Below are 1153433 nucleotides of genomic sequence, written 5' to 3' on the forward strand. Positions count from 1 at the left end.
AGCCTCCACCTCTCAGGCTCAAGCCATCCTTCCACCTCAACCTCCTGAGTAGCTGAGACCACAGATGTGTGCCACCATGCCTGACTAATTTTTGTATTTTTTGTAGAGACAGGGTTTCACCATGTCGCCCAGGCTGGTCTCAAACTCCTGAGTTCAAGTGATCTGCCCACCTCAGCCTCCCAAAGTGCTGGGATTGCAGACATGAGCCATTTCATTTGGCCCTAACATCACTAATCATCAGGAAGATGCAAATCAAAACTACAATGAGATATCATTTTGCCCTAGTTAGAGTGGCTATTATCAAAAAGACAAAAAAATAACAAGTGCTGGTGTTGATGTGGAGAAAGGGGAAGTCTTACACACTGTTGGTGGGAACGTACATTTGTATTGCCACTATGGGAAACAGTATGGCGGTTCCTCAAAAAATAAAAAAATAGCTTGTAATCCAAGCACTTTGAGAGGCTGAGATGGGAGGATTGCTTGAGCCCAGGAGTTCAAGGTTGTGATGAGCTATGATTACACCACTGCACTCTAGCCTGGACAACAGAGAGAGACCCTATCTCAAAAGAGAAAGAAAAGAACAGAAAGACAGGAAGGAAAGTGGGAGGGAGGGGGAAGGAAGGAAGGAAGGAAGGAAGGAAGGAAAGAAGGAAGGAAGGGAAGGAAGGAAATGAAAAAGGAAAAAGGAAAGGAAAGTACTATGATCCAGGAAGGAATAGAACTACTACGATCCAGTAATCCCACTACTGGGTATATATCCAAAGGCAATGAAATCAGTATGTCAAAGAGACATCTGCAGTCCTATGTTTATTGCAGGGCTATTCACAATAATCAAGATATGGAATCAGCCTAAGTGTCCATGGTGAATGAGTGAAAAAATGTGGTACATAGAAACAATGGAATCCTATTAATCCATGAAAATACGAAATCCTGTCATTTGTGGCAACATGGATGGACTTGGAGGACATTATGTTATGTGAAATAAGCAAGGCACAGAAATTCAAATACTGCGTGATCTTATTCTTATGTAAAATCTAAGAAAATTGTTCTCGCAGAAGTAGAGAGTAAAATAGTGGTTACCAGAAGTAGGGAGCTGGGGGTGAGGAGTTGGGATAGGGAGAGATTAGTTAACAGATACAAAGTTATGGTTAGATAGGAGGTGTTCTATTGCACAGTAGGAGGGCTGTAATTAATAGTATTGTGCCAGGCACAGTGACTCATGCCTGTAATCCCAGCACTTCGGGAGGCTGAGGCAGGAGGATGGTTTGAGCCCAGGAGTTCAAGACCAACCTAAGCAACATAGGGAGACCCTGTCTCTACAAAAAATTAAAAGTTAGCTGAGGTGGAGCATGCCTGTAGTCGCAGCTACCTCCCACCTCAGCCTCCTACAATGCTGGGATTACAGGCTTGAGCCGCTGCTCCCGGCCTCGCTTTGGGCTTTTCTTTCTTTCTTTTCTTCACTCTGTTGCCCAGGCTGGAGTGCAATGGCTCTATCTTGGCTCACTGCAACCTCCGCCTCCCAGGTTCAAGTGATTCTCCTGCCTCAGCTTCCTAAGTAGGTGGGATTACAGGCGCCTGCCACCAAGCCCGGCTAAGTTTTGTATTTTTAGTAGAGATAGGGTTCCACCATGCTGGCCAGGCTGGTCTCAAACTCCCGACCTCAGGTGATCCACATGCCTCAGCCTCCCAAAGTTCTGGGATTACAGGTGTGAGCCACCGTGTCTGGCTCGTGCTGGCTTTTCTAGGCTCTCTCCATTAGTCCTTACAACAACCTTGTGAATTAGGACTCAATACCCCAATTCTGCAAAGGAGGAAACGAAGAAGTTGCGGGGGTTGGCTTCCTTGGGCTGGGCCAGGGATTCTGCAGAAGTGGCAGAGGTATCCCCGTGTGCCGTCCAGCTTGGAGAACGGGGCAGGGTAGGGGCACACTCTTGGTGAGGGTGAGAGATCGCTTACAAGGAACTGAAACATTCAAACTTATTTAAGGGGAAAGGAAAGAGGGAAGAGAGAGAGGGAAGGAGGAAGAAGGGATAAAAGAAAGACGATATGGGGGGATTTATGGGAGGATTCAGGGATCTCTGCCACCGAGAGTCCACTCAGGCCCCCCAGTCCCCATGCCGTCCCAGTCAGCTGCAGATGCTAAATTCTCCTCAGCAGCCTGATCTGGGGGAGGGCACTCTAGGAACACGAGATTGGGCCTGTGATGTTGGGCACGTGACCAGGCAGTGCCCAGAGCTCTGCTGACCGCAGGGGTGACCTCAGTGAGGAGCTGCCCCACTTAGGTCCTCATGCCTGTCTTCTGCCAAGTGAGGGCTCTGGCTCTCGGCTGAGAAGATCTGTGATTCATCCGCTCTCTCTAATTAATAATGACAGCAGCACCGCTTCCGGAGCACTGCACTGTGGCCCTGAGATCAGCGCAGAGCCGGCTGCCTGGGCTCCAATCCCCACGCCACCACTTTCTAGCTCTGTGGCCTGAATGAGTTTCTTAATGTCTCCAAACCTTCATTTCCCATCTGTGAAATCGGGATATTCTAGCTCTCACATAGACTTTCGAGGATCAGCCGAGCTCATGCGTCAGTGGAGAGCTGGGGACACAGTAAGCCCTCTTTCTACAGACAGTTTTTGCCATCCTCAGCATCATGGTTCTGTTCATTATTCTTATTCCTACAACACTAGCAACACTGAGGACATATCAAGCACAGTACTAAATGCCTTCTTAACTCGTTAGTCCTCATGGCCCCAGAGAGGAGGAGACTGAGGCTCCGAGAAAGCACTCGGCTGCCCACATCAGACCCCTGGTCCAAGGCAGAGCCCTGCCCACCCGCCGAGCTGTGCGACTCCCAGACCTCACTAAGCCAGAGCCCAGCAGTATTCCATGACAACAGAATCTTTCCACGTTCAGTGGGAGGAAGGAGGAAGTATTTATTGGGCACCTACTGTGTTCTCATGATGAACTTTAAGCTTTACACCTGACATAGGTGGTTGGTCTAATTATTTTCAAGGTGGAGATGAGGAAACTGAGGCAGAGAGGTTCTGTAGCTTACCTACTGCTGCATGGTAGCACCACGCTGCCCACACTGGGCGTCTGGCATCTGACACCAGAGCCAGGAGCTTCCCAGACTGGAGCGCTGTGGTGTGACTGTGTGCGGGTGGGAGCGTATCAGTAGGGGGTCAATGTTTGTCTCCTCCTTCCTCCCACTGAACTGACCGCAGGGTGTGGGCACACATGTGTGAGAGTGTGTCCTGGTGTGTGTATGTGTGTGTAAGAGAGTGTGTGCTGGTGCGTGTGTAAGAAAGTGTGTGCTGGGGTGTGTGCGTGTAAGAGTGTGTGCTGGTGTGTATGTGTGTGTTAAGAGTGTGTGCTGGTGTGTGTGTATGTGTGTAAGAGAGGGTGTGCTGGGGTGTGTGTAAGAGAGGGTGTGCTGGGGAGTATGTAAGTGTGTGTGCTGGGGTGTGTGTGTGTAAGAGAGTATGTGCTGAGTATGTAAGAAAGTGTGTGCTGGTGTGTGTAAGAGTGTGTGCTGGTGTGTGTATGTGAGAGAGATAGTGTGTGTGTATGTGAGAGGAAGAGCGTGTGTGAGAGAATGTGTGCTTGCGGGTGTGTGAGAGGGAGGGAGAGACGGGAGAGAATGTGTGTGCCTGTGAGAAAGGTATACTGTGTATGTGTGTGTGAGTGTGTATGTGTGAGTATGAGAATGTGTAGTGTGTGTGCATGAGTGTGTGTTCGTGTGTGTGTGTGCATTTGTGGGAGAGTCGTGTGTGTGTGGTGTGTGAGTGTGTGCTGGGTGTGTGTGTGTGAGAGAGACCGGGAGCGTTAGTGTGTGTGTGTGAGAGAGAGGAAGAGTGTGTGAGAGAATGTGAGAGACTGTGTGCTTGCGGTTGTGTATGTGAGAGAGAGGGAGAGAGACGGGGGAGAGTGTGAGTGTGTGAGCCTGTGAGAGAGAAAGGTACACTTCTGTGTGTGTATGTGTTGAGTGTGTGTGTGAGACAGAGTGTGAGCGTGTATGTGTATGTGTGAGAGGAAGAGAGTTTGAGAGAGAGAATGTGTGTGTGGTGTATGTGAGTGTGTGGCCACGGATGGGGGTCCCTGTCTCCTGGGTTCCTTATATCAGGGACAGTGTCTGTGGGGTGTGGGTGGGAGTCACGGGGAGGCCTGGGAGCTGGGAGCAGGCACCAGCCTATTAATGCCGCCCTCCTGAGGTGGGTGCAGATAAGTGGCCCCAGGGGGACGGGCTGAGGCCCCTCTAACTGGTTTGTTGCCATGGGGATGCTAGCTGTGAATAGAGGCCTAGAAGTCCAGCTCAAGCCTCCCCTTCCTGGCAGGAGAAGACCCCCAGCTGGGATGTGTTTGTCTGGAAAGGGAACTGAAAGGCCATCCCGTCCACGCCCCCCCGCCATTATTTAAAGCAAAGGCCTCCGTTCCTTCCATTTTCCCTCAGGAGGGCTGTCCTGGGTCAAGGGAGAAAATGGCTGTCTTGATGGTCCCGACATTGGGGAACGGTGGGTCCCCTTGCGGTTGGGTGACCAGAGCAGGCAGGGAAACACATGTGGTTACGCAGCCACACCTGTGTTCTAGACCATACAGCCAACCCCATCCAGAGACCAGACCCCTGCTGGCATCGGGGACGCTGAGAGGTTCGGGTGGGTTCCCCAGCAGGGGCCAGTTTATATGAAAACCACCAGCTCTCCCGAGGTGGGCGCCCTGGAGTCAGGACACCCGAGGGTTTTCGTTCATGTTTTCTTGTGAAAATTTTCAAACATGAAAAGCCGGAGAGAGCATTTAATGAACCCCGAGTACCCACCACTCAGTTGCAACAATTATTAGCTTTGTCCATCTCGTTTCATCTGTCGCCTCTTTTTTCTTGTTCTTTTTTTTGCCAGGGAAGTTGAAAGCAAATCCCAGGTATCAGATGATTTCATGTGGAATGACTTCAGTAAGTACCTCTCAGTAACTGGCCGTGCCAGGATCATACCTGAGGAAAGGGACAGTAATCCCATGGTGAGTGTCAGCTGATGCTCAGTCCCTCTTTACCTGCACCCGCCTCCCCCCGTAAATATGTAAACCCACACTGCAAGAGTCGATGTAGGGCCATGTGGTGGAGCAGCTTCTGTGTTTTAGCTTTGGAGCCTTAAGAGGGTGAGGGTTGAACACCTGTGGCTTTGGGTGGGTGGTTTGCTTTACGGGGCCTCCCTTTCCTTCTATGCCAAAGGTACTGACCTCTCCCAAGGCCGTCGGGAGGATTGAATGAAATCGTATGGTACAGTACTGGGTACATGGTAGGGACTCAATGAGTGGTGGCAGTGCTTAACGATGTTTTCTACTTTGCATATAAGGAAACTGAAGTTCAGAGCAGGAGAGTGACTTGCTCAAGCTCACACAGCTCAGAGTGGTCAAGCTAGGATGGAAGTGTAGGTCTTCTAAGTGCTCTGGGATGTGCATTCAACACAGCCCCCTTACCCCCTCTAATACTGGCCTTGTCTGCCACAATGGAAATGACACAGAGGGTGACATCAACAGGTCCCTTTTTCTCCATAGCCACTGGATCGTGGTGCTGTGGGCTGAGCAGATGATTGATAGAACATCACTGGGCCTGGCTCCAGGAGACTTGGAACAAGATCTTGCCCCTCTCTGGGCCTCAGTTTCCTTATCTGTACCACAAGGGCGTTGACCTCCACGTGGTCTCTGAGACCTCTTCCAGTTCTGCTTTGTTCTGCTTTGTTTGCACCAGGGTTAGTAACCCTGGGAATGGGAGAGAGGGAGATACTTGAGGCTGATGGGGAGTTTCACAGCAGCCCGAGACCTCAGGCTGCAGGACAGTATGGCGGTGAGGGCGATCCTCCCGTACTGGAAATCAGGGATGGGGTGGCCCAGCTGGGTAGACATGAAGCTCCCCCACCCCCACTGGATTGTGAACCTCCTGAAATTAGGGCTGTGACTTGTACATTATAAGTATCACATCCCACTGATGTAATGGATAGAACATTAGCTAGGAGATCAGGAAGGAAACAGAAGACTTGAAAACACTGTAAACCAGCTAGACCTAACAGACACTGCTTTCTAACGGCGATCTAAGAGCACATTCCACCCAACAACAGCAGAACACACGTTCTTCTCAAGTGCACATGGACCATTCTCTAGCATAGATTGCATCTTAGGCCATGAATCAAATCTCAATAAACTGAGAACAATTGAAATTACACAAAATACATTTTCTGACAACAGAGGAATGAAATTAGAAGGTCAAAAACAGAAGGAAATTTGAAAATTCACAAATATGTAAAAATGAAACAGCACATTCCTAACTAACCAAAGGGCCAAAAAATAACAAGGGAAATTAGAAAATACTCTGAGATGAATGAAAACAAAAACACAACATACCAAAACTTATGGGATGCAGTCAAAGCAGTGCTCAGAGGGAAATTTATAGCTGTAAACACTTACATTAAAATAGAGGATCTCAAATCAATAACCTAACCTTCCACCTTACTAAAAATACAAGGGCAAACTAAATCCAAAGCAAGCAAATTAAAAAATTAGAGCAGAGATAAATGAAAGAGAATAGAAAAATGATAGAGAAAAATCAGCAAAACCAAAAGTTGGTTTTCTGAAATGATCGACAGAATTGACAAACCTTTAGTTAAATTGACCGAGAGGAAAAAAAAAAAAGAGAGAGAAAACGGAAATTACTAAAGTCAGGAATGGAAGTGGAGACCTTACTACTGACCTTACAGAAATAAAAAGGATTTTACAATTTCACTGACATAGAGATTTGAAAGAAACTCCACAACATTTCTAGAGATTAGAGAGAACATCCGGAAATGGTTACCAGTAGTTACCTTCAGAGAAACAGGGCTGGGGAGGGTGGAGCTGGGGCGCCTACTTTTTATTGTAAGTCCTTAAGGGCTATTTTTGTAAATGCTTTGATTGTAAAATATAAGACACATACAGAAAAGTGGATTTTTTTTTTAAAAGTACTGCTCAGTAATTTATCACCAAGTGAATATCCATGAAACCACCACTTGTTCAAGAAGAATATTACCATCTCCCCAGAAGCCCCTCCTGTACTCTGTCCAATCCTCCTCCCCAGAGAGAACCACCATTCTGACTTTTATGGCAAATACTCTTGCTTTCCTTGATAGTTTTGCCATCTCTACACACAATAGTTGGGTTCAGTTCATGCTCTGGACTTGATAAATCCAGTCATGTAGCAGGTCCTCTTTTGGGTCTGGCTTCTTGCATTTTACATTCTGTTTGTGAGATTCCCCTTGTTGTAGGAAGCAATCGTTGGCTCAGATTTTCTTTGCTGTATCATATTCCATTTTATGAATACACCATCATTTATGTGTCCATTCAACTATTGATGGAATGGGCTTTTTAAAAAGCTGTGTACCTAAAGGTAGGTTGATTAAAATATTTTCAGTAAAATGCACCTTTAAAATGCAGTTCAACACATAAAGTTCATCCCTCGGACCCTCATTCCCTTTTCTGCTCCAATAAGTCATGAAGACAGCTTGGGTCTCAGAAGAAAATAGGCCGTTTAAGCAGGAGCCCAGAAGGAACATATCTGAGAGATGCCCACACCCCCATCAGCCCTTCTCCCCAAATTTTCAGCCTCAAATGGGGGAGGTCACACAGATGGAGAGAAACCACTCTCTCCCTTCCACCTGAGGTCTGCAGATTCCTCACACACATACGAGTGCACACTCAGGCAGACAGGCAAGAGAATGCCCCCCACACATGAACACACGCACGCACCTACACATATCCCAGAAGTGGCAGTGCCTGCTGGCACCTGACCAGCAGGCGAGGTCTGTGCACGGAGAAGTTGGTGAAAGAAGAGGAGGGGAAGGAGTGGGGGAAAAATCCCCTCATTTCTGAAGAAATGTCCCAGATTAGATTTGTAAATCAAAAACCAATATATAACATGCAAGAATTGATCTGTTTTATATTCCTCAGTTACATTTTTGTGAAGCACATTTAGAAGATTTAGAACGTATTTGCGCCTGCTGGTTGGGCCATTATATGCTTGAGTTCATACATCTATTTGTGAGGCTATAAAACAGGCATCGACTACCATGTAAATTGTGTTCTCCACAATAAATTATATGCATACTTGCAAAAATACATAACTGCCGTGCCTGGGCCAACGCGGCCAGAATACTAATGAGGGCGAAAGTTGCTTTGTCCCTCTTCTCTGGCCTAATTTAGCCTCTACATCAAAAATTATGTAGGAAAAATCACTTTATCCTCTCACTGAGAAATAAAATAGCACTCATGGGCACCCTCATCTCTTCCCACCCCCCTTCCTTTTAACCGAACACTACCATTTTCATACTAATTTTAGCTGCTCCAGGTTTACAGGGAAGAAGCCTGGCTGAGCTGAAGCTGGGGCGCCAGTGGGCTGCCCGCATGTATGAGAAGGCTGCGGGAGCGGGCACGTGCACGCACACACACACACACATGCATACACACGTATGCACAGTCCCACCATGTGGTTTGAATTTGCTTGTGCCAGGGCACGTTCACAGCATGCACACAGACCTGCATGTAAATGTGAAGACTCACCCCAGACACGCATGCACAGACACTCCACGAGCATTTGCCCACGTGGCACAGAGTCATTCCCTCTCCCCAGTACAGACTCCTATGCACAGAGACAAACTGGGGAAATTCAGTTCAGTTCGGTTCAATTCAATTCAATCCAGGTCAGTCCAGCAAACACTGACTGAGCACCTACTCTATGCCATGGGCTGCACTTGGCATTAGGACTACTGAGATTTTTTTTAAAAAAGACAGAATCTCAGCTTATAGCTCAGGGGAAGAGGCAGCTTTAGGAACAAATGCAGACAAGTCAGTGTGCTGAGGGCTATGGCAGAGGCAGAGAGCATACAGGTACACACACTCACACCCTGCTCACTGTCAGTGTGCATATTTTCCAGTACTCATATGTGCACACAGAGTCTCTGCACTTACACAGGCACACACCTCACACCACGCAGACTCACGTGTGCATGCACAACACACACATACACACACTGGTACACTCAAGCATCAGCATAGCCACCCTCCCCCTGGCACCACACCGCATGCTGGTGCCTGCCTCACTCTGTCTTTCCTGCAAGCCCAAGTTAACCTCACACCCTGTCTGGCTTGCCCTGCCTTGGGTTCTGTTGCTCTCTGTCTATCCTGGAAGCAGAGCCACTTCCAACACCAGGCTAGTTAGTGTTGCTCCCATTTCTCCAGGGACCTGTCCAAGGTTCCATCTTTCTGGGAGCTTCCGCGGGCTCACAAAAGGAAGGAGAAGTAGACACAGGAAGATCTCGTTTCCATGACCTCAGGCCAGTCTCTGCCCTCTCCCGGGCCTCAGTTTACCCTTTTTTTTTTTGAGATAGAGTCTCACTCTGTCACCCAGGCTGGAGTGCAGTGGCATGATCTCGGCTCACTGCAACCTCCGCCTCCCAGGTTCAAGCGATTCTCGTGCCTCAGCCTCCCAAGTAGCTGGAACTACAGGTGTGCACCACTACACCTAGCTACTTTTTCATATTTTTAGTAGAGATGGGGGTTTCCCCATGTTCACCAGGCTGGTCTCGAACTCCTGACCTCAGGTGATCTGCCGGCATTGGCCTCCCAAAGTGCTGGGATTACAGGCGTGAGCCACTGTGCGCCCAGCCTACCCATTTTTTAAAATGTGGGAATTGGACAGTCTCTGAGGCCATCAGGCTCCAGAGGTCCACAGTTTGTGCTGAAGAAGGTGGCGCCTCTGTCCAAGTCAGAGAGTGTGAGACAACTACGCAGACGGCCCCAACCTGGATTCATCTCGGCCCCACTCTGAGCTCCCAGCCTAAGAGGAGCGTTTGACCTCAGGGGCAGGCCTCACGAGGGCAGGAGAAGCCATGTCCTGGAGAAAAGGAGTGGCAAGATGTGGTGGGGGAGAGAAGTCACTGTGAGAGGGCCAGCTCGGATATTTATAGGTACCAGCCACAGTTCTAGGGGAATTTCATTCTATCTTCAAACACCTGAAGGGCTGCCATGGGGCAGAGGGAAAGGACTTCTCTGCATGACCCAGTTGGTGGAACTAGGACAGTGGGAAAGTGGGAAGCTGCAAGGAGACAGACAGCCTTTGGTTGAATATAGAGATCAGTGTGATTTCTCCGTGCGTATGCCCACCCACCAGCATGCGTGGTGTACATTCTGCTATTGCGTCTTCCGTCTCCTTGCAGCCCTTTCTTTCCTCTATTTCCGATAGCTCATCCTATGGCTTTTTCACACCATACTATTTTCTCTTTATCTCAGCTTGTTCTTGGAGTAGAAAATATGTTCTTTTTAAAAACGAAAATCGGATTTTTATTGAGGAAAAAATATTAAGTGCACATGATGAAAAATTCAAATTGGTCAAAGGGTGTACCATGAAAAGTAGGTCTCTCTCTCTCTGGCTGCCCAGGCTCCTCCGGTTCGTCGTCATCCAGCTTCCTTCTCCAGAAATAACCACTGTTACCAATTGTTATGTGTTTCTTCAGAAATATACTGTGCATGCAAGCAGCTCTGTCTGTTGGTCTGTCCTTTATTTAAGACAAATGTGAGCATAACATGTGCCCTGATCCTTATTTCCCCTCCCCTCCCCCAGTCCCAACCTCACTACATAGTTTGGAAGCTGTTTCTGAGGAAAAGTTCTCCACTGGGCAATATCTGACAATGAAATGGGCTAACGAGCTCTCAACACTGGGGACGTGGAGGCACAGGCTAGATTACCCCACTTGGGGAAAGAAAAATGGGAGACTTGGGCCCTTCCTTTGGGGAGGAAGGTTAGACTCATGCCGTCTAAGGCCCTTTCCATGAACCAGTTTCTTGGATACAAAGAGAACAGCTCTTTATCCCGCATTCTTCCCATTTCTCCCCACTCCCTCCCAGCGCCCCACAAGCTGGGCCAGGGTCACCAGTGCTTAAAGCCCCCCAGCCCTGGCTTCCAGCCCTTGTGTAATTGACAAGAATTCCCCTCCCTCAAGAGATGGCCTCTCTCTGTGCCAGCCACATGCCACTAAACTCCAAATTAAGAGGCCCAGCTGAGATTTCTGTCTTATTCCACCCATACTCCTGGGGCCAATCCTCTCTCATTTCAGGAGGGGAATGGAACTAGGAGTTTGGATTTGGGAAGGGGGGTAGAGGGGGCTCGCGACCAAAGCTGGTGCCTCTATGCTCCAGAGAGATGTGCGTGTCCTACCATGCGGCTTAAGACTTCTCCAAAACACCGTCCCCCCAAATCCAATAAAATTGCAAATTTCACTGTATTTCACAATATCCTAAATAAACATGAACAGCATGCGTTTCTCTTCCTTGCATCAAATATTAATCTGCCCGTGGCCAGCGCCCGCTCCCCCGCGTGTGTGCGCACGCTGGGTAAACACCGGGGAGATTGTGATGCCAGACCTTCCCTTCTCTTCCCCGAGTCGAGAGCATGACAAATTTTTCTCCTAATTACACCTGCCACTGTTTGCTTTCTAATACTGTAAATCCTCCATCACATAGTTTTTCAGATTTGGGATTAGGTTCTCTTCCTGTCGTACAAATGATTGGAGGGGGCAGGGATGGGGGAGGAGGCTGGGATGGCGTGGGCTGCATGGCCTTGCTTTACACGATTTCGCTGTGAGGAACCCTGAGCTGGGCTCCGGCAGTATGTCCAGGCACCTCGTCCTTCAGGGTGGGAAGGAGATGTCAAGAGGCAGAGGGGAGGAGAGAATGGAGAAAAGATACCTGCACAGGTGTACAGAACCTGCTCACCCCAGCTTCATCAGGAACCCTGGAGATAATAAAGGTTCTGAGATCCAAGGGAGAAGGTGAATGTGCAGCTTCTGGTGCAGTGCCCAGCACGGAGTTTGTGGACAGTGAACCGGAGCTCCCTTCCCCCTTGCTCTGTCTCCTGGCTGAAGCCATCCTCATCTCTCTCCTGGACTGTGAAACCTGGCTTCCCACTGGTTTCCACCTCGCCTCACCCCTCTCCAAAGAACCCATTGTCCCTAGCTGCCATAGGCTCTTTCTAAGCCCAGAGCCCTGCATCCAGACAGGCCCTGTCTCAGAACTCCTGCTGACTTCCCACCATGTTTGAGTAATGTCCGGCCCCATCCTCTACGGCGCTCCATCACCGGCCACCTCGATTCTCCTGCCTCATGCCCCGTCCTCAGGCTTCCTGTCCACCCACCATAGACTGAGCTCACCTTGCCCACCGCCTCACCCTTCCCCACATGAGCTGTGCAGATTGCTACCCCTCTTCTTTGCTCCCACTGCCTAGAATGGATGCCTGTTGAAATTTCAGCTTTCTTTCCAGGTGTTCACCCCCGATGACACCACCTCCTTGAAGCCCTCCTTTGTGATCCCATGGAGCTTCACATCTACCACGTTTGGGACTCAGACCTTTGCCTTATCTCTTCCAGTTCCCAAGTCTTCACACTGCAGAAGGGTGACACCTGGTGCGTGGTCGGGGGGAATGTCCTGCTGTTTCTAAATCTCATGACCAAGTCAACTGCCTACTCCAGCTGTGGGTGAGAATGGGTAGCTGCCCAGCCCAGCCAGCGCAAGAGGATCAACCCCTCCAGGCTATGGTGGCAGAGGGAGGAAGGGAGACACTGAAAAGACTAGAGCTCCCCTTCCCGCTGCAGCCTGTGCTGGTCTGATAGGGTCCCCTCCCAGTTACCTGTGTGTCTGGAGCATCCAAGCTGTGCAGAGGACACCCAAATCATTCTCCAGGGGTTTTGGCATATGCAGTATTATTGGCTATTTTAATTTGGTGAGGGAATGCAGGTAACAGCTTTGGTTTCTTATCACCCTGGGTTCCTAGGGGCCCTTCTGCCTCCAGGGCTGCCCCAGCCCATTGGCGCAGGAGGATCCCATCCCACTGTGTCTGAAACCTCGAGCTGCACTAAGGTGGGCAGTCTTGGGTGGGCTCCAGGCTACCCTGGTGAGGTCTCCATCCTTTCAAAGCTCTCCTGGAGTTGTTCTCGAAGCCTCCCAGAGTCAGCTTGTTCAGCTTGAATAATAACTGTCCCTGGCCCTGTCCCCTCCCCACACATTTCACCTTCAAAGGGCCGGGAGAAATTTCCCTAATTAATTAACTCCTCTGCAGCCTGCCCTCCATGTCATTGGGTGATTAATTGTCACTGTGACTTTAAATCCAGGGGCGGAGGGAAGTTGGCAGTGGTGGAGGCCAGAAGCAGGGATGCTGGGGGTTGGGGGAGGCAGCCTGAGGGCCTTTCCTGGGGTTGGAAGACCCCCACCTCATCCCCATTCTTGTCCTTGCCCAGGGCCTGGCCAAGAGGCCCCAGAGCCAGACCACAAATACATCCATCAATAATCAATCAATGAGTCTCAAATAGAGATGGTGAGAATTAGGCCATTCTGGGAAAGGCGGGGTGCTCCTGCCTATTCTAAAGTCTGCAAAATAGAGTAGCAGTTAAGAACATGGGCTTTGGAGTCAGAAGGAACTGAATTCTAATCCTGACTCTTTCTCTTTCCAGCCGTGTGGTCGAGGGCAGGTCACTTTGCCTTCCGGGGCCTCAGTGTTCTCACCTATACAATGGGGATGAGCAAATAGGACCTACCTCCCGGGACAGCTGAGAGGATGAAATGAGATCATGTGTGTGAAGCTCTTAGCATGGCGCGGGGGACACAGCAAGTGCAGGGGACGCAGCAATGGTGCAGCTGATGTTGCTACATCACGGAGGCTGTAAGACCAGACTCCTCGTCCCCAGTGCCCAGCTAGGTCCCCTCCCCCGCCCCCCCAGCTCTGTTGTCCTTAGTGGCTCTTCTTCCTCACCCACTGCTCTGTGCAGAGTCACACAGCCCAACCCAGCTGCTGCACTCACCTGCTGCATGACCCTGGGCAGCGTGCTTCCTTTCCTCATGTCTGCATTTCCTGATTTAGAAAATGGGGTAAAGCTGCCCTGACTGCATGCTTCCAAGGCTCTGGCACACACACAAGGATGTGGTGCAGCCCTTCCTCCAACGAGTTCCATGACAGGAAAGACAGAAGGGGAAAGAAATACTTGGAAATCTGGTGTGAGCTATGCCAGAGGTGCATGGACATTCAGCAGGAGGCGGGCAGCGGCATCGTGGGCTTAGAGTGCAGTGAGGTGAAAGAAGATGTAAACATCTTCTCCCCTCTCCAGCCTTGCTCTCTCCACATAGCCTAACTTTTTAGACTCAGCTGCTTTCCCCTCAGAATCCCAATTTCTGTCCTTTCTGCTGAGCTTGCAAAATCTGGAAGGAGGAATAGAAGACGGGCACCGTTGGGGAGCCCCTCCTATCATCACCAACCCTAGCTAACATTTGCCGTTTACGGGTTCCAGGCACTGGGCAGGTGTCGTGCATGGATTAATCCAATTGAATCCTCACAACCGCTCCATGGAACGTTTGTTAAGGCTGACCCAGAACCTAAGGGAGCCAGACCAGAGGGATAAACCCAGGTAGGCTTCCACTGGAGCTGCAGAGACTTAGGGTTTGAAAAGTGGGTGCGGCCAGAGAGGGGCGGTCTCATCCGAAAAAGCAAATGACCGGCCCTCAGACTCCTGGCAAGACTCCAGGAGGCCTGTGGTGCTCAGGTTTATTCACCTCATTCACTAGTTTAAGGAAGCCTCATTGACCTTGTGCCCTGTAGTGGGGAGTTCAGTAAGTCCAGGCCCATCTCATCTCAGCAGCTCTCCGCTGGAGTTCAGCCACCCCAGGCACTCTGCGAGACAGATACACTGGTGGGAGCCTGGGTGGAGGATAGGGCTTTGTCCTGCCTATAGAAGGTGTCTGGGACTTAAAGCAGGCTCAGAGGAATCTCTGGGATCTTCCAGTGCAGCTCCATGCTCCCAGTGAGTGTGTGGTGTGGAGTGGGCATAGGGCAGTGAGGTGTGAAGGCGTGTGGAGGGAGGGGGACCAGCCTTGCTCAAGGTCATAGGGGTTCTTAGTAATAGAACCCAGACCACTGGGCACCAGGGTTTTCCGGAACAGGATTCCCAGTGGGTGTGGTGTGGGTGGGGAAAGGGAGGGCTGTGATTGTTGCCACATGGAGGTAGGGGGAGAGCTGTCAGAAACAGCATTTGGGGGAACAATCAGGGTGGAAACAGTATCCAGCAGGTCAGGGTGCCAAAATTTTGTAGGCAGCGCAGGGTAAATTAAACAGGTTTTGAAGCAAACACACACATCTTACTGCCCCGCCCCTTCTCAAGCTGTGCAACCACGGGCAAGTTACTTCACCTCTCTGGGCATCAGTCTGCTGAATGTGAAGTGCTTAGTTCACAGAAAGGCTAAGACAAATGTCAATTTTCTTTTTCCTTTCGCCACTTGCCGCCTCCCTAGGAGCTTCACCCTCACTGTAGTTCCTGGTGGACTCATTCATTCATTCATTCAACAGAGGACCGATTTAGTACCAGGTACGGTTCTAAGCACTGGAGATAAGGAGTGAACAGACAAAAACATCTACCCTCGGGGGTTTACACTCTAGTGGAGGGAGACAGACAGCAAATTACATCAGTTATTTAAGTGACTGAGTGCTTGTATAAGTGCTATACAGAAGGAAGCAGAAAGGGGACGTAGAGGGTGTTGTGGGAATGGGTTCAATTTTAAAGAGAATAGTCAAGGAGGGCCTCATTGAGAAGGTGACATTTGAGCAAAGACCTGATTGAGGTGAACCCTGCTGATTTTGGGGGAAGGGACTCCTGGGCAGAGGAAACAGCCAGCAGAAAGGCCCTGAGGAAGGACTGGCTTGGCCGGTTCAGGGAGAGGCGAGGAGGCCAGAGAGGCCAGTGAAAGGAGGGAGGCTGGCGAGGTAGGAGGTGAGGTCACAGGGAGGAGGCCAAGGGAGTCAGGAGGGGCGGTGCTCACAGACCGCTGCAAGGGCTTCGACTCTGAAGGAAGCTGAGAGCCAGGCAGGGTTTGAACAGAGCAGGGAAACGGTATGACTTAGAATGAGGTTCCTCTGCTACTGGTCAAGAGCAGGCTGTGGGGGAACAAGGGTAGAAGCCTATTTGGAGGCTGCTGCAGTCACCCAGGTGAGAGGCAGTGGTGGAGAGCAGTGGTCAGATTCCGGAGGAATTTTGCAGGCAGAGCTACCTAGGTTAGCTGTTGGATTGGCTGCCGGGTTGAGTGAGAAAGAAAGGAGTCAAGGGCGATGAGGCCCAGAGGGTTTAGGGTGGGCTGCTTCTGAGTGTGCTGTGAGCCGGTGCCTTTCGCTTGTACAGAACATATCCAGACTGCTGTTTCCAATGGCCTACACCCTCCAGTTCCCTTCTCTCCTGCTCCACAGGGCTCTGTGGCAGCCATTTCTACTATAGTGTGGGCCTCTCATGGGAGCTGTTAGGGAGGCATGTGCACACACACGTGCACACCATGGGCTGCCTCCAAGAGCTTCGATCCTATTTTATGTGATTGTATGCAGGCCTCCCTCCTCTGATGAAGAATTGTTAAGGAAGCCAGGTGTGGTGGCTCATGCCTGTAATCTCAGTACTTTGGGAGGCCGAGGTGGGCGGATCACTTGAGGTTGGGAGTTCGAGACCAGCCTGACCAACACGGTGAAACCCCGTCTCTACTAAAAATACAAAAATTAGCCGGGCATGGTGGTGTGTGCCTGTAATCCCAGCTACTCTGGAGGCTGAGGCAGGAGAATCGCTTGAATCTGGGAGGCAGAGGTTGCAGTGAGCCGAGATCACACCACTGCACTCTAACCTGGATGACAGAGCAAAACTCCATCTCAAAAGAAAAGAAAAGAAAAGAAAAAAAAGAAGCATTAAGAAGCTGAAGCCCTTCCATATGTCTGAGACTCAGTGTATTCATCTGAGAAGTGGGAATGAAGATTGTGGAACTACCCTGGGCTGGGCTGAGGGCTGGGCAGGTAGGAGCTAGAAGGCCTGGATGTTGTTGCCATGAAGCTTGGAGAGGGCTGGAGGTTCAAGAAGGCTTCTGGAATCCTGGGTTGGGGGAGGGAGTGCAGAGGGAGCGGGGTCAAGGTATGGGGCATGTGTCAAGGGTGTGGGGTTGGAGGGTGGGGTGTGAGAGGTGGGCCCTGGGAAGAGCTGAGGGATGGGTCTGGGAAGGGTGAGGTGCTTGGTAGGTACTTGATAGCGGGTGCAGCAGGTACTCCAGCGAGGCGCTGGTTACTGCAGCATCTATGCTGGGTGCATGATGAGCCCTCTAGGTGTTCAGGGCCCTCTGGTGAACGCGCATCATCTTGTTTACCTCCTCTCCTATTCCTATCCCCTTCGCCAGCGCCACAGTGCCCCCTGGCAGTGCCTCGCGTGCACCAGAAGCGTGTCCTCCCTGGGATCTTGGCATTCTAGCCTGTGCAACACTCTAGGACTGCGCAATCCAGGATTGCTTATCCTGGATGTCCACATGCTATCTTGTCCACGGCTCTGCTCCACAGGTCCTCCCCAGCCAGGCCTTCCCTGACCGTATCCAATCTGCAGCCCCACCCAGCACTCCCTCTTCTCTTCTCTGACTTCATTTCTTCCATAGCGTGTGTCACCATCTTTCATCTATTTCACTGATTTTGCTTATTGTATCCTTCCTCTAGAAGCTAAGCTCCATGTGGGTAGGGACTTCTGCTTTTTTTGTTTGTTTTGTTTTGTTTTTGAGACAGAGTGATGCTCTGTCGCTAGGCTGGAGTGCAGTGGCATGATCTCAGCTCACTGCAACCTCTGCCTCCCAGGTTCAAGCGATTCTCGTGCCTCAGCCTCCTGAGTGGCTGGGGTTACAGGTGTACAACACCATGCCCAGCTAGTTTTTTGTATTTTTAGTATAGAGGGGGTTTCACCATGGTGGCCAGGTTGGTCTCTAACTCCTGACCTCAAGTGATCTGCCCACCTTGGCCCCCCAAAGTGCTTGGATTACAGGTATGAGTCACTGCACCTGGCCTGTTGTTGGTTTTTAACGGTGGTAAAATATACATACAGTACTTATTATTTCAATCATTTGTAAGTGTACAATTCAGTGGCATTAAATGCATTCTACTGTTGTGTAAGCATCCCAGTCTATACCCTATACTTTTTCATCATTTCCAAAATAAACTTCGAGCCCATTAAACAATAACTTCCCCATCCCTCCTCCCCCCAGCTCCTGGTAACCTCTATTCTATTTTCTGTCTCTAAATTTGCCTATATAGATGGAATCCTACAATATTTGTCCTTCCATGTTTGGCTAACTGTACTTAGCATAGTATTTTCAAGTTTGATCTATGTTGTACTATATATCAAAATTCCAGTTTTTATGACCGAATACTATTCCATCACCTGTAGACACAATATTTTGGTTACAACTGCATGCTCTGTGCCTGGCATAGTGCCTGACTCATGGTCAGTGCTCAATAAATATTTGTTGAATGAGTGAGTGAATGAATGACTGAGTGAATGAATGAATGAGTGGAAGGGGTGACGAGTCTTTACGGTTTTGCTTTTGTTTTAGAGCCATTGCATTTGAGATCCTAGAGAAGTGTTTGCATAGAGATGACAATGAGTGCCCCTGGGTGTTGAGGAGGAAGAGGGGTAAACGGTGTGTGAGCAAGGGTATGAAGAGGCGGTACAGCTGGTCTCCACCAAAGGGGTTCCTTCCGGCCCTGGGCAGAGCACCTCCACCTTCCCTTCCTCACTCCAGAGGAGGCTGGGGTGGGAAGTCTTTTGCAGGAATCCAGTCTCAGGCTCCCTGCCCCTGGCCTGCTTTGGCTTCTCCTCTCCCTTTGGGGTGCCTGGAGTGTATATGGGGTGCTCAGAGTGTATGTGCGGTGCTCTGTGCCTCGGGAGGGGGCCCCAGGTCTGGCAGGCTGGAGACGATGTCCCTGCCGGGCAGCTGTCCTCAACCTGAGATTGCTGAGGGTCTGAACTCACCCATGAGAGGGTCCAGATGTCCAGCCTCATCCCTGCTAATTAGTGCAATTAATTAGCAAGTGGCTTCATGGCTCTGGGAGTCCTGAGCTCCTTTGGCACTCTGGAACAGTACTGCAAACAGGTGTTGGGGGAGTTATGGGGGTCAGTGAAGGAGACAGACTGTAGCCTGACCCTTCCCTGGACAGAGGGCCCCCTGCCCAAGAGTGATTGCAGTGGCTTTTCTCTCTTCTGTCTGGCTGGGCCCAGGAAAGCCATGCCCGGGAAATGGTGGGATGAAGGGAGGAGGCCCAAGTCCCATGGCCAGAGCTGCAGAAGGAATGGCGTCACCTATTCCAGGTTGTTTCAGAAAACCTGGGCTCTGCCGGAAGAACCCCTGGGTCCTGGAGGAGATACAACTCCTGTCCTGGGAGATGTCCCCAGTCTGATTTTGCAGACACAATCACTGCCCTGGGGGAGCTCCTGGTCACATGGGGGAATTAAGTAGAAGACACAAATTTGAGGCTGAGTGCAGCAGCTCACACTTGTAATCCCAGCACTTTGGGAGGCCAAGGTGGGTGGATCACTTGAGGTCGGGAGTTTGAGACCAGCCTGGCCAACATGGTGAAACCTGTCTCTGCTAAAAATACAGAAACCATTAGTTGGGTGTTGTGGCGCACACCTGTAATCCCAGCTACTCAGGAGGCTGAGACAGGAGAATCGCTTGAACCCAGGAGGTGGAGGTTGCAGTGAGCCAAGGTCGTGCCACTGCACTCTAGCCTGGGTGACAGACTGACTCTGTCTATGAAAAAACAAAAAAAAAAGGGACACAAATTTGAGAAAACAGTAACACAGAGATAAGTGCCAAAGGAGGAGGTCCAGAGAAGGGAAGGCGGAGCCTAGGGGGAGGAGCTGTCCTGCTGACCTTGAAGGAGTAGAGGGCAGATCTTAGCAGGATACACTTGAACTTCTTGGAAACAGTGAGCTGCAGCACTGAGCTGGGACTCATTTGAGGGAGAGGTTGGCCAAGACACAGTACAGACAAGGCAGGCAAGAGCCTTCGGACTTCAAGCTAGAGATGAGGGGCACCCACTCAAGGTTGGGGAGGAAAACTGCCATTGACCTCAATGAATAGGGGCTGGAGGGGTATGGGCCCAGCTTGGGGGATAGAACTAGAGAAGCAGCAAGCTCCCACCACCTAGGGAAGATGTTCCTGGTGAACGTCATTGCTACCAACTGGGCATGGGCAAGAGAAAGAGGATGGCTGGGGAGAATCACTGTCTGGAGAGAGGTGTTTGGGATGAAGGGATGAGTATTTTCCATTTTGCCTTAGCTTTTTGAAAAGTCCCAGAGGGGCATTCACATAGAGATGACAAGCTATCAGGAGGGGGTCTGGGGCTGAGGAAGGCGGTCAGGCCAGAGGTGAAAGACTCAAGGCAGCCTCAACACCTTTACCTAGGACTCATGAGATGTTAATAAAGATGCCCCTATTCTTCTATGTGTGGTCTATGGAACAGCGACATCAACACCACTTGGGAGTTTGTCAGAAATGTAAAATCTTGGGTCCCGTCCTGAACTGGCCGCTGTGGTTTCAATGTCTGTGTCTCCTCAAAATTCGTGTTGAAACTGAATCCCCAGTGCAACAGTATTAGGAGGTGGGGCCTGTAGGAGATGATTAAGTCATGAGGCCTCCACCCTCATGATTAGTACCCTTATAAAAGGGCTTGAAGGAACTAACCAGGCCCTTTTTGCCCCTCTGCTTTCTGCCATGTGTGGACACAGTAGCAATGTGCTGTGCTGGAAGCAGAGAGCAGCCCTCCCAGACACAGAATCTACCAGTGCCTTGATCTTGGACTTCCCAGCCTCTAGAACTGCAAAAAATAAATTTGTTTTTTGCAATATATACTTATGCAAAAATATATTTATGCAAAAAATAAATATATACTATTTATATATTACCCAGTCTGTGATATTTTCCTTATAGCAGCACAAGTGGACTAAGACGCGGACTAATCAGAATCTGCATCTTAACAGGATCCTCCAGTGATTCATGTGCACACTGAAGTTCAAGAGGCTCTGCTCCAGATGCTATCATTATTCTCCTAATTTTATGGTTGAGGAAGCTGAGGCTCCGATGGGGAAGAAGATGGCAAGGCATTGGCTGGAGGAGAGAGTTCAGGTACTTAAGGTAACCTGGGTTTAAAGTTCAAGGGGCATATGTTTCCCAGTGGGGAGCAGGGAACATGTTGCGCAGTGCTGTGCTAGTAAATGTTTAACAATTGATTTGAGGAATGGGAGGAGTCCTGATTTGAAGTGTTTGCCAATTTCCATGGTATAACTACTCCCACCATGGTGAATTTCAGATTACTAACCTGAACATGGCCTTTGAAAGAGACAACCATGATTGGCTCCAACACACCATTGATCTATATGTGTACATGTATTTTCTTAGCTTAAGAGAAAAATCAGAAGAAACAGACCCAACCCCTCCCTGACCAGCTTTAACCTCTGTTCACTCCCTCTGCACCCCTAAATGTGGACAGGCAGACAGAAAGATAGATAGATGGTGCTGTGCTAGTACCTCTGCATATGGTTAGCCTACGGTGTTGCATGTGTCTGTCCCCTTTTTTGGGGACAAGATCAGTGACATGTTGGCCTCTGTCCCCTATCCTAACTAAATGTCACCTTCAGCCAGACTGTTCCAGCAGGTTCGCCTCAGAGAGTGAGCGCTGGGAGTTTGGAGCCCAGGCCTGGGTAGATACCAGTGGTCAGACAGGCCTAGTTTACTCTTTTCACCTGGAAACTTGATTTCTCCTAAGCCTGAGACCACTGTGTGGGTGGGGCCTGAGTAAGCAGCCCCGCGCCATGACCAGCCCCAGCTATAGCCTGTTCTTCCCGTATTACTTAGAACCTTCCGGGTCTGGGCTGCTGCCCCGTCTTTCTTTTGAAAAGTTGACCATGGGATGCCTGGGCAGAGCCCAAAGCTCTAGGTTCTAGTCTTCCATTGCTGCTTATTTACAGGTGGTCCTGGGAACCCATTTATGACATTTACACATTTGTGTAGGGTGCTTTCGCATTCATAAAATGCTTGGAGGTACATTGTCTCATTTCATCCTGGTAAGAATCTTGCAGGACAGGTGCTATTATACTTTTTTTTTCTTTTTAAATTCATTAAAATATTGAACTTTTTTTGTTAGCAGAGGAAGCAGGGCCTTCGTGGCCTTAAGAACACTGTGTGACGTCACCAGGCTGGGAAGGGCCGGGCTGCACTGCAGCTGAGGTTGTCTACCTACCGGTAAGTGAGATGGGCAGACTCGGTTCTCTTTAAAGTCTCTTCCAGCTCTGACATTCTGGACATTCAAAAGGTCAGGGGAAAAAATGCCAGGAGCGCTTTTATTTTTTTAAACAAACAGGGACATTCTGCAGAGTGGACTGGGTGTCCGCGAGTGCATGGATATGTGTGTGCATGTGTGTGGATGGGTAGACACAGAGTGGGAATGCAGCTGTATTGAGGGTACATGAGTGTGGACGTGTGTGTAGGTGCCAAGGTGTGCCTCTGGGTGTTGGTATTGTGAGTGTGTACAAGTGTTGCATCTGTGTGTGCACAGTATGTAGGTGCATAGACGCTGTGGATGCAGGGTGCTGTATGACAGTGAGTGTGCCAGTGTGTGATGGAGTGTGAGTGTGGATGTGTGGATAGGTGTGTATAGTGAGTGTGCTGGTGTGTGACGGAGTGTGAGTGTGGATGTGTGAATAGGGGTGTATAGTGACTGTGCTGGTGTGTGACAGAGTGTGAGTGTAGATATGTGAATAGGTGTGTATAGTGAGTGTGCTGGTGACAGAGTGTGAGTGTGGATATGTGGATAGGTGTGTATAGTGAGTGTGCTGGTGACAGAGTGTGAGTGTGGATATGTGGATAGGTGTGTATATGTGAGTATGCCAGTCTGTGACGGATGTGTGGATTTGTGAATAGGTGTGATAGTGTGCCAATGTGTGATGGAGTGTGAGTGTGCATGTGTGAATAGGTGTGTATAGTGACTGTGCCAGTGTGTGATGGAGTGTGAGTGTGCATGTGTGAATAGGTGTGTATAGTGACTGAGCTGGTGTGTGATGGAGTGTGAATGTGGATGTGTGAATAGGTATGTATAGTGAGTGTGCCAGTGTGTGATGGAGTGTGAGTGTGCATGTGTGAATAGGTATGTATGTATAGTGACTGTGCTGGTGTGTGATAGAGTGTGAACATGGATGTATGAATAGATGTGTATATGTGAGTGTGCATGTGTGAATAGGTGTATGTAGTGTGCTGGTGTGTGACAGAGTGTGAGTGTGGATATGTGAATAGGTGAGTATAGTGAGCATGGTGGTGTGTGACAGAGTGTGAGTGTGGATATGTGAATAGGTGTGTATAGTGAGTGTGGCAGTGTGTGATGGAGCATGAGCATGCATGTGTGAATATGTGTGCATAGTGAGTGTGCCAGTGTGTGATGGAGTGTGGGTGTGTGAATATGTGTGTATAATGACTGTGATGGAGTGTGAACGTGGATGTATGAAAAGGTGTGTATATGTGAGTGTGGATGTGTGAATAGGTGTATGTAGTGTGCCGATGTGTGATGGAGTGTAAGCATGCATGTGTTAATAGGTGTGTATAGTGAGTGTGCTGGTGTGTGATGGAGTGTGAGTGTGCATGTGTGAATAGGTGTGTATAGTGACTGACTCTGCTGGTGTGTGATGGAGTGTGAATGTGGATGTATGAATAGGTGTGTATATGTGAGTGTGGATGTGTGAATAGGTGTATATAGTGTGCTGGTGTGTGACAGTGTGTGTGGATGAATGAATAGGTGTGTATAGTGAGTGTGCTGGTGTGTGACGGAATGTGTGTGGATGTGTGACTAGGTGTGTATAGGTGTATATGTGAGCGTGATGGTGTATGATGGAGTGTGTGTATGTGTGAATAGGTGTGAATAGTGAGTGTGGCGATGTGTGATGGAGCACACGCATGCATGTGTGAATAGGTGTGTATAGTGACTGTGCCAGTGTGTGACAGAGTGTGGATATGTGAATAGGTGTGTATAGTGAGTGTGGCAGTGTGTGATGGAGCACGAGCATGCATGTGTGAATAGGTGTGTATAGTGACTGTGCTGGTGTGTGATGGAGTGTGAGTGTGCATGTGTGAATAGGTGTATATAGTGAGTGTGCCGGTAGGTGATGGAGTGTGAGTGTGCATGTGTGAATAGGTGTGTATAGTGCCTGTGCTGGTGTGTGATGGAGTGTGAACGTGGATGTATGAATAGGTGTGTATATTTGAGTGTGGATGTGTGAATAGGTGTATATGGTGTGCTGATGTGTGACAGAGTGTGAGTGTGCATGTGTGAATAGGTGTGTATAGTGAGTGTGCCAGTGTGTGATGGAGTGTGAGTGTGCTTGTGTGAATAGGTATGTATAGTGACTGTGCTGGTGTGTGATGGAGTGTGAACATGGATGTATGAATAGGTGTGTATATGTGAGTGTGGATGTGTGAATAGGTGTGTATATGTGTATATGTGAGCATGCTGGTGTGTGATGGAGTGTGTGTGGATGTGTGAGTAGGTATGTATAGTGAGTGTGGCGATGTGTGATGGAGCATGCACATGCATGTGTGAATGGTGTGTACAGTGACTGTGCCGGTGTGTGACAGAGTGTGAGTGTGGATGTGTGAAGAGATGTGTATAGTGAGTGTGCTGGTGTGTGACGGAGTGTGAGTGTGGATGTGTGAATAGATGTGTATAGTGAGTGTATACTGTGAGAGAAAACGCGCACAGCACGGATTGACGTCTGTCTGTCCTTCCACCTCTCCCAAGACCCTCGCCCCCTCCTCCCCACTCTGTGGTCCCTTCATCCTGATCCTCAAAGGCTCTGTGGGGGTTCTGGGGCTGAACGCCTGCCTGCCTCCTCCTGCTCGCCTACTGAGGGCCAGGACACACTCCCAGGCCAGAGCGGGTGGCCACAGCCCCTTTCCCCTGGGCCAGTGCCTGCGACGGGTGCTGGATTAGCCGAGGAGTGATACAATGGCACATATGGTCCTGAGTGCCGGGTGCGGCCCTGGGCCCCCTTACTCAGTGCCATCGGGATTAGAGCTAATGAGTTGGAAGGAGTTAACAATGCTTCGGGCCAGCAGAGGCCCAGGAGGCCTCTCAGGCCCCGCGCTGCGGCCGCCTTTCACCACTGAGGTGTAATCCGCTTTGAAATCAAAGGTGGTACAAAGTATGAATTTAAATTTGACATTTACGGCTCCGGTGAGATGACGTATTCTGGAAAGGTCTCTTCTTCTTTAAGGGGGCTGGGGGTGGGGGAGAAAGCGGGGGAGGGGAGTAGAGTGAAGCCATCTGCTCTGAGAGGAAGGCCCAGGCTTGTCCAGGCCTGGCCAACTTTCCCCCCATGGCTTAGGCTGGGGGAAAGGGGTGGGGTAGGAGTTTTGGGGGCAGACGGGGTGGCATCATTCTTCCTCCCAGCCTCAATTCAGAGGGTCCCCCTAGTATAGGGCTCCTTGATCCCTAGGAAGGAGTCCCTAAGAAGACAATTAAAGCAGAATTCTTGCCAAAAAGATCTTTAGCACCATTTTTTCCTGTTGGATTTTCAAAGTTTTTTTAAACGTTGTGGTAAAACATATATAACTTATACCATTTTAACCATTTTTAAGGCTACAATTCAGTGGCATTAATTACATTTCACAGTGTTGTACAACCACGACCACTCTGTTTCTGAAACTTTTCACGTCCCCAAACAGAAACCCTGCACCCATTAAGCAATAACTTCAATTCTCTTCTTCCCACAGCCCCTGGTAACATCTACTTTCTGTCTCTATGAATTTGCCTTTTCTAGATATTTCTTGTAAGTGAAATTATACAATATGTGTCCTTTTGTGCCTGGCTTATTTCACTTAGCATTGTGTCCTCAAGGTTTATCCATGTTGTAGCTTGTGTCATAACTTAATTCTTCTTAATGGTGCATAGTATTCCATCCTATGTCTGTGTCACATTTTGTTTCACATTTTGTGTTTCCATTCATTGGTTGATGTACACTTCAGTTTGGCCGTCGTGAACAATGCTGCAATGAACATGGGTATATACAAGTATCTGTTTGAGTCCCTGTTTTCAGTTCCTTTGGCTCTATACCTAGGAACAGACTTGCTATCATATGGTAATTTTAGGTTTCACTTTCTGAGGAATCTCCAAATTGTTTTCCACAGTGGCTGCACCATGTTACAGTCCCACCAGCAATACAAGGTTTCCAGTATTGCCACATCCTCTCCAATGCTTATTTTCTGTGTGTTTCTGTTTTAATTATAGCCATTTCAGTATGATGGAGTGATAGCTTCCTGTGGTTGGTTGGTTTGTTTTGAGACAGAGTCTCCCTCTATCGCCCAGGCTGGAGTGCAGTGACGTGATCCCGGCTCACGGCAACCTCTGCCTCCTGAGTTCAAGCGATTCTCCTGCCTCAGTCTTCCGAGTAGCTAGGATCACATGCCTGTTTGCTAATTTTTGTGTTTTTAGTAGAGATGGGGTTTTGCCATGTTGGCCAGGCTGGTCTCCAATTCCTGATCTCAAGTGATCCGCCTGCCTCAGCCTCCCAAAGTGCTGGGATTACAGGCGTGAACCACCGGGCCCGTCCCACCTTCCTGTGGTTTTGATTTGCATTTGCCTGTGCTTAGGGAGGCGGAGCTTCGTTTCCTGTGCTTGTTTGCCATGTGTGCCTCTTCTTTGGAACCTGGCCCCATTTGATACACCCAGAAGCTGAGGCTCTCACTCCCCAGCGTACTGTGGTATCCTGGGCCCTTCTCCATTTGGCTCCAGCCCCTCTAGGCTTTTATCCTGCCCGCCCCCACCCTCACACTCCCAGCAGCCTCTGAGACTCCCATGTTTCCCAGGTGTCTTCTGGACTCTGCTGACTCTGGAGTGGGTGGAAGAAGGGGAGGCATCAGTCTTGGGGCACCAGGACTCCCTCAGCCTATCTTGCTGAGTCCCTTTCCTCATATCCCACCACCATGTCTCCTACTCACTCTTCCAAGCCAGACAGCGCCCCCTCTGGGCTCCCTGAGAACCCAGTCCGTGTCCCAGCATTGAGCTCCTCATAGCGGATGGTAACTGTGAGCTCCATTTTCAGGGTCTTCTCCAAGAGCAGGAGCTGTGCTCCCCCCATCCCCAGGGGCCCTCAGCAAGGAGCCCTGGGTCAGGCAGGTGCTCCATGCATTTTATTTGATCCTTACTCTGACACATCTCTGTAAACATTGATTTGGGAGAGGGAGAAGGGATGGGAGAACACTGACCCTTGCTGACATGTATTGGACACTTACTATGTCCCAGGCCATGCTAAGTCCTTTGCTGGCATTGTCTGTCTCAACTTCACAGTAACTTCCACAAAGTAGGCACCTTTGTTATCTTCTTTTTTTTTGAGATGGAGTCTCGCTCTTTTGCCCAGGCTGGAGTGCAGTGGTGTGATCTCCGCTCACTGCAACTTCCACCTGCCAGGTTCAAGCAGTTCTCCTGCCTCAGTCTTCCAAGTAGCTGGAATTACAAACACCTGCCATCATGCCTGGCTAATTTTTGTATTTTTGTGGAGACAGGGGTTTCACCATGTTGGCCAGGCTGGTTTCGAACTCCTGACCTCAGGTGATCCACTCACCTCAGCCTCCCAACGTGCTGGGATTACAGGTGTGAACCACCGTGCCAGGCCTGTTATGTCCGTTTTTTACGGAAAGACTGGACTCACAGGTGGGCCCAAGGAGGCTGTTTTCCAGCCCCACCCTCCCATCTGTTTTGTTTGTTTGTTTTTTGAGATGGAGTCTCACTCTGTTGCCCAGTCTGGAGTGCAGTGGTGCAATCTTGGCTTACTGCAACCTCTGCCTCCCAGGTTCAAGCAATTCTCCTGCCTCAGCCTCCCGAGTAGCTGGGATTACAGGTGCGTACTACCATGCCTAGCTAATTTTTGTATTTTTAGTAGAGATGGGGGCGTTTCACCATGTTGGCCAGGCTGGTCTGGAACTCCTGATCTCAAGTGATCTGCCTGCCTTGGCCTCCCAAAGTGCTGGGATTATAGGTGTGAGCCACCACCCCTGGCCCCTGCCCTTCTATCTTTGATGGACACTCTTGGGCCCTCCCAAGCCTTCCCTTCTGGATTTTCATACCATTTCATCCCATATCTTGCCCCAAAGTTGGGTACGGGTGATGAGCAGAAAATAACATCTGACCCCTTACCCAAGCGTAGGCCTTAGGGAGCCCAAGCTCCTCCACAAGAGTGTGTGACTCCTGTATGTGGTAAGGAAAGGGTGAGGGATTCTTCTCCCTCTGCTACAGATGAGGGAACAGAGCCTCGGAGACATTAAGTAACTTGTCTGATGTTACACAGACAGTGGGGATGGAGACAGGGCTTAGTCTCAGATCTTCTGCTCTCAAATCCAGAGCTCTTTGCTTTAATCAAGTTGCCTCCTTAGAAGCAGAGCTGGTTTCATCAACCTGTAGCAGGCATTTAAAAACACAACCCCAACCTTAGTCAACCTTGGGTTGACTTTCCTCCACCCCTGAATTTTCTCATCCCTAAAATGGGAATCAGGAAGCCTACCTCCCCTGGTTGCTGTGAGAGGTTATAAGGAATGAGAAGCACCTAGCTCAGTGCCCGGCACATGGAAGGTGCTCCATAAATTACTTTCCCTTTGCTCTTTTAGTACAATCCCTCCCCACTTTTCTTGGGGGTCTGCCATGGTGGGAAATGAGAATTTCTGGTTTGGGAGGTAGTTGACCGCGTTTGAAGTGACAGAGACAGATGGGAGGGTGGCTCTCCCAGGCACCCAGCCAGCCCCACGGTGCGCGTCCACCAGTCCCTGGACATTCCCTCCCTCTTCCTGGCCCACGATAAGGTGTCATTTGCCGCCTGTCCCTTCTCGTCATCGATTTCTAAGTCGTTAATTAACGGGGCTTGTCAGCTGGGAAGATGAATTTTGTCCTCGGCTCTCGGGGTCTTTTGTTTTGGGATTGTAAACGTTATAGATCTCCCATGATGGAAGGCCATGAGGTCAGGGGGTGCTGGGCTGCCCAGTGGGGGTGGAAGGCAGTGAGAGGAGCTTGTGGGCCTGGCTGGACCTCACTAGTCTGGGACAGGCCCCCAGGAGCCTTCACAGCAGCCTCTATTGGTTTGGCTTCCTGGGGATGGGGTGGGAGGGAGAGGGGAGTTTTCCTGCCATCTGAAGCTTTCTTCTGTGAGAAGCTGCCCTGTGCCAAATGGTATAGATTCAGCCATGCCCAGGGTGGGGACTGACTGGAGGGGATATAGACACTACTCGGTCTGATGGGGGAGATACCATTATCCTCAGGTGTTAGCTAATCTGATGGGGGAGACAGTGTTATCCTTGGGGAATAACCAGTTTAATGAAGGAGTCACACCTCTGGCCTGGGAGAGCCCTCAGTCTCATAGGGGAGATCGAATTCCTGTTTTAGGAGAACCCATAATCAGATGGGAGAGGTACAAGTCTGCCTTGGGAACCCCCTAGTCTGATGGAAAATAAACAGACTCTGTCCTTGTGCGCTTATAGGCATTGAGAAAATAAGATATTTGCAGGCAAAAGTTCACTCATAACTTGACTTAAGTGGATTTGGATCCTCTATGTTCCGGTACCTGAGGCAAACCACTTCCTGAGTCAGCGGGTCCCCTACCCTCAGGGGATCCAGGCCATCCGCCTGCCTCTCATGCAAGATAAGATCTCAGGGAAGGGAAGTGATTTCACCATCAGCTGAGCTGAATTCCAGGAGGGTAAAACTGATGCCTAAGAACACAGATTGATATAAAAATGAAAAATTATATGCTTGGCTTTTGATGACTTGAACCGCGAATGTGTGTGTGTTACAGGAAGAGCTTACAGACCACTGACAAACAGCCATGGAGTGGCCACATACATGAAGGAGACCTGGCTTCTCTATGCAAAGGCAAGCTGGGGGTGGGGAGGGGAGGACACGCTGTTGGTTTTCTGGGTGCTGGGAGCCACTCTATCCTAAGGCTGAGTAGGGTCTGGCTGCACGCGGACTAGAATCCAGGATAGGCCCTCAGGAAACTGGGTTTGGGCATCAAGATTGCTTCTATCTTGCTGTGCACACTTGGGCATTTTTTTCCCTGTCTCTGGGCCTCTGTATTGCAAAAGGAGTAGATCGAAGGTGTGGGCCCCCAACCTGCAACTCTCAGAAGCAGCATGGGTGGAGCTCGGGCTTCCACGGCAGACCTAGGATTTGAATTTGGTTGTGATCTATTGCTTTGGCCAAGTAGCTCAACCTATTTGAACTTCATTTCCTTATCTGTACATTGGAGATGACAGCAGCACACCATTTTTAAGGTTGTTGTGATATTGTGGGTAAAGTGCATACAGCAGGGCTGGGCTCAGTAGGTGTGGCTGTCATTATTATTATTTAGGAGAACCCACAATCTGATGGCAGAGATAAGCTCTGCCTTGGGAACTCCTCAGTCTGATGGAAAAAGACAGACTGTCCTGGGGAGTTTGGGCATTGAAAGAATAAGATATTTGCCAGCAAAAATCCATTCATAACTTGGCTGAAGTACATTTGGATCCTCTGTGTCCTGGTACTGATGACATTACTAGTAAACAAGGGCCTTTGAGAACCCTCGGCTCACAGGGACCAGCAGGCCCAGTGTGCTGCCCTGAGCCCTGTGGCCAGAAGAACTGCTTTCAGTTCATTGAACGTTTACAGGAACTTCAGGGCTTGTCCCCCTACCTTGGTCATTTTATCACCCAGTCCTCTTTTTGATCCCTGGGACCCTGATCTAGGGAGTAACCTTGATGCCTACCTGCTGCTGGGGGTGGGCAGAGGAGATGTGCCCCCAGCCCAGACCTCTCAGAAGTTGCCTGGCTCCCAGGTTCCTGCCGGAGCTGGAGGAAACCTAGCCTGGTTTGGGCAGTGGTTCGTGGGGAGGGGGGTGGCTTCAGCCTTGGGGTAGATTTGGGAGGGAACAAGGAGGCAGAGGCAAAGTCTTGCTGCTGGTGGTGGTAGGAGGCCTTCCAGGAGCCTGTGCTTTCAGGCTGAGGTGGGGAGGGGACCTTTGCTGTGAGACAGCCCCAGGAGTGACAGGGACACCGTGTCAGCCACCACCCATGCCCTTTACCTTATGAATGAATGGGTCTAGGACAGCAGGCCCCGTTCTTGGCCTCCTCCAGAAGTGGGGAGTAGGACAGGGGAATATAACATGACTCGAATGCAGAGTGCTACTTGTGGAGCCAGACAATGAGTGTCAGCCCCAGATATGAGGCCGAGTCCAGGGGGCACAGGTGTGGAGAGGTGTCCCCTTAGGTTCATCCTAAACCCTCAGGTGCCACCTGACCCAAGCCCCCATTTTACAGATGGAGGAACTGACACCTGGAAAGGGCCAGACATTTACCCAGAGCTGGGACCAGAATCCAGACTTCTGGGCTTTTGCCCAGTGCTCTTTCCCCATCACCACGTGGTGGGATAAGGCCAGGACTTCACAGCCCCCTTTCTGTGCAATCTGTGTCCCCATGGCTGTGAGTGAGTAAGTGAGTGAGTGAGTGAGTAAATGAATGAATGAATGAATGGAAAAGAAAGAACAAATTCTGTGTTTCTCTCCTGTCCTCCAGCAGGGCCCCTGGCTGGAGTCACCCCCGTTTTAGTCATCCCCTAATGTCCCATTGGACAGATGGAAAACTGGAGGTCAAGGCGAGTGGCTGTGAAATGAGCTGCTGTGGGAGGTGCAGCTTCCTAGCTTCCCCTTCCGGAGGTCTCAGGGTTCAGGAAAGCCACGGTGTGGTGGGCAGGGTGATGGGGACTGCAGCAGAGGATGCCAGCTGAGAGGCAGAAGAGCTGTGCCCTGGGGGCAGGGGATGAGGGGTGTTGGTGAACGTCTGGGGTCCCCACCCCAGGCCTGGGGTGAGATGACTCCTCCGTGCAGGCTGCAGGTGCCTGCTTTCCTCCTGCAGAGGAGGCCACCGAGGCTCCTGCTATAAATCATGAGCTAAGGGGCTGGAATCAGGGAGGAGGAACTGGGCGGGGCGCTGTTGGGGAAATTTACAGCGGTGATTTTCTCCTCCACACTGGGAGCTGAGGGAGCTGTAGTAACTCTGCCATGGCTCCTGGTCCATATTAACCAATGCCTCCCTCCAGAGGTTCCATTGACCTCAGAGGAGCAGGGGTGAGGCTACCACAGGGAGGATGCAGGAGAGACTTCAGCCAGAAGGTCCCAGACACTGGGATGGTCTGAGTATACAGAAATGGGTGAGTGCTGGAGGCAGTAGTGTGCGGAGGCCACGGTGAATGGGAAAGCCTATAGGGTACCAGTTAGCCATTTGACAAATAGTGGCGCCTTGCATGTACCAGCTGTGCCTATGCCAGGTGCTGCCAAGCATGACAGATGTGAGCCAAACCCTCTGGAGCCCAGGGGCAAGATGAACTTTAATGGAATAAACTGCAAACACATCCTCCCTGGGGATGGAGAGCCTCCTTGCTGATTGCTTACAGCCAGAGGGAATCTGGAGGAATCACTGCCCTCCAGTGTCTGGGCCAGGTCTGAGGTCCGGGAGCTGCCTTCCTGGCCCACGCTGACCTCCATCGAGGTCTTAATTACAGCTGCCTTTCCTGTTCTGGCCTCTCATGGTGACATCTTCATACGGCTCTGGGACCATCGAGTTTCCTGATCTCTTCTCCTGGTCTCTTCCAACCAAGTCTCAGGGGCTTCAGCTTTCTCTGGGGTAAAGCCTGGCCCTAGTCTGGACTATGGAGAAAGCCGTATCGCCCTCTCTTCCCTGACTTCTCAGAATACCCAGGTTTCCAGGGCAAGGGCTCAGAAAAGACGCTACTGGAGTAACAGAGGTGAGGGGAGAAGCGTAAGGGGCAGAGGCACCTCTGTGGCACTCAGAATAATTTAAGATGCCAAACAAAGATTCCAGACCCAGAGGTAGCTTGGGGAGGAAGAAAGAGTGCCACAGACATCTGGAGGCCTGATTCTTGGCTTGGCAACCTATCAGCTGGGTAACCTTGGGCAAGCCACGGAGCCTCAGTTTCTTATCTATAAAATGGGGTTAAAAACACCCAACATTGTGGCCAGATGCAGTGACTCAGGCCTGTAATCCCAGCACTTTGGGAAGCCAAGGCAGGAGGATTGCTTGAGCTCAGGAGTTTGAGACATCATGAGACCACCGTCTCTATAAAAAATTTAAAAAACAATGAGCTGGGAGTGGTGGTGCACGCCTACAGTCTCAGCTGCTAGGGAAGCTGAGGTGGGAGGATCACTTGATCCAGGGGTGTGGAGGCTGCAGATTGTGCCATTGCACTCCAGCCTGCGTGACAGAGTGAGACCTTGTCTCCCTAAAAAAGAAAGATAAAAAAGGCCAGGTGTGGTGGCTCATGCCTGTAATCTCAGCACTTTGGGAGGGCGAGGTGGGCAGATCACCTGAAGTCAGGAGTTTGAGACCAGCCTGGCCAACATGGCGAAACCCCTTCTCTACTGAAAATACAAAAATTTCCCAGTAATGGTAAAGCACGCCTGCAATCTCAGCTACTCTGGAGGCTGAATTGCTTGAACCTGGGAGTACAGAGGTTATAGCCAGCCAAGATTGTGCCACTGCACTAGAGTGCGGTCTGAGTGACAGAGCAAGACTGTGTCTCAAAAAAATTAAAAAGAAAAATAGAAATATTAGCTGGGCATGGTGGCACATGCCTATAGTCCCAGCTACTTGGAAGGCTGAGGCGGGAGGATCGCTTGAACCCAGGAGTTTTGAGGCTGCAGTGAGCTGTGATTTTGCCACTACTCCAGCTGGGTGACAGAGTGAGACCCTGTCTAAGAAAAAACAAACAAACAAAAAAACCCCCAACACTGCCCTTCATGAGAGTTAAATAGAATAGTTTGTAAATCAAAAGGTATACCTATGCAAGCAAAATAAGGAGACAAGATTAAATAACAATAATTAAACTTTATTACACAACTACGTATTCTGAGCCAGACATTACCTTACTGAAAACTCACAGTAACCCAGCAGGCAGACATTGTTAGTCTCACATCTTATAAGCAAAGAAACCTTGCTGCAGAGAAGATATGCAATTTGCAACTGTCTCACAAGTACTGACAGAGGGGGATGGAGGCTCAAACATCTGTCTTCAAAGCCTTATTCTCACCCAAGTCAAGCGGGTGGTCTGGTGGTTGAGGTATGGCCAAGGAGGGTAAGAACTAGAACTTTTGCCTGCCTGCCTGCCTGCCTTCCTTCCTTCCTTCCTTCCTTCCTTCCTTCCTTCCTCCCTCCCTCCCTCCTTCCCTTCCCTTCCCTTCCCTTCCCTTCCCTTCCCTTCCCTCCCTCCTTCCTTCTCTCCCTCCCTCCCTTCCTCTCTCCCTCCTCTCTCTTTCTTTCCTTTTTGGCAGGATCTTGCTCTGTCACCCAGGTTGGAGTGCAGTGGCACAATCACAGCTCACTGTAACCTTGAATTCCTGGGCTCAAGTGAGCATCTTGCTTCAGCCTCCCAAACTGCTGGAACTACAGGTGTGAGCCACCATGCCTGGCCAGAGCTTTTTTTCAGACATCTTCTGTCTACTTTCACTAGGTAATGTTCTCACATAATACAAAATTCAAAAGGTGCAAATGGGTCAGAGTGGAGAGTACATCTTGCTTCTTTTATTGTATAGCCTTCCAGAGAGAACTTATCTATGCATAGTAGGCATATATGTATTTATATATTTATATACATATTTATATATTTAGATCGATTGGTAGATGGTAGATCATTTAATTTTTTTTTTTTGCAAAAATGGGTCCATACTAGCTGCCCTTATTTCTAGGAAGCACTTTCCATCAGCCAGAGGTGAGCGCCCTGTGACAGCAGGTGTTTAGACAGAGGTTGAGTAACTGCCTGGGGTGTTGCAGAAGGGAACCCACTATTGGAAGGGCTGGTCTGTGCTTCTAGCCGAGTGGTTCCTGAATCCTCTCTGTTCCTACACTTTGCAGAGATAGAAATGAGGTGTGGGGAGGTAAAAGGAAGTGACCTGTTCCACACTGAATCTGCAGAAGAGCCAGTGAAGACCAGGTGGATGAAAATGAGGCTGGGGCCAAGCCCATGGGGAGATGTTAGATGACGCTTGACTGCAAGATGGCAGCAGGCCAGGAGAGGCCCAGGAGGAAACTCACCACGCTGTGGGGGTGAGCAGTGGGGGAGACAGCAGCATGTGCATCCCCAAAGGCCTCCAGTTTGTTTGTAAAGGCTCAGGCAGGAATCTGCCCTCGTGATCCTGAGGCCTCATGTTTCAGGGCTCAAAGCTGGCCCTGGGGACGGGGTGGCAACTGGTGTCTGACCCCCTAAACCTGGTGCCTCCACTGATCAACAGGCCAGATAAGGAACAGGTCACCCCCTGACCTTAGGGCCTTGAGGCCCAGGGTGGGGAGTGGGTGGTGGTGCTGCAGTTAGAGGATCTCATTCTCAGGACAGTAAACCCTTGAAAGAACTTCTCACCCACTGTTTTCCAAGCTTTAGTCATTTACATTCTGCTCTCACAATGTTGGCCATTTCTAAGTTCCCTTGTATTTTTAAACTTAAAATAAAGTACATATTTCTTAAGCGTACAGCTTCATCAATTTTCACTTGTGTATTCACCCGTGCAGTCTGCCCCATCACAATATGAAATATTTTCAGCACCCAGAAGCCTCCCTCATAGCCCCTCCCACTCAGTGCCACACAAAAGTAACCATAGATTAGTTTCATGTGTTCGAACTTCCCATACACTGACTCATCCAGAAGGTCCTCTTCTTTGTCTTGCTTCCCTCACTCAACATCATATCTGTGAGCTGCACCCATGTTGTTGGGCAAGGCAGTAGTTTTTCCTCATTCATGCTGCCTAGTACTCAGTGGTATGAGTACACCACAATGTGTTTATCCATTCTCCTGTTGGTAGACATTTGAATTATTTCTGGTTTGAGGCTATTAACAGTGCCACTGTGGACAGTCCTGTTTGTGTATTTTGGTGGACACATGACCACATTTCTGTTGGGCATACATTTTAATAAATGTATAATTTCATGGGTCCACCATTATAATATCACATAGAATAGTTTCACTGCCTTAAAAATATGCTGTTCATCCCTCTCCCCACCCCTCCAAACCCCTAGCCGCTACTGATCTTTTTACTATCTCGACAGTTTTGCTTTTTGCAAAATGCCATATAATTGGAATATAGCATGTGGTCTTTTAGACTAGCTTCTTTCACTTAACAATATCATCTTAGTTTGCCTACCATGTCCTCTCTACCGTATCCTACATGTCCTCTCATAGCTTGGTAGCTCCTTTCTTTTTAACACCAAAAAATACTCCATTGTGTGGATTTACAACAGTTTGTTTATCCATTCGCCTATTGAAGGACATCTTGGCTGGCTCCAAGTTTTGGCAATTATGAATAAAGCTGCTGTAAACATTTGTGTGCAGTTTTTTTTTTTTTTTTTGTGAGGACATAAGGTTTCAACTGAGTTGAGTAAATACCTAGGAGTGCAATTACTAGATTATATGGCGAGATTATGTTTCCCTTTGTAAGAAGCTACCAAACTGTATTCCAAAGTGGCCATACCATTCCACATTCCCACTAGCAGTGAACAAGAGTTGCTCTCCATCCTCGCCAGCATTTAGTGTTGTTAGTATTTGGGGTTTTAGACATTCTGATAGGTGTGTGTGCCATCTCATTGTTGTTTTAATTTGCAGTTCCTTAATGACTTGGGGTGTCAAGCATCTTTTCATATGCTTATTTGCCATCTGGATATCTTCTCTGAAGAGGTAACTGTTCAAATCTTTCGCCCAGTTTTTAATTGGGTTGTTTGTTTTCTTATTGTTGAATTTTAAGAGTTCATTGTACATTTTGGAAACAAGCCCTTTATCAGATAAGTGTTTTGCAAGTACTTTCTCCCAGTCTGTGGCTTGTCTGTTCATTCTCTTAAAATATACTGTATTCTTGTTCAAATGAAACTTCATATCACGGCGGTAATGGGGAAAGCAGAATAATTTGCCATGAAAGAAGGTAACCATAAAAATTTAAAAATACAACACCCAATGTTTCAAGTTCTTCTGCTCTGACAAAAAAAAAAAAAGAAAAAGAAAGAAAGAAAAAAACTCCCAGTGTTATTCCTTCTTGGCTGAGTCCTGCCACCTGCTTCTGAGCTCTGAGCCTGAGGCTGAATGTCTATTGTTAGAAAAAGAACTAACAAGTGGCAAAGAGGTATGCAAGCTGCACCAGCCTCCAACCAAGACCTTCTCCTAGTCAAAATCAGAAAGCTTAAGAAATAATTTAAGGAGTAACTTTTTTTTGCCCGTAAGCAATCTTATTGAATGCTGGTCAATGTAGCACCTGAAAGAAACTTTGGGAATTACTGATCTAGTCCACTCCCTTGCCCTTGCCTCTACCTTGGTGCTAAAATCCTTTGATCTTTCACCCAGTGTGTGCACACTTCCAGTGACCAGGAAATCACCCCTTTCCAAGACAGCCTGTATCTCTGGAGGAAGTTCTAGTAGGAAGTTCTTTATTGCATCAAGCCGAGTCTCCCTGCATCCTCCCCCGCTTGTCCTACCTTCCCACTTTGGGGATCCCAGGATCAAGGCTAATCTGTTTGTTCCAAAGAGTCATTAACCTTTTACAGCCTCAGTTTCTTCATCTGAAAAAAATGGGGATAATAATACCCACTTTCCAGAGAGATTTTTGTGATGAAATGAGATACAGCATGTAAGTAAGGTGCTCAGCCCCATGCCTGCTTCCCAGGTGGGTGAGAAAAAAGGAGGTCTTTTGTTGATTCAGCTTGAACTTGCCCACAGGAGGAAGTGGACATGGTGGGTCTGCACCATTTTTTCTGGGTAATGTCTCAGCATTGTTGACAGGGGCCAAGATCTGAAAGTCTAGGAAGGAACTGGATCTATGTTCTGATGGACCCCTAGGGATAATCTGATTCAAGCTCTTTATTTCATAGCTTAAGTATCTGGAGGTTAGAGGGGCTGAGAGATGTATCCAAAGTCAGAGAGCAAGAGGCACAAAGGCAAAGCAGAGACCTGTGGAGCAGGCAGTGGTTTCTTAGGGCTGAAAGGAGCGCTGGACCTGGAGACCCGAGCTCTAGCTATGGGCCATGCAGCTATTAATATATAGATACTGTACTATGTGGCCTTGGGCAAGTATTTTTCCCTCTCTGGGCCTCAGTTTCTTCACTTATAAAATGAATCATTGACCTAAATGTGTTTTTTTGTTTGTTTTATAGAGACAGGGTCTTGCTGTGTTGCCCAGGCTGGCCTTGAACTCCTGGCCTTAAGCATTCCTCCTGCCTCTGCCTCCCACAGTAGATTACAAGCACGAGTCACTGCACCCGACTGACCTAAATGTTTTTGAGGCTCTTTCTGCTCTAAAATTCTATGATCAAGGAGGTAGTTCTTGAGCTTAAGGAAAGGGTGGGACCAACTCATCCAAAGACAAAGGCATTCCAGGCAGAGGACACAGCACAAGCAAAGGCTGGGAAGTAACTGGATTAGACTGGGCATCTGGGTGATGAGACCCAAGGGTGTTTTAAGTGTACAGGAAAATACTAAGCATGGTGTCTGACTCAATAAATTCTCTTTCCCTGAGCAAAATTTCCCACTTCCACATCTCTACCTCATCCATTAAATAGAGGATAATGTTTGTGGTGGACTTGCTGAACCAAAGTAGTGAAGTCATAGCCCAGCACGTGGCTGCCCAGCTAGGGACTAGATTTCCCAGCCCCGGACAGGAACAGACACTTTTCAAAAGAAGACATACACATCGCCAACAAGCATACAAAAAAAATGCGCAGCGTCACTAATCATTAGAGAAATGCAAATCTAAACCACAATGAGATACCATCTCACACCAGCCAGAATGGCTATTATTAAAAGTCAAGGCCGGGCGCGGTGGCTCAAGCCTGTAATCCCAGCACTTTGGGAGGCCGAGACGGGCGGATCACGAGGTCAGGAGATCAAGACCATCCTGGCTAACACGGTGAAACCCCGTCTCTACTAAAAAAAAAAATACAAAAAACTAGCCGGGCGAGGTGGCGGGCGCCTGTAGTCCCAGCTACTCGGAGGCTGAGGCAGGAGAATGGCGGGAACCCGGGAGGCGGAGCTTGCAGTGAGCTGAGATCCGGCCACTGCACTCCAGCCTGGGCGACAGAGCGAAACTCCGTCTCAAAAAAAAAAAAAAAAAGTCAAAAAGTAGAGATGCTGGCAAGGTTGTGGAGAAAAGGAAACACTTATACACAGCTGGTGGGAATGCAAGTTTAGTTCATCCATTGTGGAAAGCAGTTTAGCGATTTCTCAAAGAAGTTAAAACGGAATTACCATTCAACCCAGCAATCCCATTATTAAGTATACACCCAAAGGAAAAATCATTTTATCACAAGTACACATGCCCACATATGCTTATTCCAACACTATTCACAATAGCAAAGACACGGAATCAACCTAAACAACCATCAACAGTAGACTGGATAGAAAATATAGACCGGGCGTGGTGACTCACACCTGTAATCCCAGCACTTTGGAGGCTGAGGCGGACAGATCACTTGAGGTCAGGAGTTTGAGACCAGCCTGACCAACATGGCAAAACACTGTCTCTACTAAAAATACAGAAAAATTAGCTGGTTGTGGTGGCGGGTGCCTGTAGTTCCAGCTACTCGGGAGGCTGAGGCAGGAGAATTGCTTGAGCGCGGGAGGCAGAGGTTGCCATGAGCCAAGATCACACCACTGCACTCCAGCCTGGTACATATACACCATGGAGTACTACTCAGTCATAAAAAGAAAGACATCATGTACTTTGCAGCAACATGGATGGAGCTGGAGGCCATTATCCTAAATGAACTAACGCAGGAGCAGAAAACCAAATACTGCATGTTCTCACTTGTAAGAGGGAGATAAACATTGCATAGACATGAACACAAAGAAGGGAACAACAGACACCGGGGCCTGCTGGAGGGTGGAGGTTGGGAGGAGGGAGAGGACTGAAAAACTCTCCATCAGGTACTATGCTTATTACCTGGGCAAGGAAATAATCTGTACACCAAAGTCATGTGACACGCAATTTACCTACATAACAAACCTGCACAAGTACCTGTGAACCCAAAATAAAAGTCAAAATTAAATAAATAAATAAAATTTCCAGCCCCTCTGTGGCTCAAGGTGGCCACATGACAAAGTCCTCACCAATGGAATGGGAGCAGAAGTGATGTGCTGCAACTTCCAGGCCTGGCCCTTAAAACACAACTCACACGCTCCTCCCACTTTTGATTCTTTCTGAAGACATGATGTGGGCAAGCCTGTGGGTCACAGAGCTGTAGGAAGTCTTACAGATGACCTTGTCCACCTCCAATCCTCCCAGTTACCTCCCCCATCCCCCCTTTATATATATATATATATATTTTTTTTTTTTAGTAGAGATGGAGTTTCACCATGTTGGTCAGGCTGGTCTCGAACTCCTGACCTCAAGTGATCCAACCATGTCAGCCTCCCAAAGTGCTGGGATTACAAGTGTGAGCCTCCATGCCCAGCACTCACCCTGTCCTTTTTATGGAAGAGGAAAACAAGTCTCCGAGAGGTGTTGTCATAACATAAACGAAATGTTTGGGGGTTGGGGAAACAAGGTGAGGGCATGTGTGCTCTTGTCCATGGTCCTGAAACTTCTCACACTCCGAGTCATTATTATTTTTCTTTCTCTGGGACCTTGATGATTCCTGTTTGTTCTCTTCCAGGAATTCTGAATCAAGGAAGAGGAGAGGGGGTTATGGGGCAGAAGAGAGGTTACTGACAGAGAGGGGCACGGGGCAGAAGCTGTCCAGAGGCATAGCTGTGACAAGTTGTCAGGGAGAAGAAGAGAGACTTTTGTTTTGACGTTATGTTCAAACAATGGTGGTTGCCTGGAAAGAAACCAACCACTCTACAACTATAGCCTAAATACTAAATAACTGAGGAAGAATAAGAAACGTGTGTCTCAAATGATACAAAGCTGTGCATGTGTCAACATGAGCAAACTAATTCAGATGGGCACGTAGAACACAAATGGGAGGGGGGATGGGGTTGACTGTAGTTATTATTTGTTTTTGTTTTCTTGCCCGATGAAAAATTTGCAATTTTTACACTGTCAGAAAGCAATCAAAACTGTGATTATGGTTCACAATTTTGACAGCTAGTTTCATGTACTTTAAGTAGTTCTATTCTGTTTTAGACAATTTGAACAATTTGCTTTTCCCTTGGAAGTTGAGGAAAGACTGCACATGCCTTTAATTCCCACGAAACCTGTGTGGAGAGCAAACCATACAGCTGGCATTTGTTGAACTCTGCTCTAAGCAAGCATGTTGTGCATAAGAACTCATTTATTCCCCATAACAAAACCAGGTAGGTAAGTAGATAGGTGTCATCACAGTAGATGAGGAAATGGAGTGTCAAAGTAGTAGATACCTGGTCCAAGGTGGCCTGGCTCCACATCCTGCATTTTCAGTCCCTGGCTAGTCCAATTCTTGGTATCTTACTTGGCCACAGCAGAACCAGACATAGGTTTCCTGGTTCCCAGGGGAGACCCTTTCCTTCCTGCCATCTTCATGCAGTACATCTCAGAACTGGGATGTGTTTACCAAAGGGATATGCAATGCTAAGGAGTTGCACAGATCTGCTCTGTGACTGAGGCACAGTACTGGTCTCAGAGGGGAAACCACAGGGAGGAAAGGGTGGGTTTCTCTTGAGACCCGAGCTCCAGCCCCACTTCATGGCCCAGAGAGCTCTGGCCAGGGAGGAATATCCAATTTCCAGGCATGGTTGAAACCGGAGCTAGGTGCCCCCACCAGCTTGCCTCCTGTGTTCCTCCTCCGTGTGTGCTAATGTGGAATAGGCTGAGGGCACAAGGGGAAGCATTGTTCCTGCCCCCACCTTGTGCAACGCAGCTCTCAGTGGAGCATGGAGGAATTTTTGTAACTTTCCTGGAGGTTAAGAGCAGGTCAGTGCAGGGCTGCAGCCCAGGCTACTCTCCCAGCAAAGGGAGCCTCGGGCTAAGCCAGGCGGCCCCGTGGGAACAGAAGCACATACCTGCTGTCCATGCCCTGAAACGGGAGGGCAGCCTGAGCTGCTGGGCGTGAAGATGCAGATCCCAAATCCCCCAGCTGCCCTCCTCCAGCACAGAGGCAGATCATAGAAGCCTGAACTGACAGGGAACCTTGAAACAGGCAACCAAATGCCCACATCTGCCAGGTGGGCACACTCAGGCTCAGAGAAGAAAGAGGCACTTTCATGAATCATGTACCTTCCTGAGTGCCATTCATTCATTCATTCATTCACTCACCATTCATTCATTCATTTAGCAAACACTTGTGGTGGAATGTCAAGGGCAGACACTATCACTATCTTAGGAGGTTAGATATATTTCTTATTCTGGTTGGCATTCGGGAGAGATAATAGAGACTCAAAGAGGGCATGAGATCTTTACAAGGTCACACAGCTGGTTTGAGGCAGTTCTGCTAAGTGTCAGCCTAAGCCTCTTTCCCCTGCACCAAACATGCAAGTATGTATATATGGCGTATGAAAAGTCAGACAGAAAAGTGGGTCCTAAGTCATTGGATCAACTCTCTTGTCTCCTGGCAAATGATATGACAGAGTCAATTCCACTCAACAATTGATTTGGTGTCTACTCTGGGCAAAATACTTAATTGATTCTCTTCTTCTGGGAAGATTTCCAGGAACCAACTAGCCTCCTGCATTGGGAAGTTAGTCCTGATCAAATCTTTCCTCCTTTAATTTAAGCCATTTTCCTATTTGTCATAGACAGGATGTGAAGATAGCTTGTGTTCCAAGCAAAGTTCTTCCTCATGACAGGAAGGCAGCAAGGCTGAAATGGACTGTGAATGTGGTAGTACAAAGGTGTATTCACACTCTGGCACCTATAAAGAGTCAGAGCCCAACAGAGATGGGTGGGATGAATGAGTATACACAAAATTCAACGTTTAAATGGCACTCCAAAGGTTTGCAGATGTTCACGTACAATCTTTCAGTCCACAAAGCAATCCTGGAAAGGAGGCACCTTATCCCCATGTCACAGATGGGAAAATCGAGGCTCAGAAAGCATAAATAGATTGCTGAGGGCCACAGAGCTCATGGGCAGCCATGATGGAATCCATACCTAAACCTCCCAACTCCTAGTCCAATGCTGCTTCTGTGACGCCACATGGCTGAGGTACATGTACGTGGTTCTAGTGGGCAATATTAATAAAATGACGATGGCAGGTGTGTTTCTGTGACCTTTCTGCAGGGGGGGAAATGCTTAGCTGGTCTGAAAGCCATTTCTTCCTACCCTTAAGTCGGGGGCGGAAGTAGAGAAGGGACATCTATCCGGCCAGATGTGTTGGAAGGGAGGGTGAGTCCATGGCTTGGGTTAATGATACTTACCACCCACATCACTGGGTGGTGGGAACAGGTGGCCAAGACTGAGCTGACCAGTGGGACTAGGCTGAGCTAGGAGACACCAGCTGCTGTCCAGATACAAATGACCTTTCTTAGCCACTGCTCCCACAGGGAGAGAGCTATGGAGTATCTCATCCATGGTCTCCACCTTAGTGCAGACCCCCATCAATGCTCAACCAGGCCATTACAACTGCCTCCCAAACTGCTTCTGTACCTAACTTCATCCAGTCCCATGCCAGCTTCGCACTGCTGGCAGAGCTGTGTTTATATGGCACAAATTTGTTGGTGTCATTTATCTTCAGAGAAGCCTTCAATCCTCTCCCTGCTGGTATACAGACTAAAGTCCCAAAGAGGCACTCACTATTTGTCCTCAACTTACCCTCCTAAATCTGACCACAAAACTCCCCTTAAAGTGCCCATACCTCAAAGACATTTCCCACCTCGACTCCATTGTTCTTGCTGTTCCCTTTGCCTGGGATGGTCGGGTACAGTGACTCATGCCTGTAATCTCAGCGTTTTGAAGGCCGAGGTGGGAGGATCACATGAGGCCAGGAGTTCGAGACCAGCCTGAGAAACAGAGCAAGACCTTATCTCTATTTTAAAAAAGGAAATATTGCCCCCGGGCACGGTGGCTCACACCTGTAATCCCAGCACTTTGGGAGGCCGAGGTGGGTGGATCACCTGAGGTCAGGAGTTTGAGACCAGCCTGGCCAACATGGCAAAACCCTGTCTCTACTAAAAATACGAAAATTAGCTGGGCATGGTGGCATGCACCTGTAATCCCAGCTCCTCAGGAGGCAGAGGCAGGAGAATCACTTGAACCTGGGAGATGGTGGTTTCAGTGAGCCGAGATCATGCCCTTGCACTGCAGCCTAGGCAACAAGAGTGAAACTCCATCTCGGGGAAAAAAAAAAAGATTGCCTTTGCCTGGGATGCCCACCCCGCACCCTGTTGGTCTCTGACATTGATCTCTCCTTCTTCTCAACTTGCAACTCAGTTTTTCTTTTGTGACATTTACCCCCTTTTTACCTTGTGTTTCTGTGCCTTTAATCTCCTGCCCTGGACCACGAGCTCCTTGAGTATCTCATTTAGTATCTCATTTAGGAATTCAGAGGGAGATCCCTAGGAAGTGGTCCCTGGAAGGAGGCACACCTCTGTCTCCTCACAGGCCAGCTCCCCTACCCAGTCCCTCACAAGGCCCAGTTCTCCAAGGAGTAGGGGGCTGGTGCTGAAGTTGAGGGGGGGTTGCCAGGGTTGGGGGCATTTCCTGACTTCCTTGGATCCTCCCCTCTTCCTCTCCTGCAGCAGCTGAGCCAGGGCTGTCTCTTGGGTTCAGTCTGGTTGGCTCCAGGCCAATTCCAGACGTCACATCAGGCCTTGGCTTTCAGAAGGCTGCAGGGGGTTCCTCCAGGAAGGGCAGTGCTTCCTCCAGGGGCCACCATGGAGGTGCCACTGTGCCACTTGGGAAAGCAGGAGCTCGTGGGAGCCTAACCCACCAATGCTGGGATCCTGGCCTTGGCACCCCTCAGCTGGTCTCAGGCAAGATATTTCAGGGCAAAGGGACTCAGTTTCCCCATATGCAAAAGGGGAATAATTTTTATTCCCCAGCTTGCCATGAGCATTAGTTAAGATTGAGGACTTAAAGCTCCAGGCCTGGTGCTTACTAGATGCTCAGTAAACACTAGTTTCCTGCTTCCTCCACATCCTCCCCCTGGAGCTCCCTTGGGACTGTCCTTTGAAGGCCTTCTCTTATGTTTTTCAGGAGATCTACTTGAAAACGTCCACCTACTCCACCCAGGGCAGCAGAAACTACTCAGGGAGGCTGTACTGGGCCCCTTCTTCCAGCTGAGGTCCTGGTCACTTTGGCCTCTCCCTCTAGGTATGGGCTGAAGGGAGGAATTTGCGCTGCCTCCAGCCCTGGGGCCTTGTTCCTTCTGACTTGATACTATAGCTGCTGGGATCAGAGGTGACTGGGAGACTGGTTTGGTTAAGAAGGAGGGTAAAGAGTAGTGCCTAGCTTGCCTGGACCACTTTCCCATCCCCAGAGGGTGCCATTTAACTCTTGCTGCAGGTGCCATGAGCCCCAGACCCTGCACTGGCTTGGGGAGAGGGTGCACTGGGCCCCAATTTGTCTTGTCTCTTGGCCAAATTCCAGGCATTCCCACTGTGCATCTCAGGAACTGAACTTATCCTTGCCTCTCTCAGGTCTAGGGATCTGCATCCCCTCTCCTGGCCCTTGACAATACACCTCAGTGAGGCCTGGCCCGGACCTAGTCAGCTGCCTCATCAGCTCTGTGCTCTAGAGCTCCTGTAAGGGTGACATGCTTCTCCGTGCTTTATAGATGGATAACCTGATGCACAGAGACATCAAATAGGCCACACAGCTGGAAGTGCCAGGAACAGAGCCCAAGTTTATCCAGCTCCAAAGCACATGGTCTTTCTCCCATACACACTTACCTCCCTGCCTCCTAGTCTGAAGAGGAAACACTCAACAAAGAAAGCTCCCTCACCACCTAATTGATGTGGCATTGGAAACAGCCTTGTTCTTCCTCGCCTAGAATAGACTTCCTTTGCTCCATTCCAGAGAGGGGAGAAGAAACAATGAACCGCCTGGGGGAGGCAGTTCTGCAGAAAGAATCTGAAGGCCACTGTGGAAGGAATTGGCCACGGATGCTGAGTGATGACAACAGTGCTGGGCTTGTCCTGACCTGGCCTCACTCAGGCCAGTTTTCCCTAATCAACATGGCCCTGGGGAGGGAGCAAGTTGCCTGGAATAGGAGTGAAGAAAGACAGATTAGGAGTCAGTATCCTGGCTTTAACTTGCATGGGCTTGCTGGGTTCCTTTAGATCCCTGCATGAACCATTCAATGCACACCATACATGTCTATTAGGACTCTTGGTTGCAAGTGACAGAAAACCTTCCTCAGCTTCAGAAATAGGGAGAGTTTATTGATTCTCATAATGGAATAGTTCAGGGGTAGGTCTGGCTTCGGGTAAAGTTTGATACAAGGCCCAAATGACATCACCAGAATCCATCTCTCAACTCAGTTGCTTGTGTTTATCTCTATTCTTCAGCTTTGTGGCTGGCAAAAATAGCTATGCCACACTAAGATACATACTCGCCTAATCCAGTGGAAAAGAGGGAATTTCCCTTCCCAGAAGTCTCAGCATTTCACTGGCTGTGATTGGTTTATATGCTCTGGAGCACTCAGTATGACTGGAGGAGAGGGTGGAGGACACAAAGATTGAATAAACCCAGAGCCCATCCCTGGAGCTGTGGGTGGTATAATCCCACCAGATCACCTAGGGAATGGAGAAGGAGTAGTTTCCCAAAGGGAATTTGGGCTTCAGTTTTTAGTAGACGGGGCAGTGAGTGCTGGGCAATCTACAATATCCCTCCTACCCCAACAAGGAGAGCCCCAGTCCCCATTCAAATAGCCCAGCTCTGGCTCCAAATCACCCTCTCTGCCCCTCTCCTTTCATCTCATCCCATCCTGCTCCTGAACTTGCAGCTTGGGCTCCATCATAGGACAGGGTCCCTAGAAGCAGAGTCTGAGACAAGGATTAGGGCACATGTGATTCATCAGGGGTGTGGTCCCAGGAGAAAGGGTATGAAAGAAGCAGAATTAAGCAAGGGCAGAGATGAGAAAGGATACAGCCTTAGCCAGATTCAACCTGGTATCACAGGGAGCTCTGGAGCATCAGCTGCGCCAGAGAGTTGGTCCCTCCTTGAGGCAAGGGGCCAGCCTTTTGCACCCTCTCCTCCCCTCGTGTCAATCAGTCATTGGTTATGGGCTTCCCAGGAATGTGTAACCTTTCAGGGTAGGCAGCTCCCATTCAGCCAGTGCAATTCTCCAGAGATGGGGGCAGCTGAGAGCCATTACAGCTAACACATCCAGCAGCAAGGAGAGTTTGGGCAGAATGTCGGCTACAGGCTCCTTGCCTTGCCCTTCAGACCGAACACTCAGTCCCACTGTTTCCTTGGCAATGGCCTGACTCCCTCCATGATCCCAGGGCTAAATCACCTTTATAGCCCTCTGGCTGCTTAGCAATGCCTCTCCAAGCTTGGAGGACCCTAAGAGCCTCCTACCTCTAGCACTGCTCCCAAGGGTGCCCCTGCTCCCACAGGGCCTCTAGAGCAGGAGCCAACCAGAGAGAGCTGCCTTGCATTGGGATGGAGCCTGGGGCTGTCTTGGACAATGGCAGAGTCCCTGGCCTCCTGGTTTCTTCTGCCTCACTCCTCCCCAGTTCTGACTTTTGTCTGCTACTTTGGCATTTGGCTTCCTGGGACATCTGCCTCCTTTGGTGTAGGTATTGGAGCCTCTTCTCAGGATGGTCAATTCTGTTGGCCTTTCCAGTTCCCCCACCCTGGATTCTTCTCTAGGTGGCTGCTGATGCCCTCTGACAAGAATGGTTTAAGTCTCTTGCCAGGTACCAACTACTTTTGAAGGCTTAGATTCTGTCTTGTTTGGGAGCTTTGCTTATTAGTTTAAGAGTGCTGGGCTGGGCACGGTGGCTCACACCTGTATTCCCAGCACTTTGGGAGGCCAAGGCGGGTGGATCATGAGGTCAGGAGTTCGACACCAGCCTGGGCAACATGGTGAAACACTGTCTCTACTAAAAATACAAAAATTAGCTGGATGTGGTGGCACGCGCCTGTAGTCCTAGCTACTCAGGAGGCTAAGGCAGGAGAATCGCTTGAACCCGGGAGGTAGAGGTTGCAGTGAGGTGAGATCGCGCCACTGCACTCCAGCCTGGGTGACGGAGCAAAACTTTATCTCAAAAAAAAAAAAAAAAAAAGAGTGCCTCCCCCATACAAACTTATAGGACAAACAAATGTTTCTAAGACACATGAGCAACAAAAGTTAACATTCTAATGTATAAAAAGTTTTTATGAGTCAACAATAAAATACATGAACACTGCAACAACAACAAAATTGGTCAAAGGACATGAACAGGCAATATTACAAAAGAAGAAATAGATATGAGAAGGTACTTGACCTCACTAGTAATCAAAGAAATTCAAATTAAAGCATCAATGAGGAATCATTTGTTCACTTTTCCCATTGGCAAATATTTCATGTTACTGAGGATGTGGAGAAATGGCCACTCTTGTGCTTTGTTGGTGGGACAACAGCAGTGTAAAAAAGTACACTTCTGGGCCAGGCACAGTGACTCATGCCTATAATCCCAACATTTTAGGAGGCAGAGGTGGGAGGATCATTTGAGCCCAGGAGTTTGAGACCAGCCTGGGCAACACAGTGAGACCCCATCTCTACAAAACATTTAAAAATTAACCAGGCATGGTAGTGCACACCTGTAGTTCCAGCTACTCAGGAGGCTGTGATGGGAGGATCACTTTAGCCCAGGAGGCTGAGGCTTCGGTGAGCCATAATTGCACCACTGTACTCCAGCCTGGGCAACAGAGTGAGACCCTGTCTCATAAAGAAAGAAAAAGAGAGAGGAGGGGAGGAAGGAAGGAAGGAAGGAAGGAAGGAAGGAAGGAAAAAAAGAAAGAAAAAGAAAGAGAAAAAGCAAGAAAGAAGAAGAAAGAAGAAAGGAAGGAAGGAAGAAAGAGAAAGAAAGTAAAGAAAGAGAGAAAGAAAAAGAAAAAGAGGAAGGAAGGAAGGAAAGAAGGAAAGAAGGAAGGAAAAGAAAGGGAAAGGAAAGGAATTAAGGAAAGAAAGATATTTCTGGAAGGCAATTTAGAAACCCTTGGCAAGCCTGGAAAATATGTATAACCTTAAAATCTACAATTCACCTTCTTGGAATTTATCCTAAGGAAACACTGAAAGATGTGCCCAAGGGTGTACATGCAATGGTGTTTATCTCAGTACTATTTATAATAGCAAAAAAATGGAGATGAGTTAATGATCCGTAAATAGAGAGCTGGTTAAATCAATTATACTTCATTCATATAATGAAATCATATGCAGCTATTAAAAATGATGCCTGGGGCATGGTGGCTCACACCTGTAATCCCAGAGCTTTGGGAAGCTGAAGCAGGAGGATCATTTGAGGCCAGGGGTTCAAGACCAGCTTGGGCAATATAGTGAGACCCTGTATCTGCAAAAAATAAAAATAGAAAAATTAGCCAGGCATGGTGGTATATGCCTGGAGTCCCAGCTCCTCAGGAGGCTAAGGTAGGAGGATCATTTGAGCCCAGGAGTTTGAGGCTGTAGTGAGCTATGATTGCACCACTACACTCCAGCCTGGGCAACAGAGCAAGACCCTGTCTCAAAAAAAAAAAAAAAAAAAAAAGATGTATGTATCCATTGACATCAGCAGAGTCCCATTATCCATTGAATTTTAAAAAGGTTACAAAAGATCATGGAGAGTATGCTTCATTTGTGCTAAATTGTGGTAGGAAGTGGATTCTGTGGTTTGTGCCTTCTATGGGTAACCAGGGCCCAGTGACCATCTGGGCATGCCCAGTGGCCCCATTTCTCATTCTGATGGAGCTGACTTGCCTGGAATTAGGATGACTGACTGTGCCCTTGGATAGGCTAAGGGGATTAACCAGGGGACATCAGCATGGATTATTCTAGAGATCCTGAGAGAGACTGTGTTGCATAGCAAAGCTCTCTAAAATGTACGTGGTGTAAAACAACAACCATTTTATAACCAATTCTGTTGTCAGGAATTTGGAGAAGGCACAACTGGAATGCCTTATCTCTGCCCCATGATATCCAGGGCCTCAGCTGGGAAGTTGCAGCTTCCAGCTACAAATGACTTGACCAGAAATCAGCTGGAGAGCTCTTCAGACCTGGAGTCACTGGAAGGCTGGGCTTAGCTGGAGCTGTCTACTGGAGTACCTACACACGGGCTGCGTGTAGCTTGGACTTCTGACAGCTTGGCATCTGGTTCTCAGGGGCAGCGTCTTTAAGAGGGAAGACTCTGGAGGATATTTTAAGAGGCCAAGGCAAAAGCGGCGAGGCTTCTGCCTTAGCCTCAGAAACCATGTCAGCACCACTTTGCCACATTCTCTTGGTTGCAAATGAGTCACTAAAGCCAGCTCACCAGCTCAGATCCAAGAGGAGGGGAATTAGACCTCACCTCTTGATGGGGAAGTTGCAAGGTCACATTGCAGAAGAGCATGTGAGATGGAGATATCATGTGACCTTCTACAGAAAAGACAATCTGTCGTAGACAGTCTTTCTTCCCTGCTGGACCCTAAGCTTAGAGATGAGAGATTTGGAATAGATGTAGCTGCCCTGGAATCACAAAGCGGAAGCCTGCCTATAAAGCCAGCATGGAGGAGAGCCAAGGGATGCCAGAGAGTGAGAGTGAGACAGTGAGAGAGAGAGAGCAGGTCCAGAGGGCATCATTTGAGCCTGACCACACTCCTCTGTGCCAAGAGCCAATAATCCCCTTACACTTAAGCTAGTTTGAGCTGTTTTCTACCATGGCTAGTAGAAATAGTTCTAATCAATACAAGATGATTTTAAGAGAATTTTTACTACCTTTTTATACTTTTTTCATTTTTAAACTTTTAAAATTCTTCTTTCTTCTCTCTCTCTCTTTCTTTCTTTCTTTTCTTTTCTTTCCTTTTGAGACACGGTCTTACTCTGTTAACCAGGCTTGAGTACAGTGGCATGACCAATTATAGCTCACTGTAGCCTCAGCCTCTCAAAGTGCTAGATTACAGGCATGAGCCACTTAATCTGACCTACTTTTCCATATTGCTTGAATTTTCCATAATAAGTATGTTGTATTTTCAGTGTTAAGAAAATTTTTTTTTTGAGACAGAGTCTTGCCCTGTCACTCAGGCTGGAGTGCAGTGGCACGATCTCAGCTCACAGCAGCCTTGACCTCTCAGGCTCAAACCATCCTTGCACCTCAGCCTCCTGAGTTGCTGAGACCACAGGCATGCATCACCAAGCCTGGCTAATTTTTAAATTTTTTTGTAGAGATGGAGTCTCACTATGTTGCCCAGGCTGGTCTTGAACTCCTGGGCTCAAACAATCCTCCCATCTCAGTCTCTCAAAAAAGTGTTGAGTGGCATGAGCCACCAGACCTGGCAAACATTTTAATTGAGCAGCTATTTGTGAGTCACTGATGGCAAACCCCCTGACTTTAATCACTTCACATTTTGATCAACCTGAAAACTACTTTGTCTACCATTGTCTTTTGTTAAAGCCCAGCAGCTCTCATTCCCATGCCACCACCCCTCACCACTTCCTAAGTTTTCTCTAAGATTCAAGCACTTTCCAAATATTCCATTCAGTACACAGTTATCTGGTGTGATGGCCTCTGCACAATGTGGTTCCTGGCCTTCAGAGCCCTCAATCGAGACAGGAGACAGAAGTGAACAGAATCATTCTGACCAAGGGCTGTAAGTACTAGAACGGAAGAACAGTGTGCTCTGGGAAGAAATAGAGAAAGAAAGGAGAATTCCTACTAAAATGGAGGCGAAGAGGGCATTTCAGATAGAGGAACTAGCTTGAGCAAAAGCCAGGTAGTAGAGCCACACAGGATGTATGATTTGTGTGGTTAGCATGATGCAAAACAGGTGACTCTGGGGTGGCCTTGAACGCTGGTATAAAATGTTTTTGCTCTATCCTAGAGAAAATGAGGAGCCACTGAAGGGATCCAGACAGAGAAGTGTCATGATCAGATCTGAGGTGGGACAGTCAACCTGATGGTGGTGTAGACAGTGGATGGGAGAGACCCGAGACCAGGTAGGTGGCTACTGCAATAGTCCAAGCAATCAGTACTGAGTCCTACATAGCCTTGTATCTTTGTAGCTACTCAGTCTAAGCCCCATCTGGGAGCAGGCATTCTCTGCTGTCTATGCCCAGGGCCCGTGCTTGAGGAGAGAGGTCATTCTGGTCTTCTCCAGAGCCATGCTCTGACTTTGGTCAGAGGCCTCGTCCTGCCAGAGCCCCATTTATTTGGCTTCCCCACTACACCCAGGTTGTGGTTCTATTTAGGGTGTGTGGGAAGTAGGAGCTGTCTCTCTCCACCCTCATTTAGTCAGCCTAACTGAGGAATCTCCAGATTGGAAGCAAGTCTTCAAATATTAACAGCTAAAAAGAATAAAAACAAGAACAGCCACATGTATGACAAGACAGTATCAACACTTTGCATGGATTATCCCATGTAATACTCTTGGCAACCCCATGAGGTGGATGCCATTGCCGTGTCCATTTCACAGATGAGAAAATGGAGTCTCTGAGTCGTTCATGCAATGGCTGCTCACTCTGGGGCCTCCAATAAGGCATAGCCTAAAGAGACCACACCACAGGCTGGATGAGGTCCTTGGTCTCTACAGCCTGGAATGCAGTGGCCCTCTTTCTACTGCTGCTTATTTGTCCAAGCTCAACAAGGGTGTCCCCTCCTCTAGTGATCCCAATGTTCCCCCCAACCAACCCTTGTTGCCACTCCAGGTTTCCCCACTCCCTTCTCTCCTCTGCCTCAGCATGCATCCATCTGGCTGCCCTGCCACAGTTTGCTCGCCTGTCCTACAGGGTGAGCTCCCCAAGGACAAGCAGACAGATCTCACTCGCCCTGTGGTCCCGTGCCAGCACAGAGAGGCTCTCACTGAAGGTGTCAGATGTTGAAGTGGGAGGAGGGGGCGCCCTGCTGCCCTCCCTGCTTTGGGGCTTCCCAGCTTTCCAGAGGGGTGGGCTGCCTCCCCAACCTCCCTCTGAAACTTGCCCCCACCCCTGCATGGGAGACCGATAGGGGCTTTCCCAAACTGTGTGTCCCCTGCCATTGAGATCACGTCCCCACCTTCTGTCTTTCCTTTTCCAAATAAGCATCCAAATTCAAAGGCTGTGATAAGCTCTAGCTAAAGGCTAGAAACCAGTTCAGACTCACATACCAGGGTGTCCAACCCATGCTCAACCAGGAAAAAGGAAGAAGATTGAAGGAGAAAAAGGGACAGAGATGGTCACCAAGCTGAAGGCAGATGAAGAAGTGAGAGAGAGCAAAGTGCCTTCTTGCTGGGGGCATCCCTTGTGTCTGGAATGATCAGAAATGGTACAGCCTTCAGCAGATGAAATTGAGCGGTTGTGCTGTGAGGCGGGCTGTGGTACTTAAATGCAATAGCTGATCTAATCACTAGTCTCGTTCTCTGGGAAGCTTTGTGCTGCATTTTAGCACAGAAAAGTGTTGTCTTTCTCTCTTTTGTGGCTTGAGCTGCTATTTAAGAAAGCAAAAAAAAAAAAAAAAAAAATCGATATGCCTTCTCTGGCTTTCACTCTTTTTTCCCCCAAAAGGTGTTTCTTTGGGGAGGGGGAAAAGGTAGAGGGGGGAGTCGAGGAGCGTTTTTGTCATTCATAAGCCATGGTGACAAATCCTTGACATCATTCGCGGTTCCTATCGATCAGCTCCGTCCGCGGCACCAGAGGACAAATAGAAATCATTTGTCTGTCTTGGCTCCCAAACAGCCTGAGACAAAGGGCTCGGCCAGCAATCAGCAGCTGGAGGTATTAGCAGCGGGTCAAGTTCGGAGGTCAGAGGTCAAACAGGTTGTCATCAGTTTCTCACAGCTATCAGAGCAAGGGCAGGGGAGGGGCAGAGTAAAACCCACCAACAACACAGCTGGTTCTTATTAGCCAAATCCTGCCAATCCTGCCTCCCTGTAAAGAGAGATGGGCCACTGTCCCCCCAAGGGACGCCCCGGGGTGCAGGATTTCATGGGTTGGCGGCAGGGCTGGGGGTGTGAGAGGCCAAGGAAGAAAAGAAGCAAGATCTGAGCTCTGCCTCTCACTGTGTGCCCTGTGCACCCTCCCAAGGGAAGCTCTGAGTTATTCTGTCCTGGGCCGTGAAAAAGAGAGAGAGGGAGGAAGAGAGAGAGACAGAGACAGAGACAGAGAGAGAGACACACACAGAGAGAGACAGAGACAGAGAGAGAGACAGAGAGAGAGACACACAGAGAGAGACAGAGACAGAGAGAGAGAGACAGAGACAGAGAGAGAGACAGAGACCGGGACCTCAGGTTTCTCTGGGAGTCCTAGCAAGCAAGTTAATCTTGTATAATTGGAAGTGGCTTAAATGGCCTGGGAAACAGGGGATGCAGCCAGGGTATAGTTGAGTCACATTAAGTCCATAATTACACATCACCTGTTTTGGTTTCTCCTCCCACCCTCAAGATGAGACCCAATTCTTAGGACAATTAATCTAGAGAAAGATATGGAAGGATGAGGATGGCATATCCAGCCCCCATGGAGTGACATGTACGGCCAGTGACTGGGGAGTGAGGAGAAGCATGACAAATAGGGTGGCATCTGACAGCTCTTTTCACTGAGCACTTGCCACCAAGGCTCTGAGCCTGCTGCAGCCATTATCTCACTGAAGCATCAATGAGAGCCCTGGGAGGGCCTGTTGGTTCAATGTCACAGATGGGAAGACTGAGGCCCAGAGAGAATAGATCACCAGTATCATTGAGGCCACAAAGCACATATCTGAAAAGTGGATCCCAGGGAACAAAGAAAGGGGCACTTTGATGGGATCCACTTTTCACTTTTCAGTGAGCACAAGTCCAACTGCTGGGAACATGTTGAGAGTTCTGGGTCCCTGACCTTGCCAGCTGCTCCTTTGGCACAACCCCAAACACCCAAGGACTGTATTGCCTTATAAGGATGAAACAACCCAGAACTGGAATTTGCAGCTCCAAGGAAGACGCCCGCAAAGGGAAAGAAAGGTAATTCAGGAGGTTTGGAGCTCACCAAGGTGGGAACGCTTTGAGCCCACACTGGCCCAGGCTGGAACGCAGGATCTTACCACACTAATCAGGTGGTAAATCCAGCTCTCAGGAGCCGACTGGACCTCAAATAAGTTAATAGGAATGATGGCTTCTCTTCAGTGCCACTGGGTCATGGTGAAATGGGAGGGGCAGGTGTAGTGCATGTCTGAAGACACGTGGGTGACCTGTCACCCAAAGGCCTCTGCTGGAATTGGGGCCCTTCTCAAGTCTAGGGGGCTCCAGGGGACGTAGGACACATTTTAATGAAGATGAGTAGGGAATTATCTGATGCACCCATTACTTGTTCCAACTCTCTCTCTCTCTCTCTCTCTCTCTCTCTCTCTTTTTCCCCTAAGTCGTGGGAAAGGTGCCCAGGCTGGTTTTAAACTCCTGGGCTCAAGTGATCCTCCCACCTGGGCCTCCCAACGTCCTGGGATTACAGGCATGAGTCACCACTCCTGGCCTGTTCCTGCTCTCTAAGGAACCTTTAAGATATGGAAGAAAAAGAAAGATAAAGGCAGTAGTGGAGCTGTGAAGATTGGAGTCTTTGAAGGAAACCTCAGTGATGCATGTAGGATAAATATCCTTCTGAAACAGGAGCCCTTAAACAGAACTAAGACCTGTGGCTCTAAAAGGATAGCCTGAGGATCTACACATCTGCACGTGGGATAAAACTGCATAGAACTCAACACACACACACACACACACACACACAAACACATGTGAATGTAAAACTGGTGAAACCTGAATAAGGTCAATGGGTTGTACCCCTGTCAATCTCTGGCTGTGCCATTGTACTATAGCTAGCTATGCAAGATGTTACCACTGGGGGAAACTGGATGAAGGGTATATGGAATTTCTCTGTATTACTTCTTACAACTGCGTGTGAGTTTACAATGATCTCAAAAGACAAAAGTTATAAAAAGGAAAAATAAACGAAAAAGCATTCTGTTCCCTCAGCAGAGTTCTCTCTGCCTCCTGACATAGAGATAGGAAAAGGCACAGTCAGGAGAGGAATAAGCGCTCGATCCACAGCTCTCTCCATGTAGAAAACAGATAAGAATGGTCTGCATTATGTATAGTTTTCACCAAACCCATCCTTCTGAAGAACCACATTGTATTTAAGCACACATTATTATCTCATTTTTTGGTGAAGAAAACTGAGGCCAGGGTGGTGCACTTATTTGCCTGAAGCCACAGTGGCTGAGCTGGCATTTCAATCCCAGTCAGCTCAAAGCCTGAGCTCTTTCCACCACATCACAGTGGTCAAGTTGGCAGTGTTCCTATTTCCAGAGCCCCAGAAAGTATGCTCTCCAAGTAGATTTAGCCTAGGAAATTAAATATGCCAACATCAAGCATTCATTAAATACTTTGCCATCCAGGAGTATGGAGGTGTAGTTTTTGTTGTTGTTGTTGTTGTTTGTTTGTTAAAAATAAATAAATAAAAGAGGCCTGTCCTCAAGGATCTGAGTCTGTGGTTTTGCCAGGAAACTAACATGCCTGGAGATGGGCTGAACTTTCCTAACAGCAACACAAGGTCAGAGAAGAGAGAGATGTGTGGGAAGGGGGCCTCTTGGAAGGGAGCAACTATGCCTCTTTCTTTTCCTTTTTTTTTTTTTGCTTTGAAACGGAGCCTCACTCTGCCACCCAGGCTGGAGTGCACCAGCTCACTGCAACCTCTGCCTCCCAGGTTCAAGTGATTCTCCTGCCTCAACCTCCCAAGTAGCTGGGATTACAGGGACCTGCCACCATGCCTGGCTAATTTTTGTATTTTTAGTAGAGATGAGGTTTCATTATGTTGGCCAGGCTGATCTCAAACTCCTGACCTCAGGTGATCTGCCTGCCTCAGCCTCCCAAAGTGCTGGGATTACAGGTGTGAGCCACTGCACCTGGCCTCTTTTTCAATTTTTTTGTCGTGGCAAAATTACACATAACATAAAATTTACCATCTTAACCATTTTTAAGCGTATAATTCAGTGATACTGAGTAAATTCATATTAGGTAAAACCATCATCATCATCCATCCATAGAACTCTTTTCATCTTCCCAAACTGCAACTTTGTACCCATTAAACAACTCCCCATTCCCCACCCTCCTCGCAGGCCCTGGCAACTCATTCTACTTTCTTTCTATGAATTTGACTACTCTAAGTACCTCATATAAATGGAATCATACAGTATTTGTCCTTTTGGGACAGACTTACTTCACTAGCATAATGTCCTCAAGGCTCATCCATGTTGTAGCACGTGTCAGGATTTCCTTCCTTTTTCAGGCTGAATACTATTCCATCATATGCACGTACCACATTTTGCTTATCCGCTCGTCTTTTGATAGATGCCTGCATTGCTTCCACGTTTTAGCTATTATGACTAATGCCACCATGAACATGGGTGTACAAATACCTTTTCTTTCTTTTTTTTTTTTTTTTCAAGGTGGAGCCTTGCTCTGTCATCCAGGCTGGAGTGCAGTGGCGTAATCTCAACTCACTGCAACCTCCGCCTCCCAGATTCAAGCGATTCTTCTGCCTCAGCCTCCTGAGCAGCTGGGACTATAGGTGCTCGCCATCATGCCCGGCTAACTTTTGTGTTTTGAGTAGAGACGGAGTTTCACCATGTTGGCCAGGCTGGTCTCTAACTCCTGGCCTCAAGTTGTCTGCCCGCCTTGGCCTCCCAAAGTGCTGGGATTACCGGCATGAGCTACTGTGCCCTGCCACAAATATCTTTTCGGGACTCTGCTTTCCATTCTTTTGAGTATATACTCAGAAGCAGAATTGCTGCAGCACATGGTAATTCTATTTTTAATTTTTTGAGGAAAGGGGATGACTTTCACTTAAGGATCATACAGTTTGGTTTCATTTTTAGTTTGTTTGACTTGTTCTTTAAAGAAAAAAAAGTAATCTATGTACATAATTCACAATTCAAAAGGTGAAATCTCCCTCGCACCTCTATCCTCCAGTCAGTCACCCGGTTCACCTCCCTGGAGTAACCAATGTTATCAGCTTCTTGCTTATTCTTCAAGAGAGATTCCAGGCATGTACAAATACATCTACCTATTAGAAGGGTTTTGATAGGTGGAGAAGGGAAGAAATAAAGGGCACCAAAGAGGATAGACTTATCATGGGGAGAGTCATCCTACTAGGTTAAATTTTCTCTGTCGCTGTTTTAGGGGTGTCTCTTATGAATAGCACACGATTTGACTTTAGTTTTTTGACTCAATCTTTAAGTCTTTGTTTTTTTAATATGTAGGTTTTCCTCCATTTACATTTTTTCCTGTATTTAACTGTTTTTGCCTTATTGATAGACAGAGACAGAAACAAATGATCCTTAGTTTTACCTCCTGGTTGACTTTTAATCTTGCTTTCAAAGATTCTAAGATCTTCTAATCTTTGCTGTCCCTTTTACCTTTCTTCCCTAGTGTTTTGGAAGAAGTTTTTTGTTTTGTTTTGTTTTGTTTTGTTTTTGAGATGGATTCTTGCTCTGTCATCCAGGCAGAAGTGCAGTGGCGTGATCTCAGCTCACTGCAACCTCTGCCTCCCAGGTTCAAGCGATTTTCCTGCCTCAGCCACCCAAGTAGCTGGTACTACAGGAGTGTGCCACCACACTTGGTTTATTTTTGTATTTTTAGTAGAGACAAGGTTTCACCATGTTGGCCGGGCTGGCCTTGAACTCCTGACCTCAAGTGATCCGCCTGCCTCAGCCTCTTAAAGTGTTGGGATTACAGGTGTGAGCCACCATGCCCAGCCTGGAAGAAGTTTTTATTCCATTACTGGTTAACTTTTTAACCAGTAAGAATATTTTTTAAAAATATTCTTTAACTTGTAATCATTTAACATTTTATTTTGAGAGTCTTGAGCTCTAAAGAAATAAAGAATAATACAAGCAACACCTATATTCTTACCATTTATCATTAATGTGCCAGTAATCAGTGTATTGCCTCTTGGCACCAAACCTGCCATTATTTGCCTGCTTCATGTTACTGCAGCTGGACCCTGTAAACACTTCTCCTCTACACACACTGGTTTTGTGGATAGAGGGCGCTAGAGGAACATCATGAGGCATAGCAGAAGAATGGGCTTCTCTTCCTGGTTCTTGAGTTCAATTCCTGCTCCCAGGACACAGCTGCCAGCAGCGTATGGGAGACCCAGCGGTGCTTATGCTCTGGCAATTTACACTGGCACCCCTTGGCTTTCTGCTTGCCAGCCCTGGCCCGTCAGCTGTGGCCCAGCTTTGGCTTGAAGCACCTCGGTGAACCTCTCCACATGATCCACAGCCCCACCCTCTCTAAGGTCTGACTCCCAGGCATGGGTTGGGGGTTTCTCCCAAGTGCATTGGTTCCTTGGGTGTGCTTCCGGAACCCTAGAGGTAGTAACTGGCCCCCATGTCTGCTACCCTTCTTTAAAGGTACCTTTTCCCCTCTTGGTTGGTAACCACCTTTTATTAGTTAATTTTTTCAGTTAATTGCTTTTTATATTACTTTTTTTTCCATGCGGTTTCTGTCTCCTGACTGGACCTTGACTGATACATTTAACAAAGTTAATATTTTTTGTCACCTATGCTTGCTGGTTTTTTTTTTCTTTTTAAGGAAATTACACATTACAGATATAGCTAAAGTCCCTTCTAATAGCCATCCCTGGTTCTATACCCTTTCTCCAAGAGGGAACCATTATTATGAGTTTGAGGTAAATCCTTATATTTTAAAAATGTTTCCATCCATTCATATGTATCCACAAATAACGCATGCTGTTTTTACATTTTAAAATGTATGTGAATGATAAGATTTTGATATCATTCTGAATCTTTTTTCTATCTACCTAACATTATATAACTTAAAACTATGCATGTGGATATGTGTAGATCTAGTTAATTCCTCTTAAACTGTTGTATAATTTCCCATCATATAAACATATCATATGTTATTAATTCATTCCCCTATAAATGGTCATTTGGATTGTTTTCAATATTTGGCCAGTTGCAAACAATGATGCAATGTACATCTTGCATATGCATATGACAGAATTTCTCCAGGGAATATATTTAGAAATGGGATTTTCTGAATAGCTCATAGAGGATGTACTTTCTTTCTTTCTTTTTTTTCTTTTTTTTTTTTTTAGAGACAGGGTCTCACTCTGTTGCACAGGCAGGAATGCAGTGGCATGATCATGGCAAGGATGTACATTTTTAAATGTTATTAGATTCTGCTTATTTGTAATAATGCTATCATTTTCTTCATACCCTCATCAACACTTTATTTTATTTATTTATTCTTTAGAGACATGGTCTTGCTCTGTTGCCCAGCCTGGCATACAATGGTGCAATCAATCATAGCTCACTGCAGCCTTGACCACCTGGGTCAAACAATCCTCCCATCTCGGCCTCCCAAAGTGCTGGGATTACAGGTATGAACCCCTGCATCTGTCAACCCTTTGTATTGTTAGACCTCTTAATTTTTCCCAATCTGGTGGGTAAAAAATAATACCTCACTTTTCTTTTCATGGCTTTAGTGGCTATTTGAATATTCCTTTGTATGAATTGTCTGTTCATATGTTTCTCACTTTTCTGTTGGGTTGTCTTTTTCTTACAGATTATAGAAATTCTTTGTATATTCTGATAGATACATTACATGTTGCAAATATCTCCCAGTAAATTGTTCACCTTTTAATCTTGCACAGGGCATATTTTGCCTGAGACAAGATTTAATTTTAGTAAAGTTAAATAATCTTTTTTTTTTTTTTTAATTTTATGGGATGTTCTTACTGTGTCTTTCTTGTTTGAGAAATCATTCTCTACCCTGGGTCACGAAAAATATTTTCCTATAATTTCTTCTAACTGTTTTTCATGTTTAGGTCACTAAAACATCTATATTTTACTTTTGTTAATGACATGTCACAGCTCTGTTATTAAATAGTCTTTCTTTTCTCTAATGATTAGTGGTGACACCTCTAACATATGCTATGTTCTTATATATAGATAGGAATCTGTTCTTGGGTTCTCTGATCTGTTTTATTGGTTTGTTTATCTATTCCTGTGTTAATTAGGATGGTAAGAACCCAGGCTGCTATTATGAGAGTTCCAACAATCATGTGACTTAAAAAACTAAGTTTATGTTTTATGCATATAACCTTGCAAGGTGAGCGCTGCTCCATGGAGCCTCTCCTTCATGCTGCTGGCCCATCATAGGTCGGTCAGGGGTTGTGCTCTTTCTCATGTCCATGCTAGGACCTCAGCTAATGGAGCAGCCACTATCTGAAATGATGATGATGGCCATGGCAGAGAGAAAGAGAGTGCTGGATGGTCTTGTACCGATCATTAAATCTGTCCTCCTAGAAGTGACACACATCACTTCAGCTCACAACTCATTGGCCCCATGTAACTGAAAGAGACCAGGAAGTGCAGGCCTATCATGTGCCAGAAGGCAAAGAGCCGGGTATGTTTGGGGAACAGCATTAATGACTATAACACACATGCATTTTAAATTTATAAATTTCCCTCAAAATACAGCTTTAACTGCTCCTTAGAAATTTTACCCAAGACTTTCATTATCATTTCAAAATAAGCATCTCATTTTAGGATAGTTTTAGATTTAAAGAAAAATTGTGAAGATAGGAACTGGAAAGTTTCCATATAATCCCTCTCAATTTCCCTTACTTAACATTTTATATTAGTGTGATATATTTGTCATTATTAATGAACCACGATACATTATTATTATTACTCTGTTACCCAGGCTGAAGTGCAGTGGTGCAATCATGTCTCACTACAGCCTTGACCTCCTGGGCTCAAGTGATCCTCCTACCTCAGCCTCCCGAGTAACTGGGACCACAGGCACACGTCACCACACCTGGCTAAGAGATGGGGGGTCTCTTTATGTTGCCCAGGCTGGTCTTGAACTCCTGGACTCAAGTAGTTCTTCTACCTCAGCCTCTCAAAGTGTTGGGATTACAGGTGTGAGCCACTACATCCAGCTCCAATAAATTATTATTAATTAAAGCCCATACTTTAATTCAGATTTTAATTCAGATTTCCTCTGTTTTTACCTGATGTCCTTTTCCTTTTTCTTTTTGGAATATTTATTATTTTATTTATTATATGAGATCCAGGAGAGAAAGGAGAAATGTAAAATCCAGCAATCCCTAGTGGTATATATCCAAAAGAAAGAAAATCAGTATTTTGAAGAGACAGCCATACTCGCATGTTTATTGTAGCACCATTGGCAATAGCCAAGACATGGACTCAACCTAAGTGTCTATCAACAGATGAATGGATAAAGAAAATGTATTATGTATACACAATGGAACATTATTCAGCCACAAAAAAGAATGATCCTCCTGCCTCAGGTAGATCCTGTCAATTGCAACAAAATGGATGGGATTGAAGGAATACAATGTCCTTTCTTGATTCCAGGATCCCATCCAGGATGCTGCATTACATTTAATCATCATGTCTCCTGAACCCCTTTTGTCTGTGAGAGTATCTCCAGTGTTTCTTGTTTTTCATGACCTTAACAGTTTTAAGGAGTACTGGTCAGGTATTTTGTAGAATGTTCCTCGACTGGGATTCATCTGATATTCTTCTCATGTTTACACTGAGGTTATATTTGTTTGTTTGTTTGTTTGTTTGTTTGTTTTTTGAGATGGAGTCTTGCTCTGTCACCCAGGCTGGAGTGTAATTGCATGATCTCGGCTCACTGCAACCTCTGCCTCCCAGATTCAAGTGATTCTCCTGCCTCAGCCTCCCGAGTAGCTGGGATTACAGGCGCTGGCCATCACGCCCAGCTAATTTTTGTATTTTTGTAGAGACAGGGTTTCACCATGTTGGCCAGGCTGGTCTTGAACTCCTGACCTCAGGTGATCCACCTACCTTGGCCTCCCAAAGTGCTGGGATTACAGGCGTGAGCCACGAGGTTATGGTTCTTTTGAGAGGGAGATCACAGAAGTAAAGTGCCATTCTCATGACATCATACCAAGGGCTTATACTATCGATAGGATATCACTGTTGATGTTAACCTTGATCACACAGCTGAGGCAGTGCTTGGTAGGTTTTTCTACTGTAAAGTTACTCCTCCTCCATCACCCTTATCACCCTTTCCATAGTGTACTTTTTTTTTTTTTTTTTTTGAGACGGAGTCTCGCTCTGTCGCCCAGGCTGGAGTGCAATGGCGCGATCTCGGCTCACTGCAAGCTCCGCCTCCTGGGTTCACGCCACTCTCCTGCCTCAGCCTCCCAAGTAGCTGGGACTACAAGCACTCACCGCCACGCCCGGCTAATTTTTTTGCATTTTTAGTAGAGATGGGGTTTCACCGTGTTAGCCAGGATGGTCTCGATCTCCTGACCTCGTGATCCGCCCGTCTCGGCCTCCCAAAGTGCTGGGATTACAGGCTTGAGCCACCGCGCCCGGCCTTTTTTTTTTTTTTAAAGACAGAGTCTTGCTCTGTCACCCAGGCTGGAGTGCAGTGGCGCAATGTCAGCTCACTGCAACCTCCATCTGCTGGATTCAAGCAATTCTCCTGCCTCAGCCTCCCAAGGAGCTGGGATTACAGGAACCTGCCACCAGGCGCGGTTAATTTTTGCATTTTTAGTAGAGAGGGGGTTTTGCAGTGTTGACCAGGCTGGTCTTGAACTCCTGACTCAAGGGATCCACCCACCTCAGCCTCCCAAAGTGCTAGGATTACAGGCATAAGCCACCACGCCCGGCCCATAATGTACTCTTCGGAAGAAGATCACTATGCTAAGTCCATACATAAGGAATAGGAAGTTATGTTCCACCTCCTGGAAGGCAGAACCTTTACATAATTAAAATTCCTCTGCAGAGGAGGCTTGTCTATTCTCCCCATTTATTTATTCAACCATGTATTTATATCAGTATGGATTCGTGGATATTTATTTACTTTGGATTATAATCCAATACTGTGTTATTTATTTTGTTGCTCAAATTATTCCAGCCTTGGCCACTGGGAGCACTTTCGGTGGGCTCCTATGTGTCTTAGGCATATCCTCATCATTGTGAGTTGTTTTATATCCGAGCATTTCCTTATTTTTTGGCACGAAAAGATGCTCCAGGCTCATCTTGTATGTTTCCTGTCTGGTCCTAGAATCAGATGTTTCTCCAAGAACCCTGGTTCTTTTCATTGGAGAGTGGTATTAGAAACCAAGATCTGAGCACTAGATGTGATCGTTGCTACTGGTGGTCATTGCTTCTAGGCCCTCAGAGGGCAAGGCAAAGAAATATATGTGTGCATACTGACCATTTATCCACACATATCTATACAAAATTCTATATGTAATCATTTGTATTTCTATTAAGCTAAACGTAAGTTCATCCGATATCTCCAACTCTCATCCATTACCACATGGGTCATTCAAGTTCAAGTTCAATGCTTTGCTTGTATATAACCTCCCATTACAACCACTCACTGGGAGCAGTGAAACCCTGGGTCCCATTCATTTACTTAAATGTTCAATTCAACACACCCCATAACATGGGTTTCCCTGTATTACAGATCTGCACATGTACCCCTGAACCTAAAATAAAGGTTAAAAAAAGTTCAATTCCAGTATACATATATAGTGGTTTTGAATTTCTAACCTTTTTGTTATTATTATTATTATTATTATTTGAGACGGGGTCTCACTCTGTCACCCAGGCTGAAGTGCAATGGTGTGATCTCAGGTCACTGCAACCTCCGCCTCCCAGGTTCAAGCAATTCTCCTGCCTCAGCCTCCTGAGTAGCTAGAATTACAGGTGCACACCATCATGCCTGGCTAATTTTTGTAATATTAGAAGAGATGAGGTTTCTCCATGTTGGCCAGGCTGGTCTTGAACTTCTGGCCTCAGGTGATCCACCCGCCTCGGCCTCCCAAAATACTGGGATTACAGGCGTGAACCACCACTCCTGGCCTCATTATCATTTAATTCTAAATATTTAATTAATTGTCATTGGTTTACTCTTTAACCATGAATTATTTAGAAATCTGGGGGGTTTTTGTTTCGTAACGTAGAAGGTTTTGTTAGCTTGCTTTCTCTGTGGTTGATTTCTAATTTTATTGCATTGTGGTCTGAAAACATGTTCTGTATAATGTTGATTCTCTGGAATGTTTTGAGAGTTCCTCTGTGATCTAATATATAATTCTAGTAATAGTTTCATGTGTGATTGGGGAAAAACATATAAATTTTGGGACATCTACTCTATGCCGTTAAAAACATCATTATGAAAATGTAGAAAGTACACAAATGTTTGAGATAATGTGAAATAGAAAAAAAGAACACGAAACACATGTGTTATTAGCACAATGTAAAATCTTCAGGCATAAAAACAAAGACTGGAAAAGAATAAACAAGAATGAAAATAAGCATTGACTACTAGTGGTAGGATTCTAGATAATTTTTTTTCTCACCTCAAAATTGTATTTAATGTTGTTTTACTGTTTCTGTAATTCACAAATCTCTAAAAAAATGTTTGTACTAGAAAATAATGGTTTGGATAAATTAACAAAGGCTTAAGAGCATTTAGTACTGCAGCTTTTTTTTTTTTTTTTTTTTTTTTGAGACAGGGTCTCACTCTGTTGCCCAGGCTGGAGTGCAATGGCATGATCACAGCTCACTGCAGCCTCAAGTTCCTGAGCTCAAGCAATCCTCCTGCCTCAGCCTCTCAAGTAGCTAGAACTATTGATGTAGGCCACCACACCTGGTCAAATTTTTATATTTTTTTGCAGAGATGAGATCTCACTATGTTTCCCAGGTTGGTCTTAAAGTCTTGACCTCAAGCAATCCTCTTGCCTCAGCCTCCCAAAGTTCCAGGATTACAGACTCAAGCCACCACACTCGGCCATCAGACATTTTTTGAGCTCTTGCTATGTGTAGGGCACCATGCTAGATCTTAGGGATCCAGAAATGCTAAGTTGAGGTCACTTTCTTCAGTTTCTAACTCTAAATGTCATGGATGTGTAGTTCAGACAGGGCAGACTAAGCACAAGGAATTCCTATACAGGGCATTGAGTGAGAGGGCCCCAGAGAGTAGCTGGACGGGCCCCTTACATGGTGCGGCTGGAAGACACCATTGGGAGAAATTAATTTAGACTCAACTAGGGGAGAGAAGGGTATGCAAAGTTTATGGTGAGATTCATAAAGGATCTCAAGGGAGTGGACACAGGGAGGAACTACAGGCAAAGGGGAGACCTTGAATAATACCAAAATTTGATATTTGTGTAAGATTTTATAGTTTACACACCCTCCTAGCATGCACACACACAAGTTCATTGCTTTTTACCTATAATTATGCTATTTACCCTGTGAGGCAAATATTATTCTTCTTATACCCATTTTTAGATTAGAAAACTGAGGTTCAGAGAGGGAAAGCAACTTGTCCAAAGTTACCCAACTGGACAGTGACAGAGCCAGGATTCCAATACTAGTTTTCTCACTCCAGATGGAGGTTTCTTCATATAAACCCCTCTTTGAAAATAACTCTTTGGCAATGCACTTAAAAAGAGCCATAAAAATGGCTCATCAAAGCTGTCCCACTCAGTGAGAAGAATAGTATCAAGTGTACTCTCAAGAAGGAGCTATTACGAACACAGAAATTGAGGACCAGAAAGTCAAGCTAGGTGGACGGTTGAGCCGAACTAAAACTGAATTGGGTGTTTTGTGGAACAAGCTAGGTGGACGGTTGAGCCGAACTAAAACTGAATTGGGTGTTTTGTGGAACTAGACTCTTGTCCTTTGCTAAACACAGAAGGGGCCCGTCCAGCTACCCCAGAGGGCACCAGATCTTGGTGCTGGGAGCTCAAACCAATGCAACCACTGGTCCATTCTAACCCAGCTCTGCAGCCCCTATTCACATAGTCCCTCAGACTGTGGAATGAATGAATGAATGAATGAACAAAAAGGTTCTACCTCTCACCTCCACCTTTTTCCCCACCACCCACCTACTTGGTATGAGAGCCCTGTTCTACACTCCCAAAGGCCAACCCCCAACATCCCTCCTCTACTAAGGGAATCTACTCAACCTCTTCAGTCTGACTTCTCAACCAGTCCCTTATCTCCCTCTTCCTGCCACCTTCTCAACTGCCCCCAAGCCTGGCCCTGGGAGGAGTGAAGGTTACCTGGGAACTAGCATCCCCAATGCTGCCCCTCACAAGACACACTCAATTACTGACTCTCCCCCTTCTTCTCCCAAGTTTCTCATCCCGCTGCTAAGCTGTCCTTTTAATGTTCTTTCAACTGACATCCTATGTGGTTTTTTTTTTTTTTTTGAAATGGAATCTTGCTCTGTCACCCAGGCTGGAGTGCAGTGGTGCAATCTCAGCTCACTGCAGCCTCCACCTCCTGAGTTCAAGTGACTCTCCTGCCTCAGTCTCCCAAGTGGCTGGGATTACAGGCGCCTGCCACCATGCCTGGCTAATTTTTGTATTTGTAGTAGAGATGGGGTTTTGCCATGTTGGCCAGGTTTGGTTTTGAACTCCTAACCTCAGGTGATCTGCCTGCCTCGGCCTCCCAAAGTGCTGGGATTACAGGCGTGAGCCAACGTGCCTGGCCTAACATGTTATATGTATTTATTACAGACAATCTCAAATCCATTTTTAAAGAGAATAGGGTGTGACTTCATTAATGATAAACACATATTTCTTGGACAAACACATATTTAACAAATATTTATTCGACACCTACTATCTGTCATGCTTACAATGGCTCACGCCTGTAATCGCAGCACTTTGGGAAGCTGAGGTAGGCAGATCACCTGAGGTCAGGAGTCCAAAACCAACCCGGCCAACATGGTAAAACCCTGTCTCTAGTAAAAACACAAAAAAATTAGCCAGGCATGGTGGTGTGCACCTGTAATCCCAACTAGTGGGGTGGTTGAGGCAGGAGAATCGCTCGAACCTGGGAGGTGTAGGTTGCAGGAAGCCAAGATCGCGCCACTGCACTCCAGCCTGGGCGACAGAGTGAAACTCTGTCTCAAAAATAAGTAAATAAAAATAATACAGCAATAAAAAAACAATGTAATATAACAACTATTTACACAGCATTTACATTGTATTGGGTGTTATAGGTAGTCAGACTTGATTTAAAGTCTAAGGGAAGGGACTTGAGCATCCTTGAATTTTGGTATCCGAGGGGAGTCCTAGAACCAACCTCTCACAGATACCGAGGGGCAATTGTACGTGTGACAAGAGCTTTGAAAGAAAAAAAAAAAGATAACAGAAGAAGCCTACTCTAGATCTGCACAGAATGCAGAGCTAGTAACAGCTCTAATGATCACAACACACGCAGTTAAGTCTATACATTTCCCTGTAAGCCCTGCTTTAACTGCACCCTGTAAATGTTGACATTAAGTGCATTCATTATCATTCAGTTCTAAATATTGAATAATTTTTGTTGATTTCTTTTTAACCGACAGATAATGTCAAAGTGAAGCTTTTCATTTCAAAACATGTAGGGTTTTGGTAACTCTCTTTTGGTGGTTGATTTCTAATTTTATTGCATTATGGGCTGAGAACCATAACGTTCTGTATATGGTAATTCTCTGGAATGTTTTTAAGACGTCTCTTGTGACCTAATAATTGTCCACACTGAGTTACCATTCCATGTCCAACTAAATAAAAATAAAGTCTATACATTTTAGTATATCAATGTATATCAGTGCCATTAAAAGGATTATTAAAAAGATCATGAGAATGGAGAGATGAAAAAGCTGCACAGGAGAGAAGCTGAAGGCAGAAAACGTGTGAAGGCTTTGCGGCAGAAAGGAGCCATTGAAAGCCTAGACTGGCGGTGAGGCTGTAGCCAGAGGCAGGAGCGGGCAGACACTGATAGGGGTGAGGTAGGCAGGGGCCAATTTATAAATAAATAAAATGGAAAATAATATACGTGAATAATAACCGAATAGCATTACAAGAGCCAGTCATCACCTTCAGGCCCCCAATGGCCTCCCTCAGGAAAGTACAGCGCAGCAGAGACTCCATCCCGAGCTGATTTGGACTTTGGGGGTCAGAAAGATTAACTCAGCGGGCCAGTGCAGTCTGCCTCCCCTGGTTCCCAGCTCGATTGCCTCCACCCGCTCCTCAGCCCCAGGTTCCTCACCTGGGAGAAAGATCCACCTCTCAGGCGGTTCTGAGCTCAGGGGACAGACCATTTAATGGCTGCAAGGCCTGCGTCCTAACGGGCTTGCAGAACTGCCAGCACCCCGCCCCGCTTCTGTGTCATCTCTGCCTATTCGGGGCGCTCCCAAGTGCGGGTTAGTTTGGTGGTGACGCACCGCAGCTGCAGTGTGCCAGAGCCTGGGTGCGAATGCAGCCATTCTGCTAGCTGTCCCTGGGCCGGCTGAGATTCTGGGTCTCCAAGTCAGCACGCGTAAAATTGGAAGCAATCACTCGATCCACCTCATATGGTGGGGGGAGGGGTAACTGAGCGCATAACTCACTTTAAACACCTGGCGCCGAGCCTGGCACTTAATAAGCGCTCATTAAACGAGGGTGTCCTTGCCTTGCCGTCTCCCGCATTCGGGTCGCTCCCTGCATTTCCACCCCGCTCCCACTGCTGGGTAAATGTTCATCGAGAAACGCCGGGTAGGGGCTCTGCGCGGGGGCGTCCTCCCCTCCCCGCCCAGCTCTCCCGTTCCATCCCCGCGGCCTGGCCAAGGGCAGCGCCAAGGGCGCCCGCGGAGGGCGCAGCTGCCCCGGACGGAGCCCCCGCCACCCCCACCGCCGCGCGGGTGCTCCAGAGCATCCAACTTCATTTCCACTTCAATTTTATCAGCGGCCGGGGAGCCGGGCGGGAGATAGGAGGCCAGCCCTGACACGAATTAGCCCGGAGATTGCCTGATACGCCTCGGCCCGGGCGCCAGCGCCGCGCGCTCGCCTCCCTCGCCTCTCCTTTGTGTCCGCCTCGCCTCTCGGCCTCGCTGCCCTCCATTCCCGCGGCGCTGACCCGGGCCGAGCGAAGTGCTTTGGCTTTGGCCACGTTGAGCGCACCGAGGCGGCCGGGGGCCTGAGGCTCCAGGACCCGTGTGCTGCTGGTGCCCCCAGCCCCGCAGGGTCCGGCCGGGTCACCTGGGCCGATCCTGGCGCGCAGGGGCCTCGCTGCTCCTCCCCCGCAGCCCCTCTCGCCCTCTCGGGGACGTGTGCGGGGAGCAGCTGGGAGCCACGTCTGGAGGGGCTGTCCGACTGGGGAACTTGTGCTGTGCCTTGTCCATGCCATTGCATTCATCCTCCCAAGAACCCTGAGAAATGAGGAGATCATCAGAGAAGGTGAAACTGAGGCTCAGAGAGGCGACAATACTCGCTCAGGGTCACACTGCGAGTAAGTGGTCATCTGTCCATTCCCTAGAGCCTCGGTGAGGGGGGTTGTCGGGCATATTTACACAGTTGGCATTTCCCCTTTACCTACTATGGGAAGTTGCGAGAATTGACTATTCCCCAAATTTATTGCAAGAAGGAGGTCAAGTATGATGAGGATGATGGAGGCACTTAGAGCTTCCAAAGAGAGGAGCATGACTTCCTTCCACACCCTCTTCTCCCAGGTGCCCTCCCAGGACACACCCCCTCCCAAGCTTCCTCCCCACTTCCCCCTACAAGCCCCCACCCCAATCCAGGCTTGACCCAAAGACATGGTTTTGCTATGTTCCAGCTAGACTAATGGTGGAGGCCCAAGGACCCTCTCTGGGACCCAGGGGAGTCTCTCCCCAGCCCCTCCCTAGAGCTTGGGGTGAGGAATGCTAGCCCTGCCTGGCTCCTCGCCTCTGTTTTGGGGTGCTGCTGAGGAAAATTTATATCCCTCTCAGGTTTGGGAACCAATCCCACACTAAAAAGAAAGAAGAAAGAGAGAAGGAAATGATTTTAATTTTTTTAGGTCCAGAAATGAAGCAGAAGTGAGTAAATTTTAATGAAACGGTGCAAAAATGACATCATTTACTCAGAAATCATTAATTTGTCAGCATTAATATTTCAGCTACAACATTGCCTGTCATTTTGTGCCTGCAATGACTGATAAATCTATAAAAGCGTGCTGCTAATTTACTGAATATTTATGTGCAGTGTCATTTGCAGAGTAAGAATGGAATTTATTTCATGCCGAGTTCTGCGGGAGAACATTCCCCACAAACCTTCACCCTGGTAGGTGGGGGAGGGCAGAGGGAGACTCCAAACTTCCTGGAACACTGGTAACAGAATGAGAAGAAAGGGGGTCCCTCGGGGCTCAGTCCCCCAGCCCCAGAGCACAGGGAGGGAACACCTCACTTTTGCTCAGGTGGTGCAAAGGCACTCTTGGGATCCCCTCTGGGCCCCCATCGCGGCCAGTTCACATTTGACCTCTGCTGCAGCATTCTCCTCAAAGCTGTCTGCTCCCAGGAAGGCGCCCTGGATTCTGCTGCCCTCTCACTGCAGTGGGAAGGTGCAGTTACTGGCTGGCTAGATTGGGGCAGGCCCTAGAGAGGATGGCAGGGCAGGTGGGCTGCAGGTCCTAGATAGGTTATCAGAAGAGGGGACCTGAGGCCAGGCGTAGTGGCTCATGCCTGTAATTCCAGTGCTTTAGGAGACCAAGGCAGGAGGATCACCTGAGGTCAGGAGTTCGAGAGCAGCCCCACCAACATGGTGAAATACTAAAAATATATTAGCCAGGCATGGTGGCAGGCACCTGTAATCCCAGCTACTCAGGAAGCTGAGGCAGGAGAATTGCTTGAACCTGTGAGGCTGAGGTTGCAGTGAACTGAGATCACACCACTGCACTCCAGCCTGGGTGACAGAGGGAGACTCTGTCCCCCACCCCCTCAAGAAAAAGAAGAAGGGATCTGAGAAGAGCTAATGTGCCTAACGTGGAGTCGGGCAGCCTGAGTTCCATTTCTGGCTCTGTGAATATTCTCAGCAGTCTGGGTCTCAGTGTCCTCGTCTGGAACATGGGAATGCTATCAGCACCTGCTTCCAGAGACATAGTGAGGATTGGCTGACCTAATGCATGTAACAGATCCGGGAAACATTAGCTACTGCTGCTGCTGCTGTCGTTGAAGGAATCACTGCCAGATTCCCTGCTCCTGGGTGTTCTTTTTCCGGGTCTTTTTCCCCAGGTGGGAAGTGGGAGGCCCTGAGACCCCATCCCCACAATCCTGAGAGGAACATGACACCCAACAAGACTCCTCCCTCCCCTATGTGGGTCTGCTTCCCCAGCCTCGAAGGGGAGCCCCATTCTCCTCACCCACTGCCTTCTCATTTCCACAGGCTGAGTCCCCAGAATTCCTCGGTGGTATCTATCCAGAAGCACACCTTCCTGAAGCACCCAGCCCAGCCAGTGTTTCCCTGGCCCTCAGAGCCATCCATTTCACAGAGGGCAAAATCAAGGCTCTGAGAGTGGTGCCAGCTGCCCAACGAGCCCTCGCCCCCACTTCCCCTTCCCCCAATCCCAACAAGAGCACAAATCACCAGCGTTCAGGTTTTGCACAGTTTTGCTCAATTTCCTGCCTGAATGGCATAGGGCCTGACCCTCTGCAGGTGCTCAGGAAATGTTCGTGGAATCAATAAAGGACAGCTAAATCTCCCATCTTCTGAAAGCTCTTTGTCTCCTCCCTCCCTCCTGCTCCCCACACTCCATCAGGACAGCTGGTGGCCTCCTCCTCTGGAAAGCCTCTCGAATGGCTCCTTTCTCTTCTTTGCCCCTGCTGCTGCTTTAGTGGAGCCCTTGCTAGCACTTACCCAGGCCACTGCACTAGGCTGCTCAGAGGGCTGTCTACCTCCATTTCCCGCCTCTGATGCGGTCACCCTGAGCTGCCAGCACTCTCTCAGGAGCATCCTGCCAGCACCACTCCCTGACTTAGAGCTCCAGCGGCCCCCACTGCTGGAGAAACAGCGTCCACCTGCCCTTCCAGATCTGGTGTGCTGGCTTCTTCTTCCTCTCTGAGAGCCCCGCCTGCTATTTAACATGCAGGTCAACACTTGTCTGTCTCTAGGGCTTTGCTGTCCCTTCTGCCCAGTGTCCTTCCATTCCTCACAGCCAAATCACATCTATCCTTCAAGGCCCATCACAGTCGTTCCTGGTCCCCTCAGAATTCCTCTTCATCCAAGCAAGGCCATGGGGGACAGGGAGCTGCCTTCTCTCCCAAGCAAGCCCTAGTGTGGGAGAAAATGTCAGGCAAAGGAAAAGAAGGGCACCCATTGTCTGCATCTTGGGGAGAACACTGGATTGGTGGTCAGGGGCCTGGGTTCTCTTTCTGGTCAGCACTATGTGGCCTTCACCTTGCCTATCTATGAAATGGGCTGGTCCAGATCTCTCCAGTCCACACTCTGAGTCTATCATGTTCACGGCTGCATCTTGCACCAAGCATAGCAGAAGGCACATAGTTCCTCAATAAATATTCACTGAATGACAGACTTCTAAAGTCCTGCTCTCTGTCAGGGTTCTGAGGTTCTGCAACTTGGTACTGTCCAGGCAGACATTTGGGGGATTACCCAGGGACAGGCAGAAGGAACCGCTTCACTACTAACATTGAAGAGTGACAAACTTTCACATAAATGATGTTATTTAATCCTCGCAACAGCCCTGTGGCCTGTAGTTCCCCATCCCCATTTCACAGATGAGGAAACGGAGGCTAGAAGGTTAAGTGACCTTATCAGGCTCACACCCAGGTCCTTGGCTCCAAATCCAGTGCTCTTTCTGCTGCCCCCAAATGCTTTCCTTTGCTCTTAGAATAAACCCCAAGCCTTTTGTGGCCTGTGAGACTGTGTGATCATGCCCCTGAGATCTTCCTGAAACTCACTCACCCTCCTGGATCAGAGCCACACTGGACTCTGGCTGCCCCTTGAACCCTGCAAGCTCATTCCCTCCTCCAGGCCTTTGCACTGCTATTTCCTCCACCTGAAAAGTTTGTCTTTGCCATCTAGATCTCAGCTCCCATGCCACCTTTTCAGAGGCCTTCCTTGCCCACCAAGCTAAAATAGATATTTCGTTTCCCTCAGACGCCACCGGACACGGTCTCATATGTCTGTGGCCTGTTGGTCACCTGTGTTCTCCCTGAGGGGTTCCTGGCTGCCTGTCCGACCCTGTAAGCCAGGTCTCTGGAACGCACCTGGCTGAGAGTGACTATTGGATGGATGGATCCATGCCTTGCAGCTCTGCCTGAGTGTGTTAGAGAGGAAAACTATGAACCTGCCATCTTCCAGGAGAAGAGATGGGGTGGTTGGAAGGCAGGGATGTAGTAGGTTGGGGGCACCAGGAATGCAAGGTGCAGCCCAGTCCCAGAAGCTGGATTCCAGAGAAGGGAGGCTGGGAGATGCTGCCCACCCTTGTCCTGGCCGCCCCGCCACCCCCACACCTCACACTCATTTCCTTCCCGGAGTCAGTCTCATTTGCTTTCCCTAAAAGCCGCTGGAGGAGCCAATATGTACGTGATGAATATTTCATCTCCTGAGCATGGGTTTGCAGGAGAGCTGTGATCCCCCGGGGAAGGAGCGCTGCCCAGCCGTGCCTGGGAAGAAGGGGGGCTAAGAGGGGCACTGGCAATAGGCTCTGAAGGAGGCAGGTTTTAGGGTCCATCCACCTGCTTCTGCTGACACCTTTGGCCTTGGGAGGCTCAGAGGGGCCGGGGTAGCCTGAATCTGAGGCACAAATACTTCGTGCCCCATGGGGCTGCCAGTCCTTCGTTGGGGTTCGCCTGTGGCAAGGGGCAGATGTTTTGCCCCATGAAAAATGGGGGAAATGAGGCTTAGGGGTTAAGAGGGAGAGGAAAATGAGGCTTAGGGAAGTTAAGAGGGAGAGGGGAGAGAACTATGCCAGGGTTCTGAGGTTCTGAGGTTTTGCGCACCCACGAACCCACACTCAGGAGATGTCCAGGCTGAAGGTGCCACTGGCATGACTATGGCTGAAGGTGTGGAGCACGGCCTGGTTCTCACATATAGTGGCCTCTCAAATAGGAGTCCTGGAAACTGCTCCCCCTGGGGACAGGAAGCTACAGCCTGAGAAGGGAAGGGAGGGACAGGTAAGCACGGAGGAAGAGGAAGGAATAAGGAGTATGAGGCTCACTTCTCTCCTGCCCGGTGCCCATCCCCAGCCCAGCGTTGTGCTCTCCGCCCTTCCCCTTCCTGGCCACAAGAGCCAATGACAGCCAAGGCAAGCTTCTCCAGCTCTGGAGGCTGCCAGTCCTGGTTGCCAGTCCTCTGCTCCCACACCAGTTGACTAACCTTTGAACCTACCAAAGCCTCAGTTTCCCCATTTGAAAAATAGCATTAGTTATACCACCTGGCCGGGTAATTCTGAAGGGCCAGCAGAATGCCTGGCACATGATAAAGACTCAGGGGATTTAGTGTCTACACCACACACACGCACACAGGCACTCACACGCCCCAGCATCACCTCTCCTCTGTCGTCCACCTCTGGTTTGAAAACAAAGGAGCACCCGTTGCCTCCTCCTTCACCCAGGTTTTCTCACCTCTCCCTCTACCCTGTCCACCCCCTCACCACACACCCCACTCCACAACCCTGAGCCTCTGCTCCCTGAGGAACGGAGGGGTGTTGGGCAGGAAGGGGAGGTATCTGATCTCCTGGGCCTCAGCCAGCCCTGGGTCAAGATGACCCCTTGCCGCCATGTCCCCCAGCCCTCTGTAGCCAGACCTGCCCCTCCCCCAGCGGCCAGGCTCAATCCCGTCCCTCCGTCCCCACCCACCACATTACCCTCTGAATACTCTCATTATACCATTACTAATTAGGGCTGCTCAGCAAATTGGCGGCTGCATTCGAGGGAGACAGTGTGCGGAGCATATGGCATAATATCGTATTAATGAACACTCTAAATTCAAACCCGGGTCAGCTGCTCGCTTCTCGCCAGTGTCACCCACGCTAAACGAGGGAGGGGAAAAAAACAGTCAACCTTTCCCTCCCTTTCCTTGCCTCTCTCCAAACACACATTCCGCAGCGTGGGCTGGGCTGGGCTGGCATCGCACTGTGGACCTGCATGGCCCGAAGAAGGGCCTCCCTCCCGCCATGTGCAAGTGGACGCTTCTACGATTAGAACTAATTAATAATAAACCGGAGCCATGGCCGGGCTTTCCCCCTACATTATCTCGGTGGTTCCCAACATCCCTGAGGAGGGGGCTTCAGCACAGGGGGGCAAACTGAGAGCCTCTGAGGTCACGGTGCTTTTTCCGGGTGACAGGGTGGCTGGGCTGGATATCAACCTAGGCTTTTTGCTCTCCAGTCCTGCTTGTCCTGCTCTGTCCAGCCCACAGGTGGAGAATTTGGCTTGTCAAGTTCTACCCGGCACACCTGGGTGGACGAGCGCCTTCCTCTTTCTCATCTTCTCTCCCTCGCCTCTCTCCCACGTTCTACAGAAGACGCGAAGAAGATGATGAATTCACGCATGGCCTGGGAGTCTTGATGGTACCCCTGGCGTCCCTGCATCCTGGGAGGAGGAAACGAAGCAGAAACGTGGGTGGGGGGCGGATTCTGGGGTCAGTCTGAGGAGGCCTTGGGGAAGAAATGAGCGCCAAGCAAGGCTCCCAAGAGGAATGGAAGGGCCAGAACCGAAGCTGGCTTGCCCTCAGCCAGGGGCAGTACCCACAGATGTCCTGGATGGAGCCTGTCCAAGGCGTCCTGTCTCTGCTAGTCTGAGCCAGGGATGAGCCTGAACGGGCTTCCCATGCCATCCATCTTGCTGTCTGATGTGCTGTTGTCAGTGATCTTCAACAGGATCACAGGTTTCTTAAGCTTCCAATTCCTCATTTCACATCAAGGTGAGAGGCTGCTTCATGCCTCCTGCCTGCTGAGCCCAGAGACTGCGGAAAGCGGGGGGCCGGCCACTTGTGCACACATTTCCTATCTCTGCCCAGGCTTGTCCCTGCCCTGATCAAAGCATCCTTCAATTTTGCCTCCCCCGGGAAGCCTTCCCTGATTAAGACCACAGAGTCCTTGGCATCTGAGAGTGTCTTAGAGATTGATCTTAGGTGGTGTCCCCAAATTGAGGACTGGGCCTATCACAGAAGGGAGGGTGGCCAGATCCTTGCCAAAGCAAACAAACAAAAACCTCTCCTGCCTGTGCCTGCCTCCACTCCCAACTCGGGGAGCTGAGCTTCCTAAACTGGGTCATCCTCCGGGTGTCTCAGGTCGGGGAGTGCTCTGGGCTGGGAGTCAAGGTGGATTTCACCTCCAATTAAGTCACAGTGCAAACCCCTTCAGGCCCCTTCTCTGGCTGCAATCTTCATGAATTCCGTTCCTGACATCCTCCCAGTCCTCTCACCCAGGGGTTGTGAAGATCAGCAGTTGTTCCTGGCCCACAAAAGGGTTTATCAGGACACATTGTTAGGGGGAATCTTATCAAAGAATTGGAGTTCGCAGGCTGAGTCCCTCCTCTCCCAAGTCTAACAGGAACAAGGAGTTCCTGTCCACCTCTTGGGTGTATGTGATGAGTCCGTGGGGGAGGACTGGGGATGATTTGGGGTGTTTACTTTCTTAGCAGGGTCCCAATCTGGAATCAGGGAGGAGTCACTTGGGTTTTAACCTGCATTTTACTGTAGGTCTCCAGGGAGTGAGTGCCTTCTCTCTTTACTTTTCCGTCTGTGGAATGGGTGTATTCACAGTAGCTTAGCCAGGACTGAGAGATGCTTCTGTGAAAGACCCACTCGGTGAGGCTTGAGACTCTGGCCTAGCTGAGCATCCACCACCTCCCTCCTCCTGCGTTGGCACCCTCAAGATGGAAGAGCTGCCTGACCAAGTGACTGCTCCTCTCCTGGGCTGTCAGACAAGAAGGGAGGCTGGAGTGCCCTCTGCCACCACCCAGAGACCTCTGCTGTGGGCAGCCTTGAGGTAGCCTGCTGCGGGGCCCTTGCCGCCACCCAAGGTGTGAGAGGCCCCCTTGGCGACAGACCTTCAGCCCCCCACCGCATGACAGGTGCCCTCGTTTGTGTCTGCGGCACTAGGACCCAGCCTTGGCCACTTGGGGGCTCTGTCTGTGCACGCCGCCCCCCGGCCCTGCGCCCCCAGCCACCCTGCCTGGTATCCAGGCCACACTGTCTCATCCTTGGGCCCTGCCCCACTCGCCACCACTCACACCATGGTCATAGGATCATTTTCCTTTGTCTCCAGAACCCGCAGACCCTCCCCTCTTCCCCATAGCTCTACCAGCAGGGGAGCCCAGGAGAAGCAAATAATTGTCGCCCCTCCCAGCCCAGACCAGCCAGGCGGAACGCAGGGGTGTCAGTGAGCCCTGGATGACAATTATTTATCTCCCCCCACCAAGCCATTACCTACCCCCGCCCCACCCCGCTGTGGGACCCCCATCCCCTCCCTCTCCTCTAGTAGAGGAGTAAACAAACCCACTCACGGAGAGGTGTTGGCTGGTCTCTGGATTTTAGAAGCTGCTTGTGAGGACTTGTCCGGGGGTGGGGACACCGCCACTCCATCTCTCCAGAGGCAATAATGCAACTTTGTGTTGCAGATTTGGCTCCATTGTGTGTGTGTGAGCATGTGTGTGTGCGTGTGTGCGTGTGCGTGCATGTGCATGTGTGGGTGTGTGCGTGAGCGCGTGTGTGCGTGCACATGGGTGTGTGCGTGTGTGTGTGTGTGTGTGTGAACCAAGGTTCCAAGGAGGTCTGGACTCTTCCCAGGGAGGAGTGGCTGAGCTAGAAGGGAGCTGAAAGGCCATCTCCTTGGAAGCCTGAACCTGGGGCCCAGGGAGGTGAGGGACCTTCCCCAGGTGACAAAGCCAGCAAGAGGAACCCTCAGGTCTGCGTAAAGTGTACTTTCCACAAGTGACCCCTATTGCTAGATCTCTGTTCAGAGACCCTGTAAACACCACAACCCCACATCCACATTTTTCACACAGCCTTCTTCCTTTGACCCTATGTCTGGGGTGAGAGTGGGACCAGCTACACTACTTGTAGTGCCCAATGCAAAATGAAAGTGCAGGTCCCTTATTCAGACATTATTAAGGCTTTCAAGATAGCGACAGAAGAGCATTAAACCATTAAACCTTCTAACCACAGGGCTCTGTACACAGATCACCAGCCCATGAACCTGGCCCTGGGCTAGGACCTTGTCAATCTATTTCCTCTGCAGCTGTGAAGACCTTGGGTAAAATCCCCACACACATTCTAGAAGTCTCCCTGTCTGGAACCAGGGTTCCATAGTCACTGCCACCCCCACCACAGCAGTCAGCCCAGTGACTGCAGCCTGGGGAGGAGAAACTGAGTCAGCATTCTGGACCTGGGCTGATCCCCAGAATCAGATGGGGAGCTGGCCTGGGGATCAGACTGCATCTGTCTCTTGCAGAGGGCAGTGGGCGTAGGCCCTAGCATGCAAGAGAGAAGCTGCTCAGAGTCAAGGCTCTGCAGATTTAGAAGAGGCAGGACCCAGGGTTTTCTGGGAGCTGTACTTCCTCCGTGTTTCCGTGTGTCTTGTAGAGGGCCTGTGTTGTTCACTTTTGTGGGTATGTAATGTTGTGTATGCAAAGAAGGCCTGTGCTGGGTGCTTCATGTGTACACTCACAGCCCAAGTGCAAGGTAGGCTGGCTTACTGCCCACTCCGCTCCCCACCTGGTGCCACCCCCGTGGGTGTCCAGGCCCCCATGCCCATGGAGGGCATGTTCCTATCCTCAGGCATTCTGCATTGGAATTCAGGCCCTTGCCAGCCTGTTCCATGCTCGCTAACTATAAACTATCTGATTTATATTCATTAACCAGTACTAGACAGCGACAGGCACAGCTAACTTCAGTGGGGGACAGGCCTCCATCGACAGGCGGACTGCATTTCAGTTAATTAAGGGGCTGTAATTGTTGTCCAGGACAAGGGTCCCCAGGGCACAGGCTTTGTAAATAACTACCCTCCACTGCCCCCACCTTTCACCCCACTCCTCTCTGCCTACTTTCCTCCTTCCCAGGTCTCAGAAGCCAGGTAAAGTAGCTGGGGCAGGAAAGGAGGCTGTGGAGAGGTGGGAGTGAAGACCTGGCTGGTGGGGGATGCCCCTCCCACATCCTTGCAAGGTCACAATTCCCTAGGGTGGGCTGGGGGTGGGCTGGGGGAGCCCTGGGCAGAGCATGGTGGGCTGGGTCATAGAAAATGATTTTACTGCCCAAACTGGCTGAGTCCAGGAAGGCAGGACCCACATCCACACATGCACTCTTGCACGCAAGAACACACAGACACACAAATGTACACATGTACACCTCTCCAGATCGAGTTATTTATGCCGTTTTCCCCTCACCTGCCTACATACCCACCCTGTGAGCTCAGCCCTGGCACCTGGGCACTGGTCAGGCTTTCTGGCATCTGTTGGGCACAGGGGGACTTCAGGGGGTCAGGTAGAAACTAAACAAGTAGGAGCTGTCATCTTACCAACCCAGAAAAATGAACGGAGGCACTTACCTCTCATAAGAATTGATGAGGGAGGCTTGTGGCCTTTGGAACTCTCAAATAGGGGGACCTCTGGTCTGCTAGGGCATGGGAGGGCCATCCAGGGACTACCACTTTGATAGGGAAGAGGGTCCCTCCTCTAAAGAAATACGTGACATAGAGTGAGGGACGGGAGGTGGTCTGGGAAGACAGGAGTCTGATGACGGAGGTACACACTAAAGACACCCACAGCCACCAGTGTGAACAGATATCATTCAAGTGTGTGGATGGTCCTGGAGAATGCCACAGAGCAGGCAGGCCCTCTGAGGAGATGCGAATCTTGAGCGGAGCTTTAAATTAAGGCATCATACAACCATGGTAGAGGAGGAGATGGCTTTGCTCCAGGCCTGTTGCTTCCAGCTCTTCTTTGCACAGATGCCTCCAAGTGCCTGCCCACTATGTGTCAGAGACAAGTGGCAAATAAAACTGCCAGGTTCCCTGCCCTCCCAGAGAGCAAAGAGTGGGAGACCACATGTACGAGCATGTGTATACACACCTGTCTGTGTGCAGGTCATGTGTATGTATGCCTATGTGCTCTGAGCATATTTTCCAAATATCAATTGAGAGTCTGCTACATTTCAAACACCCTATGGACACAGGACAAAACAGCAAGCATGACATTCACCTGTGTACATGTGTGCGGGTGTGTGATACGTGTCTGTGTCATGTGCACATGTGTCTGTGTGTGTGTAGGCCCCTGCAAGGGAGCTTTCGCCAGCCCACTTGGGACTTGAGCCAAGTCTCCTACCTTGCAATCATTCTCCTAGAATTATTATCCTTGGATATTTTTGAACCTGTGACTACTTCTGCTTGCACTCCCCACCTCCACCCCTTGCTGTGGGCCATGGGAGCCTATATGTGTTTTGTTTTCTGCCTGAAAAGGTATCTGCTGATCCTGAGTCACTGAATAGTCACCCTAAGTCAAATCCGAATTGAGTTTTGTTAGGCCCAAGTGGGTAAATCGCTTGAGCTCAGGAGTTCAAGACCAGCCAGGGTAGCATGGTGAAACCCCATCTTGAACAGAAATACAAAAAAGTAGCCGGGCTTGGTGGTGCATGCCTGTGTTCCCAGCTACCCAGGAGGCTGAAGTGGGAGGATCACTTGAGCCTGGGAGGTGGAGGTTGCAGTGAGCTAAGATCACACCATTGCACTCCAGATTGAATGAGTGAGACCGTATCTCGAAAAAAAGAGAAAGAAAAAAGAATTGATTTTTGTGAACTTCACTCGCAGTTCAGGATATCTGCACCCATCCTCCACCCTGGCCCCCACCCACGGCCCATCCCAGGCATAAATCTCAAAGTTGGCTACAACCCTTATAGCGATTTTCGACAAGGTGCTCTGGAAGTAGGCATTTAACTTGGATCTATCTAGACAGAGTCTAGCAAAGAAGAGAAAATAAGTTTCCGTGTCTATCCCCCGCCCCACCCCCATTTCCACCTATCAGCCCTTATCTAAAAGAAAAATTAGAGAGTTATTAGGAGTTTGATTAGGGGTGAGCAGGTTGGTAATGAAATTACATTTCAGCTCTTTCTCAGCCCCTGTAAGTATTAAGTGGTTTGATCAATGGTGTTCACACAATTAATTCTGCCTGATTGCAGAGAGTGACTGTATCGACAGCCAGGTTTCCCACCTCGAACTTTGTCTCTTAGCCAAACGTGCCTTCGGGAAGCTTGGAGGGTGCGGGTGGGGGCCTCTGTCAGTGAAGCCCTTTGCCGAATGCCACCTTCAAGCTCATGTGGATTATTTTTTCTTTAAGCTTAAAGGAAATTTAGGAATCACTTCAAAATTAAATTACTGAGTTCTAGACTAGGAGCGATGAGATCGCACACCCTCCTGCACCAGTTTCTTCATTTGACCAGCATTTCTTGAGCACCCACGCCAACTCTGAGACCTAATCCTCTCCAGGCCCCCTTCCTGGGACAGGGCAACACAGCCGTCTTCCCCTAGCCTCTCTTGCGTGTTATCCTGGGCTATCAAGAGAGCCTTCCCTGTATCCCACTGAAATCTCTGCTGCTTTAATTTAATCCACCGACTCTTGCTGGGTCTTTTAGGGATGCAGAAGGCTGCTTCATATGGCCCTTCATGAAACAACACTCCTGACAACAAAGGTTGTATTCTTGAAGCTGGGGAACCTCCAGTTTCTGGGACTCTGCCCACTGTGACATATTTCTTTCCATCACCCCACCCTGTGTCCCTGTGGCCTCTGGACACATTGCTTCAGCAGGGGTGGGGTGGCTCTTTGTAGGTTTGTGGCCACTCTTTACATAATTGGAGAGTAAGCCCTGCTGCTCAGGAAGCGTCCCTGGAGAGGTTACATTTTCTGGAGAGGAAGGTTCTAGGGGTGTGGGTGACCATGAGATGCTGGGAAGGCTAAAGGGGCAAAGAGAGGACACAGACAGACTGAGACTGGAAACCACAACACTTTCTAATATTGTATTATTTGAACCTTCACTGAAGGACATGTGCTGTTTTTTATTTGTCTGTTTGTTTTCTGAGATGGAGTTTTGCTCTTGTTGCCCGGGCTGGAGTGCAATGGCAGGATCTTGGCTCACTGCAACCTCTACCTCCCAGGTTCAAGCGATTCTCCTGCCTCAGCCAGTAGCTGGGATTATAGGCATGGGCCACCATACCCAGATAATTTTTCCATTCTTGGTAGAGTTAGGGTTTCACCATGTTGACCAGGCTGATCTTGAACTCCTGACCTAAAGTGAGGCGGTGGGTCACCGCGCCCAGCCAGCATATGCTGTTTTAAGATGTGGATTCATGAAATTCTCCCAACTGCCCAATGAAATAGATGCTCTTTTATGCCCCTATAGCATATAAGAAAACTGGCGGATAGATGAGCTAAGGTCTCCTCCAACCTAGTAAGTGGTGGGACTTCCTGAGAGGAAGAGTGGAAAGGGAACCTGCCTTCCTTGTTCAGCTGGGGCTCACCCTAATGCCCCAAAGACCTCCTCCACCTTTGGGCAGCCCTCCTCTGGCAGAAACAGAAGTGAGGGCTTGCCAGCAGCCCTGGGGCACCCCGGTCACTCATCCTTACCTGCACTTTTTTCTCAATGTCAAGAAGGCCTTCGTGCTAGCATATCTGCCTCAGTATTCCAAGAATACCTGTTGGGTCACTTGTCCAGTTCTGACAGCAATGGGCAAATTGTAACATCCAATGCCAGCATGCAGTGCCAGGTGTTCACAGAGGAACCCCTTAAAGGAACGGGATTCTGTGCTCCTAACTAGCAGGATGTGCTGAGTGAAGAGGCCAGCTGGCCGAAGCCTTGGGTGAGGGGCTCGTGGGCCAGGGAGGCGGCCTTTTATCTGTATGGCCAAAAAGGAGGGAAAGGAAATGATGATTGGGCCCTCCTTCTTTTTGTAAATGTTTACTCCAGACCCTCAGCCCAGCAACCATAATGACCAACAATGAAGCATGTAGTCCACTAATTTTCATCCATTCATCTGATAGGATATATGCATCAACCATACACAACAACATGACAACATGTCCGTGATCTAGTGTTAAAGGGGAAAAGCAGTATGAGCCCAACTTGGAGTGTGTGTGTGTGTGTGTGTGGCCCTGTGCTGAGCAGTAGCCACACGTAATCTTGTGTACCCCTCTTTGTAATCCTGTGGGGTGATAGTATAATTATCCTCTTTTTATAAATAGGGAAACTGAGGCTCACAGCAGTTAGGTCACTCACCCAACACAGCTGATACCTGGTGAAGTCAGGATTCACCTGTGCCCTTAATCATTGCCTTATAATGATCCTATATCCTTGGCTAATCCTTTTCACCTTACAAAGGATATTTGTGTGTATGATTTCAAATAAAAATATTCACAGCCACTCTAACAAGCATCTAATAATGAACCCATTTTAGACATTAAGAAACTGAGACTCAAAGAAGTTAAGAGACTTGCCCAAAGTCACAGAGCTAATCAACTGTGGCAGAAGAAGGACTCCAACTCAGGTCTGTACAGATGCAAAGCTCTGCACTATTTCAAGGGAGAAATAGAAACAGAGATAAGAGAAGCCAACATGGACAGACATCAAAACAGACACAACAGAGACAGAGTGATGCACAGCCCTGAAAAAGGGAGGAAAAGCATTTCCCTCCCCTCCTCTGCCTGTCTCTACGCAAATGTAGAGGGAAAAAAAATCATTTTAAGCAGGTGCCTTGCAGCCTTGCATTTAAGAAAAATGCATGGAATTAAGTTCCTAAAAAGCTAGGAAAGCTGAACCAAACCATCACTGGGGCTTGAAATGAGATTTTACGTTTTCCCCATTCTGGGCACTGAGCCGTCAAGGGTGCCACGTGCCAGGCTGGTGAGGACCACTTGTTCGTTAGGGGTACCAAGGGATGGTGGCTGTCTGCCCAGCCTGGCCCAGCCTGGTCCTACCCTGGTGGGTGCCAGCTGCTTGCCAGGCCCATGAGAGGGTTGGGCTCCGAGAACATCCGTGTAGGTGTTCTAGCTCCTTGCTGCCCAAAGTGTGGTCCACAGACCAGCAGTATAGCACCCCAGGGCAGCCTGCTAGGGATGCAGTGTCAGGCCCTGCCTTCTGAACCAGAAATGGTTGGAACAGGAGCTGGGGGTGGTGTGTCTACCCATCACAGTTTGAGAAACCCTGCTCCAGCTGAAATCTGAAAAGAGGAGGGACAGGCCCAGGTCTCAAAGGCCCCTTCTTCCCATTGCCTGGGGCCCCCAAATCTAAGCAGTTCACACAGACTCTGGGAGAGCTGAGGCCTGACAGGTTGTGGCTGTGGGTACAGGGGAAGGCGGGAGGGAGGGGCCCTCCCTGACCTGAACCGCTTGAGGCACCTGCCAGCCTCAGCCAGAGAGGGTGGGGGTGGGGGTTTGTCTCTGTCAGCAGATCTTTCTGGAAGGAGAGTCAAGGTGCCCCTAGTTCCCTCCCCTCCCACGTGAGTGTGAGAACGCTGTGTGCAGGGATGGAGGGCAGGTGGCCAAGGGCACCAGGTTCACCTTCCCCAGAGGCACCATGGTCTTGACGCCCGTCCCTGCCGCTGCTGGCCCCAAAGGGTCAAACCAAGGAGCTGCTTCTCTCCAGAATAGGGAGGACCTCAGTCCCTCTGCTCCCTGCCCCAGGCCTGACAGAGTTTCCCTTCCTCCTTCCTCCCCCGACTCCTACTAAAGAACCTGCTCCCGCCAGCCTCCTCCAGGCCACCTGGCTCACAGGGCCGGTCCCTCTGACCATCAGAACCTAGCAGGTGTGGCCCTTAGCTGGCTCCCAGCACGCAACTCCTTAAAGAGACCCTGAGAACAGAGACTCAGAGGCCATGGGTGGCTGTGATGGTGAAGAGTTGTGCCCATGGCCTCAAGCCTGGGGAAGGGGCTGGGCTGCCACTTTTAGCTCACCGAAGTAGACATCATGTAGTTTGAGAGGTTCTCAATCCTGGCTGCATACTTAACTCATTTAGAGAACTTTCTAAAGTACAGAGGCATGCGGCCTAGCCCAGACCAATAGAATCAGAATTTCTTGGGATAGGTGGGAATGGTAGGAGAAGAGGCATTCATATTTTTTAAATACTCAAGTGCAGCCACCTAATCAGTCTACCTACCTCACTGCTGATGAGGAAGTGTGACCCAGGTAACAACGACACAGCTGCACCCCATAGGAAGGGCTCGCTCTGTCTCACAGCACAGCCCAGACTAGCACCTGCCCAGGCAGCACAACAGACTCCAGGCACTAACAGGTCTACCAAGCTCAGGCGCAGGTGCAGGGGGAGTACAAAGGCCCCTTTCCAGCTGGGCTGGGAGAGCCCTCCTCCCTCACCCTCCAGCTGGGAGTTGGGGGGGCAGGGGCAAAAACCGGTGCAAAGAGCTCTGCCTCTCAGCCGCTATGTGACCTCGGCCAAGTTGTTTAACCTCCTGGACTCTCCATTTCCTCAAGTATTTAAAATGCCTAGGCTGGGCACTGTGACTCATGTTTGTAACCCCATCACTTTGGGAAGCTGAGGCAGATGGATCGCTTGAGCCTCAAGAGTTCAAGACCAGCCAGGCCAACATGGTGAGACCCCATTTAAAAAAAAAAGTAAAAAATTAAAAAAAAAAAAAGCCTAAATTGCAGACTTCTGGTAAGGATGCCTAACACATGGAGGTGTTCAGTAAAATGTTGCTGAATGAATGAATGAATGAATGTACACCTGGTGCTCTACTTTGAAACCTAAGATCTGGAAACCACACCCAGGAGAGTCCTGGGCATCCAAGGTTCCTGGGCTTTTGAAACTTCTGGGAAGGGTGGAGGCAGGTGAGGCGGTGGAGGCTTTTCTTCAAGGGGCAGAGTTTATCCGCATGGTTGAGGCCCCAGGATTTCAGGCCAAGGTGTGGGCAACTCGACAAGAATAAGCACATCATTCATCTTCCAGCGGCTTCCTGCCCCGGCCTGTTCCACTGGAACAGCTTTAGCTCCACTGTGGGAGGGGCTGGACTACTCCCCTTCCTTCAACCCTCTGCCCTGTCAGGGCCCAGCCAAGGCACGGGAGGGAGTGGGCGGGGTGTGGGGGGGTCACTGAGATGCAGTGTTGAGCTTTGCTGAGATCACGCAGGGCCCCCCATCCCAGGCCAGCAGGGGTGAGTCTAACCAGCAGAGGGAGGTGGGATCCTCTCGGACTGGTGACGGGTAAGTGGCCTACTCTGAGAGCTGGAGGAAGGAAGAGGGTGAGGGGAGTCCCTCTCGGCCTCCCCACTGCCTGCAGGCTCCAGCAGCACCTGCGGGCACCGCCCACACCACATTCCCAGTCAATTTCCTGAACCTCAAACTTCTCCCAGCCAGCTCTGCTTCACCGCCGCTGCCGCTCCCCTTTCCATGAAAGCTGCACCTCCTGGACTTCCTTCTCTCATTCCTCCCCCCACCCCATGTCACCATAACCTCCGGTGCTAGTGCCGGCTCCCCACCGTGGGGTGCACTGGGCCACAGGTGACACCAGGCAGGGCCCACCACAATCGGCTCCTTTATCACTGCTTTGATGAGACAAAAACCCTGTGGATGGAGAGATCAAACTAACCGTCCTGGGGCAGGAAGGCGGGGTAGGGAATATCTCCCAGGATCTGAGCTGCCATCCTGGGGCAGGAGGGGGCACTGGCTTGTTTTCCTCCCTTGAGCAGGTACAAAAGAAGCCACATTCAGGTAACCCTGCCTTTGAAGCTTGCCTTTGAAATCTGGACTCCTGGGTCTGTGCCAATCAGGCCCAGACGCCAGTGCCCCCACCCTGCCCAGCCCACTCAGCCCTCCACTGATGCTGCTGTTGGGAGATCAAAGGGTCCTGGCCCCCTCCTCACCATGAAGTCTAGGACCCTGGGCTGGGGACAACTGTCAGGGCCAGGGCACAAACACAGATTTCAGAGGACTCCCAGACATGCATCGGGCGTCTATTATCTGCCAGATGCCTTCACACATAGGGACAGCCTCATTCTTCCTCAGTCGTCATTGTGCCCTGGGTCCCCTTTTTCAGATGAGGACACAGAGGCTTTGAGAAGTTAAATAACGTATCCCAGCAGTTAGGATTGGAAACCTTCTGATCCCATATCCAGGGCAGTCTCCCGACTGGAGAGTCCTACCACCCTAAAGAGAGAAGACAATTCCCAATTGCTGGCCACTAATCCAGTGATATGCTTCAGTCCTCAAAGCCAGCATCTCATAAAAGGCCGCCCCTTTCTTATTTCAAAGTGCGCTAATTTCCTTCCTCCCCTCCGCTTCACAGGTAGGATGGACAGGCAGCCAGGTGTCTGCCAGGGAGTCCAGTTTTTCTTCTCCTCCAGGCACATCAACCCTCACTTTGCCTTTGAATTTCTGGCAGCAAGGACTGGAGAACCCGCAGAGCAGGAATACCCCTGTCTCAACGCTGAGTTCCCCCTTAGAACAGTGGAGGAGTGGCAGGGGCCAGCCCCCATGCACTCCTTCCCAGGTGGAGACAGGCAGAGCGGAAGACCTCCCCCATTCCACCGCAGGCCGATGCCTCTCTCACCTGACCCCTCACCTGGCCCTCTACTTCCTCTCAGCACCCCATCTCCTGGCTGCTTACCTCGCTCCAGACAACCTGATCAAAGGCAAGAACATGGGAGCCATTAATGATCTCCTCCTCTCCTCCTCCGCCTCTCTCCCCTCTCCACCCCTTCCCCTGCTCTTCCTGCCAGGACATAAATAAGCAATTCTCCCGGGCGGAACAGGCTGGGCAGAGGCGGAAGGGCCCTTCTACATCAGCTCCCTCATTTTATAGACGAGCAAGCTGAGGCCCAGAGAGATGGTGATTTTCTTATGGCCACACAACAAATTAGTGGCTGGGCTGAGACCAGGGTAATACTTAGACCTTTGGAAGCCTAAACAATGAAGAAATTTTGTTTTCTCCCCTGATATAGGTGTTTCAAAATAGAAACAATATGAAGCTGTGAAACAGAGCTAATAGACATCAGCTCTGTCCAATAGAACTTTCTAATTTGTTCGTGTGTGTGTGTGTGGTGTGTGTGTGTGTGTGTGGACAGGGTTTAACCATGTTGCCCAGGCTGTTCTCAAACTCCTGGCCTCCCAAATGGCTGGGACTACAGACATGAATGCCACTGTTCCTGGCCCAATAGAACGCTCTGCAGTGATGGAACTATTCTCTATGTGTACTGTCCAATATGATAGTAACTAGCCACATGTGGCTATGAAGCACTTCAATCGTGCCCAGTGTGACTCAGGAGATAAACTTAATTTCATTTCATTTTTATTGACATTTATATAGCCGCATGATATGTGATCATGCTATGTCGACATCACTTCTTTCTAGATTTTCTGCTTGCAAAATTGTGGTTAAGTTTATCAAAACTGAACTTTTGGGTTTGGGTTTTGTTTTTTGGGGGGAGGGACCCTAAACCACTAAGCCTATCTATTGAGAAAACGTGTCCCATCTAGAACCCAAATTTGGGTCTGTAAAAAGGAACAAATACAAAGAAAAATCCTATGGGATGATGTCAAAAGAGAGATAGATTACACCATGGTAGGCATGGGAGGGCCACCTAAGGGGGACTTTCATGGAGAGGCCAGTGAAGTAGACCTTGGAGGATCCGTGCAGGGAGGTTAGTGAGAGGTAGGGGCATCCAGGTAGTGGGAACAGCATAAACAAAGGCACAGAGGCAGGAAAGGCAGGGGTATGCTCAGGGTCAATGTCTGGTGCACAGGATATATGCAGGATCCACAGGACATGAAGATTTCCCAGTTTTCCGAGCTGCAAAGATCTTCCAGTTTTCTTTCACCTTGTGCTCAGACCATTGTCCAGTTTTCCCAGGGGACCAATGGTGGCTGTCTCTGCTGGTAGAAAAGAAGACCCATCTGTAGCCATGGGAAGGGAAGGGGCAAGAAAGGAAGACAGCCAGTGTCAATGGCCATGGTGATGGAGGGGCTCTGGGTCTCCCTATCTGCATTCTAACTCTGGGAGAGACACCCAGAGGGTAGGACAGATGCTGAGGCCAGTAGAATCAGAACCCAAAGGACTTTAGAGCCCCAAATTCCCCACCTAAGTCTGTGCCCCAAGGTCCTCAATAACAGCATCCTATTCCAGGTGGTTGGGAGTGAGAAGACATCCCCTCCATGGTCAGGTTAAACATTTATAAATTAGGGATCCGAAAAACACAAAGTATAATATAAGAAAGAAAAAATAGTGACTGCAATATGGGCAAAAGATAGGAACAGGCAATTCAAAAAGAGGAAACCCAAATAAATGATCAACAAATAGAAAAAGATGATCGACTCCACTAGTTCAGGACAGTGCAATTAAAACAACAGTGTGAGGCCAGGCACAGTGGCTTATGCTTGTAATCCCAGGACTCTGGGAGGCCGAGGCAGGAGGATCACTTGAACCCAGGAGTTTGAGACCAGTCTGGGCAACAAAGGGAGATTCCATCTCTACAAAAACTCGAAAAATTACATGGGTGTGGTGGCATGCACCTGTGGTCCCAGCTACATAGGAAGCTGAAGCAGGAGGACCACTTGAGCCCAGAAGGTTGAGGCTGCAGTGAGCCATGATGGCATCACTGTACTCCTTTCTGGGTGACAGAGTAAGATTCCGGCTCAAAAAAAAAAAAAACAACAAAAAAAAATGAGAATGACAACCAACAGTGTGACATCATTTCAGATCCGTTAGACTGGCAAAAATGAAAGTCTGACGATACCCATGTATATGTGAGGACATAGAACAACCTAACACTGTTGGGGAAGGAGATTATTCATGAGTTGGGAGATTAGGCTGGGTGAAATCCCAGCACTTTGGGAGGCCTACGTGGGTGGATCACCTGAGGTCAGGAGTTCGAGACCAGCCTGGCCAACATAGTGAAACCCGTCTCCACTAAAAATTAAAAAAAACTTTATTTTTATTATGGTGGCGTGCACCTGTAATCCCAGCTACCTGGGAGACTGAGGAAGGAGAATTGCTTGAACCCGAGAGGCAGAGGTTGCTGTGAGCCATGATTGTGCCATCGCACTCCAGCCTAGGCGACAGAGTCAGACTCCATCTCCAAAAAAAAAAAAAAAAAAAAACAGAGTTGGGAGATTGTAAATGGATACTCCCTCTTTGGAGAACCATTTGGCAACATCTCAGAAACTGTTAATGTTTGTACCTATTGTATTGTTAGTTTCCATGACTCACACCTTCCAGTATCCACATCCTCACACATTGACTCTAGGGCTGGCCATTGACTTCCTTTGGCCAATAGGTTATTAGCAAGAGTAAGGCAAGCAGTGGCTTAATAAGCACTTTGCAAAGGGTGGCTTGTTCTCTGGGACACTCCATCTTAGAATCCTGAGGCCACCATGCTGTGAGAAAGCCCAAGCTAGCCTCATGGAGAGGTTATCGAAAAGAAAACTGAGGAACATGTCTGACAGCTAGAACCACGGGCCCACACACCAGGTCCCAGTTGAGCTGTCCCAGATGTTTAAGTCACCCAGGATGCAACCTCAGACATTGTGGAAAGAGACAAGCTGTCCCCACTGTGCCCTGCCTGAATTCCTAATGCATAGAATTGTGAGCAAATAAAAGGGATGTTGTTTTAAGCCACTAAGTTTGGGGAGGTTTATGGTGCAGCAATAGATAACTGATAGACCTGTCACCCAGCAATTTCATTCCTAGTTATATGCCCCAGAGAAACCCTTGTATGTGTGCACAAGGAGAAATATACAAGGATGCTTATTATAGCCTATCAATAAATGAAGGACAGATAGAGGCATATTTCTTCATTCAATAAATATGGCACAGAGATACATGTAGGAACAAGAATAAAACCCAAAAACATACTGAACAAAACACCCAAGGTGCAGAAGTTTATATATGGGATGCCACTTATATAAAGTTTAGAAGTATGCAAACTCATACAATATAATGCTTAGGTATTTATAATCTGTAGTTGAAACTTGCATTGAAAGAATAAATCCTAAATTCAGGAGGGTGATTACCTCTGGGAAGGGAGGGAGGAGAATGAGTCTTGGGGGAACATACAGGGGGTTTCCATTATACATATAATGTTTTGTTTCTTTAAAAAGATATATATCTGAAGCAAATATAGCAAAATGCTAAGATTTAACAAAGCTGAGTAGAAGATACATGGGTGATCATTATATTATTGTTTATAGTTTTCTTTGTATGAGAAATATTTCATAATAAAAAAGCTAATTTAGAAAATAAAAATGAGGTGGGAGGCTCTGAACGGTGACAGATAATTTAAGAAGATATAGAGACCGGGCATGGTGGCTCATGCCTGTAATCCCAGTATTTTAAGGGGTCAAGGCAGGAGAATTGCTTGAGGCCAGGAGTTTGAGAGCAGCCTGGGCAATATAGTGAGACCCCATCTTGATAAAAAATAAAAAAAAATTTGCTGGGCACAGTGGTGTATACCTGTAGTTCCAGCTACTCAGGAGGCTGAGGCAGGAGGATCCCTTGATCCTGGGTGGTCAAGGCTGCAGTGACCTATGATTACACCACTGCACCCCAGCCTAGGCAACAGAGAACAGTGCCAGACCGTGCCCCCCAGAAAAAGAGAGAGAGAGGGCGAGAGATAGAAATGGAGAGAAGGTTGTAATGCCTTCTAGGCCTGGACCCAGGCACCACCCCCCGAGGCCAGCTGCATTCCTGCCCTTGTTTTCTTTTTCTTTTCTTTTTTTTTTTTTTTTTTTTTTTTGAGACAGAGTCTCACTCTGTTGCTCAGGCTGGAGTGCAGTGGCACAATCTTGGCTCACTGCAAGCTCTGCCTCCCAGGTTCACGTCATTCTCCTGCCTCAGCCTCAGCCTCCCGAGTAACTGGGGCTACAGGCGCCCACCACCATGCCTGGCTAATTTTTTCTATTTTTTTTTTTAATTTATTTTTTTTGAGACAGTCTCACTCTGTCGCCCAGGCTGGGGTGCAGTGGCCGGATCTCAGCTCACTGCAAGCTCCGCCTCCCGGGTTCACGCCATTCTCCTGCCCTCAGCCTCCCGAGTAGCTGGGACTACAGGCGCCCGCCACCTTGCCCGGCTAATTTTTTGTATTTTTTAGTAGAGACAGGGTTTCACCGTGTTAGCCAGGATGGTCTCGATCTGCTGACCTCGTGATCTGCCCGTCTCGGCCTCCCAAAGTGCTGGGATTACAGGCTTGAGCCACCGCGCCCGGCCAATTTTTTCTATTTTTTAGTAGAGACGGAGTTTCATCGTGTTAGCCAGGATGGTCTTCATCTCCTGACCTCGTGATTTGCCCGCCTTGGCCTCCCAAAGCCATGGTTTCTTAAGTCTTCTGTGTATCCTTATCATAGAAACCCCCTTTTTGTTTAAAAAAATTTTTTTTTAATTTTTTAAGGCTGGGCTCAGTGGCTCACGCCTGTAGTCCTAGCACTTTGGGAGGCCGAGATGGAAGGATCACTTGAACTCAGGAGTTCCAGACCAGTCTGTGTAACATAGTGAGACCCCGTCTTTACAAAAAAAGAAAAAATGATCTGGGCATGGTGGTGCACACCTGCAGTCTGAGCTACTTGGGAGTCTGAGGTGGGAGGATAGCTTGAGCCAGGGAGTTTGAGGCTGCAGTGAGCTGTGATCATGCCACTGCACTCCAGCCTCGGCAGTGGAGAAAGGCCCCATCTCTAAACAAATAAATAAATAAATTTTTAAAAAGACTGTCAATAGTCAAGTTGCTTCAGCCTGGTGGAGAGGCTGCAGAGAAGTGGAGCGGTACTAGAGCAGGTAACCAGGACTTAGAAGATCTGAGCGCAAGTCATTTCCTTCACAACTCCCTGCAGGACCTTTTGCAAATTGCTGTCTTTCTCCGACCCTCCATTTCCCCATTTCCTCCTTTGAAATCTGAGGCTGGTGGATTAGATGAAGGAGAGTTGACAGACAGAGCTATCAGAGCTAACAAGGAGCTCCTCCACACCCAGCCAAGGTGACTTCATCTCCATAAGGGAAGGGAGAGTAGGCATTTGAAGAAACCCCTGGGGACTGTGCTACCCACACCTAGCTGAGAAGATCTCTCAGGACCCTCCACTCCCAGCATTCTAGGAGTCCGTGATATGGCAGGGTCTACCTAAATTCTGTTAACATGGTTAGCAAAATTAATAGGACACAACTGAGGGATCTGATGGACACACTATCCCTGCCTCTCAGGCTAGCCAGTCCATCCATCCATCCATGCATCCACCATCCATCCACCCATCCATCCACCATCCATCCATCTATCCATCCACCATCCATCCATCCATCCATCCACCCATCCATCCACCATCCATCCACCCATCCATCCACCATCCATCCATCCATCCATCCATCCTCCATCAATCCATCCATCCATCCATCCATCCATCCATTCAGGAAACATTTATTGAGTGCCTACTATAGGCAGGTACTGTGCAAAGTACTGGAAATTCAGCAGTGAACAAAATAGACATAACAGTTATTAACACATTAATCTCAGGCTCACTTCTAAGCACTTTACTTATTTATTCTGAAAACACTTATACAAAGTAACCACTCTAAGGCTGGGTACAGTGGCTCATGCCTGTAATCCCAGCACTTTGGGAGGTCAAGGGGGTAGATTGTCTCAGCTCAGGAGTCCAGGACCAGCCTGGGCAACACGGTGAAACTCTGTCTCTACCAAGAATGTAAAAAAATTAGCTGGGTGTGGTGATGCACACCTGTAATCCCAGCTACTCGGGAGACTAAGGAACGAGAAATACTTGAACCCAGGAGATGGAGGCTGCAGTGAGACAAGATCATGCCACTGCACTTCAGCCTGGGTGACACAGTGAGACCCCATCTCAAACAAATAAATAAATAATAAAGTAGCCACACTATAAATAGTCATCTGTGTTATAGATGGGGAAACTGAGGCACAGAATGGTTAAATATCTTGTCCAAGACCACCAGAGTAAGTGGCAGAGCCAGGCTAGGAATCCCAAGTTCCCACACGACTAAGCCCTTTGCAGGCAGCTGTCCACTCTTCAGGCCTCTTTTCCCGGGCCTTCTCCCCCACAGCTATCTGTGCAGATATGGGCCTTTCTCTCATCTCCTACCTCCACCTCCCACCAAACCAAGGCCTTTCCTTGTGGCAGGGAGAAGGGACTGTGAACCACACAGGAGCCAGGAGGGTCCGCCACGTGCTGGAGGGAAAGAACGTGGTCCCTCATGTTTGTGAAGTTAGAGAGGGCCACTTAGCTCCTGCACAGAGGTGGGAAGGGCGGAGCCATGATTTCCAATTGGCAGAGCCTGGTGGGAAGGGCGGGGAGATATGTCTTCCTGGGAGGTGGGCGGGATGGGACCACATAAGACCCGGAAGTCATCAGTGAGAGTAACTACCACTTATTGAGTGTCCAGCACTGATTCAAGGAAGTTCTTGACAAATATCTCATTTAATCTTCATAAAACTCCCTTAAAGTAAGGGTAAATATTACTACTCCCATTTTATAGACGAGAAAACTGAGTTTAGAGAGACTAGGTAATTTGCCCAAGTTGCTAAGCTGAAATTTGAACCCAGGTTTTTTAACTTATTTAATCACTCAACTAATGTTAATATTTGTGGGAGCCAGGTGCTGCTCTAGGTGTTGAGGACAGCAGTGAGCAAGGCAGCAAGGTTCCTGCCCTCATGGAGCTTCCATTCCAGTGGGAGGAGGCAGAGAGTAAAAAAGTAAACAAATGACAATCATCATCTCGAGTATGACAAGTGTTATGAAAACAATAGAAGTGGGACTTATGATTGAGAATGCCTGAGAGACCTCTATTCCTTAGCAATACGATGGACTGGACACCCTGCAGACAACCTTCCAATACAAAACACCTAGAAACGCTGGTAAAATACAACACACGTCTCACCACAGGAAGAGTCAAGGTGGCAAAAAATTGAGGGAAATCTCCAGGAGTCAAAACCAAAGAATACTGCTCCTGTCTTCACCTGGACTTGAGTGAAAATGAAAAAAGCCACCAGGCGTGGTGGCATGTGCCACTGTAGTTCCAGATACTCAGGAGGCTGAGGCAGGAGGATCTCTCTCTCTTTATCCTTTTATTAAAAAAAAATATATAGAGATGGCGTCTTACTATGTTTCCCAGGCTAGTCTCCAACTCCCGGACTTAAGCAATCCTATCTTGGCCTCCCAAAGTGTTGAGATTATAAGCGTGAACCACTGCACCTGGCAAGGAGGGTCATTTGATTCCAGGTCAAGGCTGCAGTGAGTTATGATTGCACCACTGCACTCCAGTCTGGATGACACAGCAAGACTACATCCCTAAAATGAATTTTTTTTTTTTTTTTAAGAAAACATAGCCCCGGGCACGGTGGCTCACACCTGTAATCCCAGCACTTTGGGAGGCAGAGGCGGATGGATCACGAGGTCAGAAGTTTGAGACCAGCCTGGCCAACATGGTGAAACCCTGTCTCTATTAAAAATATAAAAATTAGCCAGGCATAGTGGTGGTGGGTGCCCATAGTCCCAGCTACTCAGGAGGTTGAGGCAGGAGAATCGCTTGAACCCGAGAGGCAGAGGTTGCAGTGAGCCGAGATCACACCACTGTACTGTAGCCTGGGCAACAGAGCAAGATTGTCTCAAAAAAAAAAATATATATATATATATATATAAAGAAAATGTGGCTGGGTGTGGTGGCTCACGCCTGTAATCCCAGCACTTTGGGAGGCTGAGGCAGGCGGATCATGAAGAGTCAGGTGTTCGAGACCAGCCTGGCCAATATGGTGAAACCCTGTCTCTACTAAAAATACAAAAATTATCTGGGCATGGTGGCAGGCACCTGTAGTCTCAGCTACTCGGGGGGCTGAGGCAGGAGAATTGCTTGAATCTGGGGGGGCGGAGGTTGCAGTGAGCTGAGATTGTGCCACTTCACTCCAGCCTGGGTGAAAGAGCGAAACTCCATTTCAAAAAAGAAAAAGAAAATGTAAAAGCCTCTCCTGGGAATTCTATAACCATCAGTCTGTCTTCATATGGTGTGGTCTCAGCTGTACACCACCCACGGAGAGCAGAAAAACCCAAGGCAATAAATGAACTAAAACAGACCTACATTGGTAACAGCCTTAGGGTTGAGATAAATACACATCCTCTCTGAAGAGACAAACCTTCAATCCAGGCGTCTACGACTCCCCTACATAAAGTTCTTTGAGCCTAAGCTCGCATTTCAAAACCACACATCACCCAAGGAAATACACAACCATGAGTGAGCGTCTGCCAAAACAGTGAGCACCTGATGGGGAGCCCTGTGGATTTCATATTGTGGAGTCATCAAACAGAGAACCCCCAAAATGTGTCTATCTCTCATGTTAAAAAAAGAAATGACATGAGATTGGTGGTCAGGGAAGAGATCTGGAGGAAGACTCTTGAGATAGGACTTGAATGAGGAGATGGAGCCAGCCATGCAAAGAGACGGAGAAGAGTATCCCAGGCAGAAGACACAGCAAGTGCAAAGGCCAAGGCCAGACTGAACTTGGCCTGTTGGGGAACAGAAGGAAAACAGTGTTCTGGGCAGTGCAGGTGACTTTAACGGAGTGCAATACAGGATGAGATGCAAGAGATAGGAATGGGACTGACCACAGTGATAGGCCCTTCAGGCCCCGTGAGAGGCTTTTATGGGAAGTGGCTTGGGGGACTTTAATCAGGAACTTGACATAAGTTGATCTGCATTTTTATGTATTTTTATTATTATTATTTTGAGACAGAGTCACTTTCTGTCACCCAGGCTGGAGTGCAGTGACGTGATCTCGGCTCACTGCAACCTCCGCCTCCCAGGTTCAAGTGATTCTTGTGCCTCAGCCTCCCAAGTAGCTGGGACTACAGGCACCTGCCACCACACCCTACCTATTTTTGTATTTTTAGTTGAGATGGGGTTTCACTGCATTGGCCAAGCTGTTCTCGAACTCCTGACCTCAAGTGATCTGCCCGCCTCAGCCTCCCAAAGTGCTGGGATTACAGGCATGAGCCACTGCGCCCAGCCCTTAATCTGCATTTGGTCACCATGTGGGGATGGATTGTAAGGAGGAAGCATGGTGGCAGGGTCCCTGTTAGGATCCAAGATTCCAACTCTTCCAATCATTTCTGGAAGAAGACCCTCTTTGCCCAGAGACGGGTCCCTGAGGAGTGTGTGTGTGAGGTGGGGGTTAGGGGTTAGATGGGAATAAACTGTTGATCAGCGAACTCAGCCAGAGAGGAAGAAATAAGAAGCTGAGCCTGGTTAGCCCACTGTGACCCAGCCCTATTGCCCAAATTAATGATTTCATTGATTCACTGATTCATTCAGTAAAATGCTATTGAGTGTCTCCCAAGGTACCAGGTTCTAGGGACACACTGAGGCTGGAGGGTGAGAGGACTGGTCCCTGTCCTGAAGGGATTTGCAGTCATCAACAATGACAACCCGTGGGGAAAGTTCTGGGCTAGTGGGAGCCCAGAGGAAAGGCGAGTGCCCATTTTCAGGGAGGGAGCAGCGTCAGGAACAGCTTCTTAGACGGTGACAGGAACTGCTCCTCCCCTGGATCTCAGGGACTCAGCTCATCTCCAGCTGAACCTCCTTGTGCCCCTCCCTGTAGAAAGGCAGAGTGTGGGCTGGGCATGGTGGCTCACACCTATAATCCCAGCACTTTGGGAGGCTGAGGCGGGTGGATCACCTGAGGTCAGGAGTTTGAGACCAGCCTGGCCAATACGGTAAAACTCCATCTTTACTAAAAATAAAAATAAAAAATAAAAAATTAGCCGGGTGTGGTGGCGTGCACCTGTAGTCCCAGCTACTCGGGAGGCTGAGATAGGAGAATCTCTTGAACCTGGAAGGCAGAGGTTGTAGTGATCACCAAGATCGTGCCACTGCACTCCAGCCTGGGTGACAGAGTGAGACTCCATCTCAAAAAAAAAAAAAAAAAAGAAAAAAGGCAGAGTGTGGGTGGTGGCCCCTCTCACACAGAGCTCCCAGCTGGAAGGAGAACTTCTCTGTGGTGCCCTGAGGAAGGAAGAGCAGAGACAGCAGCTGATGGAAACAGTCACAAGCCTGATATCAGGACCTCCCTTCACTTCGGTTCTCTTGTTTGATCATCACAGCAATCTGAGAGTGTCAGCAGGGTGGGGACCACCACCCCATGTCACAGATGAAGAAACTGAGGCTCAGCGAAGCTGAGGGCCTTACCCAAGGCCTCACAGATAAGGTGTGGCTGGGCCCACACCAGAAATGTCCTCTGTTCCAGTGCTGTTGAGAGGAACATTCGTGTGCAGCCTTCCTCCCGTGCCCACTGCCCTCAATCCCACTCCTGCGCAGGCCCAACGCCCCTTGGCCATCAGGGCGCTGGCAGCAGAGGGAGTGGCAGTCAAGACAAGGCCAGGAGCAGAGCAGCTCAGGGCAGCCGTGCCAGCTTCCCAGGCTGGGCTCCCCAACTTCTCTGCAAGTTTCCTAGGAAGAGTCCCCTGGAATGGGGCACCAGGAACGAACTTTATAAAATTCTCCACAACCAGCCAAGCAGAACCTATTTTCCCTCACAATGCAATTAACGGCACCAACATTTACAAAATATGATTACAAGCGCTTTGGTTAAGTAGAGGAAAGTATATTAGATAGCAGCGAGGGGTTGATCTTAATGTGCATTTTTTCGAGAGACTTGCATTTTCTTTGTGCAAATAAAGAGGCCCTAAATTCTCCATAGGCACTAAAATCAATGCAGTGGAACCATGATAACAAACACAGGCTCCACTTTTTGCTACATCCCCCAATTAATTAAGCCTTTCACGGGCATGTAATTAGGAACATTAGCAAGTCATAAAATTGCCGTGAGTCTTTAAATTATGTGCTGGCCCTCAGCAATTTGTTTTTAATTCCTTCTGAAGACAATGGCACTGCGGGGCCCAATAGATCTTCATAGCGCCTACTGTGCTCTTCCTAACAGCCCTGCCCCGGCTCCCCTCCTGGCAGCTCCGGTGCCCGCATTTCAGCTCCCAGGGCCCAGGAAGTGCCTGGCAGCTTTGCTTCTCCCTTCTCTCTCTCTCTCTCCCATTTCAATTCCTCCTCTTCCTCTTTCCTTGTGCTTTTCTCTGTCTCCTTTCACCTTTATTTTTATTCTCCGTTTCCTCAGCCTCTTCCTCCTCCTTTAATTCATCCTCCGCTCTTTCTTTTTCCTTACCTTCTTTTCTCAGCTTCCTCCTTCTCCATCACACTCTTCCTCCTCCCTTCTTCCTTTCTTGCCCCTTGACTTGCTCGTCTTTGTTTTTACTTCCTCTTTTTTTTCCATCTTCCCTTTATTTGTCCTTTTCTCCTCCCTGCTCTTTTTCCTTCTCCACTGTTTTCTTGTTTTTGTTTGAGACACGGTCTCACTCTGTTGCCCAGGCTGGAGTGCAGTGGTGCAATCACAGCTCACTGGAGCCTCAAACTTCTGAGTTCAAGCCATCCTCCTGCCTCAGCCTCCTGAGTAGCTGGGACGATACATAGGTGTGCCCCACCACACCTGGTCAACTTTTTAAAATTATCTTGTATGTCAGGCATGGTGGCTCACGCCTGTAATCGCAGCACTTTGGGAGGCTGAGGTGGGCGGATCACTTGAGGTCAGGAGTTGGAGACCAGCTTGGCCAACATGGTGAAACCCTGTCTCTACTAAAACTACAAAACTTAGGCCGGGTACAGTGGCTCAGGCCTGCAATCCCAGCACTTTTGGAGGCTGAGGCGGGCAGATCACGCGGTCAGACGTTCGAGACCAGCCTGCCCAACATAGTGAAGCCCCATCTCTACTAAAAATACAAAAACTTAGCCAGGCATGGTGGCAGGCACCTGTAATCCCAGCTACTCGGGAGGCTGAGGCAGGAGAATCACTTGAACCTGGGAAGTGGAGGTTGCAGTGAGCCGAGATCGTGCCATTGCACTCTAGCCTGGGCGACAGAGTGTGGCTCTCTCTCAAAAGTAAATAAGTAAATAAAGAAATAAACAAACACACTACAAAAATTAGCCAGGCATGGTGGCAGGTGCCTGTAGTCCCAGCTCATCAAGAGGCTGAGGCACGAGAATTGCTTGAAACCAAGAGATGGAGGTTGCAGTAAGATCATATCACTGCACTCCAGCCTGGGCAACAGAGCAAGACTCTGCCTCAAAAGAAAATAAGTAAATAAATAAAAAATAAAAATTGCTTTGTAGAGACAAGGACTCACTGTGTTGCCCAGCTGTGTTACTTGAACTCCTGGCCTCAGGTGACCCACCCGCCTTGGCATCCCAAAGCACTGGGATGAGCGGTATGAGCCACCACACCTGGCCCTCCTTCACTGTTTTCTTGTCTCTCTTCCTCCTCTGTCCCCTCTTCTTTCTCTGCTTCCCCCACCCCCAGCACAAGGCTCCTCCCTGCCCTCCCTGTGACCCCTCAAGAGTGAGCTGGGCACAGGGGCTGCTCCCCCTCCCTCACCCTCCCACCAGACCCCACTCCTGGCTCCTCGATTCCCATTCCCATTGTAAAGAACTAGCCTGACCTGCCACCCTGACCTGCCACCCTGTGATTTGTGGCATCAGTTATATCCCTAGGGAGCCAAACCCTGAAGCAATCTGGAGGTGTCTGAGGGGATGAGGGGTCAGGGTGATGACCCCTGTTCCCACCACCCTTCCTCCTCTGCAGGCCAAGCAGAGGACTGTAGTATTTTCCTTGCTGGCCAAATGCCCTAGAAAGGATCTATGTCTGCCTTGCACTCATCTGCCAGGGCCCCAGCACCCATGGGAGTGGGAGAATCCTGGCCCTGACTGCTATTTGTGGCCCTTCCAAGCCTGTTGCCACCGGCTTCAGGCTTCAGGGGAATTAAGTCTTTGGGCTCAGGCCTTCTAAACCCAGCCCCGCCCTTGCATCTTCCACCCACACCTCCGTTTTCTACCATCCAGAGGTTTCTTTTATTTTATTCCTTTATTTTTTATTTATTTTTTTTTCAGACAGAGTTTCACTCTGTTGGCCAGGCTGGAGTGCAGCAGCATGATCTCGACTCACTGCAACCTCTGCCTCCCAGGCTCAAGCGATTCTCCTGCCTCGGCCTCCTGAGTAGCTGGGATTACAAGCTTGTGTCACCACAGCCAGCTAATTTTTGTATTTTTTTTTTTTAGTAGAGACAGGGTTTCACTGTGTTGGCCAGGCTGGTCTCGAAATCCTGACCTCAGGTAATCCGCCCACCTTGGCCTCCCAAAGTGCTGGGATTATAGGCGTGAGCCACCGCGCCCAGCCCCATCCAGAGGTTTCTAACATGAATCAAGATCTACTGGAAGATGTTGACCCGAGCCTGGAATAGCATCCCTGTCCCGCACTACCAGCCCCATTGGCCAATCAAACCCTTTTCCAAGGTGTACTGAAATTTTGGTTAGAGAAGGACCGACTTCCGTCTAGGCCGCTGTCCCCTTCCTTGGTACCACCAGTATTCCACCCCACTCCTAGAGGTCACAAGACTTCTGTAAAATCTTAGAATCTCCAAGTTTTAGAGCTGGGAGGAACATTACAAAAGAGTGCAGTGGTGCAATCACAGCTCACTGCAGCCTCAAACTCCTGGGTTCAAGCCATCCTCCTGCCTCAGCCTCCTGAGTATGTACCTATGGAAACTCTCCTTCTCAGTATCTTCTCGGCTTCTTCTCCCAGTGAAAACCAGCTCTTTCTGTACTTCCCAAGGGTGATAGGCATTACAAGCACTGGATGCTATTTTGAGTTCTACTTGCCTTCTGGGCACACAGCAAGATTGTCTTCTCCACCCCACTGAGGTTAGTCATGGCCTTTGTGTTTTGTGTGCACCAATGAAATGTGAGCAGAAGTGGTATGTGTCACTCCAGTGGGAGTATTGATGAGCCGAGGTACAATTCTCCATGTCTCCTCCTGGCTACCATGGAAACACATGTTGATATGAAGATATCATGGTGGAGGTGACCTGGAATCTCTGTCATTGCATGGAGGCAGCTTCCCTGGAAAGCTGCCCAGACTCACAGAGGATTTTTTATAAGCAAAAAGTAGCAAAAAATATTTTTGTTGTGTTAAGCCCCTGAGATTTTGATGTTTGTTACCACAACATAATCTGTCCTGTCCTGACTAATCCACCAAAAAAGAGCCTCTGATTGGTCCAGCTTCTCTTTTTGCCCAGGCTTATCATGTGAACTTGTTTTCTCCTTGACTATTCACTGAGCCAGTGTGGGGATTAGTGGCCTTTAGGTCAGGTGCCTACATTACCCCAATCAGGAAAAACAGTTCTTCAATGTGTAAGCTTCCCCTACTCACCAGAATAAATGTAACTTAACTTCTTCTTAAATGCAACGTAACTTCTTAGGTTGGCCTACAAGGCCCTCAGTGAGCTCATGCTCTCTGTCTACCTCTCTCCAACCACCTTTTCTTCTTCTCCCAACACTCTTTCACATCTCAGGTCCTAGAGACACTGAGCTTCTCTTCATCCCCTTATCACGTCAGCTTTGTCACAAGCCATCTCTTTATACATGCTGTTCCCTTTGTCTAAAACGCTGTTCCACTCATGTCTCCTCCTGGGGGGATACTGATTTTAAAATGTTTTAAAATGTTATTGTGTATATTTAAGGCCTACATCATCATACATATAAATATACAGTGGCTTAACACAACAAAAATCTGCTTTTTGCTTTCTGTATATATATGTGTATTTATATACATATGTGTGTGTGTATGTGTACATATATATACACACACCACTGTTTCTTTATTCATCTGTTCATTGAAGGACATGGGCTGTTTCCACATCTTGGCTATTGTGAATAGTGCTGCTGCAGTGAGCATGGGAGTGCAGATGTCTTTACAAGGTGGTGGTCTCATTTCCTTTAAGTATATACCCGGAAGAGAAATGGATGGGTTATATGCTTGTTCTATGGTGATCTCATTTCCTTTAAGTATGTACCTGGAAGAGGAATGGCTGGGTTATATGCTTGTTCTATGTTTCATTTCTTTAGGAACCTCCATACTGTTTTCCATAATGGCTGCACCAATCTACTCTTCTGTTTTTTAGAGTCCCAGGTCAAAACACTGCATGTTCTCACTTATAAGGGGGAGCTGAACGATGAGAACACAGGGACACATGGGGGAGAACCACACACACGGGGCAGTGTCGGGGGTTGTGGGGGGAGGGAGGGCGTCAGAAAGAACAGCTAATAGGTGCTGGGTGATGGGTTGATCTGTGCAGCAAATCACCATGGCACAGGTTTACCTATGTAACAAACCTGCACATCCTGCAAATGTACCCCAGAACATAAAAGTTGATTAAATTAAAAGCCCCAGGCCAAATATTACCCACTCTTTCTAGCCGTCCATGGTCAACCCCAATCTGTGCCCTCACAGCACTCTGCACATACGGCTAGTGTAGACTTACCATGTGCACTTGCGCTTCTTTGCTTATCTGTCTGCCCGCCTGGTCTTTCCAAGACTGCAAGGATCTCATGAGATGAGCAGCATCTTTGTCATCTTTCCATCTCTCTTCTCACCCCAACACGTTGCCTAACAACAATGATGATGAGAAGGCCAATATTTATTGACTGCCTACTACTGCCCTGCACTGGGTGAAACACCATTCAGAGCTGATCTCTTTGAACAATCACTATTACTGTCCTATTCTATATCCTCCAGAACCTCTATACTCGATTGCCTCTCTATAGTCCTGCAGAGGGTCTTAGTAATACTCTGTTGAATGAATGAAAGTTGCCTTCATGAAATTCCTAAATGAATAAATGAATTCTGACTTATCCACAATGAAGAGACCAGGAATTCACATAACACATCCATAAAAAAGCTAAAGATTACCTCCTCCCTCATTCACATAGGCCTGCTTTGTCAACTGCCTAGGCAGCTGTGAGCCTGTCTTCAGGGAGTCTGGACAGTCAGGGTGTCCCCAGTGAAAACAACACACATTCCCCCTCTTGCTGGCACATGCAGGCATTCCCTGACCCTGGCCAACAGCCCCCTTCCAGCCTCAACCAGGACCGACTTGCAGTCTTGACGCCAAGGCAGGCGGGTGCCCCAGGAGCACAGCCTGGAGGCAGCTGCATTCCCTCAGGACAGAGAGCTGTGATTGGAAGCCTGGCGAACAGAGTCTAACCTTGAGTAAGTGTTTTCTTGTTGTCATCCGCAGATCTAACGCGAAGCCTGCAGAGAATGCGCGCTGGAGACATATATTATACCCAGAGCTTTTTATCTCGCACATGTGACCCTGCCCATCATGAGCTGTGCGTTTTATTCTTGCTGGTGGGACAAAAACCACCTCCCACTGCAGCATATATCAAGGGAAAGAATGTTGAACTTTCTTTGCATTAATATAAATAGCTGTTTAGGCCTCATTCCCCAGCCTGGGACCCTCTGTGCACCTGTCCTTCATCTACTCTATTTGGCATCTGGTTCAAGTTTGGTTTATTTAGAGCTCAGGTCGGCGGGCTTTTACATATTAAAGGTGCATTTTAAAAGAGCATTTTCTATTCTAATTTGGGGGAGCCAAGCTCTTTAGGGCTTTCGGGAGCGGTGTCCACCTGATTTACATTTCCCCCATTGGAGCTGAGCCACAGACGCACATTAGAATGTAAATAATAGTGATGGATACATGTATCTTTAAAGATTCATTTTTCTCTCCATTTTTTCTTTCTTTGAGGGGAGGGGACAGGCCAGGGAGGAACTGAAGTATTCAGGCTGTGGGGGCAGAGGAAAGAAAGAGGAGGGAGGATGTACTGGGTTTCCCAGGAAGGCTGCAGTTCCCAGGGGACAGAAGGCAGCAGTCCAGATAGCTGGGGTGCCAGGGTCTCTGCAGGAGGCAAAGCCAGTTCCTGCTTTTTCCGGGAGAGGCTACTGCACTGCGATTGAGCCAGTGTTTCAATATTGGCTCCAGGCCGGGCACGGTGGCTCACGCCTGTAATCCTAGCACTTTGGGAGTGGAAGGCAGAGGCAGGTGGATCACTTGATGTCAGGAGTTCCAAACTAGCCTGGCCAACATGGTGCAATCCCATCTCTACTAAAAATATTTTAAATATTAGCAGAGGCTGGTGGTGGACACCTATAATCCCTGCTATTTGGGAGGCTGAGACAGGAGAGTCGCTTGAACCCAGGAGGTGGGGGTTGCAGTGAGTCGACATGGTGCTGTTGCACTCCAGCCTGGGCAACAAGAGTGAAACTCTGTCTCAAAAAAAAAAAAAACAAAAAAAAAAAACCATGGTTCCAGCATGGCTTTGGGAAGTTCCCTTCACCTCTCTGAGCCCACCAGGCCAAGGGATCATAGAAATCATTCCACACAGGGTGGCCATGAGGAATAAATGAAGTGACACCTAGGAAACCCTGGCACAGTGCTTGACCTACAACCTGTGAGTGGCTTTATTCATGTTGGCTTTTGTTCATAATTATTATCCTTGTAAATCTTGCCTTCTGTCCCAAGCGCTGGTGCCCTGCACATGGCAGGCACTTGATGAGTGTGTGTAAACTGGACTCCATTCATTCAATGACAAGAAATTTACCTGAGCCTTGTGCAGTGGCACACGCCTATAATCTCAGCTATTTGGAGGCTGAGGTGGGAGGACTGCTTGAGCCCAGGAGTTCAAGACTGTGGTGAGCTGTGATCATGCCACTGCACTCAGCCTGGATGATAGAGCGAGACCCTATCTCTAAAAAAGAAAGAAAGAAAGACATTAACCCAGCTCCTACTGTGGGTTGGAGGAAGATGATGATTCGGACATGGTTCCTCACCTCTACCCACCTGCCACTCCTGCCAAAGGCAGGTCTTACCCACCTCCTGGTGGCCTCCATGTAAGCCATGTTCTCTCATACTTTCCATGCCCTAAGCCCAGGACCTCCTCTCCCCTCTGCTTCACCTGAATAGATCCCATTCAGCCCCATTCCAGGAAGCCTCTCCAACCCTCCGAGCTGGGTCAGGTGCACTCCCTGAGGGTCCGGAGTGTCCATTACTTCCTCCCATCACACCACTTACCATCCTACATGGTAACCAGTATGTCTGTATCTCCTACTAAAGTCCAAGCCCCAGGAGAAGAGGAATTGTGTCTGTTTTGGTCACCTTTATATCCCCAGCCTGGCAGATATTAGGTGCTCAATACATGCTTGTTGAACGAATGAATCTCTGTATAACCAAACCAACACATAGCACACACTAGGTGCTCAATACATGTTTGTAAAATAAAATGATGAAGTTGATGCTTTCAAGGAATTCACAGTCTCATCAGGGATCAACACATGTGCTGCTATTTTGTGCAAATGGAGCTCAGAAGGAGCAGCTGGGAGAGTCAGGAGACCTTCCTAGAGGAGGCAGCAGGTCAGTAGAGTCTTGAAGAATAAGTAGGGATTGTTCCAGAGGAAGAGTGAGAGATGTTGAACAGAGTGGAGATTTTGACAGGGGAGACCCTGTCAAGACCCTGAATGGGAACACCAAGAGACAGAATTCTTTCCTGGATCTTGGGCCAGGATGCTGTTGTTAAGCAATTTGGGATGGGATTCATCTGGGATGTGTTTTCAAATGTGGGCACAGGTAGAGCTAATTGTGGGGAGCGGGGAGAGGCTGGAGCAGTGCGGTGGGGAGATGTCTGGCCTCAGCTGTAGCTGAGAAGTGGGAGGGAGAGTAAGGGTAAGGAGAGAATGCCCACCCCTTATCCCTGAAAGGAGACCCAGCTTAGGTGCTCACAGCCAGGCAGGGACCAGGCCTGGTTCCCAGAGCCCCTGAGGGGCTGGGATAGTAAGGATGGAGGAGGAGATAAGATGAAGGTGCCCTCCTGGCCTCGATTTCCCCAGCAAGAAGCTTGGGCTGATATGATTGCTTCAGAAATCCAAGGGAGAAAGCCTAGAGCCATCACTCAGGAGCCATGGTGGGGAGCAGTGGTGATGTCAGAAGCAATGACAGTGCAGAAGGGAAAACAAGAGGGGGAGAAGGAAAGAGAATCAGGGACCAGAGAAACAGGAAGTTAGGGTGGGGGGAGTGGGAAATGGGTGTTGGGACAGCAGAGGCACAGGGGTGCAGAATGGTGGGGGGCAGGGGAGCGCCTCCCAGGAAGGGAGGTTCAGAGCTCAGCTATAGCAGTGCTGGGAAGAGGAAGGCAGTGGGGACTCTGGAGGCAGAGGGCAGATGAAGATGTTCTTTCATCTTCTTCCTGGCAAGAAGGGGTCAGGCCGTGATAGGGAGAATGACGGAAAGTCTCATCGGAGCTGTTGGTTTGAAAGAATTTGTCTTTGGAACAAGCTTTTTATCAGTCAGCTTTAAAGATCAGCATTCCTTAGAGGCCGCTCCATCTTTCTCTCTCTCTGTTTCTCTCCCGCATCCCCTCCTTCTCCTGGTCCCTCTGTCTCCCTTCACATCTCACAGTCCCTTTTTTGGTCCCGCATTTGTCCGTGTGGTTTTTCTGCTCCTGGAAGTCCCTCGCCCTCTTCTTCTGCTTCACTACTCAGTGACAACAGGCCAGGCCCTGCTCCATGTCTCCAGGTGGCCGTGGGGACCGAGAGGGGAGAGGGCAGGGGCAAGACTGGCAAAGCCAGGGCTGTGAGGCCCTGGGTCCCATGGAGGAAAAGGGGTGAGGAGAGCTGCAGGCCATGGGGTCCCTTGCCCCCACCACAGCCCCCCTCTCCTAGTCAAAGTACCTCTGCTCATCATGGCCAACTGCCCAGGTATGGGCCTCACCTGTCCCGTGTCCACAGCACAGCCAGGTTCAAGGAGCCAAGGGAGAGAGGCTGGTGCTTACAGGGTGTCAGACTGTCTCCCATGTTAGCCAGAGAGGAGTCTGGGCCTCATTTTCCCCAGGGAAACCTGAGGCATCGCATTCTCATGAGGCAAGTGAGGGAAGTGCAGATGGAGCCGATAGCAAGGAGGGGCCAGCTTTAAGGTCAGAAGGAAGTCAAGCCAGAAAAAGTTGGGGGCGGGGTCACCCTCCTTTTCCAGTCCCTCTCCTTTCTCATTAGCATTTTATGTTCCCCACCATCAGCTGAGATAGCCTAGGCCTTATCTCGTCTCCTGCCCTGGCTGGGATGGCCTGGAGAATTCTCATTTCCCGCCCCTGGGTGTTCAAGCTGAAAAGTTAATGATTTGTTTTTCTTGGAGGGGATAGGGCTGGGGGGCGGGCATGGGGTCACCGGTTTCCTTGGAACCACCAGGAGCTTCCTTCTTTCTTTCTAGTCCAGGAGGGGTCATGAGCTAGGGAGGAGGAGAGTGCATTGTTGGCCTGGGTGTCAGGCCTGAGCTGCGGCTCCAAGAAGCCCCAACCTGGGGCCAGCAACTCTAAGCCATTTCTGAGGTGCCTCATGAGCACCCCACCCTCCAGAGCTTGGGGGTGACCCTCTGGGGCACCAGGCTCCCTCCCCATGCCAGGCCCTGCTATTCCCAGTGTCTGGAATGGGAGGGGTCTGTGCTCCGTGAGAAGCAGGGAGCGAGCCAGGCCGTGTGTACAGAGAGGCATCAATTTCACAGGGCTTGCTCCTGAGTGGGTTTCACATAAAAGGATTAAAGTGAGAGGAAGTGCAGAGGAAATGGATGTTGGACACCTTGTTAAACGGGCTGTCAGGGCTCCCAGAGCGTGGGTGCTAACTCTATTCCCTGTCTCCACAGACAGCAGGCCAGGCCATTACCTGAGCGATCAAAGATAGGGCGTGTGAGTCCAGAGAGTTCTGACAGCACCTGGAGGACCCACATCAGGTCCCACTCTTCCCTGCAGGGCCAGGTAGGAAGATGGGGCCTGGACTAGACCCACTGCCACCTCTCAGGCCTCGTTCCTGAGGGGTCAAGGAAATGGAGGCTCAAAGCTTCCACTCACCTGTGCCTGGGGAGCTCCTGGCCCTGGGATTAAATCACAGCACGATTTGGGTGTGGGGAGGGAGGTGGGAGGGCATTTGACCTAATGATGTGTAGATTACCATTTCCTTCCTTATCTTAACACCGAGGGACATTCTTTTTCCTGAGCCCGGAATTGGCTCGGTTTGTGAATGAGTCTGATGGGATCAGTACTTTTCCTGGAGAGATAAGGGGGTTATCAGGGTGGAGGGAGGTCTTCCTCTGAGAGGAGCAGCTGAGAGAAGGACCTGCGGGTGGGGGGGCATGCCGTGGGGAGAGTCTGAGTGACCTACTAGCCGGGTAGCTCACCCATCTGTACCGGGACCCCTGGCCATTCCCCTGGCTGTCCCTCCTCTGTCTGGACTGCTTCCTGCCCACTTCACTCAGCCAATTCTTGCTCATTCTTTTTATTTATTTATTTATTTATTTATTTATTTATTTTTGAGTCTTGCTCTGTCACCCAGGCTGGAGTGCAGTGGTGCGATCTCACTGCAACCTCCGCCTCCACCAGGTTCAAGCGATTCTCCTGCCTCAGACTCCCAAGTAGCTGGAATTACAGGTGTGCATCACCATGCCCAGCTAATTTTTGTATTTTTAGTAGAGACAGGGTTTCGCCATGTTGGCCAGACTGGTCTTGGACTACTAACCGCAGGTGATCTGTCCGCTTCGGCCTCCCAAAGTGCTATGATTACAGGCGTGAGCCACTGTGCCTGGTCAATTCCTGCTAATTCTTTAGATGCTTTACAGCCCTGGCTGAATGTTCAGATCCCCTGGGAAACTCTACACACTTTCCCAAGCTAGGACCCACGGCAGAAGATGAAGCCAGAATCTCTGGGAGCTCTAGGCCGGGTCTTCAAAGTCCTCTTACAGGTGCCCCAGGAGGCTTTCCCTAATGCCTCAGGCTGTTAGAGACCCGTCCCCTCTGTTGCCTCAGCTCCTGAGGCAGATCTCCACAGATCACACCTACCACAGGACAGGGCAGTTTTCTGTTTACCTTTCTGTCTAGACCTCCCAGCCCAGACTGTGAACGCCCTGAACGTAGGGCCAGGGGCACTCACCATTGCTTCCTGGGCTTAACCCTGCACTTGGTGGACTGTGGGAGGTTGGGAATGAGAGCAGGTCTTAAGTCATCTTCCCATCTCCTCTACCTACAGCAGAGGCTGTATAGAGCTGGTGCTGGTGTGCACATTGAATGTGTGATGATTGCATTTCATTTCACCCTCTGAGATGTGGGGATGGGAGGAGAGTTAGCAGAGGTCCCCTCATCTTGCCTAGTTGGGGTGCAAATAGGGTTTCAGGACAACTCCTCCCCTGTCCCCACCCTAACGCCTTTGATTTTTTTATTTTTAATTTTCCTTTTTAGAGACAGGGTCTCACTCTGTCACCCAGACTGCAGTGAGGTGATGCAATCGTAGCTCACTGCAGCCTCAGAACTCTGGGCTTAGCCTCCCAAAGCTCTGGAAATATAGGAATGAGCCACCGCACTCAGCCACCCACTGATTTTTTTAAAAATATTTATTTATTTATTTTTGAGATGGAGTCTTGCTCTGTCACTCAGGCTGGAGTGCAGTAGTGCAATCTTGGCTCACTGCAACGTCCACCTCCCGGGTTCAAGTGATTCTCTTCTCATGCCTCAGGCTCCCAAGTAGCTGGAATTATAGGTGAGCATTACCACGCCCAGCTAACTTTTGTATTTTTGGTAGAGATGGGATTTCACCATGTTGGCCCAGCTGGGTCTCAAACTCCTGACCTCAAGTGATCCTCCTGCTTGTGCTCCCAAAGTGCTGAGATTACAGACATGAGCCACTGTGCCTGGCCCACCCACTGATTTTTAAATGCTTTCAACATGGGGAGATGAGAGTTTAGATCAGACATCAGCAAACTTTTTCTGCAAAGAACCAGGGTAGGCCAGGCACAGTGGCTCATGCCTGTAATCCCCACACTTTGGGAGGCCAAGGCGGGTGGATCACCTGAGGTCAGGAGTTCCAGACCAGCCTGGCAAACATGGTGAAACCCTGTCTCTACTAAAAATACCAAAACTAGCCGGGTGTGGTGGCACGTGCCTGTAATCCCAGCGACTCGGGGGGCTGAGATAGGGGAATCACTTGAACCTGGGTGGTGGAGGTTGCAGTGAGTCAAGATGGTGCCACTGCACTCCAGCCTGGGCGACAGAGTGAGACTCCATTAAAAAAAAAAAAAAAAAGAGCCAGGGTAGTAAATATTTTGGGATTTGGGCCATAAGCTCTTTGTCTCAACTACTCAACTCTGCTGTGGTTGTTCAAAAACAGCCAGAGACATAACATAAATGAGTGGGCGTGGCTGTGCTCCATAAGTGTTTTATTTATGGATGCTGAAACCTGAATTTCCTACAAGTTTCACATGTCACAACATTTCTTCTGTTGATTTTTTTCAACCTTTAAAAATGTCATCCTTCACTCATGGTCACACACAAACAGGGGCAGGCCACCTGGAACAGGCCAATGGGCCATCATTTGCAGATTCCTGGTTTAGGCAAAATTGTTTATGAAAGTTCCCAATTCCAAGCTTGCAGCCCAGCTCTGCTCTCCCTCGTCCCCTCCACCCCCACGCACTCCTGAGGTTACCAGGGACCTGGGCCACACCAGCTGTCCCTCGATAAGATAGAGGTATGTGTGTGAAGGGACTGGAGCAAGTGAGCGGAAACCCTGATCCCTCCAGGGATGGGGGCGGGAGCGTGAAGGCTGTGAATTTGAGAGACGTGCTGATAAGTAATGTAGTTTCACTTCAGGTCATTTCCTGAAAGTCAGATCCACTTTGCACGTGAGGACAAGAGTGGGCGCTTCCCAATTCACTCTCGGGGCCTCCAAATTAGAAGCCAAATAGGATGTAGCTTTTGCCTGGGCTGCGTCTTCATCTGTCAAGAGCAGTTATCTTCAGCGTGCCACTGGGGCCTGCTACTGTCTGTCACTCACCCCCACCCAGTGCCTGCATTGTTGCTGTGGGGGCATGCACACCCCAGCAGGGGGAGGTGTCCAGTAACGGGTCCAAGATGCCACTGGTTATTCCAACAAGGAGGGAGGTGAGATGGGGCCCCAGAGGGAGGACTTACCCAGCCAGGTCTTTAGAGGAACCTGCTACTTCTGGCCCAAACTTCTAGCCACAGTCTTGCCACTTAGAGCCTAGGCTAGACTCCTGGAGGTTCTCTCTGGAAAAGGGTTGAGAATGCTCTATAAAGGCCCAGTTATCTAGAGAGGAAGGAAAATAGCAGAGTCTGATGCTCAGAAACTGCCAGCTTCAGGCCTTGCACTGTGGCTCTCATCTGTAATCCCAGTACTCTGGGAGGCTGAGGCGGGAGGACTGCTTGAAGCCAGAAGTTTGAGACCAGCCTGGGCAATATAGTGAGACCCCGTCTCTACAAAAAACATAAAAAGTTAGCCAACATGGTGGCGTATGCCTGTAGTCCCTGCTACTCAGGAGGCTAAAGCAAAGAGGATCACTTGAGCCCCAGAGATCAAGGCTGCAGTGAGCTGAGATTGCGCCATTGCACTCCATCCCAGGCTAGAGTGAGACTCCATCTCTAAGGAAAAAAAAAAAACAAACATGCAACAAAACTGCCAGCCCCAGCTGGCAGAGATGCGGGGAGAGATGGGAAAGAAGGCAGGAAGATGGATGGTGACTCAGAGAAAACCCAGACAGAAAGGGCCTCTGAGTCACATATTCAGATTCCTAATCTCAGCCCAGACCTTGACTTGCTGTGTGACCTTGGGCCAATTGCTTTGTCTCTTTGAGTTTAAATGTCCTCAACATGGAGAGTCTTACCAACTTTGGCCCATCTCAAGCCTGTACAGTTTAAGGCCCACAGGAAACCCAAGAGAGCATCTTCTAGGCCCCAGATGTCATTCCTGTGCAAGGCTGAAAGTCAGTGTGTCCCGGAAGACAGCCTGGGTGCAGTGTGTTCTGCAGTAGGACCACTGAACTCATGGCACCCTATTCTTTCCTTGCTCTCCCCCGCAGCAGCAGTCTGGGGGTCTAGAAGTTGAGTTGACCTGTTTCTTTGTCCTCCTTGCCCCCAAAAACTCCATAGGAAAAGACACTCTTTGTAATCAGAAGACTTAGGTTAAGACTCAGCTCATCACCAGTCACGTGATGACTGGCAAATGACCTCTCTGAACTTCGGGGTTCTCATCTATAAAATGAGTCTAACAATATCTCATTGGACTGTGGTGACAAGTTGTCTTAGGAATGTGAAAGTGCTTTGTAAACATAACGGCCACACCTGATACATATGTACATCTTTCCCTCTGCCCACAGCCAGTCACAAGGGTCTCACTATGCCCTAATGCCATCCCAGCCATGCTGCAGAGATAGAACCAGAGTGGGCAAGGACTCTGTTGACACCCTGCCCCATCCCCATCCCCCGATTTGGCAATGCTGGAGGCTGCAATGCTGGACTCCTAGAGTTGATTTATTGGAGAATGGGGCTTTCATTCCCATTTGCTTCAACCAGCCCTGACTGGGTCCCCACACCCTGGGTAGTTGAGCCAGGCTGGGATGTGGCCTCCTAGCCATGCTCTCTGGGCCCCATGGCCCTGGCCTATCACCTCTGTTCCCACCCAAATCATCCAAGGCCGTGAACCTAGCCTCCCTGCCTTGCTCTCTGAGAATCAATGGTCCCACACCTCCCAAGATGACTGAAAAGGGGAACACTTCTACCCCACCTTCTCCCATGTATGGGTGCCATGCCTTCTCTGCAAAAACAATCCAGTATTGTTTGAAAAATTACAAGAGCAAAATATGCTCCTTAGAAAACACTTAAATACAGGAATATACAGGAAAAAGAAAAGGAAGAAAGAAATGTGGTCTAATATCCATAATTTATAAGGAACTTAAACAAATTTATAAGAAAAAAAAAGCCAAACAACCCCATCAAAAAGTGGGCAAAGGATATGAACAGACACTTCTCAAAAGAAGACATTTAAGCAGCCAACAAACATGAAAAAAAGCTCAACATCACTGATCATTAGAGAAATGCTAATCAAAATCACAATGAGATACCATCTCTCACCAGTTAGAATGGCAATCATTAAAAAGTCAAGAAACACAGTTAGAATGGCAATCATTAAAAAGTCAAGAAACAATAGATGCTGGCGAGGCTGTGGAGAAATAGGAACGCTTTTACACTGTTGGTGGGATTGTAAATTATTTCAACCATTGTGGAAGACAGTTTGTGGATTCTTCAAGGATCTAGAACCAGAAATACCATTTGACTCAACAATTCCATTCCTGGGTATATACCCAAAGGAATATAAATCATTGTACTATAAAGACACATGCACACCTATGTTTACTGCAGCACCATTTACAATAGCAAAGGCATGGAACCAACCCAAATCCCCATCAATGACAGACTGGATAAAGAAAATGTGGTACATATACACCATGGAATACTATGCAGTCATAAAAAGGAATGAGATTATCATGTCCTTTGCAGGGACATGGATGAAGCTGGAAGCCATAATTCTAAGCAAAGTAACACAGGAGCAGAAAACCAAATACCGCATGTTCTCACTCATAAGTGGGAGTTGAAGAATCAGAACACGTGAGCACAGGGAGGGGAATGTCACACAACAGGGTGTGTTAGGGGATGGGGGGTGAGGGGAGGGAACTTAGAGGGGTCAATAGGTGCAGCAAACCACCATGGCACATGTATACCTATGTAACAAAGCTGCGTGTTCTGTACATGTATCCTGGAACTTAAAATAAAAATACAATGAAAGAAAGAAGAGAGAGAGAAAGAAGAAAAAAGGAAAAGAAAGAGAAAGAAAGAAAGAGAGAGAGAGAAAGAGAGAGAGAGAAGGAAGGAAGGAAGGAAAGAAGGAAGGAAGGAAGGAAGGAAGAAAGGAAGGAAGGAAGGAGGGAAGGAAGGAAAGAAAGAGGAGAAAAGGAAGGAAAGAAGGAAGGAAGGAAGGAAAGAAGAAAGAAAGAAAGAAAGAGAGAGAAAGGCTTGCTCTTGGCCTTCCTTTCCTGTGCCTGTGCCCTTCTTTAGGAAACCCTGTGGACTTGCCCCTACTGGAGCCTATGTGGCTCAGCCCCTCCAGGCTCGTAAGCAGTCAGGGCAGTGATAGTGATCGGGCCTCCCTGTCTGTGGCCCTCCTAGTAACAAGCCCTGTATACAATGGGTGCTCAATAAATGTCGTGGTTGACCAGGTGAGGGTATATTTCCTGGGATGTTATTACAGTCTTGTTGAGGGCAAGAGGAGGTAGTTGGTTGCCTTGTTCTTGTGAGGGCAGGAAGAGTGACATAACATTAGGTCAGAAATTAAGATTTGGGGCAGAATGGCGAGGTACCAGCAAAATAACGATCCTTTTAATGACAGGATGAAGATGGGAACTCTAAGGCTCTGTTTCTCTGCTATGGGGTGGAAAGCGATATCAACTTTGAATGGAATTTTTTTTCATTCAATCATGCAGTCAGCTAGTACTCACTGAATTCCTTCTGTGTGTCAGCCGCCGGGCTCAGACATGAGCAAGGAAGGCACCCAAATGAAGAAAAGAGTAAGAACATTTTGTCTGTCAATGGATGAATGGATAAAGAAATGTGAGATATAGATATAGGTATAGATAATATTCATTAGCCTTTAAAAATTAGAAAATCCTCCCTTTGCAGCAACATGAGTAAACCTGGAGGAGGTTATGCTAGGTGAAATAAGCCAGACACAGAAAGACAAATACTGCACGACCTCTCTTACATGTGAAATCTGCAATAGTCAAACTCATGGAAATGGAGGTAGGTGGAATGGTGTTTACCAGGGACTAGAGGAAGGTGGAAATGCGAGATGCCGATCTTGGGGTATGAGGTTTCAGTTACAAAAGCTGAATAAATTCTGGAGAGCTAAGGTACAACAATGTGACTCCAGTGAACAATATTGCATTGTACACTTGAAATTTGCTAAGAGGATAGATCTTAAGTGTTCTTACCACCAAAAGAAAAGAAAGAGAAGAAAATTGTACCTGTGAGGTGATGGATGTGTTAGCTTGATTATGGTGAATATTTCACAATGTATACATCTATCAAATCATCAAATTAGACACCTCAAATATATGCTTTTTTTTTTTTTTTTTTTTTTTTTGAGACAGTCTCGCTCTGTTGTCCAGGCTGGAGTGTAGTGGTGTGATCTTGGCTCACTGCAACCTCTGCCTCCTGGGTTCAGGCAAATCTGCTGCCTCAGCCTCCTTAGTAGCTGGGACTACAGGTATGCACCACTGCACCTGGCTAATTTTTGTATTTTTAGTAGAAACAGGGGTTTCATCATTATGGCCAGGCTGGTCTCAAACTCCTGACCTCAAGTGATCTGCCCACCTTGGCCTCCCAAAGTGCTGGGATTACAGGTGTAAGCCACTGAGCCCAGCCAAATACATGCAATTTTAAATGGCCAACGTATCCCACTAAAACTAGGGGAAAAGAAGGACATTTTCCTGGAGGAAAAGGACTGGAGGTGGGGGAGGCGGGGAAGGGAAGGGAGGGAGGTGAGAAGAGGAGGAGGGAGCTGAGTGGTTGCCTGTTTCCAGGAGGTTGGGAGAACAGTGTGGCCTGAGTCCTAGATGCCCTGGCAGTCCACAGTGAGTGTAGGCGGTGTCCTGCCCCCCATGCCCTTTGCTGGTCTCCTACAGATGGAAGCCGCCCTAGCAATGGGAGGAGGGCTGGCCAGGGGATCCCTTGGCATCCTCCCCCAGGTAAAGGAAGCTGTTTCTGTCTCTGAGCCTGCACACCACCTGTAAATGCCATCATCTTAGATCAAACTTAGATCAGACTAGTCTCCCCATCCCCCTAAGCAATTGGCAGGGACCGGTTTGATTTAAGTTACCCATGGTGGGCCTGGAGGTGGGTAGGGAGAGAAGGGAATGTAGTTTAAGTTAAAACAAAACAAAACCAAAAAACGTTTGTGGTTGAGAGCTCTCAACTGGAACAGCCTGACTGGCTGGGCCCAAAGCCAGAAGACAGGTCCCAGGATCAGGTGACCCTGCCATGCACTTGGGAAGGCCCTGGGGGGTTGAGGGGTTAATGCCACTTCCTCCCCAGGCCACCCTCCAGAGCTCTGCCTTTTCCTATCTTCCTCCAGCCTCATCTCCCATCAGGCTACTTAGTTTGAGGTCTGAAGGGAGGGAGGGCCTAGGCCCAAGGACTTCAGAATGAAGAGGAGGTGAGGGTTCTTGATGGTTGAGTAGGAGTTTGCCAGACAGAGAAGTGATTGGAGGGCATTTTCAGCAGAAGCAACGCATGAACAGATCACGCAGGGTGAGGAAGGCTGGGTGTAAGAAACAGCGGGCTGCTGTGCGGGAGTGGAGCCAGAATGCCTGGTTTGCATCCAGCATTCTAGTTCCTCTCTTTCTTTCTCTCTTTCTCCCTTTCTCTCCCTCTTTCTTTCTTTTTCTTTTTTTAAATTTTTATTTATTTATTTATTTTATTGTTGAGATGAAGTCTCACTCTGTCACCCAGGCTGGAGTGCAGTGGTGCAATCTCCACTCTGCAACCTCCACCTCCCAGATGCAAGCCATTCTCCTGCCTCAGCCTCCCGAGTAGCTGGGACTACAGGCATGTAGCAAAAAATTGCCACCACGCCAGGCAATTTTTTTTTTTTTAGTACAGACAGGGTTTCACTACATTGGCCAGGATGGTTTCAGTCTCCTGACCTCGTGATCCACCCACCTCAGCCTCCTAAAGTGCTGGGATTACAGGCATGAGCCACTGCGCCCAGCCTGTGTAGCTATCTTTAGATACACAAATACTATTGTATTACAACTGTCTACAGTATTCAGTATAGTAACGTGCTGTACAGATTTGTAGCCTAGGAGCATAGGCTATGCCATACAGCCAGGGTGTGTCATAGGCACTGCCAGGTAGGTTTGTGTAAACACACTCTCTGATGCTCACAGAGTGATGAAATCGCCTAACAACGCATTTCTCAGAACATATCCCCATCGTTAATCAACACACAACTGTGTATAATAAAGCACATAGAGCAGTGCCTGGCACACAGTGAGCGTTGATCAATGTTAGCTGCTATCATTATTATTATTATCAGAGGTGGAGGGGAGTGGCCACAGAACAAGCTAGAAAGGGAGGCGGAAGCCTGCCTGGGAAGGGCCTTGAACATCGGGCTCAGAAGCTTGGGGTTGACACTGAAAGCAGCAGGGAAACATGAAATGTTTTTTTTTTTTTTTTTTTTGAGACAGAGTCTTGCTCTGTCACCCAGGCTGGAGTGCAGTGGCCTGATCTCAGCTCACTGCAAGCTCCGCCTCCCGGGTTCACGCCATTCTCCCGCCTCAGCCTCCGGAGTAGCTGGGACTACAGGCGCCTGCCACCTCGCCCGGCTAGTTTTTTGTATTTTTTGTAGAGACGGGGTTTCACCGTGTTAGCCAGGATGGTCTCGATCTCCTGACCTCGTGATCCACCCGTCTCGGCCTCCCAAAGTGCTGGGATTACAGGCTTGAGCCACCGCGCCCGGCCGAAATGTTTTTTAAATAGAAGAATGATACACTTTACAGACAGTTTACTCCAGGACCTGGCAAACAGCAGGCATTTAATAAATACCTCTGGAATGAATTAATGCATCGAGATTGGAGGAGGAGAGACCAATTAGGCGGACACTTCCGCGACCCACGTATCCCATCATGAGGGCTGAACCCAGGGCAGCTGCCATGGAGTTTTGGGGGGACCCTCAGCCAGGCACTGGGCTTCCCTGCCCACCCCCACCTGCCCACCCCCCGCCTAACCCAGACAGGCGGCTTCATGGTCCCTGTTGCTCGTGCGCAGCGCACAACACCGCCTCATAACTCACTGTGCTTATGATGAAGCGGAGCGGTTGTTTGGGAAGACAGCCACTCTGATACCCAACAGCCCCCAGGGCCGTTCCTGATGTTTCTCTTCCACCATCCACTGCTTAACATGCCAACTCTCCCTCCCACACCCTGCTCCCCATGCACCTCCAATGGCACCGATCTCTTCCCCCATTCACACACACCCCTCCGCCTGCCTCTCCAGTGCAGCAGCCTGGAGGAAATTTATTGCAGCTCCAGACTGCTATGGGCAAATACTAATAAAATGCTGTTTTGCTGCAATTTGTTTAATTGGCCACAGAAGAGACGTCGTGAGCACGTGCAGCCTTTACCCGCGACTGCCTGCCTTCCCGCCTGCCCAGCTCACAGATGCTCTCTCCTCCCTCCGCCTTGTCTCCCCGGCTGTGGCTACCGAGAATGGGATGATGCAGAGAGGAGGGATAAGAGCGGAGGTCGAATGAGCCCATCTCCATCTATTCTTACAGCATTTTACTGAGTGAACCTTTCACCCATGAACCTTGGGATCCTGTGAACAGCCAGACAGCCTGAGTTCAAATCGCACCACTTATTTCCTCCTCTTACTGATGTCACCTTAGGCAAGTCATGCAACCTCTCTGTGCCCCAGTTTCCTCATCTGTAAAACGGGAACGATAGCAACACTGTTGTGAGGATTAAATGAGCTACTTTATGTAAAACACTCAGAACAATGCTTGGTCCACAGGAGGCGCAAAATCAATGTGAAGGACTTGGACTGCTTGGGTTCTAATCCCAGCTCTGCCACTTAGCAGTTGTGTGCCTTGGGCATGTTACTTAAGCACTTTGTAGCTCCGTTTTGCCATCTGTGAAATGGGATAGTGATTACATCTATCTCATAGAGTTGGGTGAAGATTAAAGGGATCAATCAACAGAAAGGGATGAGAACAGATCCTGCCATAAAGTAAGAGCTGCAAAAGCATAAACCGTTGTGCTAAACAGACAGTGGCAGTGGCGGGAGCTAAGTGCTCCGGGTGGGGGTGCTTGGGAAGACTTTGCACCCCACGTTCCTTCACTGGAGTGAGTTATGGGGCAGGGGTGAGTCCCCAGAGATGAGAATTCCCAATGGTACACAGTTCGAGCTGCTTCCTTGTGTCTTAAGGCCAGTGAAAGACCCTCGCAGTGTGTCTCTCGTGGGTTAGGAGGTGCAGTCACCCTGCTGCAGCTCCCCAGACAGAGCCTGGGGCTGTGCTGCTGCTCATGGGGTCAGCTCAGCCTCCCAGCTGCTCCCCTCTTGGCCCCTGGCACCCACTCCCCGGGGGTGGGCATCTTGCCACCTGCCAGATGGCACTAGCAGAGGCTGGGGCGTGGGGGTGGGTGGGGAGCATTAGGCCAGGCTGCAGGAGCTGGGCACAGGGGTCTTGGGACAGATGGGCTTGTGTCTGTCCCAAGAATAGCATGCCTGGGGCAGGGCAGGGACAGCCCTGTGAGGCTTTTGGGAGCTGGCTGAGGCCTGTAAGATACAGTGCACACGAGCATTCATACATTTACACACATCCATGCACAAAAATGTGTGGCGTGTTTCCGGCAACCTTGACTTAGCTGGCTCAGGCACTTTTGTCCAAAGGAAACTCACCACTGCTAAAGAAACCTTACACCCTGACCTCTAGGTCACGAATGCTAGAGCGTGCCACAGGTTGCAGGAAGCACTTACACCACTCCCACTCCAGGCTTTGCTTCCCACATCTGCAAAATGTGGAGATAGCTTCCCTGCCTCCCCGGGAGGAGGTCAGTGGAGCAGGCCTGAGAAGAGCACCTTGGAGCCAGCTGCTCAGGTTTGGATTCAGGCTTTTGTCCTGGGGATTAAACTGTGTGCCCTTGGGCAAGTAACTTCACCTCTCCGTGTCTCACTTTCCTTATCCATAAAATGGGGATGAAGACAATAGCACATACCTCAGAGGGATGTCATGAGGGTTAGAAAGGAGCTAATGCCATGAGTGCAGGAAATGGGGTGTGGAAACCGGGCCTGGCACTGCAGGCTTACCCTCTCCCTGGGCCACTTCATGACTGCTGCCCAGCGGCAGTTCCTGTTGCTGTGCTGGACTCTCTGATGACCAAGGGTAGGGACTTGTCTCTTGTCTGGCACATGGTAGCATTCAGCAAATACTCTTGGCTTGTTGGCAGGATGAGTGGCCTGTGTGGGGGTCCCAGCCTGCTAGGGTGAGCAGGTTGCTGGGCAGCTCCCCCAGCCGACCCTCGGAGGCCCTCAGCCCTGCCGCTTCATCTAGAATGGTACCATCCGCAGACACAAGCAGCCCCATGCTACCCCTACAGCCCTAGGCCGGGTGCTCTGAGTCTCCCTCCTCTACACTCCACCCACAAATTGAAGCCCGCCCTGCCTCTGACTGCTCCCCTTCCCAGTTCAGGCATAATCTCCCCCAAGCAGGGCTTTGATCCCGCCTCCCCCACCTGGAGCCTCTCTCACAGCTCCCTGGGCTGCTCAGCGAAGTGCACACATCCTTGCTGTACTTTCTAGGCTCTTCCTCGAAAGGTGAGGGCCTTCCCAAAGCAGTCTATCTTCCATTGTACAGAAGAGAAAGCCGAGGCCCCAGAAGGGAGAACGGTGCCACCTCTCACAGTCCTGAGGGGAGCAGCCAGGAGAGCCGGGGCTTGGGGTGTCCAACAAGGAAGGGATCATGTAAGTCGGGGGCTGGCACTAAACACCTATGTCCTGCCCTCACCCATGAATGACCCCACATTCTGTTAACTCTCTTCCAATCTTGGGCATTCAATGGAGCAGGTGGATCGGGGTCTGGGAGTGGGGTTGGGAGTGGAGGAATGAGGGAGGTGGGATGGTGGAGGGCAGAGCGTGCCCTCCCTGGCTCTGCTGAGGCCAGTGCAGCCAGCTGTGGCGAGCAGCAGCTGGATATACACACCAGGATGCACAGTCCCACGCTCTCTGCCAGGGCCCAGCAGTCAGGGGAGAGGGAGGCCAGGGAAGGCAGTGAAGTGGCTGGTGAAGCTCCCAGGATGGGGGTGGGAAAAAGGAGAGGCTTGGGGAATGCTCAGCCGGCCCCAGGGCCCCAGGTTTCCCCCAGGAGGCCTCTGAGATTCCTCACCCTGACTCCACCAGGAAGTGGAGTGACTTTAGGGTTTCTGTAGAGGCAGACTCAGCCAGAGCCTTGTTGCCCACTCCATCTCTGGGGAGCGGGCTGCACTGTGGTCGTAGGAGGGTGGTAGGAGCGGACAGGGTAGCCACAGGCCCCAGGACTGGGAAGGGAAGATCATCGTTCAGAACAATCCAAAGACACTGGCCTTCCAAAACAAACCCTATGACCTTGGCAGAGTGGACCCCAGTCCCTTTCAAAGGAGTGGCACATAACATTCTCAGAGACTGGGTCTGTTCACTCTACAGTTCCATGCCAGACTGGGAGATCGGGAGTGTCAGATCTCCCGATCTGCCAGAGGGGCAGAGGGGTGGGCTCCATGCCCTCTGTTCCCCAGCACCAGGGACTCTCTGTTTGAGTTCCTTTGAGGGATTAAAGGAATCAGGAAAGAGAGGCGATGTCAAGCACTTGCTCCTTCCCAAACGCTAACTGAGAAGCAGCCTCAGTGAACAGGAGCACAGCCCTTGCCTGCATGAAATGTGGAGTTTAATGGAAGAGACAGAGGACAAGTTCACAGACACTTCCCCATCCATGTTTTCAGGTCCATAATGGGTTGGTGCAAAAGCTGGCTTGGACAAGTGGGCATGTACCTCAGTAGGGGATAGGGGAGGCTTCCTGGAGGAGGTGACGCCAAGCGAGACCAGGAAGAGGAGGAGTTGGCCAGTGAGGGGAGCCCAGGCAGGGAGGACTGTTCCTCCCGCTGACAGAACAGCATGTGCCATGGCCCAGGGCAAGGTGTGGGGGTCATTTTGAAGAACCCAGAGTTCAGAGTGGCCAAGCGCACCAGCGGTAAGGCTGGAGAGATGGGCTAGGACCAGGTCATAGGACAGTGAGGACCCAGGAGCATTTATTTATTTATTATTTTTTTTTGAGACAGAGTCTTGCTCTGTCACCCAGGCTAGAGTGCCATGGTGCAATCTCAGCTCACTGCAACCCCCACCTCACAGGTTCAAGTGAGTCTTGTGCCTCAGCCTCCGGGGTAGCTGGGATTATACGCATGTGACGCCACACCCAGCTAATTTTTTTGTATTTTAAGTAGAGATGGGGTTTCACCATGTTGCCCAGGCTGGTCTCACGCTCCTGGCCTCAAGTGATCCACCCACCTCAGCCTCCCAAAGCACTGGGATTACAGGCTCAGGCTGCGATGCACTCAGGAACGTTTAAGTAGGGGAGGAACAAGCTGAAGTTTGCATTTTCAGATCACTCTTATTGCAAGTGAAGAGTAGATCAGAGGCAAGGAGGCCAATCAGGAGGCAAGGAGGCCAATCAAGAGGCAGGGAGGCCAATCAGGAGGCTGGTGCAGTAGTCCAGGGTGCGCAGCTAGTGGCCTGACCGAAAAGAAGTATTTCAGATGCAGAACTGATGGGAGCTGGAAATGACCGGTTGGAGGAGTGAGAGAGGAGGAGGTGCCAAGTGGCTGTGGTGCCAGTCACCAACATATAGGATGCCAGGGTTGGTCAGTGGGGCTGGGCCAGGCCTTGGGTTTAACCTTGGTCCTCTAGAGTGTGAGGAGCCAGCTCCTCCCGTGTCCCTTCCCCTGTGGTTCCTCCTCGGCCAATGTGCCAAGCACTCACTCACCAAACCCCCTCAGCATGGCAGCAGTGCAGGGAGAACATGGAAACCTCTAGCCACCTGGTTCTTGCTCTCTGAGCTCTTCTAGTCAATACAGGAGGTGGGCCATGTGCACAAATAGCAGCCACATGAGGTCTGATCTGTCCAAGTCCGAACTTTATTGCTTTTGACCGCAGGCTGTTTGCAAGGGCAGTAAATGATTAAGGGCCACATGAGTGGTATGGACTGTAATTGCCTCAGAGTCTGAAGAGTGGGAAAGCCCTTCCGGATGTACAGAAGAGAATTCTGGTCAGGGCTTGGGGGTGGAGAGGGACAGGGCTGCAGGCAGATTGGGAGCTGGGAGACTCGGTTCAAAGTCCCAGCTATGTTCCAACTTGACTGACTGTGGCCAAGGACTGTATCTCTCCGGGCCTCTGTTTCCTCATCTATAAAATGGGGGGAAAGATAAAGCTTAATTAAACTCCTGATCTCCCAGTCTGGCGTGGGATTGTAGAGTGAACAGACCCAAACAGTCTCTGAGAATGTTATGTGCCACTCCTTTGAAAGGGATTGGGGTCCACTCTGCCAAGGTCATAGGATTTGTTTTGGAAGGCCAGTGTTTGGAGTTAGGCAGATCAGAGTTCAAATCCTGGCTCTGCCATTTACTGGCTGGGTGCCTTTAGCCAAGTAACACGACCTGTGCAGGACTCATTGTCTGTAGAATAGGATGGCTCCCCCGGGTCCACCGGGTGAATAAGATTACTGATCCCCACTGGCATGGGCATGACACCGAATCTCTTGGGCAAGTTCATACCAGCTCCAAATGCCCCAGAGTAAGGAAGCCTGGGCCTGAGGCCTGCGAGGACGTTGGCCATTCTTCACCACAAATCTTCCCAGCTGAACAAGAGGCCCTCATTGCCTACCTCCCTCCCCATCCTAAAGTTTCCTACTGACTGTGCCCGGTGGGGGAGTGGGGCCCAAATCTCCCACCGCTCCCGCTCTGGCCCAGATAACACGCACACCAGTGGGGACCCTGGCCTGCGGAAACTGCCCAGATAAACACTGCCTGCCTCAGATAACCAAGGCCCTATCGGTGTGGCATCTTGTTCTCCAAACCACAGGCGCTGGTGATAAAGGGATTGTGTACCGGGCTGCATCTGCTGGGGCCCAGGTGGGAGCTTTTTGCAGGTTTTTTGTTTTTGTTTTCCTTCCTCTTGCTATTATTTACAACAAATGTTTGGCCCCTTCAGGGACAAGTCAGTCCTCTGGCAGCCAGGGTCTCCCAGCTAGCCCCCACTCCCTCTCTCATCAAAAGCCAGGTGGCCATTTGTCCCCCCTGATGGACTTCCAAGGGAGGGAGAGGAAGGCATTGGAGATGGGATTAGGGGGTGGCAGACAGGCAAATTCTGTTCAGGGCTTTTGGTGCTTATAAAAATCTTGGGAGGGACGGTTGCTCCTTCAGGGATACCTGATACTAACCAACATTTATTGAGCACTGTATGAGGTGCAGCTTATTTGATCCAGTGGGAGTGCTAACTATCCCCTTCGTTTCCATTTTGCAGGCAAGACAACTGAGGTTCAAAAGGTCACAATACAACTGGTAAGGAAGACTAGAATCAAAGGCCAGGTTTGAAGCAAACCCTCTGCTCTTGCCCTCTGCACCCTGTTCCCAGGGGCCGCTCCTGCTTCTGGCCCTTTCTGGGGCATGGAAAGGAAACAGGTGGCTGCTCTCCTAGGCACAGAAAAGTCTGAGCCACACCTGGAAGCTGGCTTTGGGCCAGAGCTGGGATGCTGGGCCGGGAACCTGGGCCCAGGGGGGTCTTGCTGGCTCCCCGGCTCTAGGGTTGTCACTTCCTGGGTGGCCTTGGAGGTCATCTAGACCAAAGGTCTCCTGGGACAGACAGGGAAGCTGAGATGAAGATAGACATGTGACAGGCCTGGGATCAGCCAGAGAGTGGCTGCTGCTTGAAGACCTTGGCTTCAGGCGATCCCAGCTCACTGATTTTACAGATGAGGAAACTGAGGCCCAGAGCAGGGAAACAACTTGCCAAAAGGCTACATAGCTAAAGTCAGTAGAGCTGACACTCGGGAGGCTGAGACAGGAGGATCGCTTGAGCCCAGAGGTTCGAGGCCAACATGGGAGGCTCTATAAAAAAAAAAGATTAAAATAAAGTTGAGCTAGGAATCAAACCCAGGCATCTTGATTTGCAGTGCAGGGCTATTTTCACTCTCCCATATTAGACATACACCACCAGATACAGACACACAAAACCACAGCCACAGAGGCTCATGCACAAGGGGCCAATGGGGGGGCACAAGACATGTGCACACTTCCAAGTATATGTGCTCACACCTGGCACTCCCACGACACTGTGTGGGACCTGCTGTCCATCCCCCCACCCTAGGACCTGAAGGAGACCCAGCTGGACTTGCTCTCTCCTCCCCTCCCCATCACCCCCCACCTCTAGAACAGCACCAAGCCAGGGAGCTCCACGCTGTGCTTAAAAAGGGCACTTAATTTTTCATTCTTAAATGCTGGGATGCTCTTGTCTTCCAGCTTCGCCCAAACCCCTTGGTGGAGATGGATGGAGACGCGGAACACAGTTATCAGAAAGATTAAGCCAGGACTTGTCATTTTTTTATATCACAGAGCAGTCAGCCCGACGACTGATGTCCTCCACTCCGCCAGGATGAGTCCAGAACCTTTAGTGCCAGTAGTAAAAAAGACTATAAAAAACACCATCGGAGAAAGGGTAATGATGAAATTTAACTGCTCCCGATCACACACCTGGGGTCTACTCGCCGTGGAACCGGGGGGTTCGGCCACATCATCCTTTACTGCTGTGTCCTTGCCTGTGCGTTTAAGGTCCTTCCACTGAACCAGAACATGTGTCCACAGTGGGGAGCCTGGGGCTGTCTGCCCCACCCCACCCTGCATGGTGCAGAGCACAGAGAGCGGGAGGGACCAGGGCAGACTCTGTCCTAGGAGGCCTTCAGGCCTGTTGGACCTGGAGAAGGGGCCACAGGGCTGGACACCCCAGGAGTGTTGCTGAGCTGCAGGGTTACAGAGGAGCTCCAGACACAGGGCTACTGAAAACAGCATGGGGCTAGACTGTGGTTGGCTAGAATCTTCCTTCCTTCCTTCCATTTTCCCTCCCTCCCTCCCTCCTTCCCTCCCTCCCTCCCTCCCTCCTTCCCTCCCTTCCTTCCTTTCTTCCTTCCTTCCTTCTTTCCTTCCTTCCCCCTCCCTCCCTCCTTCCATCTCACTTTATGTGCCAGGTACTGTTACCTACATGATTGTCATCTGAATATTCTCACTGCTCTTAGAATGCAGCACTCTGCTTACCTAATTTCTAGCCATGTCTCCCCACCCCAACCCCTCTTGTCTCATGACCCCATACCACTCTGCCCACTCGACCCTCCCAATGCTCTGTTCTAGCTGTATTGAAACATTCAAAATAATTTGCTCTCTCCAGCCTCTGGGCTTTCACACATGCTGTTCCCTCTGCCTGGAACCCCTGTCTGGCTAAATCCTACTCATTAGCAGGTCACAGCCACAGCTTTCTCCAGGAAGCTCTCCCTGACATTCTCCAATCGGCTGGCTCCCTTGCCAAGAGCTCTCTACATCTCCCCTTTGATGTATGTTTCATCACAGTATATTGTAACTGTTGGTTTAATTGTAAGGCGTGTGAAGGCCTCTGTTGAGGACACTATTCTGGGTCTGGGAATTTAGCAATGAACAAAACAGACAAAATCCCTGGCCCTCATGAAGCTTATATCCCAGTGAAGGTGGGCAGACAAGGACCATCTGTCTCATTCAACCTTTGTGGACATGTCACTAAAGGTATGGCTGAGTTTAAACCTGAAAAGGGGCCAGGTGCAGCGGCTCACACCTGTAATGCCAGCTGTTTGGGAGGCCAAGGCAGGTGATCACTTGAGCTCAGGAGTTCAAGACCAGCCTAGGCAACATGGCGAAATCCCATCTCTACCAAAAATATAAAAAGTAGCCAGGCATGGTGGTGATTGCCTGTGGTCCCAGCTCCTCAGGATGCCGAGGTGGGAGGGTGGCTGGAGCTTGGAAAGCAGAGGCTGCAGTGAGCTAAGATTGCACCACTGCACTCCAGCCTGAGTGACAGAGGGAGACACAGGCTCAAATTTTTAAAAAAGCCTGAAAAGGACTTTCAAGGTAGGTGGGATTATCCTCCCTTAGGAACAGAGAGCCCTCAGGTCACTGGTTAGGGAATAGCAGGACCAGGGTTCAAACCAAGGCCAGATGGGCCCCCGAGCTTGAACTTCCTTCTTGCTCGGCCTGCCTGGCCTCACTGGCCCCTTCGCTATTCCTAACATGCCACGCGTGCTCTCTCGTCCAAGCCTTTGAACACTCTGTTCCCTCTGCCTGGAATACTCTTCTTACTGACAACCTTAGGCTCCCCCCGGTCTCCTTCAAGTCTTTGCTCAAATGTCATTCTCTTAATAAAGTCTTCCCTGACACAACTACACACACACCCACTCCTATGCACATCATATTCTATATGTTACTTGTTTTATTGTGTCTACCTCTACTAGAGCATTAATTCCCTAAGGGCAGGGTCTTTGTCTTTTCTGTTCGTTGTCATATCACCAGTGCCTACCATAGGTGCTCAGTAAATATTTGCTGAGTGAACGGATGGACAAAAGAAACACAGAGCTGAATCAGGCCAGGTCCCTTCCTTGAAAGGCCTGAGTCTGGCCAAGGGAGACAGACATTGTCATCTGAGTGAGAGTCATGTTCTAACACAGCAAAATTCCTCCAAACCTTGTCCCCTTACCACCTCAGGACACAGCCCTCTCCCAAGACTTAGCCTTTTTCTGACACTCAGACCTTCTGTCTGTGGGCAGAGAGTGCCCCGATCGGCCCCAGGGAGGGTAAGCTGGGAGTGGTGGGGCGAGCGGGACCCACAGTGGCTGACCTGGCACAGCCGGCATGGTCTCAGTGCTGGAGCAGCCCTGGGGGGAGCTGGGGAGAGTAGGGGCAAGCAGAGTGCAGGAAATGGAGCCCCAACCCCAGCCTGTTGATAGCATCAGCTCCCATTCCCACAGTGCCTGTCAAGGGCCATTCCTTGGGACCCAGGGGTCCCAAATGCCAGTCCAAAACTCTACCCCTGACCCACCAAGGGACCTTGAGCAAGTCACCTTCCCTCCCTGAGTCCCAGTGTTTTCTCCCCTATAGATTAGAACTGGCCGGGCAATCCTGTAAAAGGCTGTAATCCCAGAGCTTTGGGAGGTGGGCAGATCACCCGAGGTCAGGAGTTCAAGACCAGCCTGGCCAACATGGTAAAAACCCATCTCTACAAAAATACAAAAATTAGCCAGGCATGATGGCAGGTGCCTGTAATCCCAGCTACTTGAGAGGCTGAGGTGGGAGAATTGCTTGAACCCAGGAGGTGGAGGTTGCAGTGAGCTGAGATCATGCCATTGCACTCCAGCCTGGGTGACAGAGCTAGACTCTGTCTCAAAAACAACAACAAAAACTACACAGACGGCTCCAAACCTTTTCAAGGATGAGGACCCTTCTTTAAAATTTTTTTACTGAAGCATCATAAACATACATAACAGTGATTTTTCACAAAGTTCCTCAGCATCTTGACCAAGAAATAAAACATTACTGACTCCCAAGAAGTCTCCTTATGGCCCTTCCCAGTCCCTACTTCCCCAAAAGGTCAAGATTGTTCTGACTGTTAACACTGTTTTCTGAACCTTGAGGCTCCCTTCGTAAACTCTACAAAACGCTCTTTTGATTTTAGTATCTGTGGGAGCCAGCCCCCAAGATGATGCCCACCAGCTGGAGTTCACGCCGTTGTTAATTCCCTCCCACATCGAATCAAGGTGATCTTTGTGACCAGCAAAGTATGGCAGAGGTGACAGTGTATGGCTTCTGAGGCTAAGTCATCAATGGCAGGTGGCTTCTGCTTTGCTGTATTGGATCACAGCTCTCAGGGAGCTGGGTGCCCTATATGAGCCATCCTATGGAGCACTCCACATAAAAAGGAACCGAGGCCTCCCACCAGCAGCAGGTGGCAATATGCCAACCACGCAAGTGTGCCATCTTGGAAGCAGATCTTCCAGCCCCAGTCAGGCCTTCAGATGACTGCAGTTTCCGCCAACATATGACCGTAACGTCACAGGAGACCCTAAACCAGAGCTGCTGGCCAACCTACTCCTGAATTCCAGACCCATGAAAACTGTGAGAAATAGTAAATATTTATTGTTGTTTTAAGTTACTAAGTTTTGGGATAATTTGCTACACAGTAATAGATAAGTAATACAGTATTCATTGATTGAGCAAATACTCAATGAACCAAGCCCCTCTGGCGTTCAGTCAGCCTTTAAAGGAATTCATTTTTAAATTATCTGAATAGTATCAACTTACACTTGAATAAAGGACTTTCATTTTGGTCCTTTTGACAAAGACTTGGTTCAGGCTAAGGACTGGTAATAACTTCAAGGTCCCTGCAGGATCTGAGGCCCCAAATCTGGGCCAGAGTGTGGAACTAATGTTGACTCCGTTGACCTCTAAGGCTCTTTTTGTATGAAAACCCTGGAATCAGAGACTTTCAGGGACCTGTCTGCCAGTCCTCGCTCCTTCCATATGGTTGGGCAGCAGAATGTGATAGTGAGGAACCCAGGCTTTGGGGTCAAGCAGGTCTGTGTTCAAAGCCTGGCTCCTCCTCTTCCCAATCCGTGTGACCTCCTCAAACAAGTAGCTTCAAATAAGTATACTTCTCTGAATCTCAGTTTCCTCATCAGAAAAATTGGAGAACAGACGCCTGGCTCCCAGGCTGCCGTATGAAGAGGAAATAACACATAGCTTGTCCTTATGATGAGGCAGCTGCGATGGAGATCAGACCACAGGCTGGCTGGGTGCTCTCAGGGGTGTCGGGGGACTGTTCCCCTCTCACCCGGCCCGGCCTCCCGGCGGGTGGCTGCACCCCTCCTTTGTGAGTCTGAAGGGCCAGGTGAGCATATGGCCACATGGCAGGACTTGGATGGAGTGGAGCCTGCTTCCTCTCCCTCGTTAGCGTCGCCCGGGGGCCTGCTCTCTCCTTAGCAAAGGCCTGGATAACGAAGGCCACAGCCTATTAATTGCGGTGACAGTGATAAAGGAAGAGGGGGAGGCTGCTATTTGTCTTGCCCATAACCTCTTGCATCATTCCAAGATGAATGAAAACTCATTTTCTGCTTTGATTCAGTCTAATTTCTCTGGGCCCCCTGGGCCTCATGGGGGAAGGGACTCACAGCCCCTGCTGAGGAGGAATCGAGGCGGGGAGGAGAAGGGGTCAGAGGTCACAGAGGGAGGAGGATGGGCTCCACTGGGGAACCAAGACCTTGGTGGGGGCAGTGATTAGAGCATTCAGTCATTAGGCAGACGGCGGGCTGGGGCTTACACAGGTGCTGGCTGAGTGCATCCACAAACTAATCTCGTGAAGAGGGGAGTGTGCTGCCCACTTCACAGATGAGACAATGGTGGCACTTGGGAGAAAATGGCTGGCACAAGGTCACACAGCGAGTGAGGGCCAACGCCCAGCTTCAGCAGGGAGGAGAGCCTGGCCAGGGCCTTCACTGGCTCTTTCCCGGTCAGTCAGTCACTCACAGCATGGTGTCCCGCCTGGATGAATGACTTCATCAGCACGGAAGTCCCATGGATGGGAAAGGACCATGCAGTAGGGAAGCTGCTGGCCTGCCTGTCCTTTCTCCCTCAGAGGACTGGGAAAGGAGAGGGGCCAGGGGATGGGGAATGGACCGTTCTGTCCATCAAAGAACAAAGACAGGCCAAGTAGGGCCTTGTTGGAATTGCCATTTTCTCTGCTGTAAGATGGAGTCAACAGTCCCTGTCTCCCAGGACCACATGGTGACTGGAGAGGGGGTGATGGGCATCTGTGTGAAGGCGCTTCACCCCCACTACTTCCGCTCTGTCGAAAGGGAGAAGCAAAGCAGTCGTCCCCAGATATTTGACCTGCTTTGTCCTAGGCTAAACATCTCCAGTGGTCAATCTGCCCCTAAGTCCCTGCACCTGCCAGTCCTGATCTATCATTTGGGTCTCCTTTGATGGTCCAGAGGTCCCCTCACCACCTCAGGACACAGCCCTCTTCCAAGACTCAGTCTTTCTCTGACACCCCGGCCATCAGCCTGTGGGCAGGGTGTGCCCCGATCGGCCCCAGGGATGGCGAACTGGGAGGGGCAAGACGAGCAGGACCCACAGTGGCTGACCTGGCACAGCCAGCACGGTCTCAGTTCTGGAGCAGCCCCAGAGGAGCTGGGGAGAGGAGGGGCAAAAGACTCAGAGACCCAGAGAGTGGGAGGGGCCTGGGTCTGTGACTTACCTGCTAAGGTGGCCTAGCAGCCCCAGGGGAGCTGCATGGACTGTGAAGAAAGTGGGAGATACCCCCAGGCCAGCTGCAGGTTCACAGGAGAAACTCAGCTATGTGTGTCCAACACGCATCACATAACATCTTCCCAGGGCTTTGGGCCACAAGGTGGAAGCGCTGTAACTGGGAGGGATTTTCTGATGGTGCAATGCGTGAGTTAGCACGGGCCCTGGAGCCTGGCAGCCTGATGTGAGCCACAGCTCTACTGTGTGACCTTGGGTAAGTTGCTTTGCCTCTCTGGACTTCACTTTTGCTATCTGTAAAATAATCTTCCTTATATGGTTATCAATTCACTTATGTAAAGCACTTAGAGCATGTGTCTAAGTGGGTTGGGATGGGCCTGAGCCTGGGTTGTGCTCTGAGGGGCTGCAGCCAGGCTAGGAAGGGCTGGTGGAGGATGTGCGTGAGAAGTAAGGCAGCTGACTCTACTCGAGTCCCCCTCACCCCCCACCAATCTATGGCATCCTCCCATCTGCCCCAGATCTGAATTGCAAATGACCTTCCTTTCCCCACCACTCCAGCTGGAGACAGCTGAGCCCAAAGACGATGTGTCCCTGCCCCGTAGGGCGCCCTAGCCTTGTTGTGTCTCAAAGGGTCTGCAGGCGGAGCCCTCAGACCAGGGCCCCTTTCCAGGATCCTGAGAGAGTAGGCAAGGCCAGTTAGAGCCACCTAGCCTGGCATTCAAGGCCTTCACAGCCTGGCCTCATCTTCTTTCTCTGCTCCCATCTCCATCCCCATCCCCTACCTCCCATCCTACCCCCTTCTCCATAGGCTCAGTGTTAACTCCTATACTAATGTAGGGAAGGTAGATGATCTTTGTTGAGAGCTTACAGGTGTTTGCAAGTGCTGACAGGTGCCAGGCTCTGGGTGCTGTATTATAAGCATCAGCTTGGATGCAGTTTCTACAGCTCCTTGAGGTACGTACTGTTGAGAATCCCATTCTACAGATGGAGGGACTGAGACTCAGAGAGGTTATATACCTCTAGCAGGTGGCAGAGCTGGGACGTGCAATCACATCTTGCTCCCTCCAGAGTCCAGCTCTGAAACATTGCTCTGTCCTGCCATGAAGCCGACCCTGCATAAAATATATAGGAGAAATGAAGTCAGGGAGCCAGGATCTGTAACGAAGAAATAAAAGGAGCTTCTAGAGGTAGTCATTCATTCACTGATTTGATATTTACTGAGCATCTACTAGATGCTGGGCACTCAGAGATAATTATAATGATGATGAGAATAACACCAGTGGTAAAAACATTAGTGATGGTGGTAGGGTAAAAACTATTGCTGACATCTTCTGAGCTCCTACAATGTGTTTGGCACTGTGCTACGTCTTCTGTTGCAGAACTCTAATCCTTACAGCAGCCCTGCAAGCCAGTTATCATTATTATTATTGCCACTTTGTAGATGAGTCCATTGAGGCTCAGAGAGCCTGTGTCTAAAGTCACTTAGATTTCAAGCATCTGAGCGAGAATTTGAACCCCCAGCCTGTCTTTGAATACAATAACAACAACACTCATGAGACTGTCTAGCATTTATTGGGTACTTTCCAGACAGTGTGCTAAGCACTCAAAATGATCCTGTAAACCAGGTGTCGTTATCATCTCCATCTTAGTAATGAGGAAACTGTGGCTTGGAGGTCAAGTAAACTGCTCAAGGTAATGGACTGAGGACAGTGCAGCCAGGATTTGGAGCCAGGTCCACCAATCTGTGTGCCTTCTCTTTCCCCACAATGCCCCTCAAGGAGAGGGTTGTCTAGAGTAAGCAGTTTAAGTACAAGGACTTTATTCTCTTTCTTCTGGGCTAATGCAACAGCCTCCTACTGGGACTTCTCTAGTTGTTTCTCCTCCAAACCTTCATTCATAGTCCATTGTTACTCTACTGACAGAGGTACTGTCCTAAAATTCAACCAGTGGCAGAGGCAGCTAACTGTCCACCAAAAGTTCATGCTGCACCTTTCAAAGGGGGCACTTATCTCTGGAAGGCACCAATTAGCCAGGTCCTACATTTCCCAGAGCACTTTGCAACTGCTTGAGACTGTGTAATTACTTCTCGAGGGTGGAATGCAGGCAGAATGGATGTGTGTTGCTTCTGGGCCAAGTGATTAAGAAGCAACTGTGCCTTCTCCACCCTCTCTCTTTCCCTGTCCACCAGCTGGAAGTGGGAGATTCCAAGACCTTCCAAGATTCCTCACTCTTAGGGATTGTTGTGGACTGAAGTTTGTGCCCCCCCAAAAAATTGATATTTATAATTCATATTCATAATCAAATTCAAAATTCATATGTTGAAACCTTAACCCAATGTGATAGTATCTGGAGATGGGCCCTTTGAGAGATAATTATGCGTAGATATCAGGTTATGAGGGTGGGACCCTCATGAATGGAATTATTGCCCTTATGAAAAGAGGAGACACAGTCTCCCCTGTCCCACTCTGCTCTCTGTGGTGTGAGGATACAATGAGAAGACAGCTGTCTGTAAACCAGGAAATGGGCCCTCACCAGACACCAGATCTGCAGCAGCTTGATCTTGGACTTCCCAGTCCCTAGAACTATGAGAAATAAGTGTTTGTTGTTTAAGTCACCCAGTCTATCTATGCTTGGTTGGTATCACAGCCCAAATTGACTAAGACAGAGGTGTAAGGAGGCTGGCTCCTAAATCACCATGTGGAAGAAGTGACCCAGCAGTCTGGAGTACCCATATTGGGCTGCTGTGTAAGTGAGAAAGACACCTTTTGAGGAAAGCCACTGAAATTTGGGGGTTTACTTATTACAGCTGCCAGGCTTACCTAAAGAATAATATATTCACTCCTGGTTAATTTTTTTTTCTTTTTTTTTTGAGACAGAGTCTCACTCTGTCACCCAGGGTGGAATGCAGTAGTGATCTTGGCTCACTGCAACCTCCATGTCCTGGGTTCAAGTGATTCCCATGCCTCAGCCTCCTGAGTCGCTGGGACTAACAGGCGTGCACCATCATACCCAGCTAGTTCTTTTTATTTTTAGTAGAGGCAGGATTTTGCCATGTTGGCCAGGCTGATTTCAAACTCCTGACCTCAGGTGATCAATCCCAAAGTGCTGGGATTACAGGCATGAGCCACTGCGCCCATCCCTGGCTCTCCATCTGAAGAAAAAAGCCCAATCTCCTGGCCATGGTCTATAAGACCTTTCACAATCTGGGTTCCACCATCTTTCCAGTCCCATCTCCCACCCCCACCTTTAAAAAGAAAATGTGTTCAATCACAGAACTGCTCTATTCCTTGGCGCAGTACAGTCTTCATACTCGTAGGTGTTTACACATGCTGACTGTCTGTCTGGAACACTATCCCGCTCTTTAGAAAATGTTGATTCACCTTTCAAGACCCATTTTCCATATTACCCCCTCATTGAAATCTTCCCTTTCTGTAGCAGAGGATGTTGCACCCACCGAAACCTCCACAGATGCACTTATCACAGTGCATTGTAATGATTTGTTCTGATACCTGATTCTCTGACCAGACTGTGGACTCCTCTGGGGCTGGTCTTATGGCCCATCAATTTTTGTATCACCAATGCCTTACAACACAGAAGGTGCTCAGTGAAGGCGTGGATTTATGGATAAACTGGTAAACAACCACAAAGTCTAAAGTGTATACCCCAAGTTCTTCAGGGCTTAGCGTCAGGCATAAATCCCTCCACAGAGATGAAACTGGGAAGTCTGTTTCCTGCCCTTCAAAGACAAAGTGAGTCCTGGCACAGTGGCTCACACCTGTAATCCCAGCACTTTGGGAGGCCAAGAGAGGTGGATCACTTGAGGCCAGGAGTTCAAGACCAGCCTGGCCAACATGGTGAAACCCTGTCTGTACTAAAACAAAAACAAAAACAAAAAAAAACAACAAAAAAAATTAGCCAGGCATGGTGGTGTGTGCCTGTAATCCCAGCTACTTGGGAGGCTAAGGCACAAGAATTGCTTGAATCCAGGAGGCAGAAGTTGCAGTAAGCCAAGATTGCGCCACTGCACTCCAGCCTGGGTGACAGAGCAAGACTCTGTCTCAAAAAAAAAAAAAAAAAAAAAAAAAAGGTAATACAAGCCCAGGACCCCAGAGGGAGAAGCAATCCTGTGTCCTCTCTTGTCTAAAGTCCCTGAAAATTCCTCCCATGGCCTGAACCCAGGTGACCCCTTAGGGCTCATTCTTAAGACAGGGAAGAGGATTGAGGAGAAATGACAGATTCTAGACTTAAGCTGATTCATTCACCTGCTTCAAGGCCTACTGAGAGCAGAAGGCCTGGCCTCAGCCTCCTCCTGTATAATCATGGGCTGTCTCCAGGGTCAAACAGGCCTGGGTTTGAGTCCTGGTCCTGCCATTACTCATGAGACTTGGACATGTTGATCATATCCTTGTTTGAAAACAGGAAAATACCACTCTCAGGGTTGTTGTGAAGACCTACAACATTTCTTATGGGTTAGGTCTGACATTTTCTAACCTAAGGATGGGTCTCCCAGCCAGGACCTGGGATCCAGGGCATCACAGTCCCAAGACATCCTGTCCTCCTCCCTCCTATCTCCACCTCCACCACTGCTGAGGCCCTCTGTCTTCCCAAGAATCTCAGCTGCTTCTGCAATGAGTTCGTGCTGGATTTTTTTTTCTTTCACCAAGTTGTGAGTGGGGACATAGCTGAGACTGGAGTTTCAAGTAAAGAAAGAGTCTGAGCCTTGGAGAGATAGGGAAGGGAGGGATGACCAAGAAAGAAGGGAAACAAAGGTAAGACAGGAAAATTTAAAGACAGAGCTGGCCGGGCAGGGTGGCTCACGCCTGTAATCCTGGCACTTTGGCAGGCCAAGGAGGGCAGACTGCTTGAGCCCAGGAGTTTGAGACCAGCCTGGTAACATGGTGAAACCCCATCTGTCCAAAAAGTACACAAAAAAGTACATGGTGGCATATGCCTGTAGTCCCAGCTACTCCCAGCTGAGGTGGGAGGATTGCTTGGGCCCAGGAGGTTAAGGCTACAATGAGTTGTGATCATGTCACTGCACTCCAGCCTGGGCGATAGAGCAAGACCCTGTCTCAAAACAACAACAACAACAACAACAACCAGAACCAAAGACCAAGACACTAAGGAACACAACAGAGACAGAAAGATGAAGACAAAACAGAGAAAGAGCAAGAAAGAGAGAAGCAGAAGTGGAAAGGTGCAGCCACGGAGAAAGTGAGTCAGAGGGGAAGGGGAAGGGGCTGTTGACCAGCCAGGCAAGGACAGGGACAAAGTGAAGGCCCCTCGGCCCCCAGCTGAACACAGCTTTCAGCCTCAGAGGCTTCTGCTGCTGAGAAAGCAAAGCCTCTTCTCCCTCATTCGAATGAATTTGATATTCAATCAATGAAGATTAACTCGCCCAAGGTAAGGGGGTTTTTACATCTGTAAGGAAGTCAAAGACGATTATGCAGATGAGAAAATTACCCTGAGATGAGGAGCCTCTCGTATATGATAATTATGTGAAGGGTGGACTCCCACACTGATTAGCATATCTCCAAGACCAGACCCAGATGGAGGAGGCAGGAGGAGCAGAGGTCACCAGGAATCCCCCTCGGAGAGGTGGGTTGGAGATGTCCCAGCCCCTAATGGTCGTCTTTGGAGAAGAGGACACATCGCCACCGTCAGTAAAGACTAACTGGAGCCTTGTTCCCACAGTGTCCATTGAAGCTGCCTGGGCCAGAGCAGGGCCGCTCAAGCTTTAATATGAGTACAAAGCCCTGGAGATCCTCCTCGGACGCAGGCTCTGATCTGGGGAGTCTGAGTGAAGTTCTGCCTTTTTTTTTAGACGACGTTTCACTCCTGTTACCCCGGCTGGAGCGTAATGGCACAGTCTTGGCTCACTGCAACCTCTGTCTCTCAGGTTCAAGCGATTCTCGTGCCTAAGCCTCCTGAGTAGCTGGGATTACAGTCGCCTGCCACCACACTTGGCTAATTTTTGTATTTTTAGTAGAGATGGTTTTTCACCATGTTGGCCAGGCTGGTCTCGAATACTGACCTCAGGTGATCCTCCCACCTTGGCCTGCCAAAGTGCTGGGATTACAGGCATGAGCCACCTCGCCTGGCCTCTTTTTTTTTTTTTTTTTTTTTTTTTTTTTTTTGAGACAGAGTCTCACTCTGTCGCCCAGGCTGGAATGCAGTGGTGCGATCTCGGCTCACTGCAACCTCCACCTCCTAGGTTCAAGCAACTCTCCTGCCTCAGTCTCCTGAGTAGCTAGGACTACAGGTGCCCGCAACCACGCCTGGCTAATTGTATTTTTAGTAGAGACAGGGTTTCACCGTGTGAGCCAGGATAGTCTCGGTCTTGTGACCTCATGATCTACCCGCCTCGGCCTCCCAAAGTGCTGGGATTATAGGCGTGAGCCACCGTGCCTGGCCAGGTTCTACATTTCTAAGAAGCTCCCAGCTGATGCCAACGCTGCCAGTCCACAGGCCACACTTTAGAGGTCCTGGCTCTGTGGTTCTCACCCCTGGTTGCACCCTAGTCACCTGGGGACCATAAAAAGTGGACTAATGCCTGGAGCTCACCCCAAACCAAATCAATTAGAACCTTTGCAAGAAAAGCCTGAACACTGGATTTGTTTTTTAAACAATGATTCTAATGTACAGCCAGGATTGACAGCCCCTGACTTGAATGGTGCCTGGAATCCTGAGAAGTCCATGGATCGATTCCAAGTTCTCCAGGGACTCTCAGGCCCCAAGACCCTCAGAAGCCAGAAGCCTGGGCCGGGGCCAGGGCAGGGGCTATAAAACAGGCAGGGAAGAGCCAAAATTGGAATGAGTAACCCAGCTTGGGAATGGACTGAAGACACTGCACTGGGTGTGCTGGGGAGACTTGAACCACAAAAACCAGCTCTGGTATACGAAATACCCACTGTGGACTAAGCCCTGCACATGTATTCTCTCTGACTCTTAAATGGAGTTATTTTTAATCCCAATTTGATAGATGAGGAAGTTAGGCTCAGACAAGCAAAGTGATTTCCCCAAGGCTGTAGAGTTGGGATTTGAATCCAGCTGGGTCTGACCCGCAGAGCTCAAGCCATTGCCTCCCACCCACTGGGGAGGGGCCCTGGGTGTAAGCTTATCCAAGGAAGTTAGTGGCTGGCCCTGGACCCTAAGGCCTGACTGAGCTAGGGGGTCCCTCCGGCCTGCTATGCCAGAGGAAGGCTGGCCTCAGCTGATGGAGGGGAGTGAGCAAGGGCTTGGAAGTCAAACAGCCTTGGGTTTAAATCCTGGGTCTTATGAGCCATGTAACCTTGAGCCAGTCATTACCCTCTCTGAGCATCTGACAGGTTCCTCCGTGGCCAACAGGGATGGTAGGACCAACTTCAGAGTGTTGCTGAGAGAAGGAGATGAGGTCAGGTGTCTCATGTGTGTGCCATGGACTTTGGGCAGGGTTTCCCCTTTTGAGGGAATGGAGGTTGGCTGAGCCAAGGTCAAAGGCTCTAGGAATCATCAGAGCCCACCTCTTCAGGGCTTTGGCAGGGTTGCCACAGGCTCCTCCTCTACTCTGGTGCGACACTGATGGTAACCTAGTGCTTTCCGAATGATGCACCGGGCCTGGGCCCAAGCCTGTCTGAGTCTGGTCTGGGCTCATCACCAATGTCCCACCATACAGACAGCAATGAGTGTGGCCCCTCTGTGTGGGAGACCTTGGGGTGCGGGCCCTAGCACCTCTCTCATAGCAGATCCCCCATTACTTGTTGGTGGGCAGGGGTGGAGAGGCAGTGGGCTTGGAACCTTCCAGCACTAACCAGCCTTCCTGTCCTCTCCCAGGAATTCCCTTTGGAGAACCATCCTGTCTCCATGGCTGCTGAGTAAGGGTGTACCCCACACATGTGGCCCCTGTCCACTCACCGAAGTGTGCACTCTGCCTGGAAGGGGCTTCTTTGGTTAATTGCCGTGAAAGCACCTTGTGTGGCATCAGTGAGGAACTTGCCTTCTGAGGGCCTCAGTCTCCAACTCTGTAAAATGGGGACAGTAATGGGTGCTCAGTGAAGGTTCGAGCCCTTCTCCCTCTGAACACACAACCTCCCCTCACCAACAATCCCAACCCCAGCACCCTTTTGGCTACCATTCACTCAAACAAACAGAAACCAGGGTCTGGAGTGTACTGACTCAGAGGTTGGGGGCACCCCAGTCCTCACCCTGTGTTTCTATTTCCATATTTTTCCCCAGAATCTTCCCCTCCTAGCCAGGCCAATGGAGGATGAGGACGAGGAGAGAAAGAAGGGAAAAGAAAAGGGGGCTACAGTGGTGGAAGCTGGGAGCTGCACCCATGCCCCCATGTCTCTGTGACTGCATTTCTCTGTTTTCTGTATCTGTGACTCTGTCCTGTCTCCCTCCCTCCCTCCCTCTCTCTGTCGTATACTTGTCTGGGCATCTGTGTGTGTGTAGAAGCATATATCACTGTAACTTTGTGCGTGTGCATGCTGTAGCTGTGTGTGTCTCCTGCTCTGTGTGTGTGTGGGTGTGTCTCTGCATGGATGTGTGTATAGGTCTGAGTGTGTGTGTGTGAAGCAGGGGGTTGTGTCTGTGTACACGTGTGTCTGGACTGGAGTCTATCGAGGTGTGTATGTTTGAACGTATGTCAGCATCTATGGGTGTATCTGAGTGTGTGTCTGCATGGGTGCATATCAATGGTGTATGAAGATCTGAGTGTGTCTAGGTTAGTGTGTATCAGTGTGGAGGGGTGAACGCCTGGGAAGGGATGAGTCAGCAGTGTGTATGTGTATCTGCAAGCACCTGTGTGGGCGTGCGACAGTGTGTGGGTGTCTAGGTGTGTCAGCATTTGGGAGAGAGGGGTTATCAGCATGGAGGGTGAGTGTGTGCAGATGACTGTGCGTATCTTCTCAGTACATGGGATGTAGGGTGTGTGTGTGTATCTGTGTCTGGGAGGAGTGTGTTGGTGCGGGGCGATGTGTATCCTATGTGAGACTGGCGAGTATATAGTAGTGTTCTGGGTATGAGTATGTGTGTGTCTGCACGGGGGTGTCAGTGTGTGGAGTATGTGTGTGTATCTCTGTGTGGGTCTGAATGGGTGTGTGTCAGTGTTTGAGGAGTGTGCATATGTGTGCATAAATCACTGTGAGCATGTCTCAGTATCCTAAAGTAAGGCCGATGTGTGTCTGCTCAGGGTGTATGGGAGTGTGCGGCCGTGTCTGTGTGTGTGTCTCTGTCTCTGTATCTGTGTAAGTCTGCACCTCTCCAGCTTGGCTGGGCCCCGGCACTGTAAATCCATCAACTCCACATGATTTTGTCAATTCTGACAGCTAACTTCAACATGACGACAAATCTGGCCCCAGAGGATATTAAGCAAAGACACATGAGCCTATAATTTTCTGCTTCCACGTGTGAGATGCTATAATAATCAAAAGAAAATGAGTTTCTAACTACCCCAGCTCTTTGTGCTGTTGCCTTCATGCCGGCTGCACTAATTGAATCACCCGGCACCACTGTATCAATGGTAACTTGGGTATTGGGGGGTAATCAGGCGTGTGGGGGGGACCAGCTTGGAGAGGTGCGGGGGCTTTTGTGAAGGTCCCATCTGCCTCATGCACCAAAGCCGCCAGCCGCCCGCCCGCATTTGGCTGGACAACGGAGTGACTGAAGGGCAGCCCCTCACCCAGGGGAAGGCCTGGGAGGGGATGCCTGGGGGAGGAGGCACCTGTACCCAGATGCTGCAGCTCAGGCCCCTTGGTCCCGGAAGGCGAATTATACAAAAATAATAAAGATCCAGCTTTGGAGATCGGCCTACCTGGGCTCAACCCTGGCTGATGGTTTCTGTATGTCATTTGATTTCTGGGGCTTAGTGTCCTCATGTAGAAAGTAGAACAGCCAATCTACCTCACAGGAGCATAAACACAGATTCAGCACCTTCAGTTGCCTTGCAGAGAGGAGGCACTTGGAAGTTGTCATTATTTTTACTGTTACCAAATGTTGACAGTGCTTTCCCATGCTTTATCTGCTTGTCTCTTCACAGTGTGAAATAAGGCTCATTATCCCATTTTTTTTCCTGAAGAAACAGAGGCTCAGAGAAATTAAGTAACTTGGCCACTTGAGAGAGACACATCTCTCTCTACCTACAGTTGCAGGGGCTTGATCAGGAAGTGTGTGTGTTTTCAAAAAAGGAGGAGGAACAGTCCCTTATAACTTCTAGAAGTCCCCCTGACAGTCCTGTGACTCATTAAAAATCATAATCACTCACCTTGAGATAGCAGTTGCCAGGGGTACTTACTGTGTACTAACTCATGTAACCCACACAATGAGTTTATGAGGTAGAAACACAATTATCCCTGTTTTACAGGTGAGAAGAATGAAGCACAGGGAAGCTAAGTAACTTTCCCAAAGGTCACGTGGTTTGTAGGTGGTAGAATTGGGCTTCAAGCCTGGCAAGTCAGTCTCCACAGTCCTCATTTTGATCTATCATTTGTCTTTCCTCTTAAAGATCCAGTTGTGCCCCACACTCGCTTTTGCCCCTCAAAGTCTTCTAAACTGAATCCCACATTTGTCTCTAAGAGCTGTCCTCTCTGTACCCAAGGGACCATTCCTCCTGACGTCAGGCTGCAGAGTGGAATGGAAATCCCTCCATCCCCAACCTCACTGTGCACCCCCACATCAAGGCAGAAGATTACCCCATATTGCTCTCTAGCTCATGCCTTCTACTCTAGCTCACTACTTCCAATCAAACAGCAAGTGTTCGCCAAGCAGCCGTTTATATTCCTGGAGCTGGTTAGAGAACTGAGGGCTTCAAAGAGGAAATTATTTTAACTCCATACTTTTGTACAACAAAGCTTGAAGCAGTAGAAAGAGCACAGGCTTTGGAGACAAGCAGATATGAGCTCTGATTTTGGCACTGGCACTCACTAGCTGGGTTCCCTTGGGCTTGTGGCTGAACATCTCTGTGGCTCAATTTTCTCAACTATAAAATGAAAACATATTTCCCCCTAAGATCAGAAAAAGGGCAAGTATGTTTGTTCTTATCACTCCTATTTTACACTGACCTGGAGATCCTGCCCAGTGCAATAAGACAGGAAAAAGAAATAAAAGACATACAGATTGGAAAGGAAAAATAGAAACCATCTTTATTCACAGACAACAGGATTGTCTTCATAGAAAACTCTAAGAATCAATCAAAAATAAAACTAGAACTATTAAGTTTAGTAAAATTTCATAATAGGTCAATATACAAAAATCAATTATATCTCTACATGCTAACAATAAACAATTGGAAGTTGAAATTAAAATAAGAACATTAATCCCACCTCACAAGATTCCTGGAAGGAGTCAAATGAAGTAATATTTATCTAGAAGTATTTTGCTTGTGTGCTTCCTGATAAGCTTTCTTGAGAGGTGAACAAAGACTGAAAGAGAATCACACTCAACATCCATCCCCTTCTGTCTGCACCAAAACTACAGAGAGGGAGTATTTCTGATGCATCCTCAACAGTTGTGCCTATTACAAATCTTAGGGCTTTATTTATCCACAATCTGGGAGAGGCAAGACCTGGGGAGATGGTTCATCAAAATCTGGGGCTCCCTGGGGAACATGTTGTCATCAACACATGAACATTGTCCACCAAGGTGGTCTGCCCAGAGAGGGACAGAGAGCCACAGCCAGTGTGCACTCCTCTTCCTATCCCTCCACCTACTTTTTTGTCTCATCTTTATATTATCCTGCATACCTGCTGAACTTGGTCCAAAATGTACAATGCAACTTGAACAAATCTTAGGCCATTTGAAGCCTGGGTCACATCAGAAGAAACCCTGATAGTCTCCAAAAGCACTGTTTGGCAATGAAGCCTTTGCAAAACTCCTAAATAAGTGGCAAGGTGGGAAAAGAAACTATGTCATACAACAGACAGCAAAACTCTCTCCAAATCCTCTTCAGGCCTGTCTTTCCCCAAAGTGTCATAGGTCACTACAGTCCCCCACCCCCTTTTTCCTTTGTCTCTCCTAAAACTCCAGCTCTGCTCTCTCTTGCCTCCACCTCTAGCTGACTGGATCGATTCTATTCCGATCCAGCATATTTTTTTTTTGACAGAGTTGCTCTGTCACCCAGGCTGGAGCGCAGTGGCACGACCTCCGCTCACTGCAAGCTCTGCCTCCCGGGTTCACACCATTCTCCTACCTCAGCCTCCCAAGTAGCTGGGACTACAGTGCCCGCCACCACACCTGGCTAATTTTTGTTATTTTTTAGTAGAGACGGGGTTTCACTGTGTTTGCCAAGATGGTCTCGATCTCCTGACCTCGTGATTCACCTGCCTCGGCCTCCCAAAGTGCTAGGATTACAGGCGTGAGCCACTGTGCCCAGCCTGATCCAGCTTTTGCTGCTAACTTTATGCTCTTTCTTCAGTGAAGCATCTTCCACTTTGTATCCATATCTATCACCTTGATCAGCTCAGCTGTGGGAACATGGCTGGAGAAGAATGTAAACATTCACATCTTAATATTTTGGCTCCTGCCTCATCAGAAGCCTTCAAGTGGCTCTCAGCCTTGTAGGGGGAGGACAAGTATAGATGGCTATACCACACCACAGTGACATTCTCCTCAAGGCTGGTCTGAAGCACTATAGATGCAAAGTGGAGGTTCAATTCCTTCAGTAGCCGGGCGTCAGGAGGAGGGAACATTGAACCGGGGCTTGAAGGATGAGTAGGCATTTCCCTAATGGAGGGACAGAGAGGAAAGGGGAGAGGAGGGAGCAGCTACACTTTACCTCCTCACTTTGCATCCAGTATCTTCTTTTATTTTTGAGATGGAGTTTCGCTCTTGTTTCCCAGGCTGGAGTGCAATGGTGTGAGCTCGGCTCACCACAACCTCTGCTTCCCCGGTTCAAGAGATTCTCTTGCCTCAACCTCCCAAGTAGCTAGGATTACAGGCATGCACCACTATGCCCAGCTAATTTTGTATTTTTAGTAGAAATGAGGTTTCTCTAAGTTGGCCAGGCTGGTCTCGAACTCCCGACTTCAGGTGATCCACCCGCCTCCGCCTCCCAAAGTGCTGGAATTACAGGCATGAGCCACTGCACCTGGCCCAGTATCTTCTTTACTACCCACCCTCCCAACAATAGTCTTGCGAGGTGGGTATACATGAATATTCCCATTTTACTGAATTGGAGACTGAGGCCCAAGAGGAAATGAACTCGTCAAGGTCACCCAGAGAATAGTTGGAGCTGGTAGGACTTGAATTCTGGACTCTGTGGCTTCAAAGCCCTTCTGGTGGGCAGGTGAAGGGAGAGGAGAGAGAACTTCAAATAGCCCCTGTGGTGGGGGCGGTGGTGGAGTGAGGAGGCTCTAGTCACCGGGACGTACAGGTGAGACCAGTGAGGTGCAGTCAGTGTGTACAGCATGTCACCATTTGTGGCAGAGGCAGGAAAGACTATACATATTTGCTGATTATTGGATAAAAAGTATCTGGAAGGACACCCCAGAATCTGGGGACACTGGTTTCCCTTGGGATAGGAACTGGGAGTTGAAAGGGAGAACCAGGACACTGGAGTAGAGGTGGGGGGAAACATTCCACCCTCCCTTTTATGCTTTTTGAAATTTGTAGTAGTTGTTGTTGTTCTTGTTTTGAGATGGAGTCTTACTCTGTCGCTCAGGCTGGAGTGCAGTGGCATGGTCTCGGTTCACTGCAACCTCCGTCTCCTGGGTTCAAGCGATTCTCCTGCCTCAACCTCCAGAGGAGTTGGAATTACAGGTGCCTGCCACTATGCCTGGCTAATTTTTGTGTTTTTAGTAGAGACGGGGTTTTACCATGTTGTCCAGGCTAGTCTTGACTCCTGACCTCAAGTGATCTGCCTGCTTTGACCTCCCAAAGTGCTGCGATTACAGGCGTGAGCCACCAAGCCCAGCCTGTTTTTGTGTATTTGTTTGTTTTGGTTTTTTTGTTTGTTTGTTTTTGAGACAGAGTCTCACTCTGTTGCCCAGGCTGGAGTGCAGTGGCACTATCTCAGCTCACTGCAACCTCCGCCTCCAGGGTTCAAGCGATTCTCCTGCCTCAGCCTCCTGAATAACTGAGATTACAGGCGTGTGCCACCATGCCCGGCCAATTTTTTGTATTTTTAGTAGAGACGGGGTTTCATCATGTTGGTCAGGCTGGTCCTGAACTCCCGACCTGAAGTGATTCACCCTCTTTAGCCTCCCAAAGTGCTGGGATTACAAACGTGAGCCACCATGCCTGGCCACTTTTTGAAATTTGCATCATGTGAATGTGCTACTTATTCAAAAAAATAAACTAATTGTTCTTAAAAGAAGGTAAATTTTAAAATAAACATTACACAGTCACATTAAAATCCAAACTAAAACAGTCCCCAGCCGCTGACCATGCACTGGAGGGTCACCTGGGGTCTCGGCTGTAGTCCCCGTTGGGTCCTGGTTCCGCTGCAGAAGGGATATGTGTGGCGTCTAAGTCAGTGGCAGGGCCCTCGGCTGGCTGCCACCACGGCCCGCTCCCCCTCGAGTCTGATGGGTGAGGAGCTGTCAGACGGAGGAGTAGGGGGGCTGCAGGAGAGACGTCCGAGATGGGACGGGACATTTGGGCAGTTGGGGCCGATTTGTCGCCATTTTCACGGGCAGACTTGTGAATTAAGTGGCATGAAATTGAGCACAGACCAGGATCCCCCCCAGAGACGGGGCAGCCCCCGCCCAGGAGGGGAGAAGGCAAGGGGGCGGGAGCGGGAGGGGTGGCCCGCTCCACGCTCAGCTGCTTCTGGGTGCAGATGGAGAGAATGGAAGGGGGAGGGGCTCAGCTCCTCCTCCCGGGCCCCTCCTCACCCTCAGCTTTCCTCCGACAAGCAGAGGGTCTGCCGGACCCCAGCGATGGGCTGAGCCTGGACTGGCTCCCTTGTGCCCAAGCACCCCTAGGAGTCAAGGCTGGGGTGGCAGCCCCACCAGACACCCATTCAGGGGGCACCTCAGCATCTCTCTGTTTATCTCTGCATCTCTCTGCTGCCATTTTTGCTCAGTACCAAGAAATGGCGACTAAAGAGAAGCAGGGCCTGACGGTGCTTCTCTGGATGGATAGAGAAGCTTTTGTGCCAGGAAGAGTTGGAGGCGGCAAAGCATCCAGGGGAGATATGAGGCTCCTGGGTTCCGGTTTGGATTCTAACCGGGTGGCTTTGAGTGAGTTCCTTATCCTTTCCTCAGCTTCCCTCTCCTTATCTGTAATAATAATGATAGCAACCTTGGGCCTGGTGTTGTTCTAAGTGTCTTGTGTACTCTGCAGCAATTCATTCCATCGTGATAATACCTTATCGGGTAGCACTGTTATCGGTTACACCCCCATTTTACAGATGAGAAAACAGATCATCTGGCGAGTGAGTGGTGAAAATGGGATTTTTGTTTAACACGCTGTCACCTCGGGGAGTCGAGGGGAAGATTAAATGAGATAATGAACGTGTATAGTTTATCCACGGTGCGTGTGTAACGAATGAGAGCTGCTGTCATCACTGCTCTGTCTGCCCCTAGGCAGGGGACAGGTAGCTCAAATGCAAAATGTTTTCAGATCGCCCAGTTCACATTTCATGGACTTGACAGATGGAAGACGATAGCCCAGGGAAGAAAAGTGACTTGCACAAGGTCACTTGAGCTGGACTAGGACTGGACAGACAGCTCAGTGACCTGAGCCTTTGCTCTCCAAGCCCCTAAGGACATCTCGGGGCTCTGCTGGTGAGCGAGGGCATACTTTACTTGTCCATGAGGAGAGGCACAGCCTGGCATTTCCGTTCTCCTGGGCACCGCAGCCTCCGAGTTCCTCCCTGGCGGGGAGTGGGACCTAGCCCCAGCCTGGGTGGGGATAACGAGAGAAGACAGCCTTGTTCTGCCAACCTGGGCACCTCCCGCTGGGCAGAGCTTTGTCCCACAATTAAGAGGGATGTATTTGCCTCAGCGCCAGGCCCAATGAGCCCACGAAAGCCACAAGGAGCCCTGCAGGTGGCCAGGGGGAGGACAGGCCCCACGGTGCTTAATAGGACCTAATCTCCACCAGTGTTGTCGGAAATGAAAATGAAAAACAGCCGCGATTTTGTGGTTTAAAAATTAGCATGTGTGCCTACATCGTAAGCCCCTGGACTGCATTACCATACAGATTTATCCCAGGCCCAGCACGCGGCCAAAATATGTAATTACACACAGGCTCGGGGTAGAAAAGTTGCTCTCCTCATTGCTATCTATATAATATGGATTTTTAAAAATGAGAGCTGGGTCTGAAATGTTGTGAGGGGCTTACTTCATGAGGTATGCTGCCCATGGCATTTGAGGAGAGGGAAGGTCTCACCCCCTCAGCAGTATGTGATAGGGGGGCACATGGATATGCCAAGTTCAGAGCCATCTCCCCAGGCTGGGGGAAGAGAACAAGGAAGGGAAAGCCTTGCTATGATGGTCGGTGCTCTCTATGCCTGGGTCCCATTTAGTGCTCTCATTTACATTCCCTCCTCCAGTCTGCACAGGAAACCTGAAAAGTAGGTATCCTTGTCCTCACTTGAAAGATGAAGACACTTTGGGAGGCTGATGTGGGTGGATCACTTGAGGCCAGGACTTTGAGACCAGCCTGGCCAACATGGTGAAACCCTGTCTCTACTAAATATACAAAAGTTGTCTTGGTGTGGTGGTGCACACCTGTAATCCCAGCTACTCAGGAGGTTGAGGCATGAGAATCACTTGAACCTGGGAGGCAGAGGCTGCAGTGAGCAGAGATCAAGCCACTGCACTGCATCACAGGTGACAAATTGAGACTCTGTCTTGAAAGAAAGAGAAAAAAAGAAGAAGGAAAGAAAGAGAAAAAAAAGAAAAGAAAAGAGAAGAAAGAAAAGAAAGAGAAAGCGAGAAAAAGGAAAGGAAAGAAAAGAGAAGGAAGGAAGGAAGGAGAAAGAGAAAGAGAGAGAGAAATAAAGAAGAGGAAACTGAGGCTGGCAAGTGGCGAAGCCCAAAATTCAAACTGATGACTCCAAAGACTGTGCACTTTCCAATATGGTTCCCAACTTCAGCTGATGAACAGAGACTTTAGCTGAAGTCACTGGGGGAGGTTGAAGGGGGGTGATGGATGCAGGAGGTTTGTATCAGTGTTCAAATATGAAGACTGAAGACAATTGGGGTCTTCACATAGGGATCGATGGTAGGAAGGAAAAGAAAAACAGAGATCCCAACCATTAGCACAAAACTGACACATACTATAGGAAATGAATGATTGGTGGAATGAATGAACCGAAGCCCTAAAATAAAAATCAGCATCCTTGTTCCCGGTTGGGCGGAGGATAGTAGCCAGATAGAGAGAGGAATAAATCAATGTCCCAATGTGGGATCAATGTCCCAATCCAGAGTTGGACAGGAAAGGGAGTTCCAGTGTAGAAATCAATAACCCAGTGAAGATTTGGTTGAGGTCATCAGCATCTCATGTGGGGATCAATGTCCCAATAGAGAGTTGGTTGAGAGGAATTGATGCCCCCCACCATAGGGATGGGTAAGAAAGTCAACATCCCAATGTAGACATCAATGCCCCAATTCAGAGTTGGTTAAGGAAAATCGATGTTCCAATGTGGGGAGCACTGTCCCAATATTGGGATCGATGGCAGTCAATGATATACAAAAGTGGTGGTAACAGTGTTCCAATGTGATATCAATGATAGCCAAAGTCCCACTATAGAGATGGATGGGAGTTCGTGTTCCAGTGGAGACACCAGCTTGCCAATATGAAGATCAATAGGACACCTATCTGTGACTTCTAGGCTTCTCTTGGAGCTTTTCTACTATTTGCTCTAAAGGAGTGACAGTTCCCAGGGTCCCTACTCTGGCTCAGTCCTCTACTGCAGAAAATTTGGGCATCTGCCCCAACACACCCCAGCCTGGTTATCCACAGTAGTTCCTCTTGGAGTTCCCCTTGGACTTCTGTAGCCCGTCTCCAGACACAGCTTGCAAATGAGTCCAAAAGATCCCAGCAGCCTGGAAGAGGCTACTTACTTTCCAGGGATTATTTCCTGCAGGGAGACCAGGCCTCTAGCTCCTCCAGACTCAGCCCAAACCAGTAGCAAGTGAGATACCATCACAACCAGTCACATTCTCACCCCTTGGCTTGATATGTCTAAAAACCAGTTATCCATGTTACTTAACATTGCATCTGTCATTTGAGCAATTGCTTCCCCACATTTTACAGCTGAGAAAAGCAAGGCCCAGAAGAATAAGTAGGTGGCCACAGAGAAGTGGCAGAGATGAAACTAGAAGCCTGATCCCCACCTGCCAGTTCAGCCCTTTTCCAGCTGATCTAGGTTGATGTGGCAGAACACACCCCCGCCCCCAACCTAAGTGGGTTCTGGGAGTGCATCACGCAGTTTCGGCAGACAGGTTCAAAGGATCTCTCCCCCAAACCTTCACTTTCTTGAATCTTTCCCATCACCGCTCAAATGCCCCAAAGTTGGGAGACAGGAAAAAGGCCCCTGTTGCTCTCCAGGGTTGGCGATGGAGTTGAGGGGTAAGATGACTAAAGCCTCCCAGCTTCAGCTGCCCCAGGGGCTTAAGGGGAGGGTGTGATTTTTCCCTTGCTCAGACAAAGGCTGAGGCTGTGGCATCTGTCACCGACTCTTGTGTCTTGCAGCTGCTCTGACAGTCAGACCCAAGGCAGGTGCCAGTTTGGGGAGGGAGGGGCATGAGCGCCCTCAACATGCACTCAAACTTCACTTCTTCCCCTCACCCTCACGTGTAAATGCAGTGTCTCCTGCCGCCCTTCCCCACCCCAACAAGCCCACCTTGTCCCTCCAAGACCTAGGATTTGAGGGATAAGACCCGCATTCCCCATGGCTCTACTACCCCTTCCCCAAGCACTTGTCCTGCCAAGCTCTGCTGCCATCGCCCTTGGGTACCTTTGCCCAGCCAAGGAGGAGCTGGGGAGAGGGGCTGTCTGGCAGGAGATAGGGGACCCTTTGCCTGCTGGGATGTCTCTTTACTCAAGCTTCTCTTCTGGGACCAGAGAGCTTTCTGCAGGCCTCCTGAGAGGCTGGATCCTCCAGTTCTTCACCCTTGGAAGGGGAGAGGCAAGGTATACAAACTCACAGAGATGACCAGACACTGCTGGAAGGGCAGAGAGAGCCTGGAGTATTGTCAGACTAGGTGCGAGTGTGAGAGAACATGAGAACACATCCCCCCACACTCAGGGATATTCATGCACATTTTTGCAGACACACATGGGTACATGTGCACGCGTGCACGCACTCTCCTGAAGCCGTGTGACAAGTTGGAAAAGTGTTTCAAATACCCAATCAGAACTCTGTGTTCTCCATCTTTTCAAAAATATTTATTTATTCACATATTTATTAAAATCACATTACAACCCCACCCCCACTTTCTTTTTAATGTGTAAAGAAAAGCTTAAGGCAAAAAAAAATGTTTAATTAAAAAGAAATGTAAAGTTGTCATTTAAAAAGAAAAAAGAAAATGTCTAAGGCAGCCGAGACTCCTCCATTTAGGCGACTAATTGTAAAATCTATGATCTTCCATGTATTTTCCTTTTAATTCTACAAGCAGGGAGAATATGGTCAGTGCAGTAGTGGAGCCAGGTGGAGGAAGATGGGGGTGGTGGTGAGAATGTCCCTATGAAGAAGATGATACAGGGGAAAAAGAATATTTCTGTGCAAGCTGCTTGGTGGGAAAAAAATGTAAATTTTATACAAAGATGCTCCCAAGCTCCCTCCCCAGTGCAAACCTCTAGACTTCTTGCTCCCATTCCCAACCTCCCAGCCACCTCCCTCTTCTCCTCCCTGCCTGTCCCAGGCCTCTTCTTCCCTCCCTCCCTTGCAGCCCCCGCCCCTCCCCAGGGCCCCCTCCTCAGATGCAATCCCCCTGCTGTAATTTCTGGGGGAATTGCTTCATCTCGGGTGCAGATATATTTGTGTCAAGGTGCAGCTGCACAGATAGCCTTCCTCTATGCATAGTAAGAGGGTTTCAGAGAGAGAGGTTGTGCCCAGAGCAAGGCCTTATCAGAGCAAGCTGCCTGCCATTTATCTGATTCCCCATCAAATAGGAAAACGGGCCTCAGGCTGCTGCTTCCACTTTCCTTGGGAAAGCCACGGGGGGAATAATAATTTACTCCAATCTTTTTGTTTCCAGCGCTCACCTTCAGCCTGACACAGCCCCTCCACCACTCCCCGCTTCCAGCAATGCCAGCCTGGGGGTACAAAGTTGAGCCCTAGCCCCCAAGGGCCCACCCCAGGGACACCCCCAGAAATGCCCTTGCTGGTTGAGTGGACCTTCATAATGGATTGGCATGAGCTGGAGAAGATCCCCTTTGGCATCAGGGAGTGTAGGCACAGGAGAAAGGAGGCAGAGACCCGGTGGGGAGCTGGGGAGGCTTGGCCTGGCTGCAGGGGGCCTGGCTTCCTTCCCAGCCCCCACACATATGCAGATCCCCCACGAACTCTCATTGTGTGTGTGTATGTGTGAGTGCTCACGCGCCCAGATGCACATGCAGTCCTTGTACGAGGACCTGTCGATACCTTTATCTGTGTGTCTGTCCATCTGTCTGTCTGTCTGTGTCTGAGGAGGAGATGAGTGGGGGACTGGGGGCGGTTTCTGTTCTATGTCACAGACTCTGACCTCTCATCTCAGTTCACAATCCCAACAGCCATGAACAAGACCAAGACAGGATGACAGAGACTGTCTGAAAGGGAATGAGCAGTGGGCAAGGGAGGGGTCCCAGCCAGGCCTGGCGGTGGGTCGTCTTGCGTCACCCTCCCTGGCGAAGGCTGCTCCAGGGAGCAGCAGGCAGCCCATCTGGTGCAGGAGCTGCAGAGAGGTGGGCAGTGGGGAGAGGGCTGCTCCCCACAGGCCAGCCATAAATCACAGTTATGTGGCCAGGGGGCAGGGGGCAGCCGTAGCAGCACACGCAGGACAAGGCAGAGAGGCCAGGGTCAGGTGCAGCTGTAAATTGTTACCTAAATGCTTCCAAGTGAAGGCTAATCAGAGCACGGTGACAGAACACACCCGGCCCCACCCTGCCCCAGTGGGCACACTCATGTCTGTGCAAGCACAGACACACTCACAGATACAAAAGCACATCAGGACATGTTCTGCATATAAAGCTGCACACGCAAAGGTGTCACACCCATACCAGGATACACAAAGACATACATGCTTGCTACTGCAATGTGTGCATGTGTTCAGACACATACTCCCAGGCAGCCCTGTACCCATCGTGTTCACTCAGACCCAAGGACACAGATCTACCTAACGCCCCTGGGTGGATGCGCCCATGCACAGGTGGGCATGGAGAGTGGAGAGCAGACACTGTCCGATGCCCAGGGCTAGTATGATCTGGAGGTCAAATCCCCCACCGGGAAGATGCAGGAATGAAAAGAGATAGACGTGCTGAGTGGAACTGGGCCACCCCAGCCCTGGAATCCCGGTGACTATGCTCTCCTCCCAACCTCTCCCTGGCTGGGCCTTCATGCCATTCACCAGCCTTTCTCTAGAAGGTCATTCCTCAAATGTGAAGAGTTCACACTGCACCCATGCTGGAGTAAGATGGAGTTTGGTCTCTCCCTGCACCCATGCTGGAGTAAGGCTCTTTCACTCATTCACTGCCATCTACTAGGCATTGTGCTAGGCTCTGGCAATAGAATGCCCTGCCCTCAAATGTAAAACCTAGCAGAGGCAAATGAGCAGATGCTTACCGCACATGGAGATCCTTGCTGCAAGCAAGGTTAGCCCAGGGCAGTGAGGACATGGCAGAGGGGAACAAGGAAGGCATTCTGGAGGAAACTATGCCCAAGCTGAGGCCTGACACATGGGAGCCAGCCAGGTGGAGAAGCAGAGTGAAAGAGAGAAGTGCCCAACCCTCCCAGAGAATGTCCATGGCAGCAGGTAACGAAGGCAGGTGATAGGATGGCCCTTGGCATGTGCTGAGGCACCCCAGAAGGTATCCACCTCTGAGCCTTGAAACCAGCAGTGAGACTGCTATACTCCCTTACCTGGACCCCTCAGGGGACACCCAGCTTGCATCTCCTAGGGCTTCCCTGGCTACTCTTGTACCCTGTTCTCCATGCAAAGGCAACCTGAGCAGAGGGAGAACTGATAGCTGGACCCAGCCTCCAGCAGGTGGCATCATCATTGGTCAATGGAACAAGGATGAGGAGCCCTGAGGGGCAGTGAGAACAAAATCACTAAGCCTCCTTCCCCAGCCCTCTTCTCTCAGGCTTCCTGGAAATCCGCAGAGATTCAGCGAAGTCTTCTCTGATTCATTCTCCACGCAGAGGCTTTCCAAAGGCACTCAGGGTAGCTCTGTGAATTCCGTGGAGCGCCTGGGATTGAGGGTGATGAGGATGGGTTGAAAAGCAGGACTCTGGGACCCCAGCCTCAGTTCTGCCCTTCATCTTCTTGCTCTATTGGGCTTCCTAACAGGACTGCATTTGAACAAAAGACTCAGTGTGAGAAAAGCGCCAACCCATAGGACAAAGTCCAAAGGCAGCTTGGCATTCAGCAACCCCCAAACTTCACCCTCTCTGCCCTTACTCCTGTGACTCAGCCCAGGGGTCTCTCCACAGCCCTCAACACTCCCCTGCTCCCTCATCCTGCCAGCCCTCCCATACACACCGGTCCCTTTATCCCTCCCGCCCCCGCCCTACCCTGACCCTCTCACCAAGCCAAACTCCAACTCTGCGTTTTCATTTCCAAATACTCCGTGAGTACTTGCAACATACACGCACTATATCTTGTGAGTCTCCTCCAGAGCAGTCTGGGAGATGTAGCTTCATTTTACAAATGAGAAAACCGAGGCTCGAGAGCTGAAATGATCTGCTCAAGGTCACTGTGACCTTAGGAAAGCTGCAGGAAAGCTCCTTCTGGGCCTGACCTAAGCCTCCAGGCACAGAATTGATCCCCCTCTCTTCCCTCCCACCCAGAATGGCCATGGAGCAGGGGCTCTCCTCTCCTCATTCTTGCACCAAGGCTTAGAAGAAGGCGCAGGTTTCTGGGGGCCAGTGGTCAGAGATGAGAAAGAGGAAGAAGAGGACCCAGGCATCCTCAGGAGCAAAGAGTAGGCGCAGGGAGCCATGCCATGGACCAGACAGCCCCAGGGGAAGGGGTGCCAGTGGGTCACATGTTCACAAAGTGAGGCCTGGCCTGGCCACCATGGCCATGGACATCTTCAGGTGCGAGTGTCCTTTTTTTTTTTTTTTTTTTTTTTTTTTGAGACAGAGTCTCACTCTGTTGCCCAGGCTGGAGTGCAGTGGTATGATCTTGGCTCACTGCAACCTCTACTTCCCGGTTCAAGCGATTCTCCTGCCTCAGCCTCCTGAGTAGCTAGGATTACAGGCGCATACCACCATGCCCAGCCAATTTTTGTATTTTTAGTAGAGACAGGGTTTCGTCATGTTAGCCAGGCTGCTCTCGAACTCCTGACCTCTGGTGATCCACCCACCTCGGCCTCCCAAAGTGCTGGAATTACAGGCATGAGCCACCATGCCCAGCCAAGTGTCCTGTCTCTCTTAAGGGGGTGGCTCCTTCTGGTCAGGTAGAACAAGAGAGAAGAGAGCAGAGGCTCGGGCTCTCAGGCATGCTTCCGAAACTTTTGGAGCCCCGGTTTTCTCATCTCCTCAATGGTACGAGTAATATTAAATAGCATCTGTCCAGGATTGTTGAGAGAACTCAGTGTGACTGTGCCAGGAGCCTGTGCAGTGCAGGCTCTCCACACATGCCCGTGGCTTCCTCCTGCTCTGAAGCATGAGGGTGGGCTACATGCTTGTTAATGGATGGATATGCCTGGGTTAAGGACATTACATCTTGAGGTAGCTGGAACTGCAAAGGGCCTCTGCTCTGCGCCTGGCCTGCACGTGACATGGTGTGAGCGAGGAGTCCTTTTTTTTTCTTCCCCTACCCACTGCCTGTCCTCTCTTGCCCTGAGGAAGGACCAGCCCCCACAGAGCTTAAACAGATAAAGAGCATGGAGCAGCCCCTTCCCAGCCGGTTCAGGAGGTTTTTCTCCTAGGTAGGGCTGCCCCTTGACCCACAGCCCAGCCCAGCCTCACAGAGGCCTCTGATCCCCCTCACAGATCACTGTAAATGGGCCCAATGCTTTCCATCACCACTGCAGACAACAGCCTGATACAAATTGGCAGGCAAAGGAGGGGACAGTCGATACGGATTAGACGGAAGGTCCTCCCCTGGCCTGGAGCCTGGGGCTCCCATTGATCAGCATCTTCACCGAGGAAGCCAGCTTGGCCAGCGGCCAGTGGGCACCCAGGTGGGGGCCATGGCCTCAGTCTGCCACCTTACCCCGCCAAAGGGTCCTGAAGAACTGGAGACCCCCGAGTGCACTTTGTAGAGGGGGAAACAAAACATCAAGGAGAAATCGGGGAGAAGCAATCAGGCAACCCAGCCTGAGCCCTAGCCCCAGCCAACCCTGCACTTCCAGCCGAGCCAGTTTTTCTTGGTGTTGAGAAAATGGTCAGCAGCTTGTCACAGTCCAGTAAGTCTAAACAGCCCTCTGGAAATGTTGTTGAATTTCAGTCCCAATGCGGAGATACCCATATACATGCCTGCCTCTCCTCCTGCCCCTTCCTGAAACACAAACAGTTCTCTCATGGCTGCATACATGCCATGCAATCCAATTCTGTTCAAGAGCATTTGTTGAGTACCCATGTGTGCTAGGCACTGCAACTATAGACAGCTTCATGCCCTAAGGAATATACATCTAAGAGAAAAGACTAACGTGGCAAGAGGTCATCACAGGGCTGGGGGAAAGTGCACCTACAGAAGTACAAGCAATGTATAGAGGAAGGAGCGATCAGCTCGAGTTGGGGATGGCGCTCTTCAGGAGATGTCTCAGCAGGGTTTCTAAGGATGAACAGGAGTTTGCCAGGTAAACATGGTGACACATGGATTGTTATCATTTTGCTTCCCACCAACATCTGGCCACACACGGGGCTGTCCTCCCTTTGCTGCCTGTGCACTTTCCATTACGAGCTTCTTGAACTCACAACACCCTCTATGCTGTTCCACTTGCCTGAAATGTTCTTTCCCTTCATCCCTGACTATTCTCTATTCAATCTTCAAGGCTCAGCTTAAAGAACTATCTCTCAGGCCGGGCGTGGTGGCTCAAGCCTATAATCCCAGCACTTTGGGAGGCCGAGACGGGCGGATCACGAGGTCAGGAGATTGAGACCATGCTGGCTAACCCGGTGAAACCCCGTCTCTAGTAAAAAATATAAAAACCTAGCCGGGCGAGGTGGCAGGCGCCTGTAGTCCCAGCTACTCGGGAGGCTGAGGCAGGAGAATGGCGTAAACCCGGGAGGCGGAGCTTGCAGTGAGCTGACATCTGGCCGCTGCACACCAGCCTGGGCGACAGAGCCAGACTCCGTCTCAAAAAAAAAAAAAAAAAAAAAAAAAAAGGACTATCTCTCCTCAGAGACAGCTATGGCCCCCCCTAATTAGAGGTAACCATAGCATCCTACATCTTCCATTTCCTAGCTCTAACACACTTGTATTTGCTTGTTTGCTCCATGAGGGCAAGGACTATATTGTACCTTACCACACCTGGGACAGTGCCTGACATTATTTCAAAAGCTCACTGGTTGGTTGATTTGCTGGCTGGTTGGTTGCTTGGTTGGGTGGGTGGATGGATGAATGGATGGATGGATGGATGGATGGATGGATGGATGGATGGACAGACGGATGGATGGATGCATGGATGGATACATGGGTGGATGCATGGATGGATGGGTGGGTGGACGGTTTGTTCAAGAAGCTAAGGCAAAGAGAAATTAGAACTGCAGAGATATATAGAGTACAAGGGAGTGGGATAACAGTGGTAGAATCATGGGAGATGAAACCGAAGAGTCTGCCAGGAGTGGGATTGTGGAAGGTCCTGTAGCCATGCCTAGTACACATTGACATACAAAGTGAATCCTAGAACCTTAGCAGTATGTTCTGGAGATAACAGCATCTTTGAAGGGATAGAAAAGAGATGATACCTTCCCTCCCCATCATAAGGGTCACAGCCAACATTTCTATAACAAAAATCAAGTTAATAAGAGAAAAGCATTAAATGTATTTAAGCAAAGTTTTATGTGACACGGGAGCCTTCAGAAATGAAAACCCAAAGCCTCAGAAAAAACTGTCTATTTGTATGTTTAGGTTCAATGAAGAATGGACAGCCATATAGAAATGTGATTAGACAGAAAAGATATGACCTAACAGTAACAGACTGAGTGGGGGAGCCCAGCAAGGCCTGTCTGTTCAGATTCTTCTTGGCCTCTCTGCGTAGCATTCCTTCCTCCCTGGCATAGGGCAGGGCCCCTTCTGGAATGAGGGTCTTATGACCTACTATCAGACAAGATAGGTCAGAGAATTTCTTTATGGCCAACTCCTACACAGAAAGGTGGGGGAGGGGGAGAGTAATATTTCTAGTTTCTATGACCCGTCTTGGAGAAGAGGAATTCTAGTTTCCATGGCCTGCCCTGGGGGAGAAAAGGGAGCAGGAGAAAAAAGGCCAGGAGAAGGTCAGAGAGAGACTTTGTTTCTGAGGTCCCACCAATGTCCTCCAGTTCAAAATACTCAGCATGCCAAAGCGCCAAACTGTAGGGTATCATTTTCTAATCCCCAATACCTTCATTTTACAAATGAGGCAGCTGAGGTCCAGAGAAGCGGGGCTTGCTACAAATCCGCCAGAGGGCAGAAGCAATGGCTCTGCTAAGATTATACCCCTGGGCTTGCGCTCCTGGTCCATGGGCACACTCAGCTTCCTATATCCCCGGAGGGATTAGATGTGATAAGATATGCCCTTACTTTTCATGGGCCTCCTAGGTTGGGCCTTCCTCTCTGGATATACTGCCAAAGGCTATGTGCTGTGCTCCTATGCACATAGCACCTGTATCCTTCAGAGCAAGTGACTGAAACCCAACTTAATCTAGTTTCATCCAAAAGGGGAGAATTGGCCTGTGTAACTGGGAAAGGCAGGTGCAGCTGACTTCAGGTACAGCTGGATCCAGGCACTCAAACAATATTGCCAAATCTTACAATTCTGTGTCTGTCTTTGTGTTGGCTACATCCTCTCCTCCTGATGGGCTTCCTTCATCTGGGGTAAGAAGGATGGGTGAGGACAGATGGCATGACCTCACGGAACTGGTAAGGTAGAGAGAGGGAAAACTTGCCTCTGTATATACAATCCCAGCTAAATCTTCCAGTGGCTCCAGTTCAGGTTCAGTCCCTGTGATTAGAAAAATGGGGCACTATGATTGGGCAATCCTACATTTCTGGATCTCATGTCTGTGTTAGAGGCCAGGAGAGGGCATGGCACGGTGATTGACAGCTCATCCATTGGAAAGGAGAGGACAATTGCTTCTCAGCCTTTTGGCTAAGATCAAGTGAAAGGAGAGGACATTACTTCAAAGGGAAGGGGTGCTGTTCAGAGCAAGGGAGGGATGCTGAGCAGTCAAAAATGACAGATGGCCACAGCAGTCCTATTCCAGTGCTGGATAACAGGGCAACACCTGGATGAGTCCTTGAATATAATAATAATAATAATAATAATAATAATAATAGGCTGGGCATGGTGGCTCACGCCTATAATCCCAGCACTTTGGGAGGCCAAGGCGGGCAGATCACCTGAGATGTTCGAGACCAACCTGGCCAACATGGTGAAATCCCATCTCCACAAAAGTTAGATGGGTGTGGTGGCACCTGCCTGTAATCCCAGCTACTCGGGAGGCTCAGGCAGGAGAATTGCTTGAACTCAGGAGGCGTAGGTTGCAGTGAACTGAGATCGCACCACTGCACTCCAGCCTGGGTGACAGAGCAAGACTTCATCTCAATAATAGTAATAATAATAGTAGTAGTAGTAGTAATAATAATAATAATAATAGCTTTTAGAGTATCATATGCAAGTACTCTGCATACATTGCCTTATTTAATCTCATTTAAATTTGGAGTGAGCAGGTTTGAGTCCCAGCTCTGCCATTTTTCAGACCCTGGGCTTGTTACTGAAACGTTTTGAACCTGTTTCCAATCTGTAAAATGGGAAGAATACAGCCCATCTTCCTGGAGATGTAGGGAGGGTTCCCTGGCAACTGTGAAAGGATACACAACGTTAGGAGTAGGAAAGGCTCCCAATAATGCTTGCTCACTGATCTCGGGTGCAGACAAGGAACCAGGAGACACTTTGAGCAAACCAAAAGGCGTTCAGGCCAAAGAAGCGATGGGCTGACTTCCAGCCCGATTCCCTGGGAGCCCTGGGCTGGGTGGGGCTCTCCTGGCCTGGCCACTCTCCACACAGGTGAGAAGGGTGGAAAGAGGAGTTAATGGATCACAGGGCTGGGCAGGAAGAGAGGATTTTTCATTTTAAAATGTTCTGAAATAATTCATATTTGCTTTGCGGGATGGTGTTGTGCGCTGTCAGCTCTGTAATAACTTTTAGGCCTTTATTTATTGTTTTGCCTTAATGATTTCATGTTGCTCCAGTGTTGAGAATTCTCAGTGTCTTGTAACACATAATGTCAGAGAAGACTCAGGCCATGGCAGGCATGGAAGGAGGGGGTCATGCTCCCCCACAGACCCCACTGGTCTCCAGGAGATGGCAGAGCCTAGAGCAGAAAGTGGAGGCTGTCAACCTCTGTGCAAAGTTATCTGCGAGCACCAATTCTCAACAACACCCTAGGGAGCTGGTACTATTATCCCATTTTATAGAAGTGAAAACTGAGCCTTGAAACAATCACAAGACTCGTCGTCTGATCTTGTGTGATCAAGCCAGGATTTAAACACAGGCCTGTTGGTGGGTCTTCAACTAGGGCCGGGTGCAGTGGCTCATGCCTGTAATCCCAGCACTTTGGGAGGCCGAAGCAGGTGGATCACAAGGTCAGGAGTTCAAGACCAGCCTGGCCAATATGGTGAAACTCCGTCTCTACTAAAAATACAAAAATTAGCCAGGTGTGGTGACAGGCACCTATAGTCCCAGCTACTCGGAAGGCTGAGACAGGAGAATCACTTGAACCCAGGGAGGCGGAGGTTGCAGTGAGCCGAGATCCTGCCACTGAAGGGATCCCACTCCTGGGTGACAGAGCAAGACAAAAGAAAGGAAGAAAGAAAGAGAGAGAGAGAAAGAGAAAGAGAGAGAAAGAAAGAGAGAAAGAGAGAAAGAAAGAAAGAAGAAAGAAAAAGAAAAGAAAGAAAGAAAGAAAGAAAGAAAGAAAAAGAAAGGAAGGAAGGAAGGAAAGAAAAAGAAAAGAAAAGAAAAGAAAAGGAAAGAAAAGAAAAGAAAGAAAGAAAGAAAGTCACCTAGAGAGAATCTGAAATATGGGTGCCTAGGACCCAACTGTGGAGATGGAATTCGGTAGGTCTAGGATGGGGGCTGAAGCTCTGCATTTAATAAGGTGCCCAGATGAGTCAGAGCCATAGGAACTCAGCTGGTGGCTGGGACCACACTAGTCACATAATCAGTGGGACCCAGTTCCTCAAGAATTATGGTCCCAGGACTGGCCCATTTCTCTCACAAATGTCCCATCAGCTACTCCTGTTCCTCTGCCATTCTCCATCCTGTATCCCCGAGGACTTGAACTGCCCCCCACCCACAGACCTCTAGCCCCTTCTGTGAAGCTGGGAAAGGAAGGGGAGGGGAAGGGAGGAAGGGGAGGCTTTCTTGGTTGCCATGGTGATTCTCCACCTCCCAGTCTGTGGGGGGAGGCAGCTTCATTGTGAGCCTCCAGCCAAGGCCTGGAGGGCAGCAAGCTGTCCTGGGCTAGGAAGATGCAGAGGGGTGGGAAGAGGACTCTAGTCACTGGGGAGAGGGGAACGGGGAAGATGGGCTGGGGAACAAGGAGGAGGACCCTCGGCCCAGGGCAGCCAGAGCAGAGAGCCAGCCTCTCCAGATGCTGGGGCTGCCAGCCTTCAGCCCAGGGGGCGGAGAGGGGTGTGTGCAGGAGCTAAGGCTGACAGGGCCTGATGCTCCCTGAGCCCAGAGCTGGCAGAAGACCCGGGGCAGGTGGTGGCAGAGATGCAGGGACCGGTGAGACAGCTAGAGAGGCTGGCGGAGGACAGAGTCAGAGCCACAAGGGCTGGGAAAGACCAGGGCTCAGAAAGCAAAGGAGAGATAAAGAAAAATAAAACAAAGCAAGAGAACCCCTCAAGGACCCCAGGCCATGGCCCACTCCCACCCCCAGCGGGGCCAGAGCTGGCACGGCCTGGGGTCCCAGCCTGCTGGGCTGGGCTGGCAAACCGGATGGCACAGGCTGTGGCAGAGGCAGATGGAGCAAGGAGGGGCCTGACCCATGGCCCGCTGGGGAATGGCTGGGATTGTCTGTTCTTTGGAGCCCTCCCACTGTCCCCCAAACCTCCTGCCTCTGGGAGCATGCTGGGGAAACAGGGAGAAAAAAAGAAGCAAAATTTCGGAGCCAGCGTCTCCACCTCCTCCTGCTCCATGTTGGCCTTCTTTCCCTGCCAGTGGCACGTGCTGCCTGCTCCCAACATGGCTCTGGCAAAGACCAGGACATTGTTGGGGGGCTGGAGAGTGATGTAGGGGAGAGGGAGAGAGGAGGCAAAGAGGCTAGGAGGCGACAACTCAGAGGGGAGGAAGAGGAAGGAAAGGAGAGCCCTCCAGATGGCAGAGGCCATCCCTCTCCACCAGTGTTTTTGAAGCAAGCACTTACTTGGTACCAGGCCCCACTGAGTAGTTCATGTGTATTCACACTCACTTACTTCTCCCAACAGCCCTATTTCGTAGGTGCTGTTGTTCTAATCCCCATTTCATAGGTGAGAAACTGAGGCAGAGAGGGGTTGAGTGACCTGCCCAAGCGACAAGCTGGGAATCAGCAGGAAGAGGGTCTGAACCTAGGAGAGGTTCAGAGGTTGCACTCTTCGCCACCACACTCTCTTGTCCTTCGTGCGCCTCACCCACATGTTGAGTATTTCAGTATTTTTTTTCTTCTTACCCATTTTTTCTCAGCGTTTCTCCGGCCAGCCTTTACTCCTTCTGGTGGCGTGTCCCAGTTTGCCTGGGCCTCCAGGCCAGCATCAGGACATGAATGGCCGGGAGCAAACACATCACATGTGTGGACGTATGGACACACAGACACACATGCATGACTACTGCGGAGTCCACCAACATGTGAATGTATGTACACATCTGTACAGAACAGGTGCGCACACCCGTGTGTCTGTGTACATGCACACGGGTCCATTCGCGCATGTGAGGCCATCATTCATACCACACCCTGGGTGGGTCTTGAGTTCTCACCCACAGAGCATTAACTGTGGCAAAATAATCCCAAACAATGGTTGAGCCAAAAAAAATCTGTTTGGCTTTGTACTAAAGTGCTGCTTGGCATATGGGGTTTTTGGCAATACATTTACCTTTCTAGGTTTAGCTCAGGCTGATGTGGCTTCCTGCATGTCAACCTCTGAGAACCTGCCAGATGCCAGGCCCTCGGCAAGGCACCACCCAGACAGTCTCTCCATGCCTCATGGCAGCCACGAGGCAGGGCTTGCCATCCCCGTCTTACAGAACCCTGAGACTGAGTGAGTTCCCGTTTGCACAGACTCACAGGAGAGTGAGGATTCGAACCCCAGGGCAGCTCAAGGGTCGGTAAAGCTTGAGTGCCTGCAGGTGGGTTGTGAGCCAGACACGTGACCTCCCAGGCGTGCCTCATCCGTCTGGAATGTGGCTGCCTCACCGTCTGGTCACGTCTGGGCCCCTCTTCTGCAGCCAGGCTGGTGGGTATGCAGGGGCTGTGGTGGCTCACGCGGAGCTGCTCTACAGAAGGCCCCACATAGGGCCGGGTGCAGTGAGGTATGAAAAAGCCTTTTCCCCAGCGATGACGAACACGATAGTGATGGCTCAGACTACACAAAGAACAGGCAGACTCATCACCACCACCTAGACACAGGCATATCCATTCCTTCAGTATTTCTCAACCACCTACTATGTGCCCGGCATTTACTGGGCTCTGAGAACCATGCAAATAGGAATCAAGCTTGGACCCTGCCTTCCTTCCAATAGCTTAGGAGAACAGTGATCAGGTGTGGAAACAGCTTTCATTACAAGGCTGAAAAAACCTGAATGCTGTAAGAGAAATGCAGATGAAAAATGAGAGTCTATTTCCCACTGGGGACATCATGGTAGCCCTCCTGGAGAAAGAGGCTCCTGATGGGTCTGGAAGAGTGGGTATGATTTAATGCAGTAATGCAAGTGAAGGGGTTCTTGGTTATCTAAAGAGCACAGTTCAAGACATAGGACAGGACATTGGTGGGTGGACACAGGGAGAGCAAGTAGCTCCATTTGTCTGTGGCAAAACTGTGTGAAGGGAGTGGTGGGAGGTAGGTTAGGGTCAGATGACAGAAGATCTTGAGATGCTGGACTAAGAGTTTGGATTTTATAGATAAGAGGGAGCCATCAAAGATTGTTGAACAGGGGAAATCCTTGGGACCTGTTTTATTTCGTCCAAACTAATCTGCAGTTGTGAACAAAGTAATAGATTGGAAATATACATGCATGCACACATACATGACATGTACGTCTTCAGAAATGTGCAGACGTGGCAGACCCAGTGGCTCACACCTATAATCCCAGCACTTTGGGAGGCTGAGGTGGGGGCATTGCTTGAGCCCAATTTGAGACCAGCCTAGGAACATGTGAGACCTTATCTCTACAAAAAATGAGGATCACTTGAGCCCAGGAGGTCGAGGCTGCAGTGAGCCATGATCGTGCCACTGCACTTCCACCTGGGTGACAGAGCAAGACCCTGCCTCAAAAAAAACCATGTACAGACACACGTGTATACGAATGTACACTTCAAAAGCAAAGGATTAATTCCTGAACCCAGCTATTTTAAAATTCTGAATTGTATTTATTTAAACAAGGCCGGGTGCGGTGCCTCATGTCTGTAATCCCAGCACTTTGGGAGACCAACGCAGGCAGATCACCTAAGGCCAGGAGTTTGAGACCAGCTTAGCCAACATGGTAAAACCTTGTCTCTACTAAACATACAAAAATCAGCCAGGCATGGTGGTGTGAGTCCATAGTCCCAGCTACTTAGGAGGCTGAGGCAGGAGCATCGCTTGAATCTAGGAGGCAGAGGTTGCAATGAGCCCAGATTGTGCCACTGCACTCTGGCCTGGGCGACAGAGGGAGACTCTGCCTCATAAATAAATAAATAAATGTAATACATTCACAGTGTCTAAAATCTAAATGAAATATAAGCAAATGGCCAGGTGTGGCGGCTCACACCTGTAATCCCAGCACTTTGGGAGACCAAGGTGGGCAGATCACATGAGGCCAAGAGTTCCAGACCAGACTGGCCAACATGGCGAAACCCCGTCTCTACTAAAAGCATACAAAATTAGCTGGGAGTGGCGGTGGGAGCCTGTAATCATAGCTACACAGAGGCTGAGGCAGGAGAATTGCTTGAACCCGGGAGGCAGAGGCTGCAGTGAGCCAAGATCATGCCATTGCACTCCAGCCTGGGCAATAAGACCAAACTCCGCCTCAAAAAAAAAAAATATATATATATGCAAATATGCTGAAAAATTAAGCTATCTCTCACCGCATGTTCCAGGCCCCCAGTTCGTTCTGCCTAAAAGCAAGTACAGTGGCCAGTTTGAGAGCTTCCTTCCAGAGACCTTCTGTGTTTAGACAAGCAAATACCCAGCTGCATTGTTATTACATACGTTTTTCTGCACCTTGGTTTTCTCATGTAATATACCTTGGAGATCCTTACACATCAGTACATGGAGGGTTATCCTGGTCTTTTTCACAGCAGTATACTCCTCCATAATAATGGGACATTTGCATTATTTCTGCTCTTTTGCTCTTACTAAAAATGTTGCAATGAAAAATATTGAACATATGTCATTTTGCTTAGTCATTCATTCAGACATTTATTGAGCACCTACTATGTGCTGGGCAGCATTCCAGGTGCTGGAGATAGAACAGTAAACAAAACAGGCAGAAGTCCCTGCCCTCATGGAACATGACATCTATTGTGAACGTGTGAGTACATCTTCAGGATACATTCCTACAGGTGAAATAGCTGAATCAAAGCATCTGTGCATTTTTAAAATGTAATAGATAAAGTCAAATCTCCATCCCGCCAAGACAGAGTCTATCAATTTACCCTCGCAGTGTATGAAAATGCCTATTTTCCCACACCTTTACCAACAAAATGTTATCAAATATTTTTATCTTTGCCAAGGTGACAGGTGAAAAACAACCGTGATTTTAATTTGCATTTCTCTTATGATGAGTGAGGTTAAGCATCTTCTCATCTATTTGAGAGCAATTTCAAGGCTGGGCATAGTGACTCATGTCTGTAATCTCTGCAATTTGGAAGGCAGAGGCGGAAGGATCGATGGAGCCCAGGAGTTAGAGACCAGCCTGAGCAACTTAGGGAGTCCCCATCTCTACAAAAAATAAGTACAAAAATTAGCCGGGCGTGGTGGTGTGCGCCTGTAGTCGCCTCAGGAGGCTGATGCAGGAGAATCCCTGGAGCCTGGGAGGACAAGGCTGCAGTTAGCCATGATCATGCCACTGTACTCCAACCTGGGAAACAGAGCAAGACTGTCTGAAACAAACAAAGCAATTTCAGGCCCTTTCCTGTCAACTTTCTTATATCCTTTGCTCATATTTTTACTAAATTGTGGATCTTTTTCACACTGAGCTGTGGATTTTTTTTTTTTTTTTTTTTTGTCCATTAAAGAAATTAGCTCTTTGCCTATGGTATGAGTTGCAAATATTTTTCCCCTAATTTGTCATTGGCTTTTGGACTTTGCATATGTTGGGTTTTTGTTTTTGTTTTGCTTTTTTAATGCAGACTTGTAAAATGTGAAATAAAATTTAAAAGAAATTCTGCTCATGCACTTTGCCTCCTTATGGTGAAATGTTTGTTAGGATTGAAAGAGATAAAGGCCAGTGCAGTGGCTCACACCTGTAATCCCAGGACTTTGGGAGGCCAAGGTGGGTGGGTCATTTGAGGTCATGAGTTCGTGACCAGCCCGGCCAACATGACGAAACTCTTCTACTAAAAATACAAAAATTAGCCAGGCATGGTGGTACGCTCCAGTAATCCCAGCTACTTGGGAGGCTGAGGCATGAGAATCACTTGAACCTGGGAGGCAGAGGTTGCAGTGAGCCCAGATTGTGCCACTGCATGCCAGCCTGGGCAGCAGAGTGAGACTCGTTCTAGAAAGAAAGAAAGAAAGAAAGAGAGAAAGAGAGAAAGGGAGAAAGGGAGAAAGGGAGAAAGGGAGAAAGGGAGAAAGGGAGAAAGGGAGAAAGGGAGAAAGGGAGAAAGGGAGAAAGGGAGGAAGGGAGGAAGGGAGGAAGGGAGGAAGGAAGGAAAGAAAGAAAAAAAGATACATAGATTCCAACAACATAATCCTAGGTTCCATTAATAAAAGCACACGTTCTGGCCAGGCATGGTGGCTCATACCTGTAATCCCAGCACTTTGGGAGGCTGAGGCGGGCAGATTTTCTGAGGTCAGGAGTTTGAGACCACTCTGGCCAACATGGTGAAACCTTGTCTCTACTAAAAATACAAAATTAGCTGGGCATAGTGATGCATGCCTATAGTCCCAGCTACTAGGGAGGCTGAGGCAGGATAATCGCTTGAACCCAGCAGGTAGAAGTTGTAGTGAGCCGAGATAGCGCCATTGCACTCCAGCCTGGGTGAGAAGAGTGAAACTCTGTCTCAGGAAAAAAACAAAACAAAACAAAACAAAACAAACCACACATTCTAGAAAAGGAAGGTGAGAGTCCTATCCTTTTCTGGTGCTCCATCTTAAGAGGGCTTTGGACAAAGTGGGGCAAACTCAGAGGAGGGTAGCCAAGATGGTGACTGGGTTTTTAATCAAGTCACATAAGGAATGGCCACAGAACTGGCATCTTTGAGCCTAGAGCAGATCGCTGTCTATGACCATCATCTGAGGCAATGGGACTAGCCTCATGATACAAAACTGGTCCGTATGGTAGAGATCCTGGGAAGCCAAGAGTCTGACAATAGAGCTCTTTTCAAGGCAGAGCTGCCTGAAGGTGGAATAGCCTATTTTGTGAGGAAGTAGTTCATCACCAGAGATGCACGAACCAGAACTGGATGACCACCTCCCAAAGATGCTAAGGGTTAGGCCACATCCCTTTCAAAACTCCTTCCAATCCTGAGACCTCATCATTCTACAAGAATACAAGGAATAGGCCGGGCATGGTGGCTCACCCTTGTAATCCCAGCACTTCAGGAAGCCGAGGTGGGCAGATCTGGAGGTCAGGAGTTCAAGACCAGCCTGGCCAAAATGGTGAAATCCTGTCTCTACTAAAAATACAAAAATTAGCGGAGCATGGTGGCAGGTGCCTGTAGTCCCAGCTACTCGAGAGGCTGAGGCAGGAGAATGGCGTGAACCCAGGAGGCGGAGATTGCAGTGAGCCAAGATTGCACCACTGTACCCCAGCATGGGTGACAGAGCGAGACTCTATCTCAAAAAAAAAAAAAAATACAAGGAATATTAAAATTCCTAATTTCACAAATGAAGAAAAGGGGGAAACTGACATGCATTGAACACCTACTTTGTCCTAGGCACTTCAGCATATATGACTTGATTTTAAAGGATAAGAACCAGAGAAGTGGAGTGGTTCACCTAAGGCTGCACAGCAATGTAGAACTGGAACCCACATTCCCAGACTCCAACTCTAGAGCTCTCTCCACGGAACCTCCTGTCCCTGTTGAATAATTAAACATATGTTCATTGCATGTTTATTGCATACCTATTCTAAATGGACACTAACGTGGACAAGAAAAGCACATTATATGCCGGGTATTAGTAAAGTCACAGGGTCTTTGCTCTGCAGAAGATCACTGCCTAGTGGGCAAATACAGGTGCCATCTCTGCATTGCTTGATTTAATGTAAATTGTGTCCCCTGGAGTTGTGCAATGTGGTAACCCCAGATAGACCGATAAGGAAATAGGAGGCAATTTGGCAAGTTGTAATGAAATCACACACAAAGTGCCATGGGAATGCAGAAGGCATGATTAATTCTACCAGGGAAGTGAATCCAGGAAAGCTACACAAAGGAGGTGACACCCGAGCAGGGCCTTGAAGGGTATGTAAAAAAAAACAAAGGGCAGAAGAGAATAATATGTATATTCACACCACAAACATTTATTGAGCAGTTCCAGGTTTCCAGGGATAGACGAGTAATTCACTGTTGATAGAGGAGACAGACAAATCACCAATAAATTGCCATAACGTATAAGTGTAACCGTGAAAACGGACTTGCCAGGCAAAAGTGGTGATAGCTCCTTCTGGAATAAAGTGAGGCATCTGGGAAAGCTCCTGGAGAAGTGATATCTGAGATTTTAGGAACAGAAATAAATATTTTGCAGGCTGATGATAAGGCAGTTGGGAGAAAGGGAAAAGCATTCTCACCAGAGGGAAAGGCATGTGCAAAGTTTCTGACTCTTGAAAGATGATTCACTCTGTCTTCAGGTGCCCAAAGCAGAGCTGAAAGGCTTGAGTGGAAAATGTTGGCATGGTGGCAGCCAAGCAGGAGGTGGAACTGACAGGTGTTTGGGCAGGACCCACCAGGTTTCCAGATGAGTGGGGAAACGACATTGGTGTGCATCAGGATTTAGGAGGCTTAGCAACCTTCCCTTCAAAGCCAAGCCCCAGACTGAGAGCTGGAAGAGAAAAGTGTGAGCTGTAAATCCCCAGCTCCTCCTGCTGTGCCCAGTACTACAGAGCTAGGAGTCTCCACCAGCTCTCCAGTCCCACCGCTGCGACCCCGGCTAATCCAGCCTCCTGGCCCATCTGACACACACTTCCACTTAACATTTTGTTAGTGACTCTATAAACGAGCTCTCCCTGACCTTCAATCCCTGGCTAATTGCTGGTTTCATGTACAAGACTAGCTTAATTTTACGTGATAATTACCTGAGAGTGGCAATACATATGGCATTGCATGTTTGAAATGTCAGGCCTGGAAATCTACCAAGTGGCCATAGTCAGGGGCAAAGGGAGGAGGCAGCCAGGGGCCATGAGGAGAGACAAAAAATGCGGACACCCAATGCAGACAGAACTCCAGAGAAGTAGGGTCCTGGTCTACAGCAGGACTCAGAATCCTCGACTGGCACAGTACACCCAGGGGCACAGGCCAGAGGAGCAGCACGTGCCGCAGCCTCACGTGCACATGTGCCCATCTCTCAGAGAAACACCAGCCAGGTCAGGGGCATGGCTCATACACACTCTCAGTCACCCTTTCAACACGCACTCACTGAGCCCCTACTATGTGCCAGGCAGCGTACAGGTGATTGCACTAGTTTCAAACTCCCACCCCACCCAGGGAAGGTCGAAAGATGTGGAGGGTATGTTTGGGTTGTTACAATTATTTGGGGCATGCTACAGGCACTGAATAAGCAAGGCCAGGAATGCTAAATGGCCCATACAGTCCCGTTCAGTGAAGAATTGGCCTTCCTGTTGCTTGAGCCCAGGAGTTTGAGACCAGCCTGGGCAACATGGTGAGACTCCATTTCTACAAATAATGATAATAATAGCAAACCAATTAGCCGGGCATGGTGGTGTGCACCTGTAGTCCCAGCTACTCAGGAGGCTGAATCAGGAGGATCCCCTTGAGTTCAGGAGGTCAAGGCTGCAGTGAGCTGTGTTCTTGTCACTGCACTCCAGAGCGAGACCCTGTCTCAATTAAAAAAAAAAAAAAATGGCCTCCCCAAATACCTGTGGTGGCACCACTGTGAAACACCCTGTTGAAAACCATCACATCTAAGCCAGGACCCCAGCCTGGAAGAAACCAAGTGACCAAGTGTGCTCTGCCCTATTGGAGATTACAACTGGGGAAGGAAGACAATGGCAAGGACTTGTGCTGCATGAGAGAGTAATGGAAGGGTACCCAGGAACATGTGACAGGTGAACTGACAGAGTCTAGAGTTCAAAAAAGACCTCCCTTTAAAAGTGCTAGCCGGGCACAGTGGCTCAAGCCTGTAATCCCAACACTTTGGGAGGCCAGGGGCAGTAGATCACGAGGTCAGGGAGTTTGAGACCAGCCTGCCCAACATGGCAAAACCCCGTCTCTACTAAAAATACAAAAAATTAGCTGGGCATGGTGGTGGGTGCCTGTAATCCCAGCTACTCAGGAGGCTGAGGCAGGAGAATCACTCGAACCCGGGAGGTGGAGGTTGCAGTGAGCCAAGACCTCGCCACTGCACTCCAGCCTGGGTAACAAAAGAGAAACTCCATCTCAAAAAAAAAAGTGCCATTTCAGAACTAAGCTAGACACAAAAGGTTTAAAGTGGCAGAATTCCACTTCCATGAAGTACAAGACAACTGAAATTCATGGAGAAAGAAGGAAAAAGGTGGTTGCCAGAAGCTGGGGGAGGAAAGATAGGGACTTACTGCTTAACGAGTACAGTGTTTCAATTTGGGATGATGAGAAAGCTCTGGAGATGGACATTGGTGATAGTTGCGTAGCAATGTGAATGCACTTAATGCCACTGAACTGAACTCTTTAAAATGGTGGAAAATGGTAAATTTTATGTTATGTGTATTCTACCACAATTTTAAAAAACAGTGTTTACAAATCTTAGTTGTGCGTCGCCGTCCCCTGCCCAAAAAGTGTCATTTCAGCTGCATTGTGAAGGAGGGGCAGGACATAACTCATCCATTCATTTGCTGCACGATAGTTGAACAGTACCTGTAAGGCACAGGTTTGGAAGAATTTCTGTCTTCTGCATCTCAAGTTGGATAAATAAAGCAAGATCTCTGCTTCATGGTGCTTAAGTCCAGCTAGCAAGAGAAGCACGTCTCTCTGGTACACAGAAGAATGAATCCAGAGCGGGGACCAACACAGTGCGGTAGAAACACACCGAGGAGAAAGGCAGTGCATCTGGAGGATGCAGGGAATGAAAGCTCTTTGGAGAAGTGGCCACGACATGATCTTGAGAGGTAGAGGCACTTGTATAGGCTGAGATGGGGGACAAGCCAGCCCAGAAACTGCCTCTTTCCTGGATGGCCCCTGTCCCCAAGGCCATTTGGGGCAAAGGAGCTATTTACTATAGGAAGTGAAGACCCATTTTTCTCCCAGCACCTTTGGTGCCTAGAACAGCACTTGGCAAGAAAATAAGTGAATATGAAATGGTATCTGTTTGTGTCTGCACCACATGTCGCACACCTACAGAGGGACAGCTCAGGTTCATTTTTTCCTCATCACTCCAAGGAACAGGGCAAGGCAAGGAAGTTCTAGAGCTCTATGGTGGTGGGGCAGGGGGGCATGGGCAAAGAAGGAGAAAGGGTGCTCCTGGTCCCCTGGGGGGACCCTTCTGTGGGAAACGCATGTGCACACACACTCAAAGGCACACAGGTCACAGGATCAGGTAAGAGGCACAGTCCCCAGATGAAGGCAAATTCTAAAAACCCCTTTAGCCTCCTCACCCGTGGAACTGTGGACTCCTAAGCTGTGTTGGAGTAAATTACTTGCTTAATGAGATTTCAATTAACAAAAACAAATTAAAATCACTTTGGTAATTAAGCTGCTGTGAACCTCGCCAGTAGCTCTCCCTCAGACCTCAGATTTCCATGGGGGAGGAGCTGGGAACGGAGGTCCACTTGGACTCAGGCAGCAGTGCTGCTGGGACCTAGGCAGGGCAGGGAGTTCCCCGCCTTGGGGCTTCCACCCCAGGAGCCACAGCTTCCTCAAGCCAGAGGTGGGTGGAAGGGAGGGTGCAGGCAGCACGGGCTCTAAACTTCCATCCACATCGAAGCCCTGCCACTTGGTGGCTGTGTGACCTAGGGCATGGTAATTAGCCTGTCTGAGCCTCAGTTTCCTTGTCTGCAAAATGGGGTAATACTAGTAACCTGCATCATTGGGTTGTGAGAAGATTAAAGGAATGAATACATGAAAGAATTTAAAAGAGGGCCTGTCCCACAGCAGAGGATCTTAACTCACTTTACCCTGTGTGGTGCGATGGGGGGACTTTTCCAGCCTTTATGATTTGCCTGGTCCTGAACCCCAAACCCTTCCAGGGAAGCCCTATTTCTCTGAGTTAGGTCAATGAAGATCTACCCATAGAGGTTCTCTTGGAGGTGAGGTTTCTCCCAGTTCTGTCCCACCCAGGCCCCCATCCCTTTTCATCAGTGCCAGCAGCTCAAATCTGGGAGCAAGTCTCTGCAAGAACAAACACTCCTGTCTCTGGGTCACAAAATCACCCCCATTCTCCCACATGAGAGGCCGGGAGGGTTAAGTAGTGCTGATGTCACTGGCCCCATTCCGCAGATGAGTAAAAGGACTTAATGACTTACCTGGTGGCTCAAAGAGAGAAGCAGTGGCCCAGGGCTGGCTGGAATCCGAGGAGCCCACATTCTCATCCAGTACTAACGGAACTGTAAACAAGTTCAGCCTTTCTGGAGGGTGCAATGCTAAGTGTATAATAAATTGAAATGATTAAGGTTTTAGATGATTTTTTTGTTCTTAAAAGTTTGTAGCATTTACACTTTTGAAGTTATTTATTTATTTTTGTTTTATTTTATTTATTTATTTTTTGAGACGGAGCAATCTCGGCTCACTGCAAGCTCCACCTCCCGGGTTCACGCCATTCTCCTGCCTCAGCCTCCTGAGTAGCTGGAACTACACGCGCCCACCACCGCGCCTGCCTAATTTTTTGTATTTTTAGTAGAGACGAGGTTTCACTGAGGTCTCAATCTCCTGACCTTGTGATCCGCCCGCCTCGGCCTCCCAAAGTGCTGGGATTACAGGCATGAGCCACCATGCCTGGCCGCTTTTGAAGTTATTAAAGCAAAAACTACATTAAGCCTTTTGGGACAGCTGTGTGTGTGTAGGGGGGGGTGTATGCTTTACATATAACATGTTTTATATATAGATATTTATATACATATACACAAACTCATACACACACATATCCCAAATGCCAAATGTCATTTTTCTCTGTGGTGGTAGAAATTACAGATGGTTTTTGTTTTATGTGTTCATTCATTCATTTGCACAACAAATATTTTTATTTTTATTTATTTTTAATTTTATGAAGACAAGGTCTCACTGTTGCCCAAGCTGGAGTGCAGTGACATGATCTCAGTTCACTGCAGCCTTGACCTCCCAGGCTCAAGTGATCCTCCCACCTCAGCCTCCCGAGTAGCTGGGACCACAGGTATGCACCACTGCACCCAGCTGATTTTTTATTTTTTATAGTGATAAGTTCTCTCTATGTCACTCAGGCTGGTCTTGAGCTCCTGGACACAAGCAATCCTCCCGCCTCGGCCTCCCAAAGTGCTCAGATTACAGGCATGAGCCACTGCACCTAGCCAATAAGTATTTTTAGTGTCTGTGAAATAGCACAATGAACAAGACAGACTTAAACCCTGTCTTCGGGAAACTCACAGCCCATTGATGAAGATGGACACTGAACACAAAACGACAAGGCGAATATTAGAGAAGAGGAAGGGTAGGAAGGGTGGGGCCTCAGAAGCCCATTACAGAAGGAAGCCATGGAGAGGGTGAGGTCTGCAATAAGCATTTATTTCTTTTGTAATTAGACTAAAATAAAGCAATGTATATATTTTTTAAATGAATCCCAAGGGTCCCATAACTAGTTAGTAACAGAACTGAAAGTGGAAACTAAAAGCCTTCTGGCTCCTAGGCAAGTGATTTTTTTTTTTTTTTTTGACTGACACCCATACCCTAGTCTTCAGTAAAAAATATCTCAAAACTCTCAAAAGAGATGTCTGACGGAGGTGGTCCTATCATCTATGCACCTCGTGTCAGATGGAGGAGATATATCCCCATTCATACAACCATGTCAGATGGAGGAGGTTTTGTGTACACACACACACATACACACTCCTCTGACTCCTCCTGGCATGCCCTCCTTCATCTGTGTGGCCTTTCTGAGTGATGAGAGATGTCACTGGGATCCAAAAAGGGTCACTCCCATTGGCCACACACATACACCCCATGCCAGATGGTACTGGGTCAATGGGCAGTGGGTATCTCACCACTCCTCATCTCTGGAGGAGGAGTCCTAAACATTCCTTGCTCTCAGTGGCCCCAGTCTCCCCACCGGCTGACCTCCAGTCCTGTTTCAACCCACCCTGGCCTTGTCTGCCATCTGGGGGCCAGGCAAAAGGGAGAACATCTCAGCACCCAGAACCTCCCACCATCTGCTCCTTCACACTCCCTGAGAAGTGCTAATCTCACAGGGCTCTTCCCCGGCAGACCCCTTTGCCCTGGGGAAGGTGAGGGTGGTGCCATCCTCTAAGTGCCCAGCTTGGGTGAGGGCTGCTGGAGCCATGATGCCCTCCACTGGGAGATACCACCTGACTCCATGCGCTGTCCTCTCCTCCCCTCAGACTTCATGTATCATATTTTGTGCTGACTTCAGACAATCAAGGGAGGAGGACACAGAGTTGTACTTTCCAAGTAGCTGGCAATCCTTAATCAATGTTAATTGGCTCTAATTAGCATATGTTAATTAATGATATTTACCACAAATTAAAGGTATGAGTGCTCCCAGAGGGTTTCCTGTTCATCCAATTAGTGCCAATTAGTTGCAATTAACACGTGTAAATGAGATTCCATTGAACCCAAAACAAACAGCAGAGAATCTCAGATTCCCCCTTGCACCTTTTCAATCAGCCAGAGGAGGGGGTGGAGTGTGGAAGGTGAGGGAGAGACAGGAGAGAAAGAGAGACCCCCCCCAGGCTGATGTCTTGCAGCAAGCTGACCGTCACACCCACCTGGAATGAGAGCAGGCAGAGCCATACTGGGCAGAGCAAGCCCCTGAGCATGGTCTGCTGCCCCTGGCTCTCCCTAGGGAGGCCTCCCTAAGGATGCCCTTGAGATGGCCTTGAGATGCTCTTTAGAGCTGAGGGCCATCCGTTGGACATCTCTGAACCTGCCAGGGCTTAACCCAGTGCATGGCACATAGTAGGTGCTCAGTAAAAATAAAATTGTGGGCCAGGCACGGTGGCTTATGCCTGTAATCCCAGCACTTTGGGAGGCCAAGGTGGGCAGATCACCTGAGGTCAAGAGTTCAAGACCAGCCTGGCCAACATTGTGAAACCCTGTATCTACTATAAATACAAAAGTTAGCCAGGCGTGGTGGTGCGTGCCTGTGATCCCAGCTACTCTGGGGGCTGAAACAGGAGAATGGCTTGAACCTGGGAGGGGGAGGTTGCAGTGTGCCAAGATCATGCCACTGTACTCCAGCCTGGGCGACAGAGTGAGACTCTGTCTCAAAATCAATAAATAGATAAATAGACTGAATTAAAAGTTGGTTTTCTTGCATCAAGATCCAATATCTTTAAATATATAAAATCAAAATACATAAAATAAATAAAATTATATAAAAATATATATAATATATAAAATATATAAAATTAAAGGCTGTAATTTTTTTTTAAAGCATGCAATGTTCTCTTCTCCATAAGGTCTTCCCAAAGGGGCGTATCAAAGGGCAAAGTAGGATATGCCACTATGACGTAATTTTTTGGAGAGAAGTCTCTCTCTTGTCCCCCAGGCTTGAGTGCAATGGCTTGATCTTGGCTCACTGTGACCTCCGCCTCCCAGGTTCAAACGATTCCCCTGCCTCTGCCTCCCAAGTAGCTGGATTAAGGCGCCTGCCACCATGCCTGGCTAATTTTTGTATTTTTTAGTAGAGACAGGGTTTCACCATGTTGGCCAGGCTGGTCTCAAACTCCTGACCTCAGGTGATCTGCCTGTCTCAGCCTCCCAAAGAGCTGGGATTACAAGTGTGAGCCACCGTGCCCAGCCAATATGTACTATTTTAAAATACTGACTGTTGACAGTGTCAGGTGCTGCTTCAGCGGCTGGGGATTCAGGAGTGAACAAACCATCTATGAATCCCGGCCCTCATGTAGCTCACATTCCACCGTGTACTATTACCTCCCACCTTGGGATTCGGATCTATCTAGAGTCAGAGTGACTTGGGTTCATATCCCAGTGCTTCCTCTCAGCAGCTGTAGGGTAGGGTTATTTCATCTGTCTGGGCCTCAGTTTATTTATCTGTAACAAGGGTATGCTGATACCTATCTCAGAGGAATATTATTGGGGGGATTAAACTCCTTCCCTTGTCCCATTCCCTGATAGGGCAGAGTTTGGAGTTAAGCCACAAGGAAGGTAGAAAAGAGGGAGATAGGCCGGGCGCAGTGGCTCAAGCCTGTAATCCCAGCACTTTGGGAGGCCGAGATGGGTGGATCATGAGGTCAGGAGATCGAGACCATCCTGGCCTACACAGTGAAACCCCGTCTCTACTAAAAAATACAGAAAACTAGCCGGGCGAAGTGGCGGGCGCCTGTAGTCCCAGCTACTCAGGAGGCTGAGGCAGGAGAATGGCGTAAACCTGGGAGGCAGAGCTTGCAGTGAGCTGAGATCCGGCCACTGCACTCCAACCTGGGCGACAGAGTGAGACTCTGTCTCAAAAAAAAAAAAAGAGAGAAGAGGGAGGTAAAAGCCAGAAGCTCACTCTGGGCTCGCAAATGAATGTCTGATTAAGTCCTCCTCTCGATGTCTGGGTTGGCTATCCGGGCTGGCCACCATAGTCCCTCCTACCTGTGCAGCACTTCACAGTTTACAATGCTATTGCACGACTAGCCTCCCAGCAAATTCTCATCACCCACACACTGGGTTAGGAAAGTGGGTCAAGGAGGAAGCTGGTTTAGAAAGGGGGAGTGTTTCTACTATAAAGACACATGCACACGTATGTTTATTGCAGCCCTATTCACAAGAGCAAAGACCTGGAACCAACCCAAATGCCCATCAATGATAGACTGGATAAAGAAAATGTGGCACATATACACCATGGAATACTATGCAGCCATTAAAAAAAAAATGAGTTCATGTCGTTTGCAGAGACATGAATGAAGCTGGAAACCATCATTCTCAGCAAACTAACACAGGAACAGAAAACCAAACACTGCATGTTTTCACTCATAAGTGGAAGTTGAACAATGGGAACAGATGGACACAGGGAGGGGAACATCACACACCAGGGCCTGTCGGGGGGTAGGGGGCTAGGGGAGGGATAGCATTAGGAGAAATACCTAATGTAGATGACGGGTTGATGGGTGCAGCAAACTACCATGGCACGTGTATACCTATGTAACAAACCTTCACATTCTGCACATGTACCCCAGAACTTAAAGTATAAATAGTAATAATAATGAAAAAAAAGAAAGCAGGAGTGCTCCCTGCATCATGCAGGGCTAAAGCCCAGACCTCTGACTCCTCCCAGCATGTCTTCCTTTATCCATGTGGCCTTTCTGGGTGATGAGAGATGTCACTGGGATCCAGAAAGGGTCACTCCAACTGGCCAGAAGCAGGGATTGGCCCACTTATGCCAAGACTGAAGGTGGGTCTTTGCATATCGAGGCACCAGGGCCCCTTCAGCTAGAGCAAGATTGCCTCCAGGTCAGAGGCCACAGCACCCATAGCTCTTGTGTCCCCTCCTTTGCCATCTCAACACTGCTCCCACTCTGGGATGCTCACGCAGGGTGTTTGATCATTTCAGATTGCCTCAGCATCCCCTTCCACAAAGCAAGGGGGTATGCTGAGATGGCCCTAAAACCCTTTTGACCTGATGTTCTAGGATTTTGGAGGTCCTCTGCAGAGCACTGGCCCCACTTCTCCACTGATAGGCAACCATAGAAAGCCTTGGTTTTCCTCCTGCTTGGGGGCTCTGTCCCATCTGTGATGGCCTAACGGGTCCTGCTCACCTTCAGACCTTTCTCACTGATTCAGCGTCATCTTCCACTCCCACCCCAACCTTCCCTGGGATAATGATCCCCAAGAGACCCAGCCTCGGAAAAAGTTCTCCAACACACTGATCAGACCAAAGTTGATTTGGAGGCTGGGGGAGGACGGGAGCCAATGGCGTTTAGTAAGCAGAGCTCAAGTGGGTTATCTTCAGGGAGGGGCATGTGGCTGCAGAATGCATGTCTGTCCTGAGGACTCTTGGGGCTCGCTGTTTCTTCCCTACCACTGCACCCCACCCCAGGGCCAGCAGGGCATGTGGGAGGGAGTCTGGAAGCAAGTGAAAAGAACCCTCTGCTGAGTGCTCTTCCTCCCAGCAAAAACAAAACTACCATGGTTGGATGCCTCCCTGGGCCAGGCATAGTGCTAGGCCATTGACTTGCATGATTTCCATTTAAAGGGGGTGGCATTTGCTCCATTTTTATCTCTAAGTGCTGTGGGCATCTTGGGCTGGGCCTGGTCAGCTTTGGGAGTGATGATCAGCCAATTCTGGCCATGGAGCAGGAAGGTTGCAGTACATGGCGAGGAAAATGCTTCCCACTGTGTCCCACCAATCAGCACACACATGCACATGTGCACACACACACACGCACACACACAGACACACGCATCCCTCTCCTCTCTCTTGGCCAGGTGGATGTTGACTCCATCAGCTAGACCCAGGGAGAGGAGGCTACCACTGAGAAGGCTACAGATAAAAAGCTAAACGAATCAGAGATATGGGTGGGGCAAATTGTCAGCTTTCAATAACAAGAACATTGCCTCCAAACTAGCAATTCTGGGTGCCCATGAAACTCGAGGATGGAGAAAAGGGATGCTGGCGAAGTGTCTGCTTTTCATCCCACTAATGCCTCTTGAGAAGTGATATCTCTCTAAAGCCAAAGTTCCTTAGATGAGGTTTAACATGGCCACTTTGGAGGGAAGGAAAAAAAAAAAAACCCTCGGCTCCAGGAATGTAACAACAGAAAATAATTAAGGTCTAATAAGGTCAGTGTTCCACCTTAACACCTTTTCAGTTCTAGTTAAAACCTCTACTAATTTGCCAAGAAAAACCAGCCTCACTTGAGTCTTATTATTTGAATCACGTCCTGTCTCTTAATTTAAACGAGAGACTCACATAAGGATTTTTTTTAATTTTAAATTACAATGCCGACTTTCTTCCAGTTGATTACGGTATATGACTCTCTGTTGGAAGACCATTATTTTTTGCTATGATTTACAAAGCATTTAAAGCGAAATCAATGTAATAAATATCGAAGTATTGCAATAGATAATTCCATATATTTAACTGGAGACACAGCACAGCCCTGGTTCAGGCAGTCAGGAGATGGGCAGGGTGAAGATGGGGTTGGGGAGACACCTGGTATCCACTCTTTCCTTTTCTCCCCTTTTCTTTTCTCTGCATTCATTTAGCCAGGATTCACCCAGCCCTCCCTAAGATTCTGCACACTGGACTTGGGACTGTGGGGAGTTGTGGATGCTCAAGATGCATCCTCCAGGGACCATGGACTGTTTGAAGAAATTCCTCTGCAACAACCGGCTCATGAATATTGGAGGCCACTGTGGGCAGGAGGCCACGCTAGCACCCTCTAAGGAGCTGTGATGAGAGAAGATTTCTCATCACAGTGGAGGAGAGGTCTGGGTGGGGGGCAGGTCAGAAAAGGCTTTTGCTAGCATCTCCGCCTTTCTTCTCTCCCTCCTCCTCCCCTCCCTTGTTAACTTCTCCTTTCCCTCCTCTTCCCCTCCTCTGCCCTCCTCTCATTCCTGTGTCTTCCCTCCCTGGACTGAGCTGGCTCCAGGCCTCTGGTGGCAACCAGCACACACTGGCCTCTGACTGGACAAGCTCAGCTCAGGAAGATCAGCCAGTATTTGCAGCCATGAAAGCCAGCGAGGAGAAGTGTGAAGGTGGATAGGGTGCCCAGCCTCATCTGCCCTCTCAAGTGCGTGACCTTGTGTTCACCCCCAGTGACAGAGCCCACAGCAGTGTTTGCAGGGCCGGTCACTTTGAGCCTGCCTGCCCAGGGGTGGGGAGCAAATTTGAAGCTGCCCTCCTTCCTGTGCACCCCCATCTCAAAAAGGACCCAAAAGCAGGTTCCTTTCCAGCTAGCTCCTGACCTGTCACCCACGAGGAGCACCCCCAGCCCTGCCACTTCTTCCTGGCCTCAGGGCCATTGTGTGTGGGCCACACATCTGCTCCCAGGTGGGCTCTGCTCCCAGGTTCCTAGCTGGATTCACAAACTCCTGCCCACCAGTGAGGGGGCCACACATGGGCCACCAGCCTATGAGTGGGTCCAGATAACATATCTCCACAGCAGGTTATGTGCTCTGTCTGCAGAGCTATTCGAGTGTCGTGGAGATCTTAATAAGGGCTTTGTGGACACAGTGCTGCAGCTTGTGATGGGGTGTGGATAGCACACTTTTAGCGGATCCTAGAGAAGGAAGATGTATGGTCCCTTGCTGTACCACCCCAAGCCTGAACCCAAGCCCCAAGTCCCTAGCTCTGAACAGATTTCACCATAAATCCCAGGAGGTGACGTGCAGAGGGAAAGGGAGCAGAGAAAAGAGATTTACAGCGAACTTGTTTCCTGACACGTCTTTGGCCCATCCCATAAAATAACAGTATCACCAGATAAATCATATAGAGTCTCAGGGGACCTTCCCCTTGTCTTTGTGGGGTCTCTGAGGGGAGATGAGGAGACATGGTCAGGTCCACCCAGCTGTGTTCTCCCTGGCAATATCAGTTCCAGCTGCCATGAGGATATCTCAGATTTAATCCCTGGGCTATGTAGGGGGTGGTGAGGTAGGAATGAGGTAGGGAAGAAGAGTGTTGCCCAAGAGACAGCATGGCATAAGAGATTCAGCATGAACTTTGAGCAAACCCCAGCTCAAATTTCTAGCTGTGTGACCTCAGAAAAGTTACTTAACCTCTCTGGGCCTTGGTTTATTTCTCTGTAAATGCAGGGCATGGAATATCTACATGACAGGATACATGTGAGGAGTTATTGACAATAATGTATGCCAAATCTGGCATATCGTAGGTACTTAAAATACGGGAACTATCGTAGCCACAAATGTTTTCTCTCATCTAGGATAAAAAATGCTGTGGCTGTGTTCCCAGCAGAGGGAATCGAATGCCGAGCCATCTGCAGAGACACCACACTCCCTTGTCTTCTCTGGCTATTGTCTCAGCCTTGGTCTTCGAGCTTAGAAAGGCAGAGCTCCCCATTAACTCACAATGTGACTGTAAGCAAGTTTCTTCCCCTCGCCAGGCCTGTTTCGCATCTATAAAATGAGGAGGTGGAAAGTACTTGGTCTTTAAGACCCAGTCCATTGTAAGATAAAATCTCAAATCAGGAGAAATTTCTAACCATAACCAAAGAGATCAGGCAGGACCCAGACGCTGCAGGCGGTGAGGCCAGCTGAGACTGGCATGGTTAACGCAGCCTGGGGCATATGCTGTCGCCATCCTAGGAAGGGACTGTAGGGCTCCATCCAGCCAGTCCCACAACTCTGACCACTCCAAGTGAGAGATTCCTCTGCCTGTAGCCTGCGTGGCTGTGGACACGGTCTGTGGCATTGTACCGAGGGACATTCGTCCAGAGGGAGGACTGTGTTTCCAGAGCTGGGAGCTGGGTGGGTGAGGCTCCATCCAAGCTCATGCATCGTACCTGGAGCAACCTCGTACTTCCCTTCCCGCCTGTGCGTCTCCTCCTCCCATCAGTCCTCCCCAACCCTGTTTTTTCCCCTCCCTTTGGCATCTTCAGCTATTAAGGACGATGGCTTTGGGCTTGGGCTCCAGCCTTCCAGTCTCTGCCCTCTCTCTCTTCGTCCTTCCTTCTTTCCTTTCTCCTCCTGCTTTTCCATCTTCTCCTTGTACTTCATTTCCTCCCCTTTCCTTCCTTCTCCGGTGCCTCCCTTTTCCTCCTTCACTGTTTGATTTTTGGTCTCTCTGATTTTTTCTTCCTCTTCTCCACTCTTCATTTATTTCTTTTCATCCTCCTCCCGGTCCTTCTTTTTGCTTTGTTACCTCCTTCGTTTTCTTCTCCCTCTGGCCAACTCAGGGGAACCGAGATGGGCCTATCTGGGGGTAGTGAGTGAGTGTGTTGGGGGGTGAGGGTGGAGGGCTGGAGCGGGTCAGTGATCTGGCCTGAGCCTCTCCAGTATTGCTCCAGCCTCAGCCGCGCAGGAGGATCAGGAGTTCACCCGCAGGGCAGCTGTCAGCGGCTCAGTGGATGGATGAGTGAAAGTGTAGGGGGTGGGAAGGTGAAGTTGCTGGGGAGGGGGCCCTCTTTAAATAAAAATGAAAGGAGTTTGGTGGATGAAGTGACACAGACTGTTTCATAATAAGTCCCGCCCAAGGCACCTCTGCCAGGGGACCCAGCCCTGCTGTCCACCTCCCTCCAATCCTGTGCCCTGTCTCCATCCCCAAAGTTTCTTTCAGCACAGAGCCTGTTTGTTTCTCTGATCGTTTGGGCAGGCCAGAGAGCAGGCAATCCCCCACACTCAACTCCTGAGAAGGTTCCCCCCGTTCCCCGCAGCCTTCCCCATCTCCCACTGTGGGGTGGCTGGGATTGGAACCCTGGGCAACCTGCTCACAGAGTGATGTCTGGGTAGATTAGCACCCCAAAGCTGGCAGGCCTATTAGGAGGCCTTTGTGGGGGAGGGGGTCGGGGGAGGCAAAAGGGATTTTCCATTCTCTGAGCAACTGGATTACACAGTCAGGGGATCAGGGAAGAACTGCTACTTAAGCTGCCTCTGGACTGGCTCTCCGCCTCTCACGGGCTCAGCAGGGATCTTACCAAGCCCTGCCTTGCCTGCTTTTGAAGAATCTTTATGTAACTTGAGTCAGGTTTAGGGGCAAAACCAAGTCTCATCTCCTTCTGCCCGGCCCTGAGCTATTACACCAAACAGGAGCTCCAGAGGGCTCCGCTTGCCACCACCTCGGCCAAACCTCACCTTCCACAGAGCCCCCAGGTCTGGAGGTGGATCTGGAAGATGTGACTCAGAATGGTGAAGTGACTTGCTCTGAGTCACACTGCGAGTGAAAGACAACTAGGACAGCTACCTGACTGTGGACTGGATTTATGGGAGCATGTTCTCGGCAGAGTGAGGGACTTCCAGGGACTGGAAAGGGCCGAAGACTCTGCTGTTCCCCCTACAAGAAGGAAGTTTGCAGGCTGGGCACAGTGGCTCACGCCTGTAATCCCAGCACTTTGAGAGTCTATGGCAGGAGGATCGATTGAGCCCGGGAGTTCAAGACCAGCCTGGGTAACATAGGGAGACATCTCTATAAAAAAATTTAAAAATTAACCAGGTGTGGTGGTATGTGCCTGTGATCCCAGCTACTTGGGAGGCTGAGGTGGGAAGATAGGTTGGGCCCATGAGTTGGAGCCATGATAATGCCACTGCAGTCTAGCCTGGGTGACAGAGCAAGACTCTGTCTCAAAAAAATAAATAAATAAATAAAATAAAATAAAATCAGGAGGTTTGTTCCTGAGTTTTTTGTCAGCCCAACATACGCTTTAGAGGGAGGGAAACCTTACTCCCATTTGTTCTCTCAGGCGGCAGAAGACCAGATCACAGTGGACGGTGAAGAAGAGGAGAGATGTGGAGAAGATTAGGTTGAAAGAGTCCCAAGTCTTAAAGCCTACTCCCAGCCTTATCACTAACTTGCTGTGTGACCTTGGACAAACCACCTCTTCTCTCTGAGCTTCAGTTTTCTTATCTGCAAAATGGAGATGGAAACATCTCTTTCAAGCATTGTCTCAAAGGGTAAATAAGACAAGGTACTAGAAGAGCATCAGGCCCAGCCCCTGACACACACAGCTGCTCCATCAATAATAGTAGAGCAAAGTCTTTTCCCCAGGAGCTGCTGGAAGCAGAATCTTCCACCCAGGAGCTGTGCCCACTCCCTAGGATAGGAGGCTCTGCTACACAGCCAAGCAACTGGTTCTTCCCACCAGGAGGGCAAATCCATCAGATTCAGCAAGATTGGCCTCCCCGACCTGGCATAAGGTTACTGGGGGGTCATGACCCCATACCTTGGGTCCACTTTCTAGAAACAGTCCACACACAAGAGGCCCAAAGACCCCCACCCTAGCCTTGTGTGGCCCCTGATGGCCTTTTGCTGACAAAGTGGTCATCTCTGACCTTCCTGATGGCCTATGCTCCTTCCAGTCAGAAAATGTCTGTGATCCTGTGACCCCTAGAAGCCCTGCCTTGCTAATGGTTTTATGATCTTCCCTACAGAATTCTCTCTTTGCCCTCTATACCCCCCAGTCCCTTTCAGTAGGTCCTAGTCAAAATAAACAACATTTATGACCAGAGTAAGATTCAAGGTCTGCATTGCAAACAAATGCAGAACTCTTTGAAGGTGCCTGGGGAATCCATCACTTCCTGGGGTGTGATGTTCCCCAGGCCCAAGGGGAGGTGGGCCCTGGGAAGGGACTCAAGCCTGGGAAGCTGGGCCCTGGATCAGAGTTTAGAATCTGAGGATCCCCTGCTGCCTCTCCCTCCTCAGCACCAAACTCATCTTCTGTGCAAGAGGAGAGGGGAGGGGAGAAGAGGGACTGGTCATGGCATGAGAGGTCCGCTGTGCCCAGCAACCACTCCTACGCTATGTTCAAGGCCACCTTGGTGGCCAGGACTTGACTTCGTATGTCATCAGGGGAGAAGACAAAATGAAAGGGAGGGAGGAAAATAAAGAGATAAACAAAGAAACAGGCAGCAAACAGGAGTGAATGACAGGGTTAGAGATCAAACCCACGGGTCTCAGCCTTGATCCCTACTCTGGCACTAGACTGGACAGAAGAGCTGCCACCATGTCCACGTTGGGACAACTTTCTTTTTTTTTTTTTGAGACGGAGTCTCGCTCTGTCACCCGGGCTGGAGTGCAGTGGCCGCATCTCAGCTCACTGCAAGCTCTGCCTGCCAGGTTTACGCCATTCTCCTGCCTCAGCCTCACGTGTAGCTGGGACTACAGGCGCCCGCCACCTCGCCCGGCTAGTTTTTTGTATTATTTTTAGTAGAGACGGGGTTTCACCATGTTAGCCAGGATGGTCTCGATCTCCTGACCTCGTGATCCGCCCGTCTCGGCCTCCCAAAGTGCTGGGATTACAGGCTTGAGCCACCGCGCCCGGCCTGGACAACTTTCCTAAAGAGAAACTTCATCCCAAATTCTGCAGGCCAGTGTAGCTAAAGGGAGAGAGGGAAAGAGAGAACCAGCCTCCCGTCCGAGTTTCTCTCGGAGGCCTAAGTGAGTTATTACACAGAGGGAAAAGTAGAGGCCCTCCATGCAGAATGAAACCCCTTTCCTCCATCCCACCGCAGATGAGAGGCAGAAGCCCTCCCCCATACTCTCCTAAACATCCTCCAACACAGAAGAGGCCCACAGGCGGCAGCTCAGGCTGTCTTGTCTCAGCTTTGCCTTCTGCACGCTACTGTGGATGAGAGGCAGTCTTCTCCAGCAGGTGTAGTCACGGAGCAGGTTTATTTTCAAGGGAGACTGGCCCTGCCTGGGGAACTGTTAGTGGAGAATATTAATGTGGGATTCCCAAAGGCCCAGGTCTGAGAGCAGCTTTCTAGGACACGCAGCTCAATGCCTTCTTCAACACCATGCCAGCCTCCAGAACTGGGGCACGGGCCTGGGGGCTGGTGTTCTCTGACTCACAGCTGGGCTTGGGGGAACGGGGGGAGAAAACTTGCCTCCTGGAGCCTGTGCCTTATCATTTACCCTGCTAAAAAGATTATGCCATCCAACAGGTTGGGTGAGGAGCTAGCCACGAAATATGTGTGGGTAGCAAAGGTATCTATCACATTTACCAGATCCCCATGTATAGTATCTGTATATGTGGCATATAATTAATGTTTGATGAGTGAGTCAGAGAGAGATAAATTGGAAAGGAAACAAAGACACAAAAAGAGAGCTGGAAATGCAAGTATGAGTATTTCCGTTATAAATATACTTTGTTTGAAATTATTCTTTGCCTAAACTGAAAGAAGAATAATTTTTAATAACTTTTAATGACCTTATACAAGTAAATGTAGATGTTTCAGCAGGGTGCCCTGGTACCCAGCACAGTGCTTTTTGTATGGAAAGTCCTCCATAGCATAGAGCTTTTGGTCTAGAAGAGCCTTGGAGACCATCTCAGCCACTGGGTTTCAACCTTGGTTGAACATAGAATCACCTGGGGAGCTTTGAAAAAAAAAAAAAAAGATGCAAGGGACTCACCTTCCAGAGATGCTGATCTAACTGGTCTGGGGTGGAGCCCAGACACCTGTATTTCTTGAAAGCTCCCCAGATGATCCCTCTGTGCATCCAAGGTTGAGAACTGCCCATCCAGGCCCATTCTTTTTTTTTTTTTTTTTTTTTGAGACGGAGTGAAGTTGTGCGATCTTGGCTCACTGCAACCTCTGCCCTCCGAGTTCAAGCGATTCTCCTGCCTCAGCCTCCCAAGTAGCTGGGATTAAAGGTGCCCACTACCACGCCTGGCTAATGTTTGTATTTTTAGTAGAGACGGGGTTTCGCCATGTTGGCCAGGCTGGTTTCAAACTCCTGATCTCAGATGATCCACCCACCTCGGCTTCCCAAAGTGCTTGGATTACAGGCGTGAGCCACCATGTCCACCCCAGGCCTGTTCTTTACAGATGTGGAAACTGAGGCCTAGAGAGCAGGTTGCATAGATCCACACAGCTAACTGGCAGCAGAATCAGGATCAGAGAAGCTGATCAGGCATCCTGACTCCTATATACCTCTCTGACATGTTTGTCAAATGAGCAAATAAAAGGTTGATCCTCTTTTGGAGGCATCTGTCTGCAGAGACCAGCTACCCAACCCCCTCTCCCACTCCTACATTTTCATATTATTTTCATCAGAGGCTGGACAGGCTGGCATCTTGACCCTGATCCTCCAGGCTTCCTATCCTGAAGGCCTCAGGGTTCATAGGGCAAACACACAGTTCCCAGGTCAAAAACTGTCCACCAGGCCTGGAGCCTCCAAGAGTAACAGGGCAGCTGCTGCTCCATGGCCATACGGAGCGTGTCAGTGAATGTTAGTGTACTCCCTAGAGCAGGGGTGGAGGAGTGTGCATGTGTGTGTGCAAATGTGCACATGCACACAGATGCACATTTCAGGAGGAAACTGGGCAGAACAGTCTCCTGCATGTGGGCACACATCCTTCTGGGCACATCAGCACTTGGCAGTGAGAGTACCAACATGTATACACATACATATCCACATGTGGGATGATATGTATGTTGGTGTTAGCATCAGTCTATGCAGCAGGGTAGGTAAGTGTGTGAGAAAATGTGTAAATGTAACAAAGACTTTGAAAAGCTGCCTGTGTGTGCTGCTACATGTATCTAGAATCGTGTGCCAGTACAGAAATTTGAATCTACATTTCTAAAATCTACATTTACATTTACCTGTGAAGGCATGTATATGAAAATATGTACATGGCTGGCTGGCCATTTGACTAAGTGTGACTGGCAGTCTGTGTTTGCAGGGTGCAGGTTTATGCGAGAGAGAAAGGTTTCTGCTGTTTCTATCACACTTCCCCTAAGTAATCACTGGGAAATATACGTGTTGGAAAACTGTATCTTTCATGCCTAAATATATCTCAGCATATATAAATGAAACATATTGTGCCGACCGAGATGCTACACATTAACGTTGTTTATCATTGATAGAATTAAATAACCCATGCAAGGCCCTGGTAGCATTTCTTACAATTTTATTTAACACTGTTTTGGCCAAGCAGCACTTGGCAAATACTCATACACACTGTGGCTCACTGTCACAAATGCGCGATTTGTAGGACATAATACACAACACACGAGAAGTATAACAAAACAATGTCATCTAAAAATTCCAAGTGACCCCCCTCTTTCTTTGGGGCTCCTCTTATTCCCCTTCCTTTCCCAAACCTGACGAAAACCCATCCCTTCACACTTCCCTAGGAGGTCTCTGCATTCATGCTAAAGACAGATAAAGTGGAGGGTGAGGATTTGAGGTAGGGGAAGAGATAACACTCCAAGACCTGGTCTCTGGAATGTGTCTACTCCTCCCCAGTCTGTCAGAGGCAGGCCCAAGCCCCAGCATGTGTTAAAACTGAGAGACCAAAGAAAGCATTTTTTATGGGTTCTGCAGACCCTCAGCGTTGACTGACATACTTACTTATTGAGAAGGAGGAAAAGGAGCTTCGTACTTATCAGATTGGTAAATCCTTCATTAAAAGATTCATAGAAATGGTTCCTTGCTTTTATTTCTTTCTTTCTTTCTTTCTTTTTTTTTTTCTTTTTTTTTTTTTTTTTTTTTTGAGATGGGGTCTCACTCTGTCACCCAAGCTGGAACGCAGTGAGTGGCATGGTTCTCAGCTCACTGCAACCTTTGCCTCCCGGACTCAAGTGACCTCCTACCTCAGCCTCTCACTCACTTTTCTTTCTTATGGGGAAACTATATCCCTCCTGGAGCCTAAATCAGAACAACCCTGCACACAGTTACAGGCTTGCCAGCTCACCTTTCAAAATGCGTGCTGGCCAATGGACTAGAATGTTAGCTAAATTATGAATGGCCTGAGGGAAAGAAAAACTAAGAGCTGGGAAGCTGGGGGCTTCATCTACAAGACCAAACTTGAACATGAGCAAGATGGTAGGACCACCAACGACCATCCTACAAGCTGAAAATGCAAAATGCTTCCTTTCTTACCCACCACTGGGCAGTGAAAAGAAATCACATTTAGTCCCCTGAATAGATGGCACTTGTAGGTCTTTTCAAACTTGCCAAGGACTTCTTCATCTCCCGAGAGTCAGGCCAAAATCCCATAGGGAACCTCAAAGCTCTGTTCCCTAGGATCTGTATTTTTGGGTTTTTAAAAATTTTTTTTAAGTTTTTATTTTTGGAGATGAGGTCTCACTATGCTGGCCAGGCAGGTCTCGAACTCCTAGCCTCAAGCAATCCTCCCATCTCGGTCTCCCAAAGTACTGGGATTACAAGCCTGAGCCAAGGTGCCCGGCCCCTAGGATCTGTCTTTAACCATCCCTGGGCTTCATTTTGGCACGGCAGTACCAAGATTGAGACAAGAAACTCTTCCCTATGCTTGCTTTCCTGCGTTCTAAGTTTCTCTCACTACTTTTTCTCCTATAGAGACCCATTAGGACTGTAAAATAAAGGAGGCCAAGTCCAACTGAAACTGTAATTGGACTTAACTCCACCCCTGTGCCCCAAATCCTCTGCCACCAGCAACGAAGCAGTCATCAGAACTGTCGTTTTAGACAGCCCCCGGTCCCTCTCCAAGGACTAGCAAAGCTATCAGCCAACCTGTTTGGGGGACAGCTGAATGTCAGAGCCCGAAAGTATTGTATCATCTTCGCACCGCTGGAGTCAGGAAGCGGGCTCTCCAGAGCCTGGTGCCAGGGGCTGTCTCCTGAGTGAATACAGAAGGAAAAAAAGTTTCCTAACATTTGGATTCAAAGTGAGAACGGTGAAAAGCACCCATCAGTGTCCGTGCAACCCCAACAAACGCGCGCGCGCGCGCACACACACACACACACACACCCTGTCCATGCAGACAAAATCATGAATCATCTCCATGGCTGAACGTTTTAGCGTTCAGTAATATTCTCAGAGGCCCAAGGTTTTCAGCCAAATCCCAAGTCTGTGCACAAGGACACTGCATAAATCCCTCCCCTTATGAAAGGCCAGTCTGAGCAGATGGGACCGCTCTTAAGTAAACTGTGGAGCCCTCCCTTCATCCATCTCGGAAGGAGCAGCGGGGGACTGGCCCTCTCAGCCCCGAGAGCAGAGAGCGGCAGAAGCTGTTAATTCTTGAGGCTAATGTTCACATCTCCAACTTAGCTCTCCGAGGGGAAGTGTCCATTTGACCACACAATCCTCCCTCCTCCCCTACCCTCCCTCAAGGGGAAATCAAATCTTGAAGTGAGACCGGAGGAGCTGCTGCGGAACAGGAGCACGGGAGAGCTGGCGGGGTAGGAGGCGGTGAGGGGCTGAAAGGCTCCTTAAACCCAGTTTCTTTCCATGCTAAGGCTGGGGAAATAACCTCATGGCAACTACACTTTCCGATAACTTGCCTCATTAATATTTATTAAGCAAAAGATTGTTTTAAAGAAGAAAGGGCCAGATAATTAAACACTCAGTGGAGGTAGATGGCATCAGTTGGGCTTCCTCCACCCTGTTCTCAGTGTGGCCCCACCCGCAGCCTAAGCCGAATGTGTACCCTGTACCATCAACCTCCCCAGCCCCTGCTCATCTCCCCAGGTGCGTCAGGAAGACACAAGGCAGGTGGAAGGAGAAAGAGACAGACTCGGGCACCCCAGGTGCTCACCAGGAAATGCACGGACTGTGAAATTATACCAGCGCTGGACAACTTACCACCACACTGGAACCCTTGGGGTACTGAAATAATTAACTTGCTAATCAGCTACACCTTGCTCTTTCTTTCTTCCTGGAAAAAAACAATTGCAAATCGCCTTCCCATCAGGTTCCCATGTCAGTCATTTGGAGACCAACAATGCTTTTGAAGAAATACACTCTGCCAACATGTAGACCGAAGAGGGTCATACCAAGTCAGGCCTCCTCCTCCCCAACCCTTCCCACTAGGCCCAGGGGGCACACAGAGACACAATGTTTCTGGAGATGTAGGGCTGTTTTTTTTTCCATCCACGGCACAGAGCTTTTCCATCTCCGCTAAGCTTTCTTGCTTTCACCCTCTTTAGCCTGCTTGCTGGCACTAAACAGCAAAGATCCATGTGGAGAAAAGAGGATTGATTAGAATCATAATAATGATCCCTGGCATTCGTCCGGTGTTAGTGTTCACAAAGTGTTTTCACACATTATCTCATTCGGCCAGAGGAGGTCGGAGCTGGAAGGGACCTCCGTAATCATCTAGCTGAATCCCCTCATATTACAGATGGGAAAACTGAGACCCGGAAAGGCTAAATGTCTTCCCCAATGGCCGGGGACAGTGTAGCCAGGTCTCCATGCTCCTTGTCTAGGAATCCTGTGGTGCCTCTGACCCTCTGCAAAGACGGAAAAAGCGTGGTCACGGTTTTGCTCCACAGTAGATATTAAACAAGTAGATATTAATACAAAATGAAAAGAGTAGGACATGAGAGTGAATAAAAGCAACTCCTGTAAGATATGGCTTGGGTGGGGGGGTGGCTGGAAGTGGGGAAGACAATTAGTCTAAGTCCTGAATGGAACATATTAATTAACAAAGTTCCCCCTCTTTTTGTCCCCCTTCATCTCTCCACTTCTCTCCAGGTTTAAACATATGAACATTATGCAGTTTTGAATCTAAGGCTTAATTCAGCTGCAGGTCCCGGGAGGAGAGGGAGTCTCTTCTTGGCTTCAGATCTGGCACCTATGCTCCCAAGGGTTGGCAGCATGACGGGCTTGTGTGTGCCTCTGTGTCCACTCAAGACATTGGATTTAGCAGTGAAAACCAGGCATCTTGATCCTTTCAGAGATCAGATGATTTGCAAATTAATGGCTCTTTTCCCCAAGGCTCTGAGGAGGTTAAAAAAGATTTCTGGTGAAGGAGCGTGGAAAAATGTAACACGGGGAAAGGGAAGGAAAGGAAACAGACATTGGATTTTGTGTCAGGAAAATACTTCCCTGTGAATGGCACTTGTGTGCGTGGACATGGGTCTCTGCATTTCCATGGGGCTGTCATGCCCCCCGTTGCCTGAGCATGTTGGAAGGTAAGCGGTTCCTTTGTGTGTTCGTTTATTACTAAGCCCAACTCTTTTCTCTCTAAAACTCTTTCTTCTCCCTGTTGAGCTGACCATGCTTCTGGATTTATGAAGAGAGATGTTTTAGCAGAAATCCCCCAGAGTGTCCCATCAGCCCTAAATCCCAGGCCCGCTCACCCCCCCAAGACCCCATGACACACAGCATGCCAACACGGCTTCCTCTTGCCTATGCATTAGCCATCCATTGTGGCAACCTGACATCTCTCACACATAAAACCGTAAGAGAGAAATAAAATATCTGTCTCTTGGCGAAAATAAAGCTTTGCCTCCCTCCTGATGTATAGGATATAAAATAAAGCCTCAGCTCCAATAGTGGGTTTTCCTTATGCCAGAGTTGCCTTTGCACACACGGAGACAATGAAGATGGATAGTTTGGGACGAGGCCCAGCCTCCTGGGGCCGCCTTCACCCTCTTTTATTATAGTCTCTCCCCCCTCCCCGCCTTTTTCTTTCTTCTTCACTTTCTTTCCTTTCTGGGCTGGATTTGCCTTTTATATGCCCTTCTCTTTCTTTCCCTGGAACTTTATTTCTCCTGCTCACTTTCTTTCTAAAGCTTGACAGAGACGGTGAGAAAGGAGCCAAGTTTCTCACCTTCCCAAACATGCCTGCCACCTCTCCTCACCTCCCCCTCTCCGATCCCCAGCTCTCTCTGGACCACCAGCCCCTCTGACTCATTTTGCTGCTACTGCTTTGAGATTTGCTTTGGTCAAATGTACAAATGTTCCCAAGGGACAATTAAAAATGTGTTTAGTGGTTGGGAGGGGGAGTGGATTTTTTTCTAGGGAGCTGCCCTTCCTGCCTCCTTCCTCTCTCTGGGCTGGGTGGTTTATAGATCCCAGCATTTCTTTATTTAGCCTCTGAGGAGGCCAACAGATCAAAGCCGCCACCTCACAGGGGTGAGAGTTGACATTCACCTCCCAAACCCAAGCCTCAAAGCTGCATCACCAGACGGACTGTGCGTGTTGTGCCCCTCCCAGCCAACTCAGCTACCAAGGGGACCATCAAGTCCCAGGCCAGTCCTCTGGCTCTTCTCCCCAGTCTGAAAACTGAGGGTGATATGAGGGAACATAGGGGGCCTTCCCCATGCTCACACAGAGAGACCAGAACGGTCACCATGATTGTCACAGAGACATGATCACCTTCCTGCCTCTCACACACTTGGCGCTCCTTCCCACAGTGCATAGAGCCCACCTTTCCCTCCTTTGTCCCTAGAAGCCTCACTCTTGCCTAGTGGCAGCTGTGCCCCTCTGCGCCTCTGTGTCTCTCAACCCAAGTCTGAGGAGGGTTGTCTCTGGAAGCCTCTCCCCATCCTTGCCCTGACCTCCCATCGCCCTCCTTCCATCAACCTCAGGCTGCTTCTCAGCCCATTCAAAACCCCACCTGCCCTAGGGGGCTGCAGGACACCGCCCAGGTCCTTGGAAGAGTTAGTACTGCCTGAAAGAAGGGGGTGCAAGGTCTGGGCCCCTGGGGGAACAACAGGGGAGGGGAGCTTTGGTATTGCAGGGAGGTAAGAAATGTCCCAGGGGCAGGGGCGGCTTTCAGCCTCTGAAACTAATCTCCCCAGGTGGAGGGTGGTAGAAGGGCTTCAGTATGTGTGACCCTAATCTGAGGAGATCTTTATTAATGCTGCCCAAAACCTGGAAGGGGAAGGAAGGCAGCAATATCTATGGAACTCTGCCCAAAAGTGGAGGTGGGGGCAGGGCTCAGAGCTGCCAAGTCCAGAAAAAACTCAATCCCAGTCCCAAAGGTCATTAGCTTTGGGGTTCCCTCTCTCTCTCTGTCTCCCCCCCACTTGGTATCTCTCCAGATATCGGCAGTGACCACCGCCATTAGGTAAGAGGAGAGAGTCAATTAGTGAGAGGATTGATTGCTGTGAGGCACGAGCCCCGTTTGTCTTCCTTACTGGGTGTGAGTGTGTTCAGACGGAGGAACACGGGCACGCACCCAAATACACATTGTTGTCACGCCGTCTTAGACGTTTTATTTATTTGTTGGATTCCTGCCCAGAGCCGCTTTTCCACGGGCGCAGAGTCTCCCACCAAATACGCTGCCTCCTTCCTCCGCACGCACTCGCCTGTCCCAAAACCGCACACCCGCTTCGTGCCTGCAGGACCCTCGGCTCCGCGCCCATCCCCGCGGCCTTCTTCGTGGCTGGGTCTCTTTTCTGTTTCTTTTCCTCCACTCATCCCCGCATTTCCCCGACAGATCTTTCCTTCCTTTATCCCCGCCTGCTTTTCCGTACTCCGTCTCGTCTTTTCTCTGGGTTTCTGCCTTTATTTTCTTTTCCTGTCCCTCTCTCCTCACTTCTGCCTCTATCTCTCTTTTCTGTTCTTCAGCTCAGCGTCTCCCTCCCGAGATTATCCACGCTCTGTCTTTGCTGCGGTGCGCGGAGCTGACTGGCAACTGGGATCTCCACGCTTGACCTCGCTGTTCCACCTGCCCCCTGCACCCGCTCCCCCCCGCCCCACCCCTGCTCCATGCCCAGGGTCCCTCCAGCGCTCGTGGGAAGCCCGAGTTGTTTATCCAGGCCAGGCGCACACCGTGACGCCCTGGCCTGCCGGATGCTGCCCTTTCCCAGTCCTGCGGTCCGTGCTCCCCCTTAACCAGCCCAAGCCCCCCTTGCTTAGAAAACATGGCCCGGCGCAAAGTGCACACTGGAGCAAGGTGCCAAGCCCCCCACCCAACTTCTCACCTTAAATAGTGCGCTGACCTAGGGATCTCGGGCAAGCCTCCTAACCTGGGCTCCCTGGCCGGGAAAGTGGAGATAGTACCCTTCTCTTCCACCCCCGACCACCCCCTTGCTATACGGTTCAGGGGAGACCCTGATACAAGCTGTAAAGTACTGCACACTAGTAGATCATTTCCATGAGAGAGTGATGGGTGAGATTAAGGCAATTTGAGTCTGGAGAGAACTAGAGGGGAAGGAGAGGCGGGAGACGTTGGCGCTCAGATCCGAGCGACCTTATCCACGCAGTTCCCTGAGTGGCATTACCGCGGCCTCACCGAGTCTGGGCGGAGTTTGCGTGGCCTCTGGGACCGGCAGAGTCCAGGGGTGTTCTTTCCTCCCTCCTCCGGAACGGGTGTAGCTGGGTGTGTACTCCCCATGGGGTAACCTCCTAGAGCCGGCTCCGCCCCAGATGCCTCCTTTCATGGCCTTATCACTCTTTTCTGCTCCTTGGGCTGTCCTGGAGCAGAAGGGAGAGGAAGGAAATGGCCAGGGGCGGCCACCATCCTCGGGATCAATAGCAGCCGGGGGTGACTGGGCAGGCTCTGTCCATGGGCCGAGCGTCATTCTGGAACCTCATGGGGAAAGAAGGGAGATGGAAGTTTGAGAGGGGCACCTTCAGGCTTCCCAAACTGCAAGGCATCTGGGGAGGGCTGACAGAACCCTCTCCAACCCGGGAGATCTGGTGATCGTCAAGGAGCTTCTCAAGAAAAGAAACCTGGACTGTGAAAGTCACCTCCTAGGCCCTCTGGGGCCATATCTGGGGGTGACTGGGAGGAGGGTGGAAAGGATTCTGCAGTCACCGAGCTATCAGCGAAAATGATCCCCACGGACCCTGGTCCAGAATGTACAGGTCCTGGGCGGTGTAAGTGGCTGTGGGTCTGTGGAGGACGTTGGGTAGGAAAGCGCTTGCGTAGTTGAGGATGCAGACAATAAGTGTGGCCTGGAAGGTGAGGAGGGAAGGTTGGTGCTCTTCGCTGAACGGACACTGGCTTAAATGCAGAGCTGAGCTGAGCGGCCTCGGAGACGGCGAAGTTAGAAAGCCTGGTCAGTTTTCTCTCCATGTCCCTGCGACCAATTATGTTTTAAAACAAAAGCTCAATGGAAACGAAAACAAAACAAAACCCACCATTAGTCTAATGTGCTGTCCCTGTGGAGGAGTTAAATCTGGACTCCAAACCTAGACTCTGGAGCCAAGAGGTGCACTTTGAGTTGCGCTCCCGACCCCCCCTTGTAGACGCCAGGGTTGGCTCCTGCGGACCTGTTTACTGAGCCATCTGGACACCAGGAAGAACAGAGCCTGACGCCCTAGAGCGACCGTCCTGTCCTCACCCTCAACTCCCCTGCCTTGCTGGTCTGTCTGTGGAGAGGGGCCTTCTTTCCCTTACACCTAGGTCCCAAGGTTCTTGAACCCCAAATGGATGGAGCAACCTCCTCCTGCCCACCGGAGGGATGTGACAGGCTTTGGGTTGGGGAAGGGCCGGCAGCTGGGTCCAGCTGTCGTCCGGTAGGTCCCACTGACCGCCCCACACTCCACCGTGACCCCTCTGCTTTGCATGAGAAGGAGCCCAGCTGGGGCAGGGGCGGAGGCGAGCCACCCGGGACTGGGGCCATTATAGATTCCAGAAAGGGGAGGTTGGGTCGAGGGCGCTGGCGGCGAGAACCGGGACAGATGCGGGGAGGGGAGGAGGGTGAGGACAGCAGGGCTGGATGGGCCCCCTCCCCGCAGGCCTCACGCAGCGCAGCAGGCTGGGAGGCGCCTGGGAGTCCGGGTGAAGGAAGTGAGGACCCAGTGCCACACGGCTCTTGGCGCTTTCGGGGGTGCCAGAATCCTACCGAGTACCAGTTGGCTTCCGCCGGGAAGTGCCGGGTCCGCAGGAGGAGCGCGAAGCCGAGTCGAGCCCGCGGAGCCCGCCCGCTAGGTCACAGAATCACCTTCTCCATCCTCTGCCCCGCCCTGCGTCTGGGCCTGGGAGAGACCGGCGGAGGCCGGCGGCGCGCAGGAGCTGACTCGTTCCCTGCGCTCCTCCTGCCGGCAGCCGGGAGCCCATATGTGTATGTGCAAGAAAGTGTGGAGAAGGCGTTAGGGTTCCGGCACCCAGGGGTCAGGGCAGAACGCCAACGAGTCGCACTGCGAGTCTCCGCGGCTTCGGTTTCCATGACATAGGGACGCCGGCGGCAAGGCGGGGGCTGCCGGTGGGCCTCGGGGTTGCTGGGCGGTGCGGGCGGAGTCAGCAAAGGGGCGTTGGCAGAGCCCTAAAACCCCACGGTTCCCCAGAGCGCAAGCCAGATTCGCTGTAGCAGCTTCCCCTTTCGTCCGAAGAGGGTATTCCATCTGTACAGCGGGATTCCCTGCCAGCCCAAGCTCAATGGGACTGCGCTTCCCCGAGCATTTCCCCCGTTTCAGCCTCCGCCTGGTCTGCGCATCGCGAGTAGGGGCCAAAGGCCAATTCCACAATACCAGCCAGCTCCAGAGGGACGCCCACCATCATGGTCTTCCATGCTCGGGTCAAATGAGCCTTCCTGGCACTCCTTCCCCCAAAGCACAAAAATAGGGAGCAAAAATGGGACCGCCCAGCCTAACCACCTTCAGACTCCACTTCAGGAGAAATCCTGGTTAAGCCCACCCAGAACAGGCGTGGTCGAAACGGAATTTAGGGTTTGACTTGAGTGCTCCGAAAAATTAGAGTAACTCTTCCAGGCGAAGGCACTCTAGACCAGGATCTGTCCGCCAAGTCTGGGCAAATGCGCCCCTGGGGGCGGCGGTCCCGAGTTCCTAGCCAGAGAGGGATTAGAGAGTTACGGGTTCCCTGAGGAGTGAACTATGGAGGGTGTGGTTTGCTGTTGTCTGGGGAAGCCGGTGCCAACCCGAAGCCTGGACAGAGGAGGACTGGAATCCGGGCACACGCTGCCCATACACTGCACGCCCATCTACTGCAGCCTCTTCGTGGCGTCCTGGCATCCCGCTCCTCCTTCCCTCTTCCCAACGCCACGACCATCACCCCCAGCCGCCGTTGGAGCCCCCGGTTTCCCGCCTAGTCGTTTGTTTTTGTACATAAAAGGTGTCTCCGGATCACAGTTTTCTCACAACTTTTTCGCCAGGGTTGCAACTCCTCACCCGTGGCGCTTCCCGGTCGACTCCTTACCGCGCGCCGGCGCCTCGCCTCCGGTCTCCCCGCCCCCATCAGGAAACCGCCCGAATCAACTTTGCGAGAGTGCTCTGTGGGAGACAGACACTCAGCTCGCCCGGACCCTGTGGACTTTGGATGGATTGGGGGAGGGGGCACAGAAAGAGGGACGGGAGGAGGGAGATTCTGCTGCTAAGCGCCCCCTCCCCCTCCAAAGATGTGCGCTGTGCCTGGAACAAACTTCCAGGTCTAGAAAGTAAGGTGGTACAATGCCAACAGCCGCTGATTTGCAAAGCCCAGCAGTGCAGCGGAGCCGCCTGGGATTCCGGACCCGGCTGCACCCCAATCTTCCACAAGGCTCGGTCTTGGACTACCCCCACTCCGCAGCAGAACTCTGGCCTCCACCTGCGCCTATTCCCGCTCTCTCTCTCTGTCCCTCCCATCGAAACCCACGCCTTACCGGAGCAGGAGGGGGCCCGGGCAAGGTGGTGCCCGCCGTCCGCGCAGCGCGGGGCCGCGGGTGCCGCCGCCACTGATCCTCTAAACGCGGTCTCCCCGCACTCTCCCGGGCCGGGGGATGCAGAATGGTTTACAGAGGGACCGCGAGGCGCTGATTGGTCGCAGGCCGCAGTGACGTCGGCGGGCGCTGCATTAAGGCGAGGGGGCTTCCAGAGCTCAGCCAACAGCCAGGAGCAGTGACCGAGCCGCCGGAGCTGGGGAGAGACGCACCAGGGCGGCGACTGGGCCAGGAGACCAGGGACTGAGGGACGCGCCCGGGGAGGGCCAGCAACTAGCCGCGGCCCGGGCGGCGACAGCGGCGGTCCGCGCCGAGCCGTTCCAGCCGCCGGCCTACTGTAGCCGCTGCGCCAGGACATTTTTTTTTTTAAAGCTCTCCAAGCTGTCCCCCTCCTCCCCGGCTCCTCCCGCTGCAAAAGAAAAACAAAAAAAAAACAAAAACAAAAAAAAAAAAAAAAGGAAGGAGGCTAGAAAGGAAACCCAGATTTGCCACCACAACGAAAAAAAGAAGGGGAAAAGGAGAGAAAGTCGAGCGACTGTGGGGTTAGACGGAGGCAGCCAGAGCGTGGGCCGAGCGATGCGGGGCTGTACGCCCAGGCGGCCGCGAGTTGTGACTGGAGCCACGATGCACGGCCAGGCGCGGTGAGAAGCCAGCCCGTAGTGCCTCCCGAAGGAGCCCGGGCGCAGGGAGGGTCGCCCTGAGGACACGGAGGCCGCCAGGCAGGCCAAGGGCCGAGGTGACTGGGCTGGGGCGGTAGGGAAGGAGCGAGTGCGCCTGGCTGCCTCTGCCCGGAGTTGTCCCTCTCTTTTCGATTGACACAAACACTTCCCCCAAAGCGGGGAAACCTAAGCAACAAGAGCAATCAACACCAAGATCTTCCTCCTACCCTCCCCGTCTCCCTCCCCCCTCGTTCAGCCCTCGCCCCCTCCCCCAGGCCCAGCGCGGGCGCTCGGCGGGTCCGGAAGCACGGCGCGTTGCCGGCAGTTTAGGATCCAAAGCTTCTCTGCTCCTTTTGTTCTTTCCTTTCCTTTTTTTAAAAAGAGGGGGGAAATCCCAGTGGTGGGCAGCCTGGCACGCACACACTCGCCCTCATACGCGGACAAAAGCAGATGCACTTTGACTTCTGACAGCTCTACCTCAAGCCCGGGAGAACTCAGCGGCGCTTTCCTCGCAACCCGAGCTCGCCGAGTCGTCGTCGTCTTCTTCGTCTCCGTTTTTATTTATTTATTTCCGTTCCCGCCGCCGTTCTCGCTGACCTTCACTCCTTCGCGGGCTCTGGGCAGAAGGGTCGCATTCTCGTCCGCCTGAGACTTCTTTTCCTCGCCCTTGGAGCTGAGGAGGCGCAGCTATAGCCCGGGGCCCCGGGACTCCCCGGCTGCACACTTCACTGAAGCGCCCCCAGGCCCCCATCAGCCTCGTTTTCTCCACCCTACTTTGATTTCCTGGTGCGGGTTTTGGCTTGCACGGCCGAGTGTGTGTCCTCTTTTTGGAGAGACTGGGGAGTTCGTGCCGGTTGTCTTCAGGAGCCCTGGGCTCTACTTTGCCCCGCTCTTTCTGGGCCTCTTCAGACCAAACCAAAGACCATGGTTCACTGTGCCGGCTGCAAAAGGCCCATCCTGGACCGCTTTCTCTTGAACGTGCTGGACAGGGCCTGGCACGTCAAGTGCGTCCAGTGCTGTGAATGTAAATGCAACCTGACCGAGAAGTGCTTCTCCAGGGAAGGCAAACTCTACTGCAAGAACGACTTCTTCCGGTGAGTACTTTCCTCCCACGCCTCTGCTGCTGCCTCCCCGCGGGCCCTTCCCGGCCAGCTTCGGATCAGAGGTTAGCGTGGCCTCGCAGCCCAGTTAGGAACTGCTTCTAGAGAGGGCAGCCAAGTCCCGCGGGCGCCAGCCTCTCCGCCAGCTGGCGCACTGGGAGCTCGGGACGCGGCCCTGCTTGCATCCTGGAAACTATGGGTCTGGGTTTGGCTGCACGTGCCTGGGAAGAAAGGGTCTGAGCCTGACTCTGCCCAGAAGCCCCTTCAAGCTTGGAAGAGACAGGGCAGCCTCGGGCGTTGTAGTCCGGACTGCTGTCTTTCCCGGAGCCAAGCTCTGCAGCAACTGCATTCTCCAGGCCTTCGGGGTTGTTTGCCTTCCAGGCTGAGCCCAGGCTCCCTCCCAGTCACTACCTTTTCCGACCCCGAGCAGTCTTGGTGGGAAGCTCCGAGCCTTTTGCGTTGAGTGTCTGGGCCACCTGCCCTGTCAGCGGCAGGAAAGAACTTGGCCTTAAGGCCGATCCTGCACGCCCGGGGGTCTTCCCCAAACCCGGACAGGCCTCCGAGTGCAGACCTGGCCAAACTGCCGCACTGTAGCCTGCGAAGTGCCCGGAGTTTTTCCCTGCTCTCCTGGCTGCCGAAGTTGTCTGGTGGTTCGGCTTCAGCCCCAGGCGACTCCGACTCCCACGGGCTCCGCTCAGTAGTCCTCGTAGGAAACTGCCAGCCACAGCCATCAACCTCCTTGCTGAAACCTGGGGGAAAGCCCACACCCCCAGCTTGCTGGTGGGGAGACTTCTCCCTACTCCCCTTATCCGTTTAGTATTTTAATTATATTATCTTACACTCACAATTTTGCCACTCCATCCACACAAACACACAAGTCAACAGAGAAGAACAGGAGCAAATGCGAATTGTAATTCTACCCTACGGATGTGAAATCTCGCAATTTACTCGGCTGACTTGGTCTGTGCTTTTCTAAGTTTGTGGTCATAGTTCAAACCAGGGAGCAGGGAGGCAGAGGGCCAAGACGCGATGTCCCCAGTGCCGCTCCAGGACTCCTGGCTGGGGTTGGGTTGCGTGGAATCATGAAGCAAAGCTCCGTGCTCGCTGGTATTTCGGGAGAACGCGCGGGCTGAGCCTCTGAGCCTCGGCGGGCTGCTCGGTTTTCCTCTGCAATGACTGGATCATAGCGGGAGGGTGGCAAACCGTACTCGTACCCCTTGCCAGTTGGTCCCTGAGGCCTGGCCTCCACAACCCGCGGCAGGGCGCCCAGAGCCAGCTCCCGCGGCTCCCGCTTTTGCCAACCTGCCCCGCTTCAGGCAAGAGTGTGGCGGCGGCCCCGCTGTGGCTACGGGGGGCTCTCCGCGGCTATGTTTGTTTACCAACAGCGGGACTAGACCTTGCCAACCCCACCCTGTGTGCGGGTCCTTTTGCGATGAAGGAGAGAAAAGCAGCGCTCCGCGCACGTTTATATAGAGCTCTAACTATAATTCGACTTTTCTGAATGTAATCGGAAAATAAGTGTCCCCTGTTCCCCCCCACCCCCACAGGCCACTGCCTTGCCACCTTCTTTAGACGATGCATCTTTCCTCTGGAATAACGCTGGGAGTGAGGCTGGGGCTTGGGGGGCAGCTTGGGCCCCTGGTTCCAACCGCGTGGCGTGTATCTCTTCCCGACTCTTCCCTGGTGCCGTGCTGTCTCTCCTGCTGCCTCCTCACCTGCTTAACCGGAATTCTGCCTCTCTTTATCTCTCTCTTTCCTTATTTCTCCCCTCCGTTTCTCCTCTCCTACTTCCTCCACTTTTTACATCTTCCCTCTCTCTCGTTGTCATCTTTCTCCCCGCCTGTCTCCCCGTTGCCCCTGGCTGACCCATCCCCGCCCCTCCCCCCGTCCCACCCCCGCAGGTGTTTCGGTACCAAATGCGCAGGCTGCGCGCAGGGCATCTCCCCTAGCGACCTGGTGCGGAGAGCGCGGAGCAAAGTGTTTCACCTGAACTGCTTCACCTGCATGATGTGTAACAAGCAGCTCTCCACTGGCGAGGAGCTCTACATCATCGATGAGAATAAGTTCGTCTGCAAAGAGGATTACCTAAGTAACAGCAGTGTTGCCAAAGAGAACAGCCTTCACTCGGGTGAGGCCCCAATTCTCGGCTGGCTAGGTGCAAGCGGGTCCTGGGGGAGAAAGGCTCGCCAAGGCCCCGGCTCATCTGTCCCTTCCCTCTTCTCAGCCACCACGGGCAGTGACCCCAGTTTGTCTCCGGATTCCCAAGACCCGTCGCAGGACGACGCCAAGGACTCGGAGAGCGCCAACGTGTCAGACAAGGAAGGGGGTAGCAACGAAAATGATGACCAGAACCTGGGCGCCAAGCGGCGGGGACCGCGCACCACCATCAAAGCCAAGCAGCTGGAGACCCTGAAGGCCGCCTTCGCTGCTACACCCAAGCCCACCCGCCACATCCGCGAGCAGCTGGCGCAGGAGACCGGCCTCAACATGCGCGTCATTCAGGTCAGGCCCCAGCGCGCCTCTCCATCCCACAGAGGCCCATATTGCCACTTTGGGCACTGAGACCGAGCCCAGGAGACCCCAGAATCCAGAGAGAAGTGAGAGATGGAGTCTGGAGGTGGGGTGCCTAGACACATCCCGAGCCTGCGGGACCTATGAAATGCCTGATGCCTTCGAGCATCTAGAAAGCCCTCTTCCCAGCCCAACAGAGGTGATCGGGGCAGTGGAGGGGGAGGGGCGGGAGCTCAGCCAGAGGCTGGAGGAGGGGAACTGTTGAACACTCTGGAGAGAGTGGGGAGCCCTCTTTCTGCACATACCCCACCCCCACCTCGGGTTCTCAGAGAAGTCTCAGTGTCCCCCAGAGTCAATCAGTGCCTCTACCTTCTGCACAAAGTCAACTCCTTCTAAGTCTGCAACTCCAAATTTGTGATCGTTGCTCCAATTAGACAAGCCCCAGATCAGGGACTTCCCCTCCAAAGAGAGGTGGTTCCGCCGGGAGTCAGCTCTGCTTCCAGTCAGTTGGAGTGAAATGGGGATGGGAGGCCACCTGGATGCAGCTGGGCCTGTGGGCGGAAAGGAGGTGAGACTGTGGAAGCTCCAGGCCAGGGGAATCTCTGGCTCAGCGCTAGGTGTCGGGTTAACCGGGCCTGGATGCCCTGCATGGGTGTGGGTGATGTACCTGCCTGGGAGGCTGGCCGTGCATGTGCACATGTGTGCAACACGGAAGGCCCTGAGGCCTGCAGGAGACTGTGAAACCTGCGTGCATGAATGAGAAGTTGTGCGTCTGTGTCACCATTGGCAAGAGGCTGTGGATAAGTATGTTTGGCACTGTGAGATTGTGCATGGGTGTGAAAAGGAGATTGTGGGTTTTGGTATTACAGGCTGTTTCTGTGTCTCTGTCATGGCTGAAGGAGGGTTGCTGCAAGAGACCGTGAAATGGAAGCCCGGTGTGTGTCTGACATTATTTTGGAGAGGCGTAGTCTCTATGTGTGTACAGCCCCAGAGAAGCTGTAACTGTGATAGTGTAACTGTTAGAAAAACCCCAGCTATACCACAACTGCCTCCCTCCAGACAGGGCGGCCTGTCCAGGTCCTTCTGTGGGATTCCTGCTCACCATTGATTGGCTCAGGGCCCTCCGTGAGTGGTCCTAGTCGGAGATCGCCCTGTCACCACTACCCTACACACACAGACACACACACGCGCGCGCGCGGAGTCGGCCAGCCGGGCGGTGGAGGGGTGTTAGCTAGGCCCGGAGAACCCCGGAGTCGGGGGTGGAGGCTCGGAGGGCTCACCCCGCCGCCATGTGCTGCAGGTCTGGTTCCAGAACCGGCGCTCCAAAGAGCGGAGGATGAAGCAGCTGAGCGCGCTGGGCGCCCGACGCCACGCCTTTTTCCGCAGTCCGCGCCGGATGCGGCCGCTGGTGGACCGCCTGGAGCCGGGCGAGCTCATCCCCAACGGCCCCTTCTCCTTCTACGGAGGTGGGTGCGCGTCGAGCGGCGGGGCGCGGCCAGGTCGGGGCGGGCTTCGTTAGAAGCGGGTGGCAGCGCGGGGGGCACGCCTCCCTCTCTGTAAGCCACTGGAGAGTCCGGGCGAGTAGGGCGAAGGCTGGGAGTAAATCAAGGGGAGGCGGCGAGACCGAGGGCCCAATTCCCGGCCCTGAATGACGGGTTTGGGTGGTAAGGAGCAGCTCCCGGGCTTGCGCCCAGCCTCTTCCCTGCACCCAGGCCCGCAAGGGCTCCCCGCGATCGGCGAGCTCCCCGCGTGGTCTTCCTCAGCCCGCCGAGGGCGCGCCTTCCCTCCCTTTCGGTCCCGCCGGCCCCCGGCCGGGCCCTGACGTCCGACTCCCTCCCCGCCGCTCCGCAGATTACCAGAGCGAGTACTACGGGCCCGGGGGCAACTACGACTTCTTCCCGCAAGGCCCCCCGTCCTCGCAGGCCCAGACGCCAGTGGACCTACCCTTCGTGCCGTCGTCTGGGCCGTCCGGGACGCCCCTGGGTGGCCTGGAGCACCCTCTGCCGGGCCACCACCCGTCGAGCGAGGCGCAGCGGTTCACCGACATCCTGGCGCACCCACCCGGGGACTCGCCCAGCCCCGAGCCCAGCCTGCCCGGGCCTCTGCACTCCATGTCGGCCGAGGTCTTCGGGCCTAGCCCGCCCTTCTCGTCGCTGTCGGTCAACGGTGGGGCAAGCTACGGGAATCACCTGTCCCACCCCCCCGAAATGAACGAGGCGGCCGTGTGGTAGCGGGGTCCTGCACGGTCTGCGGCGTTCGTGGTTGTACAGAAATGAACCGTTATTTAAGAAAAATAGAAAAAAGAAAAAAACATAAAAAGCAAGTCCCCACCCCCTTCCTCCAGCCTCGAGAACCATTCTCCTTCCGGATGGAAAAGGGGGACACGAAATAGCATCCAAATCGGCCTCGAGGTGGGATTGGGATCCGCGCACTGGCTCTCGACGTGCAGAACTGGAGCTCCCCAAGGGAAATGCAGACCTCTCCCCAACTCCCACCTGGACCCGGATCCGTGGACAGACCCCGCGGGCGTGTGCGCCTGGCAGGCGGGCGGCGAAAAGACGTCCAGGGCAGCCGCGGGTGCGCACAGCCATTGGCGATGCCAGGAGCCCTGAGGAGGGAGGCCGTGAGCACAACCGTGAGGGAGGTGAAGCGGCCCGGGGCGCTCCCGGGTCAGCCAAGAGGGTTCTAGCTCTGGGATATCCCTTATTAGTGTTGTCTCAGAGTTCAACAACAACGACAACAAACTCTTATAGCTTCAGAAACGCCGACCTGCCATGCATCAGGTGGGACTATATATATATTTTTTGTCTATCTGGATTTTTGGTTTTTGTTTTTGCCAAAATTGCAAAATTCTAAATGTAAAGCCCTCCGTATCAACTCTTCTACCTTCACAAAGCTACACACACACGCATAAACACGTACACGGACACACTCGGTAGGATGGTCTCCAGCCAGACCGCTCAGTAAAATGACTTGAACATCAGCTGTACAAGAAAAGTATTCTACCTTCACACACAAAAAAAGTTAAAAAAAAAAAAAAGACTATTGAACTAAAAACAGTCAACTGTTTACGTATAATGTTAAATTCAGGAGTTCAGTGTTTTACTAATATATCCTGTTTTCAAACCTCTTGTTCGAAAACAAAATGTTTTGAGCAATCAACCAAAATTGTTCCTTTTCTTTTCCTGTAGATGTTCTGACAGATTTGCAGGGCTTTCGGCTCACTGTGCTAGTATGTAAAAAGGTGTTGTTTACACGAGGCAAAGAGAAAACATGCTATTCAGACAGTTGCCAAATAGAATAATTATAGCACAAATACTGTAAAGGTGCCTGGCACCAGCAACCTGAGAAAGTGTTAAAAAAAAAAAAAAAAGTGTTACAAGGTTTAAAAAAGAAAACATCTTTGCTAATTTTTTGTCCTGTTGAACATTCATGCAATTGTTAATATGACTTATATAGACCCACACAGGTTTTATTTTTGTGTCTTTAAAATAAAAGTCCAAAATATTTAAATTTTATGGTCAAATATGCAGTCAACAGCTGCTACTTTTTCTTTATATATTAAATTTCTCATATGTCTTTTATTGTTCTAATAAACCTAAGCTTGTGTGACCTCCAGTGCATATTAGACCATTCACTGTATGAAAGAAAACATGTTGAATAAATTTGTGAGTTTTTAATAAAAATAGAAAATCTGATGTTTAGATAATTGGTGTGTTATTTGATGTCTTCAAAGGGGAGCCCTGATGGGGAGCTGAATGGGTCCTCAGAAGCCAGGTGGAAAAGAGAGGCAGGATTGGGGTGATATATCTGTCTTTGCCTTGGCTGTGGCTGAAACCTTTTGCTAATGCCAGCCAAGCTTTTCTCTGTGGCTTCCTGCTGTTATTAGCTACAGATTTGCATCCTGTGGATTTAACTGATATCATTGAAGAGATGTTTGCTGATAAGTTAATATAGAACTTGAAATAGAAATCAAATCCATGGCTAAAAAATGAGTGGTCCAGGTCTGTGATTAGACATGAGATCCAAGGCATTCCCTCTTTCACTCTCCCTGCACATGCAAAACGGGGCTTGTGAATATCAGATACTTGTAAATACATAGTTAGAGGTGGTCCTTTTCAGTTTCAATTCATTTCCCATAGATAATCTGGCTTTCTAATTTGGTGGTTTGAAAGATAATGTAAAGGCTTTCTAATTTGGTGGTTTGAAAGATAATATAAAATGAAGGTATAGTACAGCTAGAAATGAAATACTTTAATCCCTTTCACAGAACTGATATGAAATTGTTGTTTTATAGTATTTGTTACCTTTGAAGTTCCCCAGAAGGAAAACTATTTTGCCTGGCACAAGATACATATTAGCTTCTCTGAAAGATGAACAAAAATTACTAATATAGAAATCAAATTTCAACTGGGAGTTACCAAAAGGTCCTAAAAGTAGCTCAATTCTTTCCAATCCTTCATTAGACTTGGAAGAAATCTGAATATTTTATCTACTATGAAATACTCTTGTGGACTTTTGTGTTTCAGTATCAGATGCTATTAGAGTTCCAGGATTTCTTTTCCATATCACTGAGATTTCACTCTGGATTATTTATTTCCTTATTTAAAATGTCAAAGGTTTGACATTAAATGGTATATAATTTCTAGTGCTGTTTTCAAATTTTGTTAAGACACAGCCAAGTTTATTTTTCCTGCAGAGAAGGCTTTAAAATAAGCAATATTTCCCTGCATCCATATGATGGCTTATCTAATGGGAGAGGAGGCTATCCGGGAGGAATCTGGTAGTATTCTTTCAGAAATAAAAATATATGAAATACAAAGGAGACTTTTGAAACTCCCAGCCCCTGCATGCAGCACATTTCTTTATTTGCTTTATATGCAATCACTGGATCGGCTTGTTTTTACCTTTTTAGCATTTATATACATTATATCATAGCTAACATTCATTATTAGCCTCTACTTTCTAGCCCCCTTTAAAGAAATTCATTTAAATGAATGCGCTCATTGGGAAGCTGCTTTTTCCTATCAAGGCTGCTGAATTATTTAGCAGCTTTATTGTGGAATCGGGGTATTTGATAAGAAGCGTTTTCGAGTTGGGCACACGATGTGGATTCGATTCTTAACTCCGTGGCAGTGGCGCAGTCTCTCCCCTCAGCGCGGGATTCAGAATCCTGGCGAAAACCCGAACAGGTGGCAACGCTCAGCAGTCAAATTTGGAACCGAAGGCCCCGAGGAGGAGGCCTGGAAATGTCAGGGCCTGTTCTCCTTCCCATCAGTGCTGTGCTGCCCACCTCTGGCCCCGAGGTGCGGGGACGCGCGGCACCATCCCTAGGCGGAGCTCCCGCGGGAGGCGCGGCAGGAGGGAAGCGCCACTGCGGTCCCCTCTCGCCTGGAAGGGCAGCCTGGTTTCTCCCCGCGGCCATCTTAAAACCACCACCTCTGTGCCTCTCGCCACCTGCCTTCAGGGTTCCAGCAGCAGGGGGCCACCATCTGCTCTGGCGAGGGAGCTGAAGCTCACCCACCCAACTTCTCTGGGCTGGCTGCCGCTGGGGAGCTGCTCTGGGTAAGGCACTTGGGGAAGCATTACTCGCGGAGAGCCAGGACAGGCATTGCCAGGGCTGGGACTTGAGGGTGGACAGCATCTGAGGAGAGGCAAGGGGGAACTTGGTTTTCCTAAACTCTTGTAACTCCTCAAGTGAGCAGACAGTTGTTTGGGACAATTGGAAGGTGTCATCCCTTGCTCATCTTCTGCTGTGTCTAATCGCCCGCCACTTTGCAGCCCTTGGAGGGCAGGCAGAGGGACTGTGGACTGGGTGTCCCTCTGCCTTCTCCAGAGAAGGCTGTTCTGCTGTTCTGTTGGGGAACTGCTCACCCTTATTCTCCTCTCTCTGTTCCTCTCATCTGCTCTCATCTCTACAGCAGTCAAAGGTTGAATCTCCTTGCCACAGTCCACTCTCCATCTCCATCCCTACTCCATCAAGAAGCCCTTCCCCCACCATCTCAAGACACTGGAATGTGGGTAGGGAGAGGCCCCCAGAGGGAGTATTTGAGAATTTGCTCCCCCACCACCCTCCCCGCCACCCCGCCCCCGTCCCTTGCCTCAGCTGCTCTCAGTTGCATCTTAATTCCTAGAATTATTTCCTCTTCCCTCCATTCTTGGAGTCCTCTTTCTACCTTCAGTATAAGGTCAGGCAAGCATTTTGGGGGGCCCTGGGATGTGTGTGACAGTAGAGCGGTCTTGATTCCTTGCTAAAATGGCTTCCTAAGTCAGTAGGGACTGGGATAGAGAAGGGAGAGTAAGTAAACAGGTCTATGGCATTTTCTGCCGAGTGTGTGCCCAGCACAGTCCCCAAATTGGCCAGCAGTGTCCTGTTTGCATGACAGCCTAGAGGTGGTCTCTGCACTGACTCACCTCCCTTTCTCTTTCCTTCCTTCTCTTTACCTTGAAGGCCAGGTTTCCAAGCATTGTAAGTACCCAACATAGCAAGGGAATAGGATTGCAGGAGGTAGTTTCTTCAATGTGGGGTGGGAGAAACATTTTTGTCCTTTGAAGCCCCATGGCACCTTGCCAAGGACCAAGGAACACACTTTTGCTTGGGTGGCCCAGACGCAGGCACAAGACTGCAAGTACAGAAGAAAACAAAAAACTGTTCTCCTAGGCTAAGTTCTCTTATGGATGGTAAAAAGCAGTTTTCTTCTCCTGAGTCCCCTGCCTAGACTGGCATTCTTTTCCTTCCATGTCTGAGGGGGTTTACCCTCAGATAGGTTCTCCTTCTCCTCTGCAGCCCTAGTTGTCTTCATTCTTCAAGAGCCACTTGGCGGGGCGCGGTGGCTCAAGCCTGTAATCCCAGCACTTTGGGAGGCCGAGACGGGCGGATCACGAGGTCAGCAGATCGAGACCATCCTGGCTAACACGGTGAAACCCTGTCTCTACTAAAAAATACAAAAAATTAGCCGGGCGAGGTGGCAGGCGCCTGTAGTCCCAGCTACTCGGGAGGCTGAGGCAGGAGAATGGCGTGAACCCGGGAGGCGGAGTTTGCAGTGAGCCGAGATCCGGCCACTGCACTCCAGTCTGGGTGACAGAGCGAGACTCCGCCTCAAAAAAAAAAAAAAAAAAAAAGCCACTTTACAGGGACATGGAACAGACTCCACTAAAGTGTGTCCTCTTACTGCTCTTAACCTTGAGGACATATGATGATTGTGAAAGTCAGAGAGCCTCTCTTCCCTTGGTTTCCATGGGAGACGGTGGAGAGCTGGGGGTTCCCCAGTTGTTCAGCTGTGGGATCCAACTGGCTTGGGCTGTACCCAAGGGGCACTGCCACAGTGCACCACTAACATCTCTTTTCTGGATCCTTTTGAGGCAGATTCTGTTTAGAGGTGTCTAGGTCTCTACAAGCAACCTCCAACAGATACCATAAGAATAGACCACTTTGTAGTCACACTTATCATCCCTTATTGCAGTTTGTTTACATGTTTGTCTACCCTGCTAGGCTGATCACCGTGGGGAGAGAATCCAACTTATCTTGTATCTTATCTAGCAGTGCCTGCCACATAGTGGGCAGTCAGGGAATGCTTGAAAGAAAGAGGATGTAAAGCGATTGTGTCTTTCCGTGTGCCGGGTGCAATTACATTTATACCATTAAGTCTTTATATTTTGAGTCTGCTCCTCTAATGGTAGACCTGTATTTTTCTGCATTTCTGCACCTGCTTAAGGTGTCTGAGCATGTCCTCATCTCTGAACAGCAAAGATAATCAATACCGAGGGGTATGCAGTGGAGTAATCCACACCCCACCCCCTTTTTCTTGCTCAGGCAAGGATACTTGGAGACGCTACAGAAACTATCTTTAGCCACAGCGATTCCTAAGTATTTCCATTAATAGACGCCAGCAGTCCGCCACACACTTACATGTGCACATCCCCGACATAGGATTCCCAAATCCTGGCCGCTGAAGGGCGGGAGGCGTGCGTCCGGCCTCAGACTACTCTAAATCGCGAAATGCCAAACCTGTTTTGGTTCCCAGTCTCTGCGCGCCCGAGTGCGCACCTGCGGTTTGAGCAGCATAAGCTTTACTCTCTCCTCCTTTCCAAATCAGCCACCGTGGGCACGGCTAAGCTACGCTTTATTCCTAAGCGAATCTCGCACAAATCTCGAGGCATAGTTTGTACACGGGTACACTGGCCGCGCGCATCACAATCCCGTCCCAGCTACAGAAGCTGTTACGTGCCCTGGCGTGCTTCCGCACCGCCCCGTCCCGCGCACGCGCACGCGCACGCGCACACGCGCCCGCACGGCTCCAATTTCTTCAACCTTCTGCGCGCTTCCGCCTTCATCCTAGCAACGCCCGCAGTGACGCGCAGGCCCCGCCCCCTCCCGCGCGCCTCCCGGAAGTTGCCGGTCCCGAGCTGTCGGGTGGCCTCCGCGCGGTCTGTGGTGGTGTTGGGGAATCGGATTTGGGCGACGAGGACCCGGCCGGGAGGGAGCGTCGGGGCCGGGGTTTGGGCCGCACATTTAAGGGCGCGAAGCGGAGTGGACCGGAAGCTGGTGACGATGGCGGGGCCGCAGCCCCTGGCGCTGCAACTGGAACAGTTGTTGAACCCGCGACCGAGCGAGGCGGACCCTGAGGCGGACCCCGAGGAGGGTGAGACTGGACTGGGGCAGGCCACGTGCAGAGCGGTGGGCCAGGCCCTGTGGGGCCCGGGGGCGGCGTGGGAGGGGCGTGCGCGAGGCCGCCGGGCCTGCGTTCTTTCGCTTGGCGCAGAGGAATGTCGCCTCCCGCAAGGGTAGTCCCGGGCTGGGGAGGAGGGCTTCGGTTTCTTTTCACACGCACTCGAAACTTGGTCCCCGGCCGGATGGGCGGAACAGGTCGAGGGCTCAGGCCGAGAGGAGGTGGTCTTCGGGTTTACTTGCTCCAGGGCTGTTGGAGGGAGCCAGAGAGTCTGCTAGCAAGTTGGAAGTTAGCTTTGAGGATGCCCTTTCTGGTATTGCGTTAGAAAGGGGGAGAAGAAAGTCGCGTGTTTTTAACTCTGGTTGCTCTGAAAAACTAAGTTGGAGACTGATGGAAGGATTTTCTGGTGTTGTTTAAGCCTTTTGAAGTCTCAAGACACTTGTTCAGTGGCTGACGACTGAGACTGCTGTTCTGTAAGCTGATGTTCAGAGTCTAGCTGGGAGTAATCCTGCTTTAGACTTGAGTCAAAAGTGTGAGAAAGGGAGAATAAGGAGGGATAAATGCGAGTGCTGAGCCATGTCTTAGGAAGATCAGTTGAAGGAACCCGGGGCTGTTTAGCCAGAATAAGCAAAGAAAACTCCCCCAAAGAATGGGATAAAGTGAGGGGAGAACGTGATGGCTGATTTAAGATATTAGAGCGACTGTCACGCATTGAAGAGGAATTCAACTAGTTTGATAGGATCCAAGTCATAGAGATAGATCCCACTAGTAGATGCTGGGAGTCATCTCTCCGTTTAGAAACAGCAATAAGACAGTGTTCTACTTTGGGAAAGAATGAATTTCCTATTCCTGGAAGTTGGTGGGGATTTTGTAGAGGACATTCAAGTATGAGATGAATGGGTCGACCTGGGTTCCCATTAAAATTTCTGCTAACTTGGAGATTCTGTTTCCTTTTCCCCCTTCCCCAACAGCTACTGCTGCCAGAGTGATTGACAGGTTTGATGAAGGGGAAGATGGGGAAGGTGATTTCCTAGCAGTGGGTAGCATTAGAAAACTGGCATCAGCCTCCCTCTTGGACACAGACAAAAGGTATTGCGGCAGAACCACCTCTAGAAAAGCATGGAATGAAGACCACTGGGAACAGACTCTGCCAGGATCGTCTGGTGAGTAGACGTTTTTGCATGGAACTCTTTCTTCCCTAATTTTTTTAGGGTTAAAATCCTCCCACCACCCTCCATGATCTCTGCAAGACTAGTCTGCATACCCCTCTTTTTTTTTTTTTTTTTTTTTGAGACCGAGTTTCACTCTTGTTGCCAGTGCGATGGCGCAATCTCGGCTCACTGCAACCTCCACCTTAGGGGTTCAAGCGAGTCCCCTGCCTCAGCCTCCCGAGTAGCTGGGATTACAGGCATGCACCACCACGCCCGGCTAATTTTGTATTTTCAGTAGAGACAGGGTTTGTCCGTGTTGGTCAGGCACCCATACCTGTTATCTTAGGAGAGACCATTGATTTGGTATTAGAAAGGGTCTTAGAGATTACTTCATTTCACTTCATAAGGAATCTAAAGCCCAGAGTGATTCAGTTGCTGTACTCCTTATGTTCAGACTAATGACTCACCCTACAATGGAGTGACAGAGAAGGCAGTGCATATTGGCTATTGGAGAGGGTTATGAGCTGAAAAATCATTGTGTCTGATGAGCATGTTACCCTTGAATTGTGACCCCTGTCTTTTGGTTTTTCAGGTCTTGCATTGAAGCACTGTGTATTATTAGTTATTTGTGAAACTCATTTTTTGCCATTCTAAAAAGTCACCTAATCCTTCTCTTCCCTGCAAAAGAGTTAGGAGTCTGTGCGCTTATAGTTTTAAAGAACTGTAAGTTTCTCAGAGTGGAAGAAGGGGCTAGATATGGTGATTATTGAGAGAATGTCATTTGTTTTCCGTTAGAAAGGTCAGGGGCATCTTGTTGAGAATCCATAGATAATATACAAGGAACTATCATTTAGGTTATGATAGCTATGATTTAGTCCTTGATGTAGTTCTGGGAGCTCCTGATAAGCTCATTTCATATTTGCCTGGAGACTGATAAAGGGACCAATCATGAGACAAATATGATAATATTATTGAGTTCTCACCATGCGTCAGGCACTGAGTTTAGCTCTATAATTTAAGTTCTAAGAGCCTGGGACTCAGTAAGTCCTCAAAAAAAAAAAAATGTTGTAACATCACCTGGAATTAGACAAATTTTTATAAAAAATTATCACCATTATCACTACATGTATCACCTAATTTAATCCTCCCAATCGCCCAGAAAGTTATTACTACTTAGCCCTATTTTACAGATAAGGAAATTGAGGGAAAAGTTGGTTATGTAACTTTGCTCAAGGTCATATAGTTAGTAAGCGGAAGAAACAGGATTCAAATGAAGGCCGTCTGATTCCAAGATGTACACTGTAGTAAACTCTATGAATGTTTCTTAATCTGAGAAATGGCGTACATTCAAAGAATTTAAATAATAATTTCTGTTTACTGTTTTGGCACTGAGTTTCTGTATTTGTATTTTTGGCAGCTTTGTGTCTTAAGTTTGTATTTATATATACCTCTTTAAAGAAGCACTGAAGACCCATCATGCTTTCCTAAAATCTTTATTTTATTGAAGAAAGTTTTGAGAAACTGGTCTATCTTAGACTCATACTTGAAACACATGGGGCTTTTATGTTCTACCGTGGAACAGATTGGATAAACTGTAAAAACCTCTAAGTATCAGATGATACTCTAAGCATAAGTAAAACCAGGAGCCTTCACTAGCACTCTATCTACTATAGGATCAAGTTCAGAGTCCTCATCAAAGACGAGACCCTTCCTGATGTGGTCCCTGAGCAACTTTCTAGTCTCATCTCCCATCACTTCTTTGTGCATCTTGCACTCCAGTGCGGTTTCCTGTTTTTCTTCTCTCTTAATTCCCTTATGCTTCATAAGTAAAATTATAATGTGTCCTTCTCCACATGAAACCATCCCCCACCTTTCCAGGAGAGTTAGGTGGTTCCATCTCCATACACTGTGTACTAATGACGTTGTAATATAATTATTGGCGTGCATATCTACCCCTCCCACCAGACCATGAACTCCTCCCTGCAGGTATTAAATTATCTTTGTCTTTCCTTAGCCCCTGGCTCATAGTGAGTGCTTAATAAGTATTTAGTAAATAGGGCGCACGAGTGTGATAGATTGTACATTTTTTCAGATCATGTTTGGGAAAACTCGTAATTTTCTAACACCAGTTGAAATCTTACTGTTCTTCAAGGGCCGGACCAAATGCTAGCTCTTCCTTAGAGCTTAACTTAAATTCACTTGCCCCACAGTTAAAATTTCTTACTCTTCTGGGTTATTGAAATTTTGTCAAAGCACTTCTGATTCTTCCTTGAGTTGTAATTTTGTATCTGTCTTTCCCACTAGCTCCTTTTGTTAGGGTAGGACCCATGTTCTATTCATCTTTGCTTCTCCCTTAGCCATTTTAGAGATTGTAGATATGTAATAAATATATTGTTGAATTGAGTACAGTAAGATATTTTCCCCCCTGATGCCACAGTGCTTTAGTTGAAATGAATTCTATGGCTTGGTATTTTCTCCAGGTAACGCCCATTTTTCTCTTTCTTCCCTCTCTTCTTGTTTAGACGAGGAAATACCTGATGAGGAAGGGTCTGGAGATGAAGATTCAGAGGGACTGGATATGGAGGAATCTGATGAGGATGACCTGGGTGCTGCTGAGGAACAGGAGTGTGGTGGTCATAGGGAGAACAAGAGCAAGAAGAGCAGACGCCACTCTGCAAAAACACCGGGCTTCAGTGTCCAGAGCATCACTGACTTTGAGAAGTTTACTGAGGGAATGGATGACCTTGGGAGCAGTGAGGAGGAGGATGAAGATGAAGAGAGTGGCATGGAAGAAGGGGATGACGAGGAAGACTTCCAAGGCGAGAGTGAGGAAGACAGGGCTGGAGATAGAAGCAGTGAGGATGATGGTGTGGTGATGACCTTCTCCAGTATCAGAGTTTCTGAGGAAGTGGAGAAAGGAAGAGCTGTGAAGAACCAGATAGGTTTGTACATGGTTTTGCTGATTGCCTGTTTTTCAAAGTATCTGCATTTGGTCTACTTTTCATTTGTTTGTTTTTGGCTATTCTCTGTCTCCTGTGTCCTTTCAATTAGTTTGTGACATGCCCCACTTACCTAGAGGCCTAAAGCCCTATTCCTGTATGCTTAGCCAGCCATTTCTGCACTGATCTGCTTAACTGGTTCTGCTCTAGTACTGCCTGCAACTGGGGAAGATTGAAGAGAAGAGTGTTTTCTCCTCTCCTTGGGTTTTAGCGTTCCCACTCTGCTGTAGCAAATACTTGCTTCATGGATACTGAATTTATTTTTTATAATAGAGAATATTTGTTTCCATGGCATTAAAGTGCTAAAGCTGCAGTGCTTGGAGACTGGTGTGGTTTCCTGTTCTTCCCCGCCCCTACCATCTCACCCCCAGAGCATCTTATTATTGAGGAATGGGATTCTCTTTTCTTTTTCAGCACTGTGGGACCAGCTCTTGGAAGGAAGGATCAAACTACAAAAAGCTCTGTTGACCACCAACCAACTTCCTCAACCAGATGTTTTCCCATTGTTCAAGGACAAAGGTGGCCCAGAATTTTCCAGCGCCCTGAAAAATAGTAAGAATACTTATGTCCTGTTGGGATACTTAGAACCACTTTGTCAAATGAAGACAGCTTTGACTGAAGTGGACTGGGAGCTTGAGCCATGTTTATTGTGCTTTCTTCTCATCTGCCCTTGCTCTCCCCTCTCTATCCCCCTTGGCTTTCCAAGTTGCTTCTTTTTTTTTTTCTTTCTTTTTTTGAGACAGAGTCTTGCTCTTTTGCTCAGTTTCAAGTACAACGGCGCTATCACAGCTTACTGCAGCCTTGGCCTCCTAGGCTCAAGCGATCCTCCCACCTCAGTGATCCTCACACCTTAGCCTCCCAAGTAGCGGGGACCACAAGCATGTACCACCGTGCCTGTAGAGACAGAGTCTCACTGTGTTGTCCAGGCCGGTCTCAAACTCCTGGCCTTAAGCAGCCCTCCCACCTTTGCCTCCCAAAGTGCTAGGATTACAGATGTGACCTACTGAGCTTGGCCCTGAGTTAATTCTTTAAAGCTGTTTGAAAACCCACTGATGTAGAAAGGGAGAAAAAGAATGTCTAACTCAGCTCATTAAACTTGGTTGTATCTGTGTTTAAAAGATGCTTCCTATGTTTGAGAGGTTTTTAGAACAATGTGCTAAGATGATCTTATTTATATCTTTCTTCAAGTGGCATAGAGTGAGGAAGGATGATACTGCCAAGGGAGGAACACATTTTAGAGGAGAATTACTCAGCTATAAATAATTCTAGAAGAGAAAAGGAATTGAGAGACTATTTGGTTCCCAGTGTCTTCATATTACACATGAGAGAATTGAGACCTAGAATGACTTGCCCAAAGTTGCAGAGCTTATTTGTGTGGCAGAGATGAAGCTCCAGCTTTTCTGCCTTATGATGTAGGAATCTTCCCTCTGCACCACACTGCTTCCTGTGTGCTGCTTGCCTGTGTACCCAGTGGCACTGAAGGACTGGGGCACAGGGAGATTTAGGGTGAGTGCGCTGTGTTTGGGATCTATATCTATCTATCTATCTATCTATCTTATCTATCTATCTATCTGTCTATCTATATCTCTATTTTTTTTTTTTTTAAAGAGAGACAGTCTGTGTTGCCTAGGCTGGTCTAGAACTCCTGGGCTCAAGCAATCCACCCGCCTTGGCCTCCCAAAGTTTTGGGATTACAGGCGTGAGCTTCTGCGCTCAGCTGGGATCAATATGTCTTACTTGCATGCTGAGACTTTGTGTTTTCATTTGCTCTTTAAAACTTGTTTTTTTGGTTTCATGGAGTTAGAGATGGAAGTGACCTGAGGAGGATATCTAATTTGGAACGTTTCTCGTAGGTGAATATCTGATGTAATTAGGAATGGCTTCCTAGAGTCCAGTTTTTGGGTTTTGTGTCCTGTCACACTTGAAGTCTGCTTCTTCCCTTGTGGGAAGTCTGGGCAGTCCTTCCAGGAACCTTGTGTAGCCTGTGAGGGTGAGGTGGGCTGTTTATATCCCCTCCCCTGTCTTTGCCTCCTTTCGCTCTCAAATAGATGACAGATTGATGGTTTTCAAGTTTTTTGAGATTTTTGGAGCACTTCGCTGCTATGTGTAGTGCCCTAGTACCCTAATTCCTGATATGCCTTTGGAATGAAACCTAGACTGCTCTAGATTAAATGTTTTAAATGTTTCACGATAAGGCATTTTTCATTTTGTTACTCATTCTTTTTGCTTGAGCCTTTTTCATTTTAAAAAATTCATCTTAAAATACAGATATTTTAGGGGTTAGTCAGTATCCAGTATAATAGACCCATATTCTTGGATACCATTTAATTTCTTTTTGTTATGAGACAGGGTCTTGCTCTGTTGCCCAGGCTGGAGTGCAGTAGTGTGATCACAGCTCATTGCAACCTTGAACTCCTGGGTTCAAGCGATCTTCCCGCCTTAGCCCTCTGAGTAGCTGGTACTACAGGCATGAGCCACCATGCCTGACTAATTTTTTCCTTTTTTGTAGAAATAGGGTCTCACTATGTTGACCAGGCTGGTCTCAAAACTCCTGGTTTCTTCAAATGATCCTTCTGTGTCAGCCTCCCCAAAATGCTGGGATTATAGGTGTGAGCCACCATACCCAGCCCATTTAGTGTCTTTAATTACTGCAATGTTATTTCACTTTTATTTTGTTCTGATCTTTTTACTCTTTTTTGTACTTAACCAATTGCCTCTACCTCATTGATGAACCTCATTTAATCTGACAGCATCTATTAATCTGACAGGGTGGGTTGTGGTGGAGGAGGAAGAAGAAAGGAACTTTGGTATCACATATCCTAAGATGAGAGGGTAGGGAGTTTTCTAATAATGAGAATTTGTGTGCATTTGAAGAGTAGCTAATTTTTGTCTGTTTTGGTCTTCTTGTGGCAATATGACATAATATGTTGTATACTCCCCTGTTTTGATAAACAGAGTTTAAGAAAAATTCTTGGCCGGGTGTAATGGCTCACGCCTGTAATGCCAGCACTTTGGGAGGCTGAGGTGGGCTGATCACCTGAGGTCAGGAGTTCAAGACCAGCCTGGCCAACGTGGTGAAACCTCGTCTCTACTAAAAATACAAAAATTAGCCAAGTGTGATGGTGGGCGCCTGTAATCTCAGTTACTTGGGAGGCTGAGGCAGGAGAATCGCTTGAACCTGGGAGGCGGAGGCTGTAGTGAGTCAAGATTGTGCCATTGCACTCCAGCCTTGGCGAAAAGAGCGAAACTCCGTCTCAAAAAAAAAAAAAAAAATTCTTGGCCAGGCGTGGTGGCTTACGCTTATAATCCCAGCACTTTGGGAGGCTGAGGCAGGCGGATCACTTGAGGTCAGGAGTTTGAGACCAGCCTAGCCAGCATGGTGAAATACCATCTTTACTAAAAATACAAATATTAGCTAGGTATGGTGGTGTGCACTTGTAGTCCCAGCTACTTGGGAGGTTGAGGCAGGAGAATCACTTGAACCCGGGAGGCAAAGGTTGTAGTGAGCTGAGATCATGCCATTGCACTCCAGTCTAAGTGACAAGAGTGAAACTGTGTCCCCCCCCCCAAAAAAAAGAGAAAATTCTTGGTCACATTACTCTGGATGACCTATTTATACTGTGCTATATAGCTGATGTGGAACATAGGCTGAATTTGTACCAACCCCAGAACAAACACTGGAACTTATTGTCTTTAATTAAATCTCTATTCGATTTGCTTGGTCTTACAGAGTAGTTAAAGTCAGACCGGCTTGGTTTAGATTTCATCTCAGCAATGGATTAGCCATGTGACCTTGGGCAAGTTACTTAACTTCACAGTAAAATGGGGATAATATGGTTGTGAGGATTAAAGGACATAATCAATAGAAAGCATTAGCACAGTGTCTGGCACACATCTCACCATGAATGTTAGGTACTAGTATTATCTTCTGCGCAAAGAGGCATTTGGCAGTATTCGACCATGTGAGCAATCACTCAATAGTTATCAGTGTAACTGAGCATCACTAGTCTTCAGTGTTTTTTACTTTTTTATTAGTATTTGGATTCTTTATATAATTTAACTAATTGTTCTGTAAAGTGTTGTAGTTTACTAATACTTACAATGCAGTGTTGGCCTCTTACGACACTATGGAAAGATGGCTGCAGATTTCCTTATTGCCATAGCCAGCTACTACCTCCTTGAAGTGTTTAACTTTTCCTTGAAATACTTTAGTTTGGTGACACTACCTGTGCTGTTTGGGTTCTCCTACCTTTCTGATCTCTTCTCTAGCTCTTTTTGTATCCTCTCAACGTAAATTTCATTCCATTTAGAATGCCATCCTCAGGTTGTGTTTTCTCAATATAGTCTCTCCTTGGCACTGTCACTTACTCTGATAGCCCTAACTATTGCCTCTAAAATAACAGACTTCCAGCTGTATTCTAGCCCCAGTAAACTCCTGAGTACCATGCCTTTGTAGCTTCAGCACCCTAAACACTGCTTTTCAGAAACTAAATGAATATCTCCTTCCTCTCCACACGCCACCCCAAACATATAAACTTACTCCCCAGTCACCTGGTGTTACATGTTGGTAATTTAAACTTGAACTGTGGAAGTGATTTCAAAGACATTGTCTGATATGTTAGTGGCTGCATATGTGTTAAGTCATGGAGTAATCCTAACAAAATTAAGGGATTTTCTGTGCACAAAACCATTTCTCTAAAAAGGTTTGCTTTTTCTGTCTTTCTTTTTTCTTTTTTTTTTTTAGATGGAGTCTCACTCTGTCACCCAGGCTGGAGTGCAGTGGTGCGATCTCGACTCACTGCAGCCTCTGCCTCCCAGGTTCAAGCACTTCTTCTGTCTCTGCCTCCTGGGTAGCTGGGACTACAGGTGCGTGCCACCACACCCGGCTAATTTTTGTAATTTTTTTTTTAGTAGAGATGGGATTTTACCATACTGGCCAGGCTGGTCCTAAACTCCTGACCTCATGATCTGCCTGCCTTGGCCTCCCAAAGTGCTGGGATTACAGGTATGAGCCACCGCGCCCGGCCTTTTCTCTTTCTTTTAAAATGTTCTACTGTGTTAAGTGTCTTTTATGTTGGTGGCAATGATATGTAAGGAGGAAGGGAAGTTACTTAAGGAAATCTCACCATGAGTTATTTAAAACTTTTCATTATGGGATATATCAGACTTATATAAAAGTAGACAAATAGCACAATGAACCCCCACATGCCTTCACCAGCTTAAGCAATAATCAATTCGTGGTCAATCTTATTTCATCTGTAGCTATACCAACTTCGCTCACTTTCTGGATTATTTTGAAGCAAATAATACACATCCTTTCATCAGTAAAATTTTCAGCACGTATGTTCAAAAGATAAGGATTTTTAAAAATTATACCATAATGCCACATAAAAACATTAACAGTAATTTCTTAATGAACATAACTGGCCTGGCATGGTGGCTCATGCCTGTAATCCTAGCACTTTGGGAGGCCAAGGTGGGAGGATCACCTGAGGTCAGGCGTTGGACGCCAACCTGACTGACATTGTGAAACCCCATCTCTACTGAAAATACAAAAAATTAGCTGGGTGTGGTGGCGGGCGCCTATAATCCCAGCTACTCAGGCTGAACAGGAGAATCTCTTAAACTTGGGAGGTGGAGGTTGCAGTGAGGCAAGATTGCCCCACTGCACTCCAGCCTTGGGCAATAAGAGCAAAACTCTGTCTCAAAAAAAGAACAAACATACAGACCGGGCGTGGTGGCTCACGCCTTTAATCTCAGCACTTTGGGAGACCAAGGTGGGTGGATCACCTGAGGTCCGGAGGTCAAGACCAGCCTGGCCAACATAGTGAAACCCTGTCTCTACAAAAATACAAAAATTAGCCAGGCATGATGGTGGGTGCCTGTAATCCCATCTACCTGGGAGGCTGAGGTGGGAGAATCGCTTGAACCCAGGAGGCAGAGGTTATCAGTGAGTGGAGATCACGCTGTTGTGCTCCAGCCTGGGTGACAGAGCGAGACTCTCTCAAACAAACAAACCAACCAACCAACAAACAAAAAAAATGACTGGTTTGGATGGGTGGGAAAATTGTGAGTACGTGTCTTTTTTGTTTTTTTTCGGTCCTAGAGAGTGTTTCTGTAACAGGTACCCTACTGTCTTTTTCAGAGTTTGCTCTATAGCTTTAAATGAAGTGATTAAAGGAAAGCTAAACTTCAGTCATAATAAGTTGACCTTTTAGTGAAATGCATGTTATTAATGTATTTAATGAGATGCATTACAAACTGCAGTGAGCACCATGTTTCATTACAGGTCTAAAATGCAGTATCATTAAAGACTTTTAATAGAAACAATGGTTGACATTTTGATATTTCCCATAAGCAAAACATCCAAGAACACAGTATAATGTAATATAAATACAGAGGAAGTATTCAGATTTTTTACTTGCCTAAGAGTATGAAAACAAATTTCACTATTAATAAATTATATTTTGTTTGCACCCTGTCATCTTCCCACTTCATACTTACCCTCTTATATCTTTGTGGTCCTTCCCTAAGAGCCCCAATTATTTTGACTTGACTAAACTAAAATTTTGTTGTTGGTTTTTTTTTTCCGAGATGGAGTCCTGCTCTGTCACCCAGGCTGGAGTGCAGTGGCGCGACTTTGGCACACTGCAATCTCCGCCTCCTGGATTTAAGTGATTCTCCTGCCTCAGCCTCCAGAGTAGCTGGGAGTACAGGCATGTGGTACCACACCCAGCTAATTTTTGTATTTTTAGTAGAGATGGGGTTTCACCATATTGGCCAGGCTGGTCTCGAACTCCTGACCTCGAGATCTGCCTGCCTCAGCCTCCCAAAGTGCTGGGATTACAGGCATGAGCCACCGCTCCCGGCTAGACTAAAATTTTTAATGGTAATTTGTCCTTAACAATAATAGACACCTTAAAGAATAATGTTTTACATTTTGCATAAGCTATGGGCAATCATGGAATCTTGATAATGTTTTGTTTTTAAAGTTTTACTTATTTTTAAGTAGGCAGTACATTCACATGGTTCAAAAATGCTAAAGACTATACAGTGATAATCCTGTACCCCTGCAGCCCAGCACCCTGTCCCAGAGGCAACTAATTTTATCACCAAAATCCTCCCGTTTTAAATTACTTAGTTGCCTTAGGTGAAAAATCCATAAACACTTATTTCAGAGTTCTCTCAATTAACACTTTATGGGTTCATGGCAAAGTTCTCACAATGTTCTGTAGAACCTTGAAATATTTTTAATTACTTGGGATGGGTTTAAGTATTGCTTGGGACAAAGGCACTTGCAACCCCCACTAATTGTAACATTGTGTAGGCTTAAGGACCCTTATTGCTGCAGACTTCATCTAGCCAAGATGATGTAAGATTGATCTTTTTGCTTCAGTTGATGGCTATCATTTTTGAAAATAACTTCAGCATTCTAATTATAAAAGTATGTCATGCTTATTTCAAAGATCGGAAAATACATAGAAGCATAAAGAAGAAAATAAGGATTAGCTGTAATCCTACTGCCCAGAGATAACCATAGTTGTCATTTTGATGAATATCCTTCCAGACCTTTTTGCGTGCACACACACACACCACACACTTTTTAAAACAAAAAATGGAATCATATAAATATGTACTATTTTCAGGCTTGTTTTTCCTGCTTAATATTTCATGTCAGTATATTTAAATGTACATCAGCATTTTTAGGAGTTAAAGTATTCCTTTTTATAGATTTACTGCAATTTAGTTAGCCAATCTGTATTGATGGGTGCTTAGGTTTATTCTAGCTTTTCACTTGTATAAAACATGCTTTGATAAATATCTTTGTACATACATATTTGTGCAGTTTATCTAAAAATAGCACTGTCCAGTAGAAATATAATGCAAGCCACATGTAATTAAAAATTTTTAATAACCACATTTTAAAAAAGAAACAGGTAAAATTAATTTTAGACATTTTATTTAACCCAATATATCAAAAATATTATAATTTCAATGTGATCAATATAAAAATCTTAATGAGATATTTTACATTCCTTTTTTCATGTTAAGTCTTTGAAGTCCAGAGTATATCCTATAATCACAGTTCATTTCAATTGGGACTAGACACATTTTGAGTGCTTAGTAGCCATATGTAACTAGTGGATACTGTATCATATTGCGCAGATCTACATTCCCTGGAAATGTAGTTGCTGGGACAAAGGACTTGTACATTGATTTTTTTTTTTTTTTTGAGACGGAGTTTTCACTCTTGTCACCTAGGCTGGAGTGCAATGGTAGGATCTTGACTCACGGCAACCTCCACCTCCTGGGTTCAAGCAATTCTCCTGCCTCAGCCTCCTGAGTAGCTGGGATTACAGGCATCCGCCACCACGCCCGGCTAATTTTTGTATTTTTGGTAGAGACTGGGTTTCACTATGTTGGCCAGGCTGGTTTTGAACTCCTGACCTCAGGTAATCTGCCTGCCTCAGCCTCCCAAAATGCTGGGATTACAGGCATGAGCCACAGTGCCGGGCCTTGTACATTGTTTTTTTTAAAAAGGCTTTTGGAATATATTGCCTAACTAGCCCCTGGAAGAATTGTAACAATTTAAATTCTCATCTGTAATAGTTGTTTTCCTACACTCCTGCCTCCACAAGGTATTATTGATCTTTTTTTCCTAAACTGTAGGTGGGAAATGAAGGCAATCATTTCTTGATAAGTTTCTGTTTGATATTTATATAATACCTGTTAGCATTTAAATAACATATGCCATGTGTTATCCATTTATTAGAGAGTGAGTTCTGTGTAGGAAGACTTTTTGTCCCTTTTGAGCTACTACTTTGTCCAATTTAGTTAATTAGGCATTTATATAATGTTGAGAGTAAAGCTGGATCATAGAGCAAGAACTTTTCCAAAGTCACCAAGTGGTGGAATGAGGAGGGGAGTATCGTGTCAGATTCTTATGCACTGATTCTACCTACCTTGAGAGTATAAGCCCTAAATGGGTCACAGACCCATGGGAGCTAAGCGCAGCTTAAAAACTTCTGATACCAATCTAGCTAGAAAATGCATTTCACTGTTTTGGGGCTGGGTTTCTTAGGAGTGAGAGTTGTTTTGGGGTTGGGTTTCTTAGGAATGAGAGTTGTCTTCAGCACCAGAAAAAAAATTGTTTCTTTGACTGCTCCATAGACAGAGCAGGGCTATCCCATAGGCAGAGTGGCCCAGAGTAGCTCAGAAAAATAAATTTTAATAGTAATGAGTTAGATAAGAAAGTAGCCCTGACTTGGAGTAGCTAGTAGCTCCATAGTAGGATCACTGTGTCACTATATTCATGGTGAAGTTGTACTTATCATTGTACAATGGTGCCTCTTTATGTGTACATTTAATTAACTCAAACATAACTATATGCACCTGGCCAAAAGAAGATGGAGAGGCTGGGCATGGTGGCTCATCCTGTAATCCCAGTACTTTGGGAGGCCGAGATGGGCAAATCACCTGAAGTCAGGTGTTTGAGATCAGCCTGGCCAACATGGTGAAATCCCCCTCTCTATGAAATATACAAAACATGAGCTGGGAGTGGTGATGGACGCTTGTAATCCCAGGTACTGGGGAGGCTGAGGCAGGAGAATCGTTTGAACCCAGGAGGTAGAGGTTGCAGTGAGCCAAGATCGTGCCATTACACTCCAGCCTGGGTGACAAGAGCGAAACTCTGTCTCAAAATAAACAAAACAAAACAAAAACCAAGGAGAGAGAAACTGTTTATATAGTGCCAATAATTCTGCCTGCCACTTTATTCAGTGAGCGTAGAGTATGCACGAGATGGCAGGCGGATTCTTTTATTACCTTGGTTATTTTTTGTTCTTGGGTACCTCTTTAGTGAGCATCGATCAGCAGAATATCAATCTAGTGCTTAAAGTTACAGCATACAGTCTTTGTACAGGACGGTCCCTAAATGAAATCATCTGTGTTTAATTGACAAAGTGCTCTGTGGGCTAATGTTTGAGGGTAAGGACTGGCTGTGTTGAACTTATTGAAAGATAGCACAATGCTATCTTTCACACAATAATATCCATTATGTACAGTATAAGGCATTTTCACAATGGTTTTGTCAAAACTTGACTTTTTGCTTTATGCTCAGACTTTAGAACCCAACTGCTACATAAGATGATACTTTGTTGTTTATGTCTTAAAACCTGTTCTTAAATTGTTTTATTAAAATTACACAGGAGTAAGATAAATATACAGAAGCCTTCAGGAAGACAGTACTCCTTTGACTAACATTTTATTTGTTTTACTTCTGTAATTTTAGATATTTTGTTTATATCTTTGTCTTGACTTATTTATTCTCTGATATGAAAGGTGAGACTGCTGCTAACAGAAGTAAGATGAGAATTGAGAATTGACTTATCTAGCAACATGGTGGGCATCCTTGACCTTGATGAAGTTTGGCAGACTGGTAGGCTTACAGGCTTGACTGGAATGGGTTTAAGAGAGAATGGAGTGGAGCTCATGCCTATAACCCTAGCGCTTTGGGAGGCCCAGGTGGACAGATCACTTGAGCCCAGGAGTTCAGGACCAGCCTGGGCAACATAGTGAGACCTGCGTCTCAATTTTTAAAAATTAATTTTAAAAAAGAAAAAAAAAGGCCGGGCGCGGTGGCTCAAGCCTGTAATCCCAGCACTTTGGGAGGCCGAGACGGGCGGATCACGAGGTCAGGAGATCGAGACCATCCTGGCTAACACGGTGAAACCCCGTCTCTACTAAAAATACAAAAACTAGCCGGGCGAGGTGGCGGGCGCCTGTAGTCCCAGCTACTCGGGAGGCTGAGGCAGGAGAATGGCGTAAACCCGGGAGGCGGAGCTTGCAGTGAGCTGAGATCCGGCCACTGCACTCCAGTCCGGGCGACAGAGCGAGACTCCGCTTCAAAAAAGAAAAAAAAAGAGAGAGAATGGGGAAAATGAAACATTAAAGTATAGGCAACTCTTTGAAGGGTTGTTGCTTTAAAGGGGAGCAGAGAGATGGGACATCAGATGGTGAAGGATGTGGTCATGAGAGGGGTGTTTTGCTTGTTTTTTTTTTTTTTTTTAAGGTAAAATACTACCATGTTTGTATGTTGATAGGAGTGACCCAGCAGAGAGGGGTAAATTGATGCAGGAGAGGGGGACATCTGCTGTTACAACGTCCTATGGTGGGTGAGTGGGGATGGAGTGGATATGGGGCCAGTGCACAAGAGTGCCTTAGATAGCAATGTGGACCATCTCATGGTGGTGGGTGCCTGTAATCCCAGCTACTCAGGAGGCTGAGGCGGGAAAATCGCTTGAACCCAGAAGGCGGAGGTTGTGGTGGGCCAAGGTCGCGCCGTAGCACTCCAGCTTGGGTGAAAGAGCACGATTCTGTCTTTAAAACAAAACAAAACAAAACAAAAAAAACCAACAAACTGCATTTACAGTGTAATTATGTAGATAAGGTAGACTGCTAGGACAGGGAAGAATTGGAAAATTGTATTTTGTTCCCTTTTTTTCAGTCATGGCTCCTAGTCCACTCAAAGGAGAATATTCCTAGTTTAGTTCAAGTTTTTAGTTGCTCTCCATTACCTGCTTAAAATCATGCTATTTTCTGTTTGCTTCCTATTAATTTATTGTTTTTTTCCCCTTAGTTTTGTAATTTTTTGCCCCCCACCCTTGTAGCTCAGTTTTATCATCTCAATCCTTTTTTTCCTAAACTTTACATCGTGCCATCCCTTGTGTTAAATTTTCCACTTTGAGCTGGTTGTTCTCTGGGAGTAATGCACAGCTGTACTCTTGGGCCTCTCTTTCATTGCTCTTCTGAAGAGAGCTACAGCTTTTGGGTTTTCAGGCTCTCTTCTGTTATCTCAGTTTACTCTGTCAATTTGCTGCCAAACATGCATCCAGAGTAAGTTATCTGAGTTCTCGTAGGTTTGAAAATACTCTGCTCTCATTCCTCCTTGATATATTCTTGTTTGATTGGGTAGACCTTTCTAGATTGAAAAGTACTTTCCCTCAGAATTAGAAAGTATTACCTGTTACCGGTTTCTTCTTGCTGCTGTAACAGATTACCGCAAGCTTGGTGACTTAACAGCATACACTGATATCATATCGTTCTGGAGGTCACAAGTCCTAAAATCAAGGTGTCAGCAGGGCTTTATTCCTGGAGGCTCTAGGGGAGAAATCTGTTTGCTTGCCTTTTCCAGCTTTTATAGGTGGCCACATTCTTTGCTCATGGTTCTCTTCCATCTTTAAAACCAGCAATTCCATCTCTCCAACCTCTCCTTTCCTGACTCTGACCCTATTGCCTTCCTCTTATAAGGACCCTTGAGATCACATTGGACCACCTGGCTTATCCAGGATAATCTCAAGATCCTTAACTTAATTATATCTGCAAAGTCCTTTTGACTTTTTTTTTTTTTTTTTTTGAGATGGAATCTCGCCCTGTCGCCCAGGCTGGAGTGCAGTGGCCCGATCTCGGCTCACTGCAAGCTCTGCCTCCTGGTTTCACGCCATTCTCCTGCCTCAGCCTCCCGAGTAGCTGGGACTACAGGTGTCCGCCACCTCGCCCGGCTAATTTTTTGTATTTTTAGTACAGGTGGGGTTTCACTGTGTTAGTCATGATGGTCTTGATCTCCTGACCTCGTGATCCGCCCGCCTCGGCCTCCCAAAGTGCTAGAATTACAGGCGTGAGCCACCGCGCCCAGCCCCTTTTGACTTTTTAATATGTTACTGACAAAGCCACATTCATATGTTCTGGGGTTTAGGATGTAGATATCTCTGGGGGACCATTATTCAGCCTACTATGTGCCTTATTGTCTTCTACCATCCCAGTGTTTTCCAGTGACAAGGTATGAATCTCATTCCTTTGTAGATGACTTATTTTTATTTCTGGACATGTTTGGGATCTTTTCTTGGTTATTTTTTCTTGTATTTTTATTTTTTATTGAGAGAGGGCCTTCATCTCTTGCCCAGGCTGGAGTGCAGTGGTGCAATCGTGGCTCACTGCAGCCTCGAACTCTTGGGCTCAAGTGACCCTCCCACTTCGGCCTCCCAAGTAGCTGGGCATCAGGTGCATGCCACCACGTCCAGCTAATTTTTTCCTTTTTTGTAGATATGGGGTCTTGCAGTGTTCCCCAGGCTGTCTTTATTCTTGAGTTTCTGAAATTACCTGAAGCGATGTCTAAGTATGGGTCATTTTTATTATGCTAAACATTTACCTTAGTAAGTATGAAGACTGGGGTCCTTCAGTTTTGGGAATATCTTTTCTAATATTTCTTTAATAATTTTCTTCCTTTCATTTTCTCTGTTCTCTTAGATTTTAAGCCTGGATTAGTGTGTCTCTTATGTGTTATTTTTCATTTTCCATCTTTTTGTGATTTTACCATGTTTATGTTCTGAAAGATTTTTGAAGCTGATTTCCAGATATTTTTAAGTTAATTTTTAAGTTATTTTTAAGCTGCTAAGTTCATATTTTATTTTATTTTATTTTATGACAGGGCCTTGCTGTGTTGCCCAGGCTGGAGTGTAGTAATGTGATCATAACTCACTGCAGCCTTGAATTCCTGGGCTCAAGAGATGCTCCTGCCTCAGCCTCCCAAGTAACTGGGACTACAGGTGTGTGCCTGGCAAATTTTTAAAAAATTTTTAGTAGAGATGAGGTCTCACTCTGTTGCCCAAGCTGGTCTTGAGCTCCTGGGCTCAAGTGATCCTCCTGCCTTAGCCTCCCAAAATGCTGGGATTACAGGCATGAACAGCCGTGCCCAGCCTGAAGTTTTCTTTTTAAATCATAGTTTTAGTCTTTAAGGGGTCTTTTGATTCCTGAGTGTTCCTTTTCTATATAACTAATAAGAGTATATTATGTAAATTTAAAGTTTTTTTGTTGTTTTTGTAGAGTCATTTTAATTCCTGGAATTGTTCCTGTCTCAACCAGATTTTTTGTTTGTCTTGGACATTTTCCTTTTTTTGCGGGGGAGGGGAGGAGGTAGAGATGGGGTTGCCCACCATGTTGCCCAGGCTGATCTCAAACTCCTGGCCTCAAGTGATCCTCCTGCCCTGGCCTCCCAAAATGCTAAGATTACAGGCATGAGCCGCTGTGCCCTCCTTTTAAACTTTGTATCCAATACATATATACAATTTAAATAGTCAGATAATTCTAGGAAGCTTGTTATGAAAACCAGTAGTCTGCTGCTTGTATCATGGCTGTGCCATAACCATTTCTGCTGAAGCAACAATTATATTTTAAGTTATTTTGTTGTACCTTTTTTGTTTTTGTTTTTGTTTTGAATCCATGGATTTCTCTAATTAACATGGTTTGTTTCTACTTGAGTTTTCAGTTTTAGGCATTTCCTGTTGACTGCCCTTTATAAAAATGAAGATTTAGCTCTTACTCCTGCTACACTCATGCATACTTTCTGGTTAGGTTGTTAATTTGCCGCTTTGTGGTTATATTGTAGTTTGGTTAGATCAGTGTTCAGTATTTATTATGTCTATAAATACTTTTCACAGCTGAGCCACGTAATAAATAATGATTATTTTCCTTTCCCACACATTGTTTTGTTTTCTAGAGTTGATTGTTACATTTTTGTTTGTTGAGTTTCTGTGTAGTAATTCAAGCCCAGACTTTTCTCCAGGTAGCTAAATCTCTTCTGAAGTCTTAAGTTGCATCAAATATTATGCTAGTTGATGTTCCTTAAGAAGTCCCTCCCAGAGCTTTTCGACCTGCTCTCATCTGGCCTGTTTACCTTTTCAGGTATCCAGCTGTCATGCTGGGATCTGCCGTCACCATCATACTGGGGGTTACCTTAACTTCTTGCTTCTGTGGATCTCCTGTTCCAAAGTCTTTCTTGGCTACTTCCAATTTGTTTTGCACATCCTCTCAGCTTGCTGAGAAGGGGTGTGTGGGAGGTAAATTTTTTTAGATTTCAGTTGTCTGAAAATACCTTTATTCTGTCATCACAATCGATCCTTTTTATGTAGAATTCTATAGAATGTTACATTGTATTTCAGCTTCTAAAGTTGCAATTGGTAAGCCAGAAGTTGTTCTGATTCTAGATCTTGCTTTTTTTTTTTTTTTTCCTTTTTGGAAACTGCAGACTTTGTCCACAGAATTCTGAAATTTCATAATGATGTACCATAGAATAGGTCTGTTTTTGTCTGTTGTCCGGAGCACTTGGAGGGCCTTTTTAATCTAGAAATTCATATCTTTCAGTCCTAGAAAATCCTCTTGAAATTATTTTGTTTTTTACTTTCTCCCCTGTGTTTCCTTTCTCTCTCTCCTCTCTTTCTGGAAGGCCTGTTATTTGGCATCAGACTGTCTCTGTGATTCTTTTTCTCTTCAATTTTTCATCCTTCCCTCTCTAAGACATTTCCTCAGCTTTATTTTCAATACTCTCTATTGAGTTTTTAAAATTTCTTCTATCTTTTTTTTCTTTTCTTTCTTTTTTTTTTTTTTTTTTGAGATAGGCTGTCACTTTGTCACCCAGGCTTGAGTCCAGTGGCTCGATCTCGGCTCACTGCAGCCTTGGCCTCCTGGGCTCAAGCAATCCACCTGCGTCAGCCCTACAAGTAGCTGGGACTACAGGTGCACACCACCAAACCTGGCTAATTTTTTGTAGATTTTGTAGAGATGAGGTTTTGCTGCATTGGCCACACTTGTCTTGAATACCTGAGCTCAGGTATCTACCTTCCTTGGCTTCTCAAAGCACTGGGATTATAGGCGTGAGCCACCATGCATGACCTTTTCTATCATATTTTTATTTTATTTTATTTTATTTATTGTTTGGGTTTTTCTCTTTTTTCTTTTTTCGAGACAAGATCCCACTCTGTCACCTAGGCTGGAGTACAGTGGTGTGATCATAGCTCACTGCAGCCTCAAACTCCTGGGCTCAGGTTATCTTCCCGCCTTAGCCTCCTGAGTAGCTAGGACTACAGGTGCATGCCATCCCTCCTGGCTGTTTTTTATTTTTAGTAGAGATGACGTCTTGCTGTGTTGCCCAGGCTGGTCTTGAACTCCTAGCTTCAAGTGGTCAAGTGATCCTTCTGCCTCAGCCTCCCAAAGCGCTGACGTTCCAGATGTGAGCCCCAGCGCCTGGCCTATGTATTTTCGTATGTGTTCTTCCTGCATAGTCTGTTTCCTCAAAGCTACTTTCTTTGTTTGTTTGTTTTTTGCTTTTGCTTTTGCTTTAACTCCTATATAACATGTTACATGTTTTTCTTGGATTTTTGGTGAACCTTTGAGCTCTCTGTTGATTTTTAAGTGTATCATACCAAAAAGTTGTTGGGGAACTTGTATGTTGGATGGGGCTTTTGTCTGTGGTCTCCATTGTAAAGCAATCTATCTGTGCCATCTTGGGAGAACTCCCAATGGCAGTATCTTTAGATCTTTGCTCTTTATGAGATCAAAATCTAGAGGACTTCCAGTTTCCTGCCTGGTGGCCAGCACTCTAGGAGGTGAGTAGGCTTGCGGATCTCGGCATTCAATCTGTAAGCTTCAGCTTAGTCCCCTGTTTTCTTTTTTTTTTTTTTTTGAGGCGGAGTCTCGCTCTGTCGCCCAGGCTGGAGTGCAGTGGCCGGATCTCAGCTCACTGCAAGCTCCGCCTCCTGGGTTTACGCCATTCTCCTGCCTCAGCCTCCCGAGTAGCTGGGACTACAGGCGCCCGCCACCTCGCCCGGCTAGTTTTTGTATTTTTTAGTAGAGACGGGGTTTCACTGTATTAGCCAGGAGGGTCTCGATCTCCTGACCTCATGATCCGCCCGTCTCGGCCTCCCAAAGTGCTGGGATTACAGGCTTGAGCCACCGCGCCCGGCCCCCTGTTTTCAATATTACTCCTTTGCCCTCAACTATGGTCTGGAATCTCCCTGTACAGAGACTGTCTCTTTAACTCTCTTCAAGGATAAACCTCTAAATTTTGCCTAAGTAAGAAGATACGATATTTTAAGTGCTCCAGTTGTTTTTAGGCCTGCTTTGATCTCCTTTTCTAGAAGTGCTGGGCACTGCCAGTTCCTGAATCCTCTGCATTCTGTTTCTGGACTGTAAGTGAGGTTGCATCTGATTCTTCATTGGTAGCACCCCAGTCGTCTTGCTCGGGTTAGCTAAGTCAGTTGTTATTTGTCCATTTGCTTTTTCAAAAACTGATTTGTTGAGATGTAATTGACATAATAAATTGCCCATATGTCCAGTGTACAATTTGACATTTGTATACACCCGGGAAACCATCACCAGTCAAGATAATGAACATATTCCTCATCTGCAGAAGTTTCCTCAGCCTCTTTACAATCTTTCCCTCCTGGCCTTCCCTGTTTGTCCCTAGGCAACCACTAAATCTGCTGTCAGTATAGGTTAGTTTGCGTTTTGTAGAATTCTATATAAATGGAATTATACAGTTTGTATCCTTTTTAGTCTGGCTTTTACTCAGCATCATTATTTTGAGCATCCTCCATATTTTTTTATGTGTTAGTAGTTCATTGCCTTTTTTTGCCGAGTAGTATCCTATTGTATGGGTGTACCACAATTTGTTTTGTTTCCAGTTTTTGGCTATTACAAATAAATCTGCTACAAACATTTATATAGATGTTTTTATATGGACATAGACTTTCATTTCTCTTGGGTAGCTAAGAATAGAATGGCCGAGTTGCATGGTAAATGCATGTTTAACTCCCAAAACTGCCAAGCTATTTTCCAAAGTGGTTGTACCATTTTACAGTCCCACCAGCAGCGTGTAAGATTTCTAGTTGCTCCACTTCCTCATAATGTGGTATGTTCTTAATTTTAAACATTCTAATAATTGTATAGGTAGGTTACAGAACTGAGTTGCTATCCTGTCTCTCATTCTTCGCCTTTCTTTTGTGGGTTTACTCCTTTTAAAAGTTACATTTTTAAAAAGTTTATTTAATCAGTGGAATAGAATAGAGAGTTCTGAAATAAATTCATACAGATAATGGGCAGTTGACTTTTAAAGGTGCCAAGTCAAGCCAGTGGAGAATGGATAGTTTATTTCTTTCTTTTCTTTTCTTTTTTTTTTTTTAGAGACAGGGTCTTCCTCTTTTGTGGAGGCTGAAGTGCAGTGGCTCACTGCAGCATTGAGCTCCTGGCTCATGCAATCTTTCCACCCTAGCCTCCTGAGTAGCTGGGACTACAGGTGTATGCCATCATGGCCTGCTAAATTTTCTTTATTTTTCTTAGAGATGAGGTCTTCCTACGTTACCCAGGCTGGTCTCGAACTCCTGCCCTCCTGCCTTAGCCTCCCAAAGTGCTAAGATTACAGGCATGTGCCACCATTCCCGGCCTGGATAGTCTTTTCAACAAATGGTTCTGGGACAGTTGTGCACTCATTTGCAAAAAAAATGAACTTCAACCTGTACCTCATACTTGATATAAAAATTAACACAAGTCAGTCAGTTTATATTGACTTAAACATAAATCATAAAGTGTTTTGAAAAATACATGGGTTAGGCAAAGAGTTTTTAAATACAATATCAAAAACATAATCCATAAAAGAACAAATTGATAATTGGGCTAAATCAGTAATAAAATATTTTGCTCTGTGAAAGATATGTTAAAGTAATGAAAAGATAAGCTACAGACCAAGAGGAAATGTTTGCAAATCACATAATTAACAATCAGCTTGTGTCCAGAGTGTATAAAGAACTCCCAAGACTCAACAATAAAAAATACCCATTCAAAAAAAAAAATGGGCAAAAGATTTGGACACTTTACCAAAGACAATATATGATGGCAAATAAGCACATGAAAAGATATTTAACTTAATCTTTAATGTTCAGTGAGATGCAAATTAAAACTACAAGGAGTTACCTCTACATACCTATTAGGCAAAACACAAATACACACCTGACAACACCAAGTGCTGACAAGAATGTAGAACAGCTGGAACTTTTGTACATTGCTGATGGGAATGCAAAATAGTACAGCCACTTTGGAAAAACAGTTTGACAGTTTTTAAATAAAGCTAAACATATATTCATCATATGAGCCTGATCCTGTAGTCCTTCTCTTAGATATCTGCCCTAGGGAAATGAAGACATACATTCACGCAAAGTCTTGTACATGCATATTCATAGCAGCATTATTTATAATCACCAAAAACTGGAAAGAGCCCAAATGTCCAAATGTACAACAAATTGTACATTAGTCAGCAATAAAAGGGAATAAACTAGTGATACAGGCAAAAATGTGGATGAACCTCAAGGGTATTATACTAAGTGAAATATGCCAGCCTCAAAAGGTTATATACTTGGAAATTCCATTTATATGACATTCTGGAAAAGGTAAAATTATTGGGACAGATCAGTGGCTACCATGGGTTAGGGATGGGAGAAAGGTCTGAGTACAAAGAGGCAGCCCAGCTTTCTTCTTTGTTTTCTATGAGTTTCTATTTTCCTCTCCACTAATCTTGTTTCCTTGGAGTATTTTCCACCTGTTTTCCACAGTGGCTCACTGTTGAACCCTTCAGCCTGGCTTGATTATTGTGTACGTTTTGCTTGGATTGAGGGAGTGGGTATACGTGTGCTTATTCCCAGATAACTCTGGGAATATTTCTTATAGTAACGGATACATGATACAGTACTTCTAGGGATAGAGGAATGGGCTACATCAACCTATAGTGTCATTTTTGCTTGAAATATATATCCTTGGTACTAAAACCTTACCCAGAAGAGAATAATAGATTACACAGAGCTTCTAGATTTTGATGTGGGTTAGAACTGAAAAATGAGATGTCTTTAAACTCTTTTTGCTTCTCTCTTTGATAAGTGATATAATGTGGTTTGGACACTCAGAGATTCCTGAGATTCCAGGTTCTGGTTGATGATTTACTGCAAAATTGCTTATAAATTGAAGTAGAAAATGTTTTGCAGACCTGGCAGCTTTCTGGCTTCACACCCATTTGTCACCCAGCATTTCCCTTTGTGTATAGAACAAGAATTAATTAGGCTGCACTGCAGGAAAAGTTTATGGCTATAATTTATATAGGATGAATTTTTTTTAAAGAGACAGCATTGTTTTGTTACACCTATATACATATAAGTATGTGTGTATAGAAAAAATTTTTTTTCCCTGTTAAAGCAGTGTCTGTAAGCTTCCAGAGTAAACATTCTTTTTTTTTTTTTTTTTTTTTTTGCTTAATGCAAGATGGTAATGTAATAGATGCATTTATCGTGATTGCTGTCTGATGAAACTGTTGGGGGTTTTGTTTGTTTCTCGTTTTTTAATTCATTGTGTAGTAGTGAGAACACTCAGTTTTAGGTTTACATTTTAGACATTGGTCAGACTTGTCTGGTTTCCAGAGCTTTGTATTCTTTCTGTCTCTTGGAAGACTTGGGATTCTGTCTTTTTTAGGTCTTGCTCATTCAATTAATGTTTTCATAATCAATGCAAGTCAGAACTTGCAATTTGTTCCTGATTTGCACATTAAAGAGCTCCATTAATTAAGAATCCTGGTGTTTGGCATGTTCCCGCAGGATCTGTGCATTATTTACATGGTGAAAGTGCAAGATGCAAGTTTCTCAGTTGTAGGGGCAATTGCAGTTAATCCTTTTTCTTTCTTTCTTCTTTATTTCTTTTTTTTCTTTCCTTTTGCTTGTGAGTAACAGTTATTTCACAACTCATTGAAACTCCTTAAGGATATATTGTACCAAAATAGGAAGAAATTATTCAAAAGAGGGGGCTATGGTGAAAAAGTAGAAAGTAAATCCTTTGTTTAAAGGAAAACATTTTCCTAGAAGACATATAACATTTATGGGGTGGCCCCTACTTGGCTAAATGTTTTTTAAAAGGTATAATAATGTTGAGTTGTAATTCTCTATATTCTGAATTTGTAGATTATTCCCCCTTGATAATAGTAGTTGTACTGATAAATGAAGTTGCCTTTCATAACCCAAATAATCCCAGAAATGGAGACAAGTATAACCCTATGCTTATGTCAAACAGCTGTTTTGTAATATTCCTGTTCAGTTGCTTTTGCATGAAATGACTTTTCAAGAGTATTTGAATTGTTATCATTTCTTTTGGAAGCCTTTGTCTAAGCCAGTGGTGGTCTTCATCTTGATACGTAGGAGAGTGTAAAAAGCAGTTGGAAGCATGAAATCAGATCAATAGTTCAGCAGGTTCCTCCTTTCCAGTTTTAACCATCACTAATGCTTATCTACTCATAATGTATTTTCCTAATACTAGCTAGTGTATCCCTAAAAGTATCACGAGAAGCTGCAAAGCATTTTCCAAAATAATGGAGACATTTTTTCTGCCTGGTATTTATGAAACTTGCTAAGGGTTTTATGGGACTTAGTTTAATTTGTCCATATGTTCTTCTATTAATTATGTTAAAACGTATATACAGCAGTACATCTTCACTGTGAAAAAAATGTAAATAGTATAGATGTATATAAAGGAAAAAGTAAAAGCTCTCCTAGTTTTCCAAATTCCCACGTCTACTTCTCAGAGAAAACATTACTAACAATTTCCAGATATTTTAATATGTATATATTTTCCTCCACTTATGTTTTCTTCTGTGAAATTTGAATGGCAGTTTGACAAGGAGAGGATGCTGGGGATGGTGGGGTGAGGAAAAAAGACGTAACCTAGGCTATAATGTTACTTTTGAATTATCTGGCAGGTAAGGTGGCACACATGCACCTGTACTCCTAGCTGCTTGGGAGACTGAGGTTAGAAGATTGCTTGAACCCAGGAATTCGAGGCCGCAGTGAGCAATAATCATGCCACTGTACTCCAGCTTGGGCAGCAGAGTGAGACCCTGCCTCTTAAAAAAAAAGAATTATCTTAGAGAAAGTCTATATATCATGACACCTTGAGACATAATTATTTCTTGATAATTGTTATATTTATAACCTGTCCCCAAATAAGTTTGCTCATGTGACCTGCTTTGAGAGTTTATTATACATGGACACTCTTAACTTCAGCTTGAGTTCTTTGGTAATTTTTAATGCCTTTCATGTAGTGTTAATTGTTTTGCTTGGTGTTTAATCTCAAATCTACCAGTTCCTATTTTTCTTGGGAAAGTTGAGTAAATTTGCCTCTGAAAAAAATCCAAAAGGCTACTATTTTAAGAAATTTATACCAGCTGTTCCCAGTTTCATAACAAGGAAAATGTTTACAGTTAGAGAAGCTGCTCAGACAATCTCTTAAGGATTCTTTTTTTTTTTTTTTTTTTTTTTTTGAGACGGAGTCTTGCTCTGTCGCCCGGGCTGGACTGCAGTGGCCGGATCTCAGCTCACTGCAAGCTCCGCCTCCCGGGTTCACGCCATTCTCCTGCCTCAGCCTCCCGAGTAGCTGGGACTACAGGCGCCCCCCACCTCGCCCGGCTCGTTTTTTGTATTTTTTAGTAGAGACGGGGTTTCACCATGTTAGCCAGGATGGTCTTGATCTCCTGACCTCGTGATCCGCCCGTCTCAGCCTCCCAAAGTGCTGGGATTACAGGCTTGAGCCACCACGCCCGGCCTCTTAAGGATTCTTACATGCTAAAGATGAGGCATAGTGTATGCTACACATATGTCAACAGTGGTGAGGGTTGAGGTCAAGGGCAAGGGCAAGAGTGACCTAATTTAACTCAACAAATTTTTTCTTTCTTTTCTTTCTTTTTTGAGACAGAGTCTCGCTCTGTGGCCTAGGCTGGAGTGCCGTGGCATGATGTCTGCTCACTGCAACCTCCGCCTCTTCAGGTTCAAGCAGTTCTCCTGCCTCAGCTTCCAGAGTAGCTGGGACTACAGGCACCCACCACCACGCCTGGCTAATTTTTGTATTTTCAGTAGAGACAGAGTTTCACCATATTGGCCAGGCTGGTCTCAAACTCCTGACCTTGTGATCCGCCCACCTCAGCCTCCCAAAGTGCTGGGATTAGAGGTGTGAGCCACTGTGCCCAGCTAACTCAACAGATTAAAAAGCATTTCTGGTGTCCCTAGTCAGATGCATAAGATAGAATAACATGAGTAAAAAGAAAGGAAAAAAGATGACATTTTGAGAATAGGAATTAATTTACTTCTCTCTTGGTGTTTTTATTGTGCAAATACAATGCTAGATGCCAGTATACTCAAAAATACCAAAAACCTCCTATTGTTAATTGTGCACCACTTCCCATGTACTGTATTAATCCTGTACAAAGGTCTCATTTAGCTCTCACAGCAGCCTGTGCAGTAGGCTCTAGAAACTGTGTTGTACAGATGAGGAAATCAAGGCTTAGAAAGGTTAGGTAGCTGTTTTTTTGGTCACACGATTGGTGAGAGGGAAATCCAGTGTAGAAACTGAGGTCTGCTGTGCCTCAGAAACGTTGCTCTTGGCCACACTGCCCAATTACTACGCATATGGTTTAACTTAACTCTTTCATCTGAGGGTCTTCTCCCCTTTTCAAAAAAAGTATGAGGAAACATAGATATGGAATAAATGTCATAGCTTAAAGCAATTAAGGCAGGAGAAATATAGAGATGAATTTGTTGTAGGACAGAAGGCTTAGAGCACAAGAAGTAGACATGTCCTTCAGTTTTTCTAAAGATGCTATTTCCTGGATGCTGTTTCATTCAGTAAGAGTTAGACTTTCAGGGGGTCAGCTGATGTAGTTCCTTCTCCTTTAGGCAGGTAAGACCATTTTTTAGGTGATAAATAATGATTTTTTTCTTATGATAAATTATAAATGTATAATATGTATTCATTGTATAAAATTTAGAAAATAGCCAAGCAGGCTGGGCCCAGTGCCTCACGCCTGTAATCCCAGACCTTTGGGAGGCTGAGGCAGGTGGATCACCAGAGGTTAAGAGTTTGAGACCAGCCTGGCCAACATGGTGAAACCCTGTCTCTACTAAAAATACAGAAATTAGCTGGGCATGGGGGCGCATGCCTGTAATCCCCGCCTCAGGAGGCTGAGGCAGAAGAATCACTTGAGCCTGGGAGGTGGAGGTTGCAGTGAGCTGAGATTGTGCGACTGCACTCCAGCCTGGGCGACAGAGCGAGAGTCCGTCTCAAAAAAAAAAAAAGAAAAAAGAAAGAAAGAAAAGAAAAAAAAGAAAATAGCCAAGCAAAATTAAGGAAATATTTCTTCCCTAATCCTAGCAGCTAAGAGTTAAGTATTTTTAATATTTTGGTACATGGTAAATATCTTTTCTAGGTTTTTTTCTTAGTGAGTATGTACTTAGAACAAAAATGGGACCCTATTCTGTAATTTGTTTTGCAATTCATTTCTTTCTATTTAACAGATTATGAATATATTTCCCTGTCTTTAAATATCGTTCTATAGCATTATTTTTAATGATAGCATAGAGTTTCCATTGTGTGGATAGTTTAACCAGTTCTTTATTGTTGGACATTTGGATTGTTTCCAGGTTTTCATTTTTATAAATAATGTAGTAAACATCATTATTAGTAAGTCTTTACTCATATGCATGCTTACTTTGTTGCATAAATTTCTAAATGTGGAATTAGTACATTTTCTAAGAATATGCACAATTTTAAGGCTCTTTATCTATATGGCCAAGTTGCCTTCCAGAAAAGTTGTATTTGTACATTTTCGCCTTTTTATATGAGTCAGTTTTCCTTATCCTTGTCAACATCAGATATAATGATTTTGTTTCATCTTTGTCACTTTGACAAGTGGTATCTGGGAAATGGTATCTGTTATTTTAACTTATATTTCCCAATGTTTAATGAAGATAAACATTTTTGCTCCCTTACATTTATTGGTCCTTGCTATTTCTTTTGTGAATCAAACAGGGAAAATTTTGAACTGGTTCTAGGGATAGATGATCTCCTTGTCAGTCAACCTTAATGCCACTCTAATTCTCCTATTTTTACTTTAATCTGTTTCTTCTTGTTTGGTTTTCTGGAATTATATCTACCTCAGAAGACCTCTTTGTATTGTTGAAGTTTAATCTTAATTGCCTTAAAAAATAATAAAAGTAAAACTTGTTTGTTATGCAATGTTATTTTCTTTCAGACAATAGTGAGTATTCCTCCCCGCTCACCAAACAATACTTAATGAAATATGTAACGTAGATTGTGAAAGTATTCTTTTTCCTACTCATAAAAGTGTCCTCTAGAGATAACCATTTTAAATAATCTATCTGTCTTCCAGATACTTTATGTCAATATAAACTTTTTTCAAAACATAAGTGAAATTATGCTTTACGTCTTCCCATGTCAATGCCTGCAGGTCTACTTTTTTTTTTCTTTAAAATTAATATTCATTATATATATTTTTTTTAATTTTTAAGTGTTTTAAAGTAAATTACAATCATCATGCCATTTGCCTCTAAATATTTCTGTTTATGGCTCTAAAAAATGAGGATGTTTCTTAGTAACACTGTCATCTCACCTAACTAAATTAATATTCCTAGTACTGTATGTGTACTTAATATTCAGATTACTTTGTTTACCCCAAAAAAGTTTTTTATGGTTTGGTTTGCTTAAGCCAAATTCCATTTTATACTAATCCTTTTCGACAGCTGCACAAAAAGTTACCTGGCTAAACTAAAATTAATTTAAGTAGTTCCCTATAAATGGACACTTAAGATGTTTGCAGTTTCTACCTGTTATAAACAATGCTGAAAATAACATTATTGTACCTACCTCTTTGCTTTACAATTATTTCCTGAGGGTTAGTTTCTAGAAGAATAGTAGGGTCAGGAACTGGGCATGTGTAAAACTTTGATACATTTTGCCAGATTGCTTTCTGGCTATGTCATGCTAACTAAACTCATCAGTTGTGTTCGCAGAGTGCCCCTTTCCACACGTCCTTGCCAGCATCAAGCATTATCAGAAAAATATCCCATTGTTTTAAGTTTTTCTTTAAAAAATTATTTTTATTAGTAAGGCTAAGCATCTTCTCTGATGTATGTGGGCATTTGAATTTTGGAGACTATTAATCCATTTGTTAACATTCTTCTTTCAAATTCAGCAATTATTGCTTTATCTTGCCTTACTGGACTTGCTTTCCATCCATGTGATGTGGGCTTCCTTTAGTTTCTCCACTTTGTTTTTTCAAGTGTGGGAATCAAATTTGGACATGACATTTTAACAGAATCTCACTAGTGTTTTTTATCATGTGATGGTATTGGGGAGGGAAGTTTTGTCATTTTTTTAGTGATTGAAAATTTCATTACACTCTGTTTCCCAAATAGTTTTGATACATAGCCCTCAAGGGTACATTGATCTAGAAAATGAAAACTGCGCAATTGTTTTTTAAGCTTATAGTAGTGTTTCAATTTCTGTATCTGTAAAATGGTGATGCAATAATAGTATCTACCTCAAAGGGTTGTTATGAGGACTTAAATGAATGAATACATATAAAGTGCTTAGGCGAGTGTGTGGTACTTAGCAGGTCCTTACTGAGTATTAACTATTAATCTGAATAGTGATAGTACAGTCTTTTAAGGATATAGCACTTGGGCCACAGTATTTGTTTTCCTCTTCTTGAAAGGATTTTGTGAATAAAGACAGTACTATACATACAGTTAGTTCTTTGAAGACTTGAAATGCATGTGTAAAAAGTACATACCAAGGAAGATATTAGGATTTTTTTTTCAGTTATTCATTCAATAACATTTGCCAACACCAAACATACCCAAGTGAATAGTTAACAGTTTCTGCTCTCAAGGAGCTCATAGTAAGGTGTAGTTATAGGGAAGCTGCTTTTAAAGCATCATTTAAGTGTTTTTACATAAACACCGCCTCTCAAAGTGTTTCATTTTGAGTTGGAGAATAAACAACCCTTAGCCTTACTAGTATTAAAAGAAACACAATTAAAACAATCTTTTATTTTCTGAGTCTCAGTGTTTCCATTTAAGCGATGGTAATTACTGAATTTTTAGGAGAATGCATTGTAATATGCCTAGCAAAAATTGCTAATTGTTTTTGTTTTTCAATTTCTGTCTGGCAAAATGGCTACTCCCGATTATCTTATAGTTGGTATATTAAAATAAAGAAAATGTTGTTTGACTGCTTGCTTAACAAAAGGTCAGTTTGTTGAAGATACATACTTGATATTAAAGTTAGGAAGTATGTAGTCTACATTTTGTTTGCTTGTCAACATTTAGATTTGGAAGTGGTAGTGTGATCATATTCTGCCGTGCGACTTAGGCAACATCTCTCTAAATGAAGAAAACATTTGTAGAATACCTTTTATGGCCCAGGTGATGTGTTGGATGCTGGATGACAGGCTGAAGCTGCCCTGAAGCAGCTTTAAGGTGGGGAAATCAGACTCACAGTACAAAATGGGTAAGTGTTGTAACGATATGAAGGATCCTGAGAGAGGACTAATTAATTCTGCATGGAATCTCTGTTTTAGAAAGGTATTTTCTGAATCTCCATTTTCATCAGTTTTTTCCAGACCCATACTATATAGAGAGAATTTGGGCATTTGGTTAGAGACAGTTTCACCACAGCAGAGGCTGTTTTTTTAAAGATGTTATAATATGAAAGAGTCAGACTTCTTAAAAATCAGAGGGGGTTACTTGGATTGTGGTTCTAATTTTATTTTTAATAAGTTTCCTTTCTTCGTAGTTTATTTTAAATTTTAATAAAATTTTAAATTATAAGAGTAATATATGCTTATAAAATATTCAAACAGTTCAAAAGTATATCAAATAAAAATGAAAGTATCCCCGCTCTCCCTGAGAAACTACTGTAAGACAGTTTAAACAATTACAGTACTTGTAAATAAACATGGTTTTTAAGTACCTCATATTCTGAACATTTACTCTTTTCTGTTTAAAGGGGGAGAGTAAATTTTCCTTTTTGACAAAGTGCTCAATAGCGATGGAGGTGGTCTAGGAACTGTGAAGTGGAAGGTAACTGTAGTAGATTTCAGGAAGTACATTGATCAGCTAGATTGCTGTGTCCTATAGGGCTTTTTAAGGATTTATTGACATACTTCATCAAGGTATTTGAGACAGTATTCAGGGAAACCTAAGAAATTCTGCAGTTCTTTTCCCTTCCTTATAAATTCATGCCTGGTCAGAAATTACAGCTTGAGTGGGATGTCCCTCCACAGAACTCAAATGCACACTATCTATCATGTTACTTAGTGTGGCAGTAATGTAAAATGGTAAGAATTTTTTTTCTTTTGGTTTCTTTCTATGAGGAGACTCACCCAACATATATTTTATCATATGTCTCTTCATCTCTCCCTTATTTCAACTTCTACTTACTCCCCCAATTCCCCACATCATTCTCTTAAGAGAAAAAAATAAGTTTTGTCCACTGAGTCCTCTTTCTTATTTGATGTAATATATCTTGGGTTGAATGTTTCTCACAAAAACACTTTGCATTCCGAATTAGCCTATCAAGTTGTTTCCTCCGTAGACTCCTCCATAGATCGCACGCCTTCTACTGTGGTGCCCTCTGAGATATGAAAACCCACGTTTGCTTTTGGCTTAGCCTTCATGATTTTAGAATATAAGTCTCTACGCTCTGCTTTGAAGTTATCCTTGTGGTTATTTTGTACCATAAAATAATCTGTGGACTACTTTTAGTCTACAGAACTCACCAGCGTACTGGGACAGAAGTCCTCACACTATTCCAGTTAAAACCATGGTCCTCATAATAGCACACACATTTATCTAAATCTGAATATATATACACACATACCTGTATATGTGTATATATACTTGGATATCTAAAAATTCTAGTTGGCCATATGTCGGAAATGATAGCAACTTCTCCAAATGGTTGATGTTGAGGAATTTGTAACCTGCAGTCCTCTGTCTTGCTGGTAACGCCATTCTGCTTGGGGAATATAGAACAAGCCCAAACAGTAATACTGACAGAATTCGGAATTATGATACAGTGGAGCCTTCATGCAATTCTTTGTTGAAGAAGTTAGGGCCTAAATGTTAAGGCTTATTGTTATTCTGAGTTGATAATCTCTGCCTTGCTTTAATAATTTTTCCTCATGCCTGGGTAGCCCGCGAGTTGCACAATAATCACTCACACAGCTTTGTAATCAATGCCCAAAGTAATAGGATTCCTCTGGCCACCGGCAATTAATAAATTTGTGTCTTTTTTAAAACACTAGCAAGTCGGGCCTGAAATACGACTGACTGGCTCTCCTCATTTGCATATTTATTGCAGTGGAAAAATTCTTACCAGATGATTGATGCTGAGCCTGCCTCTTGAATTCCAAGCAGCACATTATTATGAAATGAAAAATGCCGGCCATACAGTTGATTAAAGTTGAAGACAGTGGAATCGGTGTTTTTTAAGATTGTGGGAGAATTAAAGGCATATTTTAATAGATGTTGACAAGAAGTGAACTAACAAAAGCAAAGCAAAGGATTTGCTTGAAAAGATTTAATCAAACGTCTTTCTTGGGGGATTAATTGCCGGGGATGACTAGTGCAAGTGGCAGGCTTGTGTGGATTTGAATGAAAAGTATTGTTCTCAGGCCAATATATCGTGTGTCATTTTGACCTATAGTTTAGCTCTAGTTCTAGAGTTACTTTTGGAGGAGAAAAAAATGCTCTTGTAATCTGTAAATTCCAATTCAATGTATTTATCTAGGGTAATACGAATGTGGGAGTTTATGTGTACTTGTACATAAATAATTGTAATGTTTGTATATTTATTTAAAAACAACTGTATAGATACTTAAAAACTGATAAGGTAAGCTTTATTTACTTTATATACTCACTCTTCCTGTTCTCACTTCACGCCATTTCCAGAAATTATACTTATTGGTTTATAATCTAATTAATGAACTGTGTGTCAATGCCCAAACTTATTCCTCGCCTACAGTTTTGTTTATGTTGGACAGCCTAGATGAATCAGGGAAAAAAATAAAGCTGTTATGTGAAAATGGTTTTTAGATTGGTGACATTTTATATATAGAATGCTTGCATATGGGTAGCATATAAATGAATACCTAATATAGGAGTCTGTGAATACTGTCCAATCCTAGTACAACCAGAGCTTAAGATTTTTACCATGTAAAATATGATTTTTGATAGTAATATGCCTTGTTTTTGCAGCATTTAAAAAATTCTAAAATGCCTTAATATATAATAACACAGTTACTATTTTTACCTTATTCTGTGAGATCAATAAGCAAAGGCTTGTCCACGTTTTATAAATGAGAAAATTGACACTCAAAGAGATTAAGTGGGTCCATTCAGCATAACATGACTAGTTAGTGACGATGTCGGTTAAAATACAGGACCCCTAACCCCCAGTAAAGTACTGTTTACATTTATTCTCTACTGAAAATTATTCCTAAAGCTGGTGGCCAGATGCTTAGGTTAAATCTTGGAAATATGATGAAGCATATGTCCTTCTTAATCTCCTCTTAAGGGAAAGACCTTTGGAAATGGACCATGTAGGGTAAAATAAACATATATATTCTTGACAGTATCCATTTGTTTTGTGGCCATGTGCCAAGAGGGAGAGGGAAGAAAGTATATGAATCTTTGCTGCTTTTCTTAACTTTAAACTCTTGTAATAATTGGGAGAAAAATTAGAGATGAGTTAGAAACTGTTGATTCATTCTGTTTATTATTCACAGGGTTGAACAACTATAATTCAGTCCTGTATGAATAATAGAGAGAATTTTTAAAAATTGGTGTTTGTTTGTTTTGGCTGGGAAGAATTCATTGTTGGATTTGAGTCTCCGGGAGAGAGTCTTTCCCTCACTCTTGTCTGCTCTGGCTTGGAGGAGGCCTGCCACCTGCAGCCAAGGATTGTCTCATTGTCTCAGATTTTACATGCCATCTAGGAGGAAATGCAGCCCTAATATTGCAAAGAAATAAGAATTGCCTTCTGTCTTCTAAATCTCTTTATAGGAAGTTGTCCAGGTATTGGGCCACTGGTGACAAATACTTTGATAAACTTTTTTTTTTTTTTTTGGTGGTTAGAAGCACAGATTTGTAGATTTCATCTCTGGCAGGTCTCTTGACACTTTGATGCATGGTAGTGCTATCCCTGAATGGAGCCTAAATACTTCAGGGCTACTTTCTGACTGGGTGAAGGGGTGTATAAAATGAGAACATATGAGAGAGTATTAACAGAAAGGCACACTTTGATTTACTGATATTGGCTCTCTGCTTTCTTGTTGGATTGATACGCTGCCTAATATATCTGCAATGGATTTTTAAAAAACTGACTTGAACAGAATAAAAAGGCTCGTGTAACTACTTGAAAGTGGCCTTTAAAAGTTGTAGTCTTTTGTTGGACACTTTCACAGTTCTTGGGTATGCTATATGTTAGAGTCAAATTCTGACTTGTATGTTGGGGACAAGTAGCTATAAATAATATAGGCTGCTTTGCAGCTTATTCTCTGGGTGGATCTTGATTTTATTTTTTAGATCATGGACACATGATACTTATAGGAATTAAGGGCCAGACACTTTGCTCTTCTCATTCTTTTAATTTTTTCTTTTTCTTTTTTTGAGACAGGGTCTTGCTTCGTTACACATACTTGGGTGCAGTGGGATTATCATGGGTCACTGCAGCCTCGAACTTCTGGGCTCAAGCAATCCTCCCACCTTAGCCTCCCAAGTATCAGGGACTATCAGTATGTGCCACCACGCCTGACTGATTTTCTTCTTCTTCTTTTTTTTGGGGGAGGGGGTACAGTCAGGGTCTCACTGTGTTATATAGGCAGGTCTCTAACTCCTGGGTTCAAGTGATCCTCCCCTTTGGCCTCCCAAAGTGTTGGGTTTACAGGCGTCAGCCACAGTAACCAGCCTCAATTTTTTTTTATGGTACACAACATATAACAAAATTTACGATCCTAACCATTTTTAAGTGTACAGTTTAATAGTGTTAAATATATTCACATTGTTGTACAACCAATTTCCAGAACTTTTTCATCTTGCAAAACTGAAACTCAACCCATTACACAACTCCCCATTTGCCTCTTTCTCCAACCTCTGGTAACCACCATTCTGCTTTTCTCTCTGTGGTTTTGACTACCGTAGGTACTTCGTATATTGGAAATAGTATTTGTCTTTTCCTAACTGGCTTATTTTACTTAGCATAATGTCCTCAAGGTTTATTCATGTTGCAGCATGTCAGAATTTTTTTTCTTTTTAAGTCTGAATGATATTCCATTGTTTTTTCCAATTTTTTTGTTTTGTTTTTTGTTTGTTTGTTTTTGAGTAGGCTCAATTTGAAGGATTATAGATGACTCTTTTCTATACAAAGATGAACTGGGATGGTAGGATTATTTATTATATTCTGGTTTTGGGATTTTTTTAGTTGTTTTTTTTTTCCCCTTGAGACAGACCCTTGCTCTGTTGCCCAGGCTGGAGTGCAGTGGCATGATCTTGGCTCACTGCAACCTCCCTGTCCCGGGTTCAAGCGATCCTTCCACGTCAGCCTCCTGAGCAGCTAGGACTACAGGCGTGTGCCACCACACCTGGCTAATTTTTTTGTATTTTTAGTAGAGATGGGGTTTCACCATGTTAGTCAGGATGGTCTCCATCTCTTGACCTGGTGACCGCCTGCCTCGGCCTCCCAAAGTACTGGGATTACAGGCGTGAGCCACCACGCCCGGTCCAGGTGTTTTTTTTTTTTTTTTTATAAAGCTTATCATTTTAAGTGGACAGTTCATTGTCATTAAGGATATTCACATTGTTGTACAACCATCACCACCACCCACCTCCAGAACCTTTTCGTGATCCCAAACTGAAACTCTGTATCCATTAAACAGTAATTCCCCATTTCCCCTCTTCTCAGCCCCTAGTAACTACTATTGGACTTTCTGTCTCTATAAATTTAATTATTTTAAGTACCTCATGTAACTGGAATTATACGGTGTTTTTCCTTTTCCACCTGACTTATTTCACTTAGCCTAATTATTTCAAAGTTCCTTCTAGGAAAAATTTTTTTAGTGTTTCTTTTTTTTTAATTTTTAAAAATTTTATTGTTAGCGACAGGGTCTTGTTCTATCACCCAAGCTGGAGTATGGTGGCGTGATCACAGCTCACTGCAGCCTCGACCTCCCAGGCTCAAGGGATCCTCCCACCTCAGCCTCCCAAGTAGCTAGGACTACTGGTGTACACTGCCATACCTGGCTAATGTTTGTATTTTTTTGTAGAGACAGGGTCTCCCTACATTTTCTGGGCTGGTCTTGAACTCCTGGTCTCAAGCAGTTCGCCCACCTCAGCCTCACAGAGTGCTGTGATTACAGGTGTAAGCCACCACATCAGGCCTTAGTTTTTTGGTTTTTGTTTTTGAGATGGAGTCTCACTCTGTTGCCCAGACTGGAGTGCAGTGGTGCAGTCTTGGCTCACTGCAACCTCCACCTCACGGGTCCAAGTGATTCTCCTACCTCAGCCTCCCAAGTAGCTAAGACTACAGGCGTGCGCCACCACACCCAGCTGATTTTTTTGTATTTTTAGTAGAGACGGAGTTTCACCATGTTGGCCAGGCAGGTCTTGAACTCCTGACCTGAAGTGATTTGCCCCCCTCATCCTCCCAAAGTGCTGGGATTACAGGTGTGAGCCACTGTTCCTGGACTGATTTTTTTCTTAAGATAGAGAGCAACTGGTTGAGAATCTTGATTTGGAACAAAGGCATTTTGAGTTTTTTAGGTGATAGTTATGTATTACAAATTCTCCCAAGTGGTATGATATGCAGATTATTAAGGATTACAGAATTTAGAAATGATGTAATCAAAGACCTTATTTTAAACAAGGAAGTCATATTTATGTAGTTTTATATGCAGATTATTTGAAGGAATGCAAAGTAGTTATTGGACCATTGAGTTCCTTCTGACTAGTCTGAGATGGCTCTCTCAGGTAGGTTGGTTCCCAGGCCTGACCCTGAAATAGAATGCTGTAGTATGAAATACATGGAGAACTTATCTAATTCATGTATTGATGGCCTATTGATGGAAAAAGTTGGGATATAAACTAGTGAGAAGGCTGCTCATGCTGGACAGGGTAGAAGCAGAAAAGAGTAAGAAATAAAAATCATTTAACCTAAGTTTGTGTGGGCTGCAGTTTGTGTGAAATGTAAATATACGAATATCGGGATTGTTGATGGAAGTAGGGATGCTTGTGAGACTAAAGTTACATAAATGAAAAGACGGAAGGAGTGATAGAAGCATGGCCAGAGATAAATGGGCAATTATTAGCAACAGTAAGAATGGAAAACACAGAATTCAGCAACCAATTAAACTTCTAGAATGAGAGCACCCAAATGTGAGTGGTCTATGAAAACACATTAAACAACGCAGAGGTTCAGACAGGGAGAGTATTAGATAGGAAAAACAAAGTTCTGCTTCTGACACAGTATGTGTGAAGGAGTGATGGAACAACCACATGAAGATTTTCTGGCAGTCACTGGAAATGTGAGAGTTTGATTATAGGAGAGATGTCTGAGTGCTTTCAACACATAAATGGTGACTCTCAGTGTCTAGTTAGCCCCTTGAGTAGAGTTATTCTGATAGAGGAGGTAAGAATTCTGTTGTCAGAGGACCAGTTTTGTTTTTTGTCGGGGGGTTTTGGAGACAGCGTCTTGCTCTGTTGCCCAGGCTGGAGTGTAGTGGCATAATCATAGTTCACTGTAACTTCAAACTTCTGGGCTCCAGCAATCCTCCCATCTCAGCCTCCCAAGTAGTTGGGACTACAGTGCACACCACCAAAACCAGCTAGTTTAAAAAAAATTTTTGTAGAGCCGGAGTCTTACTGTGGTACCAGGCTGGACTCAAACTCCTGTGCCCAAGCAATCATCCTGTCCCGGCCTCCCAAAGTTTTTTTTTTGTTTGTTTCATTTTTGTTTTTTGAGACAGTCTCACTCTGTTGCCCAGGCTGGAGTAAAGTGGCATGATCTCAGCTCTCTGCAACCTCCGCCTCCCAGATTCAAGCGATTCTCCAGCCTCAGCCTTCCAAGTAGCTGGGATTACAGGTGCACACCACCATGCCCAGCTAATTTTTGTACTTTTAGTAGAGGTGGGGTTTTGCCATGTTGGCCAGGCTGGTCTTGATCTCCTGACCTCAGGTGATCCACCCACCTCCGCCTCCCAAAGTACTGGGATTACAGGCACGAGCCACTGCGCCTGGCCTCCAAAGTTCTGAGATTACAGGCACAAGCACTGGCCCTGGCTGAGGATGAGGTTTGTTCTGTGTGTGTGGTTTTTTTTTTTTTGAAACAGGGTCTCACCTTCACTCTGTTGCTCAGGCTGAAGTGCCGTGATCACTGCTCACTGCAGCCTCAATCTCCTGGGCTGAAGCGATCTTCCCACCTCAGGGCCCATGCCTGGCTAAATTTTTTTTTGTTTATTTTTTTGGTTAGAGCTGGAGTCTCACTATGTTGCCCAGGCTGGTCTTGAAACTCCTGGACTCAAGCAGTCCTCCCTGAGGACCAGTGTTTTTTTGTTTTGTTTTGTTTTGTTTTTTCCAGACAGAATCTTGCTCTGTCGTTCAGGCCAGAGTGCAGTGCTGTGATCTTGGCTTACTACAACCTCCGCCTCCTGGGTTCAAGCAATTCTCCAGCCTCAGCTTCCGGAGTAGCTAGGGTTACAACCATCCACCACCACCCCCGCTAATTTTTTTGTATTTTTTTTAAGTAGAGACGGGGTTTTACCATGTTGGCTAGGCTGGTCTCAAATTCCTGACCTTGTGATCCACCCATCTTGGCCTCCCAAAGTGTGGGGATTATAGGCGTGAGCCACAGCCCCCAGCTGACCGGTTTTTATTCTGAAAGTTTTTATCCATAGACTATATACTTAATCTTGACCAGCTCTATTATAGATGCATCTTATTGGCTCCAAGGAGAACCAGGTGAGAATATATTCTCAATGCCCAAATTTTTAGCATACAATTCAATACTGTAAATAGAAAAGTCATTAGCTTGGGTTTTCATATGTGAACAGGAACTTTTCCATAAGGATATGAGTTGAGAGAGTGAAGGATGTGGCAGCTCAAACCAGAGGCACATGAGATCTCCTGGGGGCAAAGCGGAAGGTGATGGTAGTGGGGATGGCTAGACAAAGTCCTACTCTTTAGGAGGAAAGAAGGAAGTGCTCAAGGAGCTGACTGATAAAGAATAGTCCAGGAGGTCAGCGGGTAACCTGTAGGAAGATACCCAAGAAACTTAACACCAACGGAACAAATTAATGGTTATAATGAGAGGTGGGGGAGGAGTTTGTCAAACTTAATACATTTAAGAGCTGACAATGTATTGGACTCTTACTATTTGCAGACACTTTTCTAAGCACCTTACATGCATGATCTTGCGTGTTCCTCACAACAATCCTGTGAGGTCGGCAACGTTGTTATTTCCATTTGGGAATATTTCAGAGAGTATTTAGTTCCTGTGTGTATCCTGCACCTCCTCTTCACTCTCCGCAGCCAGAACTGCTCAGGAGTCATGAATTATAGGCATCAACTACTTAGGAAGATTGTAGATAATTAATTGTCCTTTCTCTGTCTTTTATTTCCTAGGTCACAAGGCACTTAAAGCATTGTTGAGGTCATTGGTAGATCTTCAGGAAGAGTTGCTTTTCCAGTACCCAGACACTAGATACCTAGTAGATGGGACAAAGCCCAATGCGGGAAGGTAAGAGAACAGAACCATGGAGTTGCTTATTTTCTTTTCATTTGGATAGTTTCCCATCATTCATGAAGGAGAAAGCCAAGTTCTCTTCAGGCAGATATTAATGTTAGTAAAATAGAGTCTCTTATATTTAACTGGTGGTCAGGATGGCACGTAAGTTGGTGATTAGATTTTAGATTTTTATGTTTAGTTGTACCTGATGTGCTTTGTGGTCTTAGACAAAAGACTTGCCTTCTCTTTAGATCTATTGGAATTAGAAGATAAAAGCACTTTCTTTTTTAGAGATGGGATCTTACGCTGTCATCCAGGCTGGAGTGCAGTGACGTGATCACAGCTCACTGCAGCCTCAAACTCCTGGGCTCAAGCAGTCCTCCTGCTTCAATCTCCCAAATAGCTGAGACTGGGCCTTGCTGTGTTTCCCTATCTGGTCTCAAACTCCTGGGCTCGAGCCATCCTTCTACCTCAGCCTCCTAAAGGGCTGGGATTGTAAGCATGAGCCACTTCACTTGGCCAAAAGCACATTTTAAAAATATTAATGCTTAATTAATGTTGGTTTATGAAACATTCTGTGCCCATACCATATATTCGAGTCACTGGTCACAGCCATCTCCTTTGAATAAAAACTGTTATTGTGAAAGATGGAAAAATTTCAGAAAACAGCAAAATAATTATTTTTTCCCCCTGAAATTATTACATTTGATGAAGATTTTCCCCTTTTTATTTACACCTGCTGTATATACCTGCTTGCTTTTCTTTTTCCTCGAGCTTGTCTTTTGTTTCTTTTTTTATCTACTGAACTAGTTGGGAGGACAAAAAGGAAGCTCACATTTATTGAGTACCTATGGGGGGTCAGTAATCCAGTGAGTGCAACTGGCAGATAGTTGGAGGTTGTATTACATTGCCATAGCAGTTGCATAGATGGTACTGCAAGTTAGCGCTAATTCTGTTGCCTACCGCTTTGAGTTTTCTTCACATTCAGCTTCTCTTGTATTTGGTTCAACTAATATTATTCATCTTTCCTTAACAGTTGGTTACAGAGAGACACATTTCCCTTATTGATTTGGGGATTAAGGTTGTAGAAATATTATTATATGTTTAATTTTTAAAGACTGTCCTATAATACTATAGGCCTGGTTCATACACATTTCTAGTAATTCTTTTAAAACCTCATTTATTTTGACGGTTTACTTACCTTTTAAAAAATATTTTGAAACTAGTTCTTTTTATATTCATTTTAAAAGTTACATGAGGCTGGGCATGGTGGCTCATGCCTGTATTCCCAGCACTTTGGGAGGCCGAGACAGGTGGATCACTGGAGGCCAGGAGTTTGAAACCAGCTTGGCCAACATAGTGAAACCCCATCTTTACTAAAAATACAAAAAAAATTAGTCGGGCATAGTTGCACACACTTGTAATCCCAGCTACCCATGAGGCTGAGGCACGAGAATTGCTTGAACCCAGAAGTGGAGGTTGCAGTGAGCCAAGGTCGTGCCACTGCACTCCAGTCTGGGCAACAGAGCAAGACTGTCTCAAAAAAAAAAAAGTTACACGAGTTTTTGATTGATCTCATGAATATTTCTCAAAGAACAAAAGCCATCCTCATATCTTTGGTGTTATTTCAAATGGAGACAGAACAGGTACGGCCTAAATATTCTCTGTCCTTTATGTGAGCCTACTTTTTAAAATTTAAGTAATATTTGTTTACACTGTATGTAGTATTCTTACTGGTTTTCTAGTGAGGAGATTTCTAGTGAAGATGATGAGCTAGTAGAAGAGAAGATGCAGCAACGAAGAAGGGTCCCTGCAAAGAGGAAGCTGGAGATGGAGGACTATCCCAGCTTCATGGCAAAGCGCTTTGCTGACTTTACAGTCTACAGGAACCGCACACTTCAGAAATGGCACGATAAAACCAAACTGGCTTCTGGAAAACTGGGGAAGGCAAGTGCGTGTATGTGTAAGATAGGTTGTGGAAACCTGAAGCAGTGTTAAGAAATTGAAACTACAGCTCATTTATATGGATGTTGTCATGATGTAATGGTAATCATTCATTTCTATAGCAAAATCTACTGAACTTCTGGCACTGGGGTTTATACGGTTCAGACTTGGGGTTTTAACTTTATTAGAAAGAATGTTTTATTCTTAAAATTGAGGCCTCGTAAGTGTTCAAGTGCTGAAAATACAAATACTTCAAAGGAGTGGATTTCAAAGCAATAATTATTAAAGTATCAGAAGTTAATCTCCGAGTGTAGAAAAATGATATGACCTGCTTAAGACTAACTTTTTTTTTTTTAAGAACAATTATAGCCACTCACAAACTCAGTCCTTTACAGAAAGTCTCTCCTGAAAAAATGATTGTCTATCTCTCTGCTGACACAGAAAGATAGAGAAACCAATGTAGCTACCTTCAGCACTGATTTTCTGCATTATCTGACACTACTTAATGTTGTTGCAGGGTTTTGGTGCCTTTGAACGCTCAATCTTGACTCAGATCGATCATATTCTGATGGACAAGGAGAGATTACTTCGAAGGACACAGACCAAGCGCTCTGTCTATCGAGTTCTTGGCAAACCTGAGCCAGCAGCTCACCCTGTCCCAGAGAGTTTGCCAGGGGAACCGGTAAGAACTCTGTGATGCAGAGTGATTATGGGGAATAGTTTTTATGAGGCTAATTAGCTGAAAAACTTGTAGCTATTACCTGTTTGTATAAGAGGTTAGTGAGAGAAAGGAAAACAACACTACTTTACTGGATTACTGAGAGAACCTTGAGTGTATGTGAGAGGAGAGAGTTTTTAAGAATGGGGCTGGCTGGGCGCGGTGGCTCAAGCCTGTAATTCCAGCACTTTGGGAGGCCGAGACGGGCAGATCACGAGGTCAGGAGTTTGAGACCATCCTGGCTAACACGGTGAAACCCCGTCTCTACTAAAAAATACAAAAAGCTAGCCGGGCGAGGTGGCTGGTGCCTGTAGTCCCGGCTACTCGGGAGGCTGAGGCAGGAGAATGGCATAAACCCGGGAGGCGGAGCATGCAGTGAGCTGAGATCCGGCCACTGCACTCCAGCCTGGGCGACAGAGCGAGACTCCGTCTCAAAAAAAAAAAAAAAAGAAAAAGAATGGGGCTTCTATTAACTCCTGTGTGTCATCTTCTCTTAATTTTGAGTTTGATGCAGGAGTCTGGTAGTGGAAGCATTCATAATCCAATTTTCAAAATTCAGTTTTAAAGCTACTTCTGTAGAAATGTCACTGTTGAAACACGTGTGTACTTTAGGCTCAATGTTTGCCATTTAGGTACTTTAGAAAGGGTCCAGAAGTGTAATAGTCAAATTTTTTTTGTTTAAAGGAAACATTAAAAAATTTTTAATTATAGAAGAAATATATACTTAATGCTTTTTTAGTTTATAGCCACTTGAAATGAAAAGTAAAATTCTCTACTCTGAAACAGTTTCACTCCTAAGGTGAAAATTTTTGTTCTTTTTTTGTCAACTGCCTGTTAATGTAACTCCTGAGGTGAAATTTTCAATACTTAATAATTGTAACAAGCTTACAGTTATTAAGTAATAGTTGTAACAAGTTTTTGGGTCTTTTCTATTTTTGTAACTATATGTGTGCAAATAACAAATATATGTAAAAATATGGTTGCTTTTTTACTAAATGAGATAGACATTTGTGTGTGTATAAATATGTAAAATATTACAACTGTATTTAAAGTCTCGCAACTTTTAAAATCTAATAAATCCTAGATACTCTTTCCATTTCATTACCTAGAGATCTACCTCATTTTTCCTAATGACCGCAAAGTATTCCATTGTATGGATATACACTGTCATTTATGCAAACAATGGATATTTTGTTGTCTCCAGTTTTAGAAACACTGCTACAGGAAAGATTCCTGTACATTTATTATGTGTTTGTATAAATATATGGATAGATTTCTTGAAGTGGAAGTGTTAAAGAAAATATACCAAATTCTGATAGATGTTGCCAAATTGCCTCCAAAAAGGCTGCATTAATTTCCAATCCCTCCAGCTGTGTTCTCTGGTACTAAGTGTTGCCAGTTGTAGAGGTGAAAAATGGTATCTTCTCATTCTAATTTATACATATTTAATTCGAATGAGGGTAAACATATTTTCATATGATTATTTATGGTTCTTTTTTCGTCAACTGCCTGTTAATGTTTTTGCCTGTTTTTATATTGATTGTTTTGTTTTTTAATTTTAAGAACTTTTTATATATTAAGGAAAACAGTGATTTGACTATTCTACATATTATTTATAGTAGCTACATTAATTAGATAACCTTATTGGAATTCACTCTTTTCTTACTCATTGTTGACACAGGAGATCCTTCCTCAAGCCCCTGCCAATGCTCATCTGAAGGATTTGGATGAAGAAATCTTTGATGATGATGACTTTTACCACCAGGTGAGACTTTTACACTCTGTTGTTACACATCAGGTTTTAGCATTTTAAAGCAGCTTATAGAATTCTCTGAACAAAGAAGTTGCTTATTTTGGAAGGATAGAGTCAGACAGTGAGTTAGAACTCCCGCGTTCAAAATTGACTTACAGTGTCATTGTGGATTTGTTGCTTTTCTTCTATTTTATGTTTTCCTTTTGAAATGAAAGCAGCTATGGCTACTTTGTTAGTTGTTGCTTGAGTGTAAATTATCTGTAAAACAGTTTCAGGTTTTATTTTTTCTTTGAGTCAAGTGGGTTCTTCTTTCTGAGCCATTTTTGATGATGGAGGATTTGTTAGTTACTTGGTTTCTTGTCTCATTACTATTAGAATGGGACATGGAGCCGGAGGACTGGGATCCCAGAGTTCTTGAATTGCACTACTGATTCTATTATCTGTTAAATCTTGTTCTTCATGTCTTTTTGTGCCTGTTGAAGTCAGTTAAGTATGTATTGAGATTGTCTGCAACTGTTGATTATAAAAACATAGTGCTTTTGAAGACAGAGAATTGTTAGAAGTTGAAATATAGTCCAGTTCTCAATATGTTTTCACAGACTCTCCCACTTCTTTCCCTGATATTACTCTCTGCTGGCATGCTGTTCTTTTTAATGATGCCAGAGACTGTTAAGATAAACTAAACATTTGGGCTATTCTAGAGAACTGAAATAGCTTCCTGTATTCCTGAGTCTCTTGATAAGTTACACTTTTTTTTTTTTTTTTTTTGAGATGGAGTCTCACTCTGTTACCCAGGCTGGAGTGCAGTGGTGCAATCTTGGCTCACTGCAAGCTCTGCCTCCCAGGTTCACGCCATTCTCCTGCCTCAGCCTCTGGAGTAGCTGGGACTACAGGCGCCTGTCACCACACCCGGCTAATTTTTTGTATTTTTAGTAGAGACGGGGTTTCGCCGTGTTAGCCAGGAGGGTCTTGATCTCCTGACCTCATGATCTGCCTGCCTCGGCCTCCCATAGTGCTGGGATTACAGGCTTGAGCCACTGTACCCGGCCAGATAAATTATACTTCTTAATAGAGTGTGTGTTAGCCTGTACCCTTTCTAGCTTAGTGGAGGATCGAGGACAGTGTTCAGCAGTGATATACCAGTTATTTTTGAGCCATTGTTTATCAAGATAACTTTTTTCTCTGTCAAATTTTTGATGTGCTAACTTTTGCCAAGTAATTTTTGACTGCTTGTTGAGGGTTTAGCCATGACTACTGTACTGTGTATATGGATATGAAGAAAAGAACTTCTGGGGGGCGGAGCAAGATGGCCGAATAGGAACAGCTCCAGTCTCCAACTCCCTGCTGATAAGAAACTTCAGCAAATTCTCAGGATACAAAATTACTGTGCAAATATGACAAGCATTCTTATACACCAGTAACAGACAAACAGAGAGCCAAATCAGGAATGAACTTCCATTCACAATTGCTTCAAAGAGAATAAAATACCTAGGAATCCAGCTTACAAGGGATGTAAAGGACCTCTTCAAGGAGAACTACAAACCACTGCTCAGTGAAATAAAAGAGGACACAAACAAATGGAAGAACATACCATGCTCATGGATAGGAAGAATCAATATCGTGAAAATGGCCATACTGCCCAAGGTTATTTATAGATTCAGTGCCATCCCCATCAAGCTACCAATGACTTTCTTCACAGAACTGGAAAAAACTGCTTTAAAGTTCATATGGAACCAAAAAAGAGCCCGCATTGCCAAGACAATCCTAGGTCAAAAGGACAAAGCTGGAGGCGTCACGCTACCTGACTTCAAACTATACTACAAGGCTACAGTAACCAAAACAGCATGGTACTGGTACCACAACAGAGAAATAGACCAATGGAACAGAACAGAGTCCTCAGAAATAATACCACACATCTACAGCCATCTGATCTTTGACAAACCTGACAAAAACAAGCAATGGGGAAAGGATTCCCTATTTAATAAATGGTGCTGGGAAAATTGGCTAGCCATAAGTAGAAAGCTGAAACTGGATCCTTTCCTTACCCCTTATACGAAAATTAATTCAAGATGGATTAGAGACTTAAATGTTAGACCTAATACCATAAAAACCCTAGAAGAAAATCTAGGTAATACCATTCAGGACATAGGCATGGGCAAGGACTTCATGTCTAAAACACCAAAAGCAACGGCAGCAAAAGCCAAAATTGACAAATGGGATCTAATTAAACTAAAGAGCTTTTGCACAGCAAAAGAAACTACCATCAGAGTGAACAGGCAACCTACAGAATGGGAGGAAATTTTTGCAACCTACTCATCTGACAAAGGGCTAATATCCAGAATCTACCAAGAACTCAAACAAATATACAAGAAAAAAACAAACAACCCCATCAAAAAGTGGGGAAAGGATATGAACAGACATTTCTCAAAAGAAGACATCCATACAGCCAACAGACACATGAAAAAATGCTCATCATCACTCGCCATCAGAGAAATGCAAATCAAAACCACAATGAGATACCATCTCACACCAGTTAGAATGGCAATCATTAAGAAGTCAGGAAACAACAGATGTTGGAGAGGATGTGGAGAAATAGGAACACTTTTACACTGTTGGTGGGATTGTAAACTAGTTCAACCATTATGGAAAACAGTATGGCGATTCCTCAAGGATCTAGAACTAGATGTACCATATGACCCAGCCATCCCACTACTGGGTATATACCCAAAGGATTATAAATTACTCTACTACAAAGACACATGCACACGTATGTTTATTGCGGCACTATTCACAATAGCAAAGACTTGGAATCAACCCAAATGTCCATCTGTGACAGACTGGATTAAGAAAATGTGGCACATATACACCATGGAATACTATGCAGCCATCAAAAAGGATGAGTTTGCGTCCTTTGTAGGGACATGGATGCAGCTGGAAACCATCATTCTTAGCAAACTATCACAAGAAGAGAAAACCAAACACCGCATGTTCTCACTTATAGGTGGGAACTGAACAATGAGATCACTTGGACTCGGGAAGGGGAACATCACACACTGGGGCCTATCAGGGGGAGGGGGGAGGAGGGAGGGATTGCTTTGGGGAGTTATACATGATATAAACGTTATGCACATGTACCCTAGAACTTAAAGTATAATAAAAAAAAAAAAGAAAAAAAAATAAAAAAGAAAACACCAAGCACTTATACATGGCAAAAAAAAAAAAAAAAAAAAAAAGAACTTCTTAGGAAAATTACATGTAAAGTCAATATAGAACAAGTGATTTTATATTGGGGATACCTCTGGTTTTGCCCTAAAAAGAGAAAGAGACTCTCTATTAATTTTTTTTATTCATTCTGTAATGTTTGATAAAATTATTGCCGTAAGTAAGTCTTAAGACGAGAGGGTGTAGGAAAAAAGATTGGTGTGGCTGCAGCTGTTACCTGTCAGAGGTCCTGATTCTTTTTTTCTCTTATTATATTCATTTGTCAGAAGAGTAAGGAACTCTATTTTGTTCTGGAGTGTGTAAGGAAGTACCTGATATGGGATATTAATGCTGTATAATTGTGTGAGATCACAGGAGACAATCAAAAATGTTCCAGTCCTCGTTAAATGAAGTGTACATTGTTCGATGGAAAGTGCATCATAAATTAAATAGGCTTAATAAAATAAACTGAAATTACTGGGGAGAAGTTGCCTCTGTTGGCAATCCTTAGTCTGAAATTTTTTTTTTTTTTTTTTTTTTTTTTTTTTTTTTTGCCTGGAGGTCCGTTTAAAAAGAAATAGCATTACTTGATTGGCCCTTCATCCCAATTAATAATTTTAACTTAGATAAATTCTGATTTCAGAGTTATGACTAGTCACATCTTAGCTTTTCCCCTTGCTGGTTAATTGGGGTGCTGGGGTTAATCTAAATTAAAACTTAAACTAATGGAGGTCAGCAAGGCAGCTGAAACACCTGAGTGAAACAAATGGGGCTGCCAGGCACAACTTTATCTTGGCTGTTTCCCAAGAGGGAAGTGGCAGCAAATTGGAGTTGTTTCAGCCTTCTGTAAAGGTGAATGATGGGTGACACTTGTTAATGTACAGCATCTCCGGAAGCATTCCAGATTGCTTTGCTGCTACACCAACTGCTGCCATCCATGCACAGTCAGTAGGAACTGGACCAGTTGCCAACATCTGGCAGCACAGCAAGGAATGGGTGCAAGTCTTGAAACCCTGCAGATTCTAAATATGGTGCTTAGAACTGTGCAGGCTTTAATCACTTACCACTCTTTGGCAGCAGGCTACGACAGCTTTTCCTAGCCTCGTACATCACATTCCGACATCTGCTGAGCTGCAAGGCAGCTGCACATTCATTTTCTTTTCTTGCCTTTTCTCTTTGCTTCCCATTCCCCTTCTTCTTCCCACTCCCCTCACCCTTCAGTTTTCCTCCCCCTCCCCAATATGCTGCCTGGGAGAGATGATCTGTAAAGATTACTGCTTCATTGTGTGCAAGTAATTGTGGTGATGCCAGGCCCTTGACAGACACAAGGTAGCACCTGTTCTGCTGACCTGGTTAATTTCTTCTGTTAAGTGGGATTTGCCAGAGATTGGAGCTGAAGCCAATTCAGTGATAAGGCTAAAGAAAATGGCTGTATGTTTTCTGTCACCTCCCAATTAAATTGGCTTCATAAAGTGCTTTCCTTTATTTGTCAGAGTAGTAAGCCCGAGCTAAGTGTTGCATTTAGAAGTGATTCAATATATTACAATGGGCCTGTGAGTTTTCATTTGTGTGTGTGTTTTTAATGTGATCATATATGGAAGAGCTGGGTGGTGAATATAATACATTCTCCCCTTTTTAAAACCATACTTGAAGCCAGACTCTTTGGGTTCATGTTTTGTAAGGAAGAGATTATAGCCACATTGAATTTTAATGTTCCATTGTAAGGGTTTAAAGGCTTACTTGGTTAATTCAGGTGTCTTGAAGCTGTGTAAATGCCCTAACTACTGAGAATGATGTGTGGGGTCAGAACACTCCCCCCTACACACACATACTCATTCACACTTTCATTCTTTGTTTCTTAATGGGCTTCAAGTTACCATAACTTTCAAAATATATTTGTATTATTGAATAAAGGTACATGTATATATGTATGTATATGTGTATGTACATACATACATATGAATGTGTGTGGGCCGTAGAAGATAGTATCTGATATCATAAATAATTTTATCATTTTTAGAGCTGAAAAGAACCTTAGAGGAAACAGACCCTGAGAAGTTAAGTAACCTTCTGACAACATATAGTAAATGGCAACACTGGTAGTTAATGTCAGGACTTCTTAGACCAAGTCTTGCTGTTTCCATACCTTTATTTCTTAAATATTTCATTATTGAGCCATAAAGAGATTTCACTGTAGTATTACAGTTTTCAGTTTGTAAATAAATAAGCTTTATTTTAATAGAACCAGAAAAAGTGTTTTGTGTTAGAAAGTAATTTTTTTTCTTAGAAGGCAAATGATTTATTGAACTTTTGTTACTTAAAAATTCTAATGAAAAAATTAGCTTTATAGTTTTGTTACCTGTTTGTTTGGAAACTGGAATTGCTGAAAGCGTGAAGTATAGCCAATGGTGAAGGTTTTATGAGAGAAACTGTTCACCTGCTTCAGAAAACCAGTGCGGGATTTTACTTCCAAACAGAATTACTTTACAGTTTGGCCTATTTCTTGTCAAAGCACATTCCTAAAGGCAGTTTCACAAAACATGAAGGTTGTAAATGACCACGAAGGATGAGCCATTCAGAAAGGTTTTCAGTGTCTGTTTGTTACTGTCGTGATCCTATCTGCTACTTTATAACATTCAGTTCTCTTCAGATCTGGTGTCTGTATCACCATTTAAGGCTTTTGTTTTGTTTTATTTTTTTAAACCATCAGATGATCTTTGACTTGATTAGCCTAAGTTTTTAAAGAATCAGGGAAGGACCAGGATTTGCTAAACACTAGTGGCGTGCCAGTCCCTGGACTAAGTAGATAGGTACTTGGCATGTGTCTTGATTTAATCCTCACAAGATCTTCATGTTGTGATATAACTGCACTTAGCAATAAGCTGTATAAAGTGACTGGCTTTATTCTTTTCATATCCCAGATTGCAAACTAGTTTCTTGTCACTCATGAGATATTTTGCTCTGAAAGGACTAATTGAGCTTAGATGTCAACAGATCAATACCTGGATTTCTAAGGGTTCATTAGGATTTTGTATGTTGCTTCTAGCTCTGTTTAGTTTTGATGTGGTTTGTCCTGTCACTTTGAATCTAGCCAAGAGTATCTAGAGAATGGCATAATAGGTTTTGCTCTTTTGATGACCACTTTGATGGGTTAAATTTCTTCTTTCATTTGCCATCAGGACATGCCTATAGCTGACCTTGCGACATGCTGAACTTTTGTATCTAAGACATTTGATAATGCCATGAACAAGTAATTGTTCAGTGAACTATTAAAAGTCGATAATGTTGAGAAATAGAGAAGAGGCAGGCTTTCTGACATGACTTTAATTAAATTGGTGAGTGATTAATATGGACAGGTGATGTGGTAGAATTGTATGCATTTAGATGTCAGTGTGAATAAGAAGATGTCTCAAGCTACCCTTATGTTAATGGTGATATGGTATTTTTAAAATATATTTCTTGTTTTATTTATTTATTTTGTTTGTTTGTTTCTGAGACAGGATCTCACTCTGTTGCCCAGGCTGGAGTGCAGTGGTGCAATCTCAGCTCACTGCAACCTCGACCTCCTGGGCTCAAGCAATCCTCCCACCTCAGCCTCCCAAGTAGCTAGAACTATAAACAGGTACCACCACACCCAGCTGATTTTCATATTTTTTGTAGAGACAGGGTTTTGCCGTGTTGCCCAGGCTGGTCTTGAACTCCTGGGCTCAAGCAGTTCGCCCACGTTAGCCTCCCAAAGTGCTGAGATTACAGGTATGAGCCACGGCGCCCAGCCTGGCAGGATGATATTCTTACTATTGGCATGTATCTTTCCAGTGATTCAATTGATGGTTAATAACATGTTTTTAAGTCTGATTTGAAACAGCCTCTGTGAATGAGTTGTTGGACTCACGTCTTCTGTTCAGGGCAGTATTTTGTTTTTAGTTTTACTTTAAAATGTTGCTGTTATTTGAGATCTGGATAGTGTTTCTTAAAAGTCTGATGAAACTTAACTACACATAGATATTTATGGTTATTTTAGAGAGGACTTATGTATGAAGTACATAAATTTTAAAATTGGCCAGGCATGGCGGCTCACACCTGTAATCTCAGCACTTTGGGAGGCCAAAGTGGGTGAATGACTTGAGCCCAAGAGTTTGAGACTAGCCTGGGCAACATGGCGAAACCCCATCTCTACAAAAAATGCAAAAAAAAAAAAAAAAATGAGTTGGATGTGATGGCGCTTGCCTGTAGTCTCAGCTACTTGGAGGCTGAGGTGGGAAGATCATCTGAGACCAGGAGGTCGAAGCTACGGTGAACCGAGATCGCACCACTTACAATCCAGCCTGGGCTACAGAGTGAGACCCTGTCTCAAAAATAAATAAATAAATAAATAAATTAATTAATTAAAATTGAAATTATGATTGAAGATATAGCATGGAATTAGGTTTATTGGGGCATAGTAATGGTATTAAAAACAACTCAAAGCAAATACCAGGACCCAATTAAATTTCAGTTTTGATAACTGCAAGATTATTTTATATACCATGTATAAGCATTTTATTGGCACTACATGGTAGTTTCTGCTGCTTTTTTTTTTTTTTTTTTTGAGGAGTCTTGCTCTGTCGCCCAGGCTGGAGTGCAGTGGCACGATCTCGGCTCCATGCAAGCTCCGCCTCCCAGGTTCACACCATTCTCCTGGCTCAGCCTCCGGAGTAGCTGGGACTACAGGCGCCCGCCACCACTCCTAGCTAATTTTTTTTTGTATTTTTTTAGTAGAGACGGGGTTTCACCGTGTTAGCCAGGATGGTCTCGATCTCCTGACCTCGCGATCCGCCCGTCTCGGCCTCCCAAAGTGCTGGGATTACAGGCTTGAGCCACCGCGCCCGGCCTAGTTTCTGCTTCTTTAAGACATTTTCCACCAATAGTGCTGCCATTGTATACCTGTCAGTGTTTAGACCCAGGTATGTCATCAATATTAGCATATGGTTGCTAGCTTGAGTTCACTATTGTGGAAGCTGCACAGAACAGGAAGCAAAAGCCACATTTTATTTATTTTATTTTTATTTTTATTTTATTTTTTTGAGACGGAGTCTTGCTCTGTCGCCCAGGCTGGAGTGCAGTGGCCGGATCTCAGCTCACTGCAACCTCCGCCTTCCGGGTTCACGCCATTCTCCTGCCTCAGCCTCCCGAGTAGCTGGGACCACAGGCGCCTGCCACCTCGCCCAGCTAATTTTTTGTATTTTTAGTAGAGACGGGGTTTCACCATGTTAGCCAGGATGGTCTCGATCTCCTGACCTCGTGGTCCGCCCATCTCGGCCTCCCAAAGTGCTGGGATTACAGGCTTGAGCCACCGCGCCCAGCCAAAAGCCACATTTTAAATGCAAAGTCTAGAAATTTCATCAAACAGGAGCATCAAGGTAAGGTGCACATGACTGGCCCTCATTTCTTTCAGCTTTCTTGCTTTAAGAAACATCAGAGCGGCCGGGCGCGGTGGCTCAAGCCTGTAATCCCAGCACTTTGGGAGCCCGAGACGGGCGGATCACGAGGTCAGGAGATCGAGACCATCCTGGCTAACACGGTGAAACCCCGTCTCTACTAAAAAATACAAAAAACTATCCGGGCGAGGTGGTGGGCGCCTGGAGTCCTGGCTACTCGGGAGGCTGAGGCAGGAGAATGGCGTGAACCCAGGAGGCGGAGCTTGCAGTGAGCTGAGATCCGGCCACTGCACTCCAGCCTAGGTGACAGAGCGAGACTCCGTCTCAAAAAAAAAAAAAAAAAAAAATCAGAGCATGACTTTAGTACTACCACTTTGTTTAAACAAAGGTAAAACCTCAGAACAAAGCCTAAAACAGTACATTTTAAGGGGCCAGCTAGGAAAGAGATAAGAATTGGCTTAGAAGTGTTGAAGAAACTTTTTCAAACACAAATGGTACCTGGAGAGTTTGCTAGGCAAATATGTGGCCAAAATTACCCTTTTTGTACTAATAAGCCCAGTGTCAGCTGACTGAGTGTAAATTAAACACAGGATCCCAGCAGTATTTTAGTAGCCTCAAGTATAGAATTTGGCACTCCTCAAGAAATGGAGACATCACCTCTTCTCTAAAGTAGGCATGAGGTCTTCTTTTTTTTTTTTTTTGAGACGGAGTCTCGCTCTGTCGTCCAGGCTGGAGTGCAGTGGCCGGATCTCAGCTCACTGCAAGCTCTGCCTCCCAGGTTCACGCCATTCTCCTGCCTCAGCCTCCTGAGTAACTGGGACTACAGGCACCTGCCACCTCCCCCTGCTAGTTTTTTGTATTTTTTTTAGTAGAGACGGGGTTTCACCGTGTTAGCCAGGATGGTCTCGATCTCCTGACCTTGTGATCCGCCCGTCTCGGCCTTCCAAAGTGCTGGGATTACAGGCTTGAGCCACCGTGCCCGGCCGGCATGAGGTCTTGATATTAATGTGTTGCTCCTTTGAAAGTAGTGTATAGAAAAAATGATTTAGCAAAGGGGAAGTTTATAGGCATCTTCAAAAATGTATATGTATTGTGAGAAAATCTTCACACTCTATACATCTGACAAAGGACTGATATCCAGAATCTACAGCAAACTCAAATCAGTAAGAAAAAACCAATCCCATCAAAAAGTGGGCGAAAGACATGAATAGACAATTCTCAAAAGAAAATAGACAAATGGCCAACAAACATGAAAAAATGCTCAACATCACTAATGATCAGGGACATGCAAATCAAAACCACAATGTGATACCACCTTACTCCTGCAAGAATGGCCATAATAAAAAAATTTAAAAACTGTAGATGCTGATGTAGATGCAGTGAACAGGGAACACTTCTATACTGCCGATGGCAGTGTTAACTAGTACAGCCACCGTGGAAAACAGTGTGGAGATTCCTTAAAGAACTAAAAGTAGAACTACTATTTGATCCAGCAATCTCACTACTGGGTATCTACCCAGAGGAAAAGAATCATTATTTGAAAAAGATAATTGCACACATGTGTTTATAGCAGCACAGTTCACAATTGCAAAACAATGGAGCCAACCCAAATGCATATCAATCAGTGAGTGGATAAAGAAACTGTGGTATATATATATACGATGGAATATTACAGAGCCATAAAAAGGAATGAATTAACAGCATTTGCAGTGACCTGGATAAGACTGGAGACTGTGACTCTAAGTGAAGTAACTCAGGAATGGAAAACAAACATCGTATGTTCCCATTGATATGTGGGAGCTAGGCTATGAGGACAGAAAGGCATAAGAATGATACAGTGGACTTTGGGGACTTGCGGGGGAAGAGTGGGAGAGGGGCAAGGGATAGAAGACTACAAATATGGTGCAGTGTCTACTGCTTAGGTGATAGATGCACCAAAATCTCACAAACCACCACTAAAGAACTTAGTCATGTAACTAAATATCACCTGTACTCCAGTAACTTATGGAAAAAACAAATGTATATGTATTGTGGATCTAGATAAAACATAATCATCTTAAAGTTGGATAGCATCTTTGGAGACCATCAAGTCCAAACTCACTTTTTACAAGTGCAGAAAATGTAGCCTGAAGGAAGTACATGACTGTTGTAAGATTTACCCACTTAGTGAGTTAGGACATTGAAACCTGTGTTCTTGCTCCCGGTTTGATTTTCTTTCTGACACATTTTACTCCCTTCTGATTGGACAAGTTTGAAAATCCTTTGAGAATTTTCTTTTCAAATCTTTATCTTTTTAGGAAATTGGAGATCTACTGTATCTTTTAGCACTCTGACAATTCACAAGTGTCACTTTTATACAGTTATAAACTTTATTCAGTTAACATTTATTAGTCTGGGCACGGTGGCTCACATCTATGGTCTCAGCTCTTTGGGAGGCCAAGGCAGGAGGATTGTCTTGAGTCCAGGAGTTCAAGACCAGCCTGGGCAATATAGTGAGACCCTGTCTCTAACAACAACAGAAACATTTATTATGCCAGATACTAGTTTTATAAAGGCTAGTAAGACCAAAATCCCTGCCCAAAGAATTTGTGTTACCTAACAAGAGTGACTGTGTAGTCACAAAATTAAGAGTGTGACTTTAATAAAATTAAGGTGGAGAAAATGTTGAAAAAAGCAGTCAGGTATTTGATATAAAAATGCACATGTGGTTCTCTAGCGTTCTCACAAACATGCCTCAAGCATTCATTAGCCTACTGGTTTACCCCTCAACATACACCTGATCTAATTCTACAGTAGTTTCTCTATAACTTGTAAAAGACCTTACAAGGCGCTATTTGACATAAACGTTGGATAATACCAATTCCATATTTCCAAGAATGTAATCATTGTTGGAAGCCAGATTGAGTTGCTGGTATCCACTGTTCTCATCTGAACAGAAGGGCAGAAGAACCTTCAGATTGGTGACAGGTAGAAGAGGGTTCATTTTGCTATTGTCTACTTTTGTGAATGTTTGAAAATTTCTGTAATAAAAAGTTAAAGAGGAAAAAAGTCGTATTTCTTTTTATCTTCCATTCATTCAACAAATATTTGAGTATCTATTGTGTATTTATTGAGTAACTACTGTCCTAGGCTGTGCTGTCAAATGTAGTAGCCACATGTGACTGTTTAGATTTAAATTTTGATTAATTTAAATAGAATAAAATAAATGGTTCAGCTCCTCAGTCATACTAGTTATATTTCCCTTTTTTTTTTTTTGAGACAGAGTCTCGCTCAGTCGCCCGGGCTGGAATGCAGTGGCACGATCTTGGCTCACTGCAAGCTCTGCCTCCCGGATTCACGCCATTCTCCTGCCTCAGCCTCCCGAGTAGCTGGGAATACAGGCACCGCCACTACGCCTCGCTAGTTTTTTTTGTATTTTTAGTAGAGACGAGGTTTCACCATGTTGGCCAGGATGGTCTCCATCTCCTGACCTCGTGATCCACCTGTCTCAGCCTCCCAAAGTGCTGGGATTACAGGCGTGCGCCACCGCGCCCGGCCACACTAGTTATATTTCAGGTGCTAAGTAACCACATGTGCTAGTTACTATTGTATTGAACAGTGCAAATGTAGAACATTTCCATTACCACAGAAAGTTCTCTTGAAACTGTTAGAGACTGGAAGAAAACAAAGTTCCTGCCCTCATGAGCATTCATTGTAGCTTAGAGGTGGAATGAAGCAGGGAACCACATTGTGACAAATGCAGTAGAGAATGATGAAACTGGGTATGGTGAAAGCGAGCCCTAGGATAGGGAAGTGATGGTTACCGTTTTAATTTAGGATGTTTTGGAGATAAAGATATTTGAGCAGAGACCTGAGGAAGTGACAAACAGAGCCATGCAGTTGTCTGGGGGAAGAGCATTAGGGACAATGGGGATGGCAAGTGCACAGACTCTGAGGCAAAACAGAGGCTAGCATGTTCCAGGAAAACCAAGGAGGCCAGAGTCATGGGAGTCAGTGGGGGAGTAGGCAAGAAAGAGGATGGTAGGAGAGGAAGTCAGAGGTAATGGGAGGCCAGGTCCTGTGGGACCTTGTAGGCCACTGTAGCACTTTGATGTGGCTGAGATGGGAAACTACCAGAGGATTTTGAATATAGAGGAGTAATATGATTGGACTCATATTTTAAAAGGATCACTGATGGCTGTGTTAAGAGTAGACACAAGAGAATAGGGGGCAAGGTGGCAGACAGGGGACCAGTTAAAAGACTCCAGTGATAATCCAGGCAAGCGATGGCAGTGGCTTAAACTAGGGTGTTTTTGGAAGAGAGAAGTGGTTGGATTCTGGATTTATGTTGAAGGTTGAGCTGACACAGGATTTGGTGATGGATTGTATGTGGTATATGAAAAGAGAGTAATCAAGAATGACTATTAAGGTTTTTGGCCTGAGCAGTTGGAGGGATTAAGTTGCTATTTACAGAGTTGAGAAAAAAGTGAGAGAAGCTAGTTTGGAAGATAAATCAGGAGCTTGGTTTTGGTTATATTGCCCCCTCTTCCCAACCCCTGTGGACCTATGTTGGCTTTATTTTGGTTACAGATTAGTTATGTTGTTTGTGATACTTCTGCCACATTCATGTGGAGTTATTGAGGAGTTACATATATATTTTTGGAGTTCATGGGAAGGTCCAGGCCGAAGGTATAAATTTGCGAGCCATCAGCATATAGATTGTATTTAATACCATGAGACTGAATGAGATTACCTAGAAAATGAAGGTAGAGAGAAAAAGAGATTTGAAGCCCACGTCTTGGAACATTCAAACATTTATAGATTGGGGGGATGGGAAGGAGCAACAGAAGTGATGAAGAAGGAGCAACCAGTGATGTAAGAGAGAATAGAGGAAGAGTGATTTTCCAGGTTGCCTGTAAAGAAAGTGTTTCAAGAAGGAGGAGATCACTTGAGCCCAGGAGTTTGAAGCTGCAGTGAGCTATGATCACACCACTGCACTCCAGCCTGGCTAACAGAATGAAACTCTGTCTCTTACCCACCTCCCACAAAAAAAAAAAAAAAAAAAAAAAAGGTGAAGTCAGTATTATCCTGATACCCAAACCAGACTAAAAGATCTCAAAGAATAAATTACAGGCCGAGCACAGGGGCTCACGCCTGTAATCCCAGTACTTTGGGAGGCCAAGGTGGGAGGATTGCTTGGGCCCAGGAGTTTGAGACCAGTCTAGGCAACATAGGGAGACCCCGTCTCTATAAAAAGCAAAAAAACTATTCAGGCATGGTGGGCCATGCCTGTAGTCCCAGCTATTCAGGAGACAGAGGTAGGAGGATCTGCTTGAGGTTGGGAGGTTGAGGCTGCAGTGAACTGTGATTTTGGCACTGTACGCCAGCCTGGGCAACAGAGCAAGACCAAGAAAAGAGAGAGAGAGAGAGAGAAAGGAGAGGGAGGGAGGGAGGGAGGGAAGAAGGAGAAGGAGAGACAGAAAGGAGAGAGATAAAGGGAAGGGGGGAGGGAGGGAAAGAGGGAGGGAAGGAAGGAAGGAAGGAAGGAAGGAAGGAACAAAACAAAAACAAAAAGGATTACACACCATGACCAAGAAGGATTTAGCCCAGGAATGCAAGGTTAGTTTAACATCAAGAATCAATTAACGTAATATAACATATCAGTAGAATATGGAAAGAAACCATATGATCATATCAGTAGAGACAGTAAAAGCCTTTAACATCTTTTCATGATAAAAACATTTTTAAACAACTAGGGATAGAAGGAAACTTGCTCACCTGATAAAAAGCATCTGTGAAAACCACAAATAACATCATACTCAGTGACCAGAGACTGAATGCTTTCTCGTAAGATTAGGAACAAGACAAGGATGTCTGCTCTTGCCACTTATTCAGCATCGTACTAGAGGTTCTAGCCAGGGCAGTTAGGCAAGAAAAAGAAAAGACATCCAAATTGGAAAGGATGAAGTAAAACTATCTTTTATTTGCAGATGATATGATCCTGTATATAGAAAGTACCGGCTGGGCACGGTGACTCATGCCTGTAATCCCAGCACATTGGGAGACTGAGGCAGTCAGATCAACTTCAGGCTAGGAGTCAAGACCAGCCTGGCCAACATAGTGAAACCCCATCTCTACTAAAAATACAAAAATTAGCCAGGCATGGTGGTGCACGCCCGTAACCCCAGCTACTCGCGAGGCTGAGGCAGGAGAATTGCTTGAACCTGGGAGGTGGAGGTTGCAGTGAGCCATGATAGCACCACTGCACTCCAGTCTGGGCAACAGAGGGAGACTCCGTCTCAAAAAAAAAAAAAAAAAGGGTATTAAAGAAGCTACCAAAAAACTACTAGAGCTAACTAATAAATGAATTCAGCAAAGTTGTAGGATACAAAATGGGTGCACAAAAAATAAGTTGTGTTTCTGTATACCAGCAATGAATGACCTAAAAAGGAAATTAGAAAAATGATTCTATTTACAATAGCATCTGAAAGAATAAAATACCTAGGAATAAACTTAACTGTGAAGATGAAATATTTAACACACTGAACATTGTAAATATTGCTGAAAGAGCCAGCGCGGTGGCTCACGCCTGTAATCCTAGCACTTTGGGAGGCCGAGGCAGGCGGATCATGAGGTCAGGAGATCGAGACCATCCTGGCTAGCATGGTGAGACCTCGTCTCTACTAAAAACGCAGAAAATTAGCTGGGCATGTTGGCGGACGCCAGTGGTCCCAGCTACTTGGGAGGCTGAGGCAGAAGAATGGCGTGAACCTCGGAGGTGGAGCTTGCAATGAGCTAAGATTGCACCACTGCACTCCAGCCTGGGCCACAGAGTAAGACTCCATTTCAAAAAATACATGTATGTGTGTGTGTATATATATAGCTGAAAGAAATTAAAGACCTGAATAAATGGAAAGCTGTCCCATGCCCATGGATTGAAGACTTAACATTGTTAAGATGACAGTACTCCTCAAATTGATCTAAAGCTTCAAAACAATCCCTATCAAAATTCCCGTTGCCTTTTTTTTTTTTTTTTTTTTGCAGAAATTAGCAAGCTGATTCTAAAATTCGTATGGAAATGTAAGGACCCAAAATAGCCAAAACAATCTTGGAAAAAAAACAAAGTTAGAGCATTCACACTTTCCAGTTTCAAAACTTACCACAAAGCTCCAATAATCACGACATTGTGGTACTGGCATAAGGCTAGGCATATAGATCGATGGAATACAATTGAGAATCCAGGAGTTAACCCTTACATTTATAGTTAATTGACTTTCAACAGGAGTACCAAGATGATTCAGTGGGCAGAAGAACATAAGTTTTTGTTTTGTTTTTTAACAAGTGGTGTTGGAGCAACTGGATATACACATGCAAAAGAATGAAGATGGAGCCTTCCCTCACACCTACACAAAAGTTGATTTACAGTGAATCATAGACCCAAATATAAGAGCTAAAACTATTAAACTTTTAGAAAAAAAACAGGCGTAAATCTTCATGCTGCAGGCAGATCCAGTAAGACGAGGGCTGAGAGAGAATTGATCTTGGTTTTAGCAATGTGGAAGCCATTGGTGACCTTGACAAGAACTTTTTTTTTTTTTTTGAAACAGGGTCTCACTCTGTCACCAGGGCTGGAGTGCAGTGGGGCTCACTGAAACTTCTGCCTCCCAGGCTCAAGTGATCCTCCCACTTCAACCTCCAGAGTAGCTGGAACTAAAGGCGTACGCCACCACACCTGGCTGATAATTTGTATTTTTAGTAGAGACGGGGTTTTGCCATGTTGCCCAGGCTCGTCTCACACTCCTGATCTCAAGTGATTTGACTGCCTCAGCCTCCCAAAGTGCTGGGATTACAGTTGCGAGCCACCACATCTGACCAACAAGAGCTCTTTTAGTAGAGTGGTGGAGGGGGTTCAAGAGAGAATGGGAGGAGGCCGGGCATGGTGGCTCATGCCTGTAATCCCAGCGCTCTGGGAGACCAAGATGGGCAGATCACTGGAGATCAGGAGTTTGAGATCACCCTGGGCAACATGGCAAAACCCCATCTCTACTAAAAATACAAAAAATTAGCAGAGCATAGTGGCATGCGCCTGTACTCCCAGCTACTCAGGAGAATCGCTTGAACCCGGGAGGTAGAGGTTGCAGGGAGCCAAGAGAGAGCGCACCACTGCACTCTAGCCTGGGCGACAGAACGAGACTCCGTCTCAAAAAAAAAAAAAAAAAAAAAAAGCCAGGCTTTTTTTGGTGGCTCCCGCCTATAATCCTAGCACTTTGGGAGGCTGAGGCAGGTGGATCACTTGAGGTCAGGAGTTCAAGACCAGCCTGGCCAACATGGTGAAACCCCATCTTTACTAAAAATACAAAAATTAGCCAGGCATGATGGCGGGTGCCTGTAATCCCAGCTACTTGGGAGGCTGAGGCAGGAGAATTGCTTGAACCTGGGAGGCCGAGGTTGCAAGAGCAAGAATGAGAGGAAATAAATTGGAGACAGTGATTATAGACAGCTTTGAGGAGATTTGCTGTAATGGGAATAGAGAAATGGGACAGCTGCTGGAAGGTTTGAGAGAGAGTTTTAAGATAGGAGATATATTTTGTATGTTAATGGAAATGATCCTGTAGAGAGGTAAAAATGGATGTTGCAGGAAAAGAGGTAAGAATTGCTGGTCAGTACACAAGTAAGGAGGGGTTGGTGTGACGGATAGAGGGAAGGCAGGACGTATGAGTATAGTTGTAGGGAGGTAAGGGGTGAGAGCACGTGCAGAGTCCTCATGTGAGTGCTTTTATGTTATTTTATGACATTTTTTATCAATGAAGGAGCCGAGAGTGATAAGATGTAGGAGGAGATGGAGGTTTGAGAAAAGAGAGGGTAAGAAAAAGTTACCTCAGAGAGTGAATGGACTAGGAAAGCGTAGTTGCACTGTCAGGTAGCCGAAAAGACCCACAGGTTACTGGTAATGATATGAAAGTGAGGCCAGTTTGCAAGATCTGGTCTTTCTCTCACCACATTCATCCATGTGGATGCAGGTACTGAGATTTAATATGGCTTGGGGTTTTGCCACAGAAGTACAGGTAAATAATCCCTTGCCAACAATTCCAAGATTAAAAATCTGAAAACTCGTAGTTTTTGTTTGTTTTGGTAAGTTTGGCAAACTGTTGTGGTGGCAGCACCTAATCTGAATGAGTATGAAGCTATTTATAGGCTTTATTTATCAGATTTATGTGGGAATATATATTTTGCTACAGAAATTTCGTGTTTGACTTTGGGGTGCTGCCCCAGACTCTGCGGACACATTTATGACATATGCAGTGTATTACCTTTCTAAAATATGAAACATTCTGAATTCGAAGATACATCTATCCCTAAGGGATTGTGGGTCTGTATGACAAAGGGACAGCTTGCAGTGGAGTTCAGGGTATATATCAGGGGTGATTATCCTGATGGATTCTGGAATCTCATTCACCTGGGTAAGGAGGGAAGTGAGCACAGGACGAGAGGAAGAGGGATGCTGAAAAGGTGACAGGATTGATGGTTTATTGATTCTGGTGGGGCTGAAGAATTATTGGCATCTGAAGGCTAGAGGGAGAATGCTGGAAATATAGGGAGAGATTTATTTCAGCTGGGCTTTTGGTTCCTAAGGGACATAATCACAGAATACAAGTTAGTACTACCTTTTCAGTTTCTTACTTGTGAATTCTTCTCTAGTTCAGAATGACTTCCTCTTTATTCTTTAAACATAAATGACATATAGTAAAAGAAACCTTGCTAAATAAAGAATGCTAAAAAATAGTAACTGAGCTGGTATCCGAGAGGATCTATAACCCTTCTTCCTGCCTTTATTGTAAATGGAGGGTGAGGTACACACCAAGACATCCATCTAGTGACCAATGGGCAGAATTTTTGAAGTGGGAGCTCTTGGAAAATCTAAATAACAGCACCTTCCGTACATTCTTACTTTTAGTATGGATTAGAAAGCATGGCTTGCTGGGTACAGTGGCTCACTCCTGCAATCCCAACACTTTGGGAGGTCAAGATGGGAAGACTGCATGAACCCAGGAGCTTGAGACTAGCCTGGGCAACATAGTGAGACCCCATCTCTATAAAAAAAATAAACAGTAAAAAAATTAACCAAGCATGGTGGCTTGCGCCTGTGGTCCCAGCTACTCAGGAGGCTGAGGTGGGAAGATCACTTGAGCACAGGAGTTCAGGGCTGTACAGTAAACTATGGCTGTGCCACTGCCCTCCAGCCTGAGTGACAGAGCAAGACCCTGTCTCCAAAAAAAAAAAAAAAAGATTTCCTTAAATTTAAAAAAGAAAAAAAGAGGGCCAGGTGCGGTGGCTCTTGCCTCTAATACCAGCACTTTGGGAGGCCAAGGCGGGTGTATCAGCTGAGGTCAGGAGTTCAAGACCAGCCTGACCAACATGATGAAACCTCATCTCTACTAAAAACACAAAGTTAACTGGGCATGGTGGTGCATGCCTGTAATCCCAACTACTAGGGAGGCTGAGGCAGGAGAATTGCTTGAACCCGGGAGGCTGAGATTTCAGTGAGCTGAGATCACACCACTGCACTCCAGCCTGGGCAATAAGAGCAAAACTCCATCTCAAAAAAAAAAAAAGAATTGCGTAAGTCAGTCACTTAGTCCTTGTAAAATTCCTTTTATTTGTTGGAAACAGAAAAGCAAATTGACAAGAAGTTCTTTAGCATTCAAATTGCTTAATTCTTACTCTGTCTTCACTCATCAGGGCCTAATACTGATAGTGATTTACTTACACTTCTAGTTAATAATTAGACATTGGGAGACACTATATATCATGCCTACTGGAATATATGTGGTCTGATGAGAAAGTTTTCTGTGTTGACTAATAAATTTTAACCCAAATGGCCAAGCTTAGTGAAATATTATGGCCTTTGAGGTATTTTAGGGCTTGTGCTGAGAAAATAGTACTGCTTTATTCAATGAATGAATTTACCCTTTCTTCCAAATCATAGGCCTTATTAGCACTAGCTCCAGAGTGGAGGCATGCTGCAACGCAGAATCAAAAAGTGGAAAAACTAATCAAATCCTTAAAGACCGAGGGCAGTGAGGCAGAATTAGGCTGGCTTTTTCAGTGGTAGCCTCTAGCTATACATTCTATTTGAGTAACCAAAGGTGGACTATTTGTAACTTTAGTATTAAGATGCTTCTTAGACCTTATTCGCACATCCTGATTTCCTTTCATTCTTCCCTGTATTATTCTTGTAAATATTGCACTTCCCGTTGCAAAAGGTGGCTGCTTTTCACGCTTGTTGACAAGATCTAGAAGACTGCTTGCTACTTGACTCTGGTTTTAGGAATATTATTTTGAGAGAGGGTCTCACTCTGTCACCCAGGCTGGACTGCAGTGGTACAGTCATAGCTCACTGCAACCTCACACTCCTGTGTTCAAGCTATCATTACACCTTAGCCTCCTAAGTAGCTAGGACTATGGGTATGTGCCACCATACCTGGCTAATTTAAATTTTTTTTTAGAGACAGGGTCTCACTATGTTGCCTAGGCTGGTCTCAAACTACTGGCCTCAGGTGATTCCCCCTGCCTCAGCCTTCCAAAGTGTTGGGATTACAGGCATGAGCCACTGTGCCCAGCCCTTAGAAATATTACTGAATGATCACTGTATGCAAAGGCAGTGGTGGAGTTCCAGGTATTAGGGTGAGAGTTTCAGTCAGACGTATCCCCTGTCTGCAAGAAGCTTATAGTCAGGCAAGCAAGATGACATAAACATAAATAACCAAAATGCTTGGTGAGTGTGTATCGAAGAATTCAGAAGAGGGAGAAAATTAATAGTTTCAGGGAATTAGAGAAGGCTCCAGGGAAGAGGACATGGCATTTGATCTGGGCTTTCAAAGAAGGATAGCCAGGATTTTAGATATTCTGAGGTTGGGAGGAGGCCTTCTATATAAAGGAATTGTGTAATCAGGGGATTGTGGGGGAGCTGAAGGTCAGGGAAAGAGAATCGCAGATAGTTCAAACAGAATAAATGATAAAGGAGAGGATGACTTTTGCTCCAGTTTCTCATGGTCTAGTTTGGAAAAGTCCTGTAACCAATAACATACTTTTAAAATGTATGACTTACCATTTTTGTGGATTTTCTTTACTTGTTACATTTTTATCTTTTCACTCTTATTTGTTACCTATGTTTGAAAATCAGTAGAAAGGAAAATTGAATTACTATACTTGTTTGTTAGCAGCTGTGGCAATTTAGCTGTGGAAGATGATTTATTTTACCCTAAATGGTGTTTAGGGATTATCTATGAGCATGATCTGATGTTCACCATATTTCTGTTTATTGAATACTAATGTTTTGCTGAGTGCTTTACTTTTATCATCTTTTTAAGTCCCAAAACAACTTTGTGAGGTATAATTACCACTTTATAAGATGAGGAAACTGAATCTCAGAGAGCTCAAGGAACTTGTCTCAAACTACACAGGTAGTAAAGGGCAGAGCTGGAATTCAAGACAGGTAAATCAGACTCTTTGGCAGATAGTTACACTTAGATTGAACTGTGCAGTACACACTTCACAGAAGAGAAAATTCATACCTAGAAGCATTAGATCTTAGAGAGTGGGAGATGGAAACCTGTAACTGGTATTTGGCAAGCCTATTTCATAGATAAAAGATATTTAAATAGGAAACTCTGTAACTAGGCTGGGCATGGTGGCTCATCCGGTATAATCCCAGCAGTGTGGGAGGCTGATGCAGGAAGATCACTTGAGGCCAAGAGTTCAAGACCAGCCACGGCAACATAGACAGACCTCATCTCTACAAAAACTAGAAAAAATTAGCTGGGCATGCATGCCTGTAGTCCCAGCTACTCCGAAGGCTAAGGTGGGAACTTGGAAGGTCAAAGGCACAGTGAGCTATGAACATGCCACTGAACTCCAGCCTGAGCAACAAAGCAAGGCCCTGTCTCTAAAACCACACAACTGTAACTGAAATTAATTCAGACCTTTATTACAAAGATGTCAAGACATCTGTCTTGTAGTAAAAGGGCCAACTTTTTTTTTTTTTGAGACGGAGTCTTGCTCTGTCACCCAGGCTGGAGTGCAGTGGCCGGATCTCAGCTCACTGCAAGCTCCGCCTCCTGGGTTTACGCCATTCTCCTGCCTCAGCCTCCCGAGTAGCTGGGACTACAGGCGCCCGCCACCTCGCCCGGCTAGTTTTTGTATTTTTTAGTAGAGACGGGGTTTCACCGTGTTCACCAGGATGGTCTCGAACTCCTGACCTCGTGATCCGCCTGTCTCGGCCTCCCAAAGTGCTGGGATTACAGGCTTGAGCCACCGCGCCCAGCTGGGCCAACTTAAAGAGACTACAGGAAAGGTTAAGGGTTGGGGGGAGTATAGGGGAAGCACCAAAGATGTACTTGTTCTCATTTCCTGAGAAGAACTAACTTTTTCCTTTAAGAAATGAGACACAAGAGGGAGCATAGATCTGTATCATTTTAATAGTCAAAGAATGAGTTTAAATAGTTAAATGGCTTTTTTGTTTTGGTTTGGTTTTTGGGTTTTGGTTGTTTTTGAGATGGAGTTTCAATCTTGTTGCCTAGGCTGCAGTGTAGTGGCGCAATCTCGGTTCACTGCAACCTCCATCTCCTGGGTTCAAGTGATTTTCCTGCCTCAGGCTCCCAAGTAGCTGGGATTACAGGCATCTACCACCATGCCCGGCCAATTTTTTTTTCTTTTTTTGTATTTTTAGTAGAGATGGGGTTTCACCATGTTGGCCAGGCTGGTCTCGAACTCCTGACCTCAGGTTATCCACCCACCTCGGCCTTCCAAAGTGCTAGGATTACAGGTATGAGCCACTGTGCCTGGCCCCAGTTAAATGTTTTTTGTTTGTTTTCAATTCAAGTACTCTTGGAATGGGGGGCAGGGGGAAAGGATAATTCTCATCCACTTAAAACCATCCAGATTTGTTAAATAGACCAGTCTATGTGTTTGTTGTGTAGGTCACCTGGCCTATGTAAGACTTGTGAGAAGAATATTGTGTGGGGAAGTCATTTCATTGAAAATGGCAATGGCAAAGATATGTTCAAAAACAACTGACGAAAAATAGATAGGTTTCTCTATTCCTAGGTAGATAATAGTACCCTGGATTAGAGCCAGGTTGTTGTGTATTGACTCCTTTTGTGTAAAAACACTGAAACGTTATGTGTGTGTGGTGGGAGAAATGATAAAGCAAACACAAATTTGGTATTTTCTCTCAGAAATAATTGTTTTCCGGCCGGGCATGGTGGCTCACGCCTGTAATCCCAACACTTTGGGAGGCCGAGGCAGGCGGATCACGAGGTCAGGAGATCAAGACCATCCTGGCTAACACGGTGAAACCCTGTCACTACTAAAAATACAAAAAAACTAGCCGGGCGTGGTGGCGGGCGCCTGTAGTCCCAGCTACTCGGGAGGCTGAGGCAGGAGAATGGCGTGAACCCAGGAGGTGGAGCTTGCAGTGAGCTGAGATCGCGCCACTGCACTCCAGCCTGGGCGACAGAGCAAGACTCCGTTTCAAAATAATAATAATAATGTTTTCCCCTCTGTGTATATATGGAGCTCCTTCAAGGGGCCCCTGCAGGGGATGGAGTGGCGATTGTGTTCAGATGGAGTCTCTGCTCTCACACGGCACACAGTTAGCAAGGGGAAGAAGTAGACGTTCGTCAAGGAGTCCATGAGTGCAGAGGTATGGTGCGTGTGTGTGAGTGCAGCTGTGGTTAAGAAAGGTTTCCCTCAGGAAGAGATGATGAAGCGGAGATTTAACAAATGAGTAGAGGAGGAGGCATGGGAGGTCAATGGCTATGGAAGCCTGTTCCCGCAGTGCATATGCAGAAACAGCCTGTAGTGTGAGGGCCCACAGAGCATTTCACATACAGAATGAAGCCTGGTGGGACTGCAACACAGAGGCAGAAGGTGGGTTAGATTGGAGAGGTAGACAAGGGACCTAGTGGTAACCCTGTTAAATGTCCTGACACATTTGCTTTTTGAAAATACTACTCTGAGTACAATGAGGAAACAAAAATGGAGGAGGGACAAGAGTAAATAAGAGGAAATCATTACACTGCCTCAGGTGAGACCATGTCTCTTTTATTCTTGTTTCTCCAGTGTACTCAAAAAATATGTATGAGGGCCGGACATGGTGGTTTACGCCTGTAATCCCAACACTCTAGGAGGCCAAGATGAGTGGATCACCTGAGGTCAGGAGATTGAGATCAGCCTGACCAACATGGAAAAACCCCGTCTCTACTAAAAATACAAAGACTAGCCTGGTGTGGTGGTGCACGCCTGTAATCCCAGCTACTCGGGAGGCTGAGGTGGGAGAATTGCTTGAAACCAGGAGGTGGAGGTTGCAGTGAGCAGAGATAGCACCACTGCACTCCAGCCTGGGTGACAGAGCGAGACTCTGCCTCAAAAAAAAAAAGGGTGAACGAAGATGATAGTACTGGGTGGAGGCAGTGGAGATGGAGAAAAGTGGACAAATTCGTGAATATAAGACTTGAGATAGATGAGATATTGGATGTAAGGGAAGAGGAATTTCCAGGGATAAGTCTTAGGTCGTTGACACCTTGAGAACAGAAGGAAGTTCTTGGGGGAAACCCTGTGGAATGAGAAGAGAAGATTGGAACTGAGTCGTGAGGAGTGGCGGCATTTAATGACTGGCTAGAAGGGCTGGCTGAATGTGGAGTAAAGGCAGAGAAATGCCTCACTGATACCAAGAAAAGAGTGTTTCGGTGAGGTGAGAACGTCCAGTGTCAGTTGCTGCTTCAAGAAGTCTAATAGGACAAGTAGTGCCAGATGCCCATTAGACATGGAGATCTTGAGACCTTCGCACAGGTTGTTTGAGTAGCATAATGGAAGCAGAAATATTAGGTGTTGGAGCTGTTCGTTCGGCAGTGAATGGGCAACGTGGAGTGGGAACATATAGTTGGGGAGTGGGTCATTTTGTTCCAATTTTGTACTATAGGCATGTATAATAATTCCTTCCCAACTATTTGAAATTGTAGTATATGCAGTTTATTTTTTGTATGCCTCAAATATGGTGTATAAAAATTGCAAGTGACTTATTTTGGGGATAACTTTTTTTTTTTGAGTTGGAGTCTCACTCTGTTGCCCAGGCTGGAGTGCTGTGGCGCGACCGTCTCCCGGGTTCAAGCGATTTCTCCTGCCTCAGCCACCCTAGTAGCTGGGATTACAGGCATATGCCACCATGCCCAGCTAATTTTTACTAGAAACAGCGTTCGCCATCTTGGCCAGGCTGGTCTGGAACTTCTGGCCTCAAGTGGTCTGCCTGCCTCGGCCTCCCAGAGTGCTGGGATTACAGGCGTGAGCCACCATGCCCGGCCCTTTTGGGAATAACTTGAAAGACTAGGGAGCTGAGAACCAAAAAAGTGGTAAGAACCAAAAAAGTGGTAATACAAAAATAGATACGTTTTCACTAAGAATTCTTGTGAGAGAGAGAGGGAATTCACAGGAAAAGTAAACTCAATCCTTTGCGTCTGCTTTTGTATCCCCCAGTGAGGCAGTTTGAGGAACCCTGACTCAGCGAGGCCAAGTAAGTTCGATAGAGGGTTGCCCCAAGCTTTTTCCATCTCTAGCGTCTGTGGCTATGAACTGTGGAAGCCTAAAAAGTAGGAATCGGCCGGGCGCGGTGGCTCAAGCCTGTAATCCCAGCACTTTGGGAGGCTGAGACGGGTGGATCACGAGGTCAGGAGATCGAGACCATCCTGGTCTACACGGTGAAACCCCGTCTCTACTAAAAAATACAAAAAACTAGCCGGGCGAGATGGCGGGCGCCTGTAGTCCCAGCTACTCGGGAGGCTGAGGCAGGAGAATGGCGTAAACCCAGGAGGCGGAGCTTGCAGTGAGCCGAGATCGCGCCACTGCACTCCAGCCTGGGCGACAGAGCGAGACCCCGTCTCAAAAAAAAAAAAAAAAAAGTAGGAATCAATAACTCCGGGTCACAAATTCAGAAAGCCAAGGAATATGTGATCATAAAGCCAAAATGCTTTTAAAATTACTTGGTTTTTCAACAAGGGTGCCAAGACAGCTCAGTGGGGAATAGTCTTTTTAACAAATGGTATAATTGGATGTCCACATGTAAAAGAATGAAGTGGGACCCCTCCCTTACACTATATATAAAAATTAACTCAAAATGGATCATAGACCTAAATATAAGAGCTGCGCTGTGGCCGGGCGCGGTGGCTCAAGCCTGTAATCCCAGCACTTTGGGAGGCCGAGATGGGCGGATCACGAGGTCAGGAGATCGAGACCATCCTGGCTAACACGGTGAAACCCCATCTCTACTAAAAAAATACAAAAAACTAGCCGGGCGACGTGGCGGCGCCTGTAGTCCCAGCTACTCGGGAGGCTGAGGCAGGAGAATGGCGTGAACCCGGGAGGCGGAGCTTGCAGTGAGCTGAGATCCGGCCACAGCACTCCAGCCTGGGAGACAGAGCGAGACTCCGTCTCAAAAAAAAAAAAAAAAAGAGCTGCGCTGTTAATTATAAACCTCTTAGAAGAAAACATAGGAGTAGAGCTTCATGACCTTGGGTTAGGCAATGGTTTCTTAGATACAAATCAAAAATACAAATGACAAAAGAAAAAACTGGACTATATCAAAATTAAAAACTTTTCTGCTTCAAATGATACTATCAAGAAAGCGAGAAGACATTACAGGAGGGAAATGAATAAGGGACTGGTATCTAGAATATATAAAGAACTCTTACAGCTCAATAACAAAAAGACAAATAACCTCATTTTAAAATGGGCAAAGGGTCTGAATAGACATTTCTCCAGTGAAGATATACAAATGGCCAGTAAGCACAGGAAGATGCTCTGCATCATTAGCCATGAGGGAAATGCAAATCAAAGCTGCAATGAGAATGTATCATACCTGCTAGGATGACTGTCAGTCAGTGTTTACATTATTATTACTAAGTAAATGTTATTCTCAAGTGTCTTAGTCTGTTCTGCATTGCTATGAAGGAATACCTGAGAATGGGTAATTTTTGAGGAAAAAAGATTTCTTTGGCTCACTTTTCTGCTCCTGGGAAGATTGGGCTTCTAAAGTGGAAGCCTCAGGCTGCTTCTGTTCATGAAGGAAGGTGGAGGGGAGCTGGCATGTGCAGGGATCATGTGGCAAGAGAGGAGGCTAGAGGACTGAGGCATGCCAGGCTCTTTTCAACAGCCAGCTCCCAGGCTCTAATAGAGCAGGAACTCACTCCCCACAACCAAGGGAGGACTTTCATCTATGCCTGAGGGATCCACCTCCATGGCCCAGACACTTTCCATTAGGTCCCTCCAACATTGAGAGCAAATTTCAACATGAGATTTGGAGGGGACAAACATCCCAACTATAGGAGCAAGCGCTATATTATGATTACATTTTTCTTACAAATTTGTTTTTTCCTAGAGCTAATAATGCCTGTTTTTCTGTGTAACTATTGCTGTTTTTCCCTGTATACTCCACATGCCTTGAATATATAAAATAACCTATCCTTTTGCACCTCCCTTCTGCTTTTGCCCCTTTGAGACCTCATCCTAGAGAGCTCTCTGTGGACTCTTCTGGCAGGTCTGCACACCAGGCCTGCTGGCTGTATTCCTGGGACTTGCCTTTGCTTCTTCCCTGAGTTAGACCTCTCTTTTCTAATATCTTATGTCTTGATTTTTGTATACTCATTTACTGAAGTACATCTTCCTGTGAAAGAGTATATAGAAAGTAAATTGTTGAGTCCTTACGTGTTTGAAAAATGTATTTATGTAACTCTCATTATACTTGGTTAATAATTTGGCTGAGGAGGCAGAGGCTGCAATGAGCCGAGACTGCACCCCTGCACTCCAGCCTGGGTGACAGAGCAAGACTGTCTTTTTTTTTTTTTTTTTTTTTGAGACGGAGTCTTGCTCTGTCGCCGGGGCTGGAGTGCAGTGGCCGGATCTCAGCTCACTGCAAGCTCCGCCTCCCGGGTTCATGCCATTCTCCTGCCTCAGCCTCCCGAGTAGCTGGGACTACAGACGCCCGCCACCTCGCCCGGCTAGTTTTTTGTATTTTTTAGTAGAGACGGGGTTTCACAGTGTTTGCCAGGATGGTCTCGATCTCCTGACCTCGTGATCCGCCCATCTCGGCCTCCCAAAGTGCTGGGATTACAGGCTTGAGCCACCGCGCCCGGCCGACTGTCTTAATAATAATAATAAGGTGGCTGTATATGGAATTTGAGTCTGGAAGTCATTTTCCATAGAATTTTGACGGTACCTTGCTGTCCTCTGCTATCTGCTCTTGCTATTGAGATGTGTTTTCCCATTCAGATTTCCATTCTTTAATATGTAGCGTGACTGTATAATTTATTATCAAAACTGGGACATGTAAGGTGCTAGCCTGACAGCATATTAGGACAACAGGTGTAAACCGGGACTTTCCTGGTAAACTGGGACATATGGTCACCCTGTTTATATGTAACCTATTTTTTCTTTAACTGCTTAGGATCTTCTCTTGACCTCTGGTGTTCTATATTTCATGATCACGTGTCTTGACAAAGGCCCTTTTTTATTCATTGCACTAGGTCTTTGCAGGTGTATTCCTCTTCTTTCTATGATTTTGGAAAATTTTCAGTATTGCTTCAAACATTTTCTCCCAACCTTTGTTTGTTAGATGTTTGACTTTCTGGATTATCCTCTAAATTTTTGTCTTGTCTTGCAAATAAACAAGGGGATATTATCTTTTTGCTTTTTGGCTTTCTTTTTGTTTTATATCAGAGATTTTCATTCATTTATCTTTAAGTTCTTCTGTTGGATTTTTAAAAATTTTCTGTTTAGTGTTTAACTTTTCATTTTAGTCTTTTTCACAGCATCCTGCTCTTATCAAAGTATACCCTCTCCCACTTCTGGGATATTCATTGTAAGTTTGGAGTTTTTTTTTCTCCTTTTTAAGCATTTACTTTGTTCTCTGCATTGCTTCCTCGAGTCTCTTTTCTGCTTGTTTGGTCTCTGCATGAGGATTCCCTCAGATGCAGGTGATCCTTAACTGTCTGTTCATATTTAAGAGTAAAGCATTAAAGTTTATTATTTGGAATCTCTGAAACTTGGGCAGAGCTTTTTGGCTTCTTTAAATATAATTATGTTGTGAATTAACGTCTTTGTTAGAGTAGCCTTGTATGTCAGAATCTGTATTTGTTTGCTTTGTTTTGTATATATCTGTTTGTGCTGCTATAGCAAAATACCACAGAATGGGTAATTTTAAAAGAACGGAAATTTACTTCGCACAGTTCTGGAGGCTGTAAAGTCCAAGAACAAGAAGCTGGCAGTTTCTGTTGTCTGGTGAAGGCTGCTCTCTGCTTCCAAGATGGTACCTTGATACTGAATTCTCCTGAGGGAATTCACATGGCAGAAGGTGGAAAGGCAAAAGGGACAGACTTCCTCTATCATGCCCTTTTAGAGGGATGCCTAATCCCATCCACAAGGGCAGAGCCTGCGTGACTCAGTTACCTCCCAAAGGCCATTCCTTCCAATACTGTTGCATTGGAGATTAAGTATGTTCAACATATGGATTTTGGGGGACACATGCAGAAGATCATAGCAACTTTGAAATCTAATTTTGGCGGTGGGAGGGCAGACACCATTCAGTTTCTTCCAGAAAAGGCTCCTCTGCTTTCCTACCTAGGAAATTATAGAATGGGCTGTTAGCTTTCTACAAATAAGGTGGGAGAAAGGGAGAGGTTTCAGAGATTAACATAGAGCTTTCCCCTTGTACCTCATTCCAGCCTTCTTTGCCTAGTATCCTCTATTCTGGAACTTCTGTGGTTCAGTTTTTCCAAAGAATAAAATTTCTTTTTTCTCGCGAGCGGAGGTGGATGGTAGAGGTGGTTAGTCACTTGGCTGTGTGGGATAATGGAGAAGGCTCAAGTGGTTCTGCTCCTTCTCTTTTTCCCACCTTGCGTGGTAACTGCCAGAGAGCTGATCCTCACAGGAATTCTGCAGCCTAATACAATTGGCTTCATCTTCACCTTTATTCACTCTGGGCATTTGGGTGATAACTCCTGCATGTCCTTACTGTCTTGGAAAAATTTATGAAAATATGCACGCATTAGCTCTCCCTTTCTCTTTTTTCTTGTAAGTTAGTATTTATTTTATTCCTCAACTGTCTCTTAGAGGGGTTGAGAAGAGATAATGTGTTCAATCTGCCATTTTTAACTGTTTCTAGCATGCATTTTTTTCTAGTGAAAGTATTATAAATGTTGATTAGATGCTTTATAGTACTATTAGTGCTGTTCCTCAGGTATATTGGTATGGGTTAAATAGGTTTCTGTGGCCGACCTGAAAACCTAACTGTATCTATGATTTTCCCCTAGAACTAGAGGTATAATCAAGCCTTTCTGAATTGATTATCTGGAGGAATTTTAACAGACTTAGAGCAAAAACATTTTATCTCTCTCTCTATTTTCCAAATCACATAGAAAATTACTACAAATACTGTATCATCATTGTTGAAGTAAAAGGCTCTAATAATTGTATCAGAAACTTGAATTTTAGTAGAAAGGTTTATTTGTAAAGTTAAAGCTATACAAATTAAAATCAGAAAATTGAATTCTTCAGCCAATATCCTCAAATCTTTTTAGCAACTTTTTTGAAACCAATTTTATAATTAAATTTAAACCCAGTGATAATGGTAGCTGTGGGAAACAGTAATATTTGTTTAACTGTATTTTTTGTTGTTGTTGCTTTCTTTTTCTTACCGTGGACACAACAGAATCTTCTGAAATACTGGACTGAATAAACTAGACCTAGCTAGGTAGACCAATAAAACAATCTTCCAAGTCATGAATGAGTAAAAATAGTCATACAGAGCGCTTGTGTGTGAAAATGCAGCTCAGACTATATATAGTACACAAAGTGCTTGAAAGTAAATGCTGCACCAACTTGGTGTTGGAATTACAGAGACCACTGCAAGTGTAATAGATCCACTGCAGTTGTGAGCTCCAATTTCCAGCCTTCGGCAAGGACATATTCTTCCTGAGGATCACCCTGTTGTGCTGGGGCAGCCTTCCATGAGCACTTCCTCCCCAGTGACCCTGAGAGCCCAGTCTCAAGGGATCTGAGAAAATTAGGAAAACCAGGAATGATTGTTGTAATCTTTTGTGTGGCTGGAACAAGGTAAGGGCAGTGAAATGCAATTATTCCATTGTTTTCCTTCCTTTTTATTTTTCTTTCTCTTTTATTTCTTTTTATAATTATTATTAACCACTCCCTCTCACTCCCCCTACTCCTTGCTTCTGACAGAATATTGACTAGGAACCAGAAGCCCATTTCTGCTTAGCCTTAAGGGCAGCTGTTTATACAGCTGCCCTTACAGTGTTACATAGGTTTACTGTGTCGTATGTCTGTGTAACACTGGATTTGGATCTTGTATTTAGCTGCCAGAAGTGACTGTGATGAAGTAGGAGAGATAAACTGATAGATTGGCTGCCAGAAAGATGTTGGGAATCAATCAGATAAACAGGGTAGAGAAATAGCTTGCTGTTTTCTAGTGATAATAAGACCAGCGGCTTCTGGTCCCTGCATTCTTAAACATAATTGCTGTGGTAATAATGTCCAAAATAAGCAAATGAAAAAACATCACGGGAGGTTTTCTAATTGCAATTGAGATATCCTTTTCCCTTTTGCAATAAAGATTCATCTTTTGGAAGTGAATATTTTTATAAATTTGTTTTACTTCTTACAGTGCCTACTTACATAAACATATGAAATTAGAAAGAGACCTGCTTTCAGAGGGATTTATTTCTGTTTCTTCATCCTCCCACAGGCTTCAGCTATTTGATTTGGTGAAATATCTCTATTGCCACCATGCTTCACCTACAAAATAATGGCTAATTTTTATGAAGAAACAAGTTTTAGGGTCAAACCTGGATTATTGACAGATGATTAGCAGAACTAGTTTATCTTAGCGTCTTCACTTAAATTTCTCTCAGAAGATTTTTGGAATTTTAATCTCTGTTTCTCTTTCTCTGCATATAGTACTTGTAGTTCTATTATCGTAATTTAGGGTTTTTCTCCTTTAGTGTTTAACTTTTAAAACCATTGCTTCTCTTCACCCAGGACTTTTAAGATTCAGTGAAGATTCATAAGTCTGTACGAAAGGTACAGACGTAGATTTCAACTGGGTGCAGTGGAGTCAGGATTAAAATGACAGTAGGAGAGTCATTTAGAATAACTCCCATGGAGTTAATTATATGGGATGAGAGACTAATCTTCTGTGGTATATTTGCAGTATACAAATGACTTTCTTTAGGTTCCCTCTTAACATTTTTTGGCTATGAATGTGTTGGTATCATGTGTGGCTAAATCACTTAATACCAAGCATGGTAGAGTAGCAGGTATGGGAAACAAGAGGATGATGCGCACACTTTTAATTACATACAGTAAAGGCTTTTTGCCTGAGGAAGACCTTTCTGACTGTTGGAGGTTATAGTTCAGAAGTTAACCTTGCACCATTATCCTATTGGTGAGGAGCTGATGCATTTCCCTTTTTGCCACATGGCCCTTCCCACCTGACCTTTTAAAGATTCTCCATTGATATCTATGGAATGAACAAAACTAATCATAAAAACAATGAAGGGAATGTTGCACACTCATTGATGTATTTGAAATGAACTGCAGTACAATAAGTCTTCCAAATGGACTTCTGTTCTCAGCTACTGCTAGAGCCACCTTTTTAAAGATATATAACTATGAAAGGGTTAACGGGAATTCAGTAATGCTCTTGCCACTGTGTTGTCCCTTATTGATTGTAGTTTTAGAGCTGTCACTATGCCATTCAGAATTCCTTCTCTGCCCTTTTAAAACCAGTTGTACTGGAAGATGATAAATAAATTTGTTGCTTTCCTTTTTCCCCTAGCTCCTTCGAGAACTCATAGAACGGAAGACCAGCTCCTTGGATCCCAACGATCAGGTGGCCATGGGAAGGTAATCTAGATACAGCTTTCTGTTCATGCAAGCAATCTATGTAATAGTTTCTCCCCTTGAGTCCTTTTAAGTCTACCTGCAAAGCAGTGATTGGTCCTATAATTATTGAAGTTAAGCAGGATAACAAAAGCTAGAAAGAAAACGTGACTAATTGTTTACCCTACATTGCCTAAAGTACAATTTGAAAAGAAATTATAAAACACCAATGTGTTTGTTTTTTAGAGTTTGTTTTCCCAAGTCTTTCTGATACTCTTTGCTCCCTGGTTTGCGTTGTGATTGTATCCATATCAATCTGTTGACCAGTGGATACAAAGCAGCCACCCAAATGTGAGCTCTCAGCTGTCGGAACATGGCACTGCACACAACAGGTTCCTTGCTTAGTCGAATCTGCTTTGTTAGAGTCTGCCCTAATTTAGACCTCCACCCCTTCAGTAAAAGCTTCAGCACAATTAGAAATGGTACGTGGCAGCATTACCTAGATGTCAGGGCAGAATGTAAAGTAGTGAAGGAAGGCTCTTGTGTGTATGCTTCATCCTGTGGTTGGAAAATAAAAAGGGCATTTAGAGTGCTACCTAATGAATAGTGTACATTTAAATAGCCATGAGCCATAATTTGCAAAAGCACGAAAGGAAACAAAAGCTGCAAGTGCCAGAATGGGATTCTAGGCAGAGCAGCCTTTCGAGAAAGCAATGAAAAATTTGTGTTGATAAAATAATTTTATTTGAGTAAAATATTATTTGAATTTTAGGGTAGGATGTTGTTGATGTTTCGTTTATCTCTGGAATGTTATAGAGAGCTGTTCACTATAAATTTAATGTGATAGAGCAAATTGCATTTAAGTGGTGATTATATTGTACATTTATCTGACTTTACAATAAAATAGATTATGGTAATTAAGATTATATTAAGATTACAGTAATTGGATTTCCCTAGATTTTTTTTTTTTCTGGTGTTGAGTTTTTGTTGTATAAATCAGGTAAGATGACTAGCTGCTGCTGCTGTTTCTCCTTCTTTTTCTTTTTTTCACTTTAGTTCATATGAGCAATTTATGAAGATTTTCTTAGCCTAGTATCCCTTATTGAAAAATTAATTCCTTCGTATCTAAAATGACTGCAGAATATGTGAATCTTGTTTGGATTCTGATCCAAACAAGCCAACTGTAAAATTGAGACATTCCAGGAAATGTGAAGACTGACTGAATATTTGATAATAAAGAATTATTGTTGACTTTTTTTTTTTTTAGATGTGGTAATGGTATTGAGATTATATTGAGGGGAGAAGAGTCCTTATATCTCCTCTTGTATAGCAACACGTACTGAAGTATTTGTAGATGAAATGAAAATTAACAATTTAAAACAAATAAAATTAATTTAAAACAATTGAAAACTAGTATCAGGATCAGTAGTGGATAATTATTTAAAAATTAGCAAAAATTGGAAAGCACAAGAAAAAGCACTGAAGGATTACCAAAGGGAGAGTTAGATTTTAAAAATTCATGCATTCAAACCAACCAGCAATTGCAACATTAGTAATAGAACATGCTGCATAGCTAAAACATTACAAGAAAACTCAAGCAGCTATACTAAATTTGATGGGTTTGCCTGCAGACTGGTAGATTTAGTGCTTGTCACAGCAACTCCAAATACTAAGGAGCATTGTTAACCAAATTTGCTGTAGAATTTCCCAGCTGCCATTTGTTGTTTTACCATAATACAAATCCTGTTCAATTGATTAGTCAGTTTGGCCCCAAACTAGCTTAAGGAACTTGATGTAGGTTGATGATTTCTTTCTGCAGATTGTTAGAATAATTCCAATTTGTCAATATGTATAACTATTTCTGTTAGTGATGATGCATAATATTGCTTGTGAATTTTCCAGGCAGTGGCTTGCAATCCAGAAGTTACGAAGTAAAATCCACAAAAAAGTAGATAGGAAAGCCAGCAAAGGCAGGAAACTTCGGTGAGTTCCTTTTCGGAAAAAATGTCAACATATATCGTATATGTATCTCTTCTCTTGCATTCTGGCTGTTATGTCATTTTTCTTTTTCTTCTGATGATTCTATTTTTAAGGATCAGAAAAATAATATTTGAAGGTTTTTGCAACTCAGTTTTTCTTATTCTAAAATGGAAATACAGTTTCATTGACTTTTGTGCTACTGTTGTGAATGGATGAGTGAAATAATATATGCATTCCTTTGAAAGAGAAAAAATAAGAAAACAAAAGATAGTTGAACTTATATTAATTTTAACAATTAATTTCTATAGAATAATATAAAAATGTTATGGCCAGACGCAATGGCTCATGCCTGTAATCCTAGCACTTTGGGAGGCTGAGGTGGGCGAATCACTTGAGGTGGGAGATCCAGACCATCCTGGCCAATATGGTGTCTCTACTGAAAATACAAAAATTAGCCAGGTGTGGTGGTGGGCTTCTATAGTCCCAGCTACTTGGGAGGCTGAGGCAGGAGAATCACTTGAACCCAGGAGGCAGAGGTTGCAGTGAGCCAAGATCGTGCCACTGCACTCCTGCCTGGGCTACAGAGTGAGACTCCATCTAAAATAATAATAATAATAAAAATAAAAATGTTACTGTCTTATTGGTCCATTTTCATGAGCCATATGTGCACACAGTATGCTAAAAAGATATTAAGTGAAGGACTACAGGGAATGTTAACAAAGTTTTTAAATGAGAGGAAAAATAAAATGTTTATGAGAAAATAGAGAAATTTCTGACTTTAGGAAATCCCTCCCCTGTGAGCTCTTTAAGGAGTTTTATAAGGGTACACATAAAAGAAGGAACAAAGTAGAAACTGACCTCGCTATACTGTTAGACTTGGTAACTGTCGTGTGTGTGTGTGAAACACAGTATCATCACACAAAGTCTCAGTGTCAAAGAAACTGCCTGTAATTCAGGTGCACACTGAGAGAAAATCTTAAACTTGTTTTAGGACAGTTTCAGGCAGGTAGTTAAACCCACATCCTTATTAGAACCTGCCTGTCATTAAATTCCCTTTAGACAAATGTGGGTCTGATTTTTAAAGATCTTCGGAGAAGTAGATTTTCTCAGTTACTTTAATTAACTTGTTTTAGTATTTAACACAACTCATCAGGAAATGCTGATTTTTCTTTAACTTTGCAAAAGTACACAGTATCATCAACTTTGCAAAAGTATCATCCTTTAATTTAGGGTCGCTTTTTTTAAATCTCAGGTTAAATTGTTAGAATTTGCTTACCTCTTTTTATATCTTGAAATTTCCAAATCTTCATAGTTCTCTAAGTTCATTTTTAGAGGTAAAGAGCATGGACTTAAGACCCAGACTGCCTGAGTTTGAATCCCGGCTTTGACATTGATTAGTAGCTACTTTGGGCAAGGCCCTTTAACTCTGTGCTAGTTTCTTCATCTGTAAAATGGATATGATAATATACCAGCCTTGAAGGGTTACTGTGAGGATTAAATGAATAGTATATGTATGGCTCTTAGAATAGCACCAGGTACATAGTAAGCACTATGTAAGTGTTTATTGCCATTACTACTGTCATTATTATTGCTACCAGTATTCCAAGGTTGGGTCAGTCTCTTTTCCTCGTGTTCATTTATTTGTTTACTGACACGTCTCTTCTGTACCTGTCTCCCCCAAGCCCACTTCAAGGATTTAAAGAAGAATGTTACTAATAGTACTTCATAGGTGACTAGGCTGAATGATTATCTTATTCTTTATTTTGGGGATCAAATTTTTCTCCAGTAGTATACTTTTAAAATTGTAATTTTATGAGGACATAAATGTTCTCTAGAAGGAAGAGCTTACGATTTCAAATCACAAGACTTGCGTTCAAATCCTGGCTCTGTCTGGTGATATGATTTTGGTGGTTCTTTATTCTCTGGGCCTTACTTTTCTCATTTACTAAGTGGAGATAATAGTCCCTGCTTTGGGGATTTGGTATGGGAATTAAATGAAATCATGTGCAAATATCTGGTACATAGATTTATTAGTTTGAAAGGAAGAAAACCAGGATTTTGTTTTAATAGCAACTGCTTTTTATATTAATGATTCCACTAGCTTCATTAAACTGTTGATTACAGGTATGTGTCAGTGCAATTAGATACCTTTGCTTTTGCAGCATTTCGATAGCAGTGGAGATCCCCACATTCTCATCTATCCAGTGGCAGTAAAATCTTATTCTGGCAAGAGGCATTCTTTTTAAACAGGGTTAAACATGAAAATATTAAATAATAACTGGTTTTAGTGTCCTTCACCCTCTAAGAAGATGGTCATTAGGTGGTAGTTAAGACCCAGTCTGCCCTCAGGGAGCATACACATCATCTGTGGTATATGTGGAGGATTGGTTCCAGGACGCACAAACACTCCCACACCCCCACCCCTGCAGACACCAAAAATCTACAGTGCTCAAGTTCCTTATATAAAATGGCGTAGTAGTTGCATATAACCTACACGCATCCTCCCTATACTTTAAATCGTCTCTAGATTACTTATAATCCCTAATTCAATACAAATGCCATGTAAATAATTGTTACACTACACTGTTTAGGGAATAATAACAGGAAAAAAAATTGGGACATATTCAATATAGACACAATCATTTATGTCTTAAGTATTTTTGATCCATGGTTGATTAAATCTGTGGATGCTGAACCCACAGAATCAGAAAGCCAACTAGTCTGGAGAGGGTGGCAGACCCTAGCTGACTGAGGTACTGTGTGGGTGGTGTAGCAGTTGAAATAATCCTGCTCCACCCTTGAGGGATGCAGACCGCTCAGGAAGACTTGCACAAGAAGACATCCTCACTGAGCCTTGAGAGATTAGTGGGTGTTTGCCCAGTGAAAGGCAAAGAGAATGTGTGCAAAAAAGTTTGTAAGCTTGAGAGAGCGTGGGGCCCATTTTGGGAACTGTAATTAATTTGTTTTGGCAGAGGCTTTTGTAGCAAACTGGGATTTGAACTAATTGGTCTGATTCCAGAGTTCTTCTAACCTCTGGCTGTTGAGTTGTTTCACTGGCAGGACCAACTGGCCTATACAGGCACCAAAAGTGAATATGAGAGAATGGCAGGAGATAAGGCTGCATGCATGGGTGAATGATAGATCATGGCCATGTTAAGAATTTTGGACTTTACTCTGTAGGCTGTAGTGAGTCATTGAAAGATTTTAGGCAAGGCCGGGCGTAGTGGCTCAAGCCTGTAATCCCAGCACTTTGGGAGGCTGAGACGGGTGGATCACGAGGTCAGGAGATCGAGACCATCCTGGCGAACACGGTGAAACCTCGTCTCTACTAAAAAAATACAAAAAACTAGCCGGGCGAGGTGGTGGGCGCCTCTAGTCCCAGCTACTCGGGAGGCTGAGCCAGGAGAATGGCGTGAACCTGGGAGGCGGAGCTTGCAGTGAGCTGAGATCTGGCCACTGCACTCCAGCCCGGGCGACAGAGCGAGACTCCGTCTCAAAAAAAAAAAAAGAAAGATTTTAGGCAGAGGAATATTGTTATCACATTCACATTTTAGAAAGATGATTGGCTGGGCGCAGTGGCTCACGCCTGTAATCCCAGCGTTTTGGGAGGCTGAGACAGGTGGATGGCTTGAGGTCAGGAATTTGAGACCAGCCTGGCCAACATGGTGAAACCTCGTCTCTACTAAAAATACAAAAATTAGCCAGGTATGATAACATGTGCCTGCAGTCCCAGCTACTCCAGAGGCTGAGGCAGGAGAATCACTTGAACCCAGGAGGCAGAGGTTTCAGTGAGCAGAGATCATGCCACTGCACTCCAGCCTGAGTGACAGAGCAAGACCTCGTCTCAAAAAAAAAAAAAAGAGATAATTGTAGGAGATTTTCTATAAAGGACTGGAAAGTTATGAGAGCGAGGCCTGAAAGGAATAGGAGATGACAGATTGAGAGACATTTATACAGGTGAGTAGTTCTTTCTTAGGAGTGGCCGCACATGAAGAGGTAAAGGAAAGTGAGAAGGTTGGAATGACTCCTAGGGTTTCAGGGAACTAGATAGGTCTTGGTAGTAATCATTGATATGTGTAAAAGAGGGGCTGCAAGGAGAACATCTTTTTTGTTGTTGTTTTTTGAGGGAGGGAGTGGATTCAGTTTCTGACCCTTCAGAAATCCAAGTTGAGAGATTTTTCAGTCGAGAGGAGGATGTAGGTATTTATTAGTTGATAGGTTGGCAACAGCTTAATTGCTGTTTCCCAGTGAGAGTACAGTGTGACAAGAATACAGAGTGACAAGAGTAGAATCCTGAAGAATGTCAACATACGTGAGATAGACAGGGTAAGAGGAGCTCGTAAAGAATGCTGAGGAACAGTGGCCATTGAGGGAGGAGGGCAGGAGGAGGTTAGTGACAGAGGTGAATACAGGACAGTGTTTAGTAAGGGGTCAGGAGAGCCTGGTGCATCAGAGAATTCACAAAGGGCAGCATCATTTCATTTGTGATCACATTTCTTCACGTGAAATGCCTTTGGTTACTGAAGAATTCCAGAAACCTCAAACTAAAACTTTCCATACTTAAAAGGCCTCTAGAATTTCTGTGTCAACTTTTACTGTCTTGATTGATTTGTTTCATAAAAGCCTTTTGGAATCCAGTTGTAGATGGAATGAGAGAAATAGAAAACCACCACTAGGGAAACCCCACCCTAATAATTTTTGCAGACAAGGTCCACCCATAGATGCTAAAATCTATGGGCAAAAGTTTGAGGAGAAACTGTATTTATATGGTCTCTGAGTATCTCCCCCAAGATATTTGTCCATTACAAAGAGAAACATAGTGGCTTTGCAATAATCTAGCAGATGCCACCTTAACCAAGTGTTCAAGGTGAACAGCACCAGTAAAGAGACATATCCACACCCCCTCTGTCTTCAGTAGAAAGATAAAACACCATTTCTGTGGTATTCTTGCCAAAAAATGCCTAACCGTAATCTCATCATAAAACAGCATACAAATCCACATTGTGAGACACTCTACCAAATAACTGACCTGCACTCGTCAAGTGTCAAAATAATGAAAAAACAAGGACTGAGGGACTGTCACAGATTGCAGAAGACTAAGGAAACATCACAGCGAGGTGTAATGTGGGGTCTTAGAAGCCTAAAATTATTACAGAACAAAAAGGTTTTAATATGAGTTCATGTGTGTTGAATTGGTTTTGGTTTTGTCATCTGTACTCACCTGGCTCATCTTGAGACCATAAATGTGAGGATGTGGTCAGAATCAGGGAGTAGTCTTTACTCAGCAATAGCATAGCAACTGACATCTCCAGAAATCCCTGGTCAGGCACTGCTGAGCAATTTATATGCAGAGGCAGAAAGAGCACAAGCTCTGGAGCCAAACTTCCTAGGTTTGAAAGCTGACTTTTCCATTTCCCAGCCTTGAGACTTTGGACAAATTTCTTTACATCTCTGTGCTTCAGTGTCCTCATCTGTGAAAGGAGTATAATCATAGAAGTGACATTTCATAGGGTTATTATGCAGATTAAATGAGCTAATTCATGTGAAGTAACATTGCCAGCATTACATAGTAAGTAGCAAACTGGGATTTGAACTAATTGGTCTGATTCCAGAGCCTGCTCTTCTTTTTTTTTTTTTTTGAGACGGAGTCTCGCTCTGTCGCCCGGGCTGGAGTGCAGTGGCCGGATCTCAGCTCACTGCAAGCTCCGCCTCCCGGGTTTACGCCATTCTCCTGCCTTAGCCTCTGGAGTAGCTGGGACTACAGGCACCCCGCCACCTCGCCCAGCTAGATTTTTGTATTTTTTAGTAGAGACGGGGTTTCACCGTGTTAGCCAGGATGGTCTCGATCTCCTGACCTCGTGATCCGCCCGTCTCGGCCTCCCAAAGTGCTGGGATTACAGGCTTGAGCCACCGCGCCCGGCCGAGCCTGCTCTTCTAATCTCTGGATATTGAGTTGTTTCACTGGCAGGACCAACCCTATACAGGCACCAGAATGATGCCTTGGCTACCTTAGCATCCTTTCCTAAGGGGTTAAACCAAGTGGCCCTCCCAGGCTAGATGAGAATATTATAAACAACTTTCTAGGGTTAGACTTCAAGAACAGACAGTGTACGCCAGCTATCATCACTGATACTAGGGCCCAACGCTGAGCAATTTTTGCTCCTTGTTTGTGATAGGGTTGTACGTGTAAGACTTCCAGAAATGTAGCAAAGATGAACATTACCTTCTATAAACAGTTTAAATAATAACGCTTCATTAGTTCAAATGATACAGTCTGGTCAGACTTGCTAATTGGATGCTAGAAAATAACGTTTTTTAAAAAAACAAATATTTTGGTTTTTGGAAATACAGTAATTATAATTATTGATTATCAGTATTCTAATTAGCATTATATATAAGTGGATTTAGTTATGATTTAATCAGAAATCATAATGTAAGTGGATCAAACTCCCGAGCCTTTAATAATATGATGTCTTACTGTGTTGGTCTGTTCTTCCACGACAAAATAATATTTATCTTTTCTTAGTATGGTTGGTAAAAGGTGATTTAATATTACAACATACAGCCATTTTCAGTAGTATTGAGATTAGATGAATATGTTATGCTAAGTACAGATTACTAAACAGTCTTTAATCTGATTTCTTCCTAAAGCCTGTATTTCATCATGTAGTTAATAGTTATTAACTATATTGTATTAAATGTAAAGATATTCTACAGAGCAGTGCCATCTAATAAAAATATTAATATATATTTTTATTATTTAATATTATTATTTAATATTATATATGCAATTTTAAATGTTCTGGTAGCCACATTGAAAAAGTGAAAAGTAAAAGGTGAACTTGATTTTAATAACAAATTTCATTTAACCCAATATATAAAAATATTATTTCAAAAATTTATTATTTTAAGAATTATTGATGACATATATTATTTTTTTGTCCCAAGTCTTCAAAATCTGGTTTGTATCTTATACTTAATTACAGTACATCTCAATTCAGACTAGCCCCACTTCAAATGCACAGTAGCCACGTGTGGCTAGTAGCTACTGCATTGCGTAACACAACTGTAGGATATAGTTCATAGTCTTGGTCTAGAAAGTGAATTAAACCCATCTGTGGACACAGCCAAGAATAGTAATCATACTTTCAGATGGACACTGAAGTTTAGTGAGGCCTAAGGACATTAAAAGATATATTTAATTAACAGTATTTTTGCTTTATATTTAAATAAAAAGTTATATAAATATTTGTGCTCATACATTGACACAACTTTTGGGAGGGCATTTTGACTCAGTCAGGTTTACATATGCGTACCTTTCAACTCAGCAATTTCACATCTAAGGGTTATGTACTGGCCAGGCTCAGTGGCTCATGCTTGTAATTACAGCACGTTGGGAGGCTGAGGTGGGAGGACCACTTGAGCTTAGGAATTTGAGACCAGCCTGGACAACATAGCAAGACCCTCTCTCTACAAAAAAAAAAAAAAAAAAGGTTTAAAAATTAGCCAGGCATGGTGGCACACACTTCTAGTCCCAGCTTCTTGGTGGTGGTGGTGGGGGCTGGGAGGCAGAGGTTGGGGGATGGCTTGAGCCCGGAAGGTCAAGGCTCTAGTGAGCCGTGATCGCACCACTGCACTCCAGCCTGAGCAACAAAGCAACACCCTATCTCAAAAAACAAAACAAAACATCACCAACAAAAGACAGAGATCTTTTTTCATTTTATAAAAAGTGAAGAATTAGACTGGGTGTGGTGGCTCATGTGAGGCCTGTAATCCCAGCACTTTTGGAGGCCAATGCAGGTGGATCACTTGAGTCCAAGAGTTCGAGACCAGCCTGGGCAACATGGTGAAACCCCATCTCTACTGAAAATACGCATATTAGCTGGGCATGGTGGTGCACTCATGTAGTCCCAGGCACTCAGGAGGCTGAGGTGGGAGGATGGCTTGAGCCTGCGAGTCAGACGTTGCAGTGAGCCGAGATAGCACCACTGCATTCCAGCCTGGGTGACAGTGAATCCCTGTCTCAACGACAACAACAACAAAAAAGTGAAGAATTAGAAGCAATGTATATGTTCAAAAATATGAAAATATGGTACTTCTGTTCCTACGGTTATAAGCAGCCATTTATAAATTGTTTATGGGACATTGCTTATAAGGCTAGGTGAGAAAAGAATTCATTCAAAATTATATGAATATATATGTAAAAGGATCATTATGTGAAACAAACATAACAACAATTGTCTATAGGTAGAAGGATTTTGTGTGGGATTTGTTTTTGTTTTTTAGATAAGCTTATACTCTGTAGTGAGCCGTGATCACACCACTACACTCCAGCCTGAGCTACAAAACCCAGACCTGAGGGCTCACTGCAGTCTCAACCTCCTAGGCTTAAGCAATCCTTCCACCTCAGCCTCCCGAGTAGTTGGGACTATAGGCATGCCACCATGCCTGGCTAGTTTTCTTACTTTTTAATTTTACTTATTTACTTTTTTGAGACAGAGTTGTGCTCTGTCGCCCAGGCTGGAGTGCAGTGGCCTGATCTCGGCTCATTGCAACCTCCACCTTCTGGGTTCAAGCGATTCTCCTCCCTCAGCCTCCCGAGTAGCTGGGATTACAGGCGCGCACCACCACGCCCAGCTAATTTTTGTATTCTTAGTAGAGACAGGATTTTGCTGTGTTGGCCAGGCTGGTCTTAAACTCCTGACCTCAGGTGATCCACCTGCTTCAGGCTCCTAAAGTGTTGGGATTATAGGCATGAGCCACTGCACCAAGCCAGTTTTTTTACTTCTTGGTTTTTATTTGTTTGTTTTATTTTTGAAACAAAATATCTCTCTGTCACCCAGGCTGGAGTGCAGTGACGTGATCTCGGTTCTCTGCATCCTCCATCTCCCGGGTTCAAGAGATTCTCCTGCCTCAACCTCCCTATTTACTGGGATTACAGGCATGTGCCACCACACCCGGCTAATTTTTGTATTTTTAGTAGAGACGGGGTTTCAACATGTTGGCCAGGACGGTCTTGAACCCTGACCTCAGGTGATCTGACCCGCCTCCGGCCTCCCAAAGTACTGGGATTACAGGCGTGAGTCACCGTGCCTGGCTAGTTTTTTTTACTTTTTGTAGAGACGGGGTTGTGCTATGTTGCCCAGGCTGGTCTTGAACTCCTGGGCTCAGGCGATCTTCTGCCTGGCCTCTCAAAGTGCTCAGGTTATAGGCATGAGCCACTGTGCCAAGCCAACTGTATGTGTTTTCTGTGTGGGGTTGTTTTTTTTTTTTTTTTTTTTTTTGTATTTTATACCTTTTGTATTACTTTTTTTCTGTTGATGTGGGAGTACAGACAGGGTCTTACTATGTTGTCCAGGCGGGTTTTGAACTCCTAACTTCAAGCAATCCTTCTGCCTCAGCCTCCCAAAGTGCTGGGATTACAGGCATGAGCCACCGCACCCTTGCCACTATTACTTGTATAAAAGGGACAATCTTATCAGTATTATTCTTATAAAATTCATTTGTTGAAATAAAGAATTACCTTTGGGAGGCTGAGCTGTGGGTGATATAATAAATAATTAAATTATTTGATAGAAGTATAGAAGTGTTCCTAAAGCTTTAAAATATTATGTATTGAAGACATGAAAATACCACATTTTGTTTATGGATAGTGTTTTGCCCTAGGAGAGTTTTTTGGGTTAGAATTGTATTTTATGTATATATAGAGGGCACATTATAATGAGTAGAAAAGGATACCCTTTTGAGTTATCTTTGGTATGATTTGGACTGTATAAGGTCATGTATTTTCTAGAGAATCTCAAACACATCATACAAAATATTTTTTTTTGCAGTTGGTGGGAAATGTAGGTGATGTAACTTCAATAGTACCTAGACTGAAGACCTAGGAATCAAACTTACTGTGAATTCAGTTGTGTTTCTCCATTTAAAGGTGGGGGGAATGAAAGACCCACTGGATCTAGTGCATGGAGATAACGTGGAATTGCAGACCCCTTTTCTGACTTGGGGAGCCAGTGGCAGTGTGGATGGTGTTGATGAGGTGTTGCATTCAGATGCTATACCACTACCTTTGCTGCTGCCAGTAGATGACTTTTATGACATCTATTAAAATGAAAAATGCTTAAGGTATATGTAGAGGAAGAAAATGAGGTAGTCAATTCTTCATTGTCTTTAGTCTGGAATAATGTTTAAGGGTTGTATATTGCTCAAAAGCACAAGTGTACCTATTCTTTTTTGAGGCTGTTCTATAAATGAATCTGTGTTGAACTGTCATTTACAATATGCTGTTATCAGACTTTTCTCCTGTAGCATTAACGAAAATGGGAAAAATGTACAGTCAGCCCTACATATTTGTGAGTTCCACGTCTGCAGATTCAACCAACCAAGGATTGAAAATATTCAAGCCTGGGGAAAGGAGTGTTGTGTCTCTACCTGTGAACAAGTGCAGACTTTTTTCTTGTCATTATTCCCTAAACAATACATTATAACAACTGCTTACGTAGTATTTACACTGCATTAGGTATTTTAAGTAATCTAGAGATGAGTTAAGTATATGGGAGGGTGTGTGTAGATTACATGCAAATACTGTGCCATTTTATATAAGGAACTAGAGCATCCGTGGATTTTTTTTTATCCATGAGGAGTCCTGGAATCATTCCCCCACAGATCCCATAGGATGGCTGTAGTTGGTCATCCCAGTGACAGTGGTAAGGGCCTATGAATTTTTCCCTATCCCACTTTGTAGCCAGATGTTCCAGTGATCGGTTCTGGAGTTTGTTAACTCACGGAATGTGTTTCCTCTCCTAGGTTAATAGTTACTAATGTTGCTGCCTCTTTGCTTCCTGCTTTATTTAGGTTTCATGTCCTTAGCAAGCTACTGAGTTTCATGGCACCTATTGACCATACTACAATGAATGATGATGCCAGGTGAGTAATAGATTAATTATGTGTCTCAAATGGCTTCATGACAGCCTGATATTGACCTGCTCTACAGCCTTCGCCCTCTCCATTTCTTCTTATCAGTTAACCATTTGTCATTGGCATCATAGTAGGGATCACATCTCTTCACCCTCATAATTACTATAAAACCAAACCAAAATCTTGCATAAATATCAGTGCTGCCTTTGGTGGTTTGTTTGGTTTTCCTGTTTTGTTGTGAGCTTTAGCCCAGCTCTCTGGGACATCTGAGCTCTCTAGGACAGGGCAGGCGGCCCATGTTCTTGCCGTTTGTACTTGGGGCTGTTGTGCATATGCTTTCCTTTTGAAAGTGGCTCTAGCGAGTGCTCTGGAGATGTGCATATGTTGTATTTATTGGGGATTGTGAGTGTTTTTATAAAAGATATGTATGCTTATTTTATAAAGCTGAAACGAGAGAAATACAGAAAAAAATGTATCCTCATGATATTGCTATTCAGAGATAACCTTTGTAAAATAACAGTTTCTTCTGTATCTATTAATCAGCATTCTATAATGAAGAGCTTCCTCTTCTCCCTCATTTATTTACCATTTATTTATTCATTTATATCAATATGCACTCATGTTTTCGATGAGTTATATTTATTTTGATGTTAAAATTGTCCCAGATAGTGGAAGTGCCTTCAAACTGGCTTGTGTCCTTCAAAGTTGTCTTCAGTCATTCTTTGAGTACTTCCTTACTTTCTGGCACAACAAGATGTTTAATGCTCATCTTAGACTTTCCATCTTCCAGCCCTGAAATCAGTCTTTCTTGAAGGAGCCCTGGTTCTTTTTAGTGGATTGTGGTATTTAGAAACCAGTATCGAGGTACTAGGGGTGCTTCTTGTTAGTGAGTGTTGCTATTTCTAGGCCTGTCAGGAGAGAGAGAAGTGTACGTGTATATACTCGCACATACACAGAAGACAGCCACTTTTAACATCCCACAGTATTTCACTTCAGCTTTTATAAGTTCCCTTTCAGTATGTTCCTGTTTTTCTTTTTTATATTACTGAAATTATATTCGGGAAATATTTTATATACTAAGAGCGTTTTCATGTCATTAAAATAATTAACTTTTTTAAATGACCAAATAATATTGTTATAATATTTATTTAGCCATTCACTAATTGTTGGACATAATGCTTGAGAAGCATTTTTAAACATATTTACCAAGTGAAATTATTGGTCATAATATAGGCACAGGTAGTTTTTGCCAGTTTTATCCCTCAAACTACATATAACCGTTTTATTTGAGAGTATTTTGTTAGCTACCAAATGCCATCAGATTTTCCACCCCTTGTCTGGAAAGTATGAGATCTGCAAATTTTGACAAACACTGTTACTAGTTTTTATTTGGTTTATTCAGTATTTTGAGCACAAAACAGCCTTTGTATAGTTCTGAGTACATTTATATCTGGCCTTGTGACCCCATCTGCTATCCTGTACTTTGCAAGTGAATGTCTAGATATGGCCATGGTTTTTTGTTCATTTCTGGATCCAGCCTGTTTAAAAATTTCAGAGTAAAATGAGTGCATCTTAGATTCCCTGTCAGGATGCCATGAAAAAATTACATCAAGAAGAAAGCAGAACTAGATTTTGAAAATTAAATCAAATCCTTTAAGGTTACATTATTATCCCAGGCATAAAATGAAACCTGATTTAGATATTAGTGGCATCTTTTGATCATAGTACTATAAAATCATTCAGAAATCAACTTTATCCCATTCTTAGTTGGAATTTTACTTGAATCCCTTGAGGGGTACTTAGTTTTTCCAGACTCTTACCAATATTAACTCCTAATTTTTGAAGGTCTACTATTTGCTAGACATAAAAATTATTTGAAAATGACTCTATGAGAATTAATTTGGGTATGGTCTATAAAAAATATAAAACCTGACTACAGAGGCATAAGGAAATGGAAGTTCATCTTTTTGACAGGATAATTCTAGGGATGGTAGGCAATTGTTGGCCATGGCTTTTGCTTCTCAGTGGTGTTAGGACCAACATCTCTTGGTCTTTCCCCCGTGGTCGCAAGATGGCTATTGCAACTTAGGCCATCAAACATGCATTCAAGGCAGGAAGAAGAGGAAAGAGCTGTGCCAGCCATACCTGTTTGTTTTTAGTCAGAAAAGTAAAAGCTTCCCCAGAATTCCCTTCAGTAAACTTTTTATATTTCATTGGCCAGAACTGTGTTACGTTGCCACTCCAGGTAGAGCAGGCAAGGGAGAAGGGGTTAGGAATGTGTTTGCTGGGTGACAGTCCTTGTGACATTTATAAGGAAAAAGGACTAATCCCTTGTGGACTGATTTCTAATTACCAGCATTGTTCTCCTGCTGGTTTAGCTACTTAAGGAATGTGATAATGTTCTTGTAGCTGGAGAACTGAACATTTGTTTTTACCAAAGTGCACACCATTCTCATTGTGTTTCCTAAGGATAGGGAGATGTGTCCATATCAACTGCTCGTGCTTTATGGTTTGAATAGGCTAGATTAACCATGGGTACGGTAAATAGGCACTAACTCTGTCTCCTGGTATCAAAATTTTTAGGGCCAGTAGTTATTGTTAACTTTTAAGTAAGAAGGAAGCAGTAATAGCTTATCCTCCTTTGTTTTTCTTTAGTGGAAAAACGAAAGTGGAAGTAATCTAGTACCGTTCTATTCTGTGTCCCATTTGTACACCACAAATAGGAGGCTTTCATAATTGTTAGAATATCAGTATCACTGCATGCTACTTTTCCTCAAGTAAATAGTTTTGCTTTTCCTAAGTGATACATATGTCACTCTTGGTGTGCTGGGGGCATAGAGAATTTTTTTAAATGATTTTAAGGTAGTGAAGGACTTTATAAGCATGACTACAGGGCCAGAAGCTATAAGGTAAAGTATTAATAGACCTGATTACGTAAAAGTCACATTGAAAAATACATCAGAAACAAAGTTAATAGGTAAATGATGAACTTGAACAAAAAAATTCCAGCAGATGACATATTTTTCTACTATGTAAAGAGTTTTTACAAATCTCTAAGAATATCCCAGTAACAATAATGGACACAGCATGTCAACAAGCAGACTTAAAAATCAAATCAGAAAAATTTCAAGGGCCAAAAACCATAAGCACTTTCAACCTAATTAAAGAAATGCAAATTATTATAATGAGATTTCTTTTTATTATTTTTTTTGAGACAGAGTTTTGCTCTGTCACCCATGCTGGAGTGCCATGGCACTATTTGGGCTCACTGCAACCTCCGCCTCCTGGGTTCAAGTGATTCTCCTGCCTCAGCCTCCCAAGTAGCTGGGACTACATGTGTGTGCCACCATGCATACCCCGCTCCTTTTTCTTGTCCTTATTCAGTTGGAAAATATTAAAAGGATTAGTAATACCCATTGTTGATGGTGGAAGGAAAAATGCACTTTTGCATACTGTTGTTGGAAATGTAATTGGCAAAATCTTTTGGGAGGACTATTTGACATTGTGTTTCCAACTTTTTTTTTTTTTTGAGATGGAGTCTTGCTCTGTTGCCCAGGCAAGAGTGCAGTGGTGCAATCTCAGCTCACTGCAGTCTCCGCCTCCTGGGTTCAGCAGTTCTCTTGCCTCAGCCTCCCATTGGTCAGGCTGGTCTCTAACTCCTGACCTCAGGTGATTTACCTGCCTCAGCCTCCCAAATTGCTGGGATTACTGGCGTGAGCTACCATGCCTGGCCCTGTTTCTGATTTTTGAATGTTTCTGTTAACACAGAAAAATCTACTTGTAGGAGATAGCCATTAATAGTTGCCAAATACATTTGTGTCAAGGATCTTTATTGCAGTATTGTCTATAGAAAAATAAAAAATCCAAATGACCCAATCTAGATAATCACGGTAAAATCATTCAATGAATTTATTACTTTTTTTTTTCTTAATAGAGACAGGGTCTCACTGTATTTTCCCGGGCAGGAATGCAGTGGTGCAATCATAGCTCCCTGCAACCTCCAGTTCCTGGGCTCAAGGGATCCTCCCACCTTAGCCTCTTGAGTAGCTGTGACTAACAGGTGCACACCACCACACTCCACTAATTTTAATTGTGGTAAAATACATGAAACAAAATGTTCTGCCCTTTTGATTTCTTGTTCCCAGAGGCACCTGCTCTTGTGGTTCTTAGCTTACCGGCATCTGGAAGTAGAAGCCCTCTTGTTTTCCTTAGTTGCTCATTGGTTCCAGTTTATCCTTCCACACGTGCCTAAATTGGATTAATCCTCAGTGGTTTTGGTGGGGGTGGTGTGTCCAGTTGCATATCCTTGAATTCCCCCCATATCCCTTTTCCAGTTTGGACTCAGTACATTTGCCCTTGGTTGACTTAAATTGAAACTGGAACGTAGCTCATTAAGGGAGAGAGAGAGATCTTTAACATAGGATATTATCCTGTTAGTGTATCCTGGTGGAGAAAGAAATGTTACCTTTGAAAGGATAGTGGCATCTTCATTTTGTTCTCCTGTTGTGTGGTCTGAGTAGTGTTACCTATTTAGTTAATTTCTGCTGATACAAATTCTTTTCTCACGCTAGGAATTTTTCTCTTCAAGTGCTCTTTTTTTTTTTTTTTTTTTTTTTAACTTAAAATGTAAAGTGGCCAAGTTGTGTCCCTGTGTTACCAAATTTCCCTTTGGGGCATTTCCTTCTAGGTAGATGCTGGATATTGATTTAATGACTTTGGATCTCCTTTGTTAGTGGAAATCTCATGCAATCCCTGATAGTTTCTATGTGCTGGTCTAGTAGATCTTTACTCTTCTCCATTATGAGGTTTACAGGTGGTTTGTATTGCATGCCTGATGAGCATTCCCAATATTGAGAGAAAACAAAATAAAGCCAAATTTGTCCGTGTATTATGTGTTTGCCTGCAAGGGAGGTGGTTACCATGAGCCTAAAAATGATCCCTGGCTTTGTTAAACCCCTGATGCTCTTGACATGGGGAAGCTTAGCTCCCAGGACAGCGTCATCTTTTTTTTTTTTTTTTTTTTTTTGAGACAGAGTCTCGCTCTGTCACCCAGACAGTGGCATAATCTCGGCTCACTGCAGCCTCCACCTCCTGGGTTCAAGTGATTCTCCTGCCTCAGCCTCCCGAGTAGCTGGGACTACAGACACGCGCCACCATGCCTGGCTAATTTTTATATTTTTAGTAGAGATGGGGTTTCACCATGTTGGCTAGGATGGTCTGGATCTCTTGACCTCGTGATCTACCTGCCTCGGCCTCCCAAAGTCCTGGGATTACAGGCGTTAGCCACCACACCTGGCCTACAGCGTCATCTTTAAGAGGCAGAGGATCGCTTGTTTCTGTAGAGCCAGAGCTATTGGTGGCCTAAGGAGAAGAAAAGGCTTGACATCTCATTGGTAGAGAATCCTCTCAGCATATCATCACCAGCAAAAGCAGGTCAGTACTTTACTTGCATGATTTGCAGGGCTGTTGTTTACTTGTCTATTGAAGTTATTCTAAGCTCATCAAGGACCTTTTAGAAACAGTGCTTACATTGGGTAATATGGAATCCCACCCGCCCCATGCCATTAGACCAGAGGGAGTATGATGTGACCATTAAACATGCTATATGCACATATCAAAGTATCACCTGCACCCCATAAATATGTACACATATTATCTATCAATACAGAGAAAGAAAAGCCAGTATTGGATACCGATATGGTTACTGATATGGTTTGGATTGGTGTCCGTGCCAAATCTCATGTTGAAATGTCATCACCAGTGTTGGAGGTGGGGCCTGGTGGGAGGTGACTGGATCATGGGGGTGGATTTCTCATCAGTGTTTTAGCACCATTCCCCTGGTGCTGTTCTCATAACAGTGGGTTCTTGAGAGATCTGGTTGTTTAGCCATGTGTGGCTTCTCCCCTGTCCCCACTCTCTCTCTTGCTCCCGCTCTGGCCATGTGAGGCGTCTGCTCCCCCTTCACCTTCTGCCGTGATTGTAAGCTTCCAGAGGCCTCATCAGAAGCTGGACAGATGCCTGCTGCCACACTTCTTGTACAACCTGCACAACTGTGAGCCAATTAAACCTCCTGTCTTAATAAATTACCCAGCCTCAAGTATTTCTTTACTGCACCGCAAGAATGGCCTAATACACATGCATTCCAAAAATGAAAATAAAATAAAATAAATGCAGATGATCTGTCACTATAGTTCTAACAAAGTGAAGAATTTGGGGTTATGGAAATAAGCATCTGCTTTTTGCCTGTGTTTCTGACAGACCCTCTGAGGCAGACTAAGTTAATTGTCATTTGTTCTGTGGATATAAGTCAGTAAAATGCTAGTGTGACAAGAGAAACAAATACTGACTGAGACACCTGAGACAGGAAGAGATGTGTTCCTCAGAACTGGCCACTGACTCAGATTTGGGAAGGGGCATCCATGTGAACCTGCTCTGTTGGCATGGGCTTTGGCTGTCAGGATGGAAAGGGTCTGGTGACAGCAGTCAGCTTGATGCATGTCAAAGAAAATAGGTGTTTGCCTTGCATTAAATGCTGCTTCAAGGAGAGGTTATTAGATAGATTTGACTCTGGTACTGTTAAAAGTGTAGGTATTGAATTTTTCTAAGTAGATTTCCCCCCTTATTCCAAAAATGGTAGCAAGATTAATATTTTGTAGGTACTCCATTCCTTTGCACATAACTTAAATAAATTCTCAATATGTACAGCAAGGGTTTCAATTTTAGCTCCCTATTCTGTCCCCCAAAATAAAAAACCACCTTTCCCACTCCTTTTATAAAGCTGCTGGCATTGAAAAAGAGCAAGGAGAGGATCCTTTAATGATAAGTACTGAGCACCAAATACATTATTGTTTTACATCTGGAGTTTTAGAAAAGAAATGTACAAATGTAATCCAGCCTTGTAAAGTGCTTTGTCAACATCATTGCCACGTTGTTCTTGAGATGCCTTGGTCTAATAGGATTTGTACAGGCAATTTATCTTCGGCTTGCCATTTTTGTGTATGGGTCTGCACCCTAAATATGGGCATACTCTACCACTCTACTGATGATATTCTTTTCCCCCATTTGGTAACCCAGAGGTTAGTTAAACCATTTCTTGCTCCCCGCTACCTATATTTAATAGGAATATGCACTGAATCATGGTGAGATATTCTGGTATAGCTTGCTCAGCATTTGAGAACACATCAGTTAATAACCCCTGAAATACCCTCCATAGAGCATTTTCTGTTGGTTAAAAACTTGCAAGCAAGAATGGTTAAAGTGCAGATGTTTTCTCTGAGGCTTCTTATCTCCTAAAAAGACACAGGTTATTCTGACAGGTGAGACAAGCCGGGGCAAATATGCAACATTGATCTAATCAGCAGGAACAAGAGCAATGTTTTAACTGGGGCTGCCTTTTACCAGCGTCATTAAAGCCTCCCATTACTCTTTTATTAGAGGTTCCCTCTCTTCCTTATCAGATTACAGAATGAACATAACTCATGGCAGTGATTTGATCTCTTGTTAAAGAGGATTACAACTTTGCATTAACTCGGATTGACACAGTTTATAATTCGCTTGTTGATTCTCAGGCGGGCAGCACCACACGTTTGACCCCCCAGCAGTGCTGAGGGGAAAGGACCCCCATATATCATCATTAAAGATGGCGTCCAGCACAGAGATAGGGGCACAGGGCCTTCTTCCTCCAGTGATGTCAGAAAGGACAAAGGAAACACTCTCAAGTTCAAACCGAAGGCTTGGGCCAGACTGGGTTGGAAGAAAAACACTGCTGTTGTTTCTTCGATTTTTCCTGATTTGCTACTATTCAGTCTCTTATTCTAGAGAATTTGCATTGTCAAAATGAAGCCTTGGCTCCAAGCAGGAGGTAGAGTGATAAAAGCACATCTTCTAGAAAGAGATTTGTAGATGCTGAACAGATAAATCCTTCCTCAAAATGGGCCTTTTTGACTATAGTTCTCATTTCTGCACTTATATTCTCAGCGCTTCTTCAAAGGATTGTAAATCCTCTTTTTTCTCTAAAGGGATATTTCACATTCTTTAAAGTATGTGTAAATGTTTCTCTTAAGGACTTGTTTTTAAATTTTTATTATTATTGGCTTTCTAAATATATTGCAATATCTTATAGATATTGTATTAATCACAACTAAGTAACTTGCAAGTTACTTGCAAGCGGGTAAGCAATAGCGAAGTTTTTCACCTTAGTTTAGTTAGTCATAACCATGTTATTAATGTTTCCCACAGTGATCACCAAGCCAGCAGTCGATTGCTAAGATACCATGTCTGTTTCTAAGTGCAGTTGTACTTCGCTCTGATTTATCCACTGTAAGTCTGTCCCCTGTGTCTGATGGGCAATGAAATAACAGAGAATAATCATATCATATTTCACTTACTGAGAGTTTACTATATGCCATTGCACCAAGCCCTTCACATACATTTTCATTTGTTCTTTATAAAAAAAAAAAGAAGTGATTGATGTTATCTGCATTTTGTAAGAATACTAAGGCATAGGACAATTTAACTTGCCCAAGTTGAGCAGCAAGTAAGTAGTGGAACAGGTATGTGCATCTAAGAGTGCGGTCCCCAACCCCCACTGCTATTGCCAAGAAATTAACAAACTTTTAGAAATATGTGGGAATAATGTGCCAAAGGGAAGGCCCCCCACCCCCACCCCTAGCTGCTCTTTCAAAAACTTCTTTGGGGGGAAAATCTTTACACTAAAATGCTTCCCCCCCTTTTCTTTATAGGAGAGATACTTTCTATATAGGAAGGTTTTGCCTGTCAGTCATTCATATGTTAGTGTGAATCACTGGATTCCCAAACCTGGTTTTATATTATCTCATTCTGGTTACAAAGACCTTAGACCTCATAATTAGCTTTGAATCCTGATCCAGTATATTTAGTCAGTTTATGCTTATAATTCTGTTCTCTGCCACAGTCAGGCACCTATCACCTACTTTTCTTAGAGACAGTATCTTTTTCCCATATAATAAAAATAGCGCATGCTTATGGAAGACAATTTGAAAAATATAGAAAGGACAAAGAAAAATGTGTCATTCTGCTATTGAGGGTAGAACATTATTAATTCTTTCATATGTTTTCTTACAGAATTTTTTGTGTATGTATTTTATACAGATATATACATATGTGTTTGAATCTTTTTTCAGATTAACTTATAAGCATTTTAATGCCTTAAGTATTTTTAAAAGCATTTTAATAACCTTATAATCTGTTACGGAATATTTATTATTGTCGGACATTTAGGTTGTTTGTAATTGCCTTTCTTTTCAAGTAGTGCTGCACTGAACATATATATACAGAAATCTGTGTTCTAGGTTTTACTGTGTCTTTAGAATAGATTTCTGGGTCAAATATCTCAACTTGCTAATGACTCTTGATGAGTTTTAAGTTTTACTAAGTTACATGACTCCTTTCTTTCCAGCTGAGGCTTATGTCATTTTATCTTTGCGAAGAGGAAGAACTATCTTTTTTCTTTTTTCTTTTTTTTTTTTGAGACGGAGTCTCGCCCGGTCGCCTAGGCTGAAGTGCAGTGGTGCAATCTCGGCTCACTGCAACCTCCACCTCCTGGGTTCAAGTGATTCTCCTGCCTCAGCCTCCCAAGTAGATGGGACTACAGGCATGTGCTATTACACTCGCCTAATTTTGTATTTTTAGTACAGACAGGGTTTTGCCATGTTGGCCAGGCTGGTCTCGAACAGCTGACCTCAGGTGATCTGCCCACCTTGGCCTCCCAGAGTGCTGGGATTACAGGCATGAGCCACCACACCCAGCTGGGAGAGCTATCTTTTAAAAAATATTTTCTGTTTAGATATAAAAGTTACCTACTGTTTTTAAGTTCATAACAAATGACACCTTATTGAGGACATGTAATGTGGTAGGCAGTGGGCTATAATCTATGTTTATTTTCTCATTTAATAGTAAATTTAAAGAGTATTAATCATTTATTTATATCATTTGTTCTGTTTTTATCCTTTGCCCATTTTCTTTTTGAGTTTTGACTTTTCTTTATGAATTTTCTTCCTGTATGAATTCTCTGTATTATGGCTATATTTATGGTTGTATAAAATTACCTGGATTTTGTAGATTTTTCGCATTTTGCTTACCTGTCAATATTAATGATTTTTATTGGTCACATAGAAGTTTTACTTTTTAACCTAATTAAATATATAAGAACCTTTTTGTGGGGGGTGTTTTTCATTGTTTTATGATTAGGCAATCTCTCCAGTATCCCAGAGCAATTATTCACCTAAATTTTATTTAATTTCATCTGTTTTTTTCTTTTAATCTACTTGGAACATTAATATATTGTTCAATGATCTTCACTTTTTATTTCTACGGCCTCTTTTTTTGAGTCCAGGTTTTTTCTTTTGTTTTTTTTTTTTTTTTTAAACAAAAGACAAGGTTTTACTCTGTTGCCCAGGCTGGAGTGCAATAGCACAATTATAACCCACTGCAGCCTCGAACTCCTGCACTCCAGTGATTCTCCTGCTGCAGCTTCCCAAGTAGCTGGGGCTACAGGCACACACTACCATACCCAGCCTTTTTTTTTTTCCTGTAGAGACGGGGTCTTACTATGTTGCCCCAGCTGGTCTTGAACTCCTGGATTCAACAAGTCCTCCCACCTTGGCCTCCCAAAGTGCTAGGATTACAGACATGAGCCATTGCACCTGGCCTTTTATTTTTTATTTTATTTTATTTTATTTTTTGAGATGGAGTTTCGCTCTGTCGCCCAGGCTGGAGTGCAGTGGTGCAATCTCAGCTCACTGCAAGTTCCGCCTCCTGGGTTCATGCCATTCTCCTGCCTCATCCTCCCAAGTAGCTGGGACTACAGGCGCCCGCCACCACACCCAGCTAATTTTTTGTATTTTTAGTAGACGGGGTTTCACTGTGTTAGCCAGGATGGTCTGGATCTCCTGACCTTGTGATCTGCCCACCTCCGCCTCCAAAAGTGCTGGGATTACAGGCGTAAGTAAGCCACTGTGCCTGGTCAATTTTTTTTTTTTTTTTAATTCCCACATAGACTATTACACTAACAGCCTATTACCCAATAGTCTCTATTCTCATCAGTTCTCTGTTTCATTGCCAGATTCACCTTCCTCAAATATCACTTAGAGCATGTTACTCTTTGCCTCTAGAATAAAACCCATACTCTCAAGCCATCGATGACTTGTTGCCTTGCTACCTTTCTCTCCCTATCGCCTATTTCACCCCGTGTGCTGTCCAGAGCAGACACCTGCAGTCTCTGGGACACACTCCCTATTCTGCATGTCTGTTCATTCTACTCACAGCCTGCAGCATCTCCCAGCCCTGTCTCACTGTTGTTTCCTGTTGAAATATTCGTCATAAGGTCACCAGCCTTTCTAGGGAGACTTCAGATTCTCCACCCCCACCGAGCAGGTGGCCTTTTCTTCTTAGAACCCATTCTGTTCCTCCCTAACAGTTATACTGTTAACTGTATAACATTTCACAGACGCACTTATTGGGGTTTTTTTTCTTGCTAAGAATGTTAACTTAAAAGTCAAAGAAGTATGCCTATGTTTACTGTAATCTTGTATTTGGTATTATCAAGATGTATATATTTGGAATAATTTAATTTCAATTGTAGCTGCCTTATATAGCATTTTGTAGCATTTTAGTATTTGCAGAACACTTCATTTAAGGTTTTTTTCCAGTTATTGATGGCCTTCTCTGAGCTCGGCAACTGACTTAATATTCCTGAGCACCTTATGCCCTCGCTCATATGCGGTGCCACCCTGGGAAGCCTTCTTTATGGGCCATGGTTTCTTTCTTTTACATAGTGAAAATAGTCCTCTTGTTCACTGGATTCTTGAGAATAAAATGTTCTTTTTAATTTTTTAATTTCTGAGAAGGACTATTTTAAATGTAACCCCTACTAGATAATTATTTAAATAAACAAAATTTGTGTTTTCACATCTGTGTATGACGCCACTGTCCCTGAGCATGCAGTATAGACATACCCATTTCTGTGCAAACCCCCAAAAGAGTTGGGTAGAGGCTTCCTGTCTGAGATGCTTTTAAAAGCCTCCAGCTTATACGTTTGTTTACAATTTGCTGTTTACAAGATTATTTTTGCAACTTTCCTATAAGATGAAGATGAGTTTCTTGCCTCTTTTGTTGAAATATCTCCAAATCATCTCACTTCTTTAATATATTTTGTTGGCCGGGCGCGGTGGCTCACGCCTGTAATCCCAGCACTTCGGGAGGCTGAGGCGGGTGGATCACGAGGTTAGGAGATCAAGACTATCCTGGCTAACACGGTGAAACCCCATCTCTACTAAAAGTACAAAAAATTAGCCGGGCGTGGTGGCGAGCGCCTGTAGTCCCAGCTCCTCGGGAGGCTGAGGCAGGAGAATGGCATGAACCCGGGAGCAAAAAAAAAACAGAAACAAAATATACTTTCCTCTGCTTCCATGTCACTTTGTATAGATTTATATTATATATAGCATCTACCACCAGGTTGCTTCCTAATTATTCATAGGTTAGGTCTCCATGCTAAAATACTGCACTGCTTGAGGGCCAGCTTCTTATTTTGTTCTTAGCTCATGACCATGTTGGAAAAGACCCAGAATGAAAGGTTCTGCTCTGGGACTTATGATTCTCAACCCTTTGCTTAGAGGGTTTTTGAGGTCATTTTTACTTAGATTGAACCTTGGAAAAAGCTCTCTCAAGAACACTCTTACATTTCCATCACTTCTGAGAGTATAGACCCTAAACTTGATATATACTGTAGGTTTTCTCCTGCTATATACTATATACTATAGGTTTTCTGTGCTATTTAAACCAGATTTGGTTCTGATGGCCTTCCTATAAATTATTACAAGCCGAGTGTCACCTATCAGGAATTCTTGGGTCCAGAGGAATTTCATATTTCAGATTTTTTTGGATTTGGAAATACTTGTATTATCCCCGTTCAGCATGCCTAATCTGAAAATCTGAAATCTGAAGTGTTCCAGTGAGCATTTTCTTACAGCATAATTGGTGTCGGTGCTCAGAAAGGTTTAGATTTTGGAGCATTTCAGATTTCAGATACTTGGATTAGGGATACTCACCATGCAGTTACTATAGAGCATGAAGAACACCAGTAGGACTCTGCGGTGATTTATAGCTTTAGGTCAGTTTTCTGGACTCTGCTTTCAGTATTTTTCTTTAAGAAGAAAACAGTTCTGGAATGGATTCTGTAAGTGCATTAACAAAGCATAAAGGCCTAGCTGCTTTGTTATCTTTAGTGTTTGTATTAAGTGTCAAGCTAAGAAGGGATATTTAGATTGAGGACCTTGCCTTATTAGACTTGGAGTTCGAGTTGCTGGCAGCACCTGGTCATGGGACGCTCTCACCAGCCACCCTCCAAAGGGAGGCCTTGAATGAGCCATAACCACACCCTATGCTTTCCCACTGTCTCTCTGGGGAGCACAACACTTTATAAACATTAATTCTTTGACCCCCTGGGCACCTCTACTTACAAGGTAAATAAGACTGAAGGCCTTTCTTCTACAATATAGATGAGGAGACATCAGCCCAGAGAGGGAAATTACTTGATGAGAGACAGGCGAGCAGGTGTGGGCCCCAGGGTGTTTGGAGTCTCAGTGGCTGACCTGCGGCAGCGCTGGTGGCTGCCAACACCCAGGAGACACAGTCCTGTTCCATTCCCCTTTCTGCTTCTCAGAGGGTAGTGGGGGTTGGGCCTTTTGTCTCTTGTATGGAATGTGAAATGCTGCAAAGACGAGCAATTGTTCTTCAGTGCTTTGTGCTCCCCTATAAGAAAGAAGAAATCAATACACATTTTCTCATACACACACTTGGCAGCACTCTGCCTCCTCTTCCACAGCTCGGTCCTACAGGGGGAAGCACAACTATGCAGCCAGACACACTCTTCGGCGTCCAGGGGAAGAAATGCAAACTGCTCACTTTGCACTTAGCAGTCAGGGTTTTTAGAGCCAATCGTATAACTGGCTGAGGTAATCAAACTGCTGACTTCAGGGACTAGCTGGTGAAACTGGAGTGAGAGAGATGCCCTGTTGCAGACCCCCTGTTGCAGGCCTGCTCAGTGCTGCTGGGGAAAGCTCACCTGGCAGGTGTCTAGGACAGATGCTCCTTTTGCTGAATTTCTGATTTTCAGAGGCAGGGAGAAAGTTCTTTGAAAGATACTATGAAAAACCAAAAAATATGGACAGATTGAGAGCAGGCTTTTTTTTTTTTTTTTAAATCAATTAATAGGTGTATAGTCCAAACAATAGCCCCATCTCAGACTGGATTTTATTTTTTCATCAGAATATGTGGTATTGATAATCTGTAATTTTGTCTTACAGCTCACTGCCATTAAACAGTTGTGTGGGATGTGAATAAAAAAGAATTTACTACCATTATTACTTGGGTGTCAGAAGAGCCTTGCAAGGCAGATGAGTTCAGGGGGAGGGCGGGGGAGTGGGGGCTTGGGCTGTGGGGTCCTTCCCGAGGAGGAGACCATTAGATCATTAGAGAGTGTGTGGGATCACCAGGGGAGGGTGTCAAGAGAAGAGAGGAAGCTGAGAGCAGAACCTGGGAGAAGGAAAGCGGAGGAGAGCCAGGAGAACACATGCTCCTTGAACGCTGTCGGGGAGGCTTCCGGGCAGGGCAGTTGGCCAGCAGCTGGAAGGGTTTGCTCCTGAGGCCCCAGCGGTTCCTCTGTGTCCCCTGACTCGCATCGCAGAGCTGGCACTTTGCGTTTGCTCACTCAGTAGTTGCTTCTTGTGCATTTTGATCGGTACCAGATTTCTAAGCAAAAGAAATCCTCCAACTTATTACCAGAAGTAATAGCAGAGTGCCGTTGCCGAAACTCTGTGGGTTGACATTGAATACCCTCACTAATTCCTGCGTGTTGAAGTTAAGCTAGAGCTGAGCGACGCATCCTGTGTCCCCCGACACGTGCACACACACACACACACACACACACACACACATACACCCTGCACACCCTGGGTTGTTGGGCAGCATCCTGATACGGATACAAATGTAACTGGAATGTCAGTCTCACCTTCTGTGCGGTTGGGGGAAGTGATTCACGTCTAAGCAGTGAAGCATCCCCTGGCTTTTAACAGGAGCTGTTAGAGGGGCTGCTGTTTGAACAAGGAGCTTCATCTTCCTGAAGCCAGCAGTCACAAAACCGTAAACACAACACCGGCCAACTCTATTGCGGGGACCGTGGTGGCTTGACGTTAATATTAAACATCTCCAGCAAAGCAGAGAGCTCTGCAGCCCAGGTCCGGAATAAAAATAAATAAAAATAAAGAGAAACCCTGCTAAAAGCAGTGTGATGATTTGTCGTCTTTCCTTTGTGAGGCCATTTGTCTTCTCTCACATCAAATCTGTTATAAAACAGTCAAACTGTGAAAGTGGAAATCATCCTGGGAATATGGAATATTAATGCGCAGAAGGAGCAGCGCCCCTTTTGTCTAAAGAGTGGCTCCTCCCCCACCCCCCCTTTTTTTGCAAGTCCACTAAGGTAAATTATTTTTCTTTAAAATAATGTGGAAGATTTGAAGCTAGTAGTAGGGATGGTGGAAGTTTCAAGTGTTTTTCTTCCTTTGTTAAAGTGCAGGGGATTTGTAACTGGCTTGAGTAATTTAGAAGGAAGCACAAGTGAAAAGAAAACCTGTCCACATGCAGTCCCCTTCTCGCCCCCATCCCTCTCTCCTCTCCTCCCTGTTCCCCAGCCTCTCAGTTCCTTTGTTTGGGGCCTGAACCTGCTTCTTGGAACATTTATAAATCTTGAGTCTGTCTGATCTTTAGGGGACAGGCCAGAGGCCATGTGTCACCATATGTAATTTAGAGCTGTAGAGCTAAAAGCTTTTGCAGAGGTTTGAAGGACCTAGTTCTGACCTGACCAAAAGAACGAATTGAAACAGACCTTCTAGAGTCTCCTTCAAGCACTGGGGAGGATGGTGATGAGAGCAGACACCGCGTAATTTATGGGCTCCCCTGATTATGGTAGTGGGGTCCACTTAGAAATGAGTCGTGTATTGCCACCTTGTGGCAGATACGGGTAGCTGCGGTTTTTGGAAACTTGCAAAGAGTTCAGCTAGTGTCGGATTGGACATGATTTGCCTTGTATCTAGATTTAGGTAATTAGTGATAGATAAGGGGTCTCTCTGAGTCATTCTTATTTTGCTAAGTTGATCCTGTTAAGAAATAAGTCTTAGCTGAAAGAAGGCTGCTTTCTTTCCCCTTTACCTCCTTTCTTTGCTTTGTGGTTTTTTTAGGGGGTTTTTGTTGTTCAGTTTTGGTTTGTTTTTTGGAATGGAATTATGATGAGATTTCAGGAGAGAAGCCTGTGATCCTCTGGTTGTTGGGGGATGTTAAGAGGAGAGTCAGGGAGGGTAAATACCGACTTTTTGGCCGTATTCAGAAATCCTGTTTTCTACTATAGTGATTTTTGTGTCATTCTGACTAAATACTAACTCCTTATAAGCACTATGTCTTTTTACTTGGATTACTTTCCCAGCAATCCAGCCTTCTTGGGGAGCTAAGTTTTTGTTTTGTTTTGTTTTGTTTGAGATGGAGTCTCACTCTTTTGCCCAGACTGGAGTACAATGGCACAATCTTGGCTCACTGCAGCCTCCACCTCCCAGGTTCAAGTGATTCTCCTGCCTCAGCCTCCCAGGTACCTGGGATTACAGGCATGCACCACCATACCTGGCTATTTTTTGTATTTTTAGTAGAGATGAGGTTTCTTCATGTTGGCCATGCTGGTCTCGAACCCCTGACCTCAGGTAATCCGCCCGCCTTGGTCTCCCAAAGTGCTGGGATTACAGGTATGAGCCACTACGCCCAGCCTTGAGGAGCTAAGTTCTAATGCATGTCGCCTGTGTCTGAGCCAGTTCTCATGACATACACAGGGCTGCCCCTACCACACAGCCCCAAAGAGCACAGGGCAATTGCCTGCCATTCGGATCAATATGTTTCTCCTTTTAGGTCATAGAGACACTTCTCAAATATCTTTCTCTCACTTGTAAAGTCACTGATACAGAGTAGGATGGATTTGGGTCGGGGAAAGCAAAGGAATGATGAAAGGAGGCTACCATTTTGTCCCTGGTGTTGGTTGGGAGCAACTGTAATGCATGCATACAGGCCCTCAGCATGTTGCTCTGACTCATTCCGTTTCTCATGATCATAGATGACGATGCCATTTATGCAATAGGGACTTCGCTTAGTGCTGTAAAAACAGTATGTTTAAGGAAGATACTGTCACCACATTACTGATGAGGAAGCTAAGATTCAGGGGGGCTAAGTAATTTACATAACGTCCTAGACCCAGTAAGGACCTGAGCCAGAGTCAGTACCAGCTCTGACAGCACCTTCCAGCCCCTCTGCACTTGTGATGCCATGCTCTATACCATATAAAAGCATTCGCCTTGTTCTATTTAACTGTTCAAGATTTCTATTAAGCTGGCTTCTCTAAGTATATAAGAAAAGAAAGCTGCTGTCCTCTGGTCTGTAGACATTTTTAAGAGGAAAATGGAGGAGTGAGTAGCCTTTGCCCTTTGGCCTACGTCGGTTTCTGGCAATCAGAATGGAGGCACATGTTTTGTTGGAGAAGGTTCCCTTTGTTTGGTGCCATTAGCACGTGCCAAGTGATAATTGGCAAGACATCTTTTTCCGCAGACATTTGGGAGGCCCTGGGCGTACCAGTAGATAGAACAGAAGCGAGTGGAGGCCTTGGGAAAACAGAGAGAAGTATGTGTTCAGAGTGCAGGAGAGACAGAGTCCTGCTCCACCTGCTTTGGGCTCATGAGGGCTGCAGGTTCCGAGGACCTTGCTTTTGGAGCTTTGGCAAACGGAGGGCTCATAGGAGTGCAGTCAGGATGCCAAGCAGACTTGGTCACAGGAGGAATGGAGGGAACTGAGGCCACTGAACCTGGAAAAGAACAGATTTAGTTAGAGGAAGACATCGAATAGTTAAAGTGCTGCCACAGGGAATAGTAGTCAGCCTTACTTCTCTCCTGGCTTTAGAGGGACAAGAGCCCATGACTGTGAGTCCCAGAATGACAGAATTGGGTTCAGCAGGAGGAAGAATGTTTGTGTGTCTCCCCAGATGGAGTGATTTGTCTGAGACACACTTAACCTACCCGATCTAGCTTCCGCTGTGCCTTTCATGTCTTTGTAAACCTCCACAAAATCTAACAAAGTTCAAATAAGCATTCAAATATTTTTAATTAATTGATTATACCTTTAGTATGATAGGTTTTGAGGCCAGGAATCATATACATCTAGTACATGTTTAGGCTTCCACCACACTAAGCAAATTGTTTTCAAACAAAAACATGAAAAAAGGCAGCATCAATACATCACCAGTAATTTTAAAAGCACACATCTGTCATCGGCGATCGCGCTGGTCAGTGCAGAGCAGGCGTGCATGTGAATCTCTGGGATGACTGACCATATCTGGGCGGACTCTACTTGTAGGGTTTCAAATCGGATCCAGAGCCTGCTAGCTGTGAGCACTGCTGTGATTGGAACCCTTTGTCCAACTTGCTTGTGGTGTGCTTTCTTCTTTTCCCTTGATTCTGCAATGTATGTATGGGGTAGAAGCAAATGCTATAGCACTTTTGTGTGCAGTGTGGGAGAGGTAGAGGATTAGAAAGGAAGGAAGGGTTGCGACATTCTGGGATGTGTCTTATATATTTAGGGAGACCTCCCACCCCTAAGAAGCAACAAATGAATAATTTTTAATTAGTCAAAGGCAAATTATGTGTATCACTTTATGTATTTATTTTTAATAGAGACAGGGTCTCACTGTGTTGCTCAGGCTGGTCTCAAACTCCTGGGCTCAAGCGATCTTCCCACCTCAACCTCCCAAAGTGCTGGGATTACATGAGCCACCATACCTGGCCTATGAGTCACTTTTAATCTGGAAAGCAGCAATATTGTCTCCACCAGCTCCTTTGGAAGACTGGCATGTAATAGTTTCTCAGAGACCATGATGCGCTTTGGGAGGCTGTACAGGCTTTTTCAGGGAGCGGTGGAATGGCTGTGTTCTCTCCGCTGTCCACCTGTCTTTGACCACAAGAGTGGGCAGGTACAGCTCAGGGTTGTCTTGGAGGCCTGGGGGTTCCAGGGCTAGTGTAGGAGGAGTGGGATTTTCGGTAGAGTGGATGGTACAATTCCTTCAGAATCCCCAGTGCTGCAAGCTACTGACCTAGCAAATTGAAAGCCCCACACAGATCATTTGCAGGTTTAATATGCTCCTCTGTACTGTTTGCCCAAATGACATCGTGAAAGACAGTGATCTGTGTTGTAGTGGGGTGAGTGCACATGTGGAACTGAAGAGAACATATTTGGATCCACACATCCAGCAAGGGGCTGCATTCTCGTACACATACACCCCCATTTCACTTAGAGCTTTTAAAATCTTACCTGCCACTCAAGTAATTGCAGTTCACAGCTAGCTACAATGTGCATACTTTAAGTCTCTTCAGAAGAATCACCTAATAAGCCGAATCCTAAGAGACACACACACACACACCACACACACACACACACATACGCACATTCTGTCTTTATGGAAAATGGCTGCTAATCCATGATCATTTTTTTTCTAGAAACAGGTTTTATGATAATATAGTAAAAATATTAAATTAGAAAATGCCTCACTAAGGGTTATAAAACCTTACTACACTAGAGATAGGTAATTATCCCCTCTACAGCCTAAATGACAGTTTAAAAGAAATAAAAATGTTAGTGCTCATTACTTGCTTTTGTAGGTTGCAATAAAGGGTAAGTTAAATTTTAATTCAAGGAAGAGCCCCTGCTATCGACCTTCTACCTCGGGTCCAAGTCCGGTTAATTACTCCGTAGGCCGCTCTCCTGCGTGATACCAGCATGAACACGTTGTCTGCAGTGGGCACTCCCACTGACCGTGAGTGCGTGTATGCTCAGGGGTGGGGGGACTACAGATCAGTGATTCGCGTCTTGATTCTTAATGTGATGGGCAGCAGGAATTATGTATTTTTTTTAAAAAGTTCATTATGCATAGCCTTAAGGGAACCTCAGGTATGAAACTGTACACTTAGCCTGGAGAATCCAGTGGAACAAGGTTAACCTGGAGGATTGATAGTTTAGTTTCTCCGCGTGGCTGAATCCCAGTTAGGAAGATGCAGCCGGGGGAAGATGTTCATGCAGTACAAGGCGGTCTGGCCCTTGGTCCCATGGTACCTTTTTATAGCCTTGTCTTTACTTGCAGTTTTTCCTGGGTTGGGGTAAGGACTACGGACGTGTTTTGTTTCTTTTCAGATGTCTTTGCCTCTCCCTAAGCACCTAGACACCTGCCTAGGTTTGAGGGAAGAAGAGCTCTGTGCACCCTGCGGCTCAGTCTTCACACTGGGGTGTGCAGAGACTTTCCAAGGGGAAGGTAGACACAGATAGTCAAGGAGTCAGTCTCCAGACCTACGTTCTTTCCTAAAGCTGTCTGCCCCAGAGCAGACCTGTGCTGGAGGGCCAGGTTCTCCTTTTACCCTCGTCCTTCTCCGGCCTCGAAAAGCCTCCCTCGAGCCCATCCTTAAAGTAACATGGACCTCGGACTGCCACGGGAAAACCTCCAGGGCCCCAGACACAAGGACAGCTGGAAGTATGGGTATAGAAATTGAGAAAGGAAACGCTTAAGGACTAGATGACAAGCCCTGTGCAGGCCGGGTGGTTTCCAGTTCTTCACTTCCAGCAGAATCACAGGAGAACACGAGTTGAATTGAGTTGTCAGTTGGTTGATCGTTAGGACTAATGTTCGGTGACAAGTCACTGTGCGATTTTTTGTGTGTGCCATATAATTCGCAAAGAGCAAAAAGAATCGCGTGGCATTGCTATCCCAGAACTCTGTCATTCCTGTCTGCTTGTTTATATGACAACGTTTCTCAGTGCTTGTGTCTACAAAAAAAAAAAAAAAAAAAAAAAATGGAGTAGAATTGATGCTGAACCCTCCTTCATTCTGGTAATAAATAATATTCCTCCATGATCCATGAACAAATGGAGGGAAAAGCCTCATCCATATCATTAAGGGATGCATTTCCAATAACCTTTTACACATGCATGAGTGCTAAATTTTCACTAAAATTAGAATATATTGTATCATGTTATTATATATTGATTGTATCCTAATAATCCAGAGGAACATTTTTTAACTACTTAGAGCCTTATAATGTCAAACAATTAAAATATTTTCATTTCAATTTTTTGCATTTTAAAAATTTCAAAAGTGTTTTTATTTACAGACTAATGTGGCCAAGAAGTATAAGGGTGATTGATAAAAGACATTCAAGCATGAAACCATTAGGACAAAACTCTGTAGGGGAAAAGTCAGATGGAAATAAAATTTAAAAAGAAAAAGGTGCTATAAAATGTCCAAGTTAAAGAGTTTATATGTGGCTCATGCCTATAATCCCAGCACTTTGGGAGGCCAAGGCGGGTGGATCATGAGGTCAAGAGATCGAGACCATCCTGGCCAATATGGCAAAACTCCATCTCTACTAAAAATACAAAAATTAGCTGGGCGTGGTGGCGGGTGCCTGTAGTCCCAGCTACTCAGGAGGCTGAGGCAGGAGAATCGATTGAACCTGGGAGGCGGAGCTTGCAGTGAGCCGAGATCGCGCCTCTGCACTCCAGCCTGGCGACAGAGTGAGACTCCATCTCAAAAAAAAAAAAAAGAGTTTCTGTGTTACTTGGCTGGACGCGGTGGCTCATACCTGTAATCTTAGCATTTTGGGAGGCCGAGGCAGGTGGATCACCTGAGGTCTGGAGTTCGAGACCAGCCTGTCCAACATGGTGAAACCCTGTCTCTACTAAAAATGCAAAAATTAGCTGGGCGTGGTGGCGGGTGCCTGTAATTCCAGCTACTTGGGAGGCTGAGAAAGGAGAATGGCTTGAACCTGGGAGGTGAAGGTTGCAGTGAGCCAAGATCGAGCTACTGCACTCCAGCCTGTGTGCCAGGAGTGAGACTCCATCTCAAAAAAAAAAAAAATTTATGTGTTACTTGAAAGAACCATGGGTATCAAATCATTATGGCACATAGGTTCCATTGCAGGCATTACAAAAGTTAATATTCACAACATCCTGGTCATATATTTTGTAACTATTTAAACTTACGATGAAAAACGTTATAAAAATGTGCAACCCTTCCTTCTCCAACCTAGCAAAGAGGCAGGAAGGGCTGTGCTTCCCTGCACCGCCCGGCTGCTCAGGGCAGGAGCCAAAGCCAGGACCTGGAAAGAGGAAGGACTGAGGCCAAGCTGGACCGCTGGAATCTGCAGCAGGGGTGGGGTGGGGCGGGGGAGGGGAATCTTCATCCCCATGGTGCTTCTGGGCCCCAGGGAGGGTCTGCTTTGTGTGTCTCAGAGAAGGGAGTGGAAGAGTCAGCCAGGAGGTTGTCGCTCTGTGCTTCAGGAGCGACGGTGAGATCTGACCTAGTGGAAGCCTGGAGAGCTGTGACGTTTGAGATGCTTTGAAGGTAAAAACAGTCACCAGTTGGTGGTAGTGGGTGAGGAAGGTGTAAAAGTTGAAATTACTTGGGGACTTTTAGATTGAAATAATCCCCTATTCATATTCTCTGTCTCTGAAAATGTTTTAAGAACCCAGACCACTCAGCTTCCCAAGTTGCTTGCCATGAACAGCTGCATATGTTTGTCAGCTTTGCCCACCTGAGTGTGAAATGATGTTCTATGAAAACATGGGTTTCAGCATTTCACTCTCTGCTCCTGACACATGAACCCTGCTGCGGACAGTAACTGCTGCCTTCGGCCCAGGCGTTGCACTTATATTGCGTGCAGAGTGGAAGCATTTGCTCAGTGGTAATGATGGGGTCTGGTGCAGGCAAGCACGGCGAGGCTAGAAAGGGTATGATTGTGAAGAGCTAAATAGCCTCGCGCCTCTGCATTTCCTACTCATCAGATGTTGTCGTCTTAAAGTCACACTGTCCTTTTGTTACGGCAACTCTCCCTTTCACGCCATTTAATTTTTTGTGTGGAAACAGCTAGAGAGACTTGTCTTTACTGGCGAATAGGCAGGCCATCATGGTGTGATGAAGTGGAGCCTGCGCCGGGCACTGCAGTATCCGTGTGGCGGAACTGGTGATTTGGAAGCCATTTGTTTGCATTTGGTCTGGGGCTGCCTTCCACCTTGGCAGGCCTCGTCTGGGCTTATTGAGGCTAGTCACATGGATGTGTGTAACAGAAGAGCAGAAGAGACAGGTGGAGCCCAAGGGGGAAGCTGTGTCCTTTGTCTGTGGCCTAGGGGTCTGCTGGGTAGTTCAGGGTGAAGGCACCAGCACATTCTTGGGATAAAATTCCTGTAATAAAATTGGAGGCCTGTTGTTCTCTGGCCTGCACTTTCACTGCCTGTCCATCCCGTGGTCCCCAACATAAGGCTAGCTTACATTTGTGGCTTCTGTACTCTATTCCTTTTGTTGGATTTCCTAATTGTAGTACCTCTATCCTTATCCATAACTATAGTAGGGTGACTACAAAAAAAGACGAATAGGTTTTTGTGTTAAAGCCTTGCTGTTTGAGGCCGGGCGCGGTGGCTCAAGCCTGTAATCCCAGCACTTTGGGAGGCCGAGACGGGCGGATCACGAGGTCAGGAGATCGAGACCATCCTGGCTAACACGGTGAAACCCCGTCTCTACTAAAAATACAAAAACTAGCCGGGCGAGGTGGCGGGCGCCTGTAGTCCCAGCTACTCGGGAGGCTGAGGCAGGAGAATGGCGGGAACCCGGGAGGCGGAGCTTGCAGTGAGCTGAGATCCGGCCACTGCGCTCCAGCCTGGGCGACAGAGCGAGACTCCGTCTCAAAAAAAAAAAAAAAAAAAAAAAAAGCCTTGCTGTTTGAAAGGTGGGGTTTTTTGGTTTTGTTTTTAAGGTCAGATGTGCCGATGCTGACCCTCAGATAATGAGAGCACTTTTAAAAGCTTGTTTTCCTAACAAGATGGCAGGCTATAATTTGAGTTCGATCTTGAGAATATCCGAGCAGGTGTAGATTTCTTCTGGGGCTCCTGGCCCATGACCTCAGCCCTGTGTGCGCCCGCCCCGCCTCCAGGAGGGCTACTGGCTGGGCCTTTTGCAGAGCGTGGACATGGATGGCTGCCTCTGCGGCCACATGCTACATGCCCGCCTCCCTGATGGCAGGGACGTCCTCACGCGGGTCTTACCTGCTTGGAACCTCATGGATCCCTCATGTCTCTGCAGGGAGGATCTGCTCTGTATCCACAGGGGAAAGTGTTCTGGAGCTTCTGTCTCGATGACAGGAAAGACCCCTGCCCCACCCAAACTCCTTTTAGGTTTTCCAGGACTTGACAAATGGCTTTGGCCAGACGTTTGTGTGTATGTTGCATTTAAAAGAGTTTGAAAGTGGTCATTTAATTTTCTTTTTAGGGGCCCAAGACCCTGGCATGTTACTGTTTTAATGTCAAAACCCAACTTCAGAAATAAATTAGCCAATCATATTATTTATTAGACTGAGAATAGAGACAGGGCAGCTGGGGAGTGTGGAAGAAGCTTGGTTCTCCGCCTGAACTACTGCACAGATGATAGTAATTGGAATCTTGTTGCTGGCTCATTTTCATTGTTTTTCAAGTACTGCCAAGTCCAAGAAAATATATGAAAACTAAATTATATCCCCCTATATCCCATGTCTGATTGAATCCCCCTCATCGGGTGGCGGTCTCCTACATCCTATTAAAATATTCAATCTTGTTTTCTTACTTGAAGAGGCTGTCTGCAAAGGGCAGACTTACAGAACACTCATTCCCTGGAGGCGGGTGTCCAGCCGCACTGGACCATTTACATATTTTACTGTTTGATTGGGTTTCTTCCTTCTGTTGTATTTGTGAATAAGAGCTGTGGGATGCATTTTTAATTACATGGCTGTGTTTTCAACAGAAGAAACTGAGTGGGGTATTTTCCAACTTCTGCATTCCTTTTTAATCTTGACTAGTGAACCAGTGTGTTAACCAGTTTGCCGTGTTTGTCTTTTAGGACAGAACTGTACCGCTCTCTTTTTGGCCAGCTCCACCCTCCCGATGAAGGCCATGGGGATTGACATCGCCCAGCTCCGACACCCAGCAGGCGCCTTGGCTGGTGCGGCTGCTGGTCCAGATGGAGGAAGCCAGTGACTTTATGGGACTGAGTTAGTAGGGAAGCCCCTGGGAAGGTGCTGTGTTCCGAACCTGTGCCTAATACATGCAAGGGCGCTGTCCCGCCCAACCCCGCCTTTAAACTCCACAAATAAAGAGCACTGTTACTGCCACCACCACTTGTGATTTCTTAAGAGGCTGAGTCAGTCTGCTTTGGCGCTCCAGCGGGTGACACATTTCTTGGGCTTTCTTTTTTTTCTAGTCCAGTGGCCTCCTCATACATTGTCAGACTTGACGTTTCCTTGACCCACTCACCCTGGCGGACATGCAGATTGTTTGTGTAGTGTGGCTGTTGTGGGGAATGAATGTGGAGGTTCAGGTGTCCCTTCAACACAGTCATGTCCGTTGATCTGTAGATATACCGAGAAATGGGATTGCTTGATCATAGGGTAGTTGACTTTTTAGTTTTTTTTAGTAACTCCATACAGTTTTCTGTAATGGCTGTACCAGTCCGCGTTCCCCCCAGCAGCGTGCCAGGGCTCCCTTTTCCACACCTTGGTGCCAGGGCTCCCTTTTCTGTGCCTTTACCAACATTTATTATCTTTCATCTTTTTTATAAAAAAAGTTTGTATTGCCATGTAATAGTTGTATACATTTTAGGGGTTCATCTTTTTGATAGTAGCCATTATAACAGGTCTGAGGTGATGTCTCGTTGTGGTTTTTCTTTTCTTTTCTTTTTTTTTTTTTTTTTTTTTTGAGACTGAGTCTCGTTCTGTCTCCCAGGCTGCGGTGCAGTGGCGCGATCTCGGCTCACTACAACCTCCACCTCCCGGGTTCAAGCGATTCTCCTGCCTCAGCCTCCTGAGTAGCTGGGGTTACAGGTGCCCACCACCACGCCCAGCTAATTTTTGTATTTTTAGTAGAGATGGGGTTTCACCATATTGGCCAGGCTGGTCTCGAACTGCTGACCTTGTAATCTGCCTGCCTCGGCCTCCCAAAGTGCTGGGATTACAGGCGTGAGCCACCATGCCTGGCCTCTTTGTGGTTTTTCTATGCATTTCCCTAATGATTAGTGAGGCTGATAATTTTGTAATAAGCCTGTTGGCCATTTGTATGTCTTCTTTTGAGAAATGTCTGTTCAGATTCTTTGCCCATTTTTGAAATGGGTTACTTGTTTTCTTGCTATTGAGTTTATTATATGGATGAATGGATAAGAGGTGTAGGTACTCAGTGTACCTGTACCCCTTATCGGCCTTAAAAAGAAGGAGATTCTGACACTCGCGACGATGTGGTTGAACTGGAAAGCATTATGCCGAGTGAAATGACCCAAGCACAGAAGGACAGAGACTCCCTCATCTCAATTATACGTGGAATCTACGAAAGGCCGACGTGTGGAACTAAGGAGTAGAATGGTGGTTACTGGAGGCTGAGGGAGTGGGGGAGCAGGGAATGCGACACATTGGTCAAAGACTACAAAGTTTCACATCAGAGGAAGTATTTATTTATTTATTTATTTAGAGATGGAGTCTCACTCTGTCGCCCAGGCTGCAGCGCAGTGGCACAATCTTGGCTCACTGCAACCTCTGCCTCCCAGATTCAAGCAATTCTCCTGCCTCAGCTTCCCGAGTAGCTGGGATTACAGGCACCCGCCAACAGGCCCAGTTAATTTTTGTTTTTTGTTTTTTGTTTTTTTTTTGTTTTTTTTTAGTAGAGATGGGGTTTCACCATATTGCCCAGGCTGGCTTCGAACTCCTGACCTCAAATGATCCGTCCACCTTGGCCTCCCAAACTGCTGGGATTACAGGCTTGACCCACCCGTTCCCAGCCAGAGGAGGAAGTTTTGAGATCTATTATACAGCAGGGTAACTATAGTCAATAATGTATTTTTCAGAGTAACTCGGTAAATTTCAAATGTTTCACCATAAAAAATGATAAGCAAGTGAGGTGATGGATACATGGACAGGCTTGATTTAATTGTTCTACATTGTATACACTATCAAGACATCACATTGTACCGCATAGGTGGATACAATTATGTTTGTCAATTTAAACTATTAATTTTAAAAACACTTAAGGCCAGGTGCTTTGGCTCATGCCTGTAATCCCAGCACTTTGGGAGGCCGAGGTGGGTGGATCACTTAAGGTCGAGACCAGCCTGGCCAACATGGTGAAACCCCATCTCCACTAAAAATACAATAATCAGCTGGGTGTGGTGGCACGTGCCTGTAATCCCAGCTCCTTGGGAGGCTAAGGCAGGAGAATCGCTTGAACCTGGGAGGTGGAGGTTGCAGTGAGCCGAGATTACGCCACTGCACTCCAGCCTGGGTGACAGAGTGAGACTCCTGAAAAACAAAAACAAACAAACAAAAAAACACTTGAAAGGAATGATTCTGGGATAGGATGCTGCTTTCTTTTAATTGTTTTTTTTTAAAAGGTTTCAGCTACTCTGGGCACACTCTGCCTATGGGGTACCCCTGCTCTGCAAGGAGAGTTTAAAAAAATAAATTTAAAAGTTTTTTTTTTTTTTTTTTTTTTTTGTGAGACAGGGTCTTGCTCTGTCTCCCAGGCTTGCGTGCAGTGGTGTGATCGTGGCCCATTGCAGCCTCTACCTCTCAGGCTCAAGCAATCCACCTCAGGTGTGTGCCACCACACCCGGCCAGGATGCTGCTGAATGGATAATGTTTAGTGGTTTATCACAGTTCTGAGGAGCAGAGACTCCCCCAAAAACCTACGGGACTTTGTAATTTGGAGGCATTTGCCTATTGACACAAATATATGGTTGTTTGACTTTTTTGTCTCCTCTTTTCACCTGTAAAGATTCTTCCAGAGTCCTTTTCCACACTCACCATTCCTAAATCACTATTGAGATTAGCTCTGGTGTAAATCTGGCAGGAGGAGATGATTCACTTGTTTTTCATCCAAAGGTCAAAAGCTGGAAATTAAATCCCCATAAGGGGAATTTATTGGCTTGCTGTGGTCAATATGCAGTGAAGATTATCTTGTATAAGTAATGTGTGCATATGGGTGGCCAGCATGCCGGCCTGAGCATCTCATAGGTCCTTTGCCCAGCTTGTTATTTAGAGCTATGGGATTAGAGAAGGCATGTTGGATCCAGGCAACTGAGTTGAGTTGTAGTTACTATAACTGCTTGTTTTGTTTGTTTGTTTGTTTGTTTTTTGAGATAGAGTTTTGCTCTGTAACCCAAGCTGGAGTGCAGTGGTGCAATCCTGCCTCACTGCAACCTCCATCTCCCAGATTCAAGCGATTCTCTCATGCCTCAGTCTCCCAAGTAGCTGGGATTATAGGCTCGTGCCACCAAGCCTGGCTGATTTTTGTATTTTTAGTGGAGATGGGGTTTTACCATGTTGGCCAGGCTGGTCTCGAACTCCTGACCTCACGTGATCCCCCGGCCTCAGCCTCCTAAAGTGCTGGGATTACAGGCGTGAGCCACTGCGCCTGGCCCTAACTACTTGCTTTCAAAGTTGAGTTTTGATATTGCTTTGAAATGTCAAAACCAAGGGACAGATTTTTGTCCCCCGGAATCCTCTATATCATTGCCTTGGTGTCAGGGACAGCCGCACAGTGCCTTCGGGCCGGACTGCAGAAGAAGCGAGGCTTGACGGCATCTGCATCACAGTTGAGTTTTAACATAAATGAAGCTGCTGAGCTCAGGATGGGGCGGATAGGAGCAAGGAGGGGTTTTCCATCTCATATTAATTGGACCTTGGTATGCAGTGACTTTTCTTGTCTCTACAATCACCTCTTTGGCTCGACTGTCAGGGAAATGTTTACTTTTCAATGTGTCTCTAGTTACCAAAAAAATCAACTGAAATAGGAGAGTTCCCCTACATTCACTGCTTTCAAAATGGTCCCCTTTTAAAATACAGAACATCCAACATTGTCCTTCTAGCCATGAGGGTTCCAGATGATGCTTGGTAGGACAGCAAGGAAATGACCTCTTAGCACTGAGGTTTCCATGAGCCTGATGCCAACCCAAGTTTCCTAAACAGAACCTTTGTCATCGTTACTCTGATGAAGAAAAAGATTTAAACAGGTACTTCAAAATATTTGGAGTCTAGCAAGTTTAATTAAAATGAGTTAAAAATGGGAGCTGAGGAAGAAGGAACTGACAGAATTTTCACTGAAGGGAGGTTTGCATTTTAAAATTCAGAAGACCACCCTCCTTCCAGCCAAGAATAAATTGGAAACTATTTTAATTGACACGGATACTGCAATTCAACTGTTACTAGAAAGACAGATTAGTTGATTGATTTGCATTTTAATAAAACTAATACTTTACATTTTGGTAGCTAATGCTGATTTTCAAATGAGTTGAGAACAGTTATCAAGAGTTTCAATCCAGAGCCCTTTTTCAGTGTTGACTGAAGCATTCCTCTCTTTTGTGTGGAGTTTGCGTTTATTTTATTTTTGCCCAGCTGACTGCTTCACACGAGACACTCATAAACCATAGACCTTAAAGGTCTCGCCAGTACAGTGAGGCGGTGAGCTGGTCACACTGAAACGTGGCTGCAGGCACAGCTCTACGCTGCCCAGGTGTGTACCAGAGATGGGAGCTAGGAAAGAGGGCAGAGGGCCTCCCTTAATGGTAGAGGAAATGCTAAGGCTGGCTTTTTGTCTTACTATTTTATTTTTGAGACAGGGTCTTGCTCTGTCACCCAGGCTGGAGTGCAGTGGTGCAATCTCGCCTCACTGCAGCTTTGACCTCCTGGGTTCAGGTAATTCTCCCACCTCAGCCTCCTGAGTAACTGGGGCCACAGGCACGCACCACCATGCGGGCTAGTTTTTGTATTTTTTGTATGGATGGGGTTTTGCCATGTTGCCCAGGCTGGTCTCAAACTCCTGAACTCAAGTGATCCGCCCACCTCGGCCTCTCAAAGTGCCGGGATTACAGGCGTGAGCCACCGCACCCTGCCCCACGTGTCATCTTTAGTACTTTGGGGCCCTCTTCTGTGTCTAGAGACAATCATACAGAATAGCCCCAGTGATTCTTGGCTGGGGAGCAGTTTGCAGGTTTTTACTTCTGGACTGTTTGATATTTTTTACTTATCCTTAAAAACAAAATCCTCATGCAGCCATGTCTGCCACCCGCCCTGCACACATGTATGCCAGCTGAGAAGCATGGTACACGGTATTCTGCATTTTAATATTAATAGCTCAGTCAGATGATTTCCATGTTTTCGCAGATGTCACACTTCCATTACTAACTAGTCATTCCATTTGGGGCCTGTACCAGTATTTCGCCAAATCCCGTTTGGGGACATTTACATTGTTTCTAGGTTTTTGCTCTTAATATACAGGATAATAGTACAGGAGAATATTTGTGCATCAACTTGTTTATGGTGGCTTTTGAGACTTGTTTTTGTTGGTGTATATCTTTAGGAGTAAAAGGAATCAAGTGAAAGAGTCTGCATGTTTTTAGGGCTCTTGGAACATCGTGGCGGTGTCAGGGCCCTCGTCCACCCCCACTTGCCTATTCCAGGCCGTCTGTAACACACGGCGTGGAGGAGCCAGAAGGACATTGGCTCTGGAATTTGATCCTGGGGTTTATTTCTTGCTCCCCAGGGACCCCTTCAAATCAGCATGCTCCTCTGGGAGGATTAAAGGGCTGCTTCCTGTAATGTGCTTTGAAATGATGCTCCAATGAAAGATGGTGGGTAAATAGAAAGTGACACCATCATCTCCGTCCCAGGCCCCTGTTTTTTTTTTTTTTCCTGGCTGCTGGATCACATATAATTTGCTCTCCACGTGCCCCTCTTGTTTTCATGCTCTTGCTACTTTTGTCGCCTTCACCCTGGGGTCTCCCAGGCAGGTTTTCCTTGTCCTCTAGACTTTGGTTTTGGTGTGCAGCCATTTCTCTCCAGGGACGCTGGCCAGGGCTCCCTATTGAGCATCATTTGGAACCCCTGGGCATGTGAGAAGACACGCCAAAGCCAGCCCTCTGCTTGCTCCAGCAGCTGACCCTGCATCGCCAACTTGGGGATGTAGTTTCCTTTTTAGAGGTTGATGTGCTGCTCTCCACATGCATTGCTAAAACCCCTCCAACATGACTGCCTCTCTCAGCCTTACCATTTAATCCAAAGAGAGCAGAGTTTGAGGCTCAGAATGAATCAAAATGTGATGTTGGTCATAAAGGTTGGTACCATTCCCCAGGAATGAAGCAGTCACTCTGTACATGGAATGTGTTAATGCCAAGATCTGCATCTCCCTGGATTCAGACACACAAAGGAGGTAGGCACTTGCCTCAGCACAGCTGTGCAGGTGGGCAGAGGTGAAGGGTGTCAGGGAAGGGCCCAAGGCTGGGTGTAAAAGTGTGGGTGTTTTATGCCTGGGCCACTGCCTGCCCCTCCAGTGACACCAGAATAGTGCCACTTTCTATCTTGCTGTTCTATTGCCTATGTTTAGTAAATGCAGACACAACAGTGAGCCTGGCCTAAAACGAATGAACTTTGTTTTCTGCATCTCAGTTTGTGTTTTTACTTTTTTGTTGTTGTTGTTTTGAGTCAGAGTCTCACTCTGTTGCCCAGGCTGGAGTGGTGTGATCTTGGCTCACTGCAACCTCCACTTCCCAGGTTCAAGTGATTCTCGTGCCTCAGCCTCCCCAGTACATGGGATTACAGGCATGCGCCAACACGCCCGACTAATTTTGTATTTTTAGTAGAGATGGGGTTTCACCGTGTTGGCCAGGCTGGTCTTGGACTCCTGACCTCAGGTGATCCGCCTGCCTCGGCCTCCTGTGTTTTTAATTTTTAAGCATGTGGCTGGGTGCAGTGGCTCATGCCTGTAATCTCAACACTTTGGGGAGGCCAAGGTGGGAGGATCACTTGAGCCCAGGAGTTCAACCTCGAGATCAGCCTGAGCAACAAAGTGAGACCCCCACTCTCTACAAAAAATAGAAAAAAAAGCCAGGTTTGGTGGTGTGCACCTGTAGTCCCAGCTACTCAGGAGGCTGAGGTGGAGGATCCCTTGAGCCCAGGAGGTCAGGGCTGCAGTGAGCCATGATTGTGCCACTGCACTCCAGCCTGGGCAAGAGAGTGAGACCCTGTCTCAAAAAATAATAATAAATGTATGTATGTACATGTGTATTGGGGCATTGTGCTAGAAATTAAATAAAGCTTGACTTCATGAAGAGAACCATTCTAAGTTAACCTCATTTTCCTTCTTTTCTTACTTTCTCTTTCTTCATAACATTTACAAAATAATTGCCAGCAATTTGGTAAGTTCATTAACTGATTCTCTCTTAAGTCCAGGCTGCACATCGCCCTGCTGATTCATGTGGATTCAATTTGTCCAACAGTCCTATCAATGAAGTCCTCATTACCCTCTCCTCGTGGTGCAGGGGAGGAGGGTTGTAAATGCAGCCTGAGTGCGCCTTATCTAACTTTCGTTTTTCTCGTGGATCTATAGATTTCCTTTACGGTGCTTTTCTTGCCCATCGTGTGGGGTCTGCCAATAGGATCGTTGCCTCAGCTGCATTTATATTCCTGAGAAGTTTACTCCGTTTATTTCCCCTGGTTCCGGGTTCTCGGAGTTCATTTGTTGAGGTCAAGGACTATGTTCTCAGGACAGAAAATTTTAAAGAATGTGGAAAGAAAGAAAGAAAAAAAAAAGCAACAGCTGCACATCACTGATCGGGTAGAAAAAGAATATAAGGATCTCAACATACATTCTGACGGTAACACATGAAGAGTCCTGCCCGCCCCTCCCACCCCATCTGCCTCTTTGCGACTGGATTGGAAACGAGCTCCATGTGTGCTGGGCAGGCAGGTTCCTGGCACCGGCAGCTGGTCACTTCTCTTTTCTGCGATCTGCCCCTCCCGTGCTACCAGGTTCTAAGAGGGACTTAGGAACACATTGCTAGTGCTGGCATTGGCTGGTGTGATGTTTTGGGTAGAGGACACGTGTGATTGAAGGCTGGAGTTGTGGAGAGAATCCTGGACTAGAAATCAAATCTGCTGGGGTCTGACCTTGAGGAAGTCGCTTCCCTCAAGGTCCTTATTAGTGATCTGAGGGTCAGTTCATGGCTGCTAAGGCCTTTCCCATTCTGAAGCCGCTGTAAGTAAAAGCAGCGTTGCAGACTTGAGTCAGTGCAGTGTGAAATGCTGCTCAAGTCCATTCCTTCAGGTATTTCTTGGCCTCCTACTGTGTGATAGGCACTGCTGGAGGCTTAGCAAGGAGCTCTTTTGGCCCGTGACCCAGTCTCTAGGTGGTTTCTGTTGCCCTCCTCTTTTCTTTGGTAGGGTTCTGTAGGCTTGGGTCTCATCAAAAACCGCTGCCGGCTCTGCAGTTGTTCTGAATCTTGGCTGCAACTCCTGGAAGCTCAGGCTCTGGACCCATTTTCAGGCTTAGCAGCACTTTCCCCAGGTTCTGGCTCTCCAAGGTGAAAGCGCAGCCTCAGGGGAGGGCGGTGGCCCTAGTGCTCAAGGCTCCTTACATCCTGGGCCTTCCAAGTCCAGCTCTGAGAGACCGCCTGCAGGAACGCAGGTGCATTAGTATGCAGGTGTGCTGATACTGAGCACAAAGCAATTAGCCTGCTGCTCTGCAATTTCTGCCTTTCCCCAGCAAGTGTGGCTCAAGTGTTGGTTCCTTTGTCTGCATGGCCAGCACCGTCCTCTTCCTGCAGGGAGGCCTGGGGGCTCCAGGGGATGCCTCTTTAACTCTAGGAGTGGTCCGGAGCTTCTAGACCAGAGTTGTCCGATGGAACTTTCTAGGATGATGGGAATGTAATCTGGTTGTTCTGTGCTATCCCGCACGGTAGCCACCAGCCACATGTGCACTTGCAGTGTGGCTAGCAGCTAATGTATTAGACAGTTCAGATTTGTATGACTATTTTCCAACCTTTTGCAAGGCACAGCAAGTGCCAAAATTAAAGATGAGGCGAATGGTCAGCAGATGAGGCGGCAGGAGCTCCAGCTGACCCAGGGCTGGGGGGCTTAGTGTCTTCACACACCTGTGCCCACCCCAGCAGGCTGGGTGGAAGTCCCGGTTCTAGACCTGAGCTGGGGCTGGTGGTGTGACCTGTCTCCACTGAGTTCTTGGCCCTGAGACGTGGGGTGGGTGGAGGGCGTGGGGAAGCGGGCGGTTTTCTGCTTGGTGCCCAGGGTGGTCCGGGGAGCCCGGGAGGCTGACTCAGTCTCATCTCCTCCTGAGGGACTGGGCTCGGAGGTGAATCCCTGATGCCATAAAATTATTTTCCAGTTTGACTCTCGTGTCCTTTAAAGTTGTAGCACACTGCACTTGGTTTTAAGAGCTAAATGTAAGGCGAATACGGAGCACTTCAAATGTGATAACTCCGAGTTCACATTGTTTGAGGAGATAAGGAGAAAGGAGCAGGTGCTTTGAATTCACTTATCAGCATTTTCACAGCCTCCTGTCCCTCCGCCTCCCCCACTGAGATGCTGTGATGTTCCACAAGGATCTTGGAATTGGAGGCTTCTCCAGGCTGCGGGGCCACCATTTCATCTGCTCACCTTGCTGGTAAGGCCAGGGCTTTGTTCCTGGAAGTGCTTGGGCCCCAGGTGTGTGTGTCTGGGAGGCTCCTGCCGGGCGGGGCAGGGAGAGTGGCCTGGCCTGGGAAGTAAGCCCCTGTGACGGGCTCCTCAACCCTCTGGAGCCCTGGGGAAAGTCTGCATTTTAAGGTCACATCTCCATCCTCCAGGAGAAGGATGAGAGGGGCCGGCTTTAAGTCCTAGTTCTCAGGTATATAATTAAACAGAGATTTTCCTTCCTGAAGGAACAAAAAAGAGGCCAAGGACAGCCTAATTGCGACCTCAAGATTGCTTCTCCAAGAGTGGCCTGAGCAAGTGGGCCAAGGTAGATTTGCAACTCTGGCTGGTGCGGTGGCCCGAGCCAGCGGGGCCCAGGTTCGGCTGCTGACAGCGGTCCACAGGAGGGGAGGGTCTGTTGGGCAGGGGAGCCTCTGCCTTGCTTCCTTTTAGGGTGAGCCTTTGGTTCTCCTGTCCTAAACGGGGGGCGGGGTGGGGGGGTGGGGCACGTGGGAGCCGGCAGCACACGCTGGCCACCACTGACCGCTCCTGCTGTCCTGGCACTTCCGCCTGCTCCCAAAGCAGCAGCCCATAGTGACAGGTCGCAAGTGCCATCAGAAGGGTGCACCACTTTATTTACGCAGCTGTCAGCCAGGCTGGCTCTTCCAAAGTCGTGCATTACCAGACAAGTGAAGGTAAAATAGTGATGCTTTATTAATTGCGGGTATGGCTGCTAATTAGAACCCAGGCATGGGTTTTTATACCTGTTTACATACACTTGCTCCAGAGCGGAAGGACTTTTTCATCTCTCCTTGCCTCTCCCCCACCCCCAGAAGAGAATTTCAACTTTAAGACAAACAACTTCATTTACAAGTGTGTCTCTAATTAGCTGCAGAATTAGGGAAGCTGAGCTTTCCCCCATAGATCCGCTCAAGCCTCCAGGGAGACTGGTGGAATAGAGAGAATCGCATTTCCAATTATTTTGTTGAATTGCTAATTTAGTTATTGTGCCTGGTGTAATTGTGATGGGTATTGGGTGTGCAATTCAATTTGTTTTAAATATTTGTGGGAAGGCTGATCAGTAATGGAGCTGACCTATTTTGTGGCCCAAATTGAGAAAAAAAAGACTAAAACACAACAGCCACAAAGATAGAGTTTGTTTCCATTTTTATTTTGATCTCTCTCATCCCTCTTAAGACCATTGATGCAACAAAAGGATTAAATTAAAAGATGACAGCACTTTGATCTTCTCCCTTTGAAAGCTTAACTGTCTTTGGTAGTTTAATATGCAGATATTTCAGGGTAGAGTTTAGATGCATTGCTGGAGCTGAGTATTTTCTGCCTCCCAAAATTGCATTTCTGCGTGTGCCTAAAAGTGATTTGGGGTACTCAACTTTCTAATAGTGTGTAAAGTAGTGGAGGTGTATCTGTAACAAATAAAGCAAAGCCGTGAGAGCCACAAGTTCGCCACTCCTACTGGGCAGAAGTCCATTGCAGAGTCCCGGAACCTTCCCTCCAGGCAGCACCATGTGCACAGGTTGGTGGCCAGGAACCCTACCCCTGGCGTTTGCATAAAGCTCGCCCCTCGGGAGCCCTGCTCCTGGTTGGTTTGAGCCTGTGCAGGTGAGAGGAGGGCTAGGTGATAAGTTCCCTCATGGCTGGCGGTGACTCTGGAACTCCTTGAGGGCCAAGCTCCAGTGTCTCTCTTCAGCCAGAGTCTGGACCGGGAGGTATGGCCAGGGAAAATCTGTGATGTAATCTTGTTTACATGCCTATTGGGTGCTGAGTCAGAAACACAGTCTGGGCCTGGGCCAGGGCTGTGGCTTGAAATCAGAGCCTGCTGGGACCTGAGGTCACAGAAATAGATTACAGGACCCGAGCCTTGCGCACGTACGACCGAGGTTGCTCACAGGTGACTGGAATCCCTCACCCTCCACAGCGTCCCGCCGGGCCCACCAGGTGTCCTCAGACACAGGCTAACTAGGGCTCGGTTGGGCAGGACCAGAGGGTGGCAGACCAGAGCAGATTTTCAGAAAAGGTTATAATAAAATGGGTCATAGACACGGCTGTTGTAATGAATTTGCCCCTAAAGGATTCATTTTGTAACTCGATTAGCTTAGCAAGGTGCCAGGGTCAGTTTCCGTGCTTAGCTGCTGAAGAGAAGTTTGAACTTCATTACTCTTATGTGAGAGCTCACCGGGACCAACTGGAGGACCTCCGCCCCAGGTGGATCCCTTTAACACACCGTTCTGGAAGAGCTGGGCGAGGGCAGCTGACGGCCGCAGCTGCTGGTCCTAAGGAGGGGCTGGGTCCCGTGCGAGGACAGACGAGAGAGCGATCATTGAACCAGCCAGGCTGGAGCTGAAAAGAAATTGGCAAGCAGCTAGAGCAGCCGGGGATTGGAGGGAGAGGAGGTGTTTGTGGAAACGCCTGCAGGGCAGGAGGGCAGGTTGTGGGGTGTCAGGGGTAAGGTCTGTGTAGCCCCTGCCCCATGATGGTGGTGGTGGTTATTATTTGAGACAGAGTCTCACTCTGTCACCCAGGCTGGAGGGCAGTGGCATGATCTCCGCTCACTGCAACCTCCACTTCCCTAGTTCAAGCAATTCTCCTGCCTCAGCCTCCCGAGTAGCCAGGATTACAGGTGCCTGCCACCATGCCCAGCTAATTTTTGTATTTTTAGTGGAGACGGAGTTTTGCCATGTTGTCCAGGCTGCGTCTCCAACTCCTGACCTCAGGTGATCCGCCCGCTTTGGCCTCCCAAAGTGCTGAGATTAGAGGCGTGAGCCACCGCACCTAACCTCCATTTTTTTCTACAGTGTTTTTACTGAGGTGGAATTTACATGCCATAAAACTCACCCGTTGTAAATGTACAATTCCGTAGTTTTTACTACGTCTGTGGAGTTGTGCTGCCACCAACACGGCCCATGTTTAGGACATTCTCATCACCCCACAAGTTCCTCTGGTTTTGCCGGAACTCCCTACTCCCAATCCCAGGTAATTTGCCTTCTTTTCCGAACATTTCATTTAAAAAGAATCATACAATCTAGAGTGTTTGTGTCTGGCTTCTTTCGCTTGGCATGAGGTGTTTCTATCTTTATTCTAGCATGTATCAGTAGTTGATTCCTTTTGATTGCTGACTAGTCTTCCATTGTGTGGATATACCACATTTTGTTTATCCTTTTGCCTACTCATGAACATTTGGATTGTTTCCAGATTTGGGCGATGATATATGAAGCTGATAAGAGCAATCACAAGCCTTTGTGAAAGATGTTTTCATTTCCCTTGGGCAGATACCTAGGCATGGAACTGCTGAGTATGAAAGCTTATGTTTAGCTTTTTCAGAAGGTGCTAAACTGTTTCCAAAGTGCCTGTATCACTTTATATTTACACCAGCAAAGTGTGCGGGCTCCAGTTTCTCCACATCCATGCCAACACTTGTAATTGTCTGTCTTCCAATTATAGCCTTTCTGGCAAACAGTGGACTCCCATTGTGGCTTTAATTTGTTTCCCTAGTGATAAATGATGTTGAACATCTTCTCGTATTCATTATTCATGTATCTATCTTCTTCGGTGAAACATCTATTCACATCTTTTGGTTTAATTTAAATTGAGTTGCCTTGTTGCCTTGTAAGGATTCTTTATATATCCTGGATTCAAGTCCTTTATCAGATATACAGTCTGCAAATATTTTCTCCCAGTCTGTGGCTTGTCTTCATTTTCTTTTTCCTTTTTCTTTTCTTTCTTTCTTTTTTTAGATGGAGTCTCGCACTGTTGCCAGGCTGGAGTGCAATGGCACTATCTCAGCTCACTGCAATCTCCACTTCCTGGGTTCAAGTGATTCTCCTGCCTCAGCGTCCCGAGTAGTTGGGATTACAGGCGCGTACCACCATGCCCAACTAATTTTTTTTTTTTCAGTAGAGATGGGGTTTCACCATGATGGCCAGGATGGTCTCGATCTCTTGACCTTGTGATCCACCTGCCTTGGTCTCCCAAAGTGCTGGCATTACAGGCGTGAGTCACTGCGCCTGGCCGTCTTCATTTTCTTAATGGTCTCTTCTGGAGCACAAAAGGTTTTAATTTTGATGAAGCCTAATTTTTCAATTTCTTTTTTCTTTTATGGATTATGTCATATCTAAGAAATATTTGCCTAATCCAAGATCACAAACATTTTCTCCTACTTGTCTTCTTGTGGATGTTTTATCATTGTAGCATATATATTTAAGTCTGCAATATATTTTGAGTAAATTTTTGTCCATGGTGTAAGAGTCTAAAAATATAACTGTGTGTGTGGATATCCGAATGTCTTGGCACCGTTTGTTGAAAAGGCTAGCCTTTCCGCCATTGAATTGTCTTGACTCCTTTGTGGAAGATCAGTTGACCCTAAATGCCAGGATTTGTTTTGAGACTCTCAATTATGTTCCATTCTGTTTGCTTGTGTTTATATCTGTGAACATTTTGAAATCAGGTAGTTTAAATCTTCCCAGTTTTTATCAAAATTGTTTTGAGTATTCTGAGTCCTTTGCATTTCTGTATAAATTTTAGGATACAGGGCTGGGCGCAGTGGCTCACACCTGTAATCCCAGCACTTTGGGAGGCTGAGGCAGGCAGATCATGAAGTCAGGAGATCAAGACCAGCATGGCTAACATGGTGAAACCCCATCTCTACTAAAAAAAAAAAAAAAAATTAGCCAGGCCTGGTGGCAGGCACCTGTAGTCCCAGCTACTGGGGAGGCTGAGGCAGAAGAATTGCTTGAACCCGGGAGGTGGAGGTTGCAGTGAGCCAAGATCACGCCACTGCACTCCAGCCTGGGCGACAGAGTGAGACTCTGTCTCAAAAAAAAAAATTTTAGGATACGTTTGTTAATTTATTTTGCTTGTTCTTCTTCTCCTTCTTTTTGTTTTTTTTTTTGTTTTTTTGTTTTTTTGTTTTTTTTAGACAGGATCTTTCTCTTTCACCCTGGCTGGAGTGCAGTGGTGTAATCACGGCTCACTGCAACCTCAATCTCCCAGGCTCAAGCCATCCTCCCCACTCAGCCTCCTGAGTAGCTGGGACTGCAGGCACATGCCGCCACACCCAGCTAATTTTTTAAATTTTTTGTAGAGACAGGATCTCCTTATGTTGGCCAGGCTGATACTGAACTTCTGGGCTCAAGTGATACTCCTGCCTCAGACCCTCAAAGTGCTGGGATTACAGGCATGAGCCACTGTTTCTGGCCTAAATTTGTTCATCTCTAGAAAAATGTCTGCTGGAATTTTGATAGGGATTACATTGACTCTAGAGATCAATTTGGGGAGAACTACCATCCCAACAACATTGAGTCTTCTCATCCATGAACGCGGACTAGCTCTTCATTTGTTTTTATTTAATTGCTCTCAGCAGTGTTTTATAATTTCAGGGTATGTGTCCATTTATTTTGTAAAATTATTCCTATGTATTTTGTTGGTTTGGATGCTATTGTCAATGAAATTATTTTAATTTCATTTTTAGATTTCTTCTTGCTAGTGTATAGAAATACTATTATTCAGTTTTTAAATTAATCTTGTAGTCAGTGACTTTACTGAATGCATTTATTAGTTCTAGTTTTTAAAAATGGATTCCTCATATAGGATCATGCCATTTGTGAATAATGAGTTTTAATCTTTTCTTTCCAATCTATAAACCTTTAATTTTCGTGTAGCCTATTGCACTGGCCAGCACCTCCAGTGCAATGCTGAGAAGTAGCAAGAGCAGACATTTTTGCCTTATTCCATCTTAGAGAGAAAAGCATTCAGTCTTTCACCATCACACATGAAGTTACTTGAGGTTTTTCACAGACGCCCTTTCTCAGGTTGTGGAAATTTATTTTTATTTTTATTTTTTTGAGACAGTCTCACTCTGTAGCCCAGGCTGGAGTGCAGTGGCGTGATCTCCACTCACCACAACCTCTGCCTCCCAGGTTCAAGCAATTCTCCTGCCTCAGCCTCTCAAGCAGCTGGCATTACAGGTGCATGCCACCACACCCAGCTACTTTTTTTTTTTTTTTTTTGGGAGACAGTCTTGCTCTGTTGCCCAGGCTGGAGTATGGTGGCATGATATTGGCTAACTGCAACCTCTGCCTCCAAGGTTCAAGTGATTCTCCTGCCTCAGTCTCCCAAGTAGCTGAGATTATGGGCATGTGGCTCCACGCCCAGCTAATTTTTGTATTTTTTGGTAGAGACAGGGTTTCAACATATTTGCCCCACTGGTCTCGAACTCCTAGCCTCATGTGTTCTGCCTGCCTGGGCCTCCCAAAATGCTGGAATTATAGGCATGAGCCATCGTGCCTGGCCCACACCTGGCTACTTTTTACAATTTTTTTGTAGAGACAGGGTCTCACTATGTTGCCCAGGCTGGTCTCGAACTCCTAGGCTCAAGCAATCCTCCCTCCTCAGCTTCCCATAGTGCTGGGATTAAAGGTGTGAAACTACTTAAAAACAAAAAATGTTGCATGGAATACTATGCAGCCATAAAAAGGAATGAGATCAGGTCGTTTGCAGGGACATGGATGAAGCTGGAAGCCGTCCTCAGCAAATTAACCCAGCAACAAGAAACCAAACACTACATGTTCTCACTCATAAGTGGGAGCTGAACAATGAGAACACATGGACTCAGGAGTATGACACACAGCAGGGCCTGTTGAGAGGTTGGGGGGGCGGGCGAGAGGAGGGAAGTTAGAGGGCAGGTCAATAGGTGCAGCAAACCACCATGGCACAGGTATACCTATGCAACAAACCTGAACGTTCTGCACATGTATCCTGTTTTTTTTTTTAGAAGAAATAAAATTTTAAAAAATACATATATGGCCAGGCGCGGTGGCTCACGCCTGTAATCCCAGCACTTTGGGAGGCCGAGACGGGCGGATCACGAGGTCAGGAGATGGAGACTATCCTGGCTAACATGGTGAAACCCCGTCTCTACTAAAAAATACAAAAAACTAGCCGGGCGAGGTGGCGGGCGCCTGTAGTCCCAGCTACTCGGGAGGCTGAGGCAGGAGAATGGCGTGAACCCGGGAGGCGGAGCTTGCAGTGAGCTGAGATCCGGCCACTGCACTCCAGTCCGGGCGACAGAGCGAGACTCCGTCTCAAAAAAAAAAAAAAAAAAAAATACATATATGTATATATTGCTAGGCTGGGCATGGTGGCTCATGCCTGTAATCCCAGCACTTTGGGAGGCCAAGATGGGTGGATCACTTGACGTCAGGATTTCAAGACCAGCCTGACCAACATGGTGAAACCCTGTATCTACTGAAAAATACAAAAATTAGCTGGGTGTGGTGGTGCGCACCCAGATGGTAGGAGGCTGGTAGGAGGCCAAAGTGGGAGGATTGCTTGAACCTAGGGGCGGAGGTTGCAGTGAGCTGTGATCTTGCCACTGCACTCTAGCCTGGGGGACAGAGTGAGAACCCCATCTCAAAAAAAAAAAATGTGTGGATGTGTGTTGTTGGATTCAGTTTGCTCATTCTTTTTTTTAAGAGATGGAGTCTTGCCATGTTGACCAGGCTAGGGTGTAGTGGCTATTTAAAGACATGCTTATGGCATACTACAGCCTCAAAATCCTGGGCTCAAACAGTCCTCCTGCCTCAGCTGCCCAAGTAGCTGGGACTACATGTACACCACCGCACCTGGCCCAGTTAGTTAATATTTGCTAAGGATGTTTGCATCCTGTGTTCACAAGGGAAACAGGCCTGTAGTTTTCTTGTGATGTCTTTGGCTTTGGTATCAGGATAATACTGGCCTTGTAGAATGAGTTGGAAAGTGTTCCTTCTGTTTTCTAAAAGAGTTTGAGAAGGACCAGTATTCTTTTTTTCTTTTCCTTTTTTTTTTTTTTGAGACGGAGTCTCTGCTCAGTCACCCAGGCTGGAGTGCAGTGGCGCAATCGCATCTCACTGCAACCTCCATCTCCTGGGTTCAAGCAATTCTCCTGCCTCAGCCTCCCAGGTAGCTGGGATTACAGGCGCCCACCACCACAACCGGCTAATTTTTGTATTTTTAGTAGAGACAGGGTTTCCCCATGTTGGCCAGGCTGGTCTCAAACTCCTAAGCTGGTGATCTGCCCTCCTTGGCCTCCCAAAGTGCTGGGATTACAGGCACAAGCCACTGCACCTGGCTGTATTATTTCTTCTTTAAATATTTTACAGAACATCCGCCAGTGAAGCTTTCTGGGACTGGGGCTTTACTTTGTGGAATTTTTTTTTTTTTTTTTTTGAGACTGAGTCTTGCTTTCTCGCCCAGGCTGGATTGATTGCAGTGGCATGACCTCGGCTCATCACAACCTCCGCCTCCCGGGTTTAAGCCATTCTCCTCCCTGAGCCTCCCGAGTAGCTGGGATTACAGGCATGCACCAACACACCTGGCTAATTTTTGTATTTTTAGCAGAGATGGCCATTCACCATGTTGGCCAGGCTGGTCTTGAACTCCCGACCTCAGGTGATTCTCCCACCTCAGCCTCCCAAAGTGCTGGGATTACAGGTGTGAGTCACGGTGCCTGGCCTGTGGGAGGATTTTTAGTGACTAATTTCTTTATTTGTTGTAGGTCTATTTGGATTGTGTGTTTCTTCTCAAGTCAGTTTTGGTAAATTTGTGTCTTTCTAGGCATGTGTTCATTTTCCCTAAGTCTAATTTGTTGGCATAAAGTTGCTCATAATATTTCTTTATCATCATCTTCATTTTGGTAGAGCCACTAGCAATGTCCCTTCTTAGATTCCTGATTTTGGAAATTTGTGTTGTTTCTCTTTTCTTCTTGTCAATTTTATTGTTTTTTTTTCTTTTTCCTTTATTTTTTTGAGATGGAGTCTCACTCTGTCACCCAGGCTGGAATACAGTGGCAAGATCTCGGCTCACTGCAATCTCCGCCTCCCAGGTTCAAGTGATTCTCCTGCCTCAGCCTCCCAAATAGCTGGAATTTCAGGCGCCCACCACCACGCCCAGCTAATTTTTGTATTTTTAGTAGCGACAGGGTTTCACCATGTTGGCCAGGATGGTCTCGATCTCTTGACCTCGTGATCCACCCACCTTGGCCTCCCAAAGTGCTGGGATTACAGGTGTGAGCCACTGTGTCCAGCCTTTTTTTTCAAAGAGTTTTGAAAAGAGCCACTGTGCCCAGCCTTTTTTTTCAAAGAGTTAACTTTTAGTTTCTATTGACTTTTCTCTGTTGTTTACTGTTTTCTCTTTCACTAGTTTCCACTCTGACCTTTATGTTTTCCTTTATTCTTCTTGCTTTGGGCTTAGTTTATTCTCCTTTTTTCTTCTCTGTTTTTTGGTGTGGAAGTTTAAGTTTATTGATCCAGATCCAGACCTGTTATTGTTGAATTGTCTATTTCTCCTTTTTATTCTGTCAGTTTTTGTTTTCTGTATTTTGGGGCTCTGTTGTTAAATATGTATACATTTATAATTGTTATAGCTTCCTGACAAACTGATTCTTTTAGCATAATAAAATGTTTATTTTTGTCTCTAATGACATTATATATAGATAGATATAGATATTGATATTAATGTAGCCACTCCAACTCTTAAGGTTACTGTTTGCATAGTAGATGGTGTCTTTATACTTTTACTCACTTGTGTCTTTGAATCTAAAGTGTTTTTCTTAAAGACTTAAGACCCAGTCTCCACAAAATTTAAAAAGTTAGCCAGGTGTGGTGGCACACACCTGTAGTTCCAGCTACTCGGGAGGCTGAGGTAGGAGTGACAGGCATTTTGTTTGTTTTTATAAATTTTTAGTTATTATTTTTGAGACAGGATCTCACTCTGTCACTCAAGCTGGAGTGCAGTGGTGTGATTTAGGCTCACTGCAGCCTCAGCCTCCAGGGCTTGAGTGATTGTCCCACCTCAGCCTCCCGAGTAGCTGGGACTACAGGTGCATGCCACCATGCCTGGCTAATTTTTTATATTTTAATTTTTTTGTAGAGATGAGGTCTCCCTATGTTGCCCAGGCTGGTCTCAAACTCCTGGACTCAAGCAATCTGCCTGTCTCAGCCTCCTAAAGTGCTGGGATTACAGCCAAGAGCCACCACACCCAGCCTAGATTTTTTCACCTGTTCTGACAGTCTATCTTTTGATTGGAGTGTTTAGTCCTTTGAAATTTAATGTAATTATTGATAAGGGTTTTGTTAATTTGTTTTTCCTTTACTGCTTGCTTTTGTGTATTTTATAGACAAGGTCTCACTCTCTCCTGCAGGCTGGAGAGCAGTGATGCGATCACAGCTCACTGCAGCCTTGAACTCCTGGGCTCAAGAGATGCTCCTGCCTCAGCCTCCTGAGTAGCTGGGACTACAGGTATGTGCCACCATGCCTGGCTATTTTTTTTTTTAATTTTTATTTTTGTGGAGACTGGGTCTCACTTTGTTACTCAGGCTGGTCTCAAACTTCTGGCTTCAAGAACGCTGAGGTTACAGGTGTGTGCCACCACACCCAGCCCCAGTGTTGTTTTTAATATATATATTTACATAGATACATGTTAAATTGTGGCTAAAAAAACATAAAACTTACCATCTTAACCATGTTTAAGTGTACAACGCAATAGTGTTAAGTATATTTACATTGTCATGCAACAGATTTCCAGAAATTCTTACCCCACAAAACTGAAACTTTATACCCATTTAACAATTCCCAATTTACCCCTCACTCCAACCCCTGGCAACCACCATTCTTCTTTCAGTTTCTATGAATTTGACTACTTTATTTATTTTTTTGTTTTTTGTTTGGAGACAGAGTCTCGCTTTGTCGCCCAGGCTGGAGTGCAGTGGTATGACCTCGGCTCACTGCAACCTCCGTGTCCCAGGTTCAAGCGATTCTCCTGCCTCAGCCTCCCAAGTAGCTGGGATTGACAGGCGTGCACCACCATGCTCAGCTAACATTTGTATTTTTAGTAGAGATGTGGTTTCACCATGTTGGCCAGACTGGTCTTGAACTCCTGACCTCAAGTGATCCGCCCACCTTGGCTGCCCAAAGTGCTGGGATTACAGGCATGAGCCACCATGCACAGCAGAATTTGACTATTTAAATACCTCATATAAGTGGAATCCTACAGTATTTGTCTTTTTGCAACTGACTTATTCCACTTAACAGAATGTCCTCAAGGTTCATTCCTGTTACAGCATGGGGTTGGGTTGCTTTCCATGTTAAGGCTGTGTAACATTCCATTGTAAGTACAGACCACATTTTGTTTATCCATTTATTCTTTGATGGACATTTGGATGGCTTTCACCTCTTGGCAATTGTGAATAATGCTGCTATGAACATGGATGTGCAAATATCTATTCAAGGCCTTGCTTTCAATTCTTTTGGATATCTGCCCAGAAGTGAGATTGCTGGATCATATGTAGTGCTTTGCTTTCTTTTTTGAGACAGGGTCTCACTCTGTTGCCCAGGCTAGAGCATAGTGACTTGATTATAGCTCACTACAACTTCGAACTCCTGGGCTTAAGCCGTCCTTCCACCTCAGCCTCCTATTTTTCATTTTTGTTTTTTGGTTTTTTTTTTGGCAGAGTCTCCTCACTATGTTGCCCATGCTCAAGCAGTCCTCTCCTCTCAGCCTCCCAAGTAGCTGGGACTACAGACGTGTGCCACCACCCAGCTAATTTTTTATTTTTGAATTTTTTGTACAGATGGGCATCTCACTGTGTTGCCCAGGCTGGTCTTGAACTCCTGGGCACCTTAGCCTCTCAGTGTTGGGATTACAGGTGTGAGCCACCACGCCCGGCCCTACTTTTAATTTTTTGAGGAACCATTTTTCCATAGCAGCTACACCATTTTCTATTCCTGCCAACAGCACACAAGGGTTCTAATTTTTCCACATCATCTCCAACATGTTATTTTCTGTTTGATTTTTATAGTAGACATCCTAATGGGTATGAGGTGTTGTCTCATTGTGGTTTTAATGTACATTTCCCCAACAGTTAACGATGCTGAGCATGTTTTTATATGCTTCTTGGCCATTCATAAATCATCTTTGAAGAAATGGGTTTAAGCCCTTTGCCTTTTGTTGTTGAGACAGGGTCTTGCTCTGTTGCCCAGGCTGGAGTGCAGTGGCATGATCTCAGCTCACTGCAACCCCAGCCTCCTGGGCCAGTGCTCCTCCCAGCTCAGCCTCCCAAGTAGCTGGAACTACAGGCATGTGCCACCATGCCTGGCCAATTTTTAAAAATTTTTTGTAGAGATAGGGTCTCACTATATTACCCAGCCTGGTCTCAAACTCCTGGACTCATGTGATCCTCCCACCTCAGCCTCCCCAAGTGCTGGGATTAGAGGTGTGAGTCACTGCTGCCAGCCTTACTGTGTATTTTAAAGTTATTTTCGGCTGGGTGCGGTGGCTCACGCCTGTAATCCCAACACTGTGGGAGGACGAGGCAGGTGGATCACCTGAGGTCAGGAGTTCGAGAGCAGCCTGGCCAACATGGTGAGACCCTGTCTCTACTAAAAATACAAAAATTAGCCAGGTATGGTGGTGGGTGCCTATAATCCCAGCTACTCAGGAGGCTGAGGCAGGAGAATTGCTTGAACCCAGGATGCGAAGGTTGCAGTGAGCTGAGACTGCCCCACTGCACTCCAGCCTGGGCAACAGAGCAAGACTCCATCTCTAAATAAATAAAGTTACTTTTTTAGTGGTTGTTCTAGAGGTTATATAACAATCTACTTGAGATTAATATTACCTTAATACTGGCAACACATAGAGACTTAGTTTTCATGTTGTTCCATTTTTACCCCCTTCTTTGTGTGATTGTCATACATATTACAGTTCTATATGCTATAAACCCCAAAATACAGTAGTATACTTATCGTTTAATGCAATTTTATGTCTTTTAATGAAGTTAAAGAGAACACAGTTTTTTATATTTACCTAGGTACTGTTTACGTTTTCCCAACGCCTTTTCATTTCTTTAAGTAGATTTGAATTCCTATCTGGAATTATTTCTTTTCAGCCTGAATGATTGCTTTTAGTATTTCTTACAAAGCTGGTCTGCTAAAAATGAATTCTCTTTTTTTGTGGAGTGTCTTTATTTCACGTGTACTTGTTGTAAGGATAGTGTTGCTGGATATAGGATTCTTGTTTGACAGGGTTTTTTTTTTTTTTTCCTTCTTGTGGTACTTGGACTATATTGCCTCACTGCCTCCTGAGGTCCATTGTTTCTGATTAGAAGGCAGCTGTGATTTATTTTGTTATTCTTCTGTAAGTGATGACTTGTTCTTCTCCAGCTTCTTTTAAGATTTTTCTTTATCTTTCAACAGTTTGGCCATGAGGTATCTAGGTGCAGGTCTCTTCGTTTATCCTACTTGGGGTTTATTGAGCTTCTTGGATCTGCAGATTCATGTTTTCCATCAAATTTGAGAATTTTTCAGCCACTGTTTCTTCAAATATTTTTTCTGCCCCTTTCTCTCTCTTCTGGCACCCCCAGTACACATATGTTGGTAAACACACTGTTGCTGCACGGAGGTCTGGGATTCTATTCCTTTTTCACTCTTTTTTCTCTCTGTTCTTCACATTGGATAATTCTATTGCTCTATGACTTCAAATTCACTGATTCTTCTGTCTTCCCAAATCTACTGTGTAGTCCCTCTGGTCAACTTTTCAGAATTTCCTTTTCAAAAACTGGGATAAATGTATGATTTACCGTTTTAACAGTTTTTTTTTTTTTTTTTTTTTTTTTTTTTGAGATGGAGTTTTGCTCTTCTTGCCCAGGTTGGAGTGCAATGGCGCAATCTCGGCTCACCACAACCTCCGCCTCCCAGGTTCAACCAATTCTCCTACCTCAGCCTCCCGAGTAGCTGGGATTACAGGCATGAACCACCACACCTGGCTAATTTTTTGTATATTTAGTAGAGACAGAGTTTCTCCATGGTGGTCAGGCTGGTCTTGAACTCCTGACCTCAGGTGATCCACCCACCTCGGCCTCCCAAAGAGCTGGGATTACAGGCGTGAGCCACCGCGCCTGGCCCATTTTAACAGTTTTTAAGTGTATAGTTCAGTGACATTAAGGACATTCACATTGTTGTGCAACCATCACCACCATCCACCTCCAGAACATTTCATCATCCCATAGTGAAACTCTGTACTCATTCAACAATAACTCGCAGCTGCTACAGTGGCTCATGCCTATAATTCCAGTGCTTTGGGAGGCTGAGGCAGGACAATCGCTTGAGCCCAGGAGTTCAAGATCAGCTTGGGCAACACGGTGAGACTCTGCCTCTACAAAAAAAAATTTTTTTTTAGCTGGGTGTGGTGGCTTGTACCTGTAGTCCCAGCTATTCAGGAAGCTGAGGTGGGAGGATTGCTTGAGCCCAGGAGTTAGAGGCTGTAGTGAGCTATGATCATACCACTGTACCCCAGCCTGGGCAATAGAGCGAGACTCTGTCTCTAAACACGAAAACAGTAATTCCCAAGTTCCTCTCCCCACAACCCCTGGTAACCACTGTTCTACTTTCTGTCTCTGTGAATTTGATAATTTCTGATACCTCATATAAGTGGAATCAAACAGTATCTGTTTTTTTGGTGTCTGGCTTATTTCACTTAGCATAATGTCTTCAAGGTTCATCCATGTTGCAGCATGTATCAGAATTTTATTCAGAATGTGCTTTTTTTTGTTTTGTTTTGAGACAGGGTCTTGCTCTGTCACCCAGGCTGGAGTGCAGTGGCGTGATTATGGTTCACTGCAGCCTCTAACTCCCTGGGCTCAGGTCATCCTTCCACCTCAGCCTCCCAAGTAGCTGGGATGACAAGCGTGTGCCACCACGCCTGGCTATTTTTTTTTTTTTTTTTGCATTTTTTTTAGAGATGGAGTTTTGTCATGTTGCCTGGGCTGGTCTTGAACTCTTGGACTCAAGTGAACTGCCCACCTTGGCCTCCCAAATTGCTGGGGATTACAAGTGTGAGCCGCCATGCCTGGCCAATTCTTTTTTTTTTTTTTTAAAGAAGGGCCCAAGGTTGTCCTACCTGACCCTTTATTTCTGTAAATGTGTGTGTGTGTTTCAAGTTTCTGCCCAGTTGTTTTTGTTTGTTTTTTGAGATGGGATCTCATTCTGTCGCCCAGGCTGGAGTGCAGTGGCACGATCTTGGCTCACTGCAAACTCTACCTCCCGGGTTCAAGTGAATTCTCCTGCCTCAGCCTCCCAAGTAGCTGGGATTACAGGCACCCACCACCACACCCAGCTAATTTTTGTATTTTTAGTAGCGATGGGGTTTCACCATGTTGGCCAGGCTGGTCTTGAACTCCAGACCTCAAGTGATCCACCCGCCTCAGCCTCCCCAAGTGCAGGGATTGAGCCACCACACCCAGCCTCTGCTCGGTTTTTCTTTTTAAAAATTCTTATTTTTTAAGCCTAGCTTCACAGGGGCCACCCTTGTGCCTAATGGTCAGCCAGTGATTTAGGCAGATGTATCTTGAGCCAGCAAGGCTTCTATTTTCTGCTAAGTCGATGTGCGTGTGCGTGTGCGTGGGCTGCATATTAAAAAATGTCAGCAGTTTTGAAATCTGCACTGGCTTTTACTTTCTGCTGGGCCCTCTGGCATTTCCTCTTCATGTGCCCACAGGTTCTCTCGGCTGGGGCTGTGTGACTAGCTTGGGCCTTCTCTGGTCTCGCCTGTGTGGATGTGCCGGGAGCTTATCAGGCCCCTTGTGGCTGTTACATTTCCTGCTTCTGTTAAAGCTCTAGCTAGGCTGCTGGTCTATTGCTTGAGCCAAGCTGAGCCACTGGTCTTCCCTGTATGTTTGCTACTGAGTTATTGCTGTTGCTGACAATGCCAGTGGGCATGGAGTATTTTTATCCAGACTTCAGCATTACCCATGATCCCAGATGAAAATCTTCCTAGAGCTGGAAGGGATCTTAGGGATCTTCTCGTTCCACACTCTACTTTCACATCCCAGGGAAGGCAGGACTTCAGAACGCCCTTGCGCTGCTCAAGGCCTGCCCTAAGTGAGGGCAGCCAGGCTTGGAGATCGGCCTTCAGGCTCCGCTGCACAGCTCCTCAGTGGCACTTCTGCTTAGTGTCCATGTCACCCAACACCTAGAGACAATCCCTAGACCCTGCCCTCACCAGGGGGACGGTTCTCCACCAATACCCTGTGAGGAGGGTGCCCAAGTGATGACAGGCCCCTGGTCTTGGGAGCGAAAGAGACAGGGCATGGAGAAACATGACTTGCATTGAGAATTTGCTGCTCATGCCCTGCACTTGATTCACATTAACTAATTTAATGTCATTTTTCAAAATGCCCCATTGAGGTCCACGTTTCACAGATGAGGAGGCAGGAACTTGCCCAAGGACAAGAGTGAGGGGCTGGATACCGGAAATCAGCTCAGGCTTATTCCCAAGTCCCTGTTCTTGTAAGTGGCTGTGAAAGGAGCTGTTTGCATGGGCAGGAATGCTCTGCGAGCTCTTTCCTGCTGCAGAGCCTGGACTTGTACAGTGGGTTCTGCCTCTCCCACCCCAGCCCTCCCTGATTACTGTAGGCCAGTCATGACAGAATGTTGGCCATCAGACTCAGGACTATTCTGTCCTGTCTCCATGTGGTTCCTAGTGGGCTGAGCCTACTGTGTGGTTCCAAGTCTCCTAAGGTCTGAGGCTCTGTTATCATCTGCCCTTCACCAACCACAGGATATCCCATGCTTTGGAAGAGTTTGCTTATTACCAAGATACTGCATTTCTGAAGATGTCCTACCCCCATCACTTATTATCAACACCCATTAGAGCCACTGGCCAGCAGGAGGTGACCAGGACTGCACTTCCTGGATAAAACTCCAGTCAACACAAAGACAACAGCATGGGAAGACTGCCGCCTGAGGCACAGCAGGATTCCTAGAGCACTGGAAATAGCCAATCGTTCCCCACTCCTGTGGGTGCCCCTCCAGCTTGGGGACTGCACACGATTGAGCTGAGCTTGGACCCAGGTTTCTTGGCACTCAAGACTGTGCTCTTTTCATTCAATTGGGCTGCATTTGAAAGCTTTATACACAGCCTTCCCGTGCCCACAAACCATCAAAGGACAAAGCCTTACTCCTTGGCCTGGCATTTAAGGATCTTTATATCTGATGCCAGCTTATTTTTTGGGAGTTCATTGTGTATTACTCCCCCAAGTGACTGCTCTACTCCCCTTCAACCTTCCCAGTGCCCCCCAAATAACTTTGTAGATCCCAGTGTCCCGGCCTGGAATGCCCTGGCTTCCACCCTCCCGCAGCTGGTAGCCTCTCTCTGCCAGTAGGCTTCATTTGTCCACACCACTCCCTTTGGCCCATGGTGCTTTCTGCCTCACCATGTGGAACAGGGCAGGCCCAGGTGTGCCCAGGGCCTGAGGAGCCAGTGGTTTGAAGGAAGGTTTGCCTTTCAGTTCGTGCCTCTCTGCAGGCCTTTCCCTGCTGTCCAGCACCGAGAGCTGTGTACGAGGGGTGAACAGTCCTCCCCGTGGTCCTTAAGCATTTGCTTCATCACTGTGTTCTTACTGTTCAGCCAGGGAAAGAGAGGTGGGTCTAGGTCTGGATCCTAGAACCCTCGCTGTGCAGTCTTTTCCTTACTACCCCAAAGTAAGACCAGTGGGGATTTATTTCCTTTTGTTGAGAAGAGTGAAGGAAGTGCAGCGCCCCAGCGGAAGGAAACACTGTATCGGACAAGCTTCCACAGGCAGCAGCAGAATCCCTCCCCAGAACCACCAACAGGTGCTGGCTGAGTGCTTACACCTGCCGCCTGTCCTCGGCTGCCTGCTTAGGGAGGAGCGAAGAAGGAAGAGGCCCAGGCCGCCATGCAGCCCGGGCTTCCTTGCTCATGAAGAGCAGCAGTGGGAGGCAAACAGTAGCATCTTCCCCCGATCCTTTATCCTGTATCTCCCTTCTGACCCCCCTTTCTGGAACATCTGGCTTAGGGGGAATCAAATTGGTATTTTCTTAACATTCGATTTCATTTTAGAAAAAGCAACCTTAGGCTGGGCGCGGTGGCTCAAGCCTGTAATCCCAGCACTTTGGGAGGCCGAGACGGGCGGATCACGAGGTCAGGAGATCGAGACCATCCTGGCTGACATGGTGAAACCCCGTCTCTACTAAAAATACAAAAAACTAGCCGGGCGAGGTGGCGGGCGCCTGTAGTCCCAGCTACTAGGGAGGCTGAGGCAGGAGAATGGCGTAAACCCAGGAGGCAGAGCTTGCAGTGAGCTGAGATCCGGCCACTGCACTCCAGTCCGGGCGACAGAGTGAGACTCCACCTCAAAAAAAAAAAAGAAAAAGCAACCTTTTGCTTTGCAATATATCCCAAAGAGAGAGACAGATACAACATTGAGTTTAATAATCAGCAAAGGGCAGGGATTTGCCTCCTGTGACCTGTATCTTTCTTTGCAGACATTCAGGAATTGGTGCTCATTCCTGCCTTAATTACAGGGGTTTATAGAAAAAAAAAATTTTTTTTTTGAGACGGAGTCTCACTTTGTCACCAGGCTGGAGTGCAGTGGCACAATCTCAGCTCACTGCAACCCCACCTCCCAGGTTCAAGGGATTCTCCTGCCTCAGCTCCCGAGTAGCTGGGATTACAGGCGCATGCCACTGTGCCCACCTAATTTTTTATGTTTTTTAGTAGAGACGGGGTTTCACCGTGTTAGCCAGAATGGTCTCGATCTCCTGATCTCATGATACGCCTGCCTCGGCCTCCCAAAGTGCTAGGTTTATAGTCGTGAGCTACCGTGCCTGGCCCATAGAAAGCTTTTTTAGAGAGAGAAACTGAGGCAGAGGGTTGAAGTCACGCAATCATGAGCTCCCTGCCCAGAGTTAAAAATCCATGAATAGCTAAATGATTAAGAAAATCCAAAACCTCCCTCTCAATTCTCTAACAAGGGCCCTGCGGCCCCAGTGTTTACACTGAGTTGTCAGCACTCTCGACTTCTGTGCACTGAGAAGCTCCGGGCTTCGAAGGCTTGGAGCTGTTATCCCCACTAAACAGCTGCGGTCTTTCTTGTTCCTGCTCTAAAGACATTCTTTTTGGGAGGGGACATTCCTGCCAGGACTCCCATCCAGCTCTCAGTAGCAAGAAGTTTCCCATCCTGAAAAACTCAACAGAAACTAAAAACTGACTCTGTGCCATGGGGTTCCCAAGCATTTGTAGCCTTTCAGAATTTGACCTTGATTCAGCCAGTAAGACAGGGCTGGCCAAGGCCAGCTTTTTGCTGCCTAGCCATCATCTTTATGCACGTTCAGGAGACAAAGGGTGTTAGGTGTTACAGGGCCATGGCGGGGCTTGCCGCACACTGAGCCCCTGCTGAAAGCAGAACAAGAGATGAGGTGGCTGGGCCTGGATTGAAATGACAAACTGTAACTCTTCTACAAATGTAGAGGTTTATTTCAACAAAATGTGTAAAGAGTGCATCTGAAGCTCCTGCTCATCACGGTATGTGTCCATCAAATTCTGAGACAAATGACGGCTGTTTTGTGAACAAAGAGAACAGATAATATGGCAGTCCCCGTCCAAGCAGGTCTTGGTCAATATCCATCATTTATATTCCTCCTGCCTGAGTAGCCTTGCATGTGTGAGGGGCTGTAGGACTGTCAGATTGCTCATGTTCTGTGGCTCTGACTTAAAAATCCTTGTCCAGGGTAAGACCGACAGTGAGGAGCTCTGGGGATCGGGGAGGAGGCATTACAGGGTTCTAGAGAGGAAACATACTCATTTGTGTCATAATTTGGTGGGGAGAGGGGAGGTAAAGGAGTGTAACCCACCCTGCCTCTGAAGAGATGCCTGGACAGGCCTCCTGGGAGGTGCAGGACTTCATACCACTTGTAGATATGTGGGATTTGATTTATTGCAAAAAAGCGTAGAAGAAGAATCTGGTCAAAATGAATCCAATTCTTAGTAGGCAAGCAAATAGCCAGCAATGGTCAATGCATTTTCCTGGACTGAGAATCGTCCCCCACCACTTTATGCCCTTCTCTGAAGGTGTTGAACACCCACACCTTCCACCAGGGCAGCCAGGCTGAGGCTCTGACTCCTGGGGGCAGTCCGCTCCATACCCAGCCATATAGTACCCACCTGCAACCCAGAACCATTCAGTTCAGCCAATCCATCTGCACAGATTCCTCCCGAAGAAGGGGAGGTGGAGCTCCACTCTTGTGTGCGAACTACAGGGTTAAGGCTCAGAACCGTAGCTCGTCCAAGAGCGTTCATACCCTTAGTGCTTCTCAAACGCCTTAGTGATTTCCTCCTTGGCCGTCAGTGACAAATGCAATTAGCTGCTCTAAAGGAACCGGATGCTACACCAGCCCTGATCACCTGCCACTCTTACTTTAGGAACAGGGGAATCAGTAAGTTCTTTTCTTGAATAAACTAGTTGTTGAAAGTAAACGCTCTCCACCACCTGAGGAAGCCCCCAATGCTGGTCAGGAGGGGCCAGTAAGCCTGGAGGACAGCAGCACCATGACTGAGTTGTAAAGAATCTTAAGATCATGTGGATTCTGTGTTTCCTGGAAGCCTCCCTCATCGGGAAGGCCAGCTCCTGGTGCTGAGGGCGTAGCTGTCACCAGGGTCCTTTCAGAACTGTGGGGAGACCTGCTACATCTGCTGCCTGTCTACATTCTGGGGAAGAGAGTAGAAACGTTAGCTGCTAGGACGGTAATCCTGGAACTAGGGAAGAGTGACTGTGGAGGCACCATTAACCTCTCAAAACCATCCAAGCTCCAGGCTTCATAGCAACAACTTTCCAAGTCCTCAAAACAGACTATGTGGCTGGCCCTCCACATGACGTAAGTACCTAGTTTCCACCAGTGCAGAAAGAGTTCTCTCTGGCTCCTCCTCTGCCAACTCAGGCTTCACCGCCTGTGGAACTGCTGGGGCCCCTCACGCACTGGGGCCTTGCCGCTCCCAGCCACATGCAACAGCTAGCCCAGCAGTAACATGCAGGTGAGAGGCCAACTACCTTTCCCTCTGTCCTCAGAGACTGAACCCAAGGTTGGAGTCCCCTAAATCAAGAATAACTGAGTCTAGTTTCTTTCTCTGCTTCTTGGCTCACAGTTTTGCCCTCATCTTTGAGTTCCTATGGAGCTTGTGGTAGACTTCATGCTCTAATTTTTCGTCATAAAAGGTACCATGGTGTGGTTAAACTGGGAATCATTCCTCTCCAGTGCCTACTGTGTGCTGGGCTAAGAGTCAGGGTAATAAACAATGGACTTGAGGCTTCCCCCTCTCCTTAGCCCTCCTCTGCTGCCTGTGGCTGCGGCTCATGGGGCCAGGGGTGAGAGGTGCTGCTGCCTGGCAACTCCAGCTCCTCACGCTTCCCCATGCTGGGAGCCAAGGGGCTGTCAGGACAGGAGGGCAGCCCTGCTTGGGGTAGTAAGACCTCATGGCACATGTTTGTACCTTTCATTGCCTTCTAGTCCTGTGTAGGGAGTGGAGGACTAGGCTTGGCTGGGGTAATAAATACTGAATGGGGTAGGTATGACTGGTGGGCTGGAGGGGTTCTGTGATCTTACATCCCAGGATGTCATGCGTAACCTGAAACACTTGGGAGGAAGTCAAATGCCACTTTGACTCCAGTGCTGGGTCTCCTGTGCCTTCTCATTACAGTGGTTGCAGTTGTAAAAGGCAGCTCTAGCCCTTTTCTCCAGAGACAGGGCAGGGACAGGCAGGAAGCTCTTCCTACGTGGAAGGGGAGTCCATTGTGGAGAGGATCCGTACAACTTCTGCTCGCTGAGTAGGTGATATATGCTGGGTCATATGGATGATGGAATCCATGGCAACCTCTGGATTGGCCTGGACCAAGCTGGAGAGGAAGATTGGGAATGGTGAAGAAAAGAGAGGCAGAGGTGTCTAGATCAGGACAGCTAAAGAACTGCCCAGTAAACGTGTGCACCGTCCACTGCAGACATTTTAGGCACTGCCTCACCTTATTTGTTTCCCTACATTACAAATATCCAGCCAAGGTAGGCAAGACAAACCCAAAACGGTTTGTTATGTTGAAAAAGGAATTAAACCCAAAACAAAAACAATGGGGGCATGTCACAAAGACAGCAACTGGGGCATCAAAATAAGCCCAGTAATGAATTATAAATCAGTAAAAAACAACTTCATGAGTCCATACCAATAAGGAATATATAAATGAATCAGCAGGAGTGAGGACTGAGTGGTGACTGGTAATTGTGGAGGGTGTACTGGAGTTGGAAAGTTATCATTTTGCAAGCTCATTGTAAAGACCATACCAGGCGAGACTCTCCAGAGGGAAATTTTGATGAAAGCAAGATACTTGCATGGCCTTAAAATGTCTTCCCACAGACTACTTATTAGGTGCAAGGGGGGAAATCAGTAATTATACGGTAGAGAAATGGAGCAATGTCTCGACCAGGGGATGAAATTAACATGAGGAGCAGATGAACAGCACGTGCCCCCATATGTGGTGCCCTGTGAAGGTGCTGGCCAGAGCGCCTCACCTGCATCTCATCGTGGGGAGACAGCAGACAAACTCAAAATGAGCAGTGTTCTACAGATGGTAGATATAAGCTAAAAGTTTTTAATCAATGTTAAATTTACAAAAGTGGATCATTTTATGATGGTTATATAAAAGTATCCCTATTCTCAGCAAATGCACACTGAAATATTTGGGAGTAAAGGCCATGATATATGTAACACCCTTAAGTAGTTCAGAAAGAGGAAAAATGTATATGCATAGAGGAGAGAGGACAGGCACACTCACAAGTGATATAGCAAGGAGAAGAAAATGTTAACAGGTAAATCTGAGTGCAGATATTATACATAGGCGTGTAAGTGAAATGTTTCCAAATAAAGTTTTATAAAAATGCCCCTGCAGTCTCTACCACCCATCCTATGGAGCAGACGGAAGCCTCTAGAAGAATACAGCTGACTCTTGGCTAGAGGAGGCTTTCCTCCCAGAGTCATTCGTCCGGTTTGAGTATCAGCATTCAGAGCTAAGAGGTGAGCATAGTGAACTAAGCCTTCATCTAGCCCAGTTTATTAAGTGCCCCTGGGGAGCAGTAGCTGAAAAAGAATTGGGCTTTGGGGCCATATCTGTACCTGTGGGTCAACTACAGCTGTCTCAAACAGCAAGAGACTGCAGAGAGCGCAAGGTTTCTGCGATCATCTCATTATTTGTTCGGAAACTTTTTATTCCAAAGAAATTAGCCCTCCTTCTCTAGTGGAGTTCCCCACATTGGTCTCACCTGCGGATTTGCTTGAGGACGTAGTCTCTGCTGATGCATTTGATGTTTTCCTCTATTACCGAGTGAACGCCATCCTCCTCTGTCAGCTGTTTTTCTAGCCACTCCGCCAGATCCTTATTATTGTCCCAAACATAGGCCTGCAAACAGATGACTCTTGGTCAAACACCAGCGCTCAGGCCAGGCCTGGACATCCTGACTGTTCAGGATCTGGAGTTCTTACTCCAAAAGCGTGCTCCGTGTCCATGATTCTCCTTCACTGTTGGCACTGTGCAGGAGGAGGAAGTAGGCCTCAAGGCAGGAGCTGTGCCCCTTCTCCTTCTCTTCGTTTATGGACACACGTGTACACCTGAAGCTTCCACGGGGCTCTCCCGAGCACTCCGGTGCTCACACCCTGACTCTGTCCTGTCAGACTCTGGGGACCGACCTATTTGACAAAGGCTAAGCGAATTCAATAACCTGACAGATTTGAGAGAACCAGTTAAAAGCCCAAACTACTTAGTAAAGTGCGATTGAGAAGGTGAGGCTGTTTATTTAGTGTTTTGCTTTCAGAGGAGCTGAGACACAATGCCTAAAGTATAAGTCTTTAGCCCCAGTGAGGCCTGGCAGTCACTGGATGGATGAAGTCTCCTGAAATAGAGCCCACTGTCTTTCAACGAGGCACGGACGGAGGACTGATGGGAGGGGAAGTCTTGTTGCCAGGGTAGAGCGACCAGGTCAGAAACCTAAGCCCCATTTTATTACCTAAGAGAGTATTCAAAAGGATCAAGATGTCCATAACCCTGAAAATCTCAACAAACCACCTCTCACCTCCTTTTCAAGATCATTTAGCTGAGTATTTCCTAGGTGGTTGACTACATAATAATTCAGGAGTGTGTTAGAAGCCTAATAGCCTTCTCCTTGCTCTCTTCTCCTCTCATTTTCTTTACAAATCATTTAGGAATCGTTTTGTTAATGGTTTCCGGAAAACCAAGTACCACAATTAGGGCTCATTCATATTTATGTCATTTTGTTTGGGTAATTAAACACAAAGCTCGTCATTTAAAGGTGCGCTATCCTTCTCTGTTATCACTAACGAAGTCAAAGTCAGAATGACAATGAGTTTGGTGCTGTAATTTAATAGGTGGGTGCGCTAGGGACTCTGAGGCTTTGAGGCTTGAGACGTGGCTACAGGAAGCCTGTATACAGGCAAGGTCACCAAAGCCACAGCTGTGACTACTGGGCTGCAGAGGAAATGTTTTCATCACAACAGGCCTCAAGCAGTACAAAACTGAGCACTAGCCTATGTTCTAACTATCTCGTGCCTTCAAATATAATGGTTTCTTTTCAGACTCTCACTTCCTGTCTCTAACTTAGCTGCCGACTTAGTTGTGACTGGTTATTTGATGTATGTCATTTCATTGACTTCTCTGTTTCTAAAAATTAAGTTCTTTACATTGGAAGGATGAAGGCTTCCCGGAACTAAAGACCAGCAGTACGTCTCTTCTAGTTCTTTGTCCGTTTCTTTTTCTGACTCAAATGTGCCCAGTTCTGTTTGTAATCACTGATAAGCAGATCAGCAATTCTTCTGCTGGAGTGTGTGGCCCTGTCAGTGCAAACCGGAGCGAGCCTCTCCTCTCTGTGCCTGGGTTAGGACTCCCAGCGTGTCTCAAGGCCGCACTGCCTTGAGAAAGTGTTTTCTGCCTAAGGAAAGGAAGCGTCATGCCAGCCCCTACCCACGAGGGAGAAGGCGGCACTGCGTTTCCCATAACATGCTTTTAACCCACTCTTGCGACCCAGCTTGCTGCACGCCCCACATAGGGATGGGTCTCCCTGGACTCCTAAACGTCGCCACCTAAATTTCAACATTTCCATTTCCATCATTGGCAATCTACTCTTCTGCGCCATGGTTTCAGGACTTCTACACATTCCCCTACTTAGGAAGATTGCGGTGGCGGGGAGGAAGAGATAAAACAATAAATGCTTCTTGGATTTCAGAATGGAAAAAAAAAAAACGCCCAAGATTTTTAGATTTACCCAAGAATCCCAAAGCCTTTAGTTTAGGAGAATATTTAATACTCTTATTAATCATTTTTAATCCGTTTGCTTTTAATTAAGAAACAGCATGATGCTTTCCTATCAACATATGCCAGGGAGCAGATTAATTGTGGCTTAAGATAACTCTCCTTGATTGGTGTAATGTATTAGCTAACGAGATGCCTGCTTCCAACGATGCTCAGACACTACGCTGGAAAGCCAGCTACCCTCCAGAGAAAACTCTTCTGCCTTCTCCTCCTGCAGCCACAGAGTAGGCTAGGTGTTTAAGTTAAACATTTTGAAAAGTTCCCAGACAGGATTAGGGCAACGCATTCCAAGTTTTACAGTTGCTTGAAAATATGGGCCCTATATAAAACACCTGCTGTCTGAGCCAAGTACCACTGGGTGACAGTGACCAAGCCAAGCCCCAGCACGTGACAGCCTAGAGTACACGAAGCAAAGGGACCTTAAGTTCTAATCAACTGCATGTTTAGCAAAAATAAACTTCAGTACGCAGAGTGCCACTGGATTTTCTCAACAGACCTGGGAGGGTTACTATACTGTTGTCAGCTAATTTGCTATAACTGGGAAAAGCAAGCTCCCACTGGGTTATGGAGTTTACAGGTTTTTGCTTTTGTTTTTTTTCCAGACAGGGTCTCCCCTTCTGTTGCCAGGGCTGGAGTACAGTGGCATGATCACAGCTCATTGCAGCCCGAAACTCCTGGGCTCACGTGATTCTCCTGCATCAGCATCCTGAATAGCTAGGATTACAGGCATGCCCCACCATGCCCCGCAAAACTTTTTTTGGTAGAAACAGGGTCTCATCATGTTGCCCAGGCTGGTCTTGAACTCCTGGGCTCAAGCAGTTCCCCTGCCTTGGCCTCCCAAAGTGCTAGGATTACAGGCATGTGCCACTGTGCCCAGCCAGAGCCTACAGTTTCTTGTTTGCTCTTTTAGAACAGTTGTAAGACTCATTAATTCCAGTCATCCAGAAGGATAAGCCACCCTTATTCCCAGGAAGAAGCCATTATTATTTCCCTCCTTAAAATTATGAAAATGGGCCCGGCACAGTGGCTTACACCTGTTATCCCAGCAATTTGGGATGCTGAGGTAGGGAATTGCTTGAGTCCAGGAGATTCAGACTAGCCTGGGCAACATGACAAAACCCCATCTCTACAAAAAATCAGCCAGGTGGGGTGGTGTGTGCCTATAGTCCCAGCTACTTGGGAGGCTGAGGTGGGAAGGGAGGATCACCTGAGCCCAGGAGATTGAGGCTGAAAGTGAGTCATCATATACCAGTACACTCCAGCAGCCTGGGCAACAAAGTGAGACCAAAAAAAAAAAAAAAAGGAAAGAAGGTGTGGCCAGTCATTCCTAGTGTTCCAGCATGGACTTTAAACAAGTGTGATATGTGGCCGGGCGCGGTGGCTCAAGCCTGTAATCCCAGCACTTTGGGAGGCCGAGACGGGCGGATCACGAGGTCAGGAGATCGAGACCCTCCTGGCTAACACGGTGAAACCTCGTCTCTACTAAAAAATACAAAAAACTAGCCAGGCGAGGTGGCGGGCGCCTGTAGCCCCAGCTACTCGGGAGGCTGAGGCAGGAGAATGGCTTAAACCCGGGAGGTGGAGCTTGCAGTGAGCTGAGATCCGGCCACTGCACTCCAGCCTGGGCGACAGAGCGAGACTCTGTCTCAAAAAAAAAAAAAAAAAAAAGTGTGATATGCTAGGCTGCTAACATTATGACAGGCCTGGGCCCATTTGCCACCTGTCTGCATATCCATCTGTATCAGAACATTTTACCAACAAAATATCAATAATTCTGTATCACAACAGTGGCCTGTCCTCCAATGAATGTTCAACAGACACTTTCTCTCTGCATCAGCGGATAAGTATCTCAGGCACTAGTCAGCCTCACTAATGTTATGTAGTAATTAGTCTATCTCACAACATCTAAATGATCTGTTTGGAAAGTTTCATTTCTAACATATCGGATAGCTGTTAAGTCCTCCTTAGACAATGGTTCAGCAGGGCCAGGGAGTGACCAGGGTACAACCTGATGGATGTGAGCCCTGATAACTATGCCCTACTAATAACTCACCTTGGGAGCTGCTTGGAGACACCTCCAGCTAGGGAGGCTCCTCCCACTTCTGGGAAACATGCAGCCTGATGGGAGTAGGGATGGCATACACATCCCAAGGAATATGCCTATTTTGGAAAGACATTTTTCAATACACCTATACTTACAAGGCTAAGCCCTATCCAACAGAAGCCCAAGAAAGGATGTGATTTTTTTTCCAGAGGCTTTAGAGTACAATAGCCAAAGGACATGTGGGCTAGGGTGGCCACCAGACCCCTGTGAACCAAGTTCCTGTGAGCCAATCCCATCTCAGCTCCAGGCCCATAGCAGGGCCAAGCAATGCTTTCCAGGTTCTACCTTACCTCCTCCCTGCCTGGCCCTGTGTGAGAAGTTTGGTGTATGAGACTTATTCATCAGTAGCCTGAGGCCAGGTTTTGAGGGCAGTGGAAATAAGCGACCCTATCAATAGTGCTTTTTCCTCTATGATCCTCGCAGGGGCCTCCGTTGAGCATTCGTTTCACTTGGAAATCCAGAATAGGAGCGATGGGTAGCTGTGTGAACAGTAAGAATGCACCATGGCATCAGGCTGTGGGAACATGAGAGCATGCCAAACCAAAGAGCGTCTGAGCACCCACTGTGCTCCGGAGTCAGCACCCTTTCCACTGAGGTCAATCAGCTGTACATCTTTGACTTGGTCTGTGTTGCTATTATTATTTTTTTACCTTCTAACATGGAGGAGGGGAAACTAGCATATTTTGAATGTCTACTGAGCCAGACATTGTGTTCCATACTTTCTCTTTTTGGAGACAGGGTCTCACTCTCTTGCCCAGGCTGGGGTGCAGTGGCGCCATCAAAACTCACTATAACCTCAAACTCCTTTGCCCAAGCGATGCTCCTGCCTCAGCCACCTGAGGAGCTAGGACTACAGGTGTGTGCCAGGACACCGAGCAAATTTTAAAATTTTTTGTGAAGACAGGGTCTTGCTTTGTTATCCAGGCTGGTCTCAAACTCCTGGCCTCAAGTGATCCTCCCTCCCACTTCAGCTTCCCAAAGCACTGGGATTACAGACGTGAGTCACCACATCTGACTTAATGCTCCATACTTTACTCATCATGTTATTTAAAATCACTGAACCCCATGACATAAACATTACCCCCATTTTACAGATGAGGAAATGGAGACATATAATATGCACATGTCAGTAAATGACAAAGCTGGGATCCCAAAGTTTATGAGATTTCAAAACCCACATTCTCATTGTTCCATGCAGAGTCCTAATTTCAATTTCTACTGTTGGGGTTTGGGAAAAAATAAATCAATCAGCCTGTTTGAAAAACCACATACTTCAAATTTTGGATCTAAGAATCAAGTGAGAAATCATGCCCAGGATATAAATGTGTGCCATGTTCTTATGACCCAATTTAAACTACTATTCTTGTTATTTTCATCAAGGAGCTGTAGTGATGCTTTGCTTCTGCCTGCAGTGAAACTATGAACCATAAATCCTACTATTTCCTAGAGTAGGATCGTCCCAGTGGATTCAAACAGACTCCCATAACTCATGGTAACAGGTATCTCGAAGGGAAACAAAAGAATTATAGTGCTCAGTTATATAACATCACCGTGTCTTCAATGTTCTGTCCCAGAATCTCTGTTTTCAGGATTAAGATTAAGAAAACAAACTCTCCGGGAACAAAAAGAACACACGGCATGGCTAATAGATGCTTATCATGAAATGTCTTTTCTTACCAGTAACCAACCACAACAAGGATTAGAGGGTCACTTCCTGGTGCAAAGCCAGGGTCTAGAGTCAGCCAGTCTTTGCGCTTGAGAAACACAACACACAGTATCTATCATTGTTTGAAGAACCAAAAACAACAACAACAACAACAACAACAAAAACCATTTCCAAACAGCAAGCAGATTCTATATCACTCCTTCAGAGGCACACAGATGGCTTTTGAACACTGCAACCCTTTCTTCTCTCAAGGGCGCTGCAGATTTTATCACCCACCCCACACTAAACTAGGTTCTGCTGAGCCTGCAGAATATAGAAGGAGGTTTCAAAGCCACATGCCCTGACATCCTAGGATCACCCGTCCTCATGTTCAGTCCTCAGCTTTCCTCTCAGAGCGCTCAGGAGAATGCTGCCTTTTGTACACGGGCACAAGGGAAATGGCCTCAATGCTCGGCATAGTTGGCTCCCAGTGCCTAGGCAGCCTCTTCCTGAGCTATGGGGCTGGAGTTCTCTTCTATACTTCAGTTCCAGCCAGGAGCTTGTACACACGTGGTCAACTGTTCTCTCCACTGAGATGGCAATGACCTATTTCTTCAGACGCTCTGTACCCTTGGGAGCAGGATGCTAGGGAAAAGCTGAAGGGCCTATCTACTTGCTTCATGCTTGGAGGGAAACTATTCCTTCTCCTCATCCTTGTGCCTACTGAGGCTGGACACGTCCATTAGTGACTAATGTGGTAGGGAGGCAGTGCAGACCTCTCCTGGCCACACACACACACACTCCATTTACCTAGCCGGCCACTCTTAACTGGAGAACAACCTCTTATTTTACACTTGCCTGACTTTCAATGCCAACTTCCACTAGAAGCTGCCAGTAGTCACTGACAAAATTGTCTCACTCAATTATGATGCCACAGCCTGACCTTAACCTGAACCAAATGTCAGAGAAGGCTGTGCTCCCCCACTGCACATATGAAATATTTATCCAAAGAAGGTTTTCGGTCGTAAAAAAATGGGCAGACTTCATACAAAGGTGAATCCTAGAAGCACCCCAATTCACTGCCTTTAAAACTGACAGCAAATCTTGGAGTTCCTCCTTGAGAACGATGAGTAGAGGCTTCAAACAACACTTTCTAGGCGGAGGCCAGAGGGCCCCTCTTTGTGGGCCAGGACCCTTCAAGCCACCACCAGCCACCCGGCCCTCCATCAGTGCTCTAACCTGGTAGTCACTGAGCGTTTGTGATCACATATAGCGACGAGGCAGACAGATATATTTTGAGCACATACTACCAATTTTCTGATAAAAATGCATATATGATGTAAATGACTAATCCATATATTAATTACTAATAAATGTTAATTTCTTTTTGTTAGCAAAAATAAACAGAAATAAAAGTTCCAACTTTTTCTTCCCATCCTCTCCCATGGACTGTCTTATGCAGCCCACTATTCCCGGGGCAAACGCTGGTGCTCTTGCTAGGTCATCCTGGCCTGAGACCCACCCCATCCCCAACACGGAGGCTAGAGCACCAGGGACACCACCTCAGTGGGGTTACTGCTCTAGGTCACGAGCCCTCTCTGTGAGATCACCCCAAGAAAATGCCAGCTTCATAGATCCCTTTCCCTGCATAAGGGTGGACACTTCCTTCCACCTCTGATTGGAAATAGGCAGCTCTTCAGTTCCAGTCATTGCATCTCCTGCCGATCACATCCTGTTGGGCTTCTGCTCTTGGCCCCTCCAGTTCCCTCCTCCACACAGCCCCCTGAGTGGTCTTTCTAAAACAGAATTCAGAGCATGTCACTCCACTGCTTAAAATACCTGAGTGGTTTCCCACAGGCCTCAGGACAAAGTCCAAACTCCCTGACAGCTTACATGGCCCTGTGTGATCATGCCCCTGCCCCTTCTTCCTACCAAGCACCCAGTCTCTGAGCTGCCCTGAAACAGCTGCAGGATGTTCCTTCGATGCATGTTACTCTTACTCTCGTGGCTTAGATGACCAGGTCCTCCAGCAGGAGATGCTATTCCTTCTGCAGGAATATTCCTCCTAAGCCCTGACAGCCCCCAAATCCAGCCTTTTCCTCTGGTTCATTTCTGCTTTGTTTTCCAGCCTCTGCTGAGATATCACTTACTCCACAAGGCTTCTTAGACCTCCCCCATCCTTCCCAGAGAGGGTCAAGTGTCCTCTCGTTGTGCCCTGACTGTGCCCTTTGCTGTGTTTAGCATGGGCCTCACTGCTGTGCATGACCTCTTATCTGTCTCCCCCTCTAGATGGTGAGTTCTATGTGGATAGGAACAACATCTGCCTCTTTCACTGCCATGCCCCCAGAACCAAATACAGTGTCTAGTACACGGCAAGTGTTCAAAAAGGTCTGCTGAGTGATTGCATAAGCTGCAACATATGCCCTACCACCTCTTCTAACAAGATGTCATGACATGACATGTTACGGGGAGTAGCTAGGGGAGGAAACAGCTTGGATCTCTATGCTTCCCTTCCACTCCTGCCCTTAGAGGACTGTGGACTCTTTGGTGGCCAGCCTTGCAGCCCTCAGGTGGTGCGAGGAACTCAGCAAAGAGGCTTCTCTGAGTATCCCACCTACCTTCACTGTTCCTTCCACTTCCACAAACCAGCGCCTTAACATGGCTTGAATCTGCCCGTCAGTCAGCTCAGGGTTGGCATTGTGGATTTTCTTCTTGACCAGGTCCTCCAGCAGGAGACGCCTCAGCCGCCAGTAGAAGAAGGTACGGGATGTTTTCCAATCCAGGATATCCTACATGCAGAGAAGAATAAGCTTAGTCAGCCCGGTCCTAATTCCTGCTTAATGCTCAGTCTGGAGGGAAACCCACAGGCATAAAAACTGATTCTCCAGGCAAGCCCTTCACAGACCCAAGAGCTGGCTGTAAACTCCTAGCACTCCCAGATGTTCCCCAGGGCAGAACTGCAGCCCACATGCCCTGCTCTCTGTAGCACTGTGCACAGCCATGGGCCCGGCTAATGCTGATCCCACACATGGCTGAGATATTCTGGGGAAGAGGCTGTGAGTTCCCAGATAACCAGACAAGGAGAAATTGGTTTTGAGAAGATGGATCAAACAACTTGCAGATCAATTATGAATTAGCTGCTGCAGGAACCTTAACCCTATAGTAACCCACATCCTGAGGACCCATCACAAATGAAGGCACATGTGACTCAGTTTTCCACCAGTAAAATGCAGCTTGCCTCCTGAGGAATTAATGGAAACCTAAATTATACATTGTTTTAGGATGATAACAGTTACAGAAAAAGCGAAAATCTAAAAAATATTGAAAATGTTTTGATCTGCAGGAGTTGTTTTAATTTGGTCCTCATAGCTCCCTGCTTGTGAGCCTGTGTGCAACACACACATATACTTGCTAACATGTGGGTCTCTGACAAGTCAGGAGAAGTGGCAACCATTGTACTTACGCTAATAACACCCTTCTCCTGCATCCGGCCTGGTGTGTCGTGCAAGTCAGCAAACTGCACGGCTACCTGATGGTAAATGGGAATTAGGAATTCCTCCCGCTCCTTCAACTTGTTCTCCAACTCCTTCCGTTCAGCTGTGCTTAGCTCCGGGGTCCCTGCAATTAGATAAACATGGCCGTCACACTCTGTAATGACCAGGAATCTCTCCGCACAGAAGCAGCCACAATCACAGGAAGCTCATGAGCCTGCCCCCTCTTCCCTCTGTGGCCTGGCTCCCCATCGTCTTCTCTGCTCTTTGCTGATTAACAGGGCCCTACAAGATGCCAGACCTGCCTTTATCTTGCCACAGGAAGCCCACATGCCCTCTTTTCCCTGTGGCAGTCACAAGTGTGAAGGCAGATGGCAGTCCCTCTCCCATGCCTGTCCCTGAGAAGGTGCAAGTAGCGACCTAGAGGCCTGCAGCATCTTGCTGACACTACCCAGACTCCTCCCTTCCTGAGGCCAGTACTTGCACGCCGACACCATGCCCATCCCTGCTGACCAACATCAAAGCAGCTGGGCTACTCCATACGTGGGATGTGGTGAGAGCACCCCTAAGCTCCAAGCACAAACTAGTAGCTCAGCTCCTGTTTCCCTGTGTACATGCAAGTTATCTGCCAAACTTGGCAAGGACCTGAATACCTCCTAAAGTTACAAGCCATAGTACTTCATGGCTTCTAATCTCAGGTTTATATACTCTTAACCTCTAATTAGCAGAACTCAATCTAATCAGAGCCAGATCCTCATGTCTTGTGTCAGCTCAGTGGGTTAACCTGTGGTCTCCCGCCTGGGCTGCTACTGCCAGAGCCAATCCCTGACCAGAGTGACAAAGACATTCTACTTCTTGGGCTAAAGGAGAAGGAGGATGTAAAAAGAGAAAGGCAGTCAGCAAACCTCATTTGGATCACTGCACACGGTACTCTGACTCAACAGACAGGAGACTTTGGAATTCCTTGTAACAAGGAGGGACCCCTCCCCCAATCAATAGCGTCCCAGTAGAGGTGTTGCTATGGTGTGCTTTTCTTCCTAATTACTTTCAGAATGGGATCTGCAATCAATACTGAAAATTTAGCTGCCTGCCTAGTAAGGAGGAGTAAGTCTAGCTGAAGGAGCAATAGGTGACAACCTCTGGTGTTAGGGACAACCTGAAGTGCTTTGTCACCAAAGCTGACAAATAAATACATGAGCACAGGTGATAGGATGCAGAAGACGAAGGTCTATTTCAAGCATGCCTGTCTGGGAACAGGCCTTGTTTTATACACCACTATGAATCATATGCCATAAACAGCCTTGGGCTGCTGACTGAGCAGTAAGTATTATACATAAACACAGGTTAACAGAGGAGGGATGTAACTATAGTACTTAAGTTCCATTTTTATAAGTTTTTTTGGATGCCCAACTCTACCTCTTTTTTTAAGCTCATCACCATTTTAAAACTGTGACGAAGGTGCCACTGATGTGCTGCTGTAGGCCCCGGCGCCTCAGCAGTGTTCCCTCCAAAACATCTGAACAGCATGAACGCACAGGGCCCCATACTAACGGATGACATTCTAGTGTAGATCTGCCTGGAGGGCTGATGGCAGGAGGGCTGAGGGATCGAGGACTGGCTGGTGTCTTTGGAGATGAGACATTCTCAGAACACCCTTGGCAGGGAAGCAATTGTTTTCCCTTCTCCATAGAAAGAAACCAAGATTCCCTGGAGAAATAGCTGATTCTAGGGTTGAGGCAGGGAAAACATCAGATGAACCTGGGCTATATTGTGACAAAAAACAAGGAAGCCCTCAAAAAATGATTGAGACATGTTAGAAAAATGCAGGAGCCAGTTTTGAATGTGTTCCCACTGGCCAGATCTGGGACAATGAGCACTAAAATAAATAATGATATTTATCACCAGACAGGGTATTTGTGGAATGAAACTAGAATCTACCAGTTCACCCTCCTATAAGTAATTACATGAGGGAGAAGGGAAAGGGAACACTTTGTCTTCCAGCAGAAGAACAGTAAGTGTAGAGGAAATGATGGAATTAGAAAAATCACTGTTTTACAAGCATCACAGTAAATTACTCTGCCAAGAATCATCAATGGATGTCAAAGCCAGTGGGTGAAAGTTTGATAAGAAACAGAATATTCACAAAGTCTTAAAATATTCCTTACAAATCACTTATTAATTACAAAGGGGAAAATGGTAACTTTATAGTGGATTAACCTAGTGAACAACACCTTAAACAAGTAATTAAATTACCATCAATAGGACAGACTGATACTGTGACTCCTGACGACATCCTGAGAAGGACAGAACGTGACTTCCACAACAGTCCTGCCCAAAAAGCAGAATCGGAATCTAACCACAAACCCAAACTGAGGAAACGTGCTACAAAAAAGTGGCTCACTCTTCAAAAACGTGAAAAACAAAGAAAGGCCGAAGAATCAGTTCAGATTAAAGGAGATTAAAAATACTTGACAATGGGCCAGGCGCGGTGGCTCAAGCCTGTAATCCCAGCACTTTGGGAGGCCGAGGCGGGCGGATCACGAGGTCAGGAGATCGAGACCATCCTGGCTAACACGGTGAAACCCCCGTCTCTACTAAAAAGTACAAAAAACTAGCCAGGCGAGGTGACGGGCGCCTGTAGTCCCAGCTACTCGGGAGGCTGAGGCAGGAGAATGGCGTAAACCCGGGAGGTAGAGCTTGCAGTGAGCCGAGATCCGGCCACTGCACTCCAGCCTGGGCGACACAGCGAGACTCCATCTCAAAAAAAACAAAAAAAAAACTTGACAATTTCAATATGTGCTCATTAGATCAGATATCAGACCGACCCCTCAAAAAAAAAAAAAAAAGCTAAAAAGGACATTGAGACAATTGGTAAAATTTTATTAATATGAATCATGAATTAGTAGTATCAGTGTTTACGGTTCTTGATTTTGATAATTGTGGTTATGTAGGAGAAAGTCTGTGTCCTTAGAAATACACACTAATATTTATGAATAAAGAAGCAGGAGGGCTGGGCGCGGTGGCTCACACCTATAATCCCAGCACACTGGGAGGCTGAGGTAGGTGGGTTACTTGAGGCCAGGAGTTTGAGACCAGCCTGGCCAACATGACAAGACCTTGTCTCTCCTAAAAATACAAAAATTAGCAGAGCATAGTGGCACATGCCTGCAATCCCAGCTACTCAGGAGGCTGAGGCATGAGAATTGCTTGAACCTGGGAAGGAGTTTGCAGTGAGTCAAGATTGCGCCACTGCACTCCAACCTGGGCAATGGAGTGAGACTCTGTCTCAACAAAATAAATAAATAAATAAATAAAATAAAAATACAGACAAGAGGTCCACAGATTACTCTCTCAAACGGCTCAAAGAAAATGCATGTGTGGCCGGGCACGGTGGCTCAAGCCTGTAACCCCAGCACTTTGGGAGGCCGATGCGGGCAGATCACAAGGTCAGGAAATCGAGACCATCCTGGCTAACACGGTGAACCCCCGTCTCTACTAAAAATACAAAAACTAGCCGGGCGAGGTGGCGGGCGCCTGTAGTCCCAGCTACTCGGGAGGCTGAGGCAGGAGAATGGCGTGAACCCGGGAGGCGGAGCTTGCAGTGAGCTGAGATCCGGCCACTGCACTCCAGCTTAGGTGACAGAGCGAGACTCCGTCTCAAAAAAAAAAAAAAAAAAAGAAAATGCATATGTGTGTGGAGCAAGAGAGAATAAATACATGTACACATGTGAATATGCAGAAATAATGAAGCAATGGGATATTAACAGTAGGTGAATTTGAGGAAAAAAGCATTGAATTAATCTTGTAACTTTTTTGTGAAATTCTTATCAAATGAAAAGTTTTAAAAATTAGGCAAGCTGGAAAAGAAAACTTATTCCTGGCTCTCCAATGCATATAATCAATAACCAAAGCTAATATTTATAGGGTACTGGGCACCATTCTAAGTGCTTTATATCTGTTAATTTATTATCACAATAACCTTAGGAGACTGGTATTCTTATTATTCCCATTTTACAGGTGAGGAGACTGAGGCGCTGAGAATTTACGCGACTTACCAAGGTCACAAAGCTTTTGAAGACTGTTAGCTGTCCTTTCTTGCTTACTTGGGCAGAAGACAAGTGCTTCAGTAGTAGTGTCCCTTTAATTTCTGAAAGGCTAAGTGATGATGGTGGGCTCCTGGCTGATAAAGGTTCTATCTTAGTCCCAATTCCATAACTAAGACCAGGACAATGTCTCCAATAGCTCCCATTGAGATGCAATTTCCTTAGGCAGGCCTAAGATGTAAGAATTGCTTCTCTTGTTACTGTGAGTTCAAGAACTAATGCAACAATAGGTAAAGTCACAGCCCTGCTGGGAGCAAAGGGATGGCAAGATCACTGACAGGACTGAATGCACATATACATAACACACCATTTATTGAGCATTTACTGTGTACCAGGCATTGTACTCAAATCTTTCAGGATCACATAGCTCTTAATCACCAAGCACAATTCAGATTTACACACCTACATCTGGTCAGCTGTTAACATTGCTGCCAAGCTGAATACTTCAGTGTTACTGAGTGCTTTCCCAGTTGCTTCAGGTATGTGATCTCTAATCCTTATGACAACTCAACTTTATGCCAGGGTATCTATTTCACAGGTAAGAAAACCACAGCCCTGAAATGTAAAGGGACCTCCCCAATGGCATCCAGCTCTCTTTTTTTTTTTGAGATGGAGTCTTGCTCTGTCGCTCAGGTTGGAGTGCAGTGGCGCGATCTCGGCTCACTACAACCTCCGCCCCCTGAGTTCCAGTGATTCTTCTGCCTCAGCTTCCCAAGTAGCTGGGATTACAAGTGCCCATCACCACGCCCGGCTAATTTTTGTATTGTTAGTAGAGATGTGGTTTCACCACGTTGGCCAGACTGGTCTCAAACTGACCTCAGGTGATCTGCTTGCCTTGGCCTCCAAAAGTGCTGGGATTACAGGCGTGAGCCACCGCACCTGGCTGCATCCAGCTCTTAAGTGGGAAAGTCAGGATTTACACTTGGGTCTGGCTCTCTCCAAAGCCTGTGTTCTTCTACGTTAAATGGTACTGAAGGCTGGTAAGTAGATATCCTGCAGTGGCCACTATAGGGAAACCAGCTGGAGAGTTGGTTTGTTGTTCGCAAGGAGTTAAGAACTGGCTGCAGAAGAGGGAGTAGCTATGGGCTGAGGACAGTGTTTCAGAAACCAGGCTTTGGCTTCGCCAGGTTGGAAGGACGGAGGATGCTGGTTTCTGGGTCTTACCCTCTCAATCAAGCTACTCTAGAGCTTTGAAAGAACAACAAAATAAACGCCTGTAATGCTCTGGCCCTCCTGAGACTAGGAAGATCACAGGGCATTCCTCCAAAGCCTGCCTTGTTTGATTCCTTCAGTAATGCCTCTGATTATAGTTCAAGACCCCCCTCAAAAAAGCGTCAAAGCAAGGAAAAGACTGAAGTGGAAAATATATGTGTTTATAAATGCTCATGTGAAGGTCAAAGATTTGTGTGCTTTGTTTTAGGGGAAAAAAATATTTTTTAAATTTTATTTTCTAAAAATAAAAGGCTGTTGTTAAGCCAGTTATATCCATGTGTTGCACACTGAGGGCCCCTCTCCCCTTGTACAGCAAAGCAGCCAGCCCTGGTAATGATTTAGAGGAGATTAACAAATATGTCAATGTCTATTTTCTGCTTAATTTAAAAGCGGCGTCTATAAAGATTTTTGACTTCTGAACCCTGTTCTCCTGAAAGAAAGAAGGTAAGAATGAGGAGGGGGATAAAGAGTGATTATCCTATCATTGATCGTTTGTCAGGAGCATTTCTTATTCACTGGACTATTGTAAAAAGCTAAGCCCTCGATCAATCCTGTAAGCTCCCTGTACAATTAAATATCTTGAAATGGTTTTCTTTCTTTTCTAGCCAGATTGCAGGGCCTCGGGTTTTTAGGAAAGCAAGTTGGTGTGTACACGTGTGTGAGTGTGTTTAAGAATATGCTACAGAGAGAAAAGTCATTCTTTTCTAGAATTCTACATTAGGAAATGGCTGGGCTGGAGTAAAAAGGTAGGTGCTCCCATCCTTTCCTATCCAAAATAAAAAGTCCCTATGCAAGTTGGGAGCACTGCCTGAAGCCAGGAGTTCAAGATCAGCCTGGACAACAAAGCAAGACCCTGTCTCTACAAACACACACACACACATGCCAAGTGTGGTAGCTCACACCTGTAATACCAGAACTTTGGGAGGCCAAGGTAGGAGGATGGCTTGAGCCCAGGGTGCCAGCCTGGGCAAAAAAGCGAGACTCTGTCTTTCCTCCCCCATGCCCCCAGAATTAGCCAGGCATGGTGAAGCGTGCCTGTAGTCCCAGAGATGCCCTGGCCGCTGAGGGAGGAGGATCGCTGGAGCCTGGGAGTTCAAGGCTGTGGTGAACCATGATTGTGCTGCTGCGCTCCAGCCTAGGTCAGGAGTGTCCAACCTTTTGGCTTCCTTGGGCCACATTGGAAGAAGAATTATTATCTTGGGCCACACATAAAATACGCTAACACTAATGATAGCCAATGAGCTAGGGAAAAAAACTGTAAAAAAATCTCATAATGTTTTAAGAAAGCTTACAAATTTGTGTTGGGCCACACGTGGCCTACAGGCCACAGGCTGGACAAGTTTGGCTTAGGTGAAAGAGGGTGACCTTGTCTCTTAAAAAATAAGTCCCCATGAAATCCTAAAAATGCACACTTCTAATTAAAAATTTTAAAGAGTTAAACAGAGATGAAATATCACTGATCAAATAAGAAGAGCTAAGTATTGAGATGTTACTGTGTGCTGGTACTGTTAAAGTACTTTTCATCTCATTTAATCCTTACAACAATCCTAAAAGACAAGATGAGGAAACTGAGGCACAAAAAAGTAACTCACCCAAGACCACAAAGCTAGGAAATAGTGGAGTTGTGATTTTGGACTAGATAATCTGGTTTAAGAGCCCATGCTCCTTAAACAAAGCAGTTCAAATTGACTTGAAAGTATCCACAGCTATCAGGTGTTCCCTGGAGCCAGGATACAATGAAAAGCCACATTTCTCCTCCATGGTATCAAAGGTGAAGAGAGGCTGGACACGGTGGGTCATGCCTGTAATGTCAGTACTTTGAGAGGCCAAGGTGGGAAGGATTGCTTGAGGCCAGGAGTTTGAGACCAGCCCAGGCAACACAGGGAAATTCTATCTCTATAAATATTTAAAAATTAGCTGAATGTGGTGGTGCATGCCTGTAGTCCTAGCTACTTGGGAGGCTGAGGTAGGAGAATTGCTTGAGCCTGGCAGGTCGAGGTGTAATGAGCTATGATGATGACACTGAACTCCAGGCTGGCGGACAGAGTGAGAATCTGTCTCTGACCAAAAAAAAAAAAAAAAAAAAAGGCTAAAGAGAAACTCCCAGAGGAAATAGCTGATTTCTGCAGCAGGAGGTATTTTTTTGCCCAGCCATACCACTGAAATAGGCCAGGAGAAGGCCAGTCCTAGTCTGTGTATGAACAAACTACATCATAAAAGCAGGATTTGGGGGAGGTGACATCTTCAAAGCTTGGAATAAAAATCAGACTCGTAGACTAAAAATTCTCGCTCAGCCAAAGTCTCCAGGTGACCTTGCAGAAATCTTTTTCCTTTTCTGAGTTGCGTTCCTCATTTATGTAACAACAATCCCAGTCTGGCAAATAGGGAAAATGTTTTATGAAAGAATGTGATATTAAAGGGTTTTAAAAAACATTCTCAACTTTCAAAAAAGTTATACTTGGTGGCAGGTGCCTGTAATCTCAGCTACTTGGGAGGCTGAGGCAGGAAAATCGCTTGAACCTGGGAGGCAGAGGTTGCAGTGAGCCAAGATCGCACCACTGCACTCCAGCCCAGGCGACAGTGTGAGGCTCCATCTCAAAAACAAAACGAAAACAAAAACAAACAGTTATACTAAGAAGCCTATGTAAATTTAAATCCAATTTTAACGTTGATGGGCCCTTCTTTCTTTACTTAAGAAAGCAATTTGCGCTGGGTGTGGTGGCTCACGCCTGTAATCCCAACACTTCAGGAGGCCAGGCAGGCAGATCACCTGAAGTCGGGACTTCAAGACCAGCATGACCAACATGAAGGAACCACGTCTCTGCTAAAAATACAAAATTAGCTGGGCGTGGTGGTGCATGCCTGTAATCCCAGCTCCTCAGGAGGCTGAGGCAGGAGAACCATTTGAACCCAGGAGGCAGAGGTTGTGGTGAGCCGTGATTGTGCCGCTGTACTCCAGCCTGGGCAACAAGAGCAAAACTCTGTCTGAAAAGAAAGAGAGAAAGAAAAAGAAAGAAAGAAAGAAAGAAGGAAGGAAGAAAGGGAGGGAGGGAGGGAGGGAGGGAGGAAGGAAAAAGAGAGAAAGAGAGAAAGAAAGAAAGAGAAAGAAAGAAAGGAAAGAAAGAAAAAGAAAAAGACAGAAATAAAAGAAAAGGAAAGAAAGAAAGAAAAGGAAGGGAGGGAGGGAGGGAGGAAGGGAGGAAGGAAAAAGAGAGAAAGAGAAAGAAAGAAAGAGAAAGAAAGAAAGGAAAGAAAGAAAAAGAAAGAAAGAAAGAAAAAGAAAAAGACAGAAATAAAAAAAAGAAAAGGAAAGAAAGAAAGAAAAGGAAGGGAGGGAGGGAGGGAGGGAAACAAACTTGCTTTGATTGGTTCAATACTTCTGATGCTAGAGATAAGAACCAGACCACCCTCCCCAGAGAGCTCCTGAATATCTCAGATATTAAAACATACTCCCATCCCTCAACCTTGAGACTGAAAAATCAGCATAAAAAAGACTGGAATCTTATTAAGATTCAGAAGTACAAACACAAGTAGTTGTTTAAAAGATCTATGTAATCACATTTTCTATGTTGAAAGAAATTTTTCTATAAAGATACTAAGATAGGGTAAAAAAAAAAAATCCTGCAAAACTATTTCTATATCCATAACAGGTGTGCCTTTCTTTACACAAAAGCATTCTTGAAAAACTGCGTAAATCAGATCCTGTTTTAAATGCCTTAAGGGAGCTATTTTATGAGGAACCCTGCAGTGAATCCTTTGGTAAGGCAAATAATCCTTTTGTAATGGGAATAATTTCTCCCAATGTATCTAGCTTTTTTTAAAATCCCATTTTCATATATCTGCTTTTCTTCAAAGGGGGCCATACCTATCTAAATACACCCACATTTGCATATTGATTTTAACAGCAATCCTCTCAGGGGATGTTTAACCCTAAAGTTCCTTGCAACAGTGTTAGTGCTCTACTGTTCATATTTTTAAAAATTATATTAATAGAAAACCCAGAGATTTCCAAACAGGAATAAAAAAAAAAAAATACTGCTCCCCGATCAGCCCTGTCCCTGTGTTTCCAGGCAGACATATCCATATAAAAAAGGTCAGGAAACAGCATATAATTCTCTGAATTTTTCTGGTAGAAATATGCCTCTGCAGTCTTCATTATTTTCCTTCCCCAATTTGCTCTCCCTATGTCTGGCAGGTCAGGATACAGGGATCTGGTCATTTGGGACCAAGATACATTCTGATGACAGCTTTCTCTTGGGGAATCCTTTTAACTAAATGCCTGCCAGGTCCCTCTGGCCAAACAGAATTGTGAATCACTGCTTCCTTAGGGGAGGCAAGGCCAGGTGCTTTTATAAATACAATGAGATTAAAGGATCAAACTAAAATGACCCCTTTCTCTTCTCAGAAAATGTTGTCACTATTGCACTAAACTTCAAGTCAAATAGCTTCTGAATCAGTGTGAGGGGTAGGTTTTCAGCTACTGCTAACAGGAGAGGAGGCAAGATCCCATATCTACCTTCGTGATAGAAAGCCTCGTGTTATTTCTCATCAGCCTCCTTACTGCAAAGGACACAGTGGCCGTAGTGTCAGTGAGGACACTCCAAGTTCAACAGGTGAGAGGTGAAAAGCCACTCACTAAGGCATGCGTATCAGAACTTCTTTCTTTCCTACTTTTTTTTTTTTTTTTTTTGAGACAGAGTCTCGCTCTGTCGCCCGGGCTGGAGGGCAGTGGCCGGATCTCAGCTCACTGCAAGCTCCGCTTCCCGGGTTTACGCCATTCTCCTGCCTCAGCCTCCCGAGTAGCTGGGACTACAGGCATCCGCCACCTCGCCTGGCTAGTTTTTTGTATTTCTTAGTAGAGACGGGGTTTCACTGCGTTAGCCAGGATGGTCTCGATTTCCTGACCTCGTGATCCGCCCGTCTCGGCCTCCCAAAGTGCTGGGATTACAGGCTTGAGCCATCGCGCCCAGCTCTTTCCTAGTCTTAACTTTCCAGGCAAAGACATACTTTCTGCCTCAATCAACTGTCTCTTTTCAGCTTTCAGCCTCCTGAAGATAGACACAAGAGTTGGAAAAACACAACTCAGATACTCTGATCACCTCTGCCAGAAAAGCAGCTTAACCCGTAAGTCCCCTTAGCCCAGGGAACAGTCCTTTTCCTGTCATTCTGGCTGCTAAAGAGAAGGCTTGGGAGGAAGGCATTCCTGAAGATATTTACAGACGGGAATTTATCCTCACCCTCACCCGCCACCACAATGCTCCATATCTCTGCACCTGGGGCAACCTTGACCCTGAAGGCATGGTGGGTGTGGGCAGGCCTAGAAGGACTAGGCGAGGGCCATCAGCAGTGCTCAGTCCATGCTGCTGCTCCCTGTGGCAGGCAGGCAGACTGTGGCAAGCAGGCAGGGCATGTTCTGTGTGGGCGGCGGTGCTGTGTGGCTGGCTGCCAGCTGCCTGGGAACAGGGCCACGACCAAGAACAAGTTCCCCTAAGTGGCTCCTTTGCCCAGGTGCTCTTCGTATTGAGAGAGAGGGACAGTGGGGAACTTACAATTGCTTCACACTTGAGCTGGACAGTTCTCTCTCCATCTAAATTGATTTCTCTCTGAACACAAAAGGAGAGGAAGGATCCAGGAGAGGACGTCAGGTCACAGCACTCAAGAGGCCAGGCTAGCAAGGCCATCCCGCTCCACAGCCACTCTCCCTGCTCCTGGCCTTGTGAGGCAGTAGAAGGATATCAGAAAGAGACAAAAAGGCCTGGGAGGGCTGCGGCTCCATTTCCAGAGAAGAAATTTAATTTCCTTAAGGCAACCAAATGGTAGGAAGTAATTCTTGAAATGACTATACCAAGCCCTGGTTCTGTGAATCAGGGTCAGAACAGATTCAGCAATGCAAGACTGCAGCGTGGGCTTTGTTCACTTTTCTTTCTGAGGTAATTCTTCCCTTTACTTCTATTAGGAATCAGTGTAGGTACTATTTACATATTTTCTGTTATAATCACAGACCTGCAAACTAGTAATTCACCATCTTTCCACCCAAACTAACCATGTAAGATGACAAAAGGCCATTAAAAAAAATGAAAGTTCTAGAAGAGATGAAGTTAGCTGCTCCAAGTTAAATATTACTCATTCTTAGAAAATAAATAGTAATTATGATTTTTTTTTTTGACAGGGTTTTGCTCTTCTTGCCCAGGCTGGAGTGCAATGGTGCGATCTCGGCTCACTGCAACCTCCACCTCCCGGGTTCAAGCGATTCTCCTGCCTCAGCCTCCTGAGTAGCTGGGACTACAGACATGCACCACCATGCTCGGCTAATTTTGTATTTTTAGTAGAGACGGGGTTTCTCCATGTTGGTCAGGCTGGTCTCGAACTCCCAACCTCAGGTGATCTGCCCGCCTTGTCCTCCCAAAGTGCTGGGATTACAGGCGTGTGCCACCGCGCCTGGAATAATTATGTTTTTGAACACAGTCGATCAGTTGTGCGCTGCTTTGTCTGAGTGATCTGTGAGTGAGCTCCCCAGTAAAGAGGCAGATTTGGGGAGAGAACGGGAACACAAGATAACATCCACTCCTACAGGCTTTCTCCTAAATCAGATTTTCTCTGTGGAATTGGCTTTAGATTACAATGGGAAAGAATTCTTGTTTATTTTAGGCTCAGTATTCAGCTGAGGAAAAATCTGAAGAAATCCTGAGAAGTGGAGAACACAGGGAATGAGAATTCCATTCTGGGCTCTGGTGTACTTTTATTTATTTTGTATGTTAGATTATTCACTTTTTTGGCCTCAATTTCCCAATCTGAAAAAAGAGACAATTTTCACCTACTTTGTGAAAAAGAATTTTGGTAGTTTGGTTCTAGGCATTGCTAAAAGAGCTAGAATCATTATGAACCCCAAAGGAACCAGGTTCATAATATGTCCCGTTATATCCAGGCTGACCCGTTTTGTCGCAGAGACAGCTGCCCGTGTCGGATATCCCTGAGAGACAGGACTATACTTCTGTTTCTTTCCTATTTCCACATGTGGGACTGAGCCACAGAGAATGCTGGATACCAAACATGGCCATCTGCTTTTTCTAATGATTAAGACAGAAAGATAATGATGCAACGAAGTAAATGCGTACTCATCTGCTCCTCAAATTAGCGAGGCAGAGGTGTGAACTCCACTTTATGGTTGGAAAAAGTGATGTTCGGAGAAGTTAAATAATTTACAAGACTCGCAGTTAGTTATTCTTCTTCCAAGTCCACTGCTCCTGTCCCCAAGCTGCCCTAGGCCAGAGCCTGCTTCACATTTAGCAGACTAAGGGTCCTGCTTCAAGTGCCATCTTGGTCAAGGTTAAATAAATATGGTTTTCTCCAATGCAGATAGGAAATTGATAATGAGATGATTTGTAACAAATGATTAAATGGCTATCACTTGGGAGTCTCCTCCCTCTCCCCTTCATGTGCTTCAAAAGTTAAAAGGTGCTGGTTGAAGGTGGGAGCGACATCACTTTCCCTGAAGAGAAAGAAGCTTCATCCCCACACCCCTAACCATCCAGTCCTTCTGCAAACGGAGAGAGGATCCCTCTCCCTACCACCCAGTTACTCTGAAGGGATAACAGCCACTGGGGGGTTAAAAAGAGGCAGTGAACCCCTAGTTAATGAGTAGGAATTCAGCAGGCAGTGTAAGATAAATGGAGCTCTCTCTGCTTCTGCTAGAGTCAGCATGAACTGCGGCCCTGCGGCTTGTTTGTGGCAAATGGAGTGCGCGAAATATCAAAGGGCAGTGATCCAGAAGAAGACCGACTTTGACAAATTTTAAATTGGCCAGAAAGAAAACCAGCAAAAAGAAAAAAAAAAAAGAAGAAGAAGAAGAAAGAAAAGAAAAGAAAAAAAAGGAAAAGAAAAAGGAAGAAAAAAAGGAAAAAAAGAAAAAGGAAAATGATGCAATTTCCTGTGCCCTGCAATTGCAGCATTGCTGCCTTTGTATGGAATTAGTGGTAAACACAATCGAGGGATGCTGGCAGCAATTATGAGCCATCTAAGTGAGATGCTTATCAGTGGCTGAAGCTTTTAGAGCTCTTTCTATGTACAGTTGTAAGTAACTTGCTGTTGAGCTGCAGTTACTTTAATTAAAGTGTATGGGGTTGGTCAGAAGTAATTATCCTGTTTGGAAAAGAAAGAGAAAAAAACCACCTCAACAATTCTGGGTGGCAATAGATTTTAGAAACAACTCTCATTTCTTGTATGTGTGCATTCCCCATGAAAGGATCAGACTGTGGTGAGTTAGACTTATTGGTGGCTGTTCCCCAGTGGCAAACAATGGGACACAAACAGGGTTTATTGTAACCCAAGTCACCGTGTTTGGCAGGCAACCTAGCTCAGGGCTCCAAATACCTGGATGTACAGTCTCCACAGTGTAGGCAAACGGGATTTTTCTGTCTCTGGATGGTGGGGATATACAGTCCACAAATGGTACTTTATTAATTAAATTATCATTTGGAACATAAATGAGCTAGCATTTCTTCTCCATTCACTGAGTTTCACTACGTTTTAAAGGCAATCTCTGTTCCTTTAGAAAAAAAACAAAAACAAGACAAACCAACCGACAAAAGAACCTCGAGCAATTATCTTTACTAACATAGCAAGCGGCTCAATGGGAGACCTGGGCAGAAAATCAGTGTTTTAAAAGAATCTGAAACTCATTTAGACTCTGGACTCAACACAGGACTCCCATGGTTTAGTCCCATGTTCAAATCGCAAGTGGCTTCCAAAAGCTCTGAAAACAAATGAGCAAGAGAGTAATGGCTGGAAGCATTAAGCACGCCTGCTCTCAGGGCTATTCTGGCTGCAGTTACTATTTGGAAGCACACAGTGCGCAATCTTTACTTCTATTTCTCTAGCTCAGGATGACCCCTGGACACCGCCTGGGTAAAGACTCCTGCTTTTCTATCCCATCTCTCAGAAATGAAGTGAGCTGTCCAAAGAAACAAGTAGAAACAGGACATATTTAGATCTAGCATATTCTCTGTCTGGTGAGGCCTGCCCCCAGCAGCAACTCTAGCTACTCATTCTCTACAAGGACATCTTAGAAAGACGGGCTTTCTGCACTCTAAGGAAATATCAGGGAAAAAAATCAGGTGACTTTTGCTTTTTTAGGGCTCACTTTCCCTATTATACACACTATTTCATTCTACCAGGGTTTTTACCATATAGAGGACAGTAAATAAAGATTATCATGAATTGGATCAAATGCTTCAGTGCCTCCTCCCCTGGCCTATGAATGTACTCATTACAAATCAGCTGAATGGCTCATTGATTTGCCAGGAGGACAAGCAGACATACCCAATCGCTCAGCCAAGTGGATGTAGACTGGGTCCACCCGACGCATGGTTTTCACCAGATCCTTTCTGCGAAATTTGATTTCTACTGTCCCTTCTGGCTCCAGAACAGATCCCCTGGATCAGAAAGAAAGAAAACAAAAAAGAAATAGAGGTACTTTAAAGGAAGGAGACAACAGAATGAGGCCAGTTACAATTTGTGGACCAAGAAATAGCTTCATTATGGTTTTGCCCACCTATGGTTAACAGACATCTCCCCAGGGAGAACAGTAGGCACCAGAGAAGTGTCTAAGTGAGGTATGAGAAAGGCCTGGCAAAAAGCATTTAAAGTAATTCTCATTACCACACCAGTCAACTTCCATTTCAAAGGGAGAAGAATACAGATTCCACCACCTATAGCTGGTAAGAGTAACAGGAATCACATTATTTTCCATGGGGAAAAAAAAATGCTGTAGGCACAGTGACAGGGGAATCACCTCCATCATGTAGGATGTACAGTGCTATGAAGGGCAATGCTTCATCAATACTATCTATCTATCTATCTATCTATCTATCTCACCTATACCACAGCTGTCAGTCTGCTTGTAGGACACTGATCAGACACACTAAGCCAGGCCAAGTAGGAGGTAAAACGTTCTGCCCAGTGATATGGAAATGAGCAGAGTCAAAGGTCTCAGGGTTACTTTTAGTGCATACTAATGATGTTCAATCCCCAGAAACTTTGCCCTAAACATCTTTTTTAAAAAAACCCCACAGCTTTCTAGTTTAAAAAAATATAGCTAATGTTTACTATGTACATGGCACTGTTCTAATCACTTACATATAAATCCTTACAACAATCCTATGCCCAGTCTCCATCTAATATGTAGTAAGGTTCTGTGATTATTCCCATTTTACAGATGAGAAAACTATGGTTTAGGAAGTTATGAGACTGGTCCAAATATAACAAGAGGCAGAACTGGATTTGAAACCAGACAGTCTGATTCCAAAGTCTGTAGAATTGTCTCTGATCTGGTATCAGATGAGTTTAGGACTTAAAAAATAATAAACCCCTAAGTACAGAATGTAAATAATAAGCCTCTTAGCCTAGAGATTTGACAGTGAAACTACTGGACTCTCCTAAGCAGCCTTTTTTTTTTTTTTTTTTGAGACGGAGTCTCGCTCTGTCGCCCAGGCTGGAGTGCAGTGGCCGGATCTCAGCTCACTGCAAGCTCTGCCTCCCGGGTTCACGCCATTCTCCTGCCTCAGCCTCCCGAGTAGCTGGGACTACAGGCGCCCGCCACCGCGCCCGGCTAGTTTCCTAAGCAGCCTTTGACAAAGAAGGCTGAATTTGGGGGGACAAGAGAGAAGCGAGCGGTCCACTAAAACGACTGGAGGTAGGAATTTGCTAGGAAAATGTCAAAGAAATATGTTTTGAAGTTTACTTAGGAAAGCTGAGAACAGACTGTGAAAGGATGCCAGATTAGATCTGTTTTATTTAAGCAGTTTCAGGTACTGCCTCCCAACAAGCCTGAGGTTCTCCCTTGCAGTTTTTTTGGGTGCTACAAACACCATGGTCTTCAGCTTCCTAAAATGCTAGAGTGAGGACTTGGACTCTAATGGAAGGAAAAAGCTTTGGTTTGGAATCACAGGATGTGGTGCTGTAATGCCATGGCTACAACATTCTCCAGGAGGAAACCAACAGCTACAGCGTCCCTAAAGCTACAGTGAATGGAAATACGGAAGGCACGCTACCTGCTTTCTCGGTCAGCATACATCTCCATGTGCCGGGGATTGATGGAGGAGTCAATCACTACCCAGGAGCCGCCCCGCAGCTCAGCCTGGGGAGGAATGTAAACCAGCACAGGCTGGGAGCACTCCCTCAAGCCGTCCACAATGTAAGCACCAAACTTCAGCACTTGGTCGTACATATCTACGGAGAATGAGACAAATTAGAAATCATGAAATTTCTCTTCCTCAAAGCAGTACTTTTAAACACTGTTCAGGACCTCTGGCCACGAATAGCCTCCTCATACTATGCCTCCTGTTTGGTCACCCTAAAGACTAAAGTGAGTGTCGACCTGTATCCCATTCAAGACTCCAGAGGATCTTCAAAATCTCAAGACAGCAACAGAGAGATGCATTGTCTTTCACAAGATACAGTGTGTAAGTCTTCCAGATTGCCTTTCCATTTCATATCCTCTCTGAATTTCTGTACTCAGGTTTCACCACATTAATTCACATTTGCTCTACAAATGTTGAGTATTTTTCATGTCAATATGTGCTCTCCCACTACATTAAGTTTTCTAAAGGAAGGAACTATTCTACCTCTTTTCAGTTCTTTTCATGAGGCTTAGCATAGGATGAGCTCTTCAAATGTGCAGCTAATGGAAATTGATCCTTTAAAAATTTTATCTTCAAAAACTATTTTTCATCTTGGTATCCCAATAGCCCTGCCCAGTGCCTGAACATAGTTAGTGCTCAACAAATATCTGCTGAATGAATGAATGCTGAAAAAATTAATTATATACTCTGGAAATAATATAATGAGAAAGAAAAACAAATTCTTTAACAGTTGCATTTTTATAGGGTATCAATGACAGAAAATTTTAAAAAAATATTTAGGAAATACTACACAGCCACATGAAAAGAAGAGACCCAACCAGGGCAACATAGTGAGAACCCATCTCTACAAATAATAAAAAATTAGCTGGGCATGATGGTACATGCCTGCAGTCCCAGTTACTTGGCTGAGGTGGGAGGATCACTTGAGCCTAAGAGGTCGAGGCTGCAGGGAGTGCCATGATCTTGCCACTGCACTTTAGCATGGGTGACAGAACAAGACTCTGTCTCAAAAACAACATAAAACAAAATAAACAAAAAACAAGAGAAGAGCCACCTCTTCATTCTGCTAAATAGTACGTTTTGTAGACTGGGCATGGTAGCTCACACCTATAATCACAGCTCTTTGGGAGACTGAGGTGGGAGGACCGCTTGAGCCCAGGAGTTCAAGACCAACAGAGAGAGACCCTATCTCTACAAAAAATAAAAAAAAATTAGCAAAACATGGTGGCACATTCCCATAGTCCCCGCAGCAACCCCAGAGGGTGAGGTGGCAGGATCACTTGAGCCTAGGAGGCCGAGACCCGCAGTGAGCTGTGATCATGCTGCTGTACTCCAGTCTGGGTAACAGAGCGAGACCCTGCCTTAACAAAAAAAAGAGTACATTTTGTAATCCCTCCAAAGCCAGGAGCAGCCTGAAGAAAAGGACCCATGATGTATACATAAAGTGAGTCCCTGGAAAACTGGATCAGTTATTTATTTCCCAACTTTTTACGGACTTCCCATTTCCCAGCTCATTGAAGTCCATTGCTAAAGTTTTAGGTTTATGAGTCCAGATGTTTAATGAGCACTTCAGTGAAGCCACAATGGATCCTTTCTAAATACCAAATAACAGGTTCAACTAAGTTCAAACTTTCTTATCAAGGAGAGGATCTCAATTTGGAATAAATCAATTCTGGGAATCCAAGGCAAAGAAGCATTTTTCAGGAAGTTAAGAGCAAACCAAATAGAAATTGCTTTCATTGTAGTTACTGGCAAATTAAACTGCCACCTTCTCCAAAGTAAAAATGGCTTAATATACAAACCATCAGTGAGCATAGTTCACTGCGAGGCATATGCTCCACTGCCCAACCTGGTGTGTCTGTGAATACTTCAGAAATTCCAAGTTGCCCCAGAAAACACTCCCTATTCTATGTGGAATGTGTATGATTATATACTCCATGTATATGATCAGAGTGAAGACATTTATTCCTTTGGGAGAAAAGCTAAGACCAAAAAAATTTACTGCTAATTACACAACTGCTGTATGAAGAGCAGGGAATAAAGGACTTTAAGCGCTTTACGCTAATTCTGTGGTTATGAAAATAATTGCTCGGTTCAAATTATTTTAACTAAATTAATTCTTTAGTGGATATTTCAAACAGTGCTACATAATAAAATAATTGTGTAATTAGCAGTACATTTTTCAGTGCTGCCAAGAGTACAGTCTCAGAACAAGTAACAGAAAAGAGTGTCCCTCAACGATATCATGCAAAGAGAGGAAATGGAAGGTATAGATAAAAGGAGAAAATAAAGCAATAAAAGACAGCACAAAAAGTCATTTTACCTGAAAAAGAAAAAAAGTTAGAGGTAAGTGAAGACAAAGTTTCCAGCTCTTTTACTCACTTCTTCTTGTTAAAGACTTAGCAATAACAAAATCTATCTCTGTATTATAATTAACAGATTGACATCCCAGAAAGAAGGGGGAGACTTTATTTAAAATGCATTTTCATTCATCTGTTTTAAAAAATACTAGATTTTTGGTATATGCAAACAGTTTCGAATGAAGATGAGTGTGTATGTGCGATTTTTACTTTTATGAAATGGATGTGGGCTCCTTTTTGTCATTATCATGGCTAGCTTACTGCGTACCAGGGAACATGATTATATATGCACACATATAAATCATTTAATCATCAGAACATCATCTTATTTATATATCCAAGTTGCAGGTGAGTAAACTGAGGCTTAGTTAAATAAGAGTGAGTGGTGGAGATAAGACTCAAATCTAGATCTTGTTGCCCCTAATGTCCACATTCTACTACTTCATTCTTTTTTTTTTTTTTTTTTTGAGGTGGGGAGCAGGGTGCCAGGGTCTCGCTGTGTTGCCCAGGCTGGAGTGCAGTGGCACAACCTCAGCTCACTGCAACCTCTGCCTCCTGGGTTCAGACGACCCTCCTCCATCAGCACCCCAAGTAGCTAAGACTACATGTGTGTGCCACCATGCGCATCTAATTTTTGTATTTTTTGTAGAGACGGGGTTTCACCATGTTGCCCAGATTGGTCTCGCTGAGCTCAAGCCATCCACCCACCTTGGCCTTCCAAAGTGTTGGGATTACAGGTGTGAGCCACTGTGCCCAGCCTCTACTACTTCATTCTTACTGCTAGGAGAGACAGCATGAGACTGTTGGAAAGTACTCTGCTTTCCAACATCTAATATGAGTAAAATAAAACCAGAAAAAGAGACTTGAATACACGATTGAATATTCCCAACGGTTGCTGGATTTCCTGTGTTCAGAAACGTTCAAAACTATACTGATAACACTACCAGCCTGTGTGAGGCTTGGATCTGACTGCCAAACAAATATTTTTCGGCCCCAAGACTGTGAGTAGGAAAGGAGCATCGGGGTTTGTTAAAGCTCACATGTTTGGGACTAATATATTGCCTCCATCTAACTTGGAACACCTACAGACCCACAGCCCAACCATCAAAACACCCAAAAAGCAGGCTATTAAAATATCAACAAACACACAAATAAACTCTGTAATCAACATGCTCAGACTAACTGCAGCTGCCCCAAACCACATATTTTGAAAGGCAGGTTGAAACACTTGGCAACAATCTGACACACAATTGTCTGAAATCCCTTCATATTTAAGAGACAGAGCAAAAGCACAGCCAAGAGCAGCAGGGGAGGGGTGATCCCCCAAGGGTTTAGGTTAGAAATCAGTCTACAGAATTTTAAAGCTATGCATATGCTGTCAATTCTCAGGCCCTGAGAAACGCAACTGGGAATGGAAAATACTGATAGGTTCTTCACTGGAGAGGCGGGAGCTTGGAGTTTTCTAGCATGCTGGGCCAAGCACATCTGCATGAATGGTGATCACACACAACCTTTGCAGTGTACTCTCAGCACCTAGGCACCAACCCTGCCTAGGGCTTTTATTGTTATAAACATGGATAAACTGTGGCAACCATGTGTATCAAACAAGGGAACAGGGTGGCAGAGTGTTTCCACAGTGTCCCACACTCTTGAAAATGAAACAGATCTTATTGGCTTGGGCAAGATTATCTGTTAGAAACTGAAGGTAAACATTAGCCATACACAAGCTACATATACATAATGTCTCTCCGTAGTTCATTATGATCGGCTGACACTGTATTTCAACATCCAAGTAATCAGAGACTTTAAAATAGACTTTCATTCCAGTTAAAGTTTTCAATAAATTTTTTTTATTGTTATTTATAACCTGTCCTGGAAAAAATAATAAGTATAACATGAAAAGCCAACTGAGAGTGACCCTGTAGCACCAGCAGTGAGGCAGCTTAATATCACTGGGATTTGCATCCTATCAAGCCATTCATGCTGAGGCTGGGACCCTGGTGCTAATTTCTAGTAAATTTCACGCTTGATGTCTCCCTGTTGTGGGTCATTGCCGGTTCGTCTAAATAAACTGCTTCCAAATGGCTCTTCCATCTAAATATTCAGCCAGTTTTTATAATTTAATTTTGCATTATGCTGAATAGCCTTCCGGCCAGATAGAGCTCATTGGAAAAAAAGCACCAATACCATCTTGACATGCTTTTATTTATTTATTTATATTTTTACTGCTCGAATTAGACCTCCTAGGCCGACTAGTAAAGAGTTTTTTTTTTTCCCCCTCCACTAATGTCAATTTTCAGCATAGCAAGAGCTGTCTCTAATCTTTTCCTACTCATTACACACAATTTTGGAGTCATTTTACCCACAGTGCAGTCAGCTCCTGGCTGTGTGTTTGTGTGCACTGAGGGATGGCATAATTGTTTATTTTCCCTCCCTGCATAATCCCCAGTCAGTATTGAAACCAAAACTGCAAACATCTCCCCAAGGGATGTGAAGAATGACAAGAGGCCCTCAGTTTAGGTCCCTTTACATGAGATAATACGTAGGCAACACCCTGACCTGTATGTAAATATGAAAGTCACTGTTCCTCCCTCTCCTACCTTCACAGGGATCTCTGTCTTCCCTAAATCTTATTTGTCTTATGCGAGGTGTAAAAGGATGCATCAGCACCAAAATTAAGAAGACAGAACTTGCCCTGGTCTATGTATCAGGCCAAAAACTCATTTTCAGACCAAGGGCAGCAGGGAGAAAGGAATGGGTACTTACTGTGTAAGGGGTATAGAGTTTATGTTGAGGATGATGAAAAGTTTTGATAGTTACACAACACTGTGAATGTATTTAATGCCACTGAATTGTACACTTACAAATAATTAAAATGATAAATATTATGTATATTTTACCACAATAAAAAATGAACTCATTTCTGAGCTCTTGAAATTTCTTTTCACAATAACCAAGGACATCCCCAAAGTAGAGGGGAAGTAGGTGGGATAATAACTTTTTCAGGAACCTTGACACTCTGTTATAGGGATATTCTAGTAGATCTAGTTCTGGTCTTAGGCTCTAAAATCAGCCAACTGTGTTACAGGGAGTCAGACAGATCCACCTTCCTTTCCCAACTCTGCCATTTTTTAGCTGAATGCGCTTGGGAAATTTACTTAACCTAATTTACATAAAACCTAATTTATGTAAAATGTGGATAACAATATAACCTACCCCTTAGAGGAGCTTGTTGTGATGATTATGTAAGATAATACATGTAAAATTGTTAGCACAAGTTTCTGGTGAAAAGAGCTCAATGAACCTTAATTGTTGTTGTTCTTATTGTTACAGCGTGGCAGCCAATCTGGGCCTTAGCCAAAATACGTAGCAGAATTGAAGCTTTTCCTAGAACTGCTACATTGGAAACTTTTGAACTCTGAACTTCAGTTAGGATAAAATATCCAGGGTGACACTCCAAAGTAATGTCAGAAAGAGTACATTCTCAATGGGCCCCCCACAAAGAGATAAGTAAGGAGTAATAGCATAGCATTCTCTCCCAGGTCTCGACAAAAATACTAGAGCCAAGGAATGTGGGATCAAGTGAAATCTAATGCTGAATGAACCTCATATATATGAGTGAGGGGGTTTCAGGTCCCCCTACCCTTTGTTATACAGCTACCATCTTCTTTTGAACATCCTGGTATTTTGTTTATACACTATGGCTTTATCATTTTGCTCAAGACATTTTTCTTGTCTCTGTGAGGCAATGTCTGTTTCTGACTTATTTTGACTTATTTTTGTTCTCTGAAGTGGCTGGCATCTTTCCTAACACACAGAACTCAATAAAAATGTGTAGGATTGACTTAACCGTATACTCTCAATTTCTCATGGTATTTCTGCTAATTTATTATCTTGGTCAAAAAATAATTCACCTTGACAATCTAAAAAATATATACAATCATTAATTTGGATGTATAGTCCAAGTCTCCCCCAAGAAAAGTATAAAATATGGTAGTTCTCCAGCAAATATAGGCAAAGGTAAACTTTTCAACCAAAAAAAAAAAAACAAAAAAACAAAAAACACCAAACACACACACACACACACACACACACACACACAAAATCAACCTAGTCTGCATTTTGCCAAGAAGGCCTGGCCATACAGGGCTCTTCCTAGACAAGTAAGGAAAAATTGTCGGCAAAAATTTCGAATCCCTCTTGCCACAAAACTGACCATCTGGTAGTTTCCCCAGGCTTTTCCTCCCTCACAGGCTGGGGGTGCTTCTACCCTAAGCTATTTTTAAGTGCCCTATTGAGAGTTCCTTGTTTCACATTTTGTATGTCCCTAAGCATTTTCTTTTCTTTTCTTTTCTGTGAGATGGAGTCTTCTTCTGTTGCCCAGGCTGGAGCGCAGTGGTGCAATCTCGGCTCACTGCAACCTCCACCTCCCGGGTTCAAGTGATTCTCCTGCCTCAGCCTCCCAAGTAGCTGGGATTATAGGCATGCACCACCACAACTGGCTAATTTTGTATTTTTAGTAGAGACAGGGTTTCACTATGTTGGACAGGCTGGTCTCGAACTCCTGACCTCAGGTGATCCACCATGCCTGGCCCTATCCTATTGCTTTAGAACCCCAAATTCTCCCCAAAACAGATGGAATTTACTTAGCATACTCTCATGCCCTCCAGGTATGTAGTCTCTGGCTTAGCATGGCCATGAATTCTCTGGCCACGAGAGAGAGAGCTTCACTACTGTAAGAGGTGGTGTTTCCTTGGGCTCTCCCTGTAGTGTCCACAGTTGCTCTACACATTAAGGATTCTCTATAAATGGTGATACTGGCTGCCTAATTACTTAGCAATTCCCATAGCATGGAGTAGAGCCTTTATAATAATGGTCTAATATGCTGGAGCCACAGGCTCAGGGCTGTTGTTAGATAATAATACAACAGCACAAATTGCCACAAAGAACAGCCTCCGGTACTGAATTTGTTCACTTTCAAATTCAGTACCAGGGCTAAATCCACAACAGTAGGTCACCTCAGTAACACTAGCAGTAGATTATTCTGAAATTCTGTATGGAATTATAAATTATAAAATGTACTTTTTTCCATTCAAGTTGCAACTCAAAAGATGTCTCAGAGAGGACAGAATCCCCAAAAAGCCTAGGCTATTAGGACACCCACAGACTCCGCCGAACCTACACACTCCCTCTGCCGCAGAGTGCCACAAAGAACAGCCTCTGGTACTGAATTTGTTCATTTTCTTCCAGTAAATGCTAATTTCAGTATCATATTTCCCCAGCACGATCAGAATGGTCCAGCATCCACCCATGAGAGCTAAATCCACAACAGTAGGTCACCTCAATAACACTAGTAGTAGATTATTCTGAAATTGTGTATGGAATTATAAAGTGTACTTTTTTCCATTCAAGTTGCAACTCAAAAGATGTCTCAGAGAGGGCAGAATCCCCAAAAAGCCTAGGCTATTAGGACACCCACAGATTCCGCTGAACCTACACACTCCCTCTGCCGCAGAGTGCCCAGTAATCAGTGACGCCCCTCCAGCCCACAGGCAGGCCAGTCACCTTTCATTCCACCAGAGAAGCCTCTCCAGTTGGCAAAGACCATCAGAGGCAGCCCTTCCCGGTTGAAGTCCTTGATGGCCTGATACGTCTTAAACGCAGAATCTGGGAACCAAACCTGGCCAGCCTGCTGGATTATCTATTGGGAAAAGTCAAAGAAGACACAATTAACAACACGGCTCCAGGGGTAAATCTCTCCAAGGTGAACAAGATTTTACTTATTTAAAACTGAAAACTAAAAATCAGACCAACAAAAACTACTGTTCATCAGATCATCATGTTTGGAGTAAAAAAGAAGAAAGGATCCTGGATCTTTGACCTTGTCAAATACTATTCTTTTTAAGTCCTGATTATAACAACTCTGTAGTCAAAAGGGAAGAATGCAGTCCTAAGGATGCTTGTTCTAGGTTTCTCAAAAGCTACTTAAAATGGCCCCATTGTGCTACTCATTAAAGCAAGTCAATTGTACATAGTCTCCCAGTCCTTTCACCTTTGTGCTTAGTATAGCATTTTCCTGTACTGTAGCTAATCAATAGACACTTGATGTCACACTGCTGAATAGCCTCCTCCCTGGCCTCCCTGACCCCTCACTTTCTGAATGGTGTCAGGATGTGAAAATATAATCCATCCTTTAAAAAAAAAAAAATGGGACCAGGCACAGTGGCTCATCCCAACACTTTGGGAGGCCGAGGTGGGAGGATCCCTTGAGCACAGGAGGTCGAGGCTGCAGTGAGTCAAAATCACACCACTGCACTCCAGCCTGGGCCATGAACCATGTCTCAAAAACAAAAACAAAAACAAAAAAAGGCTGTGGTGTTCACGCTTTGCATTAGGGCAGACTTCACCATTAACTCGTTGTAGCTCTTCCATGTGTATACTCAAAGAATCGGGGACCAAAGAGCCTTCATTATTATCTCAGCTGCCTTTCTGGAAGACCGTCTTCCCCAACAAAAGTATACTGTTTTCTAGCATCAAGAAGACTACTGTAAAGACTTATTTAATTTTTGAGGCAGAATTTAGCTTCTAGTCCATCTAGACTCATCTTAAAAGTAAGCACATGATGTTCTAAAATCATTCAAGGCTGCCGATGCCCTTCCCTCTAAAACTGATGGTTTGCAATGCTCCCGATGTATCCACAGGCACTGTGAAAAGAAAAGCCCTCCAAGCACAGGCTCACAGTGTACTTGACCGGCCTACCTTGGCTTCAGAATCCAAGTTTGCTGGATCAGCTGGGATACTTAGCTCTACTGTTCGGGTTTCTACAGCAACAACTCCCACAGGTATTCCTCCTAGCCTGATAAAAAATGAGCCACATAAGAACCCAATGTATGTCACCATTATAGCTAGCCATTTGTTTTCCAATTCCACATCAAGACATTGGGGAAAAAACTAGAAACAAACACAGAGAGCAGGGGGAATCTGATTCTTCTACGAGTTAAATGTGAGATGCTATGGATTTGATATTTACTCTCTAAATATGGTGGGAAACCACCCTCAGAATCACTTCTATTCGGAAATGTCCCAACACAAGATCAATTCAAAGCAAGGGCTGTTCTAGGGGAACCTCTGCATTTAGACTCAACAGTCTAGCATATATATGCATCCCTACCTCTGTAGCTGCCAAATGAAACTTCTCAGTTCACTCTAGAGCATCTCCTTGGTGAAGATGGTAGGAAATGGTCTGAAAGGCAGTAGGAATCTGAGACTTTCAGTAACTTTTAATGAGGGCTGACCTTGCTGAAATGGAGTTGTAATTTTCTATGGAATATTAATAATGTGGTTCCAGATAAGATTTGAGGGTACAATAGGTCTTACTATTGGGTGTGTGGTTAGGGATATGTAGGCATGTTATGAGAATGATGAAAAATACACGCCAAGAGTAGAGAAGTGGATCAACAAGCCCTTAACTTTCTCCTTTCTTGGAAAAGACCAATGGGACGAGGATAATTTTTAGTAGTAATCCTGGTGAAATCTATATTAGAAGTATACATTTAATCTCAAGGCTATGTTAATTTAAAAAACTGTTTAGGAGCTCAAAGCCTCTGCACCTTATACTCCACTGTGACCTCCCAATTTGGTCCTCATAAAGATTTTTTAGGAAAAATCAGAGAGCAAAACAAAGTATAGGGTGAATCTTTACTCTGGAAAATGTGATTCAGTCTTCATTCTCACTGTTGCATTCCTTGGAGTTGGGGCTGGGATGGGTTATAGTCTCTCATTCCCCACAGCATCTCCATAACAAACTTTTCCATGATGGATGGCCTTTGGTTGTTAAATTGGCTAGTGAAAATGGATTCCTGTCATCACAAGAGGCCTGACAAGGGCCTGAGTGGAGACCACCCACCCCCTTGTCACTTGCCTGCACTGAATCAGAATCAAAAGCCCTCTAGACAACCAGACAATGAGCAGGAGGTACACAGGAGGGTTTAGAAATATTTCTGTTCACAATGATTAATAATCCAACTGGAAACTTGTAATTGCAAAAGCCACCCTAAATCGGTAACTTATAACTTATATATTAGGGCCCATGTGACCTAATAAAGAACATCTTTATCCGAGTATTATAGTTATTTATTGAACTTGAAAACAGCTCAGAACAACTTCTGTTTTCTATTATACTTCATATAAATTTTATCAGGCTAGCACATGAAGATGCTACATCTTGTTTTATAGTGTGTCCCTGGACAAGGTGCCATGGAATAATAAAAGACAATTTACAGCCAATAGCACACATATTCCAAACATACATACCAAAGATGAGTTTTGGCAGCACTTACAGTAACAATCCCAGAAGAATACATTTATATTTATTTCTTGAAATGCCACTGCTTTTGAAAGAAGCTAGAGCTTCATTTGTGTTTTATATACTTGTGAGCGTGTGTATGTGTTTGGAGTAAGAAGCCCAGAACTCGTCAGATGGAAAGAAAGGAGGAAGTCAAGAGTGAGTGCTGCAATAAACAATGGCAGAGCTAACCAAAGCCAAGCTTGACTGATCTTGGTCGCAAAGCAGTCCCTATTCTTCTAATCATAAGTATAAAGTATTATTCTCTTATTTCCCATGGGAGGATCTTAAAGAGCTTAACAAAGGTTTGGCTTTCTGAGACTTAAAATCTGTCATGTTTTTTTCACAGACAGGAAAATTGAAGCAGAATAGATGAGACAAATCTCAAAAAAGTTGGTCTTAGTGTGCCACGAGGAATCTAACAAGCTGATACAGGAGCTGAGTATCAGGGTTCTCGCTCCAGTGCATCTCCTACTTCCAGCTCCCCAGTGGGAATTTTACCAGGCACAGAGAATACTTCTCACTGGGACTGAGAAGCCTGGGGTGAGATAAAAGACTTGAGACTTTAAAGAAAACAGACAGGTAGGCTCTGGGACATTCAGTCTGAGCTGACTCCAGGCCAGAATCCTATTGAGAGTCACAGAGGAAGACCCTGTCTGTGGGATTTGCCCTCTGATGGCTTCTTGTCACAGGCAGCATGGAGGCGTGCTGACCTGCTGTACTGAGAGAACCACAGAGCCTAGAATTATTTTCAAGGCTAGAATCTAAATCTCAACCCAATGTGGCATGTTTGAGAATCTTGAGCAGGTGCCACTTTTCACCAAGATAAGAAAAACGGATTGCCCCCAGAGGAAGGTGAGCTCCAGATGCGGTCCCTCAGCAGCATGTCTCTGCAGTGCAGAAGTAGATTAAGATCAGTCGTGGCAGGTGCTCGTTATGGCTCGTTATAGCAAGCGCTACAGATTATTTTGCGCAGAGCTTGCTGTTGAGTGAAGCACTTCTTAGAGTGGGTATTAAAATTTAATAGAAACTTCAATTTCCCACTTGAAAAATATAGGTATTCTGGCAACCTATTTCAGCTTATTTTACTCCTGTTTCAGGTAAACTTCTTTTTTTTTTTTTTGGCAATTCAAAATCTGATTATAATCTAAAATAGTACATTTGTCACTTAAATAATCTCGGTGCCATGAAGAGCCTCTTTCCAGTTACACAGAAAAGCAGATGAGTCTCTGAATCACTTGTCACCTATTCCTGAAAGAAAATTGTCTTTGGGAGAGGGAAGATCATTGGTGGGCTCTGGCTATTGTAGTTGGGCTTTACGGCTCCTAAAGTGTTTTTCCTGAAACATTATAAAAAGGAAATGTCAAAATTAGCCTTCAGATTAAATGCATCATTAGAGTGACACACAAAATGGCAACTGAGAACCAGCACTCCAATTATTCTGCCTTGGGCATGGCTATAATCCAATATTCTTAGACAGTTCAGACAAAGATACATTACTGGTATATATCTACATAGCCATGGCTCTTTCTTATTTTTAATTGGGAGGAAAAAGAGCTGCCAAAACAAAAGAGCTCTTACCTGGCTCTACCAACCACCACAGTCTGTGCCCAGGGCTGCATAATCTCTGAGAAAGATCCATAGTCAAAAAAGCCACTCAACCATTGACCTTTTTGGGCTAGAGAAGGGAAAGAAAGAAAACAGAGAATAAGGACAGTGAATCCATTGACAATGCACTGGAACTGACGGATTTAAGGTGGTTTGGGGGATTATTTTGGGGAGTTTGTTGTTTTTAACCAAATTATAATAGATGGAAGCATTAGGCAGCTGAATGTTCATTTGCCTTCAGACATCATCTCCTATTTCATTTGCTAGTCTGCATAAAAAGAATAATTTATCAGCAAAGCATCATTTATTGTTAAACGGCAGGGTTCAGCTAGCAGAGAGAGTTTGCATGCTTTTAAATAAATAACTTGACTTTCTTCAAGACACTACAAATATTTGTCAAAAGGCAGCCAAGTCATTAAAGACATTTTCAAAATGTCTGTTTCTATTTTAAAACTTGCCTTACAATTTTGTTTGATTCCACTGACTTTCTTTTAACTGAAGGCTGAAAACAACCAAACAATAAGTATTAATGATCAGCTAAGGATCCAAATTTGGAGGGAAAAATAGGAACTCAGTTTCTCCGCTACAAAAGCAACAAGATCTATCTACTTTATTAAACAGCTGATAAAGTATAATCTTTCTACAAAAAAGGGCCACATATTCTTGACAGGTAGTAAAAATACAATGGTTAAGATGCACATACTTAATGCCATTAATCTTCCTTGCACATGGAATTTCCTTCACTGGCAAGACCCAAAATTTTCAACATATTAGTTTAAGAAAAAAACTTTTGTTCCACAGGTATGAATGTTTGACCAAAGCCCCATAAAAGCTTCTGCAAATAACTGTTTCCTGGTTTGCCCTCTCAGCTCACGGTTTTAGTGATTCTTCTAATTTGAACATGGCCCTCCACCCGCTAAAAACCCAAGTCCAAAACCAATTAAAAGTGGAGATCTGAGCAAGCTAACCTCTGCTGACTTAAACAGGATGGAGAGTGTTTTATCAAGACTAAACTTGTAATTACTGTGTTCTACATTCCTTGCCTCTATGGCCCCAGTGTAAAATGTGATCATCCATTTCAAAATTATCTCTCCATCCGTGAGCCCAAAGCCGATCGTTTAGATTCTGGTCTTGTGTTGGGCGTCAGTTTGAAGAATATCACAGCACTATCTCCTCTAATAAATGACTTTAACTTTTCACCTAGAAGATATCTGCTTTAACTTATCACAGAGAATCATCTGCTTTCTTTAACGCTTCCACTAAATTAAAATCTGAAGTCACTCGATTTGGGAGCGAGTGTTAGCTGCACATAGACAGCAGGATGAATTACTAGGGAGTCAATGAAAAAATATTATCCAAAAAACAGAAAACTTAGTTTATCACAAATTTCATTTTATTCTGTGGATCTCATTAATAATGGCCAGGATAATGCCCACCTACACACACATACTTCTGTTCACCCATGAAAGAAGGGCTCAAATTTTGGTGAAAGTTCTAAACCAAATTTCTAGGTTCATCAGAATACTGAATTTTAACTTTATATCCTTGGATCATTTTCTAATTCTTACTTTAATAACAGGGATTTGGAACTACTGAAGTAACTTCAAGATGGAAATGTTTTCTTTGTTTAAAACCCTGCTGCTAGGGGTGGGAGGAGTCACTGACTATTGTAGTTGTGCTTCACAGTCCCCAGAGAGTAGATCCTACCCAGTTCCGATGCAGAACCTTAGAAGCCAGCTAAGATGACTTCCCGTATTTCCCAGGAAAACACTCACTAAGTCTTGTTCCAAATTCTAGAAGTGAAGAGGCTCACTTCATTCCCAGAAAAGTCCTGCATTTTAAGACTGACAGGTGGTCAGGCGTGGTGGCTTATGCCTATAATCCCAGCACTTTGGGAGGTTGGTGGATCGTGAGGTCAAGAGATGGAGACCATCTTGGCCAACATGGTGAAACCCTGTCTCTACTAAAATTACAAAAATTAGCTGGGCGTGGTGGCGCACGCCTTTAGTCTTAGCTGCTCGGGAGGCTGAAGCAGGAGAATCACTTGAACCTGGGAGGCAGAGGTTGCAGTGAGCTGATATTGCGCCACTGCACTCCAGCCTGATGACAGAGCGAGACTCTGTCTCAAAAAAAAAAAAAAGACTGACACATAATGTTAGGCTCATAGTTCTTATCATAATCATAGTACAAAAAGAAGGGGTAAGTAGAAGCGGAGGTTACAGTGAGCTGATATCACGCCATTGTCCTCCAGCCCGGAGGACAAGAGCGAAACTCCATCTCAAAAAAAAAAAAAAAAAGGAACAGCAGGGAAAAGATTAGTATGGTGATTTTCCAGGCTATGTAAGATAAACTATTTAGTTTTATTAAAATTAACAAGAAAAGGCACTGAAGACAACAGGTAAAGTTATAAATTAAACACTTCTCTCATGTTTTTATACAATAGAAAGCCTAATGTAGATATTTAGAAAAACAATATAATAGCTATGTAATAGCTATGTGACCTTGTACGAATCACTCAACTTCTCTGATTTTTGTAAAATGGTTATCTCTCTTTACCTATGAGAGGTTGTAAGTGCAAATAAGATAACATATATGGAAGTGCTTTACAGTCCCACCTGGCTTACAGTGGGTACCTACAAAGGTTTATTAGATCTTCCTTACGAAGACCTCTCTTTCAGCAAAATCACAATGACTTTTACACTTAATAAAATACCTTCTGCAATCTCTTCTACGTTTATATATAGCCTTTCTTTGCAATCGTTGCAATAAACATGCAAAAAAGAACCAACGCTTCCTCGCATAGTTTGAAAAAATGGTTTCAAAATAGAGCAGAGGGGTTTGGTGCTCCACAAAAGAACCTCCTGATAAGTGAGGTTTGCTAGAACAGCCAAATGGACTGACAGATGAGAATGTACACAGAGTTAATTCTTTTTCCTGTTTTGTTTCTAAGTTAGGTAAAATCAGCTCCAAAAAAAGCAACAGATTAGATATATCTGGAGGCAGGGCTTATTCTCACTCCATGTATCTATGTAATCAAAAGTTCTGGACAATCTCTTTATGAATAAATGAGCTTACAAAGTAGCCTTCTATTAATTACTGAGCAAGTACCAATACCATTACCAATACCATAAGAAAAGAAGGGCACCTGCAGGGTGGCTGCTCAGAGCTTGCTGAGAAGAGTGAAGTCCTATTCTACCCTGAAGGGTCTCAAAGACATTTGCCGCAACGAAACTGATTAATCTCTTTTGGTTATAGGGATTAGATGACTGAAGATTCTAGTCCTATAATTCTATGATTTAATGGCTTATATTGAACTGTTTTAAAGTCTTTGAACCCATTAAGTAATAAGGGCTTTAATAACAGAATAAACAGAAGAAATGTATTAGTGACTGCACTATTTGACTCGATGGGTGATTGGGAAATCTCATTTTATTTATTTTTCATTTGTTCATGAAGGATTTCCCACCTTTTTCTTCAGAGGGTTGGTTTTCAGGTCTTTCTCATTTCTAGGTACTTAGTTAGCTCTGTTTTCTTAGTCACATGCGATTGTTTAGGAATTGGATACTGATTGAAAAGAACGCTAAAAGCTTGAGAGTCAGATACCATGGGGTCCTCAGACATATACATACTTGGGTGAGGACGGCCTGCTAGCATCCATCGAGGATCATATGGGGCCTTTGTGGGAACAAACTCGATGATTCTGTCTATAGGATCCTTTGAGTTCAGAAGAGGAACAGAACTGTGCACGCTCTAAAAGGAGATTGGAAGAGAAAGAGCACAGCAATCAATGAATGACAGCCCTAGACTCCAACTCAGCAACAATAGCTATAGACAAAGACAGCAGGGCCCACATATGGAATTACACCCAATAGTCTCAATCTTCAGCTGGAAGAATCCTACTTATGTGCCAAGCCCCAAGGAACATGTATAGTTCAATAGTCTCAATTAGGAGGCTGGCACAAAGTGGTGTGTTTTGACTCTTGATTTCAGTGTGCCCATGCTTTCTGGGATGCTTCTCTGAGGAATGAATGACTATTACAAAGGAGAAAACCCACAATGAGGAGGAACCTTAATATACTGGGATCTGAGCCTTAGGTAGGCCATGAGGGCTTCCATGGCTGTAAGACATTAGAAAGGGGCCCAACTAATGAAATCCAAAGACATTTTAAAGGTAGAAGGCAAAATATGGCTGTAAGGAAAAGAGAAATCAATAGCTTTTGGAGAAATATTTTATAAAAAAATTGCTCCACCGTAAAGACAAGACCTTAAACACAGAGGCAGTGAGCTGTGGCGGAAATGACAGGCTCTGCAGGCCATGTCAGTGCTGGGTAGGAAGGGCTCACCTTCGGCATGTAAGACAGCCAGTGCAGGACAGTGAAAACCCCTTCAAAGTCATCACACACAGTGCAGTGGGTCACCCCATTGTTGTGCATGATCTGGATGCCCCCGAGCTGGTTATTGGAGGTGTACACTTCCCGCCCGAGGACCTAGAGAAATGAGCAAGAGAAAAGACATTTGTCTCTATAGAAATAAAGGCATGGTCTATTTCACAAGTTGCACTAAAATGGGTTCTTTTCTCCACAAAACAGATTCCAGTCTCCATGGGTTGTTCTGAGGGACTATCTGAATCTTCTTCCTAAAAAGAAAACTTAGAAAACAAAAAATACTTTTAACGATCACATTCATGGTTGCAATTTTAAAACCAGCAAGCCCCTTTGTCTCCACCAGCTGCCACAGATAGGCATAGCATACTTCCACCCTCAGCTGAAACTACAGTGGTGGGTGAGGCTGAGACCCAGAGGCATAGGCTACTTTATCGCGTGCAAGTCTCTTTGTGCATAGACACAAAAAGGTAACATGCCTGTCTTTCAACAATATTTAGTGACAAGTCTCAGTTACAGCAACTCTGGGGGCTTAGGTTCCTTATTTTTAAAAACGATTATTTTTTCCTTATATTTGATTTTTATTAGGTTGGTGCAAAAGTAATTGTGGTTTTTGTCATTTAATGGCAAAACCGCAATTACTTTTGCACCAACCTAACACTGGCCTCCACGCACAACCCCTAAAGCTTGCAAAATCCTGAAGCAACTCATGCTACATACATGAACCCCTGAGTTTCAAGTCTTTTCTTTGTGTGCTGGGTGCAGGGCTGTGATTTATACTCAAGCACGCTTCCCCTCCTCCTTCCCTTCCAAGGCTCCAGGGAGTTCAGGGCCTCAATCCCTGTCTATCCCTGGAGGAGTTTAACCCTTGTAAGGTCAAAGGGCACCTGCAGTTGGAAACCACAAAGTTTCCTTTAAAGAAGAAAAAAAGAGGAAGAAAAGATATTCCTGGACTTGGAAATTGTAGGGTTTCTTTTTCCTTGAAGACTGGTTAATAATTTCTTTCAGGGAAGGAGGTTTTCTGACCCAGCAGATGGAAGCTGGGCAGCCTGATCACTGACTATTGCAAACTGCTGAGTGTGTAGTAATTGCCAGTCATCTAAGGTAGCCCCTGAGAGCTCTAAACAGTTGTAGAGTGCTTACTGTATTTTACCTTTTATTTTTCCTTTCCTCTCCTCCTTTAAAAAATAACGACGATACAAAATTTCTTCCCTACTTGTATTCATTTTCAGTCTCTGGGGAGAATGTAACTAACTAAGAGCCAGCAAAGTCTGCCTGCATATTCCCATTTTGGCCCTTCTTGTTAGAAGCTTTGACAGGTTCCCCTGCATGCTGGGTCAACACCCCCATCAGGATCCTCCAAAGGTGGAGGAAGTTGGTGACCAAAGTAATAACCTCAGTGTGACCCAATTGGCCTTGGTTCCATTTAACTTCAGCTAGGAAGGGCATAAGATACTTTTCTGAAAGGAATATGGAAAGCAAAATTGCTCTCAGATTACTGCTTTCCTTGATAAGGAAGCGTAGAGAACAAGCCTTTACAGGCAGCCCCATGCTGAGCAACATGCTGGCAGCTCCTTTGAAGGAACCTCGTGAACAGGGGAGACCGTATCTGACCACTGAGCTCCCATCCGCCTCTCGGTCCGTCTTTAATCTCAGCCCAGGCACTGTGGCTCTTTTCTCATTCTCCTGCTGTCTCTTTCCATTTGCCCTCTCTCTGACTGATACACTGATCTCTCGGTCACTCGGCTTTCTGCTCCGCTGAGTCCATATTACTAATAACACCTCCGCCACGGCCAGTTTACCTCATGAAGGCAGGAGCACATCATTACAAAATAAACTCATAACTTTGACATTCTAGCAAATACACGCCGTTTGTTATTTTTATGGCTTTAGTCTTTCTAACAGGCAGAGGGCATTACATACCTGTTTCATTTATATCTTTAAGTGTGTGCACACATGCACACTCACACACGCATCAGGAAACAAAACAGAACAAAAAATCCAAACCAAAGCAAATATCCAAAGCAGTCCGTTGATGCAGGAGCCTGGTAAAGGCAGAATCCCTGTCACTTAAGGAGGCCACGCTCTGATCTGGCTCTGGTTTTATGGTCGTCATAAACCCGATGGTCCACAACTGGTCCTTCTGGGACAGACTGCCTCTCGGCTAGAAGTCATTCAGTGTGATCAGCAGTATTTTTAATTATTAAAATAAAACTGGAAAGGGGGGAAAGGAATAAAAAAGGAGACACTGTGCTGACCCTGAAAACGTGATATTCACAATTAGGTCAGGAGCCAAGTACGCCTTGTTGCCCAGAAGAGAAAGTTGGGGCTATTTTCTACTCAGAAACACTATTTTCTTCCTATCTCTAATACCTGATAATGTCCAACCACTTAGAATCTTACACATCTCCAAAATTAATAATGGATCAATGAAGAACTACACTCAGAAAAAGGGACTGCCCAGCTGTTTAAACATACTTTCTTCTGATGTTTTTGTCTCCTCATTTAAAAGTGATCCTCTGCCACTTATCCATTCTACCCCGTATTTTTACAAATAATGGGAGGCAAACTTGGTAGGCTCAGTAACTGAGTACTCCTCCCTTTACAAGCTAAATTAAAACTTGGGTTCTGATGCTTTGGCATTGTTCTGAAAAGGCAGCAGTATTTCTACATCTCTCCTTTCCTATGTTAGAAGAAACCTAACCAGGGCTTAACATAACCAGGAACATTATTTCTGAGCGAAAGAAGTGTTTGTCATGTGAGAACATTCATTTAATTTGGAAATTAAGGAGAAAAATTACAGAATAGACTAAGAGTATCCCAATATCACTCTCTGACCAGCCTTATTTTGGGAGATGGGGGGTAGGGTAGGGATGGGCACAGAAATGAAACTGCTCCACTAATCACAAACAAATGCTAACAATCATGACTACTTAACAATCGGTGAAGAGAAAGCAGTACCCTCCAGTTCATCTTCAATGACCACATGTTTGGAGTATGTACCAGTAGAATGAGGGTGCACACAATAGCTCCTGATTTATAGGGGTCGTTGCTGACTCCAGTGGTTTTAATGATTTTAGAATACTTCACAACAAAAGCTCCAACCAAGGAAGCAGAATCTGGGTTAGGATAAAATCCATTCTGCCTAACTCTGAAATGATCATGCTATAACAGTTACACAAACCCTCATCAGTACCTAGGAAGATGAACAGAACCCACACAGACAGAACCGTTGTTTTCTTCCTCAAGGTTGCCCTACTGACCTTCTACAGAAAAACTCGGGGTCAACAACTCTCATCAACGTATTTTCTTTTTTCTTTTTTTTTTTTTTGAGACGGAGTCTCGCTCTGTCGCCCAGGCTGGAGTGCAGTGGCCGGATCTCAGCTCACTACAAGCTCCGCCTCCCGGGTTCACGCCATTCTCCTGCCTCAGCCTCCCGAGTAGCTGGGACTACAGGCGCCCGCCACCTCGCCCGGCTAGTTTTTTTGTATTTTTTAGTAGAGACGGGGTTTCACCGTGTTAGCCAGGATGGTCTCGATCTCCTGACCTCGTGATCCGCCCGTCTCGGCCTCCCAAAGTGCTGGGATTACAGGCTTGAGCCACCGCGCCCGGCTAATCATCAACGTATTTTCACGAAGTAGGCGAGCTGCGTTCAACACTCTTTTAAACTTTGACCTACGCATTTCTTGCTGTGTTTCAGTTCCCAAATATATTCCTCTTACATTTCTACTGTATGATACAAACTTTTAATTTATCTGTCCAGCAAGCAGCAATAATCATTTAAACACAGAAGCGAGTCAAACAGAGGTGATTCGCCTGAGGCCTCACTTTGTTGCCCTCCAGATCTAAGTGGAGAAGCAGTACCATGCAATATTAGGAATAGGCTCCACCTCCAGGTCCTCTGCTGAAGAGTGCCATGCTGACAGAACTGAACAAGGGCTGAATCTGAGAGGAAAGAGGATCTTGACTCATTCTCAATATAAACTTAAGCCTCATCCAGCACTTCATTCATTGCAGCCGGCGGACCTAAGAATTAAGGGCACCACATAAAAGCCGGTGATTAGCAGAGACACAATTGTTAAAGGCCCCACCAAAGATGCTACGTAGCCTTTAGAAACGTTGAGATACATAAGAAGTACAAATGAATGCAGTCATATATCCATGCTCAGGCCTCTGCTGCTGCTGCTGCTTATCTAGAGACAGCGCAGACAGCTCAGGTTTACCACAGCTGACAGGCAATGAAAACAGCCTAATATACCGCCTGCTCTCTCCCTTAAAGCCCTTTTTGGAGATCAAGATAAACACGTTCTTCCTTTCCCCCATGCTCCAGACGTTTGACTGAAGTGGCAGAGCATTGTGAGGTTTTGTGCAAATGAAATCACTATGTAATACTGAATGAGTGCAGTATTTACTTGTCAGGATATTTGTCAGCACAGGCATTAAGATTTCCAAGTTTCCCAGATGCAACTTAGCTCAATTTTTTAAAAATTGCCTTTGTCCTGACATACACATTATGTTGGGGACCCTTAGACTTATAGGCAAATATTTGCAATCATGTGCTGAAGATGTGAAAAACTGATGCATATCAATAATGGAATAAAAAATGAAATCTATTCCTTCTCTCCCCATTTTGTTCAGTCTTTTCCCCCATTTTAAACAATCCTTGGTAGGTCAGGACATCTTCTATTTAAGGAAGCAGGGAATACAAAATTCCTCCTGCATCTAAGAATTAGGCTACACAAGCTGAGCCCTCGCTGCAATCCTCCTTCTTATTAGGACATTTCCATTCTCAAAAGGATTTGAGGAGGGGTATTGTAAATTTACTGAGTAATTGTCATCACTGGACTTCATCTATGATTCTAGATATTAAAGTCACTCTGGGATCTGTCAGGTTATTGATAAAAGTTGGCTAAAGCTGAAAGAGAACAGATATGAAAAAGAATAAGCAGGAGTAGGGGAAAATAGGAACAAAAGAAAGAAGGAAGGATGAGAGAGAGGAAAAGGGAGGAGGAGAGAAAAAAGGAGAAGAAAAAAATGCAATAGCTCATCTACTCAGTGCAGCTAATATCCTCCTCCCTGACCTGAGAGGACTACATTTTAAAAATCTGACAAGTAATTCAATCTCCAATTAACAATTTTAAGTGGTGCTGCACATATCACTGTGTAAATGTTTCTTCAGGAATATATCCAAGGATGAATGGAATTAAATCTCTAGGGAGATGGAATCAGGACCTAGGTGACCATCAAGATTATTTGGGGCTTGCAAAATACAGTTTCTTAATACATAGGCACAGGGTTATAATTTTTCCCCACCTTTATTGCCACTACTGTCACTGGCAAACTGGAGTGCTGGCTCACAGGTCCTAGGCTAGGGTTGGGGTAGAGAAGGGGCTCAGTGACATACTGTGGGCAGAGGAGAGAAAAGCCTCTGACATGAGCCACAGTTGGATTCAAGACCATCTGCTATAAGACCAAAAATCTCTCCATAAGCAGCAAATTATGAAGTGATCAGGTATGCTGAAGGATAAACTGGGGCAAAGGGGTGGTGCTGTCAGTGGAAGGAAAAGAAACAGCCAAAAAGAGGCTGAATATAGGTCAGAAATAACACTGGAAGACATCTCTTTACTGAAGTGCAGGGCTCACTGGAGAACAGAGGAATGAATTAGACAGCACAAAGACGATAAGGATTTGAAGGTGGAGTGGGTAAGGAACAGAGACTCATTTGTAATGTAAAAAGGTAGAGAGGAGCCACACAATAGTTTGCTTGCTAAATGTATGAGAAGAAGCACGGGCTTGGGACTTGAGATTTTTGACGATGAATTTTTTTTTTTTTTTTTATAGAGACAAGGTCTTGCTATGTTGTCTAGGCTGGTCTCGAAGACCTGGCCTCAAGCAATCCTCTCGCCTCAGTCTCCCAAAGTGTTGCAACTACAGACATAAGCCACCTTGCCCAGCCAATTTGTAAACATTTTAAATAAAGTCTGGTTTATTGAAGTATAATTTTCATATAGCAAAACTGTCCATCATAAGGTATACAAGTCTGTGAATTTTAATACACATAGTCATATAACCACCACAATAATCAAGATAGAGAGCATTTTCATCATCCCAAAGTCTCCTCATGTTCCCTTGTAATCAGTCCCCTCCCTCCACCCCAACAACCATTGATCTTTTTGTTCCAATAGTTTTACCGTTTCTAGAATGTTACATAAATGGAGTCATACAGTATATAGCCTTTTGAATCTAGCTTCTTTCAGTTAGCATATTGCATCTGAGCCTCATGCATGCTGATGCAGGTACCAGTAGTTTATTTTTATTCCTGAGTAGTATTCCATTTTATGGAAGTACCACAACTTGGTCACCCATTTGCCTGTTGGTGTACATTTGGGTTGTTTTCACTTTTGGAGGATTATAAATAATGCTGCTATAGACATTTGTGCACAGGTTTTAAAAAAAGCCCAACCTTTTTCAAAGTGGCTGTGCCATTTTGCATTCCCACCAACAATTTATGAGATTTCCAGCTGTCCTGAATCCTCATCAACACTTGGTATTTGTCAAACACTAAAAAAACAAACATTTAGGCTGGCCACAGTGGCTCACACCTGTAATCCCAGCACTTTGGGAGACCTAGGCAGGCGGATCATGAGGTAGGGAGATTGAGACCATCCTGGATAACACAGTGAAATCCCATTTCTACTAAAAATACAAAAAATTAGCCGGGGCGTGGTGGCACGTGCCTGTAGTCCCAGCTACTTGGGAGGCTAAGGCAGGAGAATCACTTGAACCCAGGAGATGGAGGTTGCAGTGAGCCGAGATTGCACCACTGTACTCCAGCCTGGGCGACACAGTAAGACTCCGTCTCAAAAAACCAAAAACAAAAACAAAAACAAAAAACAAAAAACAAAACCATTTAGTGGTGTCAAGCTGTGGTTTAATTTTCATTTCCCTAATGACTAATGATAAGTATCTTTTCATGTGCTTATTTACCATCCTTATATTTGCTTTGGTGAAATGTCTGTTCAAATTTCTTGCCCATGTTTTTAATTACTGGGTTGTTTTCTTATTGAGTTTGAGAATTCTTTATATATTCTGGATACCAGTCTTTTATCAGGTTATGTATTTTGTAAAGATGGAAAACTTTTTAAAAAATCCCTGTTTGTCAGTCGCCTTCTACTGGTTTTACTGAATAGGCTGTGACTGACTGCATTGGCCAGGTCCCAAGAGTCTAGTGTTTGCAGGGCCTGGCTCTTAGGGGAGTAGCACTGACTTGTTATCGCTGTGGCCTTTTGGTTCGTGTTTTCTCATTGACATCTGGTGGGCAGCAATTTTATTTTTTCCTTTAGAACACATGAAAAGCCTATTATTGTCTTTTAGCTAAATTTCAGCTCCATGAAACCAGGAATCATCCTTTGTATTGCCACAGCATAAGAACAGCTTTATACCTAACAGGCATGCAATAAATGCATGTGATCTACCACAGTTCTATGCATTCTATAAAAACTCAACTGATTAGTATGTTTAGCAAGTTAAACTACTATAAGCAAAAATAAGTCTTTCATATTAGTGTTATAATGTGTAGTGGCTTTCTGAAGCAAAAGGAGTGGTTCAATTTTCCTACCTTTTTAGTTTTCCCCAATGTAGATGCTCTTTTCCCTCCCTCCCCCTGTCAAAATTCTTTATATGGGTTAAAATTAAACTAGTAATTCTAAGTACTATAAAGTCATATTATGTTAGGAGTGCTCTTCTGAGCTGCATAAATCTGCTTTATCTATTGAGAAAGGCATATTTTACCAATGGGTCAGGTAGAAAATGAAGATACTCAAAAGTTGATTACATGTTCCAATGGTCTTGACTTCTCATATTTGCATCTTAAGCTGTTGGTTAAATTTGGGTGAGTTCTTTTCCTTACCAACACTGATTTATCAATTTCTTAGATGCACATACAATTTTAAAAGGCTTAAACCCCAGACACTGAGACATTATTAAATTTAGGAACTGGTCAAAAATCAGCCAGAAAATCTTGAAGCCCAGGCATGGTAATCTGTAGTTCAATCTAAAAAGCTCTTTAAGCTTCTCCTTTCATAATTCAACAGTCCTGACTATGTACATTAGCTGATTAGACTGTGTGATGATGGTCAATCTGAATGAGAAGGGACATAGCTAGATTTGGATCCATGCACAGGGAACATTCCCTAGAATGATGAACAGCTAGGAGTCAGGTTTCTAAACAGTCTCATTTCCGCTTCTTTATCATATTCACAGACCAGTCTGTGCACAGCCAGAGCCCAGCTCTGTCTTCCTTCTAGAAAAGACTGGAGTCCTTGCATTTCTAATCGACCAACATGTGCGGTTCTTGCACTTTTAATTTATGAGTGTTTAGGGGGGAACCTCTCTGACTTGGGAACATATTGGCTCGGTCTAATGCTTGGAGATTATTAAACTTGGAGCTATGCTCCACTATCAAGTCTACAGATCTTTTATTTAGAAGATATGGTGCTCTAAATGCACAAAGAGCTCCCTGTCACCTTCACATTAAAGCCCCTAGTGCCTGGTAAATGGAATTATATAGCTGTCATCTCCTTTCCCCAAAGTTTTAAGAGTACAATGGGCTCATTTTTTCACACTCCATCCCAGCTTCAGAACTAAGAGACCTACTTTGTATTGATTTAAGGTCTCAGAAATAAATAAACCTGCTTCACCACTGTGACTCACAACAAATTCATGATACACTATTGCATGATATATTTCAAGCTCTTGCTCTGGCTCTCTTTTTCCTCTGGTGAGTGATGGGGGAGGTGGGAGGTGGTAGGGAGCTGCAAAGCTGACAGCCTGATGGTTATTGGAGATGGTTGCTGACTGCAAATCCAAGAATAGACACTGTTGGAGGAGTATGGGATTTTTTTTTAAAACTAGGGGGCAGGGGTGAGAAGCTAATTTACTTGGGCTTCAGGCTGGGGTTGGGGGAAAAGAAAGGTTGAAGAGAGGAGAGGGGCTGACAGAGTAGCAAAGCTTCAAGTGAGCACTGATCTGCAAAGACAGAGCTATGAATACATGTAGAAAGAGAGAAAGGTGAATAAAATTCAACATATGAAGGTGTAACACATAACTGAATAGAAAATGAAGAAGACGACGAAGAAACTAATCTGCCAAAGGAACCGTGTGTACGGAGCTAAGTGGGCCCTTAGCTTGAGTTCAGGGACAATGTTTTATTAGAGACAGAGTGCAGAGACCCTACATGCCACCCAAAGTGTGAGGTAGAGGCATTTCTTCATTCTAATACTCAGGACACATCAGAACCCTGGAGGTGGAAATGGACAATGGATATAGGGTGGAGATATAATGAAGGTCCACATGGATGAAGTGAGCCAGAGACTGTTCACTGAGGCAAGAGGGTAATACATTCTAGCAGTTTAGCTTGTGTTTGTGTACCCTTAGGGTTTGAGTACCTACGTCTACATCACCTTTACTGATTCCACCAAACCTTGGATCCAATGAGTTTTAGCTGATATCTACAAATACAGCAGTCAAAAAGAACTATCCTCCAACCTTCTATCAGGATCTTGACTTTCAGCAAGGCAGGGGAGGAGAAAGCAGGAGATAATCAGGCTCCGAAGGTACTGCATGACACTGCAGGAGACCCCTAAGGTTCTAAGGAGTACTTTCAAGTGGAATTAAGTTTTAACTGTTTCCCTTGTTTCTTCTACTTATTTCACATTTTTGACTGGCAAAGTTATTTATGAATCCAATTTCTTTTCTATGTTGGAATAGCATTTTCATCTTCACTACATTTGTTCTTGAGACAAGACCAGACTCTGAACACAAAAGTACATGAGAAAGATTTTGGTTCCATTCAGTTTCCAGTTGGTCATATAAAACTGGGCGTTTCTTTGTTAAATTTGAACTCTGTCTTTAAAGAGTGATCTGTCTCTCTGTACCGGGAAACAGACTTTAGCCAAATAGAAAAAAGAACTCACAGATGAATACATAGATGAATGGGATTGGTTCCAAAAGTACTGAGCTTCCATTCAGCTGAATTTTTCACACATAATTGGGTGAATATTTAGCAATGGTGTCACAGAGGAAACTCAAGCAACAATTGTGTGGTTGAACTTTTGAGGATCCTCCCACTCTCAAGATTTATATAGACACTCGTGATTGTGAACAACATACAGTGTTTACTTTTCTGTGATCTGGACAAGAAACAAAATTAAAAAATTTTTAAATCATTATGCTCTCCAACTTCCATTCCTGGTCGCATGAGTATGTAATAATTTTACATATCACTAATATGTAATTTAATACATAATACTCTAATATGCAATAACTTTTAAAATTCTCCACTCCCTATCTATTCACTCCCCAGCCTAAAACAGTTCCCTGGCTACAGATCAATATGCACCTTTATAACATCACAGAATACTAGACATTGAAGAGCATTTAAGATTAAGAGACCCTCCAGTCTTCTACTTTAAAAAAAAAAAAAAAAAAAAAAAAACAGGCTTAATTCATTTTATTTTTCTTATGTAAAAACTGTGTTGTAGCCACAGTTGGAGCCTGGGTCCCCTGCATGGAGACTCTGGTGTGGGTCTTGATGAGGTGGTCAGCAAATTCCTGACAGGAAGACTTGATGAATACAGTCTCCTTCCAGAGGTTAGGGGTCAGGTAGCTGTAGGTTTTAGAGATGGCATCAAAGGTGACCTTGGGAAAGTTCCCTAGGGTGGCAGTGTAGCCCCTGGCTGAGATGTAGCAGTCATCAATACCAGCCATCATTAGCAGCTTCTTGGGCACCAGGGCTGAGACAATGCCAGTGTCCTGGGCGCAAGGATGAGGTGCACCAGCACAGAGCCACAGCCACCTGTCACCTTGCAAGGGATAGTGTGGGGCTTCTTCTCCCAGTAGCCTCTGTGCATGGGGACAATGAAGAGCTTGGCCAGGATGATGGCCCCATGGATGGCAGTGGCTACCTCCTTGGAGTACTTAACACCCAGACCAATATGGCCATTGTAGTCCCTGATGGCAACAAACATCTTGAACCTGGTGCGCTGGCAAGCGTGGGTTTGCTTCTGCACTGGCATAATCTTTAAAACCTCATCCTTGAGAGAGGCCCCCAGGAAAAAGTCAATGATCTCAGATTCCTTGATGGGCAGGGAGAAGAGATAGATCTCCTCCAGGGACTTGATCTTCATGTCCTTGACCAGGCATCCATTCCTTGCCCTGGGCCTTTCCTCCACGAGCTCTCCGGGGCCCAGGCCCTGTTCACAGACACGGTCCCAGTCCTGGATGCCACTGCCAAAGGTTCCACGGTTCCCCATCTCAGGCACCCCCACACCTGGCTAATTTTTTAATTATTTTGTAGAAGGGGGTCTTGCTTCTTGCTATATTGCCCAGGCTGGTCTTGAACTCCTGGCCTTAAGCCATCCTCCTTTCTTGGTCTCCCAAAGTGCTGGTATTACAGGATTACCACACCAATCAGATTTTCTACTTTAAAATGGGAAATGTATTATGCCTTCCATTTCACAAAGAGGAAACTAACATCTAAATAGATTAAAGCCTAAAGTTGCTTACCTAGTAAATGGCAGGGAGAAGAATGATCAAAAGTTTTTGTTGTTGTTGTTTGTTTGTTTTTTTCTGAGATGGAGTTTTGCTGTTTTTGCCCAGGCTTGAGTGCAATGGTGCAGTCTTGGCTCACTGCCACCTCTGTCTCCCAGGTTCAAGTGATTCTCCTGCCTTAGCCTCCCGAGTAGCTGGGATTACAGGTGTGTGCCACCACGCCTGGCTAATTTTGTATTTTTAGTAGAGACAGGGTTTCACCATGTTGGCATGGCTGGTCTCAAACCACTGACCTCAGGTGATCCATCTGCCTCTGCCTCCCAAAGTGCTGGGATTACAGGCATGAGCCACTATGCCTGGCAGTTTTGTTGTTTTTTTTTTAATCTGAAGGTTCTGTAAGTCCAAAAAGTTTGAGCACATTCATAATAGGTTGTCAAACATGATAATTCCTGAGTCTGCATTCAATGCCCCAAACAGGGTCTCAGAGCTTTCACTTTATCCAGAAGCTCTGGACTGGTACTTGCTGTAGGGTCTCCCAAATTCTTAGACCCTAAGCCACCATACATGCATGGGCTCTCTCAGAGTCAGAGGCAACTTCTGTAGTGGAGGTCTGTGTGGCGATTCCACCCTGTAAGATCTCCAAACCAGAGCACTCAGGATTGCTGGCAGGTCACTAAGGCACACTAATAGAGTCAAATATAACCAGGTATAGTTTTCTACCAAATTTGAGGAATATCAAATGAAAAACAAACAAAACAATCCCCCTAAATGGGGCCAGATTTACCAATATTTTATGTGTGGGGAGGGAGCACTTGAATATTAGGGAGATCTGTCCATTGAGCAATACTTTCTGAGGACTCATTCATAATGCTAAAGCAAGGATTACTCAGAAAGGAAGCTAAAATGCCCTCCTTAGAAAGGAGAGTGATCCCATCTGGAGCTATGGGAGTATAGGGACTGTCTATTGTGAAAATAGGTAGTTAGGGACTTTTAAAAATGCAAATTGCTAGACTGATCCTTAGAGTGATTATGAGCTATTGTATCAACAAGTCCTTGGGGACTCTTGTAGACAGATGACTGACATATATACTACCCTGTCATGACCGAACATCGTGTCTCTCACGTTAATGGCTTTCCAAAGAGCACTGATTGTCGTTAGATACCTCTATTGGGAAAGTCAATACATGAATGTACAGCCAAGTGAGGACTGTCATCTAACATTTTCTTGAAGGAATTTTGCCTTCAAAGAATCAGAAAGTATAGAGAATAATGTGTTTGTATTTCCTTTCCAGAACCAGATAAGAAATTGCAATGAGAAGGAACCCTAAAGGCACCTTAGAGAAGACTATGGCAGTGCCAATGTTTTACCTATTTTGGCTCATTTAATTCTCACAACGACTCTGGTACATAGATACTATTATTATCCCCTCTTTTACAGTTAATAAAACTGTAACCCAGAGAGGTTAAATAAATTGCCCGAGGTCACACAACTAGTAGGTAGGTGGTGGAGCCAAGACTTAAACCTGGGCAGCCTGGCTCTAGCCTCTCCATGCTCATAACATCTTTTTTTTTTTTTTTTTAACTAATTAAAAAAATGTATTTACTTAGAAGCATTCAGAATGCCAACAAAACAGCTGCAACTTTTTTTTTTTTGCAATTACAGAGTGGTATTCAGTTAACAGAACAATTGTTTCATATAAGCTGCATCAGAGACAATTGAAAATGAAAAAACTACTATCCCCATATATAACTTACTTGTGCTGTACACCAACGAGAACCTGCTTTAAATTTTTATGCCAATTTACAACCCCTATACTGTACCAGGCAAGGTTAGTGGCTATGAAAATACCACCAGGACAGGGCTATCTAAAGACACATTTGGTAGTGTGTTAACTATACAAAAGAAGACACTGTAGAGTTTTAAAAAAATTCTTACACAGTCTTACATTTCAATTTTATTCTTTAAAAGGAGTGAGTTGTATACAGGGGGGTTAAATGCTTTATACACAAGAAAAAAATCTGTGCTAGAATCAACTTATTCATCATCACCTTCATCTTCCTCCTCCTCATCCTCTTCATCTTCCTTCTTTTTCTTGCTTTTTCAGCCTTGACAACTCCCTTTTTTGCTGCATCAGGCTTTCCTTTAGCTCAATATGTAGCAGTATCATTTTCATATTTTTCCTTCAGCTTCGCAGGCTTCCTTTCATAAGGCTGCTTGTCATCTGTAGCAGTGTTATTCCACATCTCTCCCAGTTTCTTCGCAATATCACCAATGGACAGGCCAGGATGTTCTCCTTTGATTTTTGGGTGATACTCAGAATACAACAGGAAGAAGGCCAAAGGAGGCCTCTTGGGTGCATCGGGATCCTTGAACTTCTTTTTTGTCTCCCCTTCAGGAGGGATATAGGTTTTCATTTCTCTTTCATAATGGATCTTGTCTGCCTTTGCCATATCTTCAAATTTTCCCTTCTGTTTAGCAGACATGGTCTTCCACCTCTCTGAGCACTTCTTAGAAAACTGAGAAGTTGACTGAAGCATCTGGATGCTTCTTCTTATGCTCCTCCCAACAAGTTTCCATAAAAAATGCATATGACAACATCTTGCCTCTAGGCTTCTTAGGATCTCCTTTGCCCATGTTTAGTTATTTTTCCTTAGCAAGGCACAGAGTTGCCCAGTGCTCTTCTGGCTCTCACTTGTCCCAGTGCTGTCTCTATCATAACCTCTTTAAGTTATGTGAAAGTTACAACGTTGCCCGCCCCACAGTGAGAGCTAAGTAATCTCTGCTTCCCTTCTTGAGCGTCCATGACTTTCACGTTGTATGTCACAGAGTCATGGGTGAGCATGGAGACTGTACAGGGCAGGTTCCTGGTGTAACAGACAATTCCCACTCATGAGAGGAACTCTGGTACTGTGCCCAACAGTGTCAGCTATGACAACTTCACATTTCATACTGCATAGCTGCAGGAAAATATGTATATGAGAACCAGAGAGAAATGTAACTTACTTGCACCAAGTCTCAAAAGCAAGATTAGCAGAATTAGCCCCCTATCAAACTAACGGCCCTGGTCATACCCATCACATGATTTCTTTTTTCTTGCAGATTCAGTGAAAATAGGGCCCTGATCTCTCTAAGGGAGATGAGAGTATAGGATATTTTTTTCTAAAACAGAAGCAGAGCTTTAAAATACAAGAAAGTCACATATCATCTCCTGGTGAATCTATCACTGCCTTTGGCATATACCTTACCTTCACAGGCAGTTAATGTCCAGAGGACAACCATAAACTGCATATTCTTATTTCTCTGGATACAGAATGTGCTCTCTCTCCCCAAGTCTGGGGCAATGGATTGAGAACTAGTAGGCTCCAGTATACATCAGTGTTCCTTTACAATACTAGTTCTTCCAGCTTATCTGTCACCTAACACGATGTTAAACATACTAATACTTTTAACAGGAAAGGGAGAAAAAAAATAAAAAGGAAACTGAAAGGAAGAGTGGTGGGGGGAGGGAAAGTAAGTATGATCATCTCTGCAAATGACCAGTGGCACATAGACTTAAGAGTTTATGACTCTGCAATCATCTCAGCTCCTTAAAGGTGTATCTTTACTAGTTCCCCAAGTACACAGGTTACTGCCTTTGCCAGGACAGCATGACTCCCTTCAAGCAGGGTAATCTGCCACGCACATCAGGTCTGCCACGCAGTGAGGCATTTTAAGGAATCTGTCACCCACAGCCTACAGTTCCGAGAGTTAGGATCTGCTACCTTGAGCGACATGAAATAGCAAGCCCCTAGAAACTTCTCTTATTAATGTCATCATTCTCACGACATTTGGACAAACAGGAAAACAACCAGATCACCTTCTTTTAGGCTTTACAGACCACTAAGCAAAGAGGCCTGAGCTTTCTTCAATGAAACTTAGGGACATGAAAGTTCATGTTCTGACCCTGATCTAGTCTCTGTCAATGAAACTAAGTCACTTTCCCTTCTACTGTTTTTGTCTTCCTGTCTACGAAATATAGCCCCGATACCATTAACCCATTCCAGAAGATAGCAAGGAACCAGATATTCTTGATTGAATTTCAAGTAAACCCCCTTGGGCTGCTTGTAATCACCAGCCTACTGCCTTTAGTTCTAATGTCAAATGTCAATAAAATCCAGACACTACATCTCTTCTCAATTTGGGTAATATTTTGAATATTTTACAAATAACTGCAGGCAACAAAGCAAGATAGACGTGGAAAGAAGATATACAAATAGTGAGTTCACAGGGGGAAAAGGATAAAAATACAAAGGTGGGAAGCACTTCCTGGTTTTGGAATAAAAGACACAGTGGCAAAGGATGGTGTCCATGAATAAAACATGTAAGTATACAGAAAAACCCCCAAAAGTAAAAAAACAGGAAAACACCAGAAAATATTTATTTTATATGAAGGTTACTACTGTTGGCTATAAAAAGAAATCCTTTAAAAAGTAAGAGTCTTTGGAAGCAAAAGATAGGAAGGTGTAAACTAATTAAAAACAGGCTAGCGACAGGCAACATCATGTGTATGCCGAGATGGAGTATAGCCATAAAAGCCTGGCGCACACATGCAGTGTATTAGGTTGAAAACGCATGTCTCTTCAGCTTCATATCTATTAAAGGAACAAACAATTTACAGGTTGCTGCATTATGGGAGTATGATATGTGGAGTGTCAATCTTTTCTCTTCAAACTGAACCATGTTAGGTAAAATCAATGATGGGGTTTGGGGGGTAGGGGAAGGAAGGGGAAAAGCAGGGAGAAAGAAAGTTTTAAAAAATCTCTGCCTCAGCAAAAGTTTTCATTACAATTTTAGACAAATGATCCCTGTGTCCTTCTCCCTTGCTGCCTGGGGCTCCATGCTATTTCTATGCAAATAACAACCTCGTGGTTTATATCTTATTATTTCCACCGGAGCTGCAGCGACATGACCTGAGACGTGTAAGAGGTGGGGGTGGTGGGGGCGGAGGGGGGTAGTTGGAGAGGAGACAGAAAGAGAGAGAGAGAGTGGGAGGGGGAGGGGGACAGAGGTAGAGAGAGAGAGAGGGTGTTCACTCAAGTGTGAAAAAATATCGTCAGGAGTGAGCATCAAGAACAAAAAAAAAAAATTGCAGGGATAACGTGTTTATTTCAGTTCCCCCTAAAACCCCCCAACCCCCCCTTCCTGCAAACCAGCACCTTTTAAAATTCATTGGGCATCAGGCGATCATGCACAATCCATCTGCTTTCACTTTATCATTTGCATTTCATGCCTCCTGGCTTTTGATGTGCTGATACTTTGACGCAGTCAGGAGACGCGCATTATCATTATTTCAATTTTCAAAGGGGTCAACGGGATCGGCACTTGCACACACAAGATTTTTTCCCCCTACAACCTCTGAACACCCCCACTCCTTATTCTTCACCCCAATGTTTAACATAAAGGATGAAGACTCAAAAAGGTGGGGGTCAAATATTTACAGTCTAAGACTGTATATAAGCTTGCATATGTCTCCTACATTTCCACTTTACACAGGTACATACTATGAGCACCAAGGCTTAAGAAAGGAGGCTCTACAATGTTTCAAATACACAAAGACTTTCTCACACATGGACACTCAAGGAGGCACACAGAGAAAGAGGGGGATCCATACGCAAGACACAGACACAAAGAGACAGAAAGATCAGCACCCACACAGAAAGAGACATGCACTCAGGGTGACTTGCACACACCCAGAGTACACAATACAGAGAGATACCTACAGAAAGAAAGGCAAACAGAGATGAAGAAAGACACCAGCACACACAAAGGCAACATGCACAAGGAGTGAGTCAGAGGAAGCCATCTGAGCATGGTAGTTTCCTTTTTCATACCTGATAGGCAAAGGGGCTGATAGGACATTCTGAATGAATTTGCATGAAATCGGGTGTCTTCAGCAGCACAGCTGTATACTTAAGAGGAGCTGACATGAAGATAGTGAAGCAGGCAGAGCAACATTAGGTAACCTCTGTATCTGATCACTCCCTTCAGCTAAAAACAATCACGTCCTTTTAGAAGTGAGCATTGTTTGGTAAGTTAAAGCTATAGCTTTATTTGTCTTTCACCCTGTAACTAAGCTTTTCTTTTAACAAGCAGCCCTGTAAGCTATGAAGGTGAATATAATGAATTTGATTAGAACAATTCAGTCAGATTTTAAGAAATCAATCTCTAATGTCTCTTCATGGCACAAATGAAATTCAACTAGCAAGTTTTCAAGCAAAACAAAACCAAAAACCCAACATCTGCTTTTTGTAATATTCTTTGTATATAATATAGTATTGGGGAAGGGGGGAGAAAGAAACTCAATATAAGAAGATACATTTCAGAAATTAGCTCTCTGACTGGGTATGGGAACATCATGGAAATATAGGTTTTTTAAGTACCATTATCTATGAGAACAGAATTTTTTAAATCTTTCAAACATTCTGTTCTCATAGATAATGGTACCTAAAATTATCTTCAGCATTCATCAATATCTCATCCTAAGAAGGTGTCCAAAAGAGCAACTTAAAAAAAAACAACAACAACCTTAAGACTCTCAGCAGTTTCTCCCACTGCAATAATAATCTTTAATAGTAGTGGTTCACAACCTTTATTTCCAGGCTCCTCTCCAAAAAGGGAGGAAGACAGCCAAGTTCGCCACTGTTAGCACTGCTGTGCCTTTCCTTGGTGAGAAAAAGCAAGCCCAGAGGAGGATACAGAGTTCATATGAATGCACAGAGCAAGCTGATCACATCAAAGGAGTCCTCTAATTTCTGACATCCACAAAATCTAATTAAACCAATGGAATTTTCAACTTTTTCCTAAATGGGAATGATAGAACACTTAATTCTTATCCTTGCACTTGAAAGTCAAGACTTGATAAAAAGTTCCCGCAAGTAGAGCAAATGTAATATCCGATACAATTTAGTATGTGTATTAACTCCATAAGCTCAATCACCAAATCATGTTAGAGACAGGAACGAGGAACGGGAAACCGAAATTTTAGCTCAATCACCAAATAATGTTAGAGAGAGGAATGGAAATTGAAATGTTAATGCAGGCCAACACTTTTCACCAAGAACTAGGTACTTTTTTTTTTTTTTTTAAGAGATGGGGTCTTACTACATTGTCCAGGCTGGATTCAAACTCCTGGGTTCAACCTATCCTCCTGCTTCAGCCTCCTGAGTAGCTGTAGAACTCGGTACTTTTACTTATGTTTTCTCATTTGAGCTCCACATTATTTGAAGGTTTAAATTATTATCCCCCTTTGACGGATAAGAAAGCTGAGGAGTTGAGAGGTTATATAAGTTGCACAAGGGCAATCAGCCTCAGACTATTCCATTACATTTTTCTGGCCCTGAGGAGAAAATAATTTTCCCATGCTTGCAAAGATGTCAGAACTGCACTGTCCTTTATATATTCAGGTATTCTTAGATAGTTTTCACTCTTACGAACAGTGACTGCAACCACCCATTTTTCCCCCTTTGGAAAAGCCCTTGTAAAGTTGGATTTTAAAAGTACAAACCTTTCTTTGGAAGGGAAGATAAATCTTTATGCATACTCTTTCCCAGTAATCCATCCATGCATCCATTCACCCATCTTCCCATTCAATATTTGCCAAATATTTCTTCTATATACAAGAGACCACCATCAGTGCCCTTATTGAGAGGTGTATTTATAGATTTCACAAAATCATTAAAATTTGATAGTCTCAACACCTAGGCCAGTACCTAATTCATAACGTAGGTCTGAAATGGGAACTAGCACAGCTGGAATCAGAGACAGCTCAATGTCTGAGTACAGATCTCCTCACATCTTTTACTAATAGATTAAGAAAAAGAGAGGAGAGGAGGGACAGAACAGAAGCGTTCAATTAATTCTGTCTTTCCACAATGACACTGAAACGTAAGTGCTTTGGAGCAGCGGTTTTATATGGTTTGTTCACTAACATAAACACAGGGCTTGGAACAGTGCCTAGAAAACAGTAAGTACTCAAAATAGTTGAGAAATGAAATGAATGAATGAATGAATAAAAAGGCAAGCAAGTCAATGGGCAGAAAAGATGGAGGGAGGGGGAAGAGATAGACTGAGGAAGGCATGGATTGAACTGCTTCCTTCCAATCAGGATCTTGAATTAAGAATTCACACAATAATCTTCAATCAGCTATGTAAACTTCTTCAAAACCCTAAAAACTTACTTTGTTGAGGGCTCCAGCTCCTGTTAGAATTAAGTGAGAATTCTCAACTTGGATGGTTCTTTGTCCCAGCCGGACAAGGTAAGCCCCAATCCCAATGGCCCGGCACGTCACCTTAAAAAATAATAAATTCTACATGTCACATATTTATGTCCTCTCTGAAGCTGTAAGAACTAAGGCATAGATAAGTAAAATCCATATTAACAGAAATAAACATTGCTTTTTATGAAGTCTGTTTGATAACAACACACACAAAAAAATTTCATGGTCAAAGAAAAGAAAATACAATGATGCAAAATTCAGGCTGCGTGCAATGACTCATGCCTATCATCCTAGCACTTTGGGAGTCTGAGGTGGGCGCATCGCTTGAGCCCAGGAGTTCAAGACTATCTTGGGGCTGGGCGAGGAAGCTCACACCTGTAATCCCGGCACTTTGGAAGGCTGAGGCAGACAAATTACTTGAGGTCAGGAGTTTGAGACCAGCCTGGCCAACATGGTGAAACCCTGTCTCTAGTAAAAATACAAAAATTATCTGGGCATCGTGGTACGTGCCTGTAATCCCAGCTACTCAGGAGGCCAAGGCAGGAAAACCACTTGAACCGGGCAGGTAGAGGTTGCAGTGAGCTGAGATCACGCCACTGCACTCCAGCCTGGGCAACAGAGTGAGACTCTGTCTCAAAAAAAAACACCAACTTGGGCAAAATAGCGAGACCCCCATCACTACAAAAAATTTAAAAATTAGCTGGAGGTGGTGGCACATGCCTGTAGTCCTAGCTACCTGGAAGCTGAGGTAGGAGGATCACTTCAGCCCAGGGGGTAGAGGCTGCAGTGAGCTATGATTGCACCACTGTACTCTTGCTTGGGTGATAGAGTAAGACCCTGTCTCTTAGGAAAAAGAAAGAGCGGCTGGGTGTGGTGGCACACCTGTAATCCCAGCACTTCTGGAAGCCGAGGCGGGTAGATCACGAGGTCAAGAGATTGAGACCATCCTGGCCAACATGGTGAAACCCCGTCTCTATTAAAAATACAAAAATTAGCTGGGCATGGTGGCACATGCCTGTAGTTCCAGCTACTCAGGAGGCTGAGGCAGGAAAATTGCTTGAACGCGGGAGGCGGAGGTTGCAGTGAGCTGAGATCACGCCATTGCACTCCAGCCTGGTGACAGGGCGGGACTCCGTCTCAAAAAAAAAGAAAAAGAGAAGAAAGGAAGAAAACAAAAAGAAGTTAAACTAAAAGCTAAAACAAAGTACTGGGTTTATTTGAAAAATTCAGTTATTTGTATTATCCTATCTTCCTATTATCATGTGTGATTAAAATAAAATTGTAGACACACAATCTTCAAGAAATGCTCTCATTTGGGATGGAACAGCAGTGATTAGAGAAAAAATAAACCTAGCCACACAGCCAATTCTTCAAAAATTTCACATTCTGGAAAGATTTACCAGGCTGATGGTAATGATCTCATTATAGGCCAATGAAGATTCTCCAGCAATCATTCCAGAACCTCGAAGGTTCTCAGGTCCAATTCCCTCTTCTTTCCCAATAATATCTGTTATCTTGTACCTATTGGATATGGCCATGTCAAATTATGAAGGTTAAACACAGTAACAAAAAGCCATTAAAAGAATAATCACCATTAAAAGTCCGCTAAAAGTGCATTGAAAGCTTATATTTAATACCAGGGCTTTATGTGCTTCCTTTTATACTCTTCATTTATATGTATTTCCTTCTTAGCTTGGGCCTATTTTACCTGGAAGCAATATGGCTTAATAGGAAGAGCAAAATCTGGAATTAAGCAGATAGACTTTTTTTTTTTTTGAGACGGAGTCTCGCTCTATTGGCAGGCTGGAGGGCAGTGGCATGATCTCGGCTCACTGCAATCTCCGCCTCCCGGATTCAAGCAATTCTCCTGCCTCAGCCTCCCGAGTAGCTGGGAATACAGGTGCGTGCCACCATGCCCAGCTAATTTTTGTATTTTTAGTAGAGACGGGGTTTCACCATGTCGGCCAGGATGGTCTCAATCTCTTGACCTCATGATCTGCCCGCCTCAGCCTCCCAAAGTGCTGGGATTATAGGCGTGAGCCACCACGCCCAGCCAAGCAGAGATTTAAATCCTTGCTCTGATACATGCAGGAGTGTGACTCTAAAGATAATAATAACTTCTACAAAATGGGAATAATAATATCTACCTCTAAGAGTTGACAAGAAAGTTAAACTAAAGCAAACAAGGAGAAGGTTTGACGTTATAGATGGCCCTCAGATTTAAGATGCCCTCGCTTATTTTCTAGAACAAGTTTTTTAAAAGCAAGGTCAATGTATATCTCTATAATGAGCAACAGGCATCATATGAACAATTTTAGACAATTTTACATAGGAAGAGAATATCCAAACAGAGCGGTAGGGAGAATGAATGCTCAGCTTAGTTCCTCAAGTTAAAAATCCTCTTCTAAGATGGGATGAAGCGAAGGTCAAAATACTGAACTCCCATTTCTGCTCCTTCATAAATATCAAGTATATACACAAGGGTCCCTGGATATGTCCTCTGGAGGGGCAGGTGGAATGTGTGTAGAAGTGAAATGCTGACCAAGTTGTCCAGAAAGCATCCTGTGGATCTAGTGGGAGTCACTCATCTGTCTTCCTGGCAGGGGATTAGGAGTGATAGCTGATAATGGGAAATGGGAGATGGGGAATGTAACTAATAAAAGAAAGGAAAAATACAAAGTTGAAAGTAGAGATGGGCATATATTATTTATTGTTCCACCTATACCCAGAAGGCTTGGCAGTGGGCATAGTTTTATAAATTGAAATAATAAATAAGTACCCCATAGTGGCTCTTAAAATACTTCCTCCTGGCCCCATATTTTCCTGCTCCCTTCTTCATTTCCAGCCCTCCATCAATTCTTTTTCTTTGCCCTTGCTGTTGGTCTGTGACTTTGCATCTCTGCTTCCCAGATTCTGCTGTCTTTCTATTTTTAGCCTCTCCTAATATCCAATAATTTCCCAGTTCTTCCTTTTGTTCTGTATCTAGACTCTGTCCTAAAGTTATGTCAGAAATGAAGCTACTGTCCCTTAAGGGGGTTAATTAACTACATTAATCGTATATGTGTGTGTGTGCCTGTTCGTATAAGGTCCATATAGTCGTAAACATTCAAGGACCCAGCCAGATTTGCCTGTAACAAACTCAATATTCATAGACTCCAGAAATGAAGAGTTAAAAAATATCATAGGGGAAAAATCCCATTCAGAGTAGCAAGAAAAAATGCAAACTATTTAGAAATAAGTATGAAGAAATTGGCAGAATCTCACCATAACCATATTGTGCCCCAAGGCACCATGATGAACTCCCAGAAGCATTACAAGATATTTTAAATTTTTGGGAGAAGCACTATTATATGTGATATCTGTGACCCTATGTGAACTACTAGCTTTAGATAGTTCAGAGTAGTTCACAGTTTGTTAGAATAGTGAAAAAAAGGTGCTACATTCCTGTTGAAAATGTCCTGTCTTTGCAAAGCTAGATTTTTGAAGTTTCTGTGAAAACTCAGTGAAGAACAAGAAATGTGGGTGGCTATATCCAAGCTGATTCCAAGGTTTGAGATGTTATGCAGACACAAATATCTCATTAGTAAGTAACTGTAATTATTTAAGAATAAATTTTTTCAATTTATGTATATAATTTTTTCAAATGATTATTAAGTTATTAGGACACAAATACTTATTGTTTAACTACCTAATAAGCAGAAATATTAAGTGTATCTTATAGTCTAGGGGTGCTATGAAAAAATTACTGAGACACTAAGGATGCGATGAACCAAGAAAGTTTGGGAACCTCTGGCAAAACCTATATGAAGAAAACTACAAAACGTAAAAACAAAACAAAACAAAAAAACCACTCATATAAATGGAAAAACATTCCATGTTTCTTTTTGGGGAAAGTTAGTATTATGAAGACGTCAGTTCTTTTTTTTTTTTTTTTTTTTCTGAGACGGAGTCTTGCTCTGCCGCCCAGGCTGGAGTGCAGTGGCCGGTTCTCAGCTCACTGCAAGCTCCACCTCCCGGGTTTACGCCATTCTCCTGCCTCAGCCTCCCGAGTAGCTGGGACTACAGGCGCCCGCCTCGTCGCCCGGCTAGTTTTTTGTATTTTTTAGTAGAGACGGGGTTTCACCGTATTAGCCAGGATGGTCTCGATCTCCTGACCTCGTGATCCGCCCGTCTCGGCCTCCCAAAGTGCTGGGATTACAGGCTTGAGCCACCGCGCCCGGCCAAAGACGTCAGTTCTTAAATTAATGTGTAAACTCAATGCAATCTGAATCAAAATCATTATGAAAACTTTTTTGGAATTAGAAAAACATGAGCCTCTAGCCAAACACAGTGGCTTGCACCTGTAATCCCAGCTACTTGAGAGGTTGAGGTAGGAAGATTGAGGTCAGGAGTTCGAGACCAGCCTGGGGAACGTAGCAATAGTCTATCTCAAAAAAAAAAAATTAGCTGGGCATGACGGCGCCTGTCTATAGTCCTAGTTACTTGGGAGGCTGACATGGGACAATCTCTTAAGCTCAGGAGTTTGAGGGTTCAGTGACCTATGATCACACCACTGCATCCCAGCCTGGGCAACAGAGTGAAACCCTGTCTCTAAAAACAAAAAACAAAAACCCTCTGCATTAAAAAAAGCAAAAGTAGCCAATAATACTTGAGGAAAAATTTTAAATGTGAGAAAATTTGTCCCACTAGAATAGTTTAAATAGTGTGGTATTAGCCCAAGAGTAGACAGAACAAAAAAACACAAAACAATAAATTTTCAGTAACTAGTATTAGGGCAATGAACTTTTTTTTTTTTTTTTTTTTGAGATGGAGTCTTGCTCTGTCACCCAGGTTGGAGTGCAGTGGTGTATCTCAGCTCACTGCAACCTCCACATCCTGGGTTCAAGCAATTCTTCTGCCTCAGCCTCCCAAGTAGCTGGGACTACAGGCATGCATCACCAGGCCTGGCTAATCTGTGTATTTTTAGTAGAGATAAGGTTTCTCCATGTTGGCCAAGCTGGTCTCGCACTCCTGACCTCAGGCGATCTGCCTGCCTCGGCCTCCCAAAGTGCTGGGATTACAGGCGTGAAACTCCATGCCTGGCCGAGCAATTAACATTCTTAAAAATCTTGCAGATAGATTATATGAAAATGTTCAACTTCACTGGGAGTCAAAAATACAAGTTAAAATAACAATTGCCGTTTTTATTCCGTTTTATTAGTTGACAATAATCAATGTTGGCAGGGGTGAAGAAAAATTAAAGAGGGAAACAAATCCTATTCTATACTGCTGACAGGAATGCAAATCTTGGGAAGGCAATTTAAAATTATTTTTAAAACCCTTTAAAATGGACTTTTTGACCTGTAATTTCACTTCTAGAAATCAAGCAAAAAGGGATGATCAGAGCTTTTAATTCCTAAAAGTTTATGTGAAACTTATATAAATGTCCCTTAAGGGGGTTCAGCCCAGGGATGTGAAAAATTAGAACTAGTCTGAATGTTCAAATATATTTATTATAATAAAATACTATGTAGCCATTAAGCATCATATTCTTAAATAATGTTTTAAGAATACATGAAATTTTCCCAAAAATAGTTTTTAGTGAAAAGGATAAATTATAAAAGAAATTCTTTTTTTTTTTTTTTTTTGAGACAGAGTCTCGCTCTGTCGCCCAGGCTGGAGTGCAGTGGCCGGATCTCAGCTCACTGCAAGCTCTGCCTCCTGGGTTCACGCCATTCTCCTGCCTCAGCCTCCCGAGTAGCTGGGACTACAGGTGCCCACCACCTTGCCCGGCTAGATTTTTGTATTTTTAGTAGAGACGGGGTTTCACCGTGTTAGCCAGGATGGTCTCGATCTCCTGACCTCGTGATCCGCCCGTCTCGGCCGCCCAAAGTGCTGGGATTACAGGCTTGAGCCACCGTGCCCAGCCAAAAGAAATTCTTGTTATAATCTCAATCACATAGAAAAAAGGTAAGTCTACAGAAAAGACAGCAAGAGTATAACATAAATTCATAATTGTGGCCTGAAGTTCCATAGGATTGTGGCTAATTTTTATTTTTTTCTTCATAATTGTTTACATGTTTCAGTTTTTCTAAAATGACTTAAGTATTATAAATGTAAAAACTTCAATCAGTAACAAGGTTCTTCAGCTAATAAGTGGTAGAGCTGGATATAAACCTAAGACATCTAGATTATGTTATCTTCAGTGTTCTTCAAGGTTATGAACAGCCGTACAATAAGGAAGAAAATACCATGTTCTCCTTTCTTTAGTCATGACCAAATTATTCCAATACATATATACCTACCTGGATTCTCCTTCATCCTCCACATGTTCACAATGGACAGAGTTGAGAGCACTGACTCTCTTATAATCTTGAGGGGTCAGATATAAATACCTGTATCCCTGTGAAGCACAAATAGTTTTTAACTCATTATTTGCCATTGTCATATAACCAGAAGATACAGCAAAGCGTACATAATGAAGCTTGTTCCACAGCTAGCTTTAAATTGCTACATCACTTCTTAGGTTTACTGTCTAATAGAATACCAGCACAGACAGTCTTTCTTTGAAAGATGGAAGTGCCTATTTTTTCAGTCACTAACTGTCCTTGAGACAAGATACCTTATAGCTGCAATTCTAAGTATATTCCATTCATTTCATTTTCTCTTTTTTTTTTTTTGAGACGGAGTCTCGCTCTGTCACCCAGGCTGGACTGCAGTGGCGCGATCTCGGCTCACTGCAAGCTCCGCCTCCTGGGTTCACGCCATTCTCCTTCCTCAGCCTCCCGAGTAGCTGGGACTACAGGAACCCGCCACCTTGCCTGGCTAAGTTTTTGTATTTTTAGTAGAGACGGGGTTTCGCCATGTTAGCCAGGATGGTCTCCATCTCCTGACCTCGTGATCCGCCCACCTCGGCCTCCCAAAGTGCTGGGATTACAGGTGTGAGCCACCATGCCCAGCCTCATTTCATTTTCAACAGGGTTAAAGGGTCATTTTCTGATCTTTAGTGACATCTCTATTAAAGATATCAACATGAAATTAAAGAATTGTGTGAATTACTGTTTTTCACTCTCTCAAATCCACAGGATCATCAAAATAAATACAAGCAAGGGATAACAGAGAACTGCAAATCTAGGAGATTCGATATTAAAATCAGAAGTCTATACAGTGCTAATAGTGAACACTGAACTCAGATCTTTTGTTTCTTCAATAAACAACTCCTAATGCCCATTTACATGTAAACAATTATACTAACATTTTATAATTGATTTATATGTATCTACACACACATCCACATACAAAATAGAGTTACATGGTGTATGTGTTTAACTTAAGTGAATTAGTCACTCAGTCAAAAAAATAAGTAAACACAGGGAAGCATTTTAAATACTATGAGAAATTATGCCCACCATTTAACTCGATAAATGTATGTCCCACAGTGAGCACAACATGGAAAAGACATAAATCTGCAATTGGTCTTGCATGATTTGTGTTGAGAATGCTTGATAGCACTGAGTGTCATTAGTACGTCAGTCAGTACACATTTATTGAGTGCCTATTATGTAGAAGGTACTATTCTAGGCACTGGAAAAACAGGAATTAACAAAAATAGACAAGAATTCCTACCCTTATGAAACATACCTCCTACTGGGAAAGCCAGCAAAATACACAAAATAAATAAAATGTATAATGTTAATGGGAATAATGTTTAACCAAAAAAAAAAATGAAAGAGAAGGTAGACAGTCCAACTTTTAGAAAAAATAACCAAGGAAAGTCTCATTGAAAAGTGTCATTTGAGTAAAGACCTAAATGAGCTGAGGCTATGAGACATGAGGATATCTGAGGAAAAAGCATTCGAGGTAGAAGCAACAGCAAGTACAAATGCACTGAGGCATGATGTACTTTGCAGGTTTAAGAAAGCAGAGTCGGGTAGAGCCAATGTGTGGAATGGTTGGGGGAGGCTGTAGCAAGAAATGAGGGCAGAGTGGTGCTGGAAAGCCAATGTATGTAAGGCCTTGTAGGCAACTATAGGATCTTTGGCTTTTACTTGAATGAATTGGGAAGCTATTAAAAGGTTTTAAGCAGAGAAAAATTTTGTGATCTGATTTATATTTTAACTGGATCATTCTACCTGGTTTTTTTGTTTGTTTGTTTGTCTTTTGTTTTTGAGCAGAGTCTCCTTCTGTCACCCAGGCAGGAGTGCAGTGGTGTGATCTTGACTTACTGCAACCTCTGTCTCCTGGGCTAAAGCAACTCTCCCACCTCAGTCTCCCAAGTAGTTGGGATTATAGGCACCCATCACAATGCTCAGCTAATTTTTATATTTTTAGTAGAGAGAGGGTTTCATCACGTTGGCCAGGCTGTTCTTGAACTCTTGACCTCAAGTTGATCCGTCTGCCTCAGCCTCCCAAAGTGCTGGGATTACAGGCATGAGCATGAGCCACCACACATGGCCTCATTCTACATTCTGTTGAGAACAGACCTGGGTGGGACTGGGAGCAAGGCCAGAGGCAGGAAGACCAATTAGGAGGGTACTGCAATATGGAGGTAAGAAGAGTTAGACTACTGCTACTGTTAGTAAGTAGCAGTGGAATTGGATAGAAGTACTCAGATTCTCCCAGCACTGTGGGAGGCCGAGACGGGCGGATCACGAGGTCAGGAGATCGAGACCATCCTGGCTAACACGGTGAAACCCCGTCTCTACTAAAAAAAAATACAAAAAACTAGCCGGGCGTAGTGGCGGGCGCCTGTAGTCCCAGCTACTCGGGAGGCTGAGGCAGGAGAATGGCGTAAACCTGGGAGGCGGAGCTTGCAGTGAGCTGAGATCCGGCCACTGCACTCCAGCCTGGGCGACAGAGCGAGACTCCGTCTCAAAAAAAAAAAAAAGTACTCAGATTCTGGATATATTTTAAGGTAGGGATGTAAACATGATTTACTGTTTAGATGGATGAATGGGGTGTGGAAGTGAATGTGGGGTGTGTAAGAAAGACAGAAGTCAAGAATAACTCCAAGGTCTTTCACTTGAACAAATGAAACAATAGAGGTACCATCTGTTGAGACAGAGAAGACTGTGGGAAGAACACATTAAAGGAAGATTAGAAGCTACCATTTAGGCAGACATTTAGACAGATGTAAGTGGAGATGTTGAGTGTGGATATATGAATCTTGTGTTCAGGGGTAAGATATAAATTTGGACGTTTATCAGCTTGTACATGAAACTTAAAGCTTTAAAAGACTGGATGAGGCTGGGTGCGGTGGCTCACACCTCTAATTCCTGCACTTTGGGAGGCCAAGACGGGCGGATTACTTTGAGCTCAGGAATTTGAGACCAACCTGGGCAACAGGGCGAAACCCCGTCTCTACAAAAAACAAAAAATTAGCCGAGCTTGCTGGTGCATGGCTGTAGTCCCAGTTACTCAGGAGGTTGAGGCTGGAAAATTGCTTCAACCCAGGAGGTGGAGGTTGCAGTGAGCTGTAATCGCACCACTGCACTCCAGCCTGGGCAACAGAGTGAGACCCTATCTCAAAAAAACAAAACAAAACAAAAAGAGAGGATGAGGTCACCAAGGGAAGGTAAATAAGAAAAAGAGTAGTCCAGGGACTAAGCCCTTGAATCACTTTTTTCCTTCTACCCTACTTTCTATAATGGCTGTCTTGCCAAACCACCAGGTGAGAGGGCATTGAGAACTAGTGGGGTTGAGAATGAGGAGTCCAGAACTTCTTGGTCCCGCTGCAGCCTCTGTGCTCCTGACATGTCTCCATTCACATTTTTTTTATAATTTAAAAAACTGGCCAGGCACAGTGGCTAATGCCTACAATCTCAGCATTTGGGGAGGCCGAGGTGGGAGGATCACTTGAGGCCAGGAGTCTGAGACAAGTCTGGGCAACATAGCAAAACCTTGTCTTTATGAAAAATAAAAAAATTAGCTGGGTGTGGTGGTGTGCGCCTGTAGTCCCAGCTACTTGGGAGGTGGAGGTGAGAGGATCACTTGAGCCCAGGAGTTGGAAGACGCAGTAGGCTATGAATGTGCCACTGCACTCCAGCCTGAGTGACAGAGCAGGACCCTGTCTCTTAAAAAAAAAAGAGATAAAATTAATATAACATAAAATTCAACATTTTGGTTTTTAAAGGTTTTTCTGAGTCTCACTCTGTCACCCAGGCTGAGTGCAATGGCATGATCCTGGCTCACTGCAACCTCTGCCTCCTACATTCAAGCAATTCTCATGCCTCTCTGCCTCCTGAAAAGTGGGGATTACAGACGTGTGCTACCATGACCAGCTAATTTTTTATATTTTAGTAGAGATGGTATTTTGCTATGCTGGCGAGGCTGATCTTGAACTCCTGGCCTCAAGTGATCTGCCTGCCTCGGCCTCCCAAAATGCTGCGTTACAGACGTAAGCCACTGCATCCAGCCAAAATTCACCATTTTGAAATGTATAACTCAGTAAATTTTAGTATATTCAGATGTTGTGCAACCATTACCACTAATTCCAGAATATTTTCATCAGCCCCACAAAACCCCCTGTATTGGATCAATTTTCATATTTTAATAAAGTTGTTCTGTGAACTTCATTGAAGTATAATTTACATGCAACAAAATTCATCAGTTTTAAGTGTTACAATGTGATAAGTTATGACAAATGTATGTACTTAAGTAGCCACCACCACAGTCAGAATATAGAGTATTTCCATCATCTCCTGAAATACTCTTATATTTAAAGATGTGAAAGGCAGCAAAGGAAACTGAGAAAGAGGAGCCAGAAATGCAGGAAGATAAAAAGGAGACTTTGGGCTCTTGGAAGCCAACAGAAGAAAGTACTTCAAGGATGACGGAATGACTGTGTCAAATGCTAATGCTATTGTCAAATAATTAAGGTGACGACTGAGAATTCACCATAGAATTCAGTAATATGGAATACTGGTGACCCTGACCAAAAGCAGCTACAGTGGAATGATAAGGGTGCAAGCTCAACTGCAATGGGTTCAACAGGGAATGGGAGAAGAACATCTGGAGACGGCAAGAACAAACAACTCTTTTAAAAACATTTTCCTATAAAAGGAAGGAAGGGAGGGATAGTGACTGGAGGGGTGTTTGTATGCTACAAGAGCTGATACAGTACAGAGGGAAAAAGTGCTGATGCATGAAAGAGCAGGGAGAAGTGTTAATCATACACTTAAGTTGGCAAGAAAGGAGATCAAGTGTACAAGAGGAGGGATTGGCTTTAGACAGAAGTAGGAACTGTTCATTCAAAGTGTAGAAGAGAAGGTGAAGAGTACGGGCACAACGGATGCAGGTACATGGGAGCTTGTAGAAGCTCTCTTCTCATTGTTTCTCTTTTCTTGAATATTGGGAAGCAAGGTCTGACAATATCAGCTAAGAGTAGGGAGAGGGAAGTAGATGTTAGAGGTTTGAGGGGAGAGATGTGAACTGTCATCCAGGAGGTTGGTAAGCTTGAATTTAAAGTAAGATCAGTCAACAGAACTGTTTTTTTCCTCCATCAAAGTTGAGCTGGGCAGGTGCAGGCATGGGAGCAGAACGGAGAGAGTTGGATTTAAACAAGGTTTCTGTAAAGGCACAGAGTAGGCAAAGAGAGAAGCAAGTTGAAGCAAGTTGAGAGAGAAAGTTGAAGGTGTAAAAAAGATGGTGATTATAATGCTTAATCAAGGAGTTAACCCTGGAGTTTAAGCTAGATAGGAATGAAATGAGGTGTAAAGAGGGAGTGAAGAACAGAAGAAAGGTGGGAGGATCAACAGGTGAGTTCAACTCAATGGTCCTGATGATTTCAAAGGATTGTCGGACTAGAGAGAGAGAGCAGGAAAGAGGATGGAGGAGGTGGCAAAGAAAGAGATACTTGAAATTGAGATTATGGGGAATGAGAGGCTGGGCTAGGGTATAGGATAGAACCATTAGAAGAAAAGGAGTCAAGGATCCAAGAAGCCAGATTATGGGAAGGATCATCTATGTGGATATAGCAATCACCAAGAATTATCACATGACTAGTAGTAATGGACAGAGTGACAATATGCCAGGAACTAAAAGATGCAAAGAATGAGAGGGAGTGACCAAAGGATCAGGAAACACAAGGAGCAGTGAGGGTATGGCACAGTCTGATGACATGAGATTCAAAGATGGGATTTCTTCAGAGAGAAGGGAGAGGTGTCCGGAAGCAGCAAGGAGGGTCAAGGAGGACAATATTCTCCTTCCAGGCTCAGTGGTATAAAAGAAAGACAGAAATCAGTCAGTACTCCAGAGGGCTACAGGGGAAGCAGTATCTTTAGAGGAGAGACAGATCTCAAGGTGAACAAGGAGGTTGGAGTAGAAGATGAGGAGGTAAGGGATTTTGTTGATGATTGACTATAAATCCTGGAAGCCACAATGAAATAGTTTAAAGATAGATATTTTTGGTTTAGCATGTCTCACACTAAATGCATACCTACTATTTCATCTAGTGGTCAACCAAAGAAACAGCAACCTGTTTTACAGTTGGAAGAAAAACCAGGTGAACATATTGAGAAATAATTTGTCTCTAATATGGTGTCTTAAGGAAATTTCATAAATAATTTTGTTTATATTTAATTTTTACCATAAGTGGTGATTTTTGAACTTAAACCTCTACCTTTCCCCCACCTATCCATACATGTAGCATAACCATATAGCACTTTGAAGTATTATATGTTCTTAGTGTATACCTTGTAAGGATCCTCAGGATCTACCCAGGCCACATGAAACATATGACGAATTTCTTCTGCCAGTCCGATTCTTGCTCCACTGTTGGCTGATACATAGATGCGTGGAATACCTTCTGCCCTGGCAAGTTCAGAAGCTCTGAGAAATAACCAATCCTCTTGAGGCCCAAAGGACCCAATTCGGTATGTGATGTCATTGCCAATAACAATGATATCTCGGCCTTCTGGATATTCAGGACTTTTAAAGGTCATTTTCCAAGCTACCATGCCAATCTGGAAAGGCATAAACAAACGAATGAACAGAAGTTTTTTACATGCAGAATTTTTTCCAGGTTCCTTGAAGGTATCAGAGTATACCTAGGCACAGCCATTATGTAAAGATACACATTGCTAAAGAGCCAAACTCCCTGTGGGAAACTAAAAAGACATTCTAATATGCTGCTAGATTATGCTGAGAACAGCTGATCTACTGTGTATTTCAAAACTGTCTCAATTCCTTCTTTGGGCCTGCTTAAAGAAGGCAGAAAAGCCAAAATCTAAATGCACTCAGGACACATGTGGAAGAATGCCATGGCACTGTTGATTAATTTCTCATTTTACTGCCGTATATACTAAGACACTGATATGGTTTGGATGTCTGTCCTCTCTAAATCTCATGTTGAGATATGATCCCTAACGTTAGAAATGGGGCCTGGTGTGAGGTGTTTGGGTCATGGGGTGGATCCCTCATGAATGGCTTGGTGTTCCCCTCTGATCTGAGTTCATGCTATATCTGGCTATTTGAAAGAATGTGGCCTTTTGCGGGTGAAAGCAAGCATGTAGAGAGTGCTATGAATGCCTTGGGCACACTATGAGAGTACAAGGTGGTGGGTTGCTGCCTGCCCACCCCCAAATGCCACATGCTGCCCTTCTGTGGTATGTGAATCTTTGCACCTAATCATGTCATTGCCAAGTCCCGCCTCTGGTACTTGGTATCTCAGCAAAAGAAGATAAGAAGTCTTCAGGGAAAACTGTCTACTGTAGGTAGGTGTTTGAGAAATTCCCCCTGCAGGTGAAGAAATCTGGCATCTAGCTGCACTACGACTCCTGTAGCAGCACCCACAACATGTACTGGATGCCAGGACTTGACCACCATGGGTGCTGTCATCCAGTGCTCGTGAGACATGGGCACCTGGCATCACACACAGGCCCACTCCACCCAGATCATGAAGGTGGAGACTGCAGTCAGCAAGTGCTTCCAGCTGGTGGTCAAACAGTTCCATGACTCCGAGATCAAGTTCCCACTGCCCCACGGGGTCCTGCATGGTTAGCATAAGCCATACTTCACCACCAAGAGGCCCAACACCTTCTTCTAGGTGCAGGGCCCTCTCACCCAGGGGTGACTCAAATTAACTCAAGAATGTCACAGTGCAAAAAAAAAAAAAAGAGTGTGGCACCTTGCCCCCCACCTCTCTCTTGCTCCCTCTCTCACCATGTAATGGCTGGGTCCCCCTTCACCTTCCTCCAAGATCATAAGCTTCCTGAGACCCTTACCAGAAGCCCAACAGATGCAGTTGCCATGCTTATAGAGCCTGCAGAACCATGAGCCAAATTAACCTCTTTTCTTGATAAATTATCCAGCCACAGGTATTCCTTTATAGCAACACAAATGGACTAACACAGACACTATCTCCATCTTTTGTGACATTTGTTCCAAGAAATCTTCAACACACAAGGAAGCAGAAAAAGAATCACTTCTCATGGACTGTACACTTTTTCATGATCCAGGCTCCTTGTACTGTCCTCTAGCATTTGATAGGAATAACAGAAACACTCCTTACTGGTTTGTTTCAGGTACGTTCCATTTCTGCAAGAATTTACTAATGCTCAACATTGCATCCTTGTGAGCATTTCTTGCTTTCTCCCAGCACCAGAAAACCAAAGGATGGAAAGAACTAATCTCTTGATGCACTATATGTAAATCTCTGCTCTCTGTTCAGCAGCATATGGCCAGCGACATAAATAAATGATATTGACTTAAAAGGCAGAGGTGACATGTCTCTTCCCAAATTCTCATAGCCCTCTCCTGTTTTAATCCCCTTCGATATGAGAACTAGTCAATCCTTCTACTTGTATATTTGCTAGTTCCATTTCTTTTCTATTCTATTGTATTCACTCATACTCTAGTTACAGTTGTAGTTTTTCATGTCTGCCTGTCTGTTTCCCCTATACCTGGATAAGTAATGTTTTCCATTCTTTTTTCCCCCTTTCTTTCTGTCTCTCGCCCCCCTCCTTGCCCCCACCACTCGCCACCAAACACAAAGCCTACCTACCAGATGAGCATCCCTGGTTCTGCCTAATGGAGCCCAGCCACATCTGCAGCCTTGGTCCCTCATCCCCAGGCTGCTGCATATCACCTCATTGGGGAGCTGGCCATCAAGAAGGGCCATTAACAGATGTAAATAGCAGCATCCCTGGAAAGCCACATGCATCACCCAGACTCAACTGAGCCAGTGATCATAAGCTCTGAGTACACATTCCTCAATCCAATTGCACACCCACTGTAATCAGGCTGGTTGAAGCATTCTACACAGCTATTTGTGATTCTCAGCATTAGGAAATACATATATGAAACACCCACAGATAAATATAAGCTATTTAATATATCATACCATTGGCCAAATACAAATCAAAATGGATATAACACACAGGAAAAAATCCAATCACTTTCTGAGATAAGGTATTACTCCATCTACTCATTAAAGACAGAGAAAGAAAGGAAAAATAGATCATTCAAAAAATAGCACAGCAAACATTCAAATTTCAGGATAATTTTGGTTATAGTTTCTAAGAAGCTAGTTAATATAATCCCTGTACGAGCAGAAATATTTTATCTGCCTTCGCACATGCCCCCCTAACCCCAAATCTTTTGTTTTTCAGGAAGGAAAAGCTATTTCCTGTCAATTTTCCTCTAAATGCATTTGTAGTTAGAAAGATTGGATTTTACACCAAATTTTATGATATATTAACCTTAGCCACATAGGCCAGAAGCAGATTAGATACAAGCCCTGAAGAATCTACTTCAGCATTTGTGTGCTAATGTAAACATTGTGACCATGTGGCACTGGGCAGGCAAATAATACTCTTATCTTTCATTACTACCTGGGGACTCTAACTGTGTCACTTGGGCAGTGAGTTCAGCAGTTGGCTAGGTCATTATGCTTGCAATATTGACTTCTAATTAGGTGTCAACACAGCAGCACCAAGAACACAATACTCTTTATCAATGTCTTTCCAAAGAGTGTTGCTCATCGACCGACCCCTCCTCCTGTCTTAAAAAGTACCATTACAGAATAGAGAGTGTTATTCCAGTCTCAGTGCAGCAAGATTCCTGATTGGAAGACATTCAGTTCTGAGGTAGCATGATGGACAAACATCTAAGAAAGTATTTATTATTCAATTTACATTAAAATTTAGATTTCACTGCTAATCAAAGGATAGGGCATATAAAGGTGAACATGGGCTTTGGAGTCCAACAAACTTAGATCCAAATCCAGGTGCTATCACTTATATGAACTAACTGTGTGATCTTAAGAAAATTAATTTAATTTTACTGAGTTTCAATGTCCCCACATGTGAAATTAAGAAAATAATAGCCATGGGTTTGATCAACACACTATTAAAAGCAGAAATCTACTATATTAACTTCTACATAAAAAACTTTGTCTTTCTCTCTCCTCTCCCTTTACTCTGTCCAAATCTTACCCATTCCAAAAGGTTCATCCAAATTCCATTTCCTCAGTAAAGCTTCTCCCGGCCTAAAGTAATTCCTCTCTTTTCTGATCTCCTACTAAGACCTCTGTGTAGAGAATATTTTTTTGAGACAGAGTCTCGCTCTGTCACCCAGGTGGGAGTGTAGTGGTGCAATCTTGGCTCACTTGCAACCTCCAACTCCTGGGCTCAAGGCAATCCTCCCACCTCAGCCTCCCAAATAACTGGGACTACAGGCAAGTGCCATCATACTCGGCCAATTTTTGCATTTTTTTTGTAGAGACAGGATTTCACCATGTTGCAGGCTGGTCTCGAACTCCTGGCCTCAAGCCACCGTCCTGCCTCGGCCTCCCAAATTACTGGGATTACAGGCATGAGCCGCCTTGCCTAGCCTGAGAATTCTTCTGATAACTAATCATAGGCTGCCTAGGATTGCTCTTGGCTTACCATCTTGAACAATTTTATCATCTCCTCTAGTGCTTCCCAGGAACACTACACATAGTAAGGGAGTAATAATGCTTGCTAGTTCCAGAGTCTTTTTATTTTTCCATTTTTTTTTTTTTTTTAAGACAGGGTCTTGCTCTGTCACCCAGGCTGGAGTGCAGTGGCGCAAATACAGCTCACTGCAGCCTTGGCCTCCTGGGCTTAAGTGATTCTCCCTTTCAGCCTCCTGTGTAGCTGGGACCACAGGCGTGTGTGTCACCACCATGCCCAGCTAATTTTTTTATTTTTTGTAGAGACGGGGTCTCACCATCTTACCCAGGATGGTCTTGAACTCCTGGACTCAAGTGATCCTCCCATCTCGGCCTCCCAAAATGCTAGGATTATAGGTGTGAGCCACTGCGCCCTGCCTCACTTCTAAAAATAATACCTGAAAAATAGTTAACACCAAGGGCACAGAACATTGTCTGCCACAATATTTTAGAAGTCATGGAATAAGAGTCCTATTCTTAAACTATTTTATTTTAAAAATAACAATAGCTATCGTAATAACTACCATTAATTGAACATTTACTATCTGCTGTACTATTCTAAAAGTTGACAACTACTGATAGTGGTTAAGAGCTTAAGCTGCAAAGTCAAGCTGTCTTGGTTCAAATCTCAGCTTTATGCTAGCTGTATAACCTTGGACACTTAACATTTTATAGCTTCACTTTTCCAATTATAAAATGGAGATGACAGATCCTTTCTGGAGGTATTGTTGTGAGTAACACCATATTAAACTAGTACAGAGCCTGGCATGCAAAAGCCCTCAAATGGTAGTTATTATTAACTCAAAGGTAGCTGTTATTATTGCCATAAGGAAATTAAAGCACAGAGAAATTAAGTAACTTGTCCTTATAGCTAATGTGAATTGTTTATTTTATTTATTTTTTTTTTGAGATAGAGTCTTGCTCTGTCGCCCAGGCTGGAGTGCAGTGGTGCGATCTTGGCTCACTGCAACCTCTATCTCCTGAGTTCAAGCAATTCTCCTGCCTCAGTCTCCTGAGTAGCTGGGATTACAAGTGCATGCCACCAGGCCCGGCTAATTTGTGCGTGTGTGTGTGTGTGTGTGTGTGTGTGTGTGTATATATATATATGTTTTTTATTTTTTGGTAGAGATGGGGTTTCACCATGTTGGCCAGGCTGGTCTCGACTCCTGACCTTGTGATCTGCCTGCCTTGGCCTCCCAAAGTGTTTATTTCTTAAAAGGAGGTTCACATACACAAAAATGGTATTTTCTTTTTTTTCTTTTAGACAGAGTCTGAGGCCATTGCCCAGGCTGGAGTACAGTGGCGCTATCTTGGCTTGCTGCAACCTCTGCCTAGGTTGGAGTGCAGTGACGCAATCTTGGCTTGCTGCAACCTCGGCCTCTCAGGTTCAAGTGATTATCCTGCCTCAGCCTCCCGAGCAGCTAGGATTACAGGCATGTAACACCACGCCCAGCTAATTTTTGTATTTTTATAGAAACGGGATTTCACCATGTTGGCCAGGCTGGTCTTGAACCCCTGAACTCAGGTGATCCACCTGCCTAGGCCTCCCAAAGTGCTGGGATAACAGGCATGAGCCACCGCACCCAGCCAAGAAATGGTATTTTCTTTACTAGAGAAATTAAGGAAGCATGTTCCTTAATTAAAAAGACATTAGTAGAAAAACTGGCAAAAAAAAAAAAAGGGTCTGTGGTTTATTTAATACCATTGTATCAATATTTATTTCTTAGTTTGGTAATTATATCATGGTTAATAAGGTGTTAACATTAAGAGAAGCTGGGAAAGGGTATACCAGAACTCTCTAATACTATCTTTGTAACTTTCCTGAAAATCTAAAATTATTTTGGAGGGAAGTAAATTGGATAGCAAGATCACTGTTACTGTTCTGTACAGCCTTATAAGATGATGATTATGAAGACTAGGAAGAGCATTTAAAAATACCCATGATGTAATACTAAATTAGAAAAGGGGTCAGACTCAGGAGCCACATTCTGAGACTCTTCTGAATCCGAATCTAAGATAATTTGACAGAACTGAGATTCAACTTTCTAGCCATATACCCTTAGGTAAGTTATCAACCTCCCTGTACCTCGGTTCCTTCACTGGTAAAACAAGGGTAATTAAAAATCTACTGCACAAGTTTGTTGGAAGTATTAAATACATGTTAAGTCCTAGGATAGTGCCTGGTATATAGTAAGTGCATAGTATGAATGACAGCTTCATCAACTGAAAAGCATGTTGAAAAAACAAAAATAAATAAGAAACAGCAAAATGAGGTGATAATTATTGGGATGATGAAATTGTATCGGTTTTTTTTTCCATTCTCCGAATTTTTTTGTGTGTGTTTATATTGCACTGATAACTTTAACTTTTTATAAAATAAAAAATAACTGAGAAAAGAAAACTACCAAATACTTCTTCACTGGGTGATAGGTACATGGGAGTTTATATTGCTTATGCTTACTTTAGTGTACGTTTGAGCATTTCCATAATAAAAAAAAAAATTTAAGGGGGAAAAAAATCTCACCAGCCTAATCAATTTCCCATATTTTAGAGGAACTAATTCTAGATTGTAGTCATACTACAACAGATCTTATTTATATAAAATTTGAAAGAGATAAACATATGAAAATTAAAAATCGAGACTCACTTTAAAGAGAAAGAAATATCAAGAACTAAGTTTGTTGGGTTATCATTTCATTTTCTAAAAAGAAATGCTCTGCAATGATGTGGCAGAGTGTAAACATATGTATATATAGGTTTATACAATATTAATGTCTCTACCTGAGAAGTAACTGCTTCAGTGTTTTTCTGGTCTGATGGTTAAATACATATTTATATTTTTAAAGTCAATATTTGTACAATAGACAAGAACAGTGCCTATCAGCTAAATACATATTTAGGACTGTACCACATGTATTACAAACATGTACTAAAATCGAAAGCTTATATTTATACAGAACCTTTCATCTTGAAGGGGGCTAAAGAACTTTATAAACATATGTACACAAAAGGACGTTTACACTGATAGGCAGTGAAGGTACCCAATCACCCACTCCCTATTTCTTCTACCAGTCATGGGTAGGAACACATGGTGTCAACAGATGCAAGTCTGTAACAGCTGCAAAGGCATACAACACAATAATCCAGTTGTGATGCAAAGTCACTGACAGGAAGCTTGCAACTTGAGAATAGCAACTGCTCTCCTCTAGTGTAGAAGCATCATAGCCATTTCCAGCTTTGTGTTTTTAAATTATTCTCTACCAAACTCAACTAATCACTTGACAAAATTGAATTTGATACTGGAAATGGTTTCTGAATGCAAAATACTTTCTGTCTGATGATGAAAACTAGGTTGAAAAACGCTTTCCCCTGTCCTTGTTAGATTTAGGGGGAAAAAAGGGGGTCACAACATTCAGGAGAAATGGTTCAAAATATTCTACTGATGAATAGCTTCATCTCAAAGGATTAGGTCATTGCTTCAGAAGACAGTCATATTTCACCCTCTAATTAGTACACTGTAAGTTTTTCAGTCAAATTACTTTCTATAGATGGGTCTATCTATGTTATATACACAATGGAGATTTCATATAGAAAATTCCACAATCACTATAAAAGTATACACAATGTGACAATGTGATTAGCAATGTGACATTCATTGATTTCACCTAAGCCCAATCTGCCGTGTATATTAACTGAAGAATAATGACTAAAGGAGATCCCATCACTGAATCCCCCTTTTTGGGGGTCTTCTCTTTCTCTCTAACATTTGTATCCAGGTGAAACCTGGTGAAAATGACATGCCAGGACTAAGAGCTGAAGGAAGACGGAAGAGCTAAGAAATTAACAAAAAGGTAGCCTACAGCCTGCTTATAAGTGGGTGGGTTTATGGTCTAATGAGTTTTAGACTCAAACAGGCAGTGCCAGCGTCTTCTCTGATCACTGCCTCTCTCATGCATTGACTAACCAAGTGGTCCTAGGTACTTACTACAAATTATTTTTTCATTACTATAGCCATGAATAAGTATTAAAATATTTAATTTCAGGTTATTTTTCATAACAGAACATTCCAATGAGCAGGTTTATTAGGTTTAGGGTCATCAACCTAAGCTAATTATCTTAAAGTGAAAAAGGGAAGAGGATGAAAAGAGCTACAGTGAATAAGCTAAGGATAAGCAGAAATAAATATTTGTTTCCCTTATACAAGTTCTAAGGCAGAAAATATTTCTCTGGCTACATTCTGATTCTGGAATGAACACGCTCAAGTGAGGGAGGAGGGGATGGGAAGGAGAAGGCAAGCAGAAGAGAACAGTCTTATTTAACTGTTTTTATGTGGGTAAAATGATTTGTGCCACAGTATTTCCATAAGAAGTGGGACCATTATTTTCCTGTAGAAACACATTTGGTTTGAAAAGTATCACTGGACAGGACGTGAAAATCAAACCGAATGAATTATTCACAACCTCCGATCAGAGGTGATCATTATTTCTGATGCTCCAAACAGTGATTAGGATTCTGCCCTAAGATGTCATTTTCTCGCTGAGTAACACCAGCGATACAGAACAGCATTATCTATCTATCCATATATGTATTTTTCTCCTGGAAGGACCTTGGTTTAATGTTACTATAACTGATAGTGAAAACATGATAATATTAACATTTATTCTGATGGTGCCTATAAATGCCATTAGTCTGACACAAAGTGTCAACACTAATCACGACCCCAAATTAACACCAAAATTGACATCAACATTAATTGTACTATCAGTGTGAATAGAATGTGCAAGCGCACACAGGCACTTTCCAAAGCTGCTGTTGTTACTACAAAATAAAACAATATTAAGCTCAACAAAGAAATTTGCAGGAAAAGCTAAGGGGCAAAACATACCAGGATTTTGTTTTTTAAGGGTGAAAGATGTATCCATCAACTCTTGCTATGCTGTGGGAAGCAGAAAGGGAGTATCTTTGCCCCAGTTGCCTTTCTTACATCTCCACACTTTGACTTGAGCTGTAACAACACCTTTCCATACAGATTTAAATACAGGTTAGGCTGTGGCTGAGATGTTAAAGCTGTATTTGTTATATTCATGCTAAAAGCCTAAAGCTTGAGTTTTTTTTGGAACAGTCTGTAAAAGCTATTGTTCTAATTCTGCTAATGCCAGGAAGATGACTACCCTGCAAGGCCCTTGAGCAGCAATACAAAGAATCCAAGCATGTTAGCACTAACCCAGACTTGGGCATCATCTGCACCATAAAGATGACAAAACTAAGACCCAGAGAGAAGGAACCTGAGCTTGAGTTCCTTTTCAGATACATAGCAAAATGTTACCTCTTTCCCCTTTTTGTATCTTGTATGGAATATTAAATCTGTACTTTTAATTATATACTATCAGAAAATAATTATCATAGTAATTTTAATTCCTGTTAGTCCCTTAATAAAACATATTTGATGAAATATCAGAAAATACTGTATAGTTCTTAAAATACATATTTTTAAGCCATAAGGCTTAAAAGACAATATTTGACTTAATTTGTGCCATTTGCAAAAGCCATGATGAAAAATATGTCAATGCCTTTCCATATTGTATTATTTGCCAGATATCAATGTTCTATTGTTTAGTGTTATGTGATCACATGAAAGAGCTCAAAATGATTTTCTTAAGAGCTGAAAAACTCTTTTTTTCCATGCTTAGATAATTCAAAAATGGCTGAACAAACTCACCTCAACCTCTCTAGACAGCAATAAAAGGGTAAGAAAAATATAACTTTTAGAGCAAAAAATTTTCATCCCAGAGGTAATTCTTTGAAAATGTTATCAAAGATTAGAAATAATAGTTTTGAACAGGGGAATTATTTCTCCCTGTAACATTTATATACATGAAACCACAGTAATTTTACACATGTACACACAGTAATTTAATAAGCATAGGAATTATTTTTTAAAAAACATGCAGTGGAGCACATAGAAGCCAGTGGTATTTGAGAAATGGGGCCCAGGATTAATTGGTTGATATGGAAATTAACCAAGTTGGCCTACTATAGTCCCAGAAGCCTTGTCCATTAATCATATGAATGAATGCTGAACTCTGGTGCCCCACGCTACACCTCATTCTCTAGTGTCATCTGTTGCTGTCCTGATGTTCATTATTGCCTCTGGTTGGAGCTGTAAAGTTTCTTGACATAGGGTACTATGTCACATTCTTTTTCAGTAAAATCTTACAACTTAAGACAGGTATAAATACGCTGGCAAGTACGTTCTTTTGTTTGAAGGCTATCTCTAGACTTATTTTTGAAAGAAACTAAGGAGCCCTCCACAAGTGCTACTTTAGTGAGCCAGTGGATGCATTAGGATTTTCAAAGTCAATCAAGGTTATTGAGCCTCGTTTTGCTATCAAAAAAATGAGTAAAAACTACTCAACCTGATAATAAATCTCCAACACCAATAATAGTCATTCAGAAGAAATTCTGAGAAAAGTTTATACATCTCAAAAGAACAGTGTCAGAAATTCATTAGAAGTAATTCCATGGTAGGAAGACTTCTTTTTCAAAATTAGCCTCCATATTTTTCTAATGAGGGATCCAAATTTGGTTTGGAAGATCATTTTAGACAAAGACTTGCAGCCAAATATACTTACTTAGAATGGGAATAAAAGACCAAAAACATAGAATTAAAATAAAACTATCTTACCATATATGTCACAATATATCTTTCTCTATACTTAATCTCAAGGATTCAAAATTGATTTTTCAAAGCCTTGGTGAAAAATAAGGCAAGCACAAATTATGAATACTTATGTATAACCATAATCATTTATGGATAATCATAATTATACATAATCATATGTATCTGACCCTTTTCTGCTGAGGATCCTAAAGCACTTATAAACATTCTCCTATCTTTAGGGACAGATTGATGGCAAAGACCCTTTTTATAAGTTGAACAATCAATGCATAGACCATGGTCCTGTTTTTCAGACCTGCTTCGCTTAGGTCTATTTCAGAACTCGCCTTCAGCATAGTACAATTTAAATATGCCTCTTTTCTATCATATATCTAAAAGACTGACACTGACTCAATTTCTATACGCAGCATGAAAAGGCAAACTGATCTCAAAAGAAGGAAACAAAAGCACCGTAAAGTGCATCCAAATTAGCATCACATTTATGGAGCTATTTTGAGGTTAAATTGAGTAAAACAATATAAAAAATCTAATGTTAAATATATGGTCCTGTGTTCATGAGAAACGGTCTACCCTTTTCTCACCACCAAACCCATAAGCATATACACACTCTCTACAGGCACAGTTTTAGAACATAATGCTTTCCACTAGAATCTGAGTCCAGGATAACCCAAGCAATTCCCAAGTGAATTAAGACAGAGGGTTATGGTGGTTTTTCTAAAATAAGAGGTCCTTTGGGTTAAGAGGTCCAGCCTATAACACGGTGAAACCTCGTCTCTACTAAAAAATACAAAAAAACTAGCCGGGCGAGGTGGTGGGCGCCTGTAGTCCCAGCTACTCCGGAGGCTGAGGCAGGAGAATAGCGTGAACCCGGGAGGCAGAGCTTGCAGTGAGCTGAGATCCGACCACTGCACTCCAGCCTGGGCGACAGAGCGAGACTCCGTCTCAAAAAAAAAAAAAAAAAAAAAAAAGAGGTCCAGCCTAACAACTGTCAAAATGGATCTACTAATTAATTTCTTCTAATCTTTTAGGCTTATATAAGCCTACCAACTTCCTTTCCCTACCAACTCCTAAATTGTTTTTTTGATACTCAAATTAGAGATTCAAAGGATTATAGTGACATGTAAGTGAGAAGCACAGTCAAAATGGTAAGATTTGTTTAAGCTGATCAGTAGATGTAGGGGTATTTGTCATAGCACTCTGTATTTTTTTATATGTTTAAAATAAAAAAATTAATGAGATGCTATACTTTGGGAGATACAGGATATCAGTACATTGCCAACAATTAAACAATAATTAAATATGGGTATTAGTAGGGCTGAGCAGTTCCAAAACTGAACCCCGAATCCCCACTGTCCCCACCATTTCACCCCTGACAACATAAAGCAGGACTAAAACCAAAATACCAGTCATGATGGCAGCTAGTCTTTTTTTTTTTTTTTTTTTTTTTTTTCTCAGCCAGAGTCTTACTCTGTAGCCCAGGCTGGAGTGCAGTGGTGTGATCTTGGCTCACTGCATCCCCCGCCTCCTGGGCTCAAGAGATTCTTGTGTTACAGGTGCCTGCCAACATACCCAGCTAATTTATATATATATATATACATGTATATTTTGTAGAGATAGGGTTTCGCCATGTTGGCCAGGCTAGTCTCAAGCTCCTGGTCTCAAGTGATCCACCAACCTTGGTCTCCCAAAGTGTTGGGATGACAGGCATGTGCCACCATGCCTGGCTGTAAGCTAGTCTTTAAACTTTAATTTACACTAGTTTACTTCCTCTTCAATCATTCTCTTCCTTTAAAAAAAAAAAAAATTAGATCCCTAACGCAAGGTACAAAGGATCTTCAACCAAAGAGTTAAAATTGCAATTGCTTATTGTAGGAACACTAGATAAAGGCTACTATACCAACTGAAAAAAGGACACCAGTGAATCTACCTCAACAAACAAGGCAATTCAAGAGGCTCATGTGAATGCTCAGCTGCTGAGAAGGAAAAACCCTGACACCTAGCGTCCATCTGGAAAAATGAAGCCTTAGAGCTACCATAATTCTTTTTTTTTTTTTTTTTTTTTTTTTTTTGAGACGGAGTCTCGCTCTGTTGCCCAGGCTGGAGTGCAGTGGCCGGATCTCAGCTCACTGCAAGCTCTGCCTCCCGGGTTTATGCCATTCTCCTGCCTCAGCCTCCCGAGTAGCTGGGACTACAGGCGCCCGCCACCTCGCCCGACTAGTTTTTTTTTTGGTATTTTTTAGTAGAGACGGGGTTTCACCATGTTAGCCAGGATGGTCTCGATCTCCTGACCTCGTGATCCGCCCGTCTCAGCCTCCCAAAGTGCTGGGATTACAGGTTTGAGCCACCGCGCCCGGCCAGAGCTACCATAATTCTTAAGAGTGATAGTGTGTGTAGAGGTAACCATCAAATTGCACTCAATTTTCTTTTTTCCTTCTTTTTTTTTTTTGAGACGGAGTCTTGCTCTGTCACAAGGCTAGAGTGCAGTGGTGCAATCTTGGCTCATTGCAACCTCTGCCTCCCGGGTTCAAGCGATTCTCCTGCCTCAGCCTGCGGAGTAGCTGGGACTACAGGCGTGCATCACCACACCCAGCTAATTTTTGTATTTTTAGCAGGGACGGGGTTTCACCATGTGGGCCAGGATGGTATCGATCTCTTGACCTCGTGATCCGCCCGCCTTAGCCTCCCAAAGTGCTGGGATTACAGGTGTAAGCCACCGCACCCAGCCCCAGGTGCATTCAACTTTCAATATACTTTCCTCCTAGAAAAACGTTTATACCAAGAATTCCAGTCTCTGAATACCAACACTTTTTTGGGTATACATCTTGTACCTACTTATTATAACTGCTTCCAAATACAACATCGCAACATCGTCTTCTCATCTCAGTTTTTCATTATGACAGGCATGATGAGACAGAATGTTAAAAAGCTGCCCATGTTCTGATATGGTAAGAAAAACAGGGTCCTAATTTCTACTAGCACTAAAGTTACTATGGTAGTTGACTCTCTAACGTATATTTCAGCATTGCCCAATTTAGAGATTATTGGTCTAGTTCACAGAGCTGATCAAAAGAAATAAAATAAAAGAATGCTAGTAACTTATTTCAGAATAAACATAAGCATAGTCTCAAGAAGGCTAGAATTTTCTTTGTCCTACCAGGCAAAGTTAAGTTGTTCTCTGTCAAGTCCGTTATAGCCCTTGGCTTGATCTTAGCCTGAGCTTTTTAATAACAGGATTTAGTGCGAAAAGCAGCTGTACTGGATTGCGAACTGTTACTCAAAATGTCCCCACCTGCAATTATAGCTTCCACCAAAGGATCAAAACAGGTTAGTAAACTGGCAGGAAAATGAAAACAATTCCTCCAAAATTGAGAAGTGGTGAAGTAGAACTGTTAGATGGCTGCATTTCTTCTGTATCCAGGCTCAACAGCACACATTCATGTAGCTGTGTATTTACATACAGTGATGGGCATTTCTAGCATCACAGCAGCTAGAAATGAGATCAGTTTAGTCTATGTTGCAATCACATTTTCCTCAATTTTCATCTTTACTTGAAACTATTAAGAAAAATCTTGGACAACTCATCTTTGGAGCTATTTGCAAGTAACGTAGTTCATAGATTTAGTCTACATCTTTTTTATTCCTACTCTAAATTCATACTAAATGTAATGCCATTCAAATATGACAATGAGAAAAATGTGTTCTCCTATACCTTTCATCACGCATTAGGTGGTATTCCTTTAGTTACATCTTTCTTTATGGGGAAGGGACAACTAGGAAAATAGAAAGGAGATAGTAGCTAATACTGCATCAGAAAAGCTTTTTCTCCTGCTCTAAACACAGGCATAAATGTTCAAAATGCAGGTCACATCTCTACTGAAACAGCCAATATTCCTCCTCAAATGGCAAAGAAGTTACCTAAAACTAAATGGAACTGAATTGGTCCAAGTCCTGGTCCCATTACCTTTTTACCTATTTACTGTCCTACAAAAAAAATTAGAAAGACTGGCCACCCATACAGTCGATGGTCTGATAAGTGCAGGTTTTCTGCCTTCGATCATGGAGAAAAGCACCTCAATTCATGGGAAAACTCTAAAGGAATCTCTCATTTTACCTTTACTCCTTATATCCATGTGCTAGTTTTCAAACCCAGAAACTCCAATCCTTCAAGGTAATACCACCCACAATGATGACCACGTAGAGCCATCACTTTTGGAGAACACCACATTATGATGATTTAATGTCTACATAGCACCAGTGCATTTACATTGAGCCTTGGCTCTCAGAACATTAATAGCTCAAATTTTTATTCTTTTTTAATAAAACTATTTCTCAAGGCTCTGTTCATATGCCCATTCTCTTTGGGACAGGACAGATTTGCTCCAAATCTCATCAGCATGAGCTCTTTTCATTCCCTTCACATCATTCTTGGGGTAATATGTAGAGTGCCAGGTTCATGACAAACTTGCTCTTTGGCCAAAGAAAATTAAACCGCAATAGCTGAAAGTCAACTTGCCCTGATAAAACTGGGCTCAGCATGAGGAAATACATCCTACTGACACCTCGTCATCTCTTAGGCACAGCTGTCCCTCAGAGTTCTGACTGCTGAAACTCCATCCTTAGATTGGTCAGTCTCTCAGTAGACATGCTCCATTGTATGTTCAAGCTATTGGTAGCAGAGTTTGATACTAATATCCCAACCTCATTCCTGTTGTGCAGTGCCCTATAATCTAGCTAAGGCCAATGACTGACTTCACCAGCCATCCTGGGCATTAGTCACTAACTGCTCACAAAAGAACATCAGTCTCACTCCTCCCGAGCTCAAAGGCTCAGAAACAGCAAGCTAACACTCAGCCTCAATCCTAGTCAATCATTTGAAAACAAAAAGAGAACAAAGAAAATAGGCAACTAAGGAGGGAAAACTGTAGAAGAAGAAAGTGAGAACTGACAAAAACTCAAAATCTTTTGAACAAATACTATTCACTTTCTGGTTTCAAAACTATTAAAGCACTGGACAAAGGAAAACATGTGGCTCCTATACTATATTTACTACTACTCATAGCTATAGTCCTAGGCAACTGTTTAAGATATATCTTTTCCACTAAGGTTTGTTAGGTCTTAAAGGGGTTAAAAAAAACCTTTAATTTTTAAAAAATTCGTGTGTGTGTGTGTGTGTGTGTGTGTGTGTGGTCTTTGGGTACAGAGGCCCGTATAATAAGACTATTTGTATTCATACTGGCAGAGTAAACACTACATGTTCATGCCCAGGCAGCTCTGTGCTTGTAATTTCAGCAAGAACAGAGCTCTGTCCCTCTGGGACTTCACTATTCCCTGAGTCTCCATTCGGTCAAACACAGAATGAGGGCAGAAAGAAAGCAGGAGAGAAAGATCATGGCAAGGGGTTTCACACAGCACTGCAGCTAGCTTTCACGTGGCCAAAAATCTCATTTTGTGTTTTAATTACATTAGTTAAAACCATTTTACTCTCAGCCCCATGTTCACAAGGGTGCCTTCCATTCCTGAAGACTACACTGTTCAATGAATCAGAATTTAAGTCTAGCACAATGAAGCTTTTCTTTGCTGCTGAGGGGCTCACTAGGCATATGCTACATACAGTGGCACAAACCTGTTTCAACTTTGTGTGCTGATGAGTATATATCTATGCTTGTCAAAATGTTTTGCATCCTCCCACCACAATCCTCTTGACTTTGCTATTTGTTGAGACTCCTACAAGTCTGATAGTCTCCATCTGGTCCAATGCTTGCATCCATCTTGATACCAAATCATCTACTATTGGCATCCACTGGCATATTACTGAAATAGCCACACACCTTGTATATATAGTGAAATTTTTTGAAAAAGATTGAATAAAATAGAAACAAACTGCTTATCATTTCCAAAGGTCTACCAGCCTATTTATGGTGAACACACAGGTAAAGATTACTCCTTCAATGGAATGAAATCTATCTAGGGATTCTATTTAAGGTTGAAATAAAAATATCTCTCTTTTTATGTTTGTTACTGGTATTGTCATTGTTATAACTGTACGTTAGGAGCACAGTTAAAATCAGAAAGAATGATAATGCATGGACAAGAGTATAAGAGTATATGGCAAAATATGCCTTTTTATCACTATTCATGGGTCTCTCTGAGAGAAAGGATACCAAGGCTAGAAAATGCATTCTTGGGATAATTATTAAAAAATGGGTTCTTGTTACATTCTTTTATGTTTGAACCCCTAATTCTGATTAAGCCCTTTCAAGAACACATTTATCATGCTCACAACAGCATCAGATCAAATGAATTGAGCATGGAAAAGACACTGAAAAATGCATTTATTAATATGAATCCAAATAAGAAAAAACATTAGGCAAAACTATACTTTAAATGTTTTCATTATAGAAAATCCCGGCTGGGCACCATAATCCCAGCACTTTGCATGGCTGAGGCAGGCAGATTGCTTGAGCTCAGGAGCTTGAGACCAACATGGTGAAACCCATCTTTAGAAAAAAATACAAAAATTAGCCAAGTGTAGTGGTGCACACCTGCAGTACCAGCTACTCAGGAGGCTGAGGTGAGAGAATCACTTCAGCCAGGGAAGTCAGGGCTGCAGTGAACTGAGATTGAGCCACTGCACTCCAGCCTGTGTGACAGAGTGAGACACCATCTCAATAAAAGAAAAAAGAAAAAAAGAAAATCCCCAAATTTCAGACATAGACAGAAACAGGGAAAATAATCTGTTTTCATCTACCTATCACCTAGCTTCAATGATCAACTCATGACCAACCCTGTTTCATCTGCACACCCACCCTCACACCTCTTTATTTAGAAGCAAGTCATTGCATCTGTAAATGTTTCAGTCTGTATCTCTAAAAGAAAACAATATTCCTTTTTAATTTTTTAAAACAGTTCTTTGTGTTAAAACAATACTATTTTAAAAAGCAAAATCATAATACCATTATCACACCTAGAAAATTAACAATTTCTTGATACCCAGTCAATGCTCTCTCTAATAACTCTCCGAACAAGACTACCATGCTGCAGTGCTATTTAATGAACACCTCACAGAAAGCTGGTACTAGTGGGCACAGAGATAAGAAAGGGAAGGGGAGTTTCAACTACTTGCCTCATTTCCTCCTGGAAGCCTGTTCATGTGGACCAGCTGACCTTGATCATCCAGTACCAGTTCAGTGTAAGTCAGCATGTCAGAAGGCAGAGGGGGAGATGGAAGAAATGCTTGAGTGGACATAGACTCCCAGAGTTTGATCAGGGACTAGTGGAGAAAAGAAGTTTGACTAATCAGTGACAATAACTTCAATATAGACAAAAATAATTATTAAGATTCAGTCAATCTGGTTTTGCTTTCTTTTCCAAGTGTTCTGCAGAGTGTAAACATTAGACTAAATTCTCCAGCTCCCATTCTCAGTTAAAATAGATTTGTAATTATTTTTTACATGCCAAAAGTCAGGCACTTTTCCAACAAAGTCAAACTACTGAGTGATTCCAAATCAGCACCAGAGCATTAACAAACAGGAAAGACCCAACACTATCCTAGGAATACTAACATTAGAAAACTAAATAAGTAGCATCAACTCCTTAAAACAAAGAAAAAGAAAATCCTAAAGAAACTTGACAACAAAGGAATATCCAGGAAAATTACATGACACTCAGCTAATAAAAAGAAAATCCAAAAAGGCCAGAATGAAGTTTCTACTAGAAATTCCAGGGAAGAAACCTCTTTCTAATATTTTTCATAGCTGTAGGACCATACACAGGAATTAGCTCACTAGATGTGTGTGACTATTTGTAAACGTGCAGATCAATTCTGCTCAATTCTGAAAAAAACAGACATACCTATTCATTTAAAAAATATTATAATTTCCATTCCCAACTTCCTATAAATAAATCCCTCGTGAAGTGAGAGCTAGTTCAGCTCTTTCTTTGCTTGCCTCAAAGCAACATTTGAAGCCTAAATGACTCATACATACCTATGTGTCCTAATCACTGTATTTATGCCTATTACATAGGAAGAATTACTTAGAATGTGATTTATATTATATTTATATAGAATGTGATTTATATTATATTTATAGCACTGGCACTGGGAAACAGAATTAACACTCAGCTTTTATGCTAGCAATGCTATAAAAGGGAAATACCAAATGAAGGTATCTTTCAGGAGACAGAACTTGTAAACAAATGGTTGCATAGAGGTAATCTCTTGTATTTGTGAATAACACAGAAATTCTACATAGACTGTTTACTAAGGCCACATATATTACTCTACTAAAATTCAAATGTGGTAATACTGGTAGTATTGACTAGGGAACTTGGAAAAATCCTATATTCATAGATTTTTTTAAAAAGGACAAATTCAGTATTCTTTTGATACCTTATTCTTTATTGGCTGCATTTTCTACTGGTGATATACTTTTCTTGTCTTCTATTGATAGAAGAAAAATCTGCGGCATAGAGATTATTCACCATACAGACTGAAGGAATTTATTTTCATATAGAGGTTGAAATTCATAATGTTGTATTTTCTCATGCTAGTTTTTATTCAGCTATAATAAATCTCCCACAAAAAACTTATACTCTAAACTGTGTACCATGAACTCTACATCCATTTGTCTATGCTATCTATATTGATTCTCATCATATTAATCTAGGCTATCAACTAGGAACCAGGGTTATCTTGGAAAATGAGAAGTAAAGTACCAGATCTCTTTTTTAATATTCATAATTTGAATATAGACTTAGGAAATACACATATAACTCTTCACACAAGTCACTGTAAACTATCACCACAGGCAAATAATGTTAGTTTACTCTCTCCTACTCAATAGAGACTTCTATTCTCACCATTTCTCTCATTAATTCATAAATAACCATCCAATATCTGAGCTGGCAGTCACCAACCCTCAAATGAAACAGAAATGAAAACAGTGTCAAGATATTTCTTGCCCTTTGTGGAGTGCCCCCATTCTAGCCAAAACTGCATCTGATGGAAATTCAGGGAAACCCTGCCTCCTTAGAACATGTCAGACCCTCCGGTTCGGCATCTTACCTGCCGAAACATCTCTGGGATATCATATATGTATGTTGTCCCTAAGGATTGCGCCTGGAACCTCTTTGATTGCAGCAGGTCTTTGGTCACATAAGGAGTATTGATTAACATTCCATGCAGTGGTCCCTGTTTGTCTCCATATGCCTGAAACATGATCTGCAAGAAAAAAAAAAAAAAGGCATGGGGAGTTAAGAGACAGAAAAAAAATCAGAGAACTGCCTAGAGGGGCTTTTTTGCACAAATGCTATCTATTCGAAAACATTTTTGGTAGGTTGAGTAGCTGAGCTATACCTCTTAACATTGGGTACTTGGTGGTCTCACCTCTCCACAGATTAACCAACTCCAAAAATATATATATATAACCAGCCATACACCATAACTGCTCTCACTTTTAGATTAGTTGAAATAAACAACAAAGCAGGCTGGGTGCTGTGGCTCAAAACTGTAATCCCAGCACTTTGGGAGGCCAAGGCGGGCAGATCACGAGGTCAGGAGATCGAGACCATCCTGGCTAACACGGTTAAACCCAGTCTCTACTAAAAATACAAAAAAATTAGCTGGGCGTGGTGGCAGGCGGCCGTAGTCCCAGCTACTCAGGAGGCTGAGGCAGGAGAATGGCGTGAACCTGGGAGGCGGAGCTTGCAGTGAGCCGAGATCACGCCACTGCACTGCAGCCTGGGTGACAGAGCAAGACTCCATATCCAAAAAAAAAAAAAGAAATAAACAAACAAGAAAGCATGGTGCACATTTCACATCCCAAAGACAGACTGACCATGCTAGCCATCTAAAGTGAGTTGAATGTCATATACTCAGAAATGAAGTACATCAACTAACTAGTCTGAGCAGCCCTAGTATTGAAGTTGAAGAACAGCTATGCAGTAAAGATAATTCTCTTCTTTCCCCAATGGCAGAAGGCCAGATCAAGACTCTACTATATCATCTTTGCTTTAGTCCTTTAGTCCACTTGATTAGATGGTACTTCATAAGTATTACTATCTATGCAAAGGCTTCAAAGATTTCTGCCAGAAGTGGATTTCATCCATCCATCTAGATAGTTAATTCTTGTTAGCCCATGAGACATAGCCTCATATTTTACATACAGTAAAATAACTATATTAAATTATGTATATTAAAAACATATACATATATATATACGTATTTACTTCTCCTCAAGGTACTGTCTACAACTAGTGAATAGCTCCTGCAATACCTATATTGTCACATAATGAAATCACTACACTGGTTTTTAATCATTTTAACTCAAATATTTCTAGAGGAGTGCTTCATACTCCATATATTTAGATAGTTTTATTTGCTTATGAATATTTATAAGGGATGCCATTATTTCAATTCAATTAATATTTATTGAGTGCCCAGAGGTTGTATAACACTAAACTAGGCACTTTATGCATGGATACATAAAATATAAATTTCCAATGCAGTGAATACAAATGGAGATTGGGATGTAAGGGTATGTGTATACCTACATATCTATTCAGACCTACAAAATAAGCACAAGTCTACCATTAATGAATAGATTTGTGAACCTGATATATATGCACAAGAATAGAATTAAGTACTTTCCTAAATCCTGGGTACAGTTCATCTGTAAATCCTTAGCCCCTTAGCTCAGAGGAATGAGTGTTCTGCTAATTTGTCAATCAGGTCCTATTATGAGGAAAACATGTCTCAGGCTGCTTTAAAGGCCCAGAGACTGGAGCTCACAGTCCCCTTCCATAAGGTCAATAGGAAAAGTCACCCTGGTGGAAGCAGAATTAGTAATGTCTTAGGAATGTCAGAGTAAAAGCAATAATGTTTTAAGAGATTCAAAGTGTTAAGTAAGGCTAGGGTACAATATGAGAAAACTGTACTCAGCAGGTAAGCTGAATCAAAATAAGACAATGGGGTAAACGCAGCAGCTTCCTAGAACTACATTTCTTGTCTGCTAAGAGAGACAAGACCTGTAGGTATAGGGTTTGAGGCTCAGTTTGGCCAAGTTTTGGGATGAAGACACGCTGGTCATAGTTAAGCAACATAATCGTGCACTGAGGAAGGGGATTGGAGAAAACAGTCTAGCATACTGTAGTAGGTACATACTAGCAAGACTCCATCTCAAAAAAAAAAAAAAGGAAAAGAAAAGAAAAGAAAATGAGAATTAGAGTTTCAGTCCTTTTTTATTTTTTTACGGTTTTTTTTGAGACAGAGTTTTGCTCTTGTTGCCCAGGCTGGAGTGCAATGGCGTGATCTTGGCTCACCACAACCTCCGCCTCCTGGGTTCAAGCAATTCTCCTGCCTCAGCCTCCCAAGTAGCTGGGATTACAGGCATGCGCCACCACGTCCAGCTAATTTTGTATTTTTAGTAGAGATGGGGTTTCTCCATATTGGTCAGGCTGGTCTCGAACTCCCAACCTCAGCTGCTGGGATTACAGGTGTGAGCCACCACACAGAGTCAGTCTTTTTTAATATCAATAATTTGAATACGGACTTAGGAAATATACATGTAACTCCTCACACAAATCGTTGTAAACTATCATCACAGGCATGTGGTCTTAGTTTACGCTCTCCTACTCAATAGAGACTTCTATTCTCATAATTCCTCCCACTAATTCATACAGAACCATCTAATATCTGAGTTGGCAGTCACTAATCCCCAAATGAAATAGAAATGAAAACAGTGTCAAGATATTGCCTGCCCTTTGGGGGTGCCCCTTGCTAGTCAAAGCTATATCTGATGGAAACTCTGGAAAGCCTTGTTTCCTTGGAACATGTCAGAGCTCCCACTTAGTCACCTACCTGCCAAAACATATCTGTGAATATAAACATTTTGATAAATGAATGTAAAAATTTCGATAAATCCATAAAATGGGGTTGGGTATGGCAGCTCATACCTGTAATCCCAGCACTTTGGGAGACCAAGGTGGGAGGATCCCATGAACCCAGGAGTTTGAGACAAGCCTGGGCAACATTGTGGGACCCTATCTCTACAAAAAATTTAAAAACTAGCTGGGCATGGTGGTACACACCTTCAGTCCCAGTTACCTGGGAGGCTGAGGTGGGAGAACTGCTTGAGCCCAGGAGGTTGAGGCTGTGGTGAGTTATGATTACAATACTGCACTCTAGCCTGGGCAAAATAGTGAGACTCAAAAGATAGTGAGTCTCAAAAAAAAAAAAAAAAAAAAAAAATCCATGAAACGGAATACTATTCAAAAATGAAAAGGAACATACACATAATCTATGTAACATGGCTGAACCTCAAAAATATTACGCTGAGTAAAATAAGCTAGACACAAACTAGTACACATTGTTTAAATTCTAGGACAGGCAAAACTAACCTATAGTGACAGAAAGTAGATCAGTGGTTGCCTAAGGCCAGGATTGGTGCTTCTACCTTTGACTGCAAAGGCAAATAAGAGAACTTTCTGCAGTGATGAGATGTTATCTACCATGACTGTGATAGTACTTACATGGTGTATACATTTGACAGAATGAATTGAACTGCACACACAAAAGGAGTCCATTTCTTTATATGTAAATTGCACCTCAATAAAGTCGTTATTTATTATTTTTAGAGGCAGTGTCTCACTCTCTCGCCCAGGCTGGAGTGTGGTGTCACGACCATAGCTCATTGCAGCCTCAAACTCCTGGGCCCAAGTGATCCTTCTGCCTCAGCCTACTGAGTAGTTGGTACTACAGGTGCATGCCACCATGCCTGGCTATTTTTTTTTTTTGGTAGAGACAGGGTCTTGCCTTGTTGTGCTGGCTACTGTCGAATTCCTGGGCTCATGTGATCCTTCCACCTTGGACTCCCAAAGTGCTGGGATTACAGGCATGAGCCACCATGCCCGGCCCAAAGATGATTTTAAAATGCTATTTTTCTTTTTTTTTGAGATGGATTCTTGCTGCATTGCCCAGGCTAGAGTGCAGACGCACGATCTCGGCTCACTACAACCTCCGAACCCTGGGTTCAAGCAATTCTCCTGTCTAAGCCTCCTGAGTAGCTGGGACTACAGGCCCCTGCCACCACGCCTGGCTAATTTTTGTATTTTTAGTAGAGATGGGCTTTCACCTTGTTGGTCAGGCTGGTCTCAAACTCCTGACCTCAGGTGATCCACCCGCCTCGGCCTCCCAAAGTGCTGGGATTACAGGCATGAGTCACTGCACCCAGCCTAAAATGTTATTTTTCTCTTACACTGCACATTGGAAATCAATTCACTTATGCAATGGATTACCCAACTCTCTTCTCCCCATTATGACTGCCTGACATCAGTGTTCATTACAGCCTATAGCACAAAGACTGTACAAGGAAAATGAAACAAAATAAAACTCAAGCCAATCAACCTTGTTCCTTATTGGCAGATGAATAAACGATGTGCTAGGGCAAGAGGCTGATAGTAATAGGAGTTCCTGAATACTCAACTATCTATGTTAGTTCCATTTTCTACTATAATGAACACAGTAACTAAAAACTGGTAAAGTATATGTTTTAGAAGTTCGTGAAAATATGCACACATTTTATATATCACACAACTTTCACCAGAAGCCATCAAAAAGATTTCAGAAAATAATTTCTGACCCATAGTCTGCTCCCTTAGAACCCTGTACTTATTTATAATAGCACATATTTGCCACAGAGAAACAAATCATTTGTCTTCTTCCATTGTGATGTAAATTTCTTGAGTACAGTTTGCTTTTTGTCTTTATATGCATAGTGCCTGACATACTATAAGTAGTCAATCAATATTAAATTAAAAAAACAAATGAATGAATAACAGACATGGTTCGGTATTAAATTAATACAATGATTCATTAAAGAAAGGGAAAACCAGTTTGACAATAAGCACCATGTAGGCATTAGGAGCACCAGAACTGGGTTGGAGGCTGCTCCTTTTGTCAGTTTCCACCTCTAGCCACAGGCTCAAAAGTTAGTTCCCGTGTGGCAGTGGCTCCTGAACTCTCTCAAGTGAAGAGCCTGTAGACCACTTCCTTCAGGGCTTTTAAAATATGCAGGACGCTAGGTAAAAGGGGTTCTCCTTCAGGCTGAAGGTGGTTTATTCATTCTTTCAGATGCTTATTGTGTGCTTATTTTGTACGATGTGTAATACTAAACCCCGATTGAAGGCATCTGTGCCTTTCATGTTCCTGTGTCACCATCAGCTAGCATGAGGGAAATCTCAGAGTTTCCTAATAAAGGAAAGGAAAAAAAAAAAGTAGTTATGAAGAACAAACATATTTATCAAAAACATTAAAATCTCAAGTGGCCATCTTACTTTTCACAAGAATAGACCTGCCTTGAAGCTATTGTAGAAGTTAATTAAAAACATCCCTACCCATCGAAAGCTTTGACTGAAAATGTCTTTAAAGTTGTACTAAAAAAAACATCAAATACAGCAAAAAATATTGAATACCCTTTCTCTTGGTCACCACTCACACTCTTGCGCACTCTCTCTCTGTGTTTTTAACTGCTGACTTCTCATAGGATAGATTTCTCTAGCCACCTCACTGGGAATCAAAGCACAAAATGAAAGGTCATTCTGACAATGGTCCAAACTGAGATTTTTAAAAATTCATCTTCAAAAGATTGAAAAATATATTTTCCTGACTCTATTCCTGGATTTAAAAGGATATAGATAAAAACAAGAGACACATAATCTCTCCCTGGCACCCAAAGCATGGAATAGACTGAAACTCTTGTTTATGTATACTAGAGCATGTTCATCCTTTAATCAGAAGAAATGTAATTCTTGAATTCAGGTCAAAGCCATAAAATAATATCCTAGTTCTTCAAAAATGTGAACAATGGTGAACCAACCTAATTTCAGTATCATAGTAACAAGCCCAAATATGTAGAAACCGACGTAGTAAAAAAGATTAAAAGGGAATTATCTGCTTCACAGAATTAGTGTACTGACTCACTTTCTATTTTTACATTCTCAATTTTCCTACCTGAAAACAGGTTTAAATTTGCCACTTTGTTCTTGTATAATATATGACACCCTGAAATCTCTGAAGGAAAGGAAACAACATAATAGATAACACAATAAATATGATAAAAACAGAAACAGAACACAATAGATAAATATGATAGTCACTGATGATGGGTAGGGCTCACGCCACTATACTATGTTGAAATTTTCCTTCTTTAACATAGAAGTTGGCGACATAATCCAACAATTCTCTTTTCCTCACTTGTCAATGAGTAGTTTAATTATGGTGAAAACAGAAAGGATGCATCTGACCAGAGATTAGATTGCTGAAATAACCCACGAGCCCTCTAAAAAAAGAGCCCTAAACTGCAGAATAACCTCTGGAGTCAGGTTCACTTGGCATCTGTTAGTGCTCACCAATACATAACAAATGGTTAATGGTTTTATAACAGCCATAATAGAGAACATAGGCACATCTTAAAAGGCAGATGAAGTTTTTCAAATTCATACAATCATTTAATCTCATAGAGGATAACCCCACCAGGTGAACCAATGGGATTTGTGAGTTTGGGTCTTCTATAACAAGGGCGAGTGTCTTATCTGTAGGACCAAATCGAAACTCTGAGGAGCCTGTTTGAGTATTGTACCTGTGCTGTCCTGGAGTCAGTCACTTCCTTGTATAGGCTGATATCCAAGTAATAGCCAGACTCGTTTGTCAGGAAGAGGCGGATGGGAATTGCTTTTCCAGTTGGTGTCAGGCGAATGTTGATTTTCAGTTCTGCCTGGAGGACGCGCAATTTCCACAGGCGACTTCCATACCGCATTACCATGCTCCGCACAGATTCCTCAATCTGACACAGACACATTACCAAGCACAAAACTTAATTTATCTTGTAACTACGACCTGTTTCAGGTCTGCCCATATTTGAGATAGAAAGGCTAAAAAAAAAAAAGAGGTTGGTTTGTGGAGATGCACACCTTACAAAAAGTGGTCAGATAGTTCCTCCCCAAATCTATTCTTTCTTGGAACAAGTCAGGGACAATTTCATGCTGGCCTGGCATTGGAGTCATTTTCTCTGGATAACAACACCCAAATCTCTGCAACTCCTTACCCTTTCCCAATTATATTCATATTCTATATCAAAGATCTGCAATATCTAAAATTACAAGCCATGGGATTTAAGAGGAAGCCCCAAATAAGAATAAAATCTCAAGTTAAATAGCTATTAAGTAGCATTTATATGCATGGTAACTATGTTTCATTACACTTACAGGACTTTAAATCAATATAGCAATTACCACCATGAGCTTTTTTCCATACAATTTTATTAAACTTTATAATATATGTCTCTCGGTAAATTGCATAAATTAAAGAAAGGCAATTTGTAGGTGGTGCTAGAACATTCTCTCTCAACAGAGCTCTGAAGCTTGGCCACTGCTAAGTCAATCTAGGATTTAAGAAGATGGGGCAGATGTTCCCACGTTTCCCTAAGTTTATACCAAGGCAGCTTAATGCTCTTAGTTTTTTTTTTTTTTTTTTTTGAGACGGAGTCTCGCTCTGCCGCCCAGGCTGGAGTGCAGTGGCCGGGTCTCAGCTCACTGCAAGCTCCGCCTCCTGGGTTTACGCCATTCTCCTGCCTCAGCCTCCCAAGCAGCTGGACTACAGGCGCCCGCCATGTCGCCCGGCTAGTTTTTTTTTGTATTTTTTAGTAGAGACGGGGTTTCACCATGTTAGCCAGGATGGTCTCGATCTCCTGACCTCGTGATCCGCCCGTCTCGGCCTCCCAAAGTGCTGGGATTACAGGCTTGAGCCACCGCGCCCGGCCAATGCTCTTAGTTTTTAGAGGTAGGACAGTTATTTTAACTAAATGACCTTAGACATGATTTCTTGTTATTTACATACTAAAGCAAAACTTTTTTCCCCCAACATGGCTGCATAGAACATAATGCAGCTAGAACATGTTATTCGAAATTAATGTTTCCTTAAATGAAGTATCTTTCTAAAATGCTTCCTCAACTTCTTAGAAAATCTCAAGAATACCTTACATTCCCTTTCTCTTGTGATTCTTTAGTAGTATGTGCCACCCTTGCAGTTTGTTTCTGCACCACAGAATTTTAAGTTAGAATGAATTTCAGGGAGTTAACCTCTATTATCACACTTAATTGCTAACCAAGAGACATTTATCCATTCTTTTCTTAAGGAAACAAAAGCCAACAATCTTTATGTACAGAAAATTGGCAGCTATCTATCATTAGAAAAGCAGAGTCAGTGTATATAGGTGGTTAGAATGAAAGCTGAGGCTGATCTGAAAATCTCAGAAAAAAGGTAAGCCAAATCTAAAAAAATACAGCTGTACAGTGTCCATGCCACGTTTTAAGTCTCCCAGCTTATTAGTGCCAGAATGCTTAGGAGAAGTTTTGCTTAAACTAGATGATGCAATTTGAGTCAAAAGAGTAGCCCTGTCCTTGGCTTTTCTTACAGACAAAAGCAACCCATCATTAGCTTGGAATTTTGAAGGGAAAAAGGTAGAAAACTACCTCTCAGATCTCAGATACTAAGTTCAAGAAGCAAAAGTCTACCAGGCATGATGACTTATGCCGGTAATCCCAACACTTTGGGAGTCTGAGGCAGGAGGATCGCTTGAGGCCAGGAGTTCAAGACTAGCCTGGGCAACATAGCAAGACCCTGTCTCTATAAGAAAAAAAGAAGAAGAAGAAAAAAAAAAAAAGCAGGAGCAGCAGCAAAAATTCATGCCTACAGTTGATCTTGAAAAAGGGAGATACTGGTTCTCCTATCCAAATTCCACAGTATCATGATAGAAAGAGTTAGAAGAGGCCAGGCATGGTGGCTCATGCCTGTAATCCCAGCACTTTGGGAGGCCGAGGCAGGCGGATCATGTGAGGTCAAGAGTTGGAGACCAGCCTGACTAACATGGTGAAACCCTGTTTCCATTAAAACTACAAAAATTAGCCGGGCGTGGTGGCAAACGCCTGTAGTCTCTGCTACTTGGGGAGGCTGAAGCATGAGAGTCTCTTGAACCTGGGAAGTGGAGGTTGCAGTGAGCCGAGATGGTGCCACTGCTCCAGCCTGGGCGACAGAGCGAGACTCTGTCTCAAAAAAAAAAAAAAAGAAAAGAAAGAAAGCATCAGAGGGAGCAGAAACAGAGAGCAACTTGTCTTTATTACACCGGGGATAAAAGGTCAAGTACAAAATCACCTTGTTTTTCTTCCTTAAATTATATACAATGCATTTTAGAATAGACCCTCAGGGAAGAAAATATACATAATACATGTGAAATTCCTTATCAGCCAAATTCTCTCCCTGTGGAAAAACACTAGAGAGAGATAGGTTAGACACTTTGAGAAGGTGCATTATCTCACTAAGGCCACCAGGTAATTAACATTTAGTGCACAGAAGCAGTAATTTAGCCAAAATGCTTAGTAACAGTAAAATTAATAATTCCAGATGAGAAATAGTAGGGAATAATACAAAACTGGACCACTATTACAGCAAATATCATAAAACAGGTACCAACAAAAGAAAAGGTTTTCACGGTTTTGTACTGCTTATAAGTGACCAGCAAGCTAACACCATACCACCTTCAGCGTTGAGAACTGTTTTTTTAATGGCTATATCAAATTTTTGACATTGTCCCAGAAACTCAATCTTATAAACAGTCTATAAACTTTACAGATTAAGGGCTCAACAGCCTGAACAAGAGTACCTGTTTCCAAGTCCAAGTGAGATAAATATGAATGAACTTCTGTGCTTATGCTTGCTAGTGCTGGGAGAGAAGTTAAGGAGAAATGTACCTTTGATGGGTCCATGATAACTGTGGGCACAAAGTTGAGGAAGATGTGGTTACAGTCAGTGCGGACATTTGTATTGTTAAAAGCAACTTCCAACTCATCCATGGCTTCCAGGAGTAGCCGCTCCCCTTCATTTTGCAGATATTCAAAAGAAGCTTCCTACACAGGAAGAAAATAATCAACATTAGTGTATTTTAAAAGAGGCAATAAAGAAATGGCTATTATAATCACTTAAGTGGCAGTATGTCATGAATCATAAGGCACCTGGTGAAGACACTATCTTTCTCCCTAGAGTCAGTCCAGTAACCACAGGGAGCAGGGGCAGGCAAGGGTCAGATAAAGAGTCCATGTCAGCCCTTTCTCCTTACTCTTAGTGTATCATTTCCTTCCAAGAGGTAGAAATGCTGGGCATCCCCATAGCTGTAAGTTCAATAGGATGATATTTCACATATACCAAACACAGCTATTTAGAAAGGAAAAGCTGAAGAAAGGGTACAGCTTTGGGATATAATAATAATGAACACATCAGGAAGTGTCTTGCTATATACAGACACTATCCATACCTCTAGACAGGTGTACAATGGGATCGCCTCTTTGCTAACTTATCTCCTTATGCTCTATCATCACCCAGTTCTTCCTGGGATTTTTCTGTTTGTATGCTTTTTCTTTTCTTGAGTGCTATTATGCTTCTGCTACTAAGAAAAATCAAATTAAAGTGGAAAACGAGCCTTCATTTTTAATTTTTTTTCAGATGCACTTTCTGCTTTGTACAAAAAAAAGCCTTTATTATATGAAATATTTACTTTTGTAAACATTGAAAGAGAACAAGAACCTTGATTCAAAAAATGAAAACCTGATTTTTTTTTTATGCTCTTTCTCAGCAGAAGCATAAAACCTGATTTTGAATCATATATATTACTCTGTTCCTTCCCTCAGGGATGACATCCCATTAAAGTACAGCACCCACCTTGGTGACCAGATCAGAATGCCTGATGATTGCACGAACAAAGAACCTGTAGTCTGTCACTTCTGTGCCCACTTCCACCTTGGCTGCCCCGAGATACAGGTGCATCTTGTGATTAGCACATGGAATGGCAGTGAGGTCAAAATTTCTCATCCGGTTCAGCTCTAACTGGAAAGCCAGAGCAGGCTCCAGATGACGATAGATACGATCCTCCTCAAACTGAGTACAAGAATCAGAAAAAACAGCTCACAAGAGGCAGTTACAACACTATACTATGAATGTGAATGTAAAAGAGATGCCTGAAAATAGAAACATAAGCTATGATGTGCTAATGAGCAACAAAAATGAGCTATGTTCAAGGCTAATGCTATAGCTTACATAAGATTAGGCACTAAAGTACCTATTATATACGTACTTTATAGGATGATATTCCTAAACTTTCATCATTCATGCTTTTACAAGTGGTGATGATATGCATTAAAAACTAACCAAAAAACCTCAATTTCCTTAGAACTTCTGCAGCATTTAATGTCTTTATATAATTCATTTTTATATTAATTACAGACTGCTTCACATTAATATCTACTTCACATGCCAATATTTTGTGCTTACCTAACTAATCTAAAAGTTTTCTCACTTATGATAAGTACAAATGACATAATAAATACTCAACAAACAAACATCATACAATTTTTTAATTAAAGAGATATTTGGCTTTGGAACACTGTATCCATAGATATATAATTACTTATAAATGGTTTTTAAAAGTTGCACTGGTATATAACTTTACTGTATTTACTGTATATGTACTGTATGTTTCAGTGAAACTAAATTATTTTTCTGGAATACATGTCAATTGAGTGAATGGAGAGAGAGAGTCAAAAATATAAGTCGGTAACAGGAAGAAAGCAACATGGTCTGAAGTTTTGTATTTTCAAATTGAAAAACAAATGCACATCAACTAGAGTTGAGTATTGGTGAACTATTTGTAGATAACAAGAATGGTCCTTTAATATCACATCATTACGATTATTCTACAGAACAAGGATGATTTGGAAAGGTATCACCTTCATTGAGTAGCTCAATACATTTGGTTGTTTCCTAAGCCAAACTCTTTCAGAAAGGAATCGGTTTTAGTTCTAAGACACATGTAAGGCAACAGGAAGCACAAGTTCAATAAGAGAAAAAAGAATGGCAAGAAGAACATATGGCAAAGATAAGTCACTCTTGGGCTTTTAAGAAAAAGTAATTTTTTTTTTTTTTTAAATAGGAAAGAAATCAATCCTTACCTTATCCCTTGCTCGGAATGTAAAAAATTTAGGGAATTCTCTCTGTATTAAAGAAGGGGGAAAATGTGTCAGAAGTTCATAGACATGGCTCTTTGGAAACAAACATATAGTATAGAAACAGTTAAGCATTTAGAAGACAGTTTTCTAGAAAACATGCTTCTTACCTAAGCTTAGTCCAGGAAATATGAATGATCCGCTGCATAACCATCACTTTGACCCCATTTCCAAATTTGAGAATCACCACATTATAAACCTAATTTTAGTATCTACCTTCTCCCAGGGGGAAAAAAAATGTACATATTTTTTAAATCTCCCAAGTGAAAAAAATTTTTTTGCTAGATATTGCTCTTGGCACAACCCGGCAAATAAAACCAATATACCCTTATGCTGAGTTACTGGACTGATTTCCCAAGTTTCTCTTTAAGAAACTTTTAAAATGTAAACTAGTCAGACAGTATAGAGCGCTCAGTCCATGATTTTCACATTCCTTCTCAAGTCAATAATGTCAAGGGTTTAAATGATAACATTTGAAGATGAAGAAAAATATAAGATACTACCTTGGTCACTACCAATATATGTATAGGAAAGAATGAGGTGGAACTAGTGAACTTGTAATCATTAGGTCTTCCTGCTTCTTTGTAGGGCATTATACAAAAAAAAAAAAAAAAAACAATTTACTAGAACCTTATTAATTAACAAAATGAATTCAATTAGCAGAGTTCATTAGTTTCTGAAATTTAACTTACTAACGCCAAATACCCCTGTTTCTCGGATGGGAAGCTCTACTGGCAGTGCTGAAATCAAGTCATTACTATTTGCCTCTATAGGAGGTTTCATTAGGCATCTTCTTCATTATGAGTGCAATATAATCAAACACTTATCAGTACAAGGCAGAGAGACTGGGACTAGCTGCCTACATATCCTCAATGAGCTTTAGGAACTGTGAAGGAAACATGGACTGAAAATCTTCTGGTGGCAGGTACTCTCTCATGTGTTGTCCCATCTGATGCTCTCAACAACCTCTAGGGGTAGATATTGTGACCCTCATTTTACAGAAGCCTTGGCTCAAGTATATGCTCAGGATCACAGAGCTGGAAGATAAACTTGGGTCTCTCTAGTGCCAGAGCCCATGCCCTCTCACCTCTCAAGGGCAGAGTATTACCTTTCTCTTTTTATTATAATCTAAATCCCGCATTTAGAGGATTTCTCTTTGATGAGACAAAAACACAGAAATTAATACTTTAAATTTAAAAAGGATAAAGCAAACAAAGCAAAACTCATGCTGTAAACCTGTGGTTCTTGAATTTCCTGAAAATTTCTTGAATACGTTCCGTGTTATACCTCAGTCTCATCTTAACTAAAGCTTGCACAACTAATAAATCTTTTTATCTTTTCCTTGGTATTTTGACTGTAAGACTGCATTTAAAAGGTTCCTAGGAGCTCATTTACCAACCTCAGGGAAATCCCTTTTTAAAAGCCTTTTTAAAGTGGATTTTACACAGTACTGAACTTCTCCTAATGAAGTTTTGTTCTAAATAATTCTCTGACCCCTCCTCCCTGCCATGAGAGTGAAGCACATGGGGATGACTTCAAGGTTAAGTAAGATGCATTCAGCTGAGGTGTCAGTAAATAGCATGCTCATGGTTTTATATAACCTAGTTTTGGTTTTATTCTAGTGAGGTACAGCTTTCAGAGCATTACCTAAAAAGTAACACATGTCAAAAAAGGAAGAATGACAAAATCTTTCCATGGAACTCTCTGAAATAAAAGTCAAGGAAACTGATAATATGATATTTTAAGCACACACTTTTCTATTCCGCCTGAACTGTTATTAGCTAATTAATTAAAATGTTTGTTTAGGATGCCATTTATTTAATTATGCACATTCGTAGTATCAAAACCATTTCCTTTCAAAAACAAAACAATAGTAATAAAAAAAATGCTTTCTTTTCCACTAAACCAATTAAGAAAATTTGTAGTAACTGAAAGGCATATAAAGCAGTTTGAATGGAAAGGCCTTTAATACAAATAATGAAGAAACTGTCTGATTCTTGGCAGAGGTGGGCAATGACTACCAATTAGAAAAACCATTTTCATTAAGGTTAGCTAAGAAAAGGTGTCATGAGATCATATAAACAACCTTTTTTTTTTTTTTTTAAACTTCTGAGTAAATTTGTAACTCTCCGGTAAAATCCTCAATTTAAGTATTAAACATTCAGAACAAGAGATGGCAAGAACCTCTATGCAATGGAAAAGTGGGACTACCAAGCAATTCTTCAGTGACTCGGAAGTCTGAAGACTGTTATAGAAAGTAATCTCTTTTGGCACTCAAAAACCACAGAATCACAGAAAACACAGAAAAGAAGAAATTTAAAAGTCTGATCGTACGGTTTTAGTAAATTCTTTTATCCTATCTCATCCTCATACTGCCAGTTTTTCCACTGAAAGCATTCATGCTTATTCCATCATCAATGTATTTGCTTTCCAAGCATTCTACTACTGTCATGGGCAAATATCATAATTGAATGTATACAAAGAAAAACCCTCTTAGTGTTCTGGTACCAAAAAACAAAAGAATGCAATGTTTCACAGGAAGAAATTATGCCCCTGCTGTGTTCTAATCAGCCAACCATCATCAAGACAATCAAAATAATTTGCCCAAATTAGCCAATCAAGACACCCTGCAAATCAGAGAATGTGAAAACCTGCAACAAAAAACATCATAGCTGATTATGATACTAATAATCGTGTTAAAAACCTAATGAGATGAAGAAATTGGGAGCTTGCTGGTGCAATTCTCTTTTACCTCAACATGCTGAGAACTAATTATATAGACTGTAATTAAAACAAAAACCCAAACAAACCCTTCTGAAAACTAATATTTGGTCTACTACCAAACAGAACTATCTTAAAAAAAAAAAGAAAAAGAAAAAAAGAACTACTAATTATGATAACTGCTCATGACAGTGAGCTCTTCCTTCAAGATCCAAATAATCCAAAACATTTCATTTTAAAGTGGGAATCCCACAACAGTCATTAAACAACAACTCTCTCAGGAGATTTGTAGACTTTTTTTTTAAATCTCATGAAATTTTACAAGAACAAAAGGTAACGTTTTATTAACAGATGTAACTGTTTGATTTAGAATCTTATCATGGTTTTAGGACCTAATGGGGATAAGAAGTCCTGAAAATTTGTATTCCAATGTCCTTAGTGAAACTTTGCCGAAAAAAAAATATGGAAACTTAAAAAAAAAAAAAAGCATAATATTATATCCCAATTAGACAGCACTTTCTGCTGAATCTTTTGGAATTCCAGACCTGAAATGTGAGTGAAACTAAGAGAGAGTGAGTCCATAAGTTTTAACTAACAGAAACCTGTGGAGCTGCAGTTTAGATAGCTGCAGAAATTCAAGAAGCCTCTTTTGCATTCAAGGCTTTGATCTTTTTTCTTTTTTTTTTTAACATCTTGTCCATTTTTTTCTTTTATTTTTTATTTTCAGATGAACATCATGATCTACTTTCTTTTTTCTTACCAAGAAGAATATATTTATAAAAAGAGACTTGTTTTTCCTCAAAGTTTCTGTTTAAATATCAATGTTAGGCAGTTCTTCAAGTTCCATTATGGGCACTTGATTTAATTAGATGGTTAGGGAAACAGAGTCAACTCCCAGCTTCCTTAACACTGGTGAAGACTGTTGTCACAGAAATAATCTCCAGGCAGGGTCAAGAGACTAGGGCGGCAACAGACATACCTGTGGACAGCTATCTGGGACAACTGCAGTTAAACTACGAAGTATTTTAAATGTTTATAGCAATCACTGGCATCCGAATCAGTACCTAACAATATACACAGCTCTCTAGGAACCTCTACTCTGGCCCTCATTTGTCTTGTACTGGTTCTGAGGCCATCTGAAAGACCAACAACTATGTAACAGCACAGCTTGCTTTATTCCACTAACCAATGTGCTTGAATCAAACTTGGTAACCTTCCTCCTCTTCTTGCCCCTCAAGTGCAGATTCTCTCTTCCATTCAATAATATAGGGATTTCACAGCATAGGACAGGGGAGGCTGCATACATCACAGTGGATTACCAAGAAGCCAGAGAGATCAAGGGATTCATCTCTGACACTCCCAGAAAGCTTCCTCTTTTTCACAGTACACTAGCTATGGGGCAAGCACAATCAGATGACATGACAGAGGCTAAGCATCCTTCATGAATGTCAAGCTACCATCAGCAAAAGAACTCACAGCAGCACCATGACAGTGACCCCCAGATTTGTACAGTTTCTGCCAAGGCTTCCTGGCTAGTGTAGATCCTGGATTGTATAGAAGATTCTAGATGGAGTTCAGTTTAATAGTTGCCCTTGCCAAATCATTTATCATTTTTAAAGGAACTAACATAAAAACACCCCAACTCCTCTGCCACTCAATTCTTCAGAGCAAATCTAGTCCACAATTAAACCTTAATGTTCTCTCTGCTCTAAAGCAGCTTTTCCTACATTCATGACAAATCAAGTCACTTGATAATTTAACTGATTTCCCACTTGATGCCACTATAAATAGGAATCAGACAATGATTGTCAGGGAAGACCCCCTGCTGGCCTAATTTTCTAGCCGATTTTGCCTATACATGTCCCTATTAAACCTAAATCCAGAAATATCAGGACAACAGAGAGAAAAAAATGTTTTAAAGCTGTTAAATATACTCTTAATATTAGGGCATATTTATAACTATACACTACAGATTCAGAGATAAGTTTTTTTATGTGTGTTACATATATGAGAAAATGTCAGTGAGAACTAATCACTTTGGTTTTTAAAAAATTTTAGTGCACAGTTTTAGTTGATCAGTGTATTTATTATAGAAACCAGTTAGTGTACTATAGATGTGAAGACTCCATCAAATCCATTAGCAAAAAGGAAAGCAATTTTACAAATTTAGTGTTATTCCCTAGAATATGCTATTATTCTAAAGTCTGTGATAAAAAGCACAGTAACATTTAAGAACGTAGCACAATACTTTTCTAAAATCCAGAGCCTGGCTCTGGCATGTCTACCTTAGTTCTGATCAGCATCTACCAGCTACAGTGTTTATTCATGGGCTTTCATATTCTATCCCCAAGTATCAATTTTATTCTCTAAGCTCCTGATTTTTCTTCCTAAAGCCCTAGGGTTCTTTTTAAGCTTCTCATACTTCTCCACTGACTCCGTTTCCTATCAAAAGTTATTGATTGATATATAGCTACACTCTGCTTGATTTCCTGACATCAATAACACAGGGGAGTCAGGTAGTCCACAACATTTCCTAAAGCATTTCAGAAAATCTTAGCTCTCTTGTTTCTCTATAGACTAGACCAACAAGATGAACTGTATGAAGGAAAACAAAATGTCAAGTCCTAAAAACCTAATAAACAAAAAGGTAATAAAAGCAATCACACATAGGTTTTTGACTTTAGAAAATCCTTTCCAGAATCTCAAATGCCATCTTCATTGTTGCAAACAAGCAGGGCTTAACAACCAAATTATCTTAATTGCTAAAACCAAACCAAACAGGCTGGGCACAGTGACTCACACCTGTAATCCCAGCACTTTGGGAGGCCGAGGCGGGCAGATCACCTGAGGTCAGGAGTTTGACACCAGCCAGGCTAACACGGTGAAACCCCGTCTCTACTAAAAATACAAAAATTAGCCAGATGTGGTAGCACATGCCTGTAATCCCAGCTACTTGGGAGGCTGAGGCAGAAGAATCACTTGAACCCGGGAGGTGAAGGTTGCAGTGAGCTGAGATTGCACCACTGCACTCCAGCCTGGTCAACTGAGCAAGACACCTTATCAAAAAAAAAAAAAAGACTTAGCTACATTAGAATCAATTTTTATGAAATATTTTGATTATAATCAGTCATTTTGAAAACGACATGTTGATTCCAAACTGGATTTCTGTCCTTACTGCTGTCACTGTACTGGGTATCATATGGGTATACCACAGTTCGGATGCCAGGCTATTAACTTAATTCTCTTTTTGATAAAAATTTTAATCTCATAAATATTAACAGTTAATTCAGTTAAATGGGAGAATAAGCAACAAAGTGTTTAATTTTTACTTATTTCCTGTTCCTAGGATTAACATAAGACAAAAAATAGCAATTTGGCTCTGTCAAGGCATTTTAAATAATAAATCATTGTTCTTTAGAATTGAGAATTCTCAATAAAGAAGCCAAGACCACAAAGTGCAACTGGCTGTTCTTGATTATGGATTCACTATGAGCATAGAAGAAATTACTAGTTAGCTTGTTTCTACCTTATTCGTCTGGATAAATGCTTATGTTCATTCTTAACTACTTCTCAGAGATACATTGAGAATTCATTATAGGGTTAAGAAAAAAAAGAAAAAACCTTTAGCTGGAATACTTGATATAAGAATTAAAAAAATTTTTTTTAATTAATAGAGGACGGGGTCTCATTATGTTGCCCAGGCTCATCTCAAACTTGTGGGCTCAAGGAACTTTCCTGCCTCAGCCTCCCAAAGTGCTGGGATTACAGAGAACTGAATATTTACTATAATAATTTATAAAAGAAGAGGACCAAACATCAGTCCAGCCCTTCTAACATATATTCTGTTTAAATAATCAGTGGCAAACAAATAAAACAGTAAGTAGTCTTTCATTATTGTTCATTTTACTTACATGAAATCTCCGATCCACCTCATAGTTGACCTGTTTTCTGAAATCCTTTCAAATAAAAGACAGAAAGGAAGGAAAGAGCAGAAACTGGCAATCAGTAACAAAATCAAAAACAAATTGAGTAAAAGATGATGAGTTAAACTAATGTTTTTTAAAAATTAAACTTACAGAAAAGTGGTTATTTCTCTGCATAAATTCTACTAGTAAGCATAAGATTGCAATCCCATTTTTTATTAAGTTGCAGCAGCAGCATAAGAAATATTAAAGAGGTACAATTCACATGTCAATACCTTTTGTGCAACAAGGAAAGTAAGGCGCCGGATCCCATGGTCAACCAGGGTAGCTTTCTAGGAGCAAAAACATGTAAAACAGAAAATAGATGAGATTTCCATTCATTCTAAATTTTACCCCATTCATTCTTCGTAAGGCTTTGGTGGAGTTAAACATCCTTTTTGAATATCTTTATCTTAGCTTAGTACCTTCAAACTTGAAAGTGAACAAATTTCAACCTGGCTCCTAGGACTAAGTATTATGAAATAAATTTTATATTGATTTGGACAAAACTGAAAGAGAACTTTGTGGAGGAGAAAGGGTCATATGAAGTCAATTAAATTACCTCAGAACTGATTTACATAAGGGCAGGCCATGACACAATTTCTGCTTATAGAAATCATACTGTTGGGCATGTATTCAAATGTAAACATTAACATTGATAAAGAAGCTAAATGAAATAAGGTAGAGAGAAAAGGACTTTCCATAAAACATAAATCACAGGTCCTAAACTGTTTAGATTATAGATATTACCTACCATCAGATACAGCATCCCTAGAATTCAACCTAACAAATTGTAACCTTTCAGTTTTGATACAACACTTACCTCACATGAAGGCATTTTTAAAAAGGTTCCTTTTAAAATTGTTAAAAGCAACATTTAATAGGCCTTTAAATTTAGGAATTATTCATATCTCCACTAGGCATAGGCAACTAGTATATCAGAAGTCAACAGAAGGCTGGGTGTGTTGGCTCATGCCTGTAATCCCAACACTTTGTGAGGCCAAGGGGGCAGATCACTTGAGGCCAGGAGTTTGAGACCAGCCTGGCCAACATGGCAAAACTCTGTTTCTACTAAAAATAGAAAAAATGAGCCAAATGTGGTGGCATGTTCCTGTAATCCCAACTACTTGAGAGAATGAGGCATGAGAATCGTTTGAACCAAGGAGGCAGAGGTTGCCGAGATTGCGTCACTGTACTCCAGCCCGGGTTGCAGAGTAAGACTGCCTCAAAACAAAGAAGTCAACAGACACCAGTAGTTTCAAGATGGCCACTTACGAGTCTTGGGCCTCCGGACCTAAGCCTTCCCCTTCCCTATACTGTTCACTTCCCTATATTGTCCCTTCAAAAGCCAGAGACAAAGAAACAAATTAATGAATTAAGTAAAAGACACGGGTTTAGAGGTCCCTAACAAAGAAGGATTATAACAACAAGTAGAAAAGCAATCCCACCAGTTGAATGACCTGAGAAAACATATGAATAGTATAAATAGAAAACAAATGTGGACTTTCACAGCCTATGTCCAGACTTTAGTTTGACCACATTTCTTGCTATAACTCTAACCAAGAGATATGTTTATATGTCAATTCTTAACATTCACGATATTATATTTTTTAATTCAAATTGTCTTCCCCTTATAAGGAAGCATATTCTTGGGTTATTTCTTCCAATTTCTTCAATTCTGTGATGGAATTGCTGAGTAATAAAATAATTTTATTAACAGCATAAACAAAAGATAACTGGAAAAATTAATTTTCTATAAGCAAATAATAGAATAATAAATTATCAGGCCAAATATAAATAAATTTTGGTTTAACTGCCTTAAAAAATTATTTGTACTGCCATCACACTCCTTGCTGTAAATAACCAAGTATTGACACTACAATATGAAAAAAATGTGTCAAAAGAAAGGGGGGGTTTCTCAGTGTGGCCAGGAACAGAAATACTTCTTCTGACATCAACAAAGATTCCACTACAGTCAAGTCCTTCAAAGACAAGCATCAATGCATCAATAGCTATGTTCTGGCAAGGGAAGAAAATAACTTTAATAATGCCATGATTTAAAATCAAAATTGTTATTGCTTTTAAAATTCCACAAGTGGCTGACAATAACAGCAGAGCAACAGGATTCTGATTACATTGTAATAATGCAGGTCTCACAGCAAGTCCACAGCTATTACCCAGCGATTAGGCGTCAGCACCTGGAGAAACTCCATTTACACTGACTGCTTCAATCTCCTCCACAAGTCATTTACAAATATATGATCCTAATTTCTATGAGAGAAAAAAAGACATGCTGGGACTAGAAGATTATTTGGACAATTTGGATCAACCTATTTGATAGTTTAATGTGTGCTTTAAAAAAAAAAAAAAACTTTTTTTTAAACTGCTAGGAGCATGATCATGAAGTGAAAAACAAAACTAGTTGCCACTTCATCTTTTTTTCTTCTTAAATTGCTTTTCTTTTCTTTTCTTTCATATATATATATATATATATATATACACACACACACACACACACACACATATTTTAACAAGGAGATGAAAATGCCAAATGTCCCTGGATAAGCACAGTACCTGATGCAGTAAATAGCTTCTCTATGCTTAGAGTGTCAACACAGTCTACCTTTACCATTCTTTTTTTTTTTTTTTTTTTTTTTTTGTTGAGACGGAGTCTCGCTCTGTCGCCCAGGCTGGAGTGCAGTGGCCGGATCTCAGCTCACTGCAAGCTCCGCCTCCCGGGTTTACGCCATTCTCTCGCCTCAGCCTCCCGAGTAGCTGGGACTACAGGCGCGCGCCATCTCGCCCGGCTAATTTTTTGTATTTTTTTAGTAGAGACGGGGTTTCACCGTGTTAGCCAGGATGGTCTCGATCTCCTGACCTCGTGATCCGCCCGTCTCGGCCTCCCAAAGTGCTGGGATTACAGGCTTGAGCCACCGCGCCCGGCCTACCTTTACCATTCTAAATAGCGTTAGGCAAAGACATTGGATTTCTCTGTGCCTTAGTTTCCACATCTAGTCAAGGAAAAGGGTAATTTCTTATTTCTCATTAATGTTACAAACATATGTAGCGAATATGAAGAAAATATTTTTTTTTTTTTTAATTGAGACGGAGTCTCGTTGTGTCACCAGGCTGGAGTTCAGTGGTGCAATCTTGGCTCACAGCAAGCTCTGCCCCCAAGTTCAAGCAATTCTCTTGCCTCAGCCTCCCGAGTAGCTGGGACTACAGGCACCCGCCACTATGTCTGGCTAATTTTTATATTTTTACTAGAGATGGGGTTTCACCATATTGGCCAGGCTGGTCTTGAACTCCTGACCTTGTGATCCACCCACCTCAGCCTCCCAAAGTGCTGGGATTACAGGCATGAGCCACTGTGCCTGTTTGAAAATGTCTTTGTAGATCAACATGTGCTGATAAATATGACACTTAGATTTGAGGGCAACAAAAAATGACAAGTTGTGGTCAAATTATGGAAAAATACTCAAACATGGGCAACCAGTGCCTCAAAACCTACAAAGATACTTTCATAGATTATTTCATGAAGCAGCAGCAGCAGCCACGTATAACACTAAGACTCTTCCAGGAAGGGCGCAGTGGCTCACGCCTGTAATCCCAGCACTCTGCAAGGTCGAGGCAGGCAGATCACCTGAGGTCGGGAGTTCGAGACCAGCCTGATCAACATGCAGAAACCCCATCTCTACTAAAATACAAAAATTAGCTGGGTGTGGTGGCGCATGTCTGTAATCCCAGCTACTCGGGAGGCTGAGGCAGGAGAATCACTTGAACCCAGGAGGCAGGGGTTGCTGTGAGCTGAGGTCACACCATTGCACTCCAGCCTGAGCAACAAGAGTGAAATTCCATCTCAAAAAAAAGACTCTTCCCGCAAAGATTACCTTGATCACTGGCTTTAGGTTAATTTTATATGGTCACTGGTCAAGGGCAAGAAGGAAGGTCAATTTCTGTCTATAGAAAAAGCCCCAGGCATGTCCCCTACTTTCACGTCTCTAGAAGCACCTTTTCCTCCTATTGGCCACTACAATCCCACAGTTAGTTTAAGTGCCACGATAGCATCATGGAATAAGTACTAAGACTTACAGTCATCACAAATTTACCATTTTTTCCCCTAGATATCTACCATTAGCATTACATGATGCAAATGCCAATGGTACGACTTGTCTACACCACTGAATTAAATTTTGAAAACATCTACTGAGTTCTTTCTCTGTAACAAGACCATGGGTTAAGTGCTGTCCACTCCAAGAGAACACATGGGTCTTGCCATCAAGGGCAGTTTAAGATGACACTTTGCAGGCCGGGTGCGGTGGCTCAAGCCTGTAATCCCAGCACTTTGGGAGGCCAAGACGGGAGGATCACGAGGTCAGGAGATCGAGACCATCCTGGCTAATACGGTGAAACCCCGTCTCTACTAAAAAAATACAAAAAACTAGCCGGGCGCGTTGGCGGGCGCCTGTAGTCCCAGCTACTTGGGAGGCTGAGGCAGGAGAATGGCGGGAACCCGGGAGGCGGAGCTTGCAGTGAGCTGAGATCCGGCCACTGCACTCCAGCCTGGGCGACAGAGCGAGACTCCATCTCAAAAAAAAAAAAAAAAAAAGATGACACTTTGCCATCTATCACATATCATAATGAAATATAACTGTAGATTATTGTTTTAAGCATGCCTATCCTGTCTCCTCAACTAGACTATAAGCATCTTCAGGGCGAAGAAGGTATTACTTATTATTACCTAGATCTGTGCCCCCTACACCTGGCATCAAATCCTTAAGTTCTAGTATTTGCTCTATCACCTTCTAGCTGGTGACCTAGGGGTTTTAATTTCTCTGAGTTCCAGCTTTTGCCCATGTGTACAACTGGAATAATTCCTGACTTATCTAACCCCATGGAATTGTGGTAAGATGCAAATAAAAAATGTAGGTAGAATTTTTTTTATAAATAAAAGGCATTATTATTGCTATGTTGCCAAGGGTAGTCTCGAACTTCTGGACTCAAGTGGTCCTCCTCTCTCAGCCTCCCAAAGTGCTGGGATTACAGGTGTGAGCCACCGTGCCTGGCTGGCATTATTATTGCTAATAAATGTATGCTGACCAATTAGGAATTCAAAGGAGGAACATACATTTTAGTTAGGGCTACTCAGAAGTCCTCAGTGAAGAGGTGAAATTTGGGACAGTTCTTAAGACAAGCGGGATTTAGAAAGAAAGGTGAAAGAAAACTTTCTAGGTAAGAGGAAGTCAAAGAAGTACAGTAAATGAGGCACATTAGACAATGAACAAAGGTCTTTTCACAAAATAGCAAAGGCTACATGTTAGTCTCTCAATAGGCTGATGATGTTGAAGCTAAAGTTAAGGAGGTATTCAGAAGGTCAAAGAGAATCACTGTTAAGTGGGAAAATAACATGGTCAGAGCACATTTGGGACATTTAATTTTGTGATGGTGAGCAGAATGGAAACTCTTTGGAGAAAGTGAAGGAAAATAAGTAGACCACAAGTAACCCTGCTGCGGTGTCTCAGGTGTAAGATAGCAAGGGTTTGAATTAGAGATGGCAGTGGGAATTTAAAAACTGGAAAGAAGAAAAAGACAAAGGGTAAAAAAGACTGCAAAGAAAAACTAGCGGACCTTGGTCACTGACCAGATACAAACAAGTATGTACAGATTGTGGGTAGAAGGGTAGAATGAAGGAATGTCAAGGATAAAGTCAATGACTTCTGAATGATTGGGAGTAAAAGGTATGGTGAGTTGTGAGGTTTTTTGTTTTGTTTTATGAGGGGATTGGAGAGGGATGAGAAGAGGTGAAGGACAATGATGGAAAATGACATTTAGACTATGGAGTTTGATGTCAACAGGAGATATCCAAGTGACATAAAATTGAAAGGAGGGTAGGTGTATAACTGATATTTTCAAAGGAGGGGAGGGGAAGACACAGAAGGGACCTGAGGGGAGTTTGGGCTTAGACATGTGGAAAGTCACCAAAGGAAAATACTTAGTAAGTGATTCGAAGTTCAAGACTGGAGCTCTGGGAGAGATTTAGCAACATAACTTCCCTTAAAAACATTTTAAATATTTGAGGTCTATATCTGTTGACACACAAAGATATTCATTATATATTATTAAGTTACTTTGGGATTTTATCCCTAAAGGCAGAACTAGCCATAGTTCTGCAAGTTATGATAAACTAGCCATAAACTAGCAAGTGATAAAAGGATAGCTATGATACACAGTCAGTAGGAAAGGGGCCATCACGAGCTTCCACCCAATCGAGAACTTACATTTTGCTGGGTAAATTCTCTGAACATAGCTGCCAGCCTGTCATCCTCAATATCACAGTCAGTCTTGATAGCCACATTGAGAATGTGAATTGGTTCATCCCTGGGAACCTGTAACTCAAGAATACAAGCCAAAGAAATTATAAGACTGGCCAATACAGATGCAGGTAGAAGTTATAATATTTGGTAGAACACCTGAAAAACAGATACACCCCACAGGATATTTTGGTTTGCCCAGCAGTAGGAATGAGCAAATTGAAACCACTGTCCAACAGCCACAGAGAGATTAAATAAAGTAAAGCATGTAACCTTTAAAAGATAAGGCAACAGAGGCATTAGCAATAGGTGGCCCAATCTTTACTTGGCATGAAGTTGAAGATCACTATGTCTCACCTTTTTTACCAGTAAAATGGGGGTGAAACTATTTGCCACATCTCTTCACAGAATGTGAAGGAAAATGAGTGAAATAAGCCATCTGGACATATTCCCACATAATATATTTCCTTATAATTTATCAAACAATGGAAGTATCAAATCACGAAAAAATAACATCGTAGAGGAAGAATAATTTATTTACTGATAAGTAAAAAGAAATGATTTAATAAAAAGACAAAGTTTTAAACAAAATGCCTATTTTTTCCCTGTAATCTAAAGTCCTCCATTCTCTGAGGATTATGATTGCACCATTAAGCAAAAATATAAGCCATGGCTGAATAAGAATTCCAGCAACCAAACCCCAAATCCTTAAAACAACATTCAGAGATTCAGAGGCAGCTGCAATGGACATAGCTGAGCCCATTCTATACTATGGACTCCAAAATTAATATAGTTTTTTTAAAGTTAGGATTTATATTCCACCTGTTTCCAGAAAATACTTTGGTGATGCATACAACATTAAATACTATAAAGTGGGGTAAAAGGATGAATTCTTTCCTGTAATAGTTCCAAGTCAGAAAGATAGTATACAGTACAAGTCCCATGTCTGAAGGAACAAAGCAGTCTCCCAAAAGGGACATTATACCTTATCTTCATCATAAAGAGATGTGTGACCTGCCTCAGGGAATGTGGGACTCTGGGGTGGGGAGTCAGAGAAGCAGCTCATCACTTCATCAAAGATCCTAAAAAATACAAGAGAAACACCCACCATGAAACCCAAGTGGCAGGAAACTAACACTACCATTGCCAGCTGAGTCTAAAAGAATAATCTATCTTAGCCTGGGCTCAATAGTTAACTGAATAGAATCGCCAGTGGCTAAAGGTGACATGCAAAATTTCACCAAGTGGCAGAAATTAGGAGGATGGATTGTTTAAACTTCAATAAACCATATATATTTTTTCTTTTTTAGAAAGAATGATCTAAAGCTTTTTTGTTTTGTTTTGTTTTCCTCATATGTAAGATACGAGCACTGCTGTCATCATCAGTCTTAAAGTAACAGAAAGTGCCTGGAACTGGAGTAGTGACAGACCAACGTAATTACCCCTCCCCCTAGGGTAATGCATCAGTATACATCAAGAGATAGATGCAGAATGCATTTAATCAAAAGATGTATCGTCTCTTGTGGGGCTCACTCTAGTGTTATGTTTAATTTCTCCTGACATTTCACTCATCACAGAGCAGACAGCTTCTTCTGTTAGCTCCTCAGGAAAAGATGGTTTTCGTTTGTTTCTTTTTTTCTGACCAGGCTCATACTACAAGTAGAGGCTTGTAGAAACTGAACGAGAGGTAGAAATGCAAGGATATATACCTCTCTGAGAGCATATACAGCAAGGGTTACATCTTTTTAGCTGGCTCATGGCTATTTGGGAGACCTTTATTCATTTTGCAGAAAGCTGAGACCCCAAAACACAGATGTCCATAGCTCCCCTTGTATAGACATAGTTCCACAATGTCTTACCTGACAAAATCTTCGAAAGTCCGAAAAGAGACCATTCCGCCCATCCGCTGACAAGGTGGAGTGAATGAGTTGTCCAACAGCACATCACTGACACTAGCTACATGGGTCATGCCATAGTGGTTGAGGTTGGAGGAGAAGGACATTCTAAATGGTAATTCAATCACGTTCATTAGACAAGGAGGGTAGGAGCAAGGACTGGGAAAGTAACAGTAGGGAAAAGGAACTAGGACAAAACACTGAAGTAGGGTCAGGTTGCAGAGCAGATTTGGTTTTTTTTACCCACTACGGATAAGGTTGTTTTGCTGGATTAGTGTTAACCCTTTCTTTTGAATTTCCCCATATAAACTATATTTTCATCACTCCAAAATTTCTTCAAATAAAAAGCTAAGGACTGTTAGGAATTTCCAGGCAGTTTTAATACAATTACATTGTAAGATGTCCAATGAATGAACAGCACATAGGGGTTAAAAACCATCCTGCATCTTCCCCCTCCCTAAAGCATTCCCTCCTTTAAAAGGAAGTAAGCAAGCCAAATGAGTTATAACTATGCAATGCTTAAGGCATTTTGTTTTCTAGGAACTGTAATAGAGTAAATATTCACAGATATATAAAGAGATAGGTAGATATTTGTATGTAAAACAACAATTATAATTAAGTCATCTGGAATGGTTTAGTAAATAATTATATAAAACATTAGGGTACAGAAACAGGTCACAGTCTATAAAAGGAAATTTACTGAGGAATTTACTTTTTCCTTTAATGGGCTGGTAGAGATAGTTACGGGGGTTACAGTTCTCCCTTTTTGAAAAGAGAGACATTTTTCAACCCCAAATTGCACGTTTTTCTTTTCATAGTTAAGCACTTCTATATCAAAACAAAAAAAATCTCCATTGAAAGCCCTTAATAATTTCCAGCAAGATACAAAAGGGCAGAGCATGGGTCTCAAAGTATGTGTAAGCATGACAAACAGCTGCTAAACAGAGATGCTTGAAGAGAACTGAACTGATTTGTTCAATCTAAAAACAATGAATCTCTATATTTCTTGTGCACCTTAATAGTATGTACTGATAAATAATACTGTAAAGTGTTTCTGAATGCTCAATCAGGACAGCCTGTTAGGAAGGACCAAGCTAAAGGATGCCTCCAAGACTTGCCTGACATGTTACCAGCATACTGATCTGAAGCAAGTTCAGGGCAAGGCAATGGCACTTGAATTTGGAGAACTGCCCCCAAATATCTCCTTGAAGTACACCACCTGCAGTGTTGCAGGGGGAAGAGAGACGACAACGTGGACTTGATATCTGGGTACATACTGTACCCTATCGCAAATCATAATTATAAGGCAATGGAATTCTTTATAGGATGGGAGTGCTGCTCACACAGACTATAGAGACTGACACTCCAGGTTTTTATTCCTTTGGTGAGTGATGACTATGGAAAAGGTACATCATTTTTGACAGTACTCGGGAGTAGAAGGCAAAGTGGGAGAGGAAACCATTGATACCATGAATGAAACAAACAAATGAAACACACATCAAGCAAGTCTTACACATGGTGCTCACTAGAAACTGGGATTGAGAGTTGTATTACCACAGAAGTGCTATCGTCCTCCTCTTTTCTAGGATCACCAGATATATTTACTAAAAGAGCAAGTTTGTGAGGCATTGTATCTTTTCTACCTGCTTGGCATTAGACAGGAAAGATAAAAGGGTTCCAGATCACATTTAAAGGGAACTCCCTCTGAAGAAGCTATGTTTGTGGCAACCATGGGGTTAAGTAGCTTTTTCACTCAACTGAACCCCATGGGAAATATCGACTATTCAGTTTCCCCTTACTGCTATGCTTGTGAACCAGGGCGGCTAAGGGCAGGCAGGAATGAGCCAAGCCCACTCACCAAGGGAAGATTACAAGACCAATTAAAAGCATTCCCTTTCCTCTCCACATCCAAATTGGGATCTAAAAGCTATGATTAGTTTTGATTACTTAATATTTTAAAGGGAGAGGGACAAAATAAATGCAAATCTATAGTTCCACATGTAGCTGATTATCTGCAAAGACCTTGCCATCAACTTACTATTGCTTTTGCATTTTGTGGATTCAATTCCAATCAGAATTGCTATCCTCTCAAACTTGCATTGTGTTGCCTTGCTTGGTTCAAGAGACAGGAGAAACCCAAAATACTAAAATATCACTTATGTTATGTTAGCCTAGAAACCTCTACACAGGGCTACACACATCAAAATTTAAATATACTTTTCCAATGTTAATCTTATTATAGGTCTGAGATAAAAACTGACTATCATTCTAACACTTTAACACTTTAGAAAATTAACTAACAAACTGATAAAACATGAGATCAGCTATTTCTGGATCTGCACTCCTCTAAAAGGAGAAGCAAATTAGAGAAACTAAAAATTGTAAAAATTGTGAATAATTTGCCAGGATAGGAGTAACCTTAAGGGTTTCTCCTCTGAAAGCCCCAAACTGCACAGAGAACTTAGCAAAAGAAGATGCTGCTAGCAAGGCTGAACATAAGGCAGACAGACCCCCTACCATATACAGCTAGATGGGAGCTTCTCCATACTGAGGCTTTTCAAGTAGTGCTTTTTGAACAGCTGAAGAAAAGCTGAAGACATGTTTTCCAAACAGAAAGAATAATTTAGTATGTCCAAAGGGGAGCTCAGGACTCCCTGGCAGACAACACATTATCATGTCAAGTGTTATTTTTTTCCTGGTTTCACTATTATAAGTTACATAAAGGTGCTTTTAATTGGAAAAGAAACTAAACATACGGTACCTGTTTAGCGTAGGGATGTTCCCTCTGTAATTAAACAACCACAGTTAGTTACTGATAGGTTAGTGAAAGCCATCATAAAAGAATTGTCAGAGCAGACACAGACCAGTCGTGAGGAGCTCCAGTTTGGCAGCTCTGGCATTCAGCAGACATCATTAAGTGCTCATTACCCTTCAACCCCCAGGATGCCTCCAAAGAGGCATGCTCCTAACCTACCCCACTACAGCAGCTGTTGATGGAAAAGGTCAAAATGTATTTACCATGGATTTTTAAAATAGCTCTATTACCAAATAAATAAATAAATAAATAAATAAAAAATGCAGAGTAGTGGTAAAACACAGGCTAATGAAGATTAATTTAAGCTATATGATATGGTATATTAACTTAAGCTCCAACAAGAAATATACTTCTTCATGGGATTCTTAGAGACTCTTCTTTCTTGTTCCTATTACTGAAGGTGTAATAAGGAGGTCCAGAGAAGTTGATTCCATAGCTCCTCCTACCTTAACTGCTTTTCCAGGATATGTGACAGACCTACAAATTCTCCACCAAAGAAAAGTATCCAGGAATCTGGGTTCCCAGCTACCTGTTCTAAGTCTTTTTATCCATACTCTTCCTCCCATGAAGGAGAGCAGGGGGGAGGGTACTGTATTCTAGGAGCTTAAAAGAACTGAAAATCATGCAGGAAAGTAATGATAAATGATTCTATGATCAGAGTAGTATAAGTTGTTAAAATTAATTAATACTTTGTAATTAAATGAGTTTAGGGTCATAATGATTTTAAAAACTGCTGTTAGCTTAAAAACTCTAGGCCTTTCATAAATAAAACCTTATTTAAATTTGACTACCCTAGAATTTCCTTATAGAGAATGTGCCAAAATCATGAAAGACCACGATAAGAATAGGAAACTACAAGGCACATCTCCCACATTCTCTTTGGCCTTTGCCAGTAACTCTTTTTAAAAGATTTCTCCAACTGAAAAATAATCAAACAAATAAAAACCTTTATTTTCAATGTTAAATGAGCAAAGTTATACTTACCACCTACAATTTAGGGGGCATTGTAAGGGGGCTGATCGGTTGATATCTTAACCTTCTAACATTCTTTTATCAGCATTTAATCACTGTTGGGGTTTTCTAGCACACAGAGGACTTAATGGGCAGAACATGGTGGGTGGTGCTGATGATATGTGGGAAGGAAGATAGAGGGAGGAAAATGATGCACTTTCCATGGCAGTGGAAGGAGCAGAATAGACTGAGCAGGCCATATAAATAAAAAGCTGTGACATATCACTGCACACAAACTGTATACCTCATGTGATTTGTGAGTAGAAATGCTCTTTACATCAAACCTGTATCACAGAGTGAATTCATAAGGCAGCAAGAGCAACCTCCGAGTGCAGAAACCTGAACCTTTGCTGTTTGGATTCCTTGAGCCTCTCACTCAGGAGAATGGATTTTATTTTTACAAGAGATCCTTAGTTATAATGCACTTGGGCCTCATCAATACAGAAAAAATATGCACAGGTTCTAGAACAGAGGGAGGTACAGCTGAACAGAAAACTAACTGCAGATGCTAATGAGAATAGTCTTCCTTTTAAGATATAAAGGATGCTAAGGAAAGGGGCCACCTGCACAGTTTCTTACCATGAACCTCAGTTCAGAGAGAACTTTACAACCAAAGAAACCTCAAGTTCCATTCATCCAGGTTTCTAGAGTTTAGAAACCAGTATAATCTCTCTCAATTGTTAACAAATTTCCTAATCTAATAAAATAATCTAACTGCTTCTGTAGCTACATTCTAATCCCTTTGGGAGTCTTCACAGGATGAGGGCCACGTTTTCAGTAGAAAAAGACCTGAATTGAAAAGAACAACAAAAAGCCAGGCTTTCTCCATCAGCAACTCTCAAGCTCCTACAGAGAGCCCCCTGCTGCTTTGTTATAAGAATTATGCACCATCTACACAGTATGGGGTAAAAAGCAAAAACTCCCAACATCTCTAATTTTTAAAGGAATGGTCCCAAATCAATCATGTAAGTACGTTTAGAGCCAGCTTCTCCACTTTGGTAGAATAAGAATCTGTGGGGATGTAAGGGAGATAAGCAAAGAAGGAAGGAAAGATAAACTGTCTATTAACAGGTAAATACTTAGTCATGTCCATAATGATCATTTACATGTTTTCTTTTTTTAAGAAATAGAGACAAGGTCCCACCATGTTGCCCAGGCTAGTCTTGAACTCCTGAGCTCAAGTGATCCTCCTACCTCAGCCTCCCAAAGTACTACGATTATAGGTGTGAGCCACCAAATCTGGCCACTACATATTTTTCATCCTATACAAGGACTATATGGTCAATTTAAGAATATGACAAATGTGGCGTATCGCACACCACTGTGATACACCAGAAAGCTAGATTAACACTCTGTACCAAAAAACAAAACAAAACAAACAAAAAAAAAAAAACCACACACACAACTAAGGGAGGAGATTGTACAGGAGTCAAATATTCCATTTATGTAGCTGAAAATACAATTTGCCACATTCCACTGCATACTCATCATGCAAAAATAGTTAAATTAGGCTGGGCGCAGTGGCTCATTCCTGTAATCCCAGCACTTTGGGAGACTGAGGTGGGTGGATCACTTGAGCCCAGGAGTTTAAGACCAGCCTGGACAACATCTCCAAAATCCATCTCTACACACACACACACAAATACAAAAGTTAGCCAGGTGTGGTGGCACACAGTATGCCTGTAATCCCAGCTATTCAGAAGGCTGAGGTGGGAGGATTGCTTAAGCCAGGAGGCAGAGGTTGAAGTTAGCCAAGATCATGCCATTGCACTCCAGCCTGGGTGACAAAGACACTGTCTCAAAAAAAAAAAAAAAGTAAAATTGCTCAAAGGCAATCAAGTGTATTTTCAAATACATAAATGGGATATAAATTCACTTCTTATCATCTGCTGTTTGGGCTATTCAAAACACTTATTATAATGAATCTTCATTTACAACATTTGATAAATATTAGAACTACTTTCTTTCTAGTAGATTAGCTCCATTTTACAGATATGATAACCAAAAAACCAAAGAGGATGCTTTCCAACGACATTGTTCAATATGGTGTCATAAACCACAATCTAGACCTGGCATTTTCTCATCTCCGCTCTCCAAGTTAGCATTCCACATCAACATAGATTTTAGAGAAAGACAAGAGAAATTCTGCGAATTCTGAGGTTCCTGGCACGAAGTCACCTCTGATTTTATTGCTCTGCCTGCCCAGAATGGCTGGAGAGCTTGATTCAATATGAATGCAAAGTCGAGTTGCCGCCTGCTAGCTGAACCCTCTTTAATTTAAGGAACACTGACTTCTCTGGCAGCCACAAGTTCTGTGAGCCTTTTTACTACCCCTTCCAGCTGAATTTCATTTGGCTTGATTCTAGCTGGCCCTACATAAATCTTTTATCACATAAAAATGCTCCTGATTCTTTTGCTTCCTAACTTGAAGAAGAAGAAAAAAGAGCCTATATGAAAATGATGGGGATGCATGCAAACAAGCAGTAGTTACATCAAGCTGTGACTGAAAGCCAGTATAGGGCAACTCTTTTGAAATCAGGCAGCAAAGCAGAATCAGAAGAGGTCGGCTGAATAACCTACTAGCAGCCACTAACAGCAGTACCATAAGAGAAAGAGCAATTTGACTGGCTGTGACCAGTGGTGGTCTCTTTGTGTGACTATATTTCTGCAGGAAAATCCAAATCAAGAGCTGTAAAACACATCTGAACCATGTCTTTCTACTGGCATCTCCCCCACCACCTCCTTGCAGTTCAGATGCCCTGATTCTACTGCAGAGCTTTAGTTTACAATAAAATGATCGTTGCTTCATTTATTTGCAGCCCCTCCAAAGCCCCTTCTTTGCTCTGCTGGAAGATTTTGCTCTTTCTGAAACAAGTACACCAACAGAGCTACAGCATATTAGTGTTGCCTGCTGTATAATTAGCTACGAACCCACAGCACAAAACTACAGGGATTTACAGGTGTCCTGGATTCTGCTTTTCCCTCCCCCTGGACTCAGCTAGTGTTCCTTGACAAGAAGGGACCTTGGGCTACCCTAATGATATAGAGAGTTTTAAACTCGACTCTCCAATATCACAAGTCTAGAGTGCCAAAATAACACAGTGGAGACTAGAAGCTGAGCCATGGATACAGGAAAGCACTTTGGTAAGCACTTAAACCTGCTGAGAATCTTCTCTTCTGCCAGATACTTGCATCTTATCAGCAGACTAGCCTGAATGAAGGAAGCAAGCATTGTAAGATTTCATGTATTTATAGCTCATTCTGGCTTGCTAACTACAAGTGCTCCCACTGCTGCTGAAAAAATGCTGCAAGCTGGATGACTTCTGAGTATCTCAATACTATCCAAAGAAAGGTCTAATCTCTGAGTGTTAGATTATCAGAATTCTTGAGAATGGCAGTTGGCTACCAATTAGTCATACGGAAGGTTCCTGATTTCTAACCTTCCTTACGAATAAAAAGAAAGTCCAGAGGCCACCCACTGACAGCTGAACATTGAGGATAGATGCCAAGGAGCCTAAATTCAGCCATGACCAAAACACATGCTATCAGGGGAAAACACAGCCGACCTCTTCTGGATGTAAGACATGAGAAAAGGGAAGTATTTGAATTAAAACATTATAACACAGAAGACCAAATTCACAAGTAGCAGATAGCAGAGAAGGTGCAATGGAATCCAACTTAAGCATGGATTTCCATCTACGAAACAGGTGGAAATAAACACCAATAGGTCCTCACCCATTATATACGTACAGAAATGTACAACAAAGTATACTTCCATCTCCTGCATCAAATGTGATGCTTCTTATTTGAATCACATATTAAAGGTTAAAAAGATTAGTCATGTTCACTAGTGTATATTAATTATAAAAATCATTTGGAGTTTTAAATGGTGTACTCCCAGAATGTCATATTATATTATATAGAGGCATATGCATAGGCACAATTTATGGGATAATATACTTTACATATGTTTATATAAATATAGCTATATTTTAAAAGATCAAATACTGGTTGACTGAAGAATTTGTTTCCAGATTATTCTGAGGCACTTAGCTTAGTGCCCAAAGCTTAGTGAAATCCTGAAGGTCAAATGATTTAATGAATTGTGCAAAATACAGACATTCAGGATGATGCTTCAGTGTAACAAGCTTTCCCATCTCCAGCACCAGTGAGTGATACTTAAGTTTCTGAATAGGAAAAAAGACAGACATATACAAAACTTGGGCTCTAAACCTTACGACTCACTAGCGGAAGAAGGACAAAAAGGAACATTGAATGATATAGTTTGAACTCCAGGGTTAATTCATGTAAAACTCACTAAAGGGCTGGGCTCACAGAAGCTTCAATGAGAGAATTAGTTTCTAGAAGTCTGCATAATAACAAAATCCTCCCTTAGTATAGACCAGTTGCCCTAAATATTCCTGCACCACGAAAACAACTTGGGGTAGTCACTTCTCCTTCAAGAACACAAGTCAGTTAAAACAATGACATATTAAAAAAAAAAAAAAAAAACACAAAACCCCTCCCCTCAAAAAGAATCACATAGCCTTTAAATGCTAAGGTAAAAAAGGAAACACATACAACATACACATGTTACATATACGTGTGTGTGTGTGTATGTGTGCGTGTGTATTTCTAACTATGCTTAAATCAGAAAAATCTCTTTAGCTGCTCTTCAAGTGAAGGAAATTTTAGAAGTAAAGGGTAAATACAGACCAGGAGCTTCCCTGAGTGAAGCTCTAATAACTGGATCCTCTGGTGAATAAGACCTACAGATGCCAAATAGGTTGGAACTACAGTCCCCAGAAAAAAATTTAGAAGTATTGGGTAGAAGATCAAAAAGGAGACGATATACCTCGACTGACGCACACCTAGCAAGAAGGATGAAACAGGAAGTCACACAGATTAGGAATAAACTATTCAGTCATCTGCTTTTTTAAAAAATTATGGATTACTAGAAAAAAATAGTCAAATTATACCAAAAAAGAGTAACCACATGTCAAACAATGCAAAGTCCTATGATGAATTAAAACAAAAATAAAAATGTACCAATTATGTACTACACAGCAACTGTTCAAGTGTGCTAAAAACGGCTGTCTTCTCCCTTTTTAGAGGCTCCCCTAGTCATTTGCAATATATTTTGCCTACTTCTCCAAAAATCAAAATAGGTCCTAATAAGACACAGGTCTTTAATCCCGACAGTAACCAAGGGATTTTCCTGAAAAAAAAAAAAAACTCTGCTGCCAGTTTGCAGACAGAGTGCCATGTTTCACCCCAACCTATGGAAGCTAAATCACAGTCAAAAACAAACTGCATGACTGGGAATTATAGTAAGAGGAGTTAAGAAACAAACAAGGCCGGGCGCAGTGGCTTACACCTGCAATTCCACCACTTTGGGAGGCCGAGGCAGGTAGATCACCTGAGGTCAGGAGTTGGAAACCAGCCTGGCCAACACGGAGAAACCCTGCCTCTACTAAAAATACAAAATTAGCCGGGTGTGGTGGCACACGCTGTAATCCCAACTAATCGGGAGGCTGAGGCAGAAGAATCGCTTGAACTCAGAAGGCAGAGGTTGTGGTGAGCCAGGATTGCGCCACTGCACTCCAGCCTGAGCAACAAGAGCGAAACTCCATCTCAAAAAAAAAAAAAAAAAGCTGCAGGAATGGGATTCCATACACAATGAGATTGCAGTCTTGCTTTGATATTACAGCTTACTAAGACATTTCCAATGATGTGCTGGACAAATTTTGTCTACTTCAAAAACACCCAGCTAGGAATGTGAAGACCAAGTGCAAGGAAACACAAAAAATTGGTTAACCAAAATACCATGGCTCATGCCTGTAATCCCAGCACTTTGGGAGACCGAGGCAGGAGGATCACAAGGTCAGGAGATCAAGACCATCCTGGCTAACACGGTGAAAACCCATCTCTATTAAAAATACAAAAAATTTGCCAGATGTGGTGGCGGGCGCCTGTAGTCCCAGCTACTTGGGAGGCTGAGGCAGGAGAATCGCTTGAACCCGGAAGGCAGAGCTTGCAGTAAGCCCAGATCGTGCCACTGCACTCCAGCCTGGGCGACAGAGCGACAGAGCTGAGACCCCGTCTCAAAAAAAAAAAAAAAAAGAAAAAAAAAAACCTGTTTTCTCCCCCAAGAATTTTTGGTCTGCACTAGATATGGCAGCACATGCCTGTAGTCCCAGCTACTTGAGAGGCTGAAGCAGGAGAATTATTTTGAGACCAGCCTAGTAACATGGCAAGATCCCATCTCTATGGGAGAAAAAAAAAAAAAAATTGGCTTGTTAACCTCAATTGGGAAAAATATAAAATTCTGTTTTGCATTGATAAGTAAAATATGTATGATTCATATACCTTTTCTTTATTCTCGCTGATTTTTAAAGCATGCATAAAATATTGTGTAACATCTATAATATCAAGTGTGGATAATTCCTGTAACTACTAAGAATAAGCAACAAAAGAATAACAATTTTTCTTCTCTCCAAGGGCACTACCAGTAACAAAAAAAAAAAAAAAAAAAGAGGGCTCAGTGTGACTGCCCTAATTCATTTTTGGTCTAAGTTGAACTGTCTAATATAGCAGCCATTAGCCACATGCAGCTAGGGTAGTACTTGAAATATGGCTAGTTTATATTGAGACATGCTGTAAGTACAGAATACATGCTAAATTTCAAAGATACAGTATGAATAAAAGAAAAAATATTAACAATTGTTATTACATATTGAAATGGCATTTTGGATATAATCGGTTAAATAAGACGCTATTTGAATTAATTTTATGTTTCTTTTTACTCTTTTAAATGTGGCCAATAGAAACTTTTAAATAATGTGGCTTGTATTATATTTCTATTTGACAGTACTAGTTTAGAAGTAGTGACTGTCAATTATAGATGTTCATCAGAGTTCAGAGGAGCTTTTCAAAGTGGTCACCGGGACTCTGATCCAAAATGAATCGGGTCTTGAAAGTCAGGACCCCAATATGTGTATTTTCAAATTACCCCTCATATAATTCTGAGAATCATTAATCTAGAGGTTAGTGGACATAATTGAGCCTTATAGGACTGGGAGTAGAACATATACTGGTACCCCTCTGTAACTTCTTTCTGTAGAATGAGAAACAATATGCTTTTTGCCTGCTTGATCAAAACAATAACAGAAAAAAAAACAAGTACTGGAGTTAGAAAGTACTTGGCTCAAAACTAGCTAAATCTAAAACAGCTTAGATTTCTGTTTAAGATGAGCAGATCTATTGTATAATAAAGACTTTGGCCATTGTCTCTGGTTCCTGGAAGAGAGACTAAATCCTTATAATTTCCCAAGTAACAGGAGTGTCATTGTTATTTATAAGCCCTTTGGATCACACCTGAGTTTATGCTAAGAGATGAGATGACTCAGGAGGGGAGCTGGTCACTAGAAAGACCAACTAGATGATTAGAGGGTTGAGGGCTTTCAGCCAGCCGGACCTCTGGGAGGGAAGATTGAGTTTAATCATGTAGGCTACGATTTAATCAAGCGTGCCTACGTAATGAAGCCCTGATTTTAAAATACTCTGGACACTGAAGGTCAATGGAACTTCTTGGTTGGTGAACACATGGATGTGCTGAGAAAGTTGATACACTCTGATTCCACAGGGAATGAACAGGGAAGCTCCATGTTTGAGACTGTCCCACACTTCACCCTAAGCGTCTCGTGCTTTTTGCTGATCCTGACAATAAAACTGTAGTGCTTGAACTCTGTGAGTTGTTCTGAGGGAATTATCAAACTGAGAAAACTGAGGGGACCCTCAAATTTGTAGCCAGTTGGTCAGAAGTGCAAGTGGCTAGGGCACCCCATTTATGGCCCCATCTGAAGTAGAGTCAATTTGGTGGTGGACTGAGCCCTTACTTAGCCTGTGGCATGTGATCTAACTTCAGATGGCTAGTGTCAGAATTCAATTGCAGTACACCAGCTGGTGTCACAATAAGGCTATAAATCCAAATTATAACAAAAACATTTGGGGGAAAAATACATATATTCATATATATTATATTATATATTATATATAATTATATATATTATGTATATAATCTTATAAAACTAAATTCAAGTAGTAAATCTGCAATAACTGAACAAGCTATACTCTGAAACTGAATATATCATTTTATGATCAAACCTGACCATTTGATCCTAAACAAAAGAATTTAGATACAAAAAAAAAAATTAAAGCAATTTTAACATTTTTCTGGTTTTCACAAAGATGATTTTATTTTTCCTTTTTATTTTGCAAGTATCTCCATCTTCACAGTTACACCAATAATAATGATGACCATAACAATAATAATCCAGCAGGTTTAGAATTACACTGACAACCAAGGAAGACTTCAGGGAGATTACAGGATTACTGTTATGTTCAAGTCTGATCTTTATCCACAGGCATGTCCAGATGTTGGGAGGGACAGGCGTACAAGTTTTGTAACCACATTGAACTAACCAAGATTCACACTCTTGACATAGAAAGGTGAATAAGATTTCTTAACAAAGCAGTCAAGAAGAATTCCTCTCATTTTTCAGCCAACATTCCCTCACCAAACTGGACATATCCTCAAATAAAAAAAAGTAGTACAGGGAGAACAATTAAGAAAGACAAGGAGAGTGATGAGGGAAGGAAATCAGAAGCGGCCTTGCAGCCCGACTACAAATCACTGCCCAAAGGGAAGCAGGAGAAAGCAGAAAGAAAAGGAGAACTGCCCTGAGAATTACAAAGAGCATTAAGTATAGAGTGTAGTTCTCTACAATTATTCAAGGAATGCAGGAAAAGAAAGAAGACTGAGTGCTGTGCCCATGTGTGCCATGAGTACTTCGCCGCTCACTGAAGGACAACCATTCGTTTCTAGAAAATGAGATTCTGAAATCCATAGAGGCAAAAATGTACCGAGAGATGCTTGCTAAATCAAGGATATATGCTTTTCTCTGCCAGCCGTAAGGTATTTTTGAGGTAGAGAAGTGAAAGGATATTCTGAGACAAAGAAGAGAGGTACTTTTTCTGAAGATGCCTCTGCTCATCTGCCGACCTCTGCTGGATCAACAGTGGCATCCAGTGGCCAAAAGTCTCAGCACAGACTTCTTTGTCTCCAGAAAGGGTTTCTATTGCTTTGGGTGAAGTGGCAATTTAGAACAAAACAATTTCTGGTGTCTATAACTAAGGTTCCCCAAAGACACAGTACTTTGTAATACCAAGTGAAGAACCAAAGGCCATAAAGAAGAAATGGAGAGGGGCAGGTTAAGACTGGCTGTGGTATTTATATTTTCTGTGGTATTACTAAAAAGAATGAAACCACAGGAGGGGATGAACCTATGTGTGGGTGGAATTCATAGATTTTCATTGCCTTAGAATACTTCTTAAAAGATGAGTCTATAAGATAAAGTATTTTCATTTTAAAACAAAAGCAATTCTGACACAAAAATGTCCATATGTACATTTTATTTTTTAAAAGACACAGGAAGGGACAAATAATGTAATTATCATGGCTTAATTCAGTAATTTATTTGAGATTAAGAAGTTTGGTTCTGAAATATAATTTTTAAAAACTGATTGAATTTCAACTGCTATTTCAGGTTGTCTGTTTTAGGGAGATAATGAAACTGGCTCAGGTATAACCTCAACCCATAGCAAACATACAGAAAAGAAAAGCATTCCACCCAAAATTTTTTTTTAGTCTAATTGCTGATTTGAATTGTTAAAAAGAGTGATTTTTCTGGCAAAGTTCTAGCAAGTAAAATGCTAGTAAATTCTTTCTATTTTTTTAAAAAAGAAACTATTTCCTCAGTGACATAATACAAGCAAGAATGAATGGAGTAATCCTAAACTTTCATCTTACTTAGACCATAATTTGGCTCTTTAGATCAAAGAAGTGAGCACCAAAAGGCTCTTCTCTTATGGTCATATTGTTCATTTTTTGCCCTACATTTCTAATTTTAAAAACATGGAATTGTCATACACATTACTTCCCCTGATTCTCATGGTATACCTCTGGCTGGCTCAGGTGCACATACCACCTCAAACTCACCTGTTTGGATGAGATGTGGGCAGCATGAACTGGAATTCCACCACACAGGTGCTGTCCTTAAGCTGGCGGTGTTGTACGCTGTTAAGTTCGTAGGCAATATAAGCCCTTCGAACATACACCTGGTTCAAAAGTAACCCTCAGTAAATAAATTTCAAAAACAGAAATTAAGAAAATAGCCCAGAAAAAGAGTCTTGAAACGAGGTATCTGAGGCAGAAGGTGCTCTGTGGGGAGAGAAGTCCCAAGGCCCTCTGTATACATACATATCTTGCTTTAATTAATAAAGCTGGAGTCTTAATAGTATACCCATGACTACTAATGAAAACAAAACTAAGCAGCCTCTGCTGGACACCTATGTGCACTGTAAACCTTCTTTCACACTAACCTAAACCCTGGAGAAGGTTTAATCTTTAGCAAAAGACAGCATTTAGAACTACAACTATTAATCTATTAAGCATGATCATTTCAAGAGAAGATTAAGCAGTGAGAAAAATGAGAGGTGCTGATTTTGAGCCACTTACGGAGTGAAAATAGAAGACACAAGCAATCACAGTTCAACTCTTTTACTATCTCATGTCTTTGTTTTGTGTCCTCCCCGACTTCCCCACCCACTCAAAATCAGTTTTCAGCAAACCCTGATCAAAAGCAGTAAGGTATAAGCAGTAAGACATAATTGGACATATAATATCTCAAATACATGAACTTGACTCAAGAGTTAAAGGAACAGCAATAAAATAAAAATAAATTTAAATTAAAAAAAGAAACAGCAATAGGCTACATCTCTGCAAAAACTGTCAGTCAAACCTCACACATTTCACAGCAAATTTGCCATGCACATAAAATGCTACCTGAGATTCTATGGCACGGGAAGTATATAAGGAAGCTTCTCATTAAATGACATGAAAACACTACAAAACACTTAAATGTTTTAAAACTTTTGGCATTTACTGAGTAGGATAATTTATATGCTACCACAAAATACAAATAAAAAGTAACACAAAGGAGCTAGCAACAGACTACCGTGATGTTACATTACATAAAATCATCTAAAACACTCTTTTTCCCCATCTTCGAAAAACATCTATTTAGCAACTTTACAGTGGTATTCAGGGCCTGCAATTTTTGTGCTAAATGAGGTAGTGTGCTGTAGTAGAAACAGAAATCTTTGGAGTCAGATTAGCTTGAGTTCAAATGCAAACTCTTCCACTTATTATCTGTGTGATTTTGGACAAATTACTTAAACCTCTCAGAGTCTCACTTTCTTCTTACTTCCTAAAGTAACTGTAGGATTAAATGAGAAAAATAAAATACCTAAAACACAGTTCATTAAATGCTATTACTTTCTTTCCTTTGAGGAAGTATTTCATAAGAGCTGCTTGACAATCCAAAACATAACTAAAATCCATTTTAATTTGGCCCAAATCACACAATGGTAAGATGACACATGCTCTGATCAGCCATATATTTTCACTTTTTGTGTTACAAGGAATCCGAACTCATTATGAAATGGGAGAATTCAAATACCTGGAAAATAGAAACTACTGAAAAATGCTGGCAGCTGTTTTCCTGTGATTGGAACCTACAAGCTGGTGATGAGTTCAGATGAAACACTTGAGTAAAGTATCTGAGTAAGCACGTACTGTTTCAGAGGAGAAGAGAATAACTACCCTTAAGAACCAACCTTGAGGCCAGAGAACTAGAACTGACATGGCAGCCAAATGGATATAAGAATCCAGCTAGAAACAAAGCAAAAGGTCACGTCCTATTACCATAAATACTTACCTCCAGAGCTGCCATCCTCACTACTTGGTTGCTATGATAGAAGAAGTTTGGTAGGACATCAAAAATAGATGTTTCTGATAGGATGAGTTTCTAGAAGATACAAAGACAGGCTTAAGCCTTACATCAAAAGGAGAACAATTTCAGTGGACACTATTTGGCATTTGAAGCATTTAGTGAAACCTAAGAAGTTTGTCTCTGAATGCCATAATCTCTCTGTGCCTCAACTTCCTGAGCTACAAAATGGAGAAAATAATAATACCTATCCTCATAGGGCTGTTGTATTATATGAGTAAATACATGTAAAATTCTTAGAATACTGAATTAACAGTACATTATTTGTATGCCAATATAAGTGTTTATGACTATTATTCTTTTCTGACATTTATCTGTACTCTCTAAATATTGTCTTCACCAGGCATGGTGGCTCACGCCTGTAAGGCATGCAGATCACTTGAGGTCAGGAGTTCGAGACCAGCCTGGCCAACATGGCAAAACCCCGTCTCTGTTAAAAATACAAAAATTAGCTGGGTGCAGCAGTGAGTGCCTGTAATCCCAGCTACTCAAGAGGCCAAGGCACAAGAATCACTTGAACTCAGGAGGTGGAGGTTGCAGTGAGCCGAGACTATGCCACTACACTCCAGCCTGGGTAACAGAGTGAGACTCTGTCTCAGAAAAATTAAATAAAATAAATATTGTCTCAATACTCCACTATGGTAAACCCTAGATTTGAACCCCAGTTGAAACCCTAGATTTCAGCTATTAATCAAATAAGAAAAAACATCCTTCTTTCCCCTCTAGATTCCCAGGAAGAAATGTTACAGAAAGTCTAAAGATTCCCCTGGGCCAGATATAACAATGGTATCCTTGTTTCCAGGTAGAAAAATATAAAGTCATTCCTGAGAAGATAATGTTTGAAAAATAATTGTGGCAGTCCTTCTGATTAGCAGTAAAATTAGCCAATAATCTCTTAAAAACGAGCTTTTTATAAAGCTTAATAGTAAGCATTAACATAAAATTAAAATTAAATGATATTTAAATAGCTTTGTCTCCAGAAGAGTCACAACTACCTATGTGTACATCTGATTCAAATATCATAAATCATTAGAGAAGTGTGTGTGTGTATATACATGTGTGTGTATGTGTGTGTATATATATATATATATATATATCAGAAATCAACCAGCCTTGTTATTTAATTCTGGCCTAGATACTTTCTAGGTAAAGTACAAAGATAAAGACTTCAATAGGACACTTCTATCAAGGCAGGCCTATTTGATTTTTAAGCTAAGCCACAATTCTAACAGCATTTGTATGAAAAAAAAATTCCTAAGTATAAATCGTTTTAGAAAGTCAAGGTATGAAACTCCATTACATGGAAAATCAAAATTAATTAATTAATTGATTACTTAAACTATGCTTGAGAATAAAGGAGATAAGAGTCCAGAGAGGCAGGAAAGGGCTATATATATATATATACCTGCAGGTTCTCAATGCAAAATTGATGTCCATACATGTCAATAGCTGATAGGAAGATAGACTCTACTTGGTTATGGCGAAGCTCGTATGATGGCAAATGGGAGGCAATAAGAACCTAGAGTGAGAACAAAATAGGAGGCACACGTTCCTCAGGGAGTGATTATTCTAGGCTCCTATTAGGCAGCTCTGATACAAAAGCAATAAATATAAATCTGTAAGTGCAGGCATCACAGATAAAACAGAGACCAAGTAAAACAACTTCTAGGTCCTGTAACATAAAGCCAATGCCACCAAATACTGAATCTCAGTTGACTCTCACCATGATTTGCATTGTGGCCAATTTCCCATGGTGGGTAGGGGAAAGGGAGAGAAAACTGCTTCAATCAAGTTCCATCAGTGTATGTGATTTACCATTGCAAAGCTGCTGGTCCTGGGGACTGCATGACTAGCTGTTAATTAGGAATCAGGTCTGGCAGGGAGCAGCTGTGGGGAAGGTAGATGCAGCAGAGCTAGCCTTTTGCAACTCTGAAGTAGAAAGAAAGACAGGGAAAGCTGCTTTGACAGCCCCAGGTACTCAGCACCAAGGAGAAGGCGTCAGGAAGTAACACCAGTGTGTGTGAGGGGCAGAGAGAGTGAAAGCAGTGTCACAAACAAACAAACAGTGACACAGTAGGATCTGAATACCCTCAGCAGGTCACTGAGAGGTTCAATAGCTTTGAGTAGTTCAGTGACATGGATACAATTGTAGAGAAAGCAGAAGGTCACTGAACAGCTTCAAATGCTGCTTCCTTGTCAATGCCCATGCACTGAAACACAAAGGGAGTGCCAACTCTTGGCTTCCCTGCTGAAACCTTTTGGAATGGAAATGAAGACTTCAGGGTGAAACTAACTGGACTTCTCTGGGGTTGTTCTGATTGCTACGACCTAAGATTCATTTCGTTATCTTTCTGCTTTCCACACTTGATTGTTTCCTGTACACTTGGAAGTTTTCATCTGCTTCTAAGCTCCCTTTGGGAAGTAAGAAATATTGAGTCTATTTCCTTCCCTGAGTGTCCTTTCCTCCACCTGACCCTGGTTTACTATCACAGGGCTACTAGGGAGGGAAGGGAATGATACCAGGATTTTTTTAATGGGGAAAGGGCATCTATTTTAAAGACATGCAGCATTAATCTTTTCCTTTCTCTTTAAAAAACATACCACATGAAAACATTTGTTCTGAGGAAAATGTGACACATATAGAAAATAACATGTTTTTTGTAAGATGATTAAGCAAAAGTTCATTGTGTCTAGGACTGCCTGATCTATGAAAGCCATCCCTCCTTTAAGAAAACCAACAAATGGCCTTACCTGGCGTGCTCGAAGTGCTACTTTAGCATTGGTGGTCTTACTGAGTTGAGTTAGCTCTGTGAGAATATTCAGCAGCTCATCAGTGAGAGTAGGGTCCCGGCCACACAACTGATCCTAATTGTTAATGTAAAAAAGAACATAGATAGCCAGATTAAAAAGAACAGGTGGATAGGATTTTGAAACAGAGAAAAGGAATGAAAACAAAGTAAACCCAGCTGGATTGATAAGACAATGCAAACTTTCTATTACTTTTACCCTAAACAATGTGGTAAAGAAGATCCCAGAGGAAGTTTGGCTAAGGAGAGGCAGTCCAAATCCCTCATTCAAAATTCCTAATGTATTTCCTTATAAATCAACACTATACTTTTAACACGCAGAAGAAATCATTAGAGACCACTAAAAGGGGCCAAGGGGATTCTGAGGAAGAAATAATAGATTATATCTCAAAGTTTTAAGAGAAAGTTTTAAATAATAGGGACTAAAGGCTTTCCTGTTTCCCCTCCCACTTTTGGAAAGAAGGAAGATATAAGGCAAAAAGAACCATCCCAGTAGTTTTCATCTCATAAACCAAATTTTCAGCAACCCAGGCAGATGCAAAACAGAAACACAATAATAAATTATTTATTTATAAACATACACTAACTAAAAATACCACCTCATACGCTGGCAATTCTGTACCCCAAATCATTTCTCTTCTTCCTGTACCAAGAATCATTCCATGATACTTACATATGTGAATACTTAGCTGAATTAGAGGAAAAAAACAAGCTCCTACTATAGAATTCATGTTTTATTCAGTATTGGGTCCTTCCTCTTCTAAGAAGTAAAAAATATTAACAAAAAAATCCCAATCATATTCTGAGAGAAATATTCTTACTGGAGTCCAGTGGAATTATCAGTTTATTCCCTAAATTCATCCATTATCCATGCAATTTCCATCTAAGTTGAAAAAACTGCAAACACGGTTTTTAGAAATATCTGTCCTTTTCGAATTTTACAGAGCTACTGGTAGTAGTAATTATTAACACCACACCATATAAAATATATCCATTTAGATATCACTCCTTCTACTTGGAGTTTTAAATAATTGTCTTGGCTGGGCAACGTGGCTCACTCCTGTAATCCCAGCATTTTGGGAGGTCAAGACAGGAGGACTGCTTGAGCCCAGGAGTTCAAGACCAGCCTAGGCAACATGGTGAGACCCCATCTCTAAAAATAAAAAATAAAAATAAATAAAATAAAAAAACTTTAAAAGACAGAATTGCCTTTGTATTTTAATAAATATTTATTCTCCCCCTACTACCAAGGGGACATGAAAGAAGACCCAAAGGGCCTGCTTGTTGCTGCTTGTTAATCTTCTCCCCACTTTGATTATCAGTCCTTTTCTTGAAGAATTTCTATTTCATACTTAACCTTCCCCATCTCAGGGATACTCTTTATAGACCTTTATCACAGTAGCATAAATAAATGCAGTAAAAATAAAAGACATGCTTTTTCCAAAACCCCTACCTTCCACATCACAAGGTAAATACTTTTGAAATACTCAGTGCCATTATGCTGGGAAGGTTTCTCAAAGCTTTTTTTTTTTTTTTAAAGAAAATTATATAATGAGATTCTGGTTCCCTAATCCACCAAGGAGAGGTCTGCTCTGACTGTCCAGAGTCATAAAACATATGATGGGATTTATAATTAAGGAAGTCCGAGTACTATGTTTTCACCCATTTAACCCAGATAATTCACTCATCTGAGTGAGAAAAATAAAAGCTGCTATTAAAGTGAAGATAAACCCAGAGGTTCGATTGAACAGGCAGCACAGATTAGAGGATCTGTTCTACCTATCCTAGGCATAAAAGCAAAGAGGAGAAAGAAAATGCAAGTAACTCTTACCTTTTGCTGAGAACTAATGAGCAAAACAGAATTTCAAAGGAATATGTAAAGCTACCAGAAACAGGACCATAAAAAGACAGAAGGAAAGAATTCATAGATAACAGTGGGTAGGGAAACCAAGATAATTTTTTCCTACCTAAGTCCCTTTCCTAATGTTCTTAATAGAGCAAACATACTCCTTTCCGAGGTACTTACTAAAAGCATTGGAATGACCCACTAAAATGCCTAAAAACATAAGAAGTGTACTGGGTAATGCCACAACTCAGCTCCTCTGTACAAAGCCAGACTAAAGTCTCAACATTAAAAACAAAAGCCAGCCGGGCACGGTGGCTCACGCCTGTAATCCCAGCACTTTGGGAGGCAGAGGCGGGTGGATCATAAGGTCAGGAGATCAACACCAGCCTGGCCAAGATGGTGAAACCCTGTCTCTACTAAAAATACAAAAATTAGCTGGGCGTGGTGGCACGCACCTGTAATCCCTGCTACTCAGGAGTCTGAGGCGGAGAACTGCTTGACCCCGGGAGGCGGAGGTTGCAGTGAGCCCAGATCACACCACTGCACTCCAGCCTGGGTGACAGAGGGAGACTCCGTCTCAAAAAAATAAAAATATAAATAAAAAAATAATAAAATAATAAAAACAAAAGCCAACATGACAAAATAATACTAACCACCTCTGCAACCATATCAGATTTGATATGGAATGCATTCCCTTTAAAGGAAATATAGGTTTACCTTTAGAGATTAAACTAAAATTTTTAAAAACGGAGTTACCCTCTTGCACAGTTACAGATCATATTCTAACTTAAAAGACAAAACAAAGCAAAACACACAAAACCACTTTTTTTAAAAACTACTTTTCATTTTATCTTTCCATTATGAGAGAAAGGGAGTAAAAAAGGGCTTTGGGAAAAAGCAACAGTACCTGTAAGAAAAGTGAACTATGGAGATTAGAAAAAATAAATGTGGGCCAGGCGTGGTGGCTCGCGCCTGTAATCCTGGCACTTTGGGGGCCGAGGTATGTGGATTACCTGAGGTCAGTTCGAGACCAGCCTGACCAACATGGTGAAATCCCGTCTCTACTAAATACAAAAAATTAGCTGGGCGTGGTGGCGCATGCCTGTAATCCTGGCTATTTGGGAGGCGGAGGCCAGAGAACTGCCTGGGAAGCAGAGGTTGCAGTGAGTCGATATTGCGTCATTGCACTCCAACCTGGGCAACAAGAGTGAAGTTCCATCTCAAAATAAAATAAAACAAAACAAAAATAAAATAAAATAAATAAAATAAATAAATAAATAAATAAGGCCGGGTGCTTTGGCTCACACCTGTAATCCCCGCACTTTGGGAGGCCAAGGTGGGCGGATCACCTGAGGTCAGGAGTTCGAGACCAGCCTGACCAACATGGAGAAACTCTGTCTCTACTAAAAATACAAAATTAACTGGGTGCAGTGGTGTATGCCTGTTATCCTAGCTACTCAGGAGGCTGAGGCAGGAGAATCGCTTGAACCCAGAAAGCAGAGGTCGTGGTGAGCCAAGATTGCGCCATTGCATTCCAGCCTGGGCAACAAGAGCGAAACACCATTTCAAAAAATAAATAAATAAATAAATAAATAAATGTGAAGTAATTATCAAACACAGTATGAGTTAACCACTATTTTCTTCTTTTTTTTTGAGATGGAGTCTCGCTCTGTCGCCCAGGCTGGAGTGCAGTGGCCGGATCTCAGCTCACTGCAAGCTCCACCTCCCAGGTTTACGCCATTCTCCTGCCTCAGCCTCCCCAGTAGCTGGGACTACAGGCGCCCGCCACCTCGCCCGGCTAGATTTTTGTATTTTTTAGTAGAGACAGAGTTTCACCGTGTTAGCCAGGATGGTCTTGATCTCCTGACCTCGTGATCTGCCCGTCTCGGCCTCCCAAAGTGCTGGGATTACAGGCTTGCGCCATCACGCCCGGCCAGTTAACCACTATTTTCATTAGTCTATTCTGACTTGGAAGTTTTCCATTCAAATATTTTCTCCACTGTCACCATGAATACTTACGAAAAAATTGGCAACAGAAAATTATGTGTAGAATAACTTTCTCAACCCTGTCTTGTCCTTGACCTAGACACAGCATTCAGGTTCTGAAAGAAAACATCAGGGTTTTTCAGAACCACCCATCCTAAGATGCCAACTAACATCCAACAGGAAGTTTATTACCCTCTGTCCTAGAGACAGGTTTCTTTTGGGCAACTGGACAAACCAACATCACCATCTAATCCTGGTGAACATTTTGTAACAATACCTTTAGATGGTGTCTAGGTCAGCAGATGTGTTTAGTCAACATAAAAAGGTCTGTTTAAAGAGCCAACCTGCTGATTTTGGGATTACAGGTCACTTGCAAAAATCTGGTTTCCCAATTCACCAACCAAAGGTCTGTTCCAACTGTCCAGAGTCATAAAACGAATTGAAAATTATTATTCAGCCATACTGGTACAAAATAGTTATTTCTTGCCTTTACTTTTGACCTAGATGGTAGCTAACTATAGAAAATAGTTTGTATTTGCAGAAATACAACAAACATGATAAAATATTAAACCCATAGCCAAGGCTGGGCACAGTGGCTCATGCCTGTAGCCCCAGCACTTTGGGAGGCCAAGATGGGAGGCCAAGACCGTTTGAGCACAGAAGTTTGACAGTAGCCCAGGCAACATAGTAAGACCACATCTTTAATTTAAAAAAAAAAAAAAGGCATAGCCAAAGTTACACAGCTGACTGACAGAAGAAACCAGCATAGCCCAGCTTGATCTTATAAGGCAATTCAAAACGAAAAGAATGTGACCTTATGTGTAATGTCCTCAAGACATTAACCATTGTTCAGCTGGGTAGGCACTAAACCTAGTATCAGCAACAAACTGGTAGCTTCTTGTCATACCTGCACTTTTTGATATCCCAAAAAATGTCATAGGGTAAGTTTAACAAGAAATTGTTAATATCACCCTTATTCAGTGAATGTGGAATCACTGAGAAAGACTTCTTCTTTATTTACACATTGGACAAAATTATTTGTAGTCAGGTTAAGTGGACGAAGGAAAGGTGCTGATCAGCATTACAAATTCTCCCCATCTAAACCAAATCAGGGGTTCATAGGCATGGCATTACTCATACAGAAGCATGGTTTATAGCATGTTCATGTGGGCTGTATCAAAAATAAGTTATAAGCAGTGAGGGGAAGACTACTTACCATCAAGGTGGTGAGAAGATATGTACATTGCCATCTAGACAGCTATGAAGATGTTGATACTTTGTATTTGTACCAATTAGCTTAATCCGGCTAAAGAGTAAAGAGTTCCTTAAATATCTCTAAGCAAACATAAACAATGTTCTGAGTCCTAAACTTTTTCCTATAAAGTTAAATTTAAGAAATAAGAAGAGCTTTCAAAAAATAAATGTACTATTGGTCTTCCAGACTTTGTGTTACATTGTGTTACAATGTCCCTTTAAATAGAAGAAACCGGATAGGACTTTAGCCTTTTACCTGGTACTTTGCTTTCCAGACAGAGTGAAAGATTACCAGAAATTTGCTTGAGAGTCCTTGAGGCAAGTTACCACTGGGCAAGTTATGCTAACACCTAGAGAAGATGAAGGTACCTTTTTACTAGAGAAGCACATATCCCATGACACTGACAGAAGCCTGATTTTCTTGATACCTCCCTCTCTATAGGTTCAAAAGCCCCAGAAATCATCATCTAGCTCAGCAAAACATACTATCAACATTCCTACTTCTAGAAAGCAGAGAATGGAATGCTGGGCACATAACCATCAATCAAGAAGCCAAGATATGCAAAGAAAGGGGAACCAGCAGAGAACACAAGCTAGGGGAATCAAGTGCTACCATGTGTAGGTGACATCTGTAAAAGACACTAAGATCAGAGGAAAGAATAATCCAAACAACCAAAATGGCTCCTACCAGCTACTACCATTAATGCAGATGTGGGAGAGGAGGAGGGAGAGAAGAAGGAAGGGAGAGGAAGGAGGAAGGGGGAGCAGCTAAGCATTGTCAAAGAGGAAAAGAGGAAGACATGTCTGGCATTCAGTAACATCAGATCAGAAAAGAGCACCGTCTTGAGCTTTTACCCATGTTCCGTAAGTTACTGCTAGCTGGCCCTGAGCTTGATTTCCAAATCTCTAAGATGAAATGAAAACAACTGATATTTGAAAAGAAATTAATGACATGAAAGCTTACAGATCCTCTTACGTTTACTGGGTCTCATTTTGTTTTTGTTTTTGTTTTTGTTTTTTTAAAGAAAAATGTAATGACACCAAAATAAAGAATACGACAAATCTGGCTTCCTGGTTCACATGTTCAACCGTCCTTATCCTCCTCCTCTTCCCGTTCCCCTTCTCCTCCTCCTCCTCCTTCTGCATCCTATTCACCCAAACTCAAACTCTGAAACAGCTCTTTTTTCTAAAGAGCTCAGCCTGTTGGAAAGAAAGTTTGGGTACTATCCATGCAGGTAAGAAGTAATAAGGATGACAAGGTGGGAGAAAAAAAGAACAGCAGAAAGTCAGAGTCCCATTGGCTTCTGCCTGTCCTGACTGGCAAAAGCAGAAAGCAAAGCCTCAAACCAGTTCTCTGACAGGGCCCAATGCCTCTGCAGCACCCCCCGTGTAATTACACACTTGAGTGACTGGACTCTGAAGAAAATTGAAGGCCTGAGCTCCGAACAGCTGCCATTTTCTCTCTCCATCACACCAGCGTGATTACTTGAGAAATGAACAGCCCCGGCTCAAAGCTACTCCAGAATTCTCAGAGGAAATATGGCTCCGTGTTCCAATAATGAGATTCTTAAGGCAAGCGTTACTTACAATCACTCCGCAAAAGGAGCGAGCTGAGCCCCTATATCTTACAAATTAGAATTTAAGAAACCCAGCGACAGTCTTGGACAATCATTACTCTTCTGCTGCTCTAAGGATTCTAGGCTTTGGTCTATTTTTAGTGCAGAAAACTGTTAAGTTCTTCAAAACATAATCACAATAAAAAGAAAAACTCACCATAATTAGCTTCCTATAAAGGCAAATTCCACCCCATTCTAGGTCCAAACTGACAGATTCTTTTACCCTTCTCCTCATTACCCTTTTCTGCCAGAAAGTCTTGGCTTTATCAAAATAAGATTTAACAATCTTTTCATTAAATTAAAAAAAAATCTAAATAGTCCTTCTTCCCTCTTTTGACTGACAAAAAAAATTAGCAAGTTGCCATAGATTACATCATCTCTTAGCTGAAACCTGTCACTTAGGGGAAGCTGAAGTATTACATTGTACTAATGTATATTTTTTCCCACTCAAATGCATCTTCTTGTTTCCCCACCATCTAGTCATTCTGGGGTAACAAAGGCAATGAACTCTCCCTATAATTACATATTTTTTAAAGTGGCTATTCTAAAAAATGTTATATGCTTTAGAGTTAACCAGCTAGGCAGATAACTGAATGAGTGGCACTCTTGTAATCAGAGGTATACGGTAGATAGTTTCCCTTCATTCTGAAGTACGAAATAAAAAATAGCTATGAAGATGTATGTTTTTTTCCTCCATGAAAAAATGATGTAATTAACGTACCAAGAATCCCCATTCCATAAAGGGACAAGAAAGAAAACTCTGGGAGTGAAAAGGCACTATAGTCCCCAAAAAGACAAGCAAGCAGCAGCAAGGCAAATGCTCAGGACCATGGGGTGAGGGACTCTAGGAATAGTCGTACTGTACTGATTCCTATAAGTAACTCAACCAGAATGAGCTAGGAGTGAAGGACTTGCAAGTCATCTTTAAAAATCCTTCAGCCCACAAAAATTCCACCCGCTGGCCAAATGCACATTAGCTCTCATCAAACTTAACAGGCTCACTCCCCATTCCTACTTCCTACTAATTCTTATATTACTAAGTTATGGAGGAAAAAAATCATACATTTACATTTAATACCAATGCAATAATCCGAGCTTAGATTTTCAATGTAAATAAAAAGGGACCAATGAAGATGCAGAATACATTAAAATTTCTCTGGTCAGGGAGGGGTAGTGCTGGATTTTTTTCTTTTTTTTTTTCAGGTTTGACCTGAGAGCCATTGCTTGCATCTATGGAACAAGAGTTAAAATTAGAGTATATTGGATAAATAAGATGAAATTTTAAAGCTGCCGTCATGAGGACCACAGGAATGGTGAAGCATGGGGCATTTCAAAACAGAGTTAGGAGGTGTAAGGTCCTGTGAAGGAGCATATCCATAATAGCCAGAAGAGTCCTTTTCTCACTAAAGCAGTTCCTTCAGACCAAGGACAAAGGTAGATGTGAGAAACTGTTAGTCCATAGCTCAAGTCCCACTCATCCCATAATTATAAAAGGCAGTAGTTTTTTTCTCTGACCACAGCCATCAGAAGGAAAAAATACTTTTTGCATATCACCGACGGTCCTTACGAGTTCTGAAAAATGGTACTCACGATAAGCATTGTGACCAGAAGATTCTTCTTGGTGACTTGAGCGTGAGAGAAGATGTAGTTCAGTACAGTGTTCATGTCACTTTTATTCTCTTCCCGGAGGGCAAATACACATTTGTCATAGTGACCTGCATGCCATGAAAAGAACTGGTTCTCACCCATGTATAAATGTTCACATTTACATCCTATTTGTTTTGTACTGTCTATAATTTATGAGATGAGCAGTAAGAAGAAACATCGTAAGGATTTTCGTGGATGGATTTGTACAGAAACTGGCAATGTGATTTAGTAAAAGAACACCGGACTAGGAGACAGGCAATTTGGATATAAGATCTGGGTTCAAGGCCTAGCTCCGTTAGCAATTTACTGTGTGCTCCTGGGCAAATCATTTCACCTCTCTGGGCCTCAATTTTATTAAATTTTTAAAAAATTGGGGAGGTGGGTATGCCTCAAAGACTGAAAGATTGGGAATAACTCCAACCCCAGTCTTACTCTAAATTCTGTCATGATTTCTTTAGAAGAGAAATTTCCGCTGTTTAAAAAGAAATGTAAATATCATGAAACTTGATGATCTTTAAGGTCTCCCCCAGAGCCTGAGATTCTGATTCCATGTTGCAGAAAACAGTTTACCCTAACCAGTAGGAACAGTATTAGCTCAAAAAATAAAAACCACATCAAACTTAGCAATATCCATGAGAAGCGTGGCTACTACCCCTGGAATCAATATTTTCTTCTGTTAGTCCTTGAAACAGCTAAGCAATGCCTAGGAACACCAAATCCAACCCAAGGTATAGATCAAAGAGAACCTTGCATTAAGTCAAAAGGTCTGTAGGGAGACTAAAGTTATGCATACCTTCACTTGCCTTCCATAAGGCCTCCAGGGGCAGGTTAGTTCTGAGTAGGAAAGCTATGTTTTACAACAGAAGCATAAGCCTCTGGTACACTGTAGTGATATCTGCCATGGGATATAAGTAATATTCAGTTCTTTAGAAAACAGCTTACCTCAGAACTAAATTTCCAAGGAAAGAGGAATTAGTGTTTGAATATGCTCAAGGGTCAGAATTTTATGAAATCATGAAAATAGTAAAGGATTATCACCTCAGTTCAGATTCCACATTAAGTTACAAACCAGAACAGTGGCGTTCAAACTGCATTATCGTGGTTTCCTAGAATACTGAGTACATTGGACCAGTGTAACCAAGCTTTTAACTATTCTAAATATTAGAGATTGACATAAGCAACTTTTTTCCAAATAAAACTATATTTGAAAAACAATGGACTACAATATCGAGAGAGCTGCCAATTTCATAAAAGACACATTTAGACCAAAAGGGAAGCTGTTTAAAAATTAGCTGTTCTGTATTAATATTTTTCTCTATCAAGACTTAGCTTTGAAGTGACAATACAAATAAACTTTGGCAATAGGACCAGGGGAAATAAAAGGAACACATTTACCCAGGGTGAGGGGAGAGATTAACAGAAAGAAAGCAATGATTTTTTTTTCCATTTTTTTTTTTTTTTTTACTTTGAAGATCCTGCCCACCAAGACACTCTTTTTAAAAAATGTTTACTTGGCTGGGTGCAGTGGCTCACCCCTGTAATCTCAGCACTTTGGGCAGCCAAGGTGGGTGGATCACTTGAGGTCAGGCATTTGAGACCAGCCTAGCCAACAGGGTAAAACCCCGTCTCTACTAAAAATACAAAAATTAGCCAGGCGTGATGGTACACACCTATAATCCCAGCTACACAGGAGGCTGAGGCAGGAGAATCGCTGGAACCCAGGAGGCGGAAGTTGCAATGAGCAGAGATTGTGCCCCTGCACTCCAGCTTGGGTGTCAGAGTGAGACTCCATCTCAAAAAAAAAAAAAAAAAAAGAAGAAGAATGCACACACACACACAAACAAAACAGTTTAATTATGGAATATATATACAGAAGAATATATAGAATATATGGTATCAGTTGAAATAAACACCCATGTGTTATTTTAAAGCTATTAAATTTTAATAGAACATCTTTAGTATTTTTGAAGACCCCTGTGTACCCCTCCTCAGAAACAACTACTAAGCTGAATTTTATGTTAATTATTCTTTTGCTTTTCTTAACTTTTATCACCAATGTATGTACAGTTTAATTTTCCTGGTTTTTGAACCTGAAAAAAATGGAATGACTGTACCATTTATTTTCCATAACATTGTATTTTTGAGATTCATCCTTTTGTTCAGTATATGCCTTGGTGCATCCATTTTCACTGCTGCATAATAATCCATGGTAGGAATATACTAGACTGCAATGATCTACTCTATCTATGTATATTTAGATTGTTTCTTGTCTTTTTTGAGATTATGAACAGTGCTGTCACAAATAGTCCTGTATAAGTCTCCTAGTAAACATGCGTAATAGTTTCTCTAGAGTATATTTTCTAGGAGTAAAATTACTAGGTTAAAGAATACAAATAAGTTCAACTTTATTAGGTACTGACCAACTGTCACCCAAAGTGGTATACCAATTTGTACTTCCATGTACAGAGCAATGAAGATGATGGTGTGACTTTTAAATTTTTGCCACTGCCATTGTGGTTTTGGTTCATATGTCTCTAATTACTAATGGGATTGAGCATCTCTGTGTAAGTTTATGAATTATTTCTACTTCCTCTTCTGTAAAATATCTTTCTATATCTTTTGCCCATTTTTCTATTAGAATGTCTTTAACTTGATGATTCATACCAGTTCTCTAGATACTTCTAATTCTTTTTTAGGTATATATTTTGTAAATATCTTCTCATACTTTGTAGCTTATATTTTCAGTCTCTCTTTTTTTGGAGACAGTGTCCTGCTCTGTCACTGGGGCTGGACTGCAGTGATGCGATCACGGCTCACTGCAGCCTCGACCTCCCCAGGCTCAGGTGATCCTCCAACCTGAGCCTCCCAAGAAGCTAGGACTACAGGCACACACCACCACACCTGGCTAATTTTTGTGTATTTTTTTAGAGATGGGGTCTTGCTATGTTGTCCAGGCTGATCTCAAACTCCTGGGCTCAAGCAATCTGCTGGCGCTGGCCTCCAAAAGTGCTAGGATTACAGACTTTTCAGTCTCCTTATGATGTATTTTGATGAATAGAAGTTCTTGAGTGGAGTTTAATAAATCTTTTCTTTTGCAGTTTGTACTTGCTATGTCTTATACAACAAAATCTTCCTATCCTGAGATTATAATGATATTCTCCTAACCATTTAATAGCTTCACCTCTTTAGTACATATTTAAGTCTTTAATTTATTGAGAACTGATTTTTGTGTATAAGATAGGGATTCCATTTCTTTCTTTCCTTTTTTTTTTAATGAATAACCCATTATGCTGGTATCATTTATTGAAAAAAAAAAATCTATCCTTTCCTCATGATCTACAATGCTTCCTCTATCATAAAATAAGTTTTCATATATGGGTGGATCTGTTTCTGGGTTATTATGTTCCATTGATCTATAAATCTATCCCTACACATATCTCACAATTTCTTAATTAATATGGCTTTATATTAAATCTTCTTTTCTGATTAGGCAAATCTTTTCACCTTGTATTTCTTTGGAAGTATCTTGATTATTGTGAGACTTGTCTTTTATGGAAATTTTATAATTAGCATTACAAATACGCTAACAGAATATTTATTGAAATGTCAATCTACAGATGAATTTAGGAAGAATCAGCACCTAATAGTGTACATTCCAATTTAAGACCTTGATAATTTATTTAAATCTTCTTTACTATTACAATCTTCTTGATTATAATTTTCTCGAAAAGAGGCTTGCACATTTTTTGTTAGATTTACTCGTATTTCATCTTTTTGGTTGCTATTTTATCAACTAATTAATTATTTAGAGACAGGGTCTTGTTCTGTTGCCTGGGCTGAGTGCAGTGGTGCAATCATAGCTCACCGCACCCTTGAAACCCTGGGCTCAGGCAATCCTCTTATTTCAGCTTCTTGAGTAGGTAGGACTATAGCCATGTGCCACCATGCCTGGCTAATTTTTTTTAATTTTTTGTAGAGATGGGGTCTCACTATGATGCCCAGGTTGGTCTCAAATTCCTGGCCTCAAGCAATCTTCCTGTCCTTGCTTCCCAAAGTGCTAAGCTGACAAGCGTGAGCCACTACATCTAGCCTGTTATTTTAAATGTTTTATTAATAACCTAATAATAAATCTGTGAATCTTAGAGGCTTTCTAAAAAGACACCCTATCATATTGAATAATAGCAGATACATTGCTTTACTATTTTCTAGCTCTTATACCCTTTAATTCTTTGCCTTGTCTTACTGCACTGGCTAGGACATCCACTATGATGCTGAATAGAAGTAGTGGCAGCAGGCATCCTTGTCTTATTCCTAATCTTAAAGATAATGTTTTCAGCGTTTCACCATAATGCATGATGTATCCTGCAGATTTTTTTGTGGGTCCCTTTTACAAGATTTTAAAAGTTCCATTTCACTCCTAGTTTCCAAGAGTTTGTCATGAATGGATGTTAAATTCTGTCAAATGCTCCCTCTCTACACCCTGTTATCTTGAGATAATGAGCATGTTTTTCCTCCTTTCATCTATTTCATGATAAATTATATTAATTGACTTTCCCCAAACTGATCAACCTTGCATGACTGGGATAAAGCCAACTTGGTTGTTATGTATTATTTGGTATGTTACTGGATGCGGTTTGCTAATATCTACATGAGGATTTTTGCTAGTCATGAGTGGCACAGGCTGCTTTTAAAGGAAGTGAAGGGAGCAGATAAAGGAAAATTTCAAATTTCAGATATTTCAAATTCTGTGATGTTTCACTGCCATCTTGTGGCAAGAAGCAATGTCAGCAGTACACAGCTTTAAAATTTTAACCAAGGTTATTTCACACTTAGAGACAATATATCATTTAGTGAAGCTCTTCAGAGAAAGCCAGGGATAAAGTCCACCTAAAAGATATACTAAAAAGTACTGGAAAATCTGAACTTGCTCTTCCTAGATGCCTCTGGTTCAATTCATGGATTAGCTGCCAAGAATCAAGCTCTTCAGATATGGGTTTCTCAATTTCAGCCTGTGATGACTCAACCAACTTACGCTATACAAGGTCAAAAAGGTATCAACAGGAATGGTAGTCTCTATTAGAAAAATTACTTCAGCCCTTTCTCAGAAGCACACTGGATTCCTAATTTCATCAAGCTGTGTTTCATTGTTCTTTCTTTAGTGCTAGTGGATATAGAGGTTTAGTTTTTAAGGGAGTGGTGATAGGAGACTGTTTATTAATGGAAGTGTTGTTGACAGGAGGGGGCTTAGCTCTTACACAATCCTATATGGATAGTTTGGGTTGGTTATCAGAATCAAGGCTTTCTGAGCTAGAGAGTCCTCAGGAAGAGGCTTACCATTCTGGAATTGTGTCTCTACTCGCAGGTACTGCCGGAGCAGATCCATCACCACAGCCTTCATGTGGCCTCGGATGCCACTTCGGTACCTAGGCAAATAGAAAGCCTCCACTGAAAACCCCGACAATCCAACACTATTAAGTAATAAACCCAAAGGCCAAATTTACCTCCATGACATTCCACTGAACTGCTTTCCCTCTGAATAAAGAACAGCCTAAAATGAACTACAAAATTAACTTAAATTCTAAGCCTAAAAGAAATCTCACTACAGACAAGATCTTTTTTAATAAAGAAGAAAAGACAACAAAACCCTGCATAGCCCCCTCTACCAACACCTTGACTCAGTTCCTACTGCTAAGTAGAAATTATTACCGTACTCGTGAAATGGCTGAGATATCTGAAAAATTTATAAGTATCTTAAAGTTAAAAGTGTTCTGTGAGGTCGGGCGCCATAGCTCACATCTGTAATCCCAGACCTCTTTTGGGAGGCCAAGGCAGGAGGATCACTTGAGTCTAGGAGCTCCAGACCAGCCTAGGCAACATGGCAAAACCTCTTATCTACAAAAAATACAAAAAAATTAGCCAAGCATGGTAGCATGTGCCTGTAGTCCCAGCTACTCAAGAGGCTGAGGTGGGAGGATTGCTTGAGCCTAGGAGGCAGAGGTTGCAGTGAGCTGAGATTGTGCTATTGTACTACAACCTGGGTGACAGTGTGAGACCGTCTCTAATAAGTAAATAAATAAATAAAAATGCTCTGTGAATATCCCTTTAGTATTAATAGCAACAACCAAAATTACTTTTGCACCAACCTAATACAATAGGTTCCATAAGGTAAGAATAAAGAATGTCGTACTGGGCCCTGTGACAGAAGAAAAATTAGGAGCTTCATCAAAATGGCAAGGAAAAAGAAAACAAAATTTCTTTGCCTTATTAATTGACAAACTGGATGCAGTGGCTCATGCCTGTAATCCCAACAGTTTGGGAGGCTGAGGCAGGTGGATCATTTGAGCCCAAGAGCTTGAGATGAGCCTGGGTAACATGGCAAAACCCCACCTCTTCTAAAAATATAAAAATTAGCTGGTCGTGGTGATGCACAGCTGTAGTCCCAGCTATTCCGAGGGGTTCAAACAGGAGGATCACCTGAGCTTTGGGAGGTTGAGGCTGCAGTGAGCCATTACTGAGCCACTGCACTCCAGCCGGGGGCAACAGAGTGAGACCCTGTCTCAAAAAAAAAATAATAATAATAAATGACAGAAAAAAATGTAGACTATTAAGAAGTCAGAAATATTGAGCATAAGAGTTAGCTCACAATTCTAAGATATTTAGAAGATACAAGGTACTTTCTAAGATATAAGGTGCTTTTTAATTTCTTGAAGTCAATCTGAGGTAAATCTCTTTGTGACCACTTAAAAGAAAGGAAGACATGAGCATGGACAGATCTGGGAATCTGGAGTTACAAGTTACTACCTCTGTACCAGCTGAACAATGCTCTGAGTATTCATAAAGAAGACCTCCCGTTCAGACTTCCGGTTCAATGTAGCTGCATGGCTATCTAGGATGTTGGCAATCTAAGGTATAAAAAAGGGAAAAAAATGAGGCCCAACCCAACAAAATGCCCCAAAGCATCAGCCTCTATAGCATGACCAGTAGGAATCTTCTTGTTATAATATGACAATTCCTATCTCTCACATGTTGGCAGTAGCTGGAAGTTACTGGGCATAGTTTATATAGAGGATCATGCTAAATAAGCAAGCAGATTTCATCCCCTGTCAACCTTTCCCAGATGAATTAATGACTACATTACAAAAACTATCATCTTACCAAGATCTGTTCAAGGTCAAGATCCAAACGTCACTCCCCACTTATCTACTTACACTCCCTACATGTACATCTGCTTTATGGGTAAAGAGTAAAGATGTTGCCAAGGTAGTAAGAATATCTCTAAAAATAAAACTACAAATAGGCCATGCATGGTGGCTCACACCTGTAACCTCAGCACTTTGGGAGGCCAAGGAGGGAGGAAAGGTTGAGCCCAGGAGTTCAATACCAACCTGGGCAACGTAACGAGACCCCCGTCTCTATAAAATTTTTTTAAAAATTAGCTGGGCATAAGTGGTGCACATCTGTAGTCCCAGCTACTTGGGAGGCTGAGGTGGGATGAGCCATTGGGCCTATTGGGATCAAGGCTATAGCGAGCCATGATTGCACCACTGCACTCCAGTCTGGGTGACAGGGTGAGACCCTGTCTCAAAAATAAATAAATAAACGGCTGGGCACAGTGGCTCACACCTGTAATCCCAGCACTTTGGGAGGCCAAGGTGGGCGGATCACGAGGTCAGATTGAGACCATCCTGGCCAACGTGGTGAAACCCCGTGGCAACTAAAAATGCAAAAATTAGCTGGCATGGCTGTGCGTGCCTGTAATCCTAGCTACTCAGGAGGCTGAGGCAGGAGAATCGCTTGAACCCAGGAGGCAGAGGTTGCAGTGAGCCGAGATCACGCCACTGCACTCCAGCCTGGACAGCAGAGCTAGACTCTAAATCAATCAATCAATCAATCAATCAATCAACTAATATCACTCTACTTTCAATTCATGAAGATACCTCTAATTAGGGAATAGCCCCAGGAAAAAAGCTGTATCTTATACATGATCCAAGTGTGCTTTTCTCATAACTACAGATACTTTATACTTCACATACAGTACTTTCACTGTTGGCTTTGTACCCTGAAGCAGTTTTTTTTTTTTTTTTTGAGACGGAGTCTTGCTCTGTCCCCCAGGCTGGAGTGCAGTGGCGCAACCCTGAGGCAGTTTTGTAAGGAATACAATGCTTAAAAGTATACAAGTACAACATCCAAAAAGTAAGGAGGATCCAAATAGGAAGGAATCCTACAATATGAACTCTGGCATTGGTAGCCAGAAAAAAATGAAGATAGTGTTATCCTATAAATACCTGCTGACTGGGAAACTGACAGAGGACTGATGTGATGTTGCTAGCATACTGAGCCATTTCCTTCTTGATAGACTTCTCCACATTGGGGGGAATGCGGCCAGACACACTAGTCATGATATCTTGCAATTCTAGGAGAGGCAGGGAGGGATCTCTGAGGGTTTTCATCAATCGCTCTACCCAGTCTTTTACCTAAAAAGAAAGCATTGGTAAAATAGGACCCAAAGTTAACACAATCCCCTAAATAAAAAGATACATAGTTGTCATTCCGTATACGTGAGAAATTGGTTCCAGAACCACCACTCATATGAAAATCTGCACACACTTGAGCCCTATGGAACCCATGTATAGAAAAAGTTGTGGGCTCCATATCCCATCCATACTGTAATTTTGATCCATGTTTGGCTGAAAAAATCCACATATAAGTGGACCCACACAGTTCAAACCTGTGTTGCTCAAGAGTAAACTATATCTGAATTCATTGTCATATACTACTCTTTTCAATATAAAATTTATACAATTTTCAATAGATATGGGGTCTTGCTATGTTGGTCAGGCTGGTCTCAAACTCCTGGCCTCAAGCGATCTTTCCAACTCAGCCTCCCAAAGTGGTGGGATTACAGATGTGAGCCAACTATCATAGAGTACTTTGAAATTGCAATGTAAGCACCTAACATTGCCCCTATTCTCCAGCTTAAAAAGGTGTAATCACAGCTGGGCACAGTGGCTCACGCCTATAATCCCAGCACTTTGGGAGGCTGAGGCGGGCAGATCACAAAGTCAGGAGTTCATGACCAGTGTGGCCAACATGGTGAAACCTTGCCTCTATTAAAAAAAAAAAAAAGAAAGAAAAAAATTAGCCGGACCTGGTGGCGTGTGCCTGTAATCCCCACTACTCAGGAGGTTGAGGCAGGAGAATTGCTTGAACCCAGGAGGTGGAGGTTGCAGTGAGCTGAGTTTGTGCCATCACACTCCAGCCTGGGCAACAGAGCAAGACTCAGTCTCGAGGGAAAAAAAAAAAAAAAAAAAAACAGAGTAATCACAATTAAATGTGAAGTCCATGACAAGGATGGATTTAAAGACCTCAAGTCCCACAACTGAAGGTGAAAGAGTTCTAGGCCAAACAGCTTTCTTTTCGTCCCTCTTTAAACAATCATTATAAGACTTGCAACTATTTTGGAGAATAGGTATCCCATTTTTACACCGCTTCCCCAGGAGACGTGATTCATACCTTGCTGCTAAAGAAAGGATCTGGAAGGCAGTATCCATTCATTACGTTGACCAGATTATCCAGGACATAATGGAACACTCGATGCAGTTTCTCGCCTCTGAGTGCTGTGCTCTGGATCCGTGGCAGACTACCTGTGTGAAGCTCAGCCTATCAACCCCAACAAGAGATCAAGTCATCTACTACTTTTGATCTAAGGTACAAACACACCACTACAACTTAAGAGTTATCATTCAAAATGGAGACATCATTTTACCATACCCAGCTACCAGAAGGGAAGTCAATGGAGGAAACATCATAAGGAAATAACAGAATCTTAGTATTACAGCAACTCTTGCAAACTCTTAGTTCCATAATACTACAGGTACAAATACAAGGCATAAGATTAATAGGCAAAAAAGCTAAAGAAAACACTGGCAAACCAAGCACTGAAATCACTTGCCTCTCTCCAAACCACCAAGTTCTTTAGCTCTTAGAGAGCAATAATCAGAGCATCTTCCTAACTCACCTGCTGAACCTTGCTGGGGTTGTCCAGTTGCATTCTGGCTAGTACACAGCCAGGGTCAAGAGCTGCTCCAGGTCGCTTGACGTAATGGATACAGCCAGACTCCACAGCTGTTAAGGTCATTACCATCTTCATCACCTATAGTAAAAAATAAATTAGACTCAGATTTATCCCTCTTTACACAGGTGAATGCTTAGAAGAGGTAAATTTTTCCCTTAGCATCTAAGTGGACCACACCTAATTTGACCCAGAAAAAATGGGAATTTACCACCATCTTCTAGGGACTTTCAAGGCAGGCAATTAGAAAATCTCTCAGTACCTCACTTTAGAAATAAGTTATTGACATTTCTCATTTCTAACTTTTAAAACCATTTTGGCATAATTTGTGATTATACTTGTTTTGTACTTAGAAAGTGAGGAACAATTTAATCTCTTCATACCAGTGAATCCAATCTAAGACATCCAGGCCAAAACCTAAGGATCATTCTTCACTCCTCTTTCTCCCTTACCTACAAATTACCAATCCAGCCAGGCATATCTTCTAAACCTTTCTCAAAAATCTTCCTCTCTTGCCATCTCTTCGGTTTACGCCTTCTTCATTTCTGGCCCAAAGTACTTCAAAGACCCCTTAAGAGATCTCCCTACTTGCTATATACCTCCCACAAGGTCACGAAAAGCAATCATTCTAGATCCCAAATATCATCATACTGCTTTTCCACTTAAATCCTTCAGAGACTACCCGCTGCCTCCAGGATAATGTAAACTTACCAGTATAGCTTATAAGATCCTTCATAACCTCACATTCAAGATCTCACATTACTTCTTTAGCATCTTTGCTCGTCCCTCCCCATTAAACCTTAGTCTCTTCTCAAGCCACACCGACACATACCTGCAGTTCCCTACACACACTGTGCTGTCTTGCTTCTGTCTTTGTACATGCTATTCCTTCAACTTTAAGCACTCTTCCCTGCCCTTCTTCACCTGCTCTATTGCTATCTGTCTTTCAAAACGAAGATCAAATGTCTCTTCTTTCAGAATATCTTCCCATACGAGCTTAGCTCGATTTGGGTTAGGTGACCCTCTGCACTCTGTGCTTAGTTCTCTTAAAATTAATCGCATGACATTACTTGTCTGTTTTGTGCCCCACCTCCACATATTTCCTCTGGACAGCCAGCAGTTAGGTCACCTAACACTCAGTAAGTGCTATTGCCTAGTATCTATTTTTAGAGCTAGAGATTCCTCATTTGCCAAAGTGTTTTTATGTCTTTTAAAAATCTTAAGGTTCGTACTTCCAATGAAGCCAACTGATGTTTTTCATTCTTATTTCCAATCTGTCATCTTTTTTTTTTTAATTTTTTAGAAATAAGGTCTTGATTTGTGGCCCAGGCCACAAATGTACCACTCCAGTACAGTGGTACAATCACCATTCACTGCTGCCTTGAATTCCTGGGCTCAAGGGATCCTCCCGCCTTAGCTGTCAGAGTGGCTGGGACTACAGGCATGTGCCAGTGTATGCCGCTAATTTTTTAATTTTTCATAGAGACAGGGTCTCATCATCTTGCCCAGGCTAGTCTCTAACTCCTGGGCTCAAGCGATCTTCCTGCCTTAGCCTCCCAAAGGGGTGGGATTACAGGCACAAGCCACTGCACACAGCCTCCTTTCTGTAACTTTTCAGTCCTAGTCCATCCCAGCCAACCCTTTTCCTACCTTCCCCTCCCATGATCCCACAGTCTTTTCACCACACTGACCTCAATCTCAGCATAGCACTGGCCAGCAAACACATGACCTCCATCTTCTACAATGTACTGGATTAACTTCCCAGCAGAAGGTGAGCGCATCACTGATGGGTCATTTTCCTTCTCAAACACACAGGTTTTATTGCCAATTGTGATGCGATATCTAGGAGACAAGTGGAAGTATGTAAGCTAAGAAAGCACCTCACGATGTAAAGGAGAATGGTAGAGAATGTCAACTTTCAAATAAAAAAATCCTGACGCCGGGCGCAGTGGCTCAAGCCTGTAATCCCAGCACTTTGGGAGGCCGAGACGGGCGGATCACAAGGTCAGGAGATCAAGACCATTCTGGCTAACACAGTGAAACCCCGTCTCTACTAAAAAATACAAAAAAAAAACTAGCCGGGCGAGGTGGCGGGCGCCTGTAGTCCCAGCTAATGTAGTCCCAGCTACTCGGGAGGCTGAGGCAGGAGAATGGCGTAAACCCGGGAGGCGGAGCTTGCAGTGAGCTGAGATCCGGCCACTGCACTCCAGCCTGGGCGACAGAGCGAGACTCCGTCTCAAAAAAAAAAAATCCTGAAAACTTTATTACACACACACACACACACACACACACACACACACACACACACGACATTCACTGCACCTTTGTTTACAATGTCAATTAACAAAAATTTCCTTCAATAAGGATCAGATTAAATAAAGTATAGTATAATCACATAATGGAACACTACATGGCTATTAAAAATAATAGGTACCACTGTTTAAAAAAACACAAAGATATTGATGATATAATAGCTAACATTTCTTGAAGACTAGCTATGTTGTGACAATGTTCTACACATTTTCAGCATATTAATTTATTTCATTCTCACAACACCATAACTAGTGTTGAACATTTGTGAATTTTTTTTTTTTTTTTTGAGATGGAGTTTTGCTCTTGTTGCCCAAACTGGAGTACAATGACGCGATCTCAGCCTGCGGCAACCTCCGCCTCCCAGGTTCATTCGACTCTCCTGCCTCACCCTCCCGAGTAGCTGGGACTACAGGCATATGCCACCATGTCTGGCCAATTTTGTATTTTTAGTAGAGACAGTTTCACCATGTTGGCCAGGCTGGTGTTGAACTCCCAAACTCAGGTGATCCACCCACCTCAGCCTCCCAAAGTGCTGGGATTACAGGCGTGAGCCACAATGCCTGGCCACATTTGTGAATGTATTTAAAGAAAAACAGTACGTACATGAATGTAACTTGTATATGCATATAAAATTTTTACTCAAATATATAAGAAACTTTTGACAATGGTTACTTATAAAAAGGGGAACTTATTTTTCATTGTCCACATACACTGGAAAGGTAGCGAGACATGTTTTTAATTACAAACACTTTTATATTCTTGATATTTTTGTTAAGTGCATGTACTATTTTTTTTTTTTTAAACTACAAACGAGTACCAAAAAAAGCCTGGGAAAAATCCCAAAAGCTAGTAACTAATAAGAGAAAACGCTAACAGGATGACCGGCAAATGGACCTCAAACAGCCATTTACCTATCCACTTCCTCCTTCATGTACGTAGTATAACTGCTGCCATCATAGGACAAGAGCAGTCCACCGTCACTCAGCCGATGTACATCTACTTCTACACATGAGCCATTCATGATCACCACATAGGAGTTGGGGGACTGTCGAGTCACCTGTAGGGAATGAGAATGAGGATCAGTGTGACCCTTCCAGGTACAGCTCCAAACAAAATTTGAATGCTTCAAAAATACAGGTAAGAAAGATCTGTCAGGAGGACGAAAACTCATGGCACTGATGCTATTTGCATCAGTGTCTGTGGACATGACTCAGTCCTGCTGTAAGCAAAGACGGCAACCTTACTTGTTTTTCCCAGCTGTGGTTGTTCCCTGTCTCTCCTTTATCTCTTGGCAACAACAAATACTGCTTTTTATCTTTTTATCTCTTGGCAACAACAAATGCTGCTTCAGGACACTGACACAAATAATGACTGTAATTTCACTAACACCCCCCTTCCTGCACTAAATCAAATTTTTTCTCTTGCCTCTCAGCCTAAAGAAAGATAGCTTAAAAAGTAAGATGCAAACTCCAATGAGGTTCTGCATACCTTAAGTACATACTTGACTCCCTCATAGATAAGTTCAACATCTACTGTATTCAGCAGTGTATGAGCAGGAAGGACTTGACCCCTGAAAGAACAACAGCAACAGAGACACTTACCACAAAGTTCCAACAGTTAATAAGAGAATCTAAAAGATTATTGATTGTAGCATTTCCTAGGATAACAAAAGACTAGAAACAACCTAAATACCTCAATAATCATTTGTAAGGAATTGATCACATCAATTATGAAAGAATCTTATAATGGATTTTTTTAAATTAGGGTAAAATACACATTACATTAAATTTGCCATCTTAACCATTACAAAATGCACAGTTCTATAGTGTTGGGGATATTAACACTGTTCTGCAACCAATCTGCAGGACTTTTTCATCTGGCAAAAGTGAAACTCTACACCCATTAACAACTCCCAATTTCCCCCTTCCCCAATCCCTGGTAACCATCATTCTACTTTCCGGTTCTATGAGTCTGATATAGTATTTGTCTTTTTGTGGTAGGCTTAATTCACTTACCCTAATGCCCTTAAGATCCACCTATGTTTCAGCATATGTCAGAATTTCCTTCCTCTTTAAGGCTGAATAATATTCTTATTGTATGCATATCCCACATTTTGTTTATCCAGTCATCCATCAACCAACATCTGAGTTGTTTCCATCTTTTAGCTACTGTAAATAATCCTCCTATGAATGTGGCTGTGCAAGTATCTTTCAGACTCTGCTTTCAATTCTTTCAGAATACCCAGAAGTGGTATTACCAGATCATACGGTAATTCCATTTTTAATTTTTTCAGTAATAGCAACACCATTTTTCAATAGTGGCTGCATCATTTTACATTCCCATCAAGAGTGCACAAGTGTCCCAATTTCTCTATGTACTTTCCAATACTTGCTATTTTCTGTTTTTTGACAGTGGGCATCCTAATGGGTGTGAGGTGATATCTCATCATGGTTTTGACTTTATTTACTTAATGATTAGTGATGCTGCGCATGTCTTCACATGTGGAACAAAACATACAGATATTAAAAAGATGTGAACTAAAAAACACTTTAAAAAAATATACTGTTGAGTTAAAAAAGCAAGGAAAAGAACAGCTTCACAGTATGCTACCATTTGAGTTTTTAAAAACCAGGAGGTGGGAAGAAGTAAGTATCACATGTCGATATGGTTTGGCTGTGTTTCCATTCAAATCTCATCTTGAACTGTAGCTCCCATAATTCTCATGTGTTGTGGGAGGGACCTGGTGGGAGATACCTGAATCATGGGGGCAGTTTCCCCATACTGTTCTCGTGGGAGTGAATAAGTCTCATGAGATCTGACAATTTTATAAAGGGAAACCCCTTTCACTTGGCTCTCATTTTCTCTCTTGGCTGCCACCACAAAAAGACATGACTTTACTCTTCCTTTGCCTTCCACCATGATTGTGAGGTCTCCCTAGCCATCTGAACTGTGACTCAAACCTCTTTCCTTTATAAATTAGCCAGTCTTGGGTATGTCTTTATTAGCAGTGTGAGAACAGACTAATACACATGTATATATTTATGTAAGTTTAGGATATCTTTGGAAGGTTAGAAAAGCAATTGGTAATATGAATTTACTACAGGGGACGGAAACTGGGTGGCCAAGGAACAGAGGTCAGAGAGAGACTTTTCACTGCTTATCTTTTTTGTGCCTTTTGAATTTTGAACCACAGAAATGTGTTAACTGTTCTTAAAGATAAAGATTAACACTGGACACAGTGGCTCACGCCTATAATTCCAGCACTTTGGGAGGCCGAGGCGGGCTGATCACGAGGCCAAGAGATGGAGAACATCCTGGCCAACATGTTGAAACTCCGACTCTACTAAAAATACAAAAATGAGCTGGGCGTGGTGGAGTGCACCTGTAGTCCCAGCTACTGGGGTGACTGAGACAGAAGAATCACTTGAACCCGGGAGGCGGAGGTTACAGTGAGCAGAGATCACGCCACTGCACTCCGGCCTGGTGACAGAGCAAGGCTCCACCTCAAAAAAAAAAAAAGATAAAGATTAAACGTGAAAAAATTATAAAAACTTAGTATAAGCATATCTACTCTTAGCAACTGAAACTTTATTTAAGAGTCTTAAAAAAGACCAGGAGGCCAGGTGCGGTGGCTCACGCCTATAATTCCAGCACAATGGGAGGCCGAGGCGGGCAGATCACGAGGTCAGGAGATCCAGACCAATCTGGCTAACACAGTGAAACCCCGTCTCTACTAAAATACAAAAAAATTATCCCGGGCGTGGTGGTGGGTGCCTGTAGTCCCAGCTACTCGGGAGGCTGAGGCAGGAAAATGGCATGAACCCGGGAGGCAGAGCTTGCAGTGAGCAGAGATCGCACCACTGCACTCCAGCCTGGGCAACAGAGCAAGACTCCGTCTTAAAAAAAAAAAAAAAAAAAAGAGGCCGGGCACGGTAGCTCACGCCCATAATACCAGCATTTGGGAGGCTGAGGTGGATAGATCACCTGAGGTCAGGAGTACGAGATCAGCCTTGCCAATATGGTGAAACCAAATCTGTACTTAAAAATACAAAAATTAGCCAGGCATGGTGGTGCATGCCTGTAACCTCAGCTACTTGGGAGGCTGAGGCAGGAGAATCGCTTGAACCTGGGAGGCAGAGGTTGTGGTAAGCCGAGATCGTGCCACTGCACTCCAGCCTGGGCGATAGAGCAAGACTTTGTCTTAAAAAAAAAAAAAAAAAGCCAGGAGCGGTGGCTCACGCCTGTAATCCCAACACTTTGGGAGACCGGGGACGGATCATGATGTCAGGAGTTCAAGACCATCCTGGCCAATATGGCCAAACCCCGTCTCTACTAAAAATACAAAAATTAGCTGGGCATGGTGGTGCGTGCCTGTAGTCCCAGCTACTCAGGAGGCTGAGGCAGGAGAATTGCTTGGAACCGGGAGGCAGAAGTTGCAGTGAGCCGAGATTGTACCACTGCACTCCAGCCTGGCGACAGAGTGAGATTCTGTCTCAAAGAACAAAAAAGGTGGGTAAGGGGGGCAGTAGCGTGGGTGGAAGGGAGAGGGAGAAAATTACCAAGGAGAGAACACTGTCAAGAAAAACTTTTGCTAATAGTAGAGAAAGAGTGACAAAGCAACTGTGGTAAGTTGTTAGTAAATTGGTGAATCTGAGCAAAGAATATATAGAAATTATTTGTATTATTTATGCAACTCTTAAAAACTTAAAATTATTTCAAAACACAAGTTTTTAAAATAAGTTAAAGGCCAGGTGCAGCGGCTCACACCTGTAATCCCAGCACTTTGGGAGGCTAAGGCAGGCGTATCACGAGGTCAGGAGATCGAGACCATCCTGGCTAACACGGTGAAATCCCGTCTCTACTAAAAATACAAAAAAAATTAGCAGGGCGTGGTGGCGGGTGCCTGTAGGCCCAGCTACTCGAGAGGCTGAGGCAGGAGAATGGTGTGAACCTGGGAGGCAGAGGTTGTGGTAAGCCGAGATCGTGCCACTGCACTCCAGCCTGGGCGATAGAGCAAGACTTTGTCTTAAAAAAAAAAAAAAAAAAGCCAGGAGCGGTGGCTCACGCCTGTAATCCCAACACTTGGGAGACCGGGGACGGATCATGATGTCAGGAGTTCAAGACCATCCTGGCCAATATGGCCAAACCCCGTCTCTACTAAAAATACAAAAATTAGCTGGGCATGGTGGTGCGTGCCTGTAGTCCCAGCTACTCAGGAGGCTGAGGCAGGAGAATTGCTTGGAACCGGGAGGCAGAAGTTGCAGTGAGCCGAGATTGTACCACTGCACTCCAGCCTGGCGACAGAGTGAGATTCTGTCTCAAAGAACAAAAAAGGTGGGTAAGGGGGGCAGTAGCGTGGGTGGAAGGGAGAGGGAGAAAATTACCAAGGAGAGAAACACTGTCAAGAAAAACTTTTGCTAATAGTAGAGAAAGAGTGACAAAGCAACTGTGGTAAGTTGTTAGTAAATTGGTGAATCTGAGCAAAGAATATATAGAAATTATTTGTATTATTTATGCAACTCTTAAAAACTTAAAATTATTTCAAAACACAAGTTTTTAAAATAAGTTAAAGGCCAGGTGCAGCGGCTCACACCTGTAATCCCAGCACTTTGGGAGGCTAAGGCAGGCGTATCACGAGGTCAGGAGATCGAGACCATCCTGGCTAACACGGTGAAATCCCGTCTCTACTAAAAATACAAAAAAAATTAGCAGGGCGTGGTGGCGGGTGCCTGTAGGCCCAGCTACTCGAGAGGCTGAGGCAGGAGAATGGTGTGAACCTGGGAGGCAGAGCTTGCAGTGAGCAGAGATCACGCCACCGCACTCCAGCCTGGGGGACAGAGCGAGAGTCTGTCTCAAAAAATAAATAAATAAATAAATAAATAAATAAGTATAAAATAAGTTAAAAACAAAAGCATTTTAAAAGGGGGAGGGCTTGTAGAGGAAAATGCATTTGACATAATTGCACACGAATAAGAAAACTATTTAACTAGGTTAGAAATTATATGTTGCAGAACAGAAATAAATAAGACTGGATTGGTAAAAAGGGGCCAATGAATACAGGGAGTTGAAAGTCACACCAAGGGATTTAGATTTGATACAGAAGAGAAATGCCAAGCTGCTGAAGGTTTTACTACATGAGAGTAACAAAGTGAAAGATACTTATCATAGGGCTTGAAATCTCAGTTCAATTTTTAAATTTTGTTTCTTTTCTTTCTTTCAGATACCTCAAAAGGGAATTGATATAAGTCTAACAACACAGAAGGAAATAAAAGTGCCTGTGATTAAAGTGCTTTAAAATGATTAGCCACTTGGAGCATTCCTCTGGGGACTCAAAGGCAGAGCTTAGTCTCCTGAATCAGCATTAGAAATTAGTTTAGCCCAATAGATGTCTCACTCTCTACTTGACTCATGAGGTCATCCTGAATATCAGCCTTAATTATTTATTTCTGAAAGGTGGTGCAGGTAATACACGAAAAATTTAGGGTTCAGTGCTGGGGAGAAATACCAGATTTTTATCACCAGGGTTTGGAGAGATTCGATACTTATACAGGACAGAATAGCTAATGCAGATGGATTCCAGTTTCTAAAGAAGCAACCTGTTCTAACAGTGGTATAAGTTAATGTCTAGAATCTGCAGTTAGACTCCCCAAATAATTTGCCATAAACATCAACATCCCCTCTCTTTCTTGCCACCATGGTCCATGAATAACAAGTAACACTCATAAGCTGCCAGGAACAGACAGAAGAATAAACGGGTCTTTGAGCTTCAGTCCCTGTACTCAGGACCATTGGTTAGTTTGTGTAGCCTACAAGAAACAAAGCCTACCTTTCTAAGGAGTGAAGGAAGTTAGAGACGCTATTCCGCAGGCTCACGTCTGCCACGTGGAGGGCCCCACACACAACCCCCAACATGGTGTCAGGTCGCTCAGCCTGAAAGGAGGAAGAAGAGGGCAGATCAAATGCATGGTCACTTGGCACCACAGCCTCTCAAATGAAATCGGGTTCACATTTGTTGTGATGAAACAGCTAGCAATGAAAATCTCCATTCTCACTGCCCAACTGATTTTTTAGATAAAAATGAACACATTCACATCTAGAATTTGATTAGAGGGACCATTTGAAGAGAAATGAAAAATTTCTTCTTCTCTCCCTAAGACTTCCGCTGAGCCAATCAATGAGTAGCTCAAAAATAGGCTTCTGACAGAAATAAATTTAAAGACACAACGATTTGGCTACTGATAATCTCAAAGAAAAACGGTTTATAGCCAAACTTTGGACCTCCAGACAAATTATATGAATCTAATGATTTTATACAAAATCTTGGATAATTTAGCATAGCCCCAGGAATTAAGGAATAACTGATACCTCTTGATTTAAATGAGGCCTCTCTCTTCAGCATCTGGTAGATACAGAAGTTGGCAACTATGGACCAGATTTAACATTAAATGAAGAAAAACAAAGAAATTCAATCTCTGAATACCTCTCTTCAAATATATGTCAGGAAGCAATACTAGAACATAAAATGACTGTGTTACACTAGCACAGGAATCATCAGAGTGCCAAAATTATACTAACTCCTAGATTTTTCCAGGTAGATCAAGAACCATTTACATTAGAATCAAACAAATTTCATTTAGTGACAGAGATTGAGCACACAAGTCTATAAAAACCCAATCCCAGCAGCTGTTTGTGCAAGTGGAGAAATACACACCTGTACTTTTTCTGCTATCAGTCTGTCCAGCCAGCCAGTATCAATTCTGTTCATCTGAAAGCTTTCAGTCTCTAACAATTTGATCAGGTATTCAACTGTAGTTCGAAAGTCACCCCGAATAGACAGCTCCTTCAAAGCCACCACCATGTTTCTGGGAGAAGAACAGAAGCCAATCTGTTTCAGAACAAACACTTTAATGTTTTTCAATCATTTTAAAGAACTGTTTGGCCAGGTGTGGTGGCTCACGCCTGTAATCCTAACACTTTGGGAGGCAAAGACAGGCGGATTTGGGAGGCCAAGACAGGTCGGGAGATTGAAACCATCCTGGCTAACACGGTGAAACCCCATCTCTACTAAAAATACAAAAAGTTAGCCAAGCGTGGTGGCAGGTGTCTGTAGTCCCAGCTACTTGGGAGGCTGAGGCAGGAGAATGGCTTGAACCCGGGAGGTGGAGCTTGCAGTGAGCCGAGATTGCACCACTGCACTCCAGCCTGGGTAACTGAGCGAGACTCCGTCCCCCCACCAAAAAAAAAAGAACTGTTTCATTCCTTTGGAATCCTGAGAGGGAAGGGAGAGAGGTAGTTCCAAAAACAAATAAGGGTGCACATGTTAAGTGTGCTCCTTCATGTGCATTCCACAGAGAAAAATTCGCAAAAAGTCAGTAAACATTCGAATTCTAACTGATATTACCATAAGAGCATCAGCTAATCAGATACATTTCATTATAATGAGTACAGAACAAATTATAACAAATTATATGCAAACCACCCTCAGTTTTTACTTAGTTAAGTTTCCCTTATTCCATTCATTTATTGTTGGCTAACAAGAATTAGGGCATCAATTCTCCCTATCCTTAAACCTTATTTATTTTATGTATAATTTACATACAGTAAAATATACTTATTTTAAGTATACAGTTCAATGAATTTTCCCAAGTGCTTAATTTAAAGATTTCCACACAGTGAAGCAACTCTCTGGGTGCAGTCATATATCAGGAAAGTGGGACTGTTTTTTTAAACTGCATTTTGGATATCTATGCAATGATTTGCTGATTACTTTTATTACTTCCCAGTTAAGTGCAAAGTGATCCAATTTTAGCAGAATTTCAAATACTATGGGGCTTTTCTGTATATTTATGCCCAGTGTCTATCCTGCACGGGACAGGTACTTACTTAAACAAATACTAATTATGTAGTTCATACTAATAAGACACATATTATGACTGTAAGGAAGAAAGAACATAAATACAATAATCACTTTCAAAATATATGGCAGAATATCATCAATGCCAGTGACAATACTTAAGCAAAGTTCTGGAGAGGTTGTAAGAAGGGAGAAATTCACCTCCCTACAGTTTCATGAAAAATGTGGAATCTGACATAGGCTAAAAGTATAGCTGATAATTATAACTGTGACAGGAATCATATTCCAGGTGGTCCAGGCATTCCGTCAGCCTAAAATATTATTCTGTTGCCCACCTCTGTCCTCCTTTCTATGTCCTCCTTTGACTTGACTTACTTCTACAAACTTCAATTATCAATCTAGATGTCACTGTCTTCTGGGAAATCTTCCCAGACCCCCTCCAGACTGAGTTAGTTGACTCATCTGTATGATCCTATAATGCCCTTAAATAATCTGACTATCATCATCCTTACTACATTGTATTTTAACTGCCAATTGTCTTACACCCTCTGGATTGTAAAGTTTTGTGAGGACAGAGATTCTATTTTGGACCTCACTGTATTGCCAGAACCTGTAGATAGTAGATAATCAGTAAATATTTGTTTAATAGAATGAATGAACGGGCCTGGCACAGTGGCTCACACCTGTAATCCCAGCAATTTGGGAGCCCAATGTGGGCAAATCACTTGAGGTCAGGAGTTCGAGACCAGCCTGGCCAACATGGTGAAACCTGTCTCTACTACAAATACAAAAACTAGCTGAGTGTGGTGGCGGGCACTCCATGTCAGAAAAAAAAAAAAAAAAAAAAAAAGAATAAATGAATGAACAGAGGAAACAGCAAAAACAAAAAAGCAGAGAGAAGAAAATACAGGTTGACAAAATTAGCCACTTCGTGGCTTTTTGAATATGCATACCCTTGATGGCCTGGGCAGTTTCATGAGTGTTCTTAAAGTGAACACGAAGATTGGAACCTCCTGATTTGCATGATTTCCTGGGGTTCTCTGGGTCAAGTGAATAGCGAACCATTTTCACAGATTACCTCAGCCCGCTTAGGGAAAGAGCCTAGCTAACTTTTAACAACGAGAATATAAAACTAATGTTGTCATTATAGTCCTACTTTTAAGAGCTAGCAGAAATCCATATTTTGATTTCAATCTCCTGATTTTTTAATATTGTCAAATTAAAAAAAATTAACACCCTGTGAGCTGATCAAAACACATCTGTACATTGAAACTCACCAGAAAGCCAACAATTTGCAAGCTCTAGTGTAAACCTTTTTCACTTTGCAGAGCATAATACGGCAGTGAATATGCTTAAAAGGCAACTTCATACCAATGTTTTTTTCTGGTAGCAGTGTTTTAATTTTGAAAAATTCCACTTATAGTTTTGAAGAATGAGAAGAAATGTAAAGGACAAAATAGAGAAATAATGAGATTTCCCTACTTCTAAAAACAATATTACAAACTAATTAATCAAGGCTGGGTACAGTGGCTCATGCCTATAATACCAGCACTTTGTGGGGCCAAGGTGGGATGATCACTAGAGCCCAAGAGTTTGAGACTAGCCTGGGCAACAAAGGGAGACCCTATCACTACAAAAAATTTAAAATTTGCTGGACATGGTGGTGCACACCTGCAGTCCCAGCTACTCAGGAGGCTGAGGCAAAAGGATTGCTTGAACCCAGGAGGTTGAGGTTTCAGTGAACTGTGATGGCACCACTGCATTCCAGCCTGGGTGACAGAGCAAGACCCTGCCTCTTAAAATTAATTAATTCATGACATTGATAAAAATATAAAACTAATCAATAAGTGTTTATTAATACAAATAACCATATATTAGGATTAATAAATTGCTAATAAACAAATGCTACTTATTAATTAATACTAATAAACACTTATTAATTACCTACTCCATGTACAGTTCAAAGGTAAAGGGAATGGTATTAAATGTTTGATGCAAGGCAATAAACCATTAAAAAAACAGAAAAGAACTAGTTCAAGTTTCAATTTTGGATAGATATTCCAAAAGATCTAAGCTGTTAAAATCACCTCCTTCAGCCCTATGTTTTAGGCAAGCAAAAGTGCTGTTAGTTTAATATTCATTGTTTATGATTAATAGAATATTATCTAACATTTATGATATAGCAGTTATATTTACCTAAGCTGTTATATACTTTACAGCACACTAAGGTCTCTTATATAAGCAATGTAGACAATTTCTTTATGTCCTTTTCATAATATAAGCAGTATAATTTTATTATTTTAAATAACTATAAGAGTACATCATGGTGACTATGGCTCATAACAATAGATTGTGTACTTGAAAACTGCTAATAGATTTTAAGTCTTCTCACAAGAAAAAAATAAAATAAAAGTCTATGATTTATTTGATACCTAGTTCTTGGCCAAGAATCTACCTCCCCTGAATAACAATACTCTTCCTGTGGAAAAATAAGATACCTTTAAAGCAATCAATTTTATACATTTATCAAAAATATTTGAAAGGAAAAATACTTCAAAAGGCTCAGAACAATAAACAGAAAAACATCTGCCAAGCACTGCATAATTTAATACAACATGAATGTGAGTACAATTAGAAATATTCAAGATTTCTTCAAAAAGGTTGTTCATAGTATTACTTTGACAGCAAATGATTCCTATTCCCATGCTCATACCTTCACTTAAGATTAGCACAAATTTATTTTGTAAAATGCAGTCAAATGCTATTATACTCACGAAATTGCCTCCTCTCTGTTTTCTCCCCAAGAAAAGCAGTGACCAAACTGAGAATCAGCAAATTCATGAAGTCCCCCTGCAGCAGCAACACTGAAGTATCCCCAAACATTCTTATTGCTGCGGAAATTTAGTTCCTGAACTGTTCCTGAACTGGGCTTAAAACCCTGTTAGAGAATAAAGAATGAGACACCATATTATGTTTCAAAGGAAGAGAAGATTTATATATTCTTGTTTAAGTTCTGTGTTAATCACACACAGAAGCAGAGAAGACATACAAAAATGATAAAGGCCAAGGCCCACTGAATGATAAAGGCTACAGACCCACTGAAGACTCTATAGTGACTTAAGTGGGATTAAGTAACCAATGAAGCAATGACCATTTACTTATGTGCTCTGAGAAACCTCTATATTTCTCTCTCCAGAGGAAGTCCCAAGATATTTCAGAAGTATACTCTCAGATACTATCTTAACATTAAAGTTCATTAAAAGGAGGTATAAACCTTTTAAGTGATGGGTTACCTCATCTGGATTTTCACTAGTGATCCGAGCAGCAATAACATGGCCCCTTGGGCAAGGAACATGTGCAGAATCTTCAAAATCAATGGGAGAATCACCCCAGGGAGATACCCCATACATCATACGGATATCCTTGATTCTATATAGAGGAATCCCCATGGCAATCTGAAAGGTAATAAAACACACATCTTTAATTTTTCAGTTACTTCCCTTAAAGTGTAGAGGCTATCAGATAACCTACAATGTTTTTATTTTTGGAGCCACTCCCTAAAACATTCTATTTTTATAATCTGTATTCTACAATCATCAACTCTAAGTTGCTTGAAATACAATATATCACTATAGATAAGTAGTTAGAATATTCTCCACTTCTAAAGAAGTCCCCACATTCCTAATGCAACAGACACGAGTTCTCATGTTGTCATTTCTCCATCACATAATGAGAATGAAAATATCTAAGGGAGGAGTAAATGTTAATAGCTATCCAAAAACAGACAGCTAGAAAGTCTTAATTGTGTCATAATTATCTCTTCCATCCCTGCAAACCACTGGCGGAAGTAAGTAAATCTTTAGTCTTTAATAGGAGCCCAGAAGGTGTTCTCAATGTAGGCAAATAATGTTAGATAAAAATAATATCAAACCTTATCATTAACTATTACTGCTTTCCATAGTATTTGTTTCCTGAGCTGAGAGAAGACAATAATATTGACAGCAAGCACTTTACAAATTATAAAAATATATGTGTGCTACCACACTCTTGTCAGGAAAAACTTCAGCCACCAATCTCTGATGCAGAATTATTTCAATAAAGAACACTAGTAAAAAAAAAAAAAATGAGTAGGGAATAATTATAATACAAAGTTGTGAAGTTTACTATAGTTAAATAATTGAATAAAGCATACATTATTAACATTTATTTCTAAAATATGACACATTATATCAGATGTGTCTGACTAGAAAAAAAATAATAACATTCCTATTTCTGTACTACATCAGGAAAACCAACCCAAACATGCATAATTCATACAGCGTGAAAGAGAAATGAACTTTAGGTGTGACTCAGATAGGAGGTGCTTTTTCTCTCATCACACACTGGTTAAACCCATTTTTCAGGCCTCTCTGACTTCTCTAGGCTCCACAACCCAGATCAGGGAGACTCACCTGGAGCTGAGCTGCAGGGAGATTGACATCAGCCACCATCTCTGTACAAGGGTGCTCTACCTGTAGCCGAGGATTCAATTCCAGAAAGTAGAAGCTGCCGTCCTGGCTGTACAGGTATTCCACAGTCCCAGCACTCACATAACCCACCATTTTGGCAAGTTTCACCGCACACTCAAAGAACAGAGATAAGCAAACATAAGTATCTCACCTTATCCAACTGCTGGACCACTACAGCCTCTCAATGACTCAACTGTTCAGTGTGTATAAGAGCCATCAAAGGCTTTTAGCCACATGAGAGCACATTTCACCCTTTCAGATTATCATATCCCTGGACATGGATGAAAAACTCAATGAAAAATCGGGAGAAAAGTGTATTTTTCACTTTGCATCAAAAGCAACCTCACCCCATCAGACATAAATGCATGCAGACAAAAAAACACAGGGACAGACTCTTGTATAGTTTCCAGTATTTCCAATATGCTCCTCTTCTTCCTAGAAACATAACTAACTAGCTAGAGACTAGACTTCTTTTCTTTTCTTTTTTTTTTTTTTTGAGACAGAGTCTCACTCTGTCTCCCAGCCTGGAGTGCAGTGGCACAATCTCATGGCTCACTACAAACTCTGCCTCCCAGGTTCAAGTGATTCTCCTGCCTCAGCCCCGCAAGTACCTGAGATTACAGGCATACGCCACCATGCCTGGCTAATTTTTGTGTTTTTAGTAGAGATGGAATTTCACCATGTTGGCCAGCCTGGTCTCAAACTCCTGATCTCAGGTGATCTACTCGCCTTGGCCTCCCAAAGTACTGGGATTACAGGCGTGAGCCACCATGCCTGGCCTGGTTAGTGGCTAAGTTCTGACAAACAGACATCAGACATCAGCACTGGTAAGTGATATGCATAACTCCTAAGTAATATATATATTTTTTTTTCTTTTTTTTTTTTTTTTTTTTTTGAGATGGAGTCTTGCTTTGTCACCCAGGCTGGAGCACAGTGGAGCAATCTCGGGCTCACTGCAACCCCCGCCTCCCGGGTTCAAGTGATTCTCCTACCTCAGCCTCCCGAGTAGCTGGGATCACAGGCTCATGCCACCGTGTCAGGCTAATTTTTGTATCTTTAGTAGAGATGAGTTTTCGTCATGTTGGCCAGGCTGGTCTCAAACTCCTGACCTCAGGTGATCCACCCACCTGAGCCTCCTAAAGTGCTGGGATTATAGGCGTGAGCCACGGCACCCGACCCTAAGTCATATTTTGAAAAGGAAAAGTTTCATTCTCTATTCCTGGCTTTTTCCTTCTTATTCACTGGAATGTGGTCATGATAGTATAAGCCAGCTTCAATCATGCAAATGAGAACACACTAAGAACAGCAAGAAAGAAAAGAAAGAAAGGAAAAGAAAAGAAAGAAAAAGAAAAGAACGAACGAACCTGTATCCCAAGATGGCCTCATGGAATAAAAAACTTCCACCAGCCCTGAAAAGCTCACCCCAGACTAGGATGGGAGAGAAAAATAAACTTCTATTTTTTGGGGGGTCCACTGTGTTTTCTGGACCTTTTTGTTATAGTAATTTAACCTGTATCCTAATCGATACAGGAATTATTAAGTGCAGGTAGAATGTTGCTGTTTAAAAATATTAAAATATGAGATGCTAGCTTAGCAAAAGGGTAGTGGGTAGCAGAGAAACAGATACTGAAGGCTGGAAGGGCGATAACCTCCTTGTTGGGATAACATAACATTTGGTAAACTGTTTCCTACAATAACTTGGAATACTGACCACACACCAACTAAACCTTAAAAAAGACGATCTGAAAGGGTCAGAGTGAAGAAAAAGCCAACTTCTTTTGTACTCCCCCAAAGAGAAAATGAGATTATCACCCTGAAGCAACTCAGTGTCAAAGATCAGATTAAACATGCTGCTTTAGTTTCAGTTGGCCCCAAGACAGCCAATATTAAATCGAGGCAAGAGAGATAGGCTAAGCACAGAAGCCAGTAAATAATAGAAGAAAAGTTTCCATATCTAGAAGAAATCTTTGAGTATGATTAATCCAACCCAAAGCTGATTGCAAGCAAATAGCCCAGAAGCTTAGTAAGTATTTGAAGGAATTGTATTTCTAAACAAACCACAAACCTGGTTTTCAAAAGCCTGCGATTGATGATTGGGATATTTGTGCCCTCAATCCTGCACCAGTAGGAAGTGGGTTGTGAAAGTTCTCCCAAAGAAGGCATAGTCTCCAAAGCCCAACTCACAGAGAAAACTGAATGAGGAAGAACTTCCCAGAAAACAATGGTAGGTGCCTTGAAGGACAATGAACAAGGGATTTACTCCCTTATCGCACTTCTTTGGAGTGTGCAGCAGCAGAACCAGGGACAGCCAGAAGGCCTGAGGTAGTATAGAAGGGAATCATTGCAATTCCTACCTAAAAAGGAGGATTTGATAACTGCTATGGACCAATGATTGCTATGTACTTCTCATTTTTCCAAATGAGAATTATCTTGTTCCTATTCAATTATTGTATATTGGGTGTATGGTAAGGGCAGGGGGGGAATGACAATGGGTAAATAACTTGTATTTTGGGTCACTGGCCCATGAAAAGCCACAATACATATCTAATGGAGAGGAATATACATCACATAGAGATCCAGAATCACCTCCAGTAATAACCCATCCAGTTACTAGTAACTAGTTACTAGTAACTGGATGGGACTTCAGGCTGTCTTCCTTGGACAAAGGCTATGTGTGCTCTGAGAGTAGGAGAAAGGATAAAAGGATAATGGGTAGCCAGAGGAACAGACTGAGGCACAGATTACGAAATGCCCTCCAGTGACTTTTCTCTGCTTCATCATTTTAGGAATAAAATTGAAATTTTTGCTGAGCACATGGTCACCCAGTTAGTGACCACAATTCCTAACATCCTTTGTGCTAGGTATAATTGTGTAACTGAATTTTGTCCAGTGGAATATGAGCAGAAGTGATGTATGTGACTTCAAGATCATGCTTCCATATGCTTGCCCTCCACATAATCTTGTGTGAGTTAGCTTAATCATGAAGATAACAATGTCCGAGAGCAAAGTTTGGCAAACTTTTTTGGTAAAAAGGCAGATAGTAATTATTTTCAACTTTGTGGGTCATACAGCCTCTGTCACAACTATTCAATGCTACCATTGTAGTGATAAAGCAGCCATAAATAACACATAAATAAATAAGCATCATTGTGTTCCAATAAAATTTTATTTATAAAAACAGGCAACAGGTGAGCAATAAACCTATTTCTGGTACCAGCTCATCTCTGAACTATGATGAAAGAGAAATAGAAACTTATACCTTGTTTAAGCCACTGTATTTTGCTTATTTATTTATTTATTTGTTTTGAGATAGGGTCTTGCTCTGTCACCCAGGTTGGAGTGCAGTGGCATGATCAAGGCTCACCGTAGCTTTGACCTCCCAGGGTTAAGTGATCCTCCCACCTCAGCCTCCCAAGCAGCTGACAGGACAGATGTGTGCCATGACACTCAGCTAATTTTTGTATTTTTAGTAGAGATGCAGTTACACCATATTGCCCAGGCTGGTCTCGAATTCCAGGGCTCAAGTGATCTGTATGCCTTAGCCTCAGGCAAGAGCCACCATGCCCGGCCAAGCCACTGCATTTTGAAGGCATCTTATTACAGCAGTTCAAGAGTACATCCTAATATATACACAACATATGAAATAGACTTCTAACACACAAGAAATATATTTTGAAGAATATATTTTGATATAGAGACTGGGTCAGGACTCCAGAAAAGACTATGTTCAGGTCTCTAAACTATAGTTATTCCAAAGGTATCCTTCATGACTTTGAGAAACTATTTTCTATACAAAGAGATAGAATATGTGAACTCTGAAGATAGAGGACTTTCCAAAAAAGATAATAGAGTTGATTAAATTCAGCTGAAGACTTGATGATAATCAACCCAGCAAATGAAACTACCTGATTATGAGCTTCTTAAAAAAAAATCAATCATAAGACTAAAAATTTCAAAACATTTCTCTTCTTTATCCCTGTATCCCGAAATGGTACACTGATTTTTTTTTAGAACACGTTAACTACTTTTAGAGCTTGATATGTTCCTTGACAATTCTCTTAGTGGGAGAACAGTAAAATTTTGTTTCTCTAAGAAAAGGACATAATTTTAATTAATTATTCAGAATAGTTGTTTAAAATCCCATTATTCTCAGATTGGTACATGAACTGAATGAAAAATGTTCTGTGTAAGAAAACATAAAGTAAATCTTTTAATATATGTACCTGTTCCATGTGTTCAAATACTGCTGGAGTAGCAATAGTAGCTGGTGCCTCTTCAATAATCTTCTGATGCCTGCGTTGTACAGAGCAATCACGACCAAACAAAGAGATGGCATTGCCATATTGGTCCGCTAAGATCTGTACCTCCAGATGACGAGATTGTTTGGCTAGTCTCATCACAAATATGGGAGATCCAGGGACTTCAGCTTGAACCTGTATTAGAAAAGTGTGAAAAAAAAAACAACTCTTAAATTTTAAACATTTTATCTATCTTGATAAGCTACTTTGATTTCAACAAGCAGATGTCCAGAAGTGTCAGGAACCATGTTAATCAGCAGAAATACAAAAGTGAATAAAATACAGTCCATGCCATCATCTTTAATATCTTTAAGATGCTGCATTCTTACATAATCAATATTAATTGATAAATATGAAAACATGAAAATCTGGTGCATCACAAAGGTAAACAACAAAATATTTGAAAACATAGGCACATACACAAATCCAACAATGGGCAAAATACTACCATCCTGTATTCTGTACAACCAAACGTACAACTTGTTCCAGACAAGATACTTTCCTGGTTCACATTACATCATATATGGTATTGTTGCAGCCAAAGGAATTTCATCTTTAGTTTTGAAGAATATTACTGTTGGGGACAGAATTCTAAAATGGTAACTATTTTTTTTTCTCAGCACTTTAAATAATCCCAATGATTTTTGGCTTTCACTGTTTCTACTGAGATGTCAACTGTCAATTTTATTGTTACTCTTTTGAAAGTAATCTTTATTCCTCAGCTGCTTTAAGATTTTCTCTCTTTCTCTCTTTTGTAGGAGGTAAAGTGGTAGATTTACTCTGATAAGCATAGATGTGGTTCTTTGTATTTGTCCTGCTTAAGGCTCATAGTGCTTTTTGAATCTGTCCTTGGTATCTTTTATCTGTTCAAAGAAATTCTTAGCCTTTCTCTCTTCAAATATGGCTTCTGCTTCATCATTTCTTCAAATATTGCTTCTGCTCCATTCTCTTTCTCTTCTCCTCTGAGACTTAAAGTACATGATGTTAGACCATTTCACATAACCCATAGTCTTTTATGCTCTGTATCTTTTTTGCTCTGTTTTGCCATGTAGCAAGTCATCTCAAAACTCAGTGGCTTGCTTAGAACATCAACCTTTTATGATGCTGTTCTCATCTGGGCAGTTCTTCTTCTAGTCTTGCACTTATATACATATCATCATCTGGTAGCTTGAGTGGGGTAGAATGGTCTCACTCAGATGTCTGGTGATTTGTGCTGAGTGCTGGCTGGTATGTCTAGGGAGCCTCAGCTGGAATCATTCATCTCCAATGCATGTGGCTTCTCATCCTCCAGCAGGTTAGACCAGGCTTCTTCAGTGCTATGTTCCAAGAGCGCAAACGCAGAAGCTATAAGACCTCTTGAGGTATAAGCTCTAGAATTTATACATCTCTTTGGCCACATTCTAATGGTCTAAGCAAGCCACAAAGCCAGCTAAGATTCGAGGGGTGGGGAAAATAGATGCCACCCATGGAAGGGAGGAACAGCAAAGTCACATTGCAAAGGGTGTACATACAGGAATGGGAGGAGTTATTGTGGCCATCTCTTGCAAACAACTTACTATGCTCCACCCTATGGCCATAATAATTCACATACCTCCCACATGCAAAATAGACTCACCCCCTCCCAAGACCCCCAAAGTCTCATCCAATCATGGCATCGGGCTTGACGTCCATTTTCTCATGAGTCATGTCCAGAAGAAAATGAGGCTCCTTGGGTGCAGCTCCTCAGGTACAGTTTCTCTTGATCCAAAGACCTGGGAACTAAAAAGACAAGTTATCTGCCCCAACACTCCCAATATTTATGATGATATTGGGAGAGGATAACTGCAAATGAGATTGTTGTTCAAAGAGGAGGAAATAGGGGGTACACAGTAGTCATTGGTCCATAGCAGTTTTGAAATCCAGATAGGTACATGCTGTCAGATTCCCTTACTCCAGGGTCAGGAATGCTTTTCTTTTCGTTTTGTTTTGTTTTTCAGGGTCTAGTTTGGTTCCCTGGGAGTGAGTCCTTAATCCATGGCATCCCCTGCTCTTAGCTCTGCCCTCTGGGCCCCTGACTCCACTCTCTGAAAAATCTCCCTTTATATTTGAAATGACAGCTGTTTACAGATGAATAGCTTTCTCTCTGCTTCCTGCCCATAAAAAGTTTAAGGCAGCCGGGCGTGGTGGCTCAAGCCTGTAATCCCAGCTCTTTGGGAGGCCGAGACGGGCAGATCATGAGGTCAGGAGATCGAGACCATCCTGGCTAACATGGTGAAACGCCGTCTCTACTCAAAAGAATACAAAAAACTAGCTGGGCAAGGTGGCGGGCGCCTATAGTCCCAGCTACTTGGGAGGCTGAGGCAGGAGAATGGCGTGAACCTGGGAGGCGGAGCTTGCAGTTAGCCCAGATCGTGCCACTGCACTCCAGCCTGGGCGACAGAGCAAGACTCCACCTCAAAAAAAAAAAAAAAAGTTTAAGGCTCAGAGGTCACTTTTCATTTTGAGCTGTTTCTGGCCCTTTCAGTCCCTTGGTGCATTCATCAACACAAATCTCTTGACAACTTTGTGGGTTTCCTATGAATCATATTGGGGTTCACTACTCATCCAAAGAGACACATCCACAACTCATGTCTGCATAGACCTCTCTATACTTTGGGCACATCAGGATGCTATGAGACAGTACCCTTAAGATGCTTAGGGCCAGGCGTGGTGACTTATGTCTGTGATCCCAGCACTTTGGAAGGCCAAGGTGGGAGGATCATCTTATATCAGGAGTTCAAGACCAGCCTGGGCAACATGGTGAAACCTCATCGCTAGTCAAAACACAAAAACTAGCCAGGCATTGTGGTGGACACCTGTAATCCCAGCTACTCAGGAGGCTGAGGCAGGAGAATCACCTGAACCTGGGAGGTGGAGGTTGCAGTGAGCCGAGATCATGCCACTGTACTCCAACCTGGGCGACAGAGTGAGACTCCCTCTCAAAACAAACAAACAACAAACAAACAAAAAAGATAGCTAGAAGCCTGTTTCTAGCTGAAAGTGTTTTTTGTTTTTTTGTTTTTTTTTTTTTAAAAAGGATACTTAGAAGCATCTTCCTAGCTGAAAGGATAATTTATTAGCTACTACCTTAAAGATTTCTGAGGCCTTAAAGTCACAGCACTCTTGACTTGGTCTTTACCCTGAGGCATTTTTAACTTAGGAAATCTTTTGCCAGCTGGAGAGACTCGGGATGAGAAACAATTCTATTTTCAATAAGTTCTGGGTCCTTTACATTTCTGTAAATTCTGTCAATTCTGCTTGCAAGCAAAACATCTTCTTTAGCTTACCTCTTTTTTACAGTTTCTTAACATAAGCAACTAGAAGCACTCCACAGATACTTTAAACACTTGTAGAGAGCTCCTTAAACAGATCCATGACTTCATTAAATTAATATATCCAATTTATCTTCCAAGTTAACTCAGATAACATTTTTTGCCAATTGTTCCATTATTACAGAACATGGATCTTTTTTCCAGACTCCAGTAACAATTACTACACTGCTTTTCCAGCCTCCCTTAACAGTTCATCATTCTTCCAGTCTTCATTAACATCCTCCTCATCAATTTTCCAGCCTACACCTATGAGCCAGTTTTAAAGTCAATGTCTTATGTTTTACTTTTTTGTTATGGCAATATCATACCTGTAGGTATCAATTTCTGTGTCAATTATCCATTGATACCTAACTAACTACCAAAAACTTAGTGACTTCGTATAGTCACCATTTTATTTTATTTGCTCAAAAGTGTGATCAGCATTTTGAATTTGGCACAATTGGCAGTTTTGATCTTGCCTGGAGTAACGCAAGCAGCTATAGTCATCTGGCAGCTCAACTGGGGTTAGATGATCAAATATCAAGTTAACTGATACAGACATTTCAAAACTACTCATTACTATGGAATCAAATAGTGGAAAAGTCTTAAAACACTAAGGGGAGGTTTTCTGTGAAAGTCCTTAAGTTTTTCAATACTAGTTGGCTGAATAACCAATCCAAATGCTAGTTGGCTGAATAACCAAACCAATACTAGTTGGCTGAATAACCAAACCAAATGAGACCAAATTAGATGGTCTCATTTACATGTCTCAAATGTGGTGCTGCTGACCGTCAGCTAGTAGGACTAGGAGGCCGTCGCTGGGACAACTCATCTCTGCGCATGTGACCTCTCCTTCTCCAGTAGGCTAGAATAGGCTCTTTACTTGGTAGTCTGAGGGCTCGCTCCAAGACAGCAAGGGCAACTACAAAACTATTTGAAGTTTAGGCTAGGCTTCAGAACTTGTGTACCATTTCTGCCACATTCTACTGGCTAAAACAAGTCACAAGGCCAGCTAAAATTCAAGGGTTGGGGAAAAAAGACTCTACTTCTTGATAGGAGGAGCTGCAAAATAATGGTGTACAGAGTAGGTACACAGAAATGGAAAGAGTTATCATGATCATCTTTGCAAATAATTTCTCACATTGCTCTATGTTTTTCATCCTTTTGTCTCTCTTCATGCTTCAGTCTGAATTTCCTTCTGATCTACTCACGAGTCATTAATTATCTTATCTTTTTCTATGTTTTTTTTTGTTTTGTCACCCAGGCTGGAATGCAGTGGTATGACCATAGCCCAATGCAGCCTCAAACTCCTGGGCTCAAGGGATTCTCCCATCTCAGCCTCCAGTGCTACTTATTAATTCTCTTCAACTGCATCTAATATGCTATAATTTTAAACTCCTATATTGACTACTTCTTCTTCTTTTTTTAGACAGGGTCTTGCTCTGTTGCCCAGACTAGAATGCAGTGGCACAGTCTCAGCTCACTGCAGCCTCTGCCTCCTGGGTTCAAGTGATTCTCCCACCTCAGCCACCCAAGTAGCTGAGATTACAGGCGTGTGCCACCAGGCCTAGCTAATTTTTGTATTTTTAGTAGAGACGGGGTTTCATCATGTTGGCCAGGCTGGTCTTGAACCCCTGACTTCAAGTGATCCACCTGCCTCGGCCTCCCAAAGTGCTGGGATAACAGGCATGAGCTACCATGCCCGGCTACTGATACTGACTTCTTAATTTTAGTTATTGCATTTTCAGTTCTAGAACTTTTGTTTCTTCTTTATGATTTCCAGTTCTCTACCAAAATTCTCAATCTTGTCTTTAATTTCCTTGAATACGTTAAGCAGAATTACTTTAAAGTCCTTGTCTGATAATCTCATTATCTAAACCCTCTGTGGGTCTGTTTCTACTGTTTTGTTCTTCTTGGTTTTCAATCGTCTAATTTTGTATGCCTGTTTTGAATTGAGTGGTTGATATGCTGTAAGAAAAATGAACAGAAATAATTTTAAGTTCTGGATGTTATCTTTCTCTGGAAAGGATTTACATTTGCTTCCTGCAGGTGTCTAGAAGCACCAGCAATCCTAAAACATCTTGCTTAAATCAGAGGTTGAATATTTTGAAGCCAAGATTTAGTCCCTGTGAGGGCTAGTCTATTTCCAGTTCACCCTTTCTCCCGTAGTCAGTCCTTAAAGATCCCAACCTAAAATGTGGGAGGTTTTCCAGGGCACCTCTCCCCAGGGAGCCCTCTTAGTCTTTTAAGACTGTCAAAAACTCATCAGCCTTTCAGGTGCTTCTTCTTGAACTAGAAGATGTATCTAGGGGAAAAGTAGCCTCATACGTCAAGCTCACATCTCTGGGTTTCCTTTTTCTCCTATATGTTAGCCCCATAATTCTTCACTGTCTTGAATGGTCTCTAATGCCATAAAACACACACACACACACACACACACACACACACACATATTTATAAAGAAATCTGGTTCAGCTTTTCTAGTTTATTCCCAACGGGAGGATTGGTTTATTCAGCCAACTAGTATTGAAAAACTTAAGGACTTTCACAGAAAACCTCCCCTTAGTGTTTTAAGACTTTTCCACTATTTGATTCCATAGTAATGAGTAGTTTTGAAATGTCTGTATCAGTTAACATTATTAATCCATGCCTTTTTTTTCTTTTTGCTTCTAAGAGCAAAGTCCTTTTCTCTAGACCCCCTGAGTCATTGATCTACCTATGAAATTAGAATTCAATGAAAAAAATGTGAAAAAAAAAAAACCCAAGGTAGTATTCAATTTCTGACACTTAAAATAGGATAATGTAGCAAAACAATACCTTATTTATTTATGTATTTTAAAATTTTTTGTAGAGATAGAATCTCACTTTGTCTTCCAGGCTGATCTCAAATTCCTGGCTTCAATCTATGCTCCCGCTTTAGACTCCCAAAGTGCTAGGATTACAGGCATAAGCCACTAAGCCCAGCCAAGACAACAACTTTATCACTTCCTTTATCTAGTACAGATGCTCCTTGACTTACAATGCGGTTATGTCCCAATAAACCCAACATTAGTTAAAATGTGTTAAGTAAAAATTGTATTTAAGATACCTTCATAGCTTAGTCTAGCCTACCTTAAATGTTCTTAAAACACATTAGCCTACAGCTGGGCAAAATCTTCTAACACAAAGCCTGTATTATAATAATAAAGTGTTGACCATCTCATGTAGTTTACTGAATGTTGTACTAAAAGTGAAAAACAATAGCTGTATGGGTACTCAAAGTAAGATTTATGCTGAATGCATTATCACTTGCACACCATTGTAAAGCTGAAAATTTGTAAGTTGAAATTTTAAGTTGGGGGACTATCTGTATATCAAATCATGGAAGACTCAGCTTATAAGATTTTCCATTTAACTTTTGACAGTGAAGCAAGGAGTTTGCTGCTGTTTTAAGAAAAAAAAAAGCCAAATAAAAGGTGGCATGGCACACTAATAAAAGAAGTGCAAAGTAGAAGATGATAAGGAAACTATGAAAAAGGGGGAAGCTAGGAGAGTGAAAAGAGCAGACTTCTGTCCCAATTTTCCATTTTTTGACACATCTTTTACTACGCACTGGTAGAAGGAAAAAAAGTGAGTTAAGTATGTGACGGTAACTAAGTATGTGAGGGCAGAACAAAAAGAGACTCCTGTCTCCCTTTTCTCACTGTGTTTAAGATTCTAAAAAGACATCACTTATTTGGTCATCTCTACAACCAATGTATAGTACGGTCACATCAACTTGGCTGCAAAGCAGAGGGTAAGACAACGAGAGATCCTACATTGAGCTTTCCTGAGTCACTCTCAGTTCCTATATACTATGGGCCTGCCACAGGGTTCCTGTGCCAGGGTGTGGTGGCCATGCAGCATGGACTAGGGTATAGACCGCTGGGACAGCAGGGTAGATGGGACATATGATGGTAACTCAGAGGTCTCTAGGCTATGTGAACTAAAGTGAGAAAAAGTCAACCAGAGAGCCTGGGCCTGTCCAAGCCAAGAGCAACCATACCAGTATCATACCACCACACCACACATTATCTACAAAGTCAGAAGAACAGGGACACAAAAATATAGAAAGGTATTGATTTTTCCTTGCCATTATGAGGTCCTAAAAGCCATACGCACCATGTAGGGAAGAGCTATCTGAGAAACTGAGCATGTTTATATAGGACAGAAAAACTCTACTTTTTGAATTACCTAATTAAATAAAACTTAAAATTGAGTTGGACATTTCATTAACCTTTTTTCTCTGCTAACACGCAGGTAGAAACTAGAGGGAAAGACAATTAGCTATAGACAAAATTAAAAATTAAATATTTTCTGGACATCCAAATTATAGTATGAGTTAAATCATGTATCTCTGATATATATGTTAGTTCAAACAAACAAAAACAGCTTGTACTCTACCTGTCTGAAGAGGTTAGGGAAGTCATCTGCATTGTTGACTTTTCTAATTCCCTTCCCTCCTCCTCCTTCTGAGGCCTTGATCATTACTGGATATCCAACTTCCTCAGCTGCCTTCAAGAAGAAAGAAAAAAAAATAGAAGAAATAGTGTTATTACTAGGGAAGGAGAAAACTGGCATTTTTCTCCCTTTAAGAATGCAGTCAGTAAGTCTAAATATAGTAAAATAGAAAGATCTTCAAGATACACTATTAGGTGAAAAAATAAATAGTAGAACAATATTTGTAGTATTAGGTTGAACCAAAAGAAATTGCCTTATTCACAGATTTTAAAAATGACTGAATATAGGCAATTTCTTATGGTTCAATCTAAAGTAATGTCACATGGGTCAAAAACAAAATTATATATGCATTCATACACCTACATATGTAAGTGCAAAGAATTGAAGTCCAGAGTACATACCAGCAATGATTTAGAAAAGAAAGATGGGTCCGGGCTCAGTGGCTAATGCCTGTAATCACAGCACTTTGGAAGGCCAAGGCGGGCGGATCACCTGAGGTCAGGAGTTCGAGACCAGCCTGACCATCATGGAGAAACCCCGTCTCTACTAAAAATACAAAATTAGCTGGGCATGATGGCACATGCCTGTAATCACAGCTATTCGGGAGGCTGAGGCAGGAGAATCACTTGAACCTGGGAGGTGGAGGTTGCAGTGAGCCAAGAGATCATGCCATTGCACTCCAGCCTGGGCAACAAGAGCGAAACTCCATCTCAAAAAAACAAAAAAAAAAACAAAGAAAGATGGGTGGATATACAACTTTCCTTTTTCACTGTATATATTTCTGCATTATTGGAATTTCTTATATTATGCAGGTATCCACGTATCACAATTAAAAAAAAAAAAAAGACATAAAGAGTTCATTTAAAATAAGCTAGGCCGGGCGCGGTGGCTCAAGCCTGTAATCCCAGCACTTTGGGAGGCCGAGACGGGCAGATCACGAGGTCAGGAGATCGAGACCATCCTGGCTAATACGGTGAAACCCTGTATCTACTTAAAAATACAAAAAACTAGCCGGGCGACGAGGCAGGCGCCTGTAGTCCCAGCTACTCGCGAGGCTGAGGCAGGAGAATGGCGTAAACCCGGGAGGCGGAGCTTGCAGTGAGCTGAGATCCAGCCACTGCACTCCAGCCTGGGTGGCAGAGCAAGACTCTGTCTCAAACAAAAAAAAAAAAAATAAGCTAAAGTGGGGTTGGGCTCAGTAGCTCATGCCTGTAATCCCAACACTTTGAGAAGCTGAGGCAGATGGATCACACCTGAGGTCAGGAGTTTGAGACCAGCCTGGTCAACATGATGAACCCCTGGCCCTACTAAAAACACAAAAAATTAGTTGGGCGTGGTACTGCATGCCTGTAATCCCAGCTACTCGGGAAGCTGTGGCACGAGAACTGCTTGAACCCAGGAGGCAAAGGTTGCAATGAGCCAAGATCGTGCCTCTGCATTCCAGCTTGGGCAACAAAGTGAGACCCTGTCTCAAAAAATAATAAAATAAAATAAAATAAAATAACCAAGTCATTCCTTTGTCAAAATATTCCAGTCTTTTAAGGTTTTGCTACATTATAATAATATCTTTAAAATATATCACCAGGCCTGGCCCAGTGCCTCACACTTGTAATCTCAGCACTTTAAGAGGCCAAGGTAGGTGGATCACTTGAGGTCAGGAGTTCGAGACCAGCCAGCCCAACTTGGTGAAACCCTGTCTGCACTAAAAATACAAAAGTGAGCACCTGTAATCCCAGCTACTCAGGAGGCTGAGGCAGGAAATCACTTGAATCTGGGAAGTAGAGGTTGCAGTGAGCCGAGATGGCACCACTGCACTCCAGCCTGGGCAACAGAGTGAGACTCCAACCCAAAAAAATAAAATAAAATAAATATCACCCAGAAAAAGAACATTTCAATGTTTAAGCTATGTCAATCGATTAGGAATGAAAATCTTTTACTCGCAGTCTCACCTTTTCTAATGTTTCCTTAACTCTATTCTTTCCTATGCTCATATAAACAGAATTAGTATAATGAACTCAATTGCTGAGTGATAGATGATCAAAGAGATAGCATAAGTGTGGAGAAAGACTTTAAAAAAAAAAGGGGTATCCCACAGGAGGTCAGTAAGTAAGAAGGTAGGCCTTTTAAAAATATATGAAAGCTTTAGTCACAAGTAGCCCATTAAAAATATTTTGGAAGAATTTTAACACTTTAATATAATATAAGTAAGGAGCGGGGAGGTAGAAGGACAAAAAATATTAAGTAGAAAAAAGTATTATGATTACCAACACAATACATATATTAAGACTCAAAACTTATAATTATCATAAGTATAGGAATCTCTTAATAAAGATTTTTATATGATATAAATCTATGAGTTGAAAAGGATAAAAAACATGAATATGTTAACAGACATTATCTTTGGATGGTGTGTTTACATGTGGCTTTATCATCATCTTTGGCTTTTCAAATTTTCTACCAGAAAATGCTGTTTATAATTATACCAAAAAAAAAAGAACATTAGTTGATAAGCAAAAAAAAAAAAAAAAAAATAGCTAGTTCCTTACAAAGAGCTTCTACTCTTTTGCAAATTATAGCAAACAAAATGAAGCATTTGCAATTCAATTAGAAATATTAATTCTTCTTATTAAGGAGATTACAGGATGTTTAACTTAAAATGCAAACAATATAGCAAAATTATTTGAACATTCAGTATCCCTCTTGAATTTATAACACACGAGTCAAACTAAAGCAATGTATTTTTCTTACAATAACCTCTTTCATTATCTTTCATTATACCTGAAAGCATAACCAACACTTTAAACTATTTATAAAAATTAAAGGGGAACAAATTGGAGGGAACTATAAGCAAAGAAAAGTTAATGGTGGGGAAAGGATCTCCTTTTGCCTAGGTTCACATTTTTACATGGATAGACAACAATTAAGAGTAACGCTTTCAGTCTTTCTCGGTTCACTCCCTTGCTCCTCCCCAAGGGAAAAATAATAAATTATGTGATTGGTCAACTTGGAAGGAGGGACTGAATATGCATAGCTCAGCCTTTTCCCCTTTGGGATCAGCCCACTGCACAGGACACACACTCTTTGTCAGCTCTCAGCCATACACTAAGCTGAATTAAGCTCACCCTCTGTCGAGGGAAATCTGTGGTCATTCAGCACTGCCAGTAACCAGTGGGTGAGTGAGCCTGCTTAACTTTGGTGTTCAGTTTACAAATCTGATTGTTGCTGCACACTTAAGCCATTTTCACCAACATCACTGTTTGTAATAAAGCTGACTGTTTGATCTCTGCCTCCTGGCTTCTTGGTTCTGAATTCAACCAGTGGAAAAAAGTATGTTGTTTGTTGTCCCTGCCCTCACACACTAACAGGTGGTAGAGAGAGAGAGAATCAGCACCTCCTTAAAACTCTGACTTAATCACCTAAGAAATGTTCTGTCTAGATGAGCAGCCTGCTTCAAAATGAATTTAGATTGTTTACATTTAAAGTCACTTCCTCAATCTGTATTTTTTAAAGTAAAAAGACTTATGCAATCTAAAGACAAACCAGAGTATTCTATACTTTTAAACTACACCTCCTGGTCTTACATCCCTAACACCACCTTGGGTATATATCACGAGCCAGGCTCCCAATTTCCACATTTGTGACTATAATTGGTCAGTTGAAAGGTATCACTCCCTGGAGTTAGTAACCTACCTGTAGCCCATCATCCACATCTTTCACATAACCTTTTTCATATAGCTCCTGGGGAACATTTAAGATACGTTTTGAAAAATCATTTTCCTGCCAGTCCATATGAAGACCTGCAATAGACAATAGCAACTTAGGGCAATTACAAGAGCTTCTGCTCTTGTCAATTTTCTGCTCTGCATTCTTTAAAATGCTATCATATTTATCCAAAACTGAGAGTGGATGGGAGAAGGAAGGATGTCATAAAACCCTGATCAGTCCTTGGGGTTAACAGGATTTAGCCATAGCATGACCCAGCAACTTGGGTTCTTATGCTGGCAAAAGCCACATGAGCTAACAGGGAGCAACTTATAAAAATGCAAAGACATACAAAACCAAAACAAACAAACAAAAAAAGAGCATGGCATACTTCTCACAGCAACTCAGCAGGCAAAATACCTTCAAACTGTGTGTTCAGGCCTGCTCCAGGGCCAAGAGGTCTGGGAATAATTCAATCTTTATGAGCCCTTGGAAATAGAAATGGCGGTTTTATCGGCCTCAGCAGAGTCATGATTCCATGCTCTCTGAACGTCCCTGTACTCAGCCACAAGGGGAACACTATAGCCTCTCCATTCAAACAAGAACAAATTCAACCGTTTATTTTAAACGATTTGACCCAGCAGATCTGGAGAGGATATTGCAATCTCCCTGGAGAGCCAGAGTAACAAGGGTTCAAATCTGTTCAGCCTCAAGACAATGGTCATTCCCATTTAAAAGAAGTTTCAGTGTATGTCTGCTCCCAGTGCTTGAGTACCAAAAAAAAAAAAAGAAAGATTCATATTGTTATCAGCTATAATAATTCACATAGAACTCTTTAAGGGATTTGTTGAGAATAAATCATTTTCTGAAAATTCTTGCCCCTCTGGCATGCCTGGAAGAAAGGTTAATTACTGACCTCATTTTCTGCATCAAGGGCAACTGAGGTTGAATGGTTTTTAAACAGTCAAAGCAAATTATCAATAGCTTGTGGGTTGATATCAAGAAAACATTGGCAAGTAAACATCTGAGTAGGTTTTAGGTTTTTCTTAGTGATCCAGACTACTCCCAGGCAGGTCCGAAGACCTAATTCCACCTGGGAAGCCCACCTCTGAGGAAGATTCTAGCCTACCCAGAGTACATCTAAACCCACAAAACCATGTATGTGCTTTCCCAGAGTTTCTCCAAGTTAACTCACAAGCTCACTCTAGATCACAGTTTAGCATCTGTGTCCCTGGAACTAAATTTACATTCCTAAGATAAAAGAATCACAGGTGTATTAATTAAGTCAGGAGCTACAAGATACCATTAATCAACTGTATTCCATTTCCTGTCAAGTATCCCAATACTTTTTCAAAAGAGGTAAGTCCCAAATATCCTATTGAGCTATTTTGTACTTCAAGATACAAACAAGAATTCAGTTCTTACCACTGCCGCTCCAGGGAAGAGTTGGGATACCTGCAGTTTGAGCCACTATGGAAGATGCAATCTTATCCCCTAAAGCCCACATGGCCTGGCTTGGAGGACCTAAAAACAAAACAGGAAAAGAATCCTGACTGTAACATTTTGGCCTCATTTCTGGCACATGTAGTTGCCTTGTATCATAGCTATTTATGTATTTGTCTTGTCCTCCCCTGACCCCTCACATATCAAGGAGATCATAAATTGATTATGGGGACTATTATGCTTTGACTTATCTTTGTACCATCTATGAAACCTAACGTAGCTTTTTGTACAGAGTGAGAGCTCTGTATATATAAACATATGCTGAATTAAATTTTTGCCAAATCTAGCTATAATGTTATCATTCTTCATGATTCAACTTTACCAGATCAATAAAGTCTTCTTTTTTAAGTCAATATCCTGAAATAAGGACTTTAAAGTTTTAGGATTCAAGTCTGAAATAGTATACCCTCTTTGGTCTTAGGGGAGCCCAAAAAGGAGACTTATCTTTAATAAGGTTTACAAAACATAATGTTCATTGTTTAAGGTCACTGAGACAGACAGAAAAATACTTTGAGCTATATAACCTCTCTTTTTCTCTCTGGTATAATGACAGCAGAAAAGTCAGAAGTATCTCTCACCTGTAGCACCTATATGCTTAAATGCAAAGGTGCTGATTCATATTTAACGGCACACTGCCAGGGCATCCTGAGTATTCAATTATCTTCACTATCTAAAAACAGGTAATTTTCCCACATGCTTTCTTAAGGTTAGCTGCAAAGTTTTAAAAGGTCAGTGTTTTAGAAACCAAAGCCTTCTCCATATCTCCATATCGGACCCAGGGACAGAAAAAATCAAGATGAAGTGAGATAAGCAAGAAATGAAAAAAATGAAAGAAATGAAGAGGGTCACTCTGAGAGTTAGTAATAGATTGAGAAAAAAAAAAAAGAGAGAGAGAGAGAGACAGAGAGAGAGCGAGCCCAGTACATCTTAAACAGAAGAAGATCAGACTATAGAGTAAAATGTGGGCAAAATTGACAAAAAGAAACAGAAAGACAGGGACAGTATGTCAGAACGGCTTACCCATGAAGGCAATGCCATTTTTCAAGAGAAGTTCTGGTAGTTTGGGATTCTCAGAAGCATGACCCCAGCCAGCCCACACTGCCTGCAAGGGAATACAATATAATTCATTCTTAAAATTCATTCAAAACCCCCACAAACTGCATGACTCTCTATCCAGGCTGGCCCTATTTCATGAGGTACAATAGTTCCACAGCAGCCTAATGCTTAATTCAGCTTCTATGCTTGATTGTTGGCAAACTCTTTACAGAGTAACAATAAGTAGTCCATTGTGGCAAGATCTCTGAAGGGGTCAAAACCAAGTTGAAACTGATATTAAGATCCAGTTATTCTTGTTGCTCTTTAGGAAACTCAATTCATAGCCTAAGCTGTAAAGGGCATCTTCTAGAAATACTGGCTATGTTTCACATATTCAATTACTATGGCCACTCCATTACATCTTTATTGATTACACTGCCATTTAAGTTTAGAGTTTTTTCTCTTGGGGCTTTAAGATACCTACCCTAAACTTACTAACACAACGTGACAGGGAAGAAACAGCCTATTTCTTTAATATACCACCATCATTTAGGCTAATATTCCACAAGAAACAGGTAATTTTTACTTACCTGGGATGGCTCAAAGGTGAGATACCTAGAATAAATAATCTCTGAAAGATGCTTCCAAACTTTGTTTGCATTAGGTTTACTTTATTTTTAGCCATTCCATTATTTCCATCTTTCTTTTCCTTATTTGGTTTAGTTATCTCATATACAGGCATTTAATAATTTTCAAAAAAGATGCTTTACAAAAATGTTCTTCTCTGGATATCGCCCTGTGCCTAACTATAAAATTGCTGAATTTGGTTTTAAAGAACACATTGGCATCTCTTACTTGTACTGGGATCCTTTTAGCAATATCAAGAATTAATTCCACATTTGCATAGTTGTTGTTGTTTGGTCCTCCAGGCACTGGCACGTAGTGATCTGCCATCTTAATGTATTCTGAAAATGCAAGCAAATTAATAGAGAACACATGATTGTTTTATTCCAAAAATTTAATTGCACAGCAAAACTATGTAAAGGTCAGGAACTATCATAATTAACCACAGGACAAAGAGCATTAATAGGATAATTTCCAGGACCACTTAGTTGGGGTCTCTTAGTTTGTTAAGTCACAAGCACTAATACGAGTTACCCCATATTTAGAAGCTCTTATACTAAAACAGCAGTTCTCCAATATTTCATTTTGTAATCTTTCTGAGGAATCTTCTATATCAAGGCTGATGTGTCTCTCAGTGGCCCAAGCGCAATTACTCTATTCTGAGAAAAACTTCTAGTCCTGACATTCTTTGTCTTTAACTGGCACTGGACCTAGACCCTTTTCCTGCTGCAGAGCTTGACAGAATGGAGAAAGATAGGAGAGCCTGAATGGCTTGCAAACTGGCTAAACAAGAAAGGTTAGTTACAGGAGTGTCTGGAAAGAGTGTATCTGGAAACAGGTATTTGAAAGAAACTTGAGAAAGATAACCACTTTCTCATGTATATTTGTTGTACAGCACTCCCTTTCAAATTTGTCACCTAACATCTATCTTCCTATTCTGGCAATGACAATTGTAACAGAAGAGCTACCACGTGTAGGGACTGTAACTAACACTTTATATATACATTATCTCATTTAATTCTGTCATCAACCCAATACATGATATATGACAGAAAATGATGGCTTGGAGGAGTTAAGTAACTTGCTCAAAGTTCATTTCCTCCATTTATATATTTATTTTAGCTTTCAAATTTCAACTCAAGCATCCACCATTATTTATTAACAGTTCTTTTATCTCGTTCTTTTCTAAAAATTTAAGTTACAGGATACATGTGCAGGACATCCAGGTTTATTACATAGGTAAACATATGCCATGGTGGTTTGCTGCACCTATCAACCCCATCAGTTAGGTATTAAGCCCCATATGCACTGGCAAAGGGCATGAACAGACACTTCTCAAAAGAAGACATTTATGCAGCCAACAAACATATTTAAAAAAAAAAAAAAAGGCTCAACATCAGTGATTATTAGAGAAATGCAAATCAAAACCATAATGAGATACCATCTCATGCCAGTCAGAATGGTGATTATCTTATTCTTATTTCTAAAAGATTTTAAGTCCTTTCTAAAAAAAAAAAAAACTACTAAAAAATTCTGCTAGAATGTCTTCAAAATTAAAACAGGTTTATTGTTCTCTTTGATTATAGGAGGGAAAGCATGTAAATTATTAAATAATGTTAGATAATACAACAGACTATAACAATACTATATTTTAAAAGTCAAAATTGGCTGGGTGTGGTGGCTCACGCCTGTAATCTCAGCACTTTGGGAGGCTGAGGTGGGCAGATCATGAGGTCAGGAGATGGAGACCATCCTGGCTAACACGGTGAAACCCCATCTCCCTAAAAATACAAAAAATTAGCCAGGGATGGTGGCACACGCCTGTAGTCCCACCACAGACAGAGTGAGGCTGAGAGAGGCTGAGGCAGGAGAATCGCTTGAACCTGGGAGGCAGAGGTTGCAGTGAGCCGAGATTGAGCCACTGCACTCCAGCCTGGGGGACAGAGTGAGACTCTCACCCATTGTCCCACCTCAAAGACAACCAGTTTATGCTTTATTGTATATAAATATATATTTTTTGGTATATATATATATATGTTTAATTTTTTGATGGATACCTAATATTTCAATAGGCTATATAATTCATTTGACTACTAACTTATTGATGGAAGTACAGATTATTTACAATTTGAAAAATAATAAAATAATGTGTATCCCTGTATGGCTGTCCAATTATATCCACAGATACGTTACTAACAATAAAACTACTGGGTCAAAAGGTATTCATATTTTCAGACTCTCACTAGCAACATGGGTACCAAATACTCTCACCTATGTTAGGTATTATGAATGTTTTCAATTTTGTGAGTTTCGTAAGTTTAAAAAAAAAAGTCTTTAGTATTGTTTTGGTTTAGATTTCTTTTTTGTTTGTTTGTTTGTTTTTGAGACAGGGTCTCACTCTGACACCCAGACTGGAATGCAGTGGCATGATCATGGCTCACTGCAACCTCGACCTCCTGGGCTCAGGTGATTCTCCCACCTCAGCCTCCAGAGTAGCTGAGACTACAGGCACGTGCCTCTATGCCCAGCTAATTTTTGCATTTTTTGTAGCGACAAAGTTTCACCACATTGTCCAGGCTGACCTTGAACTTCTAGGCTCAAGTGATCCGCCTGCCTTGGCCTCCTCAAGTGCTGAGATTACAGGCATGAGCCACCATGCCTGGCCCTCCATACTTCTTATCAGTAAGGTATAATCTCTTAATCTTAAGGTACAGTATCTTCATAGATAACATGATGAATAATATGGTATCAAGGATTTGCATCAAAATAATTGTGCATGGGGTTAAGAATACAGATGAAACTAGATTAGCCATGAGTTGATAATTATTGATATTGCATGACAGGTAGATGGGAAGGGATTAATTATACTCTTCAACTTTTACATAGTTAAACACACACACATACACACACATCAAAAAACACATTCATTTAAAATGCAAATCCTTAGATGTCCAACACACACACATACTCTCCTCAAAAGACAAAGTCTGTGCTTCAGAGGATGGAAAACAAGGTCCCCCTTGGCAAATACTATATCACATCTTGTAGCCCCTGTAACTTCTAGAACACCACTTGTGTCATACCTTTATGCATGTGTATATGCTGTTCTTTCTGTCTGGTACACCTTTCTCTCCCTTCAATTGCTTCACTCTTACTCATTCTTGGTTAGACATAATCTCTTTCAGAAAGCTTTCTCTCTTTTTTTTTTTTTTCGTTGAGACTGAGTCTCGCTTTGTGGCCCAGGCTGGAATGCAGTGGCACTATCTCGGCTCACCACAACCTCCTCCTCCTGGGTTCATACAGTTCTCCTGCCTCAGCTTCCGAGTAGCTGGATTTACAAGCACCAGCACCATGCCCAGCTAATTTTTGTACTTTTAGTAGAGACGGGGTTTCATCATGTTGGAGTCCCAAACTCCTGACCTCAAGTGATCTACCGGCTTCAGCATCCCAAAGTGCTGGGATTACAGGCATGAGCCACCACACTCAGCCTAAGAAAGCTTCTCTTAAGACTGCCCCCAAGAACTAGATGTCTCATCTCTGTGTTCTCACCGGACCCTGTGCATGTTTCTTTTATAGCACTTACCTCATTGTATTGAAATTATTTGTTTCCTACAACAAGATCACATCTTATTCAACTGTCAGTCTCCATGTTAAGTGAATGAAAAATGAATTAATTGGAGTACCAGGTAAAAGAAACCGGGCCGAGTGCAGTGGCTCACACCTGTAATCTTAGCACTTTGGGAGGCCGAGGCAGGTGGGTCACAAGGTCAAGAGACCGAGACCATCCTGGCCAACACGGTGAAACCCTGTCTCTACTAAAAATACAAAAATTAGCTAGGCGTGATGGCGCACACCTGTAGTCCCAGCTGCTTGGGAGGCTGAGGCAGGAGAATCACTTGAACCCTGGAGGCAGAGGTTGCAGTAAGCTGAGTTTGCACCACTGCACTCCAGCCTGGTGACAGAGCAAGACTCTGTCTCAAAAAAAAAAAAAAAAAAACTAAACAAATAAAAAACCACGCAAGATAATTTGTATTTATTATAGATGATCTCATCTTTACAATTATCTAGTGAAATAGACATTAGGATCTTCCTTTTATAAGCATGAAACTTGTGGCTCAGAGATGTGAAAGTGTGCATCTAAATGATTTCACATAACATGATATAGTTTGAATGTATGTCCCTTGCCAAATGTCATGATGAATTGTAATCCCCAGTCTCGGAAACAGCGCCTGGTAGGAGGTGTTTGGATCATGAGGGCAGCTCCCTCATGAATGGCTTGGGCCATCTCCTTGATGATATGTGAGTTCTCACTCTAAGTTCATATGAGATGTGGTTGTTTAAAAGTGTGTGGCACCCTCCCCCCCGCCGCATTCTCTGTCTTATTCCTGCTCTGGCTGTGTGATGTGCCTACTCCCCTTTCACCTTCCTCCAGGATAGTTAAGTGTCCTGAGGCCTCCCCAGAAGCAGAGCAGATGCCAGTACCATGCTTCCTGTAAAGCCTGCAGAATCGTGAGCCAATTAAAACTCTTTTCTTTACAAATTACCCAGCCTCAGGTATTTCTTTATAGCAATGCAAGAATGGCCTAATATATAACATTTGCTTTCTAATAAATTGGTGACTTCTCGATTTCTAAATAAGATGATATAATAACCTTTCTTTCTTAGGAATAATCAAGGGCCGGGCGCGGTGGCTCAAGCCTGTAATCCCAGCACTTTGGGAGGCCGAGGCGGGTGGATCACGAGGTCAGGAGATCGAGACCCTCCTGGCTAGCATGGTGAAACCCCGTCTCTACTAAAAATACAAAAAAAAAAAAACAACTAGCCGGGCGCGGTGGCGGGCGCCTGTAGTCCCAGCTACTCGGAGGCTGAGGCGGGAGAATGGCGGGAACCCGGGAGGTGGAGCTTGCAGTGAGCCGAGATCGCGCCACTGCACTCCAGCCTGGGCGACACAGCGAGACTCCGTCTCAAAAAAAAAAAAAAAAAAGGAATAATCATAATACCATTGTCTCAACAAAGAAAAAACATATGCAGACTAAAATAAGTACAAAAGGATAGCTCTTTTTTGCAGCTGCTTAGGAGTAAAACATAAAAAAAGTAAAAAAAGATAGCTCTTCACATTATCTGTGGGTATTCTACTTTAAGAGATTATACCTTAGGCCGGGCGCGGTGGCTCAAGCCTGTAATCCCAGCACTTTGGGAGGCCGAGACGGGCGGATCACGAGGTCAGGAGATCGAGACCATCCTGGCTAACACGGTGAAACCCCGTCTCTACTAAAAATACAAAAAACTAGCCGGGCGAGGTGGCGGGCGCCTGTAGTCCCAGCTACTCGGGAGGCTGAGGCAGGAGAATGGCGGGAACCCGGGAGGCGGAGCTTGCAGTGAGCTGAGATCCGGCCACTGCACTCCAGCCCGGGCGAAAGAGCAAGACTCCGTCTCAAAAAAAAAAAAAAAAAAAGAGATTATACCTTAGTGATAGAAGGTATGGAGAAGAAAGACTAGTCACACCTTTCAGCTATACCAAGAGTCTTTATCTATAACTATCAGACAGAGAACCATCTGACTAAAAAGAATATGTAGAAGAATTTACAGAGTGAAACATGCTTGGGTCCCAAAAGATCTCCCCTTCAGGAGGAAAAAAAAAATCTTAGCCCAAAGTTTTTCTATAATTCAATATAACGCATAAGGAAAATAGCATTTCCTTCTAAATCTTTCCACTTACACATTCCAAAGAATGTGGCATAGCAAATACTTAACACTGAAAAACGCATACACTTGAAAGGTCAAATCAACACTTTTGTTAAATTTCTTCCTACTTAGCCCTAGAACACAGGAATCTGTATTGAGGTTGGCTATAGTGCAATCACTTTTATATGCCTATTACTGACACATTTTAAACAGAAATTATTTTAAAAGGATTTTACTTGGAAGTCTTGTGTTTGGGAATCCCCCTAAGTTAACATTCTCCTACTTAAAGGCTGTGCTATTCCATGTTTTAGTTTTGAGAGTGATGCTTTCATAATGCTAACAACTCACCTGCATTGGCTTTAAGGTCTTCAGGTGTGACCATGACAACGAATCGAATTGCACGTTCATTTCGAAACATTTCATAAGACCACCTACGGATAGACCGCATGCATTTCACTGCTGCAATGCCATTGTTAGCAATAAGAACCTGGGAGGGGAAAGGAGATGGGAATGGGAGGAAAAGGCAGAAAAAAGCAATAATGGAGGAAAAGAGATGAGAGAATTTTTGTATAGCTATCTTTCTGTGTAAAAGTCATACTTTCAACCAAGAATTCTTGTTACTGGTCCAGACTGTTAGAAACTGGCTTCCCCATGGCCAAGCAATGGCTTTAAATGTTAGCTAAGCAAATACTCGAGTATGTGCCAGCTAAAACATACTCCTTCCTAACTTCATTTGTTTGAAGGGAAAAGTCACAATTACTTAAATCCTGTGAGTTTGTGAATTATTCTACCATACTACCATATCAATTACTAGGGAACAGAAGAAAATGAAATTCAGAGGGATGATATATTATGAAATCAGGAGTGGGGGAAGGCCAACCAGTACAGGGCCATGCACTTTTCTCTGTTGCAATAAAATTAGGTATAGAGCACTGAACATGTTTAAAAATCCTGGTATTAGTTACTTTTCTGCAAAATACTGAATTCCAATACCTTAGAATTGTAAAGAGTGACTCAAAAAGAATGGTCATTGTTGTAGAAAAATCAAATAATCCTGAGACTTTCTGTAAACAAACCTTTTATCTTCTTACCTATCTTGCAGTCATGCCTCTGAGGATAGCACAGACTAACAGACACATAATCTATCTTTATTGGAAGATTAATAAAAGGATGCTGCTGCTGAAGTAATACTTTTAAGAGTGGAAATATAGGTCCCCATCCTTTAATCTTTTAATCACTGGAAGCTATTTCAGCCAAGTCATCCTCTCAACTCTGACATGGTCTAGATAAAAGTGACACAGAATTACATTTCAAAATGCCTGGAATCTCTAAGTATATCATGTGGTATATTCCCTTCAAACATCTCAAATACCTGGTGGAAGCCAGTAAGTCACAGTGTTTCAAACTCTTTAAGCCTTCTCTTCTGAAACTCTCTCTACTCCCCTAGCTTTCAATCCAATGCTGTGGCATATTATTTCCCCACCAGCACCCACAAGCTAATCAATTCTTCATACCCTGTCGGATCAGTGCAGCCCCACCCTGTAAAACCACAAGATCTTTCAAAAACATTTTTTGTTTTGAGACAGGGTTCCTCTGTCGCCCAGGTTGGAGTGCAGTGGCACAATCCATAGCTCACTGCAACCTTGAACTCCTAGGCTCAAGTGATCCTTCCGTTTCAGCCTCCCAAGTTGATAGTACTCAAAAATAACTTTATGAGCACCATTTTAACTCCTTAATTAGCTATGACTAAATTATCTGTGGTAAATACATATTATAGGAAAACAGTGAAATTCTATTAATAGGATGCTAGGGAGGCAGAAAGGCTAAAATTCACATAAAGAGGCAAAGCCTCTGAGAATCTAAATATCAATTGGGAGTAAATCCAGACAACAAATCTCGGCAAGCATTAAATCCTATGTGCTTTTGACAAAATAATTCAGCAAGTTACAACTTACCTTCTCAATCACTTTATTTCCCCCAAAGCGAGTAACAAATTCTGCTGGAGAAGCCACAGTGAAATCTCGTTGAGAATCTATTTTCTTTCTGTCTCGGCCCTGCTTTACTAGGTGCAAGCCAGACATGCTGGACCTATAAAAATAGAGAAGCTATAAAAACACCATCTATATTTTCTGGAGACCTGCTTTTCACTACCATACCCATAACAGTACTTTCACAACTGCATCCTGTGAAGACTGCATGCTGGCAGGTCATATACTTTTCAAATAAAAGAGAGAAAAGAAAATGATTCTTGCTTGTGGAAATTTAAGGGGAAAAAAAAAGCATTCCTGAATAATAAAAGACAATATCAAGGTTTACCAACAGATGCCATCACAAAGAGATAGGCAAAGGATAGAATGAAATGAGATGGTAGAAATAATAGACTCAGAGACCATTAAAGCCAAAAAACAAGTTACCAAGGTTGTTTCTGGATCACGACTCTGGTGTGCAGATGACCTTCACCTCTGTATCTCTGACTTCCATCTTTCTTACGAGCTATAACTCCACATTTTAAAACTGCCTACTAAATGTTTTACCTGGGTATCCCCTAGGTATTTCAAAATCAACAACTCCAAAACAAAATTCTTTACAAGGCAGCATAATATGCCATATTTAATCAATTTTAAGGTTCTACTTTTCTTTTTACTTTAAAAAAATCTCCTAGGCCGGGTACAGTGGCTCATGCCTGTAATCCCAGCACTTTGGGAGGCCGAGATGAGAGGATGGCTTGAGACCAGGAATTCGAGACCAGCCTAGGTAACATGGCAAAACTCTGTCTCTACAAAAAATACCAAAATTAGCTGGCACAGTCATGTGTGCCTGTAGTCCCAGCTACCTGGGGTGGGGGGAAGCTGAGGTAGGCGAATTGCTTGGGCGTGGATGGTCAAGGCCATAGTCGTGCTACTGTACTCCAGACTGGGTGACAGAATGAGGTGGTGGGTGTCTCCAAAAAAAAAAAAAAAATTCTGAAATTGGTATGTATTTTACAATTGATGCCTTATTACATTGACAGTACTATTTTTGTTGTTGTTTTGAGACAGAGTCTCGCTCTGTCGCCCAGGCTGGAGTGCACTGGCCAGATCTCGACTCACTGCAACCTCTGCCTCCCAGGTTCAAGCGATTCTCCTGCCTCAGCCTCCAGAGTAGCTGAGACTGCAGGCACGTGCCACCATACCTGGCTAATTTTTGTATTTTTAGTAAAGACAGGGTTTCGCCATGTTGACTAGGCTGGTCTCGAACTCCTGACCTCAGGTGATCCGCCTACCTCGGCCTTTCAAAGTGTTGCAATTACAGGCATGAGCCACCGCGCCCGGTCAGCAGTACTGTATTTTTTCCTTAGTGGTACGTAAAATAATAGCGTTTCTAACCATCAGTGGCACCTTGGATTAGACAAAATATGATACTGGAAACAGCACAGACCTGGGTTTACATTCCAGATCTGTCTACTTAAATGATCTTTTGCAAATAATTTAACCTTCTCAGCTTCAGTGTTCTCTTTGTAAAATATGCATAACATTCACTGTCCCAGTTATTTACCTATTGTCTCTCACCTCCAAACCTACCCTTTTATGCTCTGCTCTGTGACAATGGGCCAATATTTTGCAAACTTCATTTCCAAGACTCCTTTGCTAGCTCCTTCCTGTTCTGTTCACCAAACCAAAAGGCAGAAAGGTAAGAAAAGGGCCTCCCTTCCTGTTTTCCAGCTGTTACCAGCATTGCTCCAGCAGTAACAGAGACTTAACTCCAGTCTCTAGCTTCTTTCAATTGTCTGGTGAAAAGCCACAGAGAGGCCGGGCGCGGTGCCTCAAGCCTGTAATCCCAGCACTTTGGGAGGCCAAGACGGGTGGATCACGAGGTCAGGAGATCAAGACCATCCTGCCTAACACGGTGAAACCCCGTCTCTACTAAAAATACAAAAAACTAGCCGGGCGAGGTGGCGGGCGCCTGTAGTCCCAGCTACTCGGGAGGCTGAGGCAGGAGAATGGCGGGAACCTGGGAGGCGGAGTTTGCAGTGAGCTGAGATCGCGCCACTGCACTCCAGCCCGGGCGACAGAGCGAGACTCCGTCTCAAAACAAACAAACAAAAAAAAGCCACAAAGCGCACAGCAGCAGTGCGTTGTGGCTCTTTGGCAGTCAGAATATCAACATTGCCATGCTCACTTATCCTCTGGACAGCACTGCCTGGGCCTATCATTCACCTGTCAGGCCAAGAATCTGAGTACCAGCTACTCAAAGCTTATGCCCAGAGGTCCAGGCACCAGCCCCCCAGGGGACCTCCACCAAGCTCCTAGGTTCTGGTAACACTACTCCCCTTTTGTTCTCCCAGCCTTAGGGGTGAAAGCTACTTTCTCTAGTTATTAACTCTGAGGTACCTCAGCATGCCTTTTTTGTTGTTGTTGTTCTTTTATTCTCTAACACTCAATTAAGCAATTCTCACTACTGAATGTTCTCTGTTTATAACATCTAGTACAATTTCTTTTCCTTGTGACGGCACTTTGATTGATAGACCCTCCAAAGAGTGCTCGGAGGATAAAATAAGATAGTGGATATAAGCTCCTTTGTACACTGCTTGATAGACAGCTGTTTTCTTTTCCTATTCCCACCTTTTCTTCCTTGCCCCTACAATTTAAACTTGATGGGGCAGTAAGGTATCTTTTCAAAATAAGAAGGTATGATTAAAATCTTCCCACATGCAGCACACTATCTAGCTTTCTGTGCACATACATACTTTTACATATACAAATAAGACCAATCTTTCTTTCTTTCTTCTGTGAATGTGTCTATGCATAAAACTCAATGAGTGGGCATTTTCCCTACACTTCACATGACTTAGTGTGGCTCTTAACTTGCAAAACCACTACCTACAGGAGCATAATAAAAAGGGACAACGCCAGGCGCGGTGGCTCACACCTGTAATCCCAGCACTTTGGGAAGCCAAGGCAGGCGGATCACTTGAGGCCAGGAGTTCTAGACCAGCTGGCCAACATGGCGAGACCGCGTCTCTACTGAAAAAAAAAAAAAAAAATAGCCGGGCGTGGTGGCACACACCTGTAATCCCAGCTACTCAGGAGGCTGAGGTGGGAGAATCACTTGAACCCAGGAGGCGGAGGTTGCCGTGAGCAGAGATCAAGCCACTGCACTCCAGCCTGGGCGACAGAGCGAGACTACGTCTCAAAAACAAAAAGACAAAAAAAAAAAAAAAAAAGAAGGGACAGTTCAGAGTCTAGCAGCTACTTTGCCTACCAGACTTAAGGACAGCCATAACAAAGGCTATACACTCTGCTGTTGGCATTCAATATAAAATACTCTGTACCCTTCTTAGAGACTGACATTTCAAGCTGGTCAATCTATTAAAATTTTCTTCATCCTTTTCTATCCAGGTATTTAGTAATACTGCATCTGGATTGGAACTTTAAAGTTAAGAGGCATCTTATAGAAAAAGAGGCCCACAAGAAGAATGATTTGTCTAAGGTCACAAAGGAAGTCTGTAGCATATATAGACCAGAAAACCAGGTTTCATGGTCACTTCAATGTTCTTCCAATTACACTATGCAACATATCTAATGATAATAAAACCAGAGGTCTAAAAGCAGTGCCAGTGTACATGTTTTGTTTTGTTTTTTTAATTGCTTCATTTTTCCTTCATACGTTCTTTTAAATCTTTTTTATTATTGCACATATTTTTAAATAAACAAAAATTACCTTCCTGTCCTTAACTTTGTCATGAATCTATTTCTTTTGGGCCCCAAGTCCATGGATCATTATCAGTATATCAGACTGAGCAATAACATGAATGAATCTCAAAAACCTCATGTTCAGAGAAGGAAACCAGACACAAAAAAATATATACCATATGACTCCATTTACATGACAAGGATAACTAATCTACAGTGCAGAACACAGATCAGTGGGCTGGGGCTGTAGGAACTCACTGCAAGGGGGTATGGGAATGATGGAAACATTCTCTATCTTGATCTTGTAGTAATGGTTACACGGGTAGATATATGTGTTAAAACCATCAAACTACATAATTTTAAAAGGTGAACTTGGCCTGGTACAGTGGTTCACGCGTGTAAACCCAGCACTTTGGGAGGGCAAGGCAGAAGGACTGCTTGAGCCCAGGATTTCAAGATGAGCCTGGGCAACATAGAAAGAGCTCATCCATACAAAAAAAAATCAAAAAAATTAGCAGGCCTTGGTGGCACACGCCTATAGTCCCAGCTACTTGGGAGGCTGAGGTGGGAGAATCACTTGAGCCAGGAAGACTAGGCTGCAGTAAGCTATGGTCACGCCACTGAACTCCAGCCTGGGTGACAGAGTGAGATCCTGCCCTCCCCTGGCACCAAAAAAAAAGGTAAACTTTACTGTATGTAAATTATACCTCAACAAACCTGACTTTTGAAAATACTCATTTAACTGCCGAGTGCGGTGACTCCCACCTGTAATCCCAACACTTTGGGAGGCCGAGGCGGGTGGATCACTTGAGGTCAGGAGTTTGAGACCAGCCTGACCAATATGGTGAAATCCCATCTCTACTAAAATTACAAAAATTAGCCGGGCGCGGTGGCATGCACCTATAATCCCAGCTACTCGGGAGGCTGAGCAGGAGAATCGCTTGAACCGGGGAGGTGGAGGTTGCAGCGAGCCGAGATCACGCCACTACACTCCAGCCTGGGCGACAGAGTTAGACTCCATCTCAAAAAAAAAAAAAAAAAAGTCATTTAACTGTGCACATAAAACACGTACATTTGGCTGTAAATTATTCCTCAATAAAGCTGGCTTTTAAAGAACTGTTTAAAAAAAAAAAAACAGAAATTGACTCTAGGCAAATGACCAATAAGTACTCCAGTGCCGGCACTATCCATGCAAAACAGGAAACATGGTGTGAAGCAATGCAAGCACATATGTGAAATTTGGCTCCACACTAAATCCTGCTTCATGCTTAACTGTATATAAAAAAAAGTGGCAAACTGCCAACAAATTTTTTTACAATACTTATTTTTACTTTAATCAAGACTAAGAACTTTAACTATGAAAATGTTAATTAGCCAAATTTCTCCAGTTCTCTATCAGGTTTTAAGGAATATATTTTAGTATGTAAACTTTTCCATGTCTTTCTCCCCCTCCCTACCGGTTCCTTACTACATTGTTTCATAAACAACCTTTTCAAATCTGTAATTTGAACTAACTTTTAGATAACTTCTGAATTGGACATAATTATTTTTTCTCACTAATTACACAACACTTTTTGGCACATTTCATATACAGAATCATGCGTTAACTAGAATTCTTATCCTTAGTAACCTAAAACTTTGGTGAAACCCTAAAAAGCAAGAAATCCTGAACCATCAGATAAAAGCATTATAGATAAGAACAATTCCACAATTTTTAGAAACATATTTCCCCATCTCACAACCCTTTCTTAATTGGAACTGATCCAGATATTCAATGAGCATCAAAAATAATTTTAAGACTTCTTTTTGAGACAGAGTCTTGCTCTGTCACCCAGGCTGGAGTGCAGTGGCGTAATCTCAACTCACTGTAACCTCCTCTTCCCAGGTTCAAGCAATTCTCCCGCCTCAGCCCCCTAGTAGCTGGGATTACAGGTACACACCACCATGCCCAACTAATTTTTGTATTTTCAGTACAGATGGGGTTTCGGCACATTGGCCGGGCTGCTCTCGAACTCCTGACCTTAGGTGATCCACCTGCCTTGACCTCCCAAAGTACTGGGATTATAGGCATGAGCCACCATGCCTGGCCAAGATTTTAATTTACACAAAAAGTTTACCTAAAACATTTATCCCATTCACTGTACTCAATTCTTTCAGGTTTAACAGTTTATTTAGATAACTTCTGTAAACGGAGATATTAGACACTATCATTTAAAGTCAGTTATTTCCTTGCTAACCATGTTTTTAATAGCCAGTGAACATAAGGTGCTCACCTAAACCTAAGTAACAGCCTTAAAGTTAAATACATTGGTTTTTTTTTTGCCAATAACTCAGAAGACTTAGCTAACAACATTAAGTTACTCTCATTTGTTGAAAAAAAAAGGCACAAAAACCAATATCATTTTGTTTGGGCTGAGTTAGTAGCTTTATAACCTTTTATGCCAAACATTGACATCTCAAAATATTTAGCAGAGACAAATATAAAATCGAGACAAAAATGTATTCTGACAATTCAGAAGGCATTTCTAGTTTTATTTTACTAATAATTTTAAAGCCAGCTTGTTTAGTAAAGTTATACTTAGGTCACGAGAACTTGAAAATTGCTTAGACTTATTTAATTTATAAGTGTTCTTTTATTTATAAACCAATTTGGTAGATGCAACATGTAACAATAAGTGTGCACACAAATAAACACATCTAGACATGTATAGACGCACACAAACGAAGATTCAGTAGCTTTTAACTTGGAATCTTAAGCCATGAGATAGCAGTAAAAGCTTGGGGGGTTTTACTTTGTTTGCCCCAATAGGTAATCCAAAGAAGGCTGTGAACCAAAATTTCAGATAAAGCACTTTCGACGGCAGTTTGATACATGCAACTCCATCCCACTTTCCTATTCAACAGCAAGCTCCAGATTCCAAACAATATTGGGGCCAAACAGTATTGCAAGTGTTAGAGAAAATTCTGAGGGTTTAATACTAGACCTCAGAACTCTGCCGAGGGTGTCCCCCTTGGAGAAGTTGAGGTCTGGAGGATCCCTGGGCCATCCTCCTTTGGGGTCCAGTCTTAGAGTGTCAGACGTCTCTGACCTTAGGTGGGCACTGGTGCCGCTTAGCATGTTTTCCCTTCAGAGGTGATGGCCTACTAAGAGGTTTCCTTTTGTCCCTGGATGAAGGCCTCAACTTCTGGCATCCTTATAATTTGATAAGGCCACACTTTCCCATGCTTCCTGTCCCACTAGTGATAGCCATGAACTGTAATGATAGGAACTGGAGGCTGGGTGGGTTTCTTTTGTCCTTAGCCAGCAGAGTAGGGGAAGGGAAGAATTTAGCATGAGAAAACAAGGTTTAAGTCACCTGAAACAAATGCCAGCCTGACCCAAGCTTTGCCACACATAGGGATCAGGGACCACAACTGGAAAAGACAGAAAGGAGTCCTTCAGAGTGGCCCCAGCCAGAAACCTGCAGTTGCCTCTGTGTTTAGGTGCTGCCCACCAAGGGTCCCAAGTTGGAAAGGAAAAGAGAGAGAGAGAGAGAGATTCCCCTGTGGGGAGCAGGAAAAACAAAGGAGAAAAATAAACCCCAAACTTTGGGATTACCTCCTGGCTGGCTTGCCAAATTATGTTATCGGTGCCTCCAGGTCCTACTCACTTGCGTGACTCTCACTGTGTCCTCACAGAGTGGAAGGGACAAGGCAGATCTTTGGAGCCTATTTTATAAGGGCACTAATCCCATTCATGAGCTCTGCCCCATGATCTACTCAACTCCCAAAGGCCCCACTTCTTGACATAGTGGTAATTAGATTTCAACATATACATTTTTTGTGTGTGTGAGGTAGAGTCTCTCTCTGCAGCCCAGGCTGGAGAGCAGTAGCACAATCTCAGCTCAGTACAACCTCCATCTCCCAGGTTCAAGCAATTCTCATGCCTCAACCACCCGAGTAGCCAGGATTACAGGATCCCGCCACCACACCTGGCTACTTTTTGTATTTTTAGTAGAGATGGAGTTTCGCCATGTTGCCCAGGCTGGTCTTGAACTCCTAGCCTCAGGTGATCTGCCCACGTTGGCCTCTCAAAGTGCTGAGATTACAGACGTGAGCCACCACGCCCAGCCTCAACATATAAATTTCGGCAAAGACACATTCAGACACTATATATTAATATATACTTATATATATGCACGTTTTATTTCTATATGTATAGGCATGAGGTTTTATATAAAAACAATGTTATATATAAAACACATTTAAGGCTGGGCACAGTGGCTCACACCTGTAATCCCAGCACTTAGAGAGGCTGAGGCGGGCAGATCACCTGAGGTCGGGAGTTCGAGACCAGCCTGACCAACATGGAGAAAGCCCGTCTCTACGAAAAATACAAAATTAGCAGGGCATGATGGTGCATGCCTGTAATCCCAGCTACTCAGGAGGCTAAGGCAGGAGAATCGCTTGAACCTGGGCAGAGGTTGCGGTGAGCCAAGATCATACCGATCGTGCCATCACACTCCAACCTGGGCAACAAAAGTGAAACTCCCTCTCAAAAGGGGAAAAAAAACCACAACAACCACACACGGCCGGGCGCGGTGGCTCAAGCCTATAATCCCAGCACTTTGGGAGGCCGAGACGGGCGGATCATGAGGTCAGGAGATCGAGACCATCCTGGCTAACATAGTGAAACCCCGTCTCTACTAAAAAATACAAAAAAAAAACTAGCCGGGCGAGGTGGCGGGCGCCTGTAGTCCCAGCTACTCAGGAGGCTGAGGCAGGAGAATGGCGTAAACCCGGGAGGCGGAGCTTGCGGTGAGCTGAGATCCGGCCACTGCACTCCAGCCTGGGCGACAGAGCGAGACTCCGTCTCAAAAAAACAAAAAAAACAAAAAAAAAACCCACACACACGTGCATGTGTGCGTATATGTATGTATATATGTGTGTGTGTATAGATATACATGTATATATACTTTTTTTTTTCTGAGATGGAGTTTCGCTCTTGTTGCCCACACTGGAGTGTGATGGCGTGATCTCTGCTCACTGCGAATCAAGCAATTTTCCTGCCTTGGCTTCCCAAGTAGATGAGACTACAGGCGCCTGCCACCATGCCCAGCTAATTTTTGTAGTTTCAGTAGAGACGGGGTTTCACCATGTTGGCCAGGCTGGTCTTGAACTTGTGACCTCAAGTGATCCACCCGTCTTGGCCTTGCAAAGTAATGGGATTACAGGCATGAGCCACTACCATGTCTAGCCTATATATACATTTTTGAAATCTATATTTATACATGTATATACATAAAATTTTTGATTATATTTACACAACATAGATTATATATAATATATAATATCTCAGTTACTTTAAAAAAACAAATTTTAGAGATGGATTCTCACTGTTGACCAGGCTGCAGTGCAGTGGCAGGAATATATCTCCCTGCAACCTCAAACTCCTGGGCTCAAGCAATCCTCTGGCCTCAGCCTGCAGAGTGGCTGGTACTACAGGCTCATGCCACTACACCCAGCTATATTGTAGTTACTTTTTTACCTCTTTGCCTCTCAGTGGAAGTTTTGCTTAGTTATTCCCTCAAAGGGTAAAAGAAGTGGTAAAAAAGAAAAAGGGGCAATTACAGAGCCAGTTGGGGGAAAGGAAAGGATGTAAAGACAGATTTTGCCAACTCAGTGTTTTTTGTCTATTTTCTGGTTTTGCCTAAGTTTAGTTTAACTCTCAGTAATTTTCTTCAAAATAAAAACTCTACTTTATAAAAACAAGCAAACAAAAAAGATAACGGAGGGAGGCCAGGTACAGTGGCTCATGACTATAATACCAACACTTCTGGAGGCCAAAGTGGGAGTTTGAGTACAGGAGTTTGAGACCAGCCTGGGCAACACAGTGAGATCCCATCTTTACAAAAAAAAAAGAAAAAAAAATTAGCCAGGCATGGTGGTGCATGCCTGTAGTCCCAGCTACCCCAGGAGGCTGAGGTGGGAAGATCACTTGAGCCCAGGAGTTCAAGGCTACTGTGAGCTATGACTGCACCACTGTACAAGCACTGCACAAGCAAATCATTCAAGTCTTTTATGTCAGTTCTCTGCAGGGAGGTGCAGACCTGCCTGAAGAAGGCCCAAGAAGGCCTGACTCATTTCCTCTTCAGCCTGAATTCTAACGGCAAGAAGGTCCCAAAGTGAAGGAGTTCGGCATCCTGAACAACTCTGTCTGACTACATGTCAGAAAAATTACAGCAGGCACCTTTCCTAGCCCCAGATACACATTCTAAAAAAGTTTTCTGCAAAACTATACAATATCCTTCCTTTCCAGCAGTTGAAGAGACTTTACTGGAAATACTAGCCAAATCCAGGGAGTAAATTTGATACATCTGAGGTTCCCTTCAGGAAATAATAGCACAGCAAGGTCTGCATGGGGTGCTTGTTTTCAATGTAGTTATAATATCACACATGGGCTCAGGGATCTTTTATTCAAATTCTCAATGTAAAATAAAGGTTTAGAAATTCAGGAGCCAATATGCCCATTTTTATTCATTTTCTTAACAAAAAAAAAAGCCTTCATTTTTTAAAGATAGAAAAAAAATGATCAAATAAATTTCAGGGCTTAGCTGTCAGTACTTCACTGTTTTTTTAAAGATACATATATCACCCAAATGTGGTAGCCTAACACTTACCTTTGAAGCATGTAATATCTCATTTCCTTATTTTCCTCTGGAGAACCCTCCATATCAAGATGGCAAAGGAATGGAAGCTTTTTCTTCAGATTTCGGCCTTGTAAACACAAGCCGCAGTTCCTCCTTCTGTTGCAGCTGCTTAAAACCCAGGAGGACAAGAGATACTGTGCCTTCTGCCTACTTCTTGGCCTGGGTTCAGTCAGACTAGAATACTCCTGATGGCCTCAAACTATAGTCTTTTTGTCTAATTTGTTCCCAATTTCCTTCTTTCCCCACCTTTCTTCCTTTATGCATCTTCTCTCCTCCACACGCTTAGCTTACACACAGAATTTAATTGATTTCCCAAGGGAACTGAGAGGAGCCAGGGAGAAATATAAAAGCTTGTGTAACTAGAAAATAGATCTTAGCAGCTCTCCTTCAGTTGCAGCAAACATGTTTCGACAACAGTCACTTTCTTCTGACAGTCAATGGAGAAAAGCTCCACTGCCTCTCCTGGCTGCCGGGAGCACATGACAGGGAAAGCCCAGGGCCAAAAGATGAAGTTTACAAGGACAATTAAGCGAAGAAAATAATGGGCACATGAAATCCAGATGGAGAAGGACAGCTTGGTCTAAAGAGGTAATTTCTGAGATCCAATCAAAGCAAATAATACCAATTATCAGACTGCACGGTGGGGAAAAGCAGGTCAGCTGGGAAACAAATCAAGTAGAAAGGAAACACGCCACTACTAGAATCAAGTGTGAGCCATGATTCTAATTTTCAGGCCAGAGTAGTGGTACATACAGACACCTAAACTAAGGTTTTTTTTTTTTTTTTGAGACGGAGTCTCGCTCTGTCGCCCAGGCTGGAGTGCAGTGGCCGGATCTCAGCTCACTGCAAGCTCTGCCTCCCGGGTTTACGCCATTCTCCTGCCTCAGCCTCCTGAGTAGCTGGGACTACAGGCGCCCGCCACCTCGCCCGGCTAGTTTTTTGTATTTTTTAGTAGAGACGGGGTTTCACCGTGTTAGCCAGGATGGTCTCGATCTCCTGACCTCGTGATCCGCCCGTCTCGGCCTCCCAAAATGCTGGGATTACAGGCTTGAGCCACCGCGCCCGGCCTAAACTAAGGTTTTATGCATCAAAGCTTGAGAATAAGAATGGAGCTGGTACAAAAGGGATATAGAAAAGATGTGGGTTAAATCCTTAAAAGGAAAAGGGACCCTGACAAATATTTTGGAGGTCTAACCCCCTTAAGCAGGGAAGAAAAAATCCTGCCTAGAAAGACTACTTACTAAGACACATATATTACTATGAAAGCAAATTTGCCACAGATCTCTGAAAGAAATAAACACTAGCTGAATGTTATATTGTAATATCTTCCTGTTTTTAGCTTTTACTTAAGTAGATGCTCATGATATTCTGTGTATTAGGAGAAAAATCAATGGCAAAAGACCCCAAAGGCTTAGAATCTATAGAATGACAACTTCCTGAGGCAAGTCCTCAGGCCTGTACACCAAATCTAACCTGAATCATGAACCATAAAAAATGTATTCCCATCAAAATGCTGGATAGAAATAGTTAACAATCTGATGCCAACCATGCTGAGAATATATTAAGCTTCCAGGAAAACCTTTGAAAATAGAACTACACAAATGACCTGAAACATAGATAGAAGTTAAATAATCAGATAAAAGATAAATGATTACAACAAACAAACATTGATCTGAAGGACATTCGGGCAACTTAAGTTGTAAAGACTCAGATTGCCCAAATTTGCAAGCAACTCAATTAGGCCACCCAACATGACAACCAGCTATAATAAAAAAAAGGGAAGTCCTGGTTGTTCTCTGTTGTGTACATTGCATCATCCCTTCCACAATGTGCCAGTGCTCATTAAGTTAGTCCAGTTTACTTTCCCTTTAAAGAACCATGCTGACACAGAGGAGCCCTTCTATCTTTATGACTCTTCAGAATAACCTGCCTCAAAAATAGAGCACTGCAGCCTTTGTTCAGAACAGTTCAGTAGCCACAGATGAGAAGCTGCTCAATTTTACACACACCTAAGTGTCTACAAAACAAACTTGTTATACAAGTTCAACATTAAAAAATGCAAATAAGGCACTAAATGTAAAATAAGGCAGACTATTTTGCACTCAACTATATCAGAAAAATATACTAAAGAGGCACACTTGGTAATCGAGTTTACACTTCCTTTCATCAAAGAGATCTTTCTACAACAACCAAACACTAACACAGCATACCCAGGTCCAAAAGCAAAGCTAGAGATCTATATACATCTTTTATGGACGCTGCTGCTCACAATCTTTCTTTAATATTAGAATACAAGAAATAAAAAGCCACATTCATTTCTCCAAATTTAAAGCATCCCCATTTTAATCTACCATGAACAGTGTCCAACGCAGACACATACCTGGCACAAAATCCAACTAGAAGCCCACACTGATCCCAGCATTGTAACATGCCAAACACCAAGGATGACGTAGCAGTTTACCCGGCAGACAGTGATGCATTCGCTAGCTTGACTGCAACGCAGTCTGAGTTTAGACTGCAGCACACACTGTGAGAGACTGTTTTACGTTGGGGCTCTTACAAGCAGAGAAATTTTGGATCAAGGATGTGTCTCTGACAAAAAAGCAAGTGGCCATATAGTTAAAGGTTTCTTTGTGGACTCTAAATTCTGATCCACTGACCTGTATGCCTAGCCTTGAAGCAATGCCACATGGTCTTGATAACTGTGACTTTATAGTAGGTTTTGAAATCAGGTAGTATGAAGACCTCCAACTTCACCCTCCCTTTTAAAGTGTTTTGGCTATTCTAGGTCCTTTGTTTCCATGTACATTTTAGGATCAACTTGTCAAATTCTAGAAAGAAGAAGAAAGGCTGCTGGAAATGTGATATGGACCGTGAATTTATAGATCAATTTAAGAACTGCTGTCTTGACAATACTGAGTCTTCTAATCCATGAACATGGACTGCCTCTCCATTTATTTAGATTTTATTTAATTTCTCTTTTTTTTTGAGATGGAGTCTCACTCTGTCTCCCAGGCTGGAGTGCAGTGGCACGATCTCCACTCACTACAACCTCTGCCTCCTGGGTTCAAGAGATTCTCCTGCCTCAGCCTCCTGAGTAACTGGTATTACAGGTGCCTGCCACCACGCCCAGGTAATTTTTGTATTTTTAGTAGAGATGGGGTTTCACTATGTTGGCCAGGCCGGTCTCGAACTCCTGATCTCAAGTGATCCGCTTGTCTCGGCCTCCCAAAGTGCTAGGATTACAGGCCCGGCTAATTCAACACTTTCTTATAAACTAAACTCTCACCATATGAACCATATGATCTGGCAGCTTCACTCCTTACTGTATACCCAAGAGAAAGGAAATCATACGTCCACATAAAAATTTATACATGAATGTTCATAACAACATTAATAATAGCCACAAAATAGAAACAACCCAATATCCGGCAGGGCGCGGTGGCTCACGCCTATAATCCCAGCACTTTGGGAGGCCGAGACAGGCGGATCACAAGGTCAGGAGATAGAGACCATCCTGGCTAACATGGTGAAAACCCCGTCTCTACTAAAAATACAAAAAATTAGCCAGGCATAGTGACGGGCATCTGTAATCCCAGCTACTCAGGAGGCTGAGGCAGGAGAATGGCATGAACCCGGGAGGCAGAGCCTGCAGTGAGCCAAGATCGCGCCACTGCACTCCAGCCTGGGCGACAGCAAGACTCTGTCTCAAAACAAACAAACAAACAAACAAAAAAAACCCCAATATCCATTAATGATGATATATAAACATAATATGGTATCTCCACACAATGAAATATTATTCAACCATAAAAAGAAATGAGGTACTGATACATGCTACAGCATTGAAAACATTATGCTAAATGAAGGAAGCCAGTCACAAAAGGCCACATATCATTCCATTTATATGAAATGTCTGTAATAGGCAAATTTATAAAGACCGAAAGTAGGTTAGTGGTTGGCTAGGATTGGGGAGCATATTGGAGAAATGAGGAGTGACTGCTATTGGGTTTGGGGTTTCTTTGGGGGGTAATAAAAGTGTTCTAAAATTGCCATGCATGGTGCACGTGCCTGTAGTCCCAGTTACCTCCTGCTGAGGCAGGAGGCTGCTTGAGCCCAGGAGTTTAAGTCCAGCCTGTGCAACATAGGAAGACCTCCTCTCTTAAAAAAAAAAAATGACATATATAATAAAATTAAAATGTCCTCAAATTTGTGATGATGGTTCCATAACTACATGAATATACTAAAAACTACTGAATTGTACCCTTTAAGTGGGTGAAACGTATGGTATGTGAATTGCATCTCAGTAAAGTTGTTAATAAAAAATTTTTAAATCAGTTTATCAAGATCACAGGATGTAAGATCTATATAGAAAAGTTAATTTATTTCTATATGCTAGCTATAAATGAACAATCCAAAAATGAAATTAAAATATTCTGTTCACGATAACATCAGAAAGAATAAAATAAGAATAAATTGAGCAAAAAAGGTATAAGACTTGTACACTAAAACTTGTGGAACACTGCTGACAGAAATTAAATAAAATCAGCCAAGTGTGGTGGCTCACGCCTGTAATCCCAAGCCCAGAGGCCGAGGCGGATGGATCACTTGAGGTCAAGAGTTCCAGACCAGCCTGTCCAACATGGTGAAACCCCATCTCTAATAAAAATACCAAAAATGAGCTGGGCGTGGTGGTGGTCTTTTAATCCCAGCTACTCGGGAGGCTGAGGCAGGAGAATCGCTTGAACCCAGGAGGCAGAGGTTGCAGTGAGCCAGCATTGCACCACTGCACTCCAGCCTGGTCGACGGAGCGAGACTCCATCTCAAAAAAAAAAAGAAAGTGTCAAATTATTTTCCAGAGTGGCTGTATCATTTTACATTCCCACCACCAATGTACAAGAAATCCAACTTTTCTGCATTCTCACAAACCTTTGATATTGTGTCTATTTCTTATTTTAGGCATTCTGATAAGTGTGTAATGATATCTCATTGCTATTTTAATTTGCGTTTTCCTAATACTAATTAATATTTGCATTTTCCTAATACCTAATAACTATTAGTTACAAAACATCTTTTCATGTGCTTATTTGCCATAGGTATATCCTCTTTGGTTTCATTTGCTTATTTTTAAAGATCATTTCTCTTTTCTTACTGAGAATTTCTATTTATTTTATGTTATTTTTAATTTTTTGAGACAGAGTCTTGCTCTGTTGCCTAGCCTGGAATACAGTGGTGCAAACACTCAATATGCTCAAGTGATCCTCCTGCCTCAGCCTCCCAAGTAGCTGGGTCCACAGACATGTGCCACTATGCTCAGCTAATTTTTAAAATTTTTTGTAGAGATGGAGTCTCAAATTCCTGGGCTAAGGAAATCCACCCTGCTTGCCTCCCAAAAGCACTGGGATTACAAGCATGAGCCACAGCACTCAGCTAAGAAGTTTTATTTATTGATTCATTGTTATCATGCTTTAAAAAACAGTATTTAAGGGGCCAGTCACGGTGGCTCACACCTATAATCTCAGCACTTTGGAAGGCAGAGGCGGGCAATCACCTGAGGTCAGGAGTTCAAGACCAGCCTGACCAACATGGAGAAACCCGATCTCAACTAAAAATACAAAATTAGCCAGGCATGGTGGAGCATGGCTATACCAGCTAATCGGGAGGCTGAGGCAGGAGAATCGCTTGAACCCAGGAGGCAGAGGTTGCAGTGAACCAAGATCGCACCATTGCACTCCAGCCTGGGCAACAAGAATGAAACTCTGTCTCAAAAAAAAAGAAAATAGTATTTAAGATGGGGCACAGTGGCTCACACCTGTAATTCCAGAGATTTGGGAGGCCAAGGCAAGAAGGTCACTTGAGGCCAGGAGTTCGAAACCAGCCTGTGCAACATGGTAAGACTCTGTCCCTATAACATATAAAAAATAAATAAATAAATACATTTTAAAAAATTACTTAAACATGTTTTCCTTTAGTTCTGTTTTTTTTTTTTCGAGACAGAGTCTCGCTCTGTCGCCCAGGCTGGAGTGCAGTGGCCGGATCTCAGCTCACTGCAATCTCCGCCTCCCGGGTTCACGCCATTCTCCTGCCTCAGCCTCCCGAGTAGCTGGGACTACAGGTGCCCACCACCTTGCCCGGCTAGTTTTTTGTATTTTTAGTAGAGACGGGGTTTCACCGTGTTAGCCAGGATGGTCTCGATCTCCTGACCTTGTGATCCGCCTGTCTCGGCCTCCCAAAGTGCTGGGATTATAGGCTTGAGCTACCGCGCCCGGCCCCTTTAGTTCTTTGGACACGTTTACCATCGCTACTTTGAAACCTTTGTTAAATCCAGTATCTAGGGACACTTGCAGATAATTTCTATTGACTTCTTTTTTTCCTAAATATGGATCACATTTTCCTGTATCTTTACATGTCTCATGCTTTTTAATTAAAAATTGAATATAACCTGTCATGGGATTAGAAAACAAATTGAGCATATGAACAATTTACAAATTGAACATCTGAACATATGAACAATTTGGATTCTGATTTCTTTCACCCATGAAAGTTGTTGTTACTACAGTTTGTTTCTGTCTTTTCTTAATCATTTGCCTGAGCTAAATCTGTGAATTCTGTTTCCCCAACAGTGTGCAGCCACTGATGTCTCAGCTCATTTTCTTTTTATTTCTTAGTTTTATGTTTAAATGTGGCTTCTGAGGAGTCACCCCTATGTCTGTGTAGCCAATGATTAGAGTTTATCCTCGTATACTTAAAGCTAGAAAGGCTTTTGTCCTCTGTTTATGCGTCTGAAGTATGGGGGATACAGAGCAGCGCATTCAAAGTTCAGGTTTTTCAAGTCTGCCCTAGCTGTGACTTTCTGTTGGGCCTTATCATGTCTCTTCTGTGCATGTACATGTCTCAGCCTGAAATATGCTTGTCCCAACCACAAACAGGCCTCAGTCTGGCAAAGTCACTGGCCTGTGCCATTCACCCACTGCCAAGTGGACACTTTTCCCAACAATGCCATTAAGCATGGACATCATCCACCACCCAAACTGAGCAAATTCCCTTCAACCGCAGCATCAAAGCAGCTGGTCTTCACGGTCTACCCACATTGGCAAAACTTCCATGACGAATCAGCTGGGGAAAGGGGAATAGGAACAATCCCAGACAAGAATACCACAAACTCCTACTGCTTCACAGAATTTTAGCAGTTTTTTAACCATAATATTTTCTCAAATTATTGTATGCCTTTTGGTTGATTTCAAGAGTGTTAAAATGGTTAATTTTGTCCATTTTGTCTATCTTTATAGTTGGTTTTCGTGTTGAAGATCTGCCAATCTCCTCATTCAGCTATACCTGGAAGTCCTCCCTGTTTTATCGACTTTTTAATGACCGATAAAACTTCATACAATGAAGTGGAAAAATCTTAAGTATAAAACATATATATGTAAAATTAATATATGTATAGCCATATAATCAATCACCTCATTAAGATACAGAATATTTCCAGAGTCCCAGAAGTTTCACTTGTGTCCATTCCCAGTCAATATTCTCCCTTAAAGGTAAAGACTGCTCTGACCTTTTATAACCATTAATCAGTCTTGTTTACTCTTGAACTTCATATATATAGTGTTATATAATGTATGTACTTTAATGTCTGACTTCTTTTGATCAATATTATGTGTATAAAATCTTTTTTTTTTTTTGCGATGGAGTCTTGCTCTGTCGCCCAGACTGCAGTGCAGCGGCACACTCTCGGCTCACTGCAACCTCCGCCTCCTGGGTTCAAGGGATTCTCCTGCCTCAGCCTTCCAAGTAGCTGGGATTAGAGGTGCGCACCACCACACCCAGCTAATTGTTTTGTAATTTTACTAGAGATGGGGTTTCACCATTTTGGCTAGGCTGGTGTTAAACTCCTGGCCTCAAATGATTCTCCCACCTCAGCCTCCCAAAGTGCTGGGATTACAGGTGTGAGCCACCATGCCTGGCCTTATGTGTATAAAATTTATCTACCCTTACCACTTGGTTGAATTTATGGGGAAAAAAAATTCATCCATGTTGTGATACAGAAGTAGTTTGTTCATTTTCATTTCTGTATGGTATTCCATCATATGATATACCATGATTTACTTACCTATTCTACTATTCGTGGACATTTGGGTTGTTTATGAATTTTGACAATATTTGCTCTTATAGTTGACTTTTGATGGATGAATGAACTAATTTCTTTTGGGAATACACAAAAAAATGAAATTGCTTACTAGTGAGGTATGTGCATGTTTAGCTTTAAATGATACTGCTAAATAGTTTTCTAAAGTGGATGTTCCAATTTGTATTCCTACCAGTGATGTGTGAGAGTCAATGTGTTCCATATCCTTGCTAACACTTGATATTGCTGGTTTTTTAATGTTAGCTTTTTTGGTTGGGATATGTGTTTGACTCATTGTATTTTTAATTTGCAAATCCCTGATGAATAGTAACATTGAGCACCTTTTCATATGCTTACTTGACATTTGGTATCTTCTTTTGAAGTGCCTGTTGAAATCTTTTCCCCATATTTCTATTGTGTTGAATATCTTTTTTCTTATTGTTTTTTGTTTTGTTTTGTTTTTGAGAGAGTCTTGCTCTATCACTCAGGTTGGAGTGCAATCTCAGCTCACTGAAACCTCCGCCTCCTAGGTTCAAGTGATTCTCATGCCTCAGCCTCCCGAGTAGCTGAGACTACAGGCGTGTGGCACCATGCCAGGCTAATTTTTTATATTTTTAGTAGAGATGGGGTTTCACAATGTTGCCCAAGCTGGCTTCAAACTCCTGAGCTCAGGTAATCCATCCACCTTGGCCTCCCAAAGCGGTAGGATTATAGGTGTGAGCCACTGTGCCCAGTCATAAGATCCTTATAGTAGGATATTTTAATATTCCTCTTCAGCAACTGATATAACAAGTAAAAAAAAAAAAAAAAAAGAGAAAGAAAGATACAGAAGAATACCACAATTGAAAAACTGAACTAACATACATAGAACCTATAATCAACAGCTGCAACATACACATTCATTGCAAGTGTTTATGAAACTTTATCAAAATAGACCATATACTAAGCCATCAAGTATCAATAAATTTCAAAGGTCTGAAATCACATAGAGTGTATGCTCTGAACACAATGGATTACACTAAAATCAATAACAAAGGTAATAAAATCCACAAGTGTCTTGATATATTTCTAAACAATTTATGGGTCAAAAAATCACAAGGAAATTAAGAAAGTATTTTAATTGAATGATAATGAGAATTTACATCAAAGCCTGGGGAATATAATAAGACAAATTTATGAGTGAATACAGAGATAAAGAGATGGATACCAACAAAGCCAGAAGTTAGTTCTTTGAAAAGGCCAACTGAATTGATAAATTTCTACTAAGACTGATAAAAATACAAGAAAAAATGCTAATTGTCAATATCAGGAATGAGGATGAGGGAATCACTATAAATCCTCCAGGCAGGAAAACCAAGCATATTATTACAAACTTTATGCCAATAAATTTGAAATTTTAGAAAAAAAATTGATAAATTTCGTAACTTTCCATTCCACCCAGAAAGACATAAAAATTTGAATAATCCTAAATCTACTACAGAAATCAAATACATAATATGTATAATTTTAAAACTATTGGCCAGGTGTGGTGACTCACGCCTGTAATCCCAGCACGTTGGGAGGCCAAGGCAGGTGGATCATTTGCGGTCAGGAGTTTGACATCAGCCTGGGTAATATGGTGAAACCCTGCCTCTACTAAAAATACAAAAATTAGCTGGCTTAGTGGTGCACGCCTGTAATCCCAGCTACTCGGGAGGCTGAGGAACAAGAATTGCTTGAACCTGAGAGGCAGAGGTTTCAGTGAGCCAAGATTGTACAACTGCCCTCAAATAAAATAAAATAAAAATGAAAATGGAAAAATAAAAACTACTACTATTAACTTTTGTGACTGCTCCCAATCTTTACACCTCTACCATTTATTCACAAGCATTTATTTTATGTTTTTATTTACTTTGAAGAGACAGTCTTGCTCTGCTGCCTAGGCTGGAGTATAGTAGCACGATCATAGTTCACTGCAGCCTTAAACTCTTTGGGGCTCAAACAGTCTTCTCGCCTCAGCCTTCTGAGTAGCTAGGAATACAGGCGTGCAACACCGTGCCCAGCTATTAAAATTTATTTTTTTTTTGTAGAGCATGGGTCTCTCTATGGTGCCCAGGCTGGTCCCGAATTCCTGGGCTCAAGCAAACCTCCTGCTTTAGCCTCCCAAAGCTCTGGGATTATAAGCATGAGCCATGATGCCTGGCTTCAACAAGTATTTACTGAGTGACTATTATATACTATAGAAAATCATGAGTATACAGCTATAAACAAAATATATGGTTTCTGCGCTCATGTTACAGTATAATGGAGACAAGCAATCAAATAAATATACTACTAAAAATATTACAAATTACGATAAATGCTATCGCAATGGGAAAAAAAGGAACACTGTAACAATAGAACCTCTTTGGGGAATGATATTTGATCTGAAACCTAAAGGATAAAGACCTCAAGTGATCAAAGACAGTGAAAGTGAATTCTAGGCATAAGGACCAGTGCATGTGGCCTTGAGATAGGAAAAATATTGGCCTACTATCTTTTCAGAGGAACTGAAAGGCCAATATGATTGAAGCCCTGTTAGCAAATGGAAGTTGACAGAAGTCAGATCATTCAGGGTCTCATGAACTGAGTTAAAAATTTTGTATCTAGGCCGGGTGTGGTGGCTTACACCTGTAATCCCAGCAATTTGGGAGGTGGGGGCGAGAGGATCACTTGAGTCCAAGACTTTGAGACCAGCCTGGGCCACATAGTGAGAACCCATCTCTACAAAAAAATTTAAAAATTATCCAAGCATGGTGGCATGCACCTATTGACCCAGCTACTTGGGAGTCTGAGGCTTGAGCCCAGAAGGTTGAGGCTGCAGTGAGCCCTGTTTGCACTACTCCAGCCTGGGTGACAGAGCAAGACCTTGTCTCAAAACGAAAAAACAAGAATTTTGTATCTTACGCTATGTGCAGCAAGAAATCAGGAGGCAAGAGTATAATACAGACAGGAAATCTAGTTAGGTGATCATTCTAGTATGCCAAGCAAGAGTTGATGTGCTAAGGCTTAGACTAAGGTGATGGCAAGTGAAGGTACTGAGGTCAATACTGGAGATAAAATCAACCGAACTGACGTATAATTCCCAGGTTTTTTGGTTTGAACAGAGTGGCTGGAGGTGCTATTTAGTGAGATGCAGAAGATTGGGGGAGGATCAAATTTATGACGAAGGTAGGGGAAATCAAGAGTTTAATGTCTATAGGACATTCAAATGAAAATGCCACATAAATAGGTGAACATAACAAGTGATCTCAGAGGATAGGTCTGGGATGGATATTATAAATTTGGGAATCATCAGCATATAAGCAGTAGCAAAGGGATGAACTTTATATATAGAAAATGTGGCTGGGTACAGTGGCTCACACCTGTAATCCCAGCACTTTGGGAGGCAGAGGCAGGTGGATCACCTGAGGTCAGGAGTCCAAGACCAGCCTGGCCAACATAGTAAAACCCCATCTCTACTAAAAATAGAAAAAATTAGCCAGGCATGGTGGTGGGCGCCTGTAATCCCAGCTACCTGGGAGGCTGAAGCAGGAGAATCACTTGAACCCAGAGGCAGAGGTTGCAGAGAGCCAAGATCACAACATTGCACTGTAGCCTGGGCAACAGAGCAAGAAAGAAGAGAAGAGAAGAGAGAAGACAGAAGAGAGAAAAGATAAAAGAAAAGAAGAGAGAGAAAGAGAGACGACGGCAGGGCGCGGTGGCTCAAGTCTGTAATCCCAGCACTTTGGGAGGCCGAGACGGGTGGATCACAAGGTCAGGAGATCGAGACCATCCTGGCTAACATGGTGAAACCCCGTCTCTACTAAAAAATACAAAAAACTAGCCGGGCGAGGTGGCGGGCACCTGTAGTCCCAGCTACTCGGGAGGCTGAGGCAGGAGAATGGCGTGAACCCGGGAGGCGGAGCTTGCAGTGAGCTGAGATATGGCCACTGCACTCCAGCCTGGGCGACAGAGGGAGACTCCGTCTCAAAAAAAAAAACAAAAAAAGAAAGAGAGACGAGAGAGAGAGAAGGAGGCAGGGAGGGAGGGAGGGAGGGAGGAAGGAAGGAAGGAAGGAAGGAAGGAAGGAAATAAATATATATCAAGTAAAAAGATAAGAAGGACCAGAACCAAACAGTGAAAGTATTCAACACTCAGAAGTTGCATGAAAGCAGAAGGGCTTGCAAGAGAGACTAGAGATTGGTAAGAGTAGAAAGGAGGTAACACAGGAAAGTCATGAAAGTGTAGTCTTTAGCAGAAAAGAAGGCATGTGTTTCAAGAAAAAAGTAGTCACTTGTATGGAACTGTTGAGAGACCTATAAGGATGAGAACTGAAAAGCATACACTGATTTAGCAATACACTAGTTATTAGTGGTTTTTACGAGAGCAGTTTCAATAGCATAGTTGGGCAGAGGACAGAATAGAATAGCTTTAAGAATGAATGGGAGATGAGGAAGTAGGGATAGCATTTCTGAAAATCTTGGCCATAAAATGGGGCAGAGAGATAAGACAATAGTCCAAAGGGAATGTGGTTACCAAAAACAGGTCTTCTATAAGATGGAAGAAATCAGAGTGCTTGGAATACTTCTCAGGACCCTCCCTCCTTTGGTCATCCTCTGTTCCAAGCACTTGGAACACTTCTCAGGAGAGAAGGAAAAATGTTGTCAGCATTGTTGTGGGTTACAAAACACATACACACACACACACACACACACACACACACGCATGAAGGAAAAATGAGAAGGTGAATACAGATAAAAGTAAGTTTGAAATGAGGTGTTAGAAAGAAGTACTAGCCAGATAGTCTCTATTTTCTTAATAAAATAAGTGGCAAAGCTATAAATTAAACGTATCTAGAAGAGGCAGGAAATGGTACAAATGGAACTGCTGGCTTAAGGACAATGGAGAAGAAATGAAATTATTGTTGCAGAAAATGGAAGGCCAAATTACCAGAAGAGAAAAACAATATAGGAGAAAGAACAAGAAAAGCTTCATATTAGTTGGGCATGGTGGTGTGCGCCTATAATCCCAGCTACTCAAGAGGCTGAAGCAGGAGAATTGCTTGAACCCAGGAGGCAGAGGTTGCAGCGGCCGAGATCATGCCATTGCACTCCAGCATGGGTGACAGAGCAAGACCCTGTTTCAAAAATAAAAAAAATAAAAAAATAAAAGAAGAAGAAAAAAAAAGAAAAGCTTCACAGCACAGGCAGTATTTCAGAAGATCCTTAAAGATTGATGGCCTCAGATGGGCACAGTGACTCATACTTGTAATCCTAGCATTTGGGAAACTGAGGTGAGAAGATCGCTTGAGGCCAGGAGTTTGAGACCAGCCTGGGCAACATAGCAAGACTTCATCTCATAAAAAAAAAAAAAAAAAAAGAGTGATGACCTCCAAGGGTAAATGGAATTTCAACAGTCAGGGAAATTGCATTTCAAGAAGGAAACATGACAGAGAGAGACACAAACAGAATGATCAAAGGGCATAAAGATGGAAAGTATATGGAATGTTAGGAAACAGGCAATTGTCTACTGCAACTGGAATAAGCAAAGAGGGAAAAAGCACTGGATAGAAACGAGACTAGAAAAATCAGCTGTGGCCTGATTGTGGAAGAACTTGAATACCATGACTCAATGCCTCCACCACTTATTAGGTAGGTAAATTACATAATCTCTCTGAGCCTATATCCTCCTCTTCTGGAAAATGGAGATAATTAATGCCTATTTTACAGGACTGACTGTTGTTTGGTTACATAAGATAAATACTGAAAGCTCTTAGTGCTTAACTCACAATAAATGCTTAATAAATGGCAGTAAAGGTTGAGGTTGTTATCTTGGGCTTTACTCTGAAGGCAGAGGGAAAACATTACATGTTTTTGAACAGATATGAAACAGGGAGAGACTAAAGTAAGAGAAAATAGTTAAAGGCCATTGCAATAGACTAGGCTAGAGATAATGAACACCTACATAAGGTCAGTGATAGTGGGAACTGAAATAATAGATATAAAGGCAGCTGGGTCCAGTGGCTCACACCTGTAATGTCAGCACTTCAAAAGGCCGAGGTGGAAGAATCAATCACTTGAGTCCAGGAGTTTGAAACCAGACTGGACAACATAGCAAGACCCCATCTCTACAAAAAAAATTTTAAAGAAACAATAAATATATACAAAGGGAAAAAATGTAGATATGATGTGACACAATTAGTGGGTCATGATAGATTTAGCGGATCAGGATATCCTGGAACCCAAATTCAATATTCTGAACACTGAAGAATCTTTCCTTGATGAACTCCTAGACATTTTCCTGACTGATGGAGTCCCAGTTTTGTGACTATCATTAGATTTTACTGGGGAGGAGGTTAGAATTTTCACTTATGAAGAATTATTAAATTTCGCATTTTGAGGTAAGAACTATTGGGGGTTGCAGGAGGGAGAGCATCAGGAAGAACAGCTAATGGATACTGGGCTTAATACCAAGGTGATGGGCTCATCTGTGCAGCAAACCACCATTGCATACATCTACCTAGGTAACAAACCTGCACATCCTGCAGGTGTACCCCATAACTTAAAATAGAAATTGAAGGAAAAAAAAGAAAAAAGAACTAAAGAACTATGAATCTTGAGAAAAAGAATACTCAGAAAAATATGAGATACCGAACTATGGTTATTACAACTTCATTTTCATTTCAACAAGCAGTATCTCCATCTGACAAGGGATTAATAGCCAGAATATAAAAGGAGCTCAAATAACTCAATAGGAAAATATCTAATAATCCAATTTTAAAATAGGCAAAAGATCTGAACACACATTTCTCAAGACGAGACATACAATTAGCAAACAGCTATATGAAAAGGCGCTCAACATCACGGATCATCAGAGAAAAGCAAATCAAAACTACAATGAGATATCATCTCACTCCAGTTAAAATGGCTTTTACCCAAAAGAGGCAGTAACAAATGCTGAGACGATGTGGAGAAAAGGGAACCCTTGTATTGGTGGTTCCCTTAATGGTTGTGTAAATTAAAACACAATGGGAATGTAAATTAGTACAGCCATTATGGAGAACAGCATGGAGATTCCTCAAAAAACTAAAAATGGAACTGCCATATAACCCAGCAATACCACTGCTAGGTAAATGCAAAAAAGAAAGGAAATCAGTATATTGAAGAGATATCTGCACTCCAATGTTTATTACAGCACTATTCACAATAGTCAAGATTTGGAATCAACCTAAGGGTCCATCAACAGATGAATGGATAAAAAGAAATATGTAATAAAATAAAGAGTATATCTACTCCACATACACAATGGAGTACTATTGAGCCATAAAAAAGAATGAGGTAGATAATGAGGTAGATATTTCCCTAAGTCACATTTCCTTTCTATTATATATTCTTTTTTTTTTTTTTTTTTGAGATGGAGTCTCACTCTGTCACCCAGGCTGGGGTTCAGTAGTGAAATCTTGGCTCACTGCAAGCTCCGCCTCCCAGGTTCACACTATTCTGCCTCAGCCTCCCAAGTAGCTGGGACTACAGGCGCCTGCCACCACGCCCGGCTAATTTTTTGTATTTTTAGTAGAGACGAAGTTTCACCGTGTTAGCCAGGATGGTCTCAATCTCCTGATCTCATGATGCGCCCACCTCAGCCTCCCAAAGTGCTGAGATTACAGGCATGAGCCACCATGCCCAGCCACTCTACTACATATTCTTGTGCAAGTAGATTTCCATTTGTACAACTTTAATTTCAATGTAACAAACATTGATTAAGCTACTGAAATGTGCCAGGCATTGTTCAAAGCTCTGAAAAAGTGCTTCTTGGCTCGGGATTCATACCAGACTCTCCTGAAAAGTATTAGAATAATGATTCCTGGGCTCCACGACCAGAGACTGTAATCTAATAAATCTGGGATAGGACTCAGGAATCCACACTCTTTTTGTTTGTTTGTTTTTGAGATGGTATCTCACTCTGTCACCCAGGCTGGAAGTACAGTGGCATGATCTTGGCTCACTGCAACCTCCGCCTTCTGGTTCAAGTGATTCTCGTGCCTCAGCCTCCCAAGTAGCTGGGACTACAGGTACATGTCCCCATGCCTGGGTAAGTTTTGTATTTTTAGTGGAGATGTGGTTTCACCATGTTGGCCAGGCTGTTCTCAAACTCCTGACCTCAAGTGATTTCTCTGCCTCAGCCTCCCAAAGTGCTAGGAATTTACAGGCATGAGCCACTGCACCCAGCCAGGAATCCCTTTTCTTTTTTTTTTTTTTTTTTTTTTGAGACGGAGTTTCACTCTTTTTGACCAGGCTAGAGTAGTGCAATGGCGCCATCTCGGCTCACCACAACCTCCACCTCCTGGGTTCAAACGATTCTCCTGCCTCAGCCTCCCAAGTAGCTGAGATTACAAGAATGTGCCACCACGCCCAGCTAATTTGGTATTTTTAGTAGAGATGGGGTTTCTCCATGTTGGTCAGGCTAGTCTTGAACTCCCGACCTCAGGTGATCCGCCCGCCTCTGCCTTCCAAAGTGTTGGGATTACAGGCACGAGCCACCGCACCCAGCCGGAATCTATATTTTTAATAAAGTCTGTTGCACAGGTAAGGAGAACCTAAATATTGTTTTCCATTTTACAGATGTTTTATGTCTGAGCTGTATTTACTTACAACACTTCTGACACCGAATGTACAGGTTTTTTCCATCTCAACAACCAGTTCTGTCCAGACACCAACTGGGAGTCTCACATTTGAATTCTTATATTAATTACCTAGAGTTAGCATAGATCCTACAGGTTAAGTGCTCAGTCCCTCCCACAAGACTGTCCCCTACTTCAGATACCAGTTGCAAATCCCAGTCGCCTGTACTTCTGACCAACCAGCTGTAAATCGGAGATTCCCATGACCCCTTCCTCATGTTTGATAATTTGCTAGAATGACATACAGAACATAGGAAAAGAGTTGACTTGCTATTACTGGTTTATAAAGGATACAACTCAGGAACTCAGGAAGAGACACATAGGGCAAGGTATGGGGGAAGGGGCAGAGAACTTCCAAACCTTCCTCCAGGTATACAGCTCTACCAGCCCCTCCATGTGTTGACCATACCAGAAGCTCTATGAACTCTGTTGTTTAGGAGGTTTTATGGAGGTTTCATTAAGTAGGCATGATTGATTAAATCTCTGGCCACTTGTGATTAGCTCAATTTTCAACCTCTTGCCCCTCCCTGGAGGTTAGAGAGTAGAGGTGAAAGTTCCAACTCTCTAATTATTCCTTGGACTTTCTGGTGACCAGACCCCAGCCTGAAGCTATCCAGGGGCCCTCAGACCCCAGTCATCTCATTATCATAAAAGATACTTACCAGTCAAGAAATTCCAAGGGTTTTAGGAACTGTGTGCAGGAACCAAGGATAGAGACCAAATGCTTATTTATTATCACAGTACAACATAAAAGACCCTTAATGACTTGATCTCTGTCTTACCGGCCTCTTCTTTGGCACTGATCATGCTGCCCACCTTCCATTCCAGTAATAGTCAACGACTTGTAATTGCCTGAAAATCCTAGATGTTTCACTGGTACTTCTGTGCATGTTGTCTACCCCACCAGCTCTACCCTTCCACACACACACACACACACACACACCCCTAGCTTTGCTAGCCTTTTTTCTGTTAATCCTTCAAATTCTAGTTCAAACATCTCCGAGACCGTATTGGACCCTTAACAGAACTCATTGAGCCCACCATAATAATGATTAGTACTGTTGTGAGTATTAGAAATAATGTTAAGCACCTGTGACACAATGTTTGGCTAGACACTAATATATCCTATGGGTTAAGAATCCACTGAAGTAGTATTATGAGATGAAGATGTGGAGAAAGGGGAAACCTTGTACATTGTTGGTGGGAATATAAATTAGTACTGCCACTATGGAAAGCAGTATGAAAGCTCTTCAAAAAACTAAAAATAGAGCTTCCATATAACCCAGCAATTCCACTACTGAGTATATACCCAACAGAAAGGAAATCAGCATATCAAAGAGATATCTGTACTCCATATTTACTGCAGCACTATTCACAATAGCCAAATTTAGAATCAGTCCAGGCGAGGTGGCTCATGCCTGTAATCTCAGCAATTCGGGAGGCCGAGGAGGGTAGATCACCTAAGGTCTGGAGTTCGAGACCAGCCTGGCCAACATGGCGAAACCCTGTCTCTCCAAAAAATACAAAAAGTAGCTGGGTGTGGTGGTGTACGTCTGTAGTCCCATCTACTTGGGAGGCTGACGTGGGAGAATCACTTGAGCCCAGGGAGGTGGAAGCTGCAGTGAGCCGTGATCATGCCACTGCACTCCAGCCTGGGTGACAAAGACCCTGTCACAGAAAAAAAGAAAAAAAAAAAGATGTGTAATGACATGAGAAAGTGTTGTTATATGTGGGAAAAAAGCAGAAAACAGAGCTGTACATTCATTATAATATCATCTGTATGTATATTTTAATGACATTTATCCTTAAGTGGTAAAAAATACAGAAAGGAAATATGTAAAATATGAATAGTGATTATTATGGAATGATTGTATTCCTTAGTGTTTTTATTTTTTTAAATACTTTTTGAGGCTGGGCATGGTGGCTCACGCCTATAATCCCAGCACTTTGAGAGGCCAAGGCGGGCGGCCCTGCCTAGGCAACAGGGCAAAACCCCATCTCTACTAGAAATACAAAAATTAGCTGGGAATAGTGCCAGGCACCTGTAATCTCAGGTACTCAGGAGGCTGAGGCATGAGAATCACTTGAACCCAGGAGGCAGAGGCAATGAGCCAAGACATGCCACTGCACTCCATCCTGGGTAACACAGCAAGACTCTATCTGGGAAAAAAAAAAAAACTTCTTGGACTTCCAACTTTTCTAATAATAAACCTACATTACTTCTAATAATTTAACAATATAAAGTAGTAAATGCAAACTTCACTTGTAAACTTATGCTAACACAAAGAAAAGAGGGGGAAATGCATGCATTACACTTGAAATAATAAAAGTAATAAACACTATCAAGCAGCTGTACTAAGCCTTACTTACAACATTCATAATTTCATTTCCACAATTAGCGAAGTTTATAGAATGCACTCCAGAGACTAAAATACAAACATGGCCACAGACAGCTCCTGTTTTCTGAATGGAAAGAAGGGGTGGGTGGGAAATGGAGAGAGGAAACCAGTGCCCTCAGCAAAGGAGTACCAAGTTGCAGATCTCATAATGACCTTCTCTGTCTACTCACTACAAAGGCACCATGGCAACTGGGAACCTCAGAATATCAAGGAAGGAACATTGAAAGCAGAGAGTTTGGAGAGCTATTAGGGGAAGTGAAGAAGCTCAGGAAAGCTAAATGAGAAATGCTAAGAAAGTCAATACATACATAAGAACACTCTCACACTAGCCATAAGCAAAGCCTTAATATAAACAAAACCAGAGCCAATTTCCTTATTTCCCATGTCAAAGCTTGATAGTGATGAGCCAATAGACAGGAAGCAGGAATAAAATTTCCTGCACTTTCTTTTCTTTGTTTCTGTTTTTGAGATGGAGTCTTGCTCTGTTGCTCAAGCTGGAGTGCAGTGCAGTGGCATGTTCTCAGCTTACTGCAACCTCCGCCTCCCGGGTTCAAGCAATTCTTATGCTTCAGCCTCCGGAGTAGCTGAGATTACAGGTGCTCACCACCACACTTGGCTAATTTTTGTATTTTTAGTAGAGACAGGGTTTCGTCATGTTGGTCAGGCTGGTTTTGAACTCCCGACCTAAGGTGATCCGTCTGCCTTGGCCTCCCAAAATGCTGGGATTACAGGTGTTAGCCACTGCACCCAGCCTCCTGCATTTTCAATAGTGGTTATTCTCAACATGTGAATTGTAATATTGATAGTATATATTTGCCATCATCAAAAGGCTTTCAGACCTAAATTTCCAAGTTTTAAGCACTAACATGCAAAAGACTTAAAGAGGTTTTTCCAGTAAAAAATGTTTATCTTATAAAAGGACTCCTTGATAATAAATAATATATTATACCAGTATGGCACATTTTACTATTCCAAAAGCTTTTAAAGCTAATACTTAACTCTATCTCTACCACTAGATTTAAATAGTCATTTCAAACTCAAGGAGTTTAAAGTGAGAGACTAAAAAGAAATGAGAATCTGTATTTCTTTCCCAGTCAAACACAAACATATATAGCCAAAACTAAAAAGCTGTGTCATAAATGGCACGTAAAATGATTATAAAATTCATTAAAGTATCATCATTAATGCAATTAATTAATACCAATTGTTGCTCTGTAACTATAAAAAGTGTAGAATGGCAATCTTCCTTTATTTTTCTTTCTGTTTCTCTATATGCCACCAAATTTTCACTAGCAACCATATACTTTCATGATTTGCTAACTTCCTCTTAAACGAGTCACTAGTCAACATCATAAAAAAAAGGTGGGGGGTGGTAATGTGATAGAATGTGACAGATTAAGAAATTTAAAGAACATAATATACAATTTGTAGATGTGGATTGGATACTTGCATGAAGGAACCAGAATTTTGAGGTTCCTTGGAGAAATGAAATAGTGTGTATATTAAATTAGATTAAAATTTATTGAAATAGAAAGTGAAAATTTTTTGACTAAAAAAAGCAGATTATAAAACTGTGTGTACAGTATGACCTCATTTTAGTAAAAAAAATGAATATATACATATATGCATAGAAAAGGATCCAGATGGTAGGGAGTAACCTCTGGGTGGCAAATATACAAGGGTTTATTTTTGCTTGCTTGTGTTGTTTTTTATTTTCTATTATGCTTCTTTAATAAAGCATTATTTTAAAATATTTTTTCTAGGCTGGGCACAGTAGCTCACACCTGTAATCCCAGCACTTTGAGAGGCCAAAGTGGGAGGATCACTTGAGCCTGGGAGTTTGAGACCACCCTGGGCAACATGGTGAGACCGCATCTCTACAAAAAATTTTAGGCCGGGTGCTATGGCTCACTCCTGTAATCCCAGCACTTTGGGAGGCCAAGGTGGGGGATCACGAGGTCAGGAGTTCAAAACCAGCCTGGCCAAGATGGTGAAACCCCCGTCTCTGTTAAAAATACAAAAAATTAGCCAGGGATGGTGGTGGGCACCTGTAATCCCAGCTACTTGGGAGGCTCAGGCAGAGAACTGCTTGAACCCGGTAGGCAGAGGTTGCAGTGAGCCAAGATCATGCCACTGCACTCCAGCCTTGGCAACAGAGTGAGACTCCATCTCAAAAAAAAAAAAAAAAAAATTAAAGTTAGCTGGGAATGGTAGCACATACCTATAGTCCCAGCTACTCAGGGACCGAGGCAAGAGGATTGCTTGAGCTCAGGAGTCTGAAGGTACAGTGAGCCATGATCACACCACTGCACTCCAGCCTGGACAACAGAGAGAAATCTGTCTCTAAAAAAAAATTTTAAGTATATATAAATATATATTTTCTAACTTCTATCCCTTTCTAACAAGGCTAACATTTAATTAGAGAAGAATTGCTCAACAGAACATAAGGCCTGGGTGCAGTGGCTCACGCCTGTAATCCTAGCACGTTGGGAGGCCAAGGTGGGTGGATCACCTGAGGTCAGGAGTTTGAGATCAGCCTGGCCAACATGGCGAAACCCTGTCTCTACTAAAAAAACAAAAATTAGCCAGGCATGGTGGTGCACACCTGTTGTCCCAGCTACATGTGAGGCTGAGGCAGGAAAATAGCTTGAACCTGGGAGGCGGAGGTTGCAGTGAGCCGAGATCACACCACTGCACTCCAGCCTGGGTGACAGAGCGAGACTTCATCTCAAAAAAAAAAAGAAAGCACATCTGTTACACCAAGGGTTTTAGTTTAGTGTAGTAGTTTATAGTACGAGCTCTGACTAGAATCAATACCCAAACTGGCCACCTTAAGCATGTTATTTATGTCTCAATCCCCATTCATAAATTGAGGGCAACAGGCCGGGCGCAGTGGTTCCTGCCTGTAATCCCAGCACTTTGGGAGGCTGAGGCAGGTGGATCACCTGAGGTCAGGGGTTCGAGACCAGCCTGACCAATATGGTGAACTCTTGTCTCTACTAAAAATATGAAAATTAGCCAGGCATGATGGCGGGCACCTGTAATCCCAGCTACTTGGGAGGCTGAGGCTAGAGGATTGCTTGAACCCAGGAGGCAGAGGTTGCAGTGAGCTGAGATCACGCCACTGCACTCCAGCCTGGGCGACAGAGTGAGACTCCATCTCAAAAAGAAAACAAAAAAACATCGTGGGCAATAATAGCACAATACCTACCTTATGGGGTGGTTGTGACAATTCAGTGTGGTACTCCATAAAGCACAGCAGAGTATGTGGCATACAGTAAAGCACTTAATAAATGTAACCTGTTATTACTATTATTTTTCCAATTAGCTACTGGGAAAACTTGACTAATAGTTCCTAAAGTTAATGTGAAAAATAGAATGTAGAAACAATAGATAGGCCTCCTCTCACTATTGTCCCCTAAACTTCTGTTTTGACCCAATGGAAGAAGTTGAAAGTCAATCCTAGATCCTCCCAGAATCTGACCTCAACACTATTATTTCCTATGGATAAAGGTCTGCACAGCTTTATATGAATTGTGAATGAAAATGAAATGTGGCTGGGCGCGGTGGCTCACACCTGTAATCCCAGCACTCTGGGAGGCCAAGGCAGGCGGATTATGAGGTCAGGAGTTTGAGACCACCCTGACCAACATGGTGTCTCTACTAAAAATACAAAAATTAGCCGGACATGGTGGTGCATGCCTGTAATCCCAGCTACTCAGGAGGCTGAGGCAGGAGAATCGCTTGAACCCAGGAGGCAGAGGTTGCTGTAAGCCGAGATCACACCACTGCACTCCAGTCTGGGCGACAGAGCAGAGCAAGACTCCATCTCAAAAAAAAAAAAAAAGAATAAAGGCCGGGCGCAGTGGCTCAAGCCTGTAATCCCAGCACTTTGGGAGGCCGAGACGGGCGGATCACGAGGTCAGGAGATCGAGACCATCCTGGCTAACACGGTGAAACCCCATCTCTACTAAAAAATACAAAAAACTAGCCGGGCGAGGTGGCGGGCACCTGTAGTCCCAGCTACTCGGGAGGCTGAGGCTGGAGAATGGCGTAAACCCGGCAGGTGGAGCTTGCATTGAGCTGAGATCCGGCCACTGCACTCCAGCCCGGGCGACAGTGCCAGACTCCGTCTCAAAAAAAAAAAAGAAAAAGAAAACGAAGTGTGGTATCTAGGAGCTGATTCCAAACTCATTAACATACTATGACTAGTATCATGGGAGAAACTTTACAAATTATTTCTAATTACAAAAAGCTCTAAATTTTCTAGTTAAATTCTTCTGAAGGGTCCAACATCTTATAGGCAATCTCATCTGAATTCTCAATTTTCTTTTTTTTTTTTTTTTTTTTTTTTTGAGACGGAGTCTCGCTCTGCCGCCCAGGCTGGAGTGCAGTGGCCGGATCTCAGCTCACTGCAAGCTCCGCCTCCCGGGTTCACGCCATTCTCCTGCCTCAGCCTCCCGAGTAGCTGGGACTACAGGCGCCCGCCATGTCACCCGGCTAGTTTTTTTTTTTGTATTTTTTTAGTAGAGACGAGGTTTCACCATGTTAGCCAGGATGGTCTCGATCTCCTGACCTCGTGATCCGCCCGTCTCGGCCTCCCAAAGTGCTGGGATTATAGGCTTGAGCCACCGCGCCCGGCCTGAATTCTCAATTTTCAAAAATGTTGGTAAAGTACTTTTCTTTCTAGATCAGAAAATAAATAAAAATATAACTCAACTTCAGAGCTGTTCCTGAGTGAATATACTTTCTCCTTCCAAAGCAACAATTATTGTCTTGAACCCCAGTGATAGACATCTTATGCTGGTTTTAGGTATACACAAATAACAGCAAATACAGATCGTTCTCCGATAAAGTTGTTAACCAAACATGTTTCCTTTTATGTTAACCATAAAATGAAGGTCATTCAATGACTTGAACATATATTTTAAGACACATGAGAGAAAACTGAGATCGAGTTTCAAATACTATTGATATGGGAAGGGGACAGGGAAAGGGCAGAAAGGGCTGAGTCCCTGCTGAGGGCTCCACCTTTGGCCTGTGCCTACGGACCTATGTGAGAGCAGGCATGCCTGTTTTTGCATCCAAATGCTTCATTTTCCAAGACCACTCTGGCCTGCCACACCCCCAATCCTGTGCCCATATAAACCCGAGACCTTAGCAGGGCATAGACACAAGTGATTGAACATCAAGAGGAGCAGAGGAACAGACCAGCAGACATCAGCAGGCCGGCAGACTTGTGATAGCAGAACGACGAGGCAGAGAAAGAGAGGAGGGACGTCTGGACACCGAGAGGAATTCAACCGGAGGTGGTCAAAGAAGAGTCCGAATCAAGTGCCGGGAGCCTGATTCCAGGGGAAGACCACCTCCCTACTCCAGCCACTCCTTCCAGCTCCCCATCCATGTCACTGAGAGCCACTTCCACCACTCAATAAACCTTGCACTCATCCTTCGAGCCCACATGTGATCCAATTTTTCTGGTACACTGGGCAAGAGCTCAGGATACAGAAAGCTGTCACACTGGCCCTCTGCCCTTGCAATAAGGCAGAAGGTCTATTGAGCTGGTTAACACAAGCCATCTGCAGACAGCAAAGCTGAAAGAGCACACTGTAACACATGCTCACTTGGGCTTTGGGAGTCGCAGACACCACCCCCAGATGGTGCCGTGGGGCTGGAGCCCAAAAGTGCTTCCCATGGCTGCTGCACTTGCCCATCTGCATCCTCCCCTTAGGGTTTTGAGCAGTGGGGCAACCAAAGGAGCGAGACACATCCCTGTGGCACATCCTGCAAGGGAAATGAGGGAATTCTCCTGTTTCACTGTAACATGAAGTATACGCTGGGCAAGGTAGCTCACACGTGTCATCCCAGCACTTGGGAAGGCCAAGGCCAGACAGTCACTTGAGGCCAAGAATGCAAGACCAGCCAGGGCAACATAGCAAGACCCCATCTCTAAAAAAAATTTTTAAAATTAGCTGAGCACGGTGGTACACACCTACAATCTCCACTACTCAGGAGGCTGAAGCGGGAGGATTGTTTGAGCCCAGGAGTTCAAAGTTAGTGAGCTATGATTGCACCACTGAACACTTCAGCCTGGGTGATGGAGTGAGAACTTGTCTCTAAACAAACAAACAAAAAACCCATACATGTAGCACAGGATAAAAAAGATTTAAAGAAAAGACACTATGCTAGACAGTAAGGTGGTGGATTTTTTAAAAAGAGGAAAGAAATCACACTATGCTAAGAGGTAAAAGACCCAAATGTGGAGATAACCTGTTCCAACTGCACGTCAACCAGAAATTCAGCTTAGTAGTTGACAAATTGTTTACACTTCTGGTTGGTTGATAGCATGCGGTGCACTTTAAGTATGCAAAACTATCTGACCTCAAGTGACATCTCATAGGAGCAGAGAAACTGCCAATATCCATACAACTACATAGCTATGTTACATGCCAGTTTGATAATCATACACTGGTTATCAAAATTAAGATGTCCACTGGCCGGGTGCCTGTATTCCCAGCACTTTGGGAGGCCAAGGCGGGTGGATCACCTGAGGTCAGGGGTTTAAGACCAGCCTGGCCAATATGGTGAAACTCCGTCTCTACTGAAAATGCAAAAGATTGGCTGGGCGCAGTGGCTCACACCTGTAATCCCAGCACTTTGGGAGGCCAAAGTGGGCAGATCACCTGAGGTCGGGAATTCGAGACCAGCCTGACCAACAAGGAGAAACCCTGTCTCTACTACAAATACAAAATTAGCCAGATGTGGTGGTGCACGCCTGAAGTCCCAGCTACTCAGGAGGCTGAGGCAGGAGAATCGCGTGAACCTGGAAGGTGGAAGTTGCAGCGAGCCGAGATCGCGCCATTGCACTCCAGCCCGGGCAACAAGAGCGAAACTCTGTCTCAAAAAAATAAATAAATAAGTGAGGCGCAGTGGCTCATGCCTGTAATCCCAGCACTTTGGGAGGCCAAGGCAGGCAGATCATGTGAGGTCGGGAGTTCGAGACCAGCCTGACCAACATGGAGAAACCCCATCTCTACTAAAAAAATACAAAATTAGCTGCGCATGATGGCGCATGCCTGTAATCCCAGCTACTCAGGAGGCCAAGGCAGAAGAATCACTTGAACCTGGGAGGCGGAAGTTGCAGTGAGCTGAGATCATGCCACTGCACTCCAGCCTGGGCAACAAGAGTGAAACCCCGTCACCAAAAAAAAAAAAAAAAATAGCCAGACGTGGTGGTGCATGCCTGTAATCTCAGCTACTCGAGAGGCTCAGGCAGGAGAATAGCCTGAACCTGGGAGGCAGAGGTTGTGGTGAGCCGAGATCGTGCCATTGCACTCCAGCCTGGGGAACAACAATGAAACTCTGATTCAAAAAAAAAAAAAAAAAAAAATTTTTAAATAAATAAGTAAAGTAAAATAAAATGCAAAAAATTAGCCGGGCATGGTGGGCTAGGCACAGTGGCTCATACCTGTAATCCCAACACTTTGGGAGGCCAAGGCAGGCAGATTACAAGGTCAGAGACCTGCCTGACCAACATGGTGAAACTCGTCTCTACCAAAAATACAAAAATTAGTCAGGCGTGGTGGCACGCACCTGTAATCCCAGCTACTCAGGAGGCTGAGGCAGGAGAATTGCTTGAACCTAGGAGGCAGAGGTTGCAGTAAGCCAAGATGGCAACACTGCACTCCAGTCTGGGGACAGAGCGAGACTCCATCTCAAGAAAAAAAAAAATTTGCCGGTCATGGTGGCGAGCACCTGTAATCATAGCCACTCGGGAGGCTGAGGGAGGAGAATTACTTGAAATCAGGAAGCAGAGGTTGCAGTGAGCCAAGATCGCACCATTGCACTCCAGCCTGAACAAGAGTGAAACTCAGTCTCAAAAAACAAAACAAAAAAAAGTCCATATTCAGCCTTTCTTCTTAAATGTTCAATTGAATACTAATGAATCCCAGAAATATATCAACCTGGCTGATATATCAACCTCTAGCTGATCTTGTCTAAAAATAAAAAGCCTAATCAGTTGTCTACAGTGAGGTCTGTATATTTCCACCAAGCTATAACTACTTTTTACTTAGGGTCTTATTTTCTTTTTTTTTTTTTCTTTTTTGCTCTGTTGGCCAGGCTGGAGACTGCAATGGCAGAATCTCGGCTCACCGCAACCTCTGCACCCCCAGGTTCAAGCGCTTCTCCTGCCTCAGCCTCCCAACTGGCTGGAACTACAGGCATGTGCCATCATGCTCGGCTAATTTTGTATTTTTAGTAGAGATGGGGTTTCTCTGTGTTGGTCAGGCTGGTCTTGAACTCCTGACTTCAGGTCATCCGCCCACCCCAGCTTCCTAAAGTGCTGGGATTACAGGCGTGAGCCACCACGCCCAGCCAGGGTCTTATTTTCAAACGTTTGGGTCATAAAGCTTAGAAAGTGATTCACCCAGCTGGGCATGGTGGCTCACACCTGTAATCCTAGCACTTTGGAAGGCCGAGGCAGGCGGATTGCCTGAATTCAGGAGTTCAAGACCAGCCTGACCAATATGGTGAAACCCCATCTCTACTAAAATACAAAAAATTAGCCGGGCCTGGTGGCACACGCCTCTGGTACCAGCTACTCAGGAGGCTGAGGCACAAGAATATCTTGAACCTGGGAGGCGGAGACTCTGGCTCAAAAAAAAAAAAAAATGCCGGGGTCAGGCACGCTGGCTCATGCCTGTAATCCCAGCACTTTGGGAGGCCAAGGCAGGTGGATCACCTGAGGTCGGGTCTAGCCTAACATGGAGAAACTCTGTCTCTACTAAAAACACAAAATTAGCCTGGCGTGGTGGCATATGCCTGTAATCCCAGCTACTCGGGAGGCTGAGGCAGGAGAATCACTTGAACCCAGGAGGCGAAGGTTGTGGTGAGTGGAGATTGTGCCACTGCACTCCAGTCTGGTCAACAAGAGCGAAACTCCATCTCAAAAGGAAAAAAAAAAAAAAAATGGCTAGGCATGGTGGCTCACGCCTGTAATCCCAGCACTTTGGGAGGCTGAGGCAGGCAGATCACCTGAGGTCAGGAGTTCGAGACCAGTCTGGCCAACATGGTGAAACCCCGTCTCTACTAAAAATACAAAACTTAGCTGGGCATGGTAGCGGGTGCCTGTAATCTCAGCTACTTGGGAGGCTGAGGCAGGAGAATCACTTGAACCTGAGAGGTGAAGGTTGCAGTGAGCCGAGACGGTGCCACTGCACTCCAGCCTGGGAGACAGAGCAAGACTCCCTCTAAAAAAAAAAAAAAAGTGATTCACCCAGTCTTTCATTGGACTCTAGGAAGTACATGAAGCAAATAATCTCCATCGCAGGAAAAGTCTATTTTCTATTTGGCTCATCCAACATACCACTAGACTTCTCAGCACCTAAACTTGAGAGAGACTCAGTCCCATCTTACATTATGGCAGTTACTTCGTTTGGTTTCAGATGACCTCCAGTTAACATCTCCTAGGAATGTACCTGCCCCCTTAATCTATGTCACCCGTGAAGGATTAGGCTATTGGTTCTAAGAGCTAATCTTAAATGCAACTTAGTCTCTATTTAACTTTGAGTTCCAGGAGTGAAAAGGAGTATCTGAATCAATATCTTCATTTTTTTTTTTTTTTTTTTTTTGAGACAGAGTCTTGTTCTGTCGCCCAGGCTGGAGTGCAGTGGCCAGATCTCAGCTCACTGCAAGCTCCGCCTCCCGGGTTTACGCCATTCTCCTGCCTCAGCCTCCTGAGTAGCTGGGACTACAGGCGCCCGCCACCTCGCCCGGCTAGTTGTTTGTATTTTTTTTTTAGTAGAGACAGGGTTTCACCGTGTTAGCCAGGATGGTCTCGATCTCCTGACCTCGTGATCCACCCGTCTCGGCCTCCCAAAGTGCTGGCATTACAGGCTTGAGCCACCGCGCCTGGCCAATATCTTCATTTTTATAGATGACTCCAAGAAGATAACATGTACTGTCCATGGTCACACACCTAATTAGTGGCAGATGTCATAACAGAGGTCTTTCATCTATCAAATGAATTTGACTCAATTAAAATTACCCCAAAGGTCATCATATCCAGAAGTGACTTAAGGAATGGATAAACAGAAAACATTTTTTCTATTTTGGAATGTTAGCTATCTGAGGAGTGAGTTGGAACTGGCATTGTCTCCTTTCCATGCTGCTGATCACACTTCAATCCACGGCCCCTCCATGAGCTACGGACATGATTTTTGCAACAGTAAGGCATGCAAAGAAATTCCAGACACTCATGCCACTGACCACATAGACTTTGCATAAGAGCCATCAACTTTGGGAATGACTTGGCAACTACAGACTGCCTTGGGATATCACTAGCTGAGTTTCTTATAACATGTTTATATCACCATTGCCAAACTCAGTTTCCTAATCCAGCAAATGGATATTATGTTTCACATAGACTCAAACTGGACAGATTTCTCAAGATGCTGTGTGGTTTTATGGATTTGGAGTTAAACCAGTCTTTCTCACCAGGGGCACTATGACATTTTGAGTAGGAGATTTCTTGGTTGTGTAGGATTATCTACTATACCACAGAAGGTTTCGTATCATTGGTCCTTTGTCCTTTGTCCTCTAAATGCAAGTAGTCCCACCAGTCACAAGCCCCCTACAAACACTTCCAAATGAGAGAAGAATGCCACCACCAGTATTAACCTTAAAGCCAACCATTAAGTGAACTATAAAATAAAAAATGTTTACATAAAGATAAAGACCTGGCTGGGCGCGGTGGCTCAAGCCTGTAATCCCACCACTTTGGGAAGCCGAGGCGGGCGGATCACGAGGTCAGGAGATCGAGACCATCCTGGCTAACACGGTGAAACCCCGTCTCTACTAAAAAAAACCACAAAAAATTAGCCGGGCATGGTGGCGGGCGCCTGTAGTCCCAGCTACTCGGGAGGCTGAGGCAGGAGAATGGCTGGAACCCGGGAGGCGGAGCTTGCAGTGAGCCGAGATCGCGCCACTGCACTCCAGCCTGGGCGACAGAGCGAGACTCCGTCTCAAAAAAAAAAAGAGAGAGAGAAAAAAGATAAAGACCTAATCCCTTTTCCCTGCCACTAAAATACTGCTCTCTATTCCTCTTTTTAACCCAGAGATAATGCTTTGTTCACTAACTCCATCAGACCAACTTTGTCTGAACTAGTTATATAATTAAGACACCTGTATGGATGGGGAAGTAGAGTAGAAAAGTTACTGAAATAAAATCAGGATATGAGTTTGAATCCAAGTTCTCCGGCTATTCAAACTTAGGCAAGTTATTTCTCCTCACTGGGCCTTAGTTCTCCCAACTATTAAAAAGTATTTTATGGCCAAATGTGGTGGCTCATGCCTGTAATCCCAGCACTTTGGCATGCCATGATAGGAGGATTGCTTGAGGCCAGGAGTTCAAGACCAGCCTGGGCAACATAGCAAGACCTCTGTCTCTATTTAAATTTTTTAAATTAATTTTTAAAAATAAAATAAAATAACAAGTGTCAGGTTAAATTATCTCTCTGGTTTATTACAATTCTAGGAATCTGTGAAGTAAAACATAATTAACTTGCTTTACACTTTTCTTTTGACCTCTACATAGCTAAATGAGGGTGATCACTAACAAACACTGCCTAGTCTCTCAGAAGCCCTGATTCCAAGCCCTAGGGATAACAGTAAGACAGAACATCACATCCAGCCAGATCTCATATAGGATTTTATCATGGAGTCAGTATATTTAGAATATAAAACAGAGCTAAATTATTTTATGACCCAGTAATAATAGAGGTACCAAGATAATAACAGCAGCAACAGCCACCCTAACTTATGTTTATCTAGGGTACACCTATAATCTGAATGCTGGCTGTACACAACAATCACCTGGATACCTTAAAAAAAAAAAAGCCCCAGTTCCACACCAAGCCAGTATCAAATGAATCAAAATCTCTAGGGATGGGGCTTATCTCCCAAGGCTCCCTGAGGTGATTCTGATGAACAGTGAGAACCAAGAACCACTGATCCAGACCTTTTAATCCAAGAACTGAAAAGCAAATAACCAAAGGTTAGTATCTCACATGCTAGTTATATAATCAAACATTGATAAATAAAAACAATCTAGTGTTACTATGTACTGACATTCTCAGTTACAGAGAATTGTGTTTCTAGAGAAAAAGGAGAGCTCTATTAACAGCTCTTTATTGGGGACTGGCCCTGCTAGAAACAGAATATAACTTCCTGACAATCTGATGAATCAGTTCAAAAAAACTTACTACGAAGTTGACAACCCCTGGAAAATTCCTATCAATCATCACGATAGTTAAAACCACGTTAGTCAAAGTAGTGCAAAGACCGAAATTCCTCAACCTAATTCTTACTCACTAGCTCTCACTAAAAGACCTAGCAGGTAGAAGTGGCCGGGTGTAGTGGTTCATGTCTTTAATCCCAGCACTTTGGGAGGCTGAGGCAGGCGGATCACTTCAGACCAGGAATTCAAGACCAGCCTGGCCAACATGGCGAAACCCGGTGTCTACCAAAAACAACAAAAATTAGCTAGGCATGAGGGCACGCACTTGTAGTCCAACCTATTCAGGAGGGTGAGGCAGGAGAATCTCTTCAATCTGGGAGGCAGAGGTTGCAGTGAGCTGAGATTGTACCACTGCACTCCCATTTGGGCGACAGAGAGAGACTCTATCTCAAAAAAATAAAAATAAAAATAGGCTGGGCGCGGTGGCTCACCCCTCTAATCCCAGCGCTTTGGGAAGCTGAGGCGGGTGGATCATGAGGTCAGGAGTTCAAGCCAGCCTGGCCAACATGGTGAAACTCCATCTCTACTAAAAATACAAAAAATTAGCCGGCTTGGTGGCAGGTGCCTGTAATCCCAGCTACTTGGAAGGCTGAGGCAGAAGAATTGCTTGAACCCAGGAAGCAGAGGTTGCAGTGAGCTGAGACTGCACCACTGCACTCCAGTTTGGGCAACAGAGCAAGACTCCGTCTCAAAAAAATAAAAAAGAAAGACCTAGTAGAACATGAAAAATTTGATGGGAACATACATGATTTCTGAAAAATACATCACTTATGACTTCCTCAACAAAGCTTTGAGTCCAGTGACATAGGAAAAGTCAAAGCAGTCTTGGCTAAAATCATTCTTGCTCTTTTCAGAACATAATCAGCAAAACTAACAAGACAGACCAATAAATAATAAGTAGACCATTAAACTCTCTCTTACCTTATGTGCAAGGCCAGGCCATCCTGTAGGCTAGAGATCCCCAAATCAGAGAGTGTATCTGAGCCAATAGAAGCAGGTGATAAAGAACCCTCCTTCTCCTCCAGTAGGTCCAGCTTCACCAGGTTGCTGATCTCATCCTCTGAGTTATCTTCAGACACAGAACCAATTATGAATCGAGAGTGCTGGTTCAGCTCCAGAGGTTTGGCCAAGGGAGATGGTTCATCCATTATTCCTCCAAAATGAGCTCTTAGAGCTATGGAGAAAATGAAGTGAGAAAGGCAGGTTATGAATAATAATCTATATCTGAGGTCAGTCAGAGGTTATATCTAATAGACCACAGCTGAGACTTGGAGGCAAGGCAGTTTGAGAACTAACTTCCTTGGCTATTTTATTTCAGGGCCTTTAATTTCTATACGGGAGGAAAATTGAGATCATGATAACTATGCCCATAAATTAAAACCAGTTCCCTTTTCCTCAAAGAAATTTTTCTCAAAAACCTATAAGCTATTCCTAATCTCATTATCATTTGGTGGTGTCCAAGAAATAATTAGGATCAATGGGGAAAATTTTGCAGTAGGCAAAAGCTGCTTGTTGTGATACTGCTATTTTGGTTGTTAGTAATAGGGGGAGTAAATGGTAAGGGTTTGCATAGAGTGATGGTTGTTTGAAATGATATTTAAACTACATAACGCTCATCTGGCTTCAAACACTATATACTGAGAGGCTATAACTTTTATTTTATTATTTATTTATTTATTTGAGACAGGGTCTCACTCTGTCACCCACACAGCATGCAGTACTACAATCACGGTTCATTGCAGCCTCAAACTCTTTGGGCTCAAGTGATCCTCCTACCTCAGCCTCCCCAGTAGCTGGGACTACAGGCACGTGCCACTATGGCCGACTAATTCTTTTTTTTGAGACAGAGTCTCGCTCTGTCACCCAGGCTGGAGTGCAGTGGTGTGATCTCCACTCACTGCAAGCTCCGCCTCCCGGGTTCATGCCATTCTCCTGCCTCAGCCTCCCGAGTAGCTGGGACTACGGGTGCCCGCCACCACGCTCGGCTAATTTTTTGTATTTTTAGTAGAGATGGGGTTTCACCGTGTTAGCCAGGATGGTCTTGATCTCCTGACCTTTCGCCTCGGCCTCCGAAAGTGCTGGGATTACAGCTGTGAGCCACAGCACCTGGCCCTTTTTTTTTTTTTTTTCTTTTTTGAAATGGAGTTTCACTCTGTCTCCCAGACTGGAGTGCAATGGCGCAATCTCAGCTCACTGCAACCTCCGCCTCCTGGGTTCAAGCAATTCTCTGCCTCAGCCTCCCAAGTAGCTGGGATTACAGGTACCCACCACCATGCCTGGCTGATTTTTGTATTTTTAGTAGCGCTGGGGTTTCGCTATCTTGGCTAGGCTGGTCTTGAATTCCTGATCTCGTGATCCACCCACCTCAGCCTCTCAGAGTGCTGGGATTATGGGCGTGAGCCACTGTGCCCAGCCTAATTTTTAAATATTTTATAGAAATGGGGACTCCCTATGTTGCCTAGGCTGGTCTTGAACTCCTGCGCTCAAGCAACCCTCTCACCTTAGGCTCCCAAACTGCTGGGATTACAGGCGTGAGCCACTGTGCCTGGCCTATGAATTTTACATATGTGTATACTTTTAAAACAAACTCCAGATAGGTAATTTTTAATTAAAAACAAAAACTTTGCTTGTCCTCGTGAGTTTTTTCTTAAATTATGCATTTTAAAATTTCACCCCAAAATGACTACTTTTGGCTCTAATGTGCTGACATTGATATAAGGAGAAAAGTGAATCTATCACCAAATTTAAAATCTATAATCATCTCAAGTAAGTATAATTTTTCTAAAGGTAGGGCCTTATTAGTTAGGATTAGATACTGCCAATAGCTAACTAAGAAACTAATTAACAGCAAACCATCATGGCACGTGTTTACCTATGTAACAAACCTGCATGTTCTGCACATGTATCCCAGAACTTAAAGTATTAAAAAAAAAAAAAAAAGAAAGAAAGAAAAAGAAACTAATTAATAAAGACCAAAACAGCAACATTCATTCTCTTTTATGGAATGAAGTGCTGCCCATAAAAATTTAAAAATTTTTTTAAAAACCAAAATAAGAGCTCACGACAATAAAAACCCAAACTAAATGAAACAATATTTATTCTGTCATCTCAAAAATCATATTTTAAAATTTCAAAACTACAGATCAACTCAGTATTAAATAGCTTGTACTCAGATCAATTATTTTAATTCAGAAAATAAGCCTGGGCACAGTGGTTCCCACCTATAATCCCAACACTTTGGGAGGCAGAGGCAGGAGGATTGCTTGAGTACAGGAGTTCAAGACTAGCATGAGCATCAAAATGAGATCCCATCTCCACAAAAAAAAAAAAAAAAAAGGTTGGCTGGACGCGGTGGCTCACACCTGTAGTCCTAGCACTTTGGTAGGTCAAGGCGGGTGGATCACCTGAGGTCGGGAGTTCGAGACCAGCCTGGCCAACATACTGAAACCCCGTCTCTACTAAAAATACAAAAATTAGCTGGGTATGGTGACACATGTCTATAATCCCAGCTACTCGGGAAGCTGAGGCAGGAGAATCGCTTGAATCCGGGAGGCCGAAGTTGCAGTAAGCCAAGATCATGCCACTGCACTCCAGCCTGGGCAACAGAGCGAGACTCTGTCTCAAAAAAAAAAAAAAAAAAAAAAGACAAAGAAAAAAGATTAATTCAGGAGATAATAATTCCCATTTGTGGACCTTTTAGAGATTCTCTTGATTGATCCCGACCTCAACTTGTATACTGATGGAAGTTCCTTTGCAGAGAAAGGACTTCAAAAAGCGGGGTATGCAGTGGTCAGTGATAATGGAATACTTGAAAGTAATCCCCTCACTCCAGAAACTAGCGCTTAGCTGGCAGAACTAATAGCCCTCACTCGGGCACTAGATTTAGGAGAAGGAAAAAGGGTAAATATATATACGGACTCTAAGTATGCTTACCTAGTCCTCCATGCCCATGCAGCAATATGGAGAGAAAGGGAATTCCTAACTTCTGAAGGAACACCTATCAAACATCAGGAAGCCATTAGGAAATTATTACTGGCTGTATAGAAACCTGGAGGTGGCAGTCTTACACTGCTGGGGTCATCAGAAAGGAAAGGAAAGGGAAATAGAAGGGAACCGCCAAGCGGATATTGAAGCCAAAAGAGCTGCAAGGCAGGACCCTCCATTAGAAATACTTATAGAAGGACCCCTAGTATGGGGTAATCCCCTCCGGGAAACCAAGCCCCAGTACTCAGAAGAAGAAATGGAATGGGGACCCTCATGAGGACAGAGTTTCCTCCCCTCAGGATGGCTAGCCACCGAAGAAGGGAAAATACTTTTGCCTGCAGCTAACCAATGGAAATTACTTAAAACCCTTCACCAAACCTTTCACTTAGGCATTGATAGCACCCATCAGATGGCCAAATCATTGTTTACTGGACCAGGCCTTTTCAAAACTATCAAGCAGATAGTCAGGGCCTGTGATGTGTGCCAAAGAAATAATCCCCTGCCTTATCGCCAAGCTCCTTCAGGAGAACAAAGAACAGGCCATTATCCAGGAGAAGACTGGCAACTAGATTTTACCCACATGCCCAAATCTCAGGGATTTTAGTATCTACTAGTCTGGGTAGATACTTTCACTGGTTGGGCAGAGGCCTTCCCCTGTAGGACAGAAAAGGCTCAAAAGGTAATAAAGGTACTGGTTCATGAAATAATTCCCAGATTTGGACTTCCCTGAGGCTTACAGAGTGACAATGGCCCTGCTTTCAAGGCTACAGTAACCCAGGGAGTATCCCAGGCATAGGTATACAATATCACTTACACTGCGCCTGGAGGCCACAATCCTCAGGGAAGGTCGAGAAAATGAATGAAACACTCAAATGACATCTAAAAAAGCTAAGCCAGGAAACCCACTTCACATGGCCTGCTCTGTTGCCTATAGCCTTACTAAGAATCCGAAACTCTCCCCAAAAAGCAGGACTTAGCCCATACGAAATGCTGTATGGATGGCCCTTCCTAACCAATGACCTTGTGCTTGACCAAGAAGCGGCCAACTTAGTTGCAGACATCACCTCCTTAGCCAAATATCAACAGGTTCTTAAAACATTACAAGGAGCCTGTCCCCGAGAAGAGGGAAAGGAATTATTCCACCCTGGTGACATGGTATTAGTCAAGTCCCTTCCCTCTAATTCTCCATCCCTAGATACATCCTGGGAAGGACCCTACCCAGTCATTTTATCTACCCCAGCTGCGGTTAAAGTGGCTGGAGTGGAGTCTTGGATACATCACACTCGAGTCAAACCCTGGATACTGCCAAAGGAACCCGAAACTCCAGGAGACAACGCTAGCTATTCCTGTGAACCTCTAGAGGATCTGTGCCTGCTCTTCAAACGACAACTGGGAGGAAAGTAACTAATATCGTAAATCCCCATGGCCCTCCCTTATCATATTTTTCTCTTTACTGTTCTCTTACCCCTTTCACTCTCACTGCAACCCCTCCACGCCGCTGTACGACCAGTAGCTCCCCTTACCAAGAGTTTCTATGGAGAATGCGGCGTCCCGGAAATATTGATGCTTCATTGTATAGGAGTTTATCTAAGGAAACCCCCACCCTCACTGCCCACACCCATATGCCCCACAACTGCTATAACTCTGCCAGCCCTTGCATGTATGCAAATACTCATTATTGGACACGGAAAATTATTAATCCTAGTTGTCCTGGAGGACTTGGAGCCACTATCTATTGGACTTACTTCACCCATACCGGTATGTCTAATGGGGGTGGAGTTCAAGATCAGGCAAGAGAAAAACACGTAAAGGAAGTAATCTCCCAACTGACCCGAGTACATAGCACCCCTAGCCCCTATAAAGAACTGGATCTCTCAAAACTACATGAAACTCTCCGTACCCATACTCGCCTGGTAAGCCTATCTAATACCACCCTCACTGGGCTCCAGGAGGTCTCGGCTCAAAACCCTACTAACTGTTGGATGTACCTCACCCTGCACTTCAGGCCATACATTTCAAACCCTGTACCTGAACAATGGAACAACTTCAGCACAGAAATAAACACCACTTCCGTTTTAGTAGGATCTCTTGTCTCCAATCTGGAAATAACCCATACCTCAAACCTCACCTGTGTAAAATGTAGCAATACTATAGACACAGCCAACTCCCAATGCATCAGAGGGGTAACTCCTCCCACAAGAACAGTCTGCCTATCCTCAGAAATATTTTTTGTCTGTGGTACCTCAGCCTATCGTTGTTTGAATGGCTCTTCAGAATCTATGTGCTTTCTGTCATTCTTAGTGCCCCCTATGACCATCTACACTGAACAAGATTTATACAATCATGTCGTACCTAAGCCCTGCAACAAGTACTCATTCTTCCTTTCATTATCGAAGCAAGAGTGCTAGGTGGAGTAGGTACTGGCATTGGCGGTATCACAGCCTCTACTCAGTTCTACTACAAACTGTCTCAAGAACTAAATGGTGACATGGAATGGGTCGCCGACTCCCTAGTCACCTTGCAAGATCAACTTAACTCCCTACAGCAGTAGTCCTTCAAAATCAAAGAGCTTTAGACTTGCTAACCGCCGAAAGAGGGGGAACCTATTTATTTTTAGGGCAAGAATGCTGTTATTATGTTAATCAATCCAGAATCGTCACCGAGAAAGTTAAAGAAATTTGAGATCGAATACAAGGTAGAGCAGAGGAGCTTCAAAACACTAGACCCTGGGGCCTCCTCAGCCAATAGATGCCCTGGATCCTCCCCTTCTTAGGACTTCTAGCAGCTATAATATTGTTGCTCCTCTTTGGACCCTGTATCTTTAATCTCCTTGCTAAGTTTGTCTCTTCCAAATCGAAGCTGTAAAACTACAAATAGTTCTTCAAATGAAGCTCTAGATACAGTCCATGACTAAGATCTACCACGGACCCCTGGACCAGCCTGCTAGCCCATGCTCCGATGTTAATGACATGGAAGGCATCCTTCCCAAGGAAATCTCAACTGCACAACCCCTCCTACGCCCCAGTTCAGCAGGACGCAATTAGAGCGGTCATTAGCCAACCTCCCCAACAGCACTTGGGTTTTCCTATTGAGGGGGGGAAGTGAGGGACAGGACTAGCTGGATTTCCTAGGCCGACTAAGAATCCCTAAGCCTTGCTGGGAAGGTAACTGCATCCACCTTTAAACACGGAGCTTGTAACTTAGCTCACACCTGACCAATCAGGTAGTAAAGACAGCTCACTAAAATGCTAATTAGGCAAAAACAGGAGGTAAAGAAATAGCCAATCATCTGTTGCCTGAGAGCACAGCGGGAGGGACAATGATCGGGATATACACCCAGCCCTTCAAGCCATACCCTCTTTGGGTCCCCTCCCTTTGTATGCTGTGTTTTCACTCTATTAAATCTTGCAACTGCAAATAAATAAATAAATCCCAACTGTGATTTTGAGGTGCTCTAAGATACGGTACATTAATAGATAATAAATGTATTATTAATAACTGTATGCTATAACCCACTGTGAAGTATGAAAGTAGGTGGACAATAGTGCTTGACATCAGATGAGAAACCATCAATACTTTAAAATGTTTAGGAATCACCACTGAACATGTGAAAATTACATATGCACGATTGTTCTGGTGTAATTCGTGAGTCACAGTTTATTCATTTACAGAGACAAACAGCATTTATAAACGTTAGAGTAGTGTGGTCCTCAAAGTGTGGTCCGTGGACCAGTGGCATCCCCTGGGAACTTGCTAGAAGTGCAAATTCTTGGGCCCTACCCCAGACCAACTAACCGTATCAGAACCTACAGGTCAGCATCCGTTAATCTATGCTTTCACAAGCCCTAAAGGTTGAGAATCACTGTGGTACAAGAATAAAACAGTAATTAACAAATTGGCAGGACTGCTAAAACAAAACTAAAGAAAACCTATACCAGCCTGGGCACCATAGTGAGATCCCATCTCTAAAAAAAATTTTTTTGAATTAGCTGGGTGTGGTGGCATACACCTGTAGTCCCAGCTACTGGGGAGGCTGAGGTGGGAGAATCGTTTGAGCCCAGGAGCTCAACACTGCAGTGTGCTGTGATAGCACCACTGTACTCCAGCCTTGGTGACAGAGCAGGACTCTGTCTCAAAAAAAAAAAAAGAAAACTACAGACATTTCCTTTTTTTTTTTAGAGGCAGGGTCTTGCTCTGTCACTCAGGCTAGAGTGCAGTGGCATGATCCTCGTTCACTGCAGCCTCAAACTCCTAGGCTCAAGCAATCCTCCTGCCTCAACCTTCCAAATAGCTGGGACTACAAGCATGCACCACTATGTCTGGCTACTTTTTGTTTTTTTGTACAGACAGAGTCTCCACATGTTGCCTAGCCTAGTCTCAAACTCCTGAGCTCAAGTGATCCTCCCACCTTGGCCTCCCAAAGGGTTGGGATTATAGGGGTGAGCCACTGAGCCCAGCCTAACATTTCCTGAAAGTGAACTGGAGATTACTTTAGCTAACTTTTATCTTTAAAACTAGAATCAGCTGGGCGTAGTGGCTCATGCCTGTAATCCCAGCACTTTGGGAGGACAAGGCAGGTGGATCACGAGGTCAGGAGATCGAGACCATCCTGGCTAACACGGTGAAACCCCATCTCTACTAAATATACAAAAAATTAGCCGGGCGTAGTGGCGGGCACCTGTAGTCCCAGCTACCCTGGAGATTGAAGCTGGAGAATGCCGTGAACCCAGGGGGCGGAGCTTGCAGTGAGCAGAGATCACGCCACTGCACTCCAGCCTGGGCTACAGAGTGAAACTCCATCTCAAAAATAAAATAAAATAAAATAAAACTAGAATCAAATATAAAAGTATCATGCAACGTGAGCCAAGGTCGCCACTACACTTCAGCCTGGTGACAGAGCGAGACTCCATCTCAAAAAAAAAAAAAAGTACCATGCAACAGAAAAAATTTACTGTCTAAATGTACTATACATTTCTCCCTTGAAATATTAGGTCTTAAAAAAAGTTCAAGACCAGCCTGCTCAACATGAGCAAACCCCATATCTACTAAAAATACAGGCCAGGCGCAGTGGCTCATGACTGTAATCCCAGCACTTTGGGAGGCCGAGGCGGGTAGATAACCTGAGGTCAGAAATTTGAGACCAGCCTGGCCAACATGGCAAAACCCCGTCTCTACTAAAAATACAAAAATTAGCCGGGCGTGGTGGCGTGTGCCTGTAATCCCAGCTACTCAGGAGGCTGAGGTAAGGAGAATCGCTTAAACCTGGGAGGTGACAGAGCAAGACTCTTAAAAAAAAAAAACCTTTAAAGGGCTCCCATTATTTTTGGCCAGGCACAGTCGCTAATGTCTGTAATCCCAGCACTTTGGGAGGCCAAGGCGGGTGGATCACCTGAGATCAGGAGTTCAAGACCAGCCTGGTCAACATGGTGAAACCCCATCATTACTAAAAATACAAAAAATTAGCCAGGCGTGGCAGTGGGCACCTGTAATCCCAGCTACTTGGGAGGCTGAGGCATGAGAATCGCTTGAACCCAGGAGGCGGAGGTTGCAGTGTGCTGAGATTGCGCCACTACACTCTAGCCTGGGTGACAGAGACTCCCTCCGTCTCAAAAGGAAAAAAAAAGAAAGAAAGGAAGAAAAAAAGGCAGAGAGGGAGGGAAAAGGGGAAAAGGGAGGGAAAAAGGAAGAAAGGGGGAGGGAGGGGAACGTTCCAACAGACTGACCACACTGAAGAACATCAAAAGTTACAACAGCAAAAAGCCTATTTCACATTTACAGCAGTAAATAGTTAAGTTTAAAAATAACAGTAGATCCAAAAAATAAAATCCCATCCCAACTAACAGAACATAATGGGTGCCTTCTTCACAAGGTAAATAAACAAGGCACTCAGGTGCAGATTCCAGCTTGCAGTCTGACTGAAGTTAGGTGACCACACAAAAGAGAAAATCCACAAAAAAAGGCAGAATTCTTTGATTCCATGGGAGAAGAAAAAGAAAGAGTTAATAAAACATGGTTTCTGGGCTAATAAGTGAGAGTCTCAATAAGGCCAACTTCAAGTTCCTAGCTAAGAAGACCATGAAGGCAGCCTTCTCTAAACGGTTATGTAGATTGGAGGCAACTCAGTGTGAACAGCTAAAAAGCCTGTCCAGCAACTGTACTGAATAGTATTTCCCAGGCACGAGCCTACAGACCAACAGAAAAGAGAGGTCATGTATGGAAAATCACTGAGTAGCTGTCCAGACACTCTAGAAGCTACTCCACAGCCTGTCTCACTTCCACTGATTCTAATCCTGAATTAAAGAGAGAACACAGTTGAGTACCATTGTTAGACTCTTTGTTCACTTCAGGTTATCCACCCTAAATCTGCCTATATTATTTTGTGGAAGTCAACTTTTAACACAAAAGCCTACAGTTTGATATTTTACAACATGAACAAAATTTTTATCACATTGTAAACAAGAAGGAGTATTATTTGTAACTGACCTCTTATAATTCTTACTGTCTGAGTAGATATCCACCTCCAAAAAGAACTAAAGAGAGAAAAAGAGAGAAAGATTTTAAGGTTTGTTTTTTTTTTAAGAAACAAACTTTTGTCAATTCCTGTTTTGCTCAGCATAATACAAAGGTAATAATATACAAAGTATCTATTTTTCTGGTCAAATCTATTATTTAACTTAAAGCACAAGGTTTAGCAGTTTAACTATTATTTGTTCAATTCTGTAAATCAAACACATTACATACTTTATTGTTTATGAAAATATTAAACAATAGAAGAAGCTTACCATTTCACAAGGTGGCTTTTCCTATTGTATACTCGATGAATACATTTCAACATTTTCATTTCTAATATTTCATCAAAAAAGAGGTAGTGGGGAGAAAAGAACCACTAGATTCTCTACAAAATTCACTTAAGCTCTGATTATGTTTTCAAGCGGTTGCACCTACCCACAAAGGTTGGGAGCCAGGGGGAAGACAGAGCACCCATTATACTAAGTCCCTAAACTGTAAGAGATCAAAGAGTCTCTAGCAGCTCCCCAAATCCTGGGTTTCCTTCTTAAGCCTGACAATTTAAATGTATCTAGGGTAGAAATTCTCAACTCTGATTATGTTTAAGAATCACCTGTGGAGCTTTTAAAACTTGTACAAAGTCTAAACTCTACCCTAGATCTGCTGAATCAGAATTGCAGCTGGAGACCCAGGGATATCAACTTTTAAGTTCCACAGTTAATTGACACTGATGCAAATACACGGTTGAGAACCACTGGTTCAGGACAGAGAAGAAACAAAAGGAAAGAACCTCTCACACTGATAGGGCAATCTAACACTTCCAAGAGAGGACCCCTAAATGACAAGGGACAATATTTAGGATATTAGGACTTATCCAGTTATGGAGTCTGCGCTAGTATTATTCCCTACAATTGAGAAGAGGAAGGAAAAAGTTTAGATCATGTAACCAAAGATGCAGTGAAGCTGGAGTTAAAACCTAGGACCAACCAAGCTCAAACTTCGACTCTGTCAAGTATTGCAAGTGACCGCAGACTTGAACGGGTCACTTAACGTCTCTGTATATTTTACAGACAAGCCTCCTCATCTGTAAAAATAAAAAAGAAAGTCTTCAGTGGTGTGCACCTATAGTCCCAGCTACTTGGGAGGCTGAGGCGGAGGTGTGCTAGAGTACAGGAGTTGGAGGCTGCGGTGTGCTATGATCACACCTGTGAAAAGCCAATGCACTCTAGCCTGGGCAACATAGCAAGATCCCATTTCAAAAATAAATAAATTATTGAATAATTAAGTTTAAAGAAGGTCATTTGTACATCATGGGACTGCTGTGAAAACTAAGAATATATGAAACGATTTTGTAAACTATAATGCAATAGGCCAGTGTTTTTCAAATTATGGGTTACCACCCAGCAAAACATTAAGAAATCAATTTAGCAAGTTATAACCAATATTTTGAAAATGAAATAAGATAGAAATGTTAAGATATACCATAGTTTATGAGAGGATCTGTAGTTTTATAAATTTTTGTTTCAGTTATATATAGGTCATGATGTAAATGACATTTTATTACGAGTTGTGTCAAAAATGTCTTAAAGCAGCCAGATGTGGTGGCTCACACCTGTAATCCCAGCACTTTGGGAGGCCAAGATGGGCAGATCACCTGAGATCAGGAATCAAAACCAGCTGGGCCAACATGGTGAAACTTCGTCTTTACTAAAAATACAAAAATTAGCCAGGTATGGTGGTGTGTGCCTGTAATCCCAGCTACTCCGGAGGCTGAGACAGGAGAATCACTTGAACCCGAGAAGTGGAGGTTGCAGTGAGCACCCCACTGCACTGCAGCCTGGGCAGCAGAGCAAGACTCTGTCTCAAAAAAAAAAAAAAAAAAGTCTTAAAGCCACAACTAATCCTTACTCCCTCACTCCCTCCAGTTTATAACCTCACTAGACAGCAAAGACAGTCAGTTAAGTACATAAACCAATGATTCTTAAAACTGTCTCAACTGTTGGAAATTTGATAAAAGCTATGGACCTTTTCTTGACAAAAATGTACCTTCATACAAAATGTTCCTTGCATGCAGGTTTGGGATTCCTAAACTCCTGCCCTGAATTAGGTTAAGACCTCTTTCTCCAGAAAGAGGACTAAAAAAGAAGCTGACCTTTGGGGAAGGTTCGTATAATTGCTGTCTTAGTTCTAAAACAAGGCCTTTTTCCAGATCTAGTCTGTCTATTCAAATAAAAATTATTTTCTTCATTATATAAAATTGTTGACAATGCCAAATTCTCTTTTATTTAAAAAATATATCATGTGGCCAGGCGCAGTGGCTCACATCTGTAATCCCAGCACTTTGGGAGGCGACGATGGGCGGATCACTTGAGGTTAGGAGTTCGAGACCAGCTGGCCAACATGGTAAAACCCTGTCTCTACCATAACTACAAAAATCAGCCAGGGATGGTGGCAGGCACCTGTAATCCCAGCCACCAGGGAGGGTGAGGAAGGAGAATGGCTTGAACCCAGGAAGCAGACGTTGCAGTGAGCTGAGAATGCACCACTGCATTCCAGGCTGCGGAGAAAATAAGACTCTCTCTCAAAATATATATATATATATTTAAATATATATACATATATGTACTTTTTAAATACATACATACTATATATACACTATATATATAATGTATTCTTCAGCTTTTATTTGGAGACTCTTGAAAATTTTTGCAGAAGGCTCCCAAACTGTGCCTTATGTTCCTGAAAAGGCGGTAAAGCTAACTACAGCTAATGTATTTAAGAGTCAGCCTGGGCTAGGAGTGGTGGCTCATGCCTGTAATCTCAGCCATTTGGGAGGCTGAGGTGGGAAAATCCCTTGAGCCCAGGAGATCGAGACCAGCCTGGGCAATATGACAAAACTCCATCTCTACCAAAAAAAAAAAAAAAATTAGCTGGATGTGGTAGCACATGACCATGGTCCCAACTACTTGGGAGACTGAAGTGGGAGGATCACTTGAGCCTAGAAGGTTGAGGCTGAAGTGCCACTATACTCCAGCCTGGCCAACAGAATGAGACCTTGTCTCAAAAAAAAAAAAAAAAAAAAAAAAAAAAAAAAAAAAATCTGCCTGCATTTCATTCAGAGATTTTTTTCTTTTTCTTTTTCTTTTTATTGAGTCAGAGTCTCAATCTGTCACCCAGGCTGGAGTGCAGTGGTACAATCTCAGCTCAATGCAACCACTGCCTCTCGGTTCAAGCGATTCTCCTGCCTCAGTCTTCCAAGTAGCTGGAATTACAGATGCATGCCACCACACCTGGCTGATTTTTGTATTTTTAGTAGAGACAGCGTTTCACCATGTTGGCCAGGCTGGTCTCGAACTCCTGACCTCAGGTGATCCACCTGCCTCAGCCTCCCAAAGTGCTGGGATTATAGGCGTGAGCCTCTGCGGCCAGCCCAGATATATTTTTCTAAATAAATACAACAGATGTTACCAAATTTAGTTAGCATATTCTACTTGAACTCAAATTACACTGTATTTTCCAAGCAATTCTAATAAAGAGGCAGCAATTAGTTTTCGTAGCCACTGATAAAAGTATACAAGCTTATACAACATGTCCTTGCCTCTCAAGTCATAGTAAGTTCACTTAAATGTTTTCAAAGAGGCCCAGTGCAGTGGTTCACGCCTGTAATCCCAGTACTTTGGGAGGCCAAGGCAGGTGGATCACGAGGTCAGGAGTTCAAGGCCACCCTGGTCAAGATGGTGAAACCCTGTCTCTACTAAAAATACGAAAATTAGCCAGGTGTGGTGGCGGGTGCCTGTAATCCCAGCTACTTGGGAGGCTGAGGCAGAGAACTGCTTGAAACCAGAAGGTGGAGGTTGCAGTGAGCCAAGATTAAGCCACTGCACTCCAGCCTGGGCGACAGAGTGAGACTCTGTCTCAAAAACCAACAAACAAACAAAAGATGTTTTCAAAGAGAGTAAGTGAATTTGCCTTTTTCATTTTGTCATTTATTTTTTAATGAATTTTATTTTTTAATTCAGTGATTCATAGAAGGATTACAGAGAATTTTATTTTAAAAACTATTTTAATTTACCACAAGTTTTAAATTTTAAAATAACAAGAACTTGCATTCCAAATAGTGAAACAGATGCTGATTATTCAAAGATAAATAAGATTTGTCCCTAGTTAAGTGGCTATAGACATCTAAATATACAATTACAGTAGTATAATAATCTCTGAAAACACTTACAAAAAATATAAATAAAAAAAGATAAAAAATAAAAAAGAACTTAAAAAAATTTTTTAAAAAGAAAAAAAAACCCTCTAGGCCAGGTGTGGTGGTTCACACCTGTAATCCCAGTATTCTGGGAGGCTGAGGCAGCAGGATGGCTTGAGCCGACGAGTTTGAGACCAGCTTGGGCACCATGGTGAGAACCTATCTCTAAAAAAAATTGTTTTAAGTTAAAATAATAACGTTAATTTAAAAAATAATAATCTCTAGGTGTAGAAACACAAAAGAAGGGTACTTTGTCCAAACTTGGAGGTGGAGTAGGAAGATATTAGAAATGAATCTGGAAAGATAAGCAAGGAGAGAGAGGAAGAAGCATTCCATGTAAAAGGGACATTTGAATAAGAACCAGATGGTAGAAGATGCAAACTTATGAGAAATACTGGATATGAATGGTTATAACAGAGCTCGAGGTCATTTCCTTCAGGAGTCAGCTAGAAGTTTTTTTTGTTGCTGTTTGTTTTTTGAGACAGAGTCTCTCTCTGCCACCCAGGCAGTTTTCTTGGCTATGAACAGTGATCATAGCTCACAGCAGCCTCAAACTCCCAGGCTCAAGTGATTTTCCTAGCTCAGACTCCAAAGTAGCTAGGACTATAGGCACACGCCACTACAGCTGGCTAACTTCTTTTATTTTTAGTAGAGACAAGCCTGAACTTTAGTTTGAGACCAGCCTGAACTTGCTATGTTGTTCAGGCTGGTCTCAAACTCTTGGGCTCAAACAATCCTCCTACCTTGGCCTTCCAGTTTTGGGATTACAGGCATGAACCACCATGCCCAGCCGCTTTTTGTTTTTTTATAAACCAAGAGAGTATTCTTTTAGGGTACAGCAGTCAGAGGAAATAACATAATGTAACTCTCTGTCCCATTTCTCAGTCCAGGGATGTATAATATTTTTCAAGGATGTAGCTGGTAAAAGCTTTCATATCTTTCAAGAAATCTTTAAATAAATCTTGCCAAACTTCTGAAGAAAGATAGTGGGTTGGGCTGGGCATGGCAGCTCACAGCTGTAATCACAGTACTTTGGGAGGATGAGAAGGGTCGACTGCTTGAGGTCAGGAGTTCAAGACCAGCCAGGCCAACATGGTGAAACTCCGTCTCTACTAAAAATACAAAAATTAGCTGGGCGTGGTGGCATGCACCTATAATCCCAGCTACTTGGGAGGCTGAGGCAGGAGAATCGCTTGAACCCAGGAGGCAGAGGCCACAGTGAGCTGAGATCATGCCACTGCACTCCAGCCTGGGTGACAGAACAAGACTCTTTCTCAAAAAAATAAATAAAAATAAATAAATAAACTAAAAAGATATAACTCACAAAAAGACCAAAAAAGAAATTAAAAAGTCTGGGTAGACAACAGGAAGACAATTTTCTTGGAAAGCAGACAGAAGAGCAATAAATGACTAGGCAAGCCCAAGAAAACTGAATCATAGCCCAACTGTGGTAAACTTACAATCAACACAATTTATATCATAGAGTCCCCAAAATGTTCAGAAAGTGGAGGTGAAAGAGAGCTAAAGAAAATAAGGAGGATTGGTTGAAATTGTTTCCGAAGCTTCAGATCATTAGATTTTTCTCCCCAGTTAGTGAAGTCAGGTGCCTGCTGCCACCATCCTGAGACTTTAGGTTTATTCTCTAGAAAGGGTTAAACAGAGGGTTTCTAGACTGGGGGATACCAGCAACAGTAAGGGGCAGGGTACAATACTGAAAATGAATAAATTATGTCAATATATTGAGTAAGATTTCCTGGTCCTCTTTCCCTAATTGTCACCCTCCCAGAGAGAGATTAGAGGATCCTTCTTTTTTTTGAGACAGAGTCTCACTCTGTTGCCCAGGCTGGAGTCCAGTGGCATGATCTCGGCTCACCGCAACCTCTGCCTCCCAGGTTCAAGAGATTCTTCTGCCTCAGCCTCCCGAATAGCTGGGACTACAGGCCCGCACCACCACGCCTGGCTAATTTTTGTATTCTTAGTAGAGACGAGGTTTCACCATATTGGCCAGGCTGGTCTTGAACTCCTGACCTCGTGATTCACCTGCCTCGGCCTCCCAAAGTGCTGGGATTATAGGTGTGAACCACCGTGCCCAGCCTAGAGGATCCATCTTTGGAGAATCTGACCAGCTCAAGGAGAAAAAAAAACCTAAAGTTACTAACATCAACGTCCCTAATTGAGTTGCCCAACCAGATTATAATGTAGTAAGCTAACCATCTCTAATCAGCTTTCAATACTTCCTCTTAAATATAAACAGACAATAAAGATTACCAGATGTCTGAGAAAAACTTCAACACGAAAGACTAAAAACAAATAACTACCTGTAGATTTTAAAAAATGCAACTTGAAGAAAAGAGATTACAGGGAACAAGAAACCATTAAAAACTACAGGGGTCGAGGGGAGGGAAGCAACTTCACCACCTGTGTGGTATTTTCCCAAAAAACCCATGACCCTAGTCTAATCATGAGAAAATATCAGACAAATTTGAATTTAGGGACATTCTATAAAATACTTGACCAGTACTATTCAAAATCACTAAGCCATTACAAAAAAGGAAAGACTAAGAAACTGTAACAGATCAGGGGAGATTAATGAGACATGACCACTAAATACAATGTGGTATCCTACATTAAATGATGGAATAGAAAAAAAGCCACTAAAAAAGAAAAGGTACAGAAGGCCAGCATGGTGGTTCATGCCTGTAATCTCAACACTTTGGGAAGCCTAGGCAGGAGGATCACTTTTAGGAGTTTCGGATTACAATGAGCCATAATGGAGCCCCTGTACTCTAGCCTGGGTGACAGAAAGGGACCCTATCTCTGGAGGAAAAAAAAAGAAAAAAAACAGGAAATACAGTTTTATAGTTTAGTTACTATTATACCAATGCTAATTTTATAGTTTTGACTAAAGTATTATGGCTAGCTGGGCAGGGAGGCACGCACCTGTAATCCCAGCTACTTGGGAGGCTGAGGTGGGAGAATCACTTGAACCCAGGAGGCAGGGGTTGCAGTGAGCCAAGATTGTGCCACTGCACTCCAGCCTGACCGACAGAGCAAGACTCTCTCTCAAAAAAAAAAAAAAAAAAAAGTATTATGGCTATGTAAGTAAGATATTAACAATTGCCTACTTGAGGGTAGCAGATGGGAGGAGGGAAACGATAAGAAAAAATATCTTTTGAGGCCAGACGTGGTGGCTCATGCCTATAATCCCAGCACTTTGGGAGGCTGAGGCAGGCAGATCACCTGAGGTCAGGAGTTTGAGACCAGCCCGGCCAACATGGTGAAACCCCATCTCTATTAAAAATACAAAAATTAGCTGGGCGTGGTGGCACACAACTGTAATCCCAGCTACTAGGGAGGTTGAGGCACAAGAATCGTTTGAACCCAGGAGGTGGAGGCTACAGTAAGTTGAGATCGTGCCACTGCACTCCAGCCTGGGTGACAGAGCAAGACTTCATCTCAAAAAAGAAAAAAAAAGGAAAAATATCTATTGAATACTAGGCCTAATTAGTATCTGGGTGATGAAATTATCTGTACAACAAACGCCCATGAGTTTACATATATAACAAATCTGTACATGTACCCCTAAACCTAAAATAAAAGTAAAAAAAAAGGATATTGACGATTAGTAATCCCTGATCAAGAGTACCCAGGAACTCTATGTTCTACCTTTGCAACTTTTCTGTAAGTCTAAAATTACTATCTTGGCTGGGTAAGGTGGCCCATGCCTGTAATCCCAGAACCCTGGGAGGCTGAGGCGGGTGGATCACCTGAGGTCAGGAGTTTGAGACCAGCCTGGTCAACATAGTGAAACCCTGCCTCTACTAAAAATACAAAAATTAGCTGGGCACGGTGGCGAATGTCTGTAATCCTAGCTACTTGGGAGGCTGAGGCAGGAGAATTGCTTGAACCCAGAAGGCAGAGGTTGTGGTGAGCCGAGATCACACCACTGCACTCCAGCCTGGGCAACAGAGCGAGACTCCATCTCAAAAATAGTAATTAATTAATTAATTAATTAAAAAAAATTATTGGGCTGGGCGCAGTAGCTCACGCCTATAATCCCAGCACTTTGGGAAGCCAAGGAGGGTGGATCATCTGAGGTCAGGAGTTGGAGACCTGCCTGACCAACATGGAGAAATCCCGTCTCTACTAAAAATACAAAATTAGCTGGGTGTGGTGGTACATGCCTGTAATCCCAGTTACTTGGGAGGCTGAGGCAGGAGAATCACTTGAACCCGGGAGGTGGAGGTTGCAGTAAGCTGAGATCACGCCTTATACTCTAGCCTGGGCAGCAAGAGCAAAACTCCGTCTCAAAAAAAAAAAATTACTATCTTGAAAAAAATCTGAAGTCTAAAGGGACCATTGTTATTATCCTGAAAGAGCTAAGAGAAGATATTATATACATAAAGCACAAACGGATTTTTTTTTTTTTTTTGAGACAGGGTCTCACTCTGTCATGCAGGCTGGAGTGTAGTGACGTAATCACAGTTCATTATAGCCTTGACCTCCCGGGCTGATATGGTTTGGCTGTGTGCCCACCCAAATCTCATCTTGAATTCCCAGGTGTTGTGGGAGGGACCTGGTGGGTGGTAACTGAATCACTGGGGTGGGTCTTTCCCATGCTGTTCTTGTGATAGTGAGTAAGTCTCACAAGATCTGATGGTTTTAAAAATGCGAGTTTCCCTGCACAATCTCTCTCTTCGCCTGCTAACATCCATGTAAGACGTGACTTGCTCCTCCTTGCCTTCTGCCATGATTGTGAGGCCTCCCCAGCCATATGGAACTGTAAGTCCATTAAACCACTTTCTTTTGTAAATTGCCCAGTCTCAGGTTTGTCTTTATCAGCAGCATGAAAATGGACTAATACAGTAAATTGGTACCAGCAGAGTGGGTGACTGCCTGAAAAGATACCCAAAAATGTGGAAGCGACTTTGGAACTGGGTAACAGGCAAAGGCTGGAACAGTTTGGAAGGCTCAGAAGAAGACAGGAAAATGTGGGAACGCTTGGAACTCCCTAGAGACTTGTTGAATGGCTTTAACCAAAATGCTGATAATGATATGGACAATGAAGTTCAGTCTGAGGTGGTCTCAGATGGAGATAAGGAACTTCCTAAGAGCTGGAGCAAAGATGACTCTTGCTATGTTTTAGCAGAGACTAGCAGCATTTTGCCCCTGGCCTACAGATTTGTGGAACTCTGAAGTTGAGAGAGGTGATTTAGGGTATCTAGTGGAAGAAATTTCTAAGCAGCAAAGCATTCAAGAGGTAACTTGGGCACTGTTAAAGTCATTCAGTTTCAAAAGGGAATCAGATGGGGTGGAACCTCGCACAGAGCCCCTACTGGTACACTGCCCAGTGGAGCTGTGAGCAGTGGGTCACCATTCTCCAGACCCCGGGATGATAAGATTCACCAACAGCTAGCACCATGCACCTGGAAAAGCTGCAGACACTCAATGCCAGCCCATGAAAGCAGCCGGGAGGAAGGCTGTATCCTGCAAAGCCACGGGGGTGGGACTGCCCAAGACCATTGGAACCCATCTCTTGCATCAGCATGACCTCAATGTGAGACACGGAATCAAAGGAGATCATTTTGTAGCTTTAAGATTTGATTGCCCTGGCCAGGCGCAGTTTCACACCTGTAATCCCAGCACTTTGGGAGGCCAAGGCAGTTGGATCACAAGGTCAGGAGATCAAGACCATCCTGGCTAACACGGTGAAACCCTGTCTCTGCTAAAAATACAAAAAAATTAGCCAGGCGTGGTGGCGGGCACCTGCAGTCCCAGCTGCTCGGGAGGCTGAGGCAGGAGAATGGCGTGAACCGGGGAGGCGGAGCTTGCAGTGAGCCAAGATTGTGCCACTGCACTCTAGCCTGGGCTGGAGCAAGATTCTATCTCAAAAAAAAAAAAAAAAAAAAAAAGGATTTGATTGCCCTGCTAGATTATGGAATTGCATGGAGCCTATAGCCCCTTTGTTTTGGTCAATTTCTCCCATTTGGAACGGCTATATTCACCCAATGCCTGTATTCCCATTGTATCTAGAATGTAAATAATTTGCTTTTGATTTTACAGGCTCATAGGTAGAAGGGACTTGCCTTGTCTCAGATGAGACTTGGGACTGTGGACTTTTGAGTTAAGGCTGAAATGAGTTAAGACTTTGAGGGACTGTTGGGAAGGCATGACTGGTTTAGAACTGTGAGAACATGAGACCTGAGAGGGGCCAGGGGCTGAATGATATGGTTTGGCTGTGTCCCCACCCAAATCTCCTCTTTAATTCCCACGTGTTATGGGAGGGACCTGGTGGGAAGTAATTGAATCCTGGGGGTGGGTCTTTCCCATGCTGTTCTCGTGTTAGTGAATAAGTCTCACGAGTTCTGATGGTTTTAAAAACGGGAGTTTCCCTGCACAAGCTCTCTCTTTGCCTGCTTCCATCCATGTAAGACATGACGTGCTCCTCCTTGCCTGCCGCCATGATTGTGAGGTCTCCCTGGCCATATAGCACAGTAAGTCCATTAAACCTCTTTATTTTGTAAATTGTCCAGTCTCAAGTACGTCTTGATCAGCAGTGTGAAAACAGACTAATACACGGGCTCAAGTGATCCTCCTACCTCAGCCTCCTGAGTAGCCGGGACTAGGTGCACACCACCACACCCAGCTAGCTTTCTTGTAATTTTTGTGGAGATGGGATTTTGTCATGTTGCCCAGGCTGATCTCAACCTCCTGCTCAAGCGATTCTCCAGCCTCAGCTTCCCAAAATGTTAGGACTGCAGGTGTGAGTCACCACAGCTGGTCTGAAATATTTTTAAAATAACTGTTTTAGGCCAGGTGCAGTGGCTCCCACCTGTAATCCCAACACTTTGGGAGGTTGAGGCAAGAGGGCCACTTGAGTCCAAGAGTTCCAGACCAGCCTGAGCAATAAAGCATAATGCCATCCCTATTTATATATATACACATAAAATTTAACAAGAAAGAATTTTGAAAAGCTAAAAATATGATCACAGCAACGAAAAAACTCAGAAGAAGAAAACTCAGAAGATTGAAGAAAAGCTTTCACAAATCAGAATAGAAAGTCAAAGAAGGCCAGGTGTGGTGGCTCATGCCTGTAATCCCAGTACTTTGGGAGGCCAAGGCAGGCGGATAACCTGAGGTCAGGAGTTCAAGATCAGCCTGGCCAATAGGGTGAAACCCCAACCATACTAAAAATGCAAAAATTGGCCGGGTGTGGTGCTGCACACGTGTAATCCCAGCTACTTGGGAGGCTGAAGCAGGAGAAGTGCTTGAATCCGGGAGGCAGAGGTTGCAGTGAGCGGAGATCATACCACTGCACTCCAACCTGGGCAACAGAGTGAGACTCCGTCTCTCAAAAAAAAAGGATTCAAAGTGATGAACAACAGGAGAGAAAAAGAAGATTAGAGAACCTGTTCAGAAGGTCCAACGGAAGGTCCCAAAAGCAAGAACAAAACATAGGGCAAAAATTTTAATCTGGTAATCATGCCAGATTGCCATGGTCATTGATAGATTTCAAAGGCCCAACAAGTGCCTACCATAATGAATAAAAACGGACACCAAGGCACATAACTGAAATTTCAGAAACGGAACACAAGAAAAGATTCTACAAGCTTCCTGAGAGAAAAAAGTTCACATACAAATGATCAAGAATTTGAATGCCTTTCAGACTTATCAGAAATAACAACAGACGCTTGAAGGTTATTAAACAATGCCTTCAAAATTCTGAAGGAAAATTATTTTCAATGTAGAATTTTAGACACAACAGGTTGCTGATCAATTGTGAGGACAGGACATATTTTCAGATAGCAAAATCTCAAAATAATTACCTCTGAGAATAATGCAATTAGAAAACATAATTCATTTTACAAACACCAATGCAATAACTGATATTGGCAAATACCATAAATATATGTTAAAACCACTGGATAAAGGGTTTTCAGAAAACAACATATTCTTTTTTTTTTTTTTTTGAGACGGAGTCTCGCTCTGTCGCCCAGGCTGAAGTGCAGTGGCCAGATCTCAGCTCACTGCAAGCTCCGCCTCCCGGGTCTACGCCATTCTCCTGCCTCAGCCTCCAGGTAGCTGGGACTACAGGCGCCCGCCACCGCGCCCGGCTAGTTTTTTGTATTTTTTTAGTAGAGACGGGGTTTCACCATATTAGCCAGGATGGTCTCGATCTCCTGACCTCGTGATCCGCCCGTCTCGGCCTCCCAAAGTGCTGGGATTACAGGCTTGAGCCACCGCGCCCGGCCTCTTTATTATTATTATTATTTAGTTTTTTTTCTTTTTTTTGAGATGGAGTCTCGCTCTGTTGCCCAGATGGGAGTGCTGTGGTGTGATCTCGGCTCACTGCAACCTCCACCTCCCAGACTCAAGCAATCATCGTGCCTCAGCCTCCCAAGTAACTGAGATTACAGGTGTGTGCCCCAACATCTGGCTAATTTTTGTATTTTTAGTAGAGATGAGGTTTTGCCACAGTGGCCAGGCTGGTCTCAAACTCCTGTCCTCAAGCAATCCATCTGCCTCGGCCTCCCAGAGTGCTGGGATTACAGGCATGAGCCACCATGCTTAGTGAAAACAACATATTCTTACATATATATAACATATATATTATATATACACATATCTTACATATATATTTTACATATATAAGACATATCCTACATCTATATCTCTCTTACACATGTGTGTATGTATATATACATATCTTTATTTATTTTTTCTTTTTTTTGAGACAGTCTCACTCTGTTGCCCAGGCTGGAATGCAATGGCCCGATCTCAGCTCACTGCAACCTCCGCCTCCCAGGTTCAAACAATTCTCCTGCCTCAGCCTCCCGAGTAGCTGGGATTACAGGCACCCACCACCTCATCCAGCTAGTTTTTTTGTATTTTCAATAGAGACGGGATTTCACCATGTTGGCCAGGCTGGTCTCGAACTTCTGACCTCAAGTGATCCGCCTGCCTCAGCCTCCCAAAGTGCTGGGATTACAGGCGTGAGTCACTGCACCTGGCCATATTCTTATATATTAATTACAAAAGGGAAAAGGTATTTTTACAATGGAGAACCCTGACAGATACCATCTTAACTAAGTATTCAAACTATGTATCACCAATATTAGGACAAACTGACTTTATATACCTCTGGATGTGATGCAATAGAAGTATACAACAGGCTAGGCACAGTGGCTCATGCCTCTAATCCTGACACTTTGGGAGGCTGAGGCATTATTAGGACTGCTCAGGAGTTCAAGACCAGCCTGGACAACAAAGTGAGACTCCGTCTCTATAAAAAATAAAAAAATTAAAAATTAGCTGAGCATGGTGGCACATGCCTATGGTCCCAGCTACACAGAAGGCTGATATGGGAGGACTGCTTGATTCCAGGAGGTCAAGTCCGCAGTGAGCCATAACTACACCACTGTACTCCAGCCTAGGCAACATAGTGAGCCCCTATCTCAAAAAAAAAAAAAAAAAAACCAGAAAAAATTAGCTGGGTGTAGTGGCGCATGCCTGTAGTCTCAGCTATTTAGGATCCTTAGGTGGGAAGATCGCCTAAGCCCAGGAGGTTGAGGCTGCATTGATCCATGACTGTACCACTGCATTCCAGCATGGGCAAAAGAGCAAGACCCTGTCTCGAAAACAAAACAAGGAACAATCCAAAAAATGTGTTTCGGGCTAGGTGTGGTGGCTTGTGCCTGTAATCCTAGCACTTTGGGAGGCCGAGACAGGTAAATCACCTGAGATCGGGAGTCTGAGACCAGCCTGACCAACATGGAGAAACCTGTCTCTACTAAAAATACAAAATTAACCGGGCTAGGTGGCACATGCCCATAATCCCAGCTACTGGGGAGGCTGAGGCAGGAGAATCGCTTCAACCTAGAAGGCGGATGTTGAGGTGAGCCAAGATCACACCATTGCACTCCAGCCTGGGTAACGAGAGCGAAACTCCATCTCAAAAAAAAAAAAAAAGTTTTGTATAATAAATAGTTGGAGGGGAGGGAGAGAATATATATATTTGCTTAAAAATGCATAAAATCTCTAGAAGTTATTAAGAAATTTTTTTTTTTTTTTTTTTTTTTTTTTGAGACGGAGTCTCGCTCTTTCTCCCGGGCTGGAATGCAGTGGCCGGATCTCAGCTCACTGCAAGCTCCGCCTCCCGGGTTTACGCCATTCTCCTGCCTCAGCCTCCCGAGTAGCTGGGACTACAGGCGCCCGCCACCTCGCCCGGCTAGTTTTTTGTATTTTTTAGTAGAGACGGGGTTTCACCATGTTAGCCAGGATGGTCTCGATCTCCTGACCTCGTGATCCACCCGTCTCGGCCTCCCAAAGTGCTGGGATTACAGGCTTGAGCCACCGCGCCCGGCCCCCACGTTATTAAGAAATTAATAACACTAAACATAAATTAAAATATCTCATAATTATTAAAAAGAAATAAGAAATAATAACAGCCAGGCACGGTGGCTCACGCCTGTAATCCCAGCACTTTGGGAGAACAAGGTGGGCAGATCACCTGACGTCAGGTGTTCAAGACCAGCCTGGCCAACACGGTGAAACTGGGATTACAGGCATGAGCCACCACGCCCGGCCCCCTTTTGTGCTTTTAAAATGTTGAACCAGGCCAGGTGCAGTAGCCCACACCTGTAATCCCAACACTCTGGGAGGCCGAGGTGGGCGGATCACCTGAGGTCAGGAGTTCTGGACCAGCCTGGCCAACATGGTAAAACCCTGTCTCTACTAAAAATACAAAAATTAGAGGCGGGTGGTGGAGCGTGCCTGTAGTCGCAGCTACTCAGGAACCTGAGGCAGGAGAATTGCTTCAACCTGGGAGGTGGAGATTGCAGTGCACTGAGATCACACCACTGCACTCCAGCCTGGGCAACAAAGCAAGACTCTGTCTCAAAATAAAATAAAATATAAAATAAAATGTTGAACCAGGCCAGGCACGGTGGCTCACGCCTGTAATCCCAGCACTTTGGGAGGCCGAGATGGGAGGATCACCTGATGTCAGGGATTCAAGACCAGCCTGGCCAACATAGTGAAACCCCGTCTCTACTAAAAATATAAAAAATTAGCTGGGCATGGTGGCATACGCCTGTAAGCCCAGTTACTCAGGAGGCTGAGGCACGAGAATTGCTTGAACCCAGGAGGCAGAGGTTGCAGAGTCAAGATCCTGCCACCGCATTCCAATCTGGGGTGACAGAGTAAGACTCTGTCTCAAAAAAACAAACAAATAAAACAAAATGTTGAACCACATGAATATATTGTCAACTGAAGATTTTAAATAAGTTTAATAAAAAGCTTTCCTCAATTAATTCCATGCTACTCTGATGATCCCTTATCTCATATCTGTCAGAGTATTTAGCCAGACAACTGAAATGTTATTCACTTATTTCTTTAACATGGGTTACTATGTAATTGACTCTGGGTTATCTCCTAGATGAGGCTGGGGAAAGTTATTCTCTATTCCAAAAACAACAAAAAAGAGAGAAATGGAGGTCTTGCTATGTTAACAAGGCTGGTCTTGTACTGCTGGCCTCAAGCAATCCTCCCATCTTGGCCTCCCAAAGTGCCTGAGTTATAGATGTGAGCCACCATGCCCAGCCTCTTCTAATTGATTTAGATCCACCACCCTCAATGCCTCATAATGCCATGTAAACACTAGGCTTTCAAAGGCTGCATGTTTTTTTTTTGGTTTTTTGGGTTTTTTTTGAGATGGAGTCTCGCTCTGTCACCCAGGCTGGAGTGCAGTGGCACGATCTTGGCTCACTGCAAGCTCTGCCTCCTGGGTTCATGCCATTCTCCTGCCTCAGCCTCCTGAGTAGCTGGGACTACAGGCGCCCACCACCACACTCAGCTAATTTTTTGTATGTTTTTTAGTAGAGACGGGGTTTTACCGTGTTAGCCAGGATGGTCTCAATCTCCTGACCTTGTGATCCGCCCACCTCAGCCTCCCAAAGCGCTGGGATTACAGGCGTGAGCCACCGCACCGCACCTGGCCAGGCTACAACGAATATTTGAGTTACAAAACTAGCAGAAATAAACTAAGTCATTATTTCAAACATTATCCTCTAGAAACATTTAGAGGCCTCCAGGTAAAATGCCATTTTGTGAATTCAGAAAGTTCTAGGATGAAATCAATTTATGCTCAAAATTTTATTTCATAGATCTGCATTTAAAGAAAACCAGAGTCTCAAGGAAAAGAACTGGCTCACGGCTATACAATCTCAACACTTTGGAAGTCTGAGGCAGGAAGATCACTTGAGCCCAGGAGTTTGAGACCAGCCTGGGCAACATGACACAACCCCGTCTCTACCAAAATTAAAAAACAAAAAACAGGCCGGGCGCGGTGGCTCAAGCCTGTAATCCCAGCACTTTGGGAGGCCGAGACAGGCGGATCACTAGGTCAGGAGATCGAGACCATCCTGGCTAACGCGGTAAAACCCCGTCTCTACTAAAAAAAAAAAAATACAAAAAATTAGCCAGGCGAGGTGGCGGGCGCCTGTAGTCCCAGCAACTCGGGAGGCTGAGGCAGGAGAATGGCGTAAACCCGGGAGGCGGAGCTTGCAGTGAGCTGAGACCCAGCCACAGCACTCCAGCCTGGGCGGTAGAGACTCCGTCTCAAAAAAAAAACAACAACAACAACAACAACAAAAAATAGCCAGGTATGGTGGTGTGTGTCTGTAGTCCCGAATACTTGGGAGGCTGAGGTGAGTGGATCACTTGAGCCTGGGAGGTTGAGGCTGCAGTGACCCATTATATGCCAGCGCACTCGAGCCAGGGTGACAGAGTGAGACCCTATTAAAAAAAAAAAAAAAAAGGAAAGGAAAGAAATTTCTTCCTTAAGGAAATACTGCTGAATTTTTTTGCCTCCAAGTCCTATGGATATGTTAAGGCATTATACTTTATATTACCTAACAGAGACCTATGCTGGTGACATTTACAGGTTAAGGCAAAAATTCCTAATTCCTTTGTAGTTACAACATCCTATGCAGTCTTCAGGAGCCAGTTTTAAGTCGAAAATTATGAAGAACTCCCAAAAATCAGTTGCCCCATGATGCCTTAAGCCAGATGTGCCTATAGTTGGAAACTTTCAAATGTACATCAGATAAAATATTCTCTCATATTAAGTGAAAAACTGGAAAAGAAAATCCCTTAGGCACTTTCCAGTACTAAATGTTCTATTAAGTTATTGAATTTTGAGGTAGAATCAAAGTAAAATCAAACAGCTTGCTTTGCCAGGGCCAGGAATACCTCTAAATGCTAAAGCATAAAACAGGACCCAGCAATTTACCTTCTTGCTGCTAATCTACTGATATTACTCCTGATAAACTTAAAAACTAATCAAGCTCCTATCAACCTACTATTCCTCATCTTGGCATATGTGTAAAATATATACACACAACTAAGAACAGATTCGAAATCTGTTTATAAAAACAGAAGACAGGCTGGGCACAGTGGCTCACAACCGTAATCCCAGCACTTTGGGAGGCCAAGGCTGGCGGATCACTTGAAGTCAGGAGTTCAAGACCAGCCTGACCAACATGGTGAAGCCCTGTCTACTAAAAATACAAAAATTAGCCAGGCATGGTGGTGTGCGCCTGTAATCCCAGCTAATAGGGAGGCTGAGGCAGGAGAATCACTTGAACCCAGGAGAAGGAGGTTGCAGTGAGCTGAGATCACGTCACTGCACTCCAGCTTAGGCAACAGAGCAAGACTCCATCTAAAAAAAAAGAAGATAATTTTATAGGAACTTCATTAATGAGTATTATACTCTAGTTCTATCAGAAGGGATAACCAAATATTCATAAATGAGGCCTTATATTTTTTGAGAAAAATTCCCTAAAACTGAGTCTGCTTTTTCAAACTCCATGAGTTCATTCGGAATTTTCAAACTTTGCTGGGCATGGTGGCTCATGCCTGTAATCTCAAAACTCTGAGAGGCCAAGGCAGGAGGATTGCTTGAGCCTAGGAGTTCGAAACCAGCCTGAGCATTACAGTGAGACCTCATCTCTACAGAAAATTTAAAAATTAGCTAGGCATGGTGACATGTGCCTGTGATCCCAGCTACTCAGGAGGCTGAAGTGGGAAGATCAGTTGAGTCCAGGAGGTCAAGGTTGTAGTGAGCCATGTTTGCAGCACTGCACTCCAGCCTGGATGACAGAGAGAGATCCTGCCTTAAAATAAAGAAAAGAATTTATACAACTTTATTCTGTCTGAAATAACCACTCCATAAATAGTACTGCCATGCAACTTCCAGTCCTGATGTCATGGAATAGTAAACATTATTGTGGTTCTTTATATAAAATAGCATGAGTATGGCATGCTAAAAGGATGGAATGAGTCTAAGTCTCAACACCATTGGAAGGCAAGACCAATTGGGGCCACCAACGTTTAGGTAGGGCACTGAATAGCCCTTGTTGAAGCCACTTTTCACTTGCCTCCTTAAACATCCTGAGACTAGACAGCCCAATGGTAGCTTGAAAAAGTAACAAATTAGTAAGAGAACTGCATCATTAGAGCACACTTAACTAAGTTTGACCAGGTAAACTCATAAGAATTAATGCCTTATCAGATTTACACTCTGTGTAAGTGCAACATCCTTACGACACTATTTGTCATAGTTTCCTACCTGTTTAATATCACCTTCAAATAGTCCATTAGATTCAAGTGAATACAGTACTCATTACGGTTTTTTAAAATTAAAGAAATAGGCTGAGTGCAATGGCTCACGCCTGTAATCCCAACACTTTGAGAAGCTGAAGTGGGAGGATCACTTGAAGCCAGGGGTTTGAGACCAGTCTGGGCAATAAAGTGAGACTTACACTCTATCTCACAAAAAAATTTAAAAATTAGCTGGGCAATGTGGTATACACTTGCAGTCCCAGCTACTCCAGAAGGTAAGGTGGGAGGAATGCTTGAGCTGAGGTCGAGGCTGCAGTGAGCAATGATCACACCACTGTACTCCATCCAGCCTGGGTGACACAGCGAGAGAATCTCTAAAAAAATAAAAAACAAAAAACATTTAAAAATGAAGCCCAGGTGCAGTGACTCATGCCTATAATCCCAGCACTTTGGGAGGCCAAGGCGGGCAGATTACCTGATGTCAGTTAAGAGAACAACCTGGCCAACATGGTGAAACCCCATCTCTATTAATATACAGAAATGAGCCGGACATGGTGGCGTGCGCCTGTAATCCCAGCTACTTGGGAGGCTGAGGCAAGATAATTGCTTGAACCTGAGTGGTGGAGGTTGCAGTGAGCTGAGATCACGCCACTGCACTCCAGCCTTGGCGACAAAGTGAGACTCCATCTCCAAAAAAATAAATAAATACATAAAAAATAAAGTGGCCAGGCGTGGTGGCTCACACCTGTAATCCTAGCATTTTGGGAGGCCAAGGAGGGTGGATTACAAGGTCAGGAATTCAAGACCAGCCTGGCCAACATGGAGAAACCCCGTCTCTACTACAAAAAAATTAGCCAGGCATGGTGGCACATGCCTATAATCCCAGCTACTCAGGAGGCTGAGGCAGGAGAACCACTTGAACCCGTGAGGTGGAGGTTGCAGTGAGCCGAGATCACACCATTACACTGCAGCCTGGGCAACAAGAGCAAAACTCTTGTCTCAAATAAATAAATAAACAAATAAAATAAAATTGAGGCCAAATGCGGTGGCTCACGCCTGTAATTCCAACACTTTAGGAGGCTGAGGCGGGAGGATCACCTGAGGTCAGGAGTTTATGACCAGCCTGGCCAACATGACGAAACCCCGTCTCTACTAAAAATACAAAAAATTAGCTGGGCATGGTAGCACACACCTTGTAGTCCCAGCTACTCAGGGGGCTGAGGCAGGATTGCTAGAACCTAAGAGGTGGAGGTTGCAGTGAGCCGAGATTGTGCCACTGCACTCCAGCCTGGGCAAAAGGGCGAGACTCCGACTCCAAAAAATAATAAAATTAAATTAAATTGAAATAAACAAAAAAAACAGTTAATAATCTGTTAAAGTAGAAGATTAATGGTAATTACCTCAATAGTTAATAGGAATTTTTTTAGCCAATGAGTTTCTAGTGTTTATTCGCTTTGTTGTAATCTTACTGTTTTATGGGTTTGGAAAGATGCTTGACACACAGCTCCTAGAATTTACTTTATTTTATTTTATTTTTTGAGATGGAGTCTCGCTCTGTCACCCAGGCTGGGGTGCAGTGGCGCAGTCTCGGCTCACTGCAAGCTCCGCCTCCCGGGCTCACGCCATTCTCCTGCCTCAGCATTCCGAGTAGCTGGGACTCGGCTAATTTTTTCTATTTTTAGTAGAGACGGGGTTTCACCGTGTTACCCAGGATGGTCTCAATCTCCTGACCTCGTGATCCGCCCACCTCAGCCTCCCAAAGTGCTGGGATTACAGGCGTGAGCCACCATGCCCGGCAGCTCTTACAATTACTAATCTTTAAGAACATGTTAGATAATGACATAACTTTATTTTCTGAATTACAAAAGGATTCTCCTCTCCTCCCACAATTGAAAATACTAATTTCTAATGTATTATTCCACAGTTTCTATTTTAATTCACTTCTTTCCCAAACTAAGACTATTAGGATATTAGCCGTCCAAATGAAGGGAAAAAAGATTTTAAAGAAAGAAATCCACTAGTCCTAGACCTGTTAAACCAGTCCACATGACAGGTATAAAAATTTTCCCAATCACTGACGGCAAAGGAAATAGTGTTACGCAGTGATGTACACCTGAACCTGCTCACAGCACTTTAGAGAGGTCAACATCAGAGGAGTGAGTGTTCTCCGAGGCTGACTTTCACAATACCAGGTCTTCATCATTACCTAGTTATTGAACTATAAATTCACTAAGATAAATGCCACCATTTCCCAAGACTTCCTTTTTAAAAAGTGGTTTAATCTTATGCTTGATGTATTTCTATTTATGCACTGGTAAATCAAAATAAAACAAGCCCAGCGTGGTGGCTCATGCCTATAATCCCAGCACTTTGGGAGGCCGAGGAGGGTGGATCACCTGAGGTCAGGAGTTGGAGACCAGCCTGACCAACATGGTGAAACCTGTCTCTACCGAAAATACTAAAATTAGCCTGGCATAGTGGCACACGCGTGTAATCCCAGCTACTCAGGAGGCTGAGGCAGGAGAATCGCTTGAAACCCGGAGACAACGTTGCAGTGAGCCGAGATCACACCATAGAAACTCTAGTCTAGGCAACAGAGCAAGACTCCATCTCAAACAAACAAAACAACAAAATTCTACAACACTAGTAAACACAGATGGCTTCATAAATTAATACTTTACCTTTGGCATCTTTCATATGCCCACTTTAAAATGTTTAATATTCTTGGGTTCACATCAGTCCTCCTGTTATGCATTCAGTTTTATTGAGAAATGAAGAAACTGAGGCAAGAGAAGTGGGAAGAAACTTGCTATTTGTAGCAAGCAGGCATCTATCTGGATAGGTAAACGGTGGTCTTGCTCTATTAGGCCACAATGCTTTTCTGAAAAGTGCCAATCAAATAAGCAGCACAGAAATCCTCATCACAGACACCCAGGGCATCGCGCTCAAGAAGGGACAAATATGAGTATTCCTCCCTGCTGAGGGAGAAGAGACCATGTAACCAAAGAAAGCATACTTCTCAATCTATACTACCGAATTGGGAGGGAAAAAATGAATGGAAACAGAGAGAAAATTCAAGGAAATAAACTTCTGAGACTGAAGATGTGGTTATTAGGTTTATCCACACATTAGAAAATTACTGAAACATCGCTTAAGTAGAAACGGAATTAGGAAGGCCTAGGGTCTTTTTTTTTATTCCAGTCTTAAACCCCTAAACAAAAATATCTGAAATTAAAGTATTTCTCCTGAGCAGTTATATTCTTAAATGCCTCTATAAAACCCACAAGGCCTACACTAAGTCCCTGATTTTTAGAGCTGATTTCAAGTGCCCATTAGTGTCCACTCTCCCACTTCCAAATCCAAACTAATGTTGGCCCCGATCCGGGTAGGGCCTTCACGCACATTTTCCTGTGAAATCATTAGCTTCACATCAGCTTCCTACGTCCTGTTTCCAGTAACTTCCCTTGATCAGCATGGCAAACGGGGAGAGAGTAACAAAAGGCATGTACGTTTACTACGTCCCTCTCAGATAACACAATAAAATCCTGGGAACAGGAACTGGCAGGGACAACCTGCCTGGCCCTGGCTCTCGCCACGATACAAAGCCACGGAGAGAGCAAGTGAGGTCTGCACCCCACACCTCACCCTGCAAGAGAGAGAGGACTTTCAATGCAATCAGACCCAACCCGCAACGCCCCCTTCCCACGTGGTCTTCTCTCTCTCCCGAGCCCAGAATCGGATTGGAGAGGGGTCTGGAAGGAATCACACCACGCTGGAGCTGGGAGGGGTGGGGGGCGAGCGCCAGGGAGAAACCCCAGCCCCTTTCTAGAGGAGCCCTGAGTTGTACGCCTCCCAGTTCCGAGATCTGAGCTCCCACCTCCCGAGACCCCAGACCTCTCCATGTCTCTAGGGAGGGGACCTCAAGGCCTCAGAGCCGCGGGAAGGGTTAGGCTGCCCGGCACCGGGTCTGGATGGTGTGGAGCCCAGGCCGAGTGCGGGCGGGCGGAGAATGGGAGGCGGCCCCATGCTTAACGCCGCCCCTCCCTTGGCCCCAGCTTCTCCAGGCCCCCGGTCACAGGTTCTGAGCCGGTCGTCACCTCACCTCAGGGTGGCAACGTGTGCGGTCGGGTGGTTCCGGAGGCCCTGCGTGGAGACACTGCTGGGCGGGAGGAGAAGTCGGCAACTCGGGCGATGGCTGACAGGCGCGCAGCACTAGGCCGGCCCCGCACACGGAGAAGGGGCGGGGCTTCAGGGGACCTGACCCGCCCCCGCCCCGCCCCTGCTGCCTCCCACCTCAGCCGGCGAGCCCCATGAGGTGACTACGTCCGGGGTTACTCCAAGCCGTTCACCTCTGACCCCGCTCCGGGCTGCGGCGCGGCCAGGGCCGCCGGGGGGGCCAGGCGCGGGCCCCGAGCTCAGCGGCAGCCAATGGGAGGGCGGCGCGGGGCGGGGCGATGTGAGGCGATGCCGATGGTCCGAGCGCGGATCTGCCATTCGGGGCTGAGCGGCTAGAGGGCGGGCGGGCCGCGGGCGGGCCCTGGGCAGCCGTGGCGCCCGTGGCCCGGCCTTCGCGGCCCCTTCCGCCACAGTCGGGTGCGGGGCCAGCCCCTCGGCTCCTCCCCCTGGCGGAGAGGGGAGTGGGGAAAGCGGTCCAGCATGCGCCTCGCATCAGGGACAGAGGCGTCCCAAGTGAGGGACCAGGACTAGCCGGCCTGTAGCGGGGGGAAGGGAACCCAGAATTAAGGCGGGCTGAGTGGGGCAGGCGGCGTGCGGGCCCGTTTAATTGTCTGTTAAATTCTAACACATTAACAAGAGGTGGGCAATCGCGTCCACCACCTGTCCTCATCACGCTGGCTGGTTTGCAAGCCTGGGCGGGCTAAGTAACCCCATGCTGGAACTCCATAACCAGCCCCCCGTTTCGCCCCTCAGCCCCAAGACAGCCGACTCGAAAGGTGTTACACATGCTGGATCCTGGCGTGTTGAGGAGGAGCTTCAGTAAACGAAGCTCAGTTAAGAAGGGGAATGTACCAAAGAACCACCGTCTTCTGCCTGCCCTGAGCAAAGTAGTTGCCAAAGCGTTCCAGACTTTTCGGACTGGAGAATGCTTCCCGTCCTCCACTGTGGGCACGCCGAGCCTTTGAGAGGAAGCCAATCCGTGTCTGTAGTTTCGCCATTTACTTCATAGCAAGATTTTCATGGTAGCTGTGTGTTGAAAATTAATAATAACTGGAAGGGGTCCCAACACAATACAAACATTGCTTAGGGAAGAAACTTGGGGAAAATTGCGCTTGAGAAGAACAGGGTGAACTCAACCCATACAAGGAAGAATTTAATGAAGCATGCACAGCACCTTCTTAATGCTTACAAACTTGTGAGGAAGGCCAGAAGTGTAGAGGAAGACAGTTAGGTGAGAACAAGCTCTATGCCAGAGGGTAAAACGTGAATAGGATAGAAATACATGCCCCAGGTAAGAAGTTATTGGCCGAAGCCGAGGCAGGAAGAGGAAAAGATTGGTCCAACAGGGAACAATATTCATCCAGGAGCCCTCATAATCCCACTAGGTGGGGCTTCCCCAAGAATTTATCAACTCATTTTTAAAATAATAGGGTCAAGCACGGTGGTATGTACCTGGACTCTAGTCCCACCTCCTCAGAAGGCTGAGGTGGGTGGATGGCTTGGGGCAAGGAGGTCAAGGCTATATGTCGTGTGCTGTGCCTGCGCCTGTGAGTAGCCACTGCACCCCAGCACTGGCAATGTAAAAAGACCCCATCTCTAAATAAATTAATTAAATAACAGGGATTGGAAGCAGAGAACATAGGAAAGAAGATGTGGACTTTACAGAACAGTGATTCATATTTCACAATAATTGTATCACTGAGATATCTATCAGCTAGACAAAGGTGGGGGGGAAAAGATAATTGAGCAAGACTTCCTGGTTTAGTAAGATGTTTGATTTGACTAACTGAAAAACATGGCCTGGGAAGAGGGAAGCCTTGTCTTTCCATAACAGCAGTCTCTGAAGCTGACATGAAGGGAGTGACTTTGGAAAGAACTAAAAACCATGAGGTTGCCTCTTATCGTTCTTTTACCTTTCCTAGATCCTATTAAGTAATAGGAATTCTTTCCTCAGGATTCTTTTTTGTTTTTTATTTTTGAGATGGAGTCTCGCTCTGTTGCCCAGGTTGGAGTGCAGTGGTGCAATCTCAGCTCACTGCAACCTCCGCCTCCCAGGTTCAAGTGATTCTCCTGCCTCAGCCTCCCGAATAGCTGGGACTCCAGGCACGCACCACCAAGTCCAGCTAATTTTTGTATTTTTAGTAGAGACGGGGTTTCACCATATTGGCCAGGATGGTCTCGATCTCTTGACCTCGTGATCCGCCCACCTTGGCCTCCCAAAGTGCTGGGATTACAGGCGTGAGCCACCACGCCAAGTCTCCCTAGGATTCTTAATGGTGTTGCTGTTTACCAGCTTTAGGAGCTCTACAAAACCAGGGATTTACCCTCAAAAACTGTCCTTATGTGAAATTTCAGCCAGCCCTTGCATGTCCTGCTTTTGACCTCACTGATTATTTTAAATAATTGAGCTTTCTATTTTAAATAATTGAGCTTTCTAAAGAACTAGCCAAGGAAAGGCGTAATAAAAGCTACGGTGAAAAAAAAAATTAAGGAAGGATGAGTTACGATACCAAGGTCACTTACAGAGGATCTAATAATCTAATTGTTACCACCAAATGCTAAGACAGCTGGGCAGAGAATGAGAAAAGAGCTGTGTCTTTAAGACAGTACAACTGGAATTTCAGCAACCCCTGAGTGCTATGGTGTTTGGTGCATGCCACAACCTGCCCATCCCTACTGTAGGTTCTTTAGAGCTGCTCCATGAGTTCTTGCTACACAAGCTATTATGTAAGAGGCGGGGGAGGAGAACCAAAGGGTGGAGAGAACTTACTATATGAGACTAACAAATGGAAGAGAAGGATGAGTGGTACATTTCTAGAAGCTGACACTAGAGGTCTGTTATGGGCTGAATTGTATCCCAAAATTCGTATGTTGAAGTCCTAACCCCTAGTACCTCAGAATGTGAGTATATTTGGAGACAAAGTCTTTACAGAAGTAATTAAATTAAAATGAGGTCATAAGGGTGGGCCCTAATCCAGTATGACTGGCGTCCTTATAAGACAAAGTGATGAGGACACAGACACACACACAGAGGGAACATCCTATGAAGACATAGGGCGTCCATGGCCATCTTCAAGCCAAGGAGAAAATACCAGAAAAAAAACTAACTGCTGACACCTTAATCTTGGACTGCTAGCCTTCAGAACTGTGAGGAAATGCATTTCTGTTGTTTAAGCCACCAGTCTGTGGTACTTTCTTATAGCAGCCCTAGAAAACGAATACAAAATCCCAAATATATGACTTCCAGGGTTTTCAAGGTGATGTAAAGGTATTAGGGATTCATCCTGAGCAGCCCAGCTACCTTCCAACCTTAAAGTTGCTTTCTTATCTTCCTGTGGGTAAAGTCAGGAAAGTATGAGAGGTCCCTGTCTTCGAGATGAGTATAGTCTATTTAAGAAGACAAAACTAACACATTAAAACAGAGTGTCTGTGTCACACTCTTTAGAAGATAGCCATATGAATTTGTAATAGCAATAGATGAGAAAAGATAAATTCTCAAAAATTGATAAACCCAGATATATATATATAAACATTATATGCGCCACTGGCCAGGCAGCTTCATTTGGCATTTTTAGGTCAAATATTTAGATTAGGGCATCGTTTCTCAAAGTATGTCCCACTGACCACCTGAAGAAACAAACACTAGGGTACTTGTTAAAAATGCAGATTCCCAGCCCTTTTTTTTTTTTTTTTTGTGCAGCAGCACAATCACGACTCACTGCAGCCTCAACTCCTGGGCTCAAGCGATCCTGCCACCTCAGCCTCTCAAGTAGCTGGGACTACAGGGACATGCCACCACACCTGGTTGACTTTTTCTCTTTTTCTTTTTTTTTGAAACGGAGTCTCACTCTGTCACCCAGGCTGGAGTGCAGTGGCACGATCTCGGATCACTGCAACCTCCGCCTCCTGGGTTCAAGCGATTCTTCTGCCTCAGCCTCCCAACCCAAGTAGCTGGGATTACTGGTGCAGGCCACCATGCCCAGCTAATTTTTGTACTTTTAGTAGAGACGAGGCTTCACCATGTTGGTCAGACTGATCATGAACTCCTGACCTTGTGATCCACCCGCCTTGGTCTCCCAAAGTGCTGGGATTACAGGCATGAGCCACTGGACCCAGCCGACTTTTTCTTTTTTTAAAGCATCCCTAATAATTAATCACCCTGAAGTTTGAGAACAGTCATTTAAGATTTGTCATTATTGTTCCCCTCTTTGCTGCCAGAGTCTCTGTTGAACAAGGCCTTCAATACCTGTCACTCTTAGGACAAGAAAGTCTCGGCCGGGCGCGGTGGCTCAAGCCTGTAATCCCAGCACTTTGGGAGGCCGAGACGGGCGGATCACGAGGTCAGGAGATCGAGACCATCCTGGCTAATACGGTGAAACCCCGTCTCTACTAAAAAAATACAAAAAACTAGCCGGGCGACGAGGCGGGCGCCTGTAGTCCCAGCTACTCGGGAGGCTGAGACAGGAGAATGGCGTGAACCCGGGAGGTGGAGCTTGCAGTGAGCTGAGATCCGGCCACTGCACTCCAGCCTGGGCGACAGAGTGAGACTCCGTCTCAAAAAAAAAAAAAAAAAAAAAAAAAAAAAAGAAAGTCTCTCAAGTCAGACTTGAGTTGAATCAAGGGAGGAAAGAAAGTGCCTTAATAGAAAATAGAACCATGGGTTGGGCACGGTGGCTCACGCCTATAATCCCAGCACTTTGGGAGCGCAAGGCGGGTGGATCACCCGAGGTCAGGAGTTCTAGACCAGCCTGGCCAACATAGTGAGACCCTGTCTCTACTAAATTTGCGGCAGGGCACGGTGGCTTATGCCTGTAAACCCAGCACTTTGGGAGGCTGAGGTGGGTGGATCACCTGAGGTCAGGAATTCAAGACTAGCCTGGCCAATATGGTGAAACCCCGTCTGTATTAAAAATACAAAAAATTAGCGGGGTGTGGTGGCAGGCGCCTATAATCCCAGCTACTCAGGAGGCTGAGGCAGGAGAACTGTTTGAACCCAGGAGGCAGAGGTTTCAGTGAGCTGAGCTCATGTCACTGCACTCCAGCCTGGGTGACAGAGAGAGACTCTGTCAAAAAAAATAAAAATAGGCCGGGCGCAGTGGTTCAAACCTGTAATCCCAGCACTTTGGGAGGCCGAGACGGGCGGATCACGAGGTCAGGAGATCAAGACCATCCTGGCTAACACGGTGAGACCCCGTCTCTACTAAAAAAATACAAAAATCTAGCCGGGTGAGGTGGCAGGCGCCTGTAGTCCCAGCTACTCAGGAGGCTGAGGCGGGAGAATGGCGTAAACCCGGGAGGCGGAGCTTGCAGTGAGCTGAGATCTGGCCACTGCACTCCAGCCTGGGCGACAGAGCCAGATTCCGTCTCAAAAAATAAAAATAAAAATAAAAATAAAAATAAAAAATTGCTGGGCGTGGTGGTATGTGCCTGTAGTCCCAGCTACTTGGGAGACTGAGACAGGAGAATCACTTGGACCCAGGAGACAGAGGTTGCAGTGAGCCGAGATTGTGCCACTGTACTCCAGCCTGGGCAACAAAGCAAGACTCCATCTCAAAAAAAAGAAAAGAAAAGAGGCCAGGCATGGTGGCTCATGACTGTAATCCCAGCACTTTGGGAGGCTGAAACAGGCGGATCATCTGAGGTCAGGAGTTCAAGACCAGGCTGGCCAACATGGCAAAAACCCGTGTCTACTAAAAGTACACAAATCAGCCTGGCATGGTGGTGGGCACCTATAATCCCAGCTACTTAGGAGGCTGAGGCAGGAGAATTGCTTGAACCCAAGAAGCAGAGGCTGCCGTGAGCTAACAGCACTACTGCACTCCAGCCTGGGAGACAGAGAGAGACCCCGTCTCAAAAGAAAGAAAGAAAGGAAAGGAAAGGGGAAGGGAAGGGGAAGGAAAGGGGAAGGAAAGGAAAGGAAAGGAAAGGAAAGGAAAGGAAAGGAAAGGAAAGGAAAAGAAAGGAAAGGAAAAGAAAAGAAAAGAAAAGAAAAGAGAACCATGAAGAACCCCCTGTCCTGGGGCTATCTCACCATGAATCCAAATTCTGTAGATAACAAGATCAGTGGTCAGTCTTTAGGACAGAGGATAGAGGAATTATTGGGATATTATTTCCTACTGGCCACGAATAGTTGTACTTTAATCTGGCTTCTGGCAATTGCCATGCTTATTCTTATCCTTATACCTTTGTTTATGGCGGCAGACTTATCCAACTTTTCTCCTGTTTTTCTGAATCTTTCTAGTCCTTAGAAGTCCCATTTTCTCCAAGATTTATCTTACTTCTCCAGCTTTCACTGATCTCTCTCTCCTCTGAATTCTTGTGGCAATATGGTCATACCACACAGTTCAGAATTTTTTTTTTTTTTTTTTTTTTTTGAGACGGAGTCTCGCTCTGTCGCGCAGGCTGGAGTGCAGTGGCGCAATATTGGCTCACTGCAAGCTCCCCCTCCCGGGTTCATGCCATTCTCCTGCCTCAGCCTCCTGAGTAGCTGGGACTACAGGTGCCCACCACCATGCCCAGCTAATTTTTTGTATTTTTAGTAGAGATGAGGTTTCACCGTGTTAGCCAGGATGGTCTCAATCTCCTGACCTCGTGATCTGCCCACCTCCGCCTCCCAAAGTGCTGGGATTACAGGTGTGAGCCACCGTGCCCAGCCAGAATTTTTTTTTTTTTTTTTTTTTTTTGAGACAGAGTCTCGCTCTGTCTTCCAGGCTGGAATGGAGTTCAGTGGCACGTTGTCTGCTGACTGCAACCTCCACCTCTTGGGTTCAAGAGATTCTCCTGCCTCAGCCTCCCGGGTAGCTGGAATCACAGGTGTGTACCACCATGCCCAGCCAATTTTTGTATTTCTGGTAGAGACAGAGTCTCACTATGTTGGCCAGGCTGGTCTCAAATGCCTGACCTCAAATGATCCTCCCACCTTTGCCTCCCAAAATGCTGGCATTACAGATGGGAGCCACTGTGCCTGGCCCACAGTTCAGAATTTAATTAGGATATAATTTTTTTGTCTGCATACTGGTTTTGGCTCTCCCGTTAAATCCTGAAGGCAGAGACCATCTCGTATAGTTTGCTACCCCCTTTTATAGCTCTTTGAGTAGGACTAGGTATTTCTATTAGTAAGCACTTCATTGACTGAAATAAAGATTAGCTCTGTACCTGAGAGGCCACTCTGCTCCTGGTGCCTGCTTATCCGTCTTCACGTTGTCTCTGAGAGGCAAAGCCTCCAGTGGGATATTTAGCTGCTTTACAGATGGACAGAATTCATCAAGAAAGTCAGTGCCTTGCCCACAATTGTGGCTCCAGTTGTGATATAAAGGAAAAATAAGACCCAAAGTCCTTGTCTGAATACTATGTCTCTTTCCTCTTGTTAATCACTCCAGTTTATCCAGAATTAAGAGCCTGAAGGAACTTCATAACATAAGGTCAGAAAATGTCCTCAGGGAGGCCACTTTATAAGTCTGGTCCTAATGATGAAAGGTAGAATTGCACAATGAAGGACAGCGTGAATGGTAGAGACTCCCCACAATGTTTTCACATGGACACAGGGTTTTCACGTGGCACTTCTGCTCTCACTCCTTCCTTATCCAATAGCAAACACTTCCAGTCTCTATACTTCAGCCAGTTACCAAATCTTAGCTTCTTCCTCCATGATGCCTGCAATATATATGTTTTTATAAATCCCTTTCTAAGTCCTACACACCACAACTAAAATGCCTGGAGAAATTTTAAAGGGCTCTTTAAAGACAGCTGAGGCAGGAGAATGGCGTAAACCTGGGAGGCGGAGCTTGCAGTGAGCTGAGATCCGGCCACTGCACTCCAGCCTGGGCGACAGAGCGAGACTCCGTCTCAAAAAAAAAGACAGCAAAATGGACAAGATGACTTGTTTGGGTCTTGCCCAATCATAGGATTCTGACATTTTATGTTGATCAGCTTTATAGCCTAGCCATCCCCGACTTCACTTTCCTCTAAAGCCATGAAGATGCTCCTGGCAAGTTTATTTCCTGCCCCTGTCCCTACCTTCTCTTTAGACTTCCCTAGTGTCTCCATTATTCCTATATCAGGTTCAGGTTTTTCCTGCTACATATTTACTTCATTGTCTTCTACCTTCACTCTCTATTGTTTTTATTATATATGAAACACAATACATAATAAAATATAACATTAATACTTTTGTAGAGCCTTTATCGTCAAGAAAACTTGAGCCATCATTCAATTTCTTTTTATCCTTTTAATACCTTCTGTATTAAAATTTTCCTGTATGTCATATCTTAGGGCAGAAGATTTCACAATGTCACATCTTTTTTTTTTGTTATTATACTTTAAGTTCTAGGGTACATGTGCACCACGTGCAGGTTTGTTACATATGTATACATGTGCCGTGTTGGTGTGCTGCACCCATTAACTCGTCATTTACATTAGGTATATCTCCTAATGCTATCCCTCCTCTCTTCCCCTACCCCATGACAGACCCAGGTGTGTTCCCCTTCCTGTGTCTTTCTCATTGTTCAGTTCCCACCTATGAGTGAGAACATGTGGTGTTTGGTTTACTGTCCTTGCGATAGTTTGCTCAGAATGATGGTTTCCAGGTTCATCCATGTTCCTACAAAGAACATGAACTCATCCTTTTTATGATTCATAGTATTCCATGGTGTATATGTGCCACATTTTCTTAATCCAGTCTATCACTGATGGACATTTGGGTTGGTTCCAAGTCTTTGCTATTGTGAAGAGTGCCGCAATAAACATACGAATGTCACGTCTTTTTAAAAATCTCACCTCTGGGCTGGACGTGGTGGCTCATGCCTGTAATCCCAGCACTTTGGGAGGCCGAGGCAGTAGGATTACCTGAGGTCAGGAGTTTGAGACCAGCATGGCCAACATAGAGAAACCCTGCATCTACTAAAAATACAAAAATTACCTGGATGTGGTGACAGGCGCCTGTAATCCCAGCTACTTGGGAGGCTGAGGCAGGAGAATTCATTGAATCCGGGAGGCAGAGGTTGCAGTGAGCCAAGATTGTGCAACTGCCCTCCAGCCTGGGTGACAGCAAGACTCCGCCTCAGAAAAAAAAAAAAAAAAAAAAAAAAATTCTCACCTCTGGTTAACTCCTAGACCTGCAGGTAGAAAGTTATTTTCCACCACACATCTTGTTTATCAGTGGACCTATTGTGCTGATGTGCCCAATTTTCTGAATGGAAAAAGAAAAAGGTAGAAAGACTAAAGACAACAAAAAAATCCATGACAAGGAAATGTAGCTTCAATCAATGAACAAGATGGTCATAATCAGTTGAATAACATAGTTTTGGGGGTGAATAGAGGCAAGCAAAACTGAGAAGAACTGATTCTTGGTATTGGCAGTGTCAGTCTCAAGGGCGGCAGCAACTCGACCTTCTCTGTGCTCTGTATTGTAAACAGCTTGAGCTCTTTCATCAGACAGACCATGCTTTAAATCCTGACTCTGTCACTAATTAGCTCTGTGACCTTGAGGAAGTGACCCCTTTCTGAGCCTCAGTTTCCTTATCTATATTATATATGTCTATCTTATATTCAGGATATAAAGCCTACCTTCTAAGGTGGTGTTTTGGATGAAATGATGTGACCAAAATGTGAAGCTTCTGGCACACAGCTTGGAAGATAGTAGGCACACAGAAAATATTACTGTCCCCTTTCTCTCCATGTTCCTGTTCTTTCATTTCCTATTAGTGCTCAATACAGAACAGAGTGCATATGGATCCTTACTTGATTCAGAAATTGTGATTGCCACGTGCGGTGGCTCATGCCTGTAATCCCAACACTATGAGTGGCCGAGGTGGGTGGATCACCTGAGGACAGGAGTTCAAGGTGAGCCTGGCCAACATGTGAAACCCCATGTCTACTAAAAATGCAAAATTAGCCGGGTGTAGTGGCGCACAACTATAGTCCCAGTTACTTGGGAGGCTGAGAAAGGAGAATCGCTTGAACCCGGGAGGCAGAGGTTGCAGTGAACCGAGATTGCGCCACTGCCCTCCAGCCTAGGCAAGACAGAGGGAGACTCCGTCTCAAAAAAAAAAAAAAAGGAAATTGTGTCGTTACTAAATTCACTGCCCCCTGCACTCACCCTGAGCAACAGAGTGGAGACTCTGTCTTAGCTACGAGGGAGGCTGAGGAAGGAGAATTACTTGAACCGGGGGGGTGGAGGTTACAGTGAGCTGTGTTCGTACCACTGCACTCCACCTGGACGACAGAGCAAGACTCCATCTCAAAAAAAAAAAAAAATTCAGTGGCTGGGCACGGTGGTTCACACCTGTAATCCCAGCACTTTGGGAGGCCGAGGTGGGTGAATCATCTGAGGTCAGGAGTTCGAGACCAGCCTGGTCAACAATGTGAAACCCTATCTCTACAAAAAATACAAAAATTAGCTGGGCGTGGTGGTGGGAACCTGTAATCCCACCTACTCGGGAAGTTGAGGCAGGAGAATCACTTGATCCCAGGTGGTGGTGGTTGCAGTGAGCCAGAATTGCACCATTGCACTCTAGCCTGGGTGACAAGAGCAAGACTTCATCTAAAATAATAATAATAATAAAATAAAAATTCTGTTCACCAACCCATCCACCCCATTATTTCCAGGTTAATGGAGCATGTGATCAGGGACCTTGGGATATTATGAATCCTTACCCTTACTTGGAGGGAGCAAATGACTGTGGCCTGAGCTTCTGAGAACCAACCAAAGGCACGTGTAAGTATGCCTGGCCCTGCCCAGGCTTATTATTGCATCATGCAGGAAAGATTATTTGGCCCCTTTGGCAAGGATGTGTAACAGTAGGAACTTACGTATATTACAAGTAGTAGTGTAATGAGGACAATCCCTTAGAAAACAGTTTGGCATTAATTGGTAAAGTTGTACATACTCTGCATACCCTATAACCAGAACTTCTGGATTTATACCCTGGAGAAACTTTCAAAACTGCCCCAGAAACACTTCATCATGGCTACAAACTGGAAACAACACAAATGTCTCTCAACAGTAGAATGAATAAATAAATTGTGATACATGCATACAATGAAATATTATAAAGCAATGAGAATGAACAGATGATTGCTACGTGAAGTAATATGGATGAACTTTACCAACATAATGTTGAGCAAAAAATGTATGTTTCCTGCTACAAAAACAGGCAAAACAGGCCAGGTACCCGTGGGCTCATGCCTATAATTCTAGCACTTTGAGAGGCTAAAGCAGGAGGATCACTTGAGGCCAGGAGTTCACGACCAGCTTGGGCAACATAGGGAGACCCTGTCTCACAAAAATTATAAACAATTTAGCTGGGCATGGTGATACATGCCTGTAGTCCCAGCTACTTGGGAGGCTGAGGTGGGAGAATTGCTTGAGCCCAGGAGTTGGAGGCTTCAGTGAGTCTTGATCACACAATTCCACTCCAGCCTGGGTGACATAGCAAGACCCTGTCAAAATAAAACAAACAAACAAAAAATGGGCAAAACAAGCCAGGTGCATGCCCCTGTAGTCTCAGCTATTCAGGAAGTTGAGGTGGGAGGATCACTTGAGCCTAGGAGTTCAAATCCGGCCTGGGCAACACACACAGAGAGAGAGAGAGACCCCATTTCTAGAAAAAACAAACAAAAAAAAGGCAAAACTCATTTGTGATGGCAAGAATCTGGATAATACGTTTTGTTTTTGTTTTTGTTTTTGTTTTTGTTTTTTGGGATGGAGTCTTGCTCTATAACTGTAGGCTGGAGGGCAGTGGCATGATCTCGGCTCACTACAACTTCCGCCTCCCAGGTTCAAGCAATTGTCCTGCCTCAGCCTCCCAAGTAGCTGGGATTACAGGTGCACACCACCACACCCAGTTAATTTTTGTATTTTTAGTAGAGACGAGGTTTCACCATGTTGGCCAGGCTAGTCTCCAACTCCCGACCTCAGGTGATCTGTCTGCCTTGGCCTCTCAAAGTGCTGGGATTACAGGCATGAGCCACCATGCCCAGCCCCCCCCTTTTTTTTTTTTGAGACAGAGTCTCGCTCTGTCACCAAGGCTGGAGTGCAGTGACCCAATCTCGACTCCTGAGTAGCTGGGACTACAGGCATGAGCCACCATGCCCATCTAATTTGTGTATATTTAGTGGAAACAGGGTTTCACCATGTTGGCCAGGCTGATCTTGAACTCCCGACCTCAAGTGATCCACCCACCTCAGCTTCCCAAAGTGCTGGGATTAGAGGTGTAAGCCACAGTGTCTGGCGGATAATATTTACTTCTGATGGTGAGTAGTGACTGGGAGAACACATAAAAGAAATTTCCAGGCCAGACGCGGTGGCTCACGCCTGTAATCCCAGCACTTTAGGAGGCTGAGGCGGGCGGATCACTTGAGGTCAGAAGTTCAAGACCAGCCTGGTCAACATGCTGAAACCCTGTCCCTATTAAAAATACAAACATTGGCCAGGTGTGGTGGCTCACGTCTATAATCCTAGCACTTTGGGAGGCCGAGGCATGCGGATTGCCTGAGCTCAGTAGCTAAAGACCAGCCTGGGCAACACGGTGAAACCCTGTCTCTACTAAAAACTCCCCCCCAAAAAATTAGCTGGACATGGTGGTGTGTGCCTGTAGTCTCAACTACTTCGGAGGCTGAGGCAGGAGAATTGCTTGAACCCAGGAGGTGGAGGTTGCAGTGAGCCGAGACTGTGCCACTGCACTCCAGCTTGGGCAACACAGCAAGACTCTATCTCAAAAAAAAAAAACAAAACAAAAAAACATAGAGTTTGATTCCATTTATATAATATTCAAAAGTAAACAAAATATTTTTAGTGATACATATATAGATAGTTCAGTTTGTTTGTTTGTTTGTTTTTGAGACGGAGTTTCGCTCTTATTGCCCAGGCTGGAGTGCAATGTTGAGATCTTGGCTCACCTCAACCTCCACCTCCCGCATTCAAGTGATTCTCCTGCGTCAGCCTCCCGAGTAGCTGGGATTACAGGCATCTGCTACCACACCAGGCTAATTTTGTATTTTCAGTAGAAACAGTGTTTCTCCATGTTGGTCAGGCTGGTCTTGAACTCCTGACCTCAGGTGATTCACCTGACTCAGCCTCCCAGAGTGCTGGGATTACAGGCATGAGTCACCGCACCCAGCCAAGAGTTCCATGATTTTACAAAACATGGAAAAATAAAGATTGGGAGGAGGAACGAGACCAGAGGATCAGAGGCACAGACATGTAAAGAGCATCCATGATGCTGGCAATGTTCAATTTCTTAATTTGGGTGATGGTAACATATGTTCACCTTTTCAGTATTATTATTATTGAAAATATACTTATGTTCTATATACTCTCCTGTATATATGGTATATTCCACAATTTAAAAACCGCCGCAGCTGGGCCGGGTAGCTTACACCTGTAATCCCAGCACTTTGGGAGGCTGAGGCGGGCGGATCACTTGAGGTCAGGAGTTTGAGACCAGCCTGGCCAACATGGTGAAATCCCGTCTCTACTAAAAATACAAAAGTTAGCCAGGCGTGGTGGCGGGTGCTTTTAATCAGCTACTCGGGAGGCTGAGGCAAGAGAATGGTTTGGACCTGGGAGGCAGTGGTTGCAGTGAGCCGAAATCACACCACCATACTCCAGCCTGGGCAACAGAGCAAGACTCTGTCTCAAAAAAAAAAAAAAGAAAGAAAGAAAGAATTAAAATGGTCACGCTGGTGGCTCCTCCCTATAATCCCAGCACTTTGAGAGGCTGGGGTGGGAGGACTGCTTGAGCCCAGGAGTTCAAGACCAGCTTTGGCAACATAGTGAGACCCTGCCTCCATTATTAAATTTTTTTTAAATTTAAAACCAAACCAAAACAAATGAACAAAATGGCATGCAGCGTTTAAAAAGAGTAGCATAGGCCAGGCGTGGTGGCTCATGCCTGTAACCCCAGCACTTTGGGAGGCCAAGGCAGGCAGATCACAAGGTCAGGAGATCAAGACCATCCTGGCTAACACAGTGAAACCCCATCTCTACTAAAAATACAAAAAATTGGCCAGGAGTGGTGGTGGGCGCCTGTAGTCCCAGCTACTCGGGAGGCTGAGGCAGGAGAATGGCGTTAACCCAGGAGGCGGAGCTTGTAGTGAGCCGAGGCATTCCAGCCTGGATGACAGAGCGAGACTCCGTCTCAAAAAAAAAAAAAAAAAAGAGTAGCATAGTATGCAGGCACAATAATTTTAAAGCTAGAAGAGGCCTTGGAGGCCATTTTGTCCAACCACCTTATTACAGAAATCAAAATAGAGGCCAAGAGAAGACAAGTGACTTGTTCAAATTGATTTAGTCCATTAAAGAGCCTAGGGTAGGCCTCCTGGCTTCCTGTCAAGTGCTCCTTCTACAGACCCATCCTGATTCATCCATTTGGTCCTAGTTCCTATTCTCCCCCAACATCATATCTCTAAACTGCTTATGTCGGCCGGGCACGGTGGCTCACGCCTGTAATCCCAGCACTTTGGGAGGCTCAGGTGGGCGGATCACGAGGTCAGATGGAGACCATCCTGGCTAACATGGTGAAACCCTGTCTCTACTAAAAATACAAAAAATGAGCCAAGCGTGGTGGCAGGCGCCTACAGTCCCAGCTACTCGGGAGGCTGAGGCAGGAGAATGGCATGAACCTGGGAAGCGGAGCTTGCAGTGAGCCAAGGTTGCACCACTGCACTCCAGCCTGGGCGACAGAGTGCGGCTCTGTCTCAAAAAACAAAAATAAAAACAAAATAAACTACACATGTCATAAAACTCATAACTTTTTTCCTGGCAAATCTGATGTGTTTTTTTTGTTTGTTTTGTTTTGTTTTGTGGGAAAAGGAGATCAGAAGAGATATACTCTGCTCCACTGATATTCCAAATGCTTAGAAAGTCAGTCAAAATATCTAGCAGTAGAGAAATAGTCTATTAGGAATAATAGAAACATGGATCTACTTGTCTACTCTTGGATTTTTTTGTGGGGAGGTGGGGGATGGAGTCTCACGCTGTCACCCAGGCTGGAGTGCAATGACACGATCTCGGCTCACTGCAACCTCCGCCTCCCGGGTTCAAGAGATTCTCCTGCCTCAGCTTCCCAAGTAGCTGGGACTATAGGCATGTGCCACCATGCCGGATAATTTTTGTATTTTTAGTAGAGATGGGGTTTCACCATGTTGGCTGGTCTTGAACTCCTGACCTCGTGATCCACCCGACTCAGCCTCCCAAAGTGCTGGGATTATGGGCGTGAGCCACAGTGCCCATAATCTTCCACCTCTCTGTCCCCAACAGTATGGTCTACTCCAATATACATGCTGACCTTTTTTTTTTTTTTTTAGATGGAGTCTTGCTCTGTCACTCAGGATGGAGTGCAGTGGCATGCTGTTGGCTCAGCACAACCTCTGCTTCCCGAGTTCAAACAATTATCCTGCCTCAGCCTCCCAAGTAGCTGGGATTAGAGACGTGCGATACCACTCCTGGCTAATTTTGTATTTTTTTTTTTTTTTTTTGAGACGGAGTCTCGCTTTGTCGCCAGGGCTGGAGTACAGAGTGCAGTGGCCCCGGATCTCAGCTCACTGCAAGCTCCGCCTCCCGGGTTTACGCCGTTCTCCTGCCTCAGCCTCCCGAGTAGCTGGGACTACAGGCACCCGCCACCTTGTCCGGCTAGTTTTTTTTAGAGTTTTTAGTAGAGACGGGGTTTCACCGTGTTAGCCAGGATGGTCTCGATCTCCTGACCTCGTGATCCGCCCGTCTGGGCCTCCCAAAGTGCTAGGATTACAGGCTTAAGCCACTGCGCCCGGCTAATTTTGTATTTTTAGTAGAAACAAGGTTTCACCATGTTAGTCAAGCTGGTCTCAAACTCCTGACCTCAAGTGATCCAACCGCCTTGGCCTCCCAACATGCTGGGATTACAGGTGTGAACTACCACACCTGGCCCAGGCTGACTTTACAGTCTTTAAATTACAAAAGAAAAAGGTAGGGTCTGAGAGGTGATCAAAGAAAACTCTTAGACTTCATCTTTGGCCAAGCACAAGGTCTCTTTTGGGAAAAGTGATCTCTTTTGCCACCTTGTGACACTGAATGAGAAGAGCAAGCCCTCAGATCAGTTCCTACTCCTGCTCCAAGGTGGCAGCATTGTACCGTGGCATCTAGGAAGTAACGTACAGAGTTTCAAACAGAGCAACAGGAGGGAAGGTGATAATACCTCACAGGAGCAGAGAATCAGGTCATCATGTTAAGGAAATAGTAAGCAAAAATCACAAAACCCAAGGAAGGCAAAGAAGCCCCTCTGCCCTAACCACCTCCTCTGCTAAGAGAAGCAGGCAGTTGGGAGCAAGAGGGTAGGGAGGACGAATAAAGACTTGCTCGGACCAATAAAGACGTGAGGCATTTATGTTCCCTCTAGTCAGTGGTCTCATTTCTCTGCTTTCTTTCTCACAGCAAAACTGTTTGAAAAAGTTATCTAGGCCGGGTGCAGTGGCTCACACCTGTAATCCCAGCACTTTGGGAGGCCAAGGTGGGCAGATTGCTGGAGCTCAGGAGTTTGAGACCAGTCTGGGCAACACAGTGAGACCCTGTCTACAAAAAATAACCCTGTCTCCAAAACAAAACAAGACCAAAGAAGCTCTAGAGTTTGATAAAGACAGAGTAGATCTTCATTCTCTCTTTTTTTTTTTTTTTTTTGAGATGTATTTTCACTCTTGTTGCCCAGACTGGAGTGCAATGGTGCAATCTCAGCTCATCACAACCTCCACCTCCCAGGTTCAAGCGATCCTCCTACCTCAGTCTCCCAAGTAGCTGGGATCACAAACATGCGCCACCATGCCCAGCTAATTTTTGTATTTTTAGTAGAGATGGGGTTTCTCCATGTTGGTCAGGCTGATCTCGAACTCCCAACCTCAGGTGATCCACCCGCCTCAGCCTCCCAAAGCTCTGGGATTACAGGCGTGAGCCACCGCACCCGGCCCTTCATTCTCTTTTATGCTCCATCTATCTATGCCATCACAAAGTCTACAGATTATTACTGTAGATACTAAATAATACAAATTTGGAAAAATCTTCAACAACAGTTATCTGTTTAGGAAAATTTTCCCAAGCCAAAGACAGTACCACTCACCTACTGTATTTAGCTCTTCCTCACAACGTCTCAGCCCAGTGGTCATCGGAATGTTGTCCACCAATACTAACTTCACTATTCAGGAATGTGAAGATGTGCAAAACTCAATAGGTATGTCTGTGCTAATGTGAGTTTATGTATATAACTGTGGATGAATTCCAGAGATCATATGGTTCAGGGCCGGCCGGGGTGGCTCACAGCTGTAATCCCAGCACTTTGGGAGGCCAATGGGGGCAGATCACTTGAGGTCAGGAGTTCGAGACCAGTCTGGTCAACATGGTGAAACCTGTCTCTACTAAAAATATAAAAATTAGCCCGTATGGTGGCACACACGTGTAATCCCAGCTATTCAGGAGACTGAGGCAGGAGAATCACTCGAACCCAGGATACGAAGGTTGCAGTGAGCCAAGATCGTGCCATTACACTCCAGCCTGGGCAACAGAACGAGACTCCACTTAAAAAAAAAAAAACACGGCCAGGTGTAGTGGCTCATGCCTGTAATCCCAGCACTTTGGGAGGCTGAGGCAGGTGGATCAGGAGGTCAGGAGATTAAGATCATCCTGTCTAACATGGTGATATCCTGTCTCTACTAAAAATACAAAAAAATTAGCCAGGCATGGTGGTAGGTGCCTATAGTCCCAGCTAGTCGGGAGGCTGACGCAGGAGAATGGCGTGAACCTGGGAGACAGAGCTTGCAGTGAGCCAAGATCGTGCCACTGCACTCTAGCCTGGGCGACTGAGCGAGACTCTGTCTCAAAAAAAAAAAAAAGGGATCATATGGTTCAGGACTCTCGAATTTCTAGAGGAGAACATTTATATCCCAAGAAGTCAAGTAATTTTCTCAAGGTGATCGTTAATAACAGGGCCTGTACTAGAACTCAGTTGTACTGACTCCTAGTCCTAGTTTCCTGCTCTGTTCTAGAAATTATATTCCTTACTAGAAATCTCCACATATTTTCATGAAAGTATATAAATCTCTGTGCCTGTATCAGTGAGCATGCATGTAAATGTCTATGTGTCTATCTGCAAGTACTTGTAAAGCATATCAATGGGCGTTTATGGCCTTCCTGCTCGAGAAACCTCTAGGTAATCCAGTTCTCTATGTCAGCACTGGCAGCGAAGTCAGAACTCTGAGTGAATTATTAATAAGCAGAATTAGCCCTTTCTCCAATTAGCTCTATTCCTGGGTCTTCAGGAACTGGAGCAAAATAATCAGGGTGGAATCAGAGTCTCTCAGGGTCAAACTTGGTTCCAGCTGCGTGCAGTGAAAGCAACTAGAGGCAGAGCTATCAAGGGCTGTGACAGATGAGCAGTGGTCTGTCTGCAATGAGCATGTGCTCAAGCTAACATGGACACCATCTTGGTCTTTAGTCTAATCGTTGCATCCTATGATGCCAACAAGAAAGGTAAGTAATTATCTAGCCTAATCTCCTGGAAAATACAGAGAGAGGCCTAGAAAGAGTTTAGGGGTCTCTTCCACCAGATAGAGATGTAGCTGATATCCAGCAAGCAATACTATCCAGAGGTAATCCTGTGTTATCCACTCGCCTCTAAGGACTGCAACTTATTCATTCCAGAGAGATAGCTGTCTGTTTCATGATGAGAGGTCTTAAGAGAATATGATCCATTCTTATGTCTTGTTCATGTAATTAACATTAAAAGTTCTTTCACTGTTGGATGGCTTTCTTTAGAGTTTCAGTATTATTATCACCTAAGATTCCCAAATTCATAACTGTTCATAAGATGTTGCCTTTTTTAAGTTGGCACATGTAAATAACTAGATGGTGATATTCTTGGGTGGGAAGAGCTGAGGGAAAGCATGGTGTTAGGTGGAATGGCATCATTTGCTGCCCTTTGGTAACTGCTTATTTAAAATATGACTTTTCAAAGTTTTGTAAACATTTCATCTCTAAAATTAGCTAATCAAGGCTGGGCACGGTGGCTCATGCCTGTAATCCCAGCACTTTGGGAGGCTGAGATTGGCGGATCACTTGAGGCCAGGAGTTCAAGACCAGCCTGGCCAACAAGGCGAAATCCCATCTCTACTAAAAGTGCAAAAATTAGCCAGGCATGGTGGCATGCACCTGTAATCTCAGCTACTCGGGTGGCTAAGGCACAAGAATCACTTAAACCTGGGAGATAAGGTTGCAGTGAGCTGAGATCGTACCACTGCACTCCAGCCTAGGTAACAAAATGAGACTCTGTCTCAAAAAAATAAAAAGTTAAAATAAAAAAATAAAATTAGCTAATCAGAATTAAGACCAAATGGCACAAGGTGCAGCAGCAACAAATTTGACAAATTATAAAAATGTCACAACCCTTTGAATTATGTGCCAAAAAGCATAAATAACTAAGACCTATGGTTCTGTGGAAACCTATAGAGATACCAAGGTCAGACAATATAAATATCCAAAAGCTTTATTTAATACAAGAAAGCAGATAGAATAGGAGGGAGAAGAGAAAATAAGCAGTGTTTAAGGAAATGGGTTGGTTAGTCTTCCATTAACTTAGTAAGTTTTCTTAACTCTATTTCACCTTTCTTTGTCCTAAGGGTAATAGATTGGTACTCAGTATTCTCTATACTAGGTCAAATACTATTTTGTATGTATTTGGCTGTGTGTTCTTTTTTGAGGGCCGGGTGTGGTGGCTCACGCCTGTAATCCTAGCACTTTGGGAGGCCAAGGCAGGCAGATCACCTGAGGTCAGGAGTTTGAGACCAGCATAGCCAAAATGGCGAAACCCCATCTCTACTAAAAATACAAAAATCAGCTGGGCATGGCGGCACATGCCCGTAATCCCAGCTACTTGGGAGGCCGAGGCAGAAGAATCCCTTGAACCCAGGAGGTGGAGGTTGCAATGAGCGGGGATCACGTCACTGCACTCCATCCTGGGCGACAGAGCGAGACTCCGTCTCAATAAATAAATAAATAAATAAAAGCAAAGTCTTTTTAGAGAGTGTTTGATCTCCCAAGTGGCAAGTTTTACGAGCAGGAACTGCATTCTTTCATATCTTCTCCTCCATTGCCCAGAATTCTAAAAAGAAAGTACCAGTAAATTCTGATTTTCCCCAACTCTCCCCCCGTTCCCCTCCTCCGGCTCTGCTCACCCCTAGACCTCAGAGATAGCAGTTGCCGAGTGGAACAGCTGCCTGGGCTCTTCTCAAAGGACGTGAGAAGCATCGAGGAATTGCAAATGCAAGGTAGGGAATGGGTCTTTTCTGGAAAATGATATTGCCATTTCAAAAAATTTTTACCTTTAAAAGATGTCTCATCTTCCTGCTTCCTAGCCCATATCTCAAATATCCTATTTTAAGGATATGTATCCTCCCAGGAAGCTTTCTGGAAACCAATCTTTAAATTAACTGTCATTACCTAAGGCATGCCTATATTACTTAAACAGATGCAGATGAAAAAAGAGAAGGAGGCAGCACCTACTCCTCTCTGCATTAAAGAAAATCTATGAGCATTTCTCTGCGCTGAATTTACTGCTGTCACCAACCTTCATGGGAACCATGGCAGGAAGAAAGGCAGGATTTGTGTATTAGTACTATGAACACATACTAAAGAAGAAGTTACTAAAAGGAGGAGAAAATATAGGAGTGGAATTTAACAGGAGTCATGAATGGAAGTGGGTCAGCTTGGCACTATTCAGATTAAAAACCAGCTTCAGCCAGGCATGGTGGCTCATGCCTGTAATCCCAACACTTTGGGAGGCTAAGGCAGGTGGATCACTTGAGGTCAGGAGTTTGAGACCAACCTGCCCAACACAGTGAAACCCCATCTCTACTAAAGATACCAAAATTAGCTGGGTGTAGTGGTGCACGCCTGTAACCCCAGCTACCTGGGAGGCTGAGGCAGGAGAATCACTTGACCGAGGGAGGCGGAGGTTGCAGTCAGCTGAGATCACGCCATTGCACTCCAGCCTGAGCAACAAGAACAAAACTCCAGGCAACAAGAGCAAAACTCCAAGGTCGTGCCATTGCACTCCAGCCTGGGCAACAAGAGCAAAAGCTCCAAGGTCAGGTGTGGCGGCTCACGTCTGTAATCCCAGCACTTTGGGAGGCCAAGGTGGGAGGATTGCTTGAGCCCAGGAGTTTGAGACCAGCCTGGGCAACACAGCAAAACCCTGTCTTTTAAAAAATTAAAAAATTAGCCGAGCATAGTGGCATGCACCTGTAGTCCCACAGTCTCAGCTACTCAGGAGGCTGAGGTGGGAAGATTGCTTGGAGATTGAGGGAGTTTGAGGCTAGATTGAGCCATGATTGCACCACTGCACTCCAGCTTGGGTGACAGAGCAAGGCCCTGTCTCAAAAAAAAAACAACCAAACAAAAAAACAAAACCAACTCCATTTTTCTGTCTGATTCTTCTCCTTCCAGAAACTCACATAGAAACCAAAAGGACAACATTCATTCAAAATCAGACTATAGCTACCTTGCAGTGCCTTGGCTCTGGCAGCAAAGTAAAAGTCAACCTTGTATATTTGGAGGGAAGGCCAAAGGTCAAGCATATTCTGAAGAACCTGAGAATCATTGCTGCTCCCCACAGAAACAGCTCTGCCTCCTCAAGCTGTCACCTAATTCCCACATCCAAGTTTCAGACTGGATCTCTACTAACAGGCAAAGGTGAGATTGGAAAAGAGGAAGGGGGCAGGCACTAACTTTTAGTTGACATCCTTGAAGGAAGCTGGAGTTCAGTAGCAGGAAAAGCTACAAGGAAATGAATTATCCTCGCCTTGGGCAAATCTATGTACTCTCTGAGAGTCAGTTTTATAATCTCTAAGATCCCTTCTAGCCCTGATACGCTGTGATTTTCATGAGATCTCCATTTCTGATGGGTCTTCTTTTGACGGTTTTTTAAAACTTCTTTTTTTCTTCCTTTTTTTTTTTTTTTGAGATGGAGTCTCGCTGTGTCGCCCAGGCTGGAGTGCAGTGGTGCAATCTCGGCTCACTGCAACCTCTGCCTCCCAGATTCAAGTGATTCTCCTGCCTCAGCCTCCTAAGTAGCTAGGATTACAGGTGTCTGCTACCATGGCTGGCTAATTTTTATATTTTTAGTACAGACGGGATTTCACCATGTTGGCCAAGCTGGTCTTGATTTCCTGACCTCAAGTGATCTGCCTGCCTTGGCCTCCCAAACTGCTGGGATTACGAGCGTGAGCCACCGTGCCTGGCCAGTTTTTTTTTGTTTTTTTTTTTTGTTTTCATTTTGAATGCACACAGTAAAATATTCAAACAGCATAGATTTATAGTGAAAATTAAGTCTCTCTCCTACTCCTGTCTCTCAATTCTCCAGTTCTCTATCCCTGATGGAACCACTACTATCTACTTATTATATTTCCTTCCATAGATACTCTGAGAATGTATGAATGTGCATATTTTAAAAACATAAATGGTAACATACCTTATACATTGTTCTGCCCCTTGCTTTTGCTTGTTGTTATTGTTTTGTTGTTGTTGTTTTGTTTTTTGCTGTTGTTGTTGTTTTCTTTGGAGATGGAGCCTCACTCTGTCACCCAGGCTGGAGTGCAGTGGCACGATTTCATCTCGCTGCAACCTCTTCCTCCCAGGTTCACGTGATTCTCCTGTCTCAGCTTTCCAATTAGCTGGGATTACAGATGCTCACCACCATACCCGGGTAATTTTTGTATTTTTAGTAAAGGCAGGGTTTCACCATGTTGGCCAGGCTAGTGTTGAACTCCTGACTTCAAGTGATTCACGCACCTCAGCCTCCCAAAGTGCTAGGATTACAAGCATTAGCCACTGCGCCCAGCCAAGTTCCTCGCTTTTCCATTTAATAATATATCTTATAGGTCGTTCCATTTCAATATGTATATATTTACCCCATACTTTTTAAAAATATTTGCCTCATTCTTTTTTTTTTTTTTTTTTTTTTTTTGAGGCGGAGTCTCGCTCTGTCGCCCGGACTGGAGTGCAGTGGCCGGATCTCAGCTCACTGCAAGCTCCGCCTCCCGGGTTTACGCCATTCTCCTGTCTCAGCCTCCCGAGTAGCTGGGACTACAGGCGCCTGCCACCTCGCCCGGCTAGTTTTTGTATTTTTAGTAGAGACGGGGTTTCACTGTATTAGCCAGGAGGGTCTCCATCTCCTGACCTCGTGATCCGCCCGTCTCGGCCTCCCAGAGTGCTGGGATTACAGGCTTGAGCCACCGCGCCCAGGCGCCTCATTCTTTTTAACAGTTGTACATTATTCCATAGTATGTCTCTTCTATATTCTTTTATCTATTTATTTTTTTTGAGACGGAGTCTTCCTCTGTTGCCCAGGCTGGAGTGCAGTGGTGCAATCTCGGCTCACTGCAAGCTCTGCCTCCTGGGTTCACGCCATTCTCCTGCCTCAGCCTCCTGAGTAGCTGGGACTACAGGCATCCACCACCACACCCAGTCAATTTTTTGTATTTTTGGTAGAGATGGGGTTTCACCCTGTTAGTCAGGATGGTCTTGATCTCCTGACCTCATGATCTACCTGCCTCGGCCTCACAAGGTGCTGGGATTACAGGTATAAGCCACTGTGCCCGGCCATGTCTCTTCTATATTCTACTAGCTCCCTATTGATATATATTTTGGTTGTTTCCAATCTTTTGCAAATACAAACAATGCTGCAAACAATGACCGTATATATTCTTCTTTTTTCTTTTAATAAATTATTTTCCCCTCTTTCACTATTACTCAGGATCTATATATATTCTTCTTGTATACCTGTAATTTATCAGTACGATAAATTCCAAGAAGCAGGACTGCTGCATCAAAGGTTGATAGTTATTGCTAAATTACCCTCCCTAGAGGTTGGTTCCATTGTGCATACCCACACTGGGTGAGAATGCCTATTCCCCCACAGCTGCTGGGCAGTGGTTCTTAACCTCAGCCTGAAGTTTCTCTGCTTCAGCCCTCCTTTCCTTTTCTCACTCATTATTTTTGTCATATAGTTTTTTTTTTTTTTTTTTTAGTGTAGCCAGTTCCTCTTTATAAACTGGCAATCCCCTAGATGCTATTGCTACATTACTGGAAAAATAAAATAAAACTTGACATTTTTAGAGAAATTGGGGATCCACAAGCAGAATAATGGCAAAAAGTTTAAACACTAGACTAAAACTGGGAAATAAGTGGATAGGCTCTCAGGATGTGACTTAGGTACAGTAAATTATATATGCTAACATGACCTGAATGTTTCACTCACTTTATGATATTTTCTAAAATTCCACAGTGAAAAATCATGTGAAGAAACCCCCTGCCCCTTCTTTTTTTTTTTTTGAGATGGAGTTTTGCTCTTGTCGCCCAGGCTGGAGTGCAATGACACGATCTCAACTCACTGCAACCTCCGCCTCCCAGGTTCAAGCGATTCTCCTGCCTCAGCCTCCCGAGTAGCTGGGATTACAGGCGCCCACTACCTCGCCCAGCTAATTTCTTTTTTTTTGTATTTTTAGTAGAGACGGTGTTTCATCACGTTGGCCAGGCTGGTCTCGAAATCCTGATCTCAGGTGACCCACCTGCCTAGGCCTCCCAAAGTGCTGGGATTACAGGCGTGAGCCACCGCGCCCAGCCAGAAAACTCTTAAAAACTCAAAAGCATCAGGTGCGGTGGCTCACGCCTGTAATCCCAGCACTTTGGGAGGCCGAGGCAGGCGGATCACGAGGTCAAGAGATCAAGACCATCCTGGCCAACATGGTAAAACACCATCTCTACTAAAAATACAAAAATTAGCTGGGCGTGGTGGCATGTACCTGTAGTCCCAGCTACTAGGAGGCTGAGACAGAATAGCTTGAACCCAGGAGGTGGAGGTTGCAGTGAGCTGAGATCACGTCACTGCAGTCCAGCCTGGCGACAGAGCAAGACTCTGTCTCAAAAAACAAAACAAAACAAAATTAAAAAATTAGCCGGGCATGGAGGCATGCACCTGTAATCCCAGCTACTCGGGAGGCTGAGACAGAAATATGACTTGAACCCAGGAGGCAGAGGTTGCAGTGAACCGAGATTAAGCCACTGCATTCCAGCCTGGGCGACAGAGCGAGACACCCTCTCAAAAAATAAACAAGCTCAAAAGACTCTGGCAGGGTTTTGAACTTTCAACATTAATGCAAATTAATTAAAGCAAATTGTTTCCTTCTTAACATGTGACAACTTGCTGTCCATGGCAGCTGTGATGAGGAATAGTGGACTTAAGTCATTTGGGAGTTTGGAGCACTCTGGGTGGAGTGAATATAGTGCTAGGCATTGTGAGACTTGAGGCAACTAAGGACAGTAGCTCTTAGAAATTGGGACAAGGAAAACTGAGAGGTTAAGGGAGAGGAGAGATGCCAAAGATCAACCTGACCTAATTCAAAAATTTGCATTTGGCTAGCCTCCCAGAGACAAAGAAACTCTTCCCCTTCCTTCATAACATAGTAGTTGGTTCCCACATCTAGAATTTAAGCTAATACTCTGTACTATTTGAACTATGCAAAAAGATCAAATGAATATTTGTAGATTAGTTTGGGGACCTAATCATCACTCCTGATACATTTTTATGAAACCATAATGATGAATCCCAAACAACCTATTTATTTATTTGAGACAGAGTCTCGCTTTGTCCCCCAGGCTAGAGTACAGTGGTGTGATCTCGGCTCACCACAACCTCTGCCTCCCAGGTTCAAGCAATTCTCACGCCTCAGCCTCTCAAGCAGCTGGGATTACAGGCCTGCACCACTACGCCCAGCGAATTTTTTGTATTTTTAGTAGAGATGGGGTTTTGCCATGTTGGCCAGGCTGGTCTCAAGCTCCTGTCCTCAAGTGATCTGCCCACCTCAGCTCCCAAAGTGCTGGGATTATAGGCGTGAGCCACCTCCCTTGGCCCAAAACAACCAATTTATGAATGAACTTTTTTTTTTTTTTTTTTTGAGGCGGAGTCTCGCTCTGTCGCCCGGACTGGAGTGCAGTGGCCGGATCTCAGCTCACTGCAAGCTCCGCCTCCCGGGTTTTTACGCCAATGAATGAACTTTTGAAACATAATCCCTTCTACAAGTCTGAAACTTCCTATTCTGAATGTAAATCTCTACTCAGTACCAGGATGTGATAAACCTCAAACAGGGTAGAAATAAAAATTAGAGCCGGGCGTGGTGTCTCATGCCTGTAATTCCAGCACTTTGGGAACCCGAGGCGGGGACACGAGGTCAGGAGCTCGAGACCAGCCTGGCCAACATAGTGAAACACCGTCTCTACTAAAAATACAAAAATTAGCTGGGTGTGGTGGTGTGTGCCTGTTGTCCCAGACAGTCTGCACAGAAGGATGTCCTGGAATCAGTCAGAAGACAGTTCATGAAAATGTCCTCAGGTAACATAGAAATTTGAAACTGTAAGGGTGAGAATGTTCTGCAATACAAATGGTCATCAGAAGATGTAGGTCAACATGGAATGTAGAAAAAGGTAAATGGAGACTATTTGTTATTATTTATGAAATCTGGAAAAGGAAAAGGCCGCTATTATCAATATTTCAAAATTTCCTTCTGGTGGAGAAAGAAGACTCATTAGGTCATCTTTTTCCTCCTCTTTCAATCATAATATCATTCAGTTTGCAAAGTGTTTATACACATGCTTTCTCATTTTCATTTCTTTCTGATCTTCACAACACCCCTGTGAAATAGGCAGACCAAGTATTATTTTACTATTGCCATCTTACAGATTTAAAAAAACAAATCACGGAGAACTTGTGGTGACTTGTCCAAAGTGAGATTTGTTTATTTTTATCTAATCTGACTCATAAACACGTAAGTTATCACTTCAAAGAACTGACTAGCACTATGCTGAATATGTTCTTGTTTTTCCTTTTGAACCTCTTGACTTTATGTCTGTCTCTGACAATGTCTGCCAACACTGTCTTCCTGATTAAACTGGAATCAGCATTACTTCTTCCCCTATAATTTCATATACAGTGCCTGGTACTATAGTCACTGGCCTCTAAGGTAAAGAACTATCATTTTCTCATGGACTTAAGACACGGAAGAGTAATTTAGAAAAGTCAAGTAGAATTTATAGGCCTTAATTTAATAAGCAATGAGACGAGACCACTAAAAATAGAACAGAAACCACACTGTCTGAATTGGATTAGGTCAATTCTGGAGACGAGTGAGGTTATTTCCAGACTCCAGCTAGACTCTATCCACCTCCCATCACTTCCACTGCTGGTGTGAATCACATCATCTCTCATCTGGACTTTTGCAATGGCCTCCTAACAGGTTACCTTGCTTCTACCCTTGCCCACTGCTAACCCATTCCCAACACAGTAGCCCAGAGATCCTTTGAAAGCAAGGCCAGGCCAGGCACAGTGGCTCACGCCTGTAATCCCAGCACTTTGGGAGGCCGAGGTGGGCGGATCACTTGAGGTCAGGAGTTTAAGACCAGCCTGGCCAACATGGTGAAACCCCATCTCTACCAAAAAATACAAAACTTAGCCAGGTGTGACGGTGTGCACCTGTAGTCTCAGCTACTTGGAAGGCTGAGGCACGAGAATCACTTTAACTTGGGAGGGAGAGGTTGCAGTGAGCTGAGATCTCGCCACTGCACTCCAGCCTGGGTGACAGAGGGGGACCCTGTCTCAAAAAGAAAAAAAAAAATGCTGAATGAATGAAATCAAGGAGTGCATGAAGCTGGGTGGCTTTTCCTTCTTCTAGCTCCTCCTGCTTTCCCCAGTCCCCTCTCAGAGTAGTTGATCTAGATTCTACTAGACACACTTGCAGCAGTCATTAAGGCTAACTGTGACATTTCAGGTTCTTCCTTGGACTTTAGAGCCATCTCTTTTTAAAGAAGGAAACCGTCAGCAGTTTTTAACGGCCTTCATCTTTATTATTATTGTGGCCTAAATAATGATAGACAATGATATCATTGGTATCACTCCTTCACTCTGATCCTATGTTAGTCAAAAGTCCCATGGGCATTTAATCCATATCTCTTATTAGTATTGCTAAACCCTCATTTACTCTTGGCATTATTTTGTGCTCACACCCTAAACCTATGGAAAGACAGGTTAATGGGACCACAATTGGAAGTTTACTATCAGCTGGGTAGGGTTTTATCAGATAAAATCAAAGGCAGGATGAAGTTTTCCCCTAAAGTTTCATCTTTTCTACTTTGTTTTATAGCTTTTTTACCAGGGATCTCACAATGTAAAGTCTATGCAGTGATGGGGGCTTCATCAGAGACTTTTTCCACCACTACCCCTTCTATAACTCCTGGGAATAAAGAAGAGAAAACTACAAGTACTGGTAATTTTTCTAGCTTTGAAATGACAAACTACAGAATAAGTAGGAGTAAAATAAGAACAGAAAAAGAAACATTTTTAGCCCCAATGTTAGTCTGGATCTACTGATATTTTTCTTAAGGTTGAGAAGTTACTGACTGTACGTTGAAAAATCATTCTTTTTTTTATTTTAAAAAAGATTAGCTTCTCTAGGCCAGGTGCTGTGGCTCATGTCTGTAATCCCAGCACTTTGGGAGGCCGAGGTGGGTGGATCACCTGAGGTCAGGAGTTCAAGACCAGCCTGACCAATATGGTGAAACCCCGTCTCTACTAAAAATACAAACATTAGCCAGACGCGGTGGCACAGGCCTGTAATCCTAGCTACACGGAAGGCTGAGGCAGGACAACTGCTTGGACCCGGGAGGCGGAGGTTGCAGTGAGCCGAGATTGTCCCACTGCACTCTAGCCTGGGCGACAGAGTGAGACTTTGTCTCAAAACAACAACAACAACAACAAAATTAGCTTCTCTATGAAGAAGGTCCCAGAAATGTTTGTAATTTGACACCATCAATGATCGTTTATCTCCACGCAAATGAGCTCACCCTGTAGCCAGAATTAGGGACAGAAAAAACAGTATTTCTGTAGTAGGTAATTCTAGCTGCTGTATGTATAGATGGACAATATTTAAACACTAAGCAATTTTTTTTTTTTTTTTTTTTGAGACGGAGTCTCGCTCTGTCGCCCAGGCTGGAGTGCAGTGGCCGGATCTCAGCTCACTGCAAGCTCCGCCTCCCGGGCCATTCTCCTGCCTCAGCCTCCCGAGTAGCTGGGACTACAGGCGCCCGCCACCTCGCCTGGCTAGTCTTTTTTGTATTTTTTAGTAGAGACGGGGTTTCACCGCGTTCGCCAGGATGGTCTCGATCTCCTGACCTCGTGATCCGCCCGTCTCGGCCTCCCAAAGTGCTGGGATTACAGGCTTGAGCCACCGCGCCCGGCCGACACTAAGCAATTATAAGAGTCATGACACCAACCAAGTGCTTTTCTTTCTTTTCTTTTTTTGAGACAGGGTCTTGTGTTGCCCAGACTGAAGTGCAGTGGTGCAGACATGGCTCACTGCAGCCTCGACCTCTGAGGGTCAAGTGATCCCCCGACCTCAGCCTCCTGAGTAGCTGTGACTACAGGTGTGTGCCACCATGTTCAGCTAATTTTTAAATTTTTGTAGAGACAGGGTCTCGCCACATTGTCCAAGCTGGTCTCAGACTCCTGGGCTCAAGCGATCCTACCGCCTCAGCCTCCCAAACTGCTGGGATTACAGGCATTACCCACCATGCCCGTCCCCAAGAGCATATATTTGTTTCGATATGGAGTCTCACTCAGTCACCCAGGCTGGAGTGCAGTGGTGTGATCTCGGCTCACCACAACCTCCGCCTCCTGGGTTCAAGCAATTCTCCTGCCTCAGCCTCCTGAGTAGCTGAGACTACAGGCATGCACCACCATGCCCAGCTAATTTTTGTATTTTTAGCGAGACAGGGTTTCACTATGTTGGCCAGGCTGGTCTCGAACTCCTGACTTTATGATCCGCCCGCCTCAGCCTCCCAAAGTGCTGGGATTACAGGTGTGAGCCACCGCACACAGCTTTCTTCACTGTTTTTTAGCAAGAGTCGTCCTTAAATTGGCCAGGACTAAAATTCTGTAAGATTCCAATTTAGGTTACATCCTAGTTTCTACTAGGGGAAAAAATGTGATATTAGTAATAACAAGATGCATATTAGGACCAGGTGAGGTGGCTCACACCTGTAATTCCAGCACTTTGGGAGGCCAAGGCTGTAGGATCACTTCAAGCCAGGAGTTCAAGCTCAGTGGGAAATATAATGAGACTGTCCGTACAAAAATTTTTAAAAAATTAGCTGGGCATGGTGGTGTTCACCTGTGGTCTGAGCTACTCGGGAGGCTAAGGTGGGAGGATGGTTTGAGCCTGGGAGATTGAGACTGACGTGAGCCGAGATTGTGCCACTGCACGCCAGTCTGAGCGACAGAATGAGAAAAAGATGCATATTAGCCATTTGCCGCCAGATTGAGCTTCTGACCCAGAAGTAGTGCTAATTTTCACACTTCTTCCTCTTATACCCCATGAAAGCCAGGAGAAACACAGGAAAGGGGATTTTCTAATCCCATTAAATGTGTCAGAGCAAAATGGTAGGAACCCTGATAAAGCTGACAATGAAAGAAGTTTACAACTCCAGGTGTATCCAAGATTTTTCTTCCTGCAAGCAATGTAAGAATCAGCCCTATGTGATTATGGAAAATCCCCAATTCCAGGGAAGGTGACTCATTGGGAAGAGGGTGCAAAAAAGTTAGAGCAGAGCCCATGATATTCAGCTCACCCCCACTCCCTCCAACCCTGAGTTTCAATTGGAAATTCTGCCTCTGCCTCTGGGTCTGGCTGGGCCTCTAATAGTTTTGTGAGCCAGAATAACTTCAGGTCAAAGGGTCAATCTCTTCCCTCTCTCAAATTTTCCTTTCTCCCTCTTCCACTCCCCTCTCTCCTTTAGACACAGATGAGAACCTAGAGAAGAGACAGAAATGGAGTATTGTGGTCAAAATTCTGATTGCTGTCACCCTGTTGCTCAGTGGAGTTGCCATTATAGTATTTGTAATTTTTGAAGTCCCATGCCCTGTAAGTTTGCTGTTGTATTGAATCCTTTGACTTGACCTATAAAGACTTTCCTCTGTTCCAGAGGCAGCTTGGCATAAGGAGAAAAGCAGACTTTGGAATTTGAGTAGATCTGCCACTCACACTCACTAGCTGAGTGGTTTTGGGAAAGTTGCTTGACTTTTCTAACCTCAGGGCCTCATGTGTAAAATAAGTCTCATGATATTTGCTCTCATGCTAGTTATAAAGATTGAGATCCTGTGTGAAAGGCACCTGGCATATAGGTACTCGCTAAATGCAAGTTCCTTTCCTCTGCTGTACTTAGACATTTTCTAGGAAGGATAGGTCCATAGGACTGAATATTTAGAAGAGATGACTTCCTTTAAGTTGCCCAACATGAGGTTTGGAAGAAAACCAAATGCTTAGCAGCCACTTGATATTAATACCAGTCATTTTCTCCTTCAGTGTCAATGCCTAGGAGCCAGGGAGCTGTGCCAATGCCAGCGGTTGTGGAGATGGCAAAGGAAGGGAGGCCAGCCACCTGGGACAGCTGAATTCAAGCTTGACTCTCAGCCTCAGAAGGAAAGTGTTCTCTGTGTGGTTTATGTCATTTGCTTAAAGAAGGTGGGGTAGAGGCTGGGCGCGGTGGCTCACGCCTGTAATCCCAGCACTTTGAGAGGCCGAAGCGGGTGGATCACCTGAGGTGATTGAGACCAGCCTGACCAACATGATGAAACGTCTCTACTAAAAATACAAAAATTAGCCAGGCGTGGTGGCACATGCCTGTACTCCCAGCTACTCGGGAGGCTGAGGCAGGAGAATCACTTGAACCTGGGAGGCGGAAATTGCAGTGAGCCGAGATTGTGCCACTGCACTCCAGCCTGGGCAACAGAGTAAGACTCTGTCTCAAAAAAAAAAAAAAGAGAAAAAGAAAAGAAAATGGGGTTAATATATAAGTGACAGGAGATTCCTCCCTAAGAGGACTGTGAAAAATATATATTTTTAATGTGCTAGGAACAGGGAGCTGCTTCAGTTATGAAGCAAATGTGGGCAATCCTTCTTATGTCAGGAAATAGGTAGGATTTTATACTACTGTTTTCCTAACATCAGTCCAGCCATAATACAATAGGGTGCTTATTGAATACACATACCTCTGGGCCCCATATAAACTGAATCAGATGATTTAGATTGGAGCCAAGAATCTTCTAAGATTTTTAAGGCCAGGCCTGATTCATCATGCCTGCAATCCCAGTGCTTTGGGAGGCAGAGGCAGGAAACTTGCTAGAGTTCAGGAGACCAGCCTAGGCAACATAGTGAGACACTGTCTCTATAAAAAAAATATATATATATACACACACACACACGCACATATATATATACATGTATATATATACACATAGAGATATATACATGTATATATAACAACAAAAAACATGTATATATATACGTGTGTGTGTGTGTGTGTATATATATATAGCCAGCTGGGCCGGGCACGGTGGCTCACGCCTGTAATTCCAGGACTTTGGGAGGCCAAGGCAGGTGGATCACGAGGTCAAGAGATCGAGACCATCCTAGCCAACATGGTGAAACCCCGTCTCTACTAAAAATACAAAAATTAGCTGGGCATGGTGGCACACACCTGTAGTCCCAGCTACTCGGGAGGCTGAGGCAGGAGAATTGCTTGAACCCAGGAGACGGAGGTTGTGGTGAGCCGAGATTGTGCCACTGTACTCCAGTCTAGGTGACAGAGCAAGACTCAATCTCAAAAAAAGGAAAGAAAGAAAGAAAGAAAAAAAAAGCCAGCTGGTAGCACGTGCCTGTAGCCCTAGCTTCTTGGGAGGCTGAGGTGGGAGGGGATCACTTGGGCTCAGGAGCTGAAGTCTGCAGTGAGCTATGATTGAGCCACTGCACTCTACCCTGGGAAAGAGAGTGAGACCCTGTCTCAAAAAAAAAAAAAGAACATTATCATTTCTCCTGAACATTGGAAGAAATAGGCCTGAAGTAAATTACAAAGTCTAGTCCAGAATTAGAATTAGAGATAACCATGTAGCTGCAACTATGATTGAACTTCTATGAACATAATAAGCTACTAAATGATAAGGAATAAAAATAGGGCTAGGCGCGGTAGCTCACGCCTGTAATCCCAGCACTTTGGGAGGCCAAGGTGGGCAGATAATGAGGTCAGGAGTTCGAGACCAGCCTGATCAACATGGTGAAACTCCGTTTCAACTAAAAATACGAAAAATTAGCCGGGCATGGTGGCACATGCCAGTAATCCCAGCTACTCAGGAGGCTGAGGCAGGATAATCACTTGAACCCGGGAGGCAGGGGCTGCGGTGAGCCGAGATCACACCACTGCACTGCAGCTTGGGTGACAGAGTGAGACTCCGACTCAAAAAAAAAAAATAGTACTAAGATAGCAATTTTATATACAGTATCTCATTTGAGCCTTACATAAATCCTGGAAAGTAGCCAGGGCAAGTATTTACATTTCACTCATACTTAAGTTGAGGCTTTAAGAGGTTATGTGACTTCCCAAGGTTACACAGCTGGTAGAACAGAACTATGATCCAGATCTTTTAATTACTTTGCTAGTGGGTTATAGGTTCCAAGCAATTATAGGTTCTCATACCTATGTGCACCTTGATCATACTTTCTCAGTGTAATTATTGATTAACGAAGAGGCAAAATGAAGTGCACTTGGAATTACATGGGGTTTTGTACTTAGCCAGCCCTTTTCTTCGTACATGAAGAACTATACACTTGCATCCTTTTTTAACTTTCATATTTCCTTTCAATCTCTAGGTTGGACGAGATGCTGCCAATTCATCAGACCCAAAGAAAGCTGCAGGGATCACTGTTATCCACCAGACATACTTCTAAAAAGTTCTGCTGTATCTCAAACACTGAATGATACTACACAGTCTTCTCCCTATTAATATGGGCACATTCTTGCCAATTTCACACTCGTATCTTCAGCAGGGACATTACAATCAAACACCAATTCCTGGTTAATGAAGGGAGAGTGTGGGCTTAGCAGAGTTACCCTCATGCCTCTGTCTGAGCCACAACCTTCTGTAATTCACTTCACACATCCATTAAAATTGATATCTTTCCATCCCCTCAGATGAGAACAAAAAGCGTTCCCTTCAAGCACTGTGAATGGACCTTATTGCTCTCTTTGACAGAAGACTCAAACACAGCCTCCAAGGAACAAGGCAGCTGTTAGTGGGACATAGCTTCCAACTCCTCTGTTATCTTCACAGCTGACTTCACGCTCACTGGCCCTCAACTAGCTTACAGTGGGACTCCTCATCTCCCTAATTGACATTCATAAGGTTTTGTAATTTAGCTTCTGGTACTACATGTACCTATCCACACACTGCTGAAGGGAACTTGACCCTATGCGTTCCAAAAGTCTTCCTCATAAGTTATCCCCAAGGGGTTCAGGGACTACAGACCATTAGTATCCAAGTGAAGTTTTCTGACGATCCAGAATTCCTAAGGTGGCTCTGATGTGATATCATACTTTAACAGAAAGCTGCATACCTTTTGGACAAGGATTCCAGAGCAAAATAATTATGATAATGCTGTTTCTCATAGAAGCATAACTATGAGTCAAATCTAACCTGCTTAAATAAGAGTTCAGTGAGAAAGCGAAACCACCTGCTCTTGAATCAATGTTCAGGCGAAAAAGGAAATGTCAGGAGGGATAAGATAGGGTGAGGCCCTGCTTCTTTTCCTAAGAATCTCAAACCGTTCCATCTCATTTTGGTGAAATGGGTCTGTTTCTAAGTAATTCTGTTTTCTTAGTTCTCGGGGAAAAAAAAAAAAAACAGAAAAAAAAACACAAAAAAACCCCATAAAACTATATCCTTCTTTCTTTCACTTCAAGTGCTGTCCAAACAGTGATTATCAAAACAATACCAACAGGGGAAAATCTCACCCTAAGGCTCGATTTAATATTCAAGTCCAGCCTGAAAGAGACAATAGATACAAAGCATGGATAATGAGGACATGTTTCAAAGAAGCTCCAAAGAACCTCTAGGGTCGGCCGCGGTGGCTCACGCCTGTAATGCCAGCACTTTGGGAGGCCAAGGTGGGCGGATCACCTGAGGTCAGGAGTTTGAGACCAGCCTGGCCAACATGCTGAAACCCCATCTCTACTAAATATACAAAAATTAGCCGGGCATGGTGGAGGGCACCTATAATCTCAGCTACTGGGGAGGCGGAGGCAGGAGAATCGCTTGAACCTAGGAGGTAGAGGTTGCAGTGAGCTGAGATCTCGCCATTGCACTCCAGCCTGGACAACAAGAGCAAAACTCTATTTCAAAAAAAAAAAAAAGGAACCTCTATATTTCCATAGAGCACACCTTGAAAATATGATAGAGAGGAAAGAACACTGAGGTTGGCATTTGGATGAATGAGTATATTATTTGCATCCTGCCACTGATCCACAATGTTGCTTCAAGTTTATTTTGCCATCTGACTTAGTTTGACAATAAAATAGGAAGAAAAAAAAATGCCTGCTCTTTCCTAAGACCACTGGTGAAGATGATTAAAAGCATTAAACACTTAGAAGTTCTTGGTCCAGAACTAATGCCTACACGCATCCTCACCCTTCCCAGCCTCACCCACCACTGAATGTCCCTTAATCCTGAAACATGAGATTTCCCAGGAGATAAAACCTATGGCAAAATCTGCACTCATCAACTCTTCTAACTCTTCTTGGAGGCCGGGCACAGTGGCTCAAGCCTGTAATCCTAGCACTTTGGGAGACCGAGGTGGACAGATGGCTTGAGGCCAGGAGTTTGAGACCAGCCTGGACAACATGGTGAAACCCGTCTCTACTACTACTAAAAATACAAAAATTAGCCAGGCATGCTGGTGCGCACCTATAATCTCAGCTACTCCAGAGGCTGAGGCATGAGAATTGCTTGAACCTGAGATGGAACCACTGCACTCCAGCCTGGGTGACAGAGTAAGACTCTGTCTCAAAAAAAAAAAAAAAGTATAATTTGGGTAACATTTGTACTGACTCTATAGAAATTCACAGACAGAATCAAAATTATTTTGCTTTGGGGACAATTTGTTTCCCCTGACAAAGCATAGACCCCTCAGAGGATTTTCTGACTCTCTAATCAGTTAATAACTTTGAGTCCTATATTCCCTTACTAGTGAAGATCTTTCAAAACAGAGATGGGAGAGAAGGCAGAGGAGAAAGGAGAACTCCTGTGTGGGCATTGGGATGTGGACTTCAGTCTGCAGATCACTTCAGAGCTGGGCACCATTTCTAGTGTCACCATTATAGACCAAGTTACACACAACTTGATAAAACACTGTTTCTGTGGAAGTGCCAATTATTCCTGTGGAATTATTCACTGTTTCATTTCTTTTTCTTTTTTTTGAGATGGAGTTTCGCTCTGTTGCTCACGCTGGAGTGCAATGGCACAATCTCGGGTTCAAACTATTCTCGTGCCTCAGCCTCCTGAGTAGCTGGGATTACAGGCATGTGCCACCACATCCAGCTAATTTTTGTATTTTTAGTAGAGATGGGGTTTCACCATATTGGTCAGGCTGGTCTTGAACTCCTGACCTCAAGCGATCCACCCGTGTCGGCCTCCCAAAGTGCTGGGATAAAAAGGCTAGGCATGGCCCACCGCGCCTAGCCTTATTTGCTGTTTCTATTGCAAGTTCTTTCTTATTAAGCTACCATACTGTTTTTATAATTATTAAAGCACGTTCTCGGCTGGGCACAGTGGCTCACGCCTGTAATCCCAGTACTTTGGGAGGCTGAGGCGGGCGGATCACAAGGTCAGGAGATCGAGACCATCAAGGCTGACATGGTGAAACTCCGTCTCTACTAAAAAAAAAGAAAAAGAAAAAGAAAAAGAAAAAAGAAAAATTAGCCGGCTGTGGTGGCGGGCACCTATAGTCCCAGCTACTTGCGAGGCTAAGGCAGAAGAATGGCGTGAACCTGGGAGGCGGAGCTTGCAGAGAGCCAAGATCATGCCACTGCACTCCAGCCTGGGCGACACAGCGAGACTCCATCTCAAAAAATAAATAAATAAATAACAAAATAAAGTACATTCTCATTATAAAAACTTTTAGAAAATACTCAAAAGTATAAAGAATAAAAGTAATACCTAATCTCTCTTCCCAGAGATAATCATTAACACTGGTTAATATGTAATCAGTGGTTAATATATCTCTTTATGGACATTATAAATATATACACACATATAATAAAAAGACACATACAAAACTTCATATTCTTCACACCACTTTAAATCTGTTTCTTTGGCTGGGCGCGGTGGCTCATGCCTGTAATCCCTGCACTTTGAGAGGCCAAGGTGGGTGGATCACTTGAGTCAGGAGTTTGAGACCAGCCTGGTCAAAATGGTGAAATACCATGTTTACTAAAAATACAAAAAATGAGTTGGGTGTGGTGGCAGGCGCCTGTAATCCCAGCTACTCAGGAGGCTAAGGCAGGAGAATCGCTTGAATGCAGGAGGTGGAGGTTGTGGTGAGCCGAGATTGTGTCACTGCACTCTAGCCTGGGTAACAAAGCAAGACTCTATCTCAAGAAAAAAAAAAAAAAATCTGTCTCTTCTTGGCTAATATATTACTACTACATTTCCAGAAGTTGTGTTTATTTTCAAATTTTAGAGGTGACTAGAAGCTGTTCCACCTTTTTTAAAATTTTTATTTTTTGAGATGGAGTTTCGTTCTTGTGGCCCAGGTTGGAGTGCAATGGCGTGATCTTGGCTCACCGCAACCTCTGCCTGCCGGGTGAAAGCAATTCTCCCACTTCAGCTTCCCAAGTAGCTGGGATTACAGGGCATGCCCCCACACTCGGCTAATTTTTGTATTTTTAGTAGAGATGAGGTTTCACTATGTTGATCTGGCTGGTCTTGAACTCCCAACCTCAGGTGATCTGCCTACCTCGGCCTCCCCAGGTGCTGGGATTACAGGCATGAGCCACCGCGCCCTAAGGGTTAATGTCACCACAATACTTTTTGATAGGCCCAAAAATTAAGATAGGTAGTTGAGTAGGGCAAAGAAGATACATTCACAAAAACCTCCAATTTAAACTTTTTAAGTTATTGCTGAATGACATTAAGTAAAGAGCCGTATTTGCATGTGTATTAAAAGCATTACTTTGTTAAACAGAAACAGTTAAAATATACAACAGCCAGGCATGGTAGCTCACGCCTGCAATCCCAGCACTTTGGGAAGCCAAGTCGGGTGGATCATCTGAGGTCAGGAGTTTGAGACCTGCCTGGACAACATGGTGAAACCCCGTCTCTACCAAAAATACAAAAATTAGCCAGGTGTGGTGGCGTGCACCTGTAATCCCAGCTACTCGGGAAGCTGAGACAGGAGAATCCCTTGAATCCAGGAGGTAGAGGTTGCAGTGAGCTGAGATGGCACCACTGCACTCCAGTCTGGGTGACAGAGTGAGACTCCATCTCAAAAAAAAAAAAAAAAAAGATAAATATAAATAAAACATAGAACATATTGTATATCTCTGTTTTGCCATTTCTTCATTTTTTAGATAAACCTGTAATCTCAAAAATCAAAGTGACCTGGGACTTTGGATCTCTGAAAGACCTGAACAAGCCATTAACATCCTTCCTTTTCTGTATTCCCAGGCTAGTGCAACGGTGGTTTCAGAGATGGTACTGGCCTTAACCATTATTTCCTCATATTTCCTACCCTCTCCTATTAATATTTTGGATGCTTTCTAATCATTGTCCAGCAGATTCTGACCTAGAGCACTTTTCCTATGTCTACGTCCATAACTATCCATTTTCCAAGGAAGAGTTGCTGCATGTACTTATGACTAAAGGCCAGAAGAAATCCTTTTATTCTTTGTTTGCCCTGGACAGGTTGAGAGTCCTATGATCCCTTCCTTCCCAACCCACTGATACTCCATTCCTACTCTCAAAAAGTATTCCACTTTCTGAGTTGACACAATGGCCTTCAGGTTGCCTTGAATTACTTATCTTCTTTTTAAAATTATTATTATACTTTAAGTTCTAGGGTACATGTGCACAACCTCCAGGTTTGTTACATATGTATACATGTGCCATGTTGGTTTGCTGTACCCATTAACTCGTCATTTACATTAGGTATATCTCCTAATGCTATCCTTCCCCCAGCCCCCACCCCACGACAGGCCCCGGTGTGTGATGTTCCCCACCCTGTGTCCAAGTGTTCTCATTGTTCAATTTCCACCTATGAGTGAGAACATGCGGTGTTTGGTTTCCTGTCCTTGCGATAGTTTGCTCAGAATGATAGTTCCCAGCTTCATCCATGTCCCTAGAAAGGATATGAACTCATCCATTTTTATGGCTGCATAGTATTCCATAGTGTATATGTGCCACATTTTCTTAATCCAGTCAATTACTTATCTTCTTATATGTATTTACTGGTTCTTCTGCTTGAAGACCAGTATCTGTGTTAATTTGTATATCTGTGTATTACTTTGTATCAACAAAGCCCCATGTTCATAGTAGATACTAAAAATATTTGTTGATAATGTCACACTGCCAAATGGATAAGCTAAGGGTAGCATAACTGACTTTCTAGAAGAGAATGAAGTAAGCTTTATTTTTACATCAAAGTTGCTATCAGTTACCAGGGAGATGCAAACCAGTAAAGAGTCATACTATAATTGTTGCTAACACTTGAATTCATCTCTTTAGACTTATTTTCCCTCTTGTTTCATTATCTGTTCCTTTTTCTCTTCCTCTTCATTATTACAACACTTTTCTTTTGTCTTTCCTTATTCAATAACCTGACTTGTCAGTGATCAAATTCTAAAAATTTCCCTTAATCTGAACTTCTAGTGAACTTGGATCCATGTTTATACTGAAATTTCAGATCCAAAAGTTTTTCCTTTGCCTCACCCTCCTTCACTTGGTGCAGTGTAGCAACAGGTGCACCTTGGACTGTAATTGAGGAACTTTCGTTAGACTCTTGTGAATTTGCACCATCTAGTGGCTGAAATTGCTAACTGCATCCTCTGAAAAAACGGTGGGCACAAATACAAAAATGTAAAATGGGGCCGGCGCGGTGACCCACGCCTGTAATCCCAGCATTTTGGGAGGCCGAGGCGGGCGGATCACAAGGTCAAGAGATTGAGACTATCCTGGCTAACACTGTGAAACCCTGTTTCTACTAAAAATACAAAAAATTAACTGGGCATGGTGGCACACACCTGCAGTCCCAGCTACTCAGGAGGCTCAGGCAGGAGAATCGCTTGAACTCGGGAGGTGGAAGTTGCAGTGAGCTGAGATCACGCCACTGCACTCTAGCCTGGGTGACAAAGCGAGACTCCGTCTCAAAAAAAAAAAAAAAAAGTAAAATGGATAAACAAATAACAAATGTGAAGCCTGTACTCCTGCCCCAAGGGGAAAAAAAGTTACACACAACAGCCGAATTTCATCCTATTCACTGAAATTTAAAATAGGATGGAGAATGATGTTTACAGGCTTAATGTCACAGTCTCTGCAGAATAAGATGATGCCCAGAATACTCTCCGAGGATTCACTCAAGACATTTTTGCTCCCTAATATAGTGAAAAAGAAAAATAAACAGTGTAGGCTATAGGGTCAAGTTGTTATTGTCCTCTTGAAGAATCAAATATTCTATAGAAAACACACTAAATTTGAAGACTGATACATTATACATGTGATTATATCAGACAGCAGTTTATTTCTTCTACAGTGAATATTCTTGAACATGTTTATGTCTGAGACAAAGCCAAGAAGTGGAATTCATGGGCTATAGTTTACATATATCCTCAACTTTGCTAGATTACATATGGCTCTCTAAAGTGGTTGTACCAAGTATAGTACAATCAGCAGTAAAGACAGTACCCATTATTCCATTATTTCTCTAACTTGGAAATCTGGGATTTAAAAATGTTTGCCAGTCTGATGTCTGTGAAGTAATGTTATTGTTGTTGTTCTTATGTAAATTTTCATATTTAATAGTGTGGTTGAGCATCTTTGCAAAACAGATAGTTGGTGTGCTAGAGCAACACTGCAGTTAGGGAAGTCTGTCTGGTCTCCTCTTCTCCCTGCTGTGGTATCACATTTTTTTTTTGAGAAGAAGTTTCGCTCTTGTTGCCCAGGCTGGAATGCAATGGCACGATCTCAGCTCACCACAACCTCTGCCTCCTGGGTTCAAGTGATTTTCCTGCCTCAGCCTCCTAAGTAGCTAGGATTACAGACATGTGCCACCACACCCCGCTAATTTTGTATTTTTAGTAGAGACAGGGTTTCTCCATATTGGTCAGGCTGTCTCAAACTCCCGACCTCAGGTGATCCGCCCACCTCTGCCTCCAAAAGTGCTGGGATTACAGGCGTGAGCCACCATGCCTGGCCTTTTTTTTGAGACAGAGTCTCACACTGTTGCCCAGGCTGGAGTACAGTGGCACAATCTCGGCTCACTGCAACCTCCGCGTCCCGGGTTCAAGCGATTCTCCTGTCTCAGCCCCCTGAGTAGCTGGGATTACAGGTGCCCGCCACCATGCCCAGCTAATTTTTTGTATTTTTAGTAGAGACGGCATTTCAGCATGTTGGCCAGGCTGGTCTCAAACTCCTGACCTTGTGATTCGCCTGCCTCGGCCTCCCAAAGTTCTGAGATTACAGGCGTGAGCCACCGCGGCCAGCCTGTGGTATCACTTTTTAACTCCTCTAACTCCCTCCCTGTTCTAGAAAGAATCTGATTTGCATATCCATGCTTTCAATGAAATCCTTTCACTCCAATGAACTCATTCTTCCTGGTAGATTAATTTTAAGCCTTTTATCTCTACCTATAGATAATAATAATAGCTAATATTGATGCACATTTACTATGTAAGATTAGTCTTTGCCTTCTACTAAAGTAATGTTAGGAAAGCAAGTAGGTTTAGGGAGCATATCATTGGCCTGAACTACCATATCCTCAGAATCTGTCTCCCCATACACTCTCCTGCCTCAGTTTAATCTTCATACAATTCTCCACATTGTAACCAGTTTTTCAAAATACAGATTTGATCTTGTTACTCTTTTGCTAAAAAACTTTCAGTGACTTCCCACTGCTATCAGGATAAAGTCCAAAACCCTCAAGATGACTGCCAAGGCCCTAGATAATCTGCCTGCCTCCCTCCAGTCTCCTCTCCCCAACTCTTCCCCTTCTCTAGCTTCAGCGGCAATGGATTAGCTCCTTTCCCTCCTCAAGTCCTATGCTGTTCTGTCTGCCTAGAATATGGTTTCTACTCTCATCCCCTTTCCCCTACTTCACTACTATCAGCCTAGTAACTTTCCACTCTTCCTTCAGATATTGGCTCAACAGTCACTTCCTCAGTCTGACCTTCTAAACTCCATCAGATTCCTCTATACTCTTTTATAGTGTAAATTTCCTTCCTGGTATTCATCTGTTGGTAATTATGTATTTCCATAGTATTTCATTGATGCCTGGTTCTCTCATAGAGAGACAATGAATCTTACACTGTATTTCTAGGCCCAGGGCTATGTTTCACGCTTTCGTAGAGACTTAGTAAATACAAGCCCTTAATGAAAAAACAGACAGATGGGGATTGGGTTGGTCCTTTTCCCAGAATCTCTTTGTTTCAAGGTTCCAGATACCAGAAATTTAGAAGCCATTTTCTAGGTGCCCTTTCTTCTTTTACCATGAGTCACCAGGTTACTATTAAATACTACTGGCCTTTTTCTCACTTACTCCTCTGAGGTAGTTACAATTACCACCTGCATTTTATAGAAGAGGAAGTTGAGGATCAGATACTTGGCCGAAGGTCATAGAGCTAGTAAGTGACATAACTAGGATTCCGACATAGGTAGGTAACATCAAAATCTCCATACTTTTAACCACTACACATCACATAACCTCTATTTACGTCTTTCATTGATGTATCTATTGAGTAGCTGATCTCTTTCTTATCTATTTCTAGGAGCTGCTTCTGTGTGTGTGTGTGTGTGTGTGCATGTGTGTGAGATGGGGTCTCACTCTGTTGCGCAGGTTAGAGCGCAGTGGCATGATCATGGCTCACTGCTCTAGGAGCTCTTTATATTAGATGATTAGCCTTTTGTGATATGAGTAGCAAACATTTTTCCATTTATGTGTTTTTTGTTTTTTTCTTTCTTTTTTTTTTTTTTGGAGATGGAGTCTTGCTATGTCACCCAGGCTTAAGTACAGTGGCACAATCTTGGCTCACTGCAACCTACACCTCCTGGGTTCAGGCAATTCTCCTGCCTCAGCCTCCCTAGTAGCTGGGATTACAGGCGTGCACCACCACATCTGGCTAACTTTTGTATTTTTAATAGAGACAGGTTTTCACCATGCTAGCCAGGCTGGTCTCAAACTCCTGACCTCGGATGACCCGCCCACCTCAGCCTCCCAAAGTTCTAGGATTACAGACATGAACCAACGTGCCTGGCCCCATTTATGTTTTGACATAGGATTTTTTTTTTTTTTTTTTTGGCTGTGCAGAAATTTTGAGTTTTGTATAGTCAAATTATTAACTTCTGTTTCTATGCCTTCTGTATTTTGAGCCATACTTAGGAAGATTTTTGCTTCCCCATGTTAAAATTATGTAGGAATTCTCTCATATTCTCTTCTAATAGTTTTATAGTGCTTAACTTTTCTTTTTCTTTTTGAGAAGGAGTCTTCCTCTGTCGCCCAGGCTGGAGGGCAGTGGCGTGATCTCGGCTCACTGCAACCTCTGCCGCCTGGGTTCAAACAATTCTCTTGTCTCAGTCTCCCAAGTAGCTGGGACTACAAGCGCCCGCCACCACGCACGGCTAATTCTTGTATTTTTAGTAGAGATGGGGTTTCACTATATTGGTCAGGCTGGTCTCAAACTCCTGATCTCAGATGAACCACCAGCCTCAGCCCTTGCAAAGTGCTGGGATTACAGCTGTGAGCCACCGCACTTTTTCTTTAAACATTTAATCCACTTGAAATTAAAATTACATGGCAAGCCCCATAATATTTCCTTTTTTTAGGGGCTACATGGTCTTAATAATGCTCTGCTGACTATGTTCCACCTCCCACCTTTACTGTTACTTCTTTCTCTTAAATCTATTTCTCCCTTTCTGGATTAGTGGGCTCTTCTGTGTCTTACCTGTTGTCATCCAAGTTTATATTTTTCACTCTTCCTTCTTTTGGTTTTTCCATTCAATGAGTTCAGACAATCTTGTCTTCTCCTGTGGCTTCCAATTTTCCATCAATCTCTTGCTCACTCCCTCATCTATTTAACTCTGACCTGAATGTCTCCCTTGGCTTTTTTTCCCTTTATTATATTTTTTAATTTTTATTTTTTTTGAGGCGGAGTCTTGCTCTGTTGCCCAGGCTGGAGTGCAGCGGCGTGATCTCGGCTCACTACAAGCTCCACCTCCCGGGTTCATGCCATTCTCCTGCCTCAGCCTCCCAAGTAGCTGAGACTACAGGTGCCCGCCACCACACCCGGCTAATTTTTTTTTGTATTTTTAGTAGAGACAGGGTTTCACCATGTTAGCCAGGATGGTCTTGATCTCCTGACCTCATGATCCGCCCATCTCAGCCTCCCAAAGTGCTGGGATTACAGGTGTGAGCCACCACACCCGGCCTTTTTCCTTTTTTCAGACAGAGTCGCCCTCTGTTGCCCAGGCTGGAGTTCAGTGGCGCCATCTCAGGTCACTGCAACCTCCAACTCCCAGGTTCAAGCGATTCTCCTGCTTCAGCCTCCTGAGTAGCTGGGATTACAGGTGCTCACCACAATGCCTGGCTATTTATTGTGTTTTTAGTAGAGACGGAGTTTCACCATGTTGGCTAAACTGTTCTTGAACTCCTGACCTCAAGTGATCCACCTGCCTCGGCCTCCCAAAGTGCTGATATTACATGTATGAGCCACAGCGTCCAGCCTCCCTTGGCTTTTGAATCCACCTATTGAATAGTGCCTGTATATTGTACAGGCACCTCAAACTCAACATATCCAGAACAAAATCTCCCCTTTTCCCTACATGTTTGTGCTTTGCCCTCTGCTGTCTCTCTCTGGGTGAGTAGCATCAGTATCCACCTCAGCTGGACATCTGAGGATTATCCTAATCCTACCACCTTCCTCTCTCTTCTCCCTCTAATTAATTACTTCTTAAATATCTTTTTTTTTTTTTTTAGACGGAGTCTCGCTCTGTCGCCCAGGCTGGAGTGCAGTGGCCGGATCTCAGCTCACTGCAAGCTCCGCCTCCCGGGTTCACACCATTCTCCTGCCTCAGCCTCCCGAGTAGGTGGGACTACAGGCGCCCGCCATCTCGCCCGGCTAGTTTTTTGTATTTTTTAGTAGAGACGGGGTTTCACCGTGTTAGCCAGGATGGTCTCGATCTCCTGACCTCGTGATCCGCCCGCCTCAGCCTCCCAAAGTGCTGGGATTACAGGCTTGAGCCACCGCGCCCGGCCTTAAATATCTTTAATCAATTTCTTCTTCCTCGTTCCCATTCCAATGATGTTCAGGCCCTCACCATCTCTCACTTGGACTGCTATAACTCCAGGCTTTTAATCTTGCCACTTCTCAAGCCACACCACTGGTTGGGAAGATAAAGCTCAGATTAGTGATAGCATCACTCCCCAATTAAAAATGTTTCACTGGTTCCCCATAGCCTTATAAATAAAGTATAAAGCCCTCTATAGTCTAATCTCTACCTATGCAAGTTTCTCTACTTTAGGAGGGGCCTTCCTGTTTCTTACTCTCTGCACTCCAGTCACAAAGACCAAACTGGCCATGCTATTTCATACTTCTGGGGCCTTATATAATTTGTTCTTTCTGCTTGGAATTTCTTCCTCATTCTTCTGCAAGATTTAACTTATCACTTTATAGAGTTCTACCACTTAATTCTCCCTAAAATAAACTAATCTTTTCTTGGAGCTCTTAGTATCTCTAGCATATCTCTGTTACAGTACATATTACTTTGTATTGTAATATTTGTGTGCATATCTGTCTCCCCAACTGGACAGTGAGCTGCTTCTGGAGGGCACACTATTTTATTAGTCTTTGAATCCCTAGTACCTGGCACAGTCCTTGGCCTATAGTAGGACCCAATACTTACTAAATGAAGGAATGAACAACTAAGAATGCTCTAGAAGTTTCAAGCAAAAAGGCTTGGTGAAAGCTAGCAGGCTATCAAAAGACCTCTCATACTATTTTACAGGCTTAGAAACCCAAATTTTCCACACAAAGAGAATAACCCCCTTATTTAGGAGCAGAATCACACTAAGCAAGCTCAAAAGTAAAATTGTCAATTAGTTTATTAGTTTATAAGAATTATAAATGTCATATGTACAGAATTTAACTTACAATTAGAAATAATAATTGTCATATGTACGGAAATACTATCCTTTTCATAAAGCATGTTTTGAATCTGAAGGTAGTTCTATGGGGGAAGCCAAATCATTCATGCATCATTGTGTAACCCATGCACTCAAAAAGGTGGGGGGAAAAGTCTTATCCCAAGGGGCAAAAAAACTTAGTATTTTTATGTACAAAATACACATATATAGTACATAAACATATAGTTTATCTGTGGTATTAAAACTTTGTGGGGGAGACGTATATGTCTAAAAAGGTTCTTTAGGGCTGGTAATAATGACTTAAAAAACTTGAAAAACATTAGCTTAACCCCTACAATAATTACCACTTTTTTTTTTTTTGAGATGGAGTCTCGCTCTGTTGCTCAGACTGTAGGGCAATAGTGTGATCTCGGCTCACTACAAACTCCGCCTCCAGGTTCAAGATATTCTCCTGCCTCAGCCTCCCTAGTAGCTGGGATTACAGATGTGCAGCACCACGCCTGGCTGATTTTTGTATTTTTAATAGAGACAGGGTTTCACCATGTTGGCCAGGCTGGTCTCGAACTGCGGACCTCAGGTGATCCACCCACCTCGGCCTCCCAGAATTCTGGGATTACAGGTGTGAGCCACCACGCCCAGCCTACAATAATTGTTTTGTTTTTTTTTTTGAGACGGAATCTTGCTCTGTCTCCCAGGCTGGAGTGCAATGGCACCATCTCAGCTCACTGCAAGCTCCGCCTCCCAGGTTCAAGCAATTCTCCTGCCTCAGCCTCCAGAGTAGCTGGGATTACAGGCACGCACCACCACGCCCGGCTAATTTTTGTATTTTCAGTAGAGACAGGTTTTCACCATGTTGATCAGGCTGGTCTCTAACTCCTGACCTCGTGATTCACCTGCCTTGGCCTCCCAAAGTGCTGGGATTACAGGCGTGAGCCACCAAACGGGGCCTTACAATAATTACTTTTTAATAAATTAGAGGCCGGGCACTGTGGCTCATGCCTGTAATCCCAGTACTTTGGGAGGCCGAGGTGGGTGGATCACCTGAGGTCAGGAGTTTAAGACCAGACTGGCCAACATGGGGAATTCTGTCTCTACTAAAAATGCAAAATTAGGCAGGCGTGGTGGCAGATGCCTGTAATCCCAGGTACTCAGGAGGCTGAGGCAAGAAAATCGCTTGAACCCAGGAGGCAGAGGTTGTGGTGAGCTGAGATTGCGCCATTGCACTCCAGCCTAGGCAACAAGAGCAAAACTCCATCACAAAAAAAAAAAAACACCAAAGAAGATGAAGAAAGAAAAGAAATTAGAATAAGGCCGGGGGTGGTGGCTCATGCCTGTAATCTCAGCACTTTGGGAGGCCAAGGTGGGCAGATCACCTGAGGTCAGGAGTAAGAGACCAGCCTGACCAACGTGGTGAAACCCTGTCTCTACTAAAAACACAAAAATTAGCCAGGCGTGGTGGCGCATGCCTGTAATTCCAGCTACTTGGGGAGGCTGAGGCAGTAGAATTGCTTGAACCCAGGAGGCACAGGTTGCAGTGAGCCGAGATGGCACCATTGTGCTCCGGCCTGGGCAACAAGAGGAAGACTCCGTCTCAAAAAAGGAAAATAAATCAGAATAACAGGAGTTAGTTCTAAAATTTAAATATTAGATGGCATTAGTCTGATAAGTATCTCTACAATATAGTGGGCTATAATGGGGCAATAATGCCTGAAATGTACCGGCCAAGGCTGTCTTCCTTGAACGGGTACTAAGTCAGCTCCAGCCCTTCCATTACTGTTCCTTTCCTGACTAACCTCTCTCTTTTTCAGGTTGATTCACTCTCCCTTTGGATATACTGTATATATCCTGTATTTCTCAGAGCCACTCTCTCCTAAACTAATTTTACATATCTCTGCTGTGATCCATTACCTTCTGAGACGCTATAAAGTGGTGTCAGGGATTGTGGTAGTAGTCTGAATATCCACTATGCTGCCTACTTACATTCTCTAAAGTATCAATTTCTGCATTAGTAAAATGGGAGTCATAACACCCCCCTTAAAGGGTTTCTTAGGGATTAAATGACAGAATATATACAGAAAGTCTTGAATAGTAGCTATTTTCAGTACCAAGGGAAATCCTGCTGTGTCATTTTGAATAGTGTGTTTGTGAGTGCATGATTAAGTAGTAAAGGATTTCTGATAAACTGTTGTCTTTGGCATGATTATAGATTCCAGAAAATTAATAAAATGAGCAGGCAAACGCTTTATGTGTTTGGCTGTGTAAAAATAACCAATTACAGTCATTTATGTAAACAATTTAACGTGTAGGGCCTAATTATAATGCAACACCATAACAATTACATATATTATTAAATATGCATCAGACTAATCTTGTTGTAAGTTTTGATTACAATAAAAGTACTCACTCTGTACTCTAACGAACAGTCTTATAGTTAATTGCTAATGATGCATAAGTTTGTTCACTATTTGCATTAATTAAATGAGACATAGCTCCTTAGTTTGCTCTCCATTTGAGGCAACGCTGGATCCTCCATCCTATATTGCAACTACACATTTGTCCTGCGACCTATGAGATAACATATACTTTCCTTTGTATTCTATAGTGAGGAAAATGCTGAAGAAACTGCCAGCAAAAAAAAATTCTGTTAATTGCCTGTTGTTCTTGAAACCTACAGGTTTAGAGTTGATAAGAGTTTTTTATTTAAACAATGAAAAATTCTATGCTGAGCACTAGTTAACCTACCTAGAACAACTTCTATATAAGCCCCAGGATCATCATGTGGAGCACTTCTACAATTAAAATTATATGTATTTGACTCCCACCATGAACAAGGTAGTAGTATACACACATATATCATCTCACCCGCCCTTTTTTTTTTTTTTAGACTGTCTCACTCCGTCCCCCAGGCTAGAGTGGGGGACAGAGCGATCATGCCTCACTGCAACCTCTGCCTCCCGGGTTCAAGTGATTCTTACACCTCAGCCTCCCGGGTAGCTGGGATTACAGGTGCATGCCACCACGCCCAGCTAGTTTTTTTTTTGTTGTTGTTGTTGTTGTTGTTGAGACGGAGTCTCGCTCTGTCGCTCAGGCTGGAGTGCAGTGGCCGTTTCTCAGCTCACTGCAATCTCCGCCTCCCGGGTTTACGCCATTCTCCTGCCTCAGCCTCCCGAGTAGCTGGGACTACAGGCGCCCGCCACCTCGCCCGGCTAGTTTTTTTTGTATTTTTAGTAGACACGGGGTTTCACCATGTTAGCCAGGATGGTCTCGATCTCCTGACCTCGTGATCCGCCCGTCTCGGCCTCCCAAAGTGCTGGGATTACAGGCTTGAGCCACCGCGCCCGGCCTAGTTTTCATATTTTTAGTAGAGACGGGGTTTCACCATGTTGGCCAGGCTAGTCTCAAACTACTGACCTCAAGTGACCCGCCCACATCGGCCTCTCAAAGTGCTGGGATTACAGGCGTGAGCTACTGCATCAGGCTTTCATCATATCCTTATGAAACTCTTATGAATTAGACATTATTATTTTCATTTTACATAGGAGGAGAAAAGAGATGCAGGAAGATAATAACTTCCCTAAATTCTTTTTTTTTGTTTTCAGATGGAGTTTCACTCTTGTTGCCCAGACTGGAGTGCAATGGTGGGATCTTGGCTCATGGCAAACTCTGCCTCCTGGGTTCAAGCGATTCTCCTGTCTCAGCCTCCCAAGGAGTTAGGATTATAAGCATGCACCACCATGCCCGGCTAATTTTTTATATTTTTAGTAGAGATGGGGTTTCACCATGTTAGCCAGGCTGGTCTTGAACTCCTGATCTCAAGTGATCTGCCCGCCTCGGTCTCCCAAAGTGCTGTGTTTACAGGCATAAGCCACCAAGTCATGCCCTAAATTTTTAAAGGTGATTAAGGAATGGAGACAGAATTCAAATTCAGGAAAGTTTCAAAGTCCAAGCTTGCTTTTTCTTTTTCTTTTTTTCTTGAGACGGAGTCTCGCTCTGTCACCCAGGCTGGAGTGCAGTGGCCGGATCTCAGCTCACTGCAAGCTCCGCCTCCCGGGTTCACGCCATTCTTCTGCCTCAGCCTCCCGAGTAACTGGGACTACAGGCGCCTGCCTCGTCACCCGGCTAGTTTTTTGTATTTTTTAGTAGAGACGGGGTTTCACCAGGTTAGCCAGGATGGTCTCGATCTCCTGACCTCGTGATCCGCCCGTCTCGGCCTCCCAAAGTGCTGAGATTACAGGCTTGAGCCACTGCGCCTGGCCCTGCTTTTTCAATTATATTAAACAATGCCATGTTCCTTGTATATTCCAAACATTTGTTGGTTACTTGTTGGTTGCAAAAGAGCATAGACTGCCTGTCACCAAATGATGCAAAATAATTTAGGAGCCTGTTTTGACAGTCACAAGGTGGAGGTCCTGTACATTAGGTGGAAAAGTATGCAGCTAGGCAGCCTAGTAGGCATTTTAGAATTGTCTGATAAATGAAGCCACTTAGCAACAATACATTTCTAGTTCATCTAATTTTTTGGGTTCTGCCCAAAGGCTGGTGACTCATGAGACAGATATTCTGCACTCTATGTACATGAGAAAGAAGTCTGTAAGGTGAGGAAGAAGCAGAAGAGGTGGGTAACGAAGGTCTAGATTCACGAAAACTGTTTAATGGCCATGGCATTATGAAAATCCTGATACCAGCCAACTCTTGAGTGTTAAATAATGAGAGTCAGTTTATTAGTTATATTTGGACAGATCTGTTTTTTTGCTTTGTTTTTATAAATAACATTGTAAGAAATATATTTTATTTAATTTACTTATGGCATATTTAAACATTTTTTGACAAATAAAAATTGTGTATATTCATGATATACAACATGTGTTGATAGACATACATACACATTGTGGAATGGCTAAATCAAGCTAATTAACATATCCATTACCGCAAAATATACCCATTACTGCAAATACTTATTTTTTTGTGTGGTAAGAATAATTAAAATCTATTCTCTTAGCAATTTTCAAGTGTATATATATATATATACACACACACATACACATGTATATATATACACATATATACGTGTATATGTATATATACACATATATACGTGTATATGTATATATACACATATATACGTGTATATGTATATATACACACACATATATATATAGTTTGTTTTTGTTTTTGAAACAGGGTCTTGCTCTGTTGCCCAGGCTGGAGTGCACTGGTGCAATCTTGGCTCACTGCAACCTCTGCCTCCCAGGTTCAAGTGATTCTCATGCCTCAGCCTCCCGAGTAGCTGGGAGTACAGTTATGCACCACCATGCCTGGCTAATTTTTATATTTTTAGTAGAGATGGGGTTTCACCATGTGGGCCAGGCTGTTCTCAAACCCCTGACCTCAGATGACCCACCCTCCTCGGCCCTCCAAAGTCCTTGGATTACAGGTGTGAGCCACGGCGCCTGGCCTCAAGTATATATTTTTAATTATAGTCACCATATAGTATAATAGATCTCCTGCACTTATTCCTCCTAACTGAAATTTTGTATCCTTTGGCCAAAATCTTCTAGTTCTTTCTCTCTCATCCCCTGGTAACCTCCATTCTGCTACTTCTATGAGCCTGACTTATTTAGATGCTACACATAAGTGAGATTAAGCAGTATTTGTCTTTCTGTGGCTGGCTTATTTCACTTAGCATAATGTCCTCCAGGTTCATCTATGTTGTTGCAAATGACAGGCTTTCTTTATTTTTTAAAGCTGAACAGTATTCCATTGTGTGTGTGTGTGTATATATGTGTGTATATATATACATACACACACACACACACACACACACACATATATATCTCACATTTTGTTTATTCGTTCATCCATTGGTGTACATGTAGGCTGTTTCCATGTCTTGGCTATGGTGAATAATGCTGCAATGGATATGGGAGTACAGATACCTTGACATGCAGATTTCACTTCCTTTGGATATATACCCAGAAGCGGATTATTGGATCATATGGTAGTTCTATAGTTCTATTTAAAAATGTTTAAGGAACCTCCATACTATTTTCCAAAATGGCTGTACTAATTTACATTCCCACTGACAGCATACAGGGTTTTTCTCCACATCCTTGCCAATGCTTATCTCGCTTTTTTATTTTATTTATTTATTTATTTATTTATTTATTTATTTATTTATTTTTGAGACGGAGTCTCGCTCTGTCCCCCAGGCTAGAGTGCAGTGGTGTGATCTCGGTTCACTGCAAGCTCTGCCTTCCGGGTTCACGCCATTCTCCTGCCTCAGCCTCCCGAGTAGCTGGGACTACAGGTGCCCGCCACCTCGCCTGGCTAATTTTTGTATTTTTAGTAGAGACGGGGTTTCACCATGTTAGCCAGGATGGCTACGATCTCCTGGCCTCGTGATCCGCCCGCCTCGGCCTCCCAAAGTGCTGGGATTACAGGCGTGAGCCACCGCGCCCGGCCTATCTCGCTTTTTTATAATCATCATTCTGACAGGTGTGAGGTGGTATCTCATGGTAGTTTTAATTCACATTTCCCTGATGATTAGTGATGTTGAACATTTTTTTCCACATACCAGTTAGTTACTTGCATGTCTTTTTTTTTTTTTTTTTTTTTGAGACGGATTCTCGCTGTTACCCAGGCTGGAGTGCAATGGTGCGATCTTGGCTCACTGCAACCTCCGCCTCCTGGGTTCAAGTGATTCTCCTGCCTCAGCCTCCTGAGTAGTTGGGAATACAGGTGCCCACCACCACGCCCAGCTAATTTTTGTATTTTTAGTAGAGACAGAGTTTCACCAGGTTGGCCTGGCTGGTCTCAAACTCCTGATCTCAGGTGATCCACCTTCCTCGGCCCCATCCTACTTGCATGTCTTCTTTTGAGCAATATCTTTTCGGGCCCTTGCCCACTTATCTGATGTAGGGGTCATGAATATTTTCTCCCATTCCGTAGGCTGTCTCTTCACCTTTTTTTTTTTTTCCTCCAGACGAGGTCTCACTCTGTTGCCCAGGCTGGAGTAAAGTGGCACAATCACGTGTCACTATAGCCTCAACTGTCTAAGCTCAAGTAATTCTCCCACCTCAGCCTCCCAAGTAGCTGGGACCACAGGCGTGTGCTACCATGCCCAGTTAATTTTTCGATTTTTTTGTAGAGTTGAACTCTCACTATGTTACCCAGTTTAGTCTCGAACTCCTGAGCTCAAGCAATCTTCCCACCTAGGACTCTCAAAGTGTTGGGATTACAGGCATGAGCCACCACACCAGGCCAGAAACTCTACTTTTGATTCTAACCATAGCAGCTTAGCAGCTGAGGACAAACTGTTGGGATATTTTGGTCTCAGTCAATGGCAGCCAGGTTACCTAGCTTGACAAGATACAAGTTTCCTTCGTTGGGTTCCTAGTACAAAAGTCAACCTTTTCAGTTAGTTAAGAATGAAAGGGCATGAAGATTGTGCTATTAGTTTATCCTGAAGGTCAACCTTCAAAAATACTGGTTCAACATGGATTTGGATATTATTAATATAAATTTATGGCTTAAAGAGGAAAAAAGGTGATTTCTCAGGTTCCTTTACAGAGATATTTAGTGAGGGAACAAGGCACTTAGTCATCTTTGCTATGACAGGTTAAACACAAGGTGTACTGGGAACATGTAAGAGGGCCACTTAACTCAGCCTTTGGGGGATCAGGAGAAGCGTTCCTAAGGAAGTGATGTCTAAGTGAGGTAGGCAGTACCTTGGCAAAAAAAAAAAACTTGAAGTTAAGAGTGCATATGAGAAATGAAGGTATGTCCACCTGGCTGGCAAATAGAGTCTAAGATGGAGCAGTGATGATAAAGATATAGGAAGATGCTAGATCCTGAAGGGCCTTCTAAAAAGAATGACAATATAAATTTATTGTACAAATGGAGACACTATTGAGAGTGAAATCAGGCAATATTAATACTTATGTAGGGACAACAGATGTAAATCGGGCTATTCTCAGCAAATCAGAAATTATGGTCACCCTACTTGTAAGTCACATTCAGGTGCTTGGACTTTCAGTGAAAGCATAGGGTATGTACCTTTTACATTTTGCCTAATTGACTTCATTCTTTTTTTTTTTTTGAGACGGAGTCTCGCTCTGTCGCCCAGGCTGGAGTGCAGTGGCACCATCTCGGCTCACTGCAAGCTCCGCCTCCCAGGTTCACGGCATTCTTCTGCCTCAGCCTCCCAAGTAGCTGAGACTACAGGCACCCGCCACCACGCCCAGCTAATTTTCTGTGTTTTCAGTAGAGACGGGGTTTCACCGTGTTGGCCAGGATGGTCTCCATCTCCTGACCTCGTGATCCGCCCACCTCGGCCTCCCAAAGTGCTGGGATTACAGGCGTGAGCCACTGCACCCAGTCAGTGACTTCATTCTTACTTTTGCGTTTACTTGGTCATTTCACAAATATTTCAGGATACATTTCAGAGCACTGAGGTTACAAAGACAACAGTGTCTGTCCTCAAGGTCTGTCTAGGTAAGACACACACAGCCAAATAAACAATTCTAATACAGTTATACAGTTTTAGTTCTGACGCCTCCAATGAGCTGTAGACTCGTACTTGTCATTTCCAGTCAGAATGCAAAACACAGATCCAAAACAGAACTTTCAATTTCTCCTCCAAATCTGTTCTTCCTTCAGCTGGTCATGTAAGTGATGCCACTATCACATCCACTTAAGATAAAAACCCAGAGGGGCGCTGCCTTAATCAGTGTTACCCTTCTTCTCACTGTGCATTTTAATTTCTCCACATCTTTTTTTTTTTTTTGATACAATGTCTCACTCTGTCACCTAGGCTGGAGTGCAGTGGTGTGATACTGGCTCAATGCAGCCTCAACCTTCTGGGCTCAAGTGATCCTCTCACCTCAGCCTCCTAAATAGCTGGGACTACAGGCATGCGCCACTACCCCTGGCTAAATTTTGCATTTTTTGTAGAGACGAGGTTTTACCATGTTGCCCTCCTTGAACTCCTGAAATCAAGCGATCTGCCCACCTTGACCTCCCAAAATGCAGGGATCCCAGGTGTGAGGCACCGTGTCCTGCCCTCTCCACATCTTTCTTAAGCACACTGACTAAATTGGTCTAAGTAGAGAGCCTAACATCAAATGAAGGGAGAGGGTAATCTCCAGGGACTTGAATGCTATGATTTTTGTTTTTTGTTTTTGAGACAGACTCTTGCTCTGTTGAACAGGCTGGAGGGCAGTGGTGCAATTTCAGCTCACTGCAACCTCCACCTCCAGGGTTCAAGCAATTCTTGTGCCTCCCAAGAAGCTGGGATTACAGGCATGTGCCACCACATCCAGCAAATTTTTGTATTTTCAGTAAAGATGGGTTTTTGCCATGTTGCCCAGGCTGATCTTGAACTACTGGCCTCAAATGATCCATCCACCTCGGCCTCCCAAACTGCTGAGATTACAGGCATGAGACACTGTGCCTGGCCCCTGAATGCTATGTTTTTAATGACTAGATCTCAGTATTACGTGGGACTAATTTTTCTACAGTATTACAAAACTGATTACTGATATTCATTGTTGACAATCATGACATCCAGATCTGGATACTTGCCTTAGCCAGTCTCAAAATTTGAGTTTCAATGAGAAAAACAGAGATATGTCCTAAATGACTGACCCCACTTCCCTTATGTGAAGTTGAGAGTGGTTGTAAAGCTGTACAGCTATAGGTGAAACACTAACGTTAATAAACTATCTGTTGAACAACTACCGCATAAAAGGACAATTTATGCCTTATGGGGCAACTTAAAATTTTTTTAGAGATGGGGGTCTCGATATGTTGCCTAGGCTGGTCTCAGACTCGGGCTCAATCCATCTTCCTGCCTCAGTCTCTCGAGTAGCTGGGATTACAGGTACACACCACACACCACTTCCCCAGGCAAAGGGCAATTTTAATATTTCTACCATCCATTCTCCACACAGCTGCCACAGTGACCTTTTTTTTTTTTTGAGATGGAGTTTCACTCTGTTGCCCAGGCTTGAATGCAGTGGCACAATCTTGGCTCACTGCAACCTCCACCTCCTGGGTTCAAGTGATTCTCCTACCTCAGCCTTCCCAGTAGCTGGGATTACAGCTGCCCGCCACCACGCCCAGCTAAATTTTGTATTTTTAGTAGAGATGAGGTTTTGCCATGTTGACCAGGCTGGTCTTGAACTTCTAACCTCAAGTGATCTGTCTGCTCGGCCTCCCAAAGTGATGGGATTACAGGTGTGAGCCACCACTCCCAGCCCACAGTGATCCTTTTACAGCAAAGCTACTTCTTTCATCTCAACCCTTCATGGTATTCTATCACTTCCCAATAAAATCCAAAGCTTACCAGATGATACATCATCTGCCTATGATTTCCATCTTATTTCTCTCATTTGCTGTGCTCCAGCCACACTGGTCTTGCCCTTTTTCCATGCCAAACAAATCTCCATTTCAGGGCCACCGCACTTGCTGCTTCTCTTCTAGGATAGTTTCCCTCTAGAAATCCATGTAGCTCCCTCTCTCATTAAATGATCAGATTTTTGTTTATGTGCCTCCTTAGCTAAGAGGCTTTCCTTATCTACCCTAACTAAAAGAGAAGCCCCACATCACTCTTATCCTTTTGTCCTGATTTATTTTTCCATAAAACTTGCCACATTACTGGGCATTATCTATTATTTAGTAATGTGTATATTGCTTATTGACAGTCTTCCCTACTATAACATGAGCTCCATGAGGCAGAGACTTTGCTTTGTTCACTGCTGAATTCCCAGCACCTACAACAAGCCTACTCACTAAACATTTGTTGAATTAATCAATCTTTAGGATACATCAAATGTAAAATATCCTATCATATATTTATTGATGTGATGCATAGGAAAATGTCTGGAAGGGTACATACCAAAATGTTAATTGTTTATTTAACCTGGTGGGAGGTGGTTTTTCTTTTCTTTTGAGACAGAGTTTCGCTCTTGTTGCCCAGGCTGGAGTGCAATGGTAGGATCTTGGCTCATTGCAACCTCTGCTCCCCGGGTTCAAGCGATTCTTCTGCCTCAGCCTCCCGAGTAGCTGGGATTACAGGCGCCCACCACCACGCCTGGGTAATTTTTTGTATTTTTAGTAGAGACAGGACTTCACCATGTTGGTCAGGCTGGTCTCAAACTCCCGACTCAGGTGATTCGCCCACTTCAGCTTCCAAAGTGCTGGAATTACAGGCATGAGCCACCGCGCCCCGTCTGGCTTTTTTTTTTTTTTTAAGAATGAACTTGTATTATGCATATACCAAAAAAGAATGAAAGGGTTCACACAGGCATAAAGTGTAAGTGAATTCTAAAAAAGGTTGGGCAAATTTATCAAAGGCAGACTTCTAAACAGATGTTAACAGTTATATACTTGAGATAAACCATGGTTTGAGTTCCCTTCCCAGTACTTCCTAGCAGTGTGATTCCAAGTTATATGTCAGTGCCTAGATTTCTTCACCCGGAAAATGGGGATAACAACAGGTGCCTACCTCACGAGTTTTAAATGAGACCATATGTGTAACCTGCTTTGTGCAACGTCTGGCATGCAACAAGTACTCGACAAATGGTAGCTATTAGAATCATCATTAGCAGCAGTAATAAGAGATGTTGGGACATACCTAGCCCTCAAGATTGACATCAGAGTAGACCACCACATCCTCTCATCATTGCGCCTCAATTTGGGCCTCTGAAGCCCAAAGAGGGGATGGTTCTTTCCAAAGAAGACAATTTCGACGTTCCAGAAGCATCTGACTGAAACGCACCCTCTTCACCCCTTAAAATCAGTCTGGTTCATCCACGAGCAGCCCTTCAGGGCCCGGACTGGAGAGGCAGCCACGGCTCGCCGTCCCTGGGCCCAGTTCCCTCAGCCTCAATTTCCCTTGCTGCAACAGGGGTGGGGGTGGGAACGTTATCCCCAAACCCAGGCAGTCACGGCTTGGCCCGCCTCACCACACTCCGGAGGGGACCAAACGGCCCCACGCGCGGGGAAGCCTCCGGCAACGGGCCACGCGCAACACGGACAAAGTGATTACTTGGCGGATCAAAAGTCAGGCAAGCGGCTCAGCCCCATCATCCCAGTCCTCAGGCACAGGGACAGCGACGGGCGCCCGGCGGTGGCCGGGAAAAGGCCAAGGGGGCGGTGGCTGGCGCTCAGCACCCGGTGGGGGCCTCCATGGCCGAGGGGCGGAGGCGGCGGGGCGCGGCACGAGGCGCGCTCGCCACTGCGCCGCCCGGGGGCGCGCACGTAAAGCCCGGAGGCGCGCGCGACCGGCGGCTCCTTGGCGCGGATTAAGGGGACTCGGCGAGGTGAGGCGCCAGGCAGTGCTGGGCTGGCGGGTGGCGGGGAGCGATCCCCTCTAGCGGGACTATGGGGAAGCGGGGGCCGCGAGGTGCGCCAGGGGAGGAGGTGCGGGCTGCGGGCCTCAACGGCGGGCGGGACGCGCCGGGCTGGCGGGCGGGTGGTGCCGGGCCTCACCGCGCTGTGGGGGAGGGCGGCGCGGGACCCGGCCTGACCCCTGGTGCCCGCCCCGCGTCTGGGCGGTGCCGCAGTGCCCCAGCCTAGCCATTCCACGCTCAGCCCTGGATCGCGTCGCTCTCCCAAGAACGGCCACTGTGCGTGATGCCCCTGACCAGACCATTTGAATTTCCTAGCAGGCCCTCCAAAGTAGGTATTTCAGTACCCTGTTAGAGCTGAGGCGCAGGTAAAATGACTGGCCCAGGCAGGTCCCACCTCGTAAGGATTTGAACGTTGGCTCCACACTTCCGGAGCCTGCGCCTTTTCTCCTTCCCACGTGGACTCCTGCCCGGCATAGTGCCTCACTTCTCCTGGTAACTGATTCGAATTTGGCGATTGTTAGTTTGGAGCTAGCGCCTGTGCTTCCATGGAAGTTGGTGGCAGAATGTGGTCTCTTGTGAAAGAAGGAGAAAGAAGATTCTGCAGACTGCAATATTGTGCTTTTTTTGCCTTTTTTTTCTTTTCTCCTAGGCTGTAGTGCAGTGCAGTGACACGATTTCAGCTCACTGCAACCTCCGCCCCCCGGGCTCAAGCGATTCTCCTGCCACCACGCCCAGCTAATTTTTGTATTTTTAGTAGAGGTGGGGGTTTCACCATGTTGGCCAGGCTGGTCTCGAACTCGTGACCTTAAATGATCCTTCCACCTTGGCTTCCCAAAGTGCTGGGATTACAGGCGTGAGCCACCGTGCCTGGCCCTACAATTTTTTTTGGTTTTTTTTTTGAGATGGACTCTCTCTCTTTAGCCCAGGCTGGAGTGCAATGGCGCCATCTCAACTCACTGCAACCTCCGCTTCCGGGGTTGAAGTGATTCTCCTGCCTCAGTCTCCCGAGTACCTGGGATTACAGGTGCCCAGTACCACGCCTGGCTTTTTTTTGTTTTTTGTTTTTTGTTTTTTTGAGACCGAGTCTTGCTCTGTCTCCCAGGCTGGAGTGCAGTGGCGCGATCTCGGCTCACTGCAAGCTCCGCCTCCCAGGTTCACGCCATTCTCCTGCCTCAGCCTCCGGAGTAGCTGCCACTACAGGCGCCCGCCGCCACGCCTGGCTAATTTTTTGTATTTTTAGTAGAGACAGGGTTTCACCATGTTAGCGAGGATGGTCTCGATCTCCTGACCTCATGATCCACCCGCCTCGACCTCCCAAAGTGCTGAGATTACAGGCGTGAGCCACCAAGCCTGGCCTATTTTTTGTATTTTTAGTAGAGACGGGGTTTCGCTGTGTTGGCCAGGCTGGTCTTGAACTCTTGACCTCAGATGATCTGCCCACCTGGGACTCCCAGAGTACTGGGATTATAGGCATAAGCCACTGCACCCGGCCTCTTGCTGTGCTTTTTTGAGTGTTGATCAGTCCATATTGACTGCATCCTTTACTGGACATCTGTATTTTTTTTTTTTTTTTTTGAAACGGAGTTTCGCACTTCGCAACCTGAGTTGCTCAGGCTGGAATGCAGCGACGCGTTCTTGGCTCTCAGCAACCTCCGCCTCCCAGGTTCAAGCAGTTCGCTTGCCTCAGCTTCCCAAGTACCTGGGATTACAGGCATGTGCCACCACGTCCGGCTAATTTTGTATTTTTAGTAGAGACAGGGTTTCTCCATGTTGGTCAGGCTGATCTCGAACTCCCGACTTCAGGTGATCTGCCCGCCTCGGCCTCCTAAAGTGCTGCGATTATAGGCGTGAGCCACCACGCCCAGCCTTGACATCTGTGTTTGAAATGACACTGCTATCCCTTACTTGTAAGACACTGTGCAAGTAACGTATTCTTTCAGAGCTTTCTTTCTTTTGAAAAAGCAGCTTGCCCCAGGAGTGTGGGAGTGAGGATTCAAAGAATTCCCACACCGTGGTACCTGTGGGTACCTAGCAAATGGAAAAAGTTCAGTAAATTTGGCTTATTTGATTGCTGTGTTCGTAATATACCCTTGCTAGACTCATTTTTCTTCAGAGCTCAACTTTTCCTGAGACAACAGCAAAGGAGACCTACCCCCACCCCAAAAAGGAAAAGTTCATTGACGGCAGCGTTAGCGGAATGTTGCCCACACTTAGTGATGAATTATTCTCCAAGCTAAAAATTACCGGGGTGAAAAAAATCACTTCAGAAAAACTAAAGATGAATTAACGTTTCGTAGAACTAACATTTATTGGTCCACTACTATGTGTTTATTGTATTCCTCCTGTATGCTTGGCATTTTAAAAGAATGCAAATATGTATCCGATATATTCTCTACTTTCACTTATTTATTTATTATTTATTTTTGAGACAGGATCTTCCACTGTCGCCCCAGGCTGGAGTGCAGTGGCATGATCTTGGCTTACTGCAGCCTCTAACCCCTGGGTTCAAGCAACTCTCATGCCTCAGCCTCCCAAGTAGCTGGGATTATAGGCACCCGCCACCACGCCAAGCTAATTTTTTTGTATTTTTGGTAGAGATGGGGATCTCACTATGTTGCTCCAGGCTGGTCTGAAACTCCTGACCTCAGGAGATTCACCTGCCTCAGCCTTCCGAAGTACTGGAGTTACAGGCATGAGCTACCATACCCAGCCTGCTTTCACTTAATTTAAAAGTGGGGGAAATATATATATTCAGAAGTAATACAAAATAGAATGTGAAAAGTGCCAGATAAAAAGCTGTGAGTGGGCCGGGCGCTGTGGCTCATGCCTGTAATCCCAGCACTTGGGGAGGCTGAGGTGGGCAGATCGCCTGAGGTCAGGAGTTTGAGACCAGCTTGGCCAACATGGTGAAACCCCGTCTCTACTAAAAATGCAAAAATTAGCCGGGTGTAGTGGCCGGCGCCTGTAATCCCAGCTACTTTGGGAGGCTGAGCCTGACTTGAACCTGGGAGGCGGAGGTTGCAGTGAGCCGAGATCGTGCCATTGTACTCCAGCCTAGGTAACAAGAGCAGGACTTAGTCTCAAAAACACACACACACACACACACACAAACAGAAAAACAGCTGTGAGTGTACAGAAGAAGGGTTATTTTTTGACTTAGTGTAAAACATTATTTCATTTCTGCTTCAAAGAAGATACTTTGGGTCAGGCATGGCGGCTCACACCTGTAATCCTAGCGCTCCAGCACTTTTGGAGGCCAAGGTGGGCGGATCACTTGAGGCCAGGAGTTCAAGACGAGCCTGACCAACATGGTGAAACCTGTCTCTCCAAAAAATGCAAAACAATTATCCAGGTGTGGTGGTGGCACATGCTTGTAATCCCAGCTACTCAGGAGACTGAGGCACAAGACACAAGAAACAAAAATGAGAACCAAATGGAGAATGAGAATCCCTTGAACCTGGGAGGCAAAGGTTGCAGTGAGTACTCCAGCCTGGGCAACAGAGCCAGACTCTGTATCCAAAAAAAAGAAAAAGAGATTTGGTCTGTCCTCCAAGCTGGAGTGCAGTGGTGGCTCACTGCATCTTCGACCTCCCAGGCCCAAGTGTTCCACCTCATCCTTCTGAGTAGCTGGGACCATGGGCATGGGCCTCTGTACCCAGTTAACTTTTTTTTTTAAAGAGATGGGGTCTCCCTGTGTTGCCCAGGCTGGTCTTGAACGCCTGGGCCCTAGTAATCCTACCACCTCAGCCTCCCAGAGTGCTGGGATTACAGGCATGAGCCACTGTGCCTGGCCTTGTTACATACTTGTTGAAAGAGTAAGGAACAAATGTATGTTGTAATAGATAGGGTTTTTTGGTTTCTACTTATAGAAACTTGTTCAGATTTATTATTAAAGTTGAGTTTATTAACATTTATTAAAAATAGAGAAATGAGAGAAGAGTTAAACAGTTGAACCACCTGGGGCTAGGGATCTCAACAGCCAGAGCACATGGACTGAATTCTTGGAATGAATTCTAGTGAATGACTGAGCTCCAGCTGCCTTCTGTCCTTTCATGTGTTACTCAAGATCCAGATTTCTGGAAGAAGAGACCTGGTTGCTTTAGCTTTTGTAAGGGGTGGGGAATGGGGTATTGTGATTGGCAGCCCCACCAGTACCACATGAAATGTGGGAGGGTCAGTTTCCCAAATAAAGATGGTGGCTAAGGAGAGAAATGATGCTGAGTAGAGAAAGCCAACAGTTGTTTATTAGAAATATATAGCATTTGCCCCTTTCACCCTCCCTGCCCCACAGACCCAAATCCTTCTTCATAAAAAAAAAAGAAATATGTAGCATTTACAAAGGACCAGGTACCATGCTACATTATTTATATGGATTATGATATTTGATTATGACATTTAATTCTCACAACTTTGGAAGGTAGGCACTATTATACCCGCTTTACAGAGGAAGAAACAGGTTTTCAGAGGTAGAATAGTTTTTCAGCATTACAAAGCTAAGATGTGGCAGAGCTGAGTATGTTGTATACCTTCTCTTTATCGTGTCCCTTTGAATGATTTTCTGATCCATGTGCCACTTTCGTTTGCTCACAGGAAAGCTTTGTTGTATGTGTTGGCCGGTTCTGAAGTCTTGAAGAAGTTCTGCGCTGAGGAAGACCAAAGCAGCACTTGTTGCCTATTAGGGAATGGACCGTTTGGGTTCCTTTAGCAGTAAGTACAGTGGGAACAAGTCTCAGGTGACTTATTATTAGTATTTTCTTGAGATGGACTTTCCCTCTGTCGCCTAGGCTGGAGTGCAGTGACATGATCTCGGCTCACTGCAACCTCTGCTTCCCGGCTTTAAATGATTCTCCAGCCTCAGCCTCCTGAGAGTAACTGGGACTACAGGCGCACACCACCACACCCAGCTAATTTTTTTTTTTTTTCAGTAGAGATAGGCTTTCACCATGTTGGCCAGGCTGGTCTTGAACTCCCGACCTCAGGTGATCCGCCCACCTCGGGCTCCCAAAGTGCTGGGATTACAGGTGTGAGCCACCACTCCCGGCCTTCAGGTGACTATTAATAGCAAACTGGAGTGGAAGTTGATCAAGGAAGAAAAATAAACAATGAAGTTAGGGAGTAAAGCCCTTTGACTCTGATTCTAAGGGAATTATGAGTATCAAAATAAAATCAACTAATACATATTGATTACCCATATTGAACACATGACACAAACATATGATCCTGGGTCTTAGAAGAAAATGAAGCGGCCAGGCGCCGTGGCTCACGCCTGTAATCCCAGCACTTTGGGAGGCTGAGGCAGGTGGATCACGAGGTCTGGAGATGGAGACCATCCAGGCTAACATGGTGAAACTCCCATCTCTACTAAAAAATAGAAAAAATTAGCTGGGCGTGATGGCAGGCACCTGTAGTCCCAGCTACTTGGGAGGCTGAGGCAGGAGAATGGCATGAACCCAGGAGGCGGAGGTTGCAGTGAGCCGAGATCCTGCCACTGCACTCCAGCTTGGGCGACAGCGCGAGACACCGTCTCAAAAAAAGAAAAAAAAAGAAAGAAAATGAAGCTGAGATGGACCAGGCATATTCTGATTAACCTATAGTTAAACCTAGAAAAGCCATGGGATTTCTGTTTAGATCAGTAACATGTTCAGGCACCTTGATAAGAAATGTGTCAGTGGTAAGGTAAAGGAAATATCACCCCACCTCCCCCTTGGTGTGGAACTTGTTTCTAAGAGTAAACCACAGTAGAATAATGTAGAGAATTATGGAGTACGTGTGAAGTAAATTCAAGTAGCCGTTAACTGTGGATAAAAAAATTAGACTGGCCAGGCGCGGTGGCTCACACCTGTAATCCCAGCACTTTGGGAGTTCGAGGCGGGCAGATCATGAGGTCAGGAGTTTGAGACCAGCCTTGCCAACAAGGTGAAATGCCGTCTGTACTGAAAATTCAAAAATTAACTGGGGGTGGTGGCGGGTGCCTATAACCCCAGCTACTTGGGAGGCTGAGGCAGGAGAATTGCTTGAACCCAGGGGGCAGAGGCTGCAGTAAGCCAAGATCATGCCACTGCACTCCAGCCTGGATGACAAGAGCAAGAATCTGTCGCAAAAAATAAAAAATAAAAACTGTACTGCTCTTTTTCCCTGATTCTGAATATATAAGATTTGGCAGAAATAGAAATTCCATTGTTAGATGTTTGGTAGTATCCCAATGAGAAGAATCAGAAAAGTACTTTTTGGGTGTTTTTCCTCTTCAACAATTCGTGGTTTTTTTCGAGCTGGAGTCTTGCTACATCGCCCAGGCTGGAGTGCAGTGGCATGATCTCGGCTCACTGCAACCTCTGCCTCCTGGGTTCAAGCAATTATCCTGTCTCAGCCTCCCGAGTAGCTGGGAGTACAGGCACCCGCCACCACGCACGGCTAATTTTTGTATTTTTAGTAGAGACAGGGTTTCACCTTGTTGGTCAGACTGGTCTTGAACTCCTGACCTCGGGTGATCCACCAGCCTCAGCCTCCCAAAGTGCTGGGATTACAAGCGTGAGCCACTGCTCCCAGCCTGACAGAACAATTTCTTAAAGAAGCTCTAATTTACTCTTTGGTCACACTCCTAATATAAATTTAGGAGAGAATGGAGTCTTCAGACACATCTAGTTCAACTCTTTCATTTTACATATGGAGAAATCTGAGTGGACTGCTCCAGTGCTGGGAGTGTTTCAGTTTACAGTTACCTTAACTCTGTGTCCAAAATAATTGTTAAACTTCTTTTTGGAAATAATTTCAAACTTAAGTTGCAAGAATAAGAATACAAACAATACCCACATAACTTTTGTTAACCTTTTACTCCATCTGCTTCGTCATTTGCGTGCTCTCTCTCTCTCTCTCTCTCTGTGTATGTTTGTATATATATGCAATTTTTAAATTTTTTTTATTTTTAAGAGATGGGGTCTCACTCTGTCACCCAGGCTGGAGTACAGTGGCACAATCATAGCCCACTGGAGTCTTGAATTCCTGGGCTCAGGCGATGTCCCCACCTTGGCCTCCCAGTGTGTTGGGATTATAGGCGTAAGCCACCATGCCTGGCCCAATCTTTACTATTAAGGTTGCAAAAAGATGATTCCCCCCCACCCGCAAATCTAGTGCTCTCTCCACATTTACTAGTTAGCATTTTTAGTTTTTATTTTAGGTTCTGGGGTACATGTGCAGGGTTGTTATATAGGTAAACTGCTTGTCACAGGGGTTTTGTATACAAATTATTTTGTCACCAAGATAATAAGCATAGCACTTGAGAGGTAGTTTTAGATCCTCTCCCTCCTCCCACAGTTCACCCTCAAGAAGGCACTGGTTTCTCTTCCCCTTTTTGTGTCCATGTGTTCTTGTTTTTTTAGCTACTACTTGTAAGTGAGATCAGAGGGTATTTGATTTTCTCTTCCTGTGTTAGTTTGCATAGGATAATGACCTCCAGCTCCATCCATGTTGCTGCAAAGTATGTGATCTCATTACTTTTTTATGGCTGCATAGTATTCCATGGTGTATATGTACTACATTTTCTTTATCTGTTCACTTTTTTACTTATTATGGACATAGGAATTCCTATTTTTTCAATGATTTATGATTTATTAGCATACATAATTAGCTAGGTTCTTGGATTATTCCAAATTTGGCCACTGGGAGTCCCTTCAAATGGGCTCCTATATCCTTATAGCATACCCTCATCATATTTTTTTCTTTTTAGCATCTCCATCCTTTTTGGCATAACTAAATACTCCAAGTGCATCCTGTACCTCCCCTGCCCTGGAATCAGCCACTTCTCTGAGGAGTCCTGGTGCTTTTACAAGGGAGTCATGTCAGAGACCAAGATCTTTTCATCTACTGGAATATTTTTGCATCTTGGCCCTTTTGGCTGACAGAACTAGGAAATATATGCGTGTTACGTGCTGTATACATATATGCCAGTATACATACACACATACACATTTACATACACATATACTTCTTTTTAGGAAATCAGCAGTTCACATTAATACCTCTAATTCATCATCATAGGCTTTTTTCTTGTCTGCATTAATTCCTTATTCATATGTCTCTTCTCAGTGAGAACCCTGGCTCCCAAAATCAGCACAATTAATTCCATTATCCCCTGCCCTCAACCCCTTGTACTTACCAACTTCATTGTCTTCTGGTTTAATCTGTCCCTTAATCCTTTTAGCAAAGATGAGAGGATTGTTTTTTACTCATTTTTTTCTTTTTCTTTTCTCTTTTCTTTTGAGACAGCGTTTCACTCTTGTCACCCAGGCTGGAGTGCAGTGCTGTGATCCCAGCTTACTGCAACCTCCGCCTCCTGGATTCAGGTGATTCTCCTGCCTCAACCTCCCAAGTAGCTGGGATTACAGGTATCTGCCACCACACCCAGCTAATTTTTGTATTTTTAGTAGAGACGGGGTTTCACCATGTTGGCCAGGCTGGTCTTGAACTCCTGATCTCAGGTGATCCACTTGCCGGGGCCTCCCAAAGTACTGGGATTATAGGCACAAGCCACCACGCCTGGCCTCTAATTTCTTACAGGAAAGATAGCATATTTTATATATATATATATATATATATATATATATATTCTTTTGTACTTTTAAGAAAATTCTTCAATCAGCACCAGGATTGTACTTTTTTTCCCCACTAAATAGTATCTCCTGGAAATACTATATTAGTTGGTAGAGATTGTCCTCATTCTGTTTTTTATAGTTGCGTAATACTTCATTGTGTGGATATATTATTATTCAAATAATTGCTTATACTTGGACCTCTAAGTAGTATTTTGCAATTACATCTAATATTTTAATATATAACCTTGGACATGTATGTTTTTGTGTTATTGGAAATGTATATTCATGGTAAAAAATTCCTAGAAGTGAGATTACTGGGTCAAAAGATAATCCCCCTCTATATGAGTTGTACTATTTTGTATTCCCACCAGTGATATGTTAGAGTGCCCGGGCTGGGCGCGGTGGCTCAGGCCTGTAATCCCAGCGCTTTGGGAGGCTGAGGCGGGTGGATAATGAGGTCAGGAGTTCGAGACTAGCCTGACCAACATGGTGAAGCCTCTACTAAAAATGCAAAAATTAGCTGGGTATGGCAGTGTGTCCCTGTAATCCCAGCTACTCAGGAGGCTGAGGCAGGAGAATCGCTTGAACCTGGGAGGCAGAGGTTGCAGTGAGCCAAGATTGTACCACTGCACTCCAGCCTGGGCGACAAGAGTGAAACTCCTTCTCAAAAAAAAATAAAATAAAATAAGAGTGTCTATTTTCCCACAGCCTGACTAATTATATTGTCAGGCATTGAAACTTTTGCCAATCTGATGGGTGAGAAATTATATGTCAGGGTAGTTCTAATTTTTATCTTATGAATAAAGCTGAACACTTTTTCATAAGGCCATTTTGTGTCTTTTTTCCCAAGTTATCTTTGTGTCTTTTGCAGCAGGATCTTTGGTCTTTTATTCTCCCTCTAAATTTTTTTTTTTTCAAACGGAGTTTCGCTCTTGTCGCCCAGGCTGGAGTACAATGGTGCGATCTCGGCTCACTGCAACCTCTGTCTCCCGGATTCAAGCGATTCTCCTGCCTCAGCATCCCTAGTAGCTGGGATTACAGGCACACGCTGCCATGCCCAGCTAATTTTTGTATTTTTAGTAGAGATGGGGTTTCCTTCATGTTGGCCGGGCTGGTCTTGAACTCCCAACCTCAGGTGATCTGCCCACCTTGGCCTCCCTCTTAATTTTTAAAAGTTGTTTGTATACTAGGGATTTCAGTGCTTTTTTTCTAATATGTTTACAAATGTTGCCTTACAGTATACTTACTTTTTTACTTTCCTTATGGTGTTTTTGCCAAAAAAGTTTTTTGTTTTGTTTTTATTAATGTAGTCAAGTTAATTAACCCTTTATTGCCCCCTGGATTTTGAAAAAGCCTCTCTTGGCCACGCATGGTGGCTCACACCTGTTGTAATCCCAGTACTTTGGGAGGCCAAGGCAGGCGGATCATGAGGTCAAGAGATCTAGACCATCCTGGCCAACATGGTGAAACGCCGTCTCTACTGAAAACACAAAAATTAGTTGGGCGTGGTGGTGCCCGCCTATAGTCCCAACTGCTTGAGAGGCTGAGGCAGGAGAATCTCTTGAACCCGGGAGGCAGAGGTTGCAGTGAGCCGAGATCACACCACTGCACTCCAACCTGCCAGCCTTGCGACAGAACGAGAGTCCGCCTCAAAAAAAAAAAAAAACCAAAAAAAAACTCTCGTTTCCTGTTACCTCAGTGAAAAAAATAGATAAATAAAAAGCCTTTCTCTTAGGTTTTAAAAAATTTTGAAATACCTTTTGAAGGACAGTTGGGCTCTGTGTATCAAAAACCTAAAAAATGCTCAGTAACTGTACACTCAACAATTTTAGGAAAATATATACCCTGTGGAACAGATGTGAAATGTACATACAAGAGACCGGGCACAGTGGCTCATGACTGTAATCCCAGCACTCTGGGAGGCTGAGGCAGACGGATCTCTAGAGCTCAGTAGTTTGAGACCAGCCTGGCCAACATGGTGAAACCCCGCCTCTACAGAAAATACAAAAATTAGCCGGGTGTGGTGGTGGGTGTAATCCCAGCTACTTTGGAGGCTGAGGCAGGAGAATCACTTGAACTTGGGAGGCGGAGGCTGCAGTGAGCTGAGATCGCGCCACTACACTCCAGCCTAGGAGACAGAGCAAGACTCTGTCTCAAAAAAAAAAAAAAAAAATTAACTGGGCGTGGTGGCATGCACCTGTAGTCCCAGGTACTAGGGAGGCTGAGGTGGGAGGATCACTGAGTCTGGGAGGCAGAGTTTACCATCAGCCAAGTTTACTATTCAGAAGTAAAATACATAGACAATATGTCTACATACATACATGATTTCTTTTTTTTTTTTTTTTATTGAGACAAAGTCTTGCTGTGTTGCCCATGCTAGAGTGCAGTGGCACAATCTCAGCTCACTGCCACCTCTGCCTCCTGGGTTCAAGTGATTCTCATGCTGCAGCCTCCCGAGTAGCTAGGACTACAGGCATGCGTCACCAGGCCCAGACAATTTTTGTATTTTTAGTAGAGATGGGATTTCGCCATGTTGACCAGGCTGGTCTTGAACTTCTGGCCTCAAGCCGTCTACCTGCCTTGGCCTCCCAAAGTGCTGGGATTACAGGCGTGAGCCACCATGCCTGGCATACATAATTTCAAAAAATAAAAATAATAATGCCCTAACTATAATAAAAGAGATAAATACAAGAGAAGTAATTTATAGTAAAACAGTGCAATTTATAATAGCAATATGTATCTCAATATGTTTAGACATGATTATGATAGAAGACATGATTTAAGTACTAGATACTTGTACCTGTATGTTGCATCACTGTGCATATACAAATGCAGAATGATTCAAGTGTGTCATGTTGGTGACTAAGAAACACCACAAGCTAGAATAACCAAACGTTCTGAACAAAACAAAATACGTTCTCCTCTAGAGTTATATACAATTGCCTTTCTGGAAATTTCAGTGCATGTTAAAACTGCCGAAAATACTTTGCTTTATGTATAACATGGAATTAGGTTCTAGGTCATATGAGGTTTTTCATTTACTTGAATGGTGGGACATTTGAAAGTTGCACAGGACACACAAAAAAGTCAGTTTTTATTAGAATGTATTGAGCATTGTAGGATATCTAGAATCCCTGTTTTAGGGGCCTGCAGAATGCCAGCGGGGCTCTCTAGTCATTGTGGCAATGAAAAGTTACCTCCTCAGATTTCCAAATGTCTCCCTAGAGGGGAGTTGAGTAAAATTAGGTTATATAATGTAATTGATACAATGGAATGTTATTTATCCATTAGAAAGAACAAGGAAGGTCAATGTGTGTTGTCGTGAAAAGATGTCCACAATATATTGTAAAGTGAAAAAACAGGCTACAAAACATGACGTATGATATTCCACTTTTTTTTCTTTTTTGAGATGGAGTTTCGCTCTTGTCACCCAGGCTGGAGTGCAGTGGTGTGATCTCGGCTCACTGCAACCTCAGCCTCCTGGGTTCAAGTGATTCTCCTGCCTCAGCCTCCTGAGTAGCTGGGATTACAGGCACGCACCATCACATCCAGCTAATTTTTGTATTTTTAGTAGAGGTAGGGTTCACCATGTTCGCCAGGCTGGTCTTGAACTCCTAACCTCGGGTGATCCACCCAGCTCAGCCTCCCAAAGTGCTGGGATTAGAGGTGTGGGCCACCGTGCCTGGCTATTTTTTCTTTTTATTATTTTTGGTAGAGGCAGCATCTTGCCGTATTGCCCAGGGTGGCCTTGAACTCCTAAGCTCAAGCAATCATCCTGCCTTTTCCTCCCAAAGTGCTGGGGTTACAGGCGTGACCCCCTGAGCCCAACCTCTACTTTTGTTGAATATTTGTACTATATTATATAGAAGAAAAGTTGGAAAAATATTTTTCAAAATGCTAATTGTGGATGACATACTTTACAGTTTTATTGTTTGGAATGTTAAGAACTATAAATTGGATTACTTTTACAAAGTAATTCCTTTTTTTTTTTTCTTTTCGAGACAGGGTCTAGCTTTCTTACCCAGGCTGGAGTGCAGTGGCGTGCTCATGGCTCACTGCAGCCTCGACCTCCTCAGCTCAAGTGATCCTCCTACCTCAGGCCTCCATATAGCTGGGACCACCAAGCGTGCACCGCTGCACCTGCCTAATTTTGTGTATTTTTTTTTTTTGTAGAGACGGGGTTTCACCATGTTCCCCAGGCTGGTCTCGAACTCCTGAGCTCAAGTGATCTACCCACCTTGGTCTCCCAAAATGCTGGAATTACATGCATGAGCCACCATGCCCCGCCCAGTAATTGCTTCTTGACATAAGGATTTAAAAAATCACTTTGGGCCTGCAATTCTAGCACTTTGGGAGGCTAAGCCAGGTGGATTGTGTGAATCCAGGAGTTCAAGGCCAGCCTGGGCAACATGGGGAAACCCCCCCCCTACTAAAAATACAGAATTTAGCTGGGCATAGTGCACATACATGTAATCCTAGCTACTTGGGAGGCTGAGGCATGAGAATTGCTTGAACGTGGGAGACTGAGGTTTCAGTGACCTGAGATCAAGCCATTGCACTGCAGCCTGGGTAACCAGAGTGAGACACTGTCTCAACAAAACAATAAATAAAGACCACTTTTCAGGAGTTCGAGACCAGCCTGGCCAATATGGTGAAACCCCGTCTCTACTAAAAGTATAAAAAATTAGCCCGGCGTGGTGGTGTGCGCCTGTAGTCCCAGCTGCTCGGGAGGCTGAGGGAGAAGAATCACCTGAATCCAGGAGGCAGAGGTTGCAGTGAGCCAAGGTCATGCCACTGCACTCCAACCTGGGCGACAGAGCGAGACTCCATCTCAAAAAAAACAAAAAAAACACTTTGCTCAATGGCTGATGCCTTTTTTAAAAATAGGAAGTTGGAGGCAAGAGAGAAGCAAGCTTATTAACAGGAAGTGAGGAAGAGGGTAGCTTGGTAGAAGCTGGCATCTATCACTTAATATAAAACAATTTTTGGCACGGCGTAGTGGCTCACTCCTGTAATCACAGTACTTTGGGAGGCTGGGGCAGGAGGATCACTTGAGGCTGGGAGTTTGAGACCAGCCTGAGCAACATAGCAAGATTTGTTCTTCTGTATTAAAATTTAAAATGGGGGCAATGGAGTAGCTGCAGTTTCATATATTGAATTGAAAGCTACTGCTAGGAGTACATTTTTTTTCTTTTGTCATTTTCTTCTGTGTCTTTTTTTTTTTTTTTTTTTTTGAGATAGAGTTTCGCTCTTGTCACCCAGGCTGGAGTGCAATGGCGCAGTCTCAGCTTACTGCAGTCTCTACCTCGCGGATTCAAGCGATTCTCCTGCCTCAGCCTCCTGAGTAGCTGAGATTACAGGCGCCTGCTACCTGGCTAATTTTTGTATTTTTAGTGGAGATGGGGTTTTGCCATGCTGGTCAGGTTAGTCTTGAACTCCTGAGCTAAAGTGATCCACCCCCTCAGCTTCCCAAAGTGCTGGGATTACAGGTTTGAGCCATCATGCCCACCCTCTATATCTTCTTAAAAACAAATAAAGAGAACAGTGATCATCACTTGGAAGAGGGAAAGGTACCTTGAAGAATGTTTCTTGGACTTTAGGGAGGCAATTACTGTTACAGAATGTGAGAAATCCTGTTCCAGGCTGAACAAATTAAATTCCTTCATCTACCTTCAAAGCCTTTCTTCTCTTAGAGTCTTGTGATTGATCATAGAGAACAATTTGGTAGGTTGCCATGACTCTAGAGGCCAAGTTTGGGTCAACCAAGGACACATATATCTGCATTTTTATGATTTTTGAGAGTTTGGATTGTACTCCTTGTCTTAATAGTTTGGAGACATACCACTGTCATTGGAGTAGAAGATCTACTGTGTTATGTACTTACCATGGGAAAAAGGGAGGAAGCTTTCTGGGTTTAAATTCCCACTCAGAACCAGGTGCAGTGGCTCACACCTATAATTCCACCACTTTGGGAAGCTGAAGCAGGAGGACTTCTTAAAACCAGCGTGGGCAACATAGTGAGACCCTGTCTCTACAAAAATTAAAAATTGAGCCAGGCGCGATGGTACAAGTCTGTACCTCTTCTTGGGAGGCTGAGGTGGGAGGATCACCTGAGCCTGGGGAGATTGAAGCCACAGTGAGCCGTGATCACGCCACTGCACTCCAGCCTGGGCGACAGTCCAAGATCCTGTCTCAAGAAGACCCTGTCTCAAGAAAAAAAAAATCCGAACTCAAATATAAAATAGTATATTCCAAGACGTGTTTAGAGGAGACGTATTTAGACACTACCTGAGTGTGGTGGCTCATACCTGTAATCCCAACACTTTAGGAAGCTGAGGCAGCTCAAATTCCTACGATTGTTTGAGCCCAGGAATTCAAGACCAGCCCAGGCAACATAGTGAAACTCTGTCTCTATAGAAAATACATTTTAAACAATTACCCAGGTGTGGTGGCTTGTGCCTGTAGTCCCTGCTAGTTAGGAGGCTGAGGTGGGAGGCTCACTTGAGCCTGGGAGGTTGAGGCTACATTGAGGCATGATCGTGCAACCACACTTCAGCCTAGGTGACAGAGTGAGACCCTATCTCAAAAAAATAAAATTAAAGGAGTTGTCTCTTTTTTGCCCCAACTTTTTGTTATGAAAAATTTTTAACTTAAATAGAAAAGTCAAAAGAACAGTACAGTGATGATGTTTTTTTTTTTAATTTTTAAATTTTGTTTGGAGACGAAGTCTGTCTCTGTCGCCGACACTGGAGTGCAGTGGCGCAATCTCGGATCACTGCAACCTCCGCCTCCCGGGTTCAAGCAGTTCTCCTGCCTTAGGCGCCTGCGTAGCTGGGACTACAGGTGCACACCACCATGCTTGGCTAAATTTTTTTTTTTTTGAGACGGAGTCTCACTCTGTTGCCCAGGCTGTAGTGCAGTAGCGCAATCTTGGCTCACTGCAACCTCTGTCTCCTGGGTTCAAACGATTCTTCTGCCTCAGCCTCCTGAGTAGCTGAAATTACAGGTGTGTATCGCCACACCCAGCTAATTTTTGTATTTTTAGTAGAGATGGGGTTTCACCATCGTCTTGAACTCCTCATCTCAGTATCCACCCACCTCGGCCTCCCAAAGTGCTGGGATTGCAGGCAGGAGCCACCGCGCCTGGCCAATTTTTTTGTATTTTCAGTAGAGACAGGGTTTCACTGTGTTGTCCAGGCTGGTCTCAAACTCCCAAGCTCAGGTAATCTGCCTGCCTCAGCCTCCCAAAGTGCTAGGATTACAGGCGTGAGCCTCCGTGCCCAGCCGATGATGATGATGATGATGATGATGATGATGATTGTTATTTGAGACAAGTTCTAGCTCTGCCGCCCAGTCTGGAGTGCAGTGGCACAATCTTGGCTCACGGCAACCTTTGCCTTCCGGGTTCAAGTGATTCTTGTGCCTCAACTTCCCAAGTAGCTGGGATTATAAGCTGTGCCCCCATCCCTGGCTATTTGTATTTTTAGTAGAGACAGGGTTTCGCCATGTTGGCAAGGCTGGTCTCAAACTTCTGGCCTCAGGTAATGCACCAGCCTTGACCTCCCAAAGTGCTGGAAATACAGGGTAAGCTAACGTGGCCAGTCTACAGTGATTATTTATATGCTTGCTACCTAGATTCAGCAATTGTTAACATTTTGTCAGATTTTCTTTATATTGTATGTGTAGGTATGTGTCCATTTTATGCTCCTGGAAAAATAAGTTTGGGATATTATGAAACTTCCAGTTAAAAATGTGTTCGTGACTGGGCGTGGTAGCTCATACCTGTAATCCCAGAGCTTTGAGAGGCCGAGGCAGGAACATTCTTTGAACCCAAAAGTTCAAGACCAGCCTGGGCAACGTGGTGAGACGTCGCCTCTACAAAAAATTAACCAAGTGTGGTGGCATGTGTCTGTAGTCCTAACTACTTGGGAGGCTGAGGTAGGAGGATCCCTTGAGCCCAGGAGTTTCAGGTTACAGTGAGCTATTGTCAAGCCACTGCACTCCAGCCTGGGTGGCAGAGCAAGACCTTGTCTCTAAAAATGTATAAATAAATAAACAAATATATGCTTGTAAATTTCTCTGCAGATAGGGCCCATATCTATGTAAATGCTGTGTGAAAAGGAACAGTGCTGCCCTGAGATTAAAAGGAGCATAATTTTTGCTTTTTTTTAATTTGTAATGAGCTCATCTTGTCCCCATGAACTTTTCAACTCAACTCACTACTTGTGTGGTCATTTGGGGATTTTCACCTTTTTGCACTTAAGATAACCATAAAGTGTTCTGAAATGTGCATTTGTTTTCTCTTTGTTCTAGATGATCCCTCTGATAAGCCACCTTGCCGAGGCTGCTCCTCCTACCTCATGGAGCCTTATATCAAGTGTGCTGAATGTGGGCCACCTCCTTTTTTCCTCTGCTTGCAGGTAACTCACTAATGCTGGCCTACTCCTAGCCTAGTTTTATGCTCTTTTTTATGATGTAATATTTCAGAGATTACTGTCAACTGCTAAGGAGATCTATATCTTATTAAATCTGCTCCTTCCGATTTTTTTTTTTTTTGACGGAGTCTCACTCTGTCGCCCAGGCTGGAGTGCAGTGGTGTGATCTCTGCTCACTGCAATCTCTGCCTCTTAGGTTCAAGCAATTCTCCTGCTTCAGCCTCCTGAGTAGGGATTACAGGCACACACCATTACGCCCAGCTGATTTTCAGTAGAGATGGGGTTTCACTGTGTTGGTCAGGGTGGTTTCGAACTCCTGACCTCGTGATCCACCCACCTCAGCCTCCCAAAGTTCTGGGATTACAGACGTGAACCACTACTCCCGGCCCCAATTTTTCATTATACGTTTTACCAGTGAAAGTTGAGAAACAGAGCAGTTAGATGAGACAGACTGTTGATTAGTCCACATCTGTGTTTAAACCTAATACTTGGCCAGGCACAGTGGCTCATGCCTTAGTCCTAGCACTTTTGGAGGCCAAGGCAGGCAGATCACCCTAGGTCAAGGGTTCGAGACCAGCCTGGCCAACATGGTGAAGTCCCGTCTCTACAAAAATAATAAAAAATTAGCTGGGCATGATGGCAGGTGCCTGTAATCCCATCTACTTAGGAGGCTAAGGCAGGAGAATCTTTTTTTTTTTTTGAGATGAAGTCTTGCTCTGTCACCAGGCTGGAGTGCAGTGGCACAATCTCGGCTCACTGCAACCTCTGCCTCCCAGGTTCAAGTGATTCTCCTGCCTCAGCCTCCTGAGTAGCTGGGACTACAGGCGTGTGCCACCATGCCCAGCTAATTTTTTATATTTTTAGCAGAGACGGGGTTTCACCATGTTGGCCAGGATGGTCTTGATCTCTTGACCTCATGATCTGCCCGCCTCGGCCTTGCAAAGTGCTGGGATTACAGGCCTGAGCCACCGTGCCCGGCCAAGGAGAATCTCTTGAACCTGGGAGGCGGAGGTTGCAGTGAGCCGAGATCGCCCATTGCACTCCAGCCTGGGCAACAGAGCAAGACTCTGTCTCAAAAAATAAACAAATGAACAAACAAAACCCTAATAGTTAACACTATTTTGTTGTTGTTGTTGTTGTTTTGTTGAGAAGGAGTTTCGCTCTTGTTTCCCAGGCTGGATGCAATAGTGTGATCTTGGCTTACCGCAACCTCCGCTTCCTGGGTTCAAGCGACTCTTCTGCCTCAGCCTCCCGAGTAGCTGGAATTACAGGCATGCGCCACCACACCCGGCTAATTTTGTATTTTTAGTAGAGACGGGGTTTCTCCATGTTGGTCAGGCTGGTCTGGAACTCCAGACCTCAGGTGATCTGCCTGCCTTGGTCTCCCAAAGTGCTGGGATTACGGGCGTGAGCCACCATACCTGGCTGTTTTTTGTTTTTTTTTTCTTTTCCGCTACAGAGTCTCACTCTGTCACCCAGGCTGGAGTGCAGTGGCGTGATCTCGGTTCACTGCACGCTCTGCCTCCCGGGTTAAAGGGATTCTCTTGCCTCAACCTCCCGAGTAGCTGGGGTTACAAGTGTATGCCACTATTCCCAGCTAATTTTTTATATTTTTGGTAGAGATGGGGTTTTATCACGTTGGCCAGGCTGGTCTCGAACTCCTGACCTCAAGTGATCCTCCTGCTTCAGCCCCCAAAGTGCTGGGATTACAGGCATGCGCTACCACGCCCAGCCACAACACTGTTTTTTTTTAAGTTAAAGTATTGAAATTATAGGAAACAGAACTGGAAGATTATTCCTTTTGATGACACTATTTATTGTTTTGTTGAAGACTGATCTCTGTACAGATGACAAGGAAAGAAACAATTTTTGTGGGTGATAATGGTAGTAGTAATACTAATTATAAGTACTTAACTCTGTACCAGGAACCACTATGAGTACTTTACATGAATTAACCCTTAAATCATCACTATAATCCTATGAAGTACCTGTGATTAGTATCCCTATTTTATAGATGAAGAAATTTAGGGTAAGAGAGTTTAAGTAACTTGTTCAAGGTCACACAGCAAATACCATATTTTATCAGATCTAAGACACCATTGATTATAAGAAGCACCTCGATTTCAGAAATGTTAAAATGTAAAAATGGCTGATGAAAGTTGTGATGTACTTTCGATAAGATGAATCTTGATTTCAGAGAGTTTTTTAATTTTTTCGAGACAGGGTTTCACTGTGTCCCCTAGGCTGGAGTGCAGTGGCACGATCATGGTTCAGTGCCACCTCTATTGTCCAGGCTTAAGTGATCCTTCCACCTCAGCTTCCCAAGTATCTGGGATTACATGCTTGTGCCACTATGCCCAGCTAATTTTTTTTTTTTTCCTGTGGAGAAAGGGTCTCGCCATGTTGCTCAGGCTGGTCTGGAACTCTTGAGCTCAAGCAGTCCTGTCGCCTCAGCCTCCCAGAATGCTAGGATTACTCCTGGCCTACTTTAGGGACTTTTTATTTTTCTTTAAAAAGAATTAAAGAATTTTTTTTTTTTTTTAGAGATGGGGTCTTGCTCTGCTGCTCAGCCTGGAGTACAGTGGTGTAGTCATAGCTCACTGCAACCTCTACCTCCTGGGTTCAATGATCCTGCTCCCTCAGCCTTCCCTGAGTAACTAGGACTATGGGCACAAGCCACAATGCCCAGCCCAGAGTTTAAAATATGAAAAAATATTTATCTTAGAATGGCTGAAATACAGTTACAGAGCCAGGATTCAAATTTAGGCTGTATGATTGTGATTCCAGAGCGTATGCTCTTCTCAAAAGAGTTGTTTTAGGAAAAACTCTTTTTTTCAGACTTGTTTTTTCTCTGTGAGTGCCCCTGAAAAGCTGTGATCATGATTCCACCATTCTGTTGGAGCTGCAGACAAGATTAAATGAATCCTTAAAAACTTGTTGGCCGAGCTCTGTGGCTCACGCCTGTAATCCCAGCACTTTGGGAAGCCAAGGCAGGTGGATCACAAGATCAGGAGTTTGAGGCCAGCCTGGCCAAGACGGTGAAATTCCGTCTCTACTAAAAATACGAAAATTAGCTGAGTGTGGTGCCGGGTCCCTGTAATCCCAGCTACTCAAGAGGCTGAAGCAGGAGAATCGCTTGAACCTGAGAGGCGGAGATTGCAGTGAGCCGAGATTGCGCCACTCTAGCCTGGATGATAGAGCAAGACGCTGTCTCAAAAAAAAAAAAAACTTGACAAGAAGTGGTATGGTGGTCCACACCTATATTCTTAGCACTTTGGGAGACTGAGGTACGAGGATCACTCGAGCCTAGGAGTTCAAGGCTACAGTGAGCTATGATGGTGCCACTGCACTTTGGCCTGGGTGACAGAGCGAGACCCTGTCTCCAAAAATAAAATTTTAAAAACCCAAACTTGTCAGAAGAAAATAACACAAACCACCTCTGTCCTTTAAGAAAGTAGCTTTTGCTAACTTAATTTTTCTTTCTTTGCAGTGTTTCACTCGAGGGTTTGAGTACAAGAAACATCAAAGCGATCATACTTATGAAATAATGGTAATGATGAAGTTTCTGGGAATTCTGTTCACTTTTTTCAAGAATTAGACTAGGAAGTAGTTTTTCTTTTCCACTTTTCTTTTTCTTTAAGCTCTCTTGGACTTCTGGGAATTAGTTTTCTTTTTTTAATTTTTTTTTTTTTTTTTTTTTTTTTTTTGAGATGGAGTCTCGCTCTGTCGCCCAGGCTGGAGTGCAGTGGCCAAATCTCAGCTCACTGCAAGCTCCGTCTCCTGGGTTTACGCCATTCTCCTGCCTCAGCCTCCCGAGTAGCTGGGACTACAGGCGCCCGCCACCTCACCCGGCTAGTTTTTTTTTGTATTTTTTTAGTAGAGACGGGGTTTCACCATGTTAGCCAGGATGGTCTCGATCTCCTGACCTCGTGATCCGCCCGCCTCGGCCTCCCAAAGTGCTGGGATTACAGGCTTGAGCCACCGCGCCCGGCCGGAATTAGTTTTCTTAATCTCTGAACATCTTTACCTTTTCTCCCCTTCGGAAATAGGTAATTATTATCCAATAAGTCTTTTAGGGTTTTGTGGACCTATCGAGGTATTTAAGCACAAAAATAGTTTTATATACTCAGATTTTTGTTTGAAATTTGGAAAGTATTCAAAGGAAATACTTTTGATATGAGGATAACAGGTGCTTTTTAAAGATGCTGCTTTTTAAGCTCATTGATAAATATAGCCAATGTGTTGTCACTGTGTGCTCATGGTATTTTTATGTGGTTCATGTGGACAGTGGTGTTTTTGTCAAGCAGTTCGTTTGGTTGCCTTGGGGAAAATTAGTTACCTTCTGATAGTCAGGTTACAAAGTGAACATAGCAGATGAGTTAATATATAAAATCGCCAAAGAGGCAGACTGGTTTATAACCTGAATAAGACTTGACTATAGATTAATTGTATTGCCACCTTTAAAGAAGGATAAGAGTGTTCATAGTGTCCTTCCAAGCCCTGGCCATGGGAGTGGGTGGTTTAATAAGCCAAAGTGAATATCCAGTCTGCTTGACGGGTATATATATCTTTGTCAAGATAGTTCTATCAGCCAGGCACGGTAGCTCACGCCTGTAATCCCAGCACTTCCAGAGGCCGAGTTGGGCGGATCACTTGAGGTCAGGAATTCAAGACCAGCTTGGCCAATATATGGTGAAACCCCATCTCTACTAAAAATACAAAAATTAGCCAGGTGTGGTGATGTGCACCTATAATCTCAGCTACTTGGGTGTCTGAGGCAGGAGAATCGCTTGAACCTGGGAGGCAGATGTTGCAGTGAGCCAAGATGGCACCACTGCACTCCGCCCTGGGTGACAGAGTGAGACTCCATCTCAAAAAAAAAAAGAAAAAAGAAAGATAGTTTTGTCAGAGTTTTGTCAGTTATCAGAGCATATTAAGCGTATAACTAAATCTCCTCCCTCAAGCAGTTTTCTGACATTTGGCCCCCATTTGGTTTTTCTTACAGGAAAGGATGCTGGCAGGCTCAACAGTTAAAATTTCACATAGTAGATTAATCTGTATTAGTTTTCTATTGGTGCTATAACAAATTACCAAAACTTAGATATCTTAAGACAACACAAATTTGTCTCACAGGTTCTGTGGATCAGAAGATCATTAGGCTCAACAGGTTTGCTCCAGGTTCCATAAGGCTGAAATGAAGATGTTGGCCAACCTGGCCTCTCACCTGGAGGCCCTGGGGTAGAATCCACCTCTAGGTTCTTTCAGGTTGTTGGCAGAATTCACTGCCTTAAGGTTTTAGGAAGGATGCCACTGTTTTGATCAGGGCATGTTCTCCGTTTCCACAGGCTGTCTGCATTCCCTGGCTCTGGACCCCCTTTCTCCATCCTCAAAGCCAGGAGCACAGGAAGTCCTTGAGGTTGTTGACGAAATCCAGGGAATCTCTATGACCTCTCTTACAGCCTTATTTTTCCTGTGCTGAATCTTTATGAGTGATTCTTCTGCTTTCCTCTTCTACTTTGAGACAGGGTCTCACTCTATCACCCAGGCTAAAGAGGAATGGCACAATCACAGCTCACTGTAGCCTGGATTTCCCAGGCTTAAGCTATCCTCCTACCTCAGCCACCTGACTAGCTGGAACTATAGGCACAAGCCACCATGCCTGGCTAATTAAAAAAAAAATTTTGTAGGCCGGGCGTGGTGGCTCACGCCTGTAATCCCAGCACTTTGGGAGGCCAAGGCAGGCAGATCACAAGGTCAGGAGATCGAGACCATCCTGGCTAACACAGTGAAACCCTGTCTCTACTAAAAACACAAAAAATTAGCCGGGTGTGGTGGCGGGTGCCTGTATTCCCAGCTACTCAGGAGGTTGAGGCAGGAGAATGGCATAAACCCGGGAAGTGGAGCTTGCATTGAGCCGAGATTGCGCCACTGCACTCCAGCCTGGGCAACAGAGCGAGACACCATCTCAAAAAAAAAAAAAGATTTTCGTAGGCAGGTTTTCTATGTTATCCAGGCTGGTCTTGAACTCCTGGGCTCAAGGGATCCTCCCACCTCAATCCTCAACCTCCTAAAGTGTGGGGATTACAGGTGTGAGTCACCGCAGCAGGCACCTCAGCTACGTGTAAGGACTCGTGGATTACATTGGGCCCATCTGGGTAATCCAGGATAATCTTTACTTCAAGGTCAGCTGATTAGTAACCTTTATTCCATCTGTAAAGTCCTTTCCCAGCAGTACCTCGTTAGTGTTTGATGGAATAATCAGAAAACAGGAATCTTAGGATGAGGGGAACATCTTTATTTTTATTTTATTTATTTATTAAAAAAGAATAGAGACAGGGTTTCTCCATGTTGCCCAGGCTGGTCTCGAACTCCTGTGTTCAAATGATCCTCCCACCTTGGCCTCCCAAAGTGCTGGAATTGTAGACATGAGCTACCATGCCCAGCCAGAGAACATCTTTAGAATTGGGCCCCCTACAGCACTGTAGTATATTTACTTCAGTCTCTTAAAAGTTTAGAAAGGGTGAATCAGCATCTCTGAGCCTGACTACTGGTGGAGTCCTATTAAAACGAGTTTCTGGGCTTATAATATTCAGGGTCAGATTCTAGGCCACAATGAATTAATCAGAGAACTAGTTAGAGTTCTTGGGAGCCAACTAGCTGGCCTTCCTCTTTCCATCTCTAAACAATTTCAGTCTTTTAACTAATGGCTTCAGTAATTGTAAGACTTGGAATAAATTTTTTCCCCCTTTAATTGCAAAAATGAAGGGTTAGGAGACTGTTCAAAGTAGCTGCGGATTTGAGTTAATTTCACCAAGGTTATCAGGTCTTCAGAAAACTGGTTTGTTTTTCCCAAATTAATACAAGAATACCTAGAGCCAGAATACAAATTTATTCATTCATATTGTGAAATAATTCCTTAAGGGATAATTCAGTATGGCTTGGGTAGGTTGGTAGTCATGCTTATTCACTTTAGGAAAGCTGACCATGAGCTTTCTTTAGCTATTCTGGGCATCATGTCTTCTTCATAATGCTGAAAGCACTGACTAAGTTTCACTCCACATCCACTTAATTCTGATTACATCATCCTTTTCTCACATATTCAACACCCATACAATCACATTTCAGAGTACTGTCCTTTACTTTGGGGAGCTTTTGGGGGTTACTAATACTTCCTTTTTGTGGCCCACCTTATTTATTCCCAGTGAATCTTTCCTTCTATAGGCATGATGACCAAATTTTAGCTTTCTACACAAAACTTGATTTTTTTGCATATGAAGCCTCAGATAACTTTAAATGGTTTTCAGTACTTTTGTCATGTCACAGTGCTGTATTTTTGGGAGTTACTCATGCTGTGGTAGGTGGTGCGTTAACCAGGATTTCTGAATTCTATGCCTATTTTTGTCTTGTAATTCTTAGAACTTTGAACAAGTCAAGGCAGCTCTTTCTGCCACACCCTTTTATACCAGTGATTCTTAAACTTCAGTACATAAGAATTGCCTGGGAGTTTCTTATAAATGTAGATTTCTAAACTCTTCTGTGAGAGATTGTGGTTCAGAAGCGCTGAGGTTTGGTCCCCGAGCTGAATAATATTAATTAAACTTTATGTAAAACTGTCTTGTGCCTTTTTTGGTGTGTCTGTGATGTAGAAAGTGTTTATAGTTTATCTCACAGTAAAGTTGGTTGAGAAACAATATTCTAAAATACAGTTTTACAGATAACAGTCTCTTCAACTAATGTGTGCGTTGTCATATTTAAATGTCTTTTGGTACTTGCTGAATTGAGAGTGATTATGAATTTAGTGTATAGACTCTGAAATTTCTCTCTTGGATTTCATAATACCTCATGTGCTAGACATATTCGTAGTGCGTGCTCAGATGAAAATGTATTGCTTATTGGTAGTGTAATTTCACAAATCATGACACTTTTTTTGTCATTAAAAAAAGGTATAACAAGTTCTAAGTGCCTATGTAATCTGAAGATTTTTTTTTTTACTTGTTATTATAGAAAAGTTCAGATATACACAAGAGAGAATGATGTTTGGTTATCTATTGCCAGCTACCTCTAAACCTCATGCTTAAAAATGACCATTTTATTATCTCCCACTGTTTTGTGGTTCAGGCATTCAGATTAGGCACAGTGAGGGTGGCTCTTGGGTCTACATGATGTACTTAGGCTGAAAGTCCCAAGAGGGCTATGAATTTAGTATAGACATAGACTCCAAAATTTCTCTCTTGGATCTCATAATACCTCATGTGCTAGGCATATTCACAGTACGTGCTCAGATGAAAATGTAGTCATCATTGTAATCAACTACCACATAGTGGTAATCAATTTCCATTTATTTACCCATCACTAGCTCTTAAAATTATCGACTCGTGGCCAATCTTACTTTATCTAAACCATCAACTTTCCCTGTCACCCAGGCTGGAGTGCAATGGGTTGATCTCGGCTCACTGCAGCCTGCGCCTCCTGGATCCAAGCGATTCTCCCGCCTCAGCCTCCCTAGTAGCTGGGATTACAGGCACACACCACCATGCCCGGCTAATTTTTTTATTTTTGTGGAGATGGGGTTTCGCCATGTTGGCCAGGCTGGTCTTGAACTCCTGACCTCAGGTGATCTGCCCACTTCGGTCTCCCAAAGTGCGGGGATTACAAGCGTGAGCCACCGCATCTGGCCTAAACCATCACCTTTCTAGATTATTTTGAAGCAAATACCCTAGGCAGTATATTATTTCATCTTTAAGTGTTTCATTAGGTCTCTATGTAATTCTAGTCAGTTTTCACATTCCGCCAGTCATTTCATAAAGGCTTAATATCTAAAACCCCTGCTGCATTTTTTACCCCGAAACAATCACTGTTGTAATTTTTTTTTAAAATCAGCATAGATTGGTTTTGCGTATTCTAAAACTGCATATATATGGAATCATACTGTATGTACACTTTTGTTGTTCCTGGTTTCTTTCACTCAGCTTTTTTTTTTTTTTTTTGAGACAGAGTCTCACTCTGTTGCCCAGGCTGGAGTGCAATGGCACAATCTCGACTCACTGCAACCTCCGCCTCCCGGGTTCAAGCAATCCTCCTGCCTCAGCCTCCCAAGTAGCTGAGATTACAGGCGCCCACCACCACACCCAGCTAATTTTGTATTTTTAGTAGAGACAGGGGTTTCACCATGTTGACCAGGTTGATCTCGAACCCCTGACCTCAGGTGATCCACCCGCCTCGGCCTCCCAAAGTGCTGGGATTACAGGCGTGAGCCACCGTACCCGGCCTCACTCAGCATGTTTTTGAGTTTTATTCATGTTGTGTATGTTACTAGTACATTTGCTACTAATCATTTCTTTTAATTACTGAGTAATATTCTGTTGTGTGAACACAATACAGTTTTTTATCCATTCTCCCTTTGATGGACACCTGGGCCTTGCCCAGGTTTGAGCTGTTATGAATAAAGCTGCAGTGAATATTCCTGTATAAAGCTTTCTATGTACATATGTTTTCACTGTTTTTTTGGATAAATACCTAGGAGTGAAATTGCTGGGTCATAGAGTAAACGATTGTTTAACTTTTAAAGAAATGATTGGCAAGTTTTCCAAAGCATTTGTATCATTTTACACCTCTGTTGACAAAATATGAGAGTTCTGATTGCTTCATGTGCTTGCCATGAAGCAATGCTTGGCATTGTCAGTTTCATTGATTTTAGCTATTTTAGTCAGTGTAGTGTGGTATTACAATTTTATTTTATTTTATTTATTTATTTATTTTTTTTACTTTTTGCAGTTTGTTTAATTCAGATACAAATAAGATTCACACATTTCAATTTTCCAGCTGGTTGCCTCTTATGTATTTTCTATTCTGTATGGGATTTCCTTCCCTTTCTCTCATTTCTTTTCTTTTTTTTTTTTTTGGTTTTGTTTTAGAATAATTATGTTTTAAATTTTATCTTCTTAAATATATAGAGAAATAGAGATGGAGTTTTGCCATGTTGTCCAGGGTGGTCTCAAACTCCTGGACTCAAGAGATCCTCCCACCTTGGTCTCCCAAAGTGCTAGGATTACTGGCTGGCCACTGTGCCCAGCCAGTTTTGGATTTACTGAAGTTGCAAATGTAGTACAGAGAGTTCCCATATATCCTTCATCCTGCTTCCCCAAATGTTAACATCTTAACGTTATAGTACATTTGTCAAAATTGAGAAATGAACATTGGCTGGGTGTGGTGGCTCTTTCCTGTAATTCCAGCACTTTGAGAGGTTGTGGTAGGAGAATTGTTTGAGTCCAGGAGTTTGAGACCAGCCTGGGCAATCTGAAAAGACCCCATTGCTACAGAAAAATTTAAAAATTAGGTGGGTGTGGTTGCACATGCTTGTATTCTTAGCTACTTGGATGGTGGAGGCAGGAGGATTGCTTGAGTTCAGGAGTTTGAGGCTACAGTGAGCCATGGTCACACCAGTGCACTCTCGCCTGGTCAACACAGCAAGATCTTGTCTCAAATTTAAAAAAGGGCTGAGCTTGGTGCCTCACACCTGTAATCCCAGCATTTTGGGAGGCCAAGGTGGGCGGATTACTTGAGGTCAGGCGTTCAAGACCAGCCTGGCCAACATGGTAAAACCCTGTCTCTACTAAAAATACAAAAAATTAGCCAGGTATGGTGGCACATGCCTGTAATCCCAGATGCTCTGGAGGCTGAGGCAGGAGAATCGCTTGAACCCGGGAGGTGGAGGTTGCAGTAAGCCGAGATCATGCCATTGCACTTCAGCCTGGGCTATGGAGCAAGACTTGGTCTCAAAAAAAGGAAAAAGAAATGAACATTACTACAATACTAGTAACTATAGATTTTATTCAGATTTCTCCAGATTTTCCACAAATGTCCTTTTCTGTTGCCGGATCCAATTGGGGATCCCACATTGCATTTAGTCATAATGTTTTCTCTAATCTGTGACAGTTTCTTAGATTTTCCTTGTTCATGACCTTGATACACCAAAGTGTATTTTGTACAGTGTCTCTCAATTTTGTCTTCATAGGTTTGATATTTTATCATGATTAGATTTGGATTATAGGTGTTTAGGTGGAAGATCACAGAGAGGTGAATTGCCTTCTCATTTTATCATATCAGACGATACATAATTTAACACTGGTGATGTTGAAAAATGAGCAGCCAGCCATAAGAGATGCATGAGGCAGGGTGTATGTGGGAAGGGGCACGGAGCTTTCCTGTTCTCTCTGGGTACACCGCCCTCCACCTCCATGTGTTCAGCAGCCTGGAAGCTCCTCGCTGTCATTTCTTATTATTTGTTTGATTTTTAAAAACCGGATTGTTTGTCTTACAGATGTTAGTCTGGATTTTGTTGACTAATGTGTTCCTCTATCTTCTGTGTTTCCTATACACTAGTAGTTACATTTAATGACTACTTCAGATTCATTTAGGACCATTGTCTGGATCTGCTAATTCACCAAGGACTGCAAAACATTAATCTTTTAATTCTGTCACTCATTTTAATTTATGAGTTAGAAATTTCTTATTATTACATGGTACCTCTGAGTAACATTTGTACAGGAAAGAGAAATGATGATTACTTCTCTTTATTTACTAGTTTTGAGAATATGCATTGGTTCCCTAGCATCCTCCACATATTTAAAATATTTGATGTTTCAGTTCTTTGTGGTTATTATCCTTATTGATGCTCAAAATATTCCATTTTTAGCTAACAGGAGTCTCTGGAAGTTGACTTCTGAATTTTTTTACATGACCTTTATAGTCTTTAAGAGCTTCTTTACTGCCAGGCGCAGTGGCTCACACCTGTAATCCCAGCACTTTGGGAGGCCCAGGCGGGTGGATCACCTGAGGTTGGGAGTTCAAGATCAGCCTGACCAAGATGGAGAAACCCCATCTCTACTAAAAACACGAAATTAGCTGGGTGTGGTGGCGCATGCCTGTAATCCCAGCTACTCATTGCTACTGGGTTGGTCATTTTTTCTAGACTTTTTCAGTGAACAATGTTAGGAAATTATTTTTCTTTTAAGATACAACACGTGAGTTCATAATAAAACTTTCAATTTAAATACGAGACTGTGAGAGTTTTTTTTGGTTGGTTGGTTGGTTGGTTGGTTGTTTTTGAGACGGAGTCTCTCTCTGTGCCCTAGGCTGGAGTGCAGTGGCATCATCTCGGCTCACACAAGCTCCGCCTCCCAGGTTCACGCCATTCTCCTGCCTCAGCCTCCCAAGCAGCTGGGACTACAGGCGCCTGCCACCACACCCAGCTAATTTTTTGTATTTTTAGTAGAGACGGGGTTTCACCATGTTGGCCAGCCTTGTCTTGAACTCCTGACCTCAAGAGATCCACCTGCCTCGGCCTCCCAAAGTGTTGGGATGGCGTGAGCCACTAAGGCCAATCTAAAGTTTAATATTATACTATTTATGTTTCAAAGTCAAGTCTACAGGCAAGGAATATTCAGAGAAGTCTAGCTTCTCTCCCTCTTTTCTCTACCCTGTTCTCTTTCTTCCTCCCCATAGTAACCTTTTTTTTTTTTAAAGTGTGTTTTATTCTTCCATTTAAAAAAATACATACATATTTGTCTTTTCCTCTTAGCTAAATGGGAGCATACTAAAATATTTATCTGTGCCTCTGTGTTAAGTTTAAAAATATATGTATATCTGCATGAATTGCTTGGCATTCATAGGTGATATGGAGGCCCTTCTAGCTAATGGTGGAAACGGGTGGGAGAGGTGGACAACTAATAAGAATGTACCCTAGGTATCTCTCATCATTCAACTATAAACTGCTATTACAGTTGAAGTTCCTAGATTCCATTTCTTTTTTATTTTTGATACGGAGTCTTGTTGCAACACCCAGACTGAAGCGCAATGGCATGATCTCAGCTCACTGCAACCTCCGCTTCCCCGGTTCAAGTGATTCTTCTGCCTCAGCCTCCTGAGTAACTGGGACTACAGGCGCATGCCACCACGCCCAGCTAATTTTTGTATTTTTAGTAGAGACGGGGTTTCACCATGTTGGCGAGGCTGGTGTTGAACTCCTGACCTCAAGTGATCCGCCCACCTCAGCCTTCCAAAGTGCTGGGATTATAGATGTGAGCCACCGGGCCTGGCACCTAGATTCCATTTGTGTCTCTGTTCTTAAGCAAAACTTTTTTCTCCTTAGACCTCAGATTTTCCTGTCCTGGATCCCAGCTGGACTGCTCAAGAAGAAATGGCCCTTTTAGAAGCTGTAATGGACTGTGGCTTTGGAAATTGGTAAGTGCTTGGTGTTAAGAGTTATCCTGCCCTAGTGGGCTCAGAGAAGAAGCTGTTGTTGAAGAGTAAAGGAAGGAGCCTCAGGAAGAGAAAGTGTATGTTGCTTTCCTATCAACCCATGATTTAGAGACAAGTTAGTCCCCTCTGTATGTTATTTTTCCAGTGCCGAAATGTGTCACAAGGATATGGGATGTTTAGCGGTCCGTGACTGAGCAACTTTAAAAGGCCACTTTGGATATGTATCAACAATGGGAAGATTGATTATTCCTTTCTGAATAGTAGGGAAGTTTAGTTTCGTTAGTTATTACTCCCTTCTGATTTTATGAATTTTTGTTGGTTATAGATGCCCTAGTCATTTAAGTGAATCAGACTTTAGCTAGATGGTCATACGTAAGATTCAAGTTTCACAGACTTCCTGATAGCATTCTCTGTTTTTAGCTTTCAAACACCTGCCTTAGTCCAAGACCGGCTGAATTGAATAGCACTCATTGCTGTTGCCTTAGTGGGCAGCACCACTTAATACTACCACTTTTGTTTTTATCTTTTGGGAACACTTTCATATGGATGATTTTATTTTATGAACTAGATAGCAGAGACATTATTGAATATATTTTGTTCACAAATTATCTGAAGCCTAGGGGGTTGAAATGATTTCTTGTGATTACATAGCTTATTAGTGAAGGACTCTTAATTAGGTCTTTCTTGTCCTGACTTGCTAGTGTATATAACCTTTCTTGGTGTTCATCAGAATAAATTCTGCTGCTTCCCTTATGTCCAGGGACCTGAAGAAGGAGACCTGAATTTAGTTCATATTTTGCTTGTATTCATTCATTCAGTGTTTATTAAGCATCATAAAATACTGTATACAATGAGGAATACCAAAGGAGGTAGAAAAGTAATCACTTGTGAGGAGCTTTGTAGTCATCTTTGGCCTAGCTTTTCATATTTTGTTTACCATTCTCTCTAAAATAGGCTAATCCTCTCTGTTTGTCCTCCTTCCCTCTTAACAAAGAACATAAAAAAGACATAGCTTCTCTATCTACTGTGGGTAAGGCACTAAGTTTGGCAGTGAGTGGGCTAGAGCTAAGAATTATGAGATGCATCCTGCCTTCAGGAAGCTTATAGTTTAGCAGGGGACTCAAAATATCTGTACAAGTGATTGAAGTACACAAAACAGCACAGTGATGTCTTAGGGGAGGACAAGTGAAGTGCTGTGGAAAAGAGACCTTGAGGAGAGGACTTCCACCTCTACCTCTCCATTACCTTGGCTCAAGTCAGGGATTCTTTTTTATTAAGACAGTCTCACTTTATCACCCAGGCTGAAATGCAGTGGTGTGATCACAGTCACTGTAACCCTGAACTCTTGGGCTCAAGGGATCTTCCCTCCTCAGACTCCCAAGTAGTTGGAACAACAGTTGTGCACCACCATACTCAGCTAATTAAATAGCTTAAATAGCTTAGTGACTTAAATTTATTTAAATTAAATAGCTTAGTGACTTAAAATATCAAAAGAGCAAATGATGCTTTTACTATTTTGTGGAAATGAAAGTACCACTTTCTTCTGTCTTTTTCCCACAATCCTCTAGGCAGGATGTAGCCAATCAGATGTGCACCAAGACCAAGGAGGAGTGTGAGAAGCACTATATGAAGCATTTCATCAATAACCCTCTGTTTGCATCTACCCTGCTTAACCTGAAACAAGCAGAGGAAGCAAAAACTGCTGACACAGCCATTCCATTTCACTGTAAGTGCTTCCCTATCTTGGTAAAAGACACTTAGCTCATCCTTGGGCCCTGTTTCAGTAGCAGATAAACAGTGATTTGATGAATTGGACAGCTAATGATATCACGGAAGATAGGAGGAGTTATATGGCAGCTATTAAGAGTGAGGATCGACCCAGCGTGGTGGCTCATGCCTGTAATCCCAGCACTTTCGGAGGCTGAGGTGGGTAGATCACTTGAGGCCAGGAGTTCAAGACCAGCCTGGCCAACATGGGGAAACCCTGTCCCAACTAAAAGTGTAAAGATTAGCTGTATGTGGTGGCAGACACCTATAATCCCAGCCAATGGGGAGGCTGAGGTAGGAGAATCACTTGAACCAGGTAGGTGGAGGTTACAGTGAGCCAGGATCACATCACTGCACCCCAACCTGGGTGACAGAGTGAGACGTCGTCTCTTAAAAAAAAAAAAAAAAAGAGTCAGGATTATAATGTGGCAAAGAAGGAACATACTCTAAGGGTCAGAGTTCTATATGGGACATCAAGGTGCTTGAAGCCAATGTGTAGTTCCACCTACCTCCAGTCCTTTGAACATATCAGTTAACTTCAGTGCTTTCCTTTGTAAAATAAGATATCAAAAAGGGAAAATCTTTTCTATGCTGTTATGAGTACAAGTTTTTTTTCAATCCCTTTGGAGAGCTTATGATTATACATACGAGTTGCTTAGAGAATACGGTGTTTGACTCATTATTATGAATTGTCCCAATGTCAAGTCCAAGAAGTGGTTTGTTATTTTTGTTCACTTGGTTGTGTCAGTGATGGCAAACTTTTTAATCTCGTACCTGTGGGACCAGTGGGTCTCTTAATAAAATATAACCAAAAACATGATGAATTACAAATGACCATCTTTCCTGAATGACTCCCAGGGCTCAAGTAATAAGATATGAATGTTTTCCCTTCCCTTTTCTCTTTTCTCGTACTCTCTAGAAACAGTTTTGTAGCTGACTAACTTAGAGGCTGGTAATATCTCCTTTTTTTTTTTTTGAGACAGAGTCTTGCTCTGTCTCCCAGGCTGGAGTGCAGTGGCATAACCTCCACTCACTGCAGCCTCCACCTCCAGGGTTCAAGTGATTCTCCTGCCTCAGCCTCCCAAGTAACTGGTACCACAGGTGCATGCCACCACACCTGGCTGATTTTTTGTATTTTTAGTAGAGACGAGGTTTCGCTATATTGGCCAGGCTAATCTCGAACTCCTGACCTTAGATGATCTGCCCGCCTCGGCCTCCCAAAGTGCTGGGATTACAGGTGTGAGCCACTGTGCCTGGTTGATACCTCCTATTTGGATAGCACTTTGATGTTAACACTTGGTTCTCAAATTCATTACACCGTTTGTTTCCAAACGGCAACCCAGTGAGATAGGCAGAGCAAGTGCTTTTGGTTTACATTGGAGGAGACCGATGCAGAAAGGTTAGTTTGTGCAGGGTCATGGGACTACTGTATGTTAGAGCTAGGACTTAATTCCAGCTAACTTCCAATTCCAGTGTTTGTTTTTTTCCTGCCTTTGGTGTGTTTTTTTTTTTTTTTTTTGCCTCTCAGTTGGATGAGTTTTGTAAAGTGAGGTTTGTCCTAAGGGTTAAGGGAGCCAAAGCCAATGGTAAATATTGAGGTTCTGTAATATTAAAAGAAAAAAGCCATGGTTTCCTTTCATTTTAGAAAAGCAGAAATCAGAAGAAATTTCCCTATATTTACTTAAAGGATTGCCTGAGTCTTGGTTTTTCTTTTAAAAAAATGTGTTTTCATAATACTTTATCTTTTTCACATTTCCTTCTATAAAAACCATTTAAAATTTTTTTAATTCTTGGACTATTATTATGTCATTTTTTCATGCCAATATTGTATTAGTTAACTCAGAAAACTTCTAAATTCTTCCAGCTACAGATGACCCTCCCCGACCTACCTTTGACTCCTTGCTTTCTCGGGACATGGCCGGGTACATGCCAGCTCGAGCAGATTTCATTGAGGTAGGATAACTGTGTTTTTAGCACAAAGTAGGAAAAATTTGTTTGTATTTCTCATGAGCCTTCTATCTCACCCATAGATTCCATACCACTAAAAGGAGATTTTTCTTTTTTTTTTTTTTTTGAGACAGAGTCTCACTCTGTCGCCCAGGCTGGAGTGCAGTGGCCGGATCTCAGCTCACTGCAAGCTCCGCCTCCCAGGTTTACGCCATTCTCCTGCCTCAGCCTCCCGAGTAGCTGGGACTACAGGCGCCCGCCACCTCGCCCAGCTAGTTTTTTGTATTTTCTAGTAGAGACGGGGTTTCACCGTGTTAGCCAGGATGGTCTCGATCTCCTGACCTCGTGATCCACCCGTCTCGGCCTCCCCAAAGTGCTGGGATTACAGGCTTGAGCCACCGCGCCCGGCCTAAAAGGAGATTTTTCAAAGCACTGTAATTTGTAGGACCTTTAGGCAGCCACATTTTCTTACATTTGAGTGCCTTTTCTCACTTGTAAACATTTTCACATATGGAACAGGAAAAATTCTTTAAACAAACAGCCTATTTCTGGCCGGGCACAGTGGCTTACACCTATAATCCCAGCACTTTGAGAACTGAGAATGGAGGATCACTTGAGTCCAGGTGTTCAAGACTAGCCTGGGCAACATAGTGAGACTCTGTCTCTACAAAAAATAAAAAATTAGCTGGGTGTGGTGGTACATGCCTGTAGTCCTAACTACTTGGGAGGCTGATACAGGAGGATCACTTAAGCCTGGGAGGTTAAGGCTGCAGTAAGTGGTGATCATTCCACTAAACTGCACTCTAGGCAACAGAGTGAGACCCTATCTCCAAAGAAAAGCCCCAGAAAACCCATTTCTTAAGTTGCATCTGCTGGCTTCTACTTCCTTAGGTATGAAATTCCTGTAGTCTGGTTCTTTTTTTTTTTTGAGATAGTTTTTGCTTTTGTTGCCCAGGCTGGAGTGCAGTGGCATGGTCTCGGCCCATTGCAACCTCTACCTCCTGGGTTCAAGCGATTCTCCTGTCTTGGCCTCCCAAGTAGCTGAGACTACAGGTGCCTGCCACCAAGCCTGGCTAATTTTTGTATATTTGGTAGAGATAGGGTTTCACCATGTTGGCCAGGCTGGTCTCAAAACTCCTGATCTCAGGCAATCTGCCAGCCTCAGCCTCCCAAAGTGCTGGGATTACAGGTGTGAGCCACCGTACCTGGCCTGTAGTTTGGTTCTTTTTTTTTTTTTGAAGCGGAGTCTCGCTCTGTCGCCCAGACTGGAGTGCAGTGGCCGGATCTCAGCTCACTGCAAGCTCCGCCTCCCGGGTTTACGCCTTTCTCCTGCCTCAGCCTCCCGAGTAGCTGGGACTACAGGCGCCCGCCACCTCGCCCGGCTAGTTTTTGTATTTTTAGTAGAGACGGGGTTTCACCGTGTTAGCCAGGATGTTCTCGATCTCCTGACCTCGTGATCCGCCCGTCTCGGCCTCCCAAAGTGCTGGGATTACAGGCTTGAGCCACCGCGCCCGGCCTGTAGTTTGGTTCTTATTGTACATCTAGGGGCTTTCAAGATTGTACTGTATCGGGGATTGGCAAACTTATTCTATTAAAGGCCAGATAGTAAATGTTTTAGGTTTTGTATGCTATAAAGTTTCTGTTGTAACTATACTTTGTCATTATTGTGCTAAAGCAGCACTGGATAATATAAGAAGAAATGAATACGCCCGTGTTCCAGTAAAACTTTATGTATAAAAACAGACAGTAGGCTGAATAATAGTTTACTGATTCCTGTACAATATCCACAATTATATAAAGAATGATGAATGTGTATAAAAACTGTATGTTCTTCGCTCAGCTATGGAATTAAAAGACATGTAGGCCGGGCGCGGTGGCTCAAGCCTGTAATCCCAGCACTTTGGGAGGCCGAGACGGGCGGATCACAAGGTCGGGAGATCGAGACCATCCTGGCTAATACGGTGAAACCCCGTCTCTACTAAAAATACAAAAACTAGCCGGCGAGGTGGTGGGCGCCTGTAGTCCCAGCTACTCGGGAGGCTGAGGCAGGAGAATGGCGGAAACCCGGGAGGCGGAGCTTGCAGTGAGCTGAGATCTGGCCACTGCACTCCAGTCCGGGCGACAGAGCGAGACTCCGCCTCAAAAAAAAAAAAAAAAAAAAAAAAAAAAAAAAAAAAGACATGTAAATGGGCCGGGCGCGGTGGCTCAAGCCTGTAATCCCAGCACTTTGGGAGGCCAAGACGGGCGGATCACGAGGTCAGGAGATCGAGACCATCCTGGCTAACACGGTGAAACCCCGTCTCTACTAAAAAATACAAAAAACTAGCTGGGCGAGGTGGCGGGCGCCTGTAGTCCCAGCTACTCCAGAGGCTGAGGCAGGAGAATGGTGTGAACCCGGGAGGCGGAGCTTGCAGTGAGCCGAAATTGCGCCATTGCACTCCAGCCTGGGCGACAGAGTGAGACTCCATCTCAAAAAAAAAAAAAAAAAAGACATGTAAATGTAACCACAGGTCTCTTGATTTATCATCTAATTTACAACTTGAAATATAGTTTGGCCAACTGCGGTAGCTTACACCTGTAAATCCCAGCACTTTGGGAGGCTGAGTCAGGCAGATTGCTTGAGCTCAGGAGTTTGAGACTAACCTGGGCAACATGGCAAAACCCTGTTTTTCTACCAAAAAAAAAAAAACCCCCAAAACCAAAAATTACCTTGAATGTGGTGGCATGTGGCTGTAGACCCAACTGCTTGAGAGGCTGAGACAAGAGGATATCTTGAGCCTGCGAGTTCGAGGCTGCAGTGAGCCAAGATCACACCACTGACTCCAGCCTGAGTGACAGAGTGAGACCCTGTTTCCAAAAAAAAAATGAATTGACTTTCTTTATTTATTTAAGAGAGAGGATCTTGCTCTGTTTCCCAGGCAGTCTTGAAACTCCTGGTCTCAAGTGATGTTTCCACCTAAATCTCCTAAGTAGCTGGGATTACAGATGCATGCCACTGTGCCCAGCTCAGACTAATTTTAGTTTTTAGAGCAGTATGTTTAGCTTCATTCCTAAACTCATAACTATTCAAATTTTTTGTTGTCACTACTGCTTGTAAGCCTCTTAGATTTCTCCCATGACTTCCTATTACCTGTGCCAGTATTGTGGCCTTTTGCCGTATATAGACTTTTTTAACAACTGTTTGCTTGTGTTTTTTCTGTTTACCTCTAAAGCATGGCTGCTGTAAAGACATTAATCAAAGCCAATGGGTTTGGGGTGGGGATTTTTTTGTTCCCCCAAACAGGAATTTGACAATTATGCAGAATGGGACTTGAGAGACATTGATTTTGTTGAAGATGACTCGGACATTTTACATGGTAACAGTTTATTTTGTCAAATGTTTATCAAGCGCCAACTGTGTGATGACACTGTCTTGGGTGCTGGGAATTTGAAAGATGAATAGAACATGGCCCCTGCCCTTGTGGAATTCAAAAATCTACTGGTTAAGTTGCTAACCTTACTCTGTTGTTGGATTTTGACCACAGTGAATAAGATTTGTAATGAGGGTAAAAATATTGATTATATGATAGTAGTTGGAAATATCTGTTGGACTGTGTGATTTTTACTTTTATCTGAGATAAGTCTACACTAAGGTAATCGGTTAAATGGCCCTCACTTGCATTCTTAGAAGGAAGGGAATCAATTTGAATTCTTGGGACTTCAGTAGCAACTGCTAACACTAAATGTTCACTATATTTTGTTACCCGAAATTTCCCCTAGCAAGGAAAAATAATGGAAATTTCTCAAGAGTTTTTAGGCCCAAATGGGGAATTTCTTGTTTCTCTGGACTGTTGAATTTTCAACACTGCTGAATTCTTTTCTTGTGTTTGTTTTTGAGACAGAGTCTTACTCAGTTGCCCAGGCTGGAGTGCGGTGGCGCAATCTCGGCTCACTGCAACCTCCGCCTCCCAGGTTCAAGTGATTCTCCTGCCTCAGCCTCCCAAATAGCTGGGATTACAGGTGTCTGCCACCATGCCCAGCTAATTTTTGTTTTTTTATTAGAGATGGGGTTTGTTTTCCATGTTGGCCAGGCTGGTCTGCAACTCCTGACCTCAAGTGATCTGCCCGCCTCAGCTTCCCAAAGTGCTGGGATTACAGGCATGAGCCATGACGCCTGCCCCAACACTGCTGAATTTTAATCTTTGATTAGCCCTCTAAGGGTTTATGTTAACTCTTTTCCTAAAACTTAAGTGGTGAATGCCAAAGGGCTGTTAAGAGTAGATAGTTAGACTTTGAGTCCCTTTTTTCCTTCTTTCCATTTTCAGTGAACTACATACTAATATATACTAATACTACATAATGATACTCAATCCTTTTTTTTTTTTAAATTTTAGTTCAGAGATCAGTAATTATCTATTGGAATCTGTATTTCCCAAACAGCATCTTCATTATTTCTGTTAAATTTACATCCCAGGCAGGAAAGACAAGTAAAATACTTGTTAAATTATAAATCAAGTTTTCACCTTACGTGAACTGGTACACGGTCCCTAAAAGGGGAACTTGATTCTTTTCTCTCCATAGAAGAGCTGCCTGGATATTTGTTATACCAGATCTAAGATAAAGAAATAGTCCTTGGCCGGGTGCGGTGGCTCAAGCCTGTAATCCCAGCACTTTGGGAGGCCGAGACGGGCGGATCACGAGGTCAGGAGATTGAGACCATCCTGGCTAACACGGTGAAACCCCGTCTCTACTAAAAAAAAATACAAAATGTAATCCCAGCACTTTGGGAGGCCGAGACGGGTGGATCACGAGGTCAGGAGATCGAGACCATCCTGGCTAACACGGTGAAACCCCGTCTTTACTAAAAAAAAAATACAAAATGTAATCCCAGCACTTTGGGAGGCCGAGACGGGCGGATCACGAGGTCAGGAGATTGAGACCATCCTGGCTAACCCGGTGAAACCCCGTCTCTACTAAAAAATACAAAAAACTAGCCGGGCGAGGTGGCGGGCGCCTGTAGTCCCAGCTACTCCGGAGGCTGAGGCAGGAGAATGGCGTGAACCCGGGACGCGGAGCTTGCAGTGAGCTGAGATCCGGCCACTGCACTCCAGCCCGGGCGACAGAGCGAGACTGTGTCTCAAAAAAAAAAAAGAAGAAAGAAATAGTCCTCATAAAAATTTTACCTTAAGAAATTTTTCTCTACACATTTCTTGAGCAGTGGGTTTTTTTTTTTGGTTTTTTTTTTGTTTTTTGGCAAAATTTTATTCCTCCTTTTCTCCCACACAACTTTAAGGAAAGTCAAACTGACGCAGATCGAACTAAAAGAGGAAAGCTTGAAAGCAAACTACTTTAGCATTAACTAAATCCATTGTATTTGTTCAGTCTTCCATGTGAGTCTCATCAATCCCAGTGACTCATGTTGTCTTTTCTCACCTCTTGTGGTGTTCTCTTTGAAGGTAGTATGCAGACTGCCATTCAGTATTTCTCCTCATACACACCAGCTTTAATTAAAATGGTATTGTTTTCTGGCTTGTACCTTTCTTACAGAACGCCAGACTATGTGCAAAAGGGGCAGCTTCATAAATATAATTCTTTTAGATTCTGCTCAAAAATACCAAATTTTTGGCTGGGCATGGTGGCTCACACCTATAATCCTAGCACTTTGGGAGGCTGAGGCTGGATGATCACTTGAGGCCAGGAGTTTAATACCAGCGTGGGCAACACAGTGAGACCCTGTCTCTAAAAATCCCTTAAAACAAATTTTATAAATATTATTATTGTTTTTCCTCCTCCTTCCTGCTTTTTATTTTTACTTATGTATTTATTTCTTACAGAATTTTAAAGTCAACATCTATAATGTTAATAATGGCTCGACTTGCTGAATCACTTCTCTAGAGCCTAATCTAAGGTCTTCATTCGTACTTCCCAACATTATTAAGAAAACTGTAGTAATGGTCGGTATTTAATTTCATTCTTCATTCTTCGTGGGAGCAGGGCTTGCAGTTCCTTCTAGTTCACTTGAGGTCCTTTTTGTAATTAAGTGGAGATAAAAAGAAACAAGCGATTGTCAGCAATTTATAGTTCAGTTAGCTTTTCAAACCCATAACATACTTTAGTGTATTCTCCCTGAAGTTTCTATAGCCCTGTAAATTATTTTCATTTGAGCTATAACTGAAACTTTTTAATCTTTATACATAGTAGGTTTAATACAACATAAATAATAATTCTTTCCCTCTGCCCCATAGTAAACTGTAAGACGTTTATATGAGTGCTTTTATTTTTTTTTTTTTTTGTGACAGAGTCTTACTCTGTCACCCAGGCTGGAGCGCAGTAGCATGATCTCGGCTCACTGCAACTTCTGCCTCCCAGGCTCAAATGATTCTCGTGCCTCAGCCTCTGGCAAAGCTGGAATTAGTGCCACCATGCCTGGCTAATTTTTATATTTTTAGTAGAGATGGGGTTTTGCCATGTTTGCAAGGCTGGTCTCAAACTCTTGGCCTCAACTGATCTGCCCATCTCTGCCTCCCAAAGGGCTGGAATTACAGGGGTGAGCCACCGCATCCGGCCCTAAATGAATGCTTTTAAAAAGATGATAACACTTTAGATTTGGGTATGGTGGCTCACACCTGTAATCCTAACACTTTGGGAGGCCAAAGCGGGAGGATTTCTTGAGCCCAGGAGTTCAAGATCAGCCTAGACAACAAAGTGAGACCCCCACCTCTAAAAAATAAAAAAGATGATAACATTTTAAAGAAGCTTGTCAGCACTGCAGATCAAAGGAATGACTTGTTCATGCCACAGAGAGGTATTTTGTTTACAGCTCTGAGTTCTTATAGTAGCTCCTGTGGCAGCATGACCATGTCCAGGGGCATATTGTCCCTGAGCTGTCTGTCACTCCCAGAACACTCAGTGAAGTGCACTAGGAGCATATGGAAAGTCAGGAAGGAATAAAAAGACTTTATAAGCACACCTGGAACAGAGAGGGGGCGCAGATTTTGTGGAAATCAGGACACTGATTCAGCCTCTGGCTTGCTTCTGAGTCATGGTATAATCGTGAGTAAGTCCTTGGAATCTTGCCCCCTGTTTCTTTGTGTCCTCTGCCATTAAAGAAGAGGTGACACTGATTAGTCAGAGTGTAAATGTCTCTAATGAAACATGGTACATAATTCAGATTCGTGTTATTACCATTCCATTATACCATTATACTCTTAATATTACTGAGCATTAACAACATTATTTTTATGGTTCCTCATTTAGAACTACTAGAAGGTTGCAGACTGTCTGGGTTTTGTATTTAGAACCTATCCAGAATATTGGCTGATGCCACCAAGACCTTTTCCTCACCCACACAAAGATTTTGTCTTGAATCATGGAATTTGTTTAATAAATTTGGTTTGTATGGTTCACTGCACACAATGAGGGATAATTGCCTTGCAACCATACCAGAAGGCTTTCAGAATGTATTTCAAATGGATACTGTGAGTGAAGCAGTATCCAAGGAAAAATAAGGAAGTTCCGTGATCCCTAATTGGTACTTACTCATATTTTATTGAAATAAGTGGAAATGTTTGGTTCAGAAAGAGAGATAGAGAAGACTCACATCTTAGAACTCTCTTGTCTCATGTATGTTGTGAGATCTCAGTGCACATGCTTAGTGTAGTTCCTTCTTGCTGCCATCTCTTTCCTCATCTCCTTTCATTTGTAAAAATTCTTCCTAAATTTTGGAGTACTCTTTCTCTGAGTGTCTCAGCATCCTAAAGTCCTGGTTGTAGTGTCTTCTAAGTCATTGTTGCCCCATAACCCAGGCAAGCAAGAGGTATGATGAGCTCCTCCTATGGGTTGGGTCTGTGTTTCCAATACTTCTCAGGGTTGCACGTTAGTACAGTTCACAATTTCTTCTCCCTCTGTCTGGAAAAGTAATTTCAGCAAGTTGTCAATCCTAGGTGTGCATCTGTGGACCCCTTCACCTCCCACTGTAGTTTTCAAATTGTATTTCTTTGGCACATATTATTAGCCTTTAGATCCTTTAATAATTAGTAGAGCAAAGGTCCAGTTTGATCTCTGTATATTCACCTACTGGCAGTTCCTTTCGCTTTATAGTGATTTCACTTTTTTTTTTTTTTTGAGACGGAGTCCTGCTCTGTCGCCCAGGCTGGAGTTCAGTGGCGCGATCTCGGCTCACTGCAAGCTCCTCCAAGCTCTGCCTCCTGGGTTCACGCCATTCTCCTGCCTCAGCCTCCCAAGTAGCTGGGACTACAGGCGCCCGCCACCACACCTGGCTAATTGTTTGTGATTTTAGTAGAGACGTGGTTTCACCGTGTTAGCCAGGATGGTCTCCATCTCCTGACCTCGTGATCCACCCACCTCAACCTCTCAAAGTGCTGAGATTACAGGTGTGAGCCACCATGCCAGGCCTGATTTCACTGTTTTATACATAGGATATTTTAGACATGAATACTATCAATAATAATTGCTAATACATACAACATTTACTATTAGTTACCATTCTAAACCCTTCATATATATTAAGTCATTTAATCCTCAAAACCTTATGAGTTGCATATTATTATTATCCTCATTTTATGGATGGGGACATTGAAGCATAGAAAGGTTAGATAACTTGCCTGAGATCATATAGCCAGCAAGAGGTAGAGTCATCCCCAAATCTGTGTTCTTTATACTGTGCAATACTTAACTATCTTTACAATCTTGATTTTTTTTTTTTTTTTTTGAGACAGGGTCACGCCCTGTTGCCCAGGCTAGAGTGCAGTGACACAATCATGACTCACTGCAGCCTCAACCTCCTGGGCTCAAACTGTCCTCTCACCTCAGCCACCTGAGTAGCTGGGACTACACGTGTGTACTATCACACCTGGCTAATTTTTAAAATTTTTTTGTAGAGACAGGGTCTCCCTATATTGCCCAGGCTCAACTTTGAATGTTTGTTGCTGTTTCATTTTTGTGAGATTTCACATTTGTTACCTTCTATAGCTTCAAAACATTCCTGAGGAATATATATTTTCCAGTTTTACATTCAGGGAAGCAGACAAGTTAAATAATTTGCCTAATCCAGGGATATCTAATATTTTGGCTTCCCTGGCCCACATTGAAAGAAGAAGAATTGTACTGGGCCACACATAAAATACATTAACAATAGCTGATGAGCTAAGGAGAAAAAAAAAACTAACTCATAATGTCTTAAGAAAGTTTACTAATTTGTATTGGGCTGCATTCAAAGCCGTCCTGGGCTGCATGTGACTCATGAGCCAAGGGTTGGATAAGCTTGGCCTAATGCTTCCTAGTTGCTGACTTTAGCCATTAGATCACATGATCTTCCTTTCACAAAATTATTTGTGTGCATCTTGGCCAAAAGCTTGGGGGAAATGACTTAAAAAGTGTTGCTTCTGGGGAATACCTGTGTCATAGGTTTCTACTTATTTGGTTGCAGTAGGGATTTTGATTGGCCTCCCTGCAGTTAAGGCCTCTGAGTTAGTTTTCTTGCCAAGCAAGCAGTAAGTGCCTTCTGTCAAGAAAACAGAAACATGTTGTTAGCTATTTTGAACAATGTTAGAAATACATTGCAGTGGGAAGGAGCTGCCTCTGACTTCTGCCCACTTCTTGAAATATTTTAAGGCTAGCCGTTTGGAAATTTTATCAGTCTCCAGTGTAATCACAGGGAGACTATGCTTCCCCCAAAGCTGAGCTTTCAGGGGCTTTGTAGCAATGGACAAATTACAGGTGATTTTGGTTGGTTGGTTGGTTGGTTGGTTGGTTGGTTTGTAATGATCTCTGGTTCTCTGTTTGCCAGCTTATACTGCAGCTTCCAGCTGCTTAAAGTAGACTGAACAAGTGATTCTCATTCTTGTAGATTGTGCCTTCTCATTTCTGTTCTGCCTGCTGTGCTGTGGTCCTCCCTAGGTTATTCATACAGTTAAGATCTTGTATTCAGTTGCTGCTATCTGAGTATGCTCAGAGATAGCATCAAAATGAATTTTTCTCTGGGAGAATTCCAGTTCTCCTCCCATTTGCTCCTATGTGTTTCTTTTCTTCCTTTTGTTCTCCAGAGCCAGTTGTACAAGTTTAACCTACTGAAATGATCAAACTGTAGTACCAATTATCAGCAGTATTTATTTAGAGGCTTTTTTTTTTTTTTTTTTTAAAGAAACAGAGTCTTATTCTGTTGCCCAGGCTGGAATGCGGTGGTACAATCTTTAGCTCACTGCAGCCTTGAATTCCTGGGCTCAAATGATCTTCCGTCCTTAGCCTCGCAAGTAGCTAGGACAACAGGCACACGCTACCACACCTGGCTAATTTATAAAAAAAATTTTTTTTTTTTTTTTTTTTTTTTTGAGACGGAGTCTTGCTCTGTCGCCGGGGCTGGAGTGCAGTGGCCGGATCTCAGCTCACTGCAAGCTCCGCCTCCCGGGTTCACGCCATTCTCCTGCCTCAGCCTCCCGAGTAGCTGGGACTACAGACGCCCGCCACCTCGCCCGGCTAGTTTTTTGTATTTTTTAGTAGAGACGGGGTTTCACAGTGTTCGCCAGGATGGTCTCGATCTCCTGACCTTGTGATCCGCCCGTCTCGGCCTCCCAAAGTGCTGGGATTACAGGCTTGAGCCACCGCGCCCGGCCAAAAAAATTTTTGTAGAGACAGAATTTCAATGTGTTGCCCAAGCTGGTCTTAAAATTCCTGGCCTCAAGCGATCCTCCCACCTCAGCTTCCCAAAGTGCTGGGATTACAGGGTTTTTTTGTTTTGTTTTGTTTTGTTTTGAGACACCCTCTGTAGCCCAGGTTGGAGTGCAGTGGTGCAATCTTAGCTCACTGCCGCCTCTGCCTCCCAGGCTGGAGCGATTCTCCTACCTCAACCTCCCAAGTAGCTGGGACTACAGGCACATACCACCATGTCTGACTAATTTTTTGGTACATTTTTGTAGAAACAGGGTTTCACTATGTTGCCCAGGCTGGTCTCAAACTCCTAAGCTGAAGCCATCTGCCCACCTCGGTTTCTCAAAGTGCTGGGATTACGGGTGTGAGCCACCATGCCCGGCCTTTTTTAAAAATTAAATCACTCCCACACAAATCTCAGGAAACAACATGGCATGTTGTGTCTTACAAAAATCACAGAAATGGGCCTGGTGTGGTGGCTCATGCCTGTAATGCCAGCACTTTGGGAGGCCGAAACAGGTAAATCACCTGAGGTCAGGAGTTTGAAATCAGCCTGGCCAACACGGTGAAACCCCATCTCTACTAAAAATAGAAAAATTAGCCAAGTGTGGTGGCGGGCTCCTGTAATCCCAGCTACTTGGGAGGTGGGGACAGAAGAATTGCTTGAACCTAGGAGACAGAGGTTGCAGTGACCTAAGACTGCACTGTTGCACTTCAGCCTGGGCGACAAGAGCGAAACTGTCTCAGAAATAAAAAATAAATCGCAAAAATGTTCTGTTAAAATTAGCGGTAATTTTTTTTTTTTTTTTTTGAGACGGAGTCTCGCTCTGTCGCCCAGGCTGGAGTGCAGTGGCCGGATCTCAGCTCACTGCAAGCTCCACCTCCCGGGTTTACGCCATTCTCCTGCCTCAGCCTCCTGAGTAGCTGGGACTACAGGCGCCCGCCACCACGCCCGACTAGTTTTTGGTATTTTTTAGTAGAGACAGGATTTCACCGTGTTAGCCAGGATGGTCTCGATCTCCTGACCTCATGATCCGCCCATCTGGGCCTCCCAAAGTGCTGGGATTACAGGCTTGAGCCACCGTGCCCAGCCAGTTAGCGGTAATTTTACTGGCTCTCTAAGACATTTTCTTTCCTATTAAATTCATCTTACTGGGTAGATAAATGAGATAAGGCTTATAAAGATCCTGAAATATGGCCAGGTATGGTGGCTCACACCTGTATTCCCAGCACTTTGGGAGGCCAAGGCATTGGATCACTTGAAGTCAGGAGTTGCAGACCAGCCTGGCCAACATGGCAAAACCCCGTCTCTACTAAAAATACAAAAATTATCTGGGTATGGGGGCATGCACTTGTAATCCCAGTTACTTGGGAGATTGAGGCAGGAGAATGCCTTGAATCTGGGAGGTGGAGGTTGCAGTGAGCTGAGATCATGCCACTGCACTCCAGCCTGGGAGACAGAGCGAGACTCCATCTCAAAAAAAAAAAGATCCTGAAATATGGTAAGTACTCAGTGTGTTTTAGCTATCATTATTGTATTTGTTTCCCTTTCTGCCTTGAACTGTTGATTTCCTAATCCTTCCTTTCTCTTAAGAGATAAAGTCCACTATAAAACTTGTGTTTGGTTATACTGTATATCAGAGGCACTTTCTATCCTTGTTTCTACCCACCACTTCTACCCATAGGCTTGTAAAGTGCATCTCCACCAGCATAGCATTCTAAAGCCCGTCATTCCACAGCAACTGTATTATAAAACAATGACAGGTATAGGCATTCTATGATAGCTGGACTTTTATATGTAACAACCATATAAATCAAGAAATATTTCATTTGTAGAAAGAGTTCTGCTACCTAAAAAAAAGAGTTTGAAAACTATTGCCTTAAATCTTGGACCTGACAGTATTGAATTATTTTTAGTTTGTGGGCAGGATAAGGAAAAATAAACCAGTGTTGTTTAAATATTTGAACTTGTTAGAAATGAACAAAACGAATCCATGGTAGTTAATTTTTCTTTTTTACCCTTAAACTTTTAAAAATACTGCATTTCCTCACCTCTTCAGATTATCCGGATAGGACTTAGGTTATTTTTATCTCAGACCCAAGGGAGAATGGCCTGGATAAAGAACTCCTGGACATCTCCCAGTGATTGAAGTTACATACATATATATAGGACATCTGCTCATAACCCAGCATGTAAGATTTTGGTATTGAACTTTCCAGTCTAAGAATATCCTTCAGATAAGAACATGTAGAGAGAGAGAGAGAAAAAAGGGAGTATCTTAAGGGCAGGTAGCAGTGAGATGCACAGTAATGAGTCAGTATGTGGTATCAGAATTTATTTCTGTTACCTTATCAGGGTCATTAACAGTGCATCTCAGGATTGTACATTGCTCAGTTTTTGTTTGCTTTCATGTAATAAAAGAAATTGTTGATTCTAATAAGCCATTGTGTTCTGTTCTTTTATTTGATTGGTCCCACTTTTTCTCTACCCTAACATCTACTTCCAGCAGAAGTGTGGCTTCCAGTTGTTCCATGGAGGCACCTTCAGGGACTACTTCTGAGAAAGGCAGCTGGAGCTAAAACAGGCAGAAGGGGTTCAGCTAGAGCAGATTTGACTTATCTGTTCCAAATAAGATTTTATTTGAACATACAGTTTAAAACTTACTATAGTAGAACATGTAAATAATGTGTTGACTCATTGCCCCCATGGGCTAAACTGGAACTTGGATCTCACATTCTTTGGATGAGGAATGAAATTGTATTACTCTTCAGAGTTAATCAGCATTCCAGAGGCTCTAGGCTCTATTTTGGATTGAAGCTTACTACCTTGAAAGAACTGATTCTTTTTTTTTGAGACAGAGTTTTACTCTTGTTGCCCAGGCTGGAGTGCAGTGGTGTGATCTCGGCTGACTGCAACCTCCGTCTCCTGGGTTCAAGCGATTCTCCTGCCTCAGCCTCTTGAGTAGCTGGGATTACAGGCACCCACTAGCACACCCAGCTAATTTTTTGTATTTTTTAGTAGAGACAGGGTTTCGCCATGTTGGCCAGGCTGGTCTTGAACTCCTGACCTCAGGTGATCCACCTGCCTCAGCCTCCCAAAGTGCTGGGATTACAGGCGTGAGCCACCACGCCCAGCTGAAAGAACTGATTCTAATAACGTAGCCAAATTCTTTGTTACAAAGGCTGGTATGTTATTAGAAATTATATTACCTAGCATTGAGCCCCTGGAGCTTCTGCCCTAAAAGTTGAGCTGTGCAGTTTCAGCAGGTACAAGATCTACCCCAAACACAAGAGGCGCTATGCCAGGACTGATGGCAAGGTTTTCCAGTTCCTTAGTGCGAAATGTAAGGGCGTTCCTTTCTTTCTTTCTTTTTTCTTTTTTTTGGAGTCTTGCTCTGTCGCCCAGGCTGGAGTGCAGTGGCGTGATCTCAGCTCACTGCCACCTCCACCTCCTGGGTTCAAGCAATTCTCTGCCTCAGCCTCCTGAGCCTCCTGAGTAGCTGGGATTACAGGTGCCCGCCACCACGCACGGCTAATTTTTTTTTTTTTTTTTTTTTTTTTTGAGACGGAGTCTCGCTCTGTCGCCCAGGCTGGAGTGCAGTGGCCGGATCTCAGCTTACTGCAAGCTTCGCCTCCCGGGTTCCCGCCATCCTCCTGCCTCAGCCTCCCAAGTAGCTGGGACTACAGGGGCCCGCCACCTCGCCCGGCTAGTTTTTTGTATTTTTTAGTAGAGACGGGGTTTCACCATGTTAGCCAGGATGGTCTCGATCTCCTGACCTCGTGATTCACCCGTCTCGGCCTCCCAAAGTGCTGGGATTACAGGCTTGAGCCACCGCGTCCGGCTAATTTTTGTATTTTTAGTAGAGATGGGGTTTCACCATCTTGGCCAGGCTGGTCTTGAACTTCTGACCTCATGATCCACCTGCCTTGGCCTCCCAAAGTGCTGGGATTACGGGTGTGAGCCACTGTGCCTGGCCAAGGGCATTCCTTTTAAGGAATCCTCAGCAGATAAACTGGTCTTCTACAGAAGAAAGCATAAAAAAGGGACACTTGGAATAAATTCAAAAGAAAAGAACCTGCTGAGCAGTCAAATTCCAGAGGGCCATTACTGGTGCATCTCTTGCTAATATAGTGGCCAAGAGGAATGAGAAACATGAAGTTAAAAAGGCTTAATGAAAACAAGCTAGCAGGGCTGCTAAGGAAGCAAAAAAGGCTAAGCTAGCATCTAAAAAGACCGCAATGGCTGCTGCTAAGGCAGCAGCTACACAAAAGATTGTGAAGCCTGTGAAAGTGTCAGCTCCCCGAGTTGGTTCAAAACACCAGGTTGACAGATCAGATGCTTAAAGATTGGACTATAAAAAAATATAAATTATATTACCTAACATTTGTATAACGTATTTTAGTTTTTCAGAGGACACATGGCAGGTTATATTGTGCTATAGAGCCTCTTCCACAAATGCATTCAGTAATTAAAACAATACCAAACTCTCAACATACACAAAGCTTAATTGATAAGTTATTAAGAAAATTTCAGATTCTATTGCAATCATTAAATCTCAAGGTGCTTTCAGAATCCGTGAGAAGAAAGGTTTAATGTAGCATAGTGCTAAGTTTTGCATTACTCATATTTTCTTCTAGCGTTGTTACTATCTGGCATTCCTTTCTTAACCCTAGAGGTTCTTCTGGTTATTAAAAAAAAAAGAAAAACTGTGGGAGTTTTTTGCTTCTGAAGTTTGTTTGTTTGTTTGTTTGTTTTTGAGACGGAGTCTCACTCTGTCGCCCAGGCTGGAGTGCAGTGGCGTGATCTCGGCCCACTGCAAGCTCCGTCTACTGGGTTCAGGCCATTCTCCTGCCTCAGCCTCCTGAGTAGCTGGACTACAGGTGCCCGCCACCACGCCTGGCTAATTTTTTGTATTTGTAGTAGAGATGGGGTTTCACCTTGTTAGCCAGGATGGTCTTGATCTCCTGACCTCGTGACCCACCTGCCTCGGCCTCCCAAAGTGCTGGGATTACAGGCATGAGCCGCTGCGCCCAGCCGCTTATGATGTTTTTTAAAATACACATTTCATTTTCAATTAAGGCAGATTTAGAATATAGCATTAACACAGAAAAATTGTCTAAAAAACATTTAGACAATTTCAGTGTTTTTCCTACTTGGAAGTGATAGGAAACAAGAATGGGGCCAGTGCAGTAGCTCACCCTTGTAATTCCAGCACTTCGGGAGGCTGAAGCGGGTAAATTACTTGAGGTCAGGAGTTCAAAACCAGCCTGGCCAACATGGCGAAACCTTGTCTCCACTAAAAATACAAAAATTAGCCAGGCGCGGTGGTGCACACCTGTAATCTCAGCTACTCGGGAGGCTGAGGCAGGAGAATCCCTTGAACCCGGGAGGCAGAGGTTGCAGTGAGCCAAGCACCCCTGCACTCCAGCCTGGGCAACAGAGTGAGACTCCGTCTCAAAAAAAAAAAAAATGAGTGGAAAGGTAGGCATAATCAAGACAGTAAATAGTCTTGTGTAACATGCAAGAGTTTGAACTGTATGTGGATGAGAAGCCACTGAAGAATTATGAGCTAGGGAATTGCACCATTACATTGTGCTTTAAAATATTTCTCAAGTACCGTTTGGAAGGGATGAGTTAGAGTAACGCAAGAATGGAGTCAATAAGTAATGATGCCTCTCCTACAAGATAGCATGAAGATGACAGGAGAGACAAGATGCCTGAGCTAGGGAATAGGGTTAGGGATGAAGGGATGAATCTGAGAGATGTAAGTGTTAAGTGCAGTGTGGCTAAGACTCATTGACTATGGAGGGGAAGGAGGAAGAATCTAGATTGAGTTCTGTCTTGGACAGCTATCTTTACTGTGATGCAGTTATCCAATATAGGAGTTTTATAGGATAGGAAAGGGGTAGAATATAAGTTTGCAACTGAAGGCCATGTGAGTAATGATACCAGTAGGAACTGGAGCTTAAAATGGATATTGAGTTTGAAATTATACATTTTGATGGTACTTGGACACATAGAAGTAGAGGAGTTTATAGGACTAAGGTGAGGGGTAAAAAGAAATTAGAACAGAACCTTCGGAGCTCTGAAGATGGAAAGAGTGGCTAGGGAAAGAAAGAACCAGAACTATTGTACTCATTAACACTTTTATTATTTACAGCCTCTTTCCTCCTTATTCTCTGTGTCTTTAACATAAGACTAAAGCCAGGAAAGGATTGGGTCCCGGGAAACCAAGCAGGGCTTTTATACTGCTTAGGGTACTTGCTGGAACTTTTCACTACAGAATGCGAAACTCTACACTCTAAACAGTTGCTGCTTTCCAACTGAAAACTCCCACTTGTCTACACTGTACCTTTATTCACATTAGTCTTGCCTTGACATTCTCTTACTCCTGTGCAGTTAAGACCATGATCGATTTTTTTTTTTTTTTTTTTTTTTTTTTTTTGAGATGGAGCCTCGCTGTAACACCCAGGCTGGAATGTAGTGGCGCCATCTCAGCTCACTGCAACCTCTGCTTCCCGGGTTCAAGTGATTCTCCTGCCTCAGCCTTTTGAGTAGCCGGGACTACAGGCACTTGCCACCATGTCTAGCCAATATTTGTATCTTTAGTAAAGACAGGCTTTCACCATATTGGCCGGGCTGATCTCGAACTCCTGACCCCAAGTGATCCACCCACCTCGGTGGATGGATTATAGGTGTGAGCCACTGCGCCCGACCAACATTCTCTTTTTTTGAGACGGAGTCTCACTGTGTTGCCCCAGGCTGGAGTACAGTGGCATGATCTCAGCTTACTGCAACCTCACCTCCTGGCTTTAAGCGATTGATTCTCCCACCTCAGCCTGACGAGTAGCTGGGATTACAGGTACCTGCCATCATGCCTGGCTAATTTTTGTATTTTTGTAGATACGGGGTTTTACCATGTTGGCCAGGCTGGTCTTAAAATCCTGACCTCAGGTGATCCGCCTGTCTCAGCCTCCCAAAGTGCTGGGATTACAGGTGTGAACCGCCACGCCCAGCCCAATATTCATTCTTATGAGTACTCTAATTGATGCTAGCCCATGTATTACTGAAGATCAGATATTCACTGTGTATAGTAATAGATATATAACAATGTCCAAAAAAGGTATTTAATAGAAAGCAGAATTTTTTTTAACTTTTATTTTAAATTCAGGGGTACATATGCAGGTATATTACGCAGGTAAACTTGTGTCATAGGGTTTGTTATACAGATTATTGCATCATCCAGGTATTAAGCCTAGTACCCATTAGTTGTTTTTCCTGATCCTCTCCCTCCTCCCACCCTCCACCCTCTGATAGGCCCCAGTGTGTGTTATTCCCCTCTACGTGTCCATGTGTTCTCATCATTTAGTTCCCGCTTAAAAGTAAGAACATGTGGTATTTGGTTTTCTGTTCCTGTGTTAGTTTGCTAAGGATAATGGCCTCCAGCTCTGTTCACGTCCTGGCAGAGGACCTGATCTTACTCATTTTTATGACTGCAGAAAGCACAAATCATAATCTGAGTAATGCCATAAGATATATAAATAGGGGAAAAATAACCTTATTTACTGATAGAGAAATTCATTATGCTGGAATATTTTTATGTTTTCTAGACTAGTGAGTGGGGAGTAATTAGCAATATGAAGTTCAAAGTTTGGGTAAAAGGTTTATTTTTGTCTTGGTTTTATTTATTTATATTATATATATATGTGATGTGTATATATAGTATATGTATGAATTTATTTGTAGCTCTGAAGATGGCTGTGGTAGATATCTATCATTCCAGGTTAAAGGAGAGACAAAGACGAAAAAAGTAAGTATAATAAACCATCCTGGACTCCTTTCAGCTTTGGATTATTGTTTTTTGTGTGTGTGTGTGTGTGTGTGTGTGTGTGAGTGAGAGAGAGAGAGAGACAAGGTCTCACTCTGTTGCCCAGGCTGGAGAGCAGCGGCACAATCATGGCTCACTGCAGCCTCAACCTCCCAAGCTCAATCGATTCTCCCACCTCAGCCTCCTGAGCATGTGGGACTACAGCAGTGCACCACCATGCCTGGCTAATTTTTTGTGTTTTTTGTAGATACGGGGTTTTGCTATGTTGGCCAGGCTGGTCTCAAACTCCTGGACTTAAGTGATCCTCCCTCCTCGGCTCCCAAAGTGTTAGGATTGCAGGCATGTGCCACTGTGCCTGGCCTCAGCTTTGAGTGATTGACCACATATACATATAGTCCATGAGAGAATGCTCCACTTGTGGCTCATCTTTTGACCTTGGAGAAGACTCTTACCCTCCTTAGTCCTCAATTTTTCCATCTCTCAAATGAGGATAATAATTCCTGTGTTATTTTTATATCCTCTGTCCTTACCCTTTATTGATGTTATGATGAACAATGAATAATATGGGTACACTGTTTTAAGCTTTTTGAAGTAAAAGAACAAGATAAAATAAAGGCATGAAGACATTATTGTTACACTTTTTTTTTTTTAATATTTGTGAATCATTCTTTTCTTTTTCTTTTTCTTTTTGAGATGGAGTCTTGTTCTGTCACCCAGGCTGGAGTGTAGTGGCGTGATCTCAGCTCACTGCAAGCTCTGCCTCCTGGGTTCATGTAATTCTCCTGCCTCAGCCTCCCGAGTGGCTGGGACTATAGGTGTGCACCACCACGCCTGGCTAATTTTTGCATTTTTAATAGAGATGGGGTTTTGCCATGTTGGCCAGGCTGGTCTCGAACTCCCCACCTTAAGTGATCCATCCCCCTCTGCCTCCCAAAGTGCTGGGATTACAGGCATAAACCACTGTGTTCCTTTTTTTTTTTTTTTTGGTTAAATAAGAGACAGAGTCTCACACTTAATTCTGTTACCCAGGCTGGAGTGCAGTGGCACTATCATGGCTCACTGCAGTCTCCAACTCCTGGGCTCAAACAATCCTCCCACCTTAGCCTCCCAAGTAGTTAGGACTACGGGTGCGCACCACCACACTTGGCTAATTTTAGAACCTTTTTCTTTTTTTTAGTCCGGGTGTGGTGGCTCACGCCTGTAATCCCAGCACTTTGGGAGGCCGAGGCTGGTGGATCACCTGAGGTCAGGAGTTCAAGACCAGCCTGGCCAACATGGTGAAACCCCATCTCTACTACAAATACAAAACTTAGCTGGGGGTGGTGGTGCACACCTGTAGTCCCAGCTACTTGGGAGGCTGAGGCAGGAGAATTGCTTGAACCTGGGAGGCGGAGGTTGCAGTGAGCCAAGATTACACCACTGCACTCCAGCCTGGGCGACAGAGTGAGACTCTGTGTCAAAAAAAAAAACTTTTTTTGAAATGGGGTCTCACAATGTTGCCTGGGCTGGTCCCGAACTCCTAGGCTCAAGGCATCCTACCACCTTGGCCTCCCAGAGTGCTGGAATTACAGGTGTGAGCCACTGCACTCGGCCTGTTAGGCTTTTATATTTGATTTTTATTTTTTATTTTATTATTATTATTTTTGAGACAGTCTTGCTCCGTCACCCAGGCTGGAGTGCAATGATGTGATCTTGGCTCACTACAGCGTCCGCCTCCTGAGTTCAAGCAATTATCATGCCTCAGCTTCCCAAGTAGCTGGGACTACAGGCACGTGCCATCATGCCCGGCTAATTTTTTTGTTTTTAGTAGAGGCATGGTTTCGCCATGTTGGCCAGGATGGTCTCAAACTCCTGGCCTCAGGTGATCCGCCCACCTTAGCCTCCCAAAGTGCTGGGATTATAGGCGTGAGCCACTGCGCCCAGCCCTGTTGTGCTTTGTTAATGGTCTCTTTCTAACTGTTTTTTATTTTATGAGAAGTCGTTCATCTAAAAGGATTTCTTTTTTTTTTTTTTTGAGGCGGAGTCTCGCTCTGTCGCCCGGACTGGAGTGCAGTGGCCAGATTTCAGCTCACTGCAAGCTCCGCCTCCCGGGTTTCCGCCATTCTCCTGCCTCAGCCTCCCGAGTAGCTGGGACTACAGGCGCCCGCCACCTCGCCCGGCTAGTTTTTGTATTTTTAGTAGAGACGGGGTTTCACCGTGTTAGCCAGGATGGTCTCGATCTCCTGACCTCGTGATCCGCCCGTCTCGGCCTCCCAAAGTGCTGGGATTACAGGCTTGAGCCACCGCGCCCGGCCTAAAAGGATTTCAAAGGAATTCCGAGCAAGTTTCAAGCATACTGGTTATTCCTGTCTTTGCAACATATCAAAAATTATACATTCAGACTTAGAAATTATGGATCTCAAACCCCTGTTGGTTTCAGAGAAGAGTATGCAGAGGGTATAAGTGTGCTGGTGTGTGTATATATGTGTAGGCATGTATTTAACTGTGGTGTTACTAACTGTAGAGACAGTAGTATCTCAGCAGTGAAAAGGAGAGAAGCGAGGTATGGTAGCATGAACCTCTAGTCCTAGCTACTTGGGAGGCTAAGGTGAGAGGATAACTTGAGCCTAGGAGTTCAAGGCCAGTCTGGGCAACAGAGGAAGACCCCATCTCTAAAAGAAAAAGTAAAAGAAAAGAAAGAGGGACTTGGCGATTCACTCTCGAGGAACTAAGACGTGATCTAAAGCAGCAGTCCTCAACCTTTTTGGCATCAGGGAGTGGTTTCATGGAATACAGTTTTTCCATGGATGGCTGGGGGCTGGAATGGTTTTGGGATGAAACTGTTCCACCTCAGGTCATCAGGCATTGGTTAGATTCTCATAAGGAGCACACAACCTAGATCCTTCACATGAGCAGTTCACAATAGGGATTGTGCTCCTGTGAGAATCTAATGCTGCTGCTCATCTGACAGGAGGCAGAGCTCAGGTGGTAAAGCTGCTCACCTGCTGTGCAGCCTGGTTCCTAACTGGCCCATGGCCCAGGGATTGGGGACCCCTGATCTAAAGTAAAACTTACTCTCTGCATGTCTGGAGTTAGCTTCCATGAAATGCTGAAGAAGCATACCCAGTTGCTCCTATGAGAAACTTCATTGCTAGTTACGAATACCTCTGGTATAAATCAGATTCAAGACACATAACTTTGCCTGGTTTAAATTCTCTTTTGCTTAAAACACAGTTCGAGCTAGAGAGTATTGTAGATCTCGGTTGTTGATGTTGCTATCAAATCTTTTGTTTTATGATGCCCTTTCATTAAACATGCCCAATATTTATTTCTAGTACCGTCAAAGTGTTGTGTGAATGCACAGTTGTAAATGTTGAATATGTGATCATGATGCCCTTTTACAGTTAGCAGATTTCTCTAAAATGGCTGTTCTCAATTATTCCCACAAGCTGAATAGATTAATTTTATGACATGAACAGAGATTCCTTTCGGTTTCATCTTAAGTGACAGACACATGTTTTTCAGCATTTGTGAGTGGTTATTGATTCATTCATTCGTTCAGCAAATAGTCATGGAGAGTCTACTATACACAAGAAGAGGAAAAACCTGTGATGCCTGAGAGTCTAAAATTGTGTTAGTGATTCACTGACCTGCAGAAGTTTGTGAGAGTGACTTCTTTGGACCTCTGTATTCCACCTCAGCATGTTTAAGAGGTCTGATGACAGCTATATATGGAAAGCATTAGTAAATGTGAAAATAATTCTAATGCACACATTATTGTGGCTTTTCATTCTAGAATTATAAGAGACCATGGATTAATCAACCTTAGGAAGTTTCAATGTAAGTATTAGCAGTTTTCTTTATTTTACAATTTTTTTCCAATATTATGAATAATTTTAAATAAATCATGTATTGTAGTTCTTAATCCAAGTTGCATATTAGTCTGGCTATCACTCCAGATTAATTAATTAAGAATCTCTGGGGTTGGAGGCACAGCATCTGCGTTTTTTTTTTTTTTTTTTTTTTTTGAGATGGAGTCTCACTTTGTCACCCAGGCTGGAGTGCAGTGGCGCGATCTCGGCTCACTGCAACCTCCGCCTCCTGGGTTCACGCCATTCTTCTGCCTCAGCCTCCCGAATAGCTGGGACTATAGGCGCCTGTCACTACGCCTGGCTAATTTTTTTGTATTTTTATTTTTATTTTTTTTTTGAGACGGAGTCTCACTCTGTCGCCCGGGCTGGAGTGCTGTGGCCGGATCTCAGCTCACTGCAAGCTCCGCCTCCCGGGTTCACGCCATTCTCCTGCCTCAGCCTCCCGAGTAGCTGGGACTACAGGCGCCCGCCACCTCGCCCGGCTAGTTTTTTTTTTTTTGTATTTTTTAGTAGAGACGGGGTTTCACCGTGTTAGCCAGGATGGTCTCGATCTCCTGACCTCGTGATCCGCCCGGCTCGGCCTCCCAAAGTGCTGGGATTACAGGCTTGAGCCACCGCGCCCGGCCTTTTTGTATTTTTAGTAGAGACAGTGTTTCACCGTGTTAGCCAGGATAGTCTCGATCTCCTGACCTCGTGATCCACCTACCTCGGTCTCCCAAAGTGCTGGGATTACAGGTGTGAGCCACCATGCCCGGACAGCATCTGCGTTTTTAAAGTCTTTGGGAAATTCTGATCCCTAGTGAGAGTTTAAAAGTATTAATTTGGGACCATGCGCAATGGTTCTTGCCTGTAATCCCAGCACTTTGGGAGGCTGAGGTGGGTGGATCACGAGGTTAGGAGATCAAGACCATCCTGGCTAACAAGGTGAAACCCTATCTCTACTAAAAATACAAAAAAAATTAGCCAGGCATGGTGGCACACACCTGTAATCCCAGCTACTCGGGAGGCTGAGGCAGGAGAATCACTTGAACCCAGGAGGTGAAGGTTGCAGTGAGCCGAGATCATGCCACTGCACTCAAGCCTGGGCGACAGAGTGAGACTTGGTCTCAAAAATAAATAAAATAAACAGATAAATGTATTTGTAGTCAACAAAATGTATTAAAATTCTTTTTTAAAAATTTGTATAGTAATTACAGTGTGAATATTACTGAATCATTTTCTGGATAGAGTCATGTTTTGCAACTATGTGTTAAGCATAACATAACCTTAAGGTTGTAAAAATATTTTAGATAAATAACAGAAAGTGATCTTTATTTTGGATGGTTGTAGGCAGACAAAATAAATGATATTTAATATTATATGATGGTGATAAAAATACATACAGTGATTTTTAAAATAAATGCCACCTTTGACCTTACTGTGGTTTTTTGTTTCTTAAGAGACAAGGTCTTGCACTATTGCCCAGGATGGAGTGCAGTGGCATGATGGTATCTTGCTGCAGCCTTGAAGTCCTAGGTGCAAGTGATACTCCCACCTCAGCCTCCTTATTACAGGCTCGAGCTATCATGTCTGGTCTTTGCTATTTTAAATATCAGAGATACCTAAGCAGAGCAGAAAAAGTCCCTGTACTTTTTCTTCTTCCACAACATAGAGCCTTCCACAAATAAGAAGGATGATATCATAATAATAATCACAATGTTTGTATTAAAATATTTGTAATAGTTGTGTGTCATAATATTCTTTTTTTGTAAAGAATAACCTAATGGTTAGATTTGTACAATAACCTAATGGTTATTGGAAAACATATCCTAGTTGATAGATTCTTGTAGGGGTATTTCTTTAATAATCCATAGCAATATAGGGTTCAGTCAACAAGGTTAAGTGTCTTTTTAGTCTAAAGGAATATCTAGCCAGGCATGGTGGCTTGCGCCTATAATCCCAGCTACTTGGGAGGCTGAGGCATTGGATCACTTGAGCCCGGGAGTTCAAGGCTGCAGTGAGCTATAATCATGTCACTGCACTCCAGCCTGGGCAACAGAAAATCTATATATTTTTTTAAAATATAGCCATGATCATAAGTATGTTACATTTTAGGTCCTTTATTATTTATTTATTTTTTGAGACAGAGTCTCACTCCAGTTGCCCAGGCTGGAGTGCGTGGCTCAGCTCACTGCAGTCTCCACCTCCCAGGCTCAGGTGGATTCTCCCACCTCAGCCTCCCAAGTAGCTGGGATTATAGGCATGTGCCACCATGCCCAGCTAATTTTTTGTATTTTTAGTAGAGACGGGGTTTCGCCATGTTGTCCAGGCTGGTCTTGAGCTCCTTGGACTCAAGCAGTCTGCCCACCTCGGCCTCCTAGAGTGCTGGGATTATGGGTGTGAGCCACCATGCCGGCCTTATTTCCTTTTTCACTTTATGTTACATATTTTTGAAGTTACTGTAGTGTTTTGAGGATATCAGTTTTTATAGATTACATAATATGTACTTTTAATAGTTATGTTGTATATATACATGTAAGAGATATAATTATATGCTTAACTTCTCTCTTTAGGTATTTAGCTTGTTTTGAGTTCTTTTAATCATTACATAAATAATGCTATGATGAACTTGTGAATAAAGCTTTGTCATTATTTAGGATTTTTTTAAAGGTAGATTTTTAGAAGTGGGATTAATACATCTAAAATTATGACCACTAAAAATTATTGATGCCTGCTGCCAAGTTGCTTTCCAAAAGATGGTTGTATTGATTTCTGTTTCTTCTAGCAGTGTATGAGATTCCCTAGTGAGCCCCATCCTTATCAAGACCCGTGGATCTGCAAAAATAATTCAGGATCAGATTAATTGATCGTGTTCTAGTAGCCACAGTAGTAGGTTCTCTATCTGAATTCCTGGGTTTTCCATAATAGTCCAGTTAATTTTTGATCTTTACTCCTGGTAGACATTGACTCCTAAATAAATTCTGTTTTCAACTGATAGAGGTCAGTTTGGCTTCATTATTCTGTTATCTGTATTTTTTCAAACAGAGGGCTGAGGGGAAGCTCTGTTGCTTCTGAGAGTGTAGAAGTAGCGTGTGCAATGTAGTTTCAGAGGTTTTCAGCTGCCATTATACTGAATGTACAATTGACCTTAATATGGTAGGCAGGGTTTTTTTTTCTTCAAATTTAAAATTTTTACTCCATATTCTTCTGCTTTGTTTTTTGTTGTTGTTGGTTTATTTATTTTTTTAATGAGCTATGGCTGCTCCTTAAATCAGCTTCTAGGATTTTTGGGTAAGAATGTCTCCTGCAAGAGAAGAGATTCACCTAAAAAGAGGACTTAGTTTAAATAGCGGTCATAGGCTGGGCGTGGTGGCTCCCAGCACTTTGGGAGGCTGAGGCAGGAGGAATGATTGACCCTAGGAGTTAAAGACCAGCCTGGGCAACATAGGGAGATCCCCATCTCTGTATAAAAAAGCCAAGCATGGGGGCATGTGCCTGTAGTCCCAGGTATTTGGGAGGCTAAGGTAAGAGAATCTCTTGAGCCTGGGATGTTGAGGCTACAGTGAACTGTGATTGTGCCACTGCACTCCAGCCTGGGAAACAGAGCGAGACCCTATCTCAAAAATAAAAAATAAAAAGGCCGGGTGCAGTGGCTCACGCCTGTAATCCCAGTCCTTTGAGAGGCTGAGGCAGGCGGATCATGATGTCAGGAGATCGAGACCATCCTGGTCAACATGATAAAGCCTTGTCTCCACTAAAAAATAAAAAAATCGGCCGGGCGCGGTGGCTCAAGCCTGTAATCCCAGCACTTTGGGAGGCCGAGACGGGTGGATCACGAGGTCAGGAGATCGAGACCATCCTGGCTAACACAGTGAAACCCCGTCTCTACTAAAAAATATAAAAAACTAGCCGGGCGAGGTGGCGGGCGCCTGTAGTCCCAGCTACTTGGGAGGCTGAGGCAGGAGAATGGCGGGAACTCGGGAGGCGGAGCTTGCAGTGAGCTGAGATCGCGCACTCCAGCCCGGGCGACAGAGCGAGACTCCGTCTCAAAAAAATAAAAAAATAAAAAATAAAAAATAAAAAAAATCAGCCAGGCGTGGTGATGTGTGCCTGTAGTCCCAGCTACTCGGGAGGCTGAGGCAGGAGAATCGCTTGAACCCAGGAGGCGGAGGTTGCAGTGAGCTGAGATCGTGCCACTGCACTCCAGCCTGGATGACACAGCGAGACTCTGTCTCAAAAAAATAAAAAACAAAAAAGCAAGCTATGAAAAAATAATAGCTGTCATAAATGAAAGGCTGTATCTTTTGTCCAAGAGTAGATAGAACTAACCTAATTACTGATTGAAATGACCCAAGTAGCAGTTTGAGAGTTCCTGACTGCTCCAATCTACCAGTTATTGTTAGTCAGTTTTACTCTCCCGTCTTCTTTGCAGATACGTCTTTAGATTAGATGTTTGGTCAGTAGTGATCCCCAGAGTTGCTGCTCTGGTGTCTCTGCATGATATTTGCATGACAGTTGTCAAATATAACTTCATGAGCAGTAAATTAAGTTGTAGTAGTTAATTTAGTTTAGAGAAAGGCAAAATGACCCATATGAAGGATGAAAAAATCTTGCTTGAGGATGTGTAGGTGGTACATGCAAGAAATCACACCTTTTCTCAGCTAATGGGAAATCTTCTGGATGGATTATTTTGTCTGTAGCTTCCTTGTTTTCCTGTGGGAGTTAATACCATAAATTTTGGCCATAATTCTTCCTAAGAATGTAAGATCTGCCTTTAATTGTCTTGTCCATTACTGCCAGCAGTTCCTGCCCCTGTGAAGTTTAAGATAGCGAGGTGGCTAGGCATGGTGGCTTATGCCTATAATCCTAGCACTTTGGGAGGCCAAGGCAGGCCAAGATTGCCTGAGTTCAGGAGTTCAAAACCAGCCTGGCCAAGATGGTGAAACCCCGTCTCTACTAAAATACAAAAAATTAGCCGAGCATGGCAGCGTGCCTGTAATCCCAGCTACTTGGGAGGCTGAGACAGGAAAATTGCTTGAACCTGGGAGGCGGAGGTTGCAGTGAGCTGAGATCGCACCATTGTACTCCAGCCTGGGCCACAGAGCAAGACTCCATGTCAAAAAAAATAAAAGACAGGTGGCTGGGCGCGGTGGCTCACGCATGTAATCCCAGCACTTTGGGAGGCCGAGGTGGGCGGATCACTTGAGGTCAAGAGTTCAAGACCAGCCTGGCCAGCGTGGTGAAACCCCATCTCTACTAAAAATTCAAAAATTAGCTGGGCATGGTGGCAGGTGTCTGTAATCCCAGCTACTTTGGGAGGTTGAGGTAGGAGAATTGCTTGAACCCAGGAGACCGAGGTTGCAGTGCGCTGAGATCACACCACTGCACTCCAGCCTGGGAGACAGAGTGAGATTCCATCTCAAAAAAAAAACAGTAGATGTGGGAGATTAGTAATGCTCAGTGGTGGAGACGATCTCCAGTGATAACAACATCCCTGTGGGATAGTTGCTATGGTGCTGTCATTATGATTAGTGTTTTGCATTCTTGGCTTTCCTGTTTGCTTCCTGTCATGGATAAGTTAGTCATGTGAGGTTATGAATAATGTTCTTCTATTTTACTAATTATTAAAAAAAAAAATGCTGAAAACTTAGGGATCCTTACATTTCCTATGACACATTTATGTTTTATTTTCTCTGTAGTAATGGAACGGCGGTATCCCAAGGAGGTCCAGGACCTTTATGAAACAATGAGGCGATTTGCAAGAATTGTGGGGCCAGTGGAACATGACAAATTCATTGAAAGCCATGCATGTAGGTGGTTTTTGAGCCTTAAGCAGTATTTGTGTGTGTATGTTTATATAAATAGGAGAGATAATGATGTGTTTTATTCGGAGTTCTAAAAATAAATAAATGGATATTTCTCTCTTTGTTCCCCTTTATTTCCATGGGACAAATTTGGGACTATGGGGGTAGCAGAAGAGAGGTTAAAAAGCCCTAATGGCTTCCCCCATTGCCCCAGATAAATAATAATTTAGTAGTTTTTCTCCCTACTTTTTATCATGGGAATTTTCAAATATATATAGAAGTAGAGATAATAATATGATGAACTCCCGTGTATCCATCATCCAGCTTCAGCAGTTTTCAACACATGACCAGTCTGGTTTCATCTTTACCACCCACTCTCCCCTCTTGCCCTCGACTGGATTATTCTGAAGCAAATCCCAGACATCATTTTATTTTGTTCATAAATATTTTAATATTAAAAGTAGTTTTTAAAATGAGGACAGAGACGGATAGCTTGTGGAGATAGTACTTCCATCATTCTCTTGCCTTTCTGTGGTATTTCTGTGAGAGCTTTACCTAGTTACCATTTGATTTTTCACTATAAAAAATTAAAAGTTGTTATGAGGCCGGGCGTGGCGGCTCACACCCGTAATCACAGCACTTTGGGAGGCCGAGGCAAGAGGATCACTTGAGTCCAGGAGTTCGAGACCAATCTGGGCAACATACTAAAACTCCATCTCTACAAAAATACAAAAGTTAGCCAGGCATGGTAGTGCACACCTGTAGTCTCAGCTACTTTGGAGGCTGAGGTGGGAGGATTGCTTGAACCTGGGTAGTGAAGGTTGTCGTGAGCCAAAATCATGCCACTGCACTCCAGCCTGAGCGACAGAGCGCGACCCTGTTTCAAAACAAAAAACAAAATGTTAGTATGGCAGTAAGGCCTAGATTGTTAAAATAATATGGACTCTGGCTTATTCTGTACCTTTCATTATGACATTTGTGTATGTGGCCTCTTAAGTTTAGTTCTGGGGGGATACTCTACTAAGGCCCTTTTTCTCATCATGAAAATATTTCTTACGTAGCATTGCAGACATTTATCTGAGCCAGGTTGGTTGTCCTCACTAAACACCTTGTTTTGTTGGCGTTCTTTGTGTGGTTTGTACCAGGTGACTGATCCTTTACTTCCTGTCCCAGTTTGGGACACACCCCTGGTTTATATGTCACTCCAAAGAACTACACCCCATGGATTGTCCAGGCTCTTCCTTCATTCTGTTTCAAAAAAGCAACCAAGTTAGAATGATTTATCACATAATAACCCAAACAGTACAACCTGATCTGTATGCTCAGAGGAGGCAGAAACCTTTGGTTTATGGAAAACACAATGCACTTTTGTTCCCATAGGAATAAAGCTGTAAAGAAACTTACAGGGGCTTGCGCACAGAGCTTTTGTCCTTCCCTTGCATCAGGGCCACGTCAAGTAATAGGTTTCATAAAAGAACTTGGTCATGTGGGTGGAACTTTTAACAGAAGATAGTTAGAGCGGGGAAACTTGCTTGTTTAAAAAAATTATATTTGGCGGGGTGCGGTGGCTCATTCCTGTAATGTCAGCACTTTGGGAGGCCGAGGTGGGTGGATCACCTGAGGTCAGGAGTTTGAGACCAGCCTGGCCAATATGGCAAAACCCCATCTCTACTAAAAATACAACAATTAGCCGGGTGTGGTGGTGGATGTCTGTAATCCCAGCTACTCAGGATGCTGAGGCAGGGAGAATCGCTTGAACCTGGGAGGTGGAGGTTGCAGTGAGCCGAGATCCAGCCTGGATGAATCGTGCCATTACACTCCAGCCTGGATGACAGAGCGAGACTCTGTCTCAAAAAAAAAAAAAGTGTTACTTTTGTAGACAAATGAATTCAACCATTTCACTAAGTTTTCTAGAAGACAGTTGCAGCTGCTGCCTCTGGAGACAGCAGCTGGAAGACAGCTGGAGTAGGTTTTCCTCAGCTCTTGGGTAAAATTTCTAATGAGAAGTTACCAATAAGTAGGATTCTCCAAATGAACTTACCTAGTCTTATAAGGCAGAATTAATGAAAATGCTCAATAGCAAAAGTGCTCACTGATGTTGCTTTTATTTTTGTAATTTTTTCCTTCATTCCTTTTGGGGAAAACAGTGGAATTTGAACTCCGAAGGGAAATCAAGAGGCTCCAAGAATACAGGACAGCAGGCATTACCAATTTTTGTAGTAAGTATGCTTCAGCTACATACCGTACCTGAGGGCAAGTGTCTTCCAAACACATAGAGGAAGTCTCTGAGTTGTTGTGAATTTTTTTTAAAACACAAGCTATTCTTTACCAGAATGCTTTAAATCTTTCCAGTAAAGTTTTGGCTACTTAATCCTTATAAATACCTTTATATAGATTATCTTTGGTAAAATAAAAGTTGTGAGACAAAGGAAAGAGAGGTGCTGCTTTAGATTTAGGATTCTGCCAAGGCTCTTTTAAAAAAGAGAATCTTGGGCCGAGTGCAGTGACTCATGCCTGTAATCCCAGCACTTTGGGAGGCCAAGGCAGGTGGGTCACTTGAGTCCAGGAGTTCGAAACCAGCCTGACCAACATGATGAAAGCCCATCTCTACTAAAAATACAAAAATTAGGCATTGTGGTACACACCTTTAATCCCAACTACTCGGAAGGCTGAGGCACAAGAATCGCTTGAACCTGAGAAGCAGAGGTTGTAGTGAGCTGAGATCGTGCCACTGTACTCCAGCCTGGGCGGCAGAGGGAGAGTCTGTTTCAAAAAAAAAAAAAAAAGGGATGTCGCCCTTTTCAACTTTAATGATACATGGCCTTAGCATTTTTATAAAATAATGAAGCTTCAACTGGCTCTAGGTGCTTGCATCCCAGTTACTTGGGGTAGTGACAATAATTGTATTATTAGCAGCTAACATCTATCGGATGTTTACCATGTACCAGTCTCTATGCTAACATTTCACTTGGATCAAGTCACTGAATTCTCGTGACAAAGTACTGTTACTTCCATTTAGTGAAGAAATTAAGGTATAAAGAGATTACAGAGCTACTTAGTACTAGAACCAGGTTGTAAGAGACAGTGTATTATAGTAGTTAAGAGCTTGGGTCTAGACTTAAAAAGCTTGAGTATAAATTTTGGCTCTCCAGTTTACCAGCTCTGCAATGTGATTCTATCTACATTTCTTTTTCTTTTTTTTTCCTTTTTTTTTTGAGACGGAGTCTCGCTCTATCGCCCAGGCTGGAGTGCAGTGGCCGGATCTCAGCTCACTGCAAGCTCCGCCTCCCGGGTTTACGCCATTCTCCTGCCTCAGCCTCCCGAGTAGCTGGGACTACAGGCGCCCACCACCTCGCCCGGCTAGTTTTTTGTATTTTTTAGTAGAGACGGGGTTTCACCGTGTTAGCCAGGATGGTCTCGATCTCCTGACCTCGTGATCCGCCCGTCTCGGCCTCCCAAAGTGCTGGGATTACAGTCTTGAGCCACCGCGCCCGGCCGCTTACATTTCTTTTTCTTTCCTTTTTTTCTTTTTTTTCCCTAGAGACTGGGTCTTGCTATGTTGCCCAGGCTGATCTCAAACTCCTGGCCTCAAGCAGTCCTCCCGCCTTGGCCTCTCAGAGTGCTGGGATTACAGGTGTGAGCAACTGTGCCTGGCCTCTATTCAAGTTTTAATTTTCTAAGGTTCTTAGAGTTAGTGTAAAGATTTAATTAGAGATACTGCATATAAGCATAGCACGGTATCTGGCACACAATAAATCCTCAATAAATGGCAGTTTCTATTGTTTTGCTGTCATTGTTGGAATGATCTTTAGCATTCCCTCCTTCTTCCTATTTGAAGTCTTTGTGATTATTGACAGCTATCACCTACTACCTATAAGAAATAGTTGGCTTCTTTTTTTTTTTTGAGATGGAGTCTGGCTCTGTTGCGCAGGCTGGAGTTCAGTGGTGCCATCTTGGTTCACCATGACCTCCACCTCCTAGGTTCAAATGATTCTCCTGCCTCAGCCTCCTGAGTAGCTGGGACTACAGTCACGCGCCACTATGCCCCGCTAATTTTTTTTTTTTTGTATTTTTAGTAGAGACGGGGTTTCTCCATGTTGGTCAGGCTGATCTTGAACTCCTGACCTCAGGTGATCCGCCCGCCTCAGCCTCCCAAAGTGCTGGGATTACAGGTTTGAGCCACCACGCCCGGCAATAGTTGACTTCTTTTTTTTTTTTTTTTCCTGAGACGGAGTCTTGCTCTGCCACCCAGGCTGGAGTACAGTGGCCAGTTCTCAGCTCACTGCAAGCTCCGCCTCCCGGGTTTACGCCAGTCTCCTGCCTCAGCCTCCCGAGTAGCTGGGACTACAGGCGCCCGCCTCGTCGCCCGGCTAGTTTCTTGTATTTTTTAGTAGAGACGGGGTTTCACCGTATTAGCCAGGATGGTCTCGATCTCCTGACCTCGTGATCCGCCCGTCTCGGCCTCCCAAAGTGCTGGGATTACAGGCTTGAGCCACTGCACCTGGCCTATAGTTGACTTCTTAACACAGCCTTTTGGGTGCAACATAACCTTATGGATGTAAGTTCAGCCTAGTATAATGGTTCTTTAACAGTGGAAACCATTTTTAAAATTAAATTTTGTGTGGAGCCCCAATCTACAAATAAGATAAAAGTGGAATTACTTTGGTTGAACTTTAATGGTTCAAGTTATAGTGTAGAGCCCAGGACCGCTGGTATCTGGCAGTGCCCTTTCTCTTTACATTAACCTCTAAGATACTCCTGTGGTATCCTGGGGCTCTGTGGAACCTAGTTTGAATTTTGAAACCCACTGGTGCAGTGTTTTGGAATCTGTGAACCTTTTTTAACATGTAGAAAACACCACACAACTCTTCTGTTTAGCAAGATGCATATAGAGACTCTGATAATTAATTTTGGTTTCCTGATATGGCTGCCTCTGAGAAATATAGAGAAGAGGTACTACATGTCAAAGAACTCTTTTTTTGTAATTCTAATTGTTTTTTAAGGAAAGGCATATGTTTATAGCACTTGTGTGACTTTGAAAAAATTTATAAAAATAGAAAAAACAGGAAGCAACTACGACTACAATAAAAGTTGGTTACTTTTTGAGGGTGGAAATATGAGCAATTCTTATTTTCTTTGTACTTTTCTACTGGTTTTTTTTCTCCCAAATTTCTTACAGATAGAAAAGGAATACAAATATTTAATACTTAGTATTAAGAAAAGGATTTCAAACTAGGGAAAATCTACTTGGGTCTTGGAGAAATAATTGTGAAAGCAGTTTTGCAAAGGAAATAGACTTTAACAACAAAACCCAAAACCAGTTTCTTGGTCAGTTAGAAAGCCCTTCAGTTCTGCTGCATTGTCATTGTGGTCACTGTGTTTTCTATACCCCCAGGTGCCAGAACCTACGATCACCTCAAGAAGACACGGGAGGAAGAGCGCCTTAAACGCACTATGCTCTCAGAAGTTCTCCAGTATATCCAAGACAGTAGCGCTTGCCAGCAGTGGCTCCGCCGGCAAGCTGACATGTCAGTAATTACTCCAGGATGAAGGAGGCATTTTTTCTGGGATGCCTTGGCCTTAGCGTGTATTTTTGGGCACCCTAGATGGCAGAGTAATAATAATTGAGTAGCTAGAAGAATTCAGAAATATTTTAGCAGTCCATCTCAGAACCAGTGCCATACTGACAGTTTTGAGAAACAACTGACCTAGAATCAAACTTTACTACTTTGATCTTATTTTTTAAAATTAGTGAATTTTCCCCTAGCCTTCTACCCATGACTTCAACTCTGTCTTCATACCTAGATTTTCACTGGAGAATCATGTTTATATCCCTTCCCCTTGAGTGGTGTTAGTGGTGTTCTTGACTACAAGCTTTTCTTAACAAATCTGAGGAATTTTTCTTCCTTAGAACAGATTTTCTTTCCTGCTCAATACAGTGAGATATCTATAAAACATAGTTCAATCTGTCTCATTACACTTCTTCAAGGTGACCTACCTGATAAACGGCACCCAGTCTCACGGGCTTTTGGAAATCACCTTGTTTGATATGACCTAAGTTTAAATTCCTCTTCTTTGTTGTAGTGATTCCGGCCTGAGTCCTTCCATTCCAATGGCTTCGAATTCAGGTAATTATTTCTCAGGCCAGAACAAGTCTTAATTGTGAAGTTTGCATCATAGGGGTTATGGTGACCCAGCAATCTTCCTTCCTCTGTGGTGTCAGGGTGCTTAGGCAGAATAACAGTAAACATCAGTATGTTTTCAGAATCTTCATGGCCAGACAGAGACTATCCTCACAGTGACAGTATAGAGACGGGAAAAAAGAACTTCAGAGAGGTAACTTATTTTACCAATGTTCATGAGCAGTTAGTTTACTGCAGTTGTGTCTACCACGAATTTTGAGACTTATTTCACAGGAGATAAATTAAAAGCTTTCTATTTTATTATTTTTTATTTATTTACTTATTTTTGGAGATGGAGTCTCCGTCTGTCACCTAGGCTGGAGTGCAGTGGTGTGATCTCAGCTCACTGCAACTTCTGCCTCCTGGGTTCAAGTGATTCTCCTGCCTGAGCCTCCCGAGTAGCTGGGTTTACAGGCGTGTGCCACCACGCCTGGCTAATTTTTGTATTTTTGGTAGAGACACTTTCGCCTTGTTGGCCAGGCTGGTCTCGAACTGACCTCAAGTGATCCACCCACCACGGCCTCCCAAAGTGCTGGAATTACAAGCGTGAGCTACTGTGCCCAGCCTAAGCTTTTTATTTTTATATAACATGAGCAAAGAAGCATGTTACTTGATAGAAACACAAGGATTTCTAAGTTGGAGACCTAAAGTATCTCTATTTCTTAGTTTTACCTCTTTGAGTATGTCCTAGTTTGAGATTAGTATATCAAGCAAGATTAGGCCATATGCTATCTGATGATCCTTGGTGATAGGTAATCGATGACTGGGAATTTGGGGAGGTATGTCTCAGTAGATTCAGGATCTGGGTCTCAGATTTGTCCACTTTAGCGACTTTTTTTTTTTTTTTTTTTTTTTTTGGAGAGATGGAGTCTTGCTCTGTCACCCAGGCTGGAGTGCAGTGATATGATCTTGGCTCAGTGCAACCTCTGCCTTCCAGGTTCAAGCGATTCTCCTGCCTCAGCCTCCTGAGTAGCTGGGATTACAAGCACCTGCCACTATGCCCAGATGATTTTTGTACTTTTAGTAGAGATGGGGTTTCGACAGGTTGGCCAGGCTGGTCTCAAACTCTTGACCTCAGGTGATCCGCCTGCCTCAGCCTCCCAAAGAGCTGGGATTACAGGCATGAGCCACTGCGCCTGGCCACTTTAGGGACTTTTTTTCCCCCATTTATTCCTTTACTTCAAGTAATTTTTTCTTAATATGGAAGGAAGAAAAAGGTAGTGTTTTAGGGGAGTAGCCGAGACAGTGAAATCCAGGTTTTCTTTTGTAAGTTTCTTATTGCCAACACTCTGCCCCCAAAATCTAAATACAACTAAGTTAATACTGACTAATTAAAATGGAGGAACTGGGCCAGGTACAGTGGCTCACGCCTGTAATCCCAGCACTTTGGGAGGCTGAGGTGGGCGAATCACCTGAGTTTGGGAGTTCGAGACCAGCCTGACCAACATGGTGAAACCCCATCTCTCCTGAAAAAAAAATACAAAAATTAGCTGGGCGTGGTGGTGCACATCTGTAATCCCAGCTACTCCAGAGACTGAGGCAGGAGAATCGCTTGAATCTGGGAGGCAGAGGTTTCAGTGAGCCAAGATGGCGCCATTGCACTTCAGCCTGGGTGACAGAGTAAGACTGTCTCAAAAAATTAATTTATTTATTTATTTAATTAAATGAAGGAACTGGCTAACATGATCATAGATTTTTGTTTACTGTACCATCTGCACTGACTTGTTCATTGTTTATTTTTTCTTTTTCTGTGAGACAGGGTCTCCCTCTACTGTCCAGGCTGGAGTGCAGTGTGTGATCCTGGCTCACTGCAGCCTTGAACTCCCAGGCCTAAGTGATCCTCCCAGTTCAGCTCCTGAGAGTAGCTGGGACTACGGGCGAATGCCACCAAACCGGGAGTTTTTTTTTTTTTTTGGTAGAGACAGTGTCTTACTACATCACCCAGGTTGGTCTTGAACTCTTGGGCTCAAGTGATCCTCCTGCTTCAGCCTCCCAAAGTGCTTGGATTACAGGTGTGAACCTCTGTACCCGGCCTCTTGTTCATTGTTTGTTCCTAGTCTGGTGTTAGCCTTTCTCACCCCTTACATTTAGGCTGAGGAGATCTCTTGCTCTCCTTTATGTTCTGAGTTCTTAAGGCATCTATGTATTGGAAGCCTGGCATCTTTGATTGTAGCCTAGCCTCTGGTGACTTTTGTGAGGAACCAAATGATTTTATCTCCCTTTTTGAGGATTTGGGATAATCCCTTATGCCTTTTGTTGATATAACAGAGAAGCCTGTTTTCCACCAGAGGAGCTTATAACAGTCCCTCCCGTTTCTCTGCCCCACTTGAAAAGCAACCTCTATATAACTTAGACTTTCTTTGCTTAACTCAGTCTATCCATTCCCAGCTGAACACCAATCCCTAATACACAACCAAAACAAAACCAAAACAGTTTTGCTCATCAAGCTTCCCCTCCTGGCCAGTGACCTCCTACTTGGGTTTCTTTCTCAGGTATGTGAGTTGACCTCAGCCCCTGCTTTGCCATATAATGGCTCATTGTTCCTGTTTGTGGATTTTGCAGGTAAACAGGGCTACTTTGGAAGGAACAGATATTCCCTCACATAATAAAAAAGAAGGGCCTTTTGCTGGCCTAACAGTCTTTCTTTGATCTGAAGGCACACAGTACTTGGTTAATTACCATGTTTGCCTTGTACTGCTGGCCGAGTGGCAAGGATTAGGGAATGTCTGTCCTGCAGTTATTATTTCCATTCATCAGCTGTCAAAGCAGGCAGTGTGTGACCTTTCTTAACTGGATGACATTTGGGCATCAGATTTTAGAGTCTCCTACATGGTTAGGAAGAAATAGGTGATAGCTGGGTATGGTGGCACATGCCTGTCTTCCCAGGTAGTTGGGAGGCTGAGGCAGGAGGATCACTTGAGCCAGGGAGATTGAGGCTATAGTGAGCTATGATCGCAACACTGCACTCCAGTCTGAGCAACAGAGTAAACCCTGTCTCAAAAATAATAATAATAATAATAAATAAAAGATAGCTACTGTGGTGAGTAGTTACATTTGATGCTAAGGTATGTGTGACTGTGTATTTTAGCAGATTGTGGGTAATTCATATGCCCTGAATATGTAATTCATTTTTATTTTCAAGTGAATGTTCGGGTGCCCATGTTGCTAGCTAAATAGGCCTCAGGGAATGGGACAGGATTTCCTAAGCTGGATATAGTAAGCCTATACCTAGCTGGCCTGGCTGCACTGAACTTTTTAATACTTTATACCTGAGAAATTATCACTCCTATTAAATCTATGCTGTTTCCTTTCTCTGTCTATAGGTAGACGGAGTGCACCACCCTTGAACCTCACTGGCCTCCCTGGCACAGAGAAGCTGAATGAAAAAGAAAAGGAGGTAACAAAAAGGAGGGGGCTGGGGGAAAGAGAATAGGGGCTGATTATTCATTGAGTTGTCATTAAAAATCCATTACAGGGTCAGACCCTTGTGTTTCATCCATCTAACATACATGCACAGCTCTGGTGAATCCTAGAAGTCCAAGAGCTAAAGAGCCGTTTGTGGCAGATTTCAGAGAATTGCTTACCTTGTCACCCTACTACCATTCCTCTTTTGGGGAAAGCACATGTGGTATGTAAATTACATAATAATGGCAACTATAGTCTATTGAGCACTTACCATGTGCTACTCTAAGTGCTTTATGTAAATAAAATTAATTTTTTGTAAACCTAAAGTAACTTTTCCATGAAAATAGGTATTTCCTATTAGAATGGCCACCTTGAAAAGTTCTATACTTATTCCAACAACATAATCATCATTTACAACATTTTTGTAAATTGTCTCCAGAGCATGTTTATAAACATAAGGAAAAGATTTTTACATCATAGTCATGTTAATTTTGATTTTTAAAATTAATATTTTTATTTATTTATTTTTATTTATTTATTTATTTTGAGACGGAGACTTGTCCTGTTGCCCAGGCTGGAGTGCAGTGACACAATCGCGGCTCACTGCAGCCTCCACCTCCCAGGTTCAAGTGATTCTTCTGCCTCAGCTTCCCGAGTAGCCGGGACCACAGGCGCGTGCCACCAGCCTGGCTAATTTTTGTAGTTTTTAGTAGAGATGAGGTTTCACCATGTTGGCCAGGCTGATCTTGAACTCCTGACCTTATGATCCACCCGCCTCGGCCTCCCAAAGTGCTGGGATTACAGGTGTGATCCACCTCGCCCAGCCTATTTTTTATTTTTTTGAGACAGTCTCACTCTGTCACCCAGGCTAGAGTGCAGTGGTGCGATCTTGGCTCACTGCAACCTCTGCCTCCCGGGTTCAAACCATTCTCCTGCCCCTGAGTAGCTGGGACTGCAGGCGCACACCACCGCACCCGGCTAATTTTTGTATTTTTAGTAGAGACAGGGTTTCGTCTTGTTAGCCAGGCTGGTCTCAAACTCATGAGTTCAGGTGATCGACCGCCTCAGCCTCCCAAAGTACTGGGATTACAGGTGTGAGCCACTGCGCCCGGCCTGATTTAAAAAATTATGTGACCTACTTTTTCCAGTTGCAATCATCAGACATGTCTTCATATTGATTTTATCTGTTTCTAAAATTTAAAGCCATCCTCATAAGAATCATCATCAGGAGTTTTCAGAAAACTGTGTCACATCTCTGAAGTGTGTACCTCTTTTGGAGGAGTTCCTCTTTTGCTCCTCATATGCTCCTTTTATAATTCCCAAGGTCAGTTCCCCATCTCCCACCATATATCATTAGTTCAGTTCAGATAATAAGGAAGGGTCATAGTGAAGGGGTAGTGTTAGTCTTATTTTATCTACCAGGAACAGTAGGGATTAGTTTGGGAGTGGAAGGAAATGTATGTAGTATCTATGTATTGCTGAAGAAGGTCATAGGCCAGCCTGATTCAAATACTGAATGGCCTGGAATGTCAAGCTTTTTTTATCCTTACTCACATAGTGGTGACCTCAGACTCCTCATTGCTGGATAATGTAGCAATTTTCTAGATTTTTAGCAGTTAAAGTTACCTCCTCTTAGCAAGGTCTCTTTATCTCCTTTCCCTTTGAAGTAGGAAATGTAATCCCCAAAGCAGGGACTACTGCTTTATGCTGATACTAAAAACAATGTGATGTGCCCTTGAGAATCCAAGTATCTGTGCATCCTGCCCCCACTGTGCCCCATGGCTCTTCCCTGACCATTGGTGCTGGGACTGTACCTGGGCATTTAGTGTTTGACTCCTGAATGAGCCAGGCTGCTCCTCAGGAGCACATATTTGTAAACCCTAACACACCCAGGCCCCTGAGCCAGCTGGCATGTGCTAAAGGCTCTTCTAGCATCACACCCTGGCTTTCTCTTCCTGGGTGTGTGTCCTTAGGGAGCGTTCTCACCAGAGAGGAAGAGACTAAATGGAATGTAGTCCAGCCACCCATCAGCTCCTATAAATAGTTGGAGGTTGATGTCACTTTAAAAAAAAATTTTGCTATACCTGCTGGATTAAATTACGAAAATGACAGATGTTAATGTTTATTAAATTTGCCATGTCTTGCAGCTCTGTCAGATGGTGAGGTTGGTCCCTGGAGCCTATTTAGAATACAAATCTGCTCTATTGAACGAATGTAACAAGCAAGGAGGCTTAAGACTGGCGCAGGCAAGAGCGCTCATCAAGATAGATGTGAACAAAACCCGGAAAATCTATGATTTCCTCATCCGAGAAGGATACATCACTAAAGGCTGAGGCTCCAAGGGCTTGGGATCAGAAGTCAGAAGTTTGGAATGTGGTGGGTCAAAGGACAGTGTGGGTGGGCATTCTGGAGAGTTTTGTTTTTCAGCTGAATTCTCATTGTGAAAAGAGGGGAAAGGACAAAGGAAACCTTAAGTTGTATTAAGTCTACTTTCTTTTCCATCCTGCTTTAAAACACTCCTGTTGTTGGTATTGTGCTGCAGAGTTGTGTGCTAGATAAGCTATTATTAAATGTGAGTGGGCATTCATTCCTAACACCTCTTGTAACTAAAAGAACCATAGTACCTCACTTCACAGTGCTGGTAGAAATAGAACTAAACCACAGTCTTTAGTCCCAGGAGTCCGGCTCAGATCCTTATATTGTGAGGTAAGTTTGCTGCTTATCTGCCTTGCCTTCAAACACTGCGGACAGATTTAAAATAAAGAGAAAGGTTTTAGAGCATAAGAAAGCTCTCGTCTAAGGGTTTTCTAAACTGACTTTTTTTTTTTTTTTTTTGAGACAGAGTTTGCTCTTGTCGTCCAGGCTGGAGTGTGATGGCGAGATCTCAGCTCACTGCAACCTCTGCCTCCCGGGTTCAAGTGATTCTCTTACCTCAGCCTCCCGAGAAGCGGGGACTATACGGGTGCCTGCCACCATGCTTAGCTAATTTTCTATTTTTGGTAGAGACAGGGTTTTGTCATGTTGGCCAGGCTGGTCTGAAACTCCTGACCTCAGTTGATCCACCCACCTCGGCCTCCCAAAGTGCTAGGATTACAGGTGTGAGCCATCACGCCCAGCCTAAGCTGACAACTTTTATGAGTAAAGGGGAAGAAAATATCCTTATGATAGTCTTATCCCAAACTGCATCTTTAACTTCGGCCGGACGAGGTGGCTTGCCTGTAATCCCAGCACTTTGGGAGGCAAAGGCGGGCGGATCACGAGGTCAGGAGTTTGAGACCAGCCTGGCCAACATGGTGAAAGCCCGTCTGTACTAAAAATACAAAATTAGCTAGGTGTGGTGGCACACGCCTGTAATCCCAGCTACTTAGGAGGCTGAGGCAGGAGAATTGCTTGAACCCAGGAGGCAGAGGTTGCAGTGAGCCGAGATCACACTACTGCGCTCCAGCCTGGGTGACAGAGTGAGACTCTGTTTCAAAAAAAAAAAAAACTTTAATGTCTGGCTTTGTACTTTGCAGTCTGCCTGTCTAATCTGCAGTAGTCTTTTGAGGAGGTGGCACCGGATATAACATGTCTCTGTTATTTTTAGAATTAATTGATTAAAATGTTTTGCTATTTAATTTGTGGGTGTGTCAAATATTCTGGTAACTAAAATACACTTAAGGTGTTGGATGCCCGCCCCATCACGCTGCACTGTCTGCTGTCATATGTGTCCTGAACTCACCCTATTCTTGCCCTGGGTTTCCCAGGATACCAAGCCCCTGAGGATGGAGATGATGCAACCAACCTCAGCTTTGCTTGGATTGAGACTTGAACCCTGATTTCTCAATGGTGAAAGGCTAGACTGCAATAAAAGCTGCTTTTAAAACAGAAGTAAAGCAGCTTTATATATGGGACTCAGTAGATAAGAGGGTCAGTAGCCCCACCACATGTAAAACTTGGTCCTCAAACCTTTCCGCAGAATAAGAAGCCAAATTTATGGTTATTTTGTTTCTGTTAGAAACAAAGTTGTATATAGAAATAACTTCGTCAGAATCTATACAAATCACATCGAATGGTTGACTGATTGTTTAATTCTTTCTGCATTCAAATATCTAATTAAAATATTGTGTGCTTTGTTGGAGGCATCTGCACAAATTTTGACTGTTGTAAATATGCATGCAGCTGGGAAGGGATTCATCTAGGGGATGAGAAACGAAAAAGAGACTCTCAGGACCTGAGGGAATTCAAATAGAGGGCTTTGATTTTTTAAAAAGAATGACATGTGGAAATGATCTTTTTTTTTTGTATAGTCATATCTCGTAGAAAACATTTTACCACTACCATTACCCCTAGTTGGTTGTGAAGGGATTGCCTCTTATCCCTGAAAGGTAACTCCTGTTCTGAAAAGTTGGGATGCATTAGACATCAGTGTTAGGTGATGTCTGTTGCAGTTTGAAGAGTCCTTAACCTTGATTAAGGAAGGCTTCCTGGGAGAGGTAGGCTTTTGGGGCCATTATATGATAGAGAAGAGAGAAAAATGGCAGATGGAAGTGGGAGACAGTTCCACACACAGGGGGTGGAGAATGATGTGGAGGCAGCAGTGGGTGTAAGGACAATGGTGCCAAGAGATTTATTTGGCTAGAATACAAGGGGCAGCTGGGTAGTCAGGAGTGGGAGGATGGTAGGACAGTCTGACAGAAACCTTGGAACCAGTTGAACTCTGAAAAGCTGATGGGAAATCATGAGGAAAATGGCATGGTTGAAAATAGTAATAGAAAAATAAGACCGAAGTTTTAAATGCCTGGATTTTAGAAAGTAGGGTAATTATTTCTTTGGTATACGCAACTTTGCAAAGATATGTAGCATTGCATCCTTCCTGTTTGCTTCTAGACAGGGTTGGCCATAAACCAACTACACTGATAGGGGTCTCTCCAGATTGTCTCAGAAGAGAGAAAGAGTTTACCCTGAAACTTAATGACATGAATAAGACCTATTTACTGAAATTTTTATTGCAATTTAACGTTAAAAGTTTCTGCTGGAGTTTTATGCATATTTTTATCTCTAAGTGGTGGGAAATAAAGAACAAATCTCTTTCCATGTAATGACTCTTCTCTGTGCTCAAAGACCAAGACTCTGTCTCTTGAGATACCAATTAATACTAACTATTCACAGTTTATCTTTTCCTGGGTCCCAGTTTGTTTCCTTTTATTGTTAACTGTCTTCACTTTCCCTGCTTTTAAAAATCTGAACTCAGTTAAGCAACCAGTCATTGAAATCTTCCTCAGCTGGGGGTTAGCCGGAAAAGGGAGAAAACCAATGGCATTCATCAATAACAACAAAATCCCAGTTTGTAAGTCATTGTAGCTTTAGGAAATATGTAGGTATGTAACGAGAAAAAATCTCCATTGAAGAATCAGAGGCCAAATTACACAGCAGTTTGTGAAAACTCACTCATAAATATGTATGAGTTTTATTATTTCTTTAGTAAACTCAACTTTGCAAAGCTTAATGCCTAGAATCCCTCCAAAAACCACTTTTTCACCCATCTTTAAGCAGACAGTGGTACTGTATTCTCAACAGCATTCTGGCGAACTTCACCCATTCATTTTTAAGAATACCTTTGTGGGCCGGGCGCGGTGGCTCAAGCCTGTAATCCCAGCACTTTGGGAGGCCGAGACGGGCGGATCACGAGGTCAGGAGATCGAGACCATCCTGGCTAACATGGTGAAACCCCGTCTCTACTAAAAATACAAAAAACTAGCCGGGCGAGTGGCGGGCCGTAGTCAGCTACTCGGGAGGCTGAGCAGGAGAATGGCGTGAACCCGGGAGGCGGAGCTTGCAGTGAGCCGAGATTGCGCCACTGCACTCCAGTCTGGGCGACAGAGCGAGACTCTGCCTCAAAAAAAAAAAAAAAAAAAAAAAAAAGAATACCTTTGTGGACTCTTCTAAATATACATTGCATTATTCTTGACAAAACAAAAGGGTTTTCTGTATCTTATATGCACCTAGCTTTTTGTTTGAATTTCTAAAAATTATATTTAAATAAAAGTTTGATTCAAGAGGTACTGCTGATCTGGAAGCTTTGCTTTCCTTGCCAACATGCTCAGCCAAATGCAGCTAACCTTTCCTACATCTGCCAAAAAGGACCATCTTTGGAACACTGGGACACTGCCATGTCTGTGGCCTTGTGTAGAAGAGTTGGCCAAGCTAAAAGATTTCTCTTTAATCAGACACAGGCTGGGTGCAGTGGCTAATGCCTGTAATCCCAGCACTTTGTGCGGCTGAAGTGGGAGAATCACTTGAAGCCAGGAGTTTGAGACCAGGCTGGACAACACAGCAAGACTCCTGTCTCTACATTGAAAAAAGAAAAAAGCAAGCTGGGTATGGTGGCTCACACTTTTTGTCCTAGCTAGTTGGAAGGCTAAGGCAGGAGGATTGCTTGGGCCCAGGTAGTCAAGCCTGCAGTAAGTCATGATTGTGCCACTGTAGCCTGAGTGACAGGGCAAGAACCTGTCTCTACAAAAAAAAAAAAGACAATACCTAGTCCTTTTGAGCCACATGTAAGTGAAACAGAACAAGAGCAGGGTCACAGCAGCCTGAATAGTAATAGTCCTGCTGACATAGGCACTTGATTTGGGAGTGAGAACAATAGTGAAGAGCTTTTAGGCCGGTGGCTCATGCCTATAATCCCAGCACTTTGGAAGGATGAGACAGGCGGATCACTTGAGGTCAGAAGCTCAAGACCAGCCTGGTCAACACAGTGAACCTCCGTCTCTACTAAACATACAAAAATTACCCAGGCGTGCAGGTTTACGTCTATAATCCCAGCCTCAGGGAGGCTGAGGCAGTAGAATCGCTTGAACCCGGGAGGCGGAGGTTGCAGTGAGCTGGGCTTGCGCCACTACACTCCAGCCTGGGCAACAGAACAAAGACTCTGTCTCAAAAAAAAGGAAAAAAAAAAAAAGTGAGGAGCTTTTAACTAGGGAATTTGGAACCTAAGTAGCCAGTCCTTGAAATGTGCAACAGAACTGAAATGTTAGTATGCTGCGTTTGAGGGGGGAACAAATGAACAGTTTCTGAAAGGTATGGAAAACCAGTTTCTGTGTCTAATGGCAGGGAATTCTTTTTCTGTTCATTGTTTGTTGCCTTGGCTTCCAGCAGTTAAGGTATACTGCAGTCAAACTGCCCTTTGATTTGATTGACTAAGCTACAAATCAGAGACATTATTTAAGGGAAAGATGAATGTCATGCATCTGCCATTACAATTCCTTTGTCACTTGAGTAGCTTGTTACGCATTGTGTACTAGGCCCCCTTCCCTGTTGACAGTAGGAATAAGGAAATGGAGATAGCACAGGAAGTTACCACTAAAGGGTTCGAAACCCTGAAAACTACAAAAAAAAAAAAAATTATTTCACAGATGTAGCCCTGAAGGTCACTGTACTTACCCTTGTCTTTGAAAACCCTGTAGTTAAATTTTGCCAGCCCAGACTTGGGCTGGATAATTGAGTCTGATGTACCTGTTTTCTACTTCAGAGCACCGGAATGGATTTTAGTGGCACCAAACGAATCATTTGGTTGAATTAACCTCCTGTTCTTAATCAAGCAACACTTTTTTCATCTTGGTCTGTTCTCCCCTGAGGCCGTGGGTGGCAAAAAGCTTCCAGGTAGCTTATAATAATCCTGCCGGCCGGGCGTGGTGGCTCAAGCCTGTAATCCCAGCACTTTGGGAGGCCGAGACGGGCGGATTATGAGGTCAGGAGATCGAGACCATCCTGGCTAACATGGTGAAACCCCGTCTCTACTAAAAAATACAAAAAAAACTAGCCGGGTGTGGTGGCGGGCGCCTGTAGTCCCAGCTACTCAGGAGGCTGAGGCAGGAGAATGGCGTGAGCCCGGGAGGCGGAGCTTGCAGTGAGCTGAGATCCAGCCACTGCACTCCAGCCTGGGCGACAGGGCAAGACTCCGTCTCAAAAAAAAAAAAAAAAAAGTAATCCTGCCTTGGTCCAGAGTTGTGTTGAACAGAATCAGCATCTTAGGAAGTACGGAAAGGAGAGGGCCTCACAGTTGTTTTAAGAAACCAGCACTTTCTTAAGCAGAAATGCTGAAATGCTGCCATCGAATCACCCTTATTCAGTGAACTGACAGCTGTGCCAACTCATGACATTTCTAACATCTCTCTCCTATCGTTGGAAAGCTAGCTGCCGAGTATACTCTCCATTTCTGAAATTGTTCGCAATGACCTAAGACTTTCTTTATATTAAACAATATATAACTATTGATTTGGATCCCTCCCTCACCCCTCATCCTTCATTATCATCATTTAGGGAATTCCTTTAAAACAGAAAAACATATTCAGAAGTTAAAAATCAATGGAGGGCAGGTGTGGTGGCTCACACCTGTAATCCCAGCACTTTGAGAGGCTGAGGTGGGCAGATCACTTGAGGTCAGCAGTTCGAGACCAACCTGGCCAACATGGTGAAACCCCGTCTCTACTAAAAATACAAAAATTAGCCGGGTGTGGTGGTGCATGCCTGTAATCCCAGCTACTTGGGAGGCTGAGGCAGGAGAATCGCTTGAACCCGGGAGGCGGTGGTTGCAGTGATCTGAGATTGCGACACTGCACTCCAGCCTGGGCAACAGAGTAAGACTCTCTTAAAAAAAAAAAAAAAAAAGAGAAACAATGGAATTTGGGCTGTGGGCTCTTAATCATTTCTGATACAATTACTACCAGAGATAACTAACTCCTAGACGGGGGGAGGGAATAATGCATTTGCCCAATCGATGTCCCCTATAAGAAAACTGATGTTTTTATTTCAGTTTCTAATCTTTAGGAAGTTGTCAAAGATGAAAAGGCCAATTTTGGGGGTAATTTAATCACTTTTCCCAAAAATTATTGAAAAAGAGCAAAAAGTTCAGAAATGTCTTGAAGACTCTAGCTAAGATGGAAGAACTGATTTGAACTTTTAGTAGCAGACGATACAGCAGGATTCCGGCCCTGAGATCATGGTTATTTGCTTTGGAGAGGTGGGGTAACAGCTTTTCCACACAATATCCCTAGTAGGAGCCTCTTTTTAGTCTCTCTTTTTTTTTTTTCCCGAGACGGAGTCTAGCTCCGTCACCCAGGCTGGAGTGCAGTGGCGCCAGCTCGGCTTACTGAAAGCTCCGCCTCCCGGGTTCACACCATTCTCCTGCCTCAGCCTCCCAAGTAGCTGGGACTACAGGCGCCCGCCACCATGCTCGGCTAATTTTTTGTATTTTTAGTAGAGATGGGGTTTCACCATGTTAGCCAGGATGGTCTTGATCTCCTAACCTTGTGATCCGCCCTCCACGGCCTCCCAAAAGTGCTGGGATTACAGACGTGAGCCACCGCGCCTGGCCTCTTTTTAGCCTTTTTAACGGCAAACTGCAGCTGATAAAGCCACTCCAGTGGAGGTAGAAGCATTTATCTAAGCTCTAGCCACAGATAGGTGATAGGAATGTCAACCTCACCTGGCTGTCAACCTCAACAAGAAAATCTTGGCCTTGTTCTGGGCGTGCATAGCTTCAGATTCAGGACACCTGTCAGATCTAAGATGGGCATGGGTTTTGATTTCATTTAATTTCAACTTCCAGTGATACAAATGGAAGATGTAAAGCGAAATGCTTTTGAGAGCAGTCTCCCAGGAGTGCCTCCGCCCCCAGCGACTGTGGAAAAGAAGGCGTTTGTGGGAGAGAAGGGTGGCTATAGACGTCATTGCATCATCCAGATCCCAGCTGTGACCTGGCTCAGAGTTTTCCAGTTAAAAATAACCATGGCTTACAATTGGGGGAAAAGAGTAAACTGTTGCGTCTCCATGGAAACTAGAAGTGTGTGTGTTGGGGGGTGGAAAAAGATTTCTAGCACATGTGGCAAGATGGGGTGGATGTAGGGATCAGAAGCTTAGAGGCCCTCTGATGAAAGCTGATAACCCTATTTAGCGTCCAGGATGTAGCCAGACACTGCTCCAGGGCTCTGGAGACACTCTGCATCAAGGATTTGTTTACAATGATGTGTACATCTTGGGTCTGGTGAAGAATTAATTTGAGCCTTCTGACTGACTTCCTGTAACAGGTTTGCTACTATTTGGCAAAGCAAAGAGCAGATGAGCAAGACTGTAGGTTAGATGTTGCCTTTTAAGCAATCTGGGAACCTCAGCTACCTTTCCATTCACATTCTGTTTTCTTAGCATATTCAGCACACCTTCATTTGCATATTCAGTAGCTTGGTATGATACATGTAGCAGTTTGTAACTAGAGGGGAAGTCTCCAGGTTTTTGGGTGCCTTTGTACATTCACTCCCCTTCAGTAAGACCAGGTTTTCTTCTTTGTTGCATGAGCTTATGCAAAGCATCAGTCAATAGCTTGCCTTTAAAGGTAGGTCTCTTACCATTTCTGGTATAGTTACTACCACAGATAATTAACTCCTGAGGGGAGAATAGTTCATGTACCCTTTTTTAAAAGGTCTCTTTAAATTTTTATTTTCTTCAAATACATTCTAGTTGTAAAAAAAATTGTTTTAAACACTCATTTTATTTTTATTTTTATTTTTTGAAATGGAGTCTCGCTCCATCGCACAGGGTGGAGTGCAGTGGCGTGATCTCAGCTCACTACAACCTCTGCCTCCTGGATTCAAGCAATTCTTCTGTCTCAGCCTTCCAAGTAGCTGGGACTACAGGCGTCTGCCACCACGCCCGGCTAATTTTTATATTTTTAGTAGAGACGGGGATTCACCTTGTTGGTCAGGCTGGTCTCGAACTCCTGACCTCAGGTGATCCAATCACCTCGGCCTCCCAAAGTGCTGGGATTACAGGCGTGAGCCACTGCGCCCAGCCATTTATTTATTTTTTGAGATGGAGTCTCACTGTGTCACCCAGGCTGGAGTTGCAGTGGTGCAATCTTGGCTGACTGAAACCTCTGCCTCCGTGGTTCAAGCAATTCTCCTGCCTCAACTTTCCGAGTAGCTGGGATTACAGGCATGCACCACCACGCGCAGCTAATTTTTGTATCTTTAGTAGAGACAGGATTTCACCATCTTGGGTCAGGCTGGTCTCCAACTCCTGACCTCAAGTGATCCCCCTGCTTCGGCCTCCCAGAGTGCTAGGATTACAGGCGCCAGCCACCTCACCCCGCCAAAACACCCATTTTAAAATTAAGAGTTTAGGCCGGGCGCAGTGGCTCAAGCCTGTAATCCCAGCTCTTTGGGACACCTAGACGGGTGGATCACGAGGTCAGGAGACCGAGACCATCCTGGCTAACACGGGGAAACCCCGTCTCTACTAAAAAACACAAAAAACTAGCCGGGCGTGGTGCGGGCGCCTGTAGTCCAAGCTACTCGGGAGGCTGAGGCAGGAGAATGGCATAAACCTGGGAGGCGGAGCTTGCAGTGAGCTGACATCTGGCCACTGCACTCCAGCCTGGACGACAGAGCGAGACTCTGTCTCAAAAAAAATAATAAAAAAATAAAATAAAACTAAGAGTTTATAGAGCAGGCTGGGCACAGTGGTCACACCTGTAATCCCGGCTACTTGGGAGGCTGAGGCAGGAGAACTGCTTGAACCTGGGAGTTGGAGGTTGCAGTGAGCCGAGATCATGCCATTGCACTCCAGCTTGGGTGACAAGAGTGAAACTCCATCGCAAAAAAAAAAAAAAAAGTTTATAGAGCAAGTAACTGAAGAAGTAGGGATTGTTGACATTACTGGCCCTCTACAGCTAAATGCTTTCCTGTTTACCTGCCTGGTGTACTGAAAAGATCTGAGCACTAATCCCTGTTCTGGTATTTAATAATAATGCAACCTTGGGCAGTTTCTTAACACTTCATGTCTAATGTGTGGTTGGTAATACCTACCTGACTGGGTTGATGAAGATTAAATGGGCCAGGTGTGGTGGCTCATGCCTGTAATCCCAGCACTTTGGGAAGCCAAGGTGGGTGAATCACCTGAGCTCAGGAGTTCGAGACTACCCTGGGCAACGTGGTAAAACCCTGTCTCTACTAAAATACAAAAAATTAGCTGGGCTTGGTGGTGCGCACCTGTAGTTCCAGCTACTCGTGCCATAGCATTCCAGCTTGGGCTACAGAGTGAGACTCCGTCTCAAAAAAAAAAAAAGATAAAAAGATTAAATGGGTTAAGGTATATAACACACCTGGTGCCACCCCTTCCTTTTCTTTTCCCACTGAGCCTTTGACATTTAGTTTCACTGCAGTCAGGTATGAGCAAGTACATGATTTTCCTGTACCACCCAACTCACATGCAAAAGTCTCACAGAGGGACATGAAGATCTGCAAGAACAAATGTTAAAACAGATGTGCATTTAACAAGGATGTTGTTTATCTTGAAATTCTCACCACTGCATCATTGCTACTGCCCAAGGGTTGAATTAAGGGCAAAAGATTTCAGAGACAGATTTGAAATTACCTAATTATCCTAGATATGTTGTAATGTTCCCTTTTATAATGCCTGGCTCAAAAAGCTTGATGTCAGGTTACAGAACTGTATGCATACTTTGATTGTAATTGTGTTAACAAAACTAAAAAATCTTGCATACAATCAAGACCAGAAAGAAATCCAGATGCTAACTGTTGTTTTGTTAAGTAATAAAACTGTGGTGAGCAATGCTTTTTCTCTCCTTTTTGCTTTTTTTTTCTTTTTCTTATTTGCAATGTGACCTTTATTACTTGGAAAGTACATTTTATGAGAACTGTGAAAACTCAGAAAGAAGTTCAAAGTATTTTACATTTAATAACATCTAGTTAATCCTTATGATATCCAGATAACGTGCTACTTTACATCTTATGAAATAGCACAAGCCGGCTGGGCGCGGTGGCTCACGCCTGTAATCCCAGCACTTTGGGAGACCGAGGCGGGCGGATCACAAGGTCAGGAGATCGAGACCACAGTGAAACCCCGTCTCTACTAAAAATACAAAAAATTAGCCGGGCGCAGTGGCGGGCGCCTGTAGTCCCAGCTACTCAGGAGGCTGAGGCAGGAGAATGGCGTGAACCCGGGAGGCGGAGCTTGCAGTGAGCTGAGATCCCGCCACTGCACTCCAGCCTGAGCGTCAGAGCGAGACTCTGTCTCAAAAGAAAAAAAAAAAAAAGAAAAAGAAATAGCACAAGCCTTAGGCAAACTTCTGCAGTAGAAGAAATGTGTTCTGAGACTTCTATCCTGCTTGTTTTTAAGAAATCTTTTCTCCCAGAAACCTGGTGTCCAGTGTCCCTCTCAAATCTGCTAAAGGACAGTAGCTTAAAGATTTACTTACCTCAGGGGATTTGCATTTTTATAGCCATCAATGGCATATAATTTGGAATTAGAGGCACAGGCAAGCAGGCCTTCTGAATTCTCTGTGAGCCACAAGACCTGATGGTACCCTGAAATCAAACTTCTGTAGACTGGGAGCCTTGATGACCGCTGTTCTCCAATTCTGACAGATCAAAGCTGTTGACAGTTTGTTAACCAGAGGCAGTGATACAAATGGAAGATGCAACTATTCATTCTGAGGGACCCATAAAAGTCTGATTAAGGAGCAGTCATTGCCCAAGCAATTAAGGAGAATATTTTTGGAAAGGCAGACATCAGAAGCTAAGCAGAGTACAAATTTCCGCCCTCTACTTACTGTGTTAATCAGATCAGCTCTCACTCTTTATAGATGCTGCCCTGCTCGAAAGCACTGCTTATTTAGCTGGGAGTCAGGAGAACCCAAACCCTCCCTGGGCATAGACAAATTGTAATTTTATAGCAGACAGCCTCTAAAATGTTTCTACATCCAAAATAGTTGACACCACCAGGCGCAGTGGCTCATGCCTCTAATCCCAGCACTATGGGAGGCTGAGGCAGGAGGATTGCTTGAGCCTAGAAGTTCAAGACCAGCCTGGGCAACATATTATTTAAAGAGACGTTGTCTCTAAATAGTAATAAAAAGGCTGGGCGCGGTGGCTCACGTCTGTAAACCCAGCACTTTAGGAGGCCGAAGCAGGGGGATCACCTGAGGTCGGGAGTTCAAGACCAGCCTGACCAACATGGAGAAACCCTGTCTCTACTAAAAATACAAAATCACCTGGGCGTGGTGGCGCATGCCTGTAATCCCGGCTACTCGGGAGGCTGAGTCAGGAGAATCACTTGAACCTGGGAGGCGGAGGTTGCACTGAGCTGAGACTGTGCCATTGCACTCCAGCCTAGGCAACAAGAACGAAACTGCCGTCCCCCAGAAAATAATAAAAACAATAATAAGTTAGCCAGGCACGGTGGCGTACCTGTAGTCCCAGCTACTTGGGAAGCTGAAGTGGGAGGTCCACCTGAGCCCAGGAAGTGGAGGCTTCAGTGAGTCATGATTGCAGCACTGCACTCCAGCCTGAAGCCTATCTAAAAAGGAAAAAAAAGAAAGAAAAATTGACACCTATAAAGAAACTCACATTGTCTAGAAATGTGCTGTCCAGTAAGGTAGCCACTAGCCATATGTGGCTATCTAAATTTACTAAAATAAAATTTTAAATTTACTTCCTTGGTTACACTAGCCACATTTCAAGTGTTCAGTAGCCACATGAGGCTAGTGGCTACTGTATTGGATAGTGGAGATACAGAACATGTCTATCATCACACAAAGTTCTATTGGACAGTGCTGGTCCAGAAAAGAATACCTTCAAATTGCATTTTTGGTAGAGGCATGTATAAGCCCGCACTTCCACATTCTGTAAAGGCATAAAGCGCCTCCCTACCCCAGGGCATGTCTGTACAGTCATTACATGGTCTGACTTCAGCACTTCTTTCTACTTAATCTCTAAATCTCTAAATCTTGACACGCACATCACACACAACACAAACTCTATTTTAGCCCACCTCCCTCCTCTTCACTGACTCTTCATGGTAGGTTTAGTTCCCATAATCCATGAAAATGCCTCGCTCCTTGTCACTAGAGCTTGTTCTGGAAACCTGCCTTCAGTGTAACAAGCTGGAATGTGAAGAAGGATGCATCTATCTGTGCTGCTGAGTCATTGAATTGACTGAAGCTTCAAGGACTAGGGGGTGCTGAGCAGAAAGGAAAACATAATCCTTTCTGTTAGAGATTTGCTCTTTTCATATTGGCATGTAAACAAGTAAGTCACTAAGTGAACTGACGTCACAATTTAGTGTTAGGAAGATGCTTTTCCCAGGCACGATTTGAACTCAGTGGTTTCCTGAATCTAGTAAAGTATGCTGCTTTGTTTTCTCTTAATTTTGCTTTCTCTTTTTATGAAGGCGAAAATAAATCTCTCTAGACCTTTTTCGCTTCGCAGGATTATCATTAAAATGTCACTAACTTTTAGATATTCCAGCACGCACCGGATGACTCTGAAGCCGGTTGGGCAGTGGAGATCGGGAAGAACATGAAAAAGCTTCAAAGCTTTTTGGTTGAAGACATCAGATGTAAACCCCAAAAGCGGGTTTTACTTCTCCCCCGCATCCCTCCCCGCAAACCCATGCCTACTCGTTTGACTGCTCAGCAATTCTGAGGCCAACGATTTGCAACGGCGAGGAGCAGGGGCTGGTGAGTCAAGGACTGGGCACGGAGTCAGGACTCTTAGGTGCATTGACTCACGGCAGAGCCTTGAGGAAGTCGCTTTGCCTCCCACGTGTCTCCCCTCACCTGCCAGAGGCGGAGGGGAGGCGGGGCTGTGCTGGAAAACGTCCGTTTCGCACCGATTTATGTTACAGATGGGGAGAGCTGGATTTTAAAAGACCCTCAGAGTTACACAGCAAATGAGCCATCAGTGAATGCCTGTGTCCCGCCTGTGCTCCGGAGAACCCCAGCCCTGCCTCGGGGGCTCGGGCGGTGGGTGTGGGCTCCCAGACTCGGACGGCACCTTGGCGTGGCAGGAGCAGGCGGAGATGCGCATGGAGGTTGGAAGTTCACCTCCTCCGGGTCTCGGGCGCCACGGCTGCCCGTACCTGTTCCAGCAAGGGTCAGCCAGGGACTGCCGCGCTACTGATTTTCCCTTCGCTCTTGGGTCCCAACTCCCGGGCTCTCCGGGCTGGGGAGGCGGTAGGGGGGGTTGAGGCCCGGGCTAGCCACCTGCGGCGGCTTCACTCCTGTATCGGATTTGCTTTCTCGCCTTTAATCTTCTCCAATTCCGAAAGCACCCCAGCAGAGCGCCCCCGCAGCCCGCCTCGAGCCCGGCTCATAGGCAGACGCTGACTGGGGAAGCGAGGGGTCGTCCGTGTGTGAGGCAGGGTAAAAGACCAGAGGACTCGGACAGAGGGCCTCCCTGGAAGCGGCGGCTACCTCGGGAGCTCGGGGCGCGCCCGGGCCACCCTGCACGGCGCAGAAACCTAGCGCGCACGCGCGCCTCCAGCCGCCCCGCGCGTTCCCCCGCCCCGCGTCGCGTCCCCCCACCTCGGGAGAGGGCGGCCAGGCGCAGGGAGCGTGCGCGCGGCCCGCCCCGGGCGCGGGCGGAGGGAAGAGTAGGCGGCGCGCGCGGCGCTCAGCCCGCAGAAGCCGGTGGCCGCGCAGTAGGACGCAGCCCCATCCGAGACCCGCGCCGCGCCGGTAGGGGACCCGCAGGCCCGGGGGTGGGGGTTGTGGGGAGGCTGTTGGGGTGGGGGCGGGAAGGCGGGACTTCGCGCTTCGGGTCCCGGGGCGCAGGGGGCACCCAGAGGCCCGCGCGACCCCGCCTCTGGAAACTTTGTGCCGGCGCCCCCACCTGCTCCCCGGAGGTCCTTGACTCTTCGGGGCGGCGCAGGGAGGAGAGGCCCGGGAACCCCCGCAGCGCACCCTTGCGGGCCCTGGGCGTGCGCCCCTTGCCGCTCCCCCGCCGCGCTGCGCCGCCTCCGCGACCCTGTCCCTGTGCCCCGGGGCTCCAGCATCCTCGGCCGCGCCTCCCCTCCGCCGCCTGCCAACCCCGCGAAGGCCACTCCGTCCGGCTGGCATCCACCCGCTTTGGAGCGCGCCGCGGCTTTTTGCATCTCCCGGAGGTTTCTTGTGCATGGATAGAAGCAACTTGACTTTCAGCGATGCCAAGTCTCCAACTTGAGTCTTCCTCTGCGGTGGTAGATGGGTGTGCGCGGCGCTAACATCTTTTTGTTTCTCCTAAGTACCCTTGCTCCGGAGCGAAGTTGAGTTGTTGTGTGTAGAGAGGAGGTGCGTGCTGTGGCCGCCTTAAGTGGATTGTATAACTGTATTTAGGTGGATGTTGCCAGTGGTACCAGCCAGTGTTATGGTAACTGGGCATCCCAGAGGCTAGGGAAGGAGGAGCGACTTACAAATGCAGTTGTACTATGCAGGGATTTTTTTTTTTAAGCCACCTTGTACTTTCTAACCAGCAGGACCTCCGAACATTTAACGTGTGTTAATTCGTTAGCTGTTCATTATGGTTTTATAAGAGAGGGGGTTGGAGAGCATTACCATCCCGTTTTACAGATGTACGAACGGAGGCGAAGAGCAAACTCCGGGTTCCTTAGTAACCTTAAAGGAATAGGGACCAAGAGATTTAACCCAGAGTCTCCTGGAATTCCTAGTCCCTAAGGCCACTCAGAAGTATAATGGAATGTTGGACCGTCTTCCCTGACAGTCTACAGAGCACTTAAGAGTCAGAGAGGCCGAGTCCAGCCGGCAGCTCCAGGCCTGAGACTCAGCTCTACCACAAAGTTAAGTCACACTGGACAAGTCACAGTTTCTCTCCGCTCATTTCCTTCCTGCTCTCTAAAAACAGGGGAACAAAGGTGCTGTATTCTTTGCAGAGTCGTGCGTGTGTCTGGAAGCTCCACTCCCTTGAGCTGCAATTTGGTTATTGTTAGTTGTTGTGGACTCATAAAGGACCCCAGTCTTGGTTCCCTTGAGAAACGCAGGGAAGGAGGCACCCCCACAGTGAACGCCTTTTCTTCGCCAGACACGCCTGAGAATTCGCATCAGGGACACTTCACATCAGGGACAGGCCGGGGCAGAGACCCTGACCTGGGGGAGGGACGAGGGTTGCCACGAGGAGGTAGGAAGGAGCCCTGCACAGGCGGCTTGACACATGGGCCCTATTCCTGCCTCCAGCTCTGACTCATCTTCTGACGCTTGGGGGAGGAGAGGTAGTTGCTTGATATTTTTGGCTTTCCCCCATAAAACTGGAGACAGTTTCCTTCATTCCAAGTCGTTTTAATGTCAGTGTTGAACGTGTCTGTCCTGAGTTCTCATCTGAAAGCTTTCATATCGGTTGACTGCAGGTATGAATTTTGTAATAATAATTAATAGAATGGCGTAAATATATATTCATATCGTAAAAAATTAGCCAAGTATGTAAGTCCAGGAAATCCTTTAAGACTTTAATGTTTTTAAAAGGTGGGCTTTAGGGAGGGCTGTGTTTGATCGGTTCCTTTGCAATTGGGATTTTAAGGCAAAATGGATTAAAAATGCTTTTCCCAAAATCACAAGGAATACATTAACCATTCTCTGTGACATTTAAACTTTACTAATAAGGTTAAAGCTTTCTTTTGAACCTCTTTCTCAAAAGTAACTGCCGAGTGCGTCTTTATCGGTTTGTGTGTATCTTTTTAGACTTTTCTAAGCATTTTTATAAATGTCTGTTTGCGCAAAGTGGTTTTTTAACTGAAATTAATTATTTTAAAACTGACTTGTCCTGTTCATAAAGATTTGGCTTCTGTCAAGAACAAGTAACGTGTTTAAGTACAACTGTTTGTACAGTTTTAATAATCCTGATAGACGGTGTTACTTCTCAGGGCAAGGGGCAAATTACCCCTTTTTAAACAACTTCAAAGCAGTAGCATCATTACGATCCTAGGTTTTACTCTTAGGTGCAGAAGAAAACTTTTCCTATTAAAAAAAAATCGAGGACTACTAGCATAGTATCTTTGCTTATAAAGAAACGTCAAAGGGAGTGGAAGGCAGGGAGAGTTGCTAAAGCAACCGAGGCCTGGGTATAAACTTACAGAGCTAACATTTAAGATGGCTTTATTATTTATGAAAGCTTCACTTCACCTGGGTGAAGACAAAGGAAAGTTAATGTGGGCACTCTTCAAATCAGTAATTTCAGGAAATGGATGGGTTAAAACAAAATTCATGTCAGGAGTCTGTGGATTTATATATTATACATTTACCGAGGACTTTTACCATGCTCAAGGTGCTGTGCCTGAATACAGAGGAAGAAGGCAAATAAGGTCGGTCCCTGACCTTATGAAACTGACAGCAAAAAGTGACATTCAGAGAGGGTTGGCCAGAATTGCTGTCATGGCTCTGAATTCCCAGAAATCAACATTAGATTTATTGAATTGTGAATTATGCATGGATAATTTGATGGATTATTTTAACGAAAACCTAAGTGTAACTGTCTTGCAGGTCAAGAATCTCACTCTACACTCTCCCCCTCCCCCAGAGGTCCTAGCCAGAAACTACTCTGACTTTTATGGAAATCACTTCCTTCTTTTCTATAGTTTTGATCCCTTAAATATAAATCCCTAATTGACATAGTTTTATTTTGTTTTTTAACCTCAGTGCAAACTAAAAGTAGATATGCTTGTGAATCCTTTCTGGTCGGCATCGTGTGTGTGTGTGTGTGTGTATGTGTGTGTATGTATGTATATACACACGCACATATATAATTTTTTGTTTGAATTTCTGCAGCATACTATTTTAAAAGATTTATCCATGTTGTTGCCTATGCCTGTAGTTGTTTTTGTTTTTGTTTTTTAATTTTTTTAGAGACAAGGTCTCACTATATTGCCCAGGCTGGTCTTGAACTCCTGGGCTCAAGGGATCCTCCTGCCTGGGCCTCCTAAAGTGCTGGGATTACAGGTATGAGCCACCACACCCAGCCCAGTTAGTACATTTTTGTCTTATGAACATACCACAAATTACCTGTCCACTGTTGATGGACATCTGGGTCGTTTCTGGTCTGGGGCGATTATGAACAGCCCTGAGTCAGGTGTGCATACCTTCAGCTTTACTAGTTGATACCTGGTTTCCAAAGTGGTGGCACCAATTTACATTCCTTCAGTGGTGTCAGCCTTGAGTCTGTAAGTCACTGTATTTGCTGTTTAACCACAATTATGCTTGAATATTTCCTGAATGAATGAATAAAGGTCCCCGGGTAGTCTGATCCCTGGCCTGTCACGTACCAGCGTATTTATATTTAGTTATATGGTTTGGACTAACCACCCAAACACCAGAAGTGGTTTTCCTACTGTGTTTGGTTGACAAATATCTAATGGAATCCTTTCATCAATCTTTTTTTGTTTTTGGAACAGATGAGTAGTTATAGGAAATTTTAAATATGCAAAATGAAGTACTAAAAATAAGTGTCTAGTACCTAGAAGTCTTCTAAGGCTCTTGAATGAATCCTACCTCTGGTAAATGCTTCCATTGTGCCCAACCCTCAGTGTGTAGGACAGTGTATTGTGCAGGAACCCAGGCCTATCCTTGTGAAAGTACCCTCTGAGGACGAGACTCACATCACACGCTTGTGTGCCTGTTTGTAATCCTTAAGAGGCACTGTGCACAGACCCTAACACGTGCTTCTTGGCAGTTCCAAAGTAATCACAGACTCTGTGCTACAGGAATCAATGACTCTTTTAAACCTTTTTTTTTTTTTTTTTTTGAGACAGAGTCTCACTCTGTTGCCCAGGCTGGAGTGCAGTGGTGCAATCTCGGCTCACTGCAAGCTCTGCCTCCCGGATTCATGCCATTGTTCTGCCTCAGCCTCCCAAGTAGCTGGGACTACAGGCGCCCGCCACCACGCCCGGCTAATTTTTTTATATTTTTAGTAGAGATGGGGTTTCACCATGTTAGCCAGGATGGTCTTGATCTCCTGACCTCGTGATCCGCTCGCCTCGGCCTCCCAAAGTGCTGGGATTACAGATGTGAGCCACCACACCCAGCCTTTAAATCTTTTTTTTTTTTTTTTTTTTTTTTTGAGACGGCGTCTCACTCTGTCCCCCAGGCTGGAGTTCAGTGGCCGGATCTCAGCTCACTGCAAGCTCCGGGTCCCAGGTTCACACCATTCTCCTGCCTCAGCCTCCCAAGTAGCTGGTACTACAGGTACCCACCCCCTCGCCCGGCTAGTTTTTTGTATTTTTTTAGTAGAGACGGGGTTTCACCGTGTTAGCTAGGATGGTCTCGATCTCCTGACCTCGTGATCCGCCCGTCTCGGCCTCCCAAAGTGCTGGGATTACAGGCTTGAGCCACCGCGCCCGGCCTTTAAATCTTTTAAATGTATTTTTCTCCAAATTTTCCTTTACCTGAGAAAGTAGAAGTAGCTTCGAGCTGGGTTTTTGTCATTTTTGTTCGTTTTCTTTGTAAGAGGTGGAGTCTAGCAATGTGGCCCAGGCTGGCCTTGAACTCCTGTGCTCAAGGGATCCTCCCACCTCAGCCTCCTAAAAGCTGGGACTGCAGCCTGTGCCACACCCGGCCTGAATTCCTGCTTTCTGAACAGAGTTGCCAGGTTCACTTTGATTGCCTGTGTTTAGTTTTGCCAGCTGGATTTAAAGTGTGTATGTGAGAGAGTGAGAGAATGTGAGAAAGAGGAGTAGGAGAGAGGGTGTGGGGAGAGATGGGCAGTTCACCTGAGAACAGCTGTTAAATTCAGGTGTTCGTTGAGTACTTACCATGTGCCTAGTATTATGTGCTGTGTTTCTGCCCTGAGAGCAGAATGTTATGCAATTCTGTAGGTTTACAAAATACCTCGGGAATCCTTTTTAGCTGGAGGGATGATGGAAGAACACTAGCACAAAGACTGAGATTTGTGGATCCTTTTTATTTCTTCTCTAAAGCATCTTGGAAAATAGCTAAATCACTCTATTTTCAGTCTTTATTTACATAAGTCACAAAGACTTTTTTGCTCATTATAGTAAAGATTTTTTTTCAGATTCTCTAAAATGATCATAATTTTAGAAACCACATGCAGATAAATTAGAAGTTTTCAAGAAAAGACACCCAAAGGAGGAGGAGTAAGAAGTCGTTCGTATGGGAACCTGTTGATCTGAGTGATGGGGGAGGAGCCCTGTTGTGTTCTTTGTTACCCTGTCGACCTTCCAGCGGGCAGCTTTCACAAAGGAGCTCCATTTTCCACCTGTTTCAGGGCAGGGGCAGCCCAGCCTGGGCGAGGAGGCCTAGGGCTGAGGCCACAGCCATATCCTTTTGCATGCAGCCCACCCATCTCACCCACGCACACCCCATTCTGTTCTTGCACCGGCCTAGAGCAACCAGAGGTCCATTTGGGTCAGCTTTTTATTTTTTATTTTTTATTTTTTATTTTTTTGAGACGGAGTCTCGCTCTGACGCCCAGGCTGGAGTGCAGTGGCCAGATCTCAGCTCACTGCAAGCTCCGCCTTCCGGGTTCACCCCATTCTCCTGCCTCAGCCTCCCGAGTAGCTGGGACTACAGGCGCCGCCACCTCGCCCGGCTAGTTTTTTGTATTTTTTAGTAGAGATGGGGTTTCACCGTGTTAGCCAGGATGGTCTCGATCTCCTGACCTCGTGATCCGCCCGTCTCGGCCTCCCAAAGTGCTGGGATTACAGGCTTGAGCCACCGCACCCGGCCTGGGTCAGCTTTTTATACCCCATGCCATATTGAAACCTCAGGGGACAAGAAGGTTCTTTTGAAGTTCATATGCAACTGCTGGGTTTACTTCTGTCTTTGTCCCAGAACAGTTTCAGCGTCAATGACCTAGGGCGAGTTTTTTTTTTTGGACTCCTTATGTCTTTGGGTGTGTGGGTACATATGAGAAAACTCCCTAACTAGAACATGCCGCTTCTGTTGACTAGTGAACATTATATGGCAGAGAGCGCCTTAGCACCAGGCTTCCCTGCCTGGGAGGGTGACCAGGAGGTGAACTTGCTTTAAGTTGGTTTTTTTTTTTTTTTTTTGAGACAGAGTCTTGCTTTGTCGCCCAGGCTGGAGCACAGTGGTGCAATCTCGGCTCACTGCAAGCTCCGCCTCCCTGGTTCACGCCATTTTCCTGCCTCAGCCTCCTGAGTAGCTGGGACTACAGGCGCCTGCCACCATGCCCCACAAATTTTTTGTATTTTTTAGTAGAGATGGGATTTCACCGTGTTAGCCAGGATGGTCTCAATCTCCTGACCTCATGATCCGCCCTCCTTGGCCTCCCAAAGTGCTGGGATTACAGGCGTGAGCCACCGCGCCTGGCCCTGAACTTGCTTTAAGTTTTAAGGAAGCACTCATAAAAATAACTTCTGAAAGTACTGTCAACATACAAATTACATACAGATTGGAAGATTTATAATGAAGAATTTTGCCAATTTAGCTAAAATGTAAATCTTTTACATCTTTGCGTTTCATTATAAAACACAAAACATTTGTAATGAAGACACACTTCGTGTCATCGTTATAAATCTTTGATGATTCTCTCCCCCAAATTAACTTGTTATTCTGGCTCCTATATAAAGAGCACTGGCAGGCTCAGGCCAGAAGTGGAGAGAGGGCTTGGACTGACAACTATGTGTTAATTTTCTTCTATTAAAAATATTTTTTACTTTTAGAAATTGAAATCATGTAGAAAATTATGGCTGGGCACGGTGGCTCACACCTGTAATCCCAGCACTTTGGGAAGCCAAGGCAGGTGGATCACGAGGTCAGGAGATTGAGACCATCCTGGCTAACACGGTGAATCCCTTTCTCTACTAAAAATACAAAAAGTTAGCCGGGTGTGGTGGCAGGCGCCTGTAGTCCCAGCTACTCAGGAGGCTGAATCAGGAGAATGGCGTGAACCCAGGAGGTGGAGCTTGCAGTGAGCCAAGATTGCACCACTGCACTCTAGCCTGGGTGACAGAGCGAGACTCTGTCTCTAAAAAAAAAAAAAAAAGAGTTTCAAGTACTTGCTGTAAACTTTCAGCCAAAGATGATCCAAAATGGAAATGGTGGAACTTGTTTGTGTACTAGATTGTATCTTTTTTTTTTTTTTTTTTTTTTTGAGGCGGAGTCTCGCTCTGTCGCCGGGACTGGAGTGCAGTGGCCAGATCTCAGCTCACTGCAAGCTCCGCCTCCCAGGTTCACGCCATTCTCCTGCCTCAGCCTCCCGAGTAGCTGAGACTACAGGCGCCCGCCACCTCGCTAGTTTTTGTATTTTTAGTAGACACGGGGTTTCACCATGTTAGCCAGGATGGTCTCGATCTCCTGACCTCGTGATCCGCCCGTCTCGGCCTCCCAAAGTGCTGGGATTACAGGCTTGAGCCACCGCGCCGGCCTAGATTGTATCTTAAATCCAGATGACTACTGTATTATTTGAAAGTAATTAGTTGTTTTTTTTTTTTTTTTTTTACAAAAATTACACTTATGGAGTTTCTTTTTCCGTTTATCCTCCTAGAAAGCACAGGAGATAATATTGATGTTTTTCCACAGTATCAGATTACTCTTAATAATACTTTTAGATTCCTTCTAAAAATGTGCTTGCTAGAAATATGAATTCCCAGGCCTTCACTTCCAGAAATTCTGATTAATTAGGTCTGGGGTAGGGTCTAGGACTCTGTAGTCTAACAGGCAGCCCAGGTGATTCTCGTGTAGGACTCCTTGGGACCACACTTTGAAAAGTGCGTCTGCTATGCTGTGATGGTTTTATAACTTACTAATTTCAGCCAAGGATTGCTGTAGTAGCCCATTCTCATACTGCTGTGAAGAACTGCCTGAGACTGGGTAATTTATAAAGGAAAGAGGTTTAATTGACTCACAGTTCCAGATGGCTGGGGAGGCCTCAGGAAACTTACAGTCAGTGCAGGCAGGGGAAATGCCAGACGTTTATAAAACCAGATCTCATGCGACTCACTCACTTACAATCACGAGAACAGCATGGGGGGAAACCACCTCCATGATTCAGTTACCTCCACCTGGTCCTGCCCTTGACACGCGGATATGGGGATTACAATTCAAGGTGAGATTTGGGTGGGGACACAGAGCCTAACCATATCAGTTGGCAAACTTTTAAATTTTTTTTATTTTTTTATTTTAAGAGATGGGATCTCACTGGCTCAGTCTGGAGTACGGTGGCATGATCCTGGCTCACTGCAGCCTCGAACTCCTGGGCTCAAGCAATCCTCCTGCCTTGGCCTCCCGAAGTGCTGGGATTACAAGTGTGACCCACCACATTTGACCCTCTAGAAGTGTTTTTGTTTGTTTTTTGTGACGGAGTTTCGCTCTTTCACCCAGGTTGGAGTGGAGTGGCGTGATCTCGGCTCACTGCAACTTCCGTCCCCCTGGGTTTAAGCAATTCTCCTGCCTCAGTCTCCTGAGTAGCTGGGATTATAGGCACCTGCCACCACGCCTGGCTAATTTTTATGTTTTTAGTAGAAACAGGGTTTCACCATGTTGGCCAGGCTGGTCTCAAACTCCTGACCTCAGGTGGTCCACCCGCCTCCGCCTCCCAAACTGCTAGGATTATAGGCGTGAGCCACCATGCCCAGCCTAGAAATGTTTTAATAATTAGTAATGTAGTCTTCTAAAGGGAACTATTACATTGTCATACTGCGTTTTAAGACAGTATTTTTTCAGTGAAAGCCAAGGGAATAACCTCAGGATCCTCTGCCTTGGGACCCCTCTCGTTCAGCTGAAACCCTTTGCTGTAGGATGGCGCAAACACCCAGTTGCCCTCACAGTGCAGTAGGACTGCTCTCAGCGTGGGAGTGGGCATGGCCTTCGTCAGTTCCCTCCATCCAGCTGAAGCAGAAGACTCAACTGTTTACGTCACCCTGCTCAGAAACTCTAGCGTGGTAATTATAGGTGCCTTTGATTTGTAAAGAAAAATGGGAAATTAATTTATCAGTACATTATAAATGAAGTTAATTTGGTATAAAATCACTAAAAGATGTGGAATTGGACCAGTTGTAAGAAATTCCTCACAGGGTGAAGGTTGCAGCTTACTGCTGAAGTTCTAAGGATTTTGGTATGTCTAGTGAGACATCAAAGGGTGAGATGATCAAAGGGTGAATTATTAACTGCTGAGCTCTTAGTCCTGTGAACTTTATTCTAATTTATAAATTCCGTTCTTTTTTTTTTTTTTTTTTTTGAGAATGAGTCTTGCTCTGTCGCCCGGGCTGGAGTGCTGGAGTGCAGTGGCCGGATCTTGGCTCACTGCAAGCTCCGCCTCCCGGGTTTACGCCATTCTCCTGCTTCAGCCTCCCAAGTAGCTGGGACCACAGGCGCCCGCCACCTCGCCCGGCTCGTTTTTTTGTATTTTTTAGTAGAGACAGGGTTTCACCGTGTTAGCCAGGATGGTCTCGATCTCCTGACCTCGTGATCCGCCCGTCTCGGCCTCCCAAAGTGCTGGGATTACAGGCGTGAGCCATCGTGCCCGGCCATAAATTCCGTTCTTTATCTTCCCTTAAAGTAATAATGAACTTGTAAGGACTGAAATCTTATTTATGAAAAGACCTGCATTTTCTGCAATTTCCTGGTCTTGCTTCTCAGAGGGTAGTAGTAACTTTGACAGTTTTGAGGCAAACTTATACCTACCTGGGTTTTATTGCTGATATGTGATTTTTTTTTTTTAAAGTGCTTTGCCTCTAGATGTTCTGACTTACATAAATAAAAGTTTATCATTTAACCAAGCACATATGATTCACGTTTAATTTTTACCACTTACTCCTAAGAGATTTTAAAGTGTTATTTATATAAGCTGTTGGCTCAAATTGGTTTCCAGTTCTCACTGAACAAGTTGAAATACAGTTGTGGACTTTTGAAAGTGTTTTATTGGATATTTCACACCTGAAGAGCATCTTGTACCACAACAGTTTAGGATTCTTAGACATTACTCCCTAGACTGTAGAAGTAAAGCACAGTCACATCGACCTGACCTTATTTTCCTTAATTCCTTTCTCTCTGCAGTTCCCCTCCCCCCCGCAGTTCCCCCCCCGCCCCGCCCACAATGAAATGTGCATTTTGGTAGACTTTGAATGGATGGATCCGTTGTGGTCCGATTGTATGACTTAAGCAATAAATGGACAACTCATGGAAGGACGGTTCTGGTCCCAATGGGGCTACTAATTTTCTATGTAGAGTCTGGGAAAGCCTCTTAACCTGCGTTTACTTCTGAGTCTCTGGGAACCGCGATAGCAGAATGATACTGATGGGGAGAGGCTGAGCAGTGTCATGTGGCTTACGTGGGACAGGCGCCCGAACGTGCTGCCATAGGTCAGAGGGGGCAGAGTGAGGCAGATTTTCACATTGTATTAAGTTAGTTTTTAATGAGTTTAATCTTCAGTTTGCACTTTTTAAAAACTGTGTATACAGATCACCTGGGATCTTGTTAACCTGCTGTAGCCGATTCCGTAGATCTTGGTATAGAGCCTGCGTTCTGCATTTCTTTCAAGCCTCTGGAGAGGTGGTATCAATGCTGCTGGGACTTGGGTCATACTTGTTGAATAGTGAGGGCTGTAGAAAAAGGCTTTATTCTCCATTCCAATGGAGTATAGCCCCCATTGCCAGTCTAAAACAGGAGGCTCTTTTTTTTTTAGATGGAGTTTCTTGTCACCCAGGCTGGAGTGCAGTGGAGTGATCTTGGCTCACTGCAGCCTCCACCTCCCGGGTTCAAATGATTCTCCTGCCTCAGCCTCCTAAGTAGCTGGGATTACAGGCACCCACCACCACGCCCGGCTAATTTTTGTAGAGACAGGGTTTTACCATGTTGGCCAGGCTGGTCATGAACTCCTGACCTCAGGCAATCTGCCCGCCTCAGCCTCCCAAAGTGCTGGGATTATAGGTGTGAGCCACCATGCCTGGACAAGGGGGCTCTTGAAAGGTAGAAATGGGAGGAGAAAAAGCATGATATACGTTCTATAAAACAACTCCCCAAGAAACAACTTAGGTTTTCAGTGCTATGGGCTGTGTTTACTTAGCTTGGATCCTGTTTGTGTTGCTACAGCACCCAGTTCGCACCAGTTGTTTCGTTCACTCAATGGTAGTCCGTCTCTTACTGCTATTCAGTTGTTTTTGGATGTGTATCTTGTGTCATTGCTGTTAGATGATAAAATCCTAGCACAGGGTTAAGCCTTATGTTACCTGTATATCCCTGCTCTAGTTCCTATTGCTGCATCACACAGCTCTAAAATGCGTTGTAAAATAACTATTTGTTTTGTTTGTAAGTCCCTGTGTTTTTTTTCTTTTAAGACAGGGACTCGCTCTGTTCCCCAGGCTGGAGTACAGTGGTGCAATCACAGCTGCCTGCAGCTTCGACCTCCTGGGCTCAAACAATCCTTCTGCCCCTGCCTGCCATGTAGCTGGGACCACAGGTGCACATCACCACGCCCAGCTTTTTTTTTTTTTTTTTGTAGAGCGAGTGTCTTCTCACATTGCTTCAGTTGGTCTCGAACTCCTGGGCTCAAGCAGTCCTTCTGCTTTGGCCTCCTAAAGTGCTGGAATTACAGGCTTGAGCCACTGCTCCTGGCCTAAAACGATTGTTTGTATTGTGCTCACAGATTCCTGTAGGTCAGGAATTCGGGCCTCACTAGTAGGGACAACGTGCTTTTGCTTCACAATGTCTGAGGCCTCAGGTGGGAGATTCAAAGCCTAGGGGTGACTTGATGACTGGGAGCTGTAACCATAATAAAGTATCTCTACTCACATATCTAGTGGCTGAGCTTGGGTATCAGCTGGGGCCTCAGTTGGGATGTCAGCGAAATGCCCATGGTGTCTCCATGTGGTCGTTCTGTTGGGCTAGTTTGGGCTTCCTCCCAGCATGGCAGCTGGGTTCCAAAGGCAAGTCCTAAGAGAACAAGGTAGCAGTGTGCGACATGTTTGTACTCTGGCCTCAGAAGCATCATTTCCACTGTATTTTTTGTTTGTTTGTTTGTTGTTTTAAAGACAGCATCGTTCTGTCGCCCAGGTTAGAGTGCAGTGCAGTGGCGCCATCATAGCCCCCTACAACCTCGAACTCCTGAGCTCAAGCGGTCGTCCTGCCTCAGCCTCCCAAAGTGCTGAGATTACAAACATGAGCCCCACACCCAGCCTTTAGTGTATTCTTTTGGTTGAGGTTAAAGGTTTCTCAGGGTTCAAATGAGGGGACATCAGCCCCAGTGTTGGGTGGGAGGAGTGTCAAGATTACACTGTAAGGGCTGGCCACGGTGGCTCATGCTTGTAATCCCAGCACTCTGTGAGGCCAAGGTGGGCAGATTATGGGAGCCCAGGAGTTTGAGACCAGCATGGGCAACATGGGGAAACCCTGTCTCTATAAAAAATACAGAAATTAGCTGGCCATGGTGGCACACACCTGTGGTTCCAGCTACATGGGGAGGCTGAGGTGGGAGGATCACTTGAACTTGGGAAGCAGAGGTGGCAGTGAGCCAAAATCATACCACTGCACTGTAGCCTGGGCTACAGAGCGAGACCCTGTCTCAAAAACAAAACAAAAAACAAGGTTACACTGTAAGAATGCCATGTGAGATGGGAGATGCTGTGGCCATCTCTGGGGAATACATTCTGCAGCAGCCACAACAGCACTCAGCAGGGTGTTGACCGCATAGCACAAACTCAGTGAAAGACAGTTGTGTGAATGAGTGGTAGGCAATTGAAGCACCAAGGTGGGTGAGGACCAGATACAAGAATTCAATTCCAGATGTGAACACATTACCCCATGGCACCGAGATAAATGCAGACCTTCCACCTTTTATAGTTATTGATGGTCTCTTCTTGCTATCTCTACTCTGTTTCCAACATGGAGAATCTGTGAATTGATCACGTGGAACTGAACTTCTTCAGATCTTTGCATCTGTGTCATGATGCTGGCATGGTTTTTCCTGCTTATCTAGTGGACTGCCCCTCTCCTTCTTGGGCTGTGGCATATTCTCTACCCAGCAGCTGGCTAGTATCTTACAATGATTGGGCTGGGTGCAGTGGCTCATGCCTGTAATCCCAGCACTTCAGGAGGCCAAGGCGGGCAGGTCACCTGAGGTCAGGAATTTGAGACCAGCCTGGCCAACATGGCGAAACCCCCTGTCTCTACTAAAAATACAAAAATTAGCCAGGCATGGTGGCATAGTCCCAGCTACTCAGGAGACCGAGGCAGGAGAATCACTTGAATCCGGGAGGTGGAGCTTGCAGGGAGCCGAGATCGCATCACTGCACTCCAGCCTGGGTGACAGAGCAAGACTCCATCTCAAAAAACAAAACAAAACAAAACAAAACAAAAAACCAATGATCAGCTTCTGTTAACCTCAGCAAATGCAGTGTGAACGAGCGCTGGTCTATTTGCGGACATCGAGGTGGCTGGTCTGGTCACACCTACATAGGCAGCGGCTCTGGCTGCGTGTCACACTGAGGGACTATCTGTGGCTGAACCAGAGTGTGACTCTCAGTCTTTAGCTTTATGTATCTTGTCTGTATTTATCCTCATCTCAGAACACTGTCATATCAGTTAGTTAATACAGTGAGAAAAGCAAAAACGACCCCTCCTCCAAAGTAAGTAGAAGGTGTTGAGATGTTTTACCACAATTGCTAAAGCTTTCCAGGTGACGGAACAATTTATGAGTATCTTTTACTTCGTTTTACTTTAATATGTATATATGAGACAGGGTCACCCTGGCTGGAGTGCAGTGGCACACTCATGGCTCACTGCAGCCTCGACTTCCCAGACTCAAGTGACACCCTCATCTCAGCCCCCTGAGTAGCTGGGATTATAGGCGCGTGCCACCATGCCCAGTTAATTTTTAAAATTTTTTTTGTAGAGACAGGGTCTCATTTTGTTGTCCTGGTTGGTCTTAAACTCTTGGGTTGAAGTTCTCCTGCCTCGGCCTCCCAAAATGCTGTGATTACAGTTGTGAGCCACTGTGCCTGGCTGACATTTTACTTATTTTTTGTGACACAGTCTCGCTCTGTTAACCAGGCTGGAGTGCAGTGGTACGATCTTGGCTCACTGCAGCCTTTGCCTCCCGGGTTCAAGTGATCCTAGTGCCTCAGCCTCCCGAGTAGCTGGGATTCCAGGTGCACACCACTATACCCAGCTGATTTTTGTATTTTTAGTAGAGACAGGGTTTCACCATGTTGGCCCAGCTGGTTTTTGAGTGTTTTGGTAGAAATGGGGTTTCGCCATGTTGCCCAGGCTGGTCTCCAACTCCTGAGCTTAAAGTGATACAACCACTTGGCCTCCCAAAGTGCTAGGATTGTCATTTTCGTTACTAAAACAGAAATGTGGGCCGGACTTGGTGGCTCACCCCTGTAATCCCAGGATCTTTCGAGTCTGGAGATCAAGGCTGTAGGGACCTAAGATTGTGCCACTATACTCTAGCCTGGGCAACAGAGACTCGGTCTCAAAACAAAAAGAACTAGATAGACATTTACTTTATTAGAAGGAGAAAATGTGATTACATAAGCTTTTTGAATATAAAAAGGTAACAGTGTAGGCCTCTCCAGTATATACTCTGACCCTCTGAAATTCCTAAAGCTGAAAGTATTTTAGTGAGAGCATTTTACACAGTCATCTGAAGCACTGTTGGGTCCGTTTTCTGCTGTTGATTGAACATGAAAAGAAAAGCCGTAGATAGAATTTCAGTTAACTGCTGATTCCGGTGGTTGTCATCATTTTTTTTTTTAAAAAGTAACCTCCATGGCACTAGGATGGATGCTTTCTGTGATGAGACCGTGACCCCATGTAGCAATTCTGAGTATCAGGTCCCACCGCTCCAGGTACGGATGCCAGTGCTGACCACAAGGCTACAAGGTGATGCCCACATCCCAGGAGCTCTGCAGTGCAGGGAGCAATCAGGTGTTATTAATATTAGTGTATGCATTACTGAGATTAGAGGCCCGCTGGGAAGACACTAATCTTTTATTTTGTTCAGTACTTAGTGTTGTTTGATGCTTATTATCCAGAAAGACCAGCATCATCTCTAAGACGACGTTGCTTATAGCTGGTTAAGAACAAACCAGGCCGGGCGCGGTGGCTCAAGCCTGTAATCCCAGCACTTTGGGAGGCTGAGGTGGGCAGATCACCCTGAGGTCAGGAGTTCAAGACCAGTCTGGGCAACATGGCAAAACTCTGTCTCTACTAAAAAATACAAAAAATTAGCTGGGCATGGTGGCATGCACCTATAATCCCAGCTACCCAGGAGGCTGAGGCAGGAGGATCACTTGAACTCAGGAGGCCGAGGTTGCAGTGAGCAGAGATCACTCCATTGCACTCTCGTCTGGGTGACAGAGTGAGACTCCATCTCCCCCACTCCCCCAAAACAAACAACCGCTGGGGTTGGTTTAGGACAGCTCTTCCTTTCTGTATTTCACTCTGCCCTACCCCCTCCCCCCAGCCAGAAAAACATATTTTTCCTCCAAGAAGCATGTGCCACTACCAGAGCATCTTGGGAAGGCCAAGTTGAACACCGTAGACAGTGATGTGGTCATTCTTTTTTTTTTTTTTTTTTTGAGACGGAGTCTCGCTCTGCCGCCCAGGCTGGAGTGCAGTGGCACGATCTCGGCTCACTGCAAGCTCCGCCTCCCGGGTTCACGCCATTCTCCTGCCTCAGCCTCCCCAGTAGCTGGGACTACAGGCGCCCGCCACCGCGCCCGGCTAATTTTTTGTATTTTTAGTAGAGACGGGGTTTCACTGTGGTCTCGATCTCCTGACCTTGTGATCCGCCCGCCTCGGCCTCCCAAAGTGCTGGGATTACAGGCGTGAGCCACCGCGCCCGGCCGATGTGGTCATTCTTAAGCATTCTTCCTGGTCATCTTCGTCCCAGAGACCGTTGCCCTGCAGTAGGATGGCATGTTCACTCTGAGAGCACCATGCAATCTGTGATCCCTCCAATACCAGTCAGACCTCTGCTACCATATCTCCTTTCCCTGTCTCCTAGGACACATTTACTGAGGAGATTTTCATGCACCTGTGATGTAATACCCGTGAGTTTTTTATTTTTTTACCATCCGGTTCTACTGATCTTAGAACTGGATGACTCTAGGGCTTCTTGTAGTGCCTACTCTGGGGCTGCTCCTTGCTGAGGTCCACCCTCTGCAGCCAGGGGGACATTTTGTGCACCAAATGGTGTACCAGGATGTGGCAGTAGTTGCCTGTTCTGGCACTAGGGGAAACGAGCAGCTCAGCCCATCTGGGCTTAGCCTTTCTGTAAGTAGCACCGAAACACCTTCTCAGGCAGATCCACACCCCCTTGCATGTGTGGCAGGCGCTGGCTGGAGGTGTGGAGCGCCGCGAGGCAGGTAATGAGAACACAGCCACGATGTAGTCACCGCAGAGAAGCAGTGTGTGGACCTGAGTTAGAAATCCGGACACCTTGCATCTTTTCCTAGTTTCACTTCTCAAGTTGAAATCTCTTACCCTTCTGAACCATGTATTTTCCAACCTGTCAAGGGGTTCAGGAGTGTTTGTCAGAGAAGCATCTATAGCATCTGTGCCCTCTGCATGCCCTCTGGCGGAAGTTGTTTTCCTGAAACTTGGGACCAGCTTTGGCATTTTAAGCAGGTTTGTTGGCAAAGAGATGGACTGGCAGCAGGGAGGGAGCAACGTGTCTGTCTCACTTGGATTCTGCCCCGAGGGCTCACAATCTGTTTTCCCTACAGCACCAAGTACCCTAGCACCACTCAGGAAATGTAAGTTAACAGAATCAGCTCGGCTTCCACAGGGAACCTGGGCTCCTTTGCCTCAGGAAGGCAAGTGGCTTCCTAGACAGCGTAATTTGGGAGGATGCATCACTCTGCTACCTAGGCTGGAGTGCAGTGGCGCGATCTCGGCTCACTGTAGTCTCTGCCTCCAGGGTTCAAGCGAATCTCTTGGCTCAGCCTCCCTAGTAGCTGGGATTATAGGCATGTGCCACTATGCCTGGCTAATTTTTCTATTTTTAGTAGAAACAGGGTTTCACCATGTTGCCCAGGCTGGTCTCAAGTGATCTGCCCGCCTTGGCCTCCCAAAGTGCCAGGATTATAGGCGTGAGCCACCACGTCCACAGCCAAGCCTCTCTTAATTAGACAACAACTAGATAACCTACTTGGAAATTTGATTAGCATCTTCCAGATTTTCCATAATGAGGAACGTCATCCCCAGCAGCCTGAAGGCCTGATTTTGTGTTTATTACCACAGTGACTTTGCTTTTTAAACCAGTGGGATTCTGCCAGGGAAGCCTGGGAAGTGGCAGGACCCTGCTCTGCTGTAGGAAAGGATGTTCTCAAGAGTTTCTGCCCTGTTCATATTTCACATCCAACGCACATGCGCGCAGTTTCCTTATGGGACTGTGTCCTCGTTCCTCCCCATGCTGTGATTCCACCTGTGGACTGCTCTGTGTAGTCTCGTGGCATTAACCAGTCATGGGATGTGGGCTCCCAAAGCAGGGCCTAGTCTCGGGTGAGGAGGCAGCTCCCTTCAGAGAAGGGCAATGTCCAGGAGGGACTTGTGAGCTGTTAGCACCAGCATGCTTGGTGCCTCAGTCATGCCGGGGAAGTGTGGACAGAGCCACAGCACTCACCTCTGCAGTAGTCCTCGAGCGTGCCCCCGACCCGCAGCCTCACCTCGGAAGGGCAGCTCTTCCAGCCCCAGTCTAGAGGGATGGAATCAGAAGCTGGGGAAGGGTCCAGCAGTCTGTGCGCACAGCCCTCTGGGGGATTCTGAGGCATGCTCAGGTTTGAGAGCCCCTGCATTATAATGATAGAAATAGTTGTAAATGGAGCCAGGCGCAATGGCTCATGCCTGTAATCCCAGCACTTGGGGAGGCCAAGGCGGGTGGATCACTTAAGGTCAGGAGATTGAGACCAGCCTGGCCAACATGGCAAAACTCCGTCTCTACTAAAAGTACAAAAAATAGCTGTGCATGGTGGTGCACATCTGTAATCCCAGCTACTCAGGAGGCTGAGGCAGGAGAATCTCTTCAACCCGGGAGGTGGAGGTTGCAGTGAGCTGAGATTGCACCACTGCACTCCAGCCTGGGTGACAGAGCCAGACTCCACCTCAAAAAAAAATATATATATATACACACACACACACACACATATATATACATATATATACACATATACACATATACACATATATATACGTATTATATATATACATATAAAATTTTTTACGTCTCTTTTTAAAAACCATTTAAAAATGTTGAACATACGTGAGACCACAACCTATCCGCGAAATGCCCGGCACTGTGAGGACACAACACGGACTCCAGTCTCTTCCGTGCACCATCAGCCAGCCCAGCAGTGGAAGGTCTGGGCACCAGACCTTCACTCCTGGGTATTGAACCGAGAGAGGAAAGCATATGTCTGCACAAAGACCTGTATGTGGATGCTCATAGCAGCTGTACTCACAATAGCTTTAAACTAGAGACAACCCAGGTTCATGAGTAGGTGAATGGATAAGCAAATTGTGGTGTTTCTACACAGCAGAGTACTGTCAGCAGTAAGAAGTGAACTGTTGATAACCCACTGTCATGGGTGAATGTTTTAAGTTATGCTGAGTGAAAGAAGCCAGACCAAAAAAACCCCCATATATACACATACATATGTATGTTGTGTGTGTGTATGTTGATTTAGTTTTTGAGACAGAGTCTTGCTCTGTTGCCCAGGCTGGAGTACAGTGGTGCAGTTTCGGCTCCACTGCAACCTCTGCCTCCTCCTGGGTTCTAGTGATTCTCCTGCCTCAGCCACCCGTGTAGCTGGGATTACAGGTGTGTGCCAACATGCCCGGATAATTTTGGTATTTTTAGTATAGACCTAGGTTTCTCCACATTGGCCAGGCTCGTCTCGAACTCCTGGCCTCACCTCAGCCTCCCAGTGTTGGGATTACAGGTGTGAGCCACCACGCTTGGCCTATATGTATTTATATAGTATAAATATAGAAAAGTCCATTGATGTAAAAGTCTAGAGTGCAAACCATAGTGACAAGAAAGATCAGTGGTTGCTTGGGAATGGGATAAAGCGCAAGAAAGGGTTGGATTATTAAAAAACATGAGGACATTTTGAGCAGGATGATGGATGTTTATTATGTCCTGGTGTCTCCGTTGTGTACATATGTCAAAACTCATCAGGTTATGTACTTGCTCAAGTTGTATAGCAGTTTCTATGTCAAGTACACCTCAACAGAGCTGTAAAAAAACACAGCAGGTCTGACAGTTACCTGGGAAAGGCAGGAGAACAGGTGGTAGAACAACACATTTTTTATGACATTCATATAACATAAATGAATAAAATAGGGCCAACATGGAAAAGAAAACCAAATGAAGGAAAATGTCAAATTGCCATCCTGAACACCAGCACCGCCTGTAGTTAGCGTTCCTGACTGCAGCTGCATCTGCGGTCCTGCTCCTCATCTGCCATGTCCCGGCCGCGCCTGTCCTTAGCTTCCTGGTGCACACCGCCCTCCACCTCGTGTTCAGGCACGGGGCTGCTTGGCTCACCCTCGCGACACCTGACCTGTGCGTTCTCCCACCGCGGTGCCACCCAGGCCTTCCCACTGCTGGGCTGGCTGATGGTGCACAGAAGAGACTCGAGTCCGTGTTGTCCTCACCGTGCTGGACATTTCGCAGATAGGTTGTGCTCTCTGAATCTCCTCTCGTAAGAGGAGATTTGTCTTGTGTTATTGCCAAAACTCTGTTTGTCACACCGCGGGTTATGTGTCATTAACAAAAAAGCTGAGACTTAGGCTGGTGTTTCTTACTGATGCAGCCTTTAAATGCACACCTGGAAATGTTCAGCGCACCTTCCTCAGCTTCCTGGCTCTATTCCAGTCAAACCCAAGGTGGTAGGGAAAGCCCGCGAGGACTTCTTTGGAACTTCCTGATTGGCTTTGTCCTTGCCTCCTTGTCTTCCCGCAGATCTGATTTGTGTCCACTGTCACCAGTACTGCTCACTTAGGACCTTCTGGATCCAGACCCAGGCTGCAGCGCACACTGGACTCCTCAGGAAGTGAGTAGCCCAGCACTCTCTGCCTGTTGCACCCGGGGAGGCTGTCGTGTGACTGAAATCCCTGAAGGCTTCCCGACAGTCCCCTGGGTGTGGGCAGGTGCACCTGCCACTCGGCACAGGTGATAAAGCATTGTGATTTTTTTTTTTTTTGGTGAGAGGAACGGATGTATCTGAAATCTCAGGAAACTGAGAACTTCCTTTTCTGCTCTTACTAATACATATATTGACATTTAAGAGCAAACACTGGAATAATGGGAGGATAGCGATGTTCAGACGTTAAAAGCCAGTGGGATTCATCGTGGAGCTCAGAATTAAATGGCAGAGGAAGGTGAAGTTATTTAGCCACACGCAAGGTCAGGTCAGGTGAAATGCTCATTTAATTTACAGAAACGAACTTTGAAGACCATGGCCTTCAGATTGCCTGGGATTATTTCCATGGAAATGTCACTCTGTTTACACTGTCACAGAATGATAGGAAATAGTTTTTGGTTTGGGTTTCTTTTGTTTTTGTTTTGAGACAGAGTCTCACTGTCACCCAGGCTGGAATACAGTGGCGCGATCTCAGCTAGCTGCAACCTCCACCTCCCGGGCTCAAGCGAGTCTCTTACCTCAGCCTCCCGAGTAGCTGGGATTACAGGCGCCTGTCACCATGCCCAGCTAATTTTTGTATTTTTGGTAGAGACAGGTTTCCCAGTGTTGGCCAGGCTGGTCTCGAACTCCTGCCCTCAGGTGATCCACCTGCCTCAGCCTCCCAAAGTGCTGGGATTACAGGCATGAGCTACCTCGCCTGGCCTTTTCTTTGTTTTGTTTTGTTTGAGACTGGGTCTCCCTGTTGCCTAGGTTGCAGTGTGGTGGTGCAGCCTTGACCTCCTGGGCTCAAGAGATCTGCCCACCTCAGTCTCCTGAGTAGCTGGGACTACACACCCAGCTAATTAAAAAAAAAAAAAAAGTTTTTTTTTTTTGGAGAGCTGGGGTCTGTGTTGCCCAGGTGGGTCTTGAACTCCTGGGCTTAAGCATTCCTCCCACCTCAGCCTCCCAAAGTGCTGGGATTACAGGCATGAGCCAACACGCCCAGCTCCCACCCACATATATGTATATATTTTTTGGACAGTCACCAGAGAGCTGGATTTTACATTGATTTTACATGTTTGTGTCCTAGGTGACTTTTCCTGTTAATTGATAGAAAATGATTTGCCTGTATCCTTGAAAGATTGTACTGTATTATTAAAAAAACTCTGTATTATAAAAAAAACGCTTCCCATGTGACAAACGTGACAGAAGGCTGTGATGAATCAGTAGCATTTAAAGTACTGACACATACCTGTATTTTGCAGGAAGGAGACTGTGATTTTGGATTCCTTGGTGGAGGAAAATAAAACACTCTGGTCTTGCCCCCAACGATGCAAGTGTGACTGCTGGCGTCTTCATGAGCTCCAGAGGTCACAGCACGCTACCAAGGACTCTCATGGCCCCTCGGATGATTTCCGAGGGAGACATAGGAGGCATTGCTCAAATCACCTCCTCTCTATTCCTGGGCAGAGGCAGTGTGGCCTCTAATCGGCACCTCCTCCAGGCTCGTGGCATCACCTGCATTGTTAATGCTACCATTGAGATCCCTAATTTCAACTGGCCCCAATTTGAGTATGTTAAAGTGCCTCTGGCTGACATGCCGCACGCCCCCATTGGACTGTACTTTGACACCGTGGCTGACAAGATCCACAGTGTGAGCAGGAAGCATGGGGCCACCCTGGTGCACTGTGCTGCAGGGGTGAGCCGCTCGGCCACGCTCTGTATCGCCTACCTGATGAAATTCCACAACGTGTGCCTGCTGGAGGCGTACAACTGGGTGAAAGCCCGGCGACCTGTCATCAGGCCCAACGTAGGCTTCTGGAGGCAGCTGATAGACTACGAGCGCCAGCTCTTTGGGAAGTCGACAGTTAAAATGGTACAGACACCTTACGGCATAGTTCCCGATGTCTATGAGAAGGAGTCCCGACACCTGATGCCTTACTGGGGGATTTAGTGCCACCGAAGCCTGCGTCAGCAGCCCGAGTGGGACCGGTGTCTGCTCCCCGCCGTCTGCTCCCTCTCCACTGTCTTCTCAAATGGCTGACTTCTGGTTCTCCCTCAAGTGTTTTTTACACTGGGTGTTCAAATTTATTTTAAGAGAGAGGGAGGGAGGGAGGGGACATAAAGGGAATGCATACATTGCTAGTCACATTTTTAAAATTAACATTTTGGAATAGTGTTTATGAAAATCTTTAGCTTTTAATCATTTTTACCAATTTGAACAGTTTAATAAACTGTTTGGTTCTGCTCTCTTCTGAATCTCATGCCTTTGGCACCTTGGTAGGTGCAGGAGGAGCTCAGTGCAAAAATCACTTTGGGGCCTCATTAACCCTTTAGAGACAAGCTTTGCCCCAGGCTGCTGACCAGACAGATGCTTAGGGAAGGTTGGTACCAGCTTCAGTCTCTACTGGATTAGCCCTACTCTTCCCTTTCCCCTCTATTAATTATTTAGTGACTCTGTAACGTTAAAATAAATACACCCTTATTATTTAGCTGTTAAGTAACTATAATGAAATCTGCTGCAAAAACTCTCTTGGAATCCATGTGCCCAGGATTATATTAGCATTATTTTTAATAAATCTATATGCTTAACATATTAGAATTTTTACTAATAATTTCAGGACGTGTGTGTGTCAATGATGGAAAAAAAGGTGCTCTCCAGTAACTGCTAAAACGTGGCTCCTGTGACAGTTGTGAACACCACTTAAAATACACATCCCAGCAGAGTCCTGTCGGGGCGTCACATCCTGGTGGATGGGCAGACACACCGTCCCCAGTGCTGGGCGGTGGGAGATAAGAGTGCACTCTCTGATCAGGGGTGCTGGTTTTGGTTTCCTCTTGGTTAGTGGAGCACCCCAAAGCAACATGTCCTCCATCAGAGAAACTGGTTTTCAATAAAAGGTGCCTCTGCTCGACTATGAGCACCTACGAAAATGCCCTAAACCAAATCTCAGTATAAGCAATAAGCAAATAACAAAAAATGGCTGCCTTTGTTTAACTCTGGAAATGTCACCCAGGTCACTGCTCCTGACAAAATGGGCGGCACCGCTCATCAGGTACATGGTAGAAGGTGAATGAGCTCGCCTCTGTCCCACTCGTGGGACACAACTGGGCGAAAGCTTTCCACATGCCCCCAAATCACCACTGTCCTAGGGCGTGCCTTCCTTCTGGATGGAGGGCCTCCTGGGAGTCTGCCCGTGCGATGGGAACCGGTCGCAGCCCTGCTCTTTGGCCTCATTTGTCAGGGGCGTTGTAGCTTGCTCACCAGAGGAATCGTTTTCTAGATTTTTTGGATCAGTTTTGGCAGGAAGCCGTACATAGGCCAGTAGCTACATATGTAGATAGATATCCACAAAACATTTTACCTGGTTTGTGGCAATGGTTTTTTCCATCTAAGTTCTACCTTTTATTGCTTTATACCCCTGGCTGCCCACTGTTATAAACATGCATCATTATTATCTAGAAAAATTAAAATGAAAAAAATTAATAGTTTCTATGGGAAATCAGACGAACCAACAAATGCTATAAGATCAAAAACAAACAAAAAAAACAACTAAATAATCCAGGGAGGCTCTGGCTGCTTTAGTATGAGACTGAGCTTTGAGTCTGGGAGTTTCTGAATAAGAGCCCCAAATAACCATTGTCCTAGGGTGAGAAGACACCTGGTGACCGACGTTCTTCGTAATTAATGAAAATCACCTGTAGAATTCCTGGCAAGCAGCACTGCAGGGCTGTGACTAAGAGTTCTTCGCACATGGGAAGCTGAACACCTTTGTAATCTTAAGTGCGTGGGCCCCTGTTCATCCTCGTGACTTGCATCTACGTGAAATCAACCCAACAAAGACAAGACCAAGAAAAGGTCTAGTAGCCTGACATTCTTCTACACTTGTATTTTGGTTAGGGAAGTTTAACAGCGGGTGATTTCAGAACAGACCCTGAAAATATTTTAAAGGTAAAGCTTTATAATATCTAAACATATCAATTAGAGCAGTTGTTTATTAAACTACAAACAAGGGAAAAACCACACCATCTTTTAAAATACAGGCCCTGAATTCCACATCACACAGAAGACAACGCATTTTGCTACGGACCACAGCATTCACTGGTTAATAACGCCACAGCTACAAAGTAATGAGATGTCCCACAAGAATACTTTTTTAACCACTTATGTTCACATCAACATATAAATAATGGAATTAAGTAAAAACTTCATTATAATGCTGTTTTGTTAGAAAAGTATTTGTAAAGTGGCATTTTTCCCCCAAGAGCTGTTTCACTTAAGCTTTATTTCCTTGGCCTTGCAAGGGGCAGGCTTTTCAGTATTGTTATTTGGTGCACACTCACTTGAAGAAATAAGTAAGTAATTTAAACTTAAAAAACACAGTCGACAGACATCTTGCCCTGCATTCTGACATTTGCTGGAATGGTCTACAGCAGGCTACCGTGCTCCCTTCTGAATGGCAGATGTCTGAAAATGTCAGTTTATGAACTGTTCACAAAGGCAGGCATTTGACCTCAAAGGTGTTCAGGGGAATTTTTGTAGTGGTCCCCAGCACAGGGCCAGCATCTCCTATTTCTGTAACATACAGCCCTATAATCTTTGCAAAGCTGAAGTACACATTAAACAGGCAAACAGAAGACACCTTTAAACAAATAAGACCTCCCAAAACCCTTCAAATATGTGTATGTACACAAAATATTCAAATAATAAAAAATTCACAACCCCTTTGAAATGCTAACTAGTAGCCACAGGAAAAATAAAGCATGGAAAATATCCTAATATATCCAATACCTCTTCTATCTCAAGCCTGTCCAGACAAAAATGAAATTACACACTAAGCCATAAAAATTTTAAAGGCAAAACATCCCACCAAAAAAAGAAAAGTGCTATTAATCGCCATTCAAGCAGTGGGGTGAAGCGGGCTGACAATACACAGTATGGAAATAAGTAACCTTGGTTACGGTTTCCAAGGACACGGGGCTCCAGGCTAACAGGAAGAGCTGAGGTGAAGCTGAATGCAGTGTTGAGTCATTATAATAAATGTTTATAAAGAAAAGCAGCGCAACGGTGTCCCACACTCCTTGGATCCCTATTGGTGGCATCTAATTAAACATTTCAAGTATTCAAGAGATATGAAAGGTAGTGAATACTTTTCATAGCAAAGGCTTTTTTCTGTTGACGTCTGCCGAATTTTCCTGTGGCACCTCCCACGGAGTGACTAAGCCTATCGCTCTTGGTAAGGAAAGTGGGAATTATACTAAGGAATTGTATCTGAGGCATTCTGGAATTTCTCAGGAATAGAAACCAGCCCAGCTAACAAGTGAGCTTACTTTTTAAAATGTCGATACTGGGCCACTGTGACACGATAGGCATCTACACAGCATTTCAAAAAACGTTTCAGCAACATTTCAAATTGGGAAACTTGCTATTTTTTTTTTTAAGAGACAGAGTCTCTCTCTCATCATCTAGGCTGTTGTAAAAAAGAAATAAATTTTTAACAGTCACTGTCAGACTCCTGGACTCATGTGATCCTCCCGCCTCAGCCTCCCTAGTAGCTGGGACCACGAATGTCCACAGATGCACTCCACCATGCCTGGCTAATTATTTTTTGTATAATTAGCTGGGGTCTCGCCATCTTGCCCAGGGCTGGTCTCTAACTCCTGGGAAACATTCTTACTGCAAAGGCAGATTCTGCTGTCATGGTTCTGTTATGAAATTTAGGCCAGGCGCGGTGGCTCACGCATGTAATCCCAGTACTTTGGGAGGCTGAGGCAGGCGGATCACCTGAGGTTGGGAGTTCGAGCGTGACCAACATGGAGAAACCCTGTTTCTACTAAAAATACAAAATTAGCCGGGCATGGTGGCGCATGTCTGTAATCCCAGCGACTCGTGGGGCTGAGGCAGGAGAATCGCTTGAACCCGGGAGGCAGAGGCTGCAGTGAGCTGAGATTGTGCTATTGCACTCCAGCCTGGGTAACGAGAGTGAAACTCCGTCTCAAAAAAAAAAAAAAGAAATTTTTAAGACCAATTAGAAGCCTGCTTGCATTCCAGCTCCATGTGGACCTGGTGCTGCCCGGGATGAAAGCAGCGAGGCCTCAGGGAAAGCCTGCCACAAGCTGTCCCACCTGTGTTGTTAGAGACACCCCCCCATTAGCCTTGTGGCGGGCAAAAGCTCCAAAGGTACCAATTCAGAGTGAGCTGTCTCAGTCAGGAATGGCCACAGACGCTATCATCGGGAGCGAGTGAGAAAAGCCTTTCTCTCCTCGGTGCCTCTCTCTGCATTCAGGCATGTAGAAGGTCAAGCAGGAGCCTCAGCAACAGCTGTTGAATGAACATGTTCCACACCTTTCTTGGAGAACATGGAAAAGCTATAAGACGGACCAAGATAGAATTTGTTCTGAGAGGGGAAAATAAATTATGTAAAAGCAGCAATGATAGACAAGACCAACTTTTTCGGTTTAAAAATAAAAGTCTAGGTCAGAGGGCCTAAACCGCACAAAGTAAAGCAGACGAGACTGAAAAATCTCTTCGTAAAGCGCATAATCAACAGTTCAGAGATGTGTGCCCTAGACTGGTGCGTTCTTCCTAGGAATCACGGCTCTTAGCCACTTGAGTTTTTCCCCCGAATTTTATGCATTCAGATTAAATGGCAAAGAAAATTCCCTACTCCAGGAAGCACGAGTCTTTTCCATCTAAAACTCAGTACTATTTCTGGACAATTTTCTTCTAAGTCATGTATCTATCCCATAAATATACATCTTGACACTTTACACTAGGCCAAGAACTCCACATTTTCACCCTGAATTCATTTTCAGGTTTTTCTCACAGATACTGCACAGTCAGGCAGTGTTGGTCCCTATGCAGTCATCTTTGGAAATTTGGAGAGAGGCCACTGCAAAGAGATTTCATTCCACTGCCTTTACAAATCTTGTCTGAGAAAACTCCATGGTCACGGTCTTTGCATGTGGCAAAACAGGTCTGCAGTGAAGGCTCCTGCGGGGAAGGATATTATCCTAATACACAGGATTTGGGCCTCTGTGAAAATGAGCATTCTTCAGGACTGCAGAGTGCCATTCTTCAGGACTGCAGGCATGTTTTGGGAAAAAGTCTTGAGCGTTGACAGCAATGAAGGGAAGGAGTAGAGAACTGGTTCAGTTGTGACAGCCAAGTGGGTAAAATCTGCCCTCACCTGCCTGCTACTGTCCAGGGCAGACGGGCAGAATCTTCTCCATAAAGAGCAGAACATCAGTTTAATCGCAATTTCCTTTTTATTCATTTCAGACATTAACAAACTAAATGCAAATAAATGCACTCTACTTCACAGGACAGTAAGTGTTCTAGGTAAAAACAAGCACTGGCTCCAAGCAGCTGCCCATTCTAGTCCCGCAACAGTAGTTTATTTTTCTTCAAATGTCAGTTCTTCACAGTTTGAATACGGCAGCAGCAAGTTCTTCCTTAGATCAAGAAAGCTGTGGTCTGTGTTTTAGAAAATCTTAAGAAAAGTAGAGAGAAGTGAGCAAGCTTCTGGCGCCACGTGCCGCTTGAGTGGGACGATTTTACCTGAAGCCCCGCAGACTGGCCGTGGGGATGACGGGGGCCCATCGCTTGCGGTGTTCTTCATATCGATTCAGGGAAGTGAACTGTGCAGCGCTCGCATTCTACTGATTGGTCCCTGTCACCCCGTGGGGTGTCACAGAAAAAAAAAGAGTCAGTGCTTCACAGAGGAGTTGTTCAGAGCAGGTCAGGCAGGACAAGGCCAGGAGGCTTTGGTTCGACACAGTTGATCCAGAAGTTGGCACAGCTGGCGTGATACTGGTGCCCTCCATAGGCCAGCTTGAAACTGTCTGTTTCTGAGTTGAATGCCTGCCAGAAATAAACAGAGATGTGGGGCAAGTCAGGCTTTTTTTCTGCATCTCAGAGCTTTTCAGAAACCAACATGTACACCTCTCCAGGTCACAGAGGCTGAGGCCAAAATGGCACACACACAAAAGCTGAGCGGGTAGCTACAGGAATTTAAGAGAGAAGGTTTTTTACTGCTAATTAAAGCTATAAAATTGTTACCACTAAACCTAGTTTCAGGAAAAGGCGGCCAAATCTTCCATGGAAAAGGCAGACAGAGGTTATGGGGCGGAGCGGGGGAATCATAAGGGGAACTAAAGTAGCCAAGGGCTGTGGATAGCTTTGATCCCTCACTGTGCTGAAGGAAGCCCTCCTCCTAAGGCTGGCATCTGACTACAGCATGCAATCCTTCACACTCCTGCAGCTGACCACAAGCCTATCATGACAAAAAATTACAAGAGTTAGAGAACAAGAGAGAGAACGAGAGAGTTAGAGAACGGCAGTTAACAACTCTTAGGGTCTAATGGCATTGGGAGCGAATAACTGAATCTACATTATCAAAAAGTCCAAACAGGTATAGAGTTAAAAAAAAATACCTCAAAATGAATGGGCATTAAACACATAAGAATTATTTCCACATAAGTAGGCTTATCAGTAAGCTACAGTCAGCCATGGAAACATAGTCCAAACCTCAGCCACGTCCTGGGGTTAGTTTTCTAATGCACTGCATATAAACAAAACTCTGAAACCCAACTTGTGGCTTGTCTGTTAAAATATGGCTAAATGGCTACATCCTGAATAAGCTCTTTGATCTCCTTCTGTGTGTCACTACAACTTCCAGGCTTCCAGAAGTTGCTCGTTCTGTCACCCTCATCACAGAGAAAAATAACTGCAACACCAGAAGCCAATTATGAGAAACAAGCATGCAAATAAGACAGAAGTGGAGCCACACAGACACATTAGTAGACTCAATCAAACATTATGGGAACCAAACTGACTCAGTGAAGGATTCATGACTGGAACAGTTCAGGATGCAATGGATGAAATCATCCAATTTGCCCTCCACACTCAAAATTAAAATGGAGACGCTAAGATAAGGTGTAACTGGTTCATACTTTTTTAGGATGTTCTTCTGCAGGCTTCTCTTCTTTCTGAAATAACGTTGAAACCACAGATCAACAACATTCCCAGAACAGGGCCTCTTGCCTCCAAACACATCCTTACAGGTTCACCCTTTCCTCCTGACCACCCCACTATGCACAGGGTGCTGCAGGCATGAGAGCCGCGTCCACTCCCTCCACAGCTCCCCCGCCGCCCTCACGCGGGGATGTGTCTGCTCCTATCATCAGCTTTTAGGACTTGAGAAAATCCCCACCTCTGGTCACAAACTTCGCAGTAAAGTGGGCCAGATGAGGTCATCCCGAGTCACGTGAGGGAAGCCCTCTGCCACCTGCAACGAGGCTGCGTGGCTTACCCGGCTCCTGGAGTCCACGTTCAAGAGGCACACTCCACAGGCAAGTTCCTGAGCATTTTTAATCCCAGGCCGTAGCATACAGGAGGAAAAATCCAGCGAGTTTTCATCTGGCTGTGAGGATGAGGATGACAAGACAAACGGGTAAGAAGTCCAGCAAGTCCATACGCTGTTCGCTTCACTCCCTCATCACTCACCCCCAGTAGGTCTAGCGGCACCCCTACAATAATTTAACTTCCCAAACATCCACTGGGAACCCGTCATGCTTCCAGGTGCTAGGAAGGCGGCACAAGTACAACACGCCCTCTGTCCTCTGAGAACTCGGTCTCGGGTGGGTGCCGGGGAGCCAGTGCAGTGCCATGCGTGGCAGGTGTGCTTAGGGGAAGTCCTGAGTGCCAGGGCACAAGGGAGGGCACTTAGCCCAACCCGAGGAGGATGGGGCCTGAAGCCAGAGACTGCTTCCTAGAACTTTTTTTTTTTTTTTGAGGCAGAGTCTCACTCTGTTGCCCAGACTGGAGTGCAATGGTGCGATCTTGGCTCACTGCAACCTCCACCTCCCAGGTTCAAGCGATTCTCCTGCCTCAGCCTTCTGAGTAGCTGGGGTTACAGGCACGCCACCACGCCTGGTTAGTTTTGTATTTTTAGTAGAGACAGGGCTTCACCATGTTGGTCAGGCTGGTCTTGAACTCCTGATTTCAGGTGATCCCCCTGCCTCAGCCTCCCAAAGTGGTGGGATTACAGGCATGAGCCACCGTGTCCCGCCTGCTTCCTAGAACTTAGAATCACCTTGGCCGAGTGTAGATGGGAGTTGCTAGGTGAAGGGGACAGGGTTGGGTGAGGTAGGGGAGGGAAGGATATTCTGTGCAGAACAAGCAGCATAGGCAAAGGCCTCTGAGCTAAAGATGGAGTATGAAAAGGAATCTAGAGGTTGGGGGCAGAGCCCAAGAAAGGAGACGAAGCCACAGCATGAGGACTTCAAGGAAGATAAGGAGCATCCTGGAAGCCACTAGGGGTTCCAACTGGATCACGACAGGCCCAGGTTCGTATTATTGACAGATCCCTCTCGCTTGTGTATAGGCAATGAATTGGGGGTGGCAATCCTCAAGGTGTGGGCCTCAGCCAGAAGTCTGCTGTAGCAGTCCTGGAGACAGATACCGATGGTCAGAATGAAGGCAGCGGCAGTGGGGAATGGGGAGAAATGGACACGGGAAAGAGCTGCCAAGGGAGAAGAATGAGCAGGCCTGGGTGACCTGCTGGACGGGAGAGGTTGGGGGACCCGGGCAGCTGAGGGGATTCACCATAATAAGACACGTGAAAGAAGGACCAGGTTTGAGGATGGAAGCTGAGGAGAAGAGTTCAGTTTGGTCCAAGCTGAGCTGGAGCTGCCTGTGGGACAGCGAAGGCCACATGCTACATAAGCAGGTGGTTGGAGAGACATACAGGCCTACTGCTTGTGGAGAGAACTGAAAGTCACCAGCTACAAGACCATAAATAGAACAACAGCTAATAAGCCCTTACTTTGCCAAGCACTATACTAAGCTCTTCACATGCATTATCTAATTCACTCCATACACATACACACACACACACACACACACACACACACACACACACACACACACAGAATGGTTAAAAGGGGAGGTCTCAATCTTGAAAAGCTGTCCAGTCACTCTGCTGCTCAGGCTGGAGTGCAGTGGCATGATCACAGCTCACTGCAGCCTTGACTTCCTGGGCTCAAGAGATCCTCCCACCTCAGTCTCTCAAATAGCTGGGGCTACATGTGCATGCCACCACACCCAGGTAATTTTTTAATTTTTTGTAAAGATGATATCTCCCTGTGTTGCCCAGGCTGATCTTGAACTCCTGGGCTCAAGTGATCCTCCCAAAGTGGTGGAATTACATGAGTCCCTGCGCCCGGCCCCGCAGCACACATTTATTTTTATTTATTTATTTTGAGACAGGGTCTCACTCTGTTGCCCAGGCTGGAGTGTGGTGGTGTCATCTTGGTTCACTGCAGCCTCCGCCTCCCGGGCTCAAGCAATCTTCCTGCCTCAGCCTCCCAAGTAGCTGGGACTACAAGGTGTGCACCACCATACCCAGCTAACACTTTTTTTTTTTTTTTTTTTTTTTTGAGATGGAGTCTTGCTCTGTAGCCCAGGCTGGAGTGCAATGGCACAATCTTGGCTCACTGCAACCTCCGCCTCCTGGGTTCAAGGGATTCTTCTGCCTCAGTCTCCCGAGTAGCTATAGGTGCCCGCCACCACACCTGGCAAATTTTTGTATTTTTAGTAGAGACGGGGTTTCACCATTTTGGCCAGGCTGGTCTTGAACTCCTGACTTTGTGATCTGCCCACCTTGGCCTCCCAAAGTGCTGGGATTACAGGTGTGAGGCACTGTGCCTGGCCATACACTTTTAAGTTTAATCTGCACTAATAACATTTTCTCCATCACTTTTTAGCACTGAGGAAATCCCTCAGTCCTGACCAAACAGGGACAGTTGGTTGCCCTGTGATAGACATAAATAACCCTGAAAGCTAGACAAATAGTAAAATTTAAGAACTAGAATGTTTTAAGTATTTATTACCACTATTTTTAATATAATGTATTTAACTGCAAGTTTATATCATTTGTGTTTGTTTTGTCTTGCTTTTGAGATAGAGTCTCACTCTGTCACCCAGGCTGGAGTGCAGAGGTGTGCATGATCATGGCTCACTGTAGACTCAAAAACTCTTGGGATCAAGCAATCCTTTTACCTCAGCCTCCTGAGTGCTGGGAATACGGGTGTGTGCTACTACACCTGGCTACTTTTTATTTTTAGTAGAGATGAGGTCTCACTATGTTGCCCAGGCTGGTCTAGAACTTCTGGCCTCAAGCGATCCTCCCACCTCAGCCTCCTAAAGTGTTGGGATTATAGGCATGAGCCACTGCACCCAGTCTTCATTTAATTTTTAGTAATAACCGTGTTTAACAACTGGCTCATAAAATTCCTGAACATTTAACAAACTCTTGCAAGCCAGTAAGAACTGGATCTAACACACTAGTGCGACAGAATGGAATCTTAGGTGGGAGCCTAGAAGTTGAAGAGTTCCTCTCAGAGGGTTTATCTTCACTCTAATGCAGGAGGTGAGATCATCGGCTGTGTCTGAAACAGCAGTAGCCTTGCGAGCTTTAAGCAGCAAATTGGCGGTGTGATTCTCTCCACCAGCACACAGTGGGTCAAGGTGGGGGAGAAGGTGGATGGCTGCACTGATTGCGGTTGGGTTCTGTCTAATGAGCATGACTGAAGGGAGTGAGGAGGGATGCCTCATGCACTGTGGAGAGTAAGGAGGTGAGAAAAGAAGTGAAGACAGAAGAGGGTTGATAGGAACACAGTAAAAGAGACAATATCCTGTCTTGAGAACCAAAAACAACAGCAGTGCCAGTGAAGAGTGAGACAACTGGATGGTTGCCAATCTGGACTCAGGAAGAGACTGCACAGGCGCTGCACAGTGTTTGCTAACACAGCCCATTGTGATGATGCCAGTGGGTGGCTGAACTGCAGGGGAAGCAAGGGCCCTGTGGTCCAGGCAGTCAAGCATCTGGGAGCCTGGCATGGAAGCTGGTTTGTCCTCATGGATACTGAGGTGACCCAGGATGATGGCAAATTCCTGTCAAAGTAACAGCTACATTTCCCATAGTTCTTCCACTCTGAACCACTGAGGAGTTTCCACATTGTTTTTGAGCAACAAAGCAAAATTATATGATCCGTATTTTTCCTCACCAGGAAAAAAAAAAGATGTCTCCTTATAAAAATGTATAGATTATGTATGATGTTCCCTGTTCCTTTCTAATTTGAAATAATAAACCATGAACTAGCTCCACAAACCTTTCTTAAACACATTTGAGCTAGATTCACTGAGATCACAGCAGGGGAAGGAAGAACACACGGTTTTCAAAGAAGAAAAGGGGAGGTGTATGTTTCAACTGTGTGCAAGAGGACTCTGGTGTAGGTGATCAAAGTAAACTTACATGGCCTTAGCCAAGTCATAGGATCTTTTTTCTTTTCTCTCTTGTCTTTTTTAGTGCAACCATGGTCACTGTGGTCAAATGTAGAAGAGGCTGGCACTAACACTTGTTTGTTCTGCAGTCAGTCATCTGTAAAAGGGTAACAATTTCACTTGCCCTAACACCTCTCTCCCATTTCTATATATCTCAGATGGACATAAAACATGCTCTGGAAGTGAAAACATAGTCTATATGATTATCACAATTATTCACGTTGACGAACTCTTAGCAAGCTTTTTAAAGAGGTTAAAACATAGTATCCCTCAGTAACCCACATTATAGATAGTCATCATGTTACTGAATCAGGGCTATTTGAGAAATCACTAGAATCTGGGAAAACTCGGAATCCTGAAATCAATCCAATTAATAAAGCCCCTTAATATCTGTTTACCAAAGGCATAAAGAAAGCAAATGAAAAGGTCATACTGTAATAGCCAATTAAAACCATAAGGCTCTGCATAAATGACCCTGTGATCAAATTACTCTTTCAGCTAACAAAATTAACCTTCCTAAGTATACATGTATAAACAGGGTGTTTATTGTAGTATAATAGCAACAGTTTGGCACCAGTCATATAACAGTTTGGCTGTCTTCATATAAGAAGATATGCCCTCTACAAGTCACCTTAAATTGATCGTCTCCTTATTTGGCAAGTATTTCATGCATTTAGTAAAGATTTAAAATATATGTTATATGTGGCCTACTGACACTGATAAGCGCCAGTGTCAGACTGAGATATAGAATCCTGAGTCTTTAGCCTACAATCAACTGCTACAATGGTGCCCAAGAAGATCCTTATTGAGGAAGAAGAGTTTGGTAGTAATTAGTGTTCTTCACCAATAATCTTTCTCCTTTTTATGGAATGGTAGGATGGGCCTTCCCTACCTCTTTTTCAATCAGGCATGGGCCTGTAACCTGCCACAGTCAATAAACTGAGCAAAAGTCACATGTAGGCCGGGCGTGTGATGGTTCACACCTGTAATCCCAGCACTTTGGGAGGCTGAGGTGGGTGGATCACCTGAGGTCAGGAGTTCAAGACCAGCCTGGCCAACAGGGCAAAGCCTCGTCTCTACTAAAAATACAAAACAATGCCAGGCATGGTGGCTCACACCTGTAATCTCAGCACTTTGGGAGGCTGAGGCGGGCGGATCACGAGGTCAGGCGTTCGAGACCAGCCTGGCCAACATGGTGAAACCCCGTCTCTACTAAAAATACAAAAATTAGCCGGGCGTGGTGGTGGGGGCCTGTAGTCCCAGCTACTCAGGATGCTGAGGCAGAAGAATCTCTTGAACCTGGGAGGCAGAAGTTGTGGTGAGCCGAGATCATGCCACTGGACTCCAGCCTGGGCAACAGAGTGAGACTCCATCTCAAAAACAAAACAAAAGAAAACAATTAGCTGGGCATGGTGGCGGCACCTGTAATCCCAGCTACTTGGGAGGCTGAGGCAGGAGAATAGCTTGAACCCAAGAGGCAGAGGCTGCAGTGAGCTGAGACTGCGCCACTGCACTCCAGTCTGGGCGACAGAGGAAGATGCCATCTCAAAAAAGAAAAAAAGAAAAAAAGAAAAAAAAAGCGTCACCTCTGGGAGGAAGCCTTTAAGACCAATGTGCTATCTCTCATGTTCCCTTGACCCTCCATGGTGACCAGTTGTGTTCCACATGGTGGAGGCTCTGTCAACCTGGGTCCCTGGATAAGGACATGGCACAGAGCCCCCCACCAACTTGAGATGGACATATAGCCTGAGCAAGAAATAAAGCTTTGCTTTTGCTAAGATGGAAGAAGCTGTTTATTACTGAAGCATAACCTAGTCTAATTTGACTGATACAAAGGGTGATCTAGACACAGGTTCCATAGGCAATTATAAAGTTTTGATATTTGCTTGGTTACAGTATTTTGTATAATCTTTCCTATTGCTGCTGTCACAAAGTAGCACAACTTAATGGCTTAAAACAACATAAATGTATCCTCTTACAGTTGTGGATTTCAGAAGTCTAAAACGGGTGAGCAGGACTGCATTCCTTCTGGGAGTTCCAGGGGAAAAATCTGTTTCCTTGCCTTTTCTAGCTTCTAGGGATGGCCTCTGCATTCCCTGGCTTGTGGTCCCATCCTCAAAGTCAGCAGGTAGCTTCTGTCACTCTTTTCTTCTCTCTGCTTCTGTTATCACGTCACTTTTTCTCACTCTTCCCCTCCTACCTTCCCCTTCTAAGGATCCCTGTGATGACTTGGGGCCACCTGGGCAAACCAGGATACCTTCCCCAGTGAAACACCTTTAACTTAATCCTATTTGCAAAGGTAACATATTCACAAGTTCCAGAGACATGGGCAGCTTTGAGGGGCCATCATTCTGTCTACCACAGCTGCCTTCTGTCAACTGACGATAGCCCTGCAGAGACACAGTAAAGATCCTGTGTCTAAAACATTGTGCAGACTGGCAAGATGACAAAAATGCCATCACCATGAAAAATAAACTGTTCTCCTGATATGTCACAGCAATAGGAAATAAGTACTCTGAAATTCACAGGTCAAGTTCACATTGAAAGGAAGTACAAAAGAATTCATATTTCACTGAGGTGAACAGTGGAATCAAAGAGCCTGTGTGATTGCCAATTGACTAAAATTCAGGTGAGTAACAACCTTTTCTCTTCTCTTAGATTTTATATGGCAAAAATCGATTAGTTTTCCAGGACAGAATTCTCTGTTTATTCCAATCCTACTGAACTTCAACCCACTTCACAAGATAAAACCTTAGATGACAAGTCACTTAGGGAGCCAACCTCAGAGTGCATCACATCTCACTAAACTAGGTGATTTTTACCTCTTGAGAAAGAAGCAGGTGTTCAGTCTGTGCCCGGAGAAGACATACTTCTACCACAAGAGGGAGTCTTAGTCCAGGGATTAAGAGTATCAAAGAGAGAGCATAAAGCTTTGCCAGTACAGTCAGCCCTTGGTATCCATGGGTTCCACATCTATGGGTTCAACCAATCTCAGATCAAAAATATTCGGAGGAAAAAATAGGAAAAAACAAAAATGATACAAATAAAAAGGTCCAATACAGTATAATAACTATTTACACAGCATTTACATTATATTAGGTATTATAAGTAATCTAGAGATGATTTAAAATACACAGGAGGATGTGCATAGGTTATATGCAAATCCTATGTCATTTCTTATCAGGGACTTGAACATCTGCAGATTTTTATATCCAGAAATGGGGGATGTCCTGGAACCAATTCCCCGCCATGGATAGGGGAATGACTGTGTCATTTCCAGCTTAAACATCAAGGAGCCACAGTTTGGAGTTTAAGACTGTGCACCCTGCCTTCCTCAGCCCAAGCATGACTACTGTGATGCAGCACTACGTTCTGTGACTTTCACTGGAGAAGGTGAAGCAGCTGTCTTCCGACAGGAACAGCCTCACAGACTTCATGGGAAGAAAGAAGTCATTTTCAGTAACTTAAAAGCTGGAAGTAACATAGAGTAGGAAGAATGGATTCTGAAATGATACAGATTCAAATCGCAGACTTGTCAGTTTCAGTCAAGTTTCATCTTCTCAAAGCCCTAATTTCTTCACCTGTAAAGGTGATAATTATAATTCCAGAGTATAATCCAGCTGCCAGAGACGGCCTCTGCACTTCTTGGCTCGTGGTCCTTTTTTTTTTTTTTCTTTTTTTTTTTAGTTTTGGCTCGTGGTCCTATCTTCAAAGCCAGCAGGTAGCATCTGCCACTTTCTTCTTCTCTCTGCTTCTGCTGTCACATCACTTTCTCTCACTCTTCCCCTCCTACCTTCCCCTTATAAGGACTTACCATGTGATAACAGGGGGTTACCAGGATTCAATTAGAATGAATGTAAAGCATATAGTACAAGGACTGGCAGGCCCTGGGTGCAAAATATCAGTAAAAGGTAACCAGTAGTAGTAGTAGTAGTAATAGTAGTATGGAATCAAAGGGCCTCACTGTGGCAATGTAGTTCATTAAGGAAGTCATTTACCTGAAATGAAGCAATAGTGTTAAGCATTAAAAGCTTCTCATAAAACCTCAATCATGCCTCTTTCTAATAATGATTTCTCCGGTTTGAGCGTCTAATCCAGAGTCCTGGGAGTTTGTATAGTTTTGTTACAAATGATTTAAACTACACAGATGTTGGTTTATGTCATTTACATGTATGCAGGTATTCTTATCAGTTCTGCTACAGTAAAGGCTTCTTCATGACAAGTAACACCTTACACTATTTCTGTGGAATGTGTGCTATTCCTCATGCAGTGGGAAACTCAAGTTTTACAGACAGAGGACATACCTAGCAGTTATCAAGGGTACAATGACATGGTATAATCTGGGCAAAGAATGATTGTTGTTCTGCCACAGCTAACCTAGTGAAAAAAGCAATTATAAGGGGAAGCACATGGGTATTTAGAGAAATGAATACTCGGGTGTTCAGGTTCAATTTACAGTACATTCTTGTGTTGTCAAGTTGGAAGATTAATTCATCTCTATACCCTTACCTAGTGTCTTAAAAAACAAAAATTAGGTAAAACCACTCTTTAGCATCTAGACACTGACGCTAGAAAAGGATGCTCACAATGGGAGTCTGAGGGAAGGGCATAAATGTCCAGCCCTTTTCTGCATTTACCTCACATTTGTTTACACTAAAGGAGTTAGAGCCACCATATGTGAACAGGGCAAAGCTCCAGGTTAGATGGGCCCCAAACCCAATAGGCTTTGTTCAAAACAACAAAATCAAATTCCAAGGTCTCTTTAAAAAGGTCTGGAAAAAACTAATCCTTGGTATAAAAAAAATCACACCAGGGATTGTATCTGAGTAGGGTGACAATTAACAAGGTGCATAAGAAAACTTCTGGATTGATGGAGCAGTCTATATCTTGATAGAGGCATGGGTTATAAGCTTGAGAGTATGCATTTTTCAAAACTCATTGAGTGGTACAACCAAGATTTTCACATCTTATTGTGTGTGTATATATATATATATTTTATTTTACCAAAAAAGAAAAAAAAGAAAAGGTGTGGAGAGGTGTTCAGAGCCTAGAAGGTGCAGCTGTAGCAAGCTTGTAGCCACAGGAGCTTGGGAAGAGGTACAAAAACGAAACTGGCTTGCACTTCACCTGGTGAGAGGAGCTATCTCAAGAAGTAAACACACAGCAGCAACCCAGGAATCTCCCCAATTATCCTTTCCCCCAAATTCACAAGTTTGGCAAGTGCACCTGGTCTTTGCGATACCTTTTCTTCTAAGATCTCATGGCAAGGAGAGAGATGCTTTATGATCACAGTCATCTTTTCCCAGCAGCAATAGGAGAGAAGAGATGGGTGGCTCATTTGGGGGTTTGTATAGAAATCTAGTTTTCAAGTGTTAACTGCAATAAGAACCGATTGCCACCCAAAGAACCTTAAAATCTAAATGTAAAGAAGGAGGCTTTTTTTTTTTTTTGAGGCGGAGTCTCGCTCTGTCGCCCGGACTGGAGTGCAGTGGCCAGATCTCAGCTCACTGCAAGCTCCGCCTCCCGGGTTTACGCCATTCTCCTGCCTCAGCCTCCCGAGTAGCTGGGACTACAGGCGCCCGCCACCTCGCCCGGCTAGTTTTTTGTATTTTTTTAGTAGAGACGGGGTTTCACCGTGTTAGCCAGGATGGTCTCGATCTCCTGACCTCGTGATCCGCCTGTCTCGGCCTCCCAAAGTGCTGTGATTACAGGCTTGAGCCACTGCGCCCGGCCAAGAAGGAGGCTTTTAAGTTACCTACAGTCCTGGTATATATATGCAAGGGCAATGTGCAGAAAAGAACTTGACTGTTTATAACAAGTTGCTGCCAGAAAAGACGCCTGGTGTTTGAATTCATTAACCTTGATGGTAAAATCAACCCATTCCCCCCATAAAAACTTAAGTACCTCTCTGGTTTTACCCACCCAACCTGCCCATCTCAAGGTGGCCACAAAGAACAGAGGTTGAGAAAGTTGACTTCTGACTGTCAGAATAAACCCAGGCCTCGCCAGTATCTCTGTGCTTCAGTTTCTTCATCTGTAAAAGGGAAGAATAAAAGTATCTACTGCTATGATGATATTCAGGCTCAACCTGCTCCATATTAGGACAAGGTCAGGAAGCAGCAGGTTGGGTGAATTAGGAAGGACACAGACGGCCGTCTCAAAAAAAAAAAAAAAAAAAAAAAAAAAAAAAAAAAAAAAAAAAAAAAAAAAAAAAAAAGGACACAGACACATACTGATCTCCAAGTTCACAACTGGCGACACATCCTTCTCTACCCCACAACTTCACAGGCACACATCACTAATTCATCATGAATTTCATTAGTAGCTGGAGCTCAGGAAGTAAATGCAGAGTTTAATGCATTTCTCTGATCCAGAGGATAATGAAGTGAATTCCAGAAGCTCAAAGAAAATTGGAGGACTGCAGCAAACACGTGCCTTTTCTCCCAAGTTCCTTGGATTAGTCATCATAATTAACCAATCCATTAAGGATAGAACTGGAAGACTCTCATTCAGACCCCAAGAATTCTACCTCTCTGAATATAAATAGAGAAACAGAGGTTAAGTAGTAAACTACCCCCATTCCTTCTCCCCAGCTTCTGTTCGCAGTATTCTGATTCAGTTGCCTTTTAGGAGTAGTGATGTGTGGTACTATAGTCCTCCTTAGTCAGGTGGACTGTCAGGAGAGAAGATGTCTGGTAGCTTGAGCATGATTCTCCTCTGCTTCAGGAGAGGATGAAGGCAGGGTAAAGATGTCAGGTTGCCATGCAGATTTACTGCAATTAAAGTCCCTAAAGTAGTCTGGGTGTGGTGGCTCACACCTGTAATCCCAGCCCTTTGGGAGGTTGAGGTGGGAAGCTTGCTCGAGGTCAAGAGTTTGAGACCAGCCTGGGCAACATAGTGAGGCCCTGTCCCTAGCAAGCCAGGCATGGTGGTGCATGCCTGTGGTCCCAGCTATAGGAAGTTGAGATGCAAGGATCACTTGAGCCTGGGAGTTCAAGGCTGTAGTGAGCCATGATTGTGCCACTGCATTCCAGCCTGGGTGACAGTGTGAGACCCTGTCTCTAAACAATAAATAAATAGGTAAATAAATAAAATTCAGTTTTAAGAACTTGATAACCCATCATTACAATGGAAAGGAGAAGTGGGCAAGGGTAACAAGGGGTATCTACAGGGAGGGTTTCTGCAAGTGAATGAAGGGTAATGATACATTTCTCCTACTAGAGTAAAAACACTTATTTTTCCACTACAAATGCAACAAATGCTATTGAAAGAAAGTTGAAAAAATGAAAAAACTAAAAGAATATTGAAAAATCCAGTGTTCTGGCTGGACACAGTGGCTTATGCCTGTAATCCCAGCACTTTGGGAGGCCGAGGTGAATGGATTCCTTGAGCCCAAGGAGTTTGAGACCAGCCTGAGCAACATGGCAAAACCCTGTCTTTACAAAAACTACAAAAATATTAGCTGGGCTTGGTGGTGTGCACCTGTGGTCCCAGCTATTCAGGAGGCTGAGGTGGGAGAACTGCTTCAGCCCAGGAGGTCAAGGCTGCTGTGAGCTGTGATCACACCATTGTACTCCAGAATGGGTGACAGAGGGAGACCCTGTTTAAAAAAGAAAGAAAAAAAAATCCAGTGTCTCATTACCCAAACACATCCCTACTATCATTTTGGCAGATTTCCTTCAAGCCCTGTAGTAACAGTTCTGTGTCATTCAAACTTCGTGCTCCTTTACAAAATGGCTGCATAAGATCCTGGCGAAAAGATTCACCACAATCTACTTAACCAGTCCTCTAGGTTTGGACTTTCAGGTTGTCTCTAATTTTTCATGTTTACAAAGAACAACTCTGTGCACTTAACTTGCTTCTTTCTGTGAATTCATATTTAGAATCACTGTCTTAGGACATTTTCTCAGAACTGGAATTACTGAGTCAGTTACTCTGAATGAATATTAATTCCTTTAATTCATTCAGCTTTTACTGAGTGTTCACTGAATGTTTACATAGTGCCTGGCACTGTGCTCAGATAAAGAAGAAAAGATGAAAAACGCAGTCTTGATCTCTGTCTACAAGAAGTTCACAGCCAGGAGGAGAGCATGATGCCAAACTTCTCTTTCCATAGGTGACTCCACCCTACAGTATCTAGTCCACATTTTACAACATCAACACTATTAGTATTCAAACAAATAGACCACACAAAAATGGGCTTAATTAGTAGGCAGGCCAGGCGTGGTGGCTCATGCCTGTAATGCCTCTAGCACTTTGGGAGGCAGAGGTGAGTGGATTACATGAGGCCAGGAGTTCGAGACCAGCCTGGCCAACACGGTGAAACCCTGTCTTTACTAAAAATACAAAAACTAGCTGGGCGTGGTGGCAGACGCCTGTAATCCCAGCTACTTGGGAGGCTGAGGCACGAGAATTGCTTGAACCCGGGAAGTGGACGTTGCAGTGAGCCAGGATCGTGCCACTGCACTCCAGCCTGGGCAACAGAGTGAGAGCTGTCTCAAAGAAAAAAAAAAAAAAAAAAGTAGGTAAAAAATGAAACCTTGTTTTGATCTGAATTAATATTGACTGATTAACTGTACCCCCCCTTTTATGAATCACTTCACATTTTTGTTCATACGTTACTGAGATGTTGGTATATTTTTCATTGATTTGTATGCTTCCTTTACAGAGCAAAGACACGAGCCTGCCATCATTATGTACTGCTACACCTCCTAGTTTACAATTTAATCTATTTTTTCACACTTAAAATGACTTCCACTCATACTTTGGAATTATGCCATTTGGCCTATATTGAGAGATGTAATAAGAAACTACTCAATGAAACCTGTTGCTTTATTTACTGAAAGGATTTTTTTTTTTTTTTTTAAGACAATGTTGATTATATTAGTTTTCTCTTTATGAGAATCCACAAAAGAAATTTCTTTCTGATATTAGTATCAAGGTCAGGCACAGCAGTTCATACCTATAATCTCAACACTTTGGGAGGCCAAGGTGGGTGAATCACTTGAGCCCAGGAGTTTGAGACCAGCCTAGCCAAAATGGTGAGACCCCATCTCTACTAAAAATACAAAAATTAGCTGGGCGTGGTGGCGCATGCCTGTAATCCCAGTACTCACTAGGCTGAGGCACGAGAATCACTTGAACCCACGAGGTGGAGGTTGTAGTGAACTGAGATCGCACCACTGTCCTCCAGCCCGGGTGACAGAGCGAGACTGTCTGGAAAAAAAAAAAAAAAAAAAAAGAGGTCAGAAGTTCAAAAGTGATACGGGTTTGAATTAGTAATAGATTTTTTTTTTTTTTTAAGATTTCTAATTTCATTATATTTCTTTCTTTTCTTTTCTTTCTTTTTTGAGACGGAGTTTCACTCTTGTTGCCCAGGCTGGAAGACAGTGGCATGATCTCGGCTCACCGCAACCTCCGTCTCCTGGGTTCAAGCAATTCTCCTGCCACAGCCTCCCAAGTAGCTGGGATTACAGGCATGCACCACCACACCCAGCTAGTTTTGTATTTTTAATACAGATGGGGTTGATCAGACTGGTCTCCAACTCCCAACCTCAGGTGATCCACACACCTTGGCCTCCCGAAGTGCTGGGATTACAGGCATGAGCCACCGTGCCTGGCCTTCGTTATATTTTCTAACAAAAAAAATAAGGTTTCTAACTTCATTTTCTTTTCTTTTTTTTTTTTTTTGAGACAGAGTCTTGCTCTGTCACCCAGGCTGGAATGCAGTGGTACCATCTCGGCTTACTACAACCTCCATTTCCCAGGTTCAAGCAATTCTCCTGCCTCAGCCTCCCGAGTAGTGGGGATTACAGGCACTCGCTACCACGGCCAGCTAAATTTTTTTTTTTTTATATTTTTAGTAGAGATGGGGATTCACCATATTGGCCAGGCTGGCCTCGAACTCCTGGCCTCAATTGATCTGCCCGCCTTGGCCTCTCAAAGTGCTGGGATTCAGGCATGAGCCACCATGCCCGGCCTAATTTCATCATATTTTCTAACTACTATTAATATGTAGGATTGTTATGAATTTTTGCCACATGCAATACATTTTATACTCTTGAATTTAGATTAAAAAATGTATTTTTTAATCTATCTATCTATCTATCTATCGACCGACCAGGTTATGAGACTGGTTAATTTTTGTATTTTTGGTAGAGATGGAGTTTTACCATGTTGCCCAGGCTGGTCTCAAACTCCTGGGCTCAAGTGATCTGCCCACCTCAGCCTCCCCAAAGCGCTGGGATGACAGGGGTGAGCCACTGCACCTGGCTGCTTGAATTTAGATTTTTAAAAGAATTTCATTATCACCAACTAAACATAATTTTATCTCTTTTTTCAATATTAATACTTCATTTCTTACTTCACTTGCCAGAAGAGTTTTTTTTTTTTAATTATCTACCTACGGTTTTAGGTTAGAAAATGAGAACTGATTCAAGGGAACAAGAAAAAGTTTTGGAAATTATTTAAACTCTTAAAGACTTTAATATTACAAACCAGAAGCAACATGACAATGGTGAGAGGATGTGCTGCTGAAGACACATTGTTGGGGTAGCTGGGTATCCACCTGGCTATCAGTTCAGAAAATTAGAACTGCTTCCTCCCACACAACTGCAATCCCATTCAGATGGGTCACAGTGTTCCATGTTAAAAAAAAATTGGAATAGCATATTTATTCCAGCTGTGGAAGGAAGATAAACTTCTGACTATTGTGAAATAAAGGATATCATCAGAGACAAACTGAATAGGTATGAATATATAAAAATAAAATAGTTTCACCCAATGAAATGTAAAAAAGGGACAGTAATAGAGGAGGAAAAAAAGGTGATAAAAGTTTACAAGCTTATATATATGTATATAAATCTATTACAAATATGAAATATATAAGGTCAATTACCATATTCCAAGGAATAAATGGTCAAATGGTCAAAAGAGTCCAATCCATTTATACACAAAGGAAACAGAAATAGAAAACTGTCATCTGGAACACGGCAAAGCCTCTCATGAAATTAAAACAAAACGCAAAAAACACCTTAGGGAATAACTGCATGCTCGTTAAATTAAGAAACTGATAGGACATAATGTAGAGAAATGTATCCATGTACTTATATACATCTGGTAGCACTGCAACCAATACAAGCTCTTGGAAAGCCTTCTAATAAATGTAACAACAGCTACATATGTATGCATGCACCTGTGCAGACACACACACTGACCTCCTACTCTACTTGGAGGAACTACATTCCCACAAAGGAACAGTGATTTGTTATTTAGAGAACTACTCATAACAGGAAAAAATGAAAATAACCCAAGAACCTAAAAAAAGAAGGGCTAAACAAACTACAGGATGGCAACATGAGGTATCATATAGCTTTTTGAAAGGACACATATGGGGACACAAATAACTAGAAATGCAAAGGGAGTATCTCAAACCAATGCTTTGCAAAACTTCCATGTATTATGTGAATTAAGAAAGGTGTAGCCAGAGTGAATGTTTTCCTATACTCTTTTTTTCCTTAGGTTCCCTGGGCCTTGGAGAGATCAGAAGCCCACCTGGTACTGTTCAGCTGACCACACACCTGTGATCTCCCTCCTTTAATGCAACATGCTCCAGTTGGCACCTTCAGCCTCTAGTAAGTACCATCATAGGAATACACTCTGCTTTACAGCTTAGGTTTCTAGAAAGGAAAGCAACTGCTGAGTTGTTATATGGACTTACTGTGAGTGTGGCGAGTGACATGAAGCCGATTAGGTTATTCCATACTTTATCGATGTCCTTCAGCAACTGCTGGAGTTTCTCACTGCACACTGCAGTGGCTTTTATCCCCAGCTCCACACGCTTGGTTACCCTGTACACTTCAACAACACCTGATGGGATGAGAGGGCAGAGAGAGAGTGTTGGCAGTGGAGACACAGAGGAACCAGACAGGGGAGCATTATTGCTTGCTGGTATCTGTTAGAAACAAGGGGTATATCTGGACAGAGGTGTACGTACTATTCTTTGGGACCAATCCACTTCTCAATGCTGCTGTATAGCTCACTGGTAAGAGCACAGACTGTAAAGCTGCACTGCTTGGGTTCAAACTCCAGCTATGCCTCTTACTGGCTACATGACCTTAGGCAAGTTACGTAACCTCTCTGTAACTCAGTTTCCTCATCTGTGAAGTTGGGACGGTAACAGTACCTCCTCCAAGGATAGTTAAGAGGATTAAACAGGTTAACATGGTAAAACGCTTACAACAGTGCTTGGAGAATGGCAGGCAACATGCAAGTTATTAGCTTTTGTTTTTTGGGAGGTTTATTTATGAGTCCATCTGTTTGAATCTGGGAGATCCCAATAAACTAGCTGAAAATGGGGATAGTAAAATTTTTAAAGAATCTAAATGTAATAGCATCACAAAGTAATTAAGAAATATCTCACCCCTCTGAATCTGAAGTTCTTACAAACACTTTGACTCCACTTATCTTTATACATGCAACAGGATGCAGAACAGTTCTTTTCCTGTGGTCTCTAAATTGTGGTTGAACTCTTCAAGCAAGGATGAGAGGTGATAAGTACCTCACATTCTAAGGACGGCCACCAGATACATCCCTAACCCCTGCAATGTGACAGTCACCAAAGACATGACCCTGACCTCTCTAAGTGAACACAGAGGAATTCCACGGGATCTTCAGAGTGGTGCCTCAGCAGCCCTGTGTACAGCACTATGGTCTTTCTTCTTCCTTCCCCAAGGGAGGGGCAGAAATTACTGCCCATCCTAAGCCAAGTGAGGGGGCTTCTAAGCGAATCTTCCATAGATACAAGGATACTAGGAGAAAAGACAGGTGCCCCATTTCCTGGTGGACATCTGCTTACGCAGCACTGTGCCTGTTTGAGCAGGAAAAGAAGACCCCGAGGGTCGCTTGAGCTCAGGAGTTCAAGACCAGCCTGGGCAACATGGCGAAAACCCGTCTCTACAAAAACTACAAAAATTAGCTGGGCACATGGTAGTGCGCACCTGTGGTTCCAGCTACTTGGGAGGCTGAGGTGGGAGGACTGCTTGAGCCTGGGAGGTGGACGCTGCAGTGAGTCATGATCACATCACTGTACTCCAGCCTGGGTGACAGAGTGTGATCCTGTCTTAAGAAAAGAGCAATAAGTAACATATGTAAGAAATTAAAGGTAATAGGGCAAAGGAGAAAATCCAGCAGAGAATGGGATGGGAAGTGCCAGGGTGGGGAGAGAGGATACTCTTCGGAGAGATGGATGCTAGGAAAGATTTCACTCAGAAGCTGACATTTGAGTAAACATTTGAAAAAGATGAGGGTCCAGTGTGTGTGGCTCAGGCACGGGCCAAGCCTGAGCCTGGGGAAGGGAGGAACACCGAAGTGGACAGAGGCTGCGCTTTCACGTTGGACTGACATATCTAATTGCTGCAGATGACCAGGAGGTTAAGGATTCTGTGGTGTCACTAAGTGGTCGAGAGGAGGACTATAGAGTATGGTAAGGAACTGATGGGAGACAAGATGATTTTATTTCAGTGCATCAGTAGCTCCGATTCTTTGATAAACCAGTAACACAGACATAATTTTACATTTCTGCTATTACATATGTAACAAGAACGAGGAAACTTAGCCATAGAGACTTTTTAAGTTCAATAGTTTACTGCCTGTAACTTAAGTGTCTTACCCACAAATGCAGATGTTTCTTAGTGAAGTCAAATGTAACTTGAGAGATCTAGCTTAAAATAATTAAAGGGAAAAGTGAAAATAATGCAAAGTGCCATCATTTTCAATAGTAAAATATAAAAGAACATACCTAATAAATAGTCCATGCCTTGAGCTGACTGAATTACTTCTGTGCAAACAGAACTACTACTGATTCCATTTAAGGTATCATTTGCCTTCTTAATGACCTACAAGAAATGAAATCATATCACCTTACATAACTGACAAAAGTCATCGCATATCAATTTACTGTTAGTAGAAAACCCAACCGAAAAGCCACGAGGTGTTAAAAAAATCTCCTTTTATCCTTGAGGAAACAATCCTCCATTTCTTTGGAAGAGAAAAGACAGGTTTTTTATTTTTTGAGACGGAGTCTTGCTCTGTAGCACAGGCTGGAGTGCAGTGGTGTGGTCTCAGCTTACCACAACCCCCAACTCTCGGGTTCAAGTGATTCTCCTGTCTCAGTCTCCTGAGTAGCTGGGACTACAAGCATGCGCCTCCACACCTGGCTAATTTTTGTATTTTTAGTAGAGACAGGGTTTCCCCATGTTGATCAGGCTGGTCTTGAACTCCTGACCTCGTGATCTGCCCGCCTCAGGCTCCCAAAGTACTGGGATTATAGGTGTTGAGCCACCGCACCCAGCCAAGACAGGTTCTTTAGTTTAAATATTATTTTGATTTAGTCAGAGTTAATGAAATCACTTTGTTATTTCTTAAACACAATGACAGATGAGGAGACGACTGACACATGAGCCAGTCTGCTATTGTAAGTGTGAAAGAAGCCTCACCTACGATGTATGACTTCCACAGAGTTTCACTTTGCCCAGGGACATCCACGTAAGGCTCTCCTGAAGTTTGCCTCTGTCCATTCAAATGAACCAAGAAGGCAAAAAGGCACAAGAGAACACTTACATACCTGTGAATGCAAAAATTGACATACTCACATTCAGGGCACTTCCCAGGCATCTCTGCCATTCATATGCATATCTCTCATTTTCCTGTGAATTTGATAAAAAGAACTGGGTTAAGCCTTGAGTGCAAACCTGGAATCTTCTATTGATGACTCTGTCAGTTCAAAGGGCTTGAGCTTGGAGGACTTTCCTTTTTATTACAATCACTCTAGTTCAAGCATTTTTTTTTTTTTTTTTTTTCAGACAGGGTCTTGCTCTGTTGCCCAGGTTGAAGTGCAGTGGCATGAGTTCTGCTCACTATAGCCTCAACCTCCTGGATGCAAGCAATCCTCCCACCTCAGCCTCCAGAGTAGCTGGGACTACAGGTGCGCACCACCACAAGTGGCTAAGTTTTGTATTTTTGGTAGAGGTGGGGTTTCACCATGTTGCTCAGGTTGGTCTCAAACTCCTGAGCTCAAGTGATCTGCCCAACTTGCCTTCCAAAGTGCTGAGATGACAGGGATGAGCCACCACGCCCGGCCGCAGTTTATCTTTTGAACTCACTAATAACAATGTTAAATTACTAATAAATGTAACTTCTGAGCACAGGATCTGTGAGTCTAAGGGACATGCTTTCCAGCAGCTTCCCTCTGTGAGTGTTGCCTCATTTGTTCCATCAGTAACAGTGTAAGCCTTTCTTCCAAGGCACTCAGCATGTAGCTATCTGGTACAGAAACTGCTATTAAGCTGCTAGCTTTCCACTCCCCGGTTATAACGCTGTGTGTGAGGACATGGCCCACGCGCACGTGTAACAAGGAGTAGGGAAAGGCAGGAAGTTAAGTGTGTTGACCATAGGAGGAACACACCGTGGTACAGGTGTGCACCACCATGGCCAGCTAATGTACTAAGATGCAGCAGACAAAAATAAAAAATTCAGAATATTTTCCCTGTCTCCTCTATTTTGAGGTTTCATGAAGACAATAAAGTCTAAGAGCTCAAGAAGAATTCTACAAACTCTGCCATCCTTGTGAAGTCCCATGAATAGTTTTGGTTTTAGGGTCACTGACTACTTTCAGTGGGTGCCACACCTGGAATGTTTTCATCCAGGGCTAATGTTACCCTTCTCTCACTTTAATTACATAGTTTATGTCTGGTGCTTTGTGCCTTTCTGCCCCTCATTTTCCCCATGTGAAAGCTGAGAGCATTCTTTCTTGGGGTCCTGTGTGCTTGCTGGTCTGTTATCCACCCCCTATAAAAAGCTCTCCTCTCACCTCCACCTCTCCCGTCAGGTCTTTGTACTTGTCTCGGATGACGGGCAGCGCAGGCTTCTCATTCAGAGTATTGGAACGGTCTCTGAAAGGCTGCTCCAAAGCTGGAGAAGGGGAAGAACGGCTTATTTCTTTATCACCGAGGCTCAAACTCCTCTTGTGTGATCCTGGGAGAAGGGGAGAATAGTCAAAGGTTTTGGCTACCTACCTTAGTTCAGGCAGAGGCTCTTCCTCGCTACCACAACCCTCTTTTTTTTTTTTTTCAAGACAGAGTCTTGCTTTGTTGCTCAGACTGGAGTACAGTGGTGCAATCTCGGTTCACTGCAACCTCTGCCTCCTGGGTTCAAGCGATTCTCCTGCCTCAGCCTCCTGAGTAGCTGGGACTACAGGTGTGCACCACCGTGCCTGGCTAATGTTTGTATTTTTAGTAGAGATGCGGTTTCACCATGTTGGCCAGGCTGGTCTCGAACTCCTGACCTCAAGTTAATTCGCCTGCCTCCGCCTCCCAAAGTGCTGAGATTACAGATGTAAGCCACCACACCCAGCCCACGACCCTCTTCTTCAGATGCCTATGTCATGAGGCATTCACAAACACATTCCTCATTCATTCTTTCTAGGAAGCTACATGTTGAATGCTTTCCACTGTTCTCTCTTGCTTGGTTTCCCTGCCTTTTATTTTCAACATGACTCTTCTCTGATCTATCACAAGTCTTCCATAATGCTCAGTGCAGAATCACTGGAGTCTGGAGAACAAAAGCACCTTTCTAAATACCAGTGTGTAAGAGCTGTGTGGCTTTTCCAGTCATTTGTTATGGATTTGTAACCGAGTTCCTTCAGAGGCTCTCAATCCAGCTGAAATCAACAACCCCTCAGTCAGGATGAGATTAAAGCAGAAGAGGCAAACTCAAATGCCTTCAGAGACCAGGCAAGGAAAGTGAATAACCTAAGAAGGTCCGCTGAGACAGGAAGCGGTGGGGATTATGGCAAGAGAGAGAGAATGACCCATCTATAGGGAGCAGTGCTTTTGGCTCCAGCTGCTTGTCAGCATATGGGAGTGCAGACCTACTAGTGCCAGATATTATGACTTCTCAAGAAAAGGTGGAAATCCAGATTGGGAAATCTCATGTCTTTTTTTTTTTTTTTTTTGAGACGGAGTCTCGCCGTCGCCCGGGCTGGAGTGCAGTGGCGGGATCTCAGCTCACTGCAAGCTCCACCTCCCGGGTTGACCCGCCACCTCGCCCGGCTAGTTTTTTGTATTTTTTAGTAGAGACGGGGTTTCACAGTGTTAGCCAGGATGGTCTTGATCTCCTGACCTCGTGATCCGCCCGTCTCGGCCTCCCAAAGTGCTGGGATTACAGGCTTGAGCCACCGCGCCCGGCCTCATGTCTTTTAAATACTGGCAATTACTTCATACTTAAAATCTCTTTTGTGGGTCAATGTGATATGCAGGCTGGATGCAGATCCACGGCCACCACATTGCAACCTCTGGATTCAAAGACATTATCTGTGCCCAGGGAACAGGAGAGGAGCTAACGTGCCTTCAAGTGGCTCAAATCCATTTATCTGGCTCTTTCAACACAGCGCACCTCTAACCAAATGAGCTAAGGAACAATACCTGTATGCTATGCTTGTTTTTAGCCCATAAAACAGTTATCTGAGGGATACTGATTTTGACTCCAGTCTCAGGGAAATCTTTATTATAGCTATCTGTAATTGAACCAGATTTCAAAGATTAGAAAAATCTATTTCCTGCTAAACCAGGGAGTAACATTTTATTCTTAAGAACATGTAGGCCGGGCGCGGTGGCTCAAGCCTGTAATCCCAGCACTTTGGGAGGCCAAGACGGGCGGATCACGAGGTCAGGAGATCGAGACCATCCTGGCTAACACGGTGAAACCCCGTCTCTACTAAAAAATACAAAAAACTAGCCAGGCGAGGTGGCGGGTGCCTGTAGTCCCAGCTACTCCGGAGGCTGAGGCAGGAGAATGGCGTAAACCCGGGAGGCGGAGCTTGCAGTGAGCTGAGATCTGGCCACTGCACTCCAGCCTGGGTGACAGAGCGAGACTCCGTCTCAAAAAAAAAAAAAAAAGAACATGTAACATCTCAGTGGAAAAAAACCGTAATAGTAAAATCTACCTTGGAAGCTACTCACCTTGAACAGAAAGGTCAAAGGTTGCCAGCTCACTTTTGATCATTTCTTCACTGGATTTCATTTTGCTTTGTGAAGTGGCTACTAAGAAGTCAAATTTGCTGATTTTGGGCTTTTCACTTTGAAACTCTCCAAAGTCATCTGAACATTCATTGGGGGTTTCTTGAGAGGCACCACTGGACGCTGGGCTGGGACAAGTGGCCTCTGGGCTCCGTTCAGCTGTAGGCAGGTCCTGTCTTGTGAAATCTTTATAGTCTCTGCTTTCATATTCCTTTTGCTCACTGGTCTGAGGAATCATGTCTTTAAAACTGGCAAACGCTGGGAAGGTGGTCTCTGGAAGAGCATCTTCACTTGCAAAGGTTGTTACTTTGGAGAGAGATGTCATGGTGATGTTTTCAGAACTGCCAAATGAAGTCTCTTTCTTTTGAAGAATTGAGGTGGCTGAGGGGGATCCACTTCCTGCTGAGAGGACAAATGGAGAGAGTTTTCTGCCCTGAGTTGCATCATCCCTGTCTGACCAGTCATAGCTTGTAAGTGTGCTCACTGCAAAATTGCTACTGTAGCTTCCAAAAGCAGCATATTTTAAGTCCTCTATATCTGAAAGGGAAATAAGACCCCACAATTAGAGGCAAGCAATTTAGGCAAAATGCCCTAAACTCTGTAGAAGCAAAATGCCTAGCATATTTGATTAGTTTTATACTATGTTGAAATTAGCTAAATTTAGAGTTTGCACTAAAATTAAAAGAGTTGGGCTGTAAAATCTGATCTTAAAAAAACCCACATTAGCCTTGAGTTGGCATTTACATTTAGTTACCAAGAACCATTTTCTTTGGCTATAAAAATTACTAAAAAAAGATAGGAGGTTCATCTACCAATGTATATACTATTTGATATACGACTGGGGTCATTTAATAAATTGTTCCCTTATAAACTTAAAAATGTACTGATATTCCTTGCCTAAAACATGTCTCCCTTCATCTTGATTTTGTTGGAAAACGTGCCTTTAAAACATAGTCACGTGAAATGTACGTGGCAAAATAATTAACAGTTGACAGTTTCTCAAAACTAAAATGAAAATAATGTCATCTAACTTTTCATCAATTATTAGGGTTTCTGTCATAATATTATCAATTATTAGGATTTCTGTCTCAGGCAATGCCAAATATGAGATTTTAATCAAGCAATTACTTACCTAGTTGTTATTTTGGTCAAATTGGATGTCATATTGCTGTGATGAAGTATGAGGAAAGAAAAATCAATCTGATCTACTTTCGCCCTTAAAAAATGCAATAAAAAGATCTGGGTCCTGTTGGGCTCCACTTGTTCCTTCAACTATGTATCTACTCTCCATTTAAAAAAAAAAAAAAAGGAAAGAAGGGAAAAAAAAGAACTGCTGGGGCAGACGACTGATTTTACAAAGCATTCTCAATATATAGTTCAGTAATTTAAGAGGCAGCATAAAACAGCAGAAAGAATGTAGGTTTTTGATTTAGAAAGACCTGAGTTCAACTCTGCTACCTACTATTTGTGTGGCACTAGGCAGATGATTGAACATTTCTGAACCTCAGTTTGCTTATCATTAAAATGAGGAGAAGACCATGTACTTGGAAGGACTGTGTTATGGCCATCAACCATGACCATGTGTGTAAAAGGCCAGATTGACGCCTGATGAGCAATACATAATAGCTAGTGTCTGCTCTGCATAGTTGCCACCAGCCTCAACTTGACAGTTAATTGCTGCTTTAGGGCCTACAGGGGAATTTCAAAGCAAAAATGAAAAGTCAACTCAGCATTTTAGTGGTGTTACTAGGAGAAAAAGGTTCTTGCTCATTTTCAAAAAGCAAAACCAGCCGAGACTGAATTAGGCTGGTGTGGAGAAGTGGGTTGATATGCATTTAGTTTCATTGTAGTCACTGTACATGAGGCAAGAAGGCTAAATACAAGACTCTTCCTCTGACAACCACATAAGTGATTTACAAGGAAACTGCTCAAAAGTTTTGTGACCTAGATTTTCAGAACCAAGTCAACAGGTGAACCAACATGGAGTCATTTTTCTCTTTCTTTCACAGCGATACTGCATAATTTATGAGAGGTAAGAGGCTCCTGACGTTTCCATAGCTCTTCTAATGGTATAATCCAAATCTCTTTTTCTTTGAGCTATTAGGAACGGGGTACTAAGTTATAATAAAAACAAAAAACACTAGCCATTCAAAAAACCAACCAGCAAAAAGCAAACACTTTTCACAGAATGATGGTATATTTAAAAATTCTGTGGTGCAATCGTACCCTTCAAATGTGGTTTATAAAATAGAAGGAAAAAAAGATTCAGGTGAAAAGGTTTTTTTTTAATTTCTTTTTTGAGACGGAGTTTTACTCTTGTCACCCGGCCTGGAGTGCAATGGCGTGATCTCGGCTCACTGCAACCTCCGCCTCCTGGGTTCAAGCGATTCTCCTGCCTCAGCCTCCCGAGTAGCTGGGACTGCAGGCAACCGCCACCACGCCCGGCTAGTTTTTGTATTTTTAGTAGAGACGGGGTTTCACCATGTCGGTCAGGCTGGTCTTGAACTCCTGACCTCGGCCTCCCAAAGTGCTGGGATTACAGGCATGAGCCATTGTGCCTGGCCTCAGGCGAAAAATCTAGAGTTTAGAATGAATGGAAAAGCCTTTAACCCAAAGCTTTCTTGGTCTTTTGCTGTAGTGTTTTTTTGTTTTTGTTTTTTTCCCCACTATTTAAAGGGACCAGAAGGTGTCCAGACTCAAATGAGGTGAAATTCAATCAGGAGGTGATGCAGTTAAATACAGGACTATTCTTGGAGGGGTACATTCAGAAGAATGTTTCATAATACAGATTATTTTTATTCCTAGGTCCTATGAAAGCATTTTGGGAAACTATATTAGGAACTGCTTCTAGAATCTTTCCTATTAAAAGGGTATCAGGCTGGGCATGGTGGCTCACACCTGTAATCCCAGCACTTTGGGAGGCCGGAGTGGGTGGATCACCTGAGGTTAGGAGTTTGAGACCAGCCTGACCAACATGGTGAAATCCCGTCTCTACTAAAAATACAAAAATTAGCCAGGTGTGGTGGCAGGTGCCTGTAATCCCAGCTACTTGGGAGGCTGAGGCAGGAGAATCGCTTGAACCCAGGAGGTGGAGGTTGCAGTGAGCCGAGATCGCGCCATTGCACTCCAGCCTGGGCAACAAGAGCGAAACTCCGTCTCAAAATAATAGTAGTCATAATAATAATAATAATTAGCTGGGCGTGGTGGCGTGTGCCTGTAATTCCAGCTACTCGGGAGGGTGAGGCAGGAGAATCGCTTCAATCAGGGAGTCGGAGATTGCTGTGAGCCAAGATGGCACCACTGCACTCCAGCCTGGGGACAGTTAGAGACTCTGTCTCAAAAAAAAAAGGAGACAACTTTCCTAGAGGCAAATGATAAATTTAATGAAAAGATATCTCCAGTTTAAACACTGCAATCAAGATATTGCTATGGTAATAAAAAGATCTTTCTTTGCAATTACACAACAACAAAATGTCTTTTAAAAAACTAAAATGACTAATATAATCAGGTAAAAGGCATTACAGGCAATAAGGGATTGCCTTAGCTGAGGCATTTTTAAAATTTCAGGAAATCTTAGTTTTATTAAAAATGATAACGCCTGTAACATCTTGCCTTTTGGAGCAACTCCCAGAAAAGACTAAATGAAAGACTAGAAAAGCAAATGAAAGACTTAAAAAGAAATACTTTACACTTAAAGTGAAGAGTAAATGTACAAGATTCACTAAAACCAAGCCTCAAAATTGAGTTTTAAATTTACTTTTGCTTATTTGTTGGCTACTATAGTGTGAAAAAGTAATTTCGTACTGACGGTACTGACGGTACATAAGGAATGTGAGACAGAACACCGTGCCCCTAAACTTAGCATTTATAAACAATATAAATACAGGGCAGTATGTTCTGGCATAGCGAATATTTGTAAACCATTTTCTAAGAAAAATGTGTTACATCAGTTCATTGAATGTAGCTTAAAGTAAGAAAATTTTCATTTCCCATGTTAATAGTTCTACATTTCTAAGCAGTCCAGTTATAGGTATTATTGTATAATGGTCTTAAAAATATTAAAGATTATGTAAGACCTACAACGTAAGTGATAGAAGTCTTGTCTGAAAAAATGATGTGGAATAACCCACATTTTAGTCTATAATCACTGAAGTTAGCATAGATGGATTTTCAATTTGATAGCTGAATTCTGAAAATTGCAAGAGAAAAAGGAAAAAGAAAATGGAGAATGAATGCAATAAAATGAACAGAAAATCACTACTGTATTTCCAGTTCTGCTGCGGAACTCCTAGGCTGCGCTAGGCTGAACTACATTTGCACACAGATAATACGCCAAATTGTGTGTTTTAATGCATATATCTGTTCGCAGCCAGGAATGTCCTATTACAAAGGCCAAAGGAATAAACGTATACGATCTGTTTTCCATCACGGATCTCAGATCAAAACGTGTATTTCTTGCTTATGCTGGCAAGTAACCCTATTAGTCTCTTCCATAACCTCTATTCAAATCTCTTTTGAATTGATGTGGTACATGAAAACAAGGTATTTTTTGGAACAAAGAATGTTGGCTGCTACTACAGGACACAGACAGCCAAGCTCATTTCCAAGGACATTTACTAAAGCTGTTAAGTATATGCCCAGGTGATGAAGAGTTACTGGCTTTTGAAGGAGTTGAGAGAAAGAAGAAAGGAGATACACGTGCAAATTCCACTATTCTCATTTTATATAGCAATAAAAATGTTCATTGGACTAAGAAAGAAATGTATTTTAATTTACAGTACTGATTTAATCTAAACTTCATTTACCAAAGCAAACCATAAAATACTTGTACATTTCAGTTTCTCTCTACTCTGGGCTCTAATCTCCTTTAGGCCCTATTCTATCTTTGATCTACCTATGAGATCAGTCGTATTCATAGTCTCTGTTAACTAAAACACCTGGTCTGTGTCCCGTAAGTCTCAAACACTGAAGAAAAGAGGAATGAAAGTGATCACAGTGTAAGTGGACAGGCTGGAAAATGCTGCTGTTTAATTGCCTTCCAGTGTTTTCTAATCTGTATGAAAACTTCCTGTTCTTCATTTGTACTGATTCACGCAACTCTATGATTTAAATTATATCCACACTATGTATAAGCACCTTTGGGTTTCTGTGTGTTTTGAGTTCAAAAATGAAAACTGGAAATCCTGTGGATATTTTAAGTCAGAGGAAGTCAGAAGGCCAAGGAATGGTGTCAGGATACACAGTGGGACCATCCCTGGTCATCAGTAAAAATCTCATCAAAAAGACACCAAATGAACACAGAAGACAGGAAGTGCAACTGAGGCCTTTTGGTTCTTTGGTGCATTATTTTAGGATTTAGCACAGGTTTTTTGATATTGCCAGTGTTCCCTTCATGTTCATTTGCTACTTTTTTTTTTTTTTGAGACGGAGTCTGGCTCTGTCGCCCAGGCTGCAGTGGGAGTGTGGCACAATCTCGGCTCACTGCAACCCCTGCCTCACAGGTTCAAGCAATTCTCAGGCCTCAGCCTCCCGAGTAGCTGGGACTACAGGTGCCCGCCACCTAACCCGGCTAATTTTTGTATTTTTAGTAGAGCCAGGGTTACACCATGTTGGCCAGGCTTCTCAAACTCCTGACCTCAGGTGATCCCCCCACCTTGGCCTCCCAAAGTGCTGGGATTACAGGCGTGAGCCACTGCGCCCGGCCATCATTTGCTACTTCTAAAAATCAGCAGGGATTTTGATGTGAACAACAGAGTGACTACAGAACAACAGATACACGGGTATACCTTCTCAGGTACCGATACATGAAGTGAAGCACTAATGGCATCAGGGTAAACCAAACAGTATTTTGTTTGTTTGTTTAAACCTATAGCATAGAGTTCCTCAAGTCTTTTTTACAAAAGAAGTTTAAGTCATTACATTACATTAAAACTACCTCCCTAAAAAGTAATGTTGCTTTGGAAATATTCATTACTCAATTTGTGAATGTACGCTTTACGCACAGTTACATTCAGTCATTTTCTGCAGCCTGCTCAGATAAATGCAGAAAAGAGTTAAAATAAAGCAGTCCTACATGGACCAATCAATCTAGCATTACAGAATTCCATTGACAAATTCCTCAGCCAAAGCCATCAAGAGATTGGTCTTATAAATAGCATGGGAAAATCCAAAATAAAGGGCAGCTAGCATTATCACTAAATGGAAGCTACAGTAAGATCTTTCTTTCAAATGTGTTAGCAGCACATATCATAAATAAAATACAATGCATTTATACAAGGTTTTTGAAACGAAGTATTATTCAACTTTTTAAAGCAGTATGTCCTGGAAAATGTTGTATTTTGAATGGCAGGCCTGGCTTTTCTCAGAGTTAATCTAAACCTCTAAATACAACTTTTCTTCTTTCTTAAATGGCATATTTAAGACACTACAAGTGATATCTTAGGAATCCTATTCAAAATCCTCATCTTCTTCTAGGCTGGGTGCAGTAGCTCACACCTGTAATTCCACTACTTTGGGAGGTCGAGGCAAGTGGATCACCTGAGGTCAGGAGTTTGAGACCAGCCTGGCCAACATGGTGAAACCCCATCTCTACTAAAAATACAAACATTAGCTGGGAGTGGCGGCAGGCACCTGTAATCCCAGTTACTTGGGAGGCTGAGGCAGGGGAGTCATTTAAACCTGGGAGGCAGAGGTTGCAGTGAGCTGAGATCCAAGATCGCGCCATTGCACTCCAGACTGGGCGAGAGGGAAACTCTGTCTTAAAAAACAAAACAAAACAAAACAAAACAAAAAAACAGGCACGGTGGCTCACGCCTGTAATCCCAGCACTTTGGGAGGCCAAGGCAGGTGGATTACTTGAGGTCAGGAGTTCGAGACCAGCCTGACCAACATGAAGAAACCCCCGTCTCTACTAAAAATACAAAATTAGCTGGGTATGTTGGGCATGTGCCTGTAATCCCAGCTACTCAGGAGGCTGAGGCAGGAGAATCACTTGAACCTGGAAGGCAGAGGTTGCAGTGAGCCGAGATTGTGCCATTGCACTCCAGCCTGGGCAACAAGAATGAAACTCCATCTCAAAAAAAAAAAAAAAAGTCTTCATCTTCAGTGATTTAATTTCCTTCCTTCCTCAAATTCTAAAAAAGAACAAAGAATTAAAGCCTCAAAACATAAGAATACAAAATATAAACCATGGAAATATCCCCTTTTCCCACGGATTTTATTGGTTTTGGGTTTCTAACCTGAAACACAGTAATATTCTCAAGGTTTTTTACTGTTACCATACTCTAAAATGGAGAAAATATTTTCCATGTTTGACCTACGCTTGTTGCTACATTTCATTGGTCCTTCTAGAAATTGTTTTCTTAAAAATAAGAACGGTTCAACCCTTACTTTGTTAGACGCACCCCCCAAACCTGTTTTAAGAATTTGCTTTATGTACTATGAGAAAAGAAAAAAAAAAGGCTGAGGGTTGCTTCATCATACAGAATACAAAACTGCAGATCTAACATGCTCTGCAATTAGAGGATGGAGTACCCAATTTCTCTTTCTTTGAGACAGGGTCTTGCTCTGTCACCCAGGCTGGAGTGCAGTGATGTGATCACAGCTCACTATAGCCTCAACCTCCCAGGATCAACTGATCCTCACACCTCCTGAGTAGCTGGGACTACAGGGGCACACCACCATGTCCGATTAATTTTTGTATTTTTTGGCAAAGATGGGGTTTCACCATGTTGCCCAGGCTGGTCATGAACTACCAGCCTCAAGCAGTCCACCCACCTTGGCCTCGCAAAGCGCTGGGATTATAGGCGTGAGCCACCACGCCTGGCTGAGTATCCAATTTCAAACTCAAATCAAATTCCACCCTGATGACTTCCGCTATTTTCTTTTTTTTTTTTTTGAGATGGAGTCTAGCTCTGTCGCCCAGGCTGGAGTGCAGTGGCGCGATCTCAGCTCACTGCAAGCTCCGCCTTCCGAGTTTACGCCATTCTCCTGCCTCAGCCTCCCGAGTAGCTGGGACTACAGGCGCCCGCCACCTCGCTTGGCTAGTTTTTTGTATTTTTTAGTAGAGACGGGGTTTCACCGTGTAGACCAGGATGGTCTCGATCTCCTGACCTCGTGATCCACCCGTCTCGGCCTCCCAAAGTGCTGGGATTACAGGCTTGAGCCACCGCGCCTGGCCAGACTTCCGCTATTAATACACAACACTTTCTATTATGCAGATTATCAATTTAAATACAGTTTACATTTACTGTGCTCAGAAGTCCATTTCAATATTATTTTATTTTAAATTAAGTTTATAACTATCTAGTTATCTATAACTATGTAGTAGCTTGAACTATGTAGTTAGTTACAGATAACTAGATAGTTACGGATAACTAGGTAGTTATAGTTAACTCTTTCCACAACACTCAACTCTTAGGTCTTTTTCCTCACCTCCCCCTTCTCTTCTCTTCAATGTCATGCCTAGTAAAGACAGATTCTCTACAAAAAAATATGATCAGTTTCTTCAAAAGAAGAAACTGCAACAAATGTTCTTTCTCCCTATCATGTAAAGTAGTGTAAAGTTTACTCTTATTTAAGTCTGAAGTTATATTTCAATGCAATGCCATGTTAAAAACTTACATTAATGGAATTAAAGAAACAAAGGCTAAAATGTACCAATACTTTCTTAGAAGACAGGTGTTGGACGAACCAAAACTAAAGGGGAAAACCCTCTAGTCTCAGGATACTATTGCTTTAAACTTGGTACCAGCCAGGTATTTCTTTGGTCTAACCCTGAAAAAGTACAAATTACACACATCCCCACACTTTCAAAATATGCCAAAGAATTATTTATTAACACAAGACTTACAGATCACAAAAGAGAGTGATACAGAAGAGCTGGAAAAGAAGTCATCAGAATAAGCATGCAGATCAGTGTTTGCAGAGGAATATACTAAAGCAAATTCGAAGGCACATTCACACAGAAAATGTCTAAATTGAAAAAAAGACATCAGAAAAGCAGCCAAAAAAAGGGCACTAATTAAAATACAAAGATTTTCAATGTCAAAGAAGAGCTACTTTACAGGTAGGTAGGTAGGTAGCTACAGAAGTCTTGCTAACCCTTTGAAAATGTCACAGATGAGGGTCAGCTCTTGCTGCCAATAAAACCATATGATTTTAATGACTGCACGTCAAGATGCTTCAGTGCCACAGATTAAATTTAGTCGGGGGAAAAAGCAGCCTAGTTGAAATTATATGCAGCAAGGCTCAAAGGGTTAACTGTAATATATGCAGAGAAATCAGGCAATGTTATCAGTATTATCTACCTTCCATACAAAGAATTATAGCAAGAGTAAAAGAGACAGTATCCCCTTCAGAGTTAAGTTAGGGCTTCTAAACAGGATTAAGGTCCACAGACAGCAATCTACCAGGTTTTATTCTCTCTTCATCAGCTCACTTCTTATTTCTCCAACAAGAAGTACCTTTAACCCTCAAACTAAGAGAGCAAGAGATACTGTGGTGAACATGAGGATAAAATAAAACCACATTACTTTGAATAAGTCCTTGCCATTTACCCTCTACAATACGTTTATGCAGCAGTTTTGCACAACAGCAATATAGCACATTGGTCAGACATCAACCCCTTTTAACAACCGCTCTAAAGGGATACTGCTCCTTTCTGACAGGAGGTTTACAGATCAATGGGAGGAAACAATCTGTTTTAAGAATATCCTCCAACTGAAGAGAGTTAGCTTGAACATTACAGGCTCCAAGCTGGGGATGTTCCAAACATACATAAAAGAACATGAGCACAGAAGATTATTTTAACAGGTCAGTAAGAACAAGCTTGGTCAAAAAACCAACCTCCAAATAAAACGGGGGGAAAAAAGACACCCCAAACCTGGATTAGACTCATTTCATAAAGACATCTAGCTTGGCACTGTGAAAGAATATAGATTCACTTTCAGAAAAATAGTTTCTAGTTAGTAGTTTCAGAGTCCAAAAGGCTAGTATACATGTTATGAGATTTTTAAATAAAAATCCAGTATTGTTCAGAAAACAGAGCACTTTGCAACCAACTGCTGTGGTTCAAGCAGCTCATACAAAAAAACAAAACAAAACAAAACCAAACAAACAAAAACCCAAATCACTCTATCAAACAAACAGCAGCAAAAAAAAAAAAAAGAAAATTTCTAAGGAAAAGTACAAAAATAAGAAAAACAAGAAAGTAGACAGTCAAGGGCACAGGAGCTCTTCAGACCACCCACTGCATTTGAAAAATACCTTAGCAAGTAGCAACATGAAATATGCAATGTCTCTGCTAACTTGCTCCTGATTCAGCACCCTGTTTAGGAATACCTACATTTCCAGAACCAAAGGATGGATGCAATTTTGTTTTCCGGCTTGCAAATTTGACATATGCAAAAGCTACAGGACTTGACAATTTCTGCCTGAATCTGTAAACTTGGAAGTGTCTCATGTGTCCCTCCCTAGTTAGACAAAACCAAACCCTTCATATGCATAATACATTTTCTAGAATAATACAGTGATACTGAGATATTTCTCATTATTAAAAGGCCACAAAATAGGTTTATCTTTCTATATACATATCAAAAAACAAAACAAAACAAAAACCAGGACACTTGGGAATCTAGTTTTTATGACAGAAGTTGAACTAGAGAGTAAATTGCTACATGTAAATCCACACAGAATTTAGAGGGTTCCCTAATAAGATGTTTTCAAACATTTTATCAGAAAGTTAGCAGTTACCCTATTCTAATATCTACAGATTTGTTACAACTTAATATTTCTAGTAACAGTGTTAACACTGAAAACAGCTCCTGGATTCCACTGACAACACACGCCCTCCTCTTTGCCAGACCCTGACATAAAGAACATTCATATATAAACTCTTTCTCTTCTTCTTCTCTTAAAGGGATGTGGCAAACTGCACTACAAGTGGTTAGAAATTTTTACTTTCTTGGCCTAACGAGAGTTAGTTTCTGTAAATCCAACAGAATACTATACTGGCAGTTGCTGTGTATACCCAAGAGAAGAAAAAAGGAGAGGGAAACAATGATTTTACTCACAGAAATGGAGAAACACTGCTGGCACTGCAAAAGTCCTTACCAAATTTCTGGCAATGTGGGGTTCACTTAGCAGTGAGTTTTTATGTGCCTCTAACACCAAGCTGGTGCTAGATTTCAAAAACAAAAATATTTTAGCTACCCAATCTAAGTTCCACAGTAGCCACAGAATCCATATATCCAAGTATCCATAGAATCAAATTTAATACTGCTTTAAGGAGACTGGCAACAAAAAGGTTGATTATTAGAGATTCATAAAGATAAAGGGCCAGAGCCTTACTCATGTAAATCAACACCCGCATAATCATCTTTGAAATCTACAACACCATTACCAGAGCAATCTCACCAATTCCTCACCTGCAGCAGGAGGATGCTGGCCACTAACTGTTGGTAAATCCAAAGAGCTATCAGACATGACATGCTTAAGATCTCCTCCCACATCAGCCAATTTCATGTCAAACTGAACAGAGAGTGCATCTTCAGAGTCCTCCTTGCCGACACTGCTGCCACCAATGGAAGGGAGATCCAAGGACTTCACTGATGCAGAGTCTTCTTTGGTGTGTCTGAAAGCCACTGCTTTCTCTCCCAGGGATTTGTCCGAGTTTATGGAAGAAAATTTACTGGAGTGGAAGTCAGCAAAATCATCATCACTTTTTCCTGAAGGAGTATTATCTTTTAGGTCTTCAACACCTAGTCCAGACCCTTCCAGAGAAAGTTGTCTGAAGACATCATACTTGGTAGACACAGCAGTTAGGTTTTGTCCACCCTTCACTGTGCTGCCCATGTTGCTGGTTAGAGGAACAGGACTGGCTTCCTCTTTAAGGGCATCATACTTGTCATCTGGCTTTTGCTCAGATGAAATAGAGCTATTACTGAAAGCCATAAAATCTGCAAAGTCATCCTGCTCCCCAACAGGTGGTAGACCAGAATATTCCCCAAAAAGGTTGAATTCTCCAAACTCATCAGCCAAACTAGAAGTTTTCGTTGATGCCAATGCTGTCGGAGCAGCAGCAGAACCTGTTGACTGTGGTGTGGAAATCGATTTTGATGTGCTAAACGCAGCTGAAAAAGACAATGGTTTCTCGCTGCTGCAATTAACTGAGGAAAACATATCTAGGTCTGCTAAGTTCAGAGGATTTTTCACTTGTGTTTGTTGTTTCTGTTGTATAGTTCCTGAGGGGAAGGATGGTGGAAAAGTTTTGTCTTTTGTCGATGGCTCTAGTGGTGATACACTATCGGCTGTTTTAAAATCAGTGAAACCATCATCAGTTCCTGCAGATCTGAATTCTGCAAAGCTTTCTCCTGAAAGAAAAAATACCACCCAAAAATAGGAATGCTGAACTGAAAACCACATAATGCACAGCATACTAAACTGCAAGCATAATTTTACAGACTTTTCTCCACTGACTTGACATTACTTAATAATGTTTATAGTTTAAACCCTGTCGAACTACACACTTGTTTCCACACTGAAGTCCAGTGATATTGAAATAAACAGAAATCAAACTGAAAGTACCTGCCAGTACCATTTTCATTTGCTCATGCTTTTAGTGTGGGATCTCCCCTAGCTCTAGATCCTACAGCTGGCTAAAAGCACTCCTCTCAAGACTTTTTGTTCCCACAGCTAGCCAGCCAAGCAGACAATACAATAAGAAATAGGGTTAGAGGTTCTTGAAGAGAAGCGTATTAAAATAGTGGCTCTTTAAAGATAAAACATGTTACCTGGTTAAAAAAAAATCAGAGGTACCAATGAAGTATTATGAAAAATCCTAGGCCGGGTGCGGTGGCTCAAGCCTGTAATCCCAGCACTTTGGGAGGCCGAGACGGGCGGATCATGAGGTCAGGAGATCGACACCATCCTGGCTAACCCGGTGAAACCCCGTCTCTACTAAAAAATACAAAAAAACTAGCCGGGCGAGGTGGCGGGCGCCTGTAGTCCCAGCTACTCGGGAGGCTGAGGCAGGAGAATGGTGTAAACCCGGGAGGCGGAGCTTGCAGTGAGCTGAGATCTGGCCACTGCACTCCAGCCTGGGCAACAGAGCGAGACTCCGTCTCTAAAAAAAAAAAAAAAAAAGAAAAAAAAAAAAAAAGAAAAATCCTACATCTAATATTCAGGATGGACACACTTGGTTCAGCCAGGCACTTTAAGAATAACCTTAGATACTATGTGGTCTTGCTCAAGTAAATGAAGGCATTAATTTGAAGGGAGCTTTGATGACAATGTTTGAAAAGGTATCTATTTATTTGCGAAGCATTCTAGGTGGGGCACACTGTAAAGCAGCTTCTCCCCATACTCTCTAATAAGCTGAATCTCACAGAAAAAAAAGTCTCTAAGCACTTGAGCTTTTCTACAAATTAGCTGTCTCACTGCATCAATGAGCACTTATTTTTATTTATTAAAATTCAAAAGGATTTGAATAAATACCAACTCTATTATAACAAAGTTTTGGAAGTTATGATTTAGACTTTAGTTTATATTATGCTACTCTGAGGACGGAGTAACTGACGGATTTTTTTTTTTTTTTTTTTTGAGATGGAGTCCGTTCTTGTTGCCCAGGCTGGAGTGCAATGGCATGATCTCGGCTCACTGCAACCTCCGCCTCCCAGGTTCAACCAATTCTCTTGCCTCAGCCTCCTGAGTAGCTGGGATTACAGGCATGCACCACCACGCCCGGCCAATTTTGTATTTTTATTAGAGACGGGGTTTCTCCATGTTGAGGTTGGTCTCGAACTCCTGACCTCAGGTGATCCGCCCGCCTCAGCCTCCCAAAGTGCTGGGACTACAGGCGTGAGCCACTGTACCCAGCCTTTTTTTTTTTTTTGAAACAGTCTCGCTCTGTCGCCCAGGCTGGAGTGCAGTGGCGCAATCTCGGTTCACTGCAAGCTCCACCTCCCAGGTTCACACCATTCTCCTGCCTCAGTCTCCCGAGTAGCTGGGACTACAGGCACCCACCACAACGCCCAGCTAATTTTTTTTTTTTTTTTTTTTAGTAGAGATGGGGTTTCACCGTGTTAGCCAGGATGGTCTCAATCTCCTGACCTCGTGATCCGCCTGCCTCAGCCTCCCAAAGTGCAGGGATTACAGGCGTGAGCCACTGCACCTGGCCTATTTTTCATTTTTTAATAAAATTTCTTTTGCCCATGACACAGTTCTCAGGAGATCCTGAGAAACATGTGTCCTAGAACTGTTTATTTTGATATTCTGGTTAAATAATGTGGGTACTTACGTACTTCTCATAAATAATTAAACAGACTCAGTTAAGACACTGATAAAAATTTAGGCCTGTGATTCTTTTTTTTTTTTTCTTTTTTGAGACAGAGTTTTGTTCTTGTCGTCCAGGCAATGGTGCGATCTCGGCTCACTGCAACCTCCACCTCCTGGGTTCAAGCGATTCTCCTGCCTCAGCCTCCCAAGTAGCTGGGATTACAGGCGCCTGCCACCACGCCTGGCTAATTTTTGTATTTTTAGTAGAGACGGGGTTTCACCACATTGGCTAGGCTAGTCTCAAACTCCTGACCTCAGGTGATCCCCCTGCCTCAGCCTCCCAAAGTACTGGGATTACAGGCGTGAGCTACAGCGCCCGGCCCAAGGCCTGTGATTCTTAAAAGGTTTCTATATTCTTTATTATCATAGTAACGTTATCACTCAGGTACAGCATCAGGATGCAGATGATCTCAGTTTTCTAATAGCACCTGAAGGTCTACCATAAAATCCACTAGGCTATACCAGGTAATAAAAACTAGAGATAAACCAAATGTAAATATAGTTATGCCAAGGCCAGGCACACTGGCTCACACCTGTAATCCCAGCACTTTGGAAGGCCCAGGCGGGCGTTATCACTTGAAGCCAGGAGGAGTTCAACATGAGCCTGGCCAACATGGAGAAACCCCATCTCTACTAAAAATACAGAAAAATTAGCTGGCATGGAGGCACATGCCTGTAATCCCAGCTACTTGGGAGGCTAAGGCACAAGAATTGTTTGAACCTGGGAGGTGGAGGTTGCAGTGAGCCAAGATCTCACCACTGCACTCCAGCCTGGGGGATAGAGAGAGAGACTGTCTCAAAAATAAAATTAAAAAATATATATATAACTATACCAACCAACATCATTTATTATTAAAAAAAAAAAAAACACTGCCATTTCTAGAAGTTAAAATTAAGTAAATTAAAATAACCAAAATCCAATGCTTAAATTGGTATATAAAATAATGCAGGCTTAAAATACACTGTGCTTGGGCTGGGCATGGTGGCTCACGCCTGTAATCCCTGCACTTTGGGAGGCCAAGGTGGGTGGGTCACCTGAGGTCTGGAGTTTGAAACCAGCTTGGCCAAGGTAAAACCCCATCTCTACTAAAAATACAAAAAATTAGCTGGGTGTGGTAGCAGGTGCCTGTAATCCCAGCTACTTGGGAGGCTGAGGGAGGAGAATCGCTTGAACCCGGGGGGCAGATTGCAGTGAGCCGAGATTGCACCACTGCACTCCAGCTGGGGCAACAAGAGCGAAACTCTGTCTCAAAAATAAATAAATAAATAAAAATAAATAAATTAAAAAATATATATACTGTGCTTGTAACAAGATATATACTTGGATATAGAAGATGAAAAAAAAGCACCAAAAACAATACAAGCTGATTTTTCCTCCCAACCTGAGAGAGTTAACCAATTCATCACCGTAATTCATCAACACCAAGGAATTCATCTAATAAGAAAGGAACAGCATTCAGATTTCCTGTAATTTATATTTGCAAGACATACCACTAGTAAAACTCAAGTCAATTTCACAAACTGATAGAAGATGTAAAACTTTTAAAAATCACCTTAGAATTTTAAATTAGTAGTATCACTGATTATATTTGTATTATTTTTGTAAATGTAGAGGTAATTAGCAGCCATTTTTATCACAGCCTAAATTTTTAATGCATTGCTTTGAAATATCTGTGAAATTGACAAATATTGCTTTGTTTGTGTGTTTTAATCACCACAGCAAACTACACTTACTGATGAATTGTAAACTTTCCCATTGGAAATGTAAGCTGGGTGAAAGGGGTAAAAGGAAATAAAAATGGGTGGGTTTACAAAGGGAATTTGTTGGCAAATAAATTAGTCACAGTCAATGGAAGCTTGTCTATCAGAAGGCATATTAAGCATATTATTTCATGGTTAGCTTTTTGGTTAATGTCTACATACTCATAAGTTTCCCTCTCCTGTCACTTTTTAGGCTCCAAAAAATCTCAAAAGAATCCACTTTTTTGCTAAAACTTCAATAAAAATGTGCCATTTATTTACAAAGAACATTTTCCTCATTCACTTTAATTCATGGCTTAAACTGTGGAGATGGAAAAAAGGAAGTATTATTAAATTCTGTCCTTCAGTAACCTAAGCAACCCACAGCTCTGAACACAATACTATAAGATTCTTCATAAATTCTAAGATACTAATGTACTTTAACAAAGTCAAGTCAATGTATTTTTTGTTTTGTTTTTGTATTTTTTTGAGACGGAGTCTTGCTCTGTCGCCTAGGCTGGAGTGCAGTGGCCAGATCTCAGCTCACTGCAAGCTCCGCCTCCCGGGTTCACGCCATTCTCCTGCCTCAGCCTCCCGAGTAGCTGGGACTACAGGCGCCCGCCACCTCGCCCGGCTAGTTTTTTTTGTATTTTTTAGTAGAGATGGGGTTTCACCGTGTTAGCCAGCATGGTCTCGATCTCCTGACCTCGTAATCCACCCGTCTCGGCCTCCCAAAGTGCTGGGATTACAGGCTTGAGCCACCGCGCCCGGCTGTATTTTTTAATGAGTATAAAAAAGATATCGTAACATTTAGGAAAATAAAATCTATTCTCCTAAAATGAACAAAGTTGGTAACTCTACTTGGAAGACCTTAGAATTAAGATAGGAATGAAAGCAAGCAAATGAAAATAACAACAATCGGGAACTTTTTTTAAAAAGTACTGAAATTTGGTTGGCCATGGTGGCTCACACTTGTAATCCCAGCATTTTGGGAGGCTGAGCTGGAAAGAATGCTTGAGGCCAGGAGTTCAAGACTAGCCTGGGCAACAGAGCAAGACCCCATTGTGATGGTGCACATCTACAGTTCTAGCTACTTGGGAGGGAGGCTGAGGCTGCTTGAGTCCAGGAGCTGGAAGCTGCTGTGAGCTATGACTGCACCACTGCACTCCAGGCTGGATGACAGAACAAAACACTGTCTCAAAAAAACAAAGTGTTGAAAAAGCAGGACTAAGGTACTGCTTACATATTGGTGGCACCACTGTCTTTTCCTACTGTCTGTTACAGGAATACATATTATGGTCATTAATACCACATTACACAAAGAACCCTTATTTTTTTACTCCAAACTTGTCTTGGCCCAAGTGTTGATGAAAACATTGCTAGGTGCAAATAAAAACCTCACAAGTCAAAAGTTCCCCTCAGGTTTATCTCTGTTACTCCCACACGGTTACTCTGTTTATCTCTGTTACTCCCACTCTGTTACTCCCACTGCGTATCTGATACTGAGGAAGAAATGGCTATTACATTCTAAAAGCTTGGATGAAACACAAGGAAACATTTCTAGAACCTAACAGTTATAAGCTGAATATTTTTATAAGAGGTGGGCTTCCCTTTTTTAGAGATGATTAAGCAATAGTTTCTACCATACCTACCCACCATCTCTCCCCTACCTAGCAGAAGGGTGGAAATAAAAGATTGCTGAAGAATGTCCCAAGTCTGAGCATTCAATATGTAAAGATAGAATGTGGTATTGTTCCCAGAAGGAAATTCTCATTAGAGTATACACATTTCATAGCATGCATAGTTAAGCTTTCGAGAACATACTTTGACCTATGGGTTATCTAAACCCTACACATCACGTTTATAGTAGGATTTAACCACAAATATAACTTTCAGTTTTTACATATATGACTCTCGAATGATCATTTTATATTCCCTTGTACTCTAAGTCTTACTATTAGAGATGGTAACCACATGTGCACATAAACCCCTCTCTCTTCATCTTTCTCATTAAATTACAGCCAATCTTGAAAATCTTGTAGAGTGGTGATTCAGTTTAACGCAAGTCAAGTATAGTAACTGATCACCCATTCTTACTGGATGAGTGTGCAGATGACTGAATATTGATGTTGGCATCCTTGAACATACTAAGTGAGCATTGTTTGGTTACTGCTTCTGTTTGAAATGATCCTGTGTTTTGGTTGTGGCCCAAGTTTTGAAGTGCTGCTTGCCATTCCCTTTCTTTCACAGAGCTCTCACTGTTCAAACACGAGGGATTTGGTAAAATATGAGTTTGGTTGAGTCCTGCTTACCCCCACTTGGTCATCTTTGTAGGAATCCAATGTTTCATTTGTTTGTTTTAAAATTATTTTTAGCTGATGTTCATGAAGAAAAGTGAGTACCTATAACCACGCTACTACTGAAAGAAAATCCTAGCTAAGAAGGTGCATTTCTGTATGAGAGCTGTGTCATACCAACCTTTGGGCTCTCTACTGGAAAAGTAGAATCAAATCTTATATAATGTCTTTTTAATTGTACACTCTAGTATTATAGATGTAAGACAGTACTATATTATACCTCTGTGAATGTAAAGTACCTTGTACCTGCTTTATAATATGTAGCAGTGACTATGCCTTAATCAAGTTGTTTTTAATGTTATTCTAGAATGTGTTATTTCTACATCATGAGTGAACAGCTAAAAAATAACAAATAATAATAGTACCAGGTACCGCAACAGAAACAGAAAAAAAAAATCTTGAAAAGAAAAAGACTGGCCAAGTGTGGTGGCTCACGCCTGCAATCCTAGCACTGTGGGAAGCCAAGGTGGACAGATCACCTGAGGTCAGGAGTTTGAGACCAGCCTGGCCAACATGGTGAAACCCTGTCTCTACTAAAACTATGAAAATTAGCCAGGCATGGGGGCAGGTACCTGTAATCCCAGCTACTCAAGAGGCTGAGACAGAAGAATCGCTTGAACCCGAGAGGTATTGGCTGCAGTGAGCCGAGATCATGCCATTGCACTCCAGCCTGGCTGACAAGAATAAAACTCTGTTTCAAAAAAAAAAAAGACTAGTTGCTGCCTTTACAGTCCACAGATTGCTGTACTGCTAATACTTCAAGCCTTGTTGAGCAGTGTAATAAATCAGAGCAACCACAGCTCTCATTTCACAAGGGAATTTAACTTGTCATGCAAGCTTCCCATGAAAGGGAATGTCCTGTCTTCAAAGGAAACAACACTGATTTGGAATTTGCCCCAAATTTTGTTTTATTTTATTTTTACTGATTGATTGAGATGGAGTCTTGCTTGCTGCCCAGGCTAGGGTACGGTGGCACAATTAGGGCTCATTGTAGCCTCCACCTCCCAGGCTCAAGCAATCCTCCCACCTCAGCCTCTCGAGTAGCTGGGACCACAAATGTGCATCACCACACCTGGCTAAATTTTTTTTTGTAGAGACAAGGTCTCACTATGCTGCCCAGGTTGGTCTCAAACTCCTGGGCTCAAGCCATCCTCCCATTGTGGACTCTCAAAGTGCTGGAATTACAGGCATGAGCCACTGTGCCTGGCATGTCCTAAATTTTAGAAAATAAGTAATTCTCAAGCACATTTAACTCCTTGTAATTTCCAGAACTATAAGAAGTAACCTTATTTCCCTTCTATTAGATAATCCCCCATTCAGTACCTTTTTTTTTTTTTTTAATGATCTTGGCTTACTGCAACCTCTGTCTCCCTGAGTTCAACTGATTCTTGTGCCTCAGCCTCCTGAGTAGCTAGGACTACAGGCACGTGTCACCATGCCAGGCTAACTTTTTTGTATTTTTAGTAGAGATGGGGGTTTTACCATGTTGGCAAGGCTGGTCTCGAACTCCTGACCTCAGGTGATCTGCCCAGAGCAGTCTCCCAAAGTGCTGGGATTACAGGTGTGAGCAACTGTGTCTGATCCTATCATGGTATTTTTTAAAAACAGTAGCTTTTTTTTTTTTTTTTTTTTTTTCCTGAGATGGAGTCTTGCTCTGTCACCCAGGCTGGAGTGCAGTGGCACAATCTCAGCTCACTGCAACCTCCACCTCCTGGGTTCAAGCGATTCTCCTGCCTCAGCCTCCTGAGTACCTGGGACTATAGGTGTGTGCCACCACACCTGGCTAATTTTCGTATTTTTAGTAGAGACGGGGTTTTGCCATGTTGGCCAGGGTGATCTCAAACTCCTGACCTCAGGTGATCCGCCTTCCTCGGCCTTCCAAACTGCTGGTATTACAGGCATGAGCCACCACCCCTGGCTAAACACAGTTGCTATTATTAAGGTTTTCTGAAGTAGAATACTTAAGAGTATCTATTATAAACATCACTACTATATCATATTGTTTTATCTATTCAGTTTTTTCTCCTAAACACACAAACACACACACACACACACACACACGCACACACACTAAAATAAAGGAATGCCATGGAAAGAACCATCAAAAATCCCTTTTTTATTAAAAATGGAAATAATTTATCCTTTTAAGGACTCAAAAACTTACCTAAAGGTTTATTCTCTGCTGTCTGTTCGAGTTCTCTGAAAGCACTATATTTATCACCAGGATCTATGACAGAAAGGACAGAAGCTCAATTAAGGTTAGGAATCCTGAAATTGCAGCTCCAGGAAGTCAGGCAGATTGGTTTAACCAAACACTCTTTTTTTTTTTTTTTGAGACAGAGTCTCGCTCCGTCGCCCAGGCTAGAGTAGTGCAGTGGTACGATCTTGACTCACCGCAAGCTCCGCCTCCCGGGCTCATGCCATTCTCCTGCCTCAGCCTCGCAAGTAGGTGCGACTACAGGCACCCGCCACCATGCCCGGCTAATTTTTTGCACTTTTAGTAGAGATGGAGTTTCACTGTGTTAGCCAGGATGGCCTCGATCTCCTGACCTCATGATCTGCCAGCCTCAGCCTCCCAAAGTGCTGGGATTACAGGCGTGAGCCACCACGCCCGGCCGCCAAACACTCTTTTTTTTTTTTTTTTGAGACAGAGTCTCATGTGGTATAGGCATTTTACACATTTAGCACACAGAAGACCACCACTTAAAGATTCATACAATTTAAATATTATGCAATTTAGCGTTCACAAGTTTATGAATTTACCCACTGTTTTTACCTCCAGGTGGAACAGTATTTTCAGAGGACTTGTCAGCTGCAATTCCTTTAAACACAGCATATTTGTCCATTGAAGGCAATACTTTAGTTCCGGGAAGTGGCATCAACAAAGAAGGGGCACTAAAGGGAAAAAGAAACATGTTTTGATGACGTTGAATGCTTCCTTTATTATCAAAAAAGAAGTTCGAATTAAAATGGCAAACAGGGATTTCATTAAAACTCATGGCTCTCTGCTTTAAAAGTTAGAAACTATATAGTATACATATACACCACAAAGAAAAAAAATGTCCTTTTCCTAAAAAAAAAAAAAAAACAGATAAAACACATTACCCAATCATTTTTTTCTTAATTAAATGAAGAGGGGCCAGATCCATGCTGACTGTCTAAGCACCTCTTTAAGCCATAATAACTGGAATGGCATTGGAAGTAGGTTATTAAAGAATGATGACTTCCTGCAATTTTAACTTAAGGTCCATAAAACTGCAAAAGTGAACTGTTCCACATATGTATACTCAATATTTTAAAATAAATCATGTTAACTTTAATATAAATTATTATCTTCAATGGGCTCAGAGTGCAGAGGTAGAACAGTTAAGATAAAAATCTATTTATGAAATGTTGTCCAAGACAAATGTAAATTGTTCTTCTCACTGTACTGCATTGCCTACCGGTAGAAGTGCACACATCTGATAAGCTGCCGTAGAGTTAATACAATTTGCATTTTTACAAGGATCACATCAGCAGTTTCAGAAGCTATCTTTGTAACAAAACAACAATCACTTCAAAATTAGATAAAGATACTTTTGCCTGTGGACATATTTCATGCTGGATGGAAAAGTAGCGTAATGAGTAGTACCTGTGTGGGTAATTCTTAGAAGGCTTAAACACATACTATAAAAGCATTACTTTTTTTTTTCTTCTTCTTCTTCCCTTATCAGACCCAGGCAGCTCCCTGGAAGAACTACTTTTACATATGAATGACTACATTCCACCACTAGTTTGTGTCATTCAATACCATGCACAAGTTATATAAATGGATTTCTATTGAGTTCTTTGCCCTGGAGCAAAAATATTTCCACAGTCATTTAAATCTTCTTATCAGTGGCTTACAAGCAAGGTAAAAACTAGGCTCTGGCAGCTGCATGCTAATGGGGTACACAGTCCTTTAGAACTTAATGCCATCAAATATTATGATTTCACATCACCACCAAACAGCTGCTACATAACTGATCTTGACAAATGAAATAAGCCATCACCTATACATTGTAAGTTGACTTTTCAAAAGTTCCATAAGTAATTAAAGTACAATTCATTGTACAGAATGTTACACAGGAATAAAGGCAATTAACATCTTAGGGGAAAAAAAACCCAAAAGTTGAATGATTTCTTTATCTTTCATGACCCTCCAACTTTAGCTATGGCCTTTTAAGGCTCATTGGTAAAAATCTTTCTACTACATGTTACACTTAATTGATTATTAATTTTAAAATTATATTCACAGAATTGGGGAAAAAAAAACCCAGGATCTTTAGGGTAATGAACTACTGCTTGCTGATTAAAGTCAATAAAATTCCATTCAAAAAAAGTTATGACTCAGACTGTAATTTTATGCACACTGCAAATGAATATTTCATTCCAGTTCTTTCTCTGAAGTTATTTAAAAAAAAAAAACACTATAATCACCATGAAAGTGTTTACGCCAGTTACACAGTAGTCATCATCCGTTCCAAACATGAAGACAGTTATTTCTACCCTTTCATACTAATGAAAATACTCAAGTGAGAAAGGCATATTGATCTTACACTTACGAACCTGTATTCTACTGAAAGGTAAGACTTAAAAAATTCGGCATAAAAAAGTATTTTGCATTTTCTCTAGTGAATCTATTAGTGTTTTATAATCACTCCATATGACTGTGGTAGTTTTATTTAGTTGCTTACCCTGCTAAATATATACATTTAAAAAGAAATATTTTGATCTCAGCAGAATAAACTAACCAACCCCAAACTCCTGTACGTTAACCCTTTGTGAACTTTTATTTATTTTTTGAGGCAGTGTCTTGCTCTGTTGCTCATGCTGAAGTGCAGCGGCACGATCATGGCACACTGCAGTTTCGACCTCCTGGGTTCAAGTGATTCTCCTGCCTCAGCATCCCAAGTAGCTGGGACAGCTGATACTACAGGCATGTACCACCATGCCCAGGTAATTTTTGCATTTTTGGTAGAGATGGCGTCTCCATAGGTTTTCTAGGCTGGTCTTGAACTCCTGGGCTCAACTGATCCGCCTCCCAAAGTGCTAGGATTACAGGCAAGAGCCACTGCACCCAGCCTTCCCCGCCAGCCTTCTTTTTTTTTTTTTTTATAAGACAAATTCTCACTCTGTCTCCCAGGCTGGAGTGCAGTGGTGTGATCTTGCCTCACTGCAAACTCTACTTCTCAGGTTCAGCAATTCTCCTGCCTCAGCCTCCCAAGTAGCTGAAATTACAGGCACACACCACCATGCCTGGGTAATTTTTGTATTTTTATTTTTATTTATTTTTTTTGTAGGGACAGGGTTTTGCCATGTTGGCCAGGCTGGTCTCAAACTCCTGACCTCAGGTGATCCGTCTGCCTCGGCCTCCCAAAGTGCTGAGATTACAGGCATGAGCCACCGTGCCTGGCCAACCCTGGCCCCCTTGTTAACTTTTCTATGATCAATGTCCCATATCTGCTTTGTTGATCAGTCTAGGCTCCCGAGTGCCTGGCACATAGTATTTTCTGAATGAGTAACTGGATGATGTTGCTGCCTTCCAGAGGCCCTTCAGGTTTTATGCACGGGCTCAACTGCCATCTTTCCTTTGACTCTGACATCTAGTTCAACACCGAGTCTAACCAATTTCTCAGATATAAACTGTTCAGTGTCTATAACTCCAAACCCTGAGTAATTCTCATCATCTCACAGCAGGATGACCATGGCAATTGAATTTATCCTATACACAGTAGCAAGAATCACTTTCATTGTGCCACTTCTTACTCCTAAAATGCTTTAAAATAGAGTATGTCATAAGTCATCAGGCATCCCACAACTGGTGCTGTCCCTAACTAATGTTATTTTCTCACAGACTAACAATGCTCTCCATCCCGGTCTACTCCTAACATCTTACTTGCCTTTTCATCTTCTCTAACAAATAATGCCCATTTTCTGTCCAAAATGGTTTCTCCTAGGCTTAGCTATTCACATCATGATTTAACAAATCTCTTTTTAAAACAATTTGGAGTACATATTATCATAAACTAGGGAATACATTTTATACATGTATTTAAGGACTAATCCTAAGAGAACTTTATCAGATAATTTAAATACCAGATAAAACTAAGTGTCCTTAGAGCAGGAACTGTGGTTTTTGCTTCTGTATTTCTCATGCCTATCCCAGTGTCTGGCATATAGCAAATACTAAATAAATGTTTGCTGGATGAATAAATGAACATTGAGTATGAATTCTAGATAATACCAAAATAGTTTCATTCAGCTGGGCATGGTGGCTCACGTCTGTAATTCCAGCACTTTGGGCGGCCAAGGCAGGCAGACCGCCTGAGGTCACCAATTCAAGACCAGCCTGGACAATATGGTGAAACCCCGTCTCTACTAAAAATACAAAAATAAGCTGGGTGTGGTGGCGCACGCCTGCAGTCCCAGCTACTAAGGAGGCTGAGGCAGGAGAATCACTTGAATCCAGGAGACAGAAGCTGCAGTGAGCCGAGGCTGCGCAACTGTACTCCAGCCTGGTGACACAGAGAGGCTTCATCTTAAAAAAAAAAACAAAAAACAAATAAACAAAATAGTTTCATTCAAGGAAAGCATGGAAGTAGTCAAGTCAGAGCTATATGTAAGAGGAATATCTGCAAAGTATCGTACATGAAAGTAAACTATTACATGGAGATAATGCCACACAAAATTGCTAATACCCCAGATATCTCAGATCTGGCCACTATCTTAAAACTTTCTATCCCCAAATTTTAATTTCATCTACAAACAGAGTTTTGCTCAGATAAATAAATCACCGATTTGATAAATTAGGTTTATAAGCCACATACTATAATACAGTCATCCAGCAAATCTTTATTAATTACATATGACGGGGCCAAGCACTACATATATAAACATGAATGATTGTCTTCAGATACTTACAGCCTAGTAAGGGAAACAGTCAGGTAAACCAGCAATTACTATTAGGGCACAGATATTCATCAGGTACTACAGCAGTAGCAAAGGAGGGGCCCCTAACTCACCTTGGAGGTAGGAATTGGTTAGGAAAAACTTCCTATATTTAGCTGATTTCTGAAATGGAACTATAACTATAGGGAGATTAGGTAAGGGTATTTCAGACTGAAGCAAACAGAACATATAAAGTTTGAAAGAGCACGGTCGGTTTGGAGTCATGCTGGCATGGTTGGAGTGTAAGTCATGGGAAATAGCAAGAGTTGAGAGCGGGCAGGAGTTAGGATCACACACTGTCACACAGAGCTGACAGAGTTAATGGTGGTAAAGGAGAGAGGACAGAGCCAAAGTAAATAGCATGCTTTTAATCTGGTGACTGAATATGGTGACATCATTCACCAAGGAAGGGAATAATGGTTTAACACATTTTTATTTGGCTATGAGTAGGAAAACAATGAATTTAATTTCATGCAGTGAATTTGAGATGCCTTGAATCATTCAGATGGGAATGCTTAGATAGTAGCAGTACATACAAATTTTGTTTGAAGGAAGAGATCTGGAGTAGAAATACAATTTATGTGTCTAGAAGGTTTAACTTGTTTGTGTTGGTGCAGCAGTCCTGGAAATACCAGCACTCTATGGTCTCATTCCATATATGTTTCTTCTATATGTTACGTACACGCATTTAATATATTTTTAAAATCAGGAGAATAGTCTCTTTTCCTAATTTGTAATTCTCTATAATGCCTGTCCCTTAGTTCCTGTTACAGTGCGTATGCGGCAAAGTGCTGACTAAGAGATAATCAATTGGCTAAACGGGGAAGAGAGGAGCGAAACTGCATAAACAGGAACACAGGAGACACGGAATATGTATTCTGACAAAAACCAATTTGAAAAATAAAAACAAAGGAATTCATATCGCTTACTCTGGTGTCTGATGTGTTCCACTTTGCAGAAATATCTAAATACTTTTTTTAAAATGCTGGCTTGGCATGGTGGCTCATGCCTGTAATCCTAGCACTTTGGAGGCCAAGTCGAGAGGCTCACTTGAGGTCAGGAGTTTGAGACCAGCCTGGCCAACATGGCGAAATACTGAAACCCCATCTCTACCAAAATTACAAAAAAATTAGCTGGGTGTGGTGGTGGACACCTGTAATCCTGGCTACTAGGGAGACTGAGGCAGGAGAATCGCTGTAACTTGGGAGGTGGGGGTTGCAGTGCGCCAAGATCATACCACTGCCCTCCAGCCTGGGCAACAGAGCAAGACTCCATCTCAAAAAGAAAAATAAAAAATGCTGACAACATACTAAATCAGTTACTGTACCTGAAGCTTAACGTGGCATGTAAAACCTTAGAGAAATGTTTATGCAGCTGTCTATGCAAACAACAGAAATCTGAAGGCTTAAAAGACACTAATGTCAATTATACAAGAAATGTGAATAAATATGATTAGCGTTCTGAATTACGATTCTGTGGAAAAGTAACAGTACATAACATTACAAAAACATACAATTATGTGCTCCTGCCTAAAAAACTTTTCAACAGTTGAAGACCTTGCTTTAATACAGGAACACGAAGTCATCACTGCACAGGTGCTCTAGCTATAATAAAGGTTTGGCACAGGTGAAAAAGAATATTGCCAGGCAGGTGTGTACTTAGAGGAAACAGTAGGAGCTGAAGTTTAAGGTGGACAAAGGAGAGAAGTTTGGAGAGTAAAAGTATTAATACAGAAGGAATAATCACAGAAAGTAGTAAAGTAAGGAGTCTTAATTTTTAAATTTCTCACACCTAGCCTTCCTATTACGGATGTCTCTTTCTTACTGGTTAAATACAATGTTAAATATATTAAACTCGTTCCTACCTGTTTCCATGCTGGGAGTTATTTGCTTTTGAAGAAGCAGGCAACTCTTGGAAATCACTGAATGAGTCATCAAGGGATCCTGACTTAGAAGCATCTTGAAAATCCTGGAAGTCATCTTCTTCTGGCTTTACTACCTAGGTTTATAAAGGATATTTAAATAAATAGCACTGACTGACAAAATACATACACAACAAATCTCCAACATTTAACTTCAAAGACTGCCCTTAAAATTTCTCAGTTTAGATACATTAACTCAAGTGCTTAAGGCAGGAATACTGTTTTGTATTTTAGATACTCTCTGGTACAAATGGTAAAAAACTGGTTTAAATAGCTAATCTAGACTGGGCGCAGTGGCTCACGTCTGTAATCCCAGCGCTTTGGGAGGCCAAGGTGGGCAGATCTCCTGAGGTCAGAAGTTCGAGACCAGTCTGGCCAACATGGCGAAACCCCATCTCTACTAAAAATACAAAAATTAGCTGGGCATGGTGGCATGTGTCTGTAGTCCCAGTTACATGGGTGGCTGAGACAGGAGAATCGCTTGAACCCAGGAGGCGGAGGTTGCAGTGAGCCGAGATTGTGCCACTGCACTCCAGCCCAGCTGGGCAACAAAGCAAGACTCTGGCTGAAAAAAAAAAAAAAAAAAAAAAAAAAAGCTAATCTATACATTTTAAAAATAGCTGAATGACATTCATTGGGTTACTAAGTGCCTGCTATCTTTAAAAAACACATCTAGCTGGGTGTGGTGGTGGGCACCTGTAATCCCAGCTACTTGGCAGGCTGAGGCAGGAGAATGGCTTGAACCCAGGAAGCAGAGGTTACAGCAAGCCAAGATCACACTACTGCACTCCAGCCTGGGCAATATAGCAAGACTCTATCTCAAAAAAAAAAAAAAAAAAAATTGAAAAGGTCAAAATGCTAAAAAAAAAAAAAAAAAAAAAGACATATAGATATATCATGCATGTTTGCAAATTAAGTGACACAAGCTCATCATAACCAATCACATACATGTACAGAGTGGACACTGACTCCTAATCCCACACTCTAGAAGTACTGTTAACAGCTCATTTGTTTTAAAGAAAAATGAGATTACACTATATTGCTCTATACTCTAACTATATAACAAAGACACATTTCCATGCAGTACATGTAGCTCTATCTTACTCAGTTTAAAGATTACCACCACTGTGTGAATGAACTGAAATTTATTTAACCGTTCTCCTCCTGTTGGATATTTAGCTATTTCCACTTTTTACTCTAACAAATAATGTTACAACAAAAATTCTTACATATCTTTGCTAATTTGAGTTACTATTTCTTGGGATAGATTTCTAATAATGTGACTGCTAGGAGAGAAGATAGAGACATGCTGAAGCATTTTTTTTTTTTGTAAACTGAGTCTCCTTCTGTTGCCAAGCTGGAGTGCAATGGTGTGATCATAACCATAGCTCACTGCAGACTTGAATCCCTGGGATCAAGTGATCCTCCTGCCTTAGCCTCTGGAGCAGCTGGTACTATAGGTACACACCACCACGCCCACCTTGACATGTAGAATTTTGATAACTATTGCCAAGTCTGCCTTTCAACAAGGCTGTACCAATAAGCCTAGAGTGTATTAGTCACTTTTACCCTACTTTTTCAATGACACTAAATATTATATACTTAAAACATTTTTGCTAATCTGAGAAGTGAAAAACTAAAGTATTTTAATTTCAGGTTTAGCAGTTTTTCTGAAAGATACAACCTAAGAATTTAAATGTGCTCCCTATAATCCAGTAACGTACACTACGTATCCCTGGAAAAAATGGTGCCCAGATTCACTTTCAGTGATTATTTGAAATATGCACAGCTTCTCCATTTACCTGATTTGCAGGGAAGGTTGGTATGAAACCACTAGAAGCCTGGGCTGCAGCTCCACCCACTGGTCCAACAAGGTTAATACCCATGACTGGCTGTCCAAGGCTGAGGGGCATGGAGCCCGCAGGGCCTGAAGGTATCACAGTTGGCTGACTCACCGGTGCAGGCAGAGTCATAGAAAAACCACTTAAAGTTGGAATAGGAGCTGCTGGGAACTGGTTTAAAGCATCAGGACTCATTGCAGGAACGCCCCTCTACAAATGATAGAAAGAAAATGGATTAGGGGGTTGTAAACCACATACGGTCGAAATCTGGCAGAGACGGAAAGATAAAAATCTGTAGCCTTTGCATGTTTCCACTTCTACTCTCAAAACTCATGAATTTGATTTAAGAAAAAAAGTTACAAGGTCAATGCAAACCTAATACTTAACAAAGAAATGGCCAACACATATCAGTTCTGACATTTTCACTTTCTGACACGTTTGGTTAATTCTATATGATCAAATCATTTTAAATGACTTTGCAATAAAAGAAAAATTTCTACCAGACTGAGAATACTTTATATCTACGAAATTTTAGAGAAAACTTCAAAAGACAGAGTAATTTCACCTATTACAGACTAACTTTCAAGTTCAGAGAATGTTAATATATTAAAAGTCTTTAGGCCAGGCATGGTGGCTCACACCTGTAATCCCAGCACTTTGGAAGGCCGAGGCAGGCAGATCACTTGAGGTCAGGAGTTCGAGACCAGCCTTGCCAACATGGTGAAACCCCATCTCTACTAAAAATATAAAAATTAGTCAGGCATGGTGGCAGGTGCCTGTAATCCCAGCTACTTGGGAGGCTGAGACAGGAGAATCACTTGAACCCAGGAGGTGGAAGTTGCAGTAAGCTGAGATCGCACCACTGCACTCCAGCCTCCGCAATAGAGTGAGACTCAGTCTCAAAAACAAACCAAAACAAAAGGTCTTTAAACAAAGGAATAACTTGCTATTATGCACATCATATAAACTCTACAGTTTTGAAGCACTATATCCTGAAAATGATCGAAATTTTAATGTACAAGGAGCTACACAATATAGTAAAAAAGATTTCATATCCTTGTAATTTATACTAATAAAGTTATTTGATCTAACTTAAGAAACATGGTTTACCTGTGTTACCGCTATCATGGCTAGAACGGTATAAAGTTCTTCTTTTGTAAGTTTGCCTGGTGTAGTTCGATTAGCTAAGGCCCATATCTGTCCAAGAGTTTCCCTGGGAAGCCCAGATGACATCAGAATGGGATACAGTTTGGCAGTATCTATTCCGGTTGGAGTCATTGTGGTTTCTAAGATTTTCTTATAGGCATCTATTAAAGGAAAGACCAGATTACAAATGGAAACACATTTCAAGTGATTCATTTTTTGGGGTGCCATTGTTGGTATACAAGAATAATAATCTTCAATCAAACTGCTTTAATAGAACCAAAGCCATGTCAGGGTTTAAACTGCTTTAAACATATTCCAGTGCAGCTGGGCATGGTGGCTTGTCTATAATCTTTCAGCACTTGGGAGGTCAAGGCCAGCAGATCATCTGAGGTCAGGAGTTTGAGACCAGTCTGGCCAACATAGTGAAACCCCATCTCTACTAAAAATAGAAAAATTAGCCAGGCGTGGTGGCATGTGCCTGTAGGCCCAGCTACTCAGGAGGCTGAGGCAGGAGAATCGCTTGAACCCTGAGACAAAGGTTGCAGTGAGCTAAGATCGCAACTCTGCACTCTGCACTTCAGCCTGGGAAACAGTGAGACTCCGTTTCAAAAAAAAAGAAAAAAAAATTGAGATATTCCAGTGGCAATGTCCAGCAGACAATTAGAGTCTGGAGCCTGGTACTAAAGATAAAGTTTAGGGCTAGAGGTAAGACAAAGTCTTATAATTCAGTAGAAGATTGTAACAAGACACCATGCTTTGGGTATTACAAGAGAAGCCGTAGAGTAATGATGGTGGGAACAGTTTGAAAAGAGCAACAGGAAGTAAGAATTACACCAACATCACTCTTCTCCAGTAAATTAGAGGCTGTGACAGAAAACACCATTGGAGAAGGTGCTATGGAAATACAACCTTTAAGGAAAGACCCAGTTTCTGTTAGGGTGAGGAAGCAGAACAAGTATCTTAAAAAGGCGGGTACGGTTGGTGAGTTTTTGATAATAACATGGGTTTTCCAAAGGACCAAGTGGGAAATGTTAGAGACAGGGCTAAAATAAAGAATGCCAATATTGCATGGGACATACTTATACTAAAAAATTATTTGCTTTTTACCTGAAATTCAAATTTAACTGGGCATCCTGTATGGTTATTTACTAAATCTAGCAAGCTTAGTTAGGGAGATGAAAGTTAGTAGGGCTAAGGTGGACAGAGAAACTGTTTAAAACAAAAATTTTACATCTGGGATTATAAGTATGGATTACAGGTTAGTGGGCTCTCCATAAGAACACATATTTTTGGCCGGATGTGGTGGCTCATGCCTGTAATCCCAGCACTTTGGGATGCCGAGGTGCGCGAGTCACAAGGTCAGGAGTTCGAGACCAGCCTAGCCAATATGGTGAAATCCCATCTCTACTAAAAATAAAAAAAAATTAGCCAGGCGTGGTGGTATATGCCTATAGCCCCAGCTACTCGGGAGGCTGAGGCAGGAGAATTGCTTGAACTTGGGAGGCAGAGGTTGCAGTGAGTCAAGATCGCGCCACTGCACTCCAGCCTGGGTGACAGAGAGAGACCCCATCTCAAAAAAAAAAAAAAAAAAAGAATACATATTTTGACTAGAAAGTATACGTGCATGTATGTTTGGAAGGAAGAGGGAGAAAGTAATACAAACTGGCAGAAAATGGATAAAACTCCAAAATATACCAAGATCTAGATTTCGTGTTTGGCTTGAGGACAGAGAAGAAGAAAAGATACAAACTGTCCAATAGGCATTTGGAAGAAAAGTCATTATTTTTATGTACAGTTGAATTGTACATACGATTTTGGTAACAATCAGCCTTTTGTCATTGTAAGTAGTATCAGAAAATGCATTTGAAAGAAAACTATAAAACATTAATACAAGAAATTGAAGGGGACATAAAAAAGTAGAGAAATATTCCATGTTCATGTTTTGGAAGAATCAATGTTGTTAAAATGTCCACAGTACCCAAAGCAATGGGTAGTACAGATTCAATGCAATCTTTATCAATACCAATTACATTCTTCACAGAAACAGAAAACATAATCCTAAAATTTATATGGCACCACAAAGGACCTAGAATAGCCAAAGCCATTCTGAGCAAAAAGAACAAAACTGGAGGAATTACAGTACTTTACTGTATACTACCTGACTTCAAATTATACTACAAAGCTATAGTAACCAAAACAGCATAGTAATAACATAGACACAGAGAACCCAGAAATAAATCCACACATCCACAGTGAACTCATTTTTCAGAAAGGTGCCAAGAACATACATTGGGAAGGGTCTCTTCAATAAATGGTGCTGGAAAAACCGGATATCCATATGCAGAAGAATAAAACTAGACCCCATCCCACACAAAAAACAAAACTCAAATCGAAATGAATTAATGACTTTTAAATCTAAGACCAGAAACTACGAAACTACTAAAAGAAAACTTAGGGAAACTCTCCAGGACATTGATCTGGGCAAGATGTCTTGAGTAATAACCCAAAAATAATGGCAACCAAAGCAAAAATGGACAAATGGGATCACATCAAGTTAAAAAGCTTTTGCACTGCAAAGGAAACAATCAAAAAATGGACAACACACAGAACGGGAGAAAATATCTGTAAACTATCCATCTGACAAGGGATTAATAACCAAAATATATAAGAAGCTCAAACAACTCAATAGAAAAAAAAGCTAACAATCTGATTTTAAAATGGGCAAGACAACTGAACAGGCATTTCTCAAAAGACGACATGCAAATGGCAAACAGGTTTATGAAAAGGGGCTCAACATCATTGATCATCAGAGAAATGTCAATCAAAACTACAATGAGATATCATCTCACCCCACTTAAAATGGCTTTTATCCAAAAGATAAGCAATAACGAATGCTGGTGAGGATGTGGAAAAAAGGCCACCCTCATACACTGTTGGTAGGAATGTAAATTAGTATAGCCACTATGGAGAACAGTATAAAGGTTTCTCCACAGTGGCTGTACTAATTTATAAGCCAAGATTCAAAAGCAACCTAAGTGTCCGTTGACAGACACTTTATCAAATGGATAAAGAAAATGTGGTGCATGTACACAATGGAGCAAAATCGAGATCCTGTCATTTCCAACAACATGGTTGGAACAGGAGGACATTATATTAAGAGAAATAAGTCAGGCATAGAAAGACCAATTTCACATATTCTCATTCATTTGTGGAAGCTAAACATTAAAACAACTGAACTCATGGAGACAGAGAATAGAATGATGGTTTCCAGAGGCTGAGAAGGGTAGTGGGGAGGGGGGAATAATGGGGATGGTTAATAGGCATAAAAATATAGTTGGATAGGAGGAATAAGATCTAGAATTTGATAGCACTACAAGGTAGCTACAGTAAACAATAATTTGTGCACCATACTCATTTGTGTATAATCTTATTGATCAGATGTTTAAAATTATTTTGAATACTTCATTAAAATAATTATTTTATTATAAGAAAAAATAACGAGTATAATTGGAACGCTCATAACACAAAGAAGTAATACATGCTTGAGGTAATGGATACCCTATCTACCCTGATGTGATTATTACATATTGTATGTCTGTATCAAAATATCTCATGTACTCCATAAAAATATACACTTATGTAGCCATAAAAATTAAAAATAAATTTTTTTTTGTTTAAAGAAGAAAATGCACTTTAAGGATTTTCTTTTCTTTTTTTTTTTCTTTTTGGCTCAGCAGTAAAGATACATGTAAAAAGTAGGCCGGGTGCAGTGGCTCACACTCGTAATCCCAGCACTTTGGGAGACCGAGGCAGGCAGATCACTTGAGCCCAGGAGTTTGAGACCAGCCTGAGCAACATGGTGAGACCCCGTCTCTACAAAAAAATACAAAAATTAGCTGGGCGTAGTGGCACGCCCCTGTAGTCCCAGCTACTAGAGAGGCGGAGGTGGGAGGATTGCCTGAGCCTGGGGAGGTCAAGGCTGCAGTGAGCCAAGATTGTGTCACTGCACTCCAGCCTGGGTGACATAGTAAGACCTTGTCTCAAAAAAAAAAAAAAAAAGTAAACACTATCCTTCACATCTTCCAATGTGAAAAAAAAGATCCCACATGGTCTTTTATTTCATATAGTATTACATGACAAATAAGTCATAGAAACAATATTTTTAAAAATATAAACTAAGAATTCAGAAAATGACAAATATTTTAGTAAAATTCTTGATAAGTTATTAATTGCTGAACTAAATATTTGATAATGTCCATTAAAGCATAATAAATCTAAGCGAGCTTTTAGAAATGAAAGTATGATGGCTGATAAAACATTAAAACTGTTCTCCTTCATTTATATAGTTATTCCATACATGAGGCAGTCTTATGAAACAGGACATTTATTTAATTTCTGTACTCTTTCAGAAAAAAAGAAAAGTCACAATTCCTCCTGCATATTTTGTAACTACGACAGTAAATATTTACAACTACGTTTACAATATATAACGCAAAATATCCAGATGGGAATCCTGGGCTTTTTTACCTGGAACCAAACTCTCATTGTAAATCCAAGGAGGCATTCTGGGTTGAGCAGGATCCTGTGAGGGAAATACTCCCACACCTAGAAGATAAGAAACATCAATGTATACAGTGGTCCATGGAGAAGATGGTGAAATCACACTGAGTCATGGTTTTTTATAAAGAGCACTGGCTGGAGACACTAAAAAAAGTCACCAATACAATTAAAATATTTGGTCCCCCCTGCCCCAGATTCAGAATAAAATATTTGGTTTCTAAGCAACTCTTGTATGTTAACTATGTCCTAAAGAGTAAATTATACAAAATCTAAAATGTATCAATTCAATACTCTAAATCATATAAGCCTTGCACTATTTAACATGTATTACAAATTAAGGGAAAAAAAATGATAGATGATAGTTTAAAATTATGTATCTAAAAATATTTAATTGTCCAAGCTTTACTTGCAGTTTTTACTAGTGCTTCTTTGCAAAGTTTCATTCTTTTTTTTTTTTTTTTAATCTACATATGATACAGATATTTTAAATACACAGGACTTTTGGGGGCTTTTTGTCCAGTGAAATATTCTCCCAAAAGTTTGCCTCCTAGGCTGCCCACATTCTAATTCATTTCTGAGGGTTGAATTTATAAAATTTAGATATTTTAGGCAGTGGTGCATATGATTTATTGTAGACAAAGCAAGACTATATTCTCATTGGTGACTTTTCCTGTTAACATTTTAACTTTTCAACCTTTATGGAAGAAGACAAAGTATAAGTGGAAAAAAAGAGAGTTTTTATAAAATAAAAAGAAAGAAAATTTTAAATCAGAAATGATTCCAATTAAGAAAACCAGTTATCAAAAACATTTTTAAAAAGGAGTAACAGTGTGTTGAAAGAATTCAGAGCAAAATCTTAGGGGTTAATTGGAGAAAGAAATGCATTAAATATATTTCAAGCAAAATTTCGATTAGCAAAATCAAGCAGCATTCATTTGAAGATTAATGCTTAAGGTGTTAGCATTTGAGCAACGTTTGGTTAAACAAGTTTTTTGTTGAATGTTTCACGAGCTCACCACTCTCTTCAATTGACAGGTTTTGATCTGAAGTCTTTTCTGCCTCTGCAGTGGTGGTACCACTTACACATCCATCTACAGCACCCCCGTTACTGGCCGTTAAACTGGGATGGCTCTTACTGGAACCTGGGCCTAGGGCTTTGTGGCCAACTTCAGAAGTATTTAATTTAATTTGTTCCTGCCCAGATGTACTTATATCACAAGATACTAGGAACTTCTCCTCCAAGGAAGGGCCTAAACAAACAGCATGAAGGATTATTTGTATATAACTGTATATGTGTATATGTCTAATCTTTTCAAACATCCATCTCCACCCCATATTCTTTTTTTTTTTTTTTTTTTTTTTGAGACACAGTCTCACTCTGTCACCCAGGCTATAGTGTACTGGCACAATCTCAGCTCACTGCAACCTCTGCCTCCCAGGTTCAAGCGATTCTCCCGCCTCAGCCTACTGAGTAGCTAAGATTATAGGCGCCCACCACCAAGCCCAGCTAATTTTTGTATTTTTAGTAGAGATGGGGTTTCGCCATGTTGGCCAGGCTGGTCTCGAACTCCTGACCTCAGGTGACCTACCCACCTCAGCCTTCCAAAGTGCTGGGATTATAGATGTGAGCCACGGTGCCCAGCTCACCTCCATATTCTAAAGGGAGGTCCTGCCACATATAATGTAAACACTGTGGCTAGGCGCCGTGGCTCAAGCCTGCAATCCCAGCACTCTGGGAGGCCAAGGCAGGCAGATCACAAGGTCAGAAGTTTAAGACCAGCCTGACCAACATAGTGAAACCCATCTCTACTAAAAATACAAACGTGGCTCAAGCCTGCAATCCCAGCACTCTGGGAGGCCAAGGCAGGCAGATCACAAGGTCAGAAGTTTAAGACCAGCCTGACCAACATAGTGAAACCCATCTCTACTAAAAATACAAAAAATTAGCCAGGTATGGTGGCAGGTGCTTGTAATCTCAGCTACTCGGGAGGCTGAGGCAGGAGAATCACTTGAACCCAGGAGGCAGAGGCTGCAGTGAGCTGAGATCACGCCACTGCACTCCAGCCTGGGTGGCAGAGCAAGACTGTCTCAAAATACAAAAATTAGCCAGGTATGGGGCAGGTGCTTGTAATCTCAGCTACTCGGGAGGCTGAGGCAGGAGAATCACTTGAACCCAGGAGGCAGAGGCTGCAGTGAGCTGAGATCACGCCACTGCACTCCAGCCTGGGTGATACTGCAAGACTCTGTCTCAAAAAAAAAAAAAAAAAAAGTAAACGTTGAAATAATTCAATTATTGCACATTTGTATAGGACTTGAGAGACTATTAGAGATTTTAGAGAATGTAAACATAATTATCTACTGTGATTCTAAAGAATTCTACGAGATAGGTGGAAGAGTATAGTGGAAGAAGGAGCACTACCTTTGAAATCTGACAACCTACATAAGATAACACTTTCACTAACTCCTAGGAAGGCCTCTGGCCAGTGACATCATCGTCATCTCTTGGTCTGTTTCCACGTCCATCAAATGAGAAAGTCTGGACTGAGTACATGTCTGCCAAGATCCCTCCCAGCACCCTGTCTCAAGCCAGGATGTGTAGCTGTCTCTATTCATTTTACAGACGACAAAATCTAAGGCACATCAAGGACAAACTGATAGTAAATGAACAACCTGGGCTTCTGCCCCCAAGTGCCCTGTCACTGAAGCTGAAAGAGTACTTTCTAAAGAAGCCTTTCCTGGCTCCTTATTCTTAAGAAAATGATATTGGTGAATCTCCCAAACAACAATCTTCCAGAAAAATCAGAAGATTTCTTTTACAGTTATAAGGCAGTTTAAAGTGCTCCTACTTGAGGAGCAAAAGTTTTAAATCACCTTTCTGGAATGTGAAGACCCCAGAACTTAAAAATCTAGAACACTTGTTTTGTTGAATTTCAACAGCAGTCATATATTCATGTACATGTTTATTTGCCAACATCACTGGATTATTCTACTTATGTAACAAAAATAAGTTATCCCAGGATATCTTAAGAATATTTTCATTAATAATGCTAAGAGTTACCTGCTTTTGGTACACTGTGTGAGGCTGAAGCAGCAGAGAAGTAAGGAATTTGCCCAGGGACACCATGTAAGGCAAAAGGCACTGGTCTCTGACCTGGAGGGAGAGGCTGTGTCCCAGCCTTCTGTGTATGCAACTGGCCAAGTGGGGTAGAGGGATGGAAAGACTGAAAGGGCTGGGACGTGGAAGAAGGCCCACATGGGGGAACTTCAACAGGTCCCTGCATAAAGTCACTGAATTCTTCTTCATCAAGAAAGGCAGGTGATGGGGAGACAGTTTTAGTAGAATGAGATGATGTGGGGCAATCTGCAAAATGGAAAATGGCAATGAAACACACAAAAATGGAAACCAACAGAGAAAAAGTAATGAAGATGTAGTACAATTCCAAAAGAATACATTGAAACATAAATAGGGAGGTGAACAAGAAATAACAAGTAACAACAGTCAAATGGAATTATATGATGCATGTAAAACACTTTGATGTCTATTTATACACAATTTTATGTCTTTCTAAAGGGGAATTTTAATAGCTATTTTGCATTTGGTTCGAAAAAGGCAAAACTAAAAATGTATGTATCTATTGATTTATTTTAGAGACAGGACCTAGGCCAGAGTGCTGCGGCATGCTCACAGCTCATGATCATAGCAGCCTCAAACTCCTGGGCTCAAGCAATCCTCCAGCCTCAGTGCCTGAGTAGCTAGGAATATAGGCACATGCCAGCATACCCAGTTAATTCTTCCTTTCTTTTTTTTTCATAGAGATGGTGTCTCACTATGTTGCCCACGCTGGTCTCGAGCTCCTGGCCTTGACAGTCTTTCTTTCTTTCATTAGATTAATAATTTTTCCCCTGAGACCACTGATGCTTTACATCAAAGTGATGATTATTTTTGAAGTCGAAATGATCTGTTTATCTAGATAATATTATCTCAAACCAATACACATCAGATGTAAGAAAACCTACCTATATAGTGCTGAATACATTTTGGACAGATATATACTATGATGACTAAATTTCATTATTTATTAAGAAATTCAGTAAGAAATAATGCACAATACAAACTTGTAATTTTTGAAATATCATGCTTGATCCACACACTTGCATAGATCATATTTCAGTAAAGTTACCATATGAGGAATAAAAATTACAAAAGAACTTGTTTTTTTTTTTTTTGAGATAGAATCTCTCTGTGATGCCCAGGTTAGAGTGCAATGGCATGAGCTCAGCTCACTGCAACCTATGCTTTGTTCCCCAGGTTCAAGAGATTTTTCTGCCTCAGACTCTTGAGTAGCTGGGACTACAGGTACGCACCATCACGCCCAGTTAATTTTTGTATTTGTGTGTTTGTGTGTGTGTGTGTGTGTGATGGAATCTTGCTCTGTCACCCAGACTGTTGCTCTGTCCCCCAGACTGGAGTGCAATGGCGTGATCTTGGCTCACAGCAACCTCCGCCTCCTGGGTTCAAGCAATTCTTCTGCCTCAGCCTCCCAAGTAGCAACCACCATGCCTGGCTAATTTTTGTATTTTCAGTAGAGATGAGGTTTCACCATATTGGCCAGGCTGGTCTCGAACTCCTGACCTTGTGATCTGCCTGCCTCCACCACCCAAAGTGCTGGGATTACAGGTGTGAGCCACCGCAGCCAGCCAAATTTTTGTATTTTTAGTACAGATGGGGGTTTCACCGTATTGGCCAGGCTGGTCTTGAACTCCTAACCTAAGGTGATCCACCCACCTTGGCCTCCCAAAGCACTGGGATTACAGGCTGAGACACCATGCCTGGCCAAGACAAGAATATTAAACACATTATTAAGGTGATATTTTCTTGTGAAAAGCATCAACATTAGGATATATAAAGTGCCGAATCAAACAACAACAGTCAATTTAAGAAAGTAAACCCTGCCTGAAGACTACGAATACCTTTAAAAGATTTTTGGCACTAAAGGATATAAATGTCACTGTGGCTTTTTATTATTAAATGTAAAATTCACTTATGTAATGAACCTGCTCGACTGGGGCTACATTTAACATGAAGCTCTTTAACAATACTATTTTATTGTTGCATCTTTACATGTATTATTGTTACTACTACTACTATTATTATTATTATTTGAGACTGGGTCTCCCTCTGTCAACCAGGCTAGAGTACAGTGGCATGATCTCAGCTCACTGCAACCTCTGCCTCCCAGGTTCAAGCGATTCTCGTGCCTCAGCCTTGCAAGTAGCTGGGACAACAGGCGCCCACCACCACGCCAGGCTAATTTTTGTATTTTTATAGAGACAGGGTTTCACCATATTGGCCAGGCTGGTCTTGAACTCCTTAATTCACATGATCTGCCCACCTTGGTCTCCCAAAGTTTTGGGATTACGGATGTGAGCCACCACGTCTCACCTTCATTGTTTTGTTTTTGTTTTTGTTTTTCTGAGATGGAGTCTAGCTCTGTCGCCTAGGCTGGAGTGCAGTGGCGCAATCTCAGCTCACTGCAGCCTCTGCCTCCCAGGTTCAAGCAATTCTTCTGCCTCAGCCTCCCAAGTTGCTGGATTACAGGTGTGCACCACCACGCCTGGCCCCACATTTTTTTTTTTTTTTTTTTTTGAGACAGAGTCTTGCTCTGTTGCCCAGGCTGGTGTGCAATGACATGATCTCTGCTCACAGCAACCTCCACCTCCTGGGTTCAAGAGATTCTCCTGCCTCAGCCTCCTGAATAGCTGGGATTACAGGCATGTGCCACCACACCTGGCTAATTTTGTATTTTTAGTAGAGATGGAGTTTCTCCAGATTGGTGAGGCTGGTCTCGAACTCCCGACCTCAGGTGATCCGTCCACCTCGGCCTCCCAAAGTGCTGGGATTACAGGTGTGAGCCACTGCGCCCAGCCTCCCCACATTTTAAATTACTTTGAATTGCTTTAATATGACAAGTCTATTGTCACAATAAGTAGTCTTTTTTTCTTCACTGACTTGAAGCTTAGGAGTAGTCTTTTTTTTTAAGAAACGGCTCTCATTTGAAAAATGGAGGCCGGGCGCGGTGGCTCAAGCCTGTAATCCCAGCACTTTGGGAGGCCGAGGCGGGCGGATCACAAGGTCAGGAGATCGAGACCATCCTGGCTAACACGGTGAAACCCCATCTCTACTAAAAAATACAAAAAACTAGCCGGGCGAGGTGGCGGGCGCCTGTAGTCCCAGCTACTCGGGAGGCTGAGGCAGGAGAATGGCGTGAACCCGGGAGGCGGAGCTTGCAGTGAGCTGAGATCTGGCCAGTGCACTCCAGCTTGGGTGACAGAGTGAGACTCCGTCTCAAAAAAAGAAAAAAAGAAAAAAAAAAGAAAAATGGAGACCCTGCATACTTCTTTCCTCTCTCTAGGATCAATGAAATAAAACCTGGATGCACTGAAAGTTCTAAGAAAGATGCAAAATATGCAAAATTATTGCCTTAATTAAGTTTGTTTTAAAAAGAAAAAGCCCTCCCACATTATATTCCAAGCCTCCCAACAATTACCAAGACTGGATTTAGGTTCTCAATTTGGGTTCCCAGCTACCTAAATATTTTTTAAATGGACCCTGACTATGTACTTGGGATATACTATAATGACCAAACCAATGTTTCTTTGCATTTGGCTAGAATGTGTGAATTCTATGTGGAATATATTTTGGCCCATACCAACTCTAGCAGCTAATGTATATGATTAAAAAGAAGTATAAAAGTTATATGATGGGCCAGGCACAGTTGCTCACGCCTGTAATCCTAGCACTTTTGAAGGCTAAAGCAGGTGGACTGCTTGAGCCCAGGAGTTTGAGACCAGTCTGGGCAACACGGTGAAATCCTGCCTCTACAAAAAATACAAAAATTAGCTGGGTGTGGTGGTATGCATCTGTGGTCCCAGTTACTCGTGAGGTTGAAGTGGGAGGATTTTCTGAGCCTGGGAGGTCATGGCTGCAGTGAGCTGTGATCATGTCCCTGTATGCCAGCCTGGGCAATAGAGTGAGACCCTGTCTCAAAAAAAAGAAAGTTATATGATCAATATAGTTTGTATATTCAGTATTCAGTATTTTAGATAAACAATCTATAGATAAACAATCTATAAAGAGAAATTTAAAAGGTGCCTTTGGTGGTAGAATGGCTGGAAACTCTTTTTATAAATACTTCACGACTAGGTTTTTGGTTTTTTGTTTTTTTTCAGATGGAGTCTCACTCTGTTGTCCAGGCTGGAGTACAGAGGCGCAGTCTTGACTCACTGCAGCCTCTATCTCCCAGGTTCAAGCTACTCTCCTGCCTCAGCCTACCAAGTGACTGGGATTCTAGGCATGTGCCACCATGCCCAGCAAATTTTTTGTATTTTTAGTAGAGATGGGGTTTCACCATGTTGGCCAGGCTGGTCTTGAACTCCTGACTGCCTTTCTCTCCTTTTCCTAACCTCCAGCCTAGGTCCAGTTTTAGTATTAACTTCCAATATATATTCTTAAATTACTTCTTGACTAGCTTATTCAACTTATAAATTTTCATTTTTAGGTATGTTTTTCCTTTCTAATCTCAGCCTGATTGCTAATATCTATTTTCTTTTCAATCTTGTGTATTTTATTTTGGGGCATACTTTTGGAAGGGGAATCTTAAGTGAAATTAACAGAACAGAGTAAAGTTGTCCCGGAAAATCAAGAACTGGTTACTACGCCAGTGATTATTCCTTCTTGATATCAACCATGAAAGGTACTATAATACAAGAGTTCAAGATAAAATTTATCAGTGTAACATTTTCCAGCAGAAGGTAGTACTTTCTTGGCTGGCTAAATGATTTATGAAAACTATTCACCTATTAGGTATGCTTTCTTGAAATCAGCTGATAAAATGTCAAAACGTTGAATTTTTGCGATGGAGTCTTGCTCTGACGCCCAAGCTGGAGTGGGCAGTGGCATGATCTCGGCTCATTGTAACCTCCGCCTCCTGGGTTCAAGTGATTCTCCTGTCTCAGCTTCCCGAGTAGCCGGGAATACAGGCACGCACCACCATGCCCAGCTAATTTTTTTTTTTTTTTTTTGAGACGGAGTCTCACTCTGTCGCCCAGGCTGGAGTACAGTGGCCGGATCCCAGCTCACTGCAAGCTCCGCCCCCCGGGTTCACGCCACTCTCCTGCCTCAGCCTCCCGAGTAGCTGGGACCACAGGCGCCGGCCACCACGCCCGGCCAGTTTTTGTATCTTTTAGTAGAGACGGGGTTTCACCGTGTTAGCCAGGATGCTCTTGATCTCCTGACCTCGTGATCCGCCCGTCTCCGCCTCCCAAAGTGCTGGGATTACAGGCTTGAGCCACCACGCCCGGCCTATTTTTGTATTTTTAGTAGAGACAGGGTTTCACCATGTTGGCCAGGCTGGTCTTGAACTCCTGACCTCAAGTGATCCCACCCGCCTCAGTCTCCCAAAGTGCTGGGATTGCAGGAATGAGCCACGGGGCCTGACTTGAAATGTTGAATTTTTAAAAATAACGTGTGGCCGGGCGCGGTGGCTCAAGCCTGTAATCCCAGCACTTTGGGAGGCCGAGACGGGTGGATCACGAGGTCAGGAGATCGAGACCATCCTGGCTAACACGGTGAAACCCCGTCTCTACTAAAAGATACAAAAACTGGCCGGGCGTGGTGGCCGGCGCCTGTGGTCCCAGCTACTCGGGAGGCTGAGGCAGGAGAGTGGCGTGAACCCGGGGGGCGGAGCTTGCAGTGAGCTGGGATCCGGCCACTGTACTCCAGCCTGGGTGACAGCGAGACTCCGTCTCAAAAAAAAAAAAAAAAAAAAAATGCGGTAACAATTATGCAAATACAAGACTCATTTCAACTGCCAAATGGTCAAAAGAACAACCAAATGCCACCCCCCAATCCCTTTACCCTGCTTTCTAAAACAGGCACATTTCTTTTTGCTTACGTGACAACAAATGATGATAAAAATTATAAAGAAATGCATTAGAGAAACTAAAATTTCAAGTAGAGCATTATTACACCCATGATTTTTAAAAACAAGTCATTTTAAGAATTATAAGTTTAATCACATTAAGTAATGAAATCAGAACTAGTTCATAAAATTACTATAAAACAATGAACAATGGTAAACTCATTTATTACATTTGCTCTGATTGAATAGATTTTACTAATGTTAATATATTTATGTACAGAAAACTTACAGGTGAAATTGTCGTACTGACATTTAATTAGAAGACAAAGAGGTTTTTTCCCTCCCAAGACAGTTGTTATCCAGACCAGAGCTCTTAAGCCACTGCACATTTGAGAACATCCAAATCTGTACTTAGCTTGAAGGAAGAGTTCTGCATTGAGTTTTCACACACACATATAATGGCGAGGTAAAGAAACAGGGACTACATAAATCACCTTTCAAGAAAAGAAAAATGTAATGCCTCTTAAAACTACCTGGTTTCTTGGGGTGCGATGCTGGAGTAGGGTGCATTTTTGCATCTCTGGAAAACCCATCTAAATTTCCTTTTATGGCTTCCAAAGCATCATCTCTACTCTTCTCTCCTGTCTAAGAAACAACAAATATATGTATATTTCTTTACTTATCCCTCACTCTATCCTAAACCCTCCCAAATTAAGAAAAGCACAGATATTCATCTCCTTCCAATATTTTTACCACATACTTCTGATGATAAATTCTCCAAGTCAGAAAAACAGGTAAATGATTAAACAATGACACTCTACAGAAAATAAAAACATTACAAGGCCAATGTATAAATACTTCAGGATAGACCTGTTTGATATTAAGTGTCCTGTGAAGGCTCTAAGAGAAATATGAAATATCACTGATTTCAGGATTACTGCTTTCCAAGAAAAAGATTACAAATATTGCCATGATACTAAAAAAGAGTTGAGAAGATAATGGCTGATACCCTATTCTCATCAATAACAGTGTATCTTCACAGAAAATGAAAAATCCTTCACATTAGGAATTAGATACACTGAAATGAGAAGAGTCAATCACAGCGTCAGCTTGGGCTGGTGCCCCAGTGACGACATCCACTCAATGAGTGGGAAGAGGCACATTCAGGGTGTGTATGTTCTGGGTGAAGAGAAGTATTGAAATATTACCTTGGGTTTCACACTGCTCAAAAGTCTGAGCTTTTGCTTCTGCTCTTCAAACTGGCGTCTTTTTCTTTCTTCTTCTAAGAGTTTTTGCTGCTGTTCAAATCGTTTCCTGATGGAAAAATGACCTAATAAAAGACAAGCTCCCAGGATTATACACTGTGTTTTATATTCAGATTTCTAACAGTTTCAGCAATATCACGTCGCACTTATAGAAGTGTAAATTTCATTGCTAAATATCTAGTTTTCTTATGACAATCCTGTTTCCTCACTATATTAATTCCAAAATATTTGACATGAGTCTAAATAATGATTTACCTAAATTATGAATATGAATTTATTTCTCATCTAATTTGCAAGAGGAGGAAACAAGCTTTTGCATACAAAAGTATTCTCAAAAAACAGGCAGACAAACGTAAGAACACACTTTGCTCTGCATATTAAACAAGAACCTGCTTGGGAAGGCAGTGTCATACGGGAGAAAGAGTAATGATCTGCGAATCAGGAGGCCTGACTTTGGGTTCGGGCTTTGCCGGTAACTGGGTGACCTGGACTGACAAGTTGTTTCATTTTCCTGGACTTCACTTTCACTAGATATAAAACAAGAGGGTTGAATTAGAGGATCTCTAAGGTCCTTTTTGACTCTAAACTTATAATAATGGTATTTTAAAGAGGCTTTTTTTTTGTTTTTAAATAGAGTCTCACTCTGTTACCCAAGCTGGAGTACAGTGAGTGGCATGATCACGGCTGACTGCAGCCTCAATCTCGGGGCCCAGGTGATCCTCCCACCTCAGCTTCCTGAGCAGCTGGGACTACAGGCATGAGCCACCAAGCCTAGCTAATATTTTGTATTTTTTGTAGAGACAGGGTTTCACCATGTTGCTCAGGCTGGTCTCGAACTCCTGGGCTCAAGCAATCTGCCCGCCTCAGCCTCCCAAAGTGCTGGGATTATAGGCATGAGCCACTGGGCCAGGCCTTAAGAGTTTTTTTTTTTTTTTTTTGAGACAGAGTCTTGCTCTGTCGCCCAGGCTGGAGTGCAGTGGCTCATCTTGGCTCACTGCAAGCTCCACCTCCCGGGTTCAAGCCATTCTCCTGCCTCAGCCTCCCGAGTAGCTGGGACTATAAGCGCCCACCACCACACCCGACTAATTTTTTGTATTTTCGGTAGAGACGGGGTTTCACCATGTTAGCCAGGATGATCTCGATCTCCTGACCTCGTGATCCGCCCACTTTGGCCTCCCAAAGTGCTGGGATTACAGGCATGAGCCACTACACCCGGCCAAGAGTTTTAAAGACACCTTTTGACTGTTTTAGTTTCAAATCTGCACTAGAGATTATTAGACAATTCTTAAGATAGATGTTATAATGTATCTTTGTTATCCTTTAATTTTGGTCATCTCTTACTGCTGCTCTTCAGCAAACTGCTTCTGCATGTCTGGAGTGTATTGTGGGCCTGGAGGACGCATGCCCAGGAAGGGTGCTTGTCCTAGGTAAGGCATTCCCGCTGCTGGCATTGGTCCCATTGGTATTCCTGCCTAGAAGAAACAGACAAAGGCTTAGAAAACACAATTTCTCCCTTTAATTATCACACACAAAAATGTGACTTTCATAAATTCTATCTTAATACTTTTATTTGTAAAAAATAGAAATATATTGTATCAAAAGATGCACAGATGCAAGTAAGATGCAAATATGCAAATAAATATATTATATTAAAAGATGCTAAAAATGGAAGGGTCCCCTTAATATCTAGCCCTCCATTCCTTTCACTGTCCCAGAGGTGACTGCTGCTAATAGTCTGATTGGTGTGTGAGTATGGCAGTATATGCCCACAAATTACATTCTTGTGAGCTCACTAATTCTCTTTGAGAAGTGGTATTATATCTTATATATTTTCATATTTGCAATAATAGCTAAGAGGCTGGCATATGGTAAACATACACAAACGAAATTAAATCTGATTTTCCAATATATATGAGAGGATAATGAATATTTTGATGTTATCAAAGGCCTAATAGTCAAACTTTTATAGAAAATGAAACATATTCAATAAAAATGACATAATACAATATTATAGTTTATCAAAGTGTCCAGAAATAAGAATAACACAATAGCTAATCACAAAATTTAATAACATTATGTTTTTAGAGACAGGGTCTCGTTGTGTCACCCAGGCTGGAGTGCAATGGACTGCACAGCTCACTGCAGCCTCCAGTGAGAGGATTCAACTCTGAGCTCAAGAGATCCTCCCACCTCAGTCCCAGAGTAGCTAGGACTATAGGCATGTGCCATCGCACCTGGTTCGAAATCTAATATTAAGAATGAGGACAATGATAATAGTTAAATGGCTAATTTTTAGTGAGTGAAAACTCTTCTACTACTCAACCTTGTCCCTGAAAAGTTCCCCTTCTGTTCCTAACTAAAGTCTGTCCGTGAAACACTCTCATTTGGAGATTGCTACTTTTCTATTTCCTGTAAGTGGGGAATATTCCTCTTTGCTTCTTCTAAACCTTTTCTCCTCTCTCTACCTTCAAAAACCTGAATACATTTTAATTTCTCACTAATAGACTTCATCATTTACTCTCCGATCTTGTTCACGTCATCTACTCACCCTCAACTTCCTCACTCTTCTAGTTGTACACTTCAGACTTTGCTATCTTCCATTCTATCTCCCAACTGCTCTTGGTAACATCGACAATCACCGACATGGATCACTCACCTAACACTGTCGTCTTCCAGGTCTTCAGCCTCCTGATCACAATCATGCCCAATATACAATTCCAGCTTCCTATTCCATGGTAATACCTGTGATCTATCTGCACCAAAGACTGTGTCATGTCCAAAATCTGGATGTTAGGCATCCTGACACCTGACCACCACTTCCGATCCTTCTAGCTCATCTAGACCAGTAATTCTCCTATCTCATTAATATCTCCCACCTGTTAATTTTTTTTTCGAGCTTATTTTGTAGGTTCCACCTGTTAATCTGCCACGTTTCTCATGATTAATCATCTTCATTATATCCTCACTTCCCCCTTCCTGCTCAATTTAGATTCTAGGGTTCAATATTAAATGCCCTTGTCAATATCCTTAATGTCCTTAATTGTCAATTCCTTAACATGGTCTCCTGGGAAACTTCACCCCTGATTAGAATCAACTAATCAACTTTTGCATGCTTATACAAAAACCACTGAACCATGCTGGAGAGAGAAACATTGAGGATTCACATTAAATTCTATTTATTTATTTATTTAGAGACAGGGTCCCCCTCTATCACCCAAGTTGGGATGCAGTAGTGCGATCTCAGCTCACTGCAACCTCCACCTCCCAGGCTAAAGTGATTCTCCCACCTCAGCCTCCCAAGTAGCTAAGACTACAGGCATGTGCCACCATGCCCAGCTAATTTTTGTATTTTCAGTAGAGATGGGGTTTCACCAGGTTGGCTAGGCTGGTCTCAAACTCCTGACCTCAGGTGATCCACCCACCTTGGCCTCCCAAAGTGCTGTGATTACAGGCATGAGCCACGATGCCCGGCCAGCTTGGAATGCTTTTGAAGGGTTTCTAGCACTCTACAACTGGAATTACACACAATATTGCTTTATTGCTAACATTCTCTATTCTAAATCTTGGGTGGAGATAGCTGTGTATACTTATTTTAAATCACAGTATTGCTCTCTTGCTGCTAAAAATTAGGATCACAGTCCTAGAATTAAATTTTTCTTTCTTTTTTTTTTTTACTCAGTTCACCCAAAGTATATAAAATACAAAAGAAACTACCCAAATCATAGAGATGAAAAATAAGGCAAAGTGTTCAACAAAAATAATAAAGAATGAAAGAAAGAAAGGTGTCATGCATATTGCCTTCTTACTTACAACTCCTCTCTTGAAGAACATTCAAATTTACTAAACGGCATTTTGTGCTTCCCCTACACCTGGAAAGGAGGGACTGTCTAAGTTTTTATAGACTTTTGAAATCTAAATAAACTAAAAGGTTAAGAGACACTAGTCTTTAATTATATACTGAAAGGATGACATAACAAAAGAAAGAACTCAGAAATCTGAGATACATTTGATAAACTACTGACGGCACTTAAGATTTCAGTAAGTTGAGAAGTATAGTATGACAGTTAAGACTAACAGTAAAGGTGTCCATTTCAGTTAGAACCCCAACAGTTTTGTTTTGACAAGTTGATCTTAAAATTATACTGAAGGGCAAAGGACCATGAATCAGTTATAATTCTGTAAAAGAAGAAGGATGATCCATACTACCAGATATCAATGCTTATCTCAGGCTAGATAATTAAGGCATAAGATATTTACTGACGCAAGGAAAGACAGATGCAGCAATGAGACAAATACATGAGCCTAGAAATTAATCCAAAGCACATAAAGAAGTGTAATATTACAGGAATAATCATAGAAATCAATAAATAAAAAACAGGCTATTTATAAATGATTTGGGAACAACTGACTACAATGGAACATAATAAAATTACATCCTTCTACCTCACGCTGATTCTAAAGAACAATTCTAGGTAGGTTAGACACTTAATCTGAAAAGACAGGCTGGGCGCATTGGCTCACACCCTGTAATCCCAGCACTTTGGGAGGCTGAGGCAGGCAGATCACTTGAGGCCAGGAGTTCCAGACCAGCCTGGACAACACGGTAAAATCCCATCTCTACTAAAAATACAAAATTAGTCAGGTGTGGTGGTGCATGCCTGTAGTTGCAGTCACTCTGGAGGCTAAGGTAGGTGAATTGCTTGAGCCCAGGAGGCAGCAGTTGCAGTGAGCCGAGATTGCGCCACACTCCAGCCTGGGCGACAGGGCGAGACTCTGTCTCAAAAAAAAAAAAAAAAAAGACAAGACAAGAAAGACAAGAAACTTAACATTTTTTAAATAAGAAGACACAGGTAGGGAAGAATGTCTTAGATAAGACAGAAAAAAAAAAAAAAAGAAATGATTTATCCATCTGAATTAATTTCTACACAACAAGACACTATAAACAAAATTAAGAGAGGCCAACGACTAGGAGAAGATACTGGCAACACATGTAACTACAAAGGATTAGAATCCAGAATATTAACTAACACTCAGAAATCAATGAGATCAAAACAGCAAAACATTAGAAGCAATTTAAATGTCTGTTAATAGAACAACATATATTCACTCAATGAAATACCACACAGCAGCTACTATGAATGAACTTGGCATAATTTTACAACAGGGATAAGTCTTGGGGGCAAACAATGTTAAATTAAAAAGTCAAGATGTTGAAGGGTACATACGTAAAATTTAAAACCTAGAAAATATTATATATTGCTCGTAAGTATACAAATACATAAAATAATAAAAGTATAAAATTATGGCCAGGCACAGTGGCTCATGCCTGTAATCCCAGCACTTTGGGAGGTGGAGGTGGGTAGACTGCTTGAGGTCAGGAGTTTGAGACCAGTCTGGCCAACATGGTGAAACCCCATCTCTACTAAAACACAAAAACTAACCAGGCGAGGTAGTGGGCACCTGTAATCCCTGGTACTAGGGATGCTGAGGCAGGAGAATTGCTTGAACCCAGGAGGCAGAGGTTGCAGTGAGTCGAGATCGCGCCACTGCACTCCAGCCTGGGTGACAAAGTAGTATAAAAATATATACGAGAACCATAAACATTGAATTCATGATAGTGATAACAACCTGTGGGGAAGGAGAGGAAGGAAAGTATTTCTGAATTCTTTAAAAAAATGTAAAGCAAATGTGGCATGTTAAAATTTGATAAAGGTAGGACCTGACTACCTATATAAAAAAATCCCATGGAATCCACAAAAAAATTCCCAGAGCTAATAAAATGAGTTCAGTAAGGTTGAAGGATATAAAACAAACATATACAATCAACTGTATTTCTATACACTACCAATGAATATGTGAACACTGACGTTAAAAACGCCATTCATAATTCCTCAAAAAACAAAATATTTAGATGTAAATCTAACCAAACACGGATGTGACTTTTATGCTGAAAACTATATAAATGCTGATAGAAGAAACCAAAGATCTAAACAAATGAAGAGACATCCCATACTGTTATGATGGAAGATGTCAATTCTCAAAGACATCAATTCTCCCTAAATTCATACAGAGGTTTAACACAATGCCTATCAAAACTCCAGCAAGAGTTTTTCCAGAGATAGACAAGATTATCCCACAATTAATATGGAAAGACAGAGAAACCAGAATAGTTAAATTCTGGAAAGAAGAATAACGTAGGAGGAATCAACCTTATTGTATAGCTACCGTCACAAAGACTGTGTTATCGGTGAAGGAACAGGCATATACATAAAACAACAGCACAGAACAGAGAACCTAGAGAAAGATACACACAAGCATGCCCAACTGATTTTTGACAAAAATGTGAAAGCATTTCAATGGAAGCAGGATAGCTTTTTCCACAAATGTTGCTGGGGCAATCAGACTTACATAGATACAAAGAGAGAGATAAAAAACAACCTCAATCTAAGTCTTAGATCTTATACAAAAATTAACTCAAAATGGATCATGGACTTAAATGAAAACCATAAAACTTTTAGAAAAAAACATAGGAGAAAATCTCCAGAATCTAGGGCAAGGCAATGAACTCTTAGAGTTATACCAATGCATGATCCATAACAGGAAAAACTGGTAAACTGAATTTCATCAAAACTGAACTTTTGCTCTGTGAAAGACCCCATTAAGAGGGTGAAAAGACAAGCTAAAGACAAGAAGAAAACACTTGTAAACCACATATCTGACAAAGGACTAGTACCTAAAAGATATAAAGAACTCTCAAAATTCAATAGTAAAATACCAAAAAATGCAATTAGAAAATGGTCAGAAGCTATGAAAAGACATTTCTCTGAAGAAAATGTAATGATGGCAAATAAACACATGAAAAGATGTTCAACATCATCTGCACATTAAAACCATGCAAATTAAAACCATGAGATATTAAACATACCTGTCGGAATGGCTAAACAAAAAATAATGACACTAAATGCAGGTAAGGATGCAGTATAACTGAACCTCTGATACACTGCTGGTAGGAATGTAAAATATTACAGCTACTCTGCAAAAAAGTTTGGCAGCATCTTAAAAAACCAAAAATGGAATACATGCAACCTATCAATTGTACTCTTGGGCATTTATCCCAAGAAATGAGGACTTATGTTCACGCAAAAACCTTTATTTGTAATAGCTAAAAACTGTAAACAACCCTACTGTCCTTCAGTGAGCAAATGAACTATTACTCATCAATTTTTAAAAAATGAACTCAGATGCATGCAACAACTTGGATGAATCTGAAGGGATTATGCTAAGTGACAAACGCCAAATCTAAAAGGTTAATGATTCAATTTATATAACATTTTTGAAACCACAAAATTACAGAAATGGGGAACACACTAGCGAATGCAAAAGGGGTAAGGTGGGGCAGGAAGGAAGTGAGTACAGCTACAAAAGGGCAACGTGAGGAGATCCTTGGGGAGATGGAAATGTTCTGTATCTCAGCTGTGCCAATGTCCATACGCTGATTGTGTTACTACAGTTCTACAAGTTTTACCAATAGGGGAACTGGGCAAAGGATTTCTATTATTTCTTAGAATTACACAACAGTTTGCAACAGGTTTACACGTCCATCATGTGCTCTACACTTGCCTAGATGTTTGAAATGCTTCAGAATAATAATTCTAAAATGTATTGTACATCATGAGGAGTGTTTTCTTTTTATGTGTTTTGAGGAAGGGAGATATTATAATAATCAATAATAATATAATAATAATCATCAAGACTAAATTTCTGGCCAGCGCAACGGCTCATGCCTGTAATCCCAGCACTTTGGGAGGCCGAGGCGGGTAGATCACGAGGTCAGGAGATTGGGACCATCCTGGCTAACACAGTGAAACCCCATCTCTACTAAAAATACAAAAACAAAATTAGCCAGGCATGGTGGTGGGAGCTTGTAGTCCCAGCTACTCGGGAGGCTGAGGCAGGAGAACGATGTGCACCTGGGAGGCAGAGCTTGCAGTGAGTCGAGATTGCACCACTGCACTCCAGCCTGGGCGACAGAGCAAGACTCTGTCTTAAAAAAAAAAAAAATGGTGAGCAGCAACTGGGTGTGGTGGCTCACACCTGTAATCCTAGCACTCTGGGAGGCCATGGCAGGTGGATCACCGGAGGTCAGGGGTTTGAAACCAGCCTGGCCAACGTGGCGAAACCCCGACTCTACTAAAAATACAAAATTAGCTGGGCGTGGTGACGCACACCTGTAACACCAGTTACTTGGGAAGCTGAGGCAGGGGAATCACTTGAACCCGGGAGGCGGAGGTTGTAGTGAGCCGAGATCATACCATTGCACTCTAGCCTGGGCAACAAGAGTGAAACTCCATCTCAAAAAAAAAAAAAAAAACACGGGGGTCAGCAGCTTCCAAATAATATAATGCCTGTCAGCAAGAGTAAAGGTTAAAGAAAAAGACTTTGGTTGCTTTGTCTTAGCATCATTAATACACAAGCTTCTGATATTCAGGGACATTATTAAGGCACTATCAACTCTCACAGTTTACTTTTTTCTTATTGTTCTGCATATTAAGAGACTCTTACTGTTTTTGGTTGTTTCAAACTCTAAAAACATTTTTCAGACAATTGTGTAAGCATAAAATAATGTTTAGTGTAAAAATTAATGATTTAAAATTTGTATCAATTGTTATTAAGATTCAGTAGTAAGCTTAGGAAGTTTTAATTTAAAAGACATTGTATTCTATAGTAGATTGTTTTTAGTTATTTGCTGCCTTTATTCTTATTTTTTTATTTTACTTTATTTTTTTTGAGACAGAGTCTTACTCTGTTGCCCAGGCAGGAGTGCAGTGGCACAATCTCAGCTCACTGCAACCTCCGCCTCCCAGGTTCAAGCGATTATCCTGCCTCAGCCTCCTGAGTAGCTGGGACTACAGGTGCGCACCACCATGCCCTGTTAATTTTTGTATTTTTAGTACAGATGGGGTTTCACCCTGCTGGTCAGGCTGGTCTCGATTTCCTGACCTTGTGATCTGTCTGCCTTGGCCTCCCAAAGTGCTGGGATAACAGGTGTGAGCCACTGCTCCTGGCCATTTGCTGCGTTTATTCTAAGAGGACTACTCATCCCTATACGGTTTACATTCCTCCTGGTATATTCCTCCCCTACTGATGCTAAGGCCATATTACTTTGGTGAGCAGAAGTGACTAATATATGCTACCTCCAAGTGTTAGCTTTAAAAGACATCACAGCATTTGGCCATCTCTTTTTCCTATGCCAAGAGCCTAGGATGTCCTGGCTGAGGGTCCTAGGATAAAGAAAACATGGAGCAGAGTCAGCACCAACACATGAGGATATGTATCACGAGTGAGGGCTAAACTTTTGTAAGTCACTGAGATCTGGGGACTGTTTCTGCAGCACAATCTAGTGAAAGCTAGCTTAACGTGAATTAAAAACCTACAAAATCTCAATGTATTCCCATTTGCTTCCTTCTAGAGATGGATAAAAAATGACACTGGAAGTTTTCCTGACCATTTCAACACAAAACAGAAGCTTTATTTGCATAATTGATTTCAAAACAACAATGGTTTCAACTTAAAATTCTGGTTGTGAACTCCTAATATTACTTATTTATAAGTATATATATGTGTTACTGTATAAAAGTATATACTGTATAACAAAACACACAGAAATAGAAAATGTTAAAGTATTAGGTAAGTAAGTAAACTAACACAGAAACAAAAAACCAAATACCGCATGTTCTCACTTACAAGTGGAAGCTAAACACTGGGTGCACATGGACATAAAGACAGGCTCGACAGACACTGGAGACTACAAGAGGGGAGAAAGAGCAGGGGAAGAGTTGGAAAACTACCTGTTTGGTACTATGCTCACTACCCAGGTGATGGGTTCCATCATACCCCAACCCTCAGCATCACACAACGCATTAGTGTAATAAACCTACAAACTCTCCCCTGAAACTAAAAGTTGAAAAAAGCAAAAATAAATAAACTATTAGGTAAAAAAGAAATACAGTATATGGCCTTAAAGATACTGGTTAATAGTACAAGAGCAAAAACTTTTTTTTCCTCAGGCCTTTTTTTTTTGAGACGGGAGTCTCACCTTGTTGCCCAGGCTGGAGTACAGTGGCATGATCTCGGCTTGCTGCAACCTCCGCCTCTCGGGTTCAAGGGATTGCCCTGCCTCAGCCTCCCGAATAGCTAGGACTACAGGCACACGCCACCACACCCAGGTAATTTTTGTAGTTTTAGTAGAGATGGGGTTTTGCCATGTTAGCCAGCCTGGTCTCGAACTCCTGACCTGAAGTGATCTGCCCACCTCAGCCTCCTAAAGTGCGGGAATTACAGGCGTGAGCCACTACATTTAACCTTTTCCCTCACTCTTGGAGGGTGAACACATCTTCATTTTAGTTTGAAGGAAGCCATTTATTTATGCTTATTTCTAATTGTAACATTAAGCTCTTAGCCTGTAGCTCTTGATATATAAACATAACAACAAACAATAACTTTGTAAGAAACCAACTAAAGAAGCAAGTACCTGCATAGCAATAGGTCCTTGGGACATCTGAGAGCTGTAATTCATTCCCATAATGCCTTGCATATTAGGCTGCATGACAGAGACCATAGGAAATCCTTGTTGCTGCATCGGCATCAGGCCTGCTGAAAATATAAAGACATTATTAAAGTCAATGTGTTTTAAAATTTATTTTCTTAAAACCATAAGTACCTAAAGGACTTGTTACTTGGCAGGAAGCAGAGTATAATGGAAAAAGCACAGGGTCCTGAGTGAGACAGATATGAATATGAATTCCAACTCCGTCATTTACTTAGCTGTGTGATCCTGAACAAGCTACAAAACTTCATCTGTAAAATGAAGATATCTCTTCTATGGAATTTGTATGCATATTAAAAAACAGTATGGCTTAATTGGGGTACTCAGCCTTCAAGATGGCCTCCAATGACCTCTGTCTCCTGGTGTTCGTATTCGTGTGCTGTTCCATTCCATACTGAATGGGGTTGACCAGTATAACCAATAGGATACTGTGGAAATGACAGCACATAACTTTGAAGGCCAGTTATTTATTTATTTTTTTTTTGAGACAGAGTCTCACTCTGTCACCCAGGCTGGAGTGCAGTAGCATGATCTCAGCTCACTGCAACTTCCACTTCCTGGGTTCAAGGCTCCCAAGTAGCTGGGACTACAGGTGTCTGCTAATTTTTGCATTTTTAGTAGAGATGGGGTTTCGCCGTCTTGGTCAGGCTGGTCTTGAACTCCTGACCTCAAGTGATCCACCCTCCTCAGCCTCTCAAAGTGCTAGGATTACAGGTGTGAGCCACTGCGCCTGGCCCGGAGGCTAGTTCTTAAAAGACACTGTAGTTTCTTTCTGGTTCTTTTGGATCCCTCGCTCCGGAGCACTGCCACGTTATGAAATACTCAATAAGACCTATGGAGAATCCATGTGGTTAAGGTACTGAGGTCTTCTGCGAAAAGGCAGCATGAATTTGCCATCTATCTCAGTGAGCCACCCTGGAAGCAGCTCCAAGAAACTTTCAGATGACTGCAAGCCTGGCTCATCTTCATTGCCATCTCATAAGAGGTCTTGAGCCTGAACCACCCAGCAGAGCTACTCTTAGATTCCTGACCCACAGACACACTATGAAATAATAAAATGTTTACTTTTTAAAGTTCAGGACAATCTGTTACACAGCAGCACATAACTAACAAAATAACAGGAGCATGAACTCTAGGAGTCAACTAGAAATGCCACATACTTCTTTGGAACTTTGGGCAATTTGCTTCTTTCTATGCCTTGGTTTCTCATTTGTAAAACTGTTTAACATTTACTATGCTCAAAGAAATGTTATTCTTCTTCCTTTTTCTTACATGAATAGGTAATATAACAGTTACCACAAAGTAGCCATCAGTATGTGCAATGGCAGAAAACTATCATGAAAGTATGATTTAGGCTAGTGTTTCCCAAACTTTTCCAATAGCAGAGGTGAATGAATACACATCTCTTTGGGATTTTAATAAATACTAAATGCCTACCATATGCTAGGCATAGTTCTATGTGCTTGGTACACAGAAGTGAATAAAACAAAATTCCTACATAGCCTGAGCACAAATTTCATTTTAATTTTGCATTCAAACTACATCCATGTTGGTTCCACCATAAGGAACTTTATATCAAACTGTCGATTTGAAAAATTAAAGATCTAGGAAATTATACCATGGTTATCTTATGGTTTTTGTGTACCTTCCAGGTTATTTATAACCTAGCCTAATTTCAGAAGCAAGGACATCCACATTGTGGCTAACAGTTATTTGAGGTAGACCATTCACTTATTCAAGTATTTGAGGCCTACTCCATATTAGGCACTGTTCTGGGGACACAGCCATGAACAAAACCAGGTCTTCACTCTCATGGAGCTTACACTGTAATCAGGAGAGACAGACAACAAAAAAATAAGTACATGTCAGGTGGTGATAAAAGCTAGGGCCAAAAAACAAAGCAGGGCAAGAGGGAATGGAGTGGTTGCTATTTTACATAGGGCAATCAGAAAAAGTTTCACCAACAGGGTGGTATTTCAGAAAGGACCTCAAGGAAATAAAGAACCAAGCCATGCAGATATTTGGGAAGAATATTCCAGACCAAAGAACACCAAGTACAAAGATCACAAGGTGTCAGGGAGAATTAGAATACACAGATTGAAAACAGCCACCGTAAGATGTTTTCTGTCTTATTTCTTTGGACTTAAAGATTTATTCATTTTAATTGATTTTATTTTATTTCTGAATGGGTAACTCAGATATCTGGCATAATATTTCAAGGCACAAAGTGTACACAGTAAAAAATAGGTCTCTCTCTCCTCTGTCTCCTATTCAAGTACTCACGATCTTGTGGCCATCCTTGCTGTTGGTTTCTTACATATGTTTTCAGAAATGATGAACGCATAATTTAAAGCCTTCAAACGACCCAAAAGTTCATCCTAACAACTGTTAAAAAAAATCTCCAAACCAATTCCAAATTCCCTAAGAAAAAGTATCAGGCAACACTTTGAGATCTCTTCTTGTCCAGTTCCTTCGCTCCATAGGTATATTTTTACTTGAAAATGTATAGAAATGCAAAATAACAAACCATGATAATGAACACATAACTCTGTAACACCTTCCTAAAGAACAAAAGATCTCAAACCATTTGATCTCAATCTGGGACACATCTAATTACAGATAGCTTAAATAATGCATAAATGTGAACACGATGAAAAGAATACAACTGACCCTTGGAAAAACTTGCCTGAAACTCAACCGCCATCACTGATTATAAATGAAGACAAAGTCAGGATGAGCCACTGACCATCTGCCACTGAGCTGCTCTTTATCTTTTATCTCTACTGCTGACCTACGAGTCTCTGTTTCTCCAGCAAATCTATGACAACCAATCAACGCTGGCTTTTTAAGAAGAGCCAGTTTTCAGAAGCAGCTTGGTGTGAGGGGAGAGGGAATACATCAGAGTGGGAGAAGTGAGTGGAAAAAAAGCCAGAGAAAGGCAGATCTATTCCTTCTTCACTGTTATGTCCCAGCTGCACAGCAGCATGGGTCAAAATTATATTCCTTCACTACTATTTCCTTGAAGATAAAGCTAAAATTGATATTGGTGGGTCCTGGTCTCAGACCAAGAGAGAAGAGGTATACTTAGTACAGAAATTTCTAGGACTAGAACTGAGACTTATATGACATGGTGGCTCATGCCTGTAATCCCAGTGCTTTGGGAGGCCAAGGCAGGAGAATTGCTTGAGCCGAGGAATTTGATACCAGCCTGGGCAACATAAGGAGACTGTGTCTCTACAAAATATTTAAAAATTAGCCAGGCATGGTGGTATGCGCCTGTGGTCCCAGCTACCTGGGAAGCTGAGGTGGGAGAAATGCTTGAGCCTAGGAGGCTGAGGCTATGCAATAAGCTATGACTGTGCCACTTGTATTCCAGCCTGGGCGAAAGAGCAAGACCCCATCTCAAAAAAATAAAATAAAAATAAAAAACCAAAACCAAACAAAATCCTGAGACTTAAATACTTTAAGCTGAATCAGAGTATGTGATCTCTTTTAATTTCAAAATTATATGTTTATAAAACATGATTATAATAAGATACTATCATATAGAGAAAAAATAGCAGTGTGAAACAAGTAAAGATGTTCGTTTATTCATTCAACAAACAGCTACAGAGAACTTATTATGTTAAATCAACATGCTAGGGGCTAGAGATAATGCTAGATGAGCATTAGACAGACACGGCACTAACAATCTAGCAGAAGGAGTCTAGAAGACTAGACAGAAGGAGAAAGACATCATTAAGTGAATTACAGCTCATTTCATTTTTATCACCTGTTCCTTAACATTCTTGTCCTAAAAAGTCTCTTTCACCTCTGAGGTTAAACAATCTATGAACGTAATGTTTAGGTAAGTTTGGGAGAAATGAGGAGTGACCCTTATTACTCCCAAAATTATATAATTTTTGAGAAATTTTAAGAGTAGCTGTCATACAGGTTTAAGAGTGTAGAAAATTTTACTCTATTTAGCAGCAATAGAACTTGTTTCCTATTTACTTATTTAATTCCAGATTCAGAAACACAAGAGTGAAAAATAAAAGTTCAAAACTTAAACTTTCACATACCTTGAGGGGGTCTTATCCCACCTGCAACAGGAAACATGAAGCTGAAAACAGAATAAAAATACATCATAATCTTCATATGTACAAAGATTTTCAAATAACAAATGTACTTTTTTATATGGATGAAAGACTCGTAGATGGGACCTGGTGTTTATTCTGTACCACAATACTGAATTGTCTAACATCAGTAGACTGAGAGCATCCATAGGATGCATGTCACCATGTTAGTGCAGACGGAAACTTGTTGAAACAGAAGACAGAAGACCCTGGAACTAGTCCTGGCTCTGTCACTGTGTGTCCTCTCTGGATTCCAATTTCCCCATCTATAAAATGAGAGACTTCAGATTCAATTCAGTCAACATCTATTGAGTGTCAACTACATGAAATGATGGAATCTTATAAGCAAAAATACACATATGCAGGCAAATAAGTATATCACAGGGTAAATGTGCTAACTGCTATAAGCGAGATCGAAATTATTAATAGGGATGAGAAGAAAAAGATGAATTTTAATGGGCCATATCTTGAGAAGTTTTATAGAAGTAGCTCTGGAGCTGAATCTTAAAGGAAAATAGAAGCACAGTATATATTTTGAGCAAAAGCTCTGAGGCAGAGATGCAGGGATGTTTGGAGAAATGAATGTAGGTTAAATGGTAACTATATGATTTAAAAGCAAGCAGATTGTACAGGGCCTTTATTTATTTTTGTTTTATTTATTTATTTATTTTTGAGATGGAGTTTTGCTCTTGTTGCCCAGGCTGGAGTGCAATAGTGCAATCTTGGCTCACTGCAGCCTCCGACTCCTGTGTTCAAGCAATTCTCCTGCCTCAGCCTCCTGAGTAGCTGGGATTACAGTTGCCCACCACCATGCCTGGCTTTTTTTTTTTTTTTTTTTTTTAGTAGAGACAGGGTTTCACCATGTTGGCCAGGCCGGTCTCAAACTCCTGACCTCAGGTAAGCCACCGCACCAGGCCAAAGGCCTTTAAAATGTTTAATTTTATTTTGAATATTATATGAAGTTGTGAGAGGTTTTATTGTTATTGTGGCAACATAGACACAACATAAAATTCTATCATTTTAACCATTTTTAAGTGTATAATTCCACGGCATAATTAAGGACATTCACAATGTTGTGCAACCATTACCACTATCCATTTCCGGAACTTTTCCATCACCCCAAAAAGAAACTCTGTACCCATTAAACACTAAGTCCTCACTTTAGAGCATAAGAAAGCTCTCTTCTAAGGGTTAAGCTGACACCTTTTTAAAATTTTTATTATTATTATTTTTTTGTGACGGAGTTTGCTCTTGTCATCCAGGCTGGAGTGTGATGGCACGATCTCAGTTCACTGCAACCTCTCCGCCTGCCAGGCTCAAGTGATTCTCCTGCCTCAGCTTCCCATGTAGCTGGGACTACAGGCAAGCACTACCACACTTGGCTAATTATTGTATTTTCAGTAGAGACGGCGTTTCACCATGATGGCCAGGCTGGTCTTGAACTCCTGGCCTCATGATCTGCCTGCCTCAGCCTCCCAAAGTGCTGGGGTTACAGGCGTGAGCTACCGCACTTGGCCTAGGCTCTTTTAAATAAAGGTTAAGTCTGGGCGACAGAGTGAGACTCTGTCTCAAATAAACAAATAAATAAAGGTTAAAAAATTAAGCTCTGGCCAGGCACAGTGGCTCACGCCTGTAATTCCAGCACTCTGGGAGGCAGAGGCGGGCAGATCACCTGAGGTTGGAAGTTCCAGGCCAGTCTGACCAACATGGAGAAACCCCATCTCCACCAAAAATTCAAAATTAGCTGGGCGTGGTGGCGCATGCCTGTAATCCCAGCTACTCAGGAGGCTGAGGCAGGAGAACCGCTTGAACCTGGGAGGTTGAGGTTGCGGTGAGCTGAGATGGCACCACTGCACTCCAGCCTGGGCAATAAGAGTGAAACTCCGTCTCAAAAAAAAAATTAAGCTCTGGTTGTAGATGAAATAGCCAAGGGCATGAATATATATATCCAGTAACAAAACAACTAAGGACAAACATGGAGAATTCTTTTTTAGTTTTTATTTTTTTTGAGACACAGTCGGGCTCTTTCGCCCAGGCTGGAATACAGTGGCACCATTTTGGCCCACTGCAAGTTCTGCCTCCTGAGTTCACGCCATTCTCCTGCCTCAGCCTTCCGAGTAGCTGGGACTACAGGCACCCACACCATGCCCGGCTAATTTTTTGTATTTTTTAGTAAAGACAGGGTTTCACCATGTTAGCCAGGATGGTCTTGATCTCCTGACCTCATAATCCGCCCGCCTCGACCTCCTAAAGTGCTGGGATTACAGGCGTGAGCCACCGCGCCCAGTCCTGACACTCGGAGAATTCTTACAGTGAAAACTGAGTAGGAAATGGTCATTGAGAACCAAGGGAGTCCTTATAACAGAGTTATAACTGAAGAAGGACCACATTTCAAGAAGGAAGTAGTTACCAGCGTCTAATGCTGTAGAATAGTGGTGAGAACAAAGATTAAAAAATAAATCACTGCTTTCAAAAACGGTGATCGTTGAGTGAGTTAGTTTCAACAGAGAAAGAGGAAGAGACCCTAGGGAGAAAAAATTTAAGAGACAAAATACATACTTAGTGATTGATAAGGTTTTTAAGAAAATGGGATTAACACGCAAAGTAGCAAAAGGGGGCCACATGAGGTGGTGCATGTCTGTAATCCCAGGACTCTGGGAGGCCAAGGCAGGCGGATCAGTTGAGGCCAGGAGTTCAAGACCAGCCTGGTCAACATGGCAAAACGCCATCTTTACTAAAAATACAAAAATTAGCCAGGTATGGTGGCATGTGCCTGTAATCCCAGCTATCCAGGAGGCTGAGAAATGAGAATTGCTTGAACCCAGGAGGCAGAGGTTGCAGTGAGCCAAGATTGCTGAGCCACTGCACTCCAGCCTGAGCAACAGAGAGAGACTCTGTTTCAAAATAAAACAAAACAAACAAACTAGCAAAATGGATCTGGTTTGAAAAGGAAGTGGGACTTCTTTCTCTGAACCTAGATAGAAAAAGGGACAAATCAAGGAAGACTTCTGAGTGAGAAAGGCTCTTAATCTGGAAGTCAAGGATCTGAAAAGGAGGTTTTCAGATACTCTTTAGAGAATCTAGTGAATGGCTGGGCCTGGTGGCTCACACCCGTAATCCCAGCACTTTGGGAGGCCAAGGTGGGAGGACTGCTTGAGCCCATGAATTTGAGACCAGCCTGGGCAACATAGTGAGACCTCATCTCTCCAAAATAACAACAGCAGCAATAAAGAATATAAAAATTATAACGGTGATTCTTTTCCAGAAAGTTTTCAATTTACTGTGCCCAGTTCCATCAAAAGAAATCAGTATCTACGGGCATTATAGCCTTATGAAATACATTTCTCAAATAATAAGAGATGAAAGGAGAAATTACTCCTTGATTCATTGACTGCAGAATGGATGTTGTTTTAGCAGGCATGAGAACATTAAACTTCTTATGCATTGTCATCAGAGCTCTTGGGTGACCAGACACATTGTCAATAAGCAGTAATATTTTCAAAAGAATCTTTTTTCTGAACAGTTGGTCTCAACAATGGGCTAAAAACACTCAGTAAACCATGCTGTAAATAGATGTGCTGTCACTGAGGCTTTGTGGTTCAATTTACGGAGTATAGGCAGAGTAGATTTAGCATACTTTTAAAAAAGCCCTAACATTTTCAAAGTGGTCAATGAGCACTGGTTCAATTTAAAGTCACCAGCTGCATTAGGCCCTAACAAGAGAGTCAGCCTGTCCTTTGGCACCAGACATTGACTTCTCTTCTCTAGCTAGGAAAGTCCTAGGTAGCATCTTCGTCTGCACTGAAAATCTGGCCAGGCATGGCTGCTCATGCCTGTTAATCCCAGCACTTTGGGAGGTCAAGGCAGGTCAGGAGTTCGTGACCAGCCTGGCCAACGTAGTGAAACCCCATCTCTACTAAAAATATAAAATTAGCCAGGCATGGTGGTACGCGCTTGTAATCTCAGCCACTGGGGAGGCCGAGGCAGAAGAATCACTTGAATCTGGGAGGCGGAGGTTGCATTGAGCCAACATTATGCCACTGCACTCCAGCCTGGGTGACACAGTGAGATTCTAAGAAAAAAAAAAAGAAAACAGAAAATCTATTATTTAGCATAGCCACCTTCATCAATGACCTTAGCTCTTCTGAGTAAGTTGCTAAAGCTTCTACATCAGCACTTGCTGCTTCACCTTGCACTTTTATGTTATGGAGACAGCTTCTTTCCTTAAACTTCATAAAGTGACCTGTTAGCTTCCAACTTTTCTTCTGCAGCTTCCTCACCTCTCTCAGCCTTCAGCCTTTACAGAACTGAAGAGACTAAGGATCTTGCTCCAGATTAGACTTTGGCTTAAGGGAATGTTAAGGGTGGTTTAATCTTCTATCCAGACCACTCACCCTTTCTCAATATCTGCAACAAAGCTGCTTCACTTTCTTAACACTTGTGTTTCCTGGAATAGGACTTTTAATTTCCTTCAAAAACTTTCCCTCTGCATTCACAACTTAGTTTAACTGGTGTAAGAGGCCTAAGCTTTTGACCTACCTCAGCTTTCAACACTTAATGACTAAGCTTTATCATTTCTAGCTTCCGATTTAAAGGGAGAGATGTGCGACTCTTCCTTTCACTTGAACACTTAGAGGCCATTGTAGGGTTCATCGGCCTAATTTCAATCCTGTTATGTCTCAGGGAATATGGAGGCCCTCGGAGAGGAAAGACAGGGGAACAGCTGGCAGGTGGAGCAGTCAGATTACACAAAACATTTATCCATTACGTTTGCTGGCTTATACGAGCTGGGTTTGTGGTACTCCAAAAACAATTACACCAGTAACATAAAAGACACACTGATCACAGATTACCATAACAAATAATAATAATGAAAGAGTTTGAAATATTGTGAGAATTACCAAAATGTGAAAGAGACATGAAGTGAACACAGGCCGTGGAAAAACTGTGCGGATAAACTTGCTCAATGCAGGTTTGCCACAAACCTTCAATTTATAAATAACACTGTATCTGCTAACTGCAATGAGGTATGCCTGTATTCAGTTTTTAAAGACATTACTCATATGCTAAAATTGATAAATTTAGGAGCAATGAACACATTTAAGTAATCAAGCTGTCAAGGTTTTTAAAAATCAGCCTTAAACATTTAAATTAGTCATATGGTCTAGTGGCTCAGAAGAATTGGAAACTCGTGTTATATTTTCTTTCTTCTAGCTTTGACATAAAGTATAACTGTGAAGCTCTGTGCAATCTCCTTCACCCCCTGTCTGGTTTCCCCTCTGTCAAATGAGGATGTAGAAGCAAGTCTGGGCCGGGCGCGGTGGCTCAAGCCTGTAATCCCAGCACTTTGGGAGGCCGAGACGGGCGGATCACGAGGTCAGGAGATCGAGACCCTCCTGGCTAATACAGTGAAACCCCGTCTCTACTAAAAATACAAAAAAAACTAGCCGGGCGAGGTGGCGGGCGCCTGTAGTCCCAGCTACTCGGGAGGCTGAGGCAGGAGAATGGCGTAAACCCGGGAGGCGGAGCTTGCAGTGAGCTGAGATCCGGCCACTGCACTCCAGCCTGGGCGACAGAGCGAGACTCCGCCTCAAAAAAAAAAAAAAAAAAAAAAAAAAGAAGCAAGTCTGCCAAAGTCTCAGCTAAGACAATCACATAGACATAAATACATAAACAGATGTATAAAGGTTACTTTGAAAACAAAATAAAAACAAAAGTAAGACTATGACAAACATGACTTTAGTAAGAATTTAGCAACTCGAACTGCTAAGTGACCTATGAAAAATTTGTATTTTTCTCTGCAACATTTAGACAACTAATATCAACATGCTTAAAGATCGGTTAGATAAGCAGCTGAGGCATTAATAAGACAGTAAAAGCTTGGCAAAAACTGGGCAGCAAAATGACCAACAATTTAATTTCAAAGGTAAAATCACTAATTCATATATTACTGATATCTCAGTATGAAAGCAGAGAGCTCTGTCACTTACCTATCCATCCGTCCCTCCTTTTCAGTTACCTTTGCTACTAACCTAGATTTGACACTAGCCTTCACTTCTTAGGCCTAGACTCCTAAAGACTTCCTAATGGATCACCCCTCCTCCAGACTCTGGTTTCTAATTCATCTGATGCAGCACAAGTGAGAGACATCTTTCTAAATGATGAACCATTACTCAGTAATTAAACGGTCTTTTAGCAAGATGCACTCCTGGAGTTAAAACGATGGAATGATTTCCCTGAAACTGAATTTCCTTAGTTTAAACTCAAGGCCCTCTCTAGTTTGGGCACAACTCTACTTTTCAGTTTTATAACAAAACTAATGTTAGTTTCCTTATAAAATAATCTCACAAAACTCTTCTCCACCACTCAGAGCCACAGTCATCTGGCACTGCAGGTACGTTGTTTCCTTAGTGTCCACTAGGCCTTCTCATCTCTATGACAATCTCTTGACTGCTTCCTCTTCCTCTAATTGTGACCCAACTGAAATACCACTTCTTTGCCTTTGATGTAGCTGGAATCCACAAATACTTACAGAATGTTTTTTATGTGCAAAAATGTGCTAGAAGCAGTGGAAGAAGAAAAGATGAGGAAGCCCTCTAAAAGCTTGTAAAAGATAGGAAAAAATAGACAAGTTCATAAATGATAACATTCTAGAAGAACGTGACCTCTTTTGTTCTCTTTTACTTTGTACCACAGTTATTTTGTACATTCTCCAAGGATGGGGACCATGTTTTGATGTCTTTTTAATTCATTACGGCATCAAGAACAGTACCTTACCCATGGAGGCATTCAATGACTACAGACTAATCCAGACCTTTCAACTTTTTTTTTCTGCCTTACTTGATTTAAAAAAAAAAAAAAAAAAAAGAATTATACTTCTCATCTCTTGGGCAAATTTTGCCATTTATACAACTCTACTATTCTAAAGTACCTCATTCAGGACACCAATCAAAGGTCAGCTAACATTAAATTTGGAAAACATTATTGTCTTTTGCTTAGCCTCTTAGAATAGAGAGAAGTCTCCAAACGATACGGTCAGTTATAGTTCACGGATTTTCTCCATTAAAGGTGTAGAGAAGTTGCCTGTTCTTTTTCTTCTAATATACTTAGGTTGCCATAATGTTAGTTTCCTTATAAAATAATTTCAGGGAGGGTAGGTGGCAAAAAGAAAATTAAAAATAAAATAGCTTCAGCCTTTACCATAACTCTCTAAAAAAACATAGTATTTCTTTTTCTATTGAGGATACAGCTTCTCAATCTCAGAAAGTTGCCAATATATGTAACATGTACCATACATTTTTCAAGGTAAGGATCATTTTAACCATTTCTTTCTTTCCCATATATGGTTTACACTTTTAGAATGCAGATGTTACTACATTTACAAAGGAGGGAAATTTAAAAATCATTCTATCAAAATTCAACCCATATTCATTTAAAAAATTTGCATCCATGGACCAATGATACTCAAATACTATAAACTAAAGGGAACCTGAGGTCCTCCCCACCCAAAAACCTTTTTTTAAGTAAATAACAATTTGGGCCTAGATATCAATTCTTCTAAGTTTACATTTTCCCAGAACTTGGTGCCATGATTAATCATATACTTGATCAAATTAATACCACCCAGGGATATTTTAGAAACTGTAATCACACATAGGAAATAAATAGAGGATGCCGGGCGTGGTAACTCACGCCTGTAATTCCAGAACTTTGGAAGGCCGAAGTGGGCGGATCACTTGAGGCCAGGAGTTTGAGACCAGCCTGGCCAACATGGTGAAACCCCGTCTCTACTAAAAACACAGAAATTAGCTGGGCTCAGTGGCGCATGCCTGTAATCCCAGCTACTTGAGAGGCTGAGGCAGGAGAATCGCTTGAACCCGGGAGGTGGAGGTTGCACTGAGCCGAGACCGTGCCACGGCACTCCAGCCTGGGTGACAGAACGAGACTCTGTCTCAATCGATCAATCAACAAAAATTAGCCGGGCGTGGTGGCGCGCATCTGTAATCCCAGCTACTCCAGAGGCTGAGGCAGGAGGAATCACCTGAACCCGGAGGCAGAGGTTGCAGTGGGTCGAGATCGCGACACTGCACTCTGGCCTGGGTAACAGAGCGAGACTTCCTCTCAAAAAAAGAAAAAAAGAAAAGAAAAAACAACAAACAAGACGAAAGAAAAAAAGAAAAAAAATAAAAGAAAACAAATAGAGGGGACATTATTACATATGTTTCTTCTCCAGCCAGAAACTGGCTTATACCAAGTATTTATTTTTTTAAAAACCCTCTAATGAAACAACGAAGAGAACAAAAGAGAAAGCAAAAAGTTTAAAAATCTTAAGTCTAAGATGTGCAGAGGAAATGAAAAATGGGGTTGCACACAGGTGGTTTATTGAACAGCCACTGCTCGTTTCCTGACATACACACAAGGACCCGCAAGAGGTGATAACTTTTAAGGTCCTCACACTTTTGTAGTGTTCACGACTCCGAAATTGAAACACTGCATGGAAGAAAAAAAAAAAAAAAACCTAACACTTCGATTTCCAAAGATAATTTAGGATACTGAAGATGCAAAGCTACTTTTTACCTCCAAATGTGTGTGCTGTATGTGTTGGTTAGTAAAACAAAATCAGACTAGGTCATTATAAAAGTGAAAACTTCCCGGAATAAAATATTTCCTTAAATGATAATGAACCTGTCAACTTGCAAATGTACATCTCCCTTCTCGTTCTGGGTAGAAGAACCACAGCCAGCTCGTGGCTGAAATGTGGCAGAGGGCAGATGTGTTTAAGGGCTAAGACTCTGGAAGCTTTGTTCTAATAAATGCGCAACTGCTGTTTAACAGTGCATTTTCTTTGTTTTTAAATGCCTTTTTAAAAAGGAGACAGACAAGTCTTAAGAGTTAGTGTACAAGACAATAACTCTATCTCAAGACCATTACTAATTCAGAGGTCTTTAGATGTTCCTGCTGTTTGTCGCGGGTTAAGGAAATATAAAGAGGACAGGACACTCTAAAAGCGGAAGAGACAAATCGTCCACACACACACCCCCTTGGAAACAGTCATCCAGCTTTGTGAACAGATTTTTAGAGCCCTCCCTCCAACATATCTGGTTAAGTCTAGAAAGCCCAGGGAAAGGGAAGACCCTGGTCGCTTCAAGGCAGCCAGGAGTAGGAGCGGAGTCAGGGTTCCAGATTTACCCCGCCCCCCCACCCCAAGAGGACCCTCATCTTCTCTCCCCTCCCACACTGGGCGCGCGCCCACTCCCCGCTCGACCCCAGGCGGCCGGCGTCCCCAAATGAGCCCGGAACACAAGCCTCGGGCACCCGGGCTCCACACGCCCCTTTCGTCCTGGGTCCCTGGGGAATGACCCTCCTCCTGCAGCCCAGTTCCAAGGAAAGGAATCGGAGCTGGAGAAAACCGCCATAACCGCCAGGCACCCCTCGCCGCCCCCGCAGAGGCCAGGGGGTTCCCGCCCGGTCCTTCACACCTACCTGCCTCCCCCGGCGGCCCCCGCGCCGGTTCCCGCGGTCCCGCCGCCGCCAGAACCAGCTCCTGGCCGCAGCGCCATCTTGCTCCCGGCCTGCCGCTGCCTTCGCCGCCGCCACCTTATCAGCAGCTGTCAGAGGAAGACATCCACTTCCGGGGCAAACACCAGGCCCCACCTCGCCGCGGACAGGGCGATGGGGCGGGGCCGCGCGCCCACGTGACTCCCCCGGCCCTCGGGGAGGCGTGGCACGCCCACTGCACGTGATCCGGCGCCGCAGAGGTCCTCCAGGTTCAATTCTAGCTCTCGGGCTGGTGGGGCGGTCGCAGGCGCCTCTCCAAGGGAGCTGATTCATTGTCTGCTAGGCCCTCTGCAGGGCCCAGGTGACGGCCCAGTGGCAAAGCGCCGTTGTTCCTCCGTTTGAAAACCATGATCGCGGTTAGTGGAAAGAGTAGGCTGAGTCCTGATTTTTAAACTAGACGGTGGGTACACTGGTGTTCTTTTTACACACAAAGAACAGATAGCTCCTGAAGGGCCCTTTGATAGTCTCGCAGCACTGATTAGTGATCAGCTGTCCCCCCTTTCTCTGGAACTCAGCAGCTTCATGTTGGCACCTATCACAGACGCTGAAGGCATTTAAATTTTATTTTAAATCACCCAAGAGCACAAAAACCCAACCCGTATTTCAAAAAAAACTCCAAGGTGTACTACTCTTGTTTGGTTCTGCCATCCTGCCACCTTACAGTCTCTTTGTTTTTCCTATTCTTGCAGATAAGTGCAAAACAGTGGTTTTTGGGAAGCAGTTCATAATTACTCTGAAGCTATTTCGGCCTATTTATTACTGATTTTTTTTTTTTTTTGAGACAGGGTCTTGCTGTGTTGTCCAGGCTGGAGTGCAGTGGCATGATCACGGCTCACAGCAGCCTCAACCTCCCCGGCTCAAGCAATCCTCTGGCCGCAGCATCCTGAGTAGCTGGGACCACAGGCATGCACCACCACACGGGGCCAATTTTTTTTTTGTAGAGATAAGATCTATGTTGCCCAGGCTGGTTTCAAACTCCTGGGTTCAAGCTATACTCCCGCCTTGGCCTCCCAGTGCCAGGGTGTGAGCCGTGAGCCACATGCCTGGACTGTGATTTTTTTTTTTCTTTTAATCAAACTACTGTCTGGAAGTAAAACATGAAAGTTGAGTACTTTTCTCAAGCACGTAGTTTGCTTGTTAGCAAGTAATGGATTAATTAGCTTTATTTTTTCACTCTTGTCTCAGGGTTTTTACTGGGTAACAATTTGTAGTAAGTTATTTATTAGGCACAAACCACTGGTCAGCAACTGTAAGCCCATTTTAAAAAATCCTCAGTATCCTTAGGAGTTACAATTGGCATCTTACAAATGAAAAAATCAAGGTTAGAAACAACGTCATTTGTCCAGATCATACAGCTACAAGCAATAGGATCAGGATTCAAATCCAGGCCAGTTTGACTCCAAAGTCCTTGTTCATTCACTAGAGCCAGCTATTCAATTTTTGGTTTTTGTTTCTGTCTTTTGCTGTAACTGTCTATTCACTAATTTCACTCCTTCCATTCCCTGGGTGAAGCTGAAATTTATGTAGCACATAGTTCAAACTGCTTTGAAGGAGCTAAATTTAGTATTAATACATTGACTAGGCCGGGCGTGGTGGCTCAAGCCTGTAATCCCAGCACTTTGGGAGGCCGAGAGGGACGGATCACGAGGTCAGGAGATCAAGACCATCCTGGCTAACATAGCGAAACCCCGTCTCTGCTAAAAAAAAAAATACAAAAAACTGGCCGGGCGAGGTGGCGGGCGCCTGTAGTCCCAGCTACTTGGGAGGCTGAGGCACAAGAATGGCGTAAACCCGGGAGGCGGAGCTTGCAGTGAGCTGAGATCGGCCACTGCACTCCAGCCTGGGCAACAGAGCGAGACTCCGTCTCAAAAATAATAATAATAATAAAATAAATAAAATTAAAAAATACATTGACTAAGTTGATGCAGGTTACTGTAGATACTTTAAACAGACACAATAAAGACAAGGATCATAGATGTGACCTCAGTTTGTCTTGTAATACTTTTTGTTCCTCTTCTTTACCTATTGGTTTTTACATTTGCAGGATTCAACTCAGGATGTCGGCCTTCCATGACACCCCCAATCTGGGTTAGATGCCCTCCTGTGATGCTTTAGCATCATGGCCTTACATGTAACAGCACTTGTCACACTAGTCATGTGCTACATGATGATGTTTTTGTCAGCCACAGACAGCAGATACAATGGTGGGATGAGAAGTGGTGGTGGAAGTCAGTGAGATTGATGATCCTGACCTTTTGTAGGCCTAGCATAATGTGTGTGTTTGTGCCATGGTTTTTAACGAAAAAGTTTAAAATAGTAAAATAAAACAAAAAAAAAAACTTAATAGAAAAAAAGCTTCTAGAATAAGGGTATAAAGAAAGAAAATATTTTTCTACGGCTGTACGTTTGCATTTTAGGCTAAGTGTTATTACAAGAGTCAAAAAGTTTATAAAGGCCAGAGGCAGTGGCTCACCCAAGGTCAGGAGTTTGAGACCAGCCTGGCCAACATGGTGAAACCCCATCTCTACTAAAAATACAAAAATTAGCTGGGTGTGGTGGTGCATGCCTGTAGTCCCAGCAACTCAGGAGGCTGAGGCAGGAGAATCACTTGAACCCAGGAGTCAGAGGTTGCAGTGACCCGAGATCATTCCACCGCACTCCAGCCTGTGCAACAGAGGAAGACTCCACCTCAAAAAAAAAAAAAAAAATTTTCTAAAAAACCCAACCTGGACAACAAGCAAAACCTCGTCTCTACAAAAAAATTTAAAAATTATCTGAGTGTTGGTGGCTCACACCTATAGTACCAGCTATTCAGGAGGCTGAGGTTTGAGGATCACTTGAGCCTAAGAGGTCAAGGCTGCAGTGAGCCATGATTGTGCCACTAAACTCCAGACTAGGTGACAGACACAGTTTCTCAAGAAAAAAAAAGAAAAACTCTTACAAAGTAAAAAAGTTATAGCACACTAAGGTTAATTTATTGAAGAAAAAATATATATTATGTATAACATATATATTATATATAACATATTATACATATCATATATATTATATAACATATATATTATATAACATATATATATATATATAACATATTATACATATCATATATATTATATATATATATATATATATATAACGCGTGTGTGTGTGTGTATATTTTCGAGAGACAGTCTTGCCCTGTTGCCCAGGCTGGAGTGCAGTAGCGCGACCTCGGCTTACTGCAACCTCTGCCTCACAGGTTCAAGCTATTCTCCTGCCTCAGACTCCTGAGTAGCTGGGATTATGTCACCACACCTGGCTAACTTTTTTTGGTTTTTTTTTTAGTAGAGATGGGGTTTTGCCATGTTGCCTGGGCTGGTCTCAAACTCCTGAGCTCAGACAATCTGCCCACCTAGGCCTCCTCCCAAAGTGTTAGGATTACAGGTGTGAGCCACCATGCCTGGCCAAGAAAAATATTTTCAACAAATTTAGGATAGATTAAGTGTGCAGTGTTTATAAAAGTCTACATGTTCCAACGGTCTACAGCATTCAAGACAGTAACATGCTACACACGTCTGTAGCCTCGGAGTGATAGACTGTACCACATAGCCTAGGTGTACAGTAGGCTATACCATCTAGGTTTGTGGAAGTATATAACATGATGTTTACACAATGACAAAATCACCTAACGATGCGTTTCTCAGAACATATCTCTGTCATTAAGTGATGCGTGACTCTATCTGCTCCTTTACTTTCTCTCTAACATTATATTGTAAGGGTAGGAACTGTGTTATCAAGCCTGTTTTCCTAACAAAATCTATGTTTGTTAAAGGAATATTTATTGTGAGTTTACTATGTGTCAGGTACAGTGCTAGGTACTTACAATTTGAGACACAATTTAATAGATGAGAACACCGAAACTCTGAGAAATTAAGAACTTATTCAAAGTCACACAGCTGGCAAATGGGTTGCACCAGTATACCTACCTCCAGAATATATATTGGGTAAAGGATCTGTTTGCATGAACAAACAAAAAAACCATATTCTTGTAAGTATTTTTACACCCTGTACCGGGTCTGTCATTAAATAAATTCTGAAGATGAACAATTTTTGTCCCATCTAAAATATTCAAAACAAAGTCCACCTGTTCTGACTCTAGAAAAAGCTACAAATAGAGGAAACAAATAAGTTGAATTCAAATGCTGCGGAGAAAAGGTAATGTATATTATAGTTCTGTGGTAGTACTGATAACATTCAAGTCATTCTTAGGCAACAGTCTTATGTGTATGAAGTCAATTTTTCATTCCATTGTACAAAACTCGTATCTGAGAAAAATCTAATAGTTAATAGTCTCCAACACCATATGATCATAATCCTTTAGCTTAGGCAGAGATCGACTTACTAAATGAGGCGCCATCAACCTAAGGAAAGATAAGCTGTAAGAGAATGAAGACAGAGGTATATCAAGTAACAGGAACATTGTTCCTTATCAGGATAAAATGTTTATCAGTATTCAAATAAAATAATCTTAAATGGAAAGAGACAGGAAAGAACATGGTTAAATGACGGAAAATGAAGAAAGAGAGAAGCCGATCATGATCTTGTGCAACATCATGACAGGGCTAAGGTATTAAGTATCCAATACAAGGATACTTAATAGACCAAAGAATTTAAAATCCCAGGGAACTTGAATAACCAGCCACAAAAGAGGCCTCTCTTTGTTGTGGTTCACAACACAAAAGGCCATCAACTAATTAGGAAATATTAAAATTAAGAGGGCAGCAGGTTTCTTCTTGGTAGACAGCCCATGCTACCATCCACAAAGTGAGCAGTGGAAGGGGTATTTAATGTCAAGGCTTTATTTTGAATTTCTGTTCCAGATGCCTCTCCACAGCATTCATCACACCTTCCTTCACACTCAAAGGGAAAAGTCCTTAAGAGTTTACCACATTTTGGTGTTATTTTTAGCATAAACATTTGTTCTTCTATAAGAAGTATCTCTCTGGATTCAAACCAATGTCAATGAATGTTATTTCCATTGTATAATCACTTAAAAGTCACCTACAGAGCTGGGTGCAGCAGCTTGTGCCTGTAATCTCAGCTACTCGGGAGGCTGAGGCAGGAGGATTGCATGAGGTCAGGAGTTCAAGAGCAGCCTGGCAACATGGCAAGATCCCATCTCTAAAGAAAAAAAAAAAAAGGCACCTACAAATTGAAATGGACTTGGTAGCTTAGGATCATTTTTCACCAGTCCCATGTACTTATAGTTGATTTCAAATGTTTGGTACAGGTGACTGTAAGACTTCAAGTATTCCATGAAAACACCATTCATGCTGGGATCATAAAATTACATTTCTGGGATGGTATTTTTAAAGTCTGTTTTTAACTTTTGTCTTCAAGAGCTACTTTCTTCTTGCTGTTCTGACCAGTGACCTTTTTCCTGTAAAGAGCAAAGTAGGGAAAATGGAATAAAAAATTCTAGATATATTTACTTTCCATAACCCTACCACCAGTTTAATAAACATTTATTGAAACCTACTGTGTATCAAATAATGAGGCACCAGGAACACAAAGATGCATTAGACATGGTCTCTGCCCTTTAGAAAATCACAATCACCTAAGTAAGGCAAAATCATCACAGTAAACTACATTACTACATGCTATGACAGATAGATTCGGATCCTGACCTAATGAGTTCACAATGATTCAGTGCTTACTAAGTGCTAGAAACTGTTATTAAGTGCTTTACGTGTATTAACTCAGGTAATTTTCCTAACAGCTTATTAGGAGTATTCTAGTATTATCCTCCGTTTACAGATGAGGAGAATGAGGCACAGAGTGGTTGAGTAACTTGCCAGTCATCACTCACTGGTAATCCATGTTAGACATGAATCCTATCATTCTGATCCTATAGCCTAGTGAAGGTTGAATGTCATTAACTAAGTGGTAACAGACAAAGGAAAAAAGTTTTGAGAAAATAATCAATGTTTGCAAACTATTACTACAGTAATACAAAGTTCTTTGGTGTGTATTAACTCATATAATCCCAAATCCCAACTCTACACAGGGAAGTAGATATTAGAACCAGTACTTCTGGCTCCAAATCCAGTTCCTCCCCCACTCACTGCATGGGGCCAAGTTTGTGGTGCCTGAAATGAGGTCCACTAAGCAACAAGGATTCAGGTCTGTAGCTCAATGGGGAAGTTGGGGCTGAAGACATGCCCTTAAGAGCTATGAGCACAGAGGTATGAGCTGAGCCTATCAGCATGGGTAGGATCATGAAGAAAACATCGACAGCGCAGAGGGAAGCCAGAATGGGATCATGACGGGTCCTGCTTGTACGCTATGTTAAGTAGTATGGCCTTTACACATGAAGAAAATGGAGACAAGATTTATATCAAGTGTCTTCGAAGTCTTAGTACAAATTAAGTTTTAATAACCTCAGAGGAAGGTAGGTGCAGTGGCTCATGCCTGTAATCCCACCATGTTGGGAGGCAGAGGCAGGCAGATCGCTTGAGTCCAGGAGTCTGAGACCAGCCTGGGCAACATGGCGAAACCCCATCTCTACTAAAAAAAAAAAAAAAAAGAAAATTAGCCAGGCACAGTGGCACAAGCCTGTAGTCCCAGCTTCTCGGGGGGTTGAGGTGGGAGGACTGCTTGAGCCCAGGAGGTTGAGGCTGTAGTGAGTCCTGATTGTGCCACTGCACTCCAGTCTGGGTGACAGAGTGAGACCCTGTCTCAAAAAACCCCAGAAGTATAAATGCTATAAACTTACAAAAATCAGCATTTAGACTGGGCACGGTGGGTCACGCCTGTAACCCCAGCACTTTGGGAGGCGGAGGCGGGCAGATCACAAGGCCAGGAGATCAAGACCATCCTGGCCAACATGGTGAAATCCTGTCTTTACTAAAAACACAAAAATTAGCTGGGCATGGTGGTGCGTGCCTGTAATCCCACCTACTCAGGAGGCTGAGGCAGGAGAACCGCTTAAGCCCGGGGGGCGGAGGTTGCAGTGAGCCAAGATCGCGCCACCGCACTCCAGCCTAGCAACAGAGATTCCATCTCAAAACAAAAACAAAAACAAATCAGCATTTAAAGTATAATTATTTAAAATACTGATGTATCTTATTAAAATTCAACAGAGTCACCATCTTATATTCTAGTTGATTTTTGACCTTTGTAAAAACTTTCATCAGTTGCTGCTCAGTGCCTGAAAGGACTGCATTTGTTATCTTGGCTTTAAGACCATCCAAAGAGTAATGCATGCATAACAGTTCTGATGTGACCCACTCCTCTCCCACCAACAGGTCTATTAAGACAGATTAGGTGACCAAAGTGACCAAGCATAACAAGGTTTGCTACCAATCCACTGGTCTACGTGTCACCCAGAAAGTGCTGCGACAGAAAATTAAAATTTAAAAATGTTGGCCAGGTGCAGTGGCTCACACTTGTAATGCCAGCACTTTGGGAGGCTGAGGTGGAAGATCACATGAGGCCAAAGTTCGAGACCAGCCTGGCCAACATGGTGAAACCCTGTCTCTAGTAAAAATACAAAAATTAGCCAGGTGTGGTGGCGGGTGCCTGTAATCCCAGCTATCTAGGAGGCTGAGGCACAAGAATCACTTGAACCTGGGAGGTGGAGGTTGCAGTGAGCGAGATTGCACCACTGCACTCCAGCCTGGGCGACAGGGCGGCAGAGCAAGACTCCATCTCAAAAAACAAAAAGTGAATGTGAAGCATTCCCAAAACTGAATTAAGCACAAATGGAATTAAAAGGATTGATCATTCAAATATACTTTTTTCAGTTTGTAGCACTTTTTCTTCCCAAGTTATTAAAACTTAAAAGTACGATAAAATTTTGGGACACTATATACATTGTATATTTGAACTGACCTTTATTCCTCATAGTCAATACCAACATGTGAACTCTTGTTCACTTATTACAAAGTACACTCTAATTTTCATGCCTCTGTTCATCTTGTTCCCTTCTCCATGCCTAAATTTTACCTATCCTTAAAGACAGTTCTACTTTGTTGAAACTTCTGTAACCATACCAATTCACAATCATCTTTCTCTTCTCTAAACTCCTATTTTATTTAAAAACCAGTCTCTAATTTTCTGTCATGTACACGGATCTTCTTTCCCCAGCTTCAGGAAAGGAGTCTCATTTTATATTCATTTGTATATCCTACCACCACCAAGTACCTTGCAGGACAACTTGGTAAATGCCTACTGGTTATGGAAACAGTTTTTTCCTAATGACATATAGAACAGATGTGAGGTAACTGGATATAAGCATTAGCATATTTCACAATGGTAATATCCTAGGCCACTGATAGCACTCTCAGGGGAAAAAAACAACAAATTATAGACTTGAACAATTCTATTAGAGTATATAATAACCTGGTTCTGGTACGATGTGAAGAGTGCCATTTTCCTTAAATAGTGGAAACAGTATAACTGTTCAGAATATCTTGACCTATCCTTTTCAAAATATAAAGCTTCCTAGTATTACTGGGCAAAATAAGGTAGTCTATATGTATGCTAAAAAACTATGCTTTAATATCCTCATAAAACTCAGCTAAGCTAGCACAAATTTACCTAAGTAATACTTTTTACAGCTGTTACGATGTGCATCTGCATAAGCCTGAGATCATATTGAAATCCTGCCCAGAATATGAAGGAGCTTCAAAGAAGACTAGATTCATGTAAGTCAATGGTCCTAACTACTGGCCTTAGTAGCATGTCCTAATGTGGGTTGTGTAGAGAAGGTGGGCAGTACAATTCTAATTTATAAGGAATTGAAATAATATTTTCCAAGATGGAAAAAAGCAGATCATCAACATATTGACACAGAAAAATTCCAATATTAAAATAAATTCCTGGCCAGGCACAGTGGCTCACGCCTGTAATCCCAACACTCTGGAAGGCTGAGGCGGGTGGATCACCTGAGGTCAGCCTGACCAATATGGCGAAACCCCATGTCTAATAAAAATACAAAAAAATTAGCTGGGTGTGGTGGGCGGGAGCCTGTAATCCCAGCTATTTGGGAGGATGAGGCAGTAGAATACCTTGAACCCGGGAGGCAGAGGTTGCAGTGAGCCGAGATCACGCCACTGCACTCCAGCCTGGGCGACAGTGCGAGACTCCATCCCAAAAAAACCAACCAACCAACAAACAAACAAATTCCCCAATTATAGGCAACCTAAAATATATTATTTTTATCACATTTTATAACAGACTGTAGTATCAATTCTACTTTTAAAATTTTACCCTAAGGAAAAATAATGCCTACTAGAACTTTATGACGGTGTCAAACAGCCATTTTTCTTACCACATACTTACCGTTTATCCTTAGCTTTTTCTAAGAAACATTTTGGAGTTGTACTAATGCTCTCCCTTTCCAATGGTTTCTTAATCATCTTTTTCTTTTGTTTGCTGAAAGTTACAAAGTAAAAGAGGAGACAAATTAAGTCCAACTTCAATTAGAAGAGTTAAAGCTAGAATTAGTTTTGATCCTTGATCACAAAATTCATTTTTTTTTTGTTTTTTTTTTTTTTGGAGACGGAGTCTCGCTCTGTCACCCAGGCTGGAGTGCTGTGGCCGGATCTCAGCTCACTGCAAGCTCCGCCTCCCGGGTTCACGCCATTCTCCTGCCTCAGCCTCCCAGGTAGCTGGGACTACAGGCGCCGCCACCTTGCCCGGCTAGTTTTTTGTAGTTTTTAGTAGAGACGGGGTTTCATCGTGTTAGCCAGGATGGTCTCGATCTCCTGACTCATGATCCGCCCGTCTCGGCCTCCCAAAGTGCTGGGATTACAGGCTTGAGCCACCGTGTCCGGCCTTTTTTTTTTTTTTTTCAATTAGAAGAGTTAAAGCTAGAATTAGTTTTGATCCTTGATCACAAAATTCATTTTTTTTTTTTCTTTGAGACGGAGTTTTGCTCTTGTTGCCCAGGCTGGAGTGCAATGGTGGAATCTCGGCTCACTGCAACCTCTGCCTCCTGGGTTCAGGCTATTCTCCTGCCTCAGCCTCCCGAGTAGCTGGGATTACAGGCATGCACCACCATGCCCAACTAAATTTTTTTTGTATTTTAAGTAGAAATGGGGCTTCTCCATGTTGGTCAGGCTGGTCTCAAACTCCCAACCTCAGGTGATCCACCCACCTCGGCCTCCCAAAGTGCTGGGATTACAGGCGTGGGCTACTGCATCTGGCCACAAAATTCATTTTTTAAAACCATTTACTGGTTTAAGATGGGGCTGTTAACTACTTTAATAAATGAGGTCACCTAATAGCATTTAGAGAGCTAACTCAAAGGGATGATAAATTCAATCCACCTTTTAAAAAGCTACTGACTGTGATAAAAATATGTCCTGTGCCAACTTTATATCCTATGTTAACAAGCATCAGAGTTTGATTTTGATCAATTAAGTTTTTTACCAGTTTTATGAACTAAAATAATTCTTAGCATATTTTACTTATACTGAATACTTTTAAAAGAATCTGAATACTTAAAATTTCAAGGATAAGGCTGGGTACAGTAGCTCATGCCTATAATCCCAGCACTTTAGGAGGCCGAGGCAGGCAGATCACCTGAGGTCAGGAGTTTGAGACCAGCCTGGCCAACATGATGAAACTCCATCTCTACTAAAAATACAAAGATTAGCTGGGCGTGGTGGCACACACCTGTAATTCTAGCCACTTGAGAGGCTGAGGCAGGAGAACTGCTTAAATCTGGGAGGCAGAGGTTGCAATGAGCTGAGACTTCATCTCAAGGAAAAAAATTAAAAAAAATAAAAAATAAAGGATAAAAAACTGGTAAGGAAATAACATAATATTCACAAGCAGTTTTGGGCTGGGCACAGTGACTCACGCCTGTAATCCTAGCACTTTGGGATGCAAAGATATAAGATAGGATCACTTGAGACCAGGAGTTCAAGATTAGCCTGGTTAACATAGCAAGACCCCATTTCTACTCCCCAAAAATCGAAAAAATATTATAGCCAGGCATGGTGATGCATGCCTGTAGTCCCAGCTACTCAGGGGACTGAGGCAGGAGGATCACTTGAGCCCAGGAGATCAAGGCTACAGTGAGCTGTGATCATGCCACTGCATTCCAGCCTGGGCAACAGAGCAAGGAAAAAAAAAAAAAAAGAGTGTATATACAAAGAGACAGAGAGTCTAAGATCCAGGTAAATTCAAGACTGTACCTTAGTAGTTTCTGAAAACCTTTTATGTATTCTGGTACAGGACACCCGGCCTGCTGTATAACATTGGCAACGCTGAAAAAGAAATCCATAAACATAAACTTGTATCTTGCTAAACTGATGTTTATGAATGTAAACCCTCTGCACAACGTTAGAGGGAACTAAAACTACACAAAGTAATCCACAAAGTGTTCTGATATATTATCAATTATTACCTGATGTAAGCACATTGGATTACAGAGAGAACTATCCACTGGGCTGAAATTAATGCACTGATGAATAACTAGAGATAACACTTATTTCAACATTTATCAAATCCTATAAAGCTGGTAAACTCAATCAATCTTGGAGGAAGCACTGACTGAAGCCAGAGTCAAGCTTACATTCATTAAGTGGAAGTGCCTACTATGGGGCTGGCACTGTTGCCAAGTTTTTTGTGTATAGTAATTTCTTCACTCTTTACAACAAGCCTGTGTTGTAAATACTGTCACTATCCTCATTTCACAGATGGAAAACTGATGTGCATAGTTACACTAACATTTGGGTCATGAGATTCAAATGCTTGGAGTTGCTGAGGTCTATGGTGGATCTAGGTTGTTGGAATATACTCCTCTACACATGCACATTTGAATCTGCTCAAAGCGATGCAAAGGCTGACAGGTGGCAGAGCCAAAGCTCAGAAAGCACAATCAAAATATTTACCAAAACCAATAAATAGATCTAAGTACAAACCCCCTTTGGCCAAAACTAGATTTCATTACCTAGAAATGTGAAGTGTTATCAATCACCATCAACCAAAGATTACTGTAGACAGTCAAAATGCAGGAAACTCATCTTCTACATTAAAATCTAACGTCAAGATTCACTGAAAGAGTCCTGTGACTCTGAAACTTAACAATGAACATTATTCCACTTTGAATATGCATTTCCAAATTCTAATAATGGAAGGGCAAAAACAAGGCCCTTTGATCATTTTTCCTTTCCCATGGCTAAAATATGGTTAACTAACACCATTATCAGTAGAATTTGGGACATAGCCATTCTGTAATTATCTCTTAATTGAATATACATGTAAGAATAATGAAGCAATTTTGCCAATAACACTAGGTTATTTTTTCTAATTTACCTTCTTAATAATGGTTTATCATCTTCAGTGAAAAATGTAATTGCTTTTCCCTTATTCCCTGCTCTTCCAGTTCGACCTAAGAAAAATTAGACCATTAAAAAACACATTTTGGGTGGACAGAGGCTCTCAAAATTCGTTTACAAAAGTCACTGGATTTTCATAGCACTAAGAAATGAGCATGTGTGTGCCAGGAATAGCAGGGGTGCTAAGACAGATCAGTGGGTGACAGAGGGGAAGGAAAAAAAGACAACTCACCTATCCTGTGGATATATTCCACTGAGCTGGTTGGAAAGTCATAGTTGATCACCAAGTTCACACCTTTAAAATCAATCCCTCTTGCTAGCAAGGCCGTACAAATCAGAACCCAGATTCTTCCTGCTCTGAAACTGTGGACTGTGTTATCTCTCTGGTTAACAGAATATATATTAAATTACTTTAGAATGAAAACAGGTACTTCATAAATTTAATGTCATAAATCAAGTAGTTCTGAGTTTCAAAGTACACATTTGACTTTACCTGTTGTTGTGTTCTCTCTGCATGAATAACATCCACATTAATACCTTCATATATGAGCTCATGAAAAAGTTCTTTAGCCCTTTCAATGGACTGAACAAAAACAAGAACAGGTGGATTGAAACCCTAAAAGAAGGCAAAAATTGGCACACATAACTCAATCAAGAATACAATTGGTCAGTATTTCATAATATGATTGTAGCTTCTAAGAACCCAATTCAATTTAATGTACTTTCTTGGCCAAATTTCTTGGGCTAGTGGTCTAACTCTGCCTCCATCTTCCTCACCATTCTCTCCAATTGGTTATTTCCACTGAATTTGAACTATATTCTCCATCTTGCTAATTCCAATAATCTTGTCTAATCAATCCCCCTACACCCCTCTACAATAACAGATGCCCAAACTTTGAAATAATCATCTCTTGACTTCTGTGCCTCAAAACCTTTTTTTATTCTGCTTAAAATGAAATAACTATCTTTTTAATTCATTTGGTTTTTTGGGGTGAAATTAATTTTTTTATTCTTATGGATTTAGGGTATAAATGCAGTTGTGTTATACAGATATATTGCATAATGGTGAAATCTGGGCTTTTAGTGTACCCATCACCCCAGTGGTATACGCTATACCCCACAGGTGGTATTTCATCCCTCATTAACTCATTATTATCCTAATTCTGGTGCTCTCCCCAAGCTTAGTTCTTGGTTCTGTTTTCAATATAATCTTTATTTTACTGAGCTGAATCTCTACTACTAGCTCTATGCAAAATTTTTTTTAACTACATCTGATATCTGTGTATCTAAGCAAATTATTTTTACATTTACACTATCAAACCCTTACTCTCTCTCAAACCAGCTTCCTATCTTTTTAACTGTTCATATTAGAGTTTTTTAGCCTTTTTTTTCCTTTTTTTTTTTTTTGAGACGGACTCTGGCTCTGTTGCCCAGGCTGGAGTACAGTGGCGCAATCTCGGCTCACTGCAGCCTCTGCCTCCCAGGTTCAAGTGATTCTCCTGTCTCGGCCTCCTGAGTAGCTGGGATTACAGGCGTGCACTACCACGCCTGGCTAATTTTTTTGTATTTTTAGTAGAGATGGGATTTCACCATGTTGATCAGGCTGGTCTCAAACTCCTGACCTGATGATCTGCCCACTTCAGCCTCCCAAAGTGCTGGAATTACAGGCGTAAGCCACTGCGCCTGGCCGAGTTTCTTAGCCTTTTTATGACGGTTTAAACACCTCTTTTGGAATCTTATGAAACCTAAGAAACTTTCCAACAAGTAACCACTCATTTGCACAAAAATCTTACATATAATTTTAGAGGGTCTGCAGATCTCCCAAAGGTCATACATGGCTAAAAATCTCTGGTGTATAATCTCCAAGTGAATATCCTGGAAAACCTTAAATTTCCTAGTACCAAATAATTCTCTTAAGAATATTAGTAAAATACATTTAGCATTTACTATGTGCCAAGCACTATTATATAGTAAGTGCTACGCTTGTACTAACAAATTAATAGTAAAACAGCTCTATGAGGTAGATATTATGATCCCATTTTACAGACAAGGAAAATGTGGAAGAGAGGTTAAGTTGTGCAAAGCTGCAATGGTGGAGCTAGAACTTCTACCCAAATAGCCTAGCTCCAGAGTCCATGCTCTTAACCACTAAAGCAAACCATTTCTACAGTCACCAGGTACTTGCAAACTTTTCCCTTTCATCCTCCAACTATACTTAATGTCCCACCACTAAGGCTGCTGCCCTTATTTCTTCCTCATCTCTGCCTAGCCCAGTTTAAAAGCCTGACTGGTTTCCTTACTTTCCATCTTTCCCATTATAATTCACCTTACATATTACTGTTTAACTAATTTTCCTTAAAAATTATGTAGTCACAATTATCTGGGCGTGGTGGCGGGCACCTGTAGTCCCAAGTACTCGGGAAGCTGAGGGAGAACAGTGTGAACCCAGGAGGCGGAGCTTGCAGTGAGCCAAGATGACACCACTGCACTCCAACCTGGGTGAAAGAACGAGACTCTGTCTCAAAAACAAAAACAAATTATGTAGTCACATTCTTCAAAAATATCCTGTCCCCAACTTTCTTGTCCAACCTGGTTTTCTTTAATTCCATACCATAAACTGTTTGCCTTAGACTGGTAACTGCTTCATTAGTCTTCAAACACACGGCGTTCGCTTTCATCTCTTAAGGCTTTACTCAAGCTGCTCCCCCAGCCATCCTTGCTCTTCCCCTCCACCTTTTATCTTGAAAATCCTTCAAGGATCAGTTTAGTAGCATTTCTTCTATAAGGCTCAACCAATTCAGCTCACCCTGTTGGTCCCATTATGATGATATGGATGCTTAAAAAAGTACTCTTTAGCCCTTTATGACAGTTTATCAGAGACTAAGTGTATTTATTTTATCCCTCTAAATAAGACTAAATTCCAGGGGCAGAACTTAGGAGATTTCTTGTATTGTCCAGCACTGACACCTCAGTACTTAACTTTCAACTATGCCTTCTACTCAGTACTTACTGATAGGATAAAAACAGAAAACCCCACTCAGTGTCCTACAACACCCCAATTCTTCTATAAGAAACCAGCAGAGGGATGGAGCAGGCAAATGTGGAAAAATGAAATTCTCAGGGCATCAGGTAGATCGTTTCCTAGCCTAATCTGAGCTGCAAAAAGACAACTTACCATATTCTGAGAGGCAAGCTTCTGTCCGTTGGGATAAGAGTTGGGACAATATGCTTCTTAACAGTTTACTGCTAGATTACTAAATACGATGCAGGATGATCATATAGTTGGCACAATGTACTTTCTTATCAATTTACCAGTGGATTACTGAATACAAGGCAAGATGATGATGACACAATGCTACCACTGTAATAGCCTCCCACCAGAAATGTAAGACTTGGCAAACTTTACCAAAATTCAAAAAGGTAATCCAAATATACCTTTTTAACAAGTTCTCTCATGGCCAGAAGTTTTCCAGTCTCAGATCCAACAAAGAGAAGCTCTTGTTCTACAGTTTCTACTGCAGAATTCCTAAGAAGAAAATATACCTTGTAGTTTGTAAGAGTCAATTTTTGCTTTTTCCCCCTGAACTCTAAATAAATGAAAAAATTTACACACAACTCCAACAAAATCAATTTTTCCACTGTCAGTATTAATAAGTACTTAATTTTTTATACTTTAACTTGAAGACAAAATTGTTATTTTTAAATGCTTTCTTCTAATTTTAAAACTATCTTGAAATGCCAACCATTAAAATTTACGTTTTAAGTCATAAATTTTCATGTATTTGATTATTTAATTATAAAAAATTTCTTACTGTACAATTATTGAGTAAAATAATAAAAACATTTTTAAGGTTGTTATCACACATGGTTAAACATTTTTCATAATGATTAGCAAAGATTTATTTACAGACCAACAGTTGGGGGTGAGATATATTAAGACTTTATTAATACTCTGTGAGATGTTACAATGTACTATGTTGTATCATAAATATTTTTCCCATTCTACTGTCAGCCTTTAAATTATGTTTATGTGAACTCATTCTGCTTTCCCTTTTTTTAAGATGAAGTCTCACTTTGTTACTCAGGCTGGAGTGCAGTGGGGGCGATCTTGGCCCACTGCAACCTCCACCTCCCAAGTTCAAGCAATTCTCCTGCCTCAGCCTCCCAAGTAGCTGGGACTATAGACACATGCCAATTTTTGTATTTTGGGAAGAGACAGGGTTTCACCATTTTGGTCAGGCTGGTCTTGAACTCCTGACCTCAGGTGGTGATCCACCTGCCTCTGCCTCCCAAAGTGCTGGGATTACAGGTGTGAGGCACCATACCCAACCTTGCTTTCTTCTTACACACAGGAATTTTAGGTTTAAAATAGGGTATTTTTTACAGTTCCATTGGCTACTTTTTCACTTAATATGGTATTACAAACACTTTTTCATATAGCTACAGTCTTCCTACATCATTTCAGGGGTTACATAATAATCCATCAGGTAGCAATATCATAATTTCTTTAAACTTTTTTCTATCACTGAGCATTTATTTACCATAAAATGCTCCCCAAAATATTTTTTAAAAGGAAATATAAATCAAGTGGCTCAGTAATATCAGATTCTTCCTCTGTGGTCCACTTATATTTAAGTCATCAAAGAAACTAAATCTTCTGGGTGGCCACAGAGCTCATGTTATACTCTGTGGATGGAAAAAAACACCTAAAAGCATGATAGGAATGTTAACATGATATAAAAACCTTCTTTTAGATTATTCTAAAACAGAACATCCTTGAACAATCTTGGCTTAAAAGAACACATTTCAATCAGTAAAACTCTCTCGCTTGCTAGTCTCAGGCCAAGAAACCTATTTTCTTCAGTCTTAAAAAAAAGACTTGTATTTAAAAAAAAAAAAAGTCAATGGGATAATGTTGAAAAACAATTAAATACCTTGCTCCAATGGACACACTGATGACATTGTCCAGGTTGAGTTTGCACCACTGTTCAACATCATATGCAAAAGTTGCACTGAACATAGCTCTTCGGACCTTGTGGGATGTGCAGGCCAGGAAAATGGAAGCCAGCTGGTCTCTGAACCCAGTTTTGCCATCTTCAAACAGTTTATCTGATTCGTCTACTACAAGCCACTCAACACTAAGAAATAACAAAACAACTTGTGGATATTGAACTGAAAGATCCAAGACACTTCACTAAACCAGAGGGGCAGTGGACACATGAGAAAGTCAAACTATGATGCTGCTTCTCAGATCCACTTTATCATACCAGAAAAAAAAAGAAAAGAAAAATAAGCAGGTGATATGGTTTGACTGTGTATCCCCACCCATATCTCATCTCGAACTGTAATCCCCATGTGTTGAGGGAGGGACCTGGTGGGAGATGATTAGATCATGGGGGCACTCTCTCTCTCTCTCCCCCATCTGCCACCATGTAAGATGTGCCTTGCTTCCTCTTCTGCCATGACTCTAAGTTTCCTAAGGCCTCCCCAGTCATGCCCTGACTTGTGGGTCAATTAAACCTTCCGTTCTTTATAAACTACCCAGTCTCAAGTAGCTGTTTAGACCAGCATGAAAACAGACTAACACAGCAAGAAAAAGGTAAAAGCTAGATAAACATAGCTCAATGTACCTATTCCAATAGCCTCAAAGATACAAGGTTCCATTAATGACAACAGAGCTTTTCATGAACTTCACTAACTCCATCACCATTGCTGAAAGATGCAAAAAGGTCTAGGGGAATTCTGTACTAAATGCTTATCAAAATGTGTAACTTTCTTCCAGACCAGATAGTTTTCTTTTATATGAGTTTTTTTTAAAAAAAAAAAAACCATTATTCTCAGTGCCAACACTGATGGAAGGTAGCAAACAGCAAGCTCCAAAGGGAAAAAATACAAGCAATGGAGGACAAAATGTAATCAACTGAATGAAAAATACATATGAAAGACATGAAAATATCATCTATACCTTGTTAGGTCGATTCCTGGGGGATCTTGCTTTAATAAATAGATTAGTCGATTTGGAGTAGTCACAAGAATATCTATAGGAAAAATAAATGGTAGAAATTGCAAAAAACAGGATTTATCTCTCTTGAACTAGGAATTAAACCCCCTCAACTTCAGTTAATAACCTGAAGTGGGAAGTAGTCATAGCCAACAACACAAAACTATTATATCCCTACTTTCCTTTTATTATATCTGAGCAGCTTTCTCTTTTTCTTTTTTTTTTTGAGACAGGGTCTTGCTCTGTCACCCAGGCTGGATGGAGTACAATGGTGTGATCATAGCTCACTGCATGCAACCTCAAACTCCTGGGCTCAAGAGATCCTCTGGCATCAGCATTCTGAGTAGCTGGTACTACAGGCACATGCCACTGCACCTGGCTAATTTTTATTTTATTTTTTGAGATGGAGTCTAGTTCTGTCACCCAGGCTGAAGTGCAGTGGCGCAATCTCGGCTCACTGCAAGCTCTGCCTCCTGGGTTCATGCCATTCTCCTGCCTCAGCCTCCCGAGTAGCCGGGACCACAGGCGCCCGCCACCGCGCCCGGCTAATTTTTTGTATTTTTAGTAGAGATGGTAATTTTTTTTTTTACTTTTATTTTTGTAGAAACAAGGTCTCCCTATGTTGTCCAGGCTGGTCTCGAATTCCAGGGCTCAAGCAATCTCCCTGCCTCAGCCTCCCAAAATGCTGGGATTACAGGCATGAGCCACAACACCCAGCCTCTTCTCCATTTCTAAGAGGCAGGAACAATTTAATTTTCAAACCTTTTTTTCCCTCAGGAAAATCATTTTTTTAACATGGAATTTTATGCAGAGGCCCAAGATTAAAAAAAAAAAAAAAAAACAAACCAACAACAACAGATGAAAGCTTATCTCCAAGTGGACAATGTCAAAAAACAAAAAGAAAGAAAAGTAGATGAAAGCAGATTCTCTGGCTGATATAAGGGTGGGGATGTAAGCCATCCTTTCTGTTTTTTTAAAGATGGAGTCTCACTCTGTTGCTCAGGCTGGAGTACAGCAGTGCAATCACAGCTCATGGCAGCCCTGAACTCCTGGGCTCATGTGATCTTCCCACCTCAGACTTCCAAATAGCTAGGACTACAGGCGTGCACCACCATGCCTGGCTTTTTTTTTTTTTTTTAATTTCTTTTAGACATTGAGTCTCGCTATGTTGCCAAGGCTGGTCCCAAACCCCTGGCCTCAAGCAATCCTCCCACCTCAGCTTTCTCCATACCTGTAGCTGGGATTACAGGTGTGAGCCACTGCACCCAGCTATGTGTGCCATTCTTGTCTGCCAGAGTAGTTCGATGGCAGATTAAAAATCAATGGTATAAATCAGAATTTTTCAGCCTCAGCACTGTTACCATTTTGGGCCAGCTAACTCTTCGTTGCAGGGGACTGTCTTGTGCATTGCAGAATGTTTAATAGCATCCTTGGCTATAGGCCAGTAACTACAGGCTAGTAGCACTTCTCCCCAGTTGTGACAACTAAAAATGTCTCCAGATTATTGCCAAATGTTCCTGTGGTAAAAGGTGGGGAGCGCGATTGTCTCTAGTTGAGAATTACTGGTATATATGTTATGTATAACTTCTCAGTAGAGTGAGAAGGGAATCTCTTTAGTTCTTCTAAAATTCAAATTTTATACATACATGACTATACTTTGACAATACTTACATAGCAATTAGGATATTTGTAATTTCCAGATTCCTTACATGTTCTATATCCCATGTATGAATTCCTTACCAAACTTTTTAGATGATTTAGGTCCAAATTTCTTGGCTGCCACTGCTGCTTTGTGGATCATATGTATCCTGAATCCTGTTCCCTCAGAAATTTTTATTAACTCTCTGTGAATCTAAAAAAAAAAAAAGATAAAAACATTAGCTGCTAACATACTTGGACAAGATGTATACTCTCTTTTACATGGTTAATAAAATAAATCTATTACCAACCCATGAATATCTGAAATTAAACTCATAACTATCTGTAGATGAACCTGAAATCTCAGCATTTTGAAACTTCAATGCCTAAAAAGATTCAATAATTTCTTCAGGTGGAATAGACTAGTTCCCAGAGATAAAACTAATTGGCCGGGCGCGGTGGCTCACGCCTGTAATCCCAGCACTTTGGGAGGCTGAGGCAGGCAGATCACGAGGTCAGGAGATCGAGACCATCCTGACTAACACGGTGAAATCCCGTCTCTACTAAAAAAAGACAAAAAAATTAGCCGGGTGTGGTGGCCGGTGCCTGTAGTCCCAGCTACTCAGGAGGCTGAGGCAGGAGAATAGCGTGAACCCAGGAGGCGGAGCTTGCAGTGAGCCGAGATCATGCCACTGCACTCCAGCCTGGCAACAGAGCGAGACTCCGTCTCAAAAAAAAAAAAAAAAAAACTAATCTATTACGTATTGTTTTCAGAATACAGTACTATTGGCTGGGTGCGAGGGCTCACACCTGTAATCCCAGCACTTTGGGAGGCCAAGGTGGGCAGATCAGTTGAGGCCAGGAGTTCAAGACCAGCCTGGCCAACGTGGCAAAACCCCATCTCTACTAAAAACACAAAAACAATTAATCAGCCCTTGATGGTGCACGCCTGTAATCCCAGCTACTTGGGAGGCTGAGGCAGGAGAATCACTTGAACCTGGGAGGCAGACGTTGCAGTGAGCTAAGATGGCACCACTGCACTCCAGCCTGGTCCACAGAGTATGACTGTCTCAAAAAAAAAAAAAAAATATATATATATATACACACACACACACACACACATATATACACATACACACACAGTACTATTACAAGACTATCTCATACTTGGTATGTGTTTTATATTAAGCACATTGGGAGGGTGGAACAGATCACTGTATACTTTTCCTTTCTCAAGAAAAAAAACTGAGATGACTCATGCCTGTAAGCCCTGTAATTTGGTAGGCCAAGGTGATAGGATCACTTGAACCCAGGAGTTCAAGAGCAGCCTGGGTAACATAGGGAGACCTTGTTTCTACAAAAAGAAAAAAATTAACCACGCGCAGTGGCATGTGCCTGTAGTCCCAGTTACTCAAGAGGCTAAAGCGGGAGATCTCTTGAGGCCAGGAGTTTGAGGTTGCAGTAAGCCATGATCACATCACTGCATGCCAGCCTGGGTAACAGAGTAAGAATCTGTGGCTAAAACCAAACAAATAAATAAATAAAAACCAAAACTAAGATGAGTATTCTTTTTTTTTTAGATAAGAAAAACAAATGTCCAAGAAGGACTGTATTTCATTAGCCTTTCAACTTCAAAGACCTTAAAGCATTTACCAAAGAAGTGTAAATATTAAAATCATTGTGTTTTAGAAACTTATAGAAAGACTTAAAAGATTTGCCCACATGGTGTAAGATCCAGAGCACTCTGCTGTGTAGACGATACTTGACCATGACAGAAGACACGGACCTTGCTTTTTTAAGATCTTTTTATTACCTCCAAATAAGAAAGATCACTGAAGTAAACACCAATCACATTCTCTTCCACAGCTACAAGTCATACCTGGCTGGCAAGTTCTCGTGTTGGTGATATAATCAGGGCTCTGAAGCCTTTATTTGCAGGTTGTTTCAGCTGCATTAAAATAGGAATGCTAAAAGCTAATGTTTTTCCAGATCCGGTTGGAGCAGAAGCCAGAAGTTCCCGACCCTAAAAAATAGGATATTATTAAATACTACAAACTAAGTACATAAATTTTTCAGAGCCTGGTCAAATAATGTTACCAGCCCTAGAAAAAAACAAATAAAATTTTACGTAATGAATCCATTCATTCAAGTCATATCTGCTTTCCCAACATCATCCATCCATGCCACCATCGCCCCAACAAAGTTTCTGAGCATTGCCCTTGAATTCCCTTTGAATGAGTGTAAAGAATACAGATAACTAAAACTCAAAGATAATTCATAACCTAAGTTATATCCATTATTTCAATTTTTCTTTTCCACTTAACTATTGTCAAAATAAAATTATAAAACCAACTTTTTGTCCTGGTATCTGTACTGCTCAATCACTAGGGAAGGTTTTATTAAAAACAGAATGGCTGAAGAAATAAAAAATGGCAATGACCTGAGGCACAGAGTAATTTATAGGAGACAATTTTCTTTTTTTTTTCTTTTTTTTTGAGACGGAGTCTCGCTCTGTCGCCCAGGCTGGAGTGCAGTGGCCGGATCTCAGCTCACTGCAAGCTCCGCCTCCCGGGTTCACGCCATTCTCCTGCCTCAGCCTCCCGAGTAGCTGGGACTACAGGCACCCGCCACCTCACCCGGCTAGTTTTTTGTATTTTTTAATAGAGACGGGGTTTCACCGTGTTAGCCAGGATGGTCTCGATCTCCTGACCTCGTGATCCGCCCGTCTCGGCCTCCCAAAGTGCTGGGATTACAGGCTTGAGCCACCGCGCCCGGCCTAGGAGACAATTTTCAAAAACTCACTGTGATTTTTTTTTTTGACAGAGTCTCACTCTGACACCTAGGCTGGAGTGCAGTGGCGCGATCTCGGCCCACTGCAACCTCTGCCTCCCGGGTTCAAGCAATTCTTCTGTCTCGGCCTCCCAAGTAGCTGGGATTACAGGCACAAGTCACCGCACCCAGCTAGTTTTTGTATTTTTAGTAGAGACAGGGTTTCACCATATTGGCCATATTGGCCAGGCTGATCTTGAACTCCTGACCTCGTGATCTGCCCGCCTCGGCCTCCCAAAGTGCTGGGATTACAGGCGTGAGCCACCATGTCTGGCCCACTGTGAATTTTTTTTTTTTTTTTTTGAGACGCAGTCTCGCTCTGTCGCCCAGGCTGGAATGCAGTGGCACAATCTTGGCTCACTGCAAGCTCTGCCTCCTGGGTTCACGTCATTCTCTTGCCTCAGTCTCTCGAGTAGCTGGGACTACAGGCACCCGCCACCACGCCTGGCTAATTTTTTGTATTTTTAGTAGAGACGGGATTTCACCGTGTTAGCCAGGATGGTCTCAATCTCCTGACCTTGTGATCTGCCTGCCTCAGCCTCCCAAAGTGCTAGGATTACAGGCGTGAGCCACCACACCCGGCCCCCACTATGATTTTTAAAGCTTTAAGCTAAAGCCATGACAGAGAACAAAAATTAAAAGCACATTTACTATAACATGAGTCAACAGCATCATTTAAATGTATGAATGTATTCTCATTTCAGCTCTCAAAGAAAATGAAAAGGACTAGCATAGATGAAAAGGTAGGCTGGGCGCAGTGGCTCAAGCCTGTAATCCCAGCACTTTGGGAGGCCGAGGCGGGCGGATCACAAGGTCAGGAGATCGTGACCATCCTGGCTAACACGGTGAAACCCCGTCTCTACTAAAAAATACAAAAAACTAGCCGGGCGAGGTGGCGGGCACCTGTAGTCCCGGCTACTCGGGAGGCTGAGGCAGGAGAATGGCGTGAACCCGGGAGGCGGAGCTTGCAGTGAGCTGAGATCTGGTCAGTGCACTCCAGCTTGGGTGACAGAGCGAGACTCCGTCTCAAAAAAAAAAAAAAAAAAAGAAAAAAAAAAGAAAAGGTATCTTATATCCTTTGGAAACCAGAACTGAAGGCCATCTTGGTTACATGGGGAAAAAACCCAACTCTCATTGCTACAGAAACAAACCTCAGAAAAACTGAATATCCGAAAACCTAAGTTAATCCATACCTCTATCAACAAGTGACTGGATAACAAATTGTGGTATATTCATACAACATAATACTACTCAGTAACAAACTACTGCTATATGTAATATAGACGAATCTCAAAGCATTACACAAAGTGAAAGAAACCAGAAATAAAAGATTAATGTGTGATTCCACTCATATAAAACTCTAGAATAGAGGCAAAAGGAATATACAGTAGTATAAATCAGAATAGAAATTGCCTCTGAGCAGGGGCAGGGTGAGGACTGACTGGAAAGGGCACAAGAAAATTGTCTGGGGTAATACATATGTTCTCCATCTTCACTGGAATAGTGGTTACACAGGATATGCACTGCTGAAACTCACTAAACAGGGCACTTAAAAATCTATGCATTTTATTGTATGTAAAGTGTACTTTAATTATAAAAAGTATTGGGAAAAATAAGTCAGGCTATGTACAAGAACTTCAGAAAGCATTTGTATTTCTGGAGTGGTTCCTGGGCATTATAAACTAAATAAACAACGAACGAATGAAACATAATCCCCATTCTCCAAGGGGTTACACACTAGTAAAATGAAAAAGATATGATTGGTGCGAATACAAAGTAGTGTAAAATGTAAAATAAATGTTGTAAGGAAAAGAACACACCAAATACCAAGGAGAACTGCAGTGTGGAGGAAATGGTACTGGAAAAGGAAGAAGATCACATCTAGATGGAGTGATCAAGGCAACTTTTATGGAGGCACAGGCATTTGATGAACTTAAAAGGAAGTGAAGGATTTTAACAGGGGAGATAAGGTGGAAAGAATAATTTCAAGAAGAGAGGGAAGAGAATGAGCAAACACACAGAGGAAGGAATGTTACAGGCATTCTAGATCTTCATACTCACATGCAGCATAACTGGGATGGCTTGCATTTGGATTGGCGTAGGCATTTGGAAACCTGCATCTAAAATGTTCTGAAGTAGTCGAGAATTGATTTTATATTCCTGGTCAAGTTGCTGAAATGTAGCAATTGGGTCAGGAAGATCGGTTCCTTGGACGTGAATTTTGTGTTTATTCCGCAAGAAGTTTATCTGAAAAGTGAAGTAAAGAGGCCCCCATGGATATGGCCAAATAAATACATTCTCAGATATTTTAAAGCAACATTAACAGTTTCTGGGATAACCTTTAGCAGCATATGAAACCTTTCGGTTAAATCCAACAACCAAAACATCACAGATATTAGGTACATTTCACGCGCTTTCATAGAAAACCTCCATAAAATGTCTATGCTTTCTTCATATTAATGTGTTATTATCACAGTCATAACTTCTAACCTTAAATAAACTTCTTAGAAGTCAGGCATTGAATCCATCTACTATTTTAATATGGTGATTAGCATACAAGTATCAATGCTTTTTGATGATTTACCCTAAAACTCTGCTTATTAAAACTGAATGCCAAAAAGTAGAGTCTAGTAGTGTTGATTTGGTTTGTTTCCCCATTCTCTGGACCAGAGACAGCCAAATTCTGGTTTCTGGGTTACTGAAGCATTGCCATACTAATCCCTGAAGTGAGCTGAACACACCTCTCCATCAGGAACATGGCAGGTGTACAGCAGACACAAAGAGGGTGTATTCGTTGTTTCTTCCATATCCTACTCCTCTTCATCCCAAGTCATAAAATACCTTCTTTAAGAATTCTAACCCTCTAATCTGTGTCAGAGGAAATCCTTCTAAACCGGCGAGCTCAACATAGAGAAGAAAGGGAGTCAATTTTGTTTATTGAAAGGGGTTACAAAATTTTAAAAATGTAATTCTAAACATACTATCAATCTTGAAACTTGAGCAGGTCAAGAATTTTATATATGTATCTGTAATTTAAACTTTAAAATGTTCAACCACAGCACAAACGCCTACTTTGCTTTTTTTCATTAAAGTAAAATCTAAATGAATGTAATTAACCGTCTGTCTTCACAAAACTATATTCATGTTAACAACAGAATAACCCAGGTCCAGTGAATAAGTCACTAGGTCAGAAAATATATATACTTTTGGCCCCAAAACATTTTTCTACCTTTTCCTTTCTGAGATGCTCCAACTTTCCGGAAGTGAGTTTTCTTTCTCTCTGAACTTTTTTGTCTTCAATCTTTGCTTCTACAGATGATATCCACTGTATAGTAGCACCTTCTTCTTGGGAAGTAATTTCTAAAAAATATTTTTAAAAAGTAAAAGATTTTAATGGTCTAGGCAAAACAGTGAGGACCCGTCTCTTCAAAAAAAATTAAAAATTAGCCAAGGGTGGGTGGTGGTGCATGCCTGTAGTCCCAGCTGCTCACGAGGCTGAGGGGGGAGGATCATTTGAGCCTGGGAGGTTGAGGCTGCAGAGAGCTGTGATCACGCCACTGCATTCCAGCCTGGGTAACAGAGAAAACCTTGTCTTGAAAAAAAAAAAAAAGAAAAAAGGTTTTAATCTTGGGTGTATGTGCAGCAAGAGAGCCATACCTTCACACTAAAAAAAGAAAAAATACAGCTGATGCAACTAGATAAGAGAAAGTAATAGGATGTATAAAAATGGAAAATGAAAAGGCAAGTTCAGCCAGGCGCGGTGGCTCATGCCTGTAATCCCAGAACTTCGGGAGGCCGAGGCGGGTGGATCATAAGGGCAGGAGATCGAGACCACGGTGAAACCCCGTCTCTACTAAAAATACAAAAAATTAGCCGGGCGCGGTGGCGGGCACCTGTAGTCCCAGATACTTGGGAGGCTGAGGCAGGAGAATGGCAGGAACCCGGGAGGCGGAGCTTGCAGTAAGCCGAGATCGTGCCACCGCACTCCAGCCAGGGGGACAGAGCAAGACCCCATCTCAAAAAAAAAAAAAAAAGAAAAGAAAAGGCAAATTCTGTGTTGCTACGATCAGAGCTCTGAAGCTCACTATCTTCCCTTTGTTGGCTGTTTCAGCAGTGTACTGAGTATCCTTGAAAACAACAGGGGTTTAATTGAAAAGCAACTTAAACAATGAGAAATTTCTTTTTCTTGATTTGAGATGGTTGTGGTCTGTCGCCCAGGCTGGAGTGCAGTGGTGCGATCTTGGCTCACTGCAACCACTGCCTCCCTGGTTCAAGCAGTTCTCTGCCTCAGCCTCCCAAGTAGCTGGGATTACAGGCAACCACCACCATGCCTGGCTAATTTTGTTTTGTATTTTTAGTAGAGACAGGGTTTCGCCATCTTGGCCAGGCTGGTCTCAAACACCTGACCTCAAGTGATCCGCCTGCCTCGGCCTCCCAAACTGCTGGGATTACAGGTGTGAGCCACCATACCCGGCCAAACAATGAGAAATTTCAATAAGGCAGCCAGGTTCTCTATATGTAAACAAGCAACAACTAAAAAATAAATATGATGAAAGATCTCACTTAAAATAGCAATGACTGGCCAGGCGCGGTGGCTCACGTCTGTAATCCCAGCACTTTGGGAGGCCAAGGCAGATGGATCACCCAAGGTCAGGAGTTTAAGATCAGCCTGGACAACATGATGAAACCCTGTCTCTACAAAAATATAAAAATTAGCCAGGCATGATGGCAGGTGCCTGTAATTCTAGTTACTCAGGAGGCTGAGGCAGGAGAATCACTCGAAGTCAGGAGGTGGAGGTTGCAGTGAGCTGAGATTGTGCCACTGCACTCCAGCTTCGGTGACAGAGCAAGACACTGTCTCAAAAAATAAATAAATAAATAATAAAATAGCAATGAACATAACACAATACTTTGAGCTACTCAGTATTATAAAGACAGCCACTCTCCCTCAATCTACGAAGAACACTAGTCAATTAAAAGTAATGGCAGAATTGTTTTGCTGACTAGACCAGCTGACTTAACAGTTTGTATGGGAGAATGAATATGTAAGACTAACCTAAATTTTTTTGTTTTTTTTTTTGAGACAGACTCTTGTTCTGTCGCCCAGGCTGGAGTGTGGTGGTATGATCTTGGCTCACTGCAACCTCTGTCTCCCAGGTGATTCTCAGCCTCCCTAGTAGCTGGGACTACAGAGGCATGCCACCACGTCCAGCTAATTTTTGTATTTTTAGTGGAGACGGGTTTTCACCACGTTGGCAGGCTGGTCTCAAACTCCTGACCTTGTGATCCGCCCGCTTCGGCCTCCCAAAGTGCTGGGATTACAGGTGTGAGCCACCACACCTGGCCTAACTTAAAAAATCTCAAGTTTAATAAGCAAAGACTAGTTCTACAAAGACTAGTTCTAATTTCTAAATTAGTTCTAAAACTAGCAAAGACTAGTTCTAATTTCTTAATTTTTTTTCAACTTCACCAAGGCATAAATACATACAATAATCTGCATATATTTAAAGTATCTAATTTGATGAGTTCTGACATATCTACACACCCAAAACACCATCACCACATTCTAGGTTATTTCTATCACTTCTCCAAATTTCCTCATGACCCCTTATAATCCATCACTCCATGCACAGGCAACCACCAATCTAATTTCTGCCACTATAGATTAGTTTGCCTTTTCTGGAATTTTATATAAACGGAATCATGTCCTATGTACTAATTTTTGTCTGGCTTCTTTCACTCAAGATAGTTATTCTGAAGTTCATCTATGTTGCAGCATGTATCAACAACTTACCATTTTATTACTAGGTAGTATTCCATTGTATGGATGTACAGTTCATCATTCACCTGTTGAGGGACATTTGGGTCATTTCCAGCTTTTGGCTATAAGTAATGTTGCTATGAAAATTTGTGTACAAATCTTCCTGAAGATGTGTATTTTCCTGTGTCTTAGGTAAATATTGACAAGTAGAATAGCTGGGTAATATGGTAAATATATGTTTAACTTAAAAAAAAAAAAAAAAAAGCCAACTATTTTCCAAAGTGGTTGTACCATTTTACCATCAACACTGTGAGAGCTTGTTTCTGTACATCCTTACCCATACTTGGTACAGTCACTCTTTCAAAATTTTTAGCCATTCTAATGAGTATGTAGTAGTACTGTACTGTGGTTTTAATTTGCCTGATGGCTACTGATGTTGAATGTCTTTTATGTGCTTATCACCATGTGTACTACCTTTTTTAGTGAGTAGATACAAGTCCTTTGATATACATTTTGCAAATATTTTCCCATCTGTGGCTTGCCTTTTCATTTTCTTAATGTTATCTTTTGAAAAAAGAACATTTTTAGTTTTGGTAAGTCCAATATATCAATTTTTTCTTTTTAAAAAATTTTTTGTTGCTATTGTGCTAAGGAACCTTTACATATCTCAAGGCCACAAAGATTTTTTTCCTATGTTTTCTTCTAGAACTTTTATAGTTTTAAACTTCAGTCTATTTGAAGTTAATTTTTGCTTACAATGTAAAGTTAGGTTTGATGTTCAGTTTTTTCCACATGGATCCAGCACTGTTTGTGAAAAGACTTTCTTTTCCCTGCTGATTTACCTTATTACCTCTGTTGAGAACTAATTGACCATATATGCACGGGTTTGTGGACTAGCTATTCTCTTTAACTGATCTATACATAAGGGGGTCTTCAAAAAGTTCATGGAAAATCCATATTATGAAGAAACTATGCAAAAATTTCAAATTTTTTTGCACCAAAATAAACTCATACCAACTTGTTATAATATGGGTGAACTGGATCCAGTCTGGGACACTAAGAAGGGTAAGACAGCAGTTTGAAAAAAGCAACATGAATTCTTCTTAAAACTGAAGCAAGAACAAACTTCAAATTTACAGTGAAGCTTGGGTAGAAGAATAGTGAAACCACTGATGCTTTATGAAAAGATTATGGGGGCAAGGCCCCAGAGAAATCAGCTGTTTACAAATGGATAAACTGTTTTAAGAAGGAACAAGATAATATTGAAGTTCGTAGCACCAGACCACCCATTAAGAAGGAACAAGTTAACAATGAAAATGAAGTCTGTAGCAGCAGACCACCCATGTCAATTTATAAGGAAAAAATTCATCTTGTTCATGCCCTAATTGAAGAGGACTGTTGATTAATAGCAGAAACAACAGCCAACACCACAGACATCTGAACTGCTTCAGCTTACACCATATACATATATATTTTTCGAGATAGGGTTTTGTTCTGTCAGCCAGGCTAGAGTACACAGGCATGATCACAGCTCACTGTAACCTCAAACTCTTGGGCTAAAGCAATCCTCCTGCCTCAGCCTCCCAAGTAGCTGGGACTACAGACATGCGCTACCACATGCAGCTAATTTTCCTTTTTCTTTTTGGAGTCTTACTGTGTCACCCAGGCTGGAGTGCAGTAGTGTGATCTCGGCTTCGGCTCACTGCAACCTCTGCCTCCTGGGTGCAAGTGATTCTCCTGCCTCAGCCTTCCAAGTAGCTGGGATTATAGGCACCAGCTACCACATCCAGCTAATTTTTTTTTTTTTTTTCAGTAGAGACAGGGTTTCACCATGTTGGCCTGGCTGGTTTTGAACTCCAGGCCTCAAGCAATCCTTCCACCTTGGCCTCCCAAAGTACTGGGATCACAAGCGTGAGCCATTGCTCCTGGCCCTATTTTTTGTATAGATGGAGTCTTGCTATGTTGCCCAATCTGGTCTCAAAATTCCTGGCCTCAATTGATCCTCCTACCTCAGCTTCCCAAAGCACGGGGATTATAGGTGAGCCACTGCACCTGGCCTCCCTACCAATTCTTTGTTTTGTTATTTGTTTTTGAGACAGAGTTTCACTCTTTTTGCCCAGGCTGGAGTGCAATGGCGTGATCTCAGCTCACCGAAACCTCTGCCTCCTAGGTTCAAGCGATTCTCCTGCCTCAGCCTCCCAGGTAGCTGAGACTACAGGCATGCGCCACCATGCTTGGTTAATTTTGTATTTTTAGTAGAGACAGGATTTCACCATGTTGGCCAGGCTGGTTTCAAACTCCTAACCTCAGGTGATCCACCCGCCTCAGCCTCCCAAAGTGCTGGGATTACAAACATGAGCCACCACATCTGGCCTTCTACCTACCAATTCTTAATGAAAATAAGTTGAGCAAATTTTCCATCTGATGAGTGCCAAAACCACTGCTCCCAAATCAGCTGCAGACAAGAGCAGAGATTTCAAAAGAAATTTTAAACAAGTGGGATCAAGGTCCTAAATCATTTCTTTGAAGAACTTTAACAGAAGATGAAACATGGTTTTACCAGTTTGATCATGAAGACAAAGCACAATTAAACCAATGACTACCAAGAAGTGGTCCACTCAAAGCAAAAGTTGACAAGTCAAGAGCAAAGGCAACGGCAATAGGTTTTTTGGATGTGCAAGGCACTTTGCTTGTTGACTTTCTGGAAGGACAAAGAGTAGTATCTGCTTATTATGAGAGTGTTTGAAGAAAGCCAAAGCTTTAGCAGAAATTTCTACAAAAAACATTCTGCTAGAATTCTAATTGGGATTGCGATGATTCTGAAGATCACTGTAGGGAGAAAATACTGAGTTGCCTAAAATATTGGTATGCCTCTCCACTCTACTGGATTTTATAACATATAAGGCCATAGTAATTAAAGCTAGTATTGGTATACAAATACAGAAACAGAAGAGGTCCAGTGACAGACTTGAATATATATGGAAAATCAGTATACAATTAAAGTTGCATTAAAGTCCAATAGAGAAAACACAGACTTTCAACATATGATATTAAGACAATTAGTCAACATAAGACAAAACACCAACATATGGTATTAAGACAATTATTCAGACATCTGAAAAAAATGTTAGCTCTCTATTCACTCCTTATACCAAATAAAATTCCACAGGGTCAAAGATTTTAATATAACAAATTGAAACAACAAATAAGAAAACATGGAAGTTTGCTGTTGTTTTTTGTTTGTTTGTTTGTTTATTTTGAGACATGGTCTTGCTCTGTTTCTGTCACCCAGGCTGGAATGCAGTGGTGTGATCTCAGCTCACTGCAACCTCCCACTCCTGGGTTCAAGTGATTTTCCTGCCTCAGTCTCCCAAGTAGTTGGGATTACAGGTGTGCACCACCACATCTGGCTAATTTTTTTATATTTTTAGCAGAGATGGAGGTTCACCATGTTGGCCAGACTGGTCTCAAATTCCCTACCTCAAGTGATCAGCCCACCTCAGCCTCCCAAAGTGTTGGGATTACAGAAGTGAGCCAGCTTAGAATTTTAAAAAAACAAACAATGCACAGAAGGCCAAAAAGTAAATAAACAAACAAGACAAGTGACATATGACAATCTGGAAACATATTTGTAAACATCATATGCTAGACATAGAGCTAATTTCCTCAATATATGAGGTTTAATAAATTAAGAAGAAACAGATGAACAATGTAATACGATAAGGGAACAACGTAATACAATAAGGGTACAATGCATATGAAGAGACAAATTTACAAAAAGAGGAAAGTCTTATACCTTGCTGGAAGGCATCACAAAGTAGAATGACTTTAAAAAAGATTTTGTTTCCTTTATGAGACAGTTGGTACTAAATGACCCAAATCATTACTAATTCATAAGCTCTTCAATTTTCCAGTTAAAAATAGATACATGCGGCCAGGTGCAGAGACTCACGCCTGTAATCTCAGCACTTTGGGAGGCTGAGGCGGGGGGATCACGAGGTCAGGAGATCGAGACCATCCTGGCTAACACGGTGAAACCCCGTCTCTACTAAAAATACAAATATTTAGCCAGGCATGGTGGCGGGCACCTGTAGTCCCAGCTACTCGGGAGGCTGAGGCAGGAGAATGGCATGAACCCGGGAGGCAGAGCTTGCAGTAAGCCAAGATCGTGCCACTGCAGTCCAGCCTGGGTGAAAGAGCGAGACTCCGTCTCAAAAATAAACAAACAAACAAACAAACAAATAAAGATACATGCCTGGCCAGGCGTGGTGGCTCACACCTGTAATCCCAGCACTTTGGGAGGCCAAGGTGGGCGAATCACGAAGTCAGGAGATTGAGACCATCCTGGCTAACGCGGTGAAACCCTGTCTCTACTAAGAATACAAAAACTAAATTAGCTGAGTGTGGTGGTGGGCACCTGTAGTCCCAGCTACTAGGGAGGCTGAGGCAGGAGAATGGCGTGAACCCAGGAGGCAGAGCTTGCAGTGAGCTGAGATCATGCCACTGCACTCCAGCCTGGGCAACAGAGCGAGACTCCATCTCAAAAAAAATAATAATAATAGATACATGCCTACACATTCATCATAGATCTACGGTCTAAATGCATTTGTTGCCACAATGGTTACAGTACATAGCTGTATATTTCTGGTGGCCCAACATGTGAATCATTTTGCTAAGTTTGTGGCATGTCTTTCTTATGAATCATGGTAAAGGTTTTATCAAACTTCCTTGCAGCCAGGGAAGAATGACTTTTACTGCAGCACTGTAACAGCAAAAGCATGCAAACAATGTAGTAAATGTCCCTCACACAGTTACATGTCAAATCGATCATGGGGCATCCCTACAGTGTATGATGGGTTACTATGCTGGGTTAACAATGAACAAGGCAAAGTACTTCCTACTGATGGAATGTTTCTGGTGGATAAATCTGTTTGCTAACTCTGCAATTCCACTTCTAAGAATTTATGGGACAGATATATTCACATATACATGCAAAGATGAGTAGAATGACACTTCAAAACTACAACAGCAAAAATGTGAAAACTACAAATATCCATCACAAAGAAACTTGTTAAATCAATTATGCAATACACAATGGGATACAATGCTGTGTTAAAACCAACAAGGCAATGTACTTCTACTGACTCCAAACAACCTCCAAGATACATTGTTTTTAAAAAAGAGGAAGGTAGTAAGAGAGGTTCCCAACAGAGTGTATACAGAGTAATCAAAGTATATAGACATAGTATGTAGAGTTTTTTTTTTTTTTTTGAGTCAGGCATAAACACATGGGAATAGAGTGTCCCCAGAAAAATACAAAAGAAATGGATTAACAGTGGCTGCCCCTGGAGAAAAGGGACTGGAGATAAACAATAGGAAGGAACTTTACTTTTCATCATTGTATAACTCAAGTGTTTACCAAAAAAAGGTAAATGATTAGGAAACTTAATATTATAGATCTTAAAAATATATAAATAGCCCTAGAGTACAAGAAAAGAAAAACAAACAAACAAACAAAAATGCCTCTGTCAAAATGGGCAAAGAGTAAGAACAAACAATTTGCAAAAGGTGAAATGTTAATGTCAATAAAGCATACAAAAATATGCTCGACCAGCCAGGTGCGGTGGCTCATGCCTGTAATCCCAGCACATTGGGAGGCGGAGGCAGGCGATCACGAGGTCAGGAGATCGAGACCATCCTGGCTAACACGGTGAAACCCTGTCTCTACTAAAAATACAAAAAATTAGCCGGGCGCGGTGGCTGGTGCCTGTAGTCCCATCTACTAGGGAGGCTGAGGCAGGAGAATGGCATGAGCCCGGGAGGCGGAGCTTGCAGTGAGCCAAGATTGTACCACTGCACTACAGACTGGGCAAGAGAGCAAGACTCGTCTCAAAAAAAAAAAAGCTCGACCTCACCACTTATCAAAAAAATATAAATATAAAATAGTTTCAAGCCAGGCACGGTGGCTCAGGCCTGTAATCCCAGCACTTTGGGAGGCCGAGACGGGCGGATCACGAGGTCAGGAGATCAAGACCATCCTGGCTAACACGGTGAAACCCCGTCTCTACTAAAAAAAATACAAAAATCTAGCCGGGCGAGGTGGCGGGCGCCTGTAGTCCCAGCTATTCAGGAGGCTGAGGCGGGAGAAAGGCGTAAACCCAGGAGGCGGAGCTTGCAGTGAGCTGAGATCCGGCCACTGCACTCCAGCCTGGGCGACAGAGCCAGACTCCGTCTCAAAAAAAAAAAAAAAAAAGAGATCCAGGCTATCCTAGCCAACATGGTGAAACCCCATCTCTACTAAAAATACAAAAATTAGCTGGGTGTGGTGCCCGTACCTGTAGTCCCAGCTACTTGGGAGGCTGAGGCAGAAGAATCGCTTGAACCCAGGAGGCAGAGGTTGCAGTAAGCCAAGATCACGCCACTGCACTCAGCCTGGCGACAGAGCAACACTTTGTTTAAAAAAAAAAAAAAAAAAAAAAAGTTTCATTCATTAGCTTGGCAAAAAAATTAACACCAATAATATTCAGCACTGACAAGGACTTGGGAAGTCATTTTGTAGTATTTTTCAAAGAAAGGGTACATACCCTTTCACCATATGATGCTACTTTTGGGATGGTATTCTGCAGAAATAACAGTACTTGTACGAAAGGATTTACACATATAAGTATCTTTACTTAAAATTATCTTTGCTGTAACAATATTTCTAGTGGCAAATACCTGGAAACAACCTGAGTGCTATCAGCTGACAAATGATCTTATTGTCTGACTTGTAGCCATAAGCCTGTATTATTTTTATAACTGAACAAAATTAAAGAGAAAACACATAACAGATATCAAACACTAACCTGAAGTCATCATCTTCCTTTTTTTCTTGCTCTGCTCTCTCTTCCTTTCAGTTAGGCTCTCTTCTTTTTTCTCTTCATTTTGGGGCTTCTGATGTGTTTGTGATGCTCCACACACACCCGGGACAGACTTCTTGTTCCCAAAAAAGTCCAGTCCCTGAAGCACCTCCGAAGAATCAAAGTCATATTTCCTTTTTCCTATCTAAAACCCAAAAAATTTAAAATGAAACCTACTGACAGAATACCATTCCTTTCATTCAAGCAAGATTGTCCAATGACTCCTCTTTTCTACCTTTTCAAGTATCTGTCGAGCTAACAAGTGTCTGAGCAGATAGAATCTATAGAGACCTTCTCTGACCTCATAATAGTAACAAATTAATATTAGTAATGAACACATATGCTTACTAAATGTCAAGCAGATTTCTAAGCATGTTTATACATATTAAACTGCTTCATATTTACAACTCTATAAAGTAAATAGCAGTATTACGAATGAGAAAACCAAGACATTCGGAAATTAAGTAACTTGAGGAAGGTCTCAAAATTAGTAACTGGCAGACTTAACATTTAGACCCAGATAATCTGGCTCGAGTTCATACTCACCAGTTAGAGAAAGAAGAAACACATGTCACACACACATACACATCCAAACAGCAAAGTAGACATTCAATATTTTCCAGAATTGGGGCCCAATTGACTTCCCCCGATTTATCACTCACTACTTCTCTAGGTAAGATCCCCCATTTATAAATCGCTCTTCTCATTGATTACTTAAGCCATGGGGTTGAAGCAATAAAAAGAACCACGCCCGGTACAACTATACGCTTGCCAAGCCAAACTTGGGGAGACTATAGTGAGAGAATCTGTTTTCTCCATCTTTGGTTGTTTCTGTTTTCGTAATTCCTTTCCTCTAGGTTCGGAGAAAAAGTTCCTTTTGAAACGAGGATTCCAACTTTGCTTTGAGTAAGAGGGAGGAAACAGCGTTTCTGCCCCAGGCCCAACTAGGTCTACAACAGGATAGTTAAAGAGCCTATTCAGAAGGCTTCAACCGAGTAGGTGTGCAGGTAAGCTGAACACAAAAGGAAGCAAAATACCCCAAGGGGGGTGAGAGCCAGGCCACGCGTGTCCATGTGCGCCGGCCTCCCCCCGCAGCGGGTTCATTCCCGGGCTCCTGCTCCTTCTCAGTTACTCGGGCCTCGGTCCCTCGGGCACAATACCTGGAATCGAGCTGCGTCTGCCGAGAAACGTCTCGTGTCGAATTTGGCCCCCGCGCCGAGCCGGCGAAAGAGATCGTGGACGTCCATCTTTACCCAGAAAGCGCCACGGTTCTACAGCGCCTGCGCAGATTACTTCCCGGGCTTCTGGCAGCGTCGGAAGAGGGCGTGAGCGTAATTGGCTCCCGTAGGCGGAGCCTGGCTGGGTGAGAGAGAAGAGGCTGTTTTACTACCGTGTACTCCGTCATTATTTATCTTTTTTTTTTTTTTTTTTTCTTGAAACAAGGTCTCGCTCTGTCGCCCAGGCTGGGGCGCAGTGGCGCAATCACAGCCTCGAATTCCTGGGCTCAAGCGATCCTCCCAGCTCGGTCTCCCAAACTGCTGGGACTACAGGCGTGTGTAAATTCTTTTAAAAAATATTAATCAGTATCCTCCTATGTTGGGCACTGTTCTAGACTTTGAGGGATACTTTAGTAAACAACATCTTAAGATTCCTCGTCTTTTTTTTTTTTTTTTTTTTTTGAGACGGAGTCTCGCTCTGCCGCCCAGGCTGGAGTGCTGTGGCCGGATCTCAGCTCACTGCAAGCTCCGTCTCCCGGGTTTACGCCATTCTCCTGTCTCAGCCTCCCGAGCAGCTGGGACTACAGGCGCCCGCCACCTCGCCCGGCTAATTTTTTTGTATTTTTTTAGTAGAGACGGGGTTTCACAGTGTTAGCCAGGATGGTCTTGACCTCCTGACCTCGTGATCCGCCCGTCTCGGCCTCCCAAAGTGCTGGGATTACAGGCTTGAGCCACCGCGCCCGGCCAAGATTCCTCGTCTTACGAAGCTTACATTTTAGTAGGAACAACAGATATTGTTAACAAATAAGCAAAATCTCTAAAGTAATAAGTGCTATGAAACAAAAAGATGTAATTGATAGAGAAAATGATGGGGGAGCTGACTTACTGAAATTCACTCTGTTGAAGTGATAACTTGAGCTAAGGAAGCAACCTGTCCAATATCTGGGAACAGCATTCCAGACAGAGGAAACACGTGGCTGAAGAAGGGAAAAAAAAATTGGAACCTTGAGGGAATGGAAAGAATGTCAGTGTGACTGGAGCCAAGTTGCAGTGTGATAGAGTAGTATAGATAAGGTGGGAGGGACAAATGAGATTCTGCCAGATCTCACAGAATCTTGTAACAGGGTCATAGTAAAGAATTTGGACTTCCACCTTGGGAAACTATTTGAAAATTTTTATGGAGAGAACATGATTTAGTTTATCACATTTAATTTTTTATATTTATTGCATCTGTACAAAATTATTTACTGCTTATTGCCTCTCCCTCTTCTGGAATGTAAGTCCCTGAGCACAGGGATATACCTTTCTTCGCTGTGTATCCCCAGTTCCTGTGCACTTTGGTGAATGAATGAGTGGATGTTTCATAAAGGATTACACTGGCTATTTGGAGAATGGACCACAGAAAAGCTAAGAGTGGAAACAGATTAGTCAAAGTAGAATGATGATCATGGCTTGTCTAGGTTGGTATCTGTGCTGCGAGAGATAAATGGATAGATCTGGCGTGTATTTTGGAGGTAGAGCTAAATGTACCTGACGGATTTTATGCAGAGGTGAGAGAAAGGGAGGAATCAAAGATCACTCCTAGTTTTTTGGCTGAGTAGATGGCATGCCATTTACTTAGCTAAGAAAGCCTAAGAGAAGAAGGAGGGCTTTTTGGTACAAGTGAGACACGGAGGGTGAAATCAATTGTTATGTTTTGGACGTGTTAAGATGCCTAGTTGACTTTAAGTGGAGACATCCAAGTAGGTAGTTGGTTCTGAATCTGAAGCTCAGGAACAAAAATTAGGGTTAGAGAAATTAATTTGGAAGTCATCAACTTATAAATGATACAAAGGAGTTGCACCATATAAGCATTTAACTTATAAAAATTCAGTTATATGTATTTGACCAAAGAGAATGAGAAATACTTGAAATTGTATGGGTGAGTCCTTTACAATCAAGGAAAGCAGGTGTGAGGTGAGCATGAGGTGGGGGGTGTGAATCTGCCATTTCTCAGATGGATTCCATCCCTTACTCCCTATTACAGTGGGGTGGTGGTGGTCTTCCTGTCTCAAGTGTGTCTACTCTTTGAAAATAGGAATTTCCCAAGTACTTCATCTGTTGTTCAATAAAAATAATTTATCTTCAGTCAGGCACAGTGACTTATACCTGTAATCCTAGCATTTTGGAAGGCCAAGATGGGCAGATTACTTCAGCTCAGAAGTTTGAAACCAGCCTGGGCAACATGGCGGAACTCCATCTCTACAAAAAATTAAAACATTAGCTGGGCAGAGTGGCACACACCTATAGTCCCAGCCACTTGGGAGGCTGAGGCAGGAAGATTGCTTGAGCTTGGGAGGCTGAGGCTGCAGTGACTCATAACGGCACCACTGTACTCCAACCTGGGTGACAGAGTGAGACCTTGTCTCAAAAATAAATAAAATTAATCTATCTCAACATAAGAGGAAAACTCAATATTAGTGTGTTGATCTTCAGTTTGGCACATAAATATGGCCAGAGCCATATATAAAATTAACATGTATGAAATGACAACTCCCGTGCTTTACGGATGACTTAGGGAATTTAAAAAAATTCAACTTTATGAGATTTTTTTTCTTTATGAGCTCATTTAGAACCTAATCCCTATGTAAGTGGTAACAAACCCGTCTCCAAAAGCATGAGCCTGAATGTGATCACTTAGAGAAAATGCATGAATAGAGAAGGGGACCCAGGACTGACCCTATGGTACTCTAATGCTTGGATATCAGGTGGAGGAGGAGACACCATAAAGCAAGAGTCTGAGAAGAAGCAAGTGAAGTAGGAAGCAAGCAGTAAGGTAGGAAGACCAGGAATTTGGCATCACCAAAGCCAGAAGAAAGTTTCAAGAAGAAGGTAGTGATCAGCTATTTCAAAGGCTGTTGAGAGGCTGAAGACAGAAAAGATCACTGCATTTGGCAATGTGGAGGTCACTAGAGCCCCTGATAATGTCAGTTTCAGGGACATTGGTGAATGGAGATGATTGGTGAAGGTGGTGAAATGGAGATGGATGAAACCAACTCTTCCAAAGATTTAGCTGAGCAGATAACAGAGAAATGGGGTGGTAGCTATAGCCAGATGTGAATTCAAAGAGGGTTTCCTTTTGTTTTTTGATGTTTTAAAATGGGTGCTAGGAGGTGTTTGTAAATTATATGGGATGACCCAATGGAAAGGTATAAATTGTTGACACAACAGAGAAGGTAGAATTATGGGACGGGGGTGGGATGGAATTTTGTTAGGGTGTGTTGGAGGGCTGATGAGAGAAGTGATATGAAATAATATTCTCTAACAGTGGGAAACTGAACTTACTGAAGAAAGGTGGTAATAATTCTGGGCAATGAATGCCCATTTGAGGTTCAGGGCAATTAATTTAAAAGGAGACAAATTAGCATGATTCAGCCACTTAAATAAGGGTGTGAAGTGTATAGTGTTAGATTTGGCCAGGGATAAACTTTTGCCGGGTTAATGTAATGGAAGGTTATGGCAGAGTTCTGCCCTCCCCACTCCAACAAAAAAAGCACCTGAGATTGATAGTTCAATAGAAGTTTAGCCACCTAGGACCAAAGAAGGAAGAGGAAGCTGCTAGAAATAATACTCTATGTTATACTAATAACTCAGCTTGCTGCTTCCCTTTCAGAGGAAAGAAGAATTATATTGAGTGTTGAATATGTACTATATTCTTTACCTTCATAAGTGTGGACTTGGAGTTAAATAGGGCTGAGTTTAAATTCTCCCAGCCTCTTCACTGTTAGCTGTGATTTGTGATTTGGTCACATTAATCTTTCTGGGACTAATTTTTTTATTTGTAAAATGAGGATCATGATAGCTACTCTGGAATTGTTCCGAAGATGAAGCTAGGCTCATAGGCAGTGGTGTGTAGTGGAAGGAGTGTAGGTTTGGGGCATCAGAAAGATTTAATGTTTGAGTCCAATTGTATTATTCGTTAATTTGATAATCTTAAATGAGTTATTTCACTGGTCTGTTCCTCGGTTTCCTTGTTGGTAAAATAGTGATTATAGGATTATAATATCTACCTTGAGGTTAGGAGTAGCATAATTTTTCACCACACAGGGTTCAAAATGGTTGAGATGGGTCAGAATACTAGATATGTATAAAATCCTAATATGTGTATATATATATGTGTATATATATTCTGTAGTTACTGTATAAAGCATTTGGAACAAAATCTCACACATAGTAGGTTCTTAATCAATATTAGTTCTTTTCTATCTTTCAGTTCTTCCTTCTGGAGCAATAGTTCTTGACCCTAACCACACGTTAGAATCTTCTGAAGAACTTATAAAACAAGTGACCAAGTGCAGTGGCTCATACCTATAATCCCAGCACTTTGGGAGGCCGAGGCAGGAGAATTGCTTCAGGCCAGGAATTCAAGACCAGCCTGGGCAACATAAGGAGACCGCATTTCTACCAAAAATTTTTAAAAACTAGCCAAGTGTGGTGGTGTTCCTGTAGTCCCAGCTACTAGGGAGGCTGAACTGGGAGGATCACTTGAGCCTGGGAGGTCAAGGTTACAGTGAGCCATGATCACACCACTACACTCCACCCTGGGCAACAGAGCAAGATCCTGCCTCAAAACAAACAAAAGAAAACGGAGTCCCACCCCCAGAAATTCTGGTTTAATTGTTCTATACTGGTTCCCTAGCCTGTAATTTTTGAAAGCTTCTCAAGTGATTCTAATTGTAGTCAACATTAAGAATCCACCCGCTGAAATTGTATTTCTGAAGCCCAAATGTGGCCCATGTTGCTTCTCTGCTTAAAAACCTCTCATGATTCCCTGTTGTCTACTGAATGTAGTCTGAACTATAACTTGTAGGTCAAACCTTAAGTAGTGATTCTCAACGTTTTATCTTCTTCAGCATTCTCAAGAACTATGACTCCCTCCCATAAACAGCTTCAGCTTGGGTTCAACTCTCAATCCCATCACTTAACCAGCTGTATGGTTACTTATCCTCCCTAAGCTTTAGTTTTCTTATCTCATTTCAGCTTTGCTTCCAACTCAGAACCTTTGTACTTATTTTTCTTTCTTCTTGGAATGTCCTCTTTTCCTTTCCTCCATGGAGAACTCCTTATATTCTTCAATACTCAGTTTACACATCCTCTCCCGAGAACTTACCCTGAATGTCCCGTCCTTGACATAGTCCATCTTTCTTTGAGTTCTCATGCCACTTTATAAGTACCTCTATTTTAGCTCTTTTCCTATAGCATTGAAATGATATTTCCATGTATGTCCACAGACTTTGAGCTTTTTGAGGGCTGTTCCTACATCTCATTTATCTTCATATTGTTTGCTTTTAATGGAGTCTGTTTCATAGTAAGTGGTCAGTAAATCTTGTCGCATTAATGAAGTGAAATGAAATAGACAAAGATCCCTGAAACTGCCAACCTTAATGAATTTTGGAACGGACCTTATGTTTGCTTAGTGCTTTGTGATAAATTTTAGATGAATGAATGAAAGAAGGCAAATAGAAACTGTTAGACTTAGACCATTTCATACCCTCACAATGTCCAGCTGACTCATTAAAGGACCATTTCCTCCTGGGGAAAAAACAAAACAAAACAATTTAGAAGCTTTGTCAACAAAAGCGGTGAGGAAACTGAATCATGGTTTTGTATAACTGGAATTTCTCTAAAAACCAGTACAGTCTGACTGGTAGACACACATGATTTCTCAGCTGGAGCAAGTGAGAACACAAAGTCTGTCTAACACTGCAGTGGAGGCTAGTTGGGATAACTTGTTGTGAATAGAATGATCACTCTGTGTCCTAAGAGTATGTTTTTGAAAACTTTTTCTCCACTCCTTGTTTATCGTTCAACAAACTTGGTGGTGGTTGTTTTTACGGTGTTTCTGGCATGGACTAGTAGGGCTTAGGGATCCAAAAATGAACTACACGCAGTCCTTGGTCTCAAGGAGCTTTGAGTTTGCAAGGGACAGAGAACTGTTTGCAAACAGAGCGAGGAAATTCTCTAGGCACTGCAGTATAAGTTATAGGAAGTGAGGGAGTAAGTTGCTGTAGGGTGGCAGGATGGAGTGGGCTTTTTGGAAAGTTAGAAAAGACTTTGTAGGCCGGGCGCGGTGGCTCAAGCCTGTAATCCCAGCACTTTGGGAGGCTGAGACGGGCGGATCACGAGGTCAGCAGATCTAGACCATCCTGGCTAACACGGTGAAACCCCGTCTCTACTAAAGAAAATACAAAAAACTAGCTGGGCGAGGTGGCGGGCGCCTGTAGTCCCAGCTACTCGGGAGGCTGAGGCAGGAGAATGGCGTAAACCCGGGAGGCGGAGCTTGCAGTGAGCTGAGATCCGGCCACTGCACTCCAGCCTGGGCGACACAGCGAAACTCCGTCTCAAAAAAAAAAAAAAAAGAAAGAAAGAAAAGGCTTTGTAGAGAGGATAAAGCTGGCATAGCCTTAACAAATAAAGTGTTGACCAATTAGACAAGACAGGCATTTAAGTAGAGAGAAGAGCAGCGCAACAAATGTAAGGAGGCGTGAAACACCCTGTTGTATTTGGGGAACTACTAGTGGCTCAGCAAAGCTGGAATTGGATGCTGCAGCAAGAATTGGAGCTGGACAGGTAGGTAGGGACCAGCTTATGACGGGCCTTTTGTATACAGAGGACTTTGAACCTGATCTTGTTGGCACTGAGAGCCATTAAAGGATGTTAAACCACTGATATAAACAGTTTTTAATTTAATATTTATTTATTTAGAGACAAGGTCTCACCCTGTCATCCAGGCTGCGGTGCAGTGGTGCAATCATAGTTCACTGCAGCCTTGCCCTCCCCAGGCTCAGGTGATCCTCCCACCTCAGCCTCTCTAGTAGCTGGGACTGCAGGCATGCACCAGCTAATTTTTACATTTTTTTTTTTTTGTAGGAATGGGGTTTTACCATGTTGCCTAGGCTGGTCTCAAACTCTTGGGCCCAAGCAATCCACCTGCCTCGGCCTCCCAACATGCTGGAATGACAGGCATGAGCCACTGTGCCTGGCAGTTTTTAATTTTAAAAGCTCACTTTGTTAATTTTAAAAGATCACTTTAGCAGCATCGCAGAAGAGAGGTGAGTCTGGAATCAGGGAGCCCAGGACAATGTTGAAATAGCAGTCTAGTGAGGAAAGAAGGCAGTGGCTGTAGAAAGGAAGAGGAGAAAGGAGCAGATCTAAAGGACATTAAGGAGGTAAAGTGATTGGATGTGGGAGGACAGCAGGAGTGGCAGAAACCTAAAATAACTGCCAGTCTCAAACTTTCATGGAAAGGGGGAGTGCTGAAGGGCTAGGTTTGTGTGAGGACTGTATATTAAATTGTAAGTTTAATTCTGAATACGTTGAGTTTGAGATTTTTGTGGGACGTTTGAATGAAGTTTCTAATGGGTATTTGAAAGTAGGAATTATTATTTCTTTGCAACAGGAGCTAGGAACTTCTGAATTATAACTTCAGGATCTTAATTTAAAAGTAAGTTGAGGAGAGGGTGATTGGCTATGGATAACAAACCCAGAAGCCATTCCCACAGTGAGACAAAAACCTTGCTTTCCCCGGGGCTGAGTTTCCAATTTCAAATTCTCAAGATTTACCAATAGTAGTACTTTAGAAATCCAAGTCAGGTACTCAAGAAATCCAAATTCTTACACTTTTTGTATTATTATTATTATTTTTTGCCACCAATAGTCAACAGAGAATACTTTTTAGGCTACAATGCAGTGTAAGTGTAACTACCCAAATATTCTTTTACTCAGGACAGAGGTGAAGTAAATATCGCAAGGACTAATGCTGACCTCACGGTGGCACTCCAGTCTTGGAATAAAGGGCTCTCTGGAATCATCTTATTGACCTCCAAGTGGACAGTCCACATTGAAATGAAGAGTTGACATGAATTCTGGGCCCATAGACCCCACAGTTTAATTTCCTGAAGAGAATCTACCAAGGAATTTGCTTTTCTGTTTTTAAATCAGCTCTGGCATAAGGCTGGATCAATAGAATCGGTGTATAGTATGCCACAATCTCTCCTTCCATAAAAAATTTCATCAGGGTTCAAAACTAACCAAAATAATATCACCATTATTATTTATTAATAGATACCATTTGTTGAATGCCTGCTGTGTGCCACATTGGGTTCAGGGTACTTTTCAGATTATATGAGCTCATTGAACTCACAACAGCGCTATGAGGTTGATATTACAATGTTATTTTTCTGAGAAGAAACTAGGGCTCAGAGACATCAAGTAGCTTGCCTCTCACATCATATAGGTAGTAAGTTGCCATACTGGGTTTTGAACCCAATCTGTGTGATTCCCTAGCTTGAGCTCTTTAAACAAGGCTGCGTTGCCTCATGTGATTGATGCCAAGATAAAAGCAGCAATTAATGCAACTTGGTTTTCTTCAGGTATAGACTATTTGGCATGAGGTGGTTTAAATAATAGGATATTTAAGGAGATCTAATGAGGGCCCCTATTGTGAATTTGTGGCCTCTTCATGAAACTCTTTGCCACATATGAGAAACAGGATAGTTACGTGGTCACAAAGTGTGTCCCACAAGGTATTGATTAATTACAAAGAGAAAAACTGAAAATTTACAGTGGAGCAACCTGGAAGATACCATGTGAATGAAATGGTCACAGTATAAATGGTAATATAAAAGTGGTAAACTATCAATATATACACCATGGTGATATTCTTTTGCTTTTATTGTGGAAGAGACAAAGGGACAAGGGAGGATTTGCTGACATTATTGGTCAGGAGCGGAGTAGATGACTAATTCCTATCTTTGATCTCCATCTGTGAAAGCCCAGATCGCACAAAGATTTCCAAATGAAACATTTACCTTTCTAAGGGGTAGAGAATCATTCGTGAATCCTAGACTCTAGTCAAGGAAAGGCTCCCAAGAGAAAGATACAGATAATAAAATTCTAGAACAATGTTATAGTGTCGATTGTAGACTATGGGGAGTGGGATTTGGTTGTCCTACTAATAAAATGCTTAATCAGGAGTGTATGATTTATAAATCATATTTGTTAAGCGTTTTGTTTGTTTGTTTGTTTGTTTTTGAGGCGGAGTCTTGTTCTGTCGCCCAGGCTGGAGCACAGTGGCGCGATCTCGGCTCACTGCAAGCTCCGCCTCCCGGATTCACACCATTCTCCTGCTTCAGCCTCCCCAGTAGCTGGGACTACAGGTGCCCGCCACCACGCCCGGCTAACTTTTTTGTATTTTTAGTAGAGAAGGGGTTTCACCGTGTTAGCCGGGATGGTCTTGATCTCCTGACCTCGTATTCCGCCCACTTCAGCCTCCCAAAGTGCTGGGATTGCAAGCGTGAGCCACTGCGCCCGGCCAAGCTTTTTTTTAAATGCCTTACAGACTTCAAAGCCCTAAAACTTTTCTGCATCTCTAGGGGTTAATACCAGCATTTTGTATATTCTCAGCTTGAGATAATTACCAATCTGCCTAGTTTTTTAAAGAAGTGTCTTTTAGTGAGAAGGAGAAGATGTCTGGAGAAGCTTTTTGTTCAACATGTCGGTATTTGTATGATTTACAGTGTAATTAACCAGGCTCTGTAGCACAGGCAGACCTACTCCCTTCACTATTTATCATGTTTCCAGCAACTTCAGATCATCAACTCTGCTGGGAGGAAATACGTCCTTCCTAGAGATGTAAAAATATATCCCCAATCATTCCCACAGGCAGAATGTGATCCATCCTTATGTATCTATTATTTCTTATCTAAGGGCTCTTCCCCTGCCCCATTGTTTTTGTACAGCATTACTCTCAGAACTAAACTAATTAAATAAATATAAGGCCAGGCACGGTAGCTCACACCTGTAATCCCAGCACTTGATGAGAAGTCCAAGGCAGAATGACAGGGTTTTGCCATATTGCCCGGGGTGGTCTCAAACTCCTGAGCTCAAACTCCTTTGAACTCAGGACTCTATTCAAGGAAAGGCTCAAACTCCTTTGGCTCAGGGTTTTGAGACCAGCCTGGAGAATTGCTTGAACCCAGGAAGCAGAGGTTACAGAGCTGAGATCACGCCACTGCACTCCAACCTGAGTGACAGAGCAAGACTCTGTCTCAAAAAAAAAAAAAAAGAATGAGGAAGATGTCCGTAAACCGATATAGAATGATTTCTAGGGTATATTATTTAGTGAAAAGGGTAGAGTACAAAACAGTATCCACAGTATGCTACTTTTTGTGTATTAAAAAAAAAAAAAAAAGGAGTGACAAAACAGACATGTCTGCTTTTTTGACCAAAAAAGAAAACCAGGAAGGATAAATTAGAAAGTAATGAGACTGGTTACCTACAGGAAGTGGGTGGAAATGAGGAAAAAATGGTGAGGAGGCTGGGGACTAAGTGGAGGAGATGAGGACTGACATTTTTCTTGGATATTTCTTTCTGTATGGGTCTATTTTTTGGAACCATGTTAATGTTCATATACTAAAACACACATAGACACACACATACACATACACACACAAATGGGGAGGGAAATCCTAAAATGGAATACAAACAAATCAAACTAACAGCTTCAAGTGAATCATATAGTCACCCTGAAGCAGGTATGTTGGTGGGGGGACTAACCCAATCCAAGCAACTTTAGAATATGATTTTTTTCCCTATATACTCTCAGATTAAAGACTAAATGAACTGCAAATGAATATTAAATTTTAGTTACTTTTTTTTTTTTTTTTGCACTAGAGGATGTCTTTTGGTAGCAATTCTAAAACTACTTCTGTATATCCTGGAATTGGGCAAATAAGTAAATTTATTATAAATAATGGAATTCATTTTCCTCACAGAGAGAAGAGAGTTACAAATTAGAACGGGACAAAAGTAGAATGAATCCTGTAGTGTTGGATTAGACTTGGAATGGCAGTATAAAACTCATGTTTTTTAAGAAAGGTATGAGTATGTTTTTATTGTGTACATATAATCACATATATATATGCATGTATATATTGCCTGGCTTTATTCGCTGAGAACGCCCAGAGACAATGGCACCCCAAGAGCAATGAGCACACCTGTCACTTAGATCATGATTTCTAAATTTTGTTCACTATTTAAAGGAACCGGAGCTCCTTGAGGAATTGGCCTGTTCCAGGGAGGCCAGGGCCAGGGAGGTACAAGATGAGCCTTGCACATCTTATTGAGCTAGTAAGTTAGAAAGTGCTTTAAAAATACAGGATCAGGCATGTCAAAATGTCCAAGAGTTATCCTGAAGGGATGCCTGCTGGCCAAATCTGGAACAATTAAGCATAAAAATAAATAATGATAGTAATGTATCATCGAATAACATATGTGGGCATACAAATAAGTGTGGAAGAAGGAAAAGTGAGTCCTTATGGTAGAATATCAACTAATAAATATAGAAGGAATAATGGAATTAGGAAATCACTATCTGGCAACGATCATGGTAATAATTGAAGCATCAATGGATGGGAAAACTAGCAGGTAAAGTTTGGTTGAGAAATGGGATATTTACATAGTCACAAAGTATGTCCCCACAAGATATTTATTAATTATAAAGAGAAAGATTATAAATTTAGAGTGGAGAAATATGTCAGATACTATGCTAGCGAAATGACCAAAATGATAAAACAAACGTGGTAAAATAGCAATATTTAAGAAATTGGGTGAAGAGTATACAGGAATTTTTTGTACAATTTCTATACCTTTTCTGTAAGTCTGAAATTAAGAAATAAAAAGAGTAAGCAAGATAAAGGCTGTAGTCAATGAGTAGCAAGTAAATTCTGCTCACCTTCCTAGCAGAACAGCTTTTAGAAGGTCTTAGTTGGGGTGTGGGGAGAGGGAAGAGGGCAAATACTTTATTAGATGCTTCTTTGAACACAATTTTTATTTTATTTTTCAAGACAGGGTCTTGCTCTGTTGCCCAGGCTGGAGTACAGTGTTACAATCATACCTCACTGCAGCTTCCACCTCTTGGGCCCAAGCAATCCTGCTACCTCAGCCTACCAAGTAGCTTGGACTGTTATCACCCACCACTACACCTGGCCGATTGCTTTTGCTTTTGTTTTGTAGAAATGGTGTCTCGCTATGTTGCCCAGGCTGGTCTTGAACTCCTGGCCTCAAGCAGTCTTCCCACCTTGACCTCCCAAAATGCTGTGATTACAAATGTCAGCCACCATGCTTGGCATGAACACAGGTTTTTAAAATTGCTTTTTAGAAGATACCAACCTGGTACAAAAGAATTTTGAAGGGTTTTTTTTTTTTAACTCTGTAATAGAGAGAAATTCTGGATTTCTGGTTATTAAAAAAACAATAGAATGAAAATTTTAATCCCAGAAGACCTAAAAATTTAAGAAATCAAAAAATAAAGAAACAGAATAATTTCTGTTCCCTTCCCAGATAGTAAATTTAAATAAAAACTTCTGATTATGGCCGGGCGCGGTGGCTCAAGCCTGTAATCCCAGCACTTTGGGAGGCCGAGATGGGCGGATCACAAGGTCAGGAGATCGAGACCATCCTGGCTAATATGGTGAAACCCCGTCTCTACTAAAGAATACAAAAAACTAGCCGGGCGACGAGGCGGGCGCCTGTAGTCCCAGCTACTTGGGAGGCGGAGGCAGGAGAATGGCGTGAACCTGGGAGGCGGAGCTTGCAGTGAGCTGAGATCCGGCCACCGCACTCCAGCCTGGGCGACAGAGCCAGACTCCGTCTCAAAAAAAAAAAAAAAAAAACTTCTGATTATGATGGCAGTTACAAAGTTTTAATGTTACTGATACAGATGTGCTTCAAAACTCTTTTATCAATCACATAGAAGTGGGTATCAGATCATTGACGAGAACTGTCCTAGGTAATGAGGTGGTAATATTACTACTACTACAAGGTGCCTAGTACTATTCCAAATACTTTTTGTAAATTAATTCATTTAATCTTATTGCAACCCTATGTTGTAAATACTGTTATTAGACTCATATTACACTAGAAAAACCCAGGGTTCCCAAACTTTCTTAATAACTGTGCTCCTAGAGTCTCAGTAATTTTTTCACAACTCAGGCTCAAAGAAATACCTAATAATTCCATTTATTAAGTTAAGCCCAAATAATATATATTTATGATTTTACAACTTAGTAGCCATTTGAAAAAATAATATATCTAAAATTTTTTTATTTTTTTGAGACAGAGTCCCACTCTGTTGCCCATGTTGAAGTGCAGTGACGTGATCATGGCTCACTGCAACCTCTGCCTCCCAGGTTCAATCAATTCTCATTCATCAGCCTCCCAAGTAGCTATGATTACAGGTGTGTACCGACTTACCCAGCTAATTTTTAAATTTTTAGTAGAGATGGGGTTTCGCTATGTGGGCTAGGCTGATCTTAAACTCCTGGTCTCAAGTGATGCTCCTGCCTCGGCCTCCCAAAGAGCTGGGATTAAAGGCATGAGCCACCGCCAGGGCCATACATATAAGTTTAAAGAAAAAAACTGTATTTCATTTTAAAATAATTACACTTATTTGCTAATGACAGTTGCAAAAAAAATTACCTAGACACTAAGAGCACAGTTATCAATAAAATTTGGGAACTTCAGTTTTGTGAACTATAAAATGAGTCTAATAATAGTATCTATAATATAGGCCGGGTGCGGTAGCTCATGCCTTTTATCTCAGCACTTTGGGAGGTTGAGGCAGGCAGATTACTTGAGGTCAGGAGTTTGAGACAAGCCTGGCCAACATGGTGAAACCCCATCTCTACTAAAAACACAAAAATTAGCCGGGCGTGGTGGCAGGTGCCTGTAATCTCAGCTACTCGGGAGGCTGAGGCAGGAGTATTGCTTGAACCCAGGAAGCAGAGGTTGCAGTGAGCCGAGATTATGCCACTGAACTCCAGCCTGGGTGACAGAGTGGAGTGAGATTCCTTCTCAAAAAAAAAAAAAAAAAAGTCTCTATAACATAAGGTTGCAGTACAAGCTTATTGCATGCTGCACATCTTCTCAAACCTTGGGCTCAGGTTGGACACTGACACACTCATTTCCTGATTCACGTTGATATTTACATAGTACTTGTTTTTCATCCCAGCAATCACAGAAAACCCAGCTTTGCAATGATCTGACGTTACCAAAAGTGTACTATTTGAACGCTGAAACCATGGCTATCTCATACTAGTAGTTCATGTGATTTTCAGCAGGTGTTGAGTATCATTGTGTTGTCCTTGAACATTTGAAATATTCTGTGTTGCCCTATGGACTTGCTGCTGTTCCATGCTGGAGTTCCTTGGGGCACAGTTCGGGAACTGTGGTTCTACCACAGCATTGTTTTTTCAGTTTGGGGGACAAAATTCTTGGGGAGGTCATATGTTCACGCCTGGAATTCTAGCACTTTGGGAGGCCGAGGCAGGAGGATTTATTGAGCCCAGGAGTTCAAGGCCAGCCTGGGCAACATATCAAGACCTTGTCTCTACAGAAAATTAAAAAATTAGCTGGGGATAGTGGTATGTGCCCATATTCTCAGCTACTCAGGAGGTTAAGGTAGGAGGATCGCTTGAGCCCAGGAGTTTGAGGCTACCGAGAGCTATGATTGTGCCACTGTACTCCAGCCTGGATGACAGAGCAAGACTTTGCCTCAAAAAAAAAAAATTCTTAGGGAAAAATATAAATCAGATTGTGATTTTTAATATTAATAATTAGTGTGAATATTAACAAATTGTGTAAAGAGTTAATATCTTAAAAATCTTCCTCTTCATTTAAATTCATGTCTTTTTTGTTTTATCTAATTGCTTTGGGATAGACTTTTATAGACAACTAAACAGAAACAGACTCATTTGGAATGAATAATAAATTGTTAACATCATATAGGTCAAAGGTAACTGCTTGCATTCAAGGAGTGGGAAGCAAGGACAGTACATAATAAATGTTTCAGCTGATAATATATGTAATAAAAATATTTTATACCACCAAGTACATAGGGTGAACCCAAGGAACTTCGTAAGTTTGGTTGAACCTCTCTCTCTCTCTCTTTTTTTTTTTTTTTTTGAGATACTGTCTAGCTCGGTCACCGAGGCTGGAGTGCAGTGGCACAGTCTTGGTTCACTGCAACCTCTGCCTCCTGGGTTCAAGCAATTCTCCTGCCTCAGCCTCCCAAGTAGCTGGTACTACAGGCACATGCTGCTATGCCCAGCTAATTTTTTGTATTTTAGTAGAGACGGGGTTTCACCATGTTGCCCAGGCTGGTCGCGAACTCCTGAGCTCAGGCAATCTGCCCGCCTCGGCCTCCCAAAGTGCTGGGATTACAGGCGTGAGCCACCACCCCTGGCCTAGTTGAACCTCTCTTTTAAGCAAATTTATTACTTGAAATTTTGAATGTTCTAAACTAGTATACAAGGGGCTTGATGATTTTTACAAAATAATATTATGTGAGTTTCTTTGATACTTAAACAAATTTTTTTTTTAAATTTTAAAATAGAGATAGGGTCTCACTATGTTGCCTAGGCTGATCTCGAATTCCTGACCTCAAGCAGTCCTCCTGCCTCAGCCTCCCAAAGTGCTGAGATTACAGGCGTAAGCCATCACGCCCAGCTGCTTTGATACATTTAAAGTATGATGTGGTTCACTGAAATTGAGATGTGTGCCCTACTTTTAAAAAAATTACTGAAATTGAGATATATGCCCAACTTTTTAGAAAATAGGTTTTATTTCTTTATTAACAAAAAATTTTTAGGCCCGTGGTTTTGCTGTTTCCCAGGCTGGACTGAAACTCCTGGGGTCAAGTAATCCTCCTAGTAGCTGGGATTATAGGTCTGTGCCACCATGACCAGCTGCCCAACTTTTAAAAATACACATTATTTTATAAAATACCGCACTGTGTTCCGTTGCATTTTGAGTTTTCTGTCTTTTAGGAGTATGGGAAGCAAAACATTCTTCTAAATATATATAAAGGGAAAGTGAGGCACAGAGAAAAGCAGTGAGTTTATTTAGCATCACAAAGTAGGAAATTAAAAGGCACCAGCCACTCATCTTTATTATTAAATGTCTTGCAGTTAGTATCTAACAGCCATTATTTTCACAATAAAGTGATGTTATATAAAATCAATAAATAAAAGTACCCATCTCTGCACCATCTTGTGTTAGAATTAATGTATGTGATTTTTTTTTTTTTTTTGCCCTAGAATTTGTCCCAGTTCTACTGATTGTACTGATACAGTCAAGATAATGGCAGCATATATCATATCCCATGAGTGATATGATTGAAATAAGTTTAATGACAGTTGGAGGAAATGCTTGCTTCTGTTTCACTCCTATAGTCACGATAAGGGGTTTAGTTTGATTAGGCTAATACCAGCTTGTATTAATGGCATGAAGAATCAGAAAGTTTCACTTTACTTTGCCATCATCATTTTGATAGCAGATTGACTCAATAAAGCTGGGGTTCCCAGAGCATTAAGTAAGATATCTCGGAGGCGTCTTTGCAAAGTTATTCTGTAGCCTAGGCTGAAATACTGTGGTTATATCTTCCTTGGGGCTTCTAGTATTTTAATTATGGAACAATTACAGAGCATTGCCTTCTTTCTTTTCACTGCTCCAGCTGAGTACCTGGGATTCTCTAAAGTAAAAGCAAAGGCATTTCCCTGGGTCCTTGGGAAAAGCAGGGAAATCTAAGACAATCCTGATGGAGTGAGGGTCTTTTTAAAAACTTTTTTAGAGATGGCATCTTGAATAATTGTCTTTAGGGCGGTGAGCCATAGTTCACTAACCAACGTTTCATTTAAATATCATGATGAATTGGCTGCGAAAAGAGGATGGGGAGGAATGTGAAAGGATTTGTATAACAAAGAACCATAAATCATCTCCGGTACAGCGGATCTCCTGTCACTCAGCCTATGGGCTTGTCAGAGGAACTGCAGGGAGAAGGACGAGAGGGAAAAGGGTCTTCCAGCTTGGGGGGCTACAGCATCCCCCAAGTTAGCACGGTCCCAAACCAAGTCTTTCCTGAAGTATCATTCACTTACTCATTTTGGAAATACCTGTCAAGTGCCTACTATGTGTAAGGCACTATTCTAGTTGCCGTTAGACTGGGAAAGTGTAAGGGTGCGGGGTAGTACTACTAAGATGAGTAGGATACAGTCCCTGCTTTACTATTGATGAGGCATTTTTATGGCAAGGACCTAGCTTCTTTAGCATTAACATTAGTACCCAATGAGGGTGTGCCTAACTTTATTAAACAGATGTATTTCTGAGCCTTTCTGGCATTAAAGTGAATGTCTATCAAGTGAATCTCTACATTCTTCATAAATCTGTCCCTGTTACCCTCAGTTGGAATTAATTTTTCTCCATCCCTGTGTTCCCATAGCCTTCTCTGTATATATACTCCACCTTCCTCAGTAGGCCTAATCGAGGCCATTGTCACAGAGTGGAAAGTGGAAAGAGTACGGACTCTGCAGTCACACAGGCTCAAATTAGAATTCCAGCTCTACCACTTAGTAGTTGTATGTGATCTGGGTTAGTTTCTTTAAAAAAATTTTTTTTATTTCCATAGGTTTTTGGGGAACATGGTTTTTTGGTTACACAAGTAAGTTCTTTAGTGGTGATTTGTGAGATTTTGGTGCACCCGTCACCAAAGCAGTATACACTGAACCTGATTTGAAGTCTTTTATCCCTCATCCCCTTCCCACCCCTTCCCCCTGAGACCCCAAAGTCATTCTTATGTCTTTGCATCCTCATAGTTTAGCTCTCACTTATCAGTGAGAACATATGATGTTTGGTTTACCATTCCTGAGTTACTTCCCTTAGAATTATAGTCTCCAGTCCCATCCAGGTTGCTGCGAATGCTATTAATTCATTCCTTTTTATGGCTGAGTAGTATTTCATCATCTATATATACCACAGTTTCTTTATCCACTCTTTGATTGATGGGCATTTGGGTTGGTTCCACATTTTTGCAATTGCAAATTGTGCTGCTATAAACATGCATGTGGAAGTATCTTTTTCATATAATGACTCATTTTCCTCTGATCTGGGTTAGTTTCTTAACCTATCTAAGCCCCAGTTTCCTCCTCTGTGTCATGGGGATACTAGTTCCTATTTTGGGGGACTTCATAAGTATTAAATGAAGTAAAGAATTCAGCATTTAGAAAAATGCTTGGACTGTTATAAGCATTCAGTTGTTAATCATTGCTAGTAGATATTTTATAGATGATCATCTTACAGGCAAGGAAATCAAAACTCGTAAAGGTTAAATAACTTAAGTACTGTACTTTGCAATTTGGAGGAGGTATAACATTGGATTTAAGAACTCTGGAGCCATGTTACCTTGTTCACCTTCCTTTTCTGCCATTTACTATTTATACAGTGCTGAGCCAATAATTTAATTACTCTTGGCTTTCATTTCTTTATTTGCAAAATAAGGATGATAACTGATCGTCTCTCACTCACTGCTTATTATGAGGATGAAATGATATGTGTAAAGTGCTTGGCATCTAGCATGCAGTCAGACAATAGAAGCTACTATTATTACCAGAAGTCACCTAGTGACCAAATGGCAGGACTTAGATTTAAATCCAGTGGGTCTGACTCTCAAGCACTTGCCTTTTTCTGATAAACTCACCACCAGCTCCTTTTCTGTCTGAGCTGAGATTCTGAAGAGTTAGCAGATGCCATCAACACTTGAAAAAAACATTTTTCAAGAAAATGTTTTTTTAAGTGTAATAAAGTTAATTTGTTGATTTTCTCTTTTGATGATTGCTTTATATTTCACAACTATATACTCACATACCCATAATCTTGAACAGCTTTTCCCTCCTCAATCAACAGAATATGTATAATTTATAATATATGTGTTTACATACTGTATATATATTTTCCAACCTCATAAAGGAATAGCCAGCATCTCAAAGGAACATACTGCTGCCTTCACCTACGTGGACTTTTCGAAACACTTGCTTTCGAAAGAAATCATCATCCCAGAGGAAGCATTACAGGGAATTTCTTGCAATAAGGAGTACTATCAAAATTCGTTTGTGGAATGAAACTCAAGTGAAAAGGAAAAGCAAGGACTTGCCTTCTTCCTCCCTGCAAACCCTGTCTTGGAATACTGTCCCTCCCCAGCCCCAGGAGGGGCGAGAACAGTAGGGTCAAGGAGTGGTGACCAGGTTAGCAACAAGGGCAACAGAGGGAGGAGACAAAAGAGCAGAAAGTGGAGGCTGCTGCCCGAATGCCTGAGCATGTTTCTTTGCTGAAAGAGAATGGCAGGACAACGACTCAAACTGAGAGAAGAGGGTGGAGGGGGAAGAGGACAGCTAATGGATGGGGTGGCCCAGCAGGGGTCAGAGGTCATGAGGGCACACAGTGAACTAATTGGCCACTCTGCATATTCACTTTCTGCTTCTAGCCTACAGCTGGGCCTTGAGAGAAAGGCCTGGGGTGAAGCTGGCTTTATTTACACCATAGATTTGAGGCCAACTGGTGAAAAGCAACTGAAACCGAAAAGGGAGACAAGAACTCTCTTTCCTCCTCTAGGAACATCTGACCAGGGGCAGCCTTTTGCAAAAGAAAATGTGAAAGATTTCACTTTATTCATTCATACATTCATTCATTTATCATCATCATCATCATCATCATCATCATCTCCACATGTTAATTGGATGCTCCAAGAAATGTTACCAGATGGGGAAGGATTATAGACACCTTTAACTTGGAATATAGATGATTAGATTTAAATTTGGGCTTTTGAGGTCATCTAGTCCAGCTCTCTTGTTTTATACTTAAGGAAAAGAGAAAATTTGCTCAAGCTCACAGGAAAATAGCAGAGGAGGAAGCAGAGCTCAGATCTTCACCAAGTTCAGAGATTTTTCTAGTACACACTTCTCAGAAATATAGTAGATGAAAACTTGTGCTGACTCGTGATTAACAGGTCAGCCTCTGGGTCAGACAGACTGGGCCAGAAGGCTGGTTACTAGCTCTGTAACCTTAGAACACTTAATCTTTCAAAGAATCAGTTTGTAGAAAAATACAATTGCTATGTGAATCAAGTGAGGTAAATGCATGTAGAGTGAGTACATGCTTTGCAATAACTATGACTGTTGCTATTACTTTAGAGCCCAGTATAGACTGCGCTTTTGATGATAAACATGTAACACAATGAACATTTCTCTTGCCATATATAACATGGACCTGCCATCCCAAGATGCAAATCCTCCTTCCTCCTCAGTTAAGAGACACATGAAGGTAGGAGGGAAGCTTTAGAGGCCTGTCTGAACCTTTTACAAACCGAGCTGTCCAAATTTGGAATGAGCCAACTTTCGAAGAGTCGGTATATGGGAAGAGCTTAAAGGGCCAGGCACACAGCTAGCACTCAGTAAGGGTTAGTTGTTGTTATTACTGGGAAAGAGAGAGTTCTTTGTCACTGCATGGGTTCAAGCATAAGACTGGCTTAACCTTTGTCACGAATGTTTAAGGGAGATCCATGGATCAGACAGAGTAACCTGGGCTCAGCTTTCTCTGTTATTCTGCTTTCCAAAGACTCTTTGTTTTACCCTCTTCAAAGGTCTGGCTGCACACAGCAAGGAAGGGAATCTGGGAACCTAATTGTTTTTAAAAGATTTCCATCAGGCCAGGTGTGGTGGTGGCTCACAGCTATAATCCCAGCACTTTGGGAGGTCAAGGTAGGCAGATCACTTGAGGCCAGGAGTTCAAGACCAGCCTGGGCAACGTGGCAAAACCCCATCTCTACTAAAAATCCAAAAATTAGCCAGGTGTGGTGGCACGTGCCTGTATTGCTAGCTACTCAGGAGGGTGAGGTTGGAGGATCACTTGAACCTGAGAGGCTGAGGTTGCAGTGAACTGAGATTGTACCACTGCCCTTCAGCCTGGACAACAGAGTGAGACTGTCTCAAAAAAAAAAAAAAAAGAAAAGAAAAGAAAAGATTTCCATCAGTCTTTGTATTTTTCACTCCACCTTCATCCTCATTGTCTGAGGTACCTGGTAGACTGTTGTGGCAGAACGTTTGTGTTTCCCCAGAATTAACACGCTGAATTAACACGCTGAATCCCTAGCCCCCCAGTGTGATGGTATTTGAAGGTGAGGCCTTTGGGGAGTAATGAGTAATTAGGTTTAGATTAAATCATGAGGGTAGGACTCTCTTGGTGGGATTCATGCCCTTCTAAGAAGAGGAAGAGAGAGAGTTCTCGCTCCACAAGCAAGGAAAGGCCATGTGAAGACATGGCGAAAAGGCAATTGTCTGCAAACCAAGAATCACACCACTGCACTCCAGCCTGGGTGACAGAGAGAGACCCTGTTTCAAAATAAAAACAAAAACAACCCACCCCCCCAAGTGTCTTAGCCATTCTTCACTCTTTTCTAGTTCATATTTGAAGATTAGTTTGTAAGTTTTTTATATACTATATATAAATATAAATATAGCTAAGTTGGGATTTTTTTTTTGGTATTTCGTTGAATTTATAGATAAGTTTGGGGGAGGATTGGCTGTTTTTATAATAGTGGGTATTTCTGTTCACAAACATGGTATATTGTTCTATTTATTTAGGGCTTCTTTTATGTCCGTCAATAAAGTTTTATAATTTTCTTCATTTGAGTTAACACTTCTTTTATTAGATCTATTGCTAATACCTTTTAGTTTTTGCAGATATGTAACAGGGTCCCTTTAAGATTACATTTTCTAATTAGTTTTGCAGATGTATTGGAATGCATCTGACTTTTTGTATATTGATTCTGAATCCAGCAACCTTGCGCAATCCTTTCAGTAGTTCTGATAGCTTGTCTATACATTATTTTGGATTCTCTATGTAAACAATTATATTGTCAACGAATAGCAACAATTTTATTTTTTTCTTTGCAATCCTTATGCCTGTTTATTTCCTTGCCTTATTGCATTGGCTGGGATAGACAGTAAAATGCAATGAAATTAATGAAGGTGGTGAAAGTGGATAGCTATTAGTTAAAGGGACATGCCACCTTAACAGGAATATATCACCAGAACTATTGGCTTTAGAGCTATGCTCTGCCTGCCAGACCTGTACCAGCAAAATGTATGTATCTTTGGTGTTTAAAATGTATACACCTTTGGTGTTTGAGAATAGATATTTCTATTCGCATTTAATAGATAAAGAAACAGAAACTCAAAGAGGTAACCGGGTGTGATGGCTCATGTCTGTAAACCCAGCACTTTGAGAGGCTGAGGCAGAAGGGATTGTTTGAGGCCAGGAGATTGAGACCAGTCTGGGCAATATAATGAGACCTTGTCTCTACAAAAAATTTAAAAAAGAAACTCAAAGAGGTAAGTAACTTGCTTAAGACCACACAGTTTATAAGTGGGAGATTCACACCCAGATCTTCCGATTTCCAGTTGAATGCCATTTCCATGATCCCACACTTCCTTCCAGCTAATTACCTGATAAATCTGTCTGTGCTGATATGTTGCCCATCCCAGATAACATATTGCATTTTATCTTATTATTTATTTACTTATTTATTTTTTTGAGGCAGGGTCTTGCTCTGTTGCCCAGGCTGGAGTGCAGATCATGGCTCACTGCAGCTGTGAACTCCTGGGCTCAAGCGATCCTCCCACCGTGGCCTCCCGAAGTGTTGGGATTATAGGTATGAGCTACCACGCCTGGCTGTAGAGTGCATTTTAAAAGAGATGCTTCAGAACAAACAATGCTTTTACCCATTTAAATGACTTTTTAACAGCGGGAGTTTTAGGCAAGTATCCTATTTTGCCTGAACAGAAGACTCTGCCTATTTATAATTTTTTAAAAACAAGTTCATTGACTCTTAGAGTTGAATGGCTTCTTGTCTTATCCAACCCGCTATGTAATGTAGTTATCCCTGTATTGCATCCCTGACAAGTCATCCTCCAGCATTTACCAACTGCCAGGGATGGGTTCACCTTACCAGCAAGCCATTGAATAAATTCTCATGTGAATCCACAATCTGCCCACTGATCTAGAGAGTTAGGTTTTCTCCTCTACATGACAGCTCTTCACATATTTGTTAGTTAATCAGACTACCTGTCTCTAGGAGGTTTAGTTATTGTCTGAATGAGATAGTTTCCAAACTTCTCACTGTCCTGGTCATTCTCCTCTCAGTGCTTTCTAGTTGGTCAATGGCCCTCTTGAAAATGTTGCCTAGGCCGGGTGCAGTGGCTCACGCCTATAATCCCAGCACTTTGGGAGGCTGGGATAGATGGATCCCTTGAGCTCAAGAGTTCAAGACCAGCCTGGGCAACATGGCAAAAACCTGTCTCTACAAAAAATACAAAAATTAGACGGGACAGGTTTGGTGGCTCATGCCTGTAATCTTAGCACTTTGGGAGGCCAAGGTGGGAGGATTGCTTGAGGCCAAGAGTTCGAGGCCAGCCTGGGCAACATGGTGAAACCCCATCTCCATAAAAAAAAAATACAAAAATTAGCCAGGTATGGTGGCATGCACCTTAGTCCCAGCTACTTGGGAGGCTGAGGTGGGAGGATTGCTTGAGTGGGGGAGGGGAAGGTTGCAGTGAGCTAAGCTGCCTCCAGCCTGGATGACAGAGTGAGTCCCTGTCTCAACAAAAAAAAAAAAAGAAAGAAAGAAAGAAAGAAAAGAAAACGAAAATAGAGAGAATGATGGCTAGATTTATAAGATGTATTCGGATTGCAAACAAAGTGGGCCTCATATCATCTGAACACAGTTACTTCTATTGATGCTGTCTAGATTTGTGTCTTTAGTAGCTATGACACACTGCTGGTTTGTGGTGAGTTTAGGGTTAATTAAGCCCTCCATATATTTTTTATTTGAACTGCATTTCTGAAAATATACTATTTGTATGTTAAAAAAGAGAAGAAAAATGCTTCTGAAGACAGGAATTTATATATATCCTCACTAAATTTAATAATGTGTGTTGTTACTTCATAATTAGCCATCTATAAATGTGATCAAGCATGGCTTCTGTATAGAGCGAGGCCTGCACTTGCAGAACACGAAGACAAACTGTCCTCTGTTGCCTCATCATTCAGACCAGAAGCTATGGAGGTATATTTGTTTGTTTCTAATCTTTCATCCCCTATACCCTTTCCTGCAGCACTTTGGAGCTCTCCAAAACAGAGCAAAGTCTGTGGGGAAAGAACCAGGACAGAAATCTACTCTGTTTTGGAGACAAATGGGGCAGCACCTGCAGCTTGGAGGCTGCCAGCAGGTTACCAGGAAACACCTGCTTGGTCAGGGGTCAGGAAAGTCATTAGGACTGCTGTCCCAGGACAGGATAAAACACCGTCCTCAAATTTCAGAACACTGGTACATTGGGATTCTTACTATAGAATTAAAATTCAATTTCTTTTTTTTTTTTTGACACGGAACCTTGCTCTGTCGCCCAGGCTAGAGTGCAGTGCCGTGATCTCAGCTCACTGCACCTCCGCCTCCCGGGTTCAAGTGATTCTCATTCCTCAGCCTCCCAGGTGGCTGGGATTACAGGCGTACACCACCACACCCAGCTAATTTTTATATTTTTAGTAGAGACGGGGTTTTGCCATGTTGGCCAAACTGGTCTTGAACTCCTGGCCTCAAGTAATCTGCCTGCCTCGGCCTCCCAAAGTGCTGGGATTACGGGTGTTAGCCACCATGTCCAGCCTCAATTTTTTACATGAAACCATTTCATGAATTTTTTTTTTTTTTTTTTTTTTTGAGGCGGAGTCTCGCTCTGTCGCCCGGACTGGAGTGCAGTGGCCAGATCTCAGCTCACTGCAAGCTCCGCCTCCTGGGTTTACGCCATTCTCCTGCCTCAGCCTCCTGAGTAGCTGGGACTACAGGCGCCCGCCACCTTGCCCGGCTCGTTTTTGTATTTTTAGTAGAGATGGGGTTTCACCGTGTTAGCCAGGATGGTCTCGATCTCCTGACCTCGTGATCCGCCCGTCTCAGCCTCCCAAAGTGCTGGGATTACAGGCTTGAGCCACCGCGCCCGGCCTTCATGAATTTTTTAAAACCTTACTTGATGTTGGAAGATCCACAGGAAGGGAAGGGACAGCAGGAGTGCTCTCCTCAGCTCAGTCTCACACCTCCTGGTTTAGTGGGATTGGCATCCACCCTTCCATCTGACTAGCACAAATCAACTTCGAGGTATGTTTTTGAGACTGAAATCCTAGCTACCCATATCTCCCTTCTGCCTAGCCTGCTTAAAAACTCATACTTACGAATCAGTAAGCATCCCCCACCCCAACACATGCTCCTCATATTCACTAAATACTTGTAACTTTGCCTGTGCAGTATTCACAAGGATAGTGTTGTATGTATCTAGCGTTGACGATGCAATAATAAAAACTACAAACATGTGGCACTTGTAATGTGCCACCCATTGTTCTAAGCACTTTATAGATGTGAACTCATTTCATGATGTTAATTCATTTCATCCAAAGGACAACAGTCCTGTGTGGTACATACTGTTATTATCTTTGTTTTACAGTTGAGGAAACTGAGGCACAGAGATTAAGTGTTTGTCCAAGGTCATACAGCTAAAAGTGGCAGAGTGGGATTGGAGCTCATGCAGTCCAGCTCCAGTGCTCTTAACCACTATCTTACGCTGTCTCACTAAATTGTGGAGGGAGCTGCAATGGATATCTGTGTGGGGTGTGCAGCCCCAGTCCTGGGTTTTTGTCCATGAGCTGTTCTTTGCCAAATGATTTCTTATTGTAATCTCCAAGAACACGATTACTTTCTTAGGACAGGAACTGCCAGCAGGTTTTAGCTCCTTTCCAGATGGGGAAACGTAGGCTCAGAGTGTTAGTGTAGTCAGGGTCACATAGGGAATAAGTGACAGAATCAAGAATGTGAGCCCGGCTCAGGGTGACTTTAGTGTCCAAACACCTCCACTTAACCTACACTGTCATAATGGTGAGGCCAAATCTTCAGAAAGAGCTTAGACACTCTCCTTACCCTCTCTTGCATGGGATAGAGAATACATGGGGCCCTTCTTCAGGGAAAAAATCATCATACTCATTACCGAAACATCTTGTCGAAGATCCACTGAGTGTTGGATGCTATAATGTGGGTTTTTTTTTTTTAAACTTCAATGTGAGGATCCCTGAATATATGAGTGTTTCATCATCAACTTCGCAGAAGTTAACTGAAGGGTAAGTAAGCCTCCTGTCCTAAGATAGATTTCTTCATTTCTTGAGCTGACAGGTTGAATTAAGTTACTGCTTCTCATGTATAGTTCTCTGACTTTTGCTTGTATTTTATTTTTTAAACTGGTGATAGCAGCAATAGGAGGCCTTGCTTTTAGATCAAGCATAGATTTATTTTTTTCAAGATGCGAGTCAAGAGCATAGTTCCTAAAGAACTGTGTGGTTATGTCTGGGATTGCTGGGATGTGCACATTTCCGTCTTTTCTTTCCTTTCTTTCCTTTCTTTTCTCTTTCTTTCTTTTCTTTCTCTCTCTTTTTTTTTTTTTTGACAGAGTTTCGCTTTGTCACCCAGGCTGGAGTGCAATGGCGCAATATCGGCTCACTGCAACCTCCGCCTCCCGGGTTCAAGTGATTTTCCTGCCTCAGCCTCCCAAGTAGCTGGGATTACAGGCATGCGTCACCACACCCGGCTAATTTTGTATTTTTAGTGGAGACAGGGTTTTGCCATGTTGGTCAGGCTGGTCTTGAACTCCTGATCTCAGGTGATTCACCCACCTCAGTTTCCCAAAGTGCTGGGATTACGGGCATGAGCCACTGTGCCCAGCCGGGATATGCACACTTCTGTGCACACACATGCACCTGGCACAGACAAGCACACATACTGCTACATTCGTGGTGTGAATCCCTGGAAATAAGGGTGGCCGTCAGGGGACCGGCAAGTGCATGGTGTGGTCTCCATTCCCGGGTGCGTTGATGTGGCCTGCCATGCCCTGCTGGGTTGAGGTGGGCCTATTCTCTCTGCCCTGAGTCCTGGCTGGGTCAGTCTTTCCAGGAGTGTGGGGATACGGTTTCTATCAGGCCTACCCAACACATCCCCCTGGTCTTGGATCAGCGGGGCAGGCTGGCAGGAATGCCTACTTCAGAGCCCCTAAGCAGGGTTTAGGTCAGTGACCTCTCCACTCCACACCCTGGCCAGCAGTCCTCCAGCAACGATGCCGAGGATGCTTATTTGTTTATTTATTTATTTATTTATTTGAGATGGAGTCTTACTCTGTCACCCAGGCTAGAGTGCAGTGGTGCGATCTCGGTTCACTGCACCCTCCGCCTCCCAGTTTCAAGTGATTGTCCTGCCTCAGCTTCCTAGGTGGCTAGGATTACAAGTGCCTGCCACCATGCCCAGCTACTTTTTGTATTTTTAGTAGAGCTGGGGTTTCAGCATGTTGCCCAGGCTGATCTCAAACTCCTGATCTCAGGTGATCCACCCAACTCAGCTTCCCAAAGTGCTGGGATTACAGGCGTGAGCGACCGCGCCTAGCCCCAAGGATGGTTTCTTAGGTCAAAAGGGAAAGCATTGTTGCTGCCCTGTGGCCAAGCAAACAAGCTGCTGGCTTTGAAGTCACGGGGGATTTGCTCAGGCTGGAATTGGGAGTCTGAAGGAGAGGCCTCCAAGCCTCTCCCAAGCCTCGCTGTATTTGTTAACTCCGCCTGCCTACCCAGGCCTGGTGTGTTTGATGTCTCGGGAGAAGCAGGAGGAGGGAGGCACACTCTGGGGGTCCTCCGAGGGACATCTTTCAGCCCCTGCTGAGCTTGCCATCCCACCTGGTCTAAACAGAAGGAAAACCAGGCCCAAGTCCAGAAGGGGTAGTGACAGGCCTTCAGTGAAGGGGACACCTAGTCCCCTCCCTTCAAGGTGGTTTACAGGAGTGTGGTCCAGGGCCAATTGGAGAGTAGGCTGCTTCCCTTGGTCACTGTCTTTATTCAGCTGGCATCTGGTGAGAATGAAAGTCAAGGGAAGACTTGAAGAGAGAAAGAGGCATCCAGAGGCAGCACTGGTGCCTTAAGGGGCCACAGCAGGTCTCTCCACTTTGCCCTGAGGTCCCCAGTCACACCTCTGACAGGTGCCTCCCTGACTCCTGCCCCATGCTTCACCCCTTCTCCCCACCAAAGCAGCATGAGTGGGCAATTTGCCATTTCCCAGTGACAGCTCAGAAGCCTTAGGTAATGACCAGAGACATTGCCCACCCACCCTCTACTCACACTCAATAAAATGCACTGATGAGGAATCCATGGAGTGGGGCAGAAAGTTCTAGAGAGCAGGAGCCTGTGTAAAACAATACTTGCCTCTCTGGGCTTGCCTTGCCCCAGGATTTCACTATGTTCCAAATCATGTTTATTACCTTTCATGGTTGGGCCACGGGAATGGGATAAGAAGCAAAGCATTATTATTAACCAGTTCCATGTTCCATACAATATTAGCCATGAATAGCTTCACGTCTCCCCCACAACTTCCCTATCAGCCACATTCTAACGTCCCACCCCCAACACCGCTCTCTAGTCTGTCTCTGTCTGCCTGCTCCCCCTACCTCTGACATGTTGCAATTCAGAAAGAGCTTGTTTATGATAAGACCTTGAAATCTGGAGTTATAAATCCTGCCCAGGGCAGCCACCCTATCTCTGTGCTAATGCTTGTGGTGCCAAAAGGAGACTCACCTGGTTGTGACCCATTCCCTCTTACTCTCCAGAGTTCCCTGCTCCTCCTCTGCAAACACAGGACAATGGGCAAATGGGAGTTACCTGTTCCAACAGGTGTTAGCTGGGCCTCACTTTCCTACAGGGTGATGAGAAGGTCACCCTCTGGCCCACCCACGCTGGGCATTCCTGTGATTGTGAAAGCCCACCTTCAAACATGACCCTCCCTCTCCCCCACCCCCCATGACTTCAACTACAGAAGACTGAGCCCACCTCAATGGCTTTAAAAGCCCCCACTTGAAGCTACTGAGTCCACCAACTAGAGAGCAGGCAGCACCTGCACTGCCCGGAGGGCCCTCGTGCTGCCTCTTTATTCTGTACAGGCCTCTGTCATGGTGTTTACACCATATTGCAGTTGGCAATTGTTCCCTACTAAGCTATGGCCCTTTAAGGGAAGAGACTGTTTCTGATTCATCATTGAATTCATAGGCCCAAAAGACTGCACAGAACATACATATTTGTCAAATGTCTATAGGTGAATGGTGTCATCATTACCAGCACATATTTCTTCAGGGCATCTTATGTGCAGAGACTCTGCTAAGCAGTAGAGTTACAAAGATTAATTGGACACCATTCCCACTCTCGGGCTTATGCTGGAGTTGGGGAGACCCAGTGAAGCTTTACTTCCCTGGAGGTCAGAGGAAGAGCTGGATCTGGGGACCCCAGAAAGCTGCTTTGACAACCAGAGGCCTGGAGTCTTGGGTGAATTTGCCCAGAGTGAACTTACCACAGATGCCAGAGACTCAGGTACCTATCCACCATTGGTCTTGCTATATTCCAGAGTGGAGCTGATAACTTGCCAACTAACAGCATGTGGAGCCTTTTCCTTTATGATGTGTATCCTCCTCTCAAAAATGGGAATAAAAGTAATTTCTAGTATCTTCGCTTGGAATGGATTTTTCAGCCCTTTAGCTCTGGGAACAAAAGAAGTGAAACTGGCCACCACTGCGCCCTAGCTGGAGCTGTGCTTGTTAGCTGTGTCCCATACTATTTGGTTTGGGCTGCCTGTGGATTTGAGGCCACAGCTGCCTCCACCCTCAGGAGGAAGGAACGAGGAGGTGGAGGCATCCATCTGGAGTTCAGTTCATCCCAACACACATTAATTGAATGCCTCATCTGTGCCAATCATGCTGGACAGTGGGAATAGAGAAATTAACATTGTGGGTGTAGCTCCTCCTTTCAGACAGGGTCTGATATCTCTGAGAACCTGCAGGAGGAAGGACAGCCAGTTGATCTCTTGGGGACAGAGAGTCAGCCCACGTGATATAAGAGGCTGTTGCATCCCAATGCCATTGTCTCATGGAGGGGAGCTTTACTGTGTGGAGTGGGGGCCTGGCAGTGTATGTGTGGGCAGTGTGCTGCAGTGTCCATGAGTGGCATTTTCTGTGTGGTTCTTTGCAGTCAGCACTTCTGAAGCTTTTCATGTGAAGTACCATTAGTGGCAGAGAGTGAATTTACACTTCACAAGGATCATGGGGTTTTAGATCACTGCAAACAGAAACTTTCTTCGAAGCCCCATGTTTTATCTTAAAAGCACGTTTAAATTTTCTGTTTTCTACCATAATCCAACAGTTTGCTTTTATAGAAAAATGCAGTTAACGTTTCTTCTATCTGAATAAAATGGACACTCCAGGAAGATGAGCCATCTTTCCTGTGACTTCTTGCAGCCTCTGGCTCACTGTCCTGTGACCCCAGTTTGAGAAGCTTGCCTTTTGGGACATCAGGCCCAAATGTACCACATTCAGGGCACCACCCCAAAGTGGATTTCTAACACACTTGCATGGCCCCTGCCCTTGATCTGGAAACACTCTTCTGGATTTGACCTATGCTGCCCTAGTCACACACTCCTTCAGTCTGACCTCACAGGACCATCCCTCCACCTCTGGGCTTATCCTGGTCCCTACAGCAGGGTTTGGAGATCAGGTGGCCAGTGACCATATTCCCCAGATGTCTGGGGCAATGGCCATCCATCTTTTTGTAGTCTCCTTCACAGAGAATGAGTAGGGCAGAAGCAGCAGCGAGCATGGGATCCTGAAGGGAGTTCACAACAACTAACAAGGCCAGGTACGGTGGCTCGCGCTTGTAATCTGAGCACTTTGGGAGGTCAAGATGGGCAGATCACCTGATGTCAGGAGTTCAAGAACAGCCTGGTCAAACATGGTGAAACCCCGTCTCTACTAAAAATACAAAAATTAGGCATGGCGGCACATGCCTGTAATCCAGGCTACTTGGGAGGCTGAGGCAGGAGAATCGCTTGAACCCGGGAGGCAGAGGTTGCAGTGAGCTGAGATCGCACCACAGCACTCCAGCCTGGGCAACAGAGCGAGACTCCGTTTCAAAAAAACAAAAACAACTAACAGCTAGTGCAGATACTTGAACTAATTATCTATCTAAAGGGTCCAGGTCTAGGGATTGTTTTTGCAACTGCCTTGGTAGCTTTAGCACAATACCCCAGTTAGTGTTCCCTGATGCAATTGCTTTTTACCAGATAAAAAGACTACCTTTTAGCTGGTAATGGAGAAGTTATATGATCCCAAGTCCATACAGGTTTGTTATGGATTCACTGTATTAGTGTTTTTTTAAGTTTTTAAAGAGGTGTGATGCCTTCATCTTTTTCACTCACACATTAATGCATTTTCTTATTCATTCAACAAGTCTTTATGGAGAACCTACTATGCTTCAGGCACTGTATGAAGTCCTGGAGATACAGTGGTAAGCAAGAATGGCATGGTCTGGGCCCCCTTAGAATTTGCAAGTGGGAGACAAAATTAAACAAATGGTCTCTATAGAAGCAAACAAAACAAGTTCAGATGGGGCAAGCCCAAGGCTTTCTCCCGCTGACTGCTCCTGGATGTTCTGCCCAATAGCCTAAGAATACAGTTAGTAGGTCCTGGACTAAGTCAAGGATAACAATAGATTGTCTATGATTCCTCACATGGAAAGTAAAAACAAACATAAAATGAAATTCACCTCAAGTCCCTCCACCTGCTCAACTGCCCCAGGGAAAATGCATCAAACCTTAAGTGCAAACACACTTAAGAGTAAGGAAATGTGTTATTTCATTTAGTCCTCACATTAGGGCTGTGAAGTTAAGTGCCATGATTCTCTCCATTTCAAAGATACAGAACCTGAGACCTTACGGAGGTGAATGAAGCTCACCTCGCCAGGATGGGAGTAAGATGGAGTTTACAAATAGGGTGGGGAGGAGGAAGCTTTGGGGCATGACTCTTTTAATACAGGGTCTCACTTTGTCACCTAGGCAGCAGTGCAGTGGCATGATCTTGGCTTAATGCAACCTCCGCCTCCTGGGTTCAAGCGATCCTTCCACCTCAGCCTCCCGAGTAGCTATGGTTCTGGAGACTCTGCCACTGCCCCTTATCTTTCCTTCCCATGGCGCATGAGGATTTGATGGCTCTAGGTGCTAAAAACTCTGGACTCTAGAACTCAGCTAAGGAACCACAGAGCTGATGGGACAATGGAAATGCGGGCAATGTATCCAAACAACCCACAGCCCTGCCTCCTCCTACCCAGACTGACCAGCGACCCCTAAGCCAGTGAATGAATTGTTCCTGTGTTTGTTTGTTTGTTTGTTTGAGATAGAGTCTTGCTGTGTTGCCCAGGCTGGAATGCAGTGGCATGATATCAGCTCACTGCAACCTCTGCCTCCTGAGTTCAAGTGGATTCTCTTGCCTCAGCCTCCTGAGTAGCTGGGATTACAGGAGCACGCCACTGCGCCCAGCTGATTTTGTTTTTTCGTATTTTTAGTAGAGACAGGGTTTCACCATGTTATTCAGGCTGGTCGTGAACTCCTGACCTCAAATGATCTGCCCGCCTCAGCCTCCCAAAGTGCTGGGATTACAGGCGTGAGCCACCGTGCCTGGCCTAATGGATTGTTCCTAAGAAACTTGGCATGGCTTTGGCAACTGACAGTCCTGACAAAGTGTTGTCACTTACACCCTTCGTCTTTGGAGTATCTTCATCTAAGCCTTCACCATCCTTAAAGGAAAATTCAACTGAATTTGGAATGAGTGAGGTTGTACAGCTAATCATGTTTAGAGTCACCTTCCTATGACATTAAGGCCTCCAGGAGAGTCACTGAAAAGTCTGTGAGGTCTGCTCATTCTATTGAGAGTGAGGAATGTGTTTATTCTTCCAAGGGGCAAAGATCCCCCAGTCAAAATGACGCTGCCACATTGTGTAACCAGGAACGTGGGTTGCTGCTGATGTAAACAGATGGCCAGGGGCGGACCTGCCAGGATCCCGGTTCTCCTTTTCCCAGAGGTGTTTCTTATGAATGGTTGTGCCCAGTGAAGCAATTTCCTGCCTTGTAAACTGCTGCCCACCAAACCACATCTCCTATCTATCGCTGCCTGGCTCTGGGTCATAAAACAATTCCCCAGAAACCAATCAGAGCCCGATTAGGAGACCTTGAGTAACAGGAAAATTACCCTCCACCTGCAGATGTAATGACACTTCGCAAGCTAGTGGCTTTGCAGTTTCTGAACGTAAACATCACATGCTTTACTCTATGCCCCACCTCTGCTCATCTGAGATGTGGGGGCTACATATTTGATTCTCAGGCCGTGGTTCACTCTGCTGGGGCACCGGCTGACCAGCGACCCATTACCTTGACCTGACACCCTGCAGCCTGGAGAGCACATTTCACTCTGTCAGATCATGATTTACAGAGCCAGGGCAAGAGAAGTTCAGGCAGGGGTCTCAGGCATGCAGAGCTGGGTTGGGGGAATCAGTGAGGAAAGAAGATTTGGACTGAAACACCATGAACTCACCGATTTAGACATTTGCTTTGCGTTGTGGGTCTTTAGCCTGGAATGCCTCCTCCACTATCCTCTGCTCCCCATTCACCTGACGAACTGTCACTCATTCTTCACGACACAGTTTACATATCTACCAAGGAACCTTCTCTGATTGCCATCCAAGCAGAACTTCCTCTATTGTCCTGTCAGTACGCCTTCTAACACCTACACCCTGTAATTGAAATCACTTGCTAAGTTGTCTGTCTCCTCAGCCAGGCTGGGAACTCCTTCAGGGCATTTTAGAATCCCCACCACCCACTACCATGCCTGACTCAAAGTCAGTATGCAAAAGAGGTTTGTTGAATGAATGAGCACTCACACTCAATTGCAGTGTCTCCCTACCACACTTACGTGTTTTGCATGTTGAAAATGTACAAAGAACATAGTCAAAGGAATGAAGAACCTGGGTTAGGCTGGTAGGCATAACGTAAAGTCTTTGTCCTTAAGTAGTTTGCAATCTGATTTTCTTTCTGTGAATAGTAGGAGTATTTGCAGATGGTATACAGAAATTGGACCCATGGGTAGGCATAAGTATTGGGTTTCCCCCCCTTTTAGTGCCAGCTCGAAGCTGAAATGAGTTTGAGAGGTGGCCTGTTTTTCTTTAGCTCTCTCAATTATTTTAACTTTCACTTTTAGTTTAGTACTAAACAAGTGACACTTCCAGCTATCCATAGTAATACACTAGTCATAAAACACCACCCAGGACTACCATTTTCATCTCTTCTTTCTCCTTATCCCCAGTGATAGAAGTCATACCAATGACTTGCTTCTTCCTTTGAATCTTGGGAGGCCCCAGAGAGTGATGGTGATAGTGGTGGTGGGAGGTGTGTATTGGGGTCATTTTCCAAACACAAAGCTAGTAAACTCCATGATACACATACACACTTTCATTTATTCAGAGAATATTTACCAAGTGCCAATGGGTGTCAGGTACCAGAAGCTGGGGACAAGCCAGTGAACAAAACACCACATCCCTGTTCTCACAAAACCTATATTCTGGTGGGAGGAAGACAGTGACAGTAGGGAAGGGGCCCATTGTGCTATCTCATGTTGTATTCCTGAATTGGAGGCTAATGACGAACATATATTGAGCACCTTCTTATGTACCAGGCAAAGGACTTTATGCATCTTCTATCTCATTTAATCCCCAGACAACCCCATTTTCAGGTAAGGAAACATTCAGACAGGTTAAGTTGCCTTCCAAAGATCTCACAGCTAGTAAGTGGTAGAGTCAGGGTTTGAAATCAGATTTGAATGACTCCTTACTCTGAGCTCTTAACCATAACTCTATACGGCAGCAGTAAATATTTACTAGATGAACAAATGAGTAGATAAATGGTTAACCCTAACTACAGTGGCAAACTATTGTTTTGTCTCCATGATACAAACATGAGCAACATGTTTAAGTTTTTCGTTGACTTATTGATTCAAGTGCCCCAAAGTGTGGTTCCTGAAAGTAGATTTTGTAATGATTAAGAAACAGGTGTCTTTCTTGTTACCATCCATGTTTCCTGGACAAGACAACCTATTTTTTGAAAATAATGATGAATTATAATGGAAAAAGTTGTACAAAAGAAAGTATCACCTTAAGTTCTCTTTTCTAGCTTTGAATGTGTGGGTTTGTGATGAAGTCTCTGTATTAGGCTGAATAATGACCCCCAAAGATATCAGGTCCTAATCCCTCCATCCTGTAAATGATACATGAAAAGGAAAAAGGGTCTTTGCTGATGTGATTAAGGAAGATTATCCTAAGCAACACAGTGGGCTGTGAATACAATCACATGTATCCTTATAAGAGGGAGGAAGAGGGAGATTTGACACAGAATAGAGGGCAATGTGACCATGGAGGCAGAGATAGGAGTGATGTGGCCACAAGCCAAGAACTGCTGACAGCCAATAGAGGCTGGAAGAATCCAGGTAAGATTCTCCTAAATTTCAAGCTTCTGGAGTGAGTGAGAGCCTGTTGACAGCCTGATTTTGGTCCAGTGATACTGATTTTGGACTTCTGGCCTCCAGAACTGTAAGAGGATAAATTTCTGTTATTTAAAGCCACCACATTTTTGGTAATTTGTTACAGCAGCAAGGGGGAACTGATAGAATCTCCTAAAGGAGGAAGCAGTAGGGAAACGAAGTCTTCAGCAGGCAGTGCAGGTGATTCAGAAATATTCACTCAGTTATCTTTTTGGTCAGGATGCCCAAAAGAAATCCTATCTTGGAAAGCAAAGTAATACCCATGCAAATATGAATCCACCTCCTTCGCCACCCTCCCCTTTCACCTTTCTCTGCTTTGTTTTTCTTTCTAGTATGTATCAACACTCATATATTTGTTTATTTAGTATACATTTAGTATATTGTTTAGTTCTTGTTGGCTCCCTCCCAGTTGAATGTAAATCCCATAGGGAAGTGACCTTTTTTAAACTGTTTTTCTTCCCATGCCTAGAGGAAGGAGTATGTAGCATATAGTAAGCACTCAATAAACACTTGTTGACTACTGTGGTTTGGCTCTGTGTCCCCGACCAAATCTCATGTCAAAATGTAAATCCCAGTGTTGGAGGTGGGGCCTGGTGGGAGGTGATTGGATCATGGGGGTGGTTTCTAATGGTTTTAGCACCATCCCCCAGTGCTGTCTCATGCTAGAGTTCTCACGAGATCTAGTCAGCTGAAAGTGTATGGCACCTCCCCCTTCTCTCTCTTCCTCCTGCCTGCCATGTAGGACGTGCTTGCTTCTGCTTCACCTTCCACCATCATAGTAAGTTTCCTGAGGCCTCCCAGAAGCAGAAACCTGTACAGCCCACATAACCATGAGTTGATTAAACCTCTTTTCTTTATAAATTATCCAGTCTCAGGTATGTCTTTATAGCAGTGTGAGAGCAGATTAATACATCAACCAAATGAATGTCATTTGGTTGACATCATTTAGGGATCATATTAGGGATATGAAGAGCCTGACATCATATTAGGGATATGATAATATCACATCACAGCATAACATACTGCTAAGATGCTTGCTAAGGTACCACTTTAAAGAATAACCAAGATAGAGCATATGTTTGTGTAACATTGTTTTTCGTTTTCTACAGCAGCAGGGATTTTTAAATTTTCATTTTTTATTATCTATTTATTTATTTTTTGAGACAGGGTCTTGCCCTGTTGCCCAGGCTGGAGTGCAGTGGTGCAATCTTGGCTCACTGTAGCCTTGACCTCTTCAAGCAATCCTCTTGCCTTAGCTTCCTGAGTAGCTGGGACCACAGGTGCACGCCACCATACCTGGATTTTTAAAATTTTTAGTAGAGACAAAGTCTTGCTATGTTGCCCAGGCTGGTCACAAACTCCCAAGATTCAAAAGATCCTCTTGCCTTGGACTCCCAAAGTGCTGAGATTATGGGTGTGAGCCACCACAATTGGCGACAACACTAATTTCTATTTCCTACTTTGTTTAGGGCCCAAATCTTGGAATTATTTTTGATCACTCTCTTTCTCACATTCCACACCTAAACCATCAGGAAATCCTGGTATCTTCAAATCCTCTACCTTCAAAATATACAATCAGATCACCTCTCATCACCCATGCTTAGATTATGGCAACAACTTCCTGATAGTCTCTTTGCTGGCACTCTTGGCATGCCCTTCCCCAAAAGCTCAGCAGTCAGAGGGATCCTTTTAAAACATAAGTCATATCGGCCGGGCGCGGTGGCTCAAGCCTGTAATCCCAGCACTTTGGGAGGCCGAGACGGGCGGATCACGAAGTCAGGAGATCGAGACCATCCTGGCTAACACGGTGAAACCCCGTCTCTACTAAAAAATACAAAAAACTAGCCGGGCGAGGTGGCGGGCGCCTGTAGTCCCAGCTACTCGGGAGGCTGAGGCAGGAGAATGGCGTGAACCCGGGAGGCGGAGCTTGCAGTGAGCCGAGATCCGGCCACTGTACTCCAGCCTGGGCGACAGAGCGAGACTCCGTCTCAAAAAAAAAAAAAAAAAACATAAGTCATATCTTATCCTTGCTGTATTCAAAATTCTCTGCTGGCTCCCAGCTCACACAAAGTAAAAGCCAAAGTTCTTACAGCAGTTGACAGAAGTCCTTACAAATGGCCACAAGGCCGTTTGTCGTCGTGCCCCTGCACCTGCTTACCTCTGTGAACCAGAACTTTCCCTCTCTCTCTGCTCTAGCTGCTCTGATATACGTTTCTTTCCTGCCTCAGGGCCTTTGCACTTGCTATTACCGCTGCCTGGAATGCTCTTCTCCCAGATGTCCACGTGGCTCACTCAGCAACCTTGGGGCTCTCAGATGTCACGTTCTCTGTGGCCACTCTCTTCTTCCTTGTGCATCCTGTTTAAAATGGCTACCAGGCTGCGCACAGTGGCTCACGCCTGTAATCCTAGCACTTAGGGAGGCCAAGGCGAGCAGATCACCTGAGGTCAGGAGTTCCAGACCAGCCTGGCCAACATGGCGAAACCCTGTCTCTACTGAAAAATACAAAAATTAGCTGGGCATGGTGACGTGTGCCTGTAGTTCCCGCTACTCAGGAGGCTGAGGCAGGAGAATTGCTTGAACCGGGGAGGAAGAGTTTGCAGTGAGCTGATATCACGTCACTGTACTCCAGTCTGGGCCAGAGTGAGACTCTGTCTCAAAAAAAATTAAAACTAAATAAATAAAAATAGATGGCTACCCCCAGTATCTCCTTTACCTGCTATAATTTGCATTGATTTTTAAAATAATCTGACACACATACATACACATACACACATTCACATATTTATTTGCTATCTCCATGACTAGAATATAGGGTTCATGAAGGTAAGGATTTTTGTGTATTTGGTCTATTGAAGTATCTCCAGTGTCTAGAATGATAGTGCCTGACATGCAGCAAGTGCCAGTAAGTATTTCTTGAATAAATGAAGGGGAAATATTATTTTGGATTATGTGTTTCCAGAAGCAAAGACATATACAGAAGATCTTGTAATGGCTCAGGAAATCTGACATGTTTTCCTTAGACTGGTATTTTTTGGTCTTTTAAAAAAATTAGCTTTATCCAGTTATTACCTTCAATCTTCATAATTAATTGGGGATAATTTAATATATCAGTTCATTAATGATGTCAAGACAATATAGCACAGGAAAGACATCTTTCTTTGGGGAATATAACAGTGTGTATCTGGTGAAAAAATAAAAGATGGCAGAAAGAAACATCTTGTTTTTGTGTTGCGTGATCTGTTGGCATAAACGTACATATGCAGATTGTGCGAAGCCTGCTTTAGTGTTTCCTGCTTTTGATGTTGTCCCCCTCATATTTGCTTTGTGGGTTCTCCCTTCCAAAGTGTTTTCTCTATAGGCATGCATCCAGGAAAAAGGAATGTTCATCCAGGCACGTGCAAAGTCCTGCACACTCTAAAGATTCATTTGTAAAACAGTCATGTTATAAATCTCAGCAGACAATCCAGTATTTGTCCGGTTAGAATGACCTCTGCACCCAGCAGAAGAGGAGGAGGGAGGGGGTTGGGGAGGAGGGACCTAACAGGCACTTGGTTCAGCTGATTGCAATTTCTCATAAATATTCAGCCTGTGTGATGCTGTTCGGATGTGTTTGAAGTGTGAAGACATGGATATGTCATATCTCATTTTCTAGAGCAGCTTTGGATGGCGTGTTTGAATTAATTCCTAAGTCAAAGGGGACACACTGACCCTGATTTTCCTGGGACAGAAGTTAGCTCCCACCTCTTCCTGATGCTCACTCTTCCTTGCTCACTGGACTCCTCCATGATCCCCAACCCACTTTTTAGAACACGAAGCCACTTTTAGTTCCATCTTCCCAGTGCTCTCTGTGGCCCTCCCACTCATGTAAGATCATCACGTTCTATCTTCTTCTTTTCCTAAGGAGGACAAAGACTCTCCCCAGTGAAGCCTTTCTCTTCTCCTCAGGCCCCTCCTTCCCTGGTTTACCACTGAGATTTGCCACATACCATACAAATGAACAAAAACATGTTACCAATTATGGGCAGTTTTTTTTTTTTTTCACCAAACGTCAAGTTGGTGATGAAGTTATCTGAAAATGTCAACCAAACCCAGAAGACTACACAAGACTACAGGAGAAGGCACTCTGGGATGAGATGATACTAACACACAATACCCATTGTATATACAGTTCTATGTGTTTAACATATATTAACCCTCTTACTTCTCAAACAACCTTATAAAGTAGATACTACCATTATCATTCCAGCTTCACATAGCAGGACACTAAGGACCAGGGAGGTTAAATGGTGGAGTTGGAGATTCTAATCAAGGAATTCTGGCTCCAAAGATAATTCAAAGACTTGCCCCCAGCTGTGGGCTAAGAGCTCAGATTCCCTGACTGTCTGCATTGTCTTCTTTCTTATCTACCTGAATTCAGCAGCTTACACTGCAGTATCTCTGCCTAGGCGGAATACCCCGTAACGGGTTAGCATGGAGAAGTTTAATACAGTTTAAGGCAGGTTTTCAGTACTGATTTTATTTCCTATCCATGGATGTTAAAATGAAATTTGCCTTCCCCAGGCTCACCCTAGAAAGTGACAGCTGGATCTGATAAAAATGGAACCGTCTGTCTGTGAACCTGGGGTCAGGGTATGAAAAGACCCTGGAGATGGTTGGTCCATCAGGTGGTGGGAGGAAGCTGTGGAGGTTGAAGCTTGCCAATGAATCCTTAGAGTGTGTGATTTCCCTTGGCCCTTGTATAGCCAGTGGAGGGAGGTCCCTGTTTGATTTAGAAAGGTGAAGTTAACCATCCTTGAGGCTCTCAGTTGCCAGGGTCAGCTGTCTATATATCTTGGTTCAAACAGGATTTGGTTAGGAAAACTCTCTAGAGACTGTCCCCAACCCAGCCATCCGCCCTCTCTTCCATCTACACCTCTGTCCAGAGGACCTGTTAGATAAATACGACCTTCTGGGTTTTCAGGGTCTAAATGCAAGATCTAAAATCTACCAAAAGCAGATGCTTGCTTTTCCAGAAACAACACGAGTCCAGATACAGGGCTTCAATTGGGGCTGGAGCTTGAGGCCTGTGTTCCTTTCCTCTTCCCAGAGCTCACAGGAGCCATCCAACAGGACAGCTCAACTAATGAAAGGGGATCTTGGCCTCTCTCCATACGTAGTGCTTGGCCTTGTCCTCAGCCCTCCTCAACCCAGTCATGAATTTTTTCTCTTGACTGTTTCAATCCAAATTATACTGTTAGGGGGAGCTAGGAATCAATTAAAGTCAGTATTTTCATATCCATCCATTCCTGCTCTGGCCACAGAGTAGGTACTCAGTAAATTTGCCCAGCTCACTGAAAATTGAATCTCCCACTACAATGGGATTTTGAAAAAAATCCATCACTCATGGCCTGGTTAGCACAATCTTTGCTTCCACTTCCACTGGGACATGCTCTGCCTAAAAGCGAAGAACCACAGGCCGGTAGGCCCATGCTGTTTGGCAAAAAAGAAAACAGCAAAGAAGACAGGTCCATCTTCCTTTCTCCTGGAGTCAGCACCGAATTATTTGTGGTAAAGTCCCCGCTGGTGGAGTCTCTGGGCCTTTGGCTTTTTACTGTTTGGACTGTTTGTATTCCTTAGCATCCCCGCCAGAGAGAGAATCTTGGGCAAGAGGTGATGTCCACAAGAGCCCATTCACTTAGTGACTGAGAGCTCTAAGGGAAGGAAAAGGAGGGCAGGAAGAAAGGCTGGAATTAATGCTTTAAATGAGGCTAAACAATTTCCCGGCAGGGTTTTCATTCATCCTACTTTCTGTCTGTTTCTACCACACAGGTCACCCACCAGGAGTTGACTCTATGACTTTACCCTGTGAGCTGCAGGGAAGAAAAGGGTGCTAGCTCCTGCTCCAGCCACATTCCCTCTGAGTGACTTGTGGAGTCTTACTGGGGAAATCAACTCTCCTTTGCCTCAATTAGCAGTAAAGCCTACACAAAGACACCGGGAACATGATGGCAAGAGAAGGCCACCCGCTTCTCTACACCCCTAGATGACACACTACATGATCCCAGTGGAGTACACAGAAAATTCCAAGGAGATCAGAGGCCAGGGGTCCTTGGTGGAACCATGGCAGGGAAAGTATCAGAGACAGAAATATGAGGCTCTGGGTAGTGATAAAATAAATTGTTTTAATGGAAGGCTTTCTGAGACTGCAACTTTTTCTTCTGCTATCAAACAGCCAGTTTCCCTGCCCTGGGGTTTCTTAGGGAGTGCACGGCTGAACTCCTGGCCCACAGTAAGCTGGCATGTTACTCTGACACACTACGTTCAGTCCCTCCAGGGATCCAGAGGTGTGTCTTAATGTCAGGAGACTGGAGTTAGCTGGTAGTTAGTCCAAGGTATGCCATCCCCATGAGTGTCCAGACCCGAGGGAGGGGACAAGGGGCTTCACTTCCCACTTAGGGTGTTTCTCCATGAAGGAAGAGAGAGGGGACAGATCACTTTTGAAATTTTGACTCTGACCTTTACAAAGAAAACTATTAGACACTTTAGTATTATATACAAGGCAGAGGGGAGAGGACACAAAGGGGAAATTGCACTTAATTACAGTAGTTTATAGTTTACAGCCATTAGACAAATTTACTTCTTTAAAAGAAATCTCAAGATCATTTGGGATGGGGGCAGGGGAGGGAGTCTGCAGATATTTACAGTGTGTTTGGCTCAGTTCAATAGCACGTGTCCTCCTCTCCTCGTTTCAGTAACAGATTCAAGTTTTCGTATCAGTTTGTTCAGTGAAGGATCACAACGTAGACAGTGCGGCTTTCTTGCTTCCTCTTCGGCGGTTCCTTGTCTCCCACCTCCAGGACAGACAGGAGTCCTTGACATCGTGGGAGAGGCATCGTGGCAATACTGCACAGAAGGGAAGCTGGGCTTCAGGATGTGCCTCCTGAGAGTGGATTGTCTGAGGTGCCAGCAGGACGTCCGTCGGGTAAGCAGGGACCTCTCGCAGGTGCTTGTCAGGTCACTGGGCTTTTCCACGACAGCTGCCCAGAGTCTGATGGTGTGGAAAACACGGTCCTTGTTGCTGCGCACAAAGTAAGTGATGTGTAGGCATCACCAGGCTTGCAGAGGACACTGCAGAGAGAGAGGAGGGAGAGTACTCAGCTGTGTCATTTGGCAGGGACATGGGCCATTAGTTTGGCTTCTCTAAGGGAGCTGATGCCCAACTCAACCAGCAAAGGGCAGCAGGTGGAGGGCTGGGGGCCTCGTGTCTGCTCAGTTCTGCAGTTTTCATGCTGGGGCACACTTCCTGCAGGAAAACCTGGGAGCCGGCTTTCCTGGCCACTTCAGAAGAAAGAAGTGAATTGTTGAGGGCCTTGAAATAGTCCTAACTTGCTGACCTTAATCCTGAAGTTGGGCCCCTCTTTCTGTGACGGTGGCATTTATAGAGTGCTCAGTGTGCTTGAAAAGGCAGCTGGATGGTGAGCTCTTGCCTCTCATGGAAGCAAGGGTCTCTTCCTAAGACCTCTAAGAGCTGAGGGCTCCTATGCTAATGCTTCTCAAACTTTAATGGACCCGCAAGTACCAGAGAGCCTGTGAAAATGTGGATTCTGGTTTAATTCTGACTTGTAGGCCTGCGGTGGGCCTAAGAGTCTGTATTTCTAACAAGTTCCCAGGGTGTGCCAGTGCTGCTCACCTAGGGCCGCAAGGCCAGAAAGCACATGAGAAAATGACCACTCAAACTACTCATCAGGAAGGAGCTTTGCAAACTGCAAAGTGCTTTCTACAGGTTTCTTACTTTGGCATAAGAAACCCAGAGGACCAGGGAAAGGATCCAAAGGCTGAAGGCCTCTGATGCCATCCTTGTGGGTGGACCAGGGCAGGAGGCCCCAGAATGGCTGGAGAAGCCCTCAAGAGAAGCCACCTCACCCAACTCAGGGCAGCCTCGCCCTCCAGTGCCCGGGCCTTATTCATTTGAACCGTCATGGAGCGTCCCTGCTCTCCTTTTCACTCCTGGGGAGTCTTTTTGTCTCCCTGTGTCTCCTCCTTCCCTTTTGCTTTTGTTGGCATCTAAGGTTCTGCCTTTGACTTAGTGGCTTATTCTCTCAAGATCTCCCCCAAACACACACACACACACACACACACACACACACACTTACGCCTACAAATACTACTAAAGGCCACTGTTACCACATTGATCAGTGCTGCAACCATAACCCTATATGAGGATACCATTATGTCTATTTGACAGATTAGGAAAACAAGGCTAAAAGAGTCAGTGAATTATCCAAGGTTTAAGAACTAGGAGAGTGTGGAGCCACAGCCTCAAACTAGCTGTCTAGGTGGCCACTCAGAGTGTGCTCTTTCAATCATGCTTGGAGGTGAGGAGCCTTCTACTAAGTTTCGTGCTCTTGGACAAGTTACTCTCTGTGTGCCTCAGTTTCTTCCCCTATAAAATGGGAGTTGTTGTGTAATTCGACGAGTCAACACCTGCGGAGTCCTGAGAGTGGTCCTTGGCACAACTGTTATTATTAACATGGGGTTCTTCAGCCCAAGCCCGTGCTGCTCCTCAGTGCTCTTAAGAGTGGGGCTGAAGGCTGGGCGCGTTGGCTCACACCTATAATCCCAGCACCGTGAGAGGCCAAGGCAGATGAATCATGAAGTCAGGAGATCGAGACCAGACTGGCTAACATAGTGAAACCCCGTCCCTACTAAAAATACAAAAATTAGCCGGGCATGGTGGTGCGCACCTGTAGTCCCAGCTACTTGGGAGGCTGAGGCAGGAGAATTGCTTGAACCTGGGAGGTGGAGGTTGTGGTGAGCCGATATTACGCTCCTGCACTCCAGCCTGGGCAACAGAGCGAGACTCGGTCTCACAAAAAAAAAAACAAAAAAACAAAAAACAGAGTGGAGCTGAGCAGTGTGTGCATGTGAGGAGACAGGCTTCTGATCCTTCTACATTCTTGAGACGTTGGTCAGGGTCCTCTGATACCCTTTGCCTCCTCTTCCTCCCCTGGCCCACCCCCACTCTCAAGTCTCTTTACTTCTCACTATCAGCCTTTTTCCAATTTTCAGATTTCAGGTGGAGGAGAGAGAAAACGGCTTGTGACCTTGCAGGTTTCAATAGAAGAGCAAACAAGAAGAGCAGATAAGGAGACGCCAGTGAGATTCTATGACCTGTCATTAGGGATGGGCTTCCCAGCTATCAAATGTTTGCTCACATAATAAAATGGTGGCAGAGCCCAAAATGTTGTCAAAGGAACTAGAGTTATTTGCCCCCTTCAGAGTCTAAACACAAACATCTGATAAGGGGTGCACTGTGGTCTTTTAGAACTGGAGGCCCAGCACATGCAGCCCCACGGGGGCCTGGCCCAGAAGATCTCTGAGAGACCGCGGGGCCCTCCATCTGAAAGGTGCGGTAGCTGTGGCAATGTGAAGGGCATCCCCACTCTAAGAGGATTTGTTATATAATGGTAAGAGCTAACATTTTTCGATGTCCTACTGTGTGCCAGGCACCATACTAAGGATTTCAGAACCATCACTGCCTCAAATTCTTACATTGACCCTCTGAAGTAGGTGATTATCATGAATTCACTTAACACATGTTTGAGTGCCTACTGTGTACTTAGCACTTTTTTAGACACTGGAGATGCAACTGTAAACAAGACCCTGCCCACGTCTTCACAGACTTTACCTCCTAGTGAAGGCTTTGAATAATAAGTAAACAAATGCACACATACACACACACACACATAATACAACTTTAGGTGGAGATGAGCACTCCATAGAAAAATAAGCATACAGGTTAGGGCAGCTTGAGGAAAAAGAGATTACCTTAGATAGGAGAATCAGGTGAGCCTCTTTGAAGTGGTAATATTTGAGCTGAATGAAGTGAATGGGCAAGCATGTAAAAATGCACAGAAAAAAAGAGCTCCGGGCAGACACCACAAATGCAGGAGTCCTGGAGTGGGATCTCTTCAGCCCTGGCACAGCTGAAGCTGAGCGGGCGATGGAGGGAGGAAGGAGGTAAGAACAGTGACACTGGCAGTGGCATAATCACATAGGATCCTGTATGTCTCTGTTTTAGTTAGGTTGTCATGGAAAGCTATTGGAGAGTTTTGACAGGGGATTGACATACTTGATGTCTCTTTGTAAGAGATCACTCTGGTGAACAGACCCTAGTGGGGCAAGGGTGGAAGTGGGAGACAGGCAGGGGCCACCTAAGGAGATCAGGGAAAGACAAGGGGGCCTGGGCTGGGACTAGGACAGTCCTGATGGGAGTGTGACAAGAGGCCAGATTTAGGATGCATCCTGTGGGCCCCCTAGTAGAACTTATTGATGGACCGATGTGATGTGGAGAGAAGAATCGGATACTCTCAGCTCGCTCACTTGAATAACTGGTGCCAGTTTTGGAAATGGAGAAGCCCATGGAGGAAGCAATTTTGATAGGATGAAATTAGGGCAAAATGAAGAGTTCCTATTTTAGGCACGTTGAATTCAAGAGGCTTATTAGATATTTTAGACATGCATCTGTCCCTGCCAAAGAAGCACTGGATTTGTGAGTAAGCGCTCAGGGAAGACTGGACTGCAGATAGAATTATAGGAGCCATCGGCGTGTACACTTGACCTAAAGCCATGGGACTGGAGGAGATCACCCAGGTGTGAGCATAGATGAGAAGAGGCCAAAGAATGAGGCCTGGGGCCCTCCAACACATAAATGTGGGGAAGATGAGTTGTCAGCTGAGGAGATGAGAAGTGGCCAGTGCCATAGAAGAATCAGGAATGGTAGCATCCTAAACTCACATGAAAAAAAGGAGGGAGCATCAGTTGTGTCAAAGACAGAGGATGAAAAGTAACCATTGGATTCAGCAGCAGGGAGGTGTTCGTGAGCTGGACACAGTGAGGTGTGAGGACAAAAGCCAGTCTGCACTGATCTCAAGAGAGAATTGAGGGTGAGGAAATGGAGACAGTGAGGACACATAAGTCACTTCTATGACCATGAACTTATGTGAGATTCATCATAGCTCCATTAATTAAAAGTCATGAAAAAATGCTCATCATGACTGGCCATCAGAGAAATGCAAATCAAAACCACAATGAGATACCATCTCACACCAGTTAGAATGGTGATCATTAAAAAGTCAGGAAACAACAGGTGCTGGAGAGGATGTGGAGAAATAGGAACACTTTTACACTGTTGGTGGGAGTGTAAACTAGTTCAACCATTGTGGAAGACAGTGTGGCGATTCCTCAAGCATCTAGAACTAGAAATACCATTTGACCCAGCCATCTCATTACTGGGTATATACCCAAAGGATTATAAATCATGCTGCTATAAAGACACATGCACACGTATGTTTATTGTGGCACTATTCACACAAAGACTTGGAACCAACCCAAATGTCCATCAACAACAGACTGGATTAAGAAAATGTGGCACATATACACCATGGAGTACCAGGCAGCCATAAAAAAAGATGAGTTCATGTCCTTTGTAGGGACATGGATGCAGCTGGAAACCATCATTCTCAACAAACTATCACAAGAACAGAAAACAAAACACCGCATGTTCTCACTCATAGGTGGGAATTGAACAATGAGATCACTTGGACACAGGAAGGGGAACATCACACACTGGGGCCTGTTGTGGGGTGGGGGGAGGGGGTGGGGAGGGATTGCATTAGGACATATACCAAATGTAAATGAAGAGTTAATGGGTGCAGCACACCAACATGGCACATGTATACATATGTAACAAACCTGCACATTGTGCACATGTACCCTAGAACTTAAAGTATACAAAAAAAGTCATGATTATAATTCCGGTTTGACAGATGAGGGAAGTGTGGCCTGGAGAAGTGATAAGTAAGTTGGCCAGGGTCTCACAACAGCAAGGCTTGTGCTCTGCACCCCTATGTAAAAGCACCTCTTTCAACCCCCTCGACAGGGGGAAATAAATGCCTTTGCCACTTAAAGTCCTTTTCCCAAACTCAGAGCCGCTCAGGGATGCCAGCAGGGGAAGTCAAGAGTGACCCAGCTTCCATGGGCTGGGTGTTTCCTTTGGGACATGCGCTGAGTAAGTATTTTACAAGTCTTAATCAGTTAGTCCTTTCCGTGATCCCATGAAAGAGGTATCACTATCTTCATTTTACAGGTGCGCAAACAGAGGCTCAGAGAGGCTTAGACATTTCCCTGAGGTCACACAGGTAGACAGTGGTAGAATCTTGAGCCCAGATCTGCCTAACTCCCAGGTCGATGCTTCCAACCATCAGAACACTCTGCTTCCCTACCCAGTGAAGAAGCTGGGAGAGCGGGAACAGCTGAAGGGGATAGATGTTGAGGCCACCTCCCTCCCCTCTCCCCGTGTCAGCGCCCTGACTAGTTACTGCTCTGGGGGCCCTCTCTTGACCTTCCCATAAACTAGGAAGTCAAGCAGCGGGGAGAGAACGTTGTGGAAACAGCAGTTGGCTCACAACCTGCCTACACTTGTTCTAACTGAGGTCAGTGCTTGCTGTGGTCTTGTTTCCAGACTAGCGGGGCATTGTTGAACTCAGGCACAAACCCACTCAGAGATAACTTGCCAGCACCCAAGAGTTGAGGAGGAGGGAGAGGTATGTGCTCTGGAGGGGACAGATGGCAGTAGATGGAGAAGGATTCTTGGCAGCGAGAAGTCCCAGCCTGGAGTTCCTGACCTGTAATCCCCAAGGCCCTTGGGGCATGTCTGCCTTGACAACAGGAAGTACTGGGATCAGACAGATACAAGTACAAATCCTGGCTTTAGCTTTATACCTGCATAGCCTTAGGTTGCTATTACGGGTGCTTAAAAGTGGATATTGGAAGATGAACATTGTTTAATGGGTCTGGAGTGAGAAAACCAGTCTGGAAGTCCAGCTGTGGAATTTATGATCTGTTTGAACTTGACCAGATCCACACCTGTCTTTGAACCTCAGTTTTCTGCTTTGTAAATCAGGTATAAAAATAACGACCTTGCAGAATGGGTAAGAGGGCTCTCCAGGAAATGTAAGCTAGAAAAGCATCTGGGGTGCTTCTTGGAATATGGAGGCATCAAAAAATACGAGTTCCGCATTCATTCATTCGTTGTTATTTACTGAACATCTAATATAGCCCAGGCATTCGGCTAAGCCCAAAGGGTATGAGTGCTTTGAGAGGCCCTGAACTATTTGCTTTTTTCCTGGGAAGTGGGTGAATGGGGAGTCTGTGTATCAGCAGGAGAATGGGAAACAGGGATCTGGAGCCCAGGCCCAAGAGGTAGGATGTGCTTGAGAGATGGTAGTAATCCTGAGTCATTTTCTTATCCCAGCCTCCTTTGACTGCATGTAGACCAAGCACTGAGTTGGATATTGAAAGAGTCACTAGGCCGGGCTCAGTGGCTCACACCTGTAATTCCAGCACTTTGGGAGGCGGAGGCGGGCAGATCAAGAGGTCAGGAGTTCGAGACCAGCCTGGCCAACATAGTGAAATCTTGTCTCTACTAAAAATACAAAAAATTAGCTAGAGGTGGTGGCATGTGCCTGTAGTCCCAGCTACTTGGGAGGCTGAGGCGGGAGAATCGCTTGAACGCAGTAGGAGGAGGTTGCAGTGAGCTGAGACCACGCCATTGCACTCCAGCCTGGGTGACAGAGTGAGACTCCGTCTCAAAAAAAAAAAAAAAAAAAAGTCACTGGAATGGGAGACAACTATCTCCTAAAGGATCACAGACGGGAGAGAAAACAGGGAGGGTGCTATCACTCTGAGTACTTGACTATGTACTAGGCATTCTGTTAGGCACGTTGAATATTTTGTGAGATGGGGGTGGGATTTTCCCCATTTACAGATGAAGAAACTGAGTCTCCCAACAAGCAATTAACTGCCCAAGGTCACATACCGGGGGTGATGGAGCTGAAAGTAGCTCAGGTCTGCTGGCGTTTCCTACCACTGTACAATGCCTCTAAAATAGCACTGCTCGGGATGTGTCCCTTTGACCCGAGCAAGGTGCATGCTAACTGCCTGGGTCAGTGCACACATCAGCAAGTGAAATGCTCCAAGAAGCCCTGCCCAGTGGCATTTAACTTTATGGAATCCAGCAGATCCCCCAACATATTTGACCAAGAAATCCTTCTCTCCCCTCACTTGTATGTCCTTGATACTTAGTGATACGGTTTAGATGGGTGTCCCTTCCAAATTTCATGTTGAAATATGATCCCCAGTGTTGGAGGTAAGGCCTAGTGGGAGATACTGGATCAAGGTGGCAGATCCCTTATGAATGGCTCAGCACCATCCCCTTGGTGATAAGTGAGCTCTCACTCAAGTTAATTCACACAAGATCTGGTTAAGAGTCTGGGATCGCCCCTTTCTCTCTCTTGCTCTTTATCTCACCATGTGACATGCCTATTCCCCTTTTACCTTCTGCCCTGACTGTAAGCTTCCTAAGGCCCTCACCAGAAGCAGATGCTGGCACCGCACTTCCTGTACAACCTGCAGAGGCATGAGCCAATTAAATGTATTTTCTTTGTAAGTGACCCAGCCTCAGGTATTCCTTTATAGTGATGCAAATGGACTAACATAAAAAACTGGTACTGGGAGTGGGGCATTGCTATAAAGATACTTGAAGATGGCCAGGCACAGTGGCTCACGCCTGTAATCCCAGCACTTTGGGAAGCCGAGGCGGGTGGATCACCTGAGGTCAGGAGTTTGAGACCAGCCTGGCCAACATGGTGAAACCCTGTTTCTACTAAAAATACAAAAAATTAGCCAGGCGTGGTGGCCCGCACCTGTAATCCTAGCTACTTGGGAGGCTGAGGCAGAATTGCTTGAACCCGGGAGGTGTAGGTTGCAGTGAGCCGAGATCACACCATTGCACTCCAGGCTGGACAACAAGAGCAAAACTCCGTCCCGCCCCTGCCCAACAACAACAACAACAAAAAATACTTGAAGATGTGGAAGCAGCTTTGGCAATGGGCAACAGGCAGAGATTGGGAGTTTGGAGGGCCAGAAGAAGACAGGAAGATGAAGGAAAGTTTGGAATTTCTTAGAGACCTGTTAAGTGATTGTGACCAAAATCCTGATAGAAATATAGAAAGCAAAGGCCAGGCTGATGAGGTCTCAGATGGAAATGAGGAACTGATTGGGAACTAGAGCAAAGGTCACCCTCCTTACACCCAGGCGGAGAACTTGGCTGCATTGTGTCCATATTCTAGGGATCTGTGGAAGTTTGAACTTCAGAATGATAAGCTAGGGTATCTAAGGGAAGACATTTCTAAGCAGTAAAACATTCAAGATGTGGCCTGGCTGCTTCTAATAACCCACAGTCAGCTATGGAAGCAAAGGAATAACCTACATTTGGAATGTTGGAATTTACATTTAAAAAGGGAAGCAGAGCATAAAAGTTTGTAAAATTTGCAGCCTAACCCTATGGTAGAGAAGGAATTCAAGTGGCTTGTGGAGCAACAACTTGCTAGAGAGGTTAGCTTGACTAAAGAGGGCCATGTGCTAATAGCCAAGACAATGGAAAAAAGGCATTGAAGTATTTCAGAAATCTTGTAGGCAGCCCCTCCCATTAGAGGCCCAGAGGCTTAGGAAGAAAATATGGTTTTGGGGGCTAGACCAAAGGCCCTGCTGTTCTGCACAGCCTTCGGACACTCATCCCTGCGTACCTGCTGCTCTAGCTTTAGCTCTGGCTCGAAGGGCCCCAAATACAGCCCAGACCACCACTTTAGAGGGCTCAGTCTGTAAGCCTTGGTGGGTTCCATGTGGTGTTAAGCCTGCAGATGCACAGAATGCAAGAGTGAAGGAGGCTTGGCAGCTTCCTCCTAGATTTCAGAGGATGTATCAGAAAGCCTGGGTGCCCAGGCAGAAGCCTGCTGCAGGGGCAGAACCCAGAACCCCCATAGAGAACCTCCACTAAGGCAGTGCTGAGGGGAAATGTGGGATTGGAGTCCCCCCACCCCCACAGAGTCCCCAGCAGGATACTGCCTAATGGAGCTGTGGGAATGCGCCTGCTACCCTCTAGACCTCAGAATGGTAAAGCCACTAGCAGCTTGCAACCTCAGAATGTAAAAGCCACAGGGCAAATCTGCCCAAGGCCTTGGGAGCCCATCTAGCACACCAGTGTGCCCAGGATATGGGACATGGAATCAAGGATTATTTTGGAGCTTTAAGATTTAATGCCTGCCCTGTTGGGTTTCAGACTTACGTGGGGTGTTACCCCTTTCTTTTGGCTGACGTATTTCTTTTGGGATGGGAACATCTACACAATGCCTGTACCACCATTGTATTTTGGAAGTAAGTAAATAGTTTTTTATTTTACAAGCTCATAGGTGGAAGGACTTGCTCTTGAGTCTCAGATGAAACTTTGGACTTTTGAGTCAATACTGGAATGAGTTAAGACTTTCAGGGACTAGTGGGAAGGGATGATTGTATTTTGCAATGTAAGAAGGACATGAGATTTGGGAGGCCACGGGTGGAATGATATGGTTTGGATGTGTGTCCCCTCCAAATCTCATGTTGAAATGTGATTCCCCATATTGCAGGTGGGGCTTAGTGGGAGGTACTGGATCATGGGAGCAGATCGCTCATAAACGGCTTAGCATCATCCCCTTGGTGATGAGTGAGTGAACTCATGCTTGAGTTAGTGCACGTGAGATCTGGCTGTTTAAAAGAGTCTAGGGCTAGGCATGGTGGCTCACACCTGTAATCCCAGCACTTTGGGAGGCCAAGGCAGGTGGTTCACTTGAGCGCAGGAGTTTAAGAACAGCCTGGGCAACATGGCAAAACAAAACAAAAAAAAATGCAAAAATTAGCCCGGCATGGTGGTGTGCGCCTGTAGTCTCAGTTACTCTGGAGGCTGAGACGGGAGGATTGATTGAGCCCAGGAGGTTAAAGCTGCAGTGAGCTGTGATAGTGCCACTGCACTCCAGCCTGGGTGACAGAATAGGACCCTGTCTCAAAACATAAAAATATAAATAAATAAATGAATGAATAAATAAATAAATAAATAAATAAGCCCAGGGCCTCCCCCTTCTCTCTCCTCCTCCCACTCTCGCCATGTGATGCACCTGCCCTGCCTGCACCTTCCGCCATGATTGTAAACCTTCTGAGGCCTTCAGCAGAGGCAGATGCTGGCATCATGCTTCCTGTACAGCCTGCAGAACCATAAGCCTTTTAACCTCTTTTACCCAGCCTCAGATATTTCTTTATAGCGATGCAAACAGACATCGCTATAAGCAATAAATTGGAACATGCCAGCCGTGAATTTGCAATTCCTGTTGGAATATAAGACCTTAAAACAAAAACAAAAAAGCAGAATTGCCATCAGGTCTCTTCCAGAACTCACTTCTGACCCTTTGCCTTAGGAACAGAGTTTGTACAAACTGTCTTCACCTTGGGTACCTTCTGCTGTCAGGAGGCAGCACCTTTACCCTCATTTTACCTCACTGTGCCCTTCCCATTCCTCCTGCTCTTTCAACTTGTTGGAAGAATGTTTCCTGAGTGGAATATAGTAACTGAACTTATTTTTATTTTATTTTTGTTTTTTTGAGACGGAGTCTCGCTCTGTCTCCCAGGCTAGAGTGCAGTGGCCGGATCTCAGCTCACTGCAAGCTCTGCCTCCCGGGTTTACGCTATTCTCCTGCCTCAGCCTCCTGAGTAGCTGGGACTACAGATGCCCGTCACCTCACCTGGCTAGGTTTTTGTATTTTTTAGTGGAGACGGGGTTTCACTGTGTTAGCCAGGATAGTCTCGATCTCCTGACCTCGTGATCTGCCTGTCTCGGCCTCCCAAAGTGCTGGCATTACAGGCTTGAGACATCACGCCCGGCCGTGAACATATTTTTTACTCTTGTTCCTGACCACAAAGACAAGAGTGGCAGCAGTTACCATAGAATTTTAAAGATGGGTAGTGGAAGACAAGTATTTGGAGTCAAAGACTAAAGCCTGAAGGTCCAGCTCTAGAATTTATCATCTGTGTGACCTTGGGCAGATCACTCTTCATCTCTGGGCTTTAGTTTATTTCTTTGTACTTAGGAGGTTGCAGTAAAAAGAACACAATGAGACAATGTTCATGAGAAGTATAAACTGTAACGTGCCACATGAGTAGTTTTCATCCTAAGTGTAATAATCATCCTCATCATCACAGAAATGAGTCTATTGCCAGACTCCTGAAATATCTGGGGACATGGAGACAATGTCACAGCAGTTCTGGGAGGCCACTCATGCAACTTCAAGGTCGGCTGGCCACTCTGTCCAATGGAGAGGAGAAGCCAGTAGGGGGCTGGTGCAGCGTCTCAGGGAGCATCTTAAAGTATTTTGATTAGGAGACCATTTCCTGAATTCAGAGGACTTGTTTCAACAAGCAACCATCAAAGTCAACTTGGGAAAGACAGGAATAATTAATCATGGTCCTGTCTGGGGCTGACCAAGCGGCAGATGGATTGATAAACCTTTCAAAGGGGAAGGTATTCCCAAGGAGGGCCGCTGCGCCTGGCTGCCCCCCGATTGAGATTTGTGAGCACAGATAAATGTTTTCCCTGCTCACTACAAAGAGTGGGAACTCGCACGGGAGTCGAAGGGCAGGGTAGCGAGGAGTTGTCCTTTCATGTATTGGGTGAGAGAAGAGTGACAAAGCAGGTCCCACACACCTCTCCCTCTACGCCCAGCTCCGGAGTCCAGCTGCCCTGGCCGTGTGTGTGTTGCAGGGTCCAAGACACCAGTTACTTAATCTGTGCAACCTTGCTGAATCCTCAGAAAAAGCAGATGTTACAACTCTCACTTTAAAGATGAAGAACTGAAGGCTCAGGGAGGTCAAGGTCACCAAGCAAATGGCAGAACTAGGAGTAGAACCCACCTGCTCCACCTACGCTCTAGGGCTGGGAGGAGACTGGGGCAAAGGAAAGGATAGAGAACCCTGATCCCATGAAGGAACCTCCTGGGAAGCCCATGGCGGTGGATGAAGTGTGATTTGCAGGGCTCAGATGAAAAAAAGACCATCAACAAGACCAAATTCTGCTGAGAGCCTCTGACAGGAAGTTCAAGGTTGTCACCTACTTATCTAGTAATCGATAGAGGCCAAACAGTTCCCACGCTGCACAGACCCCAGCTACTAAAAGGTTTCATTGTGTTACTCTGGAATCATCGCCTGTATTCAGACAGCTTGTCCTGTTTTCTAACTCTTGGTGTCTTCTTGCGGTCCAGCTGTCCAAGCTGCAGCAACGAGCCTCGCCATCAGCTGCCTGTCTTTTACTATTCCATCACCTCTATTCGGAGGTGAGGCTTAGTCATCAACTGAAACAGTGACTAAGCCTCTGGATTCCCCACTTTCAGTGCACCAGGAAGTTGATTCTAAATTTCTTGATAAAACCGCAAGTGGATGCATACCCCTAGAAAAGCCAGGCTGTCTACTGGGAGTCCCCATGGGTTGACATAACTGGGTCATTTCCGGACTTACGGCATTCTGGGTCAAAGGCAGTCAGCCTCAGGACCTCTGACTTCCTGGTTACTTTCCCCACTGACGACTTTGTGGATCCTCAGGGATCCCTCTTGCAAAGCACGAACCTCAGCAGGGGACCTGTCCTCCTGAGCCTTCCTTGGAAATACCTTTTCCACAATCATTCTATTAGGGAACACTCAATCTCAATGTCTAAGCCCTCTATGTCATCCAGGCTCCAGCAACCTATCAAACTTCTGTCCTTGTTTAGTGCTCTTACTGGGGAATCTGGGGGAGCAACAAGCCCTTTCAGCCTGTGGCCTTTTCTTCGCCCTGGGACCTTAAGGATTCCCTTTGCAAGTAGCAGGGGGCCTCAGAAGGACCTAACTTCTGGCCAAGTCCATGCTTGCCACACCCTCTGCATATCAATAGCCTTAGTCACACCCTGCCCACACCCCAACCCCCGCAAATCCTGCTGGCATTACCTGTTTACTTGAAGACATGTTGGTGAGTGTACTGATGCTGCTGGTATCTGTGACCACCATTGCAGATGGAAACCGGGAGGTGTGGGAATACTGGGGGGGTTCCTGCTTGTGTGCGTACACTGGAGAGACAGAGTAAAGACAGAATCAAGGTGCATACACAGGCACATACACAGCTACGGAGCCCCCATCCCACACCCCACACCACAGCTCCCATCTCCCCAGGCAGATAAAAGGGGTGGTGGTTATAGCGGGGATTTCTTTTATGAGTTATCCATAAGATTCATGTAAATTCCAAGTCACATGACCAACTCCCGAAAGCATGCGGATGCTTGGCTCTGAGGGAGAGATCAGACTGTTCTCAGAACATGGGGCCTAACGGGGAGGCCTCCGGTATGGAACGGGGGTGAAGGTCACTGGCCATTGCCTCAGCTTGCCCTTCTCATGCAGGGAGGCAGGTTATTTCCTGGTCCGGGGCACCATGGGCTCTCTCTTCATGGGTGGCCAGGCCTGCTGGGCCTCAGCAGTCCACAGGTCACTGGTGACCACTCTCTGACTGTCCCACCCAGGCCTGGCCACTGAGGAAGCCTGGCCAGGTGAAGGGATAGGGGTAAGTGGGGAGCACATTGCCACGCTCTGGGAGGATGGGAAGTGGGGCACATGTGGTCTCAGACTGTGCTACAGGCTGTGGCAGATTTTCAGAAGCCACTAAAATGTGATTGGAATGTGAGATGGTGCTCAGAAACCAGCTCCACAGGCCTGAGTGGGGACTGAGCCCTGAAGATAGAAGGCTGGACTTGGCTGTTCTCCCCCAGACCCACAGCTTATCCAATGCAGCTAGAGAAGAAACACAAATCTCTTCCACCATCATTGCCTTCTAGGAGTCCCTTTATAAATAATCTTGATAATTCTTTATGCTTACCAAACGCAGTTTACCCCTATGTTTATTTCATGCTCATAATGACCCTAAATGCATACTACTTCCATTTCGTGGATGAAGAGATTGGGCTTAGAGTGGCTAAGTAACTTGCATTAGGCTATATAGCTGGTAAATATCACAGCCAGGATTTAAATCCAGGTCTGTCTGATCTAAGACTAGTGCTTTATACTGAACACTTCCTTGGGGTTTCTGAAGCAGAGAAGCCATGATTCCTCCCCAAACTCCTGTGTCAGGGGCTACAGCCAGACCTGGCCAGAGGATTGGAAGCCTGGGACTCAGGACAAAAGGCAGAGATTGGATGAGAAATAAGTGGTCGAAAGGTAGGCTTGGGGTAGGTATAGAAATTGGATATGAGAAAAAGTCTGTGTGCAGGGATGCAAGGGTGGCAAGGAGGAAGAAACTCTAATGCCCAGGACGGTGTGCCACTGGTATTTTTCACTTGTGTTCCTGGTTCTTGATTAGAGGTGTTTGTGGTGTATAAATAGGAGGACACAGGACTCTAGAAGATTCTTCTATTTTAGGGAAGGCAAACGGGATGCAAATTAGATGCCAACTCTGATCATCTGATAATGGCTGCTTGGAAGTTGAGATTGCAAAGGCTAAGTTGAGGTTCACTGGGAAAAGATGCTGGTGGTTTCTGGGTGCGATCCTTTCCAGAGGTGTTGGAATGGGAAATTGGCGGTGTGTGTTCCACATGCTGTCTGACTCCAACTCCCCTTCATCTGTAGGCCTACACTGTCCTCTTCAAACCTTTCCCTGGGAATCTCAAGGGTAGAGGAGAGGACTAGAAAAGGTACAGCAACACACACGAATTATGCTTAACAAACTGTCTTGGGCCGGGCGCGGTGGCTCAAGCCTGTAATCCCAGCACTTTGGGAGGCCGAGACGGGCGGATCACGAGGTCAGGAGATCGAGACCATCCTGGCTAACACTGTGAAACCCCGTCTCTACCAAAAATACAAAAAACTAGCCGGGCGAGGTGGCGGGCGCCTGTAGTCCCGCTACTTGGAGGCTGAGGCAGGAGAATGGCGGTAAACCCGGAGGCGGAGCTTGCAGTGAGCTGAGATCCGGCCACTGCACTCCAGCCCGGGCGACAGAGCGAGACTCCGTCTCAAAAAAAAAAAAAAAAACAAACTGTCTTGGTCGGTTGATCATAGGCAGGGAAAAGCGACCAAAGCAATAAACTTCTCAGAAAGTTCAGACCCAGAGAGGGAAAGTGGTTGGCCACTGAGGGTCCTCAGTGCTCCCTCCCTCCACATGCCCGTGTCCTTACTGTGTGAGTTCTGCAGTTGAGTCACAGCTGCCATAAAGGGCTGCTGGGCCATGTGGCTGCCTGGGCTCTGCTGCATGAGGGGCTGCTGGTGAGGGCTGTGCAGCTGCTGGGAGAACTGGACGGGCTGCAGGGCTGCCAGGCTGCCGGCCACACTGTTGATGACAGGGACACTCTGTGCTTGGGAAGTGTTGAGGCCTGTGGGAGCAAGAGGAAAAGATCAGAGACAGCTCCTGGGATGAGAAGAGGTGAATGGATGTCATCATTTGAGCCCCTGCTCAAAGTCCCAGTCACTGGGCTGAGCCTGTTACATAGGAGATTGCATGGGAGGTGAGTTTAAAGAAATGGAGACTTGGAGAGATTAATTTACTTGCTCAAATTCCACAGTGAGTTGTGGGTTGGAGACGGGCATTAAACAGATCTGACTAAAGCCTGAGAGTCTCCCGAAGTCATCCTGTGACCTCCCAAACTTAGCTTTCTTGAGGTTAGCAGGGCTTTGGAAAAGCTGGCTCTGCTTGCCCACTCCATCCATGCCAGGCTGTGAGAGAGGCTTGCCCTGGTGCCTGTAGGGCAGAGTTAACTGAAGCACAGGTTATTGCCCAGATCTGTCTGTCCAGTAGAGGGCAGGAGTGTGCAGGGACCCAAATTTTGATCAAAAACAACTTCCATAGTCCCAGGAGTGTGAAGTCTGGAGACCCTTATTTAGTAGACTGTACAAAGATCCCTAGAGATGTCAGGTGCCAACTCCCTTGATTGTAACAGAGACGGGAGAAAACACTGGAACTCAGCCAGTCTATGAAGTGGGCATATCTTATCGGGCAGCATAGGGCTTGTGAAACTAAAAGGACCAGGTTTTAGAAAGAGGAAGTAGTACATTAAAGGTTGTCTCGTGGCACTTATAGCGGGTCTTCCCATCTTTCTGCTCTGGGGATGTCAGGGCCTCTGCGACTTGGAACTGTGTCTGTATCCTGAGGCCTCTTTAGAACCTGGGCCAGAACTGGGAGGACTGGATCCCCTGGTACCCACGGTCTATCTCCTCCCTAAGAGCGACACAGAGGAAGACAGCTAAGGTAGGATCGGAATGGGGACAGGACGATCAGGAGAGAAGACACCTGGACCTACTTCCTGGGGCCGACTATGTTCCTGTGTTCTTGCTTTCTGGGAAATTGGGGAAAGAATGGGATGAAGAAGGAATCCAGAAAAAGGTCTGTTTTAGGTGGATGTGGAAGGGACACCTAGAGAGGTTTTCCTGAAATGGAGGCGGTTTCATAAGCAGGTTTGTGGGAAGTCATCAATGGAGATAACACAGAGTCCTCAACAATTGCCTACTCAGAGCTTTAGCCGATACTGTTATCAGGAACCTAAAAGGCGAGACCCCTGAGCAGAAAGGACAGGGGGATAATCCAGCTTCTGGCTCTCCTGGGTGGGGGCTGGGGGGTGCGATGCTCTGATCACCCTCAGAACAGCACTGTCTCCAGTTCCCCAGGGGGCTCAGCATCTCCTCAAGCCAGCATCTCACCAGATACCCTGATACTGTGTTTCACTTTCCTGCCTCCTGCTTACAGTCTCAGTCTCCCAGGAAGCCCCATGGATTTGCTGTTTGTGAGAAATCTCAGAGCACTGCTGCTGCTCTTTTTGGGAAACTGCTGCCCAGAAAAGCAAATGATCCTATCTAGAGTGGATGACATTTGAAGGCATAGTTCTGAAACCTGCGTGTGCTTCGGAAATCATCTGGGGGAGCTCTTTAACAAATACACATTCCTGGGCCCCACCCAAGACCTAATGAGTCAGAACCTTCAGAGGTGGGGCCCAGGAACCTTATTTTCAATGCAGTCTGTGATCCTAATGTGCCTCAATTCCAGGACTGAAAGCCTCTGATGTCATTCCAGCTCCCTCAGTGGGTAAGTCTTGACCTTTTCATCTGTTTCTGTTTCTGGGCACTGGTTCTTGCTTGGGAAGTCTGCTATCCAGTCCACGGAAGAGAGGAGGAAGAGAATAGGATGAAGAGGTGAGAATGAGTAGAGAATGAGGAATTGGCCCTGCCACATAATTTGTTACCACCTTCTCCATGGGCTTCTGCAATTCTGAGGCAGGGCCTGTGGTACTCAACACATCAGTCAGTTAAATAAGGATGCCTGCAACCAATTCTTCGTCCTGACACTCCGTAGTGTAGGACCTCTGTGTCTCAGCAGTTTTCTGGTGATTCTCACCATTCCTCATGCTCTGTCTACCCCAGTGTACACAGATACGTGTACACACAGCCATCCTTCTAAGGTCAGTGTGCACTCTGGTGTAGCCCATCTGAATAGGAAATTAAGGAGCATTGTGAGATGACAGAGAAATATGAGTAGAGGATATTAGAAAGTGCAAAATAGAAAGATATAGACTAGCCCCAGGGAAAATTTTAATTCACTTAGTACCTAAATATATATATATAAACCATATGGCAGTGAAAGCTTAGAATGGAAGAAATAAGTGGGACAGTTTGTTTATTATTTTGGTTGCAGAAATAAGTGGAATATCTTCTCCATGGGTCTTTTAATCAAATCTTCTAAATGGCAAACAAGCTGGTTTTAGGTGTCTTATCTCATTCCAAACTCTGATGTTAGTATAATTACCATATTCCATACACCAGAGGGCCCAGTCAAAAGGCAGTACATTTAAAATGATCATTTATATTATGAGTTCTCCAAATGCTTCCCCAGTCCCATTTTCCTTCTGCCAAAATAAATGCACTGTGTGTCAATTTCCAAGCAGCTAAGGATAGAGTTAGAGCCACACATATTCAATAAATTTGTGTGCTCCAATGGGCCTAGCCCTGTTCTGACTTCAAAGGATGCGTAAGTCATTCTCTTCAGAAGTGAGAATCCAAGTTCCGACCCTAGCTAGAGCTGATTTAGGGAGAGAAGAGGGAAGGAAGAAAAAGGCACAAACAAAGAGATGGCCAACATGGGCCCTAGACACAAGGAAGGTCAAGAGGACAATGGAGCGATACAAGGTTGAAAGAAAGATGACCAATGTGCTACCCTTACATCTCTCCCAAGACATCCAGTAATACATCCAAGGGTCACAAGGATGGTTTTGAGAAACAATGACTTGGCCTGAGCTGTCATGGTGAAGCTGAAAATATGCTGAATACTCATCAACATTAAAACTCTCAAAGAGACATCCAAAACCACAGTTCCCTTCAGCCTTCTCATGCCTCGAGATGGCCTATGTATGGGAGGGCACAGGCTTGCTGTTGAATATGAGCCTCCTGGAGCTGGAGGGACCTGATCCATCTCTGTGTCTTCAGGTGTGTGATGTCCCAAAGCAACCTATTTCTCCTTAAAGTTTTCAAAGCTCTCAGATACAATGGCAGTTTCCTTCTGGGTCCTCCTTTGGTGTATTTTCACTGCTGGCCAAGAAGATTTCATATACCACACAAAATTCCCCATTTAGAAGGAAATCTGTCATTGTTACTTCATCATGACCAAACATAAAGAACCTCCTCAAAAATCTACCACCTACTTAGTGACGGAATGAACTCAAAACAAAGTGTAAGATACCATGTTATACATATTCATGCTTTAGAGATTTACAAGCATGTTCATATTCACTGTCATTTGATCACTTCAACAACCTATTTTATAGATGAGGACATTGAATCTCCTAAAGGTTCAATGATTTGGCCCAGGATGCACGGTTGCTAAACTGTGACCGGGATACAAATCCATTCCATAATTTTCTCTTGTTTTAGGCTAAACAATCCAAATATTGGATTTAAGGAGACCGATGAGAAACTAAAGAAGTTAAACCAAATCTACAAGCATGGGTGAGTTTGAAGGAGACCTACAGTTATTTTTCACCGCACTAATTTGCTTCCCATTCTTCTTCTCCCTGCTCCCAAGTTTTCTGACCAAGAATAGAACTTACTTTGTGCAATTGCCATGACTCCAGAGAGGGGTGTCATGATGAGGTTTTGAGATTGCTGGGGGTTATGGTGGGAGAGGCTGTGGATATTCGTCAAGGTGCTGACTGGGGGCAAACCTCCTCCCGAGACTGAGATCTGATGGAGAGAAAAAAACAAGAGAAACATGGGTGGTCTTGGACCACAAAGAGCAGTTTCTAACATGATGTGACTTAGCGATTCCTTGGCATGGCTAGTTCTCAAATTCATTCCTTCATTCACTCAATAACAATTATTGGCTGGGCGCGGTGGTTCACGCCTGTAATCCCAGCATTTTGGGAGGCCAAGGCAGGAGGACTGGCTGAGCTCAGGAGTTCAAGACCAGCCTGGGCAACATGGTGAAATCCCATCTCCACAAAAAAAGAAAAACACAATTATTAAGTGTCTACTGTGGGACAGACACTATTCTAGGTGCTGGGGATAGAGCAGTAAGTAAAACAGACAATGATCCCTGCCCTCATGATACATTTGTAGTTGACTGTCTGAGTTACTAGCCAGCTTCAGAAATTACTAAGGGTTGAGGGAGATTAGCCATTATAAGGTTTCTCTACTTTTTCTACATCTCCAGTACACATTACAAAATTTTTTCTTTCTTTTTTGGTCAAGGATCCTATATTGTAATCGCCATTATATTTTAATGACAGATTAGTATGAGAAAGCTACTGATTTTTGTGTATTTACTTTGTACATGACCACTTCATTGAAACTTACTAGTGTCTTTTCCTCATTGATTTTTTTCCAAGTATGTAATTGTAATACAAGCATCTGATGGTAACAGAGTCTTTTCCTTGCTAGTATGGATATGTCTACATGTCCTACTGCATTGCTTAGAACTTACAGTATTAAACAATAACAGCTGTAACAGACGTGCTTGTTTCTGATGTTATCAGAAACGTTTCCAATGTTCTCCCATTAACTCTAGTTGTAATTATAAGGGCACCATCAGTTTTATACACACCTACACTTTTTCCATGATAAATCAGTTTATTACTTATAGTTTCAAAATAATTTTTTTCTTTTTTTGAGCTGGAGTCCAGCTCTGTCGCCCAGGCTGGAGTGCAGTGGCGTGATCTCGGCTCACTGCAACCTCCGCCTCCCGGGTTCAAGCAATTCTCCTGCCTCAGCCTCCCGAGTGGCTGGAACTACAGGCACCCACCACCACACCTGGCTAATTTTCGTATTTTTAGTAGAGACGGGATTTCACTATGTTGGCCAGGCTGGTCTTGAACTCCTGACCTCAGGTTATGTGCCCACCTCGGCCTCCCAAAGTGCTGGGATTACAGGAGGGAGCCACTGTGCCCAGCCTCAAAATAATTTTTAAAGTTATTATTAAGAAAGGACTGGCCCCTCTTATTCTGAACCCAGGCATGCTTGAGAGCATCAGGAACCATGAAAGGTGCTCTAGGGTTAGGATACACCAGATGTCTGAGTAACTCAACTTTCCTTCTTCCATCTTTCACTTCCCAGAGCTCTTCAGACTATAGGTCGCACACCAGCACCCTGGTAAGATGGTGTCTCCCACCCTGCCCTTCTGGTCAACCCCACAGCGTCCAGGGTTAATTTGAAAAAGAAAGAAAGAAAAAACCAAACAGGTTTGTTTGTGTTTTTAAAACAAGCATCAAGAAATGAGTTAGGGGGTCACATGACCAAGAAGGAATTCTGACCACATCAAACAAGAGAGAACCAGCCTGTTTGCTGGACTTGTTTTTCAAAATGTCAGAGTCATTTAAAAAAAAAAAAAAACAGTCCGTAACCTGCCTTCAGACTGAATCTCTTGGGTAATGTAGTTCCTTTGGAGAAAGTCAACCAAATGACAGTAATTTCTCTGCCATTTCAGCATTTGGTTAATGGTATAAGAGAAATGTGGAAGCCGGTGATAAAGATAATTTAAATGTGTGTGGCTTTAGGATTTGTAAAGTGCTTTCACTGATTGTCCTTAATAGATAATGACACAAGTAGGGCAGGCATTATTACTATCAGTCCCTATACTGCAGATTAAGAAACTGATCTTTAGAAGAGTTGAGACTATTTCTGTGTCACTTGACTCATAAGTGAAAAAGCCAGAGTTAAAATCCAGCTTTGCTGGAGCTTAAATCTTATCCACATACTAAGTTTGGGCAACCTTGATCAAGTTACTTCCCATTCTAAAATGCAACTATTATTTTTTATTTTTTATTTTTTTTGAGACAGGGTCTTACTCTGTCGCCAAGGCTGGAGTGCAGTGGCACGATCACAGCTCACTGCAGCTTCGAACTCCTGGAATTAAGCGATCTTGTCACCTCAACCTCTGGAGTAACTGGGACAACAGGCATGCACCACCATGCCCGGCTAATTTTTTAATTTTTTGTAGAGACAGGGTCTTGCTGTGTTACCCAAGCTGGTCGTGAACTCCTGGGCTCAAGCAATTATCTTTCCTCACCTCCCAAAGTAGTGGAATTACACGTGTGAACCACTGTGCCCAGCTACAACCATTACTTTCTATTTAGCTCCTGGACTGATGGAAGCTAGGGCACTGCTAAGGATATCAGTGGTGATCCTTACATGATAATTTGGAGAACCTGAATTATATTAATGCTGTCACTTATGGTCTGTTCACTATGCTAGGTTCTTTACATACCTATAGTCTATAATGTTGGTATTATTATCCCTATTTCATAGATAAGGATACTGAAATTTAGAGAAGTTAAGAAGTGTGCCCAAGTGGTAGAATTGGGGTTGAAAGCAGGCTATCTGCCACCACGGCCTGCCTGAGCTTTTCACCATCAGGACATACTGCTTGATACTGTGAAAGTATCCATATGTGCTTTTCTTTTTTCTTTCCTTCTTTCTTTTTTTTTTTTTAAAGGTTTGACATGCACAGACTATAACCCTAAACCTGGCCAGTTTTTTGTCAACGCATGACATTTGGGCATGGGGTTGGGTAGGGGCAGGCAGTACAACAGAGAGTTCAAATGGATTGACTTTATTTCCAAAACCAGTCCTTGGGGAAAGATTTCAAGGCATGTCCTACTGAAAATCAGCATGCAGAGACTGTCATTCCTAGAACAGGGCTGACCCAGAGAACAACAGAGCTGCAAGCAATCTTCACACCAACCCTATGACGTAGGCATCATTATCCCCCATTTTACAGATGAAGAAACTGAGGTTAAGCAATTTGTCCACCCTACTGCTGGTGAATGACCAAGCCAAGACTTGCACATACTGGTTCCCTTGCCTGCATTCCTTTTTAGCCATACTCCACTCTTAACTTGGTGGACCAAGATCCATGATGGACATGTTATTATATTAACAAGAAAACAAACTCTTGAATTTGGGCCTCTGATGATAGTGACACAGCGCATGCACTAGGGTGTTTGGAGACAAGAGAAAAGCCAGTCCCTGCGAACAAGCTTCCAGGTGTTTGCTAACGTTGAGGTGTACAGTCTTGGTCAATCATCAATCCAGTAATACACTGCCCAGTTAAAGCACTGCCGAACAGAACAGGAAGCAAAAAGCGTGTCCGCAGGCTGCATTTAGAGCGGCCCTGGCCTGGGTGAGGCAGCCTGCCTCTTAAAAGGAGTGGCAGAGCTCAACAGGAAACCCCAAGGACCTTCAAGCAATAAGAGCTGAGACCTGGAAGGTTTTTCCACACTGAGAAGTCAAGACCTCTTCCATAAGGCCCCCTTCTCCATTGAAGCCTGGGTAATCCTTAACCATAACTTGTTCGGGACACTCTTGAGAAGACAGAAAGACTTGTCTGTGCCTCTCACAGGTAACTGACACAAGTGGTTCTTCATATGGAGAAGAATCTTTCTTAAGGGATAGGTGGGAGTAGGAGAAGGGGGCTGCAAAATGCCTCCCCTAGGAGTGCCCTTTCATTTTTGTTTTCAGAGACCACGACCGGGGCGAGCAGCTCAGGTCCTCTGAAACCAGAATTGGCCGGGTCAGTGTTCCCCTCAGAAACCACACTTTGTTTTTCCTCCAGGGAGCCAGGGACTCAGTCACCTGTGACCCACCGTTTCTGTGTTGCCTACACAGCACACACGTCAAGATCTAAAATGGCCTCTGCACCCTGTTGCCCTCACCCATCCTGGCCCCGACTCTGGGAATGTGTGTAGCTCCACCTTCAGCATGAAAGTCAGGAACCTGCGGCTCCTCCCTCCCCTGAAAAACAGAGCATGACCCAAAGAATAGAGCTTTTCATTCTGTACCCTTGCCGTGTTGCAATGCTCCTGTTCTCCCATAAGCCACTCTCCTGCACTTGTGTTGCTACAGGATCAGAACCTAATCCTAATTAGAACCTAGTTTTATTAATTTTATTATTATTATCAATTATTGTTTTTTGAGACACCCGAGTCACACTCTGTTGCCCAGGCTGGAGTGCAGTGGCGTGAACTCGGCTCACTGCAACCTCTGCCTCCCAGGCTCAAGTGAGCTTCCCACCTCAGCCTCCTGAGTAGCTGGGATTACAGGTGCATGCCACCACGCCCGGCTAATTTTTGTTTTTTTTTTTTTTTTTATAGAGATGACGTTTCACCATGTTGTCCAGGCTGGTCTCAAACTTTCTGGCCTCAAGTGATCCACCTGCCTCAGCCTCCCCAAGTACTGGAATAACAGGTGTGAGCCACTGCACCTGGCCTAGAATCTAGTTTGATGTAGAAAATTCAAATTCAAATTATCCATTCTTCACCAAGTGTGCTAAACTTGCATCTGGATGTGGGGCTGGGGTTACAGATATAGAAAACTTCATTTAATGACAATGATATTGACATTAACACCACCACAACAACAATACTGCAGTTGATTGACTATTTCCCATGGCAAACACTGCCGAGTATTTCTCATATGTTATCACGCTCATGCCCCTGCCGAGCCTACTGTTACCACCCCTATTTTATAGATGAGGAAAAGAGATCATAAGTCATCCAGTAACCTGCTCAGGCTGCACAGTTATTAAGAGCTGGAGCTGAGATTTGAACCTGGGCAATTGTAACTTCAAAGCTGGTGTTTCTCCCTCCCTAAGCGTCGCCCCAGCCCATCTGCCATTTGTACTGTGATCTTCGCTGTCATGGCATCCCATGTCTTTGGCCGTTCCAGTTCAAGAAGCTTCTCCCCATCGCCTCCTATCCACGACATCCTGACTTGCTAATGACTCTCCTTGCGAGTACCAAGGGGATGGTAAGGAGGAAGAGGGGGCTTGTGTCAAAGTGAGGTGCTCTCTAAGTTAAAAAATTGGCTTTGGAGGCCTTGGGGGAGGGATGAATGAACATTTTATCAACACAAATGTCATTGGCAAGCCCCGAAACAAACATGTCCCACCGGGCTTGCTCCTTTATGAGGCATTCAATCAATAAAATGAGAGCAGAACTCTGTCAGATTTATTGGCTGGGTTCAAACCGAACACCTCTTCTACCCGCCGAAGGCTAGGTCACCAGCACTACCTCTCCTTTCCAACTCCGGACAGCCCTCATTTTCCCCTGCGGGGCTACAATGGTTCATTGTTTGAGGCAGGCCTTGTGAGAAGTTGTGTTTGTTTTGCCTCTTATCTTATCAGCTCCAGAGCTACAATGGCCCAGGTGTACTCACCATTTTACCATCAGGTGAGAGGAGATTGTGGCCTGGGTCCAGGCTGGCTGGGGAGACTTGCTGTAAAACCGACTGGCTGGTCACCATGGCGCTGTTGCCATGGTGACTGATTGTTGAGGAGGAAGTGACCTCATTGTTTCCCTGCTGGCTGTAGCGCACTCCTGCAAAACAACACAGACCCAATAGGGAACATTAGTGCCACCAGGGCCCTGGAACAATGACTCAGCACCCCCTGTTTTCAAGGGTGGGTAATAAGAAAATAAAGTTGCCTTCTCCTCCCCTGTCCACCCACAAGAAATATCGGCTGTTTTTCTCCAGGGTAAATATGGCATGTTCTTTATTTAATTCTAGAATATAAGCTCCATGAGGGCAGGGCATTTTTATCTCTTTTGTTTTGTTCACTGATGTATCCCCAGTGCCTTGGCACTGACTAGCCACTCAGTAAACTTCTGATGAATAAATGAATGACTGGATGGATTCTGTTTGTTATTGCTTCCGCATAGTTCTTTTAGGATACTCTTACTGGCTGGAGTATTTCTTTTATTCTTTAAAACGCCTTCTAGAAATGTTTGTTTCCCTGGCATCTCTTGTGGCGCTGCAAAGTATAAGTAGACCCATGTGACAAAGAAGAAGCCCTTGTCCAGTGACCCTTGAAAGAGCCATAGCTTAGGCGTTGGTCTCTGTGTATCACCTTTGTGGCCAGGCCCAAGAGGTCAGGGGCACGGACACAGGCAGAGCAGGACAGGGATGAAGCTGCGTCTAGGGGCTAGGCTGTAGAACTCACATTCCTTTGGTGGGGTCCCATTTGGCTGCCTTCCAGGGCACAGGGAAAGGTGCGTCTGCCGGGAGGTGGGGCAGACAGCACACACAGGCAGATGTGGATGCTTAGTAAACCACTGGAGTTTGCTCTGCAAGGGAAGGGTAGAACCAAACATGTTTACAGCCTCACTGCTCTGACCCTCCCTCTTGCTCGGGAACCAAAATGGAGGTCTGCTCTCAGGAAAGAAAAGTACTGGACAGAGATCAGGCAACTGAAGGAAGCCAAAAGAACGCCAAGAACCTGGGTCCAGTTTGCAGATGGAAGTCCTGCTTGATGTGCCCATGAAACAGTTAAGGACAAGGTTGGGGTTACATGGGACATCTCACCCTAAGTTCAGTGCTTAGAAAGACAGTGTTCTTGTTTTTTGCTTTGGATTTGACAAAAAGGTTTGGAGGACCCTGTCCTGCAGAGACCAAATACTCTAGGCATGGAATCATCTGGAGAAGTGGACCAACTCTTTGGCTGCACGTCTTCCTTTGCCCAGTTTCCCAAGATGAACCATCCCTGTATACTGATTCTGTTGGTTCTCTTTCATCCACTCACCCCCTGCCTTAGTTAGAGCCCCACCTTCCAGAGGAGGCTACAAAGTTCCCCCAGGGGCCAGGCACACTGCCATAATCAGTGTCATAATCTGCCTCTAATTCACTAAGATGAAGCTTACCAAGATGAGACTAGATGAGCCCCAAGCCAGTTTTCCTTGGATCTTCCTAAAGACATTACCCAAGGCTGATATGACCTAGAGCTTAAGAGGGCTGGGGAAAAAAAGAAAACAAAGGCTAAAGCTGGGTTCTAGTCTTCAAGAGCAACTTGTCTGAGTATGTAGTGGCTTGATGCTTGCTCTCTGAGCTTTTCTATTGGCCATTTTCCCCATTCTTTGAATCAAGGAGCTGCTAGTGGGGGTGGTGGTGACAGTGGGATGGCGCTGGAATTGGTGTATTGGTTTAAGGCACTACATTTTTGAGGAAGAACAGAAATCATGAAGTTAAAAGGAGGAAGAGCGTCCAGCTCCCCAAGTCAACAGCCCGTGCCCAGTACCCTGTCCTCCTGTGCATCTATTTGCAGCCCCCACGTCTCCTGTTTGCCATCGATGCCATCCCATTGGATTAAATGAGGCCTTCTTTCTTCACTACATTTGCCACCCAGTTCCCAGCAGGATGCTGCCAACAGTTCAAAGTGTTGTCACAGAGAAGAAGAAAGAGATTTGAACGTTATGAGCTCTGAAGGCAGAGCTAGGTCCAATGGAAAAGAGGAAGGCAGATTTCAAATAAATAAAAGGAAGAATTTCTATCAAGGAGGGGCAGTGGGAAGACTATGGACTCTGCAGCTAAACCAACTCGGGTTCAAATTCTGACGCTGCTCTTAATAGATCTGTGATCATGGGAAAATTACTTTCCCTCTCTGTGCCTTTGTTTCCTCTAGAAAAATGGAGAGAATGCATCCTCAATGGGGCTCTTTTTGGATTAGAGGTAACATCTATACGGTTTCTTGCAAAATGCCATATAAATGGCAACTATGGGTGGGGATGCTGTGGGGAGGAAGCTGGTATAGGAATGGACCCCAAGATATTTGCCTTAAGGTCCCAGAATTCCGGATGGCTTAGGACAGATTCTAAACACTGAATGGAATTATCTTCCGTAGAGAAGAGTTTCCAAAGAATCCTACCCTGGCAGACCCACTGATGCTTTGCCCTGGAAGCAACTTAGGAGGGAGGTCTGGCCGCTGCCCTCTTGCTCTGTTCTTTTGGAGGAACTGGACTTCACCCTGTTTTCCTCCTGCTTTCTCTGACTCCCTAACCAGCTATTTACCTCCCCGAGAGGCTCTGCTCCTGAGAGAGTGGTGATAACGCTGAGAGTCAGGTGTGTTTTCACCTCCCAGCCTGTCCCCATCATCGATTCAGTCTCAAGTCAAACAGTCTCTGGATTTAGCCTATTTAATTTGGCTGACGGAAAAGGGCCAGCCCTCTGATGATCAAATATGGGTCACAGGGAGGCTTCTCCCCTACCAAAGGCTACGCAATTATTTATTTAAAAATAATTAACCAAGGATTTCCGCAGGAAACAAAAGGCTTCTTTACAAGGGAGCATGTCAGGAGAGACTCGAGCCATTTGTTAGAGTCTAGGCAGCATATTCCAAGGCTGTTGTGGTTTTCACACTTTGTTTTCTCCCCAACAAAACTTTAATATAAGAAATATAACGATGGAGCTGCTCTGTTAAAAGATAGATGAGCCTAGACCGCTAAACATTCCTTTAAAAGCCTCTGGTTAAGTGATAGAGGTCTGGCTGGGAATTGGGGGATCCCTGTTTTAATCTCAGCTCTGCTGTCAATTTCTTGGGTGAGCACCAGCTTCCTTGTCTATAAGCCAGAGGACTGCCCACCGTGGGGAGGAGGCCATTGTCACAGCAGTATGATGGGATCCAGGCACAAGGCTGCTCATCAGCTCCAGATCCACCTGCAGCTGTTCCCACGATGCTCCTCTCACCCAGAATGTGGCAATCACTGGCCCCTGAGAGTGTGGCTGTAATCAGCCAGCCATCTTATGGGGGGAGGGGGTGGGGGTGCATCACAAGGTGTACACCAAAAATAGGTGCTCTTGTTAGAGGAAGGAGAGGCCAGTCCTCCTGTATTTCAAAAACTCAGAAGAGCACTTGAAGTGAGAACAAAAATAAGTGCAAAGTGTGTAGGCTCTGGAGCCAGGTGACCTGGGTTTAAATCTTGGCTCTACCCTGTAAGACCTGTGTGACCTTGGAAAGTTACTTAACCCCCCTGAGCTTCAGTTCCTTATTGTTAACAATACCCATCCGTCAGGTCACTGGGAAGAGAACGGAATGAGTTAATGGATGTCCAAGTACCCAGACCATGCTGGGCATGTAACAGTTGCTGAAAACACGTCAATTCCTCCTACTTTGGGACTGTCTTTGTTTAAAAGATATTTTTAGGAAGGCTGAGGTCATGCCACTTTATTGAGCACCTACCATGTGCCAGGCACTGTGCTAGGGAGCATTAAGAAGTGGAATGGCATCTTCCCTTCTTCCTTCACCAATGCAAGTTCTTAAAGTGAACATATGACAAGGGCTCTGGTTTAATATTGATTAACCAAAGATGCCAGGTTAATAGCCACAGAGGACCCACAGGAGAAATGACAATGGCAGATGGTAGCCATTCGCCTTCCACTTACTTCCTAGCTCAAGGCACTAATTGGCCCCGTCCCCAGTGTTGGCTCTGCGAACCACAGCAAGTGTGTCAAGCAGCAAAAGCCATCCAAGGTGGAGTTGAGACAACCCTGAGGCCCTGGTGAGTAGATCGTCTACTTTCCCCTGTTCCTAGGCATGAGCATCATGGGTATTGGGTTATTCCTGGATTCCCAACAGCATATGGGACAGACGCAGATCACTTGGTTTCTATCCGATAGACTGGTCAGAAGTGCCAAAGGCACGGCAGAGGTGCATGGTTCCAAGAAGCCAGCATCCTTGCCCTGCCTTCCTGTGCGAGCACCATCTCCAAGGTGCCTTTCACACTGCTGCAGCCTGGGATTTCTTTCTAAAACAAAGTCACACCATGCCTCTGCCCTGCTTGCAAATGCCTGATGGCTCCTCACTGCTTTCCAGAAAAGCCCCAACACCTGAGACTGGCAGAACTGGGCCTTCGTGATTCATCTGTTTTATTTGCACTATCTCTCACCACAACCTTAACGCATTTCTCAAATGGCCTGACCATCTCCTGCCTCTGCACCTTTGCTGTTCCCTCTGCCTGGAAAGCATCTCATGTCACATGTTGCCCCCTTGTGAAGGTCTTCTTGATTCATCCTGGGAGATGGCCACTCCATCCTTTGTATTTTACATGCACTAGACAGAGGCTTATGGCAGGAGTCAGTCACCCTGCATGCATGCTGATGATATGTTTACTTTTCTCTGCCTCTTAAAGAAAGAGATGAGTTTTTACTTGTCACATCCTCACAGCCTAGCAGACTGCCTGGTACTGTGAATATTTATTGACCGAAGGAATGAAACCCCAGCAGCTTTGAGCACCCATGCCCCAGACAAAGAGCATCACATCTAGCAGAAGGAGAAAATACAGTCAGTTCTGTATTTATTGTAGTGAAAGTGTAAATCTGTTCCAATTCTATTGACATATTAGGGGATAATTTGAGTAGAATGTCAACTTCACATTTGCAAAACACTTAGTGAATTCAGAAAGCTGTATCCAGCCGAATGGAACCACATAGGAGAATACTAACAATGCTCCTGTGTGTACATATGCACACCTCAAACATCCTCCAAACATCTCAGTCCACTGTGTGCGCTGGTGAGACACATCCATGCAATATGGAGTCACATCTTTTCCTTCCCATTTCACTTAACCCTTTCTCCACTGATTCACAGTAACGCACAACCCGCAGCCCTTCTGATGCCCACTTCCCTAGGCAAACTTGCCATATTTATTGTTGTACAGCATTTATATATTTCTTAACTATTTAACGGGTATAAAACTCTGATAATCTTTTTATTGGATTCTTATCTTTTAAAAATGTGTTGGCCAGGCACGGTGGCTCACGCCTGTAATCCCAGCACTTTGGGAGGCCGAGGTGGGTGGATCACTTAAGGTCAGGAGTTCGAGACCAGCCTGGCCAACGTGGTGAAACCCTATCTCTACTAAAAATACAAAATTTAGCTGGGCATGGTGGTATGTGCATTAGCTGGGCATAGTGGTGTAATCCCAGCTACTCAGGAAGTTAAGGCAGGAAAATTGCTTGAACCTGGGAGGCGGAGGTTGCAGTGAGCTATCGCGCCACTGCACTCCAGCCTGGGTGACCAGAGCAAGACTCCATCTCAAAGCAAAAAATGTGTCGCTGAGGAAGTTTTCAAGTGTTGTGCTTTTTAAAAATTTTATTGCAGAGACGGAGTCTCATTCTGTCACCTAATCTGGAGTACACTGGCATAATCTCGGCTCACGGCAACCTTCACCTCCCGGGCTCAAATGATTCTCCTGCCTCAGCCTTCTAAGTAGCTGGGACTACAGGTGCCCACCACCATGCTCAGCTAAATTTTTGTATTTTTGGTAGAGACAGGGTTTCACCATGTTGGCCAGGCTGGTCTCAAACTCTTGACCTCAAGTGATCCACCCGCCTCAGTCTCCCAAAGTGCTGGGATTGCAGGCATGAGCCACCGCGCCCGGCCTCAAGGGTTGTGCTTTTAATCCTGTTTTTCCCACAAGCCCTGTGGTTCTTACCACATGGCTTAGCAAACGATGGTGATTTTTAGGCTGCGTATGTCAGGTTATATAGAACCTACTGTGCCTGTGTGTTCAAAGACAAACATGGCTGCCTTACAGGAGGACCCCAGAGAGGCACTGCTTAGGATGCCATTCACCAGAGATACTCTGCAGAACCTGTGCTTCAGGGGCTTAGAGCTACAGCTCACAGAGCCCCTGGCGATTTCATTCCGCTCTAAGAGCTTCAAAAAACAGCTGAGACCCCAATTCCACGATTCCAGAGATCAGCTGGGCACCAGGCTCCAGACACTTTAAACTAACAATCTCTCTCTCTCTCTCTCTGCCTTAACTCTCTGGTGATTCTGGGTCAGTTAACTTCTGGGCCTTGGCATTTTTGTCTGTGAAAGGGGCATGCAGATATTCCTTCTTCACAACCCAGAATCATGAATGAATAAAATAATGTCAGAGATGCACTGGTTCTGCTGTGTGAACAGAAGAGCAATGTCAACCAGGAAAACAGGACCAGAATTGCTCTTTCAGTAAGAAGAAATGAGGAAAGTGGGGATTCCTGGGCAATGTGGGCTCAGCTTGCCCCTGATGTGGCCTTTGGCGCTGAAGCCTGGGGGTTCCTTTCGCTGAGGTCTGTGAGCTGCACCCAGAATCTGGTGGGATGCCGTTCACCCTTGACATTTCAGAGCCAACCTCCCATCCCTGATAATGCAGGAATGTTCCTCTGGCTGGTGGACCTCTGCCAGCGTGAGTGAGCGTCCCAGCCACCAACAGAGTAAACATTACTCAACTGGCTGGGGCTCTGTCACACACATTCTTCCCCTGTGTTTCTAACCTCATGCAGAGCACAACCCAACCCTGTTGGGTCTAGAAACTGGGAATTTAAACTCAGGCAGGAGAGAACATGCGAAGGAGAAAGTTCTTCCAAAAGGAAATAACTATGTTCATTGTTCATAAATTATGAGTAGACAGAGCCATCTTTTCTATGAAGCCAAATCATTATGTTGGGGAGAGGACAGGGAGAGACTGGGCCAGGCTTGATGGACCCAGTACTGTGTCCTGATAACTCTACCTTCTCCCTAAACACATTACTTTTCTTAAGGACAGAGGCAGAGAGACAAATGATTCCATCTGGTGAACTTCTGAGAGGCCCATTTGGAAGAAAAGAATGTGAACAATTCCCTGGCTTGAAACTGAGAACTCCAGAAATGAAAGCTTTCAAATGAGTTAGCATTGCTGCCTCAGTGTCCTTGTTTGTAGCACAGGACTTTTGCTAGTTCTTATTAATACTTCCTCCTCTGCGAGAATAAAGATTCATGTTTGCAAAGAGTTTAGAAGGTTAAAAATCTGCAAGTGTGGAAGAAAAAGCTGATGCAAGATGAAAGCAATTTAAATGCTGGGCTGGTTTCAATTCCAGATCCTTTCTACCTAACATGGCTTAGTTAGGAGCTCAATTCATAAGAGGAGAAATACAGACAGGCCTGTGGGGACAGTAAACATTCTTGACTCAAGGAGTAAAAGCTGAGTGATACTTAAGGGAAGCCCACAAACTGGTTTTCTTATTTAAAAAAAAAATCAAAGCAAATGTAACCAAGAAAAGAAAAAAAATCTTTCATCAAAAGCACCTTGGCTGAGAACAGAAGCTAATGTGCATGGTGCACTTGAAAAAATTGCACATGCGGGGAGGTAGAAGAGCAACAGAAACTCCGTGTGTCCTCCCCCACAAGGTCTACCTGTGCCACCACGCCTCATCCTTACCAGAGTGGCACTTTCTGCAGGCAAACATCAGGTGGTTTGCAACGAATAGTTCAGCCTGAAGATTGCTGCTGTAGGCAAAAGGAACCAGCCTGGCACTTGAGAACTTGGGCAGTCCTCATATCTGAGAGTATGTTACACCCGTCTGCTTCTCAATGTGTCACAGGCACCCATTTGACAGAGTGGAAAACTGAGGTTCAGAGAGGACAAGGTTGTTTGCACCGCTCCTTGCTAGGGAGTCTCCCAGCAAGTCAGTGGTATTCCAAAGCTGACCCTTCTCCCTCTTTCCCATAAGCCCCAAATGCGCTCCAGATATGTAGAGCCTCCCCATCATGACCCACTAATAGCTTGAAATGATTTTGCAGGTTTGTTTACTTGTTCCTTGGCTGCATTCCTCACTAGAATGTAAGCCCCATGAGGGCAGGACTTTGTCTGTATTCTCCATTTTCTTCTTGGTCATACTAGGCATTCATTAAACATTTGCTGAAGGAGTAAATGATGAATGAATAACCTACGCTTAAACTCTGATGACTCCACATCACTTTCCCCTTTAGACCGTTGAGTTGAGTGATGGTGAAGTGACCGGAGTATATCCATTTATCCTCTAAATCTCCCCGTTTTTCTTTTCTTTTTTGAGGCACGCTCTAGCTCTGTCACCCAGGCTGGAGTGCGGTGGCGTAATCACAGCTCACTGCTGCCTTGACCTCCTGGGCTCAAGGAATCCTTCCACCTCAGCCCCCCAAATAGTTGAGACTACAGGTGCATGCCACCATGCTTGGCTAATTTATTATTATTGTTGTTGTTATTATTTTGTAGATATGGGGGGTCTGTGTTGCCCAGGGTGGTCTCAAACTCCTGGGCTCAAGTAGTCCTTCTGCTTTGGCCTCCCTCTCCCTGTTTTTCTGTGGGCAAGGAGAGGCAAGCATTCTTTTTAAGGAGGAAGAAAGGGGAGTAAGAGAAAAGGAGAGAGAGATTAAAATATAATCAAAATTGAAGAAACAGTATTGATAGACTTGGGCAGTTTCACATTTGAAGAATTGAGTTTGGGGGCCACTGGGCTGATGTGGGTATAAGGAGAAGAGTCAATTAATGGGATTTTACTGTGGCAACATGAATAACTTAAATGCCCCTTTCTCCAAAGAAACTAGGGTAAAACTAAGAAGGGTTAATGGTGGACATCGTTAGGCTTAAAGGCTGTGGGGACAGACAGTGCTCTTCTGCAGTCTGGCTCCTGGGGTCTGGTGTTTTCTGAGCAGCTGCCTTTGCAGGCAGAGATAATATGGCTGCAACAAAGGCCTCTAGGCCTGGCCGACAAGGAGAATGGCGATAATCCCAGTGGGTCTGCGCAAAGGGAGAAAGGCTATAAAGCCATCAGCAGACTGAGCCACTGGGTGTCCACACAAAAGTAAGGTCCTATAAACAGACATCTGTATTGTGACTGAAGGGCTAATAAAATTGCCTGAGAAAAGAGAGGTTTTCCACCACAGCCTATACATAAGAAAGACCCTACTGGGAGATGATACCCAGGGAGAAGATCCTTTGAGGCCTGGCAAGTGTCAGAGCTGCCTTGTGATAGGGATTTGCCTGGCCAGATCCCAACCTCTTCATCACTGTCACAGAGGGCATCTCCATCAGTATCATTATCATCATCATCATCATCACCACCATCATCATGACAGATAGCTACTGATTACTGGCAGGCCCAGGGAGGCTCATCCCAAGCAACACCAGGTGTTGGGCACTGAGCTAGGAGCACCAGGCAAATGCTCAGGGAGCACCACCAGAGACCTGATGGCTGCCCAGAGCGGGGCAGTTTTGTTTCTGTCTCTCCAGATAATTGATTTGCAGTAGCCCAGTCCCTTTTCTAGACCTCACTTTGCTCAATGGAAACACAAGAGGAGAAGTTCTTGCTTTTTTCTTGCCCTGGGGATCCTGGTAAGAGATTTTAAAAGGAATGAAAGTGGTAGAACATTAAGCTAACTAGCAGAACTAAATTAAAGGAGTAGACTAGTTTACCAGTAGAATATTAGGGAGAAAGTCATGATATGTTCTTTGAAAACTTTCTGGTAACGTTAAATGTTGACATTCATTTGTGAACTGTATACTTAAGCAGTGTTAATAGGTGTGAAGCTGGGTGACATTGTTTCTAGAGAAGAGAAAATATGCCTCTCTCTATATATATACATATATAGAGAGAGAGCACATATATGCTATATAAAACAAAACTAATCCTATGCTCAGTTTAATTCTTAAACTGAATACCAAATTTATAAAACAGGGGCTTCCTGCATATGCTTTGACCGGAAGCCCTCTATAATAGATATCTTTGTTTCACAAGTATATGGAGTGTCTACCGTGTGCCAGGCATAGGGCTATGGGCTGGAGACACAATGGTGAAGAAATCCAACTCAGGCTTAGATGTTGGTACAGCCCACAATTCTACCATTCAGAATACATACATAGAGAGCAAGGCGTTCAGAGACTTCAGGGACCTTCTTCATGGTGAGATTAAAGTTTACAAGTAGGGATGCAAACCCTCTAGTTCCCCTGGCTGTAGGGTTGTAGATAACGAGGAAGAAAGGCCGCTCATTTCTGTCTCTATCCATAAAACACCTTGAGAGAAATTAAGCACATCGTGCAAACTGATGTTACACAAATATGAGATGTTGTTTAAGTGTTTTCCACCCTTGCTGAACAAGAACTCACTTAGGCTTCACTGCCAACCCAGTCCAATGGGTGCCAAGCAGGAAGAAGCACCCTGCAGTGGACAGGGCCAGAAGGCATGGGCATGCCAGCTGCTATTCAGAGGCCCTGAAAGTGTTAACCTCTAGCAGTTATAGGTGTCTCGTTTATACCCATTATAAATCTGTTTATTGTGACTGGCCCCACCCAATCTGCTGGTGTTGTAAAGCTCTAATGATCCCTAATAAAGGTGGAAGGCTTCTAACAGCACACAGTTCCTGAAATGGGGAAGGAGCGAGGGAGTGAGGGAGAGAAGGAGAGAGAGACAGATGATGAGTTTCACAATAAAATACCACAAAGGCAAGCCTCCCTCTGCACTTTAAGCTGCGGAGTCCTGGGCCCCAAGACTGGATGCAACACGCAGTCTCCAAATAATAGCCTATCAGAGTGGAAAAGCCCTCATCCCACACCCTTATTTGCCAGAATTCCCAGGAAGTTAAATGATTCACCCAAGGTCACCCTTGCTCATTGGTGGCTCTGATCTCCTGAATCCTAGTCCAAGGTCTCTCACCCCGGCTGCTTCTCCTTTCCCATTTCTGCAAGGGGCCATGAGGATTACCTTCAACCCCTTCAGAACTCTCCTGCTCCATCGGGCCTAGTAATGTCAATCCTGACTATGCATCCAAATCTCTCTCTCTCTTTTTTTTTTTTTTAGAGACAGGGTCTCACTCTGTCACCTGGGCTGTAGTATAGTGGCACCAATGGGCACAAAGTGCTTAATTTATCTCAAGGTGTTTTATAAACGGAGATAGAAATAAGCAGCCTGTTCTCCTTGTTGTCTACAATCCAACTGCCATAGCTCACTCCACCCAAACTCCTGGGCTCAAGTGATCCTCCTGCCTCAGCCTCCCAAGTAGCTGGGACTCTAGGCGAATCTCTTAGGGCTTTTGTCAAAAGTTCTTATGCCTGTGAACCCCTCATCTCTCAATGCTGATTCTAAAGGTGTGGGTGGGTGGAGGAAGTCATGTCTATTTTTAATGAGCTCCCTGGATGATTTTTATGTGGTCTGGAGAGAGATTTGAGAACCACTGATCTTGCCAATACTTAAGTTAATTGTTTCTGATGTTTCAAATGACAAGCAGGGTTCATGGAAAGGGAAATCCTTCCAGAGTGAAACTGCAAGGCAAAACCCTTGTCAAGAACCCAGGGAGAACCCAAGCTCTTCTATTCTCTCAACACCTTCAAGTTTCTGAGTCAATTCAATAATACTGTAATGGCAGCTAACCTTCCTTGCCAGGCACTGTTCTTGGCACTGGGCGTGTCTTATCATATTTAAGCCTCACAGCACCCCTAAGGGGATAGGTATTGGGACAAAGAGGCTAATAACTTGAGGCCATACTGCCAGATAGTGACAGAACCACAACCCAAGCCAAGCCTGATTTGGGTGCTATGCTTGGCTACCCAGACACACACATCTGAATCCAGTCCTGAGAAGGGACTGGCCATAACCAGCTCACCTTGGCTCAGGTAGACTTTCCTTGGGAAAGTCTACATGCTAAAGACCATCTGCACAGTGTTTCTCCAACTTAGGAAGAACCTGCAGAGTACAAGTCCTGAGAAAACTGACTATTGACTTCTCAAAAGCATTGGAGGCATCGAGTCCCCCCCTTGCCAGCTGATTCCTCAGTGGCTGAATTCACACAAGTGTGCTATTGCGGAGGTTGTTGAAGTTAGAGCATAGGGTAACGGGAAGGTACCTGAAGCAGAGGCATGCTCACAGGTTGAGGCGAGACGTTTCCAGAAAATCAGCCCTTAGGAGCTTCCGAGGTTTCCCTTTGCTTCCCTCTCCTTCTTAATGCTCCTTCGCCTGAAGTTTGGGGGAACTTCCCTTCTAAGAACAGAGGCCATTAAGCTTCCCAGATGCAGCCTCCACTGGGAACATCCCACACCCCCTCTACCTGATAGGTTCCCAGGGCTAATTACTAATAAGCAATACACATGAGAGGGGTACTCACACCTCCTTTAATTAAAAAAGAAAAATGGCTGGGCATGATGGCTCATGCCTGTAATCCCAGCACTTTGGGAGGCTGAGGCGGGCGGATCACGAGGTCAGGAGATCGCAACTATCCTGGCTAACACGGTGAAACCCCGTCTCTACTAAAAAAAGAAATACAAAAAATTAGCGTGGTGGCGGGTGGTGGCGGGCGCCTGCTATTCGGGAGGCTGAGGCAGGAGAATGGCATGAACCTGGGAGGCGGAGCTTGCAGTGAGCCGAGATCGTGCCACTGCACTCCAGCCTGGGCAACAGAGTGAGACTCCGTCTCTCAAAAAAAAGGAAATTCATGGTCATCTCGACTACATAAGCATCATGAACTTGGCCTCCTGCTACACGGTCATGACCCTCCCCTCTGCCCCCACCAATCCATGGTCTTCCCAGCTTCCCCTCACTGTCTCCTGAATTTGTACTAAATGACTTACAACACTCAATATGCCTTGTGGATGTCACAGAAAAGTCCTAGGAAGAGCGGGAGACTGCCTCATACCCAATGTGCTACAAGAAGCCAGCCTAAGTTTGCTGCAAACACCAAGATGAATATCTAGTTGGAGATACTCAAATTCTTTAAAAATCAAGATTGAATGAAACCTCCAAGAAGGACAAGGAAAGAGGGAAAAAACTAAAAAACCAAAAAACAAAGAACCCACAAGCCTCTGCAAGGAATGGTAACGGCTACTATTTATGAGAGCCTGTTCTGTCTGGAGTGTTTTACATATATATTATCTCATTTAATTCTTCCAGCATCTGTATGAGTGGATGTCTCCACACCTCAAGAGGCAAGCACAGAGATTCCAGAGACTTGCCCAGGGTCACACAGCAGTAAGTGGCCAAGTTAAGGTTGGAATCTGGGTGTAGCTCCATAGCCTGTAATTTTGTTGCTGTGCCAGCTGGATTTAAAAGAGCATTTCCCCATATTAGATGTCAAGGCTGGTGATGGTGAGGCAAATTACACAGGTTGGGGAGGCAAAGGGGAGTGAGTTGCTAATCCATCCCCAGTACTCAAAGTGTGTCCCAGACCATCCTCCTCAACAGCACCTGGGAACCTGTTGAAAACGCAGAAACTCGGGCCTCACCCCAGGCCTACAGAATGAGAATCTGTATCTTAATACTCCCCGCCCCAGGGAATTAGCATGCACTTTAACATTTGAGAAGCTAAATTTGAGAACCTGAGAATTGGTTCTCAAATTTAGCTGCACATTGCTATCACTTAGAAAGTTCTAACTACTGATGTGTAGGCCCACTCCCCAGCAGTTCTGACAGGTCCAGGGTGCAGCTTGGACACTGGGATTTTTAGATACTCCCTCAGGTGATTCTGAAGTGTGGCCACGTTTGAGAACTATTGTCCTGCGGAGGGGTCAGCAAACCGGTCTGTTGACCAAAGCAGCCTGTCTTTGTATGACCCACCAGCTAAAAATGGGTTTCACATTTTTAAATAGTTGAGAAAAAATCCATTAAAGACTATAGGATGCTATGTGAAAATTATAAGAAATTAAATTTCAGTCCCCATAAAGTCTGCTTGGAAGACAGCAGTGCTCACTCACTTCCATGTCTATGGTGCTACAAAGGCACAGTTGAGTCAATTACAACTGAATAGTTTAAAATACTTAATATTTACTATCTGGCTCTTTATAGAAAAAGTTTGTCAATCCCTGTTCTAGAGTATTTATGAATAGCTAGGATAATAACCATGATTGACTGATTGATCTGACTTTATATGTGGGCTGAATTCCTTTTATATATGTAGTTTCTGTGTGTGTGTATATATATAAAATACATATATATGCATGTATATTTCTCCCTCTCCTCTTCATTTGTGTTTGTACGTCCCCCTAAAAAACAGGTAGAGGCATAAGGCCAGATCTTGTTCCATTCCATTAAGCAGGTAGCTTCAAAGGCCCTTGCACAGATCTCTGCCTCTATCTGCACCATGGTGCTTAATTCTCTCCAAGTTCCTGTCACTTCCCATCAAACCTTTAACAGTTTCCAAGAGCACTTCTACTATGAGCTGCAGGCTAGGGCTATGTGCTTGCAGGCAGCTTCCTTCCTCCTCAGAGCTGACTGGAGGCAGCAAGGAGTCCTTGAATCGTGTAAGGATCCTTCAGGGGGATTAGGCATGACCCTTAGGTGATAGAACTTCAGTATCTCCTGGCCCCTTTGTGCAAAGGCTTGGAGCCCCACCAGCCCAGCAGCCTGGTTTCTTTGTATGCAGACCAGGGCTGGTTCCCTATCAGGGGGAGGCTGACAGCAGAATACCCTGAAGGTTAGGCCTCTTAATCTCATTAATAGCCTGATTGTCTTCCCCAATCTAGTGGCAGCCGATGGGGTGGTACCCACAAGATAAAATGATCTTCAAATTCAAGAGATAAAATGGCACTCAGATAAAGTCCTTAAGACGGAGAACATTGGAGCCGCCCATGTCCACCACTAAACCTCAAGTCAGTAAGAATGTGCTTCCTACAATAGCAGACATTTCAAGGCAAGATTTGTCTCTCTTCTGAACTGAAATAATCTGCTACTTAGGGACAATGGGCCTTATTTACCATGAAGAACTTTGCTGCTGAGATGAATATTTTTACAACTGCCCTCATAAACCCCTCCCGCTGTCTGCTGCCCAGGGAGTGGGCGGAGCTCCCAGAGGTGAGCTGAGGTGCTTGCACTGTCTCAGAAGCCCCATTAAGTTGTTAAGGCATTTAGTAGCCCAGACGGTGCCGACTGCAAGGGCAGTTCAAATCCCCACACAGATGGGGATGGGGTCGTGAAACAGGGGACTTTGATTTCTTGCCTGGGCAGGGCACAGAATCCACCTTGGTCAGGGGCAGTGGTTGGGGAGGAAGCAGTAAACTAGCCAGAATGGGAGACTCACACCCTCACCCCACCTCTTTGGCCGTGATCTCCCAAAGCCTCGGTGTCATTCCGAGGGGAACAGTAGGAATGTGGGAACAGGAACTGCTGTGGGCTGTCCGTGTGTATGTGTGTGCGCGCACGCGCGCGTGTGTGTGTTTCTCTCTCTCTCTCCCTCTCTGTGTTGGATTTTGTGCCTGAAAAGTTCTTAGCATCTGCATAAAGCAAAAAGAGATGGACAGTGTGCAACAGCTCAAAACCTCTCCCCACCACTTACTAAGAATATGAAGTTGGGCACATTCCTTCCATTCTAAATAGTTCACTTCCCTTGATTGTAAAATGAAGATGACACTACAGATGGCTCCTACTCTGCAGGGTTGTTGTGTGGGTCACATAAGCTGATGCATGGAGGAACTCGGCCCAGGGCCTGGGACCAAGGAAGTAAGTGCTCCATCAACACTGGCCATTAGCATTCCTCTCGTTGAGTCACTACTTTGCCACTGGAAACTTTGGAGATTTCCTCGGGTCCTGCAGAATTCAGTGCCGGAGAAAGCAACAGCACTTCACATAGATACCCTGGCCCAGAGTTTGGATTGTCTGAGACCCAGGGTTAGATTCCCACAGGTAACCTGGGAGGGGCTGTGAAGGGGGATGAGGGAGGGGCAGGAGGCAGGATTCTCTGTTTTTCAAGCTCTAAGCCACGTCAGGGAAGTCAAGTCCACTGGGCTTGGAGAGGGAGGAATAGAGTTCAGCGAGAGGGAGGAGCAGCAGCCACAGAAATAAATGTCTCCTCTTTGGTAAAGGGGCTATGGTTCGGGACCCATGGAAGTCCTCCTGGAGGGGCCTCTTCTCTTCTTTGTGCCTCACTTTCTTTCCAGGAGAATAAGTCCCCACTTCCCTCTCAAAAGGTGACACAAGAGTGAGCACATCACGCATGGGAGAGCGGAGGCTGATGAAGACCTTTTACCCCTCCTCGCCTCCTCAAGGTGGTGGCCAGGTGAGCTTGCTGCTGACTAGAGCAAAAGGTACAGGGAGCAAGGTCGCCACAGATCACACAGCAGATACTACAGCTTGGGCCAAGGCTAGCAGAGTTTCCATCTTGCGCCAACTTCCTCCTCCTCCTCCTTGAGCCAATCAATACAAGCACCAGGCTCTAACCAGTCCTTCTCCTTGCTGCCGCCCTGCCCTCTGACCTTTTGGGGGCCTTTCTCTTGATTCATCTCCAGAAGGGAGGTAGAGGCCATCACTCCGGACCTGCTCAATGGCCTCAGAATGGGCTGTCATGGGGCCTATAACCAGGGACAGCTCCTGCTGGCCGAGAGCTGGAATAGGGGCTGGGGGCAGATAAAGGCCTTCCAGGCTGAAGATAAATGGCTGCCTGCAGCCTGCTACAGTAACTTCAGGCCCCCAAGAAGAGCAAACAAAGGGTGCCCCTGTGACACTCCCTGGAAAGATGAAGGCCCAGCAGCGGCAGCCAGGCTGGTTCAAAGCCTCAGCTTAATTGTCAATTAAGCATGCATAAGGGAGACAAAGCCATGACAACCCTTGGCTGCATGCTGGTGTGTGATTGTAAAGCTGAGGAGGGGCAACGCTGGAAACAGCTGATTCTGCTGACAATGTGTTTGTAGGGCATCTTGTAACCAATCAGCCGCTGACAGAGGCAGAGTGCTCCTCCTGCCACCCCTATTGTGCTGGACATTCCAGGACTAGGGTCACACCATGGTCATCGTGGGCAAGTGGGCCACAGCATGGTAAGCATGACTGGGAGGGAAGGTGCTGTTAGAGAAAGGGTGCTCTTCTCTCTATCTAGGAAGAGGGTTCTGGGGAAGCCTTGTCTCCAAGGTGCTGCCAGCCCTCCTGGCTCAGGTGCGGTGTTTGGAGAGGGGAGAGTGTGGAGAGTGGGTGTGGGGGAACTGGAGCCTTGTTTCCCGCAGCTCGGTCTTTGGGATTGCTAGTGCTGACTGTGGATGCTGAGCTCTCCTCAGCAACATGGAGATTTTTTTTTTTTTTTTTTTAGACAGAGTCTAACTCCAATGCCCAGGTTGGAGTGGAGTGGAGTGGCCCATCTTGGCTCACTGCAACGTCCGCCTCCCGCCTCCTGGGTTCAAGCGATTCTCCTGCCTCAGCCTCCAGAGTCGCTGGCACCTGCCACCACACCCGGCTGATTTTTGTGTTTTTAATAGAGATGGGGTTTCACCATGTTGGTCAGACTGGTCTCAAACTGCTGACCTCAAGTGATCTGCCCACCTTGGCCTCCCAAAGTTCTGGGATTTTAGGCGTGAGCCACCACACCCAGCCCACAGAGTGTTGTTTTTTGTTTGTTTGTTTGTTTGTTTGTTTTTGTATTCTGCATGCAGTTATGTTTCTGGCTTGGTTAGTGACCACACCTTGGCTGTGGGCACTGAGGTGGGAAGAGTGCCATGCGGCTCTACAGACAGAAGCCACCCCTGAGTGCTGGGCTCCAGCCTGCTGTCTGCCTGCATGCATTACTCAGGAGCCCTGTCATGGCACACATGCCATCCTGGCAGCCTGAGATGGGGACACTAATCCTTGACCCCAGCATCCTGCATCCCAGGCACCAGCATAGCAGCCACTTCTGTTTCTAGTCCCAGGGCCAGGACACATCTCACTGCCTCTCAGGGGGAATGCCCTGGTGTGTGAGATCAAAAAGAAAATGATTTCTGCTGCCTGCCAGCCTTCCCACTGCCCTTGTTTAGCCCTCTCTAATGTTAAGAGTCATAATGAGGGTAGTATGGGTTACTGAGAAAGGTGTCTTTTTACATGCACTCCCTTCATCCTCACACACACCCTGTCTGTCTCCATTTTGTAGGCAGGAAACTCAGACTCAGAGAAGTTATGTGAATCAGCCACAGTTATAACCCCACTGGTTAGAACCCAGATATATAACTACACTCAGAGAAAGAGAAGCCAGTCCCTGGGCTTAGGACAAGGACCATGTTGAGGAGCCCAGAGTGAAAATTAAGGCAGAAGGGCTGGGTACAATCTCACAACTGTAATCCCAGCACTTTGGGAGGCTAAGGCAGGAGGACTGCTTGAGACCAGGAGTTTGAGGCTGTAGTGAGGCAAGACTGCACCACTGCACTCTAGTTCGGGTGACAGAGGGAGACCCTGTCTCTCAAAAAAAAAAAAAAAAAGACAGAAGAAAAGCAGTCACCGAGAATATTCAGTGTCCCATAACTGTTGCTCCAGAAACAGTAATAGGATCTATCTATCACACCGCAGAAAGATCCACAAAGCCCCCAAATGAAACTTCGATCCGCAGCTGGTTCTGGGGACTTGACACTGACCCGATGACCCGATATCTTTCCTACCAGATAGTAAGCTCCCAGAGGGCAGGACGTGCAGCTCGTACATCACTAGCGTATTCCCAGGACTTGGTAAGCACTCAACACATCGTTGTGCTGTGGGAAAGCATGGAGTGGGAACCAGCAGGCCTGAGCCCTAGTCCTTGTTTTGCTACCATTGCTCTGTGTCACTTTGGCAAATCACTGCCTCTTTCTGGGCCTCAGTTCCTTTCTTCAAATTCCCTCCAAATTCTAATATTACATGATTTTTAGAAAGATTCAGACTTCTGGGCTACCCCAGAGAATCCACTTCCCGTGGGACATGCCCTTCCTAGACTCCAGTCAGAGGAGTATGCAGGCTGTGTTTTCTGCCCACCCTGCTGGGTTTCCAGCACCTGCTCCCGGTCCATCCAGCCCCAGCTCTCTGGGTCTCCTGTCAGCACACAGGATGCCTAAACCAACGACCCCGTGGTGACCTCAGCACAGCCCCAGCTTGTCAGAAGGCTGCTGGGCCTTTGTTTGGCTTCCAGGCTCCCTGACTTTGGTGTGGAGATCACAGGTCCCAGCACAATGGCCATTGTCTTCTCAATAATGCCCCTTGCCCCAACCATGCCCCCCGCAGCTCCCAGCTTCAACTCCGTGGATTGCTGTGGTGGCCAAGCACTCTGGTCCTGCTCAGTGCCAACCACATGCCATTTGCCACAACCCTCAGAACCCTGCTTTGAATTTCCCTAAAGAGGCGAAGTTACTCTGCAATCAGGCCAGTCTTTGCCCGGGGGCTTCTCTGCCTCTTAAGTAACTAAGACTATCTTCCTGTGTGGCTGAGCCTCTCCTCTGTGGGAGAGGGACCTAGAGAAACCCCCGGCACTGGCCCCAGCTTCATGCTGGACACTGTCAGGCTCCCAGAGGCCCTGGAAGAGGCTGTGCTATGGGAGGGCACAGCAGGCATGGAACAAATGCTTGTATACCACCCAGCTGATGGCTCTGAGCCTGTCTGGGTGGCTTTGGTCCCCTGAACACTTGGGTTAGCTCCCAGCCCTTCAGGCCTTTCTCATTAGAAGGGCAACCAACAGGTGAGGGGAGCAACAGGTTTCAGAATCACCCCCGAGTTAGAAACAGCGTTTGGCTTTCCTTTCGCAAGCCCTTTTCTTGGAGCAGGCAGGAGGCTGCTACTCTGTCCTCATGGGCACCGCACAGACCCCAGTGAACACGTCAATTCTAGGAAGCCAGCTTTGCCGGAAGAGTGAAGGACCAGAAGAAGTGCTCCATCCCAGCCTGTGCCTACCACAGAGCTCAGCATATAGGTGTGCTTTCCCCCAAGGAGGCTGTAGGATTCCATCCTGACAAACCCAAAGCCCACGGCAGAGGCATTCCAATCCAGGCCAGGGCCCAGCACAAAGGAGCACTCAATCAAGCACGATGGAGCAGGTACTCAGTCAGTTTGGCCCAACTCATCACTGCAAAGATTTCAAGTGACTGACCCCCACCAACCCTGATGACACACAGAAGCCAACAAGCAGAGGCCACCAACAGAGTGACCGTCCCCAAAGGCCACTGGGCTTCTCCTGAGGCAGCCAGACCGAGTGAGGGGCAGGATATGGCCAGGGATGGAGGAGGTGGCCGGAGTGCCATCCTCCAACACAGTGAGGGACGCCATGCCATCACGACCCCTCTGCCCGAGATTTGGACCCGATCCACCCATAAGGCAGCCTCCTCAGTGTAGAATGACCACTGAGCCAGCAGCCACACAGGGAGACGAGGGAAGGAGACAAATAGGGTAAAGGGTTCCCTGGAGGCTAAGTGAGCCTCACAGGGCAGTGGTTGAGCCAGGAGTTGGAGGAAACTGATCAGAGCCACACATTATTTCCAGGGGAATATTCTGGCAATGAGAGAGCAGCCCTAGGATCACCTCAAAGGATTTGCTCCTCTGAAAACCCTTAAACCAGATAGGATCCGTGGCGAGAACCAGGATGGGCTGCTGAGGCAGTGAGGCCCAACCTTTGTTTACCTGACAGCTTGTTCGGAGGAGAGGAGCTGGGCTGGTGGTGGGGGGAGCCGTGGGAGAGCAGAGGGTTCAGGCTGTGAGTCTGGTTGGAGCTATAGGCGTCCATGGCCAGCTTCTGCCGGAATGCCTCCTCCTTCCTGCGGTTTGCAAACCAGTTGTAGACACGGACCTCAGTGACCAAGTTGGAGCCCAGGCCGTGGGCTTTGGAGGGAGACACCCCTCGCTGCAAACATTCTGCCCTGGGGATGGATGGAGGGGAGATGGTGAGTGAGGGTGGCGGGGGGACTTCTTGGTGTTTGGCCAAAAACACACAATCACAGCAGTCTTGGTTGGGAGTGTGAATGGGCCATGGGCAGAATGGAAGGCTGAGGAGAGGCCTATGCAAAGAAAAGGCCAGTCCATGGAGTGATATGATGAAGATGGCTGAAGTGGGTCTGAACGCAGGGACAGAGCAGGCTATGCCGCCCTGGGAGTCAGGGACTTAGGCTCTGGTGTGGCTCCCGAGGAGAAGAGAGCACGCTGGGGACAGGCAGTCCGGGGGAAGGTCCAGATGGGGCTTCCTGACACCTCCTTATTTAGCCATTCTTCCCACCACACAAAAGGCAAAGCCCTTCGCTGACTCTGTCTTGAGTGCCTTCAAAGCACTTCAAGAGGATTTCTGGTCTTTTGGGGGTTGAACTCCCTGAAAGAGTGCCAGGAAGCAAAAAGCCTTATACCCTCCAAAAGGCAGGCAGAGTGGGGTCCAAAGCAGGGTGCATTGAGATGGCCGGTCTCTAGCTTTATCAGGGCTGGTAAAACCTCAAACTCAGGTGTGAGAGATTCTTAGACACTACTGGGTGCTGCAAGGCATCTCATTAGTTGGGGTACGGAGCACAGTCTAAGGACTCAGTGGCAGTACAGGCCTCCCTGCTTCCCAGCCTGACTTCCCTGGCTGCATTCTTTACACTGCCAAGGCCAGCCCAGCCCAGAGACAGAGAAAGTGCACACAGGCCTTGGCCAGACCAAAGAGCTGAATTTTTAGAAAGTCAATACTGGAGTCAGGGAGAACAGGGCAGGAATGAAGTAAAAAGATTTCCCAAGGTTTTCCAATAGTTTTAAAAAAAATAGCTGGGCCCTGTGGCTAGAGCCTGTAATTCCAGCTATTTGGGAAGCCAAGGCAGGAGGATTGCTTAAGCCCAGTTCAAGATCTGCTGGGCAACATAGCAAGACCACATATTAAAAATAAATAAATAAATTAACACATAGTTTTTGTTTCTTTGTTTGTTTGTTTGTTTTAAAATAGAGATAAGGTCTCGCCATGTTGCCCAGGCTGGTCTCAAACTCCTGGGCTCAAGCAATCCTCCACCTTGGCCTCCCAAAGTGCTGGGATTATAAGTGTGAGCCACCGTGCCTGGTTGGTAGTTAACATGTAAAAAGAACTCTGTTGAGTCAGTGGGGGTGGAGTAGACTGAACAGATCTGACCAATTCTTACTCTCCTGCCAAGCTTCCTTTTGGACCACTGCATGTCTGACAATTGGTAGAGGCCAGATCTAGAGTCTGTGGCTAAGGGAGAGTTTTATCCTGGCCTATATGGAGGTTGAACACAAAATTTTTATTTCACAGGTATCATATTTTACACCAGCATTCTCCAGAGTATCTTCCCTAGAATAATAATTCATGGGATTGTTTGTACTCTACCAAAGATTCCAGAGTTAACAAATTCAACAAAGCTAAGTGGTTTTCTTGACTGCAGGGCTTCTCAGAGCCTTTAATATATGTTGTGACTCTCTAAGGGGAAGTATCCATATGCTGGTTCTCAGACTTACTAATGAATTGGTATTGGGGTTCTGTGGAACATACTTTGAGAAGCCCTGATTTAGCCACACTTATCTGTATAACTAGTGTCTCAATATCCCTGGACCAAGGGGAGGGATCCTGGCTGGGTCCCTGTGCTTGCCCACCTGCCCAGGTGAGCTTCTAGTGGTGTTACCTGTTGCATTCCTCCACTAAGGCCTCTCTCTCTTCCTTGCTGGGGTTCTTTTGCCGGTCGTAGGCCTGGTACAAGATTTGCTGGGACGCGGGCCCCCATTTGAACCGGTTGCGGCGCATCTTCTTGTTGGTGGGCTCAGAGCAGGCATCATCGGACTGCCCAGGCCCCTGGCTCTGTTGACTGAACTCTGGAAAGAGAAACAGCAGCTGATCCTGACTGCTTTTGTCTGTCATATTTCCAGAACTCTGGACTGTCTGGTTGAATTCTGAAAAGAGAAAGGAGTAGATTTGATAGGGTCTGTAGCCTTCACTCAGCAGACAGACAGACAGACAGACAAGGGACGAAGACACATTTATTCCCCTCATCTAACTAAGCTTTGCAATCTGCTCTCGCTGCATGTGGAGCTGGAGACGGGGAGGCCTCAGCACAGGCCTTTACTGCCCACCTCAGTTGCTCCAGCAAAGCCACCCTTTTCCTTTCTTTGAAGGAGCTCAAACATAGCCAGCCATTGTTTTAAGAAAATTATTTTTTTTTCCCCTTTGACTCACTGGCCCTCAGACATGAAGCAACACTCTGCATCCTGAACTCCTGTATTTGATGTCAAGTGGGTGAGCTCAATCCAGTCTCAGATACAGGGGAGAACTGTTCAAAGGTACAATTTATACTTGCACAAATATTCAGAGGCTGTAGATAGCACTCCCCACCTCTCCTCCCTCTTCCTATATCCTAGGTATCTACATTATAAAGTCAGGTTTTTAGAAAAAACCCAAACCTTTTGAAACATGCTTTGAAATAAATATAACTGGAGCTTTGTATTGGAAAGAGAAGATGTGCTTTAGATCTCAAATAATTTCAAAGACTACAAACATAGGACCCGTCTGGGAGTGGTGTTTAATTAGCTGGAAATGATGCTCCCTGTCTGTCCAATTCCTTGGGTCCAGGAATACTGTGACCCTCAGGAGATTTTTCTAGAATGAATGACAGCCAGCAGCTCAGCCCAGTGGTGATGCCTTAGCCTACATGGTTTAATGAGATTTGATATTTACATTACTGAAGAAGAAAGCTTTGCTGTCCTCGTCTTCACATCTGCATGAAGCAGGGCTCATTGGGGTGATTAATTCCATTTTACAGATGAATAAACAAAGAGGCTAAGCACTCTGCTGAGCAAAGACACATAACACATTCATTTCCTAGCTCTGGGTCCCTATGTTCTGGATCTTAATGTCTTTTTTTTTTTTTTGAGACAGAGTTTTGCTCTTGTTGCCCAGACTGGAGTGCAGTGGTGTGATCGTGGCTCACTGCAATCTCCGCCTCCCAGGTTCAAACGATTCTCCTGCCTCAGCCTCCTGAGTAGCTGGGATTATAGGTAGGCAGCACCATACCCAGCTAATTTTTTGTATTTTTAGTAGAGATGGGGTTTCATCATGTTGGGCAGGCCGGTCTCGAGCTCCTGACCTCAGGTGATCCACCCGCCTCAGCCTCCCAAAGTGCAGGGATTACAGGCGTGAGCCACCACACCCAGCCTTAATGTCTTTCTTTCTCAGTTCCTGTAATTACTCTCACAGGTCACAGAGAGTGGAAGGCTACCACCTGCCTTTGTGATAAGCTCTGAATGTGCCATCATTTACATGCTATCCTTCTCGTTCTTTTGGACGACTGGATCAAAAATCCTCAAGGTTCAAGTCAGGCTACTACTTAACGTTTGAATCCCCTCTACAACCCCCCACTGAGTGACCCTCCAGTCTATATGCCTCCAGCAGCAGGGAACTTACCACCTATCTAAGGCTCATGTCCATTTTGGTCCATCAGGAGGAATGGTTAGGGCCCCTAGCCAGCCAGGACTTGGGATCCCAACTGGAGGCGGTGTTGGGCTTTGTTTAACTGTGGACTGATCATGACACTGTGGCCATTGATTTGGCCCATTCAGAACCCTGGAGGATTCTTAGGCCACCTTAGGGCTCTGTTTTCAGTGGTGCCCAACAATGCTACTATAGACCTGACAGAGTTCCTGCCAAACAGCTAGTGGGAAGTCACTGCTAGTGGGATCATGTGGGACCCCAGCTTAATTCTCTCATCACTTAGTCCCCCCAGCTGTGGGATGAGACTGACTGAAAGCTTAGGGACACTAACTAGCCTTTTAGAATATCTACCCCTAGTCAGGATGATGGTGATGTTGGCCCAAATTCCTTTGGGGGTTAGACTTTTTCATTTTTTCAGACAAGGTCTTGCTCTGTCACCCAGGCTGGAATGCAGTAGTACGATCATAGCTCACTGCAGCCTTGACCTCCTGGGCTCAAGCCATCATCTCGCGTTAGCCTCCCAAGTAGCTGGGACTACAGGTGTGCAAGCCACCACACCTGACTAATTAAAAACATTATTTTTGTAGAGATGGAGTCTCACTATGTTGCCCAGGCTGGTCTTAGACTCCTGGCCTCAAGCAGTCTTCCCGCCACCTCAGCCTCCCAAAGCATTGGGGTTACAGGCGTGAGCCACAGTACCCCACCTGATTACACTTTTCAAAGTGCTTTCGCCCCTGGATAGTATTTGGCTTCACAGCAGCTCTCTAAATGCAGTTACTTGAGGGGAAATCAAAGGGAGAGAAGGAGACGTCCTCTGCTCAGTGAGGTCTGTCACAGTGTCTTCCCTCCTCCCTGTAGGCCCTGTGTGGCACCGGTGGAGTCACCAATGGCCAAAGCCAGTGTGGATCATCCCAGGGGCCTGGGAGCAATGCAAGATTTTTTCATTTAATGTGAACAGACACAATAACGGTTAACATTTATTGAACCATTTCTATGGTGAGGTATTGTGCCAAATCCTCTGAATATATTCCTTCATCTAATTCTTACAACCTCTCCATGTGAGAAGTATGGCCATCTCTATTTTACAGATTAAGAAACTGACGTTCAGACTGGTTAAGTGACTTGCCCAAAGTTATGTGGACTTGGAGCAGGAGCCCGGACATGAGCCCAGCCTGCAGGCTTGCAGGCTCCTAACTACCACCCTGTGCATTGCCTCTCACTAAAAACAAAACCCAAGCAATGTACCCGCAAACTCTTCAGATCTGACTTGTGTGGAGGTGACAAAACCGACTCCTGAAGCTTTTTGTCTGGTGGGTGTGAGACACTCTCGCAGCTGCTCCCTATTGTGGGGGCTGCCTCAGTCTCTTACCTGCCCTTTGAGGAGGTAGCAGCCTGAACAGTGTTCAGAACTCAGTGTGTCCTCAGATCAGCCAGGTAGGTTTGCCTGTAGGTGCTCAGAACCATTCAGGTTCCACTGACCTCAGGGGCTTGGCTCTAGCCTCTCCCAATTTTTGAAGAACTAGACTCCCACATTTGCTCCCTCTAGCCACCACCAACTCTTCTCTGCTTCCCTTCAGATTAATTGTGTTTGGGGAACAACATGTCCATTGCCCATGAAAATTATCTTGGAGAAGTTGGCTTCAGTAGTCTCTTTATAGGCTTGGGGGCCAGCTTGGACAAGGAGATTCTATGTGTGTAGAGAGGCCCATGAATATTACCATTTGTTATTTTTAGTTTTTCAAGGAAATTTGTAATCATGTATCATTTTGTATTCTCTCCCCTCTCTTCCTCCTTCTCCTCACCCCATTCACCTGTGTCCCTCTTTTATTTCTCTTACTTCCTGATTCTTATATCATGCTTGCATGTCTTATATTCATCCTTCAAGACATGATTTGAATGTCACCTCTTCTAGGAAGCCTTCCATGATGTCTCCGGGCAATTTAGCAGTTCCTCTGCTGCCCCTTGTGTATATCTTTATAACAGCTCTTAGAAAATGAATGTCATTATTTACTCAAACATCTCCACTTCTTCACTGGATGGCAGGTAAGTCCCTGGAGAAAAGAACCTATGTATTCCACAGCTTAGCATAGTGTTTGGCACATAGTAGGTGCCTGTATAATAGTTACAGAATGAAGGACTGTTTCTTAAGCTTTTATGTCTCATGTGACTTTAAAACAAAAATAACAGCTGGGCGTGGTGGCTCACGCCTGTAATCCCAGCACTTTGGAAGGCCAAGGCGGGCGGATCATGAGGTCAGGAGATCAAGACCATCCTGGCTAACATGGTGAAACCCCGTCTCTACTAAAAATACAAAAAAAAAAAAAAAAATCGCCCGGCATGGTGGCAGGTGCCTGTAGTCCCAGCTACTTGGGAGGCTGAGGCAGGAGAATGGCGTGAACCCGGAAGGCGGAGCTTGCAGTGAGCTGAGATCACGCCACTGCACTCCAGCCTGGGCGACAGAACGATACTCCATCTCAATAAGTAAGTAAATAAATAAATAAATAAGTAAATAAATAAAACAAAAATAACAATAACAACAATTCTCTTGAAGAGACTGTTGTATTTGTAAAATGTCCCTTCCTCAACTTCTTGAGAAACTTTCTGGACCTCTGTCTTTTGAGAAGTTTCCAGTCTGCCTTTCCTGCCTCCTTCTCCTTTCTGAAGAAATTCTCATTGAATACAGAGAGGCAGCACAGACTGGAGATGCTGCATAAAGCTTAAATAATTGGGCAGGGCTCAAGGGTTGTTGGGTCTTCGGAGACAATGGCTCCTGAGAATTTTTTTAGGCTTTCCAGGAACCATACAGAGAGTTGCTTCACGTCAGGAACACAAATTCTTAAAGAGCTAGTCACCAAGTATGGGGGGCCAACCCATTCTTGGAAAGGTCTCCCGCTCTAAGCAGCAAATAGCTCTCACGTTACTTCTTCCAATGTATTCATGTAATGCTCCCAACAAAAGCACAAACACCACAATATAAAACAAACACCTAAAACCCTTCCTTTCACCAGCCCAGGGACATTGAGACAATAAATACTGAAACAATCACTTCAGAGCAGTGTGTAACAGAAAACAAGAGTCATTTTAAAAAGCAAGAGGGAAAAAGCCCAACCCAGAAAGTGGTGGAAACTAACATCTTGATAAAGACAGAGAAGCTCAGATAAAGCCAGAGGATAGTGTGTAGGGAGAGTGAAAACCAATACAAAATTTTCTGGGGAAAGGATGGGATCAAAGTAATGAAAGTCTAATGTCAAAGAATACTTTCCTAAAATACAGGCAGTATGTCATTCTACTCTTATTATTCATATGCAGTTCAAACTTCCCTAGACTTACTTCAAAACAAAAACTTTTCAGAATAATTGGGTGGTAAAAATCTTGGGACAGAAAAAAAACTTTGGGATGGGAATGGGCATGACAAGAATTGAGGAGTCAGAGTTTCAAATGCAGACACTTTTCCTGTGCCCTGCCTTAGCCAGAAGTAGCTTCTTCATGAGCAGGGCCACCAGCTGAGGTCCTCACACTCAACCAATTTTGGTAAATGTGAGCAAACACCTTAAATTGCCTCAGGATTCAATCCCTCCCACTATCCTCCAAGAACAGGGTGAAGTTCTGAATATATCTCTCTATACAAATGCCTTCTATTGATACTTTTTCCAGAGAGGAGGAAATTAACAGTAACAGTCATTAATATTATTGACTGCAACGAAATGTCTTCTTTGGAAATTGACTGCTGGTCATGTATCAAGGGGAGATACTTGGCTTTCTCTGGGGGAAGATATTTCACTCTGCCACCTACTTGGTTTCAAAGAGGAGGACGTTGGAAGGAGGGGTCAAAAAGTTTAAGCTAGGCTGCATACACTGACAGGCTCCTCAGAGCAACTGGCTGGGTAGCAAGGGGCTGTGACCGAAGAACATGATAGAAGCCAATCCATTGTACAGCAACCACCAAGGCCAAATCTACTTGCCAGCTTCCTTATATCTGCTAAATGCTCACAGGGTCTTGTTGATGAAAAGGAAACTGAGGCAGCCCATGGGGTGAGAGGGCAAAGGTCACTTCAGGCTGAGGCAGAGGCAGGATGAAAACACTTACGTCGGAGGATCTCTCGTTGCTTTCTGACGTACCAAGTGTACAGGGCAGCACGCTTCTGGGTCTTCATAGGGGTGCCCTTGTTGAGATGCTGGGAGAGGTGTGATTGGTTCAGGCCGGTGACATCGACCACCTCCCTCTGGGGGATGTTGTGTTGCTGCATGTAGCCCTTGATCATTTTAGCAGCCCTCCAAGGGTCCTCACTAGACAGACAAGCAGATGGTTAGGGTACTAGCGGGAGACATCTGGGGAGAGAGATTCTCTTTCTAGGGGGTGCTACCTATACTCTATGCAAAATTCTGAATTTTCCACCCATCTAAGCTACAACTTTGGGATAGACATGAGGCCAAAATGGAAGCTAAAGAGAAGAGAAGGTGGCGGTCCCTGTATGGTACACCTCACCCCTTTCTTCCGAGGTTAGCGGACAAAAGAGGACTTCCCATCTTCAGGAATAAAAAAGCACCACCACCACTCTCTCTTACTAAGCAAGAAGAAAAGCTCTTGTTTTATTTTTATTTATTTATTTATTTATTTTGAGGTGGAGTTTTGCTTGTCACCCAGGCTGGAGTGAAATGGCATCTTGGCTCACTGCAACTTCCGCCTCCTGGGTTCAAGCGATTTTCCTGCCTCAGCCTCCCGAGTAGCTGGGATTATAGACGCCTGGCACCACACCCAACTAATTTTTGTATTTTTAGTAGAGACAGTTTCGCCATGTTGGCCAGGCTGGTCTCACACTCCTAACCTTAGGTGATCCATCCGCCGTGGCCCCCTAAAGTGCTGGGATTACGGACGTGAGCCACCGCGCCTGGCCGTTTTATTTTGTTTTCCTTCATTTTCCTGGAATGTGGGAGATTTAAAAGGCAGGAGGCCAACTGGAAAGTGGGGATGCCGTTAGCTTGGGGCTGGACTCACTGATCCTACAATGAAGTGGGGATAGCACCAGTTTCTGAATCTGCCCAATTTTAGCTTCAGCCTCTCCTACATTATTTTCCTTTTGAACGGGGATCTCCATTTCTTATAAAACAGGGGTGAAATGTACGTGTCCACCTTCTGAGAAGCAAGGAGGGTGTCTTAGCCAAATAGTAAATAATTGTCAGAGTTTTAGAAGTTTTCCAGAATACAATGTTGTACCTCTTTTTGGGACTGGAGGATCACACCACTGAGGTGAGGCAAGTAGTTAAAAAAAAAAAAAAGAAAAACATTCCACAGCCCCACCTTCTACACAAAATATATTGGGCTAATGGGGACAAATAATTTCAATTTCGAACATTAACAATTTTAGATGCCTTGTTTTCCTGTATTATCGTGTTTCTCATAAATTTTAAGCACTGGGTAAGAACATGATTATACTTTTCATTTCTCATAAACACGGCTGTGTAAATTGCTAATTTTAGCACCTCTGAATTTTATTTGTCTAGAATGGTTTCAACTTTGCCAATATCTTTTCTTGCTTATTGAACAGATGCCTTGAAAAGAGATATAATTTAAAACTAGAAATTAAGAAAATACTGTGCAGCACAGAACAAAAGTACTAAAGAAGCAATATATACACATTTACTATTTATTTAATGCAGGTACATATTTAACTTACAAAAACCAGCACCCCATTACTGTATGTTGATGTATGTATTAGCTTAATAGAACATGAAAAAAAAAAGGGAAAACTAGTTTCAGGTGAAACAAACAAATAAAATAAACTGGTGTAAAGTAGAGGCTGAAATAGATACAGCATTGCAATATAATAAGCAATTTTATTTCTAAATGGTGCCTTTAATATGTCAAATAAAATTAATTTTGATTAATGAATAAAAATCTAGTAATCGAACATATTTTGCAAGCATTTGGGTAGTTTTGGTTGTTTTATCAAGACTTTGGTATTAAACTCGTGAGAACACAGGCTTTGATAGAGATGTTTTTGAGAAATGCAAATTTTATATTAATCATATATAAAAACAAATTTCTCAAGTATTTACAAAGGTACTTTCCAAGTACACAATATAAGGAAGTAACAAGAACAAAAAATGAGAAAATGAGTTACAGTTTCAAACGTGGAGAATTCATATTAAGAGGAAAATAATGTAATAAACATTTTAGACATATCCTTGTAAACATCACAGATCATTTAAAAGCTTATTTCCAGTGAATATTTCCACAGATATTTTTAGGGTGGAAAAACACTTTCAACGGTTACGAACAAGAAGCTTCGAACCTTAGGGGGAAAATTGCATTTTAAAAGTTAATATTGCTTTAGCAAATTCTTCGGCTATTTTTCTTTTGTTTAATTGCCTTTACCTGGGTTCATTTTGTATGCCTAAGAAACCTAGAAAAATAGGGTACTGTTCTAAGTGGGAATGGTTCTGTGGAAATAGTGAATTAGTTCAACAATTAGGGACGGTTAAAAAAGCCCCCCAAAACCTTATAAATGATGGCAAAACCTTTTAAGTCCGACTTAAAACGAGAGTGAGGAGTAAGATGGCGCAGTTACACCTTTACAGCTCTCTGACCCCAAGATTCACGTGTGTTCACCGGCAAGAGCCGGGAGAGTTGGTTATTTTTTTTTTTTTTTATTTGAAAACACAGCTCGGGTTCAGTGGTTCCTAACACGGAGAAAGGAACGGGTCCCAAAGAGCGCCAGCGGCCATTGTGTCCCAAGCGCAGGTGTCAAACGCCGGCCGCGGCGCCCGCAGGGTCCGTCCCGCACGTTCCTTCTCAAACAATGACTTTGCTGCCCACGAACAGAGAAGCCTGGATCCCAGCGCAGTCCGCGGCGCGTTCGTTAAGGAGCCCAACTTCGGCGTCTTAGAACGCAACCCACTTTCTAGATGCCCCCGGCGCGCCCGCATCGAGGCCGCGAGTAAGGCCAGCTCCGGCCGGGAGCCGGGGACCGGGAAGCGCGCAGTCCCGACCTTCCTTCCCCGCCTTTCTCTTCCAGGTTTACTAGAATTCCAGGAACTCCAAAATGCGACTTCTCTTTCTCTTTGCTTTTCGTCTTAAAGGAACACAGTGGGCAAAAGAAGGGAGTGCGTTTGCCCGGGGGCTCGGGAGCCCCCTGTGCGATGACCTAAGGACCGCTAGCGATTTCTTGAAAAATTACTTTAATCAAGTCCTACGCTCCCGGGAGCGGGGGAGGAAAGGCAGCACCCGCTCGGGACGGGAGAAAAAAGCCTCCAGGTCTGTCCCGCGTCTCCAACTCGGGGAGGGTCTCCGGCTCCCCAGTCCCCCTCCCTGCCTTACTGGGGCCTGGGGTTTTGGGGAGGGAAAAGGGGTGCTGGGGTCTGAGGACCGTGGGCCGGGCCTGGCTTTCCGCTGGCCGGACCTGCGGGTGTCGGCGACCCGGGGGCTCCGCGGGGGGTTCCGGCGCTCAGAGAGCCCGCGTCCGGCGCCGGGGCGGCGGGGCCACGGGGCCGCACGGGGCGCCTGGCTGGGTGCGCATGGCTGGGAGCGGCGAGCAGCCCCGCGCCCGCGTTTTGATTTCCTTTCCCCTCTAAGCCGCGTTTACAACTTCACCAATGAATAACCCGCCTCTCTTTTCAACCTAATCACGGCTCTTTGTGTATCTTTCTGTTGATGATTTATAGAAATAAATTAATAACACCCCAACTCCACGTGCTGCAGTTTATGTTACGTCTCAGCTGCGTCCAGCCCGGCGCAGGGCTGGGTGCGGAGGGGCGCCCCGGGTCTTTCCAGCGCCGCGCTAGAAAGCAGGCGCCTGCGGCCGGGCGGGAGGGCCTAGGCCCTGTGGCCCCCGGTGGCCGGCAGTGGGAGCCTGGTTCATCCGCCTGGTTCTGAGCGACCTCCCGGCAGCCCTGGCGCCCCAGCCGCCCCTAAGGGCCACTCTCTCGACCCCTCTTGGCCTCTACGACTCACACCTTCCGCGTCGCGGAACTCTCTTGTAGGAGTTCTCTCCCGATAAGGGAGAAATCACCTCCGGGCGGGAGAGCGGCGAGGGAAGAACCTCAAACCTTTGAATTATACCAAAGTGTGTTTGGGGGAAAAGTATCTACAAGATCCCTGATTGTTTTGGCTAGAGGGCAAACCGCCAGGCCCTCGGAGCGCAAATTCAAATGCAAGGTCATATCCCACCCCAAACCGCCGCTGCGGACGTGCGGCCGAGGCTCAGCCGCGAAATCGCGGCGCTTCAGTGTCCGAAGCCACGCGATGGGCTCCGTCCTAAAGCGGAGTGGCCCGGGAGCGACGTGCCGTCCCAGGGAACCGCTCGGCTCCTTAGATAATTAGTAACCAGCTGTCAAAGCCTAGGGCGGTCGAGAAGGACCCACAAACGATCCCGGCCCTGGGGATACACTGCCAGCCGGCCTGACCTCCCGGGGAGAGGCCGGGGGTGGGCAGCGAGGTCTGGAAACGCCCTCCTTTCTCAGACTGAGATCAGATCCTCTGCGAACTGTGGTCTGAGACACGTTCGCCCCCACACCACCCCGCTTGGTTTCTTGGGCCCCGCGCGGGTCCACCCCAACCCTACATGCAACATGCCCTTTGCAAATCTAAACCGGCGTTGGGGATCCGGGATAATTCTGGGCCTTGCATGGGGGCGGCTAACAAGAGTGCCCACCAGGGAACTCGCCTCTCAGATCCCGGCCCCGGACGCCGCCTGTCCTTCGGCAAAGAACTGCAGGTCATCATGCAGGTCAATGTGTCCGAGGCCGACATGCGGCTTTCCAGACCCAGGCAGCGCGCAGGAAAAATGCGCGGCCTGGGGCTTGTAGCGGCGCGAGCCTCTGCTCCCGGGAAGTCGCAGCGGTTTCACTGCACCCACTCGCACCTTCAGTCGCGTGGGCAAACCTCCCGGCAAAGGGCTCCGCAGCTCCAGTTCTCCCCGGCCGAGCTCCAGCCCCGCGGGGAAAAGCCCTTGGGTCCACGACGCTGGCCTGGGCCTGGGGAGAAGAAGCCCGGTGGGCCGCAGGGTCTTTCCGCTAAGGGATTGGGAAGGGTCCAGGTGTTGGGAGAGAAGCAGAGCGCCCCCCCGGGGACTTCTCTGGTGGGAAACGGGCTTGGCAAGTGTGGTCGGGCGCAGTGTCACTCAGGCCCGGGGCAGGGGCTCCAGGGGTTCGGGTGGGTCCTCTCCAACTCGCTCTGCGCCTACCTGAGCATCCGGTCCACCTCCGCCCGCTGCTCCGCCGCCTCCTCGGTGTTGAGCGCCTGCAGCTCCTTGAGGATGGGAGGTGTGTCATAGTCGTCGCCGTCCTCGGAGCCCTCGTCGCCGGACAAGCGGCCCTTGGCGTGGCCGTTGGTGAGAGTATGGAAGACGGGCTTGGTGTCGGGCTCGGCCCCGCTACCAGGGGACAGGGGCAGCGTCTCCAGCTTCACCCCGAAGTTCGGCGATGGCAGCAACTCCTCCAAGGCCTGAACCAGCACCTCCTTGGTGACCCCGGAGCTCAGCAGGGCGCTCAGGAGTTCTTGCTGGAGCGACGTGAGCTTGGACACCATTTTCCAAGGACGGAAAAAGAAGGGGGTGAGGGTGTGGGTGGGTGCGAGAGAGGAGGGTGGAGGGGATTTTCACAAGCAAACTCCAAATCCAGGAACCCCTCCACCCTTCAGCCTCCAGACACCTGTTATTCCCCGGGGTCCCGGAGTCTCCTCCGAGAGGAGTCAGAAAACTTCTAACTTGCCATGATCGCCACCATTAGGCCATATAAGATATGCAAATTAGTGGGAAGGGCCCAGCTTTCGGCTGGATGCAAATGATGGTGGGGAGGGGGAAACCCGGAGAGAAGGAGAGCCGGAGGGGCAGAACTGGAGAACAGAAGACCCGGGCCGGGAGCCGGGCTTTGCCAGGGTCCATTCTACTCACGCTGGGGGGCTGGACACCTTCTTTCACTCGTTCTGCTTATCAGCCAAACTTCAGCTAACCTCTGGACTTGTTAAGCCAGTGCCTTGTAGCCTAGGCGCGGGGCTTTTCCACCGGTTCTCAGTTCCGCTTTAGTCCAGAGAGAAGACACTACGCTTCGGCGTTCAGGTGAGAGCCGGAGGAAGCTGGGGTGCTCGTGGAAGAAGGGGACGCAGGAGAAAACGAAGAGTAGAGACCCTGGATGCGTCCCAGCCGACGCAGGTGATGGGCCAGGAGAGCCCGCAGGGCGGAAGAGAAACTGACCACTTAGGAAGGGGCGCCGAGGCCAGCGGGGAGGTGAGGCCGCCTTAGGTGGGGTGAGCGCGCCCTGGAGGGACTCCATTTATTTCCACTTCAGTTACTGCTCTGCAGGCCCCATAACCTCCCTGGCCCGGTGTGGCGATTTGGGTTTGCAGAACTGCCCGCCAGAGAGCGTAGACGAGGGTGAAGGAGTCCGGGAAGACTCTTGGAAAGAGACTTACTTTATGGGCAGAGGGAGTAGCCAAAGCGAAGCTCCCCCAGCAGCCGGGCTGCACCGGCGCCCAGCCTGACAACGCCACCGGGGAGCTGGACCCCTGGGGCTCCTCACTCTCCTGTTTAAACCCGATGTCAAGGCGCCTTCGCCTTGGGGGAGGATGGTGAGGCAGAATGGTGAGGCACTAGGATGGTGAGGCAGTGAAAGCAAAGCTTGACCTGCAGCTGGATGGACACTTGCAGCCGAGTGTCCCCCCCCTCGGCTCACTCATTTCTGGTTTATTCGCAGTTCCAGAACATCTGTGGTTCCCTGGGCCGGGGACGAGCTCTGCAGACGAGGTCACTGCAGCAGTGGCAGGAATCTTGCACTCCTAGTAAAGAAGGTGTCGACAGAGCTATTGAGGGAAAGAAGTTTTTTTTTTTCCAGTCTGGCCCGGGCCAGGTAGGAAGCCATAGGCCTGGCAGCACTATTGGAGTTTCACCTGCTTCTCCCCTGGAGACCAGCAGGAGGGGAGGGCTGCGCCCAAACGTGCAAGCTAGGACCTGACCTGTAGAAGAACGGGGGAAGGGACTTCTTTGCTTCCACCATACACAGACCTAAGGCTTCTGGGGAGGAGCATAACGCTTCCCTTCTGGGAGCCTCAGTTTCCTCATCTGCGAAAAGGGGATACCACTGATACCTTTTTTGGGGGAGGGGTGTATATTGAATGAGACCATTTGTGCAACCTCCTGGTCTAATAATAAAGTTCAACACTTTCTGGTCTGGGAAGATGGGAAGCCAGTTCCCAGTAGTAAAATTGAGTTTCTCTGGAAACTTAGGGTTTTCAGAATTGGTGATACAGTGCTGGGGTTGGAGGGATTGGAGGACTAGGGTTTCAGAATCAGCAGAAACATTGCAAAAGAGTTTCTAAGCACATTTTCCTTCCTCTCCCACCCTTGAAAGATAACTAGGAGGAAGTAAGGTTAGGTTAGGGATAGAGAGGAATTTCAGCAGGAGGAGGAAGAGTCTAGCAGCTTTCATCTGCCTAGGGGCAGGATCTAATCTCTTAGGTGTGCTAGGGCTGATGGTGTAATTGATCAAGTCAAGCTGTTAAGGAGCTAGGATGCCTCTTAAATACAGGGTCTGCTACAGGTGCCTGGGCCACTTGTGCTGAGAGCCAGAAAGAAGGGATGGTTAAGTGCATGGAGCCTGGGGAAGGTTTACACTGATCTCAGTCCCTCTTTGCCTGAGACAAGCAAACCCCAAATTCAGGAACATCTCCATCCTTCAGCCTCCAGACACCCGTTACTCCTCAGGTTGTCAGAGGGAGTCATAACTTCATAAAAATGTTGGCTTTTCATTTCACCCTTTTTTCCCCTCTAGTTTGTTGTAATAGGTGGCAAATCTTTGCCTCTTATAATTCTGCCCACTGGAAGATCATTCTCTACCTATCCAGCTTGCCTCAAGAAGGATAATGAAGTGTTCAGAGTAAATGTCCCTGGAGAACAATTTCTTTTTCTGTCTTTCACTCGCTATCAGGATAGAAGCATCAGGTGTAATGAAGATCAGTTTCTGTGTTAAGCTGGAAAAACCCATTTAAAAAACAGCAATCATTTCTGTTGTAACAGCAAAACTTTGATTGGCAGTTCCAGCTGCTGTGTGCCCCATCTGATTCCCAAGTCTCATTCTCTCTCAGAATTCAGGTGTCAGCAAACCCATTCTTCCCCATACCCCAGCTAACTACGTGAAAGTGCAGGAAATTTCACACAGAGGATAGGACACATTTCCTATGAGTGTCAGGTATGTTTTCCAGGTAATCTGGCTATTCACATCCAGCAACTTCCTGTAATGCTCCTTCCTAGACCTACCTTGTAATATACCACTTTGTGCGATATAAGTGCTCATCAAGTAATTGTTCTGTACTGCAGATCTTCAAAGAGTTCCACCGATCCCTTCATATGGAAATTTAGAAAGAGATGTGTAAAGTAGACCAGCAGATAGTCTTTCAGAATGCAGGTCACAAATGCTAAGTGAGCTATCCTATAAAACTCTTCAGTTATAACTTCCCCCAAATAGAGGAAGATGGAACAGGATTGAAATAACATCTGTTTATGCTTCACACAGAATAAAGTGATGATGGACTGATATAATAACCCTATTTTAAAGATGAAAAATAAGATACAGGAGAGTCTCACCACCTCAGCAAATTAAAGGAAGGGTTGAGATTGGGGCTCAGAACTTTTGAGCAGGGCTTTAGGATGAAAGGGGAAGGTCTCTAGCTGTCATTGTTTTGAGAGATGAGAAGTTGAAAGGAGGATTCTAAGGGGTGAGAAGTGGAGGATACCCAGCAGAGAATAGAGGACAGGCTTTGGAGTAGTCAAACAGAACTAAACTTGAACCCAAGATCTGCTTCACCCGCTGTGTGACTTCGGGCATGTTACATTATCTTTCTGATCTTTAGTTTCCTTATGTGCAAAATGATAATGAGACTCTACTGCGCCTGTGTGAAGATTAGGTGAGTTAGCAACTATAGGTTCCTAGAATATGGTGGGCTCTCACGTATTTAGAAAGAAGAGACACATCTTGAAAACACGCTGAGAACTGAGACAACTGATGTCCTTAGGCTCTTATAGTCCCAGCATGTTTTTAAGAGCTACTGAATTGGAAGAGACCATATCAGTTTCGTCTACTCAAACTAGATGAATTTGCAGTTCATATCCCAAGGTTTTTTTCTTTTTTTATGGGAGGTGCAATCCCTGGTATAAAATAAGTTGAAATCTAGTTGACTCATCACTCTATGAAGGCGTTCTGAGCACCATGCTGGTCATTCCACAGATCGGCATATGTGGTTTCTGTGAACTCATCTCCCCTGGAACTTAGCAGCGCAAGTGATATTTTTCTGATTTGTACATGCAGTCTTTCCCCTACTTTTCACGGTTGCACTTCTTTGTTTACAGAAGAGATTCTGGTCATTTCCACCCCGTGTCACTCCACTCTCCCAGGCTTTCTCGTTGGTTCACAGAGTATCTAGAAGGCCTCAAAATAAAATCTTCTCTAGAGTAAAACATAAATACCATCCTAACCTGTTCTGCAGGAGGTCAGGGACCTTCTTGTTAGAGAGCAGTGTTGCAACCTGGAGAACATTCTAGACTTCAGGGTCTGGAAAGAGCCTGAAGTTCTTCTTCTGGCTACAGTACCCCTTTCTGGGTGATTCATCTCCCCAGGAGTTTTGGTGAGCACCTTCTCTGGGTCTCTGATTCTACCTTTGAAAAATGGCCGGTTGGTTTGGATAACCATTTAGGTCCTCCGACTTTTTTTTTTTTATAATTTGAAATTCCTAAAAGGTCTTAAATTATTAGGGAGTCTACTTGCAGACCTTTGGGCAGATGGGCCAAGAGCTCAGGCCAGACCTCTATGTAGTAGTGGACATGAAGCCTTGACTCGCCACGAAGAAGTACACCACAGAGAGCAAACCCCATGAGGGGCAGGCAGCTTCTCATGTCTTACTCCTCAGTGCCTGGAGAGATGCCCATGCATGGTAGATGCTCAAGAAAATGCTTACTGAGTAAACGAACATGTGATTGCCTCTGGACAATACTGTTAAAACTAAATACTTGCCAGGTGTGGTGGCACACACCTGTGTTCCCAGTGCTTTGGGAGGCCAAGGTGAGAAGATAGCTTGAGCCCAGGAGTTCAAGATCAGCCGGGGCAAAATAGTGAGACCCTGTGTCTACAAAAAATAATAAAATTAGCCAGGTATGGTAGCACGTGCTCATAGTCCTGGCTACTCGGGAGGCTGAGGTGGGAGGATCACTTGAACTCAGGAGTCTGAGGTTGGTTCCGTTGAACTATGATTGTGTCACTGCACTTCAGCCTGAGTGACAGAGTGAGACCCCGTTCTCTAAATAAATAAATAACTACTTTTACCAGACACAAAAGAATCTATACTGTGTGATTCCATTTATATAAAGTTAAAAAGTGGAAAAACGAATCCATGGTGCTAGAGGTTTCTGGGGTGCTCGAAAAGGTTCTATATATTGGTTGGGATGGTGGATCCATCACCAGGCTACACGTGTGGGATTTGTGCATGTTGCCATATGTAAGTTATAAATTAGTATTAAGTAAATTAAATAAATAACTTCAAGTATAAAATGTAAACAGTGTAGGACCGGGTGCGGTGGCTCACGCCTGTAATCCCAGCACTTTGGGAGGCCGAGGTGGGCGGATCATGAGGTCAGGAGATTGAGACCACCTGGCTAACATGGTGAAACCCCAACTCTACTAAAAATACAAAATTACCCAGGTGTGGTGGCGGGTGCCTGTAGTCCCAGCTACTTGGGAGGCCGAGGCAGGACACTGGTATGAACTCGGGGGACAGAGGTTGCAGTGAACCAAGATCACGCCACTGCACTCCAGCCTGGGCCACAGAGCAAGACTCCATCTAAAAAAAAAAAAAAAAAAGTAAACAGTGTAAATAATCTTCTTATCCCCCTCAACGGTTTACAGTTGATGTTCGGTCCTCCAGAATTTTTCCTATTCGTCATTATAGTTAATCATCATTAAAGTCTATAGCTTAGTATAGTCCAGGAGTCAGCAAACTTTTTCTATAAAGGGCAAAATAGTAAATATTTTAGGTTTTATGGGCCAGACGGTCTCTGTTACAACTATTCAACTCTGCTCTTATCGACAATACATAAATAAATATGTGTGGCTGTGTTCCAATAAAGCTTATTTACAAAAACAATTAGCTGGCTGCATTTGGCCCATGTGTCACAGTTTGTCAACCCCTGGATAAAGCACTTATGCCACTAGAAGTCCACATGTCCAAAAGGGACCTTAAAATCATCCCCTTTCACTTCTTCCTCTTTGGGATAAGGAAGCAAATTCAGGGAGGATAAATGACTTTCCCAAGAGATACAGCACAGGACCCTGGGAGAATCAGTTTTGCAGTCAGATGGGCCACCTGCTTTCTGGGAGTGTGTGGCCATAACTTTGGGCAAGTTACTAAATTTCTTTCAGCCTTATATTATCACCAAAGGTAAACAGTGATAATAATGGAATTCATACCTTATAAAGTTGTTGGAAGAATTAAATGAAGTAACACAGAGAAACACCTTGTGTGGGGTTGGCATGAGCTGGGAACATGTGGGGTACTTGCTTGATCACAGCACACAGCTCAGAGGCTCCCTCGTGTCCTCCCTCCCCTCCCTTGAAATACAGAGTTTCTGGTCTGAGTTCACTAACAAACACTACCGAGTGTCTACTCTGCATGGAGCACTCTGAGGAGATAACAAATGGATACAGGAAGATCCCAGATCCCACCAGTCCCCACCATCAGCTTCCTTTCTAGAAATCCCTTTTGGCTTTGAGCTTTTGTTTCCCAGACATGCTGCTATTAGATGATCGTTGCCAGGGAAACTCCTAAAGGTAAAGAAGATTTCTCTCTCATTTTGACTCAACAACCCACATACTTCTGCTGGGTCATTTTTTAGAAACAGGGTATTCCCAGTAGCTTGTAAAAGATTAAATTAAAAACTGGCTACCTAGTATGGTATTAAACTAATAAATACTACACCTACCATAGCCTTCGCTCCAGAGCAACCATCTACTCCTCTTTCTTATACCACAGCATCCATGAAAAATGAGATTGGTGGTGGGCCTAGCACAAAGAAGGTGCCCCAAGTGTTTATGGAGTAAATGGTGGGCCTAGCACACAGCAGGTGTTCCATAAATGTTTACTGAATAAATGATCGTGGCTAGGCTGCAGTGTTTCAGAAAAAAGGCAATAATCTTTCCTAGAATTTTCTGGAAACTGTTTTCAGATTGTTATTTAAATAAGTGTTATTGAGGTGCCCCAGTTCCACTCTCCCCTTTTTCCTCCCTCACAGGCCTATGAAGTAGGCAATATCCTCCATCCCTGCTTTAATGATAAGGAAATGGAGGTTCCAAGAGGGTAAGAATTGGCCCAAGGACCCACAAACAGTTAAGGAGCAGAACCCCGGACTTGGACGGAGGACCTCTAGATGCCATGTTATGTGCCTCGTTTGTGGCACTTTGACACCTTCCGAGCCCCGAAACAGATGGGGGCACACGCAGAAGTACCCTGAAAAGTCTCAGCACACAGAAAAATCTTGTGATTGCTTTAGAGAGGCAGAGAGAGAGGGAGAAAGGAGACAGAGAGGGGAGAGGATGAGAGAGATCAAAGTCTTTCCTGTCAAAGGAGAGACCTGGCACGTAAAGAACTATGCTATTTGTACAGTATTTTATGGTGTGCAAAGAGCTTTCCTCTTTTATTTGATCTTCAAAAGAGTCCTGCAAAGAAGGCAAGGCAGGCATTGCTACCCACATTTCACAGATGAGGAAAGTGAGGCTCAGAGGAAAAACGACCCCCAAAAGGTGCCAGAATCACCACCTAAGACTTCTGCATCTAGAACCCAGTGTTTTCTCCATGACATTCGGTTTGTATAATGACAAGATCAGCACAAAGCACAGCCAAGGAACAGGGACCAGGCCTAAGAGGAAGACACAGTAAGACATCCAGTTTCTACCCCCGATGCCATGCTTGAGTGAGGCAAAGGCTTTTTCCTTCCTTTCTGGTAAGGGTTCCAGGAAAGAGTTCGATCTGTGAGTCAAGAACCTCTGCCCACTTGATGTTATCCTGTTTCTCCCCACCAATGAGTCTTCTCTGATTCTAGAGGTCCTGGTTGCAGAGCAGGAGCGAGGTGGACTCTGCCTCCACTTGCCCTACTGTGTCTGGTCGGGAGTGCTGTCCATGACCTGTGCCTTGGGCATGAGAGTTACCACTCAGCCTTACACTAAGGGATGACCAAGGTATCCTTTTGTGCTCTGATGACTATGCCCTGTTCCCAGGCCTTGGGGTGAAGAGCCATGCAGGGCTGCTGAGTCAATGCAGCAAACATTTATGGAGCATCCGCTATGTGCTGGGCATGCAGTCAGTGTCTGGCACTGCTGGAGCAACCAGATTCACTTCCTGCTATAAAGGAATTGGTTATCCAGAGGGAGGGACAGACATGGACACACACCTCTAGTGCTAGACAGAGTGGAGCAGGCTTCATGATAGCACTGTGCTGATTGCTTTACACAAAGCATCTCATTTGCTCTTCATAACTGCCCATGAGACAGTATTATTATTTTTAGTGCTCCTAACTGATGCTTAAACTGGAGTTGCACAGAGCTTGTTCTTGCTCAGATTGGGTTGAAATTCAAATGCAGCTCTCCTTGGCTTTCTTTTTTTTTTTTCCTTTTTTTGAGACGGAGTCTCACTCTGTGCCCCAGGCTGGAGTGCAGTGGCGCAATCTTGGCTCACTGCAAGCTCCGCCTCCCGGGTTCACGCCATTTTCCTGCCTCAGCCTCCTGAGTAGCTGGGACTACAGGCGCCCGCCACCGCGCCCGGCTAATTTTTTGTATTTTTTTTTTTTTAAGTAGAGACGGGGTTTCACCGTGGTCTCGATCTCCTGACCTTGTGATCTGCCTGCCTTGGCCTCCCAAAGTGCTGGGATTACAGGCGTGAGCCACCGCGCCCTGCCTCCCTGGCTTTCTGTACCAATCAAGAGGCAGGTGCCGTAGCGAATCAGCATGGGGCTTGGAGTCAGCCTGATCTGGGTTGAAATCTGTCTCTGCTGCTTTTCAGATGTGACCTTGGGTAAGATGACACCCTGAACTTCAGTTTCCTTATCTATAAAAAGGAAGACAGCGTAGAAATTGGCAGGCCAGATGGTACATGTTAACCCCCTTGGCACAATTAATAAATAGAAGCAAACGTCAATAATAATAGGGGAACCAACAAAATTCTGTGGCGGCTCAGGGTCCTTAAAGAGCACATAGAATGTTGACATCAAGGAGAAGCCAGAGAACATTTCAGGCAGAAAGAAGAGCTGAGCCAAGCATGAAAGCAGGTAATGAGGCGACCGGGGAGGACAGCAAGTTGGGCTGCCTGGACCACGGAGGAATCTTGCTAATGATGACACTGGAAAGTAAGGACAGGGCTGGTCAACAGCAAACATTGAATGCCAAGGCTGGGGGGGGGTCTCATCCTCTCTCCTTAGGCAATGAGGCATCTCAAAGTTTTCAATGGCGTAGGAGCCATTATTTAATTTTTTTTTAAAGAATGCTTGTAACGACAATAACAATAGTAGTGACTACTTATTATGTACCTATATCACTCTGTGAAGATTTACACTAATCTCATCTGATCCTTAAAATTATCTGAGGTTGCTGGGGTTTTTTGCTTTGTTTTGCTTTGTTTTGTTTTGAGATGGAACCTCACTCTGTTGTCCAGGCTGGAGTGCAGTGGCATGATCTTGGTGCACTGCAAACTCCAGCTTCTGGGTTCAAGCGATTCTCATGCCTCAGCCTCCTGAGTAGCTGGGATTACAGGCGCATGCCACCATACCTGGCTAATTTTTGTGTTTTTAGTAGAGACAAGGTTTCACCATGTTAGCCAGGCTGGTCTTGAACTCCTCCTGACCTCAAGTGATCTTCCTGCCTCTGCCTCCCAAACTGCTGGGATTACAGATGTGAGCCACCGTGCCTGGCCTCAGGTTACTCTTATTATCTCCATTTTACAAAACTGAGTGAAATGGTTCAATATGAAGACTCTGTAGCCAAATTGCCAGGATTCGGATTTTGGACTCACAGCTCACTTACTGTATATGGGCAATTCACTAAACCTCTGCGTGGCTCACCGTTCCCACCTTTACAATGGGGATAGAGATAGCATTTACCTCACAGGGAGGTTGTAAAGAGTAAATGGTCAATGCATGTATAAAGCAATTAGAAGAGAGGCTGTCGATAAGCTTTCGGTAGCTCTTTTTTTTTTTTTTTTTTTTTTTTGAGACGGAGTCTCGCTCTGCCACCCAGGCTGGAGTGCTGTGGCCGGATCTCAGCTCACTGCAAGCTCCGCCTCCTGGGTTTAAGCCATTCTCCTGCCTCAGCCTCCCGAGTTGCTGGGACTACAGGCACCCGTCACTGCGCCCGGCTTGTTTTTTGTATTTTTTAGTAGAGACGGGGTTTCACCGTGTTAGCCAGGATGGTCTCGATCTCCTGACCTCGTGATCCGCCCGTCTCGGCCTCCCAAAGTGCTGGGATTACAGGCTTGAGCCACCGCGCCCGGCCTCGGTAGCTCTTATTTGATGATGATCGCGCGAGGTGACACACTTAGAGAGAAGCGGTCCCAGTGGGCTCATTGATCTCATTGATGGAGACCCTCCAGTGAGCCTTTGTCCTCAGGAGGTGAGTGAAGGTGTTGCGGGGCAGCACAGAGGGAAAGAAACCAGAGCGGAGATGAGGGTCTCCGTGGAAGGAGCCTCTTCAAGGTTACTGATAGGTGCCCCTTAGCTTTCACACACCAGGGCCTTAGGAAGAGTGAGTCACAGCCCACACCACATGCAGGAGGAGGCCTAGAAGTTCAGCAACTCACCAGAAGCCACAGTGCGGCAACAGGAAAGTTCAGATATAATCTATGTAAGGTGGAAAGACCCCTCTCTTACGCATCCTCTCCCCACACTTCCCCTGCCAAACCATTCTCCCTATTAGCCCCTATAGCGACTTGCTAATTTCCATTCCTATACCTGTTCACCTGCCACTTCCTCCACCTGAAAGAGCTCCTTCCAGCCAAACCAGACTTTGCAACTTCCCTGAAAATGTGGTTTAAAATTCATGAGTGGCTGGAAGCTTTCCTGACTAGCTCTGTTCCTTCTAATCATCCCCCCCACCCCACCCCACCCCGTAACCTTCTGGGATCAGCTGAGAGCTCAATTCCTTTGAGAAGCCCCACCTGACCCTAGGTTGAATTATTAATCAGTGGTTCTCACTTGGGCATGGTTTTAACTCCTGGGGGGCTTTGGTAATGTCTGGTAGGGCCAGCTTCATGAGTGTGCTTGGGGTTTAATGCCCTGTAGTTGCCATCTTGAAATTCTTTTTTTTTTTTTGAGACGGAGTCTCGCTCTGTAGCCCTGTAACCCAGGCTGGAGTGCAGTGGCGCAATCTTGGCTCACTGCAAGCTCTGCCTCACGGGTTCACGCCAGTTTCCTGCCTCAGCCTCCCTAGTAGCTGGGACTACAGGTGCCCGCCACTACGCCCGGCTAATTTTTTTGGTATTTTTAGTAGAGACAAAGTTTCACCGTGTTGGTCAGGATGGTTTCGATCTCCTGACCTCGTGATCTGCCCGCCTCGGCCTCCCAAAGTGCTGGGATTACAGGCGTAAGCAACTGCGCCCGGCCGCCATCTTGCAGTTCTTAATAGTTTTATCTTTGACTTTCTGTTTTGTAGGTGAAGCTGATGGGACAATAAGGCATATACCAGGAGCTTAGAGTCTCAGTTCATGTGGTCCCCCTGTCCCACTGCCTCCTTGCCTTTCTGGCATGGGTTTCAGGCCCCAGCTCTCCATCCACTGATGCCCCTGGCTTGGCCAGGCCTCTCTCTTCCCACTCCCACTCAGCAACCACTGCTGCCCTCTGTGTCCTTAGGGTCTTCATGTGGGCATAGAGAGGTTGAGATGGAGTGTTTTTGCTGCACAGCATCTCAGGGTGGAGCTTGGCAGTGGTCATCCCTGACCCAGGCTGGCAGTGCCACGGAGCATTAGGCAATAGGCTACGTGGGGGGCATGCTTTTTACCCACCTCTGAACCAAGGGTGTCCTTGTGCCATGGTTGTAATGCCCTTGGGGGTTGTCCATCTGCCATGGGTTGCAGCAGCAAGTTGTGGGAAGGGAGACCTGGTTTGACTCCCATGCTCTCGGAAGGACAAATGCATGGCCCAGTGGCTGGTCAGAGCGGGGACATGGCAGCTGGTGGGTTGCGTGTGTGTGTGCTGAGTCATGGAGTGGGGTCACCAGACACCTACAAGGGTTTGCACTCACCCTGCTAGTGTGCCTATCCCGAGGGAATGAAAACGCTTTATATCTGACTATCTTCAAGGGCACTTTCCCTCTGCTTTATGAACGAAGAGTCCCACACTTTATTTTTGCACTGGGCCTTGCAAATTATGTAGTTGGTCCTAATGTCTAGAGACGTTTTTGGTTGTCATGGCTGAGAGGGGCGGTGCTACTGGTATCTAGTGGGTAGAGGCCAGGGATGTGGCTAAACATACCACAGTGCATGGGACAGCCTCCCACAACAAAGAATGTCTAAAATGTCCATGGAGCAGGGCGAGGTGGCTCATGCCTATAATCCTAGCACTTTGGGAGGCTGAGGCAGGAGGATCTCTTGAGCCCAGGAGTTCGAGACCAGCCTGAGCAACATAGTGAGACCCACGTCTCTGTTTTTAAAAATTAAAAAAAAAGTCCACAGGGCTGAGGTTGAGAAACACGGGGTTTTGTATTCTTCCTTTCTGTTCCCAGTGCCCTCCGTGCTGATTTCTGTCCTGGCTCTTTGCTCAGGTTGTGGAAATGACCTCATCACGTGTCTAGACCAGAAGTTCCGCAAGGACAGGCTTGAATTTTTATCAATCTCAGATCCTTAGCACCAGGACTTAAGGTGCTGATAGGGCACAGTAATTCACTGACTGCACTGGCAGACAAGCTGATGAACTTACTTTACCATATTTTAACCTATTGTTTTGTGTTTGTTGGAAGTCTAAAACATTTACAGCTGTTCTTGAGGCATTACGTGATTGTTGTATCTTTCCTAAGTGGATTGTAAATTCCTAAAGCACAGGAATTACGCTTTTTTTTTTTTTTTTTTTTTTTTCTCTGAGATGGGGTCTTGCTCTTGTTGCCCAGGCAGGAGTGCAGTGGCACGATCTCGGCTCACAGCAACCTCCACCTCCCGGGTTCAAGTGATTCTTCTGCTTCAACCTCCTGAGTAGCTGGGATTACAGGCGCCCGCCACCATGCCCGGCTAATTTTTGTATTTTTAGTAGAGACAGGGTTTCACCATATTGGCCAGGCTGGTCTTGCACTCCTGACCTCAAGTGATCCACCTGCCTCAGCCTCCCAAAGTGCTGGAATTATAGGCGTGAGCCACCATGCCTGGCCAGGAAATAAACTTTCTAAGTCGTCTGTGTTGCTCAGTTGTGCTTAGAACAGTGTACTCTATGCCGCAGGTGCTCTGTAAGTGACTACGTCTTTTTCTGTGTTCTGTGTCTACCTTTCTGCATGTCCAAGGTCCAGATTACGTTCATTTATTCATTCAACAAACATCCATTCAGAATTTACTATATGCATAATACTGGAGATTTAAAGATATTAAAGACACAATTTCTCTCTTTCTCTCTCTCTCTCTTTTTTTTTTTTGCTCTTGTTGCCCAGACTGGAGTGCAATGGCGCAGTCTCGGCTCACCGCAACCTTCAACTCCCGGATTCAAATGATTCTCCTGCCTCAGCCTCCTGAATAGCTGAGATTACAGGCATGTGCCTTCACGCCTGGCTAATTTTGTATTTTTAGTAGAGACAGGGTTTCTCCATGTTAGTCAGGCTGGTCTCAAACTCCCGACCTCAGGTGATACAACCGCCTCCGCCTCCCGAAGTGTTGGGATTATAGGTGTGAGCCACTGAGCCTGGACCAAAGATGCAATTTCTGTTCTCAAGGAGTTCAATCTGGCCAGGGAGTTAGAAAGTGTTTTTTTGTTTCTGTTTTGTTTTGTTTTGTTTTGTTTTCTTGAGACAGAGTCTCCCTATGTCGCCCAGGCTGGAATGCTGTGGCACGATTTCGGCTCACTGCAACCTCCGCCTCCTGGGTTCAAGTGATTCTTCTGCCTCAGCCTCCCAAGTAGCCAGGACTACACGTGAGTGCCACCACACCTAGCTAATATTTGTATTTTTAGTAGAGACAGGGTTTTACCACATTGGCCAGGCTGATCTCAAACTCCTGACCTCGTGATCCGCCCGCCTTGGCCTCCCAAAGTGTTGGGATTACAGGCGTGAGCCACTACGCCCGGCCAGAAAGTGTTCAACTCCATGTAATTAAGCATCATAATTGCTGTGAAATTAGCCTTCAGAAAACTAATGATTAAGAAGAGAGAAAATACAGTAGAATTCTAATTCCACCAGAATTAGAAAATTCTGTTTGTAACAGAGTTCTCAAGCCTTGTTTGGGTTTGTAACTTGGACCTTTGCAGAAGTTGGTTTGTTTGTTCAACAAGTATGTGTCTGTGTCAGGCCCTGTTCCGGGTACTGGTGATGCAGCCGTGAATGAAACAGACAAAGCCCCTGTCCTTCCAGAGCTCACCTGCCAGCAAGAGCCAGGGGCAGACAGCAAGTCAATCTGTGGTGTATCACAAGAGGATGTATGAACGAGAAAAATGAAAGGGCAGGGGACAGTGAAAAGGAAGTGTGCGGGACACTGTTGTAAGTGAGGGATCTTCCTGGGGAAGGAGGTTCAAAAGTGATGTGTGGCTGGAAATCAACTCGGACTTCTTGGGATGTTGGTGCACTCCACCTACCCTACCATACAGGCCCAATGCATGCCCAGAAATCCCCTCTGAGTTGCAAAGACACTGACTATACATAGGAATGAGTTGAACGAAGTGTTGCTAAGTTTTTAAAGGGCTTTTCTTTTTATTTTATTTTATTTTATTTTATTTTATTTTGAGACGGAGTCTCGCTCTGTCGCCCGGGCTGGAGTGCAGTGGCCGGATCTCAGCTCACTGCAAGCTCCACCTCCCGGGTTTACGCCATTCTCCTGCCTCAGCCTCCCGAGTAGCTGGGACTACAGGCGCCCGCCACCTCGCCCGGCTAGTTTTTTTGTATTTTTTAGTAGAGACGGGGTTTCACTCTTAGCCAGGATGGTCTCGATCTCCTGACCTCGTGATCCGCCCGTCTCGGCCTCCCAAAGTGCTGGGATTACAGGCTTGAGCCACCGCGCCCGGCCTAAAGGGCTTTTCTTTAAAGCATTTGTGTGAAAATATTTTTCCCAAGTTACTCCTCTCAATTAAAAAAAAAGTTTGAGGCCGGGCGCGGTGGCTCAAGCCTGTAATCCCAGCACTTTGGGAGGCCGAGACGGGTGGATCACGAGGTCAGGAGATCGAGACCATCCTGGCTAACACGGTGAAACCCCGTCTCTACTAAAAATACAAAAAAAAAAAAAAAAACTAGCTGGGCGAGGTGGCGGGTGCCTGTAGTCCCAGCTGCTCGGGAGGCTGAGGCAGGAGAATGGCGTGAACCCGGGAGGCGGAGCTTGCAGTGAGCTGAGATCCGGCCACTGCACTCCAGTCCGGGCGACAGAGCGAGACACCGCCTCCAAAAAAAAAAATAAATAAAAAAATAAAAAATAAAAAAAATAAAAAATAAAAAATAAAAAAAAGTTTGAACACCTTGTTTCCACTATTTGTATGAATTAATTAATTAACTTACTACATGTGCTACCATACTAATATTTTATGCTCATTATAAGACTAACACAAGAATAAAAGTATGGAGTTAACATACATATAAAAATAAGGCCAGACATGGTGGTTCACACCTGTAATCCCATTACTTTGGGAGGCTGAGGTGGTTGGATCATCTGAGGTCAGGAGTTCGAGACCAGCCTGGCCAAAATGGTGAAACCACGTCTCTGCTAACAATACCAAATAAATAATTAAATAAATAAATAATAGCTGGATGTGGTGGCGGGCACCTGTAATCCCAGCCACTTGGGTGGCTGAGGCAGGAGAATCACTTGAACCCAGGAGGCGGAGGTTGCAGTGAGCTGAGACCACACCATTGCACTCCAACCTGGACAACAAGAACGAAACTCCGACTCAAAAATAAAAAAAATAAGATCCAAGATTTTCATCCTGTACCCTCAATATATCAGCTTGTGCATAAAATAGAAAAGTACTAATTTCTACTTTATTTTTGGATAAGAAGAAACTTGCCTAGTGTTCATAAGACAGACACCTCTCAGGAATTTTTTAAGATTTGGAAAATAATAAGGGGAGATTGATTGGAGGTATAGGAGGAGACAGAAAGAAAGAAAAGAAAAGGGGGATAATGAAGAAAAGAAATAAAAGAAATAAGCTTTTTTTTAAAAAAAGGAAAGCAAGATAAAAGGAAAGGAGAGAAGGAAAGAAAAAGAAAGAAATGAAGAAAGAAAAGAAACGAAGGAAGGTAAGAAGGGGAGAGAGTGAAATGGAGAGAGAGAGGGAGAAAGGGAGGGAGAGAGAGAGGAGAGAGGGAGAGAGAGAGGGAGAAAGAGAGAGAAGGAGAGAGGGAGAAAGGGAGGGAGAGAGAGAGAGACAAGGAGAGAGGGAGAGAGGGAGGGAGAGATGGAGAGAGAAAGGCAAAAAGTAAGGAAAAAATACCCCCAAGACGCCACTGGACAGAGGCAGTGCCTCTGCTGTCTGCCCGGCCTTTGCTCAGACCTCTCAGTGTTGTGAGAATGTTCCGTCACAGTCCATAGGCTGGACCTTGGCCTCTTTCCACACGTTCAGAACCAGCAGCTAATGCAATAGAAATTGCTTTCTGGTCCAGCTCTCTTACCCGATGGCCAGTTCCCCTTCGTGGCCCTCACTTGGCAGTGGTGTCAGGAGTGATGTGGAGGCTGACCTTTTCCCATCACTGTCCCGCACACCTCATTAACTTCTTCTTGCAGCTGGAGATGACCATTATGGAGTAGAAGAGCTGACAGGTTTTTCAGAGAGCAGAAGAATGCATCGTTTCCCAGAAGTTCCTGACCTGGGAGTTCTCGCCTGTAGGGCATGGAAGATAATCTGGTTTATGGGGCCATCAGAAGAAAGTCCTGTTCCAAGCTCTTAAAGAACCCTGAACACTTTTTTCTTTTTAGACCCTTGTGTTAAAAACAAAGGAATGAGACAAGGCGCTTCAGTGTAGAAAGAATCAAGGAATACAAAATAAAAGAATGAAAAAATGCTATGCAAATAACACAAACATAAAAACACAAGTGGTGTTTTTTGAATGAAATTTTTTACTTTCAAATTTGATGTAGCCCTGCACCAGGAGGCATGCAATATTTGGGTGAAGGAATAAATGGTGAATTTTCACGGTAATTCTGTGACAATGCAAGGTGGACAAGATCTTCATGGAACCAAGGAGACTGAGGCCCCAGAAGTTAAGGGCCCAAGGTCATACAGTGAGTGAGGAGGTAATCAAGACCTGTCCTCCACTGTCACCAGGGCACTGCCTCCATGCAGGCCTTTTGTTTCCTTTGGGAAGATTTGTCACTTGCCTAGCTACTCTGGTGAAGTCATTGTTTAGGGCAATGGGATTGAGTGTAAGCGTACTGAGCACCTAAAGAAGACAGGCATGTGTCGGGCATGGGGTGGTGGGGTGGGGTATAAAGCTGCAAAGCTGGCCCCTGCCCCCAGGAAGCTCACAGCCCTTGACAACTGCAGTGACCCTTAAGCCATCATTTTTACTACTGTCTTCCTTGTCTTGTTATTGAATATTGTAATCTATGTGAGCATTCACTTGTTAAAAAAGGCTTTTAGTTTTTGAATTACAAAACAAATCAATATCACCATATAATCTAGTCATTTTATTTCTGGGTATAGGCCCCAAGGAATTGAAAGCAGGGACTTGAAGAGATATTTTTGTACCCATGTTCATAGCACAATTATTCACACTAGCCAAAAGGTGGAAGCAACTCAAGTGTCTTTTTTTTTTTTTTTTTTTTTTTTGAGACGGCGTTTCACTCTTGTAGCCCAGGCTGGGGTGCAATGGTGCAATCTTGGCTCACTGCAACCTCCGCCTCCCATGTTCAAGTGATTCTCCTGCCTCAGCCTCCTAAGTAGCTGGAATTACAGGGGCCCACCACCATGCCTGGCTAATTTTTGTATTTTTAGTAGAGACAAAGTTTCACCTTGTTGTTCAGGCTGATCTTGAACTCCTGACCTCAAGTGATCCACCCACCTCCGCCTCCCAAAGTGCGAGGATTACAAGCGTGAGCCACTGCTCCCAGCCTCAAGTGTCTAGTAAGAGATTTTATATATATATATATTTGTTTATTCATTCATCTCTCGACACAATAATTTTCCATTGTATATACACATATATAGTATGTATGCAATATATACACATACATATATAGTATGTATACTATATATACATACATATATACAATGTATACTATATATACATACATATATACATTGTATATGTACATGTATGTACATATACATACAATAGAAAATTATTCAACCTTAAGGAGGAAGGAAATTCTGGCCAGGCGTGGTGGCTCACACCTCCATCTCAAAAAAAAAAAAAAAAGAAGGAAGGAAATTCTGACATGTGTCTCAACAGGGATGAACCTTGAGAACGTTTTGCTACTGAAATAAGTCAGACACACAAAGACGAAAACTGTATGATTCCACTTATATGAGATATCTAGAGTAGCGAAATTAATAGAGACTGAAAGTAGAATGGTGGTTTTCATGGGCTGGGAGGTGAGGGATGGGGAGTTATTATTTAACGGGTACAGAGTTTCAGTTTTGCAAGATGAAGGTTATGGAGCCGATGGTGCTGATGGCTGCCCAATAATAACAATGTACTTAAAATACTATTGAACTGTACACTTAAAATGGTCAAGACAGCAGGTGTTATGCTGTGTGGATTTATCATAATTTAAAAAGATCGAATAGACATTATGATAAATTCACATAATCAAAACTTACTAAAGCAAAAAGAGAAAGTCTGCTTTCTTACCTGTTTATCACCTGCTTCCCAATCTCCTCTCTTTGTCTAGGCAATTGCTATTCAGTTTATTTGTTTCCTTTGTACTGTTTTGCCTGCTTGCACAGATACACACACACACATGCATGCACACATGCATATATGCTATTAAAAGCCAAAACAGATCCCTGATTCCTTCTTCTCCCTTGTACACTCTTCAAAGGGAGCCAAAAGGAGCACTTAAGAATGTGGGTGGTGGGAACAGATGGCTGATTGGAATTTCCATTCCTCCTCTTACTCACTGTGACCATTCACTAGCGATTTAATTTCTCTAAAGCTCAGTTTCCTCATCTGAAAGGTGGGATAATATTATTGCTGGGACTTAATGAAGAAAACAATGGAAGATGTTGGCACATAGGAAACATGTAGTCAGGGCTGACTAGTTACGCGCCTCTGGAAGTTTCTTCCATAACGTGGGCTCTGTGTGCAGTCAGGGCTCAAGGAAGTCTGTAGCAAGAAGAGGAGAGGGAAAGGGAGAACCTCTTAGCAGGCACTATGCTCATGCCTAGGATGCACGTATCATCTTCCCCAAAGGGTCTAGTTAAGAAGAGTTATTGGCCAGGTGAGGTGGCTCATGCCTATAATCCCAGCACTTTGGGAGGCCGAGGCAGGTGGATCACTTGAGCCAAGGAGTTCAAGACCAGCCTGGGCAACAAGTGAGAGCCCCTTCTCTACAAAAAATTTTTAAAAAATTAGCCTGTTGTGGTGGTGCTCACTTATAGTCCCAGCTACTCAGGAGGCTATAGCAGGAGGATCGCTTGAGCCTGGGAGGTTGAGGCCACAGTGAGCTGAGATAGTGCCACTTCACTCCATCCTGGGCAACAGAGTGAGAACCTTTAAAAAAAAGCAGCAGAAGCAGCAGCAGCAGCAACATTACTCTGTTCTTTCCAGTGATAAGAAGCAGCTGTTACACAGTGGATATCCTCTTCAAAATAGTAGATCCTGGAAGTGAAAACTCATAATATAAACTTCTAGGTACAGGTGACAGAGCAGAATCCAGAAAGCATTTAGGACCTGGGACACATGGATAAGTGACTATAGGAAGGTCTTAGGGTCATGGAATATGTGCAGTACACAGGGTCCACAGGTCTGAGTTCAAATTCTGCCTTATGGATATATATAACCTTGAGTCACACACACTATACACTCTTTTTTTTTTTGAAACAGAGTCTTACTCTGTCACCCAGACTGGAATGCAGTAGTACAATCTCGGCTCACTGCAACCTCCACCTCCTGGGCTCAAGCGATCCTCTCCCTTCAGCCCCCCAAGTAGCTGGGACTACAGGCGTGGAGCCACTATGCCTGGCTAATTTTTATGTTTTTTTGTATAGTCACGGTTTCACCATGTTGCCCACACTGGTCTCAGACTCTTGAGGTCAAGCAATCCACTTGCTTCAGCCTCCAAAAGTGTTGGGATTACAGGCATCAGCCACCATGCCCAGCCTCAGTTTCCTTCCCCAGAAAATTCAATATCTTACAGGGTTATTGTGAAGATTAAAGTGGAATGTGCATGCAAAAGTACTTTGCGGCCGGGCGCGGTGGCTCAAGCCTGTAATCCCAGCACTTTGGGAGGCCGAGACGGGCGGATCACGAGGTCAGAAGATCAAGACCATCCTGGCTAATACGGTGAAACCCCGTCTCTACTAAAGAATACAAAAAAACTAGCCGGGCGAGGTGGCGGGCGCCTGTAGTCCCAGCTACTCGGGAGGCTGAGGCAGGAGAATGGCGTAAACCCGGGAGGCGGAGCTTGCAGTGAGCTGAGATCCGGCCATTGCACTCCAGCCTGGGCGACAGAGCAAGACTCCGTCTCAAAAAAAAAAAAAAAGTACTTTGCAAACCATAAAGCTCTAGGTTGGTATAAATAACTGAACTTTTTAAAACAATTTACTTTAAGTTCTGGGATACATGTGCAGAACGTGCAGGTTTGTTACATAGGTATACATGTGCCATGGTGGTTTGCTGCACCCATCAGCCTGCCCCCCAGGTTTTAAGCCCCGCATGCATTAGGTATTTGTCCTAATTCTCTCCCTCCCCTTGCCCCCCACCCACCGACAGGCCCTGGTGTGTGATGTTCCCCTCCCTGTGAATGACTGAACTTTTATGTCAGTGGGTTTGTGCCAATGTTCTGCTATAAAGTACTGTAATCCTTTTTAACTTTTAAAAATGGAGATAACTTTTTCTTTTAGTTCTTGGTAATGTACAGCCATTGTAAAAAATTAAAGCAAAATGAGAAAGTGCAAGTTTCTTTAATCTCAATTGTTGCTGACACTTTCTAATTCTTTTTTTTTTTTTGAGGCAGAGTCTCGCTCTGTCGCCCGGACTGGAGTGCAGTGGCCGGATCTCAGTTCACTGCAAGCTCCGCCTCCCGGGTTTACGCCATTCTCCTGCCTCAGCCTCCCGAGTAGCTGGGACTACAGGCACCCGCCACCTCGCCCGGCTAGTTTTTGTATTTTTAGTAGAGACGGGGTTTCACTGTGTTAGCCAGGATGGTCTCGATCTCTTGACCTCGTGATCCGCCTGTCTCGGCCTCCCAAAGTGCTGGGATTACAGGCTTGAGCCACCGCGCCCGGCCGACACTTTCTAATTCTTATTTATTTAATGATATCTCAATATATTAACTGAAAAAAGTTTCAAACATTTTTGTAGTATGGTCCTGTTTACGGCTTAAGAATTACTGCCAATCAAATATTAGTGGCAAGAAAAAACATGCAATACACTCCATTAAGATTATATGATCTTGGCTGAGTGCGGTGGCTCATGCCTGTAATCCCAGCACTTTGGGAGGCCGAGACAGGCGGATCACGAGGTCAGAAGATCGAGACCATCCTGGCTAACACGGTTAAACCCTGTTTCTACTAAAAATACAAAAAAAAAAAAAAAAATTAACTGGGTGTGGTGGTGGGCGCCTGTAGTCCCAGCTACTCGGGAGGCTGAGGCAGGAGAATGGTGTGAACCCAGGAGGCGGAGCTTGCAGTGAGCCGAGATTGCGCCACTGCACTCCAGCCTGGGTGACAGAGTGAGACTCTGTCTCAAAAAAAAAAAAAAAGATCTCTTAGAGACTTTTATAATTCTCAAATTCTATCAATTATTGCTAAAGATCCTTTATGTATTTAAACTAGAATAGAGTACTAGTTAGAATTTAGGTTCTACTTTGGTAAAAATGGAGATAATGTAAGTGCAAATTCATAGTTTGAATGAAGATTAAATTACATAATGCACAGTATTGTCATAAAGCAGCAGAAATGTTAGTTGCTATAATTATCAATAATAATACATTTAGGTTATTTTGTTACTTGCTTTTGCTAAAGGACTTGCTGATTGATGACCACAGGGTAGTTTATCTGATTAACCTGTGATTATTGGGGATAAATAAAGTAGAAGGTTTTAGGAAATAAGGTTGTTAATTTACAAGGTTGGGAGGTAGTGCAGAAGTAATTATGAAGACTGTGGCGGTTGGAAGCAGTGGGTGGGGACAAGTAGGTAGTCCAGCTGGGTGATGGCCTGGGACTTTCTGATCTGTGGTGTCTGGCTGTGGCTGCTTTGGTCGTAAACTCTAACTACTGTTATTGAGATTTTGTGTGCATTTCCCCGTACAAATTTTTAGTGCTATTGCCAGATTGCTAATATGTGAGGAGAGAGTGCTTGCTTTTTTTCTCTGACAATGACAAGAAACTTATTATAGGAACCACGTCAAAATTCCACAGCAATTTTTTTTCTCCGTTTGATCTAACTCCAGTCTTTTCCCTAACCGTTATTAAAATTTAAATGCTATACATGCAACACTTGGAACAGAACAAGAGGCACAGGTTTTTTTAAAGTTTAAAGGTTACTTTTAAAAACTAACATTTGCTAAGGAAATTTCTTCTGTATCTTTGAAAAGCTGTTAAAATACACACACACACCTCTCCCAGCTGTCAATGAATTATAAATAACAATTGTGACTTTAACCACAACAAAAATGTGTTACTTCTTAGGTTGTCTTTGAGGTTTTCCTTTTAAAAACCGTTTCTAGGAGCCAAGTTTTGGTTTTGTTTTGTTTTGTTTTTCTCTGCGATCACCGCTGACTGACTAAGGACCTCAGGCTGTTTACGAAGGAGAGCTTTAGATATGGTTATTTGTATGGCATTGTATCAAGGCCTTCAAATATTTGCTGGGGGATTTGGTGGAAAATGTCTAGACCAGTGCAAACACTGCAGGCCCCAGAGAAATCCAAGAGGCTCAAGGAACCATTCAAGAACCCTTGCTTTATCCTATTGTCATTACGAGGAATTACAAGCAAATCTTCTGAATCTTTGTCAGACTGGATGAGCCCATCAAAGAGGGTCTAAGTCAATAAAGGATCTTGATTTCACCATGCCTGGTTTCATTCATTCCACAGCGATGAGAAGTAGAGTGGAAAGCCATCGATCTAAGAGGCAGGCGAGCTTCATACCAGCCCTAGATCAGCTACTCACTTGCTGGTTCACTCTGGCAAGTCGCTGGCCCTCTCGGGGCTCTAGTTTTCTTAGGTTTAAATGAAAGTGGTTAAGTAAAAGAATGTCTAAGCTCCCTTTCTTTGATCCTATCTATCTATTAAATAACTTTCAAGTGTAGTCATCGAACCAGGTCTCCAGTAAAAGATACAAAGAAAAAAATAAAAAATGAGATCCCTTGTCTCAAGGAAGTTTGATTTTGGATATTTAAGTCTCTATTATTATTTCTCAGCTCCTAGGAGTTTCTTGGAAGCTCATAATCTCACAGAGTATATGTGGCCACAGGCAAATACATAATAAATCATTTATTGATGTTACATCACAAGATAAAATAATATCATCTATGTTGCTGGGCTTTGGGATCACCCAGGTGGCCAACACACAAATAAATACACCTATAAAAACCATTATTTCATGTGTAATAACGCTATATCAGGCTCCTACTATGTACCTAGCTCTCTGCTAGATGCTTTAAAAGCCTTATCTCTGAAAACCTCATGACAATCATGTAAGGTAGGCAGTGCTATCTCCATTTTACACATGAGGAAACCAAGACTTTGAGAGATTAAGAAACTTGCTCAACATTGGCTGGGCACGGTGGCTCATGCTTGCAATCCCAGCACTTTGGGAGGCTGAAGCAGGGGGATCACCCGAGGTCAGAAGTTCGAGACCAGCCTGGGCAACATGGCAAAACCCTGTCTCTACTAAAAAAAAAAAAGAAAAACCACCAACAGCAAAAATTAGATGGGCACAGTGGCATACGCCTGTAATCCCAGCTACTCAGGAGGCTGAGGCAGGAGAATCGCTTGAACCTAGGAGGCGGAGGTTGCAGCGAGCCGAGATCACGCCTCTGTGCTCTAACCTGGGTGACAGAGTGAGACTCCGTCTCCAAAAAAAAGAAACTTGCCCAACCTCATGTAGCTAGGAAGGGGCTGCAGCTCTTTTGGTTCCAAAGTCTAATATTTCACTGTACCTCTGCCTCTGGATGTAATGTTTTGCATTTTACGAAGCTATATATATATTCTCTCTCTCTCTCTCTCTCACACACACACACACCACACACACACACACACACACACACACACTCTCTCTCCGGGATTTTGAAGATGGGTAGACTGAAGCACAGCTTGCTTAAATGACGTGTCCCAAATCCCTTCACTAGAGAGTGGCAGATGAGGGACTTGAATGAGGCCAGGTGCTCTGACGCAAGAAAATGTTCCCTCACCCTGCAGTACCACTTGTGCAGGGTGCCCCGGCTGACACGGTTTGGTAAGATTCCTTGAACTCTCCTGGGTGGGGCAGGCATGCCACACATCCCCTCCCCACATTGTTCATACGCTGCTGCTTATTTTCCTGCTCAACTCTTCTTGCAATCTGTCTCGGTTCCATACGCAGCAATTTCATCTTTCTAGCTGCTCAGGCCCTAAAACAAGAACCAAGGACTAGTCCTTTTCCCTTACACCTGTATCTACTCCTTCAGCAAATCCACCAACCTTCCTTCAACATAAACCCAGGATCTGACCACTTCTTGGTTCCTCCATCAGTCTCCTTTCAGTCATGCCAGGCATCTTTCCTGTCATCTCATTTGGTCCCTCTGCATCTTCCCTTGCCCCCTACAGTCTCTTCTCCACACAGTAGCCAGAGGAATCCTGTTAAGTCAGAAGCCACATCATGCCTTTCTCTGCTGATAAATGCTCGAATGGTTTCCGGTCTCACTGGGAGGAAAAGTCCTATGAGACGGACTTGAATCCCCCCATGGGGCCTCCTGGCTCTTCCTGGAATGCATCAGGACACATTTCTGCCCCAGGGCCTTTGCACTTGCAGTTTTCTTGCCCTGGGACCCTCTTCCCCAGATGGCTGCAGAGCCCACTCCTCAGCTCCCACAAATGTGTGCTAATCTGCCATCTCCTCAGAGAGGCTTCCTTTGTCCATCTTTATTAAAACTGCAGCTCATCTCCTACCCAATGTTCTCCAGCCCCACGCTCTGCCTCCTTTCTCCTTCTAAGCACTTGTCACCGTCTGGCAAACGATGCATTTTATTCGTCATCTCTCTCCCCAACTAGGATGTAAGCTCCACAAAGGCAGGGTTTCTTTTTTGGGAGGGGAGGTTCTGGTTCGTTCACTAATATAACCCTAGTGTCTAAAACAATGCCTGGTACTTGGTAGGTCTCAATTTTTTTTTTTTTTTTTTTTTTACAGAGTCTTACTCTGTCACCCAGGCTGAAGTGCAGTGGTGCCGTCTCACCTCATTGGAACCCCTGCCTCCTAGGTTCAAGTGATTCTCCTGCCTCAGCCTCCCAGGTAGCTGGGACTACAGGTATGTGCCAGCATGCCTGGCTAATTTTTTGGTATTTTAGTAGAGACAGAGTTTCACCATGTTGGCCAGGCTGGTCTTGAACTCCTGACCTCAGGTGATTCACCCATCTTGGCCTCCCAAAGTGCTGGGATTACAGGCGTGAGCCACCGCGCCCGGCCCCAGTACATGTTTCTTGAATGGATCAATGAAGGACATTCATTCCCTCTCCCTTGATAGGTATTAGGGCCTCATCTCTTCCTAATCTGCAGGCCGGATCATTTTTATCTCAGTCACATGTTCACTCTTCTGAGGTGTGGTATGGCCACTCATTTATCACTGATTCTCACTTAAGCCCAGTTCCTACCTAAGATGCTCTCCACAGAGGCTTGGGTGAGGCTGCAGTCATGCCAGCTTCTGCTCTCATCCCACATTCTTTTTTTTTTTTTTTTTTGAGACGGAGTCTTGCTCTGTCGCCCAGGCTGGTGTGCAGTGGCTAGATCTCAGCTCACTGCAAGCTCCGCCTCCCGGGTTCACGCCATTCTCCTGCCTCAGCCTCCCGAGTAGCCGGGACTACAGGCGCCCGCCAACTCGCCCGGCTAGTTTTTTTTTTTTGTTTTTTTTTTTTTTTTTTTAAGTAGAGACAGGGTTTCACCGTGTTAGCCTGGATGGTCTCGATCTCCTGACCTCGTGATCCGCCCGTCTCGGACTCCCAAAGTGCTGGGATTACAGGCTTGAGCCACCGCGCCCGGCTACATTTTTTGAGTTTAATGAGGAAGCCTCCCTCAGGCGCCATCCTGGACTGCTTCATGAGACCATGCCTTCACAGACAACACTCTTGGTTTCAGGAGTCGTACAGCTGTTGAAGGTCAACCATTCAACTTGCTGAGTATTAACTATTCAAATGCATCTGGTTGTACAGGAGGCCTTCAGCCAGCAATGAAATGGAGGTTGAATCAGGATGAAGGAGAAAGTTCATATTAATGGCACCTCTTTCCCCATCTCAAAGGGGTAAATGCCCTTGAAAGAGCCCCAGTGGTTCTGGGTTGAAGAGAGTGCAGGAGCACAGGAGGAGAGAAGGCTATTCAATTTGTAATTTGCAAAAAAAGAAGCCATTTATTAAAATTTGTGCTTGAGATACTTAATAATAGAACTGCCCTTCAAGGTTTCCTTAAGGGTGATATTGCTGATTAAAAAGGAAACATGCTCTCTCATTTTGCAGTTGAAGAAACAGCCACACAGAGTCATGTGGTGATTCTCAAAGGACAACAGCAACAAAATCAATTCTACCCCTGGTATCAAGGGACAGTCATGTTCACCTCCATCCATCAGAATTGTGTCCCAGACCATCTCTGGAGGAGTATGTCATCACGAAAGTTACCTGCCATCGAGAGAAAGAAAAATAAGTGAAACTCACCCACCACTGAAACTCCAAACAGTGGTCAGGGGTGAGAGCAGGGCAGGCAGAACTGGGCAGAACGTTAGAAGTCGCATCGGTGTCCTGGCTGGGATGGCCTTTAAAGGTCAGCTAGGGTAAACTTGGAGGTCACCTGCACTTGGGGAAGCTAAGGTGTGGAGGATGAGTGACGCCAGGGCCCTGGCCACACAGGGAATTAGTGACTAAAAAGCAGCCAGAATTCTGTCACTGTGAGTCTCCACATAGAGCTATGTTCAGGGTCCTTAAACGACCTTGGCAACCCACTTTTGTACCCTTATGTTCCAGATGAGGAAACAGACCCATAAGGCAGAAGAGCAATGAGGCCAAGGAAGTCAGAGAAGATATTTAATGTGGACCTTTACCCCACTGGCTTCCTTTGAGTTTATTTAAGCAGGCCTTTCAGTTCTTTCTCTCTTCCTTTCCTTCAGTGTCACGGCAACTTTATATCAATTTTGTCTAGTCCATCAGGAAATGGTCTTGTGAACCTGAAAAACAAATACCTGGCCAGGCGCAGTGGCTCAAGCCTATAATCCCAGCACTTTGGGAGGCCGAGACGGGCGGATCACGAGATCAGGAGATCGAGACCATCCTGGCTAACACGGTGAAACCCCGTCTCTACTAAAAAAATACAAAAAAATTAGCCGGGCGAGGTGGCGGGCGCCTGTAGTCCCAGCTGCTCGGGAGGCTGAGACAGGAGAATGGCGTAAACCCGGGAGACGGAGCTTGCAGTGAGCTGAGATCCGGCCACAGCACTCCAGCCTGGGCGGCAGAGCGAGACTCCGTCTCAAAAAAAAAAAAAAAGAAAAGAAAAACAAATACCTAAATTCACTGAACCAAGTTAGTTTCTAGTACTGTCTCTTCTGTTCCATGCCGGTGTTTCTGCCCAGAAGTGGGGTCAGTTTGGTCAGAGTGGAGGGAAGAGGAGAGATCCAATGGGCTCCCCCAGAGTCATAGCCTAGCAATGAGAAGACAGGGATGCATAGGACAATCTCCCCAAATTAGACTATCCCAGTGTTCTCAGCATACAGCTGGTGCTTAGCAAATGATTACTTCATTGCTTTGTTAGGTGCCATGCTGGAAAATTTACAGGCTACCAATTTTACAACAGACCAATGGACAAGTGTGTTGATCACCCAACTACTCTATGTCCAGAGTTATAATTGGAATTGTCCAAAAGTCAAGAGACATATAGCTTTACCCTTAGGGGCCTTGAAATTTCATTGGGAAGCCAGTTCTATTACACATAACACACTTTAAGCAAAATACAAGACAGTTCCTGCATAAGACACTGTAACATTGATGGGATTATAGAGAGAGGATTTAAAAGTAATCTCTCTCCATCGTCAAGCCCACGTAACAATAATGATAGTAATAATCATAGCTGCCCTTTTTTGAGCGGTTAACTGTAGTTACTACCAGGCACATGCTAAGCACTTTAAAGATATAATGTTATTTACTCTGGGCAACAAACCTACCAGTACTAATATTATCTCCTTGTCCAAGGTCATGTAGCTGAAAGTGTAGAGCCAGAATTGGAATCTGGGCCCGTTTTACAAACCCTAACCGTAAAGCCATGTTTTTAGCATTGACACCCACAGCCTCTCTAGTCCTCTGTGTGTAGGTGGCTCCTTGAAAGATGTCTGTACCTTTTAAACTTTCTCTCTGCGTCCTCTGGCCACCACGTTCCAGTCCAAATCAGTGGTCCTGAAACTCTCGGATACCCACCACATAATAGAGGGTCCTGATGAGTGAGAGAGAAAGGGGAACTGCTCGTCATCTGTGGCCCATTTGCGTCCACCCACCCCTGGAAGTGAGGACCACACACACACCCTGTCCCAACGTTGTCACTCAGGTGGAAACAAATTGAGAACCACAGTTTTGGGGTCACCCCTGTTGCTCCCATCCCATTTTGCACTTTCCCTTTCTGCTTTCCTGTGGCTGACCCTGCTCTGCTGATGTCTGTCTTAAACCCCAAGGATCGAATTGTCTCTGAAGCTCCGCCAGCCAACTCTCCTTCCTTTCCCAGGAGTCTCCTGGGGTCCTCAGGGTGCTCCCAGCTCCTGAGCCAGTTATTTTTTCCTGGGCATGTTCGGATGTCATGAGTGCCAAATCATTGCCCCCGCCTTGTGGCTGTGCCTGGGAATTGCAGCTCTCCTGCTCGTAAGGACAACTGGGACCCCAGAACATAGGTTCCCTTTGCATCCGTCTCCCACTGCTATACTCTCCCAGTCTCCCAGAGTGGAAGTAACTTAAGTTAACAAGCCCACTTGACGTCCTCAAGTTACCACCATGCCTTCAGGGTACGTCAACATTAAAATCACCCCGGTACTACTACCACTTACTACCACCACTCTCAATTCCTGCCAGCACGACTAATACCCTACTCTGCAACCACTACCATTACTATACTACTACCACTTCTGTCACCGTTAATATCACTACTACCACAACCATTACTACCTCTACTAATACCACAATTACTACCACTACATGACTAGTACTACTGTCACGACTACCACCATTAACACCACTGCTACTGCCACTACCACCACTAGTATTATCACTACAACCACCATTAATGCCACTACTATTACCATTATTCCCACTATTAATACCGCTACTACTACTGCCACTACCACTATTAATACCACCACCACCACCAATATACCACTATTTTTTTTTTTTTTTTAAGTTGGTGTCTTGCTCTGTTGCCCAGGCTGGAATGCAATGGTGCAATCATAGCTCACTGCAGCCTTGAACTCCTGGGCTCAAGTAATCCTCCTGTCTCAGCCCCCAAATAGCTGGGACTACAGGTGCATGCCACCACACCTGACTGATTTTTAAAAATTTTTTCCAGAAATGAGGTCTTGAACTCCTGCCCTCAAGCAATCCTCCTGCCTTGGCCTTCCAAAGTGCTGGGATTACAGGTGTGAACCACAGCATCTGGCCACTACTATTACTATTCATTACACTCCTGCCATTATGAGTGCCACCCCTACCACCATCACTCCTACCACTGTTCATACATTCCTAGTACCGTTACCACCACTACTACTATTGCTATTGTTGCTGCTGTTGCTGCTGCTACTGAAGACTTACTGTGCGCTTGGCTGGTGATATTTTTCTTATATTATCGCATGTAACTCTCACAGCAACTCTTGATGTAAGAAATACAATTATCCTCATTTTACAGGTAAGATAATCAGGACTTGGGGCAGGGTACAGTGGCTCACGTCTGTAATCCCAGCACTTTTGGGAGGCTGAGGCGGACAGATCACAAGGTCAGGAGATCGAGACCATCCTGGCCAGCACGGTGATACTCCGTCTCTACTAAAAATACAAAAAAATTAGCTGGGTGTGGTGGTGGGCGCCTGTAGTCCCAGCTTCTCGGGAGGCTGAGGCAGGAGAATGGTGTGAACCTGGGAGGCGGAGGTTGCAGTAAGCCGAGATCGTGCCACTGCACTCCAGCCTGGGTGACAGAGCGAGACAGTGTCTCAAAAAAAAAAAAAAAAAAAAAAGATAATCAGGACTTGGGAGTCCTTTGAATTGTCATAGTTCCCTCTGCTAGTAAGAGGCAAATCGGGATATGAACTCAAATTGTCTGGCATCAGAGCCCATGCATTTAACCCCTAGCATGAGGAAGTGACATTGGATTTGGAGTCAGAGAGACCCGGGTTAGAATCCCCACCTTGCTGGGCAACCGGGTGACTGAGTCTTCTTTGTAAGATGGGATTTCCACTTGCATGGATAGGGTTCTTTTGAGAATTAAATGAGATAATATACATCGGGATGTCCAATCTTTTGGCTTGCCTGGGCCACATTGGAATAAAAACTGTTTTGGGCCACATATAACATACACTAACGATAGTTGATGAGCTAAAATAAATAAATAAATAAATAGCAAATCTCAAAATGTTTTAAGAAAATTTACAAATTTATGTTGGGCCTCATTCAAAGCTGTCCCAGGCCACACGTGACACATAGGCCATGGGTTGGACAGGCTTGATATATATGAAACAGGTAACAGAAAGGCTGCACGTAATCCGCCCTGCCTCCCAGGGAGCCTGGCAGACCTGTCTTGTGAGTCTCTGCTCACAGCCAACAGTAGGTCCTCTGCAAGAACCTCCTGTTGGATAACTCACTCTCCACTCAGGCCATACAAACTACTTGTTAATGATTCATTCGTTCGTTCATTCACCCACATATCAGACATTTATTGAACACCTCCCATACGGTAGGCATGGTGCTGGGCCTGGGGGTGTGGTCACTGCCCTTGTGTCATGCACCCTACTAGAATTTTCTGTGTGCCAACTAGAAAATTGCAAAGAGCAGTGTGGAACAGTTGAGGCACAGGGCATCTGGTGAGCTTGGAAAGGGGGGTAAAAGAGGAAAATCAATGACTAGGCACAATGAGGATGAAGATAAACATCTTAGGAGATTGGGGAATGGATAGTCTCATCAAAGGAAAGAGACATCCCACTGGTGGATGAATTGGGCAAAGTCTGGTGGCAACAATTGGAAGGAGAGCAAGGAAATGGCAAAGGTAGCAGCTGGAGGAACATCCTGATAATTAGGTTTTTTCATTGAGGGGCCACTGAACCTCTTGCTCATCCTTCACTATTTAGAGAGCGCTTCTAACAACCAATGATTGTCTCACAGCAGCTTCACTGGAGCGGGGAGAGCTGGACCTCAGCGGTTCCTCCACAATCAATGGAAAACCATGTGAAAATACTCCCACTCTCACCAGGCTCTGTTCTGGACTCCAGTCCTCGTCACTGAGAAGGGGGCTCCCATTCTGCAGATGAGAAAATGGAGACTCACAGTCACTTGGTGACTTACTGAAGTTACTGAATGCGGAAGTCAGGATGCAAACCTGGATTCATCTAGTGCCAAAGGCCACGTTCTTTCCATTGTGTAACACTTTTCTTTTTACTGAGAAGGCAGGAAGCCTAATGAACTCTCACTCAGTTCTGATCATGCAGATAGAGGACCGTGTTCTCCATATAAAGGAGACAGTGCATAGAACCACACAGGGTGTTGAAAGGAGTGGCTGAAACAGACTTTGGGTGGTGTGGTGTTGTGAGAGGCTGCAGAGTGCAGTGACTGGTGTCAGGCAGACCTGGACTTGAATCTCAGCGGGGCAAGTTTTTTTTTTTTAAATCCCATTTTAAAATGCCAGCCCAACTATTTCCCTCTGTAATCGTGTTTTAGCTGTTACACACTTTTTAACGAAAATTATACTGCAGGTTTAAGCCTTGGTTTTCTGATCTGTAAGCCAATAATGTCTATTATAGGATTGGACATGGGGATGAAAACAGTTAACACGGGAGGAGCTCCACAAAGCACAGGCATACAGTAAGAACCCAATGCATGTTTTTTTTTTTTTTTACGAGGAGACGGACCTAGAACAATGCTGAGGACGTGGTTCTAGGACAATGCTGGGGTGCTCAGGATGTGGTTGCTAACGCTTCATTTTTTCTGGAGCCTGACAGAATCCTGGGCACTGTACCATTAACTGATATAGTCAAGAAGGTGTTTCATGAGCTTATGAATTTTTTTTTTTTTTTTTTTTTTTGAGGCAGAGCCTGGCTCTGTCTCCCAGGCTGGAGTGCAATGGCGCAATCTCCGCGCACTGCAAGCTCCGCCTCCCAGGTTCACGCCATTCTCCTGCCTCAGCCTCCCAAGTAGCTGGGACTACAGGCACCTGCCACCACACCCAGCTAATTTTTTTTGTATTTTTAGTAGAGACGGGGTTTCACCGTGTTAGGTAGGATGGTCTCGATCTCTTGACCTCGTGATCCGCCCGCCTAGGCCTCCCAAAGTGCTGGGATTACAGGCGTGAGCCACCGCACCCGGCCGAGCTTATGAATTTTTATAAGGTTCTACTTTTGCAATTTCATGTAATGCTCCAGTGCTGTTGGACACGTCAGCTCCTGACCTTTCAGTTGGTGAGGCACTTCCCATAAACAGAGCCATAAAAGCCCACTGGTTTTCTCTTTGGTGTGTGAGTTTGTTTGGTGCTCTCCCTCTCTCCTTCACCATTTGAATAGTGATGTCATTATTCCAGCGTCCTCTCACCTCTACTGAAAAAGACCTACCAGTGACTGTCTCCTGGGTACTCAGGAACACTCTAGGGGGAAGTTGTGGTTTCAGCAAGGTGCAAGCATCATGAAACCGAGAGAGAACTGGCAGGGTGGAGAAGTCACCCAAAGGTAGGAGAGAGAGAAAAACATTCACATGCTTTTATTACGCTTAAGACAGTGGTCAAGTCAGTCTTTATTATTATATTTTTAAGGCTTGCTGTTAAGACATTAGCATAACACCATTTAAGGAACTATAAATAGAAGAAAGTACCCACTCATTCCCGACCACCAAATGCTAGCCCAATTATTTCCTTTTAAAAGTGATCACTTTTAAATGTTATACATATTTTAATAAAAATTATAATCATACTATAGGTTTAATTTAATTTAATTTAATCTCCTTCTCTTTCCCTGAATGTTATTTCAGGAAGGTTTTTGTTGTTGTTGTTGTTTTTGGAGATGGAGTCTTGCTCCATTGCCCAGGCTGGAGTGCAGTGGCACCATCTTGGCTCACTGCAACCTCTGCCTCCCAGGTTCAAGCAATTCTCCTGCCTCAGCCTCCCGAGTAGCTGGGACTACAGGTGTGTGCCACTGTGCTCAGCTAATTTTTGTATTTTTAGTAGAGACAGAGTTTCGCCATGTTGACCAGGCTGGTCTCAAACTCCTGGCCTCAAGTGAACCTCCTGCCTCAGCCTCCCAAAGTGCTGGGATTACAGGCCTGAGCCACCATGCCCAGCCCAGGAAGACTTTTTCACCACTGCTGCTTCTTCCTGCTTATCACGGAAGCTACTGCATCATGGCTTGTTCCTGGGACTCACTGCTCCAACATCTTGGTTGCAAGCAATCCCAGGGGTGAATGGAACAGGCAGAGGTATCAGAGTCACAAAGCCTTGAGTTCAAGCCTTGCTTCTGACACTTACTACTCATATGACCTTGGTTCAGTTACTGCCTTGTGCTTTGAGTCTATTTTCTCGTCTGTGAAGTGGGAGGTCACACAGACGTGGCAGGGTTACTGTGAGGTTTAGAAGTAAAACATGTAGGCTGGGAACAGTGGCTCACGCCTGTAATCCCAGCACTTTGGGAGGCGGAGACAGGCAGATCACAAGGTCAGGAGATGGAGACCATCTTGGCTAACACGGTGAAACCCCATCTCTACTAAAAATACAAAAAATTAGCCAGGTATGGTGGCAGGCGCCTGTAGTCCCAGCTACTCGGGAGGCTGAGGCAGGAGAATGGCGTGAACCCGGGAGGTGGAGCTTGCAGTGAGGGGAGATCACACCAGTGAACACCAGCCTGGTGGACAGAGCAAGACTCCATCTCAAAAAAAAAAAAAAAGAAGTAAAACATGTAGAGGCCTGGCAGAGAATTTCTTCAGCCAACGGTAGCTGTTCTTATAGATGTGCTGTCGTTGACCTTATTGTTGGGTAGTTCTCGATAGCGCCATGATGGGCATCTTTTATAATATCTCTTCTTTTTTTGACTTTTCTTCTGAGGAAAAGTTCCAGGAGTGGGATTTTTTAGCCCAAGGGTATAGATATTTTTGTGGCTTTTGACATGTATTGCCAATTTGCCTTCTAGAAAGCTGATACGAATTCACACAATCATTGGCTATGTAATTAGTATTTGATCCAAAGCTAGTAGCAAAAGAAGATGTGCAACTAATGATGTTAGTAACTTAGGTCAGTAATAAGTAGGTTCTTTTAGGAGCCGGGAGGCTGCAGTTTGTGGAATTTTGATGTTGGAAGCCAGAAATTTGAAGACAGTATGGAAGTAATGGAAATTAGGCTGGGCATAGTTACCATCTATGAGGTTTTTTTCCACAACTATTTACCATCCGTGAGTTTGTTAGCACATATACTCCTGCAGGACTCAAGTATTTGATATTAAAACACGGATTCTCCCAAATGTATTTCTGGTTTAAAACTTAAAATGGAATTTCTGCCTAAGTCTGGCATTTAGGGTTAACCCTCTCCCTCTGATCACTGCCTCTCTAGTTCTTTTCCTGGAGAATTCATTAAACTATTGAAAACAAGTTTTTCTAATCTTGACTTTTGTAATACATTGAAACTACTGGCTCACTTGGTCAAACAGTAAGCCTCAGTGCACAAATCCTCTTTTCCTATTTGTGTGGGGGTGAAGTTCAATGCTATGATCTTTTCATTTATATTTTACGTTTTCTAGTACATCTCTTGAATGGGGTAGAGAGAGCACTGAGTTGAGAATTGCCTGATCTGGATTTGGGGACTGATTCTCTCATTACCTCACAGTGTAATTTGAGGTCAAATCGCTACTCATTCCCCAAATTCCGATGCCTACCACGGTGGAGACTCACTGCTGTGGCGGCCATGTTCCTGGTGCCTGATCGTTTACAGCTTTTGAGCTTTCAAACATCGGTTCTGAAGTTCTCTGTGACAATATGCCAAGGGGATTTAATTTAAAAAAATTTCTGTATTTAATTAATTATTAGTTTTTGATAAGGAGTCTTGCTCTATCGCCCAGGCCGGGGTGCAGTGGCACAATCTTAGCTCACTGCAACCTCTGCCTCCCTGGTTCAAGAGATTCTCCTGCCTTACCCTCCTGAGTGACTGGGATTACAGGTACCTGCCACCATGCCTGGCTAATTTTTGTACTTTTTAGTAGAGACAGGGTTTTACCATGTTGGTCAGGCTGGTCTCGAACTCCTGACCTCAGGTGATCTACCCACCTTGGCCTCCCAAAGTGCTGGGATTACAGGCATGAGCCACCATGCCTGGCCCATTGCTGTATTTTAAATGCATTAAAAAATACCCTATGGGTATTTGCAGGCCAGTCCTCTCTTCTTCTCCTTGCTGGATCTTGGTTTCCCTGGAAACCAAGGGGTTGATTTAGGCAACCGTTGAGGTCCCTCCTTCTCTGAAAGTACCCCCACCCCATGCTAAGGTTGAGGGTTGCTGTAGCTCTGCTGTGCAGGCCTCTGCCCTGCCTCTGACCGTGCACTTACAGCCTGTGGATTTTGTAAAACTCCACTCAGTTTAGCTGCTTTCTCCTCCTCAGTCTTCAAGAAAGAAAGGATTGGGCTGGGCACTGTGGCTCATGCCTGTAATCCCAGCACTTCGGGAGGCCAAGATGGGCGGATCATGAAGTCAGGAGATCGAGATCATCCTGGCTAACACGGTGAAACCCCGTCCCTACTAAAAATACGAAAACAAAATTAGCCAGGTGTGGTGGTGGGCGTCTGTAGTTCCAGCTACTTGGGAGGCTGAGGCGGGAGAATGGCGTGAACCTGGGAGGCAGAGGTTGCAGTGAACAGAGATAGCGCCACTGCATTCCAGCCTGGGGAACAGAGCAAGACTCTGTCTCAAAAAAAAAAAAAAAAAAAAAAAAAAAGAAAGGCTTGAATATACAGAATTGGAGAGCTGGGCCCTTTGTGTCAACAGAATTTGAGTGGCCCCTTCAGAAAACGTCCTTCTTCATTTTTGCTCTCTTTCCTAGCCTATTTCAAAGGACTCTTTGGGGAGTTCAGGGTCAGTTTTGGTGTGCCCATGCCACTGGCGAGCAGTGCAGACCCTGGGCACCACTCAGCTCTAAGCAGGCTCGGGGGATCCCATCTCAGTTTCTCTTGCAGGAAGTGACTATGGCCTGAGGGCCCTAGACACTCTTTACAGGCCACATTCATTGCCAGCGAAAGGGAAGTGCTCAGGGCAATATAATTAAATGTAGATGAGATTATTACTGGAATAGGTTTTTTTTTTCCTCTTTAAAAAAAAAAGCAGCAGGTTGGTGGCATCAGAGAAGTGTAGTAAAGGCGCTCTCTAGAACAACACAAGCTACAGGTGTGAAAATGTATAGGCAGATGGCCAGTCCCCATCACTGCAGTTTCTCCCTCTTTCAACGCCATACCAACAATTCAGGAATTCGCAACATTTCTGGGATGGTTTCTCCAAAGCAGATGGGTTCAGAGGGACCAGAGAGGCTGACATCTGTGCAACGTAATCTGATGAAATGACCTGATGTAGTTATGCTGCAGTGGCATTTGTGGGTACATAAGAAGATGGGGTTCCCCCTGCCCATAAGGAGGCGTGACTTAAGGAGGTGGGCTTGGCATAGTTTTACTTCAGACCTCAGGAAAAAAAAAATGCTGGCATTAGTCACTAAAGAGGGAAGTGGCTGGCATGTAAAGAAATATATCAAGGCTCCTTTTCTGTGGTTCACACAGGGAAATAATTTGTTCTTCCTTTTCCTGTGCACCTGGAATAATATGTATGAACAGGCAAACCTGCACCATAACTGTAGACTATTTTCTTTTTTTTTTTTTTTTTTTTTTGAGACGGAGCCTCGCTCTGTCACCCAGGCTGGAGTGCTGTGGTCGGATTTCAGCTCACTGCAAGCTCCGCCTCCCGGGTTCACGCCATTCTCCTGCCTCAGCCTCCCGGGTAGCTGGGACTACAGGCGCCGCCACCTCGCCCGGCTAGTTTTTTTTTTTTTTTGTAGTTTTTAGTAGAGACGGGGTTTCACCGTGTTAGCCAGGATGGTCTCGAACTCCTGACCTCGTGATCCGCCCGTCTCGGCCTCCCAAAGTGCTGGGATTACAGGCTTGAGCCACTGCGCCCGGCAACTGTAGACTATTTTCCTGCAGCCACTAAAGCTGAGCTTTGAGAGTCTGGGTATTCCTTTCTAAAACTTTGTTGTTCTTTTTAAACTCACTGTCTCCAACCCCTACATCGTGTATGTTCATAACACAGTGTCTGGTTGTATTGGACCCTTGCTGGTCAAACGTGGTCCATGGACCAGCAGCACTTGCATCATCTGGGAGCTTGTTAGAAATGCAGAATGGGCACATGCCGGGCACGGTGGCTCATGCCTATAATCCCAGCACTTTGGGAGGCTGCAGCAGGCAGATCACCTGAGGTCAGGAGTTCGAGACCAGCCTGGCCAACATGGCGAAATCCCATCTCTACTAAAAATACAAAAATTAGCTGGGTGTGGTGGCAGGTGCCTGTAATCCCAGCTACTCAGGAGGTTGAGGCAGGAGAATTGCTTGAATTCAGGAAGCGGAGATTGCAGTGAGCCGAGATCTCGCCACTGCACCCCAGACTGGCAACAGAACCCCAGGCACCCAAGATGTATATATAGAGATGTGCTCCTACTTCAGCCTCATGAGTAGCTGGGACAAGAGGCATAGGCCATCAAGCATAGCTAATTTTTTTTTTTAGTTTTTGTAGAGATGGGGTCTCCCTATGTTGCCCAGGCTGGTCTCAAAATCCTGGGCTCAAGCAATCCTCCCACCTCGGCCTCTCTAAGTGCTGGGATTATAGGCATGTACCACTGTACCAGGCCTATAAAATTTTGTTAAAAGAGTAATTTTGGTGGGTTTAAAAATAAGATGAAACTAAATTACCAGGACACAGTAGGTATTTGACAAGGGCAAATTAAAGTGTCCTATGGTTTTATATTTTGGGAAAAGTCATTAGAGATATTGATTAACTTTAGGCTATTTAGGATAAGTATTTATATTAAAAATTTAAGGTTTCCCACTAAAAGAGTAGAAATGGAATGTAAAACTTTCAAACCAACAAATAAAAATAATATGATCAATTGGTAGAATGCAAAAAAAAATAAAAAAGAGAAAGGAGAAAAGAAGTAAAAATAAAAAGGAAACATAAAATAAAATGGTAGAAGTAAATTCACAAATATCATTAACCATAATGATTCTAATTGGAGGAAACTTAAAACTTCTGAACACATACTTAATGCCAGGTACTATGCTGGGCCCTGGGGATACAAAAATAGATAAACAAAAGCTTCTGTCTTCAAAAGCTTATAGTCCAGTAGCGGGTGGGACAGGGCTGAGAATGAGGCTAAGCAAAGCATACCTCATTCTATGGTGCTTCTCATATACTGAGTTTTTTTTGTTTTGGTTTTTTACAAGTGCATGATTTCTGGCACCCCTGCATTGAGCAATGCTACTGGTGCCAATTTTCCAACAGCATATACTCATTTTTTGTCTCGGAGTCACATTTGGGTAATGCTTGCAATATTTCTAACTTATTCATATTATTATATATATAATGTTGATCTGTGATCAGTGATCTTTGATGTTACTATTGTCATTGTTTTGGGGTACCACAAACCGCACCATATAGGATAGCAAATTTAATCGATAAATATGTGTGTTCTGATTCCTCCACCGACCAGGTGTCCCCCCATCTCTCTCCCACGCCTTGGGCCTCCCTATTCCCTGGGACACAATATATTGAAATGAGGCCAACTAATAATCCCTGCAGTGGCCTCAAAGTGTTCAAGTGAAAGGAAGAGTCGCACATCTCTTTTTAAATCAAAAGCTAGAAACGCTTAAGCTTAGTGAGGAAGGCATGTGAAAGCTGAGCTAGACTGAAAACTAGGCCTCTTGCACCAGTTAGCTGAGTTGTGAAGGCAAAGAAAAGTTCTTGAAGCAAATGGAAAGCGCTACTCCAGTGGACACATGCATGATGAGAAAGGGAAACAGCCTTATTGCTCATATGCAGAAAGCTTGAGTGGTGGGAATAGAAGATCAAACCAGCCACTATATTCCCTTAAGCCAAAGCCTTAGCTAGGGCCAGAGAAAGGCCCTTATTCTCTTCAATTTTGTGAAGGCAGAGAGAAGTAAGGAGGCTGCAAAATATTTTTTTTTAAGCTAGCAGAGATTGGTTGATGTGATTTAAGAAAAGAAATAATCTCTATAACATAAAAGTGCAAGAGAAGCAGCAAGTGCTGATATAGAAGCTGCAGCAAGTTCTCCAGGATATTTACCTAAGATCGCTGATGAAGGCAGCTACACTAAGCAACAGATTTTCGGTGTAGACCAAACAGCCTTCTATTAGAAGAAGATGCTACCTAGGACTTTCATAGCTAGAAAGAAGTCAATACCTGGCCTCAAAGCTTCAAAGGACAGGTTGACTCTCTTGTTAGGGGCTAATGGAGTTGGTGACTTTGAATTGAAGCCAATGCTCATTAACTATTTCTTGTTTTTCTTCTTTCTTTCTTCCTCTTTTTTTTTTTTTTTGAGATGGAGTCTCCCACCCTCGCCCAGGCTGGAGTGCAGGGGCATGATCTCCGCTCACTGCAAGCTCCACCTCCCAGGATTCACGCCATTCTCCTGCCTCAGCCACCCGAGTAGCTGGGACTACAGGCGCCTGCCACCATGCCTGGCTAATTTTTCATATTGTTAGTAGAGACGGGATTTCACTGCGTTAGTCAGGATGGTCTCGATCTCCTGACCTTGTGATCCACCCGCCTCAGCCTCCCAAAGTGTTGAGATTACAGGCGTGAGCCACTGCGCCCGGCCTTTTTTCTGTTTTGAGACAGTCTCACTCTGTCACCCCGGCTGGAGTGCAGTGGCATCATCTCGGCTCACTGCAACCTCTGCCGCCCGGGTTCAAGCAATTCTCCTGCCTCAGCCTCCTGAGTAGCTGGGATTACAGGAGCCTGCCACAGCGCCTGGCTAATTTTTTGTAGTTTTTAGTAGAGACGGAGTTTCACCATCTTGGCCAGGCTGGTCTTGAGCTCCTGAGCTTGTGATCCACCCGCCTCAGCCTCCCAAAGTGCTGAGATTACAGGCGTGAGCATTTGAGCTCATTGACTATTTCAAAACTCCTAGGACTTTAAGGAAATATATTAAACCTACTCTGTGTGTGCTCTAGAAATGGAATAACAAAGCCTGATGACAGGACATCTATTTACAGCATGGTTTACTGAATATTTTAAGCCCACTGTTGAAAACTACTGCTCAGAAAAAAAGATTCCTTTCAAAATATTACTGCTCATTGACAATGCACCTGGTCGCCCAGTAACTCTAATGCAGATGTATGAGGAGATGAATGCTGTTTTCATGCCTGCTAATACAACATCCGTTCCGTAGTCCATGGATTAAGGAGTAATTTTGACTCTCAAGTCTTATTATTTAAGAAATACATTTCATAAGGCTATAGCTGCCATAAATAGTGATTTCTCTGATGGATCTGGGCAAAGTAAATTGAAAACCTTCTGGAAAGGATTCATGGTTCTAGATGTCATTAAGAACATTCATGATTCATGGGTCAGGGTCAAGATATCGACATTAACAAGAATTTGGAAGAAGTTGATTCCAACCCTTATGCATGACTTCAGTGGGGGGAAGTCACTGCAGATGTGGTAAAAATAGCAAGAGAACCAGAATTAGAAACGGAGCCTGTTCCCTCCTCCCTGCTTCTGAAAAAACAGTGGAGCCTGAAGATGCGGCTGAATTGCTGCAATCTCATGATATAGCTTTTTTCCCCATATATATGATACTATCTTCTCAATTTATTACAAATTGTAATAAACATAATAATCAAACTAGTGCTCCAAGCTTATGCTGTTCACATGGAAGACGCCACAAAAGAAGACACAGTAGAGACTGCCTTGCAATAAGAAGTACACATTCTTTCATAGAGATGGAGAAATAAAAGGACAAATCTAGTTGTCTAAAAGACAATTCTCTGTACACATTTTATTTACAGTTTTGTACATCGTCTTAATATGAATTGGATTGCTTTTTCTACCTAAGCCATTTTAACCAAAACAAAATAACCTAAGTAATACCAAGTGTTAAAATGCAGCATAAAAAGTAATTTTTTCTAATTCTGTGAAGAATGTCAATGGTCATTTAATGGGAATAACATTGAATCTGTAAATTACTTTGGGCAGTATGGCCATTTTCACAATATTGATTCTTCCTATCCATGAACATGGAATGTTTTTCCATTTCTTTGTGTCCTCTCTGATTTCCTTGAGCAGTGGTTTGTAGTTCTCCTTGAAGAGGTCCTTCACTTCCCTTGTTAGCTGTATTCTTAGGTATTTTATTCTCTTTGTAGCAATTGTGAATGAGAGTTCATTCATGATTTGGCTGTCTGCTTGTTTATTGTTGGTGTATAGGAATGCTCGTGATTGTGATTTTTGCACATTGATTTTTTATCCTAAGACTTTGCTGAAGTTGCTTGTCAGCTTAAGAGCTTTTGGGCTGAGATGATGGGGTTTTCTAGATATAGGATCATGTTGTCTGCAAACAGAGACAGTTTGACTTCCTCTCTTCCTATTTGAATATGCTTTCTTTCTTTCTTTTGCCTGATTGCCCTGGCTAGAACTCCCAATACTATGCCGAATAGGAGTGGTGAGAGAGGGCATCCTTGTCTTGCGCTGGTTTTCAAGGAGAATGCTTCCAACTTTTGCCCGTTCAGTATGATATTGGCTGTGGGTTTGTCATAAATTGCTCTTATTGTCTTCATGTATGTTCCATCAATACATAGTTTATTGAGAGTTTTTAATATGAAGAGATGTTGAATTTTATGGAAGGCCTTTTCTGTGCCTATTGAGATAATCATGTGATTTTTGTCTTTAGTTTTGTTTATATGATGAATTATGTTTATTGATTTGCATATGTTGAACCAGCCTTGCATCCTAGGGATGCAGCTGACTTGATCGTGGTGGATAAACTTTTTGATGTGCTGCTGGATTAGGCTTGCCAGTATTTTATTGAGGATTTTTGCATCAATGTTTATGAGGGATATTGGCCTGAAGTTTTCTTTTTTTGTCATATCTCTGCCAGGTTTTGGTATCAGAATGACACTGGCCTCATAAAATAAGTTAGGGAGGAGTCCCTCCTTTTCAATCATTTGGAATAGTTTCAGAAGAAATGGTACCAGCTCCTCTTTGTACCTCTGGTAGAATTCAGGCGTAAATCCGTCTGGTCCTGGGCTTTTTTTGGTTGGTAGGCCATTAATTATTGCCTCAATTTCAGAACTTGTTATTGGTCTATTCAGGGATTCAACTTCTTCCTGGTTCAGTCTTGGGAGAGTGTATGTGTCCAGGAATGTATCCATTTCTTGTAGATTTTCTAGTTTATTTGCATAGCGGTGTTTTTAATATTATCTGATGGTTGTATTTCTATGGTGTCAGTGGTGTTATCCTCTTTTATCTTTTTTTGTTGTGGTTGTGTCTATTTGATTCTCTCTTTTCTTCTTTGTTAGTCTAGCTAGCAGTTTTTTTTTTTTTTTTTTTTTTTTTTCAAAAAATCAGTTCCTGGATTTGTTGATTTTTTGAAGGGTTTTTGGATCTCTGTCTCCTTCAGTTCTGCTCTGATCTTGGTTATTTCTTGTCTTCTGCCAGCTTTGGGGTTTGTTTACTCTTGGCTCTCTAGTTCTTTTAGTTGTGATGTTAGATTGTCAATTTGAGATCTTTCTAGCCTTTTGTGTTATAGTGTTTAGTGTTATAAATTTCTCTGTTAACATTGCTTTAGCTGAACAGAGATTCTGGCATGTTGTCTCTTTGTTCTCATTGGTTTCAAAGAACTTCTTGATTTCTGCCTTAATTTCATTATTTACCTGGGAATCATTCAGGAGCAGGCTATTCAATTTCCATGCAGTTGTGTGGTTTTGAGTGAGCTTCTTAATCTTGAGTTCTAATTAGATCGTGTTGTGGTCTGAGAGACTGTTTGTTATGATTTCAGCTCTCTTGCATTTGCTGAGGAGTGTTTTACTTCCAATTATGTGATCGATTTTATAGTAAGTGCCATGTGGTGCCAAGAAGAACGTATATTCTGTTGTTTTTGGATGAAGAGTTCTGTAGATATCTGTCAGGTCCATTTGATCCAGAGCTGAGTTCAAGTCCTGAATGTTTTTGTTAATTTTCTGTCTTGATGATCTGTCTAATATTAGTAGTGGGGTGTTAAAGTCTACCACTATTATTGTGTGGGAGTCTAAGCGAAAATGGCAAATGGAATCTAATTAAACTAAAGAGCTTCTGCACAGCAAAAGAAACTATCATCAGAGTGAATAGATAACCTGTAGAATGGGAGAAAATTTTTGCAATCTATCCATCTGACAAAGGTCTAATATTCAGAATCTACAAGGAGCTTAAGTTTACAAGATAAAACCAAACAACCCCATTAACAAGTGAGCAAAGGACATGAACAGACACTGTAAACATAAAAATAAAGGGTCAACATTAGTGATCATTAGAGAAATGCAAATCAAAACCACAATGAGATACCATCTCACACCAGCCAGAATGGCGATTATTAAGAAGTCAAGAAACAGCAGATGCTGGTGAGGCTGTGGAGGAGTAGGAACACTTTTACACTGTTGGTGGAAATGTAAATTAGTTCAACTATTGTGGAAGACAGTATGGCAATTCCTCAAAGACCTAGAACCAGAAATGCCGTTTGACTCAGCAATCCCATTACTTGGTATGTACCCAAAGGAATATAAATCATTCTATTACAAAGATACATGCACACATATGTCCACTGCAGCACTACTCACAATAGCAAAGACATGTAACCAACCCAATGATAGACTGGATAAAGAAAATGTGGTACATATACACCATGGAATATTATGCAGCCATAAGAAGGAATGAGATCATGCCCTTTGCAGTGACTTGGATGGAGCTGGAAGCCATTATCCTCAGCAAACTAACACAGGAACAAAAAACCAAACACTGCGTATTTTCACTTATGAGTGGGAGCTGAGCAATGAGAACAATGGACACAGGGAGGGGAACAACACACACTGGGGCCTGTTGGGGTTGGGGAGGGAGAGCATCAGGAAAAATAGCTAATGCATGTAGGGCTTAATACTTAGGTGATGGGTTGGTAGGTGTAGCAAACAACCATGGCACACATTTATGTATGTAACAAATCTGCACATCCTGCACATGTATTACGGAACTTAAAATAAAATAATACAGCATAAAGATACAAAACTAGACATACTAATTCTAGTTAGAAATGTAATTATGATGTTACACTTTTATAATCCACAATTACGTTTCAGAAATTATACAAACACAGATCACTGATTCGAATGAAATGCATAAAATTGTAGCAAAGCTTTGTAGTTACAAAAAAAATTTACCAAAGAATGCACAAAATTAATGTCTATTCCACCTTTGTGTCATACTCCTGGATGCTCATAATATAACTTTGACAGATGAGGAGTTGGTTCTTACAGATGAGCAAAGAAAGTAGTTTTTTGAGATGGAATCTACTCCTGGTGAAGATGCCGTGAACATTGTTGAAATGACAACAAAGGACTGAGAATATCACATAAACTTAGCTGATAAAGTGGTGGCAGGATTTGAGAGAATTGACTCCAGTTTTGAAAGAACTTCTATTGTGGACAAAATGCTACCAAAAAGCGCTGCATGCTACAGAGAAATCTTTTGTAAAAGGAAAAGTCCATCTATGCCACAAACTCATTGTCTTTTTTTTTTTTTTTTTTTGAGACGGAGTCTCGCTCTGTCGCCCAGGCTGGAGGGCAGTGGCCGGATCTCAGCTCACTGCAAGCTCCGCCTCCCAGGTTTACGCCATTCTCCTGCCTCAGCCTCCCGAGTAGCTGGGACTACAGACGCCCGCCACCTCGCCCGGCTAGTTTTTCGTATTTTTTAGTAGAGACGGGGTTTCACCGGGTTAGCCAGGATGGTCTCGATCTCCTGACCTCGTGATCCGCCCGTCTCGGCCTCCCAAAGTGCTGGGATTACAGGCTTGAGCCACCGCGCCCGGCCTGTCTTTTTTTTTTTTTTTAATTGCCACGGCAACCTCAATCTTTAGCAACCACCACCCTTATCAGTCAGCAGCCATCAACAGTGAAGCAAGACCCTCTACGAGCAAAAAGATTACTACTCACTGAAGGCTCAGATGATTGCTACCATTTTTTTTTTTAAGCAACAAAGTATCTTAAAATTAAGGTATGTACTTGTTAAAAGATGTGATGCTATGGTACACTTAATAGACGACAGTACAGTGTGACCATAAGTCTTAGATGCACTGGGAAACCAAAACATTTGTGTGACTCACTGTATTGCCATATTTGCTTTATTGCAGTGGTCTGGAACTGAACCCACAATATCTCCAAAATAAGCCTGTAAAAACAGTAGGCTAAGTGTTATGATAAAGGAAATACAGAGTGCTATGGGACTAAAAGAAGGGGCATCTAGCTTAGCCTATTGGGAGAGGGTCAGGGAAAGCTTTCTGAAGACGGTGACCCCTCAGCTGCAACTTGGAGGATGAGTAAGAAGACAAAAGGGATAGGAAGGGTGTACCAGGCAAATGTAACAGCACGTGCAAATGCACAGAATTGTAAGAGAACATGGCACATTCTGGTCCAACATTCTTCCGTTACGGATGAGGAACTTGAAACCCAGAAAAGGTGAGGAGACTACCCCAAGGTCACCCAGTGAATTAGTAGCAGGGTCAGAATTTGCGCGTAAGACTTTGCGTTTCCTTTTACATTCGATTTTCCACTCTACCACAGTGCCTTAGGTTTGTAGCAGGAGGTTCTCTGACTAGAGGTTGTTGAGACTGCAGCCAACTTTGAAAATGAGCTGCATGTGGGTGTGGGGGCTGGATCTGACTCCGGCCTATCCCTGGCTGGAGCCGAGCCAGGAACTTGGCAGTTTCCAGGGCTGAGCCACCCAGCTCACCCCAAGGAAGCCTCGGCCTCCAGCCACGGCACTACCGCATGGTTTAATCATTAACTCCAAGTTCACAGGGCTGGAGCTGGAATGCACAGGACCTGGGGAGCAGACTGGGTCTCCAGAGAGCTAAGAGAAAGTTGGCTTTTGAGGTGGGAGGGGACCAAAGTTTAGAACGGGGTTTTTCATCCCTGAATGGATCTATGCTCTGGGCTCAGGAACAAGGGCGCTCGCTGTTACTCTCAATTTGGTTGGAGTTTACGCAGCATGTTGTTAGCTTGATTTCAGGATTTCCTTTCAACATGCATCCTCTGCCGTATCCCTCAGCCTGTGTTCATCTACCCCACTAAACTGTGATGTTCCCTGCCTGGAACAATCTGGTGCATAGTTGGTGCTCATTACACTGATTGAATAAATGAGACCCTAACTCTGCCTAAAGGCCTCCCAAAGCACATACCTTTAAAAAAATAATTAGGCCGGGCGCGGTGGCTCAAGCCTGTAATCCCAGCACTTTGGGAGGCCGAGACGGGCGGATCACGAGGTCAGGAGATCGAGACCATCCTGGCTAACACGGTGAAACCCCGTCTCTACTAAAAATACAAAAAAACTAGCCGGGCGAGGTGGCGGGCGCCTGTAGACCCAGCTACTTGGGAGGCTGAGGCAGGAGAATGGCGTAAACCCGGGAGGCGGAGCTTGCAGTGAGCTGAGATCCGGCCACTGCACTCCAGTCCGGGCGACAGAGCGAGACTCCGCCTCAAAAATAATAATAATAATAATAATAATAATTAAAAGACATAGAAACCTGGCTGGGTGCAGTGGCTCACGCCTGTAATCCCAGCACTTTTGGAAACTGAGACAAGAGAATCACTTGAGCCCAGGAGTTCAAGACCAACCTGGACAACAAAGTGAGACTCCGTCTCTATGAAAATAAAAGTGAGAAAAAAAAAAAAAAGAAATGATAACTGATTTTGCTTTAAAAGTTCAACAGAGGTTCGTAAACATCCCCGGAGATACTCTGTGCTATCATAAAATAGTCTAGCACCATGATGAAGTCCACTGTTCTAGAAGAGATGGACTGCTTTTTTTTTTTTTTAAATAATTTCAACTTTTATTTTAGATTCAGGGGTACATGTGCAGGTTTGTTGTCTGGTATATTGTATGACACCGAGGTTTGGGGTATCAATGATCCTATCACCCAGGTAGTGAGCATAGTACCCAATAGGTAGTTTTTCAGCCCTTGCCTTCCTCCCTCCCACTCCCCTTTTGGAGTCCCCAGTGTCTATTTTTCCCACCTTTGTGTCTGTGTGTACCCAGTGGTCAGCTCCCACTTATAAGTGAGAACATGTAGTATTTGGTTTTCTGTTCCTGCATTAATTCCTTTGGGATAATGGCCTCCAGCTGCATCCGTGTTGCTGCAAAGGACGTGATTTCACTCTTTTTTTTATTGCTGCATAGTATTCTATGGTGCATATGTACCACATTTGCTCTATCTAATCCACCATGGATGGGCATCTAGTTCACTCTATGTCTTTGCTATTGTGAATAACATGGCAATGAACATGCAAATGCATGTGCCTTTTTGGTAGAACGATTTATTTTCCTTTGGGTAGATACCCAGTGATGGGATTGCTGAGTCAAATGATAGTTCTGTTGGGGATGTTCCCAAGGAGTCAGCGTGTGGATGACTGCGGAGTTTGTGAGGTTGCTTTGGCATTCTTGGGAGAGGGGTGCTATTCAGATATGAGGCCATGTTTTATTGAGGAAACAAAAGCCCAGTGGAGGTCAAATTCCACCAGCATAATAAAGGTAACTGCCTCTTTTGATTTCTGAAAGCTGTAGCCTGCAATTGGAAAGACTGCATTATCAGTAGCATTGCTAAGCCCTGGAAACACACCTTTAAAGGGATTTCTGGATTCCACAAAACAAAACTTTCCCTGGAAGGTGAGGTGCAGGTGGCAGTAAAATTTCTGTTCCTTTTTGGTGAACCCAAGTTTCCTGATGTGTAAAGTAGAGACAGTCATCTCTTCTTGACAAGGTACTGGTAATGGTTAAATGGAATGATGGTATATAATGTCCTTGGCACCCAGGAGATGCTCAGTCCCAGTGAAAATTATCTTCTCTCTCTTGAAAGTAAGAATCCTGAACCGATATACAGAGTCAGAGATGTGGAGATACATTTTGCTCTTAGATGCCAAGTGTGTGGTGCCCAGTGATTCAGAGACCAATCTGGAAGGGAAAGAATCACTCTGCTGAATGCCGGCTTAAAGTGTAAATGTGTGCTGATGGTGTTGCTATAGCCAGCACTGGAGCATACTGGGAGAAGAAAACTTCCCTTGCAAGAATAGTCACTCTCTTGGAAAGTGACTATTGGTTGCAATTGAGCCATAAAGGCCGCCGACTCTGACCCTAGCAAATTCTGTGTCACCCCAAAGTTCTGGACATTCTGGGCAAACTGGCCAACGTCAGGGAGCCTCTTTCTGTACCAGCCTCTGGGTCCTTTTTTTCATTTGTGGGTTAGTGGCCTATCGTACAACCAGTTTGCATTTACCTCTGTCTACCACCTGTAGTTGTCAGGGTTCTGTAAGTTCTTTAAAGTTCTAGCACTCAGTGATGATTATGTCAGGGGAGAAGTTAATTCAGGAAGGACCTCAGGCTTAGGTTCCTCCAACTTCCCACCTGCCCTTGGTCTCAGCACCAAAGGAGAACAGATTGCCTTTGCAAGGAATTGGAAGATGCTGAGCTGCTCTGGTCACCTGATCTCTTTTTCCCTTCCCTTTATCATTTCTCTCCTCTGCCCTAAAAACTGAGATGGAATGAGAAGTAAATTGCCAAGGGAGATCCTCTCCTGGGGCAAATTTCCTGTCCTTGCTTATGGGCACGGAGACCCTGAGTGGGAAGGCCAGTTGCAGAGCACTCTCCCAGAACCAGCCCTGGGGTGACAGGTGCAGGCAGGATCCACGCTTTCATGGGGGAGGGGAAGGATTGCAAAAGAGGAGGAGGAAGAAAGACTGTGGGAGACCCCAAGGGCTGCCCCTATTTCTCTACTCCACCCCAACCTGAAACTGACTGTCAGTCTCCACCAAGTCTGAGAGAGACAGAGAGAAAAAGAGAGAGAGAGAGAGAGACAGAGATTGAGAGAGAGAGAGAGTGGGAGTGGGGAGAAAGAGAGAGACAGGGAGGGGGAAATCAAAGAAAATTGCAAAAGTCAATGGCCTGGAACTAGAGGCAGCCTCAGCAACTGCAGTGTGACTTTGATTCCCCTATCATAACCCTGAATTAAAAATTCAGGCAATTATCTGCATGGCTTCCTTCTGATTAGAACGAGCCAGAGCCTCATTAATGCATCAGCACAGAGGAAAGCCATTAGGGTCTGTGAAATGGAATGTTTCTCTGAGAACAGGTTCCGCTTGATGTAGAATACCCAGCAAAAAGAAATTTCACACATTTTTGAGCTCAGAGTCACAGCACGGCACTCTGCTTCAGGGCTGCAGACCCCGCCACCACAGTCATCACCTCTCAGCTGGCTCTGGGTGAAAGCCACCTTTGTTTTGCAGCCTCTCTCTGCACCTCCATCCACGGCATTACGTAGAGGGAGGCTGAAGGAGCTGAGGGGCTGAGGGGCTTGCTGGGTCCTGAGACACTGAGTCAGCCTTCAGCCGGGATCCCCAGTTTCAAAGGCCTTGAGCCACAGGGAGCACAGGTACTTCATAGGAACACTGCCCTCCTCTGCTAGAAGAACTAGAATAGAAGCACCGTCAAGGACGGTGAAGGTCCTAGACTCCAGAAAAGGTCAAAGTATCTTCATAGCCCCCCAATTCTCCATACTTTCTTCACCCATCTGGTAATTTGGTCATCCCAAGACGGCCAAAGCAGGATCTGGCGAAGCTCAGTCAGCCTTGGAAGCTGTTGCTTAAGACAGGGTGAAGGATTGGAGGCATCTTTTCTTCATGGTCCAGGGTACCCTTTATTCATCCCTTATTCTGTAAGGTCAGAGCTTCCAGAAATGCAAATCTATTGCCCAGTCTCTAAGTGGGTGAATATCCCTACAATATTTGAAATTCGGAAACTCTCATGCACCCCACTTTGGGATTTCTATAGGGGCAGCTTTCTTCCCTAAATGACTATATTGCTTATGGGGAAACCCAAGAGTGGTTTTCCAGCCAAGTACCTTTGCAGCCCTAGTAAGTTCATCTCTTGGGAGAGTTGGGTTCAACTTGACTTTGTCTAAATTTTCTTCTAGTTGGTGGGTAGGACTTGGGCTTCCTCATTTCAGATGGCAAGCAGATGGCAGATGAAGAATTCCCTGCTCTTTGGAGCATGCATTCTAGTTGGGGGTACGGATGATAAACAGAAAGACAAGCAAGGGTGTCAGAGTTGTAAATGCTGTGATATAGAATGTTGGGCAAGGGGCAGAGAGTGACATCTTGACATTCCTGCAATACACTGATTCTCAGGACACCAAACATTAATCCTTAGGATGAACAACAAATAATCTCTTTAGGAGAAAAGTCAATGTTATATGGTAAGCATTGAAAAAGGTGAAAACGTTTCTGTACGAAGAGAACTAGTTAAGAGTTGATAGGATGCCAACTAAGAAAATGCTATCCTTCAAACAGTTTGAGTAAGCCACGTTCTTCTCCTGGCACACCTGTTAACTCTGCAGTGTTAACAACCAGGGCCATAGTGTCTGGGTAAAGCTGTGAACACGGAACACCTGTGGTTAGTGTAATGGCGTCCAGGTAGTGCTGATGGAATTTGTATCAACAGCGCCCCCTACTGCACAAGAGCAAAACTGGACAACCCATAGTAATTTGTTTTCAAAAGTGTTTTCAGCCAATCCCACGTTAGAAGAATACATTCCTGGTCATCAGGGAGTTTTTATGAAGCATGTTTTCAATACTGCAGACAGTTTTATGGGTGAAGGCTCCTAGAGTTTATCTCACTCTCTAACACAAACAAGATGCTTGGTGATTCAACCATGCTATTTGTGGGCTGTGAGCATCCATCTCTCTAACACTTAGCTGGACTAACACTCGACAAAGTCAGACACATTTGAGAATTACTTATGACTTCAGATGATCCTGTGTAAAGCGCTAACCTAAAGGCACCCCAGGTCTTGAGGAGGTGTGGTTATCTCTCTCGGCTCACGTTGGTATGGGAGTGAAAAGAGCTGACCAGAGGTTGGGAACGTGGGCCTTCCAGGGGGGAAGCTATTCCACCAGCTCAACAGAAGACACCTCCTTTCTGCCATCGGAAATAGTCAAATCCCAGCCCTCAGTACTGTAGCACCATTCACTAATTCCTTGATATTTTAAACATAGACAGTCTTCTCAGGTAAATCATTCCTTTCTTCCCAAGATCACTCAGCTACTGTTGTAATTTGTCACTCTATATTCACATGACAAACATTTTCAAGCAATTATGATATACCAGACATTGTTTAGAACAGGAGTGACAGCACCAAGCAGATGGCAGATGAAGAATTCCCTGCTCTTTGGAGCATGCATTCTAGTTGGGGGTACGGATGATAAACAGAAAGACAAGCAAGGGTGTCAGAGTTGTAAATGCTGTGATATAGAATGTTGGGCAAGGGGCAGAGAGTGATGGGCGGCTACTTTGCACAGGTGGTCAGGGGAAGCCTCTCTGAAGAGCACATTAGGAAATCTTTCTAATGCTCCCTGCCAATCGATCTTCTTCTGTCTTTTAAAACTAGTATTGTTGGCCTGGCGCGGTGGCTCACGCCTATAATCCCAGCACTTTGGAAGGCCAAGGTGGGTGGATCACGAGGTCAGGAGATTGAGACCATCCTGGCTAACACGGCGAAACCCCGTCTCTACTAAAAAAAAAAACAAAAAATTAGCTGGGCATGGTGGCGGGTGCCTGTAGTCCCAGCTACTCAGGAGGCTGAGGCAGAAGAATGGTGTGAACCCAGGAGGTGGAGCTTGCAGTGAGCTGAGATGGCGCCACTGCACTCCAGCCTGGGCGACAGAGCGAGACTCCGTCTCAAAAAAAAAAAAAAAAACAGCAAAAAACTAGTATTGCCTCTCCCATTAAACATTCCCAGTTAACTCTCCCTGTCCTTTGACTTTCCGCTCAGCTCATGCTCAAACTTCTTCACCTTGCAAAGAGACAGGATCATAATCTCCTTAAGGACAAGGGCCCATCTTCTACTTCTTTGGCTTGCTACCAGAGTGGAGAGGAAGGAAGCAAACATTGCTACTATATGCTAGAAACATGAACACATCAGTTCATTGACTCCCCACAAAACTCCTTCCATCTCTTTATTATTTGTCCCTGTTTTGTAAGTGAGGATAATGAGGCTCGGTTTATTCAAGGGTGTTAGCCGCCGAGGGGTGGAACTGAGATTTGAACCCTGTTCTAGCCTTATGGCCTGCAGTCTTCCCACTCCTAAGCATGGCATAGGGTGAGTGTTCATTAAATGTTGTCAATGAGTCATGAGCACAAGGAGGGATGAGCTCTGTTTCTCAGAGAACAGGCCTGCAAAGGAAGTGATTAAACTCCCACCAGCTGGTTTATAAATCCTTCTTTTACCCACTAAGTAACCATGAGCAGTTCATTTTCCTCTTCCTGGGTTTTGTAATTCTTCTCTGTAAACTAAGGTTAGACCAGATGATCCCCCAGGTCTCTTCCAGCTCTGACAGTCTAAGGTATGTAATCTTTTGTAAGCAGGAGCAGCGGGTGGGGGAGGAGTCAAGTGATTTCATTACGTCAAAGGCCTGAATCTGAATTTTTAGTAAGAGAGAACAAAACACAACAGTTTGTTTCTTCAGTTAAAATTCAAAGCCTGGGCAACATAGTGAGATCCCATCTCTAGAGAAAACTTTTTAAAATTAGCCAGGTGTGGTGGCGTGTGCCTGTTTTCCTAGCTGCTCGGGAGGCCGAGGTGGGAGGATCACTTGAGTCAAGGAGTCCGAGGCTGCAGTGAGCTATGATAGCGTCACTGCACTCCAGTCTGGGTGACAGAGCGAGGCCCTTTCTCTAAAAAAAATAAAAACAATAAATCAACATGTACTGAATACCTACTGTGTGCTGGGCCCTGTCATGTGCTGAATCGGATACAGAGATAAATTTTTAAAACATTGTCTTCACCCTGAAACATGGGTAACGAGAAACAAATATGACACCAACAACAAATGATACTAATCATAATAATGACACCTAACAGTGTACAGGGCACTCCCTCTTTGCCAGAAACTGTTCTGAGCAGCACTTCATACTCTTTAACTGATTTTTTTTTTTTTTTTTTTTGAAACGGAGTCTTGCCCTGTCGTCCGGGCTGGAGTGCAGTGGCCGGATCTTGACTCACTGCAAGCTCCGCCTCCCGGGTTTACGCCATTCTCCTGCCTCAGCCTCCCGAGTAGCTGGGACTACAGGTGCCCGCCACCACGCCCGGCTAATTTTTTGTATTTTTTAGTAGAGACGGGGTTTCACCGTGTTAGCCAGGATGGTCTCGATGTCCTGACCTCGTGATCCGCCCATCTCGGCCTCCCAAAGTGCTGGGATTACAGGCGTGAGCCACCGGGCCCGGCCTCTTTAACTGATTTTAATCTCCCCAAACATTGTAGGAGGTGGGCACTGTCATTATTCCTACTTTGCAAGTGAGTAAATTGAGGCACAAAGGGGGATTTGTCAAAAGGGTATGGCAAACGTTAATAGTGCATGAACCGTGTTTATCTGTGGGGCCCGAAATGTAGAAATAATAATAGGCAGCTGTTTGAAGTGAAGGGATCTTACACAGTGTTAACTGGTGGGTTCATTCCCCTGTCTTTTCTCTTATTCCCTGCTTGACCCTTCTGCTACTTAGGATCAGTCACATACACCGAGTGGGCGGGAAGGGATTTTCTGTAGCGAGCAGAGAACGCTTTAGGGTTTGGAAACTTAAAATCCATGGCTGTGAGATGACCCAGGACCTAGAAAAAACTGGGTGAGTTAGAACCAGTTTTCTCGCCACCAGGGAAGGAGGAGAGTAAGAAATGAGGCATGCGTAGATCTTCCTAACAAATGCAGTTATGACAAGACACCCTTTTCCCCATTCAAGCTAGATGTTCAGAGTTCTGGGGATCAGGCCCCAGAGCAGGAATGGCCTGTGTGCACGGTCGATGTGCCCGCCTGAAATGGCCCTGGGCATGATGAGTGAGCGGATGTGCCTGGGGTTTAGAAGTGCTTTGAGTTTGTGAGCAGGTGGAAGTAGAAGAGGTCTGAGCCAGAACGGTGCAGATAGAATGCATGTCCACCTTCCTAGGAGAAGAGTGGAAGTAAAAAGAGAGTCACAGGGCTTGAAGAGTCCCCTAGAATGAGAGCAAGGAAAAAAGCAGCCTGGAGGAAATAATGCCCCAGGACCAGGACGGGGAGTGGATGCCTCATGGCTGCTGCAAGAAACAGTGGAGTGAAGAGACCGGAATGGAAGCTCCTTGAGGCAGGGATTCCTTTCTCTTTAGGCTCCATCCTGTGAGCCTAGGTCAGATAATAGGTGATCCGTCAATATTTGTTAAATGAATGACCTTAGGTGGGCTACCTCTGGAATCAGGCCTTTGGTTTTCAACCTCAGCTCTGCCTCTTCCTAGCCATGTAATCCTTTTGTAAGCCCCTTACCTTCTCTGTTCCCCATCTATAAAATGTGGGTAAAAATCATACAGATCACTACTGATCTAAGATAACAAAAGATGGAACACAGATGAAGCTCTTAGTGTCTGGCACCGTGGAAGTGCTCACTAAATATTTGCTTCTGGTCTCAGGAGACGCCACTGCCCCCGCCTTCTTGCCTTGCACCTTGCCATTACACGAAGTACTCCCTCTCCTGACCCCTCCTAACTTTGATATTAACCTTAAGGAAAAGATGGGGACTAAGAATAGGCTAAGATCAAACTTCTACCACCACAACACAATGGAGACTCCTGGTAGATCTCAAGCTAAGAGCTTTAAAAAAAAAAAGTTATTTTTTTTGCACAGCTGACTTTGCAGTTTTCATATTCAAGAATAGTGCAAAACTTTGAAAAGTGGGTATTCCTAGGAGGCCCTTGCTAGCATTTTAAGTTGAACAGTTTTCTCGCACGTAGGCTTGTGTACACAGAGAACAACTGACCTCTCACCTTACTCGCCTTTCTAGAAAAGCACAGTTCTCCGAGGAGTTATCATTTACAGGTGCTACTAGATAAAACTCAACTTTAAGGCAAACAGGCCAAGTCTAAGAAACAGATCTCTGTCCTTCCTTTCCCTTACTGAATCATCGTGAAAGACCTCCGGGCTTTCCTGAGGAAATTCAGCACAGAGAGTTTTATTTCGTATTAAGATATGTCCTCCTGAAGGTGAGTGATAAATGTGATCATTAATTTTTTATTGAAAAACCTAATCTGGATTTACCTGGCTTCTCACTTATCTAAAGGACAGTTGGGTGACCAACCCTCCTATTTGCCTGAGAGTGGCCTCATTTTAGCACTGAAACCCCTCAGTTCTTGACAAACAAAGATACTCTAAATGTCACGGACAAACCCTAAATGCCGGTCACATCTCGGTAGACTTTTTGGCCCAAGGGAGCGTTTGGAGATTTTTTTTTTGGATGGAAAAGGAAATGCACTCCTTTGGAGTCAGAAGAGCTCACCATCTAGGAACAAAATATGACATGAATTCCTCCCAGTGCATTCGGTACTCTGCTCAGGATTGGCAACCCTGGCCCTGAAGACCCTGCAGAGTGAGATGCACCTGCCTGGAAATGCCTCATTTGACAAGGAGGCAATGGGAGGGCAGAGAGGAGGGGACTGCTGCAAATAGGTCCACGTGGCAAGTCTGTAAACTCTGTCTTCACGTCTTTCCCATTGAGTCCCTTGATTTTGGTCAGACTGTAGACCCCCATGACAAACCCCTGCTACCTGCACAGGGTGGGCCTGTGTCCCCTCCTTCACCAAGTCAGCCTACCTGTGTGGGACACTGTGATTTGCTTCAAGGCAAAGGAGCAGCCCCTGGCATAGAGACTCCCCCCCAGGACATACGGACCAGCTGCCAAGCCTGTACGACATTTTAGTGGCGTTTTCAAACCACATAGAGTTGGCTCACTGAATCCCTAGTGAGTTTCCAGTCACAGAGAATGCAACACAGCCTGTTCTGCACCTCATGGGCTGCTGCCAGAGCCCAGTGGGGCTGCAGATGCTTGGTGCTTCAGGGTTGGATTTGGAGGCTGCAGAGTTCCTTGCATGGGTGGGTTCCTGGGCAGCCGGCCATCCTGCGTGGCTGGAATGGAGCCTCTCAGCCACACTCCTCACCCCGGTGCCAGTGCCTCTCTGCCTGGCCACCGCAGCAAAGAATATCCCTCAGCCTCTCCTTTCTTGAGAGCTGTAGGGAGGATTCCTTTTAGACACGTGGGCTGGAAAAACTTCCTTAACTCTCAGAAATGGATTTCTTCTTTCCCTACGACACAACAGACAAGGCTGGCCAAATAATTTGTGGGCTCAGTGCAAAATGAAAATGTGGGGCCCTGGGAAGTCAATGTCCCCTTTCCATGCACTTGCTGCCCCACCCACGGTGGACAGGTGACCCCCGGGGACTGCAAGCTCTGTGCTGGGGCATGCTTGCTACCAGGATCTGGGGTGGACACGAGGCCTCTGCCAAGTTTGCAGCCACAGGTGACCTGCCACTCTGCATGGCTAGGATGGAGCCTCTCAGCCACACTCCTCACCCCATTGCCAGTGCCTCTGCCTGGCCACAGCAACAAAGAATATCCCTCAGCCTCTCCCTTCCTGAGAGCTGTAGGGAGGATTCCTTTTAGACACGTGGGGTACCGCCAGCCAGAGGTGGGGACGGCTTCCACCTTGTCCTGCACCAAGACACCTTGGGGCACACACCTGACTCTTACCCTACCCACCTCTATGCCCAGGTCCCTGCGGCAGGGCGGAGAGTGATGGCAGGGTGCTGGCCTCCCTCTGCTGATACCTCCCTGGGTGAAGGGTGGTGGCTGTTGTACAGCAGGAAGGGCAAGAGGAGGCGGGGCAAGCGTAGCCCACCGGGGGACAGGGAGGTGAGAGGCAGCAAGTAGTAGGAACAGACTGTGAGCAGACACTCCAAATCCCCATTATATGCTCCATTGGGATGTCAGACTTCACTTACACAACACAAATTCAAGGATAAAATACTGAAGAATTTCAAAATGGCAACCTCAGAGCATTATCCCCAACTATGGGGCCCTTTGGAGTACAGGGCCTTGTGCAACTGCACTGGCTGCAGACACATGAAGCTGGCCCTGACAGTGGGAATTTGCTTCCTATGCTTCCTCTGGGAAGGTCAGAGCCTAAATGAATGGCTCGTTTTGAATAACTGTGGAGGACCTGGAGCTTGCATAGCACATCCCAACTTTGCTTTAGTCTTGATCTTCACATTGTTCAACATTCTGCTACTTTTGACTTTTGTTTCTCATTGTCTTATTTATATACTAAAAGGATGTAATATTATAAAAAGTTTCAAATCCTTTGTCAAGTGAGAGACGTAATAACAAATGAGATATTTTCCTTCTTAACCTTCACTTGGGTCCTCAATGTAAAGAGATCATTTTGGTGATGGGCGGGCAGCTGGAATATCTGCACCACCACAGCTAATCTGATTAATTGAGAGGATGTTTGCAAATGCAGAATAAAATACAATATTGGTCCACCCTTGGTAAAATATGTGTATGAAATTGTTTTCCAGTAGTGAAGGATTTGCAGGGAGCCAATCGCACCCTCCCACTCAATCTCCCATGTAAACATTTCAGAAACACCCAGCCAGCATCTCCATTACAACAACATTAAGCAGTTCCTGTATTAATTATATATTGCTGCATAACAAATTACCCCCAAACTTAGCAGCTAAAAACACTTATTATATCATAGTATCTGAGGGTCAGGAATCCAGGAGCAGGTTTGCAATGGGTGGGTCTCATGAGATTGCAATCACGATGTCGGTTGGGCTACAATCATCTGAAGGCTGGATTGGGGTTAGAGATTCATGATGGTGCACTCACAAAGCTGTTGGCCAGAGGTCTCAGTTCCTCACCATGCAGACCTCTCCATAGGCTGCCTGAGTGTCCCCATGACATGACAGTTAGCATGACCTGGAAAGAGTAGTCCAAGAAAGAGAGAACTAGAAGGAAGCCCCAGCATCTTTCAAGATCCAATCTCTTGCCATCATCCTCCATATTCTATTTGTTCGAAGCAAGTCATTAAGTCCAGCCTGCACATGATGGGAGCGGAGTTAGGGATGACCTCTTGGAAGAAAGAGTATCAAATAATTTGTAGACATATTTTAAAACCACAGTTTCCCAAAACATTCAGTGGCTGGACCATAAATGAATTTCCTCAAAGGTTGGTTCTAGTAATCACATAGTAGGAAAAGCTTGGACTGTGGGTCACATCTGAGTTTGAAACCAAGACTTGCTCCTTACTAGTTTGTGGGATCTGGACAAAAATGATCATCTCCGAACCTTAGTTTCTTCATCTGTAAAATGAAGGTAATAATAGTAATTATTTCATAGAGTTATTATGCTAATAATATCTAAATGAGATGACCCTACAGGGTTGGATCCAACCTAAGGCTTTTACCTAAGAACCTGAGGCTTTTACAATTTGATGGGACTTTCTTTAAGGAAGCAGGATGGAAAATTACACTAAATTAGGTAAAAAATGGGCATTTATTTATAATTAGAATTGACAAAAATTATACATTTGAAAAGCCAACAAATAGCATAAACATCATGAATCCAAGAAAAAATTAACTACCTGAACAAAGCTCTTTCAAATACTTTCTTTCCAATGAAATCATATCCTTTGCAGAGACATGGATGCAGCTAGACGCCATAATCCTAGATGAAGTAATGCAGAAACAGAAAACCAAAATCCTGCATGTTCTTACTTGTAAGTGGGAGTTAAACAATGGGTATGCACGAACGTGGAGGTTGCAGTGAGCCAAGATCACGCCATTGTACACCATCCAGCCCAGGCAACAGTGCGAGACTCTGTCTCAAAACAACAACAACAACAACAACAAACAAAACAAGAAGCACTGCTTGTTATGATGCAGTGGAAATAACCCTGGACTCAGAATTAAAAAACCTAAAAAAGATATTATGAGGTTGCAGTGAGCCAAGATCGCGCCATTGTACACCATCCAGCCCAGGCAACAGTGCGAGACTCTGTCTCAAAACAACAACAACAACAACAACAACAACAAACAAAACAAGAAGCACTGCTTGTTATGATGCAGTGGAAATAACCCTGGACTCAGAATTAAAAAACCCTGGACTCAGAATTAAAAAACCTGTCTTTGTCATTTATCAGCTGTGTGGCTTCTGGCAAATTACCCAAACTCTCTGTGTCTTCGTTTCCTCATCTCTGAGATGGGTGAACCTGTGCCAGCCTCATGGTTATAGAGATGAATGGCAGGATATAAGTAAAGGGGCTTTGTAAATTGTAAAGCAATTTTACTGATATAAATGGTTTTTATTTTGGTACCTGGAAGAGTTACTGAGGAATCAGATGGGATACTATCCAATGCCTGTGAGCATCTTAAAGTCTTTGTTCTCTGTGGCCTAAAGGAATGGGAAATTCATGTTGGGCTTTAATAGAAAGGATGGCAAAATTGACCATGATTTCCACAAAAATGTATTGAGCCCCATCTGTTGGCCATAGTTTGTGCTAGAGATGGAGATTTAAAGACAGATGAGACACAGTTCTGGCCCTTCCGGGAAGGTAGCACTGATAGATGGAACTCCAGAAGGGCATCTGGAGGGTGGATTTAGCCCCTGAGCCTTCTGACTTGATAATCTGGGCCTCCCTCCACCTCTGTGTCTCCTTCTGCAAAGGGGCACTGCTCTCTGTGTGAGCAGGTGTGGAAACAAGTGAGTTAAAGCTGGCAGATCTTGGAGGACGCTTGGACAGGTGTCTGACAAAGCCATCAGAGGGTTGAAGGGAGCTCCTCTGAGACTGGCTGTTTTCCTTGGGGAATTTTCAGGAAGCTTTGAAGTGCCGCCAGGACAAGGGAGGCCACCCCATCCTGGAGGTGCATTCACTTGTAATTTACTCCTCCACGTGGGCTTTGGAACTCCACTCTCATAAATACATCACCCACTCCACCTCACCCTCAGTAAAGGCAGGCTGACAGGGGAAGGGGGGCTGGAGAGGAGGAATCACTAAATTAAGAAGGTCCCTGGGGGTGGGTGGCCTACAGACACAACTGAGACTCCTGAGTCTCTCCCCTTAGAGCATAAATATTTCCAACTAAGATCACAGACTCCCTCATCATAAAATCAATGAAACCACAAGGGAAAATGATCTCCTGCATGACTGCCTCAGAGATATCTCAGAGTCCTTTCCCCTCCTGCAGAAGCAATTATTCTGGGGCTCAGGACTTGAAATCCAGGCAAGACTGTTGAGAATTTGATGGGGAGAGAACATCAGTTGGGTGCAGGACTATCCTGTTCCACTGCAGAATTTAGAACAGAAGCTGTGTTCTGCAATGGGTCTGTGCAACACCTACTGCAAGATGAGAATTTTTCTTCAAGTCAGAAAACCTGAGTTCAAACTCCAGCCTTTCTAATTACTGGCTGAGTCTCCGTAAGCAAAGTAGACTCTCCAAGCCCAGTTTCCCCATCTAGTAAAAGGAGCATAATAACGCAAGGTCTGCCTGGCCTATTTGAGAGGTAACAATATCAAAAGAGGTCTGTCTATGCAAATGTTTTGTAAACTATAAAGCTCTTGATAAATAAGGTGTTTTATTATTAAAAGATAAAAAGCACCAATTGTGCTAATGAACCTACGAGAACTCCTTACGCTGTGACAGAAGCTGTGGTTTAAACGAGGGGATATTCTGACTTACGTGATTGAGAAGGGCTAAGGTGGGACTGATTCAGAGAAGACTAGATTCAAACAATGTCACCAAGGCCAGCCTCTCCCCGTCTCCTTGCTCTGCCTTCTGTGGTATTAGATTTGGCTTCATCATCCAGTTTCATGGGTCTTTGTGGTCAGAAATGTCCACAGTGACTGCAAGTCACACGTCTTCACACAATGCCATCCAGGGGAAGAGAGGTCTCTTTCCAGTAACTTCTGTTGAAGACAGATGGAGAGAGGAGTGAGAAACTTCTTTTTCCAGACTTAGCACATGTATCAAATTTCATTGGCTTTCTTTATATAGATGGGGGATAGGGCACATCAATTGGCTTAAGAGAATCAAGGCCCATCCCTAGATTTTTATGTAGGACTGGGATGCCAACCCAACCACATTTGGAAGAGGCTATTTTGTCAGAAGACTGAGTGGATACCGGGTTGCAAAAACAACATACATCCAGTACAGTCTACCCCCTCTAGCTGCCCAATAGCCACACTTAAATCTATCTTCATAAACATGCCTTAAAAAAGTTCCACCCTCCACACCAAACATAGTCAACCCCTTTCCCTCAAAGAGACAAGCCACAATTTTTCAAAGAGACAAGCCACAATTTTATCCAGTTCTGGTTCTCTGGCTGATGTGTGGTCCTCATACATGGAGCTCTTATTCGTTCCCTGTGGTCCACTGAGGTTAAATGGTAAATTTAACCAGTACTCAGTAGACAGTGGTAGAGAGAGAACAGGGAAATTGCAGTAATAACTCTCCTTTGGAAAAGGAAAGAATAGGAAACAACTCACGGTGGTCACTGGCCCATAGCCCATATCTGACTCTGCCAGAAATCACATGGACATGGTCTCCTGGGGGCAAATAAGTGACTTCCCCCAGCTCTGCCCTCTGCAAGACTCCCCTCTGCCCGTTGCCCTCAGGGGCCCCTGCTTGTCTGTCTGGGAGAATCTCTCCTGTGGATTGTCCTTCATGGGACGCTGTGACATGCACATTGAGGAGGGGTACCCCTTTCTGGGAGCTGCACTGTTTCAGCAGCTCTCTCTCTGTTGATGTGAGTTTGGAAGCCTGGAAATTGCCATCCTAGGCCATTATAGGCCAGGCTTGAGGATTCTTTGGCAAAATGATACCCTTAAAAAGTTAACAAGGTCCTGGTCTATGTGCTCCTGGCTGATGCCATGGAGAGTACCCAGAGCCAGAGATCTTACCACGTCATAGTCTTTGAAACCAAAGCCTCCCTGGGAATATCAACCTCCTAGTATGGGGCCCAGTGCTCTGGCCGCCCCCGATCTCTTCAATTTGATGCTTCTGTCTTGGCCTCAACTGGAGAAAAGCCAAAACGATATGGTGGGTGGAGAGGACTCAGACTACTCATTCCTTATAATAACAAAAATATTATGAGTAACATGTATTGATTGCTTACTATGGGACAGGCACCGATCTAAAGCCTTTATATGTATTATTAACTCACTTAATCTTGATAAGCAGCCCTGTGAGACAGGAACTGTTACCATGCACAATTTGGGAAAACAATTTATGGAGCAGTAAAGCAACCTGGTTGTAAGTGGCAGAGCGGGGATTCAACCCCAGGCAGCCTGGGCCCGCAGTCCTAGAGGAGCAATAATCCCTGTTGTGTGCTAGTCTCAGGCTGCATCCTGCTGCATCTTCCCAAGGGCAGTGTTGACTTCTTCGTTCAAGGCATAATAGGAGGTGCTTGGGAGGGCTGCCTCCCAGGCCTCAATCTTATTTCCTGTTAGGTTCCCATGTTCCTGCCTTTCTTTTGCTCATTTTATGTTTCATATTATATTGTATTGTATTTTACATGGGGTCTCCCTCCGTCACTCAGGTTGGAGTGCAGCGGTGTGATCATAGCTCCTGCAGCCTTGAACTGCTGCGCTCAAGTGATCCTCCCACCTCAGCCTCCCTAGTAGGGGGAAACACACGTCACCATGCCCAGCTAATTAAAAAAAAATTTTTTTTTTGTAGAGATAGACTCTCACTATGTTGCCCAGGCTGGTCTTGAACTCCTAGCTTCCAACTATCTACCTGCCTTAGCTTCCCAAAGTACTGGGATTATAGGCACAAGCCACCATGCCGAGCTCTTTTGCCAGCTTTGAGGGTGAAGAAAGGAGCTTTTCCTGTACTCCTGGACAAGTGGAACAGCAGGCCATTGGCAAAAAAGGCAACTCTTAGCAAACCTGTTATTTTCTCTTGTCTCTTGCTTTTAGATGGGCCAGTTTTGTTACTGAAAATGAGTCCCAGTCCAGACACCAAGAGAGGGTTTTTGGACCTTGTGCAAGGAAGAATTCAGGGTGAGTGCATACTGTGAAAGCAAGTTTATTAAGAAAGCAAAGGAATAAAGAATGGCTACTCCATAGGCAGAGCAGCAGCATGAGCTGCTGGTTGGCCATTTTTATGGTTATTTCTTGATTATATGCTAAATAAGGGTGAATTATTCATGAGTTTTTCAGGAAAGGGCACTTTCTAGAACTGGGGGTTTCTCCCCTTTTTAGACCATATAGGGTAACTTCTTGACATTGCCATGGCATTTGTAAACTGTCAAGGTGCGGGTGGGAGTGTCTTTTAGTATGCCAATGCATTATAATTAGCATACAATGAGCAGCGAGGATGGCCAGAGGTCACTTTTGTCATCATCTTGGTTTTGGTGGGATTTGGCAGGCTTCTTTACCACATGATGTTTTATCAGCGAGCTCTTTTGACTTGTATCTTGTGCTGACCTCCTATCTCATTCTGTGACTAAGAATGCCACAACCTCCTGGGAATGCAGCCCCGTCGGTCTCAGCCTTATTTTACCCAGCTCCTGTTCAAGATGGAGTTGCTCTGGTTCAAATGCCCCTGACAGTTTCAGTCTAATCTTATCTCTTTCTTGGAAGACCTTACTGAAGAAGTCAGCACACTCCAAAATCCAAAACTTTTTTTTTTTCTTTTACAATATCCTTTGATGTTAAAGTCTCAGGAAGTATATAGTCTGACTCTCAGGACTTACTAGGCAATGGTTTAACCAGCCATTTACTGAAACTTTTTTTTTTTTGAGGCTGAGTCTTGCTCTGTCGCCCAGGCTGGAGTGCACTGGCCAGATCTCAGCTCACGGCAAGCTCCGCCTCCCGGGTTCCCGCCATTCTCCTGCCTCAGCCTCCCGAGTAGCTGGGACTACAGGCGCCCGCCACCTCGCCCGGCTAGTTTTTTGTATTTTTAGTAGAGACGGGGTTTCACTGTGTTCGCCAGGATGGTCTCGATCTCCTGACCTTGTGATCCGCCCGTCTCGGCCTCCCAAAGTGCTGGGATTACAGGCTTGAGCCACCGCGCTCGGCCCATTTACTGAAACTTAACAAAGAATTACTAAATTTTCAGATATCAATTATTTCTTTTCACTCAAATGCCTCCACTTAGCCTTGCAACATCCCACTTCTGATATTAGATTCTGTATCAGTTAGGAAACTTTTGGTAGCAAAAAATTTTAAGCAAAAAATAAATATATTGGAAGGCTCCCAGAGGCTCGAAGAATCATCAGGAGACTGGAGAGCATGGCTGGAAAACCTCAGCAGCCATCCTCTTGAGGAACTGCCTGGTTAGTGCAGGGCAGGGTGGTGTGGTGCTGTAGCCAATCCCTGCTTATTTTCTCTTTGCTCAAGATTCCGATCCCAGGGAAAGAACATCAGATTGATCAAGCTTAGGCCACCCGCCCACCTCTCAGCTAGGAGTAAGTAGAACCACCAACCTATGCCTGGTGCAGAAGAGGTGATTCCGATAAAGGAAGTGAGGATGCTATTAGGGAAGGGAAGTAAATGTGGCGCAATTCTAATCCAACAGACTTCCCTTATACCTAGTGATGCTGGTCACATGGACTGTAGACATTATTCCATTTAGTCATGGTAGTTGGATCAAAATGAGAACGAGTTGGAGAGTTCTACAGGAAGTTAAGTAGTAGTTAGGTGGTAAGACTTAGGCTGTTAGGGGTTAAAATGTAACAGAACAGGATGGGCACAATGGCTCACTGCTGTAATCAGAGTACTTTGGGAGGCCGAGGCGGGCAGATCACAAGGTCAGGAGTTCGAGACCAGCCTAGCCAACATGGTGAAACTCCGTCTCCACTGAAAATACAACAATTAGCTGGGTGTGGTGGCACACGTCTGTAATCCCAGTTACTCGGGAGGCTGAGGCAGGAGAATCATTTGAACCTGGAAGGCAGAGGTTGCAGTGAGCCAAAATCACACCATCACACTCCAGCCTGGGTTACAGGGCGAGACTCCATCACAAAAAAAAAAAAAAAAAAAAAAAAAGTCACAGAACAAATTTTTTTTTTTTTTTTTTTGAGACGGAGTCTCGCTGTGTCGCCCAGGCTGGAGTGCAGTGGCCGGACCTCAGCTCACTGCAAGCTCCGCCTCCCGGGTTTACACCATTCTCCTGCCTCAGCCTCCCGAGTAGCTGGGACTACAGGCGCCCGCCACCACGCCCGGCTAGTTTTTTTTGTATTTTTTAGTAGAGACGGGGTTTCACTGTGTTAGCCAGGATGGTCTCGATCTCCTGACCTCGTGATCCGCCCGTCTCGGCCTCCCAAAGTGCTGGGATTACAGGCTTGAGCCACCGCGCCCGGCCACAAAATTTTTATTTAATTAGTGTTAAATAAAATAGTTTTGGTTTTTAAAAATCCCAGCACTTTGGGAGGCCGAGGCGGGCGGATCACGAGGTCAGGAGATTGAGACCATCCTGGCTAACACGGTGAAACCCCGTCTCTACTAAAAAAACAAAAAATTAGCTGGGTGTGGTGGCAGGTTCCTGTAGTCCCAGCTACTCAGGAGGCTGAGGCAGGAGAATGGTGTGAACCCCGGAGGCGGAGCTTGCAGTGAGCAGAGATCTTTCCACTGCACTCCAGCCTGGGGGACAGAGCGAGACTCTGTCTCAAAAAGAAAAAAAAAATCTTTAAAGCAATTTTTTTTTTTTTAAATGTAGAGACAGAGTCTCCCTATGTTGCCCGGGTTGGTCTTGAACTCCTGGACTTAAGGGATTCTCCCACCTCGGCCTCCCAAAGTGCTGGAATGACAGCCACCACATCCAGTCTGTTTGGCTTGTTTATTTAGGTATTTGTCTCTGAGGGGCAAATGCAAATGCATCTGGCAGCCAGCAAGGCATTATGGTCTCAGAAGCTAGTGATTCTCTCCCTTACTCACCCACCCATTTAATTGATCACTAAATCAGCACTTATTTATTTATTTTTGAGACAGAGTCTAGCTCTGTCTCCCAGGTTGGAGTGCAGCGGCGCCATCTCGGTTCACTGCAAGCTCCACCTCCCGGGTTCACGCCATTCTCCTGCCTCAGCCTCTGGAGTAGCTGGGACTACAGGGGCCCGCCGCCACGCCCGGCTAATTTTTTGTATTTTTAGTAGAGACGGGGTTTCACCGCGTTAGCCAGGATGGTCTTGATCTCTTGACCTCGTGATCCGCCCACCTCGGCCTCCTGAAGTGCTGGGATTACAGACGTGAGCCATGCGCCCAGCCCTGAATGAGCACTTATTGAACAGTTTCTTAGTCCTGGGCAATGTCTAGCAGCTAAGTAAATACAAACGTAGATGACATAATTTCTGTCCTCAGGTGGCAATGAGTGACAGTCATAGTAGAGATATTTTAGTCTCCTTAGAAGGCATGGTTCAATGTGAAGCCTTTGGAGTCAGACATGGAAGAGTGCAGTGTCGGGTTCAAATCCTGACTGTGTGACTTTAAGCAAGTTACATAATCTCTTCAAATCTGTTTTCTCATCTCCGTAATGGGGATAGTTACTAATTCAAAGCATCGTTACTCTTATCAAATTGATTCATAAATTCAATGCAATTTCATTCAAAATTCCAGCATGTGTTTTAATGGAAATCGACAAGCAGTGGGAGTCTAAAATATGCATAGAAATGCAAATAGCCAAGATAATCCTGAAGCAGAACAGAGCTGGAAGGATTATACTGCAGCATATCCTGCCTTATTAGAAGCTACAGTAACTAAGATAGTATGGTATTGTAGACCAAAAATAGATGAACGCATGAATAGAATAGAGGGTCTAGAAGTGGACTGACACATATAGGTCACTTGATTTATGATAAAGATAATATTTCAGAGCAGTGTGGAAAAGATTTTTTTAGTCAATGTCCTTTTATGTATGGCTTATTTCACTCAGCATACTGTCTTCAAGGTTCATCCAAGTTGTAGCATGTGTCAGAATTTCCTTCCTTTGTTTTGTTTGTTTTTTGTTTTTGAGACGGAGTCTCGCTCTGTCACCCAGGCTGGAGTGCAGTGGCACAATCTCAGCTCACTGCAAGCTCCGCCTCCCGGGCTCACGCCATTCTCTTGCCTCAGCCTCCCAAGTAGCTGGGACTACGGGCACCTGCCACCGTGCCCGGCTTATTTATTTATTTATTTATTAATTACAGGCATGAGCCACCATGCCTGGCGTTTAAGGCTGAATACCATTCAATTGTGTGGATATACCACATTTTGTTTATACATTCATCTGTTGATGGACATTGGGTTGTTTTTACCTTATAGCTATTGTGAATATTGCTGCTATGAACTTTGGTGTACAAATATCCCTTCAAGTCCCTGCTTTCCATTCTTTTGGGTATATATCTAGAAGTGGAATTGCTGGATCATGTGGTAATTCCATGTTTCATTGTTTGAGGAACTGCCATACTATTTTCCACAGTGGCTGCATCGTTTTACATTCCTATCAGCAATGTACAGGTTTCCAATTTCTCCACATCTTTACCAACACTTCTTATTATCTGTTTTTTGTTTTTTCAGATAATGGCCATCCTAATGGGTGTGATTCTGTTTTTCAAATTTACTTTTTGCAGTGGTAAAAAAAAGTCTCACTTTGACTCACTATGATTACTATACTAGGAAATTTAACAATTAACATTAAATGGGTACTTGTCATCTGCTATGCACTGAACAGGGTTCCTTAATTTTTTATCTTATTTAATTCCCACAACATCATTTTTCAGCAACCTTTCTTTTTTTTTTTTGAGATGGAGTCTCGCTCTGTCGCCCAGGCTGGAGTGCAGTGGCCGGATCTCAGCTCACTGCAAGCTCCACCTCCCGGGTTCACGCCATTCTCCTGCCTCAGCCTCCGGAGTAGCTGGGACTACAGGCGCCCGCCACCTCGCCCGGCTAGTTTTTTGTGTTTTTTTAGTAGAGACGGGGTTTCACCGTGTTAGCAAGGATGGTCTTGATCTCCTGACCTCATGATCCGCCCGTCTCGGCCTCCCAAAGTGCTGGGATTACAGGCTTGAGCCACCGCGCCCGGCCTCGGCAACCTTTCTATTGAACTATAACATACATACAAAACAATGCACAAATCATAAATGTATAGTTTGATGAATTTTCACACAGTGAATATATCCATGTAACCAGCACCCAGATCAAAAACTAAAAGCATTACCAGTGCCCCAGAAATCTCACTGGTGCCCTCTCTCAGTTCTATTCAGCCCCCACTACCCACCTACTCCAAGAGAAAGCAAAGATAAAAACTTTAGGCCGGGCGCGGTGGCTCAAGCCTGTAATCCCAGCACTTTGGGAGGCCGAGACGGGCGGATCACGAGGTCAGGAGATCGAGACCATCCTGGCTAACACGGTGAAACCCCGTCTCTACTAAAAAATACAAAAAACTAGCCGGGCGAGGTGGCGGGCGCCTGTAGTCCCAGTTACTCCGGAGGCTGAGGCAGGAGAATGGCGTGAACCCGGGAGGCGGAGCTTGCAGTGAGCTGAGATCCGGCCACTGTACTCCAGCCCGGGTGACAGAGCGAGACTCCGTCTCAAAAAAAAAAAAAAAAAAAACACTTTAAACCCATAAATTGTTTTTGCCTATTTTTGAATTTTATATAAATGGAATAGAATATAGAATCTTTTGTATATTGCTTCTCTTACTATGTGTATGTTTATGAGGTGCATTCATGTTGTTGCATATAATAGTTCATTTATTCTCATACTAAATAGTATTCCATTTTACGACTATACCACAATTTATCCATTCTACTTTTGAGAGATATTTGGGTAGTTTCCTGTTTTTTGTTTGTTTGTTTGTTTGTTTTGTTTTCTTATTTTTGAGACAGTGTTTTGCTCTCATTGCCCAGGCTGGAGTGCAATGGCGTGATCTCGGCTCACTGCAACCTCTGCCTCCTGAGTTCAAGTGATTTTCCTGCCTCAGCCTCCTGAGTAGCTGGGATTACAGGCATGTGCCACCACACCCAGCTAATTTTGTATTTTTAATAGAGATGGGGTTTCTCCATGTTGGTCAGGCTGGTCTCGAACTCCCGACCTCAGGTGATCCACCCGCCTTGGCCCCCCAAAGTGCTGGGATTACAGGCGTGAGCCACCATGCCTGGCCTCCTGTTTTAGGCTGTTACTAATAGTTCTGCTGTGAGCATTCTTTTGGTAAATACCTTTTGATGAAAATACGTGTGCAATTGGGAGTTTTTCCAGGATTGGAATTGCCAGGTCACAGTGCATGGATATGTTTAGCTTTAAAGATGATTTCCAAAGGAAATTGATAAGTATACATATCCAGCACTGAATATGAGTCCTAGAAGCTCCGAACACTGGCTGGCATTTGAATCATTTGTCTTTTTCATTTTTGCTACTCTGGTGAATGTATAGTGGTATTATATTATGCTTTTAAGTTGCATTTCTTTGAGGAATAGTGAAATTGAGCACTATGTTCATATCTTTATCAGCCACTTGGATATCTTCTTTTGTGTAGTATTTGTTCAAATATTTTACCCATTTTTCTGTTGGTGTGTCTTCATTGTCTGCCTTCTTATTAATGATTAATGTTCTTTATATATTCTAAAAATGGGTTATTTGTGCATTGTGTATCGCAAATATCTTTTCTCGTTTGTCTTTTTACTCACTTCATGATGTTTTTTGATGAACGGAAGCTTTAGATTTTAATCTAGTCCAATTAATTAAGTTTTGTCTTAATGGTTAAGGCTTTTCGTATCCTGCTTAAGAATCTGCCATCCTACAAGATCATGAAGATATTTTATGTCTTATTCTAGAATATTTATTAGTTTTTCTTTTACATTTAGATCTATAAGGCACCTAAATTATTTTTCATGTATAGTGTGAGGTAGGTGTTTGGAATTCATTTTTTTCCCATGTGCATAGCATGAAAATAAATAAAATTGTGAATTTGGCACAGTTCAAATAATACTAACTCCTTTTTGAAATATTCCGCAGAATCTCAATTAGACTTTTTTTTTTTTCTTGAGATGTGGATCTTAATATGTTGCCCAGGCTGGTTTCAAACTCCTGGGCTCAAGCAATCCTCCCACCTCAGCCTCCTGAGTATCTGGGATTACATGCTACTGTGCCTGGCCCAATTAGATTTAATGAATGAGTTAATTATTTTAAATTAACTCAATATTTTTACACATCTAGTGTTTGCCAGTTTAGCTAGGTTGGTAAAGAAAGTCCTCTCTGAGAGCCAACATTTGAGCTCAGACCTGATTGATGAAATGAAGCCAGCCACAAGGGGATTGGGGAAAGAACATTACGGGAAGAGGCAAGAGGTAGGTAGGTAAAGTTTGATATGTTCAAGGAACAACAGGAAGGCCAGTATCGCTGAAGTGTAATGCCCAAGATTATGTGAAATACGAGATAATTCTTATGAATGGGAGTGCAAAGGAAAGAGAACCTGATCACCAGAAGATAATGGAGCAATGCTTTCAAAGTCCCGAGAGAAAATGTTTTTTTCAACCTAGAATTCTTTTTTTAAAAATTTCAATAGTTTCTCGGTTACAGGTGGTTTTGGTTACATAGATAAGTTCTTTAGTGGTAATTTCTGAAATTTTAGTGCACCCATCACTCAAGCAGTATACACTGTACCCGGTATGTAGTCTTTTATCCCTCACCCCCCTCACACTCTTTCCCCCTTGAGTCCCCAGTATTCGTTATATTATTCTTATGCCTTTGCAGCCTCATAGCTTAGCTCCCACTTATAAATGAGAACATGTGATATTTGGTTTTCCGTTCTTGAGCTACTTCACTTAGAATATGGCCTCCAGCTCCATCCAAGTTGCTGCAAAAGACATTATTTCATTCCTTTTTATGACTGAGTAGTATTCCAATGTAGCATATATACAACATATTTTCTTTATCCACTTGTTAGTTGGTGGGCACTAAGGTTGGTTTCATATCTTTGCGATTGTGAATTGTACCACTATAAACATGCATGTGTATGTATCTTTTTAATATAATGACTTCTTTTCCTTTGGGTGGACACCAGTAGTAGGATTTCTGGGTTGAATGGTAGTTCTACTTTTAGTTATTTAAAGAATTTCCATACTGTTTTCCATAGTGGTTGTACTAGTTTACATTCTCATGAGCAGTGTAGAAGTGTTCCCTTTTCACCACATCCATGCCAATATCTAGTATTTTTTGACTTTTTAATTATAACTATTCTTGCAGGAGTAAGGCGGTATCTCATTGTGGTTTAAGTTTGCATTTCCCTGATAATTAGCGATGTTGAGTGCTTTTTCATGTGTTTGTGGGTCTTCTTTTGAGAATTGTCTATTCATGTACTTTGACCACTTTTTGATGGGATTATTTATCTTTTTCTTGCTGATTTGTTTGAGCTCCTTATAGATTTTGGATATTAGTCCTTTGTTGGATGCATAGTTTATGCATATTTCTCCCACTCTGTGGGTTGTCTGTTTACTCTGCTGGTTATCTCTTTTGCTGTGCAGAAGACTGTCAGTTTAATTAGGCCCCATTTATTTATTTTTGACTGGGTATAGAATTTAATTAGGTCCCATTTATTTATTTTTGTTGTTGTCGAATTTGCTTTTGGGGTCTTAGTTATGAATTATTTGCCTGAGCCAGTGTCTAGAAGAGTTTTTCCAATGTTATCTTCTATAATTTTTTATGGTTTCAGGTCTTAGATTTAAGTCTTTGATCCATCTTGAGTTGATTTTTGCATAAAATAATACATGAGGATCCAGTTTTATTCTTCTACATGTGGCTTGCCAGTTTTCCCAGCACCATTTATTGAATAGGGAGGGTGTCCTTTCCCCAATTTATGTTTTTGTATGCTTTGTCGAAGATCAGTTGGCTGTAAGTATTTGATTTGATTTATGGGTTCTGTCCATTGGTCTACAATTCTATTTTAATACAAGTGCCATGTTGTTTTGATGACTATAGCCTTGTAATATAATTTGAGGTCAGGTAATGTGATGCCTCCAGATTTGTTCTTCTTGCTTAATATTGCTTTGGCTATGTGGGCTCTTTTTTGGTTTCAAATGAAGTTTAGGATTGTTTTTTCTAGTTCTTTGAAGAACAATGATGGTATTTTGAGGGGAACTGCACAAATCTGTAGAATGCTTTTGGCAGTATGGTCATTTTCACGATATTGATTCTACCTATCCATGAGTATGGGATGTGTTTTTATTTGTTTGTGTCATCAATGATTTCTTTCAGCCGTGTTTCATAGTTTTCCTTGTAGAACTCTTTCACCTCTTTGGTTAAGTATATTCCTGTTTTTTGAATTTCAACCTAGAATTCTATACCCAGTCAAATTATCTATCAAGAATGAGGGCAGAATAAAGGCAGTTCAGATGTGCAAGAACTCAGAAATTTTACCTACAAAGCAGATTTCCTTAGTATTTTTATGTGAGAATCTACTCCAGCAAGGTGTGGACAGAAAGAGGAAGATAAAGCCAATGTAGGAAGACAACAGAGTGAAGGGTGACAAAGAAAGCCGTGCATCTTCTCTGGAGAACAATTGGCTCAGACTGGAGCAGGTATGGAAGATATTTTTGAGTATTTTTAGCTTCCCCTTGTGCCTCTCCAATCTATTTTCCATAATATTGCTCAAGTGAACTTGGTAAAGTTTTAGATTACCTTGCCCTCTAGTTGAAAATCCTTCAATGGATCCTGTTAGTTTCAGAATAAAATCCAACTTTCAGGTGGTATAAAAGGCCGTTTGTTATTGACCCTTGCCTGCTTCCTCTGTCTCACTTCTTGCTACTCTTCTTGGCCACTTCTGCCTTGTGCTCCAATCACTGATATACTTACAGATTTCTTAAAGCTACTTACTGCATCAGAAACGTTGCATCTGCTATTTTCTCTCTGCAAGGAAACAATTCTTCCTGTCTTTTCCCTGGAAGATCCTTCCTTGTTTTTCAAAACTCATTGTTTCAGGAAACCTCCTTGTACTCACCTTGTGCTCACTTCCACCTACCACTGGTTTAAGTACCCTTGGTGGTACCTATGTGGCTTTCCTATATGACTCACCTCTACTACCATTCTGTCTCTTCTTAATTATTGATTTATTTATCTGCTCTCCTCACTCAATGATAATCTCCTCGAGAAAAGGGACCGCTTTTGTTTTTTTGGCGGAGTCTCACTCTGTCACCAGACTGGAGTGCCGTGGCGTGATCTCGGCTCACTGCCACCTCCGCCTCCCAGTTTCAAGCAATTCCCCTGCCTCCCCTATAGCTGGGACTATAGGTGTGCACCAGCACGCCTGGCAATTTAATTTTGTGTATTTTAGTAGAGATGGGGTTTCACCATGTTGACCAGGATGGTCTCAATCACGTGACCTCATGATCCACCTATCTCGGCCTCCCAAAGTGCTGGAATTACAGGTATGAGCCACCATGCCCGACCCAGGAACTGCGTTTTCATTGTTGTTGAAGTTTCTATAATGGCTAAGTACTCCAGCTTCTCTGCAGGCACACTGCCTGGGTTAAAATCTCAGCTGCATCACTTGCTATGTTATCTTGGGAACTCTCTGAGTCTTGGTTTTCTCACTTGCAAAACAATGAGATATTTTCATCTGCAGCACCTGGCACACACAAGATGCTCAACAGTGTGTGAGGAATGAATCCGTGCAGACAGGCAGAGTTCCTGGGGATGGGAACCTCTCAGCAGGGGAGTTAGGATGACTCACTTCAATCAATCTTGATTCCTACCCTCCCTTCCCAAGTAGGAATGCTCAGCTTCCTCCAGAACCGTTATGCTTTGAGGATTGTGAGTAAAATCTGAAAAATGTGGTGTCTTTTCCTTTGCATGTTTATCCATGTGTTAACCTAAGGAATTCAGGATATCTCACAGCGCAAAAATGTCTAAATCATGTCACTGCCTGACCATTCCTACGTGGCTGTCTAAACAGGATGTTACTTTAGGACCTAAATTTTCCTAGGTGTGAGTATGTTAGTTAAGGATTACGGAGAGGAAGAGAAGTGATCCTGTACCCATTCTGCAGATGAAAAACCTCATGATCTTCTCTAAACTCCCCTGGGCCTAACGACTTACACAACTTGTCAGGAATCTACCAAGAGGAGGTCCCCAGCCCCCAAATGTCCCCTCTTCACCCCCTTTTTTTTTTGAGATGGAGTCTTGCTCTGTCGTCTAGACTGGAGTGCAGTGGCACGATCTCGGCTCACTGCAACCTCTGCCTCCGGGTTCAAGTGATTCTCCTGCCTCAGCCTTTCCAAGTAGCTGGGACTACAGGTGCCACACCACCATGCCTGGCTACTTTTTTGTATTTTTATTAGAGATGGGGTTTCACCATGTTGGCCAGGCTGGTTTCGAACTCCTGACCTCAGGTGATCTGTCTGCCTTGGCCCCTCAAAGTGCTGGGATTACAGGCGTGAGCCACCACGCCCAGACGAATATTCTCTTTTTAGTCTTATGGGGGAGGCAGCATTCCTGTGGGGCTGCTCTACTTGGAATGGGTTTCTAGAAGCAAGAAATTCGACTCTTCTCAACGTGTTCACAAGTTTCGGAGCATAGTCACGAATGAATTGTATCATCTATGTTTTCTCCCATGTTACCTATTCCTGCAAGCAATCATTTTCCAGGAGAAAGAAATAGAGGCATTGAGACTGAGCTAGCTGACCATCAGGCCTTCCTCACCCTCTCAACAGAGAGAGCAATCAGATACCAGAGTAGGCTCCCACTATGAAGCTTTGATGGTTAATGCTTCCAATCTGAGCTTCTCCAATTCTCTTTCTTTTTTCATCTCCCTATCCTATACTCAGGGAGCCATTTGTCACACAGGTAGATCTGTGGACCACAGCTTGGATCACAAAGCGGGGACAATCAATTTTCTAGAAAGCATATTAGGTGCAACATTGATTCAGAGTGCAATGCCCTGAATTCAAGGTAACATTTCAGTTTTTCTCTATTCAAGGTGCTGTAAAGATTGTCCCTTCTTGTAGAGGGCTTATAGTCAAGCGGGTCAAGTCAATGCATATCAAGAAAGAGCTCAGAATGCAGATTAAGTAGCTTTTCTTCTCCATGAGTTATTAGACTTGAGGCTGGCCAAGGGCTGCCAGCTATGGGCAGGAGGTGCAATACCCCACGTTTACATATATGCCACTAAGTTTTGATCAACATATAAAAATTAGTTTTCTTACAAATGATTACACTCTTCCCTGTCAAACTGAACATTGAGGTTCTATGCTTCAAAACAGTTTAGGTCCATCTTAATTTAAGATCTAGATGGCATAGGGCAAGGTTCCATCAAACCATTGCCAAGAAAAGCAAGGGAGTTTGCTGGAGCATTCAAGAACTTTGCCTTGATTACATAAGAGATGTGTTCAGGGCAGGAACACGATGACTTGGGGCAAACCAGGGAGTAGCGGGTTCCTTGCTAAGGCTTTTGGACCCTGAAGACATTGTTGTACTGCAGTTATGATTGTGTTGTCGTGATTGCTGGCTTGTTTCCTGTGGCTTTGAGTCTTTTGATCCCTCCAAGCATGCCGGCAAAAAAATCTAGTGTTTGAGAAAACTGAAAGCTATCGTGTTATCTACTTATTCCCTGAAGTCCCCTCCGATTAGAGTTGCCAGGTAGAATTTAGGACCTCCAGTTAAATTAGAATTTCAGATAAACAACGAGTAGGTTTGTTGTTGTTGTTTTTTAGCATAAGTATGTCCCATGCGATATTTTAGCTAAAATTCAAATTTAACTGGAAGTCTTTTTTTTTTATTTTTTAAATTTTTTTTAATTTTTGAGATGGAGTCTCACTCTGTCACCCAGGCTGGATGTAGTGTAGTGGTGCGATCTTAGCTCACTGCAACCTCTGCTTCCCGGGTTCGAACAGTCTCCTGCCTCAGCCTCCCGAGCAGCTGGGACTAGAGGCGCATGCCACCACGCCCAGCTAATTTTTGGATTTTTAGTAGAGATGGGGTTTTAGCATATTGGCCAGACTGGTCATGAGCTCCTGTCCTCGTGATCCACCCACCTCGGCCTCCCAAAGTGCTGGGATTACAGGTGTAAGCCAGTGCACCCGGCCCCTGGAAGTCTTTTATTTTGATTTGGTCAATCTGGCAGCCCTATCTCTGATTCCCTTCTAGTTATTGCAAAGTGACAAATGCAGCCCCACTTCTGGGCTAATGTTTTGTAATGTGCACCATCTAGTGGTGACATGAACAAGAGGAAACTAAGAAACAACCTGAAACCGTGATGGGATAAAGCTGAAAAGAAAGAATTATAATTTTTTAAATTATTAAAAATTGTTTTCAGCCAAGTGAGGTGGCTCACGCCTGTATTCCCAGCACTTTGGGAGGCCGAGGCGGGCAGATCACGAGGTCAGGAGATTGAGACCATCCTGGCTAACACGGTGAAATCCCATCTCTACTAAAAATACAGAAAATTAGCCGGTCCTGGTGGCGGGCGCCTATAGTCTCAGCTACTTGGGAGGCTGAGGCAGGAGAATGGCGTGAACCCGAGAGGTGGAGCTTGCCGTGAGCCGAGATTGTGCCACTGCACTCCAGCCTGGGTGACAGAGCGACCCGTCTCAAAAAAAGAAGAAAAAAAAATCAAATTTTCTTCTTTGGACGTGGTGTTTGTGATGAGATCAATAGCTTAGATTGTCCAATGAATATTTGAAATCCCTTAAGTCATCAAGTGTTTAAACAGCCACACCCACCTGGCTGAGGCCTTGGGCTCCTCTATTAACACGTAAATGCTAATGCACACTGTTGGCCTTGATCTATTGTGGTTCTTAGTGCTCCAAGTGATTATTTTACAATAAGCACAGTGGTGTCCAGCAGTATCTATCAAGCACAATAAATATTGGGTTGGTGCAATTCTATTAAACCCAACTGGGCCTGGAGGAAGACACAAGAAGCAAGTATTTCCTGTTTACTATTTTACTGGGGTTGGGTGGATGGTTAAGAGCTCAAGGAATTGGCACTACCTAATGGGTCTCCCTCTGGCTGCACACTGGAACTACCTGGGGTGTTTGTAAGACATACCAGTACCTGGACCTTACCCCCAGAGATGTGGAGGTCACTGGTTTGTAGTGGGAATCAGTCTTGTCTTGTTTTTTTTTGTTGTTTTGTTTTTCTTTTCAAGTTTTCCAGAAAAATTTTATTTTTTATTTTTTATTTGAGATGAAGTCTTGCTCTTGTCGCCCAGTCTGGAGTGCAATGGCATGATCCCGACTCACTGCAACCTCTGCTCCTGGGTTCAAGCGATTCTCCTGCCTCAGCCTTCTGAGTAGCTGAGATTACAGATGCGCACCACCACGCCAGGCTAATTTTTGTATTTTTAGTAGAGATGGGGTTTCACCATGTTGGTCAGGCTGGTCTCGGATTCCTAACCTCAGGTGATCCGCCCACCTTGGCCTCCCAAAGTGCTGGGATTACAGAAGTGAGCCACCACGCCCGGCCCAGAAAACTTTTAAATGAAGCCAGGGTTAAAATGCCTATTAGCAGAAATGGCCCAGACTGAAAAGAGGTGTGGTCTTTGAACAAGTGACTTAATTCCTCTGAGTCTCAGTTTTCTTATTGGTGAATAGGGAGAATTTAAGCAACCTGCTAGGATCCTTATAGAGAGTAAATGTAACACATGCAAAGCACTTATCCTGTAACTAGCACTGAGTAAATGTTCTTCTTCTTCTAGACAGGAGGCTAAAGGGGTAGATTCCTACCACTCTGAAGGAGAGAATCCAGATCTGGTATGAGCGCTACAATCTGGTCATAGGGGCCAAATGTTACAGCAAAGAGAAGGGGTATGTAAGTTCTGCCAACTCCCCAGGCCTAGGTGTAAATGGGGCTTCACAATCTTGACAAGGAAGGCAGGGCCTTGGTGAATTACAATCATCTATTGTAATAGTAAGGCTCTGCCTATAAAAGTGGAACATATAGATAGCATGGAGCAATATAAAAAAGAAAATATAGGCCTGGCGCAGTGGCTCACGCCTGTAATCCCAGCACTTTGGGAGGCCAAGGCGGGTGGATCATGAACTCAAGGATGAAGAACATCCTGGCCAACATGGTGAAACCCTGCCCCTACTAAAAATACAAAAATTAGCTTGGCATGGTGGCGCACACCTGTAATCCTAGCTACTCAGGAGGCTGAGGCAGGAGAATCACTTGAATCCAGGAGGCGGAGGTTGCAGTGAGCCGAGATCGCGGCACTGCAATCCAGACTGGTGGTAGAGTGAGACTCTGTCTCAAAGAAAAAAAGAAAATATAAACCAACTTAGCTCCAGAGAGAGCCACTATGAATATTTGATAGTATTTATTTCCAGTACTTTTCTCTCTGTAGTTTCTGCTCCCCCAAATAGGCATTATTTTGTATGTAATTTTGTAAACTGATTCTCCCCCCTAGTTTATCATTATATCAAGATCATTTTCCAATGTCATTAAGTATCTTTTGAAACACAATTTTCGGCAGCTGCATAATATTGCATTATGTCAGTGGTTCTCAAGCTTGAGTGTGCATCAGAGCCACCTGGTGAGCTCGTTCAAACACAGATTTCTGGGCCCACCTCCAACATTGTTGACTCAGCAGGTCTGGGGTGGGGCTCTGAGATTCAGCATCTCTGATATGTTCCCAGGTGCTGTTGCTGGTGTTGGTCCAGGGATCACACTTGGAGAACCTCTTGTTTATAATCTGCTTCCTTGTCTGCCGCCCACTCCAAATGCGGGGGGGGGGGGGGGGGGGGGGGGGGGGGCAGGGACCATGACTTCAATTCATTGAATTCACCCTTGAATTGAATTCACCCTTAAATTGAATGCCCTGTGGCTAAAGCAGAGCCTGTCACATAGTGCCCTTCTGAATACAGGGTCCTAAAGCCAGCCTGCTGAGGAAGAGGAATTAGATCTACCGTCTGTGGCCCTAAGGCTGACTTGGGTCCTGTGAATGGAAGTAGTGGGGAAACTGAGTTTGGTTCTGCTGTTTCTAGCAGTCAACAACAGAACCTATGAATATCACGTTCAGTGATGCAGTCTCTGTTACCAGAGCTATTTCAGCAGCAGGTGGTGTTGGCTCGGAAATTTTGCAGTATTTGAGGGTGGGTAAGAAACTCCGCTGTCCACTTTAACCTTAAGTTTCTGTCAGTCTGAGTTCAGCAAAGCGAAAGAATGGTGAGTCATTTCTGGAGACTGCATGGGAATGGGGATTGGACCCTAAAGGGTGGGCAGGATTTAGAAGGCAGACAAGAAGAAGACAACCTCCAAATAGTGTTTGGTCACTGGTGGTGGTGGGGTTGGGGGTTGGGGGGAAGCTTATGCTAATTGATGAGTTAGGTAAATCAAACTTGGTAAACCTGGTTCCTAGAACTCCTATGTGTAATGCACCGCCTTGATTTTCCAGAGAAATTCAAAAGTTAGTAGTTAGCCAAGATCAGAGCTATTTGGTGCAGAGTAGGGGCTATTGCTGCCACTTCTTCTCCCTCCCCCTAGTTCCCCCTCTTCTTCCTTCTTCTATTTAAACCATGTGAGTTTCTATTTCTGTCAGGTGTTTAAGTAGTACATTCCTGCAAAGCTGACATTTTAATAAGAAATAGAGATTGAAATCAGATTTCACGTGAAGCTTGAGATATTTTAGGGCCAAAATCTCTTTCTCAGCCTATCCACTGAGGCTGATTGGTGCTTTGCTGTATTTTGTTTTGTTTTACAGACAAAGCTGAAAGGCAGGAGAGTGGGTGTCTAAAATCCAGTGTCTGTTGTTCTGTGATTTTATCACAACATACTCATTACGAAACAGCAGAGAAACTCTATTTGCAATTTAGTCCGGGATAAAAATCCAGGGCTCAATTTGTTGTTTGAATAGGTTTTAGAATACACTGGAGGATTAGAGACAGTTTTTTGATGAAAAATTTATTTTCAAATACTTTCCAAATTTACAAGGTATCTTTATAATTACAATAGTAATTGCAACAATGAAAAGCAAGACCTGCAGTTTATTGAGTGTCTCTTATTTGCCAGACCTTAATCAGGATGCTTTGACACACATAATCTTTGTAATCTCAGAATGACACAGTGAGGTGGGCACTATATCCTCACGTTACACACGAGGCTCAGAATTTACCTTCCTAAGGTGACATAGCTGGGCTGTTATTACATCCATCCTTGTGTGCCTACAAGTCCTTTGCACTTCCACTTCTGATCTGCCAAGACTGCAGTGCTTAGTTGGGTAGATTTCTTTCCCTGCTAAGCTCATTTTTGTGATTGGGAGCGCTCTGCTGAGTCCTTTCTATATCTGTGACAGTTTCCAGCCAGAACTACCCAGTATTTTGAGGTACTTGAAACTAGATTAAAAATATATTCACTTCCTTCTGGCTGGATCAAGAAGTCAGAAAGCAATCTTCTTTTTTTTTCTTTTTATGGCACTTCGCTTTGAGTAGTTGAGTCACCTGGGGGTCTTACTGGGGCCTTGATGATGACATTGAAGGCTAGATCTGAGGATCTATGAAGCACACCCCCTCCACCCTGCCTTGAAAGGAGGAAGAAGAAAGTACACAACTATTTGTAGGAGGAATAGTGGAGATAGACCAGCCCAGAAACTGTATTTCAGAATAAATTCATTCCTTTGTGCTTCAAGGCCCCTCATACTGATATGATGTCACCAAAGCTGCTCCAGGGCTGTGACCTGCTAGTCATGGCCCTGGGGCGCATCCCTCTGCTCTCCTCAGCATACTGCATCAGCAGAGGTAGGGTGTTAGGGGATGTGCATACTCATCCCTTTCTCTAGACTGTGAGTTCTTGGGATAGGGTAGACCAAATTTCCCCAGGGAGATTGTGGGTATCCAAGAGAAAGTTGTTGCCGGGCACAGGGAGTGGGCAGCGGGCTGGAAGAAGCCACCTTTTCAGGGCTTTGCTTGGGAACTTGGAACTGCCTGGATTAGTCACTAGGAAGAGTTTTCAAAATCTTTGTGGTGTCATGATTTGTTAAATCTTGTCCACATCAGAGCCTGTGGTTTTTCTGAATGCCTTAGAAAGTTAGCCTCTCTGGCCAGGTGCAGTGGCTCACACCTGTAATCCCAGCACTTTGGGAGGCCAAGGTGGGAGGATTGCTTGAGGCTGAGAGTTCAAGACCAGCCTGGGCAGCATAGAGAGATCTCATCTCTAAAAAAATAAAAAAGGCTGGGCGCAGTGATGCATGTCCGTAGTCCCCACTACTGGGGATGCCTGAGTTTGAGGCTGCTGTGAGCTATGAAGGCACCACTGCACTCCAGGCTGGGCAACAGGGCAAGATTCTGTCTCAAAAATAAATGAAGGCCAGGCGCGGTGGCTCAAGCCTGTAATCCCAGCACTTTGGGAGGCCGAGAGGGGCGGATCACGAGGTCAGGAGATCGAGACCATCCTGGCTAACACGGTGAAACCTCGTCTCTACTAAAAACTACAAAAACTAGCCGGGCGAGGTGGCAGGAGCCTGTAGTCCCACCTACCCGGGAGGCTGAGGCAGGAGAATGGCGTGAACCCGGGAGGCGGAGCTTGCAGTGAGCTGAGATCCGGCCACAGCACTCCAGCCTGGGTGACAGAGCGAGACTCCGTCTCAAAAAAAAAAAAATTAAAAATAAATAAATAAATAAATAAATGAATGAATAAATAAGTACATAAATAAATAAATAAAGTTAGCCTCTCCTCTGTAGCCCCAGAGCTCCTGTGCATATACTTGTCTCAGGACTTCACATACTGACTCCTTCATTCAGTGAGTGCTTACTGAGAGCCTACCACGTGCTGGGCACAAGAATGAACAAAACACTCATGGCTCCTACCTCCATAGAGTTTACAGACAAGAGAGAGGTTTACAGTCGTCTGGACTGAAATGGTGTCCCCAGTACACTGTGAGATCCTTGAAGGTACAGATCGGGTTGTATTGACTTGCAAGTTTTCATTTATTTTATTTTAAACTTTGTTATGTAATTTACATGCCATAAAATTCACCATTTGAAAGCGTACAATTCAGTGCTTTTTGTCTATTCACAAGGTTGTGCAGCCATTACTCCTGTCTAATTCTGGGACATTTTCATTGCCCCAGAAAGAAACCCTATAACCATGAGCAGCCGCTCCTGTTTCTCCTCCCCAGTTCCCAACAGATAAGATGGTAATCACTCATCTATATTCTATTCTGTGGATTTGCCTTTGAACATTTCATATCTGCATATGGACATTTAATATAAATGGAACCATGCAATACGTGGTCTTTTTGTCTGACTTATTTTCACTTAGCATAATGTCTCCAAGCTCTTCCCTGTTATAGCATGTGTTACTACTTAATTTCTTTTCATGGCCCAATATCCCATTGAATCTATTGCACAGAGATACTACGGTTATCCATTTATCAGTTGATGATGGTTCTACTTACTTTTTTCTTTTTGAAAGAAAAGAAAAGAGTCTCATTCTGTCACCAAGGTTGGAGTGCAGCAGTGCAATCACAGCTCACTGCAGCCTCTATTTCCTGGGCTCAGGTGATCCTCCCAGCTCAGCCTCCAAAGTAGTGGGGACTACAGGCACATACCACCACACCCAGCAAATTTTTTTGTATTTTTTTAGTAGACATGGGGTCTCGTCATGTTGCTTAGGCTGGTCTCCAACTTCTGGGCTCAAGCGATCCACCTGCTTAGGCCTCTCATTGTTAGGATTGCAGGCATGAGCCACTACACCTGACTGGTTCTATTTACTTTTGTATTCTGTCCCTTAATATCTTTCTCCCTCCCTCTTGCCCTTCCTCCTTTCCTTCCTCTCTTCTCTACTTCTCCTTCCTTCCCTCTCTCATTCCTTCTTTCCTCTTTCAAATACTTGTTGTTCCACACCTACCATGTTATGGACACTGTAACGAACCTTCTGATAAAGGTTCCAGACTAAAGAAAACAAAAAAGCACCATTTTAAACAAGTTTTAAATAAATGCTTTGTTTTAAAATAGTTTTGGCCGGGCGCGGTGGCTCAAGCCTGTAATCCCAGCACTTTGGGAGGCCGAGACAGGCGGATCACGAGGTCAGGAGATCGAGACCATGGCCTGGCTAACACGGTGAAACCCCGTCTCTACTAAAAAACTACAAAAAACTAGCCGAGCGAGGTGGCGGCACCTGTAGTCCCAGCTACTCGGGAGGCTGAGGCAGGAGACTGGCGTGAACCCGGGAGGCGGAGCTTGCAGTGAGCTGAGATCCGGCCACAGCACTCCAGCCTGGGTGACAGAGCCAGACTCCGTCTCAAAAAAAAAAAAAATAAATAAATAAATAAATAAATAAATAAAATAGTTTTAGGTTTACAGAAAAGGGCCAGGCACGGTGGCTGACGCCTGTAATCCCTGCACTTTAGGAGGCCGAGGTGGGCAGATCAACTGAGGTCAGGAGTTCGAGACCATCCTGGCCAACAGAGTGAAATCCCATCCCTACTAAAAATATAAAAATTAGCCAGGGGTGATGGTGGGCACCTGTAATCCCAGCTACTTGGGAGACTGAGGCAAGAGAATCACTTGAACCTGGGAAGCAGAGGTTGCAGTGAGCTGAGATTTTGCCACTGCACTTCAGCCTGGGCGACAAGAATGAAACTCTGTCTCATTAAAAAAAAAAAAAAAGAAAGAAAGAAAAAAAAAGATTTACAGAAAAGATGCAAAGGTAGTACAGAGTTCGTGTATCTCACACCCAGTTTCCCCTATTGTTAACATTTTACATTACTCTAGACAAGTTCAGGGTGGTGTGGCCATAGACTTACATTACTGTAGTCCATTTGTTGCAACTAAGGAGGCAGCATTGTTACACTACTGTTAACTAAACTCTATACTTTATTCACATTCCACTAATTTTCCCAATGACCTTTTCCTATTCCCGGATCCCATCCAGGATCCATCCACATTGCAATTAATCATTGTGTCTCCTTAGCTCCCCAGTCCGTGACAGTTTCTCAGGCTTTCCTTGGCTTTGGTGACCGTGACAATTTTGAGAAGTAGGAGTGAAGTTCTTTGTAGAACATCCCTCATTTTGGGTTGGTCTGATGTTTTTCTCCTGGTTAGGCTGGGGTTACAGTTTTCTAGGAGAGGATCATCCTAGTGGTGAAAAAAGGCACCATTTAAAAATTGCTGTGAGGTGCTCTGAACTAAGAAGTGAGACCAAATCTACTAGGGCTATTCAGAAAAAAATCAGAGAAATCTTACATTCGAGGTCTTTAAATGGTAGTGGTGTGGTATAGAAGGATTCCTTGGAAATTTTTTCCTAAGGAAGTTGGTTGTTGCCTATCATCATGGTGGTGACTAAATGAGCCTTTATCTGACATGTAGACAAAATTTGACATTTGTTCTTTTCCTCCCCATTGGCTCTAGAGTGTGGCCTTGGGTGAGTCAAACCTTCTTCCTTGGCCTCTATAGAATTAGGAAGTTGGAACTAATGACCTTGGAGGCCTCTTCCCACTGTGACAGCTTATGCTCTAAGAGGTGGCCCATAATTTCCCTCAACATCATTGAATTCCAAAGTTGGACTCCCCTCTGCTCCTCTGTCAGTCCAGGCTGTTTGTATTCAGGTGACATGTGCCCCTAGGGACATGGCCCACCCCAACCCCCTTTTCAAAGCCTTCATTGCAGACAGACACACACACACACACAAACAAGCCCTAGATATTTGCAGCATGGATCTCCACTTTGAGGGACTCAGTGAACATTCCAGGGCAGCAGTGCCCAGAGCCAGACCCCTGCCCTGGCCATCCCTGCCGCCCTGCTGACACAGCACAAGAGCCGGCATGGTCAGGGTCACAGGCAGACCTACACGCCACACCATGCTGGAGGCTCTTTCACCCCAAGGGGCTGTTTTGGTTCAGCAGCTTCTGTGGCTTGAATAAGTTAATCACTGATGACAAGAGATTAATTTATAACTGGACAGCAGACAAGATAGTTCGGGCTTTGGCGGGGTGGCACTGAACTGTGGCGCGGGGCATTGCTCAGAAGACACCTGGGTCTGCAGCTTGGTGCAGAGGCTGGGAACTTCAGATCCTCACTGATTCCCCGGAGGCCACTTGGTGCAAAGAGAGGAACCACGTGCTGAGGACTTCTGCTTCCTCTCTCCAGCGTATTTACTTGTAGAAAACATGTCCAGGCAATAGACAGGCCCGTTAGAAAAGTCCAGTTAAGAGACAGCACCAGCATGCCAACCCAGCCCAGGCCCGTTGGAGGAAGAGGGAGAGGGGTGGGGAGAGAGGAAGTCATGGAAAGATATGGAAGGATGGATGGGAGCCTGGGATTCCTACAGCCTGAGTCACCCAGCTTGTGGATTCTCCCACTCCACCTTAGGCAGGGCTCAAGCAGGTCTTTGAGGATCTGCCCTCCCATCCCACATTGTCGTTTCCAATGTTAGCCTCCTCGTTCTGGGAAAAAAAAAAAAAAGATGGAAGTGCAGCATGATGCGTAGGCCTCTCTAGGGCCTGATCTTCATGCTCTAGATACTGCTGTTATATCAAGTAAAATGACTCTTGTCTGCCACACTGGAGATGCGTGGCTGTAGATACTGGCTTTAGGGGCTACAATTTTTGCCAGTTTCAGCAGTCTCCTATATCCAGCCAGGACAGTTTAGAGTTCTTAAATCAGGTCTGTTTATCAAAGAAGCCCTGGCAATACTTCCCTGATGGCCATAGGACCCCAGGAGTCCACAATCTAACTAGAGAAAGAACATGAGAAAGAGGGAAAAGGGAAATGGGACTGAAAATAGGGTGGAAGCCTGCCTGAAAAATGGGGGTGCAGAGGAACTCCTCTGGGGGCTACCAAAATGTGGGCTTCCTGCCTAAAAGGGCTCTGGGAGCCCAGTGGAGTGGTGGGTGACTTACGCTTGATTGTCCCCCAACAGTGGATTCTTGTCATTTGGATTCAACCCTGCTGCCCTGTCCCCATTTGTTCACACCACGTGCACCAATGTCTCTGTCTTTGTTTATGTCCTTCCTTGACCCAGAGTGCCCTTCCCAGCCATCAAGACCTGGCTGGGACTTCGCTTGCACTGGAAAGCCTTCCACAGATCTTTATGCGGGACCTCAGGATCCTTCTCTTTGATCCCTGTGCTTCTTTGTATCTATTGCAACAGTATCTGTTGGTTCTGATAGGCAGATTAGTATCACCTGGGGGCCTTGTTAAATACACAAATCATAGTCCTGAATCACAATGTCTTGGGGTGGGTTTTGGGAAGCTGTTTTCTTTTACTTTTTTTTTTTTTTTTTTGAGATGGAGTCTCACTCTGTCGCCCAGGCTGGAGTGCAGTGGCCAGATCTCAGCTCACTGCAAGCTCCGCCTCCCGGGTTTAAGCCATTCTCCTGCCTCAGCCTCCCAAGTAGCTGGGACTACAGGCGCCCGCCACCTCGCCCGGCTAGTTTTTTGTATTTTTTAGTAGAGACGGGGTTTCACCATGTTAGCCAGGATGGTCTCGATCTCCAGACCTCATGATCCACCCGTCTTGGCCTCCCAAAGTGCTGGGATTACAGGCTTGAGCCACCGCGCCCGGCCGGGCAGCTGTTTTCATTGGTCTTCATATGTGTTTTGAATGCCTGGCCAGGGTTGGATATGTCTTTTCTGGACTGTGTCTCCTGGGGGTGGGCATAGAACTTATATCATGGTGACCACATGTCACTATGCCCAGATAACCTCCTAGGCCTGGCAAAAGGCATGCAGAGTGTAAGGCTCACACCCTTTAATTCACACCATTTTAATTCATTCATAGTTCCTGCTTCATGCCCCAGACACTATGCTGGGTTCTGGGGGTACAAGAGCAAAACCCAACATAGTTTGCCTTCACACGGCTTCTAGTCTAATGGTGGGAGAATAGAGGTGACTCAAATTCCCAATGCCCACATAATTACAAAGTGCAGCTTGAGTGTTAGAAAGGAAAAACAAAGGTGCTCAAAGAACCTGCAACGGGGACTCTAATGTAGGCTGGGAGGTCAGGGAAGGCTGAGCAGAGCCCCCAAAGGAGGGGCAGTAAAGGAGGGGAGGGGCTGGAAATAGTCTCTTTACGGGAGTCTTCTCAGAACCATGTTCATGTAGGCCAGCTGGGAGGCATTAGGGTGTAAGCTCCTCTACAGACACCCAAGATGGTTTCCCAAGCTTCTCACACCTGCCCCGCCACCCAGCCTTCACTTCTGCTTTCCTGCCATCTGCTCTTGCTGTGAGCCTTTGGGAGCTGATGTGTTTGTTAACAAAGGAAAAACCCATTTTTCCATGCTGGGTGGCTGCCTGCTAGCATATACGGTGCCTCTACCGAATTACCAAAAGGTGTACCTCCATTTGAACTGACGTAACCTTGCACTGGGCACATACATGACTTGGCCGGTGGAGCTCAGGCTGGATTCAAGCCGCTACTCATGCCTCCACTACCCTCTCTTGGCCCAGTGCCCTTGCGCAGTGAACAACTTGGACAACCTTCTGTAGTGGCCCTGCTGCAGTCTCCTCCTAGGCAGAAAGTTCTGGCTTCTTGGCTCACCCTCACAGCTAGAAGATTTCTTTATCCCAGAAGGAGATAATTACATCTTCTATGGGCATAAATCTGTTTGGACATTTAGAGAAGAATTTATATGTATTTTCTGAAGGACTGGGTGTTTTTTTGATCTAAATTGAAATGATGATTCTTTTAAATATGATCCAAGAGAGTCCTTTCATATGGTAATTCACACACACTCTGGCTGATAAGCCCTAGACTTGGCAAAAGGTTCAAAGCAGAAATTGGGTTCAGATGAGGCGTAGGGATGCTTTTTGATCTGATTTTCTTCTAGCCGCTGACATTGGGAGAATTTTGGCTTCTGAGTGGCAGTGGGCCCCAAAAAGCCTGGTAAAATAAGATCTTTCTTTTCTTTTTTTTTTTTTTTTTGAGACAGAGTCTTGCCCTGTCGTCCAGGCTGGAGTACAATGGCGTGATCTCGGCTCACTGCAACCTCTGCCTCCCAGGTTCAAGTGATTCTCCTGCCTCAGCCTCCTGAGTAACTGGGATTACAGGCACACACCACCATGCTTGGCTATTTTTTTCTTTCTTTCTTTTTTCTTTTGTATCTTTAGTAGATACGGGATTTCACCATGTTGGTCAGGCTGGTCTCGAACTCCTGACCTCCTGATCCACCCGCCTCGGCCTCCCAAAGTGCTGGGATTACAGGCTTAAGCCATCATGCTGGGCCAAAATAAGATCTTTTTAAATAAAGTCTGAAATGCCTAGAAAGGGTAGAGGAGTCCTTGCTACACCTGACTTTAGAGAAAAGAGCCTTTTCTGGGAGAAGATAACTCTCATCACACACTAAGCAAGCCAGACAATCTGAGCCGGAGTGGCCCTTGACATGTACCTCATCTAGATCCTTCTTTTTATCCTTGGGAAAACTGAGGCTCAGAGAGAGGAAGTGGATTGGCTTAGGACCCACAGTGAGTGGCAGAGCCAGGATCACACCTGACAGGTGCTTGCTTCTGCACCTGAACCTTGAGAGTTACTGTTCCCCCACAGAGTGGTGCCAACAGGGTCTGCTATGAGGATGGTGCAGGCTCAAAGGGTGACTGTGTGTGGGAATGGTGAGAAGGGGACACCACCTAGGACCAGAAATCATGGTGTCTCCCCAAGCCCAGTGTGGCCCCTCCTCTTCCAGATACAGAAAGCTGCTTCTGCTACTTAAGCAGGTTAGGGACAGGCATCATCTTCAAGAGGTGACACTAGGAATGAAGTGAGAACTGGGAATGGTGGCAGCAGAAGACAGAAGCTGATCTTATGGACACAGAAATGTACATAAGTGAATCACAGGCCATATCACAGTCTCATCAGTGATTATAATAACTGGTTTTGGGCTGGGGGAGGATTGTCAAAGTGACATCCTCTTTTACGTGCCATATTTTTCCATGTCTGACATCTGAAAAAGCACTTTCAGTTGTAAGGATAAGATGAGCTCACGAGTGCTCAGGAAATGGCAGCATCTCTTGAGAGATTCTGTTAAGGAAAGTGGGGGAGGAAGGGAACTAGATATAAGTCTTCTCCTTTAATACTTTCAGGAGGTATGGTTCTCCCTATCTCACAGATAAGGAAACCGGGTAAATTTCCTGCTCAAGGTCACATAGCCCAAATGCAGCGAACCTCAGCTCTTCTGGTTCTGGGCCATTCCCCACACTTCACCTTGCAGTGCCATGCTAGCTTCTCTTAGACTTACCTTTAATTTCCATTAGTTTCAGCTGACTCATCCTTTCCTCCCAGGCCCTGCTCTCCCTCCTCAGAGGACCTGGGGCAGACATGATTCCTGAATTCACATGCATGGAATAGGAGTGTGGCACCTTGCCTGTAAGCTCGGACTTTGGGAGACAAGTTTGTTGGTGGCTTAAGCATTTGAAAATGCTGGAAATGGGAGTCCTTTTTCCAAATCTGTGAGATCAGGGGATATTCTGAGACAACACCCAGGGTTGGTTGTTTGTTTTTAACTCTAAGACCATCCTGTTTTCCACAGGCCTGGGCTCCATCAGCAAGCCAGGACTCTCTTCTGATCCATACTCCAAAGTCAGCATAAACATCTCCAGCCAAAGCTGTTCCTTGTTCTGTCAGTAACACAGTTCCCAAGGAGACCAGGGCCTCTTTCCTTCCCTTGTCTCCTGGCTGCTCCGCTTCTGGTAACAAAACAGGGACAGCGTCAAATGAAGACCATCATCTTTTGTGAAACTGTCTTACAGACTAGGCAACTGTGAATTTTTCATCAATCCTGATTTCTCTAATGAGTTGCAACATGATCTAACTCCGGCATGCAAAATTCAACATTTCCATTCCCTGTTTGTTAAGGGTGCAGGTGAGTATGAAAAGGCAAATTTCAAAGGTGAACTTCCCTATCTCTGAAGGGCACATGCAGGAGCCTGAACCCAGCTGGGAGCCAGGAGATGTGCATTTTGGTCCTGACTCCCTCCCTGCTGCCTGTGTGTTCTTGGGCAAGTTGCTTTAACCGTTCTGGGTTTACATGCTTGCTAAGGACTCTTTCAGTGCAAATATTTTATAAACACTGAGAAAATTTTCTCAATCATGTAGTTCCTTTGTAATGATACATTTCACACACGCATCATGGCCTATGATACCTGATGAGTTTAGAATTTTCTCTTGATTGGAACAGGGATGGGTGTTTAAAACAAAAGACCTGAGTCCTTTCCACCTGTGGCCCTGAGTCTGTGGTTTGGTAAGTCAATTAGGTTGGAGAGTCACAAGCAGTTTACCCTGTAAAAATACTTCCCATTTGTTTAAAATCAAATCCTCAAGATGGAGTGGTATTTCCAAACTCCAGTGAGTTGGAGCCTCAGAACTAGAGAACTGGATCATGGAGTTAGTCTAGCACATACTTCTGCTTTGCTATACCTTCCGTTTTTGTCTAGTACCACTTGGTAGTGAAATATCTGTTCTGGGTCTTTCCAAAGACAACCACATCCAAGTGGGGAGAAGGCCGACATTCGGGGTGCTGGAAGGGTGGGGTGGCATGATTCAGATCAATGGGGCTGACTTTCCACTGTTTCACCTCACTTGCACTGTAGAGACCAGTTCTGGGACTCCTCAGTTGACAGATATGGAGACCCAGAGTCAAGGAATGATGGTCCCCTAGGACCCCTGGGGAATTTCACACAACCAGAGTCAGGACCTGGCTGCCATCAGCCTAAGGCTGTGTCACTCAAGAGGGCTTCCTCTCCAGATGAGTAAAAGCTGATTTGAAAGGTAAAAGAGTCTAAAAAACATACCATTATCTTAAGAACAACTTTAACACGTGTAGATACAGACTCAAAGATTTTTATTTCTATTTTCAGTCAAACACATATCAAAACCCGGCGTGTTTTCAAACACCACGACCGACACTTGATTTGTGTTTCCTGAAGCCACCCCAGTGAGCCACTATGAAATAAATTAAAAAGAATGGTCAAGGCTGAATGCACACTGAGGTTTCCATGTGCTCAGCTCAGCAGATTCAGGTATGACCCCTACAGAGCTTGGACTCTGAACTGGCACTGACATTCTCTACGCTCAACGACCATTTCACACAATGAATTCATCTGTGTAATTGTGCCTAGCTGTCCCTAGATTAACTCCATGTTTGCATGAAGATCAAAATGCTTACTTTTCAAAGTTTGGTTTTCTTGATTTCTGTCTTATCTGGTGAGGCATTCATGCTTGGAATTTCCTGGGCTTTTCTTTTTTAAATCTCATGGAGAGATTGAGAGTGTTAAGGGGGCAAGAGTAGGGGGCAGGGGCAGGGAGGCTTGCCTTTTATTGTTCTTTTTTGGAAACAACAATTGGCAATTTTTCTTCACTGTTTTGGTGTTATCTTGTTAAAGGCAACCCAGACCTCAGAGTAATAGCATTCTTGCTTTGCCCCCACCCCAAATCCTACCTTAGTCAGAACATGAGCTAGAATTCTGCATCATTAAAAAAAATTCGGCTGAGGCGGGTAAATCATGAGGTCAGCAGTTCGAGACCAGTCTGGCCGACATAGTGAAATCCCGTCTCTATTAAAAATACAAAAACTAGCCAGGTGTGGTGGTGGGTGCCTGTAGTCCCAGCTACTTGGGAGGCTGAAGCTGGAGAATCGCTTGAACCCGGGAGGCAAATGTTGCAGTGAGCTGAGATTGTGCCACTGCACTCCAGCCTGGGCGACAAGCGAGACTTCGTCTCAAAAATATTCGATTGGGCTGTCAGTTACATATAGAGTGCACATCTGAAGTACCTACCTTGATAAGTACTTATGTCTGCTTTGCTTATACCTTCCGTTTTTGTCTAGTACCCCTTGGTGATGAGGTATCTGTTCTGGGTCTTTTCGAGGCCAACCACATCTGAGTGGGAAGAAGGCCGACATTCAGGGTGCTGGTAAAGGTGGGGTGGCATGATTCAAATCCACAGGGCTGACTTCCACTGTTTCACCTCACTTGTGCTGTAGTGGCCAGTTCTGGGAGAAATATTGGAAGGCACGCTGCACCTTTCTTCACAATGGGATCAGCAGGTGAAAGCAAGACGTTTGAATGGAGTGGAGTGTTTCACTTTAATCATTAGCACTGCTGACATCAATGAAAAACAAACAATGTGTATCGTCGGCATGGGCACCTACAGTGAGTGGAAAGGAGGCCAGGTTCTTAGTAAGCTTTATGACGAGGTAGGGGACAGATGGACTTCAAAACGGAGCCGAGGAAGCAGTGTGGCTTATATTTCAGCTGCAGCGTACGATTGTGTTTGTGGTGGAAGAATCCAAACTGTGCCAGCTATTTCAAAACAACATCAGGAGGGCAGAAGTGTGTTTTCCAGCATCCCTAGTGGGTGCCAGGAGACAGCCTTGAGAACACACACACATCTTTTCTCGCAATAGGAAGCCAACTATTTACTTACGCAGGTAATACTATAAAAAGGCATTTGAGTTGCAGCTCCTGAGCTTTGGACCGACCTCTAGACTTGTGTCAAAAGGCTCTTTCTGGAGGACGAAAAGTCCTGAGGTTCTCAGGTCAAGCCCTGGCTCCAACAACAACTTAAATCAAGTAAGAGCCTCCTTTGCCTATAGGTTGAACCAGCCCAGGCAAACACCATTAAGACAGCTTCCAAACAAAGATGACAATATTACCATTTCAGCCTGAACCTGGTTGCAAAATTCATTTTGTGAAATGTTAAAAGTTGGACAAGCAGAACTATAGCATGAATGGGACCCTAACTAAAATCCATGCATTCAACTCATTCGTTCAACAAATATTGAGTGGGATGTGCCAATATCTATCAACTGGGAATGTGTAGTATGACTCCCTGGCATCATTAAATGTGAATGTAAAAGCAAGAGCAGCCAGTATGGTGGTGCTTTCTTCACAAATTTTGTTCGACTACACAGGGTCAGGTGCTAAGGAAGCAAGAGAGTTGGATTTGACCAGGGCTGTGGTTTTGGAAAACCACCATGAAATGAACGAAGAGAGAGTTGAGGATATGGAAGGAAGGGATGGAGATGAATAATTATGGGATTGAAAAGTGAATTTTATTTTATGTTTTTGAGACAGGGTCTCTCTCTCTCTGTCATCCAGGCTAGAGTGCAGTAGCGGAAATATGGCTCACTGCAGCCTTGACCTCCTGGGCTCAGGTGATCCTCCTACCTCAGCCTCCTGAGTAGCTGGGACCACAGGTGCGTGCCACCACGCCTGACTAATTTTCGTGTATTTTGTAGAGATGGGTTTTCATCACAATGCCCAGGCTGGTCTTGAACTCCTGGGCTCAAGTGATCCACCTTCCTTGGCCTCCCAAAGTGCTGGGATTACAGGTGTGAGCCATTGTGCCCAGCCTGGCCTCTGATGTTATTAATAGTGTCTGATCCTGCAGCTAGAAAGGGATTCCAAAGCAGGCGAACCTCTCACACTAAAAGCGACCAGTCATCTTTCGTTCTGAGCAAATTGCAGATGGAGTGTAGTGGAAAGATGACGTTGGATTGGCAGCTGGGGACCTGGATTCTAACCCAGCTCTGTCACTGTTCATCAGTCCCTTCCTCCTTTCAGGCTTCAGCGTCCTCCTCTGTGTAATGAGTGACATTTAAGTTCACTAAGCTCTAATCTGGCTTCTACCGTTTCCCTGCACAGGTGGCATCTTTTTGTCCACTTTGACTTGCCTGGCCTGTTTCAGACTCAGGACTGGCATGGCATGGGCAAGTTTATGGTTTTACAAACCCTGAAGCACGATTTGCAATAAATGATGAAGACATTAAAAATACTGCATGCAAACACCATGGTCTTGAACAAGGACAGGACTTTGGAATTGTAAGAGGAGTGGAAAGGTACTGATGGTCCAAACACCTGTCCTTGAGTTTGAAACCAGCTGGGCAAGCGACTGGCAGACTCTGGGAGACTCACTGGTGCTGGGAACACTGAGTGGCACTTTCCCCAGGTGTGGTATCCTAGGCAGTTTGGGTGGTAGGTGGGCAAACTGTCAAAAATAAATCAACATCTCTAGTGAGAAAATCTTTTTCATTGTCTTTCGATCTTCCCGATCCTTTGAGGGGTCTGTTGCTAGGGTAGGCTTACTCCCAAACCCTTGTAAATATGTCCTTCCTCCCTGAAAACACTGTCCCTTGGCCCCTGCTTTTATTAAACAGAGCAAAAACAGGTCTCAAGCTCAGACGGTTTACCAGTATAGAGTTTAATGATATTGTTTTGTTTTATTGCATTTCTTTTTGTGATTACTTTCCATTAATGGCAAGTGACATTTTTTTTCCATTTAGAGTGATATAAAATTTTTCTTAAAATACAGGTATTCAAATTAAAAAAAATGGTGTAGGTGCTACACAGATATGACACTATGGGACAGATGGTTCCTGGAGTTTGGGAAATGCTGATGGGCGGCGTTCCCTAACCTGACACTGCTTAGATAGGGGAGATACCTCTGAATACAGTGGTGTTTGTAATGCCATTTAGATCTACTGGTTCCGATAACTCATGGGTCTTTTTTTCTTTTTAAATAAATAATTACCTTTTCTTGATCACTATTGTATAAAACTTGGAAATACAGAAAAACATGTAGAATAAAGAGAGAAAATATATAAAATTATGTAGAATAGAATGAAAAATCACTCATCATCTCTCCACTCAGAAATAACCACTCCTAATATATTGGTAAATTTACTAGGAGTGCACCAACATAGCTGTTATGATAGTGTATACATTTTATTTTTGTAGTCTGTTTTATTTCCTTAACCTTATAGTGTAAGCATGTTCCGTATCATTCAAAATTCTTAATAAACATCAGTCTAAATGGCTGTAAGATATTTAATGTAGAGAAGCCTCATAATGGATGTAATCATTCCCTAGCTCTTGGACATTTAACTATTCTCCAAATGTTGGGTTGTTTCTAGTTCTGCCTGTTATCATGCTGTGATGAATATATTTTTGTTTGTTTGTTTAACAGACAGGGTCTCACTCTGTTGCCCGGGCTGGAGTGCAGTGATGTGATCCTAGCTCACTGCAGCCTCGAACTCCTGGGCTCAAGCAATCTTCTTGCCTTGTCCTCCCAAAGCACCAGAATTACAGGTGTGAGCCACAGCACCTGGCCTGAATATCTTTATGCACATCTCTTTGTCTTTATTTTAGATGATTTCCTTGCAGTGATTTCAGAAGTGGCATTCCCAAATGGGAAGATTAATTTTAAGGCTTTTGGGATACATATTGCTAGACCTTTTTTTTCTTTTCTTTTTTTTTTGAGGCGGAGTCTTGCTCTGTCGCCCAGGCTGGACCGCAGTGGCACGATCTTGGCTCACTGCAAGCTCCGCCTCCTGGGTTCGCACCATTCTCCTGCCTCAGCCTCCCGAGTATATGGGATTACAGGCGCCCGCCACTGTGCCCGGCTAATTTTTTTGTACTTTCAATAGAGACGGAGTTTCACCGTGTTAGCCAGCATGGTCTCGATCTCCTGACCTCGTGATCCACCCGCCTCGGCTTCCCAAAGTGCTGGGATTACAGGCATGAGCCACTGCGCCCGGCCTAGACCTTTTTTTTAGGAGGATGAGACATGAATGTATTCAGATCCCCCGAACCTACATGATAGGACATACCCTAATTTGTGTGTGTAGGGTGGTGGTGTCACTAGAAAGAGCTCAGACTCTGCTCCTTTGGGCAAGTTACCCAACTTCACCAATTCCTGTTGGTGCAGGTCTGAGTAATCACTTCCCAGAAATCCAAGAGTGACTGTTCTACAGAGCGAGGCTCACGAGTGCTCATATTTTAGCTTTAAAAGTACAGATGTGGGCCGGGCATGGTGGCTTATGACTGTAATTCCAGCACTTTGGGAGGCCGAGGCAAGTGGATCACTTGAGGTAAGGGGTTCAAGACCAGCCTGGCCAACAATGGTAAAAACCCATATCTGCTAAGAAAATATAAAAGTTAGCTGGGCATGGTGATGCGTGCCTGCAATCTCAGCTACTTGGGAGGCTGAGGCAGGAGAATCACTTGAACCCGGGAGGCAGTGCTTTCAGTGAGCCAAGATCATGTCACTGCACTCCAGCCTGGGCAACAGAGCAAGGCTCCAAAGTACAGATGTCATTAACTTCAGTTTGTGTTATTTCTCTTTCATGAAAAGGGCTCAACAAAAATATTTGGCAAAATTACTTTTCTCAATAGCCTAAAATGCTTTTTTGTAGCAGAGGTAGGAAAGGTTTGACTAAACATCCCTGACATTAGGAAGAAATGCAACAGGCGCTCACGCTTCCTGGTGTCCATGATGCATGTGCCAGGAGCCGAGCAGAGAGCCTGGTGTTGAGCATTTCTAATCTTCCCAAGCAGCTTTCCCCACGGTGGGTTACACAGAACATTGGTTCTGCAGGATGCTAACAGGTATTCCTTGCAAAAACGATTCTGGTGCTTGGAAAAAACTGAGTTAATGAAAATAGAACCCATTCTTTTGTTATTTGAGAATTCCCAAGATGAGGATATGATATTGAGCTTTTGCCAAACTCACTTGATGATAAAATCCTTTTCCATCTCATTGGATTGATGTGCCAAAGACCAGACTTTGAGAATCACTGCTCACAACAAGATTGCAGTATAATATTTCTCTTTGTATCTCACAAACAGGAAAGCTGAAGTCAGGTAAATTGACCAAGATGGCAAAACCTAGTGACTCAAGGACTCAGAGTCAGAACCCAGAGCCACCTGACCTTATTTTTTTATTTTTATTTTTATTTTTATTTTTTTTTAATTTTTTTTTGAGACGGAGTCTTGCTCTGCCGCCCAGGCTGGAGTGCAGTGGCCGGCTCTCAGCTCACTGCAAGCTCCGCCTCCCAGGTTCACGCCATTCTCCTGTCTCAGCCTCCCGAGTAGCTGGGACTACAGGCGCCCGCCTCGTCGCCCGGCTAGTTTTTTGTATTTTTTAGTAGAGATGGGGTTTCACCGTATTAGCCAGGATAGTCTCGATCTCCTGACCTCGTGATCCGCCCGTCTCGGCCTCCCAAAGTGCTGGGATTACAGGCTTGAGCCACCGCGCCCGGCCGCCACCTGACCTTAAACCCATGTTCTGTTCCACTCTCCCCCGGAAATGGGCTCAGACTGTGGGGTGCCCCTGACCCAAGTGTTGAGTGCCTGACACTACAGGGCAAATATGAAATCAAGATCAGAGCTTGAATAGAGAATCCCAAACTGAGTGTGTTGATCCTGGAGACTGGGCCACGCTGGAAACTGACGCAGGGTGAGTAAGCCAAGGAAATGAGCAGCCTGGAAGCTGAGCATGAGGAAGGCGGTTGGGATAAATTTCGGGGATTGCATGAACTGCTGTGTCATGGAATCAGCTGGCTTATGAGGGAACAGGATTCATCTCTTGTACCTGGGGTGAGGTGGAGAGAGGAGGAGGAACAATATTTTATTTGAGGGCTGCCCAAGACTCTCCTCTTACTGCCTCGCAGTTCTTGACTATGTTAATTCTCCAATGCCTCCCACTACGAAGTCATCAAGTATTCCTTTGTCTCCTGTTGTCCCCAAAGCCTCAGCCTGGGCGGTTTGCTGCTAGGGCTCCGCTTTTCAACAGCTTTATACCCTCTCCATGTGCATGATTCTGGCTTCAGAGGTGTGGAAGAAATGGATTCTGATAACACAATAGCATAATAGCTAAAGCACTGCTGGTCCATGTACTCAACAAAGATTCATGTCCCAGGCCTGGTCTAGGCACCACGGATACATTAGCGAGCCATCCGGACACACATTCCCAGCCTCATATCATGGCCCTTCACCGAGGGAGAGATGATAAGCCAGATAAGGAAGTCAAACGTGGCCGGGCGCGGTGGCTCAAGCCTGTAATCCCAGCACTTTGGGAGGCCGAGACGGGCGGATCACAAGGTCAGGAGATCGAGACCATCCTGGTTAACACGGTGAAACCCCGTCTCTACTAAAAATACAAAAACTAGCCGGGCGAGGTGACGGGCGCCTGTAGTCCCAGCTACTCGGGAGGCTGAGGCAGGAGAATGGCGTAAACCCAGGAGGTGGAGCTTGCAGTGAGCTGAGATCTGGCCACTGCACTCCAGTCCGGGCGACAGAGCGAGACTCCGCCTCAAAAAAAAAAAAAAAAAAAAAAAAAGGAAGTCAAACGTTAGGAAGTGATCCACAATAAGGAGAAAAGGGGGAGGGGCCTGACATTTTAGATTGGGTGCCCAGGGAGGCCTTACTGAGAAGGGGCTTTTTAATTTCCATCACAGCCCTTTGAGCAGAGAAAGGATTCAACATTTGTTGCACTTCTGGCAGCTGACAGGCCTTGCACACTTATATATCCCACATTTTCTTTTCCTCTCTAACTTAACAGATGAAGAAAGTGAGGCTCCGAGAAGGCAAATCATTTTTCTTCATTAGAAACTGGTTCAGGCCGGGCGCGGTGGCTCACGCCTGTAATCCCAGCACTTTGGGAGGCTGAGGCAAGTGGATCACAAGGTCAGGAGCTCGAGATCATCCTGGCAAACATGGTGAAACCCCGTCTCTACTAAAAATACAAAAAAAATTAGCCAGGTGTGATGGCGGGTGCCTGTAGTCCCAGCTACTCGGGAGGCTGAGGCAGGAGAATGGCGTGAACCTGGGAGGGGGAGCTTGCAGTGAGCTGAGATTGGGCCACTGACTCCAACCTGGGCAACAGAGCGAGGCTCCATCTGAAAAAAAAAAAAAAAAAAAAAGAAATTGGTTCTGACACCAGAAAGCCCACACTCTCTCTGCAATCTCACACTCTCTTCTTGAAATAACCAGGTCAGCCACTATGTTAGCCCACTTAATAGCAAAGGAAACAGAGGCCAGAAAACCTTGAGGGCCCGCAGAGCTGGGACTGGAGTTAATGTCACCTAATGCGCAGTCCAGTTTTCTTTCTCCTTTAGTAGACTGGGAGCAATGAGTATAGAATCTGTTTTTTTTTTCTTTTGTTGTTGCTGTTTTGTTTGTTTGTTTGTTTTGAGATGGAGTCTCGCTTTGTCACCCAGGCTGGAGTGCAGTGGTGTGATCTTGGCTCACTGCAAGCTCTGCTCCCAGGTTCAAGTGATTCTCCTGCTTTAGCCTCCCCAGTAGCTGGGACGACAGGCGCCTGCCACCACGCTTTTGTCTTTTTAGTACAGATGGGGTTTCACGGTGTTAGCCAGGATGGTCTCGATCTCCATTTCTTGACCTCGTGATCTGCCTGCCTCCGCTTCCCAGTGTGCTGGGATTGCAGGTGTGAGCCACCGCGCCTGGCCTGTTCTTTTTTACTGGGGTACAGAAAGAAACAAAAGACTCAAGGGCTCGTCAAGACTTCTATGCATGTGAAATGGTAGAAGCTGACTTAACAAGAAGGGAAAGTGACCAAATGACTCAGTACCCGATTTGCACCACACCACTCTCTTGAATAGCTGCGAGGAAGCACTTGCCGGTGGAAGGAAGGTCCACAGGCCAGCAACATGGGCATGACCTGGGAGCGTGTTAGATGTGCAGAGTCTTAGACCCCATCCCAGACCTACTGGATCAGGATCCGCATGCTAACCAGGTGATCATGTGCATGTTAGAGTCTAAGAAGCCCTGCTCTGACTGCCCCGTCCCATAGTGCAGTGACGCTGGGCGTCCTCACAGAGCAGTCAGCAAGCCTAGGTATAGTTATGGGAAGACTCATGCCAGGTAGGACTGCGGAGCTGGGGTGACACGGGCAGAGGCCTCTGCAGAAGCTTAGCTCTGGTTGGCCGGGCACGGTGACTCACGCCTGTAATCCCAGCACTTTGGGAGACTGAGGCGAGTGGATCACGAGGTCAGGAGATCGAGACCATCCTGGCTAACACTGTGAAACCCCGTCTGTACTGAAAAAAAAATACAAAAAATTAGCCGGCCGTGGTGGTGGGCACCTGTAGTCCCAGCTACTCAGGAGGCTGAGGCAGGAGAATGGCATGAACCTGAGAGGCGGAGCTTGCAGTGAGCTGAGATGGCGCCACTGCACTCCAGCCTGGGCGACAGAGCGAGACTCTGTTTAAATAAAAAAAAAAATGCAGCTTAGCTTTGGTTCCCCCAGCAGCAGCAGCTCATTTTGGAGGGACTGACTGAAGGGGAGGGGTATGGGATGGTGGTGCTCCTGTTTCACTTTACTGTCCCATTGAGACTAGGACTGGCGGGAGAGATTTTCTCTATGATCTGCTGAAACCTGGGAAGGAATCTGCAAGAATAAACAGAGACTTTAGAGCTTGCCAGTTCTGATATTTGGAGGCCTTTGCAAGATCTAATTCAATTATTTATTGATGACCTACCATGTACCAGATACCGGGAATACAAAGGGAATAAAATGTCCTAGTGTTGTATTGGGAAGGGAGGGTCACATTCTTGCATATGTCTGTGTTTGGGGATGAGATGAGTTGGGGGCAGACCACCAGGGATAAAGCAATTGCATGTCTGGTGTCACCTGGGTCCTGAGGGGCAGGACAAAGGACAGATTAAGGAAGGCTTCATGGAGGAGGTGGCTCCTAAGCTGTCAAGTAGGCTACGAAATGCTCTATGCGTGGGCTAACCCATTCCATACACTCACCACACACACTCACTCACATGCACTTACACACAAACTCCCACCCACACTCACACATCTGCATCCACACACAGGCATGTATACCTACTCCATCCACACACACTCTCACAGCATGTATACCCACTCCATCCACACACACACACACACACACACACATGCATGTATATCTACTCCAACCACACACACACTCACATGCACTCACATACAATCTCCCACCCACACTCATACATCTGCATCCACACACACTCTCACAGCATGTATACCTACTCCATCCACACACACGTATTATGTGCACGTACACCTGCACACACACACACACACACACACCACACATTGTAGTATTTTTCTGGGGAAACAGAGAAACAGTCACTCTTTTGAAGAACCTCAGAAACTGCACAATAAGAGTTCTTGATTTATCATGAAAATTCAGATAAAGTTGAAGGTCTAACTTCCAAGAAGATCTTCTAGACTGTTTTCCAGATTGTTATAAATGCATCTTCAGACATGAAGGAGCACCTCACGGTTGCACTCAGATACCTCCTGGGATGTGATTTAGTGTTGATGATTATCGTTACATGTCAGTGAATATAGTTTGATGAAAACTTTTAGGGAAACAAGTTTTCAGAAACTGCCCCAGATTTACTGTAGTAGTAGTCAACTCTGAGGATGCATTTTTTGACCAGGCAACTATTGTTGGGGGTCTTATACCTGACTTGGAGAGGTGCGTTTGTGCCTTTTAGGTAAGATGGGGAATAGCAGGCCCCCAGACTTAAGAGCTACAAGTGATATTTAAGATAAATTGATCCTTAACATTTTTCCCAAGTCAGAGTTCTCATTATTTGTCTCCTTGATGCCAACAGAGTAAAACGCAAAATGGCTCACCACATGGTCAAAGCGCCTCCCTTTCAACTGGCCACATCCTGGCTTTCCCGTGCTCTTTCTACTGAACCAAGCTCTGTGTTCCAAGAAAGCATCCTGTCCTCAAATCTCCGTACCTCATTCTCTGCCGAAGCCATGCCCAAGCAGTGCCCTTTGCCTGGTATGTTTCCCTCTCCCATTTCCCTGCAACTCTGCCTGTCAACCTCTTCAATGCAAAGTTCCAGCCCCACCTTCTAGAAGCTTCCAGAAGCCACTATTGGGCTTTGGCATTAAACAACCTGTGTTCAAACTCCAGCTCTGTCAACTCACAGGGTGAGTCTGAGTATGTGGGTCCTTTTGAGCCCCTGTTTTCTAATCTTTAAAAGAAGGGAGGGGAAAATATTTACTTCACACTTTTATTTAGTTTTTCAAAGATTAAATGAGACAATGTGATTGAAACTGACTAGCATGTAGGAGATAGTCAAGAATATTTCAGTGGATAATTTCTCTTCCTCTCCTGATCAGGTTGGATTAACCCTCTCTTTTCTACAGTCCAGAACGTTCTGTACCTTACAAGCTGCCTTGGATCTGAAGTTTCTGTGTTTGTGAGGTGGACTCATCTTGGTCTCTTGCCTGGTAACTTTAGCATAATCCTTGCTCAAAAAATTAAATGAAATGAAATAAGACTCTTTGCGTATCACTTTCTTTTTTTCTGCGACATTCCTTCTAACAGCCACCGAGCCTGAAGACAGCAAAGCTGCCCAGACTTTTCTCCTGGGCTCCAACCCCTCCTGTCTGACTGCTCAAAAGAATCTCAGCACGCCGGTCTCACAGGCACCTCAAATCCAGCCTGTGGAAACCTGAGCTGCCTGTGTTCACACTCCTGTATCCTAGAACCATGGTTCTCAAATGTGGGTGCTTTTGCCCCCAGGTTACATGTGGCAGGGTCTGGGGATATCTTTGTTTGTCACAACTAGGACAGAGGGTCCTTCGTGGAGTTTTGTAGGCAGAGGTCGGGGATGCTGCTGAACATCCCACAGTGCATAGGACAGTCTCTGTAACAAGGAATGATCCTGCTCCCAGTGTCACTAGTGCCGGGTTGAGAAATCCTGATCTAGAGGGAGACTCTACCTGGTAGGTCAGGCCATGGCACCGCTCTGCTCACAATCCCCCATGGCTCCCACGTCCCTCAGAGTAAGATGCACACCCTCTGGGTGGAGGACACGGCCTGCAGGGTTCCGCTCCCCCACCTGCTGAGCCCCGACTTCTTATCGCCCTCTCTCCCTTTCCTCCACCCCTTCTCCTCTTTCCCACCTTGCTTGCCTGCCCTGCCTCCCGCTGTGCCTCCAACACGCCTGCCCCAGAGCCTTGCACCGACGTTCCCTCTGCCTGGAATGCTCTTCCCTCAGTCACCCAAGTTCATCCCTTGCTGCCTTCAAGTGTCTGCTCACATGTCAGCTTCCCCTGCAAGGCCATGCCTGCCTACCCCTGTTAAAGCTGCAGCCCTTCCCGGCATGCCATCCTCCTTGCTTGCTATAGGTTTTTCCATTGCACTGATCACCTTACAAATGGGTTTATTTATTGTATAATTTTCTCTTCCCACTAGAGCGTAAGAGCTACAGGAAAGTGATATTTTTGTTTTGTTCACTGATATTTTCCACTGCCTGGTGCTTGAAAAATGTTTGCTGAATGAGTAAATAAAGCAGTATCATACTGTCCCCAACTTGCTCATCTTACCTCTATTTTGTAACTGATCTATGTAACCACCATTTAGCTGACACCCAAGTGTCAGAATCCAAACTTGCTTGAGTCTTCCCTTTCTCTGTCTTTTTTATTTTTTGAGATGGAGTCTCACTTCTCACTATGTTGCCTAGGCCGGACTTGAACTCCTGGGCTTGGCCGATCTTTCCACCTCAGCCTCCCAAGTAGCTAGGACTATAGGTGTGAACCACTGCACCCAGCTTACCTCTCTCTTTCACAGCTTTATTGAGATATAATTCACATAAAATAGAATTCATCCATTTAAAGAGTACAATTCAATGGGTTTTGGTATTTCATACAGTTACGCAACCATCACTGCAACAATCTTCGAATATTTTCTTTCTTTCTCTCTCTCTTTCTTTCTTTTTTTCTTTCTTTTTGACAGCTTCTCGCTCTGTCACCCAGGCTGGAGTGCACTGGCGTAATCTCGGCTCACTGCAACCTCCGCCTCCCAGGCTCAAGCGATTCTCCTGCCTCAGCCTCCTGAGTAGCTGGGATTACAGACACATGCAACTACACCCAGCTAATTTTTGTATTTTCAGTAGAGACAGGATTTCACCATGTTAGCCAGGTCTCGAACTCCTGAGCTCAGGCGATCTGCCTGCCTCGGCCTCCCAAAGTGCTGGGATTACAGGCATGAGCCATTGCGCCAGGCCCAAATATTTTCTCTACACTCAAAGAAACCCCATATTCCTTAAATATCACCCTCTAGCTCCCCCTACCCGCCCCCCCCGCCCCCCCCCCCCCCCCCCCGCCGTTTCTCCTCATCTCTGGCAAACACTCATCTATGTGCTGACGACACGGGTTCTCCTGTTCAGGACATTTCATGTCAATGGAATCATACGACATTTGTCACTGGCTTCTTTGATTTAGCATACTGTGTTCCAGGTTCACCCATGTTGTTGCCTGTGTTAGTATCTCATTATTCTTATAGCCAAATACTATTCCATTGCATAGAGGCACTGCATTCTGTTTATCCAGGTATCAGTTGACGGGCATTTGGGTTACTTCCAGTTTGGGGCTACTATAAAAATGCTGCTCTGGGCTGGGCACAGTGGCTTACACCTGCAATCCCAGAAGGGGTCTGAGGTGGGCGGATCACTTGAGGCCAGGAGTTTGAGACCAGCCTGGTCAACATGGTGAAACCCCATCTCTACTAGAAACACAAAAATTAGCTGGGCGTGATGGTGCGTGCCTGTAATCCCAGCTACTCGGGAGGCTGAGGCAGGAGAATCACTTGAGGTTGCAGTGAGCCGCGATCAGACCACTGCACTCCAGCCTGGGTGACAGAGTCAGACTCTGTCCCCCTGCCTCAAAAAGAAAAGAAAAGAAAAGGAAATGCTGCTCTGAACATGTGTGTCCATGTTCTTGGGTGGACATATGCTTTCATTTCTCCTGGGCATGAACCTGGGAGTGGGGCTGCTGGATCATGTGGTTACTCTGTGTGTAAACTTTTGAGGACCTGCCACTGTTTTTTTTTTTCCTTTTCCCTATGAATCCACATCCAACTCGTAAGTATGGGCTGTGTTTCTCCCTCCTGAATCTGTGCTCACCTGCATCTGCACGGAAACCTGGAAGTTCATACCTGGAAGGCTACAGTTCATACCTGGAAGGCTACAATGCCTGCTAATGGGGATCCCTCTCCACTGGCTCACCCTCACCTGCACAGGGGAGGGAGTTTCCCCTTCCTGACGCCGAGGCCACACCCCAGCCCATTCAGGGGTGCCTCTGGAGGTGGGACCCAGGCAGCAGTACTTCCCAGAGCTCCCCAGGCAATTACAATGCACAGCCAAGCACCCGCTTCCTTCTGATCCACACTTCATCACCTGCCACCCAAGTGCCTTCACGACAGCACATCTGATTGTGTGATCTGGATTCTCCTTGAAACCCCTCTGTGGCTCTCCGTGGCCTCCACAGTAAAATCCAAGCTCCTCAGGATGCACATGCATCTCAGTGACCTGCGTCCACCACCACCCGTCTTGCCTCCTTCCTCTCCCTGACCCACGCTGCACATGCCACGCTGAGCTACATGTGTGCCTGCCCATCCACACCTCCACGCCTTGGGACAGGCTATTCCCTCTTCCCGAAGTGCCTGTTCCCATCTTTCATCCTCCTCTAGGAAGTCTTCCCTGACTGCTCTCCCTTAGTGGGCTGGGATGGACCCTCGTCCAGAGCTCCAAGCAAGCCTCTGTCCAGACCCTCACCACACCGCACTGTAACTGTGTTCACTGGCCCCTAGTCCAGGAGCGCCTCAAGGCCAGCGCTGGGATATCACTCATCTCTGGATCCTCAGCCTGTAGCTGCCTGACTCATGGTAGGTGATGGGTTCTTTCCTTTTTTGGCATACGTGTGTTAGGGGATGTGATGAATGAAGGGGTGAGTGAATGAACACCCTCTGGCCTATGTAGAAGCCGTGACCAGGTGCAATCCTACCAGCTGCCCAACTGTGTTCTCCCGAGTCCCAGCAATAACCCTGGGGGCAGGCAGCAGGGCCTGCTCAACCCCCGACCTGGACCAGCGAGACCTGCGCACGTCTCCCTCGCGTGGGGACATCTACCTGCATTTCCCAGTCTCAGGCTCAGTGTGTTTCATTTCTCCAGCCACGGGGCCCAGCAGGTGTCAGCAGCAAAGGAGAACTGGGTGGGACAGTCCTTCCCGAAGATAAGGCAAAGTGCTCCAGCCCAGAGATCAATCCTGAAAATCCACTTTCAAAGGGATGAATAAGGTGGGACATCCCTGGTTCCTTCTTCAGCCATAAATCTCTAGGCTCAGATGGTAACTGTCCTCCTCTGGACAAAGCTGTAAAGAACACAGCATAGCAGCAGTCAGGAAAGAGCATGCACAAGAAAGGTCCTTCTGGTGGGGCAAGGCCCACCTGTCCTGCCCCCTGAGCTTTGCCTCCCTCCCTGCATGGGCTGCCTCTGTGGGGACCTGTTGGAGTTGCAGGGCTTGACTGCCAGTGCCGGAGGCTTCCGTGAGCATTTGTCCTATGAATACCCAGGCTCCGTTCTGCTGCTCAGCCTGCACTGATGCCACCTGACTTCCTGTGAATAAATGGAGCACTGTAAAGGGAGTCCAGCTCAGCTGCCCCCCATGTGACTGTGCAAGACTCACCTCCCCTCTTGAGGAGGCAGTGGGGTGGGTGGACTAGATGATCCCGGAGGCTGCTTTCAGCCGCAATGCCCCAGTTGCTCCTGTTTTGTTTTGTTTTTTGACACAGAGTCTCACTCTGTCCCCCAGGCTGGAGTGCAGTGGTGCGATCTCGGCTCACTGCAAGCTCCGCCTCCCGGGTTCACACCATTCTCCTGCCTCAGCCTCCTGAGTAGCTGGGACTACAGGGGCCCACCACCACACCCGGCTAATTTTTTGTATTTTTAGTAGAGATGGGGTTTCACTGTGTTAGCCAGGATGGTCTCCATCTCCTGACCTTGTGATCCTCCTGCCTTGACCTCCCAAAGTGCTGGGATTACAAGCATGAGCCACTGCGCCCAGCCTCCTTCTGGTTTTTCTTTAGACAGAGTCTCTCTCTGTTGCCACATTGGAATGCAATGGGCCGATCTTGGCTCACTGCAACCTTTGCCTCCTGGGTCCAAGTGATTCTCCTGCCTCAGCCTCCTGACTAACTGGTATTACAGGCACCCACCACCATGCCCAGCTAATTTTTTGTATTTTTTGTATTTTTTTTTTGAGACGGAGTCTCACTCTGTCGCCCACGCTGGAGTGCAGTGGCGCGATCTCGGCTCACTGCAAGCTCCGCCTCCCGGGTTCACGCCATTCTCCTGCCTCCACCTCCTGAGTAGCTGGGACTACAGGTGCCCGCCACCTCGCCCGGCTAGTTTTTTGTATTTTTTGGTAGAGATGGGGTTTCACCGTGTTAGCCAGGATGGTCTCGATCTCCTGACCTTGTGATCCGACCGTCTCAGCCTCCCAAAGTGCTGGGATTACAGGCTTGAGCCACTGTGCCCGGCCAATTTTTTGTATTTTTAGTAGAGACGGGGTTTCACCGTGTTAGCCAGGATGGTCTCGCTCTCCTGACCCCATGATCCGCCCGCCTTGGCTTCACAAAGTTCTGGGATTACAGGCGTGAGCCACCGAGCTGGTCTAACTTTTTTTTTTTAATTTTGGTTTTGCTTTAGGAGAATTGCTTGAACCTGGGAGGTGGAGGTTGCAGTGAGCTAAGATCGTGCCTTTGTACTCCAGCCCACGCAACAGCATGAGACTATGTCAAAAAAAGAAAGAAAGGAAGGAAGGGGGGAGGGAGGGAGGGAGGCAGCTTATTTGGGAGGTGATTCCTGGAAACACTGGCGGAGAGAGAAGTCAGGTAGGGAAGTAGAAGCAGTCAATACTGGGTGCAATTTCAAGCCAGCTACTGCTGTGGGCAGCTGAGCTTCATCCCAATAAGGAGCTCAACAGCTCTATTCAATGACTTCTCTCTATTCTCCCACAAAACATCTGCGACCAGCCGCTTTGCTCAACCTCCACATTTCTCTGCATCTTTATATAGCTTCTCCTCCTTTTATGATAACTCAGAGGAACAGCTATCCCCTTCCTCTGAACAAATGCCTCCACTTCAACTCTTCATCTACTCCCTTTCTACCCCTCCAAAATCTTGCTCCGCCAGAGACCCCCCTGCCTTTCTCTACTCCCACTCCCTCTTCGTCCCCACCCCTTGATAACGCTTTGCAACCTGACTTTCATTTCCCCTTCTCCCTCCCGTGCACTGAGACTCGTGGGCTTTACTGAGATTCTTTTCCCAGAGGATCCTTCCTCGAGTTTCCGATACATGTCTATCCACCTTGTTTCAGAAATAGTCTATCATCATTCACTGCTAAAAAATTCTCATCTCAAAATGTAAGGATCATGATAGCTACACAACAGAGTTGTGGTAAGGATTCAAGGTTAAATAAACTGTCTAGCAGAGCCTGGCACAAAGAGGCAGTCAGTACACAGCAGCCACCGATACTGTCACCAAACTTAGTTATTGGAGTTTGCAACCCATGGGTGATCAGAACAGAGTACGACAAGAAGGAGAGCTGCTAGAGGCAAGAAGTGACTGCAGACGACTTGACACCGAGAGAGGAGAGAGAATAATCTCAAAAAGCAGTTCCGAGAACAAAAGAGTAGTAGTAGTTTGGGATCATTTTGCAGAACTGCAGGAAATCGGTGCCATCAGAGTTCTTGAGATTTCCCAGTGTCTTGGACATTTGTGGTGATGGGTATTCTTAAGGATCGCGACTCTAGTTAGTAAGAAGAGCTCGTTCACAATCATTGCAACAGTGTTTCCCTCTTGAATAGAAGGTGCTGGTTTTCAATGTCAATACTAAATGTTTAGTAACAACTGGCTGCAGTTGACATTCCCAAGCAAAAGTGGGTGTCAAGCCCTATCTACTAGAGGAACCAAAGGAGAACCAGCCTTGCATGGTTGGTCATCCGGTCACTGAACTTTCTGGTACAAAGTCAGAGGTTTGGGACTAGCATGAGAATAGAACAGCAGTGGGATGAGTAGACAAGGGAGCCCACACACAGACCTGCAGGAATGTACGAATGAAGTACATGGGCACCGAGGCATTTCAAAGCTGTGGGGAGAGGATGTCTTGATTATTTTATTATTATTATTATTTTGAGACGGAGTCTCGCTCTGTCTCCCAGGCTGAAGTGCAGTGGCGTGATCTCAGCTCACTGCAAGCTCCGCCTCCGGGGTTCACACCATTCTCCTGCCTCAGTCTCCCGAGTAGCTGGAACTACAGGCACCCGCCACCACGCCTGGCTCATTTTTTGTATTTTTTAGTAGAGACAGGGTTTCACCGTGGTCTCGATCTCCTGACCTTGTGATCCGCCCGCCTCGGCCTCCCAAAGTGCTAGGATTACAGGCGTGAGCCACCGCTCCCAGCCAGATGTCTTGATTAAATCAATGGTGCAGGGATGATTGGCTAAGGGCTTGGAAAGGCATAAAGTTCCATCTGTGCTTCACGTCATATGTCCAGATAAGATTCAACGTCTAAAGAGTTACATGTCAATCAACCAGAAATTGGAAAACAAGTGCTTGGCTTATTTCACTTAGCATAATGTCCTCCAGGTTCATCCATGTGGTTGCAAATGGAATATTCCCTTCTTTTTTGGGGCTGAATGGTATTTTCTTTTACGTATAGACCACCATTTCAATAGAGAATTGGTTAAGTGATTATATATTGATAAAATGGACTTTTATACAGTCATGAAAGTCATGTTTTAGAATAGTCAATGCTCATATCTATTCTTAAGTAAAATAATAGGCTACAAAAAACATATACTGCAGGAGCTGAGCAAGAGAGTAGCCCTGCCTGCTGGGCCTGTCTGCTCCCCTGAGTTAGGCACTCCAGGAAGGGGTTGAGAGCATCTGAGTCTTGGAGCCCAGCCCTGAGGCCCTCAAACTATCCCTGCCTACTAAGGGGCCCTCAGGGACAAATGCAGGACCAAAGAGTTGCACAGCCACAGAGTCTAGTGTGCTCAGCCCTTCAGTATGTGATAGAAATAGGCCCAGAGACGGCAGGTGACCTGCCCAGGGCCTTCCAGTCCTCACACAGCTGGAACCAGGATCCACAGCCCCCATCCTGGAGCACTGGACATCACATTTCAGGAGAATTGGGGGTGCTGGGCTCACACGGGAGAGGTCTTGCTAGCTGCCAGCCTGGGGCTCACCCATCTGCTGTCCACCCCTTCAACATCCGTAGTGGGACTCACAGGTACAAGGCTGGGACCTTCTGCTGCAGACACAAAGCACGCCACCACCTGAGGTCCAGGGTCATGATTCGAAACCCACCAAGTGCCCATCAGCCCTTTCCCAGGTTGCAGGGAAAACAGGACCCCAGCCCTCACATGCTGCCTGGCCATCTGCTGCTCACGAGACCTTGTGGCCCCATCTTTAGGAAGGCTTTGTGTGTGAAGATTTTTACACGCACTTGTCTTAAGGCATCTTCGCAGCCCTGCAAGGTGGGTTTGATTGTCGCCCCCATCTTACAAGTGAAACAGGTTTCCAGAGTCTGAGTAGTTTGCCAAGGTGGGGAAGGGGTGATCCAGGACTCAAACCCAGGTCCTCCAACTGTCACATTCTCTGACTTTCTGGGGGTCAGCACCCCCAGTTCCTTCTCTCCGGGTCTGTCAGAGACTCAGTAGAGACCCCAGGCGGAAGCTCAGTGACCTTTGGTGCGTGATAGGGACCTGGGGTCTTGTCACTGTCCTGACACCTTATCCTCTAGGTGGCTTTGAAACCATCTGTGTCACTTTGGGCTTCCCCAGAGGTGCCAAACCTGGCCCCAAAATTCAGCCACTCCACCCAGCCTCTGGGGGCTGAGGCAAAGGCTCCTCTTTTCTCCACGAAGCTAGAATAAGGACCTTCTG

The 1153433-nt window shown here is 44.2% G+C and overlaps 10 protein-coding genes, 1 long non-coding RNA gene and 2 pseudogenes across 48 annotated transcripts; 7 read left to right on the top strand and 6 right to left on the bottom strand.

The window, feature by feature from the left end:
- Positions 1-117978: 117978 nt before the first annotated feature.
- Positions 117979-138374, top strand: LOC117067360. The gene is made up of 3 exons (XR_004430713.1): positions 117979-118021; positions 123435-123440; positions 138276-138374. It is a non-coding gene; the product is annotated as an uncharacterized LOC117067360 (long non-coding RNA).
- Positions 138375-169525: 31151 nt separating this feature from the next.
- LOC117067359 (translation initiation factor IF-2-like) lies at positions 169526-199688 on the bottom strand. Of its 6 annotated transcripts, none has more exons than XR_004430712.1 (6): positions 199266-199362; positions 198824-198897; positions 195956-196252; positions 190501-190606; positions 173702-173818; positions 169526-170070 (listed from the first exon to the last, which is right to left on the bottom strand). XR_004430712.1 is itself a non-coding variant. In XM_033183808.1 (6 exons), exons 1-4 carry the CDS (start codon positions 199678-199680, stop codon positions 172180-172182), a joined length of 939 nt encoding a protein of 312 aa, XP_033039699.1. In that variant the 5' UTR covers positions 199681-199688; the 3' UTR covers positions 169526-169741; positions 169820-170070; positions 172065-172179. The 6 variants fall into 6 exon arrangements, 4 of the variants coding, with proteins under 4 accessions (XP_033039699.1, XP_033039702.1, XP_033039700.1 ...); XR_004430711.1 differs by having other exon boundaries at positions 197514-198897; XM_033183808.1 differs by lacking the exons at positions 190501-190606; positions 198824-198897 and adding an exon at positions 172065-172289 and having other exon boundaries at positions 169526-169741; positions 169820-170070; positions 199266-199688.
- Positions 199689-200190: 502 nt separating this feature from the next.
- Positions 200191-207298, top strand: LHX1 (LIM homeobox 1). Its single transcript, XM_033183807.1, has 5 exons — positions 200191-201075; positions 202983-203209; positions 203306-203583; positions 204893-205058; positions 205444-207298. The coding sequence occupies exons 1-5, from the start codon at positions 200906-200908 to the stop codon at positions 205821-205823; spliced, it is 1221 nt and encodes a 406-aa protein (XP_033039698.1). The 5' UTR covers positions 200191-200905; the 3' UTR covers positions 205824-207298.
- Positions 207299-211896: 4598 nt separating this feature from the next.
- Positions 211897-328050, top strand: AATF (apoptosis antagonizing transcription factor). 3 transcript variants are annotated; one of them, XM_033183805.1, is made up of 13 exons: positions 211897-212234; positions 213233-213424; positions 215935-216354; positions 216826-216963; positions 252798-252912; positions 254646-254847; positions 255362-255526; positions 257244-257327; positions 289815-289882; positions 291761-291841; positions 302693-302764; positions 310994-311074; positions 327780-328050. In XM_033183805.1, exons 1-12 carry the CDS (start codon positions 212144-212146, stop codon positions 311040-311042), a joined length of 1677 nt encoding a protein of 558 aa, XP_033039696.1. In that variant the 5' UTR covers positions 211897-212143; the 3' UTR covers positions 311043-311074; positions 327780-328050. The 3 variants fall into 3 exon arrangements, with proteins under 3 accessions (XP_033039696.1, XP_033039695.1, XP_033039697.1); XM_033183804.1 differs by lacking the exon at positions 310994-311074; XM_033183806.1 differs by lacking the exons at positions 302693-302764; positions 310994-311074.
- Positions 328051-356681: 28631 nt separating this feature from the next.
- Positions 356682-695547, bottom strand: ACACA (acetyl-CoA carboxylase alpha). 5 transcript variants are annotated; one of them, XM_033183814.1, is made up of 60 exons: positions 694980-695547; positions 648373-648490; positions 645969-646086; positions 644207-644514; positions 620250-620379; positions 613975-614021; positions 604429-604681; positions 561597-561729; positions 559990-560128; positions 554188-554297; positions 553318-553399; positions 552220-552318; positions 550783-550889; positions 547036-547146; positions 539210-539419; positions 534930-535100; positions 533772-533933; positions 533253-533416; positions 529336-529486; positions 528451-528554; positions 523113-523194; positions 522536-522681; positions 521003-521153; positions 519258-519392; positions 518753-518899; positions 517525-517713; positions 516041-516141; positions 514574-514662; positions 509183-509307; positions 500835-500948; positions 499489-499602; positions 498012-498101; positions 496232-496350; positions 485107-485130; positions 482310-482453; positions 481436-481532; positions 480418-480525; positions 474376-474432; positions 474089-474133; positions 467403-467444; positions 466117-466332; positions 465153-465308; positions 461987-462190; positions 455416-455571; positions 453475-453621; positions 435453-435722; positions 429066-429163; positions 424182-424302; positions 422743-422853; positions 402937-403080; positions 402223-402343; positions 398567-398663; positions 395401-395497; positions 394207-394342; positions 386192-386369; positions 384462-384574; positions 369801-369955; positions 368956-369126; positions 360529-360665; positions 356682-359117 (listed from the first exon to the last, which is right to left on the bottom strand). In XM_033183814.1, exons 7-60 carry the CDS (start codon positions 604653-604655, stop codon positions 358994-358996), a joined length of 7041 nt encoding a protein of 2346 aa, XP_033039705.1. In that variant the 5' UTR covers positions 604656-604681; positions 613975-614021; positions 620250-620379; positions 644207-644514; positions 645969-646086; positions 648373-648490; positions 694980-695547; the 3' UTR covers positions 356682-358993. The 5 variants fall into 5 exon arrangements, with proteins under 5 accessions (XP_033039705.1, XP_033039704.1, XP_033039706.1 ...); XM_033183813.1 differs by lacking the exons at positions 620250-620379; positions 644207-644514; positions 645969-646086; positions 648373-648490; positions 694980-695547 and adding an exon at positions 636978-637257; XM_033183815.1 differs by lacking the exons at positions 613975-614021; positions 620250-620379; positions 644207-644514; ... (1 more) ...; positions 648373-648490; positions 694980-695547 and adding an exon at positions 636978-637257.
- Positions 416180-418721, bottom strand: LOC117067364 (annotated as a pseudogene). Its single transcript, XR_004430714.1, has one exon. The product of XR_004430714.1 is annotated as a high mobility group protein B1-like (transcript).
- On the top strand, positions 436280-436859 carry LOC117067365 (annotated as a pseudogene).
- Positions 655037-671856, top strand: CUNH17orf78 (chromosome unknown C17orf78 homolog). Of its 3 annotated transcripts, XM_033183823.1 has the most exons (7): positions 655044-655541; positions 657248-657334; positions 658512-658757; positions 665258-665380; positions 667908-668032; positions 668474-668590; positions 670814-671856. In XM_033183823.1, exons 1-7 carry the CDS (start codon positions 655484-655486, stop codon positions 670889-670891), a joined length of 834 nt encoding a protein of 277 aa, XP_033039714.1. In that variant the 5' UTR covers positions 655044-655483; the 3' UTR covers positions 670892-671856. The 3 variants fall into 3 exon arrangements, with proteins under 3 accessions (XP_033039716.1, XP_033039714.1, XP_033039715.1); XM_033183825.1 differs by lacking the exon at positions 658512-658757 and having other exon boundaries at positions 655037-655541; XM_033183824.1 differs by lacking the exon at positions 667908-668032 and having other exon boundaries at positions 655045-655541; positions 670814-670895.
- Positions 695548-695584: 37 nt separating the features above from the next.
- On the top strand, positions 695585-772464 carry TADA2A (transcriptional adaptor 2A). 4 transcript variants are annotated; one of them, XM_033183818.1, is made up of 16 exons: positions 695587-695667; positions 700288-700404; positions 712599-712705; positions 716211-716270; positions 725871-725962; positions 727549-727706; positions 729612-729700; positions 732978-733050; positions 748086-748149; positions 751943-751986; positions 757697-757807; positions 759949-760020; positions 763197-763329; positions 763886-763929; positions 767307-767380; positions 769536-772464. In XM_033183818.1, exons 2-16 carry the CDS (start codon positions 700380-700382, stop codon positions 769719-769721), a joined length of 1332 nt encoding a protein of 443 aa, XP_033039709.1. In that variant the 5' UTR covers positions 695587-695667; positions 700288-700379; the 3' UTR covers positions 769722-772464. The 4 variants fall into 4 exon arrangements, with proteins under 4 accessions (XP_033039712.1, XP_033039713.1, XP_033039709.1 ...); XM_033183819.1 differs by lacking the exon at positions 695587-695667 and adding an exon at positions 695859-696025; XM_033183821.1 differs by lacking the exon at positions 759949-760020 and having other exon boundaries at positions 695585-695667.
- Positions 772465-782536: 10072 nt separating this feature from the next.
- DUSP14 (dual specificity phosphatase 14) lies at positions 782537-806852 on the top strand. Of its 3 annotated transcripts, none has more exons than XM_033183844.1 (3): positions 782537-782905; positions 804097-804187; positions 805522-806852. In XM_033183844.1, the coding sequence occupies exon 3, from the start codon at positions 805614-805616 to the stop codon at positions 806208-806210; it is 597 nt and encodes a 198-aa protein (XP_033039735.1). In that variant the 5' UTR covers positions 782537-782905; positions 804097-804187; positions 805522-805613; the 3' UTR covers positions 806211-806852. The 3 variants fall into 3 exon arrangements, with proteins under 3 accessions (XP_033039735.1, XP_033039733.1, XP_033039734.1); XM_033183842.1 differs by lacking the exon at positions 782537-782905 and adding an exon at positions 783760-783904; XM_033183843.1 differs by lacking the exon at positions 782537-782905 and adding an exon at positions 784774-785565.
- Positions 806853-808131: 1279 nt separating this feature from the next.
- Positions 808132-905149, bottom strand: SYNRG (synergin gamma). Of its 16 annotated transcripts, none has more exons than XM_033183831.1 (23): positions 904937-905149; positions 895400-895440; positions 891264-891385; positions 882074-882204; positions 880676-880781; positions 880001-880112; positions 873605-873907; positions 871563-871796; positions 870514-870591; positions 865951-866147; positions 864802-865050; positions 862943-863076; positions 856886-857004; positions 856274-856336; positions 847105-848049; positions 835622-836077; positions 833473-833636; positions 832256-832309; positions 831403-831499; positions 829324-829472; positions 813571-813681; positions 813212-813247; positions 808220-812120 (listed from the first exon to the last, which is right to left on the bottom strand). In XM_033183831.1, exons 1-23 carry the CDS (start codon positions 905011-905013, stop codon positions 811989-811991), a joined length of 4110 nt encoding a protein of 1369 aa, XP_033039722.1. In that variant the 5' UTR covers positions 905014-905149; the 3' UTR covers positions 808220-811988. The 16 variants fall into 16 exon arrangements, 14 of the variants coding, with proteins under 14 accessions (XP_033039720.1, XP_033039730.1, XP_033039729.1 ...); XM_033183830.1 differs by having other exon boundaries at positions 835622-836080; XM_033183826.1 differs by having other exon boundaries at positions 835622-836215.
- A 4044-nt stretch (positions 905150-909193) lies between these two features.
- DDX52 (DExD-box helicase 52) lies at positions 909194-941779 on the bottom strand. 2 transcript variants are annotated; one of them, XM_033183845.1, is made up of 15 exons: positions 941632-941779; positions 940418-940616; positions 931041-931171; positions 929873-930058; positions 926862-927005; positions 925085-925196; positions 923309-923381; positions 922278-922481; positions 920779-920869; positions 917837-917959; positions 917576-917726; positions 917321-917396; positions 916198-916269; positions 914336-914428; positions 909194-910430 (listed from the first exon to the last, which is right to left on the bottom strand). In XM_033183845.1, the coding sequence occupies exons 1-15, from the start codon at positions 941716-941718 to the stop codon at positions 910373-910375; spliced, it is 1800 nt and encodes a 599-aa protein (XP_033039736.1). In that variant the 5' UTR covers positions 941719-941779; the 3' UTR covers positions 909194-910372. The 2 variants fall into 2 exon arrangements, with proteins under 2 accessions (XP_033039736.1, XP_033039737.1); XM_033183846.1 differs by lacking the exons at positions 940418-940616; positions 941632-941779 and adding an exon at positions 931303-931342 and having other exon boundaries at positions 909834-910430.
- Positions 941780-983223: 41444 nt separating this feature from the next.
- HNF1B (HNF1 homeobox B) lies at positions 983224-1042972 on the bottom strand. Of its 3 annotated transcripts, none has more exons than XM_033183848.1 (9): positions 1042314-1042972; positions 1037219-1037418; positions 1031333-1031597; positions 1029366-1029601; positions 1008681-1008841; positions 1003082-1003214; positions 999170-999364; positions 996960-997078; positions 983224-984189 (listed from the first exon to the last, which is right to left on the bottom strand). In XM_033183848.1, exons 1-9 carry the CDS (start codon positions 1042655-1042657, stop codon positions 984169-984171), a joined length of 1674 nt encoding a protein of 557 aa, XP_033039739.1. In that variant the 5' UTR covers positions 1042658-1042972; the 3' UTR covers positions 983224-984168. The 3 variants fall into 3 exon arrangements, with proteins under 3 accessions (XP_033039739.1, XP_033039741.1, XP_033039740.1); XM_033183849.1 differs by having other exon boundaries at positions 983579-984189; positions 1031333-1031519; positions 1042314-1042832; XM_033183850.1 differs by lacking the exons at positions 996960-997078; positions 999170-999364 and having other exon boundaries at positions 1031333-1031519.
- Positions 1042973-1153433: the final 110461 nt, after the last annotated feature.

This window comes from Trachypithecus francoisi, unplaced genomic scaffold (assembly GCF_009764315.1).
Source record: "Trachypithecus francoisi isolate TF-2019V2 unplaced genomic scaffold, Tfra_2.0 Lachesis_group20, whole genome shotgun sequence".
NCBI lineage: Eukaryota > Metazoa > Chordata > Mammalia > Primates > Cercopithecidae > Trachypithecus > Trachypithecus francoisi.

Bases quoted from the DNA above. Each gene is read 5' to 3' on its own strand.
- HNF1B (XM_033183848.1), bottom strand. From the start codon at position 1,042,657: ATGGTGTCCAAGCTCACGTCGCTCCAGCAAGAACTCCTGAGCGCCCTG. The intron at 1,029,602-1,031,332 runs GTAACACCACTA...ATCCATCCCCAG, and splicing joins TTAGTGGAGGAATGCAACAG to GGCAGAATGTTTGCAGCGAG. The intron at 1,003,215-1,008,680 runs GTGAGTACACCT...TCTCTCCATCAG, and splicing joins TCTCACCTGATGGTAAAATG to ATCTCAGTCTCGGGAGGAGG.
- ACACA (XM_033183814.1), bottom strand. From the start codon at position 604,655: ATGGATGAACCATCTCCCTTGGCCAAACCTCTGGAGCTGAACCAGCAC. The intron at 539,420-547,035 runs GTAGAGTACAAG...TTTCTAATACAG, and splicing joins TCCCTAACCTCTTCAGACAG to GTTCAAGCTGAAGTCCCTGG. The intron at 386,370-394,206 runs GTGACTGGCCTG...CATTCTCCGTAG, and splicing joins CTTCTCTGGTGGAATGAAAG to ATATGTACGACCAAGTGCTG.
- SYNRG (XM_033183826.1), bottom strand. From the start codon at position 905,013: ATGGCGCTGCGGCCAGGAGCTGGTTCTGGCGGCGGCGGGACCGCGGGA. The intron at 880,113-880,675 runs GTAATATTTCAA...GTTGTTTCTTAG, and splicing joins TGAGCAGTGTGAAACCCAAG to ACAGGAGAGAAGAGTAGAGA. The intron at 873,908-880,000 runs GTAGTTTTAAGA...TCCATTTTGCAG, and splicing joins ATCGCACCCCAAGAAACCAG to ATTGCCCCACATCATCTCAT.
- LOC117067359 (XM_033183808.1), bottom strand. From the start codon at position 199,680: ATGTCCTGGCGCAGCGGCTACAGTAGGCCGGCGGCTGGAACGGCTCGG. The intron at 196,253-199,265 runs GTAAGGCGTGGG...TTTCCCCATGAG, and splicing joins CCGGGCCCCCTCCTGCTCCG to GTTCCAGAATGACGCTCGGC. The intron at 172,290-173,701 runs GTAAGTCATTAA...TGCATCCTCCAG, and splicing joins TTCTCTCTTTGAGCCACCAG to ATGCACTGCCTTTCTCCTCG.
- DDX52 (XM_033183845.1), bottom strand. From the start codon at position 941,718: ATGGACGTCCACGATCTCTTTCGCCGGCTCGGCGCGGGGGCCAAATTC. The intron at 922,482-923,308 runs GTATAGATGATA...GTTATTTCTTAG, and splicing joins CCAGGAATCGACCTAACAAG to TGTTGAGTGGCTTGTAGTAG. The intron at 910,431-914,335 runs GTAAGTATGTGG...TGCTCTTTACAG, and splicing joins GAAAAAGCTAAGGATAAACG to GAAAAAGGTCACTGGTCAGA.
- TADA2A (XM_033183818.1), top strand. From the start codon at position 700,380: ATGGACCGTTTGGGTTCCTTTAGCA. The intron at 733,051-748,085 runs GTAACAGTTTAT...ATTTATTTGTAG, and splicing joins TGACTCGGACATTTTACATG to CTCTGAAGATGGCTGTGGTA. The intron at 748,150-751,942 runs GTAAGTATAATA...TTTTCATTCTAG, and splicing joins GAGAGACAAAGACGAAAAAA to AATTATAAGAGACCATGGAT.
- DUSP14 (XM_033183844.1), top strand. From the start codon at position 805,614: ATGAGCTCCAGAGGTCACAGCACGCTACCAAGGACTCTCATGGCCCCT.
- CUNH17orf78 (XM_033183823.1), top strand. From the start codon at position 655,484: ATGGACACCATCTTGGTCTTTAGTCTAATCGTTGCATCCTATGATGCC. The intron at 668,033-668,473 runs GTAAGTTTGCTG...TTTCTCCTTCAG, and splicing joins TTTTTGAAGTCCCATGCCCT to TGTCAATGCCTAGGAGCCAG. The intron at 668,591-670,813 runs GAAAGTGTTCTC...TTCAATCTCTAG, and splicing joins TTGACTCTCAGCCTCAGAAG to GTTGGACGAGATGCTGCCAA.
- AATF (XM_033183804.1), top strand. From the start codon at position 212,144: ATGGCGGGGCCGCAGCCCCTGGCGCTGCAACTGGAACAGTTGTTGAAC. The intron at 252,913-254,645 runs GTAAGAGAACAG...CTGGTTTTCTAG, and splicing joins ACAAAGCCCAATGCGGGAAG to TGAGGAGATTTCTAGTGAAG. The intron at 302,765-327,779 runs GTGAGTAATAGA...TTTGTCTTTTAG, and splicing joins ACAATGAATGATGATGCCAG to GACAGAACTGTACCGCTCTC.
- LHX1 (XM_033183807.1), top strand. From the start codon at position 200,906: ATGGTTCACTGTGCCGGCTGCAAAAGGCCCATCCTGGACCGCTTTCTC. The intron at 201,076-202,982 runs GTGAGTACTTTC...CCACCCCCGCAG, and splicing joins TGCAAGAACGACTTCTTCCG to GTGTTTCGGTACCAAATGCG. The intron at 203,584-204,892 runs GTCAGGCCCCAG...CATGTGCTGCAG, and splicing joins TCAACATGCGCGTCATTCAG to GTCTGGTTCCAGAACCGGCG.